The following is a 1,153,433-nucleotide window of genomic DNA, read 5'->3' as shown; positions in this document are numbered from 1 at the left end:
AGTCACAACGTAGCTTACTCTGACAGACAACAAACTGCTCCCAAAGATGCTATGAATCTGATACAGTCCCTCAATATGTGGGTGATCCCCAATAAGAGACTGTTCACCAAGACCCTAAACATTCCCACAACAAGTTCTTACATTAAATTTAACTCATCCTTAACTGCTACACTATATTCTTACCACTTCCCCCCTTAATTTCCCTCTTTGCATAGTTCAAAATGGTCTCAAAAATGTGTGTATGCACCTTTGGTGATATTTGTTTTGATGCACATCAAGGACAACAGAGTCTTATTTTATTTGCTTAGTGAAGCCACATCTTGTTTACTGATTAAGCATCTTCTACCTTCTTCTCATTAGCTGTTTCTAAAATTGATAACAAATCTATATAGATAATGAAGCTGCTAATTCTGAAAGGCAGAGCATTCACACCGAGTACACAGTTAGAAATAAAAGAGTAAAATCTCACTGAGGGAAAAAATCTGGAGAATGCATGGAAAACCTTTCTGGGTTTTCAACCTCTCATTGAAGGCTCTCACATAGATCATCCACTGTGCTACAGATAAACAATGATCAGCGTTCATAAAAGCACGTGCAGGCTGCAAAATGGTCCCTCTGATCCATCACGCAGAGCCCCTTCGCACCTGGTGGGTTGGCATGCACTATTCCATTTTAACACCCACATGGACATGCAGAGCACAAAAAAGAAATGCTTCGCAACTTAAAATTTCCAAGCAGTATTTTAAAAACAACATGTTCTCTCTTCGTGGCAGGTGTGCCAGGCATTTCAGATTGCATGCTGCTGGCAGCTGTTGTTCAGGATGGTGTCTTGTGGGCTGTTCAACCTGTTCTGAAAGTCTTTGGACCTCTGTTGAGCAACCTTGACCTCTAACCTTTGGTCTCAGTGTTATGCAGGGCATAGCACTCAATTATAATCCCTAAAGAGAAAACTTAATGTCATGCTGCAGATGCTTCAGTAATGGTCACATAGGGGTTACTTTTTTTCTGTCCAAGGAAAGGTTTCCTTAGCCATGATTGTAGAGGGATAAGAAGACAAATGCTAATAGCATTCATCTTCAGACTAGTAACCATGTCGAAAATTTGTGTTGTGTTTTGTTTTCATTAGGGAAAATAGATGATAGATTATAAATATTCACTCACTATCTTTCCCAAACAGATTCACATTGCTGTTGCTATCAAGAATAAGAGTTAGAAGAGACATATTCCTTTTGTTTCTAAACTCAGTGGGTTGGTATGGAGACAAACAGTATGTGCTGAAAACAGGGAACAGCATTTTTGCAGAGCTGCTTCTAACTTCCCATGGCTGGACAACATGTGATAGGCAGAGAAGATACCTCTTCATGGCAGCATGCAACACAGCCACCCACAGTGGTCCATTCAGTCTCAATCTCCTTGTAATTAACTAGAAGCAACTAGACATTGTGAGTTTCCTGTATGCTTATTTCCAGGAAAATATCCTTTGACAGTCTGAAGTCATTCAGCCATCACTGGTCATCCCAATTCTGCTGCAAAATCCCCTTCAACCAATCTCCACTTCTGCCTGTACAAGGTAAATTAGTAGAAACTAAGATAATGAATACATTTAACATACATAAAGCCAAAGTATGACACAACGGGAAAAGGTTGTGGTTCTTATAAATGGAATTTTTGAGTTACCATTTTATTAGGGTCTTTTTAAAGTCAATGAGCATAAGAGGGATTAATTTGATGTAATATACTTCAATTGCCAAAGTTTCAACAAGTTTCTCAAAGAAGCTAAGCCTCTTGAGAAGAGAGAAGGTATCTTAATAAACTGTCACACACTCCCCAGTTAAAAGGTGGGAAATAAAAGACAGAAGTACTATGGAAATCTATGCTGGGGCTTGTGCTGTACCAGATGTTTACAAATTACATAGCAAAAAGGTAGAGAGTGAAGTTGCAATTTCTGCAGATGGCACAGATGTTCAGAGTAAAGCTGACTGTGAAGATGTGCAAAAAGGATTCTTGCTGTATTTTACTAATTGGTAACAAAGTAGCAGATGAAACTCAGTGCGAATACATGCAGTGTAACACACACAGGAAAAAAAGTATGAACTATACATATATAGTGATGGGACATAAATTAGCTGTTACCACTCAGGAAAGTGGACTTGGAGCAAGTTTCGGTGATCAAAAAAAGCAAATTGCATAATAAGCATTGTTAGAAAAGGAGCAGAGGAAAATAACAGTAAAAATGATCATACCACTGTAAAAATCTATCATGCATTCCCATCCTGAATGCAGCAGATTGTGGTAGGTTGACTCTGGCTGGATGCCAGGTGCCCACCAAAGCCGCTCTATCACTCCCCTTCCTCAGCAGGACAGGGGAAAGAAAATATAATGAAAGGCTCCTGGCTTGAGATAAGTACAAGGACATCACTCACCAATTACTGTCATGGGCAAAACAGACTCAAATTGGGGAAAATTAATTTAATTTATTACCAATCGAATTAGAGTAGGATAATAAGAAATAGCAACTAAATCTTAAAACACCTTCCCCCACCCCTCCCTTCCTCCCAGGCTTAACTTTACTCCCCATTTCTCTACCTCCTCCCCTCCCAGCGGTGCAGGGGGACAGGGAATGGGGGTTGTGGTTGGTTCATCACATGTCATCTCTGCCGCTCCTTCTTCCTCATGGGGAGGACTCCTCACACTCTTCCCCTGCTCCAGCATGGGGTCCCTCCCACAGGAGACAGTCCTCCATGAACTTCTCCAACGTGAGTCCTTCCCATGGGCTGCAGTTCTTCACAAACTGCTCCAGCGTGGGTCCCTTCCATGGGGTGCAGTCCTTCAGGAACAGACTGTTTCAGCGTGGGTCCCCCATGGGGTCACAAGTCCTGCCAGCAAACCTGCTCCAGTGTGGGCTCCTCTCTTCATGGGTCCAGAGGTCCTGCCAGGAGCCTGCTCCAGCACGGGCTTCCCACAGGGTCACAGCCTCCTTGGGCACATCCACCTGCTCCGGCGTGAGATCCTCCACAGGCTGCAGGTGGATTCTGCTTCACCGTTAACCTCCATGGGTGCAGGGGCACAGCCTGTCCCACCATGGTCTGCACCAGGGACTGCAGGGGAATCTCTGCTCCGGTGCCTGGAGCACCTGCTCCCCCTCCTTCCTCACTGACCTTGGTGTCTGCAGAGTTGTTCCTCTCCCATATTGTCACTCGTCTCTCTGGCTGCAATTGCGCAGGTTGTTTTTTCCCCCTTCTTAAATGCATTATCACAGAGGCACTACCACCGTCACTGATGGGCTCGGGCTTGTCCAGTGGTGGGTCCATCTTGGATCCAGCTGGCATTGGCTCTATCAGACATGGGGGAAGCTTCTAGCAGCTTCTCACAGAAGCCACCCATGTAGCCCCCCACTCTGCAACCAAAACCTTGCCACGCAAACCTGGTACAAGATATTTCTAATCACCTGCTTTCACAAAGAGCACAGGAAGGAAGAAGAAATATTTCAGAACAATAAATGCATAGAGTGGCTCCCATATGGTGGCAAACTAAATACTGTGGGAATCTTCAGCTTCCAAATGGTTTGTGAAAGGTGAGCAGGGAACAGTCTGTCACTATTTTTCACAAATCAATAGTCAAAGGACTTCAGGGGTCTAGTTTCAAATAAAGAAAATTAAGGGTTTTTTTCAAGTCAGACTTGAATCATGAACCTTAATTGAACAGGGTATTGCGCAGGTTAAAAGCATAAACAGTTTTAAAAAGGCATTACAAAGGTAATGCAGAATAGATCTATTCGTGTTATTAAGCAATATAGTCTGAATACCGTCTTCATCAGAGGAGAAATTCCTTATAAGGCCTTTTTCAACATACGTGCCCTATTTCAACATTTTAGATACACAGTATTGAGGTAGCCAGACCTTTGACTGATCTACCACAGAAGTGTTGCTGTTCTTGCATTCCCTGATCCTGAAAAGGGCCATACCCAATGTGAAGCTTTTCAGAGATCAGTGACACTTCTTGCTCTTTGCTTTCTTACTCTACTGCTATGGAGTTTTAGACAGTGCAGGCTTCTAGAAGATTTGAGTGAAGACTGAAATAGGACAGTTGAACCTAGGGGCAGGCAGATATCTCAGATGAACTTTGAGGTCCCTTCCAGCCCATTGATTTGGTAAATTCCACTGCAGATAATCTAGGAGATGCTGCTGCCGCCTTCTGACTGCTCAGGAACAGGGTACCTAGAAGAAGTATGTCCTGTATCTATCCACATCAATCACTATTTTGTCCTGAGCCAGAAATTTGAAGTCAGACAGCAATGAACTCTTGTGGCAAAAGACAAATCATGGTATTTTTACTCTTATGTGAGAGAATATGGCAAATGCAGGTTTACAGTGACAAACAACAAAATATGCTGCTAATTCCAGTGGCACAATCCCAAAATGCACTGTGTCCCCATCAGCCCCAAGGAGCACAAAATTCTAGTTTGCAGCACTGAGGAAGTACTTTGAAAGAAATCACCACCACAACGAAACAATTACTTACAGCAAGATAAAAGGCCACTGCTTTTTATCTCTACTTATTCCAGAGTAGATAATGTGAAGCAGTTAAAGAGAAGCATCTCATTTCAGTGGAAATCCTCTCATGTGGAGAAGTTCTGACTGTGAAATTAACCTGTGGGGTTTTTTTAATTCCAAAATTTTTCCTTGTCAGATAGTCCCCCATGAAGCTTCAGGCCATCTCATTGCTTTTATTATCATCATACGGTTAGTATAATATTGCAGAGGCAACTAAAAATCCCCATTAGAAAAGATAACCCCTACGTAGGTGTCAGGACAGTACAAAGCTGAGGTCTATACTGAACTAAACTTGTATGTTAGGAAGACATGAAGCAGAGGTTTTTATCCAGGATGGCAAATCTAGTCCAGTCTTCAAAGACAGACAGATCATACTTCAGAAAAAGGGGACAGGCTACAAAGGAGCCATCAAATTACTTCAGGGGAATTTCTAAATATTCTTCTTTGTGAATGAAATGATTAATGGTCTTGCTAGTTCTCCTCATATCTCAGTAGATCTCGTGGTTGATAATTACAGTTTGTTTTTCATTAAAATGGCACCCCTTTGCCAAAATCTTTGGTGGGCTAATGGGTTAGACAGTCAACATTTAGTGGGATTAATCACTCCAGAGTATTCAAAAGCATCTCCAGTCTTGCCCAAGGAGGCTGTTTTGGGATAGAAAAGTGGAACACGTAGAGGAAGAATTTGTGGAATCCAAGCTGGAGTTAATCTCTCTGCTGGCATTATCTGAGCTGCTCTGTTATAAACCCAGAGTACACGGCTGAAGTTACTTGCCTCCATACAGTCGTGTTCATGTCCCTCAGGTGACATGATCATATATATTCATGCCAATAATGCCAACTCAGCAAACCATCAGATATTGCTGCCTGTAACTGAAGGCACTAAAACCCATGGGCTCGATATTGCTGCCTTAAATCCGCAAGGCAATATAATAGCCTCTGCTTTACTGTAAACAAAAGTTTCAAAGTGGTTAATCTGATGAATGTGGTACAAACCCAAATAACCTTTTGCCAGCTGTTTACTGCACTTACAGTTGTTTAAAGTAATAACTGATAGAAAGGCTCCGATAGCTGAGGAACAGGAAACCAAAACTGATTTAAGCATGTCTCTTTACCCAGTAGATGAGTGCATAGAGTGTCACTACCCTTAGGCTGAGAGCACCAACAGTAGGAGTCTTCTGGCCCCAGCTTTGTCACCTGAAGATGCTATTGTGGCTCCCTACATGTAACCACTCACTGGTACAAGGGTCCCATCCAGCTCATCATCAGGCGCAGTCAAATATGTGAGCACTGCTCAATCTGCTTTGGTGTAAAATCACCAAGGTTAGCACAGTTCAGCTTCAAAGCAGCTGCATGCATATGCCTTTGCACAGGTGAGTCTGAGGATTCCCTTTGCTAGCTTTGCTATCATGTGGAAACCTCCAGCACAGGAGTACTGGTGTCTTGGTGAAGAGAGTCATCTGCAAAGATAGTGGCTCAGCCCTGTCTGCAAAGTCAGCGGCCTCCAAAAGATGCAGCAGTAGTGCACTATCTTCATTTAACTAATAAGGTGTTTAGGAGCAAGCAAGCATGACCAAAATGATGCATTGTGTTAATGAGCAAACTGGACAAATCCCTGAAAAACAATGCATTCACAAGAAGATGATTCTCTCAGCTTTCTGTGAGGTCTGCCTTTTCTGCCAAGTCTGTCACTCTTGGTTATTCATGATTTAAGTTAGCAGTGTTTAGTCAATTATAAAAGTGCTGGAGGGGGTGAGGAAGGGTATGCATTGCATGAATGCTAAATGCAATCTACCTGTACTCAAGAATTAACATTCATATTTAAGCAGGTCAGTCTTTAAATCAGTTTTGATAGTCTGTTTGAGTTCTGATGCTTTAAAAAGTACCCTACTTGTGTTAGTGTGCTGAAGACTCTGATAATTATATTTTTTATAGAGAGATCACAGGGCAATGTGACTTAAAAAATGTTCTGAAGTCTATGTTCCCACGTAGCTCAACTTATTCAAGTAAGCTGTGCTAAGGTTTTGTCTTTGTGTTAATATGATTCTAATAAGAAGTGGACTAATACTAGCTTAGGCCTAACATTATTAAAGCCTGTTATTTCTTTGCTTTTCCTATTACCTAATTTGTAACTCACACTGGGTAGTAACCAAAGGGCCTGCTGGGAGACTTTTTAAGTAGGTTTTCTTTGCAGCCCATTTGCTTTCTTATAATTGAACGAGGTGGGGCTGAATCTGCCAGTCAATTTTAAAAGGCTTTTTGTAAGAATGTTATGAGCCACCACCTCATGTTTAGAGCAGCGAATGCCTTTGAAAAGGACTGTCTTTTCAAAAAAGATCTCACTTTGTCAAACACTGGAAAAGTTTACTTGTTTTCTTGAAATACAATTATCCCTGGGGTTCTAGAAGTAGTAATGGTGAAAAGACTAAATGAAGCTGAAATCATGTATATAATTTATGTCAATTGATCAGCTGACACAAACAGTCGCAGCCTTATTTTACCACATCGGAGTATTGAAACTACTGTGCCCAAATTCTGTTGTGATTTCTGGTGGCTTATTATGTATTCATTTGTACAGTTACTCAATCTGTTTGCTGTCTGTAAGGCTCTGGTTCCATATTATTAATATTGGACCACTACAGCACTTGGGAAAAGAAAGCTGATCGGGATCAGGGAGGAAATTACATTTCTGCCTAGTTAGCTGGGGCACCCAGAACATGATTCACACTGACAATGCTTTATAACGCCTCTCTGAGTTATTCCTCATTCAGTACCAGTGCTAAGAGGACAGCTAATACCTGATCTGGAATACAGTCTGTGCAAACAAAGTTATCGCTTCAAAATTTCTAGAACAAATATGAAGCAGTCAAGTGAGTTGTACTACTTCAGTGCCTTTCATCATCCAGCTGCAGTACTTCAATTCCCCACTGCTTGGTACTTAAAGCCTCGCATGATTCCTCTTGGAACCACAACTTAAGACAATTAGTCCCCAATTCTTTAAAATCCATCTGCTTTACTATTAAACTGATAAACTGTGAAGTCTTATCCTGTTGCATATAAGTCTGTTGTATATAATCTGTTGTACATAATCTGTCTCCTTCAGAGCAGTTCAGCTGATGCACCAGGGAGGCTGCCCAGCAGCACATTGTCCACGTTCCTGCTATGAAATACGTGTGTTTTCCCTGACTCACTGCCACTGGACCTGACCCTGGCTGCCATGGATGTGTGAATAATAGAGGAGTTTGCAGATAAGCAGGACTTTGTAAATAACATAAGGCCACTGCTGGTGGTGCTAATGTTCTCCCAGTAGAAGCAAAACTGTATACCACAGGTCTGGTATCTCAAGCGCTATGTCTCTGTGAGATGTGAAAATATCAGGGGTTGTTTTATAAGTTTTAGTGAACACGTTTAAACATCAGCGAAAAAAACTGGGTCTTACTTTCATACCATCACTGGGACTGGTAACAGCAGATATGTCATCGGTGACATTGTTTTCTAGCTGACACACCAGATATCATGGCACGTCTACGAAACTCATTACCAGTCATGTCTTAACTGATGACTTGGGGAACCAACATATCTAGAGGTTGGGAACACATAAATATATCAATATTAGAAGATATCTTTCTCCTGATGCATGGTGTTAAATGTCCATGGTGTCTTCTCCACAGAAAAGGCAGTAGTCGCCATAGAGCTCAGCCCCACCTATTTAATCTGCCCCAAAACTGTTTAGGAAAATGAACCTTGATACAGCTGGAAGGCTGTCAGCACAGTTTACTCACAGCTATTTGCTCCCTTACCACTAAATGGGGTTCTCTCTCTACTTCTCTTCACTGTAATGCATTGAATAATTATGTTTCTAATTTAGTGTCTTGTGAACACCTGAGGGCTGAAATTAAATGTATTTTTTAATGTCTCAGAAATATGCACAGGTTGGTGGACAATTTTTCATGTTTTTTCTTTTTACTATTGCTATTTTCCAAGATTTTCATTGACATTATTTGCTGATTGTACTTCGAGGCCTGATTTTAACACCATTATGCAGCCAGGACAGGTGCTATGACAAGTCCAGGGAAGATTTTCCTGTAAGTGATCTCAGTGCTGCACCAGATGATATCATCTCAGCAGCACGGATGCCACAGTGTGAGACCTTTAACAGTCTAGACGCTATCGATGCTATATGTAAACCTTCAACATCTACACATACGTTGCCAACTCTTCATCACCCAGGTACTGCGGGGTTAGGAAACTTCAGAAAATGGAAGAATTCAACCCCTATGACTTTGGCTGATATCACTAGAGATAATACTGCTGCTTCCAAACTAACCGTCACTACAGCAGGTCCAGCTCAGCTGTCTAGGCAGCACCTCCCCCATTCCTTCTTTTTCCAGAGTAACATATTAGCTCCCATAGCAGGGCAAATGAATGAAGCCAGCTCAGCTCTAGAACAAGGACAGCCATCCTTGCACAGGCCTCCAGCAGAGCCAATGAGCCCCACAGCAGCCGGCAGTGAGAGGCACGAACACCTGAGTGGTTGCCAAAATCGCAGCTAGATTCTAGCAAAGTTTGGTTGGTTGGCCCCAGCACTGCATAAACATGGCTGTTGTCATTCTAGAGAGACACTGGCTCTGGACGCAATCTAGTCATGTGTATATTTATCCCTACTTTTCCACTAATAAACTTTACAAGAATAGCAAAGAAAGAATAGAGGGGCCTTGGAACACAGGACTTGGAACACTGGGTAATCTAGCAAGGGAGAGTTGTGAGTTGGCAGTAAACGAAGAGCTTCAAGGTGCAACATTTTGAGGGGGATTCATTGGGTAATAGCGAAAGACCAAAATTTCAGGTGTGATTTCACTGAAGACAAAAATATAATTTGAAAGGAAAAGAAAAAAAGGGAATGGAAGTAGATATGCTGACCTGCAAAAAATACAAAGGAGAGAGTGTGAGAAGAGTACAGAGGGGCCTTATCTTCTCATATCAATCTTAGATCTTCTCTCTGCTTGCCAGAAGATATGAAAAGGTTAAAGTGCCGCTATCAAGGAAGAAACATTTTGTGCATTTGCTTCTCATCCTGCTTCTCTGCTATCAAATATCCTATTTGATTTGTTGTTGCTAATTCCTTAAAGTGTAATTATTTGACTTTATTTTGTACTTTGTCATTTCTGTTCAATTCTCAGAAACGTAGTTTATGACTGGCAGTTGAATGTTACACAACTTTCTGGCCTAAATTACAATTTGAGCAAAATCTGCCTTTGGGGAAAATTCTTCACCACAGAATGAAAGAAAAAGAATGATATTCACCATAATTTGTCACTGGACTGTTACAGAGTTCAACAAAATAAATGCACTCTATACTAAGTATTTGAACTAGTTGCTGGGTAATTCAAAAAATAGGGATATTATAGGCATTTTTTAAACAGAGTCTAACATTCTTCAATTTAGTCAGGTTTTCAAATGTTTCTGTTCTGCAAACTGAATAGCTGAACAGGAAAGAGAGTCTTGCAGATGGAAGGCACAGATACAGCTACAGAAGAGATATAAAAAAATAATTTATTTGATTCATAGTCTCTTGCTACTTCTTTGTCTTCTTGTAGCTTGAGAAATGCTTGGCTGAGTGAAGTTCTATAGTTCTTTATTTTGGAGAAATACTTATTTTGTTTTAATAAATCAGGGCTTTCCTGTCTCCTCCATAAATCAGGGAAGTGAAGAAATCCTATTACTTTTCTTCCATGTACAGCCAGATGATGGAGTCTCTACTTGGCTGAGTGTTGTGACTAAAGTCAACAGTATTATCAATGAAAAAGTTGCTCTTTGAGATGAGCCCAAAGACCAGTTCTCTTCTGCAGCCAAGTACATGTGCACTCAGTGTCACACAGCATAAACCAGGAGAGGCTGGGATCGCTGCTCTCAGCCAAAGCTGTAGAGGCCAGGGGGAAGATATTCACTGGGGTAAGAACACTAACCAGCTTCTGTGTGATTAGGTGTTAACCTCTGTGCTTGTTCCTTCTGCTGCCAGACATGAACGAAACCTAGCCCCCGGAGCTCCATTTTTCTGTTTCTGTCTCTGTTTTCACAAGAGGAAATATAAAATGCTGTGCACTTCAGCTGACCTTAACTTTGTGAGATACTGAATGTATCCTTGTGCCATTCACCCCATTCTGTTGTAATCTTAATGCAATTTGTTAGAGAAAATAGAGCCTTCTTTCCACTACCTACCTGCACAGCTGGCACTAGCATTGGATGGGGAATACTCTAACCACAAATCAGAGCAGATATAACTATCCAGCCTTTCCCCTGGTGAACAGTTCTGTGTCTCCATCAGAAGCAATCTCTTCATAAAATTAAATCCACTTTGTTCAGCCACTGAGACAAGCGCTCTCCAAAGCCAAATAGATGTTGGTGCTAGACTCTGACATCTTACTGCTGTTCTCTTTCTTTTACAGTTTCAGAGTCGAAGTTCAGATGATTTTTCTCTTAAGTACTATATGATCATAATGCACATAAGGGTTGGTCAGAAGATTGGGTAAGTAGATCTACAGCAGCACTTACCACCTGCACTTAGCCAGACTTGACTTTCAAGACTACAGTAAGCAAGAAGATCAGGATGAAGGAAGCAAAACAGAAGACTGAAGAGGCAGAGGCAGGGTTGAAGGTAGCCCCAAGGTACCCCCCGCCCAGGCTGCAGAACGGATTGGGGTGGAGGTTTGCTGTGGAGATATGAGGAGAGACATGAGAAGAGGAAGCCAAGATGATATCTAGGCTCCAAAAGGGCCAGCACCTCGTCTGTCCTTTTCAGTCACGTCCACACAGCTCTCTCTGCCAGCCTCTGTTGCCAGGGTTAGAGAAAGGGTGTGGGGCAGAGACCAGGTTTCTGCAGGATTTTGAGTAACCTGTGGAGCTAACTGCAGGCTTCTGCTCAGAAGTGACTGGTCATTCCTCTCTTGCAGACTCCCTGTGGCCACCTTACCCCAACCCCCACTCCATGAGACTAGGAGAAACTCAAACCTGAGCTCTGGGCTCTTTCCAGCCACCCTCATGTTACTACTTCTTCCTGGTCAGCTTTGTCCTGAGAAGCTGGATTCTGCTACACATCCTCTCCCAAAGGCCAACCTCTGCCCTCCCAGAGCACTCTAGGGTTAAGATTAGCTGTACCCAGACAATAAATTCCTCAGATGAGAACTCTTTTTGCAGCCCTCAGCTTCCTTTGGTAGCTGCCTGACAGCCCCACCTCACTATCACTCTGTTCCTTGTCTTTTTCTCTTACTCTAACCCAAGCTCTAACCCTGTCACAGCCCCTGCCTAGCTCCTCCCACAGTGGTAAGTAGCTCTGTGATTTTCTCTACCTGAATCTGGAACCTAAAACCCTATATCTAGCGTGACCCTTCAGCCAGGTGCCTAGCCTGACTACCTCAAAAGAGAATTGATTTTGCAGATCTCAGTTTCGGTCGCTAAATTAAAGCTTTCTCATTCCTTATACTTACACCCAGGCAAGCTTCCCAGTTCTTTCCCATCTGAAACTTCCTCAGGAGAGAAGGAAGGGTAAAAATTAAACTTCAGGTAAGAACAAGGCATTTCATTGCTGCTTGCTCGATTTTACAACATTTCTTCTACTCTAAAGTCAAGGATTCTGGGAATAGAAGAGAAGAAGGCAAAATGCTAGAACAGAGAGTACATGGCAAAAATAAATCGCGGCCTTTCATGACGTTATTATCAGAGCTGCAAAACAGTGCTCTAGAGATGCTGCAGGCCAGATCCTCAGCTGCTGCAACCTGAGCAAGTCCTGTACCCAGCAGAGCTGTGGAGACCGGGGCGAGCTGCCCACCCAGCCTGTCCTTCTGGCGCCCAGTTGGCATGGTGCAGTTCTGCATGGCAGTGGTCAGCACGAATTACACAAGTGCAAAAGCAAGTGTTCGCAGTATTTCTTTTCACACATGGAATTGGATCAAGATTTAGTTTTAGATGGACTCAGTCCACAAATACCAGTGAAAAAAAGTCAATGACGTATATCACCAGGTTGATAAATGGTTTTGCACTGTGCACACCGGTAGTACATAAAGAAGCCCAATCCTTCAATTTTATACAGACATGAGTAGCCTTTATTTTGCCTGAGTAAAGGTAACATAATTCTCCAAAGACATTTGTGAAGATTCTTAGGACTGAGCCCTTTAGTAGAAGAATCTGTGCCATAACAAAATATTATAGTATGTTAGCTTTTTGGTTCTGTGCACCACTATCTTGCAAGAGCTCAGAATTAATTGACTGGTATTGGCTACACACTTTAATACTGAATTGCAGAATTAGATTGTTAAGAATTTTGTTATCTCTTGTGATTTAAGCTGCTAGACAAAAATCATGGATACATAAGGTTGGAAGAAACATAAAGGTCCTATCTCCTTTGAGAAAGAACCAACTCTGTGTAGCATATTCCTGAAAAAAGTTTGTCTGTCTTGTTCTTCTAAAACTTTGATGATAGGAATTCTTTAAGAAACCTCTTCAAATGCTGAGATATACTGAGAAAATTATGATCTCTTGCTGCAAATCAGTTCTCATTTTACATTTTGTTGGTGTGGAGAAGACTTGATTTTGTCTGCAAGTCTTCTACACAGGTAAAGAATGCTATCAGGTCATTGCTCAGTTTCCTTTTTTTCTAGATTAAATAAATTTCATCACTCCTTTTCCTCTTCTCTAGTCATTTTTGCTTTATTTTTTTCTTATGGTATTCCAAACTGGGCACAAACCTTAGTAATTAGTGCTGAGTAGTGCCGAGTAATTATCCTTATATTCACCAGAATTACTTTTGTTCAGCTTATGGGGCAGTAAAGTTGTTGTAGGGGTGAATTCTTTTTCAGCAGCATTATACTACTGACTCATCTTCAGTTCATGACTGACTGACTGTAGGACCCAGACACCCAGACCCTTGCCTCCAGTACCACTGCCTAGCCAGCTATTCTCCACTTTGCACCTCTGCATTTGACTTCTTCCCTCTAAGAGGAGTCCTTTGCATTCTTTATTGAATTTGATCTTATTGATTTCAGAGCATTTCACCAGTGTAGCAAGATTATTTTAAATTCTAATCCTGTTCGCCAAAGTGCTCACAAACCCTTCCATCTTGATGTCATCCACAAATTTTACTCTCTATACAAATCATTACTCTCATCCAAGTCATTAATGAAAGCATTGAATAAAACTGACCCCAGACAGACCCCTGTGGGACCTCACTTACAACATTCCCCTGGTTTGACAGTGAATCATTGATAATTACTCTGGACAAGTGGCATTTCAACCACTTGTGCACCTACCAGACTGCAGAGAGATTTTAGCCTGGCCTCATTTTTTTTAAGTTCAGCACATAACATCACGTGGGACTACATCAAAAGCTTTTAAAAAGCCTTACTCACATCTGATGCTTACCATATACCAGCTAGGTCAGGGATGCCCAATGTACACAGCTTATGGACTGTATCCTCCACGTTAGTGCATGTAGCCCATACCCAACTGCCAGGCATCTGCCTTACCTACGTAGGCAGCAAATTCCTTGTCCTAACAACACAGCAGCAGGGCTTCAGCTGACCGTCTTCCTCCAGATATGGTCAGAGGGTAGGGAGGGATTCACCTGTATGCAGGATCTTTGTAGCACTTGCCCAGTAAATCCAGCACCCACAGAAAGGGATGGACTTCTGCAGACATGAAGTGTTTTGTGGGTACAAAGTTTCCATAACAGAAGGGGAAAGCGAGGCACCTCCTGCACGCCTCCCAGAGACATCATGTCACCAGCAGCAATAGGAGTAGGTGCCTATGGCACTAGACTGTTCGTTTTAAGAGATTAGATCCATTTTACGGGATTTGTTCTTCAAAAATTTTTGTGGCCTGACTGCATTCTACATGTTTAGGAACAAACTGTATTTGTTTTAAAATGTTTCTCAGTGACAATCATAACCTGACTCCCCTGAAAGTCCCTATTTTCTTAATTTTCTCCTTTTTAATGACAGGTACTATGTTTATCCACTGGGATTTTTCTTCTAGCAGCTGTCAAAGATTATTGCTAGCACTTCTAAGACTGCTCCAGTGCTTTAAATTTGCTAGTACAGAGCTCAGCAGGCCTGGTTGATTTCAATGTATCTACATTTCTTAAATGTTTTAAATGTATTCTGTCCTTGATTTTGGACTTTTCTACACACCTGTTAAAATGAAGCATGCTAAGTTTCTGGGTACCAGCACCTTGTCTGTGACTGAAAACCACTGAATATGTCAATCTTGGTGTCACCTGCTTTTCTTCTCGCTCCCCTCTAAGCAGCAGACCTTCCTTCAGCCTTCCCCCATTTCTAACATCCTTTTAAACTTGTCATTACAATTTGTCCCTTGTGACTCATTTTGTGCCTTTCTGCATCTTTCCTATTCAGGCACCCTTTGTCCCTGTATCCCTTTCTGTACAGTTGCTTTTGTGTGATCCCAGTGTTGTTTACTCTGTAAGGTGAATCTTGCAGTGCAGTAGGGTATTTCTATGGTGCCAGGGCTCATTGCAGTCACAAGGACAGAAGGGAGGTTGTGCAGTCACACAGCAGCTCCCTGTCACGCAACGTAGCATGTACACAACTGACAAAGCAGCTTTGGCTTCTTTAGATCCAACAGCAGATTATTTCATGGACGTTATCCTCTCAAGATTGTACAGCTTCATATTCACGTCCTGCACGTGCCCATGTTTGAAGTGCGGGACACTCTTGTTTCAAGTGTCTGCTCCCATAGAGAACCTTCCTTGTAGCTATTTTAAATGGTGGCTAAGGATAGACCTAGTCACCATAAGGATAGCTTCCATTTTCCCTTTGCAGATCTTAAAGCATTTACAAGGGACCCCACCCTCTCCTTTCGCAGGTGGAGGAACAGAAAGGAAAGGGCTGTGCCAAGGGCAACACAGTTCGGGCTGGGTTAGGAAGTGAAACCAGGTTTGCCAAATCCCCATCCCACATTCTTGCAGCAGCATCACATTACCTCCACAGATGAACCACTGACTTCCCTCAGTATGTGCAGAGGTCTTGATGATACGTGTTTAACACTACTTTCCATTTTAAAATGCTGCACACTATTTAGCTGTCTGGCACTGACAGCAGCAATGTGCTAATGAAATTAAAGTCTCTGTAAAGCCCTATATTGCTCCAAAGTATCATTACAATATCCAGCTTCCAAACTCTTTAAAGTTAAAGCTTTTGCATTTGCAAGATGTAGAGCACAACAGCACAGTAATACACCATACACTACATTAATGCAAATAACAGTCATAAACTTGCATATATCAGCTGACAATAATTGTGTAGCACAACGTTTTCACTCTCTCAAAAGATGACTGCAACTGCTAGAGTGTATTATTTATTGAAGATAAAAACTAAAGGGGAATTAAATCTTTTACCGTTGTAACTGGTGACCTTTACAGTTTCATCCTCTCAGACAACCTGAAATCTGATTGCTTGAATGAATGTAGTTTGGTGAAAAATCACTCTGCTTCCTCACAGTCTCCCATGGTATGCATTTGTCTGTCTTTCTAAAACAGCTGTGTTCCTCTCAGATTTCCTTCAAGTCCATTATTTTCTCTGGTAGACAGGCTGGATTCGTATAGTGAGGGTGCAAGCCTGTTGGTGCTCAGCTGAGAAGCAGTCACACAATGGCAGCATAAAACCAAGGGAAGGCAGACGTCTGCTGGTTTCACATCTCCTGGTTAGTGGCTAGTAACACTTGCCACTAAAAAGGTTTTAAACTCTTCTTGGAGTAGGGTAAGCAATACTCTCAGAAGGTGCCTTAGAAGTACTAGATGTGAATAGTCCCCTCATTCTGCAAGCAAATAAATGTCTGTTGCAATGTATTTCTGGTACAACATGACCTCTCTGGGACTGCCATCATATTCTGAATAAAACTCACGCAGCTACCACAAAGCTACTAATTTAGTAACAGACTTAATTCTACAATTCTAACTTCCAGGTCATTAAGAAAGCCCAGAGTTACACACGTAATCTGGTGCTAAACAATCAACACTGTTTCCTTCTGCTAAGGAGTGAATAAAATTATTAATGAAAAAATTACAATAACACAGTGTACAAAGTGTTTTGTTGTTCTCTGCCAGCACATTACCCACTGAAATTTTTTATTTCTGTATAGCAGAAATCCTATTTCTTTCTGTGACATCTCAGTGTTAAGTGCTGCATTTTTCCAGAGTGAAGTATGGACTTTATTCTCTATCCTGTAATGAGTCAAGGAAACCACTAACATACAGCGTCAGTATTTTTACTGTTATTACCTGTATTCTGGCATTTCCGACAAGTTAAAGATCACAGAAATGATGATGTGTCCAAAAGTCCAGTTTGGATAATGTACCCAAATGAAACAAATTCAGTTTATTATTTGATTCCACAGGCAATTAATCATACAAAACGATGTCTAGTTGGCACAGTGATAGATGAACTAGGGAAAGATTAGATTTGTTAACAGTGACATTAAGATCAGCACTGCCTAGTGTGATTCCTGCTCTCCTCACACTCTCTAGATGTAGGAGGTGTGATCTCTCATTCTTCAGGATGGGGGGGATGTCAAACTAGGAACCCCAGAAGCTGACACCAAATGGTGGGAGGGCTGCTTGGTCAAAATGTGTTATTATCATGTCTGACATCTCCATTGTTAAACACCATTTATGTTACCCCAAGAGGAAATCAGCTATGTATGGAAAACTTCAGAGGACTGTTACAGAGCTCATAGTTTCTAATGTTATTAAACGTAAAATGTAGGAAAGCCAGTAAAGGGTTTGTAAACTCCTTCATAAATTGCTGGCTGGAAAGAAGAGCTGGTCAATGCATGATAGGACAGCTTCCTTAGAAAGTGCGACAGAAAGAAGGGTCAGGAGTGCAGGAACTACTCTGAGCTTCAAACAAAACCACAGCTGGCCACACCTGAGACACTTCCCTTGTGCTGGAAGGGAACAAGACAAGCCACACAGTATAGGTGCAAATTAGACTCCTGTGTTTTTATGGATGAGACATCTTAAAAACTCAAGGTGAAAGATAATAAGGGCAGCTAAGGAAGAAACTATTGTTAAGTTTGCCCTAGAATTACATTTTACGTTTAAATGACTCCCAGTCATTCTCATTTTCTAGCCTTGTAATTAGGAGCTTGACCTTACATCTGGCAGGAATGAACCTTTAATTTGATTAATGTTTGTGCTTGACTAGTGTTGATGACAAGCCCAGGTGAAGCTAACAAACTTCAGAGTATTTTCTATCTTGTGAGATAATCTAAATGCATCCACATAAAGGGGCATGAAGAGGCAGCTTCTGAAGGAACTGCTCTCCAAGATATGTATAAAGGATCAGCAAATGGAGTATGTTACTTTGCAGGTACAAGAATTAATGAGGGGACAAGGGTTTTCAGGTGTTTGGTTGCAGAAACAAGCCTGCTCTGGTAGACACAGGCCAATGCCTGTCCTGCAAGGAACAGATGTCCGAAATACATCTCACAGTCACAGGTAACACTCAGATTGCCCCCTAACAACTCCATTTGAGTTTCTACCATCAGCATCTCCATGAGACTGGTTAAGAAGCGGGATTTTCACTTAGCAGAGCCTTCCACTTTTGGTTTTCATTTAGTTTTCATGCATTTCAAGCTAGCCCGACAAATGGTTTTCCTGCAAACTGGACATTTGAGGAAGACTTCACTTAGAATACGCTTCCTGATACGCTTAGAATAACCTTCCTGATGTGGCAGCAGCTCCATCAGGCAGACACAGTTGGCTGTCCCAAGACTACTAACAACACCTAGAGCAGCATGAAGCCCTGATGTCCTGTTCCTGTGATGCTCTGTCAGGAATCGAAGCACTTTCCTATGGGAATTCTGCCTTCTGTGTGATGATAGTTTGTTGAGAAGCAGCCTGCTAATTCTAGTCTCAATCCCCCTTGAAAACATTACCTCTCCTGCCATGCAAAGACCATCACAGACAGGTCTGTGACCTATAGAGTGGGGAGTCCTTTGGCCACTTATCCTTGGAAGGGCATGTTCTAGAGACTGAAAGATTATGGTTTATCATGGTGAAACTGCCTATAAACGCGAATAATTTAGTGTCATGTTAAAACAGTGATGAATTTAGCCCATAATTTCAAGAAAGGAAGCAACACTCTCTGTCAAAGCCTCAGAAGCTATAATTTATAGCAGCCCTCCCAGTTAGCAGCCCAGAGAGCTATGAACATCCTCAGCCCCATTAACGTCTTAACTGGATCTCTGCTTAGCATCATCTCCTAGTATATTCTCTTGTGAGCTGGAAACAGATTTTAAGGACAGGTTCTCCTGTGGTCTGATCTCCTTTATGTCACTCTTCCCTTTCAGTACTGTTACTGTCACTTAAACATCCCTGTTGAAACACAAGTCTTCCCTTACCGCGTTATTACAGTGACAGAATCCCTTGTTGCAGGTTCACTTATTTCATCCTCTGTGACACTGCCTTTCCCCCTTGTTTTCCTACTATACTCTGGTAATAATAATAAACTTCCATAACTGGTATCATCTGAAGACACACAGGCTTCCCTGCTGGCTTTCCATCACCCACCGTACCTAATTTCAAGCTCCCATTTCAACCTCCGTGTCCTCCATGACCTCACACCTTACTTCAGCTGTTTTGTCACCTCTTACACACTCCACCCCTGCCACGTTCCTGCTGCGTTTTACCAAGCCAGAGGGTACCATCAGGCCACTCTGTGGTATCTACTATGCCCAAATCACATTCTCATCCTCTTCTTGCCTCCCTTTCCCACTGCTTCAGCAGCACGAGGAGGCCAGTAACTGCAAAATGGTGTAACAGTGCATCAGTGTGAAAATCCAGCGTTGTCTGTGCAGTTCTGTGCTCAACCTCTCAGACTCTTTTTTAATGAGGATTATTAGATTTTTAAATATTTGCATGCAGTTGGATAGTGTAATGCCCTAGCTATCTAACAAGGCAAATTTGAGCCTCCAGCACGATCAAATCTCCCCCCTTTTCACTTTTCTGCTTTTCTCTAGTCAGAGCTGGGGTCTGATCATGTTGTTTCCAGAATAGTCAAAGCATCAGCCCTGATACAGGATTAGCAGCACCCCAAAAGCCTTCAGCCCTCCTGATGCCATATGATGAGCAGCATCCAGACCCTTAAGTGTTATCCAAGCTCAAGGTGAAGCATTGTAGCTAAAGTTACACATGCTGTTAATTGCTTTCATAAGCACAGGGGAAAATCCATGAAAGCTGAACAGAAAAAAACCCACCCAACTTCCACACTGTGTTGTCTTAAAGACTGTGCATTGCATTTCTAATGCAAAAAAAAAAAAAAAAAAAAAAAAAGAGTCTCACTTTCAGGTAATACATGATGGATGAAAGGAAACATGAGGCTGCTTCTCTGAAATGCGCTGAATTTTCTTCTCAGGTGCCTGTGCGTTAAGCCCGCGTGGTTAATCCCTGTGGTTTATCTGCCCAGAGCTGGGAAAAAAAGTGGGTCACAGAACTTTAGCACTAGAGACTATTCAATTCCTTCACCAAACGTAAATGTGCTAATTTCGCGAACCGCAGGATCAGCAGAAGCTTTTGTCGTTCGTCACCTTCTATAGCCGGGCTACCTATGGTGCGCGGGAGGCTCCTACGCGCCCAGCGCCCGCCCTGCTCCTCAGCAGCGAGCCATGCCGAGCCCAGCTAGTACACAGCCACTTACACCTGCAGCACCCCCGGGGGAGCCTTTAACCGTGCCTGAAATCACATGTTCTTTCCCCAATACGTCACTGCGCTGCCCGTGACGGTGCGAAAGTTGCGCCCTGCAGCTCAGGCGCCGGGCTGGGGGCACCGGCCGCGGGGGGCTCCCCCCGTGCAAGGGAACCCGAATCGGGAGAGCACCGGGCACAAGCCCCTCCGCTGCCCCGCGCTGCCCGGCCAGAGCACGCCCGCCCCGCCGCTGCGGCGTGGCCGGACCGATGGCCCCGTGTGTCCCAGTCCCCCCGCCCCCCCGGGCAGTGCGTTTCAAACCGGGCGGGTTTGACACCGGGAGAGGTTTAAAACGTGCCGCTCCCCCCCGCCCAGCCCCGGGGGCAGCCGCCGCCGCGTCGCGCCCCTCCGCTCCCGCCCCGGGAGAAGCCCCGGCCCCGCCCCGCCCCGCCCCGGGAGAAGAGGATGACATCATCCCTCTCGCCCGCCCGGCCCACCGCCCCCCCGGCCCGCCCGTCCCCCCGGGAGGGAGGGGGAATAGGGGGGGGTCGCGCCCGCACCCCCCTCACGGAGCCGCGCCCCACCGGGGGGCTCGGGGGGGATCTGCCGCCCCGCGGCCCCGGCCCGCCGCCCGGCCTCGCCCCTGCCCCACACCCGACTACGTCATCCCACCCGCCGACCCCCCCCGCGCGCGCGGCGGTGCTGGCGGGGAAGCGTCCCCCGAGGGGGGCGCCGGCGCCGGGCAACGGCTTCGCGGCGGCTTCAGCCGGCACAAGGCGCCTGCGCAGAAGCGTCGCGCCGGCGCGTTGGGGCGGCCGCGCATGCGCACGGCGGGAGGGGGCGGGCACGGCGGGCGGGCGGCGGGGCAGCTCCTGCGCTGACACCTGCAGCATGTGCCAGGAGCTGCAGCGGCAGCGGCCGCCTCTGCCTCTGCGCGGCGCGGCCGCCCCGCTCCGGCGCCGTGCACGGCGGCGGCGGCGGAGGAGCAACTCCCGCTCCCGGCGTCCCTCCCGCCTGGCACCGTGTGCCGGCGGGTGCACGGTGACCTTACGGAGCGTGTATTACCTCACAGGTAAATATCAGCTGATCCGCCCCGGCGGCGGCGGGAGCAGGCGGCGGCGGCGGGAGCCCACAGAGCCTTCCTGAGGTAGCGATCCCAGCCGGGGCAGCGGGTGCGTGGTGCCGGGCGGGGGGCGCTGCCTGTTGCCGCTGACCTGTGTGGGGCAGCGGGCGAGGAGGGCGAGCCCGGGGGTTCCCCCCTCAGCGCCGCGGGGGTGCCCGTGTCTGGGGGTGGGGGGCGGCCTCAGCGGCGTGGGGAGGGGGCGGCGGCCGCCGGCCTGGCCCCCCCTCGCGCCCTCCCCAGCGCGCTGAGGCCGCCCCCGGCGGGGTCGTACCGCTCTCCCGCTTGTCCTCAGGGCGGGTTCGCGCTGCCGGCTGAGGCGCTCCCGGCCCTGGCAGGTGTGTGTGTGTGAGTGTGAGTGTGCCCAGGCATGCGACACAGCCGGGCTGCCTCCCAGTGACCCACCCAGCCGCTCCATCCCCGTGTCCCCCCAGCCCGGAGAGGGGACCCGGTGGGCACCCGCCTGTCGGAGAGCCCCCAGCTCGGCTGCTGTCACGCCTTATGGCCGAGGGATAAAGGGGTGAAACGTTTGTTGGTTGGCACCCCCGGAACGCAGCAGCCCTGCCTTTACCTGCGCGTTCGGTGACTCGTTGGCAAACTGTGGTAATTGGCGGTGAAAATCTTAGTCGTTGCAGCCAAAGTAGCTTGTACTACACTCACATGCTGAAGAGTAGCTACCACCTAAAATATTGCTGGTGCCTGCGGTGGTGAGCTGAATCTAGTTCTTATTTACTGGGTCCGCTTCCCAGCATGGCCAAATACGTAGTGCTTTAAACGTTGGTGAGAATCAGTGTTGTCTGATAGTCCTCAATAGTTACTGGTGACCCAGAGGATGACAGAATGAGAGGTTCACCAAGTAAGAAGCAGTATTGCAAACTTGGCGCTTGTAGACATTCAATATGTTGTGTTGTGTTCAAAGTTTTGTAACTTGCTGTTCACTTCCAAATGCTGTACCTCTGCTCCTCCCCTTGTTGTTGGGATATAGAAGTAGTTGCTGGGATATAGAAGTAGTTGTATAATATCCGGGGGTAAAGGCATGGGTTCTGTGGTTTAACCCTGTCATAGCTGTAGAGCTGTTTCCTTAACATTTACCTGAATGCCAGGTTGTCTCACACCAATGAGTGCGCGCATGACTGGACACCTATTCACTAATAAAAACGAAGGCAAGAGAGTAGTGAGTGCTAGATTTTTAAGTTGTGCTGGTATCTGGTTGTCAAAGGGTAAGTGAGCATGAGATAAAAGCCAGTGCTGTGACTACTTTAAACTTACATCTTTATATTGCTCCTCAGAAGAGAATGATCCTACTGACAGGTTTTTGGGTTTCACCCTCCTGTTGCAGTCACCAGTCAAGTTCCTGTATTTATTCAAAGTTGTCATTTAATGCACTAGAGGTTTTTGTGGTTTCATGTGGATTTTATTTTTTCTTTATCACAATACACAGTTAAAATTTGAAGGACTGAATGCCTAAAAATAAATCTTTCCTCCCTATAAAAAGTCACACATAAGACATCAACTCCTGACCTGACCTCTCAATGAGATATAACTGTAATCAGAATGAGATGCTAGGGTTTTTCAGTGGTAGGAGTAACTACAAAATTACACCCATGTGCACACTGTGATCAGGGCTAAGTGGATAATTCATGCATGTAATGCTCAGGATACGTGGCTCCCCAACAGTGTATGATAATTTCTACAGGCAGTTTTTGGTATGTTACTGGTTGTGTGCACCGATGCCCAGGGATGGCTAAACTGTGCAGGCTCAACCATGGTAGATTCAGCTCTCTCTGGGAAGTACCTCAGGACCCAATCCTGAAAACAAACATGTGACTGTGATCTCTGTGTGCTAGGGTAACCTACTGATCCCACAACTGAAAAACAGGAAAAAGCACGAAGTACATTGTGGTAGGCTGCTGGATAGCAATCTCTTAAGGTTTAGAGGAGGGCAAAGGATGGATTTTTTTGTTTTGTTTTGTTGGCTTTTGAAGATTTTCTCCTTTATTAATGATTTCCTTGATTTCTACAGTTGTACGCTGTCAGAGACTAGAATAGATTATCTCCTCCTATCCATTTTGCCCATTGTAAGTCTATTCAGAATTGCCTATAAGGGTCAGCACTGATCTGTCTAACTTCCATGCCAGGCAAATAATCAGATATAATTGCACTGAGATCAATGAATATATACTGACATGAAACTGTGAGAAGAAAATCGGCCTCATGGTGTTTTATATTTGTATAGCTGAAAGCCAAAAATAGCTGTCATAAACACAGTGTGTCCTTTCAGAAGAAATAGTCAATGCCTATCTTACAGTTGTCCAAAAAGTTTTTCTTCTGTTTCAGCAGCTTTGGGTTAGGAAAGTGAAGGCAGCAATCCTGGAATGAGAACTGTTCTGGAGAAACTTTTTGTTCCAGTGACTAATCTCCTTCTCCTTAATTCTTTGCTGTTAATCTTAGCATGCACATATTCACACTATTAACGTTTGGCAAGGACTGTTTTCTTAAACAGGGCTCCTTAACTGTGTTGCCGGGTGTCACAGGGTTAATTCTAATCATTGGGTTTTAAACTGCTGCTCTTCACATTAATTATATATGTTCCGATCTCTAGGCATAACAGCAAAATGTAAGTAGTATGGAATGTTACATTTCAATTAGTTTTACCGTGCAAATGGGGATTATCGTTGATGGGTAAATCTGACATGTACTGCATGACTTGTCATGTTTTTCCTGGAGAGAGGGGAGTCTTGGGACTGAGTCACCATGGAAGAACATGGAGCCCCACAGGCACAAAACTGGTGCAATGGAGTGATGAGTCAGACCTCTTATCTTTAAATTTGATGTTATGTGGTATTCACGCACGGGATGTATTGCATTCATTGTGCACCTAGGCAAGTAACTAGCAGGCAGAAAACTCAGTCAGTCCTCCGATTCTGGAATGCCTTTTCTTTGCAGAGTTGGTCCTGCTTCAGTTGAAGTGAAAGGCTGTTGGTTAGGATTATGTGGGAAATCATGGTGTGTTAACTTGCTGAGCAAATCAGGTCTGCCAGGCCATACACATTCATTTCTTGCATTGTTTCAAATCCAGTAGCAATATGACCTAATACTTACATTTTCACTTTCAGCACTGTAGATTTGCACCAGCTTTTTCATACTTCTGAAACTGGATAATGAGTAGAGGAGTAAGAGCAGCATCTTCATAGGCCTCAATATTTGTCTATGCCAAATGACTTTTATTAGTGTGGCTGTGGAATGACAGTGTTGTTTCTGATTCCAGAGGAAGCGGATGTTATTGCTAAGCTAATGAAAATAACTGAAATTTCTTAGAGGTGGTAGCTTCAGAAATATGTTAAACAGTGAGAGTGAAGACTGCTCACTCAGCTGTTTTCAGAAACAAAACAAAACCTTACATCAGAGATTTCTTCACTTAGACACTTATTCTCAACTTCCTGGAATAGCGATCATTAATAACACCATCTTCTGAAGCTAATGGAGCATGAAAGTTCCTTGATTTGTAATCATTTGGGAACAGACGCTCAAAATTCTGTCCACTTACATAAACAGTGCAAGAATGACACTTTTGCTGAATATAGGGAGGGGTGCAGGCATGGGCAATTGTGTGTGGGGCAGTTGAAATTGCCTGGAAGAGTGTAATGAGACGGCTCCCTCGCCTACTTCATTACAAAAGCGAGTACAGAGCTTTGGAAAAAAATGCACGAGGTTTTTGTTTGAAATGTGTGGCAGAAACATTATTGATCTGTATATTTTTACGTCTCGTGAATGTAACCAGTCACCATTTTGTGATCGCCACAGACGTTAGCACTGGTTTTGAGGTGGGGTGTGTATGTTAATGGTCTTGCAAAAAAAGCTTCTGTCTTCTCACATTGCCTTAAATTGGGTAACTGTTGCAACAAAGACATATTGTGCCAATTTAGATCTAAGTCATACCAATTCCAATTAAAGCGTAAATGCTTGATTTGTTTTTAACTTATCGGATATACCTATTGTATTCTCTAGATGTATAGATATCTAGAATGTCATATGTGGAGAAATCAACGCAGGGAGCAGAGGGTTTAGCAGTCTCAGCAACTGAGGTGAAATGCAAAGCTGCTTGCACAAACTTGGAAATTTCAATGGTCTTGTGTCCTCGTGTGGAGATCAACAAACCTGAGACTAGTTGCACTGATGAAGAAAGTGATACCAGAACTAGAAATCTCCAGAGAAACCCATCTCAACTCTAGAGAGATGGAGATCTAAGAAAACCCTTCAAATACCTCTTGTTTGGGTTTAGTTATTGTAGAATTGCAACACCAAGAAGCCGGAAGGTGATATCATGCCCCCTGGAAGTCAGTAGCATTTTGCTACTGACTTCAGTAGAGCCAGGGTTTTGCCCCACTGCTTAAGATAGCCAGGACTGAAATGTATGGAGCTAAATCCCTCTCTCATTTACAGTGACATAAATCCAGCCCTGGTGTATTTTCTTTCTCACAGTGAAAAGAGAAAGAGATTGCAACTGTACTACCTATCTACGGCATATCCAGAACTCCTGCTAGGGAATATAATTATTTTATGTTGTTCCTGTGTGCTATTCAAAACCTTTAACATTAACTGTGTGATGTCATCTTCTCCTCCTGTGTCCACTATATTTATACTGATTATATGAGAAGTACCACTGGCAGTTCACATACCTGTGTGCATGCGACAAGGACTCAGAGGGAAATCCTGAGCTGTATCTTTTATTGTACAGAGGCTGCGTTTGTATAAGGATGCTCTGTATAGCCAGAACAGCCTGTAAAGGGAAATGCAGAGATTTCTATAATTGTTCAAAAGAGATTACAACTTAACAGAATTCTGTCCTGTAATGTACAAAGTACAAAAATAAAGGCTCTTTTCAGTTAAATCCTCTACCAGATTGATGCCAAGAAGCAATGCAATATCTCAAATGATTTGGACTTTTTTAATCTTCTTAGCTAGAAGAGATGTCAGAAGAGCCAGGGGTGGAGATCTACAAAAATGGAGTAGAAGATTCATGTGGAATTTCCTCATGTAGTGGTCTGGATGCCTCTGCTTATTTTGCTTAAAATGAAATTCAGACTTCAGAAGCATACTTGATTTTCTTTTCTCTTGTCTGTGACAAGCGCTGCCTTGGCTTTGTTGTCTAAAGAGGTAACAGCAATTAAAATGTGATGTGGCAGCAACTTCTATAAACTGTTTTGTGATGTAAGAATCATAACGTAAGGTTTTTCTGACATGATGAAAATTAACAGGAGAAAGGAAGTCTTTCAGCATTATTGACGGCTTTTCAAAAGTTCAGCTGGAAGTTACTCTCGATTGCCAACTCCTGGCAGGGTGGGTGTGAGCTGAGGCCAGTTTAACTGGTAAAACTCCTCCACAGTGAAGTTTGAGCACTTCGGTGTAAATAAAAGCCTGATAAATTTTTGCTCTTGAGCCTTCCTGGGAAACAGAGGAGCTGCTGATTTAGTGCCAGGATTTGTTTGTCATACTTATGGGTGAATGGATCCATTGAACAGTGAAACCACGTTGAACTGTTCATCATGGTTTGTGCAGGAAAGTGGGACTGTGTTGGCACTACACTTGACACCAAGCAGGATGGGTGAGCTGGCTCCATCCAGGAGGAAGAGCCACTCGAGTGGTCCCAAAGCAGCCTCCTAGTGGCTGAGTCCACAGGTGGCTGAAGAAAAAGAAACGTAGAAGATAACACAAAGTTTTCTGAAATGTAATTACCACCATGAAAAGATTAAAACCCAAAAGTAAACCACGACCCATCTCTGTCTTCAAGTGATAAAGGTGAAACTGTGCAAGGAGGAAAGGAAAGATCAGCTTTAATCAGAAATGCAGGAGGGAATGGTGTGAGCAAGATAGTAGTACGATCTTGCTGGAAGGATTTGATCCGAATTGAAGATCTGATACGTGTCCTGATCTTGACCCCTGGTTCCTGCGCAAATACAGTTCCTCACCAAGGCTGTACACGGGTGAAAGGAGCTGCCTTTTGTAGGCCATTATATATGCCCTTACGCCTTGCAAAATTGCCCAGTATAGTGGCTTTTTACATCTATTCAGTTTTCTCACAATTGCACTGTTGTACTTGATTGGTGCCAGAGTTAAAGTTAAATGATGGTTGGCCTGTGCTTAGCTACAGAGGCATTGTCCACAGTAATCACCGCCACAAAGTAGGCCTTGATCACAGTCTGAAGTACCAGTCAGCTCTCCTCTTTTCTTTCCTCTTTGAAATCTTCTTTGCTTTGGCATGCGTGTCAATGAGCGTGGTCATGTGGTGTGCAACACAAACTTGAGTTGCGCTGGGAGGCTTGCCTCCCTGGAGAAAGAAGGGCTCTTGGCTGCCCACCAAAGCCCATCACGGCTTGACAGTTACGCTTTAGTGAAATGGACCGACCAACTTCTCCGTGGGCAGAGTGCCAGCCTAGCAGATGGGCCTGAATGTGGGCAGCCAGCAAAGCACATACATACGTGTAGATGTAGATAACTGTATGTACGGGCATAATAAATAGGGATCTTTGCAATTTGAAAAAAGTTGCCAAAGCAAAAGGCTGAGTACTAAAGTGATGAGCCTGAAGAGAGATTTCTTTTGGGGAGGAGGCATGTCCAAGTGCTCAGAGGAAGGATCTGTGCTTTCCTTGTTGCCCTCTGCTTGCAGTTTTGCAGATTATATAATAAACAAAGGAGGCTATTTAGCCTTTTGAATCCAGGCACTCTTGTTACTACAACTGGGAATGTGGAAAATGACACTTTAGTGCAGCAAATCTCCTTACAAACTGCTTGAAGCTTGCTACCAGCTCAGATTCTACCAACACGTTTACTAGTACAGCTTGAGGTCAGTGGAAATCTGTGCATGCCACACTTTTTGTTTTGAATTACATTTTGAAGTATGAAATACTTCACTGAGCAAGAGCAAGGATTGCATGGAAATCAGTTACCAGTACAGAATGCAACAAAACTTTGTCTGTATGTTGTAGCTTCCTAAATCTTTGGGCGTAGTTAGCTAGCCAGTAAATGCTAAGCCCATTCCATGGATGGCAGTCATCTAGCACATGCATGCAGGCCGTATAGTAATTGATAATTAAACACTCGTGAGTCTTTCGAAGACCTAAATATTAGCTGCATCTCTACAGAAGGGATGCAGAAAAGCTAGGTGACTTGAAGTTGGCTGCAGAGGGATTTGATTGCAGAAGCCAATTTCCCTTGAGCCCATTTCCCTAATTTTATCAATGTGATGCAGGAGAATTGCCTGGCCTTGCTGTCTCAGGGCACATAGGTATCTTGCTTGAATATCCAGCTCTCCTTACTAGGAGAGAGCAGTAGTGGACTGCAGGATGAATAGCATTGCATACCCAGCCAGAATTTGCCTCGGGATCCTCTTAAAATTCTGGAAGGTCTGTGGACACAGTTTTTCTTGAACTGATAGGGCAAATCAAGGATCTGTGATTTTTGGCAAAATCTGTAATGAGCTTTGTATACCCTCAGTATAAAAGTAGAGACTCAGGTTTATGTTTCTTGGACCCTGAAGTTAGATTAGCAGGAATTACTGGGATAAGAAAAATATTTTCACAAATCCTGGAAATAAATTACATTTACCAGATCTAATGTTAATCCCTTTATGCTTAACCTGAAGACATGGCAGCTGTCTCTGTGACTCCCAGATCAAGTACTGGTCACTGGCTTCGAAGTGCACACAGTGCACAGAGAAATTTTGCAAGCCAGCATGTTAAATGGGCCAGCAGGCCTAGGGAGTATGTTTTGGCTTAAAACATAGGACCAGGCTTCTGGTGGGGGCTGACCTACCTGGCAAGGTAATTTTGGCATCTAAAATGAGTATGACGAAAGGACTGTTTTGAAGAGGAGGAATAATGAGGTAATTTCTTGGGCCCCAGATTTCAAAAGATGATTAAAAACTCCTGTTGGTTTCGGAGGCAAGTATTTGCTCCCATAACGGAACTGATAACAGTATGCCTGGTGCATTCTGAATATCGAGTGGAAGAACGTGTTCTGGTCTGAGTATAATGTCTGACGTGCACACACTTTTAAGTTTTCATTCTTCTTGTAGTCTTTCAGATATGTTTACTGTGTTACTTTGCCCATTTTTTCCCTTCTTTAATAACCAGAACAAGCAGTTTAATGGTGGTGTGCACTAGTTAATGGGAAGTACAGAAGTTTAAATCCCCTGTGTGGGAATTCTGCAAGTTTTGACTCATTTAATCCCTGTCTCTTTAGTGTACATCTACCATTCGCCTTTATGCAGGCTAAGGGGAATACAGCCCTTAGGTCTCAAGTGGTTTTTATCAGTTTTCTTATCACCTGCATTCAGCTGCTTCTGGTGGGACTGTTAGAAAAACACAGGTGCCGTCCTTCAAAAGACTTGGAGAGGGCAAAGGGAAAGAAAAACAGGATGGAGGAAGAGGGTTGTTAAAAGGGGAGAGTGGGGTGGAGAAAAATGGTATGCAAAAGGAGAAAGAAAACAACACAAAAGGGAAGTGTAGAAAGAAAGAAGAAAGAAAAAAAACTGAAACCAGTAGAAAGGAAAGAGGGAGAGGAAAACAGAAAAAAAACATCCAGATCACCAGATGAGAAGGACTGTACTGTGTTAATGAAAATTACTGTGTGCTCCAGCTAAGTTCCTATTCTCTTAACATGACAGAGCAGGACTCATCTTGCAAAGGCTTCTTTGGGAAAAGGGTCTCTTTTGACCTTATGGGACTACTTACACAAGGAACTCGCTTGAGAAGATCTTTGCAGGGTGAAGGCCAATGTTAGCAGTAGCAGGGTCAAGCTGTATCTGTTTATGCCAATGGACAGGACACTGATTTCCTTTTTATTACTGGGTCTGCTGAGGTGGGAATATATTTGTCCTCAGTTAAGTGCTGGCACTGGGAAGGGGAAAGTAAGTCGCTGTATGTTTTAAGCCTGCAGACAGGCACATTGGAAGTTGAACTGCATCACACCGTGCTCTGTATAACCTTCTGCAGAGAAAGGTGAGACATACTGTCAAATGCTGTAATATTAGAGGTATTACTTCTGTAATCCCTGTTTCTCTAGATGGATACAGAAGATTTAAAAGCAATCAGTGTTCATGAACACTGCATCAGTCTACTCTAAAAGGCACTCTGTTAATTTTTCCTTCCTGACCCCTATTTAACCTAGTCATATTAAGACCAAAATTATTATGGACAACTGCATGAAAGTTTTTTACATAGAAAAGATAAACAGTAATTGTTGTACATGATTAGTAACTTAAAATGTAGCGAATTAGTACATTTCTCTGCACCAAGAAATAGCCAGTCACCTATCTCAGGTAGAAGAATCAGTGGAAGACCTTTACATTTTGGTGAAGGGTATATTTCATTTGTCCCGTTGTAATACTTTTCTGTATTTCCACAGGGAATGCTACATTTTTGATATGCTAGGAGCCCCATATTATCATTGCTATTTGCATTTACACTTAAATGTTACCTGTCTAACTTTTAAAAACAAGCTAGCAGAAAGATAATTATTCCTGCACAATTTGTGGCTTTTTTTTTCTTTCAACACATGAAAGCATGTAGTAGGGCATTATAAAACTCTCTTGATTTGTTGTAGGCAATCAGACTTTTGATGGTGTGCTTGACTATCAGAACAAACGACCATGACTTCTTTACCATAAGCTCTGTTCCAAATAATTAATGTAATGTTAGTGGGCTTAGTGAAACAGTGGGCTATATTACAGTGACTGCAAACCATGGAAGCCTACTGTGTCTTTCTGTCATAAAAAAGCCCTGCCTGTGCTGTAGATCCTATGAAGAATTTGTAGAGATACTTGAAAGGATAAAACACTGTATAAATTCCTAAAGTTCAAAGAGAAAATACCACTCAGGATAAAAAAGGGAGCTTAGCCCAGCAGCAGCTTAACCATATATGACAGATCTAGTGCTAAGTCCTGCACCATCAATGCAAATGACTCTGGAGTTCACCAAGTAGCCAGATGGAAGGACTAGAAGAAAGGCTTTGAGGATACTGACCTTGGGGGGGGGGGGGGGCATGCGCCTCCCGATAAATGACTCTGATTCTCTGGGCAGGATATGAACAGGGAAGGCTTAAGATGTGTACAGCTAAATCTGTCTTGCATTTCCTGTGAAAACTACTTTTAAAGGCATTAATATGTATCTGTCTGTATTTCTGTGCAAGTATTATGCCATAAATAAAATGGGGAACTATGCAAGTTGGCAACCCTCTTGTTCTAACATAGGGATAGATTACACCAGGCCTGAACAATGCTTTTGAGAGCTGAGACATCTTTAGCTACATCCTCCTTTCCTGTGCCATATAATGACATGAACATTGGATAGAAGTTGATCACTTTCAGGCCATGAGGGTAATCAAAAATTCAGCAAAAAAGCTGGTTTAGAGGTGGTACTTCTAGTCAGTTCTCAGAGACCTTCAATCATGTCTATAAGTGTCCCAGATCCAACTGTCTTCTTGTATTGCCAGCTCCCCACAGTAAGACCCCATAGAACAGTCAGCCCAGCCATGCCTCCCTGCCTCCCTCCCTCCCTCCCCCCCCAGCACAGAGCTGCTCTTGTGTGTGCTCTCCTTTACAAGCCCAAGCATCTTCTCTCCCCTTCTGCCAGTGGCGCTTGGATTTAAGCAGCTCTGTCTTATCTCAGCCACTGCTGCACGTTGACCATGGATAGCATATGAGCATACAAATTATCTCAGTACATAATTTCCACTAGTTGTCACGCAGAACAACACAAACCTTGGTAGCTGTGGCAGGCTGCTGTTGCCGTAGGAGATGTGCAGGGACAGCTTGTGTGAGCACCCGCGGAAAGGAATGACACAACAGCATTTTAGCAGCTGTATTGATACTGGATGCTGTTTCAGGCTTCTTACCCAGTGCTCACAGTCTTCATTTCAAGTAGTGTGAACATTTGGAAGTTAGGAAGTTATGTTGTATCCAGAAGACCTTGATGTTAAATAAAATGAATATGGACACATAGCAGTCCTAGGAAAGTATGTGTGAGGTTGTGGTGACTGCTAAGAGGGCTATGCTTGTTGGAGGCCATATTGTGGCTTTTTGGCCCATGATGATGACGACTGGCATAGAAATGGTTCATGTTACTTTTATTTGTAAGAAAAGGAAGAACCATGGAGCTGAATCTCTGCTCTGAAGCTAAAGTATAGATTAAAGGTACTCTTTTTTTTTTTTTTTTTCCCCATGATTTTGTTTTTTAGGAGACTGCAGCAATGTATTCTAAGCAGTCATAGGAGCTTTAATGACAGCTGTTTTGCTTGAAAGCCTGTATCTGTCAGTGTCTGTAACATGATTTGATGTAATCCTTTGGATTTCCTCATGTTTAAAAAAGCTGCAGTCTTCTTTGCCTACCAAAACACATTTAACAGTTGAAATTTTAGCAGGGAATATTTCTAAAATCTACCATTTTGCATATACTCTGTTTGATGATCCTACTGTTTATGTATTTTTAATACATCTCTCGCATTAGTCTGAACATCCAATTAAAGACATGGCTTAGGAAAATATGGGAGTTTGGAAAAAAAAAGAAATAGAAATAAAATACCAGCAGAAACCTTAGTAGTCCCATATCTCTATGCCATTTGCTGCTCAAAACTGAGGAAAAATATTTAAAAACGAAGTTGTCTTTCATGGCAGACTTTATGCCTATGAGTCAATCTCATCTTACTACTCAGCTGTCAAGAAGATTTGTCCTTGAAACCCGAATTTCCCTTACATACACTGACATGTGTTTTGCGAGACCTTGAAATTACACAATGGAAGGAGAGCTGAAAACTGCTGCCAAATCTACTAGATGGTCACGGTTATCCAGAGCCGACGAGAAGCTTTAATTTCATGCACTATGCTACTGCAGACTGAAACTGCGGAGCTGCGTTGTGCAGGCAGGTAGTCGGCACGGCTTGGGTGGCTGCCCCTTTGGCCAGGTGGGGAAATGCAGATTTACCACTGAGGGCAGGACACGGGTGTATCATTCCTTTGACATCAGCAGGCGGGCTGTCACTTTCCTCCCGTTTTGTTTGCCCAAAACACTTCACCTTTTTCTCAAGCAGTGACCCTTGAAAGCAGAAGGTATCGACTGGTGCAGTGAGTCCTGTGGCATACTGCCACCCTCAGAATGCAAAGGAGGACAGTGGGGGTATAGGAACTGATTTTGGCACTACTGAGTTAGCTATTCTGAAACCAACCAAGTTCAGGGCACTAGAATTTGATACTGTTTTTTCCAGGGGACTCTCTATGGCCCTGCCTAACAGAGTGAAAAAAGCGATGGTCCCGTTGGTATTATGATTTACATCCCAATTTGTCGATACCAACATGCTTATCTTTGCTAAGCTACAAACAAACTTGTTTCATCAGATCCAGTTATCCAAAATTACCTGCATCCAGTTGGATGACTCTCATGGGGCTTTGGGAGGGGGAAAAGGGTGTTTGTTTTTTCATGGTGGTATTTTTCCTTTCATTGCTTTTCTTTTTATCAACTTCCTTCCACTGAAATGGCAGCAAAGCTTGTGTGTTGTTGTAGTTAGCTCTTCATGCATTCATTTTCATTTGAGAACTACAAGATATTGGGCCAATCTACATTTTTCTGGTAGTCTTCCAAGGCAGTAATTAAGAATTACTTAACTGCTTTGTTCGCAAAGCCCCAGACCAAAAGAAGAGGTGTTTCTTTTATCAATTCCTTGTCTTTGGTAGCCTCACAGCAGTGAAACTTCCTGGACCTCTTGCTGTGTGCTTGGCTAAGTCCAATGAATCTTTTGTTAACAAGGGGTTAAAAATTCATTAAGAATATTTTTGTTCTTTATGCTTTACCTCATACATCTACTTGTGTTTGGGTAGAACATACCAGCGATTGGAACATAATTTATGAAATGTTATTAAATGTTAACACATTTAAATTGAAGCTCCAGCACACACTCATACACAGTCCTTGAGTATGAAAACATTCGTTAGCGTATGTTATGTGAGCAGTGAAGCTGGAAGCTTAGACCTTGTGAGAGTCTTTACTATTTTTTTTCACAGCTTATTGTTCACAGTTTATTCCTTTTCTCTTTTTTTTTTTTTTTTTTTAAATAAAGACAATCCTCCCCTACCTTGCAAGAGCTGAGTGTTTGATGTAACTTTGTTTTGGAAAGTGGTAACACCCACTTGCATACTATTTGTGAATCATCAATGTCATTATATATTAAGGTGTTTAGCTGGATTTTGATATATAAGGCTCTGCTCCATGTTGTCTGTGCATCTGTATTAACTGGTTTTTGAACTATTGCATTTTTCTACTTGGCAAATACTCTCATCAGAAGCACCTACCGCAGTTGCTTCTAAAACTGCAGCATTTGAAACTGGTAATTGTATTGTTACCATTGTTTTTTTAATATTCTATTTTTAAATTTCCCTTCTAAAAAGAAATTACATGGAACAGTTATCAAGAAATTTTGTAAAAAGCTACCACAGTCCAGAAGGCTTTACAGTAACATTCAAAGTAGGACAGCTAATCTGTGCCTTCTCACACAAAGGGAGTGTGTAACACACATATAGGCAGTAGACCCTTAGGTCTGCAAATTGATATAGCTCCATTAAAGTCGCTTTTGAAGGGATCAGCCCTGACTCTGGAGTGTGTTCCCTGTGAAGCTATTAATGGTGAAGCACCCGACACATATGCTGGGGCAGGATCAAACTACACATGCATCAGAGAAGGGAAATAAATGCCTGAATATATACATACATGCATGTCTGCGAAGGTGGGGTCACTGCATTTTTTAGCATATTGTGGGGGAAAGAGACAATGATAATGAGAGAAAAAAAAAAAATGTAAGGAATGAACATCCAGGAGGCTCTTTTGAATTATTTGTACAGTGTATCAGAAAAACACAACAAAGAGAAGGTCAAAGTCCTAAGAACATGGATTGCAGTGGTCAGAGACCCTTTCAAATGTCAGGGAGTCTGTGCCTGCATTAATCCCAGAGTGACTTGTTTCAGTAAGAGGGAGTATTTTGAACACCAGGAATTGTTCTGTTCTTTTCAGTGACATGACTGAGGATGAACACATTTCCCACTTGTAATTGGAGTAATATTAAGTCAGCCCATTTCCCTCTGCAGGGCTTCAAATCTTAAACAAGTGGGAGTTCATCCATTGTTTTATTTACCAGCCATGTGAATTTGTCTCCTTTGGTATTTAACTGCTGCAGCCCCGATAACACTGGCTACTTCTAAAAGTAATGATTTGGTTTTGTCAGTTCCAGATCTGTTTAATAACATTGTCAAATAACAAATGCTTCTGTTTCTGTCAATGCACCTCCTATATAACTTCTTCAACATAAGTAGGAAAAAATGACATCACGAAAACTTTGGGAGCTGACTTCCTCCCATGACAATCTCTGGGTGCAATCCCAGGTGCATGATCCAAGTGCCAAGTTAGCTCCTGGTTGCAGAGGGAAGGCTTCTCAAGGCTAAATGATAATAAGTTTTGACCTACTGTGTTTCGTACACTTATTTCCTCTTTTATTTCTCTTTCTGAGCACTTCAGATGATCAACAATAACTAGCAAACATTTTTTTTTTCGCTTGTTCGTTTTTAAGTAGTCTTTTGAACTGACAAGACTTAAAATCCTTAGACCAAAGGACAGTATTTTTCAGTAGGTTACAAACGTCTGAAAGCAGAGATGCTGAATATGTTTACCTCAGCCATGATTTTACTGCCATAATAAGATTTTTTTCCTTTGCTGCATACACCAGGACTTTAAGATTATGTTAGCTTACGCTGAGCTAAATCCAGATACAGGATTTGGTTGTAAAATATACAAGGAGAGGTTTGTGGCTGCAGAAAGTCTGTACAATCCCCTTTCCATGAGAAGATATTAGTGGGGTTGAAAGGAATCCATTACATAGTGCTTTCATGCAATCCTAGCTAAAGTAACGGTGACCTTGCTGTTCACACCCTGCAAGGCTCCTGAGGAGCCAGCGGATAACTTCTCTGTGCCTCTTCCAGATGGCAGTGTCCTTTCCCTGCGGGTATTTTGGTTTTGATTGCTCTGCCAAAGCTCGTGTTGACCAAAAGTATATGAACTTAATGAGCGTTGCTCACCTGCCCTTTGTGCTTTTCTGCACAACGCTCTTAACCTGCAGTAACTGTAGAAGAGGCACCCCCTGAGTGGGTACAGCCCATGCCAAATGTCACGCACCCATACAGTATTAGCGCCTGAGTAAACCCTTGAGCTCCCCCTCCGTAGGAGCATCCACAATGGCTGGAGCTTAACTACTATCATTTGATGATTCATTTGCAGTGCTTATTTTCTAAAAATTGCATAGCTTGTTCTCAAAAGCACGGCAAAGGAAAAAGCAGCTGTTATGAAAAGAGAGGAAGAAAAACTCACACATACAAAACACAGTGCTTTAAAGAACCAAACCCGTATTGTTAGGGTAGGAAAAAACCAATAATTTTCCATGTCTTGTCTTTGAAAAAGATCAGAAATAGTTGTATTTTTGAGGTACTATTCATATTTTAGACAATTAACAGTGACACTTGTGAGTCTAGTAACATATAGTTTTGAATTCAGTCCTGACTTGCACTTCTTACTTTTGTGGGGTTTCATAGAGAATAAACCAGGTTATTTTTCCCTGTTGCAAAAAGACATGCTTTTATATTCAGTACTAGTGATTTTTAGGCATGTAATATTGATACTGAAGTAAACACTGTTTTTTTAAATGAAAGAAGCATAAGAACGGACCAGTCCAAATTTTACTGTTGTATCGTTGAATATGAAGATGGACTTTGTTGTGTTTCTCTTTATTCTAGTATAGCTTATAAAGAATTTGATTCAAAAAGCAGAAAATTGGCGTGACTAAAAGAATTGAAAAAAATAATTTTCAGTGCTGTGTAATGTTTTGCAAAAAGTATTTGCTTTCTCTGGAAACAACTGACCAACAAAAAAACGTAGCTGAAACTGAAACTTCCCATTCAGAAATTTCATACATTTCATTTAAAAATTCATGATTGGAATGAAACATTTTGACATCTCCAAATTAATTGCTTTTTTTAACCAAAGTCTGAACTTCGTTTTTTTCTTCCTGAGCTACTGCAGCAATTCATCTGTTCCCCCATGTCTCCCAGTAAGTCAGGCTGTCCAGTCCAGAGATACATCTTTCATAGTGTGTTACCACTATGCAGCTTCTGTGCCCAATGGGGTGGTTGTATTTACTGCTGAGATGATGCTTTGTCCAAAAGAAGCCCTATAGTCCAGTCTACAAGGCATCAAAATTACAAGTCCAGTGAGGTACTCTAGCAGCCTAGAGACACAGCTTATCCCAAAACAAAACCATTCCGTCTGTTTTGAAATTGTTACAGTTTTTCCTGTGTGAATTAAACTTGGCTTTTAATGAAGTACTTCATTTGGATTTTGCTGATGGAAGATTTCAGTTTTCAGCTCAAGTTAAAGCACTTCCGTGCTAAAACTCCCCCTGTTTGGTTTTGTTCTGCTGACCAGCTCTCTTTTGAGATTCTCTTATTCTTTGTTTGTATGGGTGGTAACTGGGAAATATCCTAATTCGGAAGGCTTCTTTTCTGAGGTGCATTCCCTGTTCTTACAAGCAGGGAACTATGGAATCAGTACTCTTTCTCAAAGTGGAAGAAACATGTCAAGGTCAGAAGATAATTTTCTTGCAGACTGATATACACATCTACGTTGAAGGTCCTGACCAACATGGAGCCCAGAGAAACAAAAATTCCTGTCTCTGTGTGTGTATTTAAAGGAATAACCACAGATGAGTCATGAATGCAGCATTACTAATGACCCTACCCACACCACAGCTGCTGAACCTTTCTGCAAAGCAGAATGAGCTACAGACCTCCCCCAGATGCCAAGAACATCTCATCAGTACTCCCTGGAGCTGATGGACGCCGACAGGCTTTCAAACCTGGCCCCCACCTTCTAGCTGAGGAGCCTGTGCAGAGTCCCAGAAAAAAATCTGTTCTCTGCCCTGTGCGTGATGTGACCCACCCACATCCTTTCCTTGGCCTCACCTCCTGTTCGATGAAATCTCCCAACCCCCAGTAATCATTGTAGCACTGAATCTACCTTGAAGTCATGAAGCTGCAGCCGAGAATCACGCTGAATGAGCGAATGCATGCAAATAAATGTAAACCACAGAGAATGTGGTAATTTCTTCTGGACTAGCTTTCCTTTGACATAGGACATCATATATTGTTTTAATGACCTTTGTAAAGGCAATTCATGAAAAAAAGATAGAAATAGTGCAGTGTTGTTTTAGAATAGGCTAAAAATCCTTTTGTGGCTCTTCTTGTTAAGCGAGCAATGTTTCTTCCAGGGCAACACAAAATGTGAGTTGAAAGTAGGATGAGAGCAATTAAGATCCAAGAATGGGCATGTAGATAGCTAGGATTAAAGAAAGCTGAAAAGCAAAATTTCAGCTGAAGAAGAAAAGACTGATAAATATATTGAAAGCTTTTGATGGCTGTTAAGTATATAGAAGGGCAGCTCATTTCATTTTGGCTTTTGCTTTTAACTGTCAGTTTACTGCGACTGGGTTTTTGTTTTCATTCTAAAGGACATTTTGGGGTATGGAGTTTCTTCTGCTCCTGACTGTGATCTGCAAAATAAATTTGAAAGATTTGCCATACGAATGTGAGTCCTCTCAGTGTTTTCATTAAATCTAGATTTAATGAATTTTTCTTTTTGAATTGAGATCTATCATTCATTTTTCTCCTCTGTATCTTGCTTTTCTGATTTGCTACTGTTCTGTCATCTTCTGGGCCAATGCAAGCCCATGTATTAAAATAAGCTGTTTTCATAAGAGTCCTGGCACTTCCCATTTGGAAACCTATTCATGACTGCTGCTGTCTTTTTAAGCCTTGTGGTAGAGGCAGGGTAAGAGCTTGCTGTTTGGTTGCTCTCACTCTCCCACTGCTACAAGCTACTCATCTCTTTGAATGGGAGGTACATGAACCTTTCTGAGAGTTGCCTCTGCATGGTTCTTTTTGTGGATACTTGACCTGACGGATGCTTCTCAGATTACTCAGTCTGCTACTGCGTATTTGGAAAGGTGTTTGTTTTTTGACAAAACTCATTTGTTGTGATTGCAGGCTTTAACAGACCTTTCTTACTTACAGTCATTCCTACCATCTTATGGTTTCTGTGAACCCAGGTGCTGTTGCCGGTTTTAAATCGTTAGAAGAATGGTGGTCCTGATCCCAGCGCAAGCATTGCCAAGCAGATGGGCCGCTTTTATGCGTGGCTCTGTGCCCCTTTTCATTCCCAGTGTCAGCTCTAAGAAAACATAACATTTTGTGCACTTTGAAGAGGGATGTTCACTGACTCTTGGTCCTAGACCTCAGGAGAACGTTTAGAACGAGAGAGCAACCACACACATCACTTGATGTTCCTGGCGCTGGAGGCATATGAGTTGATGGTAAAGACTGTTCTCTTGAGTGGCCAGATCCAAAAGCTTTTGACCTTAAAATCAAGGAAGGAGGCTCCATGGCAGTGCTGGTAACAGTTCCCAGCCTGCTGAGATGTGGTTTGGGAGTGATTGTGAGGCTTTTCAGGGTCTAGGAGGTCCAGTTGGGATAAAATAGTCCATCATTGCATTGATACCACATAAATAGTTTCTGTGAAAGTTTTAAGTGGTGAATTGGAGGTATGAATTCAGAAACTTCAGGCTTTAGTCTCTTGCTGGCTTCTCTGCAAGGGAGATGGGGCTCTCAGGCCCTGTTGCAACACTGCCAACCCTCAGAATACTGGAGTTTCTTATAACATAGAGCTTCTAGATGGTACAAGATTTTCAACTGAAACAACGTCATCTTCTATGGTATTACAGAAAATCTTGGAAATAAAATCTATTTTAAAAGCACAAAAATTGAAAAACACAGTTTTTGAGCCAGTACTATGATTTCAGAGTGATTTATGTTGATATTCTTCATTTTCTTTTGAAAATAAAATTAGTATCAAACACTTTTTTTATTTGGAATTAGATCAGGCACCAAACAAGTAGCTCATCTGGAGCATTTCAGTACTGCTATACCACAGACCTATTTGAAGTCTAGGACTTAATGAAGTAATTTTTACCAGTTAGGAATAGCAGTTTGTATTAGAGTTACGTATGTAGCAGTATCCGTTAATCTGAATTAATTGATTTTAAGAAGTGAAAGTCAAGTGTACAAATCTACTTTATGAGAAAAGGTAATAGATTTTCAGTTGGATTGTAGGAGATAAGAGCCAATTTACATCAGCGTACACATATTGGTATTTTTCATACTTTTGTTGAGGAAATTATTGCTTGATTTTGTTCCTTCATCTTCTAGCTTATGTATCTGAAAAAGGGAATCACGTTGGTTTTCAAGGATCATTGGATGTTCGTGAGCATCTAAAACCAAAAAGTAATCATCATATTTTAGAAGGCAAGTGAAGATCACTGCTAACTCTTCCCTGTGAGTTGTGTTGTGAATAGGATGGCTTGCATTGCAGATAATTATGATATAAGTAGCTTGTATGTTAGGGAGTGTTTTGATTGTCTAGAGCTTAATGTTGGTGATGATAGGGTTGAGTGTTTATGAGTAAAAATCAGGGGGGAAGGCTAACAAGGCAGATACTGTGGTGGGAATCTGTTACAGACCACCCAACCAGGATGAAGAGGCAGCTGAAATACTCTATAAGCAGCTGGGAGAAGTCTCACAATCACTAGCCCTTGTTCTCATGAGGGACTTCAATTTACCAGATGTTTGCTGGAAGTACAATACAGCAGAGAGGAAACAGTCTAGGAGTGTGTGGAAGATAACTTCCTGACACAGCTGGTGAGTGAGTGCTCTGCCGCAACTGTTGCGAACAGAGGAGGACTTGTGGGTGATGTGATGGTCGGAGGCCGTCATGGGCATAGTGATCACAAATTGATAGAGTTTTCAATTCTTGGAGAAGTAAGGAGGGGGGGGGTCACCAGAACTGCCATCTTGGACTTCCAGAGGGCAAACTTTGGCTTGTTAGGGGCCTGGTTGACAGAGTCCCTTGGGAGACAGTCCTGAAGGGCAGAGGAGTCCAAGGAAGCTGGACATTCTTCAAGAAGGAAATCTTAGAGGCACAAGAGCAGCCTATCCCCATGTGCCGAAAGACCAGACAGCAGGGAAGAAGACCAGCCTGGTGAAAGAGAGAGCATTGACTGGAACTCAGGGGAAAAAAAGAGAGTTTATGAGCTTTGGAAGAAGGGGCAGGCAACTCAGGAGGACTATAAGGATGTTATGTGGTTATGCAGGGAGGAAATTAGAAGGGCCAAAGCCCAATTAGAACTTAATCTTGCTACTGCTATAAAACACAACAAAAAATGTTTCTATAAATACATCAGCAACAAAAGGAGAGCTAAGGAGAATCTCCGTCCTTTATTAGATGTGGGGAGAAACATAGTGTCAAAGGATGAGGAGAAGACTGAGGTTCTTAATGCCTTCTTGGTCTTTAATAGTAGAACCAGTTGTTCACTGGGTACCCAGCCCCCTGAGCTGGAAGACAGGGATGGGGATCAGAATGAAGCCCCCATAATCCAAGGGGAAATGGTTAGTGACCTGCTACACCACTTAGACACACACAAGTCTATGGGGCCGGATGAGATCCGCTCAAGGGTACTGAGGGAGCTGGCAGAAGTGCTCACCAAGGCACTTTGCATCATTTATCAGCAGTCCTGGCTAACTGTGGAGGTCCCAGTTGACTGGAGGTTGTCAGATGTGATGCCTGCCTACAAGAAGGGCTGGAAAGAGCATCTGGGGAACTACAGGCCTGTCAGTCTGACCTCGGTGCCAGGGAAGGTTATGGAGCAGATCATCTTGAATGCCATCACACAGCACGTACAGGACAACCAGGTGCTCAGGCCCAGTCAGCATGGGTTTATGAAAGACAGGTCCTGCTTGACTAACCTGATCTTCTATGACAAGGTGACCTGTTTAGCGGATGAAGGAGAGGCACTGGATGTTGTCTGCCAAGACTTTAGCGAAGCCTTTGACGCCGTTTCCCACAGCATCCTCCTGGAGAAACTGGCTGCTCATGGCTTGGACAGGTGTACTCTTCACCGGGTAAAAAAACTGTGTGAGTGGCTGGGCCCAAAGAATGGTGGTGAATGAAGTTCAATCCATTTGGCGGCTGGTCACTAGTGGTGCTCCCCAGGGCTCAGTACTGGGGCCAGTTCTGTTTAATATTTTTATCAATGATCTGGATGAGGGGATTGAGTGCACCCTCAGCAAGTTTGCAGATGACACCAAGTTGTGCAGGAGTGTTGATCTGCTTGGGGGTAGGGAGGCTCTACAGAGGGATCTGGACAGGCGGGATCGATGGGCCGAGGCCAATTGTGTGAGGTTCAACAAGGCTAAGTGACGGGTCCTGCACCTGGGTCACAACAACCCCATGCGATGCTACAGGCTTGGGCAAGAGTGGCTGGAAAGCTGCCAGGTAGAAAAGAACCTGGGTGTGTTGGTCAAGAGCTGGCTGAACATGAGCCAGCAGTGTGCCCAGGTGGCCAAGAAGGCCAGTGGCATCCTGGCTTGTGTCAGAAATAGTGTGGCCAGCAGGACTAGGGAAGTGATCTTACCCCTGTACTCAGCACTGGTGAGGCCACACCTCGATTACTGTGTTCAGTTTTGGGCCCCTCACTACAAGACAGACATTGAGGTGCTGGAGCGTGTCCAAAGAAGGGCAACAGAGCTGGTTGAAGGGTCTAGAGAACAAGTCTTATGAGGAGCGGCTGAGGGAACTGGGGTTGTTTAGTCTGGAGAGAAGGAGCCTGAGGGGAGACCTCATCACCCTCTACAACTACCTGAAAGGAGGTTGTAGCGAGGTGGGTGTCGTTTTTTTCTCCCAGATTACAGGTGATAGGACAGAGGAAATGGCCTCAAGTTGTGCCAGAGGAGATTTAGATTGGATATTAGGAAAAATTCTTCACGGAAGGGGTTGTCAAGCATTGGAACAGGCTGCCCCAGGAAGTGGTTGAGTCACCACCCCTGGTAGTATTTAAAAGACTTGTAGATGTGGCATTTAGGGATTGGTTTAGTGGTGGACTTGGCAGTGTTAGGTTAATGGCTGGACTGGATGATCTTGATGATTCTATGATTCTAAGTGTGTTTGGAAAATATATTCAAGAAAGAAAAGCTAAAACAGGTTCAGTCAACTGATGTGCTAGGTTTCATTCTGCCTGTATCTTTAGCTCCCGCAGCAGAAGGAAGAGTATTTCTAATTAATGACATTCTTCAGTATTTGACAAAATATGAATCTACTGTGACTTCTAGACTTTGCCGAGGATGGATTAGGAGTCAGGGAACAGGGAGAGCTGCCATGCATGGTCAGAGCGGTGTGGAAAAGTTTGCACTAGACGTGACCCGTATCACTGCTAGTATCATTGTTCACAAACATGAGTTAAAAATATAAGAGATAGATTGACAGGCTATCCTAGCAGAGGCTTTCAGTTTTGAAAAATGTTTTTTTTAATTCCTTTTGGAAATACTTTTAAGAATTGATAGTTATCACTGTCCTTTTAACTATAATTATAATAATTAGAATAATAGAAATGTATACTTGAAGTATAGATGTGAGTAGGACAGTCAATCAGTGGCAGCAGTAACTATGCAAAGCACTGTGCTATGCAACCCAGTGAAGTTTCTTGCTGTGTGTGAGGTTCAGTGCATGTGTCTATCTTCCCTGGCTCAGAGTCTGGGATAAACACCTTGATCTTCTTTTTGGGCAGATGAAGTGGAGCTGAGAAGTGGTTTTTGTGAGACCTTTTAGGTGAAAATCTAATACCAAATTGTTTCTGCTGCGCTTCATTAAAGGTGCTTGCAATTGAATTGCTATTGATTGCCTTTTAAATCTGATTCTGCATTTTAAAAAGTTGTAACAGAAAAATGTCAGTGATGTATGTGTACCTTAGTAGCCCTCTGTCAGATGGGAAGGAAACTGCAGTTTATCAATGACCTGTTAATGGCAGAGAATCCAATGACTATTCACAACCGGAAGGCTCTGATCCCACAATCACTTAAGAGTTGTGTGTCCTTATGAATGTAATTGTGCTGAACATCATGGGATTACTCCTGTTGATAAAACAGAGTGAGTTTGAGTGATTCTGGAATGGGTACTTCTGAAGCTGTTCATGTTGGAAAAAGCTATGATCAGATAATCAAAATCAGAAATGCAAGTATAAGAAAGGTACCAGTGCTTCTGGCACTAAAAGTTTGCCTGTGCTTTCCAGCTCACAGTAGCAAAATCTGCAAGGTTAGTAATGTAGAAGTAATACAGTTTGTGGTGTTAATCACTAAAAATTGTTTTGCCACTTTTGTGACCAGCGTATGTGACTGGCTGAAGTCAGTGGATTATGCCACTTAGGTCAGGCTGACCTGACCTGAGATTTCATTCACTTTCACCCATTCTGTACTTTCTCTTTGCTTTGTCCAGGCCTGATTTTTTTTAAGCAATGTTATTGATACATGTGACATTTCCTTACCTTCTTTAGCACGATAATGACATCAGACACAGTATTAGGAAGTGCTGAGGTATCTTCAGGTCCTGCTATGGCAAAGGATTTAAAAGGGTGTTTGGATCTGCTAGAGTTACTCAGCATCTTGCATGGGAAAGTTGTCCTGATAATGCTTGTGTGTACAGTGGAAGTCCACAGCTCTGCTGAAGGTGGGCCTTTAAGGACTATACCAGCTGATGTGAGAGCCTCTAGTGATCACACACTCTCATCCTCACCCTCCTTTTCACCCATCCTAGCCCACCCTGCCTTCCCCCTCATTTCTTCTTCAGGACTACCCTGTTGCTCTGATCACTAGCCCAGCATCCTAGGGCCTCAGCTCCCTGTGCTGCAGGAAAATAACAGAACATTCACTTCAGCAGTTACTGGCAGTCAGCCATAGCTTTTCTTCTGTGATGAAGGTTTTTCTAAGAGTTTAGCAGTCCCCACTTGGTGGGACAGGACATTAAGAAATGAGTTTGTTTTTTTCAGTTTGTGTCTTTCCAGATTTTCCCCCTTTTGTTTTGCCTTCTGTTTTCCTTTATTTTAACACTACCCCTTCTTCAGTCACAGTAGTTAAAGAGAAAAAGAGAAGAAACATGAACCATGTTTTGAAGGCAAATATTTTGAAAACTGGAAAAAATAGAAACAATTCATACAGCTTTCACTGCAAGTAGAAGTATTTTCAGACAGTAGTAATATTTATAGTTTCATTGACTGTGCTGTGCACACATGTTAAAAGTGGTCCTTCAACTGACTGTCCCTCAAGTAGGTAGTTGCATCAAACCTAAATTCTCTATGCCATGACTTTTTGTTGTTATTAGGTGAAAGATATGGATCCACTTTGGCCAGTGTCCTAAGCGAGAAGTCATTGTGTTCTGGAACTGGAAGTGTTTGAATTACAAATCTGGTTTGAAGGTCCTCTAATGGATTTTATTTCTAAATGTTAATAAACATAAATTTTTTGAGACATATAAATACAGTCCCATGACAGTGCAGTCCTAACTCTAATCATGTGTATGTTCTCTGTTAATCTCAAAATAAATCAATAGCCATTCTGTTTTCCTTTTTTTTTTCCTGGTGGCAGTATGAATTGATTTAAAAAAAAAAAAAAAAGTGTATTAAAAAAGAGCCAGATGGGAGATCAGATCAAGGTGAATTACTTTTTCAGACCTACCTGGCTGAACTACTGTCCCTATTTGCATTGAGGTGGATTTCCACCAAAGTCTTAGGAAAAGTGGGTAAATATCCTTGGCGTAGTAGTGATTTTCATGTTATTTCAGTTTTCTCATGCTACTGTGAGAACACAAGAAGGAAAAGATTATTTTTAGTTACTATATGCTGGTATGTGTTTTCCTGTGAGAGAGAAAACCTGAATTTTGTGGTTTATCCTATATTGTATCCACAGTGATGTCTGTGCATCACTATCTAGCTGAATTTAGTACCAGACTTGAACGTATCATTTTCTGATCATGAAATCATTTGAACAGTGACACCCAGACATAGCCAGTCAAGGTGGTTGAAAAATAATATCCCATAGGGAGCTTAGAGTCTGCAGGAAGCAACTTCAAAGACAAAATAACCTGCCTTCAAAGGAAACAGATTGTTTTCGAAGTGCAACAAGCAGCACTTGTTGCTCCTCTTCTCCTGACTGTTATGCTACTTTCTATCAAGACATGAGGTGTCTTGATGGACCATCCTCAGCCTGCTCCAATGACAATATCTTTGAAGAAGCATGGAAGTTTTTTTTCATGAGCATACTTTTTCTAAAAGTGGTGAAATGCAAGACTTAAAAATATTTGAACATAGTGTCCTACTCTCCCTAATTCCTAGACATTTTGAGGAAAACTGCTACCGTTGTTCTTTGATATGTTGTTTGCAAATTTGTAGTTGGAGATGATTATGTTATAAAAAAGCAAAATATGCACCACAGTAAGTTTCACTTTCCATGGTCCTTGGAAAAAAGTGCTTTGGTTTTGGTGAATCTTGCCTTTCAACAACATTAAGTCACATCATGTTCAGATTTATCCAAGATACCATCCTGTATATAGTTTAAACTGGTACTTCTCCCCTCTCTTGATTTGCAAAGCACTGCTGTAGTGGTCAATGTTTAATCCCTGGTCTGTACTCTAAGCAGCATGTTGCTGTTATGGCACAACTCTTCTGGCTGAATGTCACATAGCTGCAACAAAGTGCTTGGGTCAAACAGTTTGGCCTGGACAGATTAGTTCAAATAACACTTGCCTATCAACAGTACTAGAGAAAATATTGGAAAAGAGAAGAATCAAATAAAAAGTCTGTGTTTGTTTCTTTCCCTCAACTCCTATGTGAAAATATTGTACTCACACTCAAAAGATCAAATGTTTGTCTTAAATATGCCTTTGCATAGAGAATGAATAAAACTTGGGTAAAACATGGTGGAACCTGTGACCAAAAATCCTTACCTCTGGTTACACATAGAACCCTCAGTGCATAAATTAACTCCAGTATATTCTCTCAGCTAAGGAAGTTCTGTCCCAGCAACATGAATGTGCATGCAATAATGAAACTGGCATTGATTTTATTGTTTGAGGGAGAGGGGATTGTAAGTAAAGCATCGTTATGTGAACTTTCTGTAAGAGTTTAGGCAGACCCTCTAACGACATGTGTATTTATGGTTTATTGCATATGAAGAATTGGTTCTTCCAACCATTACCAACTAGTACCATGTGACAGCCTGTCTGTGTTACCATCCATGCATAGAAACCCCAATGCTAAGCCACAACTGTGCTTGTATGATTCATAGCTGTTAGAAAGAAAGACTTATTAGTCATGTACTTCGTTTCTCTTCCTATAGGATTATTCTATATTGTGCTGTACATTTACTACTTTTTTGTTGGTCTAATTTTAAATTGTCAAAGTAATGGAGCTCCTACCGCTTCCCTCAGGAAAATGTTCCAGAGCATAATAGCTCTACTGTCAAGAAATATACTAATTTCCTGATATTCATTTTTTTCTTTATTAACTTCACTTCATTGCACCAACTAGTGTCTTCTGTGCGTTTTCCCATGATCTCACTTCAAAACTTAGGCTTTGCACCCTGCAAATGTGTCTTGTTTATTTTCAACTACTATATGTGCATATGAAGGGGTAAAAATTAGCCTCTACAGGCTTATAAATTTGGCCTGTGTTTAGTAAGAATAAGGCAATAAAACTGCTAAAATTAATTGGTTCATTTTAGAGCAACATGTCTTTGCAAGAGCTCCAGAAGTAATTACAAACAATGGCTAAAAACTTCATGTGAGCTGAAAATTGATTTCCTAGGCCACTTTTTACAAAGGATGGTTGCACTATCTGAATTTAAGCAGGCAGAGTTAAATTAAGGTAAAACCTTGTATAGACATTGATTTTGATTGGAGTTTTCTAATTTATCTAGAGGATTGGTAGGATACTTCAGACAGCTGAAGAATTTACTGTTTCCCAATGGAGGTAACACTCCCACGTGAGCTTCCCTAGGCGGTTTCAGTGCAAACTTGACTTTTAACCAAAGCCAGTGTTGGCTTGTGCTGCCTGTTATTTCTGCCTGAAATGGATGAAGAGCACTCGTCACTCATCACACGCATGGTACAAGATAGTGGTTTAAGATATGCCGTTCTGCTTTGCATTCATATGATCTTTGTTACCTCAGATAAGGGATAGTAGCTTAACATGAGATATGTCAAAATTCATCAGACACTCACTCACCTGACTACACTTTAAACCTATTTTCAATGGGTATCAGTTGAATGAAAAAAACCCCACCATCTCTTGAGTAGAAATAACTCACATCAGGTTTACCATAGCTGGATTCTGTGTGCAGGAATAAAATCTGACTTTAAACTATGCAACTGTTGTGTTGTAAATACACATGTACTTAAGTGTCTCTACTCAACAGAACTTTGAGCAAGTCTCATTTCCCTCCTTCTGCTTCGAAATTTGCCGTCATGAATTTCCTTGCAAACTTTAGATCGTATGAATAACTTTCAGGTGGCTTGCATGCTTCTAGCACCGATCTGTTTTCTCTTTCTCCTGGTCTTGGACAAGTCTGTGTTGTAGTGACCTTGTCCTAACTGCCAACCCTTTTTCTACTGAATTTCCTATATAATTCCAGTTCACAATACTCCATCTTCTGCTTTGGACAAAGGTTCAGCCATGATGTCTTACCCTGAATATGAGCTGGTACAGCAGGTTAGAATAGAGACCTTGTTCTAAAAGCTTTTGAGTTCATCATTTTATTAAGGATCTGTCATTATTTTCCCAGGAACTATGTTTTATATGATAGTATTTCCCTAGGAAACTCTTACAGTAGAACTCAAGGATTTTGAAAAGGAAATGTTTTCTAACTGAAGCTAAATGTGGGAAAGAGCATAAATGGAACTTGATTTTACAGAATGCATTCTGTAGTTGTGGCATCTGCTTTATGGAGGACGAAATAAATACCTGCAATGCAGAGAATAAGACTCTGCCCTTTGCTCAACAGCATCTCTCACTTCTTGAAATATTTGAATCTTAAATGGCCAGCTTATCAGTCCTTTGAAGTGAATGAGAAAACTGCAAATGACATCTCCTGTTGTTTCAGTGTATCCAGTGTTCCCGTCTAAATATCTAGGGAAGCCGTACGAGAGCAACAAGACAAAAGATGATCATACACATCATACAGTTAAGAAAAATTGGGCATCCTAACTTCTTCAGTCTTTGCCAGGTTACTTGCAAAAGCTGGGTAATAGAAGGGAGACACTGTCTTCTGAGATAACAAATCTTAATGTACTTTCTTAGCTCCTTTTCAGGAGCCAGTGTGCCCTTTTATTCTGTAAAATGGAATAAAATGAAAGTCAGAACTGAATCAGTCTTTTGGGTTTTCTCCCAATATTTGCTCTAATTGGCACTGCTGAGGTTACTGTGAATATATTACAAGAACTACAATCAAATGTTGAGTGTTTGAACAGGCTTTTCCATAGCTTAGCTTCTCAGGCTGTCTTTACCTAGAATATGATCTTATTGTCACTGAATGATCAGACAGTCACTTTTGTTAACTTGAACTGTTTTTTAAAAGGTAATTGTTCTTTTTAAATTTTAATTGGATCTTCAGACTTTATCTGATAAAGCTGACTGTGCAAAATGCATGAAACAGCATTAGGGTTATTTTATGTAGTATAACTGACCATGCATAAAATTCATGTAGTAAATGAAACCCTGACAAATCAGTCTTTTGTCGCCTTTATTCTCATTGATGTCTGGATGAGCAGAATATATGGAAATTCCATATATTTAACAGTCTTAACAGGATCCATGCTGAAAAGGTAAAAATACTCATTGGGTGTTTTGGGAGTATTTAGTTCTACCTTAACGTTGTCTCACTCAGATCTGTAGAGTTCTTGCCAAGAGATAGGTCCAGGTTAGCCTTTGAAAATACTAGGTATGAAGTAGTTGCTCTGCATGGAAAGCAGATTAGCAGAGGAAATAAGTTTTCTAAGGCACTATAATAGATATATTTGTTGATATGTACCTCACTTTTGGAATTGTATCAACTGAGGCAAGAAGCAGGGATTGGCTCTGCAAATCAAAATGGAAGTCTTACAATAAAAAGTATCCTAGCAGGGAGTAGGCTGGAATCCTCGCTACTCAGTGTTTACATTCAACTTAAGTCGTACCATATACTACCATCCGTGTGGTATATTGTGTATTTTGCTGTGCAGGTTTAATTATCTATACAAAGCCTTTATATGAATTTGTCTTTGAACGTTGCTGTGAAAATGGTGACTTTGCAGATTTATATGATGAACTCTACATATATGTTGGCGAATGATTTAATAGCTCAGAGAAAACAGCAAGAAGTCAACAAAGACAGAAGAAATATGTCTGTAAGAGTGTACAGAGCTGAGATTTCTAACCAGGCAACATAGCTATTGTGTTCTGATGTCCAGCCTCAGGTAGATCCTGTGGTGAAGTCAGGTGATAAAAAATTTGTGACCTCACAACAGTAAGAAATTAAGATACAGGACAATGACATCAGTGGAGGTGTAAGGGAAAGGTTTGAGTTGAGAACAGCAGTTGTGAAGGCATTGTTTATCTACAATCTAAAGTGCAAAATGGTTCAAGGAAAAATTGCTTATAATGTAATTTGCTCTCTTAGTTTGCCCCAGGAAAATTCTTCTTAAGATATTGTAGAACAGCTTAGTGGAACAATAAAAACAATTGCCAACCTGAGTGTATACAGAAAAGCAAACCTTTTTTAGCAAAGGGAGAAATTCATTTTGTCACGTACCAATGAAGTGTCACATTTTCAGATAGAAAAAACAATTTTGTTACCTACTCATCTGCCTTTTCTAAACTTCTATGAGTTTGAAAACTATTCTGAACTGTTACTAGCAAGTTCTTGATAGTTGTGTGGCGGTGTATAGACTACAGATAGAGTTTGGCAAGCTAATTTAGTTTGACCATTTGGTTATTTTATGTGCAAATAGTCTATACAATGAAGTGTATGTGAATGCTTCTGCTGGTACTTCTGTCATGTCATAAATGCAGTGACCCTCAACAAAAGGGGTTAATGGCCTTAGTGTCCTGATTCCGTTTGTCCAACAGAGATGTAAAACAGAGCACTAAAGGGCTGGATTTGCAGTGTTCCTTTGGCTTGTTCAAAACATTTTTTATTGAATGGCAGCTAAGAAGGTTTTAGGATGTAGGATACAGATAAATCTCTAACTGTCATCTTCATTATCTTTCTAGTGAAAAATTCTTGTGTTCTAGTGAAAAGGACCTGGCTTAATCATATAGAAAGTATTTTCAGAGTAATTTAAAGATAAGTGAATATTTATTACTGGTGCAGAATCGTAGTAAGCCACAGCAGAATTGTATTAAAAAATGACCTTATACTTAATGATTATGTTATAAACTTAAACGGCAATAATCTACCATCAAAATACGGGTCAGTGACTCTCATCATGCTGTAGTAAAGGCTGTGGTATAGCAAGATGTGGAGTAGGCTAAAGGGAATGCTCCTGGGACCTGGCAATTAACACGTCCTGAGCTCACAGCTTTCGCAACAGTGCTTACTCTGCATGTGACAGAAGCATTAGGAAAACTTGTATTGTTTCATGGTTTTTTCCATTAACAAAATTCACAGTTACTGAAGTTTAGTTTATGTATGCATCAGATGGAAGAGCTCTAGGCATTTGTGCATAAAACTGTAGGAAGTATGTTAACTGGTTTTCCTACCCTTTGCATGAAATTTTCAGAGAGGGTCACCACTCCTGTGTGACGAATGTGTGTATACTAAGACTGAGCAAATCACTGACCAAGGGCTAGAAGAGATTTAACACTTCAGGTTGGCTCTCCCACTGCTGCTTTTCATGGTTGGGGTCGGCCTTCCCGTGCATGCTATGTGCTCAGGATCTGTGAACTGCTGGGTCCCATGATCCTTTCCTCTAGCCTGCTCCTAAATCTTCCCACATGACAGTCTCTTTGCAGCTGGCAAACATCTCCTGAGCGCAAACCGCAGAGAAGTCCCCCTGGGTAGTTCCTCTGTCCTTGATCTTCCTTCGCACATTCATTGTCTTCCAGGAAGCAAAGAGCCTTTGTGCCAGATTTGTGAACCAAGGGTGAATCTCACTTAACCTATAAATCCAGGAACACTGATGGAAATGGCACACATAATTTCTTGTAGGATTTACTGCCATTGTTATATGAGTGTTCTATAGAGAAACCCCTTAAATACTAGGGCCAAATATATTAAGTATAAAGCGTTCAAATTAAAACACCAAGTTCCTATCCAGATTGTGACCATCCCTTTTTTAATCCCTTGTTGCCTGCATCTTAGATCTGACAGCGATTTAAGATATGCAGATAAGTATTTTTGTGCATTTTGAAATCCAACAGTGATCACAGGTTCATGCATCTTAGGGACCAACTGAGGAGTCTTATTAGCTGGATATTACTTGCATACTGCAGACAAAATTTTTCCTTCTGCTAGTATCACTGCAATATTTGCGTAAAAGGAATCGTTGCACTGAGATGTTCATGTGACATCTTTAGTCCCTGGGTTTTTTAAGCTCAGGTTAATGTTTGCAGTTTTGCAGGGACCTGATTCATGCCCATTGGTTTTGAAAGAGTTTAGTTGTGTCAAATGGATGTCAGTAATGTAAATCATCTCCTGCTATTGTCTCTTAGTGTCCTGAGGTGCACACTTGGAACGTCTTGTATGGTAGAAAAGGAGTGGGCAAACGATGGATGTTGGTACCACTGTCCATCCATGGGAGAGCCAAATTTTTTAAAAAACAACCTATAGTAGGTTTACAGTAAAGCTCCTATACATTAAAGAGCCTTCTCAAGAAAATGGACCCCCATGCTGCTTGGCTCACAGGTATTTCTGGAAGAGCATCACCATGGAAAAGGACTGCCGGCAAGATGAACAGCAAAGCAGATTATCAGCTCCTCCAACCAAACGGCCTGAGGACTGAGAGGACAGGCATGAGTTTTGGCATTTATCCCACACTGACTTCCCTCTTAATAAACTTATTCTCAAGGCAAAATCTGGTAGAAGGATCCCAAGCAGACGTGCAGCCTCCCTCCCATTGCAGAATTTGCTATAGGAGGGAAGGAGCGTGCCTATGGTCATTACGGTTCTATTTTACTGCCCTGTTAAATGTGATGCCTTATTGCTATTTTTAATTTAATTGTTTTGTGAGAGTGGAGGCAATAAAACAAATTGTTTCTATGCTTCATTCACACACCTAATGGGAGAACAGTGCAAGGGAGCTGCAAACTGTAATTCGCATGAGGTACAGCAACAAGAATTTCCAAATGCACATGCTTCGAGGATGCTGAAAAGCTGACATTTGCTAATGAACCCACTTTCGTCCCCATTTCTGCTTGTATCTAATTATAGTTTATAACAACAGTGCCTTACATTATGAACCGTAGGTTCATTTGTGCTATCCTGTGGCGTTCATTGTAAGTCAAAGAACACCTGACTAAGAGTATATATGTGACCTTGTAAAAGGCTTTTTGCTGTTTCAGCAGAGGTAGGAGAGACCACAAGTGAGAGCAAAGATTCTTATCAGGGACTAGAAAAGGAGACCAGGGGGTGGGCAAACTGTGGTAGGGATCTGCCCATAGCCATTCAGGCAGAAATCTATAGGGTTAAAGGGCCCTGCAAGTAGTGAGCCAAGAGCTTGAGTTGCAGGGCCACATGGGATGAAGAACAGTGTGAAAGACATTTAATAAGCCAAGTAGAGGATTGATGGATTTTATTTCCCTTCTGATTTTTGCACTGAGAGTAGGAGAAGGTGGCATGGGTAATGTGAGACTCTACTCCAGGAGAAGGAGGAGAATGCAAACTACCAAAAGGCATAGAGTGGACTGTTGATAAACCTCCTGGTAGGCAACGAAAGAAATTACGTATGCTTGCTGTGGATGCCTGATACTCCAGATTGTGTGCAAGTGATATCAGTGAGCCATGTGGGTGCATCCACTGCTGTTCCAAGAGGGGAAACTAAGGCAAGAGATAGGTGATCTCTTGATGTAAATTGACCTTTCTACGTAGTATGTTTATGTTTGTTCATATAGCTGCTTCGTAATTAGTTCTGCCAGCTCGTGGCTTCCATATGTCTTAAGGAATGACAGTATATTCTCAGATTTACTTCTATTTATACTAATTAAATACTAGTAAACCTGTCCGCCTAAAGGACAAACTATAAATCAGCTTTTTCTCAGCTGTGTTGGACTTCTCTATATTCCTAACTATTGAAGCTGCTTTATTTTTCATGTTCTTCTGTCTTACACACAGTTATATAAGTTTATAGTCCTGCATAATTTAGCTGTGCACTTCTTACATTGAACTCATACAGAGGAAATCATGACAAATTATGTAGGAGGGGGATTTCCAGTTATTCGAGGCCTGAAGTGATGAAATTATATAGAGATTTATATTATTAAGCAAAATTATGGTGTCTCCAGAACATCTCCATTGTATATGAGCTTGAATATACCTGAGAAAAATCATTATCAAGGTTATGTACCTGAATTTCTTTTTTAAAAAATGGTTATACAGGGTTAGAAAATAACGTTTAGCACCATGGCTCTTAGGAGGGAGAAACCTCCTAAGGTTTACCTAAGCAAGGTAATTCCTGACAATGCGGAAGGACCTCAAAGCAGACTCTATGTTGTCCACTGCCAGTGTAAAGGGAAAGCAAAACCATTTTTAACGTAAAGAAAATGTCTGGGATATCATCCTAAACAATTTGGAGCAAGAGAATTTCTTGTTCTGAGGGATAGTTGTTATTTGTAAATGTGCTTAGCGGCAACAGGCTTGTCCTGGACTGGCTGCATCCCCTCTCCTTGCTGCACCACTCCTGTTCACCAGCTGACTTGTTTTATGATGAAGGCAGAAAGTGTTATCAGCCCATGGATTGCGATCCAGGTTTTGCAGTCAGCAGCAGTGTTCGTTGAACAGTTTTCTTCCTCTCCTTTCCAAACCCATGTACTGAATCAATTTTATAGTGTCCTACCATTCTCACTGGGCAGGGAGAGGACTCTTCCAGGGCTCTGCGGGCAAAGAGCTTGTGCGATGGAGCAGGGCTCTATCTATTACTTGGCTAGTGCAACTACCAATGGAGTTGCTTCTCTCGTAATTATACAGATGAATCCAGGGAGTGTTCCTGTGTGGTCAGTCGTGCCACAGAAGGTCAGGGATAACGCTAACAGAGAAAGGAGACGTCAGGTACTGAGATGATGCAGGGTTATGTGCCCATTTACCTTGTGCTACCGAGGCTTCCAGCTGGCTCTGACAAAGAGAAAGTAGATTCATGCTCAGAAACATGTCTGAAGGAGGAACACAGAGCACATTTTGTAGGTCTGGCTATAAGGTAGAATGTAAGAAGCAGTATTACCTGCTTGGTTACGTCTCTGAAGCAATGATACAGTCATGGAAATTTGGCAGAGGGGACTGCCGTGCCAAGTACCCTATGTCCTTGTTGTCCTTCATGCTGAGGAGTCCTCAGTCTCTTGGAAGAGAGTTATATCTTATCCTACAAAGTTGTGTGAACAATGCTATAGAAATGAAGTATTTTTAACATACTGTAGCCACAAAGGGCTTAGTATCATCACCAGCTAGTTTCAGTTACCTCACAATGCAAGGCAAGATGTCCTTACACGCCTCAGGGGTGGGGTGAAACATGGGGCTGGTTTTGCCCTGGATAGGCAAACATCCAAAAGTCCAAATCAGAAATGTGGGTGAATGTCTTTCAACACAGGGTACATTTTCATATCCCCCCCATTATCTTTAAAATATCTTCACTTTTGCCTCCCTCACGCCTTTGTAGTCTTCAGTTTCTCTGAGTAGCTCAGTTCCATTCCTAGAGGCCTGAAATGAATAAATTGAAACATACTCTATTTAGACTTCTACCCCATGGCCAGCGCACCCGATACGGCATTTCAGAGACTGAGGGAAGTGAGCCACATTTGCTCATGGAAAAAGGAAAGAACTGCAGCAGTACAATGACGTAAGGTTTATCCTGCAGGTTCACCTCAGGTTACAACCGGATCTAATTCAGCATGCTCTTGTCAGTACAGCTTAGTTCAGCTAAACCAAGAAAATACAGTTCAATTCTGCATACAGCTAACTCCCACACAAAGCATCAAAACCTTTCCAATCTAATTTTTTATTGCAGGCTTTTTCTCTTTTTTTCATTTGAAGAGCTGTTGGGCCTGAATAATGTGGGTTTATTTATCTGTCTGGTACCAAATGAAAATAATTTTATGAATATGATTAAAGAACCCTCTCAAAAGTAAACAGGAGCATCACACATTTAAAGATGTTCACACACATCAGATGCTAATGAGGTCATGAAGGAGAACATTGCTGTTTGGGGCCTCTACTTGTCCCCAGGGTGCATTTTCTCACTGGGAAAAGGTCCTGCTATGCAGTCTTAATCTAGAGCATGTTTTGAAATAGCTCTTTCAGCTAGTGATGTGCTAAACTGCTTCTTTGTTTTCATTTTAGTAGACTCCGAGAAATGAATTGCACAAATTTCACAGCAGTGAGATGTTTTTGATATCTGTAATAATTTTATAATTTGATTCTTATATCACAGTGTAGTGGCAAGTTTCATCAGCCAGAAGACCCTGCAACTCCTAGAACTGCAAGTATCCTTAATCCAGTGGCAGACCAGAAGTCAAGTTTGTGTTGAACATGTCAAGCGGCTCAAAGGAGTGAAATAATGTATCTTGACCCAAATCTAGGCCAAAGTGTTTTTACACACCAAAGCAAGTAGAGTTGATGTACGGTTGCTGCCTTCATTTTCAAGTGCTGCTAGCTACTGGCAGTCAGAGCAAAAAATGGTTTACAAAGCAAAGTTTTATGGTACACTTCCAGGGCTGTAATCTTTTTTCTTAAGCAAAAGTTTTAGACAGAAATCTCTTGATTGAACTTTAGGGTTAACCAAACATTGGTGTGTTGGATCTGACCCAATACATTGTTCATGACAGTGCTCAGGAACTGGCCAGTTGACAGTGATGGAATAATGTGACAAAAGGGGGATTTTCTTAATCCTTGGGGATTCCCTTTAAGGGGAATGTCTTAATCCCTGACATTTAATCATTGCTTGTGTCAGGAAGTATAAATGTTTATCTTCTATTGCTTAAAAAAAGCAAGGTTCATTAAGGATTATATTCTCTCTTTTTAAAACAAATGAGTTTATAATGGGATCATGCAGGAATTCATTAACAATCTAATGAAATTATTTTTTTAATAGTCCTTTTTGGTCCCAATTATATTATGCTTCAGACAGTTCCACAGGGTAAACTATGCTTTAAGTTTAAAAAGGTAGAACAGAGTTTTCCTTAATCTCTTTTAAATGTCAGTTTTAAACTCCCTGTTTAACTTTTCTTCCATATCTCGTTAATTGTTTTGTCTTTCGGCTGCAATGTATTCTCTTTCTTCTATGATGAAAAAATAAATAAGAATGTTTCGTTTCCCTTCTTTTTACTATTTATAATTTTTATACAGCTATCCTACATTCATTATCTCTCTCTTCATTTGCCTCCTCTCCAAATAAAAATCGGTCTTTCTTCATACAGCTGATTTCCTGAGACTCCTGGTGGTTTATGTTCCTGGGGTATGAACCCTTTCTGTGGCTGCTCTTTTTGCAGCCCCATCTGCCTGTAGCATTCCTGATGCCAGATTTACGGTTCTTTCATTTTGTTTGCTTAGGTGGAGAGAGTTTGTGCACAGCCCTGTGAATTTTGAGTGGTATGCTTGACATTGCCAGTGTCATCAGAAGTGGTATGAGCTGGAGTTCAAACAGGTGGTACCGTCGGGCTGCTGTCACAGGGGATGAGATCATACATTCAGTCTGTCTCCGTGATAGATTTGTCTAACTCTCTCCAACTCGAGCTGACTTTGATCCCATATAATGAAAAGCCTTAAAATAGAAAGTGGAAGGGAACAGAGAGGAGCTTTAATTATTTACTGGCTGGGTCGAATCCATACCTTTTTTTAAAGAGACTTCTTTTGTTGTTTTTTGGTCTATTCAGTTTTCATTAAGCCAAATTTAAATCTTTGTGCTCAGCATTGATTCAGATTCTGGGGCTGATTAAAGAGGCTTTTGAAGGAAGATGCGTTTTTTCTTCTTTGGCTTAGTTATTTTTTCCATTTACTGAATGAAATAAAAATGCTCCCTAAACAATTTTCAATATTTTAGTCACAGTAGTGCTAGGAGGTCCCAGCTCAAAGTTTGAGTTGCTTTAAGCACCTAGAAACATGGCACCCATAGTAAAACCACTGAAGGCTAGGTAGACAAAACAGATAAAAAAGGTGGGAGGGAAGAAATAAATTTGAAAATTCCCAAATTCGCAAAGAAGTCTGTGGCAAAGCTGAGACCTGAGCAGGTCTCCTACCACTGCTGGTGTGGTGTTTAACCGCAAGCCCATGCTGCCCCAGCCATAGTCACCCCTCAGGTAATGCCTGAGCAGCACGGGCATGGTGTGGTGGTCTTCGTGACATGAGTGCCCCTGACTGCCTGCATTTCAGAGCGGAATTCCCAGTGACAAGAGCAGTCCCCGTCATCCTAAGTATTTTGATAATGTGTCTTTGCCCTTCTCTGGAAACGGTAGAGATGTCATCTCTCTCATTGCTCAGGAGGAGTTAATGCAGGGGGTGACTGCAGCTCCTTTGTGAGCATCTTGCCCTGGCATGTTGTGTAGAAGGAGGCTGGGTGCCATCCCAAACCCTTCCCCTTCTCTGGAGGCTGAGAAGGACGTGAGCCCCAGGCAGGGGGAGAGAGGGCAGGGGAGGCAGGCTTTTGGTGCCCACTTCCTAGCATTATTATGCTTACAACCAGAAACAACCTTGCAGTTACCTCTGTAGTCTTAAGCAAAAAGCTTGCTTGATTTATTTTGGAACGTAGTGTCTTCATAGTGTGCGTAGCTGTAAAATCTGCATGCTTGAGCTGAGGCTTGGGGAACCCCAGTGCCTATCAATATCACTACATCCGTGGCTCCTTCACAGAAATAGACAGCAATGTGAAAGATAGTGATGGTGCAGAGCAATGTCCTTGCTTTATCCTCACCCTCTTGGTGCCTGTGGATATGTTAACAGACTACTGTACATAGGGGAAAACATGCCTTTAGTAGTTCTGTCTCAGCTGCTGTTAATTTGATTTCCCTCAGGTAGTTAGTGTTCAGTCACAAAGTCCTGGAGCAAGACTTTTTGTAGCAAGAAGTACAAATAATTTACACTGCAATGTCTGAGGCTCTTAGATAAAGCGTATCCTACTCTGGACAAAGCAAAAAATAATTTCTTTTATTTGGGTATAAACATGATGAATTCAGAGAGATGGGAGGAGGTGCTATAATAAGCATGTTTATTCAAGGCGGCTTTGTGGTATCTGACAGCAAGTAGATTATGTCCAGGCGTGTGCTTGGTCTCTGTGCCATACACATTGTATATTTGCGGGCTATTTGTCATGACACTTCACATGTCAAAATAATTTGTAATTATTACTGGATTACTACAGATAAAATATTTTTCAATATCTCAGTTTTCCTGTGGAAGTTGTTAGTTTAGTTTATATTTTCAGCTCTATTCCAGCTTCTTCCCTGTAAACTGGGCAAGTGTGAATTAGGTATATTGTGTCAGTCCTGAGGCCAAACTGCATTCGTTTACATTTGTGTAAATCTGGAATACTGCCTTTGAAAAGAATGGGCTGGATTCTGCCCCAAATTGTCATGTCCCATCCCTTTACTGGAGCCACTCATTTAGGGGTGGGATTTTTCAGCAGGACTCAAGACTGCTGCAGCACTTGTTCTAATACTACTGTAGTATTGCACGGCTTGTATAGCTTTGCAAAAACTAAAATTGAAGAATTTAGAGCAGAATTAGGTCATGACCAAGTGCATTTGAAAATGCCATGCTAATTATTCACAACTTTAAAATTACTGAATGCATTTCTTCCAAATTTGCTCTGTTCCATAGATCCCATTGACATTTAAATGTAATTTGCTTTATCACCATGTTATATCATAAAGTCTAGCTTCCAGTATTTTCATTAGTTGGTAGATGTTCTATAATATAAAAGGAAGTAATACTTGGGGCATGGAGAAAAAAAGGGAATGCAGTTAATCTGTTAACATTGCCTTTCTGTAATTCACTGATTAATTTTTTTAGTCTCATACTGGTATTGGGAAAGGGGTTTTTTGTTTTGTTTCTAGTAAAAGTTGTATAATCCTGAAATTCTCCAGAAGGTTTAAGATGAGTGTCTGACTGGTCTTTCAAAAATCCTACCTTTGCATTCCAGCCTTTCAGACTTTCATCACCTCTTTTATTATGGAAAGTGTCCACTTCTCCTGAAGGTGCTGATTCTTCTCATCATTCCTCCCTATTCTGATGACCATGCACCTTCTCATAGAAAAGTGCTTGAGAAGGATTTCTTCCTTTGAGGTGGTTTCTGCTCTAGTTTGGATTTCCATAAATCAGTGCTAAAAGGAAAGTGTGGAGTAACTGGAATATTGCTCTGAAGATTGCAAAAAGCACATTGTAATGTTTAAGTGTTTGAAAAACTGTATTTTTCTTGGGGTACAGGTTTTCCCTATGTTTAAATAAATGCTTTCATGGCAGCTGCAAATGTCTTTTATGGTTGGTATCCAGTACTGCCAATTTCTCAGTCCTCATAAATAAGTGTACAGGGTGGGATTATTGTCTGGAGTTGTGTTCAGGTGGTCGCAGGTTAAAAAAAAACATTCTCTACGACAGTCAAATTGGTGATTCCCCCATGATTAATTGATTCCATTTCCATTTTTCCCCTTTCTGCTTTTTTTGCCTACGCTTCAGAATGCTGTTTAAATTTGGCATGGCACTAAGGTGACTCACAGGTGGGCTGTTTTTCCCCCTTTGCTGCCTGCGGTGCACTGGGGCGCGGGAGGCCTTTGCTGCCTGCTCTGCCTGCACTGCCTAACTGCTGGCAGCCCTGCCGGGGGAGCTTCATGGGCCTTCCTCTGCAGCTGATCCTGACACCCATCCATCTCAGTAAGATGAGATCATTATCTAAATATGTATTATAAAGCAAGAAGACCGTGCCCAAGGAGAGGCATTGTTTTCCTGTGCCGTTCTGGAAGCATAAGGGTAACACCGGCAGGTACAGAACAAAAGAGATTTGATACGTTAAATGTATAAACATCTAAACCTCCCTGTTGTGCCATTTACTGAGTGTCATGGTGGTTTCTTCCTCATGAGCTGTGACTTTATCCCTTTCCCCAGTCTGGGTCTGTGCTACCTGCAGATCGCTCTCTGAAAGCTGCCATCCCTTCTCCCAGCTTCTCGCGCTGACATTTGGGATTTCTCCACAGGATGGGTACAGCAGAGGGAGCAGTAGGACAAGCTTCTCCCAGGCTGTCTCGCCACGCCTGCTCCCGCCCCAGCCCAGGCCCTCCGGCTGATCTAACCTCCCCTTCTGCCCGTATGCCCCCAGCAGCACCGAGACTCCCCCAAGCCTGAGGGGTCTGTGCGGGTCTGGGGGCTGGGACGGAGAGGGAAGGAGGGGGCTGTGTGGCAGAGACACGTCCCCCAGCCCCTGCAGAGCACTGATGCATCTCAGAGAGCAAGTCAGATGCTGCTTGCTTTTGCATAACTCATCTGATGGGATTCGTGTTGTTGGCCTATATATTAATGCTCCAGCTCTCATTAGCAGTTTCTGAGACTTTCAGGCCTCCTTCTGTGTTCTTGCAGTGTATTTTTTTTCTTAAAAGAAAGTGATTTCCTCTTTTTCCCAAGTTTTTCGCCTGGAGGGTGCACCGAAGTGAATTTTATTTTAGAGCAGGAGGGTTTTTTGATGGTATGTGGGATGAATGAAAGGGGATTGTTCCTACCTTTGGCTCAACTGAACAGAGAATCTGTTTCCTAGATTATCCTCTTCCAGTTCTGAAAAAAGTGTGTGTGTCACTCCATCCACATGCATGTCTGCCTGCACGCACACTTTGGGCATTGGCCAAATTTCCACGAAAGGCCTGTGGTTGTCCAGGCAAATATAAATACATAATGTTTGTGGCATTTTTATGAAATAACTTACTGGAAACCTTTTTCAGTGCAGGATACAGTGCTGCAATGAAACCAAGGTGCTAAAGTGAGACAGGATAACAGAGCCATTTCCATAACAAAAATACTCAATTGATCTCATAATTTCAGGAATAAGGACATTAATTTCAGAAGAAAGTTGCGACAAGACAAATATTGGTGCTGCAGTCTTTACTTTCACAAACGTTTCAGTTACTTTTTTCAGGAACAGGCTGCAATGAGCTCTCGTAATTAGCAGTCTTCACTACCTTTTGTATACTTGGTCAGAGCAGACCTGAAGCCTTCAAAGCAGTAGAGGGTTCTTACCATCAAGGAGACAAAGAAAATATTGTGCTGGAGCAAAGGCTGTGTCATGAATCTTTGTAGCTGGCATGTGGGGAGTTTGTTTATTTTATTTTCCTTCTGAGTTTGGCTTTCTAAGGGAACACAATCATGTTATGTTTGTCTCACACTGCCACAGCCAATAGTTTTGAACTCATGAGACACCTTCTGCTGAATTTAACATAGGGGAACAAATCTCAGCTATACTGATTCTCCCTGACTCTCATAAAGTGAGATTCAAGATAGCACCCCAATAAGGACAGGACAGGCAAAATTCCCCTCTTGAAACAGCTCCCATGGTGCTGGCTGAGCACATACTGCTCTGAACCAGCTACATGACCTGCTTGCTGCTTTTTCCCCAAGTAGGGAGAAAGTACAAAAGGGTGCATGGAAGGGAGCAGGAGTACTTGATTAGGACAACTGTAGAGGCCTGCGGAAATTAAAAGGGTTATTGTGGAGATGGTGGCACAGGTTGGTTGCATGGTACATTAAAGGAAACTGAAAGTGCAGGTGGGCAACACTCATGTCCTGAGGGGTAGGAATGGTCATGAGAGTTCAGAGGAAACGGGGATTACTGTCGTTGGGAGCAGTAAATAACAAAGGATCATAAATCCTCAGGAAAACGATCTTCATTAGATTCACTGCTCACCAAGCAACTTTAATGAACTATAGCTGTCACTTCAAGCCTTTCAAGTTCAGCCTTTTTTCAGGTTGGGGAGCCAATAGTGGATCATACAGCCTTTTTATTTATCCATGAGTGCCATCAGGCCAGGAAGAAACTTTTCCAGAGCTCAGCACCATGTGGGATTAGGTTTACCTGTCTTTTTTTTAGAAAAATATTCTTTCTTTCAGTGTGGTAAAATTAAACCCTTCACCTACAAAGTTCTCTTTATTTTATTGCATCTCAGAGATCTTAATTTTGCTGATCAATTTGGACATCTAACAAAAAGAGAAGTCTTTTTCCTGTATTTAGTGTTTGGATTAAAGATAAATGGAAGCAGAATTGTTCTAGTTCTCTTGAGTATTTTTCAAGTAAACTTGAAAATGCGTCTGGTAAATAATGGTTTGATTTTGCAGAGAACAAGGCAAGTGCACAGTTTTTCATAAGTTGCTTAATTGTTAATAATTAATGTTCATACTTTGTGTGTAGAAAAATAAAGCCAAAGCCTTTATATCCTGGCTCTAGTAGATGTGACATGCTTATATATGATGATAAACACTGGTTTAAACTATGGGTTTGTCCAAAAAACTCTAGCAAACTATAAATACAAGACACAGGAAAAAGGAAAGAAATGTTTAAAAGTAAATCATGGATTTATTTTTTTTAATTCAGTAAAATGAATTGACTGAAAATATGGTTTGTTTCTGAAGCTTAGATGTATGGCCATGGACATTCTCCCTTCTTCCCACATAGCTTGGATCACAGAAACATAGAAAATAAAACCAGAAAAGCCAACGCAGAATATCGTCTGTGGCTGCAAAACTGCTCACAGAGCATGTACCAAGTGCATTCCCCATTTACTTTATTAATGTTTACCAAGAATTCAGGCAATTTGAATATGTTTTGCAAATGGTAGAGCTAACCCATCTGAACATTTTTAGTGACAACCTTCTCCCATTACCCAGTGAGCCTCCCGAAAACAGCAGGAGGATTAGACCCGGTGAGGAGGATGTTGGAATAAATTTCTTTGGAGCGGTCAGATGTGGCGTTAGCAGGCCAGGGCAGTGTTTTATCCCACATGAGCCCATCTCAGTCCCCTGGGTTGCCTTCTAGAGCTAAGGTACCCTGCCGTGCCGGAGGCTGCATCATGGGGACAGCAGGGAAGTGGGTGCTGGGGAGTGCCACCAAGAGCCCTCTGTCCCCACCAGCTTCAAAATGTAGTAAGTGGGTGAGAAACAACTCATGGTTCAAAGCTTGGCCAAACCCCACCTGTTGGACTGTGTTGGAGAGGGCTCACGGTGTAACTTCGTAGCTGAGTAGCCAAGGCTGAGGTAGGCTGGGGAGAGGTGACGGGGGTCTAGATTGAGTGATACAGAATAAAGTTGGTGTGCTGGATCCACTGGGACAGGTGGGAACTCTGTTCCTGTCAATGCAATGGCAGTCCTCTACTCAAGGCTCTTGCTCTCAAACAAACCCATGCTGAAATCATCTGCAGAGATTAATGAGATCATTCCTAAGAGCAGGAAATACTCTGAGTAACACCTCAAAGGACTGAGCCCATAGGGTAGATGTTGCTTGTCCCAGTAAGCCCAAATCTTAAGACTGTCAAGACAAATGAATTCAAGACACTGGCAGACAAGGGAAGACAAAGAGGAAATTCTGCGCGCATTAAAAATAGCTAAACGTGAAGGGACAGATCATGCCTCTTAGGCACTGGTCTAAATTGGGAATGGGTAGGAAGTCACATGGCTCCAAACATGTTACATATTTACACTTGTCACTGGTACCAAATTACTTTCCCTGCCCCGACGCTCCCTCTCTGCTCCCACGCCAGCTCCAGCTCCCGCTCCTCCACTAGAACTTGCTATTAATATGTATTAATAAATCTCAAATCTAATGCCACAGAGGTCCCTATCTATTACATTTGGTGATGGTTATAAGCAACAGACCTGTTCAGAGAGAAAGAGTAGTATTCCCTCTTACAGCTGTGGTAAATCTCTCCCAGCTGTACACTTTGCATTGCACAGTAGACACTGGTATTATTGCACATCTCTTCATCTGAGGAAACCAGACACCTGTCTTTTCCTTTGGTTTATGTGATACAGTTTTTGGACATATGACCTCTGACTGTCCCATTCATGGGATTGGGATCATGCTGTCCATGTTAACATCCCAGGTTTCCCAGTGATTTCCAGCATCCTATTTTCCAAAGCTCCACCCACCACATACTCTTCGGTTTATAAATAACCTCTTAAGAGACAGGGGAAGCAAACACTTCAGGTGATCTTTTAGAGGATCCAAAACCCTATCTGTTTTTCCCCATATCTAGTAAGGGAGATACTGACGTTTAGATAAAAGTGTGGACATACTTCTGTGGATTTCCCTGCCTTTGTTTTTCCCCACCCTTAAGTACTCTAGAGATAGGTTGGAGTCCTAGAAACAGCTCAATCTTAATCCTTCCTGTTTGTGACTTCACTTCTGAGTCATTACATTTGTCCATCACACCTTTTTCTATGGGGAGCTTCTTCCTTCCTTCCTTGTTGCCCTAATTAAAAAGGAGCCCTCAGCCACAAAGGCACAACTTTTCTTTGTTCCCTCTCTTTTGTCTCTCTGAGTATCTAAAGCACTGTGCTTTTTAAGACCTAGTGTTAACGCTTGGCCTCTGCTTCTAGTGATTATCTGCCCTTCCAGTCTGACATCCTTACAAACAATTGGAAAAAAACTGATTTGAGGTATGACATTGCATTTTATGAAGTTGCTCCATCTGAATGGGAGAGACACTGTGGTTTAGTGACTTCCTCTGCTTTGAGAGTCTTGTAAGCTGGGGGTGTTAGCGGTGGCTCCATCGGAAAGCAGTGCTGGGCAGCCTTCCTGCAATTCGCTGCAGCTCCTAAAACTGAGTAATAGACACATTCCCTGAACGGTTCATTGTATCAGCAATACAGAGTTTTAGGACCTGAGGCAAACGAGAAGTGAAGTGACTTCTTCCCTGTTTGGCAGAAAGTCCATGGCATGTTTTTCCCTTGGTGGAGATTTTAAAGCACTCTGCAAGGCAGGCATTAAACATACTGAGGTCTGGCTTTGCTAATAGTAACAGAGGTTAGTGATTCAAAATAAATCTTTCAACTTTTCAGGAGTCATCAGCTGGTTTATTCTTTACTATTTGTATGTTGCTGGCAACTTTTCCAGGCCCATGAACCCAAGCTGACTCTAGGTTAGGAGGAGCCTTCCTGCCTGTGGGACTGACCATGAAAATGGCTGTGGAGTTACTGTTTTATCAAGCTTTATGTAATGTTATATTACATTATCAAACATATGAATTTATATTTATGTTATCAAACAGCATCATGAAGAGTAGGTGGCAGAAGGTGAAGTGCAGGCTTACTTCGTGTACACTAAGATACAACCGTTTGGATGATTCTTTTACTTCCCTTGAGGCCGTTCCAATTTTGAGCCATTTCCTTTGTTAGTCTGAAGTAAACGCATGATTACTTTTACCACTAAATCAGTCCAGCCCCTCAACACCGGTGCTCTGAGAAGTGTAATGTCTCATCAGATAGGGCAGTGTCAAGGCATTTATAAACCATGTTTTTAGCTAAGTGATTCTGGGCACAGCTTGACCTTGCCCATCTGGCCCTGACCTGTGCTTGCTGCTTGCTCGGCTGCATCCCTGGGTACAAACCCCTCTCAGCCTCAGCTCAGACAAAGGCCGATGACTGTAGACCAGAGGCATTTACCATGTTTTTCTGTTTGAATTGGTGTGACTATCAGTTGATATTTTCCAGTTTCAACTGAAAGTGTTCAATAATTCATATGTTTTACTTAGAGTCTTGTGGCTTGTTCCATTCCCACCCATGTCTGAGATAAGGCAGTCTTGATGGCAAGCACTATTCAACTGAATGTGCATTTACAAATTAAAAATGGACTGTTTCAGATGGCTGACATTAACAGCCAGGGGTTTGTGTCAACACGAATGACTTCTGAAGTCTCTGGTAGGGATACTGACTTCCTGAGTTATGTGGAAGGACTTTTTTCCCCACTTCAATCTCCTTGAATGCTGCCGTTAGTCAGTAGTCTAGTTATTAAAGAGTCTGACAGGTGAACAGCATCACAGTGCATTGTTATTGTTAGGAGCCACAAATTTACTAAGAGTGAAAGTTTAGAAGACTTATGTTTAAGATCTGGTAAAAGTTTGTTGGTTCGTTTGTTTTTAATACGCCATTCCTCAGTAAAGGTCTCTGTACAGGCAGAAGTGCTGTAAACATCCAAATACGAGTCTTTGCAGAAGCTCCATACAACAGAGGGTGAATTGCTTCCTTCCCCCAGCCCTCGTGCCCCTCAAGCTGGTTGCGTTTGGAGTCCCTTATCGAAAGGGCTTTCTTGCGATCCTGTTTCTGGCTGCGATTCAACCGGTGACACCGGGATGCAAACCCGGAGACTTGGCCTAACTGGGCAGAAGCAAATCATTTCAGGTACCTCCTCCGCCCCGAATGCAAGCAGGCCAGACCACAGCAGCTTTTCGAAGGCACCGCGTCGAGCTGCTCGCAGGGCTGCTGGTGGGGAGCAGCGGGCTCCCGGGAAGGCGGTGGGCGGCCGCTGGTGCCTGGCCGTGGGCAGCGGGCTGGCGGGCGGCGATGGCGGCCTCCCTGCGGCGGGCAGCCACGGGTGGGAGCCGGTGAAATCCTGCCTACCAAAACCCGCTGTGTGCATGCGGGAGTGTGGCAGGGAGGAGAGGTGCGGGTGGGGGAGACGGGGGTGGAGTGGCAGGCTTGGGGGGGGAGGGAAGGAGGAGGGGAGGGGGCCCGGGTGCCTGCGATTGGTAAAGCTCCGCAAAGGCATCTGCCAGCAGGACTTCAGAGGAATGTGAAACCAAATCATTTACAAGTTAAAGATAGACGCAGAATACACAGCATCTTGAGCCAGGGTTTAAATTCGTCCCTCTCCGCCTGGCTTCTCGCAAAGCTCTGCTTGTCAGCTTGCCTCTGTCTCCTCTAACGACTCTAATATTCCCTTAAAAAGAACATCATTCTGGATTCTTTGGAATTACTAAAGTGGCAGAAGAGATCATGGTGCACACCGTAGGGTAAGTAGGAAGCTTGCCTTTGCATACATTTGCTAGGGTGGTTCCTCTGGGCTTTGCTTCTGCTTTCTGAGCACTCGGCAGTTCCTGTAGGATGAGGTAGATATTTAAGTAATGCTTTCCCTGTGTGATTTATTCCCGCATTTTCCTCATACAGATTATTTGAACTTTATTCCTCAGTGAAGTGTTAACTTACAAGGTTACTTGTCATGGCGTGCCTAGGGAGTCTTGGGTGTTAATAATCTTGCCATTACAGTTTTGAGTGCTGTTTTCCTATCAGCTGAAATTTGTTACATACCTTTGCTCTTCATTAGCGGGATATGCTGTTTGAAATGCTGCTTATTATTACAAAGTTGAAAAGTGAGTTGTTTTCCACCTTAGAGAGGATGTAATCAATGTTTGTTTGTTTGGCCATGGTTTCACTTACCTGCTCTTTTCTTATGTGTCAATTTGATCACAACACGGGGTTAATTAAATTTAACCTTTTTGTTTGGTTGTTTCCAAATAATGCTTTTACTTGGTGTTTGGTCTTTGTTTTTTTGTTTTGTTTTAACATTTTGGCCCTCTTGTTTTCTCTGAACAAAGTCCTTCTAGCAGTGATTTTAAAATGTGCACATTCCCCTGATAGTCCTCACTTAAATAGTGAGTTTGTGAGTAAAAAGAAGATTCAGGCTATCGTTCTTGCTACAACTTATCAGAAGTAATTTCAGTATCTAGCAGATATTGATCAATGAAGTGAAGTGGTTTTTTCAGGCTATTTTTCAAATATTTCTAGTGAAGTTGTGGTGTTCTTATGCCCAAAAGGATTTTGAAATATCAGAAACTCAGTGGGAAGTTAGCTGTATTATTTGTTATATAGCAAGAACTCATATTCTGAGAGTTTCATCTGAATCTGTGCTTTGAATGAGAATTGCCTAAATGCCAGGATAGTTTTTTGCCATTTATTCTGGGCACGCCTGTTTTACACTCGTAGTAGAGGAGCTCCTAACTTTGGATTTGGTGGCAGTTCACTCAAACATACTCAGAATTCCTGACGTGTTAGTACTGCCCATAATAACCGTAGGAAGTAGGTGCTGTCTGCGGATAACTGAAACGCCTAACATTTTTGGTTATAGATATCAGTGCCGAAGAGACTCATATAATGGCAGTCCATGCCTTGCAAATTATGTGGAACTGGGTGAACTAATATAGAAATGTTTCCTCTGTTTGAAGGAAAGATGATGCATCTGGTATGTTTTGTTATCTTTCTTCCATTTGATCAAGTTCATCCCTATTGATCAGCTTACTCAAATTTTGTAAAACATTGGGTATATTTGGGAGAGCAAATCTGCTATGAAGTGTTTCCTGCGTTATTAAGTGTAGAAAAGAACCTTTAAGGTAAATCTGGAAAAAAAACAACTGGAGGGGTGAGAAATGACATTCAAGCCAGTTCTCCTTACAGTTTGTACTGGCTGGGTGTTCTTTTAACTAGCTCAGACTAGCTAAACACTTCGGTTCCATGCTAAATTTCCAGGCCAACAGTTACTTACATTAGGGTATCACTGTTTTGGTATTGAAGTGAAAGAACTTTGAGTCAAAATGTGTCAAGATGAGTAAAAACTTGCAACAGGGCTTAATGAAGCTGTGGTTAGTTTCTGGCTCTTGCACAGGATCCTGTGCAGCTTCGGGCAAGTCGTGTGAGCTCTCAGAGCCCCTGCAAACCTGAAGGGGGTGGAAATGCTTTTATTACTTTTCTGTGTTAGGTATCTCGATAGCAGTTCCATCGCCTCTGATAAGGCTTGGCACAATAGGCTTCTGTTTTCAGATGCACCCTCCCCAGGGCTATGGCAGAAGGCAGGAGGGAGGAGGAATCCATAGATTTGGAAGCAGAGGTTTGCTGTGCCTTTTATAAGCTTCCTAAACTGAAAGAGAAAAATAGACTGACATTCAGAGGTGAGCAGAAAATAGAATTAATGTTCCATGCGAAATTCCTGAGTCAGTTCAAAATTAAATTGCATTTCCCTACCACAGTGTATTGCTTTTCAGAAGTTACAGTTCAGGAGCATGATGTTCCCATTTCATTATCTAAGACCCTTCTCCCATAATTAAATGTCTAAGAGGCACTGGAGAGCTTTGTCACAAGGAAACCTGCTTTGTATTCTGGGTAGCGAAGCTGCTTGAAAAACCTTGTTCCTGGAAGGGAATGAACATCTGACCCAAGAACAGGGAGTGCCAGGGTAAAGAACTACAATGTGGTATTGGGTTGACTTTTAAAAAATATATTCTGTTGTATCTAATCCACCTGAAATAACATCTTCCAGCTGTCCTAGCAGTAAATGGAAAATCTTCAATAAACTGATATTTTCCCATAGAAAATGTTGCTGTATTTAATATAGTTTATATATTATTATAATGTTGGCATATTTTCTGAAATGGAAAATCCTTGGCCAGCTGTTAGGGTGAATTTTACACAGTTAGGGTTCAAAAAAAATTCACAGAAAGAGTGGTCAGACAGTGGAATAGGCTGCCCAGGGAGGTGGTGGAGTCACCATCCCTGGATGTGTTTAAGGGTCGTTTAGATGAGATGTTGGGGGATATGGTGTAGGGGAGAACTTTGTAGAGTGGGTCTGATGGTTGGACTCGATGATCCCAAGGGTCTTTTCCAACCTGAATGATTCTGTGATTCTATGATTCTATGATATGGTACCACATGTGTTCAGTGATGATGGTACTACACAGCAGCACAATACTGCTGAGGCTTTTGGGTAAGGATGTGGTAGCTTTATCAGGGCAGGTCATAGGGGCTGGGATGCCTTGCCTCACCTCTCCCTTCTTCTCTCCCTGTCCCCTTCTCCCCCACTAGCCCTGTGCTCCTCAGGTGACTAGCATTTGTTGGGAAGCGGGAAGGGAGGAAGGAGAGATAGGGAGACATCTTCTTCTTAAAGGCTTTTGTAACAAGGTGTTGCTTGGTGTGGTGACACCCTCTTCTCCTTAATCTCCTTCACTTCTTGCCTCACTGCAGCCTTCTTTTCCCTCCCTCCCCTTTTCCAGGACCCCCACAAACCCCACACTGGGGGAGATGGAGAAGTGCTGCTGGAACAGAGGGGATGGGAAGGTGAGAGGGCATCTACCCCCAGCCCCTGCCTCTTGCTAGTGCAGAGAGAGGAGAGATCATAGAGGCCCTGGTCTTCAGGGGGATCAAGCAGGGACAGACATTCATGAGGGGAGCACAGGCCTACAGCTGAAGTGTTGGTGCCTCCTGGTTTTGGGTACTGTATGAATGGTTGAGGTGCTATTCTGATGCTGGTACAGTGTTCATCACTAGCGTGTGCCACGCTTTCCTGCTCAGAGGAGCTGACTGTTCAGTGTCACTTAGGGACAAGCCCTGCTTCTTCACAGCTAGTAATATGTCTGCTTCTGGAGCAGGCGGGTCATGGTCCCTGCCTTTGTGTTATCATTAAGTTGTAAGTGACTTTGTCATGAGAGTTCAGAAAAATGCTTTCTGAGGTGAGAATGGGTTTGCAACATGCTTTCCTTTAATAAATCCTACGCTCCTCTCCTTCCTCTCCTTCCTCTCCTTCCTCTCCTTCCTCTCCTTCCTCTCCTTCCTCTCCTTCCTCTCCTTCCTCTCCTTCCTCTCCTTCCTCTCCTTCCTCTCCTTCCTCTCCTTCCTCTCCTTCCTCTCCTTCCTCTCCTTCCTCTCCAAATCTTTGTTTCTAGCCTCATCTTCAAGCTTTTTGCAGCGATCATTCTGCCATAAATAAGAAAACAGGATTGTCATTAGGAGCTGGTTGGTAAAGAGTTTTAAGGTTTCCCCAAGGTTCCCTGACAATGTGCTGGCATTTTTCTGAGCTCAAAAGTAGCTAGAAGCAGCTTACAGTGATACAATTTCCTTTGGGTCCTAATGAATCTGCTCCCAGCAACAGCGCCTAATTTGTTTTGGCAGAGTATGACAGTCAGTGCTTTATACAGTGCAGCATGCCTCAATGCAGAAAGCCTCAATCCTGTAATTTTGTAATTCTGTAAAAAAAATCTGTAAAAAAGGAACCCCAAAACCACCCACAACCAAAACTAATGCAGTTATGATGTCCTGTGCAGCCATGTTACCACCTCTGAGTCCACGAGTGAAAACCCAGGGAAGTCACCAGTCCGAGTGGTGTCGGACCTCCTGCACTTACTTAGTATTGATTCTGGCTCCTGGTGTATCAGGGAATAAAGTACTTCCTGAGCTAATTATTACTGTATGAAGTGACTTTACCTGGAAGCACAGTGATACTTCCCACTAATAGGATGCTTAAAAATGCATCTAATTGCAGCTCTGGTAGTTGAGAGAATGCCTAATACCTAATAGTCTCGAGAAAACCATCCTCCCTTGAGGGGGGGGGGGGGGGGGGACGGTATTAGAGGAAGCCAAGTTTTACTGTATCTTTCTTGTGACTGAACCAATTGCATGGCCTCTTGATGCATTTGGCTATAAAACCTGAATTGGGGATTATACTCTGAGTAATAAAGAAGAGATAGGGAAGCAGTGGAAATAATGAATCTTTATTTATTAATTTATTTGTTGGCATGGTGGTAGCCGTTTGCTGAACATAACCTTCCCCTAGGGCAAAGGAGGGAACAAGTCGTCGGCTTCTGTGCTTGTGATCTTTGACAAGTCATGCAGGGTGCTTGGCGGATCTTTTTGTGGTGGCGGTAATACTTGCCCAGTTCTGTGAAGTGCTCTGAGATCAAGGGATGAAAAGTGGTACCTAAGAGCTGCATTCTTATTTTCTTTTATATCTTTTGTAGGGATAAGACTACTCTGGTATGAAATACCTCCTTGGAAATTTGTAAGAACATTTGTACTCAGTGGAACTTGAAAAAAAAAAAAAAAAAAGAGAGAGAAAAATGAAGCAGACAGAAAAGTCAGTGAGCAAGTAGGCTTTAAAAACAATTTATTGACAACTTGTGACTAATTCTTTTAAACACAATGAAAGCAAGCACAGGCAAAGCACAGAAGAACATGCTTGGAGTGAAGTTGTCCTTGAGTACTTATTACCAAATAACAGCTGTGCAGATAGAATTAGTTAGTAATCTTAGGCTTTCCTGCTACATTTTTTAAATATATCATTTAACAAGGGTATATGCTTTCTAGTAATTACTACCTTTTCAGTCCCTGTTCATTCTTAATGTGACATTGTCCTTGGAACAAGATCAGGAAATGCTTTTGATTCTTTCCAGATTTATAAAGCAACGATAGTTTGCCTATCATGTGTTTCTGTCCCCCCCCTTTTTTTATACACAACTCATTTATATTGGATTGAGAGACCTCCTATGTCATTTGTGTGATATGGAAATATAATCCATTCCCTCGTTTTAGATCATTCTTTTTTCCTATAAATTTACTTCAGAATGACTAACTTTACATCTTAAAAAATGCATTAAATTACAAAGGCAACACATTGATTTAAACATTTTCTATCTTGAGTTGATAATTCTGAAATCTTATTGCTCTTTTAATATGGAGTCTTAACTAATTTGTGTAACTGAAAGCTTCCTCACCTACTTGAGAAATTAAATTTAATCCAGGAGAGCTGGCCACTTTTTTGCAGAGTAGAACTCAGGAAAAAAGGTGCATTATAGATCCAAGTTTGAAAGCATTTATCTTGGTATTTGATGTGTATTTTTAATTGCTATTACAATTACAAATATTTCACTTTCCTTTGAATATACACAAACAAAATGTGTTTCCAAACAGATCAAACAGATTTCCAAAGAGATCAAACAAAATGCAAAGTGTTTTATGGTTTTATTTTTGTCCTTAAAAGTTTGATCAGTTTGCATGTCTTATTAGGGAAGGTAAATCACATCAGTTTAATGCAGGTACAAATTGTATTATGCTGGTACAGGAATGCAAGGAGAGCTTAATGGGGCTGAGAGTCAAGCCATGTACTTTGCCAGGCTATTCTGTAAATGGGTCATATTCTTCTTTTAAAAAAACCCACTTCTGATAATGCCATCTATCACATTACTTCCCCTAAAACATATTCTGCGTCCTGGCTTCCCACCCCTCTCTGCCACCTGCCAGGCCACTGGTAGTGCTCTTCATCCCAACCTCCAAGTTGTCTTCCCTCTAATTCCAGCCATAGAGTTGGATGAATTTTTGGCTGACCCTTTGAACACATAGTTGCAGCAACCAGGGCAGGCTGGCAGGACATCCAGAAGTAGTAATTCAGTGAAAGTCCTTGCTCCATCTCCTCCGCTTGCCTACAGAGTCTCAGTTAGGGAGGAAATTTCTGGAGGAGACACATTTTCAAATACAAGAAGTTGTGTGTGGCTTGCAAGAAGCCCCTTTGAGCACATCTCCCATAGACCCATGTCAGTTCAAAATGAAAGTCATCAGCAAGGTTCAGACCTTCAGCTGGTAGAGCAATCACTTGCACTTGTAAGCTCTAAAGCTCCCTGTGAACCATCCTTGGAGGAGGATGAAATAAGCCTTTGGTTAATAAGTTCAATGGCTGATTGCTGATAGTGCAGAAAGATAATAGCTGTACCTGCCCGCCATGTACCTACCTGCCAGATTTCAAGTTTTTGTGTGAAAGCATGGAGGAATTAATCCTTCTCACCAAAAGAATGATAAAAGATTTATTTTAACACAGGTAAAGCTATTTCTTTTCAATTACTTTAGCTTTGAAAATTGCTGAAAATGTATAACTAATACATTCAGCTAGACTAATATCTGGTATGTGAAATTTCAGATCAAGCATGAAATTTGGCAGAGCAACTGAAAAAAGTTTTATAGTAGGAAGTGGGTGTAAGCAGAGGAACTTGCTAAAATGATGATAGCAAGAAGCAATTATGTGAGTCTAGGAGATAGTAAATATAATTTCAGAAATCATACAGCTAAATAAAATTAGGTAGCGATGGTTGAAAAGAATCCAAGCAAATGTAAGTTCTTCATCTACATTAAATCTGTTGATGTATTCCTAAATAGAGTTAAAAGTGCTAGATTTTAAAGCCTTTTTTAAAAAAAAATAGTTTCCAGGCTTAGGTGAACTCTTCACAGGACAGTGCATTTTCACTGGAAGGTGAACAGGTGTCTGCTGAGAGTCACACACAGTTACTCATAACTCACCGCTAACTTGGACTGAATGGCCCTAATCTTTGCTGTTACACTGTTTAATATCCACCCACATTGAAACTGTGTATTCTCTATGAAAAGGGCATAAAGTAAGTAGATAGACTGATAATTTTTCAGGCCACTCACTTTTCCTGAAAGTGGAAATAAATTCCTTGGGCACACAGCCTTAGCTTTTGTAACTGTGCATATAAAGTACTAAATAAGTCATCCATTGTGTTATGTCCAAGAGAAACCAAGCTTTGCCAGAAAGCAACCTCAGCCTAGCCAGGTCTGTCCATACCTATTTCATAGGTCATTAGTCCTATCCTTTTTCTGTTGTACGCGATCGTAGATGACTGCTTGGGATTGTATTAGGCATGACTACATATACTGGCAGACTCAATATAGAGCAAGGAAATAAAATTGGATATCTCAGCCTTGAAAGAAATAGTCCTAATTGTTTTTCCACCCTGCCCCTGGTGGATAGAGCAGGCAAATAAAAAGAGGGGAAGGTTATGCAAATATTGGCCTGGTCCTTGCTGGATTTGCAGTATTTTTCACTGTGTGCTAATTAAGAACTACACACAACTCGGTGCCTTTTGTGAGGCAGCATCGCAAGGGCACGCTTGGTTCACCAGGGACACAGAGGCCAGCAGTGGTGGTATGTAGCTCGAGAGGGTTCGCTGAGCTTTGTGCTGGTAGCTCTTGACACCAGTACGGGCTGGGAAACAACTGGTGAGGCAGCAGCATTTGAGGATAAGGTTTACTGTGAATCTCCGATTGAACATGAATTGGTAATGTGGAGCTTTGCACGATAGAAAGGAAAAAAAGAAAAGCACGATATTGGAATGCATATGGGAGTACAGCCCGCAGGGAGCAATTTCCACGTTGGTGAGTGCTCAGCTGGAGTCTTGTGTTCAGTTTGGAGCACTGCTCTTTAAGAAAATGCTGGCCACTTTGGAAATGGAGGGGAGGGCAGTAGAAATGACCAGAGATCCAGAGGACATACCTCAGGAGAAAAACCTGAAACATTTATGTTTTTAGTGCCTAAGGAAGAGCAGCTTGCGGGGGAGCTGGTAGGAAACAGGCAGCTTTTGAGGCACAGATAGCCCAGAGCAGTCTGTTGCAAAGAGGAGGCCAGTAATCTCATCTCTGTGCCCATAGACAAAGAGAAATGGGTCTAAAATGAAGCAAGAAAGAAGAGGTAAAACCTAGGAAAATGTTATCCCTGAAACAGGCTGCCGGTGGAGGTTTTGGAGTCTCCCATTGCTGGAGGTGTTAGGAATGGCTTTAGTAAACACAAGTGAAGTGAATGTGACTTTATCTCACAGTGAGAGGTGGATTACGTATCTTTCAACCATCCTTATGACTTGGTGATACTGGTGATAATACTGCACATGGAATTATTTTCTTAATGAAAGACATGTTTTCTAAATTTTGGTTGGAAAGATCTCTCTGCAGAGTGGGACGCATTTTGCTGAGGTGCAGAGGCACTTAATCATCATATAATTTCCTCATTTTGAAATGTTTCTTAGGTAAGTGGTTAAGGCATAAATAGCTGGCTTTGCATTTCAGCTCAAATGTCGTTGTCCTGAAATACTTGGGGACATCACTCTGTCAGCTGGCACTTGACAATCCATCCTAAATTTGAAACACGTAATTGGATTCTTAGGATGAAATCCGAGTCCCCTTTGAAGTCATGGGGTTTTATAGGGTAAAAATTTCATGCTGAGGACAGAGTGGTGTCCACTTGTATGTGCTTAGCTTTACTGTCCTAGGCAGCCCTGTTGTTTTCAGGATGAGGCTGTAAGGAGTGGGTTGTAAGAGCGTGTAACCTTTGCTATGGCAAACATTTGGTTGGAAAAGACGGCCTTTGGGGTGCCTGTGTGGGTGAGTAAGAGTTTACAACAGGCATTACGTGAGGTGAATTAATTACTTTTTGCTTTTTTCAGATGTCAACAAATAATTTACACCATCTGTTCTAAAATAGAGAGAGGCAGTCAGTAAAAAAGCAACACCTATTTTGGTTTCTAAAATTTCATTTGATAAGACTTCAGGCATTCTATATTCTCTTTAGTATAATGTAATTTTTTTCCTTTTTCTGTTTTTGGAGGGGGAGGTTCTCCCCCAAAATGTATTTTTTATTGCCAGTGGCCTTTAATTTGCATTTAGTATTTAGATAACTATAACTTCAAGCTAAATGTTTCTCCAGCTACTGGTTAATCACTCCTGATGAAATGCATACAGAGAAGTCTCCAGGTGCTATGAATTGGAAAAGTTTCACTGAAAATACTCTGGCTTTGTTAATGCCAGTATTAATTCAGAGCAAGTTCACTGTTCACTGTAGCTACTTTAGATTTAGAATAGATGATAGCCAGAATTTTATCCTTAAAAAGAGATCACATTGATGTAAAAACTCAGTGTGAATCTCAGAGCTGAGAGTTAAGATTTTGTGCCTCATAATGTATTGTTGCATTTCACATCCAGATTTCTTTGCAGGCTTTTCTTAACTGTCCAGTGACGTGCCCTGTGTAGGAATTGCCTGCGTATACCTGAGGCTAGAATAAGCCTGCAAGGAAGCACAAACTCCAGACTTTAGGACCACCAATATATCAGTTGTTAATAACCTTAGAGTGTTACTATAGCTAGCACTAGAAATGTAATTAAATCAGAATGATTTGAAACTGCCATTAGGGGCGAGAAGACAGAGGAAAAACAGTGTCATCCTCACAACATCATGTTTTCATTGACCTACTTACAGTAGGGAAGAAAATGTGTCCCTTCCTGTTACAGCAGAATAGTTTTGTTCAGAGATTTTTATAATACAGCTGCTCAAGAGAAGACTGGCTTTCCTAACCACTCCAGGAGGATTTGAAAAGGAGAGTAATGCTATTTCACACACTTAGTACTAAGGCGTGTAAGTTCCTGTCCAAGCTATAATGTTATTAATCTAATCAATTTGGCAGAAAGTGCTTTGACTAAAAAAAAAAGGAAAAAAAAAAAAAAGACTTATATTCAGAGGTGAGAGGAAAAGGGCCGTGCCTGGGCTGCAACTGTGCAGTGGAACCTTTTATGGGCAGTCATTTTCCTTCATATTCATCTTCCCTCCATGCAAGGTCCCTGCCATCCCCGAGACCCCCAGACTCCCTGCCTGGCGTCCATTGCAGCTGAGCAGCCTTGCCCTTCGCACGCTGAAGGGGCTGGCTCCAGCCTGCTTTCGCTTCAGCAAGAGTTGCCTCACGTGCTTCACGTCAGGGAATTACTGAAATGCATGAAGGAATGGCGTCAGGCCTGGCCCTTTTTGAGCGCACAAATTTGCACTGACACTGAGCCTCTGAAAGCGCGCGAGTGTGGGCATGCAGCCTTCGGGACTGCAGGCTGGAAGTGGAGGAGCCCTGAACACCAGTGCATGGTACGGCACTGCCTCTGCACATCCAGTGCCCCGGCCGAAGTCACGAGCAGGTGGCCATAGCTGCAGAGCCCACATCTAAAACACCACTGGAGAGAATTCCTGGGTGCTCTTGCTTCTCCAGATCTGTCCCATGAGCAAACAGTGTGAGATACAGGTGTCCAGGTTAACCCAGCCATGGGGCTTGGCAGTCCCCACAGAGTGGGCAGCATGCGGGGCTTGGGGTGCAACTATCCTCCTCAGGACTTGTGCATGTGGTACTTAATGTTTGTTGTCTTATGCCTGGGTTAATAAACCATCTTTATCTGAAAATAAACACCTGCAGCTAGTCCTTTCTAGGCTGCTCAGGTCACATTTCTCCACAAGGTGTTGGTAATTTAGTATTGTCAGAAGCATTAGTCACTGCCATAGTAGCTTAATAATGCGTGGTAGGAGCCAGATGGTAATTAACAAATTAAATATATCGTACACATTTTCCTCAAATATTTCACATGTAGCAAAAATAATTAGAAGCAGAGCACTTCAGGTGCTTAAAACTGTTACATGTATTTAAAACATCTCACTGTGTTAGGAAATTATTCACTCTTTTAATGGTCAGCTAGGCCTAATTTTGACACTGTCCCAGGATTCATCAAGAGTCCTGTAGTAGGGAGAGAGCCAGAGTCCTGTCTTTTTTTAACCCTTTAACTCTGCCTTGTTTAACATACTCATCCCCAATGGCTGTCTTCTGTGCCTGTGTTTAGGAGTGTCACAACTTTGTAGGTCTCAGCTGCTCTTAACATCCTTTCATGTTAGAAGCGTCTTGAATTGGAAGGTTATGTGGACGTGCGTGTGCGATGCAATCTGTTGCAAAGATGAAATCAGCTTGTAATTGAAATGAAGGAGAGACAAAGCTAACACAAATTGTATTAAACTGCTAAACTGGGAAAGACTTGACAGTATGAATGGAGGTGACAATGGGTTTCATTATGTAGTGTAAGTAAAATATCCCGGTATGCGCGAGCTTGCTTTAACTCACTTGGTGTCTCCTTATTTTATCACCAGATGGTGACCAGCAGTTTCAAATTAAAGTGCTCTCAATTACCTGTGCGTGATGGTTGAGCGATAGTGCACTTTGATATGTCTCCCTTCCATGCTGCTTCAGCCCAGTACTCCTTGATCCTCCTGCAGCCTGACTCCAGGACTCGGCTCTGAGTATCCCAAGCCTTTGACTCTGCTTTTTCTCTGGGGCAGGATCTGATCTGAGCACTCTTGAGGCAGAAGAAGCAGGGAACAGAGCAAGCGATCGGAGGAGCATCATTTCTACGGGTAGGGTGCGGTTAACTGTCTTCATGGGGAGCAGTTGGGTACTAGCAGTGGCTTTGAGAAATATGATTTATGTTTGAAAACTTTCTTCTTGAAGAGAAAAAAAATACTGTTGAAAATGTGAATAGGTGCTTTTTGATAGAGTGCAAAGTCTTTGTCAGACAGTAACAGTTTCTATTCAGGCTTTGAACTTATGGTACAGATGCAAGCACCTATACAATGCAATGAAAAGCAGAGAAGATTCTGCCCTGTAATACCTTTGCTCTTTGCTACATTTATTCACCTCCACACTGTTTGATGGAAGAGCACTGGGGATTTCAAAGAATGTGTTTCTGAAGCTTATGAAAGAAAATGAATTCCATATGCAATTTCTGTTAAGATTTTTAGCCTCTTAGAGTCAGGCTCAGGCGTTTGGAGTGCTTCTTAAAACCTTTTGGTACTACTGCACAGAGGATAGAGGTAGAAAAGGGCTGTTAAGTTATTCACACAACTGTTAACAGCGTGGACTTGTTTTGTGCACCCTGAATTCTCTTTTGTTGTTGGGGATGGCTTTTGCTTGGGGGTTTTCTGGTAGTGCTTTATACTGACTGTTGTCTCAGCAGAAAACCTTCACTGTTCTTACTGTAGAACAGTAGAGCATGAAAGCCCAGGCAGCACTGGTGTCACATAGCATGCAGACACGGTGAGGAGTGATCCTGCTGACCGCACTCAGGATGGGTGAGAGCGGACATCTGAGAGGGCAGACAGAAGTACAGGAATATGCCGTCCTTTACCTGCGATCCCACAGCAGTGGTGAGAACAGGCCCCGCATCTCCCAGCCAGGGTGCAAGCAGCACGGCAGGTACTTTTTGCTGTGCTGCCAGCAATCCTGGTCCCTCCGCTGTCCAGACCAAGGAGCCTATTGAATGCACCGTGCTTCTCTTTTTGCTGGTGTTTCTGGATTTTCCCCCAGTGCAGTCCAAGGGAAGGGTGTGGGGATGGTCCCAGCAGGTTCTGCCCCGACACGACATGCCATTGAGTGGCAGCTTGGCGCACGCACAGGGACCTGGCAGGGATCCTGGCATCCGCAGCTGAGACCTAGCTGGAGAGCCTTGCCTGTGTATCTCTCCCAGGAGCTAGTCGCGCAGGCAGGGCCTTGCAGGACATCCAAGGATTACAAGGCACTTCAAAATTTACTACAATCAGCATCAGAGAAAATCTTTCACATTTTCCATCCCCCTGAAGCCCTTCATATATGCAAACAATTACACAGACTTCATAATGATTATGTCCTTTTAAACTGCGGTATTAATATTGGTACTGGATTTTTTTAAATTATTTTTTTGCCTTTGAGTTAATTCAGTTCATGACCTTCATGCTTCAGGTTTTAAGGTGCCATTACATCCCACAGAAGACGAGATTGCTGCTGAGGGGAATGAAAATAAATACCATAGGGGGGGAAAAAAAGTTTTATTTCTTCAGTCTGGTAGTTCATGTAATTGGGGAAGGTAGGGAGTGTCTTTAATACCTGTCACTCCATTGTGCTGACTCTTTTGAAGTATTTGGACACAAGTCATGAAGCTTTCTGTTCACCTGGGAATGAAGAAAGACATTCAGTCTGAACCTTCTTCGTTGCTACTTTTCTCACATCACATTGCAGGTTAGTAGTATTTCTGCAAGAGGCTATGCAGAAATCTCAGGGCAATGTAAGCTGCAAAGATTATTCTCTAGTTTATTTTGACAAAGTAAGATCCATATACCTCTGTATTAAAGGAGCATTGTGATATTTGGATATTGCCTTCAAAGCATTGCATTTCAATACAATTACTCAAAAATAAACTTTGTATAGGTAAAATAAGCTATTTGCTGCATTTCTTCTATTCTGAACCAATCTATAATTTATATTCTAGCTGTATAATTTTCTGGAAAAAACCCTTTACTTCTGACATGTTCCTTGCTCATTGCCTCAATTGTTTAAGTCAGACTTAGGCTGTCCTCTTCAGTTTTTATTTTTATTTGATATTTGGGAAGCAGTAAGCTAACCTGTGTGGTGTTCTGTCATCAGTCTGGATGACTGAGTAGTTCCACAAAGACTGCTGCTCACCGGCTGATCACTGCACTTGGCATTTATCTTAGTAAAAGTAAATTGCAAAGCCCTGCAGCTGAACAATTTGGTTCCGAATGCAGATGGCTAAGCTGGAAACCCATTTATTGTGTAGTTTTTAGCACTGGCAGGTGAGATTCAGAGTCCCCACTGGGGTTGCATGGGCAGTAGCAGAAGTACTGCAGTTGCTGTGAGGAATTTTGCTTGAAGTTTGGGGTGATCTTGTTCAGTGGTCTGCTTACCACATGCTTACAGAAAGTATTTCCTTTTATTTCAAACAGCCAAGCAAAATGTCATTCCCAGCCACTGCCTCAATGTCTTCCCTCACTAAAGCAAAACAACAGGTGACTAAATCCTGATGTGCCGTATCTGGCACATTTTGCAGTTGTTTTCTGCTTCTTGATAATGCCAGGATATGAACATTCCAGCTGTTCTGGCTGCCTCTCTGCTCACTGAAATGAAGGTTGCCTGGTTTAGTCATTGCTATTTGCTGAGGCTGCTTTTACGTGTGCGTTTACTCTGTTTATAGGATCCCAAACACTATGTGTAAAGATCTGTGTTGACATCTTGTAGTGAGAGTTTCCCTGTCGATGGAAACCCAGGCACGTATATGTATATATTTTTGAAGCAAGTGGTTATGGTGATACGTGCAAGCTTATCTGTTCAGCCTGTTCATTTGAATGTAGCCTTCTGCAATTAATTGCTAGAATGAAAAATTCAGTCCATCCTGTTTAGAATTACATGTGTTTATTCAGTCCATTGTTAAAGCTGGTGCCGTTATTCATGCACAATTTTTGCTTTCATGTAAGTTTTATTATACTTTGATCTCCTCCTGTAGCACTCAACATACTTTTTAAAACCACTTCCCCAGAAACTGTTATTTCACTGTAATTATAAAAGAACATGTATATGAATCACAAATGAGAATATTACCCAACTAGATGTTCCTAGAAACAGGAGAGCACTTACGTGCAATACAATACATTAATCATTTATAAGGAGTCAGCTATTAAAATGATTTTTTTTTAATACTGTACATTGAGTACAAAGATGATGTGAAAAGCCTTTTCACTGAAGATGCTTGCGGGCTTTTGAAACTTTATTAAGTTTCCATCATCACACTCTTGTCACAGATTTGAAAAGGAAAACCTCAACAATACTAGTTTGGGTGACTCCAGGTTAAGGTACCTCTAGAGTGTGAGTATATATATGTATACATGTGTATATACACATAGGTACATATATATATATATGTACCTGTACACACAAGAGTCTGTATTTTGGCCCATTTCTACAAGCTTTTGTCTTTAAGAGAAGTCCATAGTGTGCTTTGTGCTTCTTCATTTCAACAGAACTCCTCATGGGCAAGGGGTTTGCCTGCTTTGACACTTTCACAGTCAGGATCTGTGGTCATTGTAAGCTGATTTCTCAAATGAATGAAACTCTGATAAATCTAGCAGAGTATTGTTTCTTCACAATGCTTTATCCCTGGGTTGGCTTCAGACTTACACATTTGTAAATGTTACCAATAACAGGAAAAGAGAGGAAAGGAAAGAAAGGAATGAAGAAAGCTTCAAGCAACCTTGTTTTGCATTGTCTGCGTGAAGGTGTAGCGTGCTCACTCTGCATTCAGATGTAGGACGTGTGTGTGCAGATGGCAACACAGGCTCCCCTCTGTCCCTTCCCCAGGCTGGTGGGATGTGCTCCAGTGCCAGGCATGAGCTGCAGAGCTCATTTAGCACCACGCTGTGCCCAGTGATGATGCACAGCATTTTAGCAACTGCTGAAGCTGAAATCAGCTTAGAGCTGCCTTGTACCTGGGCGGCTTGGGGAAGAGGCAGAGAAGTTGGAGTCTGTCCATCGTGGCCCATGGACACATTCCCTGAATGGTGCACATTTGTGGTGGAGGTGGTGGGGCAGGAGACCTTTCCAGGACAGGATCTGTTTTGACTCCTGCTTTTGAAGCAGGGTTATTATTATTATCATTAAGAGGCCCATCACCACTGGGCAGTGATGCAGAGCACCGTTCTGCTTCCCTAGGCATCTCCCCCCTCAGCTCCCTTACTTTGGGGTGAAAACTGGGCAAGAGAAAGGGCCAGCTGCAGAACTGTGGTTGTTTTGAAGCAACTTTGCACCACATTAGTAGAATGGAGGTACAGCCTGGATCACTTTAAATTCCCTTGTTGATGTAGGCAACAAATCGGAAAGGAGAGATGGTTTGGGGAAGCAATAGCCACGCCTGATAACTTAGCTTTTAAATAAAGAGCAGGATTTTTCAAATATTGCAGAAAAATGGCAAAAGCAGCAGAAGAGAACAGATTGAACACTTGTAAATTATCTTCTAAGTGCTAAATTTTGGGCAAAAGGGATTGCAGTTCTCCTAGGAAGAAAAGTCAGCGTAATGAATAGTTGGTTCCCACTTAAATCCCTTTTACTCTTCATACTGGAAAATACAAGCAGTTATGAGTCCTGTAGCAGTATTTAAAATAACAGACATATTTAAATCTGAGTTTGTCTAGTGAAACTTTGCTAAAACTATCACACCATCATGATGATACCATGACAGCTTTACAATTTAAACCAAATCTTTTTTTGTCTCTGATGCCATCCTGAGCCCCACTGTGGTGAAAACCCCAGGTGGTTCATGCTCTGTGCTTCCAGATCAATCTGTAGCGGTTCTTCTGTTTCTCCCTTTTCCATGACTCCTCTGTAGACCAAGGTTCTGCACATGTGTGCCCTTCCCAGCCTCTCTGATCGAGGAGTGATGAGAGAAATGGCATTCCCTCTGTTTTCACCTGGCAGCAATCTTGAATAAACTGGATGCATGTGGTTGTGGGGCAGGGAGGGGAGATGAGCTCTGGTGGAGACCAAAGTGAAGGTATCCCAAGACTGCTTTGTGCTTTAGCCTTCTTCATGGGGTCAAACCCCAAAGGAGATCAGACTGTCTGAGGGTTAGGAAAAGAAACCCCCACCTTTCTGACACCCTACTGCCCTCTGCCTTAATGACTGTTTGGGAAAGGACATTCATTCATTCATAAATTAATTCATTTTGCATTCATAAAGTATCCCTGTTTCATGCTCTTGAAATATTGTGGTGTGTCACATCCTGCTCTCACATGGTGGAAGACAGTGCATTGCACACATATACTTTCCATAGCTTTAAATGCATTATTACCTGTTGTTGCAGAGGCCACACCCATTGTATCTGATTTTCAGAGATGCTGAGCAGCTGTAACTGAGTGAAATCCATGGAAAGCATACATGGCAATCACACTATTAAAGTGTAGCTCTCTTTACTGAGTTTCTCCTGTTTTGCTTTCAATGCCAGACCTTAGTACTTGCAATCCAACTGTTTATTAAAGGTGAACTCCTTATCTTTTGTCTCCTATTTATCAAATGTTGTACTTGTAATTTATCTTTGTTTTATGCTGTCATATGCAATTCATGATCCAGAACAACAGATCTTATGACCCTATAGAAAATTGATAGGTAGAACTGCTTGGAAAATAATCTTCACTGGAAATCTTATTAAAAATAAAATTCAGCTAGTTATTACAAAATTGACAGTCTGATTCATTCACCTGTCCAAGAGAGAATGGAAGGTCAACTAAAATTTGAACCCTTGGTAAAGAAGTGTCACTTCATATTAGTGTAACAGGCAGTCCAAAGATAGGCTCACACATTACTAAAGGTAAGAGGTGCAAAAACCCAGTTACAAATTTAAAAACAACATCCTGTACAAGTATGATTATTGAGTGGGACATTGGTATTATAATCTTCCAAATGACAGCTCTATCTGACTGTAATTCATTGTGAAGTAAAGAGTTTCTGGTGTGCCAGGAGTTCTCTTGACCTGATGCAAGAACTTTATAGCTTAACTTTATGACCCCAGGAAATTAAATGCATTATTGCAATTCTAAATCTAGCCTTATCCTGTCTGAAGATACTAAAATTTCTGTAATACCCACTATTACAGAATAGACACTTAAAAATTCTAAAACTTCGCCTTTTCTTTATAGCTCATACACAACCACACTGAAGCGGCTAAGAACATGTTGCAAGCTACTTGTTTGTCGTTTTTAATTTTGGAGTTAGCAGAAAATAAGAAGTCAAGCTGTTAAACCTCCACCAGTTTTCACTTCATTGGAGTTGTTCTGAGAACTGCAAACCATATGTTCAGAGATTGGCTCCTGGGCATGATCTTTTGTGCCCTACGTGTGTCATTACAGAAATATTTTAAATTAATGCGGTGAATTAGGAAAGGAGACTTCAGTGCCGAGAGCAACTTGTAGTCCCACAGGTAGATCTGAGGTACGGTCCTGACCACGCTGTCGTCACGTGGCTCTGGAAATTCTCTTTTACTGCCTTGGAAGAAGGAATTGTTTTGCTCCTCTTTCTCAAAAGATTGGTTTATGTGAAACCCACTGCATTTTTCCCTTGGACACACAAATAGAATTGCCCATTGCTTGTCCAGGTATCCTCTTTCTTGCATCTAATCCAAGCACACATCTCAGGTTTCTTTTTCATCTGCTGAAATATGACTGTGATAAATTTATCTCGACAGCCTGTATGGCTCCACTCGCATTTAAGCGGCAGTCTGACTGGCTGTGGGTTGTGGGCACATGACCTTGGGAGAGGTGCGGACTATTCGTCTTGTGAAAGCCTTCTGTATTGGAGTGATGTGCATGTGTCTGATATAGCTTTGTAAGGCCATGGCAGACACAACAAACTGTCCTTCAGTGTCTCTCACTGCCCAGAGTGGCCACAGAACAGCTTTACTGGGCTTGTCCAAGTTCAGCTGGCAGCTCTGCCTCCTTTCTGCTTCCCTTCTCTCTTTATTTTTCTGCTTATTTTCAGCTCATTGTAGAGTAGTTGATAATGTAGTCTGCGGTAAAGAAAACACGTGAAGTCCTGACTATGTAATAGATTGGTAGCACCACCGATTAGGAAAGCTGCCCAGCAGTTCCTGTTTATAGTACCCTGGTTTTCAGGGTATTTATGAAACTTTTAATGTTTGAGATGAAATTTTTCAGGCCAGCTGTTTTCTTCAGCCTGAGTATTTTTGGAATATTTCAGTTCAAGTGATTCAGTAACATTGAAAACAAGGCTAGCATAAAAATTAGTTTTTTTCTTCACCTTAAAAGAAAACCTCAGATATTTTCTTCAGTGCACTTTAGTAGTATTGTACTTTGGATGTAAACTTCAACAGAGCACATGACCTTTTGCACGAGGAGTACTTCTGTTATTTGTCCCTATGCAAATCTCCCCCCATTTGGCCTATATAGTAGCCCTCAGAAGAAAATAAATCCATAGCAGTTTACCTGTGCTGAGAACCAGCTGCAGGTGAAAACCTTTGATGGATCCAGCCCCTCTGCAGGTGCTGGAGAGCCTCCATGCCTGCTCATGGCACCTGAATTGTTCCTTAGTCCTTGAGCACCTGGCAAGCTTTCTGCTGTTATTTGTCTTCACACGGCTTCAGGAGACACGGAGCTCTAGTGTTTGTTTTACAACAGAGTTAATCACTGAGCGAGGAAGTGGTTGTGAAAAGAAGTGTGTACCGAGGAGTCAAAGACCTGTACCCATAAGTCTTACACACAACAGCAATGACACAGTTTCGTGGGCAGCCTGAACTGTCTCTTAAATGCTGAGGCTGCTAAAGCAAACAAACGCGTTTCTTGTTTCATAATTCCTCTGGAATAATTCTGCATATAACGTGGCATTGCTTCTCATTTTGTTAAATAAAGGTGACAGAACGTCCAGTGCTTTGTAGTAGTTATATAGCTTAGCATTCAAAATAACCTTGATTTGAGGATCTCAAAGTACCTTTAGGCTTCCATGTATTACCCACATGAGGTACATGTGGCATACACACAGATCACACAACCTCCCGGAGAGCAAGAGCCACTTCTGGCAGCTCTCTGGCAGGACAGGTGAGGAGGGGCAGAGGGACCCTTCTTCTTGGGCAGCACAGTCCCAGGGGAAAGAAAATGTCTTACATTCAAAGCTTCTTTCCATTTGGTTTATGAAGAAGCGTTTTCCAAAACTTCTAGGTTTCTACTGTACCTCCAATCTCTAGCTGAGCGGATCTCAGGAGGGGAAAAAAAAAAAGAAGGAAAATAAATACAGGAACAGTTTGAAACCTTAGTTATGGAGCATTGGCTAGTATTGAGTAAAAAATAATCCTCCTGTCATCAGTGTGTCTGATGTTAGGATTACATCTCTCCTCTGGTCTGCCTTTTTCTTTTGTTGCTGTTCTCTTTTAGCAATATCCCTTTTCTTCAGCAAGAACCTTTTGATTTGATTTCTGTTTTGTTCATTGTGGGCAGATGAATGTTATTTCCTGCTTATTAAATGCCCCATGCTTACTGTATTTTATCCACATGAATAGGTTTCCTTGAGAACAGTGTGAAAGTTGCATGATGGGCGGAGCAAAGAGTTGATTTTTTTTTTCTGGGCTACATAATACTTTTGGATAAATTTCTGTATTGATCACCAATCCTCTTACATCTGCCTAAATAACTTCTTTATCATAGAAAATAACTTTGCAGTTTATAACGCTGTGAGATCACTTTCCCCTCAAAAGATCTTATTTATATAGTCCTTTCTTGCTTTCAGACTCACTGCTACTGCTCCAGTTTCTTCTCTGGTAGTAATGTTTTAAGAATAAATAATAGGCAAAGTTTGCAAGAAATAGTGTTTTTACAAAGCCAACTTGTAGCTGTTGAAAACACGAACAAACTTCTGGCAAATGGGAGTTGCGATGTCTTAAGAGATACACACATCAAAAAGCCCTTCCCCCAGTCATCTGTAGTGAAAAGGCTTTGGGATTTTCTCAAATCTCTTTCACAAGATTTTCTGTGCTCACTTCTCCAGCCTTTCACCTCATTGGACATCATGTTTCTTGACCACTCGATGAGGAATATTCTGGCCCAGGCATAAAGAACATGGAGAGGGTATGAATATGTCTCATTGACTCTACACATACAAACACTTTCCAAAATTATAAAATAATTAATCAGCTGGACAATTAAAAAAAAAATCCATAGTTAAGTGGTTTATTAAATGCATGGCCTTTTATTAATCCAAGGCAGATTTTCCCACTGTGGGGAAATACATCTTTGGAAACAAATAAAAAGAAGAAATCCCCCATCCCAGCAATCTACTCCAGACAAAAGTTGCCTTCCTGAATTCTTTGGGGAAATAGTCCATTTCATGTACTGTAATTTGTGGGTAAACCACGAGCCTTGGTATAGCGACATATTATGGGGTTCAAAAAGTTGTACTGAACTCAGTCATTATTTAGATATGCTCTGGGCTTTCCTGCCTGAATAAATGGATTAACAGCTGCTCAAACAAAAATATTTTAATTAAGACAGAAGAGTAACTCGTAAGTTCCATGGACAAACATATTTCCCAGGTTTTAAATAATGCAGGAAAATTGTGAACTTCATGTTACAAAAAGGAAAAGATGCTGAACTGAACGAGCTGATGTTCAGACAAAAGCAACTGTGAGCTTATATTGCTGTTGCAAGTGGTTTCACGTATACAGAAATAACTGCTGTGCAGGCCAGGCTGGGTGCCAAAGTCATCTTCTCTGTTGAGGTTGCCAACGCTTACCCCAGAAATGACGTAGCTGTTGGCATAAGCCTAGACTAGCAGTGATCACTTTGATGTCTGAAATACAATACAGAGTATAGGCGACTTCTTTACAAAAAGAGCAGCAGAGATAAGAATCCCTCTGTGTCCGTGATGAGAAGTAACAGATGGGTGAGGAAGGCACCGTGTTTGCTGCAGGCCGGAGAGGGGAATGGGAGGGCAGAGCACAAGCGCGATTTTTCTGTTGCTGTCCTGCCACTAAGCAGGTGCTCTGACCAGAGCCCTACCACAGCATTGTGTTTGCAAACAAAATTCAGGTTTCTGTGTACAAATGGTGTTAGATGCAAAGGCTTAAAAGAAAGAAAACAGAAGTCCTAGATTCCAAAAATATTTAAAATCTTGGCTGCATAATTGTGAGCAAAAACCTGTGACAGTTACTCTCCAATCATATGAATCAAGTGTCCTTTGAACAACAACAATGTTCAGATGGTCACCTGGGAAGTGGATTTCAGATGTCAGCTCAAGTGGGCTCACTCTACTGACATTATACGTAGCTTTGGAGATGAAACTTTGCCTCTGGCTGCATGCTGAAGGAAGTAAAACTTGTGCTCTCAGATAAAATATGTAGTTCACAGGATATGTGATACCATGAGATGTGCTGCTTGTCCCAGGAATTCGCACCTTACGCAGAACAGAAAAAACATTGTAGGCACTGCATGAAGAAATAGATACGGCTCATTCAGAAAAAGTGCCATGGCTAATGTCATTGGTTGATAGGCAGCAAACCATATACCAAAACTACTACTTTGAAAAATACTGTGTTGTTTGAGGTTTTTCTTTCTAGCTGGAAGGATGTGATACTGTCAGACCTTCTACACTCAGGAACAGAAGCAAATATTTTTGAGAGCATCTTTGTTTTCATACTCTCCTAGGATTTTTCCTGCTTTAGTACCACCTCTATTCATTTAATAACCTCTATTTGGAATTAAGGATACTTGACCGTAAAATACTGCTTCTTAGAGAAACTATTAAAACTGAAGTACCTTTTATGAGGCACAGCAGCTTTTTATGACTTCTGTTTACGCATTGTCTAGGCTTGCCAAAGAGTTTTGTTTGTACATATCCCAGAGCACGGCAATTTCTTGGGCAGGGACGGTTTCTGTCTTTATTTCTTGCTCTGAGCATATGGTCATTGCTAGACAAGAAGGCCAGAGTTTGCCCTAATTGGGTCAGATTCTGGCTGCTGAGAGCACCTTAGTGTGCATCTCATTTAAAAAAAAAAATTAGCACAGAAACAGTGAGTACAAAGGATATGATCTTTATCAAAGTAGCTTTAGGTCTGAGCAACCTGTGTCAGGTTTCTCGCTTATAGGTATGGAGGGCATGTATTTAAGACTGCAAGGAAAGTTGCAATTCTTTCAGATAAACCAGCTGATTATTATTATTTATTTTTATTATTATTATTATTTTAGAGGGAAGAGGCTGATTTTGAAACATGAGCTTTTCTAAGCAATGAGTCAGTTCTGCATCATTTCAAGAAAGAGCTCTGGCATCCAGATTCATATACCTAGCTGAAGAGGTAGAGACCTCAACATACTAAATATTCACTGACTGAGACACTGAGGCTGCATGTATTCTAGTAAACCCGCCACAGAGATGCCTCTGGCACCGAGACAAACTAGCATGGCACAACACTGAACTCAGTCACCAGAATGGGGTGGCCATAAGCAAACAGCCTGCTGGAAATGTCTCTGGCCCCTCCAAACTCCCAAACTGTGCCCAGGAGGCCTGTGGAGGAAGAAGGGCTGTTTAGGGCCAAAACTGTGCCAGGGACTGCTGTAGTGCTGTAGTGGTGTAGGCAACAGCTCCAGCTCCCAAGAGCATTCGCTTGCCCAGTTTCACTTACTAATATAGACATAGTCTTACCAGGGAGGTGGAACCAAATAAAGAAGAAGCAGTGGTTTGGTTGCCGTCACTCGCCATCGTGTTGCCAGACATTGGTTATGAACCCTGTTGCATGCTATAATAGATTATTCAATAACTCTGGGCAAGCTGCCTCCCTAACAGCTCCTGAGTTAAGTTGGAACAAATCTGCCCTGGGAAACGCCAGAGCCCAGCTTGACTGCTTGTCTTTTGCTGGGCAGGATCTTGCTATCAGCAGGGTATTTCAAGAGACATTACACATTTGCTTTCAAAACCAAAGAAAATATTTGTGGGGAAATCTTGCCATCGGATACAAAAAGATTTGTCTCCTGAGCCCAGCACTATAGTCAGTGTGATGCAGAAAATCACTGATACCCTAATTTCTGGTGTTAGTTTTTTTCGGAATTCCTCTCTACCTGGCATTCTGTTTTATACTGGTACCTTTTATTGGTACCTCAGTGCTCATAACATGGTGATGTTACAGTGGTTTAAGCAGCAACGTGTAGCTCTGCTGTCCCGGAGATGCCAGATGTTACTGGGGCATGTGTGCAAAGAGCTAAACAATCTGAATGAGAAAATTTGGTTTCAGAATGATACTGATCTTCCAGGAATTGTCAGTGTCAATCCAAACTGATACAAATTGTGTTGGGGTGTGCTTGTATGTACATAAGAGAGGAATCACAGTCAGGAGGCGAACAAAAGGACCGGTACTCCACAGCTCTGATCCCTTTTCTGATGGAGGTTTTCCTGAGTCATGGCTATAAAGGAAATATTTGTTCATGTGCATAGTGCTAAGCAGACTATTCATTCCACACAAACTCTTAAAATTAAGTGCATAAGTTTGTATCCATTTCTAACTGTGATGTGGAGATCTGTTTGCTGGTTGCCCAACTTGTTAAAGTAGCTGTATGCAAATACCATAATAATGGGCATCTTGTAAGAGCTTATATGTAGTAGAACTGCCCATCGTTCTGTTTCTACCTGATTCCCTGATGTTATCCACAATATCCAAAGACATGAGGGAAAAAAAACACTTCTACATAGGCCATCTGAAACTGCTGAGCACTCTGCAGTTTAATAATAACAATAAACATAGTGACATTTTTAGGGAGGTAGATTTATTTCTTTTCTTAGAAATAAATTCTGTGCTGAGTAAGCAGGCTAGTTTTGTAGTTTCCTTAGTATAAATCAAAGATTTGATTTGACATATATATTAGATTCATGCTTTGGGCTAAAGTTGCTACTTTAATTTGCAAATATTTTCGTTTTCTTCACGAACAAGAGTCCTTCTGCTCATCCTCCTTGAGTCTTTTAATACGGGAGCTTTGCTTTCCAGTTCAGTGTTTGTAGTTTCATGCTTCTATAGCTAGAACTCCCATAGTGTGATCAAATGCATTTTAAGATAGTGGCGATTCTGCATGTAAATTGAAGTCCCAAGCAAAGCAGAACTGCTGAATCCAGCTCAGGACTTGATCTACAGCCTAATATGGATGTAGAATGTCTCTGCTCTCAGCCTCTCTAAGCACATTCGGAGCCTGCCAGGATCTCACTTTGGACCGTTTGCATGATGAATTCATCCTAAGCAGTAAACAAAATGTGGTTAATGCTCTAAATAGACTGCCCCATTTCCTGGGTTCTCTGTGGTTCAACTGTTATTTAACTTCAATAACAAGATTTTTTTCAAAACAGAGAATTTGCTTTTCAGCTTTTTGTTGCACCCATGCAAAGTCATATAGCAGAACAGTGGCACTGTGAGATGGCTGTTTTACTTAAAAACTAAGTTAACTCTTTTTTGATATTGTTATTTGTCCTAGCATTTACAAATTCCCTGCTTTTAAAGTTTACCCTGAGAATTATTTTGTAAATGTAGTACTACCATGCTAGAGAGAGCTGAGCAGTTCCTGAGTATAGGATATCTGTAGTCCTGAGCAAGCGGCTCCGGGTAGCCCTGCGTGAGCCGGGGGCTGGAGCAGGTGACCTCCAGAGGTCCCTTCCAACCCCAGCCACTCTCTGAGTCTGTGACACCATTCAGTTGCTGTCTCTGTGAGGCTGCTCCCGTTCCTGTGAGAGCAGCCACCTGAACACAGATGTTAACCACCAGAATCGGACTACTTCATTTTTCCATTGTTTGTAGCTGCCAAGAAAGTTGATTAAAAATCAAAATCTCTCCTTGGTGCCACTCAGACACACATGGTGGTGTTGTCTCCTTAGGAAGCCTTAGTAGATCTGCATTCGCTGACCACGGTGTGTGGCCATGTGGGTTAGCTGGTAGTGGGAGATCTGGACATTACACAACAGCCTACCTCAGTGGTTTTAACAAGTAATATTGTCTGTAGGAAAAGTCCTGTAAGTTCTAGGAAATGAACCAGTGCTTTCTACTTTCTATAAAAATGTAGTTCAGAAAGAAACAAAAAAGGCATTCCCCCTGGAATGTTATTTCTGGCCCTTGTTTGTTTGTTTTAAATGGAAGGTCTAGAGGGAAGAGTCTGGTTTTTCCGTTTCACCCGATGCCCTTCGATAGGAGGGATTCTCTTGCTAAACTTTGTTTCTGACAACCAAAGCTAGTAACCAACTCATCAGGTCTCCCCGGTTCTGCTCCAGCATATTGGACCTGAGAGTCACCAGAGAATTACACAAGCTGCTTTTATCTGCAGGGCTGAATTAACTCCAGGGAATTGCCAGACATTCCCAGATAGTACGAAACTCTTTCTTAATTTCATGTGGGTGATCTCTTACCACTGTTAATCATGTGTTTAACCGTTGTAGTTGCTTTCCGCTGTTGTCCCATGTCATGGAATTACTGACCACCAAGCCCAGTTGGTGTCCTCAGCATTTCATTTGTAATAGCATTGGGGTCATTGCCCAATCTGCCTAATTGCTGGTAAGGCCAAATGGAGGGGGGGACGCGCACACCCCCACACACCCCCCCCAGAGAGTAAGAACTCAAACTGGAAAAATGTATGTACATTGTTATGATTGAGGTGGATAGAAATAACTCTTGAAGACTGAATTATTTTGGGGGAATGCACTGCATTTAGATTTTTGTGAAACTTAATGGATCTCAGATAGCTCTAACTTAATCTTAGGCTATTTCTCCCATCATTTCATTCCTTTCCTGGTATACCTTTAGCCCCAGGCTATACACCACTGAACATACTACATTGCTAGCAGATAAATACTTAGGAGAGGGACCTTGTTTACTCTGAAGATTGTGAGACGTTCCTGAAAACTAGCAGAATAAAAAAGGTGGAGGGGGAAAAAAGTGTAAATAATAAAAAAAACCTGGTGAAATGTGTTTGTCTCTGTAGTCCTTGAAAATGGCAATGTAGTTCTTAATTTTGTCCAACCATTCCTGAATTCTTCTGTAACACCAGGGGTACCCACAGTGCTGTAGGTTAGTATTTCATTTTTCTCTTGTTCTCACCAATGGTCTTGTAAACACATAGGTGTATGCTTTACTCTGTCCAAGTAATTAACTCTGCCTAGTAAAGAAGTGTTCAAAAGCATTTCCTAAGCATCATGTTTCCTCCTCAGATTCCTTGAATTAGAACATATTTATTAGGTACATCCATTCCCTAATACATTAGTGCATGGTCCTTGTACATCTTGCAAGATAACAAAGCAATTGATCAAAAATTTTCATCTGCAGTTCTCATTCTTCAATATGTTGCAATGGAAATAATTGATGCACAAGGACTAAATATTTTAAAAAATGTTAGAACTATCATTCTCATTTAATGGAAGTTATTAATGAGGAAATTTGGTAGATAACTATTTTCATAGGTGATAAAGTTCATAGTTGTTCTAATGCACCAGAAAAAAAGCCAAAGGTTGGCTACTGAGTAAGTAATTACTGAGAAGACAGGAGAGGTGGATATTCTGTTAGGATTTTGACTCTTGGTACTGTTCAGTTTTCCACAATATTTGCAAATAACTTTCAAGTTATGGCCAGCAAGCCCAAAGGTTTATTTTTATTATGGTTATGTATATTATTATTGTTGTTAGTGTTAAGTGGTAAAGCTTAGAATCAAGGTAATTTTTTTTTTTTTTCCCAATTCTTAACCAGCTGGAGATGAAAATAGTTTATTTGTTCATTTTTAACATCAAGTTAAAGGATTTTTTATAGGCTAGGGTTTGGGGCTCTAGCTCAACCGCTTAAGTGGTCTTAGGGGTTAAACGGACCAGGTTAGTTTCATATTCAGAGTGAGAAGGAGGAGATCTCCTAGGAGGTTTCAGACCACTTTGATCACAGCCAGGTTTATTGGGTTTATTCACTTCCTTTCAGGCCAGATTCTGTTCGTTTGGCAGCAGTAAGCCAGGGCAAACCCCTCAGCTGTCGCCAGCTCTCTTCACTGCTCTGGGCCTTGCAGGCAGATGCTCCTTGAATCCATGTAAGCAATCAGGAGGCTCCCCTGCAGTACTTCAGCACAAAGAATCCACACTCAGCTACATCGCCATGCTGGAAACAGCTTTAAAACATCCTTTTGCATACAAATAAGATTTTACTGGTGGGGAAAGACATATCTGGTGTAGGCTAATTGCCATACTGAGTTGCCTGGGCTGGTCACACAGGGCAGTATCCAGCTCTGGCCACTGCAAAATGCATCGTGGGGACCTGCCCCCTGCCTTTTTGGATGAGGGATGTGTTGGATCACATAGCAACTCCTATTCTGGATGTGCGTGGAGAGCAGGATGGACATGGTGCAGAGGGAGGGAAGCCTTGCCTGTGTAAGGTGCTGGGGCATCGGCAAAGTGTGTGTCTGAGATCGGGAGCTGGGTGTCCTTTCTGTGTCCAGTTATATAACAAGTGTAACAAGAGTTATGTGTTGAGTCGAGAGGGATCATATTTTCCGTAGGGGACCAACACCCAGGCCAGTCTTTTTTCTGAAATTTCTGTAACAATTGCCAAGGACAGACAGAAAATAAATTGGAGAGGAGGATGGGTTGTAGCACGAACCAGTGAAACACTGTCTCAAGTAACTGTTTGAAGGCTTGTTTTAGCATCTTGAAAGGAAGCAGGAATTCACGTGTTTTATTTTTAGCTTGCAAGGGAAGAGTTATTTAATGTTTCTTTATATCTCATCTCAGAAATTGTTCTCACTGAGGCAGGATCTGCAGTCTTGGAGCTAGTTAACCCAAGACTTGCCTGCCTGTGAAAATTTATTTTTACAAAGGGGAATTACTGAAATTGTTTTTCCCCTATAAAATTTTAAGTAGAACTGATTCCAAACTCCAGAATCAGTAGAGTGTTAAAATACTTTCTGCTGCTGGCATTGATTTGTGATTCACAATGTATAGTCCGGTGCGTTTTGCTTTCAGGAAGTCGTAAGCATTTTCAGATTTTTATTGCAGAGTTGCTTTTGTTGCCATTTGCTTTGATTTTGGCTCTCGTTAAATTATATGCAGTTCATTTACTTAAATTTTTCTAAAGGAATATTTTCATCCAGGATTTTAATAGTGTTGCTGTGACTGGGCCTTAAATCTCTAAGCAGAGATGGGATGAGCTACTCATTTACAGTTAGTGCTGAAAAACCTCTCTCACATTTCCCTCTCCCCTCCTCCATGGTCTCTGAACTTCAGTACCACAGCTCATGCTTTAGGTTCCTGAAAATCAATTAAATATTTATGATGCTTCATTTTCCAGCAGTAATGAATGGGGTTGCAAGATGTTGCTGGTCAATATTCGCACCTCTCGTCCAGCACTCTTGGGTCAACAAACGTCTCCGATGCGTCTTAACCTCTCTGTGAGACTGCTCTTATTTTCCTTGCTTTTCTTTCCTGTGAGGTAGCAGAACAGCATCAGCAGCAATTAAATGAGACCTATCAGTAAGACAATCTGCAAAGCCTGTATTAAAAATAAAACAGGAAGTCAGTGATTATCAACTTCTAGCGAACACATTTCTACCATTCTTCAGACTGATGCCTTATCATAACAAAAGGAAAAGCTCTGCGTATGGGCAGTGTAATTTCTAGTTATTTGTACTATCTTTTTCCCTCATTAAGGCATGGGCTGTTCTTATTTTAAGGCCTAAGACCTGTAAGAATAATAACAGAGGCCTAATGTTGTTGCTTGTAAACAGCACGTGTTGAACAGCGTGGCTGGGATAAATAGGTATCAGGTTAAAAGAAAAGGAACATCATTTTTTTGTACATTTACAGTTTGCTGAAGTAAAAGGCAGCATATGGCAACACTAGCAAGGAAGAAGTCACGCCTCTCAGAGACTCTTCCCTAGCTTAAGGAGTTAGTAATTGCTTCCCACCCTCATAAAAGAAGATTACTGGCATCCCTGTGCCGAGCAGCGTGCATGTGGGTGACGGGAAATAAGGCTTCCTCCAGACCTGGCCACCTGCTTGAGGAGCAGTGATGGCGGTGGGAGGGAAATCCACCCGCCAGCGAGATGAGAGTGTTGATTGATGTCTGTTTTCACTGCCGGAGGGGAACCAACGCCACTCTGCTGCACGGTGAGCTTCTCCTTTGTGCATCTCTTTTCCCCTTGAGAAGAACCAGGAGTGTTTATTTGGGCCCTGCTGTGGAGGAGAAGGAACAGCCTACACACCTGCCAGGAAAGGGAATCCTAAACAACTCCTCCCGCTCAGAAGAGATTGGGAGCTGGGCCAAACACTTCATACGTGGATGATTAAAATTAGACTCCTGCATCCATATGTACATTCTCATTTTGAAAACACTGCTTGGCTTACTTCTTTTCTCTCCTGCCTTTTATGTAGTCCCCTAATGGGCAAATGCCACCCCCTTTCCTGTAGCTCTGACAGTGGCCCTTGTACTCGCTGAAAGTACGTTTATCTTTCTTCTCTGTAATCATACCTGATCACAGGCACAGGAACACAGCTTCTGTCTTTCATTTTGCACTAATATTCCCTTGGCAAGTATCTTTTTGAAAGGGAAAAAAAGTGATAATCTCTCCTTTGGAAAAACAGCCGAGTGTGGAATCAGACTTGGCTTTCTGCCTCTCCTCCTGTGCTGCTTCTGCCTGAGCAAACGGAGACCTTCCTGCAGCTTGTACTCGCTGATCCAAAGAGGTCCAGGTCTGGCTGGAAAGGCGTCCCGAGGAGGAAGGGGAGAAGGTAGTTAGATCAGCACAGCACTTGGCTACGATGTAGTTGTCTGCAGCCTGTTCTGTTCACAAGCACCAAAGCCACCAAAGGATGAAGAAGCAATAAGGCAGCGAGTACACGGCTGCATGACCTCCAATTGCAAAGGATGGAGACTTGCAGTGAGCCACACAAAGCTGTTGGTGCAGGAGGACTTTGTGCCAAATTTCAGCTTTCCATGTCTTGTCAGTTGGATAAGGACACAGAGATACTTATCATCACTAGACAGTGATTTGTTCCTGAGAGCTCTGAAGCATTCAAAGACCCCAGTACTTCCAGAAAGAAATCCTTCTGTTTCAAAAGACTTTGAGTATTTTTTGATGTTCCCCTCTTAACAGCTCTTCTTAGGAAAACAAGGAGACTTCCTGGAATTAACAGCTGCTAGGAAAGCCCTATTAATACTTCTGTTTTATAAGCAGCCAGATGTCTGCATCCTCCTGCTTCACACTGTGTACCCTCTGCAGAGTCTAAGGGCCACAGTGGGGAGAGAGCAGAGGGGACCTGCTGTCGTCCCCCAGGGGCTGATCAGTCAAGTCATGATTCTGCTTCAAAGAAATAAATCCTTCCTTGGGTAAACTCCTCTGGGCAAGGAGGCAGCACAGTCTCCACTGTGCCCTGTGTGCTTGGCTGTCATGAGCTTGACCACCACCCTGCTATTTGCAGGGCTGTCCTGGTCCTGGCCCTTGCACGTGCACCACCATACAGGTGAGCAGCCACCCCTGCATCTTTCCTGGGGAAAAACCTGCTCACACAGAAACACAGAATTATTTTCTCTGTAGGAGCACATCTTGGATGCTAAATTGAGGCTTGAGTCCTCCTCACTTGGTGCTAGCTGGTGCCTGGTGAGGTTGCATGGGACCTCCCCGCACTGGGTTTCCTTTCCTCTGGAAAAGCTACAATCTCCTGGGCACAGGCCAAGGCAGAGAGAGGAGGCAGCTGATGCACACCCTGTTCTTGCCCTAACATGGAGCGAGGACACACAGGCTGCAGGGCACACACAGATACAAAAGCTCTTTTTTAAATATCAAAACTAAGAACAAGGCACCTTGTATAGCAAAGCAAAGTTTATAGCTTGCTTCAGCCTGGAAAAAGACCTCTCAGAGCAAATAGTGCTGTAATTGTCTCCTAACAACCCTGCAGTGTTTACTGGAGGTAGTTTATCTCAAGCTGTTTTTTCATTCCTCTGTATTTTAAATTGTCCTCCCAGACCCTCAAAATTAAACAAAAGCAGTGACTTCATAATGAAACATCTCAATTAAAAAACTCGAGTGAAATTCATACATTTTTACAGAGCAGCTCCCAAAAGCCTGCTAGTCATTGAAGTTTTAAGAGGTCTTGCAATTTATGCATAGCTTCTAAGCATCTCCCTCCATCAGTAAGAGTTTTCTGATGTTGTATGGAATACAAGGATATATTTGAGGTATAGTAAATGGCATTGTTAACATTACTGATGCAAATATTCATTGTATACAAGCAAGAGGACAAGGTATGTGTAAAAGAGATTTCCAGAATTATTAAACTCCTAATACTGTCATAAAAATGTTGGCAACTGACCAGAGGGGAGAAGCCAAAATATGTGTCCCAGAGAGCAAAAGGGGAGCAGGACTGAGCAGTTAGACATTGCTGGCCGTGGGAGCTGAATCGTCCACACGTGTGTAGCCCCTGGCAAGCCCCCGCTCTTGCCTGGGAGGGCTGCTGCAGCCTGTCTCCCCACAGCCAAAGGTGCAAGAGTCGTTGCATTAACAAGAGAGGAAACTGGAAATGATACACAAGGGAAGGAAGTCTTTTGAGAATCAGGTTTCAGTGTTTCTACTACTTAAGGAAAAACTTGTTTATAATAATATACTGTCTATAGGAGGTGTGTGTCTGTGTCAGTATGTGTATATATATGTATATGCACACAACATATGTGTGTGAGAAGGAACTTTCACTGTGGTCTGTCAGCATTAAGCACGTTGCTTCTATTTCTTCTTAAACCCTGTAACTTTATTTAATAAAAAAAAAAAAAAAAGACATTAAGAAACTCCCAAGGTAGAGTGCGTGCGAGTGTGTGTGCGAGGGAGTATGAGTAACTTATCTTCACATTTAACTGGAGCCTTGGTATTGTCAAAGCAGCTGAATCACTGCCTGTGAGCTGCCATCTTTGCCATGGTGATAATTTGACAGCATGCCAACATTGCTGCCTACTGTCTCTGAAGAGCTGACCTTGTAACAACATCAACGCTCTTTCTTTGGCTTTTGCTGACGTACTCTAGGCTCTGGAAACTGTTTTCAAAACAAATATATAATGAAGTATTGTGCTTGTAAAAGCAATTGTGTTTCCGTCCATCAGATTATTTTAGGGTGTCTCGCCTGCCAAAGGGCAAAGCAAAGGAACAGGCAAGGAGGACGTGGCTCTTCAGACAGAGAGGCTTTCCATATACAGGAACGATGGGAATGAAGTAACCTTATGGAATCAGAAGTTAACGGTAAAGTGGCAACATCAACTCCTTGTGCTGTAAACCAAATTGTTTCTCAAGGTCACGAACAAAACAAGGACAAGTGAGCAGAGCTATACAAACAACATGAAGAATATACAAGGGCCAAAAGCAAGGAAACGTCTTGATTTAATGCTTGCTATATACTGTTATGTGTATTTCTTCATGCAGGCAGGAAAAAATTTCCATCTAAAATGCTAATTGAGACTTTCTATCTAGACGTTTGAAATGGAGAAACGCTAAAGGCTTGGCTTAGCAGATGGAGTAAAAGCATTGTCAGCACCTGAATATACCAATCTTCTTGGCCCTAGGTTTAGGCTACTCTATACTGGGTGACCTGACACGCTCAGGCATTCCCCAGTCGTGGGGGATTACCTGAGCACCTTGTATTCCCGCTGCCCACGTATGTGTACCAAACTTCACATGCCCTCCACGTGTCCAGTATATTTGCCAGGGCCCAGCTTGCAAAGGAAGCAGAACAAAGCAGACACAGGGCTCACCCCACCTTGCTGCTGCTTTGATCATGGGGACCAGTGATAGAGAAATGCGGTTACTGATTTTTTTCTTCTTGTTATCCTTACTAAACTAAATGAATATAGCAGTTACTGGTGTCCTAAATGACATTTCATGGAAAGTTTTTGTGGTATCAGAGACTGTACAGTGGATGCATGACAGGCTTTCCTTAAAAACTGTCATGCAGTGCACAAAAAACATACAGATGGTTAGGTAACAGCAGTTTTAATTTTAGATATGGGATTGGAAGATGCAGTTAGATTAAACCTAGGACTCTGAAGGTTAAGACCAGAATGAAAGATGTAACTAACAAAAGTCTGGAGGCAACATCCTCATGAGACACCCCAGTTTTCACTCCCCCTCAGAGATCTATTTTCAGGTGTTGCCAGAAAGGAGAACACTATAATTTATACCAAGATGTTTCCTCTGGATGCTTCTTAAAGTGCAATCCTTTAGATCTATTGAAGTCAGGTGAATATTTTATATAGCTGAAGTTCCACTCTTGATTTTATATAGTCAAGGATAAAAATTGTATTGTTTGCCCACTTTCTAACTTACCTATGTAAAAAGCCCCTGCAAGATAAAGCACTCTGACTTCAGTTCCTTCAGCTTTAAGCTTAAATGGGATTTGGCTAGCATGTATCAGTGTATTACTCTGCCTTTATGTATGGTTTACATATGGCCAGCAAAACTTCAGCTACTGCAGAAAAACCTATTTAAGAGAAACAGCAAGCAAATTACATTTGATTTTTCATTGTTTTCCAGCTTGTTTCTTCTTGTAATTCAGTGCTGGATTTTAACCTGCAAGTTTCTGTTTGGGCTGCATTTTCTTTGGGGATTGTATTTCTCCCTGTGTTGCTAGCACTTAAATTGTTGGGCCAAACTGACAAACGGGAAAATTCAGTCTGAAAATAACTTGTCATGGGACCTATTTTCAAACATGTAGGCCCTTTGTAATGAGGAAGGCTGATTCTGTTACTCTTCAGGGTATCTGAAGGATGTAGCATCTCAAACTGCAAAAAGGGGTGCCTGGAGTTGCTGGGCCTGCTGTATGTCATCTGGATGGGATATTCAAGTTTAAGTTTGAAAGCAGCATTTGTGCCTGAAAAAAAAGAGGTTTTGTTGCCATAACCAGTGGCATAGCTAGGAATGGAAATCTGAATGGCCTGCAAGCACTGGTGGACAGGCAGTGACCAAATCTTTTTAAACATGGCCACCATGCAGGTTCAGATTTGGGAAGGCTTAGGAGCTAGTTGGGTGGGCCATGTCTAAAATGTTTGCCCAAACCGAGCTTGTAACAGAAATTTGGTGCAAATTAGCCTCCTGAGATACTCCTGAAAGATGAGTTGTCTGTGCAATGGAAATACACATTTTTTTCTGACAGCGAGAAAATTCAGTCTTCCAGTGCCTGAAATTATTTCACAAGCCACCCAGTTTATAATTCATTCTTTATACTAAAAGCAGGGAATAGTTTTTGGTGCATTGTTTTCAAGTTAAATGTTAATCCCCTGTACAGCAGATGCCTGCTTCTTACAGGCTTGGCTTCTTCTGGATGGATGGCAAGAAGGACTTTCAGAATGACTTTCCAGGGGACTGTGAGCTTTTACTGGCAATGCATGATTTTAGCTAATGGATTTATTAGCTCATGCTAGTTTCTTCCTGTTTGTGTGAGTGGGATCACACAGCAGAGACCCTCTCAGCATGCAGCTCTTAATAATAGGTAAGGAAGATTTTTCTATCAAAGGACAAATGAGAAATTGTTCCTTGTGAGAAAGCTAATTTGAGACTATCCAATGCAGACCTGCTAGGATGTCTACCAACTAATGCCTAAAAAATGCAGATTACTTTTAAAAATGAATCTTGCTTAAGTGTTTGCTTCTGAAACCAAGGCAGCCGTGCATTAGCTGCTCACTGAAGAGAGTATCAAACTGGACCATAGAAGGAGAAGAGGAGAATGCCATGGAAAATAAGGCTGTAGGCTGAGCCACATTTTTTCCTGTTTTTGTGCATAAAAAGGTCTCGTTACAGCCATATCCTTTAAGCCCTGAGGAGACAAGATCCATTGCCAAGAAAGGTTTTTGCATCTCTGATCGCATGCTGCCTCCTCCACCAGCCTGTATTTTTCTAAAAATAATCCTGATTTCATACCTTAGCTGATGGACCTCCTAGCAGCCACAATAGACACAGCCTCCCTGGAAAACACGCAGTAATATGTAAAAGCATTGGCTCCACTCTCTAAGAGAGGTCGTACACAGCTTTTGAAGAGGCATCCTTTGTATTTTGGATTGTGCTAAAATGTACTAAGCTTATCCTGAGCCCTTTCCACTTCCCCAGAACAAACAAGTTGCTGCTGAATGCCAGGTATCTTATTCAGCAGAAGAACAAGAATTCCTTTTTCTCTTTAAGACAAAGAAAGCAAGAAGTCACTTGGCAGGGGCAAAAGAAAGGTTTTGTTTTCCTAGTCCATGGGGAAATTTGTCAGGCTGCACAGCCTGAAACGTCTGCTCGGGGTGTGTGACAGTTGCTAACAGTCGAGGGAGTGTCCCGAGACAGGTGTCATATTCTCCATTTGATAAGCAGGGAGAAAAGCTTCCGTGCACTGGCAGCACAGCTTTGGAGGCTGTGGGTCCATGTTACTGCACTGTCGGTGGCAGATCCCTTCTCCACCCTACGGTCCTCATCCTTCCTCCTCATCCCAGGGTCACCGTCCCCACAGCTGTGTCAGCTCCTTTATCCGTTTGGCTGCTGGGAAGCTCCTACACCAGATCTGCTGCCAGAGGAGCAGTAACTTACAGCTGCGCCCTTTGTGGACGTAAGAGCTTGCAAACAGCCCTGGGATGTTGCGTGTGTATCCATCAGGGGTACCAGAGGTAGGGAAAATGCACTGGTAGTCATCCAAAATATTTTCCCAGCACAGAGACATCTGTGGCTTGAGGAGTTCCTGAGACAGAGGGCAGGACTCCATGTTTAACAGTATTAGGGAATGGTCAAACGGTGGTTTGAATGTCCCCAGGCTTTGTGCCCTGAGCCAGGCCTGCTGGTCTGTGTTGCAAGTGGCACTTTTCCTCTCCATTTTCTCTCCATGGCAAAATGCAAACACACTGCTGGAATTTGATATCTACCTTGTACTCACACTGCACCCAGGACTGCCTAGGCCTAGCCAAGCAAAGTTGGACCTTAAAACGAATGTTGGATGTATCTGTACTCATGATGTTGCCCAGGCTATAGCAAGATGGCACCAAAACAGGCTGCAGCCATGTAAACATTGACATGGGAGGGAGCACCTCCCTCATGGAGACATCTCTGCCATTTGCAGGGATCGGGAAACGAGTAACAGAAAAGCTTCCTCCCATTACTGGCCACAGACAATTTCTGTTGCCCAGAAACACATATTGGTTCAAGAGTAAAAAGCAAAAAGCCACAGATGTAAAGAAAGCAAGTGGCATTGACAGCATCCTTCTGCAGGTTGGCCACCTTCTCCCCGACTGCTGTGTGACAGTACAGCACATCAGGCTTTTGGCTCCCAGAGCCAGCCTTGGGGCATGTAACATCTAGCACCAGGGGAGGAGGTAACAAAACACCGATCTCCGCTCTGCAAGCTCAGAGCTGCTCAAAAAGCACTGATGGGGTAACCTCCTGTGTGTGGTGTCAAGCCAACATAAACTGCACATTGTATGCTGAGGCGGATTTGACACCAGTGTGCTTGTGTGACAGTCTCGGCTGCAGGTCGGGTTCGTGCTGCTGAGTGACCTGTCAGTCACAGGCTGCTATAATGGTCATGGCATCCTGGCTTCAGCTCGACAGTGGGAGGAGTGGATTGAGCACTGTGTGTACACACAACAGGAGTAGCAAATGGACTTCAGGGAAAAAAAATCCACACCAAGTGAAGGCTTTCCCTTGGGTGTTACAGCCAGCACAGAAATGTGTGACCTTCATTTAAAGATTTTTTTACTCTGATGTAAGAACCATAATCTTCAGCATTACGCATAATTCAGTGTGTCTCAGCGCTGCTGTCCTGATGGTACACAGTTTTACAGTGTATCAGTGGTTTGTTTGTCTCTGTATATCCCTTATATATAAGGGGTTTCCCTAAAAAAGTTAATTGTCCATTCTAATAAGCATATACATTTTTAATCTGACTTACTTTATCTTGAGAAAAAACACACTTTGGAAATTAGCAGCCAGTTGGCTGAGTCATCCTGGTCCAGAACGATTCAGCAGCAAAATCAGTAAAATCACCACGTTTACACTGCTGTGAATAAAGAGCCGGGTCCACTTGCCTCTGGGTGTGCATTGGCTCAGCAGGTCCTGCAGCCAAGTGCCCTCTGAGTTTTGGAGAAGAATCACAGTTTTGCTTTCACTTTGTGGCCAGAAATTAGTGTAATTTTAAGGCCCTAGTGGAAAGAACAAGAACATAATAACAGGTCTCTGAACAGTATTTCTTTGAAACTCTGGGGGCCTGGCGCAAGGGGAAGCCTGGTCTATAAAAATATTGGCGAGTGCTATTTGCTGTACATTTGAAGTACTGCTAGTAAAAAATACGGCATCCACGAAGAACCAACTAAAACTATTGACAGTAAGCAAAGATTTTCCCAAGGGCTTTTGCAGCTGCTCAGTTAAGAAATTTAATCTGAAGGGCTCTGATCGGTGAAACGGACTGTCAATTCGTGTCTTACTATTTCATTCTCAAAGTGGGTGGATTGGAAATTGCACTAAGATTCTGGTAATTGCTACAAAATCCTGTGCTGTTTAGAGGTCCTATACAACAATATCTACAAAATCCTGTACTGTTTAGAAGTACTATACAACAATGCCAGAGCAGTATTTATTGTTCTAACAAATACATTTTTTAAGCTGTCAAAATAAACAAGAAAGAGGTTTCACACACACACACACACTGTATCTGTAACCAGTGGCCGTAACGTCTATCTAGGTGAATTCTTTGGGAAATCCTTGCCTTCCTCAGAAGATGATGCCTTTCGTGTCACCTGGGTGAGGGTTAAGCACTCTTAAGCAGAAGGATGAAAGCTGGTGCGCTTGCTTTAGGGAGCCAGAGGGATGTTTAGGCTTTTGGCTCACTTGATTTATTGCTCAATTATTAGACTGCATCCTAACAATGGTGTGTGAGAGGCAGGGAAAGCTATACATTTCTGCCTGATTTCTGTTAACAGCCTCCCGAATAACAGCTTGTGTTAGCAGCTGCTTTTTCCTTTTCATGTCCGGGGAAGAAATGTTTGAAAGCTTTTATACTGTCTGAATGAGTTAGGGAGGAAAAAGAAGGTGCCCTCTTCTCCAGATCAGCCTTTATGTGCGGTCATTTATGTTTTCACAAAGAGCAGTGAAATCCAAGGCATGTTGCAATACTGGTTGCTATTTTCTTATCTCCTTATTTATGTAGCAGTTTAGAGAGAGGCTAACAGGCATGTAACTGATGAAATATTAAGGGCTGAGTGTTCAGAACATCTGGTATATCACGTGAGTGATGGGTGAAAATCAACTGATCAGTCAGTTTCCCTCACTTATGCTCTTCCCAGCTAATCTTTATGTTGATCCTGGTGGAGGGAGTGATGCTTTTGGTTAAGAAGGAAAGGTATTTGACACTGTGCAGCTACACTGCAGGGAGATGTAGTATGTGTGTTATGTGGGATAAGTTAATTGTCCTTTTGCGTGTTTGCGTGGAGTGAGAAATGTGAAGTACTCAGTCTGCTCAGAGCTGTTGCTGCAGATGTTACAAGACACAAGGAACGTATGAGCTGAACTGAGAAAACCTGTATTAAAACCTGCACCAGCTCCAGCTGGGTTTCCTGAGCAGCTCCAGAAACTACTGATAGGTTCATATGAGCATTGGTTAATGCTCATTAATACAGTTATGATTTGTAGGTGAGGCACATGTGCCTTGAGCAAGAAAGTTTCCTTTATAGCTGCTTACGCCTTCCCCTCTCTATTTTCGCTATCATTTGCCTCCGCTGTGTCCCCTCTCTCCTGCTCTGATCCTGTCCTTCATCCTGTTGCTCTGCCATCTTCTTCCCTGCTCCTCCCCAGTGTCATCTGGCTTCCCCAGGAGCCCCCCCTTCCCCTGACTGTTGCCGTCTGGTCTGGCTTGCTCGCTTTGCTCCATGGTGTAATGAACACTGACCCATGGCTCTGAGGGACAGGTAGGTAGTCCTTCTCTTAACATCAGGCTGGTGCTGGGCCTGTTTGGTTATAGTCCAGAGAGTGTTAGCAGGAGTGGTCTGGCAAAGGTCTCTCTTGGATACTTCTAAGCTCCTTGTCTATGTGATCGTCTTATCACATCAAGCTCATAAATATCTGTGTCCCCAGAAAAATGCTGTGAGATAGGATGTGCTATTAATCCTCTTTTGTAGATGAGGGACTGAGATCAGAATGAATAGGGAATTAAGCCAGGGTGTCCTGAATTACAGATTAGTACGATAATTCCATCTTTATGAATATGCTCTTTGTTTCGATTTGCCTGGATATTTTTTTAGGCATGATGGCAAAAGAATGTGAAAAGTGGAGGGAACCAGCATAGTTACAAGGCTGTTTGGGTTTGAAGAGGGTGACTATAGCAGGAGGGAGGAAGGAGTTACAGAATTATGTTGTTATTAGAAGTGTACACAGTCTTGTCCTCTTCATGTTGAAATCTGTCAGTGTTGATAGTGGGTCTTTTTTTTCATAGAGTCACAGAATCATTTAGGTTGGAAAACATCTTTAAGATCATCAACCTAACACTGCCGAGTCCACCACTAAACCATGTCCCTAAGTGCCGCATCTACATGCCCTTTAAATACCTCCAGGGATGGTGACTCAACCACTTCCCTGGGCAGCCTGTTCCAATGCTTGACAACCCTTTCCGTGAAGAAATTTTTCCTAATAGCCAATCTAAACCTCCCCTGGCACAATTTGAGGCCATTTCCTGTCATCTATCACTTGTTACTTGGGATAAGAGACCGAGATTCACCTTGCTACAACCTCCCTTCAGGTAGTTGTAGAGAGATCTGGACAGGCTGGAGCAATGGGCTAAGGCCAACTGGATGAGTTTCAATAAGGCCAAATGCCAGGTGCTGCACTTCGGCCACAACAAGCCCCAGCAGCGCTACAGGCCTGGGGAGGAGTGGCTGGAAAGCTGTCAGTCAGAGAGGGACCTGGGGGTGTTGATTGACAGCCGGCTGAACATGAGCCAGCAGTGTGCCCAGGTGGCCAAGAAGGCCAATGGCATCCTGGCTTGTATCAGAAATAGCGTGGCCAGCAGGGACAGGGAAGTGATCTTACCCCTGTACTCGGCACTGGTGAGGCGACACTTCGATGACTGTGTTCAGTTTTGGGCCCCTCACTACAAAAAGGACATTGAATTACTCGAGCGTGTCCAAAGAAGGGCAACGAAGCTGGTGAAGGGTCTGGAGCACATGTCGTAGGAGGAGCGGCTGAGGGAACTGGGGTTGTTTAGTCTGGAGAAGAGGAGGCTGAGGGGAGACCTCATCGCCCTCTACAGCTACCTGAAAGGAGGTTGCAGAAAGCTGGGGATGAGCCTCTTTAATCAAGTAATAAGTGATAGGACAAGAGGTAATGGCCTCAAGTTGCGCCAGAGAAGGTTTAGACTGGATATTAGGAAGCATTTCTTTACAGGTTGTTAGACATTGGAATGGGCTGCCCAGGGAGGTGGTGGAGTCCCCGTCCCTGGAGGTGTTTAAGAGTAGAGTCGACATAGCACTGAGGGATATGGTGTATTTGGGAACTGTCAGTGTTAGGTTAATGGTTGGACTGGATGATCTTCAAGGTCTTTTTCAACCTAAACGATTCTGTGATAAGGTGTCCCCAGAGCCTCCTTTTCTCCAGGCTAAACAACCCCAGTTCCCGCAGCTGCTCCTCATAGGACTTATGCTCTAGACCCTTCACCAGCTTCGTTGCCCTTCTCTGGACATGCTCCAGCACCTCAATGTCTTTCTTGTCGTGACGGGCCCAAAACTGAACACAGGATTTGAGGTGCAGCCTCACCAGTACAGGGTGACAATCACTTCCCTGTCCCTGCTGGCCACACTATTTCTGATACAAACCAGGATGCCATTGGCCTTCTTGGCCACCTGGGTACACTGCTGGCTCATATTTTCATTAACCATTGGTTTAAAGCTAAGTTATTTTCAAAATACCATACAGAGATGGGTTCCTACACACATACATCATAATAGCCCAGAAGTTAGGAGAATGGCTTTTCCTGATGCCGTTCCAGTTTCAGGCCTCCTGAGCTACAGTGACAGAGCTAGGGACCCAAGCATCTGTCTTCTGAGTCAACAGTGGAGTCCTAACTACTGGACATGCATGGGCCTCTTTTGGGCTTTGAATAAAATATCTACCTTAGACCTGAGAACCCTTTGCAGCAAAAATGTTATCAAAACTAGGGTATGCAGATGATAGGTGTTGTGTTTGATAAATCATCATTTTCTTATTACAAATTCCTGTTGGAAAAAGTCCCAGCCAGCTTGGCTTTTCATACTGTATTATAAGAAATGTTCTCATCTTTCATGTGCAAGTTTTGAACTTTGTTAGTTATGCTTGCTGCAGTGCCTGAGCGGATAAGCTGATTTCAATTATCTTTCATTTGATTGCTTTCTATTTGTTTTCAGTTCAGTGTCATTCAAAAAAAAAAAAAAAAAGAGACATTTATTTAAGGTACCAGTACTGGATTTAGCTGTAGCAAAAGTAAGTGAAGCTAATCACTGCTGGGGAGAACAGAGGTCTAAGCTCTGACCTCACAGAACAATAAATGAGGAACTGAACAAAGATTTTGAGATGCTCTCAAGGGAAACAGAGGTTGCCACGCTGAGCTCCAAATAGTGCCAGGACCGGGCTGACTACGCAATGGAGAAAGTAGCCTGATTCCCCTTCTCTCATTTGATTCATTCTCCTTCATCCCAACAATACTAAGCAAGAGACATAGACCAAACAGAAGGACTCCTAGAGTTTCCCATTTGGAAAATTAAACCTACATGGGCTTTCTGATGCACTATCTGTGAGGCATTTAATCTTTGCAGACTAGATAAAGTATCCAGGTGCCTAGCATATTCTCTGACACTTGCCCTTATTTAGTGTCTATGTGGTGAGTATCAGGAGGCTGGAGACAAGTCCTAGGTGTACCTCCCCACTCATTCCTCTAGGCTCAAGAGAATTTGAGCCCAGGATCCCCCTGTTTTTTTCGTAAAATTGTAAGCCAGTACAAATGAAAAATGACACCAGAACTGTAAAGTTCCCTCCACACTCAGCTACTAGTTTTAAGTATTTATTGCAAATACTGTTGAATACAAGTGATTTCTAACATGTGTCCTTTTGCAATTTTTTTTTCTAAAACCAATTTCCTGCTGTAAACCAAAAGTAATGTACCCAGTTATGAATGATGTTGCTTTTATTGTATTCCTTAACACTTTACAGCTTGCCTCTCGTCCCTCTCTGGAACAGTTTTTAAAATAAAATGTTTTCAGTGATATTAAAATATAAATAATAATTGGCTTTAATGTAAAAGCCACATTTCATTTTGAAGTATTTATGCAAAGGGTCCGGTAAGTTTTACTATTAAAATAATTTCCTTACTGAGACCAACCTCATTGCTACTAAGCTGAAGACAAACAACAGGCTTGGTGTCAGGTGGGGCAAGTTCAGGAAGAGAGTGGTGAAAAGATAAAGTAAAAAAGAGAAATCCACAGCTTTTCCTGAACATCAGTAGCTTTGATTTTTAACTAATTAGGTGAATATGGTATTTTCAAGATAAATGTGCACCCTGCTCACACACAGATCCTTTGAAAACTGATTTTAGATTATTGTATCTCTGAAAATTTTGTCATAGTTAGAAACCGCTGTAGGCAAAGTAAACAGGTCTGTTGGACTGATGCTACCTAAGGACAACTGGGATGGACATAGGATGACATTACTTACACTGTTGGGTAAGAGCAACTTGATGGCCTTTATATTAGTCCCTTCTCTTACAGTATAATGAGATAAATATACCTCTCTACGTGGTCTGCATTTTGGGCATTGCTTCCCTCACCCCAGAAAGCTTTCATTTTAAAATGCAGGAGTCTTGATCTGTTTCATTATGCATCTTTTTACCACAGTTGAATGACCTGTCACACTCATGTTAGCTGTAGTTGCTTTATGATCTGCATGCATTTCAGTAGGGTTGCCACTTCTGTAGTGACTGGTGCCCTGGCTGCACAGGCGGGATGCCCAGGAGTCCCCGGATGCCCAGGAATCCCAGTATTACAGGACAAGCAAACACTATTTGTATTCTTCCTCTCAGTACTAGTTAAATTAAAACTGTTTTAATCAGTTGCAGCTGTATTCAACTTGATTGAGTACAAATTCCTAGCTATCTTCCTCCAGCATTTATCTATAGATTTATTAATAATATCTGTAAAAATAGATAAGGATAATGTCAGGATTATCTATATTTACTGAAGTGCTTCATCTGGAGGTCCACAGTGTAATTCAGCCATTGTTTCTATTGGGCCACAGTGCACTTAACTCATCAGGTCATAGGGAGTTTTCTACTGCGGTGCTCCATGTGGAGAATCATCCCTGGTAATGGGTAGCTGTTAGTCACCTGAAAGGCTCTGTACTTTCTGCTTGCAAGTCAAAATATAATATAACAGGATTCTTGTGCATCATGAACATCCTCTCCCCCTTATACAAACATCCAGTGACTCAGGTTTTCTTTTGTCCAGAATTGCTGAAGAGGTGCCTTAGGGTGAAGAATGAGGGGCAGTTCCACAGTGGGATGAGGACAGATGCTGCTTTTAAGATGTTGAAAGCTGGCTAAGGAGAAATGGATCCCACAAAGCTCGGAATAAGTGTGGGATTTAGAGGGTCTTGTAGGGACACTTCAGAGCTTCCATTGCAGGTGAGTACTAGCAGAGAGAAATCAATCCTTCCTGTCGTACTAGGTGTTTTGCTGGTTTACATCTGGAAAAAAAGCAAGATTAGGGGTTCTTGCATGAGCATGGGGAGGAATTTCAGAACGTAGCCATGCCCCATAGGCAGAAATGACACCATGCCTTGTACATCTGTGCGCCAGGGAAGCAGGAGTCAAGCTGCTGCTTTTCATAGCACTAGCCTGGGGACTGGAAGATCCCCTGTCTTCAGAAAGGGCTGGATCTGGAAGGGAATAGGTCCTCAGTAGGGAATAGCATGTCCTCAAGCTCCCAGTCAGGGACTTTCAGCATCTCTCAGGTTGAGGAAGTGAGTACCATGGTGCTTGCCTCTCTTCCCACATGCAAGATACACATGGAATAAAATATTATTTCTCCAAGCAGAGGCAGAAGGGGAGAAGTTTCATGGGTTTTGGTAGTGCATGCAGTGTTGTGGAGTTCTTGTCTTTTCCACAGGTTCACAGAGGCATGCATATTTTGGTAGAACTGGAGTGGGAAATTTGAGGATGCAGATGAAATGAGACATGATTAGATGTAGCTCATTTAGCAGATGATTGATAGTAGCATACAACGATATGTTCTAGGACAGCTATAGGTGAAATGTGTTGTGGCACCAGGAGATCTGGCTTTCCAGATGTCTCTGCTCATCTTTCATATGCAGTCAAATCAAAACCCTATTTTATAATTTCTGTCCTGTTTCACCTTTTGTACTACAGGTGGTAGTCCTGTATATGCTTCTCAGCGCAAAATTTGAAGCCTGAGGGAGCACGCTTCCATTTGAATGCTGAGTTTTGCCTTGGTCGGGGGATCGGAGGAAGGGTCAAGGGGGATTGGTCAGTTGTGTTTTGAACTTTATCCATAACTTCAGCCAGAAATTATTTTTCAATTCTTTTTGTTTTCAGGGAAAAGTATGGGCCTGAGTATTGCCAAATGTGGCATTTTATAAATTGTTGAACACTGTTTCTAGAACTATTTTGATAACATTCAGTTCACAGTTGCAGATACTTCTTTGCTATGGTGATTGTCTGGTAAAAATACCAAATATTGCTATTGAAAGAAAACCAGCTGTAGTTACATTTAGGTAAAAAACAAAAGAAATAAAACATTGCCAAAACAAAGATGATAAACTAATTTTAAGAGAATACTTTCCAACTTTTCAACTGATACTAAAAGTAGAGCTTAAATTAACAACAGTGAAATTGCTAAAAAATATTTGACCACATTCTTTAAAATTTAAAGAAGAAATGTCCTTGTTCAGTGAATATTAGCTAAAACAACTGTTTCACTTAGCATTAATTCGGTTTGGGTTGATGCTGTATTTTTAAATGATCAGGAACCCAATCTTGATCATCACCTAAGAGTCACTCTTCCTATCTGAAGCACCAGGTGGTTTCAGTATGGTTGTTGTAAGAATTGTGCAGGTCTCCTCAGGAAGGCAGGGACTGTTGTGCCTCTTTTTTAATCAGTATCATTTCTTTGCTTTCCTGCATTGGCCTCTCCAGAGCAAAAGGTTGCTTATCTACTCAAATGGAGTGGGAACCCTTTTTTTTTTTTTTTTTTGTGGAAAAGCACAGGGAGAAGATTGAATTTATTTTCACTTGCTATTTAAGTAGAAAATGAATCCAGCCTGCCAGAGCTGGAAACCAAATGTATTAACTGTTTACAGACTTTCCTGCCAGAACCCCTTATGCTAAAACTCTGTATGGGATGTTTTTAAGGGAAATCAGTTGGATAAATGTCAGGAGAAGGCAAACCAGACACCTGGCTTCAGCAGTACTTGTGTTCCCCACAGTCTTGACTCCATTCGACAAGCCCAGACGGATTCCCTAGTGACCCAGTTCAGGGGTGATACCTCTCCTGGGTTCCTACTCTCGCTCGTTCTCTTGCCCCTCGATTTTTAAGCTGGTGTTAGCTGGGATTGACAGTCTTTCCATGCACTGACAAGGGGGCAGCTGAGGGCGCTGCCTCTTGCAAACTTTCCAGGGACCGACCTCCCCTACAAAGCCATGCACAGGGAAAGAGGGTGGGCACAGGAAAGGGTCTTCCAGGTGTGCCCACCACATACTAGTTGAACAGACAACATGTGAAACCACTTGCCTGTTTTAGATTTGGGAATAGGGTGACTGCAGTAATTCTGAAGTCTGTTTCAGGCTTCATGTCTGAAGATTGCAACAAACTGGTTCCCCGAGGGACCCAACTCAACTGTCTGAGCTAATTTTAGCCAGGATGCACTTCCATTTGCCATGCAACATTTCACATGTGAATGAGTCTAAGTGAGAGAAGGTGTGGATATTATGATCGAGGTCCCAACTCACAAACTTGGGAGTTCTTTGGACATTGGTTTGTGTAGTAAATTATCGTATGGCCAGATGAGATGTCCTGTTGCAGTGCTCTCAGTTCAAAACTGGAGAGGGCTTCCTCTTCTGCACAATGACAAAGTTCAGCAAAACAAGATCATTACTTTACAACAGTTAATGATTTCCAATTGCCTGTGTCATTCTGTCCTCTTACAGAATCAGAATGGTTTGGGTTAGAAGGGACCTTAAAGATCATCTAGTTCCAATCCCCCTGCCATGGGCAGGGACACCTTCCACTAGATCAGGTTGCTCAAAGCCCCATCCAGCCTGGCCTTGAACCAGGGAGGGGGCAAGCACAACTTCTCCAGGCAACCTGTTCCTGTGTCTCACCACCCTCACAGTGAAGAATTTCTTCCTTATATCTAATATAAATCTACTCTCTTTCAGTTTAAAACCGTTAGCCCTCATCCTATCACTACACTCCCTGATAAAAGAGCCCCTCCCCATCTTTCCTGTAGGTCCCCTTTAAGTACTGGAAGGCCACTATAAGGTCACCCCCAAGCCTTCTCTTCTCTAGGCTGAACAACCCCAACTCTTTCAGCCTGTCCTCACAGGGGAGGTGCTCCAGCCCACTCATCATCTTTGTGGCCTCCTCTGGACCCGCTTGAGCAGGCCCATGTCTTTCTTACACTGGAGGCCCCAGAGCTGGACACAGTACTCCAGGTGAGGTCTCACAAGAGCAGAGTAGAGGGGGAGAATCCCCTCCCTCAACCTGCTGGCCACACTTCTCTTGATGCAGCCCAGGATACAGTTGGGTTTCTGGGCTGCGAGCACACACTGCTGGTTCATAGTCAGTTTTTCATCCAGTAACACCCCAAGTCCTTCTCCACAGGGCTGCTCTCAATCCACTCATCGCCCAGCCTGTATTTGTGCTTGGGATTGCCCTGACCCATATGCAGGACCTTGCCCTTGGCCTTGTTGAACATCATGAGCTTCACACAGGCCCACCTCTCAAGCCTGTCCAGGTCCCTCTGGATGGCATCCCTTCCCTCCAGCGTGTCGACTGCACCACACAGATTGGTGTCATTAGCAAACTTGCTGAGGGTGCACTCAATCCCACTGTCCATGTTGCCGACAAAGATGTTAAACAGTGCTGGTCCCAATACCAACCCCTGAGGAACGCCACTTGTCACTGCTCTCCACTTGGACATCAAGTCATTGATCACAACTCTTTGAGTGCGTCCATCCAGCCCATTCCTTATCCACCAAGTGGTCCATCCATCAAATCCCTGTTTCTCCAATTTAGAGACAGGGATGTTGTGTGGGACAGTGTCAAATGCTTTGCACAAGTCCAGGCAGATGACATCAGTTGTTCTTCCCTTATCTACCAGCACTGTAACCCCATCGTATTAAGGCCGCTAAATTCATCAGGCACGATTTGCCCTTAGTGAAGCCATGTTGGCTGTCCCCAGTCACTTCCTTATTTTCCATCTGCCCTGGCATAGTTTCCAGGAGGATATACTCCTTGATCTTGCTGGGCACAGAGGTGAGACTGACTGGCCTTCAGTTCCCTGGGTCTTCTTTTTTTTTTCATTTTAAAAATGAGGGTTATGTTTCCCCTTTTCCAGTCAGCAAGAACTTCACCAGACTGCCACGACTTCTCAAATATGGTGGATAGTGTCTTAGCCACTTCATCTGCCAGTTCCCTCAGGACACACTGATGCATCTCATCAGGTCTTCCTGGTTGGGTGGTCTGTAGCAAACCCCCAGTATAACGTCTCCTGTCCCTGCCCTCCCTTTAATCCTGACCCCTGAGCTCTCTGTCAGCTCCTCATCCATCCCCAGGCAGAGCTCCATGCGCTCCAGCTGGTCACTGACACAGAGGGTGACACCCCCTCCTCATCTCCCCTGCCTGTCCTTCCTAAAGAGGCTGTATCCTTCCATTCCAACCCTCCAGTCATAGGAGTCATCCCACCATGTCTCTGTGATGCCAATAAGATCGTAGCCCTGCAGGCGTGCACGTGTCTAACTCCTCTGTTTATTGCCCATGCTATGTGTGTTTGCATAAAGGCATTTAAGTTGGGCCCCCCATGAAGCTTTCTGTCTTTCTTTTTTCCATCTTCTGTCTTTCCCTTTTGTTCCCTATATAGGGTATGGTATTTTACCATACTCCCAACAGAAAAGTCAGGCATGCTTTGGTTAAAGTCATGTAAAAACCAGCACTGTGGTTTACCCACTGTTTGTAATCACATTTTCCTTAAAGGTTTCTCTAGAAAGGCTTTTACATTCATCACAGTGCTATTCCTCATACTTATCTTCCATGCTAATGGCAGACAGATGCAGTTATACTTACACATTATTGTAATTGTTGCTGATGGTGCCCTGTTTAGTTAATGTCACTTCTTTCTCAGTAGTGTTAGATTTGCTGAATCTGTTTTTACTTTTGTTAAATTTTAAAAAAGGACAGTTTAACATGCTTTCAGAGAGGTATAGGGAGAGGGAAACCACTACATCCCAGTGCATGAATTAAAAAAAATGCAAATAGGCCCATAAATTAAAATCAAGAGTTGTTTTTATTTAATAGTTGCATCTCTGTCAATGTAAGATTTATTGGTTTCCAGTCCTCCTAAGGCTTATGAATGTGCTTAATTGGTGTCATTGGATTCAAAAGCAGGGTTTCTTCCACTCTGCAGCTCAGGGGTCCAGAAGCACACCTCACCTGCGTTCACACTACCAGCTTTGGTCTCCCCTGCATGGGGGCACAGTGACCTCTGGCAGTGTGTCTGTTCAGTGATACTCGCTTTGATAGGTGTGATGCAGGGCCTTTTAAAGAGGGAGCTCACTACGATTTGACTTCTGCTTGAAGTCAACCAGGTGATGGAGGTGTACTCTGCAAAATATGATGGATTAAATGGCAGAAGATTTAGAATTATACACATGGCCTTACATGCACTTGGCTTATCTGTGATGCAGGTGGTGGCTGCCTTGAGCCAGCACCAGCAGCAGGGTGGTGGACCAGGTAAGGCAAGGTCCAACCTGTGTTTCTCTAAAGTCCATGACTGAGTGTGGGTCTGGATCCACTCCATAATGCTGCGAGCAATGAGATCCTGTGAGCCCCATAGTCAGCGGGGCTCTTCTCTCTGTGTTAAGGGCAAACATACATGGAAATGGTTGACTGTGAGAAGGCAGTGAGGAGATGGAAGTATCTCAGACATGTTACTGCCTCCTACTGATCTTCCAGACTTAGTAAGGCAAGTTGCTAAAAAGGACAGAAGATGGCTATTGGCAAAGCACTATAAGTAAAAGCATTTGGGGTAAGATAATAAAGCAGTATGTAAAATTGCGGCAAAGTCTTGCTCTTTTTCTGCCTTAAAAATGTAGATGGGCCATGAAGTGTAGTCAAATATTAAAGTAAAGGTAAAAATAGTTTCACTTAGTGCACTTCCCTTAGTCTCTTGACCATGTTTTCAAGATTACTTTTTTTCTATTACTACTTTCTCTCTCCTCTGCTATTATGTTGAAAAGCTGCACAAATAGAAGTACAAAGTGCTGTTCAAACCTTAAAGCAAACAAAAGAAATAAAAGATTATTTATTTATAGAATTGTTTTATTTGAACTCATTGGAAGTATCATGTAATAATAGCATATTTGAAAGTTAGAGAACTGATTTTGTAAAAAAAGGTTGATTGTATCATTCAAGGACGGTTCATATAAATACTGTGGTTCTTTATAATGAGAAGTGTAGTCAAACAAAACCCTGTGCAGATTACTGTTGCTTGAGGGCAAAATAACTTTCATAGCATTCAGGGAGGCATGCTGTTGCAGCCCCACAGCAGAATACACATGCTGCCTGGCAGCACGATAACACGGCAGCAAGCTTGAGAGGACATGTATAAAAGCAGATGGGTAGGAATTTGTTCTCGTTGCCATGGTGTTTGGACACTGTTTACTTCACCTGTCAGCTGAGTCTAGTTCTTTCCCTCTCTGCTGGAAACCTGCAGCCCTAACCTTTAGCGAGGTTCAGCCCCAGGTAGGCAGTCAGGTCCCAGTAGCATAGAGACAAAATTGTTTTTGTTTTCTTTGCAGAATCACAGAATCATCTAGGTTGGAAGGGACCTTGAAGATCATCTAGTCTAACCGTTAACCTAGCACTGACAGATCCCAACTACACCGTATCCCTAAGTGCTATGTCAACCCGCCTCTTGAACACCTCCAGGGATGGGGACTCCACCACCTCCCCAGGCAGCCCATTCCAACACCTAACTACTCGTTCTGTAAAGAAATACTTCCTAATATCTAGTCTAAACCTTCCCTGGCGCAACTTAAGGCCATTACCTCTTGTCCTATCACTTATTACTTGATTAAAGAGACTCATCCCCATCTCTCTGCAACCTTCTTTCAGGTAGCTGTAGAGGGCGATGAGGTCTCCCCTCAGGCTCCTCTTCTCCAGACTAAACAACCCCAGTTCCCTCAGCCGCTCCTCGTACGACATGTGCTCCAGACCCTTCACCAGCTTCGTTGCCCTTCTCTGGACACGCTCGAGTAATTCAACGTCCTTTTTGTAGTGAGGGGCCCAAAAGCCTTTGGGTTTCCAGCATTTGTGGCTGAGGAGCAAAACTCCAGACAGTGAAGTGTGCGTTATCTGCTGAGTGGTGCTCCAGGTAGCCTAAGCCCTGCCTAAGCACAGTGTCAGCCAACTGCTGGGGCTTGCAGCCCTGAGGGAGCAGTGGGAGCTCCCTACTTGGTCCTGACAGCTGCCAGGGAGGGTGGTGCCACTGCTGCATCCTCTGTCCCCAAGGCTGGGGAGAGGCAGCAGAGCTGCTCCACCCTGTAATGGGATTCTGAAGTCCTGCAGGTCGGTAGGAAGAGGGTTTGGGGGAGATCAGGGGTGGTCCTGGGGTCTCAGCTTTTTACCCCAGTCCCACTCTACCTGCCAGACCACAGATTTGCTCTAAAATAGAGATGCTTAACTGTTCTAAAACTTGGGACAGCTTAATGATTATCTCAGATAAGGGGTGGGATGAGCTCCCCACATCAGTTTCCCTTGTAGTTTATGCCAAGCTGTGAATATAAAATGCCAGGTTCTGGTTATAAAACCACTCTGATATATACAGCACACTTCCCCTGATATCCTTAAACTAACTGCAACAAAACGGACCAGACATGCGTATCAATTTTAGATTTTCAACTACTAATGTCATGGTACTATTTTCAGTGACTTTGGTTTTATCATGGTGCCATTACTGCCAGTGAACTACTGCAGTTGAAAGGTTGTTGGCATATCCTTCGTAATTTTGAAAATAAAATACCCTTGTCTCCCTCTGGCTGAGTGGTTAAATCACACTACGGTGGCACTACTTGATAATTTTCTCATGAAAGACTCAAATCCTAGGGTTAATTAAAGCATAGAATAAGTATCTAGGGAGGCATACATAAATGCTAACAGGATTCCTACCACATATATACAGAAGCAAACATCACCATGTATATTTTATGCTAAGCTGAGGACAGAAAATCCTTAGATCTCTTACAAGGCAGAATTTTTATATTTTATGACAGATGTAGCCAAAAAAAACCCAAATGATAACAAAACCACACAAAATTTGATAATGACGATACATAAATATATCCCTAATAATCACAGGGATTAAACATCCTGGGAGATTGTATAAAGCTTTGTGTTTACAGGAATCTTAATACCCGTTCTTATCAGAGGAAGCTGGATCTAGGGTCAGAAAGCAAGGAAGACTGCTGTGTCCAACTCAAACTGCCAGGGAAACTGTAGCAGCCAGAATTACCTACTGATAACGTAATCTGGGCTGTGCTGCAGGCCAGAATATTATGGAGAACTGCATGATCCATAATGATAGGTGATCAGAAATACTGTTCGGCTTCTTGCCTAAAAGCCCCAGTTTTGAGAACATCCACTGGCACTCACCATCCACCCCTGGCACTGGCATGGGCACCAACTCAGAGGGAAGAGTGCCATCTCCTGACTTCCACCCTCCTCCTTGGCTGGCCTCCATTTTCCTCCTGAGGTTTGTTTTTTCTGTACTGGCTTGACCCTCTTCAGTTTATGCTGGTTAGCTGAGGTAAAGGGGAAATCAGTGGATGAAGTAGCCTACAGCTTTTTGCAGAAGCCCTCATCACTCTTCTGACAGCAGCTGTTTGGACCACTCTGGCATAAGGGGATTCTGCAGAGGGTCTCTCCGGCCACCAGATCGCCTGGATTTAGGTCTGTACTTCTGTAACTGATTTTGTTCATTTCTAAAGAGTTAGGGTTTGTCTGCTCGAAGAAGAGCCTTAGGAGATCTACTGATACCATCTGCTTTAAGCATCCAACTTGGATGCAATTCAGAGGACAGCGTTATTGAGCAGCAACTCCCTGTAACCTTATTGTAGAGAGGCAGGTGTCTCTGTGCGGGCTATTCAGGTCATTCATGTTAGATGCTTAAAATAGAAGACATGCAGATTCAGATTGTCTGCTCTCTTCACCTAGTCCATTGCTTACATCTATTTATGTCTTAAATGTGGTTTATCGTTGAGCCACTGAAAGAAACCTTGCACTCTTTTAAAATTGCTTGCCTGATCTAAAAAAAAAATTCATCTACATTAGATCATGACTGCATGCCCATTACGTGTGCCCCCAGCACATGCACAGGCTTCACGCCTGCGTTGCCTGGGAAGTGGTACAGCAGGATTGCCGGGTAGACAGTGGCAGAGAGTGAGAGAGCATGAGGCTACCGGGCAGGACCAGCAGTAGCCACGTTGCTTTCGGGTGAGTGGTGAGAGGCCAGTGTTGGGCTAATTTAGCCCAGATGGTTTTTGAGGTGGTTTGAGCTATTGGCTTTGGAGAAAAACGTTAAAATATAAATGAAGAAATGTGTTTCAAATAAAACCGTCTCTTCAGGAGCGTAGAAGTGACCATAGTGGTAGGGAACCTAATTGCTAATTTATTTGATGTTTTTTTAAATGTGTCCTTTTGAGAACCATTAGAAAAAGGCTGTTTCATCAAACTGCTCCCTGGCCCCTTGTTGCTTGCATGTTTGTTCCCTTGCTTTGGAAGTGCTCGAACTGTCACTCTGCTATATAGTTGTTGTCTAGACTTCAAACATTTGTTTTCCCCAGTGTTACAGTGCTGCTTCATATGGTGATCACTGGCCTTGTGTTCAGTGCCATAGTAACTGTTCCCTGGAAGGGTGGCAGGACGAGGCGAGGAGCATGTCAAGCACCTGAGAGAGAGAGAAAATGCAAAGCCAGACCTGACAAAGTCTTGACGTGGATGGCAAATATTTGACAATGCTTTGTGGTGGCCAGTGAGTTCTCCCTCATGGAAGGAGAAGTAAAGAAACAATTCAGAATAGTGAGCAAAAATTATGAGTGGGTCACTAGTATTTAACAAGGGATTGCACAGACCAGTCCTGTGTGGAAAAGGATGCTTGTGGCAGCATAGGAAATACAGGTCAAACCTCCCAGTTCCTAGGTCATTCACAGCCAGTGCATTCACCTTGGAGACGAGGTAGGAATGACGGGGAAGAGGCTGGAAATGATGTATATCCTGCTTGCTTGCTTGCTTTCTTCCTCTCTCTTTTTCTCTTCCCCTGGCCGCATTTCTGGTCTTCCGCAGTCACTCAGCAAGCCTGTAGGAGCCTGCTGAGAAGCCATCAGGCTTCCCACGGGCAGCTGCGGAGGTGGGTGCAGGCAGGGTCGCTGGACTTGCTCTCTGCCAAGGTACAGTTCCTCGTTTGGCTCGGTGTACCTGGCTGGCACACCTGTCCTCCTGGCCACCCCGTGGGCTCATCGCTGGTAGGTGAAAAGCAAGGCTGAGCCCAGACCTGTTTTGGTTGAAGTGCTTTATTTTGCTTTCAGACTTTAATTGCAACCAGAGGCCTGCACTGCATGAGAAATCCTGCTCATCAAATAATCGAAATAATTTTTCAGGGCACAGTGGATTCTTACACCGTATGGCTTGTGTGGGCTTTCGGCTGCCAGCGGCATGCATGCTGGCTACTCGATACCTGGATGCTCGGGGAGGAAGGAGTAGGGGGAAGGAGAAGCTGTAAAGACTCAGGTTGTCACAACCTTTTTTTGCTATTAGGAGATTAAGGCCACAGTTTTGTAACACAAACTCTCTGCCTGCCTGCCTCAGTGCAAGGTTTCCCCCATGCCAAACCGTGGCTGCTTGCTCCTGTCTCTGCACATCACCTCCCCGGCAGTGCTGGAACAAAATATTTGCAGTGGTGCAAAGCAGCTCAGCCATGGAGATTTTTCTGCATTGTGTTTCCACCGCTCTGGCCTGAAGCATTATTAATTTGAGAAGGGCACCCGAGTCAGCTTGAGTCCAGATGGGCTTGTTAGTGCCGATGCAGCCGCGGCCGTGCCCGGCCAGAGGCTGGGCTCTGCGGAGCCTTCGGGCTGTCTCTGCCCTCCCGTGCTGTGGCTTGCAGAGGGCTCGCAGGCTCTCCGAAGCCATGCTGGACCCATGCCTTTGGGGCTTGCAGGACCCAGATCTCTGAGGAGCACCTGCTGTTCCAGGCGCTGTATGAGGACTCGCCTGGGTGCAGCACGGCAGGCTGGGAGCCAGAGCTGGCACAGCATCTTGCCGACCTCCCAGGGAGCCAGCTGGGTGCCCTGTGCCATGCCCACCAGCCCTGCTGAGACACAGAGGCTAACTCAGCCAGGATGCAGCTTGGGTCGATGGAGCTTAGTAGTTGTGGCTCCTTGTGAAAGCAATTAAATGAGAAAAAGAGAGTGAGCACTGTCCTCTATATAAATGAAAGCCTAAAACTGTGATCATCTGTGGCTCAGAAATCTGACAGTGAACAGATCCAACCAGAGGCGTTTACTTTTAATACCTTGCAATCTCCTGGGGTCTGCAGCGCAACCTTCAGCCATTTGGGCAGCACTAGGGAGGCCTTTTCTACCCGTCGACTCAAGCAGCTGCCCGGCGCCAGGGCAGGGGTGCCGCGAAGGCGGCACGAAGGAAGTCACACTGTCTGTCAGGCAAGTGGGGGCGGCGAGAGGAGATGTGATTCCCTCTGCTGGTTCCTGCTCAGATTCAGAAGTGCCGGAGCAGTGCCAGAGCACTGCTGCTACTCCATCCCTTGTGCTCACACCGCATTTTAAAGGGAGAGTCAAGTCTTGATGGCTGCAGCAGGCTGAGTTCCTCCAGAGGGACTCAGTTCTCATAGGAGCCAGGCTTTACCTCTATCTTGTATGCCTTGAGTATCGTGTGAGAGGATCAGTTACCCCACGGCAGTAGGAAGAAAGCCCTCTAGAAGGCTCAGTAGCATTTCTTTTGAGAAAATATTTTCATGGAAAAGTGACCATTCATCTTAGAAGTCCAAATGGACTTGATGCCATCTCTGTAAGGCAGCCCCTGGCCAATGGGTGTTTAAAGAAAGGCAGAGTAACCTTCCTTTGAGTACATTTGACATTGGCTCAATCTCCTCTTGCATTTTCCAGGTAGTGTATTAACTGCCTTTGTTCCAGAACAGTAAGCACACAATGGTGCTTCAAGCCATGCCCGACCCTTTTCATACAAATGTAAGTGCCACCTGGAAGCTGGTTCCCACCTTCCTTAGGAGCATGTTCCAGCTGCCTAACCACGTTAAAAAAACCTGAAGCATTACTGACAAGCACAATTTCTAAAACTGGCTTGCTTTTTCTGCAGGTCCTCTGAAGTTCACTACAAGCCCATAGGAGTGAAGGAGAACTGGGTTTGGGGGGAACACAGCAGAAGAGATAAAGACTGAAAGCGTGAAAATCACGAGTGACACAGGAGGCTGCTTTTAGCCTTGGGACACCAGAGCAATCATGAATTATTGAAATTATGGCTCTGTTAATCTTTGTGTTGTCAGCCCTTCTATAAACAGTGAGCAGGTGCTGTACTTCCACAAGTCCTGTCGAGTGGGAAAACTCTCTGGTCAGGAAGCTGGGAAGCTTCGGCTGGGGTTCCAGCCTGCAGCTTCAGCTGCCTGACCTGGATCGTTTGTTGGTTGACACCAAGGGGATATTGCTCTTCAAAAGCCTGTGCTCCTTTCTTTTAAAACAGGTGTTATCCTTTAATAGTCCATTAGGCTCCCTCAGTAGGTTTTCTTTTTTTATTGTTTACATGCAATTAGAGTGAAGTCACTAAAAGTATACAGACAGTAACATTAATAGGCATACATGGAAGGTTTGCTTGCCTTTCAGCTTTGGGGGTTTTTGCAATTGTTTGTGTGTAAAGTACTTATCACATAGTTTGCAAATGACTGTGTAACAACTGAAACTCAATCACATGTGCTTTATGGCCTATCTGTTCTCCTGATAGTATTTGGGGAAGAAAGGTCATGGTGTGGTAACAATGAAGAGGATATGCATTGAGTAATTGTAGAAATTGTTCTGAGGAGAATCCTCTTTCAACATGTGTTTTGCCCCTGTATCCAGAATGCCAGACAGAATTTTAAAAGTGAATAAATAAATAAATAAATACTTCAAGGCAAAATAAGGTGACTCTTCCAGGAGCCTGCATTGTTGTTTTCCATCTTCAGAGGTCTCTTAGAACAGCTGAAGCTCTGAACATCTAAAAAACTGGAGATCTTGAACTCCAAAGCCAGCCTTCACTAGCAGTTACAGTAAGATACAGATTCCACAAACAAGCTTTGGCAGGTCCTGTAAAAATGCGATGAGTTAACAGGGACAGAGTTTGACTCTACTCATAAAGTAGTTAGAGAGAAATGAATTAGTAGTTATGATTTTATTTTTATTTTGGGCTCTTAACAGGGTGGATCGAGATCCATGATAGTAGTAGCTGCTTTTTCTGCATCTTCCATCACATTCAGACAAATGGAGAACTGAGTAGAAAAGTTGACCTTTTGATGAAATAGTTGCAGGACTGCATTCTTATTTAAGATGCTCCTGGAACAATAGTATCTTTCACACCTTGAACAGACTTTTTATCTTAGAAACAAGAAGCAATTCTTCCAACTCAAAATGCCTAGAAGGTTTTGGGGAAGGCTGGTTGCTGGGAAAACCCCATTAGGACCACTTCAGAAAAGCCTGGCACAGTTTGTATGGCATGTATCAGGTTGCTGTCAGTTCAGTCACTGCTCTTGAAGAAACTTCCTACAGGTGAAGGGCCTGGCTCCATTGCACGTTCTGTCCTTTTCCGTCTGCTGAAACTGCTGGAGGAAGACTATGGCCCTGCTTCACAGGAGGAATTTGTTCTTAAAGATGCAGTTGCAAGACTGGGACCTTAGAGGTGGCAATTCATGCATTCTAGTACGCTTCCCAACACAGGCTTTGAATGGTATTACTAAGATGTCTCAGCAGTGCAAGAATTCATCTGAAGCTGTAAAGCATCAATGTTTAACTCAAAAGTCTCTGCTGTGTTTAGTACTCATGTTTAATGCAGTAGGGCAGTGTTAATAATGATTAATTAGCATTTTCCAGATAAATGCAATTCTGTTCCACAAGCAAACAATTTAGTAAAAGTTTTTTTCCAGGCCAAGAGGCTGGAAGGGCATGGCTGTTTTGTTTCTGAAGGTGTAAATGTGGTGTTTGTCACCTGTACTGGCTCTGCAGCTATACCGTTGCATTTCTGTCTGCCGAGCATGATGGTGTGATTGCAATTCCTATATAGGGACCTAAATTTTGAAACCAGTGAATGGCATGACAATAAAAATAATGATCAGCTGTTTAAGGGATCAGTGGTGGTTTCATACTATTAACTCATTTGTTTTCTTACAAATGAACCCCAGGTCTGCCACAGCAAAACATAGAGTTTAATGGTGTCTTTCTTTTTAGACTTCACCACAACTTAGTGCTCACAGGTGGCATGAATCTATCTGGATTAGATTTGCTGCACAAGAAAACAACCCTGACTTTTACCGGGTGGGTGGACAGGAAAAAAAAACCCAACTTTTTGTCAGTCTTTTGTGTTGCAGCAGCTGGATTCATTGCTGCTATGGCAACACACCACATGATGAGGTGTATTAGATTGCTCTGCGCTGAGCACGAGGGGGAAAATGAGCACAGCTCCTTGCTGAAGGTAAAGGTTATGCTGGAGTTTCTGCCGGAGAGCTGGGGAAGGTCAAATGCTCTAGTTCCCAGCACATGTTGTGCTCAGCGGAAAAGGGGCGTGTGGCGGTATTAAACTGCAGAACCAGGTAAGGTACAACTGCACCTATTAACCTGAGATCTTACCCTCCTTGGTGTGGCAGTCAACTTCCCAGAGAGTTTTCTCTTAGTTTTTACAAGTATTTTTTTTTAAGTTACTTTGCAGATGTGACAATGTGAATACATTGACAGTGGTTTAAACTGTTAGAGAGACTCTTACTGCAGAGAGACCAGTCTTACAGATTAGGAGGAGATCACCCTCAAATCAGTGCAAAAGTGTGTGGAGATTTTTGCTGTTGTTTCAGCTTTACCTCAAGGTGTTGAACAAGTTTTGGTTTTGTTACTATCTGCACAGTGGTTCAGAACATCTCTTCTGTCAGTCATAATCCAGGGTTTTACATGCTTAGTGATTTTTATTGTCAGTATTTTTAATGCTCTGCTGTCTTTAGCATTTATTAACACTTCTTCCTCCCTCCCAATCAGCTGCATCAGGGTGCCTGAGTCTTTCTGGAAATGAATTTTCATGTCATTTCCTCCTTCAGATTTTATGCTGCCTCCTTAAGTCTGGCAGTTTTGTTAACAAAACTTCAGTGCACCTGCAAAGATGTGAAAGTGGAAACAGTGCCACAGGATATTATAGTTTTTACCCTGTTAACTATTTATCCACATACAGGTAAATAGAAATAATTAATGTCAGCATTGAATTTATATGTTTATTTAGACCCCTATCAAACTGAAAAAAACTGTTTACTCTCCTATGATCTCTATGCACCTTTTTTCTTTTGCTTTTACACATCCCTAGGTTAAATGTGACAGGCTTTCAGGTAGTATCCATTAAGTGGAGGAAGACAACTGTACTTTAGAAAGGAAAAACTAAGGGACTAGAACCATAGTGGAGAGGGTAGAGAGCGTGCCTGAAATTCAAGTTAGATAGTTCAGTACTTTTCCTGCTTCCTGTGAGGCATTTCTAACATTTTGTATGCTTTCTATTATCTGCAGCTTAGAACATATTTGTTCTTTACCACTGGGTTCTTGTTTATTTAACCAAATAGTTGCTCTTCTCTGCTGACAGTATAAGAGGTGGATGAGAGCCTCAGACTTTCATTCTGTGGATGATTCTGCTCACACAGATAACAAGATCCAGTGGTAGAAATTCAAGCACTTTTCATGCTGGTTTAGGAACAGTGGTGAGACTAAAGACTCGATTCACTCCCTGGTTCTATCAGAAAGTGCAAGACACATGGTATGGATGTGTGTGCGAAGCCAGTCCATGGGAAAGGCTCCAGTGTGTTTCACCGTAGACAGATAAAAAAAAGGAAGAAGTGGCCTGGCCCACCACTTTTACATAGGGCATAGCAAGGGTGTGCAAATGTGCAGTCTTTCTCCACTGTTCAAAGTAAAATATTTCAAGCGACCTTTCTGCTTCGCCTGATATATTTGTATCCCTAGTGATCCAGTGTTTAAAAGCCCTCATTGCCACTGTAGGCAAATTGGAAGCAGTCCTGTGGAAACTGAGGACTGGTGTGAAGGTCAGCCTTTCCCTCACTCACCCCTTTTAGTGGCAAGAAGCAACAGCCTGAGTTATGGTATATCTAAACGAAGTCTGAGTAGTAGGCAGCTGTGCCACAAGCAGTTTTGGGCCCCTCACTAGAAAAAGGACGTTGAATTACTCGAGCGTGTCCAGAGAAGGGCAACGAAGCTGGTGAAGGGTCTGGAGCACATGTCGTACGAGGAGCAGCTGAGGGAACTGGGGTTGTTTAGTCTGGAGAAGAGGAGGCTGAGGGGAGACCTCATCGCCCTCTACAACTACCTGAAAGGAGGTTGCAGAGAGCTGGTGATGAGTCTCTTTAACCAAGGAACAAGTGATAGGACAAGAGGTAATGGCCTCAAGTTGCACCAGGGAAGGTTTAGACTGGATATTAGGAAGCATTTCTTTCCAGAACAGGTAGTCAGGCATTGGAATAGGCTGCCCAGGGAGGTGGTGGAGTCCCCATCCCTGGAGGTATTTAAGAGTCGGGTTGACATAGCACTGAGGGATATGGTGTAGTTGGGAACTGTCAATGTTAGGGTAATAGTTAGACTAGATGATCTTCAAGGTCTTTTCCAACCTAGACGATTCTGTGATTCTGTGAAGAGCAAGTGGGCTTTAGGCAACACTGCAGGGACTGTGTGGTCAGAGCTCAGATTTAAATGAGGCTCCTCCAGCTGTAATGAGGCAACTTTAACATGGGTGAAGAAAGAAGCAGCCATCCTGCCCATCAGCTCCCTGGAGAAAAATTGTGAAATAAAGAAGTATATAAACAAGCAGCCCATTAATGATCCCAGAATGAGACAGGTTTACAAGGAGTTGAGTTGGGATTCTTGAAAATGAGGATTTGGAAAGGGTGGAAATCTCTGAAGGGGAAGATGAACTGTATAAGGAAAAACTCAAGCAAAGTAGGACCATGATTTAGCTCTGATTCCACCAGTTCATGCAGAGCAAGGAAAATCCAGATCAAATTATCTAAGCAAGAAGCTTAATCTATCTAGATTTAGGGACCTTGTTCAGTTGGGTGAATGAGGAATATAATTCACATGCCCAAGAGCTCTTTAACACAACACATCCATTGTGGCCTGAAGCATAAGGCACCAGGGGTGCAAGTGATTCATAACATAGTATCACTAACACAGTATCTTACTGACAGTCACAGAGACGCACTAGGGGTGAGTTTGTCCAAGGAATTCAAAAATTAAGGAATCTAGATAAAAGGAGACAAAGCACCCTCTAATAAGTACTTCCCTCTCCTTGAGTTTAATTTGTCTTTGGAATCACAGCTGTGATAGTTTATCACAGGGAAGGGAGAAAAGGAAATGAGAGTCTTATTTAGGGTCTTGATTATTAAGCAACATCAAAACAAGATAGAAAAGAGTGTCTAGCTAGTCATCTTTGCTAGAATAGCAAAAAGGTGGGAGATTATGGAAATAAGGGTATGGAAAATCATATTCTCTGTGAAGCCTGGTGAACAGAAGGAACATGAGCACTGTCAGCAAAACATAGTTTCCTTCCCCAAAGGGTGTTCCTTTGCACGTTTTTTCTAGGATCGTATTAGACTCTACAAATGTTCTTAAAGATGACAATCCTGGTCATGATTTGGTGAAGAATACTGTGTTTTCAAGTATCACATTTTGACTGCTTTTAAGATCTGTGAGTACATATGAACCTTACTCCTTGGACTTTTGTTCCTCTTACTTTCTACTGTCTCATTATAAAGCCTTCAAAACCAGGGACAGTGTCTTATATGGCTATAGACATATGTCTATAGACTGCACAATGTATTAATACCCAGTGCTAACTGAAACCTCTGAAGGGTGCAGTAAAACAAATAATAATTCTTTACAACATATGGGCACCTCTTGTGCATGAACCAGCTGAGAAAGTCATGGGAGACTGCTAAAATGTGCTACTGTACCATCAGAATAATTTCACCGCACGATTTTGCTATTCAGGTTTTACCCAGCATTAAAACTATAATTCACTAATATTGTCAACAAATTTATAAGAGAGATCTCATCTGCCCATTCCTACAGATTAAAATCACACAATTTATTAATATAATAATATTTTTACTAGTTTTGGATTCATGGAAAACAGCAGAAAACCCAAACTGACTCCACTGGAAAGAAAAAAAAAAATCCATTGGACTGACATGACTGTGTCAGCCTCTGAGAAGAAAGAAGTCTGGGATCTTGATTACTAGGAATCAAAACAGACACAAAATTTTAAGGCTATGTAATATGATGTGTATATGCCTTGTATGCAAATAATAACGTAGGCAAAATTCCAATACAGAACAACTTGCAGTGACTAACTGATGTAGGAATATGTGCACCAGTCGGAGCAGGCCAGTCTCTCACTCAACCATCAGATGGCTGAGATATTTTTCTAGGGATAAACATGTACAAGGATGATTACAGTAGCAGATGCTAACTCTAGGAGCTTGGGCTCCACATCCAAATGTTCATTTGGCTCAAATCAAAATGGGCAAAAGCATTTCCAAAGGGAGAGCTAACATCTCCAGGGCAACATCTCAGATCAGGAGTGGGTGTACTGACAGCAGGCCAGGGTATCTTCTTCACATGCAGGAACTGTGCTCTCAGGGCCAGTTATTTCCAAGAGGTCCAGCCACTTAAAGCATTCAACATGGAGAATTAAGAAATCTGTTCTCGTTGGAAGGAAGTCTGCTATGAAATCATCCCAGGAGAAGTTGATTCAGTTCTTCATACAGCACAAGAGCTTCTGGCATCAGGATGTTTATCTTGGATGTCTGTAGGGCTAGCTCCAATATCCATTTCAGATTTAAGGCTGTGCTGAAACAGGTCAAACACACACAACAACTTGTGGAAAATGAGGCTCTGGCTCCCAGACTGCCGTGGCCACTGAGCAAGGAAGGGAGGCTTGTATATGAATGCCTCAGGGAGAGATGCAAAGCTGCCACCTGGACGCATTTGCCTGTCATCAAACTTGCTGAAATTCTTCCTCTGTGGAACTTGCCTTCAATATTGCCAGGTCCCAAGTGCTCACAGATCACGAGTCTATGCTACAGAACAGTCATGAGATGTTAGAGATACCCTACTTTCCAGCTCGTTGTGTGTGCTTTTCTGCAGCCATGAACCATGGAGAACTTATGAGTTCACTGCAGAGAAAAAGAGTCTGTTCAGCCTCCTGTTTCCAGTAGTACAGTTTCTCAAGGAAAAAATGCCAAATACTGTGACACCCTGAGAAGAGAGCCTCTTTTCCTGGTGCAGCAGTGGAGGTAGAGCCAAAGGAAAAGCTCTCTGAGGTGGGCAAGGTGAACATACAGTGCAGGGACTCTAAAGCTTAGAGACTCATTTGGGAATATGTGCAGATGATTACTTTCAGTGAGGAATTAACTTCCTGTGGAAGAAGAAAACAGCTTCTTTAACCAACAGCTCAGGGCATCTGGTGGGTCTTGGAGATGTTAGGTCTTTGGGTGGAAATGGAGCATAGCTTCTTACAGATTTGTCCCCCAGTAAACCTGTGTTGAGATAGTCTCTGTCCCTGAACATCAAAGACTAAAGCTCCTATCCAGATCCTGTGCTAAGTAAAAGCTCCCATCTGATTCTACTACCTCCTCCATCAGCTTCAGGCTAATTAATCTATGGAAAGACTCATTCTCCTTCCCTGCCTGTCCCATGTAACCTAATCCTCATATGCATGCTTTTGTGTGTGTGTGTGTGTGTATACGCACAAACACACACACAGACACACTTAAAAGTGAGTCATGGATGTCATTAGACACAAATTACTGAGTTTGGGTCAAATTACTTTGGTTTTCATGATTTCCAAAAAGAGAAATCACTGAAGAAAAGATTAAATGCCACGAGTTCCTTTAATAAAGTGACCTAAGAAGTGCTATCATATTGGGTCAAGGAGAGTATAACAGGCACAAACTGCAAGCCTCCCCTTCCTTTTACTGAGCAGGTGACCTGTTAATTGTGCCAAACTGTGTGCTGATCCTCTGCAATGCTGAAGTAACTCTGGCTGCCTCTGAGGCTGACCATCCCACGCTCACTGAGAGCTGCAACCGAACAACTGAAAGCAACTGTATTTGCAGGGCTGAGAGGCACAGTGCCACCTACCTACTAACTGTAATTAAGAATGTTATTTCTTACACATTTATGTCACGAGGTGAAGACTAAAAGCCTGTTAGCTGTCTTCAGTTGTGGATATTTTTGTGTGGAGTGCTGCTTAGAATGAGAAGTGGCAGATTAGACTTTCAAGCACCCTTTGACAACAGCAGCAAAGCTGAGGGTGCACTGAGGAATGCTAATACTGGAAAACTAGGAACATCTTGATTGTTAATTCTGCTGAAGTTAGCGGAGCAAAGTAGAAAAAAAGGTGGGTTTTTTTTCCTTTTCATAACCCCTAGGCTTCATAAATGCATCACACTTCCTTATTGTCAATTTGCTCAGGAAATCACTGCTGACATCTCACCTAAGAATTTATTACCATTCCAGTCAGGCTATCTTTCACTTATATTGAAGATTTCTTGGATTTTTACCAGCTTTAAATTATATTGAAAGTAGGCAGATGAACATTTAAATTAAAAGGTTAATTGAAACTGAAATATTGCACTGGCACAGTTAATTTGTTTCAGTTAAAATGTTTATTAGCTTAGCTGAATATTTACAGAACCAAGGCAAAAAAAGTTGTATGTGTATTTCCACACACACAAAAGTGAATGTACTTGTATCCAGAAGGCAAATAGCCACTAATAACCCTTAACACCAATAGTCTCTAACAGGATATTTCCAAATAAGGAATATTTTTCTGTAGCCAAAGGCCAAATTTTTTAGGGTTTCCTATCAGTCACCAGTTTCTTTTATGATTCTTTAGGATCTGTGAGCACACTGAAGTCTTCAAAGGTGTCAGGAGAGAGAGATTACGTTGTTCAAATGCTTGGGCCAGCAACCACTGATAAGGTCTTCTGCCTGACAGAAGATGACCAAATATATGATTCTCTTGTCATCTTTGTGGACTTTTTGAGACTGATCAGCAAGATCTTCATGAGGAAGATCTCTCATGATGAAGGGTTGCTAGAGAAATCTGTCTGCTTTTTCTTTTCCCTAATTGGAGAGGGGTCAAGCTCTGCTGGTGGCAGGAAAGGGAAACAGTGATTCATTCTGGCTTTCCTGGAAGAAACCAGATATTGGTTAGTCGGCTTTTCTAGGGTGCCTAATTTAACAGCACAGTCAAATTAAGATTTATTTTTTTTTTCCTTTGAAAGAACTGTATTCCCAGTCTAGGGGATAAATTCAATGGCAATAGTAACACCAAAATTAAACTAATCAGATTACATCTGTATGAACACAAATGATTTTTTAAACAGAGCAAGTGCTTGCAGTATGTTCAAAAATAAGGAGTAACACATGTTATTTGGAATATGTTTAAACATGAAAAATGTGCTTTAATTGGATTATTTTAAAGAAGCTTATGTTTGAAAATATCTAAACTTAATAAAAATTATATTGTATAATTTCCTATTCAAAGAAATGTTATGGCCCTTAATAGCAACACAAATGGATTCTTTTTTTTTTTCAATATCTAATAGATGGACTATTTTAAATTCTACTTTATCACCTGTATTAGTTTTCTGACAGGATTTCCATCCTCAGGCTTTAGGGAATACACTTAAGCACTGAAGTCTTGAAACTATGATAATTTTTAATCTTTTGCAAGTAACCAATTAGACCTCACTGGCTTTATGGCATTCAAACCTCTCCAGATTATACTAGTTATTTTGCCCATTATAGCATCTGCCTCAGTTATACAGATGGATATGTTAGGACGTATCATACCAAAAGCACAAGTTTGTGACAAATGGGAAGGGCGCTTTTATCTCCCAGCATGATTTTGTGAGTTTATGCATCTTAGCAGCACTGCAGGAGAGGAGACAGTAGGTAGTCTTGGTCAATGAGGTGGATACAAAGGTCAGGATGCCTCCAGTTTCGCTGGGAGTGTGGCCGTAGATCTCTTCAAAGAGTGTTTTCCCACCCTATAACTCTTGTCACTTCTGAGCGACTTAAATGTGCTACCTCATGTGGTTTGCAAAACAAAGCCTAGTCCTTTGGCCTCTAATCAAGAGAGTTACTGTTTGATTTTGATCATCTTTTGTCAGCTGTTTGTTGTTTTCCTTGTGCAGTGCACACACAGCTCCCACATCAGCGGTCAGCCAGCAGGTGGGAGGTGCCTGAATGCTTCTCTGGTGCACTGCTTCAAACTGATGCGTTGGTCATGAGTAGGCTGACCAAAAATACCTGTTCTTCGGGTTTTACTCCAGGAACCTAGTGTGTTTGTTCCATGTTAGAAATGTAACTGTCGACCTCTGAAAACTCTGTGTGCAAAGGTACAATTCAGTATCTTCAGCGGGCTTTGAAAACACTTCCAACACTTTAGTATGAAGGATTCTGATTGGTACCCCTTAGCTTCCAGCTGTCCATTCATTGTATTTCCCTTCTCCTCTGGTATTCTTACTGCCATCTCTTGTCTGCATTGCCAGTCCCTTCTCTCACATTTGTCCTATTCCTACTCCATCCTCACTACGTATATGCACTTTTTGACTCTGTTGTGCTATTCCTCGGAGCAGACTCACATTTTCTAATGGCGAGACGCTCTTTCTTCAAATCTGTCCTTTAACAAGGAATCTTTTTCTAGCTCTCATCACCAATAATCCTTACTCCTTTTCATTGCTTTAAATTGTTTCCATATGTCTTGTCTTCTGATTGTCCTGTCTTTGGTGGCAAGTTTTTCCTGTGTTCATGAAGCACTAGTTACCTGCACAATTCTTGAGGAATGTTGATTGTTATCAGCATTGTGGCTGCAATTATGTTTACACTTTGTATAGGGCCAATTGCTGATGTTATTCAGAGATACTAATTGGACTTCACCCACATTCTTTCACATTGTTGCTTTGTGCCTGGTAAAACATCCTATTTGGTGTCCCGTGTTATCTTGATTGAAATAAGGCATTGCCAGAGCCCAGGACTTGCTTGGTGTCTGTAAGGGGAAAAGTATGGAAACTGAGGAGCTTTCCCTCTGGTAGACCTTTCCCATAATTAAACCACTGTAACTTCTGAGGAGAAGCTGTTTTTGAGAGCGGCTGGGAGCAAAGTGTGCACCATGATCCACCTGTCTCTAGTTTACATGGTTGCCTTGTGTGTGCCGCTGGGCTGCCTAGGGGTAACAACTTCTCCAGGTGGCCCTCTGGGGTACCAAGTGAGTTTTGGGGCTGTCGGCATCATTAGCCTTCCATCCTGATCTGGAAGGTGACCTTTGGAGGTGCTGGGGGCTGTGGCACCAGGTCTGGACTCTTGTCTGTAGGGCAGCCTCAGAAAGGCTGTGAAAGGGTGGTAGAGGCATACCTTAAAAACGCATAATACTTATTTCTGAAGTACCCTGATGTGCTGATGTACTAGAGGCTTGGAAACTCCTTCCCTAACTGCTGAGATAATGTGAAATATTAGGGAAACAAGTGTGGTTTCTGTGCCTTGAACACTGAACAATGATCTTTGGAAAGAAAAATCTGTGGGTGAATAAGAGAAGGTGATGGTGGGAGATTGTGAGCACAGACTAGCTGCTTGTGAAAGAAGAAACTTCTTACAGCTGCACCATGTGTAAGGATATGAAACCAGCTCCTGCCACGCTTTCATGTTGTTGCTGCACCTCACTTCTGAGTCTCCTTTTCAGTGTGATTTTATTACAGTGATATATTAAATGCAGGAAAATGGAGTAATCCTGAGCCACGATTAGAAGCTGAAGAAGGAGGATGTTTTAAGCTAGCCATTAGTAGGGTTTTTTCTCCCAGCTGACAATGTGAAAATCTCTAAATCACGTAAATAACCTAAAAGACTAAAAGCAGAATGAAATAATTATTCATTTTGGGTCAGGTTTTGATTTTTAAGAGCCTAAGTGTAATTATTCGGACACAAGGGACCTCCTAATGGTTTTAAAGCAAACAGAGCTGACTGCAATGGGAAACGTGCCTTCAAACCTGTGAGCACACTGGGCTGGGCAAAGCAGTGAGGCAGAGTCCCATGAGCCAGAGCATCACCAGCTTAGACTTAGGCTGGATCTGGGTGGTTGCAGGCTTGGGTAAGTGTAACAGTCTTCCAGCTGTCAGGGGAAAGAAAAATATTATTCACCTCCATTTTCTTTAAATGCCTGGGTTTATGATGAATATACACTAAACCACCACGTTTTACAGCAGAAATGAGAGTTCTAAGTCAAAAGCTTGAGGAGGAGGATCTTTCTTGCAGGAGAAATTGTGACTCAACACACTTGGACTGCGTATGGCCAACAGTGAAGCATGTTCCTTGTGGGACTTTTTTCCAGCCTGCTCTCTGCTCCTTATCAGTTAAACAAGGGGCACATCTCAAAACTGAGCTGCATGGAGAGAGAGAAATTATTTAAAACTACTGAAATTGTAGGAGTCTTTTTGTAAGGCAGAGAATGTATCAGGCAGGTGCAGAAATAGATCTTGCAGTTCAGAAATAGGTTTTGAACAGCAGAACATCCCAGGCCCTTAAGTTTTGGGTGAAGTTCAAAGAAATCCTACCAGAAAGCCAATTCAGAATTTAGCCAGACGATTCTGTTCCCATTTGTCTCTCTAAAGCCTAGGAAATAAGTTTAATCAGCAGTCCACCAGCAATTAGTATTAGCTCAGAAAATTTTCCTCAGTTTGGGGTGGGACTTGGCAATGTAGAGAACAGCTATGGATCTGAAAATAGTGAGACAAGGAGAAGAAAGTGCTTTTGCTCCCTTTTACTAAGCTCACATCTCTGTATTTTGAATTCTGACCAAAACCCAGGATAATGCAAAGTTGTAAATAGAATAAGGCCAACACTGCAATGATCTCAACAGTTTGTAAAAAAAACCCCTACATTTTCTATTTACCTGAAATGTCCTGCCCCTCTTGTCCATAAAACCAAAGCTTTATGTGTAAATTGCAATTTCTGATAGAAATAAAATATTCTACACAGTGTATTTTAAATTGAGTGCTACCACATGAGAGAATATATCTTCATAATGATACTTCTGATCTGGAGTTAACTGTCAACCCAGGACGTTAATATTGTGCAGTTGTAACTGTTGGAAGGGGATAGTAAAAATCTGAAGTCCCATTCCAGTTTCTGAACCTCTGATCTTTTAGGGAAGTGATACCTGAGCTGTAAATGCATTCTGCCTGACAGAATGCTAATCCATCTTCCCTTCCACTACGACTGGTCAGATGTGAACAGAAAGGTCCCACTGGTGTGCTGGAGGCAGAACAGACCGTGACTCTGCCATCTTCAGCATATTCCATCTGGCCTTTGCAGCTCCTTGCAAAGGGCAGGACCACGTGAGCTACTGCTAATTAGAGTCCTGTCCCTTTAAATTCCTGCTGTAGCAGGTGAAAAATTGCTGTGTGAAAACAATTGCAGGCAAGGAAGAAGAGTTTAAGTGGTTATGCCTGCATTTTAAAATAACTTTTCCCCCCACTGTAATTTATTGCATAAAAATAGTATTTTAAACCTTTCTCTTCTGGGAGTGTCCCATGCAATCTCATAGCTTTTCATCCTCTCTTTTCTATAGTCACTGTTTGGTAGTTACACTTTTTCTATCAAAATTCTGGACAGCTAAGGGACAGATTACTTTCATTGGAAACAGTGACTGAAATTCTTACATCAAGGTCATTAGGTTAATTTCCTATCTTTGTAAAACAGCATATAATTTTAAATCCAAAATTATCTAAAGTGGATAAAGATGTGGAAAAAATTAGCTGATATAATGATGCATAAAATCTCCCATCAAGTGAGTATTTCACATCTGCCACTTAAGGATGAACAAGATTGTGCCATTTATAACAAATGCCACCTTTTTCATTGAGAATCTTACAGTAATTAAAGAACAGAAGTGACTGTTGATCCACACATTGCCATCATTCATTGCTTATCAGTTGTTATTTCTGATGTTGCTGTTCTGTTGTCTTGGCTCCCCCTTGATTGTGAATCTGTTCACATTACAATTTAACCTTGCAGCATTCTAATTTTAACACTGCAACACTACCAAATAGACAAACATCCAGACTAGACTCTGTTTTCAAAAGATGTTTATTTTCATTGCCCAGCTTGATTTTTAGGGGGAGAATGAGAACTCTTCCTCTGTGAAAGGCAGACGGCTAATGGACATGGTACAGTATATCTAGAAATAGAGGTATCCTAAATCACAGGTTAAGTTTGAAAACACAAGCCATTATGGCTAAAATTAAACATAGGTAAAATCCTGGCAAAATTGACTTCATTGTCACTGAAGTCAATGAAAGCCTTCCATTGATTTAAGTGGAACTGAGATTAAACTCTGTATTTTATATAGAAGATTAAGAGCTTTTACTTTTTTCACATGCAAACATATGCACTCTTTCTATTCCCTCTTCTGCTCTAAATGTACTGTGCTGGAAAAGAGGCACTTAGAAGTTCACAACCTTTAGGAAAGATGGCATGCCAGCAGCAGAGGAGCATTAATCGGGGCAGGCCAAGCATGGCTGCATACGTCAGCCAGTGCCTTTAGTTCCCAAACAAGAGGGTACTTCACTTGACAAGGCTGCAGCAAAAAACTCCAGGTAGATTTCAACAGGCGTCAACTCCCAATGTTAAAAGGAGAAATTTGAGACATATTACTGAGGCTTTTGAGTTCAGTGCAAGAGGTTTCCATTAAGACGGTGTGCAGGCTGCATTTATGGAAGTATATTGTTACAGCAACTTAAAACAATGTATTGGGTACCAACACAAGAGAGTAAGTCTGCAGTGAGCTAAGCCATAGCAATACTCAGAGAAAATGGCTTCTGACTTTTTAAAGTGTTTGTTTCCACAGACAGATGTTAGTTTTGCCCTTTCTCTGTGTGGCAGAAATCTGAGGAGCAGGGACCAGTGTCAGGACTGTCTTCTTCCAGATGTGGATCCTGAGGGAGATTGCCTGGGGCCTGCAAGCAATGGATCAAGTGCTATTGCATTTTATAGTGGACGTCCTTAAGGGAGAAGCAGGGCTTGTACCAGGATGCCATGTTTTCAAAATAAAATTTGCAGTGTTTGTTTCAGCCAAGAGAAATTTGCCACAATATTTTGCTCCAGTACTCATGGTAACTCTGGCCAGGAGCCCTCAAACACAAATCTCCCTAAGTGTATGCTCTTCTTTGTTCAGGGCAAAGCTTTGGCCCAGCCCCTGAAAAAACCTAAAACCTTTATTTTAAAGAACAAACATTTACTTTCCTGCACAATTACCTGCCTGGAATACAAGAGAACTGTTTACTAAGGAAAAAAGAAAAAAAACCACATTTTTCTTATTTAAAGTCACCCTGTAAAAGGATGAGAAGTGTATGCTAAAGTCCCTTTCTTCTCAAATCCATTTTTTTCCCCCATAAATATCAGCATAAACTGATACATATACTTAAGTTTGTGTTTGTTGCAGAGAGATCCATGACTTCAAGAACAAACAAAACACCTTTGTACTGGGACAGAGAAGGACCAGATGCTGTTTCTTGCCTGGAGGAACAGGAAATCTGTGTAGAAATCTTTTTCATGGATAGGGATATAGCAGAAAAGATTATTCTGAGTAGCTGTTGCCCATGGGGAAGCTTAAAAGGTTTTCTATCCCATATACCTTCAGGTGTTACCTGTTTTGCAGTCAGCATTTGTAATACTAGGGAAACAAACATAAAACAAACTTGCTTTTATCCTGATGTAACCAAATATGTGGAGATTCGATATCTGTTTGTTTGGTGTGTATGAGGAGAATCGGAACATCTTTTCTTTGGACATATGAGAGAGTACTGTATTTTTTTTTTCCTAATCCTTTGCCATATTAAAAACTGAGCAGTCAGGACAAAGATTATGTAATGTCTCTTTTTGATCCTAGCAAATACATTATTCAAATCTGTTAAGGTGCCTTTTTTAAAAAAAAAAAAATGTTTGTACCTGTCTTTTCTGTTGAAATTTTAGAGGTGAACAGAGAGCATTCACATATGAAGCATTGGATTTGGTGCTCAATATTCTTCCTCTTCGGAATAGCTCTCATAAAGCTGTTCCAGGATCTGAGTTTCAGACACTGTTCAAGAATTCAGCTGATGTCATGAACTGATGCTGGCAAATGCAGCAACTTCCAAGGACTTAAAAATGTTGATTCTCCAGCTCTGTGTTTTTTAGGTGCATTAGTTTATCATTTTTATGTGTATGTATTTTTACAGTTTTATAAATTTATAATCTTAGAAAATTCTAAAACTTTTTAATGATTTCTAGACTCCCCCCTCAAGAAATTGACACCATTTCAGTCAGTACAATTTCAGCAGATCATTCTGAAATGATCTGCTGAAATTTAGCTATTTGTGTCTCAACCTTGAGCATTTTTCTGCTAACATTATCAAAAATGCATATTGGTTTTCTAATGCGAGGTCTTAGATGAAAATAAAGTTTGAAGGGATCCTGTTATGAGTTTTTTTGCCCTCATTATTTTGACCTTATTAATGCTGAAGGTTATTTATAGCTCTGTGTTAAAACCTTTGCAGGCAGACTGACTATCAGAAACTGCTATTTGAAAGACTTCCAGGGCTGCTGCTACTTTGGAGTAGGATCTGCTCCACTCTGACTTCTCATAGACCCTTTGGGGCTTCTGCTCTGGGAAGCCCTGCTGGTGTAGCCAGCTCAGACAACTGACATACAGATGCTCCAGAAGCAGTATTTTTCTACCTCACCCAGATCTCTGATGTTGTGTATGAGATGATACAACCTTAAATAGCCTGTTGCTGATATAGTGAGGAATGGCTGGTACTTGATGCAAACAAATCTCCTGGCATTGGAGATTGCCAGTGGAAATCCTTTCAGTGCTTCTCCTCAGCTGAAGAAAAATGAGGTGTACACGAGGAACACCACCAAAAGGCCTTTCTTTGCCGAATATTTCAACACTTTATAGCATAGAAGTCTGTTTGAAGCAAAGTATTTGTCCTCTCTAGCTGGTCTACAAATAGGATTGAGTGGCAAAATTGTAAATAAAATAAAAAAGTAAAATAAAATTGTAAGCAGCTGGAAAAAAGAGCCTCTCTGACTCTTTCAAGTCCCATTTTTCAACTCATTTGTGTTGTAAAACCATAAGTTTGCTTAGAACCAAGCCTGCAGCTAAATATTTACCCAATAGATTTTGTTAAATCTGTTTCAGTGCCTCTGGAAATGAATTCACACCTCTAATTCCTAAGTACCCTTTGCCTCTGGGCATCTGTAGTGAAATACAGGTATTAAAAGAGCTGACTTGAGATAACTGATAACTTGAGTCAATAAGCAATGGATTGAGAAGACAGAATGATCTTTTGTTTTTCCAGAGTTTGGAAATGGAAATTTTTGAGCTGGAAAGCCAGGCTGGGCTGGGGTATTTCAGGTCCTTCAGATGATGCTTGAGAAGTACTTTCAGTGCCTGTTGTCAGGGTTTCTGCGCCCTGAAGGTCAGCTCCAGCTCTTCACAAGTTGGATCTCCTGGAGAGAAGGCAATGCACATGGGGAGGTGCCACCACCCCTGGCCACAGAGGGAGAGGTGAAGAGGAAAGGCAAGCTCTTCTGTGGGAAATCAGCAGCAGCACATGGTGACAGCCAGCATGGCTGGGCCTGCAACTGGAGCATGAAGGACACTGTCTTCCTGGAAGTGCCTTGGTCAGGGAACAAGGAAGAGCCCTGGTCATCTCAGACACCCTCTCAAAGACCCTCAGCCCTGCAATGGGTTGCATTCAGTCTCCTTGGCAGAACAGTCCCCTGCAGGCTAGACACTGGTTGGGAGGAGCTAAAGGTTGGCCACTCACCCCACCAGAAGGTACATCAGATAATCCTACCAGTTTTCTTGGCTGCTCAGTGTATTAATGCTGTGTTAATTCATCTCACCTATTAGCCTGCCCCTTAGAAAAGGGGCATAGTCGTGGCTCTCCTCTGCTGTAAAGTTTTTTGCACCTCCTGCTGACTTTGCTGCAGCTCTCTTGCTCTTGCAACACGGGACACACCTGGTTTGGTGATGTGGAGCCCCACTTCCGACCATGTCTGCCCCTAGACCTGAGCTTGTCACATTCTTGCTTCTCAGGTTTCTGATCCTGAATGGTTTTGACTTGACTGCCTGGCTCTAATTTGGTCCCTAGCTCTTTGAACCCAATACCTCATTAACAGTGCCTTGTGACAGCAGAGCAAGGCAGACCGTCGTTTCTCCTTCCATAACGTAGCCTTTCACCTCTGCATATTGCAAAGGCCTTCACCAAAAGCCAAGGTGAGAGAGTGGGCGGCATTCTCTTGCAGAGTGCTGGGTAAATGTACCCCTGTCTATGGGCAGGTTTATAATTTGAGAAGTGGAAGAATTTGCTCCAGGAAGTTCTCCTATGTTGGGGTTCTGTGTGTAGCTCAAGCACCTTGTAAAAAATACCAGTTAATTTAGCCCAGTCCAAAAAAATCACCCACCAGAACTTTTAGTAGAAGGTGAAGAACATCTGAGGAGGCACTTGTGCCAAAAGGCTTGAGCTGCTCACTTTTCTAAGGGAGGGGCAGCTTCTTCACAACAGTAGCACTGCTCCTATTCACCTTCTGTCTTTAATACACTTCACTGATGTGTAAGGTGCTGTGTTATTGTTATCTTACAGATAAAAGGGGAGTTTGGCAATTCTTCCGTCTTTTTCATGTTTTAGCCTTCGTCGTCTGTTCAACACAAGGGAGGGATCTGAGCTCAGTGCCCAAAATCCAGCTGTGCGGTTTGCTCCCTTCCTTTGCTCTCTATTTACACTGGAGGCTAAGTCAAGAAGCGAAGTGGTTAGGTGTCACTGAGCAGTCAGATGTAGGACATCACAGCTCTGTGATATAACACAGGGGAGGTCTGAGAAATCAGAAGTCAGTAGAGACAAATGCATGGTTTGGGAGAGAAGGGACAAAAGAAATGTAATAGTGACAGCAGAAAGAGTAATGGGGGAATAGGATGTGGCTGCTGAGCTAGTCTGTTTTGAAGGCTGTATGTTTAAAAAACTGAATTATGAAATATGTAAAAGGAAAAAACATATACAACTGAGGAATGAAGATGAGCTCTGCTGATAAAACTCTACTACATGCTATTTTATACCATTGAGAGTCTTGACCAGAAACACTTCTGGAGTCTCCATTTCACCTCACTGAAAATACAGTATTGGGCTTACGATATATATGTCAAAGATTTATTAGGATAGTTTTAAAAGCCACAGAATGTAGGGCATTCACCACATCTCTTGAGAGACTGTCTACACCCTCATACATCTTTCACTTCAGAGTTCCACTGCTGAAATTGGACACTTTCTGTGTTTAAGTATCATTCTTATTATTCCTAATTAAACCCTGTGTATCACACCTAATAAATCTCAACATGAACAGCAGATAGCTATTTTATTCCCAGCTCACCATCATTTAACAAAACTGTATAGATTTTATGTTATTCTCTTCCCAGAAATCAGACCCTCTGGTCTTCACCCTCTTGAGTATTTCCTCATCTCCCCTCCTTGCTCCTTCCACTCTGTCAATGGCTTCCAGACAACTTGGTGCCTAAACCAGAATGTAATAGTTGAGTATGGTTGAACCAGAGCCAAACAGAGGGAGGTCTTTTGCTTCCTGCTCTGATGTGATGCATTTGATAAGGCAGATCAAATATACACTGCTGCTTTTTTGCCAGAATACTCAGAAGAATATTAGACATTGTCTCAGAACTGAGCAGATGACACCTGAGGTGTGAATGCACTTACTCTTGTTTGCAAATATCACTAACCAGCTTAGCTCAAATGTGCTTATTACCAACTCAAACGACTTCAATTTAGGTGCCTCTGGACCAGGTTAAGGATCAGCTCTATTTACCAACAAGGCTCAAATATGACATGGTTGCACATGGTTTTGTCAAGGCGGTGGTGTGGCACTTCTAACTTCATAGGGACAGTTTCAGTTGTTCTCTGAAGGGAACTGGTCACCACTTTGAAAGCTGTCGTTTGGCGTGCAGCCGGAGCATCGCACCAGCGAGCTGGCTGCTGGCTCAGCGGAGGGCTGGTTATACACAGTGCCTCTGAGGGTGGAGGTGGTCTGTAGCTACCTGCAGATCATAATTACCCAGGTAAATGTGCCACTCACCTATGACAGTCCATTCAAATACATTTTCCTGTCAAAATCCAAGCTTAGGAAGGTTACTGCTCTCTGGGAGGGTTCATATAATCCTCTCGCTCTTGTGGCCCAATTTGCAGTGCCCCTGCAGCTCTGGCTGGGTTGCAGCTGCTGGGCTGCTGTGGTTACGGGTGGTCAGTACCTGATACTGAAAGTATCCATACAATGTTTTATCTGCTCAGAATCAAAGCATTTCACATAAAAAATAGCCTGTAGCAGTTTGCATCAGTACTCTCTGTCCCACGATATATTCTGCCTACTGGAGGCATTAAAACCCCATGCTTTTCTGTAGGGTGTCTCTTTGTTTTCACACTGACCACCAGTTGGTTCCTCTTCTGCCAGCTGTGAGGCTTTCTCATAGCTGATGGCCGCTGATTTTTGGTGACCGGTCTTTGTGAAATACCAGTGTAAGTGTGGTAGATCTTGGAAATGGCACTTCCACAGCTCAGTTCAGTGATTGGGGTTGCTCCATGGAGTGGTTTTTGAGGTGGTTCTCCTAGAACTGCTGTGTTGTGTGGTCTTTGAAAAAAACTCGTACTGAATGCAACCATGACACAGGGACAGGAAAGTCCTTATTCATTTATTCAGTAGCCTCACTGAAGTCCTTAGCAGTTCTCCCAAGGTAAAAAACTCTTCTGCACAGGTGAAAATGTTGACTTGAGACCATTAATTCTTCCAGGCAGTGGCAGACATACAGTGTGTAAATCATTCATCTTCCATTATGGCTTTATGTGTGTATTTAAATTTAAATGATTGTTTTGTACTAAATGTATGTGGAATAACAGACCTCAGCAGAAACGGAAGGAACATGAGATCTTTACAAAAGAAGGAGGTATTGAAAAATTAGTTTGAGGAAGTTTAGTCTTTTGTGGAACACGACAGAAGCATGTACAGACTTACAGTGCTGTGTGACTGTGTCTTGTCTGTTTTGGCATCTCTTGTAATCTATTGCTAATGTTACAAAAGTCATTTTTCCACAAAAGTTGATGTGTTCTGTGCATCCTAGAGCAATGCTTGAATAGGAACATGTCTTCCGTCTTGACTACCCTTAGGTGAGTGTTTCTAGGAGGCTATCTACTTCATTTTACATGAACAAAAATCTCTTTTAACAACCATTTGGGGATTTCAAAGCACGCCAGGAATCTTTGCAACCCTAGCTGCTAGTTTGATTAGCTGTGCCTCTTCTGGTCTTTCTTGTGCTCCCCTTGGCTATCTTCACATTCCCCTTGCCATGGGAAAGGTAGATTCAGGACACTGAAATTTCTCCAGATGAACATCTGCATACAAGCATATTTCTACCAGCTGAAATGTTTATGCTGCGTTGGAGGCATTTTTATGACCTAAATGTTCTTTTACAATATAATTAATACTGTTTTATTAAAAATGTTCTTCTTCAAGTATATTTTGCATATACAGCAGTAACTCAAGTTTAGCAGGGTCCAGCCGGTGTTAGAGGTAATGTGCATATCTGGGAGGAAAGACCAGGGTCAGTGAATCCTATGTAGCAGCCTGTTTCTGCTGTGTCCTTTTGCAAACATCGCCAGCCATTATCTTTGCATTCAATATTTCAAGCATTAGCTTTCTGTTTTGCCTTAGTGCATGAGACTATTTGCTACATAATTATATTGTATTTCATTTTCTTCTGTACACTATTGTAATAATGATAATGACTAATAAAATAATGTCAGATTTTAATTAGGTTAAAAGTAATTTGGTATATTAGGTTTTTTATTTGAGAAAATAAACTAGCCGATAGTGCATATCAAGCTGTCCATTTTTTTGTTGTTTGCATTTGCTTTCATTTCCTGTCATCCTTTACCTGTTGAAATAAGGGTGTTTTTTTTCCTTTAATTGTTGTAAGTTTTTACAGCCCTTCACAGCCTTATGTCTAATATTTTGATGTTGTAGTGAGGACATAGATGCCTGACTTACTATTTATTAAATGGATAGTTTTGCAAAAATTCCCACTCCTAATAAATAGCTGCACCTTATTAATCACTGAAATTAATTAACTGAATAATGTGAAAGGGTATGGTAATATTGTATGAGAGTAGTCCAGCAACAGGAGGCCTAAATTTGCTGGGAGGCAAAGACAGAATAAATTTACATCAAAGACAGTTTTGTAACGGAAAAGCTTATGCTAACGTTCTGTGGTGGGATACTTGAGGAATAACCAGGGATATATGAACTGACATGAAACGTAGTGTTCTTTGTAGTTCACTTTTATAAGAGTGTCCTGAATAGCATCTCAACATATATCCAAATAATGAAGAGGAGAAGGATGAAAGGGGGAAAGATTCTTGTGTTTCTTAGACCCTTCTACTTAATTCTTTAATTCCTTTTGCTTTCCAAGTGACCTCAGTACTCTGTAAACTTCCACATCACATGCGGAGGAGGTAGGCTCTCTGTGAGATACATCTCTGCACATGGCTAAAGCTTATTCTTGTATTGGGAGATATTCAGACTCCTCCTTGAAGTGCAATTTCCAAGTGCGTTCCCTTTTATATACATTGTTTGTAGGCTGTTCTTTCTGTTAGACATTTGTTAAGGACTAAATAGAAAAACCTTTGAGACCGCTTCAGCAGTCTGTTCCTCTTCAGCTAAGTACTTGGTCAGCACAATGGAATTCATGCATATGCTTTGAGTCCAGTGTTTGTGTAAAGGATTTGCAGAATAAGGACAGATTAAAGAAAGCTTTTGTTGAACTGGAGCCCATCTGAGTTTGCCTTTCCTATGTGTTCACCATTAGAAGACTCAGAAATGTTTGTATTGGCCTGTAATTTCTTGTCACTTAAATTTTTACAAATTTAGACATCTCATTGCTTGGATTTTTTCTGCTGTTTGTTCTGTTATCACATGGTACTGCCAGCCTACCTGTTCTGTTTCTGTTGCATATAATGACTGTGTTGCTGTACTGCTTGTGTGGTTATTCATGGGTATGCAGGCAGACAGTTCAGGAACAAGAATGTACAGACAATGATTTTAATCATTCTGACTTTGGGATAGTTAGTATCTCAACTGAATATCTTGAGGACTGATCTATTATAGGTAAGGCTGCCAAGTGAAATCATTTTAACAATGCACATGGAACTTGATTTCCCACCACAAACTTAAGAGACTTAGACATGTGTCCTTCAGTGTGGTCTGGTACTTGAAAACAGAATTAAGAGAAAACAGTTGGCTCTGCTTTAAAAGAATCTTCAGCTGAATGCAGCCATTGAAGTGATCAAGTTGTATCAGTTTTACACAAGTCATCAGGCCACTCACAGAAGGGATACGGCCAGGTAAAAAAGAGAAAATCTCCCATTTCCTTATTCCCTAACAATAGCTAATTGCTAAAATGCCTTCTTCAGATATTAATTAGATCAGCCTGTAGGCTGCTCTTACTTGCATTAAGGATCTGATTTCTCTCTGCATGAGATTCATACAGACTCAGTAATCAAAGTTTTTTTTGTCTCAGAAGGTATACTTAACCCAAATATGCTGATAAATTCGTTAATTCCCATCCTAGTGGCATTCTTCTGTCCTAGTGCCTGCTCTCACTGAACTTTAAGACAAATTAACAGCCACCACTATGAAAGAATATATGTGAACAATTTCATTAGTGCCTTCTCATTCTTTAATTAGTAATTTATTTTCTACCTTTCCCCCAATTAAATCTGGAGAGACTTGGATTTCCATGGGAATGTTTTTAAAGAGGTTTTTTTAGCTGTGTAGTTCAGATATAATTCAGACTACTTTTTCATTAATCTATTTGTTATAATATTTCAGAAAATTAAAAAGTGGGAAAAGGCCAAAGGGGTCTATTTCAGACATAAAGGTGAAAAAAATTAAAATCTTCTTGATTCTCAGTTGAATAATGGAAAACTCTTCTTAGCTGAAGAGTTTTTTCAACTTCTCTAAATCAATAGCTATTCAGCTAAGTGTTTGGATGCTGAAACTTTTGATCAGGTAAGGTGACAAAAGCCAACAGCCTCTCTATTAGCTAATTTGTTTTGACTACCCAACAATGCTTAATTTTAGTGAGATTTGCACAGTATATACATAAAGGAGCTCAATAATTTCAACTGCCTAGGAATGTATCTTCTCCTACAGCTACCATTTGGTTTATTTAGATGTTTTTATAATTCTAAGGAGATGAAAGTATCTACTGTCCTACAGCAAATAATCATCAAATCCCTATTTACAAAACCTGACAACTTGTATTATTAAAATTGGCAGAAGCCAGGAAATCCTTCCCAACACAATTATATCACTGACAGCTTACTCAAATGAATTTGGGTTTAATTATGGCAGCACAAGAAGTACTGAAAGATCCCTTTGACTAAGTAGGAGTTTAATGATATATGAAATCCTGCAGCCTCCTTTGCATCACTACAGTGGCAAATAAAAAAACCTGAGAAGACCAGAGTACCAAAAGTATCAGATTATCATTTACATGCTTTCTGTGATAAAGCCCTTATAACTTTTTATCCCTTGAGTTTTATTACGGTTTTCTTTATGAATTATTCTTTACCTAACCAATTGAAAGAAGCAGAATTGCAAATTTGAATGTTTAAGGGTGATCGATACTTTATTGATCATATTTTTTAGAAAAATAGTGAAAAAAACAAACATAAATTGAAGGAAGAACTATAGTTTGGGTGAAATCCAGGTCTCTGATGAGGGCATGGCAAAACTCCATGAACAGATTAACACATCAGACAAGCAGATTTGGCATTGTATATCATCAACTTCTGTGTCTGAGTTTTGGGGTTTTCTTCTTTTTCTGGAATGTGTTTTGAATGTAACAAAAAGAAATTACTGTTAGCGGAGGTTATTTCTACCTACCCCTCAGCTGAACTAAGGCTCTGAAATGTTGTGCATGAGTGTAAAGGAAATCAATATATGCTTTATTGGTTTTAAAATATTTAATAAAACTTAGATGAAATATAATTTTTAAATAACATTTGAATAGAACTTTGAAGAGCTGTAGTTAAATCTGTACCATTTAGCTAAAATCAATCCCTACTGTTTATCAGAACTGTTTATCAGAAATGATGGCATTGAAGCACTGGAGAAGAGTTTTTTGGAGCTGACCAAAATTATTTTTTGGATCATTTTATATTCTCAAAGGGTGGAAACACATTTGAAGCACTAAGAGTTAGCTTTCTTTCCATGTTTCATCCATACAATAGAGTAATTTCTTGTAGTGGCAGAACGGTTGACTCTAAAAGAGCATGGTTGGAAAAATATATCTAAGCAACTTTAGTAAGACATTTTTGTAACATTTCACATATGTATTTTAAGTCCCAAGTACTGGTTTTCTTAACTGTCTTTCATGTCTGGAATAGTAAGATTCTCTAAGAGAAGTTGTGTCGCTGAGAAAAGCTGAAAATTATACTCTACAAGCACCCATAAAAAGCAGAAAAACAAATATTTTGGGATATATTTTGGCCTAGCTAATAACATTTTGAATTCCTAAACTTGGTAATGCCTAGTGCACATGGAAAATGACTGGTGGCTTCTTTGTTCCCTGAAGCCAGTCACAGAATCCTCTGTTAAAGTTCTGATTCTTTACAGTATTAAATATGAAATTAGTCTATTTTGACTCTCATGTTTTCTAAATTCAAATTGCCCTTTCTTTCTTTAGAAATGGACCTCTTCACAATTTGTTTTTTAGACTTCACAGATAAGATCTGCATAGCATTCAGACATCCTTGAAGACTGAGTGTTCTGAAAATGAGTTACAGTGGGTGCCTTATTAGGCATTTCTGATAGTTTTCTACTAAGGACACAAAAGGGGAAACTGATGAAAAATCTGTTGGAAAAGTTTTTCTTAAAAACAAGAGACACATTTTGCTACAGGAATAAATCAAGAGAGAATTTCAAAATTTTTGTAATATTAAAATTGCAAAATATGACGAAAATAAGAAGAGGCAGACTTGCTGAGGCTCATGTTGGAGATGAGCTTAGCAACAGCTTTTATTTTCCTCCTTCACTGTAAATGCTCATCTAGATAAAATACAAACAAGCACTGCGAGTGCAATGCAATTATACCTAGCCTCAGGAAAAAGCACTGAACAATTTTATTATAGTGCCAAAGATTAGTCCTAGAATGTAAAACTGTGAGAGACCTATTAGGGATCTGCTTCATTAAAAGATGTGGAACAAGACCTTCATAAGGCACCAATAAATCCATTAAGGAGAAGAAGGCTCTGAAATGGCCTTTCATGATTCTCGTTATTAACTTCAAGGATTGCTGAGGTTGGTGACTTTGCAAATATGGTTTTAGCTAGCACTCATTGTCCCTTTTAACTCTATATTCTCCAGTCCAAATTCACTTTGAAATAAGCATCCATAACTCTGCTCTAGTTAGCTGAGTAACATCCACCTACCAGGGCTGAATTTGGAGAAAATGGGAGAAGAGGAAAAATCTGTGGAAAATCTTCTCTCTCATGTTGCTATGAATCCTGCATGAACAGCACTCCAAACCTAGCTGTTGACTACAGCTTTTAAGTTCCTCATAAAGTCACTGTAAGCTAGACCCTAGCAGGCCCTCTCATTTTCATAAACCAAAATTTCTGATGCTGGTAAATCCTGAAGAGGAATAGCAGTTTATTATGTATGGAGAGCATTTTGATAAAACTGTCCTGAGCAATGGCAGACAAAAAGCCTATGCAGCTGAAAAATGTTACTGTTGTCTGCTCAAATATTGACCAGCTGCATAGAAAATAGCATCTGATTTGTCAACAGCATGAAAAATAGCCGCTGAGAAACCAGCACATTTCTCTGCATCCTAATGCTTCCAATTCCCAGAGATACCAAAGCGAATATCTAACATTTGACATTTCATGGAAGAAAAAAAATAGCTGTTTATATCAGGAGTTGAAGATTTCCTCACTAGGGAAATACAGACTGCTCAGAATAAAGGATACTTGAGCCTGGTTGATGTTTTCTACCGAACGACGGTACTCTTTCCAAAAGTGATCCTGAGATACTCACTGCTGGTTTTACCAGTCTTCTGGAGCAAACCTTCCAGCTGGAAGCTGCATCCCAGAACACTCCCAAGCTTTTCAGAGCTGCAGGAAGCATGACTGGACAAGTCTCAGGCAGGGGCAAGTGTTCCTCTTTTACCTCTGTGCCTGTTTCGGTGGAAAAACAAACTTTTATCCAGCCTGAAAGACCATCGGGAATGTCACCAGTCAGGACTTGGAGCCTCTTTTGTCCAACGCACAGCTGCATCACAGCCATCACATGGGACTTGATAAATTTTTCATGCCAGAATTAATCAATTTCAGCAGACAATTTTGCTCACTGGTGTGCTTCCCACCTCCCCGGGGCACTTCATCTATCACGGATGAATGAGATGGGGATTTGTGGAAGTGTTAATGGGATGGCTTTTCTCAGAGCCATCAAACTGTTTGTGCGCATGTGTGCCAGATTGGGAATTTTTGACAGTCTCCTGAGAAGTGTATGGAACTCCCCAGAGAGGAGCTCCTTCTCCGAGTATACAGGCAATTACTTCTTTCCATGATTTTTTTGAGCTAATGATTTAATTGTGGCATGCATTGCTGTTACCTTGCATAGAGATAGCTCAAGAAATTGAAATATACTAATTACAAGAAGGATGACATAAAACGGAGGTTAATAAAATACACTATTTACCCTATAAATACTAAAACAAGAACACTTAGGTGTGAGAGAGATTATTACAGTACTCATAAATCAAAGCAGCACAACAGGAAAGGAAAGGAGACATTTAGTTCTTACCTTACGTATATTATATGATATTCCCTCCCAGATTTTATAAACAGGTAAAGTATATTAAAATAATAGACCAACTATGCTTCTGATACATGATAAGCATGAAGATGAAATGGTAATCAAAAGAGTTTAAATCAAACTAAATTACTTCTTTATTTATTCTTTTCCTTCAAGCGCTACTAACGTCATAAAAGTTTTCAGCTTGAAACACTGGTAGAAATGAAACATTCACAGTATCTTTTTCAGAGGCTGCAAACTTTATGCTTGGAATGATTTCTGCTCTGGAATGTCTGTAATATATTGAAGCCTTAATACCTTGCTAATTGGTACCTTACTAATTAGCCCGTGACAAGAATTTTAATTAGATGCACAGTAGGTGTTCTCCCTACCTGCAGTCGAGAGGCTATTTCCTGGGGAGAAAAGTGAAGGGAAAAAGATAGTGGAAGGGATCAATAGAAGACAAATATAATCTAATCCCTACTACGGGAAGAGTGTACATCAATTAATATTTTTCAAAATTATGTCTCTGATAATTTATTCTGGTTTGTAAAGTACATTAAAGTTCACTTTGTGATTTACTCTTTTCCCGTGTAGAACAAATTGTACTGCTTTTTTCTGTGATTTCACATATGTTTTAAGCAAAATGAGAAATATTGGAACATGACTCTAGTCAATTGTGCTCATGGCCAGCCCCAGGGACTGAGCTGAACGCATCCCAGGCTCAAAGCGTGAGTCTCCGTAATCCGAGTTAAAGAGTTGAGCTGTGTACCTGTGAGCCAGGATCAAGGTGAACAAGGCTGAAAAGGGAGATGCCCAACACCCATGACCAATGACCTTAGTTGAGGCTGGTCTGTAGCACATTGCAGAGTTAAAAACACACATGAAAAGCTTGGAAGACATAGTTGAATGAATTCCTATCAATAGTGACTCAAAAGTAACAATACTCATGAGCATTATCTATTAATTTTTCTTCTACCAGGAAAAGATGCAAAGAAATTATAGAAGTTATCTATCTGAAAATACTGCCACTGCTAATGTTCTCATGAGCTTAATGGCATATATCCCATTGCAGAGGATTTTAGGATTGTCATTTGGTATGAAGGCTATTTTAAAATCTGCCAAATATCCAGTGCAGTGAGAGTCTTAAAAATATAAATATGAAGTTTCTTCCCTCTCCAAGGAAGCCTGAGTTGTGTGTGTATAAATATATTTATCAGGCCTGGTAATCCCCGTAAACCCCAGCAGTGAAAAGGGTGATTCAGTTTCAGTAGATAATGGGGCATTCTGAAAAATGATGATCAGATCCAGGGAACATTTTAAATAAGGAGATATAAACATCAACAAAAGTAAGGGGAGGATGAATTGCACAAAAGGGAAAACCAGTTAATGATTTTTACCCCACTGAAAGGACACTTCAGGAATGGTCTCTCTGAAGGAAGTGGAGAACTGGCTGTACAATTTACATTATTTGAAAAATATCTTTTTTTACTTAATTTTGACTGGGAAAATTCTTCTGTATGGCAAATAAGGTCACAGGTGAGCCATGTTCCAGTGGATGCGCTGCAAATATTTGAAAGCAATAGCTGAGGAACATTTTTATCCAAGAGACAATATGAGGGAAGGGAGAATAAAGTTGCACCGCTTTTGTTTTTGATAAAGTTTGCAGCAGTCTCTGTGAGACCAGTCCTATGAGATCTGGTCATTTATCATGGCAAATTTGTCTCCTACTATGAGTTCGATTACAAACAGAAAGGAGTGGGGAATTTGAGCTGGAGTTAGTGGGATTTCATCATTTTTCATCATTTGTGGGCCAAAATTTAAGCCTGATCCAGGTACAAAAGATATTACTACTTGCTGTCTAATTAGGATGCAGGTTGGGTGTGAGTCTTCCCTGACACCTCTAAGCTAGTGAGAAACCAACTACCTCCAGATCAGAGGCGGTGTGGCCAGTTCTGTAAAGAACTATACTGAAAGTTCTTATCTCTGCAGAAAGGCAGGATATATTAGCTCAGACTTAATGCCATGCTACACACGTCTGAATCACTCCTGGCCAAATTAGAGCATAAGGGTGAACTTGAATATCCCTGCAAACAGGTTGCAGCCGTACCCTTTGTCCGCTTCCTAGTGGGACTGCTGCTCACATCATAAAATGTCCACCATAGATAGCACTTTAGCAGAGCCTTTTTCAGTTCTCTGAGAACTGAATACACCATTTGGAAAAGGCAGTTAAAAGGTACCAGCCTTTCATTTGAACAGTGCATTTTTGAAGGAAAAAAACCACCACCAACAAAACACCTCTTATGTGATTGCCTTTCTTTCTCTGAGAAATAAAACTGGTTTTCTATCCTGAGTCCTTTCGTGATGATAGACTTCAGCATCCAATACTTTTATCCTTCCTGTTACATACATACGTGGATTTGTTATGGGATACAATATGGGAATATTTTGGATTGCAGGCCTCTCCAGAGCATCTCCTTTATATCACAGGTGGCCTAGTGTTGTTTTAAACAGTCTAGTTGAGATAAGGTTGTAGATTACAATGCAGGTCAGAAGCCCTAACCAGACTTGGCAGGGAGGAAAGGATATTGGTTTGCTAGAGTAATTACCCATAGGAAGTGGTGATGCTGAGATTGGTTTCATTTTTTAGTGCTGCTAAAGATGTTTATCTTTACTCTGAAGGCTTTAGTCTTTTATGGTTTGAATGCTGGCTGTGAAGGAAGCTGTCTCTTTTCTCTATGCTCTATCCAGCAGGAGCACTCTTCGAAATATTCTGAAGATTTTTATATCTGAAAAACTGAAGGAAAATATATTCCTTTTTCTGAGCTTTTTACTGGAACTCATTTAATCAGAGACATACTGTCTTGAATTTGAATGAATATTTGGAGTGTATTTGCTTGAATAAATAGAGGGTACTATGTTGTGGAGTAGAGATTTAGTTGCTGTTGTGTTATTTTTTTTGCCTTCTCCACCCAGAATTGGCTAGAAAGGCATTTTCTAAACTATAAAATAATATCCGAATCTTTTATGATTTCTTATCTCTTACATAATTTAAACTGAAGATTCCTTATTTAAGAAAACCTAAAATGAATTTCAGAGCTTCTGTTATGTAAGTCAGTTAGTTACATCAAGCAGAAAAACTGAACATTGCCTTTGGGAGCGAGAGAGAGAGAAAAAACAAATGCTTGAAAGCAGAATCTAGGGAATGGAGGACAGTCTGAAGACCAGTTTCTCCACAAACCATGCCACAGAGAGGCTGACAAAAGGCACTGGGTACATGTGGAGCACCAGTCAACCTCAAAGGTTCTCCGGGATTTATTACAGATGCTTATGTATGTATGTTCAGTCTGGGAATAATACTCAATATTTTCACATGATTTTGTCTTTCAGAATGATTGAAGATTGTGGGAAAAGAGGAAATACCATGGCAGAAAGAAGGCAGCTGTTTGCAGAAATGCGTAAGTACTTCCTAGAAATGTTTCACTGTGATAGACCAAGCCAGTTGCAATGCAGTGTCAGTAAAATTTATGCAAGATTTCCACATCAAGTAACTGATACCTCCATTTTACAAATGGTTTAATGTCATGAGACCAAAGCCACAGGAAAATGGGCTGATTCCACCAATTAGCAGGAGAGGAATTTTCTACATCAGATTTTGTGAATGTATTATTTTAATCAGTAGCTTCTTGAGACAAAAATGCTGCAATATGCAGGTAGCAATGAAGAGGGACAAAGGTCTCCAAAAGAAAACATCTTTTAGTGGGGGTATCTGTAGTGGGTTGACCCCAGCCAGCTGCTAAGCACCCACACAACCTATTGCTTAGTCCCCAACCAAACCCCAACCAGTCATCCCCCAAGTGAGATGACAGAGAATATAGGAAGAGCAAAAGCAAGAAAACTTGTGGCTTAAGCTAAAGACAGTTGATTAAGTGACAGAAAGAGAGAAAAAAAATTACAACAATAACCAACAAGTGATGCAAAGGTGGTCACTCACCACCTCACAATAGCCAGTCTCTGAGCAATGTCCACCTTGGAAGACAAAACCCCCCAGGCACTTCTTTCCCTACCCCAGTTTTATTGCTGAGTATGACATTATATGGTATGGACTATTCTTTTGCCCATGTGTCCTGGCTGTATCCCCCACCCAACCTCTTGCCCATCCCCAGCCAACTCTGGGAGACGACAGAGTAGGAAACAAAAAGGCCTGGATGCTGTGCAAGCACTGTTCAGCAATAGCTAAAACACTGGGGTGATCTCAACACTTCTTTAGCCACAAATCTAAAACACAGCACTGTGCAGGCTGCTATAAAGAAACTTCACTCCATCCCAGCTAGATGCAGTACGGGGATTCATATACTACATACCCCACTTCAGCACATTTTTTATAGTTTCCAGTGAAGGTTTGTGTTCCCTGCAGAGTAGTGTGTCAGGGATGTACTATACTAACAATGTTCCTGCAGTTCTCTTGACAGTCATTTGTTATTTCTCTTACAAACAATCCACCATTTCTCAAGGAAATTCTATTATGTATGAAGTTTGAGACTGTCACCCTGTTACTAGATTTACCTACGTTCTGTCTGTTAATTACTATTATTTGTCCCCTGCAACATAGTAAAAAATGACAGAACATCCCCCCATCTACTGGGAGAGACTAAGATGAGCATTACTGGGACTTGAACAGCTGTGCACACTGTGTGCACACTGGCCAGATCTGCGCTGGTGAATTAAATGTACTTGGAACCGTTCTCCAAGGGTGAGCCCAGGGGTGACCGAATGTCCTACATCTGCACTCCTGAGCTCTCCAAATTAAGGGCTTCTCATTCAGGTGGCCTACTGAGAATGGTCTTGGCCCATTCCACTGTGTCCACTAGCTCTGTTGTGCCCGGTAATTATTTCAGTAACACACCTTGCTGTTGTAACTCAGATGGATATTTCTCTTGTCCCCTGTGTACAACGTATTGGACCAGTGGAGGGAGGGGTTGTTCTTTGGCCAGAAGGAAAAAAAAAAAAACAAACAACCACAAAAAACCCCAAGAAAAAAGGATGATGCATTTGTCCATTATTGGAACATCCAATACTTTTAATTAGAATTATAGAGAGGACTTAAGCTTATATCAGCTAAAGTCAATAGCACAACTTCCATTAACTTCAGTTAGTTTGCAATATTCCTAAAATGGAAGATAATTGCTTAAGACTTTGCTGTGAGGATTTATGGTTTCTTCCCACAGTTTTTAAGGCTATTTTGCTGTTGGGTTATTTTGGAGGAGTTAAGGAGGTGTTAGGAAAATTTACAATCAGCAGTTGGAGGCGGAGGAGGGACTATTTTCCCATACTGTACACAAATAGTTATTGTCTACTATTTTTTGTTTCACGTTTTAGTCTTTTGACATATTTAGTTGAGTCTGGTTTATCTCACATGTGCTTCCTATTTCTATTTGCCTGCCTCCCTCCCTCCTTCTACTACACATGCACACAGAGAACTGGGTTCCAACTAGGTAAAAAGAGGGGAAAATATTAGTGAAAAACTAAGTATGTTTTAGGCAAAGAACTATCCGTATTCATAAAACACCAAATTTTGCATTTTGGGAGTCCCTTGGATTCCTGAGTGTGTAAAGGGTGTGCTTCACTGAAACAGAAGCTCAACCTGCCGTTGCATTCAGGTGCTCTCAGCTGTGTGCAAGCCCACACATCCATGCTTAACACAAACCAAGTCCTCCACGTGGGCTATATACTGTGGGCAATGCGAACCTTCTTAATATTGTAACAGACCTTAAGTTTCTGGTAAAAAGTTAAACTCCACAACCTGCTGATGTTAGAGGAAGAAAATTCGTAATATAGAGGACTTTGCCAGTGGTTTATGTTCTTGCAGTCATATCTGCAAGTCTGTGATTAAAATCACAGAATCTCACAATACTTCTAGAAAGTGAGTCATGTTCCAGACTACACAAGACAGCAAAAAGAATTCCAAGTTTTCCTGCCTTTTTAAGTAGGAAATTTGTCCTGAACAAGGAATAGATGTATTTGTCTTTTACTTTAGATTTGGGCTACTATGTGATATTCCCTGTATTTAAAGAAGCTGTTTGACTTTTTTGTTCCCTTCCTTTCAGAAGAGGCATCTTTCTAGTTCCAAATTACAAACTTCTGTGAATTAGTATTATAATCAATATCATCTTCTGTAGAGTCCTGTGGTTAAAGCTTAAATTGTGTCTTACAACTCAGAATGCACCACTGGATGTCAAATCACTAGATTACACTTGGTCTTACCTGACGTTCTCAGGTATATTCAGACTGATGAAGAGACATCAAAATGTACATACATCACTATTGTGCTGCCAGCACATGCTATCCTGCAGGAAAGCAGCAGCCAAAGCTTGCAATGTGTCCCTTTATTGTTTTTGCAAACTGCCAGTAGTGTGATGAGCATATTCAAAGGAAACAGAGTGAAACACTGCCAGTGGCCAAAAAGAAGGAGAGGCCACTGGCAATCCTGTAGGCAAGTTACAAATTCACAGTCTCATTTGTCATGCTCAGTCCTGCACATCTTTCCACTTGTTTTTCAGGACTCTCCATGTAAGTGAAGTCACTTTTCCACAGAAGTTATTTGACAAATAGATCTCTGACTGTGGCAAAATGTGAATCATGATAAAATTAAATTGTCTGTTCCAGAGATCTATCGGCAAAAACACCTACTCCCAAAAGAATATCAAAATAATACCATCCACTGTGTGAGTAAATAGTAAAGAAAAAAGGCGACATTATTGCCTACAGATTTATTTATTTAGGATTAATATTGCAACCTAGGAAGCTCATTGAGCCAGTCTCACTTTGCTTTGAATCTTTACATCTTGTTAAAAGGCTGAATTTCTATAAAGTAGCACTGGAAGCTTTTATTAGGAGCTTTCACTAAAGTTAAGAGGGAAAAAGTTAAATTCATCTTACTCATTGGTCCTATTAAAAAAGGAAAAACTCTGTGTTACAAGTGTTAGCCTCCCTTTTACCAGTAAAGAAGTTTTCCAAAAGCTGTCAATGGGATACTAATGGATAAGAGAAAAACCTCTGTAATTTAACAATAAAGCATGTGATGAAAAAAATAAAAAAACTTCCCAGACCTGATGTTAAGTAGTTAAGAGTAGCTTCTCCCAGGAGCAGATGGTTTTAAGACAGCAAACTGGCAAAAGGGAGTAGCTGGAAGCCCTGGAAAGATGGTGTGAGAGAATCTGGTCAAGAAAAGAGCAGAATCTGGGGAGAGAGGAGAGTATCATTCTCATTTTCATCTCACAGGTCAGAGCACATTTGAAAAATTTGGGTCCAAAGGATGACATGTTGTTTAAGAAAGTGTGGGTGAACAATGCTGACATGGTCATACGTACAACAGTGCAGCTGAGCAGCCAATCTAGTAATGTCAAGATGAATCTTAAAGAAAGCATTCAGGATGCATGTGTAAAAGCAGAATAGGGCCATATTCCAGTCCACTTCTCTTACAGCCTGACTGTACCTTGTTTGAATGTGTTTCGTGTGGACTGTTCCTTAAGAAACTCTGTTTTTTGTAACTTGGTAACTTGCTCAACTGAATAGAACAGGTTTTACTCCTGTTGCAGGGATAACCACAGTGAAAAAGCAAATACACAAAAATTTAATTTAATGTGTTTCTGTGAAATGTGTGATAAATTTAATAAGCAGTCTTGGTTTCATAGGCCATATTGTAGCTGTGAGGCAACACCTCTTTATGTAAGACATACCAGCCAAGAAGGAGAGGGATTTAAATCATAATCTTCTCATCTTCTTTTTGAGGATTTTGGGAAGTGTTATGAGTGGTACACAGCAGCAGGAGGCCTAAAGACACTGTGCCAGGTTCTGCCCCCATCCTGGTCCCTCTGTACCGCGCTTGTATGTGCAGTCAGTTTATACCCATCTCCTGGACAGCTGCTTTGGAAATGTTGCCAGATCTTTAAGTTGCAGCAGCCAGGGCCAAGCTATGTGTGAAGCAGAGACCTGACCCTTTTTGGTCTCCATTGCAGAGAACACACCTCCGTAAAGTGGAGAAAGGCCTCACACCCTTTGCATTATCTTTGCCCCCTTCTGCAGATTGGTATCAGTCTTTTTGTTATGGCATGGTATTTTTTCTAATTTGGTTTGCTGGCAATACTTTGTTCTGATCTGGCATGTCAGCCAAAGATATTTGTTATGAGTTTTTTTGTTACGTATTAAAATTAGATGGAGGTTTTCCCTGCTGTTGGAGCCTGGCCAGTGTGTCTTTTAGCCTGCAGCTTGACCAGATTGTTCTTCAAAGTGATAGACACAGTGGGCTGACTATTCCTTGCTTTCCTTTATAAAAGTCTTTTAACACTGTAGCTCCTGCCATTCCCCTTCTTTCTCCTCGCCCCTCTCTATTCTCCCTGCAAAGGAGAGAGCCTTGAAAATTATTAAACAGACTTAGCTCATGTGTCCTCTTTGTTCTCTGGCTTCCCTGCTAGCAAAGATACACACAGGTCATATTCCATACAAATGTGGCTGTTATTTTCTTCCACTAGGGGCTCAAGATCTGGATCGCATTCGTTTGTCCACCTACCGAACAGCATGCAAGCTTAGATTTGTTCAGAAGAAATGCAACTGTAAGTATGTCAGCTCTTCTTTCATATAGCGTTGTTACTAGCTTTCTACTGTACTCCCCAGTCTGTCTTTCATATCAGTCACAAACCAGGACTATTTGATCTGTCACTGCGAAGGACACTAGTCAGAGTGCCTGGGCAGATTTTAAATATTAACCTGTTTATATAAGGAGCTTGTCTCAAAACATGCCAGTGATTCAGTCATAGAAGGATGGGTTGTGATGCAGGCCACAGCTTTAATTAATAAGTATGTTAACTACATTCTCCAGTTTTCTTGTAAAATAACACTTGTGGGTTCCAGCAAGATCCTGCAAATCAAGTGATTTTATAGCAACTGCGTGAAAAGAAATGCTGTTTCCAGTCCTCATCTGTTTGGGGTGCAGCAAAGTAAGTGCAGTGTCAGGCAGCCCCCTTTTTTCCAGAAGGCTAGCTATAAACATCTCTTCTAAGAGGGTGAAAGTTCTTCTAATCTCTGCATGTCCATCTTCCTCCATCTAGGCTTTGTTCTTGAGAAGTTTCCCACTTGATTAGTGACTTTTTTAATGTTTCTTCTGAGGTTCAGTCTTTCTTCCTTTACAGCTGCAGTTTCTATTAGCACAGTCATGTGCTGTGAACTTTAAAGGGGAAATACATATAAAATCTGTAACGGAGTGTATCCTTTCTTCTCTATCCAAAATAGTATGCAAATACTTAGAATGGGGAGTTTTGGTTTATGTGTTTTACTGGACCTTTCCACAACAAGTCAAAAAAAAAAAAATCCTAATCAGGGGAACTCCTGTCAGCAGTAGCAGTAGCAGTAGGGAGAGGACTAATGCAGAGAAAACTAGTTTTTTTAGTCTTCATATCTATACTAGAATGACAGCCTCAGTACGCTTGTGCTGCACACAGTGGTAAGTATGTTAAGAAATGCTCACTGCAGATAGAGATTAACTGCCCTGCTGAGAGTTCCTAGTTTTGAGGTTACATCTATCTGTGTTACGGAAATGTTTCGCTTATGCCATCCAAACATACTGGAGAGGCCAAGTTGTGGTAGAAAAGACTTTGAAGAGTATTTATTGGATTATTAGCTATGGAGCTGGTCGTTCAATCGCTTCTGCAGCCCATTTCTCATGTTTTTAATATGTGTTTAGCTGAAGTATGGATTGAAGGATTAGTATCACATTATAATAAGCAGGCTGCCAGACACAAAACCCAGGAGGGGTTTAGTACCTGCCCAGCAGCTGGCTTCTCCCATTCAGGAGGAAATGCTTGAAAGACACTATTATATTGCATTCAGTTGTTTATTTTATTTTTTAAAATTTTAGGTTTAAGTGGATGGTAACGGAATACAGTAGTCTGAGGTGACAAGACTATCCAATTAAGCTGACAGTGATAGCAAAGTCATAACACTAATTGCTTCAGTAACTGTATACAAAGCAAGTGAATAAAAACCTAAGGGTGCAGTAGCTTCATTGTTGGGAGTGGCTGGCCTAAAAATATTGGTGGTTAATCTTAACTTTGTTCCTCTTATTTAGCAACTGTGATCTGCTTTTGTGGAACTATTGTTTCTCTTCGTAGAGAACCGACACACACGCCTTTCAGTTTGCCAGCTTGTGCCAAGTCACTCACAGATAGTGCTTGTCTTCTGATTGCCATTGATAACCTAGGAGAAGTGATTTGCTGGTCTTATATCAAGACTTATACTGTATCAACCTCTTCTGAAGGAAAAAAAAGGAGGAACTTAAAATATTGTCCTAAGAATTAGGTTCTGTGCAACTTAAGGAATAATGCCTGTTGCTCTGGAGTGGGATGAATTGTGTGCGTCATTTCACCATCAAGTACAGTTTTCTTCTGGTTGTTTCTGGTAGATTGCTGCTCTCCCAGATGGCTCTCTCTTATTAGTGGGAGAAGAAGCCATTCATTCACCTGATGTGATTTCAAGCAACGGCTGTCCAAGACAGAGCTTCTAAACATAGAGCCACTGAACTGAGCACTGGCCTGAAATGGTTAATATCAGACCTCCAGCTCATGTCAGCTACTCTTCTTTTCTTTTTTTTTCTGTACAGAAATTGCCATTATGCACCACCTAATAGTAAGTTCAGGAGGAAAAAAAAAAAAAAAAAGGGACATGGGAAAAAACCATTTCTGCTGCATCTGAGCTGTTTCATTTAGGGGAGAATATAAAAAGAAAAAGCTCAAAGGCAGTTCTGCTTCACTCCCTGTGCATAGCACCTCCTGTCACTCAAGCCATTCTTGTCTTCTTTTAGCTGTGCTCTCCTGCCCTGCCCTGGCACACCAGCCCAGACTTACTAGGAAAAAATTGCTTGGAAAGAGTGTATTTATGGGGTTCTTTTAAAGAGCTAATTTAATAAATTGCAGGGAGCTGCTTTCGGCTACAGGCTGAAGGTGTATGAGGATGAAAGCAGAGAGCTGCTTTGAGTGCCAGAAGTGGCTGTTCCAAGGAAAGCAGAGCAGAGGTTTTATTAAGATCATCTCTTTTACCCAAAGCTGCCCATTAGCATAGACAGTCACAGGATATCATTTAGGAGGCAGCTATGCTTATCAGAAACAATACACTGTTTGTTTCTGCTGTCTTTAATGCAGACACAGCCACAGGTTCATCTCCTGGCCTCCCTTTGTGAATTCTTCTCTCACTGCAAAAGGCTGTTTTGCTGAAACCTTCAGCAGCCGGCTGGGTTTTACTGGTGAAGTAGGCAGTGTGCAATGGGCAAAAGTGCCTTCGTATTCTAAAAGCCATTCTCTCTTGCAGCATTTCTCCTGAGATTAGTTAAACTATCTGGCCAGAGATTATAGAAGAGGTGACAGTTTACCACCATTTACCAGAATACCACTACATATGTTCCACTTTGAGTACTAACACTGTTGATCAAATTATTTGCTCCATGGAATTATTTCATTTTCAGAAGAGGAAGACTACTTTTAAAATATTTAGCGAACAGTCTTCAAAATTGCAAATACATGTCTTTCTGATAATTCTATAAAGCTTTAGGAAACTACTATGCATGTGAAAAGCATTTCTTTTATAAAAATCTCTCTGAGCATTTAAACCAACAGGCAGTTTAAATAAAATCAGCAAAGCGAGAAAAATCAATATCAGTCATTGCAGTTATTTGTCAAACAGGATAGAACTGAATCCAGTCCAGCCTCATTCTTCAGAAAAGCGAGAAATTCTTAAGAACTCAGAAAATGATAAGTAGATAAATTTGAAAAAGCTCTAATATTATCTTTCAAAGAAAAATCCCTGCAAATTTAAGCATTCCCCTTTGCCTATGTTAATGCTACAAATAAATAACAATAACATTTGCAAATTATTGTTGACACACCTCTGAATCTGCTAAGTGCCCAGACATGGGATGAGATATGCAACAGAAATCCCGAAAGCAAGAGACCCACAAGATTATACATGCAGAAATCCTGAAAACTGGGAAGCTTTATTAGTGCACCATGAATATAAACTCATTTTATGCTTCTCTATTTCTGCTGACAATTTCTAAAATTGGAAGTAATGAAAAGAGAAACTCTGTAGGTAATGTAGGTACCTTTGAGGATGTGGTGGGTACATAAAGAGATGATTGCAGGCTACTTGCTTATTACTTTGCAGAACTCCTGTAGCAATAGATCTGTTGCAGTAGCAGTAGTCTTCTCTTAGTTATAAACACTAACACAAGATGTAGACACTACTTCTGTAAAAAAAGAAAAAAAGCGAGTCTTGAGAAGATCTTGAGATTTGGGCATGAACAATTCCAAATGAATGCCAAGAGCGTTGGACAGACAGAACCAGGAGAAAACACTGCTGGTGGTTATGTCATCTTCACATCTCAGAATGTGGGAGGTAACTGTGGCTGCTCTATTGGATCATGGTGTGGAATATAGTCTTGGAAATAGCAGCATGCTAATAATTTGTCGTTAAATTTCATTATTTGGGATAATAAAAGCAGATAGGAAGCAGGTGCAGAAAGCTGATCAAACATGCTGCTACATGTTTATTCCAGTCTGTACTGTACAAAAAGTACAAAATGTGAATAGCTGATTTCATCATCTAAATTTTCTAAATGTGCTTTAAAGGTGGCCCTAAATAGTGCACACTGCAAGAATCAAGGAGGGAAATGGAAAAACTACGGGTGAGCACTGTGAGGTCTGCAACAGTCACAGAACTTGAAAAACTACTAAACCTATTACTCTGACAAAGTCAAACACTAGGGTATCGTCCTTCACTTCACCTCCAGTCCATCGGAGCAGGTTTTTGGAGCACCTGATACACATTCTCACCATACAGACCCCTTCTCAGCTCCCCTCACCACCAGGAAAATGCCACCTTGATGAGGTTGATTTACAGCTGTTTATCCATAGCATTCAGACACAGAAGCATGATAGGCTTTCCTAAAACAAGGCATGAAGGACCAATGACAGCAGTTACACATATCCCTCAACATTCACCAGTATTCGTGAAACACCAAAAAGCACAATTCCCCAGTGATCATTGTGCAGTTGTTTTATTTTAATATTGGTTTTCAGTGAATTTATTAACAAGCTGAAATGAAATATCATGTTCACATGCAAATTCCCTCTGGGCTATGGTGGCAGCAGGAGTAGAACATAACAATGTATTGTAATCAAAAACATTATACCATTAAACATCACTCACTAACACAGAACTGTACAGCTGGAAAACTACTGCTGTCCTTGATGAACTTTCATGAATGGTTGTGACATTATTCTATGATTCTGGCTGCAAAAAGCAGATTTTACTGATTTCCCTAGATCACAGTAAATTATCGACAGTTGAAAGTTTGAACCTAAAGCCGTGCTGGTGATAGTAATATGTGGCTTAATTAATGCAGACAAAAAGGGAACTTGTTTCTCTGGCAGTTTAATCCCAACACCTCAGGGTTTCAGTGTCTTTGTTTCTCCCTTCAATATTCTTGTGAGTGATTTTTTTTTTTTCCATTGTTTTGTCTTATCCAAGTCATAGTACAGCTGTTTCCACATCAGGAACACAGCTGCCATGACTGTGATGGAAACCTTGTGAATGTCCAAGGCAGTCTCCTCCATCTCCATCCCGCTCTTCCTCCTACCTCCTCTGGGCTTAAGTAGTCACAGTGGAGGCACTTGGGCATGTCAGCTTAATTTCCATACATGCTCTTGGGCACCTCTCTGATCTGATCTGCCTTTTTACATTTGTTTTAAGTTAGAATAATTTCTCACCCTCCTGAAATATAATAATTTCCCACTGAAAATGAATGACAGTTATTGTAAACACACTATTTTTAGATGCTTTTCTTAAAGCTTTTTTCCGTCTGTGCTCTTATACCTCTTGTAACGCTACAGCAAGCTGCTGAAACTGGTTTTGTCCTAGAAACTGACAATTTGGGTATCAAAAGATATCAGCCTGTGTGAGCTACTGGCCCCCGACAGGATGGCAAGCACTTTTTAAAAATTATTTGATTAAACATAAATAAAATTACTAGAATTTGGGGTGTTTTTTTCTATACTGGGCTGACACTTAAAATATTATTTTGTCTCATCCCATTCAATATGCGATTCACCACAAACTGAAAAGTCACAGTGTCTGGTACTTACAGTGAAAGGAAAGGATATGGAAGTCTTGATTGCACACTGGAAATGGTTTTGTGGCCTCTGTGTTATCCAGTGGCTGAGGAAGTCAACAGGATATCCAGGTTCAACTTTCTGTTCTGCATGACTAAATATGCACTGGTCTTACATATCCAGAAAAGTTCCCTAAACACAAAGCTAGAGGATGTTCAGAAGTCTTCCAGTCTGTCCTGTTGTTACTTAACCACCATCTTTATATGTTAATTTATTTGGAAACTGACAACCGCTTCTCTTGCCTTAAATGAGACCTCTTGTCACCGTAGCATAAATCCATTCTTTGACTCATCAAGTATTTATTTTCTCTAAAGTGAAACAGAGTGCACAAGAAATGCTTGATGGTGGGATCCTCAGTGTGCAAGAATCCTGTGAAGATCCCTGCCATGGCAGGAGGCATTAATTCTCAGTATTCTGCCTTTTACTTCTCAAGGACTGTATAGCCTGTGCGATTTTGTGCTTGCCCTTCATTCTTTTTTTCTCAGGATGACCACTAGAAGCAGAGCCACGAAATTTTCATGATTACAGAATTGTTTAGATTAAATAACTTAATCCTTCATCACTGTAGGTTTCCATGGTTAGTGCTCTGTTCTCACTGTTGGTTTTTATCATGTTTTTCTTTCCATCTTGGAAGCAGTAAAGCACAAGACAGATTCAAGCTGGGTCACAGAGCAATCAAACTGAATGACAAGCAATGTTGCCTACTTGAGAAGAGCAAAAGGTCTGCTTGGCTGCAATTTGAAACATTATTTCCTGGGAAAACAGTCTGCCTCTTGAATTTGTGATCATGGCATTCTCATATTCTTCTAAACCCTCAGTGATCAGTCTTCTATGAGATTTGCTTAAAAATCCTATAATTTGGAAAGATAACCCACCTTTTTGGGTTCTTATTTTTATTCTCTGTTGACTGTCTTGGATATTCTATAATCTGCTTATTATTACACAAAGATAGAGGCTGGAAATATTAGTTGTGTTCTTTGTTTTCTATTTTAACAGAAGCTGAGTCTTACAGTTCACTTATAGTGAATGACATTATTCACATGGCTCCAAGAGATACAGCTTTAAAAAAAGAAAAAGTACTCTATATTACAAGAGTCATGATACCATTGTGTAAGTTACTAATTCTGGTATCCTGCAGTACTTGAATAATAGAAAGAAAGATGAGTTAATGATTTTAAAAACTTTTTTGTTCCTTTGTCTTTACAAGCGACTTAGAGACTAAATGCTCCTGGAGCTGCTAGTACCGTTCCATATGGGTTTCCAGGCAACTATGGGGAAAGGATGCATATATTATACATTCTGCATTATGCATCAATTATTTAATCAAAAGTTCGAAAGGGCTTGATTTAGCATATTCCCTGCAGACAAATCCTTCATAATGATTTTAGTCTGTAAGTGTTCACTCACAGCACAATATCCTGAAAATGGGTTCAGATTTTCTTTTCTTTTCCTTTTAAGTGTAAGAGTTTATTAATATACTTGACAGATCATAATAGCTGTTAGAGAGCTGACATATAACCTGTAAATTTGGCGTGTTCATTGAGGGACTGCTATTCAGACTTTTCTTCAATGTTAGCACGAAGTGTACTGTTACTACGTAAAAGGGCTGTGGTATCTCAGATGTCCCTGAGTATTTGATCTTAAAGGCTACCACTGTCTCATGGCAAGTCTGTCTTGTACAAGATTGATAAAAGAACTATCAGTAGATATTTGGAATTCATTTTAATGTCAAAAAGAGTGAACCAAACAAGGATATGTATCTTAAACTCTCACATTTTCATTTGCTTGGAGAGCTATTTTTCAAACATACCCATGATTCCAAGTGGCTTCTGTTAAAAACTGAGTTGCAGAAGATGGTCAGCTAATATTATTTTGTCCTTTACAGATGAAAATCACTGAATTGGCTTCCTCTGAGTCAAAAGTTGACAGACACGTAGATTAGGCCGTGTCCCAAGTATACCTACATGCTGCCCTCTGCTACACAGGTGGCTCAGCCCTGCCTTGATGCAGACAGCTTTTGTAATTGGATCATAGCTGAAAATCTCTTCTTACTGACTTCCTGAACTCTGTGAAAACTGCCATTCACTGTGCTATTTCTGATGGCTTTCCTGATGCAGATTTAAGGTTGGACAGTCTGTTCAGTTGCCCACTGATGTCTCTGAACATCTGCTACTGGTAACAGGCATCAGTCACCTTTGTCTGGCAGGCTTTGGATTAGTTACCCGAAACCAGAAAGTTTCTGCATTTTATTTTGCATTGGTCCTCCTAATGAACACTTCAGACAAAGGAAAATAAATTATTATTAGCTTAGTACTCTTCTAGACAGTCTAAGAATTACGAAATACATGCAGGCATACAATCTCATGGAAACAAAGTGATACCTTCACGATCACAGGATCACCGTATCTTCTGAGGGATGCTGCTTCTTCATGTGAGAGCTTTTTCTTCTTTCACCCTCTTGTTTTTCCCCTCAAACTGTAGCTGTTTTCAAGTCTCCTTCATCATTTCCCTGTACCTTCTTCAGCTTCATGTCATTATCTGTGACATTTGCTTTATCTCTCTCTGCAACCCTCATTCTCTTGGCTGCTGTCTCCTTTCCTGTTACCCTCTTGGCTCCAAGCACCTTTCTTCAGGCAAACTGTTTGTTACACTTGAGCCTTTGTTACCTTTCCCTGGGCTGTTCTGGTCTATCCCATTTGGGTGTTTTGCTGGGTCTGTCCTGATGTCACGTGAGCACCTCCATAATGTGCCAGAGTTCACTAAGCAGTGTACCTTAATGCCTGTCGCATGTTGGTCATTCTCTTAGTTTTTTGCCGTATGACAACATTTTTATGCGAAAACGGGGAAGAAAAAGTAAAAGGTCATCCTTGGAGTAGATATCTGTGAGTTTGGTGATCATTGTCCTTTGTTCTGAGGGAGCTTCAGTCCATCATCTTGAACAAGCCCTACCTCTATATTCTTGACTCAAAGCAGTAAGTCTTGAGGAGTGATACATGAGCTCAGTCCATACATGTTTTCTGTAAAGGACAGTTTTTATGTCCTTGCAGAAAATTGTTTTCCTGAGGAGGTAAACTGCAGCATTTTGCCCTATCTGTGTTGTAGCATTGCATTCCAAGTGTCTTTCTCCATTGCATCTGCTGAGTTGGGATATTTGTTGAGGTCTTTTTGCCCTGTCCTGGTTTTAACTCTTGTTACTCAGCTCTGGAGAATTAGTAGGCACTACACAGCTTTCCTCCACCTTAACCACACAGTCTGCACCATCTTCCTGCCTAAATAGTGATCTCCGTCACAGCCTCACATAGGCAGTCTGATCTGTCTCCAGTCCTTCCTCGTTCTCTTTCAGCCTCTGTCTCCAGTAACTTTTACAAATAAACCTGCTGTGGAGCCAGCAGGGACACTGGCTGTCTATGGTGAATGTTCTCAGCAATTATGGGCTTCCTCAGGGTGAAGACAGCAGATAGTCCACAGAAGGAAAGTCAGAGTGTGGGACCTGACATAATTTTTACTATAATTCTCTCCTTCTGTAAATCCCAAAGAGTGTTTTTTTCCATGACCATTTATTTTCAGAGTTAAATCAAAAGTCAGTTTATGTACCTCTAACAATATAGATCAATGTCATAACACCCAGAATATTCAAAGAGAAGCTTTAGCTTAACCATTAGCTCATATTTTTTACCCACCAGCTGCACCTAGTATTATTTTCTGTAAGTCTTAGTGAAAGATTTCGTACAGCATATATCTGGTATGCTAGAACAAGTTGTGAGAACAGAAGATGTTGACCATAAAAATAATTTCCTGCTTTTATAAGTGTGAAGAGACCACACAATATAATGTCCTCAGTGCACACTGTTATTAATATGGTTCTGGGACTCTACACAATGAACATTCAGCTTCCTGGCGTTAATGTTTGTGATATACAATGGCTTTACAGAGCAGTTTTCCTTGTGCTGAATTAAGGCATTCCTAGGCTGAATTCAGACTGAATTATATATGTGATATTGTTGTTGGCTGCAATGGATTTTTATCAAGGTATTTGTGAGCAGTTTTTGTCCCTTTACTGAGAAAAGTGTGGGCTAATTCCAGGAGGAGTTCTCTGTATGCTCAGCGTTTTCTTCTGTCCATGTGGATGGATAGATGGATGTCTCCTTTCCTGACAGAAAGTAAATTGAAAGTAACTCTGTTGAACTCACTGACATTACTATGGCACAAAGAAAGGAATGAATCAGTCTTTTGGTGTGTGTTGTTTGAGGAGGTTGAACTCATTTTCTGATAAATGAAGCCAACACTGGTATCATACTGCATCTCTTGTTCAGGCACTGATCTTCCCCAAGTTTAATTTTCCCCATTTCATTCATCTATATTTTGCCTTGAAACTTATTTTGTCTTGGATTTGCAGGATATCTTTATTGCATGTGTAAAATAAAGTATGACAGATAAGTGGCCATGTATGTTGGGACTCTTACTCCATCTAGGGGCCCTGACAATATCATTAAAGAGCTTCTGTCACACAGAGGAGGAGGAAGGATAGATGTGTGGGACTTCACCTAAATCCTATTTATCTGTCATTCCACATTCTGCAGCTTTGTTTCCTTTCTCACTGCTGCTGACTGTCAAGCTATGTTCATGTCAGCTGGAGCTTTTCTCCTTTTCTTGGCCTATTCCTCATACCTATTTTCTTAAGAGATGTGAAGTTTTAGTGCATGATACTGCAAATTGCTGCCATGGGGAGCCACTGTAATTGCCTCCTGATACTGGCGTTCTGGTTACTGAGCAAATCAGACGGGGAACTGGAGCACTGAGTAGCTCTTGCAGAAGACTGCTTTGAATATGAGTAATGGCAGGAGGGCAAATGTGGAAAGATTGTGTGAACACAAAGTCAGAGTTGAGTCAAATATTCTCTACAGTTTCTCTGATTGAAATATTGTTTACTCAAATGAATTTGATACCAAAAAAAATGATCTTCTGGATACCAAGGTCCATCTCTCCTTATCTCAAAGCTGATTACAACCTGGATCCCAAAAGATTTTTGAGCAAATAGATCTTGTTGTCTTCAAATGTAATAGGTGTTTAAATACCTATGAAAGCTTGAATTTATGGCAGTAATTAGCACCTCCATTACTAATCTCAGCAAAAGGTTAAATGAGATTAGAATCTGAACTGTCCTTATGACTTCAGGCGTAAAATGCTTTTTCACCAAAGTCCTGTGTGTCACGTGAGTGTTCTACTTCATAGCAATGCTCTCGCATTCAACATCTGAGGCTGGTATTGGAATTTTGTCCCAGAAACCCTCTGGATTGACCCAAACTCTTCAGAAGAGAGAAGCATATGCCACGACTCTTTAGTATGTCTCTTCTGTTCTTTGGGTGAAAAATGCAATTCTGGTATCGGGCAGCTTACCCAAGCATTAAGTTCATCTTAAGTATTTCTCTTATTATTTTTAGTAAATGAAAATAATATGGGCCAAATTCAGTCCGCATTACATAAGAAATTATTTAAATTAATAGAATAAGGATCAGCTTAAGCATATGTATACATGTAAAATACTACATCTTTTATATTCAAGAAAATGCACAATTCACATTTCATTAGTATTCTGTACCTTGTGTTACTGTTTACAGTCGTGCCAGCCCTAAATGATTAGAAAAAAAATAATTACAGAAGACAAAATAGCCATGGATCAAACTCTGAAAAACAGGAGATGGGTGGGCCAAGGAGGGCTTTTGTCTTCAAGCAGTTCTAAATGTATAATAGGTCCTCATTCTTTTTCATTGACCTTTGTTCTTTGACAATATAATTTCAGCTTGTTTTCTATAGCCTTGAAGGAAGAAATTGTTATAAGGAACTGTTAAATTATGTATTCTCTTGTCATCACAAGCTGTTTTTTAAAGAAAACAGCAATTAATATGAGATTGGGGATAATACCCTGTATCCTTAGAGTTGGTAACATACTGCTTCAAAATTAATGAAAAATATAAATAACCCAATTTGTTAACATTTACATTCACTTTACATTTGCTTTTTGCTGGTAACAGTGCCAAAGCAAGCTGTAGTCTTCTTGTGGCACGGGGAGTTTTTTAGGGGGGATAGAGGGAGCTGGCAGCGGTTGTATCAAAGGAAAAAAACTGAAGCTATTTAAGAGAGAAAGATGTAGTATTAGTCAGACTTGGCATTTGAAGAAACATACTTCTGGAGGAGATTTTATCACTGTATAAGGACATTCAACATGAAGACATTTTGCCCTTCCCACTGCACAGGCTTGGCATTGTTTGCCTATCACACGCGATCGCCTGTATGGGACATCCACACCACCAAATCTCCAAGCTCATAGTCTTGATTCAACAAAATACACAGACAAGGCCATTTTCTGGAGACAGAAGCAGAGATGCACAGCCTTTGATTTGTGTTAGCTCACTTGACATTGCACCAGTAGAGAGTTAACATGTTATAGCAAATGTGTGCTGCCTTTACTAAAATATACCCAGTAGTGCCATCCTGTGGTCAGGAATGCGGCTACCAGAAGGCTTGTGCACTGTGTCCCGCCTGTTTTCTAAAAGCTGGTTTGTCTTGGGTTGTTACACACAATCTGAGTTGTGCCAGGCTCTAAAATTACATTCATATGTTCAGTCATTTCCAAACTTCCAGTTTAATCTGCTGAATAGGAGGGCTGGAAATGGCTTTTTCTTTTCTCTCAAAATATTATTTTGAAAGTCTCCATAATTCAGTTTCTGTCACTAAATCTGTAACAGAGATGGTACTTTGAAAATCAACTCCAGTTACAGTATCACCCAGCCTTGGAGATGTTTGGCGCCTTTTGGGAGTGCAGAAGCTTTTTCCTAATGTATTGTTTGCTGTAATATAGTACAGAAGAGTTATATTTAATTAGACTTTTGAAATGCTGTAATTTTACTAATTGAAATATGAACTCAGATGTAAGGTAAATTGACCTTATTTTAAGAGAAATGAGAAAGCTGTTGTGTATCATATGTATTTACTCACCAAGTTTTGTTACCTCATGTCCTCATGAATTCTTTGGCTAATTTAAAGCTGACATTTGCAAAACCCATTTGAAGGAACTAATTAGTCAGATTGAGGCCTGATCGCACAATGCGTCAGAGAAAGCCTTTCTCATTAAAATAGCATTATGGTGGGATAGCAAGAATAATAGACATGCATAATCTAGGAATGCCATTGTCTGTTTGGGGAGGGTATTTATAAAGTTTCTGGCTATGGAATACAGGTAGCAACAGGTCTGCTATTTACAGATCAGTCTTTAATTCAGAAATATGTTCAAATCTTAAAACAGGAAAATTACTTCTAAACAATGGATTTAAGCTATGCAACTTGTTAGCTTCAGTGCAGAATTTTAATTGAGTGGTCTTTCCTGGTTGTCGTCAAAATATTAAGAAGCTTAGTGTTAGATATTTTTATTATTTTATTCATACTTCATTCAGCATTTTGAATAAATAAAGTGTGTTTAAAAAGAAGGAAACACTTTCCCAGCATCTGGGTGACAAGTAGGTGACAACAGTTTCCCAGCCCAGCACTGCAGGGTGCATCACCCACCATTGCCTTTTGCAGAATCGACTGTCATTAGTGCTGCTCCTTGGGGAGACCGATGGCTTCCTCAGCCACCCACAGAGAGCCCTTCAGGCTTCAGTTAAATACAGGTGAGACAAAATAGGCAGGAATGGACAGCAGGAGGAGAAGGAACTTTTACTGTAAATTAATGTAAAAGAGAAGAATTTTACTGGAGACCTTTACATACTCTTACACCTTGGTGGATTTGTAAGGTATCATACTAAAAGGAAAAAGACCTCATTTCAGTGTATTGTTAGCCTAACATTAGTAGCAGTTGGCCAAGTTGACAGACACTTCCAACAGGCCACGTTTGTTTAATGTGCTGTAGTGCTCAGAAGGGTTTAGAATAACTCATTTTTCCTTCTGGGTAGAACAGAAGGTGAGGATACAAGGATGCAAGCCCAGGTATACAGACAGGAGAACCTTAAAAACTTTTCCCCAGAATTTTCAGTGTCTCACTTGTACACATCATGTCCTGCAGATTTCCAGACACCCAGCAGCCAGGTTTGGCAGCCACTCAGAAATGTCCCCTGTGGCTGCAGCATGCAGCTGGCCGGCACATGCACAGAGAACCCAGCTCCTGATAGCTGGGACTTTGCTTGTCCCGTGTGCTATCACATGGACAGGTGATCTGCATGAACTCAGTGAGTGCAAACACAGCTGACTTACTCCACGTGCATAGTAGTTCTGAAGAAAGATGTTTCCATTGGCTGGTCTGAATGTTTAGTTCCTTACCCAGGCAATCCTCCTCACTCTAGGTATCCACCATTGGGGTGGGCAGGTAGAAGTGGATAGCCTTACTCCAGCTTCCTGCTGAGCTGGTGCGTAGGACACACCTGCACTCTCACAGCACGGGCAAAGAGGTAAGGAGGAGGAGGAATGCATGCACCTGTCAGGGGACTAAATGAAACCATGACCTCCCTCTGAGATCCCTTGGCGTTTGAAGGAAAGCTTGGAGTGTTTGAGTACACAAGAGTGCTGCAGAAGCCTTCTGTACACCTCACAGAAAACCTCTTGAGGATATGGAGTACTCTTTCCCAAGCATTCAAGAGGCCTCAGAGCGAGCTCTGTGGGTTTTTGTTTGTTGCATGTGTCAGAAAAGGGGCTTGGAGCACAGCTTACTTGAGCAATGGCTTTAGAGAAAAATCAGTGGCACAACACTGATTCCTCTCCAGTAGGAGAGTCATTATATGTTTTTGTAGTATAGGTTAATGACTAGACAAGGACATCACAGAATCACTGGGGTTGGCAGAGACCACTGGAGAGAGCAAGGTCAGCTAGAAAGGTTGCTCAGGGCTGTGTCCAATATGATCTTGAATATCTTCAAGGATAGAGACTCCACAGCCTCTCTGGGCAACCTGGCAAGTGTTTGACAACCCTCACAGGGAAATTTTTTTTCTTATGTTTAAATGCTTTCCCATATTTGTGCCCATTGCCTTCTGTGCTTTCACTATCCTTTCCCTGAGAAACATCTGTCTTCATCTTCTTTACTCCCTTGCACCAGATGTTTATACACACTTAAAAAGTCTTCCTGAGCCTTGTCTCCTCCAGGCTGAACAATCCCAACTCTCTCAGCCTGTCCCCATATGACAGTTGCCTCAGTCCCTTCATCATCTTCATGGCCCTTTGCTGGACTTCGGACCCAGCACTCCCGATGTGACACCAGTGCTGAGTAGAGGGTAAGGATCACGTCCCTCCACCTGCTGACAACACACTGCCCAATGCGTCCCAGGAGGATGTTGGATGCCTTTGCTGAAAAGGCGTATTGCTGGTTGGCACCCAGCCTGTACTAGTACATGGAGTTATTCCTTTCCACATTCAGGACTTTATATTTCCATTTGTTGCACTTCATGAAGTTGCTGTTTGCATATTTCTCCAGCTATTGAGGTCCCTCTGAATGGCAGCCCAGCCTTCTGGTCTATCAGTTATTCTTCCCAGTTTTGTATCAGCTGCAAACTTGCTGAGGGTACACTCTGTCCCATCATCCGGGTCATTTATGAAGATGTTAAACAGCTTTGGCCCCGGTATCAGACCGGGGGATATACCACTGGTGACTGTCCTCCAACTGGATTTGGTGCCACTAATCGCAAGATTTTCAGCTAATCTGTTCAGCCAGTTTTCAGTCTACCTCACTGTCCACTTGTGCAGCCCGTGCTTACTAGTTTGCCAATGAGGATATTATGGAACACAGTGTTGAAAGCCTTGCTAAAGTCAAAATAAAGAATGTCCATTACTCTCCCTTGTCCCGTGAGCTAGTCATTTCATTGTGGAAGACAAAGAGGTTGGTCAAGCATGATTTTTCTGTTATAAATCCACGCTGACTGCTTCCAAACACCTTCTTATCCTTAATATGCTTGGAAATAGCTTCCAGGAGGATTCACTCCATCCCCTTTCTAGGGACTGAGGTGAGGTTTTAATTCACTGGATCATCCTTCTTGCTATTCTTGAGAATAGGAGCGACACCAGTTTTCTCACAGCCCTCAGGAAAACCCCTAGTTGCCACAGCCTTTCAAAGACAATTGAGTGGCCTCACACTGACATTAGCCACCTCCCTCAGCACTCATAGGTGCATTCCCCATCAGGTCCTATGGACTTGACTATGCCTGTCTGTTGAAACATCCTCTAACCAGATCCTCCTCCACTGACGTTGTCTTCCTTGCTCCAGACAGTCCCACTTGTTGCTGAGGCCTTTGTCCTGAAGACAGATTTTACCAGTAAGCCTTGACAAATTCAATTCCAGGTGGGAAGTCTTTGACAAGACTTGATTTTTGTGAAGAAGTAAATGTTGTCTCATTGCTCTTGGTTATCAGTATACAATCCTCTTACAACTTTTCATACTATTGTATGGGTCCAATAAACACATCTCTAAAAATTAAAGCATTTTGGGATCAGAATAACATGGCAGTAAATATTCCAAATATTTTGTTAATTTCTTCTTTAAGCTTGCAGTATTTTCCTACCAGTCACTGCATCTACAAATCTAGAAACCGAGTGAAATAGCAAGAAGATGCAATGACATAGATTTTGACATTAACATATTCAGATGTGTGCTGACAAGCTAGAATTCCACCAGTCTTGCTTTTGGAAAACAGTGGTGACCAGCCCAAGAGCTGCTGATGGCCTGCAGAGCATTCAGAAGTGGCCCAACGCACACCAAGCTCGATGGATCGGCTGCCTAGCAGGTGCCCAGACATGCTAGAAATCACTGGGCTGTATGAACGGTGTCTGGCAACAGAGGTCAGCAAGGGAGGTAGACAAGGAGCCCAAGAGACATGGGAGCAGGAATAGGAACGTACAGTACATTTCCAGGTAGAGACTGAGAGGTTCAGATATTTGGTCAGTGAGTAGCCTGGATGTGCCAGGCCATGTAGGGTGACAGCTGTCACCAGACAAACCCAGCCAAAGAGTTGGGTACCTCATTTTAACTCTGAGCAGAAGTAACACCCTGATACATTTTCATATAATTTGGCACCCAGAGACTGTAAAAGGCTGCAAGCCATCATAGCTGGCACATCAATCTGCGTAGTGGTGGGACGTGCAGATAGAGCTTCTGGTGTTCATGCTACAGCTGACTGATTTGAGGGGCATCTTGGCCACAAATGGGTGTAGTTTAGAGGGAAAACACGTCTCGCTCAGTCTTCTGTTACCCACCTGGCAGCAGGAGAGAGGGAGCCAAACAGAAAGCGTAGTGACTTCCCAGGACTTCATAGCAATGACGATGACAAATGACTCCAATACCCTGATTTGTGATGGGTTCATAGATTCTAATAAAAAAAAGAAGAGCCGTCTAACATATTTTATAATATTTTTAGGATTGTTGGACAAGGAAGCATAAATCATTCCCTTTTAATGAAATCCACCTTAAATATCTTACATACATTCAAGTGCCATTGATTTCAGATGACAGTACTAGTATGTTTAAACTCAAGCATGTCTGTAAGAGCCTTGCTGAACTAAAATCTTAATGAAATGTATACTAAAATTTTGGAAATCATTTAAATTAATACTTCTTTAAAAGTTTTTCATGTATTCACCGACAAAAGAAAATCTGTCAAGGAGGAATTCTGTCCTATCAATTGGGCATTTTTAACCTAGATTTAGTTAGACCTACTGTATGTTAAGTAAATTTGAACTGATTATTGAAGCCCCAATTTAGTTGCTTCCCTTGTTTGATTAAGTGTAATCTCCTCTTCCATGCTCATTTAGTAATAAATGGAGAGATAACATTGTAGAGTTTGAGGTTAAGGTGGAATACAAAAAAATTCAGTAGAACAAATGAGGATTTTTGCATAAGTAGATCTGTTTAATGGTAAGAAAGCTTAAGTACACAGACTGGGTTTTTTTGGGTTTTTTTTTACTACTTAAAAGATAAACTTCCACTACAGTTTTCTTTTTTTCTGCTTGATTAGGGCAATATAATTTCTTGACAACTGATGCTTGAGGTAATCTGCCTCCTTTGAGATTAGTGATATATCTGAGATTATCTGTATCTCACAGCCTTTCCATAATTCTAAATAAACTGCATGATGGAAAAAAGACTTCATTTTTCACTGCCATATTAAATTGTAATCTCTTTGCTTTGACTTGAAAAAAAATTAGTGTTGTCCATCTCTCACATTTTGGCTATTAAGATACCGTTATCTACCAAACAGAAAATTACTAGTTGCAGGTAAATTAGTTACTAGTTACAATAAATTAAAAATACATTGGTTTCCTGCTAATGAAGAGACTAAAAGCCACTTGAAGAGGGAGGATCAAGATCAGTAAAACTGACATACATGTTTATAGTAAGCAACATAGTTTTGTCCTAAATTCTGCTTTCTCCAAATGCATCCAGAGTACACCTCTTCCACAAATTAACCTGTTGACAGAGTTGTAGGTGACAGAGTTCTGCACTGTAATTACTGACTACCCTTTTTCATCATCAAAGTAGTAAAAGGCAATAGGAAAAGATGTTCTGAACATAGGTAAAGGCAGAAGGGCAGGGAGTAAAACTTCAAGGGTGTCTGAAACTTTTTAGTTTGAGGAAAATACAAAACTCCTTTCAAACTGAGCCAGCCATCTTTCATTCACCCCTACATCCTGCAGAGAGACTGATCAATTCAGTTACAATGTGCTGGCAACAAGCACTCTCCAAATGTTGTTTTAACAGCTGAAGGAGACCACTGAAGGAAATAACATTTGTTATTTGGAGTATATTTTCATGCATTAATCTTAATTCTCTGCAGTTCAGCCAGGGTCTCCTCAAAGTATGCATTTTTGGTAATGATTGCTGTGGAGTGAATGGCAGCCATCTGTAATGCTGCTCATCTGCGTCGTCCCACTTCTGTCCGGATACTGAACTTTATTTACATTCACTAATCACTATCTGTTACAGAACGTGCTCAAATACGAAACCCTCTATGACAGTGTTTAAATATTACTTAATCTCATAAAAGTTAAATTAGCAGACAGTGTTTGCCATAGAAGATCTAATAATGCAGATGTTTAGCTTAGCTGTGACTTTAGAAATCACTTAACAGAAAATCTAAAGGGAAATGTATAGCTTAGCAATTGCTTGTGGAAATCATCTACATTTTTTTCAGACATCAGGCAAATGATGGAGGTCTTCTATACCTGGATAGCTGTACAGAGTGCGAGGCCTTTCTGAAGGGTCTGTGAAGATTGGCTGGGCTGTATGATTTTGTATTGCCTTATATCACACAGGTGCTAGATACAAGCAGCTTTTACTCCTACTACCTAGTGATCAACTGCTGCCACTGAAGAAACAGCTGGCAGATTTCTGTAGTTTTACAGATCTATTTCAGAAAGGGCATCTTTCTCATACTGAGGGGTAATTCCCTTTTCAGAGGGAAATGTGGGTAAGGCAACAAAACCAGCAACAGCAATGAGAAGTTAAAAACAAGTTTGACTTTGTTGAGGGAATGCATCTGTAAGCTAGTTTGTTACACTGTAAACTCTTCTTGTTAGTGTCATAATAGTATGTAGAAATCACATTCAGGTTTTATTGCACTACATGTTGTGCAAACAAAGTAAGGAGATGTGCCTTCTTCAGTGAGATTAAAGCAATCACAGAGATGGATAAATAAATATGGGCATAGTAGGTATTACAGAAAATGGGTAGCAGAGGGGATGAAAATTAAAATGAGAGGAACATAAGCTTATGCAAAGTTTGCAAGGTTTACATTCTGTTATTACATTGAAAAGACAACAGATATCATATTAGCTGTAGGCATAAATTTCTAATAGTACAAATGAATAGAGTGGAGCTTGCAGAGACTTGTGTTTTACTCTGCCTTTTCCCAATGCTGACTGATGCATGGTATAATACGTAATTCTCAGCATGGTATAATATCTCTCTATATCTCTCATACTCATTAACTATGTGAGTAAACTTAAAAAAAAATAAGATTCGAAGTGATCAGTAGGGCACTACCCCCAGACGTAATCTGTGCAAGGTTAAGCGATGCAGTCAGTGTAAGAGACTGTGACTATGACAAGATCTGGTAGCTGTTCATACAGATTAAAGTATTTATTATTTGTATTTTATATAAAAACTGAATTATTCTAGACCATGTAGTAGTCACATCAGAAAAGACCTCTTAATGTTTAAAGAGCAAGGTGTGAGATTCATCTTGGTTAACTTTACCAGCTCTGAGGTTACGTGTCTCATGTAAACTTGTCATTTTAGGCTTTGTCACTGAAGAAATATGGGTACCTTCAAAGCACTGTTTATCCCACCTGTCTCCAAACAGCTGCTTTAAGGTGCATTTTTCTTTCACTGACATTAGTGGGAACCTTGATCACCAGCTGGCAGCAGACACCTAATTTTTGACCTTTAAATTTAGGTGGGTGAATTCTTGTCCATAGCAACTGACTTCAGTAAAGGCCAGAGACTTCAGTCCTCTGTACAGCACTCTAACAAACTCTCCTTGTGATTTCGAGCTAGACGTTTCAGCCGATATTTTCAAAATTAGTAGATCTTGTTAAATGTCTGGCTCCTGTCCATCTTCCATTTCCTCCTCCAGGAAATCTCTGTAGAGGGAATTGAAATTCATAAATAAAATGCAAAATAAAATAGTGCAGTAAGATTGTTGTTTATTCAGCTTCAAGTGGAACCAAAGTGTTTCTGGAAGAAAAAAAAAATAAAAGCCCAAGTAAAATTATTTATAGTACAAATGCACAGCAGTTCCTTGAGACTAATATTTTCTGGTGAGTGGGGGACTGTTACTGCTGTGTAATTTCCAATAAGTCATTTTCTTAGTCTTGTGCCATACCTTTCTGGCATACCAATGAATATCACTGAAGATAGCTTATGAGGCTTTTAGGTTAGAGTTAACACTAAAACCAATATTTTTCTCTCAGATGTGTTAGTGTACTGATATTATTAGTCCCACGTCTGCTAGCCTCTGGATATTTCCCTTCCCAGGACCATCATCAAAACTAATGCTGGATATGGCTATGTTATGAAAAATATAATATCAGTGGGAAAAGAAAAAAAAAAAACATGAAAATCTGACAGCCACATAGTATCAGTACTGGATCATGTGAAGAATAAGGACACCAACCCCCATTTTAGCCTCATTCTTTGTGCCAGCTGTTTTCCTCCATGCTCTCTTATTTAAGAGTTTTCCACTACTAGGCTATAACAATTAAAGTTAAATTGCTGCATGAAATTAAATTCTCTCTGTTAGGGAGCCCGGATGTCTGGTTCATCTGCCCAGGGTGTCTTTTTATCAGTGCTGGGGAAACCATTGCAGTTCCCCATGACTGCAGAAGTAAACTACTAGATACACACATGGTCAAATTGCTGGGTTCGATCCTCTGCCCTGATCAGGTGCAGGGCTGCTTGAGACACATGCCCAGGCAGCTCAGATGATGTGATTTGTTAGCCTTTATATTTCCTTTTTCCTCTACCATGTTCATGCCCAGATAAAGAGCCTGTCTCTGTTTATTCTTTAACCAGTAGTTCCAATGTTGCTGATTTTACATCCTTACTCAGTATTTATGATAGCATTGCACTAGTAATTTCTGCCTCAGTCAGCAGTGTTAAGCTAGTACCCGTGTTTGTGCTTTTTCCCAGGTTGCTATCTTGTAAGTGTAGCCTCAAGTCAAGGTTAGCCACCTGCGTATGCATTACTGCCTTTTTGCTATTTGTTATGCCTGGTAATTTCCCATGTTGCTATATTGTTAGTGTAGCTACAGTTCAGGTTCAACAGTTTGCACAAATACCCTCACACCCAGCAGCTGCTGGTAGAAACACCTTCTCCTTCATCTGCTTGGTCTGAATTACCAGAGACAGCCCCCATGGCCAGCAACAGCTAGACCTTGAGGGAAACATCATGCTTATCATTCTGCTTTCTGCCTGCCCTTCCTCTCTTAATAAGGCCACAAAATACTTTCACATGGATCCAGCCTGTTGCTGCACCTTCTGGCATGTTGATCCATATTTCTTCCTTGGCTGCCCAAGTGGTGACCCAGAGCGGGAAATGCTCATTCACCCTTTTGTCCTGGACCAGACGGTGGCCTGCTTTCTGGTGACTTCTTCTGTACTCTGCCTGGTCTGGCCTCTGAGCCATGTGGAGAAGCTGCCCAGAAAGGGTCACTTATTATGTGCAGGCCATCTTCCTGGAGATCATTCATCTCCCATTTACCCAGATGACCTCTGCAGTAACCTGACAGTGAAAACTGGTTGAATGGGAATGACTGCATTAACAGGGTATGAGACCTATGCCAGATTTTTTTACAGGGAAACTTCCCTCCAGCTAGAAGACAAAAAGAAACAGTTCAGAGAGGTTGTATGCTCCACCCAACTGGCTTAATTAAGAACAGCACTCTGAAGACAACCTGACAGCATACAAGGTCACCTATAGAAGTGTCCTTTTAATACCAAGGCCAAATAAATATTTAGGTGTCATGACAGAACTGCATCTTTCAATTTTTCCCAATTATTTGCTAGGGAACAGCAAGAAGAAGTGGAAAAGTGCCTTGTCTAGTGCCTGAAATATTTGCTGCTGCTGTTGCTGCTCACCTGTATGGTGTACCTTCCTCCTTGGGCTTATACATGCAGTAGCAGGGCATTAGAGATCTTTTTTTCCTGAGGTAGAAGAAAAGAACCACTCATAGGGAAAAATTCTAGGCTGAGTAAAATGGCAGTATATCTGATTTCATTTATCTATCTAGTATCAGCTTAAATTTCCCTGCCATCAGACCATCATCTTGCATTGCAGTCTGAGACAGCACCTGCAAACCTAGAAAGTAAAAATATAATTATGAGGATTAGAATTAGATTTCTCTATCCACAAAAAAATGTATCTCCTTCCACATACAGATGACTCTTGATATGTCCTAAGACATAATGTCATGCTAAATAGTAAAAACTATACAGTAGTTTCTCTGGTAAAAAAAAAGAATTTGCATCCTGAACCTTATGATTTATTTCTTATTGACAGTTTAGTAGGACAGTAGGTAAAAAAGGGATGATTGATTGAGTTCAGGTTTGAACTAAATCCAAATTTTGCATGAATGCAAATTTTTTTTATTTTTGGCATGGTCTACCGCTTCTGGAAATGCCAATCTGTGACAAGCCGATCATACTGCCACAATAACAGTGCTATGCAAACAAGATTTCTGTTTGGGCACAATGTGAAGGGTAGAGAATCTGCTTTAAGCTGTCCCTGTAGGTAGAAACAGCCCCCATGAAATTCAGCTTAGACCGGGACTTTATCAAAGAGAGAGAGATTTAACAAATTATTTGGCAAATATATTTAGAAGACACAAAATAAGACTTCGGGATCACTTCATTACATGTTCTTTGTTTAAATGTAGCTTGTCTACCCTGACTCAATTACAATTCTATTTCTGTGAAATATTTTGCTTTCCATACAAATTGCTGAAGAGTTTTCAGAATGTCAGTATGTGTTAAGCACTTAATATTCGTAGGATCTTCTGAAAAGCCCATCTGCTATGCAAATTAATATCTAAGAGTAATTTCTGAATGGGTATTCATAGAGGCATGGTTCAGAAAAACAATTAGCATATATTTACCTTCCAGTGATTTCCGTAAAATACAGATTTTTAGTTGAATGCTTTATACAATAAGGAATGATTTCCCAGTCTGAAGTTGTACACATTGCAACTAATAATATCAATATATTGTTTGCTTATTAACAGATTTAAATTTTATTTGCTTGTTCTTTCACCACGTTCAATTCTCAGTGATGGAAAATACATTCATTCATTTAATTATTCATGAAGCGTGTCCTGTGTGATTGTGTTATTCCCCACCCTGTGGGATGAGGCGACTTTTTTTCTCAGTTGCTTTCAGGAGCATGTATCCCCACCGGCTGTTTCTGTCCTGTCTCCTAGTGCACCTGGTGGACATCTGGAATGTGATAGAAGCCTTGCGGGAAAATGCACTGAACAACCTGGATCCCAACATCGAACTGAATGTGGCTCGCCTGGAAGCTGTGATTTCAACTATCTTCTACCAGCTCAACAAACGGATGCCAACAACCCACCAGATAAACGTGGAGCAATCCATCAGCTTACTGCTCAACTTCTTGCTAGCAGCCTTTGATCCGTAAGTCTGCCTTTCTTAGCCACGTGTGCTTCCCTCCTCTCCCAACTGGTGAAAGGATTTTACTTGCTCCAAAATATCTTTGGAAAACAATTGAACAAGCTAAATTGTGACCCAAATAATGAGCATGTGAATAGTGCTAACTAGGGAGAGAACCTAAATTAAGGGCCTCTGCTTTCCTTTCTGTTGAGCCAAATTCAGCACAACTGTGTTTTCATCCAGTTACTCAGACTTGTTCCAGTTTATATCAAAAAAGAATTATCTACAGTAACAAATTTACATCCACTTCTAATTTGCCTTGTTATTTATTGACACACCAGTGGCTGACACCACTGCAATGCCTCTGCAGCAGTGCCATGGGTTAATGGCTCATTATTTTGAAAGAGCTTATTTTCCTGCAAGTTCTTGCAGCTGTAAGCAATTTTTTCTTCTGGCTCATGCCAGTGCAGCATGATTTTGAGACCATGACAGAAATAGGATAAAGACCTGGAGGTGATGAAATTCATGTTGTTTATTACTGCATGGGACCAGTATTACAAAAAGGACAAGTTTGAGATAGAGCGAGCCACTTACCTTAACGAGTATACTGTGTATACATATTACAGTTTCTGAATACATAGTCATCAACCTGTACTGCAACATTTGCAGTCCTAAAAACCAAATTATTGGAGAACAGTGGTTAAGTCTGACAGATGCAGATGACCTATTGCCTCCTATGGCTTATATTTTGAAAATTCACCAGCTGAAAACACTGGCCATGACACATTAAAATGAGGATCCTGCCCCTCTCCCCCTCTCTCTTTCACGTCCTCTTGCTTGAGGGCCCTGATGCTGGGTGTCATTGAGCACCTTTCAGAGCCAGACCAGCTAGTGGCTCAGTCACCATGGCAACGGGGAGAAAAAGTAGATGTTCCACATGATGAGGCTGCACCCAACCTCCCCTCCGGACCCTCCAAAGCGAAGAAAAAAAGCCAATCCATTGTGAAACCCTAGCCTTTAGGAATACTTTTGTCCCCTTAAGGGCAGTAAAAGAAGGAACAGGCATCTTATTTGATACCATTGTGTCTGTAACAAGAACACTAAAGGACAGTGAAGATGGCCAGATGCATGCATTGCTGCATGCCGGAAGCAAACTGCTCCCCAGCTGGTAAACACAGGGAAAGACCCAGGACTGTGGAAGCAAGGCCTGCAATAACATGCTTGTTTTGTAGCTCACTGTAAAGCGGTAAAGATCTCAGCTAGACGTCAAGGCTACTTGCAGCAAAATGAAGGAGAGGAATTTACTCCCCTGTAGGGAAACGGAGAATGTGCTTAAAGGGGTAAGGTTTTGCTTTCCCCGAAAACATCCCATGTGTTGTGGGTTGTGACCTGTTTCAGGGCTCCCATCAGGCCTTCCCAGGGGTGAGGAGGCTGTGACCCTCACTCCATTTGCCAAGCAGCAACTCAGTCTGTCGTGCTGCCTTCGAATGGGCTGCACAGGGTGCACTTCCCAAGAAGAACAGAGACACCCAAAGGACCCCCAGGAAGTCTCCCAACTCTGACATCTGGGATAGGGACTGGCTGCCTATCACACCGTTTTAAATGCGCCAAACATCTGGGATGAGGTTTAGGTGCAGTCTGAAATATCTAAGTTCAGGCTTCATGGAGATGTGTGTTAACTAGATCTCTCTTTACTGTAATGGGAGTTTGGACACCTATCACAGATACAGACATACAAGTTAAGCCTCTGATTGTCAGAATGTGCCCTACTCCTTAGTATGGTTCAGGTTATTGAAGTTTTGGGTCAGATGTTGGTTTAGCAACCACTGGTGGTCCAGATTTCCCTGTTTCTGGGAAACAGAGGGAGGAGGTGGCTCTACATGCTACAGGGACAGTGAGAGCTGCTGGGGTCTAGCCAGAGCTGATGTGTCTGCTTCCCATGTTGCTCCCTTCCATCCCCTCCCCTGCACTGCAGCAGAAAGGTCTTTCTGCTGAAGGCTACAAGTTGGTAGAAGAAGGAGCAAGGTGTTTTCTTGTGATCCCATGCTCAGAGGGAAGCAATGCATTGCACATAGGGGGAACAGGGATGAAAATGTGACGCGGGATGAAGTCTTTTTCTCGCTCTCTCCCCATTTATAGAAACTGGACAGTTAAACTAAATTGCCTGCAGTCTTCTCTGATGAAAAAAGGGGTTTTACTAGGTGCATGAATCATACTGAAATCATGACAGTTACCCCTAAAATAATCCTGTTATCTTTGATCTGGATTCACTCCTCTATTCCTTAACCTTGTGATTTAAGGAAACAGTTGGCCTGCAGAAATGCTATCCAAATTTCTAGGTGGCTACTGAAGAATTATTTTTCATGTTTATTAATGAATGTTAATGTGATCACATTTGATTCTATGAATACAGACAGCAACGAAAAAACCCAGAACAGCTTTCCAAGACCAAATAGCTCTTCAGTATAAATGAGAAGGCTGTTCTAAGTGATCGTGGATGTTTTTGGTGTTTGAGGCTGTGCAGAGATGGCTGCTCCTGCTGTACTGTGAGCAGGTCCAGAAAAGGTTATGCAGTTTCTCATGTCCTGTTTGAAACACAAAGATGGAGTTTGCAACTTAACGTATATGAACGGACCACAAGGGACAAGTTAATGTGTGATATTAAATCTAATAAGCCAACCACTGTCTCATTTATTTAGTTCTAGTTAATATGTACTGCCCCACATGTACTGTGCTGGCTGTAGTTACTGTAAGCTTTAAACAGAGCTTCTTGCTTTGTTTATAGCCTGCTGAAAACTTCTCAGGTTTCTCTGCCATCTGGCAGGGAGTATTTCCCTAGGCGTGCAATACCGATGTCTTCTCAGGAGCTAGAACCTGGCTAGCAAAACTTAAGAGGAACCATGGTGCAATGCCATGGCATGTGGGCCAGCTTGCCCACTGCCTGTGCTGAACTTTCATCCCAGTTTTTTTATGATTTTTTCATGGCGTTGGGGATTCATTAGGCCTACAGGTAATTGTATTTCCCTGTGCTCAATCCTGAAGGGAGAAAAAAGTGGGAAAAAATTATACTGTATGAGATTTCATGTGATGGTGAGTGTGATGCTCCTTCACGCTAAGCCAAGACTAAAGTGCAAACTTATAAAACTGCAAGTCAGTAAAATCAAAATTCACAAACAAAAATGCTGTTCCAATTAATTTGCTGTTAGTGTGTGAAAGTCAGCATCATGTGGTAGAGGACCCAAACAGACCAAAACTAATGAGCAGAATGAGGTGGTCAGACTTTAAAAAATCTGGACAAAAACATGCCGGATTTGTGTTTTTAACTGCACATTAAAAATGAGCAATAGCTTTTGCTTCAAGGTCTAAGGTGATGAAGTGGCTTTATGAAATAATGACGTACTTCCTTCACTGGCACGCAAGTACTATATAAAAAGATGACAAGTTCAAACCTCTCTGAAAAATTCATTCCAGGCCAGTGTCAAAGACTAGGTGGCTGGGTAGAACGTCAGCCTCATTCAATCGAGCCATTCCCGAAAAGATTCTTTTTAAACAGACTGTAAAATATTCTGTGCTAGATTGTCTTCGGCACTGACTCAGTACTGCAATACAGCTATTCTTGCTGCAGAGTTTAACTGACAAGAAAATAGCTGATTTTTCTCTGTCCCTTGACACACCTGTCCTATGAATGGAGCTGTGAGCTCTGGGCTATGAAACAGACCCAGTCTGGCTGGAGGGTCTTGACTTCTACAAACAAAAGAGGAAATATTCGTGCTCGTATTTAATCAAACACACATTTGAATCATACTGAGTTCAGTACATAAAGATGTTCAGTATCTCTTTTGGAAGTATAACTTCTTGCTCCTCTGTGTATTCAGAGCTGTGAAGTGTTTAATTCCCTCTCCTCCACCTTCGCTAATCACTGGAAGTCGTACAGGCCAGCCTGCTTTTACCAAGGAAGTCCAGAAAAAAAAATGCATTTCAAGCCATTATGCAATTTGCTCTCCTAAATGAAAGAATTTTGCTTGATTCCAATAAAATTTCCTCCCTGAAACCTGTTTGTGAAAATGGGAATTTGTAGTTACAGCCTCTGACATTTCAGAATTGGCTGCCCTAAGTCAGGTGGGCAGTAGGAGGCCCACAAGTAACCAAAGAAGTTTCATTACTTTTGGAAAAGATAACTTAAAGCATCGGAGAAGCACCACTCCATGCCTAGTTAACGAGAAAAAAATGTATTGTCTCAATGTCCATTTCATGGGACACATTTGCTGTTTCTAAAGATGTGATGTTACTTCTTTATAGCTTTCCCCATCATATGACTGTCTCAGTATGAGTATTGCTAGAGATCCTGACAAATGTCAGTGTCACCCATTTGATACCACTCTCCTTGCTGACCCAAAAGGCAAATTCAGACCCTGGAGCTGGACTTAACCTTGTATGGTCTGTGGATTTTATCAGGCAGTCCGTGGGGCTTCCTTCCTCTGGGGAGAGGCTGTCTCTCTGCAGCCACGCAGTTGAAGAGTAAACCTTCTGCTCTGTTCTGGTGTCCAAAAGCATGTATTATTTTTTGCCCTTTTTCCCCCAAGCAGCAGGAAATAACCTTAAGCCCTGGCCATCTCTCTCTTTCCTGAGCACTCCATCCTGTGTTGTTGCTAAGTGCACATCAGCTTCAAGGTTTCCTTTTGCCATCATTTATGCTTCTAGTGCTTCTAGTGCTAGGATCTGAAGAGTAACCTCAGTAAGAGAGGTGCTATGTAAAATCAAAATATTTTCTGTCCTCTCCTATTTCCACTAGTAAAATTTGTATCTCTTTGCGTTAGCCAACCTAAAGCTTCTTTCAGGGAGCTCTGACTTCAACAGAGATCTTTATGCTGCTGTGAGCCACTGCTTCAGCATTTACTTTTACACAACAAACACTGTGAAGCCCCAGTGCTGCCAGTCAAGGACATCTGTAGTGCTTAGACATAGCTTAGGGCACTTCTGGATCCAAATTATGTTGGTGAGTCTTAGGCCCCATTATCCTGTCTGTTCATCAGTCATATATATTTATATATGCATGCATGTATATGTATGCACAGACAGACACATTCTTATATATATTTGAAGGGCAAATTGAATTTATACTGGCTCTAATGATGCCTTTATGAATACAAATGATCAATACAAAATACAATGTCAAAACTAATCAACTCAAACAGAGAGATTGAAGAGATAAATGAAATATTTTCATTTCTGTTCCTCTGTTCTGTAACTGTTTGAGTATGGGAAAAGCCAGTGGCTCTGGGCTTGAAAGCTGAAGGCAAGTTGATGTGTGTCTGCCATTCAAGAATATAATCCTATTAGTAAATGTAACTAAACCTAGTGGGAAAATTAATCTAAATCTGAAGCACTTCCGCGTGGGCTTTAGTTTTTCCTCTGATTCTTCCATTGCTTCTTAAGAATTCCATTGCTTCCACTTAGCATTTATTTTTCTTAAGTATAACCACTCTCTTAAAAGACAGGTGAAAACCTCATGATGGAACAGTGCAGAAAAGGTCCCAAAGGTCTAAAGGGTAGCACACACAAAAAGAATACAAAATGACCAAATTCTCAGCGATAACAGTGCTAGGTCCTGTTTTACACAAATTAGAATCCAGTCAATGAAAGATGGAAGTACAGAAGACTGGAAATTCCTATACTGTGGATTTAATCTTACGAAGCCACTCAAAGAGAACACAATATAATGAAGAAGAAAATGTGGACAAAAGCCAGCATTAAAGAACACAGTAAAGATTTATTTCTTAAATACCAAAGTAGGGAATTTATTTTTTTTGTCTGTATCTCTAGTTGGTTTTCTGACAAAAAGAATTTTAAATGAGTGTAAAGAATATTTAGAATTAATATTTAAAATCATGGGTCACACTGATGTAGACTAAATCCAATTCAACAAATTTTAAAGATTATTAGCTAGCCAAGCTTAGGGAACTGACTCATTTTCTAAAGTCTGAGTGACTTAATGAATGTAGCAGTGAAGCGTGTAGCATACTTTAATGTACTAATATGTGTATACCATTCATGTCTACTATATATGTATATGTTACTGTATTAGTCAGGTTTGGGGTTAGCAGAGAGAGAGACAGTCACAGGCTCTGTGTCTTTACAGAATCAGTTTATCTTTTAATTCTGATCAGACGCAATTTTTTGCATTAGAATTATGACAATCAGCAGAGTAATTTCAGAAATATTGGCGAACAGTTGAATTTCTATATATTGCTATTGCCAGTGCAGTTAGACTTATCTTATGTAAGGCATAATTGTATATATTTTAACAGGAAATCTCTTGTAAGTGTAATGTTCCTTGGTAAAGACTGAAGGTCACAGAAACTCCACTTCCAAAAAATGACTTCAAACTTTATTATCTGGTCCCATCATTAGCCCTATCAGTAGAATTTAGAGGGAGACATGGGTGCCATTTTGCTAAACTCACAAATATTGGCTGACTGTCTTTTTTAAAGCATGATGACAACATGTTCTCACTGATGTCATTAAACAGGCATATGGGAAACCATTTAATGCTAAGGAGTTTGGACGACAGATAAAAGTTGCTCCACTGTGGACTCTTACTGCCTTATAGTATGACTCTGAGAGTTTCAAGAAAAATCACATTTCAGCATTAGGATGTCAAAAAAATGAACATTAAAAAGCAGATGAATTTATGAGATAATATTCATTCTCATCTTTGGAAAGGGACTGAACATTACAGCATTTTTGTTCTGCCGTTCCTGTCAACACTGGGCCTAGTTTTGTGTGAACTGGGGGGATAGGTCTTTTAGGAGCTAAGAGTGCCTTGCAGTGTGTGAAGTCACGTATTACTAATGCAGCTCGAATATACCAAAGTTTCTATTATGGCAGGTAATCATTGGGGACCATTATGACCGGAGAGGGAGAATGAGGATAGCAAGAGGAGCAATAAAGTTAAGCCATTGTGTGCTTCAAGACAGTTGAAGGAAGAATTGGCAATGTGCTAAAAGTGAACACAGCATCCTGAGAGTGCAGTATATGGTCTGATCCTTCCAGGGAGAAGAAAAATTCTTTTATTTTTACCTGAAAGTGACTGGACTTAGAGAAAAAACTATGTCTTTTTGTCCCGAGGCATAGTCCTGTGTGCATTTGGGGTTTAATAGCATTATGCATTTTAAGTTGACAATAAGAGAGCCAGGCGTAGCGTCAACTTTAACAAGCCAGGGACAAGACTCTTCTACATAGCACAACAAATGGCCTTTGCTCATTCTGGATGCAAGTATATTCCCCAATTTTCAGCAAAGTCCTTCTTAAAGGTTCATGGGAGTCAGGTGTATCATTTAAAAGGCAGTTGTCAGGACTTATTAACAGGTATAATATGCAGCTTGTGCAATCATGTGAGCCCTTTCTGCTTTTTCACTTTCGTTCCCAGTGTTGATTTTTGCACTTATTTGCAATCTTCTAGGGACAGAAGATACACAGTGCACGTAGGATAGGGAGACCATGAGAGTGATAGGTGCCTTCCCGCAAATAGCAGTAATAATCATCACCTTAGTGTATAATGAGATAAACAGTTTAATACTGAGCTTCATATACATAATAAATCTGTTCTGAGATCTTTACAGAATAATGTACTGATGAGTATTCCCACAAAACAAACTTTCATTTTAAAGGTCTTATTTCTTTGTATGTCAATCCACATATAGCGTGCATTACAGTATGTCATTTCAGTTATATACATTTTAAATGGAAAGAGGTCTATATTATAAAATGGACATTCAAATATGTCTACTTTCTACTTTTGAACAGGGAAGGACATGGTAAAATTTCCGTTTTTGCTGTCAAAATGGCCTTGGCAACTCTTTGTGGAGGAAAGATCATGGACAAATTAAGATGTAAGTCTTTTGGGTGACATTTTTTACCTGTTAATCATTGTCGTACTTCAAGAGATAACAGTACAGGTAGGAAAAGAGAGAATTAGGATAAGTTACGATATTGTGGCTAGGTTTGGGATTTGCACTGTATATATCTCCAAGTAAATCCTGCTAAATATTTGACTGAACTTCACACTGGACTTCATATTTTTGGAGCCAGATTGCATATATTGAGGTTCTGATTCGTGGATTTTTTTCCTTTGGAATGATGGAATTCAGAGTACAGGTAAGTGCTTCAAATGTTCAACATCATGAAGCATCACTTAGCAATTTCTTCAGACATTTTTTAGTAACATCTCTCATTTCACACTTAGAAGTACAATATATTTATGCACTATTTATATTTCTTCCCATAGGGCACATACTAATTCCATCTATTTTGAAGAACAGATTTCTCATTTCACTGTATTTATTCCCAGTTCCCCAATAGCCAAGGCATAGTTTACTTGTAGCTGCAATGAAAGACTTTCTGTTTAGTGCTATGATGCCTGTAGCTCAGGTCCAGAACACCATTTTCCAGACTAAAAGGATTAATGTCAACCTTCAGTTTCCTCTGAGTCTTCTACCACTGCCAAAGAAAATTGAGTCTGCAAATTGTTGTGGATTGGAGTAGACAAGTAGAAATCCCAGGTGCTAATTTAGTCTTCCAGATTTGATGGCATTTTTAAATATATTATTTCTGTGTAGAAACTCAAATGCAGATTGAACTTAAATTATAAATTATAAATTGAACACTTTGTTCCCTAGGCTGCTTAAAGAAGAGGAGCAGGGCCCATCCAGTGGAAGGCTGGAGTACGATGCTCATGTTTCGGGTCAGCAGTCCCAGGGTCCTATTGTCAGAATTGCCCTTCAGGTTCCTGGAAATGAAGCAGCTGACATGACACCCTGAAAAATTATAGATGTTCCTTAGTCTATGATCCCCTGATAAGCTTAGGATAATTTTAAACAAGGGGAAAAGTAAAGGCTGAGAAATATGCATCTCTGCAATAATAAAACTGCGATATTTTTATACATGAACAAAAAAAGCAAAAAAGGGAGAAGAGTCAAAAGTAATGCATTTGAAAGACCTTCAGTGCTTTGTGTGTCCAAAACAATAACAACTGACTTAATGAGCTCATTGTCAAGATTTAGATTTGACATGGTAAGCTGGCAGTAGGCAAAAAGCTGATGTTGCGTAGCTTGTCAAATTAGATCCTTCTTATCTGATTAAATTACTGCCTCATGCCATGCATCAGACTGTGCTTAAAAAAATGACCACACACAGTGAAAAAAAGCAGGAATATTTTAATATCAAAATCTGCTTCTTTTTTATATGTAAATCATTATATTTGTTTTCTATTGAGGTGGGTTATAATTAAAGATGCAGTAATAGTGGAGGCTGCCATAAGCAGAACATGTTGGTTAGCACTTCTGGTTCAAATCAGATGATCTTAATTCAGAGCAAATTTGTAGCTCTCACTGAAATTGCTGTTTCCTTTTCTTGTCTTTTCTCCCCCTCAGATATTTTCTCAATGATTTCTGACTCCAGTGGAGTGATGGTTTATGGCAGATACGACATGTTTCTGCGGGAAGTTCTCAAGCTGCCCACGGCTGTTTTTGAAGGGCCTTCATTTGGTTATACTGAGCAATCAGCAAAATCCTGTTTCTCGCAACAGGTAAATGAAGAGTGAGCATCTGAGAACACAGGATCTCAATCACCCCTCAGCGGGCCAAGACTTTCTTCCTTTCTTACAGATACATGCATATTCACCCAGGAAACACATGACTGGGTGGAGGGGAGGTCCACTTCGCTAATTGCTGGCATGTAGGTTAGCTAGTCTCTATAGGTTCCCCATACAACCACGGAGGAGAGAGAAGCTTAGTCAAAAACTGATTCAGAGCAGGATCTTAACTTACATGTCCCTAATTAGGGAGCCTGAGGAGCCTAACTTCCTAATTTAAGCACCTAAGTTAGATACTTACATTTAGGTGGTATAAATACCCCAAGACATACAATCCTCCACTCCAGTTAGTTGTTTTTGCTATAAGCATGTATGAGACTTTAACTTCTCCGTACAAAGCTCAGCTCCCACCAAAAAATCAAACTACATGTTTTCCAAGTGATGTTGTGCACACAGAAGTTGTTTACGAGTGAGAAGAAAATGACCTTAAACCTTTATTGAAAATGGGAGTCAGTAGGTATTAGAAAATCCCTAGTCTCTTGGAGATGAGATCAGTGAGATAGGGTCAGGAAAGCAATGTATTGATCCTGAAGAAAATATGAGATTTTTCCACAACTCACCAGACTCTGTAGGTGCACTGAGTACAGTACATTGGCTGTAGCTAATACCTTGCACTTCAATAGATCCCCTAATTGGGGCTGGTTTTCCACTTCTGTAATGGAGAAAGAGATAATTCCTCTGGCTCTTGCCATACATCACACTGTATAATTCCATAACTATAAAGTAAGGGAAGATGCTGAAACTGGAGAACAGTTACAAATAAAGTGATATTCTCTTTCTCTTTATCCTTCCATTCACTAACTGAATAGTGTTGAACAAATAAGTTGAATGGAGCAGGAATAGTGTCATTTTCATGTAAAATAGAGTCTCATTTTTTGTTTTCTCTCAGTTTCATCACTAATCAATAGGCACTCCAGTCAACGGAAAGGCATTGTTGAAATTCATTTATTGAATCATCTCCCAAATCATTTTAAATGGCAATGTTTGCATATGTGAAACTAGTCTTGTTTCACAGAGGGAGACTTAAGATAGCACTTCATCTTATGTTGAAGAATTTACATAGTGAAGTGACTTCTACTAGTCTTATGTTCAAATAATAAAAGAGTGCTCTTGCATGGCAACAGGGCATTCAAGCTTTGCATGTTGGACATGCTATTATTAAAGATGAAAAAGCAATTTCTTTCCTCGAAAAAATGTCATTCAGGCCTCATTTTCTATCTGAGCAGCCATCAGAAATCGCACTTTCATTGGCATTGCATTCAAATGAGTGGACCAAATGTGCTAAGGTACCTTAAGAAACAAAGTCTCCAAACAGGCATTAGATGGTTTAGTTCACAGTCTCCACTTAAAGCTAATGAGAATTAGTTCTCTGACTGATGTAGGTACACAGCAGATTTACAAAGCTGTTGTTTTGATCTGTAGGCAGCCAAGTAGTCTTGTAAATCTAGTCTAATATTTCACTTAAACTCACTTTATGTAATTCTCATTACGTCCTCACTAGGGATGAACCAGAGTTTTGAAACAAGACTCAAAACAACATATCCTTATGACACTGTGATAAATGATATTTACAGTCTTAGTCACACTGTAGATTGTTCTTTCACTCTCTCATATTGCACTTAGCATTATCAGAAGTTGATGCCTTGGGATAAATTTGGCACTCTCTCTCTGTTGTTCTCAGTCTGGATGACTTTTGCTTACCAGAAGCCTTTCAGCCCCCTGATACATAGATTCATCAATTTCAGGAAACGAAAAAATTCTGGGAATGATCTTCTGCTCGTGGTGTCAAATCCATTTCAGTTTGCATCTGAAAGGATTTTTCCTATTGCAGAAATGTTTTTATTATTCCCCATTGTACTGGTTTATTTGATCTAACCATGTATTTTCCTCTGTCTGTGAACCACTGCTAGATTGAATGGCTATTCAAATAGAAACAACAGTGTTTCCTCATCAGCAAATTTATGGAACAGAAATGCCAGAGCAAGTGACTTAATGTTTCAGAATACAAATGTCTGGCTCAAAAAGGAGTTTTATCACCACCACTTTCCCCCATAGGTAGGGTTAATATGATGTTACACTGTATCTGTATTAAAAAGTGTTGCTATTATAAAAAAAACTTTTTATTTCTCTTTTTTTATCCCAAACTAAAAGGATAGACACTAACTTCATTTTCTTAGCACTTGGCTAAGTGTTATTCCACAAACCTAGACACCATCTGCATGTATCATATATTTAGAAAACAGCTTTCAGTTTCAACTTTCCCAGCAGATGAAACAAAAATGCAGGAGAAAAATATGCTTTTTAAAATGTATGAAAATTGCTCTGCTGGTGTCCTTTTAAGGGACACTGCTCTCTCTAATCCATAAAATCAGTGACCACCAGAAGAGTTCAGCCATAAAGCTGCCAGTGAAGCTAAGTTGCTTTATTTGGTGCAATCAGGTTTTAAATTATAGCTGCATTCAAAAGCCTACTGCATTGTGGAAGAGTTGTTCTTGTCTCCCCATCTATTTGCTTGTTTAGACTGGCTGTGCGTTTGCTGCCAGCTTATCTGCCTTCAAGAGCAGAGGGAAGACTTAAGGCTACTCAGCTCTGCAGTATGGGGCACTGGAGGACCTTTCTTTTCCAAAACTTCACTCTGCCTTTTCTCCTGCTCTCATTTCTGCTGCAGACAGCACAAACATTTGCTGGTGACATTGGTCAGCAAAGCCAGGCCAAACATCCACAGCAGATCTCCAAAAGAAAGATTGTTTTCTGTCATCTGATGCTTATAACATAGGATGCCTATTTGGGAAGTGGTTTTCCACTCTCCATGGGTGGAAAGATCATTCATAAAACAAGCAGGTGGTAGCTGTTTGATTGGACTTTCATACTGTAGATATTGTGGGAAAAGATAGTATTTCAGTGAGATTTAGAGCTCACATTCTGGCTGTTTCTGTTCATTAAAGAATCAAGACCATTTTCCCAACTAGCCTGAAGTATTTTCTCTTCTCCTAGGGACAAATATCTTTATAGATTTCCCAATATCTTGCAATATTTCAGCCCTGAGACTGTTACAGAGTGCGATGTTTTCCACTGATCACTCAGTGTATAACAGAAATAATGATTTTCTTCACATCTGATGGCAGTTGTATATAAATGCAGCACAGACTCTCCATCTGGAAATCTCAGCTCTTAAAAGCGTTCCACAACACACAGAGATGATACATGTCACTGCATAGCTGCTGTTTTGCTTCCTCATGGGGTAACCACAGTTCTTTAGCAAGTTAAAGCAGTAGCTTATGCAATCAGATATGAAAATTTAGCAATCCCTTTGGATATGGGGATGCTACTTAAATATGTATGGCTACAAATTATATCTGTACCCAGTCTCAACAGGGCTCAATATTTTTGCATCTTAATTTTATTTTAAAGGAAGGCTTAGTTGCTGATTTCTTAAGGACTCTCTGTCCTTGACCACCCAGTAGGTGTGTACTTTAGTACCCATTTATGTATCCAGTATACTACATAGGAAAGAGCATGTATTTATGATGGAGATATCTCAGGCTGAAATATCACCTACATGTCTGAAAGAACAAATGAACTAAGATTTGTGAGGACTTTTTCCAGACACCTAAGAAATGTAAGGCCCTAGATTAGATTTTTAAAATAAACAGGGGTATTTTAGAGTTTAAATTGCTTTGAAAGATAAAGCGGCATAGATCTTTAAGTGCTTACAGATGTGGAGAGTTTAGGAACAGTTGTAGTCCTCAAGTGTATGCAAACACAACATCCCACAATCAGAGCTCACCCATAATTAGTTGCCATCACTCAACAGACAAACATAGTTTCTTAAATTACAGTAGCACAATTGCCTGTGATAGTCTGTCCTTACCTTATATTTGTTTTGAAATTATACTCCCTTGTTATTTTCTTTCATTTTCTTTCTTGGAGTACCATCAGTCATTCTCTGCAGTGACTTTTCATGTGAAAATTGGTAATACATAGTGATACCCTACATGCACTTGTACTTGTTATAGGGTACTCAAAACACATGAAAACATGAAGAGTTGAATGCCAACCTTATTCACAAAGCATCTTCAGGCAATGACTTTTAGAAGAGAGTCTTGAAGTGAGTGGGAGCTAGGTGTCTCTAACCCAGCCTTGTGAAAAGGGCTGCTAGTCATCAGTAGTATACATTGGAACTACTAAAAATAATTTGGAAAGGCTTTGCTACTATCACTTGTTCTTTTTAGTAAACCAGGGCTACAAGGAAACAGTGTCTGGAACTTGTTCTCAAGCATTTCTGTAAAGACAGGATAAAACCATTTTGATATGTCTAATTACTGATTCTTTGTGCATGTTTGTTTGCTTGTTTGAGCAGAAAAAAGTCACGTTAAACACTTTCTTGGATACTCTCATGTCTGATCCCCCACCACAGTGTCTAGTGTGGTTACCACTTCTGCATCGACTGGCAAATGTTGAAAATGGTAAGTAAGAGCTTCTGCCAAAAACCAGTTACAAAAGTAAACTTTTGTGTGGTGATTTTCTCACTCTGTAGATGGTTTTGTAAGAGCTACTGTACTGCATTCATTGATTGCATGTGCTATTTTTACAGTCACTGGTAAAATATTTAAAGAATCCTGTTGGTCATTTGGCCAGGAATGTGGCTTAATTTTTGCTATGCTCAGGATATTATCCTGATCATCTCCTCTCCTCCTGTGCTCTGGATAAGCAAAGAGCAATATCACTTGATCCATTCACACACTTCTATTTGGTAAACTATCAAGGCCACAACTTTTATTAGCTATGACATATGGCAGCAGAGAAGGAACAGCTTGGCAGTTTCCGTTCATGCAGTATTCTTGGCAGGAGATGTCCAGCGCAGTGCAAAATACTGGCCAAAAGGTCCTTATGAAGGATCTCCTAAACCTACACTGCCAGACAATATACTCTGAAAAGGAAGTTCCCGATTCGTCCTTATCCTTTGCTTGTGCAGAAGATGAGGATTTAACTGTGAGATGCCTCTTTCTCCTCAAGGGTTGTCTTTCCCCAAAATGAGTAGATCACATTTTAAGACAGGAAGGTACCATGAAGATCAATTCATTTGATTATTGCACAGTGCATGTTGCATGTCCCTGGACAGTAACATCTTCCTCAGCCTTCTGACTTATTGAACACCTGGGGAAAAGTTCACAGACTCACAGATGTAGTCCTCCAGCCAAACCCTTCATATACTGTTACTGTAGAAGGTGCTGCCACACAGAAAGTGCAGGGGTGGAGCTAGAAAGCTTGTGCATTTCATCTCACTGTGTATACCAACCACCAAATTGCAGCCTGCAAACAGTCCAGTTCCTCATGTAGTTCTGGAGGAGCTCCCCAGCTCCAATGCAGCTGGCTTCTGCTGTCCAGAAGGACTAGCACTGTCAGTGTTAAATAGAAAAAAAGCATGAGACAAGAAATGCCTTTTTACTGTCTTATTATCTGGGTGTACTTGTTTGTAATGTGGCATTTCTTGCTCATGATCATCAGAAGGCAGTGATGCTGACGGTTATTATTCCAACACTTTAAATCTAGGAAAAGGAAGATTTAAAAATGGAGGAAGTTTTTACAAAAATTTTAAAATATTCATTTAGCAAGATAAATAGGTTTTTTGTAAACAATTTTACAGCCCAGTATTTTGTCTTAGAGGTTGTTGTGTAAGGGGCTTGTTGAGTATTCTTGTGTTGTTGCTCCCTTGAAGGTTTACCTCTAGCATAACTGAAGCTTTGGGATGCTGCACGGTAAAAGAAGGCAGGGGGAGGGTGGCAGGAGGAAGACAAGATCATATATACTCATCCTGTTAGGCAATAGAAATATTTATACTATATTTCCAACAAGAAAAGGGGGCTGGTGGAAGGGGCAGTGTGCAGCCATTTTTTGGTGATAAAAGAAGGAGGAAGTCATACATGTTCTTGTACTAAATAAATCTCTCTTCCATTGAAAGGTACCGAGGTGGGTAAGGTGAAGTTCCAAAATCCTTCTTGGCTACAGAGCTACCTATCTACCCCACCTTCCTCAAGCTCTTGTCATCCATCCCTGTCCCTTACCAGCTTTGCACTCTCCCAGCCTAGAGCACTAACCCTTCTTGCTGTGAAATTCTGGCAGAGTATTAAACCCTGACACACTCAGCATTGATCCGAATCCTCCCAGCCTGAACCTTACAACTGAAAAGCAGAAGGTGCCTGGCAACAAGGAGATGTTTGGTACCCCATGGTAAATTGGGTACATGCTGTAGCAAGGAGAGAGGAACAGAAATAGCATTATTGCCAGGAAGGGGCTTCAGAATCTCAATTAGAGCCTTAGCGTGCTCAGTGACTTGCATCCTTGTTACTGTCTGCTTCTGAGTGGAACAGAGAACAGAACCACACGGGTCCCTTCGATGGCCAGCTTTCCAAATCTGGGCATCCAAAGCCAGATTCAAAGTGTTCAAATCCATATATAGGTACCTAAACGATGCCAGTTGGACAGATGAGACAGCAGTAATGAAGAGACAACAACATGCCTAAGTACACTTTTGTGCTTCCAGTAATCAGACAGCTGAGTTTGACTTTACATCCAAGGTGCATCACTTTAGCTCCTCACAGCACAGCAAAACTTTCAGCTTCCCCCAGTATTATAGAATAGAATCATAGAATGGGTTGAGTTGGGAGGGACCTTAAAGATCATCTAGTTCCAACCCCCCTGCCATGGACAGGGGCACCTTCCACTAGATCAGGTTGCTCAAAGCCCCATCCAGCCTGGCCTTGAACACTTCCAGGGGGGGGGCATCCACAACTTCTCTGGGCAACCTGTTCCAGTGTTTCACCACCCTCACAGTAACGCAGCTGAAGGGTGCAGTGGATTTTCCCACTTATGAATTTCCTCTATCATATATTTTGTTGGACACTGAACACACTTTTCACTGCTGCAAGCAGGAGGTGCAGGCATCAGCTCAGAAGTGATGAGGAATTTGGTAGTGTAGGAAGCGTTGCCTGTGGATCAGCACAGGTTGCTGGGCAGTTACTTGAGTTTTCATGGGTCAAAGCTGTAGGCAGCATCCGATGCTGCAGATTGCTAGAAACAAAGAAAGGATTCGCCCTTCAGTTCGGGGCTTTGTCTGTAAACTTTTGCTGGGGGTTTCTCTGCTTTAGTTTATGGCTCAGCGTTTTTCTCTCCTGTGCAGTCTTCCATCCTGTCGAGTGTTCCTACTGCCACAGCGAGAGCATGATGGGGTTTCGCTACCGCTGCCAGCAGTGTCACAATTACCAGCTCTGTCAGGACTGCTTCTGGAGGGGCCATGCCAGCGGTTCCCACAGCAACCAGCACCAAATGAAAGAGTACACGTCATGGGTAAGGGAAGGCTCACGCCTTGCTGCAGACTGCTTAGCCCTCCAGCCAGCAGAGAAGCCCCCGGCCGCATCTCCGGGCAGCTGTCTGGCACAGGGAGGCTGGGAGCCAGGCTGCCGGTTCGGATTGGCAACCCCGTCAGGGAGGCTCTGGCCTTGGGAGCTGTCAGGAGAGTACAGAGGTGGGAATGGTCTTTTCTGGGTGAGGATCTGGGGCGCCTGTGACGGTGCGTGCTGCGGGGAGGGCAGGGCAGGAGGGGCTGGCAGCAGGGCACCAGGCTCACGGCAGTTTCTCCTATTCCCACAGGACTCATGGTAAAATCATCATTGGCTTGCTCTGTTTGGCTACGTGTAAATGAAATGATGAATACTTAATGCTCATTCATCAATATTTTCAGTCTAGTGGCTGCAGCATATGTGTACATTTGGGATGGTCCTGGCACTGTAGATTTGAGTGTGGTCACAGGCTTAGATCCACAGTAGTGTTTACTGTAGAGAAAAACACACTTGAATCTTTTTGTTGTTAAACAAAATAATTCAATGCTTTTTCTAAGCTGAAAGAGAAGTATCAACAGCTACATTAATCTTCTCTGAAGGGCATCAGACCTAGGAGCTGAGCTCTCCGCAAACTGGAGCAAAGCTCCAACAGAAGCCCTAGATCATGGAGCATCCCAATCCTTCAGGGTTCAAATCCAGAGAGCAGCAGAAAATCCTAACTAATCTCAAATATTGCAAAAGTATATTATTACAAAAAAAAAAAAATATGCATATAGCAACAGCTCACATTTGTACAGCACTTTGTGTGTATTTTTTAACGAAGTTCTGAAGCCTAACACTTTTAAAATGTCTGTTTTGATGGAGCAGGCAAGGGTTAAATTTGACATGGTTTGCTCTGTATGCCAGTCACACAGCCCTGCACTGTATCCCAGCAGATCTGGATCTGTAATTGTTTTTGTGGGTCCTAATTGCTGCTTGTTGCATAGACACGAATGGCTTGAGTTTAGACTCTGAATAGAAGAGTGCCCACTACGTAGCTCTGACTCCATTCCTAACAGCAATTTGTGCTTATAAAATCATTTTTCACTGTAACCAGGGAGCTGTAATTATAGGTAGGAAGTAATTGGAAAACTTAAGATTTCTGCTCAGCAGAAGACAAAAACGTGACTACATGCCTAGTGGTTTCAAATGTTTCCTTGTCAGAAACAAATGTTTTGCTTCAAGTTTGAAATTGCCTTTCTGTAGCATTCATTAGCATTTGTTCAAATCTAGTTAGCATTCTCCATAAGGCATCCATATTGAGCTCCACATGCAGATTAAAGGTGTTCATGGGTGCAGTGGAACTCAACTATTCTCATTTCAGAGTGAAATAGCATTTATAATGAGAGAAAAAGCCTGAATTTTACATATTTAGGTTGGATTTCTGTAATAGAAATAATAGAAATATTTCATTATCTTGATTACAGTCATAAGTCAATGCAGGATGTGTGTGCACAAATGCAATACCACTCCTGTTAAGCTCCAAAAAGATTTTTAAATTTCAGCGTGTAGAGCTGTATTTTGGAGGGAGGACACAGTGTGAGGACCACCACCCCTGCTTTACTGGCAGAGAAGCTGAATCACAGAGAGGTGGGTTGGATTCCCTGAGAATCTCTCACACAACCTAAAAGACACCCTTAGATCCCTGAGCCCTTCCTTAGAAAAGTGTTTAACTGCAAAGTGTCCAAACAAAACTAGAAAGCAGAAAATACTGGGGGGTTTTTTTTAGACTTGCTGATGGAATTTCGGGGTGAAAAGCATGCTTCTTGTGCAGAGCCTCCCCATCTTTTGGTGGTGGTGACAATAGGTCAGCCTCTTCTGGTGCACTGTCACCATGGCAGGGCAATTCTTGCCATGCACATGTCTCAAATTTCCCATTCCCCAGTGTGGCAGGTGCTGCAGCAGCCGTGGGAGGTGAAAGAGGAGCTTTATAACAGCAGCTAAACAGTACAGGGTGCTGGAGCTGAGGAGGGAAATACAAGTGAGAAGAAAGAATATGGCAGCCTTGTCCTGGCCCACAGCGAGAAAGGAAACGGTGTCCCATACAGTGTATCTATATGGGCAGGCATACATGGGTTTGTTTTGCTTGCACTTCCAAGATAGAGACAGCTCCAGTCCAGGTGACGCTTAACTTTGTGCTGTCCTTCATTCAGTACTACCTGAGTGCAGCACTGCAAAAAAGCCATGCCAGTTGCATCTGTCCATATAGATATACCCCCCAAGCCTATTATTCTGAAGGCCCCCGAAGGTAAGAGTAATCTTTCCTCCAAACTGAGCAGTCTTTGCTTACCAGACTCTTGGAGTGGGAGGGAGGCAAGGGGGATGTCAGTTGATAGGTATGCAAGCCGTAGAGCCTCCTGTTGTTTTGTGCTTCCTATAGCAGAAACAGTATGCACCTTACTTGTCCAGATTACCTCTACCTTCCTTGTTCCTCCCAGAAATCACCTGCTAAGAAGCTAACTAATGCACTTAGCAAGTCTTTAAGCTGTGCTTCCAGCCGTGAACCTTTGCACCCAATGTTCCCTGACCAGCCTGAAAAACCTCTAAACCTGGCTCATATTGTGTAAGTATCTGTGTGCTGTAGAGAAAGTAAGCTTTGTTATAGGAGTTGCTTACACCAAGGGTAGATACTATAGCTCTGAACAAAATAGGAGATAGCTGTGGCGTATCAAGCTCAATGAATCACAAGTGCAAATTTGCAGATAGGGGTATTTAGTATTAAAAATGTTCTTCTGGTGTGACTTCACTTGAAAAGTCAGTGGGATATGTACATATAACCAAATACTGGGATACAATGTTGGTATGCCCCCATTCTCCCCAAGAGATATTCATGCAATTTCATAGAGTCTCAGCGCTTTGGGCTGTATTCATGCTAAGAACATTAGTTTTGTTGTCTAGAAATTCTCAATTTCAGTGTATCATAGGTAGTCTTGACATGAGGTGCCAGAGAAAAGTGAAGTCTGACCACTTTTTTTGAAATCAGTGTCAGAGTTCTTGCTGACTTTAGTAGAGCTGTGGCTTCACCCACCCCAGAAGAGTTATATGAGTCTGCGTAAGAAGTGTGTCTTTAATTGCCAAGTCACTTGAAGGGAGTCTGTTATCTTTACATTTTGATGTTTTAGGAAAGCAAAATTATTTTTTGATATAGTAGTTTGTGTCACTACCTTTTCTGTGCAGGAGTCAAGAAACTCAAAGCAGAAAGAAAATGTTTGTGCAGGGTGGGGAAATTATCACTTGGGAATTTTTTTTCTAAAGTGCATTCACCGCCCATAGTGGCAGTTGCTCAGATTTTCTCATCAGTTTGTTTTACCTTTGTTTCCTGGGTCCTTAAAAAAGAAAAAAAAGTTAAATTTTCCATAGAATTCAGGAAGAATCAAGACGTTGGTTGGAAGAAAGTTACAAAGACATTAACTTGGAAAAATTATTCCAAAAATGCTGTCTTTAAAGTATTTCTCTTATTCTGGTATATTTCTTAAGAAAATATCTTTCTTAAGCATCTTCTCAGGGGCCCTGACTGAAGCATTTCAGGCAGCAGCCATTAAAATTGTATTTGCGAGCTGCATATCTGTGTTTCTGGCTGCTGGAACTATTCCGGTCTGTAATTATTATACCTACTTACTTTTGTCAGTACTGAATGTTTGTATGTAGCATCTTTAAGGGCAAGTGCACACTGGCCGCTGTGGCCTGTGTGACACCTGGAAAGTTCACCTAACCTACCTGACATTTTAAGGCTCAGTCACGCTGATGGTCCTCCTTGTGTGGTTGTAGTAGAACTTTCTCAACGTGTAAAAGAGTGCTCTGCTCTTCAGACACACGGTGCCTCTGACAGATATGTAGTGCCAAATCCCTGTTACACTCAACTGTCAGTTAAAACCCCTGCACCTCTTTATGGAGGTGTAATGGAAAGATGTTGTTCTTTGGAAGAAGTCATCTGGAGTTGGATCTGCTGAGCTACCCCACTGCTGTGCGTGGTATAAAAGCCTGGCTCTTCTGGCAAGCGATCATTTCACGGGGCAGATTTTGGCCATCCTTAAGAGAATTGGAAAGAGACAGGGAGCATGAAACTGAAAGGGAGGCCTCTGTTCCCTGTTGACTGGGGCCCTCAAAGGCCTGGGGGTATATGTCAGAAGATCACGGGTAGTGAAAACTGGGCTACAGTTAGTAGATTAAATGCATTTAGGCAAGGCAAGGGAAAGGTACCATAATTGAGTAGGATCTGTTCCAAATCTTTGCTGTGAAATTAACACCTTCCCTTCTTCCTAACTATACAGACATAATTTAGAGTGATTGGATGTGAGAACGAACCACCATCTATTTTGTTTTATGATAGAGTTTCTCTTTATTCGTAGATTGAAGGCAATATAACTTGGCAATATATATTGGCTATAATGATACATGAGTGAAAAACCTGTAAGTTGTGGAGGTAGCATGATCTACAGCATAACTCACATAAATTAACTGAGGGGAGAGATATGCCACAGTGCCTCATGGAGAATATCTTCTCACTGATGTGATTTTTATTTTTAAACATAATGGAAGTTGAGAGAAACAGCTCTGGGCAGGAATCCAGGCAAACAGAGTTTTATGTGTGCATTAAATGGAAGAATTTTGGCAACAAAACAGTATCCTTTTCTTAGCTTCTATCTTAAATGGGGACAAGTACTCTCTGCATTACTAGACAGCCTTTGCTTTTCATTGTTCTTCCACCTTTGGGTGGTACCAGACAGAAAGACTGCATGGTGGGTTTTTTTTGGTTTAGTGGTGCCACACAAAATTTTCAATTAAGCAAAACACATCTAAGGCTCATCTAGAGAAGCAGTTATCAAGGCATCATTAACCTGATGGAGGAACTCTCCCACCAATGGAGGGGTCATTTTTCCTTTCTATACTTAAGATTGGCAACAAAAAAGAAACACCAGACTATAGAGATTACAAATGGCATGGCCAGTGCATCATGGAGGTGTTTTTCAAATGCATTCTTCACTGGCCTGACTTCGTTTTCATCTAACCCTGTGGGAGCATTATTTTTGACATCAGTGTGAAGAGGTTAGACCAGCATGGAACACTGGGAAAACTCCTTATTTAATCTGATTTATTACTGTGGATATGTGTTATGCCATAACATGCATTTATTACATAGCATATTTCAATAGTATTGTTTTCTGCCTCCTTGAGGAAAGTTGTTTGAGATTCATCAGCTCACTTTTATCAGAAAGCTTGATCACTCACTTCCAGAAGTTTAGAAATAACCTCAGAAGGGTACACATTTATAGTCAGAGTTTTCCTTTGCTTTACCATAAAGTCTGCTGTTCTTGTCTTATCACACAACTGTATATGTGTGTTTGAACATCCATTTGATATTCAAGCTCTAACCTGAGGAATATGACAGCCTTTAAGAAACTTGCCTTTGGGAAAGCTCAAATTAATTTAATATAGTTTTCTTCACATAAGAATTGACAAACTAATGCTATTCACAAAACCTTAGCAAAGTCTCGGAGTTCATAGACATTTGTACACAAGAGTAACTCTGCATATGTAAACAGATCAATGACCTTTTAAGCATAGAGACTCTCATGCTTTTTGCAGAATCAGGGTCATAAGAATGGAGTATGTCCAATGCACTACTTAGACCACATGCATAATAAACTGACAATTTAATTAATGATCTCTTTTCCATTTCATTTTGGCTGCAAAAGAGATACTTGGTGAGTATTTTTCTTCTTTAATACACTTACTGGAGGAAGAAGCTTGGAAAAAATGCGATAATCTCATCATTACCAACCCTTAACTTTTTATCAGAGTCCAGAGCCAAATAAATAATTGTCTTTGAATACAGAGAGAGTGAAAGGGAAGAGCTCTTTTGGGGGTTAGAAACTTTCTCTTCCACCCCTGTTTTGAGATAAAGATTAGAGAAGACATTAACCTGAAGTGTGTATGTGGTGATCTGCTGAAGTCCATGGGTGCCACATACCCAATCAGTGGTTGGACTGGATGATCTACAAGGTCTTTTCCAACCTTGATGATGATTCTGTGATACCCACTTCCTACTCAGTCAGCAGAGGTGGACTACCTACAAGGCAAAGCAGAGCCCAAGCTCTGCAAGGGAGCACTCCTCCTGCCTTCTCCTCTGGAACACTGTTGAGAACCAGCCTCTCCTCCCTTCTCCTCTGCTGTTTAGAACTCCACAGCCCAGGGTTGGACCCATCTTTCAGAAACCCCAGCCTGTGCCAAATTAGTTTTTGAATGTGTTCACTGAACAGTGATTACATTGAGAAAAGGAAAAATGCAGTACTCACATGTAGTTGGTGTGAACTGTTTCTCCTACATCAATTACCAGTTTACAATTCTCAGGCTACAAAATACCAGTTGATTACCCATTAAATAAAATTAGTTTCTGAGTATTCTCTCAAAGTTTATTTTCAAATCTCTGTATTTGAAGACTCATACCACAATGACCTTTCCAGTGGATTGGCTCTGATCATGGCCTCATCCAAGGTCTTCCTAGCTCTGATGGAGTACATGAAAAATAATATTAAACACTTCTCCATAAGTACATAGAGCAACAAGTGCTGCTTCTCAAATTCGTGACTGACCAGAACTTGAGTTTTTCATGTGGGTCTGCAGATGCAGGGTTAAGCTAAAATGATATTTTCATATAAATAAATAACATGCCAAATCCTACATCTTTCTGTTCCCAGTTTTAAACTTAAAATTGGTGTGGTATTGTCATGCTGAGAAATCCATTTGGACTTGTCAAAGCCCATATTTATTCTTGTTCTCTAACGGTTACAAAACAAGGAAGAGAACATACAGTAATAGTTCATTTCTGTGCAGAACTAGCTTTCTTCATTTCTTACAAATGGTTTCGATGACCGGTTGTCTTGCACAATTGGAGCCCAGTGAGTATTTTGCAGGTGGCTACTATATTTTGATTTGCACATCTGCAGAATTCGGAAAGCAAGACAGATCTTTCACAGACCTTAAAGGGTATATTAACCTATTTGAAATCTGGACAATTTGAAGTCTGAATTATGTGCGGCTTCAGGTTCTGCTCATATCTGATTGAAAACCCTGTGATTTTAATGACTATTTTTTAGTTTTTCCAGAGAGTCTATATCTTTTGCCCAGCGTTGCATAAGAAGTCCATTAAGAAGGGGAAATTTCTCCTTAATGGATACAGAAGAAAAAACTATGCACAAAATATTTTTTAAGGGCAGACAATAAAAGAAAGCAGAGGAAATATTCCTTCTCATTTCATTTTTAGTAAGAGCAGGAAATAAAGAATGTAATAATAAAACCATCATTATTAATGAGTCCTCTTAAACTAGATACTTACTTTAAATTTTTATTTGGGGGTTTGATGTACCAGTTGAAAAGCTTTGCAGTTAAATCAGTTTAGTTCTACATGTATTTTATGGGACACTGAGAGGGCTATGGGTCACTATGTAAATATGGTAGCATGGAGCTTAGCGCCAGGGATAACCTCATGAAAAGATGTGTAATTTATTGGCAGTTACCCCCTGCAGAGCTCCATGCTGCCACAGCAAACCTGCTGCCAGTGCTCAGCCTAGCTGGTTGAAAGCAGCGACTGCACTGTGGACTACAGGCTCTGGAAAGAAAAAATGGCATAGCGATTATTTTGCCAAAGCAAGAAGAAAATCAAGCAAGTTGCTTAAGACTCACCTCAGCACACACAAAAGCATTATTTCTTTCCAGGCCTAAGTAGCAATGTGTTTTTATCAACTTCTGGTTAAAAACACAGCGTCTTTGATGCTAGTAGTAATATTACTTTAACAAGAAGCTCATTTAATTCTCTGTAAATACCGTTGCTGATTAATTTTCTTTTGTGCAAAATTAATGCAACTGGATATTTTGCCTCTTTCTAGGCCCCCACGACCTGTAACCAGCATGAACGACACACTCTTCTCCCACTCCGTTCCCTCAGGAAGTCCTTTTGCAAACAGAAGGTGAGTTGTTATCCTAATTTATGTTAAACCATTATATTAGAGTGGTGAAGGGTTCAATTTTCAATTCCCCCAGAAAATACAAACCCAGAATAAAATTAAGACATGAACAGAGAAATGCCTTGGTTATTTTGGACTGATACCAAGATATCTGGATGGAGAGCTGGAGTTAGGGCACCCCAAGCTCCTCACAACAGAGCACAAAACTTTGGTTCTCGTTTGAACCATTATGTCCTGCTAAATGTGTTCACATGCAACCTGAAAATGGGCTGTTGATAAGAAACCATTTTGTAGCAGTACTGTGGGAATAGAAACTGGGACTTGCCATTGCCTACTGGGAATGTCTGCATCGTACTGCAAGAAATGATATGAACAAAGAGAAAATGTGCTCATACTTGCAAGACATAGCAAGACATCCTTACTCCTGTTAAACCATTCAGATTTTCATTAAAGGCTACAAGAAAGAAAGAGTAGTCTTGGCATATGGTGACCCTTCAGCAAACAAACCAGAAAAGAGTGGTTAGAAACATTAATCCCAAAGAGAAGGTGCTTGCAGCTGAGTGTACCTTTTGGCTCCATTATATGTGTGTAGCATTTGCTAGCTGTTTCACCCAATCTATGTAAGCCTTCCAATGCACATAGATGAGAAGGTGGCAGAAAAATAACTTCCTGCTGTACTGGGGAAGATAAGTGATATGTCTTCGCTGGGTGCATTTTAGTGCTTGGTTCCTGCTGTACTTGTCAGTGCTTCAGTGTTCCTGGATAACCAAACACAATCTCTTGAGTATGCATGGGTACATTTTTTAACACCATAACCAAATCCACAGTGTGCCACACTGCAGTATCAGAGTAAATATGGTTTACTACTACTTTGATTTATGAACTTTGCTACCAGGAGCTATAAACTGTAAGCTGTCAGTGTTATCTTAGTGCAAGTAGCTGCTGGGTGTGACTGAGATGCTTTTTGAAAGCCAGCCCCAAAGCAGCCCCTGAGACCAGATCCTGCTGCCTGTACAGACAGTGAGACTGCAAATGCGTATTCATTTCTGTTGTTGGAGTATATGGAATTGTATGTGCCGGGGCAAGGCAGGATAATCTATTATCTCAACCTCCCAATGACAGGTCATTAAGAGCAATGCTCTTTAAGAGTGTAGCTGTTGCTTCTGTTTATCACCAAGAAGTCCCTTGTGCTCATTCAACAAAAGTAGGATGCTTTGCCATTTAGGCCAGGGACCTGCAGTAATAATCACAGCACTATCTGCTGTGCTACTTGTTTTTCTTTACATGTGAAGAAATCCTGATTATTTTACTTTTTATGCTCTTTAGTAATTCAGCTGACTGTCTTCAACTATCAGGATTAAACTTATATGATCCCTGAGCCATTAGAATTCCTTTCTTCTAGAGGAAGAACTCCTTGATGGAGAATCCCCTGAAGGCAGGAGACAATAAAAATCCCACAACTATAGGTACCCAGACTTCCTTATAAGTGTGACATCCTTACACAGCAAAAAGATTCCATGATGCAGCAGTCAGTTCTGGCTTTTTTAGTTAACAGTATCCTGATATGTTAATATACAAGCAGTGTAATTGCTTCAAAGCTAATGTAACTTTTGTTTCAGCGATCTAGCAGGATTTTTAAGTGTTTGACAGCTTATTCTCATTATTTTTATTTTCCACTCTTAAAAATTTAATTTGCGCATTTTTAATCAAAAAATAAAGCATCCTACCAGCTGTCACATCAGTATCCTTTCTAAATAGTTACAAATTGCATTTATTGTCATGAACCCCCTCTGAACACGCTGGTCTCTGTGTATACTTTTTGGGGTATTAACAACGTTTTCGTTGTTTGAATCATTCAGGTTACTTGGGGGTATAAATGCAGCCAGTCCTGTGGCTGATGAGCATTCTCTTATAAGGCTGTATGTAAATCAGCTTCACAACAATTCACGGTCAGTATGAGAGCACTAACCCACTAATCGCAGTAGTTCTGTAGCTCATGCACTAAATCATTAGCAATTCTGCTAAACTACTAAAGATATTCTTTAAGGAAGGCTCTGGTGGGCTAGCGGGTTTCTGTGCCTCTAATTAGTCTTTTGAATAGACTTCCTGCTGGCTGTGAGCTTTGCCAACTTCTCTTGCTTCTGCACAGTACAAATCTTTCATTTTACCCTTCCATGTAGTATTAATATTAATGTATCTAGAGGAAGTTGGGAGCATTGTTTTTGAAAACAAAAAAAATACACCTTTATGGTTTCATCATCAGTGTATGACTTGCCTGATGCATTCTTGACAAAGGAACAAAGAGGCTTGCATGAGAGCCTGGAAATGACTCCAGGTCTCCCAATCAGCCTCCTCATCTTCTTCCATGGCTCTCGCTGCTGGTGGTTACTGTTCTGCAGTTAGTGCCTCTTGCCAATAACCTTCCCCAGACCCCTTTGCTTTGCTTTTCAAAATGACCACAGAAAAGGTGGATCTAAATCCTACTGAAGCTAATGAAGACTTCCCATTTATATAGTGAGTGTTGGATTTGGACTGATGCCTCTGGTTGCTGCACCCTTTTTCCAGCATTCCCTCTCATCTTAGTGACCTCAAGGAAGAGCCTGTTTCATTCTGCATAAAAGAAATATGCAGGTGGATAAGAAAAGTTACCCTATTTTTTTTACTGTGGAGTATAATGACCTTTTTTTCTTTTTTGATTAATCCATGAGCATTAGCTATAATTCAGTAAGAAAGTACTGAGACCAAGGTACTTCTCTGCTAAATGCCAAGTTCTTCAATCTGTATTAGACTAATAACAGTATCTTCATTCATTCTTTTAGGTTTTACTATTATTATTGCCCTGGGAAAATCAGGCCTCATTAGTGGAAGCTCATCCTCTCATACATCAGAGGAACAGACTATGACAGCTCTGTTTGCAATTGTGCTGATTATATAGTAAATGCTCTGTGATTCATATAATAATAAAAATTGTACAAACTCAGGGTAAAATTTCTAGCTGAATGTAATCAGTGCTAAAAGCTCTGCTGGCTGCGTTTTCACTGCAGATAGCTTATGGTTACTTTAATTTGCGTTGCAATCTAGTCCAGAGGTTTCAGATAGCTTTAAAGAAAGTTTTTGTGTAATTAGAATGTTTATGCAAAGGAGAATTGGCACAGACTGTCATTTGTAGCATTCCCATGGTATTTATTTCAGCTAGTTGTGTTCACATAAGAACATAAGCATTTGCAACCAGTTTCTCCCTGTAGCAGGAAATGCTGAATTCAGCACACCGAGTCATTCTGATGCTGGAAATGGGTATGGTCTCATAAGTTCAGCACAATATCATCTTCATTTCAGGATTCGTGGATGAAAAAGGGAAATTAACTAGGAAGAAGAAGAATTTCATTAGAGGAAAGGTCTTTGATAACTAGTAAATACAAAGACAAATTGTGGGGAACAACTGAAATGAGATTGAACATTATATGTTCTTTGGAGTTCAATTGTGTCTGAAGCATTGATTTTGGATGGGTATGCAATTATCCCAAAGCTCAGAGGAGGTGAAATTCAGTCTTTCCCTGAGATGATGCTTAGTTTCTTCAAGCCACTTCAGAATCAAAATCCCATAAAATTTCTCTGCTTGCTTTGCTTAGTTTGAGCGACCATGTCCATAAGAGAGCTTTCATGTGGAGGCTGGCATAAAAATTACAAGCACCTTTCTTCTCAATATATACAGCGTGCAAATTGGTATCAACAATATGCTCTGTAAAGCTCAAGAACAACTTTAAAGCACTTATATTAGAAGAGAAGAAACAAAAAAATCTGTGATCTTCTCCCAAATACCAAATCACAGTCATTTGCTGGAATGACAGCTAATTGTGATTAAAACCACAAGTCCTGTAACTTTTATACTGTAGCTAATATTCAGGTTTTCATCTCACATTTGTTTCTGTGATCTCTGATTACCTAGAGGGCAGCAGAACAAGGGAATATTGCTGCAGAGTAGGTAATGGCCTTGCAAACCCAATGAATTGGATATGTTATGTCAAAACAGGTAGATTAGGCATTATAGAAACTTCTGTCCAGTCAATAGGAATAACTCTATACCCTGAATTAATGTTTTTTCCTTATTTGGATTCTCTTGTTCCCAAGCTGCAGTCTGTCAGTTCTTCCTTAAAGTACGTAGCTACCATAGTAATGGATAAAATCTATTTCTCTTTCTTAATAAATGTCTTCTTTAAGCTATGAAATTATAGGGCTAAACTGGGGTAAGATGAAACAGGATGTTTTGTCTTGCATTTTTCTCAGTCCCCCTCACAGCTAATACATTTAGTTTTTCTAAAGAAGTAATAAACTGGAATAAATGGAGTGATGCAGCACATTCTGCTGAACTGGAAATTACTTGGCAATTCTGTGGTAGGTAGAAAGAATGCACTATGATATCAAATGCCCATAGCCAAGGAAAAAATGAGTCTGATTTAATGCTGAGTCAGAGTAGCTGGTGCTGGTTTTGAACTCCACATAAAAGCAAAAAAGAATTTGATATTCTACCTGGGCATAGCAAGAGATTAGGCCAAATTTCTGGACAACAGCTAACTTTGGGGCAAAACATGTTTCTGTCTCTAAGGAGTTTTTACATCATTTACCAGCAGTCCTAGCTGACCGGGGAGGTCCCGACAAATTGGAAATTGACCAATGTGACGCCCATATATAAGAAGGGTTGAAAGGATGATCCGGGAAATTACAGGCCTGTCAGCTTGACTTTGGTGCCCAGGAAGCTGATGGAGCAGCTCATCCTGAGTACCATCACACAACACATGTGGGACAACCAGATGATCAGGCCCAGTCAGCATGGGTTTATGAAAGGCAGGTCCTGCTCGACAAACCTGATCTCCTTCTACGACAGGGTGACCTGCTTATTGGATGACGGAAAGGCTGTGGATGTTGTCTACCTTGACTTTAGTAAGGCTTTTGACACCGTTTCTCACAGCATTCTCCTGGTGAAACTGGCTGCTCACGGCTTGGATGGGCACACACTTCGCTGGGTAAAAAACTGACTGGATGGCCGGGCCCAAAGAGTGGTGGTGAAATGAGTTAAATCCAGTTGGAGGCCGGTAACGAGTGGTGTCCCCCAGGGCTCGGTTTTGGGGCCACTCCTGTTTAACATCTTCATTGATGACCTAGACGAGGGGATCGAGTGCACCCTCAGTACATTTGCAGACAACACCAAGTTGGGTGGGAGTGTTGATCTGTTCAAGGGTAGGGAGGCTCTGCAGAGGGATCTGGACAGGCTGGAGCAATGGGCTGAGGCCAACTGGAGGAGCTTCAATAAGGCCAAATGCCGGGTGCTGCACTTGGGCCACAACAACCCCCAGCAGCGCTACAGGCTTGGGGAGGAGTGGCTGGAGAGCTGCCAGTCAGAGAGGGACCTGGGGGTGTTGATTGACAGCCGGCTGAACATGAGCCAGCAGTGTGCCCAGGTGGCCAAGAAGGCCAATGGCATCCTGGCTTGTATCAGAAATAGCGTGGCCAGCAGGGACAGGGAAGTGATCTTACCCCGGTACTCGGCACTGGTGAGGCCGCACCTTGATTACTGTGTTCGGTTTTGGGCCCCTCACTACAAAAAGGACATTGAATTACTCGAGCGTGTCCAGAGAAGGGCAACGAAGCTGGTGCAGGGTCTGGAGCACATGTCGTACGAAGAGCGGCTGAGGGAACTGGGGTTGTTTAGTCTGGAGAAGAAGAGGCTGAGGGGAGACCTCATCGCCCTCTACAGCTACCTGAAAGGAGGTTGCAGAGATCTGGGGATGAGTCTTTTTAACCAAGTAATAAGCGATAGGACAAGAGGTAATGGCCTCAAGTTGCACCAGAGAAGGTTTAGATTAGATATTAGGAAGCATTTTTTTACATAACGGGTTGTTAGGCGTTGGAATGGGCTGCCTGGGGAGGTGGTGGAGTCCCCATCCCTGGAGGTGTTTAAGAGTCAGGCCGACTTAGCGCTGAGGGATATGGTGTAGTTGGGAACTGTTAATGTTGGGTTGATGGTTGGACTGGATGATCTTCAAGGTCTTTTCCAACCTAGATGAGTATGTGATTCCATGATTCTGTGAGTGTGGTAGACTTGAACTGCATGTTGCCTTCATATGTTGTTTTCAGAACAAGATAAAAATCCTCCTTATTTCATTGGCAATATTCTATCTGCTAAAGGAAAGTTTTATATGTTATTGTTTAGTACCCGCTAAAGAGGGTATAACATTTACACCAATATTGTTAGGTTTACATCTTTGTAGACATCTGCTCAGAGTCAGAGGTTTTGTCTCTTAATTTGGATGGGGAAGCATTCTTTGACATCTTACAAAATGTTCCAATTTAACAGGAATATATCTTTAAAATATATGTTGCAGTTGGTAGGACTCAGAGAAACTCAATGTGGCCAAAACAATCTCTGAAGTATTAGCTGTATTTTGGTAACTATGTGGAAGATGTAGGAAGATGTGGAAGAGCAAGAAGAATGAATGTGAGCTCTTCCAAATGAAGGAAGGTTGAAAGCAGAAACAGGGACAAAGATCGAAGGGATTATACAAGAGACAGCCTAACCTTGGTATCCAAAGATACTGAAATTATGAAAGAACTAGTAAGCACCTGGAGGATAATAAACCATGAGAAATAACCAGCATGGATTTGTCAAGAACAAATTATGTCAAACCGAACTAATTTATTTCACTGACAGGATAACTGGTCCAGTGGGTAAAAAAGAGGCAGCAGATACGATACAGTTAAAAGGACTTTTGATATAGTCCCAGATGACACAGAAGTACTCAAAGGAAGTATGGACTAGGGGAAGTAGTATAAGAGCAACCTTGAAAATCAGTAATTACATTTTCAGAAGTTTGCTGTCATTCTAGGATGAGGACATATGAGGTGGGATTCTTGAAGGCTATCTTAAGTCAGACACTACACACTATTTCTTGTAATGACCTAGTGGGAGCAATAGAGTGAGTGCATGCAATTTGTAGATGGTACAAAGGTTGAAATAGTTATGGGAAGGAGTGCTTGGAGAGCAGTTTCTAAATTAAAAAATGAGCTCAGTTGCAATGATAGCAATTGATGTCCAAATGATCTGAAATCAGTTAGAGGAAACTCAGCAATTACAAGTGAACAGTGCTGTAGCAAGGAAGCAAATAATCAAATAAAAGATGGAGCATAATTGGATGGACAGAAATATTTTAACAGAGGACCTAGCAGTTGCAGTGAACCACAAACTAATTGAAGTCAGCAATATGATTGTTAGATTGCATCTGACCCTGGGACATCATGTGGAAAGCTATTAAAACTCATTCCCTGGAGGAGGAGACATCTGCCTGGAGGTCTGCACATCTAGGTGCAGGGCAACAGCATGCGGACAAGTATGCTAACCAGCATGGCAGAGTCCAGAGGAAACACCCAAACATCAGAAAAGCTTAGAAGTAACTCATGGAAGTTATGTTCCAACTCATAGTTGGAAGATACAAGTTTCCTTAATCAACGAAGAAGGATATGGCCATTGATAGACATGGTATCAATTGTTCAGTGAGTAACGTTTGCTTGCCTGTCCCTCCACCCTAACTATGTTGCTTCTGGAGCATAGTAGAGGAGAACTTATGGTTGGTAGAGGGGGCATCACACTGCAAAGAAGGCAAAGCCCCGGGGTCTTTGATGTCCCATTGTGGCAACTTACTTATCTTTACTGTAAGAGCCAAAAGCTGCATTTTTGCCTGAATTGACACACCCTGTACCCCTTGAATGCATTTGCCTTCTGTAACTGGGAGGAACACATGGGTGGAAAACGTATCCTTCTAGATGGCATGGAGCACGTTTATCTGCATGGATATTACTTCAGTGAAAGCACAACACACAGAAGTAGCATGCTGATGGGCATAGAAATGTGGAGCAAGCATTTTTTTTTGCTGTGCAATACAGCATTTCGTTCAGCTGTCTTCCAGATATATTATAAATCAACAGGGCTTGGGTTCTTAGGAAACCCTTTGGTACCAGTCTTTTCAGAACCTTGCTGCCAACCTTGACCTCCCAAAAGGAGGGGAATGGCACACACCTCATCTGACTGAATTTCTTCTTTGTCCTAATAGTAAAGGTTTTGATCTTCCATCCATTAGAGCCACGTCTGCTCAGATTCATCATGCATCACATTTGTGCAACATCATCTGCCTATATACACAGACACAAACCCCTGGATGTGCAGGTGCATGCATGCTCATGCACCCATCTTTCAGTCAAAGATCTTTACAGTATCAGTGGCTAAACCGAAAAATAAAGGTGAATAAATTTTTAAAAGAAGAAAGTAAAATATATTTTTGTTTTGCTTTGTTGTTTTTTAAACCAAAAATGCTGCAGCATGAAAGAAAAACTAACATTTCAATCTCTCCATTTTTAGCCAGTGTTATCTTATTAACATAGGTATTTAAGCATTGGGAAAGATGCAGTTACTGCAATCCATTAAATACTGTGATTAGGAAAAAAAAAAGTGGGTTTGATGAACTACATATTTTTTTAAATGAACAGAATAGTACTTCTGGAAGTTAAACTGGTGTATTCCATCACTGGATCTGTAGTGAAGGCTTTTGGAGAACAGGAGGGAAAACTCTTAATTCCTGACTTTGCATGTCCCGAAGTTTTCTAAAATTTCATTAAAGTTTCTGTAGCTATTTTTATTCAGTCCAGGGTGCTTGAATGAGTTTCTCCAAACTCTGTTCTGTAATGAATTTCAGACATCACTGTTTACCCTCTTCTTAGTTTTCCTGTCTTATTAACTAGCTCTCCTTCCAAGAATACTGAAGTAGAGCAGAGCAAACTGCTGGCTAGGGCTGCTCCAGCTTTCTTGAAAGGCAAAGGGTAAGTTAAAGAGAGTATGTTTGTAGCTTGCACTAACACAGCTAAACCAAAACCTTTTCCTCTATTCCTCCTGCGTTTAGTATATTCTGTAAACATCTTTCCTGAGAAAATTGTGATAACCAATTAACCCAGTGAGCTTAGTAGGGCATGTTTATTTTTATGTACACCTGAATGCGTGAGGTCTTGATCAGACACTTCCAAGCAAATCCAACTTGTGATTTCAGTATGTTAATCATGTGTGTAACATCTGTATATTTAATGTATATATGCAGTACTTAGTAAATAGTAAATAGTGCTGACCTCACAATCTGCTGTATTTTGAAATACATGGAACTGTACAGCTCCAGTCTCTGGCCCAATCTGGCATCTCACTGATATCTGAGACTGGATATGTAATCGAGTGGGATTCTACCATCCTAAGCCATGAAATACTTAACATATAAATTACAATAATAACAAAATAATTTCTGCACTTGTTTTGTTTGTTTTTTTTTTTCCTAAGAACACTTAAGTATTCATTCCTAAATTCCCATTTCACAATCTTACTTGCTCCTGCTTTCTCTGTTTATTTCCCTCTGTCTGTCCGGACTGCACCCTCTTTCCCCTCGACCCTGTTTCAGGTTACAGTACAGCCTTGATGTTGCAGACAGGCTGGCCGATGAACATGTACTCATCGGGTTGTATGTCAACATGCTGCAGAGCAACCCCGCACGGTTAGTGCAGGTTTGGCACCTTTGGGGAACCCAGGAAAGGGACGTTGGTTGGCCAAATGCTCTCACTGTTTCCTCCTGGCTACAAGCTGAAGCAGCTCTTTATGAGCACTAACCTAAAGGCAATGCATATGAAAATGGGTTATGTCCTCCCAGAGTTGATGGATTGTGGCAATTGCTCTTATTCCCTCTAGTGATGTTAAGTAGCAAGGTATTGCGAATAATTGCTTAGTTAAGAATGGCTGTACAAGTTGATTTCAGATGCCGTGCTCTAATCAGCGCAGGACTTGGTGAAGGTACAGAAATTTTCATACAATGATGACTAACAAGTCCAGGTTTTCAAGGTAATAATTTTTGAGGTGTTATATAATTTGTAGCTTCACCTTACCTTGCAAGTAAGAAATTGTAATAGTATGTAAATAATTATAATAGTAATAATGGGAATTTTCTTATTAACCTAGTGAAGGAAGGAGTTAATTTCAATTTTAACATATGTCAGGCATTGTGTTTAAATCTGCCTGATTTCTACATTGTTTGAATCTTGTGTATAAATTTGCCCTTACCTCATTCAGACTCAGGTATGACAGGTTTTTAAATGGTTATCTTGAACATAGTTCATTGCTTCTGCTGGAGTGAATATGGAGCTTTGTCTGCTAAACCCACCTGCACTTGTAGATGGTGGCACTGCAGCAGGCTGCCCCAGGGAGGGGAAACGTTGGCTCACCTCTCCAAGCGCAACAAAACTGTAGACTTTGCAGCCCTGTACCAGCAAGGAGATGGTGAGCAGTGTAGTATATGGCCCTAGAAAATGTTGCGCTGAACAGAAGACTGTACAGTGTTTCTAACAAAACTATGCTCATGAGGTTTCTTTTGCTTATAATGAACCTTTTGGTTTCCTGTACTGCTACTGCAGAATATTTCCCAGGTTAGGAGAAGCTCCCCATTTATTCTTACATGTAGAAGGCAACAAGCAGCTTCATGGGAGAGTGGATGCAATGGTTCTCTGCGGTCTTACAGAATTCACTTCTGTAAGTAGCTCCAGTTGAAAATGGGAGTAATTTGCCATGCCCAGTGGAAAAAAAAGTCTCCCTTAATTGTTCTGGATCTGCTTCTCTACTCTGTAGCCCACTGGAATGTGCCAGTGAGGGAAGAAAAAGGCAAACAAGTTTTTAGTGAGGAAAATGAAAACCATTTCTTCAAAATAAAACATTTTGAAGGGGAATTTCTTTCCTGGAGAATCACTTCCAGAAAACAGACTTACTGAGTAATATTTACACTGTGAAAACAAGTTGCTGGGGGCATATGTGTAGACCAGTCATTGCTGATCTGTGATTGAGGACAGGAGCATGCTACCGCTCAGTCTAGTTTGATAGAGAGAAGGAAATGAGGCCCTGCCCACCATGAGTGACTTATTGATACAGTTGTTTAAGAAGTGAGCAAAGAATGGACATGGGTTTGGAGTAATTTTTGGTGCTAGGCTGGTTTGCCAGGCATGGCATTTTGGATGCCACATCTGTGATTCATTTAGCTTCAGTGAGGACCACCAGTTGATCCGCTTGCGAGTGCTTAGTCTCATCCTTATCATCTTTATCCTCTAAATTTTATCCAGTATATTCTAACCTATTCCTTCAAGGTTTTGAGCCATCCTTACCGAGTCATAGTACATTTGTATCCAAATATGCACATAAAAATTATGTGCCATAACATCCTTCAAATTTAATGCTTTTGAGGGATGAATAGAGTGTGAGTGATAATGGCCTAAATTGTTTAAATAACCGATGCAAAGCGTAGTACATAATGTCTGATTACTGACATTAAATCACTGCAGTCACAGCATCCTCAATGAGAAACAATCTCAGTTATTTATATAAGATACCAATTAGATTTTGACAGAAACATAACCAAGAGGGACAGCAGTCTTAGTCATGCATCAAACCGTGCTGCATTGCCATTTTCTGCTTTGTTTCAGTGAGACTGCTAGTAGAGAAATGGAATAGTTGTATTTTGGTAAAGACAAGAAGAACAAAGTGTTGCCATCATGAAGCTCCCGTGTGAAGCCAGTTGCCAGATGTAGGTGAGGCCTCTGCAGGAGGCTCAGCTGCTGCATCTCATATATATAGCCTGGGGTGGCATCTTCAGGCAAAGGTGTGAACTCCTTTTGTCCACACCCCAAAGTGGCTGGATGCAGTTTGCTCAAAACCCACACAACTGTGCTAGGATGACTCTGAGTTCAAGTTATTTTACCCTGCAGCTTAACAAGATTTGGTAACCTGAGTAGAGCATGTAAGCTAAGCATAATCAGGTAGCTTGTGATTTAGGGGAGTCCACAGCTAGCCAGCTCAACTGTTGTATCTACCTGCTAAATACCATGTGTACATACCCATACATGCCATCACATATTTTCAAGTGCTACTGGCAGCTAAAGATGAAAAGAGGAATGATTGTAGCTGGACCTTCATCTGCAAGAAAAACCTACATAAATATTTTGTGAGCATAATACATAAAATTATCTTAAGAGCTATATAGTAGCATTTCAAAACAAGTGGGTTTTTTAGATACTGAGTTAGACTAATTTATAGTAGCTAATGATCAGTCCAATATAGCCCAGTATACCTTTTTTTCTGTTTTAAGTGTAGCTAGTATTTATATTTTGAGGTTTATTTAATTAATTTGCACTGCTTATCTTTATTTTTCATCTGCAGTTACTTGATACCACACCTAGAAGTACAAGTTTTCCTTTCCATCCCTCACAGGCTAATAAGCTACTTGAGAGTTTTTTAGAATCCAGCACTCCAGGTCAAATTAAGAAACAAGAGAAAAACGTAATTCATTATTTATAGTAACTGTATGGGTAGAAAAAGTATCCTTTAGTCAGATGTTTTGGTTAATTTAATGATAAAGAGTGTTTTAGCACGTAAAACCAATACCTGATACTTAATTTAGTTCATCTTTAGTGTCTGATTCTAAGAAAGAACTTTTAACTGCAGATAGTTTTCCTTTTTGTTCATATAAGTTAGAGCCTTTACCTAGTTTTGAATATTAATTCCATATATTTCAGTCTTTTCAGGTGCAGAGGAAAATAAGACAAAATATAAATAGGTTATTTTTGTTCCATAGAAAGTTATTTTCTGATTTTTTTATGTTATACTGTGTGGTCCTGTGGTGAGTCATATTTCTGTACTATAAAAGTGCCATGCTATTCTATGGTATTTTTAAAAATGTTTGTTAAGAGGGTGTGCACAACTAACTAGCTAGGAAGGCTGGTCTAATCTTCCCTTGAAAGAGGAAAAGCATTCAGAGACCCACTGATTATAGAGGAAATGTATAGACACTTGGCTCCCTTGAACAGAGTTATTTTTTATGATTTTACCCATGTACCTGAGTGTCATTAACATTTTGATGGTAAAATCTTGGTAATTCTAAAGTAAATGGCAAATTAACAATAGCAGAGGGCTCAGATGATGTGTCTCAGTTTAAAGTGCCCTAAAACCAGGACAATTTTGAAAGTGTCACAGATAAACAATCCTCAGAATACTTTTGGTGGGTTGCTGTTAGGACACTGCTCTTATAGCCCCGAGTCTTAGAAACCTACCCTTTGATTTGTCAGTATTTTCCATAGTAAATTATTTATTAAGTTTTGTAGAATAAGAGCATGTCATGAAGACCACACTGATACTTCTACTGCAAAATTTCATAAGAGACTGACATTTCTGAGACTTTTCTAACCAGTGGTGACACAATTTTAAGACCATCAGAGGACATCCATATCACCTATGGCAGGGTGCCTACTGCAGAACAGACTGATTTGACACATCTAAAGCCTGAGAAATAGCAAAGATCCTCCAGTGTCTCTCCTTTGTTCACAGACTATTATATTTTTCATCCTTTGCCTGCAGGTTTGAGATCCTTTTTTTTATGTGTCTCCCTTAGACCGTAGAATATTACACAGATCAACTACAGCCTAAAAAAGAAGTCCTGTTGTACAGGCGATAATTTTGGATATTCACTCTACATCTGAATGATGATAATTCTGCCAGACCAATTATTGCTATTGTAAATAGCATATAATAATTATAAAGTCTTTATATCACTAATGGAGAAGCAGTGTTAAAAAGTGTTGTTTAACATTTTTAGAAAAGAAGGATCAGCAGCAGGATATTTGTATGCAGAATGTTCAGTTTCTTTCAAAAGGATGCCTGAATCATTCTCTTGAGGGTCCCAAATTCCGCACACATATCCCTAATATTTTAAAGCTTGTGTGTATTTCACTGTATCATTGTCCATGAAGTTGCTGAAGTAAAACAGAAGTGAATTATGGCAAATCAGAACTCTGAGACATAAAAGTCTTGTCAGTTGAGGCTAATGCTACTATGCCTACCTCTCTGTTTAATGATCATGTAGTATGGGTACATTCCAGAACTAAATTTATCTCAGACATTGAAATTTAATTTACAAAGCTTTGGGGCCAGTGATTTGTGGCATTCATAGACCAAATTTGATGCGCAGCTACATCTATTTTATGGCATCCACCTACACATAAATATATATCAAAGACATTAAATAGCAAGTAAGAATCAAAAAGCTGCGGTGGCTTGGTTCGTTCAGTATAAAATCATTGTCTCAGGGGTTAACTCACATCTCAGAACTGTGTTGCAGATTGTGTTATACCAACAAGTGGAACCATAATCCATTATTTTTCCAGGGTGGATAATGTGGTTGCACATCTCTATAAAAAAGAGAATTGATACTGAATGCTTTCTGTTTTCACAGCCATCTGTTAGGATGTGATGTTCTAGTCGTTATGGAAAAATTAAAAATTAATTACACTGTCATGAAAGGAACTCTTATTACCTGGTTTGCTTAATTTTTTGTGTCTGCAAGTGTTGCTTGTCCCTTTCTCTGGATGACTTATCAGGCCAGTAAGCATGAGTATGTAAGAAGCAGAACTGTATAAATTTAGCAAAATACCTTTAGCTCTTTTCAGAAAGTAAATCAGTTATCCCACAAGAATCTGAGTAACATAGAATTAAGCTATGTATATAACAAAATAAATTGAACACAATCAAAACCAAAAAATCAGTGTTCTTCTACCACCAGAAGTCTTATGTGTAGTCTGCAGCACAAGCTTAGCTTACACAGAACACCTTGTGTCTGACTTTTCACAGCTTTACTGTTTTTCTAAACTTCATGTTTGTGGTCTCACAGGTTATTGTCAGAATGAGAAAAAGATGATGTTTGCCTCTTTTCCCTTACCTCAGCAAGCCATAACAAAGTCACATGACTCCCAGCTTTAGTTTCATGATCAATGAATATCAACCACTCCTCGTCTTTCACACATGACTTCTAAATCGCAGTGGACTTAATCAAGTCAACCAAAAGATGCACACTGTAGTTCCCTGAGTATTTGGGGATATGAACTCACTGAGAAATTTTTGAGAAATATTTCCTTTTCCTTTTAAGGACGCAGATTCTTCAAAAATGGAACCTTTTGCACAAGTGTAATTTTCATCTGGAAGGCTTTTCAAGTTCAACGTATGATTTCTGGAAAAAATCAGAATAAGATTCCCATGCCCAAAATAAGCCTTATTTTGCACTCTTTTTTGAAACATGAAGCTCATTTGCCAGCAACCAGTTGCATGCCCTGAAGAGCCCATGGGTGGGGAGGTGTGTGCTTGTCTCCCTTCAGCCAAAACACCAGACAGTTGCCAAGGGATAAGAAAAGAGGTCAGACTTACCACTGTCTGGGGTAGTCTGCAGGCTGTCTTGTATTCCGCACAGCAAAGCATTCTTCTCACCTCTTCTAAGGGGCTTCATTTTTTTTCTCTTGTTATATACTAAAAGTAATGCAATATAGGATTCTAAAACCTGGGATTATCCAGGGTCAAGTATGTCCTCTTCAGATTTGATTTTTTGTCAGTTTATTAGTGTTCTTATTAGTTTGGTGATTCTCTGCAAACTTCTAAATGTTTAGAAATAGTGAAGGTTCTCACTATATTACCTGTTTCCCACTCATCTAACTAAATAATAGCCTCCATTTAAAATAAGGACAGCTGGTAAGGGATCAACCTGAGAGAAATACTTGCCTTTGATATTCTTAGGGGAAAAAAAAAAAGTTATAAGATGCAGTATTTTAAAGGAATTCAGCATATTTGCTGTTTAGTTCATATACTTTCTGAGTAATTTTCATGGAGATTCTGCACATGTGACCAAAACTTTTCATAGTTGGTGCTGCATCCTAGCAGCAGGAGTTGCCTCTAAGTTAAAGTGAGTCCAAGTCTGGGATCAGTGGTGCTACATAAGTAAGTTGCAATATTTTAAAGGAATTCAGCGTATTTGCTGTTTAGTTCTAACTCTGATCACCATTATATGATTCTCTGAAATCTTACTCCCAAATATCAAGAAAACAAGAATGAAAGAGAAAGTCTGATTATAAATTCCTAGATCAGTGGTTCCAGACTGTGGTCCATGAGGCCTTTGGTAACTGGCCTGCAAAACTGTCCTAGGTTATTGTTTTCTGTTGCAAATCTGACAAAGCTTCTAAAGTTTTTTTCAAAAACACAGAGGTTCCTGCTAATCCACTGTCCAAAAAATAATCACTCTTCTAGGTGATATGACTACGCTGAGAAGTAAAAACAGATGCTGACTGGTGGTCCTAACCACCTCTCACCCCTCTTTGGACAGAGTAGTCTATGAGTTGCATCTTGCATGGCCTTGGCCAGGCGTCTGCAGACTGCTGCTGTTTTCCCCCTAAGGGAAGGTGCTGCCTGACCCCTAGAGCTGATCATTCCAGGGAAATTACCCTTCCACTTCTCCCCTTTGCTCAGTTAACATCTGCCGTTGTTAGTTTGGCAACAATTTGCTTCTAAATTCTGCAGTGAGGGGGCGTGAGTGGACAGTGTGACAGAGCAATGGTCATTTTTCTCATGTATTAACGTGTCTTCCCTCCTTCCCCTCCAACCCTGAGCAGCGTGCTTGACAGTGCAAGTCGCCTGGATGAAGAACATAAGCTGATCGCCAGGTATGCAGCAAGGCTGGCAGCAGAAACTTCTTCATCAGTAAGTGTTTTAATTAAAGGAAGGTACTTTCCTTCTGTTGTGTTCCAGGGGCTTGGCAAGATCAGGGAAATTACATCTGACAGTCTTAATGATTAATGGATTATTTTTCCCTATCCTTTTCGTCAGACACTGTTATGCTTTAGTAATAACACTTTTATGCAGTCCATTTAAACTGAAGAGTACACATACTAATGCATATAATCTATATACTAATGCAATGGTATTTAAACAATTACAGCAAAAGGAATCTTGACATCTTGAACTCAGGAATGACTAGAAAATATTGTCTGGACTAGCTTTGGTTAAAGGTTAATGATTTACTGCAGTGGAAAAATGGGGTGGTGAATCCATTTTACTCTCTAGTTCAAATATCACGGCTACTGGGGCCCTAAGTGCTGAGGATTTTAAAGAATGATCTTCAGCAGGATGACTGTAATGACCCCTTGCATTAGCCCCAGCTCCCATTTTCATTTCAGAGCAATGATTATTCTGCTCTATGTATCCCAAGATAGAAGGTGATGACAGGCTAAAACCTCACTAACTATATTCAGGAATAAGACAGAATGAAGCGGGAACCTAATCGAAGTATATAAAATCTTAAATGGCACAAATAAGGTCAGCCTAGTTACTTTTTTTCCATCTCAGCACATTTGATAGAACAAGGGACCATAAATGATGGTTAAGTGAAAACCATCTGTCATGGAAGATTTCACACTACCTGCAGCTGCAGGGGCAGAGAGGGTGCTCCTGGTCTGCCAGCCCAGTCCAAATCAATCCCTTCCAGAGGCGTGACACCCAGTGTTTCAAATGTAAGGCAACCTGTAGGTGGTGGTCCTGTTTCTGAAGGATGGTAATTCTTTATGGGAACAAGATTTCCCATTAGTAATGTCTCTGGGTAGAAACTGATAGAAATCAGTTGTTTATAGCACGTGTCCGTGATACGGGGGGAAACTTAGGAAACATTCAACTTTTAAATAGAGCTGTTTTGAAGGAAAATACTGAATTTCTCATTGCCATCCATATGTGTTCTTTGAACAAGAGACAGAAGGTTCTGTATACAGAAACCTCTCCGAGCACAAGAGTGGCACCACATTAGGAATACAGTGGAAATTTTTAAAGCTTTGCTGATGATCATTCTGTTTTGTAAGATTAATAACACTGGGCATCCAGGATAAAGATCCCGGTTCCCCCTGAATCAGTTGTGACATCCACCGGCGTGTATCAGTTCTTCTTCTTTATGCACTGCTCTGCTTCCCTATGGTTGGAGCGTTAATGGGAAAATGTACTGGTAGCAGAAAAAATCATAAATGGTTACAAGCTTAATGTACTGTCCTTTCCCCACAGACAGTGCTGACAAAGGTTAGCACCGAGATGTATCTTCATCCTTTTTGAGGGTCCACCTCCTGGAGGAGGAGGTGCCTGGCATCACATAAAATTGGGCTCCAGAGTTACATTTCACAGGGCTTTTATGGTGAGAAACACTCAGATCACAGCAGTAACTCAGCAGAGTATTTTTTAATGTTTGATTCTTTCAGGTTGGAGTTAGAAATAAATGGATATCTTTGATAGCTGTGAAACTTTAAATGTCTTGCTCTGCGTTGTCATTGATACAATACTGAAATACAGGAGTGTGAACAAGGAAAACAATATTTGGTTATTGCTGATGAACATGAAAAAAGAGCATAGTCCAATGAAGCTGTAGTGAGCACTGCCTAGTTTGGTAAGAAATAGTTTAATTCCCACTTCATTTTATTGGGGAAAAAAGGGTTCTGCTGTACCAGAAGGACTGGGGAAAGAGTTTTTCTGAAGTATCATCAGAGTGTATAGGAAAACGTGGCCAAATGGGCCTCACAGCCAGACTAAAAGCTCAGTACAGCTTTCAAACTAAAAGTAAAACTGTACTTCCAAGAAAACAAAGCATCACTGCACTGGAGACACATCCCCTTCTTTTTGGAGAGAGACACAGGTTTTTGCTTCAGTGTATGTAGTTGTCTGTAGTACCAAAATTAAGAGCCATATTACAGCAACTGCCTGCAGCAGTGCCATTGCCTTTTACGATTGGTTCAGAGGAAGCTCCTAGAAGAAGCAATGAATGACAGGATGGTAAACACTGAGTCTTATTTACTCTAGCACTTACCCTGCTTTTACTAGAAATGGAGCCATATTGGTATGAGCACAACATGGATGCTCTTTTTTTAGTGTAGGCAAGCCTGATACTGCATTTTCTGAAAGGAGATTTCACAGAACAGATCTGTGTTGATCTCATGGGTGCATGCTGGCTATTCCTCCTTCAATGCAGCCTTCTCATTTTCACAACAGCAGCAGGGTCAGCAGAGAGGGGCATCAGATATCTCCTTCACCATTGATGCAAACAAGCAACAAAGGCAGCTGATTGCAGAGCTTGAAAATAAAAACCGGTAAGCATCCACAAAGTACCTGGTTTTGTTTAGTCCCAGATATTGTGTATGTTTGTTTGTTTCTTAACATTTTTTACCACCTGTTTCTGTGTAATGTGCTTATACATGCACATACAGCTCCCCCAACATAAAGCACAGGGCACAAAAAGGTCCACAGAATATGACAAAGGCTTTGAAATGCATAGCCACCCTGTGTTTTAATGAGTTACTGTTCGATGACATGTTATAATCATTGATACTTTACTGTTTGCATCTGCTGTTTGTTAAGAGCTAAAAAAAAAAAGCCTGTCTTGTTTCAAACCTGGATTAACTGTGAGTTGGATCCTCTGTAGCACTATAACATGAAATGATAAAAAGATCAGTCACACTGGTGATGTTATGCTCCCCTGCTTTTATTTGTGAAAAAGATGATTAAAGCTCTCCAGAACACAGTCTGCCTGGGAAAGGTTTGCAGAAAGGTTAGCAGCAAGTTAGGCTGCTTATCAAATGAGGCACTAGGTACGGATGTGACTGAGACTGAGAGAGAGTATCCAGGAGAAATAGGCCAGCCAGCCCCAAAAAAGGAGTGATGCCTGTTTGTTAGCAGCAAAGCATCTGGCCCTGGGTATCAGACTGCTTGATGCCATGAAATGTATGGCATCAGAGCTCTGCTTTTACTGCCGGACTGTAAAATAGAGGCCAGCCCAGACCAGATGGTTTCCTGTTCCAAACTCTGCACTGCCTTCTGTCACCATGTAATGAGCCACCAGCTCCAGTCTCGATTTGTCTTTCGTAGTTTGAGGCTGCCTTCTGACCGTCTGCTATCCAGCACGTTGTGAAGAAGAGACAAAATGCACAAAGGTTTCAACCTTCTGCTGCGAAGCTTTGTATTAGCCTTTCGACAGCACTCCAGGGCTGGCAAGCCAGTCGTAACAAGTCCTATTAAAGTGCTTCTCCATGAATTGTTGACCACTCTCACATCTCTACTTATACTAAAAGTATTTTTTAAGTGCTGAGTATTTTCTCTGATACTCAAGAAGGGCCACATAGATATGTTACTTTAATTTTTGTTAAGTTCATGTGGTGCTTGAAATGTTCATGGGGAAGAATTAGAAGGGAACAATTTAATTAAGCATAGAACTATTTCATGTCTACCCCTGATTTTTGGTGGTCTTGAAGAAATATTTCTCTTTATGGTGCAATTCTAAAAGTTTATTTCAAAAATATCCAGAGCCCTCTCCCATTGCTGAGGGCTTCTTTTGTTGTTTGGAGCCCAGTCATTATATCTACACTGATGAAGAGCTACCTACGATCATACTTTTTCTCCTCTTGCAATGTCCAGTGGGCCGGTTTTGTGGAAAATTACTGACTTGTAGTCTTCTGCTTATTTTCATCCCCAAGAGAAATCCTACAGGAGATCCAGAGACTGCGACTTGAACATGAGCAAGCGTCTCAGCCCACACCAGAGAAGGCACAACAAAATCCCACTCTCCTTGCAGAGCTCCGGCTCCTGAGGTAGGTCCACAGCAGTAAAACCTCCAGCCATGACTGAGGCCAGCCAGTCATTCTCAATAAGAGAAGAAATAAGAGATAAGCCTGGGTTATGGTTTTGGGGCTTTTTTATGTAAATAACACAATGTGTATTTTTTCTTCACTTTTGGTGCAGGCTGTAGTCCTAGAAGTAATTAAGCTTATGCTTTAAACAGCATGCATGAGGAATCTCACATATTACTCATCTACATTAAATTAAGCATGTGCATTAGTGTTTGCAGAGTTAGGCCCTTAGGTCATTTGGAATAGGTCCCCACAGCCCTGTCCAAATGCCATTAATTATATGGGGAAAAGTGTCGTTCGGTCAGAACAAATGCTTCTACAAAGACTTCTCATTTATGCTAACGTAAATACAGAGCTACATGAAAATACAGCCAGAATTAGACATTAATTTTTGGAAATGTCCCCCACGTGTTGAACTCTTAAGGAGAGGTCAGTTCTCTTCTCAGCGCAAAACCAGGCTGCAGAGTGATCCTCCTTCTCACGTGGAAAGTGAGGAGTAACGTCATCTGCAGCAGCTGAAGATTTAGAGGATCATTTCTTCAATTATCCCACCAAGCTAAAAACATTGATATGGATGTGTCTGCATGTTAATAAGGGTACTCTACATGGATTTCTAATTGCCATGTATATCACGTTGAAGAAGTACAATTGTCATTGGCCCAGATCCGTAGGCTCCCAGCAAGTCCTGAAGTTCATGTTATGAGAGCCAGACAGAGAATCCAATAAGAACTATTCAAAACACTTCATGTGAATAAAGAATAGACTGTAAACACTTTCTTTCTAGTGAAACAATGCTAGATTAAACTTTATCCCCTGCATAGAGCAGTTCTCTCATGAGAAGACTAAAGAACATTTTTGGCCGCTTAGCCGCTCCTCCCACAAGTAATGTTTTAGTGGTCTGATTTATAACCAAAGGAAATTACTGTAAGAAATTGTGCTCATTTTTTTCTTTACAAATACTGTATAGTTTTATTATTGAGTTTTCCACACTAAAATATTTTCCTGCTTCATAAATAGCGACATTTGCTTTCCAATCTGAAGACAAATTAGCTTCTTCATTTCTATGAGCAATTTTAGTATGTAATTACTTCTAGATATCTACAGGCAAGTGATGTTCTGTGAGACATACAAAACTGACTGTGATGAAAATGTGTACCCTGCATAATATATACCAATAATGTAGCTCCTGTCCATCAAGCCTGACGTCTTTTTAAGCAGGTTTAGGAGATTAGATTTCTATGTAGTTGACAAATAAAATTCATTATCCTTTAAAAAAAAAATCAAATGATTGTGCAGTGTTAGCGGACTGACTATTTAATTTTTCCCTCTTTTCAATTTTGCTACACATATTAAAACCATAATATCCTTATTTGAATTTCCTGACACAGGATGTCCCTAGGGCAGTGATACTGAGTTCCTCAATTATGGTATCTTTTCTGATTTAATATGCAGTGTCAGAGTCAGAAAATAACTTTTAATCTGTGAGTGTATACTGCTTTGCATACCTTCTAAAATGTTCACCATTAGAAAGGCAGAAGTTTGGCTTTTGATATACTGTGGAATTTGGATGCCACCTCAAATTCCTAGACATGTAAGATGTCACAAGGCTGTTCTTATCACATGTAAAACAGAAGAACTCAGAACAGCAGCACTGATGTACATCTGTTACCCCATAGATTTTTGGGGCTTGAAGCAATTAGGGCAGTAGGGCAATTTAGTTCATATAATTTTAAGAAATGCTGGAATCTGTAAATTATGTTGTGGGTACCTGTCTCAGCATCTTTCACTAGCTGCTGTAGTGTTGCAGGCTCACTGAAACGAGGTTCTGAACACAGCAGTCCTTCACATTACCAGTGCTGTCTTGGAGACAGCTTGGAAAGCCCATTACTTCCAAGAACTTGCTCTGGAGTACAGCTGGAGAAAAAAGTCAGAGGAGCAGTCTGTACATTGCACGCTGCTTAGATACTCTCTCCCTGTAAAATGAATCTAAAACCCAGCAGAGGTCTGTGCTAGGACCTGCCACTTTGAATTACATGGACAGGGTATGTTACTTTTATTAGCAGTTTCTTAAACTCAGTTGCCTTTGTACAGTTCATAGCATTTCCAACCATTACATACATGCCTGGAAAATAGCAGAAAATAGATTAATCCTCCAGAAACATAAATACAAGCTGGCAGTGTTATTATATGATGCTGTTATATAGGTGAGAGATAGCACACATGAGCAATCCTGTAGAAATCAATGTTGCTTATATCGGTAACTGCTTACTTATAGAGAAGGCTCAAAATCAGGGTTTCATATTTCCCTAAATATAGGAAATTTAACCTTGTTGATTCTTTCAATTTAGGATTAAATTGTCATGTTTTAGAGGTAGTACAAGGCTAACATAGTGGTTTTATGTTATTTGCAACACAGTAGTGTATAAAATATACCTAATATGTGTATTTTCCAATAGTAATGTTGTTAATTACATCATAGCTTCCAGGAGGAAGCTATTTTGTATTTATGTGGGGACCTCTCACAATTTAGTGATTGAACATGTGCAAGTGCTAAACCCCTGTCCTGTGCAGTGGAGCTGTGCAGAGTCAAAGCTGTTCCCATTTCTGTGGGCACAAACGGGCTGTCACACTTGGAGTGGCTAAGTATTCACAGTCACAGGACCAGCACTGGACTCCGAGTCCAAAGAGCTATTTTCAAGCAATTATATCTCAGCTGTGTGATAGTCTTACTCTTGCTTTCAGAAAAAAAAAAAAGAAAAAAAAAAAAAAAAGAAAAACAGATCGCTGTAGTTTTCTGACTGAATTTCTGAACTCTTAGCTTCTCTTACAACCCACTCCGTTCCGTGCCCCTGCTGTAATTTCCTGTCCTTCAGGGCATGGCTTTATTTTCTCCTGACAGCTAGTGAGATTATTGACTAGAGACATCCAAAGACAAAAATTGCCAGGCATTCCTACAAGGGAATATAACAGAAATTTGTTTGAACCTCATTTGTTCTGTGGAAAAGGGTCTATGTCAGTGTCTGTCTTTTCCCTAATCACTATATTCAGTCCCATGAATATTCTCAGTATGAGGGAACTCCCTAGCTTTCATGTAGCCCCGTTCCTAAGCACTATGCTGAACTAATACAGCATGTTTGCTTTCCTGCAGTCTATAGGCATATACCTCATAGGCTGGGAAAACGATGCAGTTAAAAGCTGCTGATGCTGTGAGGGGTAAGCTCTGATCGGATCTGCTTGTTTCTCAGACAGCGGAAGGATGAGCTGGAACAGAGGATGTCTGCTCTCCAGGAAAGCCGGAGGGAGCTTATGGTTCAGTTAGAAGGCCTCATGAAACTGCTGAAGGTAAGGAACTTCACCTGATATTACCAAGGAGAACAGGCAGAGTGAAGCAAGAGAGGAAAGGGAGAAGACATGACCACAGAATTCTGCAGAACGTGACTATTTCCACCCATAAAATATGGCTTGCTTTCCTTCCCTTTCTATTTTTTGCCTTGGTCTTTCAATATAGGCGTTTCAAATGATGCTCAGATGATGATGTTCCTGTAGTAACACTGCATCATCATTGTCACCTACTGCTAAGTGGATGGAACATCAGAGACAGACTCTGAATTATTGAAGAATTAATACAGTCCTTTAAATAATACTGCAGCATGATGCAATACAATCCTGTTTTGTTCTTTTGTAGAAGGATTTGGCCACATCTCTGGATATCAGGCTGGCAGTCTCTGGATTGGCCATTCAGCAATGTCCAGACACAAAATATGTTGTGCTCCAGTTTCAGGTGTTTTTAGAGTTTTCTATGCTGAGGACATCAAATGCAAAAGAAAAAAAAAAAAAAAGAAACAAACTGACACGTTGAACAAGTTAACTAATAACTCTGAGAAAAACAACTCAGCACTGTACACTATCACGTACTCCAGCTAACAGTACAGAACTGCTTTTGCTAGTTCCTTTAACTTTGCCTATTCAGTTGGTAGTTCTGTCAGACATGCCACTTGACAACCACATCTAACACTGATCTTAGAGATGCTTCCCAACAACACTTGGTCATTTTCATAAATACAGAAACAAACCCTTGTTAAATGGATGAAACATGCCTTGACAAAGGATCTCAGTTAAAAATGAAGATATCAAAAAGCATATGCATTTTTAAGACAGACTAGGGTAAAATGGCAAATGTGTCTTTATTTGCAGAGTCCAGCCCTATTTTACCTGATGTGCCTCAGGACAGATGATGCCAGAAGTTCACATTGGAAAAAAGTGCTCTGAATAGCATAAGAGTGTTTTGTTGTTGGCCATGCCACATAAAATCAGTGCATGGAAATTCAGTGGAACTTGGGTCAAATATGGCTCTGATAAAAGCAGAATTTCACTGAAATCCATTTAGCAACAATGTATTTGCATCAAAGGATGAGTTTGACTCCTTATGTCATTTGCTTCTCTTCAGGCACAGGCTTCTGCAGCCACAGGTATTGTTGGCACCCGAGCACCAGAGCCAGCAGATTTTTGGGAGCTGGAAGTAGACAGGATACTTTTCGCTCTACCTATGAAACGCTACAGTGCTACAACTAGCAGTCAGGGCTGCCTGCTGTAAATTGCACTGCCTGGACAAAGAGGGTTTGGGGTAGGAAATGGTAGTAGCTTTCTGCACACTTTACACTGTTCTGGTGTTTCAGAGTGTGCAGAGGTGGGACCATAACCTGGTCACGTACCTTCACCTATCTCAACTGTACCTTTAACCCTGTACTCCAAATTTGGCTTTGTTTTCTGTTCTTCACATATATCCTGGCTAATCGTATGTGCTGATCCTCTTTTTCTTTAGGAAGAAGAATTGAAACAGGTAGTAAGTTACCTCATTTTTGAAGGCCTCACTAACTCCTAAATGTGATTGTGTTCCTGTGATTTATTTTACTTCCTTTGCTTGAAATGTGTGCGTGTTCTTTTGACCAAAATTAATATTTTGCAGTTCTTTCACACATTATTTTCAAGTATCTTGGAGCAATTTTCACAACTAAACATCACAGCCCTCTAGAAAGTGAGTCATGGCTACAAGGAGTCTTGATCGTTTTCTCACTCCTCTAAATAAGAACATGCAAGATATGGAAACCACCACCCAAATGTAGTGAAACCAACCTAGAATATGAATTGAAGAACACTTCTACCGTAGATAACATTTTGAAAATGTAATGAGAATTTTGGAACTTTATGAAAAACATAGCTGAGTTTAAGTTAGACCAGGGCAATAAGTTTGAAATCCCACTTTATCCAGAAAAAGTCAGGGCATTGTGTGCACATCTTTTAAAGTAGGCACTGATGCTAACAGTCCTGTGAGTCTTCAGGAAAATAATGAAGTTTCTAAATATCTTCTGCAACCTAGATGAAAAGGGGCAAGTATTTGTATTTTTAATGGTAAATTTTAGAAGATTTAATTGTTTTGGAGCTTTTTAGTATTGAAATGGATCTTGGACAGATATTAGGCTTAAAAAAAAAGCACTTTTCAAACAGCAGTCTGATTTATGAGTCTGATAAAAATGTTTCCTTTTAACAAAACACGCTTCCTCTTGCTTTCATCGGCAGAAGTACAGTCACAAGTCTGTTGTGGTCTGTCTGTGGTAGAGCATGCAGAGTTTGTAGGTAATGCTCACCTTCATAAAACTAATATTTCGGCTAATTTTTGTAGAGCATCAATCTGTTACACACAAAAAAATAAATCTGACCAAACATCACCTCCATGTAAGGGCTGTCTTTTTTGATTCTGCAGTATTAAAAGCTCTTCCATTCACAAAAGAGAAGTTTCCAACATGGCAAGAGTTTCCCTATCATATAAAATGTTCACTGGACAGTATAAGTGAAAGCACATTTTGAGTCTGTTATGAGGTTGAGATATCTCTCAGGCTGAGATATGAGTTATGAGGGTTTTTTCTTCTAATAGTAATAGCCTGGCTGAATACCAGATGATGATGCTAAGGAATTACTCTCACAATTTCCATTAAATGATCCCCATTACACTATGCCATTTCATGATCTGTTGAGAGAAACAGGATTAAATTACTTCCTGGAGGAATTCAGTTGGAATGAGCAGCCTGGCAATTCATCTAATGTTTATGAACTTTCTCTTTCTCTCCTGCCCTTCCTTGAGAAAGGATAATGAGTTCTTCAAATCCATGTCGTTGGATGAGGCTGTGAGACAGGCTTTCCCCATATGTCATCCCAGTTCAGTTCCGGCAGAGGGAGCAATGGGCTAAAGCTTCTGTAAAGCCAATTTTCGTTCCAAGCATTTTATCCTAAGCATGCATGACAGTTGATAGTGAGGAATCTTTCCCTGTTTAGCAAGGGTTAACTTAAAATCCATAGCAGGTTGGCTAGGGATGGTGGCTTAAGTAAAATACATGGAAGTTTTCCTAGAAGGCACGAGAACATTAATACCTGCAACCAAGTACCACAAAAAACTGAAGCCATCCACATATCTGTGGTGGCTGTGGTAGCTCCCCTTTCAGCATGCCTTAGTCCTTAGCTGGTGGGGCTGCCGAGGTTTGGGAGCAATTTGGTGCTCGATTTCTCTGCTGAGATTAGCGAGAAGTCAACACTGATTATCATAGCAGGTTTCAGGCTGTTAGCTGTGAAAACCACATTTCTCCTGATAACCACTAAGCAGGAATCCAATCCTAATAGCACTCCATTCCCACAAACTCGGGCTGATGTGGGTCTAGATGAGCAAAATATAATTAAAGTGTTCACCTCTCTGATATCAGGCATTCCCTAATATCCTTCTATTTCAACTTGCTCTTCATCATTTCTGTCTGATACTGCCCAAACAGTATAAAAAGAGAGGAGTTTTTTACTGGACAGGGGACTGCAAATGTTCATGTCCCTGTGCTTCCCAAACAGTTTGTTCCTATGCTGAAAGCTACAGATAAGAGAGCACTGTTTATCGTAAACACAAGATCTCAGTCATAGCTGCAAAGCAGACACAAGGGTAAGCACTGGTGTGTAACAGCTTTTGCATTTCTCTTGTGGGAAAATTCCAGAGAAGAAGTACTGGCAGGCATCTGTTACTTTTAGTAAATAAAATGCCTATTCTGAAGTTCATTCCTTGAATGTGACTTGACTATAGGAAGCAAATTTTGTCCATTTTTTTCTCATCTTTGAAAGTTCCCACTATTGTTGGTGTTCCCCGGAACAGAGATCAAAGGCAAAGGGGAGCTGAGAAAAAGGGCAAGCAAAAGAGGAAGCTGGGAACCAGAAATTTTTTCACAGATTTTTTTCACAGAGTCATGCAAGGAGATAGCTGTAGATCCCAGATCCCCTGCCTGATGGGCAGGGGGTGCAACCTCCAAGGGCCTTGGAGCATCTCCAGGTTACTCTGTGCCCTGCCTCTGGAAGACTAGAGATCTGCATTTCTGCTGGAGTGGGTACAGATGATTCCAGAAACAGGAGAGCATCTGGCCTTTATATATTCAACTTCCCTTTCATCCATCATTTAAATGTTCTAAAACCGATCATTAAAGAAATTATAAGTATTAAATCCTCCATTCTCCCATCAGTAATGGGCTTATTCCTCATAAACGTAATTTGCCCTTGATGTCTCTCTGGTGATAATGTCTCTTAGAAAGGGGTGATAGGAGAAAAGAACAAATAGCTTAGTATTCTGATACATTATTTATGTCCAGGGCAGAAATTTATAAAAATCTCAAGGGCAATGCTGCACTTGTCTTGCAATGGGCTGCTATTGTCTTTTTCAGAACTTATTTGCCAAATTGTATCAGGGCTGCAGTAGCAGCCACTACAGGAGTCAAAATAAATGCCATGGGAAGAGTTAAGAAATCCGCCTGAATTCTCAAAATAAAGCCAGGGTGAGGGAAACACCAGCCCTCAGGTTACTTTTCACTGTAAACAACCAGGGGGATGTGTTGCAGTTCACTTCTAACAGCACTCAAGCCCCCTCCATCCTTGGCATCTACCAAACACAGGTTTTCAGTCAAAAGCCATGTGCAGTTTGGTGTGGGCTCCAGCATTTGTTTTTTCTTATGTGGATACACGTTCCCAGGGGTTTTGAAACAGTGGATGGAAAAGGGCACTGTGTCTCTCGGTATCACTCACCCAGCTGCATTTGTAAAAATGACTGTTTTGTAAAGTCTGCTTGAATTTCAGCTAAGTGATACTAACTGTGAGGTGCTAACGGCATGACATTTTATATGGCTGGTGTTAAAACATTTTCACTTCCAGCAGCTGAAGCCGTAGCAGGAATTTATATTGCCCTATCCCCACAGTGTTTTGGGAGTGCCTGAGTATATCCTGTAGAGCGAACAATTTAATAGTATATGATTTAATAGCAGCTTAAAATAGTTCTCTAGCTCCGAATAAAAAGCATAAAGCTATATTATTTATTGCAAGTGTGAGACTTTATGTGACTGAGAGGTTGCATGTACTATGAACTTCTCCTGTGGGGAGGTGTAGGGCAGGGCTGTGATCAGCTCTCATGGCTGCACTCTGATGAAAGGGGCCGTTTCAGTCCCTTGCCTGGGCTGAAAACCATGTCGGTGCCAGCATCTTTCCCCTTCTCACAGCCTGAATGGGTTATGTTTTATCAAACATGCATGCAAACCGGGGGAATGAGAGAGGGAAGAGGGCAGAGAGAAGGTCTATACTTTGGTGTTTATTCACTTGGATTTTTTTTTAATTTAGCTGCCTGACATTTTCCCATGCTTAAAGGAAGTCAGATCTTGACTCATATTTTCCCAGTTACTATTTCTACACGGAAGCGTTGCTGTCCGCTAACAGCTGACCTCAGTATATTTCTTCTAGCAAAATTAACATTGCCCAACTGATCTACAAACAGCATGATGCCTTTAAGCTGACGGATGGGTGAGAAGGACAGCAGGCAAGGGTCTTGCAAAGACCTGTTTAACTCCTTGTGATTGTTTTGCAGACCCAAGGGGCAGGCTCCCCACGTTCCTCACCCAGCCACACTATCAGTCGACCGATTCCAATGCCCATCAGGTCTGCCTCTGCCTGCTCCACCCCAACCCACGCACCTCAGGACTCTCTGACTGGGGTGGGAGGAGATGTGCAGGAAGCCTTTGCACAAAGTAAGTCTCATTAATAGCTTGTCTGAGGTACTCGGAGACTGTTTGAAGAATCATTATTGCTTGTGGTTAATGACTAAATGAATTTGAGCTTCTGAGTTGCATGAAATGAAACAAAACAGAAAAAATGTGCAAAAACTGTGTTTTGCCATTGAAAATCAACTTTGTCAGCCATCAGACTTTGCTGTCAAAGCGAGCAGGTAAGCAGAAACTGGGCAAGGATGCCAATTAATGGATTTTGTGATAAGAGGGAATTTTGATGCAAGATGGTGAGAACAGTTATCGGTGCTCTGTTAACCAGAAGAAGAAGAATTGCTATTGACCTCAGCAAGGCATTGTCAGTGTGTTTGGTTTTAAATAAAGACTTTGCTAGGAATAGATGATACAATCATAGAATTAGTTTGGGTGGAAAGGGCTCTTGTAAGTCACCATGTCCTCCTGCTCCAAGAAAGAGGGCTTCAAAGTGAGATCAGACCATTCAGGACCTTAACCAGATGACTTCTGGATGGCTCCTGGCATGCAATTTCCACAGCCTCTGTTCCAGTGTCTGGCCATGCTTATTGTGTAAATTTTTTGTCCTTGTATCTGATTGGAACATCCCTTGATGCAACTTGTGAGTATTGGCCCTTGTCCTTCTGCTTTGGTCCAGCTAGACTAGACAGGAGTCTGGAAGTCTAGGTGAACCCTTGCTTTTCATTTCCAGAAAGCTGACGTAGGCTTCACTGTGTTTTTCACTCCTCTTTCCACTCTTTTGTCAAGTAACAATAAATTTTAAACTGTTTTGAATTTCTAAGGCCACAGATTAAATTATTATGTTGAATACTAAAGAAAGTAAATAGTCTATGTGATCTAAATGAAGAAATATTCTTCTTTTTCTAATCTGCTCTCACTGGAATTATTTTCTTTGAATACATTTTTTTCCTATTTCCCTAGTACAAATCAAATGTAAGTGGAGCTCTGGAGTTCCTCTGCCACAGTGGAAGCATGTTTGTTCCCAGGAGCCCAGTTCAGCCTTCTCCTGTACCTTTCCCCTTGACTTTAATGGCAATTGTGTCTGGGTGTATCTTATGACAAGGCTGAATATATAATGCAATCAAGAACTTTCTACTAGAAAGTGCTAGTCAATTCATGTATTGAACATGTTTTACTAAGGCATAATTCCTAATCCCAACATAACAGATTGCTGGATATCTCATTTTCTGTGGCAAAAGAAACAGGCGAGAGGTTTTTTTTTTCTTTCTGCTGTGAAAAAATCAAGACAGGCAAAAATATGGACCACTAACCCCTATGCTGTTGTAGGGCAGTTTCTTCCAGAGTTAAAAGTAAGAGAAATAATGTAGTGGCCACAATAAAATATCCATGAATAATACTAAGGCTGCCTCAGGCAAATGCTTTTTAAGTATATAAATGTGTTCTGTTCAAGAGAAAAAGCAATATAAAAAGGTAAGCGGTCACATTTAGAAACTGCTGCATTTGATAAATATCTAGCTTTATGTCATTATTTACCATATTCTCTAGATGGGAAGGTCAAACCCAAAGAACTTGAAGCCAGCCATTCTGTCACATCTTGACATATGACTTTGTGAGTGGGGGGGTGGGCTCAGATTTTACAGCTCCATTCTGTGCTGCATGGAGATCTGCTTATATATACATAACACAGACAAGCCATCCTGAAAGCATGGTTTCTCTTGTTTGTTTTTTTCTCTTTCATTGTGTTTGCAGTAGTTCAGAGATACAAACTTGAGAAGACTTCAGAAAGGGAATGGCTGTCTGACTGTGTCTGTGTGTGTAAGAGAGAAATTAACTAATTTACATTCTAGTAACCATTTGCTAATGGATATATTAGAAAAAGAACAACATTAGAATTCTGGGAATTTTTTAAAGTGTATTGTTTTACATTCAGCCAGTTTTAAAGAATCTACAGCAGTCAAATCCTGCCAATCTGTGTAAATAATCCAGTCTGGAAGATTAGAGATTCTGTGGGATATATCGATTATTCAGCTACAATAGGAGCTATGTTTGGGATTTGGGGGAGTTAAGCATGTATTACCCACAGCCTGCTCCTAGGGAAGGAGTATTTCATGCAGCTCACAAGAATCCTTCATGATTGATGGTTAAGGGAATATTGCCAGGTTCAGCAGGGAAGCACTTCTAGATCCATTATTAGAAAGAGTTTAAAAGCAGCCTGGGGCTGTTTAGAGAGGCAATACTGCTTCCTTTATTAAAAAAAAAAAAAAGAGAGAGAGAGAGAGAGTAAATTATGGAATATACAAGAAACTCCTTGAGCTACTGGAGAGGCTGAGAGGGAACGGAGAAGAAAAATCCGTATCAGTCTTGATGAGGTCAAGTATGTTTCTTCAACATTTGCCATAATTATCTGGCAAATACCTGGCAATAATGGTGTCATTAAACAGAGCTGTGGGAACTTAGAGAAAACACTTCATTTCTTCCCTCCTCCCCCATAGACATTGTAAATGAGTTCACGCTGGATTTAATCTTCCAGGCCTGGTCTGCTGGTGTCACCACACAAATGCAAGCTTGATGGCAATGAATAATCTCCACATATCTGGCATTGTGATTCAATGAAGCATGAGGGTAGGCTTCTGCTCTTTCATGCAGCATAAGTAAATGAGGCCATTCTGCAGAGAACTATTCTGCACGTGTCCCTCGTAAGGACTTTTGATACCCTGAATTGTCACAATGGCAACTTTCAGCAGGGTTAAAACTGCTTTCAACAGGAAAACATATGCCTTGTGAAGAATATTAACACTGTGTTTTGCTTCAGGTGCAAGACGAAACTTAAGAAATGATTTGCTGGTGGCAGCAGATTCAATCACCAACACCATGTCTTCTTTGGTAAAAGAACTAAATTCTGGTGAGTGAGGCTAATGAGGGTGGATAGTCACCACATTGGCATTTCACATATATTTGATAAAATGTGAGGTAGGAAAGTATAAACCAACAAAAAAGCAGTGTAATGTATCTTTAAAGCTTTTTATGCTTTTAGGAAAAAAATCCCTAAATAACAGCTTCAGGAATACAGCAGTTCTGACAGCCATGGACGTACAGGTGCATCTGGATACAGTGAAAACTTTGAGAAGTTTGTTTGTGGTTCCATGTGAAGCAGGATTTTGCTCTTTAGAAATTTCGTTCAGTATAGAACTTAGAGGACCTGTTGTAATATCCAGTCTGTAGTACTCTCATGAAAATAACCAAGATAAGCAAAAGCTTCACTATTCTTTCCCACCATAAGAAGAAGACTATTAGCTCTGCAGATATATGTTATGTGCCATGAGGAGGTGGCATTCTAAGTTGGAAAGGCAGAGAAAGGCTTAGAGAAATAGGCAAGTATACTGACTCTTGTGAAAGTTATATGGAAACATGTGTCACCTTTTGCTTCACAGAAGTGGGCAGCGAGACAGAAAGCAATGTGGATTCTGAATTTGGACGGACTCATTTTGATGACCTTGTTCCATCCCCAACGTCTGAGAAGGCTTTCCTCGCGCAGATCCATGCCCGGAAGCCAGGGTACCTCCACAGCGCCGCTGCCACTGGCTCCATCCGCAGTGACATGTGGGTACCTGCTCTTAATCTCATTCTTTTTCTGTTGAAAACAATATGCAGCATTTAATATTTTCTCTCCCTCTCAACTGTTTGATTGCCAAAAAATGCCTAAATCCAAGTGAGGACAGCTTCATGGTTAGGTAGTAGTAAGCTCTGTAAACAATAAAAGCCAGAACTTAGGACACGCTCAGGAGTGAGCTGTCTCACATCCAGTCTGGTACGCTTGGGCAGCATGGAGGCTGTGCGACAGCTGCACTCCTAATAGGCTCTGCAGTCCTATTCCCTGCTCATCCAGACTGAGGCACCTGTAGGAGCCCACTGGAAAAAGATAAGTTTTTAACTGGAAAAGACAGAGTGCTTCTTATTGACCAATTCAGTTAATCAGCAAACCCATTTATTTTTAGAACGTGAATCTTCCTTTCAAAGACTATAGGCATCTTTCCAGTTATTTTTAGTTCAACCTCTTACCCTTTGTATCACTCTCAAAGAAGTTATTGAAGGCTTCTGTCACTCTGTCACTCGTGTCTGTAGGGTTGGACCGGACCCCCAAAATGCCTTCAGCAGAATATGCCCTTTGGTCTACTTCATCAGTACCAGGCCAGTGGAGAGGGGAAATAGCAGAAGTGTTTTCCACTGCCAGAAAAATACTAACTGATGGAACGTGTGGTTGGACTAGAAGTATCCTGCTGTCCTTGTAGCTTACAATAAAGGGAAGTTTTATTGACTCTGAATGTCATTCATCTCAGGAGGCTATTTATTAATAATTGTCTTCAGGGTTACAGAAGATGGAGACCCCTATGTCAGAGCAGATGATGAAAATTATGAGAATGACTCTGTCCGCCAGCTGGAGAATGAACTGAAGATGGAGGAGTACCTGAAGCAGAAGCTGCAGGATGAGGCATACCAGGTGGGAGACAGACAGGAGCTGCCCATACATGACCATAAGTGAGAAACCATAATGTGCCACAGCTGCCCAGTGCCCTTATTAACCTGTCCTGGGCCCTGGAGCATGATCTCTTCTCAGTTACTAGAGTAGCCACATTCCAAAAACTACTGTTGTTCTCTTCCATAGACACACATGCCTCTAGCCCCTGTGCATATCCAGGGAAGACCACACTGCCTGAGGCACACAACAGTAGTCCTTAAGCTTACCCGGGCATCAGGTGGGCCAGAGTTGCCTCTGAACTTGTTCTCTGCCAGTGCCTGCCAAGTCACTTAGACCTCAGAGCTCCATATCATAGAGGCTGGTTGGTGATGTTAAGCTTAGCGCTTACTATATTTTGTTGGGGTTTTTTTCTTCAGTAGTGAAAAACATTCCTTACGGTTTCTCCACTCAAGTGGGGTCTGTGTGTCATTGTCACTGTCATAATCTGGAAGGGGAGGAAAGGGTCTGGAATGAATTGTATCCCAGGGGACCATGTATTCAACAAGCACCTAGTACAGAGAAGTCTGGGGATTTGTCATTAAACATCCCTGAGAAAGTTTTCAAAGGGCATTAGTTTAAAAGTCTGAATAAAGGAGATTTGCCAAGGGGAGATGGAATTCTGTAGATATCATGTCCTTTCTGTGTAATGGTCTCCACTTCCACGTGCTGTAATGGATTATGGCCAGTTTTTAAGTTATTCTGACTTGGATCATCCTAATACAAAATTCATTACTTCTAATGTCAGTAGGAGGGCACACCCAGTTCAGTTATTTGGGAGCAGAGGTGAAGCAAGCAAAAATAACTGTTTTCCCACATGGTGATCAATTAAAATTTGGAACTCAACCCTACAGCATATAACAGAGACCAAAAGTATAAATCAGCTAAAAAAAGGATTAAGCAGGTACTGAGAGATCAGGTGTATGGAAATGAGGTTCAAAAGCACCTTCTGGTCAGGAATTCCTTGAACTGCTGACTGCTGGGAGATAACAACATCTTTTTTTGTGGTAGCCTTTTTTTCTGGTAGTTTTTCTCTAGTGTCCACTGCCAGTCACTTTGGAGGGAAGAATCTGGGACCGACAGGCTCATGATCTAATGAAGAATGGCTGCTCTTTTGGTCTGCTTTTCTGAAAACCTGCTAGGATAAGTTAGTCTTGTAAAAGTTCATTGACTCATATCAAGATTGCAGGTAGTTTTGAACTTGATGTTGCATTTCATTGCAAAGGTCTTTAAAGACATAACAACAGGAGCAGAATTGTTATAGACTGTCTACTAAGGCAACAGAGGGTGACATGGGGATTTTTGTCACAATTTTTTATCCAGGATAGGAAATGGCAAAAATGGCAGCCTTTAAACTTCTGAACAGGATGGTGACAGCTGTCAAGCATCAAATAATAAATGTTGTTATTGCTGATAAAAATGCCTTTTCCCCAGAAAGGACGATAGACCAATTTGACTGTACTTTGATTACAGTGTGGAAGTACAATATATGGCAACAGTTTTACATGAGTTTCACAAGTTACAACAGGATTTTGTACATGCACAAAGCTGAGTGTGCATGTGCACTGCAAAGTAAGGGCATTCATTGTGCAGTAGAAGTTATACGTGTCACTCAGTAGAACTGGGTGCTACTCTTGCTTCAGTCAAATAGAGCTTTTCCACTGTCTTCCGACAACATTCCCAGAAGAAGGGAAGGAAATCTCCATATTGATGTCAGAATAAAAATCGTTCTGAATTTAGGTCAGCCAAGACTACACCCAGGTGAACTTTGTTCGCCATTTTTTTACATGATTTTTTTTTAATTGAGGGAAAAAAAGCAGAAAAAGAGAAGGGCTTTTTTCTTTGAAAATGTATTCACTGAGGGAACAGAAAGTCCTCATTCAAGGCAAGTTCTGTTTAATAGCATTTTTCCAAAAGAAATTTCATGATGTATTTCACTGTCTGTGAGATTGTCAGCTCCTATCAGGCAATGATTTGACAGTAGAGACTTATAAGTAGAAACTATTTTTAGTTGATAACCACAGACCCAAAGCATGCAACGCATGAGAAGTCCTTCCCAGTATGGCTGATGCCCTTTCAATTAGGGAACAGGCTTAAAGGAAACAAGAAAAGGTATTAAGTTAGTGGGGACCACTAGGAGGATTAGGAGTTGGTTGGATAGTGTCATGTATTGATCTGAGACATGTGCTTTGGCTTTGGCTCGTTCTGTGGGCTTTGCAGTTAATTTGTGGTATTTTGCTATTCCTTTTTCTACTAGTATCACTGAGTAGTCTCATAAAGACACAACTTCCTACTTGCAAAAACAAAGCAAAATTGGGAAATTTCTGTTTAGGGTATACTATTGAACAGTGGCCAGGTCAGCTGTTCTCATTTTGCATCAAACCATTGGAATTTATTACAGGCTATTTTACTATTTGTACTCACATGTACACTGCATTCATCTGGATAGCCAAAAAAAGCTGGTGGCTGTAGCTATCGTAATGCAATTGTCAACTGAGAAAATCTGTGAGGAGGAACTCCTACTAACATTACAGAATGGTAACCTCAGTAACGATATGGTAACCATTTTTATGTTCTTAAATGTCTCACTTTGTGTAAAAGCAGCACCTTTAGAAAAACATGTAGATGTAGTGTAGCATGGAAGATGGTTGGTCAAAACCCACTCTTGTTATTTCGTGTCACCTTGCCTCCAAGTAAGATTTTCAAGCTAAACTCTAAATTAGTATTAAAGTATGAGCAGAAAACCCAAGATACACAAGAAAGTATGGGACAGGGAACCTCAAAGGAGGCTTCTTTCTCTCTTTTTTTGAAGCATGTTGTAAATAACAAGTACCAGAAAAAAACACATTTAGTGCACAAGTATAAATGCTAACAGTGCTTATCCTCCCACATCTGCTACCAGTGGTGTTTTTGTTACAGTCTTTTGCTGGATGTGTTGTGTAAGACACTTTTCACTGAGTTTACTTTCTGGGTCCATAGCTGCTCCCTTTATTTCTAGGCTTGTGCATGGCTTCCTTCAGAATAATACACTGCCTGGCTGCTCACTGGCTTAATTTGTCATCTTCTTGTTTTCTATCCTTTGTTATCTACAGGTCAGTTTGCAAAGTTGAGTGCAATATCCTTCTATCTCTCCTCTCAAGTAAGTATCATTATAATTTAGAAGAATGTTTGGATTTAATCCTTATAATGTGTATTTCAGTTGCAGTGCACCTTGTGCTGCCTGAGTGCATGTGACGATGCTGTTTCTTTCTCCTTTTAACCTATGTTAGGATGCCTAGGAATCTCTCTAAATCATTCCTAATTTTTTGAAATGTGGTCCTAGTCCTGAGGACTCCTGTTAAGCCACCACCCTTTTTATCTTCTTCCTTTGTTGACTGTAAGAGTGAGAACGTGGGCTTTTCATCCCTGGGCATGATGCCAGATATATTAGCCAGTACAGAGAAACCTTATCCAGAAGATAAGGAATCGGATTACGTTTCAGGAGATCTGAATTCAATTCCTTACAATGCTTTAGTCTTCCTAGGATAACTGAAATAAATAATTTCTGGTGAGACTGGAACATCTACTCTAGTGTGTAAAACAGGAGTTAGGCAAACATTAAAGAAAGCAATCCACCAGCTGCTTAACCGTGGAGGTGTCTTCAGATGTGTTGTGGAAGTCTAAAATGCCCCAATCCAAAGTGCAAGGTGCTCAGCTACTAGCTACTCTGATAATTCAGAGATAAGGCAAGAAGGTCTATAAATTCCCTGCTGACACATATTCACGTCATGTTCTTTACACATGCCAACATCACAGTTGCATCACTGAGCTTAATGTCAAGTTCAGCAATTGTGTTTTTATTCAGGAACACGGGCCGTGGCTATTTTTATGAAGTAGCCTGTTACTCTGAACGTTTGCCCAGGAAATGGGAGACCACACACTTCGTTCTTGCCTCATCTGAAGCTGTGGACTCTGCATTTCTGACTTCCTAGGAGAGTGCAGTGCCTCGCTGTGAAAGTGGCAGTGAGATGATGCTGTCCATCCTACTGTGACACTGAACCATGGGGTAACAGGGCCCGAAAGGGAGGCGAAATCAAAATAGGGGTCTAACTCTGGTCTGCAAACTGAGTATCTTCCTCAAAGCCAGAACTAAAGGCAACCAAAGGTCAACTATCAAATGGGCACTTGAAGTTAGGAGCAGGGTCATGTTCCGATAAGCAAAACCAGTGAACTAGCCTGTGCCCACTTTAGCAGGAATTCCTGTTGCTCAATTTTGTATGCTGTGTTTTAAGATAGACCTCCTTATTTATATGGCAATTTTGATGTCAAAATTTGACCCTGATTCAAGGGGTTAGCATCTTCTGATGACAGTAGAATTTGGATGTTAAAGTGTGGACCTTGTGAAAGCAACTGCCAGTCTTCAGTGTTAAAAGCTGTTAGGTATTTCTGAAGCATCTGTCTCAGTGTCTCTGGCAGCTAAAGCAGAATAAATGGATGTGAAAAGCAAATAAATGGCAATACCCAGAGTACTATAAACACCAAATAACTGCTCATAAAAATTCTCCTAACATTGCCCCTCAGGTTACAGTCATTTTCTCAGTAGCCTTGTTAAAAACATGAGCCATGTAGAATTTTCTAAATATTGACAGCCAGAAAAATAAGTTTTCTTCTTGTGTTTTGTTGCAGTTGTCAGTTATAGGTCAGGTCACTTGAAAAGGAAAATAGATCTTTCAAGAACAATGTGTGTGTGTATGACTATGGATATAGTGGAAATGTTATATGTAACTTAATTTAATTACAATTATGAATAACTATGACTTTAAAGGGTAGTAGCATTCAGACAAACCTTTTGCAATATTAAGTGAAAAAAAATCCTTTTCATTAGTATTACAAAGCTCAGACAATCCTATTTAAGGTTTCCTTTTTTGTTAGGAAGCAGTGTTAACATAGTGATGTGGGGAAATGCGTACTGCTGTACAGCCTAGCTTGCTTCAAAACGTGTATCCCGTCTGAAATTAGAGATCTGAGGCTGAGCTACTACCTCATCTTCTGGATGCTTTTGAAACCTTATGAAACCCCGTCAAAAAGAAATTTTTTAAAGAACTGTGCTCTGGTTAATTCCGTAGTGAAACTCTTCTTAGCTCCCAGGGGAGCCCTTCAGCCAGTACTGAAGACTGAAACATTCCCAGCAGCTGTAAAAGCCTGGCCCTGTTGAAATTAGCAACAGAAATCAGTGAACTTGGCACTTCACCTACATCCACAAAAACAAACTCTGTATTATAGTACATTGTGATAAATACATCTGCATATGATAAGCATGGCTTAGTCTTCTCAAGTCTCACTCTTTTGTGAATATAGAAGATTAAAGTATCTTGTGCGTTGTATTTGATACTAATGTTTCATAGCCTTGGAAAATTAAATCCAGGATTGTTCATACCAGTCGCAATGTCTAAAGGGCTTTGGTTGTTTACATTGGGGTTCTTGCTTGAAGCTTAGCAATTGCATCAAGACTTTGCTTCTAAGGTAATATTAATCAATCAATGATAATACAACTGCAGTCAGTGTTTACTGCCTAGATAGCTACATGAGGTAGAAAGCCAACAGACTTTCTTATCTCGCAACAGTATTACGTTTGTGCTTATTTAAAAGACGGTGGGAAAAATGGAATCAGTTTATTATAGCTTCTTGTGAGTGATATTGCCACTGGTGGCCAGCCACAGAGTTTTGTTCATTTCCTCATTCATCAGTCATGGACAAGTGGTGTTGATGTCAGTGGATTAAGGCTTTTTGCATTCTGTTTGCATTTTTAAAAGTGCTATGTACAATTCTTTAGAACTGATTTTGAAATAACATCTATTAAAACAAATTCCCAAGAGACCAAGTGGTTCCAGTAATATATAAAACATAATTTAATCGTGTTTTCAGTTTACTTTTTATATTAAATGTACTTAATACCACTTGTTTTATTTTTAATAGAGTAACAGAGTGATTTTGAGCAGGCTCTAGGCAGATCTTGAAATTAGGTGAACGTGTAACTTTGATGTTATTTTGCCTTTATCTCCCTGATAGCAGTTGCTTTTTTGCCAAGGGTGGTCAATGGGAGCAGAAAGCCTCCATCTCTGAAAGTGGTTAAAAAATTGTCATTTTCAATGAAGAGCTGTGGACTTGTGCAGTGGACATGTTCCCGTGAGACCTACAATTTCCTAGATTTTCTAAAGCAATGCTTTTTTAGTGCTGACATAGCAACATTTTAGCGGGTCATGTCTAATTAATTTATATGCATTATTCTAACAGAAATGGAGGTGTGAAAAGCTAATAAGTATCAGACCTAAAGCATCCACTTGAGAGGGAGTATAGGGAGGAGTCTTTATTAGAGGTTTCATTCTCTATTTTTTAGTTGTGATCACTTTTTTTCTATGTTGACAAAAACATAATATAAGTTGAAGACGCAGTTCCATTCCCACTCCAAACCCTTTCACTTGCTCTGAACCTTATGACACAAATTGTGGGGTCTGAGGCTTTGGGTGGCCAGGGGTGTCATTTTCCATTGCAAAAATGACTGAATGGTTTGTATTGAAACAGGTAGAAATTTTTCAAACAGAAGACCCCCAAATCCCTTCAACTTTTTCATATGAATGCATTGTTAAATTATTATTTATTCAACTTGGCTGTTTTTCCAAGACAGAAGTCTTAGGGAGTGGCACTTTCATGTTCTTCTCACCTTCTCCCTTTTTTCTCCAAACTGTTTTCATGTTTACCAGCAGAGATTGGGAATATTGCCAAATGTCAGGTGATAAAACCCATGGGCCAAGGGAGATGGTGTGATCAGTCCCGTCCACCCAGTGTGCCACGGTGAGAAGGGCTCTTGGTTAAGCCAAAGAGCACAGATGATTCGTTTAAGTGCTGTGAAGACACAATTGCACTGCGTCTCCATTTTTTTCTGGGAAGGAAATAAGATTTTAGAGCTACTTTCATGGGCCATTGACATTTTCAGCCCTTTGCGACATGGACCTGACTATTTACTGTTTGGGAAAGATAGGACATAGGATCTGTAGCCCAGGGTCCAAGTCAGGTAACTAGCCCACAGTTAATGGAATTGTGGGTGTTAGATTTGCTGTGCCCACTGCCTGAGGTCACATCTCCCAGCTGTGCCCTGGCTTCTCTTTGGCTGTAGGGCCCCAAACACTGCTAGTCAGAGCTGACTGGCTGCATTTAAAGCTCATGCACTGCGGTTCATTCCTAGCATGGTCTTCATGCCAGGAGCTCAGGAGATTACAGAGGTGTAGGTGAGTTGGTTGATTGGACCCTCGGGAGGTCATTTGGTCCAGTCTCCCACCTGACGCAGGTCCAGCTCCAACACAGGACCATGTCAGCCATGGCTTTCTCTAGCAAAGACTCTAAAACCTCCACAGATGGAAATTTCACCACATCTCTGGGCATCCCCTCCAGTGCAGTGCCACCCTCCTCATGGTTTTTATTTTTTCCTGATGTCCAACTTGAACCTCTCAAAACGTGATTTGTCCTTTTTGTGTGCTTCAGCACTGCCAATAAGATTTTGACTTTGTTATCCTTGTAACTACCTCTCAGATAGCTGCTAACTTATCCTCCCTTGCCACCTCTGCCCTAGCCTCAGCAAGCCCAGTTTCTTCAGCCTCTTCCTCCTAAAAGTCAGCAATGCAGTGTTGAAGAAGCAGGATACAGACACTAGATGAACTGCTCACATCCATAAGTCATACTCCACTAGCACAACCAGATGAGTCAGCGTCTCTTTTTGGGTTTTTTTCTGAACAAATACATAAAAAACAGCATTATGAGGACCATTCCATTTGAAAATAACAGCAGGCTGACAGCACAGCAATCTTTGAAAATGTCTGCTACATTCACTCAGCTATATTTTGGTTTTCCTCTTTATTTTCCTCCTTAAGTCCTCCTCTTTTTAGCATGTAGGCGTAAAAAAGCTGTAGAAGAACTGTGACTGAGTTGACTGGGAAGAAGCAGCTTCAGTTTTGTGAATTTAATTCTAAAATTACACAAGTGATAGGGATGTTTTTTGAAAATCGCTGAATGATAAGTAACAGAAAAGAACCTGTGAATTAAGTTATGAAAAAAAGGTCAAGAAACAGTTTTATAACATGATGAATCATATGAGTCTTAACTTGGAATTAATTTTGGCATTTCCAAAATGCTGCAATGAATTTATAGCTCTGAGGTTCATTAGTACTCATTATTTCTTGTATGAAAATCTCTCTATCCCAAGGCTGGCTGTGGAACAGAGAGAAGCCTTGAGAGAATTTAGAATAACCCTCTCTGCACTCCACCAAAGAGAAGTAATTTATCCAGAAGATTTGAAGCAAATCCAAATGCTTAGCAGTACTAGCAATGCATCTTAATGCATCCAGTGTTTCACAAGCCACTCTTATTTTGCTCTTGTGGTTTATAATGATACCATCAAGAAATATGAGATGTACCTATATTTACATAACCCTGAAACTGATTCGGTCTCAGTAAAAATCAGTCTCAGGCAGCTGAGAACTGACCTCTTCCATGCCTTTAATTTGCATTTTTTGGCTGAATTGTGAAGAGCAGAATGTTCCTTTACTAAGATTTCCAAATTAGTTTGCAGACTTAAGTGGTGCAGATGCATATCTGATTTTTAAAAACTACTCATTTAAAATATACCTCAGAATTTTTTTATGAACCTCTCATTAGACTTGCAGTGCAAGATTCCTTTCCATTTATCAACAAAATGTTAATGCTAGGTCTTTTGTAACTGCCTGACACAAGGAGATACTAAATTAAGATCATCATACCATTTGGCATGCATAGGTATTAAGGAATCGGATGGAAGCGTTTGTGCTTGAATAATTAATACAATCAAATGGTGTCAGGAAGGAGAAGCAGCAAGCTAAACTACCTGACCTCTCTTCAGTCATCAGTTTTAACTCTTTTTTGCTGAAGTAATTTGCATTTCATCTCTCATCTTGTAGACCAGCTTTATGCCTGAAATGAGTAGAAAAGAATTCATGTCGGTGGGGTTTGGTCTTTTATGCTTTTATTATCAGCTCTCATGCAAGGCGAATTGGTTTTCTGTCAGAGGTACTTTCAAGAGAAAAAGTATGAGCTCCTTAACTTTGAAAGGGTCAAGTGTGTAAATATGCCAAAACTGGAAGTTTGCAGTATTACCTGACTGTAGATCCCGACATAGTTCTGAGAAAGAGCAGCAGTCATCTGTCAAGCATTTTCCATTACCAACTAAAACTTTGATGCCTCCGTTATAGGAATTTGAGGTACTTATTGATGCTTCAGGATACAGAGGGAGCACCAAGGAGAAATGGGTGCACCAGCAGATTATGCTGTGTACCAGCTATAGCACCCAGGATCATCCTTTCAAGTAACTGCATTTCTTTCTAGACATGGGGAAATACACCTGAGCATGTAAATTAAGGTTGAGACATTTACACGTGAGGGGGGGGCTTCTGATGGTGAGTGACTCTTAACTAGGTGGCTAAACACTGTGCGCAAGGGGACTAATGCATAATTATGCTGCCAATAATCTATTTATAGAGCAACCTGGAAGGGTAAATGGAAGGGAAAATGGGAACATCTGCAAATCTGTTGTCAGTGCAGACCTGGTTACCCCAGGGTCCCACAGCAGAGCAGGCAACAGTCTCACCTGTGGTAAGAAGAGTTTCCAACTTCCCAAGTGCCCTGTAAGTTTCTGTTTACAGCTCAAATACCTATGGCTCACTTACATAGAATGGCTTCTTCCCTTTTTTAACTTTTTCAGGAATAACCCCAAGAATTGTCCAGCTCCTTTTTTCTCTCAGTAAAGCACCAGGCAGAGGCTTTACTTGCTCTGCCTGTGTGAGTGCAGTGTCTTAAACCAGCACTCTAAAAACCTTCCCTAAACATTTCTCAACAGGCAAGCTGCAGTCAGACAGACAACGAAAGCTACGTAAGAACTGATGATGAGGAGAGCTGCTTTCGGACAGATGATGAAGAAAACTCGGCTGCAAACTTCACAGAAGAGTGGAACCAAGAGGTGCAGCGTCTCTTGACAAAAAAATCACATAACTAAGTTCTGAGGACTGTAGCACAGTACTTTTGTTCTAAGAGTTGTAGTTTGTAGATGTGTGTTTTGACAACCAGACTTTTGTTTAAAGCTAACTTATATTAGCTACATCTTCTGTAACATGGCTCATTACCGGTGAAGAAAACAGACTGACATACATACTGCTGTTACAAAGGATGGTGGTATTAATAACTCACGTAAACCCTTTGCACATGATATTGAACCTGTTCAGTTTACAATGACAATACTGTTTATAGATAGAAATTTGATTTCTCAATACTTTTGAGATTTTAGTAGATCGGTTTACTATACACTGTACATTTTTTCCACAGAAGAAATAAAAAGCTACAATTATGCATTTAACACTGAATGATTATACTCCTGAGTGTATATATCTAGTAGCCCAAAAAACAAAGTACCAGACTATATTTGCAATTTGTTTGCAAGTCTTTAAATTAAGACTTATACAAAATGTACTAAAATAATAATAATAATATAATTAATAATAATAAAAAGAAAACCTCTCTAATTTAGGGCTAATGTGTAACTTAGGAATGTTTCTTTCAAAATAATCTAACAAATCAGCCATAGAAGTTAGTGTAAATATTTTTTTTCCAAATAGATATCATATACAAAAGGTGACATTCAAATGATATAGAATCTAGTTTTTAAATCAGCACAGATCTTCTTAAAACTGTGAACTATGTTTTGAAATACTCGTTGCTAAAGCTGTTTATAAACCACAGGTGCCATAAGATCCCTGAACTGACTGATGTTATGTATAATCCTCCATGGTATTGTTTCATTGATGTTTTAGCTTTAGTAAGCATGTGTTCAACAAAACGGCTCTTTCCATCTCTCTGCCCCTCCTCCTCCCCCCCCCCCCCCCCCCCATTATGTTATTTTCGAGGCCTTCAGCTTTAAATGTACAGGCTTAAAGTGCGCTTGCAACTGTTTTCTTTTTATTTCCGAATGTGTATTGCCTTAGCCAGCCACCAGATGTTCTGCATGCACTCTTGGAAATGTGTAGTGAGACTCTTTCGGAGCTGGATGGAGAAATAGCTATCAGAGAAAAGCACAAGAAAAGCAGTGGATTTTTTTGAAAGGACAGGCATACAGTTACAGAATTGGAGTTTTGTCCGGTTTAGTATTTTTCAAGTATAAAGGCGTTTCAGGAGAAAAGGGACTTACCTGGACATTCTGGGTTAGGCAGTGAGACTGCTAGCTAAAACATGTTTGCTCTGCTGTGACTACAAACATACAGATACCCCTGAGCAGGGATTGACACAAACTAGCTGTAATGCCCTCCGCACAGCATATTGCTTGGAAATAAAGATGACACCTGCGTGGCACATAGCACTGTCGTGCAGAGAAATCAGAGACAGACCAGGAACAGCTAGACCAGAAGCCAGGCAGTAGCATGGTGCATTGTTGCATGCTGGCTGCACAGCCCTCCTGAGAAGCACGGTATGTTAGCTCGGGACGACCTCTACACTAGTGTAATTTTACTGCCCTAATACAATATTACAGCTTCCAGTGCTGTTCTGAAGTGACACCATCTAACAGCCCTGAAAACAGTAGCGTTTCATACAGATATTTCACACCAGCACAGTTTGCCTACAGCAAGTGATGAGATGCCCATCTAAAGCAGGTTAACATGGTTTGTCTGTCTTCGCTTTCATGGTGACATGGATGTGCGCTACCATATTTACGTGAGATTGCCATGTAGCTCGGCCCAGTAAGTCCACTTGTTTGCATGCACTCTCTAGGCTCGTGGCTGTTTCCCTGGGCACTATGTGTTAGGGAATGAGTATCTGTATGAAAGAGCTGCTGCCATTTTTCACTTTCCTATTGTATTCCTGCACATGCAGGTCTCTTGTCTGCATCTCCTTGCATATCTGGGCTTGGTCTCAGTCATCCAAATGCATATTAAGGCGTCCAGATATCTTCATGTAAACTTTTCATTTTTGCAGTCACTGGTCTTTGCTCTTGGGGTATGTGCCATCCTGGCAAGGCAGGCACCATATCCTCTGATGCCCCCTTCTCCAACTTCCTCTCAGGAATGGGTGAGCCTCCACTAGTGCCTAGCACTCCACATTTAAAGCTACTCCAGTGAAGCTGTAGATGTTGCTGTCAGCTCAGGATTCCAGGCAAGCATTTCCTGAACAGAGATGAAACAAGCTAGAACACAGCTACATGCAATGGCTGACTAATTCAACCCATGTCATGTTTAACTGTACCCAGAGTAATAGATCCCTCCCATCATCTTAATGTCTGCGTGCTCATTATCACTATGCTTAAAATAGATGTAATAAAATATATCCATTGCAAGGGCTTCCAGACTAGGAGTAAGGAAAAAGTTGACTGATCAAGCGCCTTTCTCTCAGGCTGTTGTCAACAAGGTGATCCCCAGGAGAGCTCTGGGTCCCTTACGCCCTGGAGCTCTGGAGATGAAGCACCTCTTACTTGGCTCTCCAAATATCTATTTTAAGCATTTTCCAACTGTTAAGCTGGCTGCGTTTTTGCCCAGCTGGTCTTTGTCTGCTTGTTGAATATTATTTTGGTTGTGGTTTGCGGTCATTAAAACAAACAAGAGTTACAGAAGAGGTCCCTGGTGTGGGCCCTTTCTTAACTACCAATGGCCCACCACAGCAGTCAAAACTCCGGGTGGTTTTATTGTCACTGGAGGGAAACCAGTGGTTTGGAATCAGGAGACAGGGATATGAAGATGTATAGGGTCCTCGAATGTCCAAAGCGAAGGTGGAGAATGGGTTGTCTGTAAGTAGTAATGTTAACTAAACTGCATAAAAAGGTGTGTGGCCTTTGTTGTGATATAATATGTATTTTCTTATATGCATGAGCCAAATTGTTGCATCATAATTTATCATAAGTGTGTCCGCCTTTACTTTCAGTCATCTTCTCCCATCCTTATTGGTTCTTGGCAATTACTGTAGATAGACCTTGTAAATATTGCAACCCCGGGTTGCTGTAATCACGTTGGTTCAATTCAGCAGACGGAGCTGTGAACAACAAGCACTCCACTGTGTCCTGAAGACAAAAGGGCATTTTTACCTTTGAACCAAAAAAAAAAAAAAAAAGTATGAAGAGTTACATCTTGAGGCTACTAACTGTAAGACATTTTTAAAACTACTGTACTTGACACCACTTGAGACAGAGACACTAAAGATGTCACGATATTCATTGGTATTGTAACAGAACTGCTATTGTATGGGTTTTTTGTATTGCTGTTAAGTATTGTTTTGTGTGTGTGTGTTGGAACCTACTGGGGACATGTTATATTTTGAAGTGATTAAACTATTTAATTGTGTGTCTATATTTTGGAATGGAATTATTTCTTCATTAAAAAGATTTTTAAAAGTAATTTATGGAGCATCATGTTTGTGGCTTATTTTGGTTTTGGAAGTCCTGTTCCATGGAGCCCAAGCAGGGTTTTTTTTCAGTAGGGAAGGAAAATGAGTCCCTGTGGTGCAGCAAGCCATCTTTGCTTCACCCACCTCTGTGTGAGAGAACTCCTTCCACCGCTTTCCCCAGCGCTTTGAGTGTGGTACCCATCAGCGCCTACTTTCAGTGGCCGAAGCAGTTTCTTTCTTCTTCCTTTCTTAATTCTCTGTCTCTTCAGCAGTTTGACAACCTGAAAATGCAGTTCCCCTGTCTGTAAAACATCTCCCCCTACTTGCACTTAACAGCAATAAAAATCACCATAAGCAGAGACATCAGGGGCCTGACAAGGTACCTGGTACAGACTTTTGAGGGGACCTTGGTCCTCAGGAACCTAAACTATCTGCAATAATGTGATTTTTCTTACCTACTGTGTTTCCCTGTCCTTAGAAGGAGCAAAACCTTGGAAGAGGTGCATTTTAATGGCTTTACTATACATAGTCACATTATTTTTTATTGCAGAAGGACGTGAAGTCTTTGTTTTTCCAATTACACTTTTAAGATGTCTTTCCATATCAGGTGTTGCTAATTACAACTGGTTCCTAACCTAAAAGAGCACTGAGTTGCAAAGCAAGAACTCTTAAAGCAGCAAGTTGTGTCCTGTTGAAGTGCCTCCGAGCATGGCAAAGGCAGTCGGGAGGCAATGCCTGGCTGTGGTTTTTGTGCCCGTGGTGCTCGTGGTCTTCCCCTGGGCAGCTTGTTGAGGTTGTGCTGCTGATGCAGGTGGCAGCCTTTTCCCGCAGATGCGCTGCAGCCGGCCATCGCAGAGCGTGTCCCTGGCAGCTGAAACGTCCCTGGCTGTACACACGACGTTGCTAACTGGCCGATTAATCGCACTGGGGTGGGGACTGTAAAGCAGTAGTAGCACACCAAAAATACCCTCTCTCTACTTACCGCACATCCCAGTATCCTGGGAAGCAGATAAAACCCAGTCTGCTGCCTCCGCCTTCAACATGTACTGCTGTGGTAACCTATAAATCACCAGGGTTTATTTGCCCTAATTCCCCTGTCTACATGGTGATGTTCTTCAATAAAGATGACCATTTTACAGTGTAGATTATTTGCCAGATCTGCTGAACTTTGTCTCCACAATCCCAGTCCAAATTCATATCCACAGGATTGTAATATATGATGACATATCATCAGCTCATGAGGATAACTGGTTTATCCATGCATAATCCCAAATTGCTGTATTTCTTCCTAACCCACAATCAGCCTATGGCCTTTGGGGAACAAAGGAGCCAGTGGAAACTAATTTATAGGCAAAGACTGTTTTCCTCTTTGCCTCTTGGTTACTCTAGCTACTTTCTGCTCCCCACAAGGAAAATCTACTCATATGAGAAGAAATAAATTAGTTTCATTTGCAAAAGGAAATAATAATATAAAAATAATAAGATTTTAAAAAGAAAATAAAATATAATAAGTGGTCTTTAGATCTGGGAAGTTGGCACCTTGGCTGCATCAGTGTTGAACTAAGGGACTGAAATCATCTGGAACTTTCTAAAAGCACTTGGGAGTTTCATTCAGCAGCACATGCATCTATGGCTGCTCTTCCAAAACTTGCCTGGGAGGCCTGTTGCTCAGCAGTTGCACATTCCCTTGCGAACAGCCCTTAGTTCTAGGTGAAACCTTTTAAGAGAAATCACAGAAATACAAAGCTGAGTCCTTCACAGAAATTGGCTAAGTGGGGTGGGAAGAGAAATCTCTATTATTTCACAATGAAAAAATGCATTGAAGAATTTAATATGCTTCAGGATCATCCCATCTAATACCACCTGCAGATTAAGGATTTCCCTTTGCTTTCTCCTGACTGATTGCCACCAGCCAAGCTGTCTGCAGATTATCCCACACTGCCAGCACAGCACCAACACACCTTTGGCTGCAAGAGTCAAAGCAGCAGAGTTAGGCCTCCTGTTCCCCTGGGAGAGGTACAAGCCAGTGATGAACAGGCCCCAGACTGGAATAAGCCTTTCTGAGGGCTCAAAAGTCTGGAGCTTTTTAGAAAATCATGTTTTGGGGAAGCAAACTCCCAGGACAAGTCTGGGAGACGTGCACAGGGGAGCAGGGGAATCACGCAGCCACATCATGCGAACTTTTGAGATAAGATGGTTAATGCAGCTTAGTGATAATAAAGACTAAAAATATAGGCAATGTGAAAGAGTAGTTGCTTTTCCATGTCTTGGAAGGAAACGGAGGAGGCCACGGTGCATTTTGTCATTTGTATGCAACATTGCAGAATGTAGTTTGCTATTTAATACAACATAATTTACCGCTAGCGAATTAATTTCCTCATGATGTATATTTTTTACAAACACTCAGCAGTGGCCAGATGGCAGATGTGTTAGGCCTGCTGCTTGTTATGCTAATTGTTAGCCGTAAAGGCCTCCCAGTTAACATTTCTTCTCCTCTGCTTGTTACAGCCCAGCATTGCATGCAGCCTGTATGTTCTTTCACAAATGAGGCACCCTGTAAGTACATGCTTTGAGTGGTTTTCTTACACCTGCTGGGTTCAGTTTTGGCCCCTCTTGGTACATGCCGGTCTAAAAAATATGGGTCAAAGTGGTTTCCAGTCTGGGGATGTAAGCGTGCATACCTATATTTCTTGGCCTTTGGTCTTTGTATCCCCCAGATCTCTGAAAGCCTCCCCTGACCCCAGCCTGGAGCGCAAAGCCTCCCTGCTCCTCCTCCCTCCACCACGTGCACCTCAGTGTGATCGCAGGACAGGAGACTGCTCCTCGCCTGCATGAGCCTTTGTCCTTACATTTTTGCTGTCATTCCAGTCTCACACCCAGGTGAGACAGTGAGACACCAAAAGCTGTTTGTCACTGCCTCATGGATCAGGGGATGCTGCTTGCCTGGAAAGCACATTTCTCACCCTCTGCGAGCATCTCTCTCTGCCCTCCTGTCCCACTTCCCACAAGAGCTGCTGCAGGGTCCAGACTGGAGTTTCTCCTGGGTGGGATCCCTCGCTCAGGTCAAAAAGTTTCTTTTGGACATCCAAAACTCTCCTGATTTCACCCATCTGCCCTGCAGACTTACCTCTCCTCCTGCACCACTCACTGTTGTCTGGTCCAATTACACTCCGTTTTTTTCCTTTTTTGTTTTGTTGGTTTTTTAAGGCCACTGACAGTAACCTTAAATCCCCAGCAATGTTATGCACATAACACTGCTGCTCAAGGTGTTCGGCAAGCCTTGAAGATCTACGCTTTTGACTTTGTACTTCTTTTATGTCTGGCTTTATGTGAAAAAGCAAGAGCTTACAGGCTTTGTAAGAAGCAGTTTTCATCACCATATATACTATGTAGGTGCAACTGATCGTAGAAACCCCCCAACAGACCTCAGCTCTGAAAAGCCGCCCTATTGTCCTCTCTACAAAGTAGCAAAGTAGTATTTAGTATTTTTAAATGGCACTGCATGCTCCCCAGAGCTGGTTTTACATTCGCTACCTATAACTGCACTCTTGCTCTCAGCTCATTTGCCCAGAGTCCCTCACAGTTCCCATCCCCTCACAGACTGAAGGGCTAGAGCCCTATTTGTTTCAGCTGAAAGGCTGATATTGGAGCTATTGCAGATGGTAATTAGTACTTGAGGGAGCACTGCTTCCAGGGAATCCTCTCATCACTCACTCTGAGTCACACACTTATTGGAGGACACCACCAGAAACACATTTTCTTACATGTTTTGGATCTAAACTCTCACAAAGTAATTGAGTTCATGTATAAATGCAAGAAGGAGGAATGAAGAACATTCTGCTAAGGTCTCAATTGTGAGAAATATATGCAGAAAGACACATGTTCACCAGTTAAAAACTGGTTTTATAGAGGCTATACAAAGTCTGCACAGCTCTAGCATTGGTTATTTGTCTGGCAAAGCGATAATCAACAGAAAAATTAATTGGGTTTGACTGCAAGTTGGACTGACTGAGGCTGATGGTGCCTGGAAGCAGAAAAATTAAAACATCTTATGTTTAGTCGGGAATTCATCACTTAACCTAAAGGGAGGAAACCTGGGGGACTGAAACCAAATTACAACCAGATCACTGGTTAAGCAGCTATTCAGTGGTCAGCTACTGCTTTCCTTGGGAGGAAATTTGTTATTCCCCTTACATGTTGCACTGCTGGGAGCGATACATCTCATCTGCTTGGCTAACGCTGCGGAGTGGCAGGTGGTTTTCCTGCTGCAAGGATGCAGTGGGCTCACTCCTGCCATGTCTGGGCCGTTAGGTACAGCTGAGGTACAGCAGGCAGAAATTTGCCATAATAGGTCTCTCGAGTTGATAGCAGGACTGCATCTGGTCAACCCTTTAATAAAACGTGATGAATAACCATGGAGTGTTTTCCCTGGCAGCTGAAACCTTTTGCAAGATGGGAATAATGTTCATGCCTTCAGCCACCTAACAGATGAGACACAGAAGCTAGTGGCCTTGCCCAGAAAGCATGAGCCAGCCTAATTCTGGGGTGAGCTTTCAACGTAGAGCTGTGAGCAAGAACCCTTGTATCAGATCCTTCCCCTATCCTTCACTATAGCCTGTACAGTAATAATATTTATTGTCTCACCTCTGAATATAGAACTTGGCCTACACAACTTAAGCCAACACATTAAAAAAAGCTGGGAAAGGCAAGACTTCAGTTTTGCTGAGTATCTACGTCATGCCCTGTTGCCTAGATATCTACATTTAAAATTCAAGGGCTTGTTTCTAGGAGTTACAAGGTAGAGAAATAAACACAGTCTTTTAAGGATGCAGAAGAGAAGAGGACTCGAATTTGGTTTGCTATATTTACTTTGTTGCACTCATTTAGACATTCATTGTCTAATGATGGCCTAGAAACATAGATCTCCTGCAGAAGCACTTCCCTTACTCATTTCAGCCAGCTTTATATGCCTAGCCCTGTATAATCCCTGGCATGGACCAACGTATGCGCACATACACGGATGAGTTTGTTCTTGTTACATTAAACAAGAAGTGACATTCCAGACTGCACAGGGTGAGTCAGAGATGGTAAGAGGTTATCCTACCCAGTTTGCACGGATCAGATTGTTCTCATTTTCACTGTACAAGAGGATGAACAGTCTCCCACCAGGTAAAGACTGTGCGTGTCCTCATCCCAGCCCCTCAAGGCAATGCTGGTGGTACTCTGCCAGAGGTGGTACCCATCCATGCTCCAGGAGCCTTTCCTTTGCTCACAACTCAGGCACCAGCTCTGCTTTTGTGGCACTTGGCAACTGTGAGATCCCATTGATGTGATGGCCCTGATTTTACTGTACAGCAGCTACCACACCCTCTGGCCTTGGGCTTGTAGCTCTGGAACATGCAGCTGCTGAGGTGGAAGACAAGGCCTCACCATGCCAAACATGGGCAGATATCTCTCCTCCTCCAGAAGTGGGATGCTCCAGACTAAGAGGAAAGACATGTGAAGAAACTATAAAAAGAAGAGGTGACAGGGATGTTCATCAGCTAACATGAAGTGTCAGTACACATAACTGGTGGGCTTCAGGCCAATTTACTCTTAAGATGTGAATAGACAGAAGTTGTTTGGAATATCAGCAACACTTGCTTGCCCATTAGCCTCATCTGATTGAATCATAGACTCATAGACTGGTTTGGGTTGGAAGGGACCTTGAAGAACATCTAGTTCCAACCCCTCTGCCATGGGCCGGGACACCTTCCACTAGAAAGCAGCACTAGTGCAGCTCCCCTGATCAAGAAACAAATTTTCTTGAAGGGCACAGTAGTAATGAAAATGTTTATTCTTTATGGTGTATGAATGCATTTCATTACCATTTACCAATACCATAGCTGTAACTCCAAGAAAACCTATTTTTAATATACTGTATACCTACAGAGATATTCAAGCTTGCTCCGGAATTTCTGGGCTGAATTCTGGCAAGTTTAGCTCAACCCAGCACTTCCCTTCATCTAATTTCCCACACAGGCATGTGGATGTGTCTTTAGCTGCATAAACCTAATTATGGTCCCGCAGCCCCAAAACTGACAACTAAATTACTGTTCCAGAATACTTGCAGAACAAAGCTTAACCAGAAGTGTTGCAGCTTGATTTGTTGGACCAGCAGTCTGAAAAGAAAGATTGTTATGTAAATTTAATTTGGAAATTACTAGCAAGAGCGATGCCATAGAACAGAATCCTTTTCTTTTTTAAAGAGATTTCACCTTATTATAACCTCATTCTGTTTCTGGTTACATTAGCATAAATAAATTGCAGGTATACGAAGTATTCTTGGTAGAGTAGACAGATTTTTGAAGATGGAGTCTTTCTCATACAATGCAGTCCTAAAAGAGGTCTTCACTATTCTTAAAAATCCAGCATTGATTGAAAGTGTGATTTCTTCCCCCTGTAAAGCTGCAAAATTGTTGCTCTGGAAGAACTTGTTTTCAGCAGAAAGTTGGCAATGTTCATAAATGAAGTCACGCTGTGAAAATTAAAGATTCCCACCCCAGCCAGTCTTAGTCCATACCTTGCTCCCACTGATGGATTTCCTTCTATATTTGCTGCTTGAAGTCAAAGTCAGGCAAGATCTGAAATCTCATAAGCCTACAATCCATGAAGATCTGTTGCTAAATAGGGGTAATATACAACATAATCATGCAAGAAGTAATCTCTGTCATTATAGTTGAGACTTCATTTTTATGCCTATCTTTCACAGCTACAAGAACTACACCTTCAAACTATAAAAGGACAGATAAGTGTCTTGGAAATCAGGGCAAGGACCTATTGGAGATGTAAGTTGTCTTTACATGAGTTGTTTTATTTATCAATAGGGGTTAAAGATTCTGTTTTAGTTTAAATGAACACTATTTATACTCTACTGACATTATTTATACTTGTTTACATGTGACATAGTAAGGCTTGGAAAAATAAATGAATACAAGTCCAGTCTTCATAGAAGAATATTGGCCTAATCTATTATCCACTGATCTAAAAGATAAAGCTCTTATCTTTGGAAGCATTGGATCAAGGTCGATATGATAGTCTGTTGGGTCATAGAATATGGAGAAATTTTCAGCTTTTTCCTTACATTTCTAAAGAATCTAAAAAGTAACACCCAACGGACATGAAACAGGAAAAAAAAATAATTGATTTTTAAAAAGTGCAAACCTGCAGCCACGGAAGTTAGAGAGAGCAGTGCAAAACCCATTCAAATAGCTATAAAAAATGCAAAAAGACAGGAACGTTTATGTGTGTCTTTACAGTAGTCATCAGCACATCTGTCTTCTAAAAAAGTCTGCTGCATTTCCACTAACAGCTGTATCCTGCCTTTTTCTTGTAGTAAAGCAGAAATTAAGTAGCAAAGTTGTAAAACTAGAAGAATTCAAGAAAAATAAATATGCAGTGAAGTAAACTCAGAAGGCTGAGGTTTATTTATTGCAGATAAGGACTTTTCCGTAGAAAATTGTAGGAATGGAACAGTCATGTCACATTTTTCATGTCAAGCAAAAAACCCAACAAGCACAGATTTTTGGCATGGCTGTACGCTTGAGATTTTGCACAGCCCTTTTCACTGTGGGTAGAGACAATAATCCTGGTGTGATGTGAGCCAAGTCACTGGCATGCAGCACGATTATCAGTCATCCTCTCCTTCCACTCTGCAGCCCAGCTACTGTATGGCTTGGTGTGAAATCTTGGTCCTGTGATTTGCTCTGTGTCCCTTCAGGTCTTCAGTGGAAACAGGGGAAGTAATAAGCAGTGGTGAATGAGCCCAGGAAAGAATAAAAATCACTTTGGAATGATTTTGAAGCATTTCCCTGAGTTCTTGTGGGCAAACAGTAAATTGAGACATCAGGGATATTTAAAACATTGTCCTTAAGCATAAAGTCATACCTAAAACGCCACTGTTGGCTCATATTTTCAATTAATGGCCAAAAAGTATCATTCTTGCTGCCATGGCCACATTTCCTCTCCTTCATTCTCATAACCTGAGTTTTTCTTTCCCGGTGTCTCCAAGCATGGATCCATCCCTGCTCCATGGTGTCCTCCTCCAGTTCCCAGTCAATCTACATGACCTACTTTTCGGCCTGGCTTGTCTCTCTGGTGGGACATGGTAGGGTAGGAGCTGGGGGACAGAAACCCCTGTTTGGTGTTGCCAGTCCCACTACCCCAAAAAGCACCCTGCTTCGTGTCTGTGTGCTGTCTTCAACTTGAAGCTAAATATCTGCCTGAAGTTCATCCTGATGAGCTCTCCAGGAGGACATTTTCCACCCTGGCTCTAGAAAACCTGGTCCCGAGTCACAACTTTCCTCCCTGCATCAGGGTCTACTGTCTTTTCTGTCCTGCAGTATAACTTAACGCTGAAGTCCAGCGAGACTCACAAGACATGTGACCTCCAAAAGAGAAAAGATTGTTTTTTTCCCATGCCTTTTGCTCTTTCTATGGTTCAGTGAAGGCCTTGACTTCCATGGCTTTGAAGTTTTTCTTCCTCAAGAGTGTCTTTGTTTTCTGCATGAGACATCTACCTCTTGTCTAGCCTGGAAAATTCTGGTGTCTGGAAAGTTGGAGAAATTACAGCTTCAGAAGAGCCTCAAGACTGAACAATGAAGAAGGAGAAGAGCTTCCAGGCAGTCTGTAAATTCTTGGGGCTGAGAATGTAAACTTCTCCAAGCTTACAGTCCCTTCCAGCACAAAACTGATGCAAAAATGAAAAAGCCCTTTGTTCATTTGTTTATTTTATCAAATACCTGCTTTAATGCAGTGATAAATTAATGTTTTATGGTACCTCTGTGCAAGTTTATAGACCACAGCACTTACTATCACCTGTGACAGCTGCAGTTCCCAGCCGATCAGCACCTGCAAAAAACTGAGGAGAACAGATCCAGCTTCACCACTGTTCTGAGGTCAGAGGGGAAAATATTTGGAGACAGTTTTTTCTTTTTCAAAAAATTGCATTTGAGCTTTCAAAATACACCAGAAGGAGTGATTACAAAGAGCCACAACACCACTTTAAAATATTTGTCATGCATGGTCACCATTAAAATCTATTTGAATGACACATATTTGTCATTTGACTCTGTCCAATTTTGTATACAGTCTTAGTATGAAAAAATCATGGCTTTTTAAAAAATTATTTTAAATTATTTATTTAATTTATTTATTTTATAGATTTAAAATTGATTCAGATGAAAAATAGTTATAAGAGAAAATTTTCTTTTCAGAGAGACATTGGCATAGCTAAAAGGGAAAAAAACCCACATACAACAATGTTGAAAGAAGTAACATTAACTCATCCTAAAGTGAGAGCTTTACAATTACATTATATATTACTTTTTTAAATAAACTGCATCTGAAGGCATGAAATCAGTCCAAAGCTCCCTAGACATCAGTCTCAGGTAGGGAAGGGGGAGAGGGTGCATATGCACATGCACACATGGCTGGGGGGACGACGGAAGGACACTCATGTGCCTTCGGCCTTCCAGATTTATTTTGGCTTTAAAGAGAAAACTCTAATTAACAAAATCAAGTTGCTGTCAAATGTGTTCTTTTCTGTTGGTTTCTTTTTATAATTACCACAGGACAGAAATTAAGCCGAAACACAAGTTCCAGAATATAACAGTCAGAATACATTAATTCCAGCAGCTCGGGCTACTCCACTGAAGAACCCATGTGAGAAGGCAGGGCAGGTGCCTCCTCTCTCTGCACTTACATTCATCCTTCTTCTGGCTTTTGCCTGCTTGGAAAGCAGGGTGTGGAGCTGTATGTATGCTGTGCACCGCGACCTGGAGCAATGTTGTTGCAAAGATTTTCTAATTCCTGGGGGACTGACCAAATCAAGCAAATGCCAAACTGTTCAGTGTTGTTCTACAAATACATTGCTGCTGGAGAGGGGGATTTCAGGAGACTAGGCAGTGCTGGAGGATGTTCACAGACATGAGGAAACACGCTGACAGCATTATTCCAGTCTGTTAATAGCTGTATTAGCACTGGTGAAGCTCCTGCAATACGCTTGCTAAACCTGCTTATTTTGTTTGGGCATCTGTCAGGACTTTCAAAGTTACTTTATCCACTGTTTTGGAATAACATAACAATTGGTGAGTAAGCGAGTAAAACTTTAAGTTATGCATAAGTAAATGGTTTCATTTCTGCCACAGCTCCTCTGCGCAGGAGGTAATGTGCTGTCGTCACGCTTTGCAAAGCTCAGCCAAAGATCACAGTACAACTCCCTGGCCAGCTATGCCATCCTCTTACTTAATCGGCAAAATTGCTTTTATACATCTGCTCTGGCCACATTTCTCCTCGCTTAGCTCATAAAGAAACCCCAATAAATCTCCCTTGAATCCAAATTCACAGTTTCCAGAAATTGGTTCAGACAGCGACATCTGTACTCTTCTCTGCTGAGGAGAACATGCCCGAATTATTCACGTGCCTCCTGGCTCTGCCTCTACAGCCAGAAACCAGGATACTTCCTAGCCCCAACAGCTAAATCCCAGTCCACTCTTCACTTAGTCCTTTGCCACAGACATTCCTCATCCCTTCCCCTACGCAACGTCCTTGCACAGTGCTTCCTAGCAAAAATAGACGTAAAAACATGTTGACTAAGGACTGTGGCCCCAATACCTCCAGAAGGCAATAAAGAAGCCTTTTTAATAACAACAATTAATAACAAGCAAAACTTGGTTAGTAGGATGGGAAGGCAGTATTAAGGACATTTCTTGTTTATTTGTTGATTGAAAGGTCCAGGAACCATAGATCATACTGCTCTTACTGAGGCTTAGCCAAAGCATGAGACAAAGATGGTGACATCTCTACTACAAATAATTGATTTTGGTAGTAGTTAGATCGTGCTTTGTACCAATGACAATAAATATTAAAATTGGTTAGTAATAGGTGTAAATGCATGGGGTATTCAGTGATATCAAAATTAATAAGCATTATCACCATACCGTGAAACCAGACTTGTGCCCCACTTTGCATGGCCCTTTCCTGGTGGCATCATGATAGTCTTTCATAATACACAAAGTAAGTTCATCCTTACTCTTTATCACAAAGATTGAGATTTTTCATTCATCTGTGGGGTTGAATGTCGCCACCCTAGGGTACCTGTAGCCAGGCATGCACCAGCCCTGCTGCGAGACCTCTCCCTTTGCCCCCACAGACTTGGGGGTCTCAGTGGATAAGGTGAGCAGAAAAGCCTTCAGGTCGCACATCAAATTGCATTTAGCCAGCAGCCCCAAAGCCTGATGTTTCTGTCCTCTCTACAGTCTCTTGAGATGTGCTCACAGTGTGTATTTAGCAAGGGTAATGTGGTTGCCCTGCACCTACTAATAATTTGTCACCACCTGAGATCCTGTTTCTCCAGAATAAGAAGTAACAAGCGAAGCCGTTGAAGTAAAGAGCAGCTGCTCACTTTTGACTATTTTAAGGGTTAATAATTTTCTCACCCAGCCTACAATTTTAGCTATTCAAAGTAGCTATTTCTGTATTTCTTGTAGAATTACAGTAGAAATGCTTTAGCCACTTGTGTGCTTTGAACAGTGATTTTTATCAGATGAGAGCCATGCCACACCTTGCTGCATCAGCTGCTGTTACAACTATTTTAAGGCTTCATTCCCCCAAGTGCTCACAAGGGAGCCTAGTTACCACCTGCACCCCATCATTAGGGGTCCTAGGAGATGCCCTCAGCCCGAATCCCAGGCTCAGTGTGTACTCCAGCTTTGCTCTCTTGATGCAGCTCCATTTATTTCACCCTTTGCACTCAGTAGTGTCTCTGCTGTGGTGACTTGGAGGCAGAAGGGTCAGTTTTGTACAAAAGTAATTAATTAGATCAATCTCTTGAGGCCTATTTGTAAGGGAAAAAATACCTACTGGTATTAATTTGCTTCAGTAATGTAAATCATGTATTTCTGGCTCATCTTCTCAGACACTGTTTCCGTTATTTTCACACTCCTAAAAAGGGAACATACAGCAAACAGTCTGTGTTTAGCCTATGAGCTCCTGCTACATCATTAACCTCGGGGCTACAGCTCAGATCTAAACTCTCATCCTTACCTATCTGCACTAAATACTACTTTAATTTTTATATACAAGTCCACTAATGCCAGGTAAAATTTCACATTATGGAGCTGTTCAAACTAATATATCATAAAAATCCTGCCATATCCACACATCTTTTTAGATCCTCCTTCTCTGGGGATCTTCTTTCTATTTCTGCTTGCACTGCCATGGGCTAATCAAGGCAGCATCCGCAGCCCTATTGCACATCCTCTCCCAGGACACTTCTGTCTTCAAAGCTATTGCATAGCTCCTGGCCCTGCCCCATGTCAGTGTCCCAGAGAGCAAGGGAGCTCCTCTGGGTCCCCAGCAGTGGGAAGGACCTCCCAGATGGAGGGAGCACCAGTGGGGAGCTTTGCAGAGGCACTTTTCAAGGGGGTGCCCAGACACTTGGCCGCTGCCCCATGGATGCTGCTGCAGCAAGGGTCAGGCCAGTCACCTCTTGGAGGAGGGAGCGTCGGGCATGGCTACCTGTGAAGGCACGTCATGGCAGCTCCGCTACCTACCAGGCAAACTAAGTTGAAGGCCACAGGTATCTCACCTTGTGCAAACTTACTTCAGGACAAGACTCTTGTAGTAAAACTGAACTGGCAAGGAGAGAAAAAGAGAAGGTATGATTCCTGCAGAGTACAGCCAGCGTTTTGACATCTGCTGGTTTCTGACATGAAAAAAACAGTGCCTTTTATATTCCAGTCATTCCCCTTCTTCTGCTTTCTGTCTTTTGGTCAACAAATATACTCAGCTTTGAAAGTCAATTTGCAAACTAAACATAGTATGGAATAGGGCAAGAGCCAAGAGATACTTTTTCTAGCCACTAACTTGCATCTAGCACATGCTCTAAGTTGCTTTTAATAACATTGGTACATAAATGTAAAGACTAATGTAGTTTTTAACTATAAGGAATAATTTCACTTAAAGGGAACACTTGGATTCTGGGAAAATGTTGGCTTTTTACTGCTTGTTAGCTGCTCTGATCTATCACAGCTCCACGTCTGCTGAGAGTACTGAATAGCAAACCCTTGCCTATGGTCTGCTGTTCATCAAGTTCAAAGTCCTACAGAAGCTGTGACGTGCAATACTACACGGAACTTCTGCCATGCAGAGCTTTGGTGTCTGCCAATTACCAACGCACCAAAAGAAATCAAATGCAGTTTCACATCTATAAGACAACTGTTCAATAGCTACGCTGCCACACACACCCTGGTCTCTGTCTGACTGAGCCCCACAGAAAGTCTGTCTTCTGCATCAGCGAGAACAGAAGAGGTCAGTATCGGTACCTCAAACAACTGTCGATTTATAGTAGGCGACATCCATCAGATAAAATGATTAAGAGATCAGCTTTCCAAACCATGACCCCGATTGGCCAACAAAGATGCAGAGTGCGAGCACTAGTATGACTGCATCTGTCAGGACGTATTAGCTCTGAGAAATCATTATCCACCCTAGGGAGGAAAATTAGCAAAGATAACCATCCTCCCCCAGCATTAGTCTGAACTGTGTGTAAATGGGACTTTCAACAAGCAGGAGAAGGAAACAAACCAGAGCTTTTCCTTACTGTTGGGCAGTCATTAACTTCCCATATCTATTCCTGTAGAAAAAAAAAAAAAAAAGGCAGATCCATGAGAATAAAGTTTGGGAATAGTGATTTTTTTAAAGGAGTTCCTTCTGTCTTCCCTAGCTTGCCTTTTGTGAGAAGTGGGTTTGGCAAGACATGGGAGTTACTTCTTCCTTTTGGTTTTGAGGTCACGTTCCCTGAGCGTTGACAGCTTTATGTTCAGATGATACAATAAAACACTATTAATTCATAAACTTAGAAGGGTTTTCCCTTTTTTGGGTAGTTTTTGCTGTTCTTGTTGTTTTCATTACTAGTTTAGTTTCCTAGTAAAAACACTTCTCACACCAGAGGCTGCCTCTGGGAAGGTTAGCATGTCTTCAAATAAATGTATAGATTAGTCTTTAAGAATTGTTATACCTGAGCTAATCCTTGGCACTTGTTATTGCATGGTGTGCTCTACAGAGGTGAACCAGCAGCATTAGCTCTTTTTCACAGGTAAAGAAGCAGGGGTGCAAAAGTTTCACTAATTCTAGCTATTCAGTTCAAGAAAATTGTGGCTCTGATTGTCAGAGAAGATATTATCCCACTGAACCTCAACTTCTCATTTTTACCCATTTCATCTTAAATTCCTTTTTGTTCAGATTAGTGTACTGGTGTTTAATATACAGTCCTAACTGTTGCATGTGATGCACAGAACAAAGTCATCCGTGGTGGGAAGGATGGCTTTACTGTGCATTTCTAGGTCTGGTAACATTTTGAGCTTGTAGGAGGTGTAAAGTTTTTGGTAAAAGAGATGGAATTTTTGGCACATGAAGTTGACAGACAAATATATATCTTCTTCTGAAAGATCTTGTTAATGTCATTTTCTTTTTCTGTATTTTTTAAAAAAACGTGTGCTGATCTTGGAATGCTTCTTTTTTTTCAAGTACTTATTAGAATATAAGCAGTAAGGAAAACTCTATCCAGGTCATACAGTACAAAGGAATATTCCTTCTGCTTGGTGACAGACAGCCACTGGTGATGGAAATAGGTAAGGAGAGAAAAGTCTTTGAAGCTAAAACTTTACTTTTCTAACCCAGAAGTGTACCAGACTGAATGAAGAAGAAACGTACCTGTGAAAGCAAAACACTCAAGAAAAACCTTGAGAAAACATCCTGGGAAAAATCTTAGATCTGCTGAATGAGTTTTGCTATCAATTTGTACAAGATGAGGCATTTGCCAGCTTGCCCCAAGCTTAGTCCTGCTGCTGGTTACAGGGCACCCTGGGACCTAACTGCTCAGGAGTGATACCCCAGGACATAGGGGGCTGCATATGTATTTATCTCTGCCATAAATGTCTGCAAGCATATGTAGTTTCAAACGCTTAACACAAATATTAGCATAGCTAGTCCTCTTTGCTTACTCTCCCTTTCACTACTAACTCAGCCAAGATCCTCAAAGATACCTACACTTTTAAATAGTTTTCAGAATCCCAGCCATACTGATGGACTCTACAGCCCTGACAGGGCCAATCCTGATCCACAGTCATATTCCCAGAGAGTTGAAAATATGTATTAAGCAAGTTAAAAGTATCTGAACAGTGAAGGTAATCACAGACAAGGGTTATTCCTACATTTGCGGCAGGTTTCCTGGGTGGCTATAGCTATGTCAACAAATGTCCATGTGCATCAACTGCCCATCACTGGGATGGAGCATTTCACTTTGTTTTCTCTTTTTACAACATAATTCACGTATAACAAATGCAATGTAGTATCTAAAGGGCCTCTGTCATCTTTCTTTTCCTCCTTTGCTCTTTTAATCTTGTTCCTTGTCCTTTTGTCCACTGTCCTACACTTCAGACTTTATGTCATGGTGCTCAAACTAGGTTTTAAAAACTGTCCTGGTTTAGCCAGGATAGGGTTAAGTTTCCCCAGCAGTGGGGGGGAGCTCTAGCCAGGTTATTCATATATCATGGCGACGTCACATCCTGGCACCGAAGCCAGACGGGTCGGTTAACATGTGTGTTATGCCATCGCGCTTCTCACTGCTGTATTGGTAGATATTTTGCTCTGTTCATTATTATTATTGTTACTGTTATTGTTATTGTTGTTGTCTGTTGTGTTGCTGTTGCTCTGTTGTATTAAACCTCTCCTTATCTCAGCCCCAGGGCTTTGCATTTCACTCCCTTTGTGGGGGAGGGGCAGCGGCCGCGTGGTCTCAGACCCCGGCAGGGGCTGAACCACCACAACAACAAAATAAAAACCTACATGATTTTTGCACATTACCACCGTGACCTCTGTTTGCACACTTTTAGAAGTGGTTCTGGGTTCTGCAGCATAAATACAGCTACACAGTTCCAGCAGGGATTATCAGAGAAGACGTTCAGGTCAAAAATAGTGGGTGATACAGAAGAGCCCCACATGCATTATTGCAAGGTACACAGGCTCATCCAAGACTGCATGAAAACCGAGGTTAAGTCACCATGTGAATTTGGGGCATTTTTTATGAGAAAGCCAGACTGTGCCCAGTTGCCCTCCACACCCCATTGGTGACAAAAGAGAACATATCACTGCACTTTGAATAAGGCCATGTTCTAGGATCTAACCTGGAGCATCTTTCCTTCAGAAACTGGGGATGGTTCTGCTGCTTTTATTTTTAGTTTATGTGGAATTCCCAGACAATAGTTCTGTAAGTGGAAGAGAATCAGTGGAAGTGCTTTGAATAAAAGCAAATCAGAAAATAGGCCTAGGCATTGCTTCCTTTGGCCTCAGAGCACTCTTCTAGTCATTCTTCTGCGAATAAGTAATGCTGGGCGTGGAATCTCCCATTCATCAGTGAGGCTGTGCTGACTGTGAAAAATCAGAACTGTGGGTTAATCTGAGGCACATGGCAAACTGAATAAACACAACAGTGGCAGCAGATATTTTGAGAATCTAAAGTGAAATTTCAAAGCAAAAGAGAAAAGTTCAGATCAAGGTGACTCAGTTGCTGAGTGTTTACCCTGGCCCAGTGTGCAGGCCTGTAGATAATAAAGTTTATTAATACACTGGCATACTGTCAGCCATCCGTGTTTCAGCAAGAAGCAATTACAACCTGCCAGACATCCATGTGTTTCCAAAGGCAAGATGCTGTGAGGTAATCTTAGCCCCAGTGTCTCTCTGGGCCTGGTTCATGGATGACTGAAGACAGAGAAGGGTCCTCCACTGGCTTCCACAACTGTTAGCTCAAGACCTATGGGCACGTGAAACAGAAAACAACAAGCATCTGTCACCTCAAAAGCAGGAAGCTGACAGAAGTGTCAACCAGATTTCATTAGCTATGTACAGGCAGGTGTTGCATTAACGCAAGTCTGTGCTTTGGTTTAAAAAATATGCCCCTGGATGCTCCTGCAGCATCCTGGGACTGAAATTGTGCACAATTTTACACCTGTTTTTTAGTGGATCTCTTCCACTGCAGCATTTTTAGCTCTTTACTGTCTTCCACAAAATTGCATATCAAGGGGAACTGTCATCTCACTGCCAAAAACCGTAAATCACAGGGTGTCTGGTCTTCTAGCTGCAGAGTGGCTGCGAGATCACGCATGGGGCCATCCCAGCACAGGCACAGCTACAGACAAGCCCACTTGCTGTGTGTTGTTGGCAGGCATTCCTGTTCTTCAGAGAGAGAGGGGGAAAAACACAACATGAAAATGAAGAGACTGAGGCTGCCTTTTAGTCCTTTGGCTGCTAGCTGATTTTCGTTGGACAGAAACATGAAAACAAAGGGAAGGATCAGCCCAAGGCTGAGATCTTTGGACCAGATTCACCCTGACACAAAACGGGAACAACTTCCTTCAGGAACTGTACCTTCCTAGTCGTTGTCTGGAGCCTTCCCATCCTGGAGGATTTCTTCACACATTTTGCTGTGTACTGCTCTTCTGCTCTTTTGGCATCGCTTTTGGGATCAGGGAACATGAAATCTTCTGATCTTTGGTACAAAGGAGCAAAGGGAGCAAATGTATGCCTGCAAGTCACAGAAAGGAGTGAAGATGGTATCTCCTTCCCCATTGCTGCATGCCCGCCAGCCAGTGTCTCACGCTCAGCAGTGAGGCTGGTGGGGCTGTGCCATGGGCAGTGCCACAGAGGAACATCCACCAGTGTCAGTGCTGCACGGCCCTGGGGCGCAGCCATGGCAGAGACACTGCCTCAGCAGCCTTCACTTCTGATTTACAACTGTGCAGGGCACAGTTGTGGCTCAGGGACAGCACAAAAATTGGCTGTGCAGACAGACTGACTTTCTGCAGCAGCAATAGTGGGACTATGGAGATAGGGCTTCCTACAGTTTATCATGCTGCTTTCAATTAGAAGCCTGTCAGAAAAATACAATCATAGAAACCAATCATAGCAAAAATCTGTAAGCATATGTAGGTGCTGAAATAGGGAGTAGCATGGAAAATGGAAATCCCCAGAGATGGCTTAGTAGTCCCAAAGGGAACAAAAAATATTTTCCTTGCAAAATAATGCATATGAATATCTTGAGCTATTTACAATGAAAAATTTATTCTAAATATTTAACCCCTTTTCTCTCCATGATTTCTCTACAACTAGACTCAATTGTTTACAATTTCCCTTCTTAAAGTAGTCCATGAATGTTTTATATTAACATGTTTCAGTCTATGCATACTCTTGAACACTATATGGCTTTAGGCTCGAGTATTTGCTTATCCTCATTTGCTCCACATTCTCTCATTGCTCATCTAAACAACAGAAGTTATTTTTCTTCCATACTAGATGAGCGAGCCTGCACAGATGGGAAGATCATTTGTTTTTACTTTTCTGAGAACATAAAACTGACCACGTAAGAGATCCACATTTCAGATAAGAGAGAATGCATTTATTTCCCCAACATATTTTTATGCTGTTCTAAACCTGTTGCCCAAGGAAATCAAAGCACTCCCTCTATTAATTAATTCTGGTGATTACTACCCACATTTTACAACTAAGAAACATGGAAGAAAGAGGACATCAGGGATGTGCCTTGGCTTAGACAGAAAAAACAGAGAACTGAAGACATATTTTGTTGCAACAAGGTCTTCTTTAGTAGTGAAGACACTTCATTTTTCCATAATACCATATTCTGATAATTAGTGAAAGAGCATAATCATAAATTGGGGGGTTTAATTTTTGCTTTTCTATTTTTATAGCTGAATCACTATAGTGAGATTTAGAGGTAGATGAAACTATGAACTCTTCCCTTAATGAATCCATCCAGTGCTTACCCCATCAGCTTTTCTGGAGAAAAAAATTATGCCTGTCTGTCTGTCTATCTGTCTGCTTATGCTGGTATACGCTCTTAATTTTCACTTTCTTCAGAAGTAATTTCTTTGCTCATATTTCACTAATCGAATATGTTCTATAGATCAATTTTCATTACATTGCATTTATGCCTCACTGGGTATGAGGAATGAGCCATGAACTGTAGACCATATCTCATCCTGGCCAGGGGAGATAATCAAAGAGATAGTTAAATCTGCTTCCTATACAGTCTGATAATTTTGAGAAATAATCTCTTTTCTTTTTTCTCTCTCCCTTCTGACCCCTGTGAATATGACTTATTGATCAGAGCTTCAAACGAAAGAGGAGGGGAAAAATAAGACTACATACAGTACCATACTGTGGCTCGAATTAACAGCTTCATTCAGTGATTCTCTCCTGGATTCAGAACTGCAGTAGAACAAATCACATTTTTAATCTTTTAATTAGAATTTTTTAATTTGAGTCATGTGAATTTACACTTGATAATACAAAACCACAAATGTGACACTTATCAGTGGGAGGTCCTGAACAATTTGTAAAAAACTGTCAAGGAGCTTCAGTTGATTCTTGGTATTTTTAAGAAAAAAATCTGTGGAGAAAAAATTACTGTTTTACAATGCTGCCAGGATCTTATCTGAAAATCAGATATTGCATCAAAACAATAGTGCAGTTATTGTACCTCAAGAATAACAGAAAACAGCTGTGAATATGTTTATTAACTATGTTCTGTTTTGGACTCTTTTGTCATATCAAAGTTCTGGTTTGCTGTGCAATATAGCCCAGGTATTCAGGAATCACAAATCACTCAAAAATCATTATACTGATTTGATATCCATAAGGTTTAAGTTCTTTTTGCTCAAGTCTGGAAACTGGACATAAAGGCTTTAAAGTTTAAAAGCTGTGAGCACTAAAATTTCTCCCCCTCTTTTTCTCTTACTGAAAGTTAATATAAAATCACAAGAACACATACATTGGATCAGATTCAAGGTCCAGCTAGCCCAGGATCCTGTCTCTGGCAGTAACAAATATTGCCTGCTTTGGGAAGAATATAAAAATAGGCAGAAATGTAGTGACATTGTCTTAATATAGTTACCAGCCTTCTGTGACTGCAGCTCAAGGAATGCCTGCACCAGAGATGGCATCTTGGTGTTCAACAGCCCCTGAGAATTTTTCTTCTATTAATGTATTCAATCAATTTTAACCCTTTAGGCCTTTTAGATCCATAACATCCTGTGGCAATGAGATCCACAACTTAGAATCTGTCACGCAAAGAACACATTTGTTCTTGCATCTCTTCTCAATCTGCCACCCAGAACCTGTATGTCTTACCCCAAATTCCTTTGTTCTGGGAAAGAGCAAATGATTACTCCCAAATGAGTTTTTCAGGTGCACTCAGGACTTTATAGAGGTCTCAGTCATATCCCCTCACTTGCCCTTTCTCCTGGCTGTAGAGCATCAGTTTATCACTCCTTGAACAGAAGTGGTGCCACATCTTTGTTCTGGCTGGTTGCCTTTCTGTGTAGCTCTTCCTCTGCTATTATAGTCTTTTAGCAGTGGGAGGGGACGAGAAACCAGATCCAGATGCATCACGGATTAATGTATATTATGGCATAATGATAAATAGGATAATAATGTGAAACACAATAAAATAGCAAGAGTTAGCAACACTGATAGTGAAACCAGCACTGCTGACCCATTCACAATAGAGGAGAACGCACAAAACCTAGTTTGGACAGTGCTGTATGAGCGTTTTAATCACATTTGCAATTTCACTTCCATGAATTAAAAAAGGATCGACTTGTTATTGAATCGTTACACCTATTTTAAAAATTTCAATTCTTACGGAAATTATGAAAATATTATAAACTCCAGCCTGGCGTGTCAATTTTAGGTCAACCTTTAATCATTGCCCAGCTGGGATTCAAGCTCAGTTTTTGCTTTCAACTCCTCAAACTTCAGTAATAGTTTCAAGTTTCTAAATGAAATATTTCTGGTTCTACCTTGGCGTGGATCATTTCAATTCAAATGTAAGAACTAGAAAAAATGGAAAAACACAGATTCTGTTTTTGGTTTTAATAACTTTTCAGCATATCTGTACAGCTGAAGTTCTTCCATGCCAAAAGCTGAAATTTATCATGGAATAGCTCCAGTTACTGAAAAGGGTTTTGAGTGTTTTGGTAGAACTGGTTGTGTGACTAAATCAGCCTAGAGACCTATCATTGCATAGGAGTGTTCATTCTGTACAGGTGGTGGCAAAATCAGGGCTAATTTAACACCACAGAGAGGAGTGCATTGAAACTACACAGAAGAGAGTCTTGCAGAAATTTTTGGGTGTCCACAGGTCAAACACAGGCAGGTATTATTCACAGCTGCTACCTGCTTTGTAACTCATGGCTGATGTGGACACACTGTCCATGAGTTATGCTTCACGTATCCAGGAGTAGTGATCAGTCCTCAGGTCACTATGCCAGAGGTGCTCCCCAATGAAAACAAGCCACAAACCCCTGAAATTGCACACAATGTTTCCTTCTTCTTCCTCATCACCTCCTGTTGGCATAGGTGCCAACCTCCCTTCAGTTGGTTTCCAGTTCTTCTGGGCATTTGTAGGATGGGTAGAGTACTGAAAGAGAGAGACCCAGAGCTCCGTGTTGCAGTGTGATGTCCCGCAAGCTCATATTGCTCCCTTATGTCCCCATTGGACCACAGAAGCAGTAAGGCAGGGTGCTGGCAGGGCTGGCAAGTGACCATCCTGGGGACATGGGGCCATCTGAGTCGCAGCAGGGAGGACCCCAGCCCCACAGTGCAATCCCAGCCCACTTTTGTCTTCAGGGTCTTGCTGCTGTGTCAGCGACACTTCTTAATCACAAGGTGCACTGAGCAGCCTGATGATGACAGACATAAACGTGACCTGTACTTCTCTCTTGGGCTGTTGTCTGTTTGAAACACGTAGAGAGCTGAAGGGCAAAGGGAGCATGATTGTGTGTGTGCAAAGGACTGATAGCCTGCTCCAGCCCAAATGCAGCAACTCAGGCCAGGACAAATCTTATCTTCCTTACAGTATTTACTCTGCAAGTGTGAAGCTGAAAGAAGGTTACTTTTGTGGACAGCTAAACTTTAAAACATAATAGTGTTGGATGGGGAGGAGTATTTGAGGGGGTTTGGGTTTGGTTTTTTTTTAAACATATTTACTTCCTCCAAAGCACATGGAGCAGTAAAAAGCAAGAACTATCCTTATTGTGTATCTTTCCATGGATCCTCATTAGTATCAGCGCATCTGCTGTGCAAAGAATTGTCAGTACTATTTCACAGAATCATAGATTCACAGAATGGTCTAGGTTGGAAAAGACCTTGAAGATCATCCAGTCCAACCATTAACCTAACATTAACAGTTCCCAACTACACCATATCCCTCAGCGCTATGTCAACCCAGCTCTGAAACACCTCCAGGGATGGGGACTCCACCACCTCCCTGGGCAGCCCATTCCAATGCCTGACTACCCGTTCTGGAAATAAATACTTCCTAATATCCAGTCTAAACCTTCCCTGGCGCAACTTGAGGCCATTACCTCTTGTCCTATCGCTTGTTACTTGGTTAAAGAGACTCATCCCCAGCTCTCTGCAACCTCCTTTCAGGTAGCTGTAGAGGGCGATGAGGTCTCCCCTCAGCCTCCTCTTCTCCAGACTAAACAACCCCAGTTCCCTCAGCCATTCCTCGTACGACATGTGCTCCAGACCCTTCACCAGCTTCGTTGCCCTTCTCTGGACACGCTCGAGTAATTCAATGTCCTTTTTGTAGTGAGGGGCCCAAAACTGAACACAGTAATCGAGGTGCGGCCCCACCAGTGCCGAGTACAGGGGTAAGATCACTTCCCTGTCCCTGCTGGCCACGCTATTTCTGATACAAGCCAGGATGCCATTGGCCTTCTTGGCCACCTGGGCACACTGCTGGCTCATGTTCAGCCGGCTAAAAGTTTAGTTTAACTAAATCCTTACAAGCAGTCACTTTCTGGACAATTTGTAACAAAAATATCTGTGTAGTTCTCTTCTTTCTTCTCCCTACCACTGCTACTCCTGGCTTTGCTCCCAGACAACTCTCCTCTTCAATGTAGAAGATGTCTTTTATTACAAGTCAAAAGCAACACATCCCAATAATTAAAAAAATGTTTGCTATGGTAATTTTTATTTTGTTCCTGCCTAGTTTGAGTCTATGGTGTATATTCTGTGTCTACTACAGCAACGCTCGCTTTCAAATTTCCAGCCCAACAAGCAGTACCATTAAAGAGTTATATTTATTTGCCTGTAAATAAATAATTAAAAATGGAATGATGGTTCTAAGAGACAAGATTAATCTGACTTTCCTTATTATCGTCATCAGAATTTGGAGGCTGTCTGAGAATACAGGCCAATATATTTATGTGTGCCAAATACTAACAAAATTCTGGAGTTATTTAGGTGTCTCCTTTGATGTCAGGATGTTAGACAACTAATTATTTTTGAAATAAGATTAAGCAAGACTTTGGGAATTAAGTTTTTAGTTCTGGGAATTTAGTTCTTGTTGAAACTGCAGATGTGGGGCATGGTGATTCTCCTCAGCAAATTTGAAAAGCTCCGCTCATCTTTTGCTGTCAATAGAAGTTGGGAACTCCAGCCCCAGTCAGTAAAAGATGTGCTGACATGAAGGTTTTAGTTCACATCGGAAGTGGTTTTTTACAGGGACTTACCTGATTGTCCCCACTGGGCTTTCTTTCACACTGTGCAGCAGGTGCAGAAGCCAGAAAATGGATTCATTTCAGAAGAAACCAAACAAGATGATGCAATGCATTTACAAATACATATGTATTTAATGAACATCAGGTGCTAAAGCCCTTCAGTCCACAGGACCAGCCCAAAACTCATCCAGCGTAACCCCTCCCTAGCACACACGTAGTGTGGCTTCTGGTGCACCAGCACTTCCCTCTGCAAAACTGTCTGCTGCTGTAAGCAGAGCCAAGCCCGTGCCAAGGGTAATGCCCTTTGCTAAACTGCTGCCAAAACATTCAGCTCATTGCAAAATACAGCCCATGACAATCAAAATATATTGTTGCTGGAGTTACTGAAGTGCTATGCTACCCACAGTGCTTGCTCATAGTGCAGTCCACATGGTGTGCAGAAGAGAAAGGAGGCAATGGAGCAGGGCAAAAATACAGCATATATTTTCTTATCATGACTGATAGGGGAAGCTGCTCTTTCAGCATCAGCGGAGCACTGCAAGGCCAGAACCGCTGGAATCCGCCCTTTGTAACTTACCAGACTTGTGCTTTTCTGCATTTTTGACAGCATTTCAGAAGAACTCCTTTAGACCCCATATGAACCAAACTGCATTTACCATCACATATTAATCCATCTTTCTTCAGAGATCTCTACTACATGTTTAAAAACAATCACATCCTCACTGAAATAACTTTAACTGCACAGCTATGTGTGTTGTTGGTATTTCTATACAAGTTTCCGTCCTATATTAACAGCGTACCTGGGTTTTCAATCAAACTCTGAAGCTGTAACTCTGATCAGCAGTCATGATACAGACCTCTTTTTCACTTCTTTCTTGTGCTATTAGGATGGTATGAATATTTACATTTTTCTGTAAATGACAACCAGGGAGCTTTTTAAGTTCAACAACGACTGTATTTGCTCAGGAGTCTGGTATATCTTCCTTATTTTCTTTTATGAGTGTTCCTCACATATGACATTTAACTTAAAAATTTACTGTCTTTGTGGGAGAGAAAGTGACTTGTGGAGGTAGGCATTGCTTATGCAAATTGCTCAGTCCTCTGGGAAAAGGTTTAGTCACTTGTCATTAGTTTCCTTATTACCCATTGTAATGGATGAACAGTTACTGGTTTGAATATACATTTTCAAAAGTGATATTTAATAAAACCTCACCTTTTACACAGCAAAATCGTTTCTGAACCACTCATAGAAAATCTACAGCCTGACAGGAAAAATGTGTTAATTTTTCTTGTCTTACTGCTAGTCACTACTATGAGACAAAGCGTACACGGATAGTGCGCAGAATTAATTTCATCGAGAACAAAGAAACACATGGTGGCAGGGTGAACAATGTTAGGGGTTTTCAACGCTCTGCTGACTGGGATATTCAGTCCTCTGGACTCTTCCACCATTGTTAGTTTTATTTCTACAGATTCAATAAGACCTGATCCAACACTGTACACACAGTTCATTTACTTCTTACATGGCTTGTTTCTATGGTAATACTGAAACAGGAGGTTTCTGATTACTCATGCTTCCTTATTTAGAAAAAAACAATGTCAGATGCCATAAACTGAATCATTTTAACCCATGATACTAGATAAGTGCATTACTTTGCATCTGGGTATGTCAATGTATCTTGCTGCTATGATTACCCAAAGTGACCTCGGCTTTACAGGAAGAAAAAAATGGGTTTTTTTCAGATGAGATGATTCCTCATTTTACCCTTCATTTCTTTGCTTCCATTCCTGACAGTCACGGGAAGAACGGCATGGCTCTCCCCAGCATCTGTTACAGTGAAATGTGCACAATGTTTTCAAAGAAGGATTACCCTCCAAGTTGCAAAGGAAAACCACTGTAAAGGGAAAATGTCTTCAACGCAAGTTTCAGATCAGCTTCCTAATTATTCCCTCAGGGAACAGAATTTCTTCCAGTCGTAATCAGGATAAGTCTGGCCCTTCAAAGCAGATTTCCTGAATTTTACATGGTTTGGGGGCCACCTGTAGAGGTTGAGGAGACCTCGTATAATGGCACATTGCCATTAGCAACCATTTTGTCAGACCTTTGCTGCTTTCCCTGAGGTTATTCAGGAACTACACTTCCCACGGTGCTGTAGGGGTACAGGGACAAGCTTCACACTCAGGCAATATCTGTCTCCTCTGCTAGGTGCCACAGATGGTGTCTGCTCAGCCATCTGCTTCTGTCCCACAGACTTCACTATGATCCCACCTCCAGGTAGGTGAAGTTTCCAAGGAAAGATCTTCAGCCTCACTGCTTTTCGCTTTGTCAGTGTATTTCCCCTGATTATCATCTGGCAGGTCCCAGCAGCTGGGGACTGTCCCCATCCACAGTGGGGCTATAGTCTCACTAAAAAAGGAGAACTACCTCCTTTTTACACTATAACCACCTTCTAAACAACAGTATTTTGCCAGCAGATTTGGACTGCTGGTTAATATTGCTCTGCTGTTGATGACAAAGATTAAATTAATCTTGAGGGGTTTGCTTCTTTCCCAACTTATGTAATGACAATCCAATCCAGAAATCCCCCTGGCATGGGGAAAGCCACTACCAGCCTTGCAAGGAGCTTTCACACTTCACAGACCCTGAAAGATTTAACATCACAATTTCAGCAGAAAAGCAACTTAATTATCCAGGCTCTCACTGATGAAAACTTCTTCCATCTAATGAAAGAGAATACTCCCAAATCCTGAAACTTTAAGGTCAAAGGTCAATCAGAAGAGACTGCCCAAGATGGACTTGGGCATCACTTTGGAAATTAGGGATTTGGCGTACATTCAAGAAAGCATCCTACTCAGAAAAGCATTTAGATGTGGGCCTGATACAAGGTGCATACTTAAGAGCTTTCCTGAAAAGGACCTTGGTTAATAGGTACCATTGAATAACCCATGGTAAAGAACTTGGGTGTAGCATCTGTTTTTTTCAAACATTGCCAATTCCCTTTAAATGAATACCTTTCTCACCACTAGCTGACTGTTTCAGAGTTTGAAAAACTCCCCCCTGGAGAGAATCATTTTAAAAGGCCATACTTGGGTCTAACCTTATGATAGTGCCGCTTAAATTAAATGCACTCTTAAAACTCATTCATTCATTCCAGTGATAGGGTATATCAGGGCCACAGAGAGGTTAGAGAAGAGGGATTGCTCTCCAGGGATGCTGGTAGAGTGGGCAAATATGTAGATACAGCTAAGAACCTAATTTTTAATGCTGGGACTGGGCTAAGGCAATTACCACTTAGCGCTGCCCTTCCCTGAGGCGAGCAAGTTTGGTAAAATGAGAGGGGGGAGGACTGTGCCAAAAAGTCTTGCCTTGGCCCTACTAGAAATAATGTATTAGAACAGCAACAGAAACAAATGATCATATCCTGTATAAGCCAGGAATTGCTCTATTCAAGCCTGCCTTTGAGTAACAGAATGCAGAAGGTGATGCCCTTGAGTAAAATTTTTCAGACTTACCCCCTGATGATTTATATACTTCACTATAAAATATTAAGAATGACAGCTGATATATTATATCACTTCAGTTCCACATACACCATGTAAAACAGGCTGCGTGTATCCAGCTGAACAATTTAATAGCCCACTAATGTATTTGGGGTTGTTTTCTCAAGGATTCGGCAGGGAAAAGACCTTCTGTAAAAATACCGTACCATGTTTCTATCAGATTACTGTGTCGACACAAGACAAAGTACAGCTTTCCCAGGCTCCTTCCCTCCCCTTGCTCTGCTCTGCTCACCACGGCTATTGCAAGAGAGAGGTAGCAGAGGCACTGTGCACAAGCGAGACTCCGTGGTCTCCAACATGCTGTCTCCTGTGGGACACAGTGGTGTGTAAGGCTGCACGCTCGTAGCGTGATAATGGACTGTATGTTAAGATGGAGTTGGTAATTTACCTTACTATTGGGTTTCAGAATAACTTTTCTGGGTGCCAGACGTAGTCACCTCCTGTTGACTTAGTAGTGCCTCCTGAGTAGGAAGGAGTCTGAGGCCAGAGCTCCAGGGGCACTGGGGGCACTTGGGTTAAAAGGTAAAAAATAAATAAACATAACAACAAAGCAAGTAGAGAAATGAATAATAGTAAGAGATGATTGTTTTCTGAGGATTTCCTCAGATGTTTCTGGATATCAAATTGTAAGGTTTGACAAAATGCAGTATTTTGTGGGAAACTTGTGGTTTGGGAAGACAGTTGGTCAGGGAAAAAAAAGAAAAAAAAAAGACTGAAAAGCTTTATTTCATCTAACATGGAAATTTTGAAATTTTGCACAAGGGAAAAAACCCATTTTCTTCCAACAGGTTCTACAAAACAACAATTTAACCTGTCTAATTGTGACATTTAGGAAGTGCTATTACTTATTCTGAGACAAATTTGGGTTTTATATGTTCTGTAAACAAAGGCTGCTTCCATATATTGTAGTAGGGTCAGTTCATTTGAACTCTTTCCATTTGTTTTAATGGGAAATGTATTGCTCAACTCTGGCTACTGTAAAAAAAAAGTCACTATTGAGGAATCCCTTCCTGTAGTTAATGAAGTAGTAAATGAAGAAACAGAAAAGCACCTGCAAGTAGGAATGGTAAGTTTTATGTTCAGCTAGATGTATTTACACAGTCGCTTTAGTGTACATCTTTGCTAGAAGACTCAGCCCCACACTTTGCTTTTCCTATGGGTTTGTGTAATGGGTAAGATCCAAATGCTGACAGAAGAGCATCTAAATCACTTCTGCATTAGACAGATTGATGTCCCTTTTGTTCCTCCTTTAACTGCACTCACTGATGAGGATGATGCAGATAATTAATTACAGCTATGAAGAATGAAAGTGAAAGGGCCATATTCCCTCCTCAGCCCTGACCCTGCACTGGATTAAGGAGGTTGCAGGGTCAAAGAAGTTCAGGAAAAAGCCTTTGGTAATAAATTATACTGAGATTATGTCCTGTAACCTAACTGCAACTCCCCTGACCAGGTCACAGCTGTATCTGTAGGTGCTTCTCTTACTGCGTTTGAAGGAAAGATAGGACCCAAGGGTGTTGCTTTGCCTTTTCCTTTGTCAACTTGGAGTCACCTTCCGGTTTTTCACTTGCTAAACAGGAATCCATATGTGAGCTGCAGAGCAAGTTTTGTTAAGAAATAACCAGCAAGCATCCAGTTTTAGAGATGAGACAAATGTTCATTTTTAAAACAGTTTTGGTAGGTAAAGCCAGTTTGCCAGCCCACCCCAACAGGAGCTGCTACCTGCAGCACTGTTGGTGGAACATGGCAAATGAGTTACACAAAACCCAACTGGCCACAGAAGTACTGTTAGCCTGATCCAGGCACTCCATGATGCTAGGGAAAGTGTGTGATCCCAGCTCCTCTCTGCCAGGGGAAACAAAATTACTGCAGAGGCACTGTAGCAAAAAGTGGCTGTTTCTGCAGCAATAGTCCCTGCACTGATGCTGGTGTTGGCGTAGAATGGAAACATGGGAGGCGTCTGAGGGAAGGAAACACATGTCAGGATGTCTACAGAGAGGACAGTCTTCATGTTACTGTAGATGACTGATAAATCCCCAGCCCAGACCTTTCCTGGACCTCAGCATGAGTCTCTAGTTTTAAAAGTCCTTGTTTCTGGGCATTCAGTACCTGAAGGCTCTGGGAGATGATATTCATCAGATTGGGCTGTTTCATCTTAGGAAATTAGAGGTGTACAGGGCACAGGGTGAGCCACGCTGCCCACCGTGACCAGTGGTGACAGATGTGGAAGCACCTGGCCATAGCTGAGACCAAATACACACCCCACCTATGATGCCGGGGGCCTCAAACAGGAGAGAGGGACCAGGCAGCAGTGACCTGCAGCTAAATCTCCAGACCACACGACTCCTAAGACAGGAGGTCTCCTTGTGGGCGTTTAGACTGGACATGATCAAAGATGAGGGAGTGGTTTTCAGCTTGGCTCTGTCTCTCTGCTCTGCAGTCTCCCTTCTGCACAGTGAAGATAGATAACAATTCCTGCACTGCTCAGGCACATACTGATGACAAAACAATCCACCAGGACCCCAAACACTGCTGTGCGGAGTTCCAGACTGTACAAAAATAGCATATCTTTTGATCTTAAAACTCAGTTAAATGCAGTCTGCAGATGCAGTAAAATCCTCTAACTATTTTGTGAGCACAAAAATAGGTTTCCTGTCACCACAACACGAAGCAACAGGATTAGGATGAAATTCAGGAGTTTTCAGACACTACTGAAAAAGCCAGAAAGTTCCTTTGGCTTTGACTGGCAGGTTTTTGAAGGGTTGGCCACTCTGTGTTACCTGAGAATGCTTATATTTGGGATTTATTCCCCCTCAAGAGGTGTCTGTGACCTGTGGAATGCAGCAGGACTCATGAGCATACCTGACCTCCAGGCCCAGTTCCACTGTTTCACAGTTTTAGCGCCATCTCATCAGTGGGGCCAGCACTGTCATCACTCTTCTACCATGAAACATCCAACTGCCTTGAGCCCTACTCTGCACCCTTCAGAGCAGATGGCCCCAGCCCACTCGGTGGTGGTGAACCCCTCTGTGCCTCATCTTCAGCCCTAACCTGCTTCCAAGGCAGGGGGTGATCTCTCTTCCTAGCAATGGGAAGGGTTGGAGACCCTGTGGGTACCCTCCATTGCCATTTCCAGGCTGCCCTTTCCGTCAGCTAACTGGGACAGCAGAGCTGCTGTACTGGGCCTGTATGGGGTCTGTGCATCCCTAGGGACGTGGGATCCCATAACCTATGCAGCAGGAGAGGTCCCATAAACACTGGAGAAGAAGCCGGTCTCGGCCCTGCTCCTTCACACAGAGCTGCTCAGAAGGGAACAGCAGTATTTGCTCTAACATGCATGATGCTTTCCCATGTCTAAAATAACCACGACACAGCGTTACAGCAAATTAAAGTTACTTCTTTCATAGCTTTGGGGCTTCCCCCCCACTATTTTTAATTTTGCCTTCATTTAAACATGCCCTACCATAACGCCCAGGGGGAAACATCAGGTTGCGTTAAAAGGGAGGGAAGGCTCTGCACCATTTCTCTTTTTCTCCAAGCCCTAGTTGACAGTTACCATTACAAAAATAGGAAAAAACATCCTACACAGAGATCACCTCCCCCCAGCATTTATGGCTACATGACACAGAGCTTAAAAACATAAACCACTAGACTCCACGTGGGCAGGACTTGACTAACAGTCCATCTGCAGAGCAAAGAACTAAAGATAGGGCTCTGACAGCTTCCTTGGCTAGCTCAGTTTTCAAGAGCAGGTGGGATGATTTTGATGCAGGGCGCAATTTCCGAGAGCCTGTGGAAATCAGCAACTCCTTCTGCAGAGCGGGCTCTGGTGCCGGGCTCCTCGGGCAGGTCCAACAGGGCTGTGAGCCGAGGCGTGGGGTTTCAGGGAGGAATCCGGCCAAGGGAGCGATGCTGCAGCCGCTTCCCAGCCCCAGCGCCGTCCCACCCCCCCTGGGTACCCGGGGACGGGCGGCTCGGGGGAAGCCGCGAGGGCTGCGCACTCGGCGGGGGGCCGCGCACTCGGCGGGGGCCTCGCCGCGACCGGGGTACCCTGCGCCCCCTTAGGAGCTGCCGGGGCCTCGGGGGGGGGGGGGGGGGGGAGGTGGGCGTGGAGCTTAACTTTATGACAAAGATGAAGAGAGAAGAGGAAGAGAAAAGCAAAGCAAAGCAAATATAAAAAAGAAAAGAAAAAGAAAAAGGAGAAAAGATTAAAAAATCAAAGAAAATAAAAGAGAAAATAAAAGAAAAATAAAAGAAAAAATAAAAAAAGAAAAGAAAAGAAAAGAAAAGAAAAGAAAAGAAAAGAAAAGAAAAGAAAAGAAAAGAAAAGAAAAGAAAAGAAAAGAAAAGAAAAGAAAAGAAAAGAAAAGAAAAGAAAAGAAAAGAAATTTTAAAAAGAAAAAATTACAAGAAAAGGAAAGAAAAACAAAAAGATAAAAATAAAAAATAATCAAAGAAAAGAAAAAATTAAAAAGTAAATAAAAAAGAAAAAGTAAAAGAGAGCGAAAAAAGGAAAGGAAAGGAAAGGAAAGGAAAGGAAAGGAAAGGAAAGGAAAGGAAAGGAAAGGAAAGGAAAGGAAAGGAAAGGAAAGGAAAGGAAAGGAAAGGAAAGGAAAGGAAAGGAAAGGAAAGGAAAGGAAAGGAAAGGAAAGGAAATTTAAAATTAAAAGGAAACCATATACATTAAAACCAAACAAAAATAAAAATAACGTCACAATAAACAATAATGATGCAGCCGGGCGTGGGTTGGTGCACTCGCTGCTCTGTGCGTGGAAAGGCCGGCGGGCTCCTTGCTCTCCCCGGGGCAGGGAAGGACACTCTCGGGACGCCGGTGTCGTGTCGTGCCGTGTCGTGCCGTGCCCGGGGCGGTTCACGTGGCGCCTCCCGCGTGGGGCGGAGCGGAGCGGGGCGGGCGGACAAAGCCGGGCTGTCAGCGGGACGGGCGGGAGAAAGGAAAAGCGGCGGCAGCGGGGAGCGGAGCAGGTGAGGCGAGCAGCGGGGGTTGTGCCACGCTGGCACCGGGAGTGGCCCGATGGCACCCCGGGGGGAGGCCGTGCCACGCGTGAGCGGCCTTGCGGGGCGGGGGGCGGCTTTGTGCGCCACGGGGGAACGGGACGGGGGCTGCGTGGGGCGTCCCGTTTCCCCGTGGGGCGATCCGTCCACTCGTGGGCAGCCCGGGGGTGCTGCAGCCAGCCGGGGACCGGCGGCTCAGTCATTACCCCTGCCCGTGGGTCCGACAGCCCTTTGGGAAGGGAGCGAAGCGCTTACCCCTCACTTTTCGTCAAAAAAGTGACATTTTAGCGCTGTGACGGTGCTATAAAACTCGAACCGAGCCCCTTATCCTGTGGCAATTAAACCAGGGAAAATCTCAGGGGGATTACCACGAGTAGCATCGCTAGAGAGTAATTAGTATTTAGGGGGCTCTGAGGGCTGAGAAGCATGTTTACGTGTTTGTTTTGTCAGCGTGAATAGTTGAGAAACAGGAGAGTTGTTGGCTGGCTCTGCAATGCGTTGTGTCAAAAGCGGGAAGGCGCTTACTACCGCGTGAATTTTAAATCCTTCAATATATAACCCGTCTGCACGTCTGAGTTGCGAGCGTCCAAAACAGCTTCTGGTAACAGCTTTCCTTTTGGCGGGCTGCGTGGTGGGGAAGCTCCGTGATGAATAAATCTCATTCTGGAGAATACACCTAAAAACCTGATGATTCGGCACGCTGCGTTCACTGACCAAGCGTGACAGCTCCTACGAGGAAGGATGCACTACGGCCAGATATTAATGCTACCTGAAGCTGCAAGCTTCCTATGCAGTAGTGGCACCTGTGAGGTTGGGGGGGGGGGGGGGGAAGAACATTACCACCAGCTTTTCATTTTAAACGGCTTCTGATAACTAACAACCAACCCTCTGGTGCTTTCTATGGTGAGTGTTATAGTCCTTTTTGTACTTTACTTGCCTCCCAAAGGGATATTTGCTTTTTATCTGTGGCTCCAAACTGTGTAGCAAATGAATTGAGGCTAATAATATAAGCTCATAACTTAACATAGCAAGAAATCTAAAGCAGTAAAGGAGGTGAAAACTTTTTACAAGAAATACTGTATTAATTTTGCTATGTTTTAAGAGAAGATAAACCCTGAGACAAAGATGACATTTTAGAGGTGGAATAGCAGAACAGTACTTCAAACAAAGCATGGTACAGCTTAAAGGTTATTTTGTAGGATGCACTTGCTCTTTGAAAAGATACTGTCTTTTGAAGTCAAATGAACTGTGTAAAAACTTCTACAGGAACACTGTCGTTGGTAAATCTTTTAGTCAAGTTCTGATTGCTTCAATGAAGAGCTAAGTATTTAGAAGTACCATCTCAAGGGCGTGTTGAGATATTTATTATTCAACAGCTGTATGAGCAACTGTACACACTGTCACGTCAGGGTGCCCTGGTGACGTGCCAAATGCTCTCCAAATCCTTGGTGTACACATGCTCACTCCGTCTCTTTTCCCTGAGATACAGGTACCTCACCCCACAAGTCAGAAGATACAAAGAGCACACAATGCCTTTGTCTCACAGGGGTTGTCTGCAACCACTGCTGAGATTCAATGGCTGCTTGTTAGTAAAGCCCTTGCAGTGAAAATCATCCCCAAAGCGGAGGACAGGAGGGTTATGGCCCCTTAACTCACCTACTGCTGTGGGCACAGTGTTTGAGTTATAGGAGACTATTATCCTAAAAAACTCAAGATTTATGGTACTGCTGCTGCAGTAGTGAAGTTTCATACTGTCCCTAGCAGACAAAGCTGACTGAGATGCTATATAATCTACTTAAATACAACCAAAGGCTTCAGAAATTACTAACCATTGATAAATTTGACTTTTCCTAAGGGCAAGTGTGGTTTCCCCCAGTCTGCCTCAAATTCAGCCTACAGAATCCATGAGCTATGTCAGCTTCATAAGGAGAAAAGGGTCACCTTAGTAAGAGAGGGAAGGAGTCAGGGTCAGCAGCATACTGTCCCCATTTAACGTCATGTGGGCTTGGTGTCTGTGAGATACCTACACCTTTTGGAGAAGTTTCAGATACAGGGAAATATGGATATTTTTCTATGACCTCACTTTGTGAGGTGAGCCATGGCAGGTTGGTATAACTTGGCCAACTGCCCTATCAGACTGTATCAGAACACCTGGTGCAGAATATGGTTTGGTCATTTGGGGTGTCTTCTGCTTATTTAAAACTTTTGACAGTTGTCCACTTACCAGGTACCTGTTCTTCAAGGTTAAGTCTTCCTGTAGCATGCCTCTTTCTCTGAGAAGCAGCAGGGACTCTTGTGCCATCAATTTTGCTCCTTGGGCAGCAGAAGCTTCCTGCCCGCAAGGGCAGCAAGGGACAGCTTACTCAGGAGGACACAGAGTCTGTCGAAAGTGTGTTGAAAATAACCTAGGCATTGATGATGCTGGCTGCAGCTGGAGTAGTTATTTCAGACCTATGATTTCTTTTGATATGGCCTGATTTAGTTTTAGTCTGATATTCTAAATCAAAGGCCTCTCTCTGACAACAAACTCTCAAATCAGGTTTCTTTCAGCTTGCACAAGTTCAAGTGTTCTCAACTGTTTATCATTGTCTCTTCTGGCTAATTGGCATTTTTCTGAGTTATTTTTGATGGTTCCTCCAAATGTCAGTGAAATATTTGGAGGAGTTAAAAAACAAGTGACGCCCCCTTCACCCCCCCCCCCCCCCACACACACACACTCCCAAATGGATAATCACAAGAATTCATCCTCAGTTAATCTTTGAAAAAAAATTTGGGGGCCTTCAAAATTATTAAAACTTTTGCTAAAACATATCATTCAAATTTACCTTAAAATAGCTTTTATCCTGGCCCTTCTTCTCTTAAGCCTTGCAACATGGAAACCTCAATGCAGTCCAGTTTTTTTTAAAATAGCTTAATTCCAGAAGACGGAGAAACATTAAACTAACACAATTAGGTGAGTGGAATGCATTTTTCCCTCAGGCACCTCTGGAGAGTGATACTATATCATGTTAAGAACTGTAAGCTGTTGTCACAGAGAGAGCTGGGCTGGGCCAGTGTTTGCATGAGACACAGGAGGGAGAACTGCCGCTGGTGCAGAAAGTCCCTGTGGGGAGCGTGTCGGCAGCACTTCTCTGAGTCACTGGGGGCCCAAAGACCAACCGGTGCATGATGGCACACGTGTTGTTGTTGGGTGAGGTTTAAGTGAGATCCCGAGCCTTTCAGCACATTTATATATTTTATTTATTTATTTTTATGCGTGTATACGTATGTGTGTATCTATAAAAGTCAGTGTTTTGGCTTAGCTCCTTTGTGGATAGGTACAACTACCAATATGAAATCCTTGCAGCTTCAGTGGGGCTTGATTTCTCACTAATGAAAAGGTGAGGTGATTTGGGGAAATCCACGTACGGCTTTTGCATCCTTTTTGTGATGGGGTGGCTGCAGATCCTCCCTGCTGACAGTCTCCACGATGCCCATCTCTAGGAGCAGTGAACTTAAAGACTGAACTCTGACAGAGCAGTGGGTTCTCTGAGGGCAGCAAGAGGAACTATGGGGTAAACCCCCAGGAAACTGCAGGAAAGGTGGGTGGAGAAAGAAACTCAAACAAGGTGGTTTTTTCAAGGGGTTTGAAAAGCCACTTCATGGACTGTAAGGAAGAAGCAGTGACTCATCTGCATTTGGGAAAGTCAGGTGAGGGAAAAGGGTACTGGCAGCAGGACTCGAGAGGGAAGAGGAGAATGCAAAACCTGAACTGCAAGGAAAGGATCCCAAGAACAAGAATGCTCTAGGAAAGCTGTCAGGGTAAGCGTTTATCATATTGTTATCTAATTGGATTTCAGAGCAGTTTCATATTGCATTCGTCCCCGATGAACTGAAGCGTAGCCCTGGCGCGCAGTTGCAGGACAGGCAGGATTAAGGCACCGGCCTGTTCTGGGAGCACTGCCCAGCGTCAGCAGCCAGCAGCAGGGCTGCCCTGCTCTATTTTTATTACGTCTGTGTCCAAAAAGTGTTTTAAAAAGGCTGAAGGATAGCAACCCTGCTGTCTAACAGAGTCCTGGTAGGAAGAGCAGGGCTTCAGGAGGGGTAAGTATGCTCAAATCTGATAGGCAACTGCTGCCCTAAAGAGGGGACAATTCTCCACAGTGCCTGGTAAACATGCCTGATGGCAGCGAAGAAGAGGAGGAGGAGGGGTGGTAGAGAAGATGAAAACATGACAAATTTTGTGGGGAAAGCCTTGATGATCCTGGCTGAACACCTCCTCAGTCCCAGAAACTTCTGCATCTTGTGCTGAAGAGTTTTGCATTCATCCAGCTTCGTTCCACTGAACCTTGAATGACCCCAGATTTCAAATTTCTCCTATTTAAAGTTTAGGAATGGTTCTAATGCTTTACAGGAGCCTAATCTTTAACCTGGTATCTTCTGAGAATGGCTCACCATATTACTTTTCTACCTTCTAGGAAGAAGCCAGTAGTATTTCTTCAGCAAGGCAATTTCAGATACTGAGTAAAATGTTTACTCAAGTTTCCTCTTTTTTCCTTAAGGGATAAAATTAGTAGGGTCCTAATACTGGATAATCTACCACAGACATAAATGACAGGCTTTCAGGTTGATCTAATTACCAATGCCAAACCACAAAAAAATAACAAGTTGCCAGAAAATACAAATCCTGCATAGATTTGACAGGTGAGAAGGTAAGAAGGATGTAAGATGCAGGTCTATCTGCTATAAGCTTCAGACACCTAAATTGTTTTAATCTAGTAAATCTTGATAGAATTGTTAAAGTTGGCAGGGAAAAATCTGTCTCTCATTTCACCGCATCGTTTGGTTGTGCAATGTCTAATGTGAAATAGCCAAATATCTTCTCAGGCTACTCCTTCCAGAGGAATTTTATTAAAATAGGCTTTGATCTGGTAACCATTTTATGTTTCAATTAATACTGGGTTGAATATGTAGTAGTAACAATCTCTTCAGACAGTTTGAATCACACTGCGAGTGAAGCATGTCAGGTTTTATCAAAGGAAAACAATATGTTTTGTTTGGCTTTACAATATTCATACTAAGTAGAAACGCTGTGAGTAAACTCATTCTTGAAGCTTCATTGCAATATGGCACTTGAAACTAACCTTGGATCTCATGACTCATCTCTGCGGGGAATGCGGCATCCCTTGATGAGCTTACGATTCTGAATCCAAGAATATTTGCAAGCCAGAGGCAAAGACCCAGGCTAAGAGGCAAAACTGAAGCAACAGATTAATACCTCTCTTGATTTTCATCAGAGTCTTGACTTCATGTTGGATATTAGTTCAGAAGACATTGTCTGGCAGGAGTACCTGCAAATGCAAATATTGTTTGGCAGTGTTTAGGTCTTGGGGATTTAATGGCCAAATAAATACATTTCCAAACACCTGCAAATATTGTCTGCTTTGCTTTGTAAAATTGGAAATAGCGCATTGGCAGATGGCATGAGCAAATTGTTAGTATTAATAGACCTATACACACAAAGGGAGAACAGGTGACTTCTGTTTGTAATTAAGCTAATCAGAGGGGCAGCAGAGAGTTCTTGTCTTACCAGGATTACTGCTTAAACTTCAGCTACTAAACTGCACCAACAGAGTAAATACTTGCCTTGGCATTTGATGCTCCATACAGTGTCGTGGGGTTTCTCTGCCATGGTTAGTGTCCAGGGTAGGACACCCCACTCACGCAGCTCTGTTCCACTTCAACAGGTTAGTCTGCAGGTCTGCTGTAAAGCTGAATAATTTAGTTATTACCAAACAATCAGATATTTAAAAACCTTGACATAAAAAAAGTGTGCAACATATACAGACTAAGCCTTAAAGCTGTTTGGTTTTTTTCTAACCTTTACATGTTTGACTTTACAGCTCCAGTTCTCAGCCATTATTAATTGCAGTAATATTTTATAGTAAATTTGAATCTACTTCTTTCGACTCCATTAACCCTTTAACTCCTTCACGAGCTTTGATGTCAATCATAATAATGAGAAATATTTACAAAAAAAGCAGGAAATTTAGAGATACAAGAGACTAGACATTGACAATTGGTTGTGGGCATCTTTATGCCTCCTTAGCAAGGCACAGGAAACCTGTTAGGAATATACATTTCTGTAGGAGAAGCCAGGGTTGCAAGGTGCAGCTGAAAACAGTCTGGGGAATGTCAGAGGAAAACTGCATTTGCTGATGTTTTGAAGAGCAGGTCTAGGTTGGCTGTCTCTTGGAAGACTTTTGAAGTGCAGATTAAATAATTCCAGATGATGACAAAAAAAAGACCAAAAGGTCTGGGCTTTCAGCCACTTCGGGCTTGTTTTTGTGCCTGAGAGGGAACCCTGCACCCACTCACTGGGGCTGCTCTGGAATGCCCCTTTACTTTCTCATACAATCCCTCTCAGGAGTTTATGTGTTTTTTATCTTCTGTCCTGGCTTCACCACAAAATTAGCAGCGAGATAGTTTGCTTTTTCCTTCCTCTGCCCGGGGGGTGTGAATAACAGCCTCTTTTCAGAGGATGACGTTAAGGTTGGAAAGGACCTTAAGGATCAACCTACTTCCACCCCCACGGGTAGGAAAGGAGAACTCGTCCCTGGGTGGGCTCGAACCACCAACCTTTCGGTTAACAGCCGAACGCGCTAACCGATTGCGCCACAGAGACTGCTCCGCCAACGTTGCGCCCGCCTCGCCGCCCCGGGCTGTTCCCGCCCGCGGGGCCTCTGCGGCGGCTCCTCAAGTGCTCCGGCCGCGGGCAGGGCCCCGCTCTGGCCGGGAGCTCCCGTTTGCCGCTCCGGCCGCGGGCTCAGCAGGAAAGGCGAGGCGCCGGGAGAGGGCAACGGCAGGGATTTCCAGGTCAGCCTTGGCGCGGCCGGGAGGTGCTGCGCCTTTCCAAGAGGAGCGAGGAGCGGTCTCTGCCTTCAGGGACTGAGCGCGCTGCTTTATCAAACCAAGAGGTTTTGATCCAGGCGGCTGTGAAGAGGGAGGGGACTGTGGAACAAAACGGGACTAAAAGTCTTAAGTTTTCCCCTGAACCCGAAGCGTCAGCAGACAGGTTAATTCTGTACTTTAAATATTGATGCCTTGCTAAGTATGAGCAGATTTGGAGAAGCTCTTACAACCGTCCTTGCTCAGGAAAGCAAACGTTTTTTGAAGGTTTTCCTTTGCTGGCAAAAGCAAGGTGACATCAATAGCGATGGGTATGACCGAAGCAGCTCCTCAGCAAGGACTCACCTGCTAGCCCCTTGCTTGCAGCTGTGTACTCACCTCTCCTAGTTTCAGCTGCTAAAATGTGATCTGGTCAACTAAGCTTTAGCAATTTCCTCTGGTTATAACGGCAAAGTGTGATTGCTCTTTACAGCTGCGTAATGCTGTGTTTGCCATTAGGGCAATAATAAAGTAGTTGTGGCAGACAGTGCAGGTGTGCCCTCATAGCTGTGAGAGGTATTGGTGATATTTAGAAAATAAGACTTTTTTTTTTTTTTTCCCCGTGTGCGGGGTTTGTTAGGAACGAATCACAGGCACTGAGAATTTTCTCTCTTGATTTTATTTACTAGCTACTACAGATGAGACCATACTCAGTTTTACCATTTCATGTTTTAGTATTGGGGTATAGTTACTACCAGCTAAAGCAGCAGATCTTTGAAAAGTTAAAGCATCATCTCTGGTATCTTTCCAGTCCTGTATTTCTAAACAGAGCATGGTTTCAAGCCTCAGCCTAGGAAGTGCATCAGTACAGAGCTGGCCGCACTGAGCACAGCATACTAGTACTCATATCCTGATTTCTGGTCTTGCCCATCTCCTGTGATATTCCTCCTCCTTTCACCCATACCTGTGGATTCCCCCGCTATGTCTGGGGAACATCAATTCAAAAGAAGTGAGAAATCAACCAAGGATGTCAGAGCTGACCTGTTTTGTCAGTCATCACTGGAGCAGATAGAGAGGAAGCCTGCCCATCTGTGGTGCACACCTCTGGTAGAGGACCTCACAGTGGTAGGAAAGAAAATGAGCTCCTCTCTATTTCTTCTAACTCTGCATTTAAATAGAACTGCCTTCTTTACTCTTGCGTGCTATGTTTAATTTGTGAACTCGCCAAGATGTTATCTTTTTCCCAGAATCATCAGGCTTTCTTTAAAGGATGAAATGGATTTATTGCCCTTGGAGAATGCTGCAGAATTTCTTCATTCATGTACTGTAGAGCATGAGATTACAGACTTTCAGCCACAGAAAGGGACATGGGTATCTGTCCTTTAAATATGGATTTTAAAGTAGAAGATGCTTTATCTTGCCCACAGAGGTACAGAAGCAAGGAAAAGTGAATGCTGTGGTTTATTAAGCAAAATTTTTGTTGCAATGAAGGCAGAATTTTTTCTCCATCTGATGCTCTGGGAGGTGGGGGAAGAGGAGCACAGGCAGTATTAAGCTTATATTCTAATTTTATAGTAACAGTTCCATATGGATACATATATTTTAAAGACCAGTTAGCATTTTCAGACAGAAATGGCCTGGTACTGTGCAAAGGAATGAATGTTCTTCTTGTAATACTTTTAAAGTTAAGATTTGGCCTAAATCACTAATTCTCAAGAAAATGCCTCAGCTCTTCATATCAAGATGGAACAATCGCTTCAGCTTAAATACAGGAAATGTTGGGCATAATAGCCATTACTTGCACAGATCTTGTTAACAAGAACATAATTTCCTAATCTCTCCCTTGAAAGCAAACCCAGATGATAGAAGCATAGTTGAGCTCCTGCCAAACACCTCAAGAACTCCGATTTCACACCCAAGCTCCTGCAGGAGTGCCAGGATAACCTCAACTATTCAGTGAAAAAAAAACCTTAAGCACTATGCTTGTAGTTCCTTATACTTGTATTCTTAAATACAAAAGCTATTAGCTGGAGTAGTAAAAAAACTTGAGTAAGAAACAAGAATGCAGACATGTAGATGAGTTTGTGTTACACACCAAGGCAATATATAACTCTGAAGGCAATAATAGTGCCTTAGTGGGAACATCTTTGTCCATCTCCCCATCCTCTTGAATTAGACCGCAAGAGAAAAGAAAGTTGACCTTTTTTTTTTTTTTTTAAGATGTAGAGCCATTGGTGGTAGTCCCTCCACCATGAAGGCATGTGTGATTTAATGAGGCACACAAAGGGCTTTGATCTTGCATCATCTTCATGATGTAAGTGATGAAAACAGGAGCCTTCGCTGGTGGTGGAGGCTCATCAAGAGGTGATGCAAGTGGCAATTGCTGCAAGTCCATAGATGTGTTGGTTTTCAATATACTGCATCTCTAATACAAATAAAGACTAAAAGCTGTTAGACTTCCCTCAGGTTGTTACAGCGGTGCTTTTAAAAAGCAAATAACTGAGCAAACTCACTCACTAAGTGTTTGTAGACCATGTTGCAGGAACTGCAAATATTAGAGACAACTTTAATTTTATTTATCTACATTTTTCCCATTAGCTTGTGAAACTATTGACTATTTACTTTTTTAAAAAAAAACAGAGCACGTAACAAGTTGACAAGATTATTATCTTGCTCCAGAGTTTTTATAGGCTCTCTGGGTTTCTAGATGGGATGAAGGGTGGAGCTAGCCATTTAGCCACACCCATGGTGAGGTTTATAAAAGGAAGTTGTCTAGGAGAAGCTCTTTTCTGCCAGTCTAAAGCAACTGGTAGTTTTATTTAACAGGATTTTGTCTTAAAAAAAAAAACAACAATACTCCTACTATGTCAAGGCCTCATAAAGGTTCCCGTAGTGGGAATGGTCCTCTGAATGAATCTTTGAAACAGCAAAGTAAGGTAAGTCATGGAGTCTGCTTTACTACTCTAGTTCATCTTTACACATAATATTTCTGTGGCAGAGATCTGAGTATTACTGTAATTTCAAAGGTCTGTATTTTCTCTGCCATGTGCAGTTGGAGTTTTGTTCTTTGTAGTTTTCTATTCCTGTAATGCTAACTCAAATGGAGAAGAAACAACCTTAAAAAACATCCACAAACTTATTAGACTTTAGAGAGGTTTCTATTTGTCATAAGGTGGTCAGGCTTTAAAGATTGATGACTTTGAGGGCTTATTTGCATGACCTGTCCACAACACTAAGGTTAATGTTGTTGTTGTAATTGTGCTGCTCTTCATAAGTCACACCAATATTAATTTCTTAAGCATACAAATAAAAGATATGCTATGCTTTATTGCACAATTGCTGTGACTTAGTCACGACTTTTTGATACACCCAGAAATCCTGCCATAATTTTTGGTTTATACTGTATCACAGCTACCTTATGTATACATTCAAATAATTGCTTATAAGTTATTATGTTGAGCAGAGGTCTTGTGAGTTACCGTAGATATCCCTCAATGAGATTATGTGCTATAAAGGTTTGTTTGCTATTGAATGCAGGTGTTCATGTTGGTATAATAATTCTGTAAACGGGTCTGTATCAGTTTTACAGGATGACGGGTGAAACCTTTCATAATCGTCAACTGAAATCAAATGCTTTGTATCAAAAAGCGATCCCAACCACGTAGGGTGTGTAGCATGGATGTGTCAAGAATGCTGGTCAGCATCAAAAAATACCTATCTCATTACACTGGTCACATAGCTCTGGGCTTATTGCTGGTGTGATGATAAAGCAGAATTGTAAGGAATTGGAGAGAGGGGAATGAACCTTGAAAATACTTTTTAGGTGGCTCCTTTCAGGCCTCTGCGAAAACGGAAGGAAGTCTGGACTACTTTGAAAACTTAATAAACAACCAGAGATAAGTGTCTTAATAGTGAACTTTTTCCTCCAGTTACTTTATCTGTACATAACTAGATCACAGTAGTAATTTTTTTCTTGTGAGCCTTCAATTTAGAAGGAGTAGAAGTCACTAATATTTTTGTTATTCATTGCACCCAAAACATGGGAAGTATTTGAGGGTCACTAGTCTACTAGTTGTTCTCCAGAGTATATTAGTATAACTACTGCGTGCTATGAAAATAACCAAAGTAATGGTTTCCACAAAGCTGGCAGTGTTGATGGGTTCTCTTTTTCAAGCGGTAAGCAAAATCCTGAATTAATGTAGCTGGCAAAAAGCTGACTGATGACCTCTTGGGCAAAATGGTATGACGTAAGTTGGGGAGGCTGTCAGAGCATTTTGTCTTTGTGTGATTAGTAGACATGAGAAAATAAATGCATCTTGTGTTTGAATAGACACATTTTCCATGTTGATAATGCTGTGGTTTTTCTTTGGAGCTTTTGCTGTCAATATTAAACTTGTAGGATGCTTAACTTGAGCAGCATGGTCATTTCTGCTTTTTGCCGTGTGTTTTTACTGATATGTAACAAACCGTGGCTGTGCTGGACTGTGGTGAGAAGAGCCTTTTTTGACAGCATAGCCATCTCCTGCAAGGGAGTCCCCTTGGCTTTATCTGCTGCCATTCTTCCGGGAGGTTGACGTGCTGCAGTTAGATTTTTCATAGGTATTTTTAAGCACATTGCATTTATTCTGAGTGCCTGATGTAGACCAAATTGTTAAAAAATATTTGCTGTTATCTTTTGTTGTATTAGTTCAGTAAATGGGAGAGATGAAGGAAGAGGAAAATACTGTCAGTACTGGCAGAGAATCTTAGATATCTCTGCTCTTGGATACTTTTGGATGGGTTTTCTGAATCAGGGAGAAAGTTTGAGCTTTTTCAAGTGGGTAATGTAGAGTGAGTTACTTTTTGACATTGCTGCATAGCTTAACATGCGTTTGTAAATTTGGTCACCCCTCTAAGCCAGGGATTAAAATGACTTCAGTCATTTTGTGACTTCAAAAGCAATATTTAGGGCATAAAATACTTATCCAGCATAATTCTCACACTAACCTGCTATTCTACACAAGTGAGTCAAGGGACACCAACTGTCCTATGGCTGATTACTTATTCTATTTGAAAAGTTTAGATAAATCCTCAAAAGGCTACTTTTGAGTAGCCAAACTACAAGCCTTAGGGTGCCGTCTTCCTCTCCTGGTTTGATTTTTTGGAGCCATGTATGTAGTAAATGCAGAAAGCCCATAGAGGTGGCTTCTTGGCGGCAAGCTCGGTAATTAAGAGGCAGATGGCCAATGACAATTTCTTAGTAACTTATGTCTTTGAGGTGGTATATGAAGACTGACACTGACAGCTGGATTACTCTGATGTGGTCCCTTCACATTTCAATACTTCCACTATCAGAAGATTCAGGCACAAAACTTGAGCATGTTTGGGTGGATGCTGAAATTAAATCTTGCTCTGGAGTCTCCCTCCGTAATTCAAGCATGGCAACGCAAGTGTGTTCAGAGCCGAGCTGGGGGAGGGATGTGGGGCGGCTTGCAGGTTCGGCTGGGATGGGTGCAGGGGTGGTCGTGGTGAAGGGGCTGGCGTGGGTGGACTGAGAGGGTCCAAGGGGAGGAGGTAGGTTCCCAGGAGGGCAGAGTGGAAGGAGAGAGGTCCCTTCACAATGGCAGCTTCTGAGTCTTGGCCTAGCCTCTAAACCTTGCTGGCCCTGCACAGTCTTCAGTGTCTCTTTGTTTCCCATCATCTCTTCCACTACCATCAAGAAAGTGAGTTTTATGACTCCTGGATGAGGACAGAAACACATTTTTCTGTGCATTCCTGGGTCAGCCAAAGTCAGTTTTACCTGCACCACTGAGAAGATCCAAGCTGATGCTGCTTAGCTGGGTGCCTTACTGCTTTATGAATCATAACACCACTATGGATTCTCCTGTTCAGCTGTTGTTTATGTAGGCTGTGGAATCCTGAAATCAGAAGGGTTTTACAGATCCTAAAATCACTGCCGTTTCTTTAATATGACTGGATTTCCTTAAATAATTTTTTTTTTCTCAGGGCAGTGCTGTCAGAGGAAAGAGTCAGATGGCTTTTGCTGCCCTAGTTTAGTTCAAGTCAAACCAAGCTGCTGAGTTTCAACAGTAAGTCTTGTAGACTTGAGGTTTTTCAGTTTTTGTCCACCTGACAATCACGCATATAGGCAACAATTTCCATCATAAGGAAGAAGCCTGAAGTTCATCTCCTTTGTGCAAGCTGGAAGGGGAGTCACAGAGGATGCGGTATACAATGAAAACTCTCCATAGATAACTGAGATCTAAATAACAAACTGAGAAAGAAATATAACTGCCAGTCAGATGTCACTTGGCTTGAGACAACATCTGTGAGGTGTGTTTGTAAGATGCATGAAGGCATGTAAGATGCATGATGCACATCAGGTAAAGGATGTGATTAGCATCCTGTGTATGACATTAGGATGATGGATCATTTCTGCTGCAGCAATAATCCTTCACTGGGATGCAAGGACTACAGACAACGTGTGATCATGTTAGAAAACCAGATAGAGAAATCCTACGATGGGCTTGTCAAATAACAGGGAACTTATTATGTAGCTGTGGAACGGACCAACAAGAAACGTTTGTGTGGATGATGGCAGTGATATCTCTTGTCTTCCTTTGAAAGGAACACGTAGCTACTGGTACAGTTCTGTCCATTAAAACAATGTGGCACAGAGGAATTGATGCTGCTCTATTTCAGCATTCACTGTGTGCTACTGCAAGAAATTTGAAGTGCTGCCCTCCACTCTTTGACCATGAAGATCTTATTCCAGGTTTTAGTGAATTCAGTGATACACAATAAGACATAAATAAAATGTGTATGTTATGCAGTAGCCTAAATGCATCCACTTAAATCCACTAAGATTGGTGGTACAGGGTATAGGGCCTCAGAGTTATTTCCTGTATATGTCCTGCTGTGCAGTATGGTGTTTATCTATGGATTTTTTTTCATGATGATCTCTTTACATATGATAACTCACTTCTAAAACTCGAAACTGGAGGAAAAGTTTTGCTCAGAATGACGTCTGAGGTAAAACTGAATGGTATTTCTGCCTTTCTCATACCCGTAAGCATACAGACTGGTCCTGGAAGGTGCTGGTGAGCCCACTCAGAAGCTATTGATGGGAGCTGGGTATCAGTCTGTGTGCTTTCAGAGTGCTGCAGCAGGGCCTGGAGCTGGCCTGAGCTTTATGGGGGAACCACCCACTCTTTTCTATTACATGAACATAAATGAAGTGTTAAAGGCTTCCAGCCCACAAAGCTGATTTTATTAGAACATAAAAATACATGTTAGAAGAAAAAACACTTACCAACAGGAGGGATCTGGAAGGTGAGATTAAAGCTCTTTTATAATACGTACCTTCCATGCCCGATGTATCCTGTACAGTAGGGTCCTTCCCTCCTATCTTTTCTAGTTCACTAATTTTTTGGCTTCTGAAGTTGAAGAAATTCTGCGCTGTCCCCAGGAGACTTTATTTTCAAGTCTTGTTGGGCTTGCCTTTTGGTTCGAGTCCTTGGCACAAGCCCAGTACTTTGCTTGGGCATCTCCTGTTGTTCACTTGTGCATCATGTTGACCACGGAGGGGTTTCATTCCCAGCTCACCCCATGGTGTGCAGCCACAGCTAAACCCCACAACAATCGAACGAATAGCTCTCTGCATGTGTATACACATAAAAAAACCCTCTGAGTTGGATTCTCTCACCGCACTACTGGATGCCTTTCCATTGGTATCAAGCAGAGACAGGCTCACCTCTTCTGGGATGTGGACTGCCAAAACATGTGGCTTTATTCCAAATTAACCAATCGACTGTAAAAGAAGCAGCAACTTGTGTTCCTGAATTTGTTGAATTCTTAGTGACAGAAAATCATTACGCTGGCTTGCCCATCCTGTTTTCCTGCATGGAGTAGTAGGGGAAAGAACACAGCACTTCAAAAAAGAAAAAGTTGTAAGCCTCTCTACTGACTAAGGAAAGCAGGAGTATTTCTGGGATTAAAAACAGTGCACTTTCCAGTGTAACATCATGTCACTTGGTTAAAGTTGAGACAGCTTCGGTTGTATTATTCTTTGCACGTCTTGTATGTCAAAATACATTATCTCAATCATTTTCATATTCTGGAAATTAAACTTCAGCATCAATTTGTCATTGAAAACGAGTAGGAAAGCTGAACCCTGACAGTCTTCTCCGGGATACAGCAGTTTCTCAAAACCAACAAGTTATACTAAGGGAGAACAGAATAACGCTGAAGTAAAATTATGTGCTCATGCTTTCGACAAGCAAAAGGCATTTAGTTTGATAAGGTGCCAAGCAGTGTCATTTGAGAGCATTGCAAAGACTTCCAGCTGTCTTGCGTATGCTAACTAAATATCTGGGTGAATTAGAATTTGTCCTTGTGAATATTTCACCAGGAGTGACCTTGCCTGATCTGTTAAATTCAAGCTCAAGTGCAGCTTGTTGCACTCTGCTGATAATATTTTTGACCAAGACTGTATTTCTCCGAGCATCCTAGCCAATGCTGAAGTGAAGAACTGTGTTTGTAGAAGCATAGCAGGGCTCTCCTCCCAGCTGCTTCCCAGCTTGCTGTGGGAGATGCTGCCCTGCTCTGTTGACTCATGTGGAAGGTGTGGCGTGTTTTGACCAGCATTGGAAGGGCGTAAGAGTCGCAGCAGAGTGCAGCAGAGTCTGAGACAGGCCCTGCAGGGAAATCAATCTTATGGGAAAGCGTAGGTTGAATCTTGCATTTTTGCTACGTGAGTTAACAAGCAAGCTGACTACCAAAAAGGGAGAAAAATTGGACTTACACCACAAGCATACATAAACTGCTCATTGGCTTGGGAGAGAGACCTGCTTCCAGTTGATGCTGGATGCTTCAGCTGCGGACGCTATCCAGCTGCTCATTTGTTCCACAAGTTACTACCTTGATTCACCCTGGGCATGTTCAGTTCAGTAATATCTTGTTACAGGGACTTCCAATAGCTGACTAATCTTGCTGAAAAGAGAAGGGCTTTGTTAAATGAGTGCATGCTTGGGAAATAAGGATTTCATTTGCAGAAGTTTTATTTAGAGCCCCAAAATGCATGCTCACCTTTTGCACATGTATTTTATATCTAGCACTGTTTATTAAACCAGTTGTGCATGAAAATACTTGACAGTTGCCATCTTGGGAGCCCTAGATGCAAAGAGAGTGAGTTTATGCAAGACAGGAGATGTGCCAAGCACTCTTTCGGGCTCAGCTGAAGGACACTCGGGTCACTCCAAAGAAAAACAGCTAGTAGGATCCTGCCGCTACAGAAAGTGCCACAGTTTGAAGAATACTTCTCTAGCAACATTAACAAGGGCTAGGTTCTCTAGGACAGATTTCATGTGCCTGAGAAGAAACAGTAAGACATCTGCACAGGATTTGCTGTACTGGCAGAGGGAAACAAAACAAAACAAATCCCAAACACCAAAACTGCCAGAGTTTTGCTTCCCAATCTAAGCTAAAAGGCTTTGTCTTCTAGATGTGAAAAATTGGCTGGTGTAGAAGTTCGGTCTAAAAGGGAAATAGTGTGCATGTAAATGGCAAATCAATCCAAAGTAATTAAATTAAGTGGTGACTTTTTTTGCTTAGTTTGGACAGCAAACAGAAAACATGGTAAGGGTCTGGGAAAGGCAGTGAGAGAAGTATCTACACTTAAATTGTGTATAGTACTAAAATTAGTTTAGTGCTTTTCCAAATCAGTACTTACAGGCAGTGTCCTGAAGGAAAAACTTTCCAGAGCAGAGTGTTGTGGAAGTTTAAATTCAATCTGATACTATAGAGTAACTTAGAAACTTCCTAATTAGCTTTTTTCTGATGAGCAGGAGTGATGCATGTGCCTTCAAGTTAGTGGACTGGTCCACTGTTTTCTGTGGCTCTTGTCTGCAGAACAATGTAAAGAAACAGTAATTCCTGTGACCTTTGCACTGCAGCCTCTTGGAGGAAATACTGCAGCCCAGAAACTTCTGATTTGGTAGACTTCAAATACAAACTATCCTTTCAGAACAAAGCAACATTAACTTGAGGGGTTAAAGTTTGACAGCCAACCTTTTGAACCCCCTCCCATATGACTTGCTTTAATTGCATAGTATCATGGAGTACCTAAATGAGATAACAAGCTGTCGCTCTTATCTCACAGACTGGAATGTTTTCCTTCAACTTGGAGTTCACAAGCTGTGATCAGGTGGCAATGTTATTGTAACTGAAGGAGTAAAAGGTATTTATGCAGCTTTCAAACACAGTCCTGCTCTGAAGAACCCCTAAATGCCACTCTTCATTTCCCTTAATGTAGAGACCCATTTCTAGTTTCCAGCTCTATAAACACTCAAGATCTGAAAAGATCAGTTGGTTCTGTGCTCCCTTTGTCAAATATACAGGTTTTGCAATTTTAGCTCTGATTATTTGTGTGGAGTCATTACCACAATGCAAGTGTCCTCAAACTTTCAGTGCACTTTAGCTTTTCCATTCTGCAGGCAGGATGCAAGTTTGCCCCCAGTTTCTGATAGACCTTTTACAAGTGTCCAAGCTTCTGGTCCTTACTGAGAATACAGGTAGCTATTACATTTGTCAATGAAGTTCTGCTGCTCTTAGTGACCAGAGCTACTGCCACCTGGGTAGGGTAAGCAAATCAGCATTCACGGTTTTGAAACATAAATAAATACCAAATAGCATTTCCCTACCTACTCCCCCAAGGGATCCAATCCTATCAACATACTCAGATTGTGTTACCTGTGCCAAACACAGCAATTGCTGACTGCTTTCAGTTAAAACACGTGTAGAAGTGTGTGAAGTGATGGTGTACCATTCCTCCACCTTGTAGATGAGGGTGGTTGAAGGACTGACTCAAAAACATGAGATACTAAAAAAGATCTGCCCCTCAGCAGCAGCTTGGAGAAGGCCTAAAACATGCTCCTTCAGAGTTTCATGACCACCTGGCTGTGGTTATGTCACTGGGACCACCTGAGCACTGATTAATGTAAAAGTTTAACATAGAGCTTTCAGCAGAGATTGGTACCCAGGGATGCTTACTGCACTGTGGATCTATGGAAAAGTGACTCTTACACACCACCTAGGAAAACTGGATAGTTGGGATTGATTAGGTGAAAATGAGAGAAGAAAACACTCAAATTTTTTTGGCTTTTGGTTTATGACTCAGTACATGTGGTGATCTGTGCAGTACAAAATGAGGTGATGCTACACCCTTCAGTGTATCTTTAGTAGTCACATAAGCACCTTATCTGATCAGAGGTTCGCAGGACATGTCCACAAACTATAGCCTTACAGACTTCGTAGGCTTGTACATCTGTAATTGACTGCAAGTAATCCATTCCTCTCACACAAGAGAAGAGTCCAGGAACTCTTTATCTGCTTCACCAGTGCTGTAAAGAGCAAAACTTTATTTTTTAGTTTTATATATTGGATATTATGCCTTATAAATGTATTTATATATTATATATTTAGATTCTTAAAGACTGAAATAAATATCAAGATAGAAGATTTTAGCTGTTTTTACCATTGCCACAGATACTGGAATCTATATTTACATCCTTGAGTTAATCCCATTTTCCTGTTCAGGAACTTGAGGCACAGAAACACATGCCAGAACTGTTAAAAGGGCTGAGATGGCAGTCCAATACCCTAACTAGGGCTCTCTTTCCTGGGTAAGGCAAGCAGGCAGTTAGCATCCTGCAGTTATGATACTTTCACACAAAATCATTGGATGATACAGGTTGAAAGAGATCTTCTTGTCCAACCTCTGTTCAGAGCCATCCCAAACAGATCAGGTTGCTCAGGAACTTGTTGAGCCCAGCCTCACTGGATCCAGTGTTCAACCCCCTTGTGAGGAAAACACTTTTCCTAACATGTAATCAGGATTTGCCCTGTTGAAACTTGCCTGTTGCCTCTTGCAATGTCAGTGTGTGCATTTGAGAAGATCCTGGCTCCATCTTCTCTACACCCTCCCCTTAGGTAGCTGTGGGCTGCAATGATACAACCCCCACACCCTAAGCCTTCTTCAGGCTGGACAAATCCAACCCTTTCAGCCTCTCCTGCATCATGTACTCCAGCTCCTTATCCATCTTGATATAGTAGACTGGGTTCCAGTATGTCTATCACTGGTTTGTGACTCCCCAGTACACAGGTACTCACTTTCGCAAGTTGTGAATACTGGGGAATAATTACCGCCCTGGATCTGCAAACCCAGCCCAGTGAAGGGTTGTCCTTCTCTACTGCAAGGGAATACTGCTGAGTTTTTTCCAACTTGTTGTCCACTAAGACCACCAGGTCTTTTTTCTCTGAAGCTGGTCTCCGGCCACCTGGCATCCAGCATGGTCATTCACTCCCAGGGGCATGAATTTGCATACTTGCTTTCCAGGCCTGTCCTTGCTCTTTCCTGGTCTGAAATAGGTATAGGTAGTGAATGTTGCACTGTTCTAGAGATTATTTTTACTTTTTAAAGAAAGCTACTGAATTCTGTAATTTAGCAAAGATCACAGGTCAGTAAGCTAGACAACTTCCAGGCATGGCTGTGTGCTCATAGCAGAGCAATGTGTTAGAACAGAGGGTTGGTAGGAGCATTTAGCCCCCTCTGTGGCCACCTACCTATCTTTGGCTGAATATTCTCTGACATGCTTCATTTTCTTCACTCACTGTAAAGAGAGATCTGAAAAACTAATCCCCCAATAAAGGGGGGTTTAGCCCATCTAATCTCAGGGACACTAACTGAGCTACCTGCATTTTTCTCAGGCATATCTAGAAGCATAAGGATTACAGTGAAGGATACCATTTAAATGTAAGTTATTTCTTGAGTTTAAAAATCTGTCTTTTAAAGCTCTTAAAACAACTCATTCTAAATATGTTGTTGGTCCTGAAGCTGTTACGTTTTAGATCCCTGAAGCGGTTCTGAGAGTCCTGCAGTTTGCTGCAGCTGCCTGTATAGCACTTCTATGGAATTTATCTTTGGGCTCTTCCTACCATGCTTGTTCAGCAAGCTTGTTTTCAAAGAAAGAATGTCACCTGGGTAATTCAACATATTATTATGCCATCAGGACTCCTCACATTAAACTTCAGGTTTGGCTGTCTTAGAAGAACTTCAGAAAATGTCTCAAGTCAAAACACATAACGCAGGTTTTTGGGTTTTAACATCTGAATGTATACCTTAATGTTTTTTCCTTGAGTCCTCTTTTAATTATCAGTTGCTGATTAGCCTATAAAAATTCAGCCACAAAAAAAGCCTAAAGCTGGGCACAGAAAATGATAAACGTACTGGAAACTTGTGGTGGGTTGACCTGGACAGGAGCAGTTGCTGCTAGCTGGCCTCCATGTGTCTTTTATTCCTTTCATATTGAAGAGGAAAAAGCTGATAGACGGTCTCCCATAGCTCTGTGTACCCACCAGTCTCCAGGCAATACTTGAAGAGGAGTTCATGTCTACTTTTAAAACTTAATATTCCAGCCCACTCAATGGAGTTGTTCCCTGTACCTGTTTCTGACCAGCAATACCAGCCAGTGAGATCCTGCCCTTCCACATGTGCCAACCCAACTGTTGATGGGGCCGTGCTGTGTACTGAAACAGAGAACTGCACCAGATCTATTTTTTTAACTCTGAAAAAAAAAAAGATAACTTTGAAATTGGATCCCTTTCTGCGTCTACTTCAGCGTGGATTGGATTCAGAGTTATTCCAGCAAAACTGAGGGGCAGCCCAGAGACATAAATAAGGAGTGAACAGTTAAGGCTGGAATGCCTTAAGGCAATATTATTGCCAAATTCTTCATAATGTGAAACCTTAGTCAGTGCTGGCTTTTCTTGCCTCGCTATAAAACATATGCATCACTGCAACATAACTTCTTGTTTATAAAGAGGAAGATATTAGAGAAATGTGTTAAGTGATTCTAGTGTATGAAACAAAGCAGAAACCTGATCAACCCTAGTTATTCTTAAACCAAGTCCATTCTGTAAGATGGTATAATGCCTACCAGAAAAACACATCAAAATGTATAATACATTGGTACATACAGAAGTGCATCAATAGCAAACTGCCGTCCAATGTGCAAACCACTGACAGGTGCCTAACAAAATTGGTGATTGTGTTGGATGTGGAAGCCAATAGACATAGGCACTGACAGTGCAAGTAGAACAGATTTTTGGTTAGTGTGATAGAAATTGAAATGCAGACGTCAATGACTCTGAACTAAGCTTTAAAGAAAGGGATAGCTCAAATAATTGAAGGAAGGTTGTTTTCTCAAAAAGGAGCAAAGAGGAAAAAACTTCTTGGTTGAAAAGGAGCTAAGTGTAATGTAGCAGCCTGCTGCCAAATAGATGATAAATACACATTCTCATCTGTTTGTCCTGTTAGGTCTGCCACCTACTGCTTGATATACTGGCTTGGCATTTATCATGCCAAAAACCAAAAAAAGTTTGCCAAATCTGTCACACTAACTAAAATCACATGAGCTGAGCTCTGTTACACCCTTTTGGAGTTGGAGGATAATTACTGCATCTCAAAGTTATTGGGCAGGAAGGTGGGGAAAGGTATTCCTTAATAGGAGGAGGGCAGGTAGGCTGCTGCAAAAAGTAGGTGTCACACTGCCGTTGGCTAAAGCTTTGAACCCAGCATTGTCTCCATGGCATTTGCATCTTGGAAACTCCAATTTACAAAAGGTTGAGGAGGGATGGGAGAGAACAACAGAATTTACAGAAGTTGGCTTACTGCTCTATGTGGAGAAAAATCTAGTGGCTTCCCAAGCAGAGTTAGAAGTCTTCCTGAGAAGGGATGCATGTACTTTCCTACTAAGTTGTTAAGTAGGACATGCTTGGATTTACTTTATGTGTAAATGACCAAAAAAAGATTGGTTGCTTTGTAAATGAGAAGGAGGGAACAAAGTTTTATGAGAAGTCTCTAGCACTTTTTTCATGCCAATAGATGACTTGAAATGAGAGCACTGGCAGAAGAGCAGAACCACTGGGACAAAACTGTGTTTGAAATGACAAGAGCAAAAGAGGTGGGAAGCTCTATCATGCACTCAGTAGCAGCATCTCACATCTTCTGGGACTGCCTTCCTTGTGAAGCACTCCAGGTCAAACTAGGGCATTTCTCATGGATTTGGAGTTGGAGATTAGTACTAAACTCAGTTCTGTTACTTGGTTTCTTTGCTTTGTCCTTGTCTTTGTGGCTTCCATATACTGCTGCAGAGCCCGGTCCTGAGTAGGTGCAGAGTAGGAACAGTGAGACAGCATAGGGTTGGGCTGTTAGTTAACAGTAAGTTGAGAAATCTGCCCAACTGTTAAATGTATGGGGGTTTTTGTTTTGGTTTTTGTGATTCATGCACAGCTCATAAAACCAGCAGTTCTTTCCTCTGACACTGGAAGCCTTAATCTTTTGGTTCATCTTTTCAACAGGAAAGCATACGTAAATAGTGATATACAGTGTTTTCTGATTTACACTCCAAGTTTGTCCATTTCTGTAATTTGTCAAGCTATTCTCCACTCAGTGAATGCCTGGATAGCAGCCACAACGGGTTTGCTTGAATTCTTTCAGTTGCTAAAAATAAGTTGGTCTTGGAGTTGTTTTTTATAACCACTGAGGATATTTGAAGCAATAATAGGTGACTGTCAGCCTATATTATAAATTGTTTTCATGCTACACCACATTCCCAGCCCTTGGCAGGGGGGGAGGAAAGATCTGTGCAGTATGGTAGAAAGTATCCAGTCCACTGAGACACAGTAGCAGAAGACAAGGCTCTGCGCCCACATGGGACATACAGCTCCCTGAGATAGTTTGGAAAATATGTTGTCAAATGTACTAGAAGGCATTTGATTTAAATCACCTTAATAACATTCTGTCCTAACTTTTCACCCTTGGTCCTTCAAACAAACAGCTATAGATACTACTTTTCATAGTATAACTATATGATGTGCTTCTAGAAGCTGTTGTATCTTTTTTGTGTGTGTGTGTGCAGATTTCCTTTGCTTTTACTGTCTTTTTTTCACGTAGTTACTTGGCTTTCGGCTTCTATTTCTCATATTCTTCTTGCCCAATCCTTGGGTTTTTGGGTTTTTTCTTTTTTTTTTAGTCAATATTAATTCAGAATTAAATCAATGTTTTACAGCATTTCAAGGGATATGATCATAGAAGCCCCTTCTGTGTCAGTTTGCGTGAATGGGTTGAACAGGTACTTAAGTTTGTGGATGCAGCAATAGCTACCAGAAAACAAGTTCACAGGGAGGAAAAGTATGCGCTGAGAGGGAGCAGGTGAAAGCTTTCCAAGACCAAATAAACCCTAAAAAGCAGTGGTCCACTGAACATCCCAAGATCCCATAAACTCCGAACAGCAAGAGTCTGCCAAATCTGTCCAAGGCCACCACCAGTGCACACACTAGCATCAATGGCAGGTTGTGTAACTTGACTGCATCTGAGAAAGTGACAAGCATAGGCTCCACGGCTGTAGCCTGGTAAAAGCAAGGGACCCCCTGAGGGACTTTCTGAACACCTAACTGGAAACCAGTCACCCACCGATCTGACCTTGCTGGCTGGGCTTGGCCTCCTGACTGATGCTCCAGCAGAGTGACACAAGTTGTTGCAGGAGTGGAGTGTAGGAGGGGGATAACTGAATGCACCGTGTGAATAGTCATTGGCTATTAGTAAAATCTGCCCAGTTCTGTTAATAACACTTTCCACTAAATATTGAGCTGTTTTCCCCCAAAGCAATCCCCCCATCAGGGGAACAGATAGTATAATACAGGGAACTTGCAGCTATGTGTAACTTTAAAACATTGAACAAATCATAATTTCCTGTCTTGAAAAATGTATAATCCTTTTTTCTTACCTGTTTCACCATGTGGGATTTTCTGAGATTCCTCTTTAAATTGTTGTTAATTTTTTTTTTTTTCTGTTTGAAAGTCTTTTCCATTTTCCAGACCCTCTAGATCTTTATCCTCTTGCTTTTCTACCCCTTGACCTTTTCCTATGTTAACCAGTGTGGAAGGAGTAAGTTCTTTAGATGTCTTTGTAGGTGACTCTTTAGGAGATGGGAACCTATTCTAAAATCAGTGCAGCCTCTGTGTGTTGGGGAATTCTGAGGAATTGAATTGCGCTTGCTGGTTTATGTAGAGCAGTGATATGATGCCAGTGTCTACACCTGAGAGCTGTGCATGGCCTGGCATGTAGAAACATGGCATCCTTTCCTCCCTTGTGTTTTCCTTGCACACTTTTATCCCTTCACCCTTCCAAAGAAGACTCCAGCTCCCTATCGTTACCTTCCTCACACTCACTAACTAGGACCTCTACTGCATTCCTTTGTCCACCTAAATTAAATTCCACCTTAATGATCTGGTGTTTCCTACCACTCCCTTGCCTGGGTGCTGCTCTGGCATCTCAAGCCAGAAGTACAGGTCGAGGTGTTGGCATGGATTATGGAGCAGGTGGAGACCTGGCAGTGCTACTGCACACAGCAGCAAGCGAGTGCCAATTATCTCATCTGGCCATAGCCATTGCACTGCTCCCTCTACCTCAGATAAGTACCTGTGTGCAAGCAAAAAGTCAGGAGCTGTTGCTGGTATATATACAGGTCAAACCAAAGAGGTACATCATCATCAGTTTTCAAGTTTTAGGAACCTCTGCTATGAGGACTTTTGTTTTTTTCTTTTTTAAGACTATATGAATGAAGTTCAGTGTGGTAGTGTTATTCAAATCACTCTCAAACCAAGGTTTACTCACTGAAGACAATTCAGTAGTTATCTCTCTCTTCAATATGCCATAAATATCACCCTCTTCAGAAAGTGTAGTGTGGAAAATGTTCCATGAGCAAATTAAATCTAGCATTTCGAAGGGGATTGCCATGTCTCTCCACTGCTGTTGCCTGTTAGAAGTTCTGGTCAACACCTTCTGATGCAAGATTACTTCTAACCATTGTCTTAAGAGTGTCCCATCCTTACAAATTATTGGAGCAGTGCCGTTAGATCCCAGCTTAAGTTCAGGGGGGCCTACTTGAGCAAAAGCCAACATACCATGATGGATTTGCTGTTCCTTTGCCAACAGGATGCCTGAGGTTTGTCAGCTGTGCTGGAATCACTTTCCACGTTAAACAAATGGAGGGGAAAAAAAAAAAGTACATTGAAAAGCACAGCTTAAGAGGCTTGGAGAGATTCAAAGAAATGAAACAATAACATGTTTAATAGCTAATTCCCATTCTGGTTTGGCTTTAAGGTAGCTTCAGCCTTCCAGTCTGCTAGCAGCCTTGCTAAACTCTCTGCCAGGATGAGTCACAGCTCCTGGAGCTGGGATCCAGTCCTTTAGACAAGTCATCTTTAAAGGTCTGTTTACCTTTCCCAGATGATAATGAGTTGGAGTGAGAATTGCTTTGTTTTCTTCCTCTTAAAGCAGGGTTTATGATGAATATAAATTCACCTGTGTGAGCTTCTTGCATCCTTCAGTCCTGATTCAATCCGAGCACCCCTGGGATCCTGTTTGGTGTAGTTTCGTGCTGTTATGCAGAGATAGATGCCTTTGGAATACCCCTCCCTGCTGGGCTGTCTCAACTAGTTGACTAGGAATGCAAAACAAGCAATAACCAGAGCCCTGGTCTGACTGTAAACCATTATTTACCTGCTAGGAATGATATTTCCTGCTGACTGAGAAGGCAAATTAAGAAACTTAGCCACGTAACCCTAGTATGTCATTCATGGCACAAATTGAAACCCCATATATGGTTGATCCTGCTTATGTTTCTGCAGCCTGTAATATAGTACTTGAGAGAATGGATGTGACGACAAATCTAGCAATTGTAGGCAATTGCACCTAGGAACACAGAAGGGACCAGGCCTTAATGTGGCTTCTACAAGTGGAGTCCCCATCCCTGGAAGTGTTTAAGAGTAGAGTCGACATAGCACTTAGGGATATGGTGTAGTTGGGAACTGTCAGTGTTAGGTTAACGGTTGGACTGGATGATCTTCAAGGTCTTTTCCAACCTAGATGATTCTGTGAAGTGGGCAGCATCATGACTTCATTGTGAAGTGAGACACTTCAAAGGATTACCAGTGGTTTTGTGTTGTATTGGCAAAAACATAGTTGCTGGGTATCACTACATGTCTTTGTCAATGGTAGATTTTTTTTTTTTTTTCCCCCTCAGAAAAGCTGTTCAGGCAAGTGCAGCAAGGCCCCAGTTGCATGACACAATGGTCATAACTGATTGCCTGTGCTCAGAAGAAGCCTGGTCAGATGAAGAAACAGCAATGTGCCTGGCAATTATGAATAAACTCTGAATGTAGCACTGCATAAGGGAGCTCATAGATTTGCTACTATATCAGAGGGACATCTGATTGTTGTGCAGATGTGTAAGACACTGAACCATTGTGAACGCAGCTGAATTAGGGTTTTGTAATGAAGGACTTCTCCTCTTGTTTCATTTTTAGCATACAGCTATTGCATCACTGGCCAACTGATACTGACAAAGACCATTCAGTGAGCCTTTTTTTTTTTTCCCTCCATTTGCTTGTTGAACTAAAGGTTTTCATGTTTTCTTTTCAGTACCAAATTGCTGCAAGGAATAGTTCAAGCCGGCAACCAGGGCAAGGGTTTGGATGCTCAAAGTAAGTACATTTGTGTGTTTGTATGTGTTTGTTACAGTACTAGCAACTGAGGAAGTACCCAAGAACTTGTGTTTGAGGTCTGTAAGGCAGTAGCTTGATATTTTTGGTATCAATAATAAGTGATATTCCTTTGCAATGTTTTATTACACATCTTTGTGTAATTAATAGATTCAAATCATCCGGAATTATTCATTCATTAAACAGAACTGGTGAAAGCTAAACTAGATGCCACAGACCTTTTGGAAATAATTTGGCTTTTTGACTGGAGTAAGAAGGGAATACTGGTAGAAAGGAATTTTAAAAAAAAAAAAAAAAAAGAAACCTAAAGGTGAACAATGATTCCCCCTTTCTGTTTGGGAGCTTTGAGAAATTGTATTCTTGCTTTTGTTTTGTTAAATGTTGGCTCTTCGCATTATTAGTGCTGCCTTCCTAATGTTAAGTGGACAAAGCAAACTACACAAAACGCCACTGTACCAGGTTAATAATAAATGTCAGATAGAATTTGTAAGGCGCTGTCCCTTTTTTAATCCCCAACTATAGTAGTTTAAATCGCATCCCACCGAGTTGGATGTTAACTTAAACTGTCCAGCCTCCAGCTTGGCGTCTTGTGAAATCTGCGCAGGGAGTCACCTGCAGAGAGGGGAGGGATCGATGACAGCAGGAGATAGGAGGCCCACAAGGTGGCAATGTTTGGAAAGCCTTGGAAATGATGCTCCTGCAGCAGATCTGGACTTCCTGGGGTTGCCATCGCTCCCTGCCCTTGTATCATTGCTGCTGCATCTGTGCTATTAAACAAGAAATCTTCACAGTTGCCAAAATGGGGCATGGGATACCCGTTGATAAGCCTCCTATTTGAACAGATTCGCTATTGACGATGCTCACTGTACTGTGCTGGACACCATACGTGCCTTTTTCCCTTGGCAAGGAAAGTACTGCAGCATTAGTGGTTTGCAATACAGCGTGGGGTTGTTTTATTCATAGCTGGCGCTGAAAATACGTGCAACACTGAAATGAGGCTAAGGCTGTGTAATGAAGAACTTTCATTTTAAAACATACTACTGCATTTCTGCTGATGCTTGTAAAGCTGTACAGTGTATAAATGCTCACTTTGGATGTAGGAGGCGTCTTAGTTTGTGGTGATACTTTGTACTTAGAAGTAAAAAGGTTTATCTGAGCTATTTTAAAGACTTTGTTTCATAGTGAAACTAGGGATTTGCTCCAAGCTATTTAAAAAACTTGAATCAAGTTTGCAGAAAGATTTCTCCAGATACATGATAGACATGAGAAATTAAGAGTAAATTCTATGGGAAATACAAGAGTTGCCTGTCTTCATGGGCACAGACGTGGGTACGGAGAAGAGACTGACACTGGGAGAGAGAGAGTTAAATGAGAAGCCACAGAGTTCAGATTCATCAGGTTGTGAGAGAAGAGTTACTTTCACAGCAATTAGAAGATATGCAGGGCTCAAGAGTACCTGGAGATTCTCAGTAGAAGAACCGTCTATAATTTAGAGCTGAAAGAGACCTGTATTCTTCAAGGATGAAGTTCTAGACTACAGGAGGCATCTGAGAATGAGAACTAGGAAAATGTAACATCCTCCCCCTGTGGACACACTGCTTCCCATGGGAGTGTTGCATATGAAAGTGCAGCGGGACAGTGTCCTGTGCTGAGCCCCAGTGGGTTTCATCTATCGCTTTCTCCTCTTGCACAGAGTAGGTGCCACTGCTTAAAGTCAGGCTTTGTCACTGTGGTTATACTAGCGTGGTCACGAGTACTTGGAAACAACAGGAAATCTAAAGAAAACTGTGAGCATTGAGATAGTGCGCAGCCACCAAATGGACATTTATAAAAGCAAACTGCATCCTACCTGTCTAATAGAAACTTATCTGACACGTGCAGATTTCCTGCAATGAGTAACTGTCTCTGGGGAGCAACAGGCAGTTTTCTAGCATATTCCCTGCAGATTGCTGCTTACTGTGTAACCTTTCCTTTCCAAATCCCTTAGTCTTTATGGCCTATTATATGTCAAAATAAAGATCTAACTATCAGCCTTCTAATACCAGAAATTCATTATATTGCTAGAGAATTAGCTAAGCTATTACAATTGCAAAAGACAAATCCATGTAACATGCTATTATATACTAGTCTTCACTTGGGAAACCTTCCAGTCGGGTTTCAGTGCCTTTGAGCCTGAGAAATGGGTGTATTTTTTCATGGAGTTAAGTTATATGGACAATAACATGAGGGATGGATGTTGGAGCATCCAAGGAATTTTACAGTTCTCACATCAGGTGCTCTTGTGTGTGAGATGCAGATAAGGGGGCTTTTGGCTGTTACAGTTCCTTGCTGGATGTATTATCACTAAAACAATTACAATACACCCTAACATTAGAAAGCAAGTCTGGTTTCTACTGAACATTAGCTCAGGAATTACCTGTTATATCTTGGTAATTTTGAGATAGGGGAAGAGAAAGCAAATATATTAAAAATATGTATATACACATATATAAAATATGTTTGTATGATGAACTGTTAATTCATGAAGTGTTCAGGAGAAATCTGAACAAAAAGGCCTGTATGAGCTTTCTCTTTCCTGCACAGAAACAAATGTCCTCTGGCCATTCATGCTAAAGGTGAATACTTCAGCTGGGCAGACTAAAGAAGCATTTCCTCTCCCTACTTTCTCCCTATCTGCCAGCACCAGCACTGGTGCAGAATAAAATACTACTTCTAGATAACTGCACTTTGTTTCCTACTTGGTTCTCCATTGCTTGTTTCCCCAAACTGGTCCCCTTAATGTCCACCAGAGACCCGACTTCGCTAAGGGCTGCTTTGTACCTTCAGCCAAATGATTTAAATATGAAATAGGTAAACTTCTGGGCTGAGTGGACTGCTTCAAAAAAATTTTCATCCCATAGACATAACACAAGGTCCCCCAAAATGTAGTGGAGGACATCTGTTTAGGAGTCAGTCCTTCACAGGATACAGCTGCTTTATAGTTGGTTTTAATCCAACATGAGAAAACTGGAGACCTAAATCCTGAACCTAAGAGAGCAAAGTTAACCGAAGTGGAATGTTTGTTTATGGCTGTGCGCTCACCAGCCCCGTTCCCTTCTTAACTTAGGAATCGGGTAGCTTGGATAGCCTTTTATGGTGCTGTCTGAAAATATTCTGAACTTTGGGGTGATATTTATTTTTTCAGTGCCCAATACCAAAAATTATCCCACAGGAGCTCAGCAAAGCAGCTTACTCATCAGGAACGTAACTTTGCTTTTCAAAAAGATAACGTGTGGTTTTGTTCAGACTTAATAATGAGATCCTTTCCAACGCAGAAGCTGTCAACAGCACTGACATACATTCACAGTTACAAAAACACATAGCCTTGTGGTTGGGGTTTTTATTAAATAGAAACCTCATTTTCTACTGTAATGAGGAAAAGACGCCGTTTTCATGCCACTAGTACCTTTTGTGCTCGGTTACAGAAGCATTTTTTTATTTTTAAACACAATATGACTGTTCAGAGGTTACAAAATGTTGCTACTTTATGCCATGACTGTTGAAGCCATGACAATATACAATAACATAAAAGAAGAATGATACCTTTGTTTCTAGTTGTCTTTTGTTGCCTTCTGCATTTTGCCTATCAATGGTGCTTCATTTAAAAGTTGAAGAATGTTTATTAATGAATAATTCAAGTAATGATTTCAGTTTTGTTCCAGCAGTAAAAAAAAAAAAAACAAACAACTTTTTTTCTTGGGGGGGTCCACCTTAAAAATATTAATCCCTGTCAGATATGTCAAGTATTTGTAGTGCATCCAAATGCTATAAAAATAACTGTGTCATTTTTCAAAGCAGTTTCTAGACTTTATAAATACAATCTTGTAAATGTGCACAGGACCTACCTTGATTCTGTGCGGTCATCCTGACTCTGCTGTCAAGCTGGATCTGTTAGGAAAATGGAGGTTCTTTTTCTAGTAGTCTGTTCTGCTAGTCTGTTTGCAATACTGACTTCGAGTGTGACCATTTGCTGATCACTTTAATGTCTGGAAGGTGCTAACAGCAAAGTGGTAAGTAGCCCTAGATTTCATCCAGGGAAGGAAAGGCAAAGGCAGGAGAGATGGAGGAAGGAAGGGAGATGGAGGAGTGTAAAAGGAAGATGGGAAGACAAAATTGGGCTGACACAGTGGTGACCCCAAGTGCTGCTGAGGAATATGACAAAGAACTGAGCTGAAACCAAAACGCTGTTGCAGATGAGGTGGGAGGCATGTGGAGCTCAAAGTGCCATGGCCGTGTTCCCATCTGTACCTTCTTTTTTGTGAAGTACCCTGTCCTGTCCGGTGGTGTGGTAGGTGCTGCATAGCTTACCTGGCCTCCTCTCCCATGCTGCTGCTAAAGCCTGTACCTGCACATCAGGTGCTGGGATGCTGAGCTGCGATGCTCGGGTCCTCCAGCATCAGAGTAAAATCCATGGGGCAGACAGGCTCCCAGAACCCACCATGCCTGCTATGAGCCCAAGAGTAAAGAAAGACTTGAAAGAGTTCATTCAAATATTGCACTTTGGGGAGGGGAGTTTGTGGGTTTTTTGGTTGTTGCTGGCTTTTCTGGTTTTATTCTTTCAGATTTTTTCTTAATCAAAGTATCAGCATTTTCCAACATTTCTCTGCAATCACTGGGGCTGGTAACTTTGGTTTTCATTAGCTGACTGCTGGGATTCTTATATAATTATATTGCTCCATGATCTGCAGCTTCCAGAAAATCACGCTATATGGTGAATCACAGTAAAGCGTGAGTTGCTGGCAACACACAGCACACTAGTGAGGTCAGGTAGAAGTAGCACGCATTTGATTTTACAAGTTGTCCTTATGGTAAAAATGTTGCTTATAATAATGGCTTCTTCAGCCTTCTTAAGAGACTTGTTTAGCCTTAGGTACTGTGTGGGAAGGCCACTGTTTTGTGCACTGGTCTTGCCTTGCAATACAAGGTAGCAAAATTAGAGGTTTTCAGTGTATTGGGACCTAGTAATTTGTTGTCCTTGATATATTTCCTCTGTTGTTAATTCAGGGCTTGCACTTAAGCCCAAATGTTTTAATCATCTGTATAGTCTTGCATGTTTGTTCCTACCTGAGTCTGGAGCAGGCACAGAAACAGGCATGTGGTGGGAGGCGCTTATACATGGCAAAGTCAATGGCATCTGGCTTGAGCCTTAAAAGCCTCAGCTGGAGATCTGCCATCAAAGTGTGCACAGCTGCAGCCCCAGTTAAAAATCCTCTCTGAGTGATTAGACAAGCCAGGTACATGTCATGGTTACCATTGACTGTGGGAATGGCCAGTAGTGCTTCTCTATGAATATCCGCTCCTCATAGAAGGAAGCTGGCAGTGCCCCCACGTTAAGGTTTATGCAGTGGTTTCTATTAGAGCTTCATCCTCTTACACAGGGCCTGGATTTGGCTTGTGACTAATGACCTCAGTGGGCTGCATGGGATAAACGCCTTCTGAACAGCACTATAGGAAGCACCCTTCCATTTCATTAGATTGTAGGTTTTAAAAAGAATAACTAGTTCTCATCTTGTGTCTGTATAAAAGAACAATATTGACTGTACTCAAGTATTTTCAGACTTGGTCTGATTTCATAGCTAGGATCTTTTCTGTCTAATATAAGAGGCTTCGTGTAATCACTCTTTTAAATCTACAGCTTATGTTTGACAAGTGGGTCATTGGTTAATGGAAGCACGTAAATCCAGCTGTTTATCTTTTCAGTAAGATCATGCACTTTCTGTATGCTCTTGTCTGCTCAAAATGGAGATGTGTACATTTTTAATGGCCCTCCCTCTATAGTAGGGGTGTGAGCTTTATATTACATTTTATCTGTTCCCTATATTTAAATAAAATCGCAGTAGTGCTTCAGCTGGTATCACATTTGATCCAGAAATTTATGGCATCAGGTGTGGTACTATTAATTTAATTACTAGGTGTTATTTTAAAAAAGTTGTTAATTTGACTTTATAATAAGAATTTAGTGTTGTACACTGCAAGTTTTCTTGCTTCCTCATTTTTCTTCCCCAAGCCTCAGTATTTGTGTGTTGCCATTAGTAGATGCACCTTTCACTAAAGCAGGCCAGCAGTAGCTTTCTCCCAGTTAGTTTTGCCTCTTAACAACCAGGCAAGGACATTTTTTGGCTAATTTGAAATTTCAGGATTTTGGAAAGTGCTTGGTAAGCTTTCTGTAGGGTGCTAGTATCTAAATAAAGAACTTGCAGCACTAGGTTAATAAAGGGCTCAAAGTATTCATGGAAACTTGGTCTAATATGTCAAGTTCCAAAAGTCCTCTTAGGGAGTGAGAGAAGTGAGAGAAGTTTCTTGACACAGTTTGCAAATCTTTTTTTTAAAGTTCAGAGTCCTAATATAAATGTAACATGGTTAAAGCTGTCTGAAAATTATTTGTCCTCTTCTTCTGAAGGCTATTTTATTAATAAAGATTTAGGATAAACACTAAGATGATAATGAACATTGACTTGCCATTGGAAAAAGCCTGTTTTCCATCAATAAATGAGGAAACTAAAACTTTAAGATTATTAAGAGTATTGTGTAATGTAACAATTAGACTGTACTAAAAAAAAAAAAAAAAAACAAAAACAAAAAAAAAACCAAACCCCAATTTCTTGCTCCCAAATGCTCTAGTGTTTGCAAGTAGTAACTATTACAAGTGTGTTGCAGGTCTAAATACTTAACAGCAAGTTAAAAAATGTGTGCAAGAAATAAAGAACAGGGTGCCTCAGATGCTTGCATTTGGCCTGTAAGGAGCCTGAAATAACTAAGAGCAAGTCCATCTGAATGCTAAGACATCTTTCTGTTAAAAAATTGCATGTATGTAATACATATATTTGTTCTAGCCCGAAGGGGAAGCACTTCTTGGTTTCTCTGTAAGCTAGTGATCACAGGCAAATCCTTGCAACCTAGTTTTTCAGAGGTGCTGAGGTGCCTCAGGGACTTCAGCTCTTTAGTGTGTTTGTTCATGGTGGCAATGTGTCACACAAGGTGTGTGAATCCTGGGTGTTGTGTAGCCCTTAAATACCGGTGTCACTTCTTGGGATGGCTGCGTGTGGATGTGCATGCACCTTAGCAGTCAAGTACTGGAGCACATTCCTCTCAGCCTGGATGAAATGAGACATAATTAGCTAATGACAGTATGTTAGCCAAACAATAGGTATGCTGGGGACTTTGTCTGAAGGAAGGAAACAAATTTGACCCAGGTTCTCTGCAGGTGGCTGATGAAGGAAAGTGGAAATTGCCCAAGCCTACAAGGGATTGTGCCTGACAAAGGAAGGGTGGAAAAGAATGGGAGAAAGAACAATAGGGAAATCTCAGGTGTGGAAGAAATCCTGAGATAAAAGGGAGGAGGTGCTCATCTAGTTGTAGCAATGGAGAAAAGGGATAGGATTTGCTTTGCTGTAGAGCTGGAAGTACTGCATGGATCAGAAAGCAAACTGGAAGAAAGATGGGGACCCACCACAGTGGTGCTGAGTGAAGCTTGCACAGACTTGTGACAGTAAGTGTTTTGAGGAGACTGGTCATAACTGCAGGGCCTGTTCCTGTTCTTGTAAAGTGAGGAAAGATGACAAATTAATTTTTTAAAAATGCTATGAATGACACAGATAAAAAGCAGTTATCGAGAGAAGGGGCAGGTGGCATACAAACAAAAGCACACCACTTTCTGTGTAACTTCTTGGCATTCACTACTTTGATGGGCACAAGACACATTCTTTTTGTAAGAGAATGGTTTGTAGCACACTATAAGGACAAGAGGAAACTGCGTAGAGTATTTTACAGCAAGGCACTGGATTCTTGGGCCAGGGTTTGCAATCACAGGAACACTCGCACACTACTGAATGATTTGCCAGTACAATTTTGATCCTGGTTAGGCATGAATATGCTCTGTTCACATTAGCTAGAGTATATAACAATGTTTATGTTGGCTTTTTGCTGGGTGTGGGAGGACGGACACTTAATTAACAGTTTCCTGGGTCAAAGTGTAACCCCTTCAAGTCTTGGTTTGTAATGATCCAGCCCTTTGTCAGCTGGTTGAAGCATTTTTGATCCAGTAATAGGTATCCAAAAATTTAATTGACCATCTGCTGAAACCATTACTTTTTTGTGCCAGCCTTCTCCTTTCCTCTTTAGCAGTGGTGAGCATCTTGGACAGGTTGATAGATGTTGACAAATGTAGTGTCCCTTGTGATGGGTTATAAACCCTGTGCAAGCTTCACGTGTTCAGTATCTGTAATGCTGATATTGGGCAAGGTGCAACACTGTACACTGAACAGATCTTATCAGTTAATAATCATTCCAAAGCATTTAATCTTTTCCTTGTGTTATATGCAGGCATCAGATATTCATGTGGAGCATTAAATTACTGGGATAACATGTGCAAATCAAATGGCTATCAGCTTCACAACGCTTATTGTACAAAAGGAACAATCATTGATCCAAAGAGCCTTTATTAACGATTCTTGAATTCTTAGTATGTAATATCAATATGAAGTCAAGTTTTCAGCAGAGTAACGTAACAAGTTATGTAACAGGAAGTCATCATCTACCAATAAAGGTATCACTTTAGTGTGGGATATGGCCATACCACATTTTCATGTTGGACATTTCTGCCCTTGACAACTGGTGTTGCAAAGATTCCCCTTTGTCCTCCCCCATGCCTGTGTTGCTTTTATGAAATATGTCATTAGACTGAAATGCTTTCAAAGTATATTGCTGATGTTTTCGGTGTAGAACAGTAAGAAGGAACATCAGAGAGGTAGATTGTCCACTCCTACCCGATTTTGTCATCTTTCTGCATTTTTCCAGACACCCCTTTGTAGCCCCAAGAAAGCCAAAGATTCCTCAAGAGCTGAAAATACATAAAGAAATGCTAGGCTTTTCTTCTGCTCTCGCACATTTCCAAACCTTTCTAGGCTTTTACAATTTATGATTTGTTTCATTGGTTTTGTTCAGGATATGAATGTCTGAAGCTCTGACTTTTTCCAGTAGTAATAGTCATAAGCTATACTGTATGGAAACTTGAAAATCCCAGATCCCTCTCTTCTAGAATACTAATCTCACTTTCATTAAAGTTTTTGTCATTCTCTGACAAAGTCTAGGAATCCAGATTACCTGAACATGTTTTTATTTTGGCTTTTCATAGTCTTTACATCTGAACTCTGAAAAAACAAGCCTAGAAAACTACTTAACACCTCAGTGCAAATGGAAGTGGCAATGGTGAATCTAGAACAGCTCCAGCCAGTTAATTCCATGTAAATGCATGTGAATGAGCCATGAGTCAGCCTCTGCCTCAATGCCTTTTAATCGGTATTAAAGGCAGAGTGAGACAGGGGAGTCGTTACTCCAAGCATTTATTGATCACAGCCTCCATTTACAGGTTTGCAGATGAAAGCAGCTCCCCAAGGTGTGCATGAAACTCTGCTATAGCCCGGTGGATATCACTGAACACAAATGTAACAGACACTTAAAGAGTTCAAACTTTTGGTTTGGTCTGGAGTTAATGGAAGTAAAAATTTGTTTTCTCTGGAACCGTCTTTCACTGAGTGCTTCCTGCTCTCACTGGAGCTTTTTGTTGTGTAGGAAGTGTTGGATAAAAATGTTTTGGGTATTCGGTGTGAACTTTTTATGTTTTAAGTATGGAATCCTTTGATGTACACTGAAGAGTGCTTCTTTCTAAATAGGAATTCGGGTTTTTTCTTTAAAGCTGCTGGATTTAGCTAAACCCTGAAAAGGTTGGATTTAATAAACGTCCACAAAACCTATTTATTAGTTTTAATCTAAAAATTAAGATTAGAAGTATGTAACAAGTCTTAAAATATCTCTTCTATTCAAGGGTTTCTGAAATCCTGTTTCTGTGAACAAGAACATCCTGGTTTTGTCGACAGTGTTTGAATCTTGAAATAATCCTCTGATTTCTATTTGATTTCTGCAGTAACTATAAAAGGTAACTGCTGCCTTTTTAAAGAAAAATACCCCCAGGCTGTGGCTCTTCAAGACCTCTCTCTTTAGCAAGGAATTCATACACTAATGGTCAGATTGGATTTGCAGCTTAATAGGCTAAATTTTCAAGAATGCTTAGCTGACAAAGACCCCAAGTTTTGTTTTACTCTTCCTTGCAGGCACAGAACACTTCTTAAAATATTAAATGTGACCTCTGAAATATAAATATGTCCATATATTTAAAAATAGACTTGAATTACCTCATAGGGATGTGGTCCATGCACATTGTGTAATTGGGACAGCCCTCTCTTTCTTTCTCTTTATCTGTCTCTCTCCAGGGAAGGCAAATAATCAAGACTTTGCTTAAAGTGGCAACACTATAATCCCCAAGGGTGGGAAGCTCATTCTTTATCTACAGGATGTCTGGAGTGATAAGTAGCTGTTTTATTAAAACTCATGCAGTGCTTCTTTGTCCTGACAAAATTATCATTTGCTGTTTGGTATGGTGAGTTTAACTGCAACATACCCTGAAATTTAAGGCATAGAATGAAGTAACGGATGGAGGTGGGAGAATTTATTCAGTGCTGTGTAAACAAAGAAAGTCTATGAAGTTTTGAATTGTCACTTGAAGGGACCTTATGCCACAGTGGGAGCTTTCCTTTGGGCAGATTGGTGCAGTTGACAGTATGTCAGTGAAATGGGAAATGTGAGGAGTTCTGCATAACCCAGGTCAGCTTGAAACTTATCATACACCACATCATATCTGATATACGTTCACTGTGTTAGTAACACTGATGTTGCTAATTCCTTTATGGTCATTTCTGTGTAATACATTGTTATTACAGGTTAGAACTGTGCACTAATTTAGGCTGGCACAAGCCAGTGCTCTCTAACAGACATGCAGTTGCAGATACCTCATTTGTACTTCCCATAGTTAACATGTAAATCTGGATCTCCTAGGTCTTCTGTTCTTCATTTACTAAGTGAAACTTGTATTCAAGGTGTATACTATCAGAAATTAGGCTGATTCTTATGCAGCCTAATTAAGTATGCTCATGGTAATATCCGTCTTACTGAATCTACTCATGCTGGGAATAAAGTATGTCTGTGTACCTGAATGAATTGGGGTTTCCTTGAACAAGCAAGATGTGCTCAAGACTTAGCAGAGTAACTTCTTTTAGCTCTTCCCAAACTTTCTTCCCAATTTGCTTTATTCACTTATTTTCAAATTCAAACACTGTCGGCCAACTCCTTCAAGGAGAGCCTGTTTCTGCACAGGTTTCTGGTAAACACACACACTTGAGTGCTAGAAATAACTTTGATTTTGTTCTACAGTGTGTAAATCTGTTGCTTTTCAGAATTCTGTTAATCTTCATCCTGATAAAGGAAGACTATGAGAATAGTTAAATTAGCAGGCTATCTTGATCAGGACTGCTGCTTTACAAAAGCTGTTACTACCTTCTAACTGTTTGCCTGAAATCTGGTTTTCTCATTCTCTTTCCCAGTGGAAAAAATGCATTTGTGACAGGAGAGTTCATGAAACTCCTCTGAAAAGTGAACTGTGTGGGCCAAAATAATTATACTTGCATGGTGTCTGCTACAGTTTGAAGTTGTAGCTGAGGTGTATTCTGAGAGCAGTGCAAGGAATATCACACTGATTCCTTTACAAACTTGAATACGAACAGAGATGTTTGGAGATGAGGGATGCTCATTGGCCACCCTAGGGTTAAATGCATTTTTCTTGATCTCACCCTCTATCCCCTCCCTCACTGAAGTTATCCAAGCAATGGGGAATTTCTGCAGTCGTTAATTGTATTTGTACTTTGGCTGTGTCATATACAAAGCTCGCTAAAACTGTGTTTGTTGTTTTAATCTTCTGACAAATATATCAGCAGAAAGCTCTAGCATGGCCATCACCTCTGTTTTCAGAGGCTGTGCACGGGTCACTTCTTATCAGCGTTAAAATACTCATAATTTATTTCCACATTAGCTGCCTAGTATAAAATTCTGGCTCAAGCATGCCTGAGGTCTTTCTAATACTGCATTTGGGGCTTTTAGGGGATTTCGCTCTCAGGCGTTATAAATTACGCTGCATGGCCTTTTTACTGCAGGAAGTGAGGCCTGCAGAGCAAGTAAGGAGAGAGGAACTGAAAACGAAAGCTCTGAGGGGGAAAGAACAACCAGATTTTGGAGAATGATGTTTAGGCCTGTTGTTGTGCTTGCTAGCGTTTGCTCTACCTGGTTCACCGCTGCAGAAATCAAAGTACTGGAATGCGTGTGCTGGGGTAGGGTGGTGCCTTTTTCATCTTCAGCGTACCTGGGACTTGCTGTATTCTCTGGGGGAAAATGGGAATCACCTTGTAGCCAAAGTTGGGTGGGAAATGGGGAACAGCAGGCTAACGTGGCACGAGAGTGGGTTCCCCTGAGAGGATGTGACATCTCCATCCTTGGAGATTTTCAAGATTTGGCTAGACTATGAATGTGTCACCAAACATGACCTGATCTCCTGTTGGTGATGATCCTGCTCTGAGTGGGAGATGGACAACCTCCATAGGTCCCCTCCAGCCATCGCTTCTGTGGTTCTCAGTGCTTGAAGATCTATTACATTTGAGTTTTGTGATTCCACCTTTCCTGGCTCTTTGCTTTGCTTAATCTGTGAATCACTTGTGAGTACTAGACTGCAGTACTTTCAACATATCGTAGGTGGGGGGTTTTTATCAACACCATGCTGACCTTTTATTCTTCAAGCTGCTTTTCCATTTGTATGTCTAATGCATGTAAACCCTATAAAGGCAGCACAAATGCACACGCACCTAATAACAGCAACAGGTTCCTCTTTCATGTTCTGTGTCATTGGATCCACATCCGAAACCTCTGTGCTCAGAATGATGAAATTGGGAAGAAGACGCTGGTGGCTTCCTGCACATAAAGATAAGTTGTGTTTGTGGGCCACGCAGTGAGCAGAAACAGAGTTGTAAGTGGAGGGAGTACCTTGCATATGGAATCCATATTGCGCTCTGTGCCCCCCAGGCTGTGCTAGATCAAGCGAAGGAGCATGTGCTTTCTGAAAAGCAGCGCCAAGCTGCTTTTGCCAAGGCCTGGCTCAGCCTCTGTGAAGGTAAGGTACTGTATGGAGGCAGCATGTGTTTTCTGACCCTGAATTCTAATGCTGAGGGAGAAGGGGTCTGAAGCGGGGCTGCCGTGCTGTCCTCACCTGCACTTCTCTCCTGTAGCTTTGCCAGTACATGTTTTAAACATTTTGGGAGACTTCAATAAAGAAGCTTCTGTTCTTTGCCACTGGTGAAGAAATAAAAATATTTTTACAAGTTAGGGTAGCCGAGTGTTTTATTGCTCACTGCCTAGCAGAGCAGGTAGGGTTATGTCTGGCAGCTAAAGACCTGCTATAGATTATTTTTATATTCTGTCACCATGTAGCATTTCTGGCTTCTCCATGCTCTTGAGTGTTACTAAGACACTTACTGGCCTTTCTAGCAGAATGTATTTTGTTGCTTGTTTTGAAAAAGACTCAAAGGCAACTTTCTCCAGTGCGTTTACTGTTGCCAGATGAATGGAACATTTTTCAATAAAGTATGCCAACTGTAAATGTCCATAGGTTGGTTACTGAAAGTGAAATTTGAGTGTATTTGAAAACCTGGCAGAAAGAATATATAAAACTTCCTGTCTTGGTGTTCAGAGGACCGTGGCTAATTGGCAGACTAATTTGAGTTTTGTTAGAGATTGATCTGTGTGTGTGTGTGTGTGTTAATGTATTCATCTGATTTAAATCCAAGTAGTTTCTCAGCAGTCCAAGTGCAGTTGGTGTTTAGTTATTGATTGTATTCACCTTACAAGCTCACTGTGAATCCAGAGTCTATATCATGAGCATAATCATGTAAACTAAGCTTTCAGCAAACTGTCATTTCAGTCTGAAAGGTTAGATAAAGATTAATTAAAACTTTGTAGAATCACTTTCTTCATGCAGAAAAAAATCTGAGGTATAAACCTGATCACGCTCACACGTTTGAGTTTTATTAAAATATCAGCATGTGACTCTGAGAACATATTAGAAATACTCATATTGCTTCCATTTGACTTGCCGCCTTAAAACTCATTCTAAGAGAGTTGGATTTGGGGGTGCTTTTCTTTTAGGTTTGTAGACCTGCCCAAATATTTCTTTTTGCATCTAATAGTCTTGAGGTCATGCAGAGCTGTTTAGAGACTGTGCCATGGTCATTCTTGCTGGTTTCTGTTTAGAGAAAACAATCTGTAAACAGTTGGATAGTTTGTTTTTCTTATGTGGTAAATGTGTGAGTTCTGATCCACAGTTGGGGCACGAGGATAGGTTTGACTGTGGTGAAGTTCAGATCTGCTTCTGAGGATGGCCAGCACTGCTCTGTGCTTAATGTCAAACTTTGAAGGATGTTGCTATTTAGGCAAGGGGAGATATGCAAAAATCAGAGAGATATGTGGAGGGAAAAGGACTGGGGGGGCATAAGAAACGCATTTAAATGAAGGGGAGGAAGAGATGAGGGGTCCTGTGAATGGTGGTGCTAACAGAGCTAGCAGTGCCAGCAGTTCAGTGCTGCTGCCTTGGCAGGTTTTTTCCCCTCTTGTTTTTGACCCAAGGAGGATTTTAGAGGACGTGCCATCGAATGGTTTCTCTGTGTAAGCCTGAGAGCAGCAGAAAGCTGGAAACGTGCAATGCAGCTTGAGAGGCGTTTTACTGTGCTCTGAAGGGAAGCTGTAAGCAGGGATATAGAGCTTGGTAACTTGGACATCCTGGTGCTTGGGGGTGGGAGGGGAGGGGGGGTGGAAATCCAGGCGGAGTAGCAGACGCAGGAACAGGAAAAAAACAGCATCAATGAACTTAGGCCTTCTTATGCTTTTTTATGATTACGAGTCCATGATTTCTGACACCCTTGTGTTCTTGTACCATTTGATATTTATGCACATTTTTGTTAATAAAGCGTATACCGTATTAACCACAAAACCTGTTCTTGTGAGCTGCAGCCAGGGGAGCTGGCAGCCGTGGGCTTTGTGCCGTGGAGATGGCCATCACCCCAGGCCCACCAAAACAGAGGGAAGATGTCAAGGAGAGCTGGGCGGCGTTTCCCTCTTTGAATTCCACTGCTGCCATCCGGGCATTGTCACAGTCTTGTGGGGGCTCGTTTCGTGCTCATGGCAAAAAGCTCGAGCCCCAAATAGCTCCCTCGTGTCAGGGAGAGGCGGGTGATGTGAGGTATCGGGGAGGAGGGGGGGGGGGGGGGGGCGGCGGTTGATGCTGAGGCGCCGGGCTTTGAGGTCTCGGCTGTTGCTATAAAACCAGGGCGAAATCGTGGCTGTCGTTGCCATAGGGAGAGGTGGGCAGAGGGACGGCGCCGTTCCCCTCCCCCTTCCCGGAGGGAGAAGAACATGGTTCTGTGCCGACACGCGTGGGGGCGGCGGGGGTAACGGTGTGGCCGCCGGTGGCGGAGGGGGGGTGGGTGTTGCGTGGGGCTGCCCCTCGCGCTTTGTCTGCCTGCACCGGGAAGGGGCCGCCTCGCCACTCGGGGCGGCGGATCCCCCCGCACCCCCACACACGGCGGGGGCGAGCGGCTCTTTGTGTGGGGGCGCGGGGCGGAGCGGGCCCGCCCCCCCCCCGCTCCCCTCCCCGCTCCCCTCCCCGGGCGCAGCGGGGCGGCCGCGGCGCGGAGGGAGGCGCGGCAGCGGAGTCGGCCGGTTGCCATGGCGAGGGGCGGTCACGTGGGGCGGCGGCGGCGGGGCTGACGTGCGCGGCGGGGCGTGGCGCGGCGGCGCGGGGCGGGGCGTGGCGCGGCGGCGCGGGCGGGCGGGCGGCGCGAGTCCGGCTGCCGCCACCTTCCGCACACCAGCAGCGCGCGGGGCTCTGCGGAGCGGCGGGAGCGCCAATGCCCGGACCGACCCAAGCCCTGTCCCCAAATGGCGAGAACAATAACGACATCATCCAGGACAACGGGACCATCATCCCCTTCAGGAAGCACACGGTGCGGGGGGAGCGCTCCTACAGGTACTGCGGCGGCGGGCGGGGTTGGGGGGGGCTGCAGCGCGGGGGGCGGTTGCATAAGGCGGGCGGGCTGCAGCCCCCCGCCCCGTCCGGCTTTGGCGGGCGCACGGGGGCTGCGGCGGGCGGCGGCGGGCGCATTGTCCGGCGTTTGGTGAATAGGGGCGATGTCGGCGGGGCTCGCCGCTCCCGGGCGGAAGAAAGGCGGTTAAAAATAATAATAATGAAAAAATATAAGGAAAAAAAGGGGAGAGGAAAAAAAAAAAAGGGAAGGAAAGAACGAGCCCCGCGCAGGCAGCCAGCTCCCCCTGGAAAGAGCCGCAGCACCTCGCTGCGGATCTCGGAGGCGGCGCCGTGCGGGAGGCGGCGGCCGGCGATGGCGGGGCGCGGGCACCGCACCGGGCATCGGGCACTGCCCTGCGGAGCCGCCGGGGACGGGGCGACAGGCAGCCCCCCACCCCCCAGCACACCCGGTCCGGGGGTGGCAGCGACTCCCCCCTCACCGGGGCGGGGGTGACAGCCCACCCCCCCGGCGCTTGCGGGGGGGGGGCGGGTACGGACGGCTTCATCCTCCCCCGTGGCGGCAGGAGCCAGCCCCATTTTGTATTTATCGGTTTTCATGGGGGGGGGGGGGACGGGGGGGGGGGGAAACGTCCTTTGTCGCAGTTATAGGCATTTTCGATGAATCGCTTGGCATGCGTTGCTGGCAGCGCTTCTGCATTAACATCTCCGACAATATGTTCCGGCAGATAAGCTCATTAAAATTGTTTGCATTGTTTGATAAGGGTCGCGTCGCAGCCCGGAACGCAACTGGTTTTATGTGCTCCTTGCTGCCGACTCGAAGGGTAATAATACGGCCGGTAGCTCCCCTTATGTTAATATACAGTTATTTTAAATACTGCCTGGATGACAGCAAGCAATGCCTCTGCAGAGAACACGCCCCTTAAAGCTCATTTTCAAACAGCAGGAAATGATGCTGCTTTCAAATATCTGACTAAAGTGGCGAGTTGTATGCTTGATTAGATGAAAACAAATGTGGACAACTTGGCTTGTTTGTCGGAAGAAAATGACAGTATTTTTTCTTCTGCTGAGGAATAACAGAGCTGCTACCAGCATAGCTGACCATTAATAACCTTAACAGTGAATCTCATTCTTGATCACACACTGATGGGTGATTGTGAAATGCATCGGAGATCCAAGTGTGTGGTTTGTTTGAATACCCCAAAATTTAGTCTGTCCCTGTCTCTGAATCTATTGATACTTTCTGTAATGAAGCCCCGATGCATACGTTTAACACAAAATAGCTAAATTGCTTTTGTAAAGACCTATTTCTACTTGCAGAAAGATTGGAGCTCTCACTTCCTATATCTAAATTTCAGCTGAGCAGTACAAGATTCTGTTTTAGAGGAAAGCTCTATTTCCATCATGCACCTAAGCAGAAATATGAAATAGATTTGAAATTATCATTCCTCTATCTTTAGTTATTCTGACGTGTCATGGGTGCTACTGATTGCTATCTCATTGCTTGCCTTCAGAAGGGTTCTTTGGAACTGTTGAATGGGGTTCTCCATTATCCTTTTGGTTTGTATGTAATTTTCTGCAGCCATCAACAAGTCAGTTTTCTCGTCCTTCTGCCTGTCATGTCATACATTGAACTATGTCTTGAAAAGACATTTTGTGAGGCTGCTGTGTTAGCACGATGACAGAAATAATTATATCGCCCAGTTTTCCAGAAGCTGTGAAGTTATTCTGCATCTGAATAGCCTTTCATCCAGAGGAGTATTCCTTAGTCTTGTAAAGATTTGTATCCATTTACTGCTAACGTTGCACATTTTTTTGAGGCAGTAAATAAATAATCCAGCTCAGTATATTTCAGAAATAAACCTTTAACGTAGAAATAAAAATTTCCACTGGGGAATCCTATTTAGGTTCTCACTGCCATGTGGAAACCTACTTTGATCTACAGAGTCATGGCACCCATATCTGTTGATTTCCCCTTTTCACTGGGGTGGGAGAATGCTACTTAATTTGTTTTCATTTGTAGCTCTAATTTATGAAGCAAATATCAATCGTAACAGAAAGGGAACTTTAAAGAAAATATGTGAAGGCTGTGGTGAAACTTCTCCTTGATACTAGAAAAGAACAGGCTTTTACCTTCCATGAAAACCTTTAGTAGCTAGACTAGTTTGGTCCTTCCTAAGTTTGAGTTGCAGCAGAAGATCACTAAATATAACAGATTACTACCATCAGTATTGTGCCTACTACCACGCTGGACTGTTGGTGCCATGCTGACTTTGAAGCAGACTTACAGAGCAGCCTGTACAACTTCACCGTATGACACATCAAGTCGCTATGATTCTAATTGTCGGGCTCGTTTGTTCCATCTGTATCTAGAAATATGGAATAAATATGTCATTAAACACAGCCTGGAGCATGACATTACATCAGCAGGTGTACAGGTCTAGAAGTACATGCTTTGCTCGCAGTACACTTCTGCATACTGCAGCTTTGCTCTTAAGTTAAACTGCATCTACCGTATGTGTAGAGGTTCAGTATTTGCCTTTCACTTCTCTCTCCTGTAATATCAGAAATGCTTTCTCATTTTATTTCTTTTAACATGCTCTGCTTCATAAATATTTTAAAACAGAAGTGGTGTTTGATCAAAATAAATTCATGTTTACCAGTTTAAATACTCAGACCTAAAAAAGAAAAAGCTTTGCTGTTTCAAATACCAGCTCCTAGCAAAGATTTGATATCCAACTCCTTAAGTAGATTTAAAAAGAGCTGAAGTTTATACTGTTTTACAGACTAAGAAGCTGACATGGAAGGCGTTGCCCTAAGTTATCCACTGAGTTAAGGATGCAGCAGGGAATTGAACCTATACCACATGAGTCCCAACCATGTGCTCAGTATGCAAAGCCACAAATAGTTTTCCCAAGTCTTCCAAAGGACATATTATATTTTGCAGACTGGGACATACAGGCCCGAGGTGTTAAGTTTCTCATCCAGCCTTACTTAGCTGGTAAATGGAAACCAGGCACTTTGGCATAAAATTTAGTCACAGGGAGATGTTACCTTTCAGAGTAAATAACTGTAATCAATCTGTATTTCTCTAGTGAATTTCTGTTTGAGGTGCTCCAGATCAGGAGACTGACTTTAAAATTTGGTTGGAACCGAGGTGTCCTTTTGTTGGCCCAAAATAGATTTGGGCTTATTTCTGAGAATGGCATTGCATTTAATTATAGTTTTACTTGTATGTTCAAAGAAGACTGAAAAAATTCAATGAGAAACCAAATCAACAGCTGTGTGGAGAATTTTTTTTAAACGGGGCATGTCTGCAGTGCTTTTTTGCCAGACTCCAGGCATCTTATGTGGTTAATCAGCTCATTATATTTTTAAAAGCTAGCTGTACAAAGAGTTTGAATATTTCCAGGTTTGAATGGCATACCTAGCCTAAACCACTCCACTCTAAAGGGACAAACTGTTGTGCCCTCCTTTGCAGGATACCACGCCTAACTTTTGGTTTATCTACGTGCTGCTAGAAAAATGATTTTCTGGTCCTTCATGCACTGGCTATATATAGTTTTGTACCCAGAACTTTTACAAAGTGGGGAAAGGGGGCTAACTTCCTGATTATTTTTCTTCAAATCGCTAAGCTAAAAGAAGATCAAACAAAAAAACCTCTTTCCTATGAGTGTACCTTTCTAATGGTATCTTATTTAAATATTTGGTGTTCCTAAGCGTCGTCTTCCTTTTAGAAATCATTGTTTACGCCACTGATGCATGATGGTGCTGTGTATAATAATAAAAGCTGGACGGAAGCGACGATTTCCTCACCCACAGCTGAAATACACTCTGCAACACAGTTTATCTGGCCATCTCTTACTGCAGTATAAGCTGATATCTTCCACGATGAAAGTTGGGATTTATGTTATAGCAAAATCTGTTTTGGTCTTTGCCTTCCCAACTCCCGATGAATTGCCGGACGCAGGCTGGCCCCGAGCGACAGAGAGCATCCTTCCCTCTGCAGGATGTGCCACTGTCTCTGGGCGCCTTCCACGTGTGTGCAGCTTTCCTCAGGGTACAAAGGGAGACTTACTGCTTTGCCTTACTTCGGGCAGAAGGCATTTCTTGCTCTAAAATTGGGTTTCCATTGAAATTTTCCGTTGAAAAGCAGGTAATTCCACTGAAGTAAAAAACACCATTTGTGTTGATAAAATTAATATATTAAGGCCCAAACTTGCGGAGGACTGGGAAGACAATACAGAGTAAAAGCAGTGAGTTGTCTTCTCACTTGGTAGTACAGATGGGGATGACTGTTTTCATTCTCTGAAACTGTAACTACTAGTCAAGGCAAATGCTACTAAATATATTAGTAACTGAAACGTTATTTTCAGAGGTGTTTCCTCTTGGCCTACCTGCTCCTATTGCAGGGTATAAGAATTTTGCCCTAGATTTCACTGGAAGCAGGAGAAAGGCAATAATAAATGTCTGTTTTTTAAAAACAAAAAACATAAATCACAGCCCATAAATTTGGCTTGAGCTTTTCTAAAAGCGGTTTTTGTGATAACCCCCTTGTCTGTCAAGCATTTGGATTGCCACAGGATAGATACTAGCTATCCAAGAGAAGACCATCCTGATGACTTACTCTGGCTAGTAGCTGCTGGCTGTAAGAGGTATCATGCAGAAATCTTTCCTTGGTTCCTGTAAGCTTAGGCATCCTCTATTTTTTCTTCTTTCACTTTCATAAAGCTGGCTTCCAGGTGCTGCTGCTCTTTAATCTTGTTTTCCAGTTAGGGAGTACTCTGCCTAGGGAGAACTGTTTTGGTGAGTGTCTTCTCCTGGGCAGGTTCAGCTCTCAAAAAGTACAGAATGAAACTGTCTGAAGATAACTGGGAATCACATGTGAGTGCATGTACATGTCTCCGAGGGTTATGAGGATGAGTCTGCTCAACACTGCATTGGTAGTTTGAAGCCTAGATAGTCCGTGCCTGCATTATTGGGCTACCTCTCTTGACCTGGATTTAGATCTTCCTTGACAGAAATATCTTCACAGTGTTTTGGGAGTTGAGGGTATTTGTTAAAATCAGGGGCTGAGAGAGGTAGTTTGGGCGGGGGAGAAGAAAACAACACTCCACAGACAACCCAGTTTGTGTAAGGAAATGAAAGTAACTTTCAGACAGCACCATCCTCTCAGCTTCCACCCAGGCGCTCTCACCAAAAAGGTCTGAATGTACCTCATTTGCACCCAGCCTCCGTAGGTTTCAGAAACATCCTGTAGGTGGGAGGCTGCATTCTGGTTTTTGTTGCATGGTGTGGTTTTTTTAAACTACCTTGTTGAGCTGCATAGCAACAGCAGTATGTTTCTGGCTTACTAACAAAAAAAGGAGCAAGTTTAGGATATGCAAGAACTGAACCTGATGCTGTCACTTTTAGAAACAAACATTTTGGCTTCCGTCTAATTTCTTTCATCTAGCCTCCCTGAAACACAGGCACTGAAAAATATGCTGCATTGTGGAAGAAAGGTGCTTTAGAGGTGGGGTGGTGGACCAAGAGAGTGATTAAAGCTATTTCTTTGCATTTTTCCTTTGCTGCACAAATGGCTAGTTTGAGGGAGATGTAGCTTCCTCATGACAAGCAGACTGGACCACAAGAATGTTCTCCCAAGTGACATACCTGGACTAACCTTTTGACATATAAAACTTGTTTTGGGAGGCAGTAAGAAAAAATAAGTGTAGTGGGTCTACTTTGCAAGCCTTGGCATTTGAACGAGTGACTTTTAAAAATATCTTCAGAGGTTTTGGGGTCTGGGGGGGAGGTTCGTTTAATTTGACAGTCTTTTCTCCTTCCTTATGCCCAAAGCTAATTATAGCAAAGGCTTGGTAAGGAAGAAGATAAATTGTGTGCCAGCTTTTCATTTTGGAGATGCAACTTTCAGCCTTTGTTTGATAATTGAAAACGAGTGGTCTCGCCACATCTGTTCTCAATCACACAAACCACTGAGCGGGATGGCACGAAGGCTGTAGCGCGGAGTAAGTGTGGTGGCGGCGGCAGCGAGACTCGCGCTGCACCAGGACAGCGTTCGATACTTGCGTCCTCCTTGCTCCCTGAATCCTGACCTCCAGCTAGCGGCACCGATTGCTTGCTTCCAGTATCGGTCCTAGGGAACGTAAATGGAAAACATCCGTGTTTCTTCTGTGGATGGTGTTAGCTGAGCACTCTGTAGCTGTTTGGATCTTGCTCAGATCTCTGCTGCCTGACTCACCGATAAAGCATCTTCTTCATATTGTTTCATTATAATTAGGTGGGAGGGGAAAGGGAATATCAGCTATAAAAGTTTACTGAACATGCATTTAACTGTTGGGGTTTTAAAAAGCGGTGGTTTTTTTATCTTTAACACAATTGTGCTGTCTTCATGCTATTGCATATTTAATTCAAAATTAAAATCTTGCTTGTGACATTTTGACAGAAGTTTTTCTAGTTTTCTGGTGGTATACTAAGTTATTAAATATTTGATAGAGAAGGCTCTCTATACTTAAAGCACAGCCATTAAATGGCTCAGCACAGCCATTAAATGGCTCAGCTCAACCACTCTGAAATGATTTCTTGTTTACCATAGAGCCCCATGTTTAGTGAAGGGTGCTTTTGTGTTAAATCTGGGTTTTTTTGCTATACCATCCAAACAGGAAAATGTAAACATTCATCAGTGAGTCAAGACTTAGGGATGTAGCTTCCTTAGGAAATCCTATAACTGTGTCAAATCGTTCTGCCTGGAGAGGAATATGCCATGCAGGTTGTGGTCTTGATCTTCTGGCCTTGTGTACGACTGCCTCCATTGCTTGCTCGTGTTGACTGGGGGAGGGAAGGGGTGTGAAATATGGGTGAGGTGATGGAAGATGGAGCCTGTGAATCTGGGTCCTGTATGGGTGGAGGGGGCAAGGACAGAAATACTGGTGTGAGCTTGTGTGAATTTAAACAGAAAGTTAGTGGCCTGGAACAATATTTAAACAAGCTGTGCAAACTGAAAAATTCTCAGTTTAGATTTTGGGATTTCTTCTGTGTAAAATGGGCCCTTCTCCAGTGTGGTAGTTGACAGAGTAAAAGAATAGTTTTGCTCTAATGGTAGAGTGTAAAGCAATGCTGTGTGTCCCATTTTTCCATGTGGTTCTGTGTATTGTTTCAGAAGTTTAATTTTCAGTATTATGTTTCTTGGCAATTTGGAATCCTGAGAGCTAGTTAGCGAGATCCATGGGGCTTCAGTTTTACCTGTTGGGAGTAACTCAAGTGGATATCCCCCCTACAGCAGGGTTGCTTAGTACCGTACAGATTTCCTACCCAAGCAGCTGTAATTATTCAGAGATACACATGAATGCAAATTCTTGCCTGTCACTCTGGAATGCAGTGTTGATGCTCGGAAGGGCTTGCTGGCAATATGTATTAAACAATTTGGGGGGAATGAAAATTCATTTTAGGCAAATTTTACATGGTTGTTATGCTTCACTTCTTAAGGTTAATCTCTGTAGAGCTAGTCCAGTAATATCATGAATAGGAAGCACTGAAATATTTGAAGTAGAATATGCATTTGCTTTGCTTATGGATTCAGTGTTATACAAATCATAGCTTATTAAAATAACTACAGAATCTGTGAGTAATTGTTTGTATGGAAGTGGAGTACATAACCCAGTAATACAAAAGTCCCATGGGAGCTTTCGTATACACAGAAAGACTATGGTGTGTAGGAGTGCTGAGAACATGGAGGCACTGAAATGATAATTGGTTGAATAGAAGGGATATATTTTCCTAGAAGGACAGCATTCATATGTAAATAGCCATTCTGTTGGAAACCTTGTTGTGCAGAATGGTGTTAATTACATTTTACAGCATTATTGTTTGGGGTCCCTATCACTCCTTGCCCATAATAATGTTTCAAAGTTATGCAAGATGTAGATTCTGAATCAGGATCTGAAAACACCGTTTTCAGTCAACATGTTCATGTGCCAATTGTCAGACTCAAGGAGGCATAAGGAGTATTTTCTTTTTTTTCCTTTAATAAATATTTCTGCCTGCAGACGTTTGGCTTTCCAATGTACATTTTTAATCTGTGGTCCTCAAGTGTGAAATGAGTTTCACAGCAATGGGGATGCTGTAGATTAACAACTGCCTTGTCTCTTAAGCAGCTCTATTTTTAATATGGTGAGGGTTTTTTTTTCCACTACCACCTTAAGCTCCCCCCTCTAATTGTTCCTGAAGCTCTATACAATATGGACCTGGTGGTGCTGGTGAACAAGATGAACATGAGTCAGCAGCGCACTCTTACAGGGAAGGAGGCCAAGCCCATGCTGGGCTGCATTAGCAGGCATGTAGCCAGCAGCTCCAGGGAAGTGATTGTTCCCCTCTGGTGCTTCTGAGACCACATCTCACATACTGCATCTGAATTTGGCCTCTCCAATTTGAGACAGACAGTGACATACAGAAGTGAGTGAGGCGGAGGGCCGCCAGGATGGTCAGGGGCTGGAGCCATGTGAGCTGGGTTTGGTCAGCCTGGAGAAGAGAGAGTGCTCAGGAGAGGGAACGATCTTATTGCAGTTTTTGGCTGTCTAATGGAGGGGGAAGTAAAGAAGGTGGATCCAGATTCTTCTCTGAGGTGCACGGGGGGAGGATGAGAGGCAGTGGCAGTCAGCAGCTGCAACAGTAGAAATAGCTTTAGGTACTATGAGAAGAATGTTCACAGTGGGGACAGTCAAACACTGGAAGAGGTTACCCGGAGAGGCTGTGGAATATCTGTCCTTGGAGAGACTTAAAACTCAGCTAGATGGGACCATTGGCAGCCTTCTCTTGCTGGGTCTGCTGTGAATGGGAGGTTGGAGTGGGTATCTCTGGAGTCCCTGCCTACCCGAGTCACTTCATGATCCTATTCTGTAACTCTAGTAGGCATAAACAGCTCTTGAGTTCAAAACACAGCCCACAAAACAAAGTCATGAAATCAGGAGCTTTAAAAGTAGAAGGAATATCATATGGCAACAAATTTAGTACTGCCACCAAGGTGAAATCATCCTATCATCAAAGGTTTCAAATGGAAAAGAAAAATGTGTGTATGCAGCCTCAGTTCAACTGCATCAATTTCAACTGTTTTCTAGCTTAATTCTTGCAAAACCCGTACTTCTGCTGCTGCTGCAGTGTATTAATTACTTCGTATTGCATTCTCTAAGTCATTGGGAGCAACTTCTGCAATTTAGTGCCCAGGGATGACCAAAAGTTCGTAGACACACAGTAGAGCAAAAGGATAGTTGTGCTATGTCATGAAATTAATTATGTACATTGCAATTAAAGATTATGTCTTGAAGTTAAAAGCTGATAAATTACTACCTCTGCTTTTAAGGAATTGTGTATTTTTTCATGCAGAAAATATTAACATTATTGATGTTCAATCTACGGAAAATGTTTTAACTGTGAGCATGACTCTTAAACTGTGTCAGATGTGTGCTTAGTTTGATGTGCTTTTACCGAGAGTGGTGCAGAACTGTCTTGTCACATGTCCTACAGCAACACTGAGAAGATTGAAGAAACTAAATATTCACATTGCAACACAGGTTATTAGCTTCTTAACTGCACTTATATGTAGTCAAAGGTAACTCAAGCAATAAACTTTTTTTTTGGCCTTGTTTATTGTTGGAGTTGAACTTGGTAGTGTCACCGTTTGCCAGCTGGAAGCAATACACTTCAGGAATTGACCTCAAGATATTCCACGAAAGGAGGCCAAATCCTATTAAACAGTACATCTATGCTTCTCTTAGCTTAAGGTACAAGGCTTTACTGGGGCTCGTAGATAAAGACTGTTGTAACTGCCAGTAATTCTGTTCTTACAATTACAGTTGCGTCAACACAGTAAGCACCGTCTAAAGAACATTATTTGGGAAAACAAAGCTGTGGGGATTTCCCCCTTTAGATAGGCAGGAGACGTTAAAAATTAAAATCTTAAAAGAAAATGCCGACTTCACAGACCTTTAAAGACCAACATGGTTGAAAAAATGGGTTTTGGGGAAGCTTTATTTGATGCTGGTAGTCTCAGCAATTGCGTTGGTAGTGAACAATGGTAAAATAAGTTTGTGGTTACTGGCACACAGCAAGAATAATACATTACATAAATCACAGATGGTTGAGCTAGTGTGTTCCTAAAGGGCAATTTACTCTGTGAAGGATTAGTGAGTTCTAGTTTTAGTTGTTTCAAAATTAATTTAGCAGTTAAGCAATTGTACTTAGAAGTTCAGCCCTGTTCTATAGAGTCCTTGGTAGGATTAATTCTTAAGTGCAAGTCTTTTACTGGTAATATCTTGAGCACCAGAACAATTTCAGAATGTTTCCTTGTCTGTATAGAATTAACTCATCAGAATGAGGGAAGAGGACAAGTTACTTTGGTATCCAAACCCAAAATTAAGTGTCATGGCTTGTAGTGTTAACACTTGAAAGCTGTATAGTATTAATAACAATTTGTAGGGAGTTTGTATAAGCCAAAGACAGGGTTATTCATTTGGGCCTATTTCAACAACATCGGAGATGTCAGAACACTGAGATTTTTTTTTTATTATTGTTATTTTTGGTTTAGCTTTCACCAGCGGTGTAGAGAGAAGTGGGAGAGAGGTTGAACGCAGAGCCTAGTAAAAACCTACATAGTGTGTTGGCCCAGTGATCTGCAGAGGCAGTGATGCAGGGGATTTACATACGGTTCAGGTCACAGATGTCTGCTGGAGTTTGGTCCTAGGAACCTGCCTGCTGAGTGCCCTGCATACCCAGCAGAAAACCTGGCATTTCTGCTTTGAACCCCAAATCGCAACAGAGCTGTGGTAGCAGTGGGAACCCTGGAAAACAGTACTAGAGCTTAATATTTTACGTTACAGAAATACACAGCCACGTTTTAGAGAGTGATACACCAGTGAAGGCAGACAGCACGGTTGCCTGTTGCTTCATCTGTTGTCACATGCTTGTTTACAACTGCAGGGTAAAGGTGCCTTAAAATAAATGTTGTCTTATACCCCCACTTGGTGTCATCACCTTCCTGCCACGATGACTCGTTCAGGGATGGAGCATGGCTGCCTGCCTGGCAGCTCTGTGGCTCTGTTTTGCAGGTTGTGCTCTGACACCTTTGCCCACGGTTCCTGGGGCAGTTGCACAGGCGGTTGCTGTGGTGTTTCTTATACTTTCCTGGGTGTTGCTCCAGGCACCTCCAAGAGGCCACTTTCAAAGAGGATTGTTTCCTGTGGTAACAGGGAGTTGGACTGAATGATCCTTGGTCGGTGTCTTCCAAGTCAGGGTATTCTCTGATTCTAACATACATATGTGTTAAGGTTCGAATACATTTTGCAATGCATAAATTGGTGTGTATTTACATTTGTTTTTAATGTAAAAGAGAGAAAAGTTGATGCATGAGAAAGTCCTTGTTCTCTGTGTCACATTACATCATTTGTGAGTAGAAAAGGTGTATTGTCGTCCCTCTTTAGCTAGTTCAAGACCTTTCCCATGAGACTGCTCTCCGGGTTAACTTTGCATGCCTCGGACAACCAGGCTTTATTAAGTGTACTGCAGTCTCCTGTTAGGAAACAGCAGCTATGTGTTAGGAGAAAGGCATTGCATTTCCCCTTGTTTAATCCTGTTTTCCCTTCACCCCAGACTTGTCCTTCTCTGAAACCTGTGGATGCTCAGTGTCCGTCTCCTGCTGAGTCAGAGGCAGCTCTCTCACCAGGCTCTGCACAGGGATGGGAGGCGCTTGGAGGCTGCTCAGGCCCCCCGTCAGGAGGGCTGTATAGTATTACAAAGTCTCATTTGCCAATACGTTATGCTTGGAGTAAATCAATGCGTTACTTTAGCCTTTCACCTCCGAATATATACATGTCAGGGAGGAGGAGGGGGCCGGCAAAACCCTGGATAGGTCAAAACTAAATTCATTTGGTGACTTCATCTGACTCTAGTTGGATGTCATCCCTGCTGGAACTCCCAAGCCTGCCTACAGTGTTTTCTGGACTTAAAAGGCGGAAATGGCAGGAGTCAGGAGCAGCGGGCTGCCTGCCCTGCCAGAGCTGCTGCCGGCCTGCAGCGTGGCTGCTGTGCTGGTGGGTTGTGCTTCCAACATAGTGTCTTGGGTGCCCAGCAAACCTGGGTGCCTGGCAGTGTTGGTTTTTCTTAATCAGGGTTTCTGATTATTTTTATCCCTTCCTAATTGGGGGCAGATGTTTCCCTGGTGCAGATGCAGGTGACCGCTCGGGTGTGTAGCTGTCATTTTGCCTGGGAGTTCACACGTTGCACTTGTGAGGCAGTGAGTTTGGAGACAAGCTCACCTCTGCTGCTGCCTTCATTTTCCAGTAAATCTGTACTTGCTAAAGCGCTTGGGAGTCTACTATCTGAAAATACAACTACTCATCCATCATCTAGTGGGAGCAAAAAGATAGGAGGCTCCCCTGTTATTTGCAGAACCCAGGCTAGGAACTGAGGCTTGCTAACATGTGCTACCTCTCAAGGCATCCTTTCTTCACCACGATGAGTGTACTCAGCACTGCTGTTACCTTGCTTTATGGCATGTTTTTAACCTCTCAGAAATCCTTTAGCAAAGTCTGTGTGTATGCTTAGTAATCTGTTACTTTCCATTAAAGAAAGAAAAAAGAATAAAAGGAGAATTAAAGCTCCCAGGAGTGTCTTGGTGAATTGAGACTTTGTTTCACAGAAGATTAAATGTTGTTTTTTTCCTCAGCTTTTTCAAGGTTTTCTAGTTACAAAATGGTCATAGATCCTCATCTGTTTTCTAAAATGTAGGTGTTTCTAAATGACTTGGGTTTACCACATAAGTCTGAGAATTATTTTTCTCCAAATCAACCTTTCCTCTTCCCCCTGCTCCCAATCCCCTTGTCTGCTGTGAAAATTTTACAGGTTGAATGTCTTCCTTCAGGGCATCAGACCAGCAATTCAAGTTTAAGATCCTGGAGTTTGAAAGCCTTGGGGGGGGGGGGGGGGTGTAATAACTGCAAGTAAAAGCAGTTTGTGGGTTGTTTTTTTTTTTTTTTAGCATTGCAGTCTTGCCACACTTATGTTTCTCTCATTCAGCCCACCTCAAAGGTTTTTGTCATTCTTCATTAATAAAATGTCTTCTTAATTTGTAGTAAGATTCATTTTATACTGAAATTTGTGCATCCTTTCCCCACGTTAATGAGTGCTTTGTCTGTTCAGTGCTGAGCACTGCTATAGCTTTATTTGGCTGTGGTGCAGTTTGGGGGTGCTGTGCACTGCTGTGGTTCATTTCCAAGCAGAGTGAGTATACCTGTGTGGAAATGTGGTGGCCAAAGGCTCTGAATTGCTTCCATTTTGTGTAAGCTATTGATGTCTGCCTTTCCTGAACCTATGTTTTGTCAAGAATGTATTTTTTAGTTAAGATTTGTTTACTCATAAAAATTGATAAGGAATCTTTCAGAGTATGCAAATACTTTCAGTCACAATTTAGATATCATGTATTTAAGTGTTAATATTGTGTTGTACTTTTGGAGGCAAAGGTGAACCCTGAAAAAAAAGTGTTAGTATTGCTGTGGAGACATGATTGTATTATATTGCCGTACAGTTTCAGTGGCAGCAGGAGTGAGAAGGTAGTTGGAGAAATAAAAAAATCTTACTTATGCTATGCAAATATGACTGGCAGATCAAAAAAATCAACTTCAAGGGAGTCAGTGAATGTGGCTTGTCCTCCTCAGGTGCCCTAATATCTTCCAAGCACTAAATCATTTGCTTGGAATTTGTAACTGTTCTTCTCATTTTGGTGAACTGCCCCAATTTCATAACTGGTTAGTGAATAAACTTAAAACTATTTTGTAAAAACTATGTAGTAGACAGTGTAATGCATTGCTAGTTATTGGGCCATCACAGAGGTTTTGGCTCAAATTGTGTATATTGTTTGAATACTTTTGATTGTGTTTTTCAGATTTGGGGGAACTGAATGTCTGGAAAAGAACCAGTTTTTTTCTGCCTCTCAGATAATATGTTTTTGGAGTTTTTTACTTTTTCTAAAGCCATATGTACCACAAAACAGAATTACCACCACTCTTTATGAGAGTTACTCAGACTGGGTCTAGACCAGTCCTTGAGACCCATCATAAACATTTATGTAGGTCAGAACATCCCAGTGTTGGCAGGCAGCCTCTAATTTAAAAGAATAAAACCTAATCCAATCAAAGTAAATCTCTATTACTCTAACCTCACTTGCATTTGAACAGGGAACTGCAATGAGAACAATAGAAAATATGCTGTTTGCTCTGTTAAATGGTAATCCTGCAGCATTCAAACAATCAAAATGTACATGGATTGCCTCAGTCTTGTCTGGACTCTGTAGCATGCTTCACAAATCATTTTAGGTCTTCAAGTCACATCCAGGTTGTAAAGGTAAAATGGTGTTCAGAAGTGAATGAGATACATGGATAATAAAAGATTTTTAACGTTTCAAGGCTATTTAGTAACATGGGAACAATGCACAAGAGATTTGACATTCACATGTTAAAAGGTGCGAATTTCTCCCAATTTTACAACCTCAGGATTCTTTTCTCCTTTTCTTCTTTTTTCCATGGCAATACCTCATTGTGATTGATCTTTAACTGTTTGAGTTTCTGACTAGATAGAGCCTTTATACTGCTTGCTACAAATATCGCTTCAGTTGCAGTGCTCTGATGTGAGGGCCGTGGCCATGGCCACAGAAATTGCTGCAGGAGTACAGCATAAGTCAAAAGGGAGAGCAAGAACAGCGTTGTCAGCATTGTGCAGGAGCTTTTTGTGTTGTTTTTCTGTCCTCGGGACTCCTTTCAGTAGCATGACTGGCTAAGGCTTTATGCAGTGAATGTTAAAGAAGCAGGCAAGGTCCAGCTGCAAATCAGCTGCCATTTCAAGATGATATGAAAGGATTAATTTTCCTTCTACGGGGATGCAGCTACTGAGGCTGGCAGGTTTCTTTCTTCAGGGATTTTTGTTTTGGAGTAGCTTTAATCTAGAAAATCTTTCCAACAGGAACTACATCAGTCTCTCGGCTACATCTTAGCCTTTCTGCTGTATCTTCCGCTTCAGTAATTTTTGGTGCGAGATCCTTTGTTTTACTGGCAGTATCTATCCTGATGCTATCAGGTGCCAGCTTCCAGAAGGCTCCTCTTTGTATTGTCACACAGGCTTTCTACTGCATTTAAAAACATCATACGGTGCCTAACTGTACAAAACACGAAGGCCTTGCAGGTTCAGAGGTGATGGCATGAGTGATGAGGTTTTTTTGCTACAGATAGATTCATTGCTGTAATCCTTCCAGTCTTGCTGTTATTACTGGTTTGTCGTAATACAGCTTCTTCTGTCAACAACTGTTAGTTTCTCCCTGGAAAAATAAAGTAAATATGCCTCTTACAAAACTGTCCTTAAACACAGCTGGATAGTACTTTGTAACAGCTGCAGTTATCTGTAGCAAGGCAGTGGAAAATGCCTAATAGCTGAACATTCAGTGCTGCATGTAATGCCTTAAAAAATTAATACTCGTTTGGGTGTACTGTTTACCATCAGACATGCTGAGTCAGTACATTTCTGGTTGGGGAAGCTTCTTAAGCATATACATGATTTTCAGCACCTAACTAATCATCTGAACTCAGGTTTGTGGTGCTCAGTTGTGTGCGTGTGAAGTGTTTTGTTTGTGGCTTGTTTGTATTTATTGGTGATTTTAATTTCAGTTTCTTAAAAGTAAAACAAGGGAGAGTCCTTTGCGGTTAGGCAGTACTGTAACAGCCAGAGGTTTTTAATCTCCACCTGTGAGCTCTGAAGTGGGGGATATAATGTGATATCTTCAATCTGCTTTTAGTTACTGTAGAATTTACAGGCATCTCTATGAAAGGTGGAAGGTCTCAGGTAGATGCTGGTTTGAAGGCTTGTATAAGCCTCATTGCAATCTTATGCTTGAGAGCCTTCAGTCTAAACAAGGGAAAGCCTAGCAAGATGAAAATGTAAATAATGTTATTGGGAAGAAGTAGTATATTAGGACATACAATCAAGTTGTTAGCTACTTGGCCATTCACAGAGAATGGCTGGTGCATCTGCACCTGTCCAGCTGTTCTCTTGCATTGCTTTACAAATGTTTATTAATGTGTTTTGAAACTGGATCACATTTTTCAAAGCAGTTTAGCACATGGGGAACTGAGTCCTGGAGAAAACCCAGGCCCAGCTGTGGATGTCGAGCACGGGGGTTCTTGTCTATTGCTGAGTATGGCGGCTCTGCTACCTATGCCTGCTTGTTCTTTTTTTCTTCTCTTTTTTTTTTTTTTTTTTTAAAGGTCGGTCTGAGTGGCAAACAGGATATGTGTGTATCTGAGCACCAAATTAGAACATGCTTACTGTAAAGGAAACCTTTCGAAGCTGAGTTTATTTAAAACAACCATTAGGAGGGTGGGGGACAGAAGCAGCAAAGACATGGTGAACTCTTTCAGGAGAAGAGACCATGGAAGATTCAGACAAATGTTAAGAAGTCACTGAAGATAAATGGCACTGGCATGTTATTGAATTTTTTAACAGAAATTCTGATTTGTTTAGCATAAGTTTGATTAAAATTGTATTGATACACCCTTGTGCATACCTGTTTGTATGAATGTGAAGCTACTGTCTCTAACGAATAGCCTGAACTTTCATTTGACCCATAGACCATAATAATTCCTTTGAAGACACAGCATAAGTTATATTACAGAATGCCTTACAAGGTATCACTGTAAAACTCAAGGTTATTCATTTACTCACTGTTTCCTGAAGTAGAGTTCTCCATCCCATGCACTGCAGGAAAGGAAGTTGTTTGCTTTCTTGTTGCTTGCAGAAGGATAGGTATTTCTCTTTGCAGTTGCTTTTGGAAAAGGATGATGAGGAAATTTCTTCTTCCTTCCTGCATGTGGATTTTATTGATCTTTTTAACAGAGTAGAGTTGCTGCTTTCACTACTGGTAGCTGATGGTTGTTCTGAGTTCTGCCTCGAGAGGACAATTGAAGTTTGGGTGAAGTAGTGGCAATTACAAATCAGAGTAGCTTTATTTCAAATGCTGGAATTTAAATATCTTTAGCTTCTCTAGAAGTGAGTGGACTGTTCCATATTGATCTCTTGGTTTAATATTAAACATATTGTTCTGAATCTTAAGTGAATGCTAAAGTCACTATTAAGCTGTTTACTTGAACTGATCTTACAAACAATCCTGAACATTTTAGTTTAGTACTGATAGTATGTTTCTGTTAGTTTCTAATCTATGTAAAATGGCTAAGAATACTGAAGTAAAAATCATGCTAACAGTGACACGTTTTAAACTTCAGATGCTGGTAGTAACAAAGGTGCTGTTTGCCTGCTCAGTCCCTTCCATCCTTATGTTGAAGCTAAGCTTTTATGGGTAGCCATTACGGTGTGGTTTTAAGAGTAAAAGGGCACTCCCTATTTCTAAAATTTTGTTGCTAATGCTGGGTTCAATCCAAGCACTTAATGTGTGCCAAGAAAATGACCTTTGCTAACTGTTACAGTGAATACAGTACTATGTTCATACAATTAGCTGTGCTGTCTGGGAGCCTGCAGGAAGAACTGAACAGACTGAGGACAAGCCGATTTCTTCCGTACTTTGGAGGTGCCCGTACAGAAGCGGGTAGAGGGGCAGCCTGGTTCTGAATGAATTGTTGGCAGTAGTAGCTTGACTATTGGAGTATGAATTTTTTGAGCCTACTTTCCCTTACTGCCCTATCCTTTCTTCTTCATTCGTAATTTTTTTCTTTCTCATCAGGCAAATTTTGAGATTTTATATTTTGGATTTTAATGTCGGTAGATGGGGACAATTTGAATGATCTGTGCTTGTGAAACTTGTTTCATAGAAAGTGATCTAAATTAAATATGGCCAGGGTCATCGAGGGCAACAAAAAAAGCTCTTATAGGTATGTTGGTGATAAAAGGAAGACTAGGGAAAATGTGGGTCCTCTCTGGAAGGAAAAGGGAGATATGGTCACCCAGGATATGGAGAAGGCAGAGGTACTCAATGACTTTTTTGTCTCGGTCTTTACCAGCAAGGGCTCCAGCTACACTGGCAAAGGCAGGGACTGGGAGAATGAAGAACCACCCATTGTAGGAGAAGATCAGGGTCAAGACCATCTAAGGAACTGAAGGTGCACTAGTCCATGGGATGTGATGAGATGCATCTGCAGGTCCTGAGGGAACTGGTGGATGAAGTGGCTAACCCACTGTCTGTCATATTTGAAAAGTCATGGCGGTCCAGTAAAGTTCCTGCTGACCGGACAAGAGGAAACATGACACCCATTTTTAAAAGGGGAAATAAGACCTGGGGAACTACAGGCCAGCCAGTCTTACCTCTGTGCCTGGCAAGATCATGGAGCAGATCCTCCTGGAAACTGTGCTAGGGCACATGGAAAATAAGGAGGTGATTGGGGACAGCCAACATGGCTTCACTAAGGGCAAATTGTGCCTGATAAACTGGGGCCTCCTATAATGGGGTTCCAGAGCTGGTGGACAAGGAAAGAGCAACTGAAGTCATTTACCTGGACTTGTACAAAGCATTTGACACTGTCCCGCACAACATCCTTGTCTCTAAATTGGAGAAACATGAATTTGACAGATGGACCACTCACTGTATAAGGAATTGACTGGATGGTCGCACCCAAAGAGTTGCGGTCGATGGGTCCGTGTCCAAGTGGAGAGCAGTGATGAGTGGCATCCCTCGGGGGGGGGGGGGGGGGGGGGGGGGGTTGGTACTGGGACCGATGCTGTTTAACATCTTTGTTGACAATGTAGACAGTGGGATTAAGTGCACCCTCAGCAAGTTTGCCGATGACACAAAGCTGTGTGGTGTGGTCGATATGCTGGAGGGAAGGTATGCCATCCAGATGGACCTTGAGAGGTGGGCCTGTGCAAACCTCATGAAGTTCAACAAGGCCAAGTGCAAGGTCCTGCACATGGGTTGGGCCAATCCCAAGCACAAACACAGGCTGGGTGATGAGTGGATTGAGAGCAGCCCTGTGGAGAAAGTCTTGGGGGTATTGGTGGATGGAAAACTGACTATGACCCAGCAATGTGCACTCACAGCCCAGAAAGCCAACTATATCCTGGGCTGCATCAAGAGAAGTGTGGCCAGCAGGTTGAGGGAGGTGATTCTTCCTCTCTACTCCGCTCTCATGAGACCCCACGTGCAGTACTGTGGTCAGCTCTGGGGTCCCCAGTGTAAGAAGGACACAGACATGCTCAAGTGTGGTCCAGAGGAGGGTCACGAATATGATGAGTGGGCTGGAGCACCTCCCTTATGAGGACAGGCTGAGAGAGTTGGGGTGGTTCAGCCTAGAGAAGAGAAGGCTCTGGGGAGACCTTATAGTGTCCTTCCAGTACTTAAAGGGGGCCTACAGGAAAGATGGGGAGGGACTCTTTATCACGGATTGTAGTGATAGGACAACGGGTAACAGTTTTAAACTGAAAGAGGGTAGATTTAAATTAGCTATAAGGAATAAATTCTTCACTGTGAGGGTGGTGAGACACTGCCACAGGTTGCCCAGAGAGGCTGTGGCTGCCCCCTCCCTGGAAGTGTTCAAGGCCAGGCTGGATGGGACTTTGAGCAACCTGGTCTAGTTGAAGATATCCCTGCCCATGGCAGGGGCGTTGGAACTAGATGTTCTTTAAAGTCCCTTCCAACTCAAGCCATTCTATGATTATGAACTTTGTCATCTTGTATTTTAAATACGTTTCCTCCTGTATGTACTTTTACACACCTATATGTTACTGTGTCAATTTTCGTGCTCGTAGGTTTTTACACTTATTTGAGTTCCTCCAGCACACCTAAAAAATGGATGGAGCTAACCTGCAGTCTTTGTATTCTCTGCAGAATTGTCTATTCAGCTTCAAACAGTTACATCTTTGTAAATTGTCAATGGAAATAGTCCATGCAGACCTTGGATCCCACACAAGGGATCCTGTTCTCTTTCACTGAGGGAGAAGGTTGAGGTCCAAGGCTGAGGTGGCAAGACTGGCACCAGAGCTAGCCAGTTAAGTGTTAGCTACAGGTCTCACTAGATTCAAAGTTCTGCAGTCCACACCAAACACTTTCTTTTCAAGAATAATACTGCAACTTTGTTGACTATTTGGTCCTTTCTGAGACCTTGTACTGGGATTGTTAATAGTGGACATCCTGAAGTCCACTAGTCTTGGGAATATTATTTACTCTTTCCATGAATGTTCTTGGCTTTGCTCTTTGGAACTATTGATGAGTTAAACTTGAATGTGCTTATCTTTTCTCTTAGCAATCTCTTGCAACTGAATGATGTGACTAGTATAGAATAACAGGGAATAAAATCCAGTAGTATGCGTTTCCAATCTGTGCACTTGGGGACTGACGATGACAGCTACTAGGAATTACCTACTTGCAGGGGAGGACCTCAGCTAACTAGAAGAATCTATTTAAGATGATGTGGCTATGAATTTTCAGCACCCAGGGCCATTTTCCAAGATCTTGGTGAAACGTTATCTGAACACAGTCTGAAACTGCTGGCATGACCAGTAAGTGAAGGTCTAACTTGATAAGAGAGTTAGAGGATTGATTTGTTTAATCTAGACTACCTGGGCATTGGGACAGACTCTGAATGCTGTCCCTAATGCATTATGAAATCAGCTCTGGGGAAGAAAAAGCCATTAGAGCTGGAGGATAATGTTTGCAGAAGAACAAATGTGTTTAAACTGAGAGGAAATGTTCCTAACTATTTAGAGGAATCGGGGTCCACAGCAGCTTTCCAACCAGATGGTTGGGGGTACAAGTCTCAGTTACTTTCAGGATAGAGGTTGGTAAGCTGGTAAAAAATACTATCTGGTATTCACTCTGTGACTGTTAGGAACTGAATTAATGATGCAACAGGCTCCTGTTCAGTAAGAAAACAGTATTTGAGTAAGCAGAACAGCTACATCTTCTAGAGTTATTTGAAAATTAAATACTGGCTTAGTCAGTGATCATCCTGAAGTGGCAAAAGACTGACAGATAGATGTCAGATCACTGTATTTGTGCAGCACTGTGTGATGAAACTCCAGGTCTCTTGTCCTGTCTGTGTATCTTTAGGCTATGTCCAATTCTTTTTTTTTCCTACCTTATTAGCATTAAGCAGAATATTGTAGGTTTGTATGTTCTTTAAGTTCACAGTGACAGCCAGAGAAATATGGTCATAGATTCCAAGAGAACATTGAGGAGATTCTGTATCATCAAAGAATAAAAATTAAGCCTCCTTTCTCAATAAATAAGAGAAGGTTGTGCAGTGATGCAGCTTTTTCTTCTTTTTTTTTGAACAAGAAATGTGAATCCATTGTATCTAGAAAACAATTATCAAAATGTCAAAAATATTTTTTTGTCCTTTTTTTCCTAGTTGGGGAATGGCGGTCAACGTGTACTCTACCTCTATAACCCAAGAGACTATGAGCAGACATGACATCATTGCATGGGTTAATGATATATTAGCTTTAAACTACACAAAAGTCGAACAACTCTGTTCAGGTAAGAAAGCGCGGTATGCTCCACAAATGTTTATTTTAAAACCACTTAAATTCTGATGTGTTGAAAATAGATGACTCTTAACTTTGACATAAAACAGTTACTCTGAGAAAATAGGCTAATGTATGTGCAAAGGAAACATTTTTGTGTTCATGTTAATCATGGAAAGATAAGGTGCCTTGAGAAAGCATAGAGGATGCAGAAGTGAATGGGACAGATGTTGCAGAAGATACATAGAAGTAATAAAAAGGTTGACTAAGCAAGAGAAGAATACAGTGATAAGCTTTTGTGTTTTAAAGCCACTGGGGTGGTGGTATCTTTTCAAATGGAGAGTAAACGTAGCTGAAGGAGACAAATCCAGAACTGACACCCTGGATGAACAAAATTCTCCAGCACCTTTTCCTTCCTGGTAAGGGTCCTCAAATCTCTGCTGATGTGTGCAGGAAAAGAGCACAAGTATGGTTGTGAAGAAAAACATGGATTTGAGGAAATGAACCTTTAGCTGCTGTGAGGGCTTTAGAAGTTTGTCAAGAAAATCTGCCTTTTTAAATGTAACTGAACTCTTAAGTTAATTTGGTAATGAGCCCTGAAAGAAAGGGTAATGGTTTTGAATACTTTGGACATTTTGGTTAATCAGAGAGGCAACTACAAGATACATGTTAAACAACAGGGTCTGTAACTAGATGATGACTAGAATGACACAGACAAAGGCTGATGTTTTGCTGGGAATACAGATGCCCCTGGGGAGTGATTCTTTCCGATTTCCTACTGTGACTTTTAAATTTGAAGATGTTTGTGTTGGAGGGGATCTAACTTAGATTGCCACTTCCAGACAACTGACATGCTGGGAATATCTTACTTATGAAGAACAATGCTCTAAGTACATAGAACTGAAACCACATTACCACATTTCAGCTATTTACTGGTCCAGCCGAAATGCATAAGTGGGGTCTTACATTCATATATTTGAATTTACCTACCGTTGTGGGTAAACTTCCTGTCTCGGAGATGTTCCCTGAAAGGTACAGGAAATCCTTTGAGGATGATAGCCTCATAGTCTACTCTTCAAAATTTAAAAAATGAATCTCAGCTGCAGAAACAGGCTTGCATGCTCACAGGCTGGCACAATGACTATAAAATTGAGGTTGAAAAAGTTCAGGATAAAGTGCATGTAAGTAACTGATATAAACTAAATAACTAAAGACGTAGAACATGGGAAATAACCTTTTTAATAGTTATTAGACTTGAAATTAAAATGTTATATTTAGCTGTTGTTATATTTACATGTTTGGAAGTTAGTCTAAGTGTTTTCTTTTGGTGAATTATACATAAAGCAAATATTCACATGGGGATGTGTGTAAATATGGGTGTAGCTATATATAGATAGGTGTATATATATAGATATACACATGCATGCACACTTATAAGGAGATAGAAAGATACAAGAAAATGGGCATTTTCATCCCAAAATACCCAGTGTTTGCCATTGTTTGACACAGGAAGCATACTAGACAAGTTATTGACTTGTTCCTGCGTAGCTATTTGTATGCTCATAAATAGCTGAAAGGAAGCTTTTGAAGTGAATTCTCCATCAAGTTAAATGTGTGTAGGCTTACAGAAAAAAAAGGACAAAAACAACCCAAACCCAAAACCTTTTCCTAAAATAGGGGAGAGGTTATCTGAGAAAACTTCGATTATGCAGAATACAGTGAGTTAAAGGTATTCAAGATCAGATTGAGAGACTTCAGCTGGGTGGGGCAGGCAGGAGAAAAACATGGAAATTATCACAAATCCACAGTCCCATTTCATTACACAGCTTCTTATACAACTTTTTCTGTGACCTCCAGTGAGGATTTTGGGACATACCACAAGGGAAAAACTGAAAAAGGGTCGTCTCATTAGAGCTCTTACTCCATCCTGTATAAAATTAAATCTTTTCTTCCTTTAGAACTTCCTGGATTATATTGGTTGCTATTGTTACCTGATGCTTTTGCATTCATATCTTAACAGGTCAAAGATGTAAACTTGTATTTCCCCATTTGGTTTGGTAGTTAAGCTTGATACCTACACGTTCTTATTTTTGTGTTAATGTTCATTACAATCCCAGAAGGTACTTTACTAGCTCCTTATCTGAAGAAGCATTCTAGTGCAGTCCTTCCTGTGATCTGGAGGACTTTACTCTCTGAACTGATGAATCTAAACTTTGCTAGATTATTGCAGACACTAGAGCACAGTAGTCTTACAGACTAAGTCCTTTCTGTTTGAGACTGCACAGTCTGTTTCTCACGTGCAAGACATGCATGTGTAGGTATTGAAGATAGATGGACAAGAAGATTTGGGAATCCTTCTGTATTTAATGTCATTTACCATGTAACCTCAAAGTAGTTTATGTAATGTATGTATAGTTTATTTAGTGTACTTATAGTGTAGTTTACAGGATGGAAACTAGGGAAACAGTAGCACAAATGACCAGCCAACTAACAGGCAGAGCGCCAACAAGCATGGTATGGACCGTAGTTTGAGGACAATCTAACTTATTCATTCTGGCATTCCTTTGGCTGATGTTCCTTGAAGCATTGGCAGCTTTCATGCAGCTTAATGTTAGTTTCCATAAAATATGAGCATTTCTCCAGGACTTCAAAGAGCAGGAGTATGTGGGAAACTCTTTACAACTATGAAACATTTCACAGCATTAACAGGAAGCTGCAGAGCCGCTATAATGGAATTTTTATAACCTACTGTAAAATTGTATGGACATTTTATTCTTTTTTAGAAAAAAGCATTAAGATTTGTCCTGCTGTTACTATTCAGTTCTTGTTCATTTTTGTTAATAAGGAGAAATCGAGAGACCAGAAAAAGCTAAATGCAAGGCCAAAAAAAGTGGAGGAGGGAAGAGAGGGGATGTTAAGTCTGAATGAAAAGCCTGAAGGCGTTACTTTTAGGAGGCATGAGCTACCTGGATGTGGCTTACGCTCGTGTTCAGTAGCTGGCTGTGAGACCTCATGGTTGCCCACATTTTGCAGCCAACCTAGCAATAATTTTGGACGTTCTGAACTTAAGCAAGAAGGAATAATGTGACATTCTGCCTCTACTAAAGGCTTTATTCAGAGCATACCTAAAGCTTAATGTAACAATATGTAATAAAGACAGAAAAAGCAATCAGACCTTCTTTTTCTCATTGTTGTGAAGTAGCTTTGATAATACACGTGCTGTAGCAATACCAGCCTATTCACAAAGTGCCACTTACAGGAACAGAGCTGCTACGATGAGGAGTAGAAAAGGAAGAGGCTGGCTTACTCATAAAGTATTTGTATTCTTTGGGAGTCTTAGATGTGTTTTCGTCTCTGCTAAGTAGGCCGAGCAACGTGCAGTGTCCCCTGAGCGTTCTGAATGCCTGCTGTAGTAGTGATGTGCCAAAAAAGCCAGGTTATGGATGGATGCAGCCCTGGAGAGTCTAAATTTAGTCTGCAGCTCCTCTGGTAATTTAGTTTTGACAACTCAAGAGAGAAAATCTCTCTGAGCATCTCAAAGCAATGCAATTCTTTTCACTGTAGGTGAGTATCATCTTGCAGTTTTTGGTCTCTGGGTTTGACTTTCCTGCAAGGTGGTTAACATGAAAATGAAATGTATTATCCATGGTTTTAATTGAAGGTATAGCACATTGCCTTTAGATGGGCATTAGACTTAAGAGCGTTTAATTTGATACATGAATGAAAAATAATAGAGAACAACTGCATGGATTTAATGTAGTAGGATCCCATGTGCCACACCCATAGACTTGGGGAACAGGAGTTTCAAATGAATTGACACTAGTTGTTTCTTAAGTCATGCTATTTTTGTAATGAATACACAGTGGTTTCTTAAAAAGAATTCTTACTAAACAGCTTATAACTGAATTTTCTTTACTAAGGCTGTTTTTCATCTATAGGGAATACCGAGTGAACATGTTACAGGGCTTTTCATGAGCGTTTGGCTGCTGCATGAGAGTATATTCAAAATAAGAGTCAGGCAGGAGACTGTAGAGGCCTTGCTTATGAATTTAAAAAAAAACACAAAGTGTACAAGCTATGTAAATTATGAGCAGGGAAGCTGGAAATAGTAAATGTGTATAGAAAGGAAAATGCAGCCTGAAGTGAGGTATAATTTCTGGCTTAGGTATACTTGTGTGATCCTTTGAGGTTAAGGAGGTACAGAATCTTTTTCCACTCTCTCCTGCATTTGAAAATTCTCGGTAGAATTATAAACTTGAAAACCGTCTGGCCTCCGGTGCATACAGGCCTTCTGTCTTTCAGGATTTGTATGCAAAGATCAAGAATTAAATGCGGGGTGTTTTTTTTCCCTTTGCTTTTAATAAATGACTGTATTATAAAGAGAGCATGTGGTTTGGCATTTTCAAATTTTAGACTATGATGCTTTCTCTGCAGATGCCCTGGGTGTTGCCACAGGGAATTTTTCATGTGGCAACTGCTGTACCGTATCTCAGTTGGCATTCCTCCCGTGAAAATATATAGACCCTTTATACATACGTTTTGTTGGTACTGCACTGCCCCAATCTCCAAGGAAGGCAGGCAGTGTGACAATAGAGCAGATGTCATTCTTTGTTTGACTTTGTGTTGCCTCTCCAGCTCAGGATTTGGGGGAGAGCTCCATCACAACCTCTTGAGGCTGTTGTCCCTTGCTACCAGTGCTGTGTTGGGGAGGAGGGTTGTTCCTGGCTTTTGGAGGATGTCCGAGGCATTCTGCTTCTAGGGACTGTGCGTTGGGGCTCTGTGCCATGGGGCTGGTTACCAGCCCCTAGGCCTGGCAGTGTTTGGTTGCGAGGCGGCTGTCCCGCCATGCGTCCGGCACCACCCAGCTTCAGGACCCTTGGCAGCAGCAGGGCATGGCATGCCAGACATGCTGCCTCCCCAGCAGCACTCTGAGAGGGCCAGCTCTTCTCTCCTGTGCACAGCAAGGATCATAGACTCATAGAACGGTTTGGGTTGGAAGGGACCTTAAAGATCACCTAGTTCCAACCTCCTGCCATGCGCAGGGACATCTTCTACTAGATCAAGTTCCTCAAAGTCCCATCCAACCCAGCCTTGATCTTTCTGAGCAGGGCCAAGGTGATTGGAGAAGAAAGGTACTGACCAGAGAGATGATGAGAAGGGCTTTTTCTTCTGCATGCCATTTGTGTATATATACATGCAAATAGAGTGTGTTCTGTGGCTTAGCTGCATAGGATTTGTTTTTTTCATGTCTCAGAAGGTGTATTTTGCTCAGTGTCTATAACCCATAACATCCTACTAAAATCTGCATTATGGGGCCCTGTTGGAGCGTTGGGTGTCAGTGTGGTTTTCTGTACAACCCAGTGTATTAGTGCCTCTGAAGCTGAAGCATGTTTCAGCATTGGTGGTTTTGTTTTTTTTTTTCTAGTTTGCAGCCTTGCAAAGTCTAGGTCTCTAGACCAACTTGGAAACATGATTAAAACATGGCTTGATCCCATTTGCACTCTGTAACCAAGCCATGTTTCAAGGAATTGGCATGTTGTCCTGAGGTCATGCAACACAGAGGATGCATAGTGTCAATGACTCTCTAATGTCTTCCATATGATGTTTAGGATTAGAGGGATATAATGGATGTAAATGACTGGATTTAAGATAATTTCCAAAACTTTCTGAGGAGGCTTGCAAAGCAGTATCATGAGTTTTTCAGCCAATAATATATTTTTAAATGTCATTCATTAAAAATTCAGGAGGAATAGAACTTAAACAAGGTTTTTACTTTTTAAAATTATTATTTAATTACTCATAGCACTCACTTGTAGTCAGTCACTTGATCTCCCCGCCCTTTGAAAGAGCTTTTTAGATTTTGCATGCTACTTTTTTTCTAGGCATGATGAGTTATACAGCTATTTTTAAGTTAAATGGGAACTGTGTTTTCTGAAATGGTTCTGAACTTCCCATTTAAAAATTAATTCCAAAATAAATTGCTAAAAATTAAGTATTAAAAACTCTACTGTGTATAATTTATGAGCAGCTTAACAATTTACGTATTTAAGAAAAAGAGAATACAAGTTAACGCAGCCTAAACCTCCCTCCAATATTCATTATTTGAAATGATCAAGTGGATATTCTGGATTATATCACACAAATGCCCCACCTATGTGGAACAGGACTTTCTGAAGCAGATGTCATTTAGACACATGTATCTCAGCGACCATTGATAAATTTGGTAGGAGTTACCTAGTTCTTGTAGGCTGGTTTCTGTGGCAGCAGCATTGCTTTCAGAAGCTCCCATCTATGCAGGCATTCACTCTGCCCTCACTGAGGCAGCTGTGCTCATGCAACTGTGTGCAGGAGTGCAGGGCTGCACTCTAATCTGCATCGATGGCATTTAAGTGCCCTCCCAAGACTGTTGCTGGGAAGGAAGGGTGAAGCTCAGACCAGACTGGCTTCATTGATGCACAGCCCCATGAATGCTTGCTTCTCTACAACTAAGCAGGCAGTAAGGCTTGAACATTGACCAGGAAATGGGCTGGAACTTTTAAATAGGTGTGGGGTTGTTTTAATTGGAGAAATAGAATTATATTGGCCTATATCCTAGGTCATATAGGTGTTGCTGCAAATGCAAATAGGAATTTGAAGACTGTGGTCTCCAATGGAGTGCTTAGCATGAATTGAGCTATTCCTTAAACATGTGTCCATAAGTAACACAACTTTATGCTCACAGGCATGCCCAGGTTTTTTAAAAAAAACCCTTGAGTGGCATAACAGAACACCCATATTTGAAATCTAAATGAAAATCTATATCTAAGTCAAAAATCTACTACTGTGTACCTACCTTAACCAAGGGCATTCCCAAGGGCAATTCTAGGAAGCCTGAGGTAAAAGGCAAGCCCCAAGTGCTGCTGTACTGTAAACTGTGATTGCTGGCATTTGTGGTTTTTTCCCCTTTCTTATCAAAACTATTAGGTCATGCATGCTCCTTGCAAGTCACTGCCTTTTTTTGGTGGTGGTTGTCGTCCCAGCAACAGAAATACCGGTTGTGTGCTATTTCCCATCAGTGTTAGCAACCATTGCTGTAGTGAATTGAAATAATACTGATGACAAATACGCATACAAATCATCCGGTATTTTCCAAATGTGTGGTCAGGTTGTTGCAGCTTTGGAGGGAGTGAATAATGTGAAGGAATTTGTATCTAATGTGACTGGATATATGTTTTTAGATTATCTGAAAAATATATCCTTAAAGCAAACAAACAAAAAAACTTACAGAAAAAGGTACGGTCAGCCTTTTTCCCAAATGGCATTTTTCAAAAATTGAGTATGTGAAAATCACATTGAGGCCTGGTTAAAAGGTTTAAACTTGCATTGTATACCATTTTAGAACAAAATTCTTAGTAAGCATTTATAGCAAATTTTTAATGTAGCACTTGTCTCCTTTTGTTGTAGTTCAGACATCACAATTAAAGTAAAGCAGCCCCCCCCCACACAGACAGGTCCTGTCTTTTCATGTGCCTTTTGTGTTCCCATGTTTGCTGGTGTGGTTTTATGTGACTTCCTGAGCTCTTGCTCCCACACACTGCAGGGATGAGTGGGGAGGGACAGAGTCTTCTGACATTTGATGTGAAAGATTGACCTGACTTCTATAGGGGACAAATATTTACTTGGCAGCATCTGAGCTTACGTGATAGTACTTCTACTAAATACTTTATTAGTATGAAGTGCTAACCATAGTATATTTAAAGAAGTTAGTTTGCAAATACTATTTTCCTTTTCCTTTATAAATATATAAACATAAATGCTAAAAAACCCCCAATGATCTAATCTTGCTCTCCAACTGAAATCTAGGTTTACTGAGCAGTAAAAACTTGCAGCAACCAGGATTCTCGTCTTCATTGTTACCACCTTTAATTTCCTTGTGCTTTAAATAGTCAGAAGCAGAAGTATTTTTGATTATCGAGAAAATATTTGTTTGCATTTGTGGGTTCATCAACCTCCAGATGGAAGAGGAGAAAGGAGCAAAAGTGAAAATCTGTAATGATGCAGAGTGCAAACTAAGTCAGTATGGACACTCTGGGAAGGAAACACAGAAGCAGGGAAAGAAAAGTATAGGACAAAAGCTAGAATGAGTTCAGCATTGTTTACTGCAAGGGGGACTAGTAAAAGATTATCGACAACTCTGAAAATACTGTAAAAATATTCTTATTTTTATAGATTTAGTAGAAATTTTCAGCTTTACCACTGCAGGTGGCAAAACTCTTCAATTGTAATAGCTTTAAACAACTACCTTTTCAAATCTCAGTTTGCTCGTTTGTACCTTAATTCTGCCCCAGCATCCCTTCCCCTCCTCTGGCAGCTGCCTGCCTGCCCAGCCCCGTGGGTGCAGTCCCCTGAGGGGCATTTGGTGCCTGCTCTGCCCAGAGCCTGGTGTGGGAAGTCCAGCAAACACCTCCAAACTCTGTAATGCTGCTGGGCTCTTCCTGCCCACTAATCGGGCCAAAAGTAGCAGCAGCTCGGGTGTAATCAGCACGGGGGTGTAATCAGCACAGCCGTATTTGCAGGTTGGTTCTGGAGTCTGGCCTGTGAATATCTTCTTTAACTAATGGCTGCATCTAATATTCTAGATCCAAACACAGAAGGACTTTTAGCCAATGATTCTAAATTGCTTGTTAGCTAATACAGGATCAGAAGTTTTTAACATTGTTCCCCCTTCTGCAGTGCTACCAGATGTAGTTTTCACCTTTCATTTGAGTAGATTTCAAATTATTTCTGGTTGTGTATGTGCATGTTATGCATATAAAAGTTTTTTGGTTATAGAGACAGATTTATTGAGAGCCATTCTGGACAGGTAGTATGTTTTCAACTCCTCTGTATAGATTTGTTAAGGTTTTGGGGTGTTTTATTCAGGGTGTTGGGTTTTTTTCAGAAAATGTAGGAAAGTTTTAAAAATCTTGAATAACATATAATGGCATAAAAATCCTTTTGTTCATGTAAATTACGCAAGAGGTGTCACATGCCATAATGTCATTATCTCTACTGCCATTTTCTTTATAGTCTGTTAAAAATATTCCTCTCCCATGCATGGGCATTGAAGCATCTGTTGTATAGTAAATTGAATAGGCCGAAGTGTTGTCCAGGATGCAGAGGACCACATGTCTATATGCTGTTGCTTCGAGGTAAGGGCGTTGCTATCTTACATCACTTAAGTAGGGCTGCTCTTTCTGCTGCCTCGAGGAATTCTCAGCCGTGGGCAGTGTAGAAAGTAGCATCCTCATTCTGCTGCGTTGACATTCAAATGCAATGTGACGGCTACAAGTTTTAGGGAGTAAAATTTAAAATTATAGATAAATACCTATATAATATTGAATATGTACATAACCTCCATGTCTGAAATCAGCTAGTCCCAGTTGACTGTAATGATATTTTTACTTTCTTCTGTTGCTGTGGTAGGCAGGTCTGTGCCTTTTGGGAGTTGGGAAGAGTTTCCTCTCTTTGTAGTTTGCAGTGTTTAGTTCAGTTTGTGTTTGTATGTTGCCTCTGTACTTCAGGAAGGGAGCGTTTTAATGAATTGTGTTTGCCAATGTAATAAAACCCTCCTGTTGGGCAAACAGCCCAACAGCCGGCTTCGATGTTGTATCAGAGACCAGGTTTGTGCTGTCATGGAGATGTAGTCCAGTGTTTTCTGCCCTTGAGTGTTGTGCAGACCCAGGACCACCTCTTGGCTGGCAAATGCACAGAAACAACTGCCAGCATGATGGGAGGAAAACACAAGGAAATACCATAACTGGAGTCTTAAACCTAGTAAGACTCTATCTAAAGGCATGCAGCAGGAATTTGCATTACCAGCAGAAGGAGAAAATCTCATGTGAACACTTTGTGTTTCTAGTTTTCTAAAAGGATCTAGATGAAAGGTTGCACAGTGCATTTTCAAGGCCTCCAGGCAATTAGATATCAGAATAAAGCTTATAATTGGGGTATGGGGAGGATGAAAGGACAGAGTTAGGAACAAATTCAATTTATAACATGAAATGACTGCATAATAATCCTCTTGCATGAAATTAAATAGTAATAAATGTAGTCAAGCCATGGATTATCCATGCTTTTGATTGTAATGTCATTTTTCTGTTGCCACATATTTACCAGTTCTCTTGCTAAGGATGAGTTTTGAACAACTAACTGTGTTTATATAGCTTTCTGTAAGAAGATGCAAATTTGTCATCTCATGTTTGTAACTTGCCAGAAGGCTCCTTTTCCTTTAGGGAATATTTTACTTTGATTCCTAATCATATCAAAACCATTGCAAATAGCTAAGCACAAGGTGTCCTTGGAAAAACAGATTATTTTTTTTATAACAGTTTTCCCCCATAAAACTAGGCAATGTGAAGAATTTTTTTTTTAAAAATGGCAGTGATTTTCAGCACTAAAACTTGATCTTGATAAGTCTCTTAGCAAAACTTGTGTCAGTGTTTTGGGAAACTTTTTTGGACTCAACTCTTAAACTCTGCTTCTCTTTTTGGGAAGTTATGAGCTCTGTAACCCTTCATATGATGGTTGAGTGGATACAGAGAATGAGAGCTATCTCATGCATGAAGTTGATCCTGTCAAAACACATGCATACCCACAGAGAAAAATGTCTTTAAGTTATTGTTGCCTCTCCTGCAAAACTGGGCAAGCCAGGTGTCCGCTTTGTTAATCTGGTTTCTGTATGAGCACTCAGCAGAATTAATTTTTTGATAAAAATTGTTGTCATTGATACTGGGCTGAACTGTTACGTGAGATCTGGACACTTGTCAAAACTGATCTGCATTAAATTCACAAAAGGCCTTTTTGTGGAAGTGAAATTGAACTTGTCAGGAGTAATCACTTCCCTGCCCTGTATTCTCAAGCACAGGGGCTGCACGCTCTACAGCCCTCTGCTCCAGAAATGGGCTTCACTGAATCTTTGCTGAGTATAAAGCATTTTGTAGAAAACTCTCTTCTGAAGAACTGAAATTGGTTTTCCTCTGATTTCCTCAAACATTTGCGTCCTTAATTTCCAAACACTTGAGTGTGTCAACAGTAGAGACTTATTTTGCAAATGACAGTGACATGATGATGTTGTAGGAGGAAGCTCCCTGCACAGAAGAAAAGGCTTGCTCTATTAGCTGTACTAGTACGCTGCTTAGAAATATTTCCATATACTGTGCTGGATTAGTTATACACACACAGAGGCACACACCCCCCTACCTACTACTGTGTAAGTTCAGATAGCCCTCAAAGTTGAACTTAAACCTTATTACTTTGAGTGAGAACTAAAGCTGGCCAGCCCAGCTTCTGAAATCTATGGGTGGACTACGTTAAAGTCTGCTTATTTAAATGTTTTTATCAGGAGATGAAAATCAGTAAGGGTAGTTGTTTTAGAGGGGTGGGAACTGGCTAGTATGTTTTAACAAGCTGGAGCTTTACAATTAATTTTTTTTAAAGTGTGGTTTGATACAACCTTAAATGATTGCCTTGGACTTGACTGGCATTCGGCTACAAGTGCCAAAAGAAAGATGATCTTGGCTTGGTTGAATTCAGGAGGCTGTGAGGATTGAGGGAGCTTATTAAGAGATTTCCATTTTGACTGTGATCTTCTCACTGTATGGACAGTCGTACTGTGTATAGAGACTCCGCGAACATCCATTTTAAATGGAAGAAAGATATACTTTGCGTTAGTCATGGTGGTTCGTCAGATGCTACACAACAGTGCGTCGTGCATCCAGATTGAAGGAAGACCTCATATTAATATGTCACACGGCTCAATGTACATTAGACAAGCAGATCTTGGGTGCATAGCGTGAGGTTGAATTACAGCAGGGACGTATTCGGCACATCATTACTTTCTGCTAATGACCTTAACCTTAAACGCCATTTGGTCTTATCTGGGTGCATCTGGATTAACATCAATGCATTCTCTTGTTATAGGAGCAGCTTACTGCCAGTTCATGGACATGTTGTTCCCAGGGTGCATTAGCCTGAAGAAAGTAAAGTTTCAAGCAAAGCTGGAGCATGAATACATTCACAACTTCAAACTTCTGCAGGCATCGTTTAAAAGAATGAATGTGGATAAGGTAGGAATTCTGTATTTGTATTTCAATCACTACAAGTTTCAAAAGTTGTATAAACTGGGTAAAATCAATAAACAGGGGAAACAAACTTCAAAATACTTAAAGTCCGCTTTTTCAACTTTTGGACTGAGAACTGGAGCTACAAGTTGTATGTGAAGATGTTGTTCTTGACCTTTCATCATCTGAAAAGGGTATTTAGGCATGAAGGAAGAAATTTGGCATGCTCCATTTAGGTACAAACTGAAAATTGAGTCCATGTGTCCGCTGAGGAATTGTGCAGCCTAACTCATTATATCTTAATATCAGAGACCCTTTTGATAAAATACCATGTGTTGGAAATTCCTTACCATCAGTGAACCTTAATTTTAGATACAGTAAAATTACTGGTGACCTGAATTTTCGACAAAATAACTCGAAAATATGCTGTTCGTATAAGTATTCCATGTTTCTTGTCCAAAACAGAGTTTAAGGAATTTAAATGATTCAAGAACTGGAATAATTTACCCAGCGATTTGATAGGTTGGACAGCACATGTGATCTTGTAAAGTTAAGAATGGAAGTCTCTTAAAAAATGTCTTGTTCAACCATGAGCTATTGGTTTATGCTTGAATGTGAGAGTTTGATTAATATAAATTACTGTCGCGATAAAAATAAATAATGAAAGTTATGTTGTTATACTTTTAGTTTTACACAGACGCACAACCTGTATACCCTTTTAAGGTTCTGCTCTGGCTTTTAGTGTTGCCTTATTCTGAAATTTAAACAGTCTTAGTCCCATAAGACTTTTATAAAGCACTGGAAAATGCTCACAGTTTCCTGAAATGTTGTGGATGCTTCTATTTACAGTGTGATTTGCTAGTGAAACATTAGAAAACCTGCTAAAGTTGACATTGTCAATTTCTGTGTAGTGAGCGAACTTACTGTACCTTCTCAATGTAGAATTAAGATACAAATGGAACAATCTGAAAGGATATGCAAAATGCTATGTTAATCCTTGCAGGAGTATTATAGACTTAAAATGCCGTACAGTTGGCTTAACCTTGAAGAAGAAATGAAAATTGCTATGGTTTTAGATACCCTTTTTCCAGCTGAAAATTTGAAATGCATTCAGGAGGCATTAAGATCCAATTTAACTTGGCTCTTTAATCAGATGTATGAATTAAGCAAGGCAGGGCAACCCTCCTTCTGCAGTTGTAGTCCCTGTCTGCCCACGGTGTCTGGGAAGCTTGAGCATTGTAGTATTGGCCCAAGATGCTCTTTGGAGGTTTCATTTCTGTGAAAAATTTGCAGGATGTGGATATGGAGATATCGTTATAGCCTTCCTTTTGTTTTCCTAAAACTTTATTGGCATTTTAGTCAACTTCTGCATGTCCACAAACTGTTCTATGTATAGCTATATATGGAATGGAAAAAAATTATAAGGTTAAAACCTCAGGCTTAGTTCTTATGATGAACATGTACTACCAAAATGTAGGTTGGTTTGAACTTCAGAATGTCTTGGAAAAGCTGCTGGGTTTTTTGTAGTTCAGACAGTAGGACAGAGAGCAAGAAACTCCCGTCTGGACCTTTTGAAGAATTGTTCTTTTAGTATGCCCAACTGTAGCATGTCCATTAAAAACAGAAATCCTTAGTTAGCTGAATATAGTGTTACTCCCAGAACAGCTTCATTCATCATGGCTGTCACTGCAATATGAAAGGAGTAACTCTTTGGAAGGCAGTTATAAAGGCTTACATACGCCCACTGTGTAACCACTTCAAAGGCTGGGTCTTTGTTTTATTTTGGTTTTATTTCTTATTAAGAGCACTTGCAAATCATTCATAGTTCCCTTTCAGGAAGGAAACAATGGAAGAGGAATATATGCTGATATAGTTAGTAGATTATTTTTCAAATAAGTGTGTATATGTATTTTTTTATATTTAAAAATGGCAGTGATACATTATTGGAACCTTCATTCTACCTTTCAGGTAATTCCTGTGGAAAAACTGGTCAAAGGGCGCTTCCAAGACAACTTAGATTTCATTCAATGGTTTAAGAAGTTCTTTGATGCTAACTATGATGGGAAGGAGTATGATCCTGTGGAAGCTCGACAAGGCCAAGACGCTCTTCCCCCACCAGATCCTGGTGAACAGATCTTCAACCTGCCCAAAAAGTCTCACCATGCAAACTCTCCAACTGCAGGTATTTTGCATCTTAAAAAAATCCATTTCTGTCTCTGAAGACAATTATAAGCTGTGATCCATTTTATATAAATACTAGTTAAAAATTATTTCCTTGTGTGGGTGGGCCATTCTTTTTGCCTTGTCATAGGCTTAGCGTCTGAGATGGCAGAAGTCAACTTCTTGTGGTGCGCCATAGTTTGGCCCAGTCCTATCAAGCTTAGGGTCTCTTCCACTGAACCCTTGATGTGAATGATGTGTATTCTAATGATGTCTGATGGTGGAGACAAAGGCATATAACCTTCTTGTTGCTGAATGTGGTATATGTGAGTGTATTCAAGAACATTAAATGGAGTGTGTTCCTCTCTCACACCTCCACCTTTACAGGAAACTGCTAGCATAGGCTACTTTCTGATTTATTTTTTATGGTGAGCGAAATGCTTCCAAATCTTAAGGGCTGACCAAAAGAAAAAATGAATTGATTTGTGTTTTTATATGTGTTTATTGTTTAGGCACGCTAGTCCTCTTACGTGAGCAACATACAACTATTGTTCTTTCTCAAAGATACCTCAGTCTTCTAACTTTTTATTTTGCATCGTATTGGGGTTTCTAGGTTAGAGTTAACTTTCTTCATAGGAGACTGTATGGTGCTGTGTTTTGGATTTGTGACCAAAACAATGTTGATAAGAGCTGGATGTTTTAGTTATTGCTGATCAGTGCTTACACAGTGTCAAGGCCTTTTCTATTTCTCATATTGCCTTAAAAGTGAGCAGGCTGGGAGTGCACAAAAACCTGGGAGAGGACACAGCTGGGACAGCTGACACCAACTGACCAAAGGGATATTCCAGACCGTATGATGTCATGCTTAGCAATAAAAGCTGGGGGAAGGAGGAGAAAGGGGGTCAGATTTTTGGAGTTATGGTGCCTGTCTTCCCAAGTAAGCGTTATGCATGATGGAGCCCTGCTTTCCTGGAGATGGCTGAACACCTGCCTGCCGAAGGGAAGTGGTGAATGAATTCCTTACCTTGCTTTGCTTGTGTGCACAGCTTTTGCTTTACCTATTAAACTGTCTTTATCTCAACCTGTGAATTTTCTCACTTTTGCCCTTCTGATACTCTCCCCCATCCTGCCAGGGGACAGTTGAGCGAGCAGCTGTGGGGGGCTCAGCTGCCTACTGGGGTTAAACCACAACAGTGTTTCTGGAACAGGCCAAAAAAGGACTAAGCCTGATCTTTGGTGTTTCTGTAATATGGGCATGACTGGTCACTAAGCAGATGCTATTTTTTGAGGAGAGCAGCTAACACTTTTTTAAAAAAGTAATCACTAAAGTATTACTGGGTTTGATTGCCTGTACGCCTATAGGTGTGTGCATACAGAAACACCCATGCACACACACTTAATTCCTTTATCGGTTTGTCCTGGGTTTACCTTATTCACGCTAACCTATTCCTCAAATAAGGATTAATTTTCAGTTGGCTTAAATCTGTGACCTGTCTTTTCATGGGCTCAGATATGCACCAGTGCTGGCAAAGGGAAGGGGCAGGTATGAGGCACCCTTAGTTTTAGGCTGGTTTACACTCTGAAATCATACCCGGATTTCAGCGTTCTGCTCTGATCACTTCTGACGTCAAAGCAGGGCCTACTTGGCCAGCTGCCTTCAGCTCATTAGTGCTTCCAGGAAATTGAGCACCTAATAGCAGGCCAGTGCTGCTCTGGGCTTCTACAGCTTGTTTACATCTTTGTTTTGCACCATCTTGTGTCTGAACTTTTGAATTTCAGGGCCTGGTATGCTATAATTTCCAATGTGATGTCTTGCATTCCCTTTGAAAACAAAAAAACCCAAGTGCTAATGTCATGATGTTGTCCAACTGAGAAATTGGAAAAGACACTTTTATTAAATACAGACTTTACCATGCATGGTAATTCTTCTTGCAGATGGTTTTGTTTTTATCAAAGTCACAAATGTGTCATCCAAATTAAAGCTACGGAGGTGTCGATCCTAGAGAAATAGAATAGCTACTGAAGTGGAACCAGCCAGCTGATATAGAGGATAATGCAGAGATCTCATGTCATGTTGCTGGTTGTATGAAGAGCATGTCCTGTGTCTTCCCAGCCCTTGTATGGAATAGGGCAGCTGAGATAGTGTGATGAGTTTTAGTAAGATCCTGTGGCTGTGAGAGTTAGCTTTTTCATGGAAAGCTTCCTTCATTATTAAGTATTGTCCAGAAGTATGACAGGCAGGATGCTATAGTTTAACTTCTGTTGGGCTGAGGAGGCAGGGTATAGACATTACATGATGCTAGGTGAAATGGAAGTTCTAGCTTTCATTGCTGCTTGCGTTTTAGAACAGGACTATTTCAGTTAGGTGTCATTCATAGGTTTATTCAATTTCTGGGTGAGCACAGTTTTGTTTCACTGATGTATTGTGCCTTTGTGCCTCTCACCTCACCATGTCAGGCAGCCTAGTTGCTTGAAATGATAGGAGTGCTTACCAGGTGCCTGTTGATAGAGGACACTGGGAGGAGTGCCATATGCATCTGCAAGCTTGTGTGCTGTTTGGGAGTAAGTTGGGGTGAAGTGAAAGCAGGTCCTGGGTGGTTGGGAAGTTGCCTTGAAAGATGTGCTTCTGTACCTCTGTCTTGTGCACATGCACACTTAGCTGGAAATGAAGGAGTATTCATTACAGTTGTTATAGGAACCATAATATGCCCTTGTGAGCAAAACAAGTTTTAGCCGTTTATACAGAAAGGGCGCAAAAGGTTTCATGAGTTTTCCTGCAGCAGTTTAAGAATTCCCCACCCCATCTGGAGCTTTGTTTTCCTTGATGATACAAGCTCAAAGAGGGAATACATGCCCATGAGTAAGTGCAATGTCAGGTGGCATAGTTAAAACTTCTGTATGACTTCTGTGTTGATTATTTTGTTGTTCTACTTTCCTGGGTCTTCAGTGAAATGGCTGAGGTTTTGGGCACGGCTGTACTTCCACTGACTTTGATGTGGGAGCAGTAAACATTGTGGGCTGCTTGATGCAATAACTTCACACACCAGTGCAGCAAGCATTTGCCAGCATCTGTAGCAGTTTGCCACAGTAGCTTGCCTCTTTTTTTGTACATTTTCTTTTTTTATGTCATTTTAAATTTGTGTGATTTGCTCTACATTAACACTGAAGCTTTGAAATCTTAGTACTGCCTTGTTTCAGTTCATTAACAAAACAAAAAGAAGCAATAGTGAGAGAAAATAAAGAACCCAGAAGATCTTTCAGCATAATACAAAAATTTTTTAAATAGTGTGCAGTGGACATACCTAAATGTATGCATCTATTGTTTAGTATCAGAAGTAAGAAGACATATGGGTACTCATTCATGCTATATTTTTGGTTTTGACAGACTTTTAAATAAGCCTATTCTAAATTGATATACATTTCTAAAGGAATAATTTATTTAGTTACTAGTACTTTCATATGCATTTCAGATGATTCCTGTTGTTCCACAGAATAACTCTTCCAGTGCCCTTTGCCAGAGTTTTGTTTCAAGTGATTTAGGAGATGCTGATCTCTTTATTCATAATTGCTTTATAACACTGTTCTAACACTATGTTTTCAGAGGTAGACTAAGATATGTCTTCCAATTAACAAGAAAGTGGTCAAATCCCCAAGGACTGCTCTGAAAGCTTACCCAAAAAGATACTGTCATGAGTTAGAATTGGTTTTGGTATTTTAATCTGACACTAAAGCTTGACAAGACCCATGGTATCAGATAGCTGTTTTCTGTACCTATACATGGGTATTTACCTGTATGTCTTCAAATGCAGAGTGTGGTCTTTATTTTATTTTTTTAAAATGCATTTAAAACAACCCAAAACTGGAGAAATCTGAAAATGCACCGTTTTTTGTGTTAATGGGGGAGCAGGCCAGCAGCCATGGCCCTACCCCTCCCAAAGGCAGTCTGACTGAGGAGTCACCACAGGTCAAGGATAATGCTGCTCGGAAATGGAAGCGTAAATAGGTCCCTACAACTAATCTGCTGTGCCACCCTCGCGTTGTCTCATCCCTTCCTTGAGAGACAGAGAGGATTTGTTGCTGAGCTGATGGCGGTGTGGTGGGTGGATGGCTTTGGTAACACACGTAAAAGGCTCCTTCTAGAAATAGTAGGAGCAGCAACGATTTGCCAGGTAAATGCAGCTCCCTGCTGGGGGAATGAGTATGTTTTCATCCTTCGAGGAGTGGAGCCAGCAGCACAGACCACCGCTGCAGGCTCTCTGCCAACAGCACCACAGCTGCTTTTAGATATAACGCCATCTGCCAGCCCTGAGCCGCCTTTTGATCTCCTACAGCCTCCGCTCTTCTCTAATGCAGTGGTAAACAGCCTACAGATGTAGAGTCAAAATCATGGTAAGAGATTAAAATATTAGGGCATTGTTGTTTGTGCCAGTTCTAATGCTCCCTGTGGAAAATAGCAGAAGAATCTTCATCTGATCAAATTGAAAATGGTGATCAGGTTGTCAGGATTTCAGCTTAGTGTCTTATGTAACTATTGCTGTATGTCAGAGCAAATCCATGGAGCACTGCTTTGTGTATGGGTGTGGTGTGTCAAAAATACATGGGTAAAAGACAGCTTAATAAAATTAATTATTTACATGTAATCTAAAAATGTGAGAGGTTCTGAGATCTGAAGGCTGTTAGACATTTGAGTTTGAAATATTCAGTGACAGCAGGATGACTAAAGCAGAGCTGGAAAATACTGGAGGATCACATGAGGGCTAAAAATACTCATGCTATGACAGGGAGAATAACCAGGGCAGAATGAACTGTTTGTGCATGAATGCCTTATATATAATGTGCATGCCATTGAAGAGCCAATTATGCAGGAAAAACACTGATTTTCTTTAGGGAAATGGTATATCCTACTGTGGCAGATGTGCTGTAAATTAATTTTGGGGGAATAAAAATAGCCAACAAAACCAGTCTTTATTTTAGTGGCTAGTGATACGATCAGGACTCCTGGGAGACTAGAGAACTCCTTCTAATGTTTTTTTTTCCTCTTTGCTTTCCACTGAAACATGCTACTTTTTTCCTCACGTGGCAGGCAGTTGGTATGGGCGATGGCAACCTCTGTTCGCGGTGGTGCAGTGCTCCAGGACAGCGTGGCAGAGCTGGAGATGAGAAGAGCCACCGGGTGACAAGCTGGAAATGCTTTTGTGCCTAGTTCATACGAGGCCAAGGAGTTGTACTAGCTGATGGGAACAGCGTGTGCAGTGACAGTGCTGGCCTGGGAGGTAGAGAGGAAAGTAGCTCAGCCTTAATACAGACACACCTTCCTCTGCCAACATGAGGAGAGTTTAATTTTTAAACCTACTGAGCACAAGAATTTAGACCATGAAGCAACGCTGCTTGCAGTGCAGGAGCCAGGGCCTTTTTCCTGGAAAGAAGTTTGTGTTTGAAAAACAGTGGTGAAAATTGCTGTCTTAAAAAATTGCTGTCTTAATTTTCAGTGTACTATGGGTGTGGTTTGAATGTCTGTGTTGCTCAAATTTTTGCATGATCTTTTGTATTTCAGTATGCTTTTCTTCACATATTTTCTTCCAGGTTTTCCTTTTGAGACTTTCTCCTTATAGCTAAGCAGATGGTTGAATTTTAGAAAATACAGGTTTTTAAGAGTATTTCAAATTTTGATTGTATTCTTCTGTTAAGCCTATGTGGAATGGTTTCATCCATTGAAGATGCATGCTTGGAGATGTTTCAAGAGAAAATAGGGGTCTCAGTTGAGAACAATTAATAGTTGCCATTAAAGTGTTGGTTATTTTAAATCTAAAGAAAAGTCTTCATTTACAATGGAGAAAAGGCTGTGGTTACTTCCCATCTAACAAAGCTCCTTCTATTAAAGATGAACTGAGGGAGTCATGCCATCAACAAAACTTTTTCATCTGACAAGTAGACTCGATTGTATGTTCTTGCTTGGGTTGGTCTGAAATTTGTAAAAGGTGCTTCAGTTTCAATTATTCGTACACACAGCTGTCTGGCAGTGATGATCAAGGTAGAGCTCATCAGGCTGAACTGGAGCCAGCAGCAGTGGAGGTATGGAGAGCTGAGGGGACAGAGGGGTGCTGCCACCCAGGGGAAGTTAGTACCACAAAATAGTCAGGCAACTGTGCCACAGCACGTTGGGATGCTGAAAATTGAGTCAGATTTTTTTCAGAGGTCATTTCATTCCCATTAAGCATCATTTGTCATCACTTATGCCATTAAGCATCCCTAAATTGAGCAGTTTCTTGCACCCCAGTGTAGCCGCAACAATAAGCATGTGTGAATATTAATTCATTTACTCTTCTCACTCATTTGTTTTAAGTGGGTGGAGAGTTTTTGTTTAGCTCATGAAGAAATTGCTAGCTCTGTGGCCTCTTAGTGGGTTTGTTTTTTCTTCTGTGGCATGAGTCCAGAATATTCACTTTATGAAGTCCTTTAATTTGAAGATATACTGTGAGTTGTTCCCAAATTCCATTGAAGCAGTGGTTGTGCGGGCTCAGCCAAGTCTCGTGCTTGCTCAGGGCTTCCATTGCTCTCCACACCTTCCTGCGTCCATGCTATATTCATGCACACGGTTTCTTGGAATTTTACATAAATATTTAATGGCATACTAATTACTCATATAGCTTCAAGGAAGGTTTCCTCTCTAAACATTGAATAGGTCTCTTGTCTGCAGACTGTGCTTGTGATGTAAAGTGACCTAGAATTCGCAGCCGAGTTTTGTTGTACCCAAAACCTGCACAGTGCCAACATCCACTGGTTTAAATTACAGAAATGTACATCTGTTTGTAAAACTTACGTGTTTAGCAAAAAGAGTAGTGAAGCTGAAGCTGCAGGGGATATATTATGATGGAGTGACTAGTAATTGTTTCTGGAGCACCACAGATAGAACCCTGTAACACATTTCAAAGCTGGTTCCTCTAACTTATTTCAGTACAAAAGCAAAATAATTTCTTTCAACTGTGAATTTATTTTTCCCATCTCTGCTAGTGTTATATGGGCAGGTACAAAAAGTTATCAAGGTGCTAACTGAAGCAGCTGTGATACTGTTTACAAAAAATTCTAATTGGACCCTACATTGAGCTAAAATCAGAGTATGCTGTAACAGAAGTTCTCACAGAACAGCGGAGGTGGGAAGCCACCTCTGAGATCATCCAGTCCAACCCCTCTGCTCGAAGCAGGGTCATGTAGAGCTGGTTGCCCACGACCATATCCAGTTGAGTTTTACATATCTCCAAGGATGGAGACACCACCCCCCGCCCCAACCTCTCTGGACAGCTTGTTCCAGTATTTGATCACCCTCAGAGTGAAGAAGTTTTTTCTTATATTTAAATGGAATTTCTTGTATTTCAATTTGTGCCCATTGACTGGGGACCACTGAAAAGAGCCTGTCTCCATCTTCCTTGCACCCTGTGTTCAGGTATGGGTAAGATCCCCCTGAAGCTTCTCTTCTCCAGCCTAAACAGTCCTAGCTCTTTCAGCCTTTCCTCTTATGTGAGGTGCTCCGGTTTCTTAGTCGTCTTTGTGGCCCTTTGCTGGACTCTTTCCAGTATACCCACATCTCTCTTGTACTGGGGAGCCCTGAACTGGACCCAGCACTCCAGATGTGCCTCATCAGTGCTGAATAGAGGGGAGAATCACCTCCCTCAACCTGCTGGCAATGCTCTTCCCAGAGCAGCTCAGGAGGCTGTTGGCCTTAGGTGCTGCGAGGGTGCGTTGCTGGCTCGTGCTCCACTTGGTGTCCACCAGGACCCCCAAGTCCTTTTCAGCCACTCTGCTTTCCAGACTGTTGGCTGCCAGCATGTTCTGGGGCATGGGACTGTTCCTCTCCAGGGGCAGGTCTCTGCACCTCTTTTTGAACATTAACTTGAGCATCAGCTTGAAAAGGAATTGATAATGGGTAACATTTATGGTGCTGATTACAAGGCAGTTCTCTCAGTGGTCAGTGAAAAGAGGTGGTTATCAGATAATTTTTATAGAAAAAATTTGTATAAAATTTTACGCTTTCTCAGAGTATGTAAGTGGGTTATATATAAATATTTTCATAGAAGGTATGATGTTGGACAGAATTTAAGATGCTTGGCTTATATAGCCCCTCTGAGCAATTATTCCCCAATTGCACTAATGGCATCAAAGCCACTGTGGTGCTTAATAGCAAAGTCATTAAGTCTATCAAGATCTTTCGTCACTATTTAGATATCTGGCTGTCTCAAGTACTTTGCACTACTCTACCAACCAGCATCCTTTAATTCTTTTATGAAATTAAGCTGCTGTTAGAATGGGAGGCTTACCTCTGAGCTGATTCTAAAACTGATGTTTCAGAATAAATGTGAAGTAAAGCTTTTTTTTTCCAGGAAACTTTAAATTAGAAATCTCTAGGCATTCTCTGTTGCAATTAAGTTCTACCCAGCTGTCGCTGGTACTGTTTGAAATGCTCAGGTTATTTAGCTGTTTTTTATCTATGTTTCTGACATTGGAATATCGTGTTCATTTAAGAGCTGATCCTGAGCTGCAGAGCAAAAGTCGATTTCTTCTGATTTGTTTGAACTTTATAAAGCTTAGTAACACTTTGCTGTAGAAATTCAAAAGACTTTGTTGTTTTCAAAGGAGGGCAGAATATAATGTGGTGTATTGGTTCTATCCAGCCCTCTCTGTCCTCAGACAGTGGTGATGTGGGCTCGCTCAGCACGCTCTGGGAGGGCGCCTCAGCTGCAAATTAGAGGGAATACCTGGGGATTAAATGTTTGTGCCTGCTCCATCTTTAACTCTCTCTGCAGGTTAAAGAGAGGTGTATACTTAATGATTTGGCTTTCTGTGGTCAGTACCCCTGTCTACAAAGAACTAGCTGGCTTTGCAGGGCTATTGAGCGTGAAAGGGAGCAATGTGCCGTGGCTGCACAGCGTGCCTTGCTTAGGTCTTGCACCATGACCCACAGGAGAAATGGTGAAGAAGAGCTGATGGGCTGGGGGATGCTGCCCTAGAAAAGCTGAAGAGCTTCTCCTATGCTTGTATGCAGGTGTTTGCTGCCTAGGGAAAGTCCAGTGCTGCCTTCGAGTAGGAAGAAGGGTAGTTGGTAGAGGAGGGAGCTGCATTGACCAGCCAAGGGCTTCACATCTGAAGGTCCATAGCTTGTTTTATAGCATTTAATTTTCAGTTGATATCCTGAACTGTGTCTTGCAGGTGTAGAATACAAAAAGAAATAAATGTTGATACCTTGGTTTAGTATACATGTATATTCGTTTTAATGTTGTATAGGTAACTATTGCAGTTGCATGTGATACAAGTATTCATTAAATAACTTGAGACCCAACTAGAATGCTATAGGCAAAGTCATTATTTCATGTGTGTGTTATCTTGCATGACACCAGTTTTCTTCTGTTTACCTACTAATCCATCTGAAAAGGATTTTCCTGGTTTTGAGACCATCTTAAGTCTTCCTCTGAAGTAGCTGATTTTTAGATGGTCAAAATATGGACTGAACCTTGAAAATCTTGAAGGCAGGATGCTAAAGTTTATAAAATTGCCTAAAGAAAGAAATAGCAGCAAAAGATCTTGGCATTTTTAATGTTTTTCCACAAATTATTTATTCTTTGCTGATTGAACTATGATGTGAAAAGAAGTTTAATTTCAGGCATGTACACAACATTGAATTTTCCCAACTTGAGCAAGTCTGTGTACTGTATCTGAAATCTGCTGGAGGTGAGTTTGTGTATGCAATTAGACATGGAAACTATTGGAGACACCAATTTCTAAAGAAAAAGGAAAGATTAAGCAAGCTTGATTAAATAACCCATTGCTGCTCTCCTTTCCCATCACTTTTCAGCTCCTCCAAGGGACCACTGTACACAGTTTCTGGGTCATGAGACCATGTGAGCTCCAGGGTTTGGTCATATGGGCAGCCTCACAAGTCATCTTTCTCCCCCTCCTGCCATTCCCTTCCTTCTTGTGATTTCTTCCTAGTAATGCCTTTGTAAAACATTGATTTTACAATTAACTGCTTTATTAACGTGTTGTTTGACATTGGGGATACATTGTGGAAATGACAACTTAAAGCAATTTCTAGTGTGCCATAAATCAAATAATCTAATGGAGGAGCAGCTGGTGAGGTGTGGGGTGGGAGGTGGTTGCTGAGAAAGCTGGGGCATATCCCTCCAGAAGTGGTGACCACAAGCTCAGAGCTCGAGCTGGGTGCTTGCTGGATTCAGGCTCTCTCCCTCACCCTGTGTGGCCTAGACTTCAGAGCCAACAGCATTTGATGGAGGAGGATGGCCGTGGAGCCCATCAGCGTGTCTGGACAGCTGTTTTGCTCTTTGTAAGAAACAGTGGTAAACGTGGGTGCTGCAAAGCAGGACTTCTGATTCACATGCCTGCTTGATAAATCAAATAAATAGGTCAGAGAGCTGAGTTTCTGTTCTGTCTTCTTAACTAAAGTGATTCTTGTAGCAGATGTATGTCCATTGCATCTGAAATTTATTTCTAGTTGGCAGGAATAAGGAAGAGGCTATACGAGTCAGAGTACAGTGCCGGTGGGAGCCCAGGCAAGGTGGACGGCTGTGAGCCAGGCACTTGTGTACCGGGGCTGAGTGACTAAATCAGACAACCAGCAACAAGGAGAGGAAAAATGGAGAGGCAGGGCAAGGTGTGATGAGCTGGCTGTGAGGTTCATATGAAAGTACTGTGAACCCTTTCACGGAAATGCTCCTCTGCTTGGGCATTTGTGTGCCACAGGTGTGGTACCTGTGCATGCTTGTTACTTGCTGGCTTTGCTGGTCTTGCTCTGTATTCTGGAAGATTTGCAGTGCAAGTAATTAAAAACAAATAGCAAAACCTAAGCAGATCAAAATTTATCTCTTGGTCACTATGGTAACTGTGAGTTCACCAGTGGATTTTAATTCTGCATGCTCTGTCTGAATTTCAATGCCCTTGTCTTGAGGATGGTTTATATTTGAAAATGAGGAAAGCACAGAGGCAGTTTAGCTGAGTTTATTTCAAGTCAGTCTTTCTCTGGGGAAATTGAAGATAGATCTGTACACTAAATACTGGACTGGGGGAATGGTCTGTTAATGGCATATTTTTCAAAGCTGAAAGCTGCTGACAGCTAAGGGAACTTTATATTCTTATTTTGATGTTAGTTTATTTTAGTTTTGGAGTGACCTCACTCTCAGTAGCAAACTCAAACTGCTAGGAAATGTGGTTTTTCCTTTCCCAAGGTATAGCAGCACTGGAACTTCCTCCACTGTCACCTTGAAGTGACAAGAGAAAATGACTCTCTGTAAAACAAATACTTTTGTTTCAGTACCAAGTTAATAGGAATGTATTTATCATGGGGATGAATCTCAATTATTATTTATTGTACTTTTCAGGTGCTGCTAAATCCAGTCCAGCTTCTAAACCAGGATCAACGCCTTCTCGCCCATCTTCAGCAAAAAAAGCCGCACCAAGCAGCTCAGCATCCAAATCAGATAAAGATTTGGAAACTCAAGTCATACAGCTCAGTGAACAGGTAAATTTGCTTTAGGCATAAAATTAGATGCATTCATTGTCACAGGAAGGCATGAAATCTAATATTGCCCTCTGTTGAATGATGCTGTCCAGAATTATGAAGGGACAAAAGATTGCAATAGCTCAACTGGGAAGAAGAAAGTGATTTATTGTTAAAAATAACATCTGACAGAGATGACTGGTGTTTGCCAGTATTTTTAAAAGGTGATCTTAAGAATGACAGATAAGTCTTGCTAAGTATGATAATTTTATCAGATTTTTAAACGTATCTTTTATTTCACTCGGATAGGGAAAATCCCAATAGTGTTTTTGCTCTTGTGTATTACAAATTTTAAATAAATTTTAATGTGGTGTTGTGGAGAAAACAAGCCTGTCTGTAATACCAAGGTGTTAGAGATTTGCAACTGAACTGAGACTAGCTCATTGCACTCTGCCTTCTGGAAGAAAGGCATTAAGAAGGTAATATGAATTTTTCATGTAAAAATGTGATCTACCTTTTTCAGAATACTTAATTATATTACAGATAATGTTCTGCAATATAATTAATAAAGTTTCAGAATTTCTTTAATGTTAGGGAAGGAAAGGGCTTAATTTTCTTTGATGCTATGGAGCTTTATACCACTTTGTCATTCCTGGACATGCAAGAGTGTCTGCACTGAACATGAATAAATAGCTGCATCTGGCTCAAGACTGTCCTGTCAGAATGGTGTAAATGCCACTAGTATAAGTGAGGCCTAATCCTTGTATTTGTCCTGGATGAGAGAAAATGGAAAGGAAAAACCTCATATTTTAGAGCCTGAGTTTCCCTGGCAGCTGCATTCAGGAAGAAGTCATTATTCTGGATCAAGTTAAATTTTCCACAATTAAGGGCATTTCAGTTTCAGACTTTCATTGACTCGAACAACAGATATTTCAGTTTGGGGCACTATTTGCAAACTCTTGATTACTGTTATGCACTTAAAAGGTGGTGGATGGACAGCCACATCCCAAACACGGTGTACTGCAGATTCAAGGTACAATTCTGAGCAGCAGAGTGCACAGCAGGGTCCACCAGCCTTCCAAATGGGCTTCTGATTGTTGCTGTAACAGAAAAGTTTTAAAATGTTGCACAAGAAGTGGGTGTATATATTTGTCATGTAATCTTTTTTTTTTTTTTTTTTAAATCAGTGTAAGAGTGGAGTTCAAACATTGGCTTAATGCAACCATGACAGTTGTACTCGGAAGTCAGAATGTGTTTGCTTCAGGAGGAAGAGTTGGTTGGGATCTGAGCAACATAAAAATATTTGATCTCTACTAAAATAGGCAGTCACTATCACATCCACTGCTAATGTATTCCTAGCACTTTCCATGTGTGAAAACCTTAAGCTTTATATACAAATAAGCCTGAGGGAAAACTGATGATTTCCCCCATCACCAAAGAGAAGAAATTTTGAGGATTTGGAAAGCTGGTGTTTTAATAGCTAGTTTATAAGAGACCTCTTCTAGCTAGAATGGTCTGGAAAGTTTTTTTTTCTTAAGGCTGGCAGCATTTGGTATCTCATTTCCCACTAATGGTTACTTGTGCACACTGGGCATATAATACGAGCCAAAAAAGCTATGCTGCAAACAGCTCTGAGCCAGGTTTTTCTGACCCTCAGCCTGAACATGCTGGAAGAGCCAAACTGACCGTTTTTTACCACTCTCCAGCAACCAGGGACATGAGGGCAGCAGCCACTTTTATGCAGTTACTGTCTTGATTATGAGTAAGAAATGTTGAATGGTGTCTGGATATCAAATTCCTATATGACCATAACAGACTTTTTTTTCAGCCCTTTCATGGATGGCAGCTAAGGGAGATTGAAACATCTGAACTTCCATACAATTTGTAGTGGAATATTTTAAGTAGCAGGGCTGTCCATACACTATATTTTACTATAGGGTAGCTTAATGAGGTATTTGCAATAATCGTAAGCCATCCATAACGTTTGCTAGTTTAACGGCTCCCAACAATCTTAAAGTTTCTCTTAAAATGGTTTTCGCTATTGCCTTTGCCTGTGCTAATAAAGTGAACACTTCCAAGGAATGTCACTGTGCACTGGAACTTGATTACCCATAGCATTAAAATACTAAAGTGGTCCCTGCTGTGTTCCCTGTGGACAGGGAAGTGATCTTACCCCTGTACTTGGCTCTGGTGAGGCCACACCTTGATTACTGTGTTCAGTTTTGGGCCCCTCACTACAAAAAGGACATTGAATTACTCGAGCGTGTCCAGAGAAGGGCAACGAAGCTGGTGAAGGGTCTGGAGCACATGTCGTACGAGGAGCGGCTGAGGGAACTGGGGTTGTTTAGTCTGGAGAAGAGGAGGATGAGGGGAGACCTCATTGCCCTCTACAACTACCTGAAAGGAGGTTGCAGACAACTGGGGATGAGCCTCTTTAACCAAGTAACAAGTGATAGGACAAGAGTAATGGCCTCAAGTTGCACCAGGGAAGGTTTAGACTGGATATTAGGAAGTATTTCTTTCCAGAACGGGTTGTTAGGCGTTGGAATGGGCTGCCCAGGGAGGTGGTGGAGTCCCCATCCCTGGAGGTGTTTAAGAGTCGGGTTGACATAGCGCTGAGGGATATGGTGTAGTTGAGAACTGTCAGTGTTAGGTTAATGGTTGGACTAGATGATCTTCAAGGTCTTTTCCAACCTAGGTGATTCTGTGATTCTGTTTTTGGTCTGTGCCAACTAACACTCTCCCAAAGAGTTTCTGAGAGCAGCTGAGGAAACAACACAGACCAGGGACCATTACATATGGAGAAGGGACCTTTACATATGGAGAATGGTCCCAGGAACTGTTAACTGTATGCTAGTACATGCATAGTTTCTGAAAACAGCACCATCTTGGCTACATGTCTACAGTATGTGCTTAATCTCCAACCTGGTTCTGCAGTCCTGTGAGTATTCATACTGCAAATAAGTGCCATCAGAGAAAAGACCAGTTAGTAAGAACTGCTGCCTTCGCACCCATTAACTGGATTGATGAAACTCATCCAGAAACAGAGCGTGGGCGTTAACGTGCACTGTTCCTCATGCAGGATCAGCTTTTTGGCATGTTCACAGAAGGAAAAAGTAGGATGTGAATGTGCTAAGTATCTGAAGAAAAACAAATTAATATGTCGCAGACAGGTAGTTGATATGTAACTGAAGAAAAGCATATCTGGTTTGGTTATATCAACGTTTACTGTATACTGTAGTTAATTAACTATGTGCATATATGCATAGTTCAGTGATTCTGTTTCTTAAAATGGAGTGAATGTGATAGAATGAAAACAGGAGAATGCCTTCATAGTAAAACAGGTCAGAAGGGGAGATGGTCTGAGCCATTAGCTGCCAATGTTTCAGCTGAAGTTCATTGTTTTCCCAAGCTCTAGCAAGCACAGAGCAAGAGATCTGGAAGCAGTTATGTTCTTGTTCTGTCTGGATGCAGGCATTGCTCTCAAGGAATATGCTGCTGCAGATCCAAAAGACACATCTTAAATGCGAGGTCTTCATCTAAGGACCAAAATATTGTAAACTCTTGTTCCATTTTGCTATTCCTACTTTCATGAATAAATAGTTAATTTTAAGGTGACTGGTCATTGTGTCGATCACAGATTAAAACTGTCAAGGGAAGACTTGGGTGTCACACTCAGGCAGTTGGTCAGAGATGGGTTAGTACGTGAATGAGACGCTGAGATCCTGCACTGGTAACAGGTTAGTTCTGCTGTCTGACACCTTTGAGAGTGCAATCAGAAGAAGGTCAGAAGAAGGCATCACTAGCTCAGCAGTTATGAACCAAGAGGATTTAGGCTGTCTAGGCATTATTTGAACTCTGCTGATATTTTTACTAGTGAAGGAAATAAATTAGCTTGCAGTAGAACTGGCAACACAGAACATTCTATTAAATTGTATCAGTTCACTGAAATGTAGTCTGATATGATTTAATTTATTTAGCATGCTTTATTTAGAAAATAATTTGTATAATTGCAGGCCTTAAAACGTGGATGCTAATTTGGCTATGATTGAGGTCAGTGTGTTTACTGTAGAAAGCTTCATCTGTGATTATTTGTCAGTTGTTACACTGCTGTCCTCCGAATTTGAGAGCCACTTACACATGTTATCCTGATGGTGTATACCCCATTGGACAGTAGTTTATCTGCTATGCTCCCACTAAATTGTTACTTTTTGAATATATATGTATATATAAAAATATATTGCAACATCTGTCATGAGTTATACAAAGCCTAATCATTAACAGCTATGTTACCCATAAATGATTTACAGTAGTGGTGAAATACTGGCTGACAGTATAGCTTGAAGACTCTTGTGAACAAAGTTGCAAAGAGAGATACTTGGCATTTGAGAGAATTTGTTGATAGAAACAGTACATCAGTCAGAGTAGAAAGTCCATGATGCAGCCGGTCATGGCATCAGAGTGCTGAAACACAGGTCTATAACAGTGTGGTAAGTGGGGAAGCAGAAAAGGAGAGGTCAAAAACAACACAGCAACACTCACATTTGCATCTAGAGGACCTTTTAATTTCCTAACTAGACCAGTTCCCTTTGTGAGCTTTTCTGCTAGATCTGTGTATTTTTAGGCAAGGAGATATTGTAGATTTCCCAACAACTGTACATTAATCCAGGCAAAATAGTCCAAGTACTGAGCTGAAATTTTTGTTAACATTACATGACACTTCTGGCAGCTTTGTTAGAAGACAAGTCTTAAGTAGCGCTGATTTCTGAACAACTGCTTTGGGTTTCAGTGTAACAGCACTGAGAAAATTGACCTTTAAGGATCAAGTTTAAGATGTATCCAAGAGGTGTAGTGGAGGAGCCTGATTTACTATTCTCTCTTGTGTAAGGTTCAATTTAGCACTTCAGAAAAAAAAGTTGAATTCATTTTCAGCTATGAAATTGAATGTGTATTTAAGATTGTTTAGCATGCATAATTTTAGACTGAGTTGTTTTGTCTGTAGTGCACCTCAACTCATGCATCGTCTTGGTTTATATGCAGGTACATTCATTAAAACTTGCACTTGAAGGCGTAGAGAAGGAAAGGGATTTCTACTTTGGCAAATTAAGGGAGATTGAACTTCTCTGCCAAGAACACGGGGGAGAGAATAACGACCTTGTCAATCGGCTAATGGAAGTCCTTTACGCATCAGAAGAACACGTAAGTTCAAGCTTAATGTCTTTTATTTAGACACAACAGCTTAATTTCATAAAAATTTATTGTCACAGTATCGGTTCATTTCCTATATTTAGGTCAGCAGAACTGTAGCAGCTAGGATTTTGACGCCTCCTCCCCGAAAAAGGAAGTTTGCATTTGCAAACAACAGACTTTTCACCTCAGGGAAGATATTCAGGAGACTGGTTGCTTTTCACTACTTCAGTGTAGGTTTTGTATTGTAGGTTTGCTGAAGCTGATCTGAAAGGAGAGGGTGTGTGTCACAACTCTAAATTGATTTCATATGGTTCTGAGCCTTAGTTTTGTTTTTTCGATTTCCGCCTTTCTGCATAAAGTCTTTTACTCATGTTCTTCAATGTGTCAAAAATCACAAATTCTGACAGAGGTGCTGTTCAGTGTCTGCAGCTGTGAACCTTCTCTAGCCCATGTGGCAGTGTTGCAATATGTACGGTGCAGGTTGCCAAATACATAATTATATCTGCAGAGATAATGCTCTCCAGCATTTTTTTATCCTGTTGCTATAGGCAAAATTCTTCCTTGTGCAAACCCAATAATCCTCTATTGCCAAAATTTCAGCAATGTATTGTCTGCAAGATTAAGCAAGAATCTCATTGCATCTTAGACTTAGCACTGTAGACACTGAACAAAGCAAGAAACTGCAAAGGGTGCTGGTTAAATTCCTCAGATACATTCAGGGATAATGATTCAGTGAAGATTTAGCTGAACTACTCCCATTCATGTTAACTAAATCCCTGTATGCACTGTACTGACAATTGACCCTTCAGTCTCTAGTGGATGATGGCTTTGGCTCCAGAGAGTATAAGCATCAACTTAATCTCTCAGCAGCACTGTGGTACTGTAGGCTGTCTTGTATCTGTTCCCAGAAAGCTGTTGCAGTAGTAGGCAGCTGACTTAAAATTTTATATCAAGAGTAGTGCTGAAGGAGCTACAAACTCGCATGCTCTTCTAAAAAAGACTAGTAGAGCATAAATGAAAGTTATGTGCGAGAGGGACAGGAGCTTGCAGCTGACAGGGGCCACTGCTCAGATGAGAAGTGACAGGGAAAAGTGGATTTGTTCAATGGTGTGGGGCAAGTGCTAGAGAGGAAAAGGAGGAGGAAACCATTATTTTCACAGGAATAAACAATAAGACAAATTTGCCAGGCATGTGATAACAAGCTAAAAGAGTTACATATATAGAGCGGTCAGAGAAAATGTCTTCTGGATTCAAGAACAGTGATTTATTTATAAAGCAAAGCCAGAAAAATCCCTCTTCTCCCCATACCCCTACCACATCTGTCTGTTTGTTGGCTTAAATAACAAGTGATTCCGTGCCAAGGAATGCATTTGTTGATTTTCTTCCTTCGGTTTTCCTTACTGACAAAACACATTACAAAAGATTCTGCTTCAGTCCACATCCCAGTGTTTTATCTGCTTCCTTCCTTCAAGCCTTCCTGAGCAAGAACTACATACAATGACCGCACCTTTATCTATAATGTCTTTGCAGTTGTAGGCCTGGGATGTCACTTCAGCAGGAGAGTGCTCCTCCCCCAGAGAAGAATACAGAGGCTATTCCCCACGCAATTTTCTGGTACCTTTTAGTGTGAGACTTGATCTTCTCATCTTCTGGAGTGCATTTCCTCCTCAGCTTAGTAGATGGACTGTAATTTGCTGAGGAAAGACCCCAATGCGTTAGCACTAAACCAAAGACTGTGGTTCTCTTGCTGGTACAGATCCTGCCTACTTTTTGTTTTCAGACTTTGCTGTCTCATTGCGCTGCTTTGCCCGTCAGTTCTGGTTTTTTCTCTCTTTGTAACAAATTTTTCACAAGTTAAATTCTATATCACAGCATTTTGCAGGTTAATCCCTCAGTAACAGCAGTTTGGCTTTCCCAGTCCCCAGATGGGAAATAGCCCCAGTTCCCAAACCACAGTCAAACTCCAGAATTCCTAGTTTCTTGCTAATGAGTTCATCGTAAATCCAGCTTAGATTTTTTTTTTAATCTCTGTTTCAGAGTGTCTCAAGTATACAGAGGCAAAGTGGAAAAAAAAGGATTACATTAATTTTCAGGATTTGTGACATTTATAAATGATACTGTGGCCAAGAGGCTTTTCTTCAGGATGGGAATGCACAGAAATGTAGCTTACACATACTGCACAAGTGATCCCTGACCAAAGCCATGTGCTTGAATATTGTGACTAACTTAAATTTGTTTTCAGTTCATCCTTCCAATAACTGCTTGATAGCAATCTCAAACTCTTCCTTCCTAGCTGTAATTTGAAAGGCTTCTACTGCATTCAACACGGCACAGAGATCATGTCCTCTTTTTCATACCAACTGTTCTTATTCAGAAGGGACAAGTCTCTCTTTATACTTAATTTTCTGTTAAGCTTAATTTAATCCTCCTACAAGAACAAAGATCAATCAATTTGGTTTCCTTGTCTTCAGAGGCTTCCTTTTTTTTCCCCTGTTATAGTTCTGTTTTAAACTTCATTATGTGTGTTTATGGAAGAGGGATATTGTATCTGCTAGTGTCATTTAACGTTTGGCTGATCAGTCTCTAATCCTTTGTAACTTTTAATTACAAATTGATCATTTGTAATCCTGCTTCTTCATCAAAAACATCAAAGTTGACAGAGAATGGTGGTTAAAAAAGGATATATTTGGGTGGTGGGGAGATGTGGCCCCTACCAGTCATGCTATGACAGCATTGAGACCTCGGATAGTATGTAAAGCATTTGGTCGTATGGCCTTACAGCAGGAGAGCTTCAGATGGATGAACTGGAAGAGGCTATATGTCTCATCATGAAACTGGGAGCCATGTAGGTCTTGGCGTAAAGCAAAAATGCAGGAAAGCTTTTGCTTTCCTATATAGGCTGTTCTGGTTCAGCTCATGTAGAAGGCGGGTGAATTGCTGACATTTGATCCATCAGTGTTCCAAAGCAATTGCTTGAAATGTAGTTGGTTTTGTATCTTTCTGCTCTGGCAGCTACCGCATCTGCTGCTGCTTTTGTGAAAGGAACCCACCCCACCAGTAGCTGGTTTTCATAAAGTCTAGCTCTTCAGTCTACAGGCACACCTGAGTAGTTTGAGGCAGGTGGATCAAAGGGTCAAAAGAGAGCACCTCTTCTGGGAGACAGAGATGACTATGGTCGTGTGATCCAAGCCAGAAATAAATGCTCTAAATAGATCTTCCATTGCTTTCCTTATTAGGGGATGCTATTCAAGGAGATTCCACAGTTCCAAGGTAATTGGGCATAGTGACTCTTGTCTTTCCCATTTCATGTGTTTATACAAGCTGTATGTTCTGAGAAGCACGTGTCCAAGTCTTGAACTTCTGAGGTAGTCATGTAAGATTTACCATTTCCATCAAAGGTAAGCCTGGCAAGAGAGAAGCCACCACTTTTCTTCAGAGCTGCAGAGTAGGTTCCCAAGCAACTCCCTGTGGTTAGAGGCTTTTCCTATTATATGCATTAAAAGATAGTATGTATGTGACCTATAAAGTCTGCGTGAGTGGGCTTTCTAATACGTGTATCTCAAACTCCTGCATACACAGAGCGTCTGGAACAGGTGCATTCCAGAGCAGGTCACCTCAAACACATAATGCCAGGATAGATGGGGTTAAGGGAAGGTAGCTCACTGCAGCCAAACAAGCTTCAGTTTTCTCACCCCGTCAGGCAGGGTCATGTTCTCACAGCTGCCAGCTTTCCCTCTGTGAAACTCCTGTTCTCTTCAAGTCTTGCATCCTTGCAGCCCATCATGGAAGTTGTGATTTTTTAGGTACTATGCAAAAAGCTTTTTTGACATGAGGTACCTACCGTGTGTAGTAAGGGCATCATTCCCTCCAAGGGGCCATAAGGTGCTAAACTGCAGTTGTCCTGACTGACATGTGTGGCTTCTACCTGAAAATACCACCTGAGTGATAGAAAGCTTGTTTTCAATTGAAATTTGACTGTTTCTGTATGTGGTAAAGAGCTGAATATTTCCATTGTATCAGCAAACATTAGGAACCTTATTCTCCTGTTCTTGACCTTTAGAAATACGAGTATTTTATTGCCAGAAGGGAATTTTCTCATTGCATAAGCTTCTCTGAACTATTCTGGGAAAACTCAAATCATGGCCCTCCCTTTTCTTTTAATTTTGGCCTCAAATTTTAAAACTTAGCAGTATCAAATGGCTAAAGTTTGTTGTTCAAACCGTTCATTTCTAATGAAAATTGCTGGGAGCCAGGCTAGTTCTGCCGAGGTACTGCATCAGCAATGCTGTGTTTTGAATGGCAGCTCAGTGTCTTGGAAAAGTGTTTTCCTTTGGAGCTGCCTACAGCAGAGCTCTGCTAATGCAGGGCAGAGAGTAGATGTGGGGAATCTTTTCAGTGAACCGTGCTCTGGAAAGATGGAAGCCACTTGAGAGGAAAGCTGTAAATGCAGCTGTACCTAATGGGAATACAGAAGTAGTGCTCTAAGAGTCAGCCAGACTTTTTGAGCTCTGATACATCTAGGCCAACTCAAGATACCAGGTCTGTTGTCTCTAAATTGGAAATAGTTTGAAATTGATATCATCTGCAGTGAGGATCCAGCCTTCCCTTCGGTCAGAGATTCTTCTCCCAACGAGAATGTATATTCAGAGAGACAGCTCTGGAAAATGCTGTGCATAATAACTGTTTGCAAAAGGGAAGTGTTTATTAGTCATTAGTGCTTTTAACAGTAGCTCTATAAATCAGTGAATACTGGACTCAGGTTTTTTTCAAATAAAATGTGTTTGCAAGTCTTTGGTTCTATTTTCTGGATACTGCTAAAAAATCACTGTTTTGATAACCTTTGAACTCTGGTCTATGTTAGCATGAATTTATTATTTGGGGAAGGTAGTATATCTGACCTCAAAAAGGAGGCTGAGTCTAATTTTTAAAGCAGGTGATATCAAAAGTGTCTTGTCCATTTACTGATACAAATCTAGAGTGAAGATTGTGTGAAAACTACAGCACACAGGTTCAGAAATCCTTGGACAAACTGAAAATGGGAGGACATCAGGATGCTGTGATACAGCATCTCACTGTTGAGCATCTCACTGTCTGGCTGTTCAAAATGCTCACTTACTGGAGCAGTTAACACTCAGTGATGTTGAAAACTGACACCTTTTCTGGGGAAGTATCAGTACTGCGTATGCGTTGATTAAAAGCAAAGTAAATACATTTTATTGTAGTATTACAGGATGCTGCTTTTCTCAGGTAACAGCTCATTTTGTACTTACCTGCATGAAAATTAGAAGTTAAGCTTTAGGCTGTGGCGAGCACCGTGGGGCAGGAGTACATGAGGAATGCTTTCTGCTGAAGAATGTTTTGGGGTATTTTTCTCCCTGCAGGAGAGCCACACAGAAGAGCATGAAGGTGAAGAGCAAGTCCATGAACAGCCCCAGCAGCAGGAGGAGTACTGACTCACCCAGCGTCTCTGACAATTTTCGTTTTGTGTGAGAACTTTATTCTGGAGAATGGAACATGTGCGGCCTCAAACTTGAAATCAGTTCACTCCCAGTCTGCCATTAACATTTATGTACCATAGTGAGTGCCAGCCAACCACTGCATTCTGTACCCATACTTTGCCAAGATGCATTTGCAGACGTCTTCTTTCAGTGTATCTTCCCAAGAGGTTGTAGGGCTACATCACCTACTGTACATCACTGCAACTTCACCACTTGGCTGCTTGAGATTTGTTCTGCTCTTTAAAAAAAAATATATATTTATTTTTTTCTTTTTTGTCTTAAGTATGATACACTTGTAACTTGTTCTAACATATTTATATTGGCATTTTGTGTGGCAAGAAGTACCGTACCACTAGCTGTGTCTCTCACTTTGTGGTGCTTTCGCGTTTTCTAGTACATCTGCCTTGGGGCATAAATTTGATTGAACAATTGGAATAAAGGGATACAGTGGAAGTCATACTCAAGCCATAATGATGAGGTGTGTTGTGGAGGAAAATGCTCGTGTTGCTCACGTTTATTCCTTTCCTGCCTTCACAAAATGGAGGGCAGAGCATCTGTTTCACTAGGAGAGATTTTAACCCCTGTGTTAGAAAACTTGTTAGAAAGCTGCATGGTATGTTTTTTGGCTCATTTCTGGAGGAACAGACATCCACTTAAGTTTTTTTGAAAACCCTCCCAGATTCCTGACTAGTCAATAGACATTTCCCAGCTTTTCTTCCTTCCTGAGGAATCCAGTCCCAGCCTCCAGCTGCAGCTCTGCCTCCGCAGAGCTCAGTGCTGATGGAGGAGAGAAATCTTGACACAAGTGTAGCTGCAGAACATGATCTCTGCCATCATACTTGTCTTTCCACCCCTTAGAAGAGGACAATGTAGGCCAGCCATTTTTTTTCACTATCCTTCCCCCTTCTGCTGCCCCAGCTGTACAAGTATGGAAGACAGACATTTCCTCACTAGTGCAAGGCATGAGGAGAAAACCAGCACTAGCCTTGAACCCCCACCAAACTCCCTTTGAGTGGGTGGTGGACACCTCATGGGTGTTGAGGCTGCTTCCGAAGCACAGAGAGGCAGTGAGGAGTCCTCTTGGAGAGAGAGCACACATCAGAGGGAGACCAGCTGACCGAGGGGCACAGAGCCAGTTCTGTGCTTGGTTGACCTTCCTCTGGTGAGGCTGGCACGGCGCAGAACCATGTCTGCCCCGGAGATGTCTGCAGTGAGAGCGTTCCCTTCCAGTGCGGTCCTATCACCCTGTTCTAAATGATAGTGTTTTATAAACAGAGGTATCTTGAAGTATATAAAGCATTCCTTATTTTCCTCATAAAACTGCGCATTGTAGTCTCTCTGAATATTTAATGCTTGGTTGGTATTCTTGGTCTCTCACTTGATTTTCTTAATTCTAAATTGTTATGCTGATTTAACAGGTACATGGAAGTCCCACCCCAATCAGCAGTTACTGAAAAACTCCAAAGCCTACTGAACAGCTGAATCATCTTAGACCTTTGTGGGCTCATAAAGCATAAGTTCCCAGCTTATGCTTCCATAGAAACATTTTCAATTAATCAACCCCCAGCATGCGCAGTTTTCTGTTCCTAATCAATCTTTTGCAGCTAAGTGGCTCTTAGTTAAATGTGAGATCCCTGCTGTTGTGTTGCACCACAGACAATATATAAAATACTGTTAAGCACTAGAACAGGTATTTCCACTTCCTTGATTGCTCCCCCTGCTCAGCAGAAGAGTTTCTGGACCCTGCGGGCTGAAGGTTTCCCAGCCCTGCCTCCAGCATTGACCTCATGACCTACCTGGTGATGAAGTGAAAGTACCGCAACCTGCGGGCCAACACTTTCCCGTTTCAATTGGTTACGAATAAGGTCTGGTTTATAAAAAATATGTATATTCCGAAATGAGTATTTCCAAGAATCACCACAAATGGGGGAATTGTCATTTTTGTTGTATTTGTGTTTATTAGAACATATGTACTTATTACAATTGTCATTGTAATAAACGGTAGTTCTTCATAATACTGTTGAACCGAAGAGCAGTTACTAATTTTTTCCAGTCTCCAGAATGTCCTTTAACCTGTATGGGGCAAGAAGTTTTGGGATCCAGGTTATAAACATAATGTCGTCAACATCAGTCTCTGCTTACTGCAGTTCATCCTTCTGCTAATGCTTGAGCAGATGCATGGAGAGCACGTCAAAAGAAAATGTTTTTCTAAAGGTGCAAGTGGTTGGGTTGCTGAGCTCCCCAGAGGGTTCATAGCCCGGCTGTGTGTGCCTCTTTCCTTTTCTCTCTTTGAAGCACATTTTTAAAAAAAAGAATTAAAAAGCTGAACTTCATTTCCTGAAAATTCCTTATATCCTATTTCTGGTCTGAGGACTGCAGCCCTCTCGCTGCTTGTATCAAGGGGGAAGTGACTGACGGAGGGAGCTGGGGCAGTAAAGTACCTCGTGGGCACTAGAAATTGGCTGCGCTGAGGGGAGAGCGATGCTCTGAAAGGGGAAAGAGTTGTCCTTCGCCCCCCACCCCTGTGAGTAACCTATTCTTCCGTTATGGTTTTAATATGCATTTGTAATTACCTTTACTAAATAGCACACCATAAAGCTTTGGTTATATATTAAATGTAAACTGAAAGGAATGTAAACATATGTATTGTTAATTATAAATAGATAAGTAATGACATAATAGATACAAAAAGTCTTATTCAGATGTATCAGTCATTTTACATTATCCACAAATTTGTCGCATGGTAGAGTAGATTTTTGTCTGAATATGTGAATAACTTGACTTGCGTTTATCTTTTTACATATTTAATAAAAAAATATATGTTAAAATCTGTCTAGCTCTAGAGACTATTCAAAACATTCTAAAATAATACTTTTCTGGTTTAAATACATATTTTTGTTTCATTAGTGACTACATATAGGAGCAGAAAAAAAAAGGCAGCTGCTTTAAAAAAAAAAAGTTCACTTATTCTGTGTGCGTAGGTAGTTACGTTTCACCAAGAGCTCAGCAACATTATCCCCTTCTACAAATCAAAAACCAAAATGCATGTATGTGCATGTAAACAGAACATTCTTCATTAAGGTAAATGCTTTCCGATTTCAGAGTACTAAATCTCTTGTTGTATCTCAGTTTTGATACAGAAAAAGCAAGATTAGCAGCAGCCAGGAGGTGGAGAGAGTATTGTAGCAAGGGCACTGAAGCTCCCAGTGGACTTCTCTTCCAATGGCCAAGTATTCAGGAATGAACCTTCAGTGCAGTACCTAAAAGCCACCTACATTTTAGATTAAAATATTAGGTTTTTGGAGCAAAAGGGGGAAACTTCATTGTAATTCTCACAGCTCTGATACTTTGTAGCGTGAGCAATGTTGCTGCAATAGTTGCTGCTAAATCTCCAGGGCTTTGAGCCATGGGTGAGGACTTCTCTCTGCCATGGGTTGAAGCCACATGGTTATGCTCTGCCAGGGAGCAGTCGGCCTGGGTGCCCCTGCTGCCTCCAGGTATCCCCAGGGCTGATGCTGAACCACTGCCCAGCACCGCTTAGGGAAGGTTTCTGGTAGAGGGGGGAAGATGAAGCCAGGACTAGAGTAGCCCATTTCCAACCCAGGCACTCAAACCTCCTGAGCAGCACTAGTTTATTTGCTTTTCATAAGAGTAGGGGGCTTGTCTTTGGGCTAGTGTGAATGCTCAACAGCATAAAAAATAAGTTATATATTTTCCAGTTCAAATAGTTGAAAATTTTCTGCCATAATGTTGTGGCCAAAAAATTTATTAGATTGTTAGGTCGTCTACATACCGTTATCTGATGGCAAAATAAATCTGTGACCGTACACCCTATGAACAACGCATTTTTATTCCTGTTCATTGAACCAGTTACCATCTAAGATGGCTAACAATTCAATATATACACTGTGCAATACACGATCTGGTTTTGTACTTGTCTTTATAGAGATTGTAGTGATAAGTTGCTTTAAAAAGGAAAAAGTTATTTGCCATGTCTTCGTGTAGAATGTGAAAAAGCTGGCTGGAGCTTAATTTCCTTTACAAGTGATACTGTATTTCTCTTTAGAAAGGTACCAGTGCAGGTGAGTTGCAGCAGTTCAAGTTTTATAATTTCATTTAATTAAATATTTCAAAATACTCCTTTACAGTGCATCAAATTGTGTTGCTTCTGTGACCCTTATTTCCAACTGTTTTATAAATAAGTGCAAGACAGCGGGAAAAGGGAAGCCTGTCAGCAGAGTTCTTCCAGTACAACCATGTTCAATCCAGAGGTATTTTGTTTATTGTATTCTAATTCTTTTCTCATCAGGACTTCCTACAGATACTTTTGATGGACGGGTTAAATATAAACTCCTTAAATAGGTGAGATTTTTGTGGCAGTGTATCTGGTTTTGGATGTAATATTTAGCTTCATCAAATAGTGAGATTGCTGGGTGCATGCCTATATCAAACTTGTTGTTCCTCTTCAGTCAGAACTGCCTTTTTTAGCAACCCTCATTAAATGAACAGCTGTCAGCCTTACTCTGAGAGAGCAAGTGAGCTCTTGGGCAGTTAGGGAGAAAGGCTGGAAGATGCCTCTGGTTGCTCCAGCTGCAGCCCTGGAGCCCTGGAGCTGGACCGAACTGGGGCCTCCCTTCCCTGCAGGGCTTTGGTAAAATCTCCAAACCAGCATTAACAGGATGACCTGTGTCCTCTGTCCAACTTGAGCCTTAAGCTCCTTGAACTGTGATTGTAGTATGATGTTCATTTGGGGGAGTAAGACCCCGCCAGAAATCAGCCCTACCAATGTGGTAGGTCAACTATTGTAACAGGAGGTGCAAACTTAAATTGAAGCTGTTCACGAAGATATGACTAGTCAGTGTTTAGCTGAAAATATTAATAGGAGCTACTGATGTAAGGGTATATTAACTGGGGGAAAATGATCAGGCCAGTGATGAAGCCAGAGAAGTGGTCTGAGAACTGAGAAAAAGGGAACTTAAGGCTCAGCAGCTCAACAACTATGCTTCTGCTCTGCTTCTAGCAAGCGAGACAGTTAACCAGTTAATAAACATGCCAGTCCGTCAATCACATCTCTCTGTGCAAGAAATGTAATCTAATGCTTACCTTGGGGAAAGTGGACAGATTGTTTCATTAGTGCTTCAAGGCCACAAAGTCCCTCTGGCTAGGGCAGCGTATGAAAAGAGATGAAACTCAAATTCCTACTCCTTCCTCCAAGGCATGCAGAAAACCTACATATATTATAGGCGAAGTGAGCAGTTTACATCTGCATGCAAACATGTAATGTTTAAAGAAAGCTTTTCTTGCCTCTTGTCATTATCGAAAACCACAATAATTTGTTTCAAGCACAGGCAAATAATTACTTGCTTAGCATTTTGCACTCTAAATAAGGTTTGACTAACTAGTTTTGCAGTGAAATAAGAGAATCTTCAAAGGTTTGTGGCCAAATTTATTCTCAGCTGGTTACTTTTGTAGGGTATATTGTTTGTTGCTACCGAAATATCAACAATGTGCTTGTTACTGTCTAGAAAATAAGTATAAAGGCCAGCTGCTTCTGTATGGAGCCTGCATTTCTGACAGATACAGGTCAGCTGAGATTCATCTTAATGCTGGGAAAAAAACTTCATGTTTCAAAAACACTCTACTGTACCCATAGCTTTCTGAGCTCATTCTCTTTTCTTCACGCATTCATTCGAGGTGAGGAAAAGGCTGAATGTGCGTAAGCACTTCAGGAGGTTGTATGGAAGAAATGAGTTGTGAGAAAATAAATATGGAAAATGAAGCAGGCACAGATGTCTGAGTGGGAAGGACATACAGGGAGGGTTTGCACTGCCAGGGTCCCACTGGTGACTAGGCTGGGCAAAGTCAGTAGTGGTTATAAATCATCAAGGATCTCATGTAACCCGGCATGGATTTATCCAGGATTTTGGACACAGTGGCAAGGAGGAGGAAGACAAAAGCTTCAGAGAGTAGTGACATGGCATTAGTAAAGTGAATATTAGCAGCAGAACAACTTGGTAAACACTTCTCTGCTGGACGGGAATCTTCCTCTGAGATGAAGCATCTTGCTGCATAGCTCATTGTCGCAGTGGTTCGGATATCTGGACTATTCTATTCTTTGGTTATTTTAATCAGATTAATTCCAACTATTTATCACATCAGAAGAGTTGCGAATCTCCACGTCAAGCGTTACAGTCTGATCGTAGTGCAGGTGTTCACTCTTGGACACGTTTCTTCAGGGAGAAGATGTAAATGTTTAAGTGCTCACTCAGCTGCCTCCCCTAAAGAGAAGTCACGAAGATTAGCAAACAGTCTTGCATGTGCTTCACAGTTCACTGTCTCTTCTCCCAGTCAGAGGGGGAGGGACCCAACCACAGTCCTCAGGTACATGGGGACCTACAAGTATTCAAGCAAGAGAGCTGTGGTCTTTACGTTCCTCTTGCAGCACACTGATGGGAAGTTAAGTCACTACAGACCAGATTCACAGATGACATAAACTGTGATGGACCTGGGCCCTCTTGAACAACTGTGAATTTTGACCAGGTATTTCCACTCTGACCTCCACCGACTGGCCCATATCAATGCTGGGGTAAAATCTACTACAATGCCAACATCTGCTGACAAAAGGTCTCTTCCAAATGCAGGAAGAAACATCCTTACATCCCAATAGTGTATCTTAAATAAAAGAATGCTGACCAAATCCCTGTGAAATGAGATCTTTGCCATGCAGAATGTTTTACCTGAAAGCAAACCCCCATTAAGACACTTTTCTAAGGATTGTTTGACAATGCTCTTTAGAAGAAGGGGCATTAAATAAGGATAAATTAATTTAATTCAGATGACAATAAATGACAAAACTGATATCTAGCAGACACAGAAATGTGCTGGTAAGACTGAATGAACTAGAAAACCATTCATGTCTCTAGCTTGGGAGATGTTAATAGAGGGCCAAGAAAATATTAGAAATTGGGACAGCTATTTTGCTTGCTCATTCAAAGTAAAGTTAACCTCATTTTGTGAATTCTATTCATTTCACTTTGCATATTACCTTCCTAATTTTTTTCAGTCAAGTAACCTCAGGAAGAAGAAAGGGAAAAAGGGTGGAAGGATTTGTGCCACGTGGGTCAACTGATACATAAAACCAGTCCATAAATATTCTGATTGTGATGGGTTTAAAGCCAAAACCAGTCAGCTACACTGAAATAATTCAAGTCAGTGAAGTTGCTGCATGTGCGAAAAGGCACTGCCTGTAGTAAACTGACTTTTTTTTTAAACTGTAGACTAAATAAAACAACACACAAAAAAAAAAGTAACTGAACATTCAGACTCCCAGACACTGCCTCAACTAGATGGTGTAGAAACTGTTCCCAGGCCCCATCTTCCTCCCCGCCCCAGCGCAGCTCTCCCGTGGCTGCTTTGGAGGCACCTACTCACCACGCAGACCCCGTAATGCACGTGGGCAGCCGTGACCAGTGCGGTGAACACGGCAAGCACCACTTCTTCTGTCCAGCCCAGCAGCCCGGAGATGGCTGCATAGACTACCAATGCCAGTGGGAAGAGGAACCAGTGGAAAAGCTCCGGCTGGGTGCTGCTCATCTGGCAGATGATCACCTTGCACTGTTGGAGCAAAAAGTGCCAGGTGAGAAGCGCTGGGTCAGCCCAAGGGTCTAGGCAAAAGTACATCCATTTCCTCTGTGGGTTGCTTTTGATGAGGGGAAAACAAGGCTAGAGTTCAAAATGGGGCTTGTTTCTGATGAGAAGGCTACTATAGATACACCTTTGTGCCTCATTGTCTGTGAGTCTTAAAGGACTTTATTACAATTAATTTAAAATACACGCTTCTTTTCTGGAGACAGTGTTTTGACACATTTTGTTCTATAAACTGAAGCACATCTTCACAAAAGGGTAGTTTGTTTGACACTTCATGCTTTCACACAGGCTTGTAAAGTTGTGATCCCAAATCAAATGTGCCACCACTTAATTACTGGGACCACGTACTGGTATTTTAATCACACAGCATGACAGAAATATATTCTGGTTCACTGTATAGAAGGGAGGGAAGGTAATATATGCCACTTCTAAATCCTGTTTTTCTTTTCTAGCACTCCTTCGTGTAGTAAAACACCATTTTCTTGGCTTGATCATGGCAGTGGACTCCCTGGAGATGTAGCTGGGGGCCCAGAGAAAGGCATCCCACTCAGAATGGCAGAAAAAAATGAATATATGGTGCATGGTTTAACTGAAAGCAATTAGCTTAATTTGACCGAGTTCTTGAAATGTGTTGAGATGAACTCACTTGAAGTTCAGATTTTTAAAACCAGTTAAGCACACCTAAGTGTTTTACCTGATTTAGACTCCCTAAGAAATGTGTCTCATATACACCATGCCCTTTACAAAAAAAAAAAAAAAGGAATTTAGGCACATCTGAAATATTTTATCGATTTAAGTTTCACTCAAAATTTAAATGTGGTTAAAAATAGATTTTATGTATCCTGAAAGAAGAATGAAAAATTCATTCCCTGTGCAGTGCCTGAAATCTTATGACAGCAGCAATAGGAGTCTGACCACAGGGAAAAAAATACTGGCTTTACTGTCTGTGCTGTGGAAGCTGAAGAATGCAAAAATAAACCATGAAAAAATAATTAACTTTCAATAATGCAAGAAGTAAGCTTTTGTACCTAATGTAAATACTTTTGCTTACAATGCATTATCAGTATTGATTATGAATTTTTTGAATAACACTACTTTTATGAGGCCTTTGGGAATCATTCCAGAGGGTATCAGAAATTGCTGAAGCAATCTATATGCTATAATTTTTCTGGCTGAATAATTACACCTGTCCAGAGGTTGGATTTCACATTGTTTTAAACCATTATTATACCACATTAACTACGGTACTCAATTTTTCATAAAGATTGCTTATTAATATTTGGAGCAATTCACCTTCAGTGTATCATCACAGGACTGCAAAATGGACTATGCTCTGCGCTCCTCCCTCAATTCCTTATTCCCCCTGGTCCTGAAGCACTGACTCACACTACAAGTGAGGCAAAAACAGCATTAGGAGATGAAAGCGCTGGAGTCTGGAGAGGCAGACTGGAAAGAAAAGGTAAGGCTATGGGACTACGCCCTGTCCTTTTCCATCCCTCTCGCCTACACCTTGCAACGCTACCCTGGCCCCGCTGCATTTAAACCTCTAGCAGCTGTGGTTTGTGCCCCAAGGTAGGTCCTTAGCATCCTCTCTCTTACCATCTCCCCTGCGAGGTTCCTCATGAAGCATATCCTGAGTCTGAGCTGCCCCTGCTTGTCAGCCGGCCACTATGTCAGTCCCTGCACTCCTGCTATGGTGATGGCTGAAGGCCCTCTCCGTGGGACCTACCCGTTCCGTCCCCTCCTCCTGGACTCAAACACGTGCCTCTAAGGGCTTCCAAAGTGGGAGCTGTTACAGTTGTGCTCTGTGGTGATTTGCCCAGACCTGGATATTTCTGAGAGTTGCCCTACAAGCAAATCTCAAAGCAAGGTTTGAGCTTCTTGGTAAGAGGGGTGGCCAACCCACAGACAGTCCCGCTGTCAGCCCTGGGGACTGGGGAGAGAAGTCCTCTTCTCATGGATAAGCAGCTTTACTTTTTTAGGCCTTGGAGGCCGTCTGTACTTAGTTTAGCCAAAAATTATGGAAATGGTCTGTCTTTCTGCCTGCTTCCAGGAGGCCCTCACCTTCCCTACTTGTCCTGAAATTGCACAGCTACAAGGCCAGGTCTGAGATCAAACGTCTAGCCCAAGGGATCTGCTGAGCAAATAAAGATGTTGTCAAAGACATGAGAAGTTCAAAATACGGGCAGGTAGAGAAACATGGGTTGCAGTTTGTGGTCTACAGAACAAATAATGGAAACCCAGTGTGTCACTATCATGGAGAAGAAAAGCATTGCTATGACAAGCCTTACTCTGATGCTGGAGGAATTGTGTGTGTATAAGGGACCAGAGGAGGTGAAAGGAAATACAGGCTTGTTTTTCACTTTTAAAATGTTATAAATTCCAACTAACGCCCATACATTTTTAATGCTTGCTTTTAAAATGTTAATAATTCCCACTAACATGCATACATTTTTAATTCAGGCGAACCTCTAACACCGCAGTAGATGTTTCACTAAAATCAAAAACAAGGCCTGAAGAATATGCATTGCACTCAATGTCTAATGCACTGCAGTCTACAAAGAAACTTCTGGTTTGCCTTACTATTATTTTTCTGCAAGCATCCTGCCACAATTGCTCTCAGTTGGTTAAGACGTATATGCAGAACCTGCCATTTGCCAAACTCTGAAAGCATGTTTCCCCACCAATATGAAATAATTATATTTCTCATTTAGGAATCTACATTGTTCTCTTAAGAAAAGGGGGTAGATTAGATAATGAAAAATGCATACAATAAACTTTATACATCTGAAAATAACTTCTGTGAGGTTAAGTCCTTAAGATGGAATTTTTTGGTTTGTGCCCCTCAGAAATGTACATTCATAGGATACATCTAACAAACATTATAATTTCTTTTGTGTTCCTGAATACAAATTTATAGCAGGATTATGCTTTCTCTTTTAAAATCCCACATTTTCAAAGATCTCTCTCATAATGCAAGACACTTCAAGACTTTCTCTTTTTAAATTGGACGAAGTCTTGCTCACTGACACGATTTCAGATGGTGTTGGAGACTATCTTTCTAAAATGACAATTGGCACTATTCTTTAGGGTAATTTAGCATTAACTCGAGGAACACCTTTCTTCTTGGCTGCAGCTCCCTTGCCCCCCTCCTGGCAAGAAAAGAGGTAAATGGCCTCCTCCAGAGGAGAAAACCCTGGATTAACAGCAGTGCTCAGCATTACTGTCTGGCTGCCCACGTTGTTACTTCACCAAGGTTTATGTTGCCTCATAGGCATTAAAAGGGGGAAATTGGTTACAATGATGTGGTATAGGAGAAACTAATCTGTGAGAAAAGAGCTATCACAAGGCTCCAGCATCTCTTCACTTCTTTCCCTAAAAACCACTGTTAGTGATACAGCCTTATTCTGAACAGTGAAGGGAAAATGTAGGATCAGCTGAACTGCAGGATACAGGAATGCATGTACCACGCTAATGGGCACAACAGCAGGGGAAGGCTACAACCCCCCTACTCTTGCTGGTAAATCTGTGCCTGTGTTGAGCTTTCTTTTACTTTAGACAAGTCCCCAGTTCTGCCTATGTGTTGGGGAATATCTGTTCTATTTCTGGAAGTAAGGCCTCCCCAGGGCTGTTGGCAAAACCCTGGAAAAAAAGAACCCTCATAATATTATGCTGTGATAGGGTAGATATTGCATACTGTAAGTGTCCCTAGTCCAGACAACTGCTGTCATGTATTTTCATATGAGAGAGGATAACACTGAGGTAGAAGAGCAGTGTGCTTCTGCTTTTAACTACAGTTTCTGTTCCCTTCTGTTTATTCACATAAAAATAGAAAGCTATCTCTAAATACTACTACTACCACAAACATACTTACAATAACGTTTGAGAAAGCAACCCCAACCATCCATAAAAACAATCTTGGTTGCTTTGCTAATATGTTGCCCGGAGATAAAACCACCCAGACTGTAAGAAGAATGAACAGCAACAGAGGTGACACAAGAGGTAGGAGTCCTTCATACAAAGAATCATTCTTCAGTGTTTTCTTTAAATGTGCTCTGTAAATAAATACAATTATTTTATGCAGTAAGAAAATGTATCCATTCTATTTCCACACAGTAACTTCAAACTCTAGCCTAAACTCAGCCTAAGAATTCATCTTGCAACACAACTACCTGTGCAAATGTGCTAGATACCTAGACATTTTACGAGAAATTGTAGGATACCCAAGTAACATTTATTTCTGGGATAAAAATATATAGTTTTATTCACATAGCTCCTGGTCAGCTTCACCAGCTCATCATTACACACAAAGGGAGCTGCAGTAGCTCCATTGTTATAGTCGTCATCCAAATGCACAGCATGCAGGCTTGCTGTGAATTCAAAACACTTATTTTTTAGAGGACGAAACTTCTGACATGAGGCATGAAATGACTTCAGCCAATCCGCCCCACATTTTCAGTGGCAACACAGTCATGCACATGGCTGGCAGGTGTTGCTGTTGTTTAGGTCTAGAGGTGATGGTGCTAGACAATCCTGTACCATTGCCAAAGTACAGCCTAAAGAGGAGGCTTTTTTTGCTAATTAGAGTACAGGAAATTTAATGATGCAGGGTGTTCTCTTGGATATTTTATGCTGTCTTTTAAAGGCAGTACTATTAAAGGTAGTAAATGACTGAATTTTACATCAGCTAGGCAAAAGGTAACTGTAAGATCAATAGCTTTTGCATCTATCTTGCATCTTTCTCACTCAGGCAAAACTCAGAGGTTATAAAAGGAGTAGGAGGTTTAATTTACTGAAGTTCACTACCATTAAACCATTAAGCTAGCAAATACTAGTGGAGGAAGGCAGCATTAATAAAACACACCAATAGTTCAGAAGAGTAATCCTGTGTTTGAAGTGTACTGGGAAATGTCCTGTTTAAAATCTCTGAACATCTGTACTTATAGAAACAGCTAGACAATAAATCCAATACATACCTTTCTCATTCCAAAAAATAATATTCTTTTGATAAAATAACAACTGAGAACAGGCAGCAGGATGAAGAAAGAGAAGAGATGATTGGAAAACTCAAATCCCTCATCACCAAATAGCTTGTGTGTGCATCCATCAAGAAAACCTGACTGGATGTTTAAATTTACTGTGCTCTTCTGTTCAGAGGAATGATAAACCCACCGGAAGGCTTGAGAGAAACTATGTTGAATGATGACTTGAAAAGGAAAACACTAAACAAAAGTCCTGACATGAGAGGAAGGAAAGCAAAAACTAGATGTTCATCAGGGTAAATGCTGCTCCTGCCAGGGACTGACATGCCCAAATATGCTGTCCTCCTTCTCCCAGTCTTTCCCGAACCAGAGTCCCTTGCACCACTGGTCCCAGGCCCCTCCTGCTGCTGCTCCCAGCACCCTGCCCCAAAGCTCAGCCTTTCTGCAGCTCCTCAGCCTTTCCTGCTCCACATCTCCTGACCCTCCACTCTTCCTGTCCCAAACTCAGGGGTATTCATGCTTTTATTAGTGACACTGGGTACTATGACATGAAAAGGGGCTGTGTAGGAGCAATGCATTATTGTCTTATAGTGTCTCCAAAAATTTAAATGTTAATACTAATTTCCACTGATTCCTGATGACAGGAAATGACAGTCCCTCCTCCAGGACACTTAGGACCTGAGAGACCTGACATGACAGATGAGTGAAATGAGCTAGCAAATACTAGTGGAGGAAGGCAGCATTAATAAAAATAGCCCGTTGGAGTATAAACTAGCTGTATATAAAATTCCTTGGTGCAGCAAGCCAGCTCTTAGATGTAATCACAGCTTGCCACCTGCCTAGCTTGTATCTGATGGCAATTATCTGCAGACTTCATACAGAGGAGAGTTTTACAGAGGATCTGAAAGACAATAAAGTACTTCATGGAGTGCAGGATGATCGGCTACAGAATTTTACCTAGCGCAAATAGAAGTTACAAATCACATTTGACTGCAAATAAAATGCAGTGTTTGTAACTACAGAGTTTTCATCAGTTTACTGTGCAGGACCAGTGTGAGACTGCCTGGAGAATGGCAAGTGAAAGGAAAAGAAGAGAGGTTATAAATATGGAAAATAAACCAGTCAGATTCTGAAAATTGGCCAGAATTACTACATTATCAGGACAACATCTGGCTGAAAGAAGCTAGGCTACTTCAAGCATTACATTTATTTCTCAAGTGAGGAAACCATTTAAATAAACAGAATTAAACGTGAGGGGATAGAATTTATTTAACGTTAATTAACTTACCTGCGAATGTTGTATAGTGTTTGTGGAAATGAAAGAAATAAACTGAAGCCTGGAAGAGAAAAAGATTCATATGTAATGATACACAGTCCTGCTACACTGGTGACCTCAGAGTTTTCTCATATGATAATAGAGCTAGCATGCTATTTTCAAAATGATTCAGTATTCCTGTACTCATTACAGGATATGAACTGAGTTTGGAGGCTTTAGGCAATAATAAAACCTTCCTCATATTTCCAGAAGTTATCTGCTAGAAACAGTTGCTGATACAGATTTTCTTGTGTAATGCGTGACAAGACAGAAAGATTTTTTAAAATTCAGATGTAGTTAGAAGGTAGGATCAGTTATTTGTCATAATTATTAATTAATAATATCATTGTCCAATCAATGATTGTCCTCTGCTTGACCCAAGAAAGATCACAGCCCCATTTTGCATGAGCTGTTCTCTGTTTATGTAGAAAAAAACCAAGTCTGACACCAAAAGCCTTCCCATGGAATATATAAAGACAATTAACCCCAAACAGAGCTGCCCACATTACTGGGAAATAACAGGTTTATAGTTCAATATACTAAGGTTCAACTAATGATCTGCTTTGCTGATACAATAGCTGAAATGAATCAATTTTCATGACATGGCCATCATCTGAATGAGTGAGGGTTTTTTACTATTTTTTTTTAATACAGCTGGGACTTTTCTGGAGCTCAGCCTTAACCCACAAAGGACCAGGAATTTTCCTTTGCTAACGCTGTGTCTATCTGCGTTGCTGCTGGTATTACCAACACAGCTGCCCGCAGTCCTAGAGATGCCTGAAGACCCAGTTGTACCCTGTCTAACACCCACATCCAAAATATGTTGGTCCATCCAAGGGCCAAAGAAGCCCTCCAGCAAGAACTGGAAGTCTGAGGTTTAAACAAAAAAGCCACAGTATCAGTCAGCCTAAGCGGGTGAAAATATACGTAAGTCTTTTTAAATCTGTTTCCCTGCAGAGCTCTTTGGTTTGTTTTTTCTTCCCCCCATATTCTGTGTATCAAGGGTTTTTCTCTGGTCTGTTTGCTGCTTGGAGATTGCTCTGGATAACATATTTCTGCCCGGCTTTTATAAGGCATAAGGATTGGTTCTGGTGCACTAAATTAATATGTAATTCCTATTTTGTTATGGGCAAGAAAAGCACTCTGATGTGGCGAACTTTCTGTTTTTACCTTAAAAAAACTCTCATTTAAGAAACACAGTGTACTGTTTGTACAGAAAAGTAGCAAAGTTTAATCTCATTATTAGAAATAAGGAAAAATAAGAATGAATAGAGGAAAGAACTGATTTCAGATGACTTCGTACTGGGGCTAAAGTGGCATAGCAGAATCTTGAGAAATGTCAGTGTTTACCGTTCAGGCCTCATCAAAGACATACCCAAGTGTTTAGCACACTCTGGCCACAGTGGCAACTCAAGGGAAGGAAAACTTGAAAAAGCAAGAACAGTGGAGATCTTGTCGGAAAACAGAAGAAATATAAAGGGATGCAATACATAATCTACTTCTCCAATCTTTCTGGTTATCTTTTAAAGAGGAGAAAACAAAGAATTGGAAAAAAAATAATATCCAGCCTGTAAATAATTTCAGGTATTGCATTTTTACATGTTTACTTCCTGGTTTTGCTTTTTAAAACAAGTAAGATAAAGAGCTCTGCTTCTTTACCATGGCAGAAATTCCATATCAGACAGCTAAAGGATGTGAAATTGAAGTAATATACACCAAGTATTTTGTAAATATATTTCTAAAATTCACAAGCTCAGTGGCTTCAGAGTGATCTGTGTTTAACGTGCACTCTGGTTGGCTATGTTTTCTATTAGGCAGGGAGGGCTAGTTCAATAAAACCTTGAGTTACGTACAGCAGTTCCAACATCTGTATCACATTAGAGCAGACATGAGACAAAACACTGACTCTTGAGGTTAAATCTAAATTTCCTGCTGCAATCCTGAAGTTTGATTTGTTAGGAGAAAAGCAACTGAGAGGAACAGAAATAGAGACCAGAACTAGAAATAGAATTCAAAGAGCAATGGTTGCCAACAATTTGTTATTTTTATGAAGTGCCATTTTAGTTAGAAATAACACACTGACCACAAACAATCCCCCAGCTAGCTAAAAGCCACTTTCCGAATGGGGCAGTTACACCAGTTACTCCTCTGTATTTTTATACGTCTTTGCTTTTAGCAGAGAGCTGAGGATGCAGTAGGGAAAGCAAAGGGTGTTCCCCTGTTTCTTATGGGATTTTCAAAATTCCATCATTTCCTACAACATGTTGCTTTCCCATCTTTTTTTAGCTAAGGAGGCCTGGCTTGGGGGCTGCTTTTGGTACTCATTAAGTCTGCTTTTTAATTGGCATTAAGGATCCCTTTGTGCCCAGAAGCTAAACTGCTGCTTCCGCATTGTTGCCATTCTCTGCTGGTCCGGGGAACAAAAGGTGCAGCCTGGAAAGCAAACCCACTGCTGTCTTTCTGGCCCTCAGCCACCCAGGCACTGCCCCAGTGATGATGATTGAGCTTGGTTTTTTTAATGTCCTAAAAGCACAGATTATATTTTAAAATCATTTCAAAAACACAAGTTTAGTGTATTAGATATTTTTAACACATTACAGAAAACAGAACTCATCAAGTGTTTATTAGAAGTATGACAACTCTTCCAGTATTTTTTAATTTCTGCTTTAATATTTTCCCCCATTTTCCAGCTGGTTTAAATTCTGAGACCCAACTGTAAGAAAACAGGCCTGTATTAAAGGCAGAAATACTAAAGCACAGATGGGTGGCACAGTTACACACAGGGAATTCTTGTGTCATGCTGGGCTTAATGTATCAAGACCAAATCCTCAGATTTAGGTACAATCCTATGGTCAGTCCTCTGCCTTGCACTATCTTGACTGCCTTTTCAGAGAAAGAAGCATTTGCAAAGCTCTTTATCAGGCATTATTTTGTCCATAAAACCAACCAAACAAACAAAAACCAATGTATTAAAGAATTCAGGATTAGAGATGTGTCAGAAATAAAGGTATATCTTGTTTTTCAAATATATATATAAAAACCATATATATATATATAAACACAGAGATACACAGGGATCAAAAAGATAATTCCATCAATTCTAGTTACAACTTTAGATTTCACTTGGTGCTTTCAAATTCAGTTCCAAAACTCTAAGATGTTCCCTGTGTCATATTGCTGAGTGAATTAAAAAAAAAAAAAAACAAAAACAACAAAAAAAAAAAAACCAAAAGCTGGAACACGATGGATACCATAGTACAGTCCCCTGTGTTAGTCTAGACTAACAGTAATATATTTAAGTTTAGTTACATGAGGACATCTTAAACCATGCCCTAAAGACTACTGAGGGCTTGCTGACAGCCAGGTTACGCTTCCGTGACAGTGCGCAGTTACTTTGTGTGGCTGCTGTACCTGAGTTAATTTAGGCATTTCTGCAAAATACAGACTTGCTCATTGTAGAGAAAGAGCGGATATGGCCAGAAACAAACTGCTGACACTACTGTCAGTTCTAGAAAACGCTATTTCAGTAACCAACAGAAGAGCGCCACGCTGGCGGTCAAAGGTAGAAAGCCTACCACAAGCAACCAGGTTCCTGAATACCCCAAACTTCACAGACTATAAACACCACCAAATAAAGAAGCAACTCCAAGCAGATAGTCAAAACACCTAAACCACTATTTTTAAACAAATTACACTGCTTCAAAGGAAGGACAACATTTATCTTAGCTGTTTATCTTCTCCACACCTTTGCTATCATAAATCGTGTTTGTTGGTACATTCCTGACAAGTGAACCATCCTTAAACTGTCCTAAGAAAAGCACTGAAATATTATTTATTAAGAATTGGCTCTTCCTGATAGTTGAAAGTTCAACAATAAGACAGTGCAATACAAGGGTGTAATTTTAGGTGAACACTGCACTGGAAACTCTGGGAATTCATTCAGGAAAGTACCCTTCCATCCCTGCTATGCTTCACCAAAAAAAAGACTTCCTAGAGCATTCCTCCCATTTGGGAGGCACTGAAGGGGTCTGTGCAGACCTTCTCCTGGGCATATTGCAGAAGTTGAGCTCAGTAAAAAACAACTCTTTAATGGCAGGCAGTTGTAGTTGCATTTCACCCTACCACTGAAATACTATCACCCTCCTCTCTTGTTCTTCACTGGCCACACCTCCACATGGCCTTCTTCAGTATACTGCTTGGCCTTTCAACCTCTAGGTTAATAATTCATAGTCAATGCTTGGTTTAAAGAAATGGGATGTTATCATTTACCTTTCTTAGCCACCAAGCAAAAAATTAAGATTAAAAATATTTAGGTCTCAATATTAGCTTGGAAAAATCTTTAATTACTTTTTCCATGTTTTTTTCCAAATTTCTTTCACATTTAATGCAGCTAGACACGTGAAAATATCTTACCACACTGAATGTTTGGCACACTGATCAGTGCCTGGAAGCAAGCTGAATCAGAAGGAGAACATTTAGAAGCACTTGTAACTGAAACAGCAGCTTTTTATGGAACAGTGTGATTTTCTCAGGCATGTCTTGAGAAGACAACTCTTTTAATTGGCTGTGCAAACAGATAATTGCATATAAAGCTGTCCACTAACTACAAAATTACATTTATTATTATATAAAATGGCAAACTTAAGAAACACTTAGTAATTGAAAAAAAAAAAGCTTAGAAAATTAGTATGTAATTTTCAGACTCATCTGAACCTGTAAAGTCTGAATATATTAAGCAATTTAAGGACAGATGAAAAATACACCCAAACAGACCTACACAGTATAAAATTATTTTACAGGGACTAAGAGCACAGTGTAAACATGAGCACTGTCTTCACGCACGAGGTTGATGTATGTTTTGGATGTTTAGCATCTAAGACACTTCTTGAGTATAAAGATTGTAAAGGGACACATTTATCATGCTTGTTGATTTTATAGCTTATTTTCAATGTCTAAAGAAGTACACACTGCATATATCTCTCTTGAACTAAGCTGTAAGCTACCAATTAGCATTTGGAGCGATTTAGTACAGACTGAGAAATTAGTTTATGGATGTAGATGCTTCTTTGATCTAGTCCTGTTCACACAGCATGTACACATCATTCTCTTTTTCTGGGCACAGCAAGAATTGAACACAAGAGAAACAGTGCCTTTATATGAAAAGCCCAGGCTGGCTTCCAGAAGGACTCCGCCAGGTGAGCTCCCTTGTTTGACTTTCTTCTGGGGCTCCCACCACCCATGAAATGACTCCTCACCACTAACACCACCAAATCCATTCCCACTTGTAATTAGCATCCCATGACACTGCTCTGCCTCTGGCCTTCAGCACTCTGGTTTTCTGGGTTATTGTTCTGACTGGTTCAGATGAGTTACTCCAAACATGAACTCAACTGCTTTTCATATATATATCTCAAGTGACAGGTGAGTATTTCACACCCTTTACTTCAATGAAGTCTCATACAATCTGTCACAACAATGCTTTAATAAATGTTAAATTGGTGACAGACATGTAGAAGCCAACTCATGTTAACCACACTGTTCAAACAAGGCTAGTCAAAGCCTGTCGGAGCAGTGGCATTTTGAAAACAGATCACTTAATGTTTAATCATTGACCTATCCATCAGTAAGGCAGAACCATCAGCCACTTTCCAATGGGAACTATAGGAAATCACTACAGAATGACTTACCCGTATGAGGCAGAAACAATTTATAATTTGACCATGGCCTCCTAATTATTTTCCGACACTGAAAAAAGGGCAGGTTGCTGTATAATTACCCACTGCAAGGACTTCTGTGTCCTCCTTTGATGCATAGGATATAGGACACAGTGTAAGGACAAGACACCGTTTCAGATGGGTAACTGTGCTTTCCCATTGTGACAGAATTCAAATACTTAGCATGTTTCAAATGTTGTGGCTTGGTCTCATCATTATTTTTTTTGCTGCTATTATGTTTTCATTTATGTATTTATTCCTCATTTTATATACTTAAGTAGCTTAGAGGAGGAGTGAACCTCAAGGAACACACACTGCAAAAGTCAGCACAGAGCCCAATCCAATACACATCACAGGAAAAAATTCTGAATGCTTTGGCCCCATCTCTAAAAGAAAGTTCAAGTTTCAGAACTCTGACAGATGTTAGTACTCCATTCACATTTCATGTTCAAACTGTACTTTGAAAATTTGTCTCAGCTTTGACAGACGCTTCAATAGCCAGATCTGGGCACTGTTGACCTGATAAAGCGGACTCAAATGTGCTACCATGTCTGGATTACAGAACTGTCTGCTCCATGTGCCACGCACTGAAGGACAACATACGTACTCCATGCTTTAGTGGTCCTTTAACCACAATGCCTGTTCTTGTGGTTGCAATTAATATTGTGGAGAAGCAGGAATTTTTCTGTGCATCCAGGAGTCATTTTTCCAACCTGGCTTCCTAAGGAATGAAGCTGATGTGATAACACTTTGCTTGTTTGTGTGCATCCCACCACAACTTCTGAGCCCTCTGGTCAATTCTGAACAAATTTAATAAACTGAAAGAAATTTCCAGTAAGTTGCATGGAAATGATCAGTCAGGTAGAGGAAAAAAGACATATAAATGTCTCCAGTGAGGAGAAGATTGCAGCCTGAACTCAAATTTTATTAGACATTATAAAATCTGTCTCATTGAGATCAAGTATGAATGTCCCAAGAATGGGAAATGCTTCACTCAGAACATACACCTCTTATAGGTCATTTAATTGCAATGTGAGACAGAAACCTTCATCAATTAGTAATGCTGCTCTCTGAACTACTGATGATTACCTGTCAGTGCAAATCTTCTTCTGAAGTCTATAGCATCATTTGTGGTACTAGACTTTATGTGGGGAATTGACTGTTTTAAAATGCTTATTTGTAAATATTTTATATTGCTCTCAACCTGATAGCACAGTGACAGGGAATGCTAGGCTAGGATACCCTGGAGGGGAGAAAATAAATGATAGCTCTCACCCCAGCGCTGCCCTTTGAAGGGATCCTACTTAGCCAGATAATGCTATGGCACAATTGTGGTTAAATCCCAAGAGAGGTTTCAAAGTGTCATCCACAGGAGCCTTGCTGGGAGCAGAAGTAATTAGTTCCAACTGAGGACACAGGCACATAACTTTAGAAAGGTCTAGCTGCTTTCATGCTAGGAGAGAAAAGGTATTTCCGTCTAGCAGACAGGACAACACACTCTGGAAACAGGAGAATGGCCTTCTTCATTTGTTTGGTGTGCAGCTAGGTGTGTTTTGGATGTGCAAGATGGACTTGCATTCACTGACTATGAAAATTACAGGTTTCTGTTTGCTGGGTAGCTGAAAAATTCCCATAAAATACTATGCAGAAGTTTCTCTGCTTCACAGGGCAGTCCTCTGAGGTCACTGTTCAGCAGTCTGAGGCTTGGCCTTCCTACAGGTGTTCACAGCGTGCTAGACAGTTGCCAGGGACATACGTAAAGCTCTCTCTTGGGAGGCTTTCCTAGAACATCTTATCTAAACACTGGTATTGCTCCACTTTTATGTATATCTTTGTGTGTTCTGGCACCTGATAAAAATTCCATTATTCTCAGTGAGTATCACCTGGTGAAACCACAGCTTCCTCTGAGGAGGTGCTTTTGCAGAGTTCATTCTTAGGTTATATGTCGGCTATTTTTTTTTTCTTTTTTCCCCCCAGAAATTCCAAGAAAGACATCTGAAAAACCCCACTCTCTTGCATCTTGTTTGGATTTTTTCCCACTACAGAAGGTACTAGCTAAAGCCCAGCTGTTCTCAGAGAAGTAACGGCTCAGCAGCTGAACTGTTGTGTACAGAACAGTAAAAGCACAAAACGAATGCCAAATATTGATGGAGCAGCTACAGGTTCATCGTTAGAAGGACCACTAGTGACTACTAAATGCCATCAGATGGTTAAGGACAGCCAGTTATGGTTTAATGACTCCTCCCGGAGTCCTGGGAAACTAACTCGTAAAAAGCATCAGAGGCCCACTACATCGCTTTGTTTCTTAACTAGCCACAAAGGCATTTAACTGAGCATGCCAGAGAGTGGGCTCGCTGATACAAATAGATCTGCTGAGCAAGACACACTTGTGGCAGCCTTTCTAAGGGAGAGAATAATTTAATCTTCCTGGCTGTTCGGCCCTTGGTGTAGGTTAGACCGATACTTTTTCTGCAGTCACAGTGGGGTCCTGCAATTTACTGCAAGCTTCTTAAAACTTTATAGATCTATATTCACTGCACACAGGCTATCCAATGATAACCCCCTTAATCATTACTGGTGAGCTGAGATTCAAACCTGTGGTGAAATGGCAGTGCTTCCTGGAGCAGCATGATTCCCGGTGGAAGGATTCTACTTTTTTAATATTTAAATTTAGTGTCTGTTTTTAAGAGATTTACTAAGCACTGTGACAATTTTGTAATATAGATTCAACCAAGATCACTTCTTGCATACTTTAAACCCATATTTAACTACAATTAAGCTGCAATAGTTGCTCTGTTAATGGCATTGTGGATAGTGTGCAAGAGACAATGTTTTTAAAGAAATCTTTTGCCTCTTACTTATATCTACTGTGCTTGGGACAATGATGGAAGAAATACTCAATTCTCTGCTCACGGATCCATTCATGCAAGTGTACCACATGAGACAGAAGCAGTAGTTCTTTCTAATGTTAATGGCATAGTCCATCAAACCTTGCTTTGCAGATGTTTTTGGTAAAGTATGAAAAAGGATGCTCACTTCTGCAGATCTGATGACGTTGACATTCTTCCCTACCACAAACCTTCCTAAGATGCTGAACCGTTTGAATTACACCTTCATCCATGGCTTCCCAAGCGCAAGAGAAGCCATCAGTGTACTCACTGACCAGGCTGTCATGTGCCTTAGTGACAGGAACAAAAGCAGCGATGTGTGCAGCACAGAACGAGCGTGTTCAATGGACTAGCCCATGCTAGCACCTAACGCCAACGCAGGCCTAACCTGATGCTTCTGGGCGAGACAGCATCCACTTCTCCTGGCCCTGTGGTGCTCCTCCGAGAGCACAAATCACTCCCTAGCCCTCAGCGCCCTGCCAGCCACCAGAGGGCATGTCGTAGCTACACCTCTCTCAAACTGAGTAATTCGTTGACTACTGAAAAGGCAACCACTGTTTTTTTCCCCTTCCTTTCTTTCTTTTCCTCAGAGTGCCTAAACTAGGCCTGTCAAGAAGATGACTCTATAATCTGGGTCACACATGGTCAGTTTTATACTCTGGGTAAAGCATAAGGACTGTTAAAACCATGTCCTTGTCCATGCTGCTCATTAGAAAGCACAGCCTGATTGCAGGGTCCTTTCCAATCTGAGAATTCTGGGAAGCACTGCTGAAGCTGGGGACAGGACCTGCTGAAGACCTCACCATGCGAGAGGGTGGTGAGAGCACGTGTCAATGCAGTGGACTCAAAGGTGCCCCCCTAAAATGCTCAGATGCCTCCTAGTTAGAGTTGGTGTTGGGTGAGCACCTACATTCAAGTCCTACATTTGGCTCAAGGGCTGAAGATGTTTCTTAGGATATAAGTCTAGACTGTTTGTGTCAAACAGGTTTTTTTAGTGTCCTCTTCTCATCACTTGCATGCTCATATAAAAATCCCTAAAATTTATATACTAATTTCTTCACCTTCCAAGCAACACATCAAAGCCATTTTTCATACACATTTTTAGCTAAGACTACCATGTTTTTAACTCATTAAAATGTAAGTGCTCTTGTTTCCAGTCCAGCTATAGCAGTTGAAAAATGTTGATGCTTTTTTCAAACTACACTGACAGTATCAAATAATGAGCAAATAGCCTATTGCTGTGTATGAAAAATGCATCACTTCTTTCCGGAAAGTAATTCTAAAGAAGATCTTAGAAACCAGCTGGCTCTTTTTCAGGTTTACAGTTGTGCCTTCTGTCCCTTTACTCCTCCTATCCATAATGTTTTGGAGCACAGTGTGCTGCAGGCCAAAACATTAAACTTATAAAATATGTAAAAATGTGAACAACATTTTACCTAAGTGACACGAGGAGTTCCTGAGACTTTGAGAGCCAGCCAGCCAGCCAGCACACAGCGCTGAACTGTACGTGCATATAAGAAACATTTTCTGTATTATTTGTGTACCATAGATAGTAATTCTGTAATTCATGTTTCCAAGATTACCTACTTTTTTAAAGTTTTCCAGTATTAGCCCTTTTAATCAGTTCTATTCATGGGGTTTTTTGGACTAACCAACACTTACAAAGGGAAAAAGAAATATGAAGGAAATATAAGAAATATCTAATCAAAATAATTTAAAAGTAGTACAGTTCTGCATGGATCTAGACACTTACCTATAAGCAACATTACTAATGCATCTGTAATGTAATAACCAAACAGGAAAGGCTTCTGCCAGACTTCCACACCAACAGCACCGGTGAGCAGATACGCTGCTATTAATACCTATAGAAAAAGGATGACATATTTTCAATCCTTTACTTCTAAAGGCACAGAATTTCACTTATCATCTAACACAAATGCAAGAATAAAAAAAAAATCTGTTGTTTTCCTTCATCTCCACTTTATAAGACCTTATGCTGCCATCCCAAAAAAATTACTTCTAGACAGTGAAGCAGCTTCCAGGATCACCAACAAAATTATTAGCAATGTGTGAAATACAGTAAGAAACTTTCCTGCTAATGTGTGCATCTGTTTGCATGTGGCAAGTATTACAACACACCCTTTCAAAACACCCAATCCCTAAATCACTTCTTAAAGCCAGGTCTCCCCACTGCAAATGCACTTTCTTGTATTTGCATACAGACTTCAGAATTAGCAATGTGGCTATTTTTGCAGCTCAGTCCCCTGAACTGATCATATCAGAATAACTGAGAGGGGAAAAAAGTCACCTGAAATAATAAAAAAAATACAATTGAATATGAAGAAATAAAAAGAAGGGGAGGGCAGCTGAAGTCTTCCCCGATTTTTAATTTGTTTGACAGATAGCATCATTACAGGACACAAAAAGAAACAAGCAGTCAAACTTCATTAGGAGTCAAACACAAGACTCCACTTAACATGTTGAAGTGCCACCAGTTTCAGTAGTGATGTAAATGTAGCTTCTACTCTCTTGTCAGAGTTAATTCAGCGACCCAGCTGAGGCCAGAAGTCTTAATGCAATCAAAACCCTACAGCTCCTATAGCTATAACGTTCATACCCATTGTACTGCTTGCAGCAGCACTGCCTCCTGACAGTTTATGGCATAAATTCTTGAAGTTTTACCATTTTAAATGTGTAACATGATAGTGCAGTTAGAAGACTGCATATTCATCTATTTATTTCCAGGTAACGTTCAGTAACCTTTATATTTTCCATTCAATACAGTTTCTCACTCTGGGATGACAAATATTTTCCAGCTTTACCTGTATGATAGATTTTACTACTTTTTCGTTAGCTTTTTTAAATATTAATTTTTTACTGTTGGTTTTTTTTTTCATTTTTAACATCAATAAATACATTTCCAGCCTTCTATTAAATTAAAGGTACACTGAAAATCTCTTTTTTAGATAACAGGCTGTTTAAGATTAGTAGCCGAACACTAATGTTGCTTAAACTCCCTATTACATGTAGTTATCACTGTATTTGGCTTCACTTACTTCTCTGTTTCTAAATTCAAGATTCTTGCCCTATCAGTATGTAGCTCTTTAAGAGTTTTTCTTGAATGTGGCAGTGCAGAATTGGATGTTTGAATTGCCTCTGCAAGAACAAGCAGCACACCAGATCTGCAATGGAGAAGAGCAGGCACTAGTATCAGAGTTACATCTTGGGCCATTGAAGACAGTGAGTCAAGTTTTGGTCTAAAGGAAGAACGTGTATAACGGGTTTTGCAATCAACTACAACAGAACTAACAGTTGGCTTTCTGAAGAAATTGCATTATGTTATCCGTAAGACATGACGGATGGACTCCTGGACCCATCAAAGTTGATGGCAAAACTCCAACTGGCTTTGGTGGAGCCTGAATTTACCCTCACACATTGAATTCTGAACAGACTTTTTTGGCAAGTGATAAAAGAGGAACTTCAGTATTATCCATTATTACAGTCAGTACTTTTGGCAGTGCAGTCCTGAGTATCACTGTCAGATGTCAGCACACCTCTAAGAACAGGAGTGTCGATGCAATGGGCTCTCTCGGGGGAATCCCCTGCCCTGGGATTTGGTGATGCAGCACTCACAGGTTGAGATTCCCTCTTATTTAACAGATGTGGTGTATAAAAAAAAAACAAACCTTGGCTGCAAATTTTTGATGTGTTGTTTTTCAAGGACTCTTAACTTTGACTTCACTGAGGCAGTCTCAAAGACCTCCTTTAGAAAGCTGGACGGATAAGAAAATGGCTGTGTCCCTTGAGCTAAGCTATATTAGCAAAAACTGAAGATTGTCAAAATTATTAGACAAAAGCTAAGTATGTTAATCAGCTGTATAAACGTTTTTTAAAGGTACCGCTGGTAAAAAAAATAAAGACATAAAGCAGTGCTCCTAAGTGCAACTGAGTAATTCTACATAAGAAAAGATGGCCAGGTTTTTTACTCATCTCTCCGGCATTGATTGGCTTTAGTACTTTTCAGATATAAATGTAGCCTTTAGCAAGTAAAAATAATTGCAACCTTTTGTAAAATGATAAGTCCAAATTAAATAATACAAGTAAGGACTATATAGCAAGTTAGTGTCAGATGTATACATTCTTGGATTCCAACTCACTGCAGCATCTGACCAGGGAAATTTTTGGCTTGCCAATGCCTTATCTATGAGGAGGAGAAGTACTTACACAGGCAAAAACCTGGAAATACATGATGTTAATTTGTAGGCCCTTTGATATGGCTGAACAGCAGGACAGCTGGCTTCTGAGCAGTGGCTCCCTATCTTGTCACAATTTTGTAAATCACAGCAACAGTCACCTTTATCCCTCTGTAAAATCAGAATACTTCTTTAATGTGGCATTGGGAAAATTCTACATAACCATAAGGCCATGTAACTCCTCAAAATCTCCTACCTTCTAGCCTTTTAACTGTTCTCTAAAACACCTGATTTTTAAAATCACCACCTTTTTCATGTCTTTCTACTACTGCAGGTATAAGTTTTGTCACCAAAATATTCCAGATTGTGTGTGTGCGTACATACATTTTTTTTCTCCCTAATGATTTACCATTTCTGTTTTACACACAGGCACATTGAACATGCTGTATGATGTACTACACAGGAAAGAAAAAAAATCAAACATTTTCTCATCTTTTTAAAAGATATTCTGGCTATGCTTTTTAAGTCTTTATGATTCCACAAAAAATGACATTAATTTTACTGTAATATTAAATTTCACCAGCATTTTCCAATAGCATTAATTGTTCATGTGTTGAAATATTTTCCATTAATACAGTGCTCTGTATCACTGAACATCTAGAGAGCAAATCATTTAAAATACAAGGCTACTTTTTTCCTCTGAAAATAAATGCGACACTTGCCTAAAAAAGGAAGAACTAACAATTTCCTACAAGTGACTTCAACAGGAGTTAGCTTTAGCGTGGTGTGTAATTTTTCCATTTAAATATTATCTCAGTATTTTTTCTTTCAATGAATAAAGGTGGCAAATTTAGCCTCTAAAAATAGTTTTTATGTATCTTAAAAAGGTGATTTTGCATTTAGACATGCAGTATGTGATAGGTAAACAGCTAAAGGCACATGGAAGATTAATTAACCAAGAAATGGTTGAGTAGAATCATAATCAAATGGTTAAGAATGAAGCAATCTGCTGCAGAAAGAGCCTGTGCACCGCAGGTTCTTCTGTTTGAATTTCACATGGATACACTGTGGGGTTTCCCTCAGATAACCGAGTACCGAGTTTGGTTTCCAGCTGTGTCAGGAGGCCGCTGGAAGCAAACACCATGGCCTGGCCAGCACTGCTTCCACAACACCATCAGTTCTTTTACTTCAACAATTCCAGTGTGCTCCTACCTTTGGAACTAAATAATAATCAGCATTATTTCTTCACAAGAAAGGCTGTGCTTTCCACATCAAATTAGAAAAACTCTGAAAGTTACTATCTTTTTAAGTAAAAGAAAAAAGATTCTGAATCCTGATAACATGGCCAAAGAACGACACATTTGCATCTCCATTTTTCTTTTTAATAGAGACTTTTTTTTTGCCTCTCAGAAGAGATAGAACCTTTTTAAAGATGTGATGTGCACTTGCATTGCTTGGGATTTCTCTGCCAGTTGCTGGAACACTGGCTGCCACAGTACTTCTCAGGAAAAGGCTATATGAAACATTTCAGCATGAGTTTTGTAAACTGCATGTGTAAAGAAAACCTGGTATATGGCATTCAAAAAACCCCTTCCCCTGTTTTGACTGAAAGGAAGGAGAAAAGTAAGTTCTACAATGTTTCAGTTGCTACCTGCCTCATATAGTTCATTTATTCTGAGTTTCAAGGCAGGCAGAGTGTTCTCCCTGAGAATCTAGGCGGGACCATGCAAAGCTGTGGGGCAGAACCAGCTGGGAAAGCATCTCAAACCAAAAACCTGGGGCTTATGGTCCAAGCACCCATGTCTTCAGGCAAGATTGTATATAGGATTTCTGGTCATCCCGTCCTTACAAGGCTAGGGCAGGGCCAGAGAGAGCTGCCTGTTGCCTTTCACATTTGCTGCTTGTGCTTTTTTCCAGCTTCCCCTCGGCTGGGGAGAGTGAAGGGAAGGGGCGTGGAATTGTCTGGGTCACTTCAGCTCTCACACAGCTCTTACTGTCACTTCTAAACTTTTATTTAAGAGTATAAAGGGTACCTCCCTGTTACACTTCAGGCAGCACCGATGTAAGCAGAGGTATCACCACATCATATTAAGGGAAAATGAACATTTTGTTCTCCTACTATGAACTGCAGCGGCTTACGAAAAGCAACACGAGTATTAGGGAAGTACTTCATTAGAGGAATATTAAAATTTTCAGGAGAAAAAAAATAGTTTTTTAAACAATCCAGAGGAGGTTTGTGAAAAGTTAGTATATGGCAGGAAATCTTTCTCAGGAAAGCGTTGTCTTTTTTTTTTTTTCTCCAAGAAACTTAATTTGCAGGTATTAGCTTTCTTTGGTTGGGCTTGAGACAAGATGTATCCAAGAACATCGCAAAGGTTTCTTTTTTAGTCTCTTCTTCAGCCCATGACTTTTGGGGGTTTGTGCTTATTTGAAAGTGTAAGAAAATTGTCTAGGTGACACAGTATAAAGAGCCTCCTCTCCCTGCATCTTCTTCTGCCCACAGAGGAGTCAGCAGGAGATAGCTCTTTGTGCTGGAGGGAGGAGAGAGGGGAAGAGTTTTCACTTGTAGACACCTCCTCCTTGATCCATAAACATAACAGTCCTCTGACCAAGCATCTCTCAGACACATTAACAGCCATTTTTCAAGTTTACACACCGCAGTTTCCTATAAATGGCTGTCTGCTGTAATCAAAGCTAATTGGAGTGCCAATTACAGCCCAGCTAGCGTAATTAGGTTACCAATTCTGATGAGTCATCAAGTCACAGAAAAATGTGATCTGCATAAGTTCCACAAATTTCTCTATTTATAATGAGGTATTTTTTCATGAGGAACAGCAGCTCTTTTTATACCACAGTTAACCCAGAGCCAGTGAGCGGGCTGTCTGTGTTTATATACAGTGGAGCTGACTCAGCAGCAGTGTTCTGGGAGCTACATACCAGTTAAGCTTTCATTAAGGTCAATAGTTATCTATTTGCACACTTATACTAATTACTGTATTTCCTGAGCTTTGAGGTGATAACGAAGTACAAAGTTCCTGCCTACCTTCAAATTTAAAAGCAGAAGCAGGGGACTAGACCACCTGAATATCTGACATGCCAATGCAATAGCATCATGTTGTCGGTGAAATTATTGAAGACAGAGCAGAGAGGCACATTCGTGCAGCAATCCAGCTAGGAATGTCACGGAGGAAATAGTGAACTAAATGCTGGGAATCAACCTGAAAGCAGTCTGCGAGTGCTTCCGCACTCTCTGCCTCTGAATGGGACTGTGGGAATATCTGGCAGAAAAGTGATGGGGAAAAAAACAGCAAGGGGAACATTACCTTTCTTGCTCATCATCAGCCATTTGCTAATATCCTCAGTATCCTCTCCAATTAGCTGGAGATGAAGAGCTACCTTTAATAGGACACACACCATACAAAATTTGCTGAATGGGTTTACAGAACAAGAGCAAGGCAATATTTGTAGGGGAATTATGATCTTTTACTAGACTAGTTAGTACACCTGGGAAAAAAAATACATTACGTACTTCCTGGTGTGTGTGAAATGTAGTTTGGACTAATGGAAAAATACTAAGCTTGATCTACAAAACCTGTCTTGTCCTTGTTCGTAGGCAATCACAACTACAAAAGCTAATTTTTACAGATGGAAAACCTGACATACAGACATTTCAACAGTAGAATCTTCCACCACTGTTAATGATTGTGATATAGAGCAACAAAAAATCTTTACATTTTTATGCTTATCATTTTGACTGTAGGCAAATTATCACAGAAGTTACTAGAAAGCAAGCGTGCAGGACAGCAATTCAACATCAGAGCGGAACAGGAAATAGCACTTGTTAGCACCTTGCATCCAAGTTAATCAAAGCAGTTTACAAACTTTACTGAAATTCAGCCTCACCACAAATCTGTCAGGCAGGGAAATGTTATTACCATTATTTCCCAGATGGGAAAGCAGTGACAGAGGCATAGGTCACTTAAAGGCACTGACAGAGTTAACAGTGCTGCTCTGCTAGTTAAGACCCACTCCCATATTTAACCACTAATAGAGTTCGGATGCTGTAGCAATCAAAAAGAGCTTTCTAAACATTCACATGTAGATCTACAGTGATCATCTGAGCAACAAGTGAAATTGGTTTGAACATAGCTATTCCTCTCCTGCTGGAAGAACTTCACGAAGAAGCCTTACACAGACATGGCTGAAACTTGCAGACCAGCTGGCTGCCTAATGTCTTATTCCTGAGCCAACTTCTTCTCCCAGAGCCTATTTTCTTAGGGGACGAAACAGATGTACCACAGCTGGACCACCACCTCTGGGTTGTTCTCAAACCACTGGATTCTGATTATGTTTACAGCAATACATCTGCAGCCATTAATTCAAATACTATATTTCCATCAAAACACATATTTGAATATTTGTCAAACTTCTTTTCAATTATGTATATTTGGCTGTACCTTTCATCTCATGCCTGTGACAGGAAGCTCAAAAGACTGGGACTGTGCTCTTCAGGCTGCAAAAACCTGGCTACCTAAGAAACAGATAAGCCAGCCCAGAAATCCCAGTGCAGGGCCTTTGGCAGTGCAATGAGCTTGTTACTGCTGCTACTCATTTGTGCACTGAGGCCACCACTCACCATGGTGCCCTGGGCATGTATCTGAAGAGGTCCACCTCAAGGTAGGGCTGTAAGCCAGTCAAGTACTCAGCTGGGGACTGGCTGTGGACTGATATGTAATTCATGTTACTGAAAGCCATTCCCAGAGTGGAAACCTCTAATGGTAGGACTTTGACTTTTTTTCAAGGGTAAAACTCACTTGACAACAGTTAATGCTTGCTGTATACATACAGTGCTATTTCCATTACCCCATTTGATGTAAGAGGTGGTAGAACTGAGAAGGTCTAGCATTGAATAACTAAAATTACTGTTAATAAATACTACTTGGACTATATCACACTGTGCCTCAGAACCTAGTGTTGGTGGGAAAATTGCTTATGGCTTCAGATAGCATAATAATCTTTGTTAATACCGCAAATCAAATGGAGTTAAATGACATTCTCATGGGTGCTGTCTGACTGCTAAGCTTGCTGCAAGCCTTTTTTTTCCTGCAAGGCAATGAATCTCTGATGCTGACAATTTGCTCAAGAGCATCCCTTCTTTGCAAATGCAGGAAATATTTCAGAGTTACTTTTAGAGTTATGCTATTTCACATTCAAAATCTTGGCCAAATATATTTGCCTTGAGCTTTATTTTTCTATTTCTGTAATATTATGAAAACACTAACATAGTTAAAAAAATAAAACCAAAACAGAAATGATAACTACTTACCACTTGGCTTATATCGTATCCCCAAGGAAGAAAAAGAACTCCTGTGTTATATTTCTCCCAGTGTGAACACGTAAAGTTAAACAAGACAATGCTTAAATATATATACATTGTATATACAGAAACTCCAGTCTTCCCATTGTCACGGGAACAGACAGAAAAAAAAGAAAGCACAAAAATGGAGGTAGCCCAGCTATCCAGCCCATGGTCAAATAATTCTCCCAGAGGAGAACTGGACTGAGTCCTTCGAGCATGTTTCCCATCTATGGAGTCTAGAAGAATTGGGAAAGGAAAAGAAATAATGAATTAGAACACAACAAAAGCAGTAACTTTCTTCATATATACTTCATTACTGCCATATGTAACGTATGAGAAAAAATACATGGATGACAGAAAACTGAAGCACAACCATCCCTTCAGTACCAACATGTTAGGACTGCTCATAAAACATTTGCTTCAGTTATCAAATAATTCTTCTGTCCTCACCTTAGCTCTTAAACTAAATGCTGCCTTCCTTACAAGCTTTAGAAAGACATTCATAATTACTTGTCCCCAGTGGTCTTTAAAGACTTTCACATCAGTCCCTGCAATCAGTTTCTCAAGGAAAGTGCTGAAATGTATCCATAGGGCTTCTCAGCCATCCATTGGTGTTGTGGACCCTCTGAGACTTCAGACCACTTGTGGGGTAGATTCACTAAGGCATTTACGTTGCCTGATGCTAAATGCCTCAGTGACTAACAGTTACATGTCAGTCTCAGGGAGCAAATTTCACAAAATTTATTTGTGTATGTGCCTACATAAGATAATTTAAATAGTCTTTCAGTTGAAATTAGGATACAAGAGCCAGCAGTGGGCCCAAGTGGCCAAGAAGGCCAATGGCATCCTGGCTTGTATCTACTAGTCTTGCTGGCCATGCAATTTCTAGGCCAGCAAGACTAGGGAGGTGATTGTTCCCCTGTACTCAGCACTGGTCAGGCCGCACCTCGAATATTGTGTTCAGTTTTGGGCCCCTCACTACAAGACAGACATTGAGGTGCTGCAGCACATCCAAAGAATGGCAACAAAGCTGGTGAAGGGTCTAGAGCACAAGTCCTATGAGGAGCAGCTGAGGGAACTGGGCTTGTTTAGCCTGGAGACAAGGAGGCTCAGGGGAGACCTTATCCCTCTCTACAACTACCTGAAAGGAGGTTGTAGTGAGGTGGGTGTCGGTCTCTTTTCCCAAGTAACAAGTGAGAGGACAACAGGAAATGGCCTCAAGTTGTGCCAGGGGAGGTTTAGATTGGATATTAGGAAAAATTTCTTCACCAAAAGTGTTATCAAGCATTGAAACAGGCTGCCCAGGGAAGTGGTTGAGTCACCACCCCGGAGGTATTTAAAAGTCATGCAGATGGGGCGTTTAGGGACATGGTTTAGTGGTGGACTTGGCAGTGTTAGGTTAATGGTTGGACCTGATGATCTTAAAGGTCTTTTCCAACCTAAATGATTCTACGATTCAAGGTCTTTTCAAATATAAATGATTCTATGATTCTAAGAATACCTTACTGTTAAAGTGAGTTATGTGTTGATCACTTTCAATACTTAAGTGCTTGAAAGATGCCCAAACACTGTACTGGATCTCACTCTGAGGATGCATTTGGATAACATGGTTTGAGTCGATCCGAGAGTTCACTGCTGTTGAACAGGGGAGGACCTGCAGCCTGCTCAGCTGGTGGAAAGACAGCAAACATTACATTTTCTTCTGGGTCACTGAACAGAACTGGTGCTGTGAATGGTAGAAAACCCAAGGGAGATGGCACAAGGGAGGGGCAGTGAATCCAGGGGGGAGGAGGAGGAGGAAAGAGGTCTAGCAGCTGTAGCCTTTCTTAGCTGTGTTGTCAAACCATCCCTTACTTTCTGAGACTGTGCTGGTGAGAAATAGAAATATTTACTTCTTAAAGTTAAGTGTAAATATGCATGATGAACCTCTTAGGAAAAAGGACACAGAACAAACCTTACAGATTGCTTATTGTTATCCTGAATCTGAAAATAACATGGAGAATTGTTTTCTTTTTAATGTTACTTGGAAGGTATATAACAATTATTAGCTATTGATAGCATTAGTAACCCAAAACTGACTAGAGATACAACTCAGCAGAGTGAGACTAAAGACTCCACAGCTGCTATAGATCATATGCTACTTACTTCTCCAGATTATTTGGCAGTACTCTGAGTTGTGTTTAATGTAAATATACTTCAGGGATCTAAACCAGGAAAACATGGAATTTCATTTTGTACAGATTTTAGACTATCTCCCTATTGTAATACCTAAACAGCTGTGAGATATCCTCTGCTCAAATACAAATCTCTTGAGCCAGTTCTCACAACTCTAAAAATTAAAATCTCACAGAGGATTTCAAACATGGCTTGCCCCCTTCTACAGCCACATTCTCTTTCCATTAACATTACCACTGAATTGTCGGCATCTTACTGAAATGTGCAGAAAGAAAACTGTAAGCTTGAAGTTACTTGAATAGTGTTGCTATAAATGTAGAAATTCTTTAGTCTGTTAAAGGATGCTTCTGAAACTTAAGTAGCAAATAGGCATGTAAACATCCCTAAACAGTTTATGGGCTTTTGTATTTCAGGAACACCTATCCCAAATCAGAGACTATTCAGTTATAGGGGTAATACTTTTTAAAAATGAGAATGACAGAAGATTTGTCTGTTCATAAATTATTTTAGGCTGTCACAAAAGAATATTCACATTAGATGATACTAAAATATGTACATCACATTGAAAGAGTGGTTTTAATTTTGCAAAAAAGAGGCTTATAATGGTGTCATGAAATACAGTACTTCTAATTATAATGGGCATGGAGAAAAATATAGGAACTGTATAATACATATATAAAACTGGATTTTCACAAATCTTTACACACATTTTCCATGTGGTTTCACTAGCTTTTTCACAGACTGAAAATATTTTCTGTTTTAGGCTTCAGTTTGAAATCACTCACTCCAACAATGGTGTATGTTCAATAATGGACATACACTGTCCCACACTTCCATTGCTTTAGAATTCTTATGTTATGATTTTGTCTCATAAAGGTTCATAAGTCTTCAGTTTTATTAAAGTTTATATAACTTTTAAATAGTTGAATTCAAAATAACAGCAAAGAGCACTCCATTTTATGGAAAGGGAAAAGATACCAAACCACCTTAACAAAGGGGGGGAAAAAAAGAGCAGCATGCTGGGGAATTTGGAGAGAGTAACTATGTCATTAAAAAGAAGCTGAGAGAGATTAAAGCTGCATATTTGGTTAGTTATTATGGCTCTTTGCAGTCTTCCAAAGGGAAAACTTTGGACATGCAGAATTAAATCTGAGACTAAATATTTCATGAAGTGGCTTGGACAGCAGACATAAAATCTACATATACATCAGTTCATTATAGCTTTGACTGTCAACATCATATTCCTTGTCTTCCAAGTATGAGGAACTATAGGCCTCACTGGCAAATAACGTCTGCATTAAGAATCTCAGAAGCTGAATTTCCAGTGAGATTTCTGTGGTATCATACAGTAACAGTTCCAATATGTAATTCCTATTTATGAAACAATAGCCACTTCATTAAATTCCATACAATTACATAAAGAATGGTTTGCACAAAAGAAACTGCTGCTTCTGCTAATGATTATAGAGAGCCGTTAGGGAAATCTGACTGGTAGTCGGCTTCAAGGGACAGTTGTCCCAGTGATTTTTGTGGTACAAATACAAAGAAATTATGGACAAAATAATTTTGGCACAAACTCACCACTTGAATAGAAATGCCAAGGCATTTACGATGCAGAGGGAGATGTCTGCACAAGGGGATATCCCAGATTAATCAAGGGTCTGATACCAAAAGTGGCCAGCATCTTTGCACAACACTGTACTGTACATCGAGAACACATTTATATCTAGCTTGGGTATCTTAAGTATGGCACAGAAATGTATGGCTACAGTCTGCAACACAGGGCCTTATAACAACCAGCTCCAAAGAGAGGGTACATTTACACAGCACAGTGCATGTAAATATACTACCTTGAGTCACTCCCAAAATTAACTCTGTTGCACCACGTTGTGGAAAGACTAGTTTGGAATGAGTTAGCTTTGGAAGAGAAAACAAAAAAGCCATGCTAATGTGAATCTCACTCCCAGATCTGCATCAGTTCAGGTCTATACCTTCACACCACTGCACAGTAAGGTGCAATGTACCTAAAAATACAGTCCTGGTATGATATAAAAAGTAAAAATGGAATATAAAACTGAAACTGAGGTGTAGGTGTTATGGGAGAAAAACAGCAATAAGAAAGAAAATAAATGATACTTCACCTCCATAAGAAGCTCAGGCCTGTCACCACATTCATACCATCTCTCCTGACACATGCCATAAGCACTGAAGTGCCTAACAGTTTAAAACACAATGCTACACTCATTTTCCTTTTTCTCTGCTTTTCCCTTTATTTCCCCTGTCTTTGAAAGCACCCTCTGCTAATCCCGGTGTCAGGGAGCTTCTCAGAATGTCATCGTTGGGAGCCAAAGGTTTTTATGAAACCAAATAGCAATGACTGCTGCTACATAATGATTTCCATTGTTCCTCTAAAACAATTTGAACTTTCAAGAAAGATAAGAGCTACAGTCATAGAATCTCTAATATGCAATTAAAAATGCTGTTGCTTGGGGGTTTTTTTTAAGTCTTATGGATGTTTTTTGGTGTGGGCTTTTTTCATCTCAGAGAACTGTTTTGGAGAGAGATCAATAATTTACCCAAGATACCTCTTCATCTCAATATCAGCACTAGTGAACTAGTAGACAAACTATATGAAGACGTCAGATGTGTAAATTATTTTATTGTACTTTACCTAAAGCATAAGCACAAAAGGTGGTAAAAGCACTGAACAGCCACACCCAAGTGGGAACAAGTCCAGGACTGGTACCTGAAATAAATTGGGTAGTGAGTCAGTGGAACAGTGGTTAACATCAAAGAAATTCACCAAGATATGCATACATGTATGAATACATACGAATACATCAGCTGCCACTGATTAGCCCACTACATCAAACAGATTGAAATAGTTGTTGAAATAGTCGAGCAATGAGCAGGCTTGAATATGTTTACACTGTAAAGGAGAGAAGATAAGGCACAGGGGTTTTGGTCCTGAAATTACTCTAGTATTGCACAAAATAATGATAGTAACTAGGCAAAAAATTTCACAGGTCATGGGAATACTATCTGTCTAAAAATTAGTCCATGTCTATGTAATACCTAAAGACAAAAAAATGTAGTTTTAAAGCATGATCATTATTATTAGCTCTTTGTGTAGCTCTTTTACCATACAGATCTGAACAGGAAATTTTTGTCCTCAGGCTAGGACAGATATTAGCACCCTTTATCTTGCCTTGAGAAAAACGGAAAAGAAAGATGAATTGGACAGAACCCAGGGTTCTGTTATTGCTCTGCTGATAACAGTAACCCACAATTATTGTTGCTCTTTTGAAGAAATCAATCCTTTTTCCAAAAAGCATTCTGTTTAACTTAAACATAATCCAATAAGGACTACATCAGCACTAAACAACTGTAAGTGCAAAGCGCTCTCAGGTTTCTGGCATTCAGCACCAAACACAGGGAATACCTGCACCCAGAGGTGAGTCCTTGCTGAACAGGGAGGTGCCAGTATCTAAAGCAGTGCCCTGACCACCTTTCTCTCAATGTCTCATCTTGCCACTCTAAAAGAAAAGATGACAATTCCTGACTCCTAGCTGCAAATTTTCAAACTGTAGAATGAAAACCAGCTGTCCAGGAAATTAAGTCTTTTGTTTCTGATCCTAGGTATGGGATTGATATATGATACTCAAAAGGCTCATTAGGTTGCGTGAACGTTTTCAATCAATTGAGAAATGATGGACACCGTTCTCGTGTGAAATCGAGAAGAGGCTTGCAAACTACACATAGAGGCCTCAATTCTAACAGACTTAATCACCATTTCAAATGTCTTCAAGTTCAATGTGTATCTACAGGGAATGTGTCAAGATAAAATTATCCCATTAAAAGATCTGTGCTGGATGCTCTTTTATTGCACAACTTAGTAAATATCGGCTGCATTGATAAAAAAACATGCATTAAAGGATGAGACCAGATAACTACATAACATGCTGGTCCTGAAAACTAATGTTCATACAGGATTATTTTTGAAACAAAACTGCTAACAAGTATCCCTGCCTCTAGAATTGTTGTGATAAATACATAAACAGCTCACACCAAAGGGCACCTCCTGAACCTAACCACAGGCATAAGAAATTAAAGGCAGCAAAAAAACCCCCAACATAATTGTTTCAGGAAATAAATGTGTTAAATCTTCACCAAATTGCCTAGCTTAAAGAAAAGCAAAGACTTTTAGATGTTAATCACCTGGGAGATGCTTACTACTTTCTGTAGGCTCCAACAGTTGGCCAGGGAAGCCCAGAAGTGAACATGCCCTGCACTCAGGAACATCAGCTCCAAAAAGCTTTTGACTTGATCTGCCATGAGGAGCAAATATGGACTTGGACTTTGAAAGCCATAATTTCAAGAAACATTTATTTAGAAATTATTTCTTCTTTGTCTAGAAGCAGTCTTGAATGGGGGAGTGAAGTAATGAAAGGGAAATTAACTCATTCAGGCATCGATTTAGGTATTAGGAAATGTGAAACCAATGAAAATTTTATGAAGAACATTAGCGTGGTTTTTGGGTGTGTATTTAAATCCTGGAATACACTTCAAATAAAATTAGATATTATCATAGACTTCAAGCAGCACATGCAGAAACCCATATTTAGGGATAAAATTAAGTAAGATTTTTCAATAAAATGATCTAAATTTATAATGCAATTTGTGAGATCAGATCCTCCTATATGCACATGGAACCTCATTAAGGCACAGAAGATTCAAGTGTCTGATACCTTCCTGTATCATTCAGAAGTATGAGAAAAGCGGCTCACTAATTCTGAAAAATTACAACATAAGGATATTTACCTGAGGCAGTGTAGTCCCAGTCATAAAAAGATATTAGAAAATAATTAACTAAAATCATGACAAATCCAGAGAATGTTAACACGTTGGGAGCAATCCACAAAGGCACTATCTATTAAAAAAGAAAGAAAGAAATCTAAGAAAAATTATATTTCAAATTGTAAGTCCTATTTTAATTAAATATTTTATATTTTTTATCAGAAAAGAAGCAGTCTGTAAATGACATCAGCAATGTTCAGATTTGTGCATATATTCCCATTTTCAAATTAAAATACAGTTTTCATTTCTGAAATTTATTTTCAAATATAATCTTTTTGCCTGATCTTTGTGACTGCAGTAAAAATGTCATTTCAAAATATTGTATTTCCTATGTTATACATTATCCTTATTTTCCCAGCCACCAAGGAAAGCTTCTCGCAATTGTGTGTAACATAACTAAAAGAAGACTGCAGCACCCCGGTGTGGTAATTCAGCATCTACGTGGCAGGTTTTTTTAAGTATTCTATTCCCATGCTATAACAAGGAGATTTCCTCTTCTTAAATATGTCAATAATTTCCAACTCAAAACATCAACAAAATCAGACACTGAGTGCATTACACTTTTAGATTCAGAAGATCTCCCTGTTACAAGCAGCTCCCTACTTCTCTAGAGAGTAACTTTCTGTAGGGTATCCCTCCTTAGTCATAAATTATAAACACTCTATTAATTCATTTTACTTTGTCAAGTGCTGAAAAGGACTCTCTGTCTTCACCTAAGCCTCTAAGTCTTCGTCCCATTAACTGTTCTCAGCTATTCATCCCCTGCAGTTTTTTTAGGTATTCCTTACACTGCAATAGGGATGCTTTTTGGTAACACTCTTCCCAAATAACACAGTTTCTCCAGAACATTTTCAGAAATAGTATACACAGCTTTCTACATGGTTTTTAGACAGAACATTTTTGCACAAATACTAAGTATCAACCACTACCATCACTCAAACACAGTATCAATATATTCAAAATATAAAAATATTGGAGGCTTATAATCAAATTCTTTGACGTGTCTAATGGATGAAAATGTACATAAAGTACTTCAACACTATAAAATATTACAAAATAATATTAAAGAAAAATAAGTTAAATCATTTCAGATACTAATAATAGTTTTGAAATCAAATGTTTTGTTAATTTCTTTGAAATAGATGGACAGACAGATGAATACATATAAATTTATATACATGCTTACATTTCCTCTATTCTATTACTACATGAAAAATTTGCATATAAAATTTGAATGCTTGGACTGATTAATTATCCTGACTAGATCCTCTTTATCTAGTATAGAACAATTAATATTCAGGAGAAGTGCCACTGATGTTGTACCATGTAGATTTTCAAAAATCAGATGAAAATTCCTGAATATTTTTCAGATCTATTTCTTAGATGTTTTCTTTAATAACATTGGGAAAAATATTAAATCTGATAGTTCCTTTCCTTATGACCAGGATTTTATCACTAACTTTAAAATACTGTATGTCAGCTCTTATAGTATTTAAAATACATCATGAATTCATACAGCTACAATAAAAACTTTTAATGTATCTATCACTCTGAGTCTTCAAAAGCCCAATTCTAAATTCCTAAGGCCAAGTGACAGCAAATGCTCCCTGAAGTTCCTTTAGGAGAAGACCTAAGGTGGAACCCTTCACTGCACGGTCCCCTCTTCTCACACTGACTGCACACTCAGCATGCGGTGACAGCAGCACATGTGATTTTGCTACCTGGGGATACAGGAACCTTCTGAGATGGAGGCTTGGTATGAAACATCTGCAGTGGAATTTATCTGATGTCTATGACCTTACATGAAATAAGAAGGACAGATACTGAAGAAATTCAAGATGCGTCTCTTAATCTAAAACGTAGGTCAAAATAGTGCGTAGAGACAACCTGTGAATGAACTGTTTACATGGATGAGCAGATGCTATCCAATGCATTGTTTTAAAATTACTGATTTCTCCTGTATGATTCATAGTAACTGTTGACTATTAAATAAAGGGGGTGCCATAAATGTCTGCTTTCTAATTAGACTCATCATTCTAAATAGTCACAATGTCATTATTAAGTTATTACAGGAAATAATTTACACAGTGCAAACATGAAGATGTTATTTTAACCCACTTTCTCACTAACGTCATGTATTTTAAGAAGGAAGCCATCAAAGGATATTGTTAGACTTGCAATCCCTTTGGCTAGTAGACACACCATGAAAAACAGTTACAGGAGATCTATCCTCAGTAAAACAGTCTCTCCTGCAATTAAACCCCTAAGCATACTCTTTTGATCCTTACCGAACCTAATGTGTCTAGGTATTTGGAAAGTATTCTAGTTGCAAAATCCCTTTTGTTATGTTTAATGCCCCTTACTCTTTTGCTTGGCATTACACGACCATCACCCTATTTCACAATTCAAAAATTACAGGGTGTTATTAAAGATTAACTTCTTACACATGTTGGAAAAATAGAGCCTGAATTTACTAGTACCCTACGGAAGGATACGTTGCAATCTTTATTATCTAATTAACAGATAGTAGAAGTCTAATACATCAACGTGCTACATGATTAATACAAGTGGAGGTGCCACTGGGGAGAATCATGTCTGCTCTCTGGCAAAACCACTGTATGCTTGAACCTTTTAAAAAACTTTTAGTTCCCCAAAATACTGATTTCTGTTTTAATGGGTCTACAGCCATTCATGCTAAAAGCCTTAATACAAACAGCAAATGTTTTAATATATCAACTGTTTATTTGGATAATAAATGGCAAAGTACACATATTTATATAAAGCTCTGTTCAAACTTGAAATATTCCTTAACTAAGTCACTTGAGATCACTAAAATTCTACTCATGCCCAGTTCTAGTGACAAAATCAAAGTCCATAAAGGCAACAATGGGGGGGTTAATTGATTTCAGTGAAGCTGGCACACACCTGTGTATCCCAGTGGGATTTCCTCTTTTTCCTCTCATTGTCCTGCACAAATGTGATTTCTCATGAATACAAATAGAGGAGGAATACTCAGTTCATATAGTAGCTAAGTAATACTATCCATTATCTGTCAGAGAGCACATGATCGTGCTTTATTATAAAATACAAATCTTAATTAAAGGCAAAAGGACAGAGCATTGAATTAAAGACTAAATACCTATAGTTGCATAATCAGAATAGTTTTAAATAACATGTAGCGAAAGTTAATTGTTACTCTATAGTTTCACACAGGTGTTACTATAGTTTCACACAACGTGGAGAAGCTGCCATGGACAGGAATATATCAGAGTACTTCAAGCCCATTATAGAATCCAGGCATGAAACATTACCCTTCACTTCCTGCTTTAGCACCAGATTCAATATGTTTCTGAAGCACATACATCCAAAAATCACACTCAAACTAACACAGGCACATGATACAGTACATGAGAAAGATGTCCTTGGAAGAGGAAAGAGAGGAAGGTAATGGCTCAGGATTTCCAGACAAATTTCTACCTTAAATGCACAAACTTTTTGCTTTCCTAGCATCCCTACCACAGGTAAGTGAGCTGGGTTTTCGGTTTTCAGTTCTCAGGTGTGTCAACATGCCAGCTCATAAATTCTCATATCTCTAATGTCAGGCTCTTCTTAATTTCTTATAACATAGGAAATACATCTTACAATGAATGATAATGTCTCAGAACATAGGAAACACATCTTCCGTGTTATGGAATACTGAGAAACTTGTGTTGCAATTAGGACTAAATTGACATATGAAAGGCCAGACCCAAATCCCAAGCATCTGTTCTCATAAATTATTTTTTTTTTTGCTTGGCTCTGTGAATTTCAGGTTGTTTTTTTTAACTCCTCTAGAATCTGGTAAAAGCAGTCCCTGTGGAATGTTTATTTTCACCAGATTAGACACTAAAAGATCATTGATTCATATATGCAAATGGATGTATTAGGATGTCTGAACTGAGAGAAATTACTTCTCCTGATCATCAAGAAGCACACTTGTACTGCCCAATTTTGAATGAACATATTAGATGCAATGTTTCTTCTTAAAAAATTATACCCACTTTACTATATCTTCCTATAGCAATGCACTTTTCTATTTAAATAGAAATAAGATGATATACTGTAAAATGTAAATTCAATATTATATTCTAGATCACAGAATATTATAGTCTAGAGCACACTCATAGCCCATAATGCTTACAGCAGGTACAAGCTAAAAATAATCACTGGCGAGTAAACACATTCGAAGGTTCTCCTTTTAAAAATAAGACTTGATCACATTTATTACAATACCATTGTTTTACTTACACTTGAAGAGAAAAAAAGCATTTTTTGGTGAACAGATGAGCAGAATTTTCTTGGACTGTTTAGGACAACAGTTACTGCCACACCTGGTTTCATTATCCAGACAAGAACAAAACCATTCTAGCAACTTCTGTTCCTACTAATATTTTACAAACAGTTAAATTTTGTCCAATAAGTTTGGTGCCCTCCCAGTTCTCATTTTTATCTCTAGCAGCAACCAAGATGACTCTACTGCAATCTCCATTACATACTGCTTTCCCCTCTGCAGCTGTGCATTCCCAGCTCCTCTGCAGGACTCTGATTTGACCTGGGAGTATCTTTTAACATTAGAATGACTACTTCTACAAAAGCTGAGAGCAATATAACTTCCCTTTCAATCCTTGTGATACATCACTGAGAATCATCCTGTAATGTTCTTGCACCACAAGGCAAAGCAGAACATTCACTGCTGTATCTTTAGGGTTCTAACCAAACCAAATGCCAAAGCACATACAGCACCCACTCCGGTCTTTGGTTCTGCACTCAGATCTCCCAGCTTTTGAAACAGGTTTTCAGTCCTGTGCTCTGGTTTGGGTTCGCCTCCAGCAAGAAGTGAACAAAATCATGCTCACCTAAAATTTAAGGAGGTTTAAAAAATCTAATGAGGTCACATTTTTTATTAGATCTATTGTCCTATACTACATTGGGACAGTCAAGAATGTTGTTTTTCTTCTGGGAAAACCCTGCAGCCATTAGAAGAACTTATCTCCAAAGATAGTTGTTCACTGATAATACTCTCCCCTCAATTTGATAGCAGATGAATACCCACAAATCTCATAAACCAAAGTGCAAGTGCACAGTAAAGCCTCTGCTCATCTCCTGTGCCAGACTCCAGAGTGCTGGGGGGGCTTTTCTGCCTCATTGTTTTCCTCAATATTATGATGGGAATGAAAACAGAATCTCTGAACTGAATTATTGAATTCAATTTCATATCTTTGAATTGCTTTTCTCTCATACCATGTTCAGGTTGTTTTTTAATTCTTAAATTAGGTCATATAAATACTTTCATGAAATTACATTGAGGTTATGATTTTCCTGCTATATCAAGCATAATCAATACCAGAATTAAAGAACCCAAAGATTGCAGATCCAACAGCACTCTGACCATGTACATCCTTTTTTGTTTGTATAAAGGTTTGTTTTCAAGTCTGCTCCAATCTAAAGGTTTCCTCTAAAGAGGCAGATGCAGAAGTCATTCCTTCCTTGGAGATCAATAAAGTTCATATTTATTTGAGATACAGCCTTTTTTTTGCCAACAACAGCAAAACTAATTGTGAGCAGTTTTATTTTTAAAAACTGCAGATCATAATGCATTCAAAAGATGCCATCTTCCAATCGTTATGGTGATCATGGTAACAGCTCTCATTTTCAGCTTCTTAGAGAAATGCCTCGCTCCCCTGAGCAAGTACCCTTGGGAGAAAATGAGACAGCACTTGCATAAAATCATGTGCATAGCACAGAGATAAAGCTATGCTGTTGTTAGGCAGCATATGCTGCACAAAAATGATTTGTACTAAGTAAACCCTTCAATGTCTGCAAAGCTGTTTAATGAAAGATGTAATAATGAAAGATGTAAAAAAGAATTAATGTCTTTTGTATAACGATCAGAAAAAAACCCCACCTGTTTTACTAAAAAAACCCACCTCAAAATCCAAACATATTAATCTTAAATATAGCTATATATCCTGTAATATTTGTTTTCTATGCAGATGTCTTAATTTTAGCTTTATTAATCAATAGGTATTTTTATATGAAAATAGATGCTGGTTTTAAAGCAAATTCTTACATTATCAGATTATCACATTATTTCTATTAAATAAAATTCTTACCTTAATAATTTTGTTCCAGATGGGCTGCATAATATACACAGATAAAGGATTTGTATCCACAGCACTGTACTGTGAGGAAAAAAGCAAATGTTAAACAAAGCACTGAAGAATGCATATTTTTCCATCCCTCTATATCAGCATGTAAGAACAATCACTCTGAGTGTGACTGGTGTAAATTTATTTTATTCTGATGACCATTCATGCAGTTTTAATTTAATTTAAAAGCACTGGCCTGATTTAAAATTACCTTGTTAACAACTCTATGTACTAACACAAAGGTTTAGGCTGATGAAATGGCAAACAGTTCTGTAGTCACATCTTGCTTTTAAACTCTTATTAATTTTACAAGTTATCCTATAAGACTGCATTTCTACCATATTTTGGATTTAATACCTTTATTTGCACTACCGGTAATGCAAAGTCTGAGCAGCAATTCATTGCTAGTATGTAGAATAGATAGTGCATATGAAACACAGTCATAAGTGGAATATTATCTCGCTTATACACAGCTTTTGACATAGTAACACAGTTGCATTTGCACTATGCTAATTAATGTAAGGTGATGTTATTATAGAAATATGCTCTAAAATAGCACAGTTCATTATCACAGTGAAATTTCCCTACTGGACAGACTTGTAAAAATACTGTGTTTTATAAATTCCAGTAAGTACATATCTGTATATTTTACAAACAAAGTATTTCAGAAATCAGAGCCCACCCTCAATTGCTGTTTGCTACTTTCTCCACAGAGGACAGTAACAAATTTTATCCTGCCATGAGATTGCAGAACACAAAACAATCTGCACAAGAACGATCTTAACTGAAAATACCACTCACAACTACGTTCTTGAGCCCTGGAGGGTCCACGGTGGAAGAAGTTAGTCATCATTGGGGTGGCACATGTAATTCTTTCAGACATTCTTGGACTTTGAAAGTGCATATATGGCTTATATTGTTAGCACAATGCATATGACTCACATAAAGATTCAGATATATCTATATACAGCATTGTCCAAACATCATGTGAGGACAATGGGAGTAAGATAGGGATATGTTAGACCACAATTTATCGAGGCTGTTCACACGCAGAAGAGCTGATGAGAGAGGTTTTCATTTCACCTAACTTCAGCTAACAGCTAATTGTTCTCTCTATAGCTAATTTATCAACCCCTCTTAACCAGCCACCCTTGGAAGAGATTACACTCTGGAAGTACCTGTTTCAAGTCATTAATTATCAAAAGAGCCTAGACACTTGTCTTAAACCTAGGCATCTTTTAGGTGACTGAAGTCTGGCAAGATTATCTCAGTTTCAGTGTACCCATTCACCAAGCTTTTACACACACACTTAACCTGCACACATCTGAGCTAAGAGCTTTCAGTGGACAAGAGCAAGCGGGACAAAAGTTAATGCAGCATGCCTCAGGTTTTGAATGCACAAGTCTTTGACTTTCCATCTATTCTTTCTGAGCGTCTCTGGCTACGGAATACTTAAGAACTCTTCCACACATTTCCTTGCTCTATCTGCAATGCAAAGGATACTTTTTAATTACTTTCTGGACAAAACAAAGTATTTGCTTAGTTATTTTGTAATTTGTTGTTACATTTTAATCACAGATAATAAATGTAGTATACAGCTACATGCTGTGAATACATATTGGTATATATCCAAGAAATCACCTATCAGCTTCTGCTCAGACTGGGCAGACTAACCTTCCACAGGGAATAAAATGTACAGTTTAGTGAAGTGTACATCACTGATTTTTTTCCTAAAAAAAATGAAAGTATCACTTAAGTGTATCATTTTTCTCTGCTTCTGCCACCCATATTATTTAAAACATGAGACAATTCTGTCATTAACAGCTTTTCTGCCAGAATATATATTAGAATTCTAAACTACATTACCTCAGAAGAATATTAATTTGTAGGTAAAACTGAAGTTTTCACTATTCTGTATGTATTTGCAGCTCCAGATGCTGTTATTTTATACTGTATCTTTCAAACACTGATTATTACAACTGATTGATCTTTTGATGGTCCAGTTCACATTTGAGTTAACCCAGTCTGAACTGTCAGTGGGCTTTGCTTATATTTATGCCAAAAATAACAATAATACCAAGCCATATCATGCCAATAGAACAGTCAGCTAATACTGAATTCAGGTGGGTACTACGGAAATCCTCTGAAAATGAAGAAAATTCAAAGTATCCATTAGCACTATTGAGGTTCCAGGTAATCAGGAATCTGCCCAAAGTTTCTCTGTAGCTATTGCCCATTTCCTTACCTCAACTGGTATTCAAAGACTATGTGAGGTACATGATAATTTGCTGACCAGCAAATTCTATTAATTCAGCCATACCTGGATAAGAATGCACAAAGGTCAAAATATGTGGCTTTCATTCCTGCTCCTGCTTTGGCTTTCTCCTTCTCCCCTCCACCCCAAGACTTCAAAGTCACAAATAAAATCACAAAATCCTACTTAAATAACAACAGTAAAATGAGGCTTTCTACCCAAAGTACTCATTGGCTGTCCAGAACTATTACTGGCTCCCAGGAGAAAAAAAGGAAAAGCAATCTAATTTCTTTAAAATTATTTTCTTATATGGAAAATTTGAGAGATTATATAGGAATTATATAATTTCTATATTTTCTTAAATGGAAAAATGTAAGCGATTATGTAGTTTTCCAACATATCTCTATAGAATAGACACGAACATAAGACACAGCTTTTTGTTTGCTTGATGGTTTCCAGAGTCAAGCACCAAAAATCAAAACAGTCCTATTAAAAAAAAATATGTAGAATTACAGCCAGCTTCTGTCACCTAAAGACATTTCAAGACCTGTCACACTTCATCCTGTTCACTCCTATGTCGGTGGCTGAACCATGGTTCTCTGGGCAGGGAAGGAACATTCAGCAGATGTGCAGAAGAATGGAAATTTGCTCTTCCATTGTCAGTAATCTGTTTTAGCCAGACTAAAGGAAACACCCATGGAAAAAGCATTCTGCTAGTTTTCTGTCATAGCAAAAATAAATCTTGACAAATAAAATCTACTATACAGTTTAACACTCTGCTTTGTTCTGCTCCCAAGAAGCTACTAACCTCAAAGCCATGAAATCCTCGGGAGTTTAATGTTCATGGCTGCTCAGAAAAGCAAATTACTGAGTAACATGCTCACATTACAATCAATGAACATGAATGCCAGAGTACACTGAACCTGATGTAAAAAAAGTACTGCCATTTCCTATTGCATAATTCTGTCCTTTTCAGGGCACTTACATTAAAAGACAGAAGTGGAGGATGAGCCTGTTGGAGGTTTTTAAGTGCAAGACTGATACAAGTGCTAAGCACTCCTCAGCAAAGACTTTCTGCACTAGAAAAGGGATCTTGGTTGTCCTTATACAAAGAAAGAGGGCTTGGATTAATCATAAAGCTTCTGTTAATTATTTTTTTAAAAAGTTGTAATAGTCAGGAGGGAACAGCAGTAGTGAGGGAATAGGAAAACTGGCATTAATCAACTCCATCTTACTCCCAAGTTCAAAAATGCTGCTGGTTTTTTTTAAATAGCTGATATCTCCTTGAAAGCCATCTGCTTTTCCTCTCTGCGTTAATAACAGCTTCTAGCAGAGCTAGAAATGAGAATACAGACAGCAGACACATGTGCACACATATATGTTGACTCGGGCAGCACATGTAAGATGTGCTTTTACACTGTGCCCTCCTCCCCCCAGGGGATCCAGCACAGCATCAAGTCTGTACAGCTCAGCTGTGTTTGAGGGAAGAGGAAAGACGAGAGGAATAAAGTGAAGGGGGGGTAAAGGTATAAACAGTAAGAAAAGTAAGAGTAAAGAAAGAAAAGTAATTGAGAAAAACAAGAGAAAGAAAAATGAGCCAAAGCAAAGGTCTGGCTACACAGAAGACAGACGAACTGTTCTGGAGTGGCAGAGTGGAGCCAACCCACCCCAGGGTCAAAAGCACCCGCAGTGACCAAGGTTTGCACTGCTAAATACAAAATGAATGGTATCTTCTGGCTCACATCCACACAGCTTAGAAATACCTCCCCTTATTGCAAATTGGTCACATCCACACCTCACAGCATCTGCTGGTGGGGTTTTGGGCTTCACTATCTGGCCCTGCACACCTAACACACTATAGTGTTGAGTATGTTTCAGTTCAAAGTATCTGAAACAATCTGGAGACTATGTTGTAACCCAGCAATATGGCATTTTCAGAGCATAGAAGTTATCACTGTGTGTTGTGCATGTTCAAAAATCCAAATGCCCATGTTGGGAGAGTGCTGAAGGATGGTGAAAGCCAAAAAATGGTGCGTACTGCCTCCAGAACAAACTATTTCCAAAACAAAGCCTAGCTATTGTCTTGGAGAGACCTTCTGGAAAAGAAAAAAAAAAAAAAACAGGGAGTGAGCTAATCATTAATCAGAGCAGACAGCTGGATCCTCACTGGGCTCCCTGGCCCTCTCCAGCCTTGCAGTGTGGAGGCATCCCAAGAATAAAATTTTGGAATGACTACAGCGAAGAGAAAAATATAAAGCATGTCTACACAAACTTAAGAGTCAAGAGAGAAAGCAAGTTGCAAGAAATATAGTTGCATTAACTGCTGGGAGATAGTTATTTCAACTCAATCTGCTCCTTATGCTAACAGACTATGCCTTTCCTGTCCTTAAATTATCTTATTCCAGGTAGCACTGTACCATGCCATACAGTCTCATACATTCAGAGATACAGAGTAAAACTGTTGTGAATTGTTTGCATTTGAATTGTTGGCATCAAAATGACTCTGTAGGTTTTAATTTCATATTAGTCGAAACAAATTTGCAACACTTCACATTCCTGCCCAGAAATCAGCAAATTATAATTATTCCTTAACTTCACGAATCAGCAAATGATTTATTATCTCCATTGTACACGCTGGAAGACTGAGGTACAGATGGGCTGTGACTCACCCTGAGAGTATATAGCAAAGGATACAGCCACAATATTGTTAGAGGTGTCATATTTATATACATAATCTAAGTATAAGCAATACCAGTTTATTCAAAGTTTGCCCATATTAGCTCAACTTTATACTTGAGTTCACTTTTACAAAAAGAAATAAAGAAGTGTATTAAAAATGTAAAGACTGAAAAGCTTTCCCAGACAAATTAATTTTAAAACAGCTATATATGAGATAGTAATCTCAGTTTAGGTCACAGTATATTGAATGTATGGTTCTGTGATCCCTCGAATATTTCATGTGAAGTTACGTGCCTGTTATGGAAGAATACACCAGCTGTTCCCACATGGAAAACATGAGAACCATCTAACAACAACATAAGGACTTGGATGAAGAACATAAATATTGTGATACCTGCCCTCTTCCCACAAGGAAACTCAACCAGGTCAGGAAGAGCCTCAGCTGATGTGCTTATGTGCTGATGTTCTAACAACTCAGTGGTCCTGCAAGCTTGGGGAACCTCCTCTTACGTCAAGCGTTCACTGTATTTATGTTACCCATGCGGGAAAAAATCTCTGTGTATTAGTAAGCAATACCTGGCAAAAGAGCAAATGATGGAAAAGGGTGAGAACACGTAAAGAAGTTACTACAAGATAACCAAGTGTTTGCCTTGCGATACACCGCAGCAGATGCACCTGTGCATGTTATTACCTCGTGATGAGTATTTGATGAATTGAGGCAACCTCTGCCTAAATGTAAAAGGATAAGGTACTTCATATTTTCTGTGGGGGAAGCACCAAAATGAGAGCAGTTGAAATGCCGTAGGTTTCCCCCACACCTTATTCCACATACATTATCACTCTAAAGCAAGTTCAAAGTGTTATCAAACTTTTAAAGTGCTATCAAAGTTTTAAATGACCTTTGAACCTGTAGTCATTTACATCTGTTCAAAATTAATGAAAAGGGGAGGGGGAAAACAAATAATTTTCTCCTCCTCATAAATTAACTTTTCATGAACATAATTGAAAGCAGCCTAAACCCGCTGAGAATCTATATATCAAATTCAAAATAGGCAAAATTATGACTTTTAAAAAAGTGATCTATTGAAAACAGTAATTCTGCAGAATGGTATTCCACAGTATTTGCATGATGGCATATTTTCACAATGCCATGCCACCTGCACATCTACTAATCACTTCTCCAGCACATGTAAATGTGAGCTTGTTGTCATTTGACCTATACCTATACGCAGGGACCTACATCACTGATGGAAAATTTTGAGGGATCTGCTGACGGAAAAGGTTTGACAAATTGGCAGTTCCACAGCATATATCTGAGATCAAAAAAAAAAAAAAATTTAAGCAGGTTATGAGGTTTTACTGTCTACTATGTATGACCCAGCTATCCCTCCCAGCATGGGTGGCCCTTTCCTTGGGTGCCCATGGTCAGAGGCTCCTGGGTGCTGAGGGTAACAGCCGGGTCCCAGCCCTGGTCCCTGGGAGCTTTCAGCCATGCTTCTGCCAGTGGGACAGGACAGGCTGCCAGGCCCTGCCCTGCCACCCCAGAGCCCCCATTACCCCCAGTCATCACAGCACCCCAACAGCTACCAATACATTCCTACGGTTTCTTTTATCACATTGCCCCTCCGTTTATGCAATTTCACAATACCCATGTTTTGTAACTGACAGACAAGGGGATAGGAGGAATGACAATGGACTGGGCAAAGAATATTCTTTTTTGCATTAGACGAGTGGTTTTGTCGTTTTGAAGGCTGCAAAATGACCCTCCCAATCCAGGGCATGAACCAGTCACTATTCAAGAGAGTTCGGTGGAACTCTCCCTTCTGGGCAAGTTAATCCACACTTATGCAACATGAACTTGTCTTCTGTGGTATCTCACACTTCTGGAACCACACAAAAAATAAAGAAAATACTGAAATACTGACACATCTGGTAACAATTTTCCATCCACCTTTCAGATTCCTCGAATACAATATACATGTGGGCTTTAATTCTACTTTATGTTTTTTTACAGGTTTGTAGATGTTACGGGACACAGTCTTGGGTTTTGACAAAAGCTTCACAAATGGAAAGAAGTATGCTATAACCAACAACAGAACTATACAACATTGTGGATGCCAAATGAATTCCAAATGTTCAACAGTTTAAAAGTGCTGATATATTCCAAAACACAGTTATGTTATTTCTAATAATAAAATCACTTTAAATTATATCATAGTTCAGTTAATTATTCATAGATAATGGCTTGGATTTTGTATCTCCTATGCTTAAACAGTTTGGACTACCTTGCCTTTTCGCCCCATCCATTTTTTTTTTTTAATTAGGTCACCAATGTCCAGGAGTTATAAGCCCCTAAGACATCTAGGGCTGAAGCATGTAACATACAAGTAGAAGCTAAAGTAAAGGATTTGTAATTTAGTCTGGAAAAGAGTAGGTGGTGGTGGGCATGTAATTGCATCCTGAGGTGCAAATGTTTGTCTCTTTGGGAGTCTGAGATTGTGGACTGTATTACCCGATGGTTGTGCTGTCTGTACTAGGGCTGGATGTAGCTGCACTATGAGTGATGAGGCTGCCCGAGTTGGGCTTCTGAGCAGTTCTCTGCCCCTGACTTTGCCCCCTTCGGTTCCATTAGCCCGTGCGCACCTACACCTAGGAAAATTTTCTTTCCATCTTAAACTAGTCCTAGTAAAATACTTGAAACCCAATGTCATGGTTTGGGCAACTCAACAATTCTGGTTGGTATTACTAAGTCATCAGGAAGCTGTTATTATGTAAACTGCTGTCCTGGGGATGCTTCTTTGTAAATGTATACTTATTATTCAGACCTACCCATTTTCAGGAATCCCGACACATGCATTGGGCCACACACCACATCCTGTCACTTAATGGAGGTATGTATGAACCTATGTCCACGAGGTCATGGGGCACATGGAGTTGTGAGTGAGGACAGACTGCTCTTAGGGAGTCATGCCTGCTAGTGGCACATCCATCCCCTTGTTTGCAGAGCAGTGTCATCATCTCAGCATCACAGAATCATGGGTTAGGATCCCAGGATAATTCATGTCAGAAGGGACCTCAGCAGGTCTCTAGTCCTACCTCCTTCTCAAAGTAGGCTCAGCCAGGAGCTCAAACCAGGTGCTTGGTGCTTTATCCAGTTGGGCCTTGAAAAGCTTCAAGGATGGGGACTGCACAAACTCCCTGGACAACCTGTGCCACTGCCCCACTGTGTTCTTGAGCAAAATGTTCTCCTTATGTCCAGTGTGAACATGTCTTGTTTCAGCTTGTGCCTGTTGTATGTTGTCTTCCCACCACGCAGAGTTATAAAGAGCCGGGCTCCATCTTCTCAGGGACTTCCCCATAGCTGCTTGGTGCCCCTGAAGATGTCTCATCTCTATGCCAAACAAGCCCCAGTCCCTCAGCCTCTCCTCACAGAACAAGTGCTCCAGCCCCAACTACCCCAGTGGCCTCTGCTGAACTTCACAGAATCACAGAATCATCTAGGCTGGAAAAGACCTTGAAGATCATCGAGTCCAACCATTAACCTCACAATGACCATTCTCAAATACACCATATCTCTAAGCGCCATGTCAACCTGACTCTTAAACACCTCCAGGGATGGGGACTCCACCACTGCCCTGGGCAGCCCATTCCAACGCCTAACAAACCGTTCTGTAAAGAAATACTTCCTAATATCCAGTCTAAACCTTCCCTGGCACAACTTGAGGCCACTCCCTCTTGTCCTGTCACTTGTTACTTGGTTAAAGAGACTCATCCCCAGTTCTCTACAACCTCCTTTCAGGTAGCTGTAGAGGGCGATGAGGTCTCCCCTCAGCCTCCTCTTCTCCAGACTAAACAACCCCAGTTCCCTCAGCCATTCCTCATACGACATGTGCTCCAGACCCTTCACCAGCTTCGTTGCCCTTCTCTGGACACACTTGAGTAATTCAATGTCCTTTTTGTAGTCAGGGGCCCAAAACTGAACACAGTAATCGAGGTGCAGCCTCACCAGTGCCGAGTACAGGGGTAAGATCCCTTCCCTGTCCCTGCTGGCCACGCTATTTCTGATACAAGCCAGGATGCCATTGGCCTTCTTGGCCACCTGGGCACACTGCTGGCTCATGTTCAGCCGGCTGTCAATCAACACCCCCAGGTCCCTCTCTGACTGGCAGCTCTCCAGCCACTCCTCCCCAAGCCTGTAGCGCTGCTGGGGGTTGTTGTGGCCCAAGTGCAGCACCTGGCATTTGGCCTTATTGAAACTTGCTCCAGTTTGTTGTCTTTCTTGTATTGGGGACCCAAAACTGGAGACAGTATTTTAGATGTGGCCTAGTAAAGGGGGATAATTACTTTCCCCTTACTTAATGGGCTGTGCTACTGTTAATACAACCCTGAATGCTGTTGACCTTCTTTGCTGTCAGGGCACACTGAGGGCTCATGTTCAGCTCCCTGCCTACCACAATCCCATTTGCCAGGAGTAAAGGGCTGATGAATCACAGATCTGCTGACTAGCTATGCTTGAAATGTGTGACGTATGAGAGACATCAGAGTCACACTACAACTGAGAGAGAAGCACATTTTGGAGCAAGAAGTCATAATGTGCTGGCCCCAACAGTGAGGTTCTTGCTCACTATGTGAGACTAGATAGATCTGATTCTTTACTGCCAGGCCTGTAAGCACCCAGAGCAGGGAGAGCTGTAGAGGGGATAACATTGGAAGTCAGCAACCATTTTTCAATCATCAGTAGTTATCTTAAGGATGCTGCCTAACTTGTCTTCAGGAAAAGGCTTTGTTTAGTGGGACATGTTCAAACACTTAACAGCTAAGCCAAAATGATGGGAAAGAACACAGAAATACAATTAAATACTGAGCAAGGGATAACAGAAGGCAGATGCACATTTGTTGCCATAAAGGGACAAAGGTAGAGGCCGTCCCAGATTGCCAAAAAGCCTGCACACTCTCAAGGAACTGCACAAAAAGATCCTTACACATCCCTATTCGAAGAAGCTCTAACATGGCAAGGAAGTTGATTTCTATGTATTTTTTGTGTAAACCGGTCTTCTACAGTTGGTAAAAGGAAATGAAAGCAGAATTTTGTGCTACATCTGTTCGTGTGTGTGTGTATAAACATGTGTTTTTGGAGGTGCCAGCAGCCCTTTAAAGATCAAACAGTAGACCAAATTCCCATCCAGCTGGAGCTCTGCCAGAGTATGTATGTAAATCCCTGGGAAACCCAAAGAAACCGCTCTAGGCCCAAAAGGGCAGGCAGATTAAAAGTGGGCTGCAGTTTTCATGAGAGATGCTAAACAGGGGTTCTGTAGCACATGCGCTAAATGGTTGTGTGATCTAGTATCCCGATGCACAAGAGAGGAGAAAGATGAAAAAAACCAGTTCCTCTCTCTACAAAACAACACTTATAGAACAGTTCCCCTAGATTTATAACAAATAATTGGCATCCAAATCATATATACATCTTTGCAATCAGTCTTCTATTAAAACACAGATGAATAAACAAAATTAAATGCATACAAATATGTAAATGTGTATACATGTATATCCTACACATAAAAATCCAATGAGCATTTCAGAACACTAATATCTCTTAATAAAGCAATAAAATTAAATTATGTGGTTGGTATTTGTACTTTTATGAGACTCAACAAGGCATACAACTCTATATCCTGCATATTTGTCCCAAAAGTGATCTAATGAACCTCTGTAAATTCATGGGCATAAGGTGGCACTCAAAGCCACGTACAATTACACCATCATTGAGAAAAAAGTCCTGCAGCAAGTAATATCAAATGCAGCATCTCTGTGATGTGATTTCATTATGTTGTTGGCTCATTATCATTAGCATATGACATGTAGAAGGAAAATAATGATTACAGACCTCTTGAAGTGCTACATTATGTCAGCTACCATTACAACAGGATGAGGAATAAGAAATGGTGGGTGCACAAAGATGGTCTTTCAGAATTATGTAATTCAGTTGGCCCACGACTCTTCTACACATGAATACGGTGACAGAAAATGTAAGGGTAATGAATTATTTGTTTTATTTCACATATTATTCAACAACTTTTAATTACAACCTCAGTCCTTCAATCCACCAAAGTACTATGAAGAAGGCTGCAAAATTTTATTTGTAGAACAGTGGGCTGTTGACTCACCAGTTTTATGGAAAGTGGAAAATGTTAGTTTTCACTGCCTCAAATATTCAAGGGCTCTGTTAAACTGAGGTGGTTTGAAAAAACTAACTACAGCAGATAAAACTGATGATAACAGCTTTCAAACAATATTTGGAATTAAGAATTGGGAAAAAAACCTAAAAATACCATATGCAAAAAACACTATATAATAAACTTGTAATGTATGTACTCAATATATATAAAATTGTCCATGTGTAATCACAAACAGTATTAACTGTCTCCTAAGAAGTTCCAGATAAGTATACAAATGAGAATCTCCTGTCCTAAATTTTCAAAATCATGTAAAATCCTTGTGCTACCGGAGTCGAAAGCAAGACTCCTGTTCAATCAATTTGAGCAGAACCCATTATGTTTCTAAATCTCATAGTTACACAGGTAGCATTGGCAATGCATAAAGACTTAACAGAAATCTAGTCTTGTATCTGGACCGACCCTGAACTCCCAGAAAGTAATTCACTAGATTATACTCATCACACTTTGCTCTTTTGGCATAAGTCAGTATGAGCCTTGAAACATTATCATCATATGTCTGATCTTGTTTCTCTAACCTGGGATGTAACTTGAGAAGTCTTCTAGTCCAGCACTTTCACCTAATACAGGATCACATTTAGTATACATTCAGGAAGCAGATCAAATTACCATGAGGTAACAAGACAATTGCTTGCGATAAACAACTATGTTGAAAGATGAAAATAGAACATTATCCAAAGCCTGACTAAAAAAGGTGTAAGCAACTGTTTATTAACACTCATCACTAGACTGTAGACCCTCCCACAGAGAAATTGAACCATTTCTTAAGACTGATAAAACTATTGCACAATCCCCCTTAGTACCTGTTCCGGCGACCCTTATCAACACGGGACTGACACAGCCTCCGCCTTAAATTTCTCTTCATGCAGCCAAAACTTACGTACTGTCTTTCTTTAAAAGGGCATGCATGAAGACTAACTGGCTGTTAGGCTCTTACTCCCACAGTACTCACAGTTCATCTTTATTAAGCCTCTTAATATTCCTAATGTCATTCTGTAGATTGTAAACTGTGTGTCAAAGCAAGCAGGACACATTATTCCAGCTGATACCTGATCAGGACATCAGCTACAAGACCATATGTAACCCTCTGACATATCTATAACACTTTCCACCTAAGAGCTTTTTTCTCTTTATTGTAACAGCCACAATGCTGATGACACTCTGATCCCTGGGTATCTTTTTTGCAGTCTGCTCTCTCTTATTTTATTTTCAAAATGTTGATTTTCTTTCCCCTAAGCACTGTACCTTGTCTACTGAATTTCCTCACATTGATTTCTGGCCATTATATCCCTTTTTCAGGAACATTTAAAATCATAAGCCTATTCTTCAAAGTGCTTTAGTATCACATGAAAATTTTATGAGAGTAATCTCCCTTCTGTTAATTAATGAAAGTATTGAAAGGCAATAGAGCCAGGACAGAGACAGCTCTGTAGGTTGGATCCCATTTGACAGAAACTCCTACTTTGACAAAGAACTCAAAAGTACTTTGTAGAGTAACATGTTTCCATTTTACACTGCTTTTATCTTACTTCCCTCTACCTACTTATGAGAATGTGGGACAATATCAGAAGTGTCACTGAAATGAAATCACATATACCTCACTTACTGCCCCATCCCCTTCTCCGCACAGGGAGTTACCCACTAAAAACGACTTAAAGGATAGAAACAGTGTGGACATACCAAGATGAAAATGTGGAGCCTTAGACCTTAATTTTTAATATTATTTCTGATTTTTTAAATCATATTTTCCAAGACCTGTTCTTTGAGACAAGCCTCTATAGTTTATTCTTAGTGCTCTTTTATTCTGAAAGAGGATAAGGTGTCAAAGTTTTCTGGCATGGAAAATCTCCGTGCATAGGTGCTGTAGAAAAGCTGATTCAAGGTAGATTAGCAAGGGAAATCCTAAGATCGCAGTGATGAGAAGAGGCAATGGCAACAAGAGCTCATCATTAACATTATTGCATTCTAGTGAGGAGGATAAAAATAAAGAACCAAATTCTGCTTTTATTTGTACTCATCACCTGGCTGTCTCAGAACTGCTTATTTCCAACAGAAATCCAAACAGGCAGGAAAAAAGGCAACTGTGTAATTCCATAGGTGCTCCTCTAGAACTCCAAAAAGCTGATAACAGAAATATAAAAGTACGAGTAACATAACCCAAGCCTCATAATTCCAGTTGGTTCCAGCTTTTCGGCTGTGTCACTCCAGATCCTAGGGAATAGCACAAAAACCAAGTATGAGTTGCTTCTGCTCTACAGTTGCAGCAAATCACCTGAGCATGCAACTGTCCTGAAATCAGTACCTGCCCACCTGCCCCACGGGCAAGAAGATGGTAGAATTATCACAGCAGCAGTACCCAGGGCTGTCTGAACTGTCTCACCATCACATATCCACCTCCTCTCAGTGCACTTTTGAGCAGAAAAAGGAAAACCAAATCTCTGAATCCACATTAACATGCAAACTGAACAGATTTGTTAAGTGAAATAGCTAGCCCTAAGGATCCAATGTCCATGCTATAAGGATTTCAGAAGGTTTTACACTGAACTGGGGGGTCACTCTGTGATGTAAACCAAAGCTTGGCAATTGGGGTAAAGTTGCTTCAAAAGTGTAATATACACGGACCTGACAATGCTGAAGGGTGCTGAAGTCTTTGCATTCATTAGGTTTGCCATTCCCTTTGCAAAGAACCACCTGATTTTGTTGCCAAGGCCCTCCTCCAACTGTTAACAGGAGACAGACAGTGTCTGAGACATACAATTGCAGCATTCACGGCAGAGAAATGAGTTCAGCTGTGTGAAAATTTTGAAAATTGAACAGTATTTTTTTCAGGCCAAATTTACCTTTAGGAAAGGAGTTGATTACACAAATTATTCTTTTAAGCTGCGTTATGATCAGCTCCCGGATCAGCTCAGCAGATAAGTTGTGCAGAGTGTGGAGCATATTAAGCCACTGATACTAGTGCAAATATAATGCTGCGATGTGATGCACAAGAGAGAGATGGATGCTCCTACCTAGCTTCCTAGGCATGCTTCAGGTCTGGAAGCAATACATTGTTTTAGCTCAAGATTGAACGTGTGCTAATAAATCCTTTCAGAGATTACCCAGCTCTTCACAGCGCCAGCCCACGTATCCCTCCACAGTACGCTAGAACTGGGTCCACCAGGAAACACACTACAGAGACAGTCAGGTGGTAGTAAAAAGAGGTAACCTGTGTCTGCTGGGCACAGTAATCCGAGTTTAGCACCAGTCCTGTTGAGCAGGCAGCAAAGGCAGCAGCAATCTCCTCAACCGGGCTAGGAAGCTGGAAGAGCAGGATGAGGTAAGACCCTAGACTGAAAAGGGGGGAATTTAGGATATGGCAGCCAGAGGGCAATAAGAGGTTGAAGAGCATGTCTCAGGCCTGGGAGGTGGTGAGAACAAAGCTCTGGTTGTGGTAGCAGCCCTAGGCATGGGAGGGTGAGGTGAGGAGGCGGGGAGGAGATGGTGGCAGTGATTAGCCTCTCCTTGCCTCTCCTTGCTGCACTCCTTTTGCATTTTTGGAAGACTTTAACCCTTTGTGAGCAGCACTTCAGGAATGGGCAGAGCTGCTACCACCTGCCAAGTCCTCCTGCAACCTGGAGCACCAGGAAGACAGTACAGACACCTCACCAGCTCGGCAGCACTGACCTCACGCAGCTGTGTTTCTCTGGGTGTAACCTGTGTCATTTGGGTCGATTTATTTATTTCCAGGGCATACCAGTCCCAAGTCACCTCACATCTGATTATTTGATTTCACCTTTCTAAAACCTGTTCAACCATAGTTTTCCAGAACATAGCTGAACAGATACTTCTCAAGTGTGTTGGCTGATGCCTATAGTTAAGAAAACCACCTAACATTTTCTGGCCTTTGCAATGCTCCCAAGAAACCAAAGTAATTTTAATATACTCAACTAAAACGTTTTGATATGTGATTCTGTCTTTTGGTAATCACTTGCCCTGTAACTCATAAGTACTACACTTACGAATGATTACAAGTTTTTTTAAAAAAAGTTATTTTGATTCTTCCCCATCTGTACTTGTTTGCAGCTACTTTCATTCAAGTGATAAGGAAGAATGTAATACAAGCGTTCCTTGTATTTGTACTACAAAGTCAAATATTTTAGGAAAGTTACTTAAATAATAATGTCTGTTTATGCTAAAAAATAGCTTACTATTTTTCCTCCGGTGATCTCAGTCTAGACTGTGGCTCCACTGTTCAAGCATAGGCCTGTGCAACTTAAACCCAGTGGCCAGATGCAGCTTGTTTTGTCCCACTCATACTGGAGACACACAAACAGGTTGGTACATCTTAAGAAGCTGCTGTGCACAAGTTCCTAGTAAATAAGTGACCCGAGGAAGGCTCTTGAAACCACAGTTACTCCACCATCATTCATCCCACCATGAAGGGAAGGGCTTGGTAGGAGCCAGTTGAAGCTGAGTGCCCTTGGTTAGAGGCCAGGACGGGAGAGCTCACGGTAAAAGCAAGAAGGCAAGAAGCATGGGGAGAGCAGGGTAGGGGCTGCTTTGGGAAACTGAACATAAAATAAAAGGTTGGGCGTCATGCTGGTGGAAGCTGACGTGCCCCCCATGTTTTTAACAGGGAGCAGGATGAGGGTGTGTGAACAGGGTGGCACGGGCTGTCTCTGACACCTGCACCTCAACGAAAGCAAATGTGGACAATCCCCTGCAACACCCCTGCCGTGTCCTGGGAACAAACCCCAGGTATCTTATAAGTCTGCAACACAACATTGGGAAACCAAAATATCTAACGATCCACCCATTCATTTGAATTCTGCAGGCCTGTTATTTGCAAACACGAGGTTTAGTTCAAATTATTTAAAGTAAGCTTTTTTTGGCTGGCTTTCTTACTAATTTCTCAAAGCCAAAGCATTCCTGCGTACAAAGAATTTGCGCAGAACCAGACAAGCCCCGTCCGTGCACACTTTGTTACAGAACAGCCGAACTACCCCCAAGCTAGGTTTCTTTAAAGCGTAGAGGGCTTTTAAAGATCTCCCTACTCCCTTAAAGCCCAGTTAACTTTGTTTCCACCGAGACCTGCCACTTCGCAAGGGCCCAGCTCCTGCCCTCCCGCTCGCCGATCCCGGGGGAGCCCCGGGGGAGCCCCGGGGGGGCGGCGCTGGCCGAACGGCCGCAGGTGGGAGCCCGGCGGCCCCTCAGAGCGGGGGGATGGCAGGGCCGGCCGGGGCCGGGCGCTCAGCCGCCGCGGAGCGGAGCAAACGGCGCCGGCAAGCCGGGAGCCCTCAGGAGCCCGGACACGCCAAACCGGGAGGGCGGGCCGGCTGCACGCCGCGGACCCCCCGCCCCGCCCCGCCGGGGTCCGGCCGTTACCTTGTAGTGGCGGAAGCCGTCCAGCTGCGGGCCGCTGACATACCGCCACCGCCACATCGCCCCGCCGTGCTCCGCGCCGGGAGGGAGCGGGGGAGGGAGGCGGCGGGGCCGGGGGCGGGCGGAGGGCGGCTCCCCGGCCGCGCCCCTGGGGCTGGGGCGTGCCCTCCGCTGCCGGGCACCGGCGGCGGCACTGGCGGCCCGGGGAGCGGGGACCCCGCGGGGCTGGGTGCCCGCCGGAGGGGGCCTCGCCCCGGGCGGCTCCCGCCCGCCCACGGCCGTGGGACCAGGCTTTTCCCCGCGGCCCCGGCGCGTCCCTGCGGCCTCGGTGCCCGCCGGCCATCAGCGGCTTTTATAAACCTTTAATTTCCTCGTGGTACTCGGTACTGGGGACAGCCTGCAGCAGCCTCCCGTGGCCACAGCGAGCCCTAAGCCAAGGAACGCTGCAGTATCAGGCCACGAAACTATTTTTCTGGTTAAAGCTGTATGAAAGGTGCCATGTGTATAATACGTACGCAGATGCGCCCGTGGAGACAGCACACAAACCACTGTTATTGAAGTGTTTTAGTAACAGGTGACACTGAGGTTTAAAGATTTTATTGCCATTCCTTTCCAGCAATAATCTGCCTCTTGCATCTCTTTATTAAAACACCGGCACCAGAGCCCTTCGTAGCACATCAGCCTGCAGAACGTTCTGCACCACCTGATTTCCAGGGAAGCAAGGCAGTGGTGTAGGCCAAAGTCTGGAAAACACCAGGAGGAATGTTTCAGCTGCAAATGCATTTAAGCGTATGGCATGACACCTTGTGTTACCTTCGCTGCACACTCTTAGAGGGAAAGCTGAAATCATACACATCAGGGGCTGAGATGTGATTGATCAAATGGAATCTGTCCAGAAAGGAAATCAATTAAAACCCATTACTCGCACCCTGCAAGCTCTTCCAGGCACCTAATGCATTGTGAGAGCCAGTGTTATTTTACAAACTGTGCAGGTTTGATAGGAATTATATACAAGTTAAAATCACTAAGTGCAAACTGTATACAATGGTTCTTGTTCTGTATTATTAATTACACATTAATCACTTGAGATGTGCTTACACCTACATTCTGCTTCCAGCAGCAGCATCTAAACTTCTGCTCTTGAAAACAATCCACAACTGTAGCACTCAGCTTCAGTTACTGAGTTAAATCTTGATTCCACTTCGGAAAGCTAAAGTGTTTGGAGCTCGTATTTTTCAGGAGACAACTCTAATTTTAGTTAGTGTTCATACCTTGGATTTTGACTTGGATTCCCTTCACCTCTCATTATCAGGTTTTTAAGTCATATTATGCTATTGAATTAATCTACAAGGATATCTAAGAAAAGACTCGTGACTACTACTGTACTCGGCACAATTTTTTTATGCAAGTAAGTTACTAAAATCGACCAAACCATTTTATAGTTATCACTTTCTTTCATCACTCATAAACCTCAAACACAAAAGCAGAAATTTGGCTGAACAACTATTAGCAGTGTGATGGACAGTGGTAGAAGATATGCTTGCTTTTCTGAAAGCTAGAAGGTCACAAAGTATTTTTTCTCTTTGCAGGCCTCTAAATTTGTGTTAAAAGGTGTGCTGTCATAAAGATATAGATGTAGAAGATAGATAGATATAGCAGATATAGCACACAGTTTTATTTCCTGTTCTCAAAACTCTCTTGGTGATAATGAAACACTTTAAAAAAAAACTGTCATAAATACTCCACTAAACAGAGAATGTAAAAGACTGCATATATGTAAAAAAGCAATTTAATGAATTCGTACCTCAGCATATTCTATGTCTGCTAATGAGCACATCAAAGGAGGCAGTGTTAGATAAGCTATACTGAAGAGAGGGAAACAGACTGGTGACTGGGTATGGAACGTTGCAGAGCAAGCTATGACACAAGTAACGTGATTGTCGGGGTCACCATTAGCTGGGGTCCTTATTTCTCCGTGCGGGAACAGAAACGACGCAACACCAATGTAATGATCAGGTCGTCCATCTTTTTATTATATATTATTGTTCTATATTCTATTCTTTTCTGGTTATATTTATACTCTACTAAGTTCCGTACACGCACTCATCTATCTTCTAATAGGCTACAGGTCATCTACACGCGCTGTTCACGTGCCTCTACAAGCATTTGCATCGGTTAATTGCAATTAGCACGTAAAGCCCAAAACTTGCCAAAACTCCCTTATCTCATACCCTGTTTTGCTCAGACTTGTGTGCTTTTGCTGACCACAGGTGTTTCTCACTTATCTGCTGTCTTGTGTGTTTTTGCCAGCCTTATTTTGCTGGCCTTGTCTTCGTCCTTGCATTCTTCTGTCTGCACTAACTTTCTCCCAGCGCGGCCCAGACTCCTACACGTGATGTTTGAGAATACTGTGAAAATTATACTGACATGTGCTAGCCTTTGATTTAAGAAACTTCCTTGATTTAGGCATGCAAGCTAGCCAAGCCCAGGTGAGAGCAAAACCCACAGCCACATGGTTTACTGCTACACCTGATATCCTCACTGTTTTCATGCATACCCATGGATATGTTTAGATGTTATTCTATGGTTGTATTTTTCAATCCGAGATGTTTTAGAGTTCTTTTCCAGACAATTGAGCTGTGATCCAAACTATCTGTCCTACATGCAGGATTGTGGGAACAGCGGTGAAAGCAGCCTTAGTACTGCAGCACATTCTCTTGTGTCTTTTCTGGAAAACTAAAGAGTTGTAGCATGAGTGAAGAGGAGCGCTAACCGGCACCAGCACGTGAGTGTTATAACCTGAACAAATTTCCATTTCATGAGCTTGAATATGGATGAGACGAGCATTAGGACCAAATCAGAGCACAGTTAACTTTCACTATAGAAAAAGCTTAAGTTTTTTTAACAGCTGTGGCTGGGACGTTTGTGGCAGTTCAGACTTTACTAAGTAAACAACCTAAACACAGCTTTGTGCAGCTCAGAGGAAAATAATTCAAGGCCAGATTTGAATCTGGTGAAATCAGCCGGGGAATTCTCAGGTCTTCAGTGCTGTCTGCTAATTATGTGTAGTACTGAGAGGAAATCAGTGATTTATTATTTTGAAAGAGCAGGCATATTGTACCACTGGTACATGCAAGAAAAAGTTAAAAAGAATAGCTGTTCCACAGATATGAATTATGTTTTAAAAAAAAAAGAAACAAAACACCAAGACAAGTTATATTCTTAATCCATCAAAATGGTAGGCAAAGAGATGAGGGCTCAGGATAGCTTAGAATAAATCCTTGGCTTTCAGTTTTCACTCTCTCTGTTACAAGTTATATTAATAAATTAATAATGATGGAGCTTCTTGCATAGGGAAAACTGCCTCGTATGGCAACTTCGGCTTTTAATAATTTATGATGGTGTCTTGTTTATTCCCTAACTTAAAGCTGCCTGCTATGCAATAGCCTTTATCTAGAAGGCATCTAATAGTATATTCCTGCCTACTTTAAGAAGTAAGAAAAAGCAGAGAGAAATAATGCAGAGAGCAAACCCAAAAGGATCAGCTACCAAAGCAGCTGAAGAGGGGACCAATGTACTGGGAGGAACAGGTAAAGCAGGAGCAGTGTGGGATACCTCAGATTCCCCTAGAATGTGTAACATGTAGGACTTTGGCAGTGCTTTCCTCCCCATCACTGCATGGGTTAGTATAAATCTATTAATATTCAGGATGTCTATGCTGTAAAAGAAGAAAGCTTTTCTCAGACGGCTAGAATCAGTTTAGAGGCTCAGTTTAAGTTTCAGGCTCTCTGTAAGCTTATCTTGGTCTGTGAACTTGGTTTATAACTCATGACTATTTAACCTAGTATTAGTATTGAATGCTAGAAAATTATCACATCTATCCTCAAACATTGCTGTATCAGTTCCAAAGACAGTTGTCCATTTGCAGTTTTCGTTTGCCCATGGGCAGGTAAGCTCCATGAAGGTAGAATCCTACTGGCAGATCACGAAAGGACCTTAAAGATGACCTCCAATTTTATTTGAATGAGAGCTACTTTTACTACATCAACAAAAGTATTCAAAAACCAGTTTGTGAATTTCAGAATATGTCTGGAATGTGGCTAATGGTTAGAAAACAAATGAAACAAGTAGTGTAACCAGATTACGGCTTGTTAGCTATCACAGTGTTTGCAAGAAATGCAAGTGTGGTGAGCCACTGCTGCATACCACAGTCCTCTCTTTGCCTTTGTTCTAGAGCACGCCTGGTGCTCTGGGCCTCGTGTAGGGGCAACAGTCACCACATCAGTGGTCAGCAGGTGCTTTTCAGTGAGACATGTAGGATTCTGCAGGTATGTGACATACGGCCTGGTCATAGCGGCAGGTCTGGTCCCCACAGTCTGTATTTAGAGTCTTTGTGTTGCTGGAGTTAGTTAAAAGCCATGGATATTATAGTGTGGAGAACACACAGCTGAGGGACAAGCAGTGCTGAGTATCGTAGGGTACTGGTTGTGCTGGATGTGTCTGGGTGCCACCCTTCAGCAAGGGGACAGGTGACTCTGGACAGGTGCAGGCTCCTGTGTTCCCAGCAGATGCAGTCTGTATGGGGATTCCCATGATGCCTATCCATTTCTTACCTGGAAAGGAAAGGTCATTTGTTCTGAAAAGAGTATGTGTCAAAATAGAGTGAGCAGAAGCTGTTGCTTCTTGCAGAACCTTGCACAACTGCAGCAAGTGTTTCTGCACTGATGGATGGTAACTTGCTCCTTAGCAGGGCAGCTCTTCCCAGATCCAGCCTGTTCATAGCACTGAACAGACCGTACAACCTTACCTTCAGAGTAAACCAGGCTCATAAAGTCAGCATCATGTGTGAAGGGAAATGTTTAAAGAAGATGGAAGGAATAACAGGAAAAAAGTAGGGCCTTGTTTGAGGAAATGTAGGTAGTGGCAGGGCAGCACCTTTTGGTTCTCAGCTGCTTTATGGCAAATTTTGGAATTTGAAGGTAGCCACCCCTGAGATTAACCCATGGGACTCATCATCACAGAGGATCCTTTAAACAGACAGCTTAATCCTTGTTTCCTCTGCTGCTGATCACAGCTCCTTAGAGGTTTGCTCCATACTGTCATGGTGATGAAAGAAAAAGTCTTAAACAAAATATCACATAAGTGTCACTAGTCAATATACTATACTAATAAATAAAACAGTCTTGAATCCAGTCTTAGGCTCAGAAGGCAAGCAGCATGGTACGTCTTGTGACCATATAACTAAACTCTCTTCTTCCAAGTCAGGGCAGCCTTGTCCATACTGCCTACTGAAAACAAGTCCTGGCTTGCGCTATCTCCTCAACAGTGCCAGGGCAGTGCTTGGGAATATGCCAGCTGGCAGAGCCTGATCCAGGCCAGGGACCCTGCTGACAACTCAGCATCAAGGACAATCACAAGATGGTACTCAAGCCTGTGCTCTGGCTCCCTCCAGTTTGCTAATGGGAAAGACTGCCGAACACTGTCCACACTGCTTACATGTTTACCTTCTTCCCAGCTCTGCTTTGGATTATGCCAGCTTCCTTCAGGTTGCTGTGGAGCAGCTAGCCTTGAACACTATGGATGCACACAGATCCATGCCAATCAGCCTTCCTCCCCTCAGCAGTATAGCTATGCTGGGCTTAAGTGATGCTTATAGTGGGGGTCCGGTACAAGCCACCCAACCAAGACTGAGTAGATGAGGCCCTCTATAGACAGATAGGAGCAGCCTCACATTCACAAGCCCTGGTCCTCATGTGTGGCTTCAACCCCCACTATCTGTTGGAGGGACAACACAGCAGGGTGCAAGCAGTGCAGGAGGTTCCTGGAATGCATAGATGATAACTTGCTTCTCCAAGTGATAGAGGAGCCAACAAAGAGAGGTTCTATGCTGGACCTTGTTCTCACCAACAAGAAGGGGCTGGTGGGGAGTGTGAAGCTCAAGGGCACACGCTTCGCTGGGTAAAAAACTGGCTCATGACCAGGCCCAAAGAATTGTGGTGAATGGAGTTAAATCCAGTTGGCGGCATGTCATGAGTGGTGTCCCCCAGGACTCAGTTTTGGGGCCACTCCTGTTTAACATCTTTATTGATGATCTAGATGAGGGGATCGAGTGCACCCTCAGTAAATTTGCAGATGACACCAAGTTGGGTGGGAGTGTTGATCTGCTCGAGGGTAGGGAGGCTCTGCAGAGAGATCTGGACAGGTTGGAGCGATGGGCTAAGGCCAACTGGATGAGTTTCAATAAGGCCAAATGCCGGGTGCTGCACTTGGGCCACAACAACCCCCAGCAGCGCTACAGGCTTGGGGAGGAGTGGCTGGAGAGCTGCCAGTCAGAGAGGGACCTGGGGGTGTTGATTGACAGCCGGCTGAACATGAGCCAGCAGTGTGCCCAGGTGGCCAAGAAGGCCAATGGCATCCTGGCCTGTATCAGAAATAGCGTGGCCAGCAGGGACAGGGAAGTGATCTTACCCCTGTACTCGGCACTGGTGAGGCCGCACCTCGATTACTGTGTTCAGTTTTGAGCCCCTCACTACAAAAAGGACATTGAATTACTCGAGCGTGTCCAGAGAAGGGCAACGAAGCTGGTGAAGGGTCTGGAGCACATGTCGTACGAGGAATGGGTGAGGGAACTGGGGTTGTTTAGTCTAGAGAAGAGGAGGCTGAGGGGAGACCTCATCGCCCTCTACAGCTACCTGAAAGGAGGTTGCAGAGAGCTGGGGATGAGTCTCTTTAACCAAGTAACAAGTGATAGGACAAGAGGTAATGGCCTCAAGTTGTGCCAGGGAAGGTTTAGACTGGATATTAGGAAATATTTCTTTACAGAACGGTTTGTTAGGCGTTGGAATGGGCTGCCCAGGGCAGTGGTGGAGTCTCCATCCCTGGAGGTGTTCAAGAGGCGGGTTGACATGGCGCTTAGGGATATGGTGTATTTGAGAATGGTCATTGTGAGGTTAATGGTTGGACTCGATGATCTTCAAGGTCTTTTCCAACCCTGATGATTCTGTGATTCTGTGAAGGGCAGCCTTGACTGCATTGACCATGAAATGGTGGAGTTCAAGATCCTTAAGGCAGTGAGCAGGGTGCACAGCAAGCTCGCTACCTTGGACTTCAGGAGAGCAGACTTTGGCCTCTTCAGGGATCTGCTTGGTGGAGTATCATGGGATATAATCCCTGGAGGGAAGAAGGGCCCAAGAAGCCTGGTTTAATATTCAAGGATCACCTTCTCCAACCTCAGGAGTGATGCATCCCAACAAAGAGAAAGTCAGGTAAGAATGCCAGGAGGCATGCATGGATGAGCAAGGAGCTCCTAGATAAGCTCAAACATAAAAAGGAAGCCTACAGAGGGTGGAAGCAAGGACAGGTGCCTGTGAGGAATACTGAGAAACTGTCTGAGCAGCCAGGGATCAGGTTAGAAAAGCTAAAGCCCTGACAGAATTAAATCTGACCAGGGATGTTAAGGGCAACAAGAAAAGCTTCTATGGGTACGTTGGTGATAAAAGGAAGACTAGGGAAAATATGGGCCCTCTCCAGGAGAAAACAGGAGACCTGATTACCTGGGATATGGAGAAGGCTGAGGTACTCTGACTTTTTTGCCTCAGCAAGGGCTCCAGCCACACCACCCAAGTCACTGAAGGCAAAGGCAGAAACCGGGAGAATGAAGAAATACCCACTGTAGGAGAGCATTAGGTTTGAGGTGCACAATGGGACGTGATGAGATGCATCCACGGGTCCTGAGGGAACTGGTGGATGAAGTGGCTGAGCCACTACTCATCATATTTGAGAAGTTGTGGCAGTCTGGTGAAGTTCCTGCTGACTGGATAACTGGAAACATAACCCCCATTTTTAAAAAGGAAATAAAGTGGCCTGTCAGTCTCACCTCTGTGCCCAACAAGATCATGGAGCAGATCCTCCTGGAAACTATGCTAGGGCACATGAAAAATAAGGAGGTGACTGGGGACAGCCAACATGGCTTCACTAAGGACAAATTGTGCCTGATGAACTTGGTGGCCTTCTACAATGGGGTTACAGCGCTCATGGATAAGGGAAGAGCAACTGATGTCATCTACCTGGACCTGTGCAAAGCTTTTGACACTGTCCCACACAACATCCTTGTCTCTAAATTGGAGAGACATGGATTTGATGGATGGACCACTCAGTGGATACGGAATTGACTGGATGGTTGCCCTCAAAGAGTTGTGGTCAATGACTTGATATCCAAGTGGAGAGCAGTGACGAGTGGCATTCCTCAGGGGTTGGTATTGGGACTGGTGCTGTTTAACATCTTTGTTGGCAACATGGCCAGTGGGATTGAGTGCACCCTCGGGAAGTTTGCTAATGACACCAATCTGTGTGGTGTGGTCGACACACTGGAGGGAAGGGATGCCAACCAGAGGGACCTGGACAGGCTTGAGAGGTGGGCCCTGACAAACCTTATGAAGTTCAACAAGGCCAAGTGCAAGGTCCTGCACATGGGTCGGGGCAATCCCAAGCACAAATACCGGCTGGGCGATGAGTAGATTGAGAGCAGCCCTGCAGAGAAGGACTTGGGGGTACGGGTGGATGAAAAACTGGCTATGAGCCAGCAATGTGCACTCACAGCCCAGAAAGCCAACCATATCCTGGGCTGCATCAAGACAAGTGTGGCCAGCAGGTTGAGGGAGGTGATTCTCCCCCTCCACTCCACTCTTGTGAGACCCCCACCTGGAGTACTGTGTCCAGCTCTGGGGCCCCCAATATATGAAAGACATGGACATGGTCAAGTGGGTCTAGAGGAGGGCCAAGATGATGATCAGGGGGCTGGAGCACCTCCCTTATGAGGACAGACATTGAGAGATGTGATTGTTCAGCCTGGAGAAGAGAAGGAAGGCTCTGGGGAGACCTTATAGTGTCCTTCCAGTACTTAAAGGGGGCTTACAGGAAAGATGGGGAGGGACTCTTTATCAGGGGATGTACTGATAGGAGAAGGGTAACAGTTTTAAACTGAAAGAGGGTAGATTTAGATTAGATATATGGAAGAAATTCTTCACCGTGAGGGTGGTGAGACACTGCACCTGCCCAGAGAAGTTGTGGCTGCCCCCTCCCTGGAAGTGTTCAAGGCCAGGCTGGATGGGGCTTTGAGCAACCTGGTCTAGTGAAGGGTGTTCCTGCCCATGGCAGGGGTTTGGAACTAGATGATCTTCAAGGTCCCTTCCAACCTAAACTATTCTATGATTCTATGAAAATCTTATTTTGTTTATCTCGTTAAACTACAGAGACATCTTATAAAAAGTAGGCAAATATGTTTCCCAAATGTTACCATCTGTCGGAAAGTTATGTACTCATATTCCTTTTATAGCACTAAATACAAAGAAATAGCAGAAGACATAAAAATGTCAGCAGTTGTAAGATTCCATAGGGAGCGCTTGGTGGCGGGATGCTGAGACAACCCGGCTTGGGCCTAGTGCGCAGCCACCCTGTGCCAGTGGGCAGCCAGGAAGCCCCCGAGGCTGGAGCCCCTTGTGACTTTATGGCCTAGTGGCAAGGGTTGGCTTCCCGGGTATGCTGATTCATTTAAAACCTATTTTTGCTTTTGATTCTTAAGCAATCAGCTATTAATTTTTAATTTGCATGAATGTAAGAACTTGACTCCATTTGCTTCACTAAAATCTGGCATCCCCTGAGGGTTTTGGTTTTTTTTTTTTAACTTTTTCCACAAGTTTACAGCTTGCCCTGGTGTGAAATGGTACAATTTAATTTATAGTGGAACTGACACTGCAGCTTTGGGATTAAAAAGTCTTAAGTGTTTCATGTTGTTTCCTAGGAAACCTTAGAAAGCCTGGAACCATCAAACTGTAACACAGTCTGCAGAAGAAAATATTATTTTGGATCTAGACTGGGGATCTGCCTGGGATCTAGCCTAGGCTTTGGGATCACCTCTGCCTGACAGATTCATAAAAATCCAGCTGACCCTGAAAGACAGGCTCTGAAATACTTAATGAGTTTTTCCTCATCTATCTCATCCCAGTTAAGTGGCTGGGATGTTTGTGACTTTTAAAACTTTACTAAGGAAATGACTCAAACCAAAAACCTTTCCCTGTGTTGAATTTGACATTGTCCGTACCAGGCTTTATACACTGGAAAGCTTTTAAAGCTGTAACTTAATGCTCCATAAGACGAAAGGAATCTATAAACCCATGTTAGAATGAAGGACAGACACATTCAATCAATATAAACAAGTTCCCCATACTTCAGTAATTTAAGCCTGCTTATCTTTTGATTCATTTGTATAAAATACATTTTGGTTTTTTGAGGGAAAAGTTCTTTCTACACATGGATTGAGAAACATCGATGCAATCAACAGCACCACTGACAAATAAATGCTCTTTTTTTCTGGACCTCACTAAAGCAATCCAGTTTTATTGTTAACAGGAATTTTACATTTTTCATAGAATTTTCATGAAACAAAAGTGCAAAAACGTGTAAAATTTCTTATGTTCCCTGAGCAGTGGTAAATTTGATCTTGAGCACAGTCAAACAGTGTATCAGATAAAACAGCAGACTCAAACTATTATTTAAGCTTGTGAAAACACAGACATGCTTGTATACGTACATGAAAAAACAGTTCTTCAAAAATTTTATAGCCCATTGCGTTAATTATGACTTCCAAAGGTATAATGCATAGAAATTTTTAACAGACTTGAAGAATAACATATTGGTATTATGAAACTTAAGCTTTTGTCGAGAAGCTCAGCATCTATTATTCTCTCTCCACAGAAACATTATTTTAAAAAACAATCACAGCTCTATTTTAATTCCTAATATATAGGGTGGTTTTCTGACCCATTTCCTCTATTTCCATGTAATTTCAGTACTTCTTTGTGATGAACAGGAAAACAAATAAAGGGAATCTATTGATTGGGTCACCTTCTTGGGATTCTGTAGAAGTAAGTTCCTCTCAGGTGTGAGCACCCTGGAATCCTAGGAAGTTTACGTACAGAAAAGAGTAATACAGACTCACTAAGCAGACCAGACTTCTGTGGTCCACGTATTTCTCTGTGGTTTAGCTCTAACATACGACTATTTAACTGAATAGTCCAATAACATACTTTTTCAAGTATCAAAGAAAACCACTTTTATGATATATAATAGAATTCATTTGTCAGTTTGGTAATTTTAGAAGAAATACTGCAAATTTTTGAAAGGATGAGAACGCAGTGCTTTTAACTCTGTTTTGAACATAACAATCAAAGGCAGTATGGGGTTTGGATGATGATGTTGCTTCTGGCTCTCCTCTGTTTGCAAAACCCACTTTAATTAATGGCAGTTTTATAAAGGGAATGCAAGACAGGTATTGGCCACAGGGTGTCTTGGAAAAAATACAAATTGTAAACTATAGACATAGATATATGTAATTAGGGTTTAATAATCAAAATGCAGTCACACAGTACCTTCTATCAAAACATGCTCTACAAATTTTAATTAAGCTGTGAGATACAATTATCTCATTTTACAAAGGCTGTTTATTATTCTTAACTGTTTAACAGCAGCGCTGACAGCCTAAGTGACCTTCTCAAGAACATACAAAAAGCAATAAAAAAATAACCTGTCCCTTTTCTGCCTGTGTCTTCACTTATATCTGAAAAACATTTTCAAAGGTCATCAGCCTTTCTTTCCTTCAGTTAGTTGCAATCACCGTTTTATGGAAAAGGTCCATTCAAAGCAGTTTCAATTCCAAGTCCCTACATCTTGGCATTGACATTAACCTTTTTGCCTGTAAATTTATCAGCTTGTTTAGAAAGTCAAAAATCTCAAGTTAATGGCTTAAGAGCAAACACTATTTTTCATGAAGTGGCTTCTGTTTAGATGTTACTTGCTTAGATATCTAGCCAGTGTTTATATACCAGTGTTTTGTTTATTTCCTCGTGGTGTTAAACAGCATTTTTGAGATTTACTTCTGGGTGAACTTGGGTATGATAAAGGATGGCGGATGCAAAGCACAGGTTGGACAACTTCTTCCACAACAAATCCATCTCACACGTAGCTCTCCCCACTACCCCCTTAGAAATCAGGGCTGCCAGCCCAGCCCGTGCCCAGGCACAGACGGCCGATGCCGCAGCACCCCCCTGGTTCCCATGGCCCCCAACTCCGCGGGGGACCACGGGGGGCAGCTCGGCGGGAGAAGGGACCCGGGCGAGACCAAACGTCGGACGCCGTGGTAGCCATGGCGTTCCCCGCCGAGAAAACGCCCGGTGCCTGCGCCGCCACTCCGCCGAGCCGAGCGGCGCCCCGCCGCCGCCGGGGGGGCTCCTGCGCCCCGGCAGGGCCGGTGGGCGGGCACGGAGCCCGCTAACACCTCCTTTACAACCGCCGCGCTGTAAGGGAGGGGCCGGTGCGGAGGCGCGGCAGCCCCACGGGGAGGGAGGGAGGGAGGGAAGGAGAGGAGAGGAGCGGAGCGGGCGAGGCCCTGCACCACCACAGGGGGGAAAGAAGGGGGGAAGGAAAAAGGGCCACAGCCGCCAGACTCGCCTCACCGCACCTCACCTTATCCTCGCCCCGCCGCCAACCGCCTGCCCCGCCCCCCCAGCGCATGCGCACACTACGACCCTCCCCGCCTCAGGACCTGCCTTCCCCGCGGCGTCACCCGCGCCGTGCGCCGCCAGCCCAATCAGGAGCCGCCGCTCTTACGGCGCCAAAGCTGGAAAGGGCGGGGGTGTGGCCGCCGGCCGGGGAGGGGAGTGGGCTGGGGGGTTCCCTTTGCCCCGCCCCTGGGGCTCCCCCGCCACGTGACGGGGGACGTGGCTGCTTTGTCGGGGGCGATGCCCAGTAGGAAGGTACCTGCGTGCGCGCGGGAAGGGAGCGGAGGGGCCGCGGGGAGCGGAGCGGGCTGCGGCCGGTGCCTGCGGCCGGTAACTGTCGCCTGGGCCTGCCCTGAGGGCCGAGGCGCGGCCCCGCCGGCGGCAACTCCCTACCACGGCCACCCGCCGCGCCTCACGGCCCCGCGGCGGGACTTGGGGGGTGCTGGCGGCGGTGGCGGCGGAGGAGGAGCAGCCCCGCTGTCGCCTCAGAGCCAAACCCGAGCCCGGCGAGGCGGTGTAAGAAGGAAACCCAGCCGGCTCCCCGGGGAAGGGTGGTCCCGGCGGCGGGTGGTTGCTCCGTGTGCCCGGGCCAGGCAGGCGGTGGCTGGGGCCGCCGAGCTCCGCCTGCCGGGAAGCGGCCCGGCGGGGCCCGTTGCTGGGCTCTGCCCGCGCCCGGCGCCCCGCAGGCTGCCGGAGGAGGGGAGCTCCCCCCGGCTCGTTCCGAGGCAGGGCTCGGGCAGTGGCAACCCGCCGCGCTGGAGCGGGGGGGCGGGGAAACGCGTCCGTCTCCGCGTTCGTGGTGTTCTCGATTGCGCAACATTGACCTTTTCTTCACCGTTACACAGTGCAAGCACAGCTGCGCCGAGGGGAACGTGTAATTCAGCCTTTTTATTAGGTGTCAGTCAGGGGAAAAGGGCAGGGAAAGTAAAACTGTGAGAGGGAAATAGACTTTGTCAAAACTGCCAGTTTTAAATATTCTTTTGAGTATCTTGGCTTCTTTGGGCATGAGTTCGAGCAGAGGCAGGAGAGGCGCCCCGTGCTTTTTTTTTTTTTTTTTTTTTAATCTCATTTTGTTAGTTTGGTGCATTTCATGATACTTGCAGGATAGTAATTAGGATGCTGTCTCAGATTTACAGTGCTTGTGCTAATAGTGAGCTACTGCTGAAAGGCAGACTGCAAGTGTCGTTATATAAATACAAATAGAGTTCAAATGATAGGTCTGGATTTAAAAGCATTTTGTTTTCCATTTAGCATATGAATAAAATGATGTGAGTATTGTACACCAATTTTCGAATATAACCACGCTTAAAATCAGTTTTTATGGAAGAAAATGTCAGCAACAAGCTTAAAATAACCTCCTATACTTCCATTTAAATTACCTTGTAATACAGTATACGTATTTTCTTCTAAAAGTTTTGAAGTTCTTCACTAGTGAAAAACTGCACACTTCAACTGTGAACGTTTAACCAACTCTTGTTGCAATGTGATGACAACTTTTGATAATAGTAGTTTCTTTTGCAAACAGTGTTCCTCATTACTATATCAATGAAAACTATATTGGTCAAGTGAAAAGACAGCAGTCCTCTCCACTTGCTCACCATTAAACCATTTAAAAACCAAGCAAACCTTATACATAACAAAAAGGTATGATACTGTTATTGTATCCTAAACATTTTGGATAATTTAATCTTGTGAAACCTTTTCTAACATACTTCTGGTTTAACCATTTTGATAGACCACAGATTTCTGTCTAACTAACTGCTTGGCAGCAGGTATTAGTACCAAGTACATTTCGATAGTATTATTCCATGAGTTTTTTTTCTCAATATAAGCATAAAGTAATTTATACTTTTGCTTAAGTAAGCATGTATAGGTTAAAAAAATCCTGACATTCAAATGGAAATATTATATACGTGTATATATATATCAGTTAATGAGAATAGCCTTTCATTAAGAGTAGTAAAAATCGTGAACACAAAGAAAGGTTTTAAAACAGTGTTTTCAAAATATTGGTCTCACATCAATGTCAATAGGCAAAGTATTTTGAAATTTTTTTTAAATCTTTTTTCTTTCCACATGCATGCTCACAGTGTGGAAGGAGGTATACCAGGTCATTGTGACTGTAGTCATACAGTTTAGATTTATTTTCATGAATGATTACAACTTGATGAGGTCCTTTCTCAGGATCATACATATTCTTGCAAATTGTCTTTGGAAAATATGCATACTGGTTTTCATAGGAATAAAAAAAAAAAAATCTTGGCTTGATAAAAAATATGGACTATGGTTTAATTCTGCAACCTCTATTTAAATCCTCACTTGAGGGATTAAAATGCAAGGATGTTTTAGTATTAAATTAAAACTTCACTTTCTGTCCAGGCACTAAAACCATTCAGGAGCTCAGTAGCGTGAATATTGAGTTTTGCTGAAAATGAGATGCATGTTGTCGAATTCAGTTTTGTGTTATTTTAAATGGGGCTTTTGAAGCTCAAGACTTCTTTCTTTTAGTTTGAGTACTTTTCGTGAAGTCTGTGAGGACAAAGGCAAAAGGTGAGGATGGCTGTTGGTCAGTGTTTGATGTTTCTATGTGCTTTAATGCAATTGTTCACATCAAAAGTTTTTTTTTAAAAAAAACCCATGAAAAGTCTCTGGAAACTAGTGCTGTGCTTTTCAGCACTTTATTGTTTGTTCTGCTCTGTTAGGGAAGAATGCAGTAATTGTATTTGAATACTTTTGAGTGATGCTTAAGTGACATGACTAAATTCTGGATTTGCATGTCAGTAGCAGGAGGAGTTCATGTAAGTGAAACATTTTATTATTGTTTTTGCCCTTCAGCTTATGTTGCTTTTTGTGTTAGCAAAGGTGAAGCATCAAAGAAATGCCTCTTGCGTGTGAGGTAGATTATGTATTGGGTCATGTATTCCTGGGGGTTCTTTCTGTGCTTTTTGGAGCAGCCCCAAGAAAGTGGTACTGTCTTGAGTGTAAAGGGCTGTGTAGTGAGTAGACTTTGAATGTATGGTCCCAGTGACTTCATATAGGGTACTTCTGGTTAACAGGTATTTGGCATAAGTAACAGTATAGTTGACTGGAGATGTTTTAGATAGGACCATCTGTCTAAAAATCAAATCCAGTCCCCTGGCCCCATACTTTTAGTAGTCTGTTGCGTAATTGCTATGTATATTTATTGAATTTTCAGCGTGTGTCTCCCTTTTCCTCACACCTGCACCCACATAGGCTGACTTACCGTTATCTCACTGGAAATAACCGAAGAAGTAACAGGGGGAGGATTGCTTGCTGTGCCCTTTACATGAAGGGCTTGATCCTAATTCCACTGACACCAGCAGGAGTAATTTTTTTCACTCCTTTAGAAGGAACTGCTCCAGAGGCAAAAAGCAATGCTCTCATGAACAGATGTCAGCAGACAATTTCTGCATGAGGTGGCCATCCTAGCCTCACCTTTTTTAACTCAAAAGTTTCAGAGGTCATATTTTATCTTCAGACACTCTATGCAATTCACAGGATTCTTTGCCTGACTGTTTTGTAATAAATCTTGATTTTTATGAGGTAAGCCAGGTCTACATGCTCTAGCTCTTTTGAGCCTGCTTCAGTGATTTATTTGTTTATTTAATACCAATATCTTGTTTCTAGACACTTCATGCATAACATTAATAAATTACACAAGGTATTTTTTGTGTGCCCTATTTTTTATGCCAGAGGAAAAAGATGATGTTTAACCTTGTGACTCAAGATTAAGGAAATCACTGTTGTCACCACGTTTCTTTGGGAACAGCATGGCCTTCAGATTAGCTTCATTATAAGTATTTATTCCTCAGAGAAACACGTTTCTTAAAATACTAGTTTCTCTGTTTGAAGCAGGCTGGAGCGGAAGCAAAGAGCCTTTTAAACTACATTTCCTTGGGTACCAGACCTCTGTGCCAGGGTGTTGGGGAGCAGCAGCCCCTGCAGCTCCGCAGGGGAAGGGTGAAGGTGCCCTCCTCGTCACGGGCACCGTCCCACCGTGCTCAAAGGTGAAGAGCCAAACAGAGGATCCGCAGGGCTGCTCCCTCACACCTGCACCCACGCTGCGGGCACGCTGCCTCGCAGCTGACCTCCCTGCTACTTGTAGGGCATTTGTAATTTGAAGCATGGTGACATGAGCTGTGTGTGGAAAGTGAGGTCACTGAGTTTCCCTTCTATTGTTTGCGTTGTAGTCTTCATCCAGAGGGAACCCTCTGGTGTCATTTGTGCCCTTGAGAATTTTACTTCTGAATTGCATATCTCATAACTCTGTATCCATGTATATCTGTAACTCTCTTCTATTGCACACAATGCTCATATTACAGGTTTTTAATAAAAATATATTTGTGTGCTTTATAGAGTTATATTTTAATATTTATATATTTTAATATATTTATATTTCAATATATTAATCTTTATAATTTATATTTATATTATAAACATTATTTTATGCATGTTGAAATGATACACTTTTTACATGGCATATTTTTCTTTAAAAAAAAAATGTTTGGTTTGTGTACACATGCACCCATAGATAAATATGCATGCATGTGGTGCTACTGTGACAAACTCCCCCCTCAGTAACTGTGGATTGAGGCTGTAGGTCCAATTTCCCGAGTTGACATCAGATATTTATATGGAGAGATTTAAATTGTCAAGGAGTTTGGGATGGGGGGAGTTGTCTTTCGGGTTTGTTTTTTCAGGTTTTTTTTAAGGTGGTGTAGGATGTGGGAAGTGGTGGAAAGGTATCTGGATTAAAGGCATGGAGGTGTAAGTCACTTCTGTCAGTATCAACAATCGTAAGTCCCTCTTTTTCTCTTCCCTCCAAATGGTGTCTGTCAGAAGTTTGCAGTAGCTGAAAAACATCTTGTGTAGAGGCCGTATTTCTTTACTTGTTCTGGGACTTCAGGAACTGTTTTCGTTTTTCTTGGTGACTGTAGTGGCTATGAATTTTTGCGTGGTGATAGCAGAAACTCTCAGATTTTCCTGTATCTGGGGAGCAGGATGCATGTTGAGATGAAGAGGTAATTAACCAGAGCTGTCAGCAGTACTGACGGTTCTTGAGGTTGTAATTAAGCTGACCCAGTGTCAAGCAGCTGCTGGAGTGGTCCCACAGGTCCTTGTATCCTTTCTTCCACTGCTGTGCCAGCTGTAGATAACTAGTGCTTCTTCCCAAATAAGTTTCCCGAAGGTTTGGTTCCTTGTCACTGTGTCTGCAGAGTCTGGCGAGTGCCGAGTGCTTGGAAAGAAGAAGGGGGAGAGGGGACTCCAGTTGCTCCTGGTTTGTCATGAGACCACCTGTGCTGAGACATCCCTTTAGTGCTGCTCTGAAAACCTGAGCAGCCCTGCCTTTATCCAGGCTAACAAGTGGAAGGTTAAATAACACTCTTCTGTTGTTAACAGTCATTAACTATTAAAACTCTTTTTGCCTGTCACAGCCATGATTGTCTAGTGCCTCTGAAGGAATATTCCCAGCTGTTTAGAAGTCACTCCCAGTGCCACTTCACATCACACTCAATCGCAATCTACACCATAACAATCTACACCATCTAAGCATAAAACCAGCTAGTTGTTCTACTCATACTAGTCTGGGTTTTTTTTAATTTTGTCAACTATAAGCATACTCTTTCTGTACACACCCTAACCCTTCTTACTTAGGGAGAGGGAGGTAGCATGTAGCTTTCATCCTGCACATTTTTATATGGCATTTCCTTCCCAAATCTTAACAGTTGTGCACCACTGACCATGCCCCAGCTGGCACCTTCTGCTGTTTGTCTCTTCCCTCTTATGCCATGCTCTTTCTTTGCTCTGTTGGTATTGCACAGTGTAGAGAAATAGAGGGATTCTATCTGTCAGGGGATTTAATGATTTTAATAATAATATGGAGGAGAAACTTAATGGAGTAATTCTCTAGTTCTGTGTTTATTAGGCATCCTAGCAATAGAAATATATTACAAAGCCTGTTTCATATAACTCTTTGTGCGTATGTTTCTGTGGCTTCTTCACTTACTTGCAACTGTTTCTGCTTCTAATTGACCATGAAAAGCAGTGTATTGTAAACCCGTGTGCAAGTCCTAGTGCTGTTGTTGGCACAGATACACATTCTTCAAAACTGGAGTGTCCCATTTAAGTAGTAAGCTTAGATGAACCACGTTTCTTACTGTAAATTTTTGTCTGCAAAATGTGTCTTGCAAAATATTCTAGAAGCTGGGAAAACATGCATATAAGCAAGGCTTCCAGCACTGACTGAGGTTAAAAAAACCCCTAAAAAACCCAAAGAAAGAACCCCAAACTAGAGCCATGGCATGGTTTTGAGCCTTGGCGCGCCGCTGGCCATAGTGTTAACTCAGAGCCTGGCAGAAGGCATCCACTCTGGGGGACATGGAGGTGAAGCAAATGTCTCCAACTGGAGTGAGGCCTTGCTGTGACATTTTGCTGCAGAACCAAACTATGGGCCTTGATGTGTTTGAGTTATTAATATTTGCCTTGTCCATGCTTTCTTCTGTGCAGAAGCAGAAGTACTTACCAAGAGGATAGCACGATGCAGAGATTTGTGTCCAAGCACTCTGGAAATCAAGGCTTGGGCCAGCACCTTCACTGGGAGGAAAGCAGGGTTTAAATTTTCTTTGTGTCATAATGTTAGCTTTTCTTGTTTAAACTGCTATAGCCTCGTTACTTAACATCACATCCCTATTAAGCTGCTTTTGATTCCTTATTTAATACCACATCAGTTTCAAGGTTATACTTCTCATTTATATATCTGTGGGAGTAGTTATGGGGACAGTTTGACTTTGGTGATAATGACCTCTTGTAGTAGCCACTCTACAGTGTAAATACCCCCAGCAATTTTAGAAGCAGGTCTTAGCAAAGATCAGTTACTGTCAGAGGAAATTGCAAAGCCCATTTATTTTACTTTGTCTTCTCACCATGCGACAGCAGGACTGGCTGGCTGGAGGGACTATAAGATGCTGCTCACTGTACTCTTTTGGAAAGTACTTGATTCATTCTTGCGAGCTCTCAAAAGATCTAGAGGAAGCAAATATGCATTATCAATTACAAAATGGACAAAAGTTGCCAAAGACTGGGTTGGGTTTTTTTGCATGTGTTTCTTAATTCAAAGTGTATGTTAGTGTCCTGATTGACCAGCCTGGCTGAAAATGTATGTGCTCATTAACGTAACTTTGGAATAATTCTTAAATATAGGTAGGAACTGTAGTTGCTTGAGTGAAAGTATGTAAGAAGAAGACGGACACATCAGGCGGATAACATAGTCAACATTTTGTAAGATCATTTTCAGAAGCATAGTGGGCTAAGAAGGTTTATCATGCTCAAGATGAATTTATGTGTGTAAACTAGTGTAGAAACTGAAAGATAACTTTGGATGTGATAACAGGCAATTCTCTCATCTTCAACTGTTTTCAGCCGTTAAAATCTAGTGCATGAAGTTAGCACTGGATGCTAATCAGCATTCTGTTTCGTGACTTGATTTATAGTCCAAATTACTTCCGGCATCCCATGTAAGGGGAAGGCAAGGCTTTGTCTACTACTTCTTGGGAAAAGGTTATGAAAACAAATGTAATTCTTAAAGCTGAAAGAGTCTGGGTTTTGTTGGTTGTTTTTTAAAGGAGAGCTGTATAGTGATACCTAGGTTGACCTCCTGCGTAACACAGAATTAAATCAGATTAAATGTGAGTTTGAAGGAATTATTTATTTAAAGTGTATTTTACTGGGCTGTTCCTGTTTAGGATAATATTTTCAGCTTCATTGGTCAGCTAACACATACTGTAAATGTAACTTAGATCAACAGAAAGTAGCGTACTTATCAAAAATTAAATTTACCCATGACATTGGTGGTGGTGTTATTATTTAGTGTTGCATAAAAAATGGTTGCAAGTGTTCAAGTCTTTTTTAGCCCAGTTTATTAAAAATGGGAATTTATGTTTGTAAGTATTCAGAAAATACTTAGAGGCAGTCTAGATTAATTAAATTTAACTTGAAAAGAATTATGTGTACAGTGTTTTTAATGGGTCTGGTTTTCCTTGTAGCGGAAGCGATTTTGGAATGCAGAATGCACGCCCTTCCCAGATGAGACGCCCCTACAGCTGAAAAAATCAAATATCAGGACGTCAGTGGCTGCTACTTCGATTTCCAATGCTTGGCTTAGGTGTGGGGATGGTTTTCGGAGCACTTCAGTGCTGGAGGTAAAATGCTGGCTTAAAGGTGTAGAGAGATGCAAACTGACAGTTAAACCAATTTCCATGCTTGACTGAATCATAAAATGTTGACCTTTTTTGTGTTGTTTCCCAATTAACAGCATATTGTTATAACTGTTAAAGTAGACAAAAATGGAAAGCAAGGTTGTGTAAGGGCATTGTCCTAACTTGTTAGAGTAATTTTCTGAGCGTACGTTAATATGTTATGTTCCAGACAGTACTTATCACTTGGAAAATTTCAATAATACACTGAAGAATACAAAGGTAATTTGACATTTGGGATGGAGTACTGCATTTCCTAAAAAAATGTGGAACAAAAGGACTAGTTTGCATCTGAAGATTTTTTGATAGATCCAAAGAGTATATTTGCAGTAATGAATTCACTGTAGAAAATCCTGCTTTTTAATGATCCTGCAGATGTGGATCTTGGTGCAGATGTTCTTTTGGATAATACATAAAATTATGCTCCATTTTATGTGTGTGTGTGTGTGTCTTGTTGGGTCATGAACAGAGATGTTCAGCCAGCTCTGAGTGAGAAGTGCTTTGTGCTGAAAATAGTCTTCAATCAAGTTGCTTTCCTGTTTCTTCTTCTGGTACTGAGCAGTCACAGTGTTGCATGGCTTGTGGGATTTAATAAAATCAGAGACAGGGCTACTGAGTGCTTCTTTCTGTAGCCTTTGAATAGGGCACATGCTTTATCAGGCCTGCTCTTCCTGCCCACTTTTGACATTTTAATGCTGAAAATACTGGCTCTTGTTCCTTGCAAGGTCAGATGCAATTCCTTTCATAGTCACAGTAAGTTTTTATTTCCCAAAACAATGGAAATTCAGCTTTTATTTTACTGTTCTCATGCTTTATTACCTCACTCATTATATCAGTCTAGTAGAAGATAGAAAAACTAATTTGAAACTGTGCTACTAAGTTGTGGTGGGTGAATAACAACAGTTTTAAGCATATTACTACATGTTAAAATTGTCTTTAATGTCTTGGTGATTAAATCCCCCTCTGTCTCTTTTTAATACAGTCCCCGAGACCTACTGATGAGAAATCCAGGATTAAGAAGCAGCTTGGACCACTGTTAACATCTGCTGAAAGTGTAGCAGGTATGTTATAACTATTTCATGTTAACATTGTCAGAAGATTGTCACTTTGTTTTTCCCTTTATCAAAGTAGAAGTTAGCTCAAAATACTGGTTGGTTTCTTCTTCTGTTATTGTAATCAGAAGCTAATTTTGGTAAGAGACACAGTCATGATGCTGTTGTGATTGGACTCCTCTATTCACCTAGAGGGCCAGAAGTACATTCTGCAAAGCTGCAGGCACTTCAGCTATTGCTCTTGAACAGGTGGAGGGAAGCATCACTAACGCTGTATATAGTGCATGTTCTAGCTGGGACAGGATATTTAAATTTTTCACATTTTTAAGGCAACCCTTAGCTGTCTAGGTAGAGGGTGAAATTATTCTCTCTTCTGCTAGAGGCAGACAAGCAGTCATAAGAGAAAACATATATTTTTCTAGGTATGAACAATAGATAGAAAACCAGAATTTTGTCAACTTCCTGCTTTCACAGTCTTCTATATGCACCCAAGTCTGTTTGATATTGTGATAAAAGAAGAACGCTAGGCATAATAGAGGAGGAGGACTTAACGGACTCTCTCCGGTTCCTTTTTGAGTCCAGAGGAAAGGAAAGAAAGAAGGGGACAGTGCCTTCTTCAGTCTTTATATTTCTGCCTGCTCCAGAACCTGTGCTGCCTCTGTTGGAGTTGAGTGAACGACCTACTGGGCACCTTTTGTCTATCTTTTGGGGTTCAAAATCATGCTTTTACAGGCTTCTGAAAAGAACCTCTGTGTGTTGCAGGAGGAGATATGGTTTTGTTTCCCTCTTATGGGCCTCCTGCCTAATTCCAAATCCCAAGTAATTGTTTAACTTCCCATTTACCTAAAGAACTTCAGTAGTTGTAGGAAATGGAAAATTCTGCCTTCCTATGATTGCTAATTCTGCATGCTCCACTGCTAAGGATTAATCATTTTCTCCTTGCTTTGTTATTAAAAATTATGGAGAAAGGTATTTTGAATTTAAATGTCTCACTTCAAAAACACAACAGCTTTCTTCATTACTCCTGAAGAGTTTAAAATTTTTTCCTCTCAGGACAAAACTAGATTGATGACATACTTTTATTCATTTGTTATTCATTGTATAAGGTCAGATAAATCCTAAACCCAGAATTCTAAGGGCAGTCTTTATTTAAACCACTTGCTATTTTGAAAAGGCACATGCGAGAGCATTAGGATTGTGTATAGAGGACTACCTGTCAGACAGTCATTACTTGTCCTCACTCTGCTGAAGGACTGATTGATAGCCTCATTGTATAAAATGAAGTGTTAGCATTTATTGTGGGGAACCAAAATGAAAATAATGCATGTATGTATAAGAGATATGTGTGAGTTAATGCTCCAGTATTAATCTGTGATGCCTGGTGACAGAACTGATACTTTTTTCCAGTTCAAAAATAATATTGTTTTATTTTTTAAGAATTTTAAATTTAACAATATCACATTTGTGTAACAATCTAACACTTTATGATTCTTTTTAGTAGAATCTGCTGCAACTGAAAGCTCTAAGGACGCTGAGGACATAATATGGACCTCTAGTGGCAGTGATTTTTCGGATGATGAAAATAAAACACTGATTCCAACATTATGCAGTAAAAAAAGTCACGCTTCTGAAACAGAGGAATCACCTAGCAGACATGAGTTATTGTTAGAGGACAGTAGTAGTGAAGGTAAGTTCAAACACAAACAGATTTGTGAAAAAATCTTCTATCAACTTCAAGTGCTGTAATGAAAATTCTTTGAGATAATTCTGACAAAATGACATGATCTTATCCTGTTTCAGTTAAATCAGTTGGCATTGTTTTCATCAATTTCATCTGAGTATGGAATAAGGTCTTAGTATAAATTATGTACAAAAATTTTAAACCGTGGAGTAAAGGAGCATAGTTGGACAGGTTATACATCCAATAAAGCATGTCAGTTCATTTCAGTAGATTGTAGTTTATTTGTACCATTTTCTTCTCTGTGCTGTGGTACAGATACTGGGGTTGTGAATAGCTTTCTCTGCCCACCCTGTTCTGGTGATATTGCTGTCTGCATGTACTGACTGGATGTGGCAGACTTTGCAGCTGCAGGTAGCATCCCATTCTGTGGCATGAGTTTTCATTTTGGTACACAGTGTTCTTTGTTTCCCCTGTTAGGTGTATTGTGCGAACCATGAGTTTTGTTCTTAGGACTTGCTTACTAATTCATGAAGCAGGGGATGACAGAGGGGAGAGAAATTGATTTAAAAGTGCAGCTAAAGACAGAAAAATCTTTACTTGTGTGCTCCATTACATAAGGGTTAATTAAGATAATGTTTCGTTTGCATTAGAACTTGTTAGGAAGTAGTTTCAATGTGACTACTTCCAGAAGAATAGATCAGGTTAGCTTTGTAATACTTCAGCTAGACCTGAAGTATTACAGCTAGACTTTACATCTTGGATGTCTGGCAAAGTGTTCAGGCAACACCATGAGTTGATTTTTTTCATTCATATTTTTGTTGTTGATTTAGCACTGTCATTAACAGAGCTGATGGTCATCTTTTGTTATTCCTAGTACTTTTCTTTCCTTATTTTTGAAATGGAAGACTGTCCATTTTCTAGACTGCAATCTAATGCTCACCAGGAATCTTTCTAACCTGCCATCAATATAATTCCATTGGACTTGTCTCCTGCAATTATATGCTGCAGGTTTTAATTGTTAAGTCTCTTTTTTTAAGAGACAATACACAGACTTCTTTTTACTCTTGTAAGATAGTAAAATTTGGTTTCTCTGTGTAAATGAAGAAACCCTGATGCATTATGTGTCTGCTTGAAGGTACTGAGGAAATCCAGTCATTTCCGTTTTTCTTCTAAACACCAAAATTTGTTGAAAGCAGTGGGGAGTAAAAGAACTGTAACTTCCATGCTTTTTCAAGTAACTATTGTATATAGTAATTATAGTATTGTACACATGTATCTGTGTGTGCATATATAGGTACAATTGTAAGTATGGGGATAATAGCTGAGAAAGTATTTTTAAAAGTGACGTGCCCTTTCATGTGAAGTTCACCTTCAGAGACAGAATTTTAGTACTTGAGTGGGACAAGATAAAACCGATTGTCTCCTATTTTATTAAAGAATTTATCCTGCTGACACAAGTTGCATGTAGCCTGCCACACAGCTTCAAGAGAGACTTCTTTGTGCTACTTGGTCACTGATGTATGTGTTTAAAATTTCTGATGAAACGTTCATGTAGTTGGAAACAGAAATGCATTCACGTGTGTGAAAAAGCAGGCAACACCAGAGCTGTGTGTTTATTTGTCTGGGTGACTTCAGAGTTTGGAAGTTCCATGAAGAAACTAGTGATTTAGACTATAGTAGCACTGCCAAGTCCAGAAGGTACTGACACAGTTCCATGGATCTGTACAGATACCTGGAGCATTCTGTAGGTGCCTCCTTTCTCTGCTGCCTCTCCCTCTTTCAGTGTTAGAAATGTGACATTTACAAAAGCAAAAAGGCAAAACCAAAAAAGCTTTCATCCCTCCTCCTCCTCTAAACATGCTCATTTATACAAAATATGAGATTCATCCTCTCAGTACCTTGTGGCACTTGGACTTGAAGGGTGGCGAGGCTGCTACGGTAGCTCAGGCTTCCACTGCTTTCAGGACATCCTCAGAGGTATGAGTGGACTTTTGGAGCTGCATTAAATACCACCTGGTCATAACGGTGGTGGAAGAACAGTTCTGCATCTCTATCTGCATCTCTTTATTGCCATTTTGCTGTAGTTTTTCTTGAAAAAAATCAATCTTTTCTTGTGCCTGTTTCTATTAATTTATCCTAAATAATCCTCTGTCTGATGTGCTTAGAGGTTTGATTTGCAGACCTGTGTATTTAGCCATGGTGTTTTAGGAGGTGACCATTTCAACTAGCTTTTTCATTTCTCTGGGGGGGTTACCACTTACAGCAGATGTTAACTTATACCAAATTTTCAGCTGTTCGAGGTATTTGCTTAGAACAGTTAATTCTGAACAAGCGCACTTGGAAAATCCAATGCAACTGGGCAGCCCCTGCCGCCAACTAAAACCTAGGCAAACTAATAATAACTGAACTAAAAAAATCCTACCTACCTAAGCAGTTAAATATACTGCCTCCTATGGGCAGTACTCTGAAATCTTTTTTAATGTAATTTTTATCTCTTCACAGAAGCTTTTATTGTCTGCTAGTACGATTTAGCTTTTATGAGAGGATCACAAAATAGTTAAAGATCAGTTGAACATAGGTAAAAAATAACTTTGCACTTTTTCCCAAGTGAGGGATAGTTGTAGTATTACTCTGACTTCATGCTTATGAATAATACATGGTGATTAAGAAAAATTATTTTTACAAGTATTTGTATTTCAGATGAATCGGAGTTCATTGATTGGGAGAAGGATAGTGATTCTACCGATAGGTGTGATGGAACAAATGACAGTTCACTGGAGATATCAGACTCCGACTCCTGCACAAATCTTAATTCTCTGCCTGTCAAAGAGGAGAATGATGAGCTTTGTAAGGTGAGAAACTGTTTCAGATTAAAAAAAAAAAAAAAAAAAAGCTTCTACTATAATTATGGAGTGTATTCATATTTGATTGCATTTAATTTGGAGGAATGTGAGGTTTTTGCTTGCCTCATCTCTCCGGAAGGCATTCTGTACACAAGAATTTGAAGGCATTTTCTCTGACTGCCAAACCTCAAAATGAAGCAGTGCCCCACACGTAGAGCTTGATAGTGTGGTCACTGAATCACGGGATGACTGAGGTGGGAAGGAACCTCTGGAGGTCATCTGGTCAAACCCCTCTGCTCAGAGCGGGGTCAGCTGGAGCTGGCTGCTCAGGCATGTGTCCGCTTGGGTTTTGAGTATCTCCAAGGATGGAGACTCCACAGCCTCTCTGGGCATCCTGTGCCAGTGCTTGGTCACCCTCACAGTACAGAAGTTTGTTCTTACATTTAAATGGAACTTCTTGTATTCCAATGTGTGTGCAAAAAGGTAACCAAGTGGGTAGGTTTCTCACCAGAGATGTGATGATCTGAATTCTCTACAGCCTTTGGCTGCCTGGTGCAAGTTGATGTCCAAATTTTCTGTAAAGTGATGGGTGAGACAGTAATTCTATTTCTTTTCAGTACTTTGAGACCTTGACTATATCAAATACAGGTATTGTGACTAGAGCGTGTTCTGAGAGTGATGATGAGATAAGGGAGTAATTACAGGACTTCCTGTGTCACTGAGAAGTGATGAAGATTCAAGAGCTCAGGAAGGTGGCAGCAGTAAATATTGAATCATCCCAAGATTTCTTAGGTTTTGGGGGGTTTTTTACTGTAGAAAATAGAATATTATTTATAAAGAAAGCATGCTGTATCAAGTACAGAATAGATGGCAGAAATGTTGATCTTCATTTAGTGCTTTACAGCGAAATGACTTGTGTTAAAAGACTCGAGATTTGACGCTATCCTAGGCGAAGTTAACATTTAACCGCTGGTGCTGGAGGCCCGCCGCATCCGGGAGCGCCTCGCCAGCGGGCTCCGGGGCCGCTGAGGGCTGCTCCGGGGCCGCCCCGCCGGGCGCTGACGGCGGCGCTCCGGCAGAGGGCGCCGCAGGCCCGGGCTGCGCGGCCCCGGCCCCCGCCCCGCCTGCGGGCCCGACCGCCGCCCTCCCGCGGGCGCGGCCCTGGGGCGGTGGCGGCGGGGAGAGGGCCGGGTCGGCCCTGGCCGGCGAGCTGAAGCTACGCCACCGCCTGCGGACGAGGGGAGGGAAAGGGGCCAGACCCCGGTCCCCGAGATGGGGACGGGGAAGCCTGTTACCGAAGCGTGTTAAAGCCTTACTAAAACTCATTTAAATTCATGTTTCGATTCTTTATTAAAATCTCCGAGGGAGAGGATGGATGGAGTATGACAGGGAGTTCTGCTCCCCGTGGAAGAGCTGTTGCCGGTTCCCCAGTGAATGAGCCCCACTGCAGGGTCCAGCCGCCTTTCCGGGGACTTGCTGCAGCCGGAGGGTCTGGCCGTGGCACATGGCAGCACGCTGGCTGCGGTGGCCATGCATGGTGGCCATGCATGTCACCCGTCTTTCCCCTCGCTCACACGGGTGTCAGCAGCAGTTTAGCGTCTGTAGCTCAGAGTTCAGCAAAGGTTAGTCAACTATTTTTCAGGTTCGTGAAGAATTGATCTCAAATTGTTCAAGTCCTGGGCAGCAGCATCAGAAGGGACCGCACGGAGTGCATAAATCTGGGAAAACAGAACTGGGATTTATGTAAGCAGTAAAAGTTGTTCTGCTTTTATTATACTAGCATGACTTACCCCAATGTAGATGGAGAGTTGGATAAATGTTATGAGACACATTCATATTAGTAAATGGTGTTCCTTAGAGGGCTTTTTCAGATGCCAACCATAATGTAATAAAAGGTTTTTAACCCTAACCAGAATAGTTATGCTACTACAAAAGCTGTGGGTAGGTTCAGAATCTGAGGATGCCTCTGGAGATTTCCCAGCTGGAGTGCCATGCTGTGGGCCTTTTCATGGGTGGTCAGCCTTACCAGTAAACTTTCATCTGGGAATTTGATGTATGCAGGAGGGTAAATCCCCAGCAATCTCTGTTCCTGTTGCAGTCTTTGTTCTGCTTTACTTGGGATATGCTGTTTTCCTAGAAAAAATTGCAGCCAAGCTGTTTGAGTTGTTTTCAAGAGAGAGTAAGAAAAGCAGCGTTCGCTATAGGAGGTCATTTGCTGTATGAGTATTTCTTAAAAAGGCCTGTTAGTTTTGTGGGCTAGTTCATGGTAAGGAGGGAAAAAAAGCCAAATGTTGATATATCATCATTTTTGTGGTATTTACTAAATCTCTGGAACCTAATGGAGTGTGTGGATAATCAAAAGACCATGAAATTTATTTTACCCCACTTCAAAATATGCCAAATACCAAGAGGTTCTGGAGGTTTAGGATTGCTGCCAAAATATCTTTATGGTAGTATTTACCGATGGTAGGAGTATACTAGGTTTCTAATGGGAAATTTCAAAAGATGAATAACTTCACAGCTTTTTTCCCCCCTTACAGACCAATAGATCTAATTTGAAAATTACTTACATTCAGTGATAATTAACAATGTAGAAAGACATCATGTATTGTTTTGGTATGAAGATAAAGCTCTTGCTTATTTGTAGGGTGTAAAGCTACAATCCTGGTTCAGTTTATGTTCCAAGTCCCTGTGCTGTGTCTTTCCTATGAACCAGCCACCTCTGACGTGTAAAGCTGCTTGATGGAGAATAATGAGGAAGGCAAGTTGAAGCTGGTCTTGTGGTGAGCAGCTGTTAACTAATTTTGGTTTCGGTTCAGCTCAGAATTTTTGAAGAAATGTGCAAGATATGACATGGTCATGCTTTAATTTCCTTTGTATATTTTTAGGGGATGGGAAAGATATTTTTTAATTGTTAACTTTCCTTTGGCCTGTAACTGGTTGAATTTTTGCTTAAGGTGATGCAGGACAAAGACCTGGCAAGGCCTGATCCCAGATGGTTTTGTTTTGAGAGTTCCTCTGCCTTGAGGTGCCAGTGGTAGATGCCTGGTTGACTTTTTTCTTGGAGACTATGGTGCTAAAATAAAGATTAACAATTATGTTAATTTTTCAGCATACATGTTTTCTAGAAGAGCACCGTGTAATCACCTCAAAATTGATCTAATGTATTTGATCTAATGTATTTTTATGCATTGGTGATGACTACTTTTTGCCTGACTTGTGTAGACCTTGTCTCAGGAGCTGGAGTTCCATATTTTAACAATTATTTTTCTCTGCATTATTTTCAACTTCTAAATATTTTAATGTTAGGGATTAAATGAAATCTAGTGTTCTTGTAGGTGAATTCATGTCTCCTGCCATACTACCTCCTAAACTGAGAACTTTCTCTGTCCTTGTGCACTGAGTAGTATCATCTTCCATACTCAGATCCCTCTTTAAAAGACTTTCTGTAACTTAATCCCTTAAAGTAGGCCAGCGTTTTTATGGAGTATATAATTTTGGTATCTTACAGAGTATGGTCTTTTCTTTTTGTCCCATGTGTTAAATCTACTTATCAGTTTCTGATGGGTAGCCAGATTTGCTTGCTTTATATGCAAGGCAAGTGAGATTTGTCCCAGAATGGTGTGAGGAAAATTTCACTCCTTTATATTGCTAATATGTAGGAATTAGTCTCTGTACTTGCTATGCAGCATTAATAAAGCTTAACTGGTTATAACAGACCCTCTTTATTGCAAAGCACACTAATAAGCTTGTCTGCTGATCATAACATCTAGTTTGGCTGAAAATTCATCAAAAAGCCACATGGTTAAGAGCTTGTTTCCTTTAAACACACATAGAATGGTAATATCCCCAAAGTATCTTGCTGTATGATGATAGACAACTAAAAAAGAGAATTGTTATATTTCATACATTTCAAAACTCTGTTAAATGGATCACCACCATGTTATCTATTGTGCTGCAGTCTTTGTGCTCTGACAGTGGGCAATCTGATGTGATCATGTTCAATCTTGTGCAAAAATTGTTGTAATGTTATGCAAAAGGTAATTTTGGGGTTTTCCCTGAGTGAGGTGCACATTATTTGAGAAGTTCTTCCTGCTCATGGATGTATATAGGTTTATGTCTTTTACCTGAGGCGTTCTCATCTGTCAAAGTAAGGTTCACTCAGCTGCTTAGTGCATGGATTTATTACTGTCTTAACTTTGCTTTTAAAAAAACCCAAACTCTGTCCTTCTGTAGTATTACATTGAGGGGGATTCAACATACCTAATGAAGTCTTGAAGAGATCACTTACAAGGTGAGTAGGCCAAGATTTTGCTGTTATTTCTGGGCCTGCTCTTATGTCCTTGCTCTCTTGATCCATTATAATGGTAATTATAACTATCATTGGCTTGGTCATTAGAATTGAGTCTAGCACTATTGTTGTGTAACAGAATTTAAAATAGGTTATGTCAAGGTAGGGAATCATTATTATGGGAAATGAAATTTGTGTCATCCTGTCAGACTGATGACTTAACACTGATAAAGGGTAATGATACGACCATGTTATTGCAAGCACTTAATTTTGTCAGTCTATTACCAAAGGAAGCTTATTAGAATATATACAAGAATACCCACAAACTTACTATTATTTCTAAATGTGTACTACATGGAATAGTTCAGGTTGGAAGGGACTTCAAAATGTCTCCAGTTCAACCTGCAGAAAGCAGGCTCAGGTGCAAGGTCAGACAAGGTTGCTTAAGGCTTTATCCAGTTGGATCTTGGAAAAATCTAAGGATGGAGACAGCATAACCAGTCTGGGCAACATCCTTCTTCCCTGCTTCTCTCATCCCTGTCTCCCCAGAAAATGGAACCTTACTTTTCTGGGTAGAACTGGCGTCTTCTAGCAGGACTCTTCAGGTGGGCTTTTTAGGCAAGACTTACTCATCAAAAGACTGCAAGTCAATAGTGGTACAGAAACAGATGCCTTTTGCATTCATATCAGCAAGGTGGAATGACTTATACCTGAACTGCTAGAGAAAACTGAACTTGTGCACCAGGTGCTTTCTGCTACATCCCCTCTGCAGGGATGTCTCTGCATCTTCTAATCCAGAAATGAAGCACTGAAGCTTTTTTTCCTTAGTCACAGACAACAGTTCCTCTCCCAACTTTGTTTCCATGATTTGTTCAGATTATCAGAATAGGAAACAGCATGTTTCTGAGTGAGCTGTGGCTATCTGTATTTAAACTAGCTTCTCTTAAGTCTCCAGTTAAACAATGACCCCATTAATTTTAAAGCACTATTGAAGATATTAGTTCAGCTAATATCTAACTGGTTCAGATGTTCCTTGCTTTGATGGTTTAAAGTACCTTGGGAAGACTTTTCTTTATAATTCCAAGAGACAGGAATTCAAATCTCAGTGTAGCTGAATTGGCTTATTATCCTCCTCAAGAATGATGCAGTCAGTCATATGAGTGTCTTTGACACTTGTTAAGTGTCTTTTCAGTGGTGTAAAAGGTCCATGGTGGCCGTTTTGAGGAAAGTTTCTTTGATCACAGCTGTCATACTTACAGGTGCTTTCATGTCTGTGTGTATGCTCTTGTAGGTGATCCAGAGTATCACTGAGTAGCTGTACTCTTTGTGCCTAGTTTGTGAAATTCCCTGGATGTCTTATTAGCTAAGTACAACAGACTCCTGTGTACCACATGCTGGGTGTACAAAATCTGATGGATCACAGGAGCTACCACAGTGACATAAACAGACTTTAGACCTTGCTGCCTTGTGCTGTCATTCCCAGGCTGTATTTTTATGTTGTTTGAAGCACCAGGCTGTTTGTGCTTGCTAATCCAGCCTCTCTGCTTTGTTTAACTTAAGGCTTCAGCTGAGCCTCGTATTCCTTCTTGCACAGCTCTGGAGAGCAACAACTTTAAGTGCAGCTGACAGCATTGCTATCTCGGCATCCACGTATCGAATGCACCCCTCTTTGCTGTCTTCCCCCCTCCCCCCTCCATGTTTGCTGGTGTTTTAAACAAGATTCAAGTGGCTGTGTTAGTTTTCCTACAGCTGCATGCCACAGGAGGCATCTGCATTTCCTCAGGCCTGGCACCTCTTGGCAGCATGGCTCTCTTCACAGCACCGCAGAGGGTCTTCAGGAGTACTAGTGAGAAGCGAAGCGGTGTATGTTTGCCCTGTCAGGGCCCTGATCTCTATCTCAAGAGGTGCAGCAGAGAAAGAGGGTCTCGTCTATCTCCTGTTGGTAGCCTGCCTGGTGCTACAGCAGAAGAGGCTACAGGAAAGAGCAGAGCATGCACTGCCAAGAGTGCTGGCCTGAAAGGAGAGAAGGATAAAGCCAGAGGAATTAACAACATTAGTAGGAAGTTGAAGGTTTTTGTCTTGTTTCCCCACCTCTGATGAGGCTTTCTGTTTGCCATTATGGATAATTTGCTAATAGGTTTGTGCTTTGCTGAGAGCTGTGAGGACAGTGAGAAAACTGCTGGGTTTCGATTTGTCTAACTTTTCCTAAAGATGTGTCTCAGGACTCCTCCGGCCAAATCCAAGAAGAAATTGGTTTGAACTTGTTTGAAATCCTTTTTGAAGGAAGTGGTGGAAGAGAAGTTTTACTGGAATACATAGGACCAGTCTTAATCATTCCTTGTTCTGATAAACACGCTTTCTAAATACTGTGGTTCTGGAAGGAGACCTGAACTTTGGCTCATGGCTTGAATTCTCTAAAAGCATTTGGTTCAATCTTTCTTGTGGGTTGTCACTTTGTTTTAAAAATAATTTTATGATCTTTCAGTGTCTGGTTCTGTCATCCATCGTGCCAGTTAGTTGCATCAGGTAAAGGCCCACATATATCAGGGAAAGTAAAATACTCTCTTACTACCAGGCACGCGTGTTGCATCCAGTGGTGAAGAAAACATTTCTTGTCCTTTTAAGGTACCTAGTGCAGTTGCAGCTTGCATCTTTTCACAAGTGAACCTTACAAGTCTAGGGTTTTGTGGTAGCAATACAAGAAAGACATACACTTGGCTATCTGGAAAAAAATGCATGTGTAATACTGCTTAGAGAATGGCTAAATGAAAGTAAGATATTTAAGTGTTCGAGGTCATCCAATTCCTGCTAGAAAAAGTAAAGCATGAGGTGTACCACAATCATGCAATTATCCCTGTATTTAGGCTTCATCTTCTTGCAAGTTTATTGTCACTTTTCATGGAAACAGAGCTGTTCCTTTGGTGGTAAGGTTTAGTGTAGACTCTACTGAATTGTGATGATCTGGAAATAAACTTAGAATACTTTAGAAAACCCAGGAAGACCAAAGTTTAGAAACTATTCTATACTAACCTAGAGGTTATTAAAACCTTCCGAGGTTTTTCCAGTGTGTTACTCCCTCTCTTTAATGGATAAAGCTCTTGTATATCTGTGCTTGTTTTTATCTCACATGGAAGAAGGCAGCTATGTGGGGGTTTTGTTTTTGATTTGTGTTTTTTTTTAAAGTCATGCCACTGTATCTTTTGCTTGGAAAGAATGCAGTTCGGTGGCATGGTATGGGGAGCAGGACATTTGTTCCTGGCTCCCATCACAATGTGGAAGTGTGTTGGATAGATAAGAGAGGAGTAAGTAGGGGTAGAATAAATGGAATAAAACTGAAAATGTTTATAATAAAACTTAAGAAATTTGGAGGTGGGAACTTTTGTTGGGTGGGGGGTTGGCTTTCTTGGGAACAATGAGATGGGACTGAGGTGGGGTGAAATCACAATGTCTCTCATATCCAGTTTGGCAGCGTCTGTGTCATGTTCTGTTGCTCTTGCTTTGTGATAAACAGTTTCTATACAAATGTCTGAATCATCTGTAGATGTCAATTCAGATTTACAGTTCTTTTGTTATCAGGACACTTACATTCCAGACTAATAACCCCGGTGACTGATTAACCCTTTCTGTGGAGACTGTCTCTTGCAATGGGCTAGAAATCCATAACTGTAACATGTTAAAGAGGATTTTGCCTGCTCTGCAGGAATCTGTTAGCACACTCTCATGTATATGCCAGCTGCACACAACGCGCTCTCACACTTTTTTCCCTTTAGCATATTGCTGTTTGCCTTCAGACCAGGGCAGCAGCCTTGACTACTTGATGGTTTTGTCTTTGTCTGTCCTCAATCTCTCTGGAAACATGCTCGTAAATTGTTACTTCATACAATATCTCTCCCACTACTCACAACTTCAGCTCAGCTTTATTATTCCCACTTACTGGACATGTGAAGAAGCTGTTGCACCTGACTGTTGATTCACTGCTCAGTCCCAGCACAGTGACATACTTTTTGACTCAGTGTCAGTCATTGTCCTCCCACTCTGTCTCTTCTTCCCAGCACGGTCACTATTTCACTCAATTGTCCCCATTCACCCTCACCTGGTCATTGCTTGGTCTCAGTTCACCGGTTCTCTCTTGCCTAATACAACTGTTTAGTCTGTGCGACCAAATACTCTCATCTGGTTGCAACCCTTTAGAAAGGGTGGCTGCGGCAGCTCCTCAGATGAGGTGTCTTGCCAGCACAGTGCTGTTGTGGCAGCCTCCAGTGTTCTGCACGCAACAACTCTTGTTTCTCTACGTGTATTTTTCTCATCGTTGCACCAGGGGAGGAAAGGCCTGTTCTCCCTTTGTAGGAATCCCGGTGGAGCTGCTTGGAAGTTTGATGCTTCTGAGAGGAAATGACTTGTTGGTATTTTACAGACACATTGACATGTTCCTGTGCATGGGAAAGGGACCATTGAAGCTAAGTGAGAAAAGCAGACTTGGAACTGTTGCTTGTGAAGGCAAACACAATGGGCAGAGCAGCTTCATGCTGACATAAAGTAGTTATGGACCAGAAGGGGTGAGGTTTGTGATGGGGTTTAAATACTCTGAAAAGCTGCTAAAACCACTGCAACTTTAAAAATCTGTGAAGTTTGCACACCAACTGCACTTGCAGTTTTAGTCCTCCCATTCACAAAAAAAAGGTGCAATGGAACTAGAAAAGCTTCAGAACAAGTTGGGAAGAGTGATCAGATATACAGGGTGTTTTCTGCAAGAGAAAAATTCTGTAGACTAGAAACCTTCAGCCTCAAAATGGCATTGTCATGGAGAGGACATGAAAGAAACCCATGAATCACAAATAGAGAGGAAGAAGTAAACAGAATGACTAGGTACTGTATAGAGCTAGGAGACATCAAGTTAAACTAGCAGGTTGATTCAATTTTGAAAAGCAGTTTATTCATCCTACCATATGAGCTGCAGAGCTCCTTGCCACAGGTTGATATGGATGCTGAAAGATTACATGGGTTCAAAGCCACAAACTGGAATCAGAGAGACTGTTCTGTGGCAGTATTGCTGCATCCTGTTTTAAATTCTTCCCTGAACATCTGACATTAATCATTGTTGGAGACAAAAGTAAGGGGCTAGAGTGATCCTTGGTATATTCCCCTACAGCTATTCCCATGTTTGTGTACTATGGGCTTTTCAGCATGTATGAATTTTGTCGTCTTTCCATCGCCACCCTTGGTGCTTTCTCTGCAGAGCAACTGAGAAGTCGCATACCAAAAGAAGATGTAAATGGATCTCCACTTGGTGCAATGCAGTGGGTACCCTTTGTAGCTCTAGTTCTCTACCACCTCCTGCTCTATGTGGCTTTGGCAGGGTGTTTTTTCACGTAGTCCAATTTATGCTTACCTCATGTTTTTAATAAAGCTTTCTGAACAGACATAGTAGAGTGGAGCCTTTGAGACAGCATAGATTTTGTAGAGGGTGATGGCTGTAGCCAGACTTGCTTAGAGAAGCTCTTGTCTTCCCTGGAGTGAGCTGGTGACAGGCTTCACAGACTAAGTTTCTTTAACTTGATTGAGTGAGGGAGAAGTGCAAAGGTAAATCGAGGGGTTTTGTTTTGTTTTGGGTTTTTTTTAATTGAAATATTTAATTTTTATTGCTAACTGGAAAAGCACTATGGTTTTCTCTTAAATATACGCATTTGTTGAAGTACACTTAAGCGTCATGAAATTTTTTTAAAAAATTGGTGTTGCTGAGTTTTGTTGTGAATGTGGTATGTTCCAATAATACAGTGATTTATTTAGGATATGAAGCACTTCAGGATCTTTTGGAATGGGAGAACGGTATAATCAGCAGAATAAAAAGAATAAATAGTATAAATCCACAATACTGAACTTTCTTTCTGAGGTAAGGAGGGTAATTGCAGCTCCCTTTTGCAATGTGTATGTGAATGCATGAATGTATAATGGTGTGAGCTAAAGTTGGAAATAGGTGCATAATGCTAATGCAATAAATAATGTGTTATTAATAAACTGATGAGGGTTATTATATTGAAGGTTCATCTAGCTCGGGTCCTGAATTATAATAGTACAGGGAGAAAAGTGTAAGACTATGTTAAATGTTGTGCGTTGGGAGAAGGAGGATGTCTATTGCAGTTGAGGTGCTTTCTGTGCCAGAAGTTGCATTGAGATTATTAAATCTGAGAGACGTTGTGAGCTTTTATCCTTCAGTAGCTAGCTCAGTCCCTTTCTGAACCGATTTAAGTTTATGGTCTCCAGACATTTGGTGGGGGTGGATACCCCAGTCCAATTATGCATTAGGTGTTTAAGACAGAATTAGAAAAAAGACCTTTTAGGTGTGGCAATTGTAGATAAAGCATCGTATTTCCTTTCACTCTGTTCTTTGCAGATATGCACAGAGAAAAGAATTAACAATATTATAGACAGTACTGGAACAGTTTTACAGAGCTGCTTGTAAAAGATTATATAGCTGTATACCAGGAAACTTCACCAATGGTGACCTTTGGCTAATGTGTTCCTCCTTTACAGGACTCAACAGGATCATCCTTATAATGTAAGATACTTGTGGTGTGTTGGGAGGATGTAAGGGGTTTTGTATTGTGTTTACTTACTGGTTTAGAAAGGAAGGGTCAATGCAGCTTTTTGCACTAAGAAAATTTGTCATCAGCCTCAGCCTGTAGTTATTGGAGGAGGAGGTAAAGGAGAAAAAGAGATCTATTGTTCTCTTACATAGTTCGTGGGGGAAGGTTGGATTAAAAAATATCATGTTACGTAGACTTTTCAAAAGGTATGAATTTAGGACAAGGAAATAAAATAGGACATAATTGCCACTCTTATATGCCTAAAGTGCAATGAGCCAGACAGCAGAAAAGTTTGTCAGTTTAAACAACAACAAAATCAATGTTTTTACAAGAAATATGTCTGAAAAAAATGAAGGAGGGTGATTATTCCCATCAACTTTTTAACCTTTAGATGCACTTGAGTCTTGTTTTCCACATTTGTTTTGCCCGGCAAACAGTAGAACTAGATTTGTTTCTTACATTATTTTTGACTTGTGGCTTACATCACTTATAATTTAAAGATTCTATGATTTGTTTTCTTTTCTGTAAGAACATTTAATTGTTAAAAGCTTAGCACTAACCACAGGAGTTGAAGAGGGAAAAAGTAGTCCAGTGTGCATCAGAACAGGGCAGAGAATTCTTTTCTTACATGACTTTACAATTTTAGATAAATGGTTCCCATGTATATTGATGGCTTCTTAAATCTAATGAGCTCAGGGGAGAAACTAGGTCCAGGAAAATACCCGTTTTGGTTTCTTCAACTTTAAAAAAAAAAAAAAACAACCAAAAAAAACCCCGGTGAATGCATCACTTTTGTTGATAATGAAGATACTGAGTTGATGCATCACTTTCATATGTGAGTCTAAGTGAAAAACATTGCTTATATCTCCTCGATTCCCATTGTGGATACTGAGTATAAATTTTTAAGTTAGTTAACATCATTGTAATGTATTGTGTTGGGAGCTAAGTGGAAGAAGTGGAAGAAATAATTAGGGAAATGATGGAAAAGAAAACTAGAACATGATTTTATATAGTATTGGAAGGCAATATAACTTCTATGCCACACTTACGCAGTGCAAGTCACTTTTTGAAGATAAGAATGAGAGTGAGATGGGGGGGAAGTTGTACGATATTATTATGAAGTACTCCATGTAATTTTTTTGTTGTATGTATAAATTCACAACTATCTTGAGCATTCTCAGGTTGGCATTGCTGCATGTTTAATGGAGCAGTTCTTTATGGATCATGACTTCAAAAATTTGGTTGTGAAGAAGCAAACTTTTTAAATTCTCTGCGTGCGAATTGCATGGCTTTTTAATGCTACTCAGCTGTTACTTAATTGCCATCAATTAATTTGTAAGCATTTTGGAAAGTGGTGGTGGAAGTTTTCTATCTGCCTTGCATGCTCCAGACACTGTGAAGAGTCAGAAGTAATAATGTAGGCAATAATCATTTGGCTTTGACACAGTCATGATCCTTGTCGCCATCACAGAGCCGAAAAAGTAAGACTACTGGTAATATAATGTGTGGTGGTTTATTTTCACATTTTGAGCAGGGAGGGATGATTTAAGAGACCACTGAATGCTAATTTCTGTTGCTTTGTTACCATGCATATTTTAAATGGAACAACAGCAAATGGATTTAATTTCTATGAGATTTGCAGCCAGTAGATCATAAAAATTCTGCATCTGTTTGTTAGCAGCACTATGCTCCACTTTTTAAAAGAAGATGGTAATGCAGCTTATGTGTTTTCCTGAACTGGAATGAACTGGAATGAATGAATGAAATGTTCTGAAGGAGATCCCTGAGTGTTGGCAGTATTGTAAGGTTTAACTGCGAGAAGTACATTTCAATGTATTTTTTCCTCCAGCACTATGACTTTTTAAAAATGCACTTCATTGCTCAGGCTTTTTAGCTGGCACAAAGTCCTTGAACAGAGATCGCCACTTCTTTTTGCATTTTGTGGTACAGCTCTCAGCATAACACTCCTTAACTTTCGTGAGGCTTCTTTAGGTGTTGCAGAAATATAAACCACAGCAACTGGATCAGAAACCTATGTTTGGTGACCCGTCTGTGGTTTATTCCAGTTACTTTCTTGCTGACTTTAAAAATAGTAAGAAGTTCTACAATATTACCAGACTTCTGCTAAGTTTGGTTTAAAAGTGATTGGACAGTTTTTTCTGGAGGAGAAAAATCTGATAAGCTAGTAAGTCAAATGATGCTCCCTTGGGAAGTTCTGGAGTTGCAAATCACTTCACTGTGGAGTAGCATATGGGGGAAGATGTATTCACTTGTTCTGTGCTGCTTCTTTGCTTTATGCATCTTATATAGAGCACTGTCCCAGATAGGATGCTGAGTTCAGCAAGTCTCTGGCCTGACTTGTTCTTGCTGTTCTTTGTTTCCTTGATCTCCACAATTTTTTAATTGCTGTTTTATTGTGCATTTAAGTCCTCAGCTTCCAGAGTCTGGTTAGCATGTTATCTTATGTGGCATTATGCCAGTGTTTATGGGATTAAAGCAAAAGGAAGTTCTGGTTTGCTGTTGATAGTTTGCTTCTATTTAGTGAAACTGCAACTTCATACCTGGTGCCTCAATCTCTCTGGCAGGCATTAATCCCAGTATGTTCAGTTTCGAAAAAGAATAATGCTTTAATTTTTGCTAGATAGAACTAGACTAATTACATGCATAGAAATATAAACAAACAATGCTGGAACAAGTTAGAAAGGAATTTTTTTGTTTGGTTTTTATGAGCTTAACTATGTAGTGTTGTAAAGAGAGGAAATTGTACTGTGGAAAATCAATACTTGCTAAAACTCTTAAAAACCACACAGAGGACAAAGTCAAACTGGTGCATGATGAAATGGAAGCATAAAACTGAAGTGAAGGTGATAGTTATGGATATAAAGGAATTAACAAAAAGTGAGAATGAAATTAAGACTGATGAAACTGACTTGAAATTTTATTGAAATAAGATGTGAGTACAAATTTGTTTTAACATTGTGAAACTCTGTAGAATCCAGAAGGGTTGATAGGTTGTATGGCATTGTTACTGTGGTTAAAATGTGGTCAGTACTACAAGTGTGTGCATTTGTTTTTAGAAAAATACGTCAACCTACACTAGCTTTTGAAAAAGAAAACACCCCCCCCCCCCCCCACACACACACACAGAGTCAACCACAAGCTGGAATTGGTAAAAATAAAAACAAGTATCTAGAAACATGTTCCCATATGTAGCTAGCAATGAACACAATCTCCTTCACTGCAAACAGTAATAACTTATATTTAATAAATTGAAAGGTCTTGAGTTTTGTATGCATAGTCAGATAGCTGCAATTTGTCTGCCTCTGTCTGCATTTACTGTAGCCACAGATCACGTAAATCCGGTTGTGTTGCCCCATAGGTAGCTAGACATTTTTTCCTTTCACCTATTTTTTTGTGCTTTTCATCTGGTAATAAGACATTTTCCAGATCAAAGAGTTATGGGGACTGACAGATCAGGTCTTATAAAACAGCAATAGAATTAAAATGCTTTGAGTATTCCAGAAGCTCAATGCAATGCTAACCTAATTCTGGCATTATCCTGGTTTTACTCACCGATGGATGTGATTGTATCTCTCATGTGTGATTGCATTTCCTCTGATCATGTGCTATTGCATTTCCTCTGAAGTCATGTTTTTATGTTGCTTCTGCACTTACTACTCACAAGTGTTAAGGATCTGTCCCAGATTCTTTTCTCTGACCCTCTAAACTGATATTTTAACTATGCTTAGAAATGGGGGAGGAGAAAGTAGGCAACATGTTAGATTGTCAGGTTTTGCAACATTACTGACAGTAAGTGCTCTTTGCTTTATTAGCAAATGACCCAACTCTCAAATTAGTAACTTGACATGTTAACGGGGCTACAAGGTATTGCTGCTGTTCTTCAGTGTCTGAATCTTGTTTACACTTGTTTTTAAGGAGAGTGACCCATCTGGTATAATCTTCCTTCTTTTAAATTAACAAACGGTGTATTTAAGAAAATAAAAATATTCCTCTCACCTAGATTGTTGTTTGTTGGTTTTTGTTTTTTTTTTCCCCTGCCTGGCAGGTATGTAGCTAGCTGTAGTTGTGTGCTGTTGTGGTTGCTTTCATATGTATATAGTTGAAGATGGTTAGAGATGAATTCATGCTCAGGATTCAACTGTGCTTTGAAAATGGGGCTTTACCATTAAAATTATTGGTGGATAGGTGGGGTTTTCTTTTGTATGTTAAATAAAAACATAATGTGCTGCAATTGAAAGTTTTAATTCAAACAGTATGTACTAAAGTCAGGGCATGTGTTACTCTGGTTTTGGTCCTGGTGCAGCTAATTGCATCCAATCACTTTAGATTCCCTAAACCGCAAATGAAAATATTCCAGGATTTAACAAACTGAAATACTTCATGTTCCAGTGAGATGAGATGGTTTAGGAGAAGGGCAATGGAGCACAGGCCTTGCTGGCTTTTGCGTTCAGCTACAAAATAGGAGGACTCATTACTTAATCTTTTAACTGTAAGAGATCTCAACTCGTGTTTTTTTTTTTTCTTTCAAACATCCCATTCACAGTCTTGAAAGGTGTAAGAACAAATGATCTTATTGAATATATGCTTTAACAATACATTAAAAAAAAATTAATCTCACCCTGTTTGAGCTAATAGTCCTGTGCATTTGCTTAGAGGCTGTGACCCACGCTGCGTGTTAGGAAGACAAGTAGCCTGCATGACTGCGGTAAGTGTGTCACATCCTGCCCTCAACTTTGCCCTCCTTGGAGGCTCTGGCAGTCTCCCTGTGGTTTGCCCACTAGCCAGCTGGGAGTGGCTCGAGAAAACTTCTCTAACCTGTGAATCTGGTTCTCGAGCAAACTTTCAGACTTAACAGAATCTTGGTGCTCCTTGCCAAGCCCAATTAGGAGAGAGGCGAGGATACTGGGGCAGGCATTCAAAGTCTGGTGGAGAACTCATCTGTAATTTTGTGACAAATTTAATTGTGTGTATTCAAAGCATGTTGTATGGGGATCACTGTGGGTTTTTTTTCTCCTTGACAACCCAGTAAACTCCTTTGTAAACATGAGACTACTGAAGAGCCTCCCTCTTCTGTGAAAATCTTCCCCCGTCTCCACTGCAGGAGTAGTGTTTCTGGCTATGCTTGGAGGGGAATGGGCAGGTAACTGCTTTGACGTTAGATGTATGAATGCCAGCACATCTTTGTTAAATAAATATGAACTACTCCTTCCATAGGGATTTTTAAAGATAACCTATCAAGTCAAGGCATGTTGTTGGAAATTTACGTGTCTTGATATGAATTCCCTGTCATCTGTGTCATCAACAATCTGTGTATTTCTTATTTGAATGCCTTTTCTTCCTGTGATTTACCTAACTCTGAATTCACTTTATCTCTGCTACTTATTTAGGTGCCCTCTTTGATCTGGAGCCTGACCATAGACAGATGAGATCAGAAATTATTATCTCCACTGTTGCTTCTCTTGCTCTGTGAAAATTTTCACTTATACATGGTTGTGTCAAATCATCATTAATTGTTTCTAGAGAACTTTTAAATTATTCATTCTTCGAGTGGTCCCATTCTCTACTTTGTCCTCATCAACATACATGGGGGTTTTTCCATATGTGAATGTGTCCTTGGTGTATCCCACAAAGAGGCAAATATGTAAAAATTGTATTTTTTTTTATGTTCCTAGATTTTTTTTTATTTTAGGGTGCAGTTACTCAGCAAATGGCATTTTGAGAATCAAAAAAATATATCCACAAAACATCAAATGCATGACTTCTTTCTCATTTTTTTTTCATCTTTGGGGCATTAAAGCAGACTTATTTTCCCTACTGTTATAATATTAGAGCTAATACTATTTTAATTTGAAAAGCATAAGCAGGGTTCTGCTTGTGAGAAAAGGACTTTTGAAAGGATTTTCTGTGATACTGAACAGGGACTAATAAAAGGGCCTAATTGCTTCCTATGTGAGTTTTATTGTCTCTTTGGTTAGCAGATAGTTTATTTCTATAGTCATAATAGCAGCTTGCAGTGTGTAATAGTGAAGGTGAAAAATAATCAGTGCAACTTTCACATGTAACACAGGCTCCTGATGTTGGAAAGACTAGCCAGAGACGTGGATTATCTCTTGGATACGTGTGTTGCGTGTCTCATTAGAGAATCTGTAACTAGACAAAAATGTTTTCGTCTTTCAGTGGATGGACAAAGGGTCGTGGAACGCTAGATCAGGTATTAACTGATGTAGCTTTTCAGGTTTGCACTGAAACGGTAGAAGCAACTTTAGTGGGCTGTCCACGCAGGGAGCATGTTTGCCTTACCGTATCCTGTACATCCCTCTAATCGCATGGACTGCGTGCTAGGCTGAGGATGTGTGTGCAGAAAGTAATGAGGATGAAACTGGATCCATCTTCCTGTCCTCGTGGCTGGTGGCCTGGCTGGAAGGCGTTGCTGAAGGCTTGCGCTGTCAGGACACTGGTGGTGTTGCAGGTGGCAGGTACGGCCCTGTGTAGGGGACTGGGGAAAGCCCTCAGCAGGTGTCTGTGAGCTGGTTTTGATCCTGCGCCTACGGGAGTCAAATGTCTTGATCAGTCGCTGAAGAGGAGGATAGGACATGAGAGAGAGGAGGTGACAGACAAGACGAAGAAAAGGGACTTGAGGCTAGGCTTTGGAGAGAAAACAAGGGGTGTCCCAGCAGGAGGAAATGCAGAAAAGGGAGCTAATAGCCATATGGTATATTGAGGAAGTACATCAAGTTTGTGGTTCGTTATTTTGCCTGTCCTCTTTCTACTTGTTTGCTTTTCATCTCATGACAGAGCTGTAGCGTAATCCATTTGTGAATGACATAACTGTATAACCGAGCATCCCTTACAGAAGTATTGCCTGAGATGCCTGCCGTGCCACCTCTGCGTGAGGGCTGGGCGAGGAAGTGAGTCAGGGGCAGCCCTGGTGCAGCAGCCAGTGTCTGTCCTCGCTGCCTGGCTGAGTGCTGCACTGGAATTTTCCAGGTAGGGCACAGACAGAGGTGAGAGGGAGAACGCGTGGGACGGGATTTGGACAGGGAAGGGCTCGTCCTGGGGAGAACTGCCTGTGTGCCAAGCTTCTGGTACACAAGGGAACACCAAACGATATGAATAAATCAGGGGAAAAATGCAATGGATGCATTTAAAATTATCTAATTCTGCTTTTGTGTTTTATTACCTTTTCATTACCATTTTCCTTTATAAATTTGAAACATACACTGACTTTTCTCCTCTCTCTCTCCAGTGTGGATTTCAACACATTTTTGTGCGGGTGCCAAGAACACTGTGTTCTGTTAAGTCACGGGGTGACGTAGGGCGCTGGCCGGCTGCCAACCTGGGTCAAGTTCATTCAAATAAGTTTCAGTGGCGGCTCTTGCTGCCTGAGCCCTGTCAGTCCTGCCTTTGCATGGTAGGTGGCTCTGTTGCGTCAGTTTTCTGAAGAGCTTGGGATTTCAGGACTTCGAATTTTACAGGCTTTTGAATTTTCTTTAATGTTTGTGGAAGGATTAAAAAAAAAAAAAAAGCCCGACCTTGCATTAATCTGTGAGGAGAGAAAAGGAGATGGCCATGAGTTTACTGAGCAGAACAAGGTCTGCAAATTGTAGCGTGTGTTTGAGTGTTTTCCTTTCTCTGCCCACTGATTTTTATTCTTTTTTGAATCCTATGCCTGTGATGACTTTTAATCACGGCGTATACTTTATATGTTTAAAACAGAAGCTACTCCTGAAGTTCCAGTGACAAAATCCCACTCGTGACAAAAATAAATGAAATGGCACATAGTGCATGAAAGCAGCAATGGCTGCGCTAGGTTAGTCACTTCCCTTTCCTACAGGATTTTGTGTTTTGCTCTCTTAGCCGTGGAGCTTTGGACTGCTCTTAAAAATGTGTTAAGAAATATATTCTTCAGGGTGAGCTTCCCCTGTACAGGATTGTCCCATGTCATGATGTTGAAAAGTCAGACCAGTTTTCTTGGTCTCTTTATTCCAGCTTCCCTTTCAGGGGACTGTGTGTTGCTACTTTGCATAGTAGCATACTTTTCCTTCCTGTAACCCTACCAGAAATCACACTAGATCCCCTCCCCTCCCCTTCACTTCCAGTAACTGCTCTGTGAGCAATAATTTTGGAACTACTGGCAAAATAAGAGTCTTTGACAAACTCATAAAATCCTTACAACAGGATAGCAGTTATAATGCCAGAGACATCACTAAGTGGTCTCTAAGACAACTGTTGATATTTTAGTATTTGATGAGAAACCCATTCTTCCAGTTTGCTTCTGGGATATATATTTTTAATTAAGAATGAGATCTCTGGGAAAATTTGGTGTTTCCAGAGAGGGGTGATTAGTTTTAGAGAGAATGGAGAAGGGAATTTACAGGTCATGATTTAGATCTGTTTTAACTATCTCTTATTTGGACAGATTAGCCATTTTATTTTATTTTTTATTCTTTTTAGCTGTGCACCAAGTTTCTAGGTCTTGGCTCACTTGATGTTTGGCTTTTAAGGGAGAGAAACATAGTAGTGTCAGGTTCCCATGATTCAACACCCACTCCTGAGTTACCTGTTGGTGCTTGCTGGCTTATCTTCTCTGTGTGGGAGAGTGCAGGATGATCAGATTTGTGTTCATCACTAGGTGTCACTCACTTGCAATTACTTAAAGTATGTTTCAGGGCAAAATTAAAAGAAACAAGAAACTCTCTTGCTTCCTACCTCGCCCAAATTGGGCGTGTGTGGGGGAAGGAAATGGTGTGAAATCTGGAAAATAATTTTTTCCCATCCTTCTTTCCCATAAAACTATTAAATGTGATGTTTTGTAATTTTATTGCTTTATAGTGTATCTTGATCTGTACTTTTGTTATTCTTGCATAGTTCTGTTGATGCAAGATAAAATTTTCTTCTATATTTTCAATTATGCTTTCTTCCCGCTATTATCAAGTGTGTGAAAACCTAAAGAATAGCAGATAGCATTGTAAAAGATGGAGAAAACTAGCTCAAGGGAGGTGCAGCGATGGAACTACAGAATCACTTGAGAGAATGCTTGGCAAAAAACTGAGATGACAGGACTCATAAAACTGTTCTTGGGACTTGACCACTGAGCTATGTCAAGCAAAGGATGGTGATTAAAAGCTGTGCGTGTATAAAGATGATTTATACTTCTGTTATCTAACAAATTATGTGGAATGTGGTGCTTCAGCTGGGTCCTGGTCAGCCTTCTCCCTCTTCAAGCGATTAGTATGGGGAATGTATGTTCAGTTTTTGAACTACAGAGTATTTCAAAATTCTAACACCAATGCTGAAAAAATAAGAGGGGAAGAGGAGGATGGTTAAGCAGTAAAACTCAACAGATTTGATCAGAGCTGCTGAATGCACCAAATGCTCTAAATATTTTATTCCAGAAGGAGAGTTTCCAGAGAGTGTACAAGTGTCCATGCGGGTAACAGGAAACTTTATTGGCAAGGATGGTGATTTTTCTCCTCCTGTATCTGCTGCCCTTCCCCTTTCTTTTTCCCTTGCAATGTGATGCGTCTTTTATTGCACCTGGTTCTGTCATTCGGTGCGGGGGCTGGGACTGCTGTGGATCAAGATGTTGCGTAGATCCTGTCTCCCCTCCTTCAGGTTCAAGTGAACTAGGTGTGTGTTGTGTCTGAGTTTGTCTCCTCAGGAAGCTGAACCTCGTGGAGGGTCTTGAGGCAATGCTCGCTGGGGAAGGTTCTCTAAATGGCTTCAGTGGTGGTAAATGTGGACTTTGAGTGTCAGTAAAAAACTGGTGGAAAACTAAAGCTTGTCTATTGTGCTTTTTTTTCCCACCCTCTCTTGTGTAACCAGAAGCATTACTTTAAAAGGTATAGCTGTAGACAGAAATTACCCTCCCTCATCTTTTCTTATATATCAATAGTAGTGGGTATTTGAGATCAACTACTTTTCTGTGACAGGTGACCTAAGTCAAGGAAACCCCTCCTAGACAAAAATCATTATTCCTGTGGACCTGGAGTGATGATTTGCTGAAGGTAACAATAATGGAGCAAATCTGTTGCAGGGTAGAAAATCCAGTGAGAAGAGAAGGAAAAGATCTCTGTTTTGTTTGTGCTGAATAAGATTCTTAGCGCCAGCCTACCCCTCTGCACAGCATATATGTGGATATCCATGGAAGTTATGCGCTAACTGTATAAACAAGTAAATCTCTTAAGCTCTGTGTCAAACCCCATGTTTGCAGTGTCTTTGCTCATATTTAGGCCCTAAAACCAGCATGAATTTCTTACGACAGTTGAGAAGAAAACACACAGCCTCCACTGATACCTGCACAGATATGACAGAACTCTTAATCATAAGAGTTAGTTTCCCTTTGCGAAGATTATAGGTTAAAAGATTCATCTCCTTGTTCTATCTTGGATTACTAAGTGTTTGTGGCTGTGTGTCACTGTATTTATCTAGTCCACATGTTGTATTTGAATTTAACTGAGAGTGTGTTTGGATGAATAAAGTAGCATAATTTTCGTCCCTTCCCCTGAAGCAGAGGTGGGTTTCTTTTAAAGTATGGCAGCTATTATGACTAACTATATAATTACACCTTTAATCAGAGTAAAATATTTTAGATACACAGTAGCCCCATTTGGCCCCTCACTGTTGAATTGAAAACCCTCTAAAGACGCATAGTATGGCCTGTAGTCATCATCATCACCTCTAATCACTCAGCATATTAAAGCCACTGTGCGGGAGTGTACATGGCTGCGTGATTTACTTTTGGGGGTGGTGGTGAGGGCAGGGAAGAGAGAGATGTTAGTGTAAATTCCTTTTTCTGCCTCTAAATCTGCAAGGATGCTACTGTGTGTCTCTTCTTAGCATCTCTGATAATCATTTTGCCAGCATGCAATGAATTTCTTCTACTGTTGTCTTGTGTTTGAAGATGGAGGTGGCTCTGAAGATGCAGGGAGAAGTTTTTAGTCCATCCCGGCTACTGAAGCTTTTGAGAGGCTAATGGGTGTGGAAAGCAACTTGTTCAATGCATGGTCCAGAGGCATGGCCCGCACAAAGCCTCTCTTCCTCTAAACAATGAGCTAGGTGAACTTGTCCTCACAGCTCCTCAAAGACCCTGCTCAGCTACTGTCTGTCCCATTTTATGCAAGGTAAATGTGGGTCTCTAATTTCTGGCGTATTGGGATTCATCCTCAAAATAAGAAAAATGTACTGCTACATTTAACATATCAGTTTTGTAATTTACACACTCCATCCGTGGTGTTAATCCTATAATTTTAATAAAGCCTAATAAGTGCCTAATAATTCTTGCAGACCTTAATTATGCTAGCAGCTATTCTTAAAAGAGATCTTTTGCTCTAGTTGAAATACAGTTACTTCCAATATTTACTTCTGCTCTGTTTCACATTTTGTCTGATATGTTTATTTCACATCTTATTTTGTGTGAGAAAGATGAATAGAGGAGGAAAGGAAGCTGCAGATGTCCCTTAGTAAAGAAGGGACAACACCAGAATGGCAGTTCTGTGAAACAGAGCCAGATGCATGGATTTCATGGGGTGGCACGTACAGTTCATTTCTGTTGTCATCTCTGAAACTAATGTGGGTTTGTTTGGGGCTAAAAGGTTGCTGGGAGAAGAATGGAAAATGGCTGAGAACACTATTTGAGAAGGTTAGAAAGAGCTTAAGGTTGTACCATAGCAACTGATCTCACACTGAAAGGCCCAGAGTTCAGAAGTGAGCAGATCTGTGATTCCAAGACACATGTGCCTGACCAGAGTTTTCAGGCTTAATTATGCATGGTCTGTTTTACTTCATCAGGAGTGAAAAATTTTGAGCATGATGTTTGCAAAACGATCATGACAAGGCTAGAGTTTGTTGCCTGTTACTGCATGTTTTCTCACAACTTACTGGGTATACAAACATTGCATAGGGATGTTGGTACAGCACTAAGATAAGGGCAGTAAATTAAAACAAACATAATAAATGGGAAAGCCTTTGTAAAAATGTGCAGACAACTGCACTCAGCATAACTATTGATGGCTTGGCCTTGAGCTAGCTCAGTTGGTGGAGCTGCTGCTGCCTGACTGCCAAGATAATGTGTATGATGTAATCATGCCAAGCCCAGACTATCATGGTATTACAGCAAAAGCTGTGTCTGTGAACTGGGCACATTACCAGTTACATTCAGGTACAGTAGCAAGGTAACTGGAAAGGTTTTGCCAGTACTGTATACGTATAGTTACAGCTTGAAGTGGATGTTTTGAGGCATGAAAGGCAAAGTAAGTCTCTTTTGCTGGCCAGGTACTAGAGAACATAGTCTTTAGTTGGTACCTTTTTTATCTAACTCTTATATTAAAAATGACCCTGCAAGCATGCACCTCTTCCCCAGCTGCAGAGGAACACTTTCTGATACACTGTAAGAATGGCTATATAGGATAGACCAAAGATCTGTCTCTAGCCCTTTGCCCTTTCTGTGCTTGTGGTCAGATGCCCACAATTTGGACACTGGATATAAACAAACAGCGGTTTAGTGAAATGGATTAATTGGCCAAATCATCATACCAGTTGCTCTGCTGCTGGCTGAATGTGCGTTAAAATAATCCCTGATCTTCAGCGAAGACTAGATATTTAAATGTTAGAAAGTTGTGAGTGACAGGAAAAACTTCAGCAAAATATAGCAAGTATTTTGGTTTTCAATACATTTGTTATGTATTTCACAACTGAGAAGGTGCATAACACAAATGTATTAGCCAGTTTTAAGTGTCTGCATCTAACCTGTCCACTGGGTAAATAAATAGGTCTGAATGGGGCAACTGCAAAGATATCTGTTATGTCCTTTCAGAAATATGTGCAACTTGATGGGAGACTTTTGTTTGCTTGGTTTTTTGTTGTTTTTTTGGTTGTGATTTTTTTTTTTTTAAATTGGAGACATATTCTCTAGATATTTACATAGTCCTAAACTGAGCTTGTTTATGTAGTTGCATGCAGTTTCTTCACACAACCTTCACAAACTCTTCCTGCTTTCTGAAGTTTTTGGAACAGTTAGTTAATTCTAACTCTCCATCTTCCTCTTTGACTGAAATTTGCAATTTCCTTTAGAGAAACAACTTCCTATTGAGTAGTGACTTATCTGACCGCTTTGATGTATTTGACTTTTTTAAGTCCTGAATGCATTGCAAAATCCAGTGTTCTCTTCACAGCTTGAATTTCTTCACTGCCTGAATTTGAGGAAGTACAGCAGTAGATAGGAACTCGTCTAACTAACAAATGAAAATCCAATTAAAATGTGCTTGATCATGCAGTGTCATTGTAAAATTCCAAACTGGAGTAATTGAAATCTGGTTAGGCAGCTGAAGAGGACTGAATTGTCACATATTTGCTGTGATCAGCATTGACTGTGGGAGATTTGCCTTTTGGGAGTTGTGTGGATTTCCAAAAAATGCTGCAGCATATTTGGAGGCAGATACAGCAATGGGCTGATTTCTGCGGTGCAGCCTATAATCATGCCAGAACTACAGGAATCTAAGTCCTGGCCTGCAAAATAGCCATTAAACTTAGATTTAGATGCCTGTGTTCTGTATACAATGAACAGAAGAGCTTAAGTGCTAAATACCAGGATTCCCAGCTACTGCCTTTCTGACCAAGGAACGCTTAAGCTCCTTAGTGTTCCTGCATTTTATCTAATGCCTGTTTGATGTGGAGCAGGGACTGGAGCTCTTAAAGACCCTTTGAATCTCGTGGTTTTTTCTGTAGTGGCCCAGCCCTCAAAGGAGAGGTAGAAATGACCTCCTCATTGCTTTGTTTGGCAGGTTGAGAGCTTTCCTGAGAGGGAGGAATTTAAACTCTCTTAAGCTAAAGATTGTCTTGCTAGAATTTGGGCTTCTCACTGCTTAGGCTGAAACGTCTGGAGTGTTACAGAAGAGTTATGTGTTTACTGTTGTGGATGTGCTTTTCAACGCAAGCAACGCATACAGCATGCTGTGAGTGGAAATAAATCTCTGCAGAGCATAAACCCACACCTACTGAATCAAGCCCCTAAACAGGCTTAGGTACAGAAGTACCAACTTTTTACTCGCAGGCTTATATGTGACATAAATCATGAACCTGCAGAGTTGCATTGCTTCTGGGTATGTCCAGTTGATTTTGTGACTGACCTCTTGGACTTTGATGTCTAAATGCCATCTAAGTGCCTCTTGGAGTCTGAGTCTTAGCTTCTATAGCTGAAGATAACCTTATGTGTTTACACGCATAGAACACTTAACAGTGTTGGTTTTTTTGCAGTCTCCCTGAAATTATCAAAGTGATCAATAGTCTCCTATTCTGAAGAGTTAAACAATTAAGTGAGGCCTTGCAAAAGTCTGAAATTTGAATGTCTGCTTATGCTGAATTCAAACGTAGATGCTTTGCAGTTCTGCTTCCCTCACCCCTGGATGCTAAGCCTTAGTGGTGCTCAGTGCTCTTATGTGGGAGTCAGTGTCTAGCACCTGTGCAAAATAAGCTTGAGAGCCAAGTTGCCAGATACAGTTGAGGGTCACTTGTGAAAATGTTGTCTTAAACAGCATCTCCCCAAACCACAGTAACTGATGTTAGATCCAGTCTTAAATGTCAGGCTTTCTGACTCAGTCCTGTGCTTACACCACTAGATCACGTTTTATTGTGAAGATTCATGTGTTCAGGTGGTACTTCATAAACATCATGTGCATTTTAAAGTAGATTCTTGGGTTCTTATTACAGCTGTGGTTTCCTCTTCTGTATTTGAAACAGGGAATTCCCCAGATTTCTCCCAAGAGCATTTTTTTGGTAAGTTCTGGGTTGTGCTCTCTCCCTAGAAATCTTCTGCTTCAATTTTACTTCAGTCACAAGCAAACTCTTTTGGTGGTGGTTGTCATCTGCAGCAAATAGTGTTCCTCTGCTTCTACCAAAGTGGTTTTAGATAGTGTCTGTCAAACTATATGTCAGACATATTCTGTACTTCTTTCTGCCACTGTTGTATCCATAGAGAGGCCACATTTTTGCACCCAGTCTTCACAGTCTTGGCCATGGTATGTAGTAATACTATAATATCTAGAAAATCCATGCACATAAATCCGGTGGTGTTCCTTTCATAGAAAAACTGATTTATATGCTTTCTGGATCCTCTCCCTACACTACTTTTTAAACGGTTGTCAAATGAAATAGATGGGCTTTTCTGATCCACCTTTTTTCCTGGACTTCCATACTTGCTGTTCGGGACATAAGGCATTGGTTTAATGTCATCAAAGTCCTAATTTATCAGTATAACATCACTTGAAACTACAGAACCTCTTGGGATATTGGCCTTAAGTTTTGAGTGTAAGAAAGCATCGCTGCTTTTGCTCCCTGTTTTTGTGCAGTATGTTTCTGTAATCCTTCAAATGTAAAGTTATCTGCTGTGAAAGTCCTGCAAATATTTTGCTATATTTAAAACCAATTTCTATAGTATGTATGTGTGTGTTGTGGGTTGTGGAGTGATGTGGAGTTCAGTTTTAGGGCAAGGAGGAGTGGACATGTAGGTGCATGCATGTGCTTTCTATGTATGCTGTTCTTCCTTTTCTGTTTAGTAAAATTTATGTTGAATTATTACAGCCTTACATAGAAGAAGTTAGTGAACTTCTGCAAAAAGCAGAGTGAATTCAGGAACCCCTTTATAACCAGAGTCCTCATAGTTTAGGAAGAACAAGCTAACAGGTTAACATTAGGTATATAAAAATACACAAAGACAAAACTAAAACTGGGGAGGAAAGTCTGTGATGTTTCCTAAATGGAAAATGACAGGTTTGTTTAATATAAACAAATAAATGTAAATACTTGTGCTTGGGATGTAGTAGGGTGGGTGCATATACACGTGCTTTTTTCCACTGTGGTGTTTGAGAGTGTGGGTGACTTGTTAAATTAAATTTTCAATTTCTTGAGTGCCTTTTCCTTAAGAAGTGGTTGTCTCATCAGATAGTCTAAATGTAATTGTACACTTTTGCTATTTTGCATAGGGTAGGCTTTGCATTCCAGGAATAACAATACTTATCCTTGGCTGTAGTGATGCAATTTTCTAGGACTTTTGTTAATAGTAAAATAGAAGAGCGAGGAAAAAAAAAAAAATCACTTGTTTGATGGTACTCACAAATTGACAGAAATGGTCAACTTTTGATCTAGAAAGTCAGTTCCTCCTCCCTCCAAAGTGACTAGTACGTAACAGAATCCATTTGATTTTGGCAATTTGGGGGGAAAATGCATTTAAAATGTCTAAGATTTCCAAGTGTAAATTTGGCTATAGTAGATGTCAATAAACATGTCAAAAGGATTTTTATCCTGAAGCCTTGGTATGTGTTATATTAATGCTCTGAATTGCAGTAGTTCCAGTGGAAATCTTAAGTCAGCGTTTTGGAAACCAAGGGTTTAGATGATGCACTTGTGAGTGAATTTTTACATTATTTTGACAGAGGAGTTTAAAACTGAGAAACAGTTGTTTCTACAAGAATATTCCATTTCTTGTCTGAATCCTGAAGTTATATTCCCCTTCATGCCTAGACTAAATTATTTTGCACCATTATATGACGGAGCTGCGTTTGTTTTTATTCTGAATTTTCCTAATGATTTTTTTGCTTTAATAACATTAACAATTAGTGTGTAGTTTGCTTTTAAAATTGATAACTGTAGAAAAAAACATGGGTACCTACCATTCTGCCATTATCTACAAACTTGCTTTAACTTTGGCTGTCCTTATTTGAGAAAAGTTAGAATACATTGACAGATCTGTGTAGTTACTGTCCTACGCACTGAATGGAAAATACTGAATGAGTTGGAGTTTAAATCATTAAAACAGCAAAATAGATAAACAGAATGGGCTTTTGGCAAGTAGAAAGCAAGATCTTGTTCCACTGCAGTTCTGCCCTGTATTGTACACTGAAAAATGACCCTTGCAGCATGTGAAATTCTTCGGTTTTTAGAAGACTTGATTTTTTTTTTTTTTTTTTTTAAAACCAACTCTGCTGCAATGTTTTGCCCATCTTTCTGACCAAAACAAAATTACTGTTGTTGTGAGCTGGGGAAGGCAGATCATCCAGACAGCAGTGTAGGTTACTGTATGCACAAGTACCTCTTTGGTGATTTGGAGTGGGGAATAGAAAATGTTGTAGTGTTTTAGGTAGTTATAATAAACTGTGGGGACTGTTCTTTGCTATTGAAGTAATATGACTGCATGCTACATTGCTGTCTAACCACTAAGAAAAAAATTCCAATTAAAATAGTTGCCAATAAGACGAGCACAAAATTGATCCAGTGGATGCCAACATTTGCACTTATGCATTTAGGCAATAAAGCCGCATGTATAAAACACTTCCTAAAAATGGTTCAGCCAGACGCCCAGAACTGCTTGAGCACTTTCTTCAAAACTGCTGTTACTGTCCCTCTCCTTTCACAGCTTGGCTTGTTTCTCTCCCCCCACCCTACCTTCTCTGGGCTGACCACAGCTCCCAGAGTAAGACCTCCAGCTGCTGGTGTTTGAGAGTTAACTGCTGTTTAATTAAAAATATTTTTCTTCCATTTACTTTTAGAACAAACTTTGGGCCCTGGTTTGTGGCCCCAAACGTTTCCGGAAATTGCAACTTGCACAGTATTTTTAGTTGCTTCATACATAACAAGTAAGTTTTTGATCAGAATGCTAATAGGTCACTTAAAAGTTCAAGAAAAAAGATTTCCAACACTTTTTAAAAATCCTGCTAGCTGCAGAGTTCAGTGTGAAGGACAAATATCACATGAGTATTTTTACTTTGGGAAGAGGAAAATAAGCAGAGAACCTTTAATAGTATCTTGAAGGACACATTTTATATTTAAATGCTCTTCTAGAAGCTGAGTTAACTTATATTATTTTACCATTATCTTGTCAGCTTTGAGCTTCTCTTATATTTTAAAAAAGAAAAGTGGGGGAGACACAACACCACCCTCTGAATCTTGCAGAGGTTGCGTTTTCCCCTGTGTAAATACACACTGATGTGTGCTAACCTAATAGAAAAAAAAAAAAAGTCCTACATTATTTTTCTCCCCTGATTTTCTGAAGTAAAGCAAGCATTGATTTAAGAATGGAAGTGAAACCGAGCCATCACAATCTCTTGATCTGCTTAGAGATAGTGGAGACATGAAGCCAAATGATATTGGTGACTGCTGTGGAAACCAGTCAACTATTGCTTTTTAAAGTGTGTTAAAGTATGCAGACATGCATTGAGGCTTTCTTTTTCTCTGCCTGTAATTGAGAAGCATTACCTTAATTATTTTTAATCTTCTACTTTCTGCAAACTTATAAGTTTCTTATAACTTATGATCCTTATAAGGAATTGCTTAGTGAAAGTTACTGATGGTTGTATTTCAGGGCTCTTTTCTTTGCAGATTCTCTATGCCAGTTGCTAGCCAGTTCTTAAAGACTTGCAGTCCATCGAGTTTAATTGTTTAAGGATTGTATTTGATTACTGCCTTACTGGGACATTTCAAGTATGTTTTTCCTGGTATGTTTATGTGGCATGCTTATTTACTAATAAAAGCTTTAAATATTTGTGATTGTCTCCATGTGTCCTGTAATGTATGGTATACCCATATTATGGCAATCATGTCATTGTATGTAATGTAACACACGTATATTACAGCACACACTTGTGTTTTTAATTGGGCTTCACTTTGAAATCTTTTCATGTACTGTGAACAATCAGTGCAACTAAATGTGTCAAACTTAAGATGGTATCGCAGCAGTTAGCACCTCTGAATCTCTCTATAAAATGTGTATTTATAACATTACAATTTTCAATTAAAGTGCCTTACCCAATTGATGGTTACTTTATTTTCCTTCTGTTCCTCCAAAGTTTAGGCACATGATCTAAAAGAAAATCTGTAAACTTAGTGTTGGGCTCCTTTTACTTTGTTCTTTCTCCAAACAGAATTAATTTTAGCAAAGGACATTTAATGTATTTTTTTAAGTAGTTTTCTTGTTTGGTGTTCTTTAGCTTACTTGGAAAAGCAATTAAATGGGTCTTCTGTTTCTTCAGTCTGCATATAGGCACTCTCACCATCGTTAAAAATCAGTTTAGGTGAAGATGGCACTTCTGTATGCATACATATGCTGTCATCTCTAACACAGTATTTCAGACGCAGTAAGACATTTCCTGTTCTGAAATGTTTGCTGTTTAAAATAGTTTTAACAGTGCAAAAACGTGAAACAATGACCTAGAAAAGGTAGGCTGTGGAAGGGCATCTGGAGAGGAGGGAGAGGGTCAGAAGTTAGAAATCAAGAGGAGGAAAGAAATGAAGTGACTATTTTAGGCTTTGGGGGCAGTACCACAGGCGCTGTGAAGCAATAAATGGGGCAAAGGGGAGAACAGTCAAGTGAGAAGAATGTAGAGTGAGTGGGAGTAGAAGAAAATGAATGTAATGTGCTGTGCTGCCCGGCAGCCTGGTGTCTTCTTAAGCTGCCAGTGCTGTAGCTGTGAACGCCGGCACCGCTGGAAGCACCGAGTCTGAATTCCAAGATGTGTCTGTGTACCTCTGTGGAAATTACAACAAAAAAATTTCCACTAAGTGCTCAGCATTATTGCAGAAATGATGCCTGTATTGCATTTGTGTGTTATACAATACTGTGCCAGTTGTGTTTCCTGTCTCTCTCATTTTGTTTTTTTTTTTCCTTTTTTGATAAGTGCTTTTCTAAGGGGTTTCACAGGAAACTGCAGGCAGATCAACCAAAGATGAGAAGTCGGTGTGCATAATTTGTACTTCACTGAATATCTGTGTGCAGTCTCTCATTTAGTTAGTTATTCTGGAATTGCTTCCTTTCATCTCAAGAATAACATGCTTGCAGTTATCACCTATTTTTTGAAAGAGAATATGTAATATGAAAGATGTTTTAAAGTCTTTGACTGTTCCCTGTTCAGTCTAAAGAGTGACATTACTGTGAGAGGTATTTTCTCATGGTTTCTTTTTTTAGAAATAATTTTTTTAAAAGCTTGCAGGATCGTTATTCATAACTGTATAAACTAAAGATCTAGGAGAAGCAATTTTATAAGGAAGGATTTAATTTATTTAGACCAAGTGATCTATTTGGAGTAAAAAGCTTGACAAACTTTTGGGACCTATAGAAGGGCTTAGTGCTGAAATCTTGTCTGTTTTCCCACAGTTATAGCTGTTTGTCTAGTAAAAGATATTACCTCTTATTACAAGTATTTGTTCTCTCTGAAGGCTTGGGACAAAACAAAAGAGTTGCTTGAAGATGGAAATGTATTTCCTCCCTTAACAGTTCCTACTGAATCCTGCAGGTGTTTAGTCTAGATGCTTTAGGATTTAGCTCATAAATAATAATTTGGTTTTTAATCATGCCTTTCAGTTGAGTCCTCTTGTTACATCCAAGCTTTAACCTGGACAATTACCATAGCATCACCTAAAATAGAGACAATAAAACTGAGGTTTCATGGCCTGAATCCACTATCTTTAATAAATGAAACTGAGTGAATAACTATAAACAAAGAATGTGAAAGTAGGTTATCAAACCATATGATAACATCTGTTCCTTGGAAACATGAAAGTAACTATTTCTGTGTCAAGAACTAAACCCTGTTTAAGTGGTATTATAAACTGACTATAATTTTCTTGTGTGCTCAAACTTCAGTGCATGATGTTGAGGCTTCTGTGTGAAATGATGTAATTATCTGCATGCCCTATCAGAGTCAGGTATTTATATTTGAAAACCTGTGTCTCTATCATCTGGAGGATCCTTATCAAGATGAGAGCTCAACTGCGTGGGATAATATGCAGTTGCATTAGAGGAGACCTGGTTCTGTCCCTGAATAGTTTGCAAGATGCAACACGTGAAGTAGCGTCTCCCCCCTCCCCTCTTTTTTTTTAAGGAAAGAATGGAGAGCAAGGGTTACGGTAATTCACTTGAATGTAACATTGGCTAGTAGTATGTATAAATTGGTCCAAATTGTCTTTAACATCCAGTCATTTTCCCTGGGAGAAACTGAAGATGTTCTTGTATTATGAAGGGAAAAAAGATTATACAAAGCAGAAAAAGCACTTGTAGATTGTCTGTATTGACATTTTTCAGCATTGTTGGGTCTGTTAGAAGTTGATTATGACTCTGATCACAGACTGATGGAGAGATCAGTGGTAATGCTGAATGTTAGAAAGTGATAGATTAGCTTCATAATGCTAAAGCTTCATTAAACTACTAAAATGATGCTTTTAAGAGGTGCAGTTGCAGCATAAATGCTACAGATGCCAAGATTGCAGCAGGGTTTTCCTTACAGTCCACACAGGACAAATCAGTGTCCCTTAACTGCTGTTGGGTAAACTTCTGCTTCGTGCCCATTTTGTACCTTAATAGTTCACTGTTGCCTACTATTCTTTCCCATCCTTGTGCCCAGCAGACAGCTGTTTTGTTCTGTCTTACTTTTAGAACTGCTATTTAATTCTAGATCTAAAGCATACGCTTAGAAATAAATGCAGTGCTTCTTGCTTTACTGACTTATTTTGTATAAAAATGCACTTGGGCTGAGCAGACAGCCTCACCTGTTTCGGTTGGCTGATCCATGCCTTAGAACAACCTGTTCTGGGAGAGGCAGGCTGGAACAGCTTGTGGATGTATCTCCAGAGGTATAGCCTGCTAAACCTGTTTGCCTTGTAAAAGCTGAGGTTTCTGCTCAGGATTAGAAGTTATGGCTTCGATTTCATCTTCCTTACCTGTTGTGTATTCTTTACCTGGCTTAAAAAAAAAAAAAAAAAGTTGGTAAAATACCATCTTTTCATTAGATCTATAAAAAGTCTGTTTTGTTGTGATTTAAATCACTTGTCTCCCAAAGTTCTTCTTTCAAAGATCAGATATCCATGTTGATTTTTGTGTGTGTGTGTGCAAAATCTTACTCTAATATTATTTTTTCCATTCTTGTGGAATTGTTCTAAAACAATTAGTGCTGCTTGCAGGATACTGCCTGCCAGTGGTGTATGTGTACAGGATTATGCGTAAGAGAGCTCAAACCAAACAAAAGCATGCACCTCTCCCTTTACAAAAAAGAATGCACAGCCAGACATACTGCATGTAATCCTAATCGTCACCTCATTTTCCACTTCAAGGCAGTATGCTCTACACAAGATATGGGAGCTGATAAATGATGATACAAGTTATTTATTTTGTTAATTGTTATTTCATGTGTGATATGAAACACCATTTTGTGGCCTTGTGTACTGTACTTCAATTTCCTCACTCTTTGAAGTGTAAGAGGGAGTCTTCCTGTCCATGTCACCCTCCACACCTTTTCTTGGTTTCAGAAATTGTGCAGGAAGCCCAGCATCAGAGGATAACTGGTGGTCAGATTCAACAGCAGCCATATCATTCCATTAATTTCTGCAGAGTTAGGTCAAATCCCTTTCAAATCCTTGAGTCCATGAAAGCATCTCTGAAACTGTCCCATTTGCTTTTCTTTTGATAACAGCTGTTGGTATTTTTCCTTTGAATTGAATCACTCTTGGGGTAATCTTTTAAGACAGTAGCTAATGCAGCTGTAATTTTTGACAGAGCCTGAAGAATAAATGGGGTCAAACGTGGGTAGGACTTCTGAAGGAGCTCTCCAAAGGGAAGGCCAGCAGTGTAAGCAGTGGTGCTTCAGGTTTTAGTAGCTGGCCTCCTTCCTCCAGAGATAATCATGAATCAATTTCCTTTACGATAGGAAGCACTGGGCTGCTGGATGCAATGAATCCTTTTTAATTAGTCATAGAAGTCCTTACCACTTGTTTAAAGGTCTCAAAACACCATTAAGAGGAGATGAGGGTGCAGTCTGTGACCAAATTCTGCTTTGAATAATTACAGTGTTGCTGCCTACACTTCTCCTCCATATTCAAGTAGATACAGCATTCTTCTTTGCTACTTGGCATAAATGATTTTGTGTGCTAATAACTACTGCATTCCAGGCTAAGGGTGGTGGCATCTGGGAGATAGCAAAAATTCATTCCCATGTCCGTATGAAGGGAGATGTTGCTTAAGTTTAGCGGTGGCCGAGCAAGTAGAAATAAGCAAACCCTTTGTCAGCTCAGTGGTAGTTGCTCTTGGAGAGTCCCAGAGAGGTGCTCGAGGTGGCTGTTCTCGTGCCGCTGAGGAGCGTACAGCTCTGTTTCCTGTAATGACAGCCACAAAATGCTAACGTGCATGGAGCAGGACATGTCATTTCCTAGTACGCTGAGCCATCACCACTGATAAATATTTAGGACAGATCAGATGGTCTGAGCGCATGTGCTGAGGAGGAATGCTGTACTTAGCTAAACAACTAAGCATTATCTGAGATCCATTTTAAATATATGCTGTCTCTGTAATAACACTGGGTGGTTGTTCCAGATACAAAATTTCAGTTAATCTGCTGTGTCAGTTTGGGCTTGCAAGTCCAAAAATATCTTATTAGTGATTTATGTCTTCCATTGTTGTTCTTTTTTGTCATACGGTTATCTCTGCCCACGCACTGCTACCTAATCTTGTACTTTTTTACATGCTGTTCCCGTGGTTATTCCATGAGAAGAAAGCTTGATGTCACCCACAGAGCAGCACTTGCCTAGCTCTGCACTTAATGTTCAAGTTTCTTGTGTGAAGGTAGATCTGAATTTTATCTCTCTAGAGTGAAAGTAGCTAGCTTACCAAGAACCAAGTTATTTCTCAAGATACTGGGAAAATATTTGGCATAGACTTCAGTGCTTCAGTTAAAGCTTCAGGAAACACAAAGCTTTGAAGAGAACTGCAAGCTTTAAATTCTTTATATCTTTAATTATCTTTATAGAGCTGAATAATATCCTGCACTATCTGTGAGCACAATGCTTGAATTAATTTTGTGTTGATTAATTAAGGGGAAACTTCTTTTCTTTTACCTTTACCCTACTCCCTATAATCCTGCAAGCCAGCTTCTGCTGGAGTTAGCTTCAAGCATTCATTACCATAGCCTGGGCCTTTGACATACTGCACTGGTGATTTATGCTTGTGAATATTCATTGTAGCAAATCCAGTGGCTTTTCTGCTCCCTCTGTTTTTTGGAGAGTACCACGCAAGATACAAAATCTCCTTGCAACCTGTAACTACCTCCCTGGGGTAGAAGTTTGCTCTATTTAAATCCCTTTACATGCATGACAACAAGGAGTACCAGTAGTGCGAATGTAGCATTGCTTCATCAGAAAGGAAGACTGTATAAAAGAAGAGGTGGTGGGATAGTCATCTGAGTTCACTCTGTGTGTTTGTTAGTACCACTCAGCTTCCACCCATCTTGAGAGCTGTCGTGAGAGGGCGGTTAGGAAAGAGTAATGGAATCAGAAAAGAGGAAAAGATAGTCCATGAGAGAACAGGCAGGGGATAATAGAAAATGCTTCCAGAGTTAGAGGCAAAGATATGTGAAAGGACAAGTAGGAAAGGAAATGCCACAAGATTAATTTTCCTCTGTATGTACAGTGATCAAAGTCTGAAACTCTCAAATACTATTTCTGACATAACTTGGCTCTGTGACCTTGAGAAAGCCTGGTTCCCTAAGGGTGCCATCTGAGAAACCCTGTTAGTTCATCTGCTATTTGAGCTAAGCTGTAGTAAGATAATATGAGGGAAGAAATTTATTATTTTTAGGGAAGGAAATGACAGGCTAAGAGACTTCCATCTGCAAAAAGTTATTTCAGTGTCTGTATGGAATTTGAGATTCAGACATACTTGCAGCATGCTGAACCATCTTGGTTTCAGCTGATGAACTTGTTCAGAATATCTGTGAGCTTTCATTGAGCATCATACCTGCAAAGTATCTTCATATCAACTGGAAAAGATTTACAACGTTTTCTAAATGTACGATGACTGAACAAGTGAAAGTGTTTAACCTATACAAAAGTATCGTGTATATGCTGACATTTTTCCGCAGAAAAATCTTGGGAGGAGAGCCAAGGGGGATGAGAAACCATCCCAACTGCTCATCTCCTTCCCTCTAATTAGCAATTACTGTATGAGAGGCCTTTTTTTAAAATACAGATTTATTATTTTTTTAATAGAACTTATGTGTTGGCTTTCTCTTTGTACAGAAAGTTTTGTACAGTTCTGCTTTCTGTGCTGAAGCTGTAAACTTCAAATGGAAATTTAACAGTTCTCATATTAACTTACTGCTATTTTATTGGTAAGAAATATTGAGTGCTTATTAAAGTGATCAAATACAGGTATTTCTTGCTTCCATCATTATTGAAGTGAAAAGGTAATTTTTTCAGACCTTTTAGAGGCAAAAGCTGTGCAGAGTGCAAAGGTATACCCAAAGAACTCGTACGGTGTTCAAGGAGAAGCAACAGGTAGCTGAAGCAGATCTCTTGAGGGTGAGGGAGGGAGTACTTGGTCACAGAAGTAACAGCATGGTATCTTCTGTGCTGCCTGCATGAAAAATCTGTGTGCTTACGGAATGCTGTCTTCATTTCACAGAAGCGAAGAGTTTTGTCTTTGAAAAACTTAGGCCAGGATTTTACCATTTCCGTGGTTGTGGTTTTTGTGATTTTTTTTTTTTTTTTTTTTTTAATGAATTTAAATTGACACAGGTAATCATACATTCTTTAGCAATCTCCACTGTTTAGCCAGGGGGAGATATTTGCTGTTTCTTATTCTAGTTTCTATTTTTACATTTGTACCATCTTCTACTTTAGCTAGTACTGGTGAGTGCTGTCAAAAATGCATCCTAAATTGCATCTTGAGAGCTCTTTTTTGACGCATTTTGATTTAAACATGCTTATCTTTAAAATGGAGGGTCCTGGATGCTCAGCTGTAGTACTCACTGACTTCTTTGTTTTCCTGTAGCCAAATCTTAGCAGAAAAAATGACAGTATTCTGTGCATTTATACTAAAGTAATTTTTCCTTAAAAGAAAGAGCCATTGAAGGGGAGCATTTAGAACCTTTCAAATGAAACCAGTTACAGAGAAAATAGATTTATTTCAAAGTGAACAAAATGAACAAAGTTTGTCATTTCAGTGAGCGAAAGATTGAGGTCAGCCCCTGCATTTTTTTTCCACTCGGCCATTGGACATGGTAGAGCGGTTAGCATGATACAGAGGGTGTTGTGGCAAGGTCATCATTGGAAATGATAAGTAAATGAAGGTCAGTGAGCAGTCTAGACCAAGTATTTGAAGTGATTGGGATGTATGGCAGACAGTCATGGAAAACCCCAGAATGGGAATGCTTAGATTGGGCTCAGGGGTTGGAGGGAGGTATTGAGGTGCAGAAGCTGAGCATGTGTGTAGTGGTGAGCTTTGTACCTTCAGCCACCATAGCCAGAAATTACTGTACTTTGAAATAATAAGCAATGTGGAAAAGTCAACTACTTTTAATTTGACACTTCTCTGTGCTTAGCAATGATGCTCTTCAGAAACTTTTAGTGATATTAGTGGGGTTATTATTTAGAAAAAAACCCCATAACTCTTGAAAATTGAGCTTCATGATGTTTAAGATATTAATAATTGATAAACAATTTCTTCACTATTTATCAATGATTGTTTTAAAGTGAACCTAAGAAATTTTTTTTTTTTTGCAAACTGTCCACCATAATGTTGTTGGTGGTGCCAGCTTATTTACTGGGTACTTGAAAAATCATGTTTGTATGTTTTGAAAATATTTTTCTCTTCAGACTCTTATTTCTGATGGTGGCTACAGTTAAATAATGTACGGAGTTGGAAGATTGAGTTTTTGTTTTTCTCCATTTTTATAGCTTCCTCTTTAAAGAAAAATTTCCAACTGACCAATTAAAAAAAAACCCACCCAACAAAACACTTAACAAGCAAACAAAACAAAAACCCCAAACTATGGTTTCCTTGGGGACATTAAGTCTAAACAAGTATACAATAATAAATATTAGCAGAGGAATTAAATTATTTATTAGACAATCTTAGAAAAGCTTTGTAATTCTTACAACAGTCAGTGGGATTAAACATGTGCTTAACTTGAAGCACATGCCAAGGGCTTTCCTCATTTGCAGTTTACTTGCTCAAAGAACTTCAGGTTTATATCCTTTTTTTTTTTTAGGTGCAGTGGATATTGTAGCGATTTGGGCAAAATTAAAGCATTCCTAAAGCAAAACAGTGCATCAGAATAGTGTTTTAAGAATGAAGTGCTTGCTTACTGCTTTCGTTTGTACTCTTTGAAACCTTCTATTTCTGGCTCTTTTCCAATGTGGAAGGAGTTTGTTTTCAGAGAAATATTGTTGCCAAGGGACGAATGTTGACTGTGTTGTGTTTAAAACAGGCTGATATTAATTACATTCTTTTAGCTATTCTCCTTCTCTGGATAACTTTAAAAGGTCCTTCCAATTTCCAGAATACTTAGGTAAGCTCTCAGAACATGAACACAGTGTCTTGTCATTTATGTGAAGCATGTATTAAAGAACTGGCAAGAGCTGAACTCATTTTTGTGCACAGTCAAGAAATGTTGGTTTCAGATGATTACACTAATTAATAACATACAACAGCATTAGTGAATGCGGTGTTTTCCCTCCCTTCCTTCTTTTATCTTTAAAGTCTTTATCTGAGCCAGTTGTCAGACAACCTGTGTGGAGAGCTGCTTACTGTGTTAGACCAGCTGAACAGGCTAATTTTTTCCAGGACCTATTCTGTGATTGGGGCAGCATGATCTGGAGCAAAGTCAGTCTTTGGGTTTTTCCAGTTCCCTGTGGATAATGTGAACCTAATGTTTTACATTGGGTTTTGGTTCTTTCAAGGATCAGTCTGAGTTACTTAACTTACCTCTTCTACAGAACAGTTTTGTGCAAGCCTCCCTGAGCTGAGCTAGTGCTGGTGGTCCCAGTGATGGGACTGTTACTATGCTCGCCCCACCAGAACTTGTAGAGAGTGGTGTTTTTTTCCCAGCTAGCTCATGAAGACTGAGTCCAGCTCATGTTTCTGTCTTCTGCCTATTTCAGAGTTTTAGATCACTTCATTCTGTACTAGCTAAAATGCCACTTTTCAAGTATTCTTGCTCAATACTTAGTACTTTAAGAAATACTGGGTCAAGAGAGCGTTATGTACATAACTGTGCAGAGCTCACCTTAGAGTTCCTTGCCCTGCTTGTGTGGCAGCGCTAGAGTAAAACAAGCTGAGCCAAAGCAGATGAATTTTCCCTGCCAGCCCTCTTCTCAGCCTTCCACATCTCTTTGCAGACTTGTTTTTGGGCCTTCTCATCCTCTCCTCTCATCCCTCCTTCAGTGGGATGAGTTCAATGTGTCCTGTGAGATTCTGGGAGAAGAGCTCCAGTGAGGTTTTATGAGCCCTGCTTGCTCATGGCCCTGGCTGCTGGCCACTGATCCATCCTTCCTGGAACTACCTGGATGCGTCCCAATAGCTTATGCTCAACTTCTGAAAGCTTCCTGGGAAGCTATAGGCCTGCTGAACATGGGTGAAGGCCAGATATCCAGATACAGTGGACAAAATCTTGTTTTAACAAAGGGTTATATACCATTTGCCAGGTATGGGTTCTCAATGGAGGCATATGTTTCTTCCCTCCATTCAGACTATGGAAGTCAGCCTTCATACTTGAATCCTGATGTGAAAGCTCCCTTTCTCTCAGCTTTCCTGCCAGTCATGATCCCTGTCACTCATTAGCCTCTTTCTGCTGTCCTGAAAACTTGCTTTAATCCTGGCACCTGTCTGGAAACTTTTTCTGATAAACATTGGCTTATCATTTTGATAAATTCTCCAGATCTAGTTGTTTGAAAAAATAAATGTTACTCATCTCAGTTGTCCCTCAAGAGATGGTCCTTATATTCAGGAGTTCATGTTGACTTACAAAAGATTAATGTGCATTTACAGTGTAGTTTTCTAAATTATATTGACAAATTGGCATTCAATTTATGGATTACTAGGAAACATAGCTGCCTAAATAAACCTGTACTTACGTAGCATTCTGTTTAAATAGCTTTATATTTTTATTTGTTTAGACAACTTTGACAGAAATTTCTGATTATTCATCCGATAATGACAACATGGGAGAAGGAGAGACAGTCCTGGCGACCACTACTTCAGGATCCTCTAAGAGATTACAGTCATGGTCAGGAGTGGACACGGGGGATGTTATGGCACGACCGGCCAGCGAATGGCTGAGGTCTGCGCAGGCCCTTCTTCGCACCCCTGGGAAGCAGGCGGGCAAGGCCCCCCGAGGCCCCGCTGAGTCCACGAAGAAGAGGAAGCTACTGAGGTAAATGCGCTGTCTGCCTTAAGGATTTTTTTTTTTAAATTGTAAGTAAAAGAATACTTAAAGAAGAGTAGGAATGCATTTCAAGAATAAACATTTTAGTGATGCAGATTCCAAAAACTTAAAGAATGTCGTTTGTCTGTAAACAAGCAAACAAGGCAAGAAAGAACTCAGTTCAGATTTAAAATCTGTGGTGAAAGCTCTCAATCTTGAACTCCTGTGTACAAATCAATGATTTTTGCACTTATAATAATGCTTTACAGTGCCTTACAGAGATGTGTGTGAATATACTTCCGTTTTAGCTTGTAATCATTTCATTACTTTGTGCCTCTGCAGATAGCCCACAAAAATGCTGTACCCTTGATTTTTTTTTTTTTTTTTGTCCTCTTCAGATTTGTCAGGATAAAATTATCCAAGATACTGTAGGAAAGGGGTGGATAAGCAATAATGCTGAATAGTGCAGAACAGAGTGATCTATAGGCAAAGGTAGGATGTATTTGTTAATATGAAATTTAAATCTCCGTGACTAAATTAAATACATGAAAAAAATATCTAACTGCTGAAAGAAAGCAGTCAGAGCAGTGGAAGCCTGATGTTCACAGTTCACTATTTCTCTAGCTAAATACAGTGCAGAAATGGTCACTTCCTGTGTTGAATTAATGAAAAGTTGCTTTAACTTAAATGGTATATGTGGAGGAGTGCCTTAAGCTATGGAGACTACAGTGACAGACGGCACTGCTATAGATATCTATTGTATTTTTAACAATGTGGTTATTTCTTACTTTGTTTTTTACAGTTGATTCTATATACAGTAATCAATTACTTAAAGTAAATCTTTACTTTGGTTAAATAGCCATACCTTATTTTTCTCTTAAAATGTTCTTGGCTGTTTCAAAATGCTGGCTGAGGGAACGGATTTGAAAGGCCTTTTTACTGAGTTTCTCTATACTTAAAAGTGCTTTGCTTGTGCAATTAAACTTTATTTCTTGTTACTTTATAAACATAAAGACACAACTGTACTAGGTCAGACCAAGGCTGTAACCCCCCCAAAATGCCTGTTAGCGGCCAAAAGCAATTATGTGTGAAGGCAATAAGAACAGGACAAGCATATAATGATATTTTGCCCAGATGCACTTACAGCTTTCAGAATTTTACTGCTCAGAAGCTGTTTGTTACCCTCTGTGGGCTTGTCTTTTCATGAGTTTGCCCAGCAGTTTTCTGAAGCCATAAAAACTTCTGGCTGCTGCAATAACATCCCAGGATTAGGAGTTCTGTAGCTTAAAGATGACTTGAATCTGTACCTACCAGCTTCATTTTATGACCTCTGCTATCAACCATCTTAGTGCAAAAATATGTTGTACAGTAAAGATACTCTGAAACAAATGTATAAGAGAATAAATAGCTTTAAAAACAAACAAAACCAAACCAACCATGACAATATAGAATGTAATCTGTCCGGAGTGGCCAGAGGAGCAGAGCTTGCAGGGGTTTTCACTCTTCCATCCTGTGGTTCCACCTTGGGTTCCTTTGGGAACAGGGAAGCAGGCAGGAAATTCCTCAGTTATGAGTTTTGTTTACCTAGTTATTTTACTTGTCCAGGTAATTGTCATCTTTTCACTCTTCCTGTTCAGAGCATTAATTCCACGTGTGTCTCTCCCATCCTTCCTTTTACTGTTGATGGAGAAATTGTCATTGGTGTACTGACAGTGGATTATAAGAGTCTGCATCCTTGATAGGAAAACCTCAGGTTTTCAGTGCTTTGGCTTGAAGGCCAGTTCAGGGAAAGGTTTGTCAGCTTCTTGATTGATGTAGTGACAGCCCCTTCTTTCTGGTTATATAGCTCAAAATTACATAGCATTTGTTGGCTTGTCCTTTCTCTTTCCTTCCCACCTCTGTTGCAGATCAAGGCCACAGCAGAAAAATCAGCAAGCAGGGTAAATCATCCTGCAAGCTAGATCTGGGCCACGGGCTTCCACTTGGACCATTTGGAACTGTGGAGCAGGTGGAAGAGAAACAAGAGCCTCTGCTTAGCCAGGCTCTCTTTTTCCAGGCTGGTGCCTAGGGAAGCATGGGTTCAGCAGAGATGATACAAGTGATAGAGCTGCCATCTTCCTATGTGAATTCCTGTGAAAGAGGTTCTACTCCAAATCCAGACTGTTTTAAGCATGCTTACTTCATGGAAGAGTCCTGGTGTAGGTACAACAGGCCTCCTATGGTTTTGTTCCCACTTTTAAGAAAATAGAAATTATTTCTGTTTTCATCTCTTTGCTGTTTGTGATGACTAAAGCTACCTTCAAAACTAGAGAGAATATTTTTGAAAAACTTTAGCTTACATTTTCTGAAAAAATCTTACACTATGTTTAGCAGTCTTCCAGATTCTTCAGGCACGCTGCAATCTGCATTTATATTTGCATTACCTGATTGCAGCTATGCTTGTATTACCTCAATGACCACATTTTTCTATGCAACCTCAAAGAAAACCCCATAACATACCCCACCCCACTGCAAACCCTAACCAAAATCAAACAACCAAAGAAAAGAGCCATAACAGTCCATGAAAAAATTCAAGTAAGTTACTTTCTCCTGTACGTTACTCTCAAGTAAGTTACTTTCTCCTGTACGTTACTCTCCTCCTGTAATCCTCCTGGTGCTAAAATGGAAATGGGTAGCTGTCTGGATGGGAGGAAACAGTATTGTTTGTTTGATCCTACTGCAGATGTCGTTGTCATACACTACAAAAATCAAAATGTAACCAACAGAAATCTTCGTAAGTAAGCTGATTATGGATGATTAAAATAAATTCTGCTGATCCTAGTGTTAGAAATTTGAGTGTAAATTTAACACCTTTAAGTGGAAATAAAATGGAAACCCATCTGTGTCCCCAAAAGTACATGCACCATGCACAATGTTGCTTATAATGAGTGAAATTTGAAGGGGCATGTTGCAACCTCCTCTGTTACAAGTTAAATGGGGTTTTGGAAAGCAAGTGGCATCTGCAGACAAGAAGGGTGTGACATGCAATTCCTCCCCCACCATGCCAACTGGCTGGTCTATTCTATGCCCTTTTGCAAATCCTCCAAATTCTCATATGTCTTCATGGATCGTGTTTAGGTTTTGTTTTCAGAATTGTTCTAAGTAAAAATTGTTCTTTCTACCACAGTCCACTGGGGAGAGTAGGTAGGCTGTGTGGTGTTGTTTGTCCTTCAGCTGGTTGGTGGTTTTGGGCAGGTTCTGAGAAACCTTAAGAGCAGTGCTGTAGGAGGTGCCAGTCTGCTATGCTAGTAGCAAAGTTATTGTCTCTCTCATTGTCATCAATACCATTGCTCCTGGACATCCTCACCTTAAACATTGGTTTTATATGCCATCTTGTGTAGCCACCTTCCTTTATTTAAACAAAATTAGTGATGGATGAAGTGGGAGTAGTATAATTCTCCCAGGTACCCTGAGAGATAAATGTCATTGTACTGCACCCATGAGCTACTAAGAGAGTTGTTAAGGAAGTAGTAGTGGTACTTGATACTGAGGTGAATTGTCTTGATGATCAGGTCAAGAGGTGTTGGGTGTAGATGTTCCTGCCCTTTTATTCCACCACAAAGTTTCAGTTTCTCAGCTTGAGTCAACACTGCATGGGAAAACAGTGCAAGTGATTAGCAAATCTGAGGGGAGAGACTATATACTGCAAATAACAGTTTTCAGGAACCACCTTTCTTTAGATTTAGAATTCATGTTAATGCTACAGGGTGAAATGTCTGAACTGCACTAATTCCAAGTCTCTTGAAGTTCCTTGTGAGAGAAGGAAGAAATTAAGAGTATTCAGTCTCCAGGTCTGTTACATAGGCTAAACCAGTAACTGGGTTTGTTTAGTATTTATAAAGAAGAAAACTCAAAATGGACATACTCAGCTTTTCTTGTCTACAAGTAAACCTTTCTTAAAGGTTTTATGAATTGTTTGCTTTTTCTAGTAAAACTTCATTTCCATCAGAAAAAAAAAAAAAAGTCTGGGTTTCAGTGTGGGAAATAGATATCTTAAGATATATAATGTTAACCCTACTTCTAAATCTGTCACATTGCAAGAGCTTTTATTTGTGAAGAATAGCTGCTTTAGCTTTTTGTTTGGTTTTTTAATATTTGAGTCTCCATTTTTAGTTTAATCGTAAAATAAGATCTTGGGAAATTCTGTTTAATTATCTTATATCTGCTTGTATGCAGACTACTTACAGATCCAATCTGCTAAAATTAACTTATTATCAAAAGAGGAGAAAATTACAGAATGTCCTGGTGCTACGTGCCGTAAAATGAAACCCAGTTGTCGTGAGGCCATCTGGGGTCCCGAATAAAGGAAATTACCAAGGGAGGAAGGAGCTGGCACAAATGAAACAGACTTTTACTCTAAAATTGGGTCTGTCTTTCTTACGTGCATCCACAAGTAGCATGAGGGCGTTAACAGCAACAGACTAGCCCTTTTGACCGTCATGTTCTTATGCTGATTTTAACTATTGGATTAAGTTTTCCTGCCAGTGAATTTTGTGTTGAATTAGGGGAGTATAACTGAAGAATATCATGGCTGCACTACAGATGTACCACTTGAAATCACTGACAATGTACACGGGCAAATTATTTTGTGTTTACTGAAAGTTAAAATCTCTTTTCTTTCTTAGAAAGTGTGGATGGTTTCACTGGGCCAGATGTTTGGTGTTAACAGGAAAAAATCCCCACATTCAGTAAAAAAAAAAACAACCCACTTTCCTTAAAATGACAGATTTCTTCAATTTCATGTGTTATGTATTTTACTGATTAGAATGGTTTAGCAGGATACAGTTGTTCCCTGTCAGAGAGAAGTCATTTTGGTGCCTGTGGTTTGTTTAACCATGGAGCTTGCTTTTCTATGCAAGATCTCTGCTCAGGCAAGCCAAAACCTTCAGAACTGAAGGGAAGGTGGGAAGGTTCTTCCCTTATCTCATGGAGCATGGCTGTTCCCCCATCAAAACTGGTTCCTGCAGAGGAACCTCTTAACTTTGTTACTCTATTCTATGAGAAATTGTGCATGTGAGTCTGGTACTTGATTTTAATTTTTTTTTTTTATACTGGCCAAAAAAAAGGAATAACTTATTTCTGGGGAGACTCTCCTTATTAAATCATCTTACTTCTGCTGAGAACCTCTGTTGTATAAGAAAGGTAGAACAATCTGAAATAATTTTTTTCTATTAAGGAGTCTGAAGAGCCAGAGAGCTGTGGTAAACTTTTCAACTGTGGGTGGTTTCTTTTTTCAGTGGCTGGTAAGAAGGGGTGATCAATGTTTTGAAAACTATGAAAGGAGCAGACCGCAAAAGCTTCCCTATTTCCAAAGATCGTCCTAGATTATTTCAAATATTTTCTGTGAGATAACTTGGCTAAGTAGAGGCATGGGAAAATCAGCTGTCTGTAAAGTTTTACTTAAAATCTTTCACTGGAGGTCTTATCATCAAGTGCACCCTCAGTAGGTTTTCAGATGACACCAAGTTGTGCAGGAGTGTTGATCTGCTTGGGGGTAGGAAGGCTCTACAGAGGGATCTGGACAGGCTGGATTGATGGGCTGAGGCCAATTATATGATGTGTAACAAGGCAAAGTGCTGGGTCCTGCACTTGGATCACAACAACCCTACAGGCTGGGGAAGAGTGCCTGGAAAGCTGCCCAGCAGAGAAGGACCTGGGTGTGTTGGTTGACGGCTGGCTGACTAAGAGCCAGCAGTGTGACCAGGTGGCCAAGAAGGCCAATGGCATCCTGGCTTGTGTCAGAAATAGCATGGCCAGCAGGGACAGGGAAGTGATCTTGCCCCTGTACTTGGCACTGTGTTCAGTTTTGGGCCCCTCACTACAAGGAAGACATTGAAGTGCTGGAGTGTGTCCAAAGAAGGGCAACAAAGCTGGTGAAGGGTCTAGAGCACAAGTTTTATGAGGAGCAGCTGAGGGAACTAGGATTGTTTAGCCTGGAGAAAAGGAGTCTCGGGGAGCCCTTATTGCTCTCTACAACTACCTGAAGGGAGGTTGTAGCAAGGTGGGTCTCGGTCTCTTTTCCCAAATAACAAGTAAGAGAACGAGAGGAAATGGTATCAAATTGCACCAGGGGAGGTTTAGATTGGATATTAGGAAAAATTTCTTCACCAAAAGGGCTGTCGAGCATTAGAACAGGCTGCCCAGGGAAGTGGTTGGGTCCCCACCCCAGAGATATTTAAAAGGCGTGTAGATGTGGCATTTAGGGACATGGTTTAGTGGTGGTCTTGGCAGTGGTAGGTTTACAGTTGGACTTGATGATCTTAAAGGTCTCTTCCAACCAAAACAATTCTATGATTCTATATGGGATGTAGAACATGCTCACCCACCCTTCCCAGCAGTTAACGACTATAATCCCTTTTACATCTCTTCTCTGCACTGTTTGAGGCCACTAGGACCTGGAAACCAAATTTCACAACATAAGAATGATGAAGCTTTGGTGTCCATGACAAAGAACTATTTTTATTTGCAGGAGTAATTGTGGTATACTGTGCAGACATACTTGCAAAAGTTTGTCAAAGGTGGTATTGGGGATGTCTCTAGTATACCCTGGTTGGAATCTACAGCTGAAGATGCTGTAAATTCTCTAGAAGGTCACTTCTGTCTAATGCAGTTGCTGAAAGATACCTCTGGCTCTCACTGTGCTATGGGGACTCATGAAAATGATATCATTGTTCCACATGTGTTTTATGGAGGTGACCTGCTTTGTGGAATCATTGAGAAAAGAGTGGTGAGAGACTACATGGATTCAAAGACTTTTGACTTATTGAACTCTTTTGAGAGAGGCTCCAAATCCTTGAATCCTTAAGATTCTAGAAGAGGCTTTCAGTATGTCTGCCTTGTTGATTTGACTGGTGTAAAAAAACCCCTCTCTGGGTGGGTACAATAGATCAGAGCATTGAAATGTGTGAACAGCTGATGTGCAAGAAAATCCACCATCCAGTGCAGTTTAGTAAATCACTGCATTGCATCTCTACTGACTTTGTATTTTTTTCAAATAAATGTGGAAGGTCTTTTCTCTATATTTTTGTTTTGGCAGATGCAACTGTCCCTTGATAGCTGAGTATTAGAAATTGTCATTTCTGTTACAGTACAGGAGTACAGGTCTTCCATTTTCCTTTCATTTTAGGCGTGTGCCTCAGATGCTGTTGATTTGACATAGAAATTGTGGGTTAGAAGAAACACTGATTCCTTTCCAAGAGAAAGACCCCAGAATTTCTAGCAAAGTATAAATACTTGACAAGTTTTATAGGGACAAAATTATTGCTGTTTATTTTGGTCTTTGCTTGTTCTATCACATAGGAAAAGAAATTGTGTTATGCTTGATTCCAGAAAAGTAGCCCACATTTAACAGAGTATTGCCAGCGATCATGGTAATGGTGGTTCATCCAAGATGAAAGTTTATAAATCTGGTTGTTGAGTCAGAGCTTGAATGGGGCTGATCTGCAAAGCTAAAATTACTCTTTCTGATCCCTTGCTACTTCACGAAGTCAACAGCTTCTCTTCTGTGCTGGAGAGGAGGTGGGTCTCTGTAGAGGAGACTTGCACTTGTGTGGCCAACATCTTTCATGCATACTCATGCTATTTTGTACACTAAAGGAGCAGTTGTTAGTGACTGTCAGCATTCAGTGTTGCTTATTATTTTGTAACTTGTAAACTATCTTATAATAGCTGATGGGTTTGCAGTGTTGACAAATGCCAGCATGCTTAGGGGTCCTTTTTTCTTCTTTAGTAAACACCCCATGGAGTGAAAATGGACAACTGAGTGTTGCAGAAGTCAGTTACTTCACCAATTAACTTGGAAATATGAGAGGAGTTCTGTCCTTGCTTTGAAAAGAGAGGAGGAGGGAAATTGCTCAGTCCTGAGATGGGGATATATATTTGTGTAACCTATAATGTTTTGAAATACATGGAGTCCTGAGTATAATGTATATGAGGAGACAACTCAATAATGAGATGTTTAAGTGTTCACTGTTCTTAAATTCAAGTGAAGTCTGGAAAGGAGTAAATTTGGATGAATGTGGGGTTATTCTTGGTAAGTGCTCTGCTGAATGAAAACCTTAATAAATAAACACAGAGATCTCCAGCACTGCAGGAAGATTGAAAATGACTTTTCCAAACACAGCCAACACACTAATAGTCTTTCTTTCTACTGCCCCCCCCCCCCCCCCCCCCACCCCATTAGTCTCATTGGAGTTGGAAGTTAGGGCCCAACAGCCTGATAGTCACAAATCAGACTCAGTGTTACCTTTTGGTGATGCTTATCACATGGTGGCACAAAACTTCAGACTTGCTGTTGAAGTTTGTGGAAGGGGGCAACCACCAGAAACAGCTTTTGTACTAGATGCTGAGCTTTCTTATGGTCATCAAAGCTGTCCTTCTGTGGATATTGTTGGACATGGACAGTAATGGCAATGTGTTGTTTTAAATATGGTATTTCAACAAGATCAGATTTAGTACGGAAATATGACATCAATTTCTGCTTGTTAAATCTGTCCGCCTTCAGGAATTTAAAGGAACAAAATAGTTGTACTGAAAGTTTCATGATTAAAAATAAAAAGGTTGTGGACAGTGGAGATTGTATCTGAACAGTTTGGCTTCACTGAACAGCCTTTGCATTAATAATTTGCCAAATGTGTTCAATTTGCTCACATTAAAACATTTTGGGGGCACATTTGAAGTGCTGGTCAGTAAAGTATGCATCTCAAATTACAGCTTTTTTTATTAAATACAATTTGTCAGTCCCCTTGATTACAGAAATCATACATTAGTAATCAAAATATATTTGCCAATTGTATATATACACACACACACACACCAGATGTTGGGTTCATCACTGAGGACAATTAAATGCATCATAAGGGCTAGATCTGTGCGAAAGAGGGAACTGAATATCTTTTTCTAAACTTCTTGCAATGGTTAGATGTGTAAACAAATACAGACTGCAGAGTAACGAAGACCTGGTCTGTAGAAGCCAGTCTCCACCCTTGATGCCAACAAACCTCTCATATCTAGCAAAATTAAGCCAGTTTCTGCAGCCTGAAAAGCCTAGAAAGCTAAGGGATTTTTCAGAGGGATAATATGCGGACAGTGAAAAGTAAATATTATTCATCTCTACCTTGTATTAGCAAAATAAGTAAAATGTTACTTCCATATGATAGAACCTACGCCAAAAAATGACTGTTAGTCCCAGTAAACCCAGTTAACTACCGAAGACTGAATATAAAAGCTCATTAGGTATTTAACAATCCACAAATGTGCAATTTGGAATAAAATAATAGTACTTTTAACCATTTTTCTTTTTCAAAATATGGAGTTTGTTCTTACACAGAAGCCAGCACCTGCTTAATACCATGGTTTGCTTTGTGTAAGCTCTGTGTAACTCCTGTTTTCTCTCTCATCTGCACAGCAGTGACTCTGACTGTATAGTTCACAGTATCTCACAGCACATACACTAGCATTTTCAACAGTGTGGGCACCTGTACTGTATGAAGAGGAATTAGTAGTTTTCAAATGCTGTTGTCATCAGATCTGTTAGAATATGTAACAGAAAGCACCTTTTTCTTTGTTTGTTTTACCAGTTTGAGCTAAAAAGGAGGTTGATCCTCCTGGGTTTGGGGTGTTGTTTAAATTTCTTTGTTTCTACTTTTTAAAAGAAACAAACCATAAACTACCAACTCTCTTGCCATAGAAATTCCTTTTGTGTGTGACATATCCTTGAACTGTATTTTCCAATTTCACAATGTATGAAACAGATTTGGTTATATTCTGCAACCAAGCAGATGCAAAATGCTTTATGATGTTTTCTGTTTAAATTACTTCAACTGCATTTAGAATGTGAATGGAAGGATGATGATTAATAAATATCAATGAATTTTATTAGCACAAAGGACTGCTAAGGAAAGGCACAGTTTTACTTTTCATGGACATGGTTAGTAAATTAGTAATGAAGTTGTGAAGACCCTCCCTGGTAGGCATATCAGGCCTGAAACAGGTATGGTGTATTACTGTTGTGTGCAATAATCATGAAACCAGGAACTTGCTTTCTACGGGGTGTTCCTGCCATAGGTAAAACAGTAGTGAGCTCACAGAAGAGTAGGAACTGGTTGACTGGACACAACCATAGCCCTGTTTAGAGAACGGGTGGGAAATGAGGCTGTCAGCCAGGAATAGCTGCTCTCTTGCACAGGTACCTTAAAGCTTTCTAGTGGTGTTTGAACAAAGACAGAATCACAGAATCATCTAAGTTGGAAAAGATCTTGAAGATCATCCAGTCCAACCATTAACCAAACACTGACAGTTCTCAACTACACCATATCCCTAAGCGCTATGTCAACACGACTCTTAAACACCTCCAGGGATGGGGACTCCACCACCTCCTTGGGCAGCCCATTCCAATGCCTAACAATCCGTTCTGTAAAGAAATGCTTCCTAATATCCAGTCTAAACCTTCCCTGGCACAACTTGAGGCCATTACCTCTTGTCCTATCGCTTACTACTTGGTTAAAGAGACTCATCCCCAGCTCTCTGCAACCTCCTTTCAGGTAGCTGTAGAGGGCGATGAGGTCTCCCCTCAGCCTCCTCTTCTCCAGACTAAACAACCCCAGTTCCCTCAGCCGCTCCTCCTACGACATGTGCTCCAGACCCTTCACCAGCTTCGTTGCCCTTCTCTGGACACGCTCGAGTAATTCAATGTCCTTTTTGTAGTGAGAGGCCCAAAACTGAACACAGTAATCGAGGTGTGGTCTCACCAGTGCCGAGTACAGGGACAAGATCACTTCCCTGTCCCTGCTGGCCACGCTATTTCTGATGCAAGCCAGGATGCCATTGGCCTTCTTGGCCACCTGGGCACACTGCTGGCTCATGTTCAGCCGGCTGTCAATCAACACCCCCAGGTCCCTCTCTGACTGACAGCTCTCCAGCCACTCCTCCCCACGTCTGTACATTTCTTTTGACTGTGGAGGGAATGGAGTAGGGTTTTAGAACACTCCCATTGAACAGTTTTCTTTCAACAAAACAAGTTTTTGAGCTGCTAGCTGTATTGTGTATTGCTGTAGTCCAACCACAGAGTTCAGTTGCAGACTCATGCATGTAAGACTTCAGCAAGCAAACTCGAAATGTGTTAAACTGCTGCATTTCTAAGCCTAGGTGAGCTGGCATCTACTCAGTTCAGCATGGCTCATGTAGACCATGCAGCCAAGCTGAATTACAACTGCGTCTGAGAACAGTTTCCTGACAAGAAGAGAAACTGGGTGGACAGTTTGCTGGAGTTTGTAGAACTGTCTCGACCACAAGTGTTGCAGTGCAGTAATGCTTGAGGGCTCAAGTTTTGAAGGAAATGTGGCTGAGCAGAGTGTTATCAGCAGAGTAAATTATCCTGTATGAAGTTCTGTGCTTGACTGCACTGCTCTTCATACCAAAGCTTCCATTGCATTTCTCTGTATTAGTTGCCCCTGTGCCTTTAAAGTCCATGTTGAAAGCAGAATTAAACAAGGTTGTTAAGCTTACCTGGAAGTTCACTAGAGGCCAAGATTTCCTAAATTTGTTTGTTTGTTTTCCTCCTTAATATAGCAAGTTTTATAATTTGTCAAGTGTGGGTTCTTTAGTTTGGAGATTTTTTCCTCCTCTGAAAGAGTCTCTCTTCCCTGCCTGAACCACACCAGCCATAGAAGAGATGCAGTAATGTAAACTGCAAAACTTTTATGGATCATTCTGGGTCAAATGTGGCTATTGTGTTTCAGAGTGTTCATTCTGTGATCTGTACTACTAAGATGTTTAGCCATGCCATCTGATAACTTGTGATTTTGCGAAGTATATAGTTTTCATTAGAAATTCAACTGAGACTGCTAACTACTTTTTGTTTAGCCTGTTGACTTGTCTCTAGGTGAAATTGCTTAGTAATTGCTAACCAATGAGAAATTTTTACAGCCTACTTGAAGTGCTGCTTAGCCTTTTTAGCTCCTTGGTTTTCTCAGGTGTGAGCTCTCCCAGTTTCACCTTTGCAATGTGAGCTTTACCAAGCTATTTGGCTTTTTTTCTAAACTAAAAAATTCTGTTAATGTGCACAAATAACCATAAGATGGTTGTATGTTATCGCTGTTGATTCCTAAACCAGTTTAACCCAAGGACATACTTCACCTTAGTAGAAATCTTTATTGATATGCTGGATAGTACATGTGGAAAAACTTACACTGTAAGGAAAGAACAAAGTAGGTTTTTATGCAAGTAACTTCTTCAAAGACAAAGACAAATGCTGAAATACTCCCATAGTAGTCCAAAGCTCTTTGTAGTAGCCCAAAGACAGCTTCAAACACATTTGTCTTTTTGTTCTTAAAGTGAGAAACTGTGTCTTCTGGCTTTAAATCCAGGGGTAGGAATTGCTTTAGTGTTACCTTAAATGTATTTGTGCTAGATGCCACTCCTCTGCTCCTCACCTTGGGAATGCTAAATTAATTTCATCTTGGAGAGTGTTCAGACCACTGAAACTGCACACTTGACCCAGCTTGTGAAATGAATCATAGGGTCAAGTATGGGTAAAAGAATATTTTTGTGATCACTCCTTGCCAACAGACAAACAAATCTGTGAGGAAAAAAAACCCCAACCTGTTATAACTGGTGGTTACACTGGTTTGTTTTGAATTCACAATTGTCTGTAGTATCTGTCAGGGTACATGCATAAGTGCAAAGAAAAGTTTGGGAACCTTTTGTTACAATCTTTGTGTTGGAGTCAGGACTACAGACATGAAGATTTTGGGCACCCAGATAGTAAAAATGTTTTGTTGTGTGTATTGACCCTAAGTGTATGCTTTATTTGGTGTATATCCATTGTAGAATCAAAATTAGGAGAACCAATCTGCAAAATGTAATATTACTGTATGTTTCTGTATGTAAGGGTCGAAGCATACATATTCCATCTGTCCTGTGGCTTGTCACTTGGCAAAAATGAATACTGATTCCTGGCAAAATTGAGCATTCCTTTATTCTCTGCAGGGGCGGGCTAGCTGAGAGGTTATGTCGACTACAGAACAGAGAAAGATCTGCTATTAGCTTTTGGAGGCATCAGTGTATTTCAGATGCTAAAATCCCCTCAGGTAAGAAGCATTATACATATACTACTGTGTGAAAATATATACTTGCATGTGTGTATAGATGGTCCACGTAGGGGTACAACTGAAGTTTATACTCTTTGGAAATGGTGTTTCCAGCAGGTTGTAGGACAATTCAAGCTTTAATTTATGGGTGTGCAGATGGTTTTTTAGTTCTTATTGTTTCCTTATAACCACCTTTTCCTCTTTCCTTGTTCCTTTTTTTTTTTTTTTGTTTGAAGTCAGCCGTATTCATGGATAAATGCTGAAATTGTGAATGTCAGCAAATATGGACAAATACAACACAATCATGAAATAAGTGTGAGGCATAACTACAGAGGGCACTTCACTTAAAAAGAAATGGTGGGAGTTATATGAATTAGTTACAAGTGACAGTACCACCTTTCAGTAGTATTTCTTGAGAGATTAATGGATTCATAGAGTTTAAGTGTAAAGAAATGGTTAGGGTTTTTTATCAACTTGAGTGTGTGTGACTAGGCTACGAAATTTCATGCATTTATTCTGTATTAAGCTGACTACTTGTTTCTGAGCACATATTAATTTCCATTTATTTTTCAGAAAGTCCTCTGGTCTTAATTTGAAAACATGCAGATGAGGGAATCTATCACTTGCCTTGCGAGTTTGTCCTTAATTCCACTCCCAAATTTTTAAAAATGGGTTTTCTTCCAAATCTGTGTTTGTCTGGCTTCAGTTCCCCTCTTTTGTTTCTTGTAAAGCCTTTCTCCATTAGATTAAAGAGCTCTTTAGTATGTGGTATTTTCCCTCTCTGGCACTTGCATAGAAAAATCATGCTGCCTCACAATTTTCATAAACTAAACAGACTGAGCTCTTTAAGGCTCTCTAAAGCATTTTTACCAGTCTTCAAGTGATTTGCATGTTTTTTTACTGCACCCTCTCAAACTTCTCAGCATGGCCTTTAGAACAAGGGCAGCTACTCTTTGTATTCCTCCAGTTTTAGTCTCATCAAAACCATTGGCTAGGTCCAGTTCACTACTCCTGTATGTTCAAGGCCTGTAATAAGTGTGTGAGTCTGGTTTGACTTTGGACACAGCACGATGCTGGGACTGACTTCATGTTGAATTGATTGTCCAATGTGATTTCATAACTTCTTTAGCTGTTGTTTTCTGAGATTCTGTTTCCCGCTCTCTGGCTATCGTTTGTGTTTCTTCTACCTAAACTGTGCTGTATGCAGGTCTGCTTCATTTGAGTATGCCCAGCTAACCATGCAGTTCAGATGACTATGTATGTCAAGCCTGTCCTCTTTTAGTCACAAATTTGCTTGAATTTGTTGTATCCACACAGTTTCTGACATTATTTTTTTAACTTGTTTTTATGTCACTGATGAAACCATTTAATAGCATGAGTGTTTACTTTCAAGTTCTGTTGGAACTGCTCTTACTCTGTTATGATTCTTCACTGGTAAAAAGCTCTAACTGTAATTCACAATGTTAGTTCTCTGAAATATTTTTTTTTTGCATTCCACTTAAAGGGTACATTACTGATAGTGAAAGTGTTTTGGTTTTTTTTTTTCATAAGAAGGTTGTACAATTTTAAGTCACACCCAAACTGTTGGCTAAAGCTGATCTCACAGTTTCTCACTGGAGCTGTAGAGGGCTTACATCTTGTGGCTACTTGCATGCTACGTATTCAAAATGCCACCCATGTGGAATGGCACATTATATTTCTGACCTTAATTCCTTACTTATTTTTCTAGTCACTTTGCCTAGATTTGATGTCAAGCTAGCTGGTCTCCAGTTATTGTGGGTGACTTTGTTTGCCCTTCCTGAATACTAGCACAATATCATCATCCTTTGTCTTCTGGAATTTCCCAAGTATTTGAAGAGTCACTAGAAAGTAACATTAGAGAACCATATATGTCTTTAGCCAACTCTTTTCAGAACTGCTATGTTGAAAATTATACAGGCATGCTGACTTAAAACCAGTCAAGCCTTCTGCATGTTGTTTATCCTCCACCTGAATTACTAATGGATAGGAGGTTACTTTATTGTTCTTATGTGGTATGAGGACATCCTCTTGCTTATTCTGAAATATGGAACAGAAATTGATATTGAATAGGTCTGTCTTTTTAATAAAATGAATAGTGTTCTCTATAGTAACGGACCTGCAACATTACTAATATGCTAATATTCTTTTTGTCCTTGCTTCACATGTGTCAGTACAAAACCTTGTGTTTGGCTGCTCACCATTTTGTTAGACTTTAACTCCTAAGCTGAAATGTTCTGTGCTAAACATCTGCCTCTGGCTGAATTCCTTTCTTTGATTATTCTTCTTTCTTTCAGAAAATGAGTCAGAATTCGTTAGCATTTTATGAGAAAAAGGCTATGGGAAAATACCTTGCTCTATCCCAAAGTACATTTAAAAAATTCTGATGAGTGTCTTCAAGATGATTTAGTTTTGGCAGAAGATGAGCCATTTCTGGGATATGCCTTTTGTCATCATAGTGAAAATCTGCAAGAACGGGATGAGCTTCAACAAGGCCAAGTGCCAGGTCCTGCACTTGGGCCACAACAACCCCATGCATGGCTACAGGCTTGGGGAGGTGTGGCTGGAGAGCTGTCTGGAAGAAAAGGATCTGGGGGTTCTAACTGACAAGCAGCTGAACATGAGCCAGCAGTGTGCCCAGGTGGCCAAGAAAGCCAACAGCATCCTGGCTTGTATTAGAAATGGTGTGACCAGCAGAAGTAGGGAGGTGATAGTCCCCCTGTACTCTGCACTGGTGAGGCCACACCTGGAGTATTGTGACCAGTTTTGGGCACCTCAGTACGAGAGGGATATTGAGGTGCTGGAATGAGTGCAGAGGAGGGCAGTGAAGCTGGTGAAGGGCCTGGAGAATAAATCCTATGAGGAGAGATTGAAGGAGCTGGGACTGTTTAGTTTGAGGAGGAGAAGGCTGAGGGGAGACCTCATCACTCTCTACAGCTTCCTGAAAGGACATTGTAGAGAGGTTGGTGCTGGTCTCTTCTCACAGGTAATTAGTGACAGTACAAGAGGGAATGGCTTTAAACTGCAACAGGGGAGGTTCAGACTGGACATTAGGAAAAAATTTTTCACAGAAAGAGTGGTCAGACAGTGGAATAGGCTGCCCAGGGAGGTGGTGGAGTCACCATCCCTGGATGTGTTTAAGGGTCATTTGGATGAGATGCTGGGGGATATGGTGTAGGGGAGAACCTTGTAGAGTGGGGCTGATGGTTGGACTCAATGATCCCAAGGGTCTTTTCCAACCTGAATGATTCTATGATTCTAACTTGGGCAAGTTAGAAGTCTTTAGGACAAACTACTGCTTCATTTACCTGTGAGCATCTGCTAAAATTTCTGAAAGATGCTGTACGTGCCATAATTTAGGAATACACTTCAACTTCACAGCCTACATTTCAGTTCCAGTTCCCAGTCCTTATTCCAAAGCATGCGGATGATAAAATAATCATTAAAATAACTGTGATAATATTTTGGGGATATTTTTTCATCTAGGGCAAAATTTATTTTTGATAGTTTTGTTCTTAGAGTGGCCATACTGTTTCGTGTCACCAAAACAAAACTGGTGTTTGGTTTGGAAAATGTCAGTCGGAATGGTTGAAATTTTAGTAATGTAGTTAGATAACTTTCTGATTGCTTCTAGTCTGGAAATGTGAAGTGTCAGCACAGCAAATACCACTTTCAGCTTTCATCATTTCAGGTTCATACTAAGGGTGTCTCACTGATCTGAGATTCTTCTTTGATTTTGTTTCCCCTCTGTTTTGCCCAGTAATATTTCTAAACCACATTGTTTCCAGGACTGTTTCTGACTTCAGCAACAGAAGTAGAGGAAAGAACTTCTCAAATGACAAACTTAAATGAGTTATCAGAGGAGTCTGAAGATTAATGTGGAGGATTGAAGTAACTTAATTGCTGGGAGAGCTGTCATGTCATTTTGGATATCCCATAGACATACAGACCAAGAAGTTCATTACTAAGGCAAAGGAGGGTAATTTCAAATGAGATCAGTTTGGAGTCTTCCTTCCATTTGAGATTTAAGGAAAAACATTTCCAGAAGTGCAGGCTGTTCCCCGCATTGGGCATTTCATATTACAGAATTTTATGCCTTTGTTTTGCTGGTGTTTACTTTTATGTTGTATCAACATCCATGCTATCAAAAAATCCTTCTTTTGGCTTTATTTTTTAAAAATTCCTTTCTATTTGCTCCCCTGACCCCTTTCTGTAAGTAACCATTGTGGTTTGGCTGCCTCTTGGTCACTGAGATGAATCACTACCCCAGAAAAGAGCGCCTCCTTTCAGCACATGCTTTCTGATTTTTATACAGTGCATGGGGGTCTCACTTTTGGCTGACTCACTCTGTTAGAAGAAATCTTTGTGTTTTCTCCATTTTGACAATTTTGGGTCAAAATTGCGTTCGGCAGCCTGTCACTGTGTTGGGATAGGCACTCATTAAGGATGTGCTTTTTTGCAAGGTGATTGGTAATTCCATTTCTGTAATCAAGCTAACCATATCAGACAGAGGCCTGAAAGGAGAGAAGACCAAAGCTTGCCCATGCCACACAGTGTTGGTTGCTGTGGTTTCGTTCTAACGGAGATGGATGTCAGGCTCTTTGCCACAAATTCAGAATTTTTTTCTTCACAAGATGTAAAAGGGAGGCTGAAAGGTGTGAAGTCCCCATAACAGCAAGCCTCTGATTAGTCATGCTGATGAACTGAGAATACTATATGCAAGGGCTTTACTATTTGCAAGGGTTTTTTTCTATATGCAGTACTGCAACTTCCCTGTGAAGTTTCCTGTTTGAGTAAAGAGGAGATCGGGACAGTTGAGAGAGAGAGGGGAAAAAAAACAGAACAAAAAACCAAACCTTTTTCCTGTCAACATCTGCTGGTTATATGAGGATTGCGTGATGTGGAAGAAAAAATAGTGCTTTTCTGAGTTAGATTCAGACAACTTTCCTGTCTGTAGGAGAGGACACTTAATATTTGAAGCAAACTCTTGTAGATTCCTTATGTAACTTCTGAAATTTTACTTTATATACATTTTATTTTCTATTGTTTTTCTTTTCTTTGCAGTTATCATCAAAGCAGTTCTTTACCTGAAATGCAGAAGCATATTATTCTCTAGCATTTGTAATACAAGAATTTGGTACTTGTTGGCCTGAGATTAAGATTTACGATTGGATTACAATTGAATTTGAATATAAATTGATAATAAACCCAAACCTTTGATTTCCTTCCAAACTGCTCCTTCCTCTCAGGGGGAAGTGACCTTCAAGGGGCAACAATACTTCAGTTTGTTGAGTCAAGTGGGACACACACAAGGGAAGGAGGGTGAAGCCCTGGAGGTGAGGACAGGCCTTCACACAAGTCCACATTTTCAGGAAGGCTGAAAAATTTATAGAAGAGGACATAAACAGTCGCTCCCCTGCTTCCAGTTTCAGTGACTAGTTAAGGTGATAGGAAGAAAGGATTTTAGCAGCTTGAATGCCATGAGACTTGCACAAAAATTTTTCTGTAGGTGAACAAAACAAGGTTAGTCCTGAAGAGAGTTTCCTTTTACCATGCAAAATTCTTCTAAAAACAGGAAAGTCTGAGCTTTGCTAGTTGTTGCTTATTTTCTTAGTTCCTGATAGTTTGTTTTATTACTTAAGAGTTAATACTATAAATTAAGAGACATGGCAAGTGGCCAAATTTAGGTTTGTCTTTTTTTTTTTTTTTTTAGCTAGCCAACTGTCTGAACTTGTTACAGCATTGGAAAGGAAAAAAGCAAATGTAAACTTGTATTTTTCAGACAAGAATTCTTTGTATTGTTTTTGTTTTCTAATGAGAATAATGTCATGCACAGTCACTGTAAGTAACTTAACATATGTTCTTATAAAGAATGCATAATGTTTATAGCACAGACAAATTCAGCAGCCTTTTAAAAATGAATGTAGATGTGTCAGGAAGCCATCGTGCCTGCAAAACTTGGTGTGTTTTTGAGAAAAATCTTTTGAATGGCTTCAGAAGTTACCAGCCCAGGAAGAACAACAACATGTATAGATCAGAATAGCAACCAGGTATTTTTGTACAGGCTGTGAAAACGTTGGAATCTCCACCTGGTTTTCAAGGTTGACTTTGGATTGCGAGGGTCTGCTTGGTATCTACCTGCTTGCCGAGTTTTTTATGTCTGTGCCTGCAGACTTCTACATGAGGGAGGAGAAAGAGCAATAATGGGATGCCAAGCAAAAGAATGATTTTCTTTTGATTTATGCCTGTAATTTGACATTTTACACTTGAGAATGAAAGTAAAACTTTGTGGCCTGAACCAGAAAATGTAGGCTTGGCTATTCTTCCACTGCAGATAGTAAGTACTGTCCCAGGAGGGTGTCTAGCAACTGCAGTTTTGGAACCCATGTTAGACAGTTAGAAGTTAAATGATGTTGGGATGAAATAATGCCTTTGAAAAAAAAACCAAAAACTGAGGGAGACAAATTTGGAAGTGTGTTGCTACTTTGCTGTATTAAACAAGGCATAAAGCAGGGTTTTCTTTGTTTACTTCATACTTCAATGATGTGTATCTGATCCATCCATCAGAACCAAACACATAAATTGACTTTCTTAGTGCAGTAAGTACTATTCCCAACATTAATTGCCCACGATTCTTTGTACTTTACATGGGAAATGTTATTTTATAAAAGCTTTTAGCTAGGATTAGCAGAAATACGACTTGAGTATAACACCTGTATTTCTTGTAGTTCGTATTTCTGAAGAATTTGCCAGTTAAGTAAAAGTATAATTTAACTTCTCAGCCATGTTCTTTAGAAATTCAACTAATTGTCAGGTACGGTACAAATTTGCTTCTAAACTGCAGTTCGTATATATGATTTGTTTGATAGCTCTTTCAGCAAAAGTAACAGCAATTTGGTTTTCTTAAAAGCATCTGCCCTTCTCCCATATCATTCAGATATCACTAAGATCAAGGATTGTGCATTGTGACTGTTTAGCTGGGAAGAACAAATACAGGTTGTCCTGACTGCCTTTGCACAAAACAAATATTTGTTAGCAGTTTTCCAAAGATTAATGTGACTCAAGCAACCTCATCTTCCTCCCAATCCCTTGGGTTTTCTATGAGTTTGTCTTGTTTTTTCAGAAAGCTCTACTTGCATTAAGTATCATTTTTTTATTGATTTGAAAGGAAGGTGTTAAAGTACTCTTGCCTCTTGCTCTGCTTGCTTGATTTGTCATCAGTGTCACATAGGGGTATGTCTTGTAGCTGAGGAGTTTCTCTGTTATTTTGTCATTCTTGCTTTGCATGATAGTCTACATGTATATTGACTGGTAGGTGTGTGTGTTCTTTATTACTAGAGACTTCTTATTATCACAATAATAATAATTTCCACTCTGCTCTTCATGCTTGCATATGAGTTTGGAAGGTTTTTTTCCAGAATGTTCTGTGGAGCAGAGCTGTACACTGCTTGGCATTTTACTAAAGTCCAGTTTTCTTCTGTGTTTGTAAGATCTCTTCTGTGTGCTTGTAGTTCATTGTTTTCTGTACTGGTACTGTGGCCTTTAAATGAAAATTTATTTCTACCTTTTGTCATGTATGATTGTGACATTTAGTTACATTCAGATGGACGTATCGTGTCCTTCAGCCCTGTGGATGAGATGCATTCCCTCAACGTTGCAAGATTTTTAAATTCTCATGGAAGAATGGAAAATTGAAAAATGACAGTGTGGGAATACCCACTGTCATAGAGTGAGCCTGTCTTTGGTTTGCTCTTGTTAATGATGTGGTGGATTCTGCTGATCTGATCTGATCTGCATGGAGGTGCACTGGTGATCCCAGCTAACAGATTCAAATCATGCAGAACATGGTAAATTACCCTCTGCCCCAGCTTCCTCTTCAGGGCTTGGGAAGTGTCGCACACCCATTTTTTGTCCTGAAGCACTTTTCCTCACCCTGTAGGTTTCATAGGGACTGCTCTGCTGCTGGAGTTCTATCGACTGACTCCAAAGAGAGTTTGTTCCCTTTGAGAGCTCACTGTTCAAGGCTACAGGTGTTCTTTTGGAACACTTGAACAGTAACATTTTAGCAAAATTCACTTGAGTGAGGTGAAACTGCATGTAGTCTTGCTGATGTGAACATCTGGTGCATCTCCATACATCGTCCCATGGATCCTCTCCCTACAGTGTGTTCAGTTTTCTGTCACTGTGTAGCAAGAGAAACCTAAAATATGCAGTCCCCAAGAGATCATGGTTTCTATATTTTTCTCCTCATTTGTCTTCCTTATTGGTAGTTACAGAGTTAAAACAAACTTTAGAGTTGTATTTCAGGCAATGAAGCCAGAATGTCTGAACATTTTTTCTTTAAAATTGTGCTCCTCAGTGTTTTTCCTTTTCTTCTCTCCAAACTGCTTTTTGTTAAGAGTCAGAGCAGACTGGCTTTCTGCTTAGCCTCCCTCCTAGGCTGCCTTTGGCATGGCCAGTGCATCATCCATGACCATGTACATTCAGTAGTGATGTGACATAAATATATGCATCTGCTGTGAAGCTACTTTGTTAGGTCTGAAGATTAAGGGCCTTCACTCTGCCAGAGACTGTAGAGTCATGCTGAAGTTTTCAGAAGGCTCAAGATCTCAGGGTCTGTGGTGCCCAAATGAACGGGGAACTTCTTTTTACTTTTTTTTTTTTTTTCTTTTTAACCATCCTGGAATGCAGAGTAATGCAGAACATCTGCAAAGAACTGTGTCAAAACATGTTTTGATGTCATGGCATATGACATGGTATATGACTGAAGGGCAGCATCACCCTATGTACTGAAATAATAAACAGAAATGAAAGGAACTAACAGGGAAGCTGATGCATTCAGTGTGAAATGTGCTTCTTCATCTCCCACGCACTTGAAATATTTTTGTGGATTAATTGAGCTACTTCTTGTCTGGGTTGCAAGTTGGGGTGAGAGACTGACATCCCAGAGGTCTCCTGGAATTAAATAATTAACTATGGATGGAAGAGCAGATCTGCTAGGTGGTTAAACCAAAAGTTCCTCTACCTTAAGATCCCGTTTCTGGCAGTGACAAGAGCTACCAAAATGGCTAGGAAAAATTATAACAGAGCTAACACTTGATGATATTTCCTCGAAGTATTCTCCCAACAATCTCCCAAAGATCTCTTGACTCAGGGACTTTCTGAACCAGAACTAGTGTCTGTCATCTTAGTAGTTCTAAATATTTTTTTTTCTCCTACCGAGAAGTTACTGGTTATTTTTCTGAACCCATCCATACAATATAGACCTGTTTTGATCACACAATTGTGAAGCATCAGGCTTTTTCGGAAATTATGCCCACGGTCTTTGCCAGGTTTGTTCCATTACTGCTGTTGCCAAAAACAGCAAATCCCTGTGATTTCAAAGGTTCTGCTAACAGTAGCAGTGAGAGGTTGATGTCCCATTTGCCTAAGTTTGGATCAGCATTTCTTCATCTATCTACCTCTGAGGAGCCTGAAGATGTGGCTCCTGTGTATGCTGATGGGGTGGTGCTAAATCTGCCCATCCAGCTGCCTCATGGCAGGGCTGCTGGATGGCTTTTGTCAGAGCTTCTTGTTTCTTGACTGGGAGGTGAGGGAGGTTCTTGTCAATCACAGAGAGTTCACCAGAGATACTTCCCTGCTTAAATGGCTTGTTTTTCCCACCAGTCAGTCTTTCCTGCTGGCTTCACTCATTCTGGACCTCTTGTGAGGTCTGGAGGAATTAATTTGTTTGATCACAGTCCATCTAGCAGTGATTTTTGTCTGTTGTCTTCCAGTGGGTAGCACTTACCACACCAGTGCAAAGGGCAGATGTGACCTTTACGGGTGGAGACTAACCCAGCTCATCACTGGTACCTGATTTTTCTTGTACTATGGCCCTTCTGTGATCAACATTTTGAATCACTAGTAGCCAGCATGTTGCTGCATGTCTTTGTGAAGGTTTTTCTTACAGAAAATTCTGTTAAAGTGAGGGAGCATTAAGGGCCCTGGTGGCTGATTTACCTTCCTTTTAAATGGTGGTCTTCAGAGGAGGCATATTGTACATCCCAAATGCCTCTTCAAAATTCACACTCAGTGATATTTATCACTGCCTTTCTTTCTTCCTCGCACCTCAAGCCTTGTTTATCAGGGATTGAATTTATACTTCATGCCCCTGGGATGAATAAGCCCTCTGTTTATATTCATGGGGCCAGATCTTTCAAATGATCCTTGAGTCTGTGTCAGTGGATGATTTCGCTGACTTATGTATGAAGCTGATTATGTATGAAGACTACGGAGAGGTCCTGGAAGGAGCAGCTGACCATGCTAGACTGTGTTCCAGGACCGCTGAGCTGCAGCAGCCCTCTGAAACCCAGGCTCAGACTGCCCAGGGCTTTGCTGAGAAATGTACCTGTGTCTGACACCGATCAGGCAGTTACCTGGGTTTCCATCTTTATCTCCCTCGAGCATTGCACTGTTGGAGAGACCTCTGGCACCAAAGGCAAGCTTTGTTAGGCAGTCCTCAAATTGCTGTTTGAATGGAAGATTTCTGAACGGATCCAGACAGCAGTATGGTCACTCTCTGTGAGTGTGCATATGGACTTGTCTTTCAGTGGGAGAATAAAGGTTACCTTCAAGTAAGTAAACTGAAGTTTTTTAACACAAGCATTCCATAGGTACCTGCAGTTCTTACTCCTCTCTTTCTCAGGGTCCCTCCACTGTACAGTGTTATGCCTAGAATTGGTGGTTGAAAGATAACACTAGGCATGCTCTGACCCATGTTTTCATTACCGTAGTGTGATGTCTATCCATTGCGATGCTGAGGCTCAAAAAAGATGAGAGAGAGTCTGGTCAAGAGTTGTAGAATAGATGTACTGCTTATGCTATCAAATGTGCCTGTGGACTTCACAGCTTGAACAACCCATATCTGTTCAGTGACTTCATCTTGCCCGTCCCTCCTGTGTGCTGAAGGAGTGTCTCAGGGACAGCACAGCCTGGGCACCGTAGGGGAAAAGAAGTAACTGGACAGTGTTTGAAACTGGCTTAATTCATCCTGGTTGGGCTGTCACTGAAAAGAACCATCCTCCTTTGGTCCCTTCCTGTCCTACCTCCCTTCTTTCCATCACTTGTTCTTTCCTCTCCCTAGTATCTGCCGATGTGCTTTGGTGGCTTTGCAATTGGCTGGATTAGCTCATTGATTTTGTTAAAAACTAACACTGAAGAACGAGATTTATAAGTGCTCTAGACAGTAAAATGGGAAATGAAGGAATACGCATTGTAGGAATGGGCAGGATTGCAGCACAGTTATTGTTTGCACCTTTTAAAATACATATTATTGTAAGGTATTCTTGTTTAAGGTTACTGGGTATTGCCATGAAACCTGCACATCTGCAGGTTTGAATTTCTTGGGATGTAATTCTGCTTTGCAAGTGAAATAAAGTGAACAAGGACTTTAGCAAGTGAGAACTTCTGTGAATTATCCAAGGTGAAAGAGAACATTGCAAAAACTTAAAGTAAGCTTTTCACACAGATGAGCAAACAAGTAAACTTCTCTGGAAACCATAGAAATTGCTGTGATCCAGCCCATCTCCTCACCCACAGATTCTCCTTTCAACATGAAGCCACATATGTTTGATTTATTTTTGATTGACGTAACAATACAAGAGCCAAATGAATTAAAGAAGAAGCTATGTTCTGAACTTTAGTGTTTCATCACATGCCAGGAATCCAAAGTGTTTTGCCATGTTGTTCAAGAGAGCATTCTATTAGCAGCAGTAATAACAATTTCTGAGTAATTAAACTATCTGTGTGCATCTAAATAAACAAATAGATTGTGGTTCTGTAGAATGTGCATGTGTGCCAAGTGTGAGACTTGGCTAGTTGTTGACATTGTGCTGCTTTTAATGTAGAAGCATTCGGCTTCATTTAGTATCAGCTCCCAGTGTTTGTGCCAACTTTAAGACTGGCTTGCAAGAGACTGGTACCTTGGTATGGTGTTTTCCTCCAATGTCTGTTAGAAGCTTTCATATAGATACAGTTCTTGATTTATCCAGTATTTAAACTGTTTTATAGTCAGAGGTATTTAAAAGAAAAATCTTATTGGGTTGTCATTAACTGTCTTCAACCTGCTTTATCAGCTAACATATACGCTGCTGACCAGTAAGAATTGTCTTAAAATTCTGCACATAAGAAATGTGAAGTTTGGAAGTGATGAACAGTCTTACGAGCTGTCTTAATACCTTTTTTTTAAATAAATTGTTGGTGTGTTTCAAAACTGAGGTTGATTTTTTTTTTTTTTTTTGTGACTTGTTTTTTAGAGTGGGTGAAAATGCAAATTGTGCAGTATGTCTGGAGGGGAGAGGTAAATGCTCAGTTACTTTGAAGGCTGAGAATTTTTGTGGTTGGGAGAATTTGTTTATGCGTGCCACATGACTTGGGGTTGCAGAGGACCACAACTGCAGCTAGTCAGGCAAAACAGAATTCAAGTGTGAATATTCTAAGTCCTTGCCTTTAGGCATAGAAAACTAGTCCACGCTCACACTTAGTAGAAGTTTGCATATAAACAGACCTTAACACAGTGCAGTGAGTATTTGGAGTGACACTGTGGTGTTACAGCTTTCCCTGAGAAGGTGACAGTGGTGAGGAGTAATAGCGGTGACAACCATCTCTCTTCCTCAGCCAATCTCAAAGAACTTGGCAGAAAGGATCGGTTCTCCTACTTCTGCTTCTCAGATCTGAAAAAGGAGGTCAAGCTGTGATGGCTTGGACAGAAATGGCTTATGTACATCATTTGGGGGACTTTCTGGTGGAACCGTTTATCCTGCTGGATTTCATGAGAAACAGAACACTTTGCAGAAGCATTTTGCATGTGATGAAAATTTGGTTCACATAAAAGTGGTTTTGAGAACATTTCGGTTTTATATTTCAAAATTACTTTATTTCAGATTCAGTATAAAATGTAATAAAGACTGGGGAATACAAAACAGGGACAAAATATTTTCTTTTTTTGTAGAATTTAACTTTATTTAATAAACCTGAAAGGTTTTAGGGCCCAGTTTCTTTGGTTTGGGTTTCTTGAGGGTTGGGTTAATTTTTTTTGAAGTTTCTCATAAACTGAAACTAAAATATTTTGACTTATTTTCCAAAGGAAAGGCATTACAATTGTGAAATGGGCCTTAAAATAAACAAACAAATAACTAGTACAGCTCTGCCATTAAGTCCCAGTATCACGTTCACAGTTCCTCCACTGCTGCTTCTTTGCTGTGGGAAGACAATAATTTATATCAGCTGTTTTTCTTGGGATGCTGTGTTTTTCCCAACACAACTTGTGAATCAAAATGGGCAGCATTGGAGCTCTGCTGCCCCTGTCCTATGGCACCCAGTCTTTCCCCACTAACAACTCATAGCATTCGGCAGGTAGCTAACAATTCTCCCCTCAGTAACTGGAGTGCAAATCTGAGTGGGGTTAGTTGAAAAAGAGAGGAAATCTTACATAATCTTACAGCACAGACACAGGTCTGTCTGAATAGCTGTTGCCCTGGTGTCAGCTGCAAAGGGACGTAGAAGTAATTTAATTTCAGTGCAAAGTTGCTTCTTGTTTAGCACAGACAAAAGTGCTTAGAATCGAACTGTGGGGGTGCTGGTATCTGTTCATGTTGCTCTAAAACAAGACAGCCTTCTGTATCCTGATTGCCTACTGATAAAATGGGTTATCGGTTTTGCAATAATTATTTTCAGGCAGTGCATCTATCTTACTCCCTCTTTCTCCACATTTGCCTCTAAATGTGAATCACCAGCTTTTAGATGCTTTGTACCTAACATGTGCTCTTCTAACTTGGTCCCTGACAACTGTTGCTGTGAGAAAGGTTAGGGAGGGCAAACACAGATTCACTTTTAACACACTGTGATTATTCTGGTTTTAAATAAATTTATTTTGGGCAGTATCTAATTAAAAAAAAAGACTGAACAAAGTGAATGAGTTGCAAGATTAAAAAGTTCAAGTGTGGTGGGAGAGGGCTTCTTGTAAGCAGTTTGTGATTTCATTGGTGTTTGAAGAAGTGCAGGTAGGCTTTTGTCTCCACAGTTAATAGTATCTCTAAAGAAAAGAAAAATTACCAGAAAACCTCAACATGTCTTCTGGTGGGGCAATGTATTCTACTCACATGTAGATTTTTCACAGTTGGACAGATCTGCAGAGGGATGCACATCTTCAGAATGCCAGCATTTCTTTCTCCTCCAGACGCATTTTTATTTTTCTTTTTAATTTACTTTCCAGATAAATCTGGTGTCCTAATTGTGAAGATCTTGGAAATGTTTGAGGAGTGTACAATACAAATTGCCATCTGCCAGCAACTGGAACAGTCTCCTGCTACTCTTTCATCGGAGGATGCTGTCATCAGTGCAGGAGAACCAATACTCAAAGTCCTGTTTACAAGAGAAACAGCAGCTCACCTGAAGAGCAGGCCACAGGATGTCATCCACATCTACCCTCCATGGTGAGTAGGGAGAACTGGCCACGCTTGCCGTAGCGCTGCAGAGCAAAGCGGAGTTGGTAGAATGCTGGCTGTGTTGTTGTAGGAAAGACCTTGAAGGTGGTGGGGGGAGGGGGGGCAGGGGAGCAGGGCTCTCTTGTGGTCATCTGTGTCTGGCAACTGGAGAGACTTTGACAGATACCTTGAAGATAGCTCAGATAACAACTAAATGTGTATCATAATGCCGCTAGTGTTGCTCAGGGCTTCAGTTTTGTTTTCACTTAATATTTTCATGTTCAGAGCGATAGAAAGGCCTGAGCAATGTCTTATCAATGATAAGGCCAATAAAGTGCATACTTTCTGGTAGCAAAGTAGTTCAGGAATGCTCATCTTTGACTGTGAATATGGGTTTAATGTTTCAGTGGAAAGTCTGTATTAGCTGTATAGCATTCAGCAAAAACAACATGCAGCTAACAGAATGGAGAAAAAAAAAAGAAATGAGAGATTCACACTATTCTTAAGGAATTGGTAGACACCTTTTTGGTAGTTCCTCATTGCTGCTGCTGTCAGTGTTTTCAGTTCCCCAAATGCCTCTTCAGCGCAACCCTTTCTGGAATTCTTCAAAATGTTTGGTCTGCATTTGTGATTTTTTTCTAAATTGGATTACTTTCCTGATTTTAAGGGGTAGCATAAATTGATGAGATTTCTTGTAAAGCAGCTGGTTGTTGGTAGCTGTAGATTGGAAAGTCTACTCTTCATAAAAATTCAAGAGAACTTTGAAGTGGGAATATTACTCCTCTTTTCACTCTTCTCCACCCAAATTATAAAAGAGGAAATACTTTTCTTCTTATGTATTTCAGCATTCATTACCTGAGTTTAAGGCTCCAGCTGCAGTAGAGTCCTGTCTCTAGTGTTTGACCATATCCTTTTGCAAAATACTTTTTCCTGTTTTGCAAAGGTCCATATCTGGTTTTTATCTTCACTGATAGCTGCAAATCTTTTTTGGGTTCCCCAATTTGTAATTTCTTTCCCTTCTAAAACGTTGTTTAACTCTTTTTGGAGGTGATTCAAAAATTGAGGGAAGATACTTAATCTGTGGCTTATTATGGCTACAGATACAACTATTGATAGTTTAGATGTAAATAGATCGGTAGCTAAGGGAAATACAGATGAATATTAATTAAGTCTTAGTCTGATATGAAATGTCACTGCTTTTTTTTTTTTCTTCCACCCCTAACGTACTGTTTGTTCTTGTTTACCCTTTCCTTCAACAAGCTTCTTTTCATGCTTTACATTTGCTCTTGTTTCCCTCTGTTTTCTTCTTGTTTCTCGCTCCTGCAAACTTCCATCTTAGTTCCATTTTTCTCTTCGGGTTTCCTCTGTTGTTTTTAAACCACAAGGCATTGCATTTATGTTGATGTATCTTTCTGTATAGACCTTAACCTACAGAAAGATTTTTCTGCCAACAAAACAAAACTGTTTCAGTTAAGGGACGATTCAGCTTTTTTCCCCCCCATTTTTTCTTTTCCTGAACGGTTCCTGTCAGTATGCTTAGCATGTGTAAGTCCCAGACTGCTTCAGCTTATTCCACGTCTGCTTTGGGAAGATGTAACTCTGCACTGATATGATCCTTTCCAGACTACAAGCATCTGTAACTGTACTAGTGTAGTCTTCTTGTTTGTTTAAATTCTAAGATGTTCTGGACTTAAAACTCATTCCTATATGTATGTAAACTGAGATTTCTTGAGAAAAATTCACAGCTGTCTGTCTTCCCAGAAATAGCACTTTTTATTTGCTTTTGTTTTTTTTTTTAGTAGGATGTGCTTTTCATGTAAGCAAAAATTTATTTCATAAAACTACTGTGTTTGGACAGGGGATATGTCTGTGTTGTTGGAGTTATCCTTACCTATGAGGGTCTCAAGGCACTGTATAAAGACATTAGTCAGTAGTGGCAAAACTGCATTATATCTCATCTCTAGTCCTATTTTCTATTGTTTTGGAAATATGTTAATGTCAGTTGTCTCTGTTTACTCAACCAAAAGTCAAAAGAAAGTTGGGCTGGATACTGTTAAACTAAATCTACTGGAGGCGGGGAGTGGGGAGGATGAAGGATGTTTTTGTTTTAGATTATTATTTGGCACTTTTAGTTTACATTAATTGGAAATTGGACTTGTACACTTAATGGAAGTTTCCTCTGTCACATTTCCAAGCTTCTATTCTGTTAAACTCTTACATGAGAGCTCTGAATGCTGAAATGTAGTTTCTGTTACTCTGCATTGGATTTGTACTTCTGTTGTTAAAAACAAATACTGTTTGTGTTAAAACGCTTTCCTGTAGATTCACATGTGTGACTAGTATAAAAATGAATTAACTAAATGTAATCCTGACATGGTGAAATAACCATATTTACATATCTTATTGGTATGACCAGTCATAAGCAAAAGGGAACAAAAGAAGAAGTAGATGCAAGGGGAGACAATCCTTGAATGACCTGCGTGTATTTGGGACACTCAGCACACTGTGCCTTGTCATACTGTATCTTGAGATACTTGTATGGTAAGGCAGAATGGGATGAGATGGGCTGATTTATAAGTGGACTGCTTCTGCTGCTGTAAAGTAACGTCCTGAGAGTAGAATTTCCCAGTATCTTTAAAGTAACACCCCAGAATTATGTTCTGACTTTGCTTTGTGCTTTCTGACCAGGCAGCTGAGCAAGTAGGTGCAGACACAGAGGCTGCTGGCTTCTTTATGTGACTATTCATGAGCAAAATTTGAATGCATCATTTTTGGAGCCTCTGTAAAATTAGGCTTTGCTTTCATAACTGTATTTGTGTGTATTGTGAACTCAGTGCACAGCTTGGTATGTGAAACGTCTCTGGCAGTAAACTATCATAAATACTTTGGGAAGCAGTGTTTAGAGATTTGTTGATGTATTTGTTGGTATTTCTTTGCATACAGAATCCCATGATACTTCAGCACTAGAGTACAAGCAATTTAATTGAAAAAATAAAATGTTGACATGAGATAAGAATCTTATCAACCTGGACATTGCTCATGAGAGTGGTCCCACTAACTTTCAGAGGAGCTTTGTGTCAGAGTAAGAATTTGCAGGACTGAGTCCTGATTTCTTTATAACTGGATATGGATTTCTTCGGGTCTAGTGTCTTACAGTAAATATATACAGTCTTGAATGAAAGGGATTTCATGTGAGAATTGTCGCTTGCTATAGGGAAAGCAATCCCAGCAGGCCGATTAACATTTTCAAACCAGCATGTCTGGTGGAGGAAGGAGCTCAGCTGCCTGGCCTCTGAGCCGTCTGATGGGAGCCTGCTCCAATCTTGAGTCTACATAGAAGTATTATTGCAGTGTTGTATCTAAATAAAGACTATTAACTTGGATACATCACATGAAAATGGTTGCATGTTTTGAGCTGGAACTGCTTTGTTTCTGGCCAGCTGGGAACACAACAGGCAGAAGAACTCACCCTGCCTGCCTCTGCCTGCATAGGCTTGCCTTTGGTTGTCTTTGCAGTACCTGAGCAATTTCTTGGATAAAGATTTTAAATGAACACTCATAATTTTTACAAACGGAATCTGAATCATTAAATGTTTTTAACAGCTGGAAGAGCATATTACTGAGTGTAATTAAATTGATTACTAAGACTATTCACTTCGAAGAAATACATATCCAGCAAAAAATGAAAACTGCTTGATACTGCAAAGATGTGAGAGAATGGGAACAAAGGCTTCCTGATTCCACTGGTGGTGATTTTATGGCTTCAATACCTGGGGTTTTTTTTGTTTGTTTAATTGTAAAATAATTTACCATATCTAACAGAGAAAGTCGTAAGAGTTGCTATTTTTAGATACTTCAGGATTCATTCTTCTGCTGGCAACAAGGCTTGAGGATAGATAGTTTCCTTCAGATACTCCTGCCTCCTGCTTGTAGATAGGCCTGCTGTTCAATATTCAAGATAAATTAACCTGAAAAAAATGGTGCAGACCAGAATGCTTTTCCTTGCCATTAAATTCAACAACTTTGAAATGTTTTTCATGTATTTCTGAAGTTAAAATACTAGAAGCATGTTGATATTAATACAGTTGTTGGCAATAGTAATATAAATCACAAATCAGGTTTGATTTGGACAGGCTCAGAGATTGATCCACACCTGTTGAATGTGATGGTCTGGTATGAAACCTCTAGTTCAGGAGGTTCGCATGCTGCTGCTAACTGGAGGGCTGGGATGATATGAAAGGGACAGAACCACTTCGTGTTGTGTTCTTACATTGCCTGTAAACATAGGCTGTCTGCACTGCAGAAGACAGGATCCTTGGCTGGATAGCCACTATTCCCTATGCAACTTCTCTGTGCTTTAGGAAAAAAAAAAAAAAAAGAAGAGTTTATTTTAGGAACTCAATATGGTAAGTATATAAAACACTTAACTCTGTGACATCAACAAGCAACTTCAAAGTTGTTCTTCAGTTTCTCTTAACCTATGAAACCACAGGGAATCATAATTACTCAGCTTTGAAAGTGTTCCAGTGCCTGGTGAAAGTGTTTAATGTGGACTTCTCATTTCTGCTTGCATTACACTAGATTCAGTCTCTCCTCAATGAAAGGGGTTTAGAAGAGTTTGAATTATTTACTGCCATGAAGAGCTCATACAAAACATTGCTGCAGATCAGCTGATGTACGGTGATGAAACCTTGTATCTCAAGTTGTTTAAGGTGGGCCAGTGATGGAAGTTGCTGTAGAAGCATTCAAGCAAGCTCTGAGCAAGTTTATATATGGGAAGCAGTCTATCTTTGTGGACTTATGTATTCTACTTTAGAATTATCCTGGATGTGCTGTAGGCTGTTTTGCTGACTCAACAACAGGACTTATCATAAATGGGTATGTTACTGTGATTTTTGAATTGTCTTAATATACTGTCTTACATTGCATAATCTTGGTGAGCAATAACATTACCAACACGGGCAGCTAACATGAAATAGGTGTTTTGAACTAGTGTGACTGGTGTTAAAGAGGGTTTGCCTTCCACCTGATGAAGATAGAGACTTTTTATCACTGTTGCTCTCACCAGTCAAGGGAAGCATTTAAGAACATTGTTACGGAATACTTCCCTATCACAAGAAAGATCATGTGAAAGTAGGATCTTGGGCTTCATTTATTAATGAAAAGCAGAAATGACCTGCTGCTGCTTTGTAAGAAGGAAAGCATCTATATCCTTTAAAATTTTCTCATTCCATAAAAGCAAAATACAAATACAAATTAAAGACATGTATGGAACATCTTGCATAAATTCAGTTTCTCTACTTATTCCAGAGAGGCAGGTTCTTTGAATGCATGATTGATCAGTTGGACAAAACTGATCTATGTTCACCATCTTCCTTTGATGAAATCTAAGCATTTCTAAATATATATATACACATACAAAAGGCAGATCCCTCCCATCGGAAAGATGTTAGCTCTGCCTTTACATTCTTTCTTTGAAGATGTTACAATAGCAGAGTGGGAGAACCCTGATAAGAGGGACGAGGCTCACTCAGAAGATAAAATTCTACAAAGCTTCAGAGCTGTAAAGCCAGTGTGGGCACTATTACTAAAGTACATACGGGAATGGCCTTGGAGCCAAAGATCAGATCATATCATCTGCTTGGAATTGCTTCTCAGAGATCATGCAGTTGTGAAAATTGAAGCTCCTTTCAGAAGAAGCTGAAGCAGCCACAGGTTTCTTGCAAGTGTTAGGATATACCTTTCCTAGTGCAATCACTTCAAAAGAGTCTTTTGAGAGTAGGAATACATATACTTTTTGTGACCTGAAAGTTGTCTCTAACAAGCTTTAATATAATGTCTTCAATATTTCTGTTGCTTTATCCATTTTGACAGGGTAGTCCTTAGGATTTTACTCATTCTATTTTTAAAAGTAAATTTGATTTTTTTGTCCATCCTTTCATGTAAAGGGAGAGCTCTGTAGAGCTGCTCAGGTATATCCTATTTTGTCTCTAGAACTAAAGAGATAAGCCATTAGTAGTATTTGTGTTTGTTCACCTTGCATGTAGAAAATCAAAATAACACCATTTCTTAGTAATCAAATCAATGAATAATTACGTTCCTTCATAGATGGATGACGTAATTAGAAAAACACAGAATTACAAAGCTTTGATTACAAGAGGAGAACAAGTCATTTATGCCATTTCTGTGATTTGTCACAACCATTTGAAGCAACAGATGCCAGGTATTTCGGATATGGGCTATGTCTAATAAACACTGTAACATGATCATGCTTTTACAGTGAGATAGACTTGTTTATTTTTATAACTATGGCATAGATAGATGTATTATACGAATGTCATACATAAATTATTAGTACCCTGAAAAATAAAGATGAAAGAACTGCTCTCTATGAAAGGGGTTTTCCATGGAGAAAAGAATGGAAACACATTTGGGGAAGATGGAAGCATCAAGATAGTAAATCCAGAGTTCTGTAGAAGATTAAAACTAGATTTTTAAACATGACTGTCTGTCTCTGCGCTAATAGCTGATGGTATCTTGACACGCTGAAAAGGGGGACTTTCCACTGTATTGTACCAATGAAGTGCTGGGTTTTGTTGATATGTTTGTTTGCTTTCAGCCAAATCAGATGGGTCAGAAGTGAGTGGTATGTTTGCGAAGCAGCAGCTTGGTTTTTAGATCAAGGTTGAAATGCACTGTTGTCGGCACAGAAACCTCCAGCAGGGGTAGAATACATCTCCCTGTCCAGATGGATGTCTGAATTGGGTACGTGCAGTCAGTTGTTATGCTCCGGGCTTACACGAGCAGCGAGGGCTATCCAGGCAGCCTGCATGAAGCTTGCCTAACAGCACTGTGTGTGGGTCTCAGGAGGTAATTCTGTGCTGTGGAGGGAGCCTCCATCAGGATGACTTTCTTCAATAAAGGCTGTTTCACTTGTAAGAATAAAGAAAGTGTAGAAAAGAGGCAGTGAATGTAAATAGCCTGTTTTATGCTGGAGGGGTGGTTTTTTACATTTTTCTTAAATACTAGATACCGTCCAACATTGATCCTACTGGAATGATTGGAGTGTCCAGTTAATGGGAAAAATCTTAATCACCTCACTGTGGTGCTTACGTGTTGAGGAATTAGCATACATTCAAGTCCATGGGTTTTAGGAACAGAAGAAGAAAATTATGTTTTTAAACATCCATTCCTTATGTTCAGTGCTGCTGTTTATGTTTGAAAGTTGTTGGAAAAAATATTCAGTGAGAATGAAAATGTCCCATCCTAATAATCACAAAATATTCTCATCCTGAAAATCTAATAATGTGTACTTTTTTTTTAATGAAAGGTCTGTACTTGAAACTTTCCAGCTTTTATAAGTGAGGAAATTCCAAGCATTTTGTAGTGACAGATACTGTTAGTGGGTAGTTGTCCACTGACGTCAAAAACAGAGGATGGCGAACAGCTTTGTTCAAGTCAACGAAAAATGTACAGTCTTGGATAAACTCTGTGTTAGCAACGGAGCTATCAATGATATACGAGCAGCTTCGCATGAGTTCCCATGTGCATTCAATCCAATGCTAAATTCCAGATCTTGTTTAATGAGCAACTGATGGAGCCAAGACCTGGCACTGCACAAAATCCTGCAGTCTGCTTTATCCAGTCATGAAGGAAAAACAAGCTAAATAAGTTCAGATGAACAAATTCAGAATTACTGCAGGGTTATTAAAAAGTTGTGATTTGTATTCCTCTGCTAATGCTTATGACTAACACATTTGGGACGTGTAAAACAATACTTAATTTGTAAAAAGACTATGTGCCAAAATTCCTGCAGTAGTTTAACCACTAAAGAGCAAGTTTTGACTGTGTTGAATGGGTTTGTTTAAATGTTTATCAGTAATCATCTAATCTTTTTTTAAAATTTACATTTTGAAAAATCATGATTTCTTCTTGTTGGATTGCTGTTCAGCACTTTCACTTTGTGAAATAGATGTATTTCCATAACTCATATTGGAGAAAGAATTTTTAAAGTCAAGTGCCATTCTCTTTAGCAGGTGTGATTTGCTACTCTAACAGTAGGTGTGTAGTTACAGTAAAATTTTTACATGCAGTTCTGTATGCAGTTATGTTGGGCTTTGAATATGCTGGATATTTAATACCACAGTGGGTTTTCATGCTAAGCATGTTTGTGTCCTTATGCAATTTTCTACGGGCAAAGAGATGGATAAAGTGTGAGTTTACCAAACTGTCATGTCTGGCAAGTCCCTTCAACATGAAGGTATGCTTTCTCAGACTCCTCCTTGAACGTCATATTTAAGTGTAGGTAAGCAAAAGTTAACTACTAGACTAGCAGAAATAATAATTAAACCCCCAAGTATTTCAAAAAGGGAATGTTGCTTTCAAATATTTGAAAAATTTGGTATGTTGCTACCCAAAATGCAGTATTTAAAACATCTCTGCTATCCTGGGGGGTGGGTGCACAGGGGGTAGGAGGGGAACAAATTTTGCTGTTACTTCTGCCAGGCAGATTGCTTTCCTTTCAGTAAAACCTCATGGAAAAAATACCCGTGGTTTTATGTATTTTTGGCAGCAAGAATGTACTATGGTATATAAAGCAGTTCAGCTGTGAAACATTCAGTGCAGTCTTTTGTGTGTTTGATGAAGCTTCTCTTCCTACCAATCTTCTGAGTCAACATTAACCACGCAGATTGCAATGTATTACTTCTCCCTGAGTGGTAGGTTCCTTTGACAGCTTCTTGAGATGTCTTGAAAAAGTACTCCTCTTGTTACTGTCCCAGTACGGCCTTCTGGCAGACCAAGTTTCTCCCAGCAGAAGTATCAGAATGGTATCCATGACATTAGAAATGGTGTGCAACCATTGATTTTACCTTTGAGGGATTCACTGTGTGTTTTGAAAGCCAAATCACTGATGTGGCTCCAAAAAAATCATACTTGGCAGTATGTGGGAAGGGAGGTTTTGTGTGTGTGGTTTTTTGTTTTTTTCTTCTCTTTAACCTCTTTGGACTCCTGAAACTGTATCTGTTGTCATTATATCTGTATCAAGGAGAGACCTTGATAAAAGTTAAGAAGCTTAAGTGAACATTTCTGTAGATGTTTCTGATTTTGATGGTTCTTTATCTCCCCCTTTCTTAAGTCTTGGATTTTTATTTTTTTAATATGTGGTGTGTATTTGTTGTACAGCAGATCATGATGATGGGCTTTGCATAGTCTTCCTGGGAATCATTGTCCATAGTCAGTCTCCATGGATCTTGGCTGGTGTAGAAGAGAGGACTTATGTCCACCTTGAAGCTGCTGCTGCTGCTGCTGTTCACAGCACATCTGTTAATGCAAACTCAAGTCTGTCAGCACCTTCAGCTAATACTTTGTAATTTGAACTGAGGCTGTGAAGAAAGACCCCTTTTTGCCATCTCTGAAGTATTGTTGGGACAGACATTGTAGATCGTAACTTAACTACTCATCTATTAGAATGCTGCATGCTACAACACACTGAAAGCACTGAAGTTGAAAACACTTCAGATTCGATATAAATCCATAAGTTGCATTGATTGTATTTGTGTTTTTATTTGTCTTCCCAGCATGGCACAGCATGTCTGCCTTTTGTATTTATTGGAAACAAATCACTCCTCCAAGTGATTTTTGAGAAACGTGGGCACTGCAACTATGTGAGACTTGTACATTGCATTTGTGCCTTAGCAAGTATTGCTTGTCTTCTGGTTCCCTGAGCTTGTCATAAATATTAATTTAATAGGGCTGGTACTATTTTATGCATTGTGAATGTACAGATTGAGGAAGAGATAAATTTTATTGATATGGACTGTTGCTGGAACTTGCAATGTTTGTCAGCTTAAAGGAGCCTAGATTTACAGTATAGGTATATAATAGTTGTTCTTCAAATTATTTGAAAACTTTTCATATAGAATAGGATAGTTCTTTATTATCTTCCCAAATATTTCTTACCTTCCATCTGTCACACAAAAATAAATAAGCTGCCCAGTGTTTTCTTTGTCTTTTTGCAGACTCCTTTTGGCTGACTCTTATGCCTTGTGGTTTGAGAAGTTGTGCATGAGGTGATTGTTTAATTTTGCTGGGAGATACTTGTCTCCAGAAGTTCAGTTTCCAATCTTGCTGTATAGCAGGGAGCCATTTGCTAGCTATACTCACAACCAAACCCATTTTAAAAGCAAACATCAACATACCACATTATCAACTTCTAGAACAGTCTACCTAAGTCTTGAGAATTGCCTTTGGTTGCTGGTCACTTGAGATACAGCTGTAATTTCCTGACTTTTGAGGACTGCTGCTCAGGAAGGAATGAAATTCCATCAGGTTTACTGGTCACCCTGAAATTACCCTTAGGAGCAGCTCAGTTTAGAGGAGAAAACAAGGTGGGGGAAATTATTTCCACAGCCTAAATATAAATGACACCTTTGGGGGGGGGGGGGGGGGGGGGGGAGGCAATTTTTATATCTATTTATTTTTTAGATTACAGTACATACAGAAGTTTTCTCTTCCAGTGTCTTCTAGTTATTAATTGGTCAGGATCCTTACCTGTGATCACAAAACTTGTTCTTGTGCAAACCCTACACATTGAAGATTGCCTTCATGGAAGAGGTCTGAGCTTTGGAAACATGTAATCTTACATGTAAAGCCCCTCTATGTCTATTTAGATTAAACTCTCAACACCCATTTTGTAAATTAATATAGGTGTTGATTTTTTTTTTTCTTGAAGCTTTTCTTGAGAAGTAATTTCCTATCCCACATTATCAGCTGTGTTGAAGTACTTTGGTGATGTCTAGGTAGCGTTATTTTCCATCCAGAATGTGGACTAAATTTATTAGTTAATAAATTTATTAGTTAATATTAGTATGATTTATTAGCTAATATATTAAATTAGTTGTAGTTTGTTTATTTAACTGCTATCATAATGCTACTGCTTTATTAGTTATAGATGTATCGTGGACAATTCAGAGGAAAATACTCCCTGCAAGCTAGTGAGACAAAATCCAGCCTTACTGTATAACCTCATCAGGTGTTAAAACTTATATAAAATGCTCATATTTGCATGTGTAAATCCTTCATTATGAAAATGTAGAAGCCAGAGCAGCATACATGGTTTGTTATCGCTCTTAACTGAAACTGGGCATGATCATAATCAAATGTGTTAGGGCTGGAGTCTGGAATGAGAGGTCCTCAAGTCTGGGCATCGAGAGATCAGTACTCTCCTCCCCTTACTTCTGCTTTGGCTTTCCTCAGCTTCCTAAGCTATTTTGGAAGTGACACGAGCAGTCACATTGGTGATGCATTCAATACTATCTTTACTATGTGGTGAAGAATGCTTTCCCCTTATTGTATTTTCCCTTCTATGTGCTGTGCTCATTGTCCCTCCGTTCCACCAGACCAGTTGTTCTTGGGACTGTGCTGTACCCTGAATCAATCAAACCATTTGCTTTGAAAATAAAATACTTTTAAGTTAGAGTTGGTGAGCAATATGGTTTACAGTGTGGTCTGGCGCTGGCACCCAAGACCCAACTGAACAGTCCCCCAGCTGGGCACGGGCCACGCCCGAACCTCGCAGGGTGGGAGCGTTTCAGGTAGCGTTGTGAACATTACAGAAGGACACATGTTTCTCTTTGAATCCAAGAGGAATCGTTTTACGCAGGGGAGCGGTGGCCGTAGCCATTCCCGGGGCGGAGGAAGGCTGGCAGGGGCCCGGGGCGGGCTCGCTGTGCGCTCGGTGTCTCCCGCCGCCGGCGGCAGCGCCCGCAGCCCTGCCCTTCCCGCCGGCTGCGGAAGGTGGCAATGTTGTCAGCAGAAGCCCAGGTAAAACTGGTCTCGGGTGACTGATCTCTCCGAGATAGCCTCAGCGCATATTTGTCCAGAACTTTTTCTGTCGTCAGCGTGTCATGTCCGTGAAGTAAGAGTCTGCAAAAGGGGGATTTGTAAAGGTTTGTGCGCCACTGCTTTTGCACAACTTTTAATAACTCGGTACATTATCTGTTCTGATTGAAGGGATGTGCATGAGACAATCGCTGTGCTGTTTACATAACTTTCTCCTCCATAACGCTGAAGAAGGCCGTGTGCCATTTAGTTTAGCACTCTTAAAGACTTCTGGGTACTGGTTGTCACTGACCTGGCATACTGATGAACCATCCTCCACCCGGAGAGCGAAACTGGTCTCCTTAACTGAAGTTTCATTTCTGCAAAACACTTGTAAATGTTTCTGAAACCCACTGTAATTTTCTGCCCCCCTCCCCTAAGATGTTTACAAACATTGCTTTGAAGTGAGTTTGCCAGGGGAGAAACAGAACTTCCCTGCATGCCACGAGTTTTGTAAGAGCTACCTCCTGGCTATGACAGGCTTTTAACCTCTTGAAAGCCTTACGGACCTGTTGGTGGGTTTGATGGGGATGTTTTTCTTTTCATATTTCAACTAACTCCTTGAATCTTGTTAACTACTTCATATGATCCTAAGACTTTTGTATCTTGTGATTTTTAACATTTTATTCCATCTAATGCTAATTCTCCACCCTCAAGGGAAAGTACACACGTTCTTCATTTATGTTATCCCATTCCTTTGCTCTTGATTCTGCTGTGGTAAATCCATCACTGATTTTAAATTATCATGGAACCTTTCAATATATTTCATTACTGAGTTCACCTCTCACTCTGTGTTCCTTACCAAGCCTGTCTGACAAGATGTAATGGATTTCATCCATTTAGGAGGTCAAATGGGACAAAAAATACAAATGCTTGATGTACTTTACGGTAAGCAGAGAGCAAATAGGATGACATTACCTTGTAATCCCTCACCCTCCTACTTAACTTTATTTGCAACACAGATGACAATTTTTGTTGGACTTACCTAGTTACTTGTTTTTCATAAGGAAGGAAGGCAGAGTTTAGGTGCCTAATGCCATACAATTTCTAGGAGTTTAAATAATCAATCTGTAAAATTGTGTGTGTGTGTCCTTCCTGACCGATGTAATTTCTTGGGATGCTACTCACTGCATTACATATACACTGAAGGCTTCTGGTACTGCTTCGATCTCTGTTAAACAAAGATTGTTTGCTGGGTAGAAGAATCTGTTGCTGTATGGATACTTTGCCTACCACTGGTCTTCACTCTGTTGTGCAGATGGTCCAGCAGTTGTCCACTGGAACCCTGGATAATGGCTCCTTACTATTACAAAAGTGTAAAGATGAGCTTTCAGAAGTCAGGTGGGGTTTTGAGCAGTTTGTCTGGCAGAATCTGCTATGTTCTGTCTCCCCAAATCAAATGACAAGCCAGTGAAAGCTTTCTTTTGAGAAATGTGTTTTGCTGAGCTGTGTGGGAGACTCTTCAAAATTGAAACTACAAAACCAATAATCTCCAGCTCCAAAGAGGAAACAATTTAAGATACAGTGGGTTATTACCACTGTAATTTTTGTAATTAGTTCTTTACATAGTAATTGCAGTATCAGTCGTCTTATTGCTTTAAGAATAAAGTGAATATGAAGAAATACTTCATCTTGGGACTTTTCTTTAAACACTGCTAAGTAATGCGGTCTCACAGTGTTGTGATAATAATATGGCTGCCCAAGTAGTAAAGCTGAACAAATTGAGGCAAAAGCTTTGTGATCATAAAATTTTCACATTAAAGGAAGTAGATGCTACGTGCAAATATAAAACGTGAAAATAAACACATTTAGAATTTTTGTTTTCCCTTTCCAAACCAAAGGGAAAGAAGAGACTTCCCTGTGATTTCAGAGTATTGTTAACAAGCCGTCATAGCTATTAGGAGCCTGAAACAGTAAACAGCTTAGTAATGACATAATTATATCAATAAACCTAACATCAAAATAACTCCAAAAATTTATGTACAGATGGTTCCATTTTACATTACAAAAGAAGTTTTCTGAAGTCCATTTGCCTAAACCAAAGTTTTTAATGGAACAGCATAATGATTTGACCTCAGATCTGCGTATCCTTTTTTTGAATGTAAATATGAATACCAAGGCAATTAACTCGGTAATTTACCCATTCGGACTGAGCTGAAGTTCTGAAGGTTGGTATTGCTTTAAGCGCAGTTGGCATGCTGTCTCCTGCACGCTGATGAGCTCTTGCTCAAGCGCGTATCGGCCCTCGAAGTGTCTTAGTGCTAAGGATAATTCACCCTCGGGAAGTTTGGTTTAGATAAGTATCTGAATTTTTTCGGGTACCGAAATCTGGAATGCAGCGGCGAAATCTGATGAGCACAGGCTCTCAGATCTGAGTCAGCAGCAGGGCTGGACCTGCTCCTCTTGTTCAGCACTTCCACTGCCAGGTCCACAAGCAGCAGAAAACAGAGATGCATGAAAGGAAAAACTGGAGGGAAGAGGACGGAGCGTACTTCAAAAAAGTATGGACAGACTTTAAAACAGAGTTTGTGAAGGTTGGGCTGTTTCACTTACCAGATGTAAAAGCGAACCTATGAAATTAAGGGTTTTTTTTCCCTGCTTCTGATCCTTTGCAGTTTAAAAGTATTGCACGTATTACAGGTTGCACTGTTATAAATTAAAATTTTAGTCTTGGAGAAAAAGAGTTATCCTCTCAAATGGCAGTATAAGCAAGAAAGATATGGAAAAGTAACCAGAAGAGAGACAGTATATTTTTCTTACTGATCTCTGGGTATTACTCAATTTTCTGATCTCTTTTTCTCTGTACCCATTATTTTCTAAACATTGTTACTCATGAATGAATCCCTTTTCTGTAAGCTCAAGAAAAGAAAGATGCTTCTCCCTCTAGAAGTCAAGTAAGCTGCTGTGGTTCTGCCAATTAGTAGCAAATATATATATATATCCCTTTGTCTTACTCTGTGTTACTCGTTTGGTGAAAAATAATACTTTAATAAAGTATCTGTAGTCTTCTGAGGCTGAATTTCTAGTCTAGTGTCCACTTCATCTGTGGAGATCAATGGATGGAGATCACATCACTTGCAAGGTTTTGCCAGGAGAAGGTTGGCCATGACTGAATGGCAGAGCATGCTTGGTACAAGGCTTGTCAGTCACAGTTTCTTGAGGCGGCCTCCTGAAACACACCTGAAGCTTAAATCTGTGTACCATGCACAGACGGAAGTTTTCACTGTGACTTCATTAATGCTTTTGGCATCCTAGCTTATTCCTGGTGATAAAAGAATAATAGAATGAATAAGCAGCTAAAACACAGGAGAGGAGAATGAATTTAAGCTTCAGGGAAGCTGAGAACACACCCCGCTTCTTATCACTTGTGTACCCTGTGCCTGTTCTAATCCTCATCAAGACTTCAATACTAGGGATTAAATAGTCAAACATTTTTAAATGTTAATTTTTCAGAAATTCTCAAGTCTGCTTTTCAGAAGTGACCTAGTAAGATTTGCATGTATTTGCATTTTGATAAGATGACATTTATTAAAAAAAAAAAAAAATCTGAAGAAAAAGGGAATAACTTTTACATCCTTAATATATAGCTGAAAAAAACCCTGGGTATATCTATCGCTGCATGTGTTATAAAATAAAAAACTAGAAAATGGAGAAAAAAATGTCAAGAACCAAAAAGTGTATTCTTCAGTGGCAGCAGGCCACTTTAGTTTGTGCTTAATTTTAGAAGGTAGCGAGGACATATTTCACTTTCTTTGCCTTTTAGCTTAGAAAATTGACCAGTTCTACTGAGACACTACTTTTATTTTATCTAAAGGCAATAGAATATTTTTCTTGTATTTCCTCCTACTTCTGTTTTTCAGTGATAGAAACTTCTCCCACTTTCCTTTCTCTTATTTCATTGCAAAACATGAAAAAAAAGTTAATATTTTTAATAGTCATGTATACTGATGGCTGTCTGTTGACATCAGTGAACTTCAGTTAGATTTAATATATGTATATAAATATCAGCTGTTTTTTTCAGTAGCCACTGGCTGCAGTGGCTGCAGGAAGCTGACTAGTACTTTTCCAGGTTCCCATCAAGTTTTATAAAGTAAAATTAATCAGTCTTCTTGTCACGTTTTCCAGCAATACCGATTTGTTTATATGACACATCATTTGAGTATTAGTGACCTCTGGAGAAGAGGGAAAAAAAGTTGGTTTGGGGTTTTTTAGCTGGTCAGATGTGGCCAGCTGGTGTGACCAACACTTGCAGACTTCTTACCAGGAAAGCAATGTGTTTACTTACCATGTGGTTCTTCAGAGAACAGGTTTCCTTAAAAAAGTTGTAGATTGCATGAGGTTGGTCAGAGGGTAGACATTTATTTGACCTTTTAGTAACAAGTCCCTACATTAGAAGCACCCAAACATTTTTTATTTCTTAAATTGCCATGACTGGAGTGGGAAGCTGGGGCACTGGGACTGACAGACCACCAGCAGGTTTTGGAGCCATCTGGATCTTGATGTGTAGGACTACAGCTGAACAGATAGAACAACCCTAACAGCACATATCTGATTAATTGCCATTAATATTGAAAATGATGCAACTGTCTTGCTTAGTGTTTCCAGATCTTTAGTTTTTCATTGTGGTCAGTCAACACTGAGAAATTTATATTTATTATGTAAATATTTTGGGGGAAAGTGATATATGCGAACACTTTACTACCACCAGTCATACTCCTTGCTATTGAGGATGAGTTTTGGCTTCCTTTGTATTCCCTGGAAAATAATGGTTAAACTAACATCCACACATTAGGGTTTTGTTGGTTTTGGAGTGATGAAATCATATATTTTAAATTTTTGTGTATACGATTAGAGGCACATGAAATGGAAAAGTGTTTCTTGAAGAGCTCTTCACATCCTCTAGAATTGAAGGTTTTTCCGTACTCTCTTTTTCTCATATTCTCTAACCTACCTTCCTGCTCCCTTGGTGTGGTGGAATCGGGGAACTCTCAGCTTCATCATGGAATGTAACAACTACTGTTTCTTTTTATTCTTCACTGTCTTTGGTACAGTTGCTTATTAAAATATGTGGAGATTATTTTTTTTTTCCAGGGAGCACGTTTTGTAACATTTTAAAAATTCATGCCCCCAAAATATTAGACTAACTGGACTAAATATATTGAAAGGAGTAAATTCACTGACTGCAACTCAATCAAGAATCTGTCTTGCATAATTTTAGCTACCAGTTAAAGAGTAGAATAAAATAATGCCGTTTATTGTTAGTGTGTTCTGATAAATGAAAGAGATGTGCTGAGTTGAAACCCCACCCTATCTGTCTCATTTTGCTATGCTTTAGAAGGTAGATACTGTATTAAAAGAGAAAAAAACCTGAAGATCCGTGTTCCAGAGCTATGTTTGATGAAGTCTGCCTGCCTAGGTATCCTTATCACGTCATGATCTCTCAGGAGTGTCTTAAAAGTGAAAAAACAAACCACCCCTCCACAGCGCATCACTGTTTTCCTTGGCACCCTCTGCAGCATGCCTTCGTGTAAAGAAATGAGAAGGAAAATGAAAGAATCATAAAAGTCAGTGTCTAAGCTGATTTAAACCTTCCAGGGATCTGAAGTTTATCCAAAGCAGAAACTTCTATTTAAGGGCAAGAAGGGGTATGTGGAGTGGGTCTGGAGTGGCTTCAGCCCACGTAAGGGTGCCTGGCCGGTGCACCATCACCCCTTCCTAGGTTTATTTAAGCTCTGTATTTGTGAGGAAAGCAAGTAAACACCAGGAACGATATGCAATCTCTTAAATAAACGCTGTTTTTGCAAGGACTGAAAAGTCGGTGGCTGCCATTCCTGCCTCTAAATTTAACGGCGAGGAGCTTGGGGGTGACTCAGGGCAGGCGGCAGCTGCCGGCAGGCCCCCGGCGCGGGGCCGAGGCCTGGACTTTCCGGGCCGGGCGGTGGCGGCGGCCGTGACGGTGGGCCCTGGGCCGTGGCGAGGAGGAGGAGGAGGAATGCTGCTGCCCTGACGTCAGGAGCTGCTCCTGGGAATGTTTTGCATTCCTCTTCCTGGCAGTGGTCAGGTGGCTTCCAGCAAGAAGGAAGGAACAGCAGCTTCCAAAAAGAAAAAAGCTAAAACAAAAAAAAGGGGGGGGAGGCGGTGAGAGAGCGCGCGAGGAGGAAAAGAACACTTTATAATAAAAGTATTGTGGGGGAGGCACTTTTATTAAAAGCCAGATTGGGAATTGGAACCAGATGTTCTGCATTCGAAAGCTGCACGAATGTTAAATGCGTTTATTAATGACTGTGATGGCTGAGGTATTTGGCTATCTGCCTCACTTTAATCTCATTGCTCTCTATTTAAAAACAGTTGAGAAAAACATTTTTTTTTTTTGTACGCGACTTTAGGCAGCTTCCTTTATACAAATGTTAATTAAAAAAAAAAAGATTTTTCTGAGAGAATAGCCCCATGTATGAAAGCAAGAAACAAGCAGGAAAATAGTCAACATTTATCATCTTCTGTTAGTTTTAACATACGCTTTGTGCTGAAAATTAATGTCTTTAAATTTGGTTTCCTTCTTGATTTGTGGTTGTTGGATAATGCATATGATGTAAGCTGGAGAGGTCAGAACATGCAATTACTCTCGTTCACAAAGTACTTCCTATTCCCTTAACTCTCTCTATTTAATGTCCCTGTCAAAGTGTGTTTAAAGCAAAACAACAGTAGATGGTCAGTTCTGAGGCGGGTAATGTAGGAACTGCGTTCACAACAGGCAGTACTTGTGAAATAACGCTTTATACCTAAAGACAGACCCGAGTGCGTGTTACATCTCCATTTCAAGAGCAGTGTCTCCACCTTGGTGGTTGTACACATTTGGGAGTACTGAGCACCAGTAGCTTCTGTGGGGACTTCTGGTTGGTGCCTCAGTGGGGATGAGATACCTGACAACACCACAGCCTGTACAGACATAGGCACATTTGGGGTGTCTCCCAGGCAGGCGTGCATCCTTCTCCCATCACGAGGCTCTGTTGTATGCAGGTTGTAAGATTTTTCTGTGTCAAGCAAGGACTGCTGGAGGGAGAAAGGGAGGTGCGGTCATGTCTCCCTTCAACTCACAGGCATGGCGATGCCTTAAACCTGTGGCTTCTTTGTTGTCTTTGGAGGGGAAAGCAATCGCTTTCTCTGTACCCCGCTGGAGAACCCCCTCTTTACCTGGTGGGGCATGGCTCTGTTTTTTAAAAATTCAGACTTCCTCAGGCAGGGGACGGATCCTGCCCGGGGCCCATAAAATTTAAATTGCACCATAGAGACTTACCAAGTGTCCTCATCTGACATGGTTTTATTTTTTTTTAATGAATCTTATATGTTCTATTAATTGGCACTGCATGAAATTGTATTTGTCTGCCAACCGAGGAGTTAGCCCAACTTTTTCCCTCCACAGTGTATTCTGGGAGGAGTGCTGAGGGAAGCTGGCGGAATGGGGAGTGTTTGGTAGTTTTGGTGAAGTTTTCTTGAGCAGTGTCCCCAGCTCAGGTGAGGCCCGTGACCGCCTGCCTGTTTCCTGGTACTGGCTGAAGTGGACAGGCAGCTTCCTGCTACAGGGTGGATGCTCTGCTGAGGAATTTCCAGAAATGCTGAGAAGTGCTGACTCACAGCTTACGGCCTGTCTGGGCTAAGGGGAGGTTTTCAAGTCCTTGGCTGAAGCCAGCAAAAAATGTTGCTGTAATGTACTGTTTTATTTTTAGCAGGGGGGGAGGCTGTGTTGCTTAGGATGAAATGCTTGCGAGTAGTTTCAAAATGACAGACACTTTTAATATTTTTTTTTCTTTTCTATTTTTAGAACTTGGAAAACAGGTTGTTTTGCTAAAATACAGACACTTCTCTGTTTCCCAAGTAAATGGGTTGTTGTAAAGGAATCTTAAGGAGTTCATGCAGGAAGGCTTTTACCACCACTGCAGTTCAAAATGTCCTTCAGGGTAGGAGATACTAAAGTATTTGAGACTGAAACTCAGTTGGCACTTACTTGCATGTATTTCTCAGTTCTGCTGAGGTGGGACTGCAGCTCCAATTGTTGGAGCTGAAATGTAGCCAGGTATTTGATTGCTGCTATTACGAGATCATTGTAAAAGCTTGGAGCTTAGGTTTAGTGTCCCTTGTTTTTAGCAGTCACTTCACAAGTAGTTGGCTGTGCATTTTCTTTCTTTCTTTCTGAACAGAAAATGCCCTATACTGCTTTCTGCTATTGCTAGCCAGAAACTAGAGTGAGGGAGGAGTCATTTTAAGCTGTACCACCTCTCAAAATATAATTTTGGTGATTAGATTGTAGGGGCAAAGTTCAGGTTTTTTTGTTTTATATTCAGTACATTTTTTTGAACTTATTCTTGTGTGTGCATATTGTTTTACTGTTGAACAAGCACTGAGTACTTTGGGATGATCTCCAATGTATGCGCTGTCCCACAGGGTATCATAAATGGAATACAAATTTGTAAATATTCTTTTACACTTGCCTCTAATTTATAAAATCTGATATCAGCTATTCTTCATTCACAGCTCTGTACCTCTGCATATAGAGCTGTTTGGGGCCCTTCTTTACATCTTACTAGTGAACTATGTAACAACGAATGATCTGCAGACTACTTCTAACCACAATGCTAATAATTTTTCAACCTGTATCATAAACCAGCACATTTTGCACACAAAAAAAAAAACCCAAAAAGCAAAAAAGTGAAACCCACACCTCTTGTAGCAACCCTACAGCATCTGACTTGAGAATTAACTGATGCACAACTTCCCTGAGGAAGTACATTTCCCTCTTTCTTGTAGGTGGATCATGTTTAACTGCTCTGCTCAGTTTTTGCCCTGGGACTGAGTGATGTTCCGTGTTCAGCAGGGTCCTCATCTGACAACAACAAAAAGTATACTTCTGTGCAGGAACTACAGCAACATAGGACAGGGCTGTTTCCATGATGTGCAGTGAGCTCACGTATTAGCTCACCACTGTGAAAAAGTCCCAGTCTTAGTCATTTTAATGGAAATACAGTCCTTACATGTGAGCTGATGATGATTTTTGTGGGCAGAAATAATTATAGGCTGCACATATATCAAAAAATTTCCCAATCAAATCCACATTTACTAATGACTCTAACCTTGCCAGCTACCCATCTCCAAGAGAAAGTTGTTCTCCCACCCGTATCTGCCAGTTCCCTCCAAGATTTTTAGCAGCTGCATAATCTCTTTTAGGAGTTGCATAAGCATCTTTTCTTTGGTTGTGTCCTGGCACTTACCACTATACTGGGAAAAATAATATAGGCCTTACATTATTTCTGGCCACCTGTCAGCCTTGCTTGTGCCCCCTTTAGATAGATGTGTCATCTGACCTGGGTGGACGTGCCTCAACTGGACTGCCTGACTCCAGATAACCCCTTCTATGATCCGCTGCTGCTTGACCCTTTTCTAGTTCGGATGAGGCACAGAGCGTACCTTTTTGCAAAGATTCTGTCCCCAAACTTCTTTTTAAAAAAAAATTATGCACGAATGTCCAGCTTTCCAGGAAACATGTTGGTACGACATGTATCAGTGTAGTAAGAACATCTACTCATTTTACAGTCAGCTTTTTGTAACTGAATCTGCCCTAGTAGAATCCAGGAGTCCTTTCTAGTAATATCATACTTCACAGTCTGATTCCTGTCTAATACAGACATGCCCCGCACAGAGCTTTCTGCTTGTGGCAGTTTAAGCTTGTGCCTTCTCACATATCTTTGTCTCCTCGTGCTACCTGTTCTTGCATAGCTTTCTGATCTCTCCACTATTTAATATGTTTTGCTGCTAGTTGCACTACAGTCTTAGTAGCTGTGTGAAATCTCAGCGATTCATGTCTGTGCTTCAGTTGTCATACTACTTTTTGTTATTGTGTCATTTTCTTAAATGATTTTTACTTCTAATCTTGAGAAATTTCCTACACCCTTCTTGTACCTTCACGTAGGGTCATTGTGACAACCTATTTCTTCTTGATTATAGTGGGTGCCCAAAAAGAGCAAGAAAGCCAGATTAATGGTAACCCTTGAGTAGTCAGCTGCCTTATCATTATCATCACCATGTGATAGCATTATCATTAATTGTCTCTTGCTGTGTTTGTTCATAGTAGTCTGTTGAACAACTCAGTTCAAGATCTGCACTGCATATTTCTGTTTGCTGGGTAGGGTGGATCATACATTGATTTCTATGTAAAGATGAGATTATGGTGGTAAAAAATAAGATATTTGAAAAAACTATTGGTCAGAGTTTAAGTATCCAAAGTAACACAATTAAGCCAATCCAATAGTTTTAGTAAAGATTAGAGGAACCCTTTGTGAGAAATTTTAACAAATATGCACAGTAGACACATGTTTGTGTGTGTCTGGATATATGAATGATAAATTTCAAGAATGTAGACTGATACTTATAAACAGTTTGAAGCAGTGAATAGAAATCAGTCACATTGTTTGAACCAGTAAATAATCCAGAGAGACTGAGGATAGAAAGATGGAACAGGTGGTTAAGGAAAAAATAGCTTACCATTATTTCGTGACAATCTCCAGCTCTTTCAGCCTCATGTCAACTCCTATTATCTTCAATCATCTTTTCAGTTCTCCTGGTTTTAAGTCTTCTCTTTGAGTTTTAATCCTTTTCCTTTATTTTCTTTTGATTACCATCATGATTCCGTGGTGTAATCAAAATTAGAAGCTGGGTCACAAACTATCATTTAAAACTTAACCTAAATCAAGGTTTGCCTCTTCTAAGGTAGCAGTGAGTCAAATGTGATATCAGTCTGCTTTGGGATTCCCGTACGTCTGTTGTGGCCCCAGTAATCAATATGTCAAAAAATGAAAACATCTGCACTGTCAAGAGGACTTGTGCCAGCACTGCTGGTTGTAGGCTAGTAAGGGCTTCATTAATAACATATTCACACTAAGAGCCTTGTGGAGTATGGAGCTTCAGTGCATACCAGAATCTGATTATCTGTGTGCCTAGCGCTGCTGGGTGCCGTGAACATCATAGTTTGGTGATTTCCTTCTTGTGCCATTGATTCCAGAGTCCATTTCAAAACATCTGTGCTGCTGTACAGCTGGGAAAATTTGTCTCTCCTTCTGCTTTCCTGGCCTTCCACAGTAATACATCCTTCTGAAATAATGAAGCTATCAAAGGATGCAGGTGGGATTGTGTGTATGGAAGACAAACTTGCCAAGGAACAGGAGCATAGCTTTGACACAGACATGTCTATACTAGCAAGTGATGTGGTGTGGTAGGAGCAGCTCTGCGAAGTAAAAGTTGGTGTGGGCAATTTGATCCTGCTATATGCACTGAGGGGTTTTACTCAAGACAGGCTGTAGGCTGGTCATGGTGGACTGAATGGCTTTTAGCAGCTGGAGCACATCTTCCAGTTTAGTTTCATCCCAAAAGAATCCATTTTGTGAGCTCAGAAGGCTGCTCCACAATCCAAACCAAAGCACAGGGAAGTTTGAGAGATTTGCCTCAAAAGCACACCACTGATCTGAACTGCAGGAGTGGTGTGGACACACCCACGGATGACCAGACATCAGACCAATCCATCTTTCTCAGTTTGGCTTGCTCTGAGAATTCCTATTGTCATAGATATACACAGATGCACAGTTGTAAACAGATAAAACCCAGACAATAAGCTGCTTTTCTAACACTAAGAAGAACAACAACAAAAAAAAATAAAGTGGATGTTCAGCTTTTAAATACCTGGGTATTTCTCAGTCTGATGATGGTGACTGTGTAGTCATCATTGCAGCTGACAAATTTCTGGACCTTGTCCTGCTGCATCCTTTCTCTTCTGGAGTCTCTAAAACTGTGCTAAAATACTAACATTGTTCCCTTGTAGCTGGTATGTATTAACTTGAAAAGAGGTAAATTGTCATTCCCACAGCTACCCTGGAAATCTCTGACCATATACTTAATGGTACAGCAAACAGATGTTTGGAATGATAAGTGGGGAAATCAGTCTTAAACACTGTAACTTTTTATAGAGGAACAAGTTCAGAGCTTACTGTGACATGGACACCTAGAAGAAACTTGTATATGTTAGCTAAGGAATGTAAGATGATGGTCCTTTACCCTGTTAATGTATAAATAAAGAATTTCTGGTTCTTTCAGACTTAATTTTGGTGACGTGATAGAAAAGAGGTATCACCCAGATAGAATAAAGTGCACACACCACAGCAATTGCAGACTCTTGATCTCCCCAGCATCCAGCTCAGGTGCCAAGGTTTCCTTCCAGCAAAAGTAAGCAGGCTCATGTGGACTTGTGCCTTGTTCCTTTACAGGGCCAGGTTAGAGCCAGAAAGTATAAGCAGGCCAGAGCAACGGGTCAGTCAAACCCAGACAGGTTTGGGCATCTTTAGCACAGTGTTACAGCTTGTTCTTCTGAATAGAAGCTGCAAATGGCCAACTTGCAAGTAGCAGGTTTTTACAAATATTTATTGTATAGAAGTGAAAAACTGAGCTGTCAATATGTACGTCAGTATGTAATTGCCTGGATGCCTGGAGACAGGGTTGCAGTAAGCTTAGGTAATAAAAACTGGGCCGAGAAAACAATTGGTGTACCATATGGAACGCATGGTTGCTTTATGAATTTTTCCTTTTCCTGTTTTCCTCTTTCCATAGAGAATACACATTGCATTGAGGACAGAGAAACAGAAAGTCTTGGCAACTTCTAGTATGCCAGAGACTTTGTTCTGCTCAGTGAGGAGGGGTGCAGTTCCCAAGAAAGATGTCAAATACAGCAATTAATGTTCTTCCTTCATGTGATGGATACCGTCTGTATTTAGAAACATCTGAGCTTGTGCTTGAATACAAGTCACGTAGCGTTTTTATTGGTATAGTGAAGAACTTGAGTGTTTTTATGCATGATACTTGAGGCTTCGCTCCCAGACATAGTTTAGAAATGCGTGACATTCCTTTTACGTTTCGAAGTGAAAAGTGAGCCAGGGTGAGCAGGAAGGACATTCCGTAGCTCAGTGAATCTTTTAGCAGTTTTTCATTGTGTCATATTTGTTTTTATAGAAGCAACTTCAAACTAGGGCAATATGAACAGCAAATTAGTTTTTGCCTCATATGAAAACAAACATCATCAGAATCTGCTCATCTGTAAGGGGTTATTCATGGAGTCAATTATTATCAGGATATACAACTTTCCTCTTTTGACAGCCTTCCCTCAGACTGGTCAAAATACAGTATCTTCAAACAATGTTTTTAGTTTTCCTTCCTTCTTAGCTTCCCCTATTTCCCTAACAGTGAAACGCTAGTAACCTCATTTGAAATAATCTCTGTGTTTGTATCCATGTCTCTTACAGCTGGGATGTGGCTCCAGTGATTCTGCTATGTAGCAAGTTACTTCCTATCTTAGTCATGTAATATATCTTCTCGTCTTTTTATTTGCCTTTGTTTCAGAATATAGACATCAGCAAATATTATCTGGATTAATCCTCTCCCTGTCCTCCATTTCTTATTTCCCCCTCCCTGTTTTGAGGAAGAGTAATAAAATGCAAGTTTATTCTTTTCCAACCAAGGACTACTAGTTTCTGTGAGGAAGAATGTCCCTTTTGTCTTAAACATACTTATTTTGTTTTGTTTTGTTTTAACCTGCATGGAAATAATTGCTGTCTGAATCGATGCACCTTTTCTGTAACCTCTCTGAGCTGGTAAGAAAAAGTTAGTGGCGTGGAACAAAATTTTGGGCAACAACCTCAAATTTCTTAACAATATAACATTGCAAATGGACAATTCCATGGTCTAGCAAATATACGTTGAAATTTTTAAAATACTGTAAACCTGATTTTGGGGTCAAGAAAGGAGATGCCAGCTAGCCCAGATACCTAACTGTGACAGCAGAGGGTCAGAGTTGTCTCTTCAGGCAAATCTAAATTTAAGAGAGTGCATGTAACCTCAACGCTGCCAGAGCTCTCCTGGGTTCACAGTTTGTCCAGGAACAGAGGAGGATCATATGCTGTGACCTCGTACGCTACCACTGTGTCATGGTAGTCTGTGTCATACAGCTGGACACATGCCAGCCACATGGTCAAAATCTCACCCCCTTCTCTGCTGGCTCTTGACCTGACACACACTTGAACGTCTTGTAATATAAGGAAGAAGCATAATCAAAGACTACTAGATGAAGAAAAACAGACTTTGTATTCACAATACTCTTTACATTCCTCATTTCATTTGGCTTATGCCACAGGCTTCCCATAAAACCTCCAGCAAGTTATTGGAAGGGGGAAGTTGGGATGAGCTATGTCAGAGGCTGCTGTAGTTCACAAGAGCATCAACACATTGAGAGAGACTTAAAGATGCTTCTGACTACTTCTTTATGAGCTCTGAATCTTGTGCTTTTTCTCTGTAGAGACATGTGCAGACTCATCCTTAGGATGTATTTGTTCATATGGAATGTGAGAATATAGAACACATCTAAATTTATTTATTGCCAACTAGCCAGAGAAATTCACTTTGGATTTGAGAGGAGAGAGGAGAACTTCAGCTCAGACCAAGTAATTTGTGTTGTAAGCAGCTAGAGACTAATTAAGGAAAGGGTAGATGGAACATAAAGAAAATTGGAATTTAGCATGTACAGTCTGTGTCAAGTGGGATATATTTTAAAGCAGAAAATGAATACACTGTGAACTTTGAGACATTTTTATGTATAAATATATGTTTTACTGTCTAATGCTGCATTAATTTTCTTCCTCTAATATTTTCAGAGCATGTACCACTAACTATGTTTTTACCAAAATCTTCAATGTAAAAGCCAAATATTTAAGACCACGTGTAATATTCAGAATATTACCGCATGAAGTCATCATAACAAATCAAAACAAATAGCTCTTAAGCAATTTTTGAAGCTTCTCTAACCTGAAAGCCTGTCTTGTGGGAGAATAGCTTTAATAGCCAGGTATGAAAAGTGAATGAGGGGATAGCCCACCCCGGTTTTGAGCTAGGTTTCCTGTTAAAGCGGTGGTGGAAAACGTTCTTCCCGGAGGAGGATGTATGCTGTTCTGCTGTGTTTGCCTGAAAAAAATGAATCCAGTCATTGTGTCTGTATTTTTGGCTTCTTTCCCACTGTGAAAGTACAGAGCAAACTCATGCCTGCTACTCCCTGTGAGCTCGATATCCTCATTAAAGATCAGGGAAAAGAAAGGGGAAAACCCAAGGAGGTGAGTGAGTTCATTTACATGCTGTGCCAGGGCCAGCACATGGTTCAACACATGATACAATAGTGAACCTTTTTGGTGGACTTTCTAAAGCCATTGAGAGACATTTTGAACTGCAGAGATCCAAGACTGAAATTTCTTACTCACAAGCAAGAGTGAAAGTGCTTTATAACTTAATTACGTAACATAAATAACATGTTTTGCATTTAGTAAAACAGAGAGCTGTGACAGTATTTGATGGGGTTTTTTTTGTTCCTGTTCTTGTTTTTACTATTAATAAGTAATAGTATGCCTGAAGTATTTGATGCTTGTTATCATGCCTTTCTTAAACACCTGTGTTCCTGGGAGTCTTACAGTATAGCTGATGACTTAGCTAGGTGGAAAGGGCAATGGGCAGCACCTAAAATGAGCTATGTTGACGTTCACCTTGTGCTGTGACATCTGCTCGGACACTTTTTTTTTGCCTTTGAAACTGGATTCTTTTATGGTGCTGTTGAACTTCATTCCTGAGCAGAGAGTCCTGGCTGCTGCCCAGAGGTGGAGTATGTGCTCTTGCCATTTTGCCTGTGCTGTCTCCAGCATACATCACACCCTTCTGGGAGCAGTTTCCATTCACCAGTTCTGCACCAGTGTTTTCCTGGGTTGGCGATCTGAACCAGCTCACAGACAAGTGGGGAGCAGGGCTGGGCCCTCCCTCCCCTTTTTAGGGTTAACCAGCCCTTAGATACTCTCAGATGAATCATCTAGCCTTATGTTTTTGTCTAGACTAAGAAGTTTTTTGTGGATGCGGAAAGGGTTTCAAGAAAACATTTGTATCTTCTTTTCTGAATTTACTTACATCCTTTTGACTTAAAGTTGACTGTAACCTCTTACAACTGGGTGACACACAGGTTGGAGTACTAACTCTTAACACAGCTTAACATCAACCAAGCCAAAAAAGAAGGCCTTGTTATAAAGTACATTATTTAGTAGTACAGAAGACTTACACTTATGAAGACTATAGCTTGTAGTACACCCTGTTTCAGAATAAATTGCATTAGAATAATAAGCATATTACACTGATATAACTATGTATGTATAGTGAAAAACAACATTAGTAACTGAACTGGTAAAGGCAGAGTGCAAGTTCACGTTGACAGATAAGAGGTTGAAAGGCACGCGTGAACGCAGGCCCCTATACAAGTATATTGAGCCTCAATATAGATACAGCACTTGTTCATGCACTCAGATCTTAGAAGGCCCATAGTGGGTTTGAGGGACTTCTGGAGGAAGAGGTTAGTTTTCTTGTTAGTTTTCTTTGGGCTGAGGGAAGATGGAGCTGAGAGGAGAAAACCAGCAGTATGACACACGATGGGAAAAAAGTTTCCATATGCAAGTTTGGTGAAGTGAGGTAGTTCCTAACTTTTCTGCCCTTGTAATTTTTTATGTTCAATAATACCTTCAGGGGACATACATCACTAAAATGATTGTTTCTGGGTAAGAAATCTCTGTAGTTTCCCAAACAAAAGTTAAATTCCAGGTGTTGCATGGCTGCAACTCTCAGGTTGTTTTGCATGTTTTTGGTGGTTCTCCATATGCATGATTAATTTTCAGTTATCAGTTCTTTTCTAAGTTGGAACATATATAAGAGGGGGGAAAGAGTGAAAATTCAAAGTAAATTAAGTCTGTTCTATTCTTCACATGTTTTTAGTTACTTTGAATGCTAATCAATTTTATGTGTGCTTTAAGAAACTGCATCTCCTGAGATTTCTCAAAGAGCTGTGAGACTTCTCTCTGCTTGGACTCAACTGAAAATGAGACGTGTTTATTATGATCTCAGTTGTTCCTTAAAGGTCAGAGCACCAGTTTAATTTATGACTCAGCACTCTAGTTACTAGAGTCTAGGTAAAATGGGGACTGTAAATAATTTTCACCACCACTTCTTAATTTAGAAGCAATGTGTTCCTTTTGCACACAAAAAATGCTTGTTTTCTGCCAAAGTGTTAAAATTTCAGTGAAGAAATTATAAATTTCTCGACTTTGTAACAACTAAGTAAATAAGAAAGGAATTCAATCACAGCTTGTTTTTCTTTGTGGCCATATACTTTTAAATAAGTGATTTAAGAGGTTGTATTCCAACAGGCAGATTTTGTTTCTGGTTGTTGGAAAGCTGAATTTTTATCTTGTGTTTGGGAAACTCTATCTGAGTTTAAGTAGAAATAAAAGCATATCACAAAGATCAAGACTTAGAGAGAATGGTTTAATCACAAAATAGTAAAATATAGTTAAAAAAGAGTCTGCGTAGGCTGATCACAGAATCTTGGAATTTTTGTTGGTTTTATGGTTACCATTAAAGCAAAACATCATCACATTTCTGGGAATCTTGCGTGATCAAGGATTATAACACTGAGACACCATGTTTATATTCATTTTTCTTTTACATTTTTAAAAGCGAATACTTATCTGTTATATGATTTAAGTTCCTGCTGTCTGCTACCAACCAAGCATATGCCTAGCAATTTTTGCTTTTGCTGGATTTTTCACCATTACCGTGAAAGGAGCTCCCTGCCTTAATATTTTTGTTTTGAACAGAGAAGTTCAAAGCTGGTGGCTAGATGACAGTGAACTGAAGAAATAGCTTTAAACCCAATTCCAAGTAAAGATAAACCCTTCTGATTTACAAAGTGTTGCATTTTAGCTTGGTCTACTCTCTCAGGAGTTTTGTCTGAAAAAATAAAATGTGAAGCTTTGTTCACATGTCAGCTTGATTTTAAGTAGAAAAGCTCAGAAATGGCAGTTGTCAAAGCTTGTTTTGGCTGTACATGGTTTTGGCCTGGGCAAATAAGCTTTCTGCTGAGGGGAAAAAAAGAAACTGAAATCCTTACCAGCTTTAACAAGCCCTAATACAGGGCTAATATGTACCAACCGCAGCAGCATCAAGGGTGCTTGCTCAGAGAGAGGTGGGGGTTTGCCCAGTCCTGATGCTTCTGGCTGATGGTTTTGGGAAGCCAGGCTCTTCCTTTCCAGAACAGAAATCCCTCTTGCAACATAGCACTTTCCTACTGTCACTTGAAAACTTGGACTCTGTAATACAGGCGTGCTGTGTTGCTTGTGAGGTATGCAGTGCCATGGTTTATTCCTTCACCTCGAAGGCAGCTTGAGAAAAATCTGTTCTTGTATCTTTTCTCCAAGGCTTAAAGCGTCTTTAAATTTCTAAGTCTTTCTGCTAGGAAGGTGATGGAAAGGTTTGTGTAATGAACTGTCAATAGCTCAAACTGAAACATTTGCAATATGAAGCCACCTGAACGGTTTCACTGTTCTGTCTTTTTTTCCTCATACTAGCAAGGGAGGGATTTTATTTTCTTTTCCTGACCCAAACATTATGGAGTTTTTTCAGCACTTACTGAACACTTGGCTCTGAAAGGACACCAAATGCTACTAGAGGTGTAAGATCGATTCCAATGATAACTATGTGCTCTCAGACTTCTTTTTTTTTTTTAAAAAAAAAGGCATTTTTTAAATCCAAATATTTTGTAGGTGTCTCACTGCCTGATACCGGAGCTTGAGGCATCATGTTATCATGAATTATTGTGCTAAACCTTTGAGTGAAAACTTAGAAGGATAAATGACCATAGCTGTATGTGGGGTAATTATCTTAGTGGAAATATATGTGATTACTATATATGGACCTAATGACAACAATGTAAGTGATGCTATTACAACTTTGAATATAAAGCAGCAGTATCTGTCTTGCACCCTTTACGCCCCTGTTTCCGCTGGAGTTGAGTGATTGATTGCCTTTTTGCCTGCCCTCCATCGTTGGCTGAGGAGCAGTCTGGAGCTTGCTTTGTTTTCCTTGCAACTTCTCCCTTGGGCTGGCGCATCCCTTTGTGCTTTATTTATTACCAACTTGTTTGATTAGATTAAGGAAGGATTAAGGGATCCAGTACCCTTAACAAAAGGCAACCCATCGTTTATAGATGTGTAAATATAATGTAATTACTTTGCCTTAAATAAAAAAGGGGATTCTTCAGCAGATAAACCTTGACAGGTTTTTTGAAAATCAAATGAAGGCAGTTTGCTGACTCAAAGATGTGTATCCTCCACAAAGCTCAGGTTTTAGTTGATATGAAGAACTTCAGCTACTTTGATCTCCTTGAGATCCTGATAATATACCTTGTTAGTCCATGCTAATTTCTAACCATTTCTGACTTCCCATAATGAAAGGAGGTTTTGTCTCTGCTTGGACAATTTAGGATTTACCATTAATCGGTAGTTTAGCTCTCTTTACATTATCAGTGGTAAAAGATGTAGTAAGGAGAGGATTCAGCTTTTGTAAAAAAAAAAAAACGTTTAAAAGCCCTAGCACCCATTTTGCTTCTATCTCTACCATTAGCGAAGCTGTACTAGTGGTAATTCTGGGTAAAGAACTGTCATAAAAGCTTAGCAAAAAAAAAAAAAAAAGGTAACTTCCTGCCAGTAGGCTCAGTTGGCGTCTTTGCATTTGGGGTTTTTTTAGTTTCACAAATTAAAATAAAAAACTCTTTAAAACAAGAGAGTAAATGGGATTCTGTTAGACACCGAGGTAACATACTGTGTGCATCTGTATGCAGTCTATTCTGTAGGTGATCTAAACGAGCATCTCAATGACGAACAGAACCATTTCTGTGCAAGTCCTGTCAGTTTCAATTTTATAGTATTTTACTATTTGAAATTTAGCATCTCCATTTCTAGATTTCTTGTAAGCATTTTTTCCTGCCTCTCATGTGGAAGAGGAGTCAAGAAGCATTTCTCTGGATAGCACCATCCCCTTACACTTTTGTTACGCATTAGCAGCAGAACCTTTCACCTACTTTATTCTTTTGTGGTTTTGTTGTGTGTTATTTTTCTTCTTTCTTTCTCTGGCTTTGTTGTCTATACTACATACTGTGACTGGGACTGTTTATTTTTGTTTTACCTCACAGGTCTGTAACTGGCTAATTCTGAGCTGGCTACCTGCAAGAAACTGTCTGTGATGATTAGAGCAAACAGCAGGGCTTTGCTTACATGCCTCTGCCAGGCTGGTGTCAAAACACTGGTATCAGAAATGACGCCAGTTCTGTGGCAAAGGTTTCTGTTGTTTGGTTTTTGTTTTTTTTTTTTTTAAAAAACCCCAACAAAAAAACCCAACCAAAGACCCTGAACATGGTCTACTAAGAGGCCATCAAGCTGTTGGCATGATCACTCCCATTTTACCATAGAATGAAAATCTACAGCTTCTCTGGCCACAAGGCACTTGAAAGGGTTGCTGAAAGGTTCGGAACACTGCCTTCTGTGTAATGATGATATAACGAGCTCTATTGTAAAGAAGGGGGAGTGTAAATCCTTGCTATAAAAAGACTGAAATTAACTCTGGATAAATTGTGAATGATTTACACTGACATGAGATTAGGAGAACAGTTTGAAGAAAGAATTTCGATTGCAGTTTTTGTGTTTGTGCTACCTTACTACTTTGACTTTTCATAGTTTGGGATTGGGACCATTCGGCAATTCACTTTTGACAGGAACTAGGTTACATTAGAAGAGCGATGATGGATGCAGCTATCGCATGGGTGGGCAGTTCCCGGCTGTCTACCACAATTGCAAAGTAACAAGTTGCAATTAGTTTAAGCATTGAAGAGTGTGTTTTCTTTGGAAGTCGGCTTTTGAATGTATTAATTGGTGGGGGGGGTTAAGGCAGTAAGGAGTATGAGATAGAGGATGATAGGTTAGAGAATTTCACTGGGAGCCAGGCGCTCTGACACCCAAGACCGAGGCCTGTGGTACACCCTTGCCTCGCCTTTTCCCATTTGTTCCTCTTCCTGCTCCTGCACTATGGCACACCTTGCTTCTGCCAGTGTAATGGTGACAGGGCTCTGCCATGACTTGGATCTGACTGACCAAGGGGACTGCTCCAGCTGTAAGATTTTTTTTTTAATTTCTTTTTTTGAATGCAGGGGTTTTCACTTTGTTTTTCAAGTTGGACGAGTTCTTGATCTGGTTTGCAGCACAACCCATAGACACATCAGCCTAAATGAGGGGTGGGGGGTGGACCACAGGTGAGGGTATTGTTAAACCAGAGCTTTCTTTTCTGTGTTGCTTTAGACAAGTTACCATCTTCTCTACCTTCATTTCTCATTTCATGAAATAAAGGGAGAAATACTTTAATTAAAGCAGGAGTTATGACACCTGTTTATTAAAACTGTTGTATGAGCTTTTTAATTTTCGTGCAATACTTTAAAATCTTCAAGGAAAAGGTATTATTAGAGCTAGGTATTGTTTTCAGCTGGCTTACCACCTGCATCTTGAGATGTTGATGCAGTTAACAGTTTTAATTTTATAAAATGCCTTTTTCAGTAGAGGAGACATCCCGCACTCTTAGACACAGAGCTACCCATGCTGGGTTTCCAGCTCATTCTTGTCCTGAGGACTGAAGCTGCATGATTAAAAAAATGTCCAATTGGTTCAGCAAATCTCTGTTTAGCAGAGGTTCAGAGAACTCATGGACGTTCTCCTTTCTGTTTTGAATCTACACTAAGCATGACTGCCCTTTTAAAATCTGTAGGACTAGCTTAAAACAACCTCATTCACTGATTTTCTGTGGCATTATCAGCTACAGTGGAGCAGTAACATTGGTGAGCAAAAAACCCTGTTTAATAGCATGAGATACAAGGTTTTGGAGTTAAATTGTCTGTTACCTTCTTAAAATGTTGCGAAGTGAATGGCTGCAATGCAAGATTGTTGTACTGTGGAAACACAGATCCTGAGCTGCACTGCAGCAGTTTTTATTACAGTGAGGTAGTGAAAGTGTTGAACTAGTAAGTGTTTTCAGTCCTAAAAGTCTTTATTTCAGTTTAGCGTTACCTCAATTTCCTTATGCACTTTCTTTGTCTGACAGAGGTCAATACACCCACGTAACATCTACAAACAATCAACAAAGTGATGAACTGACAAAAGCATTTCTCTTGAAGACTGGGAAGGGAGGGATTGATATTGCCAAGACATGCCAATACTAACAGGCTCATGGAGCCACGTAAATGTGTAATTAGTGAAATGTGAAACTCTATGCTTAAGATTTGGCAAGTGATATCTCTAGTGTGTGTTTCAGTAGACTTCTGTTGAAAATAGGCGTTTTAGATTTGTGTGGTTGGTTTCAAGGGGGAGGAAAGAGTTGGCAGAGTGTCTAGGTGATTAAGACTCTTGCTGTGTGAATAATACATAGCAGAGGTAGTAGTTTGATAAAGGTGGAGTTAAAATTCTCCTTAAACTGTATACCAGTTAAATACTAAAATATGACTTACATTGTATTCACGGTAACTTTCCCTTTGATGTATGCATCTGAAGACTCAGACGTAACCCCATCTTTGTGACTTATCTCCTTACTAAGCTGAGCGGGCGCAAGAGCGAACACTGCCAAGAGCACGGGCAGGCCGTGGGAAAACCATTGCATTTTCGCTTGTGTGCATATCTTTCTCAACATTTATTTCTGTGAAAGCTGCAGTTTCAAAAATAAGGTTGTCTGAACAGATACTGCTAATTGCTTTTCTTCTTTGTTGTGTTGTAATGGCATGAACCTAAATAATTTCCCCCCAGTCCAAGAACCAGCCACCCTTGTGTTGAAAAGTCAGTGAGAGCCAATGGAGCCAATCCCTAGGTGAAACAGACAGTTACTTTCTTCATGACTTTAAGTTTCAGTCATACAAATATAATAGGATCAGAAATGAAGAGAAATTGCAGAAACAGTCATAATGCAAATCCTGAACTTCTGATTTTCGTCAGACGAAAAAGCAAAGAAATCTCTAGTTCATGATATTCAGTAGCATTCCTGAAAGCAGACAAGGAAAGACCCTGTTCTAGGTAACTAAACAAGGGCAAAAATGCAATAAACCAAGCACTCTTCTATTTGCCATCAGCCAGCATGTGATTTACATGTATTAAAAATTTGGGTTTCTTTTTTTGCACTGGAGCAGCTAAGCTCTGATGCAACTTCTCTGACTGCGTGGTTGTGAAAAAGGCAGTGCAGTGGTGGAACCTGAGGCTGAATTAAGGCAAAGCACCTTTACCTGTATTGTGCATAGCCATACTAGCATAAAAACCCCTAGGGATAGTTATGCCTCTAAGACTTAGATTTTATTGCATTATATTCATTTTGTTCTGTAAAGCAGTAATTTCATGGCTGATTTACATTTTGTTTATAAAGTAAAAATAAATTATTTTGATTTTGTTTCTTAGGCACCAAATAAATCTAAATCTTGCCAGCATAACTGATTAACCATGTAATAGCATCTTTGAGATATTAACGTACGCACTACCTTATCTTGTGCTTTATCTGACCTTCATCTGTTGATTTTAATATCCTTTGTGGTTGCTAGTGACGTGTTTTTGTTGTAGACAGTGAGGGATTTCGGCTCCTGTTTATTTCTCTGGTTTATCCCCATTCATTCTGTTCTGTCCTCTCAAAGAAATAACTGCATTAAGCAGGAAAGACCAAGATGATAAACAGTAGCCCAGAAGCACAGTAGGAGTCATGTCTGCTTGAAGTGTTCAGAAAGCATGCTGTGAGCTGCATGTGCAGTTACCATTCTAATGTGGATTGACAGTGACAAAATTAATTGCTCATCCTGAACAAATGCAGAAGAATATTTTTACCCCTTTCCAGCATAATTTACATCTCTGTGGCTTATGTAAACTATTTGTATAGGTTAAAGTTTAGCCATTGCATATGCTTGCAGCATTGTATCGTTTTGCAAGTATTGGGTGCTTGTGATTCATATCACTAAGCCAGTAGAAAACTAATCAGAAAACAAATGAAAAAAAAGATGGGGAGGGGGGAAGAGTATGACTTTGTTGTTCTGCTGCATTAAATTGGCTCAGAAGGATCAAGCATTTCTTAGAGTAGCGGAGAGGCAAAAGGCAGAAAGGCAGCAAGGTGACTGGTTTTGGCTGCCGCAAGTCTGCCTGTGGTGTGTATGGTTGCTCACCGCTGCCTGCTCTGCGGGTGGCAGACACCCGCTCACGCCTGCCGTCTTGCTGGAGATGGTTGCCCCATGCCAGCAGATAGTGGAGATGAACGTCTGAAAGTCCTTCATGTACATTAGTGTGAAATCTGAGAGCTGAGTGGAAACTGATGATTTAAGGCAGTTTGTGCTAACCTGGCTAGCTTTGCACTGAAAGGATTAGAGCTCTACGATAGGGGTGGTGAAGTCCTGGTGGTACCCGGTGCTGAACAACTGTGAGGGGCAGGAATCCTGTTCAGCCACTGCCACCCGGTCTAGAAGAGTATGAACTGGTTACAGCACACCACATGGTCGTGGATGTATTACAGTTCTTGGCTGTACGGCCATGACTGTGACCTCGCTGTATCTGCTGTGCTGTTCGCTTCTTTTGAGTCACTTGTGCTTTTTCTGTGTGGGGCTCTGCTGAGCACGAGGGTTACTCCCATTTGTGCAACCGTTTGTCAGTTTAGCTCCCACAGGAGATACATAGGAGAACGTGGAGTGTAATTCCTCTGTGTGATACCATGCTAGCTTCTTAGTGGGTATTTTCCTTCCTGTGTGACATATGATTTGGCTTTCAGGGACATGAAATAGCTGTGTGGTTTCTCTGTGATTTAGTTCAATTTTCCTGCAATTCTACTACAGTGTTCTCATGGCTGAAAAGTAAAAGAAAGTGGAAATAGGAATGGAGATCTCTTCTATTAGCTGTATCTCTCCATCCACAAAAGCAGGTGATGAGAAGAATTCTCTCTTCCCAGCATCAGGGAGACAGAGATGCAGAAGATCTCCCTCTTGGGCAAGAGTTACGTTTAATTATAGGAGGTGGGGAGCAGTTCGTAGTAAGGTTTCATTATGATTTTTCACAACCCAGTCAAGCCTCCCATGATGTGGTGGTGGAGCTTTCGATGCTGAGAGCAGGTGATGCTGTGAGAGCCTCTGCAGAACTCATCTCTCCTGCTTTGGCAAGGGGATTGCCAGGTTACAGGTTGTCTGTATGTTGTTCTGGCCCTGCCTGAGCGGTGTTGCAGGCATACAACTCAAGGCACCTGTGGTATGGCTGTGCAAGTATGAGCCCCAAATCCTTCTGTAGGAAACAGGGAGAAGGAAATTTGCATTTCTGGAGTGTGTCTCCTCTCCTCTTAAAGTCATCAAATGAACCACATTCTGAAGTTGTTTGTTCCTGCTCATCGACTGTAAAGAGAGACTAAGGGACCAGTTGATAAAGTTAGCCAGATAAATCACAGTCTTAAATATCTGATTAATGTTTTAGGCATGGAACATCTCCAGCTATTTACGGATATCTTAGTGTCTAATGTAATACTTTGCATTTCGCTGCAGACTGTGCTACTCTACCCATTCATGTGACATAGTATATTTTAAACATTTAATTTTATGAGTATTCTGTAACTGAAGTGAGCAGTAAACATTCTTACCATATACCTAGTACATGTGCTGTATTTTATTTTAGATATACAAGTAAATTACTATTTTTATAAGCAACCATCTTCTTTCTTGGCTCAAATTACTTGAGTGAGCAAGACTTCTAAGACTGCATTTGGAAAGACTGCTGCTTTGTTTATATTACCTCTTTCTGTTTACAGGTGCGCCCAGATTTAAGGTACTATAGCTATAGAGAAAGAAAGGGCTAATTGTAATTCAGAAAACTTGATAGGACAACTGTCATCTTGTATTGCTGACATGTAGTAGATGTGCTGCAGATCAGTTTATCATGTGAATGTGAGGTTAGTGAATTCTCCTTCGCACCCAGCCTGAAAAGTTGGCAAACTACAGAATAAACTTATTAATGTAAGCATTTTTTGTTTGGATGCAATGATTATAATTTGTTCTCTTGAAGAATTGTGTTCATGTTACATCCTGCTCTTAGCAGAGCTCATGGCAGTTGCAATTTGTCAAAATTTGCCTTCTTTATGAACTTTGGTTTTGCTGACAAATTAAATTCAAAATTAAAACATGAAATTGAGTTTATACTCTTTTGCTGCCAGGATCCTTCCCCAAAGATGGTTAGCCTAAGCATGACGTTCTCAGGAGAGACTCATATCCTCTTCTTTTAATGAGCCACCTGAAGGCAGAGAGTAAGCAAAATTACTTCCTTTTTTCCATCAGTATTATCACTTAGGGCAAGTGTTTTCACACAAACATTAGAAGTCTCTTGCTATGTTTACAGTTTGGGAGGAGGGCATCCACAGGTACTGTTTTTCCCATGTGTAACTTTTATATCCAGTTTCTGTGGAAAGCGCAGAGATATTTCCATGGCATAAAACAAACACACATGTATATGCCAGTAGATAGAATTGCTTTCATCAAATAATGTGTGCCCTGTAGCAACCTTAATCTGGCAGCAAGGAGCACTGAAAGTAAAACTAACTGAACTGATTTTCAAGGTAAGCAGGTGAGGTTAAGGGACATAGCAAGGGAATTTATTTACTTTATTTGTTATTGTAAATTATACTGATCTAAATGGTAATAATTATTTCAAAAAACTATTTGAAGAATGCACCGGCCTCTGGAATGTTTTCCATATTGAGCATGAGATACCATTGCTACACATACCTACAGTCCTTGTCCTCCAGGTCTCTGTCTGACCTGCATTTCCCATGCACAGGTTTCCTGTGCATGTATCGGAATAGAGCTGAATTATGTCCTTTGACCGGGGAACGGGGCAGTGCTCATAGGTCTCAGTGTCGAAAGCCTTTTTGCCATCAAAGGGTGACTGTGTTCTGCTCTTTCTGGAAGTGCCACCCCTTTCCCTGGCTCAGAAGGGAAGAGTGTGAAGATTTCGGCGCTCAGGGGATCCCAAGTGGGACCATGAGCTCTTAGCTGCAGAGTCTGTTTTTGTGTCTGCACCTCTTCAGCTGACGCTTCATCATAACACTGTTAATCATAACTCTGCCTTTGAGATCCAGCACCACAGGGTGATGTTCACTTGTTGGAATACCGAGAGATAGCGAAACAGCTGGCAAGAATCTTTCTGGGAAGAAAGGAAAAAAAGCAAGAACAAAACAAAAAAAGAAGGCAGCATTCAATTATGAGTCTGTGTTTAGATGAATTTTTTTTTTTTTAATCTTCTCACCTGCAGTGCTCTCTGTATATCTGAGTCTGTTATGCTAGTGAAAAGATACTATTACCCTTTCAGAAAGCGCAGCAGGCTTGATGCACTCTAAGACTAGGTGCAATGGGAGCATGGTAAAGGCTCAGCCTCAGAAAAGATGATACAAGTGAGCACAGAGGCAAAGTGTTTGCTTAAAATTTTACCAGCCATTCATTATGTTGCGTAAATTACTAATTTTCAGTGTTCTTTTCCTATGTTTTCTGGTCTAGCATAGCCTTTTCTTCCTGTCTGTGCCTACTCAAAAAGTTGCAACTACTTTTGCCCTTCTTGTGGACCCCGTTACCATTACAATGTTACTAAAATGCAACAGCGATCTTTATGCCAACCTTGCACTTGTTTGATGGCTGTTAGGCTGGTGATTTAAGAACCTGAAAAAGGTAGCTGTACAAATGACTGCTAAGCTGCCAGAAGTGTGTTTAGTGTGTGTCCTTAAGCCAGATACCCTATGACAGCACAGAAGAGAAACTCCCTGGATGACTTCAGGAGGCTTTCTAAACTAACGTGTGCTCTCCTGATCAGACAGAGCCAGACACTCAGGGTGCCCTGTAAAGGCCACCTACCTTCTGAAGTGAAAGGGGGAGGATTTGGGTTAGGAGGGTTTACATTTATGCAGAGCTATTTAGGTGATATTTTGGTGCTCTCTGTTGGGCAGACACTCTTGGGTTTATTAGGGTCTTGAATTTTTTCAGAACTTTTTTTTTTTAACCTTTACAGAGTAGACTTAAAAAAAAAATGACACTCCCAGAACAAGTTTATAATAAAATAAAGTGAAATCTGCTTGCATCTCAAGCCTTTCATGTGTTCTGTGACAAGTTTATAAAATTAGGGATTTGCATGCTCATATACGTAGCCATGCAGCCATACCTTTATTACTGTCATTATGTGATCAGTTGTGGTTGTGGTCTGTGGCAGCAAAAAGTATTACACAGAACACTGTCATGACAGGATAAGCTTGAGACATACTAAAAATGCACATAATGTTTAACTGCTTTTCACAATCTGCTTTTCTGTTAGGCTATGCGTTTACTGGCAAGGAGGCAAAATGTGGTGGGTGTAATGAACAGACCAGCCCTATCAGATGAGATAGTAATTCTGCCTATCTGGGTACCCTATCTCCAGGAGTGCGTGTTGGTGGGAGACTAGAAGGACTGGGCAAACACAGACAGATTCTCCCCTGGATTAACCTGCCAGCCTTCAGCAAACTTTAGTTCAAGGACTTCGAAGGGCAGAGGTTGCATTTCTGCACTTGGCAACATTTCTTTTAAAATGCACTTAGGCAAGTTTTTATGGTAAGGGCAGTAAGTTAGATTCACTTTAAAATGAGTGCTCCTGTAGTTTAATCAGGCTTTGAAATGAGATTCTGTAATGCTGTTTGGCTCTGTACAGCTGGTTGCCCAAACAATATCTGAACGATGAAGCTGTGTTTAAATAAGATTCTTTATAAGATTTTCAGCCCACATGTACATGTAACTACAATGTAGAAAACAGATATGAATGTTTTGGCAGACACTTAAAGAGGGTGGTGGTGTAGGAATTTGGAGGACAACAGTGATAAAGAAGAAATGGAAACACAAGTGATCTGGGGGTAAGGTTCTCTAAAGAAAAAAGTCATATTCTCTCCCCAAATTTAGGACACTGGTGTTTTTGCTGTGTACATCAGTCTCACAGGTGTAAGGCTGTGGAAGGCAAGTCTCCCGTGCATGCCGTTCACCTTCTCAGCAGTTATCCAGGGGGACTGCTAACAGCATTAGCCGAAGGCAGAGGGATCTGTCCCTCTCCTTTGAGACAGCAGTGCTGTTCTCTGGCGGGCGTCCCAGGGGTGCTGGAAAGCAGTGCGGTCTGCACAATCTCTCAGCCTCTTGACCAGAGACAGTCAGGGTCATAGACGTGAATATTATCTTTGTGACGCTTCAAGCAAGCAAACAGATAATATTTTTTTTGAAAGGAATGTTGCATGCAGTCAGTTGAATGTAAAAATGCCGTGTCAGATCTTTCAAGAGCTGTTCCCTTGAGGGGATGTTGCGCCAATTCACCCGACCCACCAGGGCAGGGGAAGACAGGGAAAGGAAGGGATCGCACACGCATGTGCATGCACTTTTGTGTGTATGTGCACGGACATACTAGTCACGGAATGGCCTCTTTTCCCTTGATGAGTCCCTTGTGTCTTCCCTCTCATGTTAACTAAGCCAGGGAACTCCTCTTTTTTCCTGTATTGTAGTCCAGGAATCATGCCCTGGACATTTTTTCAGCTGAGCACATCTACATACAGGAAATCAGCCCAAAGACTTCTCTTCAAACAGTATTTGTTCTAGACAGTTTTGCGCTGGTTTCAGGTATGCTTCTCTCTTTTTTTTTTTTTTTAAGTAACTGATAAAGAGAAAAATACAGAACACAAATAACTTTGCTTTAAAATGTGTGTATAAATATGTGTTAAAATACAATATCCTAAATATATTTACTTGCACAACTTAAAAGCAAGAATATGCTAGTTTTAATGCATTTATATATTTTTTCCACATCCTGTTTAGTAATGCAGTTGAGCAAGAGAATAATTTTTATTTAGGTCCACCTTGAATTGCACATGAATACAAGTGTGAAGCTCTCTCCGTCCTTGCAGAGTGTCAGCACCAGGAGGAGCCGTGCAGGAAGGGTTTAGCAGGGTGGCTGCAGACCAGGATGCGTTCCTTGGGAAAGGAGACTAAGAGAAGCCAGCGCTTGGCCTGGCTGAACAATAAGAAAATACTCTTAAATGAAAAATAAATAAATAAGCAAGCAGGAAGGGTCTTACCACCAGAGTGGGAAAAAAATTAAGATTTCAGCTTATGTAGGGGTGAGCATCAACTGGCACAAACATATTTCTGTTGGAGTTAGAAGATTGTTTCTTACAAATAGTGCTTAAGTTGTAGTGGGAGTAGTCAGGAGGAAAGGCAGGTAGTTTTGCAGGAGTCTGATTGCTTTGTCAAAGATTTTTTTTTTCTCCTGGTTTTGTCTGTGATAGCATGTGACGACTCAAAAACAGGGGCCAGTTTGACCCTGTATGTAGTGTAGTCTGGCATATTGTAGAGTGATACTGTATTTCCTGTTATTTTAATGAAGGTACATATAGAGTGAAAAGTATGGAAAATAAAACCAAAATTCATTATGATTCCTTTATAAGAAGTCAGTCAGCAGTCCTTCTGTAGGTTCATATTTCTCGGGGTTTTTTTTGGCTGTAAAGTCCCTGCTTCTGAAACTTGGTATGCAGCTTCCATGCCTGAGAGTAGGGATGCCATCCTTTGTTAAACAATACAGGATGTATTTAAGCCCTGATTAGTTTACAGTTATTTGCTTGGGAAATGTGTGTGTAGGGGAGTCGTTTCACCCTTTATTATATAAGCATTTCTCTGTACTGGCTAATTTTGCTATTGTTCTTGGAATGTCATTCTCACTTTAAACTTCAGGGTTTTTTGCTCTGCCAGGGCCAGGATTTCCATGATGGCACACCTTCTCCCTTCTGTCTCTTGCACCGGTTTTCTCCAAAATCTGTATGTTTTCACAAGTGGGTTTTCCCACAACATCAGCGGCTTTGTTTCTGCTCTTTGTGGCAGGGGAGGGCTGGGTGCAATAGTGAGAGATACCCATATTCCAAAATGCTCCTTTCCCTTGGAAGCGTGTTGCTTCTGCAGAGCTTTCTAGCTGAAGTGGGTTGCCCAAGAACCAGCCCTTCATGTATGACCGTATGCCACAACCTCATTGCTGCCAGGACTCTTCCCAGTTTTTAAAGGTTATTGATGGCCCCCTGTTTTGGTGGGTGTGTTTGTATCAGACTTGTAGAAGTTTTACTGTGTTTATGATAGTGCTTCAAGCAATGACTTAGGTTGCAATTCTGTTTTCTTAGGTCCCCTAGGAAAATACAGATCTCGTTCTCGTTCCGAAAAAGTCATTCTTAGGTTTTATTTCTGTAATGATTTGCCCCTTCTTTCAACTTGGCTTAAATTAGTTTCAGGGAGCTGTATTAATATGACTGTGCAACACACAGAATTGTGGTAGGTGAACTCGGCCTATTGGATTGGTAGATGTTGAAGTATTTTTAAAGAAACATAGAAGCAGAGCTGTGTGTACTTTTTTTTCTTAAATAGTAAGGGCTTTCATCTTTCCACTATACCTCTGTAATTTTCTTCTTGGAAGCAGAAAAGCCTGTTTCCTTGTAGAAATAGATATTCTTTGAATGGAAAAGTGAACCTAGAACATGCTGAAGCTGTGTAGCCTCTGAAGGCTAATGGGATCACAAAAGAACAATCCATCTCATTGCATTATTGAGTCACCAGCCCTCTTATCCAAAAAAGAAATTTGGGCATGTAAGAATAGTGTGAAAATTCCCCCAGACGTGATCTGGTGGCTAATTGTCATTGCAACTGTCCAATGAAATAAAACAAGGCAAAAAGATAAGCACCGACCTGGAGACCACCAGTATAAGATTTCAGTATTAGAATTACAAGTTTTAGCTTGTTCTGTACAATTATGTCTTTAAAGTAATGCAGGAATATTAAGATTGCTCTTGGTTCAAAAAAAGACAAAAAAGACAACATTAAGGAGAATGTTGAATTTAAATGTTATTTCTCAGAGGGTTTTTCCTTGTTTTGACTGTGAGAGAGCAATGCCATAGCATCCATCTCTTGTGATTTAATGGAGAAGATATGTACTATTGCATACAAGCAAAATGAAGCTCTAACAGTAATTCTTGTGAGTGATAACTTTAAAGTACATACATTATTGAGGACTGTTTTCCACCCTGAAAAGGAGAAAGGTATTTTGTTTATCACAGAAGAACAATGTTTCCATGGCAGGCTCAGCCTCTGGGCTTCCCTTGCACAGAAAGTTTCATTCAGGCTGTGTCTACACCAGAATGTTTCATTAAAATTTCCCACTCTAGCCACTAGTGTTGCTATATTTTCACTGATGGCTATGGTGGGTGGATTACTGCAGGCAGGACTTTGCCTAAAACAGCTTTCTGTTGTACCTGGTTTATCCACACTGCTTTTTACCTTTGTTACACATTTTCAATGGTAGCAGCAAATATAGTGAAAAAACGGCTTTTTCTGAGCTCAGTAAAGCTGAAGGGAACCACAGTGCTGGTGAACTTGGTCTACAACCTGCCTAAGGACCTCTGGAGCTCTGCATGGCAGGTCTCTGTGCCAGGTGTCCAGCCGTTTGCATTGCCTGGCACTGTTCACTGAGACCTCCAGGCTGCTGCCCACCTTCTTGCTGAAGCAGAGTTTGACCCGCTCAGAGGGAGTCTTCTGCTTTGCTGTCGTGCTCTGTGGCACTGAGCGAGGTCTCGCTACCTTTTGTGATGCCGTTTGTGTTACCAGAGAACCCAGAACTATTGCTGCTCTCCGTGTACTAATGTGCTGATAGCACTGGATTTGTCTGTATAAGAAGCGACCTCACCAGGCCAGACCAGAATTTGGTCTTGTTCCATGTCCTGGCCAAGAAACAATAGCAAACGCCCAGAGATGAGTACCAGAACAAGAGAGGAGTACAAGAACAAGTCCGATGGGAATTTTTTGGTTGTTTTGTAGTTGTGGGGTTTTTTTAAATACTAGGTTTAATAATAAAATACTTCAATAAAATCAAGCATATGCATATATTGAGCTGTCTTTCTGAATACTAGAGTTTGCTCAGGGATAGGTATTTGTTCTTGCTACTGTGCATGTGAAGACACTTGCGAGCACGTATGCAAGCATGGACTCGCAAAGAGTCTTTGCCAATAACAAATGCCAAAGCTCTATGGGGGAATAGGCTATTGTTCTTAATAATCTCTACAAAACATTGAACAATATGTTTTAAAATGGAATTTATTTTTAAAGTTTCTCCGATAATCCTCCAAACTTGAAGCAACCAACCAAATACCCTGACTCTCCATACATTGGTCAGAAATTCTGAGCCCAAGTTCTTCACTCTAACACATGGCCCTCAGCTGCTTGGGTGGATATTGCAGAGCTCTTCTGGCCTGAGAAGCAGCTTCTCCTGATACCTCAGGAGTGGTGATGCTGTGTAACGGTGGTAGAGTGGCCACACTCCTTACCTTTCCACCACAGGCAGAGGAGTTGTTGGTGTAACCTGTTGCCTCAAATCTCCATTGTGTCATGGTGCTGCGATGGAAATAAAGAATTGGACACCTTCTGTACAGCAGAGTACCATGCAGGTTTCCTCCCTCTTCAATGGCACACTGTGGTCCTCACAATCCTATGGAGAGGGGAATATATCATCATCATATAGAGTGCTCTACAACTAGGGCTGGAGGAAGGATTTGACCTCTCTTAGTAGGAAATAGTAGCTAAATGCAAAGTGCATGTATAAAATGATGGACTCTGGATTGTTAGTATCTAGGAATGTGTTTTTAGTGTTCTGATACCTTCATTAATGCGTCAGCTTAGTTTTTATCTAATGATCAGAAAAATATATAGAATGGTAAGACTTATTAGAAATGGAGTCCGAAACATCATGATGTCACTGTAGAAATTCATGGTGCATTTTTAGGTTGGAGTTTCAGTCTCCCATATCAAAAATATGTAGCAGAAGTGAAAAAATACCAGAGAAGAGTGACAAGGAGAGATATGGAGCAGCTTCCCTGTGAGAAATGGCTAAGATGACTAGGGTACTTCATCTTGAAAAAGCAGTGGCTGGGAGAGGATGTGATAAAGGTCTGTATTAGGAAGTGTATTGAGAAGGATGATTGTTCACTACCTCTTAAAAGCAAGAAGTGGGGGGCAGCAATGTAACCACTAGGTGACAGATCAAAAGAAATAAAAGGAAGTGGTTTCTCACATGCGAGTAATTAGACTGTAGAGCACTGTGGATGCTGCAGGATGTTGTGGATGCTGTAAATGTACAAATGGTCAAAAAGCAGGCACGTAAGTTCCTGGAAGAAAAGTCTACCAGGGACTGTTAACTACAAAGATACTACTTCTGCCTTAGGGAGTCCCTAAGCTGAAAGTTTTTAGAAGTTATTAGAGAGCGTTCTGGAGAACTTTCACTAGATGCTTGCTTTTATTTTCATAGTTTTCCTCCTCAAACATCTGCTGTTTGCTGCTGTAAACTAGAGTATGGGGTAGATGGGCCTCTGATCTCACACCAGTACGGCCATCTCTGACACTCACCGCAAGTTCTAATATGATGTCACTTTGCAGCTTGCTTGCTTCCCTTTTTTCACCTTTCAGAATCCCTCTGACATATCATCCTGGACTTTCTGGTGACTCCAGCCATCCTTCAAACCCTACGTGCAGTTTAGCACTGGGACCAGAGAGAAGTTGTCTGAGTAATGAGCTCGTGGCTAGTCAGACACAAGTTGATATATGGGGTGAACACACAGATTGAAATTCTTTCATAACATCTTGATTATGAAAAGATAACCATGATATTTATATCTCCCTAGTTACTTGTAACACCCTCATACTGGGGGGGGGGGGGGGGAATGTTTTTGTTTTGGTTTGGTTTTGAAGCAACTTTCTTGTTTAACGCTTTATTGTGTGCAGTTCTTTTAACAACAGAACTTTACATCTCTTAAAAATTGTTTTGTGCCTGATTTATATGTTAGGTAATAATAAAATCTCAGCATCACACTTGGAGTACATTTTTAGCAAATTCTCTCAAAAGTATTGCCCCAAAGAGCTCAAGAGATTGTTTACGTGCCAGTTTGTATGTAAGCACAGTCTGAATGGAATTTTATGTTTGGTGGTGCCAAAGGTTAAGCCTTGTCATGATAAATTGTGATCCAGAATGCTAGAAATTTCAGGTGCTTTCTTCATAGCCAAAGCAAGTGGCTGGAGAGCTCTGAGAAACTTACCTACTTTCCAGTCTTGGTAAAGCCTGGTATTACAGTAATTTCCTGGAGGTGGATGAGATTTGCTTTGATATCCATCTGTGCTTTCCTACATCAGAACATATGTACATCCTCTCCAGTTTGCACGCGGTGCACCTCCCTGCAGAGGTGAGAGCACTGGGTGTGTGATATAATAGTGCATGATGTTAACCACAAGCTTTTTATAGCAGAGATCTTCTTAAATGTGAAAATTTCCATACATCTTTTTTTCATGCTACAGGGTGTCACATTTCAAAAGGCAGCACTATGGCAAGCCAGTGGTTAGTTATATGATTACTTTGAAATTAGTAAAATGATATAGTGATAAAAATGTTGGCTTTGTGTACCATAATTTCTTGCTGGAGTGATTTCTTAGGCTTACAAGTAATTTTGTTGAAAAGTACAATATTATTTTGCAGAAAGAATTTATGCTGCAATAGAGAAGATTTTTTTTTCATTCTTTGTGTTGGTTTACTAATTCTCTTAGAGTTTACTTTGTACTTAAGGTTGAGTGTCAAATGGTAACAGATTGGGTTGTAACGATATATACGTTTAATAGCTATGTATTCTTTGTGTGTTGTATTCATGGAATGAGACCACACAGAAAATATTTTCCCAGTAGGGGAACAAACAAATATCTAGTTATTCACAAATAAAGCGCATCATACTCTAAAAGTAGACATTTTAGACATAGCTTGAGCAGCTTTTTATTGTTACATCTTCTGCAGAGCTATTCTGAGGTGCTGAAGCTACATTTCTTTGGAAACCTGACACAGTTGAGAACTGTATATTTGACATATGACTCTGGACATTGGTCTAGATGATTAATACTATTTCTTCATGGAGAAAACAGTACAATCAGCCTTGAGAATGTGTCCCACAGTAATCTGTTGCTTTGAATAAGATAATTTCAAAGAAGGAGATACCTGCTGATTTTTGTTTTCTGTTTTTGAGGTTGGGGCAGGGGAAGAAGTTCTGCATTATTAAAGTGTGAGCTCGCAAACACAGTATTCATACAGATCCTTCAAGCGATGGTAAATGACGCTGATGGAGGCTCACACGCAAGTGGTGAGATTACCCACTCAAGGATGAAAATTCTGTGTTTGGGCAATCTCTAGGCATGGCAGATGGTAGATCTGTTCCCAGTGGCTTTTTGATTTGAGCTACATATTGGGAAGATAGTTATCATCCTTGGATGGTAGGTGGGCGGAGATCTGTCTGGACTTGGGAAATATGGGGTTTTTTTAAATTATTATTTCAGCACTCAGGCATTTCTTGGACATATTACGATTTTTCACAGGTAAAACATTGCAAATGGCACTCAACCCCAAGCGAGAGGCAGTATGAGCAACTTCGTCTATATTAGGCAAAATAAGCGATTCTTAGGAAGTTGGGATAGGCCCTGTGTGGTGTTCCAATGGGGGTTGATTCCTCATGCTTCTGGGCAGCAGTGTAAGGCTCTGGCATGCTCTTATCCCCCCGCATGTACTACTAGTGTTCTACTTGATGGGCATTAAACCTTCTTTATGCAGAAATCATTGTCCTGAGACTTGAAATTAGCCAGTTTCATAATTACAGTGCATGTTGTAGGTCGCTGAAATGTTAGAGTGTTCAGTTAATGCAGTGTACTCTTCAAAAAAATGCTCTAGGCATTTTACACTTTGTAAGAGAAAAGAAAAAAAAAAACCAATAAAATACCCAGGGAGAGCAAACAAAAAAATATGTTCTCTAATTTGAAGTGATCCAGAGTCATCTCGAGTTCATGAACTAGCACCACTGTTTGATGTCAGCAGAACTGAGCGGAAGCATGTGGTTTGTGAGCTAGCTGCTGCCATAGAGTCACAACTTCTCACTGGCTGAGCCTGTGGATGGGCTGTGCGGGGCAGACCACAGTGCAAACCTGCTGACTGTTTGGCAGCAGGATTAAGACCCTGCCTCAAGTTGAAACTTCAGCTACTTTACACCATGTGTTTTGTATCTCAAATGGTGATAGACCATGATTAACGGAGAAGTAGGCAAGGACATCCTCTGCTTCTACTCTGCCAGATAGCCATTTCATCATAGGAGGGAGGAAGAGAAAAACCAAGCTACATCCTTGGAGAGAGAAGCAAGCTGCCGTTGGAAAAGAAAAAAAAAATAACATTATTGCCTCATGTTCCTTTAGCATGTGACCAGTTACGGCAATTGCTGATTGTCTACATACCAGAAAAAAAAAAATGCCCTGTAGTGTAAAAAGTTCACAGTCTCTACCTCAGGTCATTGCAAACGACCTTTCCTCTAAAAGCAGTTAGTAAGGAAGTCAACTTCTAATCCAACATTTAAATATACTTTTCTGAGCAAGAAGAAAATCAGAGAGTACAAGAGAGGGTTTTGGGTTTTTTAAGTCTGTAGTGAACTTTGTTTTCTTTCTGTTGTCTCTGTGTGATTTGCTCAATGAGATGATGTGTCTCATTCTTTGAAAATAAGCTTTTAAATATAATGAAGCAGATAGAAAAGAAGACATTTAAGAGAGGTCACAGAAGACTTGAAATGCCCATTTAACCCTATCTGTTAAGAGGATGCTACAGAGTGTACTCTGTATCCTCTTAGGATAGGGCTACTTCTGGCTGTAGAGAATCTGCAGCTGGAACAGGTTGAGGTGATCAGTTATGGTGTCTCAGGCACAGGAGCAACACATACAGCTCAGGACCACGGGGATTGCTTGGGGAAGGGATTTTGGTTTTCCCCAACTGTTGCAGCTTGATAGGCTTTCTTTGCCCTAGCCTGTATCTTTCAAGCAGACAGAAAGAATTAAGGCATGTGTGTGTGTGTTCTGTGTGTGTGGTTGCCTTTGTTGTAAAGCGAACAGTATGAGCAATATACAATGGCAATGTAGAGTTTTCTGCCATGATGATGATCAAAATTACCATCCTGCAGAGCTTGTCTGAGCTGAGCAATACTAGGAAGAATTTCTGGAAAAGGACAGAGTTTTCATTCAATTAATTAATATTATATTAATAATTCTATTCTTCGTAGAAGAATATATATATAAACTATATATATAAACTTGGGAATAATACATATAACATATCTTTAAATATTATATATATAGAATATACATTATTATATATATTATTTATATGTATTTGTATATAAAAATAGAAAATATTTCCATTTAGAAATCCACCTGTACACAAAATAGTGAGCTTATTGCAAACTTTTTTCTTATTTCTTTCATTTCAGTTGGTTTTTATTTCTATTTGTTGCTGGTCCTTTTCATTTCCTGTTGGGAGGAATCCATCCATTGAGAAATAGGAAAGATTTAAGTAGGCTGCTGTGATTATTACTCTGACCTAGCTGAAGAGTTATTGCTAAGTCTGTGGACACCTATGCAGGTCTAAAACAAATGATTCATTTGAACATTTCCAGGTCTAAACCAAATGATTAAAATGAAACAAAAAAATGAGTGTTTTTAGTGAACTAATTGCAAGTAAGAAGTGCCGGCCTTCTCCTGAAAGTGTATATATGTCCCTTTTTAGCTTTGTGGAAATGCCATGTAGCCATTAATTTATGCATTATTCATGTATGATAAAAACTGAGCCCGAGACAGCTCTTGGTGGCTATAAAAGTACTTGAGGCATGGAATGCATAGACATAGCAAAACCATGGTACATATAATTTGGGTATCAGTAAAACCTACCTGCCTTAAAAAAAAAAAAAGCTGATCACATATCTGCACAGGAAAATTAAAACAAAACCATAAACCTCAGTTCTGCGAATGATTTGCTACTAACGTCAGTATTTTTTTAGAGAATGAGATGATTTAGATCAAGCAAACATTCTTCTGACATTAGTGACGTAACAGTCCCATGTTCAGAGAGATTTCCTGTTTACTTTGGGTCTGAACACAGACGTCTCAAGAAAGTAGGTGCTAAAATTTTCATTCCATATCTGCATATAAAGACAGCCCAAACTGTTCTGAGATCTGTAGCAAACTTTATATACTTTTTTTTTATTTAGAAAAAAGGGGCAGTTTAAAAATCTCCTAAGATCAGAGATGTCTTGTTTTGCTGACCAAGCTAATTCCTCAGTTTTAATCCTGTAACACAGAAAATTATCAGGCAATGTCAATTTGGCAGCCTTGTGAGCAACTGTCATGCTCTTCTTAACGGGGACCTTTGTTAGCAAATTCACATGGAGTCAAGGGACTCAGTGTCCTTTAGGGATGAACTATTGCTTGCGTAGATCTGAAGAGCTCACAGATGGCAGTAAGGCATCGCGGTGAAGTGTGGTACTTAGTTTTATGCTGTACTTTTTCAAGAATTTTCAGTTTCAAATCATAACTTCTGTGAGTGTTCACAGATAGAAGCCATACATCTTTTTTATAATTTATGTGTATGATTCATAGTTTTAAGTTGCAAGCTTAGTTTTAACTCTGTACTTTTTTTCTAAAAGGCAGAATTCATCTTCCTGTTGCATTATTTTCTAATTATAAAAAACCAGAGATTATATTTAATAACTTCCTGCAACTCTTCCTATGCCTTTGAAAATACAAATGCATTAATTTCCATTTAGCTATCTGCTCTCTAGAGAATGAAGGAGTCTGTTATAAAACAGCCCATGGTCAAGATCTTGTATGGACTGAGATCAGAAATAAGTATTTTTGAGTAGTTTGTTTTGTTTTGCTTTTTACCTTTGTATGGCTGCATTTTGACAAACAATGTCATAGATGTGAAAACTTCCTTCATCTCCATGGCTGTTGAGCATTCTAGAGACTGAAGTCCTGAGGTTACTTCTGATCTCAGGTCAGCTCAGCTTTGCTGCCAAGGCAGGAGGCCTTGTTTTACTCCCAAGCGATAAAAATCTAATGGTAGAAAAACACAGCCTGCAATAAAGTCACTAAGTGAATTTTGTTTCTGTTTTGATGGTGTCTAGAAAATGAGATTACTGATTGTTTTTGTTAGCTGACTTCATTAAATTTGTATCCTGTGAGTATAAAAAGTGTATTTCTAAATGTATGATTGTGATTCTAGCATGTGAAAAAATCCCCATATCGAGATGTGCTTTGGCATCAAATTATTGTGTGTTTAGAGATTCTGCAGCCATTACCTTAATCTGCTAGGCGAGAAATTACTGCATGTGAAGCTGTTTGGGAATTTACATTGGCACTAGAAACTAAAAATGGGTCTTGGAGATCACGTTTATGACAGCAGCAAACACACAGGCAAAATAATATATGGCATATCATAGGAAAAGCATAACATTTTGCTTTTAGAAAAAGAGAGGAGAAAGAGCAGGAGGAACAGCTTGCTGCTGGCTGCAGTGAGAATGAATTTGGGTCAGTGGGAAGCACTCACCAGAGGGGGATGTCATGGTCTGCAAGGGCCAGGCTGGGTCCAGCAGAGCCAGTGCTCTGAATTAACATAGAGCAGGATTAATAATCTTTCATTCATGGCTTTTACCTCAGTAACGGTATGCAGGTGTTCCTGATGCTCTTGGTTCGGCACTGGCAGCGTGGAGGTACCAAATAGTGCTTGTGTGAATCCAGATGGGGTTCACAGGGCTCAGCCAGCTTCCAGGTGTAAGTTGTCCCTGGATGCAGTGGAGCTCCATTCCCCCAGGGCTATGCCTGAGCTAATAGGGCTGATCCAAGCTGAATATATCAATGGGGTGGGTTATCTGCAATTTGGATAACACATCTTTGAGTATTTTAGTTGTAACTATAGAAAAAAGGGGAGAGAAATACAACACACGTTTTAAAACAGTGCTTATCAGTAGTTTAACTTGTAATGGATTATTTTTTTTCCAGGCAAAAACTGCTTCTGGGAAATGCAGATGTTCCTGTTATCATGAATACCTATTTTAGTCAGAAGGTGCTATTCAGTGAACATTCAGAAACGAGAGAGAAGACATATGGTCTTACAAAGATGCTTATTAGGAAGAATATTATATCTTTGGCACAGACGTTCAGACTAAATGACCTTGATGATGAGTTACACCAGGAATCTTCAGATAATCAGGTAAGGTCCATTTGGTTCACAGTTTAGCACTTGGTAAGAAGTTGGTGAGCAGATGTTTGGAAATCATAACAAAACCAAAAATTCTAAATTACTGACCTGTTCAGTTTCCTCTTTCATTTAGCCAAGACTGAATAATATTCAGTGTTTATTTTAATAATATTTTCTTAACGGAGGCTTTTGGCCCATCTAGATGTTGAACTGCTGTGAGGTTATTTTGCTGAAGTCTCACTACTGTGCTAAATAGTAATTGTAGCTTGGTTTTTCATTGATTTTTCTCTCGTTCTTTATAGCTGAATAGCTAAGCTTTATTTGAAATAAAATCTGTTTTCTGCAAACTCACTCAAGATATTATTTTAAATAAACATTCCCTTTTCGCACCCCTATTTCTTAACTCATTTCCTAATTTCTCATTTCTCTTTCTTTAAAGCATCAGTTGGTAACACCACCTCCTTTTCCCACCCCTTCAGTTTGTTTTCTTTCCTATTTTGACTTTGTATTAAAATGACTACTGACTGTGCATGTCTATAGCTGTGGTTGTACAAGCTGAGGTATTTTAAGGGATCTGGTTTTCTGATAGTGTGTCCCAGCACTTTCTGGAAGTAAGGCTCTTATAAAGGCTTTCTATTGGCTACCCAAAATAATTCTTAATTCTTAATATTTGAGAATTTTGGCCCTACAATTTTGGTGAACAAGACTGAGTGTCACCATTTTGTATATGCTTTTTATATAATACCCATTATAGGCCTGGGAATGAAAAAGTTACATAAATCAAATCTTAATAGTTTGTGCTTCAACTCTACCTTATAAAAAGGTTCTACTGTTGTACTCGAAAACCAGAGCAATTTACTTGTTCCCCTCCTGGTTCCTAACAAACAAAACCACTTCATTTAAAACTCAATAGACGAGTTTTATTGCAACCACTTTGTAGACAAGGGGTAGTGCTGTACCACAGTTTTCTTTTAAATACTGCAAATTCTCCTTCTCTACTGGTGGATAATACTTATGGCACAGTCTGTAATATTCTGAAAACCTTTCTTGGCACCCAGCTTTTTATAGAATCGGGTTTCATTGTGAAACTAGAAATTTGGCTCGTGCTGGGAAGGAGCCTATATATATAGACCGTGTTAATATAGGAGAGTACTGTGTGCTCAGCTCTCTTGAGTGTTCATTAAAAATCCATAATAAATACTGGCCATAGTCTGTAAGTTAGTTTAGGTGCAGTAAGTATTTTGAAACTAATTTTGCACTTCTTGCAGGGATTTTTCATGCTGAAGTTTTATTCTTTAACACTACATTGTTTCAAGGTCCCATGAAATGCTTCTATTAATGGGTTTTCTTTCACCAGGTTGCTTGTGCTCTGCAAATCCATAACTGTGATTCGAAACAGCATCCCTTAGCACGGAGTGCTGTTAATGATTCTCTGCTTGAAATGGTGGAAAGCCAGGGAGCAGTGGGATGGAGAGAAGCGCAGGTACGAGTGGTTATCCAAAGGGTGTACTGTTTGCCTGCAAGAGGTTACAGAAGCCACGTTGAAGGAAACAAGCCTCTTTGTGCAACACCCATCATAAATTCAGATCCACCAAATGTTAGGTGAGTAATAAGAGGCATGGGAATTTTCTTGTTGAGGCCGTGATATATGAGAAACTGAAGAGGAGGGAGTTTGGAAATGTCATTCTTGGTCATCAGCTTGCAGGGAATAAGCACACTCAGGAAGGCACAGGACTCTTGATGGAAGTGGTGTAGTTTTTTAATAGTTATAGTGTGACACAGAAGTAGTCCTGCCCAGAGGAGGGAAGGATCTGTCAGCTCATGTAATCAACAGAATGACCGGAAGATTGAAAATCAATGGGAAGTTAATTTAAAACCAGTGATGATCATGGACATCTTGCAGTGTTTCTTGAGCTTCACAGAATAACTGTTACTTCCCATTTACCTATTTCAGTCTCCAATATGCTCTGCTAGTCAGTTATGCTCACAGAGTGGTCTTTTGAAACAAAAGAGAAATACGTAGACAGAGAAACAAAAGGCTTTTCTAAAATGGGGATTTTGCACAGGTGCCATTAGAGAAACATAGCTGCACACATGCAAACTTCCATTGTGAAGCCACTGGAAAAAGCTCCTGTTGACTTCTGGAAAGCTGGAGGTCACAGCAGTTCAGCTGCTCTGCAGTAAGAAGTGATCTGGTGTCAAAACATTAACACCAATGAGGAAATCTTATATGCAAAACCCACGGAGCTTACAGCTTTAGACTAGTGGTTTTAGCCTCTTCTGTTTTAGTCTTTGCATCCTAACACTGGTCTGTTTTTGGTGTAGGGAATCAAGAATGGGACCTTGTTTTCTTAAGTACAAAAGATAGGCCAGACAAAGTTTTCCCTTCTGACTGGTACTGATGAATCCTTTCCTTCACATTTTATGATCCTCAGGGTTTGAGACCAAAGACTGATTTCAAAGTCTTTCTCAGCAATTCTGGGTCTGAGATCACTGTGTCTGTTATTGAATTTCCTTCCTTTGGTTTTGCACTAATTTTTGGTTCATGCTGGCTTAAGATTTTAAAAGGTAAGATACATTCAATTTTGTTTTCACTCAGGAAGCTTACTGAAGTGAGTTGCAGTGGCAGAGCTTATATAACGCTTCTAAGTTCAGCCTTTCAGGACATTAGGAGATCTATCTTCTTGCAGAGTTCAGGACCTGAATGGAGATGGGAAATTAGTTTAAAAGGTCCCATTGAGAACTATCCACATGCAATTTGCAATAGGCTTTGAAATGATTCTTCAAGGTTTGAAGAATTTGAGTTCCTCTAAGCCACCCTGCTGGTGGGTAGTAGCATGCTCACAGGTCCTTCTTCCTGAGCTTTCGAAATACTGCAGTTCTCCTGATTCTTGCTACCTTGTAAGCCACTGGATAATTTACAGCACTTACTGATCAATAAAATCCGTCCAGGAGGAATTTAGGAAGATTGTTCTTTCCTAAAATGCAAGCTCAGTCATCACCCACAGGAAAGTAATTATCAACAGCCTTTTCCCCAATATTTTTTAAAAGCTCCTTTACACAGAATAGTTATATTGACCTTAACTTACATTACTTTTTTAAAAAGTAATCAGCACATGTTATTGTGTGAACTCATTGCTTTATAATTAATTAACTCTTGCTATAATATATATTTTTTAAAAAGTGAGAGGAAAAGTACTTTAGCAGCCCCACATCAGTATGTGATTTTGAGGATATTATTCAAGCTGATTTTTACATGAGTTCTAGCAGAGTTCAAATCATACCATCTCTGTATTTCCTTTCTAACTTTTAACCAAAAGTATACTTAACTTGCAATCACACAATTAGAAGTAGTTAACCTGCCTGAGCCCACACCCATCACAGGAATGGGGTGAAAGAAAACAGAAATCTCAGATTGCACTTCTTATATCATGTTTGAAATAGAAATAAAACAAAAATTGAGAGTCTGTTGCTTCTGAGTACATGCTGTAGCTGGGTATTCTCACAGGCAGTTGTTAAACTGGCCTCTTGGAAGTTCCTCAAATTTTATAGATGTCCCAGCTCAGAAAAGAGCTTGGTGGTTGTCATTTGCAGTTATCAGACTGTCTTTTGGATCCCAAAGAGAAAAATCAACCCACTTTCTCGTTTGCAAAGAAGAGAACAAACACTTCTTTTAAAGACTGAGGAATGGAAAACACCTCATACTGCTTTATCAGCTGCTATTTCCATGGCTGATAAGCATCCACATGAGAATTTTCTCCTCTATCAAAAATGTCTCTGTCTGTCACCTGATAGTGAGCAAAAGGGTCCAATGCCCTCTGGCAATCCTTTGAACCAACTTGGTGGCTCATTCTTTTGTAATTAAAAAAACCCTCTTTTTTTTTCTTTGTAAACTTATTTTTGTAAAGTAAAACTGCCTTGAAAGCAACTGTTTGTATTTTATGAGGCAAGATGAGTTAGATAATTCAATGTTTTGCAAATAAAAGTTTCTAATTAGATATCGAGGTAGATGAATAGTTAATTGATTTGTCTTTTAGACAGGCTGTTTTATTGTATATCTTTTGTAGCACTCCACAATAAGATGTTGTTGCCATAGGGAAGCATAAAAAACACAGTAAGCTGGAAAGAGGCATGAAATTAAATGTGGGTCAGCGGAAGTGATGCATTTTGTTCAGGGCATCCAGTTTCTAGAAAGAGACTGGCCAATTGTGGGAGGAACCTCTATTTTCATTGTAAAGAAATGGATTCATTTAATTGGTTAAAACTAACACTGGTAAAGAATAGAAATTATGGTAATGCCTATATGCATCTAGCTTTTATTGTTCATAAATCCACATATGTAGAATACGGCCTTTTACTGATAGACAAATGGATATGTCTGAGGGGTTTAAGTCTGTTTATCTGAAGTATGTAAAGCAATTTCCGAGGACACTGAGAAGTCATTACAGAGACTGAGAAGTTCTCTAGCTTCTGTTGTACATAAATTGGTCCCATGTTCCCTGCCTTATTGTTGAATCATTTGCCTTTCCCCCATAATTAGCTGCTCTTGAAAATGGACTTTTCATGCTGAAGGAGTTTCAGGGGCGGGGGGGGGGGGGGGGGGGGGGGGAAGAAAAAAATACGACTCGCTGTGACTGTCTGGCCATTTCCAGCATTCCTGGCATACTTTTTGCTGCCTTTTCCCTTCTGATGAGAGAGATACTTTTACTAATGACACAACACATGTTTTTCTAAACCCGATTATTTTGACTCTTTTTCAAAAAGGCCTGGCTTACGCGTACGAGGATCCCAAAGAGACTCCTGTCAACCTGAGGAGCTCACTGGCGCTGAGGTGTCTGACTCACTGCGTCGGCCTTGTACTTTGTGTTCCTGGGATAAAGCAGTGTATAATTTGGATTTTGCTCTTGCCAGTATCTGTTTGTTTTGAACAGGCCACGTGAGTTCAGTAAAAAATAGAGCTGGTCAGTTTTATGCCTTAAAGGACAGGGCTGGTTGTGTGGTAGTTGGTGAAACTAAAATAGACACATTTTAAGGACTATTAGGCAGTTAAACTGGTCAGAGCGCTCAAAAGATTTGGGTGAGGAGGCTGGACAGAAAAGGGTGTTGTTTATTAAGAAGGAAAAATTAACCACTACTAACATAAAACAATCCTAGCTATAGCTGTGAATCCACATTTTAAAATCTTTGTGGGTGACTAGAGAAATTTTCCATTTGCTTCTCTTGGCATATGTTTTGACCTACTTCCTACCTGAATGTTAGCGCTTTCTATTCCAAGAACAGAGGAAAGACAGTACATTTACTTTGAAAAATAATGTGATCTGCCTCTATGCTCTAGTCATCAACAGTTCTTTTGGTTTTGCTCTTTATTTTGTTTTCAATTTGCCAGATCTTAGAGAAGTGGAAAGGCCTGCTACCATGCAAGCAGGACCCTTGGGGGAGCAAAATATTTAGAAGAACCGAGGTTTTGTTTGAGTGGCTGGAAGAAATAGAAGTGTGGGGAAAGTCACATTTCTCTTTCTGAGCAGGCCCCCAGAAACATGATAGTCAGTTGCTGGGATTCATTATGATCTAGCAAGTTGTTGCAAGTTTCTGAGTAGTCTGTTTCTACGTAATTCTGTGTAAAACAGTTTTATTGGCAAGTGGTAATCCTGTAAAACTAATTCATTTCAAAGTTGGATTTCCTTCTTTCCTCTTTTTCTTCATCTAATGATCTTTGCTGTTTATCTTAACACAAATCTAGTCAACAGGTTAACCTGTCTGGCAGCATGCACAACTAAAACTTGAGTGTCCAGTGCTGCAACTAGCATTCCAAGTAGGTAGACTAATATATTGAAAAGTCACCCTTCTGGTCCAAAAAACCTATCTTAAATTTTATAAAGCATATTGAAATAAACAACATGAAAAAACCCCTGGAGGTCGTCTTACTTGAAAAGAGCCCAGATTGGGAAGGACTGCCATGAAAGATCCATGTTCACAGATGCTAACATCTGTCAGAGTGTTTTTTGTGGCTGACTTAAATCTGTTTACAGCATTCCATTTGTTTTTTGTGTTTTTTCAACAAAACATTTTAAATGGAATGGTCATAAATGCAAGTTTTAAAAAATTACATTATGTTTCTGGGATGTGATTTTTCAAGTGGGAAATAAACAGGAAATAGGTAACTGAAGTGCAGTAGAGAGTACTCCATAAGCTAGAAGTTTTCTCTGATTTTCCCTTTACAGATCCTTCTCAGAAATGAAGATACCTGCCTTTAATATTCTTGCAAAGTAGTCTAATTGCTACTTGACAGACTTATAATAGTTCTCGTAACAGCTGTGGTTCAAGGTCTAGTAACTTCTTTCTGCTTTGAAGTCTCTCTTCTTTTTTTTCCTTTTTTTTTTTTTTTTAATTCACAGTTAAGATTCCCTGACACTTGGATTATTCCCTTTTGCCTCCACCCTGCTCTATTTGTAATTCTCAAACTGGAGTCACCAAAACAGAGTAAGGACAAAAGACTCTGGAAAAACAACTTTGGTATCACATTGTCCAGCTGAGACATTAAATTGTATTATATATTTAACACTGTAGCTTCCCCATGCTGTTGCCCAGATAGCCCTGAAAGTCTGTTTTCCCTGTTGCTAATGCTGCAGACGGATAGATGGAACTTGGGCTTCTTCCAGTGCCACTGTAGTACAACAATTTGTTAATTTGACATTACCGTTTATTTTTCAGTGCTAAATATTTACATTCTGTCCAAGGGCAAGGTGAAAGTGCTGTTATCTGATATGCTCTGTACAAAGAAAAAAAAGGACCCCCTCAACATACACCGATCATTTTTCAGCCCTGCACCAGGAATAGGTGATTAAACGATTTGCCATTGTTATAAAATACATCAGGGCAGTGGTAGAAGCTGCTGATATATAAAAGAGTCTCAAGAAGACAGTAGCCAGCATAGACCACAAGTGTGACAGGGATTCAGTCTCTTTGGAAAGCAAATGGGCAGGAACAGAAACCAACTGTCAGATGGCCAACACTGTGTGCAGGCTCCTGTATGAATCCAGCAAAAAAGAGATGCTGACGGCTGGCTTGTATTTCCTGCATGCTCAAGTGCTTAGACTGATCAGTAAAGTACCCGTATGTTCACAGAAGATAGTCACACCCCCCAACTAAGCCTTTTGTTGGTCAAGAATGAGAAACAGCTCTACTTACCGATGTATTCCCCATGATAGAGAAACTGCAGAGATATGTAAATAACATGGAGAGACAGATAAATGGTATGGAAGCATCATTATGTAGAATTGTGTATTCACCACCACTTAGCTTGTAACCATACCTTTTCACACCTCCCACATCTGATGATTGCATACAAGGCTTTAGAAAGCTGTTTTCCCACTGCTGTCTGTTTTACAGCTGTATCCACCCAACTGATTGTTTTCAAGGGAATATGTAAATGGGGGTAATGGAAAGAGCGACATGGTCCTCTGTATGTTATTCTATAGTGGAGATCAGTCTAGGGAATGGAAGGCAAACAATTTGAAAAGGTAATTTCCAGCCCTAGAGCCACAATCAAGGTATGCGCTGTTGTATGTTGTCTGGTTTAAACCAGGAATAGTAATTTTCCAGCACCAGTTATTTGTCAAGAATTATTCTAAGATGGCCTATGTAAAAGGTACAGAATCTTTCCCTTGGTTTTGACCTTTCTTCCCCTTGAATTTTTCTATCTCTGAAAGTTATGTGGTTGACAGCACTGAGAGCAGGAATCTTCCATGCGTGTTTTACATCTCTATCTCACTACATTACTTCAGTCCTGACCTGGAGGAAGTGTTAAAGTCATGCTGGAACCCTCCAAAACCTTTTAAAAACCCAGGTTGTGTCACTGGGTTTTGTTTTCCTGGTACCATGGTACAGAAGACAAGGACCATGAACAGTGATAAATGTTATAAATGCCTAGATGGACACACGCTGAGCTAACAGTTGGGAGAGAAATTTAACCACCCAAATATTGGATGTAATTTCTACGCAACTTGGGCAGGTAAACACTCTTTGTATGCATAGCCTTAAGTATCTGCATAAATCAGCGGATGTGCAAAGAAACATCAGCTTAGATTTAACACAATAGCAGATTTCAGACAAGGAAGATCCTTAGAAATTACTTTTTGTCATCAGCTTTGTAAAAGCTTCTTTTTGGATATAGCAAATCAGTACTCCTCAGAAAGGTGTTATGAACATACTCCTACTCTTTTGGGAAGAAGGAGGTCTTTTGTCCCAAAGACTATAGATTCAGGAATATACTGTCCTATGTGGTTTTAAAATCATGGGCACGCTCTAGTAATTAAGGCAAGACAGACTTTGAAAGGGACAATATTGCTGGGCCACAGGCCTGTACATCTGTATCTTAAGCTTTTATACACTTTCTTTTATAGAATACAAATATTAAGATACAGCAAACAATACGAATAGAATAAAGCTCCTCAGAGAAGACAGTCTTAATTAGTTCTTTTAATAGGCATTGTGGTTTAAAATTGGTGTATAACTTATAAATGCACTTAACGAAGTTATCTCATGCTCACATGCCAGTCCTGAATGGCTGAAGTGCCTGTTGGTTTTTAATTACTCGCAGTCAGAGGCAGTCAGCAACATCACACTGGGTAGGGGTCCACTACAGGCTGTGCTGAAATTCTCAAACTCATTTTGGTTAATGCCTCAACCCCCTCTTTGGCTAAAGGGGGCTTCACAGAGTTTGGAGAAGAACATACTCCTCAAACAAGAAGAGTGATGAGCAAAGGTCTGGGATGAACTTACTGTATATTACACTTCACAGTGTAAGGACTCGAGTGGAATGGTAGTTGAGAGATATAGTTATTTTTGTAATTCTAGTCCTACAATAAGAAAAAAGGAAATGATTCACCTGATACATACTGCCTGATATTTGTTCAAAATGTTTTTGTAACTCACTTGAATACTTGATTTGAGGCCTGTCTTTGGCTGCAGTGTGAGCTCCTCTGGACAACCTGCTTTACAAGTGCTTAAGGCTAGAACTGAATGCAAAATATATTTCAGAGACATTTCACATTTAAATAGACCAAAAATGATGTCATGAAGTTGCAGAGTGTAACTTCTGGTCATGTTTGTGTTGGGGGCTGTGTTTCATTCAATATCACATGATAACAGGATTTTATATACATATTTTAAAAATTATTTCTCTGTATCAGTGGTTTCTTAATTCTGGCACTCTTACTTTTGGTGATATGCCAGTCATTGAGAAGGATCTCACAGAAGCAGCTCCAGATCCTGCCCTTCTGTGGAGGTGCTAATCTGAGCCATCAGGCAGTTACCACCAGCCAACTGTAAATATCTTTGTGCAGCTGCTTGCTCCAGCTCAGAGGCACTTACCGATCTGTGCAACTAGAGGTGCAAGGGCTACATGTGAAAGCTGACTTCATACGGCTGCCTGAGAGAGGGGTGAGGGTATTGATTGCTCCCAGTAGCCTTCCTTGTGTCTGCAGCTGTGGAAGAAAGGAGGCTCTCCTTCCAGCAGCAAGCAGGCTCTCCCTGGCTTTGTGCTGGGTCTTCTGCCCAGGAAGTTGTCCACTCTCTTTCACATACACACAAATGTAGATAGCAGGTAGGAGTGAAATTCCAGTGCAAGATGCACTGAAGTCTACAGTGTTTCTGCTTTCCATGCATCTGTGCTGCAGTTTGACACTTGGAACTTGTGCTGGCACTGCATGATCTCATCTTCTCCTGTACAGTGTCATCATCCTTACCTAGGAAGATAACTTTAAAAAGTATAAAATCATTCCATATTTCTCAGTAGTTTCCCAACTATTCTAGACCAAGGGCAGCCACAAATTTAGGAGTGCCTGCCTGGCAGGTGGGGTACAATCCCTTACACAGCTGTGCAGTCGTAGTTCCGATTCAGCATGTGCTGCAGGAACTCCACCAGCAAGGAGATGTTCACTTCTGTTTCTGAGTGAGTGAACAGGGACCTGCAAGGAGTGCACCTTTAGTGAGGTGGGATAAGAGATTGAACCAGACTCCCAGCTTCACAGAGCTAGGCAGTGTGGTTGGGATCATGGAAGCAGAGTCCCAGGCACGGGAGTGTGTGGTAGGTCATGGGAGAAGGAAGTCATGTGTGGAGCTGAGGTCCTCACATGAGGAATATGAGAGTGGTCATAAGGTATTAAAGTACCATTTTGTGTGAGTTACCTTTCTGTCCGCCCATTAATTTCCCTTGAGCCTAGGTAGTTCCTGCCACTGACTTCCTCTCTTGAGGCAGCAACTTTCCCCACTATTGAACTCAAATATGATCTGGTCATAACAGCTGCAGATGTTCTTGTCTTTGTCCTGTAACAATGGGATTATGTATTTTCCCCTGCCTCTGAATAAATGCCAATATTTGTAAATTGTTTGACATGAGGAAAAACATGCAAGGAAATTAATTTGATTGGAAGAAGTTATGTCACATTTTCAGTATAGACCTATAAATTAACAGATCATAGTAACATGATGTAAATGGGAAGTGGAAGAGCTTGTTAGCAAAAACATCCAGTGCCTAATCTTTGCAAGAGTGTTTTTAATGTATTTATTTCTATTTAATTGTAAGTGTATATTTCCTTTGCAAGTGAGCTGAAAACTGCCAAAACTTTCTTTCTGCAGCCTGGGCTGTTTAGTCATGATTAAAAATGTCATGTGATAGGAGCTCATCTATACCTTGGTGCTTCTGTGTATCTGAGTCATCATCCCTATTTGGACTGCCAGGGTTTGGGGGAGAACTGTAGCAATAACATCCTGAGAAAACAGGCATTTGAAGTGGATGCCTCAACAGTCAGGAAAATCAGTGGCTCTCAGACTGTTTGCACTTCAAACAGTGTAAGTGGGGAGAGACTCTGCTAAGGTCGTGGATTTGCTAAAGTGGTGGATTTGTAAGAAATGAGTTGGAAATCAGGTTATATGCACGAAGGAGAGGAGAACTCAAAGCAAAAAGAGGTGCCACGTCTGATTTAGAGGTTATAACTTAAGCAAATCAACAAACTGCAATTGGATAATTTATTTTTAAATATTTGCAAAGGGTTGCACCATGTTGTATAACATCTGTATGTTAGATTCAGGAAACTCCTGCACAGACAAATAGATTCTATTCTAACATTCATTTGATCCCTGTTAAATACGTAGAATCTGGATTTGGGGGTGACCCCCCTGGTTGCAGTTGCTGTTTGGGTAGTGCAAATCAGAGGAAATTAAAAAGTCATACATTGAGCAAAATCATGAGAATGAAGAGTCATGATATTTGGAAATAACGTGTTTTTTATAAACGTACTTCTGAGTGTTTCTAAGCTTTTTGGGTGAGGAAAGTTCCTGTTCAGCCTTGTGTATAAATGGATTTCCTTTATAAAAATGAAAAAGAAAAAAGATAGGTATGATTCTTACTTATTGCTTGGACTTCAGAAGCTGAGGTTTTAACATACACATCCAGTATTTTGGAATGGAAAATAAATCTGAAAATGGGCAGTACCTTTACATGCTTTACATGCTTCTAAAGGAAGCCTCCCCTTTCTCCTTTAAGGTGGGCTAATGTTCATACAAGGCTGGCTGGCTTGTGACAGTTCTTAGAAACCAGCAAACACAGGACTAGAAGGAATGGCGGTTAGCCTAGAGGAGTGGGTAGCAAGCCAGCATGCTTGGCCTCCCAGCAAAGACCTGAAGGGTTTGTCTCTGTGTGAGGTCACCTGCTGAAATACATAGAAGCAGATGGTGACAAAGTAACTGCTTTCAGGCTAAACCCAACTATTTTAAAATAGCAGATAAACAGTCCAGTAATCGAAGAATAATGAAGAATGTGTGTGTGCGCAGAATGGTTGAATAAAAATTGCTGAGTGTCGTAGCACTTCAATATCCTGATGTTTTGGTCTGAATTTGCAACCCTGGAGTTGCATGCATCCTTTTTTCCATTGTGTAGAAGTAGATGTTTTTTCCTTTTCTGTACATGTACTGGATAAATTTGAGTTTCTTTTTTTCTGCAATTTTGTTTTATATTTGGCACAATAAAAATATAAATCCTGTAGTAAGTTTTGAGAGCGTGCAGAACTCTGAAGCATAAAGTGTCATTTCTCTGCCCTGTGTATGTCACTGCATGCATTATTTACTACGACTGAATTCATAACAGCAGTACAGCAAAGCAAAGTCATATTACAGCAAAACATGGTAATACATTGCAAGAATTGGGCTGTGTTCAGCTTCAGTGTGGACTGACATTTTTATGCCCGTAGGTCGGTCCCTTGGTTAATAGATATTTCCTTCCTTTATCCGAGCCGTCACAAAAAGCCCAGGGCTTCGGGTTGCGGGAGGATTCGCTGGGCGGCCACGTGGTTTGTCTCTCCCCCTGCGTCCCCCATGCTCAGTGTGTCTCTGCACACGCTGTTCGGTAAACAAACTTTGGAGAACCAGAGCAAGCTGGTTCAGAGCAGCCAGTTCATTCACACAGACCACTTGGAAAGTGATGCCTTTGCGCAGCCTTGACGTACGGGCTGAGGGAAGTGGAGAAGTTAGTATTTATGTTTTCATTAATGCTTTTTATAGCTGTGAGCCAGCTGTAGCTAGTTAACATTAGCCTAGGACATCTATTAGCGTGCAGACCTCTTACGCAGGATAAAGGGCTTCTGATGGAAACAGAGTTGTTACTCATGGTACTCGTGGCTGTGTGTTTACATGAAGGCTGTTTGTGCTGACATAGGATATATATTAGAACAGCATGCACCTTTTTAATGAACAAATTTTCCAGGATTCAAGGAGATTTTGTGTAAAAACTTTTGGCGTAGCAAATCACAAGATTTGCATCTTTAAATGCTTATTGCATATTTAAAAGCTATTCTTTTTAAGTAATGCTTTGCAGCTACGCAGATACAAAAAGCATTTTCTGTTTAGCTTTCAGGATGAGTTGGGAATAAGCAGTATTCCTGCAAAGTCTTGAACACACCAGTTTGGACTGCTAAATTTTTGCTACGAATGATGTAAGTGGCTGGCAGTAGCACAGGATGAATTGGACCTAAGGGTTTGGCCCAGAGGAATTGATGGCTCAGCTATCCTCCTCTGGTTTCTCCCAGTTTTTACTTTTTGGTTTTTTTCCCTCTTCTTCTGGAAGATAGTTAGTCGGAAGGGTATTTAAAAATAAATAACAAAAGCAACTGCAAAACAGAGAATGAAGAAGGCACAAGAAGTGCTGTTTTTAGAGTTCCAGTATGACAAGCACCATGGTCTCTGGTATTTGCATCAATACGACACTTTCCTTTCCTCGTCAGTCAGAGTTCCCCAAACAATTCTGACAGCTCTGCTCATCCAGGCAACGACAGAGGTGCCTAAAGAAGAAGCAGGAAATTGTGTCTATCCTCTGCTTTGCATTTCTGTAGAAGGTGTGGACTGAGCTTGTTGCTTTCTCACAGCTAATTTAGTCATTTCAATAGTCAAAGCTTTGGAATTGAAAGTTTCAGGACTGTCTTCCATCTCAAGTTTTCTTCTCCTGAAGAAGGTCTTTTGCCTCTACTTGCAGTGTAGTTTACAGAGACTAGAGAAGATTCCATTGTAAAATGGTCTCAGCGTGAATTTCCATTCCTCTTATCTTTGTCACAGTCCTATCAATTGTCAGTGATGAACTCTTCAAGTCAAGGGGAATTCAAAAAGTTCATTATAAAAAGCTTTAGTTTGCCTTGTTAAGCCTAGTGTCCTTGTGAAAATGTTGATTACATCAGCCATCATCATGTCAGAATTATACCTTTATGGTTCACAAATAGAAGCTTTATAATGCTATTCTTTTTCATCTGCACAACCGTATCTGTATGTAAAACTGCTGAGTAGCCCCAGATACCAGTGTCAACTCACATGGTCGAGCTACAGTCTTAACCAAGACAAAAAGTCAGGCTATCTCCCAAAATTGAATCACTTCTAATCTCCTGTTTAGATAAATTTCCTCCACCCATCCATTTAGGTACACCACCCTTAATGAGCCACTTGAAAAGAATGTGACAAGCTCTTGAAAGCCCTGTGAGACTGTGGAAGCATAGCTCATGAATTGTGTATTCAGTGCCTACAGCTGTACCCTCAAAATACAGGTGGGAAAACTTTTATCAGCAGTATCTAGACTTCCCTACAGAGCATATTCTATGATTTGGCTCTGTATTACCTTTACAAATGTGGGTCAAAGCTTAGTTCATTCCAATTTTGAAGTCAGCTAGTCTTTTGAGGGCCAGAACAATAATTTCTTAACCCAGGCAAAGTCAAGCTTTGATGTGCTCACATTCTTCCTTTTAATGCAAACCAGCAAAATTGTGCTGGAATGTTCACACCATTTGGTAAATCTGCTGGAGACTTTTGTTCATTGTGATCTGATAGAAAACATTTTTGTTCATATTCTCCTAAATGCTTCATAAGCAGTTTTTATTATGTACATGGAAATGACCTATGCAGTGTCATCATGTGCTGGCCCTTGGGCTTGTTTTGAATTGACTGTTCTACCATTCAGGGTCCTTTCTCATTTGTTCCTCATGCTCTTGTGACTGAAACTAAAACCTCTGTGCAAGAACTTCACTGGAGGAATGTGGAGAATTGGGAAAAGCACTTTTATCCAACAGTTGTCCCACAAAGATGACTGGGACAATCAGCATCATGCTGCTAGCTTTGGATATTGTGGCCATAGATCAGTGTATTAGATAGTGTATTACAGGACCACGTAGCCTAAAAAGCAATGTCTTTCTCCTCCTAACATTTGGCAAAGGTGTTTTTAGTGTTTGCTCGAAGTCCACGCTTCTGTGACATCTAATTTAATACAGCTAAATTTAACGTAGCCAGATCTTGACTGACCAATTCCTTCCCTGAGTCAGTTGCCTGTTCTCTTTAATTTGTGAGTCTTGCTAGTTTTTCCAACACACAAAGAACATGTGTTCAGCGGTAAGGAGGCATCTTTGATCCTGACAAGGCAGCTGGTTACAGAAATGGATTTTCCCATTCCTCAAATGCTGTGATAGTGTAGGATGGTACATAATTAATGCCCTACAACCAAGTGAAATCTTTTTGACCAAACCTGGCAGGAGTTTTTCCCTGATTTTTTTAATAGCTTTTTCTGATGGCTTGAGGATGGTCTTTTTCTTGTGTGTTCTGTCCATAGCATCCTAATGAGGCACATGATATGTGGGAGGCATGGATAGGAGGGAGATAAAGCTGCAATTTCTGTCATCAGGCAGTACTGGATAGACAACTACTAATTTTATCTTATCTATTCACCATATACCTTACTTCTTACGCTGAGTAATTGCCAGAAAACTCCCCTTCTCTTGGTCCCTTTGCAAAATAGTTTAATGCAGCTTTCTCTCTCTCTCTCTCTCTCTCTCTCTGTATTATGTTAGTGTATTTTAGATCACAGAAATAATCATGTTGCCTGCTTTAAAAAAAGCAATGTTTGTCTTGGGGTACAGATATACAAATGAAATGGATGCTGAAGAAGAGAGAACTTTAAGGAGATACTAGAATTGGAGATCTTGTTGGTATGGTTGGGAAACCCAACCATGCACACTATGATATTAATAAAGATAAGGGACAGTAGAAAAAATTGACACTGATTTCTGTAGATTATTTACATGGCCTATTGTTCTCCTCACATACATTTGTTTCATTCATCTGTTAAAATTTGCTAAAGCATGTGAGCAGTCTAAGCAAACTGGTGTGTATCTCGTGCCTAGTCTGATGAAGCATGAACCTGGTTAAGGTTTCTAGACATTTCTGTGATGATAGATTAGCATGTGTACCTTATGGCAGAAGAGTGAAAAAAAGATTTATTATTCATATAGTGTCGTTTCCCAGTAACAGTTTTTCATTTCTATTTCTATTTGGAAATGCTGAGCTGATTTAAGCTTCTAGACTAATCTGAATTGATGGTCTCTGTTAAAATGTTAGTTACAGCATCTATAAACCAATTGTCACTTCATGTTGAGCACTGAAAACTATCAAATGGAAAGTCTTTATATACCAGTGACTTTGGCGATATCTTAATTACTTTTTTTTCCCTCAGTCATCAGTGACTTTAACTATCAGTTTCCTCCCCCAGTCTAAGTCCCATTTTCTCAATCCCCCACTTTTAAAATGTAAAAACTCAGATGTTTTGTTCTCAGCAGTACCTCTTCTAATGTATTTGAGTGTGTTCCTGCAATTAGTCAAACTCACATGTTTTCTTCATCCTGTTGTGAAGAAAGTGTTGGCTGACCAGGCTTTTCTAAGTGTGGAAGGAGAAGGGAAGGTAAGATTGGAGGAGTGTTCCCATACTGGGCACTTTAGGTGAATGGTGAACGTACAGAACGGTGTGGAAGTCTTGGGAGAAGGTGTAGGCAGTAAGTGAGAGTGAGTGACGGTCTTGTTGGGCAGCTTCCCATGGGAGTTGGCAGGATAGTAATATGTGAAAGATATGGTAGGGTTAATTCTTTAATGATCAAGTGCTCAGCTACACTTCCATTCACCAGCTCTCCTGGCTTGTGTCTGCTAAACTATCCAGTAGGGGGGAAGTGGGAAAATAAAAAAGAAATCCAAGCAAGCTCTTTTTATTATGAAATTATTATAATTTTGGTTTTCAACATAAGTTGCCCTGAAAATTCAGAGCCTTCAACCCATGCCTCCCACTCCATTCCTCCACTGCCCCAGCAATGCAGAAGAATGCAGATAATCATAGTTTTCCTCTTCACTGAAGGCTTACCTATATGCAGAATTCACAGGGAGATGACTGCCAAATATATGGGGTGCACATTTCAACTCTGCTAATTTCCCACAGCAAAATTATTTTGTTACGCATATCTGAAGGGATTTTAGTCTAGCTAAGGGCTAGTGCCAGAAAGTTGTTCAGCAATAGCTTGTCCAGTATTTTTCCCACTAAATGCTTCTTGAGTCACCTTCCATCTTCTGCTCTTGGTCTAGAGACTTAAGAGTTCTCTATTCATCTTTATAGCAGCAGCACTCAAACTGGGTATGACAGACTTCTGCCAACCCCTCCACTTCTGAGAGACAAGAGAGAGGGAAGACCACCAGAGTGTGCTTGTGGGGGAGGCAGGGATGCTGATGCCATAGGGGAGTGGAATGGAGGGGACATTTGCACACCGGAGGCCAGGGTGGCCATGGAGAAACGTGATCCCATGGGAGGCTGCTACACTCACAGGGCTGGGCGTATGCACAGGCAGAGAGCAGGAGCCCAGAAAACATGTGGCTCCTGCTGTTGCTGAATCCCATCCTGCCAATTCTCCATGGAGGCCTCTAGTACGGGTTCAGTAGCTCCTGGCAGCCAAGGACTCTGCATTGCTCATTTGTCCTTTGGCTAGAGCTTGCGAAGCACAGCTCCATCAACAGCTTATCACATGCTCTGCTCTTCTCCCTGAAGCTCTCCAGTAGCACATGCCCTCTCTCCTTTCCCCTACTTTGTGCACTGCTTAATTTGTGAACTGCTATTTCAGAACACCCTACAGTTTGCTTGACTTCTTAACATAAGTGCATTCCCTTCCCAAAGAACTAAAAATCTATTATTTTTAAGACCTGACAATTAAGGGGATTACAAAATGGCTAGAAGGAGGATGAATTCGAGTTACATCACTGGGACTGTGCAATATCTCGTCAAAGACTAGTTCAGCTCGAAATGAAGTGTATTTGTAAGCATGTGTAGTGTTGTTTGTGAGCTGGAAGCAACCCATGCCTGTAGGTAGTTTGATATTTTCCATTATGAAAAATTCTTGTGACCTTTTGTTTGCAAAGCTGTTTCAAGTCCATTGTTTGCTATAGACTTTTGATGTTCAAAGGGGAATGCCCTCAAGGTAGGAAAATGCCTTGTTTTCTTTGGCATCAGCTATAGCTGGCCTTACCATGGAAACAGTTGGGGTTGAAAACGGAGAAGGGGGAGAGAGATAAGAGGTAGACTTTCCTCCTCCAGCCCAAGAGGTTCATGCCACCCGAGGCAGGAAATTATTTCAAGATGAGACAGAGAGCTGAAGTAAAGCTCTTCTCAAACCATCCTCCAAATTAGGGTGTAGACCACACTGGTCCAGCTACCTGTGTAGGGGCATCACACAATGTTTTCCTTATGTGTGAAGCAGGAGCTTGGGTGACACTTACCTACAGTCAGACTCAATGCTGACAGCTTTCCACTCTTATCCAGCAGTGGGACTCAAATGTTGCCCAGTTCAAATGGTAACAGAGTGTTCAGGTTACAGACCCTGCTAATTCAAATAGATACTCTCTAACTGTATGTTGAGAAGCACAGGTGCAAAATACTCAAAAGAGGTGTAATACCAGATTTCCTACAGTGCAGAATATATATACTAAAAACTGAATGTGTCATCTGTTGGTTTCACAGTATTTAACCTTGCCACCTTCAGATTCCTAACACAGGAGGGTTTAGTAAGTTTTATTTATATTTGCCTCATGGATAAAAAAAACCAAAAAACTTAGAATGTGTGGGGTTTATATGTATATTTATATGTATGAATGATACATATAAGCTGTGTGTTTATTCTTTCTAGAACCCATGTTTTCTCCCAGAGCAGCACAGCCTCTTGCAGTTCTGATTTTTGGATCAGGCTGCTATTTCCATTTTCTGCTGTTTTGTCAGCCATGGATTTCTGCTCTCACAGCACAAACTTGAGATTTCTTTACTTCTTAGTTTGCAGTCAGTATACTATTTATCCATGGACTTTAAAGTCTTACCTTTCACTCTCCGTAATTCAGTATAGTACAATAGAAAGAGATGAATATTGCTAAACAGTCACTATTTGTTTGCAGAATTGATGTGGCATGTAAAGCAAATAATTGCACATACAAATAGTACTGGTGCTCACAGCTGTTTCTCTTGCATACGTAAATAAGGGATTTACACACTTGTAAGGTCATATTTTGCTTACATAAATGATCTTATCTTCATGCACCCTGTGTAGTGTGGTATTCCAAACATTGTGGGGAACAAAAAATGTCAACACTATATACAAAACATTTTGTCATATGGCATACAATATATATACCACTTAGAGAACATGTGGAATAAGGTAATACAGTGATTAGAATTTTATTCAGGAATTTGTATTTCTTTTGGCTGTTTCAAGTTTAAAGCAGTTTGTTCATTCAGGGTGAATAAAAGTTTTCTCTGAGCAAATGAACTGGGCTGGGCTAAGAAGCTGCTTCTCTGAAAGGAGCTGAGACGTTAAAAAGAAACCCAAAAAGCAGCATTGGAAGAGTAAGGAGAGTCAAGGGACATTGGGCAATATGGGGCCACTTTTTGAGTTCTGCTAGAACTGAAACGCTGCAGGAGTCACTGACACTCTTCTTAAAGGGGAGAGCAGAATACTCTGTGGAGAGGGTAGGCTTGGGACCAGCATCTCCTATTTGCCCTGTATCAAAAAGGTATAGATGACTCTCTAGTTCTGGGATCTGAGACAGGAAAATAAATCCCAGAATGTGTTAACTGTGGGTGGGGGGTGGTGTGGAAAAGGGAGGAGGGGAAGGAGAATGCGGGAAAAGAAGAAGAGGAGATGAACATTCTTTTTTTTTTTATTGTGGTTTGACAGGTGTGCCTAGGATTAATTGATGGGGATTGGGTTAAGTGGTAATGGGGTAACAATTTATTAATCAGATAATCATTAATTCTGACCAGATAATGAGAGAGGGTAGGAGAAACTGTGTGTTTAAACAAGCATGGGTTTGGTTGAGAGCAACTATCTATTACTTGGAGGGACTGGAGGGAGTGGGCTACTGTACATTGCAGTTTTGCTTTGGTTGTGAAGGAATTCTTCAAACCATGATTTAATTATTTTTCATGGTGGATTGACCCAAGATTTGACCTTGCTTCCTTTTTGTCCCCTCATCTACTCTCTCAGAGGTTGTGTGCATCTTCGTTGCTCATGTTTGTGGGTTGCTGGGATTTCCCCACTTTAAAAACACATCTCTCCCTGTTACTCTCTTAAGTTGATACAAACCACTGACCAAGAGTGAGTAATTCTTTATGAGTAAGTGAAGAAACCCTTTTTTGAATAAAAGAACATTTTTAAGCTTATATAGGTGTGTTATGAGAGAAGGGGAAGAAAAGGTGAGGTAACCACTATGTGAAGATACTTTCCTCTCATTAAAAAAAACCAAACAACAAACCCTTCATCTTGTAGGGTTTTTTAAGTCTTGATTACATTGTCAGGGTCTTTTTATTTTCTTCATCTTTCCACTTCTTGTAATTCTGCTAACAATTCTTGATGTTACTAATAGAATGACAAAATACAGGAATTGAGGTAATTGCATTAAGCAAATAAAAAAAAATAATCCTTATAATTCATTTTTTCTTGCCATAAAGACTTATAGCCACCTTCTTGCTTTAATCTACCATGATAGTAATATTAAGCATTTCTGATGGTATTTAAAACTATCTGGTGATTATTTTAAACAGGTTAAGAAAAATTGCAGCTTGCCAATAGCTTGTTGGTATAGTCTTAGGTTGGCTATTTAAAAGAGAGGTTAGGTAAGAAACTGAGGAGAGGTGTTGCTATTTGAATGCTTGAAGTAATGATTTCACGCTTTAAATAAATAAGGAATTTTTAACTAGCGTACGTTTATTTAGGTCCAGATTATCATTTATGAGTTGCTTGACATTCTGAAAACCAGGGAACAAAAGACTCCTTATACATAATTTTAAAAGGTGTGGCAATCAGGTAGGATTATTTGTTTCACTGTGTCATAATATCTTGATGTTTTGTTAGGGCATTTTACCCTTTTATTGTTTCCTAGAAGAAATTTAGTAAGCTGCATGCAAATAAGCTTTTCATTTTTTTAAAAAAGACTATTAGGCAACAGTTAACCAAGTTCTGAAATCTCTGATAAATTGAAGTGGAACGCAGCATTTTATCAGTCATCAGTAAGAAGCTGCAATTATCACACCAACTTTTTTGAACAAATAGGATTAATGTTTGAAGTCGTGTGACTAATACCAGCCAATGAATACTCCCAGTTTCCTTGAGAAACAGGCAACAGTTTGACTAGTGGAACAGTCAGACAGGTATGGTACTTGAGGCTTTTTGAGAAGGATCAGTCATTTAGCATAGCTCAGTTCCCAAGAAAAGTAGTTTATTTTCCTCCTGTCAGTTCAGTTTTTGAATTATTTTATGCTCTCCTCAAAGGCCAAGCTGTATGGCATCTTTATGCATAGCTGTGGTGCCACACAGTGCTGTGAAACTAATTCTGCTCTATATTTCTTGTCTATTCTTTGGGAAGGTTAAATCTGTGGCATATTTTTTCTTTGGATATCTGAGGAGCAAAATTTGCTTTATTATTAGTGACTTTTCCTTTTCAGGTATGACACTGTTATGGTGGTACCAAAAAGGAGAAATCTTCTAGATGTTTGCTTAACATTTCAGGAAAACATACGCCTTAGGTTTTGCTATAGTGATGGTGCTCCAGAATTATTTTTGAGCTACATTGAGGAGTTTATAGGAAATTACATCAAATGTTGGCAGTACTAATAAAACCTTGGCCCTACCACAATCATGATAAAATTCAGAAAAGCTGCTTTGTCTTTGCAGCCTGACTGGAAGGAGCTACCAGGTTGCTCTCGGAGATTTGCCCATTTAGTGCAAACTCTTTTGACTTCAGTCTTGACAAGTAGAGAGGGATCAGGAGAGGAGCACCCTTCCTAAGGAGCCAGAGAAGAGCAGCTTTGGAAATTATTTGCTGCTGGGGAAAGCAACGTACTCTGTGGTGTGCCTGGGCACTCTACATTCAGGAACGGCTCCTGGGTTAACTGCATGTTTGGAATAGGTCTGTTTCATGGAGGTCTTACCCTACAGTTGTTGAAGCCAGGATGTGTAAATGGTGCAGGTTTAATGGTCCAGGTTTTATCCTGGAATAATAATTTATTGATAATGCAATCCCTCTGCATGCCCAGAAAATCAGGACATGGTATTTAGTTTCTCTTAGCTGAGAAGCCATTTGGCATGCATAATTTTGTAAATATAAGGAAGAGGAGGAGGTCATCTTCTATTTTTTTAGTAGTTAAACATCACATAAGGTTTAAAGTGCAGCAGGGGTGGTGTGCATGCATTTGAATTTTCTGTAGAGAAAGTTACTTTGTAGAGAATCTTACTTTGGTCAGAGGAAGAGAGCTTTGAAATCCCTGATCCACATACAATCAGGCCAACATGTTCCTGCTTGTAGAGTTAGAGGAAGGTTCTGCTCTCTGTACACACTGATCAAAACACATCTGATATATGTTCTTAGGAATTTCTGTAGATTTCTCAAACTTTACTTAGACAAATGAGCTGTAGTTCTGAGGGCTAAAGCCAGGAGAAAAACCTGTATTCTGCCTTTTGTTACAACTGTGCATATGGTTCTCTCGAGCTTCAGACCCATCTGCAGGATGACTTCTTTCACTAGGGTGAATAAACTGTGTTTCATATTTGTTTAAAATTCTGCAATCTTCTGCAAGCAGAACTTGGTTCATATTTAGAGAGAAAATCTTCAGATGGGCTTCGTCTTTCAAGAGTCTTTTGGAGTAAGAACATTTAAAACATTGTGTCATAAACTGAGTTGCAACAAACAGCTCTCAAAGGCTACTGGAGTTCAGTGAGAGGTTTGGGAAGTGACCAGTAGTAATGTATTGCATCAGGTGTTGTAATAAGTATCATTACCTTTGTAAGTATTTTCACTTCCTCTGTAATGCTAAATCTAAGTGCAAGTGTACATAGGACCCCAATAATTACTATTTTCTCCATATTATGGAGCAGCCTATTTGGTATATATATTCACATATGGATAATGCTGTCCCTATCTGAAACATAGTATGAGTTCATGAAGGATAAATGCTGGAGGGAAGATTAGTCTCCCAATCATAAAAGCTCCAAGTGCTTGTCAGAAAGGAGCATAGATACCTCATTTGCCTTGCTGAATTTCAATAGTTAAAGACCACCTTCAGCATTGTGTGGAGGGGTTGGTTTTGTTTTTATTTTGCCTGCTACCTTTGTGAAAGGAAATATTTAATAATTTTTTCCCATAAATGTTTACCCGTAGCTCTCCCGAATTAAGAATGTCTCACTCTACAGGAATGTGAACTAAAAACCAAATAAAGCTTGTAGGCTTCACAACACAGTCATTCGTGCCAATGCTCTGGCCTATGCTTAGTGATGACCCAGAGTCTGACAATTTATATCCATTTAGTTCTTTAAAAACAGCAAACATGATTTCTTTTCTTTTTTTCCCCCTTTAAATCAGCAAGAAAGATGTTGCTCCTTTTGTCACTACCTCCTGATTTTAAAATGTTCAAATAGGTAGTATTTTGCTTATTATGAAAAAAATAAAATAAAAATTTAACTGTCCGTAATTCTTGCAAGTACGAAGTACTAAGGCAAACAGTGTTTGTTAACAGTCTCATTTACTAGCTGATCTGCCTCAGTCTGGGAAAAGGAAACACTAAAGTTAATATGTTCATTTGAACACAATTTTTCACACTAGTATATTTCAACAGTTGCAGGTATCACTAGAGGGTTTTCTAAACAATTTTTTGATAAAATTGATTTATAAATAAAATAGAAAGTCAGTAAAGCAGACTATTAAATAGCATCCACATTTGAAGTTTTAGTTAAGTTGAACAAATTCGGTAAACTATACAGAAGATGCATCAGAAGAAAAATGAGTCAGAAGTATTAGTAGCTGGCACTTGGACCCAAATTGAAATTTGAGTTTGAAAGCTTGGACTTCACTTTTGAAGGCTGTGTTGTAAATATTCAGTGTTAGTGAACTAATTCTGCTAGGGGAAATTAGGTTATGTGTTTGTGTGTTTTTGTAGTGTATAGCTGTAAATGCACATTGGCACGCTGAAAAGACTAAATGAACTTTAAAATATGCAAAAAAGTAAACTTTTTGTGGGGTTTTTAATATGTTTTCCATTAGACTGGCTTTCAGTGTTTCTGAAGTGTTTCTGCTGTTCCTTTTAGGTAGCTTACATTTTTTAATTGGGCTGTCTCTTCTGCAGTTACAAAATTAAAATGTGATATTGTTCCTAATGTTACATTGTATGCTATTAATTATTTAAATATTCTGTGTAAAAATTACTCTTACAAGTTGGGGGGATTCAGACCAATGTGTTCATCAAAACCAAACCAAAGGACAAACACTTGAGGCAGAAGGGCAGTGATGGACTTCCAACCAGTGACAGAAGGCTCATTTGGTTTTGTGCTTCATCTCGGGTGTGACCAAAGCTGTGATCTCTTGTTGAGGAAGTTCATGATATTCTCTCTCTCTAAACTGGCTTAAAATTAGTGTCTCTCCATGTCCATCTCCCCACCTCTCCTTGCCCTGGTGAGCTGTCTTGTCACCACTACGTGCCAGGGTGCTGATACAGTTGAGCTGGAACAGCTGTTTGTGATGCTAAGTCAGCAAACTGATGCAAAAAAAAATAGAATCATAGAGTAGTTTGGAAGGGACCTTTAAAGGTCATCTAGTCCAACCCCCCTGCAATGAGCAGGGACATCTTCAACTAGATCAGGTTGCTCAGAGTCCCATCCAACCTGACCTTGAATGTTTCCAGGGATGGGACATGTACCACCTCTCTGGGCAACTTGTTCCAGTGTTTCCCCACCCTCATTGTAAAACATTTCTTCCATACATCTAGTCTGAATCTATCCTCTTTTAGTTTAAAATCATTAGCCCTTGTCCTATCGCAACATTCCCTATTAAAAAGCCCCTCCCCATCTTTCTTATAAGCCCCCTTTAAGTATTGAAAGACCATGATAAGGTCTCCCCAGAGCCTTCTCTTCTCCAGGCTGAACAACCCCAACTCTCTCAGCCTGTCCTCACAGGGGAGGTGTTCCATCCCTCTGATAATTTTTGTAGCCCTCCTCTGGACCTGCTCCAACAGGTCCATGTTTTTCTTGTACTGAGGACTCCAGAGCTGGATGTAGTACTCCAGGTAGATAACTTTATTTTTGCATTTGAGATTTGTTTGTTAAAGCCAGATCGGTTCCCTGATCTGATTTCTTGTGCTTCCTCAACCTGTTTTGCCATCACAGTTATGAGGGAGGAGTGGGGACAGTGTACTACAGCTTAGGAGTGGGAAATAAATTGTGTAGGGCAGACACACCTTCATCTGGTATCTCCACTGAACTCTTCCTGACATGAAACTGGTTTTTAGTTTGTGGATGCTGAATTTGTGGAATTTTTAGTTAGTGGATGCTAAATGTTGATACCACCTGACAAATAGTATTTTCAGTCTGCAGGTTTGATATGGAGATATCAATACATATCTAGATAGACAGAGACATAGATATGGAGATACAGATGTAGATATATGGAGATATATATATGTGTGTAGATGTGTCTATCTAAATTTGCATATGGAAAAAATGTTTAGTTTAAAATTTTGCTGTTCTTGCAGAGCATGAAAAATACAGAATTTTATGATTTGACAGAAAAATCCTTCAGTGGACATGATTTCAAGTCATAGTTAAGACAACACACTTGACATTCAAACACATCATGAGAGGCTGAACATTTTCCTAGCTGAATCTGGTCATTAAAAAGTTTAGTTTGTGGGGAAGTGTAGGTGGAGATGTTAATATTTCTTTCATTACTCAACTAAAACTTTGAAAACAATGTAAAAAGTTTGCTGTGTCCTGAGATTGCCTATGTTAAATTTCAGTCCAGAACCACTTTTAATATCACAAATCTTACACAAAGCAAGTTGAACATGGAAGGTAATTTTGTCAGTTTCTAGGCAGACCAAGTATACTGACCCTGAGCATTGCAAATTCTGATTTCTGTTTTCTTTGAGCAGTTTTACTTAGATTAATGCTGTGTCATGTCATCAGAGATAGTGGATGTCTTTATTTCTTTTCACATGGCATTCTTCTGTGTCTTACCCACCTACTGCAAACTGGCCTCATCACAGATCATTGTATTTTGATTTGATTATATAGAGGTGTTGGAAAGAACTTGGAAAGACAATGGAAAGGCATTTCTCTGTTGGCATGGTTGTATTTCGGAAAAACTTCTGGCTAAAACCTGGTGAAGTGCAAAGCTTGTGTGGAAGTTTCTTACTGTACATTAAAATGCTGCTCCAGTGCTGAAAGATAATATTCTTGCTTTCTGGGAGCATCACTTTGTGAGCAGCCATGATAAGATTCTAAGTCATTTTTGTGTGATGTGCAACTACATGGTACTTTTATCTCTGCCTGGTGTAGGCTTCAGAAATTATTTTGAAATCTCTGTTTACATGATGTAAGTGACATGAGAGTTGGAACTTTAAGAGGTATTTCTTTAGTGGAACCGTCTCTTTACCTGTATACCAATATACAAAGTAAGGAAAGAATGAAGCTTGTTATGATGAATTATGGAGAAATTACTGATGCTTTGCTGGCAACGCACAGCTTTGTTTGGCTACCCAGTAACCATTCTTGTGTAATTTTTATAAACCACAATTTCTAATTTTTCCATCTAGGTTGTACACTTGTAAAACTGTGTGATGAGATACTTTAAATATATGCCAAATGATTTCTACCAGATTTTGCTTTGAGTATTTAAAATACCTTTGGAGATTTTATGGCCACTGGAGAAGTAAATAGGTAAAGGATATATCTTAAGATTCTGATGTAAATACAGTCTATTTTAATATTAATTATTCCTCCCAGATTGTGCAGTCTGGTTCCTTTTTGCACAGTGAACAGGACAAATGAAATGGTCTATTGATGCTTTAATTGTTTTCCAATGTAAAGTTAGTCAAGTCAACCTGCAGGTAAGAAAGCTAGAAAGGACATAAGGTCTAGAGGATCCATTCCTCCTTACTCTGTATCACCCACTGTGATAGTGAAATCGTGCAACCCATTCCACAACTGAAATACCCAAAGTTTGTACCACTTCATAACTCTTAACACAGTGGTCAGGGTTAGGCAATCTTCTCTGGCAACTTTAATAAACTGAGCCAGCAGAACAAGAAGATCAGTGTGGTAATTATAATAATTTAACAGTTATAACAGTAGTTTCCATTTGTGTGTTTCTAAACCAGAATAAATAACACCTTATAAGCATTGTTGAAGTAGACGAATTGTCCCTGATGTTCTTCAGGTAGGCAAAAATACATGTGATGAGGACAGTGCTTTTCACAAGCATGTGTCCTTCCAGGCCAGCATCAGCACCCTTTATCTAGGTGTTGAAGTAGTTGTTTGGAAGTGATAAACTATTCCTACAACCTCATTTTGGAATAACTGCGGGCAGCGTTTCTCTCTGGCACCTGACGGCTGCTTGCTTTCTTACCAAGGTTTGTAAGCACTGACTCTAGAGAAGTTAACTAGGGTCCCAAGACAATTTGTATCGATGCTTTAAGTTTTCTGTTACTCTGTTGCTGACTCGTGCATGTAAAACTTGTATTCACTTTCAGGTTCTTTTCCCACCCTGCTCACCATAATCTTTTGTTAACTGGTATATTTTAACTAGAAAACAATATTTCCCACTAGGGAAATATAACTGACTTCTACAAAACATTCTTGCCACTTTGTCAACTGGATGTTGTTCAAATAGCTGTACTTACAAATTTGATTTGCCCCAGCTCCCTATCACGTAATAACAACTTAATAATAATTAAATATTGTAATTTAAAACATACAAAGAATATACTTTTTATATAAGTGCTGTAATAATTAACATCCCAGCTGTAGGATTAAAATTAGTGTCCACATTGTGGAATGAAAAAATGAAGAATACTGAGAATGTTTCATTGATAGCTAATATTGAAATTTGGGGTCCGGATGTATACAGAGGTCAGTATGTGCAGCAGTGAAAAACACATATAGTATGGCAAATTGGGGAGAAAGGGAAAATGGATGGGGGAAAACAGGGAGCGTTATCAATTCAAATTAAACAACTGTAGGATTAAATTAAATGTTCTCTCATCCCAAATCAGATGATACCGCAATTGTTTTTCCTATAAGAACACAACTCTTTCTTTGTGCTGTAGATAAATTAACTTTTTGGACTATAAAAATTTAATTATTCAAAAACATTGAATACATGGTATATGATTTTCAGCATTGATTTGGCTAGCAACTGAGAAAGTATTAGCCTTTCTAAAGAAAGTCAGTTCTTCCTACTGCCTAGTTCTGCTACTTTTCAATGCTTTCTCAATCTTCAAGCTTTTCCTTGGGCATCCTGTCTTGTTATATCAGGTCAAGCTAAGCTGGGAATGTACCCCTGAAGCAGAATGACTTTTTTGTGCCTTTGCAATTCTGTATTTGGTTTAACACTATATGAAAAAAAAATTAAAAATTCCACATGTATATTTTATAACTAACTGTGCTTACAGAGATGTCTTTTGGTCAAGAAAGGAAAGTTTGTGGTGACTTAGACTTCCGTGCAAATTTTTAAAAATCAAAAATCTAGTTCTATATGTAAAACATTTTTATCATATTTTGTGGGACTGCCATTAAAAGAATCTATTTAGGTAACCAGCTTAAAAGAGCCATGAAATATGGTTTATGCCTGTTGCCATTTTGGAATTAAAATTAGTGATAATGACACATCCAAATGGGGTTAGGTACAGGTTGTAATTACCACCTTTTTTCCAAGAAAGTTCTCATGAGTGTTTCTCCCCCTTTTCGTTGGAAATGCACGTAAAGCACCTTTGAATTCCATAGGTGCAGCTACACTGTAAAATCCAGATCAGATTCTGCACTTGCTGTTAGATTCACACCTGGCAGAGAGTCCAAGTAAGGTAGGCAAGGCAGCGGAGGAGGCTGGAATAAGCCCCTTTCTTTAGTGAGTTCGTGATCCTCACAGGGCTTCTCCACTGGCTGCCTCCAAACAGCCAGTTGCTTTCAGGCAGGCTGCAGTTCCCACACGCAGCCCAGTACCTGCGTTTCAGGTGCATGCGAAGGCAGCATCTGTTCTCGTGTTATGGTCTTGGTCAGGATCAGGGCCTGGACCCCACCCCGCTAGCCCCCTGGGAGGACAGCCATAGCCATGTTGGACCTCCAGGGATGGCACCAGCAGTCTCAACCTCTTGGTTTTCTGTAGAGGACCCAGGCTTTTTTATTTTTGCTTTCAAAATTTTAAAATTACCTATTTTCCACTAGGTTTTTACTTTTCCTAAGCTTTAATAGGCTATTTTTAACAACCAGGAAGAGATGTAAGCACAGAAACGCACTTTTATTTTGTGTGAGTTCTGTGATTTAAAGTTTGCATGCAAGAGAGGTTTTCTTACAGTTTCCCTACAGTTTTGCTTCTGCTTAAAAAGAAGTTGTCTGTTCAAATATATTTCTACAGCTATTGTGAGAGAAGGAGAGATGGAAAAATTTGTATATTGCATTTCCATCTCTCACCATTCAGCATTGCTTCTACTTAGAGGCATACTGGATAATTATTCTTCGGTATGCTGGATAATTAAGTTTTGTCAAAGCAAAGCCTTGAAAATTAATGAATAGTTACTGCATTACAGTTCTGAAAAATATTTCGAGGAAAAATGGTTGGGAATTTTTCAAAGAAATAATTTTCTGTCAGATCACCTTGTAAAAAAATGAAAACTTCTTATGAAAAGCTTATACAAGCAATTGAAAAATTGTGAAATTGCTGAAATGCTATGTTCTGAAACAATGCCATTTTCCTACTCTGAAACCACTTGTTTAGAAATTCCATTTCAGTTATGATTTTTTAACTTAGTTTTTTTTTAATTGGTAAAACAAAATGCTTAGATTGATCCAAGTGGAATTCACTTACTGTTTTCATTATTGTATTTTTGTCTTGATATTTTCACACTTCTTGAAGTGGTGGAAGTTAGGAAACATGTTTGAAAAATGGCTGGTCAGAAAGCACATTTATTAAAAATATAGGCATTTTGTCTCCTATTCTTGAGAATATTGTTTGGAAGCTTTGTCTATTTTGTTTTAGTGTATTCCCATGTTTCAAATTTAGGCTCTTTTTATGCTTCACCTTAGGAGTATGTGAGTTACATAGTGTCACATGATCCAAAATAAAGGGTGTCTGACATTACCTGGTAGTGGAGATAACACCACAAACAGTGAGTTCCATGAGAACAGACAATGCATGAAAATGTGGCCTATATTTATGTAAAATACCATTTTTATATGGTGTTTCTCTGTATCTTATATCACATGTCCAGTAGGAAGGAATCCCCTTTAAGCAACCTTCAAATCCCCTTCGCATGGTTCCTGAATGCTTTGTTCTGGTGATGGGGGTGAAGCCAGGCTGGAGGAGCAGCCTGGTTTGAGACCCTTTGAAGTAAAGAGATCCTACTCAGTGAGGAGCCTGAGAGGGAAAAATGCAACTGCTAAGATGCTGACAGGACTCTGAAAATGCAAGTACTAGCCCTATTGCCTGTGGTTAAGAAGGATAAGCAGCAGCAACTGATGTTTAAATGGCTACGCCAAAACTTTGATCTGGTTTTGTGGCACTGATCCTCCCGCGATGATCAGGGCTTGTACTGTGTCAGATGCTCTACAGGCATGCAGAAGTTGTCCCTGTCCTAACGTTTCCTTAGTGCAGTACTGTAAAGTCTCAATTAGAGAAGGAATGTGTGACAGGAAAAAGAGGACGAGACAACAAGTGTGACAAATACAAAATACTATCAACAGGAAACTGCATGTTTTGAAGACAAAAGGTATCTTGTTATCTTGGCTGTGATGTTATATCTCCTGCTGGCCTGCAATGGGTGACAGCTCAGGAAAATCCAAACTGTGTTTAGCTGTGCTTCTCCCTTCACGTCTGTGCTGAATCACATCAGAGGCTGTAACATCAGCATGGTGGTAGAAGAACAATGTGCTATTGTTGATATTCTTTTGGATAAGACACAAAACCAGAATCTTAACCACAGAATATTAAATCACCTCTTTTGGCATGAATAGATAGGTTTACTAAGGGCTCTAATCCAGTTCTAATTTACATGATTATCTTTTGTCTTTCTAAACTCTTCCTGTAGTTTTGATTAGATTTGGTCTTCTTTTTTTTTTTTCTTTCTTTTGGAATATAAATAATAAGAACAAACTATGCTGTACTGATACTGTACTGATACTGGAACAGATTCTTACTGTCAGGACTGTTTTGTTTTTATAGGGGGAGGGAAAATCACAATCAAATATACCACGCATGTAGTTTCTCAGTATTTGACCAGGGTTATTATATTAAATCCAGTGTAATGACTGATTATGTCGTTAGAATAAAATAGTATTCCACATGCATGAGATATAAAATAAATACTATCATCTGTACAGAGTAATTGTGATTAAGATGCTGTAGTAGAGATTTTTTTCTTTTAGGATGTTTCTCACTAGCCCACATAATTTTTGAAATCTCCATATGCATCTGAAGATAACCAAAGTGATGAGAGAAGTGAGAGATTCTCTATGCATGTCTTAAGATTACCCAATTAAATGCAAAACAAAACCAGAATATGGCAGATTTAAGATTCTTTTTTGTGTACTGTATGCTGTGCTCCAAGTTCTAATCCTGCTAAAAATGATTCCTTGGAATTACAGGAAATTGTATGTGCGATGTTTATAAAATTACTTCGGTTTATGATTCTTGATTGGTGTTCAGTTTAGATACTTTTAAAATAGAAGCATAGAATTTGCATGAACGATTGAATGAAATCAAGGTGGAGGAATGTTACTGGTGCTACCCAGGTGTTTCCTCTTCCTGCTATACAGCATGAAATGAAGCTCATTGAAATCAATGGAAAGATGTTAATTTGAGTGAGGTTTGGATAATGGCTGCTTACCTAAAAGTAATTTATAAAGCTTTATTCGACCTATAATGGAAAATGGGATTTCTCATTCAAAAAAGTTCAAATGGAAGCTTAAAAGGGCAACAAAACTTTATTTTTTATTTTCAAATTGCAGACTTCTGCCATCTGCACTTTCCTCTCAGTAATGCTTGTTGTGTCCATAATTTCTGATTATAAAAATCCAAATGTGTCTGGGAAAAGTGCCCATCAGTAATGCTTGTAGGTCATCCACAGGATTATACTAGTGTTGCCACAGAATGGCACTTTTCCCCATAATCTCTAACTGCCAGAGACATGGAAAACAGCAAGGTGTGAGAAGGGAAGTGGAAAAGAGGTAATGTGAGAGAACATTTCTTCCTGAATTTGTTTTCTTCACTTTCCATGTTTTCCTCCTGCTGTTCCTTCATCTCTCATCTCTTAACAATCTCCCATAGATTCACGTCTCATCCGCATTCCTCTCGGCTGATACATTCCCTCCTGAAGTAGGGTGTGATGGTGGCCAGCCACCATGGAGTCAAAACTTGGGGAGCCAAAGGGAGTCCTCTTTTGTACATGGATTATATCTGCACCCTAAACAATTTATGTTTATTGCTTTCTTCTCCTACACTCAGGAGTTTCTCCAACAAGCAGAGACCATGGCACCACCACATTGTCCTCTGGTTTTCTGAGAGGGAGGTTTTACCATAGTATATTAATTCTCCCCTGCAGTCCTGCAGCTAATAACCGCTCTGCTCAGAGCTGCATCACCTTGGCATAAGTTGGGTCCTTCATAGATAGCGCAGTGTCCATCAATTTGGGGGCAAATTTGGCAGGCCAAACCCACAATCATAAGAGAGCAACTGTGCTTTTCTTGTGCAGGTGCACAAGATGACAGGGTGCGCTTGGACTAAGATGAAGCGTTCACCAGCAGTCTTGTCCTACCAATACTGGCTCTTCCAGTCTTGACTGGAGGCCGTAGTGGGCAAAGTGGTGGGGGTGGGGTGGGGGGATGATAGTCCTGAGGCTGCTGCTCTGAGATTCTGACCCCAGCCTGCTGATAGCTGCCTCCCCAGCCTGGTTTCTGCAATGGGAAATAGCGTTGCTTCGTCCTGCTCTGTCGCTTCAGAGCTCATGAGAGTGATGTAAATTCAGCAACTGCTGCAAAAGATTTAAAAATAAATGCAAAATGAATTAAGATCTCAAGGCAGAAAAAGCATAAAAAATATAAAAGTTTTACATGTAAAATATTAAAAAAAAAAAATCTTAAAATCAGACTTTCATTCCCAGACCTGAATTTACATTTTTGTACTTGATGACATCAGTTGCACAGAAAACCCAGAATCTTAGAGCTTGCAAGATGAGTAAAAATAAAACAGGGAAATATTTTCCTTCCCCTCTTTCAGTTTTGCAAATCATGTATTTTTATGATTATAAATAGCTAAATCAACAGACTTACTGACTGGGGATGTTAAGCACACTTTTGTTGTTGACCTTCAGAACTATTTAAACTCCTGAGTGCTAAAAAGTAGAATTCCCTTTGGAGAAGCTTGTAGCTTTCAGTGGACTCAGTTGGAGTCCCCAGTAAGAAGTAGTTAATAGGTAGGCTGTGGTGACTCCAGCAAAACAAGATAATCAATTCCATCTGCTTTTCTAATTAATCACCCGTAATATTGAAACTCAGGGACATCATGAATTTGCTCAGTAAGCATACATTTTGAAAAGAAGATGACAGTTTGTTACCTCAGTTGCAGTCGATTAGTCTGACTCTTCACCTCCCAGAGAAAACCTGGGAACAGCCTCCCCCCCTGCTCAGTAGCTAACCTGTACTCCCCAGGCAACCTGCACTCTGGCTGCAAGGACACCGCACATCCTGATTTTTTTTGTTTTAACCAGTTTTGCTTGTTCTTGTCAGAAAAGGAATAGTTAAAAGGGATGAATAGAATGCTCTTTTTGGGACTTCAGTTCTCCAGAATAAAATATGTGAGGGAAAGGTTTCATTCAGTTCTGGCATCACTTTGTTAAGTCAGTTTAAGCCAAGAAAGATTGTTATTCTACACTGTTTGCCGATAGTAGAAAGTTTACATATCAAATTGATTTTTTTTTTCTTGAAGGAAGAGAAAATCAGTATGAATTTAAGGAACAGACCTCTTATTTGCTTTGCAGAAGAGATTGTTCTGTTAACAACTCATCAAGAAAGAAAGAAAAAAATATAAACAGGATTAACTGTTTACTTTAAGTGAGCTGAAGTCTGGTTGTTTTTCCGAAGAAGAACACAATGTACTGTTGTATCTGGTTTCCAGAGTGGTGTTTATCATAATTCCTCGTGCGGTGGTTGGTAGAGTGCTGGGAAGGCTCTCCGCCCACTCGCAGCTCGCTCCCTTTCCCTCTCCCATTGAGGCCTCCGGCCAGGGCTGCGAGATGGAGCGAGCTGTCCTGTGTGATCTTTACTGCCTGACATGAGCTGACATTGACCCAGAATAAAATAACAGGGGCCGTTTCCTAGAACTCTCGGTGGACTGCTGAGAACTGCTACCATAACTCTTGTAAACACGCGACGTGCACACACAAACACGCTCCCTCTCCCTCATTTAGAAACACACCTAGGAAAAGCAGCCACTAAAACAGAGTAAAGGAAAACAGTGTAAGTGAAAAACAGAGGACCCTGTGAGAAAGAGTGGAAAATTGCCTTTCTGCCAGGGAAGGACCACCCCCCCCACCCCCCCCCACCCCCCCTCCCCAAGATTTCTCTTCTGCTTTTCTTCTTTGCTTTTTGTTATGAATATTATATTTTTCTGCTAGTTCGGTGGGATGATGTGGCATTGAAACAGCAGAATGTCTTATTGAATACCGACACAGATCTGTAAGAAATCCTACAGTGTTATTATATTTCATTTACCTTTTCCATGCACTGGGGAAGCACCTGTGCAATGCTATACTACCAAGAATGCATTTTAGGATGTTCTGTGCTGAATGGGCAGTTATTTTTTTATATATCATGTTTGTTGGTTTGGGTTTTTTTTACTAAAATCTTCTAGGATCCCATTCATGGTCTGTGTGGTTCAGAAGTAAGTCTGATGTATCCACAAATAATATGGTCTTGAAAGATGAGGGACCCCAATACCACTGCTATGGTGTTCTTGCTTCATTCCAGATGCTATAATTCTGTAAAACCCTTGCCGAGGGTTTTGCAAGGGAAGCTGAGATTTCTCTAAGCCCTGTAGCACAGAAGAAATGGGTTGATACTGTAAGGAAACCCTCTCTCTCTCTCTATATATATATACATAGATATATATATACAGCCTCCTACCCCAACTCAGATGGGATCTAGCACACAGAATAGGCTTTGTGGGCTTGCCCTCCTAGATACCACCACATTATTCAGCTATTGCTTTCAGATCACCCTTTGAAGACAGGACTTTTATTCTGGTTTTTACGTATAAGGAACTGAGGCGTGGAGGAAACATAGCACAGCAAAGATGATGTGAGGTGTTGCCAGAACCAGCAACTGAATGCTGATTTTCTTGGAAAAGAGGGTGCTGAACACCTTGCAAGAAAAGATCTTTTGGCAGCACCTTGACGACTGTTGGAGTTCTTGGATGCCAAAACAATAATTACAGAGTCTGAAGATTAAAAAAATAAACAAAGAACCCCTCCTCAGATTCATAGATAAGTACTTTAAATGGCTGGGTGGTAATTACACGTTATATTTGGAACATGATTTTTCTACTGGAGATCATCCATAAGAGAGACTTGCAGTTTTCAGCTGAGCCTGTAAGTTTCTTAAATGTACATTTTTACTCTTGATTAGTAAATCATGACATACAGGAAAATATTTTCTCTGAATTGTATCCTGAAATAACCAAGGGATTGTAATGGGATTCCATGTTGAAGTAATGGTACACTGAGGAACCTGAGGAGTGTGTGCATCATTTTTTTTTTTACCAACTACAATTAACAGCATAGTGAGTCTGAAACAAGCTAGGGTGATCTGATGTGCTTGCTTTTTTGTTACCACCCAAAATTGTTTTTATTTACGTAACAAACTGTATGGAATGGATCTCAGCAGAAGGACCATAAATTACGTGCAGTGTAGTGAGGAGATGCCTAGGGGATCTGGAGGGAGGAAGGCCTTACCGGTCTGTTGCAGCTGAATCTGTATACAAACTTTTAGACAGTACTTAGTAAGTTATTTTGCCTCAACTTTCTGTGTCTTCCAAACCAACCATCACTATCAATTTTCACTTACATGGCATAATTACTTTGGATTTAAACTATTAATATAGAACAACTTCAGTATTCATTTATGATTAACTGGAGCTATTGGATGATTCTGAAAATATTTCGCAAATGCAACTCTGTAACTGTTTGGCATTATAGTTTAGGCTCCATATTGTGTTTGAGTGAATGTCAGGAATGTCTTTTTATGGTTTTAAATGTTTTGTTTACTTTTGAGTAAAATTCTGTGTACAAATAAAACACACACATCAGCAGTTTAATTTGAAAGTGCACTTAGACACAGTGTCAGATGGGGGTTTAAAAAGTTCATTTGGTACCGCATGAAAACTTTGTAGAAGAAATGGTTTATGCTGAAAAAAATTGTCACATGTAGAGCCATGGTTGTGATTGCAAGTATGAAGAGCTGTCTTGTTTTTGTGCTACACCTGTTCCTGAGATGCTGCATATAGTTCCCACCAGGCAGGTGGTGGTCCACATTTTGAGTGGGAACATTTACAGTGCTGTGGAGCTCCATTCTCTACATGCAGGTTCTGCTTTAAAAGGTAGCCCTGCTGATATGTTTGACTCATACAGATCTCTTCTACACACAAAACCGTTTCCCACAGAAGTGCTGCTTCTTCAGGTCATAGGCAGAAAATAGTAGGTGGAAGGATTAACCTGAATGAAGAAATGTCAAAAGCAGTCAGCAGGCGAGGATTGATGAAAGACCTCGTGGAAGTTGCATTTGATTTTCCAGGCTGTATTGAAGTATGTGATTCTTACAAGAAAGTGAATAAAAATAAATAACAGCTATTTTATAATATCTCTCTTCTTCATTGTTTTAACATATGTATAAAAATGTAAGGAAAAACAAGGAAAATCCAAAATGATGGGCTTGGTATAGTTACTGTAGTGAGTTATTTGCAAAGTGCATTATATAAATATTCTGTTACGTGCTAAGAAGTGTCTGCAAAAAAAAAGATTCCTGAGACTGGGGAGGCCTCTGCTATTTATTTTGCATTTCAGACTTGCTCATTGCCCTGGTGATGCTCCTGTCACATGTGCAGTTTCCACCAATACTTCTGCAAGGACAGTCTGTCTCTTGCTGGAGGGAACTGGAGTGTCTGGTGTTAACCGTGTCCCACTCTGCCAGGTCCAGCCACTCCAGAACTGCCTTTTCCTTTCTTTCCTTCTGGGATCTTCCACAATTACCGAATAAAAATGTACATGATCACAAACTCCGCTTTTCAGTAATTTTAGACCACCAGTTTTCAAAGCAAATGATTGCTGTTTTGATTGTCTCAGTGCCTCAAACCAGATCACGAGCCAGGGTGCTAGAAACATCTATACTTGGAGGGAGTTATGACCAGGATTCTTCTCTGAGCTTGATATTCCCCTTATAAACTGGAAGCAGTGGTGGTTGTGTTTTCTTCTGTACCTGTGTACCTCTGCAACCTATGCATAGAAGGGACTAGTCATCATCATAATTAATTTTTATTTGTAATGTTAAAACCATAGTTATGCTCTGCAAAGCTTCACTAACTATTTAGTGACAGCAAATGGTATGGATTTTAAGCAGAAAACTGAATTTTGTGGCTCCCTACAGAAGGCTACAACAGATACGTACTTCTCAAAAGGGAACATGAAGTAGTTTGTGATCTGGTGAATATGGTGCTTGTAATAGGAAAATCCTGCTAGTGTTAGGGGGTGGAGGAGGTGGATGGCTGTCCCTGTGTGTTTAGATCTGTGTCCTAAGCTTTGATTTTTCAGTGATAATATGGGTATGGTGAATGCAGGGAGTGCATAAAGTAGGGATAAATTAAATCCTGGTAGGGTGGTGTCCTGCAGGTTACAATTTGAATCTGAGCCATATTAGCAGGAGTTAATCAGCTCCACCTTGAGACTTGACCAGACAAGTCGCTGAATTGGAGTTGTGTGGGTAGTGTTGTGCCTCTGGTGATTAAGGGAGAGGGGGTTTTTGTTTATGTGTGTTTATGTACGTGTGCTTTATGCCTCTGCTAGGACCGCACCTCAAAGAGATAAGAAGTCCTTCCGACAAACAAAGCAGCAGCAGCTGTCTCTTGGATGCTTAAGATAAAGAACGAGCAAATATCAGAGCTAATACAATTCAGTTAGTTTTCAGGCATTTCCCCATTCCCCCCTTTCCCTCCCTTCCAAAGAAAGAGTAACTAATGAAGTCCCTGCTGAGCACTGAGAAGGTGGTGGCATTTGCCTGGCTGTCTTCCTCCTCATGCTGTACTGCACAGTTTAGTTATGCATGGAGAAGAGCTACTGTGGGCCACACGGTTGTCCTCCTACCCAAGGGTAAAACAATTATTTGTTAGTTAAGATCTGTTCATGACAAATTTCTGCTGCTTGTTTTCACAAGACTCAGTAAAGGCAATCCCTGTGTTGTCAGTCAGTTCTGGCCTCTGTGCGCTCTCACCTCCTCCACAGGAAGATCTTTTTTCTTACTCTTTTCCACTAACTGCTTGAGGAGGCTGGAGGTGACCAAAGCTGAAGAAGGTTTTTGTCACCCCTACCTCTCCAGAAAGTCAGCTGTCTGATATGAGGCAGCAGTATGGAGAGATACGATTTTTCGTGCGTAAAAACTAATAGTAAAAACTTCTACCCTTTACCTATGAGGAGTGACTAACTAGGAGAAGGGCATGGCAGTGTAATCCTGTAATCCTCTTCAGATTTCTACTGGGAGACATTTTGTCCTAAAGATCAGCAGAGTCATAGAAATAATGCAGAGTAATCAGTCTCATCTTCCCCCAGCCCCCATCCTTGCTCCTGGCTATTAGCAAATTAACAGAATCTTCCCAAGCTTTCGCATGAGATTTACTGTGTCATTACTTTAAAAAAAAAAGAAAAAAGAAAAAGAAAAGGAAAAAAAAAGGCTAATCTCTCCCTCACTTCTTATCATTCCCTATTTTCGCCCCCTTTGTTATTATGAATGAGTCATACTTCACCTTTTCCTTAGTCTGCATCTCCTCCATTTGCTCTTCTACCAGCTTTCCTGCCACCCCTTGCTCCTGGAGTGAATTTTCTGCTCCTTTGCATGAGAAATTTCAGTTTCCAAAACCATATTTTAAATTGAGGTCTTATGCAGGGTTGCATCCTGTTGTCCCAGAAATAAAGATGGCCCTTATTTCCTCCCTTCATGAGCACCGCTGATAAAAATGGTGATCTTGCCCTTTTTTTAAACAGTTCACTGCTATGCATACTGACAAGGCATTGGTAAAGGTATGTTTTAGCTGGTTAACTGATTCAGTACAAAACCCACATTTTATGGAAAAAAGTATTTGTGGCAGATGTGCACAAAATATAAATGCTGAATTCCTGGGGGCAAGTGCTCATTTTGGATTTGCAGCTTGTCTCATAGTTTAGATGTGGCTTTCATCCGGGTAGTGAGCTTCAAAGGGGGAAAAATCATGGAACAAACTGTTCCTTTATTCACAGTTAGACTTGCTCTAAAACTTAATTTGCAAGAACGTTTGCTGCAATATGAGAGCAACACATGGGAAAATAATACAAATGCACTTTTCTGGGAATAAAGTGAAATCAAGGAAAAAACCAATGCTGGTGAAAAAGTTAGGCCATGAATCAACAGCCTCTGAAAGCAGCTGAACTACTGTTAGTGATGCTGACAGCATGTGCAAAATCTGTAAAGAGCAGAACCTGCTTCAGAGTATGTGAAAATGGTTCTCCAAATGCATTGCTGAGTCTGTTGTGGGATTCAGCTGATTTTGTGATAGTCATTAAGTAGGAAAATCAGTTGTCGCTCATCATTCAATACCTATAGCATTAATTACTAAATTAATGTGAGACAGATGAAATGATGTTGAGAATATTTCAAGTTTTTGTCATCATTCATTTGTACTGTTTTGAAAGTGGGCTGAAGCAAGGGACATGTGTTTGTGAAGTTCTCTTCATAGCATTAGTTTGGGATATTCCTCATCTTTTAGTCTGAAACTGGTCATCTGAAGGTTATTTATGAAATCTGTCTTCCAAGTGAGTGAATTCATTCATCTTAAACGCATGTTGCTGAGAAATCATTACTACCTTTTGGATACTGTTAGAACAAGAGAGCTATAGTGGACGTGTGCTCAAATGTACGGTCCTAATACAGTGAAAGAGTCTGATGCAATAGGTCTGCTGCTCTGTGTTTCTTCATGATGCCAATAATCATGAACACAATACTAGTGTGAACGGGAATTTTAGTGATATAAGCCTCAAGTTAGACAGTTCTTCCTTCTGTATATCGAGCTTGGTCATACGATGGCCATTCTCCCATCATAAGACCTGAATGTAGTGCTGCATACACTAGACAGCTGGAGTGGGAGCTTCAGCCTCCTGGAAGATACATCCTTGTCTAGAAGTAGTACTCCATGCACGTGTGAGTTTACTTCTACAGAGTTAATTTTCAAGGAGCTGATCTCATGGTGATAATGATGATTATTTGGCTATAGTATTTTTTGGTCAGAACAGTTTCCTGTCCTAGCCATTTATGCTGCCACCACAAAGGGATGGAAATATGTGACCAGGGATGCAGGATGTTGAGACAACCATGTCTGACAGCAGCCATCTCTTCACATGGCTTAAAAGGACTGGGAAAATGCACTTTTAGTGACTGATGTCTTTGACAGTAACCAAACTAATTTTATTTGGGCAATTAACATGTCCCAGAGGACTTAATACGAGCTTGGTGCCAGCTAGTCTGAGACTTACTTGTGTTCAGTTATGTCTCACTAAAGATAGGAGAAATTCCAGTGATCAGTTAAGAGACTGATGAACTGATCAGATCTGAGACACTAACTCAGTTGGCCCTTGCTTGCTCCAAGATACAGAGGCCTAATTTTTCACAGTCACTGAATGTTTTGTTAACATAGGCAAAACTGTTTGCTTTGTTTTTCCTGTTCTACTCAATCTGATTTTCAGAAATGTCCAGAGCATATTAGCTCTTGTTTTTCCAAACAAAACAATAGCATGAGGAATTTCAGTAAAATCAGTTAAAACCCGGGAGAATTTTTAACTGATTGCAAGGTCCTAACATGGAAAGCAGCAGGCAACCATAGTTTTTCTACTTCAGAGCTGTCATGTTCATAGCACATCAGTCTTTGTTCTGTTGAGTTGGAGATGATCTTGTCGTACGAATCCAGAAGGCATCTCACGGATTGTTTTATACAGAAGATTAAAAGAGTGACAGAGCTGTTGAAGATACAGGTTTGTGTTAGGACGGTCACCTGCTTTCTAGGCTGGGACCACCACTCATCCCAGAGATGAGGGTATGTATCCTTCCAGCCTACACATCACAACAGTGTTTGGTTTCCTCATATTTGTCATTGCTCAGGGTAGGAGCAGTGTTTCACGGCGCTAAAAGACTTCTTAACCTTGGCAGTCTGTGGAGGAATTGTACCTAAGCTTTCTTTGCCTGGTGAAGACTCTGTTTGTGTGGGACCTTTGTCACTGGAGATACGGGAAAATTGGGAGCCTTCATTTGTGTTCAGTCCTACCACTCCCTGCTCCTCAAAACCACCATCAGAATCTGAGAAATGAGGACTCTCAGCTGGTACTTGCACAGCTGCTGATGTCTGAAAGGCTTTAGGGTTGTATCCTATGTCAAATACAGCCCTCTTAAGGGTGTAAGCCAAAGTTAGTTTATAATGAACAAGGAAACTGTGATTAATGGTCTTCCATGTTCCTAAGCTTCTCTGCAAAGAAAATTTCTTCCAGAGAAATGTAGGAGCTCATTTCATTCAAAATGTGTTTTACAAAGATATAATGACTACTGTCGAATGCTTTCAGGATGCATATGTGTTATATGATGTGCTCCAAAAGCAGCTGGAATTAGCTTGCTGTGAACAATGGTGCTGCTCTGGAGAAGGTAGTTTTGGCATGTACCTTTGAAATAAACTGAATTCTGCTGCCTAGTGCACCCCTGAGTTTTATTTAGAAATAAAGATGTGTGTGCTACCCTCAAAGGTAATTTTTGTCTCCCTTTGAAAAGTTTCCATGCTTAACTGTCTCTTTCTGGGGCAATTAAACCAATCTTGTAGACAGCAGCCTCCTTCTTCCAGTACTGCATGACTCATGCTATCGTGGCTGCTCATCTCAGATGCAGAATCTTGTGAAATGCATTTTTGACTATCTAAATGTATGACATCCACTGATTTTGCCTTATCTGCTATGACAGTAATATCTTCTTGAAACGCCAGCAAGTTGGTTAAGCAATACTTCCCAGCCCTACAGCCCCTACTTCCATAGATTACTTTAATGAAATTGTTCGTTTAGCAGATTCTTTAATTACCTCCTTAAAATAGTTCCTCTGGGCTTCTTCATACCCAATATTGAATGTAGTAATCTGCAGTTTCATGTTTTTGGTTTTTTTAAAAAGAAAAATTGACATTTCACTCCTTTTTTGCACCTTCAGGACTCTTAAAAAAGTTATAGAAAATGTAATGCTTGCTTTGCCAGTTTCACTGTTGGTGATCGTTACTTGTGAAACATGTTGCTTTATTTACTTCTATGCAGAATTTTTATATTTATACACACATGCACATACATGCTTGATCATTGCTCTGTCTGCATTGCAGAATTCACCTCAAGTAAGGGAAAAACTCAACTTTCTTTGTAAGTATGCAAACCACATAGTACATAGCAGTTAATTTATCTAATCCCCACTGCAAGCCCTTTACACTTTTTTTCATTCATGCTTCTCCACTTCATGGCCCTGTTACGTCCTGAAAATATACATGAGGAAACCTTTAATGACATTGGTTTTGTTTATTCATACATTATTTGGTAGAAATTCTCCAGATACTGTAGAGAATAAGCCCTGTCCTGAAGCTTGTAATATAATTTTCAGAAATTTGCTAACTAGTTTGTTGTGAACAGAAGCCAATGAGTAATGAAGAAATGTTTTGCAGGTTATGTCTCCTTGTCCAGGATGCCTATGGTATGTTCAGTGAAGTGCAGTTGCAGTCCCTAAGTTCTGCAGATGACATTGAGCAGTATTGCAGGAGATGGGAAGGAAAATTCTGCTGCTTAGCTGGAATGAAAATTTTGCAAAGAACTACAAGAGGAAGGTGAGAACAATTCCTGGGAGCATGTATTGCGTGCTGTGGCAGGCAGAGGTGATCTGCCGTTCTATTTATTTCTGTGATCAATATTCTTTGCAACAACTGGATCTGGTTTTGTTCAATTAAATGTCCTCATTGCCATTTTTGGGGCATCCAATAGTACTTGAGCCAACCATACACCAAAATGAGGATAAATAAGCTAACACAAAAATGCACACTTGGCAGAGAAAGGAATAGAGAAGAATTACTGTATGCAATATTTCATAAAATATGAGTACTTTCTTCCTCTTCAGTAGTTTCAAAGACTTAAAAACATTAGTTCACCTCCCTTTCATTGCAGAACTGTTTACTACAGTATGTTTTTCTACAGTGCTGCCCAGTATGGGTTGAAGTTTCAAGCACAGACTTTCCCATAGTATACGAGAGCTTAATTCAATTAAGTCTATATGGTTTGGGAAGCACAATTTAAGTTTCTTTAAAAAAAAAATATCTTGCAAATCATAAAGTCATTCTTATTTCGGAATAAGAATGTCCACAGGTTTATAGAAAAATCCACCCCGATAAGTAATAAATTGACTTATGGTACCTCTCAGATTTTGCTTATTCTGTGATTCTTTTTGCGTTCTTTGAATAAAATAAAGTACCTTTAATCAAGAAAAAAATATTAAATAGATCAAGTATCTTACAGAGTATCTTTCTAAGGAAAGCAATACAGTATTCACATGGGGATCTATATAAATATAATTAGATTGGTTCAATTCTCAACATAATTTATTTGTACAAGCATCCAATCTAGATAAGCCTTTGCTATTAGAATGGCTATGATATTTCTGCTGACACTTTTTTTCCTGTTGAAAAATGCTGTTTCATCAAAACCAGAATGTTTCATGGAAACATTATCTATTTTGGAGACAATTTTGTTGGGAAGATTTTTTCAGGTCCAGAGGGAGTGAATATTCTCTCTCTCATTCTCATTTCATGAAAACTTTCTGAAAGTCTCATTTTTGTTTCATATTGGAACAAAAACAAATTTCAAAGCCTTGAAATGTTTAGTAAAATGGAATTGTTGTTTTCCAGCCAGCCCTATTCAGTATGCTTTTCTTTTTATGTACTTGCAGTGTTAATTTTCAGATCCTTTGGATTTCAAGCCTACTTGCATTTTTATGGATCTTTAATAACAAACACGTCTTCTTATTTAATTATTTTGCTGGCTTTTTTTGCAAGTTACATTTTTTCCAAACAAATTAAATAATGGCTTTGGAATTCTGGATACAAATGAACTTTTACAACTGGCTGCTGGTGTTTCCAGTACTCTGCCTAGCTAATAAGAGACAGACTTTTTCTAATGTAAATTCTGTTTCAAAGCAGCAGTAACTTACTTCTGGCTATTCTGAGGATGATTAGAAGACGCACTGCTGAAAATGCTGGTGGCTCAGCTGGAGCTGTGCTGGTGGTAACCCTGCTAGGAAACATTAAAAGAAAAAGGCTAGTGTAGCTTCGGGGACAGTGCAGTGGTTAAAACGTGATTTCATTGTACAAGATGGGTGGGTGGGGGAACTGTTTAGGGATTTATTTTTTTCTTAATTGTTTTAGCCTAAATTCTGCTTTATAACTTGTTATTACTTTTAAGTGTTGGGACACGTTTTGTGTCATTCTAGGTGTGATGGAAACCACAGTAAATCTATATCTGAAATTAATATAAGGGAGTACTTACTCACACAGAGCGTAATTAGACTCTAGAACTCATTGCCACTGGATAAATGGGTTTCCAGAGCCAGTGGTGTGTCCGAGCACATGATGGGATATGCCTGTGAGTGCCCAACCTTGGCTTGCAGCACATGAGTGAGTAAGAACTATGTGGTCTGCTCTGCAAGAAAGTGCTGCCTTTTTTTTTTTTTAGAATGTCAGTTACTTTTTTGGAGGAGATGGCTTTTAAACTGTTTGTTTCCTGGAGTCTGACAGTGACTTTTAAAATGGATAAAAAGGAATAAAATGTAGGAAATACAAGGGAAAAGTAATTACTTTTTTTTGTGCCTTTGAAGCACATGATCTGGAGAAGGCCAGGAATGGCTAATAAGATCCTGTATGTGCATGTTGTCTGACAGTCACATGGATTGTAATCTCTCCTATAGAGACAAGTGCTTCCTTAGTCCCTCCATGAGACAGAGGAGATCTTCATTTAACAGATACAAGAGGTTCTCAGGCTTTTTGCGTCATTGGACCACTTATTATTCAAAAAATTTTCCAGGCCGTCACCCATCCTCATCATTAAGTATTTAATTTAAAGTACTATTTAACACCATGACAGTAAATGCAATTTTAAAATTGCTGTTGTGATCTGAACTTGCATTTCAAGGACTAAAAACCTATAATAAGGGGATTTTTACATCCAGGTGAAAACCTGGCTGTAAACCTGACTTGGTCTTTGGAATGGGCCTATACTGTGGGATGTGCTAAAGAAACTAGATCCATTTCTTCTCCTTACAAGAAAACACTTGTGTTCCAAAAGAAAAGTGGGATAAGAACTTGGACAACCATGTCCTGTCATGACCAAGATCAACCCTGTGAAAAATTAGAATTATAGTAATCTGATATTGAAAGAAACAATGTTGAATATTGGTTTTGAATACCCATAAGCTTTAACAACTAATAGGCTCTTGTACTAGGTCATTTGAAGGTCTTTCATTTGTTTTCAGTCCCATAACCCATGTAAAACATACTCCCCAAAACCATCCCTGCAAGAAATCCTTCCCTTTGTAGTCCAGTAGAGGAAGTGGTGTTTCCCTTTGCAGTCCAATTTCTGGCAATCCTGTAAGACAGATGGGCACGGCTGAGTCATGGCAAAGTTGCCATGGGTTGTTCAGTGTCTTATTTCCAGCAGTTCTTCCAGTCTGTTCATGAGGCTGTTGAATAAGGTAGGAACCAGTATTGTAGCAGGTGAATTAACAGCACATGTGTGGTTCAGTATCTGTTTCTTGACACCTTTTCTTTTCACCCTCTCATTCATACTTGTCTCCTAGCCTTTCCTACAACTGTTCCCTGAACTGCATGCTTAGTATCAGCAAAAAATAAAGATATGGTCGTTTAAAGAGAGAAGAAGGGCCTGGAGAACAAATCCTATGAGGAGCCATTGAAGGAGCTGGGACTGTTTAGTTTGAGGAAGAGAAGGCTGAGGGGAGACCTCATCACTCTCTACAGCTACCTGAAAGGACATTGTAGAGAGGTTGGTGCTGGTCTCTTCTCACAGGTAATTAGTGATAGAACAAGAGGGGATGGCTTTAAACTGCAAGAGGGGAGGTTCACACTGGACATTAGGAAAAAATTTTTCACAGAAAGAGTGGTCAGACAGTGGAATAGGCTGCCCAGGGAGGTGGTGGAGTCACCATCCCTGGATGTGTTTAAGGGTCGTTTAGATGAGATGCTGGGGGATATGGTGTAGGGGAGAACTTTTAGAGTAGGGCTGATGGTTGGACTCGATGATCCCAAGGGACTTTTCCAACCTGAATGATTCTGTGATTCTGTGACTGAAGAACGTTCATGATCTGCTGCTGGTGGTGTTGGCACCTTAGATGTGTATATTCTCTCTCTTGTCCTCCCCCTTCCTCGTATGTCAGTCTTATAAATTCAGCCCCTTGGGAAAGAAAAAGTGAGATTTTGATGGTGTACTGCTACAGACAGGAATTTTGGTTAAGAATCCATATGCAGTACAACTAACATGTAACACACACACACACACACACAGAGTTTTAATAGATCCCAGGCATATTTCAGGTATGTCCAGTATAACCAGTAACTAAATAGATGCAGGGACTGAGCACTCACTAAAATGCCTCAGGAGTAAATAACCTACAAATTGTCATAGTCTCCTGCTTCCTACCGGAAATTAATTTCAATGAGCTGGGATAAACTTTGTATTTAGGTATCTGTCTTTATTGACAAAAATATTAATTTTAGGTTTTCAGCCCTGACTGGAGTTCCACACAGAATAATAATTTGGATTTTGACAGTTTGTGTCTTTTCACCTGATTTGCCAAGCACCGAGTTGTTTTACTGCTGAGTATAGCAGACCTACCTGCTTCTTCTCTTTATGCTTTCTTATAAGGTAGAAATATGAAGAGTTTCTGTTCAGCAGAACAGAAAGATGACACCAATTTAAAAATGGAGCAGGGAGGAAGAAATGCTTTAATGTAATACATAATTAATACAGGATGTCAGTATGAATTTTGTCCCTAAATTGGAAAAATGCTTAACAAGTTTCAAAAGAAGATAGAACTGTTGCATGCATAGTGCTAAAATCCACACTTATGTTGGATAGGATAAAACGCTCTGAAGGATACATCAACTCATAAGCTTTGGCACTTGACCCAACCTTTAACTCATGACAGGTTGTACTATCTGTTGCATTTTCCTCTAGAGTAAGTAGACTCTGAACATTGAGTTCATCAACCAGTGTTATGTTTCTGAGAAATTTTGCGTTTTCAAATAAAGTTTGCTTCTGTTATTTGTCATTTTAAACTTTCAAATGTTAGGCACTGAAATGTGAAATCTCCCTGTATTTGTCTGTGGTATTGGTCACTGTTGTGCCTGAGGGTTTTCTTTCTTCTTTTTTTTTCTTTTTTTGTTTAAGTCACATACTTCTCTGGCCTCTATCTCTCTCCTTTTCCTTCTACTCTTCACCGTATACTTTCTCTTCTTTTTGCTTTACACTCAGAAGAGAGGACCACTGCTAACTGCTATGCAAGAAAGTGTTTCGACTGCTAGACGTTGACAGGAAATGTAATAGTAAGAACTCTCCACAGAGCAAGGAAGTCATAACTTCCTTCCTTTGGTTTTCCCTCCTCCAAAAAGACTGCCATCTAAAAGAGCCACCCACGTCTCTGAGGTTTTGAGGTCCTGAAACACGTCGGTAATTGCTGTGGTTAAAAGTTGAGTTCCATTTAAAGCATAATTTCAGTAATCACATTGAATTTTTGAATACTTGCATTACATTTTTATTATTTTTGATGATTGCTTATGTATCAGAAATTAACTTTTTTTCCTGAGTTTTCTTCTCTTTAACAAGCATGGACTGCTGCTTGTATCTTGAGTGCTTCTGTCATGAATATGTTTAGTAAGCAGCATGGGAGAATAACGTAGGAATATCCATATTGAATCAAAAGTACTTTTATATTATAATAGTCTTTTAATGTAGTATGTGTAATTTCTAATGTACTATAGTGAGTTATTAAAGTATGTAAATAAATTATTCCACAAAATAATTTCATATATCTAAACAAAACTTAGGGAAGAAAAGCCAGCAACCCTTCCTCCCTGTTTGTATTTTGACTAAGATACCAGTTTAGTAAGCTCAAATTTTTACTTTATTATTTTGTTTCTTTTATTAGTCAAGTCTGAGAAAATACAGTGTTGCATAGCTTGTGCACTGCAAGATCTTAATAGGACAATTAAAGAGAGATCTAACCTACAGTATCAGCTTTATATTTGAATTGCTTGTCTTTTGATAGTTGAAGTTTATGCAGTCTAGGTGATTATTACTGTTTCTTTTTAGTTTTGAGCAAGGAGATGTTTCACAGACGGCTAGGAATTACTTGATTTTTGAGTTCTTAATAACTGAGACTGATACTGCCAAAAGAAAACTCTTTCATTTTAGACTAGAATTGGGAGAGTAGGAGAGGAGGAAACAGAGAAATGCCAAGTCTTGAGTTCCCAGAGCAAAGCTGTGGAAGACATTGGAGGAGAATCCTAGCATCTTTCTTCCTGTCCCCTACTGTAACCTTACACAGGCTTTCTTCTTTTCCTAGTTATGGGCATTGTTTTCCTTCTACTTTCTTTGATAGTGCTGATGTTTTCTCCCTGTAGTAATTTTCCTCTGAACCTGTGATGTGATTATTAAATTGAAAAATCCCCCAAACTGTAAGCTGTAATGTTAAAAGTTGAATCAGGTATTTCACACACAAAGTTCTTGGACCACAACTGTAGATGAAACTTCATGCTTGTGAGAGGAATAAGCAAAATCTCATTATTAAGTTATGAAATAAGTTGTCAAATGAGAGTCAGTGAAATATAGTTTTGAAAAATCAAAATTTGAAGTTGTTTGATTTTTGTAGCATAGCTTGTAGTGTGAAATGAATTAAATTTCCACAGGATCAGAGTAGATATGCTGGTAATGTAGATACTGGTTTATCAGTTTACTGGGCGTCTAAATATAATTGCAACATCTTTTCTCTTTATTTGTATGTTTTTATCAAAAATCATAGAGCAAACATGTGTATGCATATATGAATGTATGCCATCTGACTTTGCAGTAAAAAGCAAAACAAGCCAGGAAGGTTAGAAGCAGAAAGTGTCTCCTGCTGAGCTATGAAACTGAGAAGGAAGGTGGTTAGGTGAGCAAATGAAAGCAACTTCTTCTGTACAGGGCAGCACAGTCATCATCTATGGCAAGAATTGTGAGGAGGGAAACGTAAATACTATTTTATTAGTTTCGCTTGTTATTGTCCAGTAATTTTTCTATGGAGTAGTTTAAGCCGTTTTGTTAAATGGGTCACAATTAACTTCTGCACATGTTGCATGTATATTTTGCATTTTCTCAGCTATGTATTTAGCCTGTTTAACAGTATTAAATCTTTAAAATTCTCTGACTGCTGTCTGGATACACAGCAGGCAGTTTGCATTTATGGATGCAGAGAAAAGATGTACCAAAGTTCAGCAAGGAAAGTTTTAAGTTGAGGGATGCCTTTTGAGCACATTGGATAATAAAAATAAAGGACACTAAAAAGTATTACTTTGTGTATCATATGTATATACATGCACACACACATATATAAAAGTATCATTATATATAAGTGAATATTGAAGATGTGGGTTTACAGAAGAGAAGAGTACCTGTAGGTAGAGGACTGCCTGTCCTAAGTCCATACTTCTATGGAAGTCTATACTATAACACTCCATGGAGTTACTGATGGTCTTACTGTGTTGGTAATAAACAGTGGACATCTACATATTTAGTATGGGACAAAAAGATTTTTACCAAACATAGATTTCAGTCTGGCGTGGGAAGTAGGGAGTTGAGTCTGTCATTTAGAATCTGATAGGTGATTTCTGTCCTTCTCCTGGTATGGATTCAGTCTTTTTTTCTTTTTTCAAAGAAAAGTTATAGAATATTACAATAGAGTCCTTGTCTCTGAAGTAAAAAAAATGCTATTCAGAATACTTTACATGTTCTTTTTTTTATCCTTGAGCCTGTTTCTTCTCACTTCTTACTCTACTTTTCCTTTTCTAGGAGTCTCTCCTTTTGTGATAATTTTTTTTTTTTTTTAAGTGACTAGTAATTAGACTCACAGAGCAAAATTTTAAAAGTTTTTGTCTTCTGTAGCCAGAGAGGCTCTTTGTGTACACGGGAGCTAACCATGTCCCTCCACTGTAGCACAGAGCCAGCTGTTCATCTCTTGTCCTGACTCTATAGCTGAAGAAGGATACACATATTGGATTAAATACACCCATTGTTCAAGTCAGATTGAAGTGGGATTTGAGTGTTGCTTGGCCAATAAAGAGAATGAATTTTATTCTTTCTGTGAGGACAGTGATTTTTTACAGAGGAGGACACAATGTTTTGCCATTTCTCCACTGTCATTGCCCCCACCTCACCCCCTTCTGCTAAGTCAAAGTCCCTAAGTGTAAAGAGAGAGAGTTAACTTTCTTGGAGGCGTATAAATGGGTGGAGGAAGAGGAGAGCTCCTCACCAGGGACACTGACAGATACAGTGACAACTCTAGGAGAAAACATTCTGTTTGGTAGACAAGGATCTCAGCAGGATGTGACTTGGAACTTGCAAATCCTTCAGGTGGCAAATGTCCCTGCCTTTTGCCTGACCGGTGTCAAACAAAAGGATGGGGCCAAGATGTTCAAGAGACGCTCTCTACACAATGCCGCTCCTCTGCCTGTTTGTAAACAAATACTGTCATTTACTAATAATTAAGTGCTCCTAGTTCAAGCAGTAGATGACCTTCTCCAAAAGGACACAAGTAATATAAGGAAATGCACCGTATGTCTTAGATATTCTGATATGGGATAGCAAGCTGGAAGAGAGCTAAAGAAGAAGGGACAACTTTATGTCCCTTGTGTAAACTTAAAAATACAGATGAGGGATCAATGTAAGGCCTGTGTGGAGATGTCATTATATCTGCACTGCAACTACATAGCTTAGTTGCTCTAAGTTGATAAATATGCGATCTCTGTGCACACACACAGAGTTTGTGGTACATTCGTACCCATGCTCTGCCCTTGCCCTTGTGCTGTGTCACGTGAGGAAGGCACTTGTGTAACTGCCAGAGTTGTACAGGAGACTGTGCTCTCTTTTTGTAATTCTCCTTTTTCATGTCCCAGTTAGCAAGATGAGTTTGTTCCTCTGGGCGCTGGCCCTCCTGTGACTGTAGCGAGGATATCATTCTGTATGATACAAGACAGAAAATCTCATCCTGATCGAGGGTTCAAGAAGTGATCAATTTGTTGTAAAGTCTCTAATACCTAAGAAGTGTTGCTTTGTATGTTGTAATGTTCTCACTGTTAAAAGCAAAACACGAAACAAAAAAACCCAGCCTCTGAGCTCAGCCTTCTCCTTTTACAGACTCAGAGATGATGCCATGTAAGTTAGGAAGTTTGTTTCTGTTAAAAGAGCAGAACATTTGTGTTTCTGATCTGTTCATTAATGTGGAGAACATGACTACAGGTAGCAACATTATCTCTTTAATCTGCCAGCTTGTTACCTGAATCATGAACCACAAACTTTATTCCACAAGATCCACTCTGAGGTTTACATCCATAAAACTTCTTACAGTGCTGGTCCAAAGGCATCACTATTAACAATGAATCATACCTGGTGCTATATGAAAAGACATGGGAAGAAATTCACTGCCTATAGACACCCAAAGTCTAAGCACTTAAGGATCTGGAGAAGGACTAGGGAAATACAGAAATAAATAAGCTTAAGCAGAAGTGAGCTGAAAGCAGAACTTTAAACAGAAAGTTTCTGTGACCCCTTGAAGAGAAACAGCATATTGCAACGTGCTCCAGCCCTGTACCGGAGTATGCCGTTTCCTTCTAAACAGTGAGTTTAGAAGCTAATATTACTTTCAGCAAGTTTTGGGCTTCACTTTTTAGAGCTGTTTCAGAAATACTGGCTTTCTTAATTGGAGGAACAGACAACTTGTTCTTGGAGGCAGTGTGGGGTTAAAATCCAGATCTCTGTGCTTCAACTACAAAGAACAGAGAACTAGGACAAGATAACTGGGAGCTTTAACTCAAAAATACATGCCTCTTCAAGTTGGTTATCTGTAGCTATTTCCCCTCCCTTAGCTGTTTTCTTGGCCTCTCCCTCAGATGTTCCTGCCTGTCCAGCAAGGATGCCATATCAACTGACAAAGGCAGTCACTGAACTGCAGCAAATTACAGCTTTGCTTGCTAAAGCTAAAGAGTCTGCAACATCTTACCTTAATATGCTGGGCTGTTAATTTTATGTTTGTTTCTAAATTAAAAGTGGGAAACTCACAAAATAAATAAATACAGATTGTAACTGGATGAGCAGCTGTGTAGGAAGGAGACCGTCCTCTGCACATGTACTTAAGATAACAAAATCGTGCCTGTTTCTCTGTATCTGATAATTGCTGACTTTCCTGAAAGCAGTTACAATCAGCTGTTAGAGAAAAGCAAGAAATTAAAATGTTAGAAACAAAACTTTTTTTAAAACCTATTAGTTAAAATAGTTAAAAGCTGTTTTTTAAAAGAAGTTGTGCTGGTATCTGTGTCCTTCCCAAGCTAGCATTTACCCCAGCTCCTCTGAATTTTATTATGTATCAGGCTGTTCATGGCAAAGGATTAAATATGACTTGCTTTTCACTGAATGTGATACACCCCTTCCCTCCCTCTCCACCCTGCAGCAGAAATGATGGAGATTTAATTAGACCAAATCAAAACCAGCTTCCAGAAAACAAATATGATTTAAAATTGTTTTCATAATCATGCAGTGGTTTAAATTATATTTCTTCATGAATCTTAATATAATGTATAACACTGGAAAACATTTTAAACCTGATTGTATTGGTCTTTTTTAAGGGCATTAGGACTTTTTAGTCTGATAGACAGTCTGTGGCCTCCAGTAGTGCCTGTAAAAGTTCCTGGACAAAGTCAAGACTCTGAAATGGTAAGTCTTGTTATTATGGAAATGAATTTTTTCACTCACAACTACTATTTTTGTTGGTAATTTAATCGTGTTTACTTTGGGAATCAGATTCTCTGCCTCTCTTTAGCTACTGAGTTTTGTTTCACTGGTTCTGGCCACCTCCTAGGCTAACCTGAAGCCCTCTGGATCAGCAGCATCTTTCCAAAATTATGCAGTTAGCCTCTTATTAATCCTCTAGAGCTAGAATGGTAGGATGTCCAGACAAATTATTCCTCTCCTCTTCTTGCAGGAGGAAAGAGGTATTAGATACCATGGAGCCAGCTGAGAAATCTATATACAATAATATTAGCTCATTCTTTTGAATCACTTTTCAGCTGTAGATTTCAAAGCACTTTTCTGAAGATCAAATTCTGTGAAGACAGACTGACTGCTGTAATCAGGTCTCTTACTAGTTAGCATGACTTTGACTGATAGTTGTCTCACATGATGACAGTTGAAGGATGAACACAAAAATACTAAAAAGTAATTAATGTTTCTGTGATTTTAGGGGCTGGGGAAGTATCAAAATGGATTTAAAGGATGTTACTATATATTTCCAAATCTAAAATTGCATCTTTGATTTGCCTTTAATTAGCTTTTGTATTTGAAAAGGAGTTCTGTCATATCAAGTGTCATTTTGGTAACACAAGATCATTTGAGAAGCTTCTGGGTAGCCAGATGCTTGTGCTGTCCTACTGTTCTTATATAGGCTGTTCTTTGGGGAAGAAGTTTGTGGTATTAAAAATTTGTGTAAGAGCTTAGGGGAGTCAATCAGGATGCAAGTTCTAGAAAAGAAGAAAAAGCTGGAAAGTTTCAAAACCCCAGGGGACATTAAATGTGGATATTACTAGTTATTTCTGAAGTCTGAGAATCTTTTCTCTGCAGTGTAGAGTGTTCTTTGCTTTGTGCAGGGGTTTATGTTGAAGAATAAAAAGTTCAGACCTTGGTTATATATAAAACCAAGACTGAAACAGTGAAACGTCTGTTCTCTCCTTGACTCTCCCTTTCTCTAGACATTTCGGAAGTCTCAGAGCAATGGGTTGTTTCGTGCATTAAAATACTGTGAACAACAGAATGGGAATATCCACGGATGGAGCAAAGCTTTTAAATGTTGTTTAGCGTGGTTATGACTCTCATTTGTTCTTAATTTTCTCTATTTTATTAGCAATCTAAAAATGGAGGAAACTTTCCATAATCATGCAATTTACACTTCTGTTATGGGTTCGAAATACTAATTCATTCCACGGAGGATCACAACTTGCATTGTACTGCTGAGTGGAGTTTTTTCAGTTGAGATACTTTTTTTTTTGATAAAAACAGTGTAGTTTTATGCACAGTTTTATGGAAGAAGTTTTATACATAGGTACACACAAAATATTGCCAGTATGCTGATAATGTTGTTGGGATCTGTGGAACAGATTTCTTTTGAGCCATATGTACGTTTAAATACCTTCTTTAGTGCTGTCAGAGGCAAACAGAATTTGGGTATCAACTTCTTTTGCTTTTTTTTTTCCTTATGCAGATTTTTTTTTAAATGGGTGGGCAGCTGTCTTTAATAGATTCATATTTCTTTTATTAAAGGCTTTATTAACAACAAACATCGCTAGAAGAATATTTTACCATATCCACAATAAAAATTATTTTCTAGCATTGTCTTTTTTTTTTTTCCCTGAGAAGCCTTTCTAGCTTGGGACCTCTTTAAGTGGTGATTGATAAAGTTGTTACGTCATGGTACTTTTTAAGGGGGAAAGAAAAATCTGGCATAACACAAAGACAGCAGTTCTTGTAGCTGTTGCGTTCCTGTTCTTCATTATCTCCTTGTGCTGTCCTGGATTTAATTTGGCAGCTTTAAAAGTTCGGCAGCTGTTTACTATCACAAAAACCCACCCACATGCAAAAGCCCCGAAATCTCAGAAAAGTTAGGGATGTTAAGAAAAAAATAAGAATAATCGGGACATTCCTACCACGTAACAAAAAAATGCAAAAACCAACAACAAGCACCTTGAAATAGTCACAGTGTTTGCCAAGTGTGCCAAATCATGAGATGTTTTTGTGATGAGGATCAATGTCAGATTATGGAAAGAATGATACGCACAAGCTGATTTCACTTATGATTTGTAAAAGTCAGTTTATTAACTCTACTTCTACTTCAGAGAGTCATTATTAACCATATAATTCTGTTTTCCTATCCCTCTTAAAATGTAAATTGTGTTGCTCGTTTTGGCTATTACTATAAAACCTCACTGGCCAAACTAAAGTGCCTTTTTTAAGGTCACATTTCTTTTCCTTACTTTTTAATAGATGACAACTAATCTTCCTCGTCCCAGCTTCTGTTATATTCTTACTGCTCGGTCTGGTGAAGTACATGTGGAAGTGGATGAGGAAGAACAGATTGCTAATTTGTACCAGCCACCAGCTGTTCATGGTCTAAAGCAAATTCTTCAGGTAATCTGATTTACAAGTAAGATAAGCAATACTTTGTTCCACTGGATTTCTGGTATCACGTTTATCTCATTCCCTGTTTTTGTACTATTTTCAGATCGATGGTTGTAATGAACGTTGTAACTTTTGGGCTCAAGTGCTGTATCTAAGGCTTCAGGTAATATTTTCGCTTAGCAGTGAATTCAACATAAAATCAACATAATGTTTATGTGAAGAAGCCAGCATTTATCTTGTTTAGGGGAAAACCCAAAACCTTCCTGGATGATCTTCAGGAGCTGTATGAGCAGAATTATCTCCAGGTCTGAAATGCTTGTGAATGGGTAAAATGAACTACGTCTTCAGATTCAATACCACCCAGTCTAGAAAGTGAATTATTTCTGAATAAATTGCTATCTAACCAGAGATAATATTGCACCCTGGTAAGGGAGCTTGCAGAAAGTTCGTTGAGACTTGATTTATAGCTAAATGCTATCTTTACATACACAGCAAAAAGCTCCCAGTCAGTTGAATGTCTGGGGATAGAATTTAAAAACGATGGTTATATAAAAATACAGTTTTGCTCTTTGCATGCAAGTGTGTGGACTATTTTTGTTGACTTCAGTAGAAGCCCCTCAGGCAAATTTGGCTTTTATGGTCCAGTTAGTAGAAAGGAGGAACTCTTAGGTAAATACATCTGCTATCCATACTATGTTGGAAGGCTTATAATTATGTTTTATTTATTTGTTTCGGAATGATGCTACAATCTTCTTTCAAAACGTTGCTAACTCCCTCAGTAGTTAAAGGAACTTTTTGTTGCTGATTTATTTATTTTTTCCTGGCGACTGGATCCTCAGTACAGACAGCACTGAATTCTGGTGGAGAATAATTTGCAATTGTCCATCAGCTCCACAAGAAACAAAGTGTGAATCAAAGCATATGAACCAAAGACAAAGAAATTCCAGAACGGCCAGCAGAATAGCTGGAGATGCTTCCCACCAGTGTGAGACATAAATTTAATTTAGGTCTTGCCCTTTTGTTTCAAAAGCCAATGAGTTATGATTTGATTTTTAAGCAGGGAGTACTTTTAACTCCTGAGATGAGGGGTACCTCTTGTGTTTTCTCCATGCTAAGTGACAATTTAACAGAGTATTTGCAAACATGAAATTAGAGCTAGCTTGAAGGGGTCTTTAGGGTGCTAACAGAAAGATGGACACACATGCATAAACTTCTATTTCCGAGAAACCTGTTCTATTAAAAAATAAAATAACATTACAGACTAGTCATATCCTAGCCACATTTTTTGTATTCAGGAATGTCTACATCTACCTCTGACATCTACATCTACTAGTAGTAGAGGAAGCACTTCATCACTAAATTAGAGAAAAGATGAAGCATGCAGGAACAGATGTGATTTTGAAGAATGGAAGCTTGTCTGTCACAAAAAAGGGTCTATGATTTCTTCTTGCTAATAGGAGGTTTATTAACAGTTTTTTTTAATGGCTATTCACTTGCTGAACTGTTAGTACTAAATTTTCATAAGTGAACAACATGAGTTCTCATAAATTTTTTCAAAGTAATGCTGGAAAAGCAATAGAAGGTATTCTTCTTCTGCCTAACTTCTGGATAACTGCTGGATAATGCTTTTGAAGAACTGCTCTAAGAATGCAAAGGTATTTACCTGCTGTTACTGTATTGCTTGCCTAATCCTCCCAGAAGAAGGTCACGAACATTGGCTTGTTTGCTGCAGTTGCCTTTGCCAAGAGGACATATCCTTCACATGCAAAATCCTCAAGTTGTAATAAGTGAGGAAGGGACTATGATTTGGTTTATTTTGCAGATTTATTATTATTAGATAATCTGCTATGTGATCTAATTCAAATGTACTTTAAAAACCAGTATTTATTGTATGTAGCTACAGTATTCTGAGATACTTCGTTTGTGTGAAGGAGGAATGGAAATATGCTTTTATTATTACTCAGAATCTGTACTGTGGTACAGAAGGAATATGAGGAAATATATTCCATCTGTGGTTAAGGAGCTGTCCTTCCTTATAACTCAATCCTGCTGCTATTTGTCTGTTGTGTCCTCTCTGTTCAGAACAAATTGTCACACATAGCAAGATGATGATTTTATACTAACTTGTGATTTTTGCTGTTATTATTATTTACTTTTTGGATGATTCTTCTGAAAGCCAGCTTTTAATGTGTTAGTAATTCTCATAGGACAGCTGTAAAAATTCTTTCTTTGAAGCTGTCCTAATGCTATCTACTCAGAGGAGGTACTCAAATGTATGTAGTTACTAGGCAAAGAAACAACATCAATGCAATAGGCAGCATATATTGTATTAAGGCATAACCATAATATCCGGGTTATGAATTTTCCCAGTCATTAGTTACAATTACTGCATTTGTTCTAAGAGCTGTTAGCGTGGACAAAAACCTAATTTTAGTAATTTTAGTGTGGTTAACGGTTTCAAGGTTTGAATTCAACCAAAGACAAAAAGTTGGGTTTATCGTTGCATTACATTATGCTAGAGACATGAAACTTGGAGAATAAAATATTTGTGATGTGTGTCTCTCCAATCATTGTAGTATTTAATTTTCATTTAAATGTTTTAGGTATGGATTTTTAATCAGCAGACTAATTAAAAATAGTAACAAAACCTTTTTAAATTAAGAAAGTAATGTAATTTTAGTTAAATACTTTAAAATAGTAGAATCTTAAAATTTACAATTTGCTTGGACTGGTAAATGTGAAATATGCTTTGTTATTAAACCCATTTTTTCTAAAGCTTGGGAAAATTCACATACACACATATTATAAAAGCTGTGGTAAAAAAAAAAAAAAAGAAGAAAAGCATGAGTCTTCAAATTGTATCCCATCTGATTTTGTTAGAGACCCTGGAATAAGCACTGATGTGTATGTAATGTCTGTCTAGTCTGTCTTGTTCATCATCCCAGTGTGAAAAATTTAAAAAACACTACTGAATTTGTGATAATTAATTTCAGATATAAAGGCTGGGATGAAATGTAGGTATTTTGGTTGTACATCAGTAGTTGTGATAGACCTTAATTTAGTCACACCATAGTATTTTTATACCTGTCTTAGGCAGAAAACTTACATTGTCATTGCAAATTCCTATGCATATATTTTTTTAATAAAATATATTTTCAAATCCCTAGTACAATCCAAGTAAGTTATGATAAAGCATGATAGTTGACAGAGGTAAAGCCAAGATTCCAGTGTATCAATCTTGGGAAGTTAATTTAAGGTAGATATGTTTGTATCTGCAGTAAGGAATAATGAAAAATTCCAGCAAAGCTGTGATTCATTATACTGTATGAATCCTAAATGTAATAATTTCTGTCAGTTGTATTAGTTATTCAAATACGAGGATGTTATTTTAGTCTTTCCTTCTACTAAAAATTAACAACTGCATTCCAATTCTGTATTTTTTTTTTTTTTTTTAAATCATAGACAAAACACAGTGTTCCTATAAATCAAAGAGAGATTTGGTTGTTTGTGACTGACTCCACATTGCAAAATGTGGTTCATATCACTCCAAAAGTTGTTCCTGTGTCAGTCGCTGCATCGTGTGTTCTCAGTACGGAAATCACAGAATCCCTTAGCGTTGCCTCACGACTCGTCTTCTTCAAGGATGCGCTGTGGGGAAATGGTAAGCTTTATGTGTGGTTTTGAAGCAGTTGGAATCAAATTGAAATAGCATCGTAATCTCTGACACTGCAATATGTGACCTGCAGAGACTTTCATTCTCAGGTGAAGGTGAGACATCACAAGTTTGGGAAGAATTTTGAAAGGGGTTGTAATTAGAGCTTTCCCAAAGGTTCCTTTTTTTACATTTTTGGCTTGATCTCCAAAGTAAATGAGAAATTCCGTGATCTTGCTGTATGTCTACCAGTATTTCTGCCAGTCTTCCCTGATGGCTATTGAAACTAATGACCAACGTCAATCAAATTTGCTAGCTGACAGAAGACTCAAAGACTCACATTCGGACTAGATGATCCTTGTAGATCCCTTCCAACTGAAATAGTCTAGAAACTTGGTTTCATTGTTTTGTTATTCTTGCAGAAACTTGTTATATTGAATTTACTACCTCTAAAAGGAGTAAGAGGGTGAATCTAGAGACTTGCATGTCGCTAGACACAGAACTTTTACAAACTCTCCTATACCATCTTAGCTGTGAGCTTTCGCCACCATACAGGTCATGTAAGGGTGGTAGTTAACTTTACATTCATTTTTAGTCACTCTTTTTTGAGGTTCAGGTATGGTTCTGTATGGTGCCTGCTGTGGGTAGTTCATGTCTCAGACCGTCAGTCACTTCCAAAACGTAAGTGTACTGGAAGCACCAACCTTTGTAAATGGCTGTGTGTCCTGTAGCAAAAATCTCTGCTTTGAACAATGAAGCATTGCATGCACCTTCTCTTTGTAATCTTTGAAAGAAAGTAAGACCACCTGAAGGGGTGTCCAAGTTTATTACCAGGGGATAGACAGTAACGTTGTGTTTGCAGGGAGCATGGTGTGATGCAGTCAGAGTGGAATCAGACTCTTTTCTGCCAGGTTTAAATTTTTAAAACAACTTTTTTCCCTGGGAGTCGCAAAGTGTACTGAGAGCATGATGCATGTATCACTGAAAGCAAAATATTTTGTCATTGAGAAAACTTGATGGAGTCTATCCATCTGTTTAGTAGCTGGCAGAGATCGTTGTCTTTATTGGCCATGACAATTAACATGGTCACCTTTTTCCTTGTTACTGTACTGAGTTGAAATGTCTTTGTTGGCAGGTAGAATTATTTGTGTTGAACGTACTGTTCTCTTATTACAAAAGCCTCTTTTGTACTCGGCTGCCGGTGCTGACCTCAGTGAGCTGACTGGCCCTGTCAGACTCGATGAGCTGGATTCTACAACACAGGCCAACTCCGTTTGTGCTGTAAGAGGTTTGTATGGCCTTTCCTGAAATAAATGCGGTTAATTATTTGTGCTCACTTTAATCTTTTAGGTCTTCGTATTGATTTCTTGCACAAACAGCATGGAGGGCTAAAAAAGCACAGTATTGCTGTGGGTCATTAGGATATTTGTGTTTATATACTTCTCTGTGGGCTGTGTTTGCCTTTTGCTGGCCAAGCTCTGCTCCCACTCACTCATACCCCAGAATAAATGTTTGATGCACAGTCTGTTTTATTATATTCCTCCTTTTGCCATCTTCTTTCAGGAGCCTTCTGTTCACACCAGCTTTGTTGATGTTGGCAACAGTACAGTATACTAATATTTTTTAGGCAGATGGATAAGATACGTTAGCCAGATCCTAAATGGTAGGGGTTAGTGTCTGATTTCCCTGGAGGTTTGCTGCAATGGGACAATTTAATATTTCCCCATAGTCATCTAGCATATCTTGGCCAATATTTGCTCACCAGCCACTTTGGATCATTGCTTTGTCTAATATTTCAGTCCTACCACTAACCATGCAGAAATATTTCTTACAATGTATTTTGTAGCATTTCCTAATCATGCAGAAACATTTCCTACTGTGTATTTTCTAATGCTTTGTCCAGTCAGTTTCTTAAACCTCCCAGCTGTAGAGTACCTATAGGGAAAAGTCCTTAAAAGCCCAATAACTCTTGGCTTTTAAAGACAATTTCCTTTCTTAATTTAACTTCCATGATTCCAGTAGCCCTTGTAGAAAATTCTTGATACTGTTCTACATTTACACCTTCAAGTTTTCACTGGAGCATTTGAAATGAACTTTAAAATAATAGCAAATAATGGCTACAAATTAATCCTTCCAGCTATAATGTGATGCACTGAAGAGACAGTTTGGAACCATGCAAAGCTGTTACTAAACACACGTTCTGTTATGGTAGAGCCACAGGTTAGCAGTGCCCCTGTGATTAATATATGAGCACCTTGCAATGACAAATCCTGAACTCTAACACTGCATAATGAAAAACAAGCACAACTAGAGGCACTTCACTCAAGGCCTTGGTTGCTGTGTACCTCTTGCATCGATACTGTGAGTTACTTGAAAGATATCTCTGGGTGTGAATATTTTGGGGCTTTTTTTTAAAAAACCTCTCCAATAGTTACACTAAGAATTACCTTCTTAGTGTAGAGAATTAACTTCTCCACTCTTAATTTTATAACTAAGTATGAGAGGTGCCTGTCTTCTTTTGTCCCATTGACAATGTATGTGGTAGAAAAAAGCAAACATTTCTCTGTCTTTTCTTTTTCCAGTAGAGCAAAGAGAGTACACCTTTGTGATCTATTGTGTAAACAAGTACTTACACACATGGGAGGTGTCACGCTTTCCATGTTCTGTATTACAGATGGAAGAATGACAAAAGGAGAAATATAAATAGGATAAGTTAGGTTGGAAGGAACCTCTAAAGTTCCTCCAGTCCTAACTCCTGCTCAGAGCTGGGCCCTGAGCAACCTGTACAACTCTATAGCTGGTCCAGCTTTAAAAGGACGATGTTGCAATCCAAGCAGATCCACTGAGTTTATCAAAAATCCTTGTTTCAAAGAGGTGCAGTCATATCGGCTCTGGAATGGAGTGTGTTGCTCTTCAGCAGATGAGTGAAAACCTGTGGTTGCTTTCTACTGGAAAGTTTATTCTTCTTTTAAAGATGAGTCTGTGGTTCTCACCTGTGAGCTCAGGGTTAATAGATGTATTTTCTTATCGCTATGCATTGCAAAGTAATTTCTAACCTCTTTTTGCTGTATGGTAGCAGTCAGGATGACTTAAATGTTGGCAGTTCATACAGCACAGAACTGTTTTTCCTCTTAACCATGCTTATGAGCAAATTCTAGTTAGTCCATACCACATATGTTATGTAGGAATATTACTTGATTAATGATATTTGCCTAGTATATGACTCAACCAACAGTGCTTGAATTTTAACATTGGATATTTTCATACCCAACACCCTTATTTAGGGGTGGGGGGTTTTTTCAGTTTCCCTCTTAACAGTGGGAACAAAATGGGGTCAATCAGCTTATCTAGGTTTCTCTTTTTGATTGAGCTTTTCCCCTTCCTGCTCATTGATCAGGGTAACCAATTGGAAAAAAAAAATCCCACATTCATTTTTTGAACGTTTCAAACAGAGTGTTACATTTAATCCTCAGCCCTTCTTTGCATTCCTCACCAGAGACCTGTTTTTCCAGCTGTTGTCCTATTATCAGTCTCTTCTTAATGATGTCAGCCACAACCCGTAAAAATAGACTAGAGATAAAAATCAAATTTTGGCTATGTGCGTTTCCATTTAAAAGAAGGATCTCGGGAAAATATCCAAAGTGTTTGTGAACATTGAGCAAAATCTAGAGTCTTGACAAAGATGTGCAGCAGTTCAGCAGCTTAAACTTGAGAAATCACTTTGCATGCAAGATGCACAAGACTGTCACTAGATTATTAGATCTGTTGCCGCCTTCAGTTGTGTTTGTTCTGACCTCAGTGGTGGTTTTCTGGAGGGAACTCTATGTTGTCATCAAAATAAACCTCTCCACTAGACATAATCTCGTCAGTATGATTCTGATTAATTTTCTTCACATGTACTTGTATTACTTGTGCACCGGCATCCTGGAGTTGCAATATGACACACAACTAGGGGAAAGTTAAAAGGCTTAGAGCGAAACAGATCTATCAGTAAAGGGGATTTTAGTTTTGTTTGGTTTTAAAATTATTTTTTAATGAAAAGGAAACATATTCAGCGAACTAATTGGTAGCTTTTCTTTTCCCTGAACAAGGGAAACATGCCCATGCTGTGGCAGAAAGCATACTACCTTGTAGTAGCAAGTGCTGATGGAAACTGCCAGTTTATCACAAAAACAGAAGAATCAAAATTATCCCTGTAACAGTTAAATGCACAGTTGCTTATTCTGTCAGTGAAATCCATGTCATTTTGTTATATGCATAGAAATTGGGTTATAAATGTTGTTTTTAAGAAGTACCTTTCCTGATCTTCACACTTGCTGTCCTTTGAATTCCCAAAGAGAATTAGATTTGTTGTTTATGTGTAGTTCCCTCCTTCCTGTCAGTCCTTGTCCCAGGAGAACCAGGAAAGCAAGAGACTTTTGCCCTGTCTTACCAGAGAGTGTAAATGCTCCCTAGTCTCCAAGGGCTTCTATTATTGAATGCAGTATAAAACTGTGAGATTCTTGCTCAATAGGAGCTGGAATTTTTAGTCTCTACTTCTGTTGTACCAGTCAGGGTTTATTTTAGTGTAATTTCATTCTTACAGGTGATCCACTTTGTATGCTTCGGAATACTTAGAAGTATTTTCTCCGTAAATAATGCTCACAATTTCAGCATATCGTTACCATAAAACATAATACACTCTTTATTGGCTTCTCATAAAACTCTGAATATATTTTTTCTTGCCAAAACTAGCAAGGCCCTTTATATTAGTCCAAAGTATCTCTGGCATTCCCTTCTTAGGTACACACTTAAATCTGTGGGCCAGATCTAATCTCTGTTAAATCAGTATAAATGAAGAATAACTTCATTGTTAACCTGCATCGTTGTTTTCAAAAGGTATTGGGTCTTCTCATTGGTTTCTGTTTCTGACCTGATGATTTTTATAGCTATTTATTGCCAAGGAAACATCAGAGGACCAGAAAGAAAACAAACAAGGAAAATCAAATCAAAAAACAATTAAAACCCAAACCAAAAGAACTTAACCTATTTGGAAAGTTAATTATCAATTATCTACCTTCTGGTATTTTTAGAATGTAACACACTTTGCCGTACTGTCATCCCTTGTTGGAGGGACGAAGGAGAAAGGGAGTGAGATTGTTGGAAGAGCTGATGCTTACTCCAACAAGTCTTATTCTTAAGCTGAGAGTCAGAAAGGATCAAACCTGCTGTGAGGCCAGGAGTGACTGTGTTTGCTAGCTTAATGTTAGTATTTTGTAAGAATTTCATCTTCTGCAGGTACTGTTGTTGGAGTTAATGAGAGCACTGCTTTCTCCTGGCCTACATGTGACAGATGTGGCAATGGAAAGTTGGAACTGTGTCCCCAGGACAGGTGAGAGTCAGCGTGCTCCGGAGCACTCCAGGTGTTCTGCAGATGTAGCCATAACAGCAATGGGTGATGCAATGAGTCCTGCAGGCACAGGCTGCGCTTTGTTCCTTCCTAAAACTAAGACGTAGTATTTTTATTGCTGATGAACTGATAAAACCTGCAAGGTTAGATTAATATATTAAGATAGATACAAGTAGATAGGAAATGGTTTGAATTTGCAGTTATCACATTTTTTTTCAAACTAATCTTACAGTGTTGCTTATAAAGATCTCATAGCCCACTGCATTACAATATTAGTTTTAATAAACAACCACATAAATCACAGGTCTGATTTTAAGTTCCTTTAAAAGTAGCTTCTTGTGTTTGTCTACCCTACCTTGTTACACTGTGTACCACCAATTCACTTGTTTTTATACTGAACTGAACTGTGATCTTTGCTGTAATTTGCATAAGCATGAAAGAGTTGCGTTTCAGACCTATTAAATTTATAACCTTTCTAGAAAGGATATTGAATAATTCAGTGAGTACAACTGTCCCAAATGTGAAGACTGCTCCTACAGGACCTGTTACCACCTGAAATGCTAAAGCTGCGTCACATCGGTATGCTCTTGGAAAGCCTCCCCCTCAGCGGCTTAGCCAGCTTGCGCCTGCAGAGTCCGAGATACCTGATGGGATAAACACACAAGAGGATAAGAGAGTAGTCGGAGTGTTAAAAAAAGGAGAGGGGGGTTCTTTCTACTGGGAGAGCTTACAAAAAGCATAAGGAGAAGTTGGGTGGGTTTGATCTTATTGAAATAGATAGCATTTTCCTAAATATGAGAGGCTTTAATATTTATGCTTTGTTATGTGTAGCCTCTGGGGGGAAAAGGCTGAAAATAAAAAAAAAGCTCTCCTATGTTATACAATCAATGCAAAAAATAAGGATGTGTGTACGTTCACATAGTAGTGTGGTTCAATTTAAAATATCTCTACTATGAAGGACACTTTTGCTTCATTTGGAGAACAATGTAGCATCAATATTTGTTTAAAATGTTATTCCAACAAGCACTTATCGCTGAGCTTAATTTAATGCATATGACTTAAGTGTGTGCTGAAAATGTTGAAGGTTTGCTGAACAAGGGCCTAAATCAATAGGCTACTTGGACCAAATCTATACTACAAACTTCCTTTTGCCATAACTTTTAGAAGGTTATGAGATTAATAGTTGCTTAAGTGGGGTGACTGTAAATAGCAGCCTCCCCCCATGTTGCCAAAACTCATGAAAGGAAGATCCTTTTGCTAGAAGAGTTCAGATCCTCCCAGAGAGTTTCTTAGCTCTACCAACAGAAGAGCTCTATTTGGCATTGCCAACTGAATCTCTACCAGGGCTTTCCTACTAAAAGTCCACCAGCAAAGTACTTCAGAGATTAAGCTAGCTGGTTTTTTGTGTGTTTTGATTTACAACTGATAGCTTTTCCATTTCTCTTATGTTTTTCCATCATTATTTGCATGTTTCAGAGGTCTGCTGTATTGCAACCAGTGCTCTGAAGTTGTCATTTCACCCGTTTTGAAAATGCAGCTAGAAGTCTTCTTGAGTTGTCCATCCCGATCTCAAAGTGCAGTGAAAGTAAAGGTATGGCACAAAATGAGCTTCCGAGTATAGCGAGGCTAGAGATGTTAGACACATAGGTACTCTAACCACACTTCTGTGAACAGCTCTGTCAGAAGAAAAATGAAAAGATGTAGGAGTATCCCATAATTTAATGTGATACTAAACCTGTGTTTCATTGAACTAAGAACCCAGTTCCCAGATCTTACTCAAATAACACAGTCACTGAGTTCAGCAAGGTTTGCAAACTGTTTTATGGTCCAGCTGAAGGGCTTTGTTGGGTTGGGCCTTGGGAAACCTCAGTCTCCACAGCCTAAAAGGAATGTGTATTTTTAGACTCGTATTCTGAACATCTGTTGTGTCACCTCTCCTCTGCTTTCTTGGCCAGAGAAACAAAATCATTCTATATTAAAATAATAAATCTTTGTTCAACGTGACTGTTTTAACCTGCAAACAGAACATCTTTGCATACATAAGATTTTTGTTGTGAACAAAACCTGTTAATTTTCTCATTCCAGCTGTTACAAAGGACAATCTCTTCTCTCCTGATGTCCTCCGCCAATGAGGATGGGGTAGGTACAATGAATGTTGCCAAAAGTTGAACTATGTAACTTACTGTAGAGGCAGAATGCAGGAGATGTGAATCAGATGGAAAGATACACGAATCATAGAGGGGGAAAGGGGTTCCTGGAGGTCATCATCTGACCTACCACTTACACTGGGCTATTGCCAGTGCGTAGGCAGGTCAGCCGTGACTTTGGCTGGCAGCGTCTTGAAAACCTCCAAGGATGGAGATTCTGCCTTTCCAGGCAGCTCATTTCAGAACTGCACTAGGAGCAATAGATTTCACTAGAAATAATGAAATTTTTTCTCATGTCCAGCCTGGGATTTGGGTGAGCTGGGCCCTTTGGCAACCCCACCTTCCCCCTGCTGACACCCTCCTTTTCAGAAGAGGGATGCTGCAGATGGGATGTGCAGACAGCTTTAGCTCAGCTGCAGATCTGCAGAGCTATCTGCAAATAGCACTGTGTCCAGACACTCAGAGCTGTGGCGGGCAGCGCTGGGCTTTACTCCATTTTCTGGCTGAGGATCCAAAGACAGTGAAGATACGGTCCAAGCATCCCACCTTTTCAGGACTGTCTTCTAAACCCTGTCAATCACAACTACTTTCTAATAGCACAACCATGAAACTACTGGCAGGCGGTAATAGTAGAGAAATTTGCAAAATGCATGCAAGATAATACTTTCTAATTGTATGAATGAAACATGCGTAAGCCACGGGGATCCATGGGCTAAAGTACGGTTTATGTAATCACGAAGTAGTTATTCCTTTAATCTGGGATATCAGAAGAACCCTGACATTTGGCACAGTGACCCAGATTTATCGCAGGTGAGGGAGGCACCCGGGTAGGTGCCTGGCTGGCATTGGCTGCCGGATGGTCAGCAGGGAAGGAGCGGCACCTTCGGAGGGTGATTAAGTCCCATTAGCATCTCGAGATCCCCGCTTCTCCATTGCACGTGGAAGGGAGCAAAGGTCAGCTCGTTGTCTTGTTCAGTCGTCCGGGTTAAATATCTTCAGTTAAGTGACACGTATTGGGGTCATTTTGCTTTTCCCATCTTACGTAGTCTTCTAGCATTTTGCTATTACATGCACCATGGTTTTAATGCGATTTATGGATAATATTTAAAGTGGAACAGTGCTCTGAAATCGTAAATTATTTTTCTTATGCTGGAGGGTGCATATTTCATTTAAGCAAAGAGAGACAACAAATTTCAAAAATATGTTTGCTCTTTTAATAGCAGTTAAGTCTTGCTAAGTTTTACAGGCTGTGTCTGGTTTAGTTACAGACTGACAAAACGTAGGGCTTTTTTTGAGTTATTAGAATTCAAACAACCTTTTTTTCATATTTCAGTTTTTAGAATGCTAGTATTTAGAAGTATGGCAACTTAGAAACTTTCTTTTTTCCCTAGCTGAAATGCAGGGATAATTTTTTCCTTTTTTTTCATAAGCATTTCCATTTCTGAACTGCTGCATTTTAAAAAGCAGCACATCTCAATGAAGATTAATCACAGGAAATACCACTTGAGGTGGCATTTTTTTTTGCCAGCTCTGCTAAACTTTCTAAGGGTGTAGCTTTGTAATCACTTCTTTTGGCAGGGAGGTTGGTTTTAGCCGCCACTGCCCCTGGCCACTTGTTCCTTACCTTGTGACAACCCTTCTGTTACACCAGCTGTTTGGCAGCTGCGTGGTGAATTGGACTGCAGAACCAGTCTGGGGTAAAAATAGTTGAGGAAAAAGAAAAGGGAAAGGGTTGTTTATACCTTGAATCAGGCAGCAGACATGGGTATCACATACCTGTACAAATGCACAGCCCAGATGAAAGTGGGGGCATGGTCAGAGGCTGGTCGTAGGCAAGTCCTGCTGAGGAGAGAAAATCATGTAAACCTGCCATCTGAGATAGTACCCACCCTCTCGGGCCAGGTACCAGCTATCGGTGTTACCAGTTCTTCTGCTAACATGCTCTCTCATCTTAGAGAAATCATGCCAACTTCATATCCCTCTCCTCCACGCAGAATATAGTCTTTACAAATTCGCTCAGGCACAACTCATGTGAGTAAACTGCCAGTCAGATCGTTAAACAGAAGGGACTGTGTAGGTGCCAGCGATCATAAACGATGCTTGATACAACGCGAAGTTAAAAGGGGGGAAGTAGAAAGAGTTATAAAATATTTTTTCCTTTAGTGGATCTGTCACCTAAGGTAATCGATATCTAGTATATCTATATACACATTGCTAGCACATGTGAATTCCTCCCAGTGTCAGAAAGCTGGATAGAGGGAGCACACGGAGGTTATGCTTCAGCAAAATTGAGTTCAAAGTCACAGTAGCTTTTTTTTGGGGGTGGGGTTTTTTTTTAAAACCAGCTCATTTCTAAAAGCCTGGTAGGGCACTTTAAGCAGGAGTGAGATCTAATTATTGAAAATCTAACGTGTTCATTCTTTCCATCAGTTCTAATGCACCTTTCTTTTTGAGTCCTTAAAAAAATTGTTTGTTGGAAGAGGACCTTACACCCTGCATCTTCCGAGCTGAATGCTGCTTAGAACAGAATGTCCAGGACTGTTTGTTTTAATCAACATGCTTTTATCACTGCAGAGTTATGAGGTGCAGAGCGTGCTGGGAAAGGAGGTGGGGTTATTGAACTGCTACGTCCACTCCGTAACCAGCCACCCCAACTGTGTTGCACTGGAGGAAATTGTTCTTCTGGGAGCAGCAGCGAGGCACTGAGCTGAACTCTAGTCAGCTCCTGTAGTATCTGTGGACTTTGTAATGTGGTTATCTGTTAACTAGTGCCACAGATAATGTGCAATGCAAGTGTGATAAGTATTAAGATAGTTTATTAAAACCGTGATTTACGATGCACGTTGTGCTAACGCTGAAAAAATCCATTTTAAAAAGATCTGTTCAACTTTCTGAACTTTTCTCTTTTGGATCAGTTCGGAATTTAAGAATACAGTTCCTTGGCGTGGTTGCTGTTTATGTATGTAAAACATCTTGTTCTTGGAGTTTTGAATGGTTGTGAATTTTTTATATAATGCCATATTTATTATGTGTAGATGGAAAGTATTTCACTGATATTTTTGAAATAAATACCTTGCTGTAGGCAGTGAACATTCGTCTGAGCTGAGTTTTATCAGCGGATCCCAGGCATACTGCTGGCTGCAAAACACCGTGTTGTGTGCGAATTCTGAGTTGTAGTGTTTGTTACCACCTTGCAATACATGTTAGAAGGATGGAGATTTGAACAAAGCTTATATTTTGAAGTGTCAAGCATATATAAAGTTAATGTTTTACAGCTAATTGGTCTCTCAGCGTAGAAGTGCCGTGTTATCTGTAGCTTCCCACAAAGCGTCTGTTTCATTACACGGTTTCTGTTACAGGTAGCGAGTAAATGTGCTCTGTTGGCCACGTAACTATCCTCACCCCGACTGTACAGAGGCATGGATTACAGATCAGATACATAATATCAAAATCTTCCTACGTGTGCATAGTTTAAAATGCAAGAATTGATGTAAGAGTTCAGTCAAGAGTTTAGATTTTTTCCCCCTTCCCCTTCCCCGGTACTTTAACAGACCCGTACAGGCCAGAGGAGGAGGAGGGAATGGTTTTGCGCAGGTCCCACTCTGTGATTGCCCAGCAGAAAAGGGAACGGCAAACTTGTTGCTACAGAAATCGTTCCTGCAGCCAAGGCCAATCGTGGAAGATCTTCTAGACGTCGTGATTACTAAAGGAATGAGCCAGCTTTTGAATCCCCCTTTTTCCCCCCATCCTCCAAGTGTTTCACTCTCTTACCTGTAAGGAAGAAGGGGACACCAGCCCGTTCCTGCACAGAGGATCCTGCCCTGTACACGACCAGGGTCTCCCCTTCGAAACCCGCAAGATTTCTCTGTCTCGGGAAGCGCCAGCTGCCAGAGGTCATTTTTCTGGCATTTTTCTGCCAGAACCCTACAGGTGCTGACAGCTTTGCGCACGCACTATCATCAAAATTCAGACCAGTAGCCTAACCTGTCATAATAGACGTGCACCCTGCAGAGGACCGTGGTGCTCGGTTGGGGGGTGGGGGGGAGGGCAACAACATCTCCCTTGGGACTGCAGCTGGTTCAAACTGAGAAGCGCGGTAGCTTCGCAGTGTCCGAAGCAACCCCCTACCGGGTTTTTTAACAGGTATCTTAAGTAAAAGTGTTCATGTGTGTATATGTATATATAATTTTTTTTTTTTTTTTAATGTGCCGTGTCCCAGAGTGCTGGCCCGAGAGCAGCCCCTCCTGCAGTGCAAGTTAGCCCAGCGGCAACTGCTGACTCAGCATCCCGGCACAACTGCAGCTCCCGGGGGGGGGGGGGGAAGCGGACTTTGTGACGACCACCTGCGAGTGTCCCTCCCAGTCACTCCCACCATCGCGTCACCCTTCGGCTGCTTTAGAAAAAAAAACCAAAACGCGGTGCACCTCACCTCCCCCCGTGTCCCCCCCCCGCCCTCCCCCCCGGTTGGCAGCGGCTCCTGGGAAGCGCAACTTCCCCCGCTGCTTTCAAGACACAGAGCAAACGAGAGCAGGGTCGATTTTAAATGATTTTTTTTTTATTCTTAGAAATGCTGTAAAAATGGATATAAAAGGTCGAGCATGCTCAAGTCTTTTTTTTTTTTTTCATCCTACTGTCTAAAATACATGGGGTTTTGAATCATTTTAACAGATGTACCATAGCTGCATCGGTATGAGTAAAATGTAGAAAAGACGAAAACTACCATTACAAAAATAATTTAAGGGGAGAGAAGAAAAATATATATATATATATTTAGCTTTTTTTTTTTTTGCAAGTCTCGTGGTGAAAGACCCGGGCATCGTCGCCCCACGTCGCTACAAGACCCAGGCGGCGGCCGCGGGCCGGCGGGTCCCGCCGCGGCTTCGCGCCTCCTCCCCGCGCCCGGCCCGGCCCGGGGCGCCGCGGCCCGGCCCGGCCCGGCCAAGGCCCGTCCCAAGCCCGGCCCGTCCCTCTGAGGTATTTATCCACGGTCTCCCGGAGTCCGTCTCTCCGTCCCTCTCCCCCCCGGTTACCGGCAGTCGGTGCCCGAGCCGGGCTGCAGGAAGGAGGCGCTGGGCAGCTGCTTGAAGAAGTGCCGGAGGCTGGTCAAGTCCCGGGTGAGCTGCTCGATCTTCTTGTGCAGCTTCTCGTTCTCGGCCGAGAGCTCCAGCAGCTTCTGCTGCATCTCCTGGTTGCGCCGCTTCGCCTTGTCGCGGCTCTTGCGCACGGCGATGTTGTTGCGCTCCCGGCGCTGCCGGTACTCGGGGCTAAACCTGTCCACGCACTTCTTGCCGCCGCGCTCCTTCCCGCCGCCCGCCGGCGGGACGCCCGGCGCCGACCCGGCCACGGCCACGGCGGCGGCGGCGGCGGCGGGGCCCGGGGAGCGGGTGCTGCAGCTGGAGGGGGAGCTGCTGCCCGGCGGCTCGGGGGAGGTGGGCGGCGTGGGCTGCCCGCTCAGGTTCATGATGGTCTGGGCGCAGGTGGCGATCTGCGAGGGCAGCAGCGAGGAGGAGAGGTCGCTGTCGCTCCAGTCCGGCTCCTGCTTCAGGGCGCCGCGGGAGGAGGAGGAGGAGGAGGAGGAAGAGGAGGAGGAGGAGGAGGAGGAGGCGGAGGAGGCGGTGCGGGGCTCGGCGCCCAGCAGGGTGGTCATGGCAGCGCCGAGGTCCTTGGCGGGGTCGCGGCCGGCCCCGCCGCCCGGCGGCAAGTACTCGCCGTAATCCCCGCCCCGCTCGGGCTTGTGGTTGCTGTTGAAGAGGTCGGCGAAGAGCTCGTCGTTGCAGAGCTCCAGGTTGGGCACGGCCGACATGGAGTCAATGTAGGAGCTGAAGTCGATGGCGCTCTCGTCCTCGTACATGGCCGGGGCGGCGGCGCTCAGCTCCGCCAGGTTGGTGCCGCTGCCCCCCAGGCCGCCCCCCGCCGCCTCCTCGCCGCTCATCCCGCAGCCGCCGCGGCCCCCCGGCTTGCAGGCGGGACCCGGCCCGCCGCCGCTGCCCACCTTGGCGTCGTAGAAGTTGGCGGGCTCCAGGCACCAGCTCTTATAACATGCCGGGGAGTCCAGGGTGTAGAGAGCGGCGGCGCTCATGGGCGAGCGGGACGGGGCGGCTCCGGGCCGCGGGGGGCACCAAGCGCCGCTCCGCGACGATCGCAGCTCCAGCCTCCTCCGGGGGCAGGTGGGGAGCGGGGCTGCCGCTGCTCCTGCCGCTCTCGCCGCTACTGGTGGTACCGGGGCTCCTGCTGCCGTCGCGCCGTCGCCTCGTCCTTCCCTTAGGGGGCCGATCCGGGCTTGGAGGGGGGTGGCCGGGGGGTGGTGGTGGTGGCGGGAGGGGTGTCACGCCGTGCTGGGCGATAAGGAGGCGGGGATGGGACAAGGCGTCTCTGGACCTGGGAGCGAAACGCCCGCTCGGTGCCTTCTTATACGGCGCCGGCCCCGCCTCCTGCCCCAATGACGGGGAACGAGTGTTCCCGGCACCCCCCCGAGGACCCGGGGGCGGGAGCGGGTGGGGTGCGCGGCCGCGGAGACAGGGCTCCCGCCGCGGAGAGCTGCCACCTCCCGGTGGAGGGTGGCCGCCGTCGGGGAGGGTGGCCGCCGTCGGGGAGGGCCCCCCCGTCGGGGAGGGCCCCCCCGGGGGGGACGGGACGGTGCGGGGAGGGGGCAGGCGCCTGCACCCGCACCGTCCCGTCCCCTCGCTGAGGTCTGACCCGACGCCGGTACCGTCCCCTCCCTTCCACACTCCGCTCCACCGCTCATTTTCCCTTTTCCTGACTTATTTCCACACAGGGCAGCGGAAAAGCTGGCGGGAAAGCTTCATTCTACACCCCCACCACCACGCTGCATCCCCCCCCCCACACACCCCCCCCAGCGGCGCCTCGGATGAAGCGATACTGGAAAGATGCTGCCTGCCCCACGCGTGTCTCTGTGTGTCAGCGCCCTCCCGAGGCTCCGCTCCCTCCGCTGGAACACGGGCAGCTTCACCCGGAGAAGGGCTGTAAAACCAGGGGCAGGGTGTCCGCCTGGAATTCTTGCAGGACGCTCCGGGGGGGGTCTCTAAGGTACCTTTATCTGCTTCACACTGTCTGCGTGGACGTAAGCCACTTTAAAAATTTATGGTAAGTAATTATGCATCCACCCCCCTCTCCCTTGCATCCAACAAACTCCCACTATTAAATTGGCAACTATCAGAAAAATAAAAATATTTTCATTTCAAATAATATGTGAAATGCCTAAGTTTTCTAGTTACACTAGAATTTTTAAAACCCTGGCTTCACCCCCAGGTGCTCCACTGACCGAATTACAAAAGAACATCCCCCCCCGCAAACCCCCCAACCCTTTTAAAAAGTCTATTTTAAGATTTTTTTTGTGTGTGCCAGAAGACCCAGCTAGATTTATGACGCTTCGGCAGGACTAAGCCCGGCCGCTCACTTTCCAGCCCAGCACTCAGATGTCACTGCTGGCGTGAAGCTGTGCCCTGCGGAGCGCTGTGCCGCTCGGAGGTGGCTTTCTGGGGACCGTGGGTACATGCCCGTCACGCTGGGCCTGCTGCCTCACTCTGGGCAGGTCTCCATCTGCCGCTACCGCAGCTGTTGCAGTAACGCAGCTGTTTATCAACGGGGTGTGTATTTTGACATAAATAGTTGGGACAGGACTGGTACATGCTCTCCCTTTGGCCGTAAACTGCCCATGGGAAGGCTTGTGGGCTCAGGGTAAGTGCGCTCTGCCTGGCAGGTGAGGGTTTGCATCTAGCAGGTGAGGTTTCGCATGGAGGGGCTTTGCTTTGCTTTGCAGTTAACCTCACAGAGATGTTGTGTTTAAATAAACTTGATTTAATTTGCTCATCAGAGGCTTGATCGTGCAGCCTTTAGCGACGTAAGCATTTAGCACTGAACTTGACAGAGACACAAGAAGTGGTTGCTTTTTTTTTTTTTAGTGCAAACAATTTTCCTTCTCCACATCATTAAAGAAAAATAAATATCCCCAAACCAGTTCAGCACGTTGTTACTTTCTGCCCTCCAGCACTGGGGGACTTTCACGCCGCATGGCTCCGTGCCGGCTGCCCTCAGCCTGGCTGCCCCCGCCGGGAACCGGGGCTGTCGCCTGGTGCTCCCGGACCCTTTTTCTCTGCGTGAAGTGTAGAGAGGTGGCTGCATGAAGCATGGGAAGGTAGTTCAGAAATGCAAGGCGATGACACCTGGTTTCCCCCCCCCACCTGCCACCTTGCTCTGCGACAGGGTCTGTTGATTGCTGGAAGGCGATTACATCTCACCTGTCATAAAATTATGGTTTGTCTTGGAAAGCATCTCATTTAGCTGTTTGTACGTGGAACTGTGTTATGCTTTCAGCTCGCTGAAGTCCTTATCCCCAAAGGACAGCTGGTCATCAGACGGTGTCGGCGTGCAACTGTGCCAGCCCGAACAGTCTTGTTCAATGCCCGTCATGTGTTACTCCAAAAAAGAGACGCGGTTCCCAGCCAGGTCACCTGGCCCCCACTGGGCACCCTGCCGTACGGCAGTGAGATTCTCGGAATCCTTCAGTGAATGTTGACCTGCTGGGCATGGAAACCCTGTGTAAGCCCCAATATCTACCACCCGTGTCACACCTAAAACCACATCACGGAGGGTGCAGCTTTACTTACAGTGTCTTCAGGACCTGCAGATGTGTTCAGAGCTCGTGGTCAGACCTGTCCCCCAAAACCAAGCGACAAGAGCCGTCCCCTGGAAGGTGAGTTGGTTGTGTTTGTTGCTGAGCCTGACATGTGTGAGTTCAGGAGCACATTTTGGGCAGCTGCCAGGGGGCTCCCCCACATGCCATGCCGGGAGTGAAGCCCTAGGGTGATAATAAACCTGCAGCGGAGTGTCCAGGAGCAGGTAAGTGATACTTATTGCTTACCAAAGGACAGGGCTCAGGGCTGAAGGCAGAGTGATGTCCACACTTTCCTGGGGTGGATTTGTCTGGCATCTCAGCAGCTGTATCTGTTCCCATCTGCATAAGTAATTTCATGAGCCATGAAGCAGAGACAAGGCCTTGATTCCCTCACCCGTCCTGCTTAGTACCTGACCCACCAAATCACGCCTTGTCTCTGGGATCCACTAAATTTTGTCTCTGGGATCCACTAAGTTTAAACACCAGTAAGAAACATTTTGAGCATCTGAATTTCAGAATAATTTCTTTAGAACCTGCTTGAGGGTCCTGCTCTGAATCAAGAAAATAGGAGCATTTACAGCTGGAGAGAAATGACAAGAAACCTTTCTCTAAGAAACCTTTGCAGGGAGAAGACAAAACTTTAAATTACTCTGGAGTGCCGGCTGTGAATCCCAGAGAAGCACCAGGACCCTGAGACCTCCAGACGGGCACTAAATCACGCTGTATTTCTTACTAGTTTTTCCTGATAAATGGAAAAATAAATTCCCCATAAATGAATAAATGGGGGCCAGGCCACCCAGGGAAGGTGAGGAAACAGGGCGATGCTCCAGCCTGGCTTTAATCCTCCTCATCCTCCTCCCGGCTTGGTTGCCTCTGGTAACCCAGCCAGATGTGCAGGACTTTCTGGGACAGCAGAGCTGTCAGCCTGATGGGATGGGGCTGATCTGGTCCTGCAGAGCCAACGGAGCCCTTCTCTGCTCGGGGTGGGGGGGAGGGCGCTATGGGGCTGAGGCAGCGCCAGCAGGACAGAGGCTCCTGGGGGATTGATGGGCTGGGGTAAGGCAGCTGCAGAGCAGGACTGTGGGAGGGACACCTTGTCCAGGGGAAGCACCTCACAGCACTGGGTTTTGCAGGGAAAGGCTGGCTGGCTGGTGACAAAGAGACAGCTGACAAGGGGGAAAAAGATCAGCAGTTGGCTTGCTTGGTTTTTTCCTCCCCCCAGGAAGAAGCAGGAGCGCAATGATCTTTTCATTCAACAGCCAGAAGCCAGGAACGGCACTTGAGTGCTGACTGGGGAATGGGATGTGCAGATGAGGAGGTGCAAGTTGTTTGGGAGGAGTCAAAAAATCCTGCCAACACCCTCTTAGGGAGCACCAGTGGCTCTCGTAAGGCAGCACAGTGTCTGCTGGATGGACCCTCCCTACCCCCTCGTCCCATCTCTGCCAGAGCTCATGCCTCGCCCTTGTCTTGAATTGCCATGACAGTATTTTGCTTATCACTTGTACTCACTTGGGTCAGTTCATTGCACTGATCCAGCCCGTGGCCACCTTACTCTTAGCAGCTGAAGAACTTGCCGGTAAATTAAAAGGTTTTTCTTTTTAGCTCTTTAAACTCTGTGCTCTGAGTGCCTGCGGGTGTTTGAGCGTTGGCGGTGCCAGCCCAGGCTGGGTTTGTTCAGCTGCGCCTGTGGCTGCTGAGCTGCTCAATTTCATCTTCCACGTACCCGGGCTCCCGAAAGGCCAAGTGCCGCAGCAGCAGAACACCTCAGACCCTGCACTCCTCATTTTCTCACGCTCTTTGGTGGACACTCTAAACCTTTTTCTGCTACAGGTTTTGTATGAGTTTCCATCAGCGACAAAATCCATGAGATCAAATTCACAGCTACATCTTCTGCCTAACTGAATGAAATCTCACGCGGTATCATTTACTGTGAGTTTAATGAACAGGTAGAGTGAGTGTTACCCTCTCCTGTCCCATCAAAAAGGAAAAAAAAAAAACCCAGGCAAACAAAAAAGCAAACAACCCCACCTATAAATAATGGTGGAAACTCTAACCAAGTCTTATGGTCACTCCTTCCCATAACTTTTTGCAACAAAAAGCCCCTAAACACCCTATTCTGAACACTGTTGGTTTAATGTAAGATGTAGCTCTTTTCTAGCTTTGCTACAAGACTAGTAGCACCATTTGATGCTGCGGGTAGCTGCCAGGGTGCGACCTTTCTGCATAGGTGCCATTTCTTACTGGTGGCATAGCTTAAAAATGAAATTTTTAAAAGTCAGGTAATTTCCAAGTGAGGCACATGGTGTTAATAAAGTGACTCAGCAGACCCTCATCCTCAGTACTTGTGAGGGAAAAAAAACCCAAGCTTTAAAGCAGCAGTAATAAATCCTTGTTTTAGCTTCTTGGTTTTGAAAAATGTGAAGTTTGGGGAGAAATGTCTTTAAATGTAGATGCTTGTTTATCTGACTTCAGGAAGAGGTTGGCCAACCCCTTCAGTGTAGGGCCAGAAGAGCTGCAGGAAACTCCTTATTCCATGGCTGAAGATGAGCCTAATTCATTGCTCCTGTGGAGAGCTCATAGGGTCCTTCCTGTGTTTAAAGTGTGCTGGTGCTGGACCGCATCTTGGCCCCAGACATCTCAAGATAACATTTAAATTGGGGGGGTGGGGGTGGCAACTAGGGGAAAATCTTGAGCATGACAAGCAGCATGCAGGAACCTCTTTATCAGCTGAGAAAGGCGACTGCAGGCTGCAGCTGCAGAGCTTTCCTCTGTGTTCAGCAGTATTATTATTTTTAGCTAGAGGGAAATTTCAGGATTGACAGGGACGGTAAGGAATAGCTTAAACATTAATATTATTCCATGCACTAAGAAAAACCTGCCGAGAATAAATGCTAGTGGTTTACATAGCTGTTTCGATGCAACTAATGATTTTCCAGATATAGTGCACATCTGGTTATTTAATCTGAGAAGGAAATATTCTGCTGTACTTGAGGATAGTTACTAAGTTTTATTTTGCATCATGAGACCTGAAGCACTCTCTGACTCTGAGCAGCACATCATCTTACTCTTTTCTGGAAGCTGAACAAACCAGCCCCGTAAAGCACCGAGCCCAGCAACTTGAGGTTTTCGTTGCGTCAGTACTTTCCTTGCTGCTCCATGGGCTGGCTTCAGCCTTTCCGTTCAACTGCTGTATTTTATTGAGAGCAGCACTCTTCAGTCAGGATTGGGGATAGCAGCCGCGATTTACATATGTTGGAGGTTATTTCCAGGCTCGTTCAGCCGTGCAGGGAAAGCTCTGTTAAAGCGATTCCACTTCCTTCCCATAGGATGTGTTTCTGCTCATGAAAACCCAGCAGCTTTGTGCTTTGCTCCTTAGTTTGACAAATACATCACTACTAGGGCTGATATAGATGAGGCTTCTAGTTATAGCACTTATTTTAGGGTCAAACCTGAGCTTTTAACTACTTTTAAGTGTCATGGACACATTCTAAGCTCTTTTGCACTGTCAGGGTTACTTTCACCTGTCTCAAGACCTTTCACCCCTGGCCTCATGGCCTTTTGGTACGGACTAAAGGGAGAGGGGGGCACGGGGCAGGGTTCACCACAGCCCCCTTCTGCCCAGAAGAGCCAGGCTGTGCTCCTGCTCCAGCCCCTTCCCAACAGCCAAGGAAGCCGTGGCTGGCACTGGAGGGAGGCCTGCTGTGCACAAACATCTATTGTTGCTGAAGAACCTTGTTAAACTATAAACCTAAACTTTGTCCTCTGTGGTACAGGTCAAAGTACCTAGTAAGTATATGAGGTATGTGCCAAAAGTGCAATTAGACACCGCATACAGCCAGCCACTTGATTTCCAAATGTCCCCTTGCCTTTTTATGTAGCTTTTTATTGTGCCTTAACTTTTTTGTATTTGTAGAGTGACAATGTGAAAGCTGAATGCCCCACCTAACCAATCTTTACTCATAGTGCTGCCGTCCTTATTGATAACAGAGATTAGAAGAACAAAATGCACCAAGACCTCTTATACAAGTGTCTATAAAAAGACTGTATCACACACTCTTATGAAAAAAAATGCTGTCCATTAACTATCATCTAAATGTGGATGTCTTCTATGATTACAGTGCCCTAAATTAATTTTTGAGATGAGGTATACATCTGAAGTATATTTTTATTTTTAAATGTGTTTCCTCTACAAAAATACAGCTGAACAGTGTTTTTAATTAATAAAAATCCAATAAAAGATTCTGAATTTCTTGATTCGTAACACTATTGACATAAATAATTGAGCATATTTAGTAAGACAGAAAGTAACAAATAGTAAGTGTTGCAGGAAAGTATGAAACAAAAAAAGCTCCCTCCCTCTTCCTTAGGCCTCAGCAAGCAAACTTCCCCATCCCAAGTTTTTCATGGAGCTGTACCCAGGAGGCAGATCGCTGTGCTCTCCAGCTGAAAGACTCATTTGAGACTGGTGCCAGCAGCGGCCCTCAGTGAGACAGGGACTGCCACATCGCCACGGCAGCTGGAGGGAAAGCTTGTAGGCAGTGAAAGGGCAAAGACTCACTTTTATTATACCTTTAACAATAATAATTAAAAGGCTCAATGGAAACTATCTCCTACAATGAATTCTGGGTAATAAACAGTAATATTTTAGAGAACTCTTTGCCCGCAGCTGTCTGTGCTGCATGGCACTTGCCACCAAGGTTACCTGAACACTGGCTGCCAGAGGGGCAGAGCCACATCTGGCACAACTTCCCCCCTCTGCCATAAACAAATCCCAAAGTGCAGCTGCCACTACTGCGCAGTGCTGCAGTCATGGCAAGAGGCCGTGGCAGTAGTGGCTACTTCTGGCTTTTGCCAAACAAATAATTTGGAATTAACATAGCATGAGGAGCACAGGCTTCTAAAAGACAGAGATAACAAGAGTATAACCTTTAACTGTTAAAAACCAATCTGCTGGAATGGTCTCATTACTATCTCATTATCCAGTAATGAAATAACCATCCAGATACTTTAGGTGTTACCTAGAGCTAAAAGCCATTTTCTGTTTAATTTTACCATGTGCTTCACTGTTCCTGTTGATACGAAAATCTAGTTTTAACTATAAATAAGATATGTCTGCAGAATGGTTTCAGATGATTGTCATCAACATCTCTGTAAAAGACAAGCAGCACAGACTTGCAATACAAGGATGCCTACAAGTTTGCAGGGTATGAATCTGTGATTTCCTTTGAGTGATCTCAGTGACTTTCAAATAAGTCTTTAAGCTCTATAGCCTCTCCAGTTCTTTCTACATTGATTTTAACGAAGGCAATACAGCTGCTTTGTTACAGAACCACATATAAGAAAAATAATTAAAAAAAAAATAAACCACTGTTTGAATACAGCTTTAATACAAAAAAAATTGTTTTCTGTATTAGTCAAGTTAACCGATGATGATGAAAAAAACCCTCTTAACCATTTTTCTCTTTGACCTTAAAATTCTGAGCTGGTTGCAGCTGTGTGTTAGGGTATGGGTCCCTTGGCAGACAGGGCTTTAGAGAGCAGTCCCTCACATCCAGGGTTCCCATCCTTCCCAGACTCTGCCAAGAATGTTGGGGTCTGTTGCTTGATCGATCAGGCATCTCACTTGGGTCTCTTCTGAAAGTCCCTCCTCTGGCTCTTTGGCTCTGATATTATGATCAGCATTACCACGAGCCACAGCTGCAAAATCACTGTAATACGGTGACTTCTCATGGCCCAGGCGTAGTTCATCACTAAAATCGAGAACACAAAAATAAGCTCTTACTAAAAGAAACAAGCAAAAAATATGAGATGGATTTTCAAGTACGAAACAGTACTTGAACACAGTTCATGCAGCTTTATTTTTCAAGACGCGCAGACTGTTCAATAGCTGTAGAAGGCTTGGCCAGTGAAGACTGGTGATTTCAGGCGTCCTTTACTAGTGAGTATTTACCACGAATATTTCAATCTTGTCAAAGATCTCTAACTGAAAGAAGGATGCAGCAGTTCACATCCAAGCTATTTATCTCCTTACCTGCCCTTCTGATTTGTGTCTGTAAGAAGTATTTTGCTGCCTTTGCCAGTTCAGCCTTGACCGCAAAAGGGACTCCTCCCAAGTCCTGCACTTTTCAGTATTTGTATGGTTTTAAAACAGGCTTGCTTTCTTTTTCCTTGATTAATCCAAAATGTCTTTTTAAAAGAGGATGGAAGGGATTAATTGTACTTTAACTGAGCTTTAAAGACATTCTGGCTTGAGCCAGACTTGACTAGACTGACATAAATAACCCGAGAATGCCATCAGATTTGAATTTGATGTTTTTGGGAAGCAGCTTACCTCCGTGCCTCCCATGCAGCTGGTTCAGGTTCCATTTCAAGTCACCGTCCAGCAGAAGCATATTGATTTAAATACTATCCCTAGCCTAAAAGCTGTGGAGACGCACATAAGAACAGCAGTCTGAGCAGTGAGAAGTTAAGCAGGCTTACAGGGTGGGGATGCGTGTGTTGCCAGGAACAGTAAAACTGCTCAGGAGGCCTGAGCTGGAGCAAGAACACTCACGGGGAGATATCTGGTGTTTTGGCTGGCAGGGTGATTCAGAGAGCTTGTATGTGGACCAAAACGATTCTGACAGGAGGTTTGTTGAAATTTTGCCCTGTCTGTCTCTTCTCTTTTCCTAGCTGCCACTCTATTTGAGGGGAGCAAAATCTGACACAGGAGACTGCCAAAGCTCTTAGTGGAGCAGTTTAAAGCAAAAGGAGAGCATCTTACCAAGTGATTGTTGCTGGGTTGGCACCTGTAAGCTTTCGTTTGACATAGCTGACTTTTTGCAAAGGGTACCAGTTTACTTCAGATGTGTTTATTTCCTTAATCCACGTGCCTCCTTTCTTCAGCTGTCTTTGTTCAAAGTTCTGAAAACAAATTTGCCGTATTTATCATAAATCATATACTTAAAAAGACCTTAATCTGCCAGATGATAGCAAGTGAAGCCAGTAACTCTTAACTGCAGATGCAATGGAGGGCAAAGTAGTGAGATGATATCAAGCCTGCCTATGACTTAAAATTTAATATACAACTGGAGTTACTGAAGTGCAATTAGTTTCAGATTTCTTCTCTGTAATTATTAGTTTGATATATACAGTGTTGTTATGTAAATTCAAGAAGCTCAATGCAAAAAGTTGAAAATATTTATGCTGCTGCCGTAAGTGGCATAACATGATCAAGAGATACCCACATTTTTAGGATTATCATGCAGATAAAGAACAGTATACTGATAACACAGACATGTGCTACTATTCTTTGTCCAACAATATAGAATTCCATCACTTTAAATTCTTTAAGTTCAGTTTCTCTGAGACCTCAGTAAAACAAAGAAAGATAAAAGGAGCACTGAGAGTAAGCATCAAGAAATACTTCCTTTTTGATCAGTGTTTATCCTCATCACAGTTTAAGAATTTTCACACGAAGAAAAAGGAAAGAGGAAAAATCCCACCTTCCAGTCCAAAGAAGGCTCTTTTACAAATACATCCATTGTGCTGATGAGGAGATCTGGATCCACACGATAAGCCCTTAGGGTATGTACCATCACACTGTAAATGAGACCCCACTCTTTCACTGGCATCATCAGATTAACAAACTGGCGAGTCAGACGAAAAGGTATCAACTCTGGCACGGGCAAAAACTAGCCAAGGGGAAGGACAGTCAAAAGAAAACAACAATTAAGCAGCCTTGGAACATAAGGATTAGAAACAAATATTTTGTTCTTTTTAAGCTTTGAAACCTTGTCACTTAACTGAAAATAAAGTGCAACATGGTAGAACAGGACCAAGTTGTGCCATCAAAGCTCTAGTCATGAATATTTAGTGATATAGTTGAAAGCATGGCTGAACTATACAAAACACCACCATATAGACTCTGTGAAACTCTATAGCTCCCTGCTCATCTGAGAGTATCTGGAAACAGAGATTTTATTCTATTAACTAGAAATAACTTGTAAAGATTATTTTGCATCAGAATGATGGCAAATGAGGAGCATCAAATTCAGTATGAGAATACACACGTAATTGCACAGAATAAATGCAAAAGCTGCAACAAATTAGCTAGAAAACAAATACCTGCGTAGCTGAGCCAAACGCATATCCAAAGTCTATTCCCACCATGCCACCTGTCTCCTTGTTAATCATGAAGTTGGACAGATGTCTGTCTCCAATACCAAGTATCCAGTGGCTGATGCACATCAGCGCATGAGAGCTGGCAAAATGGGACCGCAGAGACAGGAAGGTTTCAGGAGATGTACTCATTTTCACAAAGGCTCGCCTTAACAAAAGAGAAGTCACTTGTTACATACAGATGAAACACCAACATTCGTTTCACCATGTGCAGTCACTAACAGTGCACTTACCGCAGCAGGTCTTCTGGAACACTGCTTTCCCTGCTTCTGAAAGATGTAACTGTTTCTGTACGTCTAGCATTTCTGCAAATTAATGAAGGAATAACGTTAGCTATTGAAATAACAGCACGCTGGATGTTAAAAGTTGCGACGTGTACATGACCGCATTAGCACATTTTGCTTACCCCGGTAAACAGTACTGCAAGCCACACAAAGTTTGCCCCCATTTTTTTATCCGATATTAAAAATATCCCCTCCTCTTTTTTTCTCCCAAAAGTTATTTCCAAGACTGACATTTCTTAATACAAAACCATATGTAGTCCTGTCTAGTTTCCCCCAAATTAAGTAGATGGGTTAAGTTTTAATACAGCAGTGCAACTGTGCTCTTCCTGCCTGGACAGTCTCTTCCAGGCCAAGAAACTAATGCCCAAATTAAATCTCTCAGCAGCACGCAGAGGCTATATTGACACTAGAAAGTAGTGCAGCACGAGGGGAGGCAACAGAACTAAACAGTTGGTGCTGAGGACATCCATGCCATACACATTTGGGGAGGGAGGGGCACTGCTCTGGCCTAGCCCATGTCTGGTGTTGGGAAGCAAAGGCTCGTGAGCAGCTGGAATGAGCTGGGTGCTCTCCTTCAGTCTAGTTTTATCTGAAAGGAGCCGAGTTGTGTACTAGGGGACAGCTCTGCAAGCCAACACAAGGCGAGTGGGGGAAATTTGGAATTTACTTCAAAAGCACATTCAGGATCTGAATACAAGGATTAATGTAGGTGCACTCAGTTAAACGAGTCAAAGTTTTCATTTAAAAAGCAAGACGCTTGCTTAAGCAGGTTATGCTCAGAAATGCTCTACTGGAATCTTCACTTCCCCCTACTACAGTGCTAGATCTAGGCAGTTGTGGAAATTCCTCTGAGAGGATGCTCAAGTCAGGACCCAAATCATCAAATATTCTTAAATTCTCAGTGAATGACAGTGATGTTCTCTGTTCAACTTCAACAGGTGTTCTGGCTCTGAGGGCCTGCCTAACTGCATATTTAGGAACACGACACCTAGAAAATACAGTTGAAGAGGAGCATCTGCTTCTAGATACTTTCTTAAGGAAGTGAGCAAGCTTCTGGAATCATTCCTGTGCTCTGGCGAGATTTTGGCAGTACTAAGCTCCTCCTGCAGAGCATCTCCAGTAAGACAAAGCAGTAAAATGGGCAAAAATCAGATCTAGGCAGCATATTATAATGCAGATCACATTTTTCCTGGAATTTCTACAACTCTGTGTGTGCACACTCTAGTTTCTGTATTTTACATGCAATTCTCTTTTAAAACCTACCTGTACATAACATGGTATCGAGAGATGCCTTGCGCTTTCCCACCCGTCTTGGACAGCCACTCAGAATAGGTAGCACGAGGTCCTTTTTTGCTAGGGACCAAAAAAAAAAAAAAAAGCACTGATAATTTCCCTATATCATCTTACCACTCTGTACTTGAATATCCGCAGGCTGTGTGCTGCTATGACCCACGAGATTTTTATGCACAGGAGGAGTCATGAAGCTACAGCCTACATTCATTTTAGCTTTGCTATGGAAATGAAGTTTATGCAGTCAGCACATATGCTGATCCATCCGTCTCCTTCCCCCCAGCTTTGACTGCACTTCAGTCATATTTGACAGAAGATTAGACATCTCAAAGGTGTTAATTTGTCAATAGGTACTTTGAAAATTAGACGCTGCCTTGAGAAGACAGACCCAAAATAATTTCTCCAGGGAGGGAAAGATATTTTTAACACAGCCTTGTATCCATTTGAGAGGCATTTTGTAGCCTACCAAAGTATGTGTTGCTGTTTGTCCATCCAAACAGGTAGGAAATGCAGGAAGGCAGTCTGTTATATCCTCAGTGTGTGCAGGAGGAAAGGAATGGGGGCTTGGACTTAAGGTATTAATCCATAAGATGACAGTCTTCATTAATTGCACTGTTTATAGAATAATTTGGTATTTTCCTCCCATTTTAACTAAATACACTAGACATTAAACTTCTATTCCAGAGAGGAAGTGACTTAGCAGAGCACCGGCCTTCTGTCTTCCTTCCAAAGAATGTTGTGAGATATAGAGATTCTTTCCATTTAAGAAGTATTTATGATTTATAGGCTGCATAGCCTATCACTCTGGGATGAAGAAAAGGATTTAAAAACTTAAACTTCACCCCACCCCAACCAAAATATTGCCAGCAAGGATTTAAACAGAATTTTCCTTTGGGAGTGCTGTCATTCAACCATAGCTCAATATAGTGTTTTAATTGACTTGATTGAAGGACATTTGGGAAAATATAGTCTATATAGAACAATATAATAAAACTATTTGGGGAGATGAATCATTAATCATGTTTTTAGAAAGACACTGATCATCTACATTTAGTATATTAGAAATTTTCTCCCCTCACAAGGTGGTTCCATGTGAGTCCTCCTCCACTCTCCCAGTCAATGAATTGAGACCAACATAATATCGCTGCTGTTCACAAAAGCGAACCAGACAGCAGTAACACAGGAACCGCAGCAGTTCCTAAACTGCTCACAAATCAAATAACTGTAGAAATAAAGACTGCTTGGAGTCCAGCCTCCACGCTGGAGATTCCTCTAACCTGCCCCATAAACAAGAGAACTAGTGAAAATAAATGGTGACAACACCACACTGACAAACCCAAACAGAGGTTATGTACTAAGAATGTTGGTAAATAAAACCACATTTCTAAATTCCAGGATAGAAACAGGCTGAAATGCTAGAATTAAAACAATTTTACAAATATTCATCCTCCAATTACAGTCAAGAGAAAGAAAGCTGATTTATTCAAACCCAGCATTTGAATAAAGTCAGTGTTCTTTTACAGTTGTGTTTTGTGCATCTGCTGCCCATTTCCACCATCACTGACTCACTGCTGAACCCAGGTTCTGAATAGCTGTGTCTGCTCTGCTCCTCTCCCCTCTGTTCCATTGTGCTCCCCCCCTCGCTGACCTACGTCCGTTTCCTGCCTGATCAAATCAAGAGATCAAAATCCTTTGCTTGTAAAAAAATCAATCTGCTGATAAGGAAATGGTGATGATGATGACGTCACACATGATTATAAGCCTCTTGTTTAAACAAGCTGGGTGGAGCATATTCCAGGTACAATGGTACTCATTAAACAAACAGTTGCCAATTACTAATTTGGGTCAGGAAGTACAAACTGCCTCCTTGCTTACAGGTGCTTTTATTTAATTCTTTTAAAAAAAGAAAATGCTGCCACAACATTGTCAGTACCAAAACCCTATTAGTAGTGGTGTCTATTAGAGCAGACAGCTAAACCAAGCATCACCTGTTATAGTTGATGTCTTCCTCTTCAGACATGCTATTCTTAAGGAAGTCTTTTAAAGTACAAGTATTTTCCAGCCACTTGATGAGTCCCAGTCTGGAACAAAGGAAGTCAGAGTATGTGAACAAGTAGCTCGGAGTTGAACTTTAGAGGAACACCACAAATGGGAAGCAACACATTCTAGTGCCTGCTAAAAGAAGGTTGAAAGCTACCAATTTAACTATACTCTGAAAAAGTTTCCAGACAAAGCAATTTCAATGTTTTTTAAAAGGAAAAAAAAAAGAAGAGCCAAGGCACAAAACACTCTGTACCAGAATATGGCACACAGAAATCTCACTTTCCAATGTCCTAACAGTAATGTATTGAACGTAAGGATTTCTGCCTCCAAGATAAATGCCTACCTTGTTGTCATGGGGATGACCTGATAAGTTTTTAACTGCATATTCCTTTGGCTACATGTAGCATCTTGGGAAAGGATAATGTTCATTACATCAAACAGCTGCTCAATACGTTGGTCTTGTCGCAGGTCTTCACCACCTTTGACAAGAAAAGGATACTCCTGCTCATCACTACCTCGGATTGTTATACGTTTTGGCTTCCTCAAGGATTCCATTACACTTATCTTGAAGAGAGACAGGAAAAAGCAAAATATTTGTGACAGAAGATTTGGCCTTACAGAATCATCACTGAAATGAAACATATCTATCATTCCTAGATAGCATAATCAAGTCGCTCAATTACCACTAGAAAAACAAATGCCCACTTGCAGACCTTCCTTTATGTGCTGCAAGATATGTACACAAGCAACAACCTTGCTATTGTCAAATTCTTCAAATGGAATATGGACACAAATTTATACCACAGGGGATTTTGACTCAAACACATACCCGTTCATCAAATCCAGAGATTTTTGCATGGTACTCTGGCAGCGGTTTCCCTTTTCCATCATACTGACCTGAAGTGGTAGTGGGGGGAAAAAAAAAAATAAAATGAAAGAAGAAAAAAGTTAGAGACTGATTTTAAATTTTTTTTAAAGTGCATTTAAAGAACAGAACACACTTCCAAATATTTTGTCAAATTGGTAGAATAATATCTATGAATATTTTAAAATGTATGAACATCCATCATACACATCATATGATTTTATGTGTGAATTACCAATATTCTTTCCTTGTTAAGCCGTTAGAATTGCAGCTCTTAATGGTTTCAGAGGACACATCCTTTTTGAGCTAGATTTAAACATACATCAGATTTCCTGAAGTCAGGCCTTTAAAAAAATACTAAGTTCTTAGGTAAGAGGTAAAATTTTATGTACAGTTTTAAAAATCGGGACTACAGCTTAAGAACAGATTTAACAGATGATGAGTAAACAGTTATTTCAGACTAAATCTACGTTCGCATAAGGCCAGAAAGTAGGACCATACAGCCAACATAAGAAGTAGAGTTTAGGAGTAGCAACTCTCCTGTAGGGGACAGTTCACCATCAACACTGAAGGGGACCTTACCAGGAACCTCTAGCTCGATCCTCAAGAATTCCGCTTTGAATTCACTCATCCATGGTGAATATTCTTTCAGGTTTCCCGGTTCTTTATGGGTTTTGTTCATTTTTGAAAGGAGAGAAGTTGCAATTGCATCAAAGTCACTAGCCTTCATAACCAACAGTTCTGAACCGCCTCTTCCAAAATGATGGTCAAAGTCCTTCCCAAAAGCCTGAGGTTCATTTATAGAAAGAAATCCCATTAACACAGCGTTAGGAACTCCCCAAGAACAAAAGGGCACCTTCTTATCTACACACACAGATTCATCTGAGCTTCTAAAATATATCAATTGTCCTTCCAGTCCAGCTCTTTTTTTCTCCATTTTTAGTCTGTCAGAACCTTCTCACTGCCCATTTGCTAGACCCACCACCTATCATCAACAGAAATATCTACATTTTACCAACACAGTGATACCAAAGATCTGTGGAATTAGATCATAAACCTTTTTGCCATGTCAAAACCAGAAGCTTATCCCTTTTTACCTCCTGCAGCTGCAGTTGGATTCTGGGTGAGCATATCAATAATGCTGCTCATTAAACTTAACACACGTACCTTGTCTGCTTACAAAAAATTAAGATCCGCTAGTGAAATATTAATATAAAATACAAATATTTAAATTTTTACCTATTAACTAAATACAAATTCCATCATGAATCTAAATATGGGATTATTATCAGAACATTTAATTGATGCCCCAGTCTTTAAACGCTATCACACTTTCAAAGTGCTACAACAAACCCCCAAAAACCCTCAGCTGTTCTGCTTACAAATAGTTAAAAAAAATTAATACAGATGGATAAGTTAGTTAATCTTTTCTTCCCCCCTCAAATCTGAATACTCTGTGCTTTATGGAAGGTGTGGGGTTTTTGTTGAATTTTGTTTTGTTTGTTTTGGGTTCACCCTCCCCCCCCCGCCTTTTTTTTTTTTAAACTAGCAGCAACCATACTGCACAGTAAGCAAATACAGCCTAGCTATTTAATATATACCTTCTTTGCTAACCAAAAGATATATGTATATGTAATGAATATCATAGAGCTTCATGTATTAAGCGAATTTTTCGTGTCATGTTAGAAAATACCAATTTATGTTTTATTTACTATCACATTATTTGTGATTTGCTTTCAGATAATTTTGGATGTAAAATATATAAGCCTGTATTTTTAAAGTATTTTAAATACCCTGATAAAGGAAAAGTACAAAGACATTTCATACTAATCCATTTAATAAACAAAGTATTAGCTGCAAGTAGTTAACTGAGTTGACTTCTTGTGTTCATAATTCAAGGTTCTAGAAAAAACAGATGTCCCCTCTTGGACCTCACTGGTATTAATGGCTTGGAAAGATATGTAAGCTCACTTGTTTTTTCAATGCCTGATTATTTTTGTCCCAAGCTATGAAGGACACAGCTATTTCACTGAAGTAAATGAAAATACAGAAAATATTATCCTTCTGAAGAAGACACTGCTACAGTCAACATCTTTATCACTTTAAATCTATTTCCAGATGATAATTTGATTGCTTTCTCTGTTCCGTTCTTTGACTCGTTTTAAAATTCAAGGCAGCAAATATTTAATAGCCTTAACACTATATTTTAATTAATACAATCCATCAACAGTGTTTAATTTATGCATTACTGGAATTTCATGTTAAAAACAATTCTTATTGTGTAATTTACAACTGAAATAGTACATAAATAATACACATGAAGATTACAAGCCTGAAGCACTCCACAGATTAGAGCAATTTTACGTGTCAGTCAAGAGATACAACTTTTTTTTTTTCCCCCCAGCAAGGACACTAGAAACTATAGTTATCCTCACAGCACATATTATTTCTCCATCAATACTGCATCACAAAGACAAAGAATTCAGGGTCTGTGCACCATCACCCTGACCTCCTTCTCCTGCAGCCACTGGTCTGTGAAAGGAATACTGCTCTCCCTCTTCCCTTCCAACAGAGGGGAACAACCCTGCTACCCCTCTTCCAGCATCTCCTTTTCTCTTCTCTCCCGATTCAGTTAATTCAATAACAACTAAAAATCCATCAGCACTACTTGCAGAATTCTCTGCTACTGCACATGTTTCAGTTTTTTAAAGAGACATGAATTTTTTTAAGTGGGCCAAAGCACACACAAATCATCCCAACAACTAAAGACAGACTGCTTTTGTCCTCTGTATGGCTCAACCTACAGCTACTCCCCTCCCTCTACCCCTACCCTGACAGCAGCATATCCTGCAAATTCTTATCCCTGTTCTCTTAAAGCCATTATCATCAGAGACCCAGTTTATCTAGCAGCAACATATTCAAAGGGGTAGTGTGCCTCTAAGCTCCTAACAGCCCTTTCTGCTGCTGTATCACCTCACCTCCTCCCAACTCCACCTTACTCTCATCCTCCACCTTCCCTGCTTATGGGGAAGGAATCTCCCTAGAGACACTCAGGTAAGTTTATCTAATGCTAATGTGACATAAGAATGGCCATATGGGAAAGACCTGGATCCACCTAGCCCTGGCCACAGGGCTATGTGCATACAGCACAAGCATAGAGCCAGATACAGAAGTATCATTCTCCTGGCCTCCAGCAATTCACAGCTCAGGGATTTCTGGACCCTGAAGTGTGCATTCGATGTAAAAGTTATCAAAGCATTTTCCCCCTCCCCATGCTATTGTCTACTTGCTATTCGAACCCATGAAAGCACCCATAATACCCTGAAGCAGGAGTTCAGCACTGAAGTGTGTACTGAATGAGGAAACACTTCTCCCTGTTTGTTTCAAACCTGCCACTTCCATAGAGTATTTACTTCATGCTTGGCACTCCTAATGTTAAGAGCTTTATTGTATCTGGCCTCGTTGTGTCTTTTCTAACTGGAGGAATGCTAAAGTTGCTTCTTGTGTAGAAGTTACTCTGTACCTCTGATTATTCTTGCCACTCTGAACCTCGTCCAGTTTCATTATATCTACGCCAAGAACTGCAGATGAGGACTACAGTGTTCAAGGAGCAAGAGTCAGAGAAGGCTGCTATGTGAATGGATAGATCCATGTTTTGCTCTCTATTCTTAATAACGACTAACAGTCTCTTTTCTTTCTTGACTGCTCTTGAGTATTCACAGCTGATGTTTTCACAGAACAAACCAAGATTTTGTTCTTGAATTGCAACAGTCAGCTCAAACCCAAAGAATTTATATATGAAACTAGGGTATTTTTGGTTTTGACACATGTATCACTTCATTTTTCTACACTGACTTTCACTATTTTAGATCTCGGTCAGTTTTGTCAAGTACTTTCCGCAATTCTTCATAGTTGTAACTCTTCTGAATAACTTGCCCTAAATAACTTAGTATCAGCAGCGGCAAATTTGAGTAGCATAATATAGCAAAACACCCTGAAGTGCTCATACGTCCTTGGCAGCAGGGAAAAAAAACAAGGCCAGATTCCTGTGCAGGTTCACGGATGGTCAGAGAGGCCCAGGCCCTGAGAACCTGGCAGCGTGCAGGACAGGAGACGCAGAAGCTGAGTAAGAAGGAACATTTAGTACTGCAGGGCAGTCAGAAGTGGAAGTTTAACTACATTAAGCATATAGCTTCTACCGTAGAAATCTCAGTCCTGTACTCCTGACCTGATCCCTTGTCTCATCAAGTCCTGCAGCACCTCTAAAAGTTGTGATCTTGTCCCCTTCTTTTGACTTTCTAGTGCCTTCTAGAAAAGTACGATGCCAACACTACTCAGTAATCACACATACCTGAATAAATCTCTTCCTCAGCGATCCAAGGCCAGGAGCCTCTAAATTTCCCAGATTCTTGTACATTCCTTCGTACATTTCCTTAAGCTTATTTTTATTTCTTTGAGCCTTTACCAACTCATTTTTGACATCCTCAACCCAATCCTGCAAACAGAAAGAAACAATGAGTACTGAGAAAAAGTTTACTGACCCTTGCTCTTCTGTAATCTGCTCAGATCACATTTGGGTTACTGTATTTATTAATAATCAATTAATGTGTCTTTTGACAACCAAAAGGGAAATCAAAAGGCTATGGAAATAGTTCCCTTTCATTCTGTCTTTCAATAAAATGTTTCTACTTTATTAAGATAATTATATTTACTACCATAGCGCCTAGTGCAAACTAAGAAAGCTTCTGTGGGGTCAGGAGTGGTACTAAACACAAAATGAGAATCCTTTGGACAACAGGGTCACACTGTAGACAGGGAAGCCCAGCAGAGAGCAGGGAAAAGGCACAAGAAAACAAGTAGTCAGAAATTATAGATGGCCACAAATGATAATCACCTAACGGTTTCAGAATGATTAAGGAAGACTGACCATGGAGCAGGTCAGAGACCCTGGAGGTAAAAGCTGAAAAGGGCCAGTACAGAACAGTCAGCTGGCACAAGGGAGGGAGACCATCGCCAGTGAAAGCTGCTGACAGCACCCTGACATCATCACCAGTTGATTCTGGGTTGAACTGCATCCTGCGGCTGTGGTGTCAACCGAACTGCAGCGGGCTCCGCCCAGCACTCACTCTCCTAAACAGAAGGTGATGAACAAAGCAGGGGGGGATTAAAAAAAAATACACTTTACCTTAAAAAGCATTATGGGATTAGAGAGCTGTTCCAGGGAGCGAACAAAATCTTGAACTACCCCTCCTTTGTCCAACTTATTCTTGATCCTTTAAAAGAAAAAAAGTGCATCACAATGCAACAGGAACTACCATCACCACCCAGCCTGGAGATAAGCAATGATCCAGATTGTCTGCTATATTCAAGAATCTGGTACAATAATCTAGGGGTAGGCAGACAGGACTACCTCACAAGTCTCTCTTGGGCTGCAAGACTGTTAATATATTAACTGTCCTCACCACGCAGCTGCCAATTTTTTAATTGTCATACTATGAAAGTAGGAGCTTGGTGGGGGAGTGGAACACATACTCGCAACACAAATGGGCATTAACCAGACTATACATCCTGTCATGACAGTTATTCAAGGGCAATACAATTTGTGAAACACAAGACTCTTATTTTCACAGAATCATAGAAAGGTTTGGGTTGGAAAGGATCTTGAAGATCATCTAGTCCCAACCCCCCTGCCATGGGCAGGGACACCTTCCACTAGATGAGGTTGCTCAAAGCCCCATCCAACCTGGCCTTAGACACTTCTAGGGAGGGGGCATCCACTGCCTCTCCGGACAACCTGTTCCTGTGACTCACCACCCTCACAGTACAGAATTTCTTCCTTATATCTAATCTAAATCTTCCCTCTTTCAGTTTAAAACTGTTACCCCTCATCCTATCACTACACTCCCTGATAAAGAGCCCCTCCCCATCTTTCCTGTAGTCCTCCTTTAAGTACTGGAAGGCCGCTATAAGGTCTCTCCAGAACCTTCTCTTCTCCAGGCTGAACAACCCCAACTCTCTCAGCCTGTCCTCATAAGAGAGGTGCTCCAGCCCACTCATCATCTCCGTGGCCTCCTCTGGACCAGCTCGAGCAGTCCTTCCTATACTGGGGCCCCCACAGCTGGACACAGTACTCCAGGTGGGGTCTCACAAGAGCAGAGTAGAGGGGGAGAATCCCCTCCCTCGACCTGCTGGCCACACTTGTCTTGATGCAGCCCAGGATATGGTTGGCTTTCTGGGCTGCGAGCACACATTGCTGGGTCATAGTCAGTTTTTCATCCACTAATATCCCCAAGTCCTTCTCCGCAGGGCTGCTCTCAATTCACTCATCACCCAGCCTGTATTTGTGCTTGGGATTGCCTCAACCCATGTGCAGGACCTTGCACTTGGCCTTGTTGAACTCCATGAGGTTTGCACAGGTCCACCTTTCAAGCCTGTCAAGGTCCCTCTGGATGGCATCCCTTCCCTCCAGAGTGTTGACGGAACCACACGGCTTGGTGTCATATGCTTTGCACAAGTCCAGGCAGATGATATCAGCTGCTCTTCCCTCATCCACTAGCACTGTAATGTCATCATAGAAGACCACCGAGTTCATCAGGCACGATTTGCCCTTAGTGAAGTCATGTTGGCTGTCACCAATCACCTCTTTATTTTCCATGTGCCCTAGCATAGTTTCCAGCAGGATCCGCTCCATGATCTTGCTGCACACAGAGGTGAGACTGACTGGCCTACAGTTCCCTAGGTCTTCTTTATTTCCCCTTTTTAAAAATGGGGGTTACGTTTCCCTTTTCCAGACATTGGGAACTTTGCCGGATTGCCACAACTTCTCAAATATGACGGATAATGGCTGAGCCGCTTTATCCTTTCATTTTAAGCAAAGAAATTCAGCAAATGCATCAGAGATTTGAAAAAAGGCAAAAAGACACCTAAAATTGTATTAGTGGTTCTACAGCACTGTGTGATAAAAGCTGACTTTTGCCTAGGGATTAACTCAGGTTTTATTGCATGGCAAAATGGGCAAGGGGGTGCTTGTAGAGGAAGGTGCATGCTACACACTGAATAAGCAGAGAACACAACCAAGAGCTGTCATTCCCCAAGATAACATGCATCCATTTCACTGGCCCTCTCTGAAGTGCCTCTGGTAGGAACATCTATTCTATTTAAACATATCTGCTTTCTCTTGGTATTGATTGTAAGTGTCCAAGCATGCTTCATCTTCATCTACTGACTCTCACTGCTGTGAAGTGTACTACAGTAAGAGCCTAATCATGCACCAGATTTCCCTTCTACCTCAGCAGAGCAGAAGGAAGAAACTTTGACTACCACAGAATTATGAGGAGAAAGGGGTTGCCTCCCTGTGGTCTTTTTGCTTTATCTTGGAAGAATTCTAACTTCCCACAGCCTAGGGGCTACATGTATTCTACACTTCAGAAAGTATTCAGGCCACCAACCTGAGTATGACTAAGAGAGCTTATGTATTGGTTTTCCCTGTGCCTTTAAATGAAAACACAGTGCACATGAGACTACCCTCTAATGTTTCTCATGCACCCTAAAGAAAAGTTTGTTTAGGAAAAACAAATCTCTCCACTCCTGGACACTCACCTTTCTACAAACTCCTTGTTCTTACAACCAGTAGCAGTATCTTTGAAACAGTAACTTTCACTGCTGATCATGAAAGGGTAGATGATTGCCTGGGGATAGGTATTTGCGATCTCTTCAACAGTATGTTGCACTGCTACTGCTTCATCCTTGTCAAGTAGTGCCATCATCTGGCTAATCCAACCAATGAACTGCCAACAGGGAACCGAAGAGAGCTGCAAAGACACAGACACTGCTTTCAACTTTGATCCTCCTTGAAAATACCAAACATAGCAAACAAAACTGCTCTGTGGCCCAGTCTGACAAACACATGAAAAGGAAACAAAGAATGTCAACTAGGTTGCACAAAACATCCCCCAATGAAGCAGAGATTTCATTATTATTATTACTATTATTATTACTACTACCGCCACCACCACCACTGCTGCTTAATAGGTTTTCCATTATAAAGATTTGCAGTTTCTTGATCAAGATGAGGCTTTATATTCAAACTTGTGGCCTTTCTGTCTGGATGCAATATAATAATTCTTGATCACCACAAGCAAACAACTCAAAAATCTAAAAGGATAGTTCAAACAACATTGGGTTGAAGCCTTGATTTGAGTAAAAAGAAAAAGCCAGGAAGGGGAACACTGGAACTCCTACCACAGTTTTGTCCTTCCTTCAACTTTAAACAGATTTGGGTTTGCTGACAGATATTAATTTCAATAAAGTACTCCCCCCAGTATACTTCATGCTCACTTCTCTCCAAAAATCATTATCAGTTTTGAAAGGAGTACTACAATATATTTTCTTGTGATAGCGAAAGGCCAGACTCTGACTCTTTTCCTCCCGTCTCATCCCTTCCTACTCTATTAGAGTTTAAGATCAGACTGCCAGTATTTATCTCACAGAAAGACACAGAGGAGAAAGGACTTCTTGGTGAACTCCTTTTCTGGATGAGATTTGTCAACTGTACCAGGTGTCAGGTTCTGTTTGAACCATCAGTTTCACCACAGCCACACCTTGCACACCTCAACTGTTTTTGCTACTTTCTCAGTTTTTTGGGATAATGAAGCCTTGTTTCTGTCTCTCTCCAGTTCTTCCTCTGACAGGGCCTGGCATCCTGTGAGCACCAGCACAATGACACGGGCTCGAAGAGGAGGGCAGGCCAAGGCAGGAACAGACACGAGTCAGAGGAGCTCTCAGCTTATCTGTCCCACGACAGCAGGGAAGGCAGAGTGGCTCATGGTATCCTGCTGTCGAACAGCAATGGAGGGGACAGGCCATGAAAGTGGAAGGGAGTAAGTGGGAAGTACAAAGCAGGAAAAAGCTGTGGTAACCTCTGAAGTGAAGCACGACAGGGCGAACTGGGAGATGTGGAAAATAAGTCTGAAAAAGCTACTGGCTTCCTGCGTACAGGAAACTCAGCCTAGAGAAATCAGATATGTTCCTCACCCTAATACTAACCACTTTTATCAGCCCACTTAGATTGTTCTGAAAGAAAAAAAAAGAAAAACCAAACAACCCAAAACATAGTTTTTCCTCCAGCAGCACTCAAACTAACTTTTGGAATCAGAATAATGATAAAAAGTTAAACTAAGAAAAAAAGTTTCTGTCCATATGAATTAGACTCAGCAAGTTTGAGAAAAGAGAAGGAACAACGATGGGATAAAATTTATCTGATTTACCTGAAGCAAAACTTACCAGTCTAACCTCTCTATCCATCCAACCTCCACCCCCACCTTTTAAATTTGATTTATAGCAACATTTGTTGCCAGGAAAATGGAAGCAACTAACCTCTCGTGTCACTAGACCCAATGTCTCTGCTGGATATCTTTCAATTATTTGCAGCAGTCTAGGAAATCTCAGCCTGGCTTCTCTGGAGTTCAGTTTTAAAGCTTTTATCATTTTCTCCACCACAATAGCTGGGAATAGCTGCAGATCTGCAGTGTTAATTTCTGCCAAGAGACATTAAACAAGAATTATCAGAAACACCATCACTTGTTCCATGTCTTTGATCATCTGGAACATTCATCTTTACAATTCAGGGTTGGTTTTTTTTCCAGTGTATTTTGTATTTTTACTTTGTTCTCCTTCCCATCTGTTTGAACTGCACACATCTGCAACACATGTACTTGGGGACTGTAAGGATTAGCTTTATCAGGAAGCTGCATCACTGCTGGTATCTTGCCTGCTTTAAATACAGCACTGCTGTGCTGTGGTCTGGGAAGGAACATGGGAAGCATCTGCTGGATATGATATACTTCTTACAAGTGAGAGGGAGACTACGAGTGATTCACTAGTACCAAAGCTAGCAGTAATGGGGGGGTGGGGGAGGGGAAGGAACATAAATACTGTTGAACAGGAGGACAAACTGTTCCATTTAAATTCAAGCCGTGCTGCTCAGGGAGATCTGGGTATCACAAAAGCTCACGTATCATAGATAAATCTGCCTTACAGCTTAGGAGAAATCCTGACTAACCAAGCAAGCCTTCTTCTTCCCTACGCAGATGCTGGTCACAGAAACCAACCAAAGTCATATAGGCATCGATAACTCCCATCACATCTACATGTTCCATAGAGTGGGACTGCACCTCCTCTTCGGACTTCCTTGCGGCACTGCTGAAACACTGAAAAGCCTTCTTGTTCAGACCTGCCAATACCTGAAATTCAACCATAAGAGAAAAAAAAGACATGTCAGCAAGTATCATTCAACAAAACTCTTTCTGAAACTGGAGCTTGGTTGCAAGTCTTGAGTAGATAAAACTTTAACTGTATTAGATGTTTTGAACATTTGATACAAAGGATAAAACTTGGGACGTTATTTCTAGCAGTAATTTCCAGAATTTTAATTGCCACAATTTTCAATGGAAAAATATAAGACACACTTAACTTATACTAGCCTTTGGACATCTTAGGTGGAATTTTTATAAGTGCAAAAAAGTTAATGCTACTAGAGTTCTTGCAAACAGTTAACAGAAACATAATAAAAAATGCTATTTTTTCCCTATTAAGACGTATCTGTAACATCTACATAAAAGCTATACTTAGAATTTATGTTGTATTGATCATACATTTCTAATGCAGCTCATGCAATGAAGAACTCGACAAGATCCTTTACAACTGAATGTTTATAAATCAAGTACATATGTTCTCATATTACCAACAAGCTTACCAACCTCAGACACTGTAGCTACTGTAGTTATTAAACAATAGACAAAATTGCTGTAGACAAGTTGGAACAACTGAAAAACTGAAATTAAATGGTTTGAATTTCAGGTAGGTACAGGCAAACTACTAGGGCCAGAGTACTGCTTAATACTAAGCTAAAATAAGGCTAAACTGCTTATTCTTACAGAAATATCTGGTATCCCAATCTGATTCATCTGACACAGAACAGCTTGTATGTTCAACTTTTAGATTTCCTTAAGAAGAATGCTCTTAATAATTAGCTCATAAATGAAGCTTAAGATTTTTCTCAAGTTTCTACACACCTGAAAATTTAAAATCTTTTTTGCAGGAATCTCTTCTTTATCTGCTTTTCTTTAACAACCATAAAAACACAAATTAAGAATAATTTTTTGCTGTTTTATACCAATATGGTTCATATCTAAGGGTCTTCATGGTAGCTTTAGGAATTAATAGAAGTCAGTCAGCTGTGATACTTCAAATTCTTAATCAACCGATTTGACAGACAAGAAGTCAATGCCACAGCATCTGGGATGACTGACAACATAAACAATTTCAGATGCTGCACAGCCTGTTACTGTATTCTTCAAACGTACACCTCCTCAAAACAGGCAAAGATGGCCTACATGTGCTCTGTCTAAAAAACCCTTCTCCTCTCTATCACTGAAATTCTTTAGATGAAGTAAGTGTATCAGTATCATTATCAGTATTATAAAGATCTCTTTATGAAATAAAGTAGTCTGACAGCATGAAGCAGCTCAGAAATGCCCAGCTGAAATAAAGGCATTCTTTAAGGATCATGTTCCCAAGTCTGGTCTTGCCACTGTGCATGCAGGTGCTACGACTACGTCTTTCCCCTCCACACAAATGCAGGAACAGAGAAACACAAGAACACTCCCAATTAAAAAGGCTACAGTGGTGCAGAACTCTAGGAGAGCAAAAACCAACAAAACAGCAACACAGCATCTGTATTTTTTTTTCTTCTTCCCCTAGCTGGTGTTCCTAGACAAATCACTGCTAAAAGATGAGTTTCACAGTGTCTGTATCTATCCATACCCACCGCTACCTACTGAAGTAGTGATTACAATACTGAAATAGCTAAAAGCTTTTCCCCTCTCATTTACCTTTTCAGGACTCTCAGCACTTTCTCCTGATAGTACTGATATTTTTCCAGCCTTTTCCTCCTCGATTTGCTCAAGGCATCTTGGATCCTGACTAAGAGCATTAGCCATAATGTGGTACGTAGTACCCATAAGAAGATTCTGGTTTCGGAAGGCCATTATATTCTTGCTAAGATAGTCAGATTTGGTATATTCTGTTGGAATTCAAAAACAAAAGGTGGTAATTTGACAACAAAGCCATTTGGTATAACACACAACGTGAAGCAAAGAGAAGGCTGTTACCAAGCAGGCAGATGGTTTTTAACACTGAGAGCATGCGTTCAGGACAACTCTGGTTCCGGCTGCAACTATGCGTAAAGCGGCAATAGGCATAATTCCACCTCACCAGCCAGTCTTCCCTCGTTTTGGCTTCTTTTCGTAGGTCTTTCAGAAGCTTCTTGGCAACTGAGAAGCTGTTCTGTATTCAGATTAAGACAGAATTTTCAGATCATACATCTGAAGAGGAAATAAAACTTTTCTGCAACCACATTCAAAGATGAGAAGATTTAGGCAACACAAGTAAAGCTATAATAAAGATGAAGAGAGGGTCACTGCTTGTCAGGTCTCATTCAAAATCAAATTTGTGCTAATGGAGAAATTTAAAAAGAAAAAGAGAACAGAGGTTGACAAACTGAGGAAATTAAAATAATTCTATCTGCGTGACTAACTTGGCATTAACTGTTCTGCAGCATAAACACATATGGTGAATGTAACTTGGTTTATAATGCCATTAAGCAAATCACTTATGGTTGTGTTTCGATGAAAAGTTTCATATGAGTAATTTAAAGGAAATTTTATTTTTCATTTACTCCTTTAAGAAAGCGTACAGCAACACAGCACTGTTACATTTGGTTATTACACTGCTTAAAATAAACTCTTGTCACTGATTGCAGATTTCTGCAGCATCTCAGAAGATGAGGGAGACCTCAACTCAAATATTATTTGTCTTGTCTCAAGCCTGAAATACCAAAGGCCCATCGAAAAAGGCTATGTTTCAGTCATTTTAACAGCCAGATCCAAAACAAAATTAAGTCACTTAGCCTTAGTTCTTTATATTAATGAAAACCATAAAAAAAAAAATCATAAAATGCTTCATCACTGCTGATTGAAGTAAATGATATTGATTCAATCTGAATTTGATTTGTTTTCTTGAACAGAAGAGATTATAAATAGAAAGCATAATGTTTGGTTGTAAGCATCCCTTCCATTAAAGACTGAAGCATTTCAGATACTTTATTTATCTGCCCTTTAGACTGTCAGAAACCATCTGTGGATCAAAGGGGCCTTCAAGGCACATTTCCAGTAATGACAAATTATCATCAAGTTTGTAATTTACAATTATCCATTTGTTTTCTTTTGCTGTGGAACTGACTTTCTTGAACGTTCAAAATGTCCTGGACAGCAGGGTCAAAAAGAGACAAGGTCTACTCTGACAAAAAGGTGCCCAAGATCACCCAAGAGGCTTTTCCAGCTGCAGTTTCTATGTATTTTCTCACAAAATTGCAAGCTATCAGACAGTACAGTCACCTGTTTCCTGGCACTTTCTATCATCTTCATTTTCATATTAAATTTGCAACTTTTAATCATTGAGTAAATGTCTTCACCCTGTTGATCCACTTCCATTTGGTCACCAGCACTGTATTCTTCATCCACCTCCATACTATCATTGGCCTGGTCACAGAGAAGTTTCTCCTGCAGTTTGTCAAGAAAGAAACACCTGCACAATGACAACAGGAGTACAAATCACTCCAGTATTCATCCAAGGGAATAAACATTAAAAAGTGTTGATCTGTCTGACAGTAAACAAAGCTAAGAAAAAACGGCAAGCTATAGCAATCACCTTTAGCAAGGGCTAAACATAGTCCTCAGTCTGGAAAGTCGTAACTGGGGACAGGTTGACCCTGAGAACATTCTACGATCGAATTGATGAGATTAAGTATTAGAAAATGTCCATAATAGAGTGGGACTGGGGGATATTTTTGTTAGTTGTTCTTTTAAAATCATAGCTACAACCTCTAAGTTCACCAAGCCACTTGCATTCCAACTTGACAAAAGTGCAAACAAACAGGAGTCCCAATTATATAGCGTAAGTGCCAGGCTGTATTTTATGACAACCTGCAATTCAAATGTGTATCACACCAACACATGTAAACATTGAAATTTGTGTTGCAGAAGAGACCAGCAACCATACTCAACTTTTGAATGGGAACTGTCATGAATCAATGCTAAATCCTTTTCATTCTACAACTAGTCCAATCTAATTTAATAGCATCTCTCATTATGCAGACTGTTACTCAGTGCAGAGGATAGCACTATAATCTGGAGTGGGACTTGGCACATCCTTTGTCACTATTTTAAGATGATATAGAGGTTTTCTAAAAGAACATGAAAGTGATTAAGACACCGACTACCCTTCAAGTCATAAATGTTTTGAGACTTTGTAAAGGAGTAAGACATATCATGTATTCTGCCTAATATTTAACTGCAACAAGCTCTTCTGTAGCCATGCTTTCCTGACACTAAGAGATAATAAAATCAATTACAGAGCACAGTGGGTATCAGCAGAGCTGCTAAAGTTGTCCCCCAGGAAAGGAGAAAAAAAAAAAAAAGAAAAAAAAAATCTAGATTTGCACTGGAGGAATGGATTAGGATGAAGACAGATACCATGGGGAGGACAGAAATCTTTCAAATTTCAATAAGTAATCCAGCTTCTTTGGAGCTAATCCGAAGGAGTCTCCAGAGAGCCTTTGTTCTTTCTAGCAAGTCACACAACACAAGTCTCTAATTACAGCACTGGTCATTAACTTTCCTATAAATGCATGAAGCACTGATAGTGACAGGGGTGGACTTCTTTTGTACACTCCCTAACTGCCTACAAAGTAGGTAAGTATTTTTATTTATAACTGACTGGCATTTTGGGTGGTGTTTCATTGAGCTAAATGGAGCTAATCTACTCAATTACAAGTGGATGTGTTTAAGGGCTGCTGAAGTGGGCTAGCTTGCACAGTGCATGTAGTCAGTGATGCAAGAAAATGCCTAAACTAACAGTTATGTTTCCCTATCAAAATATGGTTTATTCCCTGTCCATTTCTCAACCTCCTTTTGCTTCTCACCACAAGTTAGTCACACAAAAACCAGTTATACCGATAAGGCTATTACAATGGTTAAAAATACACTAGATCAACAACCCCCTCATCTGAAAACAAGCAGCATCAGAAAAAGCACCTCTCGGAACTCAACAGGCAGACAGAACTAAAACTAACCCAAGAATGTAATTTTACCGATTTGTAATGATATCATCCCAGATGTTCATAGGATCTATTTTAGCATCTGGATATCTGCTTGTCCAAGTTCTGAGAAGTCTCTTAAGGGAAGCCTGTGAAGCTAAGTTACCTAGAAATAATTAAGAATACTTTAAATGCATCTAAATCCAAACAGCATGAAAAAGGCCTAATCCAAACAGTCCAACATTCAAAGCAGAAAACTGCAATAAAACAACCCACTTGCATTTCTGGGCTTGCATTAAATACACTGCTTGGTGATCATATTGCTTTTGTTTATTGCTGAAGCACAAGAGATTCAATAAGGACATCAGTGTCAACTGTCACTGGGAATCACTGCTGGGTAGGTACCTTTCCATAGAGGAATATGCTGTAATATAGTGGAACTTTTAACTAAATTTAATATATAATTCAGTTTATGCAACATGAATTTGTATTTCACACCTACCTCAGTAGCTATAAATTATATACCCCACCCATCTTTTATCTCTGCTAACCACTATTTGCTACCAAAGTGGCCCCAAAAAAATCTTAGTTTAAAATTATTACTTACACTTTTAAAAGACATATTTAACTCAACACAATAGCTAGGCTAATAAAACTTTGCAATAGAACACAGAATTACCGTCAGGCCTATCTTATACAACTGCAGTAGTTCTTACTGTCAAGAAGACAGTAAGTAGTAATTCCAGAACTATACTCCTTCAAACAAGAGTTCAGTCCTCTAAGTGTGGAAACAGAAATTCAAAGTCAGGAAACCATGATTATTTAACACAATGAAAGGAAAATTGCTTAAGAAAAGCAAAAAAAAAAATCTTTACTTCTCTTGGTCATAAAATTGATGAAATCCTGTATTTCTGTCAAAGCTTGTACAGACTGCAGTTTGGTCATTCGACTTTGATATAACAAAGTATCAATACTGGAATAGCTCTGAAAATAAAGGGAGACAGTGGAAGATTTCATATACAGAATTTACAACATGGTTCTAGTCAGTGCTCCACAAACTATTTATATCTGATGCTGCTATATATTGTGCTCTACAACCCAACCTTTTACAAGTAATTCAATAGCCTGTAATCTGAGAGCAGCTCTGCTTTGGACAAGCATAGAGGCATATTCTAGCTGCAATTTTTGCCCTAAGTTTTAGGATAGCCCTACAGTCTAATCAATGCTTGGTAACAGATGGAACTTGTAACCTCTCAATGTAATACTCTCTTTTCAAGTTTATTCCAGGGACAAGAGGCTTCTGAAAAGATGAATGAAAAAAACTTTCTATTAATCTGCACTATTACCCTGAAAAATTTCTAATACATAAAATCAGCAAAATAGACCAGATTAAAATGGGAGGATGCACTCTGCTGGCTGGCTCACATCTCATCACTGCAAGCACTGAATTCAAAGGAAGTTTTGTCATATGATTGGAAAGTACCTAAACTTCATTGTATTTGGGCAAGTATTTCTCTCGAGTAACAGCAGCAACAGTTTTATTGTTCCATGAGTTATACAGAAAAATTATTATCAGAGATAGCAGAGATTGTTACCTGCATGAAAATCTGCATGCCATTGCTAATGTAGTATTTGGCTCTGTCAAAATCATCTTGCAGGATGTAAAGGAGACTAAGCTCTTGGCTGTAATGCATTTCTATAATGGCTTTCTTCTGTTCTGTCTTCATTGCCTCATCAATAAAAGTTAGCAAAGTCTGGTCATTTTCCCCACTGAGCAGTAACTTCAACTTACTGCGTATTATGTAGGGCAGATATGTTTCCTACAAGGTGAAAATACACTCTTTATTTCTAGAAATGGCATATTACATGATTTTTTTTTTGTTATCAGTGGCAGATCCAATAAATATAAAAATAGTTAATGGTTTTCTTATACGTTTTTCCCTTTAGACAAATTCCAATTTTGTAACAAATCACAGCAGTCTTTTCTGATAGGGTCAAGAAGCTGTTAGCAAATTCTACCAGTTTCAAAACCAGTAGTTTGGTAACTCTTAAAACATGAAACAAATAAAAGCAATAAAAGCAACAAAAACACTTCAAGAAGATGATGACAATAAAGCTGGTCCTTATATAATCAGTCATAGACTCAAGCTAAAAATTAAACATTGTAAAAACAGCAGAAGTAATTGCTTCAATTATTTGATGTATCAGACTCTCTGCTAGCTTTCATAATAAAACTAACCTAAATAATGCAATTTATTTCTACCCACAATCGCATTACTGTAGGACATCCCTACAGAGATGAAACAGTGCAGTATCAAGGAAGTGATTTCTAAACACCTGATAAAATGGATCATTCCATGTTTTGCTTAGGTCTGGAGGTTTTCCACTATCGATATTAACAGTAGCACAATACTCCAGAGACTTCCACTCCGTGAGGTGGTCATAGCATTCCAGAGATGCAAGTTCCCAGAAATCCTTCTCTGCTTCTGTTGGCTCTCCATCTTGCCAGTCTTCTTGAGAGAGTGCCTAGGGAATGAATTTGAGGTGGAGGAAGGTGCTCAGCTGGAATCTGACACTAGTTTCAATTCTAAGTCACCAGGAACCTAACAATAATTTATGGTCTCAAAAATACCTATCCATTTACCAAAGGTACCATTAAATGCAGAAAATTCAAGCTTGTCAGTATTTATATATAAATTCATTTCAGGTAGCCATCTTTAGTAAACCTGCATTTTCAAAGAGCAAAGACTTTAAAAGAAGGTTAAAGAGATCCTTCTTCATTTTTACCCACTATAACTCAGATTTTCTTTGGCATGAACACATGCAGTTTTCTCTCTTGGGTGGTAGCGTGCCCATGGCATTTTACTTGTCTGCCTAGGTGACTGCACATGTGAAACTTTGTAACAAACAATAAACTAAGTTTCACACTTTCTGCTCTGTTGTGACTGCTCATCTGCTCTCGTGTCTTTAAGGACTGAACTATCAATCAAAGAAAACACAAGGGCATTTTAAACAACATGCTGCTTCTCAAAATGTTTCATTTTGACTTGTTACTTTTAAGTCATGAGAGATTTATGAAACAAACAAAAAAAAATCTTGCTGTCATTTTACCTCATCATAATATTTAGCTGCTTCAGCGTAATCACTCCTTGCTTCTGCCAACAATGCCTTCTGTGTAATTTCCTTAGTCCCAATCTTACCACTGAAAATGCCACGAAGGACATCATAATCCCCAAGAGATCGGTAGAGCCTAGTAAAATTGAAAAGGGAAATCTTTTAATTAGTTGAACAGAGGTATATCAATGCAAACATAAGCTATTTCAATTCAATAAGGAATAATACTACTGGCTTTTAATAGCAAAAAATTTTTTGGTATTTGTTATATAAGATTATAAATATATATTTAACTGGATAGACTTCATCTTATAGGGTAATACCTGAACTGTGGAAACTCCTGCAGTTGAAAAACTATGAACAAGATCTTTTTCAGCAGTCTGACAGTATCATCAGGGTGCACAGCTGTTAAGTCTAACTGCTCTAATTGAAAGATAGTAATTAACTGACAAGAAATTAAAAGCACATCTAATTCTAAATGAGGGAAAGACTGAAAAAAAGAAATATCTTAAGTCATAAAGGCAGAGTTCTTCACAATCCAAATCTAAAAGGGAGTAAATAAGTCTCAAATAAGAATTTACTTAGCAAGTTCAATCCATCTGATCATGTCTGGGGGAAGCTCTGTCCTCCCACGCATACGCTTGGCCGGGGGCTCCTCCGGAGGGGACAGAGCCATCAGGGCTTGCTCCAGAAGAAGGATGCCCACTGGCTGCTGTAAACTTGCAAGGCAGCTCGTGCTCACATTAGCTGAATCCAGTTCTAGTAGCTCTCTGTGCTGGTAACTCATTTCCTTTTATAAAGTAAAAGAAAACAACAGGTGTCTACTTGGCCCAAACAATACCGATAGTTACCTTTTACAGATCACCTACTTGGCATCCTTTTTCTTACAGTGCAAGCTTTGGAAATAAGCTGTTAAACCACCAGAAGTTCCCATCTCTGGGAAAACTCAAATTTTCTCCTCTGTGCTGTTGCTCTTCAGACAGAGGACAGTAGAGAATAAACCCTCTACTTTATCTGTCTTCAGGGCACAGGACAACTCTCTCGACAGAAAGACACAGGAAGTGGGGGACAGGTAGATGGACACAATCACAGCCTCAATCTTCCTTTCCATTTCTTCGCAGCATGGTACCTGCTACAAAACAGCTGCATTTCACCTAACCTATTGAGTGGTGCATCCCTGCCACAAGCCAAAGGTACAATTAACCATGATGTCTTCTCTGAGCTGGAGAATCCATACACTTACCCAGTTTTAGCACACCACAGCTTCCTATTAGACTCATTTAGTACCATACTTATCTAGTCCTGACTGATTTAAAAACAAGACGGTATTTCTAGCAGGTCTTTATTGTATTTAACATTAGTTCAACTACAGAATAACATCTTTTTCATGGATAAACATTCTTGTTTAGCTGAAGGGTTTTTTTGAAATACTTAAATCATTATCCCAAATACAGGTAAATATATCAAGAAAGTAGCAGAGAAGCTTATTACAGTCAGGGTTATTTTTTGGGTTTTGGTTGTTGTTGGGGTTTTTTTCACTTAAGAACCTAAAGGAAAGTTGCAATAATATCTTAACCAAACAGGAATAAAAAATATCTACAACATGGAAGAGGGGTAATAGAACTTTCATGACAAGAAACAGCACCGAGTTTTAATTTTTGCCCTAAAGTTTGATTCTTGCAACACAGTATGTTCAAGGATACTAAATGAAAAAAAATTGCTATTTGAAAGTTGCAACTGGAGACTGAAAACAACCAAGCTACACTTCTTTGATAAACAACCACCACCATAAAAACTGCAGAATAGGGATGTGGCATAAGCAAACTCATTACACAATTTATACAATTGAGACTCTCACACCAATTAACTTGTACTCAATAAAAAAAAAAAAAAAAAAAAAGAGAGAAAGAACAGCTTCTTGTAGCCTCCTGACTTACAGACCAGGTGGATCCAAGGAGGGGTCAGCATATGCTTCACCTGCTACTCAGGCAATTTCAATTAGTAGTTTCTATCAAAGCTGCACTTGTGCCCCAGACACTCCTTATGTACAGGCACACATTTCTTAACTGCCAACTTTTAGGAGTTACATGAGGAACACAGGGCCAACTGTACAATCTAAAAAACTTAAGAATAGCTTTGCTAAGGTAAGACCAAAATCCCTTTCTCTGAGATGCCTAGGAAAAAGTGTAAGAACTGTGCAAATATAACTGTATGTCCAGAGAATGAATATCCTCCCAAACTCACAATTTACAGACATTGTCCCACATCAAATAAGGTATCTTTTTATTTAGTGCATTTTGGTGACTATTCGATCAGTTATTTTCTGAAAGCAGCAGGAATGTTCCTTATTCCGTATGCAATGTGTGTTGTCTTTACTTGCACCACATGTTCCAAGATTAGGATGGATGGCTTACAGGCCTCACAGGCCAGGTATCTCCATGGAGTCTATGTAAACTTTTGTTGTGCAGTTAATGTTTTTCTTAGTATTCAGCTGGTTTTTAATCTGTCTTGAAAGTCAATCCCAGAGCCTCACAGTCAAGTTTAAGATTATACCTGTAGACAAACCCAGCTCCTTTTATCACCAAGTTACTCTCCTGATATGACTTGAACCTGTAGAAGGCTAAAAAGCCAAACAATGAGAAGGAGACAGCAGTGAAGCAGGAAGCCTTTCTGAAACAAGCCAGTATTTATTATACTGTTGGTACACAGGAACCAGAAGCTGTATTTCCAAATGGCCAAGCCACTAGGACAGCCTTTGTGAGCCAAATGACAGGCTTGGCACTGTGTGCTCTTGCTCACCCTCTCTCTGAGCTCTCTCTCGTGATCAATATGAACTCTATTCCCTGTTCAGGAAAAGACTTCCTCTCACTGTTATGCAGGATGCTCAAATACACAGGCTGAGGCTTGCCTTTGTACTGCTGCTGTTTTGTTATTGAATGGGGACAGCATTGTAACAGTATCTCATCAAGACTAATTTTAACTTACCTATTTTTTCAGTTTTCATTTACATTTATTGAGAAAAAAAGAAGCCTAACACAACAGTGTTATTAATAGGGTCTAACAGACAGCAAAATTCGACACAAAGAAAATATCAAGACAGAGAACCAACAAATGCAGTGTCAAGAGGGAATATTAACAGATAGCTATTGTGAGATGCTGGCTCAAAAAATACCAAGACAGCCCAGAAAAATCCCCATAGCATTTGACCTTTTATGCAGCTGCACAGAAAAAAGTAAACAAGAAATTACGTTTTTTCAGATGTGTAAATACAAGTATTAAGAACCAAAGTTTGTCACTGTTTAAAAAGCTAGTCCAAACTAGATATTTATCTGTATTACGAATGACATCTACTGTCACAGCGTATTTAAATTTCTGTAAGAGAAAGAAGCAGCCATTATTCGCTACTCAAAAAAAAAAATATTTTGGAGACCCACAAATCAGATGCAATATTAAGATCAACACAATCGACAAGAAACATTAAATACACTGACAATAAGCATGTAACAGGTACTTGGACAAGTTTTTTTTGTGTCCCTGAAAATCAGGTTAAAAGATGAAGTTCACAATCTATTCCAGGTCAGTATACTCTCATAGCAGAAAGGCTTGTGTTTCCTTTCCAGTGAAACAGCTGTAGTGCACACACTCACCCTTTGGTGGGAGTGAGTCCTTCCCTCATTACTGAAAAACCCCAGACAATTGCTTCAGGGGACTAATTTGAAAAAATAAATAAGAGAGGCTAACAACAAACAGTCTGACAGCTACTGATATCCTCAAGACATCAAAGTATTCCTCAGTAAGCACTTCCCAGAAACAGGAAGATAAGCACAGGACACCCATGTAACCCTTTCAATTGTTTCTGTGGCTTTCATTTAAAATCAAGTCTCTTCTTGTTACTGATGCAATTAAAACATTAAAAGATGACTCAAACTCCACAGATCAGAAACTGTAGAAACCTTCAAAAATCAGTTCAGAGGCATGAATTACTTTGTTCACCTTAACAAGAGTCACTTGAAATATCCATTTGGTTAAAAACCCTTTTTCCATCTCTGTGTAAATTCTAGTAACAGTATTTAACCTTCACTACCACTGGATTTATCACACATTCAAACAAAGACATTATATTCAGTTACTTTCATGACACATAGCAGGGTTTACCTGGATGCACGCAATGAATGGTGGAAAGTAAGACAGGCTCATATTCAGGAAATTATTAAAGTTGTTCAGCAGCTTCTGGCTGATGGCTTTTTTCTCAGAAGGAGTTTTAGACTTTTCTACCTCATGAAAAATTCCACCAAACAAACTGCTGAAAAGCTGCTTGGCAAACGTTGGATCTTTCTGTAAATTACAACAAAAGCAATAAAGCCACTGAATTTTACTGTGACACAAACTAATGAATAAAATTAAGAGATACAACCCACCCTGTACCTAATCCCTATGTGGACACTCTTTGGGAGTGGAATAATTAGTCTGGCTTGCATCATACCTATGCCAGGAATTACTGTACTACCCATTCAAACCCCACCTTAATTCTTCTACATAAAAAACCTCCAAGACAATGTAGGTTTCAGGCCAGTGTTGGTGGAGAAGATGGAATTTACAATTTTCACATATTCACAATTCCTACTACAGGAACCAGACACCCAATATCATCTTACAGAAATCACTGTCAGTGAAGAGGGTTTCAAGAAAAAACAGAAGACATCAATGTGTGAGGAGACCTGGACCTAATGTTGAGGCAGCTAACACAGAGACACAGACTGTCTGTACAGACAGACTGTTCCATCTGAGATTTCAAGGCTTTTCTTCAACCCAGAAACACATTTGTGTGTGTAACATAATCCTATGCATCCTGGTCTGTTATGGGACTAAAGTTTCATCTAACTCTTGATCTAATGCTATTCAGATAACTCATAAGTGTGCTACTTCCTCCTTTTACACAGAGATAAGGGACCATCAAAAGAATTTAAATACAAAGATCATCAGGAACACTCTGACTTCCCAAACAGTGTAAAATGGGATAGGCTCAGCCTATAGTTTCTATTGCTCTCAGGTAGGAAAAGGAATATTGGTTCAACTTTACTGAGTAGTCCAAGTCCAGTCTTAGCCACAATAACTTCATTTGTATTTTCAGAATTCCCCTATGCCATATAAAAGAATAAAAATGGCTGTTTTGTTGCTGTACAGTGGATATCCTTTGCAATAATGTCTGTAAAGACCACCACCATCTGTTTCTCAAGCAGAGGAACCCAAAGACAATGGACAACAGCTGATGTCTCAGGTCCTCAGAGTTCAACTCAACTGCTCAGGTGAGGCAAGTTACAAGGCATCTTGTCTTATCACTGCACCAGCCCAGGGGTAGGAAAAACACTCGTTCAAAACAGGCTCTTTAAATGCATATCACAGCAGCTGACTACAAAACAAAAAAATCAGTTCTGAAAGCAGTTGCCCAGCTACACGTCATCTTTCCTACAAGAACAGAAAACTTCATAAAAGACCTTTGAAAAGCAGACAGACCTGGGCAAGGCCTTGTAAAGGGGCAATGAGACTGTAGTATTCAATCTGGATGTCAGGAAGGTCTCCTACTCGGTAACTTCTGTACAAAGTAACCTGGGCATCATGCTTCATCTTCAGCTCAGATTTCATCTCCTGAAATGCATTGTTCATGTTAAAAAAAAAAATAAAATCATATTACTTAGAAAAAGCTGTATCCAGATAAGACAAAATAAGCAAGAGCATTTCTCAAGGGTTTTATAAACTTTTGCCATAATTATTAAACAAATACATTTTCTGTATTATGGTTAAACCCAAAATTATTTTAGTCAATTAAAAACTCTGAAGTCTGGTTCATAGACTTACTTCAGCCATTAACTTTTAATAGTAATGCCTTGTAGTTCCTGCTTCCATACAGGCAGTATTTAAGCCACTTTTAAAGAGAATGATTATGACTGACAGCTAGTGAGCTGCTATGGTTTGATAAGTTACTGTCTGCCAGCTGAACCCCAGTAGCCCATAATATGCTGGTTCTCAGCCTGGATGCAATGTAAAATGAGATTCCTAAAGCTAGTGGTTTATTTCACACAGTGGGATGGGGAGGTGAAGGAAGGATGAGCCTGGCAGAACTGATTCCTAGTAAAACTTAAACCAAAACATAATAAAAGTGTTGTAAACTGCAGTTGTTAAATAGCTGCCCTGCCTTTTGCTGAGGCTTAAAGGAATAAATTTAGACTGAACAAGAGCTACTACCACATATAGACAAAAACCTATCTCTTCCACTGCCTTTCTTCCTTTTCATAGCACTGATTTGCTGTAAGGAAATCAGCAGTAAGTTTAGAGGCTGCGATTTTAACTACTGCCATTACCATTTAAACCAGCAGACAATGGCTGAATATACGTTGGTAGAATGGAAGAGGGAAACAGAAGAAAGCTTGAAGATTTTTTTTCTCTTCCGTAAACCCTTTGTCATTTTGCTCTTTGAGCCCATTTTTCTTCTACACAACTTCAAAGGAATGATTTTCAAAAAAGTTTCAAGAGAAATATGCTGGTAGAAATTAGGACTTTGCTAAAGCTATTTCCAAATACTTTCTTGCTCAGGACCTAACTTTTCCTGATTTGCCCCATCAGGTATAGTATTAATGCAAGTCATCGAGTTCCACGTGTGTTTACGTGCAACAAATCTCTTGAAAAGTTTAAGGGGTCCTGACAGCATTCATAGTCTCTTCTGGTCTTTTATTGTGGAGTATCACAGGGGGTTTTGTTGGCTGTATTTGGACTGTCATACAGAAAGCATTTACAGGTTCTCTCTTGCAGGGTGGGAGGAAATGGTAGCTTTAGCCTGCAAGTAAATATAAATTGGCTAAAATAGGTATTTGTGTGGTTCTTCCAGACATAAGTTCTGTTTACACAGTTGTCTGCAGCTGCAAAGAATTATAAGAGCGTCTCAAACAGGTAGCTCTCAATCCTGGGTTCCTTTGCTCTTGGTCTAACTGCTATCATTTTTGGACAATAATGTATGTTATTTTTAGTAACATGAACCTCTGAAAAACTGTTACAGAGATTAAAAATACTTAAACTTATTGTAAGTACATAACACAACCAGGAAACCCACATAGTAATAAGTTTCTGGCCTTGATAAACACTCAGCAAATGATTATTACTGACATTCCTTCAGGTTAAAAGTACTCAACAGTTCTGGTTAGTCCACCAGCTGTATCACATTTTTGAGTTCACCTTCAGACATTGGATAATGTTCTCCAACTACTTCTGCAGAGTACTGTAGCTTCAAGGCTCCTAGTTTCAAGTATGACAATCATAAAGAGCTTCCCATAGCTGTTAGGGACTTCCATCACATAAAATCACTTCATACACATTAAAGGGGTAAACGGGAAGTGTTAATCATCCAGCTCTTTTCTCACTCATGCCAGGTAACATCATTTAGCTTTAAGCACTTAAATAGCATGATTTCCAAAGAAAACCTTCTAAAGCTCTTAAAGTAGCAACCAGTATCTTACACCTACCCTTTCTTCACAAAGTTACTTCTAGAGATGAAGTACAAGACTGCAAATGGCACTGGGACTTAAGGGTTATTTGGAATGACAAACCTTTTCTCTTTTCTGTTCGGCCACACCTTTTCTAGCATAAATCAGACTGAGCTTCTCTTGGTCCTTCAAGAAACGTCTCCGCAGTCTTAGAATTTCTGCTCGTTCTTCTATACCTAGGGAACACACGATCATGTCCACAGCTTTTCCTTTCTGAAGCAAACTTCAGATTTAAGGCAAGAGCATCATATAATAACAAACATCATCTTTGCATTTACTAGCTTACCAGCTAGTCTTCTAGGTTTCATATCCAACAACTCAATGCAAAGGCCTTTCAACAAGATGGCAAATTAAAACAAATTAGGTTGTTCTTAGAAAAAGAGGCAATAAACATTTATATAAATACTTCAAGCACATCAATGAGGTATAATGGTCAAACTACTGTATTGGGAAAAGCACTAATATTAATGAACAAATTTGCCCCGCATGACAGATTTATTTCAAGCTCTCAAAGGCAAGTATGGCATTTGCAGCATATTCCATAAAGTATATAGCTCCCTACATAAAAGAGGTGCTAAATATATTCAAAGATTGTGTAATAATAATATAGTACTATATTTTTAAAGTTACTATTACAGAACTGTCACTGGATCAACTCCTGCTCAGGACAGTCATGGAGAAAGGCCACTTCACAGACTGTTCACTTCAGTCCATTTCCTGGGAAAGAAGAGTGAGCAAACAAAACCATACCACTATAATTGGTATTTTCCTGGTAGAAGACCAGGGACTGACTGAAAGGTAGACTGACCTCTCTGTTTCTGCAGTTCAGCATGGTTCATTCAAAACTGCCCTGAAACACCTTTCAGGTATTCAAAAGGTCAATCTTTATACCTCTCTGCCTGAACTTCTATTCCCAACCTTCCACTCAAAATTTTAATGACAAGGTAGGCAAGGATGAATGGGGAGGAAATGGGGAGAAGGAGCTTAAGTCATTCCAGAACAGTACTGATATTTTTCAGTACTGGGTGGATGAAGGAGCATTCTCAGAAAATAGCAGGTAATTCTAACAACATATTGCAGTATGTAGTAGACCATGTCCACACAGCTGAAATGATTTTGAAAAAAAAATATGTTTAAAGAGGCCTTTTCTTTAAACAGATAAGCAGTTAAATTTAAAATAGAAGGGACAGAACTGTCTGACATTCATGCTACCATCATCTTAGGGAGAGGTAGGAATGCAAAGATCACACTGGCTGGTTTCTTATCCAGTCAGTTCTTTTGTCTAGTAACATATAGTTTTGTAATTCCTAGCACAATTCCAGCTTTTTGCCACACGTTATGTATTACCACACACTCCTGGAGACAAAATCTCTCAAGCTGAACCTTAATTACAATGTCTCAAAGATAACGGACTGCCAGCCAAATAACTGACAAAGACGGTCTATAAAAATGTAGTGTTTATATAGAAGTTGCATTATAAGGCTTACAGACCTTTAGTTTTGCTGTCCACCTCATCTCCAGGCAAACCCAACCTTTTTTTCCCAAAATCCGGCCCCACTGGTTTAAAGGTTGCATGTTTAAATTTTTCACTCCGTTTGTTAACCAACAGCATGGATGAAGAGAAGGATTCTGAGGATGAAGGAACTGTATACTCTGCCAATGTGTCAATGCTACTTCCAGTCAGCCAATTAAAAGAACTACCACCTGTAAAAGAAATGATACAAAAGCTGTAATGTATCCACATATAAATCAACTGAAAACATCTAGGAAGCAGGTCATTTTCCTCCACCAAAAATATAATTTTCAGTGTTTATGGGCAGAACAGGTTTTGAGCTGCTAGGTAAGAAACAAACTTCTTTTACATTAGGCAGAACATAAAATATATATGAGACTAATAAAAATGCAACTGGATGTTTTTTCTCATTATGCAAAAAAAATTAAAAAGCCCTTGAAAACAAAATATTTAATGCATTTACACTTTTAAATTAAAAATTCACATGCAACAGGAATGAAGAGAATGCAATCATTGCTATAGCAAACAAGAAAATTTCTGAAGACACTGGTCTGGACTTACCAACATGCTGGGTAGGTGTAAATTCATATTGCCGTTGGGTAGCCCTCACTCGACCACCAAGTGACCCAGAAGCAGAAAGGGATCTTTGTTGTGATAAATTCCTGTGGATACTCTGGGAAGCCTGAGTCTCCACAAACATAGGTGTGAGCACAGTACTTTGATAACGCCAGCTGGAATCAATTACAAAGTCCTATGAACACAAAAAGATTTTAATAAGAACAGTAAGAATGGAGGCTTTTTGCCTTCCTTCCTTCAGACAGGATAGCAGAAATTAAAGTACAGAATTTAAAGCATCATCTCAGGTACAGAAACAGAATTTGACTATTAAAAAAACCAAACACCACCAAACACATAGAAGTTCTCCATAGCTCAGCAAAAAAAGCTCACTAATTTGGACTGGTCAGGTCACCTGAGGACTGATTTACAGCTCTTGTACCAGTACTCCCGTTTCCTCACAAATTTCTCCAGCTTATGGTGCTTCTCTCCACCATCCTCTTCTTTAGGTACTCTACACGTCAGCTTTACTTGGTATATATAATTACTTTAATTAAATCTTTTTTTTTTTTTTAAAAAGAAAGCAAAATAATTGCCCCCCTCAAAATCAAACTTCTGATACAGTGTGTAACCCATGATTGTTGCAGCTGTTAACTATGGAACACAAAAAGGACTTTCAAAAAATCTCCTTCATTACGCTGTTCTTGTTCAAGTGGTAACTACATTAAGGAACAGAATTTGTCACATGGCTGCACACAGGATAACACATTACAATTCACCTGAAATTTGCATTCAGACAGTGGATGTTCAAATATTTTTCTGGAATAATCCGGGCTCTTGCTAGTCATTTCAAGCAGAAAATTTGTGATTAGACTCAAGTACTGTGTTTCAATCTTGGTGGAATATAAAGAATTTAACAATGACAGCATGCGATCAAGAATATTTGTGGGTAATCTTGTCTCATCACTCCAAAAATTCCTAACAATTAATCTGTAAAGGCAAGGAATAAAGTTATTCTTGGTTATCTGCAAACTGAAAATGCAACATTATTAAAAAAGTCAAGTTAAAAAAAGAAAGACCACAATAAGACTATAGAGTCTTTAAGTAACCCTTTCATGTCACAGACCTTCCATTGAATTACACCAAATTCCTGATTCATCTGTCATGCTCTATGCCATTTGACTGATATTAAAAGTTTATACTCTGAAAAAATTATTTCTATTGGATTCTTTTCCTCTTGAAAAGTGCTACGGGTGGATAAGCACAGAGATCTCCTATACTACCTTTTGCTTCACCAAAAAATTTTTAAAAATCCACCATGCTCCAACATTTAATCTATTTTTGTTTGTTTGTGTATAGTGAGGGTCTTCTTGTTCAAAAACTCTAGAATATTAAAGCAGAATTAGGTCTAACATACTGAAACAACTTCTCCACGGCTTAGAAGTTTGCTCAAAAGCTCTGTGCTTCACTTAAACTTGGTATATCACTATGGGACACAAGTTTATAAATTAACTTATTGGAAGAAAAATAATGTTATCTCACTATTACTCCTTTATATTAAAATACTTTAAAAAAAACCTTTAAGGATCAACTCTTCTGTTATAAACAAAGAGCAAGCAATTTAGGGATTTGTTACTTCAGTCAGTCATCACAACACTATTTACTCACTGCAGTTCAGCATTCTCATCAATTAGTCCTTGAAGAAGCATTTCTTTTGTCAGTTTGAGTATTTCCTGAGAGTCATCATCTGCTTGGCTTTCTGGATCACTGATGGTAGGAGAAAAATGGATTGTTTGAGAGAAGTTAACAGACGTAGTAAAATAAGAGGATGAGGATGGTGGGAGGAAAGGAGGAACATGCCCTTCTCATAAAAATCTCAAATTGGCATGACAACACTACATTTTTTTTTCATAATGTGAGGTCTTCATGGCCAAAAATTCATGTCTCTCCACTACTTAAAAAAGAAAAAGCAGAAAACTAAGAAATACATGTTAGGTATTTATTACAAAGGCCAAATAGAAGTAATTCTGATTTTGGAAGGTTAAAACTGAGAAAAAGGCAGAGAATTAGCTTTTCCCAAGTGACACTGGAGTAAAAATTGCCTGTACTTTGTCTTCACAATAATTATCCACTCAAATAGTTACCTTCAGAAAAAGCACATAATAGAACCCAAGTAACTTAGATGATTCAACAGCAACCTGCTTGTCAAACTGAGTACATGCCTGTTCCCTACTCTAACGGGTCAAACAGAAAGAACATCTTTATACTATCAGGTTGAAGGAATCCAGTTCATGCCAAAGTGCCTTAACACACCTTCTACTTACTAGCAAATTTCTCTAGTGTACAATTCTTACTAGTTACAAATTCTGACAACGAGAAAAAATGGGAACATGAGAGCTAAGACCTCTTATGCCATCATGCTGTGGTGATGCAACATCCTAGTTCTGGGCTAAAGTTCAGGTCTAAGTATTTGTCTCTTAGTGGAAGTGATAAAACTGCCACCAAAGGCCAGAGTTACTCAGGCAAACCACAGGTTCTACCCTTCTGAGAACTGGAAAATCCTACACCAAGGGACGTGAAGTTGGAAGACAGTGTTACAAGCACTTTCACTCTGCCTGTGACAAACCGCTGAAAGACAGTATCTGCAGTGAATACACACCTGTAATTATCGTAAATCCACATCAGAATATCATACATGCGCTGTCGACATATTACAGAAGGGTGAGAAATGAACCCTGTCACTCCAGGAAGAAGTTCTTTAAGTTCGAGTGGTTTTAAAATAGACAGCATCTTGTACACTATATCCAAACAAACCCTTTGCCTTTCATCATCTCTAAAGAGAGAGGGAAAAAAAGAATAGTTACATTGCTTTTCTCTTCACTGCTACATACTGATCCTCTGGTTCTGTTTAAGGTCTTAGCAACAATGTTTGTTTTTGCATAAAGGGCTTTAGGTAAATACTTCTGAGTTCAACCTAAAAGAAAGAATATAACTAAACTAATACATACTACAGACATTCACATCCCAGTGGTGTTTCACCTTAACCCTATTTAAGGGTTTTTTGTTTGTTTTTCACAGTGAGCTAACCATCTTAATACTTAACTCCCAGATTCCATTAGCTCAAATTAGGAGAGCCGTGACCAAAAAGTGAAAATGAATTATAAATGCTTTTGAATGTAAAAATATTGTGGCAAGCACAGAAAATGTTATCAAGAAATTTAGACTGTGCATCCACATTTGTAATCACATGACCACTCACCTATGACTCATGATCTGGATAAAGTCTTTACTCTTTAACTGCAAGTGGAGATCAGGTACTTCTTCCGCCCGGTACATTATTACTTCTAGACAGTAGGTTTTCATCACACCATGAAGTTTGGGTATCAAAAATAATACTGCGTTCACAAACCTTAACATAACCAGAAGCCCACAAAGAAAAGCAAGTTATTTTCTATTATTCCTCTAAATCTACAATGAACATACCATGTAAATCACAATATACCTGTCAGCAAGAGGTGGAAAATTCTTAACTACTTTATTCAAGCATTGAATAAACTTATCCTGTTGGGTGTTCTGATGGTGTTTTAATTGTCTTACGACGCAATCATAAACTGGATCTTCAAGTACCTGAAAATGAGAAGGACAGTAAGACAAGCATAGCCATGAAATTCAATCACCTTAATTACACATAGTTCTGCTGCTGTACTGTTCGGTTCTAGTGCATTTTGCTAGGTAAGATCCACCTGCCTCATCTTGGCATTTATGGTGCTTTGTGGCTGCTGTACAGCGACGCCTGGCTGAAACACGATTGCTGCTTAAACCATACATTTGTGAGCTTCCTTTGATTGGTTTGGAACCAACGCCTTAATTTTGAAATACAAGTTGCTTAGTATGCTTATATAAATAGTAAGTAGCTTCTCCTTCGGTATGGCAGATTTCCAATTAATGAGTATAAAACAATAGAAATTTTTAGTGAAAAAGGTGAAAAATAATCAGCAACTTTCACTTAGTGGCAAAGAAAGAAGCTGTGTATAGAATAAAATATTTGCAGCATCTTTGCTCATTTATTCAAGATACTGCTTATAATGGAACTTGGAAGACTGTGAAAGAGAAGACTGCAAGAATTCAATTTATGAAATAAGCTCTACAAACTGTGAAAGAACAACCAGAATGCAATTAAGTGGGGAAAGAAGCACGAATAGTAGAGATGGAAGTAAGAATAACCTACAAGGTCTGACTAGTAATTCACCTAGCCAATATCTTGGTATTTTTGTCTCCAATATCAGCTGCAGAATGATATTTAGAGGGAGCATATGAGCCTGGCTGCATTTTGTCCTCCTTTTTTCCTCATACAACCCAACATGCATGAGTCATTAGATTAGGAATCTTAGAGCGTACATTGTTGTCTATTGTTTTTAGAACCTGTTCATTGATTTTTTTTTGTGTGCAAGAATTTGCCTAAATTCGTCTTTGAAACTGCTGATGCTATTTAGCCCTAGAGCCTCTTCTAGCAACAAATTCCAGAAGTTCACTAACTGTTGTGTAAAGAAGTGCTTCCAGCATCTGTCTCAAACTGATTTCTGTGATGATCAAGCACTATCCCCTAGTTATACTACTGCAGGATTGAGTAACAGTTTTGCATTCACCTTACTCACTACCTAGAAAATAACTGGATTCAAAATTAAATACAATACCTTTAAATTTTACATTAAAACTTGCAAGATATTAAACATCCTCAGATACAGATATTCAAAAGGTAGTCCCAAACCTCCTGACTTGCAATTTTTTTTTCTTTTTAAAAACCCAACTTTGAATGACCATGCCAGTGTTGGGGGTTGGCAAAAGCTGAACAAAGCCTCAGAAAGAGCCCATTCACTGTCAGCTCCAAAATGGCAGGACAAAAACTCTGCACTTGGTCTACTCTCGAATTCTTTCCCTCTTGAGTTAGTATTTTAAACTTTTAACTCAATCAGTGGAACAAAGACTATCGAGTTTTAAATACATTTATTTTTGGAGCTTAATTGAGTAGTCATATAAAAGATGTACACAGAATTGAGACAGGAATGGTCAAACACACAATACAGTTGACTTACATTTTCTCTCTCAGCAATGTATTGAAGAGCAAGTCCCAACACTTCTGCTGCAGCTGCATAAACTTCTTTATACCTTAATAAGCCCATGTTGCTGGTCAAAGCCTGAAAATACCTAAAACAAAAGGAAGACCTGCAGGTAAGCCACTATTTCAGCATCCAATTTTAAACTGAACCAAAAACTCACCTGAGCTGCCCAGGCGAACAGCGACTGCTTTTAGAAGAGCTGAATACAGCACAACATGGATTTTCCACCTGCAGTGTCTCAAATACCTGCTTTGGCAATTCCTGACTCTTAATTCCCATGAAACTGCAACCCTGGGGCCCACTGTAAAGAAAGCTTACATCCTTCTAGATATTTTCCAAAATAAATGTGGTCTGCAGTTTGCAGCTAGAAAAGGTTTACATCTGACAGACAATAACAAAGGGATGATGGGACAAATGATTCCAATAAACGAACAATCCAGTTCCCATACTTCATGCTGATAAATTAGACTTGTTCTCTTTGTCTTAAGCTTTCATCAAAATCATTCACCAAAAAGCTGCATTTCTCACCTGGCACGATCTATTTCACACTTTGGGTCAAAAGGAGGTAAATTGTTAGCAAGAACAATTCCCAGAAGCTGAATTCCCACTGAATTGTCCTTTGTATCAGGGTCTCCACTAGAAAACTTTTCAAATATTAAACTGTTGGATAAAAACACAAAAGTAATGATATACATAAAACCCCCAAAATATACACACCATATCACTCAGTCTCTGTGTATATACAAGACATATACACACATACAACCCCACCAAAAGCAGCAGAAAGCATTTATTCAGAAAGTAGTAAGTATTTAGTTTCAATGAAGAAGTCTTTGCAAAAAAAAAAAAAAACAACCAAAAAAAAAGTCTAGAAAGAGACTGTAAGCCCACACAAATTCTCTGCAACAAGTTCAGGTGCTCAGCAGATCACAGAAGTCTTACTAAGAGTGCATCAATATTCAGGGCTAATACCCCAAACTGCAAATAAAATGTAAGTCTCTGCAGTAAGTCTCCTGGTTTTTTTGCTGCTGTTGTAATCCTCTACATGTTTTCCCTGCCTCTCTCCTTGTTATTTTGCAAATTAAGTTACAGCCTTTGGAGAGTTCAGTTATGTAATTCTGCTGTCAACTCTAGGGACAAAAAGCTTACTACTGCAGGTGAATTTACCTTTTCATCTCCTTTGATAACGTTCACTTACATTCTTGAAATATTGATACAAGAAAGCAACTGCCTAAATGCTTACCTGTAAGGTATGGAGAGACAGTTCTTCCAACACTCTATAACTGTCTTTATGATTTCCAGGTTGTGTCTGAACACAGCCCTTTTTTGATGAAAGGCATTCTTCATCAAGAATTCAAGCAATCTGTTAGCTAAAATCTCATCCTTAATATTTCCCTACAGTGAATAGCAGCAAAAATAAACATAGTGATGCCAACATGAAGACATATACTGTTTTATGAAAGCAAGTAAATAAGTATTTTTGAAGTTAATATCTAAAAGAAACAGTGGACTGATGTAGAAAATAATTATAAGTGCAAAATAACAGACTCACTCATTCCTTACCAAATAGTCACAATAATAATAAAAATGAATTTCACATTTCCTTACTTTGGGAGTGGTTACACTTGTCCAGGAAAGGATAGTAACTACTATTTCCACTACCATGTAATGAATTCCTTCACCTCCATTATTCCCAGAAACAACAAGCTGCAGCAATGGACCAAGCCACTGCTTTGCATAAGGTCGGAAAACCTATACAAAACAGGAGAATCAGTTATCAAGTACATATTATCCAACCATTCAATAACCTGTTTTTCAATAATCATTACAGATAAGACTGCTAAATCAAACTCTTATCACTTTTCTTAACCTCTGAAGCAACAACACAAAAATTTTAAAATAACTTTTTATTTTAAAGTATCCATAACTATATTCCTCACTTCTGCTTAGAAACCTTTAACCAAGTATTCACATAAAGTTAATTATTTCACTAAGGCCCACATAATACAGCTCTCATGCTGAAAACCTGTCCCTAAGGGATTTGAAAGAGTATGACATTCATCTACCCTTCCACTTCAGTCAGCTTTACTAAGAAAGTAGCATTCAGTGGGTAAAAAGTTTCTTTAATTAATTCTGAAATACAACCTTTTTGTAGTTTGGATTTAGAACATTTCAAATATTATACTTTGAAATCACTGGATGAAATAGGATGAGAATGTTTTACCCAAGAATGAGAGTTAGAAAACCTTTCTTCTCAGGTAAAGACACATTATGCTATCTCAGTATCTTTCTGCAACAAGAACATCATTTAGCTTGAAGGGTTTCCAGAAGACTCATCTGTGACCATTAAAAAACCATCGCATTTACTTCTGCAAAGATGGCAAGCATAATCAGCCACAGTCTTGCCCAGTATCAATGAATCAATTACTTATAGTTTACAGAAGACACATATTGTGGACACCTTCTACTTACAGAAGTAGAGTCTGGGAGAAAAAATATTTATATTACATTCAAAATACTGTCACAATCTGGAATTTTGGGCTATGAATGTCCTCCCTTTTATCATGGCAAAGTACTCAATTTGAATGCCCCAAAAGTCTCAGCTGGGTAAAGTATTTTACCCCACAAGAGTTCTTACACAGTTGATGTTATATGACCTGTCAGGTTAACAGAAAAAATATGATAGAAAATTACTCACATCCTCAGTATTAACAATAAGTTTTGCTATGAAGAGGCGAATATTTAGTGGTACTGATGGGTTTCCTAATTTGCCATGCAGAAATTTCATCCAAAGAGGAAGATCTTCTGGAACTGTCCCCTGAAATTTAAAAGAGATGAGCAACAATCAGCTCACTTCTTGGACCAAACATGCTCACCAGGCCAAAAGCCCCCAGCTCAAGCCACACAGGTCTCATAATAATACAATCAAGAAAATTAATAAATGAAGGGATTCAATCGTGACTCCCTTTTCTTGGCATAATTAGTGGAAAAATGCCAACTTTTTGGTTAATACCAACCTCCTCCACTTTGGGTGTGATCTGGTTCCTCTGCATATGTTTAATGAGAGTGGTCATAGAAGCCATACATTCATGTTGGTTAAGTTCATCCATTTCCAGTTCCATCTCATCATTTAAAACCATGTATTCTGTGGGCTCCTGGAAAAAGTGTTACTATAATTAATAACAACACTATTTTTTTTCAGTCATGATAATGCCATGAGTCATTCTGATCTTATCTGTGACTATAAAGTTGACCACACGTTCAGTGTGTGCAACAGGGAATACAGCAAATGGGTTGTGCAGACACTTCCCAAATATATGTACCAGCTGTGTACATCTTTCACTTTGTGCCAATAGATGTCAACTTCATGTTACTCTGACTTTACTACCTGCCAGGATAGCAGGATTCCCAGAAGCAGGAAGAGTTAGCTGAACCTCACAGAAATTATTTCATTTCATAGGTGAAAGAATGGGGGGAAAGCCCTGTTTTTATGGTTGTGTTGTTTCATACTGACTAGCAAACACAGAAGCTCTCTTCTGCTACACAGAGTAAATTATGAAAGAAAATAGTTAGAAATGTTACTACACAAAGCAGATAGAAAGTACATTTCTGGTTAACTTCACTGCAGCTAAACCACCTTCTTGCTCAAAAACACAGAAACAGTTTATCTTTACCAATGTTAACTGTTATTTTGACACACTTCATCTTCAGTGTCTATGATACTTTTACTTTTCTTTCTTTCTGTTTTATAGGAAATATCTATCTTATCAGTATTACTGTTGACAAGACATCTCTTGATTGAAGAAGTTTTAGAAGATATTAAATGCTGTTCTTCCAAGAGTAACAGTTAAATACAAGGTGCCACAACAGAGATAAAAAAAATAATTAAGTGTTTGATCGTTTATTTTGATACATTTGATACAAAGAGCTTGGTCAAGTGCCTTCAAAGAGCAGACCAAGAGGGAAATGAAGAAACCAGGTGCCTAACAGCAAAACACAACCATCACAGGATACTCTTAAGTGCACACAAAGTCACAAGCCACCTTTTTACAACTTGGGTTGGACTTCACGCACATTACTCAACTTTAGAAACCCAAGTAGGGCATTGCTTTTCTTCAGCTGTTGACAGTGGAGAGAGGGAAGAATGACCAACACAACACAGCTCAAGTCCCCTTCCTCATCTTCTGGAGGAACCCATTCTCAGTCAAGTAGAACAAATATAGACTAGAAATTTCTCCTTCTCAACCCCAATAAACATGCGCGATTGCTAGAAAGCATAAAGCGTTTTTTCCTCACAGCATGTAAGTCACTAAATTACCTTTCTCCTGAAACGAGCACTGCTAGCTGTGACATCTTGGGAGCTATAAGAAAAACCTTGGACTCCAGTAGAAAAATCAAACTGACTCATTTCCTCACTCAAACTGCTATCCATCATGTATGAGGCAGAAGCTAAATACTTGGGTTCATCTAAACAGGAAAAAGAATAGACCATTAGTCAAGGTAATTACAAGAAGCAAGCCTTCAGTGGCCACTAAAACTTGAGGGTGGGTGGGAACTGGCTGTTAGATGAAGTACACTGAATGTTTTTATTTGTTCCTGCTACTGTAGAAGCCAATTAGCAACACATCAATGAACACTGTATGAAAGGTAAGAAGGCATTTTTTTCGTAGTCATAAATAACTTTCATACCTGGACCGCTATTCCCTGCATCCCTGGCCTCCTTTCTAATAGCAATGTACCGCTTCTTCCTTTCCAGAGGCACCTAAACAGCAAGCAATAAAATTTGAAAGTTAGGGTGTTTAAGTTTATGGTTTGTTTACAGAAAAAATGATCAAAACCATTTAACATGAACAGAAATCCCATGTTGTAAGTGCTTATAATTAATGTTACAGAACAACAGCTAAATTACTTATTCCTACAAGCATTCATTAACAGAGTAAGTGTGCTAAAAACTGTATTTACAAGCACTGCAGGCATGTTCTAAATTTCAAGTCTGGATTTCTCTCAGAAAAATGTATTTTAAAATATTAGAGGTGTACTCCATTTTTTATTCACTACAGAATCCTCTTTCTCTGTGTGTGAGAATTGACCTGGTCTACAGTGACTACACTGTTAAAGCCATACTCATTTTTTACTTAGGAACATTAAAGCCCAGAAATTCCACTCACCCACTCACCTCAATTTCTACAGGAAATGTATACTGACGCTTCAGGTCTATCAAATTTTCAAAAATCAGCAAGTTCTGCAAACCAAAGAATGTTTGGAGATACCAAAATTATAATGCTGCACAAAATAACAATTGCTCTGAACACATTCTATTGTTTCTTAAAAAAACAACAGATCAATATACAGTATAGAAAATACAGCAGGTTTTCTCTTATAGATCAGCACTTTTAAGAAAATTTTGCTATTCAACTACTCAAGAATTCACAGCACAGACAGTGTGCTCTATAAAGAGGGCATCTCTTATTCAAGTATATACCAAGCACTGGAGAACTTAAACAATAGGGCTTTTTCCTCATGTTTCAGAAAATTGATTGAGAGTGGAGGGAAAACAGGGTAAATCTATCACTACCTCACCCGTTTCTAAACAGATGGTAAAACCTTCATCAGCGATTCAAACTGCATGAAGGGTGCAAGGAAGTCAGCTACGACTCCTTCTGTCTCACTAGGTACTTTGTTAGTGTAATTGCATGTCATCCAAGTTTGACTCTTTGATTTATTGCAATCAGGTAAAATCACTTTGTGTCTCATGCTCTGGAAGCCTTCTAACCACAACAGCAGCTTCTCACCTTTTCTGTTTTTTCTGTAAAAAGAAAGCCTTGATAAAATTTACTTTCAGTGAAGACACAACTGATCACAGCAATAGCACAATTATATGCTGCACAGTGGTACTGTCTCCTCTTCTCCAACAGCTGACTCTCTCCTGCCATGTTTTCTGTAAATGCATCATAGCATGACCTTAAAATACAAACAGGCAAGAAGTCTTTTTTTTAAGAAGCACAGGAAAGGCCCCAATCAGAGACCAGTGAATCAACACATTTCAAGATATGTCTATTATTACAGCAGTATCAGATTAAACCACCTCAGACTTGTTCAAGTTCTCTGCAGGTACACTGCGCTAAAATGGAACCATTCAGCAACGACAAAGCCAACTTCCCCAAGTATTTACACAGCAGTCCTTAATGTCAGGAATACAATGATAGGCCATTTTCAATTAAGATGGAGATATGTTTCAAGGCTTGCATAAATGTCTCTCACGGTGCTTTCCCAAGAAATAATAAATGGACAGGCATGTTAAGCTATAGATAAGCCAGAGAAAACCAGTTTAGAATGTAATTTTTATAGGTTTTTTGCCCATAGCCATTTATAGATCTTCTGCAAATCACAGCAAGAAATTCTTTAAGAGTCCTCAAAGGACATAGTATTGTAAAATAAAACAAAACAAACAAAAAAAAGAGCAGCAATTCAGGCATCTAATTTTTTTTCAGAATATTAAACAAATAAAATAATATTAAATAAATAAAATAATATTAATTAGCATATATATATTCAGTATCTTTTGTCCCCCTCTGCAGTGGTGATTAAACCAAACTATACCTACTGGGTGTGCTGCTGTATTATGAAACATAAACAAAAATCCATCCCATTTTCTCATCAATCATATAGATACCTATCCTACAACACAACCATATTCCACATAAAAGTGTAAGTATACTGAAACTGAAATTGTGAAAACACAAATTAAAGGTCAAGAATCATACTGAAAAGCAAAAATAAAACCACAAGCTTAATAAACAGAAAAAAAATGGCAAAAATAGGAGGCAAAAGTTATCCTGACATAGGATTGCAGTCTACACTAGAAATCGTTCTATCAATGCAAATTCAATATGGTGTATTTCATTTGAAATCAAAAGCTACATTGTAGATTGATTTGTTCAAGGATAAATGTAATCTCCTGCTTTATAAGGCATACTTAAAAAGTGTATCTGCCCAAAGCCTAATTAGAAATTAAAAGGAAATAAAAGAAATGGTCTTACTTTATTAGTGTCTTGGTAAGTTCATTTCCTTCTACGCTCATGGAGCCACGGTAAGCTTGGTTAATTTTAGAGTCCTTAGAGTAAACATCCTCTTTTGAAAGACGCACATACATCACTTCCAGCAACTTGTAATACCCCATTTTCTTGGTGACTTGTGTATCAAAAGTATATTCATTGGACTGGAAACAAATAAGCAAAACCTCAGAAAGAGACTTCCTGGATCCTGCCCTTCCTAAATAGCTCCACAGTTACTCTAGTTTCTACTAAACAGCCTTCAGGCTTACTTCTGTCTTCTAAAACAGAGAAAAGAGCTGATGATAATAGAACTGACAGATTCTGAGTTCCTGGGTAATACAGTTATCAAAACTACATTGACCTGCTCTTTATCAGGCGAGCTGTCTTAATTACAGTTGGCTTAAATCATTATAGTGATGTTGAAGTAAAATAAGCAGAACACCAGGTAATGGCTCAGACTCATGACACCTGTAAGCAAAACATACATACCTGTCACCATACTGAGCATCATTTATGAGTTTCTTTATGCACCTCATTTTGGTGCCAACACTTACAGCAACAGAAACATGGCAGGGGTGACTTTAAACAAGTCTTGGTTTTAGCATTTTGTTTTTAATATGGATCATTTCAGCATCTTGTTTGTCCTGCTGCCTTTACACAGCTGCATCAGCAAAACCATGCGAGTGAAGAACTACAGCAAGAGCAGAGATCTCCACTGACAACAAATCATTGCATGTAACTATACTCTGGAGGACAGGCTGTAAATAGAGCAAGGAAGATCTGTGCTCCTAATCCCTTGACTGAAGGATCTTTGCAACGATTAGAAGATGTACTTCGTTCTCTAGAAGTATGTCACCTAATTTAAGAGCTTTCATTACAGAGGCTGAATATCTCTCTCCTACAATGTAGTAACAGGCTACAGTTTTACACAGCTTTTATATTTCAAAGTTAGAATGGGTTTTTGCTTTTGACAGACCTTCAGACCACCCCTTTAGATATATATAGATAACATTTCAACTTCAGTTTTTGTACACAGTAGATATGCAAACACATATTAACTTCAAAGGAACAGTGTGTTGGGGAATAAAGAAAAGCTTCTCAGTAATAATTGAACTATGTAATTGGCACAAACTTCTGCTCCAAGATCCAGAATACTGGAAAGGAAAGAGTTTCAGTTAGTGTTTCACTCAAAGTTAAGTAAGATGTACATACTAACACCAACATTTTATTTGACCTTCCCTCATCCTAAAACAAAGTAATTCATACCTTTGTAAACCTGGAATTAAGAGTATCCATAGCCTGTACTATAATCTTGCCAAAGAATCCTCTCAGTGCATCCAAGCTGCAGTGCCACAAGAGAGTGAGTAGAGAGCGATCCACAAATGCTTGACGAGTAGTATTTGAAAGAAGTTCTTCACTCTGGAACATTTTGTGAACAGTGTCCAACAGTATCACTTGTTTGTCAGTGGTGCTCCTAACCAAGATGGAAATCTCAAGATGAAAACTCTTTTACCAGACTCCATTTATGTCTCCACCCCCTGAGAGATTTAAAATTTTAATGTCTGCATTCATACCCTCTTGGGTTATCCTACAAGACATGCAAGATCAGGATGAATCACCACTTATTGTGGAGCTCTCCAAAGAAAATCCCAGCTTCCTACTTTGCAATAGACAGTAACCTTGTTTGTATATCTTTGTTAGTTTAATCCAAAAGCAATTATTAGCTTTCTCAGTTCCTTTTCACTGAACAACATAAAAAAAATGATTTATCTGGTACATGTGAAGGATGGAGGCAAACAAGAAGGAAAAAAAGGAGACCTCACCATTATCAGGTCCTTCTGTGGCCTATCAAGTGCTCTACTACTAGATGAACTGTTGTTCTGAATAATTTTATAAAAGCTAAAATTTAAAAAATGGGGTTTGGGCATAAATTGCATGTTTTGTCCAAGAAACTATATGCTCCAAAATAGTCATTACTTAATAGCCCATCATAAATGGGAATGTTTGGTTTGGAAGTGACTGAAGACCTCTTCTGTGGACAGAGAATGTTTGTGTCTACAATTTGCCACCCTGGAAGCATTCAATTAAATAAATGTGCTATTTTATTTTCAAATGAGTTGAACAAAGTAATTCACTCTCAGTTCAAGTGCTATCAACTTAAGTGATCATGTGGTTATACAGGGATAGCAAATATAGGTATCACAAACAATTACTATCTTCCAACTGAATTCTGTTAGAACAAGCTAATTTACAGAAGGCTTTACAAAATTTTCCCAGGCATTGAAAGTGTCATCTGGAAGTTGATGCTGCTTGTTCACACTTCAGAAATATTTTGGAAATATGAAGACAAAAGCAAAATCTGAACTAAAGCTATTATGTAAAACTTTATGGTTGTGCTGGGTTTGTGTGTGGTGGAGTTTTTTTGGTAGTGGGGGTGGGGGGCTACAGCAGTGGACCCTGTGAGAAGCTTCAAGCCAGACCTGCCTCTGGCCAAGGCCTAGTCAATTAGGGATGGTGGCTTCGCCTCTGTGGTAACATGTTTAAGAAGGGGAACCTGGGCGGAGGAGTGGGAGTTGTGAGGAGGAGCTGTGATGGAAATACCTATGCAAACACTGAGGTCAGTGAAAGAAAGAAGGAGGAGGAGGGGAAGTGCACTGGATCAGACACTCCCCTGTATCCCGTGGTGAGAAGGCAGGGCCATCCCCCTGCAGCCCATGGAAGTCCATGGTGGAGCAGATGCCCACCTGCATCCCATGGAGGACCTCATGCTGGAGCATGAGACTGTGCCTGAAGAAGGCTGGGACTCTGTGGGAAGTCCCCGTTGTTGTATTTCACCACTGGGAGGACTGAAACAGGCAGAAGGGACCCGTGCCAGAGCAGTTTGGGAAGAGCTGCAGCCTGTGGGAAGGACTTATGTCAGAGAAAATTCATGAAGGACTGTCTCCCAAGAGAGGGACCCCATGCTGGAGCAGGTGAGGAATGCGTTGAGTCCTCCTCCTGAGGAGGAAGTGGTGGAACTGACCGCACCCCCCCATCCCCTGCCCCTCTGCACAGCTTGAACACGAGGAGCTAGAGAAATTGGGAGCAAAGCTGAACCTGGGAAGAAGGAAGGGGTGAGTGGAAGGTGTTTTTAGATATGATTGTATTTCTCACTGTCCTACTCTATTAAGTGGTGGTGGTGTTTGCATTAAATTGATGTTTTCTTCCGCTAATGAGTCTGTCTTTTGTCCGTGATGATAATGGGCGAGGTGTTCCTCCCTGTCCTTACCTCGATTTCTGATCTTTTTATTTTCTCCTTCCCATTCCTGAGGGGGAAGGAGTGAGGTGAGTGGCTGCATGGTGCTCAGTTGCCCTCTGGACTTAAACCACGACAATGGTGTAAATCATCACTATTACAAAGACAACATAATAGAGGAAGCACATTTGCTTCAGCAAAAATTCAAGGAGAACAAGAGCAAAATCCAATAGACTAAACTCACCTTCTGGAAATTCTTTTGAAGCTGGCTTGAAATAAGTCCTCCATGACATGTCTGTGGTCCCTACAGAGGACTTCTGTCATCAACTGCAACAACATCGGACTCTGAGACAATTCTAATGCATCTAAAAACTGGAAAGAGTAGTAATGCATAACATAAGGAGCCACACTGGATCAAATCAGTTCAATTTAATTATGTAATTATTTTTTCAATACTAATCAGAAGTAGATGCACAGAAGGGTATGTTTATTTAATGTGTATCTGTACATTAAACTTCTAGATAAACACATAACTCAAACAGAAAAGCTGATTTCCTTAGGTAAACTGAGTCTCTCTCTCTAATTCCAGATCCTCCGAAACATTGTTTCTAGACATAGTTCACCGAGGCTTCTAATTACCTATTTGTTAAAAATACTGACCTTCTTAGTGCAGTCTACATAGTTATTGTGCTTCAAGGTTCCTTTGGGAAATTCATCAGACCTCATGGGAAAATTGAAAGCTACAAGTTGATCAAGAGCATTCTTAAGGTCATTAAGTTTTTCTCCAGTCAAATTAGTGAAGAATGGGAGAATTATCACTGCTTGGCCCTGAAGGTAAAAAAAAAAAAAAATGCAGTTTCACACTAAAAAAATTGTTCTCTAACTATGAAGCAAGCTGAATAGGACCACATAATTGCAGCAGTGGCTGTGCTTACTGATTTAATGGCTCAGTGTACTCATAGAGATACATTACGGAGCTGCTCTTCTCTCAGGTGCTACTTCAGAAAACAGCTTTGGTCACTGCTAAGTAAAAGTTAATTAACATCTCATGGCTGACATGGCTATGAATAAGACCTCATCCTTCTTTTAAGCAAGCATCAATTCACGCACAAGTCACTGATTTAATGACCACCTGGCAGCTAAAGCAAGATCCCAAGCTTGCCTTATTTTGAATCCACAGGAAAGTACAAAACTCTGTCTAGCTAAAGGCAGGCTGGCAGAGCAGCAACTATGCAAAGCTGTTCCACAAGTACAAAATTTTTAATCTTCTAGTCGAAACCTTATGCTCCAGCATCTTTTGTAACTTCCACTTTCAGTATGCAGTACTTTATCTCCCTCTCCTGACCAAGCCACACATAGCAGTTAATCCATTAGTACTGGTCTCACACTTGCAGATATGGATATTAAAATCATGGCAGATGTTCATAATTTGAGCCGTAGGAAATATCACTCCTTGCTAAAAGCCTTATTACCTGTCATTTCTCAAATGAACACTTTAGAGTTCTAAACAATTTGCAACAGACAGTATTTTTTTTTCCTGAAAATTACATGTCTTTCATGTGGGCAAGAGGGGGAAAAAAAAAAAAAGAACACTTGAAACCAAAACAGGACATCTGTGATACTGTCGTCTGTCTGAAGAACAAAAAGGATGATTTACAATTTTTAGGATGTTGAACAGGAGAATAAAAACCAGAAGTGATGTTCATATTACTGTGCAAACTAAAGTAAAATTTAAGCCCAATAACAGGGAATTTAATGAATGACTAACATTCTAAACTAGGGAGGGCAGGGAAGCCACTGAAGTGAGCAATTTACCTTAAGATTTAAGCCTAAATTCTGATCAGTAAGTAGACTGGTGTAAGTATCAAACACAGCTGTAAATGCCTCATGATTGGTATTGAAAGAAACTGAAGAGTCTATCTGGAATGACAGAGGAAATAAAAAAAATTAGGATTTTTTTTTTGTTTTTAAAACTAGTCAATGAACAATAAAAAACCATAAGCTATGGAAGAGTTTATTTCCAAAAATACATTGAATTAAAAGAAAGCACATACAGAGTGATTTTGGTTTTAAAAGGACTATCAAAAAGAATTCTAAAAGCTCCTACACAGTACAAAGAAAATCATGATGTTGGATATTTTCCAGTTCAAAAAAACATTAAGCTCCCTCTCAAAGCCAGACTTCCTACTGGTCACTTCACCGCCAGCTAATACAGCAATACAGCTCACATTCTGTGTCCTAACATATATCCTTAAAACAATTCAAGTTTAAATTAACTAATTTTTAAAAAAGGAAAAAAATTCTCAATAAGTCATCTTTGTGTGTGTATTGGTGTACAGCTACAAGTTCTTAAAAAACCCCAACAGGGTAAGGAGATACATTATGTTTTCAAAACAGAGAAAGAAAAAAGACCAAATCCCCAATGTAACAGAAATTAAAGGTCTTCGAAATAAAGATCTCTCTGCAGTCTATTGATAAGGGTAGAAGTCCTCCATTGTGACTTTCTGGATGCCAACATGACAAAGAATGTTATCAGAGGCTGCTCAGTTTCAAAGTTTACTCTCTGAACTTGTACCAATTCTCCAGAAGGAAAAGAGGCAGATAAAACATGAAACCAGTTTAAAAGAGGGGGGGTGGGGGCAGAAGAGCAAAATCTAGTAATTTCTGTCTGTCCAAATATTTTTTGTGCTTTGCAAATAAAAAAAAAAAACAAAACAGATTGGTATTTTTCAACTTATTTTTTCTTTTTTTTCCAAACATAATGAAATAGCATTTCTTTAAAACAAGATATAATTCCTACAGAATTAGAAGGGTTACCTGGATTTTATAAAGCAATGCATACCTGCAGAACCTTTGCCAGCAAGGTCAAGACTGCCATTTTGCTCTCAGGAGCGGAACCTTTGGCCCACCAGCTATCAAGTCTCTCCCAGTTTCTTAGTACAGCTGTGACCAGTTTCACTCCTTGCTGCTTGCGTACACTACGCTCCCTAAAACTCAGATCTAACATGCCGTTCAAAATGCTACCAACCTGGAAGGAAAAGCAACAGGTAGATTCTTGTATCCCAAATGAAAGGGTGATAGGATCTCTTCACTGGTATGGGCAATCATAGAAAAAGCATCACATAACAATGCTAGATTTATATCTCAAAAGGATACAGAAGTCTCTGCAGGACATTAAAAGCACACACTTTTGAAACGAGACTTAGACCCAATTTACCCCTGTTCCATTCAGAGTACAATGCAGCAATTCCTTCCCGTACCTTTTCTGTGAATAAGGAGAAATAAATGATAATCCAGAATAACTTTAAATAACTCAATACTTGAAAATTTTAGTTAGTGTGAAGCTGAGAAATAGGAAAAATAGCACATATGCTAACTTATTAGCATACATTTTGAAAAGAAAAATAAACCATGGCATATCAGATATGAACTAAGTATGCTTCAATCTTTTTTCTTCAAAAACTTATAGTCACTGAGTTCCAAACCTGAATTCTGCATTCTCCTCTTGAACAGTTGGCAACACCTAATTAACTGGATTAATGTTATCAACCTTGTGATTTCACCAGGTTTGGATGAGTACAGTGAAATAAACCTATTTTTTAATCCCATATGCCACAAATGCATAAAACTAAAAAAGAGATCTCTTATCAAATGTTAATCTATAACATTTTTTTTAAATAGGCAAAGAAGAAGAGCAGACAACTGAAAAGTGTTTGTTTGACCCAATTTGGCTATTTACCTTAATTAATGAAGACTTTTACCACTACTGCCACATGTAGCCAGTGTAAATCAATAGCCCATATTTTATCAGATACAGTTTTAAAAATAAATTTATTGTGGCATGCTCTGCACAGGAAACACTATAAGTCATCACAAGAACCAGCCTTTTAAAACATATATACATCTCTCTACAATCAAATTAAACTATTTCTGGAATCACAGAAAATAATGCTCCCAGTATTTTGAAATGTTGCTTGGAAGTAACACCTTTAGGCATAAAATTCTGGATTAAAGAAAGATCCAAATATTTTTAAAAGGATAATCTTCTTTCCTGAGCACATTTTTAAGCAAAAGGGAAAGCGGACTTTCGATCTTTCTTTTTGACGCTTCTATTTGTCAGAAGCACTAAAAGAAGGTTTCTCAATTAAAACATGTTTCCTTTGTGATCCTGAAGGTTAGCTCTACATTAGTAAGTAGTATAGACCAACGGGAGAAAAATCTGTTGAGCAAAACAAGTGGTGCTGAGACTGAACACATGACAGGTACCCTGTATTTATTTCAGGTCACAGGTGGTTGCATGTGTGTATGTGTTTCTTTTTAATACTTTGATCTAGCTCTACTCTAGTCCTGTGGACTAAATGCCCATTAGTGGTTGGAGTTAATTTTCCAGTTTAGTTTTATCCGAAACAAATCCAGCCCACACGCTCTAGGACCACTCTGCAATGAAAATCAAAGCACAGTAAATGGGAACAATCAGACTTGCTTTGAAAGGGTATTCTTCATCTGAAGTACTATGCAAAAAGATCCTGAATTTCACAGATTTCAGGATAGGTAATAAGTAAGCACTTTCCACTCAGTTTGACATGAGACGACAGACAGCCTAAGTTACGTCAGGCTGCCAGAGATGATGAAGATAGTACCAGTAGGCCATGACAAAATAAATTTAAAAAAACCTATCAATGTAATGCTGTCCACAGTGCAACCAAAAGGACTTTTTTTTCCCCCCCACTACACACTCAGTTACATCCACCACCACCAAAAAACGTGTTACTTCTAATATTCACATTTAACTTTGAACCTTTAAAGAAGTCCCATACCATTTGAGGATTGCTGACAGATGATTTCATAAGCTGGACTATGATCACATCCAGGTTTTTCAGCAGCTGTTGATTGATGGTTTCTGAAAACAGGCTGTAGAAATACTGTCCATGAGAGAAATTGATCAGGTTCTTTTGGGATGCTCCCGATAGTGGCACAGATAACACTACTGTGTTCAACAGCAGACTCACTAGCTCCTCACACTGCGAAAATTAAGGTATAGAGACAGTTATCTCAAACACATTAAATTTCACTCGTTTCTTAGAAAAGCATGAGTTTTTTTTAAAGATCCTATCCCAAACTGTTTTATGGTACCAGAAGCACAAAAATAAAGCACAAACACGAGACTGAAATGCTTGTCCTCTACAATTGTCACTCAATTAAGCCAGAAAATCCTTACATCTCCTCTATAGGAGTATGAATAATACAACAGCCTCTTCTACCCAAAATATGGGTAGAAGACTATTGATTACGAGTATTAAATGATGACCGAGTATTAAAACTGGAGAACCGTATCCTACCTGGTCATCAATAGCAAAGGCTAGCTGCAGGAGTCTATCAGCTAACCGCTTACTGCTGATGTCTAATGACGGAAGAGACAGCCTTTCACCCCCAGGTGCAATGCCTTTATAAACAACTGAAAGAAGCTTAGAGCCAACTGAGAAATGAGACCCTTCATCCTATGGAAATAAACAAACAAGCAACAATGTAAGTGGAAAAAAATAACATAAAGGCCTTCCAATTCATCTGTATAGCTAATGAAAAAACCTGAATTCCAGGTCATCTTATAAAGTGATGCAAACATAGCATGGCAAGATACCTAACTGAGGAAGATTTTTTTGATGAGACAATCCTGTTGTGTACAAAGTTCAGAACAAACTAATAATTATTTGAAAATCTTCATAAAATTCTGATCCTCCCCCAGATTTTTTTTCAGGTAGTACCATTACTACAGAAATAAAAACAACAGCTTAGTCAAAACAGGTGTGCCATAAAAGGTAAACCATGCAGCTCCCTGGATATCCCCATCCTACAATTACAGCTCCAGCTTTTGTTTAGACATAGAGGATGGATGGCAAATACTGCAGAGAAATTAAATATTTTGTTACTTGTTAATATAGATTTGCTCACCAGCAGACAAATTCTCTCAGTCCTTGTGACTGTTGCATACCCTGTTTTCCTTTAATTGCCTGAAGTAAAATACAGATTCCTTACAATCAGAAACTTACTAGAAAGAATTTCGGTAATATAGTCTAGATCGTCATCCCCCAACTGCTCTATCCTGTTTTCTTGCAACTTAGACTGACTATGTTGCTTCTGATCAGCCAAGAAGGTATTCCTTTTCTAATTTCCCTCCTCACTTTGAATGTTCACTGTTTAAAAACTGTTGAAAAATGCCTCCTTTACAGGATAGTAAATCCTGGTTTTTTGAGCTTTCAGTCTTGTGAAGCTCACTAAAAGGTGGTTTTTGGTAGATTCTGGTTACCTCCAGGCCCTGGAAATTTGAGAAAGACAGACATAATCACGAAGATCATTCAAACCTCAGTATTGTGGTACTCGGATATGCAAAATAAACATAAAACATTTATTTCTGATTCCATTCAACGCCAGCTCTTCACTGTTGATCTCATTTTACACAACTACTTCATCTGATCTGTTCTCTGTCTTCATATGGGCCTTTTACACAGGAAAAAGTTCTTTACTGTATGAAAATGTATTACCGTTATTTTCTGGATAAACAATTACCTGACTGTGAAGAACAGAATGAAGCAGGCCAGATTTCTGGAGTTGCTTGCAGGCAGAAAGGACAGCACTAAACTTAACTTGATCAAAACGTGCATCTGAATTAAACAGATCAACAGAACAAAGGTCCTCAAGGCTAATGAGAAAAGAGAAGCAATAACATTACACTGGGAGGGGGGGAAGCTCCATGTGCAGCTATACACAGCATTATTTACTTTCCATTTTTCAAGGTGAGTGGCATTTGTTCTGGATTCATGCTTACCAGAAAGCCCCTACCTACCTCTGTGGCGTGATTCTTTTTTTTATGCAGAGTTTCAAAGATTCCTTATAGGGAGATTTCATCAAAGCTTTCATGAGTTTTACTGAGATATCTGGGAGATTTTTCATGACCTGCACATCAGCTGTGTTAAAGCCTACGTGTGACGGATCACACACTGTCATCACCAGAAGCTCTATAAGGCTTGCATTAAGCAGTTCCTTCTCAAGTACCTAGGAAGAATAAAACATTAAATAAAAGCTTTATGTAAAAATTAATTTAGATTTCCCTATTTTCTTCTTCATAACTTATCATTAGTCCATCTAAAATGAAACCAAACATGAAACAGCAACTATTCTCACTAAGCAACATCTTCTTTCTCTATGAAATGTCTGACTTTCAATCAATTGTGCTAATACACAGAAATTATCTATAAAAGCATACATAGGATATATGCTATCTCAAACTGCACATAAGATCTTTTAAGCCACACAAGCCTGTTTCCGTCTTGATCAACCTGTAGTCACCTTGAAATCCAGATATACACCTCTGTGCAAACTATTAGAGATTTACTGAAAACAAGAGACAGTCAAGAGTCTCAGAACTAAACTTGGCAGCGTAAATTTTGTAAGCAACTCATAAGTACTATACTTTATACAGTTTATATTGCAAAGCTAGGCAAATGGAGAGACCTGAATATCTATAATAAATTCAAGAAAGAACTGCCACAATCTGCCTTTCTGCCTTTTAAGCAGCTATCGCCTCCACATGTTTAAGGCCATCAGGAGCCACACAGAAAATATTAGTTGCAAGTACTCCATACAGAATAACAGAATATAATCTTATAGTCAACATACAGGAATCTCACAGTCAATGTATAACTGGAATATACAGGAAATATTAATTCCCCTAATCAAAACTATATCACCCACTAAAATACTATTGTGCAATACAATTCTTTTCACTTACATGCAAAGACCATAATGGTTCGCAATGCTTAGCCATCAATTTCAATTAAAGCACCACTAAAGATGATGTTCTCCAGTGAATTAACCTCACAATGAAAAAAACAAACCTTTAACTACATATAAAATTTGTACCTTTTATCCACTACAGATTTCAGTGCCTACCTTCCAGAAATCCTGTTGGCATGTTTCCAGGATCATGGTGACAAACTCTATGATTCGGACTATAATGGTACACTTGCTGTAATTATACACATCTCTCTCTTGTGGACTGAACATGCTGCCTTTTGAACTGCAATCAAAGCACTGCTCTGCTGCGTGGATATCGTGCAAAGCAATAGTTTCAAGGAAGAACTGCACAGCTTCCAAGAATGAGGATCTTTCATTTACACCTAAGAAGAATCATACTAAGTTGAAATGATACAGCAGCTCTCAACTTTTAAATAAATTATTTTGTATTTGGAAGAAAACAGTTGAACTGTGATAAACAGAAAGCCACCACATCTCACACCAGTGTTTTCGGAAAGTCCTATGTCAGTTCCAAATATTAACATTCTGGGCAGTAAAGGGTAGATTTCTACTTGCTGACCATTACAAGCACTTACTGATGATGATGACTTAGGCATGTGTAATAAAATGGATAAAAATTTTAAATCCCTAGTTTTGAATAATTTAGCCCTATGCTAACTGCATCTACCAACGAACTTACAGTATTGTTTTAAACCAAGACAAAGATGACACTGACAGACAGACTACCTGGAACTTGTACAAGACTTCATACACGAAGTTAACTATGCAACTGTACTATCAGTGACAAAAAGCATTTTGTTTAGACCTGTATAAATAATTAAAAACTTTGAGGCACCCAATGGCTACACATGGTATTACTATGCACCTGATCAAAATTCAAATACAAGGCTTTTGAACCTGATGCAGTTGAAGTATCAGGAACTGAAGAAAGGTAACATGTACAGGGCTTGAAATGAAAAGGGGACTTCTTTCATTGCTTTCTGATAGCTCCCTCCAGACATTAACAAAGACCAGGTAAACAGCTTTGGAAGGATTAAAAAAAATAAAAGTCAGAGTGAAATTAGCTGTACAGAATAATTTTTGAAGATGAGATAGAGTAAAAGAAGTCACTGGTGAGTGGACGACAAAGACAGAAATGTAAAAATATATTTCCAGGACTAAAAGGAAACGTTTTAAGATACGCTATTAACAAAGTACTTCATCCAAAAAATCCAGTACAACAACTGTCATTGAAACCCTTGGGAGAGTTTGTAAAATGAATCAATTCTACATTTAAGAGAAAAGCTTGAAGTCCAAGTCAGAAACTTATCTTGGATGAGCTTTGTGTAGCAGACATGAATGAACCTAATGCAACAGTTAATCACTCACCCAGTATTTCATGAGGTTTGATCATTTGCAGCTCAAAGAATGTATTGTAGCAGTCCAGTGCTGCTAAGAACATATCCATCCACTGCATGACAGTCTGTAAACTGAAGGGCTCTTGCATACCATGGAGAGTTGGCTGAGAAAGAATCCCAGATGGACTTTTGGCATCGCTGCCACCTCCTTCAAATTTATTAATGAGGAAAGAAACACCTTGGTTTTTTAGAACATCAGCCAGCCAAGAAGATGGAGACTTGTTTCCTGATAGGAATAGAAATATAAATGCTCTAAGAAAAACACATTTCAAACTAGCAAGGAATTAGAGGCCAACGGACTGACATGCCCAAACTTTGTGCTTTAAACTGCATCTTCTAGTGGAGAAGGTATTGGTTCTGGTTTAGCCTCAGTGATACTACTTAAATTACCCACAAGGAAGAGGCCAATTTGTGAGACACTCCTACTACTTCCCAGTCAGCAAATACTGTCTTCATAGCTGGATATGACAACAGTTCTGGGCCTGTAAGTTCTCCTTCCTGCCTGGAAGGAAGTTCACAATAAAACCTTCCATGCCCACAAACCCCAAGATTCTCACAGTATTTCATTTCCAGTATGAGCAACTACTCAGTTTCTATTTAACAGCACTGAGTGAACAGACATTTGCTTCAAATATAACTTCTTTTGTAATTAATACTTTGCACCAAAAATATAGAGGGAAGGCATGCACAGTATTTAGAAAGCAAAGATAATAGTGCATTGTAACTTAAAATACCTGGTAATAAAGGAACAAATTCATAGAAGAGCTCCATGGCTTTGTGTCGGCACTCTGTCTGAGGTCGTCCACACTGCACTAAGAGCCACATGACAACGTCCAGAAGACACACTGACTTAGTGGCTGGAAATCCTCTGCACAAAAATATCACGGATTAACAGTCCTCTTAGCATCTACCAAGAAGCCATAGTCTTCCAGTTGAAAAAAAAATAATCAGTGTTCCATGAGCATTATGTATGTCCTTTTATATATCTAACCACAACCTATCTGCACTGCAAGGAAGAGCTCTTCTACAAGCATGTCTTGCACTGCTTTCCCTTCTCCTCACTCTACTTTGGATCCTCAGAGCATAGCTTTTATGGCAACAATTTAAAAAGCAGAATCAGGTCCCTTCCCTTCTCTTTGTAACACTCAAATAGACAAAAACAGAGATTAAAGCTTAAATAAGCTCACACAGTTTTTCTCCATCTCTAACTCACCCATCTCTAACCTATCTCTAACATCCAGTGTCCTAACTTACCAAATGCCACACCAGTGAGCTAACTCTTAAGACTCCAATTGCCTGTTTCTTTAGAATCACATGATAATTCAGATAAAAATAGACCTCAGGAGGTCTCTAGTCCAACCTCCTGCTCAAAGCAGGGTCAGCTATGCAATCAGACCAGGTGACTCAGAGCTGCATCCAGCCTGATACTGAACCCATTCTTGCTTCTTCCACCTTTTTCACTACCCCTCTTTAATTGCTTATTATCATATTGCAGCTTGTCTTACTTTTGCTAACACTTAATAGCAGTAAGAAAGACTTTGAAGGAGTTTCCTCCAAGTGCTTTGTAGCACCAGTGCTAACATTACCATAAACACTGCTGTGAGGGAAATACGTTTTTCTTCTTTGCCTGTCATTGCCAAACTAGAGCAAGCTCACCATGCTGGAATAAAGAATGACAATCATGATCCTCTAGTATCATGTCCAGCATTTCCCACCAGTGGGGCAACAGACATATCAGTAGATTTGCATCAGCAACAGTCACAGGATGTATTCCTCATTCAGAATCCCAAATGTTTAATGGAATTACATATGTCGTTAATTAAAATAGCAAAGAAAAGGCAAATTGCTGACCGTGGTACTCGCCGTCTTCCTTCCTTGCTCAGAGAAGGAGCTTTATGCTTGATTATGCGCTTCAGGTGATTAATAGTATCACAACATTGTTGAGTAGTACCTGTTAGAAAGACAGAATTGACATTTACAAATAAATGCTAGTAACTTGGTTAAATGAATTGAGGTATTAGCATTATAGAAATGGTGCAAAAGAGGTTTACACACAGGATAACGTCTACCCACTCCACTACTCTGTGCTTCTAAAGTTTTTCAGGGGACGCAGAACAAAATCATAAAATAGCAGACAGGTCAACGAGGCCTCTACTATAAAACTGTGTATTCTACTTTCTGTGACCATGCTTACAGAAACTGTAAAATTTTCCCATGTGAGTACTTCTTCTGGGGCCACTTCTATCATGGACTGAACTATTTCTCTGAAAGAAATAAAGCTTTGTAACATCAGTTTTTGGTTTTATGCTCCAATTACTATTAATTGATGAAGGTCAGAGCATGGCGGGGGGGGGGGCAGGGTGGAGAGAGAAAAGCAGGTTTACTGAAGAATCATTAGTACTGTGGAAGAGGTCATAGATTCTTCATACAGCTACATACTGTTGTAGAGAAGAATGACAAGGCAACCAGGAAAGGGTATTACAAAATGGTGGAAATCTTCCACAGGATATATAGAAGTGTCAATTTTTGGAGCATTTTGTTTGTTATAAAAGCATAGACTTCAAGATTCTCATCAAGCTACATTTTTTATACTGTGTAACTGCAAAACCAGGACTCAAAGCACCACTAGTATTTTTAGGGTTACCATAAATCTGTATATCATTGTAAATGTGAAAAGGTTCTTTCTCCTGGGTTCAAAGTCTTCCACCTTTATATGGTGAAGGAGTTGATTCAAAGGGTTCCTAACTATGTATCAAATGACTTCTCTACCAGTAATGAAATATAATCCTTCCTTTGTTTCAAAAGCATGCACAATTACTTTTCATACAGGTATAGCAGCTTTTCTCTTTTAATCCAAGATTCAACAGGATGGCTTTTTTCTTCATTCCATAGTTAATTATACCTCACCTAATGATTTCTCATCTGTATGTGTTAAGGCCAGACTTTCCAGAAATACAACCAATGCTTCAAATACAAACTGCTCCACCAGAGAATTTTCTTCCCTTTAAAAATCAGGAATAAATGTAATGAGAAACATGAGTAGAAGAAGCACTAAGTGTGAAATTCTAATTAAAAAAAGGAATTAAAATACTGTAGAGATAAACTGCACAAGATATTTGCACAAAAAAAAAAAATACATTTAAACCACTCTTAAAAAAGCAATTAAATTTGCTGACCACCTTTAAAAGGCACAAATAACTTCCCATAAACTTGTGATAGAAATTTAAATTTATACACTCCCCACCTGCAGAAAGCTCAAACTACAAAATTATAATTAAAAGTGAATAAGCCGAGTAGCTCAATTTTACAGCTACATATACATTAATAGAATGTCAGTGGATCACTATTTGAGTTCTACACTTAATTCTTTTTATCTCCCTGAACATTTAGTCCAAGCTACTTACTGTTTCAAAGTCTGTTTGCTCACCTAAATTCTCTGTAGATGCTGTTAAAAGCAAGTGCTGCACCCAATCTCTTGAAAGCACTGGGATGAAGAGCAAGACTATACAACCGTTTAAAAAGGGACTTGGTGTTCACCGGGCTTTTCTCCTGCTGTCTCGGTGTTGTCTGCTTAATAGACCATTTCAAAAATTCTCGTATGCACTGACCACAGAAGTCTCTCAACGTGCTGTCAACTGGATCCACTATACCACTCTGAAATTACATAAGACTATTTCATTACAAGAATGAAAGAAACCCCGCCATTGTTTCAGTGCAGTATTAGAGCAGCTTATTTACACAGTATTATTTCTAAGTTAAAAAACAGTTTCCCAGAAATAACAACGCTTCAAAATTACTACTGTCCAAGGGAAGGGCAGTATTTCCAGTCTTCACAGCATGGATTAAGACTCAAAGATCTGGATTTCTATTGTCAAAGCTACCAGTTTAGGACTCTTGTCTAAGTCACTTCATTTTCTGATGGGCCAGTTTCTTCTGCTTTAGAAGTGGTGTGACAACACTGTTTTTCATTTACAAAAAGTACTGCAAAACCTCCTGACCTACCTTGCCTCCAACCACTTCAGCTCAGTGCACAAGCCAGTTTTAAATTTAAAGCTTTTGCACCTGGTGAAAGCAAAGAAACTTAAGAGAAAAATTAAGCACACATCAAAAGCAACTTTCATTCAGGGGGAAGGAGGGGCAGTGTGTGGTGTGAATGTCATTCAGTAGTTCCTCGTATACACTGATGACAAAGAGAGTGTTTCATTAATCCTATAAAGGCTCTAAAGATACTACACCTGCATTTTGAGAATGCCAAAGAAATAGAAAAATCCATCACCAAAATCTCAGTTAAGAAACATTAAATGGTCATTAAAAAAAATAAAATTGATAAACGGTTTTTCTTCTTTCAGACAAATAAGGGGCCATTATATCTGTTCATGTGTTCTCAGTTCTTTCGGTAGTAAAATGATGCTAGTTAAAAATAAAGTCACATGGCACAGAAAAAAATAGAAGAAAGACTTATGACCTACCAAGATAGCTTCCAGGAATGCCACTGTATCTTGACTCTCAAATTTTTTGTTGTTGGTAAACCAGTGAATGAGTTGCATAACTAAAGGCTCATACAACTGTCTTGTTACCTGGAAAGAGTAAATGTCAACTACATTTCTAGGATTAATACATTTCTATGTTATTTTGCTATTCAAACTAAGATAAAAACTAGTACTTTTTTTTTAAAAGGGTCTATAAAATGAATGATCAGCTTCATATTAGATTCCCATATCAAGGATTTAAAAAAAAAAAAAAAATCTGGTTAGCTGCTTTCTATTCAACTCATCTCAAAAGATCTTCAAGCTTACTTTCAGTAAGATCCCCTCAGACAACAAACATTGCATGCCACAGACTAATATGCCAATATACAGCCAGGGAAACAGGGAAGGTTCTTTTTAAGCTGTATTTTGATCTAAAATCTCTCTTAATCTTTACCATATACATCATTCTAACCTCCTGGATTTCAGCAATTCTACCTTTAAGTCAACCTGATTGAATACTGTCATACTATAGCATGAAGGGAAGAACCATTAGTATACTTCTATATGCATACATACATGCTTATAATATAGTGTGCATGCCTGTGTGCACTGGTTTGGACCAATCCAGGCATGATTTACCTATGGTTTACATTCAGCCATATGCCAGCAAAAGGAGTTTCACCTGAATTGGTAACAGAGCTTCCTGTATATTTTAACAGAACACAAAGTTCCTTTGATCTAAAAATAGAACCTGGATGCCAGGGTCCAAACAGCAGTCTGAAAAGACATAAAATCTGTGATTTCAGTGGAGCTGAACCTATGTATCTACTCCGATTTGTGTAAATGAGGAGAAATACCAAGTTCAGATGTCTGAATTAAATATATCATCCTTACTTATCAATAAGGCAGCTACAAATTCTCTCCCAAATGCTTTTTTTGTGGATTGTAGCTTTGCACACATTCAATATTGATTGCACACATTCAATCAACTTCACCTCAAGTTAACTTATTACAGAAAAATACAGAAATTAAATACAGCAGTAAAGAGCTGCTGCTACCACAAACTCTTTGAATTAACCTCAAAACTCTCATGTATTTGTACATTCCTCTGAGTTACTCTGAATTACACTCCATTATAGAAGTCTTTGAAAAGGCTTTCACTCTGCTCCTGAAATCCTGAAAAACTATCCCTAAAATACAATTTCAGCTTACAAAATACATTACATTTGGGGGGGCGGGGGGGAGGCAATGTGTCAGGATAACTTCTAAATAAAATTATACATTAATTCCCACATTTAAAGGTATCTTAAACAAGCTAAAATGCTTATAAAATGAACCTGTTTACCTGGTCTACGTCACAAGCAAGACGAAGTAGTACTGGAAATATTCGCTTATGTAACTGATGCATGGGTGGGGGACCCCGATGTCCTTCTGGCATCTGCGATGCTTTCCCCAACATGTAGACAACTATGCTATGTAGCACCTCACATGCTGCAACCTGAAATTTAAAAATCCCTTTGCTTATGCATCCATTACTTCCACAGAGAAGACAAAATTGTGGGCAGGAGAGAATGAGTCACAAGAATGGAGTGATTTCTCAAGTACTCCCTATCTATGCTAAATCACCATTCCAGGAGCAGATCACGTCCATGAAAGTAATTTACACACATTCTAACTGGCCTTTCTCTCAATGTTTTCGTGTTTATTGTGGGCAGTCAGTTTTCAGCTGGAGAAAATTCATCACTAGCTAAGTCACCCATCATCGTGTTTTCAAGGACACCTCTATTCTGGACTCTCTTTGGATATCAACATCCCAATACAGCAAAGCCGCAAAATATTTGCATAAGTGCTCTGCTGGACTAGGCCCACAAATTCATAGGCTAGGCACGACAACACTGAAGATCAACTAGTTTAAAATTTTCATTTTTATGTTAAGTCTAACTCTCAAAGCACAATGGTCATCTTATAGCAACTTCTGCTCTTTAGTTTTTAAACACTCAGAATAATGTCATCATGAAAGAGCAAAGAAGCACATTGCTACCTATGAATTAATTAAAACGGGTCTTTCTTAACAACAAATACGTTATTTTATGCAGTATTTCAGCTAGCATTAAAAAAAAGATGCAGAGAAAACATCAATACTTTTGTTTGTCTGTCACTTGCAGAAAGAGCCAGTTCAGTCACACGAGGCAAGAACAAATCCAAATAGATGACAGGCTTCATATCTACAAATGGTACAGCAAAGCTCAGGTGCTTCTCAGTGTCCCAGGATACACATTTCTTCATCATCTCTTCTGCAGAGGTAGCTAAGGCATTTGAAAAAGACCAAAACAAAAAATATGCTTTATATATATACATAGAGCAAATATTTTCATTGCTCAGTTAAAAAAATCTGTAACCTTCCAACTTTAGTTAGATTGCCATACGATGTTAATGCTTTATAAATTACTGGACGTTACAAGTACCAGAAGCATGTTAGAAGGCTGGTTTTATTTGCACATCCAAACAGATGTTTAGCCATCACATGAAAAAAATAATTGCAGCCAACATTTCAGGAGATAGTCACAGCAGTCTCCAGTTTCAATACAGGTAAGTTTGGAGACAATTATAAACCCAGAAAACAATGAATCACACTTGATTTAAAATACTTCTTTAAGACATCCAATACACTCCAATACACTTTAAGACACAGAAGACTTATAAAAAAAGTCTTGACGATCAGATCAGACAAGAAGATATAACATACTGACTCCTGCAGTTGTGCAGAAAAGGACTACATTTATTGCTATGGCAGCTTTCCTTGGAGGCCATACTTACTCCCTTCTCTCCCTATATTCCCAGATTTATTACTTTGGTTAATAAAGTCTGACCACGCTTTGTATTTAATTTCCAGGGAATAATGCTATTTCCTCATAGTATTTTTGAATAAGCAACAGGGAAGTACTTGGCAGAAAGAAAATTGATTGTAAAGGCAGAAAAAACAAATGTAAGCATGAAAAGAAAGGAACAAAACTTCTATACAACCACATTAGTTTTTAGACTAACTAAATTTTGCTCTGAATTTATCCCTTAAATCTCATGATCAGATACTTACGCTGTATTTTTCCAATTTTGTTTTAATTGGATTTTATGATATTTAATAATTAAATTATAAAGCTTATTCACAGACTGAACAGAGAAGAGAACATTTTTTTTTTTTTGGAGGAGACTCTCAAATGGAGCTCTACTACCTGGACATACTAAAGGCATGGTGCACCTTAAACTCACAAATGAAGTAAGCTTGTGGAGACTTACACAATTCACAGGCTGCAGTTCTGAAAAACTGGATTAAGTGAAAATTGTAGTAAAAAGGTGGAAACAAGTACTGAAGAGTTACAAACTGGGGCAAAGTTTTGAAATGGCTTTACAGCCAGAGGCTGGGGGGGGGCGGGGGGGGGAAATAAATAAAACCATATACCCAGATGCATATAGTTTTTTGCCTTTAACTGAAGTTTTCTACACACTTTCTGCATTCCATAGTAAGTTAGTGAATACTTTGCCCTCCTGAACTCCAGAATTGAATAAAAGCAATTTTTTTTAGACAAGAGCAACAAAAAATTGCTTTCCTTGAAGAGTTCATGCATTCGCAATGTTGAGACCTCACCAAAATCTACTTTCTAGAGAGAGAGCAGAGGCATGTAAGTATTTTTATTTACACTGACAGGACACTCACCTGTAATTAAGTTGTGGTTGACCTGCCCTCCTAAAGATCCAAGGAGGCGTGCAACTCTAGTCCTTACTGCTTCCAAGGAGGGACTGTCATCCTAAAGAATTCAACAGATTTAGATTAGTGAAGGAAGAGTTACTCTCTATATGGAATAACTTGGTTTACATAGTAAATGAAGGTTTTATGGGTCTTATTAACACACAGATGAAGAAGGTAAAATGAAGAACTGCATCAAACAAGAGAACAGTTTTCGTTCAATAAGCAAAAGAGGGCAAGACTGGAAAGCATTTTCATCTTATTTTGTGGGCTTTCAATTGCCATTTCTCAAGTAAAGGTTAAAATTTTATCACCACAGATAACACATACTGACAGAATAACATAACAGTTTAAAAAGTGGAAGAAATCTGAAGTAAAAATTTTCATTTGCTTTAATCCCAGAACTTAAAGTTTAGATCCTGTGTCTATATGTAAGAAGCCAACTAGTTTTCATAAGCAGCCTGTATAGAATGTAAAATTTACTCTTTTTTTTTTTAAAGACCACTACACTAGAAAGAGTTACATACATATACATACATACACACACACTAATATATATACATACTAACATATATATACACACTAGTTTCATGCCTAAAAGAGGTTTATTCCAAGTTAGTTTGCACACTGGAATATACAAATAAAACTACATTTGTTTTGAGCAACTTGAGAAGTCACTGGTCAAAATGATACATATGTTTGACTTTAAAACTACAAACCTATCCACAAGATAATTAAAAAAAAAGTTACACATTCACAAAATGGTATTTGCACACTGCACCACTGCTAAGCTAGGACCTGATTTTAGGTGTGGGAGTTAAATTTTTATTTCCATAATACATCAGTCTAGCAGTGATGCTGACTTACAGGATTTCTCCAGCTCCCTTTCCCTGCTTCATTCCAATTCTCACCCTAGTATATGACATCTTTCAAGCAGTACTGATGTAACAGCTTTTTGAGGCATGCTGTAGAATGGGATTCATTGAACTGACCTAAGATAGAAATAACCCTCAGGAAACAGGTATGCAGGCAAGAAAGGAAAAGAAACAGTGGGAAGTGATTAACTCACATTTAACTCTAAAAAGAAACAGTGTTCTTACCAATGAAAAAGACTTTGCTTTTCTTAAACGCTGTATCACAACTTTATTAAATCCCTTTTGGGCTGCTCGAGAAAGTTTCCTTACTTCCCAGTTATCCTGGGATTCAACTGATGAACAAAAAAAATCAGCATATTAGTATTAGTTTATTGTACGAGCACCTCATGCACCCACTCACAGTTTCTTTAAAAAACCCACCCTAGTTTTGCTTGGTTTTATTTAAGACATGACAATTACTCTTTCATTTAAAATCTTTATTAATGACAAGTCTCTATTAGTGAAAACTAAGCTGATTTAAGGATAAAAAGGACAAATCACAGAGAAGCAGCATATAAAATGGCTACAATGATTGTTCGACAGCAGCAAATAAATCTTAGTTTAAGAAAAAGGCAAATTTTGGGGTGTAAGAGAAGTTGCATTGTTCCAACCACAGGAAGTGCACAATACAGACAAAAAGCATATCACATCCATATCTTTAGCCGTAACTATGAAAAAAGTATTTTCCTCTCTGTCAGGACTAACAATTTTTTGCCTGTAAGTACCTGCAGATGTAGAGTTTTTCAAATAACCATCAAGAAGAGGTAGCACATCCTTGTAGTAAGGTTGCATTATATGTCTGGGGATGTGAGCTGACCAGTCTTCCAAAGCATCCAGTCCCAGATCAGCCATTGGGGTACAGCTAAGGCCCAGCTTAAATGCATTCTACATGTCAAATGTAAAGTTATCAGTCTTGCATTTTTATTGACTACTATTAAAGGTAAAAAAAACCCCATATTTGAAAGCATTTAGCATATAATACATCTTCCTTCTTAACATCTCACTCAAGATCAGTACAGGAGATATATATTATATGGCAACACAGGCACTAACAGAGTCAGCTTAGGGCAAAAGCAAATTCTGACAATGTACTTGTTTATCCAGAAAGTCAAGTAATTTGTATTCTATCTCACTGAAGACAGTACAAAGCTTAATAGTTATCTTAATTGCTCAACAGGATACTAAGTTTGCCCCAGAATTTTTGTACATGTTTTAAAAAAAAAGTGTTAGCTGTACATCACTTCGACCCACCTGTAGTGCAGGAACATATGCTTTGATATCAAGCATGACGATGTCAGGTGGTAAAGAAAGTAAAAAATTCAGACAGGATGCCAACAACTCATCCTTATACTGTTTCATTTTTGCTGCAACCTGAAGTTCAGATACATAGATCAACAACAATAATAAACCTTTTAAGATCCTGATTTAGCTCTATCAGTATCCACGTAAAACAAACAACTCAAAAACAATAGTGGAATTTCATTCACCTGCAGTTACCAGAAAGTACTTAACATACAATTATACATTTATTTTTCAATCTGTACATGAATAGATGACCAATACACCTCCTGACATTAAGTAAAAAACAGACAGAAAAAGATCTTAAACTATGTTGCATAATTCAAAGAGCTGGAATACTTCTATCATATAAGTAAGATTTCTCAGAAGATGTAATTTTGATTGAGTTGTATGTGTTTATATGCAGACTATGAAAGTTAGCCAGCAAAATCACTTACCTCTTTTCCAAACTTTACAAACAGTGCAAAACAAGACCTCTTTTCTGGGTCTTCAGGGCATTTTCTGAGACTCCTTGGACTGACACCCTACCAAACACAAACCACAAGTCAACAGTATTAAAAATGTAGTTCACAGTACAAATATGAAACACAAGTTCAACTTGGAATTTATACATCACTCTCCAATATGAAACTGGCATCAGTGAAAACTTGAAATGTACATTTGTTCTCTCAAAGCTTATAAATTAACATTAATACAGTGCACTGAGGGTCAACTTTTTGTAATACACTTAATATTACCCAATAAGCAAGATAAGTATGACTGAAAAATAACTTTTCATTGGCTTAATTTTCTCTTTGTCCACCCATCTAACAAACCATAAAAGAAAAAAAGATCCCTAACAGCGGATCTCCAGGTGGCAAGAATCTCCAGGTGGAATAAGGAGAGGGCAATTCACAGCAGCATCTACACCAATGAGTTCCCAAACTCGCTTCACTTGGTGCCATCACCAGCAGTGGCAGGGACAGTTCTGGGCTCTGTGTTCGGCTACACACATAATGGGCTGAAGCACTGCCACTTTACCACAAATGGTGCATCCACCAATAAAGCATCGTATTTCCTGCGGAAATCAGAGTGGAATACAAGTATATCCCAGAAGTTGAGTAACTAACCCATACATGTCTATGCTGTCTGGCTAGACTGTTTCTGATATCCAGGCTATCTTCTGTACTGCCTGCACCACAAGGGTATTTCCCATCCCTCTGTTCATCCAGCTCAGGACTTCAGAAATAACATTACACATGGATGGTGTCTCTTCAGAAACTGGGCTTCTAGTCTAAATTTTGACTTTCTATGTGCTTGTAACTACAGAGGCATAGGATGCTATAAACATTTGAAACTGGCTAACAGTTTCAATGAACTATTTTCCATAGTGCATAAAAGACTATATATAAAAAACTGCACCATCACTAATAAAATATATTATGGCTCCGTTGGAAAAAGAGATCTCACCTCAAAGTATTTTATTTTCTTGGCAATTTTCATTGTAACAGAAAGCAGCTTGTAGAATCCACTAATAAGAGGCAGTCTTGTTGAATGTGTAATAAGCTCATAACCAAAGGAATATACCCAAGGGTTAAAGTATTCAACATGCTTCTCTGGAAGTATCTCTCTAAAACAGATGTACAGAAAACACAGGGGGAAAAAAAAAAAAGAAACTGAATAAAATATTTGTTTCCTTTTTTCTCAATTTTTAAGTCAGTACAAGAAAGAAGTATTGCTATAACAGAGCAGCTCCAAAGACAGTGAGGGAATAATTATATACTGCCTTCTGAGGCAAGCATAGGAAGATTTTTATTTTGCCTTACAGCGCGAAGCCATTTTTTCCTCATTATATCTCGTTACTAAATTTATACAAACACACATACCTGCATATCACATTTCATTATCGAGACTGCAGTATTGCTAGGGGAAATCAGCTGGACCTCCAACTGGCAATAAAAGCTGTACCTTTCACCTAATGCCCAATACTACTCTACAAAGACTGTACGTCTGGTCTCTGAAGTATTTAGGATATATGGTCAGTATAATACTGAAAGTTACAACTTATATTGAAAGACAATTACACCCAAGTAATGAAGGGATGACTCGTCTCCTGTACTCTTTAAAAAACCTGAGCTGATGAGCTAGTATGTTTTTACCTATAACCCAGATATCTGAAATACACTTAACTGTCTCCCTACTAATCACCTTGTGCATTTTGAAATATGGTGTATCGTCCTAAGTCAGAAACAGGCATCTTAAATACATCTCACTTCAGATTTCCTCCAATCATTTTGTAACTTCCAAATTACCTAAAAACATACTAATACCTGCAGAATTCCACTAGATTTATAAAGGCAATAAAGTCTGTCGGCTTCGTTGGCTGAAGATTTGAAGCAGGGTCAGAAGTAGGCCCAACCAAAGTACCGTCAGTTTCATTTTCATCCTGAAAATAGATATTGAAGCAAGAACACTGGATCTGTGACAACACAGAAAGCATTTACACCTTTTTTCCAGATTAACAGTCTGTCTCCTCTTTTTCTAGTTATTCTGACACAAAGGACTAAAATTGACGCATCAATAATTCCAAGACATAATAAGGGATGCTTGCTTCTAAGGAGAAAGCAAGCAGAAAAATGAAAATGACTAGATGCCACAGTAGCGAGTCTAAAATAACAGCGAACTTCTACCGATTCTGATGTTTCCATCTCCTAACGCTTCAATGCAATATAAAGTAAAACATTTTGTCCAGTATGAATGCTACTTCAAGGACACTATAAGGAGCTATTTAAGCATACCGAAAACAAGCAGGGAATGTGATTTGGGTTCTCCTGCAACAGCAGGAATTAATGGACAAATCATCAGGTCTCACCTGTTCATTAACATCCAGTTTCTGAACAGTCAGGTCCAATTTCTCAATAATCTTCAAAATAGATTTTATAAGTTCATCATATAGCAAGCGATTCAGGGACTGCAGTTGTGAATTTGCAGTGAGAAAGTTCTCATCTTCAAAACCGCATTCCTTTTTAGGAGGAAAAAAGTTCACATTTCAAAACACCAATGAAAATTATTCTTGAATATACAAACCAAGAGTTGAATGATCCAGAGGATCCAGCTTTAGATGTTTCTCAGCTATGGAAGCCTAAGTTCATCCCTGTTTAACTAATTTATCAGCCAGAAAAATCCATCTAAAACCAGGAAACAGTTCTTCTGCATGTGACATCTGGAAAAAGTCTAGGGTTAAAAAAGCAGCAATAAGACTCAGGATTATGTTTCCTTTTGTATTTCCACATTAACTATGCTTTTACCTTCATTGTGTCACAGTTCAGTAGACTTCTAAAGAGATACAGATAGTCCTTATATGTCGGTACTTTCCATCTCCGTGTTCCAACCTCTCCATCTTCAAGGGATTCTTCTGATCCAGAAGTTTCTTTTCCATAAAAATCCTGAAAGGACACAATATTTTTCAGAAACACCACTGTGGTGAGTTGACCTTGGCTGGATGCCAAGTACCCACCAAGCTGCTCTATCACTCCCCTCCTCAGCAGGGCAGGAAAAAAACAAGATGGAAAAAGCTCGTGGGTCAAGATAAAGGCAGTTTAATAAAGCAAAAGCAAAGGCCACACGCAGTAAGCAAAGGAAAACAAAAAATTTATTCTCTACTTCTCATCAGTGAGTGATGTCCAGCCGCTTCCCAGGAAGTAGGGTTTCAGGACACGTTAGCAGTTGCTCCAGAAAACAAACATTGCAATAATGAATGCCCCCCCACCCCCCGCCTTTCTCCTAGCTTTTATTGCTGAGCAGACATCATATGGTATGGAATATCCCTTTGGTCAGTTTGGGTCAGCCGTCCTGGCTATGTCCTCTCTCAAGACCTTCCGCACCCCCAGCCTACAGGTGATGGGGGAATGTTGGAGAGGCAGCCTTGATGCTGTGCAAGCACTGCTTGGCAGTAGCCAAAACACTGGTGTGTTATCAACACCCTTCTAGCTACAAATACATACAAGCACAGCACTATGAGGGCTGCTATGGTCAAAACTAACTCCATCTCTGCCGGACCCAATACAACTACATATGTAACTACCTGACTTAAGTTAAAACACAATGTAAAATTACTTCTGCAGGTAGAAATGTGAAATGTTTAGGTTTCTCACTTTACCAATCTGAAAAGAGCACAAAACCAGCTCCTTTCAAAAAACCTCTAAAGCTCTTCTCCTTCTAGTGGTCAGTTATTTGAGAAACTCTATAGTTATCCTGCTGCACAGCATTAAAAAGCTTTAAAATCCTCCCTTAACACAAACATCCAGTCAAACTTCTAAAGTATCCAAAATCTGTTATCCTGGAAGAAATCTGGACGACCTCGATTACAACCTACTTTGTTAAAGACAACCTGAGCAAACAAGAACTGCAGAGAACAGAAGTCTATTTCCCATCATTTTTTTCATCCAGTACATAAGGCACATCCTCATTACACTCAGCACATGTAGGGTCCAGAGACTAGTAACAACTGAGCCACAATATAGAATAGACAGTACTATTTTGCTTCTTTGGGCCTTCCCCTGTTTACTGGGCTAGATCTTCAAGAACTGGAACATATACTCTAGGAATCTAGATGAAATACGTATGTTTAAATAGTTATTTTACCTTTGAAAATGTGATCGGCTTGGAGAAGATTCTGATTAATCCCTGATGCACTGAAACAAAAAAAAAAAAATTTGCCTGAACAGACTTTTAAAAAGGCACAGCATCCATATCACTCATGACATTAGCAATGAATTAAATCAGTCTTCTATCTTATATATTCTGTCAGGATCAGGGAGAAGCAAAAGAATACAGATTTTTCTTTAAGGACAAATACAGTCAAAAGCAGAGCCGTAACTTTAGGATGTTTCACAGAAAACCAATTCTGATCTTGCTTCTTACTGCTTTTTTTCAATACTAGTTTTGACTTTTCCTGACTCTGAATGCAATGATGAACAAGGCATTGCCCATAATGCCCATACTGAAAAAAGCAAAAACTCCTGATGACTCTGAGACATGGACTTCAGATCTCCATTCCAGCATGGTGCTTGGGTGCACCACATCCCAAATCAAGAACATGAAAAACAATGAAAATGCCACAGCAATAGAGAAAAGCCACCATAAATAATTGAAAGAAAATGAAAATAATTTCTGAAAAATCATTATAATGAAGTATCAGCATGCTGCAGGCTACTGGAATTGTCAGCTACAAATGCTGACACATTCATTATTACATTCGCAGGACTGTATCTGACTAACCGCATATTTGAAATTTTCATTTTTACTACGTATCAGGTTCCAGAGCATAAAAAGATTACATTTCTAATAGAGATGACACTGACCCTACTTTCTGTGATATTTTGTAGGGGTAACTGAAAGGGTATTGAACACATTTTTGTAAATTTTTCTCTGAAATCCCTTTCTCCCCATAATCATTCCAAGCAGGAACATAAGTCTTGTGTTTAAACAGATCTTCACAAGAATATATTCTCTTGCCCTTGATGATGGCCACTCTGTCATCCAAAACAGTTGTTAAATGTATCCCTTAAGTGATTTAACAACAGATATTGAAAAATAACACAATGAGAACCCTAAAACTCCATTACTAGAGGACAGAAAAAGCTTCATTTTTAACCCCAAATGTCTATTCTGCATATTACTCTTAGAACTAGTTAATCAATTTAGGGGGAAAAAAAACTACAACCCCCAAAAAACCACAACAAAATTAATATCACAGACTCACCCACAGTGCTAATAAAACTCCAGAGAACTGGACCTTTTCCTGAGAGGGCAAGAAATACTTTTATTATAGATCTGCAACAGACTAACTGCATTTTTTCACTGTATTGTGGAAAGCTATTGATCTGCAGCACAACTAGATGTTCAAGAACTGGAGTGTATACTTCAGGAATCTAGAAGAAATAAAACCAAAACACCCATTATGCAAAGACAATTATTGTAACTCTGTATCAATGTGAAGAATTATGCTAAATTATTTCAGCAAGACACTTTGTTACAGGAGTTTACATCATGATCTGTCTCAGAACAATAAAAGACTTCACAAGTGAATTCACCTTAGATATAAAAAAACAAAAACCAAACAAACAGACCAAGAAAGTTTCCTGGAACATATTGTGGAAAGTAGCTGCTGAATAGATTAATGCTTCAGTGGAACCAGCCTTAAGCTTATTAGAAAAGTTTGATTAAACTACATTAAACAATTAGAAAAATTTAATTAAACGGTAATAACACAGTAGTATAATCTGTCCGTCCTTAACAATCTGAATAGAGAATGTAAGTTAAAGTCTATTCTCTGCCCCAACCTTGCTTCCCAGCTTCAGCCAGAGTCCGGAAAGCTCCAAATAAATAGCTTTGCCTAAAACAAATAAAAACCTATTCACGTTTGGCTACCACAGTTTCCATTACAATGCACTGTAGCATTCTATTTAGTATATTCTGTGCATTTTCTTTATTCAAATAAAATCCAAAAAAGTATTCTCCTGATATTCTTCCCATCCCCTAGGAGCTACATGCAATCATATTTTAGATAAACAAACACTTTCTATCATAGGTAAGATCACAGCTACTACCTCCTAACACATCTGTAGCTGCATTAAAAAAACCTGACTGGTACTTTAAATACTGCACTTACTGTATCTATATGGAATATCACACTTGCAATGGATTGGAGGAAACTTGGTAACTGAAACAGATGGTCCTCTATTGTTTCTGCTTCTGTGAGGTACATTTGCTTACAACGCTGAAGGAGCTCAACATACATGTCGTCAACATCCTTAGAATGTATAGCTTTACAGGGCTTACAGAAAGAAAATAAAATACTGATTTAGCAACTTCGTACAGCCAAGCAAACGTACACTGTAGCACTAAAACCCAGACAAGTCTTCAGTGAACCATAATAAGAATAATCTTTTATATTTTTCCAGGAACTCAACACATCTGAATAGACTAACTTTCAAGTTAGTTTAGTAAGTATTCTACTTGCTACATGTACGAGAAACATGGTACCCGCAATGAACTAAAGTAATAGTTCACTGATGTAGTGTAATTACTATAAGAGTACTTGAACTTTCAGTGACACAATTTCAAATTCAGCCTGAAAAGCATGGAGTTTGGCTTTAAATATCTTAAATAGGGCATTATGGATGCTAATATTCACCTATATTTTGACTTAGCTGCATTAAAGTAGAAAGTGGCTTATCTTAACGTGGTTTGGCCAATTATCATTCACAGGCTACTACTATTCAACCTTTAACCCAGCAGTCCAAATTCTGAACTTTTATTGTGCTGGGATCTGTACAAACAGAGGATAAAGACTACTCCTAAACTAATGAAAAAGCAGAAATCATCCCAAACAGTACTAGGTGGTACGTAGTAATGCTTACAGATTTCTACAGGATGATTTGTAAATCACAGTATTTAGCACAAGCTAGGTCAAAAAAGCAGTCTTTGTGGAAAAGGAACTAGGAACCAGGTCACAAGCAAGAACTACAGTAGGAAACTGAAAAAGATTGGACTGATTAATGACATTAATGACAGAATATGAGTTAGACTAAAGGTTGAATCTAGCCTGTCTAAAAGCATGCTGACAAAAGTAAGACTATCCATTTATCATTTGTAGAACTGCAGGCATTACTTTAAAATGATTTTAGTGATGAGACAGTAAAAGGAATATTCTGCCTTGAAACTGCGTCGATCATTGAACTTGTGTTCAGGCTAAGGCCACTAATTGCAGTAGCAGGAAGACTCTGCTTCCTCACAGCCTAGCATCTGATGCCTGGCCAAGATTTAGTCTAAACACATCAAGAACTATTAGTCTGTCTTAACATATTAAAGATTTATAGGTATTGGAGCATTAAAATCCATTTTTCCTGTTAAAATTTGCAGTATTATCTTATGTCTCTATTTACATTATGCAATTTTAATTAACGTCTTGTGTTTCATAACAGGTATTTTTAACAATGTTGTTTCAATTCAGTAATTTGAAATACGTCATTTTTTCTGGAAACAATACCTTTAACTCAATTGCTTTCTATCTTACATCACAGAAGAGGAAGACTAGGTTTCAACAAAGCACGCTGAAAATTCTACAAAACAAATGCACTCTGCTGAAAAAGCAGCAAAATGGAAAGGATTCAGCTAGTAACCAGCTATTCTATCACATTTCCTAACCTTCTCTAAATAATCTTTGAGATTATTTAACCTAACTTTTGCTTTGAGAGAGAAAAAAGCCCCAATGTCTAGAATTTTGTTATATAAAAGCTGGGGTACCACCATCAAGCACATAGGTTGCAGATACATAGACACCACCCTTTCTGTATAGAACCTTAACTTTATTGTTATATTCCCATTTTAATTGACTGCTGACAAAAATTGGAAGCTGGTTCTTAATGGTGTTTCCTGACAAACATACCTGCCTTCCACATACATATATAAGCATGGTTTCATTTTCTTTTAATTTGCAGTTGTTTAACCTCCTGGTGTCCTGCAGTCAGCAGTGCATTTCGGCTGTTCTGATTGAGATCCCTGCTCTGTAGGAAGTATATCTGAATTGTTTCCAGAGCAGAGCTAGTCTGGATTCTACCATCTAAATGCAGAGCTAACAAGATATTTATTGTCTGTACCTATTAAGCACATCTTGAGTTGTGTGACAGCTGTATATGAAGCCCCTGTGGGGGGCTTCATATGTGGCCCCAAAGCCACTTTGGAACTAGCAGAACTACAATCCTTAGTGATGCAAGTGCTCCCACTAAATTCAGTATGCACTTCAATAATTTTCAACCACAACATATTTTACAGTGCAGCTAATTAAGTTCAACACTTAATCCAGAAACAGGAGCATTCCCTATATAACAAGCTGCGTAAAATTGTAAAAATGAATGGTATATGAAACCTAGCTTTAAACCATTCAGTAAACTCCTTTATCAGAATAAGTTTCCTGCACATACTCCTGCAAAAAGCCCATATCCACGAATGGCAATGGACAACTCTTTGTTGCTTGAATCCATTCTTCTTATGATTCCATAGAACTGCTCCATGAAGAACCGCAACTTGCTCTTATGTAGCTCTGCATCCTTAGCTACCATTAAAGAAATCTGTAAAGCAGATACAAACATTTCAGCATTCCCAGCAATGCAAAAAAAGCCACAAAAAAATTACAGTAAGTCTTAAAAGATACCTAGTTTGGAATATGAAGCACTTCAAACAAAATAATAATTTATTAAACAGATTTACTGAACTTCAAGCACCAAATATTCCCACTATTTTAAGAAATCTGACTTTGCTTTAGTCTCAGAGATCCCAGTGAAGTTACAATACCTGCTTGAGGAATGACTCTAGTGCAGAATGACTGGCTTTCTTCAGCTCCTGATTTGTGTGGCCACACCATTTACAGATTGCTTCAAAGACTGAGACATAGTTGTCCAGGAGCAAGGTACCAAACTGAGCAGCATGCCAGCTGAACAACTGTAAACCAGCTGCCATTTAAAAACAGTTCTCATTAAAACCCACACTTATATTCCACTATCCAAAATCAGACCAGACTAGAAGTTCACATTAGGACTTTAGGTAGGTACAGCGACCATGACTGGAGAGTATAAGAAGTATTCTTCCAGCCATTACAGTATCAGTATCCAAGCACCAAGAACTTGAGCATAAAAACAACCCTCCAAAATCCTTTTTTTTAAATGTACACCATTATGGGAAGCACAGTGGTGTTCTGAAGTAATTTACATTAACGGTGAAAAAGAAAGGGACTCAACTGGCTACAAATAATAATACTCAATCGCACAATTCACAAGGATTTATTTTCTGTGGTCAGGACATATGCTCAAGTCCCCTTCTCCACTGAACTGTGATGCAGACAAATAAAGAATTCAGAATATAGGTAATTTCACAATCCCAAATATAAGCATAAACTAAATTTCAAGATCCTTAAATTATCATTTTTGGCAGACTATCTTTACAGAGGGTTTTACCCTTCACAGTTGCCATGGCCCTAGTACCCAATTCTTGCATTTTTGCAATTTCTGCATAAGATGCTCACATTTCACAGGCCAATTTCTCATTTTCTTCATGAACTTCATCTGTTCCCAACTTCCTCCTTCTTCCAGTGAAAATTCTCCTTCTCTTCCTACTTTTTCCTTTAACCCAATCTACCATACTCTGTTTTCTAAATTGCTACATTCCTCTTATTTCTACTCCTACCATGATTCCCTTCTCATACCAGGGCTTTGTACTACTCCAGAGGGACAAATGGCATCAAGTGTAATGCTGCTGTTCATAAAATGATTGGACCTTGTCTAGTTTAACCAAATACATGCTTAACTCTTTAGATTCCAATTTAAAGTACACCAGTTTTGCTCTCCAATCAGCTTAAAAGACTGAAGACTAGAGCCACCTGAAGACAGCCAGCAGAGAATAAACAACTCCAGACAGAAGACACCACTGTATGTATGGTATCTGCCTCAGCAGAAATTGAAATAATTTACATTCTTACCTAGTTGTACTGCGTATCGCTTCTGATCAACCTGTAATATCAGAAAAGGTTTGTTATACATGATTTGTTCTTCATCAGGGCTAATTCAATTAACAATTAACACATGGTAGATTTACCTGTGGGTTGATTGCCTTCATTGCAAAATCAAAAATCTCCCTTGCAGTCTGAGGATCTGTGAAACAATCCAATAACTACTATTTCACTATCGACACACAAGAGGTAGAGCAAAGACAGATATTTTTATCCAAAGCTTGGTATGAAGAAGCAATACTGGAAAGCCTTCTGTACCTCATTTTAAGAGGCAGAGACTCTTCTTCCTGAAATACTCTTAAATTTGAAACAAATGTACATCTATATCGATTTTTCTGAATACCCATGTTTTAACATACATGTCTCTTCTAAGGGAAACACATCTCTGTATAAAGTGCATTCCAGATTCAATGTGGCTCTCAGCTGCCCAACTTCTGGTTATAAAATAGCACTTCAAACATTTATGTACAGAAACACACTGCTGAAGCCACTCCACACAAAGACAGACTACAAGGACAACACAGCTGGCCAGGCCTTGTTTTTGCATAAACCATCTACTAGTGGGAAAATTTTCATTCTGGGTTCACAACAAGAAATGGTGCTGCTTGCTGTCTGTGTAATGATTAAAATATATCAAATTGTGTAACTGTCTTTTACATAGAAAAAGAACATACCTTCGTCCACAGATTTGGTAAAGTTGTACATGAGTGCGAACAGACCCCTCAGACATCCTGCTACAACAGGGAGCTTGGGTCGTCTTGTAGCTGATGTCATCTAAAACAAGTGGAATTGAAACAAATATTATCCTCAAGCTAAGGTAAATTTACACCAAGGCTTCCCAGTTCCTAGAAGTGTAGCTAAAATAACATATTCCAATTTAATACAGTTATGTGAGCACACACCTCTACAAACTCACGTCCACAGAAACATCTCCTACTCAGAAGTTTCATATCATTTGGGAAGGGGTTTAACTACAGAAGCATAAGAAATCCTTTGAAAAGCATGAAATATGTTCGACCAGGACCAACCACAGCAAAACTTAAATAGCATACACTAATGTCTTAAAAGTGCAGAATACAGGAAAGTAAAGTACAGTAGGAACTGTCATATCTACCTGAAGTGCAAGAATTTTGCAGCTAGTAGAGACCAAATCAGAAACTACCAGTGCATGGCAATATAATTTTTCTTGGGCACTACCACAACAATCATCACATGCCATCTTTTCTCACACTAAATTGGTTAATTCACTGTCACTGATGGCCTTGAATTTTTAGTCTGAAAGCTTCTCAGAAGCATAGAACACAAACTTTAACAGTCCTTAAAGAAGTATTTGTGATTGTCCAGTTAGATCCCTACAAGCTGTACTAGTTACAATAGTATTCCAACATACAGCGTTACACACATCAGAGGGAAAAAAAAAATAAATTAAAGCAATGCAAGAGTCTGAAAAGAAATTCCAATAATACCTGTGTTTTAAGCTCTCCCAAATAAGCTCGAAATAGTTTTTCAGAGTTGTTAATCATGTCACTAGGCTGGACCTCCCCCAGAACTCCCAAAAGCTCATAAATCTTCTCCAGTACTAGAAAGTAATTTAATATTATTAAATATTAATTACTGAAATCATTACTTTGACATTTCTGTTGCAATTCCTATGTAACTTGCAAACATGAGAAAACCATCGCTGATGGTTTACTTTTAATTGGTGATTAGCAAGTGGGAAAGACAGCTCTTTATGATGTACACACATACATATATATATATAGCTACATAATACCATGTGAGATACATCCTCTCCTCACGTTAATAAGTTAAACACATTTACTCTTTTTAAACGTGGCTTAGAAAACTGATTAATAAAGGCCATATCCACGGAGGAAGCATTTACCACTAATCCAAGTTTGCTGCTGGCCTCAAGGTTCTACTGGGTCTTTCAAGTACCATCAGGGTCAAAGCCAACAGCCAGCAGAAGTTTCTCGGCTTGAGTTCAGACTAAAGCGTTCTAAGCAGACACAACGATTTGTGAGGGCTAGACCTGTCAAGCCAAGATTTCAACTGTAACTAGCCAAGAGGATTAAAGTAGAGCTCATGTTAATATGCTTAACGTCATAAATAATATAATTAGGCAAGGCAGGAGCTGATGAGCTCACATTAGGGGCAACCAATGGAGGAACTATCATACTAAAACTGCAGCTCTGACGACAAAACTGGACAGGGTTGAAATAAGGTTACAAAGAGCTTTAGCAACTGAGCGGGGGTTTACATAAACTTTGACAGTGACAAGCAGCCTCTGCTTTTCATAAGGACACCCACTGGAGGGACCAGGACTACTCTTAAGGCTCAAAGTTATAGGGGTATGTGTGTGTATAGTTATAGAGCAGGTGTAAGAGTAACTTTAAAGGTTCAGCAACACCAGGTTAGCACCGAACCTGGAAAAAAAAATAATCTAAGACGTCAGCAAAGTTGGTTAATGACAAGAAAGCTGGAATTACTTTATTACTTTCAGGATTTAGGCATTCAGGGACTAACAATAACAGATTACACAAATACTCTTCTATGTCGGGAATCGTAAACTAGACCTATGGTTAAATTCAGTATGAAATGCCACCGCTAAAGGAATTAAATGATTTCTACCGCATGTTAGCTCACACATATATACAGGTCTCCTAAGAAGAGGCTAACTGCATGATCATGATCAGAAAACCTGAGCAAATATTACTAGCTCTAAAACATGACAGCTACCATTTTTAAACACACTTGCCATGGGAATAACAATTATACATTTCCATGTGGTATAATCCAACAAAAACTGAGTGTAAATAAAACAAACGACATTGACAGAAATACTAAAAGCTCACCTGTATCAGAAACTTTACTTCTTGTGGCAAGTTCCCCATAAAATTTATTAAATATCTCCCCAACTTTCATTTCTTCCATCAGACAGGAACGTCGTAAACTTTGGAGCAACTAAGACAGATTTAAAAAAAAAAAAAAAAAAAATTTTGGAAAATCATTAATATCACTGCCACAGTCCTACTCAGTCTAAATAAAAACACAGTTCATATGTGTAACTTCAGCTCAAGTATGCTATTCAGTGAAAGAGATTTAAGGTGACAGTCCACGAAATCTACTTTAACAACAAACTACCGTCTTATATATGTATGAATATAAAGTTTGTAAGTTTTAATTTATATTTACTTCTTGTATTTAATTTATATTATGCATATTATATATAGATCCTCATATACACAGTATAATTTTTTATATATATATATATATAAAAGCCCCACAAAAGCACAGCCTTAGCAAGTCTGCAGTAGCCTTTATCATACTGTATTCTCTCTCTGATGCTATAAAGCCAATCCAATTCACAGAACTGACTCAGATTAACTCAGAAGGGAGTTTTGTTTCTCGTGAACAAATTAAGTGGGTGCAAAAGCATTTGCAAAACAAGGGTCTAATGCATTATAAGGAAGCACATCATCAAATTACTGTCTCACACAGGAATAAAACTTCTGAAAAAAAGCTGTCCTCCTCTTCAACACCTTTCACATACTGGGTCTAATATATTATAATATTATATACTAATACATAATATTTTAAATTAAGAATACAATTGAACTGCAGAATTTCTCCTTAAAGAACCCTAATAAGCTAGAGGGAAGAAGAGCTGCAACTACCCCAAAACAATCGTGTCTTGCTCTAGCAGATGAAGGAATAAGATGCTCACAACTAAGCAATCTACTGGAGGACTATTGAAGACAATCTGTTGTTAAGACATATGTCTTACTAACATGCAAATATGACACTATTACTATTCTCTTGCTACTGCACACTACAGATTTTCTACATGATATGGCACAACTATAATAATACAACATATTTTCTACTTTTTCTAGAAACAAGAGATTTATAAAATGCATTTTACCTTAATCAGAAGTTCTAGAGCCGGGATTTTACATTTTGCTGCTCTGTCTTTTGTATAAACACTAATACAAGTTTGCTAGATAGGAAAGAAAATTGAGATTATAATACTCGTAAGTAGAGAAGGGAATTTAAAGATAACAGTGCATTCATCTACCTTTTTAAAGTATCTGTTCCTAAAAAGTTTAAGGTTTTTAAAAAAAGACTAAAACAATATTCAGTCTTGAAAGTGGCTTCACTGACAACACTGCAGCATTGTGACATAATTAGAAATCCCAGCCCAGTAGAGTTTCTAGAGTAAAAGGCACACACAGCTAATTTTTCTGCCTCTGTACTATCATTCCTTACAATATGTAGCTACTAATTTGAGATCACAAAGGACAGTGGTGCAGTCAAGCCATTCTCTGCAAAGCAGTATTATTCAGCAATCTAGACTCAAGGAACCTCATTTTTAGAGGTACTGCAGTTTCCACCAATTTCTGTATATACTACAAAAGTGACAACTCTGCAAAAGAAATTTTTAAAAATCAGTATTTAAAATAAACCATCACCTACAGAAACATTTAAAATATTAAACTATTAATTTATTCCATGCAGATTAAAAGTTATAACTATTATTTTCAATACCAGTAACTTATTTTCAAAATCAATGCCTATTATGCTTTTACAACGAGAAGTTAATAAAATTAAGTGTATAATTGAAGAAAGAATTCCACACTTCTCTGTTGTATGAATTACACTTTGTATCAATCAAGTTATTTCACCTCTAACAAGAACACTAGAAATGGATAAGGCAGACTGGGAAAGGTGAGGGATAGTTACCAATCTGTTACGGTATGAGACCCATGAGAATCGTTTCAACCATTCAGCAAAGACCTTCAGGAAATAATTTTCCTTTACTCACCTTAATATTACAGGCATAAGGATGAACTTTGTCACCAACTTTTTCCATAAAGACACAGAGAAACTTTAACGCTTCTTCCCTGCAATCTCGAAACTGAAAAGTTAAAAAAATGTAGTTTAGTTTTAACATGTATAATATAACATGCTGCCTATACAGCATTATCTCAACATTTCTTTAAAAATTAAAAGTTTACCAATTTACCTCCTCAATGCTGAGGGATCTGTGGATAAAGACGAGTAAGCCATGCTCTGGGGAAAACACCAGGGACAGGTGCAGCGCTGCAGGGAAGCAAACAAACCATCAGGCGGTTGGTTTCTTCTCTAGAGCAGGCAGGGCTGGACACTACTGAGCCCAGATGCCTTAACGCCTTAGACAGGGGCGATGCTTGTCACCAGAGAAGTCACGACTTAACATGGGTGCTTCTGACCTCCCCGCGGACTCGGGCCCAGGCGCTGCGCCTCGGAGCTCGCACCGGGGCCTGCCCCTGCCCAGGGCTGAGGGAAAGCCAGCCTGAGGGCAGGTCAGCAGAGAGGAGCAAGCACCAAAGCGTTTTTACCACGGCAAATAATCATCTGGGGCAAGAGACGGTCCCTCCCCCGAAATCAACCTTTTCTGTCATGCCAGCTGCCCTCAAGTACCGCGTTGAGTGGGAGAGGCAGGGAGGGCAGAGCCGCCCCTCGTGTGTGTCCCCCTATCATTAACGGGCCCTCCCCACGCCAAGCAGTTGCTGTTTTAAAGCCACCAGCGATATAACAGCCGCCTCTGAGCCCCTGGGCCCCCCCCAGCCGCCGCCACCGGCTCCCCGCAGCTGGGCCCAGGGCCGCACCCTGCACGCTGCCGGCCAGGCTGGTGAGGCAGGTCTCCCCCAGGCTGCGGAGCAGGCTGTAGCCACGCAGGGCGGCGCTGGCGGCATCGCCGGGCTGCAGGCAGCGGTGCAGCTGGTGCAGCGACTCCTGGACACCGGCCATGCTGCCCCGCGCCGGCAGCGGAACGGGACGAAGGGGCGGTGGGCGCGAAGGACCCGCCCCCGGCCGGATCCAACACAGCCAGCCGGCGGGGGGGTGGCGCTGTGGCATCACGACTGGTGAACTTGGAGGCAGGAGAAACGCCGGGAGACCTCGGCCAGACCATTCCAAGCAGAGGAAGGCGGCACGATCGCCTAGCGGGCAGTGGCAGGGAAGAGGGTTTGGGGGCATCTTTATGTCTGTCGCCACAGGATCGGTTCAGTACAAGCACATAGAGTAGTAGTTCCCTCCGCCCCCCCCCCCCCTGCGGAGAATGAGCTGCTCCGGCCTCCCCACGCCTCCCCGTCTGACCGCAGCTCTAGTTTTGCCGCGAAATTCGGTACGGTGCGGGTGGTTCTATTCTGGCCTAGGGGGGGGTGCGCTGTGCCGTTGTTGAGGACAGCCTCGCTCTCGTAGCAGAAGGAGTGCCCTGCGGTATATTCCTGTCCCTGCTGTAACAGATAGAGCAGGGCGCGACCCTCACCTTGGGGTGCCGGAGGGTTCACCCCCTTCCTGCTTTCCTTCTCCACCCCGCATCCCCCCTTGCTGCCTCCTCTGGGCGCTCCCGTTGCGATCGCGCCTACCCATTGGCCAGAAAGCCCGCGAGAGCGCGCGCACGCGACTCGCTGGGCGCGGAGTTTCCTGGAGTGGTTGTGGCTGCTTGGGGCCGCAGAGGTGGGTGGGGGCGCCGGCGCCGGGCGGGGGTCGCTGCGCCTCTGCCCCCGGCGGCTCCGCACTCGGCCTGCGTGAGGGGAGGGAGACACCGGGACAGGGACAGGGACCGGGACCCGCCCGTCTGGGCTCGGGGCTCGGCCGGTGGCGGAGCCCCCGCAGCCCGCGTTCCTCTCCTCGACCCCCCCCGCAGGTAGGACCGCCGCGGGAGCCGGAGCAGCGCCATGTCGTCCCCTGCCTCCACCCCCAGCCGCCGCCGCGGCAAGCGCGGCCGGGGCAGCAACCCCCCGACTCGTAAGTGCTTTTGTGGGAAGAGGCCGACCCGGGGGGGGGGGGTGGGGCGCGGCCGGGGCCGGGGGGAGCGGGCGGGTGCCGGCTGCTCGGTGGGCTCTAGCTCCGCCGTCCGCCCGCCGCCGGGGCAGCGGCGCCGCCTCCCTGCCGCGGTGGGGGTGGGGGCGGTGTGTTCTCCCGGCCGCCGTGCCCGTCCCTTGTCCCGCCTCGGACTTAAACGCCGTCTCCGGGTCTGGTTGTGTCTTGCAGCGCAAGATGCTCGCTCTCCTCCTTCGCAGAAGCGCCGGACGGACGACTCCACCTCCACCGGGGACCTGCAGCCCATGCCCACCTCCCCGCCCGCCGACGTGCAGAGCCCCCCCAGCGCCCCCGATGCTCTCTTCTCCAGCCCCCCGCAGTTCCGCCACTCCGGTACGCCGGGGCTCGGGCAGCAGCGCTGGGGCAGGGGCCGGCTGTGCCGCTTCGCTCGTGGCTGCGGGGGTGCCCTGGATACAGCCCGGCACGCTCGTGTGTGGCGAGACAGCGTGGAGGATGGATCCGGCTGGAAAATGCTCTAGGGGAAAAATAACTTTTGTCTTCAGTTTCTTACTTGAGTTTAGCACAGTGAGCAGGACAGCATAGTCAGGGTCAGGGGTGTGGATCTGCTGTTGTAGCTTAAATTATCATGGGAGTATGTGTCGGGGATTATACCGTATTCTTTTATGTATTTCTAGAAAGAATAAATCAATTGTTAGTGCAGAAAGAATTAGCTTGATTGCCATAAAATGCCTTTCTTGCTTTATAAACAGGATTGGTTTTAGTTGCAGTACAGGTGGTAATTGTCGTGTCGCTTGTTTTATGGGCCCAAAAATAACTGAGAAATGAGTTTCATCTAAAATGCTACATTTTGACTTTATGCTTGAACACCAGTGTAGAAAGTTTTCTAGCAAAGCTTTACTAGAACTTGGGATCTCTCAGAAGAGATGTTAATATAAAGAAAAGTTCTAGGTAGACTTGCAACATCTTTATTGTTTCTGTTTTAACAAAACGCTGAAATTGATTGATGCTATTCATGGCAGTAGAGTTAAAAGAATGAGACAAATGCAGAGGCTGAATTTTAGTCTGGTCTAAATGTAAAATGTCTTGATCAGTCACAGTAAAACTTTTTTTTTTTTTAGCTATTCCTCTTGACTTCGATATCAGTTCACCTCTGACTTACGGCACACCCAGCTCCAGGGTAGAGGGTACTCCACGAAGTGGTGTACGAGGAACTCCGGTTAGGCAGAGGCCGGATCTTGGGTCTGTCCGTAAAGCCAGACAAGTCGATTTACACTCAGATGGGGTAGGTAGATGTCTCAGATATCACATCTGACAACTTCTTTTTAAACAGCTATGCATATCTGCATATGCTTAATTTGTTTCCGTGCAGCCAGCTGAGGATGTAGCAACCGAGCAATCTCTTGGACAAAAGCTTGTTATTTGGGGAACAGATGTTAATGTAGCCTCATGCAAAGAAAAATTCCAGGTAGGTTAACAACTTGTTTTCTCCTTTTTTGAATGAAAGGCTAGTTTGATTTAAACAAATATTAGTTGAATCTGATACAGAGTAGCTGTTTGTACTACTAAATTCTGCTCATCTTTCCCTTCTGTCTCCCTGTTACCTCTTAACATTCAGAGATTTCTTCAGCGCTTCATTGATCCACTAGCTAAGGAGGATGAAGATATTGGCTTGGATCTTAACGAGCCACGCTATATGCAACGACTTGAAGAGGTACTTGTAACACAGCGAAATCTCTCTTTTTTAGTGTTGTGTGTCATTGAGCTAAAGTTTTCCTTTCCAATACCTTGCAGATTAATATGGTTGGGGAACCATTCCTGAATGTAAATTGCGACCATCTAAGATCATTTGATGAAAATCTTTACAGGCAACTGATCTGCTATCCTCAGGTGAAGTAGTGCACTTGTTTTCTGGTTTTCAAGTGGCCCTTTCATATTTCTGACTTTTAATATGTTTGTTGAAATGCAATGCATGCTTTGTATGTTCAGTGTAATCTCTGTGGCTTCTTTGTTTTACTTAATTTAAAATGTCTTGTTGCATAGTAGTTGATTGCAGTTTACCAGCTAATTTTGCATGCATGAGGTACCCACTGTAGTAGCTACAATGTCTGGAGTCTTGCACTTTTTTTTTCCCCCCTTTGCAATACTCAAATGAATAAATCTGATCTAAACAGCAAGTTTTCTGTTATGTAGGAAAATGATCAGCTGGCATAATTTTTACTCATTCCTGGTTGATAAGCAGCACGTAAAATGCTTCATACAAAAATATTTCATTATATGATTATTTTTTTTTAACGTGTAAGCTTACCTGTTTATAACAATTTTGTACAGGAAGTTATCCCAACATTTGACATGGCTGCCAATGAAATCTTTTTTGATCGTTACCCCGATTCAATATTAGAACATCAAATTCAAGTAAGGCCATATAATGCACTGAAGACTAGGAATATGAGAAGTCTAAACCCTGAAGGTAAACTTTTGATTACCATGTTAGAAAGGAATCTTAAGGATTTATATAAACTTATTGAATGTTAATATAGAATTACATGGAAGACTGTATAAAACTGTACTTGGGGTCCATCCAGACCAATGTCTTTTGTTTATATAAAATTTCAGAAGCAATTGCAGAATGATCTATCCATAAAGGAAATCTTTCCAGGCATCAGCTACTTGTGTTCTTAGTTATGCAAGTGTGAAGGATTCTTCTGTTCTATAAATACTCCTGTAAATGAGAATAATTGTACCACACATTTATGATTCTTTTTGCTTTGTTTTAGACAAAATACTAGTACCTAACCGAGTGTTTACCTAAAAACGAATGTAACATGAAATTTTGAAGGTTATCTTAAATTTTAAGATGATGACATCATGACATTAGTCTCTATATTTCGTAGATATTGATCAACTTATCACCATCAGTGGCATGGTCATCAGAAGCTCCCAGTTAATTCCCGAGATGCAGGAAGCATTCTTTAAATGCCAGGTTTGCGCTTTCACCACCAGAGTGGAAATCGATCGTGGCAGGATTGCTGAGCCATCAGTATGCAAGAACTGTAACACAACACACAGTATGGCACTAATTCACAACCGATCCATGTTCTCTGACAAACAGATGGTATGTTGCATTTAGGTAGTGGCTAAAATGAAACAGTTTCTAGTTATTGCTCCTCCACCCCCCTAATATGATCCATATCATTAATGTATGTATCTTGAGACTGAATGTTTTGAAAACCAAAAAGTGTTGGAATGTGAAAATGGGTGAAATAACTTAGCAAAAAGGTAAGTCTACTCTGGAGAAGAAATGCATCAAAAGGATGAAATTAAGTATGTACACATCTTAATGTTTCCATATAGAAGCCCCTTTATATGTAGTATGTCCACTTCTATCTAGACTAGATGAGCCTTGTCTGTGACAGCATTTTATCCATACCAGTACAAACCAGCAGAATTCTCATTTTCATCATATCTTTTTATTAGTAATCGGCTTCGCTGTTTGGGTGGGGGTGTTTTGTTCTTGAGCAATGTTCCTGATTCAAAATGATGCTGAAGACCATACTAATACAAGATTCTGTTGTATGCTCTATGGAAAAGCTTTGCTTTTTTGAAACTAAAACTTAAGGTTTTTTTGCTAGATCAAACTGCAGGAGTCACCTGAAGATATGCCGGCTGGACAGACCCCGCATACGGTTGTGCTGTTTGCTCATAATGACCTTGTTGATAAGGTTCAGCCAGGTGATAGAATTAATGTCACAGGTAAAATTTGGTTTGAATATTTGTGTCTTCGTTTTTCACTGATCTGAACTGTCTATAAAGGGACCTGATGGGATGCTGAGGGAGCTGGTCCACTGTCTCTGGCCACTGTCTTTCCAAGGCCACTCTTTGAAAAGTCATGGTGACTGGCTAAGATACTGGAAGAAAGCCAGTGTCTCTCCTAGGGCAAGGAGGAGACTTGGGGAACTACAGGCCAGTCAACCTCGTCTTGACCCCTGAGAAGGTGATAGAGCCAATAATCCTGGACACCATTTCTAATCATATGAAGGACAAGAAGGTAGTTGGGGGTAGCCAGCATGGATTTACAGTGGGTAACAGCTTTCTACAATGAGATGACTGGAGCAGTGGATGTTCTTTATTTTGACTTCAGCAAAGCTTTCATCAGTGTCTCCCATAATATACTCACAGATGAACTGATGGTCTATGCGTTAGATATGTGGACAGTGAGATGCATTTAAAACTGGCAGAACTGCTGGGCTCAAAGCATTATGATAAGTAGCACAAAGTCGAGCTGGAGGCCGGTCACCACGGGTGTACCCTAGGGGTCAATATTGGGGCCAAACACTGATGTATTTACTGATGATCTGCATGATGTGACACAGCAAAGTTGCAGACAAAAGCAAAACTGGAAGGAAGCAGTGCTTGATAGACCACATGACTGTGGTGCCAACAGCTTCCGGGGCTGCTGCACTAGGAGGAGTGTTGCCAGCAGGTCAAGAGAGGTGATCCTTCCCCTCTATTTAGCACCGGTGAGGCCACATCTGGAGTACTGCATCCACTTCTGGGCTCTCCTCGTACAAGGGAGACATGAACATAGTGGAGTGAATTCAGCAAAGGGCCATGATGATAACTGGAGCCTCTGTCCTATACGGAAGGGCTGAGAAAGCTGGGACTGCTCTGCCTGGAGAAGAGAAGGCTCAGGGGGATCTTAGCAGTGTATTTATAAATACCTGATTCGGTGCAGGGGGGTGCTGGTGTCAAGAAGACAGAGCCAGACTCTTCTCAGTAGTGCCCAGTGGCAGGCAGTGGACACAAGTTGAAGTACAGGAAGTTTCCGTTAAACAATAAGAACTTTTTTACTCTTTGGGTGGTCAAGCTCCAGCACAGGTTGCCCAGAAAGGCTGTGTAGAGTCTCCATCCTTAGGGATACTCAGAACCTGACTGGACAAGGCCTTTAGCAACTTGTTCTAGTTGACTCCAGTTTAAGCCCGTGGTTGGACTAGACAATCTCCATATTGTCTGACATGGACGATTTGGTCATTCCGAGAATGTAGGTGAGGAAGAGGCAATATCTTAAATAGTGTCTACTGTCAGGAGAGTGGCAACATAGAGTAACTCTTGTTAGATACTGCAACCACATTTTATAAACCACTTTGCTTTAAAACAGCTGCTGTACTGCTGGCTGTTAGAGATACAGTAGAAATCCATTATTAAACTTGGCACTTATAAAAGAAAGTGCTGACTTCAGACATCAGCGCAGGACTTTCAAAAGCATCAAGCCTTAATTTTTTTCAAAAATGCTTAGGCATTTACCTTGTTGAGAACACTTGTGATAGGAACATTAAACATGGATGTAACTGCAAAAATAGGGTCTAGATGACTTAAATGTGTTCCGTTGACTTCTGCATGACTTACTGGTACTGGGAAACAAACTGACCAAAGTATTTAGGCTGTTTTGAAGAGCTTTTCAAGGGAAAAATGTAAATTTTTCAGGTTTTGGAATTACCATGTTTTTTTATATCTAATACTGTGATTAAAAATTGTATTTAGGTATCTACAGGGCAGTCCCAATTAGAGTTAATCCAAGGGTCAGCAACGTAAAATCCGTATATAAGACCCACATTGATGTCATACACTATCGCAAGACAGATGCAAAACGCCTGCATGGTGTTGATGAGGAAACGGAGCAAAAAATGTTTACAGAGGAACGTGTGGAAATTCTAAAAGAGCTTTCTAAAAAACCAGACATATATGAGAGACTTTCTTCTGCATTGGCCCCAAGTATCTATGAGCATGAAGATATCAAAAAGGTGAATCAAATTCTGTATTTCTCTTCTAAGAAATGTGTTTTTATTCAAGTAAATTTGTAATTATTGTTTGTTATAAAAATGACTTGAGGCTTCAAAATTGAAAAAAATTATCTTGAGCAGTCTTAAAAGTTCGTGGTCTTGTCAGGATGGAGTTGGTTATAAGCATGTCATAATTGTTTTCATGGTATTAAGGAGTGTTAATTAGAGGGAAGATACTGAAAAGGTAAGAAAGCAGCAGAACTGAGAAGACTTAATTGCAGTATGTATCTTGGACATTCCTTGAATGTTCAGGTTACTAGTGATCAAAGAAAAATAAGTAGCTGTAACTTAGTAAGTGATTGCTTGAAGAGAGGCATTCACAAGAGAACAGCAGCTTTAAAATGACATGTGGTTGACCCTGACATGTTGGAACGATTACTTAGGTGTAATCCAAGAACGGACTATTCCAATAAAATGTTCAACTGAGGTACTACAACTTTATCATGCAAAAACTACAGTCAGTAGTGGGTCTCAAGGTAATATCAGATGCCAAACAGTCCTCTTCAAGTATATTCCTTTGTTTTTTCTTTATGGATTTATACATTATCATAGTTCACAAGTTTCTGGAATGGCTGGAAGTTGAATTCAAAACCATACGATTTCCTGCTGAAAAGAAAATACAGTAATGACAATTCCATTTGTTATACCTCTTCACCATGCTAATAAGGCACATCAGGTGTAGTGGGTGGAGTTGAGGAAAGTTAGGGACCCTTCATCAAGGGAGATCTTCGGGTTCTGATCAAAATGTGTTCACAACAATGTACAAAATTGAAACCCACATGCATTGGAGCACCAATACTCTATATTGGGGACCTTGAAGAAGATAAAAATGGGACAGGTCGTACTTTTGTAACTACTGAACAGGTTTTTGACTGATATCTGCAAGTTGTTCGCAGTGAGTGAAAACAGAACAAATACAAATAGGTCACTCTGTGCCTCTGTAAGGTTTCTGTGCTGTAAGAAATTGTGCAGAGGCTTTACATAAAGTAGTGTACAGTTTTCCTTGCTGTTTCCAGCTGTCGTTGTCACTGACTATCCCTTCATTTCGTTGACTTTCTAGCATACCTATGCTGCTAGAGGAAAAAAAAAATGCAAAAAGAATACTGGGAAATGGTGAATTTTTAATCTAGTAAATTTGAAAAGGGAAAAAAAAATTCTCCCCGATAATGCTAGCTAACAGATAAAATTACAGGTATATGTTTATAGTAATAATTCCAGTACTGTCAAAATACTGGAAGTTAGTTTTATTTCTTTCCTAACACAGCAAGCATATGCTTTCTTTAGGAAATATAAAGGAGGAAGTGTTAGTAAATTCTGATGAAATAAAAGACCTTAAACTTGATCTTTATGGGCAAGTAAAGAACTTTTATTTAAATACTGTTGTGAATGCAGTAAAGCAGTTTTCCTGAAAAGAAAATACTTGATTAGTCTTGACTGAAAAGCTGATAAAAGTGGCACTTTTCTAATGATACGAAAGAGGTAATAGTACTTTGGTCCTAGATTAAACATGGCCTTAGGGAAAACAATAGATTTGGAACGAATCTAATTTCATACTTTAATTAGAAGCTGAGTTTGTAGGACCTAGCAGTTTAACTATAAGTATGTAATTAACTGGAATTGAAGATCTCTATAAAGAATGAACCCTTTTAAAGACTTCTAAAAGTTTCAAGTGTTTTCTTTCATGTCGGAGTTGTGTTAATTTTAACAGTGTTTCAGTTCAGCAGTTGGATTTGCTGTTAGCTATGCAAGAGGTGATGTTTTGATTTTTAAAGAGAATATTTTTATAGGGTATTCTGCTTCAGCTTTTTGGGGGATCCAGAAAGGATTTTACTCACACAGGAAGAGGCAATTTTCGCGCTGAGATCAACATTCTTCTCTGTGGTGATCCTGGTACTAGTAAATCACAGCTGCTCCAGTACGTGTATAACCTGGTTCCTCGAGGCCAGTATACATCTGGCAAAGGCTCAAGTGCAGTTGGTCTTACTGCATATGTGATGAAGGATCCAGAAACACGGCAACTGGTTCTTCAGACAGGTGCTCTAGTACTTAGTGACAATGGCATTTGCTGCATTGACGAGTTTGATAAAATGAATGAAAGCACAAGATCAGTCCTGCATGAAGTAATGGAACAACAGACTCTCTCCATCGCAAAGGTAAGCATCTGTTTAATTGCAGCTTCTTTCCATTAAGTATGGTATATGTTAAGCAGCTGAAACCAAAAAGTTACCAGAAGAACCAAGGATTACACTTTTCTGTTGTTGTCAGAGGATCAATCCTAGATTATGTAACAGTTTACTTACAAAGAATACAGTTTTTGTGGCAGACTGTAGTATTTCCGGATGCTTTTGTTCTTGCTTTACTCTAAAAGGCTCTTGCAATGTAGTTTTTTACTACAGAACCCATTTAGTAACATTGGTGATCTCATGAAGCTGAGGGGAAAAACGTTTTGGTGACACATAGTTGCAGCTGGTTTCAGAAGTGGTTTTTATTTTGACAGGCTGGAATTATTTGCCAACTGAATGCTCGTACATCTATCCTAGCAGCAGCTAACCCTATAGAATCGCAGTGGAATCCAAAAAAGACTACTATTGAAAACATTCAGCTTCCTCATACACTGTTGTCGAGGTACTGAACTGCTTACATGTCTCATTTTTATGAGATGTTATTCTTCCTCTTGTGAAAATTACTAAATACAGTAGAACAGAACAACTGTGTGTTTTGTAGCATAGTGGAAAATTTTTGTAGCATTTACTTTAAATGCTGTTCTTACAGCTTCTATATGAGCAGAGAACTGCCTTTTAGTATTTACACATTGACCTTGTACAGAAGACGTGATGAAATCTGGAGGATCTCTATTTACCTCTATGTTGTTGTTTCATAGTCATCTCCTAGAAAATATTTGTTCTGAAATTTACAGTATTGATAACTTCAACAAAAACTCAGGATGTTTTATTTTGCTCCATAAAACTTCTAAAGTGAAATACTGATGATCAGGGAACTGGCAGTGGAGGTGGTACAATGTGAAGAACTGTGCCTGCTTTGTGTTTTTCTGTAAAATTCAGTCGGGGAGGTGGCAGTGCTAGCCCTTTGGGCAATACCTGTTACCAACATTTAGTGTCTGCTGATTAGAAAATTAAACTATGTGCTGTAGTTGCATGTTGTGAGGAATTCCCACACTAACTGTGAATTTGAAGTACACCGATGTTTTACTGGATATTCTGAGAACACATGGTTTACATTTCATTTAAGAGCTGCTTAATTAGCCACTTAGTGACAAATGGTACCTCAGTACAGGTGTACTGAATGAAACTAGGCTTGAGCAGCATCTCAGTTCCACTGTTTATTGGATTTAAGCTTATGAAAATACATGATTGGCTGGCTAAAAATATATTATTCATGTCTGCCTATAGTTGAGCATAGTTGAATATATAGTTTGTAAAATTATAAACCATTTTCCTCGGGATTAAACTGCAAGTGCTTTGTTATTTATACATATATTTATTTACTTATGGGGTTTATATGCATAAAAGAACTGTAGGATGTGCCCTGTTTGCTGTTGCCTTTCAAGGCAGTTTCTTTAGCAGCAAGTTTGTTCTTCGTATTTGGTATATGTGTGTGGTTTTTTTGTGTGTGGGTTTTTTGTTGTTTTTTTTTTTTTTTTAAGAAAACAAAAACTGTCAGCCTTGAACATGGGATCTGAATTTTTCAGAATGTATCTCACTTTCAAAGTTTCAAGTCCATAGGATGAAAGTAAATCCACCATGCTGTTCTGTACTTTCATAATTCTAGAAAAAATACCTTTTCCATTTAATAGAGCAACTCTTCCTCAGAGTAGGAATTAATAATCAAATAACTCCTACTTGTATTTAAGTCAAAACCCCTAAAACAAACTACTTTAAATGACAAGAAAGCATACACACTAATCCTGGATTCTTATCCCATTCAGATTTGACTTGATCTTTTTAATGTTGGATCCACGTGATGAAGCTTATGACAGACGTCTTGCTCGCCATTTGGTTTCACTGTACTACCGAAGTGAAAAAAAGATGGAGGAGGAATATATGGATATGGCAGTACTGAGGGATTACATTGCATATGCTCGTAGTTATGTAAATCCCAGGTTAAGTGAAGAAGCAAGCCAAGCCCTTATTGAGGTAAAGGAATTGCTGTTAAGAATGTTCAGAGTCTTTTCTGACTTGTGAAAAATGGCAAAATCCCCTAGTATGTACGTTAGCTATCTACATATAACTTTTCTATAACATCCTTCAAAAAAATCTCTAAAAATCACCAGCATTTAAAAGGAAAAAGGGATCAGTATAGAAGTTATTCTGCATTCTATAGCTTTCAGATCAGTTGGTTTGGTTCTATCACATAAAGAGCATAAAATTCTACAGAAACAAAATAAATGTGTCATCACAGACACAAGTACTATTACATAAGACTAGTCCTACAAGGAAATAAATGTGATGTGGTTATCCTTCACTGCAGAAGAATTGTGAAGGTATATGAGCAGAAATACAGTATTTGGGTTGGCTTGCCAGAATTGCTCATATTCTGAAATAAGAGGTGGAGGATGAAGGGGACTCAGAAAATAATGAATATAACAGGATTTACTGAAATACTTCATGACACTCCTTTTCAGGCATACGTGGACATGAGGAAGATTGGTAGTGGCAGGGGAATGGTTTCTGCGTATCCTCGACAACTTGAGTCTCTGATCCGACTGGCAGAAGCGCATGCTAAAGTACGCTTTTCTGAGAAAGTTGAAACAGTTGATGTAGAAGAAGCAAAACACCTCCATCGGGAAGCACTGAAACAATCTGCTACTGATCCAAGGACTGGAATTGTGGACATATCCATTCTCACTACCGGTTTGTGTTTTTATAGTGTTAAAGCTGCGATGCTATTGGGCTTTTGTACTTTTTAAAGGTAACTTTACCTGTCTTCCTTAGCTGATTTCTAAAAGGTATTTTCTTTCCTTTTATAAGGAATGAGCACAACAGCTCGTAAGCGTAAAGAGGAGTTGGCTCAAGCCTTACGGAAGCTTATCCAGTCAAAGGGTAAAACACCAGCTTTGAAGTACCAACAGCTTTTCGATGATCTCAGAGCACAGTCTGATACAGTAAGTTTCCTGCTTTTTTTTTTTTTTACATTTGCATTGATTTTTAAAAGCATGGTGTTCTTCCAAATCAATATTCTTGTCCTCAAATCACACTGTGGAGGGAAAGGGAGACATTAACTTTGTCAGCTGACGTGACCAGAAAGCCAATTCTACTACAGATAATTGAGCTGAATCTTTGCTGTATCTTAGTTTATTCTGGCTTCCAAAATAGCTAACTCGGCTTCAGGGTTCCAGGCCAGATTTCAAATTGCAAAAAGAACAAACTAAAACTTAAAAAACCTGGTAAGAAAATTGGTAGGAAGTAAGGCATTTTTACTGTCTTTAAAGTATTCCCCACCCTGCCCATCTTTACTTGATTCATTTCTCTTCTTTAAGGCTGTCACAAAGGAAATGTTTGAAGAAGCGCTTCGTGCCCTGGCTGATGATGACTTCTTGACTGTAACTGGAAAGACTGTTAGACTGCTGTAAGCTAGCCCTTCTTCGTGAGCTGACTGTCGCAGCTTTTACTTCACCTTACTTAAGATAGTTTCAGTCTGCAAGATCTCTGAGATTTGGGAATATCATTTGCTATGACAGGCATAGTCTTTCCTTGCAAGCCAACTGTCATGGCTTTAATTTGCCTTACAATATTGTCAGTCTGCAAGATTTTCAAGATTTGGGGCTATCTTTGCTATGACAAGAGTAGTGATGATTAAGTGGCACTTCTGTCAGCACAAGATATTACAGAGGACTTAAAAAATCCTCAGCTAAATGATGCTTTTTACATTTTAGCTAAATGTAATTATTAGTATGTCAAGTGCTATGTATTTTATGAGGTTTTGTAGAACATGCTAACAATGTTGTATCTATTTCAAATTGAATTGTAAAAATTCATCTTGAATGACTTTTTAGTAAATGCAATTTGACTGTTAGTATTGCTGTAATCTGAAATAAAGTTTTTGGGCTTAAAAAGGCTCTTTAGCAGTCATTTGAAGTGAAAATGAGCATATCTTGTGCTGCGCACTTGTCAGTCTAGAATTCTGTGATATTTAGGAAGTTCTTTGTGAGAGCATGAAAACAGCTTTGTTCTTTTTTGTTTGACCTGAGTGTACTTTGTTAGTATCCTCAATGTAAAAAAGGCAGATAGATTCTACGTGAAACCAAATTTTCTTACTGCAGTTTTAAGCATGACTGGATAAATTAAGATACCCACGTTCGGTGTAATGTCATATAATCTGTCCTGAAAGAACAAGGTCTAGTAGCACATCACTGGAGAATCTTCCCAAGTTCTAGCCAGGATAGGTGCTCTCAGCCATTGCATGTCAATAGCTGCTATTGTTTTCACAACTGAGCTAGCAGAACAGTTCCCTAATTCACTTTGGTACAGACAGCACCAGGCTGATCTCAACGGCTCACTTAGGCCTTTTAAAGCTGAAGTAAGTACTCCTGGGTTCTGCGCCACTGCTTCCAACAAAAGGGAAGCAAATTTCCCCTGTGTGAAAAGCAGGCACCTTAAAATCTAGTTTTTCTTGCTACTGGTTCATTATATAAGCAAGATACCGTTTATCTGTAATTTAATCTTCAGTGATTTGCTGCTTTTTAGTATGAGGCAGGAACTCAGTCTATCCTAGAGTTAAAATAAAATGTCGGAAGGATCAGGTTAAGCCACAGACATCTCTCCCCAGTCTTGCTTATTAGTAAACAAGTCACTATCACCTCATCTTCTTGGATTTTATGGACTGGAAGTATGTAGTTTATCTTGCGCTTTTCTGTAGAGGAAGTCTAGGTTCCCTGACTCAAGGCTTAGAAGTTAGATACAGGTAAGCGTAGATACCAGGAGCTTGACACTTCTCTTCAAATGAAGTCTGTAAAATAAAATTCCAAACTCCCATAAATACCAGAATCGTAGATTCTCTAGTGGCACTTGTCGTAATTACAGGATGTTATTTTTCTCTACCATGTTATTAGTTATGTATTTTGCTTAGAAAACGACCATCTCATGACCTCCCCTTTCCTTCCCCACTGTAAGATACCCTTATTACACAGTTACTATTTTCCTTTTATTTAAGACTGATACAGTTCTAAGCATTTTACTTTTTGAAAGCATCACTTGCATGCTTTCTCCATTTACACTTTTTGGTCCTTCAAGTACTACCTCAGTTCACAAACCTTTCCTGTTTTTCCACTCTCATAGCTATAACAAGACTAACCTTCCCGACTTCTTGGTACCTCCTCTTGTCAGACAAAACAGCACCAAGAAAGTTTCTTAAATATGTTTCTGAGTTTAAGAAAGTTGATTTAGTGTTTTAAAAAAATAATAAATTCAAATAGTGTGATGCATCTGGCTACACCAGCAAAATTCCTCATATTGAAATTGCCTGTCAGTATGGAAACTACTACTGTAAAACAGAAATTGGGCTGTTCATCTACTTGCAAATTCTAAATGCATATTGAATCGCATAGCCACAAAATCATGTGTTTAAGGAAATGGAAGAAAATTCTGTGTGTAAAACTGGTTTCAGCCCCCTTTCGATTTAATTCACAATCTTCTAGTTTGGTTGTTTTTTGGTTTTGGAAGTAAAACACTTATTAGGAATTACTATTGTGTTTACAGGGTTACTTGCAGAATGATCCCACTAGGTGTCTCTTAAAGCCTGTATGTAGTAGTTGATAGAGATGATTTGTTTCAGTCTGGAGTGGTTTTCTGTTTTTTAAATAATCAAGGACTGCAAGTGCCACTCTGTAATTAGGTAGATAGACTGGAAATGCTTGTAAACAGTCTTATGATTAAAAAAATAAAAATCTGATTAAAAAATTTAACCATCCATATGCTAATTTGAAATGTACACAAAGAAAAAGCAAGATGAAAGTAATTTACTTAAATGAGAGTATTTTCCTTACTCTATGCAATAGTCTCAAACTCTATATCATCATTTACTGCTGTATTTACCCTATGCCGTTAGTAGTTATAATTAAGCTCATTTAAAAAACTGAAGTAATTTAAAGAATGGAATATGCAACCAAGGGAAAACACTTCTGCCAGAAACTTGATATTCTTAATATCAGAAATGACATAGAAGAAAGGCATTAAGTCTTCTATACATCCTACAAAAGGCATAAAAAAGTTATAAGCCTACTGACAGCAATTATTTGTAATGTCACTTTGAGAGACCATAGTTGAAATGATCTGGTCTCTTGTCTAATTCTGTGAAGAGAAGCTGCTGGTGAAGTGAAATGGAATGGCAGTCTTCTGTTTTCCTAGCACAGAATGCAATCATCTTGGGGGTTCCTCAGGGTGGGTGGGGAACCAGACAAGACACCAACAAATGTCATTTGCTACCACTGTTACTAGTTTCAAAGCTGGTACTTCATCTCTCTGCAAGCAGACATTTGATTGGCAAGTGACTCAATCCTGGCCATCTCCAGTTTTGTTAGTGCTTCAGGAGGAACAGGTGTAAACTAAGTGAGAAACATCTGTTGAGATTATCCCATGCCCATCATAACTGAGATAACGTACTCCTTAAGACTATGTTCTAGTCCACCTCATCAAACTTTAGTCTTATTTTTGGCAGTCATTTTGGAATTGCATTTTTATCTTCCCAGAAGGCCCAAAGACTTCCAGGATTATTTCAGGAAAAGAAGAAAGTGCACTGAAGACTGCATGTCAAATAACTGGTCAGGGAAGTGATTCTATCCCTATCCCACTTTTGCACCGTATTTTCTAATTGCATAATTAGAGCTGCTATGCAACTTGCCATCTTGCTACAGCAATATGGAGTGAAGAAAGTAAGCATTTTGTGGTTTTTTTCTCACTTGGCAAGACCACATGCAGTCTTGTAAAAATACACGTATAGTTTACTTAAAAAGCACGGGATCCATCATCTGTGAGGTAAACTGACAGTCAATATGGAGGCTGTCATCCAATTCTCAGTTTGCATGGCCACCTTACAATAATGTTTACAGACAGCCTGGCACCAGCTTGAATTATTTAATGCTCAGAACCAAAAAGCTAGTTAATTGTGGGTTGTAAGGTTTTGAGAGTACAGTTTGTCTGTACAATAAGCACAACCAGATTCCCCCTGTGACGGGCATTTTTGGACTCCACATAGATAAGGAAAACAAGAGCATTGTATTTGCTACTATGTAAAATAGTAGCTCATGAAATCTGAGCAGAAGACCTACTAATTATATATTTACTATATAATTATTTTGTGGATCCCTAAAGCATTCTCTCTGTGCCCTGTATTTTGATTGCAGAGAAAACATTCACTTGGTTTGTTCAGTGGCTCCTCATCATGTCCCACCTCTCAGCTGGATAGGGTAGGAGTAGGTTTGGATTGCTTTTGCCTGAATTTGAGCCCCTCTTCTAATGGAGCATAGAGTTTCCAATGACCATATTTTGTGAGTGGAAATTTTACCAGGGAACCACTGTAATGCCTGTTCTGAAGGTCTTGCTACATGTTCAGGTAAAATTGTTTCTTTCATAACCATGATTAAAAACCCCCACATATTTTTTATGTGGTTTTATGGTCCAACTATCTATCTCTTAACCATTATCATACAAATTGTTTTTTCTAGTATGAAGCAGGCTTTTACTAGTGCAACTAACTGACCAATTTTGATCAGATTTGCAATGCATCACAGAATACAAGAAAAATCCTAAGGTTTCCTCTAGTAATTGAAACCTTTTCTAGCTCTGAAGCAAGAGCGGTATAGTCTTTCCTAGCCCTGTTTATTGAAAACTACTAGGTACAATAATGTCTAGACTCTTAAAAATACAAATAAGTAGGTGTAGGAAAGTTACTAAACTTTCTTATGTGGAAGATATATCAGAGTGTATCTCTGATAACCTCTAAGGAAGCAGAGGAGCTTTTTACCCTTCCTCCATTTTAAGAAGTAAACTTTTTCACCGTCCTGGTGCAAGTTTTTTTGTGACTCGTGACCTGTCTAATTCTTAAAGACACTAAAAAGCTTGAAACATTCATCATCAATAATTCTGAACACCTCAAACACATGCACACAAAAAGCTGATAAACTGGCTGTTCTTAGAATTGTTTTTTCTTGTCATATTCTTTCATACAGCCCAATGCTGTAGTACTCAAGTGTCATTTCCCTCCCCCGTCCCAAAAGTAGTAACCACAACAGACCCCTCGGAGTCTGGCATTTCTCACCCAATAAAGAAATGGCTGACACAACCTTACTGAAAGGGGAGCTAGGGAAGATGTCCTTCCTGGTTCTAATTCTTAGTCAGGAGCACTTTTCAGTTGCCAATCTTTTCCATGAGCACCAGATCCAGACTTGAACCAGGAGAATGCAAATACCATTCTAGAACAGAACTGCACATTACTACATCCAAAATTTAAATCCAGATAGAATTGAGCCTATGTATCCAGGCACATAAAGTCTACTGAGTGAGCTGAGCTTTTAACCTCCAACAATATAGCAAGGCTACACTGGCTACCTGCACTGGTATTTACGACCTTATCTCAGTTTCAGTCACACAGTATGTTACCTTTGCTTCCCACCCACAAGTACATGTGGGTGGGAAGATGAAGAAAGGGGAGGCACCTCCATCATGCAGCTAGTTCTTAGTCCATCTTTTAGTATGCAAAGAACAGCCATTAAGCTCTTAAGCATGTACTCAGTAACAATGAAGATCTAAGGACACAGAGGCAGATGTTTTTCATTAATTTGGCATCTCCTTACAGCAGTTTTCTAAACAGTCTTGGCAACATCTGCTTAGTTGACAGTTCCACTCATATTCCATCACTGTGTAACACCTACATACCAGGATCACAGAGTTCCTGTCACTTTTTAAAAATAATTGCCTCTGTGACCCTTATTAGAAGAGTCTGTCACAGAATCTGCATGACATATAAATACTCCAACCAAACTGAAATCGATATAAATGAATACAAAGTAATCATCATAATGGGCCTGATCCAGCTTCTCAGCAATACAGGGGCTAGCTGTAGAAATCCATGGAAGTACTTCCTTATTGTTCTTAGCTTCCCCTCAATAACTGAAAAAAGCAGCCACGGGCTGATCAGGAAGGTAGAGCAGGCTTAACACTGTTTTAACTGCAAATATTGCTCTTATGCAGTGCAAACTGCAAATGAATGACCCCAATAGGTAGCCTATTTCCCCTGGGATAAACAATAACACTCCCAAGTGTCTGCTACTGGTGACTTCTTTTAATAGAAAAATACAATGCTATGTAGTCCTTCCTCAGCTGTACAAAGCAGAGCAACTGCTTTATATAGTCTATTTTATCTAAGTGCAACAAGCAGGTTAGAATCCTCACATAACCCTTTTGGCAAAACTTGAAAATGGATGTTACTGAGAAATATTCTAAAGTCTGCTTTCACTTCATGAAGAGTAAGAGGGTAAAAAAAATAAAATCAATCTATTCATTTATTTGAAGAGATCCTGGAATACTCAGTGGTCATCCTAAAAGAAGGAAACGTATTCTTTCTCTGAAAAGACTCATCATTAGGTATTCCTAAGAGACAGACATGTTAAGATATTTGTCTACACTTCTTACAACAGTTGATGAGAAAAGAAATCACACATCAAAGATAATGATTGGGAATCATTTTTTATAAGGCAGGTTTACTAAAGGATGTTGTTGAGACAAGAACCCAGTGCCAACACAGTGTGCACTGAGAAGAACCCTGCTGAAGATAAGTGTGCATACAGTAGCTATAAGCATGTCCCAGACTGTTGTCAGAAGGATGGCATTTACTATGACCATTCTAGGCATCTTCTGTATACTAATCATATTGAAAGTAGTCACTAAAACTGGTACACAGTTTTTTAGGTATGTTCAAGGGGAAGGTTAAGTTTTCAGCCTCCAAAGTACAAGGACACACACCCAGAAGTGGAATAATAACAGTCTTTTGCTAGTTCCACACACATTTTCTTCCTTGGTCATGAACAGACTGAAGATGTGAGGAAATAAGTAGGCGTTTTTGCACACTGTAAAGTGCTTAGTTAACACTAAAGACACAACAAATTTAGCAGCACTGGTCACTAAGACCTAAAAAGCTGCACTTGTGCAGCTGCTTTTAGAAGGGTCACGGAGAAGTGCACCATAAAGAAAGCTGCAACATCTGGAGAAGGATCAGAAGAAACTTAGCAGGTGTTAGGGGAAGTCAGTGAATCAGTTAGATGGTTGAGGTTATCTCTGGAGCTCTAACATAAGTTAGAAGCAGCTCTGCAAAAACAGAAGTAAGAGGGAAGGCTAAGGAGCTCACTTATAACCTGCACACAGGCCATAGCTAAAAGACATAGTTGCTAAAGTATGCTTTCTAGGATACAGACTTGAGGGGAAAGAGGTAATAAGTTTTACCCTTAATTTTGAATTGACCAATCCACCTCTTACTACAGCTTCACAAAGATCATAAATGAAAAGAAAATCCTGTATTTCTGGACAGGGACCACCATGGGCAGCTGGGGAAGAACTAGCATTCCTAGACTGCTATTTTCCACTGTCTGATCAAAAAGACATGCTGCTTCAGGTCTCTAACCATCACTCATCCATTGTTTTTCATAAAGTCTGGAAAAACATCATATTGCAGAATTCTCTTTCTGCCATATTTGACTTAAACTGGCCAGGAAGAGTCAACAGAGGATTGACATATGCAGTTATATAAGCCTGATTTTGGTAGTAGAGCACGCAGAAGGAGGAAGGGAGGGAGGAAAAAAAATCAGTTTTACCCCAATTAAAACAAAATTAATATTTTACCAAAATAGTTACATATTTTGTTTTGGTAGTTTCTACTTCTATGTAGAAGTAGAAACCATTCCTGTTTAACAAAACACTGGAGAATGCGGGCATCGATCCCGCTACCTCTCGCATGCTAAGCGAGCGCTCTACCATTTGAGCTAATTCCCCTCCCCCCTTATTGGTAATAAGGATCACAGAACTGTGATCTTCAGGGTGTATTTAAAATTTTAGTTCCATACATATAATACAGTTTTCTCTCTTGCTCTGGTCTCCCTATTCACAAATGAAAACACATTCAACTTCAATTCCAAAACAGGTGTCAATAAATTTGTAATAGTTCATTTAGCATTTCCAAATGAAGTAGTAAAAACCAAGACAAACCAGAAAGACATGTTTTCCAGGTGTATAAAATAATTTAAAAAAAAAAAAAAGTTTATTACTTGCAATTCATGAAAGGAAGTACGTTCTGGCATTTGGTTTTCTCCCCATAAAAGTCAGTTTCTATCTTTTTTTAAATGTGAGTTAATTATTTTAATTTAGTCTAGTCAAACATATGGCAGCATTTAAGAAATAAACTAAAATCTAAAAAATAAGAGGTTATTTTACTTCAAAATTCCAGTTCAATACATGAGAACGTCTTTTACAGTTAACTGTTTTTTCTCTCACTGCAAACAAAATAGGACACTGGAGAATGCGGGCATCGATCCCGCTACCTCTCGCATGCTAAGCGAGCGCTCTACCATTTGAGCTAATTCCCCCCCACAACACTTTTAATTTATCATGTAACCACAGATTTTAATAACCACAAACACAAACTGCCTTCCTTTTACAGATTCTGCTCCTTTATCACAGGTAGTAACCCAGGGGCAGCCATGCAGAACACTTACTACCATTTGACCTTGAGCTTGTCTATTTTTTTTGTGCAAGAGGACAGACTCCCCAGGTAACACAGTGAGGCACTGCATGCTAACTTGCATGACAAACTCATGACCTGCAGTCTTTCAGTGCCACCCAACTCGCACTAGATTTATCCTTCATTGAAGAGGGCAGCTTCTTCTATGTTGAGGGAAGTCACATCACAGACAATGCAGTGGAGCGGCTTGAAGATAATACAAAACTCGCCTTTGCTCTGATGTCCCCTAAGAAGACCATCTAGAAAACAAAAGTCAAACCTGTTTTAATTAGCTGACATCAGTTTACATTGGTGTTGCCAAAGAGATGCATCAAAGTGATCTGTGTTAAATGAAAGTGTGTAGACACAAAGCCTTCACAGCTGAAATACCCTAGAGAAATGAAAAAAAATGGAATTAAGGAGGTCAGGTGTTTTCAGCCATGTAGGTAAGGAAGTTCTCCCAACCAAGTGGAGAAATTAGAAAGTTTTACTCACCATCTTACATGAAAACTTAGAATCATAACAAATTCAAAGTCAGAAAACAATGGGCTGCAATTATATGAAAGACACATTTTTATCACTGAAAACAGTACTACCGCAGAGGTCTTTCCTCACCCTTTGGCATCAAATAAACTGCTTTTCTGTGAGCTGAATTGTCCAAGCTTTAGGCCTTTTCAGTGGCAGCAGAGTGAGATTTGGGGGTGTAATAGGGAGAGGTAATCTGACATTTTCATACTGACTCAGACTGCACAGGGTAGATAAAGAAAACTGTGCGTAGAACTGAACCTTGTGAAATGTGATATGGGAAAGATCCCAGCTGCAGATGTGCAGTGCACCATTCACAGAGCCTAAGATGTGTGCCTGTGAGAAGGACTGAAACCACTTTTGCATATTTGTTTTCCCCCTCAAGTTTACTCCAGTGAGGTAGATAAAGTCAGTTACAATATACTGCAAGAAATGGTAAGAATGAATTTTTATTTATTGTTCAGAGATTGAGGTAAGGCAGGAGAATATTTAAATTCTAGGAGAATGTTTGCAGTGATACTGTGGGTTTAGTTCCACATCTTGGCCTGAATCTGGATTGTGATAGATTTGAAGTACTACCTTACTTTAGACAAGTTGTAACTAGCTAATGCTTCATTTAGTAATTTATTTTCTTTTGACTGGATGCTGTCATCCAGTAAGTTAAATCCATTAGAGAAAACAGCCAGTGCACGTGTTGTTGGATTACTGCACACGTTTTACTTTATTGGCAGAGCTCACTTTTTCTGCATTTAAACAGAAAGTGAGAAATCTTTTATTATATAATTTTCATTGTCTTTGTTGTTTAATAGTAGCCACTATTAAATCACTGAACCACTAATCACTGTAACCATTCTCACTGTAAATTACAATTTTGTTCTTTAAATCCAGAAAGCGTTCCTTGATTTAATAACCTGGGAATAGAGCTTTGCCAATATGCTTCTTACTGCAAAATCAGTTAGTATGACTATACTTGAATTTTTATATTTCTGAATTGGTTTTAGTAATCTCATAGATTTAAGATGCAATACTATTTTAACTGAATCATTAAAGTCAGTACAGAAAAGTAGAAATACCTAGAATATAACTTAGGAATAAATTAATACTTTCTCTCCACAAACCATGATAAATATGGACAATTATATTTATCATTTACATACAGCTGAGTAGAAAGTAAAGTTGGAAAATAAAAAGACTTGAAAAACAAGAAGAAAAATCTCATTGTTCCTCAGTGACTTCTATCAGCATACTTTCTAGATTTGCAAGTCTTTTGGTACCTGCATTGCAACAGAGGTAAAAAAGTAGTCTCTTTCCTTCCTGAACACACACCAGAGGAGGCTTTGTTCAGGAAACTAAGTCGTGTTTTATCAAAGTAACATAGCAGAAAATGCATCAGTATGCTTCTCATATGTCAAGTGAGTACTCTGACTTTTAAGCTAACAGGCTTTTCGTAGTGATTCCATATAGTGATGATTCAGTATTATTAAATGAACAGGCTATCTCAACAGTTTACCTGAAGCAGCCAAGATATGATTCAGGGAAGTAAATCCGCCCTCCCTACTGTTAAATAAGGGGAATTAGCTCAAATGGTAGAGCGCTCGCTTAGCATGCGAGAGGTAGCGGGATCGATGCCCGCATTCTCCAGTGTTTTGACAGACGGGAGTATGTAGAGTCACATAAGATTTTTGTCCATAAACAGTTGACGCTTGTGAAACAAAACGTATAGCTAGTAATAGATACCATTTCCTACAGCAAATAAAACAGGGAGAAAATTTCAATTAGCAGACTACAGTCATGAACTCTGCAAACTTGTATTTCTTTGTGAAAGCATCTAGTACTGTTACTCTGTAATACAGGAAATAAAATTTACTTCTGTCTCTTACAAGTGCATTGAATTTTAATACGTGCATTTTTTTAAAGGTTTTAATTATATGAAAAGTTAGCCAAATTGTCTATAAGAAGATGTAAAAGTATGGAGTGGTCTATATAATCATCGGCTCACCATAGAATTACTGTCTCTCCAGCTACCTTGCATCTGTTGTAGCTATAGGGACAGTCACAACACACTTGACCCTAACCTGAGTTTCAAGTGACATTCAATCCCTCACAATTTCACTCAGTTTCTTCCTCAACCCATTATAAGAAAATAATTTGCACTTTAAAAAAATGCTTATCTCTAATCAACATTAACAACTTAAATCACTCATATTGTGCATGTTCTTCCTAAAATTAATTTTAATCCTTACAAAACTGCTACAGAACAATGGTCCTAAATTTAAAATAGCCCCACAATATAAGGTAGTATAAGCAAGGAATTAAAACTGTATCACAGCCAAAAATCAGAAGAAACAGTGGTACCTGTCAGCATGCTTTTGTTTCATTCTTTAAAACCCTTTAACAGGAATTTGTTTCTTTTTTGTTCAGGCAGTTACCCTAATTTTAGACAAAACAGAAGCTTACAAGCCTCTCTTTTCCAAAACAGCAAAAGAAGTTGCATCTAGTAACTGAAAAAATGAAGTGTTTTTTGTTGCAATAGAAGGTAACTCTTGTTAAGTAGCAAATGGAGAATGCGGGCATCGATCCCGCTACCTCTCGCATGCTAAGCGAGCGCTCTACCATTTGAGCTAATTCCCCTCGTGGGGCCCACCTCCTGTTTAGTATCCATTCATACTCTCACATTTCTCACTGACAGAATAACCTACCACAAATTATACTAAAATTAGATCTGCTGTCTCAAATACAAACAAAACTTTCTCCCCCACATCACATTGATTTTCTACCCAAGTATCACACTGGTAGCTGGGCAGTCAGAGCCCACTGCTCGAGTTCTAATTCCTTACTGAAGTTACTGGTAGGCAGTAACAGAAGAAAAATTTCCTGTGAAAGGCAGAAACAATTAGGTCTTTCTTAAAGCACAGTGTTTTTGACAGCCTTAGTGGGAATTTTGCCTACCATGAAATCTGGACTCCTTGATGTAACAGCACGTGTTTTATTCAGCTGAGCTGCATCTGGATAACAGAAGGTCTGTGTTTCCAAGCAATTGCAGATTTATGTTCACACCAAACAATTATGACTGTTTAGAGAAATCTGGATATATTTAAAGGTTATATTTTTCTAAAATAGATTTTTCTTATTTGTAATCCCTAGGTGGAAGAGAATCAGCTAAATGACTTTATCCATTTCCACATTTTACAATAGAATAGATGTGACTGAATAGATAGAGTTCTTCCAGTTCTTTCTCTTGGGGCAATGGACTCTGGGCCCAAGTTATGAAAAGGGAAAAAAAAAAAAAAAAAAAAAGCACCCAGGCAAATGAAATGCTGGAAAACAAAGTAACAGTTCCCATTAGTTAGTTACATCTCTTGGGAATTTTTAAGGTGTGACTATATCACCAGATAGACACACACACTCACGCATACATGTAAAAATCAAGAATACGTAATTAAAATGTAAAAAAATAATGGCTATAATGAAACAGCAGTGAAAATTCTGTTTGGTTTCAGCTCTACGAGATCAGAGTCAGGAAACACATAGAAAGTAGGGTCTCCAATGTTTCCTGTTATTTGAAGTTATGTACTAGTCTTCTCCTTTTGAAAGTGTCATTTAGAGGAAGAAAAAACAAAGAAGTAACTTTATGATTTCACACTAACATAAACTAGAAATAAAGCAAGCAAAAGAGATCTACTTTGCTAGAACTGGAGCATGCAAATTTGTTGACCTAATGTGACTGACATATCCCAACAATCACAGATCAACACACTTCGTTTCAGCTTCTTACTTCCTCAATCTCTATATATTTTCATTTAATTTGGAGGATCAAAGCCATACCCACCATATTTGGATTTGCACAAATAGCTTCTGATTCAGAGTGCTGCAATGTTCAAAGATTAGAGGTTTAAGATACACAGAACTCACTGAAATTCAGTGTATGTTTATCACCTGATTACTTAGATCCATATGAAAATCCGAGAGCTTGTCTTTGTTAAATTTATATGCCACCATACTATACAGTCATTTTAGAATTAGAACAGGGAAACCAGACCTATCAGTAGAAGAGCTGCATTCACTGATGAAGCTACATGCTTACAGTATACTCAAAACACAGGTACAGCAGAAAAACACCACAACCAAGCTGAATTAACAACACACAAAGTTTAAGTTAGCACCCACTTCAACAAGTTCTCCAAGCCATGTTATCCTCTGATTTGATTTTTCCACTTCTTTCTTGGGCTCGGTGATGCACTCTGAGTGAATGCTGGCTGAACGGTATCAGAAGAGAAAGAGAACAACAGCTATTACATTTTTACTAACACAGTGTAAGACTGGTGGTGTAGTAGGTGTTGAAAGCGATCAAAGGACAGCTGGAGCCTAAGTCATGATAGTACAGTACAGTAGTTCGAAGTGCCCCAGAAGAAGCCACAAAACCACACCCTCTCCTGAGGAGCAGCACCACCCACTGCACCTCCTCCTTCAAGCACCCCCATGCCGCAAAATTCAATTTCATGAGACCCACCAAGACAACCATCATGACCAGAAAACCCCTGAGTAGAAGGCTGCCAACAAACCTCCTCCGCCAGCTTTGTCTTTCGATGGTCTCAGCCCTGACTCACTCAGGTTGACAACAACCTCCCACACAGCTCCAGCCTTCCCACCCCCTCAGGGCCTGGCCTGGCCTCCCTCTGCCCTGCCCTGCCCTGCCCTGCCCCACGCTAGAACTTTCTGAGGTGGTGTGTGTGTCTGCCACCCCCCTCACCAGCCATGCTCTCCTCCTGGGCAACTGCCCTCCTCCCCCACTCTTGTTTTCTTTAACTAGAGATGGCGTGGTGAAGAGGATGTGCTGTCACGGTTTGTTGTCCTCGTACCAACAGGGAGATGCTGTAGCTCGGTCGCCTCCTAGTCCCTGAGGCTGTTGTTGCTGCGGTGGGTAAGTCTTCAAAAGAAAAGTCTCACCCATGTGGTGAGCCCACCTGGTGGCCAGCTCAGATGTTCCCTCCTGAGCCACCTGGTGCTAAAATTACATTCTGTATCATCGAGGGAAGAAGTCAATGTGGGAAAGAGTGGATTTTGTCCTACATTTCCCAAATGCAATGGCCTTACGTAACAGGAATAACATCTGAGTGTGTATACCTTTAAATAAAGCTATTTTTTTTTTCAGACTGTAAATTCATAATTAGGCTTATGCTCATGCATTATCCTAGGCATGGCTTTGAGGGTGAAGGCTGGAAAAAGTAATTAAAAATACTCATATTGGTCTGTGTTTAAGGAAAGCAAAATTCTTATCTTACTACCACGTTCCTGGTAGTTTCTAGCACTTGAGAGAATGACTTTTAAATAACTTGGATATATAATATATCTTTCTCTGTCACTTTCCTTTTTTTCTTAAAGCGATTATAAAACTTAAGGCTCATTTGCAGCTGTAAAAACTTCTCCTGTCTTACAAAAAATCTTGGCCTCTGAACCTTTGACACTAACCATCAGGTTAACTGCTAGCAAGAAAAGGCAGTTTTATTAGAAGATGGGAAAACCCACCTTTGATTTATCCTGCTAGCAGGCTTAGTGAAACTGTGCACGCTAAGCTCCTCCACCTTGCACCTCTCTTCCTCAGTTCTTGGAGTCTCTGAAGTTTTGGCAATAACCCATCTCCTATGCATTTGTAACCTTGTTATCTTTGCATATTGCTAGATATTTTTCCTGAAAAAAAGCAAAAGAAGAAACAACAGGATTCAAAAATTTCTTTCAGCAAGAGCTGAGCTACTTTTCTGATGGCAAAAGCCTTTCTGTAGTTCTTGAGTGCTCCTTTTCCTACATGTTGTTAGTAAAATTACAACTACTTCAACACTTTTCAAATGAATAAAAGGTTATGAAAAAATGTTAATGGTATTAAACAACCTGAGACAAGATCAGTGCAGACTTTGAATTGTTTCCCAGTTATTTAAGATTATAGCAGCATTTGGATAGTGGAAAGCTTTATATCTTCTGAAGACAGACAAAAATAAGGCGTTTTTTAAAAATCCCTTTATTTTAGAATTACAATACCCAACCAGGAAGTTACTCAGGAATGCCTGGTCTAAATATGCTCTTTGTCATCACTGCTAAAAATGACTGACCTTTACTATGGAATAATTAGTGTTGGTTAGCTACCTCACTCTAAATTCCTAGGGATGATCAAGTAAGGAGGTGCTTTTAGGCCCAGATGAGAGTCTAAGGGTGTTTGATTCTGCGTTAAAAAAAAGTGCCTTGCTTCAGTTGGGTTTTGTGTCACAGTTTCTACTACAAATGAAATGCTTGTGATAAGAAAGCTTCCCTGAGTAAGAAATATGGTTGCAACTTTTGTAGCTTTCCTTGTAACTATCCAAGGACTTCACTTCCACGTTGAATTTTTTAATTTAAGTCTGATGTGACAGTTATGTGCAGCTGACGATGCCTTCCAAGGGTCTTCTTAAGCTTTGTTACCAATAGTTGATCAATTGTTTTAATTAACTTTCAGAAAGAACAAGGAGTTTTTGAGACAGAGAAAGCTATAATGTTTTCCACCTAGTGCTTTCAGCACAGAAAACATGCTGAAATGTCTATGTGTTTAGCAACTGACATAGAAAAATTAATCATTTATATGGAAAAGATATCTCCTTACTTCTCAAATGTTACACACACATCAATTTCATACTGTTTTTAATTTTTAAAACATTCTACAAACATTAAAAAAATATACACAATCATTCATCACCCCCCCCCCCCCCCCCCAAAATGTTTTGTTTTTAACTCTGGCAGGACTAGCTTTAGTATTAAAAAAAGCATCTAACATAGTTTAAACTTACAGATGGCCATAGATCCACAGCAGCTTTATTTCTGATTATTACTCTCACTTGCACCATTCATGCTCTTAGAGTTGACAACTACGTTTTTTTTCCTGCATACCATTATTCTTTCTTCCCCTTCCTATTTTCTTGTGTCTGGCACCATCAGGAAATCAGTAGCAAATCAACACAGAAGCTTGTGAAGCACTGAATGAATACTGCCACACAGAGTAAAGACAGTGGGTTACTTTCAGTTATTTCCTACTTTGTGTTGCCACCTGCCGAAGAATCCAGCTCCAGGAGCAACTGAATGGGCATGTACCGTAGCTCCGAGCCATCCGTCACATGTCAGGGCTAATGCACATAAACTAGCAGTTGCAGCTTCACCAGAAGCCAGTAAGATGACGTTAAAACAGGCCAGGCCAGTTAGAAACCAGTCAGGTAGCAATCTTACCTCTGCTCACACTCTGGTTTGATTTCCACTTAGCCCGACTTACACTTGATGGATGGATGAGTAATGCCTTCCATTTCTCTGTGGAGTAAGCAGAGTCATTTTCTGGTGTAGTGCTGACACACCACAAGAACAATCTACTCTGTAAATGAAAATGTTTAAGCAACAGTCAGAATGTCACCATGTGGTAGATTATGGGCTGTATAATTTGGCTGTATGTGCAAGAGTACCTAGAGTTTATGGAGAAGAGCACAAGCACAGACTACCATGTCAAATCAGGCAGAGTGTGTAAACTCTTCTCACCCTACAGAGAACCAGAGTCCCAGTTCTCTTGCTGGGTACATCACTTTATACACAGTAACAAGCTTATGTTTCAAAGAGATACCTGAGAGACTTCTGTTGTTAAAATAATAAATAGGGTGAACTCGGCCTGGGTTTGTTTGAGCTCGAGAAACCTGGCCTGATCAACTCGCGTGTGTGAGTTGTTACAGACTCCTTCACATCATGGTGGAGCTCCAGGTTGAGGCTGCCTGCTGAGAGCTTCGCGGTCCCTCTCCTGACCCCCTGATCACAGCCCTCCTTTCAGCTACGCCTCAGGTTGTGTGCTGGGTACGGGGAAGGAAGCAGCAGCAAGGAGCCTGGTGAAAAGGGGATGGAAGAGAGGGGGGCGAGGGCCGGGGGCATTCGGGAGTACCGAGGGGAAAGGGTTTGTGGAAGGGGAGAGGGCTGTTCCCGGGGTCCGGGGAAGCAAATGCGGGCGTCGAGCGGAAGAAAACGAAGCCCTGGGAGAGGTCCGTGAGGGAGCGCCGCTCCCGAGGGACAGCCGAGGCCCGGGGGAGCCGGGAGGCCGGCGGCAGCCGGGACTGCCTCGGCCGCGCTGTGCCCTGGCGGCAGCGGCCGACTGCGCCCCCGCGGGGCAGCGCCGCTTCCCGCCGGCAGCGCGCTGCGCATGCGCCGGCCCTCCCGCCCGCGCTGGCGGCGGGCAGCGGGTGCGCCGGGCCGGGGGCGGGGGGACCGTTCACCAAGTTGGTGTGATTTTTCCGACTTTCTGACAGATATCGGAAGGAGGACTCGTGCAATCAGAAGCTTTGTTCAAGTATACCAATGGAGGTAGTAGTAGTAAGAGGTAACTCTCTCTCTAGTTCTGCATTTTGAGATAAATACTTGGTGTAGGCAAGTAAAGGTGAAAATTAAAATGTGAAAGATGGCCCGTTACCGTACATCGTCACGGTCCCTGTCTATGGTGTGTGCTTTGTACGCTGCGTCCTGTCAGGCAAGCATTTGTCACGCTTGGGTGTGTTCATTTTTCAGAAGACAGTGTTTTAAGGCTAATAAAAGTAATGTATTATAGGGAAGTGTATTTGGTCAGGTAATAAGAAAAATAAGAAAAATACAGATTTAATTTCACTTGACTCTGTCACCCCAGAGAAGCCACACCGCCTTCCAGAAGGATGTGTATGTAAACATACACACACACATACATATACAGATGTATAAGCTTTGACTATACAACTGTTTCAATCAAGCATATAGTATTTCATCACTCATTAAACATTTCCTGAACCACGTTTTTTCATGTGTATGCCTTGAAAATTGGAAAGAAATGGGTTTCCTTATTGAATTTGGAATGGTTATTCAATAAAAGTTGGGGGGTTTCTTCAATAACACATTTGGTTTCTTGTAAGTAGTCTTTTGGAGAGCTTCTTGTATGAAAACAGCTAAATAACAGAGACTTGTGTTATAAAAGAGATGAATAAGATGATTCTGGCAGCGTACGTGCTGAAAGATGTACCACATGATTCCAGCTGTGAGTTGCCGTCGGTTGTTGCTGAGTGGAAAGAATGACTCAGCAAAAAACCAAGGCATTTCTAATCAGACATGGCTGCATTGTGGGGTCTCAGTAAGTCTGGAGTCTCTAACTACAAGTTTCAAAGCCCTTTTTTTTCAGATGGGGAATTAGCTCAAATGGTAGAGCGCTCGCTTAGCATGCGAGAGGTAGCGGGATCGATGCCCACATTCTCCAGCCTCCATTTTCAACTTCTATTTCAGTAAAAAGTAAACACCGGCATTTAAAAATATTTCCTATTCACACTTAATTTTTCTTGTATCATGGTGTAAAGAAACCTGAAGGAATTGTAGTTTAAGAAAAGTTAACACGTTTTAAATATTTCATTTCTTATTTTCACAATCATGTTTGTTCTTTTGCATACAGGGAGAAAAAATATACTCTTTGCATGAAATAATAAAACGTACTGACATTTTAATACAATGATAAATGACATGAACAAATTACAGAGAAAAAGAAATGAGGGTTTTTTTAATTTAAACATTTGTATGATTTCATTCATTAGTTAAATTTATATTTGATATTATAGTTTAGTGTATAATGAACAAAATTTTGTATTTCTGCTCTGAGTAATACTCATTGTTTTTGTTCTATTTTGGTTATGTAGGCTGTTTATTAGAAACAGCAAGCTAGAATATTCTATAACTCTGTTACTCCTGGTAGCAAGATTGTGTCCTTTTCCCATGAATTTTCACATCTGTGAAATATCATGGAAATTTTCTCTGTAAATATATGCTTGCACATTTTAAGCCTTCATTTTTTTTTTTTTTTTTTTAATTCTGATTTGATTTTCTTACTTGCTCATTCAGGTATTTAACTGCTTGCACTTCCAGGTTGAGGCAGCATGAGGAAACGAGCAAAACGTACTTCCTATAAATACAATGAATTTGTGCAGTTGGGATCTCGGGAGTACACATATTAACACAAATAGAAATCAGGGAACAAAAATCATGAATTGGGTTTCAAGTCAAGGAAGGAGGAGATACTGTGCTGCGTGGATGTGCAAGGAGCACCTGTGGAGAAAGTAAGGGAGCTTGGCGGTCCATCGTATGATGAGAAAGCGGTTAACCTCTGGGTGGATGGGATAGAAATCAAATTTGCTTATTTCTGTTGTATTCTCCACCTACTGGAGAGAAAAGAGGTATTGTGACTTTACAACTGCTAGACGCTTGTTACAACAAAGCCTTGGAGAGAAAAGTGTCAGGGTCTTCAGGAGTGATCTCTGGGCTCAAGTAATGATCTAAATGTCTCTTTGCTTGGAATGAGACTACAGTAGTTTTCTATGTGACTATTATTGCTTCTTGTGTTTTCTGTGTTTCTGTTACTTAATACCTGATAGTTTCTGTGCTTTTAAAGAGGATGAGTAACGTTGCTCTTCTCAGTTAATCAGATGCATGTTGTGCACTGATGAAATGAGAGGATTCAGTGGGGCTCTGTACAGGTGCAGTCCGCAATCACTCGCAGAACTATGCCTTCTGACTGTAAGCTCTCCAGACTAATGACTGTTTATTACATGTATGCCCAGCTTCCTGTAATGGGGCTTTTCTGTCTGTTAGGACTTGTAAACGCACAGTGATATGAATAGAAGTAAGAGCTTTTTCTTATCATGTAGTGCTTTATGTCCTTACTTTTTAGGTAAACTATCATGTGAAGAATTTACTGGATGAAGTAAGGGTCCTAGCCCTCAAAAGCACTACCTGTGTCAGGAAATGATCTGATGATGGGTGAGTAGTTTCCAGACCCATGTGTCAGAGGAGTGACTACTCTGGGTCTGTCTGTGCTTTCTGAGACAGAAGTTGCATATTCTATCTAAAGAACCTTGAGGGAATTCAGCTTTGTTTGATTTTTATTGTTACTGCCATTCACACGGACTTATGACCTCTGTAATATTGTGCTTAAATGAGTTACAAGTTAGTTATTCATTCTGTGAAAAAGTTTGTTGGTACTAAATTTGCTGGAAGATACTGTTACCCTATGTCTGTGTTTGTTGTAGTCTCAGAAAGGGGAATAATTATTCCTTACTTGTCTTTTATCAATACTTTGTTACAAATACTACTTACGAAATCTTTCCAGGGATGCGATGGAGCTTGGGGACCATCATCCGGCAACTCTGGAGACGGTGTTTTACAGCAAGAGGGCTGTCTGTAGAATCTGCTCTCAAAAATCTCAACTCTGTGAAATGCTTCTTTTAAATACATTTATTCCACAACATGATTGTAGTACATTGATTTTCTGAGCCGAGCACACTCAGTTCTAAGTTCTCTTATGAGGGATGCTGTGTGATATTTGACAATAAAGTTTATAAAAGGTTTTTGCTGTCATTATTACCATTACCCTATTTTGACCAAGTTGTAAGCAGAAGTTGTATTTCATAGAACTCTTTTCTTTTTGAAGAGAGAGGTGACTTCATGACCATGTGTAAGCACTTGATTGTATGGAAGAAAATGAACTTACATCTTTAAATGTGTTCAGCTTCTAGTTATCGGGTATTTTTCCTCTTGAGTTCAATGTTACAAAACCCCACATTTTTTCCCAGTAGGAAACCCAGCAGGGTTTTCACCGAGGCCAGCGACCTTATGCTTTTTTTTCCCTTTTGGCCTGTTTTATCTTTATTTCCCGTGATTGCAATTGGTATTGAAATAATTTGTTGCTGCTAACCATAAGATGGGTCCTACATTTAGTGGGTGGGTGTAGACCTAGATGGACTGTGGAGTCCGCTGTGTGCTTTCAGACTCACGGAATACAAGTTGGCTTTGGTTTGGCAAGCCTACAGCTGTATTTGTATTGTGTCTCAGAAGACACACAGGTGCACTACTCATCATTAGCATAGGATCACTTAAAAAAGAAGGATGAACCCTTCTGAAAAAAAAGTGCACAGGCATTGGGTGACTGTAGTCCTCCTTTCTGGCCTTGAAGCTGGACAGGTTCTGATTTTATTGCAAGTAGAAGCACAGACTGGGGAAATTTGTTTTGCTCCTCCTGGCTACGTTCAGGGCGACCACAGTGGATGAGGCTTGTGTAGTGGTCTCCAATACCCCTTTTGCACTTGCTCTTGATCACAAAGAATAAGAAAAGAGGGACAACTCATGGGGCACTTTTTTTCTGTTCAAGGCCACAGTGTTTTCTCCAGTGATGTTATAACAGAGGAGAAAAATCTTTAAATATCGTGACTTCCTTTTTTCGGTATCCTGTTTCCACTAAAAGAAATATTGAAATAGGCTACAGAAGAGACTCCCTGCAATCGATTTACTGTGACAACAGAAAGCACCACCAATCATTAAAAGGCAGCTTAAGAAATAGTTTCACTGTACTTAAAAAGCTTCTGTTGGTTGTTGAAACTCCTGCTTATTCTTGTTACAGAAATCTGGTCAAAACTAGTAACTTTATAAAAGGAAATAGAAATCAGTGGAAGAATTAAAACTATGGTAGATCTATCATTTCTACGTATGCACAGATAGCAACCGCAGTGGTCGATCTGTAATGAACTAACAAAAACGAAGGGAAGCAGGCTGTTGTATGTGTGAGGATGGTAGCGACTCATTGTCAGTGAAGAGGTTTCAGGTTAGCTGGGGGAAAAATGATTTGCATCTTTGCTTTTTGATCTCTACCAGAATAATCTGTAAATGAGTTTAAGACCCTCTCTTTATCAACTGTAAAGCAAAGAATTAAGCATATTTATAAAATAGGATAGGATGATAAGAACAGCATACGGGTGTTGTCACTTGTTAGTGAGGCATGTGCAGGACAGTAATTTTCCTGAGAAACTGCTGCACCCAGTGCTCGGGCTGCGGGAGGACCGCCAGTCCTCGCCGAAATCATCTCACTGAACCTGTAGCAGCGGCCCCGACCCTCCCCTACAACGCCCAGCACACAGGGCTCAGCACTTGTCCCGTTCCAGGCGCGTTCGTCCCCCGTACGTCTTCGGGAGGCTTCGGCCGGCGTTTCCCTCGCACCCGTGCGAACGCTGCCAGGGCGCGCTCGGGAGCGGTGGTCAGTCACCGGGCCCGCCGTCACCAGGCCCGGGCCCGCCGCTCGCTGGGCTCGCTTCGCCGGGTTTCTGCCCGGGACGCCGTCCTTTCCCACCTGCCAACAAGACCGTGAGGCGGTGCTGGCCTACAGCTGTGGTTCCTGAGCAGGAGGTGCCAAGGCCCTACCGGCAGCAGACGCCTTCGGCAGAGCTCGGCGTTGGCTGCTGGGGCCGGCCCGGGGGGCTCCCGGGGCAGCCGGAGCTCCCCTCGGCGTCGGGTACCGGCGCTTCAAGCCCCGTTCAGGCCCCGCCCCCTGGCCCCGCCCCCGCCGCTCGCGCACTCCCCGCGCCTTTTCCGCGCTCCAGAGCTGCGGTTACCCCGTGGGATGTGACGCGCTGCGTCAGGCGGAAGTGACGTGTGTCGCGTGCAGGCCCGGACCGGTGGGGGGGGGTTTGGACAAGATGGCTGGATCCACAGGTCTGTGAGGGGGGGTCTCGCTGGGCCTGGGGCTGGTGCGGGGAAGCGGGGCGTTGGGGTCGTGCTTGGGAGGCGGCCCCGTAAGGGCCGGAGGGGTCTCCTTCCTCGGGGTGGGGGGCGAGCTGCCTCTGCCGGGAGCGGCCGGAGTGGGGAGGAGTTACCTTCTGACAGGGTGATAAGGGGAGCGACAGGGGCGCCCGGCCGGGTTGTGCTTCCAGGCACGATCCTCTCCGTCTGTAGGGCAGCGACACCTCTGTGAGAGCCTGGCCTAAGGGACGAAGGGCGGGAGAAAGGGCTCCGGTTTCTGTAATGAGCGCAGTGGGGTGCTGGAGAAGACTTTATCTGCTGAGGAATAGGAATGGATAGATGCGTGTGTGTACAGGGAAGGGAGGAGATGTCACTAGCCAGGTAAAATTGCCGGAGGAAAAATATTTGTATTAGAGATTTGTACCAGTGTACCATCTGGTGAGTATAGAAGTCGTGGTATAGTAGTATCTAAAATAAAGGGTTGATTCTTTCTTCTCTTCATGGAGAGGAAAAGGGGACAGGCCTGGGTTGTGTTTTGGGGCAAGGGTACTCCAGTTTGGTGGTGACTGCAGGGTGGTGAGGAAGAAGAGTGAAGCATCTTGCTCTCTCACTAGACAGCCATTGGAGCCAAAGGGTCTCTCTTATATGTAAATGGAAGGGCAAAGAGCTGCAAGTCATCCGAGGAATCCTGTATCAGTAACCAGTATAGCGTGTTGAGCATTTGCGTGGCAGAGTATTGTGAAAGGTGGTGGCAAAGAAAGGGACAAGAATATTGCTTCAAGTGCTAAATGCAGAAGTTGAAGAAGCACAATTATGCTGTCTCAGTTTCATTTCATGAGAGGCTTGAAATGTAAAAAGACCTTTCCCCAGTACAAAAAGCTGAAGTCTTCAGGGCCTCATTTCCCCTTCTCTTGCCCCTGAGACTTTGTAAGTGGGATTGACAGAGCTCAGGACAGAGGAATGAATGGTCAGTCTAGAGTGAATATTGGCAACTAGTTTATTTCTGCTCCCAATCAACTGGATCATTAAGGGATTGAGAGTATAATGAATCAGAAGAAACTTCTGTGTATTGAAACTGAGCCTGGTACCTTACTGTTGGTTCTGTGAGGAGAGCTTGGGCAGGTTTTTTGGGGTAGGAGAGTCCTCTCCACTTAGTAATGTGACATTGGGGATGTGGGATTTACAGAGTGGAATTTGGTAAGGTTACAACAAATTGTGGCATGAAGCAGCTCTTGCAACTCTGAAAGAGCAGTCCAAAAAGACAAATTATTACCTATGATAAACTGAGCTAGAATGGATATATTAGGGAAACTTGAGTTTACTCAGCTGTGGATTACTCCATTTTATTTTGTTAAAATTTATTGACTTACTTCCTGGTGTCTAAGTTTAAAAGGATTTTATGATTAGTTTTATTATGCAGCAACTCCCAAAGACTTCAGCTTATGTCCGGGCCTTGGCCTGAGATTTCCTGTAATGCTCAGGAAGTAAAGTTGGTTTAGGTCACGTGTATTGAGTATTGGCATTTGCCATCACAGTCCATTCAGTCTGGCTAGTGTAGAATATCAGTTGCTAAAAATTTGTGTAGTAAAAAAAGCTATTTTCTTCCTACAGAACATTCAATTCTATAAGAAGAAATATTTTTTGTCTAAACTTTCTTAGTTTTATTGCTATAAATGCTCTTCACAGTCTTACATGTGATATTTTAGAAACTCTGTACACTTACTCAGTGTGGTTGTTTTTATCTCGGAAATGTAGCCACACATAAAGTTCAAGAAAAGTGGGAGATGTGGAAAACTCTTTATACATGTATCTTCTCCAAACAATGTAGAGTGCTAGTACTGCATGTATGCACTGTTCAAGAAATGAAATCATTTTAGTAAAATGAAGCGAGCAGACCAAATCATCAACAGAACTGCTGGGAAAATTAGTCAGGGCTTCTAAAGGAAAATACTTACTCCTGTGGAGAAAATACTGTTGGCTTTTTATTGGTGTATGCCTAGTTTTAGGGGGGGGGGGGGGGGAAGGGGTGTTTGTTTTGTTCTTTCCACATAGTACGGAGAAATTTAGATTTTTAAGACTTCACACAGAAGAACTGCTCTTGCCAGGAAGCTGTGTTATACTCATTTGTGGAGGAGGGAAGGGAATGGTTTGCTATAGACATAAGATTTAACTCTACCTAGCTCTGTGAATTTAATCTACTCTTGCTATAAAGTTCAACTTAATCCTTATTTGTTTCAGAAAAAGTGAATGTTTTGGTTGCATGAAGTCCAGGAGTGAAATTCTAGCCCCAAGGAAGTCAACAGCAAAACTTGTACTAAGGTCAACTGTCTTAGTTTTATCCCAGAAATTCCTTTCCTGGGCTTACTAGTTCTTTAAACAGTCATGTAAAAAATGACATGCCTTTAACAACAGATAATTTAGTTTGAAAACAGTTGTTCTTTGATGTCTGCTAAAGAAACTGTGTATGTCAGCATTATATTGTTGTCAAATAAGTATCTGCTATTTAAAATCACCTATATTGACTAATTTTACATGTAGATATTGCATATCCTAGAAATGGACATTTGTAAGCTGCAGTTTAATTGATCTTACAATATTGCAACTCCTTCTGCTTGAATCTGGACCTAGGTTGTTTGTGTGGGTACTGCTGGAGGTCTGGGGAAAAACAAGTCAGTTTTTTAAAGAAGAGAACAGCTGTTGATATAATCAGCCAATTTCATATTGATCAGCTGGAAATTCGTTCTATTAATGTCTTTGAAAATACAGAGCAGAAGATGTAATTTAAAAATAGTTTCAGGTTAAAAGAAATAATTTACCACAGCGTGCTATTTAAAATCTCTTGTGTGACTAGAGAAAAAGAAACAGATAAGAACATCATTAAAAGGAGTTAATTCATGAGTTAATGTTTGCATTTCCATAATTTGGTTTTAACTTAAAATTACTTTATGTGTATAGGATATAGATACATTTATCTAAAATGTGAATGTTTCCTAAAAACAGTGATCATGTCTTTAAGTGGTTAGAGTTTATGTGTGAAAAGATGAGAATTAAGGCAGCAGTGTCTAATACTGTGCTCTAACTATGGGCTGCTAAAGCTTTTGTCTCCTTCCTCCTCAACTGGAGGGCTTCAGTAGCTTGGGGGAGGGTGAATAGGGCTGGGTTAATGAAAACTCCCCTGGATTTGCTGAAACTGTGCACTCAGGGAAAAAAATCGACTGATCTACAGTCAGCAATTATATGTGAGATTCCGGATTTACTTCTAGTATGTAGTTGCAAGCAACCTTTTTTGAAAGTGTGCTTTATGTCTTTGAAGGAGCACAGCTAGATCCGAAACAAGTTTTTGTGTGGGTTTTTTTTTGTGTTTTTTTTTTTTTTTTGTAAAATCCCTACTTCTCATTTCCAGATATTCTGATCTTTAAGGATGAATCTTCCTTGTGTGACTTACATTGCACATGCAAAAATATATTTCCCTTTGAATTTATATATGATTGATCCTTTGAATAGAAGTGGCACAATGTTCAGTGTCAGTTCCTTGTTCTCTTAACTTTGGATTTCATTTCTATTCGCAAACATTTAGTAGTGGTGAAAGCAGTTCTAAGTGTGCATGATTGCAGCTGTAAGGAATCTGATACTAAAAATGAAGGGCTGAAAGTGGTCTTGAGTGCATTCAGTCTAACCCCCCTGAGCTGTGAAGCAAGGACTGACTGTATCTTTCCCAGTGATAGGGTTTTTTGTTGCTGAAATCCTCCGTTGAAAAAGACTCCATAATGTGAGATGGGGTTTTGTAATACTTTCGCTTAAATCCTTTGCAAGTCTTCTCCACTCCAAGTCGAGCTGATGTCTGTCTGTCCTGTGCTTAGTGGGATAGAGATTGATGGATCACCATACCCTGTGTGGAGACTCCTAGATATTAAGGGCCATTCAGAGGAGTAATAAAGGAACTTATTCATATAAGTGGGATGTAGAAGTAATGTTTTAAAGACTATTTTTTCCATATAGGAGATGGTATAATTTAAGCTTTGTATCTAGAGAACTTGTGTGTTAAACTGCACAGGTAGGCTTCTCTTTTCCTCTGACCTGTTGGATGCCCATTTCCTCCCCCTTTTTTTCCTTGTGGAGGAAATATTTGTCTATTTTTTATCTAGTATGTTTTACCTTCAAGAACGTATTACTCCTTCCACTTTTTTCTATTATGCTTCCATCACATGGTTCACTTACCCAGAACCTGTCCAAGAAGTCAGTTTAAAAGCTGTTTAGAATTCTACAGTCCTCTTAAGTTTGTTCTGTGCATTTATAATGTTATTTCTCTAAGCACAGAATTATTGAAGCTGCAAGTAATCAGGCAAAACAAAAGAAGTAAAATACTGTATTCTGTGAGGCAGTAGGCACTCTGTGTGGGGCATTTTTCTATCCTGTCCTATGCACAAGAATTGCAACTGTGATTGTTCTGCCTGCTTAAAAACATCTTGGCAAGCCGCAAATAATTTATATGTGCTTCAGCTGGGTTGAGAACAATCTAGCTTACAAATGACTTTTAAACTATATATAGACCATCAGTTCTTTCCAACTTCGTGGCATATATAGGCAAGTTACTCTGTTTCTTCTCAGAGCTTTGCCCGTACCATTTTCCTGTCTTTGTTGCTGGTATTTTACAACTCTGGCTTTGAATACAAGCCCCAACTTATGTCTTTCTGCCACAATAGCTGTATGAGTATGCTCACAGGCTGAACACCTTTCTTCTGGGATAAAAAAGTGGCTTACCTTGTAATCTTATATTTGTTTAAGAGTTTGCTTGAAATCCAAGGATGTTATCAGGCATAGCATTAAAGCCCATTATCTAAACTATTCTGTACAATCCTGGAAAATTTTAGCCTGGATGAAGATAGAACACACAGTTTCGGGAAGGTATGTCTTTCAGCAGTTGGAGGCAGATGCTGCATACTGTAAATCTAAGCACAGATGAGAAGGCTTCTCATGTGTGAGAATTAGATTTACAAGTGTTATGAGTAGTTGGTGGAGTTAAATTGCATACATATTTGTTAGTGTTTGTGTTTTGCCTTATGGAAGATTTTTCCAAAGGCAGTGTTTCAGTTTCGCATGCTGTGGAACTGTTCAGCCTTATTTTGTCGACAGACCCTTCCTCCTCTCTCTCCCTACTCTTACATGTTTTTTCCTAGCCTATAGCTTGTACTTCATCCTGACCAAAATTTTATGTAAAGTACTAGATCAGCTTCAGCTACTCATGTCACTTAGGTTTTGTTGCCTTCCTGTCTGAACTAGCCTGTGGGAGCCTCCGCACAGATTGTGGAAAGACAAGAAGGTGCTATGGAGAAAGTGTTCAAAATAGTTTTGATTTAAGCTGCACTCAGGAGGATTTTGCTATATGCCTCTACAAAGAAAAAGAGTGTTTTTCTTTGTATTTGTCATTTGGAAGACGCTAATGAGATATAATTCAAACAATATTTTGAATAAAATCAGTACAGCAGTGCAAAAATTTATGACTGTGAAGCTGTCAGACTGGTTCTGAATAACATGAGCTTCTGTTTTAGTCTTTTCAAAAATGTGTGGTGCTTTAAGTACATGACTAAATCATTTCTAGTTAGCATTTTGGAACAAATGGAACCTTCAGCACTTAGAATTTCAGAGCTCTAAATTAATCCTTTATTTCAGAAGGATGAGAAGCTTCAACTAGATCAAAAATAATTGTCAGAAAAATTACGTCTAACACCTAGATAGACTCTGTATCCCCTTTTTTAAAAGATTGTTGTATTAGACATATTTAAACTACACGAAGAAAAAAAATCACCTCCATTCATTGCATTTCTGACTATTCATAACTGGATAGTTAAGTGTGTTTGCAATTTGCTTGAGTAAATCAAAAACATTTTTCCCAATACTTGTAAAAATAGTGTCCTTTACTCAGGATATCAATATAGTCTTAATAAAATGTCCAGTTTTATTCATAGAACTTTTTCAAGGAAGAAATGGTAAGCTTGCTTTCTTCTCACTGAAGTAGAATATGTGATAATGTAAATATTAAATAATTCAAATTTTTGAGTGCCATATAGAGAATAGCAGGCTGAAATATGACTGTCACAAAAATAATGTAGGAAAATAATTTAATGGTGGTTCTTGTTACTAAATATGTGGTAATTGGTACTTTTGCTGATTATATCTGTAAGCATATGCTTATGTGTATAACTGAAAGAATAACAATGGATCACACTATTTGTTTTACATAGATAAATGATCTTTATGGACTGTGGGTGGGTGCTGAGTCATGTTGGAAAGGACCTTCATGCAAGTCTTAGAACAACTGTTTGCTAATCAATGACTTGTAACCCGTTTTAGACAGCTTTACAGCTTTGCTAAACTAAATCCTTGATGCTAGTCTTGTTATCTGGGTCACACATTGTATTCTTACTATTAAAGCAGACCCTGTGAAAGCCATTTCATGACAAGAGACACTGGCCTCTGCTGGGTTTCTCTACTATACTCCTCCTGTCCCTCTATCTGATTTTTTTTTTTTTTTAATGTCATCATACTTTAAAAGGTAGCTTAAAAAGTGTGTAATTGAAATTATTTTTCCTCTTTGTCAGCACAATCTCAAGTTTAAAATGAAACTTTCAAAAATTGAGCCTATCTGCCATTATATCTTTTCTTTAGCCTTTTTTGCCTTTATATAGCTTTATGTTTTTAATAGTGGGATTAACAAGTTTGTTTTGTTTTGGTTTTTTTAGCTTCTGAGGAGAGAAATTGGAAAGATTTCTTTCTCTGATAAAATCTTGATTCCTTAGACTACTAAATCATAATTAATATTGCTGGTGGTTTTTGAAGTGATGGATATCTTTTCTAAACCCTCTTTACTGGCTTCCTGCCTTACATTGTTTTGTACAAAATTGAAACAGTAATAAAATTCTCAATTTGCTAAGCATCACAACGTGTCATTTTTCATAATCTATCATTTCATATATTAAAACATATGGGAAGGTAGTTGGACCGTTTTATAATCTCAGCTGTGTTTCATTCAGTGGTTGATTATAAAGAGTTAACTTTTAAACCGTAGTCAGCCTTTCCTTTCCACCCCTCACCAAAACAGCTTGGATGTCTATTGATGAGCTATTTAGTGACTTAACTGTTTAATTCCTGTACAGTTTTTCTTATGGTTAGGCACAACTGGACATGCGGTGTCTGATGTAACTAAACCCTGAGTTAACAGTGATCTTGTTTATAACAAAAAAACTTGCACTTAGATATAATATAGACTGATAAATTTATGCCATTAATATTGGTGCAAAACTGTAAAATTATTTTTAAGCAATTTACACCAGTTTTCTTTTGGGATTGCAATCTAGTTTTTTTAATACTATATTTTTCTATTGGTGTGATAACTATTTTTTGTGTGTTTTTTTGGATGAGGTATTTTAATTGCTTACAACTTGTGTGGATGCTTTGCAAGGTTTTGTTTGTTTGGTTGGTTTTTTTTACTACGAGTTTTGTAGTCTTGTAGTCTAACATTTGTATCTGTAGTGGAGGAAGCTTCTTCCTTAGTGCAATTTACATGAGCACCATTAGTAATTCCATGCCAGCAACTGTACTCAAGATGATGGTATTTGCATGAAAATGCAAAGACAGTGTGAAACAAACTGTAACTGTTGTTGCATCTTTGCTAACAATATTGAGTCCAGCTGGAGTTTGTCTCAGATCAGGACTATAATCTGTGTGTGCACATACCCAGTCTTAAACAGCTCAGTGTGCTTCTGCTCACTGCTCACATACGACGGCTCTTACATTTCTTTACTGTTGTACCTTGTACAACTTTAGGACGTTTAGGGTATTGTTGCTACGTGAAAAATCAGGAGAGTGAAGAAGGCATTTGGAAGTTGAACTTTGGGGCGTGAGGAATAGAGGTTTTCAGTGAGGCGTAAGCCTTGGTCAGGAGAGGTGGTGCAGAACGGGAAAAACCTGCCGGGATTTGTGAGAAATAGCTTCTCCATGGATGCTGGTCAGAGAGTGGAGCAGCTCTGATGAATCGGGTAGTTAATAGCAGCCGCATCTCCCTCTGCTGCTCCTCTGAGAAAGGTGAGAAAGGGGAAAAGAGTGACAGTGGAGAGCAGGGAAGGAGGGGAAAGAGGATTGGCTGTGAGCATGGTTAGAAGTGAATAAAAACTAAACAGATACAGTATTTTCCTGGAGGATGTTGACTGTCACAGGAAGAGCCCTGTCCACATGGCTGCCTTCAGTAAATAATCTGATGAATTATGGAACAGAATTGGTAGAACACAAAATTACTAGGAACAGTTAGCTCACTTCATTCGCATTACCTGAGAGGTAGGATAAGAGAAAAGAAGGGAGGACTTAGGTGAAGATGCCTTGATAATGGAGCTATTTGTTCTGATAGTAATTTCTCACACTTAAACCCATAATTAATAAAACCTAAAATAGCACAGACTTTTTCCTACAAAGTTATATATTTGGAATGCTCACTCTGCTGGAGAAGTCAAGTTTGAGGTCTCGTTCTTACTGTGAAACCAACTGAAACACATTGAATAAACTGATGTTGCTTTTGCAGTTTTGGTATGCTGAGATCTGTTACTCTAGCATCAAGATTTGTGGTTTAAGCCATTTTAAGATGTGTTTGTAAATCAGATATGTGTTTATGACATCCCAGCTACTGATGCCTAGATCTATAGAAATTAATTTCTTCCCACTAACCAAAATAAATAAACTTAATAAACTTTAATATTGTTCATATATTGAAAGATTTATTATGATTTTCTGGTGTCTAAATACACTTTTTTTTTTAATTAAATGTAAGCTGGAACCTTGTATGGCAAACTGGTATTACCACCTCTCCTTCCCTGCGAGGCTGTCCATCACTATATACTACATTTTCTATTTTGCGAGTGCAGCTGTTAAGAGGTATGTGAAAGGTAAATGAAAGAATTGGATAGCACCAAATGCTTCTGAGGTGGGCCCGGCCTTGAAAGTGGGAGCTGATAGGTAGGGGACCGTACTTGTGCTTATGGCCTTTCCTTTCCAGGTTAGTAATCTGCCTGCCTCTAAATGTCCAAGTATAAAGTAAGTTCTGTTTTCCTCTGAAGACGTGTTGTACTGTATTTGGCAGCTGAACCCAGAGTATGAGATGGAGCAGTGTAAGTTGTATTAAATGAAAATTTTAACACAGTGCAACTGGAGCTACTACTGAAGAAACAGGTCAACATGCAAATATAATTATGTTTAAAATGTATAATTTTCAATTATTATTGCTAGTAGATAAGTGATGGTGTCTTAATGTTCTGAATATGCATAATGAAATTGAAAGTAAGGGGGGAAAATCTTACGTGCATGTGTTCTGTCTTCAATGAAATGACTGTTTTTTTAAACGCTAGTGTTTATGCCCTACCCTACCGATATAAATACCCCTACAACCTTCCGGACCTTTTCTTGTCAGCCAAAATGTGCATGCTGCGTTGCAATAAAAGACTGAGGCTTCTGCTGTATTAACACTTCTCATTAGCTGCCTTCTTAGTGTAAGCTATATAGAGAATGTTTATGGCAGTGGCTAGACTCTAATATAAAGGAAATTCCTATGGAAGTTCTTTTCATGCAGCCTAACTTTAGTTCTCAACTGTGTCTGTTAAGATACCAACAAATGTAAGATTTCACTTAAGTGAAATAAATAGAAATTATCACCAATGTAATTCTGAAAAGGAATATTATTTTAGTTAGTTTTAACCAAAAGGTAGGTTTGAAGATGAAGGTTTATAGCTTTCATACTGCAGTGACTATTTCTTGGATCCTGCTGGGCAGTATTCCTCAGCAAGTGACATAAGAAAAAGTTTCATAAGAAAAAAATGAAAACCCAAAACTGGTGAAATGCATGCTTTAACTTCAATGTAGTTCCTAGAATTGCAGCTCCTCCTTGAAGTCTTCCAACCTGTCTGCTTTCACTTTTTTTTATTTTTAAACATTGTAAAAGGCAAAAGAAGTTAACCTGTCACAGTGCTCCTACATAGTCAAATACATCATGTTTTACATAAATATATATATATATATATAAATTTTAGTCCTGCAAAGAGGTGGAATAGCCCATTCAGTTCTTACCAGCTCTGAGTACAATTTCTTTTAGTCTTGCGACATGGCAGTTCTCTAATGCTTATGATTGTGGCAAAACTGGCTCTAAATTATGATAAACATTGAACACATTGAATAAATGGCCATTTGCTCTGTGCATGTTCATTGATGTATATCTATTTGCTTGAGCTGTGAAAACTTACCTACTACTCACCTCTTTTTCTTATTAATTCCTAAAGTTAGTCATCTTGGTTGGTTTGTTTCTTTTGGGATGAATAATTTCATTTGAACATGGAAATGGATTTTTACCTGATTATGTCAGACTTCTTTTTCTTCTTGAACTTCTATTCCTAGAAATTTTCCGCAAGTCAGCTTAGTTAGTTAGTCTTCATGAGTCTGCAGATCTGAACTGCTGTTGCTTACAGCTTTGCCAGTTGCAGATGGTAATGACAAGACACTGTTCAGTTGATCTGACACAATGCATACTTTAGACACTAGCAAAATGGAGAAGAAAGCATTCAAGATCACTGTTGGTTTTGAGGGGTAGCCCATGATTAATTTTGGAAGTACAGTGCTTTGGGGTTTCTGTTATGTCTTGCCTTTTTATGTCATCTATCTGTACTGGCTGGCTTTAATGAAGTCCTTCTGTAATGTTATCATTGATAAAAACACATCTATTTGGTTTTATGTGACAGAATCAGTGATAACTGGAATGTTCCTGTAGAAGATATACTTGCATTATATGGATGTTTCATCCATACACGCTAGAATTGCTTGGTGCCTTACTCACCATCCTGACCGATGTGTATGGACCACATATTGCTGCTACATACCTTCATTTCACCATTTAAGATAACATAGTATTTTCCCAATTTAAACTCAAAATTGTTAATGCAGCATGTTCTATTGCCCGAATTTCATTGCTTTGGAACATACTTGCTGAAGAAAAAGTAGAGAAAAATAGCATATAGTAAATGTAGCTTTATAAATACTACATAAATTCTGCATTTTAATTTTACTGAAGTACATCGAAACTTGATTGGAAAGCAGTTCAGAGAATTGGGACGTACCTGTAATTCTAAGAAAGCAGAAGTTTCAACTAACAGAAATATCAAAATGTGTCAAACCAATTTAATGAAGGTACAGTTTTCTCAGTGCAGGCTCGCTGTGCATTCGGTAGCACATGGTTGGGTTGATTCACAGATTGAGTTCTGCAGCAGCAACTGGATGCTTTGTAGCTACTGGAAAAAAATCTATTGCTTTTTACTGAAAATGTCTATTTGCATTGAACAAGAATCATGTTGTTTTCTTGGTTATTGGAAACAGTGCTTTTACTATGTGTGTAGTAACATTCTTGATTTAAAACAACAGAAAAGTTCACTATTTAATTGCTGCATTGCACTACTAACGGTGGTGATGAAGTTCTTTTGTAGACAAAACTGCCATGTCCAGCTCCGTTAATAGGCAAGTTACTAGAAGTAATTGTGGGTTTTGGAGCCATGTTACTGTGATCCATCTCAGATAATTACAATGTAATTACAGTGAACCTGGTAATACTTTTTGATAGTAGGTTCCTGATAGTCAACCATTTTTTTGTGCATATTTGCAGAATATTTTACTAGGCAAAAGAGTATGTGATGTGAATAGGATAGGCAAACAAAAATATAGATAATTTTTTTTAAAAATAGTTTTTCCAGACAAGCGTGTCTTCCAAAAATTTAATTCCATGGGAATATTTTTTTCAGCCAGAATATAATGTTAGCATTTCTCATGCCCTAGCCCTCTTCCCTCTCTTTGTTATGTATTGCCCATTTCAGGGCCTATTTAAGGCATTGCTTGTTTTATCTTCTTAGTACAGTATTTCAGTTTCTTGCTTTATTTTGTCCAGAGCAAGATGACTTCTGAATTGTTCAGGCTGAAAGGAACCTGTTATTTTCTATGGGTTTCTCTTTGGAATTTTTTATTTCTTCCCCTCCCTGCCCCAGGAGAAATTGTATTATGGCTTAGAATTTGCAAGGCTGACAACCCTCCCTCCTTCCCTGTCATTAAAAAAATACTTATTTTTCTGCCAGCCTGAAACTGTTAAATGGGGGTTGAGAGTTTTTATTACCACGCTATACATATTTTTTCAGTTTCCATTAGCTGGAAGTCAGGGGGCAAAAGAGAACTCATACATTCAAAATTGTTTATGTTACAGACTTTTCCTGACATAGCTATCTCAATCAGGAAGAATAGCATCCCTGGCAGTATTCTAGCTGTGTTAATATATAATTTACTGATATAACTTGTTCTTGGGTACATATTAAGGTTTGGTTTTATAGCTGTGTTGGGGAGTGTGCTGGCAGTATGGGGTGTGCTGGTATAACTCTGGTGGTAAAAGGCTCCTTGTAACTTTCAGGAGTGATGAAGCCAAGAGCTAAGGAAGATTTTAAGAGAAACTGAATGTTGGTATGGATATTGTAATAGGAAATTATTATAAAAAATAGTTTTGAATATAACAGAGAACCTCACACTTCAGGCTCTGAGCCAATCTATGAAAAGTTAGGGTTATGGTTCCCTTTTATCAGTGACAGGGAGAAGATTAAAGCATAGGTTATCCCGCTCTTGCCTGTTAAATGGCAAAGAATCATTTGATGTGCAGGGAGCTTGGACTTCCAACTGTATTTGAAGGACTGTGTCCGTTTGAATTGTTTAAATACGTGATTTAGTGTAGCTGGTTGTGCTCCATCAGATTTGACAGAGTGCAGTTGTGTGTTCTGTCTTGATGCTGATTAAATCTCTGTGCTAGTGGGTGATCTGGCATTACCAACTGTGGAACTGTGTCTTGACAAACTAGCAAGAGCAGGCCCATCCAGGCAATTCCCCTTTATTGCTCCACTGAAAGTTGTTGGTGCTACTAAAGGATACTGAAGATTCCTCCTTTTTGCCGATATTTTTTCAGGTTATGCAGATTCTGAATAAAAGCATAGCTGTAACTTCTTTTCTTGTCCTGTGGGATAGTGTACTTGCTTCTATTAATTTGATGGTTTAGAATGTGATGTCTGAAGTAGCTCCATATGTATGACAGTAGACCCTCCTACTTAAATTAAGTATTTACTGATTCTGCTTTTATTCTTTTCTCTTTGTTCAAAGGTATTAAATTTGCTGTTAATTTCACAGATTTCTAATAGTTACCAGTTTCTGTAGTTCAGTTTCATGATTAAATTTACAAATGAAAAAGTGTTGGTGTATGTAAGCATGAGTGGGTGTTGTTTGTTTAAGTGAGATATGTTTACTTCAGCTTTGTGAAGACTTGGTAAATAGTGTTTGACGGTTCCTGTCTGCTGTTTTGGGGTATCAGGAGGTATTTGTCATTAAAATCCATAGTGAGGTAAGCTTTGCAGATCAACTGCAAGGAGGTTGGAGGGCAGGTTGCTTTGGTTTTGGTTTTTTGTGTTTTTTTTTTTTTTTGTGTGTGTGGGTTTTTTTTGTTTTTTAAATCTTGATGAATCCAGCTATATTTTCACATAGAGAGCCTTAGTCCATCATTGCAAATAGCTGTGCTTGGTGCATTGCTGTACCTAATCACAGCCTACTGCGTGGAGTTTACCACTGCTCCAGCTCTGCCAGTGATAAAATCTCATGACTGCTTTAATCCCCTTCACTTGGAAGTGAGAGGTTTTAGCTGAGGATGCCTGTTACAGGGAGTAAAAATAACCTGTCTGCACTTGTCTGAACCCGGTTAGTGGTCCCATCAGCAAGCGGAATTGGGAAGTACAATATTTGGCAGGCCCGTGGTGGTGAAAGGCTAGATGCATTTCTCTCGTCAGTTGCCACTACTTGTTCCAGAAGGTACACCTGTGGTCTGGGAGGCAACTGAAGAATGGGGGTGGGTTCTGTAATTTCCTGTTGCTGATGAGCTGCAAACTAGAACAGAAGGTTGTTGTTTCATTGTCCAAATTCTGTAAATGAAATACTGATTCTTATTCAGATTCCATTAAGGAATATTTCAAAGTTTTTAGCAATTTGATGAATTGTATTGTCTGGATTAGAGACAAAACTGCAAGTTGTGTATGTGCCGTTAGCATATAATTTCAATTGTGCCCTCTGGAATACATGAAATAGCAAGAATTTTTTACTTCGTGCTAGGACCAAACCTAGTTTCCAAAAGACCCAGACCATCATTACCTGATCTTAGATAGAAGTTCTTGCTTACTGGAAAGAAGGTGCAGTCTTGTACACATATTTTGTTCTTCAAGATAGGCAGATTTGTATGGTGTAAAGGTTATAGCATGACCAAAGCAAACATGTAGAGTGCAGTACTGTGCACAAGTGTGTGAGTGGAGGCTCAGGACAGCAGTAGCATTTAATTCCAATTCACTTTGCTGGTAGTTTGTAAGACTGTAATTCTAAAGTAAGGGTTGGGGTTTTTCTTACCCACTGTGTTAATTTTTAAATTTAATTTCCATGCCACTTGTCAGAAATCTATCAACAATGGTTTTCTAACAAAACATCCAATAGTGACTTCAATTGAAGTTTGAAGTATTGAGGATGAAACATTAATCATATGTGCCAGGGACATAGAAGCAGCTTAGTGGGGTTTTGGGGTTTGATTGTTTGTTGTTGGGGGTTTTTTTTGGTTTGGTTGTTTTTGTTGTTGTTGTTGTTGTTGTTTTGGTTTGGTTTGTTTATTTATTTTTTTAATTTTTATTTTTTGTTTGTTTGTTTGGGTTGTTTTGCAAGCTAGGAAATAGTGGCCTGGTAATCCCTTGTGATGGAAAACTCTAGTAGACATTCATAATTAAGATGTGCACAGCTTGTTGCTCTGTCCCTCTGATGTCCGTTGACAAATCAGGGTATCTCTTTGGAAATAGGGTGGGAGAGGTTGTTGCCAAAATTTTAAATATAGAATTGTATAAAAAGAAAGATCTTGTGCTTTTCCTATGAACTCTTAAATAAAGGACTGTAATATGTTTGCCTAAGTGAACTAAGTACCTTAAATATAGAAGTGCTTTTATGAAATAGTGGTTTCATCTTAATTTATGCCATCATTTTTGGTGAACCCCAACTCCTACACAGTAGGACTGTGTAAGTTTCTGAAAGGGAATCTGTTTGAATGTATCAAAGAGTTGATACATTCAAACATACAAAATTGAATTTATCCAGTTTTAGTTGAAAACTAACATATTTTTTTCCTGGGAGTTTTTTCATAGGTTGGAATCTCAGTAGGGTGGTATGGTGTAAGGTTTTTTTTTTTTTTGCTTGTTTAGTTGTGTTTTTTTTTTTAAATTAGGTGTTTTGACTCTTGTTTTTAACTTCAGAGCAGTGTTTTGCTACCTAGTTCTAGTGCTGATAGGAATGTTAGTGTGGGGAGATGCTGTCAGATGTTTTTGTCTCTTCTTCAGAGCAGATCTAAATTAATTTATGGAGATGTTCTGGAGGTTTCCCAAGTCCTTCACTACTCCCCTTGGGCATTTAGGGGAACTAGTGAGCACAGACGTAGTGGAAAACGTAGTGGAAAAAATGTGATGAACACAGGACAGTTAGTCATAAGAGGTTGTTATTTTGTAGTAACTGTCATCTCCTACAGTTTTGTGTGTTGAGTACAATTTTACGATACAACTGAGCCAGTCCAATGGCTTTTTGCCACAAAAAGCTCCCTCATCCCCACACCCACGGTTTTGCGAAGACACTGAAAGACACAGCAGTCAGCTCTGGCATTTGTTGATCTTTCTTCCTGAGTCAGTTCAGTTGAATAACTGGTTGGATTTGATTTTTGCCTAAAGGAAAAACAGCTTTTTGCAAAATTAATGTGCCAGTTTGGCTAATAGAGGAGCCTGGTTAGTGCAAGAGCAACAGAGTTTTGGGAGAAGGCATGGAACTTCTTCTGGCAATGAACAGTTGGGTCATCTCAGCTGCACTGAAAGATGATGGCAGGTGATCAGAAATAAACTTAAAGCCTGTTTGCTACTGTCCTTTATGTGCTTTTTAAAGAGGTCGACTATAAATCAGGAGCTCTGCAGTCAGAGCAAGAATTCTGAGAAATGGTGGATTTAAGCTGTTAGAGAAGTTTAAGATAACGACTGGATGCTAGAATACATGGGTTTTGGGGGTGGGGGTTGTTTGTGTTTGGTTTTTTGTTTGAGGCCCCCCGTACCAATTAGAAGCTGTTTAGTCATGTAATGCAAAACAAGAAGTTTAGTAGAAGTTTATCCTGCTGGTTTTTTTTTTTTTTTTTTAATATTAGCATTGGCTTTTCACTGGTAGACTCCTTTCCAGAGCATGTATGAATCTGGCACAGAAGTAAAAACCTTGTGCTCTATAATGTGATAGAAGCCTGATTGTCAGTTCTCACCTCTAGTCTGAATTAGATATGTAAATGTACAGTTCTAGGGTTAATAACAAGTCAGGATGGGACCAGAGGAACAGGCAAATGAATTTCAATTAAGCTTTTTAAAAGGATCTATGCTAAAGTATTGAGAAATGACCTGCTCCTTGGTTTGCTGTGCTAGTACTTTCAGGTAATTGTATGTGAACTCTTATCTGTGAAATTAAGCTTCCAGAGTGGTTTAATTCCATTAAAACATATTTTTACATTGAGGTTATCTGAGTTTTTGCTGCAATGGCTGCCCTTTCATGCTAGTACTTGTCAGAGCTGGGCTGGTTTGTTAAGCTGCCAGGAGACTAACGAAAATGTATAATTTTCTGCTCAGTTAGCAAGCTGAAGTAGCTCATTATGGGCTCAGATGAGTGACAATACCAAAGCAGGAAGGAAGGTGAGGCCATACATGAGTGATTTAATTTCCTTGCACTGTCCTGATACTGTACTCTTAATGCTTTTCCCCATGAATTTGGAGAACTAGGAGATAACAATTTCTGCAATTTTTAGGAGCCTCTCCCTAGTCTGTGTTATTTAAAAAGAAAAAAATTTGTTTTAAATACGGCTTAAGAGAAACTGTAGTTATGCAACATAAGCTATTTGAATAGTTGCGGAAGGGTATGTTTATCTATACTGGTCCATATGCATATGTATTGACTAAATAATCATATTTTATATTATTGGTCTTAATTTTCTGCATAGAGATGGCTTGGAATACAGGGTAGGGTAATGTAAGACCTGAAATCCCAGTGACTAAATAACTGATACGAAAAACAGTTTTCTCTGACCCCCATCTTTTTCAAATTTGCATAGCATGTACTCCTTGCTAACAACTTTGTATGTACCCAGTCATAGAGTTTCATTTTATAGAGTGCCTGGATTCTTCCAGTACAAGAAAAGATCTCTAGTAAAAATGATGGAAAACACTATGGCTGTAAGTAGCTATAAGAAAAAACATATAGCTGTAAGCAGCTATAAGAAAATTTAAATTTTATTGTAATATTGCTACTATATCACAGTGCATATTTTATTTGAAAATAAAAGCATGCCATGATTGCATGCACAAGTGTTAGTTAGCTTTGTTCCCTACATCAGTTCTGAAATACCATTGTAGCTTCTGTGATGTAAAACAATTAAGCATCCATTTGTTTAATGCCTACCAATATCTGTCTGTTTCCATGTACAATAATCAAAATCCAGTAATTATAGTTCAGTAAGTGAATAATACTTGGCTCACTTTAGAGGCGGTACAAGTTTATATTCTGTTGTGAATATGTCATTATCTCTCTCTAACAACTTAATCAGTGTTTCTGTGCTTCTTATTTTTTTTCTGTGTTAAGTGGGAATAGTAATCACTAGATTAAAAAAGACTTGATTTTTAATTTGTTTTCAGATATTAGTGTTTAGGTTTTGGGTTTTTTTTTAAATTGAAATCAAGTGAAAATATTTCAGTCTTTTACAGTTTGCATTTATTAAGATCATTTGTGTTAAGTGTTGCGTTCTTTATTTTGGAGGGAATTTGCCATATCAATTTTATGTGGATTCTAGTTGAGTAGAACTTGAGCCAGTACAGTTCAAAATCAATTCACTGTCTAAACAGTACTGTGCTTGAGAGAGAGAATCTGAATTAGGCCATCGCAAACTAAAGAGAGCTCTCTTATTTCCTCTTTTATAGTTTGTATTGCTGCCACTTGGTAGTACCTAGCTTCCAGTGAAGTGGTTAGTTGCTTCAAAACAATTTGAGTGCTAAATAAATTCATGCAGGAAATATTTGCTTGGCTTTGAAAGTATATTCAACAGTTGCTAGTGCATGACATAGAAAAGCAATTAAATTCTTTACCTTTTCCTTAATGTGAGCAGTATTAATTACATTCTTCCCTTTTCTCTAGTTAAGGTACCTCGTAATTTTCGCTTGTTGGAAGAACTTGAAGAAGGGCAGAAAGGAGTGGGTGATGGTACAGTAAGCTGGGGCCTTGAAGATGATGAAGATATGACACTCACCAGATGGACAGGAATGATTATTGGGCCACCAAGGGTAAGTGTGATGAATGAAAACGTTTTTCTTAAGTTTGTAGGCCATACAAAATGCAAAAATGTTACTTTGCTACAGTGTAAAGGAATTGGTTAAAATCCAATGTATAAAGTTGTAGAAACACTGTATATTCATGTTAGAATTCATCATTTCCTGGCATATTAGTAAGTGTTTTGAGGCTAGCCTCCCCTAGTAAATGTTTCTGCAGCTGTCTGTATAAGCCAGTTGTGATTTGAGACTTATTACAGAGCTAGGCATGTATTTACTCTGTATTTCCACCATTACTGCATGTAAGTGTACAGTCAGTGATAGTGCAATAAATAGGGTAACTATCTTTCCACAGTGTATCATGTGTACCTGGTAATTTCAGTTTTGTAGTGAACTAGCAATATATTTTCAACTTTCACAGGGTCTATCAAATAGTCCATTCAGTAATAGCAGTTTATGCATTTCAGTGGAATCATGCCTAAAGATCAAACAGTTTTTAATTCCCACTAATAAGATAAAATATATACACAAAGTTCAAATCCTTCTGACCTTTTCAGTTCTGTAGGGTGTCATCTAGACTGATAAAACCTGCAAGAGAAATAATCATCTCTTGTGTCTGGGTATAAGCCTCATCAGATGTGAATGGACACATCTTTACTTGACTTTCGTGCATGCTTTCTTATAAGTTAAATACGATTCAAAAGATCAATGTGTAAATGAGAACTTTAAATGAGTATACCTCAAGTAGCTTTAAGTTAGACAGAAGTTAGCGTATATCTTTCACTGCTAACATGAGGTTACTATCTTGTGTGTCCTTCAGTGCTGTAGGGCTTATTGGAAGAACTATCCCAGACAAGAACAGAGATCAGAACTTGGCCTCAGTGAAGATGTCTTCCAGAGTAACACAGTTCCAGAGTTAAATTCAGTGTAATTCAAGCTCCTTTTGGAAGTCAGTTTGTTGCAACTTGTAGCAGACTCTTTTGAACATGTGCATAATTGTGCTGAGCTCCTAAGATTTGGGTGCATTTGAGAGAGAACCAGTTGAAAATGCAAACATAATTACAGTATATTTTGGATACTAGCTTCTGTGGAATCAGTGTTTGAATACATTTTGAAGAAAGTTTGTCGTCTTAGGGGTTTTGAAAATAACTTGCAAATGTGAACTAAATAAAGTAGTGTCCCCCTGACTCTCCAAACAGTCTCCAGAACTGCCTGTGACTGGTTTCTGGTGCAACCTGAGGTAGATTCTTAACACATCTTTGAAAGGAGTGATTATTATGTAGGAGCTCATATATTTTAAAAGTAAAACAGCAACAACAAACCAACCTGGGATGTACTTTTAATTTTGATCAATTTATATTGCTGTCATTTTATTTTCTTTGTGAAAGAGTGCACGCAAGTAATAGTTTGGGCCATTTCAGGGACATGCAGTCTTGGTGTTAGAATGACTTGCAGTATGTGGGGATTGTAGAAAGTGAAAACCACCAGCTCCCAAGTCAGTGGTGGCACTTTGAGAAGAATTGCATATCCAGTTTCAGGGTTTGTAGAAGATGAGTGGTTTTGGAATTGGCTGAGTTATGTAGACAGTGTGCAGTTAGGCAGAACACAGGAAAAGTTGCTAATGCTGTCCACAGCATGATGTTCTTCACATACATGGCTTCTCTAGAGCTGTACAAAAATTGCTTATCAGGTTTTTTTCTTGCTTCATTTGAAAGGTGAACCAACAAGGAAGGAGGAGGGGAAGATTTGTTTTGGATTAAAGGAAACATTTTTCTGACCCCCAAAAAATGGTGGTTTAGGTGTTTTAGAGAGCTGGCCAGGAGGTACTTGGCTTGCAGTAAAACAGCAACTTGAAAAACTGAGCAAAATTGAGAAGCCACTTGGATAAGTATAAAGGAATGAGAATGAGTGCTGTTTTTAAGATTTTTTTTCAGAGTTGTGAGCAGTGTCTATACATTTTGACCTATTTCACTATAACTGATAGCAACACTGGGGAAATGGATTGTTTTATCTGAGTGAATAACGAGAATTTTTGTTACTATTTTTTCTTGCTGTGGCAGCAGCTATGTTACCTGTAGCAGGACAAGGTTATTTTTATTTGGCCTTTAGCTTTTTAACAGTAAAGAATAATAGAAAACCCTTTTTCTAACAAAGGATGTCCTGCTTCGCCTTGTTTCTTTCTGACTCGCTGCTCAGTCTCTGTGTCTTCTCGAAATTATAGGACACAGTTAGGGTGCTTCAGTAGTCCGACTTCCACTCTGCCTTTTAAATGACCACAGAGTGGACTGTTATTTGATAACTTGACTGCATGGTTGATACTTTTACTTGGAGAGAATGACAACTGGCTGATGCAGAAGAGCTTAAAGATGGTGTTTCTAGAAAGTTCAGAGGCATGTTACTGCTTTTGGTTTATGTTAGCTATATCTGTCATGCCAGTGGAAAGACAGGTATAGAAACTGGGTTTATTTTCCTTTTGGAGCAGAGGTATGAGCATCAGTGACCAGCAAAGCCACTGATACTTTTTATTGTGCATGACCTACTTGACAAGATTAAAAAAGAATAGAACTGTATTCATTTCTAATTGGACTTTCTCAAAATATATTTGCACTTTGGAGTGACATTACCTGCAAACTAGCTGTCACTTTACTGTTAAAGTTCATAAATCCTCTAGTAAACCAAGCAGTCCTCAGCTATGGAAGTCTTGGATATCTTCTGGAGTGTCATTTACTTCCAGAATATGTTTTTTGCAAATATTGTTTTCATCTTGTTCTTGGTTGTGTCTTAACTGTTCAGTTATTGGCATCTTTGTCTTTCTCCATTTCCATTTTTTTCTCAGTGTTAGGTTTTTGTTTTGGTTTTTTTTAACAGGGAAAAGTGGTAATTTTCCTAAAGATTATTGATTTTTCTCTCAGACCTCCCCTGTGCCAGAGTTGTTTTGGGAATGCGGATGCGTAGGAAGGATAAGAGTAAATGTGAATCAAAAAAAGAATTGTTTTCTGTTAAAAATTGTGTATGGTATAGTGAATAAGTAGTGTATTTTATACATATTCATCAAGTAATCAATATAACCAAAACAGTGCAATATCAATCAGTAATCCAAGACCATCAGTTGATACATAATATTAACAGATTTATTATTTCCTGTTTCTTGATCTTTATTCCTCTTGACTTTGCTTTGGTTTTTTTTAATTTATTTATTAATACTCAGCTTTCAGTAAGATGCATTAGTCTGTCTTTTTGCTTTCTAGACAAACTATGAAAACAGAATATACAGTCTGAAAGTAGAGTGCGGACCTAAATATCCAGAAGCACCTCCTACAGTTAGATTTGTAACTAAAATTAATATGAATGGAATAAATAATTCCAATGGAATGGTAAGTTGAAATGGTAAGATCAACCATATTGTTAATCTGTACTATAAATTAGTTCTGTGAAAAACCCAGGTGAGAATATGCATGTTGGACAGAGCTTTCACATTTAAATTTTACAATATAAGTACTTGGTTTAAATAAAATTTTGGTTGTCTACTACTTCAAATCTTTAGGTATTTACAATATGTTAGTGGTTCTTAGTGGCTTATCAATGAGATGAGCATTATTTATAGTATTGAAACAGTTGTTTCTTTTAAGTGAAGCTGAAGATTTTAGTTTTGAACAGAAAAACCTTAAGTGTTTAAGCTGTGTGTAGGTATTTCCTTTGTAATACTCTTATAAGAGGGGATTAGATTCATATTGTAACAGGAGTATTACAAACTATCTGATGTTTCCGTTAATTAAAACTGTAGGTTATTCCCGATGAATCTCACTCTGGATGTAGTAACTCACCTGTAATGAACTGTAATGAACAATGAATAATGTATTCAAACTCTTATTTCCTTTATACTGAGTTCATTCAAATCCAGGGTGATTCTGAGCTTCAGTCTTAAGATCTTTTGATATAGATGGTAATGACTTTCATTTTAAAGATCAATTTGCAGTAAGTTACTTTCACTGATCGTACACTTAGGGTGGGATGAGTTCACGTACATGAGTAATGGCAGAAGCTCAAGCAAGTTTGCTACTCCATTATTCGCTAGGTATTTTAATCCTGTAAGTCTAAGGTACCCCATTGCTCAGTGGAAAGACGTGGGAGCTGTCTTGCGTTTACAGTGGTATATACTTATATCAGCAGGAAATACAATATTATATATTATTGTATGTGTGTACATTTGTCTTTAGTGAATGCAAAGTAATTGGCTTAAGGTAATACAGATGAATCAGAGAGCATCTTTGGATTTTAAATAATTTGCAAGATTTAAAGGAAAGATGGACTCGCATTTGTGTAATTAACAGTACTGAAATATGAAGCTTAGTATCTCAATGACTGTAGCAGAGGGAGATGTTCTCAGGGGTTTGTCTGTGCTGTTGTAGGTGGTAGGGTAGTCTACTAGTTGGCCATCCAAAGCCAGTGCACTAACACTTCAGAAATAATCTAACATTAATTTGAAAGTACTTCTTGCAATAGCCAACAATTTTACTCTACCTGAAGATCTTATTAAAATTGCAATCTACAAACTAGCCATTGCCCTTCACCACAACTGTGGCTTGTTGCCTAAATATATGTTTATTAAGAGGTTGTAACTAGCAAAAGCTGCCAATTTGGAATGGAGCAGAGCTTTTGGTATGTTTATAATACTATTTTCATACCTCTCCCTTGTATCGTAACGTATTATTCTGAATCAGTAAAGAAGTATGTGCTCATTGCTTCATCTGTGCGTGCCTGAGAGTATAGGTGTTGGTTTCTGGAAGCAGAATCTCAGACTTGCAGAGCCTGAAGGCTCATGTTTACTGGGTTTTAGCTTTTGGAGAAGTCTATGCTCCCTCAGCTTGCTGAGGAACAGCGTGAATACTGTGACAGATCTGCCTGGCACTTTTAAAAGCACTGTTAAAATCCAGTCATCGCTACAGGAAAATTTGGTTTTAATAAGTTTATAAGCTTATACAAAACCTTCATTCAATTTTTCCCCAGCAGTTCTATAAACTAGTATATTTTATGGAGGATTTGCTATGCAAATACGTAACTTTTTTTTTTAATGGATTTAAATATGACTAGATAGTATTTTTAATGAAAATAATTTTCATAACTAATGAATTTAAACCACATTTATTGTGTAATTTTTAATGTGCCCATTGTCCCGGTATCTTGCATTTTAGCTTATTTCATCATTGTGCTCACTAGTGTTGGGCTCACTAGAATTTGTCAGATAGGCTGGGGGCATGTTCAGCATACTGGAACAGTTCACGTTGCTGCTTCATGTTTTAGTTCCTTCTTGTTTCTTCCAGGTTGCTCTGCCACTTTGTGTCTGTCTTTCATTTAATAGATCATAAGCTGTTTGCTGCATTCTTTGAATGAATGACAGGGTTTCATCTTCAGACAAGCTCTACCATCCATGATGCTTCTGCATGCACCCTGTTTTTTGACATGTGGCCAGCTTTTGATCACTTTGCTTATAGACGTCATGAAAAAGTTGGTGACTTGCAGAAAAGAGACCTGAGATAAACAGCAACCGAAATTGTTTGTTGTAGCAGTATTATCGTACTACTCAAAACTTATGTAAAGTTAAGGTACTCTTTACAGATGTGTGACAGTTAACACCTGAGGAAAAGTAGGCCCCCAGCATGAGTTTAGAGGGTGATAATTTCTGCTGAGTTGGAGTGTGAATGATGGAGGGGGGAGATGGATATGTGCTAGAGTTACCAGGGCTCTAAGGAACCTAGTCTCATACTGCCTTGTTGGCAGTGGTTCTCAACCTTCTTGACTTACAAGTCCCTTTACGCTTTGCATGAAAAGCGCACACGTGTAATGAATTTATCAATACTGACAGTTACAAGTTTATTGACTTTCTGTTTGATTATTCTGAGAGAGGAGTTTTGCTTGTAACTTTTCCATCAGCAGCATATCTTCATGGATCCCAGAGACTGCTGTTCGATAAATATAGTGCAGGAAAGGAGAGGGCTACTTCAGGAGTATTTTATCTCAAAAGACTAAATTTAGGTGCTCTGAGTCACCCTCTTAAGTTGCCTTCCTTTTCCTATCTGCAAGTTAGTTTTTTGTGGTTTTCTGCTTTTCAGTTTGCCTATGGTGCTGCTCTGTTTGTAGACAGAATTAGAGTACTAAGTTCAGAAAAGCTAGTCCAAGTAGGGCTGGATAAAATTATTTTATGTGCTAATGGCATCACTGTTGTAAAACTCCATTTAAGTTATCATTCTTAATGCTGTGGGGTCTTTTCTCTTGGAGACTTGTGTATCCTGTATTGATAAAACACAGGTTGCATTCTGACATGCTATTTATTTTCCCATGGTCTTTTGAGCATGTCTGATTTTTTTCATCTGTGGGAGCGCTCTTCAGCAGTCTATCTTGCAGGATTTGCAATCACTTTTGTTCATTTAGATACCGTTTATGGCTGGAAATGTTTGTTTCCTTTAAACTCACTTGGGACTCTGTCAGCTGTAAACCTATAAACTGTTGTCCAGTTACTGCTTTGAGTATGTTTATTGTAGACTAAGCAGTTTGCTACTTCGTGAAGTTAAGATATTGGGATCGTTATAAACACTGAATACTTTGCAACATTGTGTACAATTATTAAATTTCAACTGTTTAGAAAAAAATTATACATTATATACATATTACTTCTCTTGCTATTGTTTAAGGATTTACAACAGTGTACACCCTGAATAATATAGTCTTCAGGTTGGAGTTTTCAGCTTTATTAGCTTTTATGTGACCTTGAAATTTCTCCCTCTGCGTCCCAGGATGTGTACTTGAATATTACCTAATGCTTTTGTGTGATTTCAACATCATTTGTGTCGTTCTTCCACATGTCTTATCATTGTTCTTCATAAAGTGAATTTATTGCACATAAACTTGGAAATAAATTCTGCAACACAGAAACCAAAACCTGAGCCAAAATCTTTACTGCTGCAAGATGTCATGAAAAAAGTTGGTGACTTGGAAAAAAGACACTTGAGATAAACAGCAATGGAAATGTCATGTTGCAGCAGTCTTTACTCAGAAAACATTCATAACATTGTTAAAGCAGGGTTTACAGTCTGTGAGTTGGTTGTTACAAATTCCCAGCCAAGAAAGAAAAGCTGGAGGACCTTACTTTTAAGTGATCAGGTCTTGTATTCCAGTACAGCTAGTGTGTGTGTAGAATTGCATTGTTTGAACAGCACTGGTGACTGAGTGCTGTGTGCTGTAACTGAGGCAGATCTCCAGACTTGAGAGAACCTACAAAGGCAAAGTAGAGGAGAAGCAAGGGGAAGGAAGACGATATGAAAGCAGAATTGCCAGGCTGAAGATAGACATTCATTTGGGGAGTCCCAGAGCAACTGCCTTTCCAGCCATTTTTTGCTAGCCCAGTCTTTATCTGAACAGATAATTATATTAGATTTTGGTAGGTTTGAGAAAGAAAACTAAACCTACCTTTTTCTTCTTATCCACCTTGGTTTACCAGTAGTCTTCTAAAACAGTTTATTATCATATGTGCTTCCCCAAGTGCACATCTTCTCTGTTTGGGAATCTTCTGTTGCAACCATTACCTGGTCCTTGATAGTAATTTACTCTGGCTTCTTTCCCCCTTACTTTTCTCAGGGAAATTACTGAATTTTTTTTTTTTTTTTTCTTATGCAGGTCAGTGACAGGTAATGTGATCTCTCCACAGCTACTTTAGTAGAAAGGATTGTGATTCAGACTAACATGGCAATTTTTTAAACTACTGACCTGCCAAAGGACTTACACCAAAGCATTCAGGGAATACTCTCACTTTTTGTTCCATTTTGCTAAATTGAAGAGGATGTCAGCTTAGCTGCAGAGAAGTATTAACAAAAAAATAAGTGTTTCTGTGTGTGAGAGGGAGTAAATAAGCTTTTAAACATCAGCAGGTATATGCTAAGTGAACATAAGATCTGAGCCCTTGTTCCTTCTGTTGCCATAATACTTAACCACCATGAAGTTTTTCTTCTTTCTGTAGGACCCCATGAAGAAAAACGGTGGTCTTGTGCATTTCTCATGGCATTTTCTATATGGAGAACAATTTTGAGTAGTGTGATATTTACTATTTTAACTTTTGAAGTGAATTCATGTTGTTCCTAGCTTGCTGGGTCCAGCTTGTTGGATAGAAACTCTGGAGTGTCCTTCTCTAATCTTATCTAGAAGGATTGGAGAGGAAGAGATCTGTAAGAGCTTGGTACCTCAGAACAAAGATTCAGGCTAAATAATGCCTTACTTAAGCTGCTACTTGATAACAGGCAATCTCTTATCAGACTTTTACTCACTGGTGGTTTTACCTAATAGTCTGCTTTTTAAGAAAAGAGAACCTGTTTTACAGTTGCAAAGATTATTCTGTTCTGATATTGCTTCTTATCTGCCACGTTAAACCAAATGCACCTTTAAAAAAGTAGTAGTAGTCCAGGAATTACAGTGATGGTCTGACCAGTGTTACTTTCAAAACCTTTCTGTATTAGCTCATACACTCATACGTATTTTAAACTGTCATGATTTTGCTGCATAATGGAGCTTTCCTTTTGATGCTCTTTTTCTTCCTAATTTATTAATGTTTGCAATTATTACTAAGTAATCTGACTGCCTTTTATACTGTGGTTTGATGATGTGCTGTCTTTGGCAGCTCTGCTGACTTTAAGGGGTACCTGACTCTAAGCATTTCTCTTGACGCAAATAATGTTCTGCTCACAGTGCTGAGCTGTGAATTGGATCAAGGATCCTGCTTAGGGACTTCTTTCCAAGGTGTTTTTTTAAACTGGGTGGGTTCTATCAGTTCAGGTCAGAAGGTAGCTCCATGTATGCATTTCATGGTTCACCTGGGCTAGCAGTAGCACTGTTAAAGGAACAAGTGCCTAGTGAGAGGAAACAGAAGTTTATTGGGTTAGTATTGCTGCCCAAGCCAGCATGTTGTTAAACCTTGGCCTCAGTTTTCTCCTTCAGAAAGGTTTAGTTTAATCTGGTTGTCTGTTTTGAAAACAGACAGCCTCACTTCAGACAATCTTAGAAGTAAAATGTCTGTGTTTAACGTTCTTATTTCTGATTCAAGTGTTGTTTTTTCTTTCAGTATGCCCTAATTAAGATGGGATAAGAAACTTCTTGATGTTTTATGCTGCCTAAATCATAAAGCAGTGGTTTCCAGCACTTTTATAGCCATGTGGGCTGCCTGTGCTACTCTGCCAGTGGAATTCAGTAGCATTCAATGGCCCTACTCCTGCCCATGGGCAATTGCACTGCTGTAGGCCCCTCTGTCTTATTAAGTTCCTCTTTGCAGGGGCTGGGTGGCCAGGACTTACCTGCTGCCAAAACAATTCCCAAGTTGACTTTCAATTGCTGCCTTTCCTATGGAAACCTCCCTGTTATAATATAATTGTGTAAATTGTCCCACAGGTTTTATAAACGCATAGGAGAAGTCCCATGTCCTTTCCTTTCAGTTCATATTCAGATTGGTAAGTGATGTACAGTAATCTTCACGGCTCCATAAGATGACTTACTGTAAGAAGGATGCAAAAAACTAAGAAATGTCCAAAGATTATGAATGAGTTATTTCAATATTTCAAGCCATTTCTTAGTATACATAGTGACTTTTGATGTATCAAAAGCATCATGTAGTATGGATGTGAAATAAATACTAATGATACTTGTAGCAGAGGAAAAACAAGGGAAATTTTCCTTTAGAAGGGTATCCTATGGACTCTTGTGTGGCAGGTTCTTTTAAAGAACTGAGGAAAACCCAAGTGTCTATATTGGCATAATGAAGGTGATCACTTTTTTTTCTTTTTTGGGGGTAATTTGAAAGAAATTAATAAATTTTACAAGATACAGCTCCAGTTTTGCAGTGAACGGTTTGCTGATCTCCTCCTCCCCCCCACCCCTTTCCTTCTCACTAATATTAGTATCAGCACAGATGGAAGGGTCCACCTGCATGGATCTTATTGCAGAATCTGTATCTGTGTGTAAGTATATGATTGTTTTCCTTAAAATATTTTATGAACACAGGGACTTTATGCCACAGAGAAAGTGTCAGGGAATGCTTGGACCCTTTCTTAGAACAGTTAAGTCAATAGCAGTTAATTATGTAGAGATTTTGTATTTCATCATAACTGAAAGCTCTCTCTTCTTTTTCCAGGTGGATGCACGGAGCATACCAGTGTTAGCAAAATGGCAAAATTCTTATAGCATTAAAGTTGTACTTCAAGAGCTAAGACGTCTAATGATGTCCAAAGAAAATATGAAGCTTCCACAACCTCCAGAGGGACAAACTTACAACAATTAATTTTAGCTGATTCTCAAACTTCTGTCTTAAAACAACAACCTTCTACTCATGTTAATGTCTTGATTAAATCTCACAATGCAAACACCCACACATTAAAAGAATTTCAGCTGGTATACATGACCTGGACATTTGTAAGAATATATATAATATATGTATGCCCAATATGTTTTCAGGCACTATGGGAGAAAAAGGCAGCACAATTATTTTTTTTTCTCTTATCGAGGCACTGTCATTTAAGCATAAGCCTGAAATAGCCTAAAATTGGAATTCAGGTTTTACAAGATGAAAGCATGACAGAAAGTGTCAGATTGCTGTGGAATAATATATGTTTCTGAAAATAATCTCTCGAGAAGGCAAAATATAAATGGCATGCTTTATCCATCTTGCTTAGTAAAAGAGCTGCAGTTAAATTTGTTTTAAAGTAGCAGGTACAGTGAATACCGTTGCTCATCTTGTTTAATTTTGCAAGGGTGTGGGTGCCGACTACTAGTAGTGTCACAAAGTATGTTCAGGATTGTTTTGATACCTGTATTTATAAAATGGGGGGATTAATTTCTGTTAAGCAGCTCCTGTGTGTTACATGTATCGGACATGGCAAATATTTGTTTACAGTCTTTGTTCTAATAAACCATGCATTTAAGTTTTAGTGAAACAAAGGAAATGTATGGATATGTGATTGAGATTAAAGTTAGTCTTAAAATGTAAATAAAATGTGGAAAGTGTCTGAGGCTGTGCCATTTCTATAATAGTGATGTAATATATGTACAGTAACTTGCAGAAGTATTGGAAAGCCAAACATAATATTGCTGCTGGTTTTACATGCACCTTTTATTCTTACCACTTTTGTATGCTTAATTTAGTTGAGAGGTCAAGGTATTCCGTTTGTTGCAGGGGAGTAAGTTCTGTCATCTGTAGTACCACTTCTTTAGACAAGCTTGCACTGTGTGTGTGTATCTATATAATTTAAAAAAAAAACCCAACCCCAAAATAAAAAAAACAACTTGCCTCCCCATCTCCCCTTCACCTTCACCTCCTCTCCAGATTCCTTTGAGAAATGAGCACTTCACTTTGCTTATTTGACCTCTGAGCAGTTTTCAGACCACATTGCTGAAGTCTGTCCTACTTGCAAAGTCTTTTGTCTTGCTTTTGTAGTTACTGCCTTGATTCTTGCTTTCTTGCATCTTTTCCTCTTTTATGTTTCTTGCCTTTTTTTCTTGTCTGTTCCACTTTTGTCTTTTCTGAAACACACAAAAAAGCAACTTCAGGAAGCTTTAATAAAAATTACACCTGTGGTACAGATCATCATATTTCCATCTGCATTCCACGTATCATATGCCATGCCACCACTGTCTTCATAGCTAGAATGCTTTTTGCCACTCCTGCAATTGTTGGTCAGTTTTTTCAATGTTCAGGTGGGAACACTGGTTTTAGTTCTGTTACTGATTTCTCATAGGAAAGTAGTTAATGCCATCCTTCTGGAAGTTATTCCTTCTTTCCGCCCCCTCCCCCCTTGGAAAATGCAAGCCTTTGTTCATTTTGGTGAGAACATGTAACGGATGCGAGTCAGCTATTTGCATTCAAAATTTTATTTAGTGGTTCACTTTGAAAAAGTAAATATAATCAAAAGCCATCAACAGCCAGGTAACTTTCTTTAATATGCCTTTGCCTCTTTCAGATGTAAAGATGAACCTTTAAAAGCAATAAACTAGGTGTTTTTTTAAATTAAAAGGTTTAATTAGTATTTGTCAGTTTATGCTTTTTAGACAAATTGGACACTTCTAGAATTGGTGGATTTGTAGCTGCCAGCTACCTCGTGTCTGTATTTATATAACATATCATTTGTGATGGTTTGGCTGAAGTGCATTGCAACATTTTCTTACTTGATTTAATTTGAATGATTTTGATGCCATTAAATCTTTTCTTACACTAACACTGCTAATCTATATTTAATCAATTAAAATAATGGAACTGTACAGTTCTGAGATGTGAATTTTTGGGAAGATTTCAGCATAAACTATTGAGAGAATGAGAAATACTTGTAGACTATTATGTGGTTGGTAACATAATTTAAGTAACTGGCTTATTCACAAAGCATGAAAAAGGGCTGGTTGGTTGCTTGGTTGTATATGGTGCAAGTTGATCCCGTAACAGTTATTCCTCCTTGTCTGTACTCTGTTTCTGTCTGTGAAAATCTGCATATCCAGCTGTAAGCAGATAAATTTTGCAGAAGAAAATAGAAGTGGTGGAGGGAGTTGACCTGATCTCTGACACCAGGGTATGTAATACAAAGAATGACTGTTAAAAGTATTCCTGCAGTGATTTTAAGTGTATTAGTTTTCCATTTTGCTCACACTGGAACAAGTCTACGTGTAATTAAGAAATTTTAAAATGTCTTTGACTACTGCATGAAGTCGAGAGCCTCCTCAAAACTTCTGTTACCTGAAGATTTTGAAGCACTGCTGCTCGCTCTCCTCCAGAAAGGTTACGTAGTTTTACAGGTATCCATGTCTGATCAGTGTTTATTTAGTAACTGTTTTCTCCTGTTCTTGTGGTTTCTCTTAGGTAACCTACTTAAATGCCAGAATTTTAATTTTCCTCTTAGAAGTATTTAATTTGTGTTGTATTCTTTTGGCAAGATCAGAATTTGCTGTTGTTAGCAAATGTGTATTTTCTTTTTTCTTCTCAAAACTGTATTTGTACATCTTGCAAAGTAGAGCACCATTTTAAGCCAGTTGTGTGAGGGGCAAAGTGCAAAAGTTCTAAATATAATGTTTTTTCAAATTGCATTTGAAAATTCATATCATGCTGGTGGTCAACTAGGATGTAAACTAGCTTTGTGCTTTGAAGCATTCTTGTGTGTTGGTTGTTTGAGGGAGGGATAAGTTTACTATGAAGCAAAGAAGAAAAACCAAAGATGGTATGATTCATGCTTCGTAAACCTTAAGATATAATGAGCAAGCCTATGGAAATATCCATGTTACAAATAATGTGCCTTACTCATTGATAATAAAGTACATAAAATGTTGCAAGGTGTGCACCTACCAACTGCCTTGACTGTGCTCATCTTCCTGAAAGCAAGTTGATAATATTTGACACCCAGCAAGACAGTCAGGAATGAATCCCTCAACTATTATGAAATGAACGCACAATGTGCATTCCTCCTAAATGTTTGTTGTTGTATAGGGGATACCTAAAGGAAAATTTTAGTGCATCCTATGACAGTTGATCAACTATAATAATAAATCGTGTAATTTAGACAAGTACTTTTTACATGATTACTAATATGATGAGTTTGTGGAAATGCATTTCCTATTTAGTGGCTTAGGGGGAATAATTCAGGGCCTAGAAATATTTATTATAATTCTCTTACATCATCTTTCGATGCAGAAAGCTCATTTAGCAGGCCACCTGGTAATCATCCTGTGACAGAGGCAGGATGTCTGGCTGCTGCTTGTTTTTATTCTGACCTCTAGTCTTCGAAAACTCAGCCAGATTGCCCCTGGTGTGGCTAGTCTCAGCTGCTAGAGAAGGAGGAATAAACTTGTATTCAGCAAGTCTGAATATGTGTTACTGTAACAAAAAATGGTGACTTAAAACTATTGTTTGTCTTTTATGCAAGTAAAATTCCAGATAGAAGTGAAGCGGTGGGACAAAATAGGTTTCTCATAAATTTTCCTAAATAACGTGCTCAGAATTCTTTTGTGAAGCCTAGGAAGATTTCTGAGGTGGGGGAGGTATTGGAGGAACATGATGAATGCCTGTGGTCTTTAATAATAATTTAAAGAAAAAAACCACCAAAAACTTTAAAACTTGTTAATGCATCTGTGTTAACTCTACATAATGAAACAATTGTGGGAGAGAGTTTTCTTCTCTTACTGTTCTGGTGATTGTTCATTCCCTGAAAGAGTGTATTATACTTTTCTGTTGCAGACCCAACTGATCATGGGCTGAAATGATATGAAAGATGTATTGCCTTTAATGCTGGAAGTATGAAAATAACTTACTTATGCTGCTCTAAAAAAATGCAAACCCCACATTTCATTAGCTGATCTCAACTTCCATAGGAATGAGTACTCCATTCAGTGGATAAAATATCAGCTTTCTACATTACCTTAATGTTAATGCGGTTTGTAGCATACTTCTTTTTTTATTAAATGCATGTATACCTTCAGCTCAATTGATAAACAGTTGTAAATGAATGTACAGTGAATTCTATAAAATCCATGCCATATGCCAACTCTCAAGTAGCATTCCCATATTCAAACAGTTCCATGAAGTTTTTCAGTCTTTACCATTTTGAAATAGAGATAAATATAAAAAGCTTTTTATTATTTATACTAGTGCCAAACTACATAAACAGAAAGCTTAATGGATGATGTTGAGATAATGCACAAATAACCAGTGCTTGGGATCTCTTGATATAATGCATGTTTTCTATACTTGTTTATGACTTTTCACCATTTCTTAACGGAAGCATCCCAATGTTCTGCTTTTAATATATGCAGTCTGGATAAAATGTAAACATGGTTTTATAATGTATAAACTATGCAGCTTGAGTTAAAAAATACTGTATGTTTGTTAACTCAGAAATACTGGAGGAATGGCTGTGTAGATGTAAACAAGGAAGGCTTTCATCATCTGCTTTGTGCTTGTTCCCACTCTGCTCGCTGGTGATTATTACAGATGTGTAGGTATGCTGATTTAACATATTGGCTGTTTTCACTTTGAATTATTATTACATTTTTAAGCATGCAGGAATGAGAAAGGGAGGGAGGAAGGGGTTGATTTCCATCTGCAATTTCTACTGATAAAAAATTATCAAGAGAAGAAGAAACCTGGTACAGGTAAACACATCTGTTACTGACTTGACTTGAGACTAGACCATGAAAAGCTGGCTATTTTTTTCTGGTTGTCACAAGAATAAAAGCTGTTACAATTAGAATGGGAGCAGCTGAAACAGTAGAGCTGTGAAGTTACCATGAAGATGTGGAAGAGAGTGTTTCTAGCAGATCTTTCCAGTGTCGTGAGTTTTGCGTTAGTATGGGAGAGCGGGTTGAGCCTTGCAGAATGACTTTGGGAGATGAACTAGCACTTGGTACTCCATAAATTCAGCCTGACAGGACTTAACCCAGTTCTGTTCATTTATTTCAGTTTTTTGAGACAAGAGTATTCCTGCATTTAAAATGATTAAACATTGTGGTGAAGTACAGCAGGTTGAGATGACTCCGTTTCTTTTAGGTTTTGATATGCAAAACTTGCCACCATGAGGAGGTGTGTAAACCAAGAGCATGGAAGTGTGTGATGCTGGTGCCTGGCTCTTCAGTTCCTAGGTTAATCTAAGCGATTGGTGATTGGCAGTTTTAAGTTTAAATGTATGTGTGTAGTTAATAGAGTCAATACTATTAATGAGACAAGTCTATGCTAAAAGCTCTTTGTTTTTGTTACGGTATAAGGCAAATTGCCAGCAACCCTGACCCTTGCCTTTTCTGGCTGACAGTTTCTTCCACTATTTGTTGTTTGCTGGACTGCAGTTTCAGGAGAGAGTGTTATTTCTCATCTCTGGGTGGTGTGTCGCACTTTGAACTATGGGACCGTCTGCTTCTGAGAAATCTCTGAAATAACGCCTTGCTACGACATCACAGTTTCAGAATTTGCGGAGACAGTCACAATCATCTAGGTTTGTGTTTTCTGAAAGCATTGCTTGTCACATGTACATTTTTTTTCTGTATGAAGATTCACAGATTAAATTTACGACCTCATATGAAACTACTAACCTGTAACAATATATTAGATTACAGCCTTATCAGAACCTTATTAGGTTACAGCCTTATCAGAAAATGTTTCCAACATCTATGTCTTTACAGTCAGCATCAAATGTATGAGTCATTGCATTTACAACAAAATTCTCATGCTAAACTAGTAGTATACTTTCGTTCCTTAAATGCTGTAACTCTGAAGTACTGAAATAATGTGAAAGGAAAATTCATAGCCATGATGTTTCTAGTTGGCAATGTTTTCATATTGCTATTCAATCACTATAAGAATTATTTACTTCCTTGAGCTGTCATTTGGATTGCACATTAAACACTCATTATTTAAAATCTTTGAGTGTCACCTCATTTAGTAGTGTAATGGTTTTCATCTTCAGAGTGGGGTGCGGTGAACAGAGTACTGCTTTGGAAGCTCTTCATTCTACCACCCTGCTTTCAGTCTGTTAAAAGAAAATAATACTCTCAACTGCTCATGTTCCTTAGAGTAGTAACTATTTTTTCTGGCATTTCAAATACTCTTCTACCTTCAGATTTGTTTGGAATTGTGTTATTCAGTGTAACAACGTTAACTCTCAATCTCCAATGCTTTACTGTATTTTTGTGACTTTATGATTCTGTAATATCTGTATGATAATTGGTATTAAAACAGAAGCCAACAAAAATGGTGCACTGCTTTGCTTGACAGATGCACAAATCGCATACACTGCACTAACAAGCCTGTAGCTGAAGACAAGGGGTAGTGGAGAGGGAATGAATTCCTATAATTGAAGTATAGGCAGCTCCTGACACCATTCAAAAAATACACTGTTCTGTGTCTACATAAAACCGGGGTGCCAACTATGTATTTGGTTATTACATGCCTGCTACTACACAGCTGAAATTATGTTATGCAGCCATCTAGATATACGGGTGACCAGTAATTTGTGCCCAGGTAGGAGTGGTTTAGCACAGCCGTAGCAAAAATTTGAGTTCTTTTGTAGGTGCTTTTATGTGTAATAGCTGGAATCTGATTTATGTCTGTGCTATTTAAAGACAAGTGGCAAAATGCTTTGGTATTAAATTCATGCTGTATTGCTAATGCTGTTTGGTGGGTAGTTCTTATTTGCTGTGGCTTGTAATTTAGCAATATTTATTTTGTATTTTCACAGTTATTAGTTGGGATTATTTCACCCTGGTCTTCTAAAGGATAAAGAACACATGCATGTGCATGCATGCACATACTCTCACACTTACAAAACATTTAGGCAAATAAAATTTTGTTGCTCCTTTTCCCCAGTTATTTAGGAGAGGAGTTAGATGGGGTAGCTCAAAACTTTGTGTTGGCATGGCCAACTAGTAATAATCATGGTAGCTGCATTTCTTCAGTTCACCACACCTCACCTATAATCTAGATCACCAAGTAGCAGTGGTCCAATCCTTTGCTGATCTTTAATTTCAAGGGAGATACTTTCCAGGTCCTAACTGGGGGCAGCCTAGCTCAGCCTGCTTATGCCTGTCGATGAGGAGACCATGGTGCTGGTGTCTGCCCACACTGCTTACTCGGCCCTCACCCTTGTGCGAGGAGTCCCAATGGTCTGCATGGAAGGTGCTTGGGAGTGGAACAAGCAGCTCTGTGCCTCTGAAATGGGGTCTTGGCAGCTTGAAAGCAAACTTTTTCCCCACACTGATATTTCATAACTCTCCCCCAACTAAGTAAAATTCAATTTATAACTTGAATCCTTAAAGCATTTACTCAAATAAGTGCATAGCTACTAGCTTTCTGTGGTGATGTATACAGAATATAGACTCTTTTTCCCTCCTTGTCTTCAAAGCAGCTGTTTCCGATTGGGCTGTGATCCCTCTGAGGTAAGAACCCTTGTAAGTAAGGTGGTAAGCCTTGCAGAAGCAGGTATCAAAGTCAGAAATGGGTGGAAAACCTGAGAACAGCTCACAGCCTGGATTCTCTGCTCTCCTCGGGGTGGGGGGGAATTTTATCTTCCAGTATTGAGAAGGTATCTTTCATCATTGCCTCTGGTTGCCATTACCCATGGCAAAAATTTGAATTATGGAAGCTCTTGGATAAGCAGAGAGATTCTTGTGATATTTTGGAGATGAAAACTTATTGCAGAAAGCAGGACAATCCTTATGCAGGCTTTACAGGACTGATGATTCACCCTCCAAAGTACTTTGCAGAAGAAAGATGAAAACTCATGTTTGGCATTAGGAGTTATGTGTGTGTCTGTGAGCGTATTTAACAATGACAGCCAAAATGCATAGGTTTTGGGTCAAATTCTGACAGGGCATTTAAGCAGGATGCATTTCTAGCAGAGGAATTTCTGGTACAGAATGCTTTTATGACCCCAGTCTGCATTCGCCTTCTTCATCTAAGTATTCTGAAAATAACTTTTTCTGTTGAGGACAGAAAACGTCTTCAGGTTTCACTGTAAAATAATGAACGAACGCCCTGTGTATGTATGTATTTTGTAAGGCCTTGTCTGTCCTCTGTGGAGTTATCTCAACTTCTGCACCTCTGGGATGCAGCTGTGCCCCCCTGCAATCTCAAATACCTCTCTGCTTTTTGCCTTCTATCTTTTGGACACTGCACTCCTCCTCCTCAGAGGTTCATGAAATGTATTTCAGATAAGTGAGCATACTGGTGGGTTTAAGTTAACTATAGAGGAGTCTGTGAAAAAAAAAATAATTGGGGGTCAAAAGTTAAAAACCCATTCTTACACCATTTTGTTTTTTAAAATTTGAATGCATGAGTTGGTGACTGTGAGAATTTGCAGTACAGCTGAACTACTGCTGCAGAGACTGGGTTGAATTCATGTCTGATGGAAGAGGAGTTGTCAGCTTTGGTCTTCTGGCAGCTAGGGACAGTGAAGGAAAATGCTTTGGTATGCTCTTACGAATGGTAATCATATTCCTGTTTGAGGAAAAACAGCCATCCTGTTTACATAACAAATCATCCTGATGTGGAATGAGGTATATCTGTGTTGTCTGTGAGCAGTGTGACTTAGCCTCATCCCTTTCCCCTAGATAGGTAGCTTTAGTTTCAGGTTTGGATTTTTTTTTTCTCTTTCTGTATTGTTCAGTGGCTTTTGTATTTCTGTTTATGCTGCAATCTCTATAATACCTAGATCTGTTCACATGAGCCAGTTTGATCTAACACATCTAGCAAATGACATCATACAAATTCCCATGTTTCAGAAATAAAGAAATGGGTTAAATGGAGACCTCGCGGTAGGCAGACTGCATATCCCTGAATGAAGCTGCGATGGGGTCCCAGCCAGGAGCTCTGCTCAATTGCCTGCTTTTCTTGTCTGGGCTCTGCTTTCCTTTGCTCTGTTTTAAACTTGGAATAGGACTAGTTAAATCCAATTTTTGTACAATCCCAAATTAGCAGTCTAATCTCAAAACATTTTTGTGCTTAAACCCAAAACTAAGGTCTGAGCTACTGTGTTTAGTAAAACACTTGCTACTCTTTAGATAAGAACAGGTCAAAAATCGGAGTCAGAACCTGGCTATTCCTCCTCAATTCAGTTTTGACTGGAGTGATTTAATTGATCATGCAAAGTGTGTTTGTTGTCAGATAACTTCTCTGTGGATGTATTTGTGGCAAAGATAAATTTATTTCCCTACATATGTAAGGAAAATCACATTAATTTTTCTAATTCATTTACTGTTGCTCATAGCCATTCACACAGTTTCCAGCAACAATTATTTTTTTTAAAGTCTTTGGTTTCCACCTAGACCACGTTTCTTTAACTCTTTCTCTTTTATTCTCAGACTGAGTTGCTAGGTCTGGAATTTGCACAGTACTTTTGAAATCTCTGGAATGAAATGCCTGATAGAGCTGTCAAAAAAAACAAGGTCCAAAAGGCTTGGTTTCAGCAAATTTGCATGTGGCTTCTGTAAAGATCTTTTCTTCTCTCTTGCCATTTAGTATTTACTAACCGACAGGAACTATTCATGTTTCCTCATTATTTGAGATGAGACCTTTCCACATTGGTCCACATGTCAGTAAGTGGAGAGCAGCAGAAATCTTTCTCTACTCTGTCTTCAGCAAACAAAAACATGCTTTTGGAGGTGGTAAACACACAGCATGTCACCAATTTTTCTTTACAGTAAATATTTGACATGCATCAAGTATTTTTCTGCTTTGATTGAACTGCCAACTTACAAACTACCTTGGGTAAAGTATCCAAGCTGTAGTCAGTTTGGTAGTCTAGCAAATGTTTTTTATCTGTCTAAAAAGAAATTTGACATGTAAATTCAAAGGAAATTGTGTTAGAGAATAAGTTGGGTATTTTTTAGGGTGCCTATATAATACTGACAATTCAGTGTTTAACTGAATGCCACTGTAACCTACATTTCATTTTATTTATTTAAATTGTCTGATTAGATTAGTGGATCAAGGTGTTTGGACAGCCCAAAGCACAGCAAGTGATCATCTCTCTAAAACAGACAAAGCCCCTGTGGCTTACAACATCCCTGTCCTCTGAATAGTCAGCAAGGAGCTGGTGCGATAATCTTGCTGCAGTGGTCCATCTGTTCTTGGAGTGACTTCTTCACCAGAGAGCTCCAGCTCAGACAAGTTTTGGTTGCTTCGACAGTGCTGGATCTATGTATTGGCACAGCAAACCAGGGCCAAACATAAACCAGCCAATCTCTGCGCCACAGCCGCTGCATCCTCATGTGGTTTTCCATTCCTCGCTTTCAGTCTCAGGGAGACTGATCTTGGGCTCACATCGTTCTTGTTGGCATCCCAAAGATTCTTGGAGGCCACTGTAATGTCATCACTTTTTTCCCATAGGATACACGTGGAAAATGATGAAGAGATGTTAATGGCGGAAGATCATGGGCCTCATTTGATTCATTCTCAGGATTTTAGGAGGCGATGTAGCATCAGCAGAAGCAGTTTAGCATATTATCACTGCAAGGAGGAGGAGAGAGAACACCTGATAGCCCATGAGAGTTTGGATTATTTGCCTTCAGACAGTAAAGTTTATAAGAAATGGCTACAAGAGAAAACTTAAGGTAAACTTACCCTAAATATTGTTAAGTTGCCTCTAAACTATGGGTAATTTGAACAATCCAGAGAGATGCCTGATTGAAGAATGAATTAAGAAAGTGTTACTTACTGTTTCTGTAAATAGGAAGATACTTTAATAGAATGTATAAGGAGGCCAAGTGGCAAGCAACTTTGATTAGAAACATTTTTTGAAAGTGCTTATGCCTTTGCTCTTGACAAATTACTGAATATGCAAAAAACATTTATTAAGTACTCAGTGTATACAATGTATAAAAGGAAGACTGCAGAGGTTTGGGGAATGTTCTCTTACTGCGACTTGTCTTGACATTCACTGCTTCTTAGTGTAATCTGCAGGAAACATGGTGTTTGAATCTCAGTAGGGGTGCTCTAGTCCTAGATGATACTAGAAATAAATCAGAAATTATTATTTGTGCGCAATTACTATTAGAAGTATGAATTTAGGAAAAACAGAAACTAGAGGTAAAGGTTTGCACATCTGTATGACAGATGCTCAGTGCATTAGTTGTAGTAGAAGAAAACAGGAATTATATTGAAATGAGTTTTGAGTGCTCTACTGAATGCTTAATTACTGAGTTACAGAATTTATTTTTGAGATGACATCAAACAGCATCTAAAAGCAGATTGCACTGCAACTTATATATTAAAAAAAAACCCCAAAACAAACGAAAACAAACCAAAGAATCCAACCATGTTCCTTACCCAAACGGAAATGGCTTTCACCTGAAGGTAGAGTTTTGTTGAGTGTACAATTTTTAATGAGATATTGGCAAAAACAGCCTCTTGCTCATGCAGTCACAGTTAGTAATCAAAATGCTCTAAAAATAAAACTTGCATATTTGTGAGAGGAAGCATGGCAAATAGTCCTGTGCTATAGGCTGAGAGGTAACTGTATTTTCCTATTTCTAGAAAAGAGTGGGATCCATGGCTGCTGATGGGGCTAATCGGAACAGCAGTTGGGATGCTGGGGTTTTTGATTCATCAGATAATTGACTCTCTCATCAAATTGAAATGGGACCTGGTGGAAAATTACCTGCAGGTGAGCAAGAGAAAATCAGAGCAACCTTTTCTGTGTTTATTAGAAAATCCACATTGTAAAGTTTTAACTGACTAGAGGTGCTGCTTGTCTAGATGGGTGTGGACATCAGATGCCCTGTGGTGCTTTGTGTAGGCATGCTTTGGTGTCCTTTGCTACAGCTTAGCCTATAGTACAGTATAATATCTGATGGTGTTCTTGTCATGAGATTGATGAAATATTAATGATTAAAATATTGTGGCCTTCCTCTTCCTCCTTGTACATAAAGGGCATGTGCTGCTTTAGGTATTGTTGGTGTCCAAGGGAAGCAATTAGGTTTCTCTTAAGGTATATAGTGATTGTGGACCTGGTATCAGATATGTAATTTCTTTCTATGTCTGGGGCAGCTATCTTTTGCTAATGCTGTAATAGATTATTCTGGAATTTGTCCTTGATGGGTATCATAATCTCTGTGATAATTGGGATGGTGTGGTAAAAATCACTGAATGGCTAAAACCAATGTAAATGTTAAGGCATCTCTCACACTGACTACTGCTTTTTCTCCCCTGTAGAGAAGCAGATGGTAAAACTTTTGCCTGGTTTGTGATATCTGTGGTAGATAGTATGAATACTGAAGAGCTTCTGGTGAGAAAGGGGCTTTGAGCTTTTGTTCCAGCTGATTCCTGACCAGGGAGGCTCAGGCATCCTGTCAGCAGGTGCTGGGGGGAGCCTGTATAACTGTCAAGCATGGCATGCAGCCAGCAGACACAGCAATTTGTGTAGAAGTGGGTCAGGGTCAGGGCTGTCTGTGCTTTTGCACTCAGAAGAGGTGGCAAGGAGCTGCTGGAGATGCCCCAGCACTCAGGGGAGACATTACCCCTGACTTAGCAGAGGCCACAACCCAGAGCAAGCCCCTGAGGGAGGGTGCAGCTCTGCAGGTTTGGGGCTCTGGGCATTGCCTTGGGGCCTCTTGCTGAGGCTGGAGCATGGCAAATGAGCTCCTTGTCTGCACAGATGTGGTAGGATAGCTGACACAGCTGGAGCACTGCAGTGGCTGAATACAGGCTCTTTAGGAAGAATAGACTAGGATGGTTAGGAGGGGAAGTTGCTCTTTTTTTGTGAGAAGGCAGTGGGAAAGGATGGAGCTCTGCCTTGTGACAGATGAGAGTCAGCTGAGAGCTTGCAGGTCAGGGTTAGAGGGCACACCAAGATGTATGATGTCGTTGTGGGTGTCTGCTATAGACTGTCAGCTCAGGAAGAATTAGCCAAGGCTGTCTTCAGACAATTGGAAGAAGTTTTGTGGTCACTGGCCCAGATCCTTGTGGGAATCTTTAGCCAACCACACCAGTATCTGCTGGAAGGACAACACTGCAGGGCACAAGCAATCCATGAGGCTTCTGGAGCACGTTGATAACTTCCTGATAGATGATTGAGAAGCCAAAGAGGGCACATGCTCTGTTGGACCTTGTACTTACAGACAAGGAAAGACTGGTCAGGGATGTGAAGGTTGGGGCCAGCAGTGACCATGAGATGGTGGCATGCAGGATCCTGAGATAAGGGAGAAAAAGCAGGATCACAGTTCTGGACTTTAGGAGAGCACTTTGGTCTGTTCAGGGATCTGCTTGGAAGAATGCCAGAGGAGACCATCCTGGAGAGAATATGGGTCCAAGAGGGCTGGTTGGTTTTCAGGGATTATCTCTTCCATGGTAAAGAACAGTCCATTTCAATGAGCAGGATATCAAGCAGGATAAAAGGTGGCAGGAAGCTCCTCACAAAACTCAGACATGAAAAGGAAGCACACAAGAGGTGGAAGTAGGGACAGTTGACCCGGGAGGAATGCAGAGACACTGAGTGTGCAGGGATGGGGTTAGGAAGCCAAAGCACATCTGGAGTTGAGTGTGATAAGGGATGTTGAAGGGCAACAAGAAAGGCAGGAGGTGTCTACAGGTGCATCAGCAGCAAAAGGAAGACTAGGAAAAATGTGGGCTTGCTGTTGAACTGGGTAGGGGACTTGGTGATAAAGGACTTGGAAGAGGCCAAGGTACTTGATGCCTTCTCTGAGGGAGCTGGCTGATGTCATTGTGAGGCTACTCTCAATTATCTTTGAAAGGTCATGGCAATTGAGGAGAGGTTCTTGGGGACTGGAGGGAGACAGTGTCATTCCTGTCTTCAAGAAGGACAAGTACAGATCCAGGACAGAAAGACATCCAGGGAACTACAGGCGAGTCAACCTCATCTTGACCCTGAGAAGGTGATAGAGCAAATAATCCCAGAAACCATTTCTAACTGTGTGAGGAACAAGAAGGTGATTGAGCGTAGTCAGCATGGATTTACAATGTATAACAATCTTCTACAATGAGATGGCTGGAGCAGTGGATGTTGTTCATCTTGACTTTAGCAAGGCTTTCATCACTGTCTCCCATATCATCCTCGTAGACAAACTAATGGTCTATGGGTTAGAGAAGCAGACAGTGAGATGGATTTAAAACTGGCAGAACTGCTGGGCTCAAAACATTATGATCAGTAACACAAAGTTGAGCTGGAGTCTGATAACCACGGGTGTACCTCAGGGGTCAGTACTGGGGCAAAACGCTGTTGGATATCTTCACTAATGCCCTGGATGATGGGACAGAATGCACCCTCAGCAAAGTTGGAGACAAAAGCAAAACTGGAAGGAAGCAGTGCTTGATAGACCAAATGATTGTATTGCCATTCCAACAGCCTCCTGCATTAGGAGGAGTGTTGCCAGCAGGTCGGGGGGAGTGATCCTTCCCCTCTATTCAGCACTAGGGAGGCCACATCTGGAGTACTGGGTCCAGTTCCAGGCTCTCCCAGAGCAAGGAAGACATGGATGTGTTCTCCACTATTCTGTGAAATCAAGATAATGGAATAATGCTGCCAGCTGCTGAAGGACAGATCTCAATCACTTTACAGAAATGCAAGGGAGGACTTATTCTGTGGAACAGATGGAAGCTGAATATATCAGAGGGAGTATCCAAGAAATGAACAAGTTTAGGCTTTCCATGAAGAAAGCATATATATATGCTCTTGGAATATTGTTTCCCTGGGGTTTCTTATATACAAGCTATGTGTATGTTTATAAAATATATAAACAGTAGAAGAATACACATGCATACATGTATATATGCATTTGTATGTATACACATGCATGTGTGTATATATACACACTAAAGTATAAATAGAGAATATCTAGAAAGAAACCGCAGTTTGACTCCAGGGCATCACAACAGCCATTACACACACTGTTTGTCCTGCTGTATAATCATATTTGTCCTATTGTATTAAACTAATAGAGAGGAACAGAAGGTAAACTGATTTGTACTGATATCAGTACAAATGTACATGTAATTCCTGCCCTGGAAGACCTTCCTATCTAAAAATCTCCTTCAGCTGTGGATGAGCAAAACTCATTTTTCATGCACTTTGTGTTGCTGTTTGGCTGCGCTGCACGATGCACTTACAAAAGCCTTGACGGGACATGCTTCTGGGAAGGCTGCAGTGTCCAACTGTAATGCTGTGACCTCAGAAATGCAAGGGATGTGTTTGACCTGCGCACACAATGAATCACAGCTGAGTGCTGTGGAAGGCAGCAAAGTATGTGGGAGCTGAGGAGTTCTGGAGACAGCACGGCTGCGGTCAGCCCAAGCACAAACAAACCAAAACCCCGTGAAGACTGAAATGTGGTTTTTAAATGTGAGAAGGCCTAGTATAAGAGATGTCTTTTTGGTTAAAATAAAGTAGGAAAGAGCTTGCTCACGTATATTCTGTCTACTAATAATAGGTACAAATTCATAAAGGTAATCACTGATGTATGACTTTGAAGCCTCCATTCATCAAAATGTCTCTTGAATTCACCATGTAGCATTTTCTTGTGCATGTAATGAGGTCCTTTAACTCTGCTTCTGATCTGAAGAGGGCCTTGATGAGTAACAACATATCCTTTATAGTGTTTTTAAAGATGGGCAAGAAGTCCTGGAAAAAAACACGACTCTGAAAATCATCATTTACCTTACTTTTACTCACTCCCACCCTTCTAAAGAGCCTGCACTGCTTGTTTTGGTTTTTCCCTGTGGTACATCTTCTGCCTGCAGAAATCTGTGGGACAAAAGATCATTGAAAAGCAGGACATGGTATATGGGTGCCAGTATAGTAACCTATTTGTCAACTGGACAGGATGGCAACATCCATATGACCTGGCTGTGTGCACTTGGGTCTGGGCTGGCCATGGTGGTTCTCTCTTCAAGCTCAGTGCTGGTAAGTGTCTCTGGCACAACAAGCCTATAATTCTGTGATAAACCAAATCTCTTGCTCTTCCAAATACTGGTTAATTAATTATTTTATTTAAAAAATGCCCTCTCTATTATACAACCCAATTGGAGAGGTCTTTCTTGGCCTTCAGCCTAAAGCTGGATTCCATTGCCCATAACTTGTATACAAGTGTCTGGGGTGAAATCAGTGGTGGTAGCCATGCAATTTACACTTACCATGTAATGTTTATAAAATAAATACAAATCGCAGCTGGTGTAACTTGTGAAAACTATGTATTTGGAAGGGGCCTAAGCCAAAGACTGTCAGTCCATATAAAAGTTACTGGTGGTTTTAGACTGATCTTTTAGCTGTGCTATGTGGGTATCACTTGTAGCCCAGATCAGTACTTTTACGAGGCAGCAAGGCTAAAACATTGAGCCTTTCTGTCATTTACTGTACTGCTGTGTTCAATTTAATTATAGACAGGCAATTAACAGCATAGGTGAGAGAAAAAGTGAATGTTTTACTGAACTTACCCTGAAATCCAGCAACAGTAGGAAAAGGGAGTTTGCTGTTATACGTGTAATAACAGACCAGTTTTAAGCTATCTAAAGTCTGAACTGACTGGACGAATCACGCAGCTTCACACGTACACCCTGCCCCACAGACAGCCTGTGCAAAGACAAGAGGCTGGCTGGCTTCAGGCCTTGGTGGGGGGGTGGCAGGGGGCTGGGACTGAGGTCCTTGTCAGTCATTTTCTTCTCTCATTACCCCCAGTTTGCTTATAGTAACACTGTTGGGAGCTTGAATTTTTGCAGGTAGCCGGAAGTTACATGTGTATCTATGTTGTCTGTTAATTCTGGGAAAGTTTATTCATGAACAGAGCAGGGTGAGGGCTGGACTTGAAAACTGTGTGCATAGATGCATCTAACACATCAACATCTACTAATTGTTGGCCATGTTTCTCTTTCTTTTTTTTTTTTTTTTCCCCTCTTTGCAGTTCTTTTGCCCAGCAGGTTCACCATCTGGCTTGCCAGAAATCATTGGGTATTTGAATGGTACTTCCATTCAACATCTTTTTAACATCAAGACCTTTTTAGGCACATTTGTCTCATGCGTGCTGGCTGTAGCCTCCGGGCTCTTCTGTGGGCCAGAAGGTCCCATGATCCATTTGGGGTAAGAAATAGAAGACAAAAGTTAAAGCTATCAGGCTGAGGGTATGGGTTTGCAATGTCTGTTTTGGTGGCCTTGCTGGCTTAAAAAATACCCTGCATTGGGAGCTCTTTTCACCTGTGCTGTCCCCTCCTTTGCATTAGCACAGCTATTCATGCCATGCAGTGATGAAAAATATTTTTTCGCTGCATCTTTTACATACTGGCTTGGTTCCCTAGTATGATTCCCTGTGAGGCTCGGCAAGCAGTTCTCTGGACAACAGCAGTCAGTTTTGTTTCTGAAAAGCTGTCCCGCAGCTATGGCCTGCCAGCTGCTTTGCATCTTGTGTAACTTCTTTTACCTGTGCAAAGTCTGTATAAAAATAAAGCCAGTCTCAAGTGGCTACGAAGAAAAGGGGCAACAGTTTTACAGCCACCTGCAGAAGCGCTATAAGTAGCTGTGCAAGGCGCATAGTGATGAACGGCTAGGCCCTTGGGGTCTGTGTTTCCAGCTTACAAACCTCACAGCTGCCGGTGCCAGCTAAGGGCGACCACAGAAACCAAGCGCTGCTTTGCAAGCTCTGCAGATGGCAGATTGCAAGTCAGGTTGGAGCTGCTTGTTGTTGGTGCAGTAGTGTAACACTATGTTTTTAGGTAGGGAAAAGTAGACTTTATAGTCTTTTTGAAGTATAATGTTTTTAACCCTCCTTGCTATATACAAAGAAAGAGAATCCCCATCACCCTATTTTGGCCCAGGGCCTTGTAAGAAGGGGAGAGGAGGGTTGCCCAGTCCTGCTCTGTAGGTTAGAGCATTTCTTAAAATTTAAGATGTTGCGATACAGCCAAACTTAGTGACTGCAGGCCAGATTTTGGGCTTTTCTGTTTTGCCGAGTGACATAATTTCCTTTATTTGCCTTTTAGAGGAGAATCCTGATGCACTTTATTACCATTATTAAACCATATCTTGAGTAGAGGTGGTAAAATTAGTCTCTGCTGATATGATATAGATCGTTGGTTGGTTGGTTTACTGTTTTACATCTATCCTTTTTGGTTTCGGAAGGTATTTATCCTTGAGGTTTGTTACTGGCCTGACCAAACCTATCCTCCTCCCCACCACCCTTTCACATTTTTTGTTATTCTGTGGGTTTATATTTATTTATTTATTTGCATGGAGGTGCAGCACCCTAGGGGATGACTCACATGTTCAAAAATAGGAGCACATGGTTAGTCAGAGGCAGCCACAAACCTTCCAGACAATGATTACCAAGGTTTAGCTCTCCCTTTAGGTTTCTTTTGTTTTCTTTGCTTTCAGACATTGTGTGTCTCCAGGAGCTCAGAGACTGCAGCTGTGATTTTTTTCCTTTTGTGCTGGGTTGGTAACAGTGATGCATGAGCCAAAAAATTGAATCATATTTCCATGAAGAAAGTCAGCACGGTACTAACGTGATGTCTTTTCAAAACATAGGAATTAAGAGCTAGTTTAATTTAATTTAGCTGGAACCCTCCACCATTTTTATTAAACATAAACACACGTAAGTTGCTAAAAGCCTCTGAGAGATTTGTTAAGGCTCCTAATTTAAGTCTTGTAGGAAAGTTCTCCAAGATTATACAATGAATAGATTTTTCATTTCACTAAGGGCTTGGATTTTATTTTTTTCCCCCCTCATTTAAATGTAGTTTGAAGTGCTGCCTGGGAACACACTGTAATAATTTAAATTATTACACATCTTCTGTTAGAAGTAGGCCTGTTCTGGCTGCCATGGTCATTAACCTGGGAACAGATGATTGAAATGATGGGCTGTAGTCTGACGTGTCACCACACTGGGCAGACATTAACATGCAGTTCTTCAAAAGCCATTTCATGGTCTATCATCACAACACTCCATGCAAAAGAGACATTTAAGTCTCTGAGTCAAGAATCTGAAAGTCTTTAGTAGCCTCCTGCTTTATGTCAACGGGACTTTGCATATTTAAAAGACACATTCAACATTTTCCATGTTTAAGTCTGTTGAAACCAATCTAGCTTTGCTGCTGCACTCCAGCTAAAGTCCTGTCCTCCTCTGCCTTTAACTGTGATTTATGAATAATTTACCAAAGAGTGCTCTTAATTATACAACATCACTTTTAGTGCTCTCCTGGGTTGTGGCCTGAGCCAGCTGCAGTTGGACACCCTTGGCGTCCACCTCCCGATCTTCACCAGGTTTCGGAATTCAGCTGATAAGTAAGTGATGGGCAGAGCTGTGGGGCTCTGGGAGGGCCACCCCGCTGCTTGTCCTCAGTGCCCAGGGGGTGTCCGGCAAGTTGCCAATGAGCCCATTGCAACTGGAAGAGAAATGAAGATACTGCTCCAGCAATCTTTCAGCCTTCCTGCTGTTTGTCACTTTGGAATGGGGATAAAGTCACCCACTCTAATTAAAAAAAGTTGTTTAATTAAACAACTTTAAAGTTCTTTAATTAAAAGAAAGTTTGCAAGTTGTTTTATTGAATGCTTGTGAAATAATACATTAATACTGGAGACCTTTTCCAATTGCCTTCTGGGTTGTATAAGGAGGGAAAAAATGCAGGATTTTTATACGTGGGCTTTATCCTCAAATTAACGATGATGGCCCAGGAAAAAAGAGATGACAGAGATTGCACAATGTGCACAAGGGACTCTTGCTTTATTTTTCTAGTTTTGAAAAAGTAAATTGTTTGTGACACTTTTTAAATCTGGCTCTTCTCTGCTCATGCGTGTCTGTGAGATAACTCTGGTAAGCTCTCTCTTGTGAACAGTTCTACTGAAATTAATGAGATTAGTTTCCAGAAAAAGAAATTACAAACCAGTTTGTCTTCTGGATGGTATTTATTGTCATGTTGACATACAAAACCCTATACAATACTGTTTTTTTTCTAAAGCAAGGAAAAAAAGAAAGACTCCTGTGTGTTAATTTCCTAGAGAAATACAAATTCAAATGAATGGCCACTGTGAACTATCTGTAGCCTAAAAGAAAATCAAAAAGCACCGAAGGGAAGATGCCTTTAGCCTTTTAAGATCAGTCATTTAAATAAATCTGAGACATGCTGGTTAAACAAAACATTAGTCATGGAAGAAATCAGCAATTGCAGTAAGAGAAGCAGTGAGAACTTTTTTTTTCTTTGCAGGATCCAGTTATAGTATAATTAGAAAGAAGAGTTAGCTTGCAGTCAGGAACCATCCTTGGAGATACAGGTTGTGTGGAAGCCCCCTTCACAGAGAGGGTTGTTGGTGAGCAGGAGAGACAAATTTCAGTCTAAGCGAAACCTCAGTTCTATACAAAGACCAGGATGAAAGAGTCCCCGTTCCCCCAGTATCTTTTTGAGTTAAGTAGGCTCAAGAGATGTACCCTCTCCAAGTACAGGCACAGGTAGAGCAGTAACTCAGCAAACATTAGGATGTTGAAGGATCTTAAGGCGTCCCTCCATCAGGCAGCTGTAACAGATGTGTGGAAAGGGTCCAGTTTCGTTGTTGATACTACTGGTGGGACACATAGCCTGTACAACTGACTGCAGCAAGAAGTTGGAGACATCCAAGCAAAGCTCGCCCAGCTTTTACTGTGGCGTGCAGTACCCTTTGAGTTCCCTGCTGCTGGAAACAATGTCACTGTGAAGATATGTGTAAGTAAAAATCCATGCACAAGAGTGCCTAACTCAGCATTTTTGAGTTGGGAAAAAAAGTTGCCTGTGTAGCTTTAACGGTGGGCTTTGTTAAGGGCTTTGACACATGACCTCTAATCTTTTCCCTTATTTTCTGTCCGTTACCCTCATTGCCACCCATCTTTATACTGATAACATTTGTGGACACCACAGAGAAGTCAAAAGGGCCCCCTAATATTTCGAGGTGATTCCGATCTGTTTTTTTTTTTTTTTCTTTTTTCCAAGAACTTAGTATTTCTTAATATTAAAAATACTCAAGTGTTTTGTATACTTGTTGACTTCTGCTAGTACTGAATGCTCAGCATTTCTGCAAATTATCCCTGAGGTCTCATGTAGCACATCCAGAAGATGCAAGTTTTATAAGCTGGTGAGCACTAGTGATTAGTGCATTATATGTATCAGCATCACCCCGGTATCCCCCACAAAGGCTGGACTTGAATCTAGTTTTCCAAGGCAGAATTCAAGCATAATTTTATTTCCTCTGTCTATATCCTTCCCTCTGTTTTGCACTCTGTGTCCTTCCTTAAAAATGTAACAGCTGTCTGATGCAGGATGTTGTTTTCATATAATAAAATGGGTGCTTTGGAAAGAAAATTATCTTGTGCGTAGGAAAATAAATAATAATAAATGTATAAAGGAAGACTGTCCATTAATGCCTTTCTGTACAACACTATAATTATTTTTCTTTTTATTTTTTTCTTGTGTTTGTTTTTTTTTTTCTTGTTTTGTTTTATTTACTGGAATTGGGTCACAGTGCAGATCTCTGCAGTTTGAACTCCTGTGGAGCAGTTTGCTAACAACTGGCTACGTGAGAAAGGGCATAGCACCGAGGAACTGCTGACAACGGCGACGTGATGGGAAAATACCGAAAAGTATCAAAGAAGAACAAAGAACAGAAGCAAGACTATGTACAAGGCCTTGCAGAAATCATAAGGGGAGGGATTGGTATTTAACCTTAGCAACCAATGTATCTAACCTTAGCAACCTATAAGGAGCTCGCTTTTGCAATATGTATGAACTGATTATTGTAGATATAAAAGGAGTGTGAGTACTAATAAAGTTGAGCCTTTGTGCATTAAATGATGGCTGGGCTCCCTCTGCGTTCTTTCAACAAGTGGTGACCCCGACGTGATACGTGCCAAAGGACGTATAAGGCGCCACGAAGGATAAAGACCAGTGAAGGTGGTTCAGGTCCTTAAGCAGCGAGGACGGCGAAAGGCGACTGAAATAAGAGAAAAGGCCCGCGCCCTGGGTGTCATAAGAGGTGAACCCTGCTGATACGTGCTGCCGAGACCTGGAAAGGCTGCAACGGAAAAATTCAGGTATGGACAGGCAAGCAGCATATGATTTATTTGCATCCTGGCTGACACAACGCCGGGTTGAGGGAATAGATGTAAAAAAGGATCTTCAGGGGCTTTTAGCTTATGGGGTAGAGCAAGGTTGTTTTATTAATCCACATGCAGTTCATGAGTTATCGGAATGGCGAAAATTTGGAGATAAGTTATGGGAATTAACATTGAACGATGATAAGACAGCAAAAAAGTTGGGAAAGTTATGGAGGATGGTTCATAATGAATTGTTAAGGTATCAGGCGGAAAAAAGAGCTGCACAGGGCGCAGTTGCGGCAAAAGAGAAAAACACCAGATATGGGGAGGAGGAAACTAGGTGGCCATTACCGCCTACGTTTCGTGAGCTTGTTTTACCACCTTTACGTTCCGAAGAGACGGGACAGGAAAGCTCAGAACGAGTTCTCCCTACCGCTCCCCCCGCCCCCGCCCTGAGTAGCCCTGACGCGTCCAGCCACACTGTGACGCCGGAAAGCGAGAATTCTACTCCTGGCTCAGAAGATGGGCTGGGGATAGAGATTGCTAAAGAAAGGTGTCGGGCTTGGAATGCATTGGCACGAGAGGGGTTAGAAAAAGGGGATGAGGCGATGACTCAGATGGCGACAGCAATGGCTTTTCCAGTTCAGTTTCAGCCGAACCCAGCTGGTGGAATAAATGCTACTGTTACGGCATTAGATTGGAAGCTTTTGTCACAATTGCGCTCTACAGTGAGTTCTTATGGTGTTACTGGTGAACCGGTTCGTCAAATGTTAGATTATCTCTGGAGCACTCAACTTCTTTTGCCTGCAGATTGTCGGGGTATAGCAAAGTTAATTTTCTCTCCTAGTCAGTTGTTGTTGTTTAATGCGCATTGGCAAGCGAGAGTATTAGAATCGGTAGCGATACAGCAGCAAGCAGGAGATCCATTACAAGGGATTACAATGGATGAATTAATGGGGTTAGGACCTTATGCTAGAGTAGAAGCTCAAGCACTGCTCGGTCCGGATAAAGTGAGAGAGGCAATGAGGTTAGTGAGAGAAGCCATAGAGCAAGTGAAAGAGCCAGGCGGAGTTCCAATGTATATGGGAATTAAGCAAGGGAGAGAAGAAACTTTGGGCAGTTTTGTAGATAAGTTGGTAAATGCAATTGAAAGAGCAAGAGTACCTATCTACATGCAGGGTGCTCTCTTAAAACAATGTATTTTGCAAAATGGCAATCCTGCTACAAAGAGTTTATTGAATACATTAGGGGCAAATTGGACTGTAGAGGAGGCACTTGAAAAGGCGTCATCGATACCCACTGGACCTCAGGCTTTTCTTGTAGAGGCAATAAAGAAATTAGGGGAAGGAATGAAAGAACAGGCTCAGGCTACTCAAAGTCAGGTTATGGCAGCCCTTGCGCCTCTCCAGACTTCGGCAACAGTTACAGTGCAAACACCTCAAAAGGGGCAGCTGCGGTGTTACCGATGCGGAGCTCCAGGGCATGTACGAAAGAGTTGTACAGCCAGAAATGTATGGTGTCAAACTTGCCGATCCAACTCCCATAATGAGGGGGCTTGCCGCAGACGGTCGGGAAACTCCACACGAAGCGCGTTCGCCGGCCACCGCGCGACGACGAAAATTGCAGCCGCAGCGCAGTCCTTCAACCCGCCACCCGGGGAAGTCTCGGGTTGGACCTGGCAGCAGCAGTAGACGTTACCCTGTTAACAAATAATCCTCAAACAATATCTACGAATGTACGAGGACCTATCATTATTAATGGGAGAGCCATGGGAGCTTTATTATTAGGAAGATCATCGGCATCACAATGTGGACTATTTGTTTTACCAGGAGTTATCGATGCAGATTATGAAGGTGAAATCTATATTATGGCATATACACTGAATCCACCAGTAAAGATTGCACAGGGACAACGGATTGCACAGCTGGTGCCCCTGCCACAAGTGACTCAAACAATACGACCAGTGACTGAAGAGAGTCGCGGAAACAAAGGCTTCGGATCTACAGGAAGCCTGACCCTGCTAACACTGAATCTGAGTACGAGACCCAGAAAGACTGTTCACCTGTCATTTCAAGGTAACGCAATAACTGTGGAAGGGTTGTTAGACACAGGCGCAGATTCCAGCGTACTGTCGCCTTCTTCTTGGCCACAAGGCTGGCCGTTACAAGAGCATACCACCACCATCACTGGCGTGGGTGGTTTAACTTTAGCTAATCGAACGCCGCCCCTACAATTAACAATTGAAGGACAAACAGTCACAGCGGTGCTTGCTGTAGTGCAATTACCTCCAGGGGTAAACTGTTTAATTGGAAGAGATGTGTTAGCACAAATGGGAATAGTTTTGACAAACGATCACCATTTATTCTAATGGCCATTGCTTGGACTTTCCCGATCCCTATGACTTGGACATCTGACGATCCAATATGGGTAAAGCAATGGCCACTAAAAAGGGAAAGTCTTGAGCAAGCACACCTGCTAGTACAAGAACAATATCAGCAAGGACATTTAAGATTATCTACTAGTCCTTGGAATACTCCGATATTTGTCATAAAAAAGAAATCAGGCAAATATCGACTTTTGCATGACCTTAGGGAAGTAAACAAACAAATGGAACCAATGGGGGCTTTACAACCAGGTATGCCGAATCCAGCTATGTTACCTTATGAATGGCCTATATTGATTGTGGACTTAAAAGATTGTTTCTTTACGATTCCGCTTCATGAAAAGGACATGCGCCGATTTGCTTTCACTTTACCAACAATAAATAGAGAAGGGCCAGATCAACGGTTTGAATGGACAGTTTTACCACAAGGAATGAGAAATAGTCCAACTTTATGTCAGATTTTTGTAGAATTACGTCAAAAATGGACTAATGTTATAATTTATCACTATATGGATGATATATTATTTGCACAGAAAGAACCATTTACAGAAACACAGATAAAAGAAATTGTAAACACCCTTGCAAAGCAAAGATTGGTAATTGCACCAGAAAAGATACAAAAAACAGCTCCATGGAAGTATTTGGGATTGTCTTTGATGAAACAAATAGTAACACCACAAAAATTGACAATTAATCCTGAAATCTCAACACTGCACGATGCTCAGAAGCTATTAGGAGATTTACAATGGCTAAAACCTATAGTGGGCATCCCAAACGAACTTTTACAACAATTACGACCACTGTTAAAGGGAAATGACCCTGCACAGGTGGTGTCTTTATCAGCAGACCAGAAGCGAGTGCTACAACAGATTATGGACCGTATTACTTCTGGACAAGTGCGTCGGAGAGATGCTGAGCTCCCCCTGGACATACTTGTGTGGATGGGTTCACAGCATTTGCTCGGAGCTATTACGCAGTCTAAAAAGAAAACGGGGGAGACATGGGTGCTAGAATGGATCACGCCAGCATTACAACAATCAAAATCTTTACTTCAAAGAATTGAGGCACTAGCAAATTTAGTAAAGAAAGGTCGTGTGCGAGTTATTCAAATAAGTGGAAGAGAACCTCAATTCATATACTGTCCAATGCAGAAGGAAACCATGCAATGGTACCTGGCAAATAGCATAGCATTGCAGGAAGCCATGTTAAATGGGCCAATGATGTTGTCAACTGATCAATTATCTATGGAACCTTTGAGATGGTTAGGACAATTACATTGGATTGAACAGCCAAAAAGACAACAGGCGCCGATTCCGAATGCCATCACAGTTTATACAGATGCAGGAAATAAATCTCAGACAGCAGCTATAACGTGGCAGGAAGATTATACATGGAAACACGAGATATTAAAAGCCACAGCACAAGACACACTACAAACTTTGGAACTGTTGGCAATAGTTTGGGCGATGGTTAAGTTTAATGGACCATGTGAATTATTAACCTGGGGCAGGGGTTATGCTTGTGTCTCTACAGATGCCGGCCCTCGCTGGGTTCCTGCTCGGTGTGTTCGGCCTGTGCTGGAACCTGCATCAGGCTGAAGGATGGGTAGTTCCACAACCCAAGCAGAATATATGGGTAACTTTGGCAAATATGACACATCAAGAAACCTTGTGCCTTTCTACTGCGAACCCGGAAAATCCATTCTCCACCTGTTTGGTGGGAGTGCCAGTAGACACATGGCCAATCCCACAAACCCTTCAGGCTTTCTCTCTTTGCAACTCTTCAAAAAATTGTACAGATAATTGGGATGGTGTATATAGTCACCTTCCACAGGTTACGCAAGAACCCCAAGAGCTAGAGTTGCTAGGCTCTGTTATAATGGATGCTTGTGTGTTTTTTAATTACTCCTATAACACCACACGGAGAGGGCAAAATGTGAATGCAACTAATGCTGCTTATCATAATTCAACTGCTTGGTGCAATTATACTTCGACTAACATCTCACGATCTTTTGCTGTTCCTCTTGCATTACCTCCTGGTGTGTTTCTAATCTGTGGAGATCGTGCCTGGGGAGGCGTCCCATCTAAACTGAATGGAGGCCCGTGTAGCCTCGGACGCCTCACGTTATTAACACCAAATGTGTCAATGATTCTGAATATGACTCGAAAACATAAGCGAGTCCCAAGGACCGTTCATCGGTTTGAAAGTTCTTGTCGAGATAACGTTGAATTCTGGAATCCAGGCCAGATCATAACGGCCTCCATATTGGCACCAGGAGTTGGTGTTGCAAATGCCTTAACGACTTTGAATAAGTTGGGATGTTGGCTTAGCAAACAGACTAACGCTACTTCTTTAGCTTTAAGTGGCCTTTTAACTGATGTTGATAGTGTTAGACATGCTACTTTACAGAACAGGGCTGCAATTGACTTTTTGCTTTTAGCACAAGGCCATGGATGTGAGGAATTTGAAGGAATGTGTTGCATGAACCTGACAGACAATTATTCTTCAGTCCATGCAAAGATTAAGAAATTACAAGAAGGTCTACACAGCTTGAAACAGGTAGATGGATTAGGGATTGAAAGCTGGTTAAAAGGATGGGGACTTTCTGGATGGTTGATATCTCTGGTCAAAACTGTGGGGGTCATGATCTTGGTAATTGTGGTTATACTTTTGATGTTGCCATGTATTGTCAGTCTTCTGCAAAGGGCCCTGCAGAAGACTGCCTCTGCAATATTTTTAGCACAAGTGCAAAAAGAAAACGGGGGAGATGTGGAGCAGTTTGCTAACAACTGGCTACGTGAGAAAGGGCATAGCACCGAGGAACTGCTGACAACGGCGACGTGATGGGAGAATACCGAAAAGTATCAAAGAAGAACAAAGAACAGAAGCAAGACTATGTACAAGGCCTTGCAGAAATCATAAGGGGAGGGATTGGTATTTAACCTTAGCAACCAATGTATCTAACCTTAGCAACCTATAAGGAGCTCGCTTTTGCAATATGTATGAACTGATTATTGTAGATATAAAAGGAGTGTGAGTACTAATAAAGTTGAGCCTTTGTGCATTAAATGATGGCTGGGCTCCCTCTGCGTTCTTTCAACAAACTCCTAATGCAGCTTACATCAACAGAAGTTTGTTGCTCTTTGGGGTGTATGTGAGCTCCATGCCTTTACAGGGAGGGAGACAAGGCGTATATGTTCCCTCTTGATTTCTCAGACATTTACAGACTGAGGCACGTCTGCCTGGCATTGGGCTAGTCGGCACTAGTTCAGCAGCTTGCTGGCATGGTGCAGTGGTCCCTGCGCGATGTTAGAGGAGTGAGGGTTGTGTCAAGGCCAGAGGTCAAGACGGACAGATCTGAATTCAAATCCTAGAGATGAAAGGCACAATAATAACCCTAAAATAAACCATCAGGTCTATAAATTCAGCCCCATAAACCCAGCTTTGACAGGAAATGATGTTTATGGAGTTATTATTACCTGAATTTTGACTCTTCTACCTGTTGCAGGCGCAGTTTCATTACGGCTGGTGCAGGAGCAGACATAGCTTCGGTATTTCGTGCCCCCATTGGTGGGCTCTTGTTCACGTTAGAAGAAGTGTCTTCATTCTGGGACATCAGGCTGGCCTGGCAAACCTTCTTCTGCTGCTTGATGGCTACCTTCACCACGGATTTACTGTCGTCTTCTCTCTATGGGTTTGTTTACAGAGGTCATTTTGGATTTTTTGAAGCAGAGAAAAGGATTATATTTTGGGTAGGTACTGTGTGGGTATAGGAAGAAATAGATGCAGGCTTGTCTCTTGCAGCACTGTTGTTGAAAGAGTAGCAGGGAAGGGGGACTGAGAAGGGGAAAGGATGGTGTATGTACAATTATCAGATCAGTGGATATGGAAACTTTCACACTTTACATCTTGTAATCCCTTAGATACAACAGAGAGTTGTTTTCTTTTAAAGTGAACAAATAGACAAAGCATCTACGGTTTGCTTATTAGCTAAACATATAAGTTATCTTAATAACTTTCTGCATTGGTCCTGGATAAGAGAGGGATTCTTCGACGTAAAGGAAAAAGCAGAGAAGCTCTTGAATAGGGTGTCCTCTCCTTCTGTAGTCAGCTTGAGCTCTCCGTTGTTGCTGCAGGCATTGCTGTACTGTGCCACTGTTCCTTGGTGTTTACAGATTAAATGTTTGAGAACATATAATCACTCTTTGTTCCTGGTTGCACAATGGAGGTGACCTTCAGCCTCAGCTACCTTTACTTTATTCCTTCCAGCATGACACAGCCTTGATCTTTGAATTTTACCTTGTGTCCACCTAAAAGTAGTTGCTTTTATTATCATGTCTTTCACTCATTTTTATTGCAAGATGATTCAATAGTGATGTGCAAATATCATGATCTTCGCTTCTTCTTGCCTAAATATCCTACTTTGTATTTGACTTGAAAATAAATTTGAGAGCTAGAAACAAAACCCTGGTCTTCTGAATCCACTTTTTGCTAAGTAAATTTTTCCTAACCTACTTCCCTGATCACTTTCACTGATCTCTGAATTTCTTCTGGCTTGTATCTCTCTAGCAATGCAGAAACCAGTTGGTTGGGAAAATGGGCAACATTTTTTTGTGTTCATGCTGCCTGATATAATGATTTTGCATATGCTGTGCAGAAGTATGTGGGGTATTTGGGGTATATTTGCTTTACCACAAGTTTAGCTGGGGCAAGTGAAGAATACATTGGTTTTCCACCCAAATAATTTTTGTGGACCAACTCATAGTGCAGTCCCCAAACAGTTGCAGTGACACAACCAAGAAGATCAAAATTTGTGGCGGAAAGGTGAGACTATATGGGCAGGGAATGGGTCAGGCCTGCTGAAGCCAGATTCATTGCTGAAGCCAAAGTATTGTGCAATGAACAGCTGCATGCACAGGGGAGAGTGGATTCACTTCAATTGCTATTTTACAATAAGCATTGCTCTTTTTAACATTCCTTTCAGGATGTTTTCTGAAAAGAGCAGTGGATTCTGTCTCCTTCTATCTTCTCTTAGTGTCATTAAAGGGAAAAGCTAGCTAAAATTATTGTCAATATGACTTCTGCCATGGTTCAATAGTTCTTGGCTCTTGGTGCGGTAGAGATAACCAGAAACATTTTCATTTCACTGAACACGGGGCTCAGGGGAAATTTTGCTTCTTTCATGTTTTGTGGCATTAACCAACATAGTTTACAGTGGATAAACTCTGAGTTGAAAGCTTGTGGGTTATGTTTCTCAAGAAAACTATTTGTTTTCTTTGGTTTCATTCTACCTAGCAGAATGTTAGAAGGGGAATTTATTGTACTTCAGAGCATGAGATTTTCAGGAAGCTTTGCTTTATTTTTGCATAGACCACTGGATTATTTGTAAAGGTGAAACTTGCTCTGTAGGTAACAGATTTTTCTTGATGACTGGCCAAAGCCTGTGGTTGATACTACAACAAAAACAAACAATGCACTGTGCCACCTCTTATTCCCAGTGTGTGGAGCACTTGCTTGACTTTACCTTTATTGCCACACACATGCAGTGTAACTTGCATATATATTACTTTAAAACAAACATCTCAGTACATTTTTCCCTTAGGAAAAATGGAGCTAGGGAGAGAAAACAATAAACCCATGTATGTCCAATTTTAGTTTTAATGCAGTATTGGAATTAAGTAGACTATAATACAAGGTACTTGGATCCTGCAGTAAATAAACCAGAATTTTTCTACTTCAAATTAAGCTACTTTTCTCTGAATTTCAACATCTTAAGCATTAGATCTCTTTAAATCCTTTGAAGAAGGGTTGATTTAGTTATAGCTATAGGTAAAAATAGCATTATTAAAGTTTTGCTTAGTACATAGAGTACCTATATATGTGCTGGTTGTAGTCCTGATTGTAAGGTATAATAAACCTCAAGTCTCTCCCTACTCCCTGTGAGTATACCCTGCAGGTGTTGGGCTTCTTGTGCCTGGGGATGGCTGCTGGGATTCTCCCTCTTCCAGACCCATTTTTTAAGTCTGAAGCTCCCTATGAACCTACTCTTCAAGCCTGACTGGATTTTGACCCTGGCATTCCTCCTCTCAAGAAATACCACCAGTGTTTAGTACAGCCACCCAGTGGATTTGTTAAAATCTAGGCTAGTTGTAGCAAGAACAAGAATAAGATTAAGAGTCAAGAAGAAGAAGAAATGAGAGTTTGAACAGTAAGAGGGCCTGTACACTTGCTCAAGCAATTTAAGGAAGGCTGACAGTTTCTCCTATCTGCTACTCTCAAGATTATTCCAGTTTAGGATTTTTTTGCGGCAAACCTTGACATGTGCCCTTACTACTTCTTGCCAGGTAGCCTTTTGAGCATTTCTGATCTCTTACTCTGCCCAGATCCTAATCTTGACAAAAAGCCGTGTAACTCTAAGCCTGGGCTAAGGAAATAATATCCTTACAGTTTTTAACAGATTGCCACTGATCTGTTGACCCCTTTCTGTTAGCTGGAAGATAAAATTAAAACATGATATTGCTCTCATCCTTGCTGCCTGTTGAGGAATCAAGCAGAAAATTCAATTACTATTCCAGCTGCCAGATTATATTCTGCATTGTGATTCTTCTTCTGCAAGTTGTTCCAGATCAGCATCAATTTTCACAGTTTTACTTAAATAAATTTATTTATAAATGATCTCAAGGACATGGATGCAGGTGGACACTTAATAAATGAACTTTCCCAAACGTAGATATAGACACAGTGAGGAAAGCTCTGGTTCAGCAGAATCTTTTGAAGTGTTCAATAAGGCCAATATGTCATGTTATTTGGATGTAACCTGAAGTACTAAGTGCTTGTGGTAACTGCAGTGCATCACAGCAGGTTTCTGCTGTGAGTGCCAACACCAGTGTCTTACCTGCTGGTTCCACTCCTGTGAGGTGTGCAAGAGTACACCATCTCTCATGAGATCAGCTTTAAGTTAATTAGCGGAGCTCCCTAAACTGCAAGGAAAGATTTATTTCCTGTATGGAAATTACTTTGTGGTATCAGGTTTTGTAAGAGAAGGTATGGTATTTCATGTCACTGGCAGGACGCTCAGATCATTTTTTTTCCTTTCTTTGCCTCAGGTTAAGAACTTGCTGGACATGAATGTCTTGGCCTTTGTTCCCACCATCATCCTCGGAGTGCTTGGAGGTCTTCTGGGAGCTCTCTTTGTTTCCCTAAATATAAAGATTAATAAATCACATATGCAGTTCTTTAATTCAATTCCAAAATTATCCCTTAGAAAAACAAGCAAGCTGTTGGAAACTGTGCTCATCCTTGTAAGTAAATAATATGGTTCTCTTGATTATATAATATTTACAGTGACTAATGAGGGCAGGTCATAAATTGGCTGGATGGAAAAGTGAATCTCACCTGCTGGTACTTGATAATGTGCAACAGAGTACAGCAAACATGTATTTACAAAGTACATATAGGTATTTAATGTTGGTGGGTATGTAAGAATGGAAAAGACATGTTTTGTGTCTGTTTTTTGTTATTTTTTAATGCTTGAAGTATTTTATCTGTAGAGTTGCTCTCCCAATGCTGCTCTATTCCGATGATACTATATCAACTTAGTGACATGTAGCAGTTATATTGGTGTGCTTTTGCATTTATTTGCAATCAATGGAGGGCTGTCAGATGTCTGTTTCATCCATTTTTCTCCATTTTTCCTGGCTAGCGATTGATCCTCTCATTACCCCATGCAGCTTGCTCATGTAGCAGAACCAGGCGGACATCCTCCTCCACACTTCTGCATCTGGGCACTTTTTCAGCTGTTACATTGGAAAGAACAATTAGGAGACTTACCATAACCATAAGTATTCTTGCCTCAAGATAACAAAGAAGATCTCCGCCTCATGTGAGAAGAATAGATGCATGAAGAGTAAACATTGTAGAGGGTTTAAAAGTTATGGATAGGTACAGAAAACTTTCTGGAGCTAACTATTTATCTGGAGTCAGTTACTCCTAGTTGTTACTGATGGAAGTCAGCCTGGAGCCTCAGATGTCCTGATGAGACATGATGGGGCCTTTTTACCTCCAGGCTTTGGAGTTTCCATTTGGCATTGTATGGCTTTGGGGAGGGTCATGCCATTGGAATGAAAAGGGTATAGACAAAAGGTTCCCATATTTTGAACATCTTCATAATTTTCAATTTTATGCTTTGGTTATAACTTAAGTATGTTGTTAAATTTGGAGGAAGGAAACCTTCAGAGCTTTTCTACTGCACTTTTAGTAAATTGTGCAAATTTGGGTTTCTCTGCAAGTTTCTCTAGTGAATACCTGCTTGTCATAATTTTTCTTTTTTTCCATCATTTTTGAGGAAGTCTTTCTGAGGAGTTTTCAGACCTTTTTAAGTGTTGAGGTGATCTTTGTTTAGGGAAATCGGCGCATGCCAAAGCCCCTTCCTTCTGCCCTTTCTTAGGCTGACTTGCCAGTATGTTTTATGTATGCTATATATATATATTTATATATGTACTATTGTATACTTCCCTCCCTCTTCGAGAGAGGGTTGCTCAATTGTAGACCACTGGGTTGGCCATATAGATGTTTTCCTCCCATTAGCCCAGACATGCCTTCAGCAGCATTTATTCTCTGAGCCAGCAAAAGGACATAAGCTTCAGGCTCTTGCGAGCACTTGGGCTTGCATCAGCAACCTGAATGATACTGGGAGGAAGACAATTAGTATTTTAAATACAAAAAGTGTGAATAACCATAGGTTGAGGCACGTGGTCAATTCTCTGCAAGCTCTCGGCAGATTGGTACAGAGATGTGCACGTTTCCCATAGGTTGCACTATTTTTCCTCCTCATAGGATCAGAAACAGCACATTTCATTTAGTCCTTGAAAGCTGTGCATGCCATGGCAGTCCAGCTCCTCCTCCTCCTCTGCCTGGTCCTGCTCGTTGCTGGCAGCAGCAGCAGCATCCTGCTCGTTGGGCGCTCTGTTGGCACATCAGAGGTGAAATCCGACCTCCGCTGGGAGGAAGAGGAGGAGGAGGAGGGATCTTTGGGAACGGACTGTGCTGGAACAGGCCCATGCCATCGATGACATCTGGATTTTAGCTCCTCTTAGCGGCAGGATGCCGGCTTTTCAGTTTGCAGCCGTGTTTGCTCAGCATCTCGCTGAGGGCAGACACCCTGAGGAAATCACTTGAAGCTTTTTGCTTCCACGTTTGAAGGAGTGGGTAAGGTAGGTAGGGAAAATGGGTTTTCTCAGTGCTAGGGAGAGTCTTTCCACTGCTCAGCCTTCCTTCATTGTGCTACAAATTTGCTCCCAGGTCTTGCAAAGGATTTGGGACTTTGTGCTGTTGAGAACTGCAATGAGACATCCTAACAAAAATTCAGTTTTCAAACCAGCAGGATGAAGAGTAGAGTCCCATGTGTGGCTCCCGTTCATCCTGTGTAAACTTCACAGTTTCCAAAGGACCTCTGTTTGTGAGAGATCACGTTTGTAACAATTATTATTTTAACAATTTGGAACTGGAGCTCTGTGTTTGACAGTTGCTTCCCCTGCTATTGGGAAAGGTTTGGCTTTCTCATAGTACATTGCAAAAACCTTACATAAACTACTTAAACACATACAAAATACACAGTTTGTTATTACTTTTCTGGAAAAAAACCCCAAAACAAGCCACACATAAGACAGCAAGACCCAGGATGTTAAAAGATCAGCTAGGAAAGATTTAGTGTTGGACCTAAAGAAAATGCCTCCTAAAAGTTATTTTATGTTGTTTAGGAGTTGTGCCTCACTGACCCCAAAAGTTCATGGGGCAGTTAGCACCTTGCTAGATCATACCTGAAACTGGGACAAGAGCATGTGTTTTGTAGTGTTTACAAGAGCTTTTCTATTTATATATTTTTGTCTTCATCCTTAAATTTTTTTTTAAATACTGTTTTTCTACATTAATTTTATAGCATGAACTCTTACTCAGATTGTTTTTCCTTTTTATTAGCTCTAGGAGATCCTGATAGGTCACAGTCCTTATTTTATTATAACTTGGCAAAAAAACAGCAGGAAAGAAACTGTTTGATCTGAGAAAGAACCATACTTTTTTTTTTTTTTAAATTTTATTTATAAACTCACATAATCAGACAACTGAAAGAAACTATGTCACAGTGACTTTAACCAAAAATAATCTTGTCTGCATTTAAACTTGGAAAGAACCCATCACGGTATCTTCCACACCCACAACATAACCCGGAGTACCATTCCTTTGACTGGAATTGGATATCTAATCTTCAGCCCATAGATTAGGCAAAGCTGTCTTCCTAAGTGCCCTTCTGCCCCTTGGCCTGCGTTTGCTTCTCCTCAATTCATCACCTTTCTCTCTGTGAGGAAATCACAATGTAGATAATGTTTTGCCAAGAATCTGGCAGAGCTATCTTTCTTTTTCTATTTTTTTAATCATGTTGACTAATGTTTCTGTTCCAAAAGCTCAGTGTTTCCATGGGCAGGGTGGACAATTTAAGGATAGATGCATATATACTTATGTATTAAGCTGTCAAAACTTTAAAAGGGAACTTGAGAGGATTATTTTTTTGTTCTACCTAGCTGTGAAGATAGGCTACTGCTTTGAATATGTAGCCACTGGCTCCAGGCTAGCTGTCCTTCTAGTTCCCTTTGGATTTTGGGGCTTTGGCAATAACTTGACCTGGGTTTGAACTGTCCCAGAGTTAAGTTTTCAGAAACAAAACCTGACCTAAGATTTGTGAAGACTGACCTACTCCCAGTTTCATCTATCTCTTGTAGATGCGCTGTGCCCATAAGCTTATAATCTTTGAGATACAGAGAAACAAAGGCTTGAGACATGATTGTCTGACAAATTGTCACAACTGCACACAGCTGAATCTCAGCTTGAGGGTTTCTATAAATTTGCTACCTGAGCTGTTTTATAACAATCCACAGAGTGCTTGGAAAATATATTATTGTTATGGTTGTGTGTTCCAGTAATTTTTCTCCAGATGTCTAGTGAAATCTTTTCTAAATCTTTTTTTTTTTTTTTTTTTTGGGTGCATCTTCATTTGTTTAGGAATGTAAATTGATCTCAGCTGAGATAAAAAACCTAACATTAGTTTTGAATGAAATATACCTATGTTATATTGAACTATGTTATGCTGAAAAATACATATAACTGAAATACAGTCATCTCATGTAAAAACTTCTTTTGCTTTTGGTTAATGCAAAGCAGCCAGTGAAAACACCTTCTGCTGTGCTCTATTTCAAACACTTTTGGTTTCATTCATGTTTACTTCAAAATGGGTATATGGAAAACTAGGAGGAGGACCTGATAATGTCTCTTCATCCATTTGGACTGCAATGTCTGTGTCTCTAGTGTGTAGTATGTAATCTGCTTTAGGCATTGTCTAGTATTGCTAGGATGTCTAGGAACTTCTTTCTGTTGATTAACTGCATATCTGTCCTTTCCTAACATCCTCCTTATAAGACAAGGGAAACAATAAGTTTGCAAGTTAGAAACAAGTCTTTAGCTGTTCATAATGGCCAGAGACTTCAAATTTGCATAAATCAGGAAGTAATTTAAATTGAAGCAGTGGATTGTTTTAGACACACAGCATAATTTTAAGTACCAACTGAAAAACTAGGTCCTTAATGAAAGACACATAGATCCTGAGTCCTTTCTGTGCACAAGTTGCAGTCTCAGGCCGGTAGCCTGCAAGGAGCTTTGGCTAACCCCTTCTCCACTGACTGCCGTGGGCATGGTGGGGAGGCTGGTCAAGTGTGGTGTGTCCCATATGCTGCAAGTCTTCCTGGAGTTAGTGGTGGTCTCTGGTGGCTACGGAGCTGGAGGCCAGTTACCTAGTTGCAACAGTCAAGTCTCTGAAGTTAGATGGGATGAATCTGGGCTTTACTCATTGCTTATGAGCAAATGCTGATCTTCTGGAATATGTGGGCAAGACAAAAGGACCATTTCCTTGTGGTAACTGCTGGCACTAGTGATTTTAGACACTTTCTGGTTTTGTCTGTTTCTACATCTCACAATAGTCTGTTTACTTATTTTAATGCCTGCAGGTATGTACAACGACTGTTACAGTATATTTACCGTATTTCTTTCCTTGCACTACAGTCATGAGCGTGAGAAACTACCAGCTGAGAAACAACTCAGAAATGTAAGTGGGGAGAGTCACCAGGAGCGTGTCTATGTAAATAGAATTATTAACCATTTCTCCCAGTCAGTTGTTACAACGATTTGGGATGGAAAAATTCAAAGGTGCATCAGAGCTGAATGTTTAAAATGAATTCATGTAGCGACAAGAATCACACTTAATCTTTTAATCACTGAAATTTAATCACACTTAAACTTTTCTGGTGAGAGGCATTTGTCATCATGTCAAATTAAAGAAAAAAAAAAAAGGAGAAAGAAACAAAAGGGAGTTAAAAAATGAAAATAGCCTGAAACATGGCTGAACGTATCATGCAAGCAGTTTTTCAATTTAAAATCCTAATTTTGCTTTAAAAGGTGTATAGGCCTTATAGATAAGATATACAAGCTTATAGGAGACAGGCTGTGCTTTAACTGGAGAGCTGCAAATGGAAACCAATGGAAAACCTTTGCAATTCTCAGCTTCAGTCAGCTACTGTTGTCTAAGAGACAGGATTTGACCAGTCCTCTACATAAGAACACCAATAGGTAACACATCAGAGGCACTTGCCACTACAGCACAGATTATAATCTGGGGATTTAAAATGGCAAATACCGTGTTAATAAGCAATCAGGAAATTTGTGCCTGAATGGCTAGGGATTTTATGGGTAATATGGTTGAATTGATCCTTGAATCTGATACGTGTTTTGCAGTCTAAATATCTTTCTTGAGAAATACCTATGAGGAATCCAGAGGAAGTAGAAAAAGAATTGCTCAGGTTGAGGTTAAGTGACAGCTTGATTTCACAGTGCAAATGGTCACTACCAATTTGTAGTTTTACAAATTCATAAGTCTGTAAAATTTATGAATTCCTTCTTCCAAGTGGGCAGTGTCATACATATTGCATAATATGAACTGTAAATACTGAATAACTTGCCATTGGTGACTGGAGTCTGAACAGCTTATTTAAGTGTATAAAAAGCAGGCATACTTTCCCATTCTTGCCACCAGTTGTAGACTGTCATCTGACTTGCAATACCTGGTTTGGTATTTTTTGCTATAATATGTATTTACATATTCTTTATAAAAGCAGACTTTGTCACTTACTTAGTACCAGGACTTGGTGACTACGGCTATTTGGATTGCCACAGAAAACTTTTTTCTCACCCCGACATCCTTTTTTCTTTTAAGGACTAAATGCTTGCAAAATATTATTTTTCAAAACAAAGCTATTTTTTCTCTAAAGGAAAAACATCTGAAACCACAATGATTTCATGGTTTTTTTTGTCTGTCTCTGAATCAGAAATAGTCAGGCTGATCCAACCTGGAGGCTAAATGATCTTAGTGCCAATTTTTCATTTGGTGTGGCTACAAGTTATAAAGAGTACATCCTGTCAAAGATGGATAGATCTGAAGGGAATTAAGCACCAAATTGTTCTGGACTTTGCAGGGCCATGCATATGCTAAAGGTAGTGATGATGTCTCTAGTAAGCTTGTAGTAAGGTACAAGCCTAAATGTGGAGAAGAAGCTTGTTCACTGTTCTCTTGTTCTTAGAAGTTTAAAAAGGGAATTGTGATTGCAATCGTGAGACTTTGGTTAGGATCATTTAGATTTGGCTCATCTCAACAAAATCTGAGATTCTTGGACAGTGCTCCAGAGACAGGTAAATACCATTAACCTTTGGAGATCCATCAGGTTAGTAATAGGCACCCTTGCTACTTTATGATATCCAATAAGAACTATATAACAAAAAAACTGTAAGGTGCTTAATTTTGTCTTTTGTACTGATCCAGCTTGGTGAAGTGTATGTTTTTTCCTTTAAACCATGACTGTATGAGAGCTGCGGCTCCAGGTGGGGCTGTATGTGCCTATGCCAGTATGACAGCGCTTCCTTCTGGTGTAGTTTATCCTCATAAATTTATACTGGAACAGTGCTTTCAGTAGCGTTTTGTAGCACTTTCCAGCAGGCCTTGATACTCCTAGGAGAAGGAGGCTGTGGGGAGGCAGGAGAAGGAGGTAAAGAAGCGATGGGCTTCTGCCATTAGCAGGTCTCGGTACAGCACATGCATTCCTGCAGCATGCAGTGTGGCAGTGCCATCCTCTCATTGACACCACGGAGAAATCTGTCTCTACTAAATGTACTGATTTCAAATGGAAAGAGTTAGTGGTACAAAACTCTGTGTGCAAACAAGTCCTACATCTCCATTCTCTCAGTGCTCAACCATGTATTTTAATAGTAAAAAACCTTTCTTCTGTTGTTTCTCTCTCTTGTTATTTTGGCATTGCTGGAATCTTCAAATTGCCTCTCAGATGTGCTGGTTTTTGTGTGTGCACTCCTTTACTGGTAGTAAAGACATTTGTATAGAACTTGAGGCTTTGCTATAAGTGGGTTACACAATCGTATGATTTCTAAAGCAGGATGGAGTAAATAACTTTTTTATTTTTGTATTAACCATTATGAATTTGGAATATATTCTTGTTTGAGTGGTTGGATTAATGTAAAAAGCAAATACAAGATTGGGAAGTATCTTGTGTTGCTTTGGTTGCCAATCTGGGGTCTGGAAGAAATTTTCTTGCACTAGATGTTGGCTGCATTTTAAGTTTTTCTTGTAGTTCTGAGTGGGGATCAGGTGGGTCAAATACCACAGATCTGCTCCTTGTTCCAGAAACAGAGTTCATATTGTTACTGTTTAAGTTGTGGTGATGTCCAAAACATGCTGGATGCTTTCCAGACTGAAAGAAGGAAGTTGTACCTGCTTGGAGAGTGCAATTGCTCTGGATGACAGAGATTGAGAAAGTGTCCAGGAATAGTAGTGCTGTACAGAAAGGCTAGTCATGGTCAGCATGATAACTGGCACTCTGAATTGCAAGATGTTGAAATAACTGGTGGCAGTATTTACTGAAGGAGAGTTTTAGAATGTGTTGGACAAACATCTTTAGGTGTGGTTTGGGTATAGCCTGTGCTGCTGTAGAAGAGGAAACCTCCAAGTCCTTCCGGCTCTGCGTGACACTCTCGTGTGCAGAGCTTTCTAACTGCAAATGCATCTGTTAGCTTGGGATGCCGTGCTTCCCACTGATGTGTTCGTCAAGCATGATAAATTTTTGGTCTGCTAATGCTGTTTTATAGAGTTACAATGTTATGTGTGGACAAGGAGATCAAGGCCAGAGTGGATATTTTAATCAGATTTTTTTTCCTGTTTTCTGGTTTTAGGCAGTGTAATGTGATTCCTAGTTTTGGAAATTTTGGGTTTCAGCAGTCGGAGATTTATGCAGAGGAACATGAGCATTAATAAACCAGATTTATTAGTTTAGTAGAATAATTAATAAACTGATCTAGTAAACTAGATTTATTAGTTAATAAAACAACTTAATTGGGAGATGTAAGGGGAAGTAGGCATTTTGTGTAAAATTTATATCTAATACACACATTCTGTACAAGCGCTAAGGTAAGTTATATTCATCTATTTAATAACTTTTTTTGTTTTTAATATTTAAGCATAAATCAGTCCAAGAGGGAAATTTCAGAATATAGCTGTTCATCAAGCATGTGGATTGGTCCAGATGGAGTCAGATATTCTAATCAAACCTTCAATCAAGGTAAGGGGAGCTAAGTGATTGACACCTGGGAACAAATTGAATTTATGTAACTTGAGGTGATATCCAAGTATATCTACTGATAATGTAGGTTTTCTTCAAAACAATGTAGTGCTCCCTTTTGAGGGATATATCAGAACTAAATGACATATTTGAGCCAAATATGCTGGGAAGTTCCTGAGTTATTACCTCTGAAAGGAATGGGGAAAGAGCCCTGCTGAAGTAGTACAGTTGCCTTTCTTTGACTTAAATGGCTGCAGTTTCTTCTTGTTTAGATCAAGATTAACATCACACAGACCAGACTGGAAAGAACAAATGTTCCTTGATTTCCTGAAAATGCCTCAGATGCTGAAGACATCATGTAAACTCAATTAACTGACCTATGTACTTTGCTGATTTTTTTTTTCAGCTTTAGGCAAATGAGAACTACCACAAACTCTATTTTTGTAAAGGATCCTTTTAATGTTTTGTATCTCTTCACATCTCTTCCTCTGCGTTGCAGCTGGTGCACTTCTAATTGAAAATGGGAAGCAAGGGATCACATATCTTTTTAAATGTGGGGCTCGCGAAGAATTTGGATACGCATCTCTTTGTACTGCTTTGGCATTTTATTTCATCCTCAGCTGTTGGACAGCAGGTTCTGCTGTTGCGAGTGGCCTGGTTATTCCTATGCTGTAAGCTTCACCCATCTCGGTTTGAGCTTCCTGTAAAAAAGGCCTGTGTTGAGTAGCAACAATCTAAATTGTAAGCTGAAAGCTTGGCAATAGCAAAGCTATAATTGCTTGGAGGAGGTTATATAGGTGGAACAGGATGGTTTGCTTGGAAAAAGATGCTAAAATTGTGGAAAAGAATGAAGAAAAATCATCTGAGAATAGCTGTGGAAGGACCATAGCCAAAACTATGTACTTTCCAAGTATAGATCATTTTAATCCTTTGGGGATCCAGAGAGAGTCTTGGCTGCTGGCTCCATCTCTGTAACTGTAGAAATATGGGTTCAGATCCAGACTTTTCGTCTGTTTCTTATGCACATAATAGCCTGAATCTTAATCTTGGACATCAACAGCCTAGACTTTGGAGAAAACTGCAGTTAGGTCTTTTGTTGTACTTTTTAAAAAGCTGTGGTAGATTAGAGCAAAGTTCTTATAGTAATGTTGGGAGGTTTAATGTTCAGCAAGCAAGGAATCATGGCTGGAGAGTGAGTATCCAGCATAATGCAATTCAAATACCCCAAAAATTCTAAAAATAAATAGTTGTGTGTCCAACCTTCTGTCTTTGCCTTACCCCTGAGTATTTGCCTCCTACCCTCCCCAAACTGTTGCCTAAATCAATTTTTAATATGCAGTGTTTGCTGAAACATGGCATACTTGCCTGAATAGATATAGATAGTCAAGTCTGTCAGACAGCACCCATGTTTCTGATCCCATAACCTAATTTTTATAACCATTCTAGAACTACTTGAACTGCATCCATCAATAAAATGAATCGATTGCGTGAATAAATGTGAAAAAGTTGTGTAATGGTGCAAGAAGATGCTCCCCAAATCAGAAAATATATATGGCTATTGTACAAATAATAAATCACCATTTCTGGAAGGTGAATGTCTGTACAAATCCAGTTCATTGGCTGATGCTTGAATCTATATGCTTAATTCCTTGCATATGGAATGAAATGCTGTGTATCACACCAGCAATTGCATGTTCAGCTGTGCTAAATTTTGGTTTACTTTCAGTGTAGAATATGGTTAGTTTGAGGACTCACGGGTTCTCTTCACAGCTTCATTCCTGGTTAGCTCTGGGCAGGTCATTAATACCTATTACTCCATTTTGCCCATTTGTTATATGGCTGTAATATTTTACTTGCCAGGTTTATGGGGCACAGGTAGACAATTTTAACAAATTATATAAGGCTGGAGGTCTAGAAGTGTGAGCCTTTTATCTGAAATATGCCAGTGTGTATAACTGTGGCCTATAATTTTGACTGTATTCCTATAAGGTTTATTTTCATTTGGCTTTGAAGCACATTAAGACATGCTGATAGTCCTTTTTCTTCAAAGTATGGTAAATCTGGCAGTTTCATGCTAGTGACTGCACTAAGTAAATGCTCATACTAGGGAAGATGTAGAAATTCTCTTGGGAAAGGAGTCACTACAGAAGTTGATACAATTAATCTGGGACCAGCAGAATATTAGAAGCATTTCTAGAAAACACTATCGCTGGCAAGAGGATTGGTCTTTTTCTTCTTGCATACAGGTACACAGGAGCTTTGTATGGCAGGATAATCAGTTTGATCCTTGTTTCCATTTTTGGTGTTCAAACTAATGAATATGGAGCATGGATTGATCCAGGTCTCTTTGCTGTCATTGGAGCTGTCTCCTTTTTCAGTGGTGTGTCAAGGCTCACCATCTCTCTCACTGTGATAATGGTAAGTATGTTAAGTTTTCAGCTATTTGTGTGGCTGAGGTTGAGTTGAGCTTTTGCTGCTGCAGCTAAATGAACCACAGGTGTCCCATGCACTTTGAACCACAGAGAAATAAATTATTGGCCTGGCTATTTCTAGCTTGCCTGAAGAGGTTTTTTTTCTGGGACCTTTTATGTGTGAAGTGTAAGTTTGGAAATAACACTTTGACTGAGAAATGTGACTGCTTTCCTAGAAATGGTAATGGCATCAGTGGTTTATAAACAAGAAAACAGAATATACTATCTCTTGTTTCTTCTGGATTACACAAAAATAGTAGATCATGCTGCTTGGCTTATGAATTGACTTCTATGAGAGCTGAGGGCCTTGTGCAATGCACCTTTTTAATGCTGGGGCTGAATATGGTCTTCTAGATGGAGTAAGTGAAGGATTTGGAGTAGTACAGCAAGTGATGCAATGGGAAGCCACCCAGGTCTCTCTGGTAAATTTATGCCTTATAGATTTCAAAATTTTGAGATTCACTTGGAACACATTTCATATTTCTGTTTCTTGCCCCCATCTTTTATAACAGAACATTTTGAGTCTGCACTACGATACTTTCCAGGCAAACCTGTGAAAGCTAAAGGATTTGCAAACAGTACTCTGATAATTAGAGAGGATGTTTTTTGCTCTCCCTGGTTGCAACACCTGGCAATGGTGAGTTGTAAGGCGCAGCCGAAATTCAGCTTAGTCAACAGAAAAGTGATGTTGAGGTCACAAGTGGGAAGCTTTCACCCTCCCATGACAGGACATTCAAGTCTAATGAGTGTTACTGGTGTGGAAATTTCACCCATGACTAAATCCAGCCTTGACCGCCCGGCTGGTTTTGCCCAAAAGGATCTCATTAAAATCTTTGCAGATGTCAGAATTCACCCGGAGTGACCAAGCCAGGGTTTTCCCTCCTAGTACACTGTTGCGCAGTGTTTGATAAAGTAGCTGTTTATTGGCACTGGCTCCAAATTTAGTTCATTTTAGTGATAGGTTGTGTAAATTGTGTAGGAAGCATTTTTTCGAGTTTTAGCTTGAAAGGTGTTGTATGTGCATAAAAATTTCTCTATTGTGAAATAATAATTAGATTGATTATGGAAACACTCCTCCTTCTGTGTCCTCTTGGTACTTTAGCACTTCCTTATCCATTATGTACAAATGCACTGTGGTATTTTTGCTTCTATTGCTGCTGTCATGCATCTTTTGGAAGTTACTGTAGTATTTATTGGCCAGCTACTAAGTCTGTAAGACTTGAAGGGGGGAAAGTTGGTGCCTGAACACTAGGTGTAAGTTTCTGAGAACCCCAGTTACCACTAAATGCAATGTCTTTTCCAAAGTAGACCTGAATTTTCTTGCAAGACTTAGTAGCTGGCCAATCATTTGTAAACCATTGGTCTATGGTCTGGCTGCAGATATAATTCCATAGTGGCAAAAGCAGTTGATTGACATCTTCCCTAGCTTTGTGCTCATGAGGCTGTGCTTCATCTCAGGGAAGTGAGAGGTGATGATGTGCCAGAACACTTGCTGGTCTTGGATGACAGAATTGCGTTTCGTTCGGCTCCAGTAGTGAGAAAAAGCCTGCATTTTATTTGCTTCAATTCCTCCCCGCCTTCCCTGTTACCTGCACTTGTTATTTTTTTTCCCAAGTGCCTCTGTGAGCATGCATGTATGGCATATGCAAAACAATAGCTGGAAACTGTTAAGAGAACTGTAGGAAACTCCGTTGAAAAGGCACTAGAAAAATGATGAGGATTGCATTGCAATGTGTCCTGAATTCCCCTAGGTGTCATGTTATAACTCTTCTGAGCCTTTCTCTGCAGAGGCAGATTGTGTTTCAATTCATGTTCATCCAAGATAAATAGCTGTATTGCTTGAGGAAATATTAATTTTTGAGGAGAAAAAAGGTCTTGGACATGACAATGCAAAAACATAATTAAAAGGTTGTGCCCTCAAACCATAAAATGCACATATTTTTCCTATATTGTCTGATGGGTTCAAAAAGAATTGAGAATGTTTGCTTTGGCTTTTCACACAGCCTTCCATTTGGAAACAGTTATGAATGTGGGACTTGTAGCGAACAGGTTTGTAAGATGCTTTTCTTTTTTTTTTTTTTTTTTTTTCTCATGGCAGACCCCACAGGCATTTGCCCACCTCTTCTTTCTTGGCTGCCTCTTTCTACCCCCCATACTGACACTTGACCCTCATCCTCAGCTCTTTGCAGCAAACAGTACATGTGGTGACATTTTCCTTGGCAAGAACAAGGACCAGCCTTATGACTTGCCTTCCCGCAGCCTTCTGTCTCCCATGTCTTTTTAAGTATCATGTGTCCTAAGCTTGCTGGCCTCAGGGTGCTTGAGATGTGGGAAGAGGAATAGCATCTTCCTACAGTGTGTTTTGTCTCTGGGTCATTCTGTATTTTTATCATTCCTTTTGTATTTTTACCTCTCAATAACACTGCCTTGCAAGGGTTAAAGAGGAAAGGTGGCACTGGGTTAGCGTGGGATTAGTATTCTTGTCCAGTACTGGTGATGTCCTTGTGTGCAAGCTGAGAAATGCTTTATTTACACCGATTTGGATCCTTTGTCCCCTGAGTTGTCTGTCTTTCTATTACACATGACAGAAAATAGTCCTGACTCTCTCCCCTTTCTTGCCTGTTCTGTTCAAACAGAATTAAAGCAGTGTATCAATTTATTGGCCTACTTTATTTCTCCAAGAAATCTCTTATGATGGATATGGGGAATGCAATTAATTCTGAAAAGGTTAAGACTCAAAACCCTCCTCTGAGTGTGAAACACTGAAATATCAGGCTTTTGACAGATGCAAGACTAAAGGAGAAAATGAAGTATTCCTTAGGATTTGGAAAGGGAAGTGCAATGTCGTTACATAAACCAAAGGGAAATCTCCGTAGAGGATTAAATCACCTAAGGTCTGTCCTTGAGTCTCTTGCTAAAGGCGGGTGTGGCGGCTGTGGATGGGTGTCCTGTGCTACTGGCCATGATGTTGGTACTGAAATAAAATGATGGGGGTTCAGACCATTATGAAATTTGCTTGTTGATGTCTGTCTGAGTCCGCAGTATGGCAGAAATAACAAGCTGTATGTAAAATCATCTGGCTCATAAGGCAGTATTAAAGGCTCAGAGATGAGGTTTGTGCTTTCTGCTCTCTGATGCCTACATCAAGACAGGTGTAGTGGCAGAGCACTGTATATAATAAACTACACTGCTCTAAGTGACTACTGTCCTATAGTTAAGAAAGTTGGTATATTTGATATACACATTCCATTAAGAAATGAAAATGAACATTTATTTTTTGCATAATTTGGATACTTCAGTTGTAATGCATACTTCTGACATGCTTCACAGTGGTGTTACAGGTCATCTTGAATAAGTGCAAAAAAATAACTGTATCAGCAGGTAGTAACAACCAAACCCTAACATCTCCCCTCTCTCTGTATCTCTTCAGTACTTCTAATCTAGGCAAAATGTGCTTACCTCAAATCATATGCAGGATGTATTGTTGCAAATTCTGTGGCTACCCTTCTCACTTCCTCTGAAGGAGCAACTCTCAAGAAGCTTATGTCCTTTCACAGGAAATTTAAGTAGAGCATCGGCTGTGGGCACTTACTGTAGCTATGACAAGACACTCCTTGCTTTACAGATGTGATGACAGAATACAGCACAGACAACCATCCAATCCAACTAACTAGAGGGAATTTATAAGAAGATCAGAATGGTGATATAAAATGTTAGAAAAATAAGCACAAGACTTCTAAAATACATGTAAAATCTGTCGGGGATCCAGTGCAAGTCTCTCATAAGAGAGCTGTGTTGCTCTCTTGAGAGTGGTTGTAGGACACAAGATGCTTCATTTTGAACCATTTACAGTAATGATGATGCAAGCAGGAAGGATGGTTTTGAAAATGCTAAACCAAATATAAATTCTGAATCTTTCATTGTTGAGAGGAGGTGTCAAATAATGTTGCATAGCTGGTGGTTGAAGACCAAACAGTGAAAAATCCTCGTTGCTCATGGCATTGCTTGTCTGTGTTGCTGCTGAAGAGACTATCATGGGGCCGGGAATTCTTATTGATTTAAATCAAATTTCTCCTGAGTGAGGCCTGATCTAATGGATGACAGCTCTATGCTACAGGTGAAGATAGATAAAACTGTACATTAACTGGGCAACAAAATTGTGATATGTATCATGCTTGCATTAAATGCAAATGTTAATGGATGTAAATTCTAAGATTTCTTCTCGGGATCTAATGGGATGCCAGAGAAAGTCTGTATAGCTGTGCCTTTCAACATGCTAAGAGTAGTTGGATTGTGTTATTTTCCACTTCACCTTCCTCCTCTGTGGTGCTGTAGAGCCACGGACTGGATTGCCAGCAGACGTGTTTTGGTCTTGGTTGGTACCTGGTTATACCTTGTAGCATTTCTGTGAATTTCCCCTGCTCACCTCTGCAAATTATTAATAGTGTGCTCTTTTGAGTGATTTTTGGGGGCATATAATTAACCATGCTGCTTTTGGTTTTGTTTTGTTTTGTTTCCCTTTTGGCAAGATCTTAAAAAGTTTAGAAGCAGAGAGAGTGTTTTAGTAGAAATGCTGGGCTGCCCGGTGAACTGCTTTTCCTGTGATGTCTGTGAGAACATGAATGACGTTTCCTCAGTTTTCAGTTCCCTCCTGCCTGCTGCCCCACGTTACCTGTCGCTGTTTTACTTGGCTGCTGGCGGGGCAAGGTCTCACTGAGAAGGGAGGGAGGATGTCTCTGATGGTGCTCCTCATCATGTGAAACAGCAGTGTCTGTTTGCCTTGGGCAGCCTCCACCTTCATTTGGGTGGGGGCTGTTTCTGCCACCTGGACGTCCTGCTTTTCCCTCTTCCCTTCTGCTCCTTGAGCTGGAAAGGCAGGATAGAAGCAGCTCATGGCATGAAATGGTTGTCTTGTTTGGCCATTCTCCAGGGTTTTTCCCCCTCTGGTTTATGAGTGCCCGGGACTGTTGTGTAGGCAATGAAGAAAGCCTGCAAAGGGAGCTAGATATTACTCGAGGAGGTGCTCCTGCAGAGTTGGTGGGACTTAAAGGTGCAAAGGGTCTTCAGTGCAAACTGTGTCTTATGTGAGACTTGTTCGTGTGCTTACAGTCGTCTTGGATCTTGCTCTAGTAAGAGAAGGGAACAATAAAAATACCCTATAAACAACTGACTTTCAAACACCAACTAGAGTGCAGGTGCCTTTCTGTAATGGATAGTTTCCACCTAGTTTGTCTTACTTTTTTGGGGGTAAATTATTAAATGCACAAAATGAGCACTGGCACAAAGCTGGGCTTGTGTACCGGTGCCCTGACATTCTTCCTGAGCAGAGGAGCAGCTGACTGCGAAGCAACGGAGCTCAAGAGCTGTGGCAGTGTCGTGCTGTGGACTTCTGAAAATGGAAGCTATTGGATTTTGGTCCATGACAGCTCTTCAGAGCAGGTCTTACAACATGAGTAACTACAGGAAGCAGAATATTTTGCAAGATGTCAAATTAAATTACTTAATCAGTCCTTCTGGTCTTAAAAGAAACCAGTCTTGTTTTCAGCATATAAAATGTGGTGTAATATCTGACTAGTCGAAGAGAAGAGAGTTCCCTTCCAAACTCATAATGCCATCCAAAGTGCAATCCTTTCCTTGATAAGGATCATAGTTTGCTGAGGTGTAAGGAGAAAACTTCTCTGAGTGCTGAGTATGCTTTTGGCATACCAGCAAGGAGAACAGGCTCATCTAAAATACATTAATTTCTTGTTCAGGTGAAAAATCTTATGGTCAGATAAGATCAATATGATCCTATGGTCAAATACAGCAAAATGTTCTTCAGTGCCTAGCTTTGTGGTGCTGTAAACATGGAAGTCTGCAATAGCTTTTTTCTGCACCACCCTGGTTAGAATGATTTCCAAAAATTCCCTTCTACTCTTGACTGAAAATAAGGCCTTCAGATTTGTTTTTACAAGAACCGTTCATCAAAAAACTGAACATCTGAAAAAAAGAAATACAGAAAAAAATATCTAAAACGTCTTTCTATATAAGCTTTGTTGTTTCGTGTTAGTGTTTTTCTGTAAGGAATGAATATTTCCCGTGAAACACCAAAGAGATTTTCTCAGTGTGTTTGAGGAAGGAGGGGGCAATGCATGGTGCATCGTGGGAGACGTAGTTTAATCTGAGAGGCCAAGCCAAATCCAAGTTTAAAATTCTCAAAAGATGCCAAAATAGCATTCCAAATGTGAAAGCTTTTTGGGTTTTAACCTAAAAAATACTGCTCTATAGGGATGATAAACAATTTGTCAAGTCACTGTAACATTCCATAAAAATGTATGCTTGTAGGGAAAAATGAAAGAAAACCTTTTTTCTTTCTGGATGGTAGCCTTGTGAACCCAGCTCAAGAAAGTCAAAACAAGTCCCCTCTGATTCATTCATTCATCATCTGTAAAGAAGAACTACAACTATGGGACAGTTGGTTAGTCTGTAGGTAATTCACAAATTAGAAGAGAATCCAGCTTTATCTCTAATATAGCTGTTTCAGCTTTGGCACCAGGTTTTTATCAGTAAAATAAACAGACACGACTGAATTGTACATGGATTCAATTGGCATTGAACTTTTAGAAAGTTCAGTTGTGCATCTGAAATATTGAAACTGAGACCACATCTCTGTTTTAAATACACACATTGGAAATGAAGTTGTAATGCGAGAAGATAACATTTTTATATAGTCATTTTTCTGGCTCTAGCTTTCAGTAGCTTTAAAGGTATTTTATAAATAACATGATCTAGTGTATTACAACATTCAATCGTACGTTTGGGACATGTAATACAAACCTTAATGAAAGTTCATGAGAATTTAATGTGCAGAAGTTATTTTTAATTCACAGTATCTTATCTGTTTTTAATTTTTTTCAAATTACAAAATGCAATTGGGCTGCCTTATGTACTAATTCTTTGCCAAATTTAATTTGTTTCCAAATTAAAGACATTTTTCAGTTACATTGTCACGAAAAGCATCTGAAACCATTAAGTTTTGTTATATTTTTAACTTTAAAACCTTCAGAATGTTGCCAATAGTATTTTTCCAGATTTTGAGAAAATGATTTATCTCTGGGACAAAAGCTACCACAATAAGCCTATCTCTTTTTTTTCCAGTCTGATGGGTTTATTATCATCTTGAATTAAAAACCCCATGTAACCGGGTGCTCTAATGAATGGGGGCTTGGGGCCAGAAATCCCTGTTTTATTATTGGACCCAGCTGAAACAGGAGCAAGTGGTTACACAACCTAGCAGCTGCTGGGCTGAACATGGTCTGTTGGTGGGAAGGAGGCTCCTACTGTAGGTCCCGAGAGAGGCAAATCCCAAAGGAGGAGCATGGCCTCCCCTCTGCTCAAGATGGGCAGAACAACATGTTTTGTTGTTGCAGTTTCAACATTTTCCCTGGGTTTTTTGGAAGAGGAGTAAGACTGCGTCCAGGACACATGGTGGTGGCGGTGAACACTGGTGAAAGGTGTGCTGCTGTCGAGAGCAAGACTGGATGTCAGTGGGCATTGAGGGGAAACTGTGAAAGTATGTGGAAAAGTAGAAGCATTGCAGGAAAGAGGTGTGTAAATAGTTGCCAGTGGGACCTGTCCTAATGATGGCTCTTCTCTCATTTTGAAATATGAAAGAATGATGATGGAAAAACTCTTGAGTGCCTAATGGCTGTGTCTTAGACAAAGCTTGCAGAGCCAGACCTGAGCCGCTTTCTTGCATCTGTAACAAAAAAATCAAACAACCAACACCTGAAACTGGCAGTGGCCATGCAGGTTGTTGCCTACTGGTGAGTTATGTAGCAGCAGGTGACTTCTGCAGTTGCTGGTGCAACTTGTGAAACAGCAGTACCTGGCTTTAGAAAGGACAAAGTTGCATAGCTGTGGAGATAGCTGGAGTGGAGTTGTCTGGTGCTTCAGATCATATAGCATGAAGACTGACCTCAGGTTACTCTGGTTATACCAGTCCCATCTCATGCTCTTCCTCAGCCTGACCCTTTTTCAAGGAGAATTTATTTGAAAGTCTCAAGTCATACTTTTCCCTTTCTCCTCCTTGTTTAGCAGAGTATATTCAATACTTGTGAAGGAATAGACAAAGACAAGCGAAAGAACTGACTGTAAGAAATGAATACATCCTCATGGCGCACTTTGGCAGCACAGACCTTGGGAGATCTCTGATCGTGTCTTCCTCTGGCTCGCTCAAGATGGAAAGGTGTGAAAGGGACACTGGGCTCCAGGGGCAAACATAGCTCAGTGCTGTGGAGAGAAAATGTTAAGGAGCTCACAGCTGACTGTTGGGAGAGCCATTCCTTTGTGAGAAAGTAACAGAGGGTCATGACAGGTCATGTCAGCATCTGTCATGCTATACTGGTGTAGATGAGAGAAGATTTTGACCCTTGCTTTAGATCAAGTACACGTGTATGTGCTCTGGATCAGAGAGTATTTTTTGCACTGCTGGTTAATAAGGCAAGTAATATGGAATCCTTACCAGAAGGGCAGAAAGGTGTATGTGCCCACTCAACAGTCAGGTTCAAATTCTTCTCTCTTTGGATACTTAAAAATAGTTCAGTACAGTTACTCCAGCAGGGTTTCTCAATACTGTATTTAGTTTTGGTCAGGATTCTCCACACGGCCACAGTCTTCATTTTAACTCCCCAGGAGAGAATGCCACATAGTTGATTTTCCACCTGATTTTTGGTGGGGAAAGGAATATCTTTTGCAGAAGCTGGGAGAAATGTGTAGTATTCAAGATTTTTCACATCATGTTTCCTTCAAAGCAGTCAGAGGAAGTGCTTAATTATTTGGAAACTCATTTGGCAGGTTCTTCTCAGTGCTAGGCTGTTTAATGCATCAGCCCATCACACTTAAATACTTTAGGGCTCACATAACGTTTTTGATTACACCTGAGATGGTTCACAGAAGTTGTTTTGACAGGGCCTAATTTTCTGTTACTAAGCTGCCTGATTTTTTTCTAGTAAAGAGTTTAAACCCTAGTCAAAACAATATTTCAAAATCTCCAAGCCTACAGTTATTCCTAACAGGGTAAGTGTTTGCTCTGCTTACACGGCCTGTCAGGAGGAGCCTGGTGTGTTGGAATAGTATATTTAGTGTTATTTTGGAACGTGATTGCAAGTGATGTCACCTTTTTTCAAAGGAGGATAGATGCAGAGTAGTGCTATACCAGTCTTAGTCTTATTCAAATTAATTCCAAAATAATTGGAGTAACAATGCATAATCAGCAAACTGTTAAATACATTAAGTCCTACTATTTTCTGTTGAATTTTCTCCAACTAGGGGAAGAGCACTGTGTGTTTTTTGGCAATAGCTTGTCTGGAAAATGAAATAAGTGAAACTGTACTCTCATGGAGAAGGGGATGGGGAATGGTTTCAGGATCTCAGATTTTGTAATACACTTCTTTAAGAAACCGGGGGCTCACTGAATGAATACCTGTGCTCATTTTGAGAACAACAAGCTTTTGTAAGTTTTCTGTTCTGATATTTAAGGTCTAATCTCCTACTGAAGTTAAAGCTGAAATGCAGTTTGCAGCCCATGGTGTAGAGTGTTTATCAAATAGCCTTGCTAGTCTGCAGCTGTCTGTAGTTGTAGGCTCTTTCTTCTCCAGCCTTTTCTAGACCTCAGAATCTGGGGCCATAAGGATCATGGCATTCTGGAGATGCTGATTTTAGCATCGCTTAAATATGACAGAGATCCATTGCAGTTGTCTATCTTATTTTAAAAAATGCTCATGAATCATAATTTAAAGAATTCTGCGATACTGTGGGTTAAAAAAGTACAAGGTTGCTTAGCTGGGTTATTATACAGTACAGTGCTTGTTTTGAAAAGATTTAATATATGAGCCTGCTGAATGTTTAGGCATATTCAGCAACGCACATACGCAGTGCTGCTATTTTTATTAATAGAAGGTTCACTTGACACAACATGCACCAGTTCCTGAGACACAGATTTAGAGGGCTTTGAAACCTTCTTTCAGGGTTTGGTGTCTGCTATGTACATACGATAGAGACAGATTACAAAAAAATCAGTTAGGTGTCTTTCCAGGGGATTTTGGCAAGAGTTGCTGCTATCGCCTATCCTGTTTCCGATATCACTTGCATCCATTGCCATAACCTGTCAAAACAGGTGTATTTATAGGCCTTGAGGGACTGAAACAAAAAAATCAAACATTTGCATAGCATCTTCCATCCAAGTTCCCAAGGACTGAGGCTCAAAGGATTTTGATATGTTTCCAAGGATTACTTAGCTGTGCTGGGTATTTCTATGTTCTCTTTAGCAATCTCCTGCTGCTGTAGTAGGTCTTAGAATTAGAAAAAAATGTTCTCTCTTTTAACAAGGAAATCATCAACAAAATGCTGGTTGGCTTCTGAAAAACTCACACAAATATTTAAATCCACATCAGAGAAAACTGGGACGAGATCTCAGCGAACGTTACGAATTAAGGTAAATTAAGCAGCAGTGCACGATGTGATTAATTAGAACTATTTTGCTTAGAGGAAAAAGTATGTGCCCTGTGCTAAGATATTTTTTCATGCTCTGTCTTGGCAGTAATTAAGCTCTAGGGTGTTAGAGACTGCCTACTGCTCATAATGGCCTGGAATAGTTAATGGAGTAGAGCGCTGGAAGAGGAAGAATCCCGCTAATTGTGCAATCCTCCTGGCACTGGAGTTTGGCAGGACGTCCTCACAGTGAACCTACGCTGGGTGTGCCGCCCTTTGTAGAGTGTGATGCACAGCTTTGTGTGCCTGAGGCTGCAAGAAATAATCATTTTCAGCAGTGTGAGGGAGCTTGAATGCATAACTTTTCAGGGCTAGCATGACAATCGTGTCTTTTTAGGAGATTTATGTTTACTGTATTGCAGCATCCCACTTTTCCAAAAATTTCCAGCAGTGATGGTGATGAGTGATAAGGAGATACAGTAAAGTGAGTTGAGTTAATGGATGTAGTCCTAGGACTAAAAAGGATTTCTTTAAAGGTGAAGTGCACAGGAAAGGAATATTTTTCACTTAGTTTTAAAGAGAGAGATTAACGGAAGTTCGGGGAGGGAGTATTCAGCTGGATCGATACATGAAGAAGGTGCCTCTTCTGGCATAATCCCAGATGAAAATAGTGGGCCGTGATAACAGCATTTCAATTCATAGTTTGTCAGGACATTATTAAGTGGGAAGTAAAGTCACACAAGTGTTCAGTGCACAGGTTGCTAAGGGCCAGCAGGTCATAATCCAGATATTAAAGAAATTGAAATGCAGATCTGCATTGTTTATGAAATGGCTGTGACAATACAAATAACTTAATCCTGGAAGATGTTATTTCCATAAACTTCTATTCTCAAAAAAGCATGAACAGCTCTTTTACTGCTGTGAATAGGGAATTGTTCTTTCCTTCCCTTCTTTATGTCAAGTGATCAGTTTGCAACCTTGTTGGCATTTGCTCCAAGAAAAAAATGATCAAAAGTTTTCTGCTGGCTACAAGCCCTCCACCCTTGGAAATGTTCTGTTGACTGAATGATTTTTTTCTTGGTGTCTTTAATCAATAGTAGCAAAAATTTCAAATGAGAGAAATTCTGGTTGTATGTGAGAGAGATGAAGGGTGCTTTCCTGGGGGAGGTGTACTCTTCCACAAAATCTGGCAGCATGGTGCCCAGAGCTAGTGTTTGGTGCCAGCTGCAGCCTCAACTCCAAAACTATTGTATTCAGCTGGTAGAGCCAAGACTTCATGTCCTCTTCCATCCGCCCCTTTTTAAACTCCCTCTCAGACTTATTGTCTTGTACCTTTGTCCAGCAGCTGCTTGTTTTTTCCCCCAATATTTTCCAAATTCCAGGCCTTTCTGTTAAGTGTGTGTAACCTTGAGAAGAATGACAAAAATATTTCTTTTGGAGAGTTTGCTTCTACCAAGGATGATGGTCTTTATATCATGGGAAGGAAGGAGATTTTGTCTTTTGTTTGGTCAGTTTGCCAGGCAGCTCTTCTATTTGAACAAATCTTGAAAAATGAATTTGACTGAAAAATATTTTTTTTTTTCTTTTTGATAGGCCCCCTCTTCTGCATTTGTCATTGTAGGCTGCAAGTGGCAAGAGAGCTCTATTGCTAAGTGGGGTTTCAGTAGAAGAAAGAAAATGGATTTACACTATGTAGCTGGCTGACAATCTTTTCTTTTACATTATTGGAAATATCATGAGTTCAGGGAATATTCACTGTATCAGCAGCCTTGCGTCTAATGAGGTTGTTTGGACTTTGTTTTCTGAGCTGGAGTAAAACCTTTGAAACATGTTAACCGCAATTTGATTGAAAAGTGGGGGAGGGTTTTTAACAGTGAGCTTTAAGTAAACTGCATCTTTTTGAATTTCCTGGGCAGCTGCCTTTCTCCCTTTGATGTACCGTGCCTGGTGATGCTGTTAATGAAATGCATAATTATGTGTTATATAATAAAACAGAGCTAACATGAAGGTGCCTAATAGATTATAATGATGTGGAGGCCTGAGAAACTCAGGACCATGGGGGTTGTTGAAAAGTGCCTCCGGTGACAAAGAAGATATTTAAAGAGGTTTGAATAACTGTGCTAATAAATTAATTGTGGTCTGTTTGCGTGTGTGTGTAAATGACATTCTTCAAGATTTTGTATATAGAGAGAATATTGAAAAAAAAATAGGTGCAATTTACTAGGCTGCTGATGTATGAAGTGTCAGCGCCGAGTGCTTCCAGCGCCCATTAGTGCTGCTGGCTTTGCATAGACGGGTGCCCTAGGCAAAGACTTTTTTGGCACAGCCTGCCACACCGGTAGGATCAAAAGGAAAAAAAAAAAATCTGGCAATATGCACAGAGAGTAAATTGCATCCTAAAGAGCAGCCCCTAAAATGCGGGTTTGGAATGAATATCAATAAATGAAACATCACATTTAATGGCTGAAGAGTTGTAGGCATTTGGTGGCTGCCCCCAACTTCCTCCCTTCCTTTCTCTGCTTTTGTCACCTTTATTTTATCTCTCCCTCTGTAATACTCTGTATAATTTGTTCCTTCATTAGATTTGTTAGGAACTGGTTTGAACAGATGGGTATTTTTAAAGGAGAGGCTGCATAACCTTCCAGCCTTGGACCACAGGGGCTCCTAATGGTGCTGGGCTGTGGCTGGGCTTGCTTGGCTGCTGTTCTGGGCTTACAGGGGCCTGTTTGCTGGGAGAATTAGTGTGCAGGGAGCTCCAGTGTGAATTTGCAGCTTGCTAGTTACTTGGCACTAATTCCCTGGGTGGATGTTTCTAGTACCTACTAAGAGTGCTTTTGTGCAGGTTAGCTTTAAGAGTGCTTTCTCATGAGTTAGGTGGGCTCTGTTTTGAAAGTGAAGTATGTTGTTTTTCACTTCCCAAGCACTCCTGAGGGTATCCAAACGGGCAGTTAGTGCAGAGTAGCTAATACGCAGTAAATTCACACCCAAGCTCACCAAGCCTTAGCTTCCTCCTGCAGCCCAGTCCGAGGCTCTGCACTTTGTCTCTCTCAGCAGGGAGCAGATGGCCCTTCTCTAAACAGGGCATACTAATAAAGCCTTACAAAGTGCACACATATGTGTGTGTGTAGGTTTGTGTGTGTCCGTATGTTTATATAAGATGACTCGAATCTATCAGAGTTCTTGGATTAACTTGTGCTTCCTTGATTTTTATCAAGATACCCTAAGGAGACGCTGCTGCATTGCCATCATCCTTGTCATTAATGGACTTAAGTTTTAGCTACAGATTTTGGGCAAGTTTTGATGAATTCTTCCTTTTCCTTTGGTGCTAAGAGTGACATACTTTTTCTGATGTGAGTGACTGCATCTTTTGTGTGTCAATCTTTCTTTGTTGTAATTCACTTCCCCAGCATTTGTTATTTGATATCTGGAGTTTATTATTGTATTTGATATACTTTTATAGTAATAAATGTTCTTCCACAACTTGAGAACCCCCAGTAAGAAGGAAATAAGGTTTTCCCTAGCTTTCCAAATACTTGGATGTGAAATCAAGTCAATTTTTCAATAAAACTCTTGCTTTAGGCCAGGCTTCTTAATTAGTGTACAGCTTCACCTTATCTTAAGGTCGCATAATGGGTTAAATTTTCATACAAAGTTTTCTTGAAATTTTATAAATGATTTTATGTTTTTCATGCTCATGTTTCAAATGTATCATTGATTTCTAAGTCATCTGCAGATTTGCTTTATATTTTTGCTCTAGTATTGCCTATTTCCAAGAAAATTTCATATCACAAAAGTTGCTTCTCCAGTTTCCATCTGTAGTGAGAGTTCAGGACAACTCTATCAGCTCCATTTTGACCAAAGATTAAATTTACTTACATACAAAAGATATTGCTCAAAATGCTTTTAACATGTCTTTATTTAATGACCGCAGCCATACTAGCCTGCCAGAGATAAACAGCATTTCTGCTTGGCAGGTGGTAACTCTTGAAGGAAGTGAAGTCTGAAGCTGAACCCAGAGACACTTGCTCTGAGTGTTCAATGCACTGTTATAGAGAGGAGCCATCCCCCCACTCCCAGATCCCAGCACTCAGGAGGGCTGCAGGGCTGGGGAAAACCAGCAAAAGCCTCAGAGTTTCTCAATAGCAGATGTAAAATGCTGCTGAATGTTTGCGACAATAAAGGACAAGGGCCCAGGCCAGCTTGACTGTTCCCGCTAGAGGATGGGAGGGTAGGAGGAAGGGATAAAATGGGATGAAAAACAAGGAGGGGAGCCTGGAAAGCCAGGCTCTGGTTCTTGCTGGTTCTTGCTGTTCTGGAGATATTCTGTATAGGTCAAAGCAATCACTTGAGAGTGCTTTTTCAAGTTCCAGTTTCAAGAGTTTTTAAATTTAGAGTTTTAGAGTGCTTTTATAGCTTTTTAGAGTGTTTTTTATATTAATTTTTAATACTGGTTTTATTCCAGAAGAGTTCCCCACAGCAAGATACTTTAAAAAAAGCCTTAAAAGGAATCCACAATAAAGGAGTCTCCATCTGTGTGAATGAGTTGCGGCAGATATGATGAAGCAATTCTTAAAATCCCACAGTTGCTGTTTTCCTTTCAACTGACATGTTCCTGGTGTTTTTAAATAAAACAGTTGAATACTAGGTTTAAAGAGACATTCAAAGAATGCTGTGGTGTTATTAGAAATCCCTGGCTATGTCGAAGCAGAAAGGACAGTTGCGTGACCCTGTCGTGCACTGCTGACCATGCCATATGAGTCCCTTGTTGGGATATACTGTAAATCATCCTGGATGTTATCTTTCCAAACCCAGAACAGAGACAGAAAGAGGGTGAAAGTATAAGCTTGGATAAATTTGCTACAGCTTATCAGGCAGAAATGTGTTTAATGGCATTCTTTGAATGTAGATTCTTGGAGTACTTAACAATCTTTAGCTAATGAGGTCTATTAAATGGCAATGTACTGCAATTCACTTTGAATTGGAGAGAAGTTTCTGGACAAAAGTCTCTTAGTGTTATGAGGAACGTTTGTGTATTTAATCCCAGGATAATTGCTAATGAATATCCCTTTTTAATAGGATGCAGTGGTAGTGGGAAGTGAAAGGAGATAGCAGTTTTAACTAAAATGTCTTATTAAGGTAGCCTAAAGAGAATATTTCTGTTCAGTCATTTTCACCATGAAAAATATTTTACTTTATTGTGAGTTGGGCATAAACAGTATTAAGTGCATTCACATTACTATTTACTTCGTGTACGAGGATTCACTCTGAATCCTTTATTCAAAGGCCGATGTATTGGTGTGCTTTGTTAAGTCACTGGCACCACAGCTGTTAGACATTTGCAGTAGTAGGTCAAGTGAACTCAGTCTACCTTTGTGCTGCAGTGAACTAACAGTACTGTTATGGTGCCTGTGTCCAACCATGGAGGCAAAAACAAATAGCTGAAGGGGAATAAAATATTAAAACATGCTGCATACTTTGCCACTCATCTAACAATACCCTCACTACATAGGGGGAAAGTCCAAATATACTTAGGAAAGATGTTTTGGGTGAGATACCATAATTTGTGCATATGTTTCTCTACAACCAGTGCTGCAGTGCCACATTCATAGATTTGTGATCATGGGAACGGGGATGCCTGCACCATGCCTTGTACTGCCAGACATTGTTCAGCATGGCAACTGTGCGATGTTCCTGCTGCTTGATCTCCTGAACTGGACTTCTATTGGAAGCTTCTTGTTCCCTTTTCTGGCATCCTTCAAGACAATATTTGTACAAGGAGCTTGTTCTGTCAGGAAGCAGCAGTATGGGAAAACAATTTTATATCCTGTGCTCAGCAAGAAAGAAAAAATATTTGGATTTGTTTGCAATTTTTAATATTTGTCACAATGCCAAGCTATTTTAAGCAATCTGGCTACTCCATCTCTAGTTACCCTCCTCTGATACTTCTAAATTATCACAAGCCACCTGAAATATGGGAATCAGATGTGAGTTTGAATGTATGCAGTGCTTCAAGCTGATAGGAACGGGAGGGGGAGCTGTCACTGCATCAGCCAAGACTCTGGTGGAAGTGTTGATTGATTACCTTTCCCTGGGAAAGGAGGGGGAGTGCCCTTCCACTTTTAGCAGACTGAATTGCTTCCCATTTGCTCATGGAAGAAGTAGGTAGTCCTGTGCAACCATTGCCATTGTCTCCAGGTATATGAAAACAATGGAAAGTCCTTTGTTCTGTTTTCTCCTTAGGTAGAGATCACAAATGATGTCCAGTCCTTGCTACTGATAATGGTGGCTGTCATGGTGGCCAAGATAGTTGGTGACTTGTTCAATGCATCCCTGTACAGTTCCCTCCTGAAGCAGAAATGCATTCCCTACTTGGATGTGGAACCTTTTGTTCGTCACAGGAGAAAATGGTGAGGTCTCTTACACTGCTGATCAGTAAGTTTTTTGTGTCATCTTCTGCATGGAGACTGTATGGGTTCTCTGAGACCTGGAGCTTGGAGAAACAAAGGAGTAAAAGGAGACCCTGATCCTGAGCAGCATCCCCACAGTGTGATGTGCTGTACAAATAGAACAAAAAAGACTCCCTTTCTCTTCAAGTTTATGGTGGGATCTGAATTACCACTGTCACCAGAGTCTTGAGAGCAGTAAGTGTCTATAATGCCCAGTGGTGCAATTGGTCCAATGGAGAATCTAGTAGAGGTTTTCACAGACAGCTGTGACTCTGTTTCTTGTAAGCAGATGCCATAGAGCAGAGGAACAACAGAGTGTGTTGAGTCCCTTATGGTGGAGTTTGCCTTGCCCAACTCCTGGATGACTAGTCTGGGCTTCCTGTGTGTTTGGTACCGTAAGATGTAAATTTTCAGGCAGCGATTCCTGCCATCCAAGGATAGCAATTCAAGGCAGGTAGAATGAATTGTCTTCTGGAAGTGCCTCCACTGACTATAGACTAAATGAATAGCTTGGAAAAAAGTGATGGTTTTTATTTTTTAACTTATGTTAATTCAACCTGTCCTGTATGACAGTGTGTTCATTCAACCTCCAGTGTGTGAACCAGTATCCAAAACTTCAGTCTGTGGGCATTTATAACCAGTAATAAGAACCATTTTCTCTCCTATGTGTAGGTGCTGGGCCTACATTTATCTGTAGGTAGTAGGAACTCTGTACTATTGTCTTCTATAAAATAATTAGCAGAAATGCTGATTCTTTAAGTTATTCTGTAGGAATGAATTAGGTAATGTGGTGAAGAAATAGAAGGAAAAATGAATTAATTTATTTACTATAGAAAGACTTTTTGTTTCCCTTAAGACATATTTGGGTAGTATATATCCACAACCGAGGCTACTTGCAGGACACTATAGCTGTCATTTCTCCCAGTGTTGAGGTCTACTGGACGATCTCCTAGTTTCAAATGACCCTTTAGAATAAAATATTGACAACTCATTCTGTCCACACTTTATAACTTTCTTCCGAATGTAGCCATATCTGAAAGCTTTTAGCAGGCACATTGAATACTAGGTATAATCTAACTATATTTGACATGAGAGGAAAAAGAGCCAGCAATGTGGTAGGAGGAAATAAAAACAATCTGTGACATTATGGATGACTTCTATACGTACCATGGCAGATAAAACAGAGGAGAAGAAGTCATAAAGTTTCCCATGGTATTCCAGTTAGATGACAAGTCCATGGACAGAATTATAGCTGCTTTCCTGGTCCTATTCATTTAAAGGACATATATAAATATATACAATTTCATTTCCCTCCCACTCCTTTCCCTTTCCTCTCCAGGAACATTAAAGAAAGTTTCTGGATAACTTGGTCACAGAATATACTGATACTCTAAAGCAAAATACATACTATCACAACTTGGGAAAGGTTTTATAGCTAGACACTTTACATGCTGCCAAGTTTTAGTCTAAATCCTCTTAGACGTAGTCTGAATAGGCTGATACACATCTGAACTGGCAGATGTAGTTGCTAAGCTGCTCTCCATCATATTTGAAAAGTCTTGGCAGTCAGGTAAAATCCTCAGTGACTGGAAAAAGGGAAACATCACACCCCTTTTTAAAAAGGGTAAAAAGGAGGACTCCGGGAACTACCAAGCAGTCAGCCTCACCTTTGTGCCCAGTAAGATCATGGAACAGATACTGCTGGAAGCCAAGGCATTTGGAAAACAGTGAGGTGATTCAAGACAGCCAATATGGCTTCACAAAGGGCAAATCATTCCTGACTAATCTAGTGGCCTTCTACAATAGAGTGACTTCATCAGTGGACAAAGGAAGAGCTATGGATGTTATCTACTTGGTCTTCTGTAAGGCCTTTGATACAGTCCCATACAACACCCTTTCAGCTAAATTGGAGAGATACAGGTTTGATGGATGGAATATTCAAATAGATAAGGAATTAGCTGTGTGGCTGCATCCAAAGGGTTGCAGTCCAAATGGAAATCAGTAACAAGTGGTGTCTCTCAGGAGTCCGTAATGGGACTGGTACTGTTCAATAACTTTATTAATGACATAGTGGGATTGTACTCTCAGCAAGTTTGTGGATGACACAAAGCTGATGTGCAGTTGGTACACTTGAGGGAAAGGATGCCATCCAGAGGGACCTTGACAGGCTTGAGGAGTGGGCCATTGTGAACCTCATGAAGTTCAACAAGGTCCTGCACCTGCATTGGGGCAATCACCAGTATCAGTACAGACAGGGTAGTGAACAGTTTGAGAGCAACCCTGTGGATCTGGGTATACTGGTAGATGCAAAATTAGATATGAGCTGCCAGTGTGTAATTGCAGCCCAGAAAGCCAATTGTATCCTGGGCTGCATGAAAAGAAGTATGATCAGCAGGCTGAAGAAGGTGATTCTCCCCCTTTACTCTGCTCTCGTGAGACCTGCTGGGAGCACTGCATCCAGCCTTTGGGTCAAGGACATGGACCTGTTGGAGCAGATCCAGAGGAGGGCAGTGAAAAAGATCAGAGGGTTGGAACACATCTTGCGTGAGGAAAGGCTGAGAGTTGTGGTTGTTCAGCCTGGAGAAGAGAAGGCTCTGGGGAGTCCTTATTGCAGCTTTTCAATACTTAAAGAGGTCTTATAGGAAAGATGGAGAGAGACTTTTTGCCAGGGCCTGTAGTGATAGGACAAGGGGCAACAGTTTTAAACTGAAAGAGGAGGGGTTTAGATTGGACATAAGGAAGACATTTATTATTATGAGCATGATGAGACACTGGAACAGGTCACCCTGAGAAGTTGTGGATGCCCCCTCCCTGGAAGTGTTCAAGGCCAGGTTGGATGGGGCTTTGAGCAACCTGGTCTAGTGAAAGATGTTCCTGCCCATGGCAGGGTGGTTGGAACTAGATGATCACCAAAAGTTCCTTCCAACCTGAACTGTTCTATGATTCTATGGCACTAGACCATGTCTTGGTCTCTCCAGCATACTTCCTGGATGCTCTGTTACCTTGTTATCCCCTCAAACAAACGAACCTTCACCATTCAGCCATCCAGACCTCCAGGATTTGTACTGATCCCGAGATCTGTCTTATAGCTTAGGCATCCCAAACCCTGAATATTGACTCAAGGGAACTCTGGATTTATAATCTGCCTCTTAAAGTAAAAAAAGTCATAATTGAAACAAATTATGAAGCCTAACATGCAGTCTTTGTAAGAATTCACAAACCAAGATCCTATTGCTTTACCTAGCATGAGAGATGCACAGATTAATACAAGACAGTTAAAAAAAAATTAGTCTCTGAACATGTTTCTTTCTCTGTTTCCTCATCACTTCTGAGCATCCTTGAAACTTGAGTCAAAATTCTACAGAAATGTGCCTGGCCATGATTTTTCTTTCCATGTGTTTTCCCTGTGGACCAAGATTTCTCATTTGTTTTCTCTCTGACTGGTTCTGCAGCTAACAAGATGCTGTGAGAGCCTGCCTATCTGCTTCTCTAGTCTTCCTTTTATCTCAGAGTGACCACCCAGAGTATGTGAGGCTCTGCTGTATTTATGTTCCACTTTGCTACACTTTGGGAGTATTTTTATCTTCACATGTCTACACCCAGATGTTATTTTGCACAGGCTATCCTCCTTCTCTGGTTGTGTCAGCTTGCTGAGGGTCTGTAACTATGTTATTGCTGCCCTGGGAAAGTGTAGGTGACACAGTTACATGTGTGGCAGGTTCTACATCCTCTTTGTTCAATATTAATTATTCTGTAAGATCACAAAATATATGAACGGTGCATTGCTGAATTCCCCAAATCATAACAGGGGCAGGGGTCAGCTCTGTAGGAACTGGTAGCTAGCATGTGTTTATAAACAGGTGATAAATTGTATTTGTGTATGCAGAATGAAAGATTTGGATAACTAACAGCTTGCTTAAATGCCATAGAAATGCCACATAAATTGGGATCCTTCTTCAACTGAAACTGAAACGGCTTTGGAAAACAGTGCCTGTGTTGGTAGCAGGGACGAAAAATGAGAAACTCGAGAGAATGCCTGGTTTTAGGTCCTCAGCACTCATACTGTTAGAGAGAAAGTGTGGATCTTCTCTTTCCCAGTTCTTCATCGGTGTTAAGGATGCAAAGACCTTCTGTATTCAGTCATTTGTTCATTCTCCTTACAGGCCTGAATAACATTCCCAGGAAGAATATGTGTTAGACGCTGAACTGAGAAGAGAAAATAGCCTTTAAATGAACAAGGTGGGGGGTAGCATTAAGGTCCAGATCTACAAAAGTATTTAATTCTTAACTCCTGTGGAAATCAGTGGGTACATTAAGAAGCTAAATTATGTACATGCTCACTATGAAGACATCTCTGTAAATACTGTTATATATGAAACTGGTGGAAGTGAGACCTAGATCCTCAGTGGTATTTCACTACCCAATTTGTATTTAGGCACTGGCATCTCTGGATGCTTTTATTCCTATGGAGTGGAGAGACTTGACATTTGTTTTCTTAATACTTGTTATTTTCTTGGAACCTCATTGATCACCCTGCCTGTTGTATTCTGTGCCCTGGGTGATAAGGCTCCAAACACAGCTGTATCTAGTACAGGGCTGCTACGGTGCACCGTAATTTCCAGATACATTGCACACCACTGTAAACACCCCCCTTATAAAATCTGGTTCACTGGAACACTCAAAGCTGCTGGCTGCCAGGGAATGTTCTTTAATGAGGGTAAGGAGTACTTGAACACATCTATGACTTGGCAACCCTTCCTGCTTTTTATAAGCTACTATACACTTCAGAGAGAAAATATCTTAGAGGCTACTTTTTAATGGGACAAGTTTACTTAAGAGCTGAGTGGAGCTGGTGCCAGTAGTTCTGTTTTGTTCTAGCTTAATATTAGCCTTGTCAAAGTTCTTATAGCGTCTCCTGGGTGTTTCTGTATTGCATACCATATAAAGCTGTTTTTGGGAGCCAAGAATTTTGGCTGGAATATATATTATAGTGGTCTCATTATATTTTTTTAAAGTGTATCAGAGGTGGCCCTATATTAAAGATCCATGGAGCAAGGCTGATTTTTTTTTCTTTCTCTCTTCTAGTTTTGCCTTAGCCCACACCGCAGACGTTGGATTGAGAATTTAAGCCAACCCAAGTTTGAGAGTTATTTGGGATCCAGGATCCTGGTTTGGCCTGTTATAAAATTTGGGGTAATTAGCAGACTTTTTAGATGAGGCTTTGGATTTTGAAGATCACTGGACTTTGGCAGGGGAGGGGTGTGCTTTTGGTTTGGGCCTAGACTAGCAACTACTACACTAAAGAGATTCCTTACCCGTCTGTGAATGACACAAGTGTTCATTCAAAGACAACTCACCAAGATGCACATGGTGCATCCCATCTTGCCTCTTTGAGAAGCTGGTGTGTTTCATGGCTGCTTGGCACTTTCATCCTGAGAGGCATCATTAGGGGGTGGACTTGGCAGTGTTTTAGCATCAGAGGGCATCCAGCCCATCTTTTGTAGAGTGTTTGCGGTGGAAGCTGGATCCTGTTCTGGCTGCACAAAGGAAAAAGGGAGCTGCTGTAACAAGGCTACGCTTTGTCTGAGGAGAACCCTGGCTGCTACAGAAAAGATGGAGGGAGGGTGTTGGGATGTGGGTGAGATTTATTAAAATTACATTTGGGCTTTAAGCTGCCTCTATGTCAGGCTTAAGCAAACATGGCAAAGAACTGGTTTTAGTCCCTTTTTTGCTATTCTCCTGTTCTGGGTTTTGAGTTTAGTGTGATCCCATTCCCTGAGAAGCAACTGTATGAGCCATAAACAGTGGTATTGACCCCCTGACAAAAATACTATGGCAGAGCCAGATGTCACTTTATGTTCACAGAACAGCAGCATGGCCTTGCCTTGTTTTCAACATGGGGTTGGTGGTGCCCATGTGGGATGGGTGAAAGGACTTATTGCTCCCTTCTGCCCCTGTACCAGCTCCTGCAGATCTCTGTGGCAAAGTCCAGCCTGTCTCCCTTCACAATCCTTTCAACCTGGCAAGAGGGTCATACTAGTTTGCTTCACTGGGCTTAAGCCTTCAAACTGTGTTTAACTCCAAATTATCCAGAACTGCTCCTAAAGAAAGAAGGTGAAGACTTGGTGCACATGAATCTGTGTGAAGAAGGTTGTCTCAATCTGAACATGAATGGAAGATGAACTTCCAGCTGGGCCAAGTTACTGATGTATATTAACCCCAATACTATATATTGATGCATTTTTTTCTTTTTGACAGGTGGTGTTAAACAAGGCTACTTAGCTTTGTAGTTTTCAGGAGATCTGATTATCTCTCTTTATAGGATTTTTGGGGAAAAACAAGACTCAGTGACACTGAGTGATCTACAAAATGGCCTAATGGGCCTTTTCAGCCTTAATCTTCAGTGACCAAAGAAACTGTTTTCTCAGATTTTTTACCATTAAATTTCACCAAAAATTTCAAATTTAGCACGAAGTGATTTCAGTGTCCAAATTTGAATAATGTCTCTTAGGAAAAAAAGTCACATGCAAACATGAATATTCAGGTGAGACAGGAAGAGGAAGGCTATATGGAAGGAAGCAGGAGACTGAGGAGGACAGACTGTTCTGTTTTCGTGTCTGGCCCATTTCCTTATGTTACTTTGGCCAAACCGATTTATTTTTCAATCTTCTCAGTTACAGAAGGGAAAATAGCCCTTATACACCTCGTGTAGCTTTTAGCATCTGTTGTCTTTGCCAAGTATTGTCAAGTTCTTAAATGAAAGGCCTTATGTAAAGGCAAAATTTCTTGTGAACCCTAGAAGATGATTTTCAACCTGCTCAAATTTTGACTATTTAACGAAGTTACTACCATGAATCAAAATTACTTTATTTATTTAGATTGGTAAAACCATATAAAGATGCACAAGATTGTGGTTACATTACTATTTATTTTTAGAGCAGAGTCTGAACAAATAAAACAAATTACTCTTCCCATGCTACAATAAATGCCAGCAGATATAACCCTTCTTCCAACCTAAAATAAACCTTTCCCACCCTTAGCTGTTCCCTTTCCTAAAATGTCCAGGATGAGAGCTGGAGCTGGCACTGTGCCCTCAAGGTTAGGAGCTGCAGGCTTACACAGCACAGTGGATGAAGAGCAAACATGGAGCTGGCAGAGGAGGGCTCATGGAGACCCGGCCAGCAGAACCCGCCTTTGATAGAAGGGCTGGAGGCTGAGTCTAAGCTCACTGCTGACCTGCTGCACTTGGAAGTGTATTGGTAGTTACTGCAGTCCTCATAACCAAGTATATACAATAGAAGCACGAATACAGAAAAATATAATGACAAGGATAGTGAAGATGAGCCAACAATCTGTCTGACTGAAATCCTTGAAGGATCTTGTAGATACTTTAATGTTTACACAAGGCCTGTATATTTGCACGATTACCTTTCCATCAGCCCAAAATGTTTTGCACTGGAATGGTTTCAGGCTCTAAGAAATTATATTTTCTGATATGTCTAAAAACTGCAGGCTCAGCTTCTCTATCATCCCATTTTTTTTATGAACAATTAAATCTGGATTCCCCCCTGCCCCTGAATATGCAAAATGTAAATGGCATGTTCTATCAAGATTATATACTGATTGAGATCACAGTGTGCTAGGGAAGAAAATGTTTTGAATTTACAAGTGAATGTTGTACTGTAAATTATCAGATAGATGCAGCTACATGATCTGCTTTTATTATAATTCAGAAGCAGTGAGAAAAATGGCTTTCCTGTAGCAAGATTTTTAAGAGAAACAAACTTACAAGAACTTTGGAAGACTGGTTTGGTGCAGTTGATTAAAACCTTAGGGAGGAAGTTTGGAGACATGAACAGCAGATCAAATATAGTGAGTTTTGAAGCACCTATCCTGTTTCTCTAGTTTCTGTCACAAGACACTTCTCTTACCTGTCCAAAGCGAGGTCCCTGTTAGAGTGTGAATGGGACTGTCATGGGGTTGGCAAACCTGCTGCAAGTATTGGGCATGCTGTGACAATGGAGAGGAACTTAATATGAGGTTCTACTTCTTGCTGTAAGGTCCATCATGAATCAGCTGTAAGGTATATAGTGAGTGTCAGACAGAACCCTTCAGCTCATGGAGAAGTCTTTCCACAGACATCTTAGCTGCCACTGCAGCCTGCCTGATGTTGAGGGAAAGATAAAATCCACACTGTCTTTTGGTGTGTTTTCCTTTTCTGGGGAGTCCTGTGAAACCAAAATAAGTGACTTCTGCACACTTTCCACAAAGGAAAGGCGCTGAAGCAGCATCTGGAACTAATCACCTGTGTTTCACAGCTCGCTGGTGGGCAGCGAGCGAGCCCCTCCGGCTCCTACAGGCCCTTACGTAAAACATGCACACAGCGACATTCAGCTGCGGGAAACTTGAAACAGCTGCTGCTGGCCCAGTGAAGAGGAGACTGGCTCCCTTTTGGCTCACCTGGGAGGTCAGGCTGCCTGCATGGGTACCACCGCAGCCTTCAGATGTGGTAGCACGCAGGTGGAGTGTGCACATACACACAGAGAGAAATCGCATCCAGCCATCAGATGGGGTATTTCACTAATTGGTTAAGTCTGCTCTGGTGTCTGGCCACCATTTGGCAGATACTGACAGTTTCCACTTAAAGCCAGCCAACCTCCCCGGAAAGCCATCTGTGCCGGCAGAGTGGCCAGTCTCATGAAGATGTCATTGAACAACTGTTTGAACTCATTCAAGAAATGGTGGGTCTGACTCGAAGGGGGCTGACATCCCCTGGGGGTCTTTGCTGGATATGGGAATGCAGACATTCATTTATGTAAGAGTTACACTTCGGTGTTCCCAAGTTACATGTAAAAATATCATCTTCATGCTGGTGCTGGGGACTGCTTCCAAGTTCACCTTAAGCTGAAATGTATTCTCTTTGCTGTTCACATATATGCCACTTTTTATGTTCCTGTGAGAGTTGCTACATCCTCATAAATATTAGTAGCTTGTCATAGTGGTTGCCATGATGGAAACAGTTAGTTATTTACAAAGAGGAAACAGATGGCACAAAATACTTTAATGAGTTTCAGCATGTTTGAGAAATGAAATACCCTTTTTAGAAATAATATCAGTTTTGTGAAGCTGTTAAATGCTATTTCACACAATCACAAGGGAGGCTTGTTCTTCAGTACACTGAGTGTACACAGAGCCACAGCAGAAGTAAGGTGAAAAAAAGGCACAGAATGGAGTAGTTTTATGAAAAGCTATAAAGCCATGAGCATAGTTTTATTAGCTGCTGCCATTCAATACATGAAGTTGTGACAGTAGGTGAGTGGGAGATGAAAGTGACGAAAAAAGCCTGAGGAAGCTGAGTCCTGGTGTTGGGGATAAGGAAGGAGAGAGAAAGCAAGTTAGACACACACAATCCATTCCCAGAATTTTGGGTGCATATGTTGACTGTGTTTCATTCCAAATACACTGTCAGGTGCAGAGAGATCACCACTCATTTTCTGGAAGACTAGATCAGTAATACTAGCATTTATGTTCTTATTTTAAACTGGGATGTAAGTACACACATATTCTCCACTTGTAGTAGTGGATCCTTGTTGTAAGTCATAACCAAGGAAAAAACATGTGCTGCACATGAATGGTACTTAGAGAGCAGGAGGGTTAGTTAAAGAAATGTTTTTTTAAAATGGTGAATGTATGTAGAAAGTTGTAGCTTACAGTATTTTAATGAAAAATTAATTGTGGTTCCCAATGTGCTTGTGGTGTAAGAAGTGGCCTAGTTTTGTTTTAGAAATGGGAATGATAAAGTTTGAGGAATGACTTTCCCAAGGAAGTTGATTGTACAGCTGGAAGGAGAAGTGCTTTTGCTTGAAATCCTGGTTATAAGTGTCAAAAACTTCTATTTACTGGACTGGGAACAGGGTATGATCTGTATCTCGAGATACCCAACATTGTGTTTTAATAACCTGGCTACAGTTTTCCTCTAGAACGTGCCTGAGGGACTGAGCAATCTGAAATCTTTTTCATATTTTTTTTCCCATCTGTATTACTTCAGTTTACTCATTTTGTAGTCTGTTAGACCTAAATCTCTGTACCTTATTTTGACTAAAAGGTCATTTGATAATCTGTGTCTGATTATTAAAATGTACATTGCTGTCACTGTCCATCCCTAAACATTTTAAAGCCAGCATTTTTAATATGCTAGCTGGTGCTTTCTTGGGCCAGGCAGAGTGGAAAAGCTAAGGTGGCTGGTACAGTACATGAGGGTGGAGGCCCTGAATGAAGCTTTTATAAAAAGTGTCTCATAGGAGTTTTCCTCTCTTCTTTCCAGTTTGGATTAAGTTTTTTGGCATATGTTTGCAAGAAACTCATCATGTCATTGCATTCAAACTGCAGGAGCCAGCTTAGTATTTTGTGAATTTCCCTTGGAAATTGCTCTGCAATGATCTATCCAGAGAACATGCACTCTCCTGTTTGTTTGGTTATAAGCAAGATCATGAGGTTATTTATTTTAGTGTTCAATTTACTTACTTCTCTCACTTCTTTCCTATGCAAGTTTGTTTTGAAACATTTCTTTGAATTTAAATAGCTTGTACTGGTTTCATTTTGAGAAATTACTTTCTTTGCCTCTGGTTGGTTATGACAGGGCAGATGGATTTAACACAAGCTTAACACTTTTTTTTGGGGGGGGGAGGGAAAAGATTCCTACAGGCTCAGATAATAATATGGAAAATATAAGGATAGCTGAATCATTCCAATTCTGCATACAGTAATATGTATTAATAGTAATAATAGTAGTATGTCCACCAGGGTTAACCCATTAGACATCAAGATAGCTAATCCATCTTTGGATCTTTCTCTCTGTGTACATTTATACACATTCACACATGTTCTCTCTAGAGCTGGCTAGGTGTTGCTTGCAGGGGTCCTCCTTGCCTGACTGTTCAGCTGAGCAGCCTTGGCAGGAGGGTGTTTGCTCCTGGCCCCCTGAGAGCCTGTGTGCTGCAGCATCCCCTGTGTCTTAGAGATCCCAGGTGAGGGTTTGGATCCCCCATGGCTGAAGTGAAAAACCATTTCAGATCGCTCATGTTTCCACTAAATATAGTCTTCTACAGGTCATGTCTTTTGGATGCCACTCTTCAACGGCCATGGTGCAGTGCCTTGCGCTGGACTCGCAGTGCTGTTGATATACGTGTAAGGGTTGAGAGCAGGTGCATTCCAGACAGCTGCTTTTTTGGACTGAGACATTTCCACAGACATTACTAAGAATGTGGGAAATGCACAGTTCTGAATAGAAACACCAAGTGAGTTTAGATGCCTTCAGGTTTGGGTGGAAGTAGTGAGCAGGCACTGTCAATAGCTCTGAATATTTAGATGCCTGTACTCTCCTTAATACTGACATGACTAAAGTAGGCTGCTACTTACAATTTGTAAACTTGGTTTTGGACTTGCACTGTGAAAACTAAGTCAAGAACTATGACCTTTAAGTTTTTACCTATGGTTTCACATGTGGTGAGCTGAGGCTGTAGTTTCCAAGCTGTTGTTTGAGTAATTCCAGCATGTAGATCCGTTCACATGATAGTTTACCTGCTTATCCCAAGGTCTCATACACAACCTATTTCATTTTTTTAAAGCTAAATGCACTTGTATAAACAGCTACATCTATGCAAAGTGGGTAGGAGCTACTATTTTTCTACCTTAGTAGTATTTTTTACTGACAGTGCTGGTGGGAAAAACTTTATAAGGGATAAAGGAACAGAAAAGCAAACTCTTGGCAGAACCCCCTCAAACATACAACATTCCCCTCCTCCCCATCCATCTCTTCCAAAACGCAAAGGCTTTCTTATCTGTTTCCTTAGTTTCTTTTTTGTTCTGCAATTTTTCAAGCATTAGAGAGAGACAGTTTCCCAGCAGATTATGAGACCTTGTGGAAATCCATTTGTCTTTAGCATACAGTAGTTGCTAAACATATATAACTTTCAAATCCTCTCTGGGAAATAAGTGACAGAGACATTCAGCTAACCCAAACAACACATTTCACAATAAGTGCTGTACTATCAAAAGGCCTTTAGACTGAATAGCTAAATGTCCCCTCATTTAAGAATATTGAGGGAGCCAGGACCAGGGGATGCTGGGAAGCTTGTCATCTTACAGTCAGTGTAAATATTTGTAGATATACTGAACGGAGACTGAACTCTGCCAAACTTCTGGCTCCTGATTTAACTGGAAGAATTTCTCACTCAGTTTAGTGTTCAACTAAAATAGAGACAGCAAGGAGTCGTAGGCCTTGCCTGCCATGCAAAGTTCCACTGAAAAATGATTTTAAATAGATCTAATTAAACAAAAGCATATCACTAGCACTTACATCAATGCACACGGTGATTTTATTGGTTGAATTTAACCTTAATCTGTTTAAATATGTCTATTTCAGGGGTTAGCACTGAGTGGAGCAAATCAGTTTTAAAATGAATTTAATTTAAGTGGTGTCCTTTTCCAGCAAAAGGAGGTTTTATAGAGCTTTTTGCTTCCAGTTATTGATCTCAGTGGTATTCTGTGAACATACTTAAAGAACCATTTTTTTCACAGAATTCACTTTTGAAACTACTGAATTCAGTCATCTGCACATGATTAACATTTCTGTAGTATAGTGAGATCAATACTGGCATGTAGCTTTTGGGTAAGTTCGCTTTCCACTGCTTTCAAATACTTTCATAGTTCACTTTTACCAAATGTCTTGTTGAAAAGAAGATTTGTGGTCCTGTGACAAGTATGTAGAAATCTTTTTTTATAACTTTTTAAGTAAAAAAAGAATTAGTATTTAAATGTAAGCAATTCCCTGCAATGTTGTGAGTATATTCACAATGGGTTTTCATTAAAGATGATAGAGCAAAAGAAAGCTAATATAAGTAAACTGTATTTATAATGTAGTAGCAGCTACAGGTCTTCATAGCAGTGTAGCTGATTCTGTACTAGAATGAAAATTATGAAATAAATCTGTTCAGTTTTTCTGGCCAAATGAAATGTATTTAAAAAAAAGAATGCCCTAGTCTCAGAAAAGCGTGAATAGTAGAAACTAGAACTTAATAGCTCTAATACTTGCTGATGTTTATAACATAGGTAAGTAGTTTTAATGACCTCCAACCTGATGATGTTCCCTTAAGCTAACTAGCCTGCCCTCTCAATTGTTCAGAGTCCCAACAATGCTCAGACTAAAAATCACCACAAGCATTAAGCAAATCCCAAAACAACCTCCTGAGGACTATTTATACAAGATGCAGTGGCCAGTCAGGGCAATAAAACAATGGTTTACAAGAAGCCTAAATAAAAGCTAGGGCTGTCCTGAGCAGGACGGCCTGTGGCGAGTCAATGGGTAAACATTCTCAGTGCAGAAACAGGAGGGTGGAAGTGACAGCTAAAACAGATAAGGGCAAGTCTGTGAATAAATCCAAGCAAGCAGCACTGCCTGTGTTCTCATGCACCTTGGTCCTTGCAGTCTGTTTGAGTTAGGATTATGCTTCTTTCCCACCCACTTAAAGTCCTTTTAATCATTTGAAACTTGCATAAAATATAGAGTAAATCCTATTTGAAGAAAAGTTCTCTTGTACTGCATGTTGTCTAAGGAAACCTCCATGTTATGCTTAGATCTGTTATGCTTAGATCTGTAACAATTTATTTCAGTGGGAAGACTTCCATTGGATTTAATAGCAACAGGGCCTGAACTACATTTCCATGAATCATTTCAAGACAGTTTACCATTCAGGGATAATGGCTTCTTACCAAATGACTGTCTTATTTAGGTCATAAGGCAGGTTGTCTTCATTCCATGTTATATCCAGCCTCATGGATGTGCTCTTGAAAGGAACCTGAAACTTGGATATCATAATGTTGGTGAAATAGCCTTAATACTTTAACACGTTATGCTGCTATAGTGAATTACATTTTGGGAGAAAATGTTCTCACATGTCCTATATAAGAAAAATTTATGCTAGATCTATTTTAGTAGTGTGACTACAGTTCTGTGTCTCTCCTTGAGGTAAATCTAATCATGTAAGAAAGATTTACTTGATAAAATCCAAATGTAAGTACCTCTTGTTACTCCATACAAAAAGACATTTTCAAAATGGTAAATGAAATGTCCTTGCTTGAAACTGCATTGTGAAACCAAAGGCTTTGTTGCATAAACACTCACCAGCTAAACAAAGCATCCTTGGGAGGCATTTGGGCAGGCTTATAGTTGTGCAGGAGAAGGGATTCATGAATGGTGGGGATGCTGCCCGCAGGGGCTGATGCCTGGCTTTGGCGTACATTTGGTGTCTAACTGGCCCGTGGGCAGCATGACACTACCTGGAGGGCTGTGAGCATGGCCTGGGCAGCTGGCACAGCTGTTGGTGGGCTAATGCGCATGTAGGTGCCTGGGCTGGTTTTCAGGCTTCTGTTCACTGTCTGTACTCTCCTTCTGGCTCTTCTTTGAGTTTCCTTTGCCATCTTTGGATCTTTGCTGCTGCTGGGAAGGCTGATCCTGGCACATGAAGGAGAAGGTGGTTATCAGGAACAGTCAGGATGGATTGACCAAAGGTATATTATGGCTGACTGACCTGATTGCCTGCTATGCACAAATGAGTGGCTTTGTGGATGAGGGGAGAGCAGTTGATATCATTGACTTTAGCAAGGTTTTTGGCACTGTCTTGCATCATGTTCTTGTGTCCAAGATAAGATGTTACAGTTTAGAGGCTGAACAACCAGATGGTAAAATAACTGTTTGGGTGGTTGGCCTTAGAGGGTGGTGGTTAATGGATCATACGTTGCCTGGAGGCCTAACAAGTAGAGCACCACAGGGTCTATCCCTGGACCTGGCCTGTTTAACTGTTTCATAAATGACATGGAGGAGACAATGGAGTGTACTTTAAACAGAATTGCAGATGCTGCCAAACTGCAGTGTTCAGGGCTGGGCCACTTGTGCTGTGAGGCTGCAGAACTGGGGCTTGTTCAGCCTGGAGATGAGGATGCTTTGGAGGCACTTAAGAGTGTGCCCCCCCTGCCCCTGTAACTATTGGAGATCATTGAGAAGATGGAGCCATGGTCTTCACAATAGTGCATGGTGGACAAGAAACAACAGGCACAAGTTGAAACAAGAGATGTTCATACTGGATATGAGGAAATACCTTTTCACCACTAGGACAGTGGGGTAGTGGCACAGGCTGCCCAGGGTGGTTGCGCAGCCTCCATCCTTGGAGGTTTTTAAGACCTGACTGGAGAAAGGCCCAAGGACATAGTTTGAGCTCATGGCTGAGTTTACCTTCAGCAGAAGGTTGAACTAGAGAACTGCTGAGGTCTCTTCCAACGTGAACGATCCTTCATTCTTATGATCGTATAGATAAAACACTACGTTGTCTTGGTGATTTTCTGAGAAGCAATATATTGGTAAAGACTTTCTTTAGCCATTTCTATTTAAAGATGCCTTGGGCTTGTAACAGTCATAAAACAACTCTTTCACCTGCTGTCTCCTCCACCCCCAAAGCAAGGTTACTCTTTACAGCAACAGACAGAAGACTCATTGAAAGAAATGTCACTGACAATGAGCAGTTAATCAGCGCCAGTCCTTAGTGTGTTCTTACATCTGAAAAAGTTGACCAATGATAATGCAAGGTATGGAGTTGATGTAGACAATACAGACACTTTATAATCCCAGACAAAGCCAAGATCACAGAACTGTATAATGAGCTATCCCTTGCTTTTATACAAATGACTGATTTAACAAAACCTAAGGATGATTCCTGGAGTTCTGCAATAATGTTGGAACATTTGCTTTGCGTGCAACAGAGCAAAACTAAAGTTCTGAAAATGGAAAACCTATGTACTGCTAAGAAATACACTCTAGAAACTGCTGGAATGCAACTATTCACATTACTCTTATTTAAAAATCATTTGGGGTTTGCACATATTTAATGTAATTCGGGAGTAGCTATTATCATTAATCATGCTTTCACTTTGTGTTCATTGTGCTAGGTACAGTACTTTTAATAGTAATACAGAGTAAGTATTTCTAGACAAAGCTGAAGGCAGGCAAATACAAATTTTTACCTGGCCTATGGAGATGGAAAAGAAGCAGAGGATGAACTCATTTAAGAAAAATAAAATTCCTCTGCTGGAGTGTTTTACGCAGCAAACAGCCACAGTGGTACAGTTCTGACAGCAACTCATCCTGAGCAGCATCTGTGGTTCCCACTGCATTCCATCACTTGTATTACATCAACTGGTAGCAGTCAGTGAGATTAAGAATGAACAAATCCATCTCTTTGGGATTTTTAGGTTTTGTTTTCACTAGTTGATGCTAAATTTTGCACTCAGGCATTTTGATTTGCAAGGTAAACTACTGCTCATTTTAACTCAGAAGCAAAATGCGGTTCAGAGAGGTTCATTTTTCCATAAATTGGTGTTCTGGTCCCTTGAAATGTGGATCTGTAATAACATGGTGTTCCAAATTTTCATTGCCTGCAGTCTGTTTCATATAACTGGGGATGGGTATGACGTGATTTGACGCATATAAGACTGTTCTTTTTCAGGATTCATTTAAATCCGTTCTAGTTCAGACGAAGAAGAAACTTGTTTCACAGCTGTGTAGGTGCCATGTATGAAGTACATTGTCTTCTCACATCAGTTATTCTTAGGCAGGTGGTCACATCACAAGCTATCAGAGTAATTGGCATGAAAAAAATAACCTCGTGTCTCTTAGGAGGGAGGACAATAATTAACAGCATATGGAAAGAGTTGCTTTTACCACAGGGATGAAAGGTACATTGGTAAAACAGGATGTGGGCAAATTTATGCTCCTGTTGTCTCCGTCTGTGGTTTGTGTCAGCCTGTGTCTGGACAGGAGATTCTGGCTTATGGTGTGTCCAGATGATAGTCAGAATAATTAATATATTTTTAAAAGATAGAAAACAAACTTAAAATTAGAGCAGTTCATTGACTTCAGTTGTAAGAATTTGGCCTACTGTAATTCCATAGAAATTACTCATGAATTTTACAGAAAGTATCTTTATTTTTCATTTCATGCTACTGTCAGAAATAGTGCATACACGTTTTTCAATTTTGTATGTTCATATTTCCTGAAACTTTGCCTAGAACCTGAGAAGTGTTGGAAAATACTGGAAAATCTGTATATGATTTGTAAGCTATCTTTGAAGGGGATATCTTTCAAGCTGCTACCGCTGCAAAAAAACCTATTGCAATGATAAGCATAAGCCTGAATTTCCCCAAAGTGCTTAACTTTAAACTATTTGATATCAGCCAGAATTCCAGAGTATTTCAGCTCAGATTAAAAATCTTTTTTTTAATGTGAAAAGTCATGCAAATTGATAAATGAGTCTTACGATATCCTGTCTAGGATGACCATGTCAGGCATAGGGTTGAATTTATCATGTATCTCACACAAAGAAAGGCAGTGCTTGATAAGCAGTTTTATTGGGTAATTACTTTTCTTTTTTTTTTTTTTGCATTTGCAAATAAAGGAGATTGATTCCCATCTTGAAGTAATTTACTAACACATTATAAACTCGTCAAACGCTAACATGGTACAGTATGCCTCGTTTCCTGTTTACTAAATAATCCTTTGGCTGTCTGCTCTGTGTCTTTCAGGTTGAACCTGGAATTGTTCTCTGCCAGCGACGTCATGGAGCCTGGCGTCAGAGTCCTTCACCTGAAGGAAAACATTGCCTCCTTGGCTCGGCTTCTTGCAAGTACAAGCCATGGCGGATTCCCAGTGGTTTGTAGGCTCAAGCCAGACCATGCAGAGGTGTTCCAGGGAACTATTAAAAGGTAAAAATGCTATCAAATTGCTGTCATGTGATGTTTCTGGCCATTTATCAGACTTTTTTTCTTTAAGCATCTGTTTGTGAAGATTATTTGGGATGGATATGAAACTTGTTCCTACTTTCTTTAGCATGAACAGCAGGTGTCCTTTAAAAGAAAGGACCTAGGTCCTTTGTAGTACAAGGTTATCTATTGCATCAGGGTTTTATTGAAACAGCACCCATGAAACAGTCTTATGGGAACTGTAGAAGAAGGGAAAATTTCCCTTGAGAGCCTTTAAAGGTTCACTGAAACAGTAATTTAAAAGGATTTGAATCTAGTTACTCATGAAGTATCCCATGCCAATTCAAAGCTGGCCTGCTCTTTCTTCACAATTTTTTTCATTTTATTAGTGTATGCTTTTACAGGAAATGAGTTAACATAAATCATATTACAGATGAGATAAGCAACAAAGTCACTGGAAGTAACATGCTAGGGTAAACAAGAATTAGACTAAAGGAATCTTTGCCATATGGGGGACTCTCAAAAGGCATATAAAATCTCCTGATAAATGAAGTATTTATGGTACTGAATTTCATATGACTACAAGAGTGAATTCATCCTTTCAGGAAGGTATCATAAGACTGTCCTTTGAGTGGATGGGTCATGAGTGGGAGAGGCGGTGACTTAATTTCCACCTTGAGTATCCTAGAGGAAAGGAGAAGATGCATATGCAACTGCTACTGCATAGGAGTTCACACAGCAAAGCCCTGTGAATTATGCTTCCAATAACTGTAATACAAACACATGGCCAGTTTTGTATTGTAATATCATAATCTTTCATAATTTGCATGGTGTTTTCTGTCCTGAGTGACCATAGTATTCTACATCTTGTAGAGAATTTTTTTTTTACCCACGTCTGGTTTAACACCTTAACTGCGTGACAGTTGAGAGCTATCTATGAGCAAACAAGGATAAAAGTATTTTCTTCTGTTGATCTGGATGGGGAAAAATGTTATTCATGCATCATCAGTGGAAATTTGGTTAGGATTTGTCTGCTTGCCTCCTTCATAACAAATTTTCAAGGATGAACCACTGGCAGCTGGATCATACGAACTTACTTCATAGCAGTGTGGTCAGCTCCTCTTCTGGAGCATGAAGATGGGAAGGGAGTGAATATGTAATAAAAACTGTGAACTTGCTTCACTGACAAGTGAAACAGTTTGTCTGAACTTTTTAGGAAGAGAAATATCTGATTGGAATGAGAAATGTACAGTGGAAATAATTTGGGTTGCAGTGGCCTGCAGGAGTAACAACATCAATAAGTGCAGGATCATATACTTGTATATGATATGTATACTTGTTCCCTCATGGTGATGCTATCATAAACATTATTAATAAGAAATGTGCTAAGGCACTAAAACCTAAATTTCTGAGCGGTAGTCTGTGGTGTGCACCAATCTGCAGATGCTATATAGCATAAACTACTGTGCTTTTCTAGTTCTCAGCTGTCCACAGCAATAAAACTAGAAAGCACACTGACAACTGATACAGCTAAAGTTCCTTTGAAATTCAATTTATAATCTCATAATTTCCTTATTAATTCACCAAACCACCTTGCAGTGAGTGTCCCAGGCTGCTGAGGAGTATGCTGAGTTTATGCAAATACTGCTGTGCTTTGAAATTCAGAGCAAAGTGGTGTGGGAGCAAGGAAAAAGCTGGGGGATGGAAGGCTGATCACTAGCACATCTTAAAGAGAGGTGCCATTAGAGAAAAGGTGTTGTTACCTGACGATTCTGGTAGGCTTGTACTTTGCTTAATCCCCAGAGCTCTTTTATGATACATTCTGTTAGAGCCTTTTAAAAGGGATGAATGAAAAATTTGTTTCCTTGTCACTGTCAGCATAAATGAGCTGCTGTTAGACAGTTTTGAGTAAAGACAAGAAAATGGTTTAAATGGTTGACAAAGAAGCAGCAAATGGCTTTTTTGGCCAGTCGGTTGCTCACCCCAGTGAAACCCATACAGAGACATTGTCTGGGAGCAGGCATTGTGTTCTGGGGTGCTCTGATGACACTCCTTCTTGCCCCAGTGTGTGCCCAGTGGCCTGAGTACTTGTGTGATTAGTTCTGGGTATCTTGTCCCCAGCAGGGACCATGGGTGACTTTGCTGTTCTGCTGTTCTCACCAACACCAGGAAGGGAATGCTCTGCAGCCATCCTCTGAAATAAACCTCCAAAAATGTGATGTGTCATGGAATTAGTGTATTCATAACCATAAGCAGTTAGGATTTGGGTTTTCCATCTTACTCATAAAATTACAGCTCTTGCAGCACATAATTTTTAAGACCAAGATGAGAAATGCTGTGAACTCCTTAAAGGAGAAGGGTGTTGTTCAACCTCTTACCTATGAGATCCAGTGCAATCCCATGTGGAGGTGACATGACCACAGGCAGAAAAATGATATTATTTTTCCATCTTGTACATCCATAATGTTAAAGGGGAGGAAATGTGGCTTGCCTGGCATATTTTTAAAAAGGTGGCTTGAGGAAGATGCAAAAAGTAATTGCCATGATGTTTTTCTTGAGAGTTGCCTTTGGCATTATTATTGATTCTCAAATGTGGTTTTTTTTCTAGTGCAAAAATGTTGTTATTAGGTTAAAAAGAAGGGGGCAACAAGCTAATGAGGGGAAAGAAGCAAACAATCCTCTAAGCTTGCATGAAGGCAGCAGCTCATAATTTTTTAATACTGTTTCTCATTTATGTGTTTTTCTGTACTGTTTCTTCTTATGAAATAAGCATGGATGAAGCACTGTAAATTTGGACCAAATGTAAAAGTTATTCAGTACCTGCCCACACTTGGAAACTGTAGTGATGAGAGTTGCTGTACAAGGACAAAGTGTTGTTATGTTTTGTAATACATACAAATGACTCTGACCCTTTGAAGAGAAAAGGTCAATGTCAGTTCTTACAAAAGCAAGGACTGTGGCCAAGCAATGTTGGCTGGAACTTGCACCTCAGTGCTGGCCTGTAGCAAACACCCAGATATTCCAATTTTATTAAAAAAACCCAAACAAACCCCCCAAAATCTTCCAGATCTGCTTAGTGGGGCCAGGTTTTTCTCCTACCCTTTGTGATCTGGATGGTTACCCACTGGGGGGATCAAGATGAGATCACCAAACACGTTTTTACATGGGTAACCTAAATATGAAGCTGTTATCTTCCCCAGTTGAGTAAGCAGTAGAGACTAAAAACAAATGCAACTACTAAAGAAAACTCCTTGGCTTTAAAATTGTTAAAGAGGAAGCAAACTGTAGCTGAGAAGCAAGTTTCCAAAACAAAGATCTCCTTAGAGTAATACTTTTGACACTTTGCCATAGGCAGAGCTCTGTGCATGCCTGGGAAACCCTTGCAGAATTCAGTTTGAGGAACGTGTGGCTGGTGAACTTGATGAATGGCATTGATGGGGATGATCGACTTACTATGTGTAACGCACAAGGTTGAGGGCCTGGCTTTCCCCTTAATTTCTCCCACAGTAATGATGATACTTGCACATCAGAATAAAACAAGCTATTATTTTGCACTGCAGCTGAAATGTCTCCCCCATCTCCCCCCAGCAACTGCGGGAAGGGAGCTGGACTGTTATGAATGTGTTAGCCCAGAGTCTGCTGAAAGCTATAAATGTCATGCCCTAAATGGCATGCCCTCCTGGCTAGGTGGAATTCTTTCTTCAGAGAGACCTGAGGATAGGACCACTGTCTTCCTTCCCAGGAAGTTTCTGCCAGAGACACTGCGTGAAGCTGTAAATGCACACTGAGGCGTTGTTGGGAGGTCCCCTGGCTCTGTCTCGCCTTGGCTGCTCTAGTCTGTGGCTCCAGATCCTCCTCCAGTGGGAAAAGATAGAGTTATGCATCTGCCTAATTTGTGTGAGACCAAATCTGAGAAAAAGAGCTATTTTTTCACTCCCCATATGTTACAGTGTACTGGTGTAGGGCCATTGTGGGGCAATGAAGTGGTTCTTTGACATGATGAAGAGATTAGACACATCATCACTTGTGTTTTGCTGCTCCATCTTCTTTGCAAGGGGTTACTTTATAATGTAAACCACAGTAAAAACAGAAGACATGGAGGATTTGAGGAGGAAAGCTGTAGGTAATGAATTTCTTTTCCCTGACTGTGGGGACAGCTGGGATATAACAAGGAGGATGATGATACCTCATGGTCATCAGCAACATCTTTGTTGCCACGCTGCACATCCTCCCACCCATGATCACTTCCCTCCATGTGTCTGTGACACTTATGTACTCTCTGATTTCTTCCACCAAAATGGATGACAATGTGCTCTCTACCTAGGTGCTTTTTTTTCTGAGATGCTGTTTATCCTTTATTATATGTAGGTTTCCTGCATATTTGTGACTGATGAATACCATGTTCCTCTCAGGGACTGTTCTGATGTTGGTGACTTTTCTTTCCTTTATTTCACTTTTGCCAAGGAAAATGAAGGAGCAAAGTTTCCGTACTGCAGTTAAATCCTCCCGGTATTCACTGAAGAAAAGCAGGTGGATGCTGGTGTCTTGTTAGGCCAGGATCTGTCCCCTCCATTTCTGTTCAGAAGTGGTGCAGAGAGGCAGAAGCTGGAGTGCTGCCCAGCAATCTTAATTTTTGCCTTGAACACAGCTATGAGACAATTTTCCTGGAGAAACTACTGGGCTGACAAGTATCACTGAGTAGCCTGTTTGGGCATTTTACCGTAACAAATAAGCCATCTTGTTCATGCCTGAACTGCTCAGACCTGTGCCATACATAGCTGTCCTGTTGTAAGGCTGAAGGCAGAATTCCCTGCTTTTGCCTTTGCACTCTTACCTACACAGCTGTTAGCCATTACTCTGCATTTTGTCTATCTTTTAGCTGAAGGAATTTTTTTTTTGCTAGATTTAATTTGATTGGGAGAAAGTAATTATGCAGAAACCACAATATCTCTGACTGTAAGCAGACTGTACAGAATATATCTGTCTAAGCAGAAATGGGTAAAACTTGGTTTTCTGCTACTTCTGTACAGGATGTGACATTTCTGGCATTGTGCCTGCATTTTTGTGTGTATTTTTTCACCTAGGAAACCCCAACTCTTCTCACCCCTCAAGTTTACTGGAACTTCAGCATTTGTGGTTGATGCAAATTGTTATTTTGGGGCCGAAAAGAAATGTCAATGAAAATACTGTAGGTAAAGTTGTCAAAAATCCTTGTAGCTTAATATGTTTGTTTGAACTGTTTTATTACACATTTTGATATGCTATATGGGAGTGTATTGACTATGTAATTGCCTTACTCAAACTAAGTTTGTTTGGTACAAGTGAAGTGGAGTGTTCAGAGAGCCTAATTCCCATTTTTGGAACAAAGTCGGGATTCTAAGATCCTTTCAAAAAATAGAGCTGTGTGCTCCAAATCAGAAAAGAAATATATTCTAAAGGTATGGTCTTCATGTAGTTGAAAAGTTAACAGAGCTTGGATTTTCAGAAATGTCTAGTGACTGAAAGCATGGTTTCCCACTGAAGACATTTCAAAAGGTCTCATAATCTGTAAAACAGCTTTAATCCATCTTAAAATAAAGCCTAGTTACTTCTGAGGATCTTGTTCTGCAAGGTGAGTTAGAGCCTGCTCTTCTATGTGATCACACAAATAGCTCTAAGTTTTGTGAGCTTTCCTTAAAAATGGCCAGCTGGCCTGAGCCAAGCTGCATGGGCCAGCAGAGCACAGCATTGTCGCTGTGACACTCCTGGTGAAGCCAGAGGGACTCCATCGTCCACACAGAGCTGGATGTGGAAACTTACTTCTGTGAGGCTGGGAGCGCTGGCAAAAACGCAGAGGATTACATCTTTCCACTTCAGAAACTCAGGGGAGATATTAAACATCCACTTGATCAGCAGCAAACTCCCTGCTCTAATGCTTGCTCAAAGGATGTCGTGTCTAATGGAGCCGAACTGCCAGAGAGCTGCACCTGAGGAGGAGGATTTCTGTCTCAGGTTAGACCCCGGTCCGGAGCCAGAAGAACTGCCAGTGGAGGGAGCCAAACTACATTTCTATTTGCAATATTTATTTTGCTGCTGTTCTTTCTGCGCTGTGTTTTCTGCTTCATTCGTGGTAGGAGAAAGCCAGGTACAGAACAGTGTGTACTCATAAACCTCCTACTCGATGGTCCTGCTTTAATTTCCCAGCTTGTAAACTGGTATGGGAAGGGAGATACTCTGCTTTCCACAATCAGAAGACATGGTAGAGCAGCTGTTCCCAGTAACAATAATGACACTATTGCTGAGACAAACATTTTCACGATGATGCATGGGAACACTAAATCCAAACCACATTGTTTAGCTAATGCATGCTTTCACTCCGCTAAAGGGGAATGTCACATAACTGAAAGTAAATTGAAGAGATCAGAGTTTAGAAAATATGACAAAGTTGAAAACTTAAAGCTGCATTACACAGTAACATCCTTTAGCAGAGAAATCATTGATCCAAAGTGCTGTGTGTATGTGTATTTTATGGCAGTTTATTAGGTATGACTCACCTCTGGTCAGTCCAGCGAACAGAAACCGTTGTGAGTCAGGAATGCTTTCTGCCAAGCACTTCAGTAAAACTGAGCACAGCATATTGATATGTGCTATGGGAAAGGAGATCTAGCATTGCAACATATCATAGATATGTCAGGCTGTAGGTATGGTTTCTGGTATTTTTCTTTAATCTGCCCTCCCAGTTGGGACTAATGAAACACTACTCTCAAGGCGTGTGCATGCGCATGTGTGCAGAGAGTCCACATACACTTGTTTAATAAGGCAATACCTTTATTTTTCTTAGCAAGAGGAGAAGTACTTGCCTTCAGTAAGCAATGCAGTGCAACAGCTTAGGGACAAATGGAAAGTTAAAGATGACTTGAGACCCAAAACATTTAATTTATTGATTAATTACTGAGCTTAGCGATATCTACCTTAATATTGCGACAGCCTTGCTGCTGGCACTCTTGAAATAACTGATATAGGTTTGAAAGCTTCTTGGAGAGCCTTTTCCTTCTGGCACTGTTGTGGAGAGGTTGCTAAGTTTAGATCACAGGAATGCAAAATTACTCAATCACATGCAGAAGTCTGCAAAGTTCATGGAATATATGGAGATAAAAACGAGGTTTTGTTTCTTACTAGAGGATCACGGACAGCTTTCCCCCTTCGTCCTCCCCGTGGCTTTGGTGTAAGTTGTGCACAATGGTGATTCTACCAGGTCTGATCAAAGCAAGAAACACTGTTGGCAGTGGTTTGAAGGCTGCATCTAAACGGAGCCAGCAAAGAAGAAGAAAAGAGGAGGGGGAGCATGTTAGGGACTTGAAAACTGTTTTAGGTGTGCAGACTAGGGAGCTGACGGCAATATCAAAGTGATTTTGTGATTACTTGGTTTTCATGTTAGAGGGTAGAGTCTGTCAGCACATTGTTTGTTTTTACTGTCCGGACTCCTGCTTTTGAAAAGCTGATCCAGTTAATTTCAATGATACACTATACAGTAATCTTGCCTATTAAAATAAATGGAATCCAGCACTTTCAACAAAAGCCCTTGACGTTATGATCCTCCCATGTATTGTCAGGGTCCTGGGGTACTGCAGCTCATGAGTAACACAGATGGAGGAAGGTTTATAGAGTCTGTGGCAGTGGTTTTATTTTGTATCCGAAGTGTGAAAATTTTCTTCCAAAGAACAACATTATATGATACTTTTAAAATTAGTAGGCCTGTTTGGCCATACAAATAATTGTGCAGGTGCTGTAGGACTTTGTGACAGAGCCCTTTGGAGGGAAAACTGGAGTGTTGCAGAGGCTGTGTGCTAACTCAAAAAGCCAAATTAAAAACGTATGCAGCCTTGCTGCAGCATGTGGGTGGCTTTAAGGCAAGTGCAGAGTGTTGTTAAATGTCGAAATCAAATATAGGCATGGGGAAAACTGGTGTGTGAATGGAAAGACTGATCACATACTTGTCCTGTAGTTTAAATGTGTGGTTCCTCTGAAATTGAAAATCTGCCTGGTAACAAGCCAGCTTGTAAGGAAATACAAATCTGATTCTAAGTCTTCATCCTTTTCTAAAATCTAGCCTTTCTGTAGGTTTGAAATTCTAAGTTTGCATTTACAATTTATTAACAGTTGCCTTTGCATTTTCATCTTGAGGCTGTGGACTTACTGTCTGCTCATTTGCTCTGATGGTGCCCATAAAACTAGACAGCTGGCAACTTAAGTAATGATTATTAACCTCAAAATACAGCTCTGAGGTGGAAGAAATCCCTGTTTTGTAGATCTGAAAACTGAGGTGCAGGGATTAAATATTTATTTAGCATCCTTTGAAAGGCTGTGGCATGGACAGGATTTGATCTTTGCTCTGGAAAACCTCAGTCCAGTACTTGATAATGACCTTTTTATCATCTTGTAGGTAAAATGCCAAAAATTCATGCAAAGCTCCTTCTTGGTTTGAAAAATGAAATATTAAGCAAACAGTAATGATTTAGTCTGCCTAACCTGAAACAACCCTGAGATTTTGCTGTGTCAGATGAAGATTTTAAAACAGTTCCTGGTATGTGGTGATCTAGTCCTTATCTACTGTCTAGCTCACCATATGCAGAATACTCTTTTTTACCAGTAAAAAAAGGCACAATGCTATTTCAAGTCAGGAAAATGCATTTAGTATACTAGTGGCTATCTTACCAAGAACATAAAGTAACAAATATTCTTAAATAGAATAGAATAGAATAGAATAGAATAAAAAAGTTTCTCTCATTGTTCCCTTTTGGAAGAGTTGCATGCTTATGCTAGAACTTCTGCTGAGAGCAGAACAGTGATCAAATCCTGCAAAATCCTCTAAGTACTCTTTTCATTTTGACTGCTGTGAAAGCTGAAGGTGCAAGACACTAAGTCTTAGCTGCAACAAGTTTTCAGAGGTTTGTTGATATTGTAAAATAATTTACACCAGCTAGGTATGAGGATGAGGAAGGACTGTGAAGAGTTTCAGGGTGCCACATTTGGTTATCTTAGTGTGCAATTTATTGTTACTTACTTTTTTGTCATTTTCAAACTGAGATAAATCAAAATTTAGTAATTAACGTCACTGGGTTTTAAACATGGCTGAGGGAAGCCATGAGACAGTAGATTTTTAATACATGGAAGAGACATTTGTTTTATTCTGATCAGAATATGTTAATCACTGGTCCTCACCGAGCTGGATATTGGCCAAAACATCAGATATAATCAAGAAAAAAACAATGCAGGTACCTTTGATGGATTAATGTGGGAGAAATAAGCCTAAAGCTTTCTGAAGCAAGCTAAAAACGATGCTTCAGGTTCTCTAATCCTCACTCCTCCCCCCACCCCACCGTGTAGCTCTTTTATCCATTCAATTTGGGAGAGTCCTGCCCTGAATGCTTTTGCCAGTGACATCACCTTTTAATCTTCCTTCTGTTCATTTGCAGCTACTTTGGAGCTGCAGTTCCTTTTATGTCACTCCCCCAATATTTAGAATTTGTAGTTTCCTCAGATAATTGGCCATCTTGACAAGAAGAGTGACACAATCATCTGTCAGATACTTTTCATTCCTGACTTCCATGCCAAATCTGACATGTGGATATTGGGATAATAATGTGTTATCTTAATTAGGTGTATCTTCATGATGCATACTTTATAACAGATAGAGCACATGAAACTACTGCAATGCCTTGCCAGGGTATCTTTGAAATGAGATTCCCTACTTAAGGGTTTTCTTCCTTCTTAAATAAATAAAGAGTAAACGAACAATTGCAGAGTCCAAGTCTGAATCCTAGCACTTCCTGTTAAACCTCACAAAATAGTGCAAGAAACATGTTTGGTCTGCTTTCTAAGGCTTGATGATGTGATAGGAAGGATGTTGTATGTAACATCAAAGAGTGATGTTGTTATACCTCTGAAGCATGACTTCTGGAAGTCCAAGTGAAATAATGTATGTTCATTTTTCTCCTGAATATGGCAGGGTTTAATAGGCTTGGATTCTTATCAGAAATGTTCCAACGATTTCCTTCATTGTATTTGTGTGTGCTTTTTTTTGACTAGCCAAATTTCTCTCACACTTCCCAAAGCCCTGTTAAGTGACTCCCTGCTGGGTTTAGTTAAGAGTGGTGCCAGGCAAATTGCAAGCTGCCAAAACCGGCCAACCAAACCACTGGTGATGAGCAAATGTTTCTGCTCTTTCAGCTCATGGTGAATGTTGCTGTTTTTTTAATTCCAGCCCATGATGTTCAAGTGGAAAATGGTGAAGTCTGGACTTCGGACAGTCCTGAACAGTATTTTGGACCTGAGCATATGGAGTCTGGCAAACGACCAGGGTGGATCCTAACTTTCACACTTGATGTCTGTGTATTCATGTTAGGATTAAAGTCTTGGGAATATTCCTGGCCCAGTGATCATACTTGAAATTGACTTCTTGGAGCTGTATGTGATGATCTCGGAGCAGAATTTAGATCTGTGTATTTATATCTCACTTAGAACGATTACGGACCTGTTTGTGAAAGACCATAAAATGTGAACCTTAGAGAGCCCTGCAGAACAAAGTGACTAATGCACTGAAGGTAATTCATAGGGTGTGACTGGATTAATTTATTCTCTATGATGTCCTCTGCTATAGTGAATATATTATGAGTATATTGTGTTTTCCTCCCTTCCCTCCTCCAAATGTGGCCTGAGGGGAATAGATCTTGCCTGTTGTAGCGTGCCTATACTGTTCTTTTTAGTGTGTTCTCATCATTGTCCTCAAATCCAAGTCCTTTAATTGTTTATGCGACATGTCCATATGCTGGCATGCACATGGCAAGAGGCTTAGGGCAAGCCAGTGACTTTCACAAGAGGGGACATGTGAGCCCACGGCAAAGTATTTCCTCAGTGCAGTTTCTCAGCAGTTAGCTCTGCTGCGGTGTTATGCTCTCCTTAGTAATCTGAAAAAGATTTTATGAAAACCAAAGCCAGTCGGATATTAAATTGAGGCAAATAAAGTTTCAATATTTATGAAAGATACTGAATTTCTTGTTTGTCCTGTGAATGGGATGTGCTTTAAAGGTGGGAGCAGGTGACGGACTCCTAGTATTCCTGGCTGTGCCACTGATTTTCTTCAGAACTGATGTTTTTCCACAAGTTATATTTACGTTCAGGTCTTCACCTGTAAAAGGATGATACCTATATCCCAGCCACAGGCATACTTATTTACAAATCCCATTGAGAACCTTAGATGAGAGACCAAAGCCATGTCTGCATTAACAAAATGTAGATTTCAAGACTGGATCTAAAGAGTGCATCAGCTGACTCTTTCAGGAGAAAGGGGAGTGCTCTACAATGCTAACCAACTCATGGATAGTTCCCTTCAAATGTGTGTTCCAGATCTGAACTAAAATGCGGAGGTAGATGATCCCAAAGTATCTTGTTTTTAAGTTGGAGAAAAGGTGGACTATATAAAAGACATGAAACGTGAAACTGCAGTTTAATGTAATACATTGCAAACTAATGTTACCTCTTTAAGTGTGAGAGCTCAATGGTATTTCATAAGTTTACTATGGTTTTTTGCACTCATTACAGTTTTGATCCAGCTTCATCAAATGCAGGACAAAGAAGTATAGAATAGTGAAGGGGAGACTGTTTGGAAAAAAAATAATAGAATGACACATAGCCTGCTGGTCAGGGCAGCCAGTGAGAATGAGGGGGACCCAGTTGTACAGATCCCTGTTTAATCAGCATGGAACCCCTGCAACAGCAGAAATTAAGACATGCCATATGTAGCCACTAATGTGCTTGTTATGAAGGAGAGTGTTGAGAAAGGGCTTGAACCTAGTTCTTCCATATCCTGTCCCTAGGGAGGGCACTAACCACCAGTTTTTGGATCTGGCGGGCACGTCATCTTAGTGTAAGTCCTCTACTGTGGTGTGCTAATCCCACCTTGAAGCAGACTAATCTTTCCCAGGAGACATTATGTTAAAACTAGTAAATTTCTATAACAGGTTTTGGTTTGAACAAATCAATATTTTTGGATACAGAAATATTTATTTGAAAAATTCCCAGCTTATACTTGGTGTTCTAGTTATAAAAACCACTTTGTACCTCATTTGTATTTCTCTGATGCGCTAATGAAGATTAGGTGTCTGCTCTCATCTGGGTTGCTCAAGCACATCATTTAGCAGTGTGTTGCACATCTTTGTACTACTGTAGTAGCTCCTAGTTGTAATCACAGACCAGGGCTAACATGATGTTAAGTATGTTGCAAAATAAAAAGCTTTGTGGTAGTCCCCAAGGTGTTTGTTATCTAAATATAAGTTAAAAGACTGGAAGTGGATAGTGTGGATGGAGTGTGTGTTGGGGGGAGCAAGGAAACACTAAGATATAAATGATAATTTTAAATATATTGCTTGTCAAGGCTTTATGTGTGTAGTGCAGAAGGGGAGAACTCTAAAGAAGGGTTTGAAATTGTATCCATTTTCACATGACTAAGTCAGCAAGAATATTAAATATCTTAATGAACTCTAGAGTGCAGTGCTGTGAGGGAAAGTTTCACTGATGATTTAAAATGTGACATAATTTTTTTGCAGATCTTGTGTTTTAATGTAGATGTTACTTAAGAAGGATGTGGGAAGGAACAACAGTCTATCTACTTATATACAGGTAATTCTATTTGCTTATTATTGGTATTGTCTTGTTGAGTGCAAACTAAACAGTGCATGAGCTGGTCCTGCCAAGCAGGCTGATCCAGGTTAAGACGAACATGTAGGATAGGTGATGTCCTTTAATCTAAGTAGCCAAACCTAAACCAGAAAACAACTGTGTGATGCTGCTATTGCTGATGGAAGTTTAGGAAGGTGAAATATGTGGTCAGTCCACTATACTCTAGAATCATAGAATATCTCAAGTTGGAAGGGACCCATAAGGATCACTGAGTCCAACTCCCTGTTCCTCACAGGGCTACCTAAAACTAAACCATAGGACTAAGAGCACTGTCTAGATAGTCCTTGAACAATAACAGGCTTGGTGCCATGACCACATCCCTGATGAGCCAGTCCCAGTGACCTACCATCCTCTCAGTAAAGAATGTCCTAATGTCCAACCTGAAATTCCCCTGATGCAGCTTCATTCCTGTCGCTGATCACCAGAGAGGAGATCAGCACCTCCCACGCTGCTGCTTTCCTTGAGGAAGGTGTAGACTGTGATGAGGTCACCCCTCAGCCTTCTCTTCTCCAAGCTGAACAAACTAAGTGACCTCAGCTGCTCCTCATGTCTTGCCCTCGAGACCTTTCATCATCTAGGTCACCCTCCTCTGGACACAGTTTGATGTCCTTCTTGTATTGAGGCTCCCAAAACTGCACAGAGTACTTGAGGTACAATCATATATCTGATGCTAAAGCATTGTGTGCTTGTTTTTTAAAATTTGCCCCTTATAATGAATGTAGTTGTCTTCTCTAACCTTAGGTTAGAGCTGTGCATGCTGCTGGAAAATGAGCACATCTTTGAACCAGAGACAAATGATGAGTCTTTCTCCTCCTCTCATCCTCTCTCCTATGAGAAGGTAATCTCTTTTCTTTGAGTTCTTGCCTTGTTTAATCAGCATGTATATGGGGTGATTTAGGATGAGCTCTCCATGAATGAAGAAATGATGTAATATATGTGGTTGAGATAAAGAAGTGGTCACGTACAATTTAGATTAAAGGATGAGCAGAGACCTTCTAGTGACAGCTGTCATAAACTATAATGCCACTCAGGAGTCTGGAAGTTGTGCAAGACTGCTGGCAAAGAATTTCCTTGCTCTGATAGGCTATTCCAATCTTCTCTCTCTCAACTTCTCTATGGATAGCAGAATTATAATATTTAATTCTGTATGGGATAGCACCTCTCTGAATGATGAGTGTTTGTAAAAGCTTTTAAACTTGAAAAGTGTGTAGCATTCTTCCCTTTGATAGATGACTAAAGGATTTTTAGGAATAGTAAACATTAAGCGTGGTAGAAGAAAATCGTGTGCTACCAAGGCAAGACTGGTAATGTAGTTTTGAGCAATTTATACAGGCACAACTGGAAAGTCATCATATATTACTGAAACTTGGGCTGCACATGGGAATCTGGCTGGCAAAACAATGTGGAGAAGGAGTAGGGCAATTATGTATGGGATAAGGTGCCAGGATGCAAATAGGTGTTCCTGTGGAAGAGGGCTGAAGCTCAGCCGATATGTGATACCAGTTTTGTTGCATTTTTTTGCACTATACTATCATGTAATTACCACTTAGTGTGTGAATTTTCACAGCGTGAAAAACCTCACCCCTAAGGCAATGTAACTTACATTGTCTTAATAGAGATACAGTTACACTAAGGGAAAAAAAAATCTATGTAAGTAAAGAGTGTTTTGTTTTAAATTGCTAATTTAAGCCTTATTGGCAAAAGAATTTATAAAGTTTGGACAAGCTCTGCCAGTGTAGCTCTGCTAGAAAACTTTTTCTTAAAGAGTCAAACTGGAAAGCTTTTGAACCTTGGGTTCCAACGTGCAGTGCAGAAGGAAAGAGAAATGGATTCTTGCCTATTCCAGATAACGGTGGAGAAGCTGCCCAATCTGTCGCGCCTAACCATGCTGCTGAATTGCTATGCTACAGATCCCCGGTATCAGCAACTCTTCATCAATCTGGTAAGACTGAAGCCAACTCTAAAAACAAACATTTCCTCCATGAACAATGTGTTTGTTATATTTTCTCATTTGTTTATGATGGCTGTGTCAGCCGCACTGATTTACATAAACACTGCCAATCCTGGGACGTTACATTCTTAACAAAAGTAGCTGAGTACAAACAGCATTCCGAAGTTTTAATTCATATTGTATAAACATAACAGATGTTGATAAAATGAGCCAAAAAGAAAATACAACAAAGGAGACCATTTCAAGGGGGCTTTTGATTAAAATACATTCCAGATTGACAAAATGATACAATGTTAATGGAATAGATCATTTAAATGTCATTATTTGGCTCTTACAGTCCTATAAAGCAAATATAAAGCAGCGCTTTTGAGATTTTAGGCTCCATTACGGTACAGTGCCTATACATCAACTTATAAATAAAGCTGTATTTCTCCCTCCCCCACCTTTTTTTTAATCCCTGCTATGACATTGCCACATTTATTTCCTAAATACTGTACTAAAATACTGGGTCCAAAAGCAATAATGTGTTTGGTATACTGAATAAGGCCTAAAATAAATATGTTATAAACAAAATGAATGTAGTTTCTGCCTTGGTGAATTTCCAGTCTACATCACTGAAACTGAGATGGGGGGACACTGGGAAATCCAGGCCAGCGAGCCTAATTCCAGATGGATTTTATTTAAAAAGATATAAAAACTGCTCCTGTTTAGTCATGTGTAAAGAAGGTGGGACTGAGTTTGTGATCCATCTAGTCTGAATTCCTTGCTTTCAGAATAGTTAGAAGGAGAAAAAAGTTATTAAAAACACAATGCTCCTAATATCCATTATCTAGTTTGGTTTAAGAGTTTCCTTTTAATAGATGGGGAAACTGAGGTGGAGATTGGACACACAGCTTTTCAAAGTTCAAGAGGAGGTCATACATGGGAGTAGAAGCCAGTGCAGCTGAGACCCAGTCCAGTGCTTGTGCCATTGGGCCACACAACTTTTTTGTTACGGGAAACCTATTACACTCAATTAGGTTTCACATTGATACCTAACTTTTTAGTACCTGATGTGATCCCTGAAGCACAAAGTTCAGTATCTCTTCCAACAACTTGTTATTATCACTCATGAAAGTTCTGTTTCTGATATCCACAGAAATATACATTGTGAAGTTCTGGGGCACAGTGATTTTTTTGTAGTAGTGAGTTCTACAGTATAGAAAGAGGAAACTTTTTACCTTTAATTTATTTCCTCCTTACATCTTTGAATGTCTCGTCAGTCCTGTAAATGAAAGAGAGAGAAGAGATGTGTCTCTCCAGACTGTGCATTTATTTATATTATTTTATCATGTCTTTGTTTCATTTTTCCTCTGTCTGGGGAAGCATACACTTGGGAAGTATATTACACCCTCTTTGAAAAAAATGGCCAAGACATAAGAAGGATACTGTAGAATTATGTGAAAAACAAAAACTTAGTGAACACCTATATAAGCTACAAAGACCAGTTTGGTTAACAATAAAATGGTCTTTAGCTTGGTTCCTACCAAGAAACAGTTATAGCCCTCATAGTGGCTACATTCAGTGACTAGAGTTTAGTACTTGCAGGCCCTCTTCTTAGAGCCATATGATCGTTTTCTTTGTCCTCTTCCTTGCAGTCTATGTTTCTATGTGAATTGACTTTTATAATCATTTACTGCAAAATATTACAGGATGTCATAAATGGTTGTGTAATGAGATAGCATCTATAAAAAAATCTTAAGGCTTAATAAATATTGGGGTCACTGACTATTTCCAAGTGAAAACTCAGACCATATCAATGGAGCTCAACTTTGCTTTTCTAGCCTGTGAGATTTGGGTACTTTCCAGTCATAATAGTTTATTTAGAGTGAACCTGATGGTTTACCAAAAAAGAAAGTGTTTTTTTACTATGGTATTTCCTGATGTTTTAGGTATAATTGGGGATGGGGAACACGGAGAGAAGAACTAATGTTCTTATTGGCTCCTGTCCCTCAAGCCTGCTACCTCTCTCTCCCCGGCCTCCTTCCTATGCCTCTCCTTCCCACCCTGTGGCGGGGGTGCACTCGTGCTTTTGTATTCTCCCTATGTCTTCTCTGTTCAACTTAGAGGAGCCATACATAAACAAATCTGCAATGTCAGTCCAAGCTCATTTCTCACTGCAACACGCCTACATCATCTCTCGCACCCTGGGGCTGCGCCACCTCACTGTTGTTGACTTGCAGAACCGAGTGGTTGTGGTGATCACCAGGAACGACCTGATGCCTTTCCCACTGGAGGAGAGGCTCAGGCCCCAGCTGGCACCACAGAGCCCTGATGCGGGTGAGCAGCCCCTGGATTCAAGGCCATGGATGCGTTCTTAGGCTTTGTAACTTCTTTTTGAGCCCATGTTGTTCTTCAGGAAAAAATAATCAGTTTTTCCACTTGATCTCTTCTGGAGAAGAGATGTTTAAAAGCTGTTGTATCTAGACATGTGGGACTGTAGCCCAGAGCTATGTCTCTTCAACTGTTTGCTGATTACAAAATTCATTAATTTAAATGCTTGTGAGACAAAATAAGAATTCCTGTGCTTATGGAAGATGTACATAAAATCAGATGTGAAGGATGGATGTCAAGAATGCTTTTGTCACACTCTGTCTCCCAATGAAAAAATGTCATAACCACTAGCAGCACTTACGTTGGCAAAGCCCTTCAGTGAGGACTAAATCTTCAACCTCTGAGTATCTGCCTGTTAAAAAGGAGAATGTTTCTATATCAGCATTTTTATGTTGAAATATGTATGTTTAACTGAGAGGAAATACCTTGGGAGAGGTGGGCAACTGAAAGGAACAAGGGATTGGCCTTTCTCATTGGCCTACATGTATTAAAAATTGAAATGGAGAATTGTATGTAAGAGAAAGAGACTGTGGGGTTCCTGCCAAATTCCCATCACACTTCTCAGTGAGAGAAACTTGACATGCTTTTCTGTGCCCTACATATCTTTCAGTTTCTACAACTTCTAGAACAGGCTCTCTTTCTCTTCTTCCACCTGATATGGCAACATTTTGAGTTAAGTTCATGTGCAGTGAGGTATGGGGCAAATAATGGGGAAGCAACATGATAAATTGTTGGAGTAGTTTTTGTGTATACAGCAGCATATTTACAAACTGAGCACAAATTAAATAATTCTTCATGATTTTGAAGTCATACAATGTTTGAAACCTTGGTAAGTGTTCTTTGTTAATAAATTTATGTGAACACTTTTTTGGATAAAGACACCTCTAGATTTCCTTCTATGCCTTTGTAATTATGTTTAATTTTGTTCTGTTAAATACCAGAGGGATTCCCACAGATTTGGATATTAAAATCAAACATGTACAAAGGAATCCATCACTATTAATGTTGTTATAATGAATACCAAGGAAAACTAGTAATAATTTACTGGTTATAAAAACTTGCCAAAATTCCTGAAAGTGAATTTCTGGTATTTGAAACATGCAGCTTTGAGACTCCTATGAATCAAAGATTTGTTGGATTTTTTTCTGTTTTCCCTGCTAGATCATGTCTATTATCAATAATGTTGCTTTTGTAGCACCACAGAGAATGCATAGCACTTTCAAACTTAAGTGTCCAGTCAACGCAAATAGCTGGCAGCCCAGAAACTTATGAAGCTACATGAGAAACGCTCTTTCTCATGGTCAGTTAAAATCTGCTGTATGCAGGGTGTGAAATGCTTTGCAAATCATCCATCCAAGAGACATGGAGGTGGATGTTTATTTAGATCCTGTTACAGTTAGTAATCTTTTGTTCATTAGTACACTAGTAAATTGTCACTATTTGTCACTATTGATCTATGCCTCACCTATGGGAAAAATGCAAAGTTTTTCTTGAAGGAATTAGGGTTTGTGTTCTAGCAGAACAAGAGATCTAATCTAGAAATGCCTAGTGATTTCCCCTTAAGGCACTGAGAATCTCTTCTTCTCTTGATAACCAAATCTGAATAACCTTGCCAGGAATTTGCATTTTTGGTTCAAAGCCTATTGCTGATTTCCTTTTCCTTGGTTTATTGAGTACACAAAGTATCACCCTTCTAAGACCTGAGTAATGCAATATCTTTTTGCTTACAGTATCTGTGGCTAAATGACTCAGTACAAACTGCAGTTGGGGTGTAGTTTGCAGGGCATGAGGCCTGGAGACAGCCAGGATATCTGTAACTCGTTACACAACTTTGAACAGGTCACTTAAATCCTTGGCATATCATTTACTCTGCCTTTAAAGTTGGAACAGTGATATGGATCCACCATAGTTACTGTGAAGAGTACATGTGGGAAAGATATTATAGGAATATAAACTATTTACAATAATATTTTGTGCAGGCCAGTTGAAAAAAGCAGTGTGGGATTGTTTATTTTCCCCCTGTCAGTAACAAGTGTAATTTCTGAGAAAAAGGTCACACAATTTACACGGAACTTCTCGTAACTGTGTTGTGAGCTGGGTGGGAGATAGCATGCCACATTTTTCCATACATTATTATGTAGTTCCATTGCTAGATGAGGTTTTTTTGTAATATATGTGTGTTTGTGAAGACACACGAAACAGAATTCCTGAGACAAGTGGCTCCCTTATATTCCGGACTCCAGTGACAAAGCTGTCTCATCACAAACTATAATAGCATAATAGGTATAGGAAAGTGAAAATGAAATTTGTAGGAAGCTTTTCATTAATATGTGAGTTTCATGATCCTTATATAGAACAGGTCTCTAAGGAATGACAGTAACAAGTAGTCATATCATTTGACTCTTTGGCACAAGATACTTTTGTTTTTCTTCTTGTCTACTTATAGTGAATCGTAAATGTTCTGCTATTTCTTCATATGATTTGAACTAAAGACTAGATATTTAGAGCAAAGATGCTATTTTTATATGAAAGACAGTTTGTTTCTGAATTTTCACAATTTCTGAACACAGTTCTCTGTGACAGAGATAAAGGGCTTCGCAACAAAATTCAAGTCATTGGCATTATTTTTGGTTTGTGCTATGCATCTATACCTCTTTCATCTCACCCTCCTTTTATGATGGTGTTTTCCTAACACTTCTTTCTCTCTTAAACTGAAATATGGCTTAAAGCACAGGCAGAGTGAATTTTAGATCTAGGTTTGAAGTACAGCCATGCAAAACTCCCCCCATTCAATTAGAAAAAATGCTTTCACATTAGAAACATTAAACCATCTGTGCATTACATATCCTTATGAATGAGCATAAACTATTGTGAGAAGGTTTTTGTGGTATGCAGCTTTAATGTATGGTTTTACGGGTATCCTGTAATGTCTATGTGCTTATGCTAATGTATGTAACATTGGTGGTGTTTTTCCTGTCATGTGATACTTACATACTTCAGAGTTAATTGCCTAGTGTTTTCAAACAGCCTGGTTTATCACGCTGTAGAACCTTTTAACATTTCCTTGTTTTCCAGTTGATTCTTGCTTACATTTTCTAATGGGATGTTGTCCTTCAATTGCATTTATTTGCTGACCATGAAGAGAAAATCCTAAAAGAGGAAAGACAGATGATGAAATTTACAGTATCTGTTCTATATAAAAATTACAACTTCAAGGATGCAGGGACCAACACTGCTAAAGGTACTAGTAATAGGATATGGTCTATCTTACCTCAAGGCTGAGATAGCCTTGAGCCAAAAAGCTAAATGGGAATGGAAATGTAACTAGCTGTACTCAGCAAGAGCAGTGCCTGGAAATTCACTGATGAACAAGTACTGCAAAATGTTACTGTTGTCTCTGCTGCCTCTTTTCACATAGCTTCAGCTAACAGAGCTGTCAGTGTACCTCTGGTGATCATGAAATCACTTAATGAAATGAAGTGTAACCAGCTCTCTACTAAACTAGTGGTTAATTAAGTGTGACCATCAAGTGATGGGAACCATAATAGTATACAAGGGAATGCTTGTTCATTCCTGAAAGGCCTATTAAAGTAAGAGGAAATATGTGATCAGCAGAGTTGTCTGAATGTCTAACACGGTATGGCGTGGGAATGCCAGCATCAGAGTTCAAACACATGAGGAGTTACTGCTGCTTACTTGAGGTACCGAACAAACCAGAATAACTTACACTATGTGATTGTAATCAATGCCTAGCACACTTCTGAGGGTCCAAAGCAATGAAATGGTTGACTAACTTGCAGTATCTCATTAAACTGGTGAATCTTGCTTGTCTGAGATCATAGATTGTGTGCAAAGACTCAACGTTCTGCCACTGAGGCCACTCCTTACTCCATGCCAGCAGAGAAACTGTAAGGAATTACCAGTTTCTGCATATTTTATTCTGAAGGGGTTACAGAAAAGAATTTATATTTTTGTGCAGTTTATATTTCCAAAGAGCTCTATAGATGTGAAGTCCCATGGCTTCTGCTGTGATGTTGCTATAATCACCCCTCTTGTATATGGTGAAGCTGAGATGTGGATATGAAGTAGCCTACTGAGGATTAGAAAGTGAGTCTGTGACAAACCTAAAAGGAGAACTTCAGACTCCCTACTTCTTTTCTTCTCAATCTCTTACTTGTAGACACAAAAGCTAGCAGTAAGGGAAGGCGTGGCAAGTTGTGTGACTCACATGTCCTCTCATATTTTGTCAGCTTTGATATGCAGGAGAGAAGTGTTTCTAGTGTGATAGGGCTGTCCCTGGTATACACAGCAAAGCCACCCATGTAACAGGGAGAGCTGTGAAGACTGCACCTGTGCAGGAGGCACTGTAGTCTTGTATAAGTGCTCTCAATGAGAATGCAGCCTGGAAGCCTCTCTGAGATACACTGGGTACTGCTGGTCAGCACAGCAATCTTTCTTGTGCCTTGTCTTTCAGGTGAAGAACATCTAAAAACACCAGCTCTTTGAACCTAGAAACCTGAGTTTCACAGAATCACAGAAGAATCTGGATTCTCTGGGGGTCCTCTGGAAGTCAGCTAGTCCAACCCCCTGCTCAGAGGAGGTCTAACTAGATCAGGTAGCTCAGGGCCGTGTCCCATCAAGCCCTTGACACCTCTGAAGATGGAGAGCCCGCATCCCTTATTCCAGTATTTGACCACCTTTATGGTAAAATATTTTTCTTATATTTAATTAGAATTTCCCATGCTCCAACTTGTGTCAATTGCCTATCCTTGGGCACCTGCAAGAAGAGTCTGGCTCTGTCTTCTCTGTACCCTGAGGTCAGGTAGTTTCAGCAGTCAGGTCTTCTCTAAGCCTCCTCTCCTCCAAGCCAAATGGACTCATCTCTCTAAGCCTCTCCTCATATGCCTGTGCTCCAGCTCCCAGCCAGTCTGGTGGCTCGCTGCTGGACTTGCTCCAGTATATCAGTACTTTTCCTGTACTGTGGAGCCTTTCCACCACCCCCAAATCAGCTTGTGCAGGTGCCATGCTAATCCCTGTATCATTCAAATTTCAGTATATATGCTGCCAAAGAGAACATGTTTTCATTAGAAGATAAGATAGAACAGTGATTTTTTTTTTAAAAGAAAAAACTTGAAGACAATAGAAATTAAAGGGTTTCAACCCATTTTTGCCTCCTTCCCCATTACCCAATGTGTTCTTATGTTCTGTTTTTTTCTCAGCCCACAATTTTCAGTGGCTTCCTGCACTATAAGGAAGTCTTCACAATCCCCTCTCAGCATCCTCGGAGAAGTATTTACACCAGCTTGGGTCCTTGGTTGTGTATGTCTCCTCTGCCTCTCTCAGAGTTCTCCTGTCTCTGCTTGTGCTGCAGCCTCCTCCTCCTTGTGCGTTTCTCCACTCTGTCTGATCTGCTCTGCACTCCAGAAACTTTTTCCCTGAAAAGTTGCTCAATTGCTCTTGGAAAAGCACAATTTGCTCCTCCTTCCAGAAGATGCCCCCTGACTGAGTGCAGCCACATTGTTCTGTGCTGTCTCTTGAAAGGAACATATAATGCCTGTTAGCACAGAGTAACTCCAAATGAAGAAATTAAAATTATACACTCAACATGTTAACAGAAACATCCACAACATTGTTTTGAAAAATTATTCGTTAGGATCTGGCCATGATTTTGGAAATTACTCAGGGTGGTTTTGTAAGTCAAAAAATGTAAGGTGCTGTGTGTGTCTTTGGGGTTTGGATGTGTTTTTCCACAACTTTACATTTGTCAGCGAGAACATACAGTTCTTTTGACAGTAGGACTTGGGTGGGCTGATGGTTGCTGGATGCTGTAATAGGAGGTTGACGGCACACAGAATGATAAACTTACTTGTCAACAGCCTCTCTGGCTTTCTCAGGACAGACTGAGCTTGTTACCTCTGCATCTTGTTTCTCATGTAGTCCTTGGTAATTTCTCTGGTATGGGTTAATTGATTTTGTATTTGTTTGCTGCTGTTGTTTTTACGTCTGCCCAACATGAAACCCTTTTCAGCCACAGACGTTCATTTTTTATCTATTATTCCCTGCTTCATTATGTTGCTTCCCTCAGCCAGAAAGAATTCTCCTTAAATTGTTTGCATGTTGGTGGCAACAGAGATGGAAGACCAAAGAAAATAAAGAAGAGTTCCACAGTAAATGTTGAAAATGGGGTCCTTCCAGTGTGTGGGATAGAAAATAAGGCTGCAAGCACCACCAGGGGGTGACCTCAGCTATAAGAGCCAGAAGAAGAGTTTAGAGAGTTTCTCAGGAGGAAGCAGACCTGTGGCTCCATCTGCATACAGTAAGGCACTTTCCCTGGAAAGCATGCTACTGGCACAGATGGAGGCCAGGTCAAAGGGCTCTGTAGGGCCCTTTTGCCCTCTGTGCCTCCATTTCCTTCCTGCGAGACCAAATTATTGTGTAGGGTTGGTGCTTACTAAGGATTCCCATGGCATGGAGTTAGGCTGCTGTTAAAGATAGGTCAGTGGACTAGGGAGCTAAAACTATGATTGGGTACTGCAGACCAGATGCTTTAATGCCCCATCAATTCACAGTTCATTTGTGGTCAATTTCTCTTTGATGTTGTAAGCATTTGCTGTTTCTCTCTCATGCAGCATCCTTTTATTTCCTATTAGTTATGTATTAGTTGCAATGCAGTTAATGCTCTCCTCTCCTCTCCTCTCCTCTCCTCTCCTCCCCTCCCCTCCCCTCCCCTCCCCTCTCCTCTCCTCCCCTCTCCTCTCCTCTCCTCTCCTCTCCTCTCCTCTCCTCTCCTCTCCTCTCCTCTCCTCTCCTCTCCTCTCCTCCCTTTTCTATTTTCTTGGCCATGATTTCTTCATCCTTGTGACTGATTTCCTCTTCCTCATTGCTTTGCATGAGAGTTGTTCACAGAAATTCTGGAAATTTTGCTTGCTTGACTTCAGAGCCTGGATATCAGCATAGAAAATGAATCACTTTTGATGTCTCCTTGTTTTTCCTTGTTACAGAGTAATTTTCCAGACTTGTGCCAGGCTTTGAGTGCTCCTGTTTTTACTTTTAAAACAGAGGGCTCTGAATTTCCATCACCTGGCACTGCAGGTGTGGTCAGAATGGCTGCCTTCCCTGCCCTTTCGCTTGCTAATTACTACCCAAGTCCAGCCCAAGGGGGCTCAGAATACACCTCCTTAGGGCTACCCAAGGAAAGCTCACAGCCCCACTGGGGTGAGATGTCACCTAAGTGAATTTCACTGATTTCATTAGAGTTTTGTACACTTGAGTGAACTTGAGTAGACCTGTGTGAAAGGTCTCTGCAGAAATAAACATAGCAGATCAGGGGCTATGTGCAGTTTTCCCTAGTGATTTATATATTTTAAGATTAGAGCTAGCATTTTGTGAAATGCTGTTTGAGGTTGTTAATTAAGTTTGCCTGAACAGACTAAAGCAGACAAAACTAATTGGTTAAGATTATAGCTAAAAGATTGTGACCTCTCAGTGTGAAATGTCTCGGTGTATGTTCTTGCTTAGGTCTGTTCTACCATTTTTTTGGAGGAGGCAGATAAAGCGTGCACTGTATCACTGAGAGAGTGAGGAATACTTTTTTATCATTTGGGAGTAGATCCCCATCTCAAATCCATGTTGTTAATTGGAGGGTTTTTTTACTAAATTCTTTTGCATTCATTTTACTTGCATTTTTGACAGGACGAGCACGATCAGGTGCATTTTCAACTTTTTATGAATAAAACCTAATAGGAAGCCTTTTCACAGCATCAGAGCATCCATAGGTACAAAATAACTTAATCAACTCTCGCAATCCGTGCAGTTACTGGCAAACCTGATTCATTTTATGAATAATTTTGCTTGGATCTTAGTGAGAAAAAAATGTTCATATGAACAGTATGAGCAACAAATTTCCAGACAAAAACATGGAGGAGGGCGAGTATGTATAGACAGTCTGTGGGGGCCTCTGACTTCATCGCACTTCACACGATAAGAGGGCTCACTTCAGGAGCTGGTAACGGGATGGAGACTTGAAAGGCCAGGCTACAGGAAGTGGGGATGGTGAGTCAGGAAATGGCAACCTTCCCTCCGAGTCATCCTTGAACCACTGCCCTGGTGTGCTCATAGTGGGAACTGGATTAGTAAAAATGCTGTTCCTTCAGAGGAGATTTCAAACTTGGGTCGTGACCATCTGATGTCGCTGAGCACTACGTGCTGTTTCTTCTCAAGAGCATGGATTTCAGATCCTGCATCTGGGGCGATCTCCAGTGTGGCTGCTTGGATTTTGCAACCACCCCTCTCTGCAGCGTGCACGGATGCTCCGTGTCTCCTTTCTGGCCCGGCTTTCCATCCCGGTGCCGCCAGCCCCGTTACGCACCCGCCTCACTGCTTGGCGAAGCTACTGCATGGCCGTTGACCTAGAAGTTTCTTGCACGGTTGCTAAATAGCTGTAATTTCCTGTTAACATGCACATTATTTTTCTGTAACATTTGCTCAGCTTGCCAGGAAAGGAAGAGAGCTCTCTTTGGGGGTTAACAGCACTATTTGGTGATTGCAGCGGTGCTTACGAGGAGGGTGTACGGGCAGCAGCCAGCCTTAGGCCGCCGTTTGGTTCGCAGCTTGGAAAAGGCGCCTCACGCAGCGCCGCATTCGTGCCTGAGTCGCTTTTAATTACACGGACGAAGTTACACTTCGTGGTGAATTACCACCCGAACGGCGACACATCGCACCCGGGGCTGACGGGCCGCCCGCGCCTGGCGGGGAGACCACCGAGCGGCTCCCCTCGACGGGGCAGAAAGGCGCCACCCGCTCCCCGCCCCTCACGCCCACCCGCCCCGCCACCGCCTCCCGCCGCCTCGGCCCCGTCCCCCGCCGCGGCCCGCAGCAGCCGCCGGGCCCCCCGCCGGCGGGAGCGCCGGCGGCGCCGGCAGCGGCCGCTAGATGCCGCCCGGCCCAACGGCTTGCGGCGGCGGCGGCGCGGCGGGGCCGCGGCTGCCCCCTCGGCCCCTGCGCGGCCGCCCGGGGAGCGCCCTCCCGCGCCGCTTGTGCCGAGCCGGGCTCCCGCGGTGCCGCCTTTCCGCCCCGGGGAGCGGCGCGGGGGGCTGCGTTGCCTGGCGGTGTTTTCCGGAGGAGGCGACTTCCTTCTGTCAAGTCTGGCTCCTCCGGAGCCGGCTTGAGCCAGCGGCCCCGAGCCGTGGGGATGGGGCTGGCCCGCGGGTGGGGTCAGGGTCGAGCCGGTGAGGGGAGTCGGGGTCAGACGCAGCCCCGGCATGGCCAGGCCGAGGCCAGGCTGGGCCACCAGCCTCAGGGGTTGGCGGGGCCCAGGGCCGGGCAGGGCAGGGCTGTGGCGGGGCTGGAGACTGTGACAAGAACTGATGGCCCCGAGCTGTGGTGAAATGGGTCTCCTGGGCCACCGGCAGGGTTGGGAGTGGCCCCTGATGAGGCTGGGCGAGGCCACCAAATTCAGGCACTCGGGGGCCCTGGCACTGGCCCCCTTCTTCGGGGAGTGCCGAGCTGCCAGCACAGGGTCATCTCGTGGTGACAGAGGGGTACGTGCCACGGGCTGAAACCGAGTGCTCCGTTCATTAGACAGGTTCTCAGATGATCTTTAAGGCAAACTGACAACACACAGCCCTCAAATGGATTAGAGCAAGTAGCCTGGATGTTGAATTTCAGTAGCAATTGACTGCGTTGCCCTTTTGAACCTTGTGTGTTTCAGTTTTCCCTCATCGAGTAATCGCCTGAAAAGAACGGATGCATTGACTGCATGCATGGTTTTTGGGAGCAAAATCTTCTGAAGAACACAGCCCCATGCTGTAAGAGCCGGCTGGCTGTGTTCATTCATCAGGGAAAAAGTCAAGAGCAGTTAGTCCACCCTTCAAGACTGGCTTTCAAGGAGGCCAAGGCCACTGAGATTTTGGGACTATTCATATTTCAAAGCCAGTTTGCAGTATAAAATTCTTTAGGGGCTAAAGGAATATAAGCAATTGTCACATGTTAGGTTGGGTTCTTTTTTGAGAGAGGTTTGTATTACTCAAAAATTGCTTACAGTTGCTAATTTTGCATCTGTGTGAAATGCTGTATTGTCTGGACTCCTGTATTTGCAAACAGAGCAGATAGCAGAAGTGTAAGCACTTCCTGCACGGCTTCTTGGCTGCGACCTGGACTGACCCCATGAACGGCAAGTGGGGGTGAGCAGTATCGGACTTGGCTGTTTTCTTCCGTTATTGCTGGTGTGTTAACCTAGCAAAACTGCTTGGCTTCTCTGCTGAGCTTGCCACGTAGTTCCATCTATAATGTAAACATCTGTCTACCAACTGTGCTGAAACCACCGTTTCATTTTGTGTAGGCTACCGAACAGCTGTCAGATGGGAACAACTTTGGTTATCGCATGTCTTAACCAATGCCCTAGCTGCAAGAGGTTCTGAATGCCTGTATCATTGCTCGACTTTCCTGTTTTTTGACTGGATCCTTCTCAGCTATGTTTTCAGTCTCTTACTAGGCTTTTAAATAACCCCCGAGAGTGTGCTGGATGTTATCTTCCTACAGAGTTCAAGCAGATTAGACAGGAGCATTGAGTTCATTGGATCGCTATGGATCCGTTCAGTTCTTCTATGCATCTCCTATCCATTAGTGTCTCATTTCTAAAAGTCTTTGTGATATTAGTTTTGACAGGATGCATTATGCTGTACAAGGTTATGTCTTAAAATCATAAAACTATGAAAAGAGGATTCCCAGGACAGCATTACAAGCAACTGTAATGGCAGATGAGCTGAGATCTCAGAATTTTTTCTGTCAGCATGGGCGTGTGTGTTGCTTTCAAGCTGACAGTAGGCTATGAGTGAGCATACCTGTGCAGCAAAATAGACCATAGACTTGGAAAAAGGATGCTCTTTGCACACGTTAGTATGCATTTAGCAAACAAAAGCTGCGTTGAACATTCACCAGTCTTTTTGAAGTCAAATGGGAATTTCAAACCACTTGATCCTGCAGAGCCCACTGTCCATATATACGAAGGAGCCTTGTAACGTTCATTCTGAAGTTAGAGAAACAGCCTCATTGAAGAGATGCTCATACAGATGGTTAGGCTTCAGGACTTTTGAAATTTGGGATTTATTTGGCTGCATACCCCAGAAGTTGTCTTTAAGTTCTCTGTGACTCATCTAGGCTGTCTGAACCTCTCAGGCTGAAGAGAGGGAGCGATGAGCAGGTTCACTTATGACAGAACTTCCTGTTTTGCCTTGAACAGAAGGTGTTTAGAAAGACCTTTTTCATGATGTTCTGCTGATCCAAGTTGAGTTCAGTGACTGGGCAAAAACAGGAGAGAAAATGCTGGTTGTGGGATGCCGTTCTTGCCAAACCTGTTCAGCCTCCGAGGAAGGCTTATTTTGGCAGAATGTTAAGCAGTGCTTTTTGGGTTACTTTTCATTTGGGGAGGCTGATGGGAAAGATGCACCTCCCCAGGCACTGAACTATAAATATTTGACTTTTATACAACCGAAATGCCTCTGAGTAGACATGAAATAAGTGACGAAAAATGAGCTTTTACCAAACCTGTGGAATTCATTTGAACTTTGCCAGGTGTTTGGCTGTAAGACTGTGAGGTCCCATATTTAACAGCTCATATACTTTGCCAATAGTATGTGAAGTGTTTCATTATCTTATACACTGTAGTTGGCACACATCAGTTTGCAGACAAAGAGCAATGTTTTATGATATTTGTGGATTCCATGTGCTGTTGTAGCCATGAAATGATGTGTGGTGTATGATAAGACAAATATATAAGAATGAAAGAGCTCGTATAGCAAATATAAGATACTTTCAAGTCTATGATAAGTAAAACCATAAATTGTTAAGTAACATCAGTATTTTGATTTTTGTCTCCTCTTGTAAATGCCAGGGATAAAAAACAAATAAGAGGTTTGCCTTCAGCTCACCCAAGATGTTCAAGGAGTACTTGGGACAGATGAAGAGCTAATTTATTTTGGGGCTGCAAAATAACCAGAGCTTTTTAGGGTATTCATCCTAAAAGGCAAATTTTTCACGAATTAAAGCTTAGTTTAGGTGAATAAGCTTACTGGACCAACTACATATTCACACCAATTCCCAATATTCAGTGAAGTATTTCAATCAACATTGAAATAATTACTGCAAGATTCTGGTTGGAGGAAAAGGTCTTTGTGTGTATTTTTATGGAATCCCCCCCCCTCCCCCCCGCCCCTTGGTGTTTTGTCTGTTTTCCTGAGTTTTAATCCTTCCAGAAAAATTAAAATGCTTGAAACTTTAACCTACTTCTAAGCAAATCTCTGGTTGAACAAGTCTTTAATGTGTTGCTTTGCAGCATAGCAATGCGTGTAAGCGTGCACTTCTTTATGTATAAATGTTTTCCTGAAGTAGGGTGTAAGGATGAAAAGCAACTATTTACACCAGCAACTCCCCGGGCATGGGAATCTACTGTGTTGCAAGAGTGGCAACGTTTGCTGTGGCAGTGCTTGCAGCAGCCTGTGTGGTCTGCCCTCCTGGCCTCAGCAGCCCGTCTGGAGAACTGGCAGGAGCGAGCTGCCCGGGAGACCTCAGTCCCCGGGTGAGCTCTCTAACAGCCCACCAAGGAGTCACGGGGCTGCTACCCAGCTGCACTGAGCAGGGCAGCTCAGGGAGATCTGCTGTGCCTCACCAATTGTAATCCAGAAAAAAACAAGCCCCAGGTATCAAGAAGAGTGGGGAGGAGAAAGTTAGGCTATGGACAGCAGAACAGGGAGCTTCTCGCTTTCCCATCTTCTGCAAGGACTTTGGCAGACTGGTGTGTTTGTGGTGGTTCTGCTGGTGCTTAGGACCTCTGTCAGACGCATTTTCTTTAGACAGCTGGTGAACCTTTGCATGTGAACAAGAAAGCCTGTAATTTGTCTGATGCTGAATTTCAATATTTATAGTATTTTTCCCTTTGAGGTGGTTTAGGAGCACAGAAGATGATTTTAATGAAACTTTTATTATTATTTCTAGTGCATTCTCTGTGCTGTAAACACTGACTGGAATGAAAAGCTCAAATGAGGTCTAGTGTCTAGTACTAGCCATCTGACCAAGAAATGATCAGACTAGTCAGTGGGGAAGAGGGGATGGAAGCACATGGTAAGAGGAACGCTGTGTATATGTATCTAAATTAGTAGACAGTAATACCTGCTTAGATGCAGGTGACCACTAGTATAGCGTATTCAAAGTTGTCTTATGGTTTCTTATTATCAGAGAAACAGGCAGTTCTAAGAGATGAATGTTTTTCTTTGAGTTTAGAAGAAGCAAAACCCAAGAAACTTCCAAAGAGCCCAAATCTTTTGAGGAAAATGATGAAAATAAAGCTTTCAACTGAATCTGTCTTATGTTGATGCTTTTGTGATTAGTTTCACTTCTAGTGACTGCACAGATATCGTTCATTCATATTCCTGACATTACAGTTGTGGAGCCATTTCTCTGGCACTGATGATGGAGTGGTAAGACCAGAGGTATCAACTTTCTGCATTTGATGCTTAACCTCCCCTTTGAAGAAACTACCTTATTTGGAGCAAGTAGCAAGTCCAGAGTTGGCAGTGTTTTTTTGGCCAGTAGCAATTTGCTACGGCATTATGCAATTTTTATTCTCCCAGCTTCCACAGTGGAGTTCACTACTTTCTATTTTATGTTGGTTGTCTGGACTCTCCATACACTAGATGGACAGAAACTTTCCACAGACAAAAAATGATCAGCAGTTTGACTATGGAAATCTGGGTTTAATACAGGCATAGATTTAGAGAGGACTTTAGAGTGTCCTAACTATTAGTCTGTCATCTATTTTTGCTCATTGGGTGGAAAATAATTCAGTATTGTCTAGCTTTTAGTGATAATGTATCATGATTAGGATGTCTATGTAGGATAAGGATAGCCAAAGAATTCTGAGAAGGCTTGCTGGTACATTTCACAGAATCAGAGAATCATTCAGGTTGGAAAAGACCCTTGGGATCATCAAGTCCAACATCAGCCCTACTCTACAAAGTTTTCCCCTACACCATATCCCCCAACATCTCATCCAAACAACCCTTAAACACATCCAGGGATGGTGACTCCACCACCTCCCTGGGCAGCCTATTCCACTTCTGACCACTTTCTGTGAAAAATTTTTTCCTAATGTCCAGTCTGAACCTCCCCTGTTGCAGTTTAAAGCCATTCCCTCTTGTTCTATCGCTAATTACCTGTGAGAAGAGACCAGCACTAACCTCTCTACAATGTCCTTTCAGGTAGCTGTAGAGAGTGATGAGGTCTCCCCTCAGCCTTCTCTTCCTCAAACTGAACAGTCCCAGATCCCTCAATCTCTCCTCATAGGATTTGTTCTCCAGGCCCTTCACCAGCTTTGTTGCCCTCCTCTGCACTCGCTCCAGCACCTTGATATCCCTCTCGTATTGAGGTGCCCAAAACTGGACACAATACTCCAGGTGTGGCCTCACCAGTGCAGAGTACAGGGGGACTATCACCTCCCTACTTCTGCTGGTCACACTATTTCTAATACAAGCCAGGATGCCGTTGGCTTTCTTGGCCACCTGGGCACACTGCCGGCTCATGTTCAGCTGCTTGTCAGTTAGAACCCCCAGATCCTTTTCTTCCAGACAGCTCTCCAGCCACACCTCCCCAAGCCTGTAGCGATGCATGGGGTTGTTGTGGCCCAAGTGGAGGACCTGGCACTTGGCCTTGTTGAAGCTCATCCTGTTAATGTTGGCCCAATGATCCAATCTATCCAAGTCTCTCTGTAGAGCCTCCTTATCCTCATGCAGATCGACACTCCCGGTCATCTGCGAACTTACTGATAATACACTCTATGTCCTTATCAAGATCATCAATAAAGATGTTAAACAGACATGGTCCCAACACCGAGCCCTGAGGAACACCACTTGTGACCGGCTGCCAGCTGGATTTAGCTCCATTGACCACCACTCTCTGGGACCGTCCATCCAGCCAGTGCTTGATCCAGCAGACTGTACGCTCGTCCAGGCCATGAGCAGCCAGATTTTCTATGAGAATTCTATGGGGAACTGTGTCGAATGCTTTTGGAAAATCCAGGTAGACAATATCCAGAGCTTTTCCCTCATCCAATAGTCAGGTCATCTTGTTATTAGAAGGAGATCAGGTTTGTCAGGCAGGACCTGCCTTTCATAAACCCATGCTGACTAGGCCTGATCCCCTGGTTGTCCATTATATGACTTTTAATGGCACCCGAGATGACCTGCTCCATGACCTTCCCTGACACCAAGGTCAGACTGACAGGTCTATAGTTTCCTGGATCCTCCTTTCTGCCTTTCTTGTAGATGGGTGTCACATTTGCCACCTTCCAGTCCAATGGGACCTCCCCAGTTAGCCATGATTTCAGGTAAATCATGGAAAGTGGCCTGGTGAGCACATCTGCCAACTCTTTCAGCACCCTTGGGTGTAAGCCATCTGGTCCCACAGACTTGTGTGCATCCAAGTGCTGTAGCAGGTCTCTGACCACTTCCTCTTGAACTGTGATTTCTGAGTCGTCTAATCCAAAATCTGGATCAGTTACTGATGCCCTCTGAACTAGGTAGGAAAACCAAACCTATCTGTTTGGGCCATATGAAAGATCCTCTAAATAGCCTTTGAAAACATGAGCATGAGGTAAATTTTGGTTATTAATGAGCTGGTGTTTGATTTTGAACTACTGCTTAAATGAGAGAAATGTCAGATTATTAGTTTCTATCAGCAATCACCTAAATGAAATTTCATTAAAATATTTGTGAATAATTAATAAAATGAAATCACTGACGTTTTATTAAATCTTTGTCTGAGACCTTAAGATAAATCTTGTGAAAATATGCAGTTTGCATGAATTGAAATAGAAAAGCCAGAATCCCATCTGCCTAAAACATAAACCTGTAAAATGCAGAGAGGGAAGTTACAGTTTAGGATACAAGGAATTTGAGATACAATTTCAATATTCTTTCATCTTTGTTCTACGACATCAGTGCCTGTAGAAGTAATAAGGCATGTCTGTCTTTCAGTGCACATCATTTTAGTTCTAGGACTGCCGAGTGTGAAAATAAATTTTTCTTCCGTTGCATTTTAATCAGGATAAAATGACAGTTTTAGGGCCAGATAGTGCATATAACAAGATAAGCAGTGCTGCTTCAGCACAACTTGCGTGTACTGTTAGAAAGAGGTATATACTTAGAAAGCAAATGACAGCCCTGAAGTTATGGTGGTATTGTGAGGCATTGGTATACAATGGTTATCTTTTATATCATTCTTACAACCTTGGCACATGTGGTTTATGCTGAAAAATTTAATTTCCTTAGTTTTATATTTTTACAGTCCTTAAATTCTGCCATATATCCAAGAATGAATATAGGCAATTAAAGAATTTAATAAAACTTAGTATCTTGAGGGGGAAAATTATCAGAAAGCTGAGCATTTGTATCAACATTTTATTTACAATACTGTCTGTTCTCTCAATATATGCTCACAGCTCTCCATTGTTGTTGTTGGGAATTGCATATGCTGAAGTCAAGCAGAATTAAGCTTTCATGAGCAGATGATTAACAGATAAATGTAGTATCTCTGTGCTCTGTAAATTAGATGTTGGTCTTAAAGAGGGTTTTCAGAAGCCCTGGTTATGGTTTTTTGCTTAGCTAAATTTCATGTTCTTACATGTTATTTTTTATCCAGTCTATAGTTTTTGAAAACAACAATATGCTTTATGGTGACTGATGATTTTTGTTTAAACTGATTCTACAGATTGCCATGAAATATTCTTTTATTTCCATTTAACTTGGAAATATGATCCATTTCTTTAGGTGTAGCTAATAATGCTCTGGACTCTTACTATTGTAATGGTGTTAATTCTTCCCAGTCTCTGTTATGCTGGTCTGGCTTGTGCAAAGAGTGTAAAAAGGCCAGGAACCTAAGACCACCGGCATTGCAGGAAAATAACATCTGAAAAGCTCCCAATCTTACAGTCTGCCCTCCTGCTGATGAAGAGCAATAGCAGTCTTGATTTGGGTTTATTTGTGGATGGCTGTTTTCTAAAAAATAACAAATCAAAGAAATAAATCAGTGCAGATCTTATATGACATTTTATGTGCTTTGATTTGTTGGTTGCTGTAGCATGACTTACAGAAAAGGAAGTACACTTTCTGTTTTGCTACTGGGAACATGCTTAAGCTTATTTCATTTTTTGTGGTACATTTCTGTCATTTTGCTTATACTTCCAAACACATTTTACCACTTTTTTTTAAAAAACTTTTTTCCGCCCCAAATCCACAGGTATTATAGTCATCACCTCCTACTTAGTTTAAGTTCATCTGTTTTTTTTTGCACCTTCATCAGTCTTGCAGTTCCTATTTAGTCCTCACTTTGGAGAAAAGCCTTAGTGACCTCCACAGGTGGTCTCCTGGAATCAGCTCTTGGTGATGCTGTGTTGAGTGCATGATGTCTGTTAGAGAAATGCAGCTGAAATCACTGTGCTTGTTTGTCCGCTTACAATCTGAAATTGTAAGCCAAAATCTTTATGACCAGTCAGGCCCTTCAGAACTGCTCTTTGAGTTTGCTTTATTACTGAAGTCTCGTTGAGCTGCTTGCATGACGGTCAGAGCAGTAAAGGGAGGCTGCAAAGGCCGTGCCCTCCTTTCAGAGTCCAAAATGGAGGCATAGGAGAGTATTTGTGACTCTCCTGATAGACAGGTTCAAAAAAGTCTACTATTGATTGGCTTGTGTGTTGCTTCAGCAGCTGAAAGGTGCCTTCTTTATTCAAATGATGGATTTTGGAGTGGAGATGTCCTGTTCACATGTACACATAATGCATGTGCTGTAGGATTGGGGGAAATTAGATCCTGTGTTTGTTTTTATATCCAGAATCTTCTCTGTTAAGTTGCCAGGTTCCCTACTAGTTTCCTTGAAGGCAGAAGCATGTCTGTTTTGCAGGTGTTTTGCTAGAATTATGTTTCATTGTGAAGAACAGGTCTTACCTTTTTTTTTTTTTTTTTTTTTTTTTTAAATGCTACATTCACTTGTGGAATTATATAAGCAATTATTAATAGCCAAACAGTTAACAGTAAAACAAAGATGTCCATGTCTTTGATTTGGATTTAAGGCTTCGAATAATCTTTTGCTGAGCTATGAAAAACGCTTCTATTGTGTGAGCCTTTGAATCATCGCTAATGAAGTTGACACACCCATGATGTTGTTTTTGGCTTTGATACCTGGAGGACTTACTGAAGCGGCTGGAGGGTTTGGTTGTGTTCCACATCTCACACCATCATGGGACACTGGGACAGCAGTTGCCTCAGGGAAGCAAGAGAAAAATCAATACTGGCATCATCACCATTCATCTTTGCTCCAACTTTGATTCTGTTGTGGTTCCTTTTAGCTTCTCACTTCTTTTCCTCAATGCAACAGCAGGAGAGCATCATAACTTCTTCTGTGTAGAAAAAAGGAGACTAAAGATGGCTTGATCTCCATTTTTAAAGTATGTATCTGAGCAAAAGTAGGTGATGCTTCAGGGTTCTTTACTTTGGCAAAGAGAGTTTACAAAATCTAAATATTTGACATTTAAAGCTAATCAGATTTAACCTGGGAATAAATTTAAAAATAAATTAAGCAAGAGTAAGTAATTGTTGGAAAATTGCTAAGGTATATAGTGGACTATCCATAGGGAAGCCTTTAAAATAATGTATCTTTTTAAAAGATAAGCGCTGTAAATCAACCAGAAGTTATAGCCTGTGTGATCAGGAGACTGGTCGAAATGGAGATGGTGGTTTCTGTTGAATTTCTAAATTGTACCATAGAAAAGCAGTAAGGAAGAAGGGACTTGTTGCTCCTTTTTAAGTTACCAATACCTCTTGGTTTTTCTGTCAAATAGGCCTTATTAAAAATGGGTTGTATCTTGACAAGAATGATGAATGTTTAAACTCTATGGGTTTTTACTGTATTTCATTCTGAACTGAAAAGGTAGGCTCTCTTCAAGAAAAAACAGACATGTTAATAACTTACAACTGTTAAAAATTGTTAAAATGTGCTAGTTTGCAGTATTCAGAGACTTTGCTTAGGTTGTAGGGTAGGAGAGGAAAGATCTCTCCCTCTCTTTTCTTTAAACTATTCCAGGTCCTGAGCTCAGATTTGGGGCCATGCCTTGCTGTGCAGGAACCAAAGACTTCATCTTTTCTCCTCTTGCACTGTCAGTTCAGAAGCAGGAATAATGGATCTGCTGAGTGATGTTAGTATGGGATTTTGCTTGTGAAATTGTCTTCCCTTCCAGATGGGAAGGACTTGGCATGATCCTAGCTGGTGCCACTGTGATGGCCATGGGACTACACCTGGCTTCTCCCACTTCTTGGAATGTAGGCAGAGCTGGCACAGCAGCCCTTATCAGCCACAAGAAGTGCCCCCAAATTTATTCAGCCCTCTGGAAGCATCCTGTTTGTGTTGGGTGTACTTAGAAGCTCAGAAATGATATTAATATAAGTACGCCAGTAGGTAGAAGGAATGAAAGCAGCTATAATATTAGAATAGAAAACATACAGGAATAACAGAATAGCTTTGCTGGTGGAGAAGTGATATGATACATTAAAATTCAGGTTCAAACAGGCTAAATAAATTAACTGTCACACTATGCCTATGAATTCCAATTAGAAGGAATATTATAAAGGTGTGGTTACAATACTGATCACTTGGTTGGGCAACTAGCAACGAACATGATACAGTAAGAGAGTAAAAAATCATAGTAATAATGAAAAACTTTGTTTCTGTATAGACGGTGTAAACATCATATGGGTGTATAAGACAGAGCCTCTTATTATTTTTTGACACCTGAATGACATTTTAGAGTAAATGGCCAAAGAACAAACAAGAGGAGAGACAGCTGGTGATTTAGGCCTGAGTTTCTGTGCCAAACATGGCCCAAAAGGTAACTATCAAAGAACCAGTGCAGTAGTGATCACCAGGTACTGAAGCTCAACATTTTTGTGGGAGTGAAAGAGGCACAGAGGTCTTACATAAAACTGAGAAAATTTATCTGAAAGGAAATTAAAACAGCCAAAATGTTAAATTTCTTGAAGTGCCGTGAAGTATAAGGGGTGGTTTTAGGGTCTTTTTGATAGGTGGTGTGCATGTTCTCTCTGAAAATTAGTTTCTAAAGAGTCTAAACAAGAATAAAAGAAGTAAAAAGACATAATTGAATATGTGGAAGTAATTACAAATAATGAACATACAAAAGAGAATAAACTTTCACAAGATGCATGTCAAACCATAGTAAGGTACGCCAAAAAGATTTTGAAGAAAATTGTGAAAGACCTAAAAGTAAATAAATTAACTTCTATTTCAAAGATGTTAGAAGTTGAAACTCTAGCGGTATATCTGTAGAATCAGTATATGAAAGAAATGTGATAGCATTGTGCTGATATTCAGTATGGAGGAGCTTACAGCTGCTACAACATTTTTTTTTTGCAGGAGGTGAGGCAAGGAGATATATTCAAATTGAGGCACAATAGTTTTAGGCTGAGTATAACATAATTTTTACGAAATTCTGAGGACAGATGCTGCTTACCCAGGAGTTTAAAGTACACAAATATGAAGTTGCAACATTGTTAACTGGAATATGCATCCTAGCTGTTACTAGTAGAGGGAGGGAAAGTGGCTGTTTCTGTTGCCAGAGTGTCTGACTTTATGGCAGGAAGACTGTTAGAAGCTAAGTAATGAAGATGAGGTGAGAAGGCACAAGGATATGTATCATGAAAGATTGTCATTGTAGTTTTGTAGCCCTGCTTCACTATTCTACCGTTTTTTCTGAAGAAGTCAATGCAGGATGGTTGGATGCTGTCTTCTGCCTCTCCAAGAAACGTGATCCGCCGCCATCATCATTCCTCTTATAAAATTATGGTGTTGTTCAGTAAGTGGGAAAGTTCCCTTCTGAGAAGGATGTGAGAAGTAAAAATTAAAGTTTGCAGAGTCAAGGGATTTTTCCACTAGGGTCTTACTAGGTTAGTCTGTGTACATGGGCCTATTGGTGTATTTATGAGAGGATGAAGGACAAGGTTGTCTTATTCAAGCAGGAAAGTCCTCTGCAGGGCAGTAGAAAAAGGTCATAACACTTAATGACTGAAAGATAAAGTGGCAGATGAAATGCAAAATAATCCATTTAGGGAAGAAAATCAGCTGTGACTATGTTACTCAATGCTACACTCTACTGTTCCAGGGAAGAGACCTTGAAATAGTTGCAGGCAGGTCTATGCAAACTTTAGCTCACAGCTAGTCAAAAAGATAAATAAATTTTAGGAATGAATAGGAAGGGGACAGACAGCTAAACAGAAATGATCCCTGACTTTGCTTAAATACTGGATAGATTTCTTGTTGTTTGTATCAGGCCAAGTAAATAGATGTTCATTTACTTTAAGTATTGACTGATTTCATAGGAAGGCAATCCAATTTAAAAAAAGCAGGCTCAAAGGGTGATAAAAGCATGAAAATGTCTAAATGAAACTTTTCCCCTCAAAAATTAAGTTTTTTGAAGTTACATTGCAGATTGCTTCTCCAATCCCTTGCAGCTATGGGATTCACTGACTTCGTAAGTTGGCTATACTTAAAAAGTGTCGCGATTGATGTGTCCTACCATAACTACCAAGAAACATCAGGCTGTTAGGCAAACAGTCTAGGGAGCAGCCCACAGTACTTACAGAGCCATTTTGGTATCTCTTAGCACGTAAAGTTGTCTGTGATCATTGAATGGGCAAACATCCTTAGGTTTTGTGGCATGTAATGGTATGGGGTGATGTTTAATGTACAATGTGCAAATCATTAGCTTAAAGACAGAGTATTTCAATGTTAATTTTGAGGGATCAAAGAGAAAGAAGATGCAAGGTGAAAAACAGAGGTAATGTTTTCTTGTGAGGGGAACAGAGGTATATAGTCATGCAAATGTCATGCATGTTTGCCAGAATTTTATTAGCAGTTACCTTAGCTTTGTCTTCTCATGCCCATGCTTTCCGGGATTTGAAGAGGGAGGGTCAGGTCTCCCCCTCCTTCTTGTACAATAAATAGTTAACAGCATGGACATTTTCAGTGTCCTGGGGCAGTCCTTGAGTTAACAATTAACATAGGAGAGACACTAACAGGAGAGTTATTGTTTCAGCCTCTTTTTTTGCAGGTTCACGGAAGTATTCTGGTTCATGTTTGGCAATTTCACACTCAGAAGGATTTCTGTTAGCCAAAAGGACTAGCTTATTATTATTATTATTTCCTTAATGTCAGCATAGATCCAATAGGCTGTGGCAGAAATGATGAGGATAATTGGCCTTCCCTGTGCTTGAGATCTGACTATTACACAAATTTAGTCCTTAACAGTATCCATCAATTAAACTAAATAAATATGCATAATATACCTATATATGTATATAGATATAATGAAATCTGTATTGCTTCTTTGTTACCCCTGGAACTACCAAAAGTTTTGGAAACACATAATGATGTCCGTTGCCTTAGCAGAAGTTGCAGAAGTCTATTTACTTAGCGTTATTTTTTTGGATGGGCATATTGACTGCTGTAAGTGACATCAAACTCAGGCTGAAAGTTTCCAAACTGAGACAAGCTCTGCCAAAACAGAAAGAATTCTGTTATTGTTGAACTTCAGATGCCTAATGTGCAACTCTCAAACAGCAGTGCTGTGTTTTGGGAAATACTGATCAACTGGGACCCAGAAGCAGGCAACAAAAAGATATTGCTGGCTCCAAATGGCAAATTCCCTTCTCTAAAAGGGCAAAATGAAAGGAGGTAAGGGATGTTTACAGAGAGTGCTTGTTATTCCTTCTTCCTTACGCACTTCTAAATATGCAGTATCCTATTTGAAAGGATTTCTCAGCTAGGTAAGACATATTTTTTGTAACTGATCAAACTAGAGGAAAATAAAGAAACTAATAAGATCAGCATGGCTAGTAAGAATGAGAGTGGTTCTAGAGCATACCATCCAACTTTGATTATATTTTGCAATTTACTGTTTGGCCTTACGATACTTCAATTTTTTTTTTTGAATTCTTCAAACTTTTGCTCAACTAACTTCCATGGGAAGTTATATGAATAATGACCTCATGGTTCTTAATGTGGAAATGATTATCCTCCTACTGGATGCTACCTTGTCAACCTGTCTAGTACTACCACAGATTTCTGTGTGTGCTCAGCTAGGCCAGGCCTTGAGAAGTGAAGCTGTGTCAGGCTTCTTTGCTTTTCCTCCATCCTAAAGACTCCATCTGTTTCTAGAAAGTGCAAACTTCATTCCTAGACCTGGGAATGACTGACCAAATCACTCACCTTTTTTCTTCTTTTTTTCCCCTCTGTTTTTCTGATTAACATTTTAGATGTGTTGTTCATTCATTCTTTTTGTTGTCTGCTGATGTCACTTCTTGGAATAAAAATCTACGAAGAAAAATACCTCCCTACTTGCATCAAAATGATAATATTTCCAATAAATGCTCATTTGCTTTCTTTGCTCACTTCTGTTTATTTAAGGAATTACCAAGGTGTTGGATAACTTGTAACTCGGAGTCTGGGGATGTAAAATGTGACAGGATGACGTTGTCCTCTCTGAGATACGAACAATGTAGACTTTGCTGCTGGCACTGTGCTAGTTGGTAGGGTCATGCTTCTCCTAGTGGAAGCGTGAGCAAGGCCAGCAAATAGAAGAGGACAGGTGCTGAGCACCACAATTCTGGTAATGGCAGTGGTTGCAGGGCATCTGTGCTACCGGTCTTGCCTTCAAGGGCATAAAAACTCAGATGTAGCTAGTCAAGAAACAGACATGTATCAATAAAATAAAGCCAGAGTGTAATTAAACAATAAAACATGACAAACAGTTCATTTCTAGGGAATTACAACATGCCTGGGGTGGAGTTATAAGGCATGAGGCCAAAGGTTGGATGCCTTTAATCACCCAAGTACACAGAAAGCCCCTAATGCCGACAGTGCTAGAGAAAGGAAGAGTGGGATGGTGTGGACAGTCTTTCTGCATGCAGTTTAGAAACCAGGTTTTGATTTTGTCCTATTTGGGTGCAGAACTGTATGTCCTGCCTGCCTTTTGCTGTGTATGGCCTCAACGGGTTAACCTACTAAGACTGCAGACTGACACTGACACGTCCAACGAGCCTAAGTCACTTGTTCAGCACTTGAGTATATCTGATGTGTGGAGCAGAGAGTTTCACCCTGGATTAAGTTTTTTCCAGCCACTGTGCCTGGGCTGGGATTTCCATGAGTAGAGCTCAAGAGCAATGAGAGCAGCTGCTAACTCTGGTATGGGGAACAAGGAACTGGGAGAATGAGGATCCCTGGGAGTAAGCTGGACTGCTGAGTGGTCTGTGCTGAGGCTAAGGCTGGGGAGGCTTGAGGTGACATATCTGGGGTAATGGACATCCTGTGACCATAGACTTGGCCAGAGAGGCCCAGAGGGTGAGCTGGAAGCCAGAGTTACGTTGTCCAGTGAGGTGGGACGAATGATGAGTGAGACCATTTCAATGCTCTCCAGTGTGCATGATTAAAATGCAATTGTGATGCCACCAGGTGTCCTGATGGCTACTATTGTACTTCTGTACAGGGGGCTGTGAGATTTCAAGGATCTGTGGGTGGAATGGCCAGCTTTTTCCTCGTCATGCTGATCTTCTCCAAGTGGCCTTTCTAAGGATCTAAAGATTTACCCAGGAGGAAGGTATGAGGTGATGCTTGCAGGTGCAGCATTTCTCTTACCCTGTGTTCTTCCTCTCTGTTATCTTCTGGCATTTGGGTGGAGAGAGAGAGAAGACTTCTGCAGAGACAGAAGGCTTCTGCTGAGAATGGCAGCTGGCAGCAGTGTGCCGTCTCTCAGTGAGGGGCAGAAGCTAAACCCGGCATGCTTGCTGCAGTGGCAGCTCTCGGGAGGGTGTGAGAGTAACAGGCTCTTGGTGAAGAGGTCTTGTGAGGTGGGAGCCTTTGTGTCATGGTGGTAATAAAGTGTTCAAAGACGGAACATGCTGATTCACAGAAATTGAGACTGTTTGTGGGAAAGGGTTGGCTTTCACAAATATCTTGACTTGAAAACTATTGTGGAAATAAAGTTTTGGAACTGTCAGAATGTTTTGGGAGTTTCTAACTGAATGGCTTTCTCATTCAAAATTACTTTTTGTTTTGAAAATTAAACTTAATAGCATATTTAAGAAATTGCATTGAAAAGATATGTTTTGAAATTGTCAAAGCAAAATGTTGGCCTTGAACTCCAGGTTTGGTTTTTTTCGCTCTAGGTCTTGAGCTTTGGATTATTTTTAATAAATTATTTTTAATAATTTAAACCTTTCCTCCCACTTTGAAGTCTGGGAAAAAATATTGATATCTAGAAAACTGTTTACAGGGAAACTGTTTCTCTCAGCTTAACATAATGGACGGTGCCACTTTAACATGGAGTAGACCCATTTAAAAACAAGCTTCTAATAAATTCACTTAAAAAAATAAGTAAAACAATTCTATTGCTACATAAGCCACCTTTTACTGCTGCAATTAGTCTCCCACAAGTACAACCAGGTTTTCTGATTTTAGGCTTAAAATGATTACTGATGATTGTAATGCACTCAAAAGAAACCAAATACAGATGGTTAAGTTTGAACAATGTTTTTCTCACACAGTATTTAACATTCAAGAAAGTCATAAAACAAAGAAGTCCCAATTCAGTACTGTGCAGCATGTCCTGCTGATGTGTTTATTTCTGTTGCCTGGATTTTAATCACTGGGATGTGCTCACTTCAAATGTGATGCTAAACATTGCCTGTTATTATAATGCATTTCCCAGGAAAGTGCATTCTGACTAGCATGCAAAGCGCAGGAGAAAAACATAGGGGGATTATTATATTTTTTTTTTTTTAAACGTGGCCTTAAGAAAAACAATGGTTCATTCTTTCAAGCCCTGGATCCTGAGTCCTATTTATACTGTTACCAGTTTGGCAAAGGGAAAGGGCCTTCCAAGTGAGTGTGAATTCCAGTTGTACCTATGGGCTCGCAGTGCCAGCGGGCCATACTCTAAGTGTGAATTCAGCTTCTCACAACTCACTGTCATACTTTCTGCCCCCACTGTGCCAGGAAGCTTCATGGTGTGGCTCACAGCCTTACCAAGGTGCTTAGTCAAGCTTGCAGGGCTGGACTCCCAGTCCCCATCTGCTCTGTGCAGACATTAAAGATGCCGCTATGCTTTTTTCTAAGAGTAGTGGTTTGTTGCAGAGTTCTTGACTGTAATTATGTCCCACAGTAACCATTGTGCAGCAAGACATGAGTCAGTTGACGACTTCCAGTCCAGCAGTGGTTGAGTTTTGGTGGTGATGCAGATTTCTGGAGCAGTGAGTGAGTTACATAGCGAAGCCTGGTTACTGACGTTGTTAGTTTAGCTGGGCTCGCTGATTCAGCTTGTGTGATAGAAGTGCTTCTCATCATGGTGATGTTGGGGTGCCGTGGTGACATAAGATGTATAGAACAGATATGATTGCTTTTTTCTTTATTTGTAACATTGTTGGCACTTTCATAATACTATATAGTATTATTGCATTAAAATGATGGCGGGTGGTGAAGGTAGGTGGAAGGTAAAGCAGAATAGCTACAGGGGAAAGGTGTCAGCTTTCCGGTTTGCACATATTATTGAAACTAAGACAATATACTTTTTTTCTCTAGGACTGGCTAGAACCTCAGCATCAGCTCTGACTCAGTCATGCATAAAAAGTGTTCATTCTGTGACTTTCCTCACTTTTAGTGCCTTTCAAGTATTTTTTACCTGGGAAACTTTGCGACACTAATATCTTTCAATGTAAAACATTATTGTCCTACACTGTGTGCTCAGGACTTTATCATTCTAGCAGAACATGAGAAGCAGCAGGTTGGCAGATTTGCTGCTGATCTGGTTGGGTGCCTCCATGTCATTAGTCCATGTTACAAGTGTTACTGAAGCCCAGCACCCACTGTTTAGCGCGGAGTACAGGGAAAGAAAAGAGAAGAAGTGCTGTTGGCAGACATCATCAGCTAGTTGTTCTTGTCTGTGATTTCATGATGTTTAAAGCACAGCGGAGCTTTTTTCTCATTAGTAAGAGTCAGTATGCAGAAAACAGATCTCATGAAGTGCTGGTGTACTGTGTCACCCTGTTCCATCTTCATTTCAGCATCACCCACTCCCGCCTTGCCTGAAAAGTTACACACTCTGCAGGATGCCTTGGGAAGATGGATTGTTTTCATTTGCAGAGAGGTTTGCAGCAGAGCACTTTTAAAATGACATTGTAAGAAATTGCTACAGTGCAAGACCTGTTCTGACTTTATTTATATAAAAAGAGATCAGGGTTAGGATTTCTAGTTGGAAGAAACCCATGATTTTACTAGGACAGGGGGGCTCATTCTTCTCTCTTGGCATGCCATGCTCTCTGCAATCTATTTGAGAGGCAATAAAGGCGGTAATAAAGTGGCAATCAAAAACAATGCTTCAGTAGTCCTGAACTGCAGTTTGTGGGATTTCATTTGGAACTTATTTACCTAACCCCCTCCCACACAGCTATCTGTCTTAGGCACCTACACGAGTCTCCTCTTCGGAGTACTTGAGGCCATCGGAGTCTTAAATTTAGTTCTTTCTCACAGCAGCCCGGAAGGCTTTATTTTTGGGAAGGGGAAGTGCAGAGAGGTAAGGGTATATGGGCACTACAGTTGTGGAGTATGGAGATGGCAGTAAAGACTCTGGAGCCAGGAGCAATACATTTGTGTCAGGGCCACATTATACTGGGATAACTGACCCTCCTAAGAAGAAACCCATATTTCGCATGGATGTGCTGGGGCTGGGGGTCTGTCCTGCCACCAGATCTGAGAGCTTCTCCATGTCTCTGCACCATATTGTGCTGCACTGCAGCCAAATGGTGCCCAGGGGGGTCAGAGCTGTCAGTGTTCATGTGCTCTGAAGTACAAAGTAGATATGCCTGAGTGACTTACCCCACAGCAGCTGAACGTATCTCCTGAGATCCCTTCCAACCTGAATTACTGTATGAACCTGTGATCCTACATTTCACAAGTCCAGAGCTATTGCTGCAGTCACTAGGCAATCCTTTCCTTCACCCCACAGCTGTGGTTAGTTGGCTACACTGACAGTAGGACAGTAGCTGACACTGACCTGCTAGTACAGCTGAGCAAATAGTTCAGAATGAAGTTGATGTATTATCTTTTATTGGCAGGCATATCATAAAAGCAAGATAGGTATGAGCTGGTCATAATTTTCTTACCTTCATTACTTTATATATTTTAGAAAGCCGCCTTTCACAGATCTTTTCTCTGTATGTTGGTTATGAACCATTCTGTGAGTATCACCAAGGCTTCTTGACTACTGCTTTGCAATTAGGTGCTTTCAAGGTCTTGTTTCTGACCTATCTAGGACAAGTTCACAGCATTGCTGGCTTATGAACTTAGTCAATTTTCACTCTTCCAGAATAAGAGTTGGATTCAGTGTTCCTTGCTCAAGCAAAGTCCTGCTGTGCAGCTGAGTCAAGGTAATGGGCTGTTGCCTGAATGAAGACTGCAGCATTTAGAAATACAGGGCCAAGAAGATTTTCTACTCTTTATTAAACTTTCTTCCTTGCTGTGGGATTTGAGCACATCTCAATCTTTAGTACATTTCTCTTTGTAACATACTTTGGGATGGAGGAAAATGTTATCTTCCCAAATCTGCCTACAGGGAATTGACATGGGGAGAAGTGAAAAATTTTAAAACATTCAGGTTTCCAGTGGTATAGCTGGGACCTTACTCAGGTGCTCTCATAGCTGGTAGTTAGGCATTTTTAAAAATGCCTCTAGAGATGTCTTTTTGAAAATCAGTGATGTGGCACAGCAGGGACTTGAACCCACCCTGGTGTCCTGGTTGCTTAGTTAAGTGCTACAAATGCTGGTTTATCCTTCCTGTCCTAACACCGTACTTAGTCCTGTCACTGCTGCCTTTGATTTAGAAGGGCCGCTCTGAATAGAAAGACTGTGCTTGGGGTGAGTAATGGTGGTGAAATTAGTCTGTCTTTTTAGTAGCTGATTTTTAAGCCTGAAAAATCTGGCATATTCACAAATTGTGAATCAGTGCATCCAGCTACAGATGTTATCCTCTGCAGATTGAGGATCCCATACCCAGCCGTACTGCTGTTGAACTCAGAAATGCTATTGAATGTGATTCCTCTTTCTATGCCATCCAGAAGATACTTGCTTTCTCCTTGTAGAAGCAAAAGATCAGAGAAGGTAAAAAGCAAACTAGAGTAACATAAAGGAAGGGGAAAAAAAATGTGTTCAAAAGACCTCTGTCTCTCCCTGGCTTCCTGCTCCCTCCCCCTGCCCCCCGCCTCCTTTTCCTTCTGTCTCTAAGGGTTAAATATGCAGAGGGAAAAAATTGCTAGACTTTATGTCTGTGCTTGGTGGGAACTATTAAATTACGGCTGGATGTTTTTAATTATGCCACACATAAATGCCTGAACACAACAGCGTTTTAATCCAAATGTGAGCCTCATTTATGTGTGTTCTGTGTTTGCTCTGAAATGCACTGGCTGGCACTTGTTTGTGGTGGCCCCTTTGTGGCATTGTAACAGTGTGGGGTTTTTCCCCCCCCTCTTTTTTTTTTTTTTTTTTTTTTTCCAAGTGCGAGGATGGGAGCTAGTGCTGGCGAGGGGGAAAGGAAATGGGTAATAAAACAGAGAGCTAAGCGGCTCACTGGAGCCAGCGATGCTGGGATCTGGTTAATTGCTCCGAAATGAAAAAGATTCGGGGGTTTTCATGAAATCCCATAGGTGCATTTGCCAAGCCTCAAATATTAGATTGAATTACAGTTTCTAATTCCTCTCCTCCTTTACCCACAGCCATGTGTCTTATTTCTTCCTAAGGCTTGTCCACTTTTCAGAGCAATGAATATAAGAGGGAAGCTGAGTAAGGACTGCCTGTCTGCTTGTTTTACACCTTCCCCACCTACGTCTTTTCCTAATCCTACCTTTTATTAAAAAGCAAGAAATCTGTGTCTCTCTCCTCCAGCGTATCCCAATCTGTTTGTGGATTTGAGGTTGAAATTTTGCCTATATATTCTGCCTTGCAAGGGGCTGCGGGGAGGGTGTACCGAGGAAGGCTGTCTCTGTCCCTTGTTCTCTACACCCACGCACTAGCTAAGCATAATATAATCCTTTTCTGCATAGCCACCAAGATTTGTTTTTTTAAAGGGGTTTTGACCTGTCCCTCTCATTTTCAGGAATAATTTTACATTGGCAGTTAGTTGTGCCAGCATTTTTACTATCCCACAAAGGGATTTCAGCACCTGATTTGTGGGTGTAAGGGGACTTCACTGGGAAATTACGTCAGTGGCGTGGCTCAGCAGAGTAGCTGTCTCCGAGATCAAATCCTTAAATGGTAGGATTGGCACCCACAAAACTGAAGCTGGAGCTGAGAGTCTCCTGTGTATAAATTATATCCACAAATCAAGATGCAAGCCTCTTTTCTGACAGTTATTGTGTTTTGTTAACCAGGGAACAATGTATATTTTCTCAGTCTGGATGTTTCAAGATTACAAAAAGTGCACCTTGGTTATTAGGGTGGTATCTGATCCAAGTGTTGTTTGTCTTCTTGTGAGGAACAGGAAATCTTTCCTCTTTCTTCCACCCTGGAGCTGGGAAGGCCCTCTGAGTCACCTAGGTCTGTCCCAGCCTTGGAACAAACCTTTCTGCTGGAAATTTCTCTGGCATGTTATTCTGAGCTGGCATGTTTTTCTGGTGCTCTCAGCATCCCCCCACAGGCAGATAATTCTGATGCACTTCTTCAGGGACCTTTTTTCTTTTTTTCCTTTTGCTTTTTTTTCAACCTTCTTTTTGTGTTTTAGGTAAAGGTGTTCCTGCATGCCAGCCTCAATCGGCTGGCTCAGTCCCTCTGTCCTCCTGGAAGTTGTTGTTTCCTACATTCCTGTGTTATTTCTCACCTTCCTCATACTATTTGTTGGTGGAAGCTTCCCTGGAAATGAGTGTGTGAAAAGTTCCTTCAAAATGTGCATACACATTAGCAATTAAATGTAAGTTCCTACTTTCAGTCTGCTGTGATTATTTTAAATAATTAAAAATTAAGACCCCCATTTCCTACTCAGAGGCAAGAAGGATTAAGCCACCGTTTAGCTGGCAGTGTCTGCCCAGCTCTTCATGCAGCCTCTGCCATTAGGCATTAGTCTGGGCTGCCTAGCTTAAGAGAGCAGAGCAACTAAGGGCATGCTCTAGTAAAGCATGCTTTGATACTTCTGCTGTTTCCTTGTACGTGATCTCATGATGCATTGCTGTGGGGAGATCTAACTGTTCTGCCAACTCGTTTTCAAGAACTGTTTTCAAAGAGAATGGTTTTAAATTGCTCACTTGGGGGGTCATTTATTGTCTATTTTTTTAGTGCTGGGTCCTCAGGCATTTGAGGGTGAAATCTCTATTGTTCACCCCACCTCCAAAATGATCAGAAATCACGGATTTTTATTTAGCCACCCACTGTTTTTTGACCTGAATACTTCAATTTTTATTTCCCACCCAGTCCCTTCCTAATGTTAGCCACAGTCTTCCCATCTCGCTCTCACCCTGTAGGGTAAGGAAATGTGGTTTCATCCATGAATGACATTAATGCCATTGTGTGAATCATTAGTGGATCCAGCATTACAAGCCCTAGGGGATCAAATACTTGCAAACCACTAGAGAGAGATTCTAATATCAAATACGTGGCAGGAATCATCCTAGCTCGAAGAAAACAAAACAACCCTATTTAATACCCAGAGAAGGTCATGGTGCTTAGAGAGAGCAGAAGAGCTTGTGTAATGGCCTTGAGGGGCCCTGTGGCAACCATCCTGCTTCTCCCTTGTGTCCACAGCCCCTCTTGCCTCCCCTCCTCCCTGAGTGGCTCCCTTTCCCACAGACTAACCAGTTCCTTTCCACTTGTGGCACATAATGGCAGTATTTGAAGCCCCGGAGAGGCTGTTGCCTTGTTCTTCCTCAAAACAAACAAACAGAAAGTCAAGATGAAGCATGACTAACTCAGAAAAAAATTAATAAAGACAGAAACTGAGCTTTTGTGGTGGAGTAGGAGAGGAAGAGCTGAACACCTGTTGCTCTGCTGCAGTGCCACCTCCATTGCCCAGGAGGCTGCTGTTAATTCTGCCTTTGCTGGCCTTTGCGTGAGTGTTTCTGCTTTACCTTAGCCCTAGGTAGAAGAGAGCACAGGGTTGTCTCGCAGCCCAAGGAAAGAGCATAACATGTAACCTTGTGATTGCTTGCTGGCACCTCCGATGTTCCCAGCACTTAAATATGTGTTCAAAAAAAATTTTTTTTTTTTAGTCTTTTTTTTCAGTCTAGATTTTGGCCAAACATCTGCTGGGATGTAAACACACAAGGCATATTTGGCTCTTGGCTCCTGCAGTATGCATTACCTGGGTAAAAACAAGAATACTGTGCAAAAGCAGAGAAAGCAGATGGGAGTACTCTGTTATGCATAACAGGAGACAGACTTCCCTTAATGACCTCGTCCTGATAACCTTGAAAAGAAAATTCAAAGGTATTGCAAACTCTTCTTCTATGGGAACAATCATTGACAAATATCCGGCATCAATACTTGACATTCACTGCAAAAATGAGGTGGTTAATAAATATGGACAGTCTATCCAAGTAATTAACTGGCATAGCTAGATCCAGCTCTGGTGCAAGTGGGAAACCTAGAGATGTGTAAAATATCTTAAAATAGCTGTTGAAATAGCTGTGCAAAATTATATTTTTTCAAGAACCTCCATTTAATTTCTCTTCCCTTGTCCACTATGAATTACAGTATTGGAATATGGGAATCTCCAGTCTCAGAGGGTCATTGTGGTAGCAGAACTGATGGGAGGGTTAGCTGATTTTATCAAGTATACAGAGCAAGCTTGAAAGAATTTGAAATAAGCTAGGTAGGTGTTAACTGTATTCAGGTCTGAAACTCTTTGCAAAGTAAACCTGGTCGTTTGTATTGCAGTTCTTACACTCTGTCTCCAGAGCTAAGAGAGATGACAAAGCAATGGGGAGTGTAAAAGTTAAAGTCAGAATTCTGAGAAATATCAGGTAACACTCTGAATTTTCAAACTCTTCGATGCTGACATCTGTAAACAGAAATTCTGTAAGTTTACTTTTTGAAGCTCATTACTGTAGTGAACTTGTTAGTTCTCTGGTAACTATGAAGGTTTTGCCAGCAATGATGTCAGACTCAGAATTAAAAGTATGTGTGGAACAGATAAGATAAAAGGTGCCTTTCTTCTTCTTTGAACATTGAGAGTTTTCTGGTTGCAGTTTCTTGAACTTGTTGAAGTTAGTACATGATAACATGAACTATTCTGGGATGGGGAAAAATAATCCTTCAGGCACAACAACAAAAAAATGAAATAAAGTGCCTCCCACCCAGACCTTAAGTATATGGAAGACTGATTTTCTGTCTGCATGATTAAATGTCTTAATTTATTAGGCAAAAACTTACTGAAAAAAAGAAAAATTATAAAAATAATGTTTAATCCATGCATAATGCTACTACAGAGTCTTTTTGAATAATGGATCTTTTCCTGCACATCAGTGTTATTACAAAACTGGAAAAGCATCAAAGGAATCTTTTGCTTGCTGTATGAGCCTTGGGAAGTTAAATACTGAGATGAGGCTAAGTTATGTTTTCCCAGAGTGTGAAACTTAAATAAAAATGGGGCTGAAAATGGCTGTATAAGGTAATAGATAGGTACAAGCCCTCACTGGTGAACTTTCTGATCAGGATCAGCAATGTTCCATTATTTATCAAGAACTTGAAATGCTATGATGTTTTAAAAATTCAACTAGATACTGTTCCTAACTGGATATCTCTTCTAAATACTGTGTTTTTTGCTATTTCTACAGTAACTTATATGAACTATAGTATAAATAGTGTAAATACAGAGTAGCCAAGACATTTTTAAGTGATAACTTCTATTAACAAGGTACAGCATAAACAGACTTCAAGGTCTATGAGCATTCCTTATCAAGCAGAAGCTTATATGATAACCGAATAGTTCCGTGGTTTCTAAAAAGCCGTTTAAATCAGTGAACTTAAAGCAACTCCTGTCAAAGTCAGAGGGAATTTTACCAGTGGAAACACAATTAAGCCCAAAAGAGATCATTTTTTCAGCACCTTTGCAACTTTTCATCTGGCACCATTGAAGCCAATGGAAGGCTTTTAATTGACTTTGGTGCATGAAGGGATGTTAGCTGTGTAACCCAAGATATCTCGTGTGTGCCAAAGAATAAACGAAATTTAGAATAAGACCAGCTTTGCTGTAATGGTGATGATATAATACTCAAAGGCAAACAACTAATAACCTCTTCTTAAAACAAGAATCCATCGTGAATGCTCTAAGACCAAAGGGAAAATTTGCCTCTGGCCTCCGGGATTCCCTGCTGGGCAATGAAAAGAGGAGCTATATCATGCAGAAAACCATGACGAAAGAGGAAAAGCCCTCAGGAGTAAAAAGCCTCTTTCCTTTTCCCACCCCCCCCTCTCCTGGCATAGCTATCTTTACTGCTTGTGCACAATTCCATTGAGAAAAACCAGTTCACGATAGAACAAACTGAGAAAGTGCTAGTTCAGGCGGCCTCTTCTTTCCTTTCCTAGATTAATGGCAACTGAAAATGAAAGGATTATTTAAGGCCACTTGGGCAATATTAAGTACTGCCTATTGTGTGAGTCTAGGATCACATGTAGCCTGGAAACTAAAGGCAGCAAACCACATTAGGTTAGTGTAGGTGGACACCTAGGTTATGAAATGGAGTTCTTGGGTTTGCTTGTCAGTAGTTCGAGAATTGCCTGTTTTGAAGACGGAAATGAAATCAATGGTGGTTTGCAGTCAGCCTTTCTGAAATCCCATAGGAATAGCCATGTTAACCTAGAAAACAGTGTCTTAGTGACCGTTCTCAGTGACCAATTTTTTTATAGACTTCTGCTGAAGATACAAGAAGTCAAAGTTAAATCAACTTCACTTTTCATTCTGTGTACTGACATGGGGCCTAACTCGGAACTGTAAATTCTTGAAAAGTTGTAGCCTGTGTTTGTTAACACCTTTCAGAACAACGGGATTGCTTTCTTCACCAAATCCATTCTGCTGTGTTTTCCTGCATGTTCATAGAAGCTGTGGGTCAAATATAAACAATTTTCAAGCCTTGGAGGGCTGCTGGGAAACGGATTTCACAGCCTGGCAGGACCTGGGGGAAATAAGAACTTAAGTGAGCGTACCCCAGGGTGCACCCCTGTCTGCGCTGGGACAGGGGCTGCCTTTTGAGTATCTCACTTTGGCTTTTGCCTCTCTCTGTATCAGTGAAAGGTTCTAACTGCTCTGTATCTCCAGTTCTGGACGGGTACAGGTGTGCCAGTGTTACTTCATCTTTGCTGTGAGTAAGCTAAATTGGAGAAACAAGCTTTATATGAATTTGCTGAAATGAGATACATGCTTATTCTGTTACCAGATGGATGTGAGTTGCATAGGTGAAGGCTTGCTGTCAGACCCCTCGATGTTCTTAGATTATCTGACAATTTGATTGTGCCCATGGAGCTTTGCATTTATGGCCAATCATGTCTGTAAGAAAGGGCAGGGGTATGAAAATGCATATCTCTAATGTAAAGCAGTTAGACATCCCTGAACCACCATCAGATAAGCAAGCTTGGGATCTGAAAGCTTTAGTATAGTTCTACATCTGAGATAATTATTCCTCCTGGGGCTGGGGGAAGGATGCAGGGCTAGTTTGCTTTGGTGCCATATGGCACTAACGTGACTACTGCTTGTAGGGTCTGATCTAGTGATGGTGCATGATGCTCTGTCAGAATGAGTCTGGCAGAAATTTTCTTAGAACTAGATCTGGAAATCTCTTTGCATTAGATGGTGTGTTGTATGAACTGACATTTGTTTGGATGAGTTGAGTGAAAGGATTTAATATAAGTCTGAGGACTTCCAATTTTAACATAAAAGGTATTTGAGAGGCCACTGGACTTTCCAAGCATGTAGTAGTACCATGTAGAGGAAGAAGCTTCACTGATACTGTCTGGAAATGACTGAAGGAAAGTAAACACAGAAATAAGCAGCAGAAAACCACTGCATTTTTTTTTTTTTTTGTACTTGAGAGAGCATGTTGGTAGATGGCCTCTATCCCAAATTGTGCTAATTCTGTAGTCCATCCACCCCTGTGCTTCAGGAACCTGGTTGCCAGTGATCATATCTAGGACCTTTCATTAAGAATGGGCATTACACAATGTTGATGTCATATGCGACTTGGGGCTCTTCTTGAACAGATTAGGTATTCTTTACTTGTATAGAAAATAAAGGCCAAATCAGAGATCGTTCCCAAATGTACTGGCCACATTACAATGTGTGTTCTTCACATACAGCTCTGGGTTCTTGAGAGTTTAGAACTGAGCCTGCAAAAGGTACACAGAAATTATTTAAACAAGCAACGGAGAGTGGGAAGAACGTACCTCTGCATGGAATACTTTGTCTGTGTCTTCCCACCCACTTCTCTGTATCTGGTAAATCCTTACTGCTTCTTTCTTCCTTGTTTGTTACAGTTTTGGATGTCTCGCTGCATTGATATTTCCTATTCTGGAAAATTTGACTCTTACTAAGAACAGAAAAAATGGGTGGAATGAGAATTTCTATGATTTTTATGTACAGATGTTGATGGAGAGTTCCTGATGTTTAGATGTTAGTTAATAAAAAAGCCTCTGAACCCCAGGCTAAAACTTTTCAAATGGGCCCAGGCTCGCTTTCTCCTTCTATCTGACCTTTATTCTTTCAGGCTAGGAGACATTCTTTCCTATATGTTAAGAAGTGATTGGTTTCCTTCCCGGTCTGGACCTACAGCAGTCTCCTGAATTATTTTGTCTAAGGTCATTGTAAAGAGAAGCAGGAATTTTTGTTACCTCTCTTTCATGCAGAAGTGAGGGTCTTAGTCCTGTTGTCTTTGCTTTGAACAGTGGGGAAGAGAAATCCCTTCCTGACAGTTGAAAGGACAGACAATTCAGAAATATAAATATGTGAAAGAGGGTGGGGGTGTCATTCTAATATCACACGGGTGTAAATCAGCAGTGGGGTCAGAGTAATATACATTGCATCACTTAGCGGGAAATCTACTTGCCCCCATGCCCATCTTTTCTCACAGGAGTTCAGCTCAGTTATGTCCCAAATTCTTGTTGTACTGCTCTTCTCATGCCAGAGTATTCTTTGGAAGGAAACCCCAGTCAAAATGAAGCAGAGCCACGCTTCAGCAGGTCCCACAAGCAGCAGGAGGCACAGAATGGAGACAAATGCTGTGGAGAGCCCTACCCCAAGGTTTGGGCACAGGGAACACCAGACCCAAGGCTGTGGTGTCTTTACAAATGGGCATATTAAAAAAGGGATAGCCATTTAACTGGCTATGCTAAACATTACACAGCTAGTGCTAACTATAATATACTCTGAAAACTAATAACAAATTTTGGCTGGATTTATTAGTTGTTGGACAGAAGCCAAGTTAGCTCTTACTCAATCTTGATGTGTTTGGAGCGATCTCATCTTTATATGTCTGGAACTTTGTTTTTCTGACTTGGTTTCTTCGTATCTTCAATAGTTTTTATCAAACTAACAATGACATTCTTTCTCTAACTTGGCTTAGGGTCAGAAAAGGGGCTCTTAATCATACATGTTTTGTTTAATGGGCTTTTCTTTTAATTTTCTTATTCAATTAACAAAGATTCTGTAGTCTTTAAATTTGCAATTACCCTTTCCCTGCCTACCCAGGAAGTGCTTGGCTTCCATTCTTCAGAGTAATTGTAACTTTTCCATTAATTTGGTAGCTGTGATAGCACTTGCCATCTCTGCCACACGCATGCACCCACCCACCCACCCACTCATATACAATGGTATCTTTAAGGGGGGCCATAACATGTCCATAGAGGTAAACCTGATAGTGACACGTACAATGGGGGCCACCTAACCTCTGGTGTAAGTCACAGCTCTCAGTTTTTTGTAACTTTGCCCATTCCCCTCGTAGAAAATTTCTGTCTGTGTCAAGCTGACTTTTACACATGGAAGGTTTCAGTGAAGTTGGTTTAACCCTTATCAAGAAGGGGGCAAAGGGTAATAATAAGTAATTTTGGCCTATGACAGTATTATTTTCTCTTTGTGTCTTTCTCTGTCTCTGTTTTTCTGTCTCTCTCTCCACATTTCTTTTCCTGAGAGATCTTACATTTTCCTGTCCTGTAAAAGTCAGCACAAATCTAACTGACTTATGAGCAAATTATCTATATACCTGCTCCTTGGATCGCATCAGATGTCTGCTGCTAAAGTTCCTGAATGTTCTTTGTACAGATCACGCAGCTGGCTACAGTTCAGTTAAAGTTTACAAAGTTAGCTAAGGATGATCTCCTACATTAAAGGCTCTGGTCTAGAATACTATTAGAACTGTGATATATCTTTGGATCTACCACAGATTTCATATCTGATAGATGTCAAAGTGACCCTATGGAATATAGGGAAGATTACATATAATTTCTATAAATTTAAACCTCACTAAACCATTGTTTCTAGGAGATGTGTGAATATTACTGCCATACTTAATGATGATTTTGTTTGTAATTTTAGTTGTTAGTAACTTCTTCACTAAAAGCAATGACTATGCCCTATGATAAGTTCATACACCCACCACCTCCATATTTTTATTGGGCATTTTGCTATCTGAGACAAATTTAATGAGAATTTTTTAAAGGCACATGAGACTTTTATACTTTCAGTTATGAATTAAAAGCATAATTAAAGTTTAGATGCTCTGAAGATGTGTATCCTTACTGAAATGTTACATTTTTGTATCATATTACTCATTATATATATTATAAGTAATTATAAGTAATTAGATTCAGGATGAGTGTTCATTTCTGGGTTTTGTTTTCTGGAGCACATTTTATGCTAAGCAAGGATACATACTCTCTATTGTAACAACTTATAACTGCAAGTGGATTTTTTGGTGAGTATATGTGCCTGCAGCTGTATCTGTAGAGAATACATGTATATCCAACAAAACCCAACCCGAAGTGTGTGATGTAAATATGTATGTACACAGCACATGTATATGATATACATGTGATTTATTATAGCATCTACCTGTATGTATTGTACCTGGGCAAGGAAGCGAACGGTCCCGGTAATTCCACGGCCTGATTCACCATTGCCCTGTGATTGCTTTGCAGCACTTTGGTCATGCAAAGTAACTGTAAACCTGGCTTTACTGGGCAGTTAAAGTGGTTTTACAGCTGTCTTGTGTCAGGAAGCTGAGCGAAGCAGCCAATGAATCCAGCACAGGACACTTACTATTTCAGTGTGGTGGATGCCGCTCACCAGTCAGCCTTTCCACCGAGCTATCTCACCGAGAGCGGAGCAGGGTGAGAGTTGGAGCAATTCCTGTTTCCACAGTACAATACAGTGAGATCCTTTGAGACTTTCGGTGAACCTCAGCATGTCCAAATTTGATTGTAGGAGCAGTCCTGCTTGCTTACAAGTCTAATCTTACCCAGTGGGAGCGAGTACCACCACCCTGCCTGCCTCTGCTCTGCACAGAGCGGTGTGGGCTGCGGTGGGTTTCTGTGCTTTAGTGTCGGGCTGGCTGCTTTGCCGTGATACCTGCCGAAGCTTCTGCATCATATTTGCAGGACAGAATGGGGCTGTGGACTCTCTAAAAGGGAGAAAGACCAAAGCAGGTAGAAATACCCCTGCCCACATTGCTTTTCAGCATCTATTTCTGAAGAGCAGTGTTTTTTCTTCCGAAAGGTAGCGCTGGAGAGCAATTAGTGCTTTTGCGCCTGATAACTCTTCCTTTGTCCTGCTCAGCTGTTCCTCCATCAATGCTGCCAAATAGAGGCTGAGCTGTACTACATACAACTCACCCTGGGGTGTCCAAGCTCTCAAGTGCAGTGACCTGCTGAAAAAAGTTTTTTTTAAAAAAAGAAATAAAATAGGAAAGAAATTACATAAAATATAATAAATAAATGCAAAATAAAAATACACACACAAGACGCTGTGCACACAATAGCTGGAAAGCAGGAGTGCAGCGGTGTTTTCCTCTGTCAGTGGGTCAGTGTGTTCTGTAAAGCACTTCCATCCTGTCGAGTCCCTGGTTGGTCTCCACCTGCTAGCCGGCTCACTCGAGAGGCAGCGCTGACCTGGCCGCTCCCTCATTTTGCTGGCGCCAGCGGCTTGATGGGCCTTGCACTTTGATTATTTGTGTTAACAGTTAATTTAGCACCGTGGACACGTGTGCCAAAGCTGCCTCCACTTCCTGCAGCCTTCCAACAAATGGGACTTTTATGAGATGCCTTTCACAGCTCCCCCGCCTCCTCCAGCTCAACTCCTTTGCCTCTTTTCCCCCCACCCCTCCCCTGCTTTCCCTCCCCACCCGGCCGTCTCAATCTCAGCTGTAATCTTTTCTACATCTTGCAGGAAAAGAGCTATTTCTGGCAGCTCTGTCTCTAACACTCGCCCCACTCAAACTGATTTAATGGAGATTTATAGACGCGAGGCTATGCAGCTCTGAGGCGCTTTCCTGAAAAGTTTTGCTGTGCCTGTGTTACGTATGGAATTTATTTATTTAATGTTTGCTGTTGCAGCTACACTGTCAACTGTTAGCGTGACATATTCCACATACTTTTTTTTTTTTTTTTTGCACAAGGATTCCAGTGAAATCTTGTTACACAGCACATTTCTGGTCCAATTCATCCCAGCTGCTAACTTTACCCAGCTAAAATCTGACACCCAGGTCCAATTTCATTAAATCCCAGTCAGCATGGTTCTTTGTGATAATACTCACTCTCGTCTAAGGCAATATGTATTTTGGCTCACAGCTACAAATAAATCCTGTCATAAGTACCTTCTTCCTAGTATGCAGCACACTGCAATGGTCCAAAAAAAAAACCCAGCTTCTGTAAGAAGTCGCAGAGAAGAGAGAGTATTATAATTTATCATGATTTTCCAAGTAAGCTCTCTGCTATCTTAAGAAATTATGTTCTCTAAAAATAAATGAGAACTGTTGTTGTATATAGCACCAAAACTGCTGTTTCTACTGTTATTCCAGCTTTGACTGATGTGGAGAAACCCAAGCTGGTATGTAGGGGGCTATATATTTACAGCCCAATACACACAACATGTTTATTCTGTTTTACCCCTTCCCAACTGTCCAAGTACTAAATTTAGCATTAAATATTCAGAATAGAGCCAGATAAACTAAAGGAAACATGTTGTTAAAACTCCCATTTCATCTCCACTATTGGAGGATGCTTTGTGTAAGTGCTGAGGAGGCTATATGCTAGTGGTGGGATTCCTCCAGCAGGCCAACGTCCCCGCCAGTCCCACTGAACTCCACGTGAGACCTGGCTTTCGTGTGGACTCTCAGCCTGAGGGTTTGTTTTACTGGATCTCTTTCCCTGTCCCTGAGTGGTGGCACACATGGACTGTCCCCTGTCTGCTCACAGTGTCCCTGTCCAGCCATCTCTGCTGGCTTCAGGTGTAGGAGTCTCCTGATCTGAGCTGCTTACAGGACCTGAGGCATAAAGCTGTTTCTCAGCAGCTCCCCTGAGTGCAAACTCATTTCTTTTGTAAATGAAACCGAATGAGCTAAGTGTAACCTGTGAAGAGGTCGAGCACAAATCCTGTACTCTCCTCGTCTTCAAAACAAACACCATGCAAGCCATGATCCTGCCTGCTCTGCTGCCTCTTGCTTGTATAACAAATGGTATTTTGAAATAGTGCCATAGTGTATTTTTAAATATCAAATTTTGCTGTGTTTTTAAATTGCAGCTTCCCTTTGGTTGAGAAGGTTTTATCCCTGTGTTTAATGTTTTGTTATTATGGTCTCTGCTAAGCTCCAGGACAGCACATTTTGGAGGTCACTGATGAATATCCTTTGCTTAGGCTGAGGCAGGTACTTTCCTGTTGGATTTTTTTTGTGACACCAAGGAAAAAGTTAACAAGTTGGAAGAATACTGACATTACCAGACTGGATCAGACCAGTTGTGCCTTGAGACCAGTATCTTGCTGTGAGAGTAGCTAATACTGGATGACAGTTTTTTTACAAATTAAACATACTTTGAGAATGATTATCCTGTGTAAGGGTAGCAGCCCTGGAAATTAAATGGGTTTTCCATTCTGTGCTATTGTACAGCACATTGCTTTAGACTTTTTGGGAATTTACATTTGTTCTGGTTGGTTATGGGGTTTTACAAAAGACCTAGGAAGTGTTGAAATTGCAAGTTCGTGTTGGACCAAGTGTTGCAGTAACATGGTGTTTCAACACTGTGTACGTCATGAACCTGTAATTTCAACACTTTCTAAGAGTCACCAGAGTGTCTCAGGCTGAACTATAACATAACTAAGTGTTCCCCTCTGAACACTCAACTTGTCTTTTTTTTTTTTTTTTTCCTGGAAAATATAATTTGAAACACCATTTGGCTGACATTAAAGAGTTTAAAATTGTTTTAATAATAATGAAAGAAAGACAAAGTAAAGGATTACTGTAAATAGAGAAACTTGCTGACTCAAGTGGTAGCGGGAGTGAGTCCTCCTGCTGGATAAGTACAATGGACTATAGTTGCAGTTTTAATTATGGATTCTCTTGCGAGGGACGAAGCTGAATTTTTACAAGCCGTCTGTGGTTATGCTTCTGCCTTATGTCATTGCACACTGGTTCTGATATCAAGTGTTAAACTCCTGCAAATGAATCTGCCATTACTTCTGCCTCTGGGCTGGATCTCCCGCAGGCTCAGCCAGAGTGAAGAGAGATGCGGCACAGCTTTGAACATGGTTTCAAGGAACCTGGATGCCCTGTAAAGTCCACGGCAACAGTACTGAGATGCACTGCAGCGTGTGCTCTCCTGCACGAGCCTCCCCCCTCAAATCCCTCAGAACAAACACTTAGGATGTAACCTCCCTTTTACAGGCATCTACTAGCACTGGAGAAGCCAGGGCTGCCACAGCCAAATGGTCACAGCTGCAATAGTGAGAATGGGCAAGACCGCTTTGCCTTGTAGACATCGTGGCTTTGTTTCCCCAGATGGCAGCCTGTGCGTTGGGTGACCTGATATTCCCATTCAGTGAAAAAAATGCCTTGATCCTAACACAACACTTTTTGTGCAGTGACTCAAAGTATTTTGCAAAGGTTGAGCAACATCCCCTTATTAGATTGAGAAAATGAGGTATCGACAGACCAAAGAGATTTCTGGAAGTCCCCGATTAGGGCAGCAGAGGACGGAGCCCCAGTAGCCAAGTTCTTATTCAGTAGGCTATTCACTTGGAGACACTGTCTCCATGGCACTCGTCTTCTCACCATCTGTGATGCAGGGCAAGTAGGCATAAGATGAGTTGATGCAAAAGCTATGTTTTGCATTTTTCCTTATATCCCTTGATATTTCCCTCAAGATCTAAATGACCAACACTTTCTCCGAGTATAACATCTTTCTCTTTTTGTATTTATGAGATGAATTGGGAAACTTCCTGTACCATCCCTGGGAAACTGGACAACAAGCAGGACAGGAACTCCTGCATTAACATAGCTTGTATTAAACATGCACTGATGTGATCATATCTGAGGGTGGGAGAGGGAGAACTACTGGGAATGGCCAGGATTGCTCCCTGTTGCAGGCAATGCTGCTGAGAAAGCACAAACCAGCCACAGTGGTGAAGTCATGCAAATGCAATGCTTCCAAAGGCCACAGGAATTGTGGAAAGATTTGTGTAAATATCTCATGCATTCTTGTGCTCTAAGGTTTATGGAAACAAAAACCACAGTCACAGAGCCAATGCCACATTTGCTCGTCCCTTCCCCCTTATGTTTCTTCTCTACAAAAAGGTTGTAGAAGAGTTTATGAGCAGCCAAGAAACTGATATTTTTTCTCTTTTTTTTTTTTTTTAACTAGTAATGTAAAAAAAAGTGGAAAAGATGGTAAGCATAAATAAGGTTAAACAGGGTACAAGTGAAAGGATGGCTGATTTGTGAGTACCATGTGAACCTCTTTGCTGTAGCTATGCCTGGAAAAATACATGCCACACACACATTCCCCAAGTTATTTCAGACTGTGCAATGTCTCTGTTGCCCACCAACTGGACTCCCTGTCCCCCTTTCTCTATACCAGTTTATTCTGTAGATCATCCATGTGATTTGCTTACCCTCACAGGGAAGATACTGTATGTTTTCCTTCCTGCTTCATTTTTGAGGTTTTATCACTCTTTCTCAAAAGGCTTACAATACCTGAGCCTAGACAAAACTAGTCCTGTTTATTCACGTCCTGGCGTCATTCCTCTCTGTTATTGAATGCACCAGGGACGCTCTGCCCTTCTTCGGATGCTTTGTATCATTTCAGATAGTGGTATTGTACTAGAGAGGGACAGTCTACATGAGGGCTGTTATGATGGAAACAGCTCAGGGGAATAATGCACCTGCTGTGGGGGAATCTATGGGTGGGTCCTATTGCTGTTACTGGATGTGAGCTGCGAGGCGCTGGTGACTGATAACCCAACACTATCAGGAGGGGGGGGAATTCTCTATCAGATGCTTTTTCAGGCCTTAGCTACTTGCAGTTCCATACTGACAAGGGAGAGGATGGGAAAAAGGCAAAAGGACCTGGTTAAAAGATGTGTCCTTACCCTGTTGCAATTAACTGCCCTCTTTTATGTATGAGGGAGCTTTACCAGCATCTTTTTTCAATGGACTCACAGACTAGAGTGTAGGGAGGAGGGGAGCAAAGGACTCCAGCAGGGGCTGGAAGCTGTGAAATTACTGAGAAAGAAAAAGAACAAGTTGTATTGTCTCGGGGTAATAAGCAGCCCGGCTGCTGGCACAGAGTCTACTGTGACCCAAAGCTTTGCTGAAAGGCGAGCATCTTTCTCACGTCACAAAACCCGATCCCTTGCTGCCTTCCCACAGTGCTACGGCATCCTGTGCCACCCCCCCTCCCCACCCCCCCATCTGTCGAGGTGCATTGTTTTTTTACCAAGGGGAGATTTTTACACTTAGGAAATTGGCAGGACAGGCTGGTGCTAATATCAGGCTGGCTGCAACAACCATGGAGCCAGGCCTTCCTGGGCCTCTCAGAGGGACGTTGGCTGCTGCCCTGAGGAGCCCTGGTGCTTCAGCAGGTGGCACTGTGAGTCCTGCTCACCCACTGTGGGGCTTTTCTGCTCCAAAAGGTATTTTTCTTTTGGATAAGGAATAAAGCTGAGGTTCAGGCCACTTGCGGTCATTCAAAACGCCACGGTATTTTTCAAAATACAGGGGTGCCAGCCCAGGCATCCCAGCCAAATTGCAGCCTGGGTAGCGGCCCACCAGCCCAGAGGTCCACCAGTGATTCCGCTGGGATGTGATTTATTTCTTCACTTCCTGTCCTAAAGGAACACCAACAAAGTTGTGCAAATTGTGCACACAGAGTATGCTGGGATCTCTGGTGCAAAAGAGATGGCACTGATTACTAGGTGTGGGTTAGCAACTGCTGGTATTGCTGGAGTGGATCTTCAGATCAGAAGCAAGCAGGAAAGCCATAGCTAAGCAGCTACTAGTCAAGACCACTTTTTTGGGTGTTGCTGATATAAACACAAATAAAAAAAGGGGACAAAATACTTCAACATGTCAGTTGTGAAACATTTATTAAGTTAACAAGTCTACACGGACCAGTAACACCATCCTCAGTGTCTGTTCCTGCAGCCACTTATGGGTGCAGGCTTTACTCTCACTTTAGCTGAAGCATAAGGGAAATCAGCGCTAGTTATCCCACACTGGGCTTTTCCGATCGCCCAATTGGCAAAGCGCAGTAGCGGTGATTCATTTGCTTTTATCTGTTGCCTCAGCTATAGGCTCAAAAGGCAATTATTTGATTGTATTACATCATCAGGGTTTTGTTTGGATAGATGATTTTATGTTTTAGATTCTATTAGAGACCGTCATCGTCCTTTTTTTCGTGAGGGACTCCCTTGCCCACAGTTCAAGATTTGGAAAGCTACAGAACTCTTCTACCTGCTTCCAGATTCACTAGCGCTTTTCTGCCTTCCTCCCTGCTGTGAGTGCTGCATGCAGGGCGCAGCACTCCTGACCCTCGCAGAGTGCTATTTGCTTATTTTATCTCTGAAAACAAAACAAATTTCTCTGCGTTTTGTTCTATTTCCTACACGATAGAATCTTTTGTTTTCACTTGCAACCTTTGCAGCTTCCAAGAATTTTTACTCCTTGTGGTTTGTCGAGACGCACAGGGTTCAATAGTCTGCCACCAGGCCCTGGCCCAAGGTCGAGGATTCCCTCCTTTTCCTTCCCAGTATTGTCCTGCATCCTGCAAGGCCCTTCTCCTTACATTGCTGCGGCTGTCGTGACAAAGGGGACTGGCACCAGGCACACTCCTGCTGCCACGGTGACAGCTGCTGAGCACTCGCCAAGCTCTAATGACAATACTATGACCTCAGATACTTTATTAAGAAAGAAAAACTTGAAAGGGAGGGTGCACTTAAAAGCAGACAATAACACCTCGTCTCAGTGCAATGCATTGTTTTCGCAAGCCCAGGATGAAAACGGTTTAATACAATCTTGGCCTATTCTCTCCCAGCCTCCCTCCCCATTTTACACACAGGCTCACCCACATCCATGCTGGACTCAAGTTCACAACAGTAGCTGCGAATCTAAATGTGTAAATAGATGTTACTGACTGTTGGACTCAATACAGGGCCAGGCATCAGAAGTGGGAGTCTACTTTTAATGCTGCTGTGACACTTCCTAACTGGTTATTTATGCTTCAGTTTCTCTGGCTGTAAAATGGGGGTAATGGTACTTTAGTCACCATGACAAAGCCTCCTGAGCTACACAGGTCTGGAGGAGAGGCAGGCTGAGAGCTGTGCTGCTGCTTGGCGTTGCTCTCCCATGGGGACATGAAAGGGGAGGACCCCGGTGGGTGGGTGCCTGTGTTCAGCTGTGTCTGCAGACCCCTGAGCACAAGGGTCTGCAGCCGTGATGGTCCTGGCAGAAAACCTTTACCTGGAGCCACACAGAAAGCTTGAGAATTAGTAAATAGGCTTAGCAGAAGGAGGAAGTAGAAGAGCTGGTCAGAAAAATTCTGACTAAACAAGTTTTCGTTGGAATTTACCGATTCATCAACATCAAAGCACTTTGTGGAGACGGTCCAATTTTGACAAAGTTGCTTCCAAAACCAGGCAGGGCTTGGAAATTGCCTGCCAGGCACATTTTAGAAACCTGGCTAGTTTTTTTCTGATTTACACCATTGGTTCCTTAGCAGTTCACCAACTGGCCATTAAGGAGTGTATATTTCCAGGTGTAATGACCCTGAAGTGACTGTCTCCAAGTGAGGAACCCCATGGTGGTCAGGGTCTGTGACCATGTCTTGATCCACCAGGCAGAGTGCTGCAAGGGTTCATCCAGCTCGTAAAACCCAGGGCTCAGGAAGACTGGCTCTACATAGTGCCATCAACTTTTATCAGTGGCTCCTTTTTAAATAACAGAGAAATTGTCTGACCTAAGAGTTGCTGTGTTTAATTCTGGGACCTTTTACTTTGAATCTGGAAGCAAAATGTCTGAATTTTCTCTCATTTATACGCATGTTCAAATAACTCCATTGATTGAAATGGAATTACTACTCAACTGAATTTGTGTAAATTGGAGAAGTTCAATGAATTGCTACATAACCTTTGAAACATAATGAAACCCACAAAAATACCTAGTTATTTCTCCTCTCCAGTCAGAGTAAACAATTCTTTTGTTTCTTATGGATGACACTGGTGGTAAACCTTAAAAACAAAAGGAGAGGAAGAAGAGGATGAAAAAAATACATGCTGGACCTGGTTCTTCTCAAAGTGCAATTCCTCCTTTTTATCCTTTGCAGCTGGGTTTGTGTGAGAGTGTGTGTGTGTGTGAGAGTGTGTGTGTGAGAGAGGGAGAGAGAGGAAGGGTTATTTCACATTTCCCATGATATGTTTTGTTTAGGGTTGTGATAACTTGATTCATTGTGCATAATCTGTGAGCCTTTACAGGGTTTTTCTTGAGCTTCTCTTCATGGGAGGAAAAAAAGCTGGTTTTTTTTTTTTTTTTTTCACAGAGGACTTTTCCAGTGTCTAGTGTGAACATAGAGTACTGGAGAAGCACAGAAATATGCCATTGCTTTCAGGCTTGCCCATGTCCAGATGTGCATCCCAAGATGTGCTAGCTTTGGGGAACATAAAGCAAACTGAAAGGAACAGGATTTCACTGAAACAAACAGGATTCCACAAAAAGCATCAGACCAATAAAAACTGTACAGAGAACATTTTCTTTCATAGTACCTACTATTATGCAATTGCGCTAATGTACTGTACTTCACAGTATGCCTGTCTTTTACAGCAGACTCTTTTCCTTCTAAATGTATGCTAGTATTTTTTTTTTTTCAATTAGACACAAGATAATCTTTTAAGTAATGTGTTTATTTTAGCTTTGTTTTTCCCACTCCCCTAGGTCTGCTAGGATTTCTCTCCTATCTTTTTTATGTGCCAATGACATCGGTTGTTATAAGGTCAGGATCAGAATTCATTGTGGGGGGCAACAGTGCTGTAAGGGCTTGACATGAGATCAGAAGTAATGCTGCAGTGAATTTAAAAAAAAAAAAAAAGAGAAAAAAATAAAGTAGCAAGGCTTATGGTGCCGAAAGCTCTGGGTTTCCCATCCAGACACCATCTGTGAAGCACTTGGGGACAGTGCCTAATGTCTGAGTCATCATATTTGGCAGTCATTTACCCAGTGGTCTGTTTCCCTGGGGGGAGTATTCATTGGGGGAGAAAAGGAATGGTAGAAAGAAGGAAGATAAACTGCCCTTTAGCCCCATGATTTATATTTGGTCAGAGTACCCCTGTTCTATTTTCTTTTACTTGGAATGTATCTTGGACATGTTGTTTCAATATGAGACAATCAGCTGGGCTCTCAAAGGAATGTCCCTGGAGACTCAAAACAGCCTCCCAGTAGGGTAATATGTTCAGCAGAATTCTAAGATGTATTCTCCAACATCTGCAGTCTATTTGTGCCTCCAGAATATTTCCCATCAGCATTTGGGGAATCAAAAGGCGCTTTGAGAGATGGTCACCAATTCTCCACACTGCATGATAACTTGTAAAATGTTTACTTCTTTAAACTTCTACTGATCTGGTGGTTTATTTGTTTCTTTCTTTCTTTCCTTTTTTTTTTTTTTTTTTTTTTTTTAAAGAAACTAACAACAGAAGGACATGGAAATACACTTTAAATTATCCTTTCATATGAATGGGTTCTGAATGTAGTAGTAACCTCCTGGGAAACAAGAAGACCTAAGAGTCATCATGGACAACACAGTGAATGTCTGTTCTGGGTGTGTGACAGAAAAAATTACTTATTAGACTGCATGTTAGAAGTGGGTAGACAATCACATGGAGAGTATTACATGTTGCATCTAAGATACCATGTCCTCTTTTTGATTATCGCATTTGGTTTTAGTAACCCTATCTAAAAAAAGACAGGCGCAGAACTAGAAGGAAACTCCAGGCAGGCAGTGAAAATATCAGAGAACTACAGAGAACATATTTCTTGTAGGAAAAAAGTGAAAAGATTACGATTATTTACTCAGGAAAGTAAAAAGAGCAAGGGAACATATAGCATGTGTCACACAAGAAATAATTGTTAGTAGGCAGAAAGCCAACTTAAAACTCCTTTTCAGCCTTCCCAGTGATATAGGAATTAGGAATGTACAGAAACAAAAGGAAATAATAATTGACACAATGTGTAATCAATCTGCGGGAATCGATTTTGCAGGATATCATTTGTACAAATAACAGAAAGTTGGCTGAAAGACTGAGAAAAATATCTGGCACAAATATTAAATGAAAATGTCATCTAGGTAAGATAAAAATAAATCCATCTAGCTTTATTCAGCAGGGCATATAAAGATAAAAAGACAGATGAGCATATTACCGTGACGATGGGAGGATAAGAGATTGTGTGTTCTTATGGCAGAGGGTCTCGCGGTCACCTGTCGGTATTCACCACCTATTTGCATGACACAGATTTCTACTTGATTTCAGTGACTGGGAGCACTTAATAATTCTTAATAATTAAGAAATTGATTCAATTCTTTCCCATTGTTAGTCTTGCTCATGAACAATTTCATAGCTCGTAACTGAGATTTCATATGCACGAGAGGAGGCATTTGTCTGTGAAACAGTGACAGTGAGAAATTACGGGCAGCTCTGCTCTAGCACTGCTCTTATCGGCTGTGTGTGGAGGCAGACTATCAAACTCGGTGGACCAGAAATAGGTATATTATGGCATTCTTCTATAGCAAGGCAAAAGAAGCAAGCTGTGGCACTGCTTACAAAGCACATGAACTCACACCAAACAATAAAGAAAACATCTAAGGTTTTGATTTCATTCATCTTTTTTTCTGAGATCCTTTTTCTGTTTCTGTTCTGTGAAAGCCAAATAAAAGCAACAAATAATAAAAAAATCCCTAAACAAACAGTTGGGACTTTGACTTGCGAAACTGTATTTGCATGTTTGTTCTGAAGAGGTTCCCATAGCCGGTCTCTGACTTTTATCTATCCCCACAGGATGTACTCCTACACTTTTTCTTCCAGGGTCCCATGCTTCCTGTGGGTGTTCCCACAACTGCCAATTCAGACAGCTCGAGTCTGGAATAGGCTTTGCACAATCCTGAAGATGCTATTCTTTCACTAAGTCAAGTGATTCCACGCAAAAATATGGCAGATGTTTAGCATCAGGAATCAAAACAGCATTTTCGCACCACACAGCACATTCTTCTCTTCCTGATACCTTTCATTTCCTCTCTACAGGATATGGAGCAATTTTCCTCTTTTGCTGCTGTTCATGTGAACTCAGGAATCTGTGAATTATTCCAGGACATTTGAATTCCCATGTAATCTCTGAGACGTAAAGGGGATTGGTTCACTGAATGTCTCATGCTTCGTTTTTTCCTGCCTAAAAGATAAATACAGTGTTTGAAGAGAGGTGATAACACTGGATTACTTCTCGTCCTTGATTTTCAACTTCTCCTGTGATTTTCAACACCTGAAAACCAAGAGCTTCTGAACACAATCTGTGCTTCAGAATAAGCATAACCATGGGCCAGAAATGTCTAAATGACTATTAAATGTTTCTGCAGAGGGGACTGCAGGTCTTGGAGCTAAAGAAAGCCAGATTCACTGATGCTGGAGATTAATATTCCTAATGACGTCAATGGGTAGATTCAAATCAAGATTTCAGCCACCTGTGGCCTTGGATTATCCTGTGGCATCCTTTTAGGTGGTCTGACTGAGCTCTGCATGTGGCCCTCTTCACCAGACTTTTCAACTGCCTAGAGAGAGGCATGTCAGTGGTGTGCCAAGCCCAGCTCAAACTGTTCCCCACCTTGTCTCTGGAGTCCTTCAGCACTGTCCAGTGCAAGGGTTGCTGCGATACTGTATTGCCCACAGGAAAATGTCTAAGTACACTTATGTAGTTCAGGGTGAAAAGAACTTGGGAAAAGCTGTGCCGACCAGTCCCGATTCCAAGCAGCAAATAGGAATTAATTAATTTGCAGTTTGATTCTCTGTCACAAAGACCCTGGGTTTTCCGCACATCTTGGGTTTAGCAATGTGACACACTGTGTTAAAGCATTAGACATAAAAAAATGAACACATTGTGTAACAGAGGATAAAAGAACTGCATGGTCGTCACATAAATTCTTTAAGCCAGTGATTGAATTACTTTCTTTGCCCCCCATTCACTATATTACTTCATCAAGAAATTAGAAGATCTTTCTCTTCTCATGATGGGTCTGAGACCAAAATAAATATGAGGTACATTACAAACTCATCACTGTGTGCAATTCTGTTACCAATCCTCATTTCTACTAAGAATTTACACTATTCTGCCTGTGTTAGGCAAATCTTTAAGGGAACCTTTAACAATTTGGAAGCTGCAGAATTCATGCAGAATTGTCCTCTCTAGTTTTTAATACAGTTTTGGGATAAAGATTATTTGAAAGCTTTCCAAATCAGCATTTTTAACAATGTAACACTCTCCCCCAAAAATGCCTGCTTTCTCTGAAAATGCACAATTTTGGTTTAGAAGATTTAACATCTTCTGTAGACTATAGGATTTTAAAAGCTTTACAGAAATATTTGGTCTTTTGCCCATTTTTGGAAAGGGGGGGATGGGACATTTTCAGACAGCTATGCAAAATAAACCCGTTTACACCAAACCCTTAATATAAACATATCAAGCACAAGCTTAGCAGCTGCATAGAAGTCAGCAGAGAGAGTGGAAAGACTTTTGAACTTATATTTCCAAATCGGACAGATCTGCAAGTGTTAGTATTGGTGGTAGATGAGGGATAGACAAGACCAAGCATACTTCAGAGGTTTGTAACACTGTCTGGTATGGTTTCCCCTCCAACTTCTGGAGCTGAGGGAGAGGTGCTACACAAACCCGTATGGCAGATCTCCTACCCAATGCTTCCCATACACGAGGGGCAGCCTAAATGGCCTTTATGTTGCTTTGACTGTCCAGAGAAGAACGACTACAGTTTTTATCAAGCAACCTAACAAAAGGGCAGCAATGTTGCAGGAAGAAACAGTAAAGTGCTTGGCCTGAATTTTGCAGAGATCCCCTACCAGACACTTGTTCCTTCCTTCAGGCTTCTCGGGAACATCTCTAGAAGCAATGCTGTGGACAGTGTGTCATATAGAGTGAGCATCCTGGAGGAGAACACAGGTCCTGTTCTGCACAGCTTCCTCCCCATAGCTCTCTTTTTCTCTTCCCACTTCCCAGGAAAGAAGTCTGTGAAAGCTGGGCTGAATTTTAAAAACTGAACTGCTAACCTCAAATGCCAGCTGCAGCACCAGTACTCACTGAAAATTATGTTTTTAACACCTGAGGTCCCATACAGGCTAGGGAAGTATGTGTGTTAAATTCTGTGTAATTAGTCTGTGCTTCTCCTAGCATCTGGGTACTGCAGATATTCTCTGTAGTGTTTCCACACGTACACATGACTTCCAGACATTGCATTTCTTCATTTAGTATTTTCTTATTCTTTCATTCACTTGAAAATCACTGCATTTGCATTGATTTCACTACATAATCAGTGACTATCCAATGACCACTTTGCCACAATAGGACTGATCTCCAATAGATAAAGAAGAGACTCTCATCACTGAGAGGAGGTTACCAAGGTGTGCAGAAATTCTGTAAAGTCCAGACTCTTTAGAAATATTTTAGAAATGCATTTCTTTCTGTAAGCTTTTCCAAGCTGACTGTTTCTTTACTTTTTCTTTTCAAGGTTAAAAGAAGAACTAAGGGTCACTATTAAACTTCAGTCTATACATTTTTTTAGTCTGTAAGATTTCTTTTGAAAATCCAGTGCACTCTGGTTCACTGTATTTACACACTATGCTTCTGTATTTCAAATCCTTATATGGGTTTGCTAGAGGCAATAGGAGCCACAAAGGACCTTTCTCAGAAACAGAGATTGCAGATGACCCCATGCTGAGGAGAGAGGATGCAAAACAAAAAGCTTCTGAGGTACCCATGTGGCACCACATGAAGCTTTGGCAGGTTTGTGACACTTCTGTTCTGATTTGAAATATGGAAGGTGCATATTCCTAGAGTTTCCTGACAATATAAACATTGTATAGCACGTACTATTACAGACACAGTTTTAGACTCAGTAAAAATTAGGTGTGCATATTTCAAATCAGTTTTTCTTTCAGTATGGATTTTCCAGGATGTGAAGCAATACCAATGATATTCTTAAATTGTCATTCTTCTCTACAAGATGATTTCTCAACAGTCAGTAGGAAACATATTTTTCTTTTACTGAAAGTGTAGCCCCTTAAGTTAATTAATTGATTCAACTCTTCTGCACAGTCATCCATTTTAATATATATGGTGAAAAAAATCATTCATGTGCCTTTCTACATTTGGGATTAGGAAAAAAGTACCTTCAGTCTTCTTTCTGATGTAAATACTGCAGCTGGATCTTTTCTGCTCTTCTCTAAAGAACCTCTTTAACTTTTGACAAATATTGGCACTTTAGCTAGTATTCATGGTTCTTGTGAGTGGGCATGAGGAACGGAATAGAACTTTATAGACCTAGACCATATAGCAGTTACAATAATGTCTAGTTTTAGTAGATAGTAATATTGCAAATAGATCCTCAGCAATAAACTCAGCTGGTTATTTGGTCAACAGAAGTGCTATACTGGCTGCTAATTACAACCCTGTGTTGGATATTGTGCCAAGTACATGTTCTCAGTATTAGCCCAGAAGGCACTGGTTTTCAAAAGAGAAAAGCTCTTCCAGAAAATTCAGTTGCGAGACTGGTGCCTGAGACTAAAGGCACCAGACAACAGCTTAAAAAAGCTGTGGCACGTCCTCTTCCTTCCTAATAATTTGGATGTCTTTTTCCTTAGGAAGCATTAGCGGGTATTGACTAACATACTTGGAAGAAAGTATGTCAGAGAACATGGGCTCTGTGAACTACTCTTTGAGTTGATCTACGTGGGGATCAGTCACGAACTAGCAAGGCAATGGGGTCACACATTTTACAAGATGGGAAAAAAAGTAAATATTACTAAATAGCTATGATGCCATGGAAAGGGCAAAAGGTTATGAAAATGATTAGCTTGAGGGAAGAGTCATGTATACAGAGGGATGGAAACACTTGGCTAATAAGTGTGTGGCATTCCATGGCTGTGATATCAGAATTCCCAATACCAGCCAGCTTCCCTTTTCTCTTGAACTCTTCAGAAAATGCCTAAATTTCCCATAAATAAAAAAGAAAATAAAAAGGAAAAGAGAACCCCCTGGGAAGTAGGAAAAGTTTTTGTTCTGGAAGACAGGACCACTGTTCAGTTGCATGGACACAGCCTCATCAGTGCAGGTTAATATTTAAAGGCCCCAAAGAAGATCTCTGCTTTTTCTTTGAATGTTTGAATACATTTTTCTCTGGTATTTTGGGTGGACCAACTAAGAAGGCCTATGCTGCTTTAAGATAAAGGAATGTAACGTCAATGATTCATTTCTGTTTTGTGTACTGCCGGCTATGAGTTTTATTGTGTATTTTTAACCATCGAATTCCTTAATACTCTCTATTTTAAGGAAAAGATCTTGTGGCTTTATTTAGTAGATCTGCTCTGGCTGGGTATGTGTCTGCTTGGATTAGTTGTGAGGCCTATTTTGTACAGTGTATACTGTAAAATATGCTGTTGTCTCTATCTGGCTGCTCTGAATCTTGATGTGCACCCCTAAGAGGAGACCTTGGACACTGCAGTTCCCTTTGTGTCTCTTGTCTCTTCTGAACTTCAGTCCTCTTGTAGGAGCCTTGTGGACAACTGCCCTACTTACTAGATAGAAACAAGTGATTTTGTAGATTGTCTTTTTTCATATAGTATGCTTCTTTGCATGAATTTGCCTTAGATAGCATTATTGGCTAGTGAAGGGTATACAGTAAGTGCTCTACCTACTGTAAGCCTTCCATATAATGTGAAAAGGTTGTAGGTAGAATGGCTTCAAAGTGGTAGCCTTTGATGTCCAACTGCCATCATGTAAATTCATACCTGTCCCCATTTAAGTTTGTAGAGAGAGAAGCATATGAAAATGTTAAAGATGAAATAATTTAGTGCATTTATGTGGATGGGAAGTGATGTTCCATTAGCATGCATCCTGGTTTCGGCTGGGATAGAGTTAATTTTCTTTTAGTAGCTGATACAGTGTGTTTTGGATTTAGTGTGGGAATAATGCTGATAACACACTGATGTTTTAGTTGTTGCTAAGTAGCGTTTATCCTAAGTTAAGGATTTTTCAGTTTCCCATGCTCTGCCAGCAAGCAGGTGCACAAGAAGCTGGAAGGGAGCCTGGCCAGGACAGCTGACCCGGACTAGCCAAAGGGATATTCCGTACCATAGAACGTCATGCTCAGTATATAAACTGGGGGGAGTTGGCTGGGGGGGGGCAGATCGCTGCTTGGGGACTGTCTGGGGATTGGTCAGCGGGTGGTGAACAATTATATTGTGCATCACTTCCCCCCCCCCTTTGGTTTTATTTCTCTCTTGTTATATCCCTTTTCATTACAATTATTATTATTGTATTTTATTATTATTATTGTTATTATATTTTATTTTAGTTATTAAACTGTTCTTATCTCAACCCATGAGATTTTTTTTTTCCCAGTTGTTCTCCCCATCCCATTGGGGGGGGGGAGGACCCATTGGGGGGGGGGAGGAGTGAGTGAGTGGCTGTGTGGTACTTAGTTGCCAGCTGGGCCTAAACCATGAGAGCATGGATGGACATGCTGTGGTTCTGTTTACTGTCTAAGAAGAAGATGCTTCACCTTAGGGTCATTTATCCTGTTTAATTAGTGCCACTTCTCAATATCCCACTAACTCATTTTGGATTTTCTCAGGCATTGACCATTCCACTGCAATGCCAGTGAGCCTTGGCAAAAGAAAAAACCCCAAAACAATACAGTACTAGTTTTACAAAGCTTTATATCTTGAAAGTCATCACTGCTGCCATTGTTGTTACCTGCTGCCTGGTGTGGCGCTGAGAACAGCCATCTAAACCCCCAGCCCCTCTGGCTTGTTGGGGCAGACAGCTGCAGCGAGAATTCCTCTTCAGGCAGTGCGGCGGTGCAGACTGCCAAGGTTAATCTCCTGTGTGCTAACCTACAGGGCCTCTGCGTGTGAGAAACATGAAAGTACGACCACTTTCCAATGAATGATCTAAGGAAAATTACATAAATGAAAATACAGCAGAGTCCGGTCATCTGTAGTTATAAATAACTTATGTTGTTTGGTCAGCTGGAATCACACAAACATGCTATTGTTAGGACCCACAAATGTATACATACAGAATTTGAAATGGGAATAATGTAGAAAATGAAAAGCGTAGTTAACCAGATAAATGCTTGGCTCCTTTCTTATTCTGGCAATCCAATAGATAGGCATATAAAGACCTACACTGCTATCAATATCTTGACCCTCGGCCTTCACGAGATTTCCAACTTTTTCAGTGGGAAGTGCTGCTTTGATTGACTGACTTGCTACAGAAAAACGTCAAACCAGAACTTCTGCAAAAGGCAGGCATGGTTCTTCCTCTTGCTTTAGGGGCAGGAGTTGAATTACAGTAGGGGGAGTGGGTGGGGAAGAGTGGTAACAGCAGAAATCATCCTTACAGGAGAAAGAGGAAACTCAAAGAGCTTTGCAGCTCAGATCAGCTTTTCTCTATTCTTCCCCCACCCTTCTTGCGAACAATAAGTCAGTTCGCTATCTCCTTTTCCTTCCTTCCCTTTCCCTCCCTGCAATACTTGGCCTGGGAACAGGGTGAGGGGGGTTGTTTGCAGTAGTACCCGCAGCAAGCAAGAGGGTGGAGGTCCTTTGTGGCCTTGGCCAGGGAAGGGCTTGGAGGAGACTGCCGATAGCCACCAGCTTTCTAGTCTGGAAGGTAGGGAGTGAGGAGTATTTCTGATATACTGCAAAATGGAAGAGTAGTTAAACAAGCATTGGAAAGCCAAGGGAGTGAGCTGAGGCTGTGTAGTTGGGCCAACTGGGATAACTGAGTGAGGGAATTGCTAGACTGAGTGATGGACAGGCCTGAGGTGCAGGCTCTACAGTAATTGCTTATCTAGATTGGGATCAACTTTTGATCTGGGGGGGATGTCACCTAACACAAGAATTTCAAACACTGCAATAGTACGTTCAGGACTTCTCAGATGTGCTGCACTGTGTTATGCCACATACTCTAATAAAACATGCTGCCTGCACCTCACCTTGATATAGCTTTTTGTGCCTAAAGGCAAAGAAGACACTCCTCCTCTCTTCCTAAGAACTGAGGGAGACAGAGCTGAAAGCTGAATAAAACATAGCTGGGAAACAAGAACCTGAGCATACATGAAGGCTGCCTTTTCGGAGAGAAGGGCAAGATAGAGATAATAAGTAGATCTGGCCCCAGGCAATTTCTGTTTGTTCCTCTTCCCTTCTGCCTTGTGCAAATATCACTCTGCTTTCTTAATTTTTGGCCTTTCTGCCCTTGTCTTGCAGACCTGTGGAGTGGGAAGTCAAGCAGGCAGGCCAGAGGCACCACAGCCAGAAGAGAAACCGGAGGAGGATGTGGAAATAATTGGAAATCCCTGGGTTCCAGAAAGTCAGCAGAGAACATGCCAGCACCCTTAAGCAAAGGAGGGACCTGGGAGAGGGTGCAGTTTGCATATTTGGAAGGAGAGAGGGAAGTGTGCGTTAATAAGACAGTGTGAAGGTCTGTGAACTGCAGGAGAGGCATTCTAGGTGGGAACCACACCCTGTCTCTAATTCCCTCATCTAATCTGGCTGCAGCAGAAGCCCACACAGAAACTCTTTTTCAATCCCCTTTACTGTCAGCTGGCTCCACACTGCTTTTGGGCTCTGCAAATGACCAAAATGTGAAGCATGGGTGGTTTGTGTGTGCTGTGTTTCGTGTCAGGTTATAAAACTTTGAAGTTGAAAACTTGTTTTTAAAATGAAATTTCCCCATGTGAAGAACAGCAAATTTGCTACCCTGAAACAGCTCCCCTATCAGTCAAATTATCAAATGAAAATGGCTTATTGGACTAATTCAGGGAAAAAACCAAACAGCTTCTTAAGAAACAGGCTGTACATTTAAAAGATTTATATTCTGCTCCCTTGAGAACAATGCACAAGAAATACGGATGTTCCCAGCTCTGCTGGTTGCCATGCAGCCTGATGGCTTTTGTCACACTCTGGCAGTGGCAGGGAGATATGCTCTAGGCCAAGCAAAAGAGTTTTAGCTTGCTTTGCAGGGCACTTGGTTGGAGCAGGGAAGCTCCTTCTCAGCCCAAGACTTCGACGGGTTATTTCATATGTCAGTTCAGCCAGTGCAGAGGGAGTGGAAATCACCCCCAAATGTCCCTTCCTGGAAAGTCCTCTGAAAGGGGGGCTTCCCAACTTTAGAGTCCTGCCAAAACATCCTACTTCTCCAAACCCTTCCAGAAGAAATACATTGTAGGATTGTGCACAGTTCCTTGGGATACTCATCTGGGAAAAATTAGGATAATTTCTTTAACCAGGCATTGTGGCTGGGGCAGGGAGAATCAGGGAGCTACATGACCCCTTTTTCACATATTTGTCTGCCTCTTCTTCGTGGCTGTGTAGGATGGGGGAATCCATCCTCTACTAATGTGCCACTGTAGGCTTAGACAGAGCCCAATGAACCATTCTGTTTGCCCTCAGGCTCCTTCAGCTCACTTGAAAGCAAGCAAAAAAGCCACTCTTGTCTCCTGCATGGAAGCTGCTCAGCAGGAGAAACAGGGAAGAGGTAGCAGCTGCTTAGAGCTCTCCCCTTTTGCATCCGAGCTGCTCACTGGCTCTGAGGTGCAGGGAGAGGGAAAGGGTGATGGGAGTCAGCTGGGGAATATGATGCCCTCTACATCCTTCCTGTAGTGACAAGCCTTATTCAAACACTTCAGTTGAAAAAGCTCAGAGTGCAGCTCCAGGAGAATGCTTTCAATTCATAATCAAATATGTGGCAATAACAGATGGATTAAACAAACAAATGTGGGGGAAGATGAGGTACATGCTCAAACACTCTGGAGTGTATTCTGGGAAGAAGACACCCACTTTCTACGTGTTATTTCTCATTCAAGGAAATCTATGGGCAGGTGAACTTTGGGACTTTCTTCACCGTGCTCAGAAAATGCATTGCAGGAAGAAGCACCTCTATTTTTATTTTATTTTTTTAGTGTGGAAACAATTCTCGTGCCCTTGCATGCTTCGAAGCTCTTCCTATCCCTGATGTATTACTTCTCTCCTTCTTACATGAGGAAACTGAGCTTGGCTTTCTGACCAGCACTAATACTACCCTGTCACTTTGCCAGGAGATGCAGCCTGTTGAGTGGAGCACTGGCACAGCAACCCCAATGTGCATTAGCGCTCTGCAGGCCTCATTGTGTTACACTCCTCACAATCATTGCTCTGCAAGCTCTGCATGGGGCTATTCTCTCTGCTTGTGCACAGTGTTACCACTGTGCCTGCAGCCAACTCCATTGTTTTGCTGGTGATGATAATACATAGGTTTTTCCAGCAAAGAAAGCCTCCAGGCAAGCTGGGAGGCTTCTCAAAGCACAACGGGTTGGTTGCCAGACAAACAGCAGAACGCTTGAGGAGTCTGTAACGATTTATCGTCTTAATGTGCCTGTGTTTCTATTGCTCAGGACTGCATATGAGATTTAAAACCTGCAGCAGACACGTGTATGTTGATAATGAATGAAGAACTCGAGGAAGATTTTTAAGGTGAACTTTCTCAGTTCAGTCTTGTTAATCAGTAGAGGGTTATTGAACAGAGCATCTCTGCAGTTGGTAAGCCTGTGAAATGATAGTGATAAGTGAAGCACAGCATTGTCTTGAAAATCGTGTTTTAACTTCATGGGGAAATGGCACATATATTATAATAGGAGAATTTCCCTTCTACTGTCTGTGCATTCAGAGATCTCTGACCTTTAATTTGTTTTCAAATATGATCAGTTTCTTCCACCTGCCAGCCAGCCACAGATGCCATATTGTACCAGCAGTGAGGTAAAGGACAGATCAAAGCATAGTCAGTTTGAGGAAATGGTAATGTAGATTTGAAATCAACAGCAGTAGTTTAATTCTAGAAACCACGACAAAACACTTTTTATTTTTTCCCCCGAGTTTGGTCTTGGAGCCTTGTTTTGAAAGCAGAACATTTTCTTGGCATGCCTCTGCTGATTTCTTAAATGTGCCAGTGGAGGAAACATCATGCTTCTGTGTCTTCAGCTTCTTTGTAATAAGATCCAGTTAAACAACTAAAGACATTAAAAATTCATTAGAGCATTTCAATGTTGCAGTCAATGAGACCTGTTGTTTATCAAAGCATTTCCAGCCAAATAAAATGGCTTTTTTTAAAGCATATAGTGGAAGACGTTTGTTCAGAGTCCTTTGTATAAAACTGATTTATATGCAAATCATTTTCATACTTCTCTGATGCAGCAGTAGGCAATGTTAGGTAACAGGGCAGATCTGTGAGAATACACCTTAGCTTCAACTGCCAAAGTTACCTTTAGGTCAAACAGCACAGGTGAATTACATCACAGTACTGGGGCGGTTCTCAGCAATAAAATAAGTTAATTGCAAACACTTCATTATTATCTTCATTGTGAAGCATTTTTAGGGTATCTAGAGGTCTACAATACAGTGAGCCAAATTCTGCTCTGATTTTCTACTGGTGTCTCGAAAAGAAGAACTTGGGTGATTCATATAAACTATTACGGCAAAAATTATTCTTACTTCTGACACTGCTCGAAACATAGGAAGGTTTGGATAAATTGAGATTGTATTGTCAAGGCAAATGTGCCACAAGAAAATAACATGTCAAGTCTCATTTTGAATACACTGAATTGTGTTCTATATAGATTTCTGGAGCAGCAGCAGGTTAACTGATATTTAATTCCTGTTCAAGTGAATGGAATGTGACCAAAATGAGTGCTGAAATAGCTGATGCAGTTTTTCATCATCCAGAAGCTTGCACAAGTTTAACTTCAAAAGCTACTATAATGGAAATTGCTCTGTAGCTGTTCAGTGTGATTTTAGTTTTACCTCTCAGTGTGGTTACTGAGAATGCTAGCTGGGAATCTGCAGTTAACTACAATGTCCTGGTACAATAAAAGTTAGGCCACTGCATTAGATCTGTATGACCTTTCACAAGAATCTATATTGGAGGTGACAGACAACCTGACAATTGAGTTAAGAGTCATGTTGGCAAGGAAAAATAACATGAGACTTGCTACGATGCCTGTCAATCTAAATACAGTGGGGTCTAATATTCTTATTTGAAGGACTGTTATTTTTCTAAACCTATTTGAAAGGGAAATGGACACTTATACTTGGAAGACTGGGGAACCATTTGAATTTATGAGATTTCAGTATTTTAAGATTTAAATAAGGTTTAAAATGTATGCTTATCTTATGATATAAAATCTGTGGTTAAACTTAGAACATAATGTTTCTCCAGATGTTTACATACATGAGCCAAACTGAGAAGATGACTGTCAAATAATTTGATACCCAGCTTGGGAGAAAACCTTGGTTGAAATCTGTCCTGAGCTGTGAATCTTTAAAAAGAGTGATCTTACATGGATATTATTTTTCAAGGGAAGTCTGAAAAGACTTTGTAGTCTTACAAGGACATACTTTATATACACTTATTAAATATGCCCTCTTAACCTTCCTAAGAAAGATACAAAAAGACAGAGTAATACTTTGAATAGCGTGATTTAACCCCAGCAGAACATGCTCAGTTCTCTACATTTTTTTTCCTGCATTCAGAAAGTTCTTCTTGTCAAAAGTACAGAAGCTTCCAAAGCTTCCTTTTCTTGTAAAGATGTGCCTGACCTTATCTTCTGTAATAGGCTCTATTTTGGCTAACACTCTATTTACATAGGAATGCAAGCATAATTAAATGCTGACAGCAAGAGGTCTATTTGAGTGGAATTTGAATGAATATCTTACAGCAATGTGGTTAACAAACCTTATAAAAATAAAAAAGAGAAGCTGCGCCCTCACACACTGGGCAGTGTTAGTAGAGAAGGGTTATAATGTTCTGGAGTGGAGGTATGTAAACAAAGAGGTGGCAGTGTCGGGTCTGTGGTGAGCAACATAAACAGCATAAAGAAGCCTTCTAAACAAAATCTCCAGCTGATCAGTGGAGCCGACCCACCACAGGCCTTCAGAGCTGCTGAGAAGGCGAGATGCATTTCTAGAAGATGCCTGTGTGTTCCCAGCAGTAGGGAAGTCAGGGAAGGCGTGTTGAGAGTTGAGAGGTAATGTTCAGTCACGGGGCTGCGAGCAGGTGTGACCTCCAAAGGCAGGATGGACCTGGAAGCTGTAGAGGGCTGGCACATCAAAGGGCTGTTAGCAGCACTAGGTCCTTCCCTGCCCCAGACATCAGAAAAGGAGAAGTGGTCCCATTAAGAAGTTAATTTAGCAAAACATTAGACATTCTCTGTCAGAGAAAAACAGAGCGAGTGAAATCCTGTCCCCACTAAAATCCATAAGGATGTTACAGCTGATTTCAGAGAATAGTAAAATAGTAGATTATTGACTGCAAACTACCTATCCTTTTTGCTAAGTCTTTCTAGCTCAATCTATCTGTGAGTTTTTTGAGGGCACAGAAAGGGATGGATACTTCTCTGTCCATCTTTCTCCTTTTCTAAATTCTCCCCTTGCCTGTTCTGTTGGAGTCAAAAAACAATTTGTGTTCTTCAAGTCACACATGGATGCTTAAGAGCAGTGCTGCATGAAGGAATTACTGATTTGTGCAGTGTTGTGTATCTTCCTAAGAAAGGACAGTGGGCCCAGTTACCTTCTTTTTTATGTCACAGGCCATGAAAAGTAGCGCTAAGAGCTAAGCGTGATATGAACTGTCATGAACACATGCAGCTGTTGTGTTTGATTGTGATGAGTGGTAGAAAAGCATGTCATATTTTCCCTTACGAATGTGTTTATTGGTTGAAATGCTATATCCGAACCTAGCATTTTATATTGGTAAGCTGAAATAGGGAAAATATATATATAGTTATAGCAAATACTTAAATAGGTGGTTATTTTTGCTTTTGCGCTTGTTAATATACTTTTTGACTGTTGCCAATGTTTTAAATCTATCTGTATAAAGTTGGACATTTAAATCCATATTTCAACTTACAACGAAGTGGTCTTATTTTCCAAAGTACTGAGACTGAGAGACTTCTTAAAAAATGTTTGTAGAATCATCAGTTGAGGTGTTGACATGATTGCATGCAGATAGATGTGATCTCCTCTGCTGCAAATGAAGTTGTCCATATAGAAACCAGATCCATTCCAGACTCCATTCCAGGAACTGTATAGGTGCATTGATGCAGTGCTGAGTTGAAGCTATTAAGACATGATTTTTGCCTACACAGATATCTTTATAGAAGTGTCTTCATATAATATCAAGGCCTCCCTACACTGGGATATCTGCATTGGAGAATCTAGCTTTGCCTCACATATTTAAAAATATGAATCTCAGTTCTGAATTAAGTGTCCAGAGAAGTAAAATGCAGGCAAGTCTCCCAAGCACAGCTAAAACCTAATGTGCTGTGTCTCAGCAGCAATAGGTTGTTAGTGAGTGACACCTGGGTCAAGAACAAAAGATGTAGAAACTGTTTTCAGAAAAATCTAACGTTATAGTATTTAACATTTCTTTCTAGCTGCAGTTATACCTTCTAAGTAGTGGAATATTTAATAGCATATTTTATATCACTGCCTTTATTTGGATTATTGTGCAGCAGATTAAATTTAGGAGACTGTACAAGCTTGTCCTTTCTTTGTAGTTGACTGATAGCAGCAATTTGTCACAATTTCCATCACAGGCCACATGATTAAGATCAGAGTCAAGAACTTGACTGTGCACATCTCAACCACTGGGACCATTGCTGTGCACTGAGATAACCAAAAAAGGTAGAGACTGAAAGAAGACAGTGTAATTTGAAATTAATCAAGATGTAACAACTCCCTTTTGTAGGCTGTGGTTGGGAATTCTCAGCTGAGCTGAGTGTGCCAATGGCTGAATCACAGCTGCTGGCCCCTTCACTCTCTGACCTAATGCTGTGCTCTTCTCACAGCTGCTGAGTTGCTGATAAATCCTCTGCAGCCTAAAACCTTGGGTTGCCTGAGGTTAACGGAGCACTGACAGTTTGCACCAGTTAGAAGATCTGTCCCTGGGTGTCTGACCCTACAGGGAGCGTTCTTTTATAATGAGCAGGATGTTTGGGGGAACTGCAGGGATGGTGATCCGAGGATACTGGGGTGAAATGACAGCCAAGACCCGAATGCTAGTTCCTTTGGTAGCAGCTAACACATTTCCTGACTGCTGTGTTGTCCATGTAACTTGAAAAGAATTTTGAATGAGTCTGTGGCAGAATAAACTCTAGTTAATGAGATCATGGGAGAGGGCTTTTTTTCCTTGATGATCAACTGTTGTCTTGTCTGGTGGTAATACATACACGACAGCCACGAGTAGTGAAATAACTTAACATTGCCAACATTTACTGAATCCCAGGCTCTTGTTTCCATGGGCCAGTGAAGTGCAAAGGCCACACTGTAGTTCAGACGAAGAATAGGCAGGTTGAAAGGAAACCATTGTTTCTCCCTTCCCGCTTGGGCTTTTGCAGTGTATCTGAAAACATTTTAAACTCTCGGTAGAGTATTTCAGTTAATCCTTAGAGAGCAATAATAAAGGTCTAGGAAAAGTGCACAAAGGAAAAGATAGGATGTTTTCAGTCAGAATAGCTGTACTTGGTAGGAAGATCTGCTTCTGATTAACATGCCAAGAAAGTACTTAGGTTGAAAGAGGATTTTACTAGACACTTTTAAAGGAAACTGTTTAGAAAAATGTCATGTACTGACCTTTGAGAAAGATCTGCAGAATCAGTATTTCCTTCCAGTTCACTCTGAGGTTTCTACCTTTCTTCCCTGTCATGTACTCAATAGCAATAATAATAACAGCAATACTTTCAGTGCTGAAACACTCTCTACTTCAAAGCACTTCACAAACACTGGACTAGATTCAGTCTGGTCTTCTATGGATATAAACTTTGTGTGAAATCCTGGCTCCATTATAGTGAATGGCAAATTTCCCACTGACTTCAGTGGGGTTGCGATTTCACTCACTCCTTGTCAAAGAATTTGGGCAAGCCTTCTGAAAGAGGTGAATGCAATAGCTGAAGGGAGACAAAACCTCTCTTCGTTGCAGGGGAACACATAAATTCTCAAAATGGAGGACAGGCACATCCAGACTGTAGGGGAATGACAGAGGGTAAGAAAGCCTAATCTATTCATCTCCCAGTGTGCTTCCCTTTCCTGTTTCTTTTCTCCTAGGTCAAGAGTTAGGATGATTCTCTGCTTTTGTTGTGCCCTCAAATTTATAACTCTCTCACATTTATATAAATGACTATGGAGAAATAGCTGCTTGACTCACTGGCTTGGTTGATTGGTCCATAACTGTAGTTTTCCAGTACTTTCATTTAGCATCGTCATTTGCACTTATTCGCATCAGAACGTTCAAGGTTTATGCCCCTTTACACAGGGGCAAACCAGTCAGGAGTCAGACCCTCGTTCATTTGCATGATCAAATGTGTTTTACTTTTTAATGCTTAAAACTCTGCAAGTATCTTGAATATTTTTAGTTCTTATATAACATCACTGAGTGAAGACAGCCTGTAAAGTCCTTTTGGGCCAAAAAAGATGTTGTATATTTCACTGAAGTATATTTAGAGATTGAAAAATGTTAAGTGATTATTTTGTATGAATAAACACTGCTTTTAATGATTCATGATCCCAGAGAAATTACTAACCATATACAATGCTGAAGAGAAGGCATAGCACTGAATATCAAAACTGAACAATGAGGAAGATACTGAGAAATACAAATTGCTTTAAAAATTAGTTGAAACATTAAGCGGTGTCAGCCAAGTTATATTCACTCCTGATCAGGGCTCTGTACCTGAAATCCTTATTCAAGGGAGAACGTGTATCATGTTGCCATCTGCCTTTGCTTTTGACTGATCCAACTGAGCCTTTCTATCCTCCTGGGTATATAAACCCCATCTGTCCAACAGTGTCGGTTACCTGAGCTGCTCTCTTTTTCAGCTTCCAGTTGGTACCTCTTGAACATGCCAAAGAGCAGTACTGACATCTTGGGCTTGTTGGGTTTTTTTTGTTTTTTTTTTTTTTTTCCCCCCTGCTCTTCCATGTGTGTATCTTATTACATGGAAGTATACTGAGAGGTAGTTTGCCATGTAAAAATGTGATGAAAATTGGAGGAGGACTTCATGTTATGGCCAGAGTTCTTCTATCTTTTTGCTATGTATAAGACTTTATGGCACAGCCAGAAAGGAATGTGGAAACAGCTGAAAAGTAAGCTGCTCTTCTCCTCCTTAGGTCTAAATTCATAATTTCTCTGCATATTTTGGAAAACTTGCTTTCCAAATTTGAGCTTCACAGACGTTATTGTGGCCTTGTATTTGCATTCTGTGCCTCATCACTAGGAGCAGCTGAACTAGTTTAAATTCTCAACAGCAATGAGAAATTCACCAGAGACAATAAATCATAGACATCATGAACTTCTGACTAGTGTGAAGTCATTGAGAAATATATTTCCCAGCAGATCTCTTCAGTCTGTGGTATTCCCATCAGGTGATTAATCCTCTGTCAGGGTGCAAAATGTATTGTAAGGAAAGAATGTATTGTAAAGAGAAGGAAATACAGCAGATAAGGAATACAACATTGCTTATGTTTCCAGAGTCTTTGGGTGATAGAAACAGACTGTAATCAGTTGCAATATCTTGCATTGCATGCCTTTTAAAAGTTCTAAATTATTACTGAGGTGATAAAATACTCTGAAGTACAGATGTATGAATACATATATGTATGTGTCTATAGGTGTAAAGAATAAAAATGAAAACCACTGCATAGTTTTCCTGACTGGCTTAAAATACATATTTCAAGATAGTTCTAAGCTTTTTCAGTTTTTCGTTGTTTTTTTTTTTTTTTTTTTTTTTTTTATATTTTATTTTAGACTGGGACAAGTGTCCCTGTTGTGTAAGAGGAAAGTATGATATTTGAAATAGTCTGTTACAGTGATTACTGTCACTGCTGCACTCTGAGCTCACTTGTTCTCATAGGAGAACTTGGCAGCACTGGACATTACCAGATGCCCAAAGGTTATGAGTTTATGGGTAAAAGTGGAGAGGAACACAGGTGTATAAACCCAGGAGAAGAGAACAACTCAATGAACAGGAATTATGAATAAATACAAGAAAGAATAGTGGTTTGGTAGTGTTGCAGTTAAAACTGCAGTTTTTCTGTTGCAGAGCTTGAATAGATTTTGACTGAAACCAGAAATCTAAAAGTGTGGATCCCCTTAAACACCTTTTCCCTGAACAACTCTAAATGTTGTGGTGACTGCTGTTTGACCTGACTGGTACCGTCTGAATGGGCGGGGAGGGAATGATGTTCAGAGATGCTGATCAGGATGCTGATTGAAATCCTGTGTGCCTCAAAGAAGGAAGGAGCGGAAGGTGAGCAGCTTTTAGCTTCAGTCCTTATCCCTTCTTGAATGGTTAAAAGGAAGAGAGTGTCATGCAATCAGAGCAGAAATTTCATTAAAGGCATTGAACAGATTGGGTGGCTCTTGTTTACACCTGTGCAAATTTGGATTGGGACCATGAAGTCTAACTGTTCACTGGTGGAACCGAGCTTGGTGTCTCATGCGTGGTCACTGAGTCTGGCAGCAGTGGTGGGCGAGCTGCTATCAGGAAATGGGGCATGTGTTTCTCTCCTCAGATCTGTATGCTAAGTGCTAGGCCTGGTCTGACAGATGTTACAGTGCCTCTGAGTAAGCAGGGAAATTATATACAAAAGTTTCCTATTACGGCTGGAATAAACAATTTCTTAACTTTTGTGTATGCTTGTCTTTCAGGGAGGCACAGTGCTCTCACTCTGTAATACCGCTGATTGATTGCCACAGTGTTATGAATCCCAGCTTCTCTGAAACCTGTCAGAAACTCCTTTTCATACTATTACACTGACTTATCAAAAAAAGTTTAAGTGCTTCATAAGCATAAATTAATTTGGCCAAACAGAGTTTCTGTGATATGGGAAAATCTGTGATGCCTAGCTGATACCACTTACTTGACTCGCTTAGAGTCACAAACTGAATCAGTGATGCAGATGAGAACCAAACGCAGGATCCCTGTTTCTGACGCCCTTGCTTTGTACAGTAAATGCAGACAAGGCAAACAGAACAAGTGGCTGGATTGTGGCTAGCGCACCTTTGCATAATAGTGCAAAAGCAATTCCTTTTATGAATTCCTCCTGCCCCTTCAAAAACTAGCTTTAATGAGAGGGAAATGCTCTAAAAGCTCACTCTTATAAATGTAGCACAGACCCTTTTCTGTTCTTAATTTTTATTTTTTTTTTTCCCATAGAAGTGAGAGGCTTTATTTAACATTCAGAATCTGGACTTTGACTTAGGTGGCTAGGTTAGCTGACTAGTCTTTAGATTTGGTTCCCTCTGGAGTCAACGACAGGTGTGTTATCTAGGAGGTTCTTCCAGAGGATGATTCAGAGAAGAAGTCTAAGTCAGGTGCTCAGATTTGAGCTGACTGAGTGCCTAAAGCCTTGACAAACTCTTGTTCCCTGATTGCAATAGGTGGAGCTGGGATTCATCTGACAATACAGTCAGTATAAAAGAAATGAAATACATATGACAGAGAAAAGACAGAGAGGCGATTATCCGTATGATATGCTTGTACATCTATGAGGGCTCTAAGCAGTAGGAATAAATATATAGTGGAGACATTTATGTTAAAGACAACCTTCTGGTTCAATTCCCTGCACTGAGCACAATTCAGAAAGTATACATTAGTTTTTGAAGGCTGATTAAAATTGTCAGTTTTGCATTAATAATGGGGCAACCTATTGTCATTTACCCCATCCCTTAGATAAAAACTTCTGCCAGACAGTAAATTTGCCAGTCAGGGAGTCTAAATGTATGTGAACATTACCTGAGGTATCTTGAATATCTTTTCTAAAGAAAGACAATGACATTTCTCTGTACAAGTTCAAACATGACTCTTTCCCGTGTTGCAAAGAACTGTCAAATTGAATAACAGGTACAGTGAAAGCACTTCTTTCCCAAACTATTCAAATGAGCATCACCTTAAATAAACAGAACCTGGCTAAGGGTTACATGAAAGATTTGTCATAGCAAGAAGTAATATTTGAATGATAATATCTCTTAATTTATTCATTATTTAAAGTTACTCTTTTAAATAGACCTAGAGGACTCTTTCCCAGGTAACCCCTGAGATAAAGTTATCAGACTCTGGCTCTCATCTTCACTGCATCCTACTGTAAATAATGCCTTTGCACTTGGTATCTCCTACCAGTGGTGATTACAGTAACTCTTTGGCTCCCAGCAGAAGTAGTTGGGGGTGTGGTAAAGCTAGGATGCAGCGAACATGATTCATACAAAAAACCTCAGACCTTGGACTGGTTGTAAGGGATTCCCACGTTTATTATGTGGGAAAGTGTTGAACATATTGTATAAATTATACAATGGAGCTGAAAGATTGGGATTTCCCTGTGTTAGTCAGTTGGTTACTATATGAGATTTAGACTATCATTAGGAGAAAATAAAAATCTTTCTTATTACAGACAGCAAGACATCATTCAGAACACTTTTTAATTAAGAGAATCCCAGAGAAATTAGAAAGTGATGCAGAAATTGGTGCAACAATTGATTTGCTTTGTCAAATAACCACAACTTCTGCAATGAAATGGCTTGATACCTCTTTTTTTGTTTGAAAGTAGGATCTCTCTAGCAATTCAGTTATATTGACAGAAGACATGACCTTTTTTTGTGTATTCAGGGCATTTATGCTGTCTGGCTGATACTACTGTAGTCATGTGTTAAGGTGCAGTTTGGAGCAACCCAGAGAAGGCAGGCATGGTTCAGAGAAGCCAAGCTAAATGCCTAAAGGAATTCGAAGGACATGGTGTGAATACCACCTGTGTTTCTACTCTGAACCTCATTTTACAGTAATTTGTAGTTTTACTGTAAAATTTCTCTTGGAGCTCAAATCTTTGCACACATGAAGTCAAAGAGACTTGTAACAGCCACCAATTTGTAACAGCTGAGGATCTGGCCCAGGATCTGTAATTTTGTTTTTAATAGCTATTTGGAAGAGATTATTTTACAACTTGTTCTAATATGTACATTCCCAGTAGACTGCTCAGGTAATTACTTGGGCTGCCGTTCAAATATTCCACAATTTGAAATATACTTGCAGAAAAATCTATTTTTCTGTGTACAGAGGGTATAGAATAGTCACTACTTTGGCATGTGTAGCTATTCCTTTGCAAACAAAACCAAGGTTTTAGGTGTACAAATGAATGAACATGCAAATATTTTCAGTGTGTATTTAGGGATATATTTGGAAATTTGTACCTTTACACAGCAAAAATTTGATACATGGCAACACACTAGATTATACAAAATAAAAAATGAAGAAGTGATCACAAAAAAGTCTAACATTGGAGAAAAGTCTTATATGCCATCTTGAGTTCTGCTGACATTCTCATTGGCATATATAAAAGATATTACTTTTCTATCTGTGACTCTCTTATGTTCACAGGTCAGTAGGGATTAGTTTAAATTCCTATGCTATATTTATCTATATATTTATATTATGTATCTCTGTGATTAATAAAAAGTTAAAGATCTCTGAGCCACAACAAATTAAAGTGATATTTTAAACAAGGTGTTCAAGGCTGATAATTTAGTGCTTTAAAGATCCTTCCTGTATAAATATGAAATTATTCTGATCTGGGCACAGTGGATGCATAGGACAGCTTCATAAATTAATTTTCCCAGGTTAGAGTCTTGACAAACTGCCTCTGTTTGTATTGTGAAATGTATTTGCTGGGTGTATTTCTCAGCCCTGCTCCTGATTTCCCATGGAGCCCTGCCCTTTATATTAGAGGTGAATAATTAGATCACTGGGTTTAATGTTATTATGCAGCTTGCCAAGGTTTGGTACGCTATCACTTGCTAGAAGGTGTTCTTGGTCACCCTAACGATTCTAAGGCAGGACCGAGTCTTTATTTTCCCTTGGGAATCAACCTCAGGGTGGCGTCACTCAGTCAATGCATGACTTTTCTTTCAGGGTTTAACAAGCCTCACCAAAGACTAAACGGTGTATTGTAAAACCAGAACTGCAAAGTCTCACACACCTAACAAATGAGTCCCACTCCTTTTTGCTTAAGGAAAAATTAAAACAAAGAAAAAAAAATTCTCACCTAAAGGGATTTCTCAGTGCTATGAGGAAAAAAAATCAAGTCAAACAAATCATCTTTCTCATACCTTGAGACTCAGTGACATTATCTTTTGCATGACACCATATCTGTGCTTTGGTGGTAGTGATTAAATGGGGTTCAGCAGGCTAAGCCCTGCCTGAGAAGTTCTGTGTTTAAGAGAAAGGACTTTGTGAAGGATGGGTTATTTGGCTTGCTAGCAGTTTCAAAAAACTGAATAAAAAGGGGTCAGGCAAGATTCTGAGAAAGAGTTTTTACTATTTGAGAATTAAGTTCAAGAGAATTTAAAAATAAAGGTTTCTTTAATCCAGGGATCAAAATGCTTCACGTTGAAACATTGTTTAGAGACTTAAATGGTTAAATAGTATTGATACTTAAAATGCTTTAAGATATCTTTATTTTCTACACAAAATAATTGGGTAAAATGGCTGCACATTACATGGCATATTTCAACAACTCTATTCTGAAAATACTGTAACTGCAAATTTTGTCTAGCTCCGGTTAGAACAACCTGAATTTAACAGTGTCTCAAAGGGCAAGTTGGGAATAGATTTTTTTGTACATTTTGTGCTTTAATGTGCTATAGGGCACATATGAATGCTCTAGAGAGAAGATTAAACTGGCATAAAGAAATTCACTGTGATATCAGGAGCATCTTTGAAATGAATGGCTTCTGCAAGTTACAATATCAGTGCTTTGTCTTTATTCCACCTGCACATTCATTTAATCTAAATATACTATAATGAATATCCTCCTAACCTGAAATATTTAACCTCTAAGAACCCTTTGTAGATACAGCCTTACCTTTTCATTTCACACACATAAACTTTTTCTGTCTGAGTCATACCCTCTCTTCTCATATCCCCCACAACCTGCATGGGGGCATCCACTTTTAAATAATAAGACACATAATTAGCCATTAATACACTGAGGGTTAATGAGTAGGTATAATCTTATTAACCTAATGCAAGTTACAGGTGTAACTTGTAAGCAGCCCTAGGCTGCCAAAGACTGCAAAGGAGTTATTGCTATCTTTAAATAAAAGTTAAATAAACATGATTTGTATCTCATTTTTGTTCACATAACTTGGCATTCCAGAAAGTTTTATGATTTTGGCTGAGATGAATAGTTGCTGCAAGCAAAAGGCTAGGAGGTTTGTCCTATCTGAAATTTCTACCCAAACTGATGCTGTTGATAGACTTTTCCTATGAGACCCATAGACAGTATGTTTTCCTTCAGATATTGTAACTTTTTGTTGTTGTTGTTTTCTAATAATTCTATTAGAAAATAAAATTTGGAAAAATATCTATAAATATCTAATTCAAGATCATGGGGAAAATTCTTGCTGTGTTTTAGTGCGCTAACAAATTTAGACAAATGTGACTTTCTTTGAAATGTTGTGTGTGGTTGTTACTATCATCATATATATTGTGCGCAGTATTGTACTTAGTTGCTGTGATCTCAGGGACCACTTGTCTGTACCTCGGTCTGGTTTAGAGCCAGCACTTTCTCTGGCTTTACAATGCAATTATTTACATCCACAAATGAGTGTTAATGAAAAGCTGTTCATTTGTAATTGCAATGAACTAGTAAGCTCATAAATGAGAGTGACCTCAGACACAAACACTGCACATACAAGGTACTTATTCTTCATATTTGAGGCATATTTTTTTATAGATAACTTTTTATGCTTGCTTAAAAAAAAATTCTTTGCAGTTCCTTAAGTAATTTGATTGCATTCATTGACCAGAATATTTCCCTGTGATAGCCAAAGGCACAGTATGTTTAAATGTTCATTAACTTCCATTAAATAAATTTCATTAACATATTATTGAGTGAGGGGTTTGCATTATATTACAAAAGGATTCTTAGCCCTATATTTCTTTTCTTAGAATGCCTCAGAGCTTTTTTTTATTACTATTATTAAATGCTACTTCATTGGCAATTATAATTTTTATCACGAAAATGCTGTGCATTTACCAGATTTTTCAAGAGCATCTCACTGTTTTGAAGAAGCAGTGCATTAATGTAGCATGCTAGACCTTTGATGTTCTCTGGAAAATGAATAGTGACTGGAGGGCAACTCCGTCTAGCTATGGGTTACTCAGGTCTCGTGGGAGAAAAGTTAAAGTCCTATTCTGTCTGCTGCCAGCTGGGAACCTGCTGCTTCCCTCCATCTACCTTCTCAGGGTGTTTCACCTGCCCCCTTGCCAATCCCTGTCTCTTCAGACAGGCCGTGGAGCAGCAGATAGGAGGTGGAGCAGCGCAGCAGCAAGGGGAGCTGGAGGTTTGCTGGCAGGGCTCTCTGAATTGCTCTAAGCGTTGAAGCTGGCAAGGGGTGAGGGTGAAGCAGGTGAAAGGGTGTAGTCACTTAAAAAAAAGAAAGGACGGGTGGAGAACAAGAGTGGGAAAAGGGGTGAACACAATTTATCAGGGATGTTTAGAGAGATGGTATTCACGCATGTATTCTTCTACCTTTGAGCTTTATTGCTTAATGATAAAGATACCTATCCTTGATTTCCTTAGAGCTGTTTGACAATCCCAGCTAAAGACTGCCAGAGATTTCTGTTCAGTCAATGACTGCTAGGACCGGCTCCTCTTTCTCAAACCTCCTTTGCTATGTATTTTGTTTTGTGTTCAAATGTCATTGTGTCTAAGCACAGCAAAGTGACATGCCATCTTTCTGTCCCTATCGATGAATTTTTTGCAAATGTACATGTAAATCTATCACCTAATGTAATACAAAATTGGTGTACCTATTTTATGACTAAAGAAGCAGAAGAGTTAAAAGATGTATTTTGAAATGTGACCTCAGTATCTGAAGAGCTAGACTTCCAGTCAAGTTCAGGACACATGGAGAGCTCTCAGGTGCAATGATGTCAATGGGTGTTTTCCAATGAATACAGGAATATAAGGCCAGAGGAGACCTCTAGGGCAGGAGTCCTCTGCTGTCATGGGCAACCACACCACAGAGTATTTTCATGAACCAATCTAGCTCCATCTAAAAGTTATGTTATGTTAAAATTTTTGCTTTCCTATCAAAAGATCATACTAGAACTTTCCTCCTTTAATGTTTAGAAACCTTCCTATAATTCTTGCATCATACTGACTTCAGAGGGATCACAGCTTTTCTTCCAGGTTATCACCTTCAGAGGGGATGTGCACCTGCAGCCTTCATTGATGGCATTTCCAATGGGGTTGTTCCCAAAGCTGACAAAATCAAAAGCAAATCCCCCCATCTTCATTATCAATAGTTTGAACTAAAAAGCATTCAGATCAGGAATGAACCCTTGTTAGAAATTGTGTCGTATTACCAATATCTTCTGTGCCTTGATACAGAATCAAAACCCTTAAGATTATAGTTTTAAAATTGAGAGGCATCATGCATATGTAATTATGACCAGTAAGAACCTCTGATGTTGACATTATCATGCAGTAAAATGTGCTGAGTTGAGGGAGATGAATGCATTGTGCAATGCATGAGAATTATCTCTTACTAATTAATCTCTTTTTGTTTGTAATCTCATGAGAAATATTTTTTCAAGTATGGCTGGAAGGAGCATATGGGTGCATCCTTAAGGCTGCCTCAGTATTTTATCTAGTTTGGTTTTTTTTTTTAGTTTAAGGCCTTAAACCAAATTTTCCAGGTACATTTTTTTTTGTCTGTAATCTTAAATCATTGTAACTTAAAACCTGGGTGAATATTAAACAGAAATCCCCTCCTAGCTAAAAATAGGGCTAATTAACTTCCATAGTTAGAAGTCTAGTTTGCCTCCCTTGGCTTGCTTTCTCCATGGATGCAGTGAGTGCTGGTTTTGCAGTCTCAGCAGATTTATGTACTGCCTCAGGTTCAGCTTAAAGTTTTTCCAACTTAATTTTTTATGGAGTTTGTTGTTTAATATTAAAAGCTGTACAAATGAGCTATTATTGGGTTCTGATCATAAAAATAACTTGATGCAGGTAAGTAATTTCTATGCATTAGTGTTTGTAGAGTCAGATCTCTGCAACGGTTAAACTCAGCTAGAAGCATCAGGACAGAGAATACCCATTAATTTCTCACAACTGAAAGGCTCAATTCTCATTTTCCTTGAGGGTCATTTGCATATTCTTAGACAAGTTATAAAGGAAAATCAAATCTTTAGTGCATTGTACTACTGTTTTATTACTACTACTGTAATAAAGATTAAATTTAAAATGTATTCTTGTCTGCAAGCTTCAGTCAAAAGCAACCTGATCAACACTCCCTTTCTACAACCACTTTTCTTAACTGTCATCTTTTTTTTTTTTTTAAACCTAGCTATGTCTTTGATAATGATATGGTACAAGAGGCAGACAGGACTGTCTCTAAAAGCCATCTAACTGTATTTCCTGCTCAGAGGTTTTTCCCTGAAAAGTTTCCTCAAAATTAGGATTTGGCGTAGCAAGTTCCTTCTTATCTGACAGGAGCTGAGCATTCTCAGTCCTTTCCTGGAGCCAGACACCTCTTCAAGGAGCTGGTCTGCAGGCAGAATAGTTGTGTTGGCAACTGGTATGTGATCACCAAAATGAGCGTCACTTAGTTTTATTTTGCTTGTCAAATGACCCAGTGAAAGTTAGCTGTAGTTTTCCCACAATAAAATTACTAGTTTTCTCCTCAGTCTTTATTAGATTTCATTATAGATGCAAAAGACTATAGTGTCAAACAGCTGGCTATTTTTTGTAATTAGCAAAACTGACAGTGGTTAGGTGGTATGGAACTGATTAATAAAAAGAACTCTGGAAGACATAATTTAGTTAAGAGCAATATGCAAAACAATAAAAAAAAGTATTAGACCACGTTTTCCATGGTTATAGATCTGCCTTTCTCTGAGACCATCAAAGCTGTTAATCTGAGTGTCTTTCAACATCTCTGTGAGATACGAATTCAGTTTTACTATCATGATTACTGAAAGGGAAGTCAAGGTAGAGGGAAGCCAAGCCTCCTATTTTCAAAATGGCCTCTAATTTTGGTTCACACAATTTCAGTTCACTAGCTTCAGAGATATAAGGCTTGATTATCAGTACTACTGAATAAAGGCTGCCTACAATACGGGAAAGAAGAAGAGAAATTAGAGAACTTTGCAACATATTTTTTTCTGTCTGTCACTCCAAATAATAAATCAATAAATTTGGCATGTGAAGTCTATTTTTACCCTTTCCATCTCTCCGACAATATCAAAGCAGAATTTTAATATATTAAGATTAGTATAGTATGTTTAGTCTCCCTAATTTTCAATTTTTTTCTGGTGGATATTTCTTACATTGATTTTAGGAAACTTGGCTATGGACTCTTTTTCTGTCCAAAATAATTGTTTGCAACAAACCTTTCTTCTAGTGTAATATGTGTAGTATATTTGGGAATGTTAGCAGTTTTTCTCTGAACAATAGGAAGACTGTGTCTTAGAAAGCTCTGGAAAGGATTTAGAGGTCAAAGAAGACAAGTCACTCAACATGAGTTCCCAGTGAGATGTTCTGGGAAAAGACTGATGTGGTCCTTTGATATATAAGAAGGGGAGTTGTGAGTAGCATAAGGAGGTGTTTTTACCTCTATCTGACACTGGGGAGATTAACACTGAAAATACTGCATACTGTTCCTGTCTCTTAGCAATGTTGTTGTAACTTCGGTGGTCTAAGGATACAAGGAAGATTTGTAGGAAAGGATGCATTTCTTTAATTGCACCAGCTAATGTGCATGGAAAAACATGGAAAACCAGTTGGGCACATGGGCCCTTCTTCACATCTGCAGTAGGAAAAATTGGCAATAGTACAGAAAAGAGAAATAAAAATGATTTCTGGGAAAAAATACAATATGGTAAAAAAGAGAAGTAACTCAAGGTGTTCATCATATTAAAAAGAATACTGAGTGCCTTAATGTCTTCAGTACAGAGCAAATTCTGGGTGCTAAGGGGCACTCTGATTTGGAGACAAAAGTCATACTGAGGAGGAAAAGAAAGACGTAGTGAGGAAGAGAGCAACAAATGCAAATAAATAAGAAATAAGGCACAATTATTTAGGAAAAAAAGATGCAAGTAACCATGCCATGTGTATGTGTGCATGCATGTACATGTACAGGTGCCTCCAATAACTTTTGAACTTGTTTCTCTGCAGCCACTCTTGGCAGGGGGGAAGGTCTGAAAAGCAATTACGTTTCTACAGGTTTCATGAAAGTATGTGGTCAAGAATAGGTGAAACCTCTCTTAGAAGAATTCTGACGGAGATCTATAATGATCTGAGGTACTGTCAGGGCTATAATGTGAGTTGTCACATTAGTAAGACACAGAGGATCCACAAAGAGTTGCGGAAAAGACCTTAAAAATGTTCCGTATATGAGAAGAAACTTTAATCAGAGCTCACAGCTTGTTAGGCATCGAAGTCAATCAACCATGAAACACGAATCCATAGGGGACTAAGCTTTATTAGTCCCAAGCCTATATTAGCTGTGTAATACTTAGGGTGATTAGCTGTTGGGATAAACTTCCAAGGGAGAAGTGGGTTTGCCATCTTTTGAAGTCTTTGGATGTCTTTTTTTGGAAGACAGTGAAACACAAGTAATTGGGTTAACAACAGGAGTAAGTGAATGCAATTGTAGGGCCTTTATAATAGAGAAGGGGAGGCCTGATGACCTAATGATTTCTTCTGGCCATAAAAATCTATGAATCCATGAATTACAAATGCAAAGCACCTCAGACGAGCCTTGTGAGGAATTGGCACGATGTGATCCAGCTAATTAACTATATAGCTACTGCCAAACACTTGTGTACGTCCAGGTGAAAGCACCCCAGCTTGGCTACTGCGTTAACGTGCTCTGCTCTAACATCTTTCATTGTTGTCAGTGGAATGTTAATAGATGACGGCAGCACAACAGGGGTGAGGACGGACAACTGGGAAAAGTTTAAGATAATGTCATCAGAACTGAGTGCTGTCACAGTATAATGGTCTCCTGCTGGTACCTAAATGCAGAGGAGCTCACGGAAAATTAAACATCAAGGCATGTTCATTTGCAAAGCTGGAGATACGCATCCTATGGCAATCTCCTGTTACAATGGGTTTATTTCTGCTTTCCTAAATGGATGTGGAAGCAGTGGACTAATATTTGTAGGTTTTTTCTACATGACCAGAAGCCAGGTGTACTGTACTGTGTACTTCATTTAGATGGAAGAGTATTTTTCTACTAAATGAAAGATTAAAAAGTGTAGATTCAGAACGGATTCAGATTCTGCTGTTAATTCTGCTTGTGCTTATGATCTCCTCTAGCTCCTGAGTCAGCTGCAGAACAGGCATTTTAATTTGGAAGTACCTCACAGTTTGGACATGGTAGGAGCACTCGCCCAGCCAGTTACTACCACTTACTTGATAGATAATAGTTTATTAAGATGCAGTATCTCAGTCAGTTTGGGTTGTGTGTCCTTACATAAGACATACTGCATTTCAGGCCCAGGTACTGTGCCAAAAGTTTCATGAAAATAAACCTGGAGTTTCTCTGTAGACTTTAAAGAAAGTAAGACAAGGCCCTAAATTTCCCCCTCTGTATAGAAAAGATGTAGTACTTTATTGTGAGAATTCGTTAGGACATGCTAAAAGAATAGACAGAGAAAGGTGAGATTTGTATATGTTCATATGACACCAGCAACTAATACTTCAAGAAAAATACTGATTATTGTAAAAGCCAAGCATAGGACAACCACGAGATTTGGCAAGGCCGCTTTGCAATTAATAATGTATGACAGGTCCAGTAACTAGCAACAGCTACTTGTTATTCTTTTGTTAGCTATGAAACCATGTTACATTTGGATTTGGTTTCTATAAATATCTGAGCTTGTGGGTATCTGGATCTAGGATTTTGGCTTGGATTCAATTATAATTTGGATGTTATCTGACTAGCTGAAGCCTTTTTAATCTGTATCATTTAATACAGGGCAGCCACCTAGTATAAATACTGCTGTGTGACTGCTGGCATTTCGGTAAAGCATTTTTAATCCCGAAATATTTTTCAAGACTTGCCTATACTCATCCTTTAATAGGTTCACTTTAAGCCAACAATTTCACCAAACTTTTTGAAGAGGTTTTCTGAGGAAAACAAGTTTCTCTTTTAATAGGTTTTTGACTTCCTTTTAATCAACAATGAATGATTTAACAAAGTTGTCATATACTGGTCACCTCTGAGGAGTAACGCAGGATTAATTTCTGTGATGAATATTTCTTCAGTCTTTCAACAAATTTTAGCAGATTTGCTGCACTGGTCAGAGTATAGCTTTACGCTTTCACATTTTCTAGGTGTTTGTTTTGGTTTTGCTTCTTTTTTTTCCCCCCACTGGGTTTTCTGACATTACATAGTGCTGGAAGTGGAAGTTTGATGGAACAGTAGTCTTTCAGCATGACACTTCATATGTAATCTTTCACTATTGTCCTTTGTCCTGCAACAGCTGACAGAGAGAGTACCTGCACAGCAGATGATGTTTTCCAGACACCAGCGAAAGCCTGATGTTATTTCTTAAGAATGCAGCAGCTACACTACAAACTGGAACACCACCACTCTAAATCTAATTCTTACATTGGTTTCCCACCTGCCTTGCTGCAGAAACAGTTGTCCTTGCTGACTGCAATGAAGATACCTTTTAAACGGGCTACTAAAGGCTGTAGCTTCTCCACTTGTACGAATGGTGAGAATAGAAAATGCAGTCCTCAGAATGCAGACAGATCATTTAGGAAAATGCTAGGTTGATAGGGCTAATTGCATGTGAAGATAGATCAGAGTGCTGGAGGTGAGCCTGACTGTGCAGAGGTGTGCTCATTCATAAACATGAGAGCCACCTTTCACATCATGCATATAGTATTGCATATTGGAGGCAATGGGAATCATTCTGTTATGTTATCCTGTCAGATCTAGCACACCGTACAGGACAGGACTGGCTTGGTATCAGAGGCTGAGCATTCCTGGAAAAGACTTAAAATATTGCATGAAGTGCTTTCAGTACCAATCTCTCATGTTTGAGAGGTGAATTTATCAGATTTCCTGTACTTCCTCCTTTTCTCCTGTCCTGGTAATATATATTACTGTTGTGCTATATCAAGATATAGACATCACGATGAAATCATCATCGTGATATATATGTATATACCAGCCCTCCTGAGCTAGTATTGCATGAATGACAGAGCTTAAAATGGTACCATTAGAGCTTCTGGATGAATACTGTACTGAGCTCTTGACTGTGTATTTCTTTAAGTATAGGGATATTAACCCTTTTTTCTTAGCAGAACTCCTCTTTGAATAATTATATTTGCCAATCTAAAATCTCCCCGTCATTTCATTTGAAAACAGAATCCTATTTAACTTTCTCCCCTGATATACAATGTACTACTTTGTTCCAATTCAGAAAAAAAATTACATTTGGTGGAATAATTCTAAGGCAGAAATACCCTTTAAGTGGCAGTTGCAGGAAAGCACTTTGGGCATTTTGATGTTTATTCTTATAAAAGCTCCCCTCCCCTATTTTGACTGTGTATTTAAGTACCTTTGACTTCAGGAGGATGTGGGCACATATCTAAAGCTAAAATATGATAGCTGTTCTCCTGAGTATTGATATGTTCCTAGTGCAGGACCTAAGCTTATAAATTGCATTGGGATTCTTAGAGATTCTTAGACATTATTAGAAAGAACTGTTGTTCATGTTTCATTGTGTCTTCTTTAGGATAACAGCCACAGTACTGAATAATAAGTAATAATATAGAAATCCATTAATTTATATGGGCATGTTAGGACATATGAGCTCCAACAAAACAAAAAGATGAATGAAAATTTGGAAATGATGTGGAAAACATATCAGAGATGGGTTTGTATTATACATAGATGGTCTGCCATGTTGGGAAAATTGCATACATTTAGGAAGTGCTCTTACATGTATTTTCAAAATGCTGATTTAAATCAGCCTCTATTAAAAAAAAAAAAAAAAAGTTAAAAAAATTCCTGAAATCCTTCAAGCAAAAGCTTTGAAATTGGACAAATCATTCTCACCGCCCCCATCAATAAAGCAGTGTTCTGGCTCTGCTTTAAGCAGACAAAGTGCAGGAAGTTTAGAGCGCGAGCTGTGAGCTAAGGCCCTGTGACATGGGGAGGTGTTGCAGCTGATGCGTATCAGGCACCACAGAAAGCCAGTGCCTTCATGTCCTGCGCCAGTGTCTCATTAGCCGGGTAGGGGGCAAGCTTCAAGCGGAGATCCGTCCTTTCGTCCAGGCGTTTTGGGCTTTGTGCAGCTCCGAAGGCCATGGCCTTACTGGTGAACAGAAAGGGCAGTGCCCCAGAGCGGAGGAGCAGACGGCGGCCCTGGAAGCTCTGCAGCAGAAGCCCCACTGCACCACGCCACGGCGGCGGCTGCTGGGGCAGGCTGCGGCACTGCTGCCAAGCAAGTCATCGACAGAGAGCTGAAAGCATTTAATAGCCCTGTGCTAGAGAGCAACATCATTACAGCAGGACTGCAAAAATAAATACAAGAATTTAACCCAAATTACCTCATAAAATGGCAGAAAACAGAGCACTTCGTTTGCCCCGTTTGAAGTACTGGAGCAAGCCCGAGGGCCTGGCTCTTCCTTTACGCACGTGGGGGCTGCTGGAGTCAGTGGTGTTAGGCTGATTTAAAGGTGATGTGAGACCAAACAGGGCTTTTCATGTGAGTGGACATGACTGGGTTAAATCAATCTCGGGTGCGACTGAACGGATTGAAAGGGCATTAGGCTTCGGATCACTTCAGCCATAGGAGAGCCTGAGCGCTGGGGGTTTGCGCCCCACAAGCAGCCCAGGGTGCGTGGCCGGCGGCGGCCGGGCTCGCCGGGCAGCTGGGCAGGCTGCGATGGCTTGTGCTGGCCAGAGCTGGCCAGGCCGGGCCGGGCCGCGCCGCCTCAGCGCAGTTGGGCTGGATCACGCCTGACACAGAGGGAGAGGGAGCAGCCGCGGCTCCAGCCTGTCGGGCCGCTCGGCAGGTTGATGGATGTGCTGGCCTGCGAGCGCTCGCCACCCCGGCCAGTCCAGCCCATCCACAATGAGTTACAGTTTCCCGGTCTCCCTCCCGGCACCTCCCCCCCCTCTTCCTCCCCACTGCCGCCCTCCTCTCGGCCCGCAAAGCCCTGTCCTCGGACGGCGGTGCCCGCTGGGGCGGGCTGCCATCACCCCGCTGCAGAGCCCCGCCGAGGCCCTGGGCGAGGGAACGGCGCTAGGCCGTCCTTCTGCTTTCCGACCGGGAGACATTTTCCTCTCTGGTTGGAAGGGACTGAGGTTTGATGAGAGAGGGGACAGTGCACTCGCGGTGCCAAGGGACCTGGCTGGGGAGCGGGCCCGTTCCCAGCCCGCCGCTTGCCTCTCTGGCCCGCGCGGGGCGGCCTCCCACCTCCTCCCGGGAAGCTGTCCGCAGGGGAGCCCTCCGCCCGCGGGGCGTCCCGAGGAAGTGCGCGGCGTGGCTGTCTCCCAGGGAAAATGTGCTCCAGCCCTGCCGTGTTCCCACCAGCTTCTCTTTTCCTCTCCACGCATCTGTTTTCGTTTTCTTCATGTTTATACTTTAAAGATGATGTTCGCCCCTCCACATCCCTTCCCTCTCGGCCGCCCCCCCCCACTCCCCCAGGAAGATGAATTTCATCTGTGCCTTGAAACAGGGCAAGAAACAATAAATATTTATGGGTACCAGGGGAAGGTTGAACTGTAAACCACCACTTATCCCTACGTCTCTTATGAAAGGAATTAGCATTGCAAAATTTACATTAGGAAAAAAAAAGAGAAGCATTTCTATGATGTGAAAATGCTATGCCTCATACCCATTTAAACTGGAGCAAACTGCCTCTTCACAGGGCCAAATCTGGGGCATGGCCTTTTAACTGTAATGGCCAAATTAAAACAAATGGCCAAAATTAAACACTCCAGCCCTTGCTGAACGTGAAACTTCAAGTGATGAGGAAATATGTGTGTAGCAGATCGCTTTTCTACAGTTTTATTTGAATGAAGTCTTAGGGTGGTTTTTTGAAATGGTTTTAAGTGTATTCAGAGATACTGTACAGATAAAGGTACGTAAGAACATAAAAATACCAATGTATGCAGCCAAGCACAAACAGCTTATATGCCTCTAAATCCAGAAGGGGCCATAATAACAGTGTTCGGTATGGGTTGTTAGGAGCCCAGGCAAAGATAAAACTCCAATAAAAAGTACATTCTTTTATGTTCAGTGTTAAGGGAAAGGCAATGTAAAATGAGGATTTATGTTTGTGGGGGTAGGCAGAGGAATACAGGCTCTTTAATAACCTGGTGCTGCAGGAGAGAGAGCAAGCTCCAGCGAGGTTTCAAGAGCTCTCGCTGGCAGCGGAAAGGGCCTGAGGGAACCTGGCTCGTTTGGAGTGGGGTTGAAGGCTTGGAGCTGGGCAAGGAGTACAGGGATGCTTGGCAGATTGCCTGCTTCCCGGAAAATCTTGGTAGAGCACCTAGGCTTAAAGACCTCATTTTTTCATTATTCATCATCCCTGTTGAAGTCAGTTTTGGAGTACACTTCTGGTGACATTTACCCTCTGGCTTTTCTTTGAGCAAGGGTGATCCCCAAAGGGTCTTCACACCAGAATCAGGTTTCTGTTGCCTTCAGTACAAGCAAGATCATGTTCCAAAATTGCCCATTCTGGTATTACTGTAGAGTTGCAATAGCTGGTTCAAGTGGTCAGGAGTACTTAGCTGGTGTAAGAAGAGTAAAAAAGGCTTTGCCTTTTCCATGTTGGTATCCCCAGTGCAGTAATACATAGCTGCTGGGGACTGAGCATTTGGTATTCTAGTGAACTTGGGCTGGTGGATCCTAACAGATAACTGAGACTGAAACCGGAGTTTTCTCTGACTGAGGCTGAAAAGTCTCTTTCTCTACTGCTTAGAGAGGTAGAATTGGAAGAAACCTCAGTTTCTCATTAACTTTTGCCCTCTGTTTATTCATCATACTTATCCATAATATGTTCTCCCAAAATCTTCTTACTACATTCCAGTTTTTATAAATGCATCTAGATATTGTTTTCTGGCTTCTGTGAAAGGCCAACTGAACAGAAAGTCACCAAATAAGTCAAATTTCATTGTCTCAATATAAGATCAATAACAATTCTCAGAGGAGAACAAGTCACAAGGAATTGCTGGCAAGGGTGTGGGGGTTGAATAACATCATCCTAAAAAACATGGTGTGGCAAGGTTTCTTTGTTTCTTCACTTCTCTTCCAGAGACAGTCAGACTTGTCATTTCTTCAACGGGATTACTAAATTAGTTTTCCTCCTGAGTAAGAAAACTACTGGTAAAATATGCTCTTACACTGAGTGTCTGTAAATCTTTTGGAGAATGGAAGAAGAGAGTAGTTTTTTTTCTTCTGTCTTGACTCCAGTATTTTTATCCAAGTAATTTCTTGTGTACAATAGACTTCAACAAGCCTTATGAAGTGGAGCTTCTGGAAATTCAGTCCATGACAGGGAGCTGAAGCTGATATGGATGTTAATAAAAATCATAAATGACAAGAAAGCCTTGGAATAGCTGTCCTACAAACCAGATTTTTGGAGTATTGTGAAGGCTGTAATCAAGCTTTTATAGGTAAAATTTTGTTCTCAGAGCTCTTATAAAGTTCCTGATTGTCTGCTGGTACATTTAATTGCAGTTTTCTTAAATTCAGGGCCAATAGGTGTTGGACAACCCTCTCACATGTTGGTTGTTTGGGGTTTTTTTCATCGATAATGTTTGTATGAATTTTCAAGGGCTTCATGGGAGTTCAGGAGACAACGTATGAGACTTTTGTGGGAGGACATTAATTTCAGAGGTGACATTTCTAAATTCAGCAGTAGAGGGAGAAGAGGGTCTGACTAAAGAGGCACAGGTATGGTCTACCAACCTCCATCTGCCTAGTGATTTTATTTAAAAGCTCAAGTGTCATAGGAGAGGTTTTCAGTGATTTGTGTGAGTGATAATAATCCATTATGTGACGTATCCTGAAGTTCAGATGACTTCACTGAGCTCAGTCTACCACTGAGTAGCCTGAGTAGCCTGCAAGTGAAATGGGGTGGGTGCTTTGACATTGTACCAGGGTTGTTGCACTGTGCTTGGTGTCCACCTGAAACAGTGCTGTGACCCTGTCCAGCATTTCTATACAGGAGAAGCTAGTGAGATGTCCACAAAATGAGACAGATCTTATATGGACTTGGAAACTCTTCCCAATTGCCTTTTCTCTGAGGTAAGATGATCTGAAGAAAGAGTATAAGGAATTGTCAGCTTTTTCTGGCTACACGGGACCATTTCTGTTGATAATTTTTGGGTTGTCATGCCCAAGGTCAGGCTTTCCCAGACTTTGGAGGTTAGCTGTGTGTAAAAATTCATCTCTATCTCCAAATATTCTGATGCTACCTTTAAAAGCATGGAACAAAAGCAATAAAAGTCAATGAATTGACTCCCTCTGGGTTCAGAGGGCTTTGAATCAAGACCTGACAGACTTAGCTTGGAGTATCTAAGTAGTCTTGAGATTGGGGGTGTTTCAAATTTTAGTACCAGGGCACATTTGCGTAGATATATTCATGTCTCAGCGGAGCTGGAGTAGTTCTTGCAGCCCTCAAGTGCTGCAGTCAGCAATAGTTCCTCTGTAGGTGGCACATCCTCACCTGAGCCAGCACTCATGTCTCAATAGGACGTAGGCAACACTGCTGATGCAGGTACTATTTTTCAGAAAAGATTAAAAAGCTTCATCACAATTACTGGTCTTAACTCTTCTGTAATAATTTCTCTGGCAGTAGCATTAATTTACTTCAAGTTGCCCTAATCCCAGTTCCACCTGGGATCCTTCTGTTTACCTAATTCCCTCTGAACTTGCAGGTTGGATGTGGTATTTTCCTCGCTTTCCTGCTCTAATCTGTCGGGTCATGTTGCTGCACACCATTACACATATACTGCTATCCACTGCGAAGAGGTTGGGTTCATGAGTTGAGTCTTAATTAGAGTTTACCAAAATGTTTTCTCAGTCTTGGAAAGCAAAGTGCTAAGTTATTACTATAATAGTATTTACTATTTAATTACATTTCAGTAATGTCTCTAATGTTTTGGGTATGTTTTATATGCTGACCTTCTTGGGAATGAAATCCCTGTAGCTTTTAATGTGATTTATATCCTTGGTAGGTTGATAGTTCTAGATGCAAGTCCGAGTCCTTTCCACCTTGTTACACATTGATCCAGCCCATCCTGTAAGTGTTTATTAAGCCACAGAATACCCTAGAGTAGTAGAGAACACCCCTATATACATTAGATGAAAGGCTGAAATGAAGACACAAGTTATGTGATTGGTTCAAAGCTGTCCAGCAATTCAGTGGCAGAGGTGGAAGCAGAATCCAGGTGCCACAGCCTGGCTTTTATGGCATGTCTGCACAGAGAGGGCTGGAGTGTCCTAGAGCATCAGAGAGGTTTTCAGCCTGGCTTAAAAGTCCATGGGTGACTTTTCAGAGATTCACCACAGGTAGCTAAAAAAAGCCAGTGTGAGCACACAAATGCAACAGGGAATGCATGCCCTGCCCTGACAATGATTAATCGTCACAAGGTTGGAAACTATTGGGAATAAACGAGTTGTTAAACTAGCTACCTTGGATACTGGTAGCACTGGTAGCACTTAGTGTCATGGAGCTTAATACAAAAAACTAACTGTGACATACCTATTCTAGCCTGCTTCGCTCCTGTGCTGCCAGGGTAGGTATAGCTCAGCTAACCCTAGAACATGAAGTGCATGGCAAATCCTAGGTAAAATTGTCACTGTGCCATCCTGTGGCTTTCAATAAAGCAAGTTCTGAAAGCTGATTCCATGGATAAAGGAAAAGTCTTTTCAAGTGTTTTTGATAAGAACCACAACATGAAATCTGGGTGGAAGTTAGTCACATCCTCACCTGATAAGGAAGTTTTCTTCAGTAAATGAGTTGTGAAAGCCTGCTTGCAATTAGATGGAACAACTCCAGGTTCTACAAATACATTTTCTGGGCCCTGATTTGTTGTTACCAGATTTGATCAACGCCCCTCTGAGCACAGCAGCCAGGTAGGGATCCGATCCAAGGCACATGCTGAGGGCTTTTAGCTCTGGATAGCATCAAGAGGATTGGACTAAGATACTTCTGAGAAAGGGCTTGATAATCCAGATAGGAGAGGTCATAAAAGCTATATGAAGGGAAAAAAGCCAGAGGATTGAGCTGGCTTGCAAGTGAGTTTCCAAGGTCAGGGCATTTGATTTAAAAAGCAATTACAAAACTTGTTACAAATGCTGAGGGACCTAGGAAGGCATTAAGCAATCTTGTTAGTTGTACGAACCCTCTTATGACAGCAAATCTACCCGTAAGCTAATAAGACTTGTGTGACTGTAATATCTGAGCAGAGTGCAGAGTGACTCTTCCCCTGCAAACAATGATAGGAAAAATGTTGCTTGGCTTTGAAGAGAGGCCCATTGTGTTCGGTCAGATGCAAAGGCATCTTGTTTAGATTCTTGAAGGAAGAGTCTTAGGCTGGGAGGCTGGCTGGGAGTCTGGGCAAAAAACAGTGGGGGAGGAGGCTGAGGATGCAGACCTGGGCAAAACATCATTAATGGTGAAAGCAGTAAAAGGAAGGTGGCAAGGGAGGAAGGGGACCTAAAGATAGTTACATTTTCAGGAATCTATTAATGGATGTGTGCATATGCCATGTGCATACTTGAACTTGAAGATAGTGTATTTCTGTTGTAATTACTCAAGGGTAGGTATCTAAATCTGTTTCAAATATCACAGCTATACATATATATCTTGTGCGCTTATATGTATGATTAAATTTGTCTTTTCTCCCCTGTGTACATGGGTTTCCTTGGTAATAGGCCATGACACTATAATTTTTACTAAATCTCCTTTTTATAGTTGCTCATCATTTTCCAAATTGCTATATTTGTTTTTAGTTTTTCCACAATTGGTCTTGGCTAAAAAGAGAGTATTTTAAAAACTTGCAAAGTACACCACAGGACAGTATGTATATTTTGATCTCTACATACATCTTTTCATCGATCTACACGTTTATATTTCTTTCTTCATGGGGACAGAGAGCAGAATGGAGACAAATAAATAAAAAGAAACATGACATTGCTAATATAAATGACCAGGCCATTGCTTCAGTGTCAGAATGCAATTAGATCTGACCTGGGACTGGAATTCACTTCTCAGCAGGCCTGCTTAATGATTAGTTTTATTGTTTCTTCATCACCCCTACTGGGGGGTTCATTTTTACTGGTAATGGAAAAAGACTGTTGCCCCTGGATAAAAAGCTGGTCATGAAAGACAAAGGGCTGATTGAGGACTGCTAGGCTTTTCAGGCCGCATACCACCTCTTCTTTTGCTGTCCCGGCTGACAGCAGGAAAAACAGTGAAAGGGGTCAAATCTTAAAGGGCCTTCAGGGTAAGGAGCATCACGCTGCACACAGAAATTAGCTGGAGGGGCTTTTATAGTTTAGAGCAGTTCTGATCACTGTTGTAAGACAAATTGAATGAGAATCTTTGCAGCAAGGTTTTGCAGGTACCAGACATTGCTAGTATGATTAGTATTGAGTCTGAGACAGTAAGCATGGTTAGCAGTATAACTGTGGTTTGCAAACACCTGCTCACACTCCCAATCCCAGCATGCAGGTACAAGTACACTTCTAGCAACAGCTAGAAATTTCCCAACAGCTGCAACAGGTAAAGACTAGTTTAAATCCTTGGCAAAACTTGTGTGCCAGCTGCTACCTGTTCGGAAGTGTTTCCAAAGGGGTTTATTATAAGTCCTGGCATAAATAAGAATACAAATAGATCCTGTTTGTTTGCTTTAGTTCACTGGGTACATGAAACATGTAGTGTGACTCACAAAGTTGTAGGATGAGGCTGAGGTACATTACAGACGTTGTGCTATCTGATATTATGAGATGTAACAGGTGTCTATGAAGGCAGCTTCCCCACCTGGAAACAGTGCTTCAGGGAATTTAGGATACTGGTGGGGGAAAGGCTGGTTGGTTTACACTGGTGATGATAGGTGAGCTACCAGAGGATTGGAATCGGTGGTTTCTTCAGCTGAGCATCTATAGGCTGAGGTGTGTATTGAAACCACAGTAACTAAGTATCTGAGTTTGCAAAAACTTGACTGAAAGCTTCGTGAGAACAGATACGAAGCTGAGAGGGTCCTACCAAAGAGCAATGACACTGCTCCCTCCCCGCAACAGTTCAGCTGGACAGAAATAAAAATAAAATAAAGCTTTTTAAAAATCTTGATACTGTAAGTACAAGAATACCCACTGGTGTAAATAAGCCATCATTCAAGGACTTCAGCGCAGCTACACTCAGAATCACAGAATCACAGAATCACATCACACTGATCACATCAATTGTGGAACTGACCTGTAATATTGTAATAAATCACTTAATAATAGACATTCATTTTTTATAATAGAATCTAAAACAGAGCTAGTCGAGAGGGAGTTAAAATTACACAGTATGCATGTAAAGAAAATGTGGTCAGCTGTGAACCTCAGACTATCTCTCTCAAATGAACTGGAAATAACAATGACCTTTAAATTTGACTAAATTCTGAAATGAATTGGAAGCATTGGACCTGAAATCTGAGCAAAGCAGGGACACTCCAGTGCCTGCAGCGTATGTATTCATCTGAGAGTTGGGTCCTCAGAAAAATATGATCTCATGATCTATTCCAAGTGGGTAATTATGCCCCACATATTCCTACTTTGTATAGATAGTTATTCAGCTCTTATAGATAATTATTATGGTGTCAGTTAGGGCCCAAACTATGCACACACTGGCACATCCATGTCACTTGGTATTCCTAGGCTGTGTGAAATTCATGTCTTTAGCCTGCTGACAAGTTTCAAAGAATCAGATTTGGAGTGAAACAGCTGGGAGGGTTGGCAGGAGCTGGAGATCAGTGTCGAGCTTTGTGGCAAATTCCTGACAGCTCTTCTGCGGTTTCTTCTGTGTCCTGCAGGCAGCACCACAGCCACTGCGGTGGCTCTTCAGCACAAGGTGTTGGAGCAAACACAAGGCAGAACAGAGTAGGGCATCCCTTTTTCCTTCCTCTTCTGTCAGGGGGTGGGCTTTAGGAGGACCTCTGTGCTATTCCCTCCAGGTCATCTGCCCAAGAGCCTGGACAGTCACTCCTTGCTTTTGATTTGGAGGTTGTGCAGGAAGAATGGAGAGCATGTGTCCTTCTTGAGTGGATTGTGCAAGACTTGGAGCCAAATGCTGTTGGCATAGAGATTTGACAAGACATGTGTACAGAGCCATGTCCAAAGAGACTTCTCTTGATGTTTTCCATCTTTTGCAAAGCTGACATATCAGGATTTTGGTAGCGTAAGCTAGACTCCCTGTGAGATGCCTGGCTGCAAAATAGGTCAGGGTGGACTGGAAGGCTGTTTCCCTTGTCCAGTGCTTTGTGTGACTTCCAGAGGCAAGGTCTTCACTCCCAATCTCCCGTGCATATGCACACATAATACTCTGAGGAAGTTTGCCATTGGTCTCCCTCTCCATCTGGGGTTTGCCATGTGCATGGGTGTTGGTGAGCCCTCCTGATCCTGTCTAGCTCTGTAGGCTCCCCACAGGGAGAAGACATCCAAGCCTTGGAGAATACATTAAGGAAACCTTTAAGGCCCCGCTTGTGTAACCCAGTACAGGGCCTTTGGGAAAGAACAGCCCTCTTCCATGCAGACATTAAAGCACCTGAAGCCTATGGAGGCAGATATTGCCTCCTTTCTCCTGCATAAGCTGTCTGGTAGGGGTATCATTAGGCTGGGGTGGGAGTCTGGAGGGTGACTGACCCACACTTTCCCTTGGCTCCCATTTTCCCTTCGTGCTCCCTAGGTCCCCCTGTGCTACAGGGCTAGCAAATAGTGGTGTGAGTCAGGTGGTGCCATATGTTAGGGTTGAGAGGTAGGCATGGTCCAGATGGAATGAGTATAGTGCAGAGCACTAGAAAGGGGTTAGTGGGGGTGTCACTGGCGTTTGTGGGTCTGATGTTGTGCCTAAGGGTGCTGTAGGTGATTGTGCAATGATGTGCTACACCATTGCTGGAGTGACCTAACAGGGCATGTTTTATACAGCTGAAGAAACTAAAGCCAGTCTCCAAAGGTATTTATACTTTTAACTCAAATAGGGTTTGGTGTATAAGTACGAAATAATAGTACTAAATATGTTTTTTGGGTCAACCTCACAGGAAAAAAAAAATCTGTGGAGTAACTGGAGGTTAAACTCTGTTCTTCAGCATCTTGAATGACTGAAGTTTCATCCTTCCTCTATTTGCAACAGTTTGTTTCCTGGGGTCCTGATTTCCTGGGGATGAAGAGAGGTGGTAGCAGAAGGAGAGCTATGGATGCTGCCAGAGTGGAAGGAAAAAACTGTTTTGCAGAGCTCTAGGCTGGTGAATGCAGCTAGTCCTGGCCTTACACAAAAGGATGGAGACAGTGTGTATAAGTGGTGTCTGTCTTCTCATTTGGTTGAATTACACACTAAAGTAATTTATAACAAAGGGGAAAAGGTGTATTGTTAGTAATTGTTACGTTAAGGAGTGAACCTAACTTGCTGATTTAGCATCCATTTCCTCTTATAAAAGAGAGGAGAAAATGACAGTGGAGGGTGGAGAGACTTGGCTGGAAGCAGTGTAGACGGTAGGAGCATTTCAGAATCATTTCAGCAGATTTCTGCTAGGTTTGGTGGCTGCATTATCTCATCTCCTTTTTTCTTAATTGGAGTGGCAGGCCCAGCACTCCTAGCAGGGACACCACATTAATTCACCACGAAGCACAGTGTCAAGCTCAGGGATGGAGAACAGTGAGGCCTCTATGGAGTATTTGCTGAAAAGCGTGATGGGAGCTGAAGCAGAACTATAGAGGACATTAGGAAATATTCAAATACAAGATCAAAGTGGGTGACCTTAATTTCCTAAACTTGGTTAAATTACTTGCTGCTTGGTCACTTAATCTTGCATTTTATGATTATTGATGGCTTGCCCTCTAGGTTCCCTTCCTCTGATTTGGGCACAGGCTGCACTGTCAGAATTTTTGAGCCTGGTCTGATGAAAATTATGTTCAGCTCTGCAACCCTGAAGATCACATGAAGGTAACTCTGCCTGAGTGGCAACTTCCTCCATGGCGCTGATGGTATTTCTGAGTTTATGGGCACACATGCTGGTTTTATGAGACCCTGCAAAAACCAGATGGAGTTGCTGGTGATTCAGAATGTCAGTGTCATGCTGGCCTGCCATGTAAATCTCTTGTTGACGTACATGAGGACCGTCATACTAATAAAACAGAGGAGGCTAATAACATGCCATTCCAGTCCCTTTTCATCAGGAAAAGAGTCAGTCAGAAAGCAAGGCAAATGTGAAGGGGCGCTTACTGCTCCAGAACAGTTTGTCTGTAACTGTTGCATTGTTAATTGATGTTATGTCTGATGAACTCAGCAATCTTCTCACCAGATGGGAAGCCATCAGTCTAAGTACACTAGACTGTACACCAAAAAGTGGTGATTCATAAGGATGAGTTGGAAAACCCTCACATTCAATAGCCAGCTGTCTCGAGCGAGCCAGGAGGGAGCACTGAAATTTAGCTAGGATGTGCCTGATGTCATAGCCATTGCCAAGCCTCAGCAGGGTTTGTGGGAAGATTCCTCTATCTAGCCATGATCCAGAGCCCAGCATCCTCTTTGAAGTGTGCAAAAGCAAGCAGTCAACTGCTCTTCCACAGTGTAACCAGAGGGAAAGCTTGCAGGTTAGACTTCTTGTCTGGATGGGGGAGACATGGGCTCTGTCTTCTCCTTAGTCTGTATGGAGTGGGAAGGAGGAATCAAATCCTCTTCCTAGGTTCTCCCCCTAAAAAGGGGTCCCTCTACCAGGTGCAAAACAGGATGACCTGGAGTAGTTTCTTGTCTGTGCCACTGTCTGTTGCTTGCAAGGACCATGAGATTCGTTGAACCAGAGTGAGCAAAAAGCAGTGTGACTCTGTTGCTTAGTACTTAGGGCGCTCTGCTGGGAGGGAGGAATCCTGCTTCCAGGCCCACCTCTGTATATTATTAACTTGGTGTTGAATGAGAAGTGCAAAGATGCCAATGACACAAATTCCTCTTCCTGATCCATTTAAACATGGTGTCCACAACTGGATTTTTGTGGAGATCTCAGTTTATCGGTGTGTGCCGAGCTTGTTCTGAAAGCACCTGTTGAATTTGCTTCCTTGAAGGACGCAAACTGAGAAACACCTTGTTTCTAAATCATGACTGTATTCAGGAGTAAAGGTGTTTATCAGCACAGATTCTGGTGATCTTGCACTTTTGTAGAAGTATTCTCCTGCAACCTGGTGTACTTCATGTCAACCAGTGTCTTTAATCACCCTCAAGTTTAGGCAGGGATTTTTGTCACTGTTTTGGATTGAGGTGCCTCATACCCACCTATCTCTGACTGCAAGAACCTGTGTCCTCAGGCATATTTGTACAGCCTTTTGCATAAATTTATTACAGTTTAGTAGTTCTTTGGCCTCTGAGAGGTTTTTTTGCTACTTGATATTTTTAGTGGTATTTTCTATATCTCATTATGAATCTTTGATTTCTTGGCTGTTTCTATTTGACTGAAAGAATCAACCTGAAAGAATAAACACTCATCCAAAGTGTAGGGTATTTTTTTCTTAAAAAAAATTTTCCATCAAAATGAGGCTGTGAAGTGTATGGAAGTTTGAGGTAGCTACAAACCCAGAAATACTACCGAAACAGCTCTTTCAATTGTTACCTGAACTTCTAACATCAGCTAATATTAGCCATCATCTGTTTAAAATCCTGTGTTTTGAATTTTATGAAAGGATGCTGTCAGATTTGGGTTGTATAGTTAAGGTTATATTTTCTCAAAAGTCAAAAAAGCTTCCTGCCCTTACTTAGAATATGGACATAACCCTGTAAAAAATGGTCTTTTACTTTTTCCTGATACTGGTAAGAACTTTTGTACTCTTATTCCTTTTATATGCTTAGTTAAAATAATAAAAAAACCCCAAACACCCACGAAGTTTAAATGATCCATACACAGAAATGTGAATAGAATGTTCTAAATGACTCTTATTTTCCAAAAATCATGTAATTCATTGACTGACTCATGTTTTATAGCAGCTTAGGCACTGCAGGCTGATGGCTGTCAGGTGTCAGTAAGCTGGCAGCTTAAAAGTTGCCTCTTTAAGTAGTCCCAATCAAATGAATTGCTCACTGTGAGCAAGGGTGGATCTGGCCCTCTGTTTGCTGAGACACTCTTGGTTGAGGTTCTTACGATACTACTGGTGTCTGGCTCTGCCTCCTGTGGTACATTTTTCCCTGCCATGGGCTGGAAAAAGTGGTTAGAGGTAAGACTAAGAGGGGGTTCCAGAGAGTCAGTGAGTCTGAGGCCTTATCTAAACAAAAATTGTACCAATTTAACTGAACCTATTTAGGAACAGAGGTTGCTGAATTAATGCCACCCCCTTTTTTTTTCTAGAACGAAGTCTGGGGAGAAACATTATTCATGCCAGTGCAATTTATACTGTTTCTAATGGCTTTATTTTCCCGTTTGTACTGTCAACAGCACTTGTTTTGTAACTCTTCTGTGCATATTCCAGCATATTCCTGGACGGTAAACCAGAAACTGGGTCCCTTGCTGCTATTGCTTCTTCATTTCTTCCTTCATGCGTTATTTCCTAACCCTTCTAGTGATAGTCTGAATATTTAGCATGGCTCACTTGGAAGGACCAGTTAGTGTATTATCTGATAGGCTGCTTTAGAGAGACATTTAAAATAATTTCTCCTAATTTGTTGTGCAGTGTAGTGTATTAAGTGGGGAAAGGGAGAGACTTTGCAACTGAACCTACCAAACTTAGAATTTGACACATCAAATGGCAAAGTAGCTGTTTTTCACACAGAATTTTCCCTCATATCATGACTGACAGTAGGAAAAAGCTTGTCATATATTGCAGACAATTTGTGGCAATATATTCCACATAAATAAAGAGATATAAGGAGGCACCCAAGTAGAAAAACATATCTTTAAATTCATTTTTTTGTTGCCAGAAGCATTCCTGGCACCTCCAGAAAGACTTGGTGATAAGTGCTGGTAGAGATGTGCCCAAGAAGCATCCCTTGTGAGCAGGCTTGCAAGTGAAACCACATGACTTCCAGGTCCCAAAGAAGGTGTGGCTTCAAAATGGATAAATCACAGCAGCGAGCTGGAAGAAGGACTTTTTTCCCCTTTGTAATAATAATGTTAGAGCTGTTATTACATTTGGCCTGGGGAGTGGATTGGAAGTGTTTTTCAGAAGGGAAGTGCTTCCAGCTCCATGTCTCTTTCAAGAGCTCCATTCCCATGTACTTGCTGGAAACCTTTCAGGAAACCACATTCTCTTTCCCATCCCCTTTCAGCAATGTGATCCTTCCCAGCCAGAGCAGCTCACAGACCGCCTCAGCGGCTGGGCCTGGGAAAGGAATGTGACAACGAGGGGGCAAAAGTGCTGGCACTTCCAGTCCCATCCTATGCTGCCTTTCAGAAGAAGCCTCCCCCCTCACTACTCCTCCCCCACTTATGAAAGGGTTTTCTACATCCATAAGCATGTTTAGAAAGATCTGCAGTCTCTAATTTTCCAGCGTGTGGTGGGGGTAGAATGTGATTTTAGCTGGAAACAGTCACATGGCCAGATCCTCAGCCTTGGGCAAATCTGCCCGATGCTCCTGAGGTCACATTGTGCTGTGCTCGTTTACACTGGCCCAGTATCTTGCTCCCTGAGTTGCCCCTGATGGCCCTAAATGATAGCTGGTGTCTGACCGTACCCGCATGCGACTGAAACACCACTGCTATGCAGAGGAAATGCCCTGAAACCTTGTGTGAGTGCCATTTTCCAGACAATCAACAATTCAAAAGACAGTAGGTGAAGAAATGCTGTTTATATTACAAGTTTCAATAAATAAGATAAAGGGGGCAGGAATAAGAGAAGGGATCAAGGAACTGTTAATGACTTAGAGGACAGAATCGTATTAGAGACAGAAATGTAAGCTTGTTTTGCTATTGCTAAAAGCCCAGGAGATACACATTTCATTCTGTAGAGAAATATTCTGATCAGTACTTTTTTCTGTCATAGCAGCAGGCAATTGAACTTGGATCCCAGCCAGCCTTTTTTATCCTCTCTTTAAACTAAACAATTAATTAAAAGAGAACACAAGGCAGGACAATTTAGCAAGCTCTGTTAGTTTAGACAGAATGGGTTATTGGGCAACGCCATCGCGGCACAGAACAATCACTCCTAGCTTCTGTGCCACAGGAACAGTTAAGCCTTCCAAGATGAATTTCCAGCCATTGCTGTTAGGATGATTGTGCTGTTTTCTTATTCTTTAGTTTTATGCTGTTTTATTTGCTCATCATTTTTACTGTTTGTATTGTGTGGTACATGGGTGGTAATAATTAGATAGTGATTCTCAACACAACAGTTTCTCTTGAAGCAGACACCCACCCGGAGACAATTGCTCTCCAAAACTGAAGGAAAAGAATATGGGAGGGAAGTCTTACAGCCACTGAAGTCAAAGAAAAGTCTCTCATTGACCTCAGTGGGCAGGAAGACTAGGAGACAGATAGCTATTCTTTCCATGTTTTGAAAGACTTAAGAAGCTGAGGCTTGGAAAAATTAGGATAGGTAGGTGACCTTTGGAAACTATTTGGAAGCTGCAGGTGCACAGTAGCTCTAAAAATTACAATGCTTGCTTAGACATCAGAAATGGCTTCAGGGGACATGGTTTCAGTGAAGGAGCTGAATTTTTTTTTTTTTTTCATCTAAGTGGTTTAGACTGTGGACATTATGGTTAAGTGGGCAAGGGTTGGGAAACTGAATTTTATTTCAGCTCCTGATGCTCATTTAATGTGTCCCCTTGCAGTAGCTGTTAACCCTGTTGCACTTATAACTCATCTGTAAACTGGGAATAACACTGTTGCCTACTTAAGTTTTGAAGCCTGACTAAATAGTGTTTGTAAGAAACTATGAGGCCAAAGTCATTCTGGGGCTAATCAGTTGCAGGGATGGAGCCAACACACAGGACTGTCTATAACTTGACACCATATACATTTCCTTTACAGAAGTGGTTCCCAACCTTCAATGGCCCATGGGAAGCCCAGTGAGCAAGTAACATGCTGCATATAACATACGCTTTACTCTTTTTCAGTGGTCTCCATTTTAACTCTTTAATTTCTAGCAGCCACCAGCAACAGAGAGGATTTTAGTAGCAGAATGGAGGACTGCTACTTCACCTGGAGTTTAGAAGCATAAATGTTATCCCACTTTGTGTGAATTTATGAAGTCATTAAATAGAGGTTAGGATTTATTTTTTTTGTGTGTGTTCTCAAGTGGGAATGAATTTTGCACCAGAGACTCTTTAGGCACAAATGAAGGATTTCTTCTTGTGTTTATGTAAAACATATTGTTTAAAATATCTCATGACTTTCTGTGTAAAAAAAAAAAGTGTCATCACCTTCACTTCATTCCATTAACTCGACTTGTTTTCAGCTTCAGCTGTGCAGTATTTATCACCCTCTATTGTCATATATTACACAGCTGCATCATGGCAAGTTTTTTTAAAAAAACACAAAACAATAAAGCCAAACCCAGTCCAGAAGTGAAGCTCCTGGTAGGTGGGAACAGTGTAACGAGTAAAATGTCATTGAGAAGAAAGTGTTTGCTGAAGGATTGTAATGTCAAAGTTACGAGTTTATTTACAAGATTTCGAAGATTAAAATCAGAGGAAAAGTTTGAAATGCTCATAGTCTGAAGCTTCAGTAAAATTTATTTCCCACTAGCAGTCATGAAGCTAAATTATGTAGTTGGTTTGTATTAAAGCAACAAAGTCAGGAGGCTTAAAGTGAATTAAACAACAAGGATTTTCTGCCCCTGAATCATGGTGTGGTCCATCTGAAAGGCTGCTGAACTGTGAGATATGAATCGTATAATCTTTTTGTTGCTCTGCCATTCACACACTGCCTTCACTTAAGGTAACATGTTAAATATTTACAATGTACTTCAATATAAATCACTTGAAATTAGCAACCAGCTCAGATAGTCTTGGCCATAATTGCTACCTTCCTTTTCACAAAACCATCACAATAATAATGTTTAGCAGTCAGCTTGGTAAAGTGATTTGAAACCTTCTGGAAAAAATGCGCTGCACAGGTAGTCACAAGTAAGTAAGCACAGCTGTCCGCCACACTGAGGCTGGTGGGTCTGCTCCAAAGCAGTGTCAGCAGCTGCTGCTCTTCTCCCAGTACGAGGAGACTCCTACCAGGCGCACGACCTGCTGACCAAAGGAAGGGGATCCCTACCTGGGACTGGCATGTGTTTGGGCAATTTCTCAACTATGAGCATTTCGGAAGCTTGAAATATTCTGAGTCCGTGAGCCAAAACCAGAAAAATTGGTGTCTTTTGGTCCTGTCCTATCCCATGTGTTCTTCTGAGGATGCAGAACCTCCTAGGATGGGAGGTTAATACCAAATCATGTGCAGCAGCGACCATAGGGAGAGGAAATTGTCAAACAGTATTTGCCATGAAAATGGATTCATATTCATAATTTTAAATGATTAAAATATCCTTTTAGGAATAAGCTGCAAAGTCAGTGCATCTGTCTCAGGGGTAAAGGAATGCCACCCATACATCTGTGAGACATAAATAATCATGCTACGAGTCATGTCTTCTATTAAAGAGGCTGGTATCACCCATTTCAAGCTGAAGAGAAGTAATCTGTCAAAACAGGATTGGTAGGTATCTGAAGTAAAGTAAGATGCCTGCCTTGTATTCCTTTTACATCAACCAACTAGTTGATTCAACCACCTTAACAGTGTTTAAATCCCGTTTGATTATGATTTGCAAACTTGCCTCTTGACTCAGTGTTTACAGAATCTGCATTGTTATGTGTTTGTTTTTAAAATAAATGGAATTATTTTTTTTGTCCATGTGATCCTTCCTGATTCTCTGACTCTTCCCTTAATAGTCTGCACAAAAGCAAAGACATGTTCATGTTTTAGTGTCAGCACTTGCACATTGGATGTAACAGTCAAACAAGTTCAGCATTCCTGTGCTTTAGAGGTGATCTCTCCATCTTCCATTCTCATTACACAAAATCCCTGAAATATGTGCCATATTGCTGCCTTCTAGTATGAGGAAGTGGTGCGGTGGATGACGCACAAACTAGCCTCTAGGGGAGCTGAGTACTATTCCCAGCTCTGCCATTTGCTGGGTAATATCCTGCAACTCATTTAACATTTTTGTGTCTCAGTTTCTCCGACTGTGAAAATGAGGCTAGTGGGCCAGCATTTCTCACTGAAATCAAGAATAGATTCCTATTGAGTTCAGTGGCACTTCAGTGCTTTGAGATCTGTGAGGAAAAAAAGAGCTAATTGTTGCTTTTAATAAATTTTCCTTGGTTGTCATTCACTAGTTTTACCTCACATGAGCGTGAATCAGATTTATTCTTAGCCTCCTCCTTTAGCAGTATGAAATATAACCCCTTATATGAAGGTTTATCAGCATTTTTATAATGGTCAGTTCTGTTCAATCCTTTTCATAAATACTTTTTTCCTTTAAATTTCTACAGTATAATGCAAACATACTTCCTTACTCCCATGTAATGTAATACAAATGGAAGGGACAAGACAGTATTATTCAAAAATGTTCAGCTTATGAAATAATATGTATTAGTTGACATGTCCCAGAGAGATCTGACTGACCAGCTGCTCTGGGTGAAACACATAAATAGGAAAATCCTTTATTAATGATGTACTCTGCAGTGGATTGTATCTGGGGAATTCTGTAGAAACAGACTCTTTCTCATCCCTTCCCTGTAAATGAAATAAGGAGCAGACTGAGTTCCTAGAGGTTTAGTAGGCACATATACAGTGCACAAATACATAAGGAATGGTCATATTGAGGGAGGATTTCAGCTTTGGTAACCACTACATCTTGCATTTTCTTTGGCTTCCTTTAGTCAGCTAAAGACTGTGGGTGAGACTTTCCAAATATAGACAACCAAAATTCTGACCAAAAAATACACACATTCTCAGGGGTGGATTAAAGCAGGATTCATGAATCTGGGCCTTAGGCTTGGAGGGGGCCTGTATAACCACAATGTTTGGATTGAAGTATCTGTCAGTTTGGGCTCTAGTGTTAGATAGGGCTGTGGAGGTGGGAGGTAGAGCTGACAGGCTATGGAGGCAGTTGAGTCATGGGAATTTTTGCTGTAGTTTGGATGGATTTGGTTAGCTTATTGCACTGCTCTGGCTTGCTTGAGGCATGCTGTCTGGCTTGACTCCAGGTCTTCTTTAGTCTTACTCTGCCCCAGCAGTCGGTCACTTTGTCCCACAAATTGTAAACTCACAGAGAATGCACTTACTCTGCTTCTGATGTGAGATGGAAGGCAGGTTAGCCATGATAACAGATGAACTCTTGTGTACTAATATAAAGTCATTGAATAATATAGGTTGTGACAGTGGTGGTGAAACCCTCTCCTTCAGCTCTCCCTTTTCCAGGCCAAACCAAACCAGCTCACTCAGCTCTCCTCTCAAGTCACACACTCCAGCCCTTTGTCCGCCTTGGTGGCCCTCAGCTTTACTTGCTCCAGTTTGTCAGTGGCCCAAAATTGGATGCAGTACTCCAGATGTGGTCTTACAAGTGCTGAATAGAGGGGAATAATCACTTCCTTGACTTGCTGGCTATTTTCTTAATAAAACAGCCCAGTATGAGGTTGGCTTTTAACGCTGCAAAGGCACACTGCTGATTCATGTTCAGTTTGTCTTCCAAGAGCCCCAGGTCCTTTTTGCAAAGCCCCTTTCTAATCAGTTGGCTTCTAGACTATCCCAGATGCAGGACTTAGTATTTGCCTTTGTTGAACATCATGAACTCATGTATAACTTTAGGTACAGATGCTCATTTTGCACACACAATGCATAAATGCAAATGCAATTACCTGTTTGTACATGTATCTACCGGGTTTAGAGACACATTTTGGTAGTTTTTTGTTGACAGCCTCATTGTTTCCAGAGCGCAATAAAACAATAAAGTTCCTAAACTTCATATATACACAGGGAGATTTCTCTGGGTGCATTTAACACTTCTAATGATAAACCTCTCTGTCAGGTAGGGTTCTGTTTTGTTTTTCACTTGCTCTCCTTGACTTTTCCCATTCTTAGATAAGGGCAGTGAAAACCACATGAGGTATATTGGCATACTCAGTAACACAGACTTGTCTGGACCTCAGGAGATAAGTCTGCACCGTATCAGCAGACGGCACCTAAGAATGCTTTTCAAAGAAAAAAGTTTCCTCTATCTTTCAAAGGGAGCTTCCTTCTGTTGTCTTTATTGGAGGTCAGACTGCTGATCAGCCTCCTCCAGAGTTGGAGAAATTCCTCTGAAGATCTCTTAAATTGCATTTCAATTATACAGGAGGCTGCACTGGCAGAACCATTTTATTTCCAAGCCACCCTGTGGCTTCTCAGAGGTGATGTGATTTGGGAATCCCCATTGCAGGTAAAAAAGAAAACCCTCTTCTGGCAGCCTCCAACAGAAAATGTGCCTGAAAAGGCATATCTAATTGATTTGGAGAGAATCAAGGGCTCTCTGTAAATAATGTTTGCATAGTGTAAATCTCTCACAAATTAGGCATTCAGAGGAATGTGTTCATCAGCAAAGAGTTACAGGGCAACATCAATCTTTAATGGCCAGTAACTACAAAAGACGAAACATTCAGAATAATTTGATTTTACAGACTCAAAATGTTCAAATTTTTTATTTCACAGTTTACAACACAAAATAAGTATTCTGATTTTCATGTGTGCGGGTGGATACTAAGAATTTGAAAATCAGCTGATATTACAGTGGCCTAAGTAACATCTTCTGAACTTAACCTGCTTTAAAAAATAAAGCAGTTACTAAGAATGAGATGGATTGAAAATACTCCGGGATTATTCAAATGCCAGACCCCAGTCTGGGTTCAGGCCGTGTGTAAATTTTGTTTGTCTTTCCCAGGTCCATGAGAGATGAAGTCCCTAGCATTCTGTGGGAGACCCTGTATTTCATACTGTTTTGTCATTCTTTCAGAGATCTGGAGTTTGTCCACTATTTCCTGCAGAGGAAACCTTGGTAGAAATCACCCAGAGAATCCCAGTAAAGGGAACCGCATTTTGGTAAAAATTAATTGAGAAGTCTTGTTTCAGTGATTTAATAAAGGCAACAGGTTATATCTTTATTGATTCTGGCTTATTTCCTCTACATAAAATAAGACTTTTTGCTGCCTTTGATAATAAAACATTTACCAGACTCTTATTATTGTTATTGGTAGAAGCCCTTGCAGTGTGTAACTGTTAGTACAAGAATTAAAAGTTCTGGCTAAAAAATTGAGGAAAAGATATGAGTGGAAGTTAACCTTTGTTAAGTGTAATTAATATATATGAAAACACAAAATGTTTGTTTTTCAGTTTCCTATCACATTTTCCATCTGGTCTCTGCAAAGCTTTTAACTCCCACTTCCTCTGTGCAGTTTTGCAATATTCCTATGCACAGGAAGTAAGAGGAAGAGCTTTATGAGGGATACATTACAAATAGACTGTATGTAGGTGTTTGGACAAAATAGCTGGGCTCCAATCTGATCTGGTATAAACTGAAGACTCAGTGGAAGTGTGGAATTCAGCTTGTTCGTGATCTGGTGCTTCATTCTGCAGCACTGGTTATTTTTTGTAGAAATTACTGTTATTTTTTCCTCTGCCTTTCATCTGTGATCTCAAATCACCTTATTAAGCAATAATGAAGGTCTTAGCAGTTTTAGACTTCATAACTGTAAATAAAATCATGACTAAGAAATGCTTCAAAGGCCAGGAGTTGGTACCAGACTTCACTGATGTGCTGAGCCAGGTCCCTCTATTCCCAGTCCAACGCGCTATCAGTATGCTGTTTCCCAGTGAAAATGAGCGTTTCATACACAGAATGAATAACAGCAAAGCTCTCAACAGCTTGTGAAAATAAGAATAAAGTGATCAATTATAGCTTTGGGTCTTGATTGCAAAGAGATTAGTCATAGGACTCATGAATGTGACAAGAACATAAAGCACTGGTGGATTGCATTGCTCTGCTCAGATTTCCGTCAACAACAATAGGAACCCCAGATCCCAGTAAGAAGAGGGCCTATTGCTCACATAGTTTTGTAAGAGCAACACTGAGGTTATTAAAATGTACATGTTACATAGCAAGGCTGTAGAAGCCTACATAGAGCCTTTTTTTTTTTTTTTTTTTTCCTTCATTTTTTCTTTCATCACTGAGGCCAGCTAGAGCCTTCTAGTGTGAAATTTGAGAGGAGAGCCAAGCTTCTTTTCCTCTAAACATTCCAAAAGATTGATGAGCTCAAAATCTGCATCAGGATCAACATCCAAGTTTTGCAAATGGCATCTGTCTTACTAATTAGCTGATCCAAGCCTCCAGATCTCAAACTACAAATATAAATATTCCATTACTTTAATCCATCTCCAGTCTAGATACAAGATACTTATTCTGTTACTCACTTCTTACAAATTTCACTTCTTATTAATTTTACTCTTCAGAAAAGTAAATTAATTGTTATAAAAGCAGAGGGGTTGAAGTTATTTCATTTTTTCCTAAAGGCTTGAAACCACCCATTCACAAAGCTTTCCTCCCTCTCGTGCCTTCTGCCTTCCCTTTCCCAGCCCACAGGTATAACAAAACAACCTTGCAAGATGAGCCTTACAAAGTCTATGAACACGAGCTTGTAAATCTGGCACTTGAACAAGCTCTATTATTTTTAACTGCTTTTGTGTAAGACAAGAGGCTATGTAAAGAACAGGATGTTTTGAACATTGAACTCTAGTGCATTACCTAATACTGCTGCTACAGATTTGATGTAATTTCTCTGCAGGTGTCAAAGGCATCATAAAGAGCATGATACTGGGATGTTAAACACTGGGCATATATATGCCTGGTGGACTTACTGATAGTTCTTTTATGAACAGAAATCACAAGTTTGCAGTTTGTGTTATAGAGAGTTTCAATTACAACACAGCGTATTCTTGCCGTCCTTTTAGATTATTTTATTTTTAAATGACTAGACAGGATACCTAACAAACTTTTGTTAATCTCCACTTTTTTAGGAGATGCATGAAGTGAGCCACCTTTGTCTTCCCTGGACACGAGGCTGCTGCATCTTCCTTTAGTAGGGAAAGATAATTGCATCCCTATCTACTTTGCAGGATTGCTCTGCAGCCACATTCTTGGTTGCTCATCTTGTCTCAGTCCCCGAGGGAAATTCACTGATACAGAAAGTAATCCTTCCAAATAATGCAGGTGTCAGAGGTCTGTGTAAGAGGGAGGCTTGGCAGAATCTTTTGTGGAAATTTACACAACATCTGCCCCCACAATGGCTGGACAGTACTGTCCTTCCTTCAATTGTCAGGTGCATTGGAATGTGTATAGAAGAAAACCCAAAGAAAATAGTAGATCCAAGATTCTAATGCACGATTAAAAGGCAGTTGTCATTGGAAATACAAACCATCATTTCTTCTGCAGGCAATTTTTCTTGAGTTTTTAGTACCTGGTGTCTTGCAAGAGGGCACACTGCGTGTGTTGAGCCATCAAAGAAAGAAAATACTATCATATTTTAGTGAGATTATCAGTTGATTTTGTCTTTTTTTGAACTTTTGTCAGGAAAATTGTCCTTATTTGACCATATGCACGATAAACCTGAGGTTAAGTGGCTGCACTTACAATACACGTGTAAACAAGGACTTGATTTTACATTGTAAAAACATGGCTAAAACTAAAGTGGAAGAGCATCGTTGCTGTGAGTTAGGAGCATAATACTGAGAGGGGCTTGTCTGAAGAAGGACTGCACTGTTTGCTCTGCTGTTCCTATCTCTCTCACAGATTCATTTTCAACACCCTCTTCATGCTTCACTCATTTTGTGTCCTGGCTTCTAGATACATTCCTCCATGGTCACTTAGCATTGTGTGATATCATCTTACCATCATACATGGTTCTTTACAGACAACTATTATCAGCTTTACGCTCACTTATTGTCAAATTAGTGCCATTATTGTGGTGGATGAGCTAAGAACTGTGCTGCTCTTAGTGTCCTCCAAGTATCACATTTCCCCTGGGCCACTCATTCAACATTGGGTGGGAAAAGTCACATTCCTCTGTAAACTCAGCTACTGTCTAATGAGACCTGTCTGTGTTGTCTTTCTGCATGGAAATGTTGGCTGTTGAAAACACCTGTTTGATCACCCAGTTTGTATTTATGTCAGTTTAACAGAAGTCCCTGTTGTACATTTACCAGTGCTTTGGCCAGCCTAATTTTAAACAGTCAATTTTGGAGGTAATTTTGATCCTAATCTTGCCTTCCTGATTTGACACACTTGTTTTACGTCCATTTTGTCCTGCTGTAAATGACTGTACAAGGCATAAAGCAATGGCCAGAACCCTCTTTGGGGCCTAGCTGAGCACGGGCTGGACACCAAGATGAGAGGAAGAAGTGTGAGGCAGTGTGTCTCCTGGTCAACACAGAAGAGCTGGTAATGTGACACATATTCGTTGTGCATGGACTTGTCCTCTTTGGCAGGCGCAAACTTATTTTCTTGCTGGGGGCTTGTTGATCTTCTCTATTGCCCTACATCTAAGGTAGTGATCTCAGTGCCTCCAGTGTTTGAAAACCCAGTATGAAATTTATGCAGAAGAAGAATTACACTGACTTTAATTGTTTATGATTACATATGTTCTTTGCAGTCAGAATCAGACCACCTTGTACCTTGCAGGACTGATTTAACCTAGAGGGAAGAGAGTTTACTATGCCATCCTGTCAATTGGGTGCTAAGGAAAATAAAATCCCATATACAACTGTTTGTTGTATTGCCAAGTCTTGCAGCTTTATTTGAAATCTAATGATATTTGATGTTTTTAAGCCTTTATTCCTTAAATCAAGGGATACTGCAAGAACCTGAACATTCCTTTTAAAAAAGTAACTTTCATACTCTTACAGTGTTTTGGGAAGGTTTGAAAACTCACAAATTAGGAGACAAGGAAGGATGCTGCATATAGCCCTTGGAAAATCTTACGAGATTTTTCCTGCAGCCTCATGATTTTTTTCAGCTTTGATTCACAATTTTTGAAAATTTGGAACAGCTGACAATATTTCTGTCCATTTAAGGTGCTACCATTTAACCCAGATGGTACACAGAGGACAGCCTCCTGGGCAAAGAAGAGTCTTTAAAATGCATAGCTCATCTTTTGCAGTGCAAGGCACAATGGGACCGGGAGCCTTTGCTGAGAATTTCAGGCACAACCACAATAAAAATAATAAATGAGGCATCTCATTCTACCCAGAGATGCTGTATAGAGCTGCTATTAAAGTGCACATTTGCAAATAAGAGCAGCCTAAATTTAACTATGACTCAGTTACACTAAATCTGACCCATTTTTGTTCTGTGTTTCAATTTAACACTTATTTACATTCCTAGACTTGGCACCATTGGAAGAGAAGGGGGGGGGAGCAGGCATTTTCATCCTCAGAATTGCTATTAAAAAATGGTGATTAAGAAAACACAGCTATAGTCAGCTTGAAGCTGGGTAGCTCATTTGAACCAACTATAAAAGAAAAGATCGTTTTCTCATCCTATTAAAACTCAGTTAGCAATGGCTGTGTAGGCGGCAGGAGATCAGAAACGAACGTCCAACTTGGAGTTTGTACAACTGGGGTTGGGTCCAAAGCAAACTGCCTGATTAGTGAAACAATTTGTATTTTACAATGACAGCAAATAGGTAAATCTTGTGACCGTCAGGAAATCCTGGAGGATTTTGAATGGGAGCACTGACTGGTTTGCAGGTTGCACTTTGACTAGAAGGCGTCATTGCCTCCACTTTTTTGAACTCATGTTGCAGGGACATAAACAGGAGGGACTCAATTTGCTAAGGGTATTTATTTCTCTGTCTCTGTCTCTCTCTCCCTTGTTTTTACAATCTACATGTAATGACTAATTGGCTGTGTTTTCCCAGCTATTTTATGTTTCTCTTGCCCTGGTTACAAGTCGTACTAAACCAGTGTATCCGCAGGGACCTATAGACAGCCAACATTGCCAAATGATACGCAGCATTCCCCTTTCTCTCTAAGTGTAAAACATTTACAAGTAAATTTACAAATGCATTAAGAACATTTCCCCCGATGGCTGTTAGTGTTTATTTCTTCCCCTTCTCCTCCTGGGAGCGGACACCTTCCAGCCCCTCACCTTTCACACACTGCTCTCCCGTTATTTGCCTCCTTCCCTCCCCGTCGCCCCTTTCCCTCCTCTCCCTCCTCCTCCTCCTTTTCCAGTTCAGCGGCGCAAATTTCTGTTTGTGCCAGTGGGGCGGCCTGGCGAAACCGCAATTGCTCTACCCCACAGATTGACGAGCCCTCAGATGCCGATTTACTGTACATGGCAGCCACGCTGGAGCCGAGGCACATCTGGAGTGGAGTAAGCTTACTCAGAAACAGGGGCCAGCTCCAGCCGGAGCCAGCGGAGCTGAGCAGGGCGCTGAAAGGCAGCCCTCCTGCCTCCCCTTCCCTCCTCCCCGGGTACATTTCCTAATGTAAACAGAGGCCAGGGGGGAAGGACACAGTAACTCTTTGCTGCGTGTTTGTCATTTCATGTTCTTTATCTGCTTGAGGTCAAACTGGAGCTCTGGAAAAACAGAAGCTTTGCTTTTATTCTAAATAGCTGAAAGCCAGGGCTGCTGAAGGGGTAGAAAAAAAAGAAGGAGTTTGCTTTTGTGTTTATTTGTTCCACTTTATGGTAATTTGGGGGATAATTTCATTATCTGCAGCCAAATTGAAAACAAGCTGTTGTCTATGCTAATGATACCAGCGTATTATTTTATATACAGTAGGCGTGGAGCTCTTTAAACCACAAGTGGACTGGGTTTCGCCTTACAGCTGTACTGCTTTAACTTTTTTTTATAGTTGCAAAATGAGACTTTCCTTTTATTATCTGGAAACGAAAAAGATTGTGGATGGCTGCTTTGTTTTACAAAATGGCGAATACCTTTCACGGCCCAGTGCCAGCCTGCTGTCCCGCAAATACATTTTAGCTACATTACTGCAAGAAAAAAGCATGCTTGTTTTGGGGCAGATACACTGATTTTATAGTCCAGTTCACTGAACTGCTGAATTTTAGTCTCTGTAAAGAACTGGGAGAGATTTTTGGGGCATATACTGACTGTCAGAAATCTGGATGAGTACTCTGTGATTCTTTACAAGTTTTATATAGCTTTTATTCTTTCTAATAGCAAAATGATAGTTTGTAGGTTAGTTGTTCAAATGACATTAAAACGATAAACGTGCAATTTAAAATGGCTTTTCCCAGTCAGTATTCCTTGCAACTCAAAAGATTTGCAAGGAATCCACTAGTATTGAAATTCCATAAGGAGGAGACTGACTGCGTGGCAGAGGTGTTGGTCAGCTTGGAAAGACTGTACATGTCCAAGGTCTGTAAGAACCTTTCAGTGCCTGATACCTGAAACAGCATCATAGGTCCAGGGACAAATCCAGGGATGGTACACCATTTTGCATGATCTGGGTGATTACTGAGGTAGATAAAATAGTTTGTTTGGGGTGAAATGATTTATTTGGAAAAAACATTTCTGTGCAGAAAAGCTGATAGAACCAGTCTCAGAAGTAAAGCTGTCTGGCAAACTTCAGAGAGACCTTGGCAGTTGACTGAAATCTAACCTTTTTGCAGGGACAGTTGGATTTTGCCTAAGTTCTTCTGGAAGCCTGCAGAGCTCTGGAGGAGTCCTGCCTGGCTGGCAGACCATTGCTCAACCCTCTGACTGCCAGGGTAGTGGATTGATGGGCTGTCATTGCAGCGGATGGCCCACCAAGTAGTCTACCTTTGACCTAGAGACCTCAGGGTTTCCAGGTTTCAAAACTGGGACAACACTTGTTTTGAAACTTTGTTGATATGTTTTGATACACATTGGAAATATTTTGATTTCAATGTATTACCAAATCCTGACCCCAAAAAATGTTCCATAGGATTTTTTTGAAAAAAAGACTATTCCAGTCTAAGTTTAATGACCCTGAGGGGAAAAAAATGGTTTCTCCATAAAGTAGAAATAAAACAGAATCCAGTGAATGAGCCTGAAGCAGGATTTCTCTGACCCTACTTACTGGGTAACCCTGCCTGTGGTCCCACTGGTGGCCTTGGACCTCCAGTAGATTGGTCTGGGCTCAGTTACACAGTTCTTGTCTTAATTTTAAACATGATACCCTAATAGTAATTAACTGATTTTTTTTCCCCTTTCCATTTAGTGCACATTTGAAATTGATTCAACTCCTTGTTTTACATTAATGCCAAAAGTGTCCATGAAGTCTCGAAATTAAATCTTCTTGGTAGGTGACTACGCATCCTGCTGGTTATGCTATTGTGATTATATTAATAGCATGTTCTCCAACTTAAGCAATGTGCAGGTGCAAAACTCTCATTCAGCAGTACATAACTCTTTCATCTGCCTTTTCTTGCCAGTAGATTTCCTGCCCATATGAATGTTTCTTGTGAAATTTCTGGAGAATAGCTGCTGGGGTTTTGCCAGTCGTAAGAAAATAAATACACAAACAACCCCCTTCCAAAACTCAACCACCTCCCTGTTCCCCAATACTCTCTTTTGAAAACTACTACTTCATAGTGGATATTCTACATCTAACAAAAAAGACAAGTTGTGAAAAAGTAAACATTGTGAATTAATGTAGCAAATGTAAAAATAAAAAATTTACTAGAGCTGAGTGGTGCCAATAATGTCACCATAGCCTGCCTATGTATTGGTATGTCCCTTTGGCACATGTGGGTGCCTCACCTTAAATATGTGCCCATGCCTATCCTTACTCAGTCACTCACTCTGTAACACTTCTTTTGAATTCTATCCAGTTATATTAGATTTAAAAGAGATTTGGCTATGGCAAATAATAATAAATTTTTAAAGAGGACTTAGTAGGTTTTTTTTTAAGCAAACGCAACTTTGGGAACTATGCGCATGCTCAAGCAACAGCGAAACCTGTGGAACTTGCATTCAGAAACTGTGTTTATTCCAGCAGGCTTCATGCTCTGTGACCATCATCCAGAAATGAAGACAGAAGAGCACTTTGAGAATCAGAGGAGATTTAAGGGTTTGAAAAGTGTATCAGTAGGTGTTAGTCTGCAAAAACATTGTGTGGGAAAAGGGCAGTTAAACTAACCCAGCTATTAATACTGTACATTACAGGGCAATAGATCTCTTTAACATCTAAATAAACTGAGAAATCTGCCTAGAAGTAAAGGAATTTCCAGTTTCAAGTGTGTTATTTCCTCTCAGTGTGATTATTTACAGTATATCTGTTCCATGTTTTTTGCAAAATGTTATTGACATTTGAATGGTATTTCAGCATAAGATTATGACAGATGCAAAACAGTCAAACACCAACATTTGCAATATTTTTGACCCCAGGATAAACTGTTGTACTTTAAAAAATGATCCTATTGTACTTCCTTTGCCTGCTTTCAGTGTTTTGTTTTGTTAAATCAGTAGAGGATTCATTGAACTGGAGCCTGCCATTTGTTATTGGCATTTCTCAGAAGAATAAGAACAGTCGTCAATTATATATTTCTCCAACAAAAACATATACTCAGCATATAAATGTTCAGATTATAATTCCACCCCAAATATACATGTATCCTAAAAATAAACCACAATAAATGTTAGACTAAGCAAAAATGAAGAACAGCAGCAGAATGAAGTAGAGAAAAAAAGGGAAAAGTAGAAAGAAAACCACAAGAATAAAAATGCAGGCATTAAGTAATATAGTGGATGTGAAAACAGAGCTGAAAGACGAAGTTAGAGAGAAAGGAAACTATCCACGGAATTGTTGCAAAAACACAATTTATTATTCACCAGGCAGGTGAAATACTGATCACAGTCATTACAATCAAGTCAGGTGTCCTGAAACACAACAAATAAAACCCAAGGGCTTTTAAATGCCTGGTTAAGGAAAGATTCCAATGAATTTCACTGATCATCAAATGATGATTTAATAATTAAGTCAGGCCACACTTTTTTCTCTATAAAGTTTAAGTTGAGTTATACAAATAAGAATTGCAATTTTCTAAAGAATTACCCCCTTCTCAGATTTTTCTGAAGGAAGAAATGAGACTTGGAAGCTCTGTTTTTGTGAGGGGGAACCTAATTAGTTCAGGATCAGGTTTGTGTTTTGAACCTCTATATAAAATGAAGATGCAGTTTGGCTGGGGCTCCAAGCTGGACCCGTCTCTAATCTTGTTGTCCACCAACTAAGAAAATATAATGGATCTCTTACACAGAGCATGATTGAAATGCGTGAGTCTAAATTATTCCTGTAGGTGAATTTGAACAAACTTGGTGCTTTTCGGTACATTCAGTGCAACAACTGGTCTCAGTTGTATCTTTAGGTAAGCATGTACAGCTCTCGTTAATCACAAAGGATTGTACAAGTGCAACAGTGGGCAGAGCTGTACTTGCTATTTTTCATTAATTTTTTGAAGTAAAGCCCAGTCATAGTGTGAGTATGTTCCTTGTTAGTAATAGCTCTACTATATTATTTTTCCAACAAAACTTGCAAAATATTGCGTTACTTTTTGGTCCACTGAACTACTGAACTGCCAGTTCCTAACAGAAAAGAGCTGTAACTGAATCGCTAGTAAAAGGGGCAGGAAATTAGATAAAAGGGTAACACTAGTTTTACATGCCTAAATGAAAAGGTGTTAGTTTTAAATATATAGCCTTTCAATATATTTTCCAAATCTTCAAAAGTCCCTGACTTTCATTATTGAAATGCTGCACTAAATTAACTGACAGTGCCGCACCACTCTTATATGTTGCAATGGCTTAGTGCATGCGATCAAAAAATAAGGTGAAAATTCCTTATATCCTGATAGGCACCATGATGTCTTTGAAAAATAAAAATCTTAGGGCTTGCATGATTGCAGCATGATTATTGGATAGACAAAGATTTATTTTCTGAGAATTACATAACAAGACATTTTGTGGGGAGAAGAACTTTTTGAACCTTCACTTCTGGTAGGGAGGAGGAGTTGTAAAAGCATGAGAACATGCAAAGCTGGATGGGAATCATCCCACCTAATTTTAGCCACCTGTATTAAGAATGTACCTATTTTAAGATTCCCTTACAATCAGCGGAGGATGAGAGATCTCAAGAAGGTGAGCGATATTTTGGTTCTTTGAACTGTCATGTGTTGGAGTGTCTCTCTTTCTCTCCATTGACTGTAAAGGGCATTTAGGTGTCCTACAGACCATGGGTAGCTGCCTCCATTCAGTGCCCATAGTTAAGTGGGATGAAACTGGGACTTCCAGTATACATTATAAATGTAGGACATGGAATTACAGAGCTATGTAACAAATGGAGTTCTTAGTCCCGTCTAGGAAACCCCAAGTTAAACTTCTTGAGGTTAACACCAAGTCAGACTCCACTGCTAGGAGAGAAGGAGAAAGAGGAAAGAGAATGCATCCTGGGTGAAGAAATAAAACATTTTCTCAGATGCTTACTCAATAGCATTGTGCTTCAGGCTCAGGATGTTGCTTCATTGTCAAATTGCTGATCTTTCCTTGCCATGCTTTCCTATTGTTCTCCATTCCTTAAATAATCCTGGTTTTCAGCTGCATTTTTCATCCATTTAATTCATTTTCAAACTCTCTAAAAAATAGAGATTAGTTTAGCAGATCAGGAATGAATTAGAAAAAAATGTTACATAATGGACCTATTTAAATTACACAGTTGCTACTTGCCTTTGCATAGTAATAAAGATGCAGTTAATAGCTTCCACTTTATTTAGCTGCTAAATTCTGTTTTGTTTCAGAGATCAACTCCACTGCAATAACTACATTGTTCTTTGCTCGTTAATCACTATTATTTGCTCTCCTTTGGATTGTTGAGAAGTTTCAGGACATGGGCAGTTCTCTGGCAGACAGATGAATGTGTTGATCTATTAGACCTTTTAGGCTCTATGACTTAGACGAAGTATTACTATTATAATGGTTTACAGACATTAGCGGCTCATTTTAGGGCTTCACTCTGCAGCCCATATCACAGCATCACTTAGGTAGAACTCCACTGGTGCCATTTTGTTCTGTGGAAAAGGTACAAGAACAGCATAGCGCTAGTTATTATACAGTCAGTATTTGTTAGTAGTTTCCAGACCGTGATACTTGTGGCTTAATCAGAAAATGAGTAGGGTATTACAATTAACATCTGTGGTTCATTCTAAATTTTTTTTTTAAAAAAATGTATTCATACCATATATGCCCTTATGACACTATATACCACAGCATGTTGCCACAAACTTACTCCTTGGACTGGAGTCTTGTATCATTACAAGGTCTGGCAGTAGGAGATATGCAAATAGCTGTAGACATACTATAGTGTTCTTCAGCAAAAAAGCAGTCCAGTGCAACAATTGTACTAATACAGATGGAAGTGTTGGACCAGATTGTCCTATCATCTTAATGTTTATATAGGTATTACAATTCAGAGTGAACAAAACACCACTTTTTTTTTTTTTTTTTTTTAATTCACACATTTTTAACAAAATCTTGCAGTTAATATCTCATTAAACATGCAGGAAAAATCTCCCAGGCAACTCCTTTTACTCAGACCTCATAATCAATAAATTCCTATGGAGCAAAAACTTTATCTAAATTTCACTGGTTAGGTTCCCTGCAATCTACAATTCACTATCACCTTTTTTACTAAGTGTACTTGCCACATCTGATTTTCAGTGGTCATAGGTATAATCTCTCTCCCTGTATCGCTTTAATCTGCTTTTTCCTATGATGGAGCAGATCCTGCCATTACATGCTTTTCATTTAAGATGCTCTCCGCTTTGGTCAAACGTATTTGCTGTGTTTGCTCTCCTGTCTTTAGGGTGGCAAAGAACAGAAAAGAAAAACAGCCTGAGGTGACTTGATTGAGTCCTACATAGAAAACACAGCAGAAGACCGTCTATTATTAATTAGTGCTGTATTCATTAGCAGGACTCCTTGCACTAGAATTGCTTATAGCATTTACGCACCTTTTAAAACATCCAAGTTGGGGTAGGTGTCAGACTTATCTCTGGGACCTGCTGCTCTCAGACCACCTGGGGTGAACTGTGGTGTCCTGCTGAGACCATGTTGTGCCTCTTTGCCCAGGGAATTTGGACTCTGGCGGAAGCCCAGAAATCTGATAGTTTAATACCCAAAGCTGTAGTCTGCTCTTCAGAGTAACGGCCACTGGGCACCGACAAGTGAAGCTAACTTACTCACCCAGTCCAGTTATCTCATCCTCTGTGTGTTTATTTGAATTTGTAAGGTGCTTCCTGAAAAAAAGCTTTTATGAGGGGTCTGTATATGTTGAACTGTTCAGAGACCTTGGAGTGGTCCTCTTACCGGGCCATACTTATCTATCTCTGAGCCCTCAGGAAAATGAACCCAACTACTGGAATATTTGTGAGTGGACTCTCTAACTGCACAAACATAAGTTTGAACTTAATTAAAAAATTTAGGGGAGCATTTATGAACAATATTTCCGTGTTCTCCCATCTTCAGTCACAGCTCTGCCTGTATCACTGGTTTAGAGTAGCAGTTCAGACTAGCATAATAAATAATCCACAGTCACTGAATATGGGTTGTCACTGTGGACGGTTTACTTGGTTTTCTCAGCATTTAGAAATGGTATTTCTCACCTCCTCCACACAAGTCTTTTCACTACCCTGCCAACTTCTTGAAGGGAAAAATAAGTTCTTTCTGGTTTGAGGTGTTTCAAAAGTTATGTGAGGAGAAGCTTAGCTGGTTTTTTTTTTTTTCTTTTTTTTTTTTTTCAGGAACATTAGCTCAGGTATGCACCTCACTTCTAAACAAGCTACATTTCAGGAAGCATTTATGTAATCTCTACAGCGGGAACGTTCAGAAACACTCACATTTGAAAATGTTGTTACACCAGTAGGTCTCAATAGATATGTTTGTGTGAAGAGCTTAATCTTTGGCGAAGTCCAAAAAACTCTTGCCATGCATGGAGCGGAATTTATTTTAGCGGCTGAAAGAAGTCATGTGTCTAGCTATCTTAGTTTTCTGAAGTCCTTCTACAGTCAACAGTGTGCAAGTGAAGATGCCTGTGGAGATGTCTGTCTCTGCTGATTATAGAAGCACCTGTAATCTAAGCATCTTCCAGTAGATGCTTAACTATAAGATTCAGCAGGTTAGGTGAGATGAATCCTTCTGCTTACATTTACATATAAAGCTTCTGCAGTGTGGATTCCCAGAACTTGACCTTTCAAGCTTAACTTGATATCTGAGCCAATGACTGAAGCCAGACTCCCTGGCATTTCCCACTGTGCTGCCTGGGTGTGAAAAGGCACAAGGAGTCACATCCAGAACAAGAACATCTACTTATCATGCTGTGGGCATCAACACTGCAAATCAGCATTATGCAAACAAACTTTTCTCCTTAGAAGAATCACTTATGCTAGTAATTCTTAGGCCCGCCTATCTTCAGCTTTGCACCTATTGAAAGCAGTGCTTTGTTGTTTTAAAATACAAATGTCATTTGCCTTCTCTCCATAGAGAGGTCCACAAGTGACTCTAGTCATCACAGTCAATGATGAGCTGCTGAAGGAGAAACCAGGATTGCAGATATGTGTCCATAACTCAGCACCAGATCAATACCTTCACTACAGAAATTTAGAGTTCGGTGCACAATCAACTCTCAAGTTTACTTATTCTGGATTTGATACACCAGAGTTGGATAATTCTTTTCAGCAGAAAGACAGATATTGCAAAACATCGATGAATCAAGCAATGAACTGAATTTTTTTTTTTAAAAACCTGGTATGCAGATTTCTGGAGAACACAGGAGCAGTGACAGGAAAGGCATGGCCTAGTGTTTCAGAGTTATACAAAACACAGTGCTGTGCCAAAAGCAGTAGTGTTAGTGGCACATGAGAAATGATCAGTCTCCAGTCCCAGTAATGCTTCACAGAGAATTGGAAACTTTGTGCATGAGTAGAATTTTGAAAGTCATATGAATGTAAAAATCACCATTTTTGACCAGACCCAAATCCTGCCTTGGTGACCATCTTGTCTTCGGCACTTCCTATTTTCCTTCTTTGTTATTCTACTTCCATCTTAGCTGTGTCCAGAGTTCCCAATAAAATCAAATCTACTGCCTAAGCATATGCTCAAAGCTATTCTCTGCCCCAAAGAATTTACAGTCTGAAACAAGGAGAATCTCCAAACTTTTGGAGCTTACCCTATTGCCATAAAATAATCTATCTTAAAAGTTCGCTCTGGCAAAATATCCTAAGCATCTACTTAAGAGGTGCTGAGTGACCTCATTTAAACCAATCCTTAGGATTAGGCACAATGTTTGTTTAAAGTATTTTGAGATCCTGAGATATAAGAAGCTTTGGAAGTGCAAAGATTTTTTAACTGGCTTAATATGTTTTTGTGTTTATTTGTAGATGTAGAACTTACCCAGTATAAAATTTGACAGCTAAGACTAGTCACGAAATTTCTCCAGGAAAATAAAAACCTGTTAACAATTTGCTGACATTCATGAAAACCCCTAAATGCTTCCAAATATGCTTCCAGGTATTCATATGCAAGAATTTGAAGTCTTTTGCATTGCAAATATTAGCAAATGCTTTTTAAATGATGCTTGCTTTTCACACACTGTTTATATAAGAGCTTTCCTAGTAGCAGCAAATTGTAGTCCTATTACATTTCAGTTCACCTTCATGCTGGCACTTGTGCCAAAAATGGTTTTTGGGGATATTTTATAGACAATCCAAGAGTACATGTCAACTGTTAAGGATCTGAATATAAGGTCACAAATAAGAAAATATATTATTAATAATGAATGGGTAAATCCTGTCTGCTTTATCCATGTTAGCAATACAGTCAGTTTACTAATCACTTTATTTGAACAGAGGACACTATGTGTGCCATTTCACTGCATTTTGAATTTCTCTATTTATGGGTGAGAAGTGCAGCAAATAGAAATAAAATAAATAATTCACTTTGGAGTCTTGGGCTAGTTACCAACTTTGGAAAATATTGTATTTAAGGCAGCCATTGAAATTTTAAGGAATAAATTTTTTAAGACAGCAGCTTTTAATTTTGCAATCCTAATCCTTCTCTGTGGCTTTATTTCTAAAATAGTAGTCCTAGTTTAAATTTAGCCATCTGGAGAATGTAAGCACAAGTGGGAGATGGACAGAAAATTTTACCCTTTTTTCTTGTCTTGTGTATAGCAAGTTTGTCAAGTCTATCCTGGTGAGTCATGTCCAGCAGTTTTAATAATTTAGTCTCATTATTCATTAATTCACTTGAGTTTATAATGTTTTTTGATCATTTACAATTGTTCTTCTTAACAGTTCTGCTGTTGTACCCTGAAGAGTGCAGAACTGGGCCAGGCAGGGAAATAGGAACATTTACAGTTTCGTAATATAAAATGAATTAATCTGGAAGACTGACTGTTTCTCCGTATGTCCCCTCATTAGTATCCCTTTCACTCCCTTTTCCCCATCTCCTCCTTCTGAAGTTGAGCTCCCAGTCATATGGATCTGTGGGAGATTCAGTGAGGAGGAGGAGGAGCAGCCCCAGCATGCTGGTGTGCAGCTGGATCCACATCCAACTCATGCATCCTGGTAGTCTCTTTGGGGACAGAAGAGATGACAATCACAGCCACCAGAACCAAAATGCACTCTTGCAAATTCCTCCTGATGAGTTATTCACACCTTCCTAAAAGTTTTACCACAGTTTGAAGCAGCCTGAGCATTTAAAATTTAGCTTTGCTCCTCTGATCCTGGCTTTTTGTCTCCCATTTGCTCCCAGGATCTGCCTTCCTTTTGGGAATTTCCAGGAGATACATGGTAGTAGGTGTTGCCTATACTCCATGTATGCACATAAAGCGCACCTTCATGTTACCATAGGCCAAAAATCAAGGGTGTTGTCTACTATAATTTATGCCTGTTTCTCCTTAGCTGGAGTGAGGCTTTTTCTGAGTCTGAACCTACTGCAGTTTTGTGTCATCTGTGGCCACCTTTTGATCTGCTCTAAACCCAGTTATTGGAGCAATGCAGTTGTGCCAAACAACTCCCCCAAGTGCACTGGGAAGAGCAAGGAAATAGAAAGAAAAGCACCTCTTCTACTGCCTTGCAGAACCTCTTTTCCCTGCCCCCATCATTTCTATAAACAACTTTCAATGAGGAAAGTGGGAATTTGGTGTGGAGAGTGGAAGAAAACATCAGCTTGGAGGAGGCGAGGGAGACTGGGAAGGGCAGGAGACTGGGGGAGGGGGGGCGGGTAGCAAACTGGAGCCTGGGGGAGACTAACTCTGTCTGGAAAAATAGAGTGCAGAGCTCCCTGTGACTGCTGATGTGTCGTCACTGCCGGTGGGCTTGGTGGCCCAGGCTGCCTTGCCAAAAACTGAGCGCACAGAGTTGCCTAAAGAGCATTGTTAAATCAATCTTATAATTTCCTCTGTTTGTCCAAGATACCTTATTTATTTTCTGTTATTTCATCTCCGAGTGTCTCTTCCATGAAGGCTTGAAGGACACCTTAATTAACAGCAGCAGTAATGTCTGGCAGGGAGGTAGCAGCATGCGTCTCCTTTCCTGCCCTGCCATTTCTTCGGTCAAGGAAGTCACTTGTGCTTTCTTTCATCATTCCTCCTCCTCTTTCCCTCCCTCCCTCCCTCCCTCCCCTGTGTCCCGACTCCCTGCCCTGATTCGAGAGCTTGAAGGTCTGCTGGTGGTAGCCATGGTGGCTGCAGGGAGGAGGGAATGGGGGAAAAAGCAGAGGGAGTAAAATAAGTGTCAAGGAATTCATTGTCTGTTCTCCACCTGTTGTTATTCTGGTCCCAATCAACCTGCTAGCCAGGCTGGAGCCAGTGGCCATCTGGAAACACTGCTCTGTTTATAAACTTGGCATGAAGCAGCACTCCCGGGCCCTGACCTCCCACACAAATCTGGAAACAATTAGAGCAAGATGATAGGCAGGCAGGCAGGGAGAGGAGGGGAGAGAAAAAGAGCGCGTGAGAGAGGAGGCTGAAGAGAAGGGAAAAAACAGACAGAAGGGGAGCGTGAAGAAGGTGGCAAATGTTTCTGAGATGCAAATATTTATGACCACCTTAAATGACCGCTGGCTCATTAATTATTGCTTTGCCAAAACAGCTTTTTTTCCATAACGGCTAAGGCATGCCTCTTTGCCTCCCCCAGCAGCACACGTTTTCCAAATTATATTTTATGTTTTATGCTGCTAAAGTTTGCCTTTATGACTCTTAGGAAATTAAGATGGGTTTGTTAGGTCCACACGCTCAGACCCATACACGTTCTGTGCTTGGTGATACTGAAAACTGAAGTCCAAATATTGCAGCTCCCACCCATCTCTACTAGGAGTAATGTCTTTCTCAGTTACTCGCACACCCCAGCACGCTGCTTTCCAGAAAGGACGGCTCCCAGTCTCCAGCTCTCTGGAGTGTGGGAGTCATTTGTGCTCAATTCTCTCAAGCCTTCTCTGGCCCCACCCTACCCACCCACTCTTATTGCAACTCATCATCGTCTTTACTGGGAAGGCTGCACTTTTCCTGGTCAAACCAGACCTTCAGTCACTGGGTTACTCCCTAGCTCCTCTTCAGATTTTGGACTCTTTCCCAGACCTGCTCTTGCCATGCAGGTAGGCAACCTGCCCATCACCAGCCTGCTCCAGTGGAGCCTTGAGAAGAGCAAGGAAGAGCCACAGCTCATCACAAAACAAAACTATGCGTTTTCCTTTCTGGATATGTGGTATGGGCAATCCTGTCCATGTTGTGTGGTTTTAACATGGGTAATATAGATGCCAGTGTGTTAATTCACTTCTCACAGTGTCCTTTCAGAGTAAGAGCTGCAAGAGTGAGTCTTGGATGAGACAAGCCTGACATTCATTTCTGCTGGTCTGCCTAAGGGGAGGATCCCTTTTGGCTCACCTGACGAATCTGTTACACATCCTGAGAAGCCAAGTGTTGTGTTTCAGGTGCAATAAAACACAGCTCCTTCCTGGTGTGAGGAGCTGCTGGTGGTGACATTAATTTTCTCTCAGAGTGCATCCGAACAGATCCCTGTACTGGTGTAGGCATGGTCCTGGATGGCCACGTTAAGGGCTGCTGCTGGGGCAGTGAGACCCGAGCCAGCACAGTTGAGTGTGCAGTATAACCTGCACCTTTTCATTTCCTTGATTTTCTTTATCCACTAGCCTTAGGCCTGGACTAGTGTGTCTTGCTCATGAGGTACATTAAAGGTTTATTTGCCCTGTAATTGCCATATGCCCTGTCTGGCCATAAAAAACTATAGCTCAAATTGCCCAAGGTCAATTTTTTTCCTTGACATAGGCTTCAATGGACTCACCTCTGGTGTGTACGTTAGAGTAGACTTTGGCCCATCTGCTCTGTGAGTGGCTTGCCTCAGCTATTTTGTGCTGGCCACATGGCTTACAGGCATGGCCCAAGTAAGACCAAGACAACTGATAATGCTTGTAATACTAGCAGCTGTGCAGAAAAGGAATGATCAGCTGCAAGACGAGGACTGCTTGAATTTTAAGGCTCCTAGCGAGAGGTGTGTTATGCAGAGGTGGTTGTGGTTTGATGGGGGAACTGTTCTGCATGCTACTGGAGGCATATAGAATCCAATCCGTTTGTGTCATGCTGTATAACAGTATTTCCATTATGTAATGCTTATTTCCCTCAAATGATGGGCTATCACCATAGGATACACGCTTATAGTATCTGTGAGCACGTTCTTTGGGGTGCAGGAAACCTTCTGAAAAGTGCTTAAAAGGACTTTTCCTTTTGAAGGGTTCAGTGGTTCAGACTCATTAATCTGAATGAAATATTGCTATCATAATTAGTGCTAATTGGCAGCTTTGTTTGCAGCCTCATCAAAGCCAGTGATTAGCTAAACAGAATGAGGAGGCTATAAATGTGTGTCTATTCTATAGATAAATAAAGGACCTTAAGGTCAGCTGCTGCTAAACCGGGACTTTTCAGAGCACTGTGTTCATGTACTGCCTCCTTCCCTTACCAGAAATTTGTGTTTCACAACAGCTGGTTACTTTTCTCAGATTTGCAGTAAGCATCAAGTTATTACGTTAACGTCTGGTGTGGCTATTCCTATGCTGACCCACTCAGGAATGCATTTTGTTTTGACATGACCTTGGAAACTTAAAGGAATACAAAATGCACAACATGTAGGCGTGTAAAAATAAATACAGGGAACCCACCAGACACGAATAGCAAGGAGGCTAGAAGCAATTCAGCCATAGGGCTAAGAAACAAATGGTTTCTTTATGTGGCTCTGGCTGTTCGGTAGCTGTGCTTCAGAGCAATGTAATGGGTTTTAATGTTCATAAAAATGTTCAATCTGGTAAACCAATTTTTAGACTCTTACACAGTCTTGTTGAAATTGGATTCATTTGAACTGTAATATAAAATATTATGTTTACTTAACCCTTGTAAACTGATCTCCTTTGTCTTCACAAACTTGCTGGGCAGTTAAGGACCTAACATTCCTTCCACAGTTAATAAAATTTTGCATTTTTTCTCTCTATTCATAAACTTAATTACAGTCAGACCTGGTTAATCAACATCAAACTTTTTTAATGCTCATTCTTTTAGATAGCATTTGGTTGAAAAATAAATATGAAGGTCATGCATTGAGGCTTTGTATACTATTAAGGTTCCTAAAGTCTACTTAGATTTTTTTCTGTGTGCAACCCTGCAGATAGTGCAGCATGCATTGACTGAGGTCTGATTTTACCTATGATGCATGCTTTAAATCATGTCAGAGACTTTGCTCTTTATAAAAGGTGATAATCCATTTCTGTCCTCATTTTTGACTCGAAGTCCTGCTGATGTGAATGGCAGTTCAACATTCAAAGCTGCTCCTCTGTTCCCCTCTCTACCCATTTCCTGAATTTTCATCTGTCTCGCGCCAGGGCCCCAGAGACATTTCATACAGGCATTTCTATGTTACTCACAAGTGGGCAAGAATAAACTACATTCCATATGGCCATTAGGTAGCCTTTTTCTACATGTACATTGCATTTCCCAAGACACTCAGGATTTACAAAAATCCTTGAATGGTACAGTTGATGTTGATCAAAGAGTCCGTGATTCAAGAATTTATGAAGAAGGATTTCAAGTTTTTTTGCAGGGAATACAGTGGCTGGAATAGTGTTTATAAATCCTAAAGCTTTTTCTGGAGGTAACTGGGAGGTAGGAGTGAAATCCCTTTACAGCCTTAAAAGACAATATAATTTGGTGTTCTCTTTTGTTAATTAATTTAACAATGAATGCCTGGTACTTGGTTTGATATGCATGGATTGTCAAGCTCCTGGGGACCATTTCACCCCACTCTCAGTGTGGAATATTAAACAAAGTGCAAGATTAGAATTTTAACTAAAAATGAATAGTGAAAGGACATAGCATGTTGTAAATTCAGCTTTCACTTCAGAACTGATTAATGACCACAGAAGATAAATGTAAAGGTCAAACCTATCAATTTTAAAACAAGGAGCAATAACAAAGCTGCCATTTCTTAAGTTCAAGCTTCTGGCTACTTTAAGTCCTGCTTGCAATGGCTTACGCTGAATGCTCAGTAAAGCTTATGATGACACTTTACATAGAGCTGAATTTTATCAGGGCTACTTTTCAGCTGTGTATCAGTTATGCCTTTGTGTATAAGTTCAGTATTCCAATGGTACTAGGAGAGATGTGAAGTTGTGCAAAATTTTAACAAAGCAGCTACCAAAATGAGGCAAGAAAGTATGAGACCTTTTTGTGTGTATGCCTCTATGTGTGTTATTTAAGGAAGATAGCTTAATCTCTGATGAAGCATCTGTATTTCATTGGGGTGCTGCTTTTTGCCCAGTTTTATGACATGACTAATCAAAGCACCAGGAGATCAAGTACCTTGCTCAAGGTCACAGATCAATTTGGTGGCTCTGTCTCAAACCTAGATTTCAGCATGGCTCCAACTTTGCAGTAACACAGCCTTTGTGAACTCTGAAACTAAAGGCAATACAAATGACTGTGTATAACCAGTACAAAGACTTTTATTTGTTGTTTGACGTTCTCTTTTAAAACAGTATGTGGAAAGAGAGTACATGAAGAGGGACTAGGAAGGGAGTAAGTAAAAGAAAACACTGTTCTGTGTTCACAAAACGGTATCAAGGACTTGTATAAACTGCATTCGTGCCCAGACCGTGAATACACAGCTTGCATGTTTCAAAGTCTTTTCTACAGAGTGCCTTGTAATCACTATCCTCAGCATCCTGTTTAAGAGAAGCTATTAACTACTTGCAGTACTTTCCTTCTATTTTTTGGTAAGATAATATGAGGCAAAGGCCAAAAGCTAACGTCAGGATCTGTCCAAAGCACTTTTTTTTTTTTTTTAAAGAGGTCTGTTAGTCGATATTTTTGAAGTGGCAGAAAGGAAGCACCGGGGCAGTGTCCTTCCTGGCTCTGCACAGCTTCCTGCATGCTTCCCCGCCGGAGCGTTAGTCAGAGCCCTGCAACAATTCATGCTCAGCCTCCCACGCCATCGTCTGCCTGGCTTTGATTTTCTGAACTTGTACTATCGGCCGGCCGGTCTGTTCTCTGACTTAATGATGAGTGTACAGGTGGCAGAGCAAAGAGCCAGAAGAAACATCTCCATGATTCAGAGATTGCGAATGATCTCTGCATGCGCGTCTCTGAATACACCTGCCTTTTAATGCTGTAGTAGACAGGGTTGCGTAATGTACCCAGATTAAAGTCTACAGGGCTCTTGGATAAACTCATTGTGGTTAAAAAAAAATAAAATTAAAGGTGACTGATTGCTGACTAAACTGTTTTCACGCGCACATTTCTCATATCCCTGGTGATGAACTCTCTCCAAACTTCTTCCCACCTGTTTATGGCTTGGCTCTCTGGGCCAGGTACTGTTCCCATTGGCACAAGTGCAAATCCAGTTACCTGATTTAAATTAAAACCAGTTGGGCTACTTGGGCTTCACATCATTGTAGTCATTGTGGAGCCACGATTTGTGAATGGAGTGATGTCTAGCGCCATAATTTCCTGCAAATGGTGAAGAAGATGCTGATTCTGCCTGTAGCAACAGCTGCTGAGAAAGGGAAGAGAAAAACCTTTGCAAGAGCAAGAGGAGATAACAAAGGCAGTACAGGGAAGAGTCAGTCAAAGGATCCTGATTATCTTTGTGCTTGTTCACTGAAAGAAATGAGGATTTTCAGGCTTTTTGGTTTTCAGTCTTTTGTGGGTGTACCTTTTATCACATTTCCTTTTTAAAAAATATAACCAGCCTTTTTCTTCTCTTCTTTCTATTCTAATAGTACAACGATTAGTAGCTTCATCTTGAGACCCAGTGTAGTAATACAGTCCAATCTTTGTCTGTTCTTTCTCTTCACCTTTGAGATAATTTTCTGTTAAAACCAAGCTATCTCCTCAAAGAGAGCACTGCTGTTCTGATTCTTGTTGCCACTGCAGTGAGAAACTTGTTTTTACCTCCCCATGGCCTAATGCAGCAAGGAAGGCTAATGGAAAGCCTCTCAGGAAACCAGTAGGCTTTGACTTTTCTTTAAGAGGATGGAAGATAGCAGAGTTTGGGAAAGTTGCACCCTGCAGTAATAGAGCTAATGCTCTGCACGCTACCTTACAGCTGCTGTCATGAGGGATCATACCACTCTGCACCCTTGGGACAGATTTCAGGGCAATTGTTTAGTGAGAAACCAGATATTGAAGCAAGAGAGATGAAATGTTATGAGGACAAAAGGATTCTGCTGTTATCAGAAACACCTGGGTCCTCGGATCAGCCAGGGTCAAAGAAACCACCTACGTTTTTCCTGCCACATATATATGAAATATAATTTGACTAGAAAGACTCAGCAGCTCATAAGAGATCAGAGCTTTTTTCACCTTCTCTATTACCCTATTATGAGCTTTCCTTGCTGTTTGCAAGTCAGGCTGTATTTGTGCACTTCAGAGGGAATGGCTTTGTAACAGTTTTGTACATGACTCTTGTAGTTTTGTGAGAATTAACCATTATGTGAGAGGAAAGCATTAAGAAAGGAATGGAAGGGTTGATGTGCTCAATGATTTTACATTATTAACATATTTGCTGTGCAGCTGTTAAACCAGATTTGTTGCTGCTTTTTTCTGTTCAATTCCTTATTTTCTTGTTAGTTTTGATTTAGCCAGAAAACTGCCCACATTGTTTTTGTACTTGGAATAGTTTATTGTGTGTTTAGTGTATTCCCAATGCAGCCTAAATGTTTGTATTATTATAGTAGCTCTGACATGTTCCCAAATAATATTAGCTGGGATTTGATGAGTGACTACTGTTGATGTAATGCAAACGTGACCTATATTAAAAAAAAAGTTTCTTCCAGCCCTCTCTGACACTAAGGCTTGTCTGGTACATCAACTTACTTTTGTATTCAGCAGCTGCTTTAACAGCATTTACACTAAGACATGAAATGGAATATATCTTTATAAAGTGATGTGACTGTCCATTCTGGTCTTCTTGAACTGGGCTTTATGTTTCGCATTATGTCCCCCAGATTTTTGCCAGAAGATCTCAGCTGCTCTATTTCTACTTCAGCTACGAAAGTGCTTTGCTTTTTGCAAAATATTGGAGTCATGTGACTCTGTCAAGTTACATTTGTTGTTAGTTTAGAAGAAATCTGTGAACTTTGTGAAAAACAATGAAAAGAAAACTTGTGGTGCATGGTATCTGTTTTACTGCTTTGTTCACGATTGTGTTACATACCTTTAGATGGTGGATGGTAACTGTCAAGAAATCAAAGCTGTTTTTTTTATCATCATATATGTTCATTTTTCATTATTTTATGACAAAATTCTTCAGTACCCTAAGGTACTGACAGCATATATAACTTTTAAAGTATACATTTGTCTTTTATAGTACCATTTCATAATCCTAAAGATGTTAACACAAGGTTTCTTGGAATATTTATTAAAAAAATAGCCACTCTACAGTACGTACATGACTGTGTTTAGTGGTGGTAAAGAATTTCCCTGTATCCTAGTGAAGAAAAATGGTAGAAAAATAGAACTTGGAAGGAATTAATCTGCTTCAGCCCTCTGACCCAAGGCTTCTCATCTTGAGTATTTCTGACAGATGCCTGTGGAAGTCCTTGAACTGTTTGGTTCCTCACAGTAGGACTTCCTGAATTTTGCAGTTTGCATTACTTTAGAGAGACATCCTTGCTACCTTTTAGATTAAGCTGTGCTCTGCTTGTGAAGGCCCTGGTGCAAAGGCTTGTTCTCAAGATTTCTCACTGTTGTGAGCTGTCTGCCATTGCTGTTTTAAGCGCCATGTTGATTAAAACTTCTTTGAGGCAGTCTGTGTTTTAGTGGCAGAACCTGTTAGTTTGTGTCATGATGCACAACAGCGTCAGTTCTAGAGGAACTGAGCTGAGACTGGCCATAGTAAGAAGGTCACTCAGATGTAGTGTAGGCACAACAGCTTCCTACAGCTTTTCAGAAACAAAAATGGGTATATAAGGCTTTATTTTTCAACCCACTCTAATTTACTTTGCTGTTGCAAGATAGCCAAACTTTGCTTTTTGTTCTTTGGTGTATATAGGTTTCCACAATGATGTAAAAGTGGTGTTTTTTACAAAAGGTAACAGTTGTCATACTTGTAAATCAGAATAATAAATCATGAAACTTTTTTTTTTGGTGGGCTATTTCTGCCTGAGAGCTGCATTCCCTGTGCACTAGAAAGAACGTGTTTCCTGACCACTAAACACCTTTTCCGCTTCATGTAAGTTGACACTTGTGTTTGCAGCACCAGAAAAAATGAAATCAACCAAAAGAAGTCAGGTTTTGTTTTTTAAATGGTCTGTAGGGCACAGATAATTTATGCATCATCATCATCAGGTTACATAGGAGTTTTGTTTCTTTTAGCGCAAACCAATTTATTGAATGCCGAAATAAAATCCCAATTTCCAGCAATACACAAGTCTTTCCATTTTGCTTCTGCTGCCTCAGGAGATCCTCCTTCATGGGAAACTGATTGCAAGAGACACACATTTTCTGTAAGTTTTCTGCTGCCTTGTACTGCTTTTATCCATGCTCCTTAAACATACATTCATTTATAGAGGTTTGTTATTTATTTCTCAGGTGATAATACACTTTACCGTAGGTGAGGTTCTGCAGCAGAAATCTCAGATATATAGAGTGTTGCATTTTATGACATTCTTTCACTCATTAAAATGAAAAGATTACAGTGCAGTTGTCTGAAGACGGAGAGTAAAAGTTAGAGAGGAAAAGTTATTCCCTTTCTGCTACCTGTTTTGCCATCCCCAGGGCGACTGACCCTCAGTCCCCTCTTCCCAAGGCTGGAGCCTAAAGATACAAAAGAGGTGGCCCCAGGATCTAACACTGGAAGTGGGCTGGAAGTGGCGAGAAGGACCATTTCAGGAAAAAGAAATTACTTCACCAAAACCGTATTTGTGAGTTCTTAAACTATTTGTGTTCCGGTCAGAGCTTGCTCCTTCATGATCCAGATTCTCCCCTGGCTTAGTGCTGCAATGAAATCATACTTCTGTGCTTCTGACATTGCAGGCTGTTGCCAGCATAGAAATGATTGTGATAGCACAAATCCACCAGGGATGGGCAAACTACTTCAATAAAAATAGCAACTGCCATGAACCTCAGCCCAAATTTTGAACTCCCCGCCCCCCCCCCCTTTTTTTTTAAAGCTAACATGATTTCAATAAGTACCTCCCTGAAATTAATCATGTGGACTCTACAGTCTTGGCCGTCTTCGCTGATCCAGCTGCTGTCCTCAAATCTGACAATTTCCAATGCTTCCCTTGGGTTAGAGGGAGTGAGTACATTTTGGGATATACCTTTGACCTGAGGAATGCATGGGATGGGAAGACATCAGCCAGCTGAGCCCAGAAGAAAACATGCCAAAACAGAGACTCCCCTGATAAAATATAGCTTGGAAAGGGGAGCTCTTGGAAGCCAGAGGGAAGGAGCTGCTTTAGATGTAAGGGTGGGGGGGATGAGGAGGGGATAGAAAGACTCTGATTATGTTGGGAAGAATAAATTCAGAATAGAAGAAAGAGATTTCAGAAGACTTCCATAAGCCCTGAAGCATCCAGGCCACACTGCCAGATTGTCTCAGCTTAAAGTGTGGGTCCTCAGGGTAGGAGTAAACAGCATTTCCCCATTACCTTGCACACTTTATGCAAAAGTGAAAGAAAACAGCATTGTGGGTTGCAGAGGTATTATATCTTCTGGTGGGAAGTTGTCCCAGAGCATATAGGAATGGGTGAATGAATATGGCATGACTGATCCCTCATGGGCTTGGATGAAGCGGGCAGGCTGAGCGCTCCCAGGGGAGTGGACTTTAACACACCAACAGAGCATGCAGCTCAAGTGCCCCTTGCAGGTATGAACCTTGAGAAATCCCTCTGCTTCTGCTCAGGCCATATGTTAGACATAAGAGATGTGAGCCTGCCTTGCTGTACCCTGGGCTGGTCAGGTATGGCAGTGCCCACATGGCAGAACTGTCCTGGCACACTCCTGGACGTACAGAGCCATATGACTTTTGAAATGGAACTGGCTCGTGCCTAGCTCGGTGGAGTAAAAGCAGAGAAGCAAGGGTCTGTCTCACTATGTAAACATACCCTCGTGGGTGAAATGCAGCCCTTGTTCCTGCAGTTTTCTGTGAAAGCTCATCTGAGAAGAGAAAATGGGCTTGCAAGAGAAAACAGCTTGTTTCTGGACACAACTAGCGCAGGTAATTAGCACCTCTGAGGAGACTAATGAAGAGAAGCATGAGGAAAGTGAAGGAAATTTGCAGTTAACGCCAGTGCGCTGGTGAGCTTTCCAGAGCATGGAAGTTTCTCTTTAAGCCACGTACATGCTGCAGAGCAGGCGTGTGGGAAAGGTTACAGTGAATTTGCCCTCACATAAGAATCACTTTAGAGCAAATAACAGTCCCAACATGAGAAAATGATTTCAAGCCATGAGAAGCTGAAACATTGTTCAAGGACTTGTCAGATCTGTTTTCTGCATTTCTTTTTTTCATATGTTTAGCTTAGGTAATATTTACGGTTTTAGACATTTGGTTTATTGGCCACGGTGTTCACTTTAATCAAACTATCACATGCTGTATGTGCCTTGCTGTGGTCTGTATTGCATGTAATTAGGGGGTAGCTATACAGTGCTCTCCCAGCATGAAACATGCTGGCCTTCAGAAATTGTGCTTCTTCATGACTCCGGTGTTTAATTGCATGCCAAGTGTGAAAATGAATCTGTTCCGTATAAAAAATAATGGTATATATACAGTGCCATTGATCTCACATTTCAAAATACGGCTACAAGCTATACTGAATAAATCCATAGCAAGTACTTCTGAATGTTTTTCCTCTGACTAATGGAGGGTTTGCTTGTGCCTGACAGCACAGAAGGGGCTGCCAAGATGGTCGGGGAGGAAAGAGGCAGGAGCCCAGGGCAGTTCCCATGGGTCTGGTGATAAAAGGAGCCTAAACCTCGTTTTTACCCTGGCAGCCTCCTGTTTGATGCCAGCACCCTCTGTGCTGCCCAGGGCAACTTTGCCCCATCCATTTCAGCTTTCCTGAACTCCTTGCAACCATCACAGCTTCCAGGGATGTTTAACCATGACTGAAGAGAGCGAGGAAGGGGCAGCGAAGGGAGGCATCGATGGGGACAAGAGGGTGGATATTTTGTTAGCCTGCAGGGACTTTCTGGGCTGCCTGCAGCTGGTGCATCTAGTGGGCTTGGCTAGGTGGTGCCACGTCTCTGGGGGTGCCTTGTCCCTCCTGGGTCCCTGCGTCAGCCCTGTCTCTGCAGTCTTAGCATGGACTGGGACTGCAGCTGTGTGAAAAGCTGGGAGTAATGGCTCTTCCCTTCTCCCTCCTTACTGGCCACTGCCAAGATCAGCCATGGACACATGGTCACTGGACACGCAATTTTCAGAGAGCCTGGGCAGGTCTCACAGGCAGATGGGATGAGGACTTGTTAATGCATCTATTTTTCCATTCTGAAGGATGTCTTTCTCTTAAATAGGTGTGTGCTCAAAGGGCACTGTCAAGGCTCTCTGAGCACTGAAAGAGAAAATTAATTTCTGACTGCGAAACTAAAGCCCTGCCTAGTTCTATCCACATTTCCCTTCCTTCATGCCTTAATACTCTAAGTAAGGTTCAGGTGCTCGGTAACCATTTTTCAAGAGGTGGAGAGAGGCCAGCATGTTTCAGCGCTCTTAACTATGTGTGTGAAATTCATGGATGCTAAACTGTTAGAAGTATGCTGTGAGGCCAATCGTTTGTACCTGCAGAGAAGTTTGGTGTTTTAACCATAACTTAGGCACTACGTCAGGACCTTGGATGTTAGACTGTTATTCTGTTTGGGGTAATCTCAGAATTAGGTCATGTCGGGATCAATTCTGGACCATCTTCCCACAAGCTGCTCTTTTCCATGTTCAAATACCATCTCAGTAAACCCATGTGGATGTTAACTGTGGTTGCACAAGTGTGCCGTTATTGCAGATGTGTAAATTGGGGAAGCTAAAGCTAAGGCATGTGTTCCCCCTCAGCAGGTCTGCTCTGCAGGAGTACTGTGATCAGAGGGATAGTGGAGGCAGCTGAAGCTGGTAACACCATTAGCCTCTTTGTGAGATCTGTCAAGGACCCAGCAGAGTAAATCCTTGCCACTTTTTGAACTCCACTGCCCTGAGCATTTACCCAGGCACCCGGTATACTTTGACTAGCACTGTCCGGAATTCAGTATATTCTCTAGGAAACAACACATGCTTTTATATATGAAGGGTGAAATTGAGCATTGTGAATTATAATCCTACCGTATGCATAGCACATGATTTTTAATGCAGCATTGTGACAGAGAAATTAGGGGTAAACCATAATATACTAGGCTGATAAGCTAGATCACTCCCTATGAAACATTAATCTGGTCATGAACTCCATATGTTTTTTTAACTTTAAAAATCTGACAAAATTCTCCTTCTCCTTAATGCTTACTAATCTCGACTGATATCTGCACTCATGCATGATCTGTAGGTGACAGACACTTCCAGCCCTGGGTGTGGAGCTTGACTCTTCTGGGATGTCTGCATGACTACATCTTCTCTCCTCTTTTCCAAAGGTCTGTAATTCATCTGAAAAGAGTTCAGCGCTCCATTACTTACTCTGTTCCTCATTTTCTTTTTGCTTTTTTCTTTTCTACTAGACCTTCTGTACTGCATTTTATTTATTTCAGAGACTAAGGGTGCAGATTTTGAAATCACAGTTTTTTGTGTATTTCTTTTAGTGGTGTTGAGAGCTTGAGTGCATCAGCAAGATGACCAAATTGCTGAGTGGCTTTGGCACCTGAATCTCTTAATAAATCCTGTTAACAAAGATATTTCTCAGGGGTAGGGTGGAGAGACTTGGGAAGCAAGAGATACAGAGGAGACTGAATAAATGTGCACACAATGTCAGCTCCCAGGGTCTGGCTGATCTGCTCATCATGCAGTTTGAAGGGGAGAGGGAAAATTCACCTCTGAACTCTTCCAGGCCTAAGACTACTTTGTGCTGGTCTGGTCCCTTGGAGTATGGCTGCTGAACCTATGCTGAACCAGTGTGCCTGGGTAGCAAGGGTGGTGGTGAGCTATGTAGGATGCACTGCTACTCCCTGATTCCTGCTCTGATGCTGAGGAATGCAATGTGACACCTCCTAACAGTTTGTCCCTACATTGCTGTAACACTGCTGGTTGAACCCTTCTCAAACAGTGCAGGAACATCTGCTGGTAAAACAGCCATGCTGCAAAGATGCAGTGCAGAAGCTGCCACTGAATGGGATTCTCCCTGATTTCAGTAGAACTCCTTCCACAGTTTGGATCAATGATATTGTGATACATAGAAAAGTGGGTAAATTTACTGATATGGTTTTCCAGGCTGGATTGTGTGATTCTCTATTGCCCAAACAAGAAGCAGGCAAACTACATTTGCCCAAGTTTCTCTTGTTACATGGCTCACTGGACCCAGTTGTTTTACTACCCAGGTGTTATTCCATGAAGTGGCACTTTCTGAAGAGTAAATCACTATGGCACTACGTCAATAAACTGGGCAAACTCAGCACAGAGTGAGACAAAATATAGTGTGAACACTCTCAATAGAGTCTGGCTATAAATCCAACCCATGGCTACAATCTCCATTTTGAACTTTCCCCATCTTTTCTCTCATTTACAAATGAGTCACCATTGCCAGCAATACTATAAAAAATTTTAGATTTGGTACAATTATTTTACCTGTTTGCTATACTATTTGTATGTCTTCAGCCATACCAACCATCCACTGGAAGTTTGAAAAATTGGTTAATATAAAAATATCTGATAATATGGTTGAAAATTAATAAGCTGGTACAATGGACATTGAATAGTAGAGGCGATCCTTCCTTGGTCAAAGCAAGTGACTCCAGCCTGACAACCAGAGTCTAAGTCCAAATATTGACCTGAAACTTGGACTGGGACTCTAGCATGTCACGTTAAGGGTTCCCTGGGATGGAAAGTAGATGTCAGCCTATGGGTCTTTGTGAAACTGTTTCTTGCTAGTAAATGTAATTCAGTCTGTCTATAACTTTCTTTCTTGGCCCCTGAATAAAGGTTAGTGGAATGAATAAATGTTAATGGAATACAGCTAGACTTGTGTAAGCCATTTGACATGGGATCATGTGGCATAGTGATTATTAACAAGATAGACTGACTCAAAACTAATGTTTCATATGTGAAATAGATGAAGACTTCATTAAGTCATAGGGCTCAGATATAAATTGAAATGGGAAATCATCACTGTGTGATGATGTTCCCATGGAAGTTCATTAACATTAACATTTCATCAATGGTTTGCAAAGAGCCCTATGAATTTGATGCTAATAATAACTGTTGGTTACAAAAAACCCCATGGGAATGATCAATTATAAAGATAGGTCATATTTTTTTAGTGCAACTGTATTTAAGGTCATACATCAAGAAATATGTTGCTCTTGCAGGAAGACACTGAGGCTGAGTGGTCTATCTTGGGAGGAAAGAAAATTGTAAACGAAGTTGTTTTTTGTGGCCATAGGTTCTCATTTTAATGTTTGGCTACAAGATGTAAAACAAAGTATGTGGTGGCATTCACTCCCCATTCTCAGTGGGAACTGAGAGGTTGCTTTACCTCTGTGTTTGGTGGAGAAGCACTGCTACAGCAATACTGTGTCCAATTCTAGTATTTGCAACTCAAGAAGGCCAAAGTTAAACTGGGTAGTTTCAGATGAAAACAACATTACAGAAGCAGTTTTACAACAAAGGAGGTGAAGGGATTAATTTATTTCCAAAACAAAGGTTAGAGGGTCACTTGATGATACTCTAACCTACATACATAAGCAATGGGAATCATCAACAGTGGACTATTCCATCTTGTGGACAAAGTTATAGCAATATCCAATGGCTTGAAGTTAAAGTCAAACACATATCAAGTAGAAATAAGGCCTGTGTTTTAACTGTGGATATCTGGTATTAGGGATGAATCTCTATCATCAGGCTATTGACTTGATTGACATGACTAAGATCATGACTATTTTTCTAAAGATACACTCTAGTCAAACAGCTGCTGGTCTTGAAGCCTGAGCTTACATTACAAAAACTTGTGGCCAGGGTTAGGGAAGAGATCAGTCTCAAAGACACCTTTTTTGACTGTAAAACTTGCATCCTTTGCACGTTTTTTATTTTTGGAGATTAAACATGGGTGAAAATACAAACTAAAGTGAACAAGTGCTTGGAACTGTGCTGGAGATAGTTCTTGACAGTCTTTCAGATTTTAGTTGGTTGCACCTGCTTTTCACACAGATGAAGCAGGGCTGCAATGAAGTACCACTATATATTTGAAATCAACTCAAGCAAAAGAAATTTTTGTCATTGGAAATAGAAAACAGATCTTGTGAAGCAGTTACAGAATCACAGAATCACAGAATCATCTAGGTTGGAAAAGACCTTGAAGATCATCTAGTCCAACCATTAACCTAACACTGACAGTTCCCAACTACACCATATCCCTCAGCGCTATGTCAACCCGCCTCTTAAACACCTCCAGGGATGGGGACTCCACCACCTCCCTGGGCAGCCCATTCCAACGCCTAACAACCCCTTCTGGAAAGAAATACTTTCTAATACCCAGTCTAAACCTTCCCTGGTGCAACTTGAGGACATTACCTCTTGTCTTATTGCTTGTTACTTGGCTAAAGTAACCATCATCCCCACCTCTGCAACCTCGTTTCACGTAGTTGTAGAGGACAATGAGGTATCCCCTCAGCCTCCTCTTCTCCAGACTAAACAACCCCAGTTTCCTCAGCTGTTCCTCATAAGACCTGTGATCCAGACCCTTCACCAGCTTCATTGCCCTTCTTTGGACACGCTCGAGTAATTCAATATCCTTTTTGTAGTGAGGGGCCCAAAACTGAACACAGTAATCGAGGTGCGGCCTCACCAGTGCCGAGTACAGGAGTAAGATCACTTCCCTGTCCCTGCTGGCCACACTATTTCTGATACAAGCCAGGATGCCATTGGCCTTCTTGGCCACCTGGGCACACTGCTGGCTCATGTTCAGCCGGCTGTCAATCAACACCCCCAGGTTCCTCTCTGACTGGCAGCTCTCCAGCCACTCCTCCCCAAGCCTGTAGCGCTGCTGGGGGTTGTTGTGGCCCAAGTGCAGCACCCGGCATTTGGCCTTATTGAAACTCATCCAGTTGGCCTTAGCCCATCGCTCCAGCCTGTCCAGATCTCTCTGTAGAGCCTCCCTACCCTCGAGCAGATCAACACTCCCACCCAGCTTGGTGTCATCTGCAAACTTACTGAGGTTGCACTCGATCTCCTCGTCTAGATCATCAATAAAGATATTAAACAGGAGTGGCCCCAAAACCGAGCCCTGGGGGACACCACTTGTGATGTGCCACCAACTGGATTTAACTCCAATCGCCACAACTCTCTGGGCCCGGCCATCCAACCAGTTTTTTACCCAGCGAAGTGTATGCCCATCCAAGCCATGAGCAGCCAGTTTTTGGTACAAGGAAGTTCAGAGAAGTTTGGCTAAGACTTTTTTTTTTTTTTTTTTTTTTTTTAAAGTGTTTCTTGCAGACTGTGGCTTAGGAAATAAACATTTTCAATGAAGTTGCACCCTAAAAATGACAAAATATACTTAAAAAATAAAAGCACTTGCACTGACATTTACTCAGCTGGCCTTACCATCAGGAGGGGAAACATACTGTCACTGTATATGTTATTAGAAAGTGCAACAGCAATGAATAGCAGAAGGCATAAAAATAGGTGGATTTTTCATACTTTTCAGGAGAGTCAGAGCTGATGAGTCAGAAGACTATCTAAGTGACTTTCTGACAACAAGGTTTACTATATATCCATCTTCTTTTCTGGAAAACTTCTACTGAATATTCAAATTTCTCCCCTATCCTAAAAATATCGTTTTCAGAGAAGTATAGGAATGTGACTATATGATCATGAGTTTCTATTTCATGTTAAGCAGACTGTGGAAATGTCTACGCTATTGTCTTCCTTTTATCCATTCTAATATTCCATGTCAATGATTGTTACAGAATATATGAAAGGTAAAAGTATTTTTAAATATTACAAATATTAAAATATCTTTATATTTCTCTGTGGTTTTAGCACCAAAATTTGTCCAGTCTGTCAGAGTCAGAAGATGACCTGGTTCTGGCAGAGAAGCCAGTGTAGTCAGTTTGAGGATGTGACCCACTACATGCATTTATTTTAAATTAAATAAACATTTTCTTCTACAAACACAGGATATACCATCATGTGTGTAAAATATTTATACTATCCTATGCCTTCCCACTGGCATCAATAGAAGTGCTGTGTATGAATGTAAGGTATCTTATTCTTCAGCCAACCTCCAGAACTGTACATGTAGAAAATGCTAGGGTTTTAATCCCATTCACAGTGGGTGTGAATCTTCATTGAGTTCCTTGATGTTTTGCTGATGTACAGCAGCAGAAATTTTGGTCTCCTTGTTATTAAGTTCTGTTATTTAGAAGATGGTAGCAACGTTTAGCATATGGATCTGACCAACCAACTGGTTCAGTGAACACACAAAGTAATCGAGTCTGCTTTTTAAGGCATTTGTTCCTTGCTGATGACTTTAACGGAAGTATCCTAAGGCTGAAGAATAAATTTCTCCCTTATTAGAGACCAGAGAAACAAGACAGGAAAGAGACATATGAATTCCCTCAGCATGTGAAAATCTTGACCTAGAATCTGTGATGAAGTGCAATTGACCTAGATAGTGTGTTTAGCATTTTAAAAAAAGCGACTAGCTACTTCCTTCATTTATAAATTGAGGAAGATTTTGCTGTTTAAGTTATTAAAATAGAAGGCTTGTGTCAGCATTGTACCCATGATAGTCTTGTATCAACACAGTACCAAAGATAGTATCCCCATAGAGAATGGGGGAGATGGAGAGAGAGGGATAGACAGGTTCTGCAGGGCAAGTTGGATATTGATGGCTTGCCCAGGTCATGCAGAGGGCTTTTAGAGGAGCAGAGAGTCCAACGGAGAATTCTCTTCCCAGACTGACAGGTGAGTCTTTCTTCGTGAGGTTATGCCTGCTTGTTGAGATGACAGCCTACATTTGCCATGATAGCGAGTATGCAAAACTCATGCCAATGTCTAGTGATTTGTGCCTAATGAACCCTTCCATACAGTTGCGTTAAGGGATCTCCCTTGGCTGTTTTTGAAAAGTAGTAACTTCTTGAATTGCCTCCCATTTGTAACTTTCCATGTCAGTGCTCCTACTCTGTCTTAGGGCAAAGTCAAAGAAGAAAGCATAAATTCCTGCTAGAAATGACCGCATGATGTGGTGAAACCCTGTGTGAGCTCCTGTAGTGCTTGATGTCAGGATCACGATGTGCAGGAGTCTTCTCTGTGCAGGTTTACTATAGGCTGGGGCAGGGAAACAGTCCTGGTTCCTTATGAAGATCTGCGAATAAACAGCTTTAGTTTGTTCTCTAAAATAATTTCAAAACGTATACATTGTTTTACTATCTCAACAAGTTTCACTAGCTGTTGCTACAGTTCAGAATTGCTGTGCTGTAGACCAGAACTATATCTGGATCCTGGATCCATTGCTTGTCAAGGGAAGAAATTAAAGGATATATCAAAGCAAAGCAACATTTCATTTATAACTATTAGAATTAGTCAGCTTGGAGCTTAAACCTGCATACTGTGCTATTCCACTCAGTGGAAATGGGCCTGGGATCATTTATTTACTAATTAACTGTTGTCATGGAGGGTACCTTGCCAACTATACATTGCCACATCACCATTCTTGAAAGTCACACAGAAGAGAGCATGTGAAAGTGCTCTGTATTAAGAAACACAACAACATTATTTCCAAACCTGCTAAACTGGCATTATATTCCCTACATTATTATATTTGGCTACTGTTTAGGGATGGAAGAATCAGGAACCTATAATTTAAAACCTTGTAGAATACCATGGTATAAAAACTTTTAGCGCATTTAAAGGTTTTATTCCATTTTGGAAAGTGCTAGACAAAGAGAGAATGTTTTTTTCCTATGAGAACTATTTTTGGCTAAAACGATATTCAAAGTAAAATATTTTTATAGCTTCTGGGAACCCCCAAATTTCTTTATAAAGTCACTTGGTTTTCTACATAACAGAAACTAATCCTGTTGCAGATGGCTTCCCTTAATGCTACGTAGAAATATGGTTTAGGTGGTGTTTAGGTGGTGTATACAGTCTTTCGCAGGATCAAGACTGAAATTCATCCTCCAACTAAAAATTATAGGAGTGCATTCAATGATTAGTAGTATCAGATGTAAGAGCTGACATCAGCCTTTGGCCATCCCTTATTCAGGGATATTCATTGCAAATGGCAGTTTGATTCTACATAATGCTGCTGACATGGTTTTGAAGGCTTTGCTTTTCAAAAAGTACTGAATCTTCTGTCATTGTTGTATAAAAGTGGAGTTGAGCAAATACTAAGAGCTTTTGAAAATCTTACAGTGATTGTGCCAGCCTCACTCACTAAGGCCCACACTTCATTGTGAAATGAGTCAAATTCGTTTTGGTGGGACTATTTGAAATAATTCTTCCACTCCATCTTTCCTCTCTCAATGCCTCAGCTGGAGAGTTGTGACCATTTTGGGTACTGTATGCCAAGAAAGACATAAAACAGTTGAGAAGGATCCAGTCTAGGCTAGGAAATCTGAGATATGGGAAAGACTGGAAAAACTGAGTTTGTTTATCTGGAAAATGAGACTGAGGAGTACAATAACATTACTTAAACACATAAAAGGTATCAAGAAGGGGAAAAGAATAAACTGTACTCCAGAATGATTTAAGTAATACATTCAGAATAACTTCCTGGTTGTAAAGATAACTGAGGTATTGAGGAAGGCTGCAGAATTGCTATACTGGAGATGTTTAAGAATAGGTTGCACACACATCTTATCAGGATTAGCTCAGATGTAATTGATTACAGCTTGTGTTGAGCAGAAAAGTTTTGGGGTATTTTGATATCTCTTCAAATAATTTTTTGACATCTCTTCCAACCTATTTCCTATCATGCTATGATTTTCTTTGTTGAAAGAAGAAAGCATGGCAGAACAAGGTCTTTCGTTCCACGTGAAGAATTATTTCCAGGAATAGTGTTCTTGCTGAATGTGGTATTTGGATAAAAATTTGACCCTAACAAGCAAAGGAATTCGATATACACTGTGTGCTTTCTAATAGCTCACAGTTGGTCTGCACTTGCGTGCTATGGTGTCGTGCGGATCTGGGTTGGGGAGTGACTGAGCTGGATGCCCCACTTCAGGCAAGGAGGCCATGTGAGAGGAATAGAGAAGGGGACAACCTGGAGTGATTTGTCCATCTCATTGAAACAGCAACAATGATGAAAGAGAGAGAGAGCCAAGTCCAGAGAGGCCAAGGGAAGGTTACTAAAAGCATGAGATAGCAGAGGGTGAAAAACTTCCTAGAGTTCAACAGGGAGTTGAAAAGACCCTCCAAGGGGACACGTGAAGTTTAAAAAAAGGTAGGTATGTATTCTGTGTGTGTGAACCTAATAGGATAGAAATCTGTATTACATAAGCTTGTCTGGCCGTCATCCACATCTTTCCTCTCCCAGCAAGACTGCCCTCACTGTTCAGTCACAAATAATGTATTGTCTTGCTGTTTCTTTCTTGCCAGACCTTGTGTATTTTGTATGCCGGACTGTCCAGTGTCCCATCTTAAAAAGGTGTGAAGAACATAATGCTCCAAGTTAGGATGTATTTTAGCACCCAGGAAGAGGAGAGGCTGCTCAGGTAGTGGGCCTGCTGCTCAGGTTCTTGTATATGAGATGGGCTGTGTTGATGCTTCTTCTGGCTGTGGTTTGAGAGAAACCATAAGCCTGTTGTGCACACACAGGAAGAAACTGTAGGTGCCTGGTGCAAGAAATCGAAGAGCAGTTTCCCACAGGTGCCTAATTCAGTGCTTTTAGGTTGAGGAGAGAGGCAGGATGGCAAACCTGCTCCCTTGTTTTTTAACCCATGGGTGTCCCTGCTGCTGCCCTGTAAGCCTTGCTCCGTACTGCCTCTTTTCCTGCTCATGGTGGGAGGGATGTAAGGCAGCTAACTCAGACTTGTCAATACAGTGGATTTAACAGCAGCCCCAAAAGTTAGCTATGGCAAAAAGAAGAGTTGCCATACCTACACCCATTTGTAGATTCAGCCCCAGATACCTAACTGTAAGTAGCCAGCTGACTTAACACTGCTCTCTGGTTATGCATGGGATACTTTTTTGCTGTGTTAGTAAATTAACTATATGATATGGATATATTTGCCTTTGCTTCCTTTACATGATTGTTCCTATTTGTGAATATTTACTCATATTCCAAAGTTATTTTCTATCTTTTGTTGTTCTGAATTTTAATTAAATTTTAATATATTCACCTTTCTGAAAATGCAAACCAAGCATCTAACTAGCTCAGCATTTTGATTCATGTAATTGTTCTTCATCTCAAATTCAGTGAAGTGCCCTAAATATTAATAGATAATTAAAATGAACATGGCTGAATTACTCTTTCTCTTCTCCTTTTGCTCATCCCAGGGATGTATTCTGCATCCTACTCTATTTTTTGACTCCCAAAGTAACAAATGACTAACTTGAAAGTAATATTACATTTTGAAGGTAAAAGGAATTGTTTTGGGTGGTCCAAGAGGGTATTAAGTACTGAACTGGAGCAGAAACATTTCTTAACTGTGAGGGTTATTATTAGAATAATTAAACTTACTAACTGACTCTGTAGAGGTAGATCAAAAAAACCCCAGTGTGTGTCATTGTGTGTCCTGAAATATGCATCTAAAGAGGGAATAAAATGGTCTAGAAATCAAATTGGGAACAATGATCATTTGACAATTTCAGTGAAAACTAACCCAAAAGTTAACAAGTGATTTACTGAGAACCAGACACATTGTGAAACCTTTTCAACCCACATCCTGTTCAAGGTACTGTGTGAGATGAAACTTGGAATACACCAAAGCTATGTGCCTTTAAGATGTCCCTGGTGTAGCTATATTAATAGGCTTTTTGTTGTGCTACTTCTGGTTTAATTTGTTCTGGACTTTATTAAACTCCTTTAAAACATAAGCTTTACTAATCTCCATTTATAACAGACACCCGAGCATACGCCAGGCTATTCCTGGAAGACTGAAAGGCAGGGCAAGTAGAAAAAGTAATTTATTAAACAAGAGGTAATCGTGGGGGGTTTTTTGTATGGTTAACTCTGAAGGAATATCAAAATGAATTTTATTTTAGAACGATCTATGTTAATGTCATTATTTGTGAGGATTTTAAGATAATATGCTCTTAGTTCTATAGTCTTGCTTCTCAAACACTGATTAAGGAAAAAAATTTTTTTTCCTCTTTACTAGCTTTTTCTATTTTTAAACAAGGCATTTAGGTCCATCAAGAACCTTCAGAACTCTGAAGAATCTGTTTAAGGAGGTAAGCAGAGAGACTTGGGACCCAATCCTGCCATCTTTTACACTTGAGGTCCTGCATCCAAGGCCTCCAGTTGCAGAGTAACATTGATACATCAAAAGGTCTTCCATGACCTTGAGAATGACAAGGTTGCTGAGGTACTGAAAACAAACTTTATAGATTTTCAAGTCTCACAATGCCTATCACTTGCAGCATGTGGAAAAGCATCTGAAATGGAAATTAAATTGTGCTTTAATGAGATTACATTCTACCTTACCACTAATAATCTCACTGGGAAAGAGTAGGCCTCGTTGCTGTAAATTGAATATTTTCTGCTTTTTTTAAAAAATTGCTTTTTCTGATAAACAGGCCGCATTAATATCCTAAGAGCCCACATAATGAAACTCTGCATAGCTTGGTTGCATTTTTATCTCCATCTGATTTAGACTGTGTACCATATGTGAGATTCGGAAAGAAAAATTCCCCTTTCTCCATGAGAAGCCTGACATGTGGCACTCATTTAGACAAAGAATTCATGCAGCGACATGGAGAGGTCTTTCAGATTTTTCATTTCTGTTATGAAATATGCCATTTTTGTTAAGCAATTTCATGCTTGGAGAATCTCCTTCTTATTTGTCTAACTTACTCTTTTCCAAAGTGAAGACATCTTTCTCTAGTGTACATGAAGAAAGGAGACATTCATGTCTGAATGAGGTGTAAGGAACATGGGACAAATGTATTTTACTTAGTGAAGAAATTAAAAAAAAAAATCATATTCCATTCTGCAAAAATGACCCACCCTATCAGGTATTAAGTGTGAAATTATTTTTCCTCTCTCCCATTTTCTTCACCTCCACTCCCTGAAACTTCTAGTTCCAGACCATTAAAAGAACAGTTCATGCTTCGCAGAAACCCAGAGGAAAAAAAGAAAAGGAAAAAAAGGAAATGTTAGGGAGGTCACCAACATAACCGTTTTACCCACATGAACGTGATCACAAAAGGAAAGTTCTGCTCTGTGACCAAGTCTTTTATTTCACTCCTTCTTCCGAATGAATGTGATTTTTTTCAAATTATTTTTTCTAAATTAAAGTAAGTCTTTAAAGCAAATGCTTATTAGACTGGCATGGTTGCTCCGCTCATTAAGAGCTATACCAAAAATAACAGAGGACAACCTCATCATAGAGTAATGAAATCCAATTGAAACTGTTACTTTTGGCATTTCACTTAATCTCTTATGCATGCATGTGATGTCAAAGTTTCTGGATTTGAGAAAAAATAGATTTTTCTTTTCTACCTTTTTGGGCACAGCCTGTATGTTCTAACATGCATGTTTATGCATCGTGTCCTTAAGTCTTTCCGATGTAATTTTAGGAACAAGCACTGCATGTGGGTTACTAATAGCAAAAGCATGAAACTGGATTTCGCAACATTATGTATTGAGGAAAAGACTAAGCTGCAGATTAAAAACCTTCTGCCACTTTTTCTTTTCCCAGCTGAGAGCCTATGGTTTGGAGCCTCCCTTGCTGGCTACCGACGGGTCTCCTGATGTGGGAGGAGAGTTGAGGACTGTGTGGGTGACGGGGGGCAGCTGGAACTGGGGCTGGGGGTGCACCACTGGGCTTTGCTCCCACCCAGTCCCTGCAGGTGGTTTGAATTCGACTGACAGGTGTTATTTGCTTCCCAGACGGCAGCTGCCCAGCCCTTACAGATGGCTGAACACAAACATGACTTTTTAAGGCAGTGTTTCAAGGCGAGGAGGCTCACTCCTGCCACAATCTCCCTGCTTGTTCCTGCTGTGTTCACGCAGAAGCCATCGTTGTGCAATGCGGGAAGAGCTTGCACAGCACTGCACACTGCCCTGGTGGGAAAATGAGATGGGCTTTGGCTTTTTGTTGCTCTGCTTGCTCCGTCTTCCAGACCTCAATGTGAGGAGTTTAGTGTGCTGCTTAAATCTGTATATAGTTATATATTCATACTGAAAAAGCAATCCTGGAAACTAATGGTAGGACAATCTTACCCCTTGTTAATTGTTTATAAAAAAGAGGGACATAGCAGAAAAAAAGAATGTTCACAGTTGTGCTTAAGTACTAACAGAGATGCGAAGTTGATAATGTTGTTAAATCCTATATTAACCATCCTGGAGAAGAGGCCATACCTACAGAGGAAATCAGATGCCTGCTTCCTCACTAAATAGAGGGGAGTTAGGCACTGAGATCCCTGGGTTTGGTCCAGAGTGAATAAAGTCTTGGGATCTTGCAAAAATGTGCTACATGCATGGTTCTGGCTATGGCTGCTTGTTCCCTCGAACTTCTCACAGTTGTGAGCAGTGCCGGGCCAGCTCTGTGCTGCACATTTCTGGCACTGGGGAAACAAGTGTGGCTGCAAACCCCAGGGACAGCTCTAGTCCCAGCAGATTTGCACACCTCTCTCGCACCAAAACAACTGAGATGCAAGGTGTTTGGCCTCTTTGCCTTCTGGACCATGTTAACAGACCTACAGATTGCCACATTGGGATGTGTGGTAGACATGCGTAAGAGCAAGTCTACGCTGTCCTTAGTCTGGGATTCTTTTTCTCTTTTGGCTTTACAGAACTTCCCCCCCCCCCCGCCCCCTTTGTATAAGGCAGAATGTGATCCTAAACTGAGAATAGACCTTTTGGTGATCAGGCCTAAAGATATGTTAGTTTAGCTTTCTGCTATAATAATGAGTTGTCACAGACAAGCTTTATAAGAATGTATCATTGTCTCAAGACTACTAAATGATTAGGTTTCATGGAGCTGGTTGTTTATGCGTAGCCAGCAAACACTGCATAATCTACAGATTCTTCTTAAAAGAAGAAGATTATGTTTCTGAATACTACTTTGATCTCAACATTGCAGCTTCACTACCAAGCCTTAAATGAGCCACAGTATATAGTGATCTTCTATGTAAAATATGTGATAAGGACTTGTCTTATTTTCTATCTTGAAGAGGATTGTATGAACTGGACCCTTTCCTGTAGTTTCTCATACAGACTTCAGAAATTGTGTAAGTGATGGAAATAGTCTTTATCTGGTATTTTGTTTTAAAATACCAGGCTATGTCTGAGACAAATAAAGATATAATCTTCCATTTTCTACCACTGAGCTACTTTCTAGAGCCATGCTTTTGAGAAGCTGGGAATTAGGCAAGAAGAAAAATTCTGATAAACTGAAATAACACCTAAAAGTTGCAATTTACCATCTCAGAGCAATGAGAACTTTATTTCGGACATAGCCTTAATACAGAGAGAAATCAGCCCTGGTATCTGCCAGTAATAACAGAATCTGAACAAACGCAGTAAAGAATTGCATGAGGAATTGTTAATTGCTTGTGTCAATCTGTACAAATGCAATCTATGAAAGTGCAGCCTGTATGTGTGCTTGCTGAAGGTAGTACAAGGGCCCAAACTCTTCCTGTACTTATGTTTGGGTAGGACTGGTCATGTGTAATTCCTTTGGAATTCTCACATGCTTGGGTACTCGTATGTTAAAGGGCTAATGTGAAATTCAGCATAATTTGAAAAAGAACATTGATCCCCTGCATTTACACCCCAGTGTTAGTGGAAAATTACTTAGATCTGGATGATCCAGTCCTGGAAGGATGGATTGAAGTTTTAGGATTTCTCTTGTGCATCTCCATCCCTTGCAACAGTCATAAAACTCATGTGTGCCATAGAAGGCTGCACTGGGGCGGGAGAGGGTTAGGGTTCAGGCGAGGAGGGATGGTGCCCACCCCAGGGGGGCCACCAGCAGAGGAGGGGACTCAGACGCTGCTCTGAGCTCTTCTTTCATCCCCTCCAGATCTCTGGACGAGACTGTTGGCTGGCACAGGGAGAGAAGCTTGTATGCTGGATCTGTCTGCTGAAGGAGAAGCTGTTCCCTGAGTCTCCTAGGTTGTGGGCCAGATTTGCGTTGGGGCTCAGTGAAGGTATAAGCAGCAAAGCCCTGTTGATGTCTTCAGTCCTGTACAGGTGCAGCTGAGTGGTCCCAGCACATGTGTACTTTTAATCGGTAGAATATAGACCAAATATCCAAATTAGGGGATTTGGCATGAGGGAGCTCTATAGACAAAGCACTGCAGATATATTGGTGGTATGTCATAGGACTGGTGAATGGATGACTTCTATCTGTCGCAATCATGATCCAGATTTGGCTTTACAGGACCAAATAGCCAACCTGTACTCTGACTGCGCATCACCTTCTTTCCCAGGTCCCTCAGAGAGGGGGCTGGAGGACTAATTTCACTCCTGAGGCAGTATGCTCTTTGCTGTGTTGTCCTTGCCAATCTTCAGCCTATCTCCATCAGGTGCATACAGCAGTGTGCATGTATGCAGGCATGACCATGCACGTTGAGTCCTGATCTCGTAAGACAGGTCTTCTTGCATTGAACTGCTCGTGTACCCAGCATATCACCTGAGCATGTGCCAAGTGCACATGATGCCATATATCTGGACATGTGCCTATCAAGTCGCAGGGAGAGCATGGCTTGTTGACAATAAAATGCATGTTTTCCTCCCCTATACTAATTACTCCACAGCTCATATTGACTCTACATCTCCCTTTCGCATGCACCAAGAACTGTAATTGCCCGGTTGGTTCACCATGAAAATGCGGCCAAAAATTCAGTGCGCTGATGGAAGCCCTGGCAGCTCTTCCAGGGGGGTTATCTGATAAACAGCATTTGCTCAGATATATGACTGTGACTGAACTGTCTGCACTTCCTGCCTTTGCAAAAGCAGAGCAAGGCAATGCAAGAAGACCTTTTCTTTGTTTTTTAATTTCTCCTTCCAGTCCTGGACAGAAAGAGGCAAAAAACTTTTATTTTTTTGCTTTTTAAGGAAACCCACAACCCATGTTTTTTCTTCTTCATAAAGACAGAAAATTTAGAACTGGATTTAGTTTGGCTTTTGGATCAAGATTTGTATTGTTTCATACTTTATTTTCTAGATCTTACTTTAGAAGCAGTAAAATTACACTGTAATTCTGGTGACTATTCGGTAGATATTTGCAGGAAAAATTCTGTGTTTAAATAAAGTGAAGGTTGTGACACAGGCTGAAAAAGTCAGGAAATCCACACTTAAGACTGACACTAATGCTCATGTGGAAAATAAAAGGCACAGTGACTTGAGTTCAGCAGGGGATGCCAACCATAACTCTGAATTTCCAGGCTTTGTGTCAGGTTCTGTCAATATAATGTTATTTAAATGGAGTTTTATGTCTGTGAATTCACTTGTGTTTTAATGGCAGGATTATTTTAAGAGGAATAATAATAGAAAAAAAAATCTTGTTAGGAAAAGTTGCTTGTAAAATGTCTGTTCTTATACATGACAGGCCAGACTGGATAACCTTGTACTAAAGCCATACGAAGGCACCGGGCTAGAACTGGCTTCAATTCCTTGCCTTGCCACACATTTTCTGGGTGATTTGAGTACTTTAATTTGCCTGCACCCTGGTTTCCCAGTCTGTGAAATATAAGGAATAGCACTGACCTCCTTCCTAATGTGCTTCATAAACCTGCTGAAGAAAAGTGCCGTAATTGACCTAGGTTTTAACAGAGCGGCAGGATCTGTGCGTGGGAACACAGCATACCTCACACCTCTGGTGAGATGTTTTGTCACATGCATCTGCACTTCGCTCCTGCGACCGCTGAAGGACCCCTGGCTTGGGCAGGGCTCCCACCTGGAGGTCACCAGCCAGCACTGGCTCCAGCATGTGATTCATCACTTGTGCCATCAGCCCACAGGTCGCAGTGCGCCGGCGGACCCAGCACCTGCGTGGACTCCGAGGAGAGGGCTGGAGGCAGCCAGCACAGCCGCCCTCACGCAGCTGAAGGGTCTCTCTTTCTCCAGCTGTTCTTACAGAGGGCCTCCTCTCCTCCTTTCCTTTTCCTTTCCCTTTGTGGTCTCCTCTTTTACACTTCTGCTGAATCCTGTGCCTTTAGAAGCCATCTATGAGGCTTGGAGAAATTCATAATATTTCTGCAAATTTCAGATGGAATGATGGAGATCAAAGTTTTCTCAGTTTGTAGTAGAAATCCTTGTGTATCCCTGTAAGTTCAACTTCTGCAAGAATTTAGTGTGGAGGAATGAACTTATTTGATGATACCATCTAAGAAATTGACCAAGTACTGTTACTTGTGTTGGAGCTCCATCACTCTTTTCTAATGCTAAGGAAATTTGGTAGGGGAACAAGATCACAGTGTGCTGATCTGAACATAGTGATTTCTAGGAAGATCCACCACAACAGATGACAGGAAATTAGGCACCTTTGAAAATAAATCCTTCAACAATAGATTATGAATTGGATAGCAAGACTCTTATTACCAGTGAAAGAGAGATCAGAGAAGGCACCGGGCAGGGAAAGCAGAACAATCTTGACACCACAGCACAAGCAGGAGAACGAAAATAATGCAGAGGAGCTGCTGATTCCCACTTTGCATACTAGGGCTGCTATAAGGAAAACACCTGTAAGGATAACGTAACAATGACTCCCATAGGAAAAGAAGGATGGTAAATACTATTTGTTAAGCTGTTGCTTTGGAGGTTTTCACAAGAGTTTACAGAATAGTTATTAAAAAAACAGCCAAAATTCAAACATTCAGCAAAACTGACTTTTGTAACAGTGTGAAGCAGCTGTCCGTAATCAAGTAGTAACACTCCTGCTCTCTGTAGCTTGGCAAAATTTCTACTCGTAAATAAGCAGAGCAAACAAGCTCCTCTTTATGTACTTCATAGCTGCATAAGGACTTTCCCCTAGGAATTTCTTTGGGGTGATTTGCTTCTCCTAAGCATGCTAAAATTAAGAGGGAAGAGGATATAGGAAGGCAGAGGCCAACTGTGAAAAACAAAAGGAGTTGGAGGAATTGGTGATACAGCCTATGAAGGGAATTAGATTTGGGAATAAGTAAACAATGGGAAAGGTAAATCTGGTTCCTCCATGCTGCTTGTCTGTTGTCTCGATGTGCGTTCACCTGAAAGATATTTTTGCCTGAGTAACCATTTGCTTTCTCCCTTATGAAATGCACCTGGGAAACTCAGTGTTCCTGGGGAGGGAGTATAAAAATGAGTCATGGGCTCCTACAGAGACTTGAAATGGTGGAGGTCTCTGTGTTCAAGGACAATATAGGATAGGATATTGAGTAATAAGGTGGAGAAAGTTCTGTAATGAGAAAGAGCTGTCAAGGAAGCACAGAAATCAGGGAGATCATTGTATGAAGAGGGAGCAATCAGAAAGCTGTTGGACTGAGATGTTGTTACAGCTCTCACTAGAATTTCAAGCTTTGGGGAAATAAGAATATGTTAAGAGGGAATGGTACTATGTCAAGTCAACAAGAATTATAGGGAGAGAAATAGAAGTTATAGATTTCATTCTTTCAGCTATTAGATTCATATGAATGTGATACTGAATCCTCTAAGCTCAACTAAATATAGGGGGATTTGGTTTATATTGAAGACCCAAGTTGGCTTTTGTTGGCATAAATCTTTGCTGGAGTAGAAGACATCTTACTGAACCCTGCTCTATATAAAAGTCTTTAATAAAACTTCACAGAGCTTTTCTGTTGACTTCCCCCCCCCCCCCCCCCAAATTGTTTTACTTGAACTACTGAATGGGAGACAGAGGCACCCCAAGAGACTAGTGAGAGGATAAGCTCTCTGTAATTTCTGTGGCTAAAGTGCTTCAAGTCAGAAGTCTATGCCCCTTTTGTGAGGCCACACAACTCCCATTGACTTTGATGAGAATTTTGTATATATATGTATATATATACACACTCTAAGTGCATCTGGCTTCTGTGGACTAGATTTTTAAGAATACTTTGGTTGTATTGCTTTGATAATATAGAAGTTGAAACTGATTAATGCTGTGGACAGTAATTTTCCTGTACCCCTCCTCTGGTACATTGCAAAAAGTGATTCTTACTTTTTATTTGCTAAATTGAAAGTTTTCTAAAGTGTCAGAAATGCTTTCTGGACTAATCCTATTACTAACTGTCTAAGATTGTAAGAGACCTCTGTGTCCTTTCTAGTCCTTCTTATGTGTTTCTCTATAGATCTATCAATACCTATCTAAGTGTATCAGATAGCTTCTCTAACACTGATGGCATTGAGATTCACATGCCCTAAACCAGTCTGTGCCTTTATATGTGAGAATTTGGTTTAAGCATCTAAAACCTACCAGGTGGTTTTGCACTCGGAAATCTGCAATCTTCAGCCCTTTCCTTGCTCTCTGGCCCCAGATGGGCTTAGCTCCTGGAGTATGCCAGAGCAAACTTAGTAACACATAAAGTGATGTGCCTCGCGAGTCTCACTTAATTACATCAAAATGAAGCTTACATGGAGTGTGTTGTATATCCTGTCTACTGAGACTTTTTTTGTAGTCTGTAGGAAGGCATTTTCTCTCCCATGAGACAAACGACCCCTGCCAGACAATGCAAAACAGCCTCTCACCTTCCCCTCCAGTTGGAGAAAGGAAGCAGGAGGGTTGCCAGCTAGAGTAGGGGAGGATAAACATACTGCATTATTTTGACCTTAATGATTTAAAAAAAAAAAAAAAAAAAAGAAAAAAATGATTGTTGCAATATACTCTGGGTTTAATCCCACGGTTTTACAAGAAAGTTGATTTCATTGTCAACATATTGAATTCTAAATGCCCATTCAGTCTAAATGTCAGAAATTTTTTCAATTTAACTGAAGTGCTAAATAAAAAATAAAAATAATGGGAGACCAGCAGCACAAATGCTTTTGTGATAACAAATTTCCTTACCCATTTTTAATCAGGGTGGAAAGATTTTTTGAAAAGCTAGTACTCAATCTTTATTCTGTATCTCTTGCTGCTATAGGACTGTGATATTTGTGAGCATTACTCTTCTTTCACTTGAGAGAATAATGCAGTTAGGGATGTGAAGTTAGTGTTGTCAAAAGAAATAGAACATGGATGAAGAGAGTTAAATTTCATGTGTTTATGTTTGCATCCACTCTGTGCCGTGTTCACTACAAGGATGTTCTATGTTTCATTGAAGAAGAAAAAAGGTTTATATTAATCCTTGAAATATTCTATATTCTCGGATCTGGAGTTTGGCTTTTCCCATTCTGTCATGTTACAGAGATAGAAGCAAGATGGAATATGAATATGGAACTGGATCCAGACATCCTTCACATTTGCTTTGGGCCAACAGTTAGGTCTAAACTTCCTCCAGGTGCATCCTATCCCAAATTAATTTACTTCTTATTTTCCTGAAAGAAATATATTTTTGCCCCAGGCTTTTGGGGTTAACAGGATTTTGTGACTATTTATTAGCTACAATTAAAGCATGCTTGTTTGATAGTTCATTATTTTGTCCCAGTAAAAATCTCTGTTTCCCACAATAGTATATAAGCCAGGCAATCTGTCCCTCTTAAAGTTCATACTGTGAGTCATTAAAAATATCAGTGTAGCAGCAGAATATGGTAGTGATATCCAAAAATGGAATTTTATAGCTCAATAATGCACGTGTATTGGGTGACCAGGTGATTTCTGGTGTTTCTTCATTTCCTCTCCAAACACAGTTGTTTTATTGTCATAATTAGTAGTACAAGGAAATGCTATTGTATGTTTTGGAAGAGTATTAATTCCATATTAGGAGTTAATCCATTTCTGCTCAGAATCACAGAGAATATTCAGTGGGTTATGTTTACTTTGATTGTCCTCAGATAGTCCAATTCAGTCTCCTGCACTACTGTTAATGGGCTTTTTTCTTTTGTCCTCAATATTGGGTCCTTAAACTGAGGTCTTAAAAGGGAAACCATGACAAAGAAAAGGTCAAGGAAAGTTAAAGAAAATCTCTGTGGCTAACCTTTAAAAAAACTAAGATACTGAAAGGGTTAAAATATGAGTATGTGAACAAGGTACCCTGATCCAAGCAATGAGGTATTTTATGTGGAATTTCTTGTAACTAATTGTAAGCAGGTGCATTTGAACCACCGGATGCCAACTTGGCCAAATGTGTCATGGCCCTCAAACTTAGCCAGATCCTAATGCATGGTGAGGTCTGTCTGGTGCTGGTGAGCTGGAGCCTTTCTGAGATATTGCTCACAGTGTCTCTGGCAGACCAGGGTAGGTGTTACAGAAACACCCATAACCACTGCCTGCCTGTTGGCGCTGCAGCAGGAATATCCAGCACTTCTTTCCTCTTCTTCAAGTACAACTGCAGTTTGATATCCATAAATGCTGAAACGGTGTGAGGATTCATTCTCCGTCAGCAGAAATTATTGTTTGCAGTGTTTTTATTCTGCATGTGACCTTCTGCTTCAGCAGCACTGCTGTAAGCAGCTCCTGAAATCCAGAACAAAAGCTGTCTAAGAAAATGCTTTGTCTTCAAGTTCTCTGAGTTAGCCTCACCATGTCACACAGACCTCTTCAGCGTACAAAAGACTGGCTGACAAATCAACTGGACTACCTAAAAATACACAGTCATAACATTTGTTTTATTGGTAATAAGTACTTAGAAGCACAAAATGGTTTGTGAGTGCTGAGCTCGCTTGGAGCTGTTGGATTGGCTGCCCTTGATGTCATAGCCCTGCCGATAATGTCCAGTAAATCTGTGGAGCTAACTGTTTCCTTACTGTGTATAAATTCCATTTCATGACAGCAATAATACATTCCAGGCAGTGCATTTCAGGGTGATAATTATACATCTTGGGTGGTTAAAGTTACTCCACCTTAGTTGTGTGAAAAAAAAAAAAAAATTGTACCACTGTACTTCTGGCAAATATGGGAGAATTTCCTGGTTTCCATGAGTTTAAAAAAAGAAAAAGGGGGGGAAGTATTATTTTTTTGCCATATTTCAGTGAGATTCTGGCTGATTAAAGGTGGGATGTAAAATGAGTTCAGCTGTCGAGGTAGGGCCTGTGCCAGTATCACCAAGCTTTTTCATCTAACCAACCATTGCCAGACCTCAAATTTTTTTGTGGACCACTGCCTGCCCTTGCCATTAAACTTTTATTTGTGAACTGTACTACAGAGATGCACTGTTTCAGAGGGGTCTAGAGACTGTGACCTCAGAGCCAACCAGTTTTCTGTGGACTGTGGTTTCACAGGATCACAGGAATAAAGAGGACTTCAAAATGATGGACAAGGAACTCAGTATCAACCATATTCTTATCATATCTTACATGTTTGATCACTTTTTAAAAACATTTCATGATGCAGAGTCCACAGTCTCCTCATGTTTACTCCAGAGCTTCACTGTTCTTACTGTTAGGAAGCCTTTGCTAATGCTTAATCTAAATCTTTCCATTAATCTAGTCCTATACACTAAGGGCATAGAAAACATGTTCTTTCTTTCTGCAGCTTTCATTTGTATATTTAAAGACAATTATCATGTCCCCTCCATCCTCTTTTCAGTCTCAATCAAATAGCCTCCAATCAAACAGCCTCAAATCTTTCAATCTTTCCTCTAAGGCATATTTACTAGACTTGTAATCTGTGGTTCTCTTGTGGAGTCTTCAATGCTCAATATTTTTACTCAGATATGGTAGCTGAGGCCTCATAAGCTTTGAAAAGGGGAAGAATAATAATCTTGTCTCTTGCAGACTGTGTATCATCTTATTTTGCAGGCTACTCGTGTGTCATGTGAACAATGGCATCACTCACCCTGTGATGCACTACATAACCCCTAGTTCTTTCCTACCTAAATACTTCTTAGGCACCCGTTCTCTAGCTCCTGTTCATGCAGCAGTTTATTCCTATACAGAGGTGATGAGTAGTCCTCTCCCTTGTGAACAGTGTGCTATGGCTTTCTGACTGTTAACACCAATGTGAGAGGATTGTGGTCTTTTCTGTCCTCTAGTGCATTAAGAATTTGTCTTGGTGTCATCTTCAAATCTGATGAATAAGTTGGTTTTGATATTTGAGAAATACTTTTTTTTTTCCTTTCCTGAATCATTAGTGAAAATACTAATACTTGATGTAGGATTCCTCCTGAAAAGAGAATTGTGTTTCTCTTTCACCTAGTCCATGCTTCCATAAATTTCGTTGGAGCACACCATGTCATACTGTCTGGTACATTTCTTAAGATGAGCTATATAACAACTATGACTTCTTTATCCGCAAGTTCTGTTATGTGGTTGCAGGAATTACTTTGGTTTTGCACAGTTTGTTCTGGCAAATGTAAACTGGCTCATGCTTATCGCGTTGTTTATTTTCTAGGTATTTACAGATGGTTTGTTGATTATTTGTTCTAGCATTTCTCCGGCAACCTGGAGCTGTAGTGTAAAAATTGCCCTTTTCCTCTTCTGCCTCCTTTTTAAAGACAGACACTGTCATTGTCCTTTTCCAGGCTTCTTTTGTCTCACTTCAGAGACGTCTTTCCAATAATATCTGTCAGTGGTTCCAAGATTTAATTAGTCAATTTATGATGTATTTTAAAAGTTTTATGCATCTTACAATCCTACATGGTCTAGCATCTGAGTGCATTAGACCCAAGCATTTTAACATGGAAATTATCCAAATCCTTGCTAACGTCGTCTTGTTTTATTTGAAGCTCTTGCCTCATGTCTTTGTAGGATTTAGTAGTCTGATTTTTCTGGGGAAAAAAAAGAAAAAAGTTTGCTCATGGCTATCTAGGTAGAATATTTGTGGATTTATAAGAAAATAGGTATTTCCATACAACCCTATTTCTATTAGATCTGACCTAGAAGTGTACTACAAAGAAACATTCTGAGTACAAAGTTAAAATTAATACAAATGGATTTCCTAGCATTTTCTGATAGAACTAAAGTAAGAATCATATGTATTGTCTGTATTTAGATTTTTTTTGTACTGTATACCCTAAACATTGTTTTAAACATTCGCTTTCCAAAGGTTTTAACAGAGTACCTCCTAATCTGAGGTCTGTTTATCACTGGTATGCTTCTGAGAGATCCTCTGAGATATTGCTAATTGATTAAAAAGCACGCCTTGGATTACAGCAAAATTCAGAATATGCAATGGACTTTGCAAACCTATGAAATGAAGAAACTGCTGATCTTGAGTCCACTTATGCCTTGTGGGATCTTACTGTGTATATACACCGAGGGAGCTGTATGCTAGATCCAGGGTATGTCCATTGCTACTTCCTACATTCATTTTGCAGAATGACCTTATCCATACATTCAGACACATCAGAGGAAATTCTACTTGATTTGACACCTCTTTAAAAAACAAATCTATATTAAATAAAAGGAAGACACCACCCCTCCCACCTTCAAGCTGAAAATAATACCAACCAGATAAAATTTCTGCTACAACCAGAAACCATGGAGTAGTGTCCTAATACCATATGTTTTCCTATTCTTCAAATTATTAGGACTGAATCACAACTATTATTGTAATTGTTTAATTCTACCTTCCTTAAAATTTTATATCTTACTCTAGTTTCCAAGGCTTCATACATGTGTATTGCAGACTCTGATGAGATCTACTCCATGTGATTTCTTCAGCTTAAAACACTACATTATAGAATTATCTCCAAGTTAGTGGTATCTAAGAAATTATTTGGTGGCACTTGTTACTTCAAAATCTCATATTATTGTAGTTTTAGTTGTGAAAGGGCACAATTCTCTGAATCAAATTCAAGAACTGTTTCAGCTAGGGCCTCATGTCTAATCTTGTCCAGGGGTCACGCCATTCCACAGGGTGGTAGTCTTTTTGGTGACAATAGCACTAATAAATAATTTTCAGAAAAGTATATATCAATTTATCTCATAACAGCTTACTTGCAACATCAGTGCTTAAGTGCAGTAAAGTGGTCATAGTAGCTATAGTTAGAAAACATTTCTCCTGAAGAGCTTTATTAGAATTCGGCATCTTCCCAAAGACAAGTTTTGTTTGCTAGGAATCTCAGAAAGCCATTGCCAAAAATGTATTTTGTAATCTTTTAGAGCCAAACTGGGATTAAATAGCAGTCAGGGAATCATGCATCAAAACAGGAAGCTGGGTACAAGTTGACAAGGAGAGTGCTGCTCTGCTGATTTTAGACAGGCACATCCTATGAACATGTTTTCTCTGCCGCCTTCCCCATCATATAGAGCTGCGAAGTGAAAGTGTGTCAGGAGCAGGAGCAGGACACTGCGGTGCTGCTGACTGCTAACTGGCCAGAGGTAGTCCTAACTTTCCTCCAAGCACTGCCCCAGAGGCAGAGTTGTATCTACATCCAGCTTGTCCCATTCCTTCACCTACGTCCCTGCTGCAGCCACACCTAGGACCCTGTGGTGTATTTCTCTTCTGAGAAGAGAAAATAAATGATGAAGGAAGGTGGAAATCTGTCCTGAAACAAAATTTAAGGAAGGTGAGAGAAGGTAGTCAAAGAAAGGAAACAGGACAGTGTGGAAAGAGGGCAAGGAAGGCAACATGAGGAATAGCCAACTGCTCGTAATTCGACTCAAGGTTTCATCATGCTACGGTGGCATCACGGGACATAATAGTAAGGATAGAGAGGGAAGGCCTCTCACCTTCCTGGCTTCTGTAGCTTCCTCAGTAAGCATGTGTTGTTTGTGAATGCAAGCAAACAAGTTGATCCTTTCATAGCAGCAGCAGAACAAGCTCTATTGGCAACAGTAAGTTAGCGAATACAAAAGTCCGTAGTCTTATCCCAGCATCCAGGCTTGACTTACAGCAGCTGGGAGTCAGGCCCATCTGCTGAGGCTGTGGGACTCTGGCAATTTTGTTTACAGGAGACTAAAGATTTTCAGAATCTATTTCTGTCCATGCTGAGGCTGCAATGAGGGACTTGGCTGGTCCCACACTACACATCAGCTAATCTCTCTATCTAGAAGCTGTTTGATTCTTAAATCAGTTCAATGTGCAAACCTGGTTGCATGGTTTTTTCTGTCACTCAGGGTCATAATCTGTCTTAAAATTCAAATTTTCCCTCATAAAAGAACAAGTGGGACAGGTTGTTTAAATTACAGTTTTCCTGTGCCTGGGAAAATGAAGGTTCAGAAGTTATAGTGTACAGGTGGAGCCTTTTTTTTTTTTTTTTTTTACCTACAAGCCAGTAATTAGCACCTTTGCTTCATGTTAGCCTTCAGCATGTGGACCTTAATGCTTCATCAAGTGTCTGAAGGCCCAGCTGGTTTTCATCAGCTGAACAGCACTATTTGACAATGAGGGGGAAAAAAGCAAGCTTTGCTAGCAGCAATAATCAGTTTTTCTTACCCACACCTCTTTCCCCACTCGACCTCTCCAGCAACCATCTTCTCTTCCTCACTCTTCTCAAAGAAAATAATGTGAATGACTCCAATAACTTGTATATAAATCAAAAATGTTCTGGTGTCATAGGAGAATAATGAGAATAATGTATGTTGACCACAGAGACTACCTTAGCTTCTCTAACTGGATTTGTGACTATAGGTGATAGACTCATTTTGAAAGAGTAGTTTGTGAGCTCCTTATCCAGCTTCTCTTCAATGCTTCTGAAATGATCTTATTCCCTAAGCATCTTCTTAATGTAGGAACTGTCTTTCTTAGGAGTTGGATTGGGTTTTTATCACTTGTTAAATAGAAACAGACTCTGAACAGCTAATGCACAACCACAGACACTGTGCTGGTCTGTGGAGTCTTCTTACAAGGGACTTTGGGGCCTTTAGCAATTACCTACGAATGTCCTCCGTGTTCTTGCAGTAACACTCATGCCAAAGATATCAGGTCTGTCTTCTCACAAGATCAGTGCTCCCCAGCAGCTGGATCGGGCCCATCATTTAGTCCACGTTTAAGAAAACAGTTCTCGGCTGGTTTGAGCAGAGTTATGACTTTTTTCTACTACCCTCCTCCCCTGCTCCCTGCCTCCCCGCCCACCATTTAGGCTGCTAGGTTGAACACTGAGTGTGATTAATGATGACACGAGATTACTGTGAACATAAAGTTCAAGAGCTGAGCTGTTTATTTGTTTAAGAAAGTTGTTTTCTGAGTGTTTCTCTATATATCTAGCCACATGCTTAGACTAAAATACCCCAGCACAGTCACTGGTTTGTACAAATATTGTTTTGACAGCAAAGAATGCTTGTAAACATCCAGGATGGGGAGGGCAAATACTCAGTGTCTTAGGAGTCATTCCATTTTCATGTGGTCTCTTCTCGTATCAGTGGTGTGGGAGGAAACGCCTGTCGAATAATACTGAGGAGACACTGTGTGTGAAAGTATGCTGACTCAGGTGAGTAGCAACAGAACATAACAGTTTAGAGGCAGCTTCTGTCCATCATCTTCAGCAAATAAGCATTAAAGGCAGATCCAAATTCAAAACTTTCAGTTACGGGAGTCAAATTAGGTTCTTCCAGTCCAAAGCGTAAAACAGAGGATGGCTGTATCCCTACATTGCCTGGGAACTCTGCCTAATGTCATCGTTGACAAGCCAAGTCATGGATTTACATAGCTGGCTGCATATATCTGTCATCCTGTTTCTCAAAAAATCTGGGTTCAGTTTCTCAGGAGTGAGATCTGCTGGAACTTTGCTTCATCTTCTAACACCTAGGACCAATGTTATTCATTAGCTATGCACCTACAGTTCCCACTGATCTTTCAATTACAGGTGTATTTGAGGTCAAGATTTGACTGTAGAAGCAGAGCTTTTGGTTACATCCTGGGCACTGGGAAGGCAAAATGAGTCTTCCTTCAATACAGTGTTCCTCCTGGCTGGCCACTCTTACTTACTAAGTTTGACTTAGCAACTTAGATCTGCTTATAACTGAAATACATTTTAGCTGTTAATCAAAATAAATTATCAAAGGGAGGGAAACCAAAACCTGCACAGATCACTTTCAGGTGAATCAAACTACTTTTCTAAATGCCTCTGCACTTGTTCATTCTGTTACAAATTTGCAGCAAAGGTTCTAAGAAAGGAAATGCTGTTTAAATTATTACTTCTTTTTTAAAGTTATCCCCATGATACACACATCAATTTTTTATGAGAACAGTTCCTTTGAAAATTATCTTCTTGTGTTTTCTTTCTCTCAAAATTTATTCTAACTGAGAATAAACTGATTTTTCATCATGACACTCTTTTCTCCAGAGAATAGCATTGTTTTTCTTTTATTATTTTCTGGTTCAGTCAATTTAAGTCATGCTCCTCCTCCACTTCCTTACTGCTCTAAGCAGAGGGGTTAGTTAAGGAAAGTTGTGTCTGAATTGTGTCCAATTTTAAGCTTTGACTCAAAAAAACCCACCCTCAAAAACCCACCCTTGATTTCTTGTTCTTAATGGGTTGATTGCCAGATTATTTCTTTAAAATTATAGCACTTGTTTCCTGTTTTCAAAGGCTAAAATCAGCTACCTAAGCATGACTAAAAAAAAACCAGGGTGCCTAAATTAGTTTGCATAGTTCGAGCAATAACAGCTCTATCAGACTGCAGGTGTCACAATACTCACACACACACGTAGAGAAAACTTAAAAACAGGAGGCAGTCTTACTGAACCCAAAGGAATCTTTTTTAGCAGAGTTCATGCTTCTTAGCTCATGAGGTCAGGCTATAGAAAAGCAGCTGACACTATGATATTGAAGGCTCCAGTGGTTTTCCTGCAGGAATAGATGGATGACCTGGTTGTTTTATATTGCTGACTTTGTCCATTAAAACAACAAAGTAAAAACTGTTTTTCCTCATGTGGGTTTCTTCTTAATGAAATTTGTTCCTTGTCATCAAACCTATTTGTATGTTTTTTTCCCCTCAGTCTCCTTTTTCTTAATAGTGTCTGAATTTCCTGACTTCCCAATTTTGGTTGTCAGGATACAGTTCATCCAAGGCTAAAGTGCTATGACACAATCCATGACAAAAATAAGGGAAAAATAAAAAATTTATTAGACTTTAGATCTATGCCTTATCATGTCAGTGCAGTGTTTAATTCCTGTTTGAGTCCCTCAAGTTTAGAAGAATCAGAAATGATCAGAAATATTTTCAGATAGTAAAATTCAGGCCTACTATCAAGCCAGGTTTCAGCTTTAGTGACTGGGTTCCGAGGTGTTTTGAGGGAGGTTCCACTTAGGCCAATCACAGAATTTAATGCACGTATTTTGAGAGAGGAATCACATCTCATACTTACTTACAGAACAGTCTTAATACAATTGCTCCCACATATGGGTTATACTTGGTCTTCCATAATGTTTTTTTTTCTAGAGGTAACTTTGTCTTTATGTCCTCAGAATTATCAGGATTAGAAACATAGATATTCGTCCAACATCGCATCATTTTCTCACTGTTACGATCAGATCAGTCATTCAGACAACTCATCATATAATTTAAGCATAGCTTGAGTCTACTATTTCCCCACTCTTTCTGCAGCCGTATCACATATGTCATATATGTGTAGACAGAAGAGCTTACTCGTCAGAAACTAAATCCTTTATTTGAGAAAATGAAAGCTTAGAAAGAATAAAGTGCAACAGGGAAGAATATTTTCAGAGAGCTTTTGTTATGTGATAGTAGCTTCTTTGAAAAAGTTGTTTCACTTTTTTTATGACCTGTTTATGAGTGCAGAAGAACTGTAGAAGAGAAATGCTGACCAGTACACTTTTTTCCTGATCTATCTCCTGGTAAGAGAGACCACATCAGCATCAGACCAGAGAAGCTGTTTTCTGCAAAATCCCATGCAGAAGTTATTTACCTGACTTACACAATTCCTGTATATATTGTGGTCTAGGTATTACTTTCTTACTAAAATTTATTTTTTTCTCCAAACGCCTCCTTTTTACAGGCTATATACATACCTTAATTCTAAGTAGTTTAATTTCTGAATTATCCAAGCATTCAAACAGATACAACCCAACTGAAATATTTCTTAGCCAGGGTAAAAAGGCAGCTGAAGTGAAAAACTTACCTGGCACTCCTGGCTAGAATCAGGCCACATATTCCTATCTTTGCATGTTTGGTTTCCTATTGTTTTACAGTTGGAAACGACCTATCTTGAAGTGTGGCTAAAATCTCACAAGAAAGATAATTTCAGTAAAAGTGTACTATTTCAGATTTGAATCCCATTTCATTTTGCTTTAAGCTCACTTGAAGCTACTCTCAGACTGTTCCTCAATTTGACTTTGATTTCCAAACCTGAACGCTGGATGCAAACCCAACCCAAAACCAGCTAAGAACATCCTGGTCTGTGTTCACTAAAAGCTCTGGTGACTTTGAATCTAGCAGGGGAACCTGTGTTGCTTTAGGTTAGCTACTTTCGAGCAGTTTATCACCTGCAGGCCATATCTGTCTAACTCATCAGCAGAAATGGGCATATCTGTGCCCAGAACCAAACTATGTTGAGATGTTCATGGAAAAGCTAGGATATCCCTGTCACTCCCTATTACTATTAGGCAATCGCTTTCCCTGGGAACCTGCTTTTGCTGGATCAGACAAGCTGTCAGCCCTGCAAGTGGTCTTTTTGTTTATGTATCTTTTCTGTTCCTCTGTTTACTTAAAGGGACAGAATTGTCAGCTCTTGTAAGGCTGGACTGCATAACTGATGGCCTATCCACCTCAGACTTGCATTTTTTAATTTTACTTTTTTTAAAAGAAGGATCTTATCCAAACATGAGTGAAATGGGCAGATTTATGAAAGCAAAGAAGAGCAAAGTGGAAAAGGAAGTTTATGTTTTTTGTAGAGACTCGCTGCTGTGTAAATGCACTGAAAGAATCTCTTGGCTGTTTGGGCTTTTGCATAACAGCTAGAGACGCAAAGCAATTAGATTTTCTAAGTATAAGCAAGAAAATCTGTTTTGTTTATACAGAAAAGTCCCCCAGAAGAGAGGCAGGAGCGGAGACATAAGTAATAAGCGCATATGTTTGGAAAGAGTATAATGTACTTATAAATATTATAGTGGCGTCGCTATAGTTAAGGGTCTGGCAAGATTTCTGTTGTAAACCCTTCTTGTGAGAGGTTCAGGACGGAGCTGTAAAAATTCCAAGCTGCAGCTTGGCATGTGAGGACTCAAGGCAGAAGCACAGGTTTCCCTCCTGCCTCCTCAATAAGTTGGCGCGAACCTGATTGTCCATAGGGAAGTGATATTAGGCAGAGCCCTTGCCTTTCTGAAAAGCAGATGGTTTGTATTCCTGTCTTGTCAGAAAAGCTGGGATACTGAAAATGCACTGGGACATCAGTTTGTACTGCAGAAAGGAATGCCAGTGTGTTGCACTATGGTAGATAGAAACAAACTGCAAATGAATTAATCCTTTCATGTTTGGACCCAGTCTGTAGATGTTTGTTACCCAAAGAGAAGATCATGCCACTTTTTAGGAAGTTGCCTTCATAAGCAAATGCTGCAAAGGGAATGAAAACCAATTAATGATTTTAAAACTGAACATTTGTTGATTCTGTTCATGGTTTACTGGTTGCATTTGGTTAGTAGTTGAACTTAATGACAAAAGGAAGCACCAGGATCTGTTCTTGATCCACAGACTGTAAGGCTGTGATGTTTTTGTGTATTAACTGGCAAATTTGGCACTGGTAACAAAGGCAAACTTAACTAGGAATAAAAAGGAATTCATCTGCAATAAATTTAGTCTATGCAAACAACCAGTGAGAAAAATAATATTTTACATTTGGGCAGTGTATATGTTCTTTAAATTAAACAAAAAAGTCATCAAAAAAAGTCCACTGTGTCCTGCTCAGCCAAACACCTCAGGATTCCTGCACACAGTATCTGAGCTTGGTCTTTACCAAACAGGAGCTGCAAATCCACATGCAAAGGATCAAACTGAGCCCTGAAAGTTTTTATATAGGAGATGGTGGATACATATGCACTAAACATATTGATAGCTGTAATTACACAGGGATTTAGGGACCTGGTTTTGGGGCTAACATTTCATGTGAATGTCACCTGATCTGGTCTGTGTGGCTTATGTATATATTACTAACCATTAAATTATCATTGATACTGTTACCTTTTGGTAGTGCCTAAAGAAGAATGAATTCTACTCAGGTATCAGGTTGACAAGAGCAATGCCACAAGAGACATCTTGAACTGCTAAGGCAAAAGAAAAGATCATCAAGACAATAAATCAGTAAGCTACGCAAAATGTTTCAGCTGTGCCAAAAAAGATTGTAGACTACAAAACATGTGTTTTTACCATGATGGTTGCAAAGAGAATTTAAGCTGAAAAATGGAATTCCATTCATTAATTTTACTATAAATGTTTAGTCAGGCAAAAATCTAATTTGCTAAAGGCACTGTACCTTCTGCTTCCTTGCCCACTGTGTAAGTTCAGTGTCTGTAGACCAGCTTTTGTGCTGATGTACATCCTGTGCAACCCCACTCAACTGAGTGATCCAGGGTACAAGGCAGCACTGAAAGTGTCCCCTAGGATTCCGTCTGGCTTCAAGTAAATGTCACCTGGAGAAGCTACAGTGTCTAGTGAGGTAGTTTCTCTCATCCTGAAGTGGGAAAGTTGAGATAAGTTGCTGTTGGCCTAAATGTCCCATTAAAGTGATATTGGCAGTCTGACTTAAATGCAGAAAATTTGGACCCAAGACTCACTGTCCAATCTACACCAAAGCTATTTTGCAAAACAGTGGGACATGTGGAAATGAAGCGCAAAGTAGGGCATAATAAAGATGTTTTTAGTATAGATCCTTATGGATTAAATGTCTTGTTTCTGCCTGTGCAAGTAAAATGACTTAAGAGAAAAGTCTAATCTTTTCTGCTTCACAGTAATTCTACTCAGTATTTACTCCTTCTTTCCAGTATAACTGGAAAGGGGAAGACTTTGAGACTAAGGTAAGAAACACGTTCCATTTTTTTACCTTTTTAAGTACAGACTTAATCACTATCTGTAATTACCTACATAGATCAATGCTTTTTAATTCTGAAAGATAAAGGAAAAAAAAATAGAGATCTAGTGGCTGGAAGCTGAAGCTATATTAATACAGAGAGGAAATAAGGAACGTATTTTTAAAGGTGAAGGTAATTATCCATTGGAACAAATTACCATGGGGATTTAATAGATTCTCTGTCCCTTGAAATCTTTAAATCAAAATTGAACATCTTTCTAAAACTATGATGGAAGTCAACTTGGAGTTATGGGTTTGCAAGAATTACTGGGTGAAATTCAAAGACCAGTGTTATGCAGGAGGTCAGACTAAAGGCTCATAACTGTCTGTCTTCTGGCCTTAATCATTCCTATTGCTAGAGGAAGAAGAGGTATTCATGTTCTTGATTTTGTACCAATCGCCAGAAGTGGCTGCAGACCCACGTCTGAATTTCAGAAATAGAAGATGAACTTTTTGAATAGTAGCTGACTTCACTCTGAAATGCTTTTGTGTTGCTCTGTATGTAACATCTTCATTCACATCACTGGAAAGAATATCAGTGGACTTCAACACGTGTTTTCCAGGAGACAACATAGAAAGATAAATAGACGGAATGATTTTTTAAAAAAAATAATCAAAGAACCTCCTTGGAATTGCCTGTCTTGGATCTATGCTTTAGTGACAATTATAATTCCAGTGGTAACTACTCATTCCTTTCACCTAGTTTGCTTTGGAGAGGACATTGACCATATGTAATATTTAAGTTGCAAATAGCTACAGCCATATAGCTAAAACAGAAATTACACTCCCAAAAATATATATGAAGGTGTGGAAATTCATTTTTCCTTCTGTAACTAAATTGCAGCCAGATCTTGTCTAATATTATGCTCATTGCTATGTAGGAGCACTTTGTGTGTGTGTGTGTGTGTACATTTGTATGCGTGCATGGATGCATGTATGCGAATGATGTGTAATTTCAGTAAAATAAAGAGAGAGAGAGAAACCATGGAAAATACAATCCAGTACTACTGAATTCCTGGACAGATAGTCTATGCATCAATCTCTCCTCACTTCACATTCTCAGGACAGTTCAATGTGCCTGAGGCCTCAGAGGAATTTTTCTCATATGCCTCCAATGTTTTTACAAGACTGCCTTGGCAGAAAATACATATGTTCTTAATAATGATTAAAAAGAATAAATTCACCTTTCAAAACCAAAGTGCAAATGGCATAGCAGGTGTAATTGAGGCAAATGATTATGGTACTTATCTCTCTTTACAGAAAAAGCTGAAGGGAATTTACTATCTCCACTAGGATTTAATATTTTTAGTAGATCTTGAGTACATGGTTTGCCAAGAATTCAAGGCTGAGTATAAAACATGCCATTCAAACAATGACTATGAGCACTCAACTGGGGTGAAGAACAAGTTTTAAAAAAAGTAAAACAATAAACAGTTTGAAAAAACCCAGGTATAAACTCCACATGTGAAATCCAACAGGGCAACTGAAATGAAATGTTCAGCATGGGATCTCTGAACTGCAAATACAGGAAGAAAATGGATTTTATGATCAGATGGCTAGTCTAAGGCTCACCTGATGACATGCATTTTCATGTGATTAAATAAAGAAGATAAGGAATACACACTTTGCATGCAGGTCTAAATATCCTTAGGTAGCACATTGGTAGCTCTTAGTGTAGTTCTTTGGGGTAAGGACCTGTAAGCCTCAGGCATATTTCTGTGATGTTGTGAGAAATCCTGGCTCCTAGAGTTCTCCAAAAGTGGTTTTGAGATCAGACTCACACCTTGCATTACCTTGTCCCTTCCAGATGGCAGTGTACATCAGAACAGTTATGAAGAAAGTAAGAGGAACAGACAAGTTTAGGCTCAAAGCAGCACATCTGACCAGCTCTTTCCTCCAAATTGAAAATTGTTCACAGATTTCACAACTCCAATTCATGGAATATTTGTTATAATTATTTATTTTATTTGCCTATCACCATGGCAGCTGAGTCCTTCATGTATTAAAAAAAATTTAGAAACACATTGGGGCCACATTTAATGAGCTCTTGAACGTTACTTTCTGGTGTGTAATTGTTTCTCCTTCATTGACTAGTAATTAAGCTGCAGTATGCCTAGGCTTGCAAATCCAGCAAACTTGGAAAATTCCTTTAATTTTTAAAGTTTGTTTGTTTGCCAGGTGGTTTTTTTCCTCCAAGCTTGTCCAACTTTGAAAATTACAACTTAAGTAAAACCAAAAACATAAGTGTCATGGATTGCTGAGGGATTACCTTACCACATTAATATTCAATAATGCCAGCTGCCCTTGTTCAGCACATGAGGGCCATGATTCAGTGGGATGCTGAAATGGGGCCCAAAAGTTTGGTGGCGAGAGAGCAGGCTCTTTCTTATGGAGCTGATCAACATTTTCAAAGATAGATTGATTATTTTTTTTCCCAAGTACACAGACCGCTTACAAAAATTTCCGGTAAGCAGAAGAGATTGGTAATCTTCCCCCCAATGTTATGATTTTAAAAGCTAAAAAAAACCCCCACCAACCTCCATAATTTTCAACCTTGTCCAATGAAAATGCTTCCAAAACTTTCTAACTTTTTATTTTTTGCCACTTTTCTAGCTTCTACTGACCAAATTCTGCCTTTTGGTACGTATATTCTATAGACTACCAAGGCATACAGTACATATGAAGGGGAGACATAAGACTGTAAAGTGGGACACCTTACTATTACGTAAAAGATTTTTTTTAGGTCAGGCAGTATTTTGCAACATATGCATTCACCAAACCATGCTCTGGTGATAGACCCTTGACATGTGATGTTTTGCTTAGCCAAGAGGTTAAGGATGCTGAAGGTGAAAACAAATTTTGCTGGAGCCAGAACAAGAACAACAATAAGCATAGCAAACCAGTTGTGCAGGTAGTTTCCTATTCACTCATCAGTGAAGAAAATGAACTTCAGCTGAGAAGTCCTATGTCACTTTAAGCCTAAAACTGTAGGATAATCCTGTTAACACAGCCAAGTGCAAAAATGGTAATCAGCTGCGGGTGTAGGCAATGGAGGGCTGCTGAGTTTTTCTCTCCTGAAGCCTTCAGTTGCTTTCCAGGCTGATTGCTTGTGATTTCATTAGACTCACTTGACCAGAGGGATGGGGCCCTGTGCGAGTCCTTGCAGAAGGAGCAGCGGGACTCAGGGTGAAGGCTGGCTTCAGGTTGGAGAGTTTTCCAGTCTTCAGGAAATGAAGATTTAGCAGCCTGGAACCACAGGCAGGAGGAACGATCTGTTTTGCCAGGAGCAATGTGCACCGGGATGCTGGCCTGTCTGCCTGTGGGGGCCGGGGAGCAGGCAGGTTGCGGGGAGGGAGCCATGCTGGCGGACGAGCCCTTGCCCCGTGGCTTCTTGCTCTCGGTACCTCAGTGCTCCCACAGCGCAAAAGTGTTTCCAGATGAATGGATTGTGTCCAAGTGTTTGCCTTTTGGCTATTAGCACTGTGAGAGCAAACAAGTTTTCTCATGGCTAACTTCCTTTGATTCCTTCCCTCCCAGAAAGTCGCTTCTTGTTTGTTGTGCCATGACAACATCGCTGCGCTATCCAGAGCGAATGTGTTAATCCAGGAAGGGACAAATCTGAGAGGCTTGACTGGCAATTTTTAAACTCCAGATGGCCATTCTCCAACTACCTGTCGGCTTGAATAGGAAATAAGTCTCCTGACAGGCTCACTTCCTTCCGTTTGCATTGTTTTCAGCAAAAATAGATTTTTAATAACTCCCATAATAACGTTCCTGCAAGGTGCGGCCTGCAAACGTTAGCCTGAAACAGGACAAACATATTTCAATGTCTGTTGACTTTTCACCTATCAGTGGCCCATAGCCAGTGGGCTGCAACTGATTATTAATAATAAAATGGGAAGTAACCTTAGATTAAATATTGTTAAGAAGTGCCCAATATCCAAAATCTGGGAGCAGAACCTCAGCTGCTACAAATTAGCTGAGGATCTGCTCAGAGTGTTTAGGGATGCTGATGACTTTAATAAAATGAATTTTTGTCAGTGATCTTTTCTAGTTCATCAAATCCTCTTTATACTGTGTTTCTTCTCAGACATTTCATACCTATTTGTTGCGTATTAATGTATCACAGTTGAGAATGTGCAGAGCGGTAGTTGGCTTTGTTTAGTTTGTTTTTAAGCTGATTGTAACTTTTCTTCAATGACTGCTCCATTGTTCAGCACTTATATTTTCTCCCAGTATGCATATATTGTCTTACCTTATGCCAGAGTTTAGCAGCATTTCTGAAGATTCCCATATATGTGGCAGTGGTACTGGAATTCAAAATCTGAACTTCAAAGAGCACATCAAGGCTCTTCCAATTTTTCATACTGTCTCCCATACTTCCATCATTTGTACCAAGAGTTTGATTAGAGCCAGTATGTGTAGCCACCCATCCTAGAGCTTCTGGGAGTTGAGATTACTCCTATCCTACCCTATCCTATCCTATCCTATCCTATCCTATCCTATCCTATCCTATCCTATCCTATCCTATCCTATCCTATCCTATCCTATCCTATCCTATCCTATCTTCAGTCATTTTTTTGCACCATGTAAAGCATATTTTAGGTGACAGTGATGTGACCATATGTATTTACTAAACTTTTTGGTTACAATAGGAATGATTTTTTAAGCAATTATTTCATATAGAGACAAAATAAGTCAGATCTGATTCAGTACAGAATACAGAAATTTCTGTTTTCAAGCCTCCAGTCTCAGTATTCTTACTTGGAATTTTGGTAGTCTTGGCTTGCTAATTTAAACAGAAGCATTATCAAAATTGTGGTATTCTCTCCTCCTTCCTAAGATTCATCCAAAACCATGGATCAAATACAGCATCTCTTAACATTTTTGTCCTTTATGCCTTACATATATGTGTGTGTGTATATATGTAAAAGTTTCCAAAAGTTTCAGAAGTTCCCTACATCAGAGTATAGTTTTCTGTAAAATCAAATCAGATCCAGTAGCAGAACCTGGTAGAAATTGTTCCTTCACATTACAGTAGCCTTCCTATGAGTTAATTACACTTTTCCACAGCTAGTTGTTTCTTTCTAAAGTCTGTGAGGCATTCCATATGTTCTCACTAGCTCACACTGTGGCTGGGGATTTTATTTTGGTCTATATATAGCAAGTAAATAGTCCAGATATGCTCAGATTTGTTTTGAAAACTTTAGTCTGGCTAAAATGAAGGATATGACAATTAGAAGTGAATTTATGAAACTAGAAACAACAGCAAGGAGCAGCTGGGAAGAGATTCAGGGACAGAAGTATTATCTCTTAACAGACTCCACTTGAATGGAGTACTGATTACTTCAGAAAAAATCCATGCCCAACTATTACTTGAACTTGAAGCAATAAGGATTGAAAGAAAGGGGCAATGGTAGGCCAGGAGCATTGGTTCAAGTGATAACTGTGGAGCACATTGCTAGGGATCATTTTTATGAAACCATTAATTTAATTTACAAAATCACCAGCACAGCTACATGTCTGCAAGCACCTCCATGCAGCCCACCCCAGGATTATATATAGTGTGCAACTACACACAGCTGCTCTGTAGGGGAAAGATTGTGGGACAGCTGGACAGAGGGCAGAGGGGACAATCACAGGAGGGTCACTGGCAGAGAAGTAGGCAGCAGGAGAAAGATAAGAGAAAAAGCAGCTGTCCACAGCAGGACTGTAGAAGTGGGGTTAGGAAACCATACTGGGTCAGGCTGTATCACGAGGAGAAAGGCTGAAGACACAAGAGGGTGAATTTCTTACACATTTAATAAAACCAGTGAGGAGTGAGTAGGAGGGGGAACAAAGAGTGAAGACCCGGAAGCAGATGATATGACAGGAGGAGAAGTCCCATTTAGAGGCAGACAAAGTTAAAGAAGGCAGGAAAACAGTGATGAGTTTGTTTAGGGGAAGATATGGGGGTAATGCCATAGACCCAGGATGTGTGAGATCATGTCATTAGTCCCCATTCTACTGTATGTCCTCTCCTCCATGGGTGCCTGCACACATCTGTGTGTTTGTGCCCTTGTGTTAGGTAAAAGAATTGCGGAAAAGGCTTGGCATACCCCAACTGTGTTGTTGTATGAAGACAGGAAGCCTGCAAGGAACCAGCTGTCCCTTCCACATTCCTCTTTTGGAGGAGCCCCCTTTTATGCCCATGTCTCTAACTGACAAGGCCCTCTGAGATTTTCAGATTTACCTCTGGAGAAACAAAAGCCCCAAATCAAATCAATCAATAGATATAATACCAGTAGGAAGGATAGATGGGAAGAAGTTAATTAGAGAAACTTTAGCTGACATTTCACGTCATAGTTGTTAGCTCCAAAGTGCTTTTTGCTTGGTGAGGAGGGCTCAACTACACATAGTGAAAATTGAATTTATAAAACTTGGTGGTGACTACTGAAGTTTTATTTTGCAGTTGTACTGAGTCTAAGGCAGTCTTTATATGGTGCAGGATGTATTTGAAAAAATACATTGCAATTGGAGTAAGTTTCATTCTTTAAAGCCACCCCAGCTGTGTACAAAGAGAGCCCATACTACACACGGCTGCTACTATTTACACCAAACTCATACCCTAGCTGCAGACCTGGTTTTCCTGTCTACGTGAGCCCTGAAGCTCAGTGCTATCTTCTCATATCTGCCTTATATAGACATTAACTATGAATCTGGTTTTACACTAATCTAACTCCATCAACAGTATGGAGTTGCTTCTGATGCCTTTCAAAGATGCAGCTAGCCTTAAGCATTGTTGTCTCTCTCCGGAGTCTTAAAAAGAATGTAAATGTTCAATAGGTGGCCCTGGAGCTTTTGTAAAAGCATTTCAGTTTTTGTTTTGTGATACTTTTAAAACATATGAATGGTTGATATTGTGAAGTGTTACAATGATATTTTCAATATTCTTTGAATGGTAGAATTGATGATATTAGTATTTTTAAAAAAGTGAATTTGTCATGTAATACAAACAGTGTTAGTTCAGCTACCGAAAAACCAATCCACTTTTAACAAAGCGTTAACTGGGTTTTAATTTTGAACTTTTCATTTCAACTGGTAGTAAGCCCTCTTCTTTTGCCCTCCCTGTGGCTTTTGCACAAGATTTTGTGGCATTTTTGGTGAAGGGGAAGACTGTGTTTCCAATAATTCACAACTGGACAGTGTCAGTCCAGAATCTGATCATCTCTTCACTTTTAAGTCCCCACAAAAATCTGAAAGTTTGCAGTAATTACAAATGCTCATATGGACAGAAGACTAATTTACATTTTTATAGCACTCTCAACATCTCAGTAGCACTTTGGTCTGGATTTAGGTTGAATATAACAACCAAGAAAACAGGATTGTACCAAAGTTATTATGTAACATTCACAACCTCAGGTATAGTAAAGAAATATAAGCAGACAGCCAAAAACCTCAATTAAAAGCAACTTAATATGTCTGTCAAAACACTCCACCCTTTTGAGCTCAAGTAGGTAAACCTTTTGGGCTATAGGCACAATGGGAAAAGATTAATTAAGGAAATGAGGTAAGATTTTTTAATATTATACTAGTGACATAAAAACTTCCTCCATGCCATCTCTTCCATATGAAACACTTCGTTTTCCTGGAGCTCTCAATGACTGTTATTTCACTTAGTTCACTTTTAACCATGTACTATCTCTGTGCAGTCATTCAAGTGGGTTCTGGTAAACTGACTGCACAATGTATATGTGTGGATATATATATGTTCATACATTAAGTGTCCATATGTGTGCATACGTATGCATCTGAAACTGAAGCAATAGGATCTTTTGGACTGGAAGGGAAGGGGAAGACCATGCAGTTGTGACCCCAACACATGATGCACAGTTAGGCTGAAGTGATCAGTGCTAAGGGGGAAGCCAGAGCCCTTGATAACTGTCCACACACTGAAATGCATGCACACACTTCTTTTGTATGACATTTTTCACTTGATAAGTACTCAGTGTTAGGAAGAGTAAATAACTGGGCAAATGAAACTGTAGCAGAAGAGATTTTTGTGCTCTGAGTAAGGTTAAAATACTGTTCAAAAGTGAAAATATATTGTAGATTATCACCTTAAATTTTGCATTCATAGTTCTTATGGACAGAAAAAGAATATGCTATTGTCTTTTCACTCTCTATGTGGCATATTCCATTGATTTTCACTTACTAATTCCTACAGTCTACAACATAAATAAAATTGCAGTGTCTCTGTCTCTGGGGTTTAGTGGGGGTGGTTAAGAAGGTTGTCTTTCTTTTGTGATTATTACTTTTGGTGTTGCCTTTGTCCTTTGTTACAAAGCCTTATTTGTATTTCATTTCCTACATAACAAAGCCTACCATATAATTAAGGTCATTTGACTATAGATTCAAGGATGCAAAAAAGGTGAGTGGTGAGGAATGTGTGATTAATGTACAAACGAAAAAGCAGTCTTACTCTTTCCTTCTCTTATCAGCTTTTAATTCCTCTGACGTACTTAACTGGTTCCAGTTGATGTCACTGGTAGTTTTATGTGGCCAGTGAATTTTTCAAGGAGCAGCTTCAAATTCCCTTGAGTTAGAGAGAGGGAAAAGAACAAAGAGCAATAAAAGTGCTGTCACGAGAATACTAACCATAAAGAGTACATAATACCTATGTTCCCAACAGTAGTATTTTATACAAGTGTAAGATCTGAGTGCCATGACATGAGGAACAGATTTTCTTACGAGGATAGCAGCAGATAAACCTATGGCAGGATGCAACTAATTGTGATTGTACGAAACATAAACAGCTAAAGTACTAAGACTTAGTGGAAATTAACAAAAGAGCTGAAGAGAGAACTATGAAAAAAGATGGCATCTGTCACCTGATGTATAGGCTATATAATATCATCACTTCATGCCTCCGAAGAATGAGTGAGAGAAAAAGACGACATAAGGTCTGTATTATACTTTTGAGAGATTTTCATGCATCATGGGGAAAGTGCCAAGTACACTGGAAGTGGGGGAGTGTCAGACATCTCCAAAGCACCAAAAGGAAATGGAGAAAAGGGATAAACTGGCCCAAGCAAGCAGACAAAATTACAATTTTGTGGCAGGTCACTCTAGGTCTCATTGACCCTGGCAGTAACGTGGGGGTCATTTTTTATATGAGTAAACTGTCCTTGAATAATTTCTCCAACATCTACAAACAAGCTTTTCTTCCACATCAAACATGTTTGTCATGTTCTCCTTTCCAAAAAATGACAAATAAAAAGTTTTATTTTTTCTTTTATATGCTGGGAAAATCCAGCTTTTATCTATCATTCTTTTACTTAGCCCTCCTTAAAAAAATTATCTAGGCACTAGCACATTAAGTATGTGCTTCTATTTTCTATCTTGTGGAGAAAAGATACAGTTGTGGAGCAACAGACTGTGTTTGAACATTTTGTAAGAGAAGTTTAGCTTCATAAGTGAGGAGAGTATTACATTTGAGACTAGAGTGAAGTAGGAACACTTCACATTTGGTACAAATACTGGATTAGGCCTTTCAAAAAAATATGAACATCTAAGGAGATAGTCACCCCTTCTCATCCCCGCTTGCTTTCCATCCCAACTCCTAGCTTTTTCAGAGTAGATACCCATCTTTTAGGTAGTCTGAATTGCCTCCTGGAAGCCTTTCGCTCCATTGACTGCAGAGGAAGATAATCTTCTAAACTAAGCACCTACATTACTGGCTGAAAATCTCCATACCTAGTGATTTTCAAAGGGGGAAGTGGCAGCCTAATTTCCTTTATTCCTTTCAAAATTTCCTTTTGAATAGACATGTACCTTCAGTAATGTGTGGAATAGGATTGTTATGTGATCCCTCCTGCTCTTCCTAATATTTATTGTCTTAAATTGGGGATTTTGTAGATAATGGCTACTGGCTGTTACACTCTAAGCAGTATCCAGGGCTAAAAGACCATCTCCATGATGATTTTAATCTCCAAACTTGCAAGGACCAAGATACCATGTAAGGATTGATGTGTGTGCTGAGTGGAAACACCACACCATATCAACAGTTGTTGAGGTTCCCAAACTTCATGGCATAGGAAATGCGGAAGTACTCAACACATTTGTTGTCTCATCCTTCAAAGGCAGAGCCCTCTTCCAGACCTCTCTTCATACTGGTGAAAATTGGAGCGGGAAGGGCAGCTAACAGCAGGGGAGAAAAATGTTAGGGATAAGCTGGTGGGACGCACCTGAAAGTGTTGAGGGTGCAAATATGATTGCAAGATTGCTGTTTGTGCTCAGTGAAAAATCATGGTGGCTGAGGAAGGTTTCTAATAGCTGGAAAAAGATTAACATTCAGTTCATCTTTACAAGGGCAAGAGGACAATGTGGGGAACTACTGGTCAGTTCTACTTTGGTGTCTGGAAAAATCACAGGGTGCATCCTCCTAGACTCCATTTCCAAACACATGAAGGACAAGAGTGTAATCAGGAGCAGTAAACATAGAAATACCAGGGGCATCATGCTTCACCAACCTGATTGCCTTCTATGATGAAATGATTGTGGATGAAGGAAGAGTAGTGAATGCAATATATCTTGAAAGGCTTTTGAGACCATTTCCCACAGCATTGTCGATAGTAGTTTGAGGCAATGAGGGATGGGTGGATTATCAGAAGAGTTGAAAATTATCAGGATTGGCAGGCTCCAAGGGTGGTAATTGATGGCCTGAGGTCAGCTTGGTGGCCAACAACAAGTACAGTACCCAAAGGGCTGATACTAGGACTTCTTGTTTAATATCTTCATTGGTGACCTGGATGATTTGACAAAATGCAGCCTCTGGAGATTTGTGGGTGGTGGTATGTCAGGGGGAGTGGTTGACATGTAGTGCGGCAGAAATGCAAGGGCCAAGAGAAACTTCAGATCTGGTCCAACAAAAGGTGCATGAAGTGCAAAGTTGTGCACCTGAGGTGGGGGAACCCTCTGCATCAGCGCAGGCTGGCAACTGACTGGCTGAGAAACAACGTGGGGGTTATGATAGGACCCAAATTGCATATAACCCAGCAATATACTCTCAGTGTAAATAAGGGAAACTACATGCTACATTAGGAGGATCTTGGACAGCAGCTTGAGGCTGCACCTGAAATATATGCCAGATTTGGTTTCTCCAGTTAAAGAGAGATACTGAGAAACTGGATAAGGTCCAGTGGCAGGCTACAAAGATACTTTGGGATGTGAGGCACATGGCCTATTAGAGAAAACTGATGGACATGTGCTTGTTTCATTTGTTAGAGAAGAGAAAAGGATGATCAAATGTATCTTACAATTTCTGAATATTATAGAGTCAAACTCTTTTCAGACAACTAGGCTAGTTACAGGAGTAAATAGTTACACTTTCAAGGGGAGATAATTGCAAGTTGTGATTAAGGAGGTTCAGACTGAAAATTTTGAAAAGATTATTCATCAGCAGGTAGTGTGGCTCTGGAACAGCATATCTGAAGAGGTGGTAGAATTGCCAGCTGTGGAGTTTTTAAGGCTCATCTATCAAAGAAACAGTTGACCTGACCTAGTGTTGGCCACAGTCTCTAGCTGGCCTAGACAACCTCCAGAGGTTTTTCCTCCACTCATTTCTAAGATACTATGACAACACTCTCCTCCAGCATACAAGGGAAGGGATGGTGACTGGCATTTAATGGTTCCCTTTTGCAATCCTATAGAGTCAGTGTTGCTCAAGAATGTTTTCAACCTTCTCTGATTAAGGGCGGAGCAGGTTTTCTCACAGATGTGCAGGTACCATAGTGGCAGAAAAAACATCACAGACAATTCTGATGCAGAAATGAAAAACAGCTAGATGGGGTTGAGGAATGGCAAGCATGACCTCTCTTTTCCTGGGAGGCCCAGAATTGGTTTTTGGGGGCTTCCTATCATCATGCTAGAAAGCAATTCTACAAAGTGGACTTGGTACAGTGGGTAGATGGCTCACAGAGATATCTTGCCTCCTATGCCTTCTACCTTACACACTGTAAAATATTTGCATTTTTACCTGTTTATCAAAACATATCACATATCTTTGTTTATGCTTCTTGCATTGCCCTATTAATATCTACATCGTGCTTAGAATCCTTCAAGATGTATTTTCTTCTTTCTCTCTGCACATCTTATTGAATAATTACACCTTCTCCCACCCTTCTAAAAACTGCCATTCCAGCAATCTAGACCCACAGTGTTTGAGCATATCACTCTTCTCTATGGTTCTTCAAACCACTGTAATCATCAGTAAGACCCTGATAGTTCAGGTGTTTTCCTGGGACTTGGCAAAACCTTGCTCAGTTCTCTGGGCAAGCTGCTTATACTCTGATCAGACTTCTGATTTTTACAGAAATACTTAAGGATAGCATCCTAAAAAGGATCGGTCCATATTTGTTTTTATGGGTAGATGTCTTGTTTGTTTGTAATCCTCTCATATAATACAGGTTTAGGCTAAAAACATTAAACTGTGGAATGGTCTGACATTATAATTTTAATATACATAGAACAAATGATGAAAAAACAGAGGTAAGGATGTCTGCCACCCTGGGGTCCTAAATCAGAAGAAATGTAGTTCCCCTCTTCTTTCTCCCCTCTCCTCTCCTCTCCTCTCCTCTCCTCTCCTCTCCTCTCCTCTCCTCTCCTCTCCTCTCCTCTCCTCTCCTCTCCTCTCCTCTCCTCTCCTCTCCTCTCCTCTCCTCTCCTCTCCTCTCCTCTCCTCTCCTCTCCTCTCCTCTCCTCTCCTCTCCTCTCCTCTCCTCTCCTCTCCTCTCCTCTCCTTGAAAAAACATATTTTTCCTGAAATCCTTAGCAGGAGAATATTACTTTGCACTCAGTTGTGAAGTTTAACTCCTCAATATTTAGCTGCTTTGATTTTTTTTTTCTTTGAAATACCAAAAGGGATTAATGCATAAACTGGATTAACTACTCATCAAATACAATTTTGTTAAGTGAAACTGTATTCATGGGGACGGGATGGCTCAGTGAATTGATGATGACATACCATTCTAGGTCACTTGTTCAAAGTGATGTTAGTCTGGTAGTGACTGAAAATACATTGCTTGCCACCTGGGAGCTTTCTAGCAATGAAGCCAGTAAGGAACTAGTTGCAGTCAGGTTCTGAGGGGATCTCTATATCCTAATATATGCAGCAAAATAGCCAATAACTGCCTCTCCCTTTCACAGGCCTAATGGAAAGTTAAAGTGCTATGAAAGGGTAGAGTGAGATCTTACACAATAGACAATAGTTTTAAAGCAACCTCTACAAACCATACTGGAGATACTTTGGCAAGGCAATGTCAGGAAACTTACTCTGTGGAGTTCGTAATCCAGACTTATTGGTCTAATATTTCCTTCAAATGCTGACAAAGGCTAAGAAGAGAGAATGAAACATCTTTTGAATTGAAAAGACAGCAAGCTTTTTAAGTGATCTGATTGTCAAGAAAAACATTTGAAAAGCAAAGCTATTAGGCTGAGTAATTTCCAGAGAAAGGTAGTGGACATGCCCTTACTTGAATCATGTAAAAGAAAGATGAACTCCTCCCATCACTGTTATCTAATTACAAGGATGAGTAAATAGGTATGGGCAACTTTTTCAAACCTGGGTTCTGAAAGTTTGACACAATATCCAAAGGAAGATATGAAAAAGGCGGGGTGGTTTTCACACAGACTGTCATTAAGAGTAGTGAAAGCTCAAGGTCTCAGCTCTGATTTTCAGAGAATAATTGAGATTAAAAATTAAAATTAAATTGCCTAAAAGTATAGGCTTAAACCCCCCCTATTCTTTACTGCATTGTACTAAACTTAAACCCCCCAAATTATTATCAAAGCAAGAGAAATGGAGTTATTACATCATTGACTGAGAACATCCAACCTTTTTGTTGGATTCTCTGACTGGAGACATGGATTAAAGGACTGTTGGTAGCAAAGAAAAGGTCAGCAGTTGAACAAGGCACATTAGGAACATCTTCACCAAGAGGTCTCAGGAAAGGGAACAGAAGTGACTGTTCCTCTTTAGCTTCCCAAGTTGTGAACCAGAACCTAGAGCCACCCTCAACACAAGCGGATGGAAAGATCAGGAATGGAAAGCATTGATCCAGACTTGAGCAATTTAATTTTTCTGAAAGAAGGGGAACTGATCACCTTGGTTTCCAAAGCAGGTGACAGAATTAAAGGCAAAACGTCACAACCAGGCCTTGCAAGGGTTCAAGTTTCCTCCCTTCCTGCTCCAGTCAGCCTCAGGGGAAGGACTCTGGTGGAATTTTGCCCATGGACTAAAGCAGCCTTCCACTGACTCCCTACCATACTGGGAAAAGGGGAAGCGGTGTTCAAGCACACAGTCCAGTTCTCCACTGCTTCACCCCAGCTTGCTTCTGCTGCCATTACATTCAGTTAGAGAAACAGCTATAAGATTGTCGAAGCTTAATTCAGGATATCACAGTCAGTTGAGGAATTTTGATGTCCCCCTTGTTTAGAAGCTGTTTTCACATTTGGGCCTCCTTTCCCTGTCATCCAGTGTTGAAGAGCACAGTTTTGCTGAAATCACAAGTGAACGGCGTTGGTGACTCTCATTCAGGTGCTGCCATTCACACATTAAGCTCCTCCGCCTCAAAGGCCTGGCTAGACAATGCTAACAATAAACAAACCATAATAACTCACAACTGCGGCTGAACCCAGCCCTTAATGACATTGTTCAATACAGCTTCAACACTGTGAAGAGCTTCATCGCTTCGTTCCCATGCTCCTAGGAGCATTTCCAGATTGGCTTTACCAGGGGTGATTCCACCAGCTTATTCTAATTGTTTTGCTAGTACAGTACAGGGAAGCTAACCTGCTGTGAAACCTGATGCTTTCTGCAGGAACAGGTTATTGCAGGGTAACAAGTGGCTTTTCTTTCCTGAGCCTCAACTGACAGTACAGTACCACAGGAGGGCACTCACATTAACATGTACACCTCCCCGAGCTGCACACCACCTTGCAGGTGTGCACAGCTGTGCAGCAGAGCTCAGAGAGGGCTTGCTGGGAGGCGTGGGCTTGGAAACGTGGCTGAAGCCACCTTTCACTGTCGGCATCTCCCATTCAGCAAACTGTTGGTTTGTATTTTGCTTTGTCTTTTGGGTAAAAACAAAGCAAAAGCTGAAAAAAGATGGAACTCTGGAAAAAACCCAGTGTCTGCTAGCACTGTTTGGATTTGTGCATGTGCTAAAGAGTTTTGACTCTGGGAACAATGTACTGAGAAAGTCTGAGAGAAGAGTGGTGAAGGCATCATTTCTGATTTCCATCAATAAGAAAATGACTTACGGAAACTCCTCTCTGATCACATGGTGCAGCAAAAGAAAGTGTGTTGTAGACAGATATTGCTGGCAAGGCTTGAATGATCACTGTTTGAAAGGGTTTATCTGCCTGTGACTCTCAAAGTGTGTGAGAACAGTGTGACTGATTCAAAAGACTGCTTTCTGGCAAATCTTTGGCTATTTCAAAGCAAAGTCTGAACTTACAATCAAATTGTTTCTCCCTGTTGCTGCAGAAGGTTTGATCAAATGAAAGAATGCAGCAGAGGAGTCAGAATGTTCATGATATCCTCAATATTTTAATTCTGTTTAAGAGGTGCTTTTGGATTATTAAGGGCTGCAGATAAAGGAAGTGCAAAATATAGGATATTTATTTCCCAAAGTTTTGTGCTTTTCTGAAGCTCAAAGCCTCTATCACAAGGGGTTGATGGAATATCACAGAGAGATATTACCAGCCTCTCGGATGCGAACGGCCTAAGGAAGAGACATGAACAGTCCAGCTGAAACTCTGGCAGAGATCACCAGGCAAAATTTGTTGGTTTGTTTTGTTTTTTTTTTTTTGGTTTTTTTTTTTGTTTGTTTGTTTTGTTTTTTTTTTTTTTTTAATCATCCCCTTACAGACAGACCACCAGCCTCAGTCTCTTTCCTGAAAGTCCACCTTTTCCCTAGAAGTCTACTTTTCCTCTGGGTACATCACATTCTGTCAGAAACAGCCCAGTGCATATTGTAACTTGGGAATGTGTAGACTTTGTCTAGATTTTGTAAACTACTTAGCGCCAGTTTCACACTGGTCCCACTTTGTAAGTAGTTTAGTCTAATATTAGTCTCCTGAAAATTTCACCTCTGGAACCAAGCAACAGTAGATGGATAAATGAAAGGGGAATGCGACAGTGATCAAAATCTGTCTGGTCCAGACAGATAAATATCAGGCTAGCTTGAAGGTTTTCACCTCTTTGCTGCCGGGAGTTATATTTTTTTCATGGCAGAGCACTGTGGGCTAATTTCATAGCTGGTGTAAATCAACATTGCACAATATACCTTGGTGGAATGATGCTGATTTATGCCAGCTAAGAGTCTGGGCTGCTCGTACTCCTACTAGTGTTGTGCTGACTTATAAATCTTTAAAAACCTGTGGATGAACCAGAGGAACTGTTGTTGAGGGCTGCGTGTTTTGAAATTGGCCTCAAGAAAATAGAAGAGACTTATTTTCAAACCAGGATAAAAAGTGTAGACATTGAAGTGGGCTTTTTCCTAGAGGTGCTAGTTTTACCTCTGTGGAAACCAAAATCCCCCAGCACCTGTGAAAACTCGGTTTGGAATCAGGAATTTATCTGTTCAGATGTGCTCATCTTGTATTCCTTTTGAATTTTGAAGTGATTCACCTTCTTCCCCACAAAACATATATGTTTTTTTAAATTGTCCTATTGCTTAACCACTGCTCCTTCCTTCTTTTTTACTTTCTTTCTTTTCTTTTTTATGTACGTATGTATACCTGACTCCTTGGAGATCACTTTGTCTGTCTCTGTGATTGCTGGAGTCAGCCAGCAACACGACAGGACTTGCTTGTTTACATAGCTCTGAGGGTTATGACAACACATCAGAATGTACAGGTGCCATGTAGAGATGCAGCTTGCAATTAAGATCAGTAAAGCTGACTATTTAATAAAGAATTCCTTCATTTTATAACAACCTGATCTCATTATTCTACACACAACAAATCAGCTCCACAAAGCTCTTAAAAAAATTTGTTCTCCCTTGGTATTAAATATTTGAGCTAAATTTAAGAATTAACAATTGTAAGACAATTGCATTAATTGAACAGAAAATTAAACCCATAAAAAGTGGTTAAAAGCAATTTCCTACTAATTGCAGTAAATGTGCTGCCAAGATAATTACAAAACATTTTTTAATATTTTTTTTAGTCCATTTGGTAGCATTTCACCCCTGCAATATAGCAGTCAGAGATGAGCAAATCAGGGGAGCACTCTTCAGATGCCAGTTTGATTTGGGCTGTTAGTTAAAGTGTGGCTTCAATGCCAAACCAGTGCTAAGATTGCTCACTTAGTAGAGTGAAGACTTCTTGCAAAAACCTTTTCTCAGATTTGAGAATTAAGCAGGGGAAATTTCAGGAGTAACCTGCCCCTTTCAGTAGTAAAAATCTTGTCAGAGCAGCTCTTCACAGAAAATTTGTCCTCTCAAGTTGCTTTTCAACAATAGCTTGAGAAAGTCTATTTTTCCTTTCAAATGCAGCTCAGAATACCCACCGCTTCCTACTGGCCCAGGATCTGGGTGATCTGATAGCTCTCTATAACTTAAAATGGGGAAATTTTTTCTTCTTTGTTTTTTCCTGGAATTTCCTTCTCACCGTATAATAGGCACAAGTGACTGCTGCCTTTCTTTAAAAAAAAAAAAAAGCAGTTCTAGAATCACAGTTTCTGCTAAAAAAAGCAATCAAATACCTATAGTTAGGTGGAATGTGTGATCTCTGCAGGTATCAGTCCTTTGCTAGAGGATGGGACATTCCTGACATGTGGTATGCCCTTTATCCCAGGGAAGGACAACAACACATTAACATGTAACATCTTTATCCCTCACCTTAGAGGAGTGCAAAGTACACCAATGACACATCAGATACATACTCTTCTTTTGGGTTTATTCTTTTGGAATCAGCTTTTCCTTTTTCCCTGCAGTTTTTTACTTTCTACTGTTTGCTGGTGCTGCCCCTCCTATAGTGTAATTAGAATTATTTTCTCTGGAGCTGTTCCTTTCATATATCAGCCAGTTTATCCACACTGGACAAATTTCCTATTCCCTGGAAAAGAGCCGAGTTTATTGACATAAAATAATCCTTGGCCCAAGTGACTGAGCGTGGACAGGCAGGCTGGGAATCTGGACAGAGATCCTGCTCTGAGAAGGTTTTGGATCACACTGTAATTCTGAGTCCAGTATTTTCTCATGTCTCCTCTGCCAAGCTATCCTCCTTTGTGCTGGAAAAATCTCCTGCTATCAGCGAGGGGTCACATCTTCCTTACTTGGAGCAGGCCTCACTGACGTATCATCTTATTTACACTTATAGTGTAAACTCTGTAGAGAGTTCAGTACAAAGGTGATAGGAGACCTTTAGAGTTATGGACACATTTGTCTCATATCTGCCACAGAGCTTTCACTAATGTCCTGTTCCCAAACAGTCTATTTCCATAATTTCTAAGTTCTTCTGCCATTCCCACTAGTTTTCTTGCATGTTGTTATTTATTATGTATCTTTTTTGGTAGTTTATTATTGTTTTTTTCATACTGCTGATCAACTGCTGTGAGGATAGTCACGAACACGATTTTTCAGGTGTTTTCTTGTTTCAAATGCTTATCCCAATACGGTTGGCCAAATAAAGTTGTGTTCCCCTGGATTTGTAACTGTTTAAATTTGAATCTGAAAGTGTTGGAGTTTGAAAGTCCAAATAGACTGAAAGTTATCTCTACATGCCTTTTACAGCACTGAGTCTTACATGGAGTAGACCTGCAACAATGCAGTGACTGCTTTACCTCAGATAGACATGACTGTAGGCTGTACACCTTTATTCTCTTTTTACTTGCCTGAGCTTTTCCCATCCACCGGCTGTTCCTTGCACTACACTGAAGCTCTGTTCTCACCTACAGCCCTTGGCTTTTGACAGACGGCCCAAGTCCAAGCAGTCACCACAATTGCTTTCTAGCCGGCTGGTAGCTACAAGCTTGCTGACTGTAGAGATTTGCCAGAAGAAAAGTGGTATTTTTGATCTCTTTCTCCCTTGGCCCTATGGCTTATCTGGCTCACAGAAGGAGACTCTGATCGGTGAATTATTTCAAAACACACACCTGGAGCGGAGAGGAACTCAGGATGGGAAATGAGGGGAAAAGGATGGCAGGGAGGTAGAAGTCAAGAAGCATTTGGGTTTGATGTGGAAAGATCAAGTGTGCTGTGGCCTGCCTTGCAAGGAAAGTAGTGTGCCTGGAAGGCTGGTGAATGGCAGGCTAACAGGAAACCACTGCAATAACTGTGCCTCTCCCCGACACACCGTCTACCTGTAGGCACCAAAATTCCTCTCTCCGGGGAAGTGCTCGGTGATCCATTTTCTTCGGTGGCTGCCAGGGAGAGTGAGGAGCTGCTGGGACAGGAGGAGCTGCATTACCGAAGGGCTCTCCTACACAAATCTGCTCCTGGCTGTGCACACAAGGGAGGAAAGGAGAGAGACAGGTGTGTGTTTGCGTGCGTGGGGATCAATCACATAAACAAACAAACAAATAAAACTACATCCAGAAGGGAATTTTTTTCCTGGCTGAAGCCTCTACCATCTGCTTTGCAAGGAAGTTTGCTAGATTGTACAGTCCTCGTTGCGCGGCAGCTGCTGATGAAAACGACTCACTCAGGCACTTCTGTCCCTTGAGCCTGTGTTTTTCAAAGCTTCCTCTGTTTTCCTGTCTCTTACTCATATCACCAAGGGCTGGGACTGGAAAAATCCATGCAGGTCAGTGCCTGCTTCTGAGTCTTCCAGGTACTGCTGAGCTTGAGCAATAATATATAACATAAATTTGTCTGCTTCCAATTTTTTCTCCAATGATAGTGAGAAGTTGAACTTGTTTTTAAGTACTTTCAATTTCCAGTCCAAATTAGTAATTTCCTTTAAAGTCGTTCCCCACTACTTCTGGCTTTCAGTGGGAGTCTCTAAACATTTCAAAAGAAGGCAGCTAGCAAAATGGATATCAATATGCTATCACAGAATGATGGGGTTGGCCAAACAAATTGGCATCTCCTGACTGCTCTGATATCAAATGAGTTCCTTTGTCTGTTTCTGTGTTTTCTGGCAACTTTGAGAGGTTCTTCACTTGGTGATTCATCAGATCTTAAGGATTTTTCTTCACAAGAGCTTCCACTACTTTCAGTGTGTCCTTTCGCCCTTGCTTTATAGGCACTGATCTGTACAAAAAATGCCCTCCTGGTGTTGGCTGTGGTCTCTACTGAGAGTGAGTGAGAGCTGAGCTTGGCCAGCTGGAGAGGGTGGGTGAACAGCACGTCACATGGCGGCACTTGGACCTGAACTTTGGGCACTTTCTTTGGAAAGCCAAGGGGGTGAGAGAGTCCCACTGGATGTGACAGGCCCATGAGTCCCCCTGGGAGTCGTGTGGTACTGAGCCATGGGCAGGGCTCTGTGGCGGGGGCCTGACTCACACCATGGGGACTGTGGTGGCTGCCAGGTCACACCTGTACCACAGGCAGGGACTGAACCTTGGATCACTGTGTGCTCTTGGCTTCCCCAAGCAAGGGGGTTTACTTACCCACTGAAAGGTAGGGAGGCCAGGAAGCTGGTATAAACCAGGACATGCTGTGAGATGGCAATATAGATATATGCTGAGAGCAATGGGGGCAAGTATGTCTCAAAAGCGGGAGGGCCTGAACACCTAACAGCAAGGGGAAACCAAGGAAACCAAACACTCATAGTTTTCAAGTGGCAGCTGAGGTGAGGTTGACATTTTTCCTTCAGCCCATGAGCAGAGTCAGACAGATGTGAGTCAGACTCAGATATTGTCATTTCTCTGGTTTACAGCAGACACATACTTTAAAGCTCTGCCATATCATCTTCGTCATGAAAAGAAATCTCCTGATTCAGAGACTTCTCTAAACCACTCAAGATTTTTGTGTGTGCTCTCCCTCTCCAATTGCTTGGAGCCCTGAAAACCACAGCCTTTGCTGGCAGACAATAAAGATACGACCTAAAGTATTCAACAAGGGGAAAAAAAAGAAAGAAGAAAAAAAGGAGAACGGCTGTTGAGGTGGCTTAGAACATGTCCCAACATTTTCTGCAGGTTTTTTCCTTTCTCGAGGCAATCAGAGCACTGCCTAAGTTTTGCACCTGCCATGGGCAAGTGCCTCTGTCTTTTAGCGAAATAACTTTATGCATTTTTAGTGCAAGCCCTGGCCTGCTTCGTATCCTGCTTTACCTGAATGATTATATCTTCTTTACTTCGTTAACTTTTCAATAGGCTATGAAAACAAAAGCTGTCACTCTGATACCTGCCATTTGATATTCAGCAATGCCTTCAGTACAAAAAGAGCCCCTCCATCTCCCAGCCCCAACCTCCAAGCATCACTTGGCATGATCCTGCTTGTAGCTGTTCACTGTATCAATATGTAAAAACTTTCCCTGTCAATGTTGCTTTCAGCAACAACCCAATTCTAAATCTGCAAGTATGAGCTTTGCGACACTGATATGAGTGAGTGTGATAAAGAAATCAAAATCTACTGTCCTGTAAAATATCAGTTTGCAATGATCATTAGGTCATCTCAGGGAAGTACTCCTTTGGACAGACACAGCCACAAGCCCAAGACACCTTCTTTGTGTGCACACACAAACTAAAATGTATGGTTGGACTTAGGAACTCTGAGGATTTCCAGAACTGTATTTCAGATTTGCAGATATAATAAAAATTAGCTCTGGGGTAAGGTCATGTTCTGTGGCCAAAAAAAAGAAGTCTTCAAAGGTCCATTTTTCTAAGATATCTGGGCTTTATTTGCCTGTATAACTAAATTATTAATTTGTAAACCTCTACAGCTAGTCATGTTAGTAAAGGAATCCCTCTAGACTTTTGCAGTCCAAAGACAAGCTCTTGGTAAAAGCCAGCCCTCAGAAGACAGATAGGGGGCTTAGGGTGGGTGGGCTATATCATCCTCATTTATTCAAATAGCCTTCATTTGAGAGATCCCTCAGATGAGGAAAATCTGCCTGGAAAACACAGAGACCACATAATAGAGCCATGTACAGTTAAACAGTCAGAAGGGAAGGTAAAAATAAACAAAAGGATGTGTGTTTTGGGGGAGGAATATTTTTTTGGATGGATTCAAGTTGGAGGTGTAAGGGTACACAGAAAGCCACAAATTGCTGAGGACAGAGCAGTTTGTAGATCAAAAGAAGCTAATGTTGCTTTAGGATGTAATGGCCCTGATGAAGTGATTTTCCAGAACCTTCTCCTGAGAAGAGATGGGAGAACAACTCTGAATGTGTTTCTGGTGGCCTCAGCTCTGGCATTTCAGGGAGCAGCTTCTCCAGTGACTGACTTGCTTTCTACTCTAGGTTCACACTTGGGTGCCAACTAGGGAACTGAAAGTCTGGGTTTTCAAATGAAATGAATGGTTCTGCGTGTCCCAGTTTAGGGTGAACAGCTCTAATTCTGGACATTAAGATAGCTGGGGTTTTGGGGAGTGTTGAGCCTGTGTCCCCAGAACATGAGTCTTTTTATGTCCTCTCAGGTTGGGCATTACAACAGAAGAACAGAAGATTTTGATAACCTGTATTCAGGTGCCAAGGTAAGACAGTTATGGAAATGTAAATTCAAATGTTTTTAGCATATCAAATTTCCAGTGATGTGAATGGGAACTAACAGGACCTTGAGTTCTCAGCACTTCTCAAAATCAGGTCATTTCCACTTACTGGTTTAACCATGGATTTAACTTTCAGAATTCCTACTTCTCTGTTTCACATGCTTCTCTCCAAAATCCATTTTTCTTGCATCTGTCAAAGAGGATTGCAGACATAGTAACAGCAAACTCCACCTTAAAGCAGAGGACAACCAAACTCATTATTTTAATGAAAAAAAATTCCCATATTCTGGTTCCTTTTTGGGAGAGTTGGAGGGTGTCTCTGGAGAAATTTGAGTTTTCTTGTGGTTTTATGGCCTACCCAGCACCCCTCGAGGACCTTCTGGATAAGCATCAGTGCACCTCTGTACAAATCAACACTATCATGAGACTGGGAATGGTGATTTCATTTGTTTTTAGGAAGTAGCCTTTACAGCTGCATGCTCTGGGAAGGTTGAAGAACTCTGAAACTGGACTTTGCAAAACTTGTATTTGTTCCTTGCAAAAATACCTCTTAAAATATTAAAATTCTTGTCCATCTTATTTCATTGGAGTTAGCACATTGTAAATGGTTCAGACATGAATCAAGCATCTCTCTTTCCCCTTGGCTTTGAAACTGTCTTCCTGAAATTTGACTGGGTCTGTATAACCAGTGCCATTAATTCCCAGTATAATTTTATATAGTGCATTTTGTGCAAAGAACCTGGCAGTTTGACAGTGAATAATAATTCCAGGTCAAGAAATATGCTCTTAATTATTTCATGATCTCAGTGTCTTTAGGGAAGACATTGAACAGGCCCTGGAGTGAGGAAATAAAATGTTTCTTTAATTTCAAAAAACCTCTGAATTAATTTCTGTACTTTTGATAGATAGCAGCTACTACGTTCTTTAAGGTGTCAAACCTATGTTTCTTTGGCCAACACTGAGCTGAAACTTACAAAGTAATCCAAAGAAATGCTTAAATTTCTAGAATAGTGCGGGTATCTAATAACTCTTCTTGTTAAAATGGGGAAAATAGGGCATATTTCAGGTGCTCCTACTTGAGTTTGGAGGACAAGCCTGTGGCACATGTTTTTGAAAGTGTGACTTTAGCATTTCAGGGGAATATAATTCCAGTTTTCAAGCTCCACTGTTAGAACCTGTTGCAAGCTGGTGGTAAAACTCCTCTTTTGGCCTCCCAAATAGTGGCCCTACCTACAGTACAAAACATTCCTAGTTCTATCATCTTGGCATTAATTATCCTAATCTCTTTTCTAATGTTCAAGCTGTTAATTTAACCACTTTGTCTAAACTTGCATTGGAAGTGGAGCTGGATTTGTTTCCTTGCATGTGCAGACAGAAAAGCTGAAGGTAGCTTATCAAAATAAGTATAAGATAACAGAACTCTGGGTTGGTGGGGAAAAAAAAAAAAGGGGGAAAAAGAAAGAAGATATTTGTGAACTATTTTCTCAAATTGTAGAATTCTGTGTTTATCTGAAGCTGACTTTAAAAGCAGGTGGAGCTGCAAGAAATCTGCCTTCCTAAATGTTTTCTCTAATAAATGTGAGGATATTTTCTTAGCTCCATCTGTGGGGAATTAAACACAGAGGACTGAGCTATGAGCAGGAGTCATGAATGTCAGTTTAGCGCATCTTACGCTACCTTTTATGGGCCATGAAAAATTGTTCCTATTCAAATTGAATTTTCATAGAAATCTCAGTTTGCTCACAGACATTTTGTAAGCATTATTGAGCTAATTTAATCTTCTGTTTGACTGGCTAAGGGCTCCAGTGCAATGCAGACAGAGTAACTTAATCTACAAGAAACTGGTAAAACTCCATAAAAATCCTGGTGAACAGGTGGTTGTCATAAGACTCATTATAAGAAATCTTGTGGGCCACCTTAGTAGAGGCGGCAGTGACTGCGTGGGGTGTAGAGTGACCAATCCCTCCCTTCAGAAAGTGACATGTTACCTCTGACACAGCTGTCCTCCGACTACATAAGTGACTTCAGTTTTTAGTGCTCACAATTCAACACCTTGTCCGAGCATTAATCTAGGAGACTGTTGGCTTCTGGGGACTGGGACTTCAGAGTTATAATTGGTGCAACTGAGGAAATTAGCATGTGAGAGTGCAAGATGTCAGACTGGATGGGTACATTGGTTCGTTCTGGCTTGAGCTGGTGTAAACTGGGAGGAGGATGTGGTCTCCCCTTTCCTTCTTTGACAATAAACCAGTATGTACATCTGTAGTCCCATATAAATAGTGTCTGCTTCTAATAATTATACATAAAATATATGGAATATACACCTATACTACCAAGTAAATAATGGCTTGTATCAATAATTATACATAAAGTATACATTGACATGGAACTGCCTATTGTGTGCTATACAAAATATGTTTTCTGCCAGCAATATTGACCGAAAATGCATGAGGCTAGGAAGGAGCTTTTAATGTTAAAAACCCCCATATCATTCCCTTCTTTTCCCTTTCTTCTTCCTCTGGCCGAGAGCAAGGGCTCAGGGTCTGCCGTAACGGTCCATGTCCTAGCAGGGCTTTTTGAATCAGGTTTTCGCTCCTTCTGTGCACTCCTCACTTGGCTGCCGTTCCATCTGACTCTGAAAGAAGCGAGTACAAATTAAAGAAAGAATGCAGCCCTAACGCCTACACCCAGAAGCTTTCAAAACAGAAGGCTGCTACACCTGTGGGATAGAACAAGTGTATCAGTGTCCCGGGCTCTGTCCCAGCTCGTCTGCCTTTGTTAGCTGGAATGTGCCGATGAAACAATCAGGTGCAGTAGGCGCGTGGCAGCCTGTTTAAAAACCGATTCTTTGGAGACAGGGAGTGGGCTGTGAATCATGCATCCACATAATCTGATGATAACAATTTTAAATGTGGTGATTAGTGTATAATGGAAAGTATTGTGCTATTTGGTATGATTTGTCTGCCACTACCCAGTATTTAAAAGGTCCCATCATTTATGCAAATCCTGATTCATTCTAGTAGCAAATGCATAAAGTAACTTTAGGAGTGTTTAGGTACTTCTATCTTTCTCACTCGCAGAGCACATACAGGAAAGTATATATACATGCTTTTAGATCACTGTACCAGCCTAAAATCATGGACGTGCTGCTGGGCAGCACAGAAAACAGTATACCTCTCTGTGGAGCTTACAGGCTCAGTTGTGAACTTTTAAGTATGGGCAAAACTGGCCTCCTAGCAGTATGAGTGCATCTAGCAGTGCAGAAGTGCTGTTGAGAATATCACCCAGAAATCAAGATGCATCTAGCTGTTCACCTTAATGAATAGGGCCAGCAAATTGCAACTTCATGACTGGTCCTTTGCTTCAGGTACCTCCACCAGACTACAACTTCAGGTATACATCTGCTCCCTGTGAATGCCAGGAGAACATGAGTAAACATTAGTGCAGCTGAGGGACATCAGTATTAAAAATGTTAAAAGTAAAGTGAGTCTCTCTGAGGTTTGGTAGGAAAAGTATGAGGTAGCCAGGCTGTGTTTTAATTGTGACAGTTATTAAAAAAGTACAATAAAATTGTCTCACTTTGGGACTAGAGATGTGTCATGTTCGCTTTCGGTGAGATTATTTTTGGCAGTATCTTGTAGCATCAACTTTCCATTTCAGGTCTTAGCTCACTGAGCATTTATAATTCAAATAGATTCAGGGCAAATATCTGTTGACAGGGAAGAAAAACAAAGGCAGCAAACAAAAGTAGAGAAGAAAAGCCATGGCAAAGCTGGGTGCCCTCATGAAGTCCTCTGACAAGATGAGTCATGATTTGGGAGAATTAATAACTGTAGACAGCATTGGTAAGTTTTTCCTTTTCTTAATCACTGAACCTCTGTGTGTCCTTGCCATGAATACACAACAAATAGGATCAGGAAGTGAATTAATAAATCACTTGCTTGTATTTACTCACATAAAGGAGTTCAAAAAGAATAGCTATTTTTCACATAGCTTTAGTGCCAGACCTAGTTCTTGTTTTGGCCAAATTATCCATCATGTATGAGTGATGTGCATAGGAAACCTGACAGTCAAATTACTTTTGTTATAATGCAAAGATAAATACAATACATGAGTGCAATTTATGCTTATAAATTTCATCTCAGTTTTAATTCTGAACAGTGCAAACTCAGGTGGAAGATCTCCATCCAGCATTGGCATCCTGCTTCTATTTGACTGATTGATGTGGCTAGAAAGATGTCTCATAATGAAGCTTTAGATAGCCCACTGAAGTGGCTGGCTAGGTGCTCATATGAATCTGATTAAAACTGTAATCAGATTTGAAATGCCAATGGCCAACTCTTATACAAGTCACTTGGATTGTAGACAGAAATGTTACTTTCCTGGAAGCATTTGCAATGAAGCAAATCTTCAGTGTACATACACACCAAAAAAAAAAAAAAAGGAGAAAAAAGGGAGAGACTGTGTAAAAAGGGCAGCTGTTGTTGGCAATGGAAAAGCCTTGTAGGCTCCACCTGCCTTGCTCGTGCCAGTATCTTTAAGTACCACCTCCCCTGACATGCTGAATACACATTACTGTCAAACCTGAGTATTAGGTGGATATGCAAGCCCACACTAGCAGCCAGCACATTTAGGGGAAGTGTCAACAATTTTTTGCAAACATTGTACGTGGTATCTTGCTGGGAGTTTGCTCAGGAGCACATGCACAGTGTGAAGTAATGTGCTCTTACTTTACAAGCTGCAAGTTGAGCGCCAATCATCTGTACTGCCCAGCAATGGAAAAAGTGATATAGATGGGGGATCTCTGACAGCTAAGGATCAGACTGCTGAGTCTGATGCCAAACAATAATAAATGTACATGTTGAGAAATCTCTCTGGATAACCGAGGTTACACTCTGACCTAAATGATAGAAAAGTAAGAGAATAAATTCTTCTGCGCACTAATCTCTAAATCCCCAGACCTCATTGCACTATAATAAACCTGACTTGATAATACCAACATTGCTGGAGATCCTGTTACGTATTGAACACAAGGCTGCAGTTGCACAAACATTTCAAGTGAGCGGAGGTCAGCTCTGCTGCTGGAAGAATCAATCCTGCAACTCCTTGGCAGCATCCTAGAGCAGGGTCCAGGACATGGCACCCCTGTTTTGAAGGAGCCCCACAACCACTAAACAGGACTGTTAAATACAGCTCAGTCTGGCTTTGTTCATTGGGCTGTGAGCTGTGGGCCTGGGAAGGTGAAGGGTATGTGTCAGGAGGTGCATTTGACTTGAAACTTTGCTGGTGAGGTCTTGTGAGTGGGACAGAGCACAAAGCATAGTGTTGTAAAGTGAGGTGGGAGTTAACCTCGGTTCGAGACCCAGCAGGAGAGATAGGGTGGGGCAAAATTGTGATGGGCTTTGAAGATAAGGCCAAGAAATTTGTGCTGGATACGGTGAAAAAGGGGAAGGGCTTACACCGAAGGTAGCACATAGCCGCAAGTAGGAAAGAAGACGTTAACAGCAGCGTTTTGAATTATCTTGAGGGAGACCCTTTTATGGCTGTTGATAGCAGAGCAGAGCGGATTACGAAAAATCTGATGTAAGTTGTCCAAGGCTTGGACAAGAGCTCTGCCCTTAGAGTTGGGCCTGGAAATCCTTGTCAGTTATGCTTAGCAGGCATTGTAAACATGCAAGGATAGACTTGTTTCTTAGCCTGGGGAGCTTAAACAGATACACAAAAACCCTAACAGCTTTTAAGTGTGGCTCTCCTGTTTGTACTAATCACTGCAGCCCACTCTCACTGTTTCAAACCTAATAAAATGAGGAAATGAAAATGAAAACTAGCTCTGGTCTATAACTATCTTATCTCCTTGTCGACTACAAGGGTAATCTGGCATTTTAAAACAATAGCTACTTGCTTACAAAGCCCCTTTTAATTAATGGAACTGGAGAATCTCTCTCAGGGCGTGGATGTTAACCCCTTCGAGGTAATGTGAGTAAATTCGGCTGTTCACGATGGTGCACAGCCAGTTGGACAGAACCATACATGGTGAATACCAGGTTTCAGTTAAGCCCAAAGTATGGAAATAAATCCACATGTTTCAAACTCCTCTCTGACCACTCTACTTCTTTGTTGTCCTCCAAGGCAGAAAATCATCCATAGAACAAAGACAATTTTTTTTCATTTAATAACAGTGGTACTACTACTAATACTTCCCTTCTATTATATAAAATAGCTATCACAAGGGAAATTGAGATGATATTGTTTTTCTGTTTGGAAGCAATGGATTTTAGTTCCATTAAAAGAACTGAGACAATCACAGTCCTCTCCCTACAGATATTCCAGTGAAAATGAGGCAGGATACATTACGTTGCAGTCTTAATGCATTGTTTTGATGAAACCACAGAAATGCCACTAGCAACCTATGTAAAAAGCTTACATACGTATTTTTGCACAAAATTTTCTCAGAGATAAGAGTTATCTAATATTTGTAGCAGTACACACAGAATGTAATAAGTTAATAATGTCTACTATGCTACAGAGAAATATATTTCTATTGACTCAACTTTTTATGTTAAAACCTCCTTTAAATTTTGTATCACTACCAAACCATGTCAACTAGCACCAATGGGTATGTAAGCTAAGGTGGGAAAATTAATTCTTTGTGCTGGAGTAACTGAAATGGAGAGATCATGATGAGAAACCCTGTAATAAACAAGCTTAAATAGAGGCAATGCAGGTGAGATGTACAGCAAGAAAACTCCCAGTAAAGTCAGACCTTAGGGCAAAGTTTGAATAATAAGCCAAACTTTGCTAACTCTGTGGGAAATGGGATGAGGAGGACAAAAGTGTCTACACATTATAGAGAATAATGCCTAATTTGTACAGGCCTGGCCCCTAGACCAAAACCCTGGCCCCTAAGTTTGTTGCTAAGGCTTCAGAAGGGAGATCAAAATTCCCAGTGATGGACAGGGTGCAGTTCTTTCACAGTGTCCCAATAGGGAACACTGAAACCACTATCTCTCTGCCTGAAGATTAAACTCCCAAGTCACTGCATCTCCATCACCTTGAACCCATCAGCTTCTTGGATGATTAATTTTCCCATTGCAGAGGGTTTTTTTCACATGAGCACTGATACATGGTACCCTTTCCAAAGAACTGTGCAGGGCTTACCATTTTCTATTTCAAATGTGGTTCTTAGTGTTGGTCCCCTTTTCTGCATTTTTGCATGTTTTACATTAAATAGTTATTTAATAAGAAAAGATAAAAAGGAATAACTGTAGGAGCAGAGACTGCGAGCCAGGAAGGCTTTCTAGATACCATCAAGGTGCCTTAATGAATAGATTTATAGGCTTATTTTTCAACTTGTTTCTTGGTCTTAATGTCTTATGAGGCTTTATATATAGTGGGTCATCTTCAACAAGGCAAAGGAAGACACCACTTGGCAGAGCTTGAGTTAATAAGATCTCATCTTCTGAAGCCCAGGTAGGGGACCTCCCCTGACCTGGGTGAATTCAAACCTCCTCAGGATCACTGCTAGGGTGAGTGCTCTGATGACTGACCTAGTTTCTAAAAAATGAGTGCTGTCAGGTCCCACATCACAGTGCATGTCTAATGCCCCTCTGAGTCTCTCAGGCTCTCAGGATGTTGCAGTTGTGGTTATTCCTGGAGGCACAGGAGACCCCAGCATGCTGCAGCCCCAGTGCTGCCCCCACCAAAGCAAAGGGGCAACCAGGCAGCTCCAGGTGCTGGCTCTGCCACAGAGCTGCATGTGGTGTCTGCCCCAGCTCTGGGTGTGCTGGCTGTGGCAGGGCTAGATGCCTGGCTCCTCTGGTCTGACAACAAGCTGGCACCTTGGGTGCGCAGGATGGGAAATGGGAGGTGCCTAAATAATCCTTGTATCCTGGGTTGTGTGGCTGCCAAGTGAGGATCCCAAAGTTGGACTGAAGTGTCACATCTCATTGTAGGTGTTTAAGCCAGGCTTCCCTCCTTCTCTTCATTCTGCCTTCCCACCTACTCCCCTTCCCTTCCCTTCCCTTCCCTTCCCTTCCCTTCCCTTCCCTTCCCTTCCCTTCCCTTCCCTTCCCTTCCCTTCCCTTCCCTTCCCTTCCCTTCCCTTCCCTTCCCTTCCCTTCCCTTCCCTTCCCTTCCCTTCCCTTCCCTTCCCTTCCCTTCCCTTCCCTTCCCTTCCCTTCCCTTCCCTTCCCTTCCCTTCCCTTCCCTTCCCTTCCCTTCCCTCCAGATAGTTGCTGGACAGATCAGTATTGTCCATGACAGGATAAAATAAACAGCCTGGGTGAACAGGTACTGATTAGATCCCCTGTTTTACAGATTTACCCACAGTAAGTAGCATGTTAGGGTGGATCAACCTTTCTGGAGATGGCCACAGTCCTGAGATGATCCTCTTTCCCTATCCTCCCTCTCCCCTACTGCATCAGGTCCATAGTGAGGTGGTGGCTGAGGTGCACTCGGAGGCAGCTGCCCCCTTCCCCTCTCTGGGGGAGGCAGAGCTGCTCCTCTGGAGGAAAACGGGCAGCTCAAATGTGAGGGACCAAAGGCTGGGGGACCTCAGGGCACCGTTTGAACCACCTGCTGCTGGCAAACACCTTTCCTCACATCAGAAATAAAATAAATTGCTTTCTTGTCTTTTGAATTCATGCATGTTTTTTTGAACAATAAAATGTAAGAAAACTACTTGTGCTGTTCTTTTTTTAACAGTTTAGTTGCCTCAATAGAAATATTTACAGGTGACTGCACAACCCAAGGCCCCATGGAAGAACTACAGCATTGCACATGTGTAACTGAAGACAGACTTATGGCTCACTAAAAAGGAACAGAAAATTAAAATATATTCCCCTCTCCCCTCATGCCAGCCCATTGTTACAGCAATGTGACAGTAACAGGAGGGGCACTCTTGAATCACTTAATGCTGGTATATGACTACACTGTATGGTATTTCTTTTGTTGGGCATGCTATGTTCGAGTGCCATATTTTCCTCTTCAAATGCTTTTATGATTTTTTTTCTCTTTTATTTTTGTTTTGGTTATTTTCCTCTGGGAATTTATACCCCCACCTCCAAAAAAACCAAAGGAGGAAATAAAGAAAAACCCCAGCAAGTTGCAAACACTAAATGTAAAATTTCATTACAGAGGGTCACAAGCAAAGCTCTCTGTTTTCTTATCTTTATATTCATTCCACGTGTGTATTGTCCTAAGTTTTGATTTCCTTCACACAAACCTATTTGCTCAAAGAAACAAGTTGTTCAATGTATTGTGCTCTAGTGAGAGCTGTCTAATTTTGGGTTTGCCGTTTTGCTGATTTAGTGCCCTTAGGAAGTATGATACATATCCATTAATGCATCATCTGTAAAAACTTGTGGATGTACATCCTAGCCTTTCATTAACGTTAATGGTGCCCAACCCCTGAATGTACACTATGTCTCAGCACTCCACAAGTTAACTGAGTTCATGCCATAAACATCTTGTTCTCATTTCTGTAGCGCAGGCTAGCTTTCTTGGTGGGCAGAAGTGGAGTGCTGAAGTGCAGATCTGCAATCTCACTGTGCACCTGAGCTCTTAAGCTGGAGTTTTCTGCAGATGCAGGCATCTGCTGTTCTGTGAAGAAAAAAGCTATATTGTTTGCTCCCCTTCCAAGCATTTCCTTGTAATCTTGTTAATTTAGCTGGTAGCAAGCATATTAGGCATCATATTTTATTTACAATGTTACAGTAATAAGATGAATGTTTAGTATCTTCTGCAGAGTGCTGTTTATACGAGGGCAGGGTTACATTCCCAGCTGAAATAGTATATTTAAATTATATGCGGAGATTGCACTATGAAATACCTGGAGCTGATGAAACCTTGAGAAGTTTTGAGTTACATGATACATTTAGACACTTGAAATCTGGGCCTTTTAATTTTTTTATTATTTCCTTAAAAAAACCCCAACCAAACAAAATGTTTGCTATCAGGCTTATAGAATATTCCCTGGGATTCAGCCAAAAATCAACTATAGTGGCAGTTCAGTGCAGACTGTAACCAGCTGCAGTATCCCCTATTATAGTGATGTGACTGTGCCACTGAGAGCTTCTCTGGCACAGTGTTTTGTTGCGTGATTCAGAACTTCAGCACAGGGTTTCTCTAATAAAATATTGATTCTACAGGGGCAAGATAACTTCCTCGGCTCAGTTAACATTGGCCTGATGAGAAATTGGAATACATTTTTCCTAATCCTCCTTCATCTCTGCAGAAATCACTTTTTGATTGAGGTCAAACTTTTGCTTTGGCAAGTCATGCAGGCTCTCATTAGTCTCTGATTGCATGCATATGATTGTCTAAAATGCACAGTAGGCGAAGGGTCAAGGATACAAAGGCTGCTGTTGTTTTTTCTTCTTTTCCCCAATGCATCCAGCATGTGGAAAATATTTATCAACCTTCAGTGTGTGTCCCTGAAGCTTCACTCTTGATGTGCCTTTTTAGTGTCCGCCAAGGAACCCTATTAAACTTGGATCCCCACATCCATGAAGTAATATGTGACTACTATTATTTTTAAATGAAACGGGTGGCAAGATGACAGTGGCTCAGAAAAGTTAAATCTCTTCATACTCCAATATGTTTATGTTATAGGGTAACCACAGCACATGTGAATATCTAAAATACATTTAATTGCTGCAAATAGGGATGCTCTTTAGACACAGGTTTTTGTTACTGAGAGGCAAAGTGCTGGCAGTCCCAGCAGGTATTTTGGGACTGAAGCTTCTGTAGCTGAGGGTAAGGAGAGAAAATAATACTCTCTGGTAGTATCTGGGTCCATGGCATCCACTTTATTACACAAACATCAATGATTGTGACTTACTAAATATGTGATGAAGCTGCAGGTGAAACTGTAAAAGCCAACTAGCTGTGTTTGACTTGGCTTGGCCTTGTCCCATGAGCTACTGGGAGGAGAAGGAGCTTCCATACGGGAACAAGCAATGGGGATATTTCTGTCTGAGAAATTTTAAACTCTGCAGCTACAAGATGCATGCTATGCAAGGTGTTCACATCAAATACATTAAGAAATACAATCCTCACCTTTCTCTAATTAGGGCTGACGAAGGAACTACATTTTAACTTATTCAATATAAGTATAATTGTTACCAGATAAGCTTTATCTGTTTAAATGAGGTCTGTTCATTTTCCAAATGGCAACTGTTCTTTTATATTATTTTTAGCTTCTATGTTTTGAGGAGAGCAAATAACGCACTTCAGAGCAGTGCTCTGGAGTACTGACAAACTCAATACAGTGCATAAGTGGTGGAAAAGAAAAAGCTCTTCTAGGTGTCAGTGAAAAAAAATAAATTACAGCAATACTGCTTCCTTTTTTAGGGGGCTCTTTGGGCATTGTATCAAAAAGGGAGGCAAACTTTTTATGAGCACAAATATGAGTATTTCAGACTGAACAGGAATACTTTCAAAGCACTTTTTTTGGGTCTGTGTTCTCCTAGCAGTTCCTGAATACTGTCATTTAAGAAGAGGACTCCAAAGGGAAATCTAAACCACAGTTTTTCCATAAAGGAAATATCTATTCCAGTTGACAATTCTGTTAATGCTGCCATTTTTCTTTTTCTTTCTCCTTTCTTTTCCTCCCTTTTTTAACATTTTAAATTGAATTTAATAGGTTTTTATTTCATCTTAAAAACTCAAGATATTGACAATAACCATTATGCCTTTTTTCTTTTAGAAGGGCATTTTTAATTCCTATTTGTTGTATGAATTCCTGTCTCATTTTCCTTTACAGATCTTATATTTGTGTGTACCATGGACGTGCTCAAACTTTTGAAAATAATACAACTTCTCTGTTCCTTTATTCAACTTGAGGAGTCCAGCAGCAACTCTCTGATAGAATAATCCAAGTGTTGCTGTATGGGTAGCCAAGATATTCTATAATTTCAAGTGGAAATACAGCCCTGCAGATTTTCTCCACTATTTCTTTCCACAAAATGATTTTGAGGAAAATTATAGTAATAAAAAACCACACGTTGTCAGTGAGTTGGTCCTGACTTAGCACATGGAATGGAATACAAGTTGTCATACATGTGTGGTGTAAAGAAACCTTGGTAGCATGAGACTAACAGGAGTACAGTTCTGAAATTTGTAATCATTCACTCAGTGTTACTCTAATGTGCAGGCTTGCATCAAATAAATAAATAGGTTACAGTCTTTTCATAAATTTAAACTAAGTTGAAAGACAAAATAAGATGATCTGCAGCCTAAATTTTAATTCCAGAGGGAAAACTTATGTTGCTTCCATGCAGTTCTGTTTGTTAAAGTATTACTTTGATTTGCAGCTTGGAATCCTTGAGTGCCTTTAACTTTGACAGCTATTGACAGGAATGGAGAGCACTCAAGGTGACAACCTCCTTTAGACTGATATGAAGGGTTTGAATGCAGCTACAAAGCATAAGCTGCCATAAAACTGAAGCCAAAGCTCTCTAGCTGGCTGTTTTAAAATCTCATAACTTCTGTGGATCAGGGTCTTGAGACTGGGAGGGTTTGTATTACACACTAACTAGAGGGTAACATGCTCCTAGGTGACTCATCTGAGTATGTGGGACCATAGCAGCCAGAGTCTGAGATCGGTCCCAGTTTATGTGTCAGCTGCCCTCCTAGTTGACATACCAGGGATCCAAAGTGAACAGCACAAATTTTAGCACCTAAGTTAAGAGACAAGTTTCTGCAGCTGGGGGCTTTAGCAACATATATGCAGGGTGGATTGACAAATGTAGAGGATTTGTAATGAATGCTTATTAGTGGTTACACTGAGAACCTTGAAAAAATCCACCTTTTGGAAAAAAGAATGTAAATAACCATGTAGAGGATTTTTAGGTGATTATTATTTTCATATAAAATAATTTCCTAATACCATAAAACCTTTTTTTTTCTTCACAATTCAGATTCAGCAAAACAGTTATGCTCATACTTAGCAATAAGTATAGTGTTACTTGATGGACAAAATGAAAGGGCTTGAATATGCCTTTCAGTGGCCATTAAAGGATTTGTTTTAATCAGGGCCTTTAACTGAGTGAGATTATCAAGATGGATTATGTTGGACATCTTTCTTTCATACAATCCATAAGGGTTTTCATGCTGTAATTTCACTGGATAGTGACTATGCTTTTGATTGCTATAAGAAAAATGTATATTAAAAAAAATCACAAGTACCTGTTGCAACCAGCTAAATCCATGCTCACATATGTTTGACCCCTCCCTTTTGTTAAACCATGAACAAGAGCCTATAACACTGAAATTGATAAGCTATGTGCTATATATCTATCTGATAGACTAGAAAATAAAATAAGCACCATGGTATGTTTAGCTAGTATAGGTAAAAATGTCATTTTTTCCATGGAATGCCTGCATTTTAAATTTAATTTCTCAATCTACATACATGCAAATGCAAGTTGCTAGGTACTTTATAGCTACTTTAGCTGTGATTCGTTTTTACAGACCTACTTTGTGAATCAAATCTGAATACTTGGTCCTTGAAGTCATTTGTATATTTCCACTGGATGTTATGATTTATGAGATTGGTTCTACTCAAATGGGATTTTGCACCTTCTTCTGGGAGACTAGCAGACTCTATTTCAGAGAAATCTTAGTAATTCAAGCCAAATATCCATTGCTTAGTATGCATTGCTTTTGTATTCTCTTGGGTCACCTGAAGCGATCCTGGACTAAAGGAGGCTAATTCCTAAAAACATTGCCCATCAGATGGCTTCTCTTGGGGAAACTTTTGTGAAATTGTCTGAATTATATCAACGTCATGTCTTGGTTTTGTGAAGATGTTACCTAAATAGGTGGACAGAGAGATGGTATCCACCTACGTATTCTGGACTACGTGCCCAGAAACAGGATGGGAGCCTCAGCTTTTCTGTGTATGACCACAGTTTATTGTTCTTCTTCTGCTGTACTCTTTTTGCTATTTACTATAGAGCTGATTTATCTGTAAACAAGGCAGAACCAGAGCAGCTTCTGAGTACTTTGTTGATCAGCTGCTTCTGAGAGTGCTCTCTCATGTTTCCTTTCTAGATGCTGTGGTGATGAGTTTGAGAAAAGTAGCTCTCCAGCTGGATATTTCTACTTGATCCTTCATTTCTTTGGGATCCTTGAATACAGACTTGGTTCCGGCCTGAATTTTTCTTTCAGTGCCAGGTATCTTCTGTTGTCCTTCACGTAATAACTAAGCCATCCATCTGAAATCAGATTTATGGCACTATTCATAGCAAATCAATCTTTCTTGAGGTTAATGAAAGATGTATTACTTTCCACGCTGGAACTCTTTCTCTCTGTGTGCATCTCTTCCTTTCTGGGTTATATTTGAGTGTGGCTTTGTTGAAACACTGCCACAATTCTGGTAGTTCTGGATTACTCCATCCCCAGCTGGATGCAACTTTTCTTGGTTTCAAGATTAATTTATAATGTAAACACAGTCTGTATCTACATCATGATGCAAATCTTGAACAACCAATCTGTTCTCATGTGGATAACACCTTTAAAAGCTGTCAGAAACATTTGGAGAGAGCAGAGGAAATAGACAAAAACTGAGCTTCTGCTTTATATAGTTACCTAACTTGAAGACGAGTTCAATAACTGTCCTAAGGAACAATGGCATTGTCAAATGCAATGAATCTCTTTTATTGAACTGAGATAACTTCTGCTCTTCATTTGTTCAGAGACAACAAATTCCATTTTAGAGAATGGAATAATTAGAGAATCATTAGTAGTTTTGGCACTACAAATATTTCAGTGTTTTTACAGAATATAAATATATTTCCTAAAAATATTGGTATTTTCTAACAATCATCGCAGGCAATACAGACTTCTGTGTTTGAAGAGGTGAGTCTGCTGAAGTCACTTCCATAAGATCCAAGGACAGAGATGCTCAGCTAAGGATTGTATTTTTCCAGAGTGAATAGCAAGGTCTTTGTTTCTTTGTACCAGAATTAATTTATTATCTATGCCAACCAGCAGCATGACTGCTTCTTCTCCAGACCAGAGTACATTTGGGCTATGCTATTATTCTGCTGCTGTCTTCAGGGTTTTTTTTCAAGTTTCTCTTTGTTTGAGGAGACATCTGTCTCCAAAAAGAGGAGATATCTGTCTCCAAAAAGAGACACTCTGTACAAGGTGAATAGCTGCCTTTTGGGTGAAAGATGTTTTGTTTCTGTGCACCCCAGATACTACTGATTTTTAGTGCACAAAATGCATATTTGCCTGTGTGTGCATGTGTACGTGTCAGAGTCTATACAGACATGCACACACACATGTGCATATACATATGTACTCTGTAACCTAAGTATCGTGGTTTGAGTCTTAGTCCAACTTACTGTTTGGGGATTTTTGTTTTACTTTTTTGGCAAAGACATAGCATTTAGCTCTGCAATGACTGAAGCAGAGTTCAGACTGGAAGAAATGAGAATTTCTGTGAGAATCTACAGGAAATGTGTCACCTAGGAATCTGGTAACTGCCATACCTGTACAAAGGCTAAACCACACCTCTGTGGGGATTCTCAGACCATTTCTGTGATAGTGCTAAAAATAATTCCTCAGGATTTTTTCAAGCTATATGTTTGAGAAACCTTGGGCTTGATTTAAAGAGTGAGTTTGGAATTTCTGAGCAGTGAGCATAGTGTGACAGAAAAATTATGTCCCAAATATAAAGGTATCCAGACTTCTCCAGCAGGCAACAGACCACCTATGTGGCAGACTTGAGATTCCTCCAGAGCCACTAGTTGAATTTTCTGTGTGTGTGCCAAGCAAAAAACACTGAAAGGGTATTTCTATAACTGCACATTAGGGTCTTCTGCTTACTGCCCAAAGTGAAGGAATGATGCCCAGCAAACAAGGTTAATTACATATCCTAGTGATGCTCAGGAAAATGCTATTTAGCTGCAGTTTGCCACCAGAAATGCTACTCTCTGAATGGTTATGAAGTCGTGCACAATGTAACACTGTGATATTCTCCCAGCATTTGTACTTGTAATGTACTTGAGTCAGGTCTCTAAAACAGCAAGTGATTTTTTTTTTTTCACTTCTCTGTTTGTGTTTTTCTGTTTGTGATCCAACTGCATTATTGGCACATGCAAAAGGCATCTACAAAGGCAAAACAGTAGGCTGTGATCTCCAAGTACCTGGTACACTTGTGAAATTTAAAACACATGTTTTGAGCTTTGGCATTAACAGAAATGAAAGCATAACTTTTTACATATATTAAACATTCCCCCAGACTCCAAAATATGAGTTACAGTCTATGCCAACTCACCTGAGGGCAAAGGGTTCCACAGGTCTTTGGAACTTGCCTAATTTTGATAAAAAGCTGTGTGTACCCCTTAACTGTTCAGTGTGTGGATGTTACAACGGTATCTTGACCATCATGATATAATTTATGTTAGGATGAAACATCTGTAATATTTTGTAACAATATTAGTCTACAAAAGAAAGACAATTTTATGTATACAACTGAAATACAGACTATATGCCACAGCCAATAAACTTGGCTGATATTATTAAAAAGCAAAAAGTATGCAGTATGCTAGATTTCATCTTATTTGATATTTACAAATCACATACCTTCAAATTATTGTAGTTATAAACATGTGAATTGATCCAATTAAAATAGGAACCAACTTGGAACCTAAGCCTTTTCCTTGAACCAAAATTAATATTTGTTAGGTTCAAAAAAAGTTTGAAACACACAATCTGTTTCCTCAAGCCTTTGACTTGGTCTTCCTGACCCCAGGCATTCACTTCTCCACTGCCTTTCAGCAGTGCACTCACTTCCCCCTCCTTTGTGTGATGTCCAATGGGTTTCCCTCAGTTTCCTACTCACTGAAAACTTCTGTAGGTTTTTCCAGCTGCCTGGAAAGTTTCTGCAGCTCTCCTCTCATCACCCTCTTCAGTTTTTTGGAGAATCTCATAGCTGATAAATCCATCAGGATAACTACTGAATGCATGCTCTTCCCTTACCCTCATCTACAGCTAATGGGTTCTTTGCTTTCTCTGATCAACCACATACTATAACGCACTGTCTATATTAATTGGGAAATCCTTGACAATCCATGAAAACAATTTTGAGGGAAAGATCAAGACAGTGGAGTGGCGGCAGGAGGAAGCAAGTCATGTTTTTAAGACCCTACAGTAATCCTCAGATGGATGACAGGAAAGGCAAGAGCAAAATGAGTCAAGGAATATCATACTAACACTTCTTAGAAGCTAAGAGGTTTGAGATCTATAAAGTTAAATTTTTCTAGTGTGGGGGATGCAAGTCTATGTTGTGCACTTATTTACATTAGCATGGTGGAGATACATAATGTTCCCAGCCTGATGTGGCACAAGAGGATTGACAAGATACCTGTTACCTAAACAAAGTGCATCCCCAATCACAGAATCACAGAATCACAGAATCATTCAGGTTGGAAAAGACCCTTGGGATCATCGAGTCCAACCATCAGCCCCACTCTACAAAGTTCTCTCCTACACCATATCCCCCAGCATCTCATCTAAACCACCCTTAAACACATCCAGGGATGGTGACTCCACCACCTCCCTGGGCAGCCTATTCCACTGTCTGACCACTCTTTCTGTGAAAAATTTTTTCCTAATGTCCAGTCTGAACCTCCCCTGTTGCAGTTTAAAGCCATTCCCTCTTGTTCTATCGCTAATTACCTGTGAGAAGAGACCAGCACCAACCTCTCTACAATGTCCTTTCAGGTAGCTGTAGAGAGTGATGAGGTCTCCCCTCAGCCTTCTCTTCCTCAAACTGAACAGTCCCAGATCCCTCAATCTCTCCTCATAGGATTTATTCTCCAGGCCCTTCTCCAGCTTCGTTGCCCTCCTCTGCACTCGCTCCAGCACCTTGATATCCCTCTCGTATTGAGGTGCCCAAAACTGGACACAATACTCCAGGTGTGGCCTCACCAGTGCAGAGTACAGGGGGACTATCACCTCCCTACTTCTGCTGGTCACACTATTTCTAGTATAACCCAGGATGCCGTTGGCTTTCTAGGCCACCTGGGCACACTGCCGGCTCATGTTCAGCCACTTGTCAGTTAGAACCCCCAGATCCTTTTCTTCCACACAGCTCTCCAGCCACACCTCCCCAAGCCTGTAGCAATGCATGGGGTTGTTGTGGCCCAAGTGGAGGACCTGGCAGTTGGCCTTGTTGAAGCTCATCCTGTTAACGTTGGCCCACCGATCCAATCTATCCAAGTCTCTCTGTAGAGCCTCCCTATCCTCATGCAGATCGACACTCCCGCTTAACTTGGTGTCATCTGCGAACTTACTGATAATACACTCTATGTCCTTATCAAGATCATCAATAAAGATGTTAAACAGACATGGTCCCAACACTGAGCCCTGAGGAACACCACTTGTGACCGGCCGCCAGCTGGATTTAGCTCCACTGACCACCACTCTCTGGGACCGTCCATCCAGCCAGTGCTTGATCCAGCAGACTGTACACTCGTCCAGGCCATGAGCAGCCAGATTTTCTATGAGAATTCTATGGGGAACTGTGTTGAATGCTTTTCGAAAATCCAGGTAGACAATATCCAGAGCTTTTCCCTCATCCAATAGTTGGGTCATCTTGTCATAGAAGGAGATCAGGTTGCAATGCTCTTCATAGGATTGTAGGATTGTAGCATTTTTGATTCCTATCAGCAAATATTTTCTTTGACTAGCATCTAGTCACAGCTTTTTAAAATGTACTGTACAGAATTTCAGATGAGTTTTTTTATTTTTCATTTTTGAGCAAATCTGTCATTGATAGAGTTAAATCAAGACTGAGTAAAGGTGAAACCATGATCCTATGTACAATATACAGAGTCTCTCTGTATGTGCATATACATGCATACACAGTGTTGCAGTTCTCAGAAACTAAATTTAAATGGTAACCCCTGCATAATGTATCCATGTACCCTAGTGACCACACCTGAGGTTCTCACCAAGAAGCTCCTGACTTGGTCTAGGAGGTTGGGTTTGGAAAGGTGATATAAAGCTAACTTTGTTTCCTGTGGTGACTATTTGCTAGGCCAGTTCCCCAATTTAAGTTAGAAGACCACGAGTAAACAGTGGCATAGTGTATTTGGCACAGACCTGGTGCTAGGAATGAAATAGCAATACCTGCCTAGTGTCCCCATCAGAGCTTTCTCCAGCCATCCTCCATTTCCACGGCCTTGGGTGCTGGGCCCCTCCAGCCTGTGGGCCTTGGGGTGTTTGCATGGCCTTCACGTCCAGACATACATCCTTGTGAACTGGGTTGTGTTTTGCTGCTGTTTAGAGCTGTAACCTTGACTGCATGGAAAATAACATTAGGATGTTCATAGTTGCCAATATACCATCTAAGCTCTCCACATGTATCTTTTTAATAGAAAAACAACCCATAATCTTTAATGAATGTTTTCTTGTATGACCTCTGTGAGGTAGGGAAGTATGGACTAGGAAGAGACAGATCAGTTAACATTAGACATCTAAAAGTTAGCTATCAAATACAAACTATCCATCTGGGCTCACTCTTTAGGCAGGACAAAGGGAGAAATATATATAGAGCAAGTTTGAAGATAAGGTGGATCATCACCTGGTTACATCTATAGGAAGCCTGGGTGTCTAGTGTGGCACCTACCTTTTATATGGTTAAAGCAAGAAGAATTCCTTTCCAAACAGTTTAATAAGGTTCCTTAGGAAGCATGTGAAATTAGTCTAGGCTTCCCAATACAACAGCGAGAGTACTAACTCTCCATTTTATCTATATTCACATGGACTTGCTCAGACCATTTTAAGGGCTGCTCTGTGCTAGTGATGCAACACAAAACAGCTGCAGAACTGCACTATCTGGTATCAATATCTACCTCAGATTTTGCACATAGAAATCAGGTACACACACAAACACAGATGCGGATATACTTTTGGAGCACAAAGGGAAAAGGATTTTAACCTTTTCAGTTTCCAAGAAGTGGTGAATTGACAGAAAAGATATTAAAAAGCAGAGACGACTCAAAAAAACCCCTTCTCTCCTAGACATGCTCAGTGGGCATTTCATTTGTCAGTAATGCATTCTGAATTGTTCATCTATTCAGACCTTGCTTGGTGCCCTGCTCTCTGTAACTACAGCATGCAGGATTAATATCCTCACTAACTCATGCATTTGGCAATATGCTCTTGCCCAATTTTTACTGCCCCCCTAAGGAAATAAGAGCACTGTGTATTCTAGGAAAAAAACACACTTTTAAAATATTCATATTTCCTTGGTTGTGTGTGTCTGTTGTGTAAGTTTTCCTTGGTGGCAGTGAACAAAGTGCTCTTCTGTGGAGCAGGCTCTCCTGTCTCCTCCAGCAGACTCAGTGTCTGTACAGGGAATTCCTGTTCCTGGCCCAAACCCACAGGCCCTCGGCACTGGAGGACAAGGTCGGCCATCTCACACTCTCTCTTTCTCTCAGCCTGATAGCTGATCTGCGTGCTGGAGAAATGGGCTCTGAAAGACAAAAAGAGGGGGGCTGAGGCAAAGGAAAGAGAGTGCACGTGTATGTACTTCCAACTTGTAGTGGGACCTTCAGCAAACATTTGTCCCTAAAGCAAGTTTGTTCAACTTTTGCAGAAGTCCTGATAGTCTCTGATTTACTCTGCTCTTGATTTAAATGAATTAGTGGTACCTGGCTGTGTTGTTTTACTAGCACTGTGACAGCATCATCCAAGCCTCATTTCACACCTTCCATCTTCCACCCTGCCCATGAGGGCTTTTTTTTTTTTTTTTTCTTGCAGCAGCACTGGCTGAGCAACAGTATCCACTGCTGGGCAAAAGGCTGCCTACAAAGAGCTTCTTCTGTTTAGCCTGTAGTCAAAGGACCCATGGAGCATACTTCGTGGCTACTTATGGTCAGGGAGGTATGCATATGTTTTAAAAGTTGTGCACTTTCAAGACAGGTAATTGTGTAACCTTAGCTGCACTCTTTTTTTTTTTTTTCCCCTAAGGCTGGAGTGGCACCTTGCATTCCAGCTGGTGCCGAAGGCATGGCGTAGCTGCACTGCTCCACAATCAGCTGCAGTCTAGCTCATGTTCTCCTGTCCTTCACTGTGAAGGATGGTATCAGCCCTTTCAGGCTCTCCACAGCTGCATCTTCCTAGCTGATTACTCTCCTTTTCATGCACAGTACAGGAAACTATGGGGTACAGTGTATGAGGTGCCTTTATTATCCTCTGCAGCTATGCTTTCCGTTGAGAGCAAGGGTAATTATTCTATTTCTGTTTCAGTGTCAGGTACCACATCGTTTATGCATTTGTCTCTTCGAAAACATGTTTTGCTTTGATGTTTGCTTTTCTAATGGGGCTAGTTTGCATAATACCTTCTGCTGCAAAAGAATGCTGAATATACAGATGAGCTATCACTTCTCAAAATACTGATTGCTATCAGATGGCTTGCCGAAGGCCTTGGCTGTGGCTGTGCATGCGTGTGTCTGTGCGTGTGTGCACAGTCGGGGGAGGGAGGGAGGTTAATTTCCTGTCTTTGACCAGTTTTCACATAATGCATGAACTAAAAGAGCTGTATCCATCAGAACATTAACATTTACCTGTTTTCCCAAAGCAGTGTAGCAAGCTCTCTACCTGCAAGGGGGTGGTTACGTGTGGGGAAGGAGTGAGATGACAGGGAAAAGGGAAATGCAGTATTTGCGACACTGGTTTCTACAGTACAGTGTTCCTAATGGCATCTGCCGCAGTCTCTTTGGATGACTTTTACACCTGTGGAGTTTCTCCAGTGTTCGCCTTTAGTAGTAAGCATGGCTAAAGTCAGATAGCTAAAGTATACAAAGCTGTATAGATCTGAAAGTCAGGTCAGAGAACGTGAAACAGAATAGCTGTAGGGAGTGTTATGGGATACATGTATATATACACACACACACATACCTATGAGAGTGTGTATGTATGTGAGATTTGCAGTATGTTTCTTCCTTTTCCCAAATGCTACATTGCCACTCATTCGTGTTGACCTCTCCCCAAAGAAATCCCTTATCTGCTGCCTACTCATCTGACCTTGTTGCTTTTCCATGTCTGGACCTGATTCCTGACTAAGTCTTAGCAGGCAATAGGGCTGTGGGGAGGAAAAAGACTCCTCCTTTCCTTCTCTTGACAAAGCACCTGAGCCAGAGCCTACCTTTCCTCTGAAGTGCTCTGACATACTGGGGAGCAGAGCTTAATGTTTTCCCACTGGCAGAAAGCTTTGAGAGTCAAATTTGAACATTTTGGCCTCAGTATTTTGCTTGCTAGACTACGTCTCTAGGTGCTTTTTATAAAATTCAGAGACTGTCCTTTCATAGCATCACAGAATCACAGAATCATTCAGATTGGAAAAGACCCTTGGGATCATCGAGTCCAACCATCAGCCCCACTCTACAAAGTTCTCCCCTACACCATATCCCCCAACATCTCATCCAAATGACCCTTAAACATATCCAGGGATGGTGACTCCACCACCTCCCTGGGCAGCCTATTCCACTGTCTGACCACTCTTTCTGTGAAAAATTTTTTCCTAATGTCCAGTCTAAAAGTGTGTTTTCTATAGCATTGCACACTCCTCTCCTTTCAGGATTCATACAGAACCCCCAAAGATTCAGAGGTTTATTTCAGTAAATATGCACATGCAGTGCCATCTGAACGTGTCTGTTTCTACATATCTTTGGGCCAGAAATGGGGTCTGATCTCCAGAAAAGAAACTTTCTCACAAGAATTTTGGAACTTCTTGGCTTTAGAGAGCAGAGACAATGGGAAATACCATGAGAATGATAATAACTAAGAATAATTTGTGCTGACATAATGCCTACCATTTGTAGGTGAAAAAGCTTTATCAACATTGATGAATTAGTCCCCTTACTACCCTGTGAGACAAGGATATTGTTATCCCAGCAGGTAATGAGGGGACTGTTAGAAATCTGAGGGCCTGATCCAGCATTCACTAGAGTCTATGGGAAAATTCCCAGTGACTTTACTGGGAGCCAGATTGGCCTGTTAGCAGATTGCTCAAGGCCACACAGCGAGTGAGCGACAGCTTTGGGAACGGAACCCAGAGCCACAGGACTGCTTTGTTCCTTTCCAACCCTTGACTTTCTTCAGGTCTTTCATTACTTTTCTGTCTGGGTGAGGTGCCTGAAGTTGAAAGCATAAGGCAACAATATAGAAGGTTCATTTATAGCATTTCAAACCTCAACAGAAAGCTTGGCTCTGGCCTGATCTGAGGGAGGAATTTTAGCAAGACCCAGTTTTTAAAGAGGTCTCTAAGCACTCAGTTCCCATTTTTATGGGCAGGAGAGGCCAAAAGACCTTTAAAAATCAGTCTGTATATAACAACATTACTCCAACCAGGTAAAGTATCCCTTGTGCAAGCTCCCGGAGAAGCTGAGGAGAGCTAAAGCCTAGCTGAACCATACCCTGCAAACAAGTCAGCTTCCCAGAGAGTGTCCCCATCCCATGGAGACCTCTCCCTGCACGGGTATCCCCACAGATCAAAACCACATCTGCTGCTTCCAGGAGACACCTGCCTCACTCAAGGCAACAGCCTGCCCGCTCCCCCTGCCCCAGGGTGGCCCTGGCAGACTCCCCCCTAGGCTCATACCCTCCTCTCCTGGCCTGCCTGCCTGCCTTTTTCCCTTTTTTAATCTTTTTGCAGCTGGGTTGCTTTCCACCTGCTCCCTGGGTTAACCCCTTCCTTGTCATTATAAATCTCATTGCAGATGCATGTAGATGCATGCAGATGAAACGCAGATGTACGGAAGCTGAAGTCAGCACTGAGCAATGCAATGCGACCTTACTAAGCACCCCAGTGCCAGTGAGAACAGAATAACAAGTGAGATTTCTGATTTGTGGGAAACCATTTCTTTTTTTTAAGTTTAGGACAGTTTTGGGCTTCTGAGCTCACTAGGAGAAACCCTGCAAGACAGTGGAAGGGCTGATTCTCTTGGGGCTGATGCTCACACAGCAACTTAGGGCTGGCGATCTGGCATAAACCCAGACCTGCTCCAGTACAGAGGCTGTCAGCCTGTCCTGCTCTGTGCTTTCCAAGACCTTGGACATCCAGCACACATCCAGGCAGGGCTGTGGGAAACCTTTCCTGCCCTTAGCAAAAGCTTGTAAAGGTAGAGACTTTCCTAATGCACTCCTATTCAGTTGAAGCTGCAGAAGAGTTTTTGAGCCATTTCCATGTTGAAAGTTCATGTAATTTTTTTTTTAAATGAATTAAATTAAAAAAGAATAGCTTAAGTTTTGATTTGAGACTGTGAGCTAAATGCAGAGGTAATGGAATAACCCTGGAGACTCCTTATAATTGAATTCAATAACAGTCTGTGTAGCTGTTTTTCGAAGGACTGTAACAAAATCGCACTACCCATAGGGCAAGTACTTACACAGACTCCACAGTAGTCCCTTTCTGAAGCACTTCATACAAGGGAAAGTTGTTTAAGAGTGAGCTATGTTGCTCAGCAACACTATGTATTTAATTTTTTTTCTTTTTTAACATTTCATAGCTCATGGGATTTTAGGCACTAGAGCTAATTTATAAGAAGGCTCCACTGTAGTTTTCTGAAGTTTATTTAACTGTATGAAAACATTTCCAAATAAATTATGTAATCTACAAGATATGTATGTTATTTGTGTGCTGCTCTGCTGGTATTTCTACTAAAGTACTGTTGAATAGGGCTTGAAGCTGAACTGAGATATCATCTGTTCATTCACTGACTGAAATTATTATTTGGGTCATTTTACCTCTTCCCATGCTGCCCGCTAAGAGATAAGGAGAATCCTTTTACAATTCAGCTCATTAATTATCTTTATATGTTTTATACAGAACAAAAAACAAACTGGTTGAAAAGCACACAGGTGAAGGAGCTCTTTGTGGCTCTGCAAAAAGTTTACAGTTACAAGTATTCAACTTGATTATGAGGACACCGTTCATCCTTTTTTTTTTCCCCTCCCCATTTAAATAAATAAGATAGATCAGTCCCAAATAATTTCCCACTGTTACATACTATGTTTATGGAATTACAAGAGTTACATGGAAGTATATCTGCCTGTGTTCACCTTTGGGCCACAGGAAAATTAATTCTCAAGGGAATGAGCCCTGGTAAATACTTCTTGTTGAGAGTGACCGCTAAGAAGTACAAATAAAGTCTGAGAAAGGTTCGTGGCTATATATTGGTAAGGCAAGTTTTTCTCCACCCAGCTCCTCCTGCTCCTGGAAAGCTTCCACACCTTCTGGCCTCATTACCCATGTTCCTAGTTTCCTCATTACTTGTTCTCATCTACTGCTGGGCAAATCCTGCAAAACAGTATTCATAACATCTGTTCAAAGACAGCCCACACTTTAACTGACATGCTTCTTTAATGTGCTTTCTGTGAACAGGGGGACAAGCAAATATTTGTTCACAAAAATACTGCTGAAAGAGAAACTTCCATGGGTAACCACTGACATCTGTAATTACAGAAGGATTGGGGCTTGGGGGGGAGAGGTGGGGAAGGGAAGGTGGGTTGGTATGGTCACTTTGAAAGCACTTTGTGGGTTTGACAGTTAGGAAACAAGACCATTGGTATGTGATATCTTCTGCAGGTCATGCTGCTTAGTCAGATCCCCAAATCCTCCCTTTAGGAAGCAAATCCCATCCCAGAGAAAAGTGTGCAAGCAATCTATGTGTGGAAATAAATAGCAATAAACTATCATCTGATGAATAATTGAGAGTAACAAATGGTTCTGTACCAACCCAGGTCTTTCCATGGATAAGTTAAAAGTGAAGTTGGAGACTTGATGAGACAATGACACAGAAAAGAAATACATTCGCTTCTGTTCCTATCACTTAGAGGAGTCCCAGCATAAGGTCAGCTGTAAACTCTCTGGTACCTCAGTCAAATTATCTTGTAGCCCTCATCAGGGGCTATGACTGGTGATAAATTAAAGGAAGCTGTGACAGTGGCAGACAATAATTTGGAGCAGGAGACAGCCATTGCGATGTGGGGAGAGTTTTCCAGGGAGCTTAGGATATGGTTAGCATTTATAAAAAAAGGAGTGTTAGCTGCTTGAAAATGAGAAGGGTTATCCTTAGTAACTGTGTATTTGCATTTCAAAGTGGTAATTATAGGTATGTGTACACACAATTAAATAGGCTGCACAGAGTGAAAATAAACAAATAATCAGTGCTATTAGCCAAGCCCTAATTAATATGTGTTCTTTGAAAGAACAACAAAATGGAATATTACTGTTTGAGATTCTCAAGGATTATACAAACAACAAATGAGTTAAAAAAAAATTAAAGCTGTGAAACCCTTTAACACCAACATGTCCTTTTAAGCATCCAGCAATTGGACCTGGCCAGCTACCCTGATGCAAGCTTTTTCATTCCCGTTGGTAACACATTCAGCAAGTTCCTCTGAACTCCAGGCAATCAGACACATAGATGGCATACCTAAGGCTTGCTCCAGCAGGCTCCATTGACGTTTGCACTGTTGGAAGCCATTCTAACACAGCTATTTATGAATATGTAACATGCAAACTGGATCTTGCCCAAGAGCTGCTCCAGTTTTAATGACTCTGCTCCTGTTTGCACACACGCACTGCAAACTCTTTCTCTGTAGGTGAGATAAGCAGATCCAGGAAATGTTAGCCATTTCGTCTTTGGGGTTTGGTGACAGGAATTGTATGCAAGCTGCTGTTTCTGGCAAACATTCCTCACATTTCTGACACACAGTAGGGTGGATACTTGTTGTGTAACAGCGTTTTAACCTTAGCATTAAACTGGTCAAGTGACAAAACGCTGAAAGAGAACTAGTGTGTTCAAATGATATTGGCCAATACTTATCTCACATACCAAATAACCACTCTATTTACTGTGGCTAGTCCTGAAAAAAAAAGCTCTTTTTTAAAAAAGGGCTTTGTAAAGTCCTGTCTTCACTATGTCATACTGCCTGAGGACAGCAGCAACAGCAAAGTGACCTGCTCCAGCCACATGCCTCAAAGGATTGTCTCAAGAAAATTAGAGTGCAGCTGAGTCTCTGTGCCTATTCAGCCTGAGAAGAGTCTTCTGTACAGAATGTGCTCTCTCAGTTTGCTCTGTCCTGATTTTAAGTTAAAACTTAGTAACTAGACAATTTTACCCTCTCTCATAAAATATTTTTCAGGGCAGTTTCCTACCCCCTCAATTCTCTTCTAATATTCCCATGGCTTGGTTTGGGGTTCGATGTTGAGTTCAAATATGTTCCAAGCTTGTTTGCTAAACCTCATCATCCTCTTGCATTCTCAGCATGCTATTGTACTGCCTAATCCTTGGTGGTAATCTGCCTTTTCAGATCAGTGCTTGCCTGGTATTATCAGAGAGATCAAAAAGAGTTTTCAGCTGGCTGAAGGCATCACTTAATGCACTAGGGATATCTGGACCTGCATCTACCTGTGTGTCTGCAGTTTTAAAAATGTGAAAATCCCTTTGAAACAAACCAGTAAAAATAAATCAGAGTGGTAGCTAAGCTGAGCTCTTAGCAAGTGCAAAACAAAATGAAAGATGAGGAAAATAATTACTCTGTTGTTATATCAATTTCTAGCCAGCACTATATTCCAGTCCACCAATTAGTATTTCCATTTCCAACTCCATATCCCTACAGAATCTTAGGAGATGGGACCTTAATGGGCAAGGTATAGAAATCAAGTGGTTTAACTTCTTCAAAAACCAGCTGTGGGATCTTAGAAATCTTGCATGGGTTTTAATGTCATTTAGGACACCTTCCAAAGTATTGTTTTCATATCCGTAACCTTAAGGTTGGCTGTGCAGATGCTCTGATTTTGCATACTATTATGTCAAGTGGGCGTCAACCCCACGACTAGATAAAGGTTGAAGCTACATTGTGCAGGGAATAATAGTTCATGCACATGTAAGGACATAATCCACTTGTATCTTTTAGACCACAGGTAGCTCCTGAGGAAGACAACCGCAGCTTCTGTAGTGGCAGCAAGGCAAGGGGCTGTTGGCTACACATGCTGTCAGGGACGGCAAAGTGGTGGGTGCACACTAGTGATGCTGGGGTCCCTGGTGCCCATTGGCATGCTTGGCCTGGCTGGTGCAATGGTGAGCAGGGAAATGCCTGTGAAAGCACTGCCAGGTCACCCCTGCTGCTGCTGCTAGAGATGCCCTTCCATTTGGTGCTCTGACTGAGCTGTGTTGTCTCTCCCTTGCACTTATAGGCTGTGTAATACTCTTGGTAGGTAGCTCATACAGTTGAGAAGTTTTGCCATGACCAACGTAGGAGGACAGCCCTTGCCTTAAAGGTTTGTAGTCCAAAATTCCTAATAAAGTGGTACTGTATAAAAATGGGACATATTGGGAGGTAAAAACTGTTCACTAAACCTTCCCAAACTGGAATGAGTTTGGCACCATCAGCTTATGTTATGGCCTAAGTTCCTGCAGTCAGGTGATCAGAGTAGAAGCTCAGCTTGGCCTAACAGAAACAAGATTTATGCTTAAATAGCACAGAAAATCTGGGGAAGGAAGGACAAGCAGAATATACCCCAAGTCTGATGTTAGAGCCTGATTATCTCTAAGACAACCACACTCCCCCTACCCCTGATGGCTGCTCTAGAAGGACTGAGTGAACAAAAGCCAGCAAACCCAGTATAGAATAGAGGGATGAATGCAAGATGTGACCTATCCATGAGTGAGGTTCCGTTGTCTTCAGGGGTCTGACAGAATGATATACTTTGCAGTCAGCACTTGATGCTCCTCGTGGTGTGGTACAACCTGTTTGTGAGTTACATGTATATTCTTGTACAAAGTCTGTGAACGTGCATTGAACTCCTCTGCCTTTTCATCTCCTGTGCAGGGTACTTGCAATGTTTTTCTCATTTTCCCATCAATTGCACTTGTTGCTTGGGGGCCCTTACCTTTTTGTTGCTACACTATATTGACTGTCATGTCTATTTCTAGAGACGCAGCATTATCGTACTTTGTAGAAGACACATTTCAGCAGTCCTTTTCCTTCCCTTCCCCTCACAAAGGCTGTTGTATTTGGTGTGAATGAACTGTCCTAGCATTCCTTCTTACTGCAATAATGATCAATTGCTAGAATGCTGCAATATATATATATACACAATTATTTCTGAATTTCTTATATACATTAAAATTGCCTAGTAATGAATATAACTTTGACTGAAATATCACTCCTTTTTTCCATTTTTTTCCAATGTCTCTTTTGGATGTGACATGTTCAAGGTGAAAACAGAAAATGAAAAAAAAAAAAAGAAATCTCCCCATAATAGTGATATTGCAGCAACAAAGGAAAAAGAAATAGAATTGGCCACTACTGTTGAGACTGTTAGAATAGGGGAGAGAGAATTCTTTGCCAGAAGAAGCTAATTATGAGATGTTTTTCAAAGTAAAGTATCTCTAGCCAAAAATTGCCCATGACTCTGCAGACAGAAACATGAGTCCATTTCTTTCTCAGCAGAGCTATCTTGACTTTGTGGAGTTAACTCTGTGGAGTTAAACATCACTGTTCCAGACAAAGATATAAAAATGGCAGTTAAACAAGATATTTCTTTCAAGCATTGTACTTGCTGTGTTAAGTGAATTTCTCTATGTTAATAATTTTTCTGTGGCAAGAGGATTACATCACAATTACAGGATACAGCTACCAGAATATTTCCTCAGTACCTCTGAGAGGAGCAAAACTATTATTTGTTTTGGTCACTGGCTGATTCTAAATGTTCTTCTGAGCCTTTTAATAGACCTGCCCATCCATAGCTCTACGATCCCTACAAAGGGATGGACAAGGAAGGTTTATTTCTGTAGTTTGTGGAACAAAAGGGGGCAGAAGTACAGAGGAGTAGTAGGAAGATGTGCCCAAGCAATGTGCCTTTCTGTGGAGGTTAAGCATAATTTGACTGAGAAGCAGACACTCGTATGAGTTGGTGCTACTGCCATGATAGTTAACCAGGAGAAAGTTGGCCTGGGTTTCTCTTGCATCTCCTGTTTCAACAGTATTTTGCATATACTGTGAAGGTAAACCAAAAATGGTACTGAATGCATCCAGGCAGCCAATAGCGATTCTGGGGACCAGGACCTATTTACTGAATTGAAGAGTTGTGTTCAAAACTCTTCTACAACCAAGCTAATCTCTTACCTGAAGTATCTTGCATCTATCCATTAGACCTTACATTCCTGAAATAAAACTGGTGTTTCTATTATTCCCTTAAAGATGTTTGCAAGATGTCCTTTTTGGCATGCTCCATGAACATGAAACCCATTCCTTAAAATTTTTACATACTGCAGGATCCTCCCCTAGACTAGTTAAGAGTCAATAGAGAAGACACTGACATAGGAGACTCTGCTTCAAACCTCTATTCCAATGAAAACTGACTGTACACAGAATAAAAGAGATATTAGCACTCCAGAGAGTGCTTCTGTGGTACAGTTCACCTAGCAGATATAACACCTACCTGAGATATAAGAAACGTAAGTCCAGGTCCCTGTTCTGAAGCAGGGAGAACTGAAACATGAACTCAAGTTTTCCCACACTCTGGTAGGTGACCTAACCAAAAGGGCAGCCTGGGACAGAGTTTCCACAGTAGTTCCCAGCTATTTGTTTGTCTCTCTCCTTCGCTGCCAACCCCCCGTTATATCTTGACCGAAAATTGATCATTGCCCTGAGAAACTTTTCCTAAAACAAGTTTAGTGAAAACTCACAGAAATAGTTTTGGTTTCAAGGAATCTGTGTTTTTTTAAAGAAAAAAAAAAATACAAAACACCAAACCCCCGAACACTGATTTGAAAGATTTCCAGAACAAGTTCTACTTTGGTGTTCTGTGAGTGGACTAGTCAGAGGCAACATGAAATTTGAAACATATTCTGTGTGACTGCCACACACACATGACTTCCACTTCACTAAGTAATGCACAGCATTTCATATGCCTGAAGATACACTAGGACTCACCAAACTACTATGAAGTCTTCTGTATAATGAAGCAGAATTCTGCCCTCATTTGCTTCTGTAGCAATGCACTAGGTAATAGTGTATTTGCCTTTTATTTTAGGAAGTTGAGGGAGAAGGAGAAACTGATGAAATGACCAGAAAGTTTTCAAAATGGATCTACTTTCCAGCAGATTACACGAGTATGAAAACTAAATCAGTAATGTGTTTGTAAACCATTTCACTATTCTTATTGTGCTCCTAGAATGAGGTATTTTAACATTTATGGAGATGGTGGCCTTTGAGATATGAAAATTTCTAAGAAATACTGATGGTTTTCTAAACTACAATCTTGGATATATAAAGCAGCTGTGGAAAATGAAGTGAAAAAAATGAACTCTGATTTCTGTTAATGATGTTGCATATGATCACTATTAAATTATACCTTTGGCTTTATTAAGGTGTGTTAACACTCTGACAGAGTCATGAAACGGGCCATTTTCCACCTTTTGTGGTTCCAAGGAACAGGAGCTTTCTTCCCTGAAAACGTGAAGTAAAAATTAGATGAATGCCCATGAAGAGGAGATGCTGGAAGCCCTCATGTTCTGGGAGACATGCAAGGTCCCACGTGATGTTCCTGCAGCTCTGTAGAGTGGGCTTGGCCAATTGCCACCCCGGGAAAAGCTGTTGGATTGAAATCTGAAGAAATACTCTTCCTGCCTGTGTACTGTTATTGCTAACAGTCATGAGAACCAGAAGCCAGTCATGGGATTTCTGGTAGGCTTAGAGGAGAGAGGACAAAAAGGTATCCCATCGCATCCCATCATCCGCCATTCATTGCTGCCAGATGTGTGCTGCTCCCAGTTAGAAGTGATTTCAGCGCATGACTCACGAGGTGAGCCGTTTCGTTCTGTACTTGGTGCAAGGTTCCCTGAGCCTGCCAGCTTTCCCTGTGACCAAAGTACAAGTGTGATTCCCACCTAAATTTTTCCCTAATTAGCAGTTTTAATAGAGTGTCGGCAGTTCCACCCATTTGTGAATGTCAGAGCAAATATCTTGACCCTCATTCATTGTTAACATTTAAACTAAATATAGAGTGGGGACAAAAATGAAGAGGCTCAGAAAATTCACTTTGCTCAGTTCTTGTAGGAGAGATTCAGCTTTACATCCAAACAGTCCACTCAAGAAAAATAAATGAAACATGTTAATAGAATCTGGCAGCACTACTAAGATGCCTCCAGTAATGGTGGTCATATGAGTAGACAGAATGAATATTGTCTTGTCAAAGAGGGAGCATTTGCATAAAATTAATTAAATAATAAACAGAATTTTGTTATTCAATTATTCCAGCTAATTACAAGCTCAGAGATTACAAAAAAGAGTCAAACACAGGTGTGAAAAATCAGGCCCTAAATGTATAGTTATTAAAGATGAGTGGCCAGGGTTCAGACATGCATATCTAACTTTGAAGGTATCAGTGTGTTTCTAGGCTGGGGTAGAATCTACAGCTAATTGTGTTTTATTGATTATTCCCCAGAGAACATTTCAAAATGTAATGACAATCTAAACAACTGAAAATTTTAGACTGAGAAATAGAGAATTAATTTTGAGTGGTGCATCACGATATTTGTAGTTATGGTGTTTTATGCCTGAGCTTTTTGCTATCCACCAGGTTTCTTCACTAGCATGCATCCCAGGAGTGGAATCATAGTATCTCTTCCTTCTTGCTCCATATAGTATGTTGTATGAGCCCTTGGCCAGGAGGATTTTCAGCTGAAAACTGAAAATTATTCCAGGTTAATTTTGTTGCTGAACGGTTCTTCTGTCTGGCCACCTGAAAGCTGAGGTTTTCTGAAGACAGGAGAAACTTAAGATATAAAAATATTGCTTAATCAAGAACTCTAGTTATCTGCCAGAATATATTTTAGATGGAAAATTTTCAACTAGCTTTAGCTAAATTCGATTTCTGTGCTGGCAAAACTCCTTATAAGAATGAAGAGAGTGTACATAAAGCAAGAGGCCCAACCATTAGATAAAAAGGTCTTGTAATGGGTTAAATTAACTTCAAGGTTTGCTAGCCAGTTGGAAGGTATAATAAAACATATCCCCAAACCAAAGGAGAGATGGTGGGTCTAATTTTAGGGTTACCAGCTGTTTATATTTGGTGATGCCTGTCATTACAGAACAATTTCTGTGTCTGTGGCTAGAGACTCTAGTGCCAGACTGAAGAGTAATAGAGAGAGAGGAGCAGCGTAGATTGGTTAACCTTTTCTTTGTGGCAATTAGATTATCTGCTCATTGGCATTACACTGTTAATGGGTATTGGCTGTCATTGTAGCTAGCTGGCTAAAACTGAACCCCAAATCAGGGTTTCTGCATGTGTGAGCCCTTCACATTGAAACCTTACCAGGGCTCTGTGCATAGTCCTATGAGATCAAAAAGGAAGACAGGCAGAAATGAGAGGGGAAAAAATGAAATTTGGATGAACCAGATATATAATTGAGTAACTCAGTATGCGAGTTGCTTTATGATTTTCATTGGCCTTTTTAATGCCTAAGTGAGCCATATATGTTGCCAGATACCATGTCATCTGGTACTTTTGTGGTATTCTCACAAGCTGGGAAAAAAAGTCTCATGAGAAAGCCAAATGTTGTATTCCGTTAGTGCTATAAAACACCAGAATGCTGCAAAATTATGAAGAAAATATAAAATCATAAACTCTCCTGTCTTTTCATGGTTATTGTCCTTTGACAGGGCACATTTCTGAGAGGCTTTTGGTATAAGCCTTTCATGAGACATTTACAAGAGCCCTCATATCACTTCCTTCTGACACAGTTTATATTAGGACTTTGTTAAGAAAGCATGTTTCTTCAGCCTCCTAATGATTTTTCAGAGATACTAAGATTTCACAAAGTCCTTATCCCCCAGCAAAGTCCTTATGAGATGCTTGCTGCTTGTACAGCTGCTGGTTCATCCTAAACTTAGCTGAGTGAGAAGACTCACTCAGAACAAGTAGGGCAGTTCCGGGGTAGACATTTACCATTTTTTGTAGAACAAAAAATAGCAGCCTCTGCTTTAGATAAAAGTGTATCTTTAAGGTTCTTTAAAAACACCTGAGAACTCGTTAGTGTTGTTGCTGTTACAGAAGCATGTGTATCTGTCACCCAATGTAAGTCCTAACGTGCTAACAAGTATGGTAAAGGTATGCATTCAAAAGAAACTGGTGTTTAAACAGACAAACCATGTGCAAAATGAGGAGCAAAGGAGGTCCCTATTTCAGAGCCAGGGACCTGATGTAGAAAGAGACTGAATAATTTTCCTCACACCTTTCAGAATAAGTTACCAGTGGTCTAAGAAAAATCCTGATGCGCATCACAAGATGCTTTGTGGAGCTTTATGGAGCTCCACAAAGCTTTGTGGAGATTTATGAGAATCAAAAATGAGGATGTATCTTTAACTGATGTTTTAATTATTCTTTTACCCTGTCCCAGAAATCTGTATTAAGTCTTGTTGAGTATGTATTGAAAACCTTGATGTTGTAAGCAAACACTGATTCACCCAAGTCAGTGAAGCAAAATTCAGTGTGCTTGCAAAGAATCTGGTTATAATGAGTTTTCTTTTGCAGTCAGAAGAAGGGGAATGGGAAACTTGCTAGTGTTATTTCTTTTAAGATATTTGAGTTAGTTTTTATTTTTGTCAGTTAATTTTTGTTAGTTTTTGAAGATATTTGAGTGGAGAAATCTCAGGCTTCTTTCAGTGTAGCAAAATGTCAATGTTTGTTTGATGTCCCCACAAACATGCAAAGATAAATATTGCTACCCTATTCTCAGAAAACATAACTGAAGTCTGTATTCTGGATGCTGTGCAGAGCAGCTAGCATTAGATAACCAATGAGTCCTACTCAGTAATTAGCAACTTTTCCTGAACTGCTGTTGTGCATTAGTAGAAAACTAACTTAGCCTTTTTAGGGCTCTGTCTTGCATGGGTGGGTTGACATGGAAGCTCACTCATTCTGTGCTAACTTAATGTTGATTTCTACTCATTCTCACAATGAACAAGGTAGAAGGTTTCTTTTACAAACAAAGAAAATAAAGCAATTTATGCAAGTTGATGTGGAAAGTCTATAGCAGATGACTAGGAATAAACTTATGCCTTAATTACAAAATCGTGTTGTCTCATGTTGTAGGGTTAGAGTAGAAGAGGAGTGCGTACTCTGATGTGAAAACCTCCTGCCACAGCCAGCAATTTAAAGAACTGTTTCTAGCAAAGGATTCATTACTATTCTATTTGGTGGCAATTATGAATGTAGAAGAGTAAATAACTCACACTAGGTACACCTTTTTTTGTTTGTTTTCATAGTTCCTTTTTGTTTTCTGCTAAATTTTATGTGCATTTTATGTTGGTTTCTCACACCCTTTCTTACTCACTTGAGCTTACCTTGAGTGTCTCCAGTGACACTGAGTTGGATCATCGTGGCAGCAAGACTTTGGGAGTTGTCAGCTGTGTAAAGAATGGCAGACAAGTAGGAAGCTCACTGCCTTTGTAATGGTTTATACGTCAAGTGTGCTTGGCATGTATGTCTAATTTCCAAGGGAAAGGAAGAGTATGGTATGGCAGGTGGGCATGGTCACAACAGGTTACAGTGAGGTATGTCATTTCAGAGCATGCAATTTCCTCTTTGAGTCATTTTTCAAGAAAAGATGAATCACTACATCCTCTTCTGTAACTGTGGTTCTGCCTCTGCACATCAACGCTGTGACAGGATCTGAGGTGGATGCACCTTTTTAATGCTAGCAGGAGGTGAATGCCACGCATTACAGCAGAATGCTTGGACCCTTTGCAAAGTTTGGGGAAGAAGGCAAAAGGGTATACAAAGTACGTTTGCAGCTTCCAAAGATGATCAGGTGTGGAAACTGCTAGGCAAAGAATATGGGATCTTAGTAATGAGTAAAGAAATGAAAATAAAATTACCAACCTGCTTTGATTTGCTGAAGAATTCTGTCTCACACCATTTTTCAGGGAGCCAGATGCAGACTGTGTTAACCTGCTCTATCAAAGAACAGATTCCCAAATATTAGCAGCATGAGTTTCTGTTTTCAAGTGTCTCTATTCCCCAGGAAAAGCCCAAATAGTTAGCTCTTTCACTTGGTGCGCTTTTTTTGTTTAGATTTTAAAGAATTTTCTGTGTCACCAAAACTCTCTGTGGGGCTGGCAGCTTTGACATCTGACATCCGTTTCTTTGCAGCATTTCCACAGAAAGGTAGCAGCAATTCCCAGTGGCAGCTTCCCAGAGCAGAGGGAATACCTCAGTTGATAGTTCATTTGTTATGCAGCATCTGGGATTCTTTTCAGTGTCTCCAATTACTGGCCTGATCCAATTCCCATTAACATCAAGTAAAAGATTCCCATGACTTCAGTGGGGACCAGAACTAGATCCTAAACTTCTGTTGACACCAAACATTGGAACAGAAAGTGGAAAACATTGCTGAGTTTTGTATAGAACAAAACAGAACAGAAAGCCTATGTGTATATGTTATAAAGGATATACAGAATGCAAATGCCTGGTGTCACTGAGGCTTATTTTTTGCTTTGTTTTGTTTATTTTTTACAATGTTTGGTGTCTGATAGAGTAAAAAAAAATGGCTTAATAGTCTCAGGATCATGCACTTTGCATTGTCATACTGTCTTCCTACATGTGTGACAGAACTGTATCTTAATACTCTGATGCCTGCATGGTAAATTAATGCCAACAGGAAAAGACAGCTCCATTAGAAACAAATGTTTGTAACACAATATATAATGAATGACAGGTATTTGCAGTGCTTTGGAAGCACCATTTCAATCCAAATTGTGATTGCACATGATATTTAGCAATGGTGACTTGTCACTTGTAAATGGAGATGCTGGTATTGAGAAAAAATTGGCATAAAAGGCTTTTAGTTTAAGGGCAACCTCAAAGTTGAGGCTGGATTTTATTAAGTACTGTCTTCTTAATGAATGCAGCTACAGCCCTCCTCTGTATGCAGCTAAAACCCTGCTGCTTATTGGCAATGTACAGAATCATAAGCAGTGGCAGAAATATCCCCTTTATAATGTCCTTGGGACACAAGCAATGTGATCATTATAAAATTGTGCACTTACAAGCTTAACACATGCAATATAATTTTGGTTTGATGTACACTATGTAGGAAAAGATTATGTGCATAATGAGAGTGAAGTCATCTACTACTTGAACAGAGAGTGCCTTGCCAAGTGAGCTTGCACCCTCCCTCAAGGATCCTCTGGAGTACAGCTGGGTGAAATAGTTTGCCCAGAGCCTGTTCTTGAGAAAGGCAGAGGATTTTTGTTCATGTAGATATTCAGGTTAATTTCAATGCATCATTTTCCCCTGGGAAAAAAACACAACAAAACACCCAAAACCAACCAAACAAAAAACCCCTACAAACCAAAGCCTTTCTGGTAAACGCTGCTTCTTCATCTTTTTTTTTTTTAAAAAAATCAGTGTTTTGGAGCCTTGAGAAATGTAATAATCATAACAAAAATGTAGACTTAAAAGTACTAGCCCCCACCCTGGAAACAGGGGAGTGCGAGTGGGGGTTGATCATGATTTGGTTGTTCTACATGAAATCCTGGTCTTGCCTGCTTATAAGCTAAATCTTGAGCTGAGTTGACCCAAAACATATTTGGCTTGTTTTTAGCTAGTAGGGTTCACTCAATGAACTGAGAAAATAATTTTGTGCCCCAGTTCAGACCGGGAGACTTTTTATTTCAGCTAGCCTCTAAAAACCTCCTGTTTTATACTATTGTCTGCCCTCTGGCTTTGCTCCACAAGCCAGTACAGAGAATAAGTCTCTTTCTGTGCCCTTTAGGGCACTTCAGGCACATCCTAGTTACAAGAGTCCCTTCCTCTCCTGAGCACGCAATGTGTACTTATGTGGGTCCTTTTGCAAGCTACGCAGCGTGGGAGTAGGTTAGTATGCTTTTGCTTCCATGTTATGTACTCAAAAATGCAATTAAAAGCTTACATTATTGTATGGAATTCTGTTAGGAAGGTTATAAAGATAGGGGCCATCTGCAAAATTCAGGTCCAGGCTTGGCTTCATATTTCAAACATGTGTTAAGTCCAAGGCTGTTTGGAGCAAAAACTTTTACTCTGCTCTCTCACTGTTCTTTGCCTCTCTCTGTATGTGTGTGTATGAATACACCAGGCAGTCCATAGAGTGTGTGGGTATGTGTGTGCTTATTTATGCCACATCCATGCATAAACCCCTCTGTGTGTGTGTACTGAATGCCTTAAATGCAGAGACACAGCAGCATTTGTTCTTCCTATTATAGAATAAAATGAGTTGTCTTTGCTCTATATACCACTTAGACACCAGATATATAGGATGTCATGCGATGGCAAGACCTGATCCTCACGTCTTCTTTTAAGCAAATTGCTCTTGTGTCAAAACCAACAGGTAGAAAGTTCGTTCAAGCAAAAGGGCTCTTCAGAGGCAGGCCTAATGAGTGCTGGTGAAGCAGAGGTGGCGGTGACACGACAGGGGGCCGAAGCAGGCTCCTCGTGGGCTTTTTTCTGCAGATGACCACACCGGGCAGCACAACACGGCTGGCTGGTGTTTGTTGAAAGGGCAGGGTGGCTGCTCTTCATCCCTTTGCTGTCTCTAGCTCGCCTCAGTGGTGGAGACGAAAGCAGGAGGGGACGTGGCGCAGCTGCCTCCCCAAGTATCACCACTTTCAAATTCCACTTCTTATCTCAGCCCTTCTTCCTTGTTGCTAATTACCACCTACTCCAAGATGTCAAGAACATACTCCCAGGAATAAACTGCTAGATAAACAAACCCCAGACAAACATCAAAGCTTAAAACAAACTGATAAGTCCGTTTGATTGATTTTAAGGGTCGGTAGGGAGAGGTGTGTTTGGATTTGAAGGTGCAAATGTTGAGCGGAGCAGCACCTGCTGTCTTGTGATCTGACCAAACCATTTGGCTTGAAAAGTCCAAGAGATAGGGAATCAGAAATCCATTTGGAGTTACAAAAGCAGCAGGGGAGGCTTAGATGAACAAAGGGGCTCTCCAGGCAGGGCCGTGTGCTGCTTTTTGTCAGCTTGGTATCACATTCCCTGCCCCAGCGTGACAGACAAATGCCAGGCCAGATGATGTGATATGATCAGCCTCATTTGGATGAGATCTGTACCTGTATTATATGATGGCAGCAGATGCTGATTCAATATGGGAGCAAGTGCAGACTAAACCAGAGCTTGAATGGCTCAGCAAAAATTATTTAAAGGTACCTATGTCAGCAGTCAGGAAGGGTGTTGTTCAGAGGCAGAACAGGCTTGGGACGTGTCTGTGTGTGGATTGAGCACTTGTTAAAGATGCTCAGTTGGAGGATAAAATATGTATACAACAGCAGAGGTCCTAAATCCCTTCCCAGGGTCTCACAGACTCTCAGCCCTACTCTGAAGAGACTGTGCTTACACTGGCTTACGCAGAAATGGGAATCCAGCTCATGCCTATTAAACTGGAGATTAGTAGAGAAGACCTTCAAAGGCTTAAATATGCCTAAGATCAAAGTGATATAATTTACTGTGATAAAGCAGGGTATCTTTTCCCCTCTTAAGTCCCAATGCTGCAAAAATACTTCCATGCTCTTAACTACACACATACAGTAATGCCACCGTTACTGACAGGCTCTCCAAGTGCTCAGTTAAACAAGGAGGATCCAAGGACTCAGACTCCTATCAGTTATAGTGTTTATACCTTTGCCTGAGGGTGCCTAGGGGTGTTTCAAATGTTGCAGTGGCTGCCAAAGTGGCTCTGTACCATTTCTGCTTCAGTGTTTCCTCTAACAGTGACCGTCCATCGAGGATAACAACTGTGGTGGAAAGGAAGATAACATGGCTGGGAATTCTTCTGCTTTGATTGCACTGCAGCGTTACAAGTGAAAAAATGCAGCCTACAAACAGTTATTTTACTTACTTGCTTTTATGAGTAAAGTAACTTTCTGATCTCTTATTAGAGATTGTTAGTTTTGTCCTAGGTTTTTTTGTTTTGGTTTTAGTTTTTTTTCCCTCAATGAGAAAAAAAAAAAAGGGAAGAGAGAAGGCTGTTTCTTTTTGGTTATGAATTTGCTGTAACTGATGGAAATTCTAATGTAAAGTGCATGTTTGCCAAGCTCAGAAGCTCTGAGAAAACCTTTAAGTTCTTCCCTCTATTTCTTGAAATGAAAGCAAAGGAAATGAGGTTAAGAAATGATGGGTGGGTGAAAAAGAGACAGTTCATGTTACTGAAAAATGAAAGTGGGTGGATGTTTCAGAAATGCTTGATCAATGTTTGAGAAACCAGGAGCAATTTCTAGGAAAGGAGTTTACCCTCAGGAATAATAGCAAAAAACCAATGTTAAATAAACTACTGAAATTATCAACATGAATTTTCATGGTACAAATCCAATTCTTGGATTATCACCTATCCAGTTATACATTGGGTGATTCTGTGCTCAGTGAAAAACAAGCAATGGAGGTTGAATTTCTGCAAATGAGTTTTCAAAACCATACACATTTCAGGAGAGAGTGACTGGTCCAGTCCTATTACTGGCATTGCCTACAGTGTTTAAATGGTGTTTCAAGATGCGCCTCTCCACACAAGACAATGATAGCTAAAATTCCCAGGCATGTTTCATTTCTCAGTGACTTTTCTTGAAACCACTTGGAGCATGTGCAATGTCTTTAATATGACTGAAGAAATATTGATGTACATTGAAGAGATCAAGGAGAGACATGTTTTTCTGACTCTCTACTTAAAAATAAAGCAACATTGCCTCTCTGTACATTAGACTTTCTGTCTACTGAAATGGCACAGAAGGAAGATCTCTGAGGGATTTCCAGTGCCAATAGGGATGATTTATGCCTTCAACACTATTTGTTTTAATCTTGAAGGGAGGCGAGGAGGGAGGGAATGGGTATGATGATACATAAAGAAACATTATTTCCCAAAGGCAGATTTTATTTCTTTAACAATTTATAAAGCTCCAAAAGTGAAATATCACTATTTTGGGACTGGTGTTATATATCAATGAGTTTAGCAGCTGCCAGGCTTATGCATGTATTTTGTGCTGTACGTACAGTGCAAAGCCCGTTGATTCAACAGTGGTAACAGGGTCTTTATTGTCATTGTTAAAGTAGATCACTAAATTTGATCTTAAAAGACAGACTGTGCACTAAGAAATGTCAAAGGCAGACTTGTATAGTAAGCAAAACCAACGCTACCTCCACTAATGACCCTATTAACTACCTCAGTTACTGCATTTCACTTACTCTGCTCTTTAGTAAGAGCAGATATTTCTACCACAGTTGTGTTCATTTTGTTAGCACCATTGATTATATAGACATATAAATGTGACCAAATAATGATATTGATTAAAGTTTTCTTGAAGTCTAGTGAGGGAAGGTGAGTATGTACATTGGGAAAGGTACAGACAGGATGATTTTAGGTAGAAAATTCAGAGACCAGCAGTGATAGCTGTTTTAGTAGAAGGTGGGTTCTTGAAGCCAAAGCCCAATTATTGAGAGGTCTCACTCCTGACCTCAGATGGATACCATGGGCTCTTTCTGCCTGAAGGCTACTAAATCTGAAAATTAAAAGGAGAAAACAGAAAGTTTCCTCTTGAGGTTTAAGGGAACCTGAGGTAATAAGGTAGATAAGACTTTATTTCTCTTCTGGAAAGTAGAGATACATGTTTCATTTTGGGGGTTACATATGGGTTACATATAGAGCTGGAAAAAAAAAATTCAGAAGGGCTCTGTAGCCCCACTTTTAAAAGTGGGTATGTAGCAATTGCCTGCATTATCTCTGTTTTCATCTCTCAGAGCACAGCTGAGGTGAGAAAGGATATAGCTCTACTGAGATACACACACTGTTCCCCTGTGTGTTTTCCCTCCCTTTTAACTTAGTTTTGTTTGAGTTGGAGAAAAATGTAGTTTTCAGCTCCGCAGCTACTGAGCCTTTACTGTCAGCAGAATCAGTGTATTTTCCTTAGGCAAAGATAAAAGAGACAATAGAAGGGCAGTATATACAGTGTGTATTGTTACAGGCTCAATGGGGACTTCTGGTGTGGGATTGATTATGGGGATACAGAGTGAGGCAGAGACATAGCCTTC

The 1,153,433-nt window shown here is 40.5% G+C and overlaps 9 protein-coding genes, 5 long non-coding RNA genes and 5 other non-coding genes across 50 annotated transcripts; 9 read left to right on the top strand and 10 right to left on the bottom strand.

Moving 5' to 3' along the window:
- Nucleotides 1-15,906: 15,906 nt before the first annotated feature.
- On the bottom strand, nt 15,907-20,326 carry LOC141933155 (uncharacterized). Its single transcript, XR_012626013.1, has 2 exons — nt 19,903-20,326; nt 15,907-16,376 (listed from the first exon to the last, which is right to left on the bottom strand). It is a non-coding gene; the product is annotated as an uncharacterized LOC141933155 (long non-coding RNA).
- Nucleotides 20,327-67,900: 47,574 nt separating this feature from the next.
- On the top strand, nt 67,901-257,726 carry DTNA (dystrobrevin alpha). 16 transcript variants are annotated; one of them, XM_074819847.1, is made up of 24 exons: nt 67,902-67,916; nt 68,464-68,527; nt 156,185-156,252; nt 161,326-161,406; nt 184,957-185,170; nt 192,953-193,038; nt 194,578-194,732; nt 199,159-199,264; nt 201,979-202,145; nt 204,616-204,740; nt 210,064-210,144; nt 218,929-219,006; nt 219,627-219,719; nt 226,684-226,771; nt 229,094-229,188; nt 230,569-230,682; nt 233,967-234,063; nt 235,544-235,564; nt 239,651-239,810; nt 242,593-242,682; nt 243,212-243,380; nt 244,146-244,278; nt 247,386-247,432; nt 254,195-257,726. In XM_074819847.1, exons 2-23 carry the CDS (start codon nt 68,511-68,513, stop codon nt 247,401-247,403), a joined length of 2,256 nt encoding a protein of 751 aa, XP_074675948.1. In that variant the 5' UTR covers nt 67,902-67,916; nt 68,464-68,510; the 3' UTR covers nt 247,404-247,432; nt 254,195-257,726. The 16 variants fall into 16 exon arrangements, with proteins under 16 accessions (XP_074676056.1, XP_074675948.1, XP_074675931.1 ...); XM_074819830.1 differs by having other exon boundaries at nt 229,091-229,188; XM_074819964.1 differs by lacking the exon at nt 247,386-247,432 and adding an exon at nt 212,001-212,090 and having other exon boundaries at nt 229,091-229,188; nt 235,544-235,561.
- A 32,064-nt stretch (nt 257,727-289,790) lies between these two features.
- MAPRE2 (microtubule associated protein RP/EB family member 2) lies at nt 289,791-392,341 on the top strand. 5 transcript variants are annotated; one of them, XM_074819803.1, is made up of 8 exons: nt 289,791-289,883; nt 316,303-316,364; nt 353,781-353,908; nt 365,836-365,981; nt 367,944-368,157; nt 379,520-379,659; nt 384,679-384,837; nt 390,210-392,341. In XM_074819803.1, the coding sequence occupies exons 3-8, from the start codon at nt 353,788-353,790 to the stop codon at nt 390,279-390,281; spliced, it is 852 nt and encodes a 283-aa protein (XP_074675904.1). In that variant the 5' UTR covers nt 289,791-289,883; nt 316,303-316,364; nt 353,781-353,787; the 3' UTR covers nt 390,282-392,341. The 5 variants fall into 5 exon arrangements, with proteins under 5 accessions (XP_074675904.1, XP_074675914.1, XP_074675885.1 ...); XM_074819813.1 differs by lacking the exon at nt 289,791-289,883 and adding an exon at nt 296,752-296,768; XM_074819784.1 differs by lacking the exon at nt 289,791-289,883 and adding an exon at nt 299,581-299,716.
- Nucleotides 296,504-296,577, bottom strand: TRNAN-GUU (transfer RNA asparagine (anticodon GUU)). Its single transcript has one exon. It is a non-coding gene; the product is annotated as a tRNA-Asn (tRNA).
- A 3,715-nt stretch (nt 392,342-396,056) lies between the features above and the next one.
- On the bottom strand, nt 396,057-452,237 carry LOC141921310 (ethanolaminephosphotransferase 1-like). The gene is made up of 10 exons (XM_074819768.1): nt 452,181-452,237; nt 435,609-435,677; nt 429,421-429,529; nt 427,271-427,345; nt 422,392-422,660; nt 414,626-414,734; nt 404,244-404,292; nt 401,848-402,028; nt 397,758-397,940; nt 396,057-396,604 (listed from the first exon to the last, which is right to left on the bottom strand). Exons 1-10 carry the CDS (start codon nt 452,235-452,237, stop codon nt 396,539-396,541), a joined length of 1,167 nt encoding a protein of 388 aa, XP_074675869.1. The 3' UTR covers nt 396,057-396,538.
- A 12,715-nt stretch (nt 452,238-464,952) lies between these two features.
- Nucleotides 464,953-670,318, top strand: SPIDR (scaffold protein involved in DNA repair). Of its 5 annotated transcripts, none has more exons than XR_012622636.1 (20): nt 464,953-464,986; nt 472,795-472,950; nt 473,987-474,065; nt 475,555-475,743; nt 478,438-478,589; nt 518,403-518,659; nt 531,677-531,777; nt 546,050-546,269; nt 599,083-599,293; nt 600,639-600,883; nt 642,155-642,313; nt 652,418-652,505; nt 654,825-654,968; nt 655,063-655,122; nt 658,422-658,620; nt 659,747-659,899; nt 663,889-663,982; nt 664,480-664,579; nt 665,477-665,591; nt 666,086-666,109. XR_012622636.1 is itself a non-coding variant. In XM_074819713.1 (20 exons), exons 1-20 carry the CDS (start codon nt 464,972-464,974, stop codon nt 669,537-669,539), a joined length of 2,724 nt encoding a protein of 907 aa, XP_074675814.1. In that variant the 5' UTR covers nt 464,953-464,971; the 3' UTR covers nt 669,540-670,318. The 5 variants fall into 5 exon arrangements, 3 of the variants coding, with proteins under 3 accessions (XP_074675814.1, XP_074675805.1, XP_074675797.1); XM_074819713.1 differs by lacking the exon at nt 664,480-664,579 and adding an exon at nt 669,511-670,318 and having other exon boundaries at nt 666,086-666,143; XM_074819704.1 differs by lacking the exon at nt 664,480-664,579 and adding an exon at nt 668,722-669,237 and having other exon boundaries at nt 475,558-475,743; nt 666,086-666,139.
- Nucleotides 479,912-480,687, bottom strand: LOC141921309 (uncharacterized). The gene is made up of 2 exons (XR_012622642.1): nt 480,607-480,687; nt 479,912-480,298 (listed from the first exon to the last, which is right to left on the bottom strand). It is a non-coding gene; the product is annotated as an uncharacterized LOC141921309 (long non-coding RNA).
- On the bottom strand, nt 663,973-670,041 carry LOC141921300 (uncharacterized). 2 transcript variants are annotated; one of them, XR_012622641.1, is made up of 4 exons: nt 669,919-670,041; nt 667,924-667,989; nt 664,553-664,644; nt 663,973-664,096 (listed from the first exon to the last, which is right to left on the bottom strand). It is a non-coding gene; the product is annotated as an uncharacterized LOC141921300 (long non-coding RNA). The 2 variants fall into 2 exon arrangements; XR_012622640.1 differs by lacking the exon at nt 669,919-670,041 and having other exon boundaries at nt 667,924-668,708.
- Nucleotides 670,319-670,680: 362 nt separating the features above from the next.
- Nucleotides 670,681-672,540, bottom strand: CEBPD (CCAAT enhancer binding protein delta). Its single transcript, XM_074819733.1, has one exon. It carries the CDS (start codon nt 672,224-672,226, stop codon nt 671,174-671,176), a length of 1,053 nt encoding a protein of 350 aa, XP_074675834.1. The 5' UTR covers nt 672,227-672,540; the 3' UTR covers nt 670,681-671,173.
- A 309-nt stretch (nt 672,541-672,849) lies between these two features.
- LOC141921274 (uncharacterized) lies at nt 672,850-676,390 on the top strand. 3 transcript variants are annotated; one of them, XR_012622624.1, is made up of 5 exons: nt 672,850-673,251; nt 673,513-673,656; nt 674,482-674,860; nt 675,408-675,587; nt 676,005-676,390. It is a non-coding gene; the product is annotated as an uncharacterized LOC141921274 (long non-coding RNA). The 3 variants fall into 3 exon arrangements; XR_012622627.1 differs by having other exon boundaries at nt 675,396-675,587; nt 676,009-676,390; XR_012622623.1 differs by having other exon boundaries at nt 675,396-675,587.
- A 2,539-nt stretch (nt 676,391-678,929) lies between these two features.
- PRKDC (protein kinase, DNA-activated, catalytic subunit) lies at nt 678,930-766,697 on the bottom strand. The gene is made up of 86 exons (XM_074819664.1): nt 766,533-766,697; nt 765,908-765,984; nt 765,707-765,799; nt 764,807-764,881; nt 763,737-763,845; nt 762,348-762,460; nt 761,556-761,655; nt 760,968-761,023; nt 760,852-760,882; nt 759,672-759,829; nt 759,302-759,448; nt 756,988-757,152; nt 756,079-756,247; nt 754,959-755,008; nt 753,623-753,760; nt 753,187-753,336; nt 752,645-752,760; nt 751,785-751,944; nt 750,773-750,859; nt 750,288-750,407; nt 749,762-749,921; nt 749,223-749,329; nt 748,093-748,183; nt 746,523-746,686; nt 745,726-745,878; nt 744,381-744,488; nt 743,339-743,565; nt 742,819-742,913; nt 741,763-741,862; nt 740,646-740,779; nt 739,883-740,137; nt 738,650-738,876; nt 737,544-737,752; nt 737,267-737,399; nt 736,042-736,200; nt 735,520-735,723; nt 733,545-733,730; nt 732,518-732,622; nt 731,363-731,530; nt 730,947-731,074; nt 728,734-728,941; nt 727,453-727,631; nt 726,205-726,373; nt 725,589-725,654; nt 725,102-725,174; nt 724,731-724,879; nt 723,430-723,567; nt 723,111-723,230; nt 722,021-722,164; nt 721,656-721,807; nt 720,941-721,072; nt 720,389-720,500; nt 718,798-718,922; nt 718,555-718,704; nt 717,955-718,128; nt 716,964-717,062; nt 716,075-716,285; nt 715,302-715,491; nt 714,719-714,931; nt 713,291-713,403; nt 711,207-711,338; nt 709,848-710,027; nt 706,274-706,482; nt 705,690-705,828; nt 704,916-705,104; nt 704,174-704,398; nt 703,454-703,562; nt 702,633-702,744; nt 700,879-701,068; nt 699,595-699,769; nt 699,316-699,506; nt 697,485-697,665; nt 696,800-696,960; nt 695,024-695,235; nt 692,610-692,697; nt 691,776-691,919; nt 688,007-688,211; nt 687,389-687,456; nt 686,903-687,123; nt 686,505-686,597; nt 684,490-684,579; nt 683,176-683,247; nt 682,889-683,090; nt 682,267-682,455; nt 681,546-681,685; nt 678,930-680,532 (listed from the first exon to the last, which is right to left on the bottom strand). Exons 1-86 carry the CDS (start codon nt 766,672-766,674, stop codon nt 680,328-680,330), a joined length of 12,408 nt encoding a protein of 4,135 aa, XP_074675765.1. The 5' UTR covers nt 766,675-766,697; the 3' UTR covers nt 678,930-680,327.
- Nucleotides 766,698-767,325: 628 nt separating this feature from the next.
- Nucleotides 767,326-779,622, top strand: MCM4 (minichromosome maintenance complex component 4). The gene is made up of 17 exons (XM_074819650.1): nt 767,326-767,385; nt 767,576-767,676; nt 767,923-768,084; nt 768,831-768,994; nt 769,082-769,177; nt 769,328-769,423; nt 769,504-769,599; nt 770,041-770,179; nt 770,604-770,824; nt 771,342-771,462; nt 773,251-773,510; nt 775,337-775,702; nt 776,047-776,174; nt 777,496-777,703; nt 778,192-778,420; nt 778,538-778,671; nt 779,047-779,622. Exons 2-17 carry the CDS (start codon nt 767,607-767,609, stop codon nt 779,137-779,139), a joined length of 2,583 nt encoding a protein of 860 aa, XP_074675751.1. The 5' UTR covers nt 767,326-767,385; nt 767,576-767,606; the 3' UTR covers nt 779,140-779,622.
- A 6,852-nt stretch (nt 779,623-786,474) lies between these two features.
- On the bottom strand, nt 786,475-786,547 carry TRNAA-AGC (transfer RNA alanine (anticodon AGC)). The gene has a single exon. It is a non-coding gene; the product is annotated as a tRNA-Ala (tRNA).
- A 517-nt stretch (nt 786,548-787,064) lies between these two features.
- TRNAA-AGC (transfer RNA alanine (anticodon AGC)) lies at nt 787,065-787,137 on the bottom strand. Its single transcript has one exon. It is a non-coding gene; the product is annotated as a tRNA-Ala (tRNA).
- A 2,227-nt stretch (nt 787,138-789,364) lies between these two features.
- On the top strand, nt 789,365-789,437 carry TRNAA-AGC (transfer RNA alanine (anticodon AGC)). Its single transcript has one exon. It is a non-coding gene; the product is annotated as a tRNA-Ala (tRNA).
- Nucleotides 789,438-790,354: 917 nt separating this feature from the next.
- On the bottom strand, nt 790,355-790,427 carry TRNAA-AGC (transfer RNA alanine (anticodon AGC)). Its single transcript has one exon. It is a non-coding gene; the product is annotated as a tRNA-Ala (tRNA).
- Nucleotides 790,428-796,011: 5,584 nt separating this feature from the next.
- Nucleotides 796,012-799,194, top strand: LOC141933147 (uncharacterized). 2 transcript variants are annotated; one of them, XR_012626010.1, is made up of 3 exons: nt 796,012-796,164; nt 798,520-798,608; nt 798,958-799,194. It is a non-coding gene; the product is annotated as an uncharacterized LOC141933147 (long non-coding RNA). The 2 variants fall into 2 exon arrangements; XR_012626011.1 differs by lacking the exon at nt 796,012-796,164 and adding an exon at nt 797,724-797,908.
- A 2,044-nt stretch (nt 799,195-801,238) lies between these two features.
- Nucleotides 801,239-830,850, top strand: UBE2V2 (ubiquitin conjugating enzyme E2 V2). Of its 5 annotated transcripts, none has more exons than XR_012622620.1 (5): nt 801,239-801,329; nt 819,681-819,826; nt 823,060-823,185; nt 829,241-829,299; nt 829,980-830,117. XR_012622620.1 is itself a non-coding variant. In XM_074819635.1 (5 exons), exons 3-5 carry the CDS (start codon nt 819,782-819,784, stop codon nt 830,124-830,126), a joined length of 318 nt encoding a protein of 105 aa, XP_074675736.1. In that variant the 5' UTR covers nt 801,264-801,329; nt 810,175-810,278; nt 819,681-819,781; the 3' UTR covers nt 830,127-830,850. The 5 variants fall into 5 exon arrangements, 3 of the variants coding, with proteins under 3 accessions (XP_074675714.1, XP_074675736.1, XP_074675719.1); XR_012622621.1 differs by lacking the exon at nt 829,980-830,117 and adding an exon at nt 829,747-829,765; XM_074819635.1 differs by lacking the exon at nt 829,241-829,299 and adding an exon at nt 810,175-810,278 and having other exon boundaries at nt 801,264-801,329; nt 829,980-830,850.
- Nucleotides 830,851-840,669: 9,819 nt separating this feature from the next.
- On the top strand, nt 840,670-924,686 carry LOC141921254 (chloride channel protein C-like). Its single transcript, XM_074819599.1, has 16 exons — nt 840,670-840,914; nt 841,836-841,968; nt 846,139-846,219; nt 847,214-847,389; nt 849,493-849,585; nt 858,253-858,496; nt 861,851-862,045; nt 866,795-866,892; nt 870,363-870,463; nt 870,963-871,134; nt 872,710-872,881; nt 889,645-889,811; nt 907,482-907,661; nt 921,117-921,213; nt 922,222-922,317; nt 924,435-924,686. The coding sequence occupies exons 1-16, from the start codon at nt 840,670-840,672 to the stop codon at nt 924,684-924,686; spliced, it is 2,502 nt and encodes an 833-aa protein (XP_074675700.1).
- The last annotated feature ends 228,747 nt before the right edge of the window (nt 924,687-1,153,433 follow it).

This window comes from Strix aluco, chromosome 1 (assembly GCF_031877795.1).
Source record: "Strix aluco isolate bStrAlu1 chromosome 1, bStrAlu1.hap1, whole genome shotgun sequence".
NCBI lineage: Eukaryota > Metazoa > Chordata > Aves > Strigiformes > Strigidae > Strix > Strix aluco.
This window is presented reverse-complemented; position numbering and strand designations above follow the sequence as displayed.

Excerpts from the sequence above, each read along its gene's own strand:
- DTNA (XM_074819964.1), top strand. Across the intron at positions 199,265-201,978 it reads ACTGGCAAATGTTGAAAATG|TCTTCCATCCTGTCGAGTGT; the intron begins GTAAGTAAGAGC and ends TCTCCTGTGCAG. Across the intron at positions 219,007-219,626 it reads GCTTTCTTGAAAGGCAAAGG|GTTACAGTACAGCCTTGATG; the intron begins GTAAGTTAAAGA and ends ACCCTGTTTCAG.
- MAPRE2 (XM_074819784.1), top strand. The coding sequence starts at position 299,645 with ATGTCAAGGCCTCATAAAGGTTCCCGTAGTGGGAATGGTCCTCTGAAT. Across the intron at positions 353,909-365,835 it reads AGTCGAACAACTCTGTTCAG|GAGCAGCTTACTGCCAGTTC; the intron begins GTAAGAAAGCGC and ends CTCTTGTTATAG. Across the intron at positions 365,982-367,943 it reads AAAGAATGAATGTGGATAAG|GTAATTCCTGTGGAAAAACT; the intron begins GTAGGAATTCTG and ends TCTACCTTTCAG.
- LOC141921310 (XM_074819768.1), bottom strand. The coding sequence starts at position 452,237 with ATGTGGCGGTGGCGGTATGTCAGCGGCCCGCAGCTGGACGGCTTCCGC. Across the intron at positions 435,678-452,180 it reads ACGGCTTCCGCCACTACAAG|TACAGTGCTGTGGATACAAA; the intron begins GTAACGGCCGGA and ends TTTTCCTCACAG. Across the intron at positions 414,735-422,391 it reads GATACGATATAAGCCAAGTG|GTATTAATAGCAGCGTATCT; the intron begins GTAAGTAGTTAT and ends CTTTTTCTATAG.
- SPIDR (XM_074819696.1), top strand. Across the intron at positions 531,778-546,049 it reads AGATGCTAAAATCCCCTCAG|ATAAATCTGGTGTCCTAATT; the intron begins GTAAGAAGCATT and ends TTTACTTTCCAG. Across the intron at positions 666,140-668,721 it reads CCTCCGCCAATGAGGATGGG|AGTTATGAGGTGCAGAGCGT; the intron begins GTAGGTACAATG and ends TTATCACTGCAG.
- CEBPD (XM_074819733.1), bottom strand. The coding sequence starts at position 672,226 with ATGAGCGCCGCCGCTCTCTACACCCTGGACTCCCCGGCATGTTATAAG.
- PRKDC (XM_074819664.1), bottom strand. The coding sequence starts at position 766,674 with ATGGCCGGTGTCCAGGAGTCGCTGCACCAGCTGCACCGCTGCCTGCAG. Across the intron at positions 763,846-764,806 it reads CTCTAGAACTTCTGATTAAG|TTGCTCCAAAGTTTACGACG; the intron begins GTAAAATGCATT and ends AATCTGTCTTAG. Across the intron at positions 726,374-727,452 it reads CTTACCAAGACACTAATAAA|GTCATGCTATGATGCATTTA; the intron begins GTAAGACCATTT and ends TTGTATTTTAAG.
- MCM4 (XM_074819650.1), top strand. The coding sequence starts at position 767,607 with ATGTCGTCCCCTGCCTCCACCCCCAGCCGCCGCCGCGGCAAGCGCGGC. Across the intron at positions 768,995-769,081 it reads TCGATTTACACTCAGATGGG|CCAGCTGAGGATGTAGCAAC; the intron begins GTAGGTAGATGT and ends GTTTCCGTGCAG. Across the intron at positions 769,178-769,327 it reads CATGCAAAGAAAAATTCCAG|AGATTTCTTCAGCGCTTCAT; the intron begins GTAGGTTAACAA and ends CTTAACATTCAG.
- UBE2V2 (XM_074819613.1), top strand. Across the intron at positions 819,827-823,059 it reads TGATTATTGGGCCACCAAGG|ACAAACTATGAAAACAGAAT; the intron begins GTAAGTGTGATG and ends TTTGCTTTCTAG. Across the intron at positions 823,186-829,979 it reads TAAATAATTCCAATGGAATG|GTGGATGCACGGAGCATACC; the intron begins GTAAGTTGAAAT and ends TTCTTTTTCCAG.
- LOC141921254 (XM_074819599.1), top strand. The coding sequence starts at position 840,670 with ATGTCATCACTTTTTTCCCATAGGATACACGTGGAAAATGATGAAGAG. Across the intron at positions 858,497-861,850 it reads AGAAAAGGATTATATTTTGG|GTTAAGAACTTGCTGGACAT; the intron begins GTAGGTACTGTG and ends TCTTTGCCTCAG. Across the intron at positions 922,318-924,434 it reads AGCAACTCTTCATCAATCTG|GAGCCATACATAAACAAATC; the intron begins GTAAGACTGAAG and ends TTCAACTTAGAG.